Source organism: Rhipicephalus microplus, unplaced genomic scaffold (genome assembly GCF_043290135.1).
Source record: "Rhipicephalus microplus isolate Deutch F79 unplaced genomic scaffold, USDA_Rmic scaffold_14, whole genome shotgun sequence".
Classification (NCBI taxonomy): domain Eukaryota; kingdom Metazoa; phylum Arthropoda; class Arachnida; order Ixodida; family Ixodidae; genus Rhipicephalus; species Rhipicephalus microplus.
Window position 1 is genome coordinate 21527891 of NW_027464587.1, and position 1153433 is coordinate 22681323.

The 1153433-nt window shown below is 46.2% G+C and overlaps 4 protein-coding genes, 2 long non-coding RNA genes, 1 other non-coding gene and 1 pseudogene across 14 annotated transcripts; 1 reads left to right on the top strand and 7 right to left on the bottom strand.

Annotated features, from left to right (window-relative positions):
* Positions 1–75301: 75301 nt before the first annotated feature.
* Positions 75302–685611, bottom strand: Polr1A (RNA polymerase I subunit RpI1). Of its 5 annotated transcripts, XM_037432148.2 has the most exons (31): positions 685100–685587; positions 650588–650715; positions 639292–639574; positions 629982–630177; positions 627386–627665; positions 622887–623051; positions 599397–599540; positions 580327–580547; positions 559612–559831; positions 542931–543184; positions 502406–502514; positions 466912–466995; positions 416911–417051; positions 408069–408188; positions 357790–358007; positions 341674–341758; positions 333291–333491; positions 329797–329925; positions 306853–307017; positions 302560–302759; positions 297226–297499; positions 291501–291725; positions 267802–267851; positions 225303–225470; positions 209819–210042; positions 198272–198423; positions 196070–196150; positions 186608–186775; positions 166396–166506; positions 124946–125138; positions 112883–113102 (listed from the first exon to the last, which is right to left on the bottom strand). In XM_037432148.2, the coding sequence occupies exons 1-31, from the start codon at positions 685260–685262 to the stop codon at positions 112978–112980; spliced, it is 5277 nt and encodes a 1758-aa protein (XP_037288045.2). In that variant the 5' UTR covers positions 685263–685587; the 3' UTR covers positions 112883–112977. The 5 variants fall into 5 exon arrangements, with proteins under 5 accessions (XP_075739028.1, XP_037288045.2, XP_075739027.1 ...); XM_075882912.1 differs by lacking the exon at positions 186608–186775 and having other exon boundaries at positions 685100–685594; XM_075882915.1 differs by lacking the exons at positions 639292–639574; positions 650588–650715; positions 685100–685587 and adding an exon at positions 631811–632704.
* Positions 435302–438339, bottom strand: LOC119162203 (zinc finger MYM-type protein 1). Its single transcript, XM_037414671.2, has one exon. It carries the CDS (start codon positions 438192–438194, stop codon positions 436905–436907), a length of 1290 nt encoding a protein of 429 aa, XP_037270568.2. The 5' UTR covers positions 438195–438339; the 3' UTR covers positions 435302–436904.
* A 32206-nt stretch (positions 685612–717817) lies between the features above and the next one.
* On the bottom strand, positions 717818–867532 carry ZnT86D (solute carrier family 30 member 7). Of its 2 annotated transcripts, XM_075882920.1 has the most exons (12): positions 867281–867532; positions 857905–858006; positions 829111–829224; positions 815946–816033; positions 809717–809831; positions 800630–800767; positions 791595–791637; positions 758655–758717; positions 751579–751714; positions 733588–733678; positions 725483–725632; positions 717818–719067 (listed from the first exon to the last, which is right to left on the bottom strand). In XM_075882920.1, the coding sequence occupies exons 1-11, from the start codon at positions 867361–867363 to the stop codon at positions 725526–725528; spliced, it is 1080 nt and encodes a 359-aa protein (XP_075739035.1). In that variant the 5' UTR covers positions 867364–867532; the 3' UTR covers positions 717818–719067; positions 725483–725525. The 2 variants fall into 2 exon arrangements, with proteins under 2 accessions (XP_075739035.1, XP_037288195.1); XM_037432298.2 differs by lacking the exon at positions 791595–791637 and having other exon boundaries at positions 867281–867530.
* On the bottom strand, positions 738541–738613 carry TRNAS-GCU (transfer RNA serine (anticodon GCU)). Its single transcript has one exon. It is a non-coding gene; the product is annotated as a tRNA-Ser (tRNA).
* LOC142784512 (uncharacterized) lies at positions 820864–823686 on the bottom strand. Its single transcript, XR_012888657.1, has 2 exons — positions 822209–823686; positions 820864–822149 (listed from the first exon to the last, which is right to left on the bottom strand). It is a non-coding gene; the product is annotated as an uncharacterized LOC142784512 (long non-coding RNA).
* Positions 867533–867899: 367 nt separating the features above from the next.
* Nadk2 (NAD kinase 2, mitochondrial) lies at positions 867900–1012076 on the top strand. 3 transcript variants are annotated; one of them, XM_075882917.1, is made up of 9 exons: positions 867900–868556; positions 871652–871744; positions 886362–886528; positions 912510–912593; positions 950210–950452; positions 958602–958753; positions 979694–979834; positions 1009814–1009853; positions 1009941–1012076. In XM_075882917.1, the coding sequence occupies exons 1-9, from the start codon at positions 868041–868043 to the stop codon at positions 1010077–1010079; spliced, it is 1575 nt and encodes a 524-aa protein (XP_075739032.1). In that variant the 5' UTR covers positions 867900–868040; the 3' UTR covers positions 1010080–1012076. The 3 variants fall into 3 exon arrangements, with proteins under 3 accessions (XP_075739032.1, XP_075739033.1, XP_075739034.1); XM_075882918.1 differs by having other exon boundaries at positions 871655–871744; XM_075882919.1 differs by lacking the exon at positions 871652–871744 and having other exon boundaries at positions 868424–868556; positions 886358–886528.
* A 71472-nt stretch (positions 1012077–1083548) lies between these two features.
* LOC119180711 (uncharacterized) lies at positions 1083549–1089164 on the bottom strand. Its single transcript, XR_012888658.1, has 2 exons — positions 1089037–1089164; positions 1083549–1088948 (listed from the first exon to the last, which is right to left on the bottom strand). It is a non-coding gene; the product is annotated as an uncharacterized LOC119180711 (long non-coding RNA).
* Positions 1089165–1134435: 45271 nt separating this feature from the next.
* LOC119181198 (uncharacterized) lies at positions 1134436–1138772 on the bottom strand (annotated as a pseudogene).
* Positions 1138773–1153433: the final 14661 nt, after the last annotated feature.

The following is a 1153433-nucleotide window of genomic DNA, read 5'->3' on the forward strand; positions in this document are numbered from 1 at the left end:
GAGAAGAAAAGAATGTGCCTCTGTGTTATGTGCGGTCTTTTAAAATACCACCTGTTAGCAACTTGTACGATAGGCCAAGGTTAGTATGCATTGAAAGAAAAATGTGAACTAACTTTTGCAAGATACCAAAATTTCAGTATGTTTTTTTAAACAATGCATAACAAATATGTGTCAATAGCATAGCATTGTGCCATTTTGTTAGTTACACCTTTGAGTATAATTATTTTTTATTTATCAGATACTGCCAGCTGCCTCTTGGGAGCCATGGCAGGAGTGGGTACATTACAATGCTACACATTGCATCGTTTTAGTCGACAACCGAAATAAAAAAGAAAGAAAAACAGAACAAATGCACATATGTCTAATGATAACAACACATGCAGCCGAATGTGAATTCAAGACGCGAACATAAAAAACAGGCCCAACAGCATTTGCAATAATACACTGAGGTAAGATACAGGAGCAATAACACGTACAGGATCGAGTGATTGAACACCCGAAAGACTCATACAACATTTCAGAACATGAGTGAAACGGCCAACAAAACAAATAAGCATGTGAACCGAAGGACAGCTTACGTCAACAGAAGAATACCGCGAAATAAATGGTTACTCGCATACATTTCAAGCTGTAAAAGAGAAAGAATGACAAGAACTGCGCATAACATCACAGATATTGTTACACGGCGTTTGTGAACGCATGAACTGATGATAGGCCGACTATAGCACATGGAAGCTCGTTCCATTCTTCTATCGTTCGAGGAAAAAACGAAAATTGATACACCTTCGTCTTAACTCGTGGCCTTACAATCGTCTTACTGTGCTTCCACTTTGTTGGCCTTGCGCTGTTATACTGCATGTAATCAGTGAAGACCATTCTAATGTTACCGTTTACAATATTGTAAAGCATTCGCAGTCTATGCAGTTTCCTGCGTGATTCTAGCGTTGGAAGTTCGCTTAAATGTCTAAGGTTAGTAATGGACACGTGCCTGCCGTAAGAGCTGAAGATGATTCTTAGCGCTTTTTTTTGAACGCGTTCAATGCAATCGATGTCACATTTGGTGTGCGGGTCCCAAACTACGTCCGCATATTCTAATAGCGGTCTAACCAATGTCGTGTAGGCCACAAGCTTAGTTTTAGGAGTGCAATGCATCATTCGATTTCTTAGCATGTAAAGTTTTCTCAAAGCCTTGGAAACAATGAATTGCACATGACCACTCCAGCTTAGCGTAGAACTGATATGCAAACCCAAGTATTTAAATTGGTCTACTGAAGCTAATGGAACATTATTGATGCTATAGGTGCAAACCAGCGGCTCCTTCTTGCGTATAACACCCATCTGAACACACTTGGAAACGTTTAGGCACATCTGCCATGTTGAGCACCAGTTGCTAACAGCTGCTAAGAAGTTGTTTAGTATTTGTTGATCTTTCACTGACTGAATGTGCATGTATGCAACGCAGTCGTCTGCAAATAAACGGCAACATACTGGTGGCGTAATCTGTAAATCATTAATAAGATTAAAAAGAGTAACGAACCGAGCACCGAACCCTGAGGAACGCCTGAAAGAACAGATGCGAATTCTGAGTCCGAATTGCCTATGTGAACAAACTGCCTACGCCGTGTAAGATACGAGTCGAGCCACTGTACTATCCGAGGATTGTCAAAAAGGCATCGGATCTTTAACATTAAATGTTGGTGTGACACACGGTCGAAGGCTTTTTCAAAATCAAGAAATACCATGTCAATCTGTCCGCCTTTGTCAAGCATTACCATTAGATCATTTACAGCGTGAATAAGTTGCGTCGTAGTGGACAAACCGCGCTGAAAACCATGCTGACTACTTAAAAAATAAGTGTTGTCATCTAAGAAAGAACAGATATGCTTAAATATGAAATGTTCCAAAACCTTGCTACAAGTGCACAGTAGCGAAACTGGTCTGTAGTTGATTACTTCAAGTTTGTCACCAGTCTTATAAAAGGGCACCACCTTTCCAGTTTTCCAATCTAAACGTATTTCCGCTGTCCGCATACTTTCTTTGAAGATTATGTTCAGATACTTCGCGAACCATTTGGCGTATCTGCGCAGGAACATATTTGGTATGCCATCCGGGCCGATAAGTTTTGTAGTGTCTAATTCGAGTAGTGCCGGAAAACTGCCACTTCCGTTGATTTCTATATCCGGGATAGCATAACTAGTTTTCGGATATGACGAGGGCTGAACGGTGGCGCTAGAAAACACAGACGAAAAGTTGTCATTAAATGTATTGGCTATACAGTTACTGTCATCGGTGATTGTGTCATCAAGTTTCATTTTGCTAATAGCCTCATTCTTATTCGTTAGGTGCAACCAGAACTTTCTTGGGTCATTTGCCAAAAATGATGCATTTTGACGTTGAAGAAATGGAACTTGGATAGCTTCATCTTTGTGTGCAATTCAACTCGGAGTAACTGTAGGGACACCGCCCCTTTGTTCCCAGCCGAGCGATGTAATCGCTTGACACGGCGTTTCAACTGTAATATTGTTACGTGGAAAATAACAGTTGGCAGTCCGCAGCCACAACGCAGCTCACCGAGAACGTCCACTTCTTCACTGTCAGTCTGAGGCACCATTCTTGGATATGCCCCACTATGCCCTCTTTCAGTCAGCCTAAATCACGTAACACGACCCCCGGCGGCAAAAGCGCCGACCCGGCGAGTTTACGGGGCCACAGCAGGAGCAGTGTGGTAACGCTTGAGCCTTGATACGTGGACGATGTCCCTTTACAGCAGAGTGGAAGAGGTTGATGGATTATCAGGGACAATTTCATATGTAGTGTCGGTCACTCGTCTAAGCATGCGGTATGGGCCCGTGAAACGAGAGAAAAGTTTTTCTGAAAGGTCTGCATGTCGCGTAGGGGACCAAAGAAGAACGAGGGAACCTGTTGGAAAGTGTTCGTCGCGATGCCGCTAGTGGTAACGATGCTTCTGTGAGTCTTGGGACGTCATTAATCTGCTGCGGGCAAGCTGACGAGCGTGGTCAGCTCGGGTAATAGATAGCGTCGCGTACATATTCAGAAGTAGACTGCGCAGTGGCTGGCAGGAAGGTATCCAACACGGCAATGTTGGTTTGCGTCCAAACAGAAGGTAAAATGGCGAGTACCCAGCAGTGTCATGCCGGGAGAAATTGTATGCGAACGTCACGTAGGGTAGTGCAAGGTCCCAATCACGATGGTTGGCCGAGACGTATTTCGATAGCATGTCTGTCAGGGTGCGGTTTAAACGTTCTGTAAGCCCGTTTGTCTGGGGATGGTACGATGTCGTGAGCTTATGTTGGGTAGAGCAGGAACGCAGGCTATCGTCAACCACTTTCGAAAGGAACGTACGGCCTCGGTCTGTCAACGGTTGACGAGGGGCTCCATGCACTAAAATGAGATCGCGTAGTAGAAAATCAGCGACGTCTGTAGCGCAGCTTGTTGGAATGGCTCGCGTAACTGCAAGACGGGTCGCGTAATCCGTAGCCACCACGACCCACTTGTTTCCGGAGGCGGATGTTGGGAAGGGACCAAGAAGGTCCAAACCAACACGGAAGAATGGCTCTAATGGGATGTCGATGGGCTGAAGATATCCGGAAGGGAGTCCTGACGGCTTTTTGCAACGCTGGAAAATTTCACAAGCGTTGACATAGCGACGTACAGAGCGTGAAAGGCAAGGCCAGTAGAAGCGGCGGCGGACACGGTCATATGTGCGAGAGACACCAAGGTGACCCGCGGTTGGCACGTCATGAAGCTCGCGTAGGACTGTGGAACGCAGGTGCTTTGGTACGACCGGAAGTAGGTCGTGACGATTGGGCGATAAATTACGCCGATATAAGGTGCGGTCCTTTAAGGTAAACATGCGAACAGAAGCGTCTTGCGGTGAAGATTCGAGCTGTTGTATTAGGCGGCTGTTATCCGGATCACGACGCTGCTCGTCCCCGAGATGAAGCAGCTGGGAGATGGAAAGGACGCAGCCTATAGAATCAGTGCTCGTAGGATCGCAGTCGGCCACAGGGTAGCGTGACAGACAATGCACATCTTTGTGCAGTTTTCCTGATTCATACACTACGGTGTAAGCATACTTCTGGAGGCGGAGTGCCCAGCGGGCGAGACGACCTGTGGGATCTTTGAGGGAGGCGAGCCAGCAGAGAGCGTGGTGGTCGGTCAGAACTATAAATGGTCGGCCGTATAAGTAAGGGCGAAATTTCATGACTGCCCCCACCAGCGCTAGGCATTCGCGCTCTGTGATGGAATAATTACGCTCCGAGGGGGACAGCAGCCTCCTGGCATAAGCTATCACGCGATGCTGCCCACGTTGTCGCTGAGCCAACACAGCGCCTATTCCGTAACCGCTGGCATCGGTGCGGACTTCAGTTGGTGCCGTACGGTCGAAGTGAGCCAGCACAGGACAAAAACTGAGCAAAGTGGTCAGGTCGGAAAATGCTGCTGCTTGCAAGGGACCCCAGGTAAACGTCTCATCTGGTTTGAGTAAATCTGTTAGGGGCCGAGCGATTTCCGCAAAGTTCTTGATGAACCGCCCAAAATCGGATCAGAGCCCCACAAGGCTACGGACATCTTTGGCGGTTTTTGCCACAGGAAAGTCCTTCACAGCTCGAACTTTATCTGGGTCAGTCTGTACGCCGTAAGCGTCAACAATATGTCCAAGTATTGTAATGCGACGGCGACCAAACCGGCACTTGGATGAATTCAGCTGAAGGCCGGCGAGACGGAATACATCAAGAATTTTCGACAGTCTCTCAAGGTGCGCTTCAAAAGTGGGAGCAAACACAATCACGTCATCCAGATAACAAAGGCACGTAAACCACTTGAATCCATGCAGCAGGGAGTCCATCATTCGTTCGAAGGTGGCGGGGGCATTACATAAGCCGAAAGGCATGACTGAATTGGTAGAGGCCATCGGGTGTTACAAAAGCCGTCTTCTCTCGGTCCATGGGGTCCACGGCAATCTGCCAATCACCAGAACGAAGATCGATGGAAGAAAAGTAGGCGGCACCATGGAGGCAATCGAGGGCGTCGTCAATGCGGGGCAGAGGGTATGCGTCTTTCTTGGTGATGTTAAGGTGGCGATAGTCCACACAAAATCGCCACGATCCGTCCTTCTTTTTACTAATACCACCAGGGATGCCCAGGGACTGGAGGATGGTTCAATAATGTCCTTCGCTAGCATCTTGTCCACCTCCTTCTGAATTATGCTCCGCTCAAAAGCAGACACTCTGTAGGGACGGCGGTGAACAGGGTTGGTGTCACCTGTGTGTATGCGATGCTGGACAAAGGACGTCTGCCCAAGAGGTCGGTCGCCAAAATGAAAAATATCCTGGTAGGCCTCGAGAAGATGTTGTAGGGCTTCAACTTGCGGAGGCGGAAGATCAGTGGCGATCATGTCTACAATTTGACGGCTGCCCGAATGTGTTGTGAGTGATGTGCGCTGCGGTGAAACAAGTGTGTCTAAGGCAAGTAGTTGAATTTGTGAATCGAGCAACGGACACAGGTGGGCCACAGAAATGCCTTGTGGAAGCACATGATTCATGTAGCCGAAATTGACAAGAGGTAGACAAGTTTTGTTGTCTGTGATGCTGAGCACCGTGTACGGCACTGCAACATTGTGCGCGAGGAGTACGTCGGTGAGAGGCGCAGCGTAATAGTCACCGTCGGGCACAGCTGGTGAGCACAGGAAATCGACGTACGTCACAGTTTTGGAGGGCAGGCGAACAAAGTCGCTGCATTGTAATCGGCATTTAGGTTGGTACGGGGCGGCACTAATTTGTGGCAGTTCAAGGCGGAGCACACCAGCGGAGCAATCAATCAGAGCAGAATTGGCGGCAAGAAAATCGAGGCCTAGTATGAGGTCGTGAGGACATGCTGCAAGCACGGTAAAAAAGACGACCACTTGATGACGAGCTACGGTAAGTTGAGCTGTGCATATACCGACGACAGGGACTGTTGCACCATCTGCAACTTCGACGACACCGGTCAAGGGGGGCGTGAGGACCTTCTTCATGCGACGACGAAAACGCGAACTCATAATACAGACGTGAGCGCCCGTATCTATCAAAGCTTCAACAGGTGTGCCATCAACATATACTTCTAGGGTGTTCCGGTTCAAACGTAAGGGCTACAGTGAATTTTTGGGTAAGGTCGACAGGGCAGCTTCACCTCCAGAAGCTGCGCAGCCTAGTTTTCCGGGGACATGCGGCGGTTGAACGATGGCGAGAGAGACCGGTGACGCGTATTTGAAGGAGAAGGGCGGCTTTGAGGCGGTGGCGACGACGGGACAGGGTGGCTGTAGTCCTCAGGGGCAGTAAATGCTGTAGACTCAGTGCGGGTCGGATAACGGTGGTTTGGTGGACGGAATGAGTTACTGTAAGCGGGGTACAAGCCAGAAGACATAGATGGCCATTGGCTGCGGCAGTAACGAGCAATGTGTCCTGCACGACCACAGCGGAAGCAGATTGGCTTATCATCAGCTGTTCGCCATTCAGACGGGTTCCTGATACGAATAGAGTACGGACGGCGGCGTCTCATGTCCGCAAAAGCTATCGAGGGACCAGTATTATCCAGGGTGGGTGCAGTGGAGAAGATACCAAGGTTAGTGAATTCCTGGCGGACAACAGCCTGGATCAAGGCGACAGTTGGCGTTGAGGCGTCGGGCAACGTCGGTTTATTGGCAGCCGGGTAAGCGGCCTCGAGTTCACGTCGGACGATGCGCGTCACGTCTTCGGTTGTAGACGGATGACAAGGAGTAGCTTCGCAAGACGACGTTGCCGCGGTGTTGGGTAGGCGCTGAAACTATTGCAAAATGCGTCGACTCTTCGCCTGCTCGAGACGGCGGCACTCTTTGATCACGGCGTCGATGGTCGTTACGTTGGTAAATACAAGCAGGCTGAACGCATCGTCGGCGATTCCTTTTAAAACGTGCGAAATCTTGTCGGCCTCAGTCATATTTGGATCGGCCCTTTGACACAACGCTAAGACGTCTTGAATATAAGTCAAGTAGGGCTCAGTGGACGTCTGTGTACGCACAGCCAATTGCTTTCGGGCATCAAGCTGTTGACCAAACGGGTTGCCAAAGAGGTCGCGGAGCTGTTGCTTCCCAGCTTTTGATTTCCCAGCTTGTGATTTCGTGCTCGTGGGTCTCAAACCAGATGCGAGGGGTCTTGTCAAGATAGAAAATGACATTCGCAAGCATAACGGTTGGGTCCCAGCCATATTGCTTGCTGACGCTCTCGTACACGCTAAGCCACTTGTCCACATTCGCGTTGTCCTCTCCAGTAGAGGTACCGGGATCACGAGGTTGCGTTAGGGTGACGTACCGGGTTGCTGTCGTTGCTGAGGTAGGTGGCGAAGCCGTATCCTCACCCGGAGCCATGGTAGCAGACTTGAGGAGGCGTCCACTGCGTAGCTCCGTTGTCAGAAGAGCACCCAGCACTTCCACCAAAATGTGACGTGGAAAATAACAGTTGTCAGTCCGCAGCCACAACGCAGCTCACCGAGAACGTCCACTTCATCACTCTGAGTCTGAGGCACCTTTCTTGGATATGCCCCCTATGCCCTCTTTCAGTCAGCCTAGATCACGTAACAATTTTTCGCGAGTGACCCAGAGATTCCGCTGACTACGCTTTTTTTTGTCTAGCAGGGACATAATTGCTAATGCTTTTATTAACAACAGCCTTGAAATGAATCCACAAATCTTGGACAAAAGAATTTCTAGGAGCATAAATATGCTGAAAAATATAAAAATCTTCTTCCAGAAGGTCTAGTACAATCTCATCTTGAGCACAGTTAAAATCAGGGAATTTTTTAGTGACGTTTTCGCCCTTTATCCTCGAGACTCGCATACGACCAGCAAAAAGGACGATGTCGTGATCGGATAGCCCAGGCAAATACCACATGTCGTAGCCCACAGCAGTAATATTTTCCGAAACGAAAAAAAAGATTAAGAACTGCGCTAGAAGTAGCTGACACACGCGTAGGCTGATCCACAAGCTGCTTCAGTCAAAACTAGAAAGCAATATCAAGCATCAACTCAGAATGCGGACACGATTACGGAGCACACAGTAGGTCCCAGTTAATTTTTGGAAGGTTGAGATCACCGCACAAGATGATATTAGCATTGCTTTTGCAGTGCTCATACATGAAATTATGCAGTTTTTCTAGAATTGAAAGATCTGCATCCGGCGGTCTGTAAATTGCACCAACAAAAACACTGTATTGGCACAGGCGAACACGAATCCATAACATTTCTACGTTGATATTGTGAGATATCACTGTGTACTCAATGTTTTTCTTCAGCATAACTGCGACGCCACCGCCCTTTGCCCCCCGGTCGTGGCGAATAATCTCATGCGACCTTGGCACGATGTCCTCATCAGAAACGTTATCGTGAAGCCACGTCTCGGTTATTAACGTCATGTCTGGGTTATACGCTAGAAGAAGGCCCTCCAAATCAGCAGATTTAGGTAAAATGCTTCTTGCATTAATAATCATACTGGAAAACGTATTCTGGGTGGCGCATGGTGGCAGTGGCGTTGTGTCCTTTTTTTTTGAGATGCCCGATCATTACGCAGACAAGAATCGTGTCATTCCGAAGTAATGGAACCATCATGTTGCTTCCTTCATCCCATCTGAACAGTTTTGTGTTGATATTTACTTTATCAAACAAAAGAGCAACCTTTTCATCTCTTTCTCTATTTTCCTTTGTAACTTCCCATAGTTTTTTCCGGGTTGCCTGAACACGAGGGGAAAAATTCTCGGAAATACTATAGTTGGTACTTTTAGGCTTCCTGCAATTTTTCAGTATTCTCGGCTTGTCTCTCCCGTCCACCAACTTGAAAATTACCGGACGGTCTTTGCTCGGATTCGGCTTCCCCAGTTGGTGGATACGTTCAATTTTAACGTCATGAACACTCAAGGTGTCACGAAGCATTTTTTGAGTAACTTCTTCCAACGACTCGAGTTGTTCTCCCAGAGGCTCCGTAATACCATATATAATAAGGTTGTTCCTTCTACTTCCATTCTCTAAATCGTCTACCTTCAAAATTAGTTGATCAACCGTCTTCTGCAGGTCGTCAACTCTAGATGTGTAATCGCACACAGTGGACGAAAGGCCGTCCAGTATCGTTTCAATTGATGTCAGCTTTTGCGTTGTTTCGTTCAACTTTAAGCTACTAGTACTGATGGTTGCTTTAATTTCCTTCATATCCTTCATTAACGACCTGAGCATTTCTTCCGTGTTAGGACCCGGGTTTTCCTTTACGTCACCACAACAGGTCAACAAGTCAACGAAACAATGATATACGGCAAGCATATTTGAAAGCAGTGACCGTGGGCACGGTAGAAGCAAAAGACACACGTTATTGCTTTTGTAGCAGGAGACTGAATGGTTGTCTCTCACCTGTACAAAGAACAAAAAGGGGTTTGATGAATGTGCGTCTATTGTGCCTCCACCGTACCCACTGGCCCAGTCAGCTACGGTGACTGTAACAGATTATGGTAATAATATTACCATAATCTGTACAAATCAAACATTACCTGTCAACCTTAGGTGTAATGATTTTTTCTTCTTTTTTTCATGGAGCCAAAACTAGCAGTGTTCCAAACAGCCCAAGGAATTTCTCAGCAAGGTGCTGTAAACAGATTCTAAACTGTTCATAAACTGTGATGCTTACTCTGGGCACGCGATCGTAAATATTTTCACATGCCTTCCCCAAAATACATAGCAGCTCTGCGGTGAAGCCTCAAGTACCGCGTGCGTACGTTTTTTTTTATTATTTTATAGCTTTCGACAAACACTCAAAGCTGTGTGTTGCAGTTTAATTTTCTTTTTGTTGTGGTTTAATTTATTCCACTGAAGTCTATGCGCACTAAATGCACTGTGCAGCAGCAGCAATAGCCGGGCTCGCGCTGGGTAGCATAGTAACCGAAGCTGTGCCTGCCCAAGCCGAAGCTGTGCCTGCGAACTTGAGCACACCGACGGTCTCGTAAGCAAGCATTTTATGGCTCTGTTGGGAACTGCAAAAAAGAACTTACCGAGACCAGCATCTCGACGTCTTCTTAATTTTTACTGGATACGACGGTCCACTTCTTGGTGTCTCCTGCAGTCGTTGAAAGCGGACCATCACTGCCGGCGGCAGTGAAGCGCAGCTTCGGTAGAGGCATGCTCACAGCGTTTCTAGGCACACTTGAAGTTTCCACGCGTCCCTCCGAATGTTCGGAAGGCGTTTTTCTCAATGAAGATCACCCCAGCAAACACAGCGCGTGCGAAGTCTTGCCCTGGCAGCTGCCTGCAGCATCGTTAAAGTGTACTAGAAGTTCTTTTAGTTCTCTGTAGCATCGTTCACTGACGACATCACGCATGAACCAATGAGTGCACAGCTTCCGAGAGCCTCGTAAAAGCGCCTGGCGTAGTGCATTGTGGGTGGGTCTATACGCTCGCCGCTCGGCGACAGCCCGAAGGTCGCAAAATCGAACGCAGGACAACCAGCGTAAACGTAAACAAACTCTACCGTCATGGCAGCAACCAAACAAGGCGCCGCGTGTATGTTGGTTTTTTTCTGCATTGTCCGCTTGGAAATACGTAGCTAAGCTCACCAAAAAGCGGAAATAATATCCTCGAGCGTGCGCATTTGGTGTACGACTTCCTACGCTCACACGATCACTCGCCACATCCGCGAACGAAACAGCCAGCTGGCGCACGCCGCCTCGAGAACGATGCAAGGTGAGCTGCCGCGACGGCTTAACAAGCTAACATCTTTTTTAGTTCATGTAACAGTCACCGCACAACACGACACGAAATCACGCGAAAGTGATCGTGTCTTCAAAAGAGCTTGGGTATATATAGCTGCTCAGCTATCGCGTATCATACGTCGCAAACACATTTTGACAAACTTATGCTTTTGTATAATATTTATGATATGTGCAAGTATCGGTACCACGAGTGCGCGTCGTATATAAAATAAACATTTGCATGACACGTTCTCGACCCATTTTTAGAACTTGGCTTGGCCTTTTTATTCAGTCTTAAGTGGCACTTAACGAATGTCATGTTTATTAGCTTTGATTCGACCTACTAAGTTATAGTATGTACTGCGCGGCATTATTACGAAGAGGTGAAAAAAGACAAAGGCGACGATGAAATGGGCCACGAAATGATGTATGCATTTCTGATTCCATTGCCCGTTTTTTTTTTCTCGCGCCATATCGTATAATTTCATACCACATATGCTGGCTTATAGATGGAAATAGGTTCGCCCGCCATTCGCGACCAGCGAGCATTACTAACAGTCGCGATCTAGGGCCTTCTATCACCATCGGAGATCAATCGTGTAGTCAGGACAGAGGTTCTAAGAGGTTCACGTACGCAAACATACGACGGAGCGAGCTACTTCGATCACAATCGTCTTCGCTAAGGGCTCAGAAAGCAGGCACAGCTTCACAAACGACTACTACGAAAAAATAAGTTAACTTCAAAGTTGTCTCCATGCGTGCGTACGAACGTGTACTACCGTCACCTCCGGAAGCTTTTCAGGCCTGCGCGTCACGTCACGTGACGTCGACGACGTCACATCGCGCCGGCCGCCCTTCGCTGGGTGGCTGCGCCAGCCGCGAGCGCTTGCCGCGCGCGCCCTTCACGCCTACTGACTCAGGCGAGGTCCCTTGACACCCTGTCCGCACCATTTATCAAGGTATCGATTGATTGTATGGTTTAACGCGCCGACGCAACGCAGGCGATGAAGCGTGCCGTAGGGGAGGGCTCAGGATTAAGTTTGACTACCTGGGAATCTTTATTGTGTGCCGAAATCTCGTACACACGGGCGTTTTTGCTTTTCGCCGCCATCAGAAATGCGGCCGCCGCAGCCGGGTATCGAAACCGCGCCCTAGTGCTCAGCAGCGCAACGCCTTAGCCACTGAGCCACCGCGGCGGGGGAACTTATTAAGGTATCAAGAAATAATGAATATCGTGAATCGAATAATGCATATTTATTTATCACAGCCAGACGCCGTCTGTACAAATATCACAGTGCGGATTGTTCTCGGTCCAGGCAGACGACAGGCAACACAAGATGTTGCCCTTAATGCTGAAAATATGCCAAAAGTACAAAACACAATATCTTGCCACATAAAACTCAGAAAACAAAACAGATTGTAACAGCAAAAACATCCCCGAGCTTTGGAACAGAAAAAGCACACTTTCATTTAAACTGTAGGTTAGAGGAAAACATACCATTCGTTTATCATAGTAGCAGTAGCAACACAAGGTGTCAGGTTCAAACACTTGCCAAAAAATACAATACATAAGAACACTGGTGACTAAATTGTGGTCCACAGCATGATAAATGACAGAAAGAAAAGTAATTGTACTGCCACAGGTAGGTGCATGTCCTAGGGAAAAAATCAAACAAAGATCTAAGAAAAAACAAATCACAGTGCCCAACATGTCTGTACACAGAGTGCACAAGGAAAGTGTACACAGCTCAGGTACCAAAACGGACTGTACAACTGCTACAGTAGGCACCGAGGCAGTTCGAGTTAAAAAAAAGAAAAAGAGTACAGCACTTTTAAAAGCTAACAACTTGTAAAGAGATACAAAACTGGAAACAAGGCTCATTTTACATAAGGCAAAAGTATACCAAGGAAATCAAGTTATGACTATGCAATCAAATACAGTCAGTGCCGTTTCACAAGAATAAATGTGAAGAGAAAGACGCGACGCTTGGAAAATGACTTTCCAAGAAAAATTCGGGCCTTTCTATTTTTCGCCTTCTGATCTTTTTCAATGCGTAAAAGATCGTTCCTTTGCTTGCACAAGTTGTTGAGCATTATATTTGCTGCACAGTTTGCAACCAATGTGATGAGGAGCTCGTAGGTGTGCCCGTTTTCACGCGTATCTATGTCCTCAAGCCTTGGCAGAGAGTTCAGTGTAAGTTGCCGAACGACATTCTTTTGGTTCGGCCCATGGAGAAACTGGGTAGAGGTACTTTCCGTCATAAGCTTTCTAACTACAACCTCCGTGTACATAACTACTGCGATTACAAGAGCAGAAGAAAATTTGAGGCCACCCCGATCCAGTTGTGCGATTAAAGAATGGGTGTCCTTTCCTGTTTCGGCCGTATTTCCGGTAACGACCAACTGCCTCTGGCAGCTTTCACACTTGAGAACTTTCATTGCAGCGTGTGCACAATACCCACCAACATAACCAATCACCGGCATTTGTGCTCTGAGCTCATCAAGGTCAGCATCGCTAACATGAACACTAAAAGAAGTGCCCGCATCCCTGACACTGTCCGTCTCTTCGATGCCTCTGAGATCATCGTTGCTCATCCTTGGAAGGGCATTTTGAAGGCGAATCCTTCCTTCGGTTTCGCAAAGCTGGTGAACAGATATGTGATACTGCACACCAGCCATCTGCCTGTACTGTCCAGAGCGACTCTCGAGGGGATCCGCCTGGACTTTCCCTAGCAGAATGTACTTAAAGTGAAGCTCACTAACGCAGTACTTCCCCAATGCCAAAAGGGATTGAGCAGAGAGCCTCAAGGCACTGAATGTCTCCTGGGTAAGTACTCCGGTGTCGTGCCTATAAAATTCCCACACATCGAGCCATGCGATAAAAGCGCTTAGAAAGCTTGCCTTTGGGTCATCTGTGTGGTTTGACATGGGCTCTTCGTAAACATTACGGTGATGGAAGCCCTTACTAGGTGTCTTGACATTGACAATGCTCCACCAACGAAGAATTATTTTGATGAACTCGGCGGTTGCTGTAGCATGTTGAAAATCAGTATGACCCTTGCGAGCGGCCAGGGCTTCGGCTACGTGCGGATTAAAAACCTGCAGTACGAGTTTGACGTCCTGTCGTTCAAAGCTGCTTGAATTTAGAGCTTTTAACGTCAAGCCATACCCAGACTTCAGAAGCAGGGGTGACTCCTCTTTATGCAAATCTCTCAAATGCTTAAATGAAGCAGTCATCTTGGATTCGGGATGAACTTCATTGTTCGAAAGCTCGAAGCGTGGTGAGAAAAAGCAAGTTCCAGCATTTTTCTGGTTGAGCCAGTTATTTCTTATGCATTTAAATAGATGTACAGCATCCACCACGTAAAATAACGGCCGATCTTGGTGTGCCGGATGCGGGTAAACAGGGCTTAGCTTTGGTTCTGGCAGAAACATCTTCATTGCCTTCCTGTTCAGCGAGTTATTGTCACAGACAACGGCTATGACCCTGTATCCAATTTCTTCTAAGCCCAAGATCACCTTCTTCAGCATGCAATGAAGATCTTCACCCTGTAAGGTTTTTACCGGATGAATGTGCACCACCTCCTTGATTGCGCTAGCAAACTTTGTATCATAAACACGTGCACCGATGTGGCCGCTTCGTTGGAGTTAACTGCTGCACCACATATGTTCCCACCTTTGTAATCTAAACAAGGTTTGATATGAATCTCGTCAAGCATCAGCGTCACAGTGCGTTCATGTGGCTGCAGATGTTTGAATCTCTGAGACACATACTGAAGGAAAGTGTCGTCTGAAGAATCAGCTTGTGGGCACATTTCAATAGACGAGCACACATTTCTAATAGTGCTTGGGTGGGGCAAAGTTAGCGTACCTGTGCTTCTCAGGAACTTGTACGCATGTGGTGATATTGTACGCAAGATGCATGCAAAGACCATCACCTGTGCGCTGTACTGAATGCGCTCTGCAGAAAGGAGTAGTAGCTGCTCCTTCATGAAGTTCACCGTCTCTTTCTTGCCTTCATCAATGCTGGCTTCCAATTTGTCCAGAAGGGAATGTATTGCTTGAGCCAGGTGGCGATAAGTGCAGCGCTCCTCAGACAGCATCGACAGGTTGTTCAAAATTTCCAACAAGGAACTTACTTTTTGAACTGAGTCTGGTACAACAGCGCTACCAAGGTTCTTGATTGGTGAACCTTGATAGCAGGCAAAGATTTCAAGGTTTGCAAACACGGTCAATGACGCATTCAAACAAGGTTCACGATAGTCGATAATGTTCAAAAACATGGAGCACTCTTCTTTATGAATCACAGTCCACTTCGGAGACACTGACACCCCTTGCAGGCGAGCCCTTAGTTCTTCGAGGGACGAAAACCGGTCTCGTTCTTGCTCCGCTTCATATGACGCCAGCGACTCTTCTACAGCACGGGCGAGTTGGGAGGCTTCTTGTCGGCTCCTCTTGGCGTCAGGGGTTTCTCTCGTGCTTTGGTCTCGTACTGATAGGTAGGACGGACAGCCGGGAAATACCGTTGGGACAGATCCAGGACGCAACCGTGGTACTGAGAGTGCAACTTCAATAACTCTCCCTGTCCTTGGATCCGTGTACGATGTCGTCTTCTCGATGCATGAAGCGTCGAAATGGTCCGCGCACACCTGCACAAACGTTTCAAGTACGGCTAAGACGCCACTTCTCAAAAGAAAAAAATGCGCTCCCGTTCGCATGACCGTGTTTACAGTCCGTGTAGCTAAAACAAAGTCTACCTACGTTTCGCAAGCATCTAAATAAAAGCGCTGCGCTAAGCGGTACAAGCAACATGAAAGGAAACACGGGAGCGTGATGTCACCGCACTCCACGAAGCGCTTCCACCGAGAGCTTCCAAGAATGGACGACACCACGGCACTGTTAGTGAACAAAGCGCAGCTGACCATCCATGCTGCGAACGTGCCTTTCTGGGTAGTTCTCATCAACTGCTTGCGTCAGCGCTTCGCGAGGCCCGGCGGCCACACGCTCAAGTATTTCCCATCATAGGTTATTTCTACCCGAACAAGCAACGACAAGCTAAGAACAGGAGCATCTCAAATTCTTACCTTAGTGCACGAAGTCGGCACGAAGTCCTTCCTATAGGAATGGCGTGTAGCCATTGTTTGAGAGCGTCGGCGTCTTTAGAGAAGGAAAACACTTGTATCTTCTTTCCTGTTTTGTAGTTGCCGGTGCATCCGGGTACACAACACTTATTCGGCATTGTCGCATCACTCCAGCATCACGCACGGAAACGAAATTGCCGCAAAACAACAACAGAAATCAACAAACGTGAAACACCGTCAACACCACGCCGCCGAACCATCACCCCCGCCGCCCGCGCTGCGCTCGCTGCCGCTGCGGCTTCCCCGAGAGTCGGCCGGGCGGAACGGACGTCAGATTGCTGGGCGCAGGCCTGAAAAGACTTTCCGGGGTTGACGGTACTACGTACATAACTTTGCAGGCATGTGCACGGCGCAGTCAACAGGCAACAGTTCACCGCGTTGTTCACAGGAGAAAGCTTCACGGGAAACATAACAAATGCGATGAACAGTAGCTTCAAACACTCGCCGCCACTCGTAATTGCCTCATCTCGCAAGGCGGCACAGGCTTTAGAAGATAACGCAACGCGTAATGACAAGCGAAGGCGCAGTCCTCGAGCGCCCATTTTACAATCCATCGAGTCCTCACAAAGATGGCACCAGGCGCGCATCGTACCTTTTCGGCGTCTGCCAGCCCGAAACCTGTCCAAAACCTTCCAGAAAGCTTCCACTACTAAATTGTCCTGGAAGCGTCTCGCGAACCTCGGGCTCCCCGCGGGTCGCCAGAACGTCCAACCCGAGAAAAACGAACGCCAACCGGAAGTGCGCAGCGGGGGGGGGGGGGGGGGAGCAGCCCGAGAAAAACGAGCGCGCTCTGGTTGGCTCTGGCCATAGAGTGTCCCAATATACACTAGAGGGAACTCTGGCGCTAGTTTCCATGGGAGCTGCCACAGAGTTTCTCAAAATTAACTAAAGGGCACTCAGGCGCTGCGATCGTTCAGCGACCATGGGAATGATGTGTAGTACACACACCCAAGTAGCACAAATACGTTATAATAATGTTACTTTTATGTTCAGCTTCGATGTTGAAACAGTATTGTTAATGTCATCGAAATTAAATGTTCTGCTAATGTTGTGAATAAACGTAACAGTAACGATATCTTGAACATGAAGTAACCATTAATAAAACGTTATTATAATGTTTGCATAATGTTAAGCAAAACGTAAGAGTGACGTTACGAGTTACACTCTTGTAACAGTTATAAAATATTAAGAATTATAGTAAATTATACATATGCAACGCTAAAAACAGGCCCAATGTCAGAAGTCTTTTTAGCTGAAAAAACAAACTTGCGAATCATAGCTGGAGCATGTCTTCAACATGCAGTAGGGTATTCTAAAGTACATTAAATTATTGATGGAACGCATGTGTTTAGCAGCTTGTATATATATGCATGGACTGAACCAGACTGATTCGAAGCACTCTAATTAGCAGTTTTAGAGACTTTCTAGATTTCGCAGCTGTTTGGCAGCATTAACTCAGCTCAACTGCATGTCTTGATTGCAAATATACTTTATTGCATGATGCCCGCATATACTTTATTCCCCGATGCTCATCCGAGGCTTGGCTGTGATCAATAAGCAGGTCGTGGCACTTTGTTCTGCAAAAACAAAAAAAAATATTCGGGAATTACTGCAGATCATAAACAAACAAAATAGCTTTAGTAGCAGCATAAGCATTGCAGATGCTTTTGATAAGACAATGAAAACCATTCACCACCACTGTACAACTAATGCATGCAGCCTTGTTAGTGCTCTGTAAAGTACTTGCTCGCAGCAGCTGTTTCAAAACTAGAATTTCATCCAACCACTTTGATCACTGTCTGCACTGCCTTGCCATAGTGCAACCTTCCTGGTCCACATGACAGTTGATAGTGCCATTGTAGTCCTTCGATGGTATATGCTGTCACTGGCTGCTTGCACATGACCTCACTTTAAAATTTAAAGCTTTTTGGAAGCAAATACCTTACAGCGCTGCTGGAGCTACGCGGAGTACACTTGCAGTAGACTTGTGCAGCATATATAAATAGTTCCCGGCATAACTGTTTCATTATTAATCATATACAAGGGTTTCAGCTGTGCTTCTTACATGACACACTACAGCTATAAGAAGTACGTTGGGCGTGTACTTCGCAAACTCTGAATTACTGTAGCCATTACCAACTGGTAATCGCAATAGCCTAACCAAGATGACCTACAGCAACATGGCAACCCCCATACATCCCAGACCATCTGCTTTCATCCAAATTTGTGCTGTTTACTGGTGTTATACCCACACAGCAAGAAATAAGCTGTATAACCTGTCATCTCCTAGTCTCATCTAAACCTGAAGACAAGGCATCAGGTATCTTTGGCGTGGGAAAAATACTGTCATCTAACAACCCAGGGATCCGGCTGTACGCTATAAACAAAGCTGGTGTAGCCAACGTGCCTAGGAAGACCACTATGTGCACATAACTACTACACTGACGAAAACACATCTACCCACCTTGTACGTTCAACTTAAAGCCAAAAAATGCAGCCCAACCACTCGCAGACTGCTCTACGTGAAACTGATTACCACAAGCTGTTGTTATGTGCTTCATTTTTTTATTATTTTGATTAAAAAATAAAACATAAATGTGCTTGTAATATATATATATATATATATATATATATATATATATATATATATATATATATATATATATATATATATATATATATATATATATATATATATATATATATATATATATATATATATATTGTGAGTCACCGACTATCGCCGTCGAGGCTCCATGGATCGGAAACCTCCATGTAAGTTGTTTGCGAAAGGCGCGGGCAGCAGCCATTTGTGGTAAGGCTTATATGCAGAAGAATAACTTCGGTTGCCGCAAGGTTATAAATATGAAAGTAGATGCGCTTTCACATAACAACTGTTTATTGTGCCGACGTTTCGACGGGAACCCCGTCTTTTTCAAGGCATGCCTTGAATGAAAAAGACGGGGTTCCCGTCGAAACGTCGGCACAATAAACAGTTGTTATGTGAAAGCGCATCTACTTTCATATTTATAACCTTGCGGCAACCGAAGTTATTCTTCTGCATATATATATATATATATATATATATATATATATATATATATATATATATATATATATATATATATATATATATATATATATATATATATATATATGCATTCTAAGTATGATTAATTATAGAAAAAGTGTAAGTAAAAAAATACCACTTTCTCGTTTTTACAAAAGAACACAGAAAGGCTTGTGAAATAGTTATGCCACAAACCTATAGGTGGCAAAGACAAAAATAGTGATAGCTTGGCTGTATGATGCAAAATAATAAACATTAGGTTTTTGCTTGACTTGGTAACAGTAAGACTTGCATTGGCAAAGCGTAACCAATCGCCAATCACGTGGCTGACCTCAGTATCTGCTGCCTTGCGTGTTGTACGTACAGCAGCTGGAAATATGCGTATCAACCAGGACCATTTCTTTTTCACAAACAGTATAATAAGCACACCAGAACATTAAAAATTTGCGTCCCCTTACCAAATAAAAGACGAACAATGCAGACATCACACAAATAGCGATTGGACCTGATCACGAATAAAATTGACTGTACCGGTGCCGCACGAGTAGTTACAATCGCAAAAAGGACCGATATGAATGAGACTTAAGCCGGATCCGGTGCTGACATCTCCAATTGCGATTAGCCCCAATCGCAACGCGATCCTACTTTCAGATTGCGCTGCGCCAAACTCCATCTACGGATTGGTGTTTATATCACCGTGTTTTCGACGTACAGGGTTGGTCAAAAGTTCTTAGGCTGCCATCCCATTTATTCCTACGACAGCGTGGCCTGGGAACTGTTGACCCTTCCTGATATGTGGGGTTTAACGTCCCAAAACCACTCTATGATTATGAGAGACGCCGTAGTGGAGGGCTCCGGAAATTTAGACCACCTGGGGTTCTTTAACGTGCACCCAAATCTGAGCACACGGGCCTACGACATTTCCGCCTCCATCGGAAATGCAGCCGCCGCAGCCGGGATTCGAACCCGCGCCCTGCGGGTCAGCAGCCGAGTACCTTAGCCACTAGACCACCGCGGCGGGGCTTGACCCTTCCTGTACTTTTGTGTCAGCCACGGCGCGGTACCGCATGACATTGGTATTACATGCATGCAGTAGTTTCACTTCATAGAGACTAGCAGCTTTAAAAGGCAATGAACTCATTCATGCTCATCTTTATATACTATCTTCACAAGCGTAAACAAAAAAGCGTGCCGGTCTCGTCGTCACGATCGTCTACGCTCACCAAGAAAATAGGAGGAAACACGAGTAACACCCAACACGAGCCAAAAAGAAAGACGCTTCCATGGTTCCCGACTTCAGCCAAAACATAGAAATATTAAGTGCTGCATTTGCTTAAAACTACTAGTGCTGTAACAAAGAAACATTTGCAAAACAAAACAGATTGTTGTCCAATATAGGAATTTTTTGTTATCTAATTCAGTTACGTTTACTTATTTAAAACATTAGTAAATGTTCACTAGCGTCACCTACCCAGTTGAGCAAAAACAGAGGTAAAAACTGGGCTGCGCACGTGAAGGGGTTATATGGCTGCAATTGTAAAAACTTTGGATAAAGCCGTAAAGCAAGCTGCGCTAGAGCTGTTGGTGAAATTGTCGTCGTCGTAATGGTAACAAATTTTGATGTGGGGCATCGTCTCGCAACGTATGGAGTGTGTGTGCATCATCTGCAAAACTGTAGGGGACGCTGACAATCGACTGTCGCACAGTTTGGCCTTCACAGACCTTTTGAGACTCTCAGCGCTTGTCTACTGTGCTTTTATTTGATTGCGGAAGGTGGTTGGTGCGTTGATCGACGCCGACCTGTCCTACCTACGGCATGTTTTCTGGAATGTGCTAGCTGTGTTCAGCGTGTCACAATCAAGTTCAGTTCGTGGTGCGGCCCAGCAAGGGTAGCAAGCCCAGCTGCACACTGCCTTTGCGCGCTGTCTTCACGCCTTACATTCATGATTCACCGAAGTGGCGAAGACAAGAATGTGCCCGTTGACCATATTTTGTTGGTTGCGATGTCATGTCTGTGCACGGATTGACTTTCGGCAGGACATTTACTGACTAGGGTTCAGCTATTTTGACCGAGGGGCCGACTGCATGCAGTTGTACAGCCTACGAGACGTTTTACTCGTACACTTGCGTTACGTCTCATATATGTAGCTTCCCTGTTGCTGTTGTGGCTAAGGAGTTACGTTAGCTTAATGCTTTTCATGGGAAGTCTCATTTTTGGCCAATGGTGGCATTTTATTCGGGCTGTGCTCCAGAAGAAGATGTAGAAACTAACCTCATCCTATTAACGCAGTGCCTACAATCCTGATCGAGTTGTTATATCTCCAATTATTGAACACAATTGCAAGATGCACATGACAGAAACGGTGTGAAATCTGGCATTGGCTGTTGTTGAAATATTGTTACACAAGAGCAGACTGCACACAGAGAACGCACAACATGACTGCTGATGTTGAATGTTCTTACTGCTCTGTTTTCCTTTATGCACTAAAACTTGAACAGCCAGACTGCTTTCACTGTCATTTCATTATGTTTGGCTTTGTTTAGTTTTAACAATAATATTATCGGGGGTTTTACATGCCAAAACCACAATATGAATATAAGCGCACTGTAGCAGAGAGCTTAAAATATTTTAGCCGCCTGGTGTTCTTAAACGACATTGCACCGTACAGTTGTTAGAAAGCTTAACTCGAATGCTTCGCAGTGTGTCTTGAAATGGTTTGACTGAGGCTAGCTGCTAAACACTGGGCACTGTTGTTGAGATAATAGCTAGGTAAGCTTGGATAGTACGTCGGCACGCATGTCGCTCAAGGCTTGAAACAGCAAAACTGGACAATTGTGAAGACTTGTCTGGTTGCTTGTAGGCTTTAGCTAGGTGATGCTAGGTTGTTTTTACGTTGATGTTTAGATCAGAGTAGCCCATAGACAGTCACAGGCATAACACAGTTATTCAAATTCCAGAGACAGAAACTCGCCCTGAAACTGAGCGTCTACACCTCTTACAGATCGACAGGCACGTCTTTAGCGCAGGCTTTTTGTTGCTTCGGGGTCTTCTCACTGCTGCCGTTGCCTTTCTCATTCTCTAGTATTTTTTTATACGGGCTCAGGGGTCTTCGACTTGCTGTTGCTTTGAAGCGATTTGTTGGGCTAGCTGTTGCCTTCATCATTATTTATGTACCTGTGGCGAGTAGTGAGATTTTCCCAATTTCTATCACACATACCCATTTATGATGATGATAGTTTTCTGGTAGGCTGCACAGAGGCACATACCTGTTACAATGATAATTTTCTGCCACCCACTCGCGATTTGCTAAACAGCTTCGCTGATAAGCACAGCTTCGCTGATAACAGCTTCGATAAACAGCTTCGCTGATAACAGCTTCGCTGATAGAAGTCTAAAGGATCGCAAAAGTCTGGTGAGGTCATGCTACGATGTAGTGTCTCAACTATGCTGAGTGTCTTGTTTTTTAAGAATTCCCAGAATCTAAACGTATTCTGAAGTAAGATAGTTTACAATACTTACAAAGCTTCTGGCTATTTTCATTATAACTTGCATTTTGCCCCTCCATTAGTCAAATTTTGGAGCTTACAGAACATGAATTGGCCCAAAATTAAAGTAATCATCTGCAGTTTGAACGCAGCCCAAATGAAGTCTAAGGAGCTTGACCTAAACCGTGCAGTTGTATTAATCTGTTCCACTTAATATACTGTTACTCACACTGTACCAGCTGGTGTTGCTGAGATAAGGACTAACCCAGGCGTATATAATGTATACCTGCAATGCACAATCACTATAATATACTTGTAGCACCGAATGCATACATTTCAATTTAACTTTCAAACTGCTCATCGTACTTCAGCCCACACACACTACTACAAGGCTGTCTACCTGCCACTTGTTTGCACCGTGACCCACTGTCGCGCCTTTGTTAGACCACCCAGGACTGGAACGGTCTTTTCAAGAGCATCGCCATCATTCAAACTTGGATTGCTTTTGGGAAGCCTTAGAATCTTTGTTTTATTTCCAATACTTGTATAGTTCGCTCCAGCATGTAAAGCATTGGGACCTCAATAAAGAAATTGCATTACTGTTTTGTCAACCTTTTCTGAGTCACCAGTGTTCTTGCGAATCAGCAGGGGCATGCAAATTTAACGCATAATTTGCCCAAGCCACACCAGCACTCCCCCACCGCAATTCAATACCCCCCCAAGATTTAACTCATGCCGACGTCCATGGTAGTTTGGCTATTGAAGTACATGCCACAGTGATGCGCGAGAAACTTGAAAGCTACTACAAATACACGACCGAAAGACAGCTGCGCATGACATTTCAAGCAGTAAAAGCAGTTCATAAGCATGCATAGAATAGTTGCACTATCAATTGAAAAATAGCCACAGATTGACTGCACTATACGTTAGTGTATCATTATCTGGTGTCACTTAGCAAAAATCAATTTCATTTCTTAAATGAAATCATATTTTCTCTGTATTCTACAGAGAAGTCGTTTTACATCAAGAAGTATTTCTCTGCTGCAATAAGTTATTAAATTTCTTGGTTCATGGGCCATTTCGGCAAATAATGATCGTAAAATGTTGTATGAACATTACTGGAATGTTTACCTGTTATGTTAATTCTTCGTGCAATTTTAATATTTTTTTATTGTTTGAAATATAACAATCTGTGTTCAATGTTTTGTTTGAATGTTGCACTAACGTTCCACATTCAACGTTATTTTAACAGTGTACTTCTAATATATAATTTATGTTTTACATGCAACAAAGAACGTTATATGTTTCATGTAAAACGTTGATACAATGTTGTTTGAAAACATAAAACGTTTCTACAACATTCACAACAAAGATACAACGTTACGTCAATGTTTTGTGCTACCTGGGCATTTGCCTAGTCTTCGTACTTGTGGGTGGCAAGTCATACTTCAGGCTTCGTTTATTGCTGTGTTTCGGTTTTGTTTCGAAAGAAAGATTCAACCCTTTTGAACTTCGTGACCCGATTTGGAAAGGTAAGTTTAAAAGAATAAGATGGTGAAGCGCAACCACTGAACATTTGCTAATACTTGTTTCCTGATAAAACAGCTTCAAGCCACACGAACATGCACGGAGCCAGAAGCAGGCCAGAAGTACGAAGTTTAGACAAATGTGTGTACTCCCCATCATTCCCATGCTCGCTGAATCACCGTGCATTGCAGCTCCCATAGAGTTTCCCAATATACACTAGAGGGAACTCTGGCGCTAGTCTCTATGAGAGCTGCAATGTACGGCGCGTCAGCGAGCATGGGAATGATGGGTAGTACACACATTTGTCTAAACTTCGTACTTCTGGCCTGCTTCTGGCTCCGTGCGTGTTCGTGTGGCTTGAAGCTGTTTTATCAGGAAACAAATGTTAGCAAATGTTCAGTGGTTGCACTTCACCATCTTATTCTTTTGAACTTACCTTTCCGAATTGGGTCACGAAGTTTAAAAGGGTTGAATATTTCTTTCAAAACAAAATCGAAACACAGCAATAAACGAAGCTGCAAGTACGAAGACTAGGCAAATGTGTGTACTACCCATCATTCCCATGATCGCTGAACGATCGCAGCGCGAGAGTGCCCTCGAGTTAATTTTGAGAAACTCTATGGCTCTGGCTGCCCGCGGGTAGCCAGAAGTCGAAAAACGTAGGGCGGGCGGCGCATATTGAAGTTCTAGTAGGTTGTATGGATGGATGGATGGATGTGGCTGTACCCTTTAGATCGGGAGGTGGCTAACGCCACCTAGCCGTAATAATGAGTGAACTAATCCCTACATTTAATTATTTTTCTTTAAATAGTGAGGTTGAGGATTCGTACTTTGCAGTGAAAGGTTTAATTTTCACTCGTGCCTTGACTTTAGCTACCAATAAGATAACCTCCTTCTAGTTAAGTCTACCCGCTTAAAGTATATTTTGCCCTCCCTGTCCCTAAACCCCAAAGCTTTGAAAAACTCTGCGCAATCATCCTGAACTAAAGGGTGAAGCCCTTTACAGAACATTATCAAGTGTTTGGCAGTTTCTTCTTCCTCTCCACACGCACTGCATACTGTGTCTACCCCTTCGTATTTGGCCCGATATGTCTTGGTTCGCAATAATCCTGTCCTGGCCTCAAACAGTAAAGAACTACCCAAAGCGTTATCGTAGATTCTTTCCTTGCCAATTTCCTGCTTAAAAGTTCGATAGATCTCCAGTGCGGACTTCTTAATCATGCCAATTCTCCATATGTCAGTCTCCGTTTCCTCCACTTTCTTCTTAACCGATAGTTCTTTTCGGTTTGGCCACCTGTATTTACCAGTCAATTTCCGTTTTCGCTTCCTCCATTTTGTATCGACATTCTTCATGTGCAAGTAGCCGAAAACCTTCCTAGCCCAACGCTCCTCCCCCATTTCTCTCAATCGCTTCTCGAATTTTATCTTGCTGCTAGCTTCCCTGCCCTCAAATGATGTCCATCCCATATCACCTTGTACTCCCTGCTTTGGTGTATTCCCGTGAGCTCCTAAAGCAAGCCTACCTGTTCCACGTTGCTTAATTTCTAATCTTGCTTGAGCTTCTGATCTCATGCACAAGACCGCATTGCCGAACGTCAGCCCTGGATCTATGACCCCTTCTTTCCATATTCCTTTCACAACATCGTACCTATTGTAATTCCACAGTGCCCTATTTTTCATGACTGCTGCATATCTGTTACCTTTATTCGTCACGTATATTTCGTGTTCCCTTAGATACTCGGTCCTATTGCTTATCCATACGCCCAGATATTTTATTTATCTGGTATCTCTATCTGGTATCTGGTACCTCCTGTATTCTAAGCTCACTACCTTCATTATCATTAAAAATCATGACTACTGATTTTCCTTTCCGATTCTAAAATCTAACCTATCTCCCTCATTACCGCAGATGTCCATCAATCTCCGCAAATCTTCCTTGTTGTCAGTCATTAGCACTATATCATCTGCGTACATTAATGCTGGTAGTGCCTGATCAATTTGTTTTCCTTGTTTGACTAAAGAGAGGTTGAAGCCAAGTCCACTTCCCTTTAATTCGGCCTCTAATTCTCGTAGGTTCATCATGAATAACAAGGGTGACAGTGGACACCCCTGCCTAAGTCCTCGTTTCACCTCTGTGGGCTTGGATACCTGTTTTTCCCACTTTATACCTACCTTCTTATTTTATAGATTTCCTATAAAGATTAGTGACTCCATCTTCCACACCCAGTGTGTCTAGTATTCCCCACAAGTCCTCTTGAACCACGCTATTGTACGCTCCCTTGATATCCAATAATGCCAGCCACAGGCGCATGCAACAGGTGTTGTGCTAGCCATATTGAGAAACTCTATGGAGCTAGCAACCGCGCCTGCACGTGGATTGGCTGCTTCTGCACAAGACGCTCTGATGTCATATCATAGCAACGGGAGGTGAGCAGCAACATGACCGCGCCGGTGTTTCGTACTCCATGTCACCGGCTTTTTTTTTTTTTCCTGCGCTTGCTTGTGGCAGTGTTTCGGTTCACCCGGTGGCACGGACCTTTTGAGGGCGAAAACGCTCAGTTCACCCAATAGCCACTTGAAACCGGCTTGACTTGGCTTGAAGTGTATAAATAGACGGCGTTAGGATCGCTGTGTTGAAAAACTTTTTCCAGGCGATTTAGGCGTTTTTTATCCTGTGGTTCAGGTAGAGTTTCTCACTAACTTGTGACACACAGTCTGTAGCGGGTTCATGGTATTCTAGTCGTGATGTTTTTTTCTCCGATGTGGGTGTTGTATTGGACTGTATTCTGTTAAAATGGCGAAAACCGCCCCTGCCCGTGGGAACGTGGTCGCTTTCTGATGTTAGAAAGTGATTCATACGCAAGTCGCTGCCGCTTTTGTTAATTCCTGTGATGTCACCGTGTTCAGGAGCTTCTCATCCGTGCTTATCGAGTAGTTAACGGCATTCGCCCGAAGTGTTTGCCACCAAATCTACAAGCAATGATAACGAGCATAAAATAAAGGCCGTGTGGAATGCGGTTTGTGAATGTTGGTCTGACGCATGTACTACTACGCGGATGAATGGTAGGTGCATGCGTGTTGCGTGAGGAACGATCAAACAGCTGGTTCTTGCGTAAGTGCGCGAGATAGATACGGAATGCTCAAGTTGGAATTAGAGAAGGTTCTTTTCCAAGTCGCTTTATTAAGCGGTCGCAGATGATGACAATTTGTTTGCTTAACAGTGTCTGTTTAGATTGTGGTAACCAACAGTGAAGGTAGTTGTGTGTGGGTGGGGCCATTTGTTTTCTTTGTTGCGGTGCCTTCCAAACAAATTCATTGTTTCTTCTCTTCATTGCGTCGGTCTCTTGATGTGGCACTAAATTTTGCTATGTGCTCTTCGTGACACTTCCTCTCGCTGTAGAATGCTGTAGTAAAAGTTGACGCGAAAGTTCAGCTGAAGTGTTTCAAGTTCCTTGCAGCTATCCACAGCAGCATTTCTTTTTCTGTGTGATCAGTTGAACGCACGTTATTTGGCGTGCCTTTGATAACACAAAACGTTTCTCTTTTTTTCGTTTACTGAACGGTCCGGAAAAAATCTGGGACATCTGTCCTGACTGGGACAGTGCGGGCAAAGTCTTGAACAGTCCAGCGAAATTCGGGACGGCTGGTAACACTAGTTTAGGCAAGTGTATAAAAATGAAAAAAATGGAATAAAATAGAAATTTCATTCCTAAAAGCATTGTCGAGCTTAAATTGCTAACCCCTAAAGGTCTTTTTAAAAGTTAACATTGCGGCAATACAGCAGTGTCAAGGGGTGAAGTGCTTGCAGTATATTGCAGCAAAGCATACATAACGCGCGCGCGCTTGTGTGTGTGTGTGTGTGTGTGTGTGTGTGTGTGTGTGTGTGTGTGTGTGTGTGTGTGTGTGTGTGTGTGTGTGTGTGTGTGTGTGTGTGTGTGTGTGTGTAAAATGGAAGCGTAGCACTGCTTTTAGGCCTAATGTGATGCGCCGTGCTTTGTCTCATTACTGCTCATGCGGCAGACGGCATCAGCACCAACTTCAGCCTTTGTAAAGAGTCCATATGTTCCCCCCATATTTTTTAATTGTGGCAAGTTATTCACACTGCAGTAAACTTCTACTATATCGCATGAATAATTTAAGATTGTTGCATGACCCCCAATAAAGAAGTAAAAAATACCTGTGACAGACTCCTTGGTCCTCCAGATTTTGTACCATCAGATATGTGCTCTAAAATGAAAATGTTCATTTTTATTGAAATATATACTCAGGCTATGTATTGGAGATGATTATGCATATTTCGCCAATTTCCTTTTAAAAGCTCATGGTTCACTCTATCGGGTTTTCTTGAGTTATAGAGAAAAATAGCTCCCCGAGAATAGTCTAAAATTAAACGCACAGTTTGTCAAGGGGCAAGTTGAGCTTAGCAAGAAAATGGTTTATGAAAACCATTCTGTCCCAGAACCAAGAGCAAGGTGGTTTCAGGAAACATGTTGACCTGAGATGATGGCACGTGTTCAAGCATCTTACAAAGGCTGCTTGTTGTTATAATGTGGCTGTAATTGGACAAATGCCTGTCATCTGGTGTGGAGATGAATATCATCTCTGATCCTCAAGCTTTTAAAGAATGGGTTTCAAGAGGATGCTAAAAATTTTTTGAAGGGGTGAGCATTAGAGAGCATTCCTTTATTAAAGTCTCAAATTTTATTAGATTAGCACTGAGGCTTGCAGGTATGTTAAATGAGCATGGTCACATTAGTAACACCTCAGAGGTCAATAATTTTTGGGTTGACAGTAAAGTATGCATGAAACAGGATTATGTGAATTGCAGAAGTAGAAGTAATAAAGTTGTCAAGAAGACTTTGTTAACAGTACAATTACAGGCTTCATGCAGAATTTGCTTTCTAGCAGAGTGAATTTACTTTTGCTGATGCTCCCGATGGCATCATTGCACTTCATAAGCACTGGTTTTATGCACTGCTGTGACGATCTTGTTTTTTCAAGGTTCATATACTGATTAAAAAGTATAGGATCAAGAAACTTACATGCTTTCTTAAGGCTTAATCAGGCTCACCATAGAGGTAAGTGGTGACATTTTAGTGAGTTATATGTGGGAGATCTGTGTACATAACATCATAGTTATCTTGCAATGCTGTAGCTTTATTTGTAAAACGAGTGAAGCTTCTTTTCCTGTTAAAAATTTCTGCCAAGCAAACAAGTTCCAACAGCAGGATTGGCCCTTGGCCAAAGCAGGTGGTAAGAGTGAGCTTATTCACAAGCCCTTCAAGAGTACCCACTGAAGGAACTAGCACCTTTAGGGCGAAAATTCCAGTGCACCAAGAAGGACAATGGAGGGCGGTGCAGGTTAACATTTCAGGAGGGCATCTTCTGGATATCATCCTTCTCTAGCCACAAGCTTGTATGGCCAATGTTTAGCCGACTCCCACTAACATGAACTAGGTATAAATGTTATTTCTCTATTGCAAGATGAGACACCATATACATTTTGAGAGTCTCCTCACCACAAGCCCTTACATTAGCCTAAATTTTTTTTCTACGGTGCCCTTTTTTTGTCCTAAACAGTTGTTTCAAGCAACAAGTGACAGTCTAGCAACAAGTGACAGTCTAGCTGGTGACCACAGAGATGGCTCCAGCCATCTCAATGTATACTCCACTCAAAATGAAAGACTCTGCAAAATCATAGTCCGGTGTGCGTGCATAAGACCTAGAACATGTAAGCAGTGACCACTTCTCTTGTGTTCTCTGCACAGGCGCACGCTTGTCGCATACCTGTTCAAGATTGTCACAGTGAAATTAGTTCTGGCAATGCTGTCTCAGAGGTAAAACTGTGTACACCCCCAGGAACACAATGGTGGAGCGAGCAGAGGTTCATATCAAATGTAGTAGTAAACTAACAACACCATGGTGACATAAGCACACTTGCGTTAATTTATTACGTTAATTTATTAATGCAGACATCGTACCGCTAAGCCTAATTGTGATCTTTTTTTGTTATTGTCTTCATAGTTTTCCCGTTGGTCACAGCACAGGAAGAACAATTTCTTTGTGGGAGCACCATATTTGAAGCTTGCATGACTCCAATGAAGCACTGTGCAAACAGATATATTGAAAATGTCATTACTTCGTGTCCTATAAATGGTGAACTGGTTGTCACATTCAACTTGTGATCCTGCAGGAGCTCCAGCATATACTCTAAGGTCATTTTGCATCAACAATGTCACATACAATAGTTTAACAATAGCTTTAATGGGCAAGATGGTGCATAGCTTCAGGGAGGTAATTAACCTAAGGGGGAAAATTCTAGATGCCTAAGCACCACAGGAAAAATGAAAAAGCACAGGGAAAGAGCATCACTCACAGCTGAACTACAAGAAATATTTACACTGCACCACACATTCGCATCGTCTAGAATTTCCCATATAATTTTATACCAACCTGCCCAGCAACAAGTACTTCTAATGTAATAAAGTGCAGAATGACACTATCCTAAGACAGGAAACACAGGACGTGAGTTAACTGTCATTTATCTTTGTTTGTGGCTTTGGTAGAAAATATATAAGAAAACAGACACATGTGCACAGTGACAGTGTGCAATGTCACAGTCATCAAAAACATCACATAACATTGCCTTCTCGAGAAACTTTCCTGGTTTTCAAAGTTTGAACAAATGTGTCACTAATAAATACGCTACTTCTTTACCAGCTTGAACTGCTTCCAACAGTTCACATCTATCAGGACTGCTGCCGGTAATCTTTGTCTGGTATTTATTATGAACTGACATGCCCTAATACTTGCGCAACAATCAGCCAGAATTGTCTTTCTACCCTTAACAGCCTGTAAGTCCGCGTGTAATAACACCTGCTCCACCCTTTCAGTGGTCATAGTCCATACGGGTCATTATATAATTCAGGTAGCTGGGCAACTATACTTTCATTCATTCACTTCATATTTCTTGCCCCGCCGCGGTGGTCTAGTGGCTAAGGTACTCGGCTGCTGACCCGCAGGTCGCGGGCTCAAATCCCGGCTGCGGCGGCTGCATTTCCGATGGAGGCGGAAATGTCGAGGCCCGTGTGCTCAGATTTGGGTGCACGTTAAAGAACCCCAGGTGGTCAAAATTTCCGGAGCCCTCCACTACGGCGTCTCTCATAATCATATGGTGGTTTTGGGACGTTAAACCACACATATCAATCAATCAATCATCACTTCATATTTCTTGAAAATAGTGATACGTGAACCCTACAACTGCTTTGCAAAAAACAAATGAATTACAAGTATAACACTTGCTCTTAGAGCGAAGCTGGCTGCTTCGCTCTATGAGCAAGTGTTATACTTGTACACTTCTGTAGACTTTTCTTATCACTTCTGTAGATTTTAAAGGCTTGATGTTTTCGCCAGATACTCGATTCCTACTTTTAAAATTGCTAGGAGTCCTTATCATATCTGCAAAGAAAGATACAGCCAGTGTTTGATGTATTTGTTTTTAAATTGCAATGTAAATAATACATCAACTGAGAAATAGCAATGAAACATTTTGTATTAAAATTTATTTCAAATTCATTTTGGTGCACAACATGTGTACCAAACAGTGGCCGACAACCATTGGGTGTATTTGCACCACGCTCTGCCATAACGAAGCACATGCATGAAACCTAAGAGACACGAGCTCATGCATGTAGGTGCAATTTTATGTAGTCGTCCCTTGAAAATTCCTTGGTAATTTTAAATACTTGGCTGGGCAGATGTCTGTTAAATTATTTTCGAATGTCTAGGCTGACTACAAAATGAGCAATGCTAATAATGTTCTTGGCTTGTGCCACAAATTTTTTACCACTCATTCTATAAAAATATTTCCTAATGCTGTTGTTGTACAACCAAACAAGAATATGTACATGCTCTTTAGCATACTGTTATTCACAAACTAAATGCCAGTTCATTAAAACTCAAGATAATTAAACATTCATATTCCATATTTACAATCAAACTGCAGGTAAGTTACCACGACAACCAATCTTGCACTGATGTCATCATGTTTTCATTATGAATTTACTAATTTGCATGCTTGCTTCTTTTTCACAGAGTGTGTATATTATTACACAAGACACCACAACTAACTCATTTATCAACTTCAGTATTTTGACACTTTGAATCAACCATCATATTGCAAAGTTTTGAAACAAGTCACTTTTAAAACCCACAAGTTTTCTTGTGCCCTTACAGTGCACCGAAGGGTCTGAAGTGTCAAACAGGCCAAAAGGCATTGGTAAGGCTTGTTCATAGGCATTGGAAAAATCTGTTTACAAAACGTGTTAAAGGCACATGCGTGCACATGTTTCGGTTTGGTTGTACGTTAACATTAAGAAAGGAAGGAGTGGTGCGACATTTCTGGCACAAGCCAAGCATGTGGTTAGCATTGCTAACTTTATAGTTAGTACTGGAGTTTCAGATTCATTCCACCCTACATTTATTTAGCAATATATCTATAACATGTGGTACAAATAGTCTCTGTTAGTAATTTCACAAATGGCAACACCATTATCAGCAAATCATGAAGGAATTTAGATGATAGCAAGAAAGGGGCATTGGCAGTTAAAATGAGAAATAAGCTAGGCTTAGCTGAGCACAAAGTGAGTTCAATTTCATACGAGGCATGCAAAGTACTAAAATTGTTAGTGCCAAGGTCCAGATGACTTAATTTTAAGGTAAATATTTATGATAGACCTTGTCAAATATATTAGACAATTCTAAAATAATTCAGTCTATGAATCACTGCATCAAGAGAATGGCACAATTTATGAGTAAATAAGTGGAGTCTAACTTTGAAGCGTATTTTAAAATCTATACTGCGTAGTGTAGTATGAAATGTAGGGCGATGTAGATGTACTGAATTGCTGAATAAGCTTTGTTAGAATTTATTATTAGTAGTGGTATTACAGCATATGTGCAAGTTAAAATGAGGAAAAATAATAAATATTTTAAATCCCAGAAGAACAAAAGAACATTGAAAAAATTACAACATATTCATGGAGTGATTGATTATAAGTGGGGTGAAACGTCCGTCCGTGCATGCGTCTATGCGTCCGATTGCGTTCGAGAATGCAGATGGCGCATGGGTAACACCGATGAGACACGCGCCAAGGAAGCCGAGCGCAAGCGTCTTTAACGTGCCCGCCACTCTGCTTCGTTCATGCCCCCCCAACGATCCACTACGTATGGTGACTGTAAAGGAGACTGAGAGATCCACTCGTTCTATGCATACCCAGGCACAGCCCCCCCATGCAGTCAATAGGACAGTAGGGGTACAGTGCCATCTAGAATATCTGTACCCAACTGCAGTTTCTACGTAATTCTTAAGAAAGCGCTGTCTATTGTACTGTTTGGTAAATACTGCCTTATTTTCTTTGTCCTCTCTTCTCTCGGTTACGCGTGACGCTTGTACCATATCTAAGAAAACAGTGAAAGATGAAGCATCAATACCAAAAGGACTTATTTGGTTTGCATTCTTTTATGGTTTGGAAGAAGTATGAATATTTATAGCAATTTGATTTGGAAGTGTGTTTATTAAGTGTTTGTGAGTGCCTGTAATGTGTTAACTTAAAACGACAGAAAAAAATTACTTTTGACATGTCGATGTTTATGTCATTATGAATTAATTGAAACAAAATCTTTAGTCTTGCTATTTTTGCCCTACCTTGTAGTGTTAATAGACCAGCTTTCGTTTGCAACTCAGTAGGAGAATTCGTGAGATCGCATTTGTTATAAATATACCTCACTGCCTTCCTGTGCACCCCCTTTTAATCCTCGCAATTAGTTGCTTTGTATGCAGAAACCAAACAATACTATTATAATCATGTTAGTAATATATTCATATATTATTATTATTATTATTATTATTATTATTATTATTATTATTATTATTATTATTATTATTATTATTATTATTATTATTATTATTATTATTATTATTGCATTGATAACATTGCACTTAATTTGCGGTTTACTCATTAAATCTGTGTTCCACTGCTACACTGTTCAAGGCAGTATTTATAATATCCTTACGGAGACCTACATATTTTAACTGCATTTTAATAGACTCAAATATATCAGCCAGTCTTGTGGCACACCCTACAGGACAAGAATATTTTCGTAATTTCAGGACATTCTGAGGATGTTTTGAATTTTTGAAGGAGGTACGTATTATGGAATGACTGATGCACGGCTACCTGTTTTTCATGCAACCTTACCTTATCTCCAAAAGATCAGGTGATGGCAGTATGAGGAAAAGCAGTTGAAACTTTTCAGAGTAGCTTTATGCCTTTCTATAAATTGCAGTGCCATGTCCTCCGCTGGCAGAGAGGTGCAAGGCAATAAGAGGTAAGGGAGTGCCAGCCCCTTTAAACTTCGATGCGGCACACAGCAATATTTGGTAGTGCATATTTCCTGTGCTTTACGCAAACTGTTTTTTTAGTTGTATGCACTGCTTGAAATACCCCGTGCCTTTTTGAAATGAAACTTGTACTGGCATACAATGAACTGTAAATGTTGTCAGCATTAGATGTAAAAAAAAATCATCATGAAGGCAGGGAACGCTTATCACTTATTTGCCTTGGACTACAGGTATTCTGGGATGAAGAGAATGGCCATAAGGAAGATAATAATAATAACAACAATAATAATCATAATAATAATAACAATAATGACAGTAATAATAGTAATAATAATTCACACCAACCGGTTTCGTTATAATAAATTATTCAAGCTGATTCCATTTCCAGGCCAGCTGGTTTCATTTTCAGTCTCGAGTGGTTCATGCTGGGACCAACTGGAACATGTTGCAAACCTGTTGGCTTCCACTTTTTCCCAGCTGTATACAGCCATGGTTTTAGTTAAAGTGAACTGAAACAGTGGAGTATTTTCACCTAGAAAGGAAAGAATGTGGAAAGCGATGGATCGAAAGGCAGAAAAGAAAACAAAGAGGAAAGATAAAACAGAGAAAAGAGCAAAAAAAAAGCGAGCTCTCAAAGAGAAAGAGAGAAGAAAAGAGAGAAGAAAAGAGAGAAAAAAGGAAGCACACACACAGCGAACTTCCCTCGCCCCAATTTTTGAGGGCTCCTCGATTTTTTTCATGCGTCACTTTTTTACCATTACCTGGCTAAATTTTCGCTCCTATACACAGATCGACTGAATTGATGGCGCACTCAGATTTAGCGTACTTGCTCGTTGTCACATCCTGTCCCAAAATTCTCATGCCTGTCGTACCAGAAAACAGCTTTGCGATGCAAATCACTATTGTCACGGGGTCGTGACGTGGCCGAAGACAGAAAACTTCGTGTTGGAATTTAACTGTTTATTTGGGCGAACCTGTGCCCGGTAAAGGGAAAGTCTAATTACAGCAGCAGTCTTACACAGATAGCAGTCTCGGACTGATAGCGGCGAACGCAGCGTCGGCCTTCGATCAACAACTGACAAGCGGCGAAGCGCGTCGGCATTTATACCCTTGCCGTCGAATGTTCTAGCGTTATCGCTGGCGGTGGCGTAGGTTCCAGAACAATCTGTACCGTTCGCACAGTGGGCGTGATCTTATCGAAATGATCTACTACAGTCCGGAACCTTCTCGAAACCTGCAGGCGCGGTTTGCGCCGAGAATCGTGTGGTGTTTCGGAACGATAACAAAAACTTGTGAAATGGAACGTGGCATTGCCTCCTCTGAAAAAAGGCATCGTCCCGATGCTTTAACTAAAGATGAAGGTACAATAATAATGGAAGAAAGTACAATGAATAAATTACAATACAACAATAATACAAAAAAACACTGTTTCAGTTTGTTAACGTGCATGAAACGGCTTGAGGCGCGCGACATGGACGACTTCAGGTCGCGATCGGCGTCGTTGAGAGTTCGTGATGCCGTCGGGGACAACCTCGTAATCAAGTGGGCCGAGACGCCGAACCACCTTGTACGGTCCGAAGTACCGTCGCAGAAGCTTTTCACTTAATCCACGTCGGCGTATCGGCGTCCACACCCAAACACGTTCACCGGGCTGGTATTCCACGAAGCGTCGTCGAAGGTTGTAACGGTGGCTGTCGGTCGTCTGTTGATTCTTGATACGAAGACGCGCAAGTTGTCGGGCTTCTTCGGCGCGTTGAAGGTACTCGCTCACATCGAGGTTTTCTTCGTCGGTGACGTTGGGTAACATGGCATCGAGCGTCGTTGCCGGGCTCCTTCCGTAGACCAGTTTGTATGGAGATATCTGCGTCGTCTCCTGCACCGCCGTGTTGTATGCGAAGGTCACATACGGAAGAATGGTGTCCCACGTCTTGTGTTCGACATCGACGTACATTGACAGCATGTCGGTGATCGTCTTGTTAAGCCGCTCGGTGAGGCCGTTGGTCTGTGGGTGGTACGCTGTCGTCCGGCGGTGGTTTGTTTGGCTGTATGCCAAGATCGCTTGAGTTAAGTCGGCAGTGAATGCCGTTCCTTTGTCGGTGATAAGGACCTCCGGGGCGCCGTGACGTAGGACGATATTTTCGACGAAGAACTTAGCTACCTCGGATGCACTGCCTTTTGGCAGGGCTTTTGTCTCGGCGTAGCGGGTGAGGTAGTCGGTAGCTACCACGATCCACTTGTTTCCGAAAGCCGACGTCGGGAACGGCCCCAGTAGGTCCATACCAATCTGCTGGAAAGGTCGGCAAGGTGGATCAATTGGCTGCAGAAGTCCCGCTGGCCTTGTCGGCGGTGTCTTGCGTCGCTGACAGTCCCGGCATGTCCTCACATAACGAGTGACGTCGGTGGTAAGACGTGGCCAGTAGTACCTTTCTTGTACCCTCGCGAGCGTGCGGGAAACACCGAGGTGCCCTGCCGTCGGATCGTCGTGCAGGGCCTGCAGGAGTTCTGGTCGCAGAGCTGAAGGCACCACAAGGAGGTACTTAGCTCGAAGCGGTGAAAAGTTTTTCTTTTGTAGAAGACCGTTTCGTAGAAAGAACGACGCAAGTGCGCGCTTGAATACCTTCGGGACTTCGGCGGTCCTGCCTTCGAGGTATTCTATTAGGGCTTTAAGTTCCGGGTCGGCCCGCTGTCGTTCAGCGAAGTCGTCGGTAGTTATCGTTCCCAAGAAGTAGTCGTCATCCGAGTCGTCGGGTAGCGGTTGGTCGACAGGCGCACGAGAGAGACAGTCAGCGTCGGAGTGTTTTTTGCCGGACTTGTAAATGACAGTAATGTCATATTCTTGAAGTCTCAGGCTCCATCGTGCGAGGCGACCAGAAGGGTCCTTCAAGGTGGCTAGCCAACACAAGGCGTGGTGGTCGCTCACAACTTTGAAGGGCCTGCCGTAGAGGTAGGGGCGAAATTTCGACGTAGCCCAGATGATGGCGAGGCACTCCTTTTCTGTTGTGGAATAATTTGCTTCTGCTTTGGATAGCGATCGACTGGCGTAGCTAATAACCCTTTCAAGTCCGTCAGCCCTCTGCACAAGAACGGCGCCAAGACCTACGCTGCTTGCGTCAGTATGTATTTCTGTCTCGGCGAATTCGTCGAAGTGGGCAAGTAACGGAGGCGTCTGGAGGCGATGTTTAAGCTCCTGGAAAGCGTGTTCCTGTGGCGTTTCCCACTTGAACTCCACTTCGGCCTTGGTAAGGTTAGTGAGAGGATCGGCGATGCGGGCGAAGTTTTTCACGAACCGCCTATAATAGGCGCATAATAATAATAATAATAATAATAATAATAATAATAATAATAATAATAATAATAATAATAATAATAATAATAATAATAATAATAATAATAATAATAATAATAATAATAATTCACACCAACCGGTTTCATTAAAACAAATGATTCCAGCTGATTCCATTTCCAGGCCAGCTGGTTTCATTTTCAGTCTCGAGTGGTTCATGCTGGGACCAACTGGAACATGTTGCTAATCTGTTGGCTTGTACTTAGTCCCAGCTGTATGCAGCCATGGTTTCAGTTAAAGTGAACTGAAACCGTGGAGTATTTTCACCTGGAAAAGAGAGAATGTAGAAAGTGATGCATCCAAAGGCAGAAAAGCAAACAAAGAGGAAAGATAAAACAGGTAACAGAGCAAGAAAAAAAAAAGGCGAGCTCTCAAAGAGAAAGAGAGAAGAAAAGAGAGAAAGAAGGAGGCACACGCACACTGAACTTCTCTCGCCCTCCTTTTTGAGGGCTCCTCATTTTTTCCCTATGCGTCACTTTTTTACTATTACCTGACTAAATTTTTGCTCCTATACACAGATCGACTGAATTGATGGCGCACTCAGATTTAGCGTACATGCTCGTTGTCACATCCTGTCCCAAAATTCTCATGCCTGTCGTGCCAGAAAACAGCTTTGTGATGCAAATCACTATCGTGCAGCTGAGGAGCTGTATCATGCACAGATCATAATGTCAGCCTGATCGCACGAAGTAACGGTAATAACTTAGTAGTACACCATGCATAACACAAGCGTTCAGTGGGCCCTTAAGTTATGTTGTCGTAACTGCAGAAGTGTAAGTTATGCTTTGCCAGCATTTTCCTCAACTATGAGCCATACACTACAGCTGTGTTTTGTATGAATATAAAAGAGAGTACTGCTTGAAATGTTAAGTACACTGACTATACAATTAAAAATATGGTAATCGGCATTTCTAAGAGTTACATTTTCTTGTAAAAAACTGACACATACCTATGTCAAGATTCGGGCCGAAAGTACGTCTTTCCCAAGGATATTTCTGAAAAATTCAGCATATTCCACGTAGCTCCGGAATCGACATTATGCGAAGCATGCGGAGGCATGCTTAGCGTGACCATGTTGTGACTTTTTTATAGCGGCACGTGACGAAATTACGCCAAATATACATCTAAATGTTCCACACACAGACATACATTGAAGAATTCCAAGTGTTTATATAACCAATTCTTTGCACTTGTGCAATGATGCAAACATGAGCCTGAGCATTAGAAACACCAGAATCAATAAGCTGGTATGAAGTACTGGTGCTAGTGAGGATGGTAGCCCTGGACGCTGCTGCATAAATCAACTTCAGTTCATGGCACCTAGAAACAATTGACGTTAACCCGACATCACAGCTGCATCATAGGAGTACATATGTAATGTTTATAAAGCTGGATTGCCACCACTGCAACCACTATTAACCTTTCATGACCCTATTAAGGTATGAAGCTATTTGAAAAGTAGGTCCGAGATCTGGCGTGGCTTTGTTGTAGAATATGCTTGATTGCCGCGCAGAATGCTTGGGTTCGATTCCTGATGGGACCGCGGCATTTATTATTTGCATTCGTCGGGTCAGCGCTGAAAATGTAAGGCTTTTTAGATGCGAAGCATCTCTGACTCACGTGATTAACGCCATACGTACGTCCGTGCGAATGCACCGCGGCGCGTTTCTCTCGCCGCAGATATTGGAGCACTGCCAAGTAGGTCAAGTCGCAGCTGCGCGTTAACGTCTCACCCGCAGCAGCTGCCGGCTTCTCCATCCGCTCATAACACACATCTCTCCCGCTTCACTCTCTCCACCACCCACAATGCTCGACCGCACGTCTAGTGGAAATACTCTTTCAGCTCGTTATCTGCGATGAAACTTACACGAAACCCAACCCGCCTCTCATGTCTTTGCGTTTCAAACAAGCGTTTACTCGAGTAAACGTTACACCGAGTTCGCTTCAAGCCGTTCTTCCAGCACCCCGGTCGACGCCCGTTTCAACTGGGTCAACGACGTGCGCACCACTGCTGCTTCGCATCCCTGCAGGGTTCACTTCGGGGAAAAGGTTCATAATTTCTCTATGCTCACGCGTCAAAATTTTCCACGTGTGTTCTCGTCATTCCCGGGTAGATACAAAAAATTGAGTGTCAATTACTTGTGGCACATACCATCCCGCAGGTATGTGTCACTGTTCGGCAGGAAGCGTTTGACGACGCGCGTGACAGGATTGTGACCTTATTCATGTCTTAACCGGCACGTCGTATTCGTCAAACTATGGAACCCTCCCATACTAATTTTGGTTCACGCCAAGTTAAGGAGGTGATCACGAGAGCACCCAAACGTGAGCGGCTAGATAGATAGATAGATAGATAGATAGATAGATAGATAGATAGATAGATAGATAGATAGATAGATAGATAGATAGATAGATAGATAGATAGATAGATAGATAGATAGATAGATAGATAGATAGATAGATAGATAGATAGATAGATAGATAGATAGATAGATAGATAGATAGATAGATAGATAGATAGGTAGGTAGGTAGGTAGGTAGGTAGGTAGGTAGGTAGGTAGGTAGGTAGGTAGGTAGGTAGGTAGGTAGGTAGATAGATAGATAGATAGATAGATAGATAGATAGATAGATAGATAGATAGATAGATAGATAGATAGATAGATAGATAGATAGATAGATAGATAGATAGATAGATAGATAGATAGATAGATAGATAGAAGAAATGCTTCGCCTGTAATATCTTTACTCACTTTTGTAAAATAGCAGCGGTAAAATAAATATAAATTACCTTTCTTAGGTTTAATCAATCACAAGAAGACTGTTTGTGTATGACGCGTTTTTGTTGATAATCTCCATGCTGTGAAAGAGCTTTTCGTAATGCTCTTCACATGTGCGTTAATTCGTTCCATTTATGCACTCCAAACTGCATCCATGCTTTCATGACGCGAGGACGCGCGTTGCTGTTACATGCAGCATTCAGTATTTATTTTGTCCAGCTACACGATAGGACATGACACAGCGCTTATAAAGCGCTGCGCAGTGCGCCATGTCCCCTTATACTCTATGAATGGGTCTTGGCGCTGTCAGCCACAATGATTCTTCACATCCATTTTCCGGTGCGCAAAGATTTAACACAGTAAAAGTGCCTGCACATATATATATATATATGTGTGTGTGTGTGTGTCTGTGTGTCTGTGTGTGTGTGTGTGTGTGTGTGTGTGTGTGTGTGTGTGTGTGTGTGTGTGTGTGTGTGTGTGTGTGTGTGTGTGTGTGTGTGTGTGTGTGTGTGTGTGTGTGTGTGTGTGTGTGTGTGTGTGTGTGTGTGTGTGTGTGTGTGTGTGTGTGTGTGTGTGTGTGTGTGTGTGTGTGTGTGTGTGTGTGTGTGTGTGTGTGTGTGTGTGTGTGTGTGTGTGTGTGTGTGTGTGTGTGTGTGTGTGTGTGTGTGTGTGTGTGTGTGTGTGTGTGTGTGTGTGTGTGTGTGTGTGTGTGTGTGTGTGTGTGTGTGTGTGTGTGTGTGTGTGTGTGTGTGTGTGTGTGTGTGTGTGTGTGTCCTAACCATCGCTACCTTCTTACATTACAGGATTCCCCCTCCCCCCGGAAGAAGTCGTGTCAGGCACTTTACAAAACAACAAAAACGGGTGTTAAAGCGAGCGAAAAATGTCAAAATGCACCATAGTTCCATTTCAGAGGGGAGTTCCTTAGCTCGCACAAAAAATCCACAGCAGAGGGAAGCAGTCCGGCCATATCTAAGAATACTCGGGTGGACGAGGCTGGCTGTGGCGTTTTGGAGAAGATAACCGCGTCCTGCACAACTGCACTGACCATGACACGGCTTCAGCAGCTGCGAAGAACCAACGAGGCTGGACGTCCTTGTAGAATTTCAAGTTCGGACGTCGTAGGCGCCGAGTTTTCTGTCGTGGGTGTTGTATTCTTTGTCGTGGCTGAGACAGAAGCATTGCTTTAAGCTTGCGTTTGCGAGGACCGAAATTGATGATACGATGTCTGTCTACCTGCAATTCGCAAATGGTAACGTTCAGTCTCTTTCGTGGTTTTCTGTGGTGGTATCTCCATCGATAGAATTGTACATAAAGCGTTGATATCTCATACATAAGACTTCCTTGACGTTTCCTTCTACGAATATGGCTCAGATGTTGACTTGGTCTTTCCTTTAGTTGGTGTCCTCTCTGATGACCATCCTTAAGCCACATATCTGGTTGTGATCTCATTTTAATTCGTCGTTGTGCTTAATGTAACTGCCGTAGTTTCCGGAGTTCTTTGAGCTCTTGATGGCACTGCTGATGTTGCGGAATCTTACGAGGTGGTACTCCTTTAGTAACACGAGCCTGCCTTTTCTTCATAGTTGATATGACTAGTAGATAGTTGGTAGTCGTTGCGTTGTCGTGATTCTCGAAAGAAAATGAAGGTAGTGCAATAGAATCGACAGGGTGGTCTTTGGAGGCTCTTGCAACGTGCTAATAGACGTTTCCGTGCCTAATAGACGCTTCTGGTACAGGGCAGTGCTTGAGAGTTGATTTTTCCGAGCCTACTGCAGTGTTTCTTGCACTTTTAGGTGGCTGGGAACTTGACGCCGACACTGACAAACACTTGATTTGGTCGGATTTTGCTTGGGATTGTTTCTCTGTCTGCGCAACTTTGGAGGTTGACTGTTCTGATGCATGAATATGGACGTTAGACCCTGGGCTTGGCTGAGTATATTCGAAGTTCCTCCGCTGTATACCAACTGTAGCGAGCGTGCGAGGTGCGAGGTGGGCGTTGTGAGTAACTGAAGAGCCAAGTGACAGAAAACCAGGTGGTGGGCCAAGTTTACGATGCGGGGAGTACATTGCACTGGATGGTTCGGTAACACGAGTCCTATAGTGCAGAAATGATGTAAGGGTCAATTGTCGTGCCGTAGCAAAACAAGGTGGAAGATTAACTCTTCGTGGAAATAGATCTTGATGTCTTTCAGTGAGCAGATGTTTGAATTGGTCTTGTCGGAATGGGAATGGCCAACTCGATTTGGCTGTTTTAGTGCTTGAAGACTGCTGGTGGTTGTGAGAACTGAGATCGATTGCCTTCAGATCACGGGTTGTGAGTGAATCTTCTTCGTGATCTTTAAATCGTATAATCATTTCTTCTTTGATTTTTTTGCCATGATTCGTCGTTTTCAAATATGTGGGTGAGGTAAAATTTGAAAGCCTCACCGGAGACGTAGTCGGTAAAGTTGATGACGATCTCCCGTTCCGACCATAATGCAGTGGTGGCATGGGGCTCGAAGAGGTTGAACAAGTCTTCTACGGATCCGTCGTCAGCTGATCCGGGGTCTTGAGATGTCAAGGTCAGCAGATGGTTCTGACATGATGCTGGCCGATGCGTAATACTAGGCGCTCGTACGGTAGTTCATGTGTGGTCAGGGTTTCTTGCGGAGAACTGCGTAGATGATGCGCGACTGATGAAGGGGCTGGCAGGTCTTCATCCTGTTGGCTCGTGTGACGCTATGATGAATGGTTGGTTGGTTAGTTCCTCAACACTTTGGCGCAACCAACCTAGGGGGATAGGCCATGAATGGGATGGTGCCTTGTTTTTTAAATTAATTCACTTCTTGAAAGAGAGGGTTGGATTAATTAGGTAATATATGTAATAATAAAAACGTGTTAAATTTCTAAACAAAAAAACCTTGAAAAGAAAACATAATAAACATACAAAAAAGAAAAAATATATACATAAAACAACTCAAGTTACTTATTTTTAGCATTCCATTTTTTAGATTCTCGTAAGAAATTCGTAACAGCGGTAAAAACGCTCCTGTGGCTGAATTCAAATGCGACTGCGCCAAATGAAAGAATCACCGGAAGTGTCAAGTTTAAGCCCAACTTTCGTAGGGGTTCTTCTGGTAGATTTTCCCTTTGAGTTGTGAATTTTCGGCATGACAAAAAGAAGTGCTCCAAAGATTCCCTCTCATTACAATAAAGGCACAAAGGCGACTGTGCCAGACCCGACCTGTGAAGGTAAAAGTTCAATGAGGGGACTCAACAACGCAGCCTGGTAATCACTATTTCTTCCTTTCTTGATGAACACCACTTGTTCTTCCAAGGGAACTTTAGCTGTGGGAAGTCTGATACAAACAAAGGGGATTTTTCAAAGTTATTGGCCTTTGTGCGTTTTTCAAAGCGTGCTACTGTGATATATTCTGAAGTAGGCAAAATAGGTAAAACAGTACAATCAAGGGAAGATACAGCTAGTGCATCTGCATGCTCATTCAGAGCTAAAACTCTATGGCCTGGTACCCAAACTAGTCAGACGAGTCGCACATGTGTAGGAATGAGCGAGTAGAAAGTTTCTAAGGTACGCGAAAAAGTTGGTGAGCTTAAGGCAGTACAGACCGAGAGGCAGCCTGTTAGAACAATCACCGCTGATAGATCTTGCGGCACTTTATGCAATGCTATGACTATTGCCAGTAGTTCAACTTGGTAAATAGGTGAAAAGTCGGGTAATCTAATTGAGAAAGCCCAATCTAGAGAGAATGATACGATTCCTACGCCAGCCTTCTCTTCATAAACCGAAGCGTCAGTCACTAACACAATGGATGTTTCTATATTGGCCAAATAATCTTCCAAAATGCCATTTTTATACTGATATGGTAAATTTTTTGTATTTTTGGGGTATATATCGTAAAATTTATTCCTAATTGCATCTACAGTGTTGAGCACAAGTGTTTCCCAAATGTTAACTCTTAAGGGCTCCAAAAGTTTCTGAGTAAATATTAGTTGAGGACACCTTAATTTAGGCCATTGGTGGTTGAAGAATGAGGTCTGCTGGTTAATGAACACATACTGTGACCTCCTCTGAGGTGATGCATAGATTTTAAGGAATGTACGTACTGTTAGAATATGAAATCTTTTGATAAGAGAAGGCAGGCGGGATTCTTCGTATAGGATATTGTTGGAAACATATTTGGGTAGTTCTAGGCATAAGCGTAAATATTCGCGTTCTAGCAGAATCAGTGGTCGAACTTCGTAGGCCGGAGCGCCAGAAAACAGAACACAGCCGAATTCTAATATCGGTCGAATGTACATGCAATATATCATAACGAGCACGTCTCTACGCAAACTGGCACGATAATTACTGAGCCTGCGCAGCATCCCTACGGCACGTGCTCCTTTAGCAGCTATGTTTTCTATGTGGGGACTCCAGTTAAGTGTTTCGGTGTAGGTTACCCCCAAGTACCTAACTGACTCGACCTGAGGTATGGCGTCCTGTCGGTACATTAGTGAAATTCGCACTGGGGCATTTTGTGCGAAAACTATGATTGTACTTTTGTTTGTATTGAGGCATAGGTTGATATCCACCAGCCACGTTTCCGGACTATTCATGTATGTCTGCAGAATCAGGTACGATGTGTGAATGTCCGCCGACGCAGCAAAAAGTGCAATATCATCGGCATAAACATAGACCTGTACATCTTGCTGTATGGGAATGGTATATAGTAGTGCAATAAATAATAAGGGCGATAGTACTGTCCCTTCCAGTATACCTCTCGTTTGCCTGTATACTGAAGAGTTGACACTAGATTCCGAGCAGTAAAATTCTCTATCACCTAAGAAAGCATGGATCCAGGCCACAAATTATTGAGGCAGTCCTAAATTTTGAAGTGAATCTAGCAGTTTAACATGCTCCACGCTATCATAGGCTTTTGTGATATCTAAGGTTGCCAAAGCGGAGTATTGTTTCTGATATCGAGCAAGTTGAATTCTGCTTTCGAGATCCACGTGCGCACACCAAATGGAACAACCACGCTTGAATCCAATTTGACATGGGCTCAGTGTCAGTTTTTCTGGCATCCATCGATCTATACGTCTATATAAAATTCTTTCAACGAGTTTTACTAGGTTCGATGTAAGTGAAATGGGCCTTATATTATCTAAGGTAAACCCAGCGCCTTGCTTTTTTAATAATGGAATCACTTTTGTCATTCTCCAATCAGGTGGCATTCAAGAGCTTCTAAGTGAGTGATTAATAATTTCGAGTAGGCCAAGTGGGTATATTTTATGTACTGATTTTATCACCGACGTCGTCATGCCATCAGAACCAGGAGAAGAATGGGGTAGTGTGCTGACTACGTTTGCTAATTCTGCAGGCTTAACCTCTTCAAAATCCTCAGCCCTATGGGGAAATTGGGCTTGGTATGAGAGAAGTGTCGCAAAGCGACTTTCTAGGCCCTGAGCTATATCTTCTAGAAGGGCCTTCAGTTCAACTGGTGATGATACTACAGATTCTATATTTCTTTGTACCGGAAGAACTTTCTTAGTTCTCAGAAAGCGAAAAAGTGCTTTTCTATTGACTGACTTTGACAGAAACTCACATCGGTAGTTGTTAAATTTGTCCTTCGCATTAGCGATGGTTCTCTTAAAAATAGCGGCCGCATACTTATAATCGCTCCAGTTCCTGGGACACTGATTGAAGAATTATTTTTTTCCATGCAGCCTTTTTTAGTCTATAAGCCCGCAAACAGTCCGCATTCCACCAAGGGTTGGTAAATGGTTTAGAGCTTTCAATGGTGAATTTTGATTGATTTAGCGACTCTTTTAAAATGTCGCTAATTCTGATGGCGTCTAGTTCTGCATCATTCGTTTGGTTAGATAAAGCGCCTCGTAACGATTTCTCGAAAGTATTAAAGTTTACATGTGTTACGGAAGATCTATTCTTGGAGGTTATTGGACATACCACCTCAAACAATATTGGCGTATGGTCACTACTTGTTCCAGAGTTAATCGTAGACCATGATAAGATGGAGAGGTTAGCGTTAGAAAAAGCTAGATCGACTACCGAGGAGGACTGATTACACATAAAGCTGGGAGTTTTTGTGTTTATGCATATAAAGTTATTCTTGTTCACCCTATCCCATAAACGTTTGCCATTCAGATCACTTTTAAAACCCCACGAAATATGATGAGAATTGAAGTCACCTACTAATACAATATCTTTTTGGCAATAGTGAACTGCAGTATCTAGGACGGAAGAATTTAGAACACCCACAGGAAAATAAGCATTAATAAATGAGAACGGGATGGACCAGGAATAGTAATGCTTAATGCTAAAATCTCGCTTTCTGAAGTCAATGACTGATAAATAATTTTAGCTCTATGGGCCATTTTAGATGAGATAAATAGTGCCAAACCTCCACCTCGAGTTGGGTGGTCTAGACGAAGTGTGCGGTAAATTTTAATCCTAAAATACTTATTTTCTGCAAGCCAAGTTTCTTGTAAAGCAACAATATCATGGGAATAATTATCGCAAAGTTGAAGTAAGTCTGTAGCTGCTGAAAAAATGGAGCGGCAATTCCAGTGTAGTACTTTTGAATTCCTTATTTGAAAGATATACCAGCAGCACTCACTCCTTTCTGTAAGATGCTCTCTTTTAAAAAATCCTTTTTTGATGAGTTTTCCTTCTGATATCTTTTATTTCTTGGTTTAGGACTAATTGAGGAGCGTTGTGCCTCAGGAGAAGCACGTCATTTCATATTTCTTGAGTCAGAGTCCATTTGTTCTGGTTGTGAGACATGAAAATATGAGTCCGAGCTCCAATCTAGGTCCTCTACAAGAGGCATAATTATTCTATGGGCAGTGTTCGGCGTGTCTGGCTTTGACTTCAAAGGGCCTGGTTCCGATTGAATATCAGTAACCTTAACTGGTGAAGGTAGAGAAGGGGGCACTGTAGGTTGGTTACCTCCCTGCAATATGTGATTCAACTGAGTGCTCACTATTTGTGCCAATGACTCCGTTAGGCTCACGAATAGAGATTCCGTACGTTTCGTCACGGCCCTTTCCACCGTTGATGTTATTAAAACAAGCAACGACGACTCAAACATCTGGTTTGCCTGGTTGGCAACGGAGGCATAGCCACGTGAGTGCTCAGAAAGAATAGATCGGGTCTCACGCCGGGAGCATCGTTGTTGTTAGATGATCTCTAGAAGTTGCAACTCACATGTCCTCATGGGGCAACTTTCATCGTCAGCCACGTGATTTCCTCTGCATAGAGAGCATCTCACCTCTTGGGTTGAACATTTGTCGGTTTATGTTGGTCAGTACATGTGCGACAGCTCACATCCTATCTACATCCCTTGATGGTATGCCCATACCTCCAGCATTTTGTGCACTGCAGTGGACGAGGGGATAGTGCATCTACACGATAAATTAGTGGCCATGCCTTAATTTCGGTCGGTCGAGCCATGCCGGCAGATGTCACAATCACTGATTCTGTGGGGACCTTTTTGTTCTCAACGTTTCACGAGCATCGAAATACAGAGACTGCTCCTGCGGCCGCAAACATTTCAAGTATTCTGGTCACACTATAGATGTGGTGTCACTGTACACAAATATACCCCATGTGGACGGCATTCGTTCTGTACTCCAAGCATACAATGACTCGGTAAATGACAAACCCATCGACGGTTCCACCTTGGGCACTATTTTATCACCGATACTCGAGCTTAACAACTTTGAATTTAACGGTGAACATTATGTTCAAACTAGCGGCACCTCGATGGGCACAAAAATAGGTCCCAATTATGCGAACATCTTCATGGGCATTCTAGAAAATAACTTTCTCGCCACTCGTGACCTTAAACCACTTTATTACAAACGCTTCATTGATGACATTTTCTTAATTTGGCACCATGGTGAAGCAGCATTACATTCTTTCATTGCAGACTTCAGCAAAGTAGAACCATTCATCTCCTTTCCCACTCTTATTCACCAGTCACCATAAACTTCCTTGACGTCAATGTAGCTTTAAGCAATGGTAAACTAACGACAAACCTATACAGGAAGCCCGCTGACCGACAAAGATATCTTCATTTTAAAAGTAGCAATGTCAAACACTGCAAAACAAGTATCCCCTATAGCCAAGCTATCCGTTCTAAAAGAATTTGTTCGGACAACAGGGATTTCACTCGCAACTGTGACCAGCTCCGTAAAGCATTAACCGAACAACAATATCCTTCACAAATAATTTACGACGCTCTCCAACGGGCCAAATGTCTCGATCGAAAAAAGCTCATCAGTAAGGACAAGCGATTAGCGCCACCTTCCCCAACCAACCTCGTTCTAACACATTCTGCATCTATTCCTAACGTGTCGCATATACTCAGACAGCATTACAACTTACTGGCACAGAACGATAGGCTTAAGGACATCTTCACTGAATCACCGCGGATTGTATATCGGAGATCAAGAAACTTGCGCGACATGGTAACTTCTTCCAAGACTAGATTCATTGCTCCAGTTGGTTGTCACCCCTGTAAAAAAACGCGATGTAAAGTTTGTGCGCACATGACCACTGCGACTGTTGCTAAAAGCACGGCATCTAACTTTTCACTTAGGATTCAAGGGGATCTAAACTGCGATAGCAGCAACATCATTTACTTACTTGAATGCTCAATCTGCCACATGCAATACATCAGTCAAACCGAGACATCTTTTCGCATCCGTTTCAACAACCACAAATGACACGTAAACAGTTTACCACATCTTCCATTGTCCAAGCATTTTCTTCTACCAGGTCATTCGTTTGACAATATTATGGTGACACTATTAGAATCGGGCTTTAAATCGCACCATGATCGCGAAATTCGAGAATCGTTCTTGATTCACAAGTTCAACAGTCTGTTATCCGGCATTAATGAATGCGTAAGCAAAGTGTCGTGCCTTTCTACGATGCCCTGACGTCCGCAATTTTGAGAAATATGTAAAGAAGCATCCCTAACCTATTCTATACTTTCTAAAGGTTATCACATACTTATTATTTTTTATTTTTTATTTTTTTTTTCATGCGTGATCCCCGTCGTCAATGGTGGATGTTACAAAGGCCTTTTTACATGACCACAATCTTGTCTATTGTATCATATTTAATGGTTTTTAGTGTAGTCACGGCTGTTTCAAAAACTTTTTGTGACACTCACATGCTGATCGCACGTGTTTTGCCCTGACGTGTTCATGCCTCACCATAAAAGCGGCCACATACTCGTATTTCTGTTAATCCTGACGAAGGCCGTGCCACGGCCGAAACGTAGAGTAAACAACTATCAAATTTTCGTGTGCTCCTTTATTCCTAATTATATTTGCACCGGACCCACAGAATTTCTTTTTTGAATGCTATATATATATATATATATATATATATATATATATATATATATATATATATATATATATATATATATATATATATATATATATATATATATATTATAGATAGATAGATAGATAGATAGATAGATAGATAGATAGATAGATAGATAGATAAATAGATAGATAGATAGATAGATAGATAGATAGATAGATAGATAGATAGATAGATAGATAGATAGATAGATAAACCCGATAGCTGCATCCGCATCCACACGGGAGCGCGCGTGCGTGCACACGCCGCACGTTTTAATTCATGGTACCCCTAGCTGCCTGTAGCACGCGCACGCTGTCGCGTTTCTTTGTACTCACCACCGCGCCTGTGGGGAATACAAAAGAACGCAAGTGCTCACGTACGCAAGCCGCTTGGAGCCGCCGCACAAACTCTGTATTGATAGCCTGTTTTGCTCCAGCAAGGGCTGTGTGCCGCAAGGAAAACATAACGGTGCTAACGTCCTCCGGCTAGCTCTTACCTCGAATTTTCACTGACACCCGACGCTGCTTTTTCTTTAATGCCGACGCCGCATCGATACCAGAATTTGGTTGGTTGGTAAGAACTTTATTGGAAAACCGGCAGTGCTTTCGCCGACCGGACCTTAGGTCTCCCGCATGGGGACGTCAAGACCTTGCCTGACCGCCGCCTCGCAGGCCTGCTGGACGGCCCAGAGTTGGTCACCGAGGCTAGGGCTGTTTTGTCATGAAAAAATGCCAAGGAAGTACCGGACGACCCAGCCCAGCTGACAGCCATTTCTGTTTAAGGAGTTTTTGAATACTCATTAGGAACCAAATATACTGCAGCTTGTCTATTGTCGGTGGAGCTATTGGTGTGTGTACGTTGCGTACTCACAAATCCGCGTTAGTCTTGCAACAACGTGTTCGCATGCACGCGCTGCAACAGCGTAACACGCTCCCACGCGCTGCAAGCAAGGGTGCAAGTCGAACAGACGAAACTTTGGCGGCCGAAGCCCCGCAGCGACTTGCGCTTCACCTTCCCACACTGCCTTGCGCCCACCCTTAGCGCATGCGCAGAAAGCATACCGGCAAAAGCTCTCACTTCGGAACTTTGCTGCCTAGCACTGTGCCCTCGTTGTTCAGTGGCGGTCAGTTGTGCGGTTTACTGTGCGGGCCATTCTGACCGTCGACAGCCGGTGGGTTGTGCTACCGTATCTTGTTTTAGATTGCATGTGATCTTCCAGTTGTGCCTATCAATTCTGTTGCACTCTTCGCGTTGTAGTTTGTTCGCATTTATTTCTCTGTTTAAGTGTGCTTGAAGTGTTTGTGTGCGGCTGCTGAAAAGCTAACCCTAACATGACCCGTGCACTCGTTGCCGGAGACTCAATGTTGAAGGACCTCGCAGGGTCTTTCCCATTGAGCTCCAGGACACATGTCGAGGTTCGCTCAATCAGCGGTGAGTGGATCGAGAAATTGTTCTCTTTAATTGCTCATTCTTTGGCAGATGTGCACGTGGTCGTTCTTCACGTTGGCACTAACAATGTCGGTGAAGAACCCCTCGCGCTGATTTCCAGGTTCCGATCACTGATCTCCAGAATTCTCGATGTCAATCCGCCAATCCGTGTGGTAGTGTCTGCAATTCTGCCGAGACAAGCGAGTTTGCGCAAGTGCCAGTGGGCGCTGTCTGTCGGAGAATTGGAGGCGTCCAGCACGGATGCCGGGGAGACGAATGCATTTTGCAGGCGCTATGCCACAAGAACAGCTACGGTTTCGTGCACGGCACACGCGAGCTGATGGGGATGCTGAAGGCTAACGGCATGCACCCGACGAAACGTGGTAGCCGGGTAAGCAATTAATGTGGATGTTACATAGGGGCTAGCTGCCGAGTCGGTAGCAGCTGCGGACGATCAAAGTTACGGGTTAGCGACGAGTCAACGACACATATTGCAATTGTTGCATTTAGAAGGGACGAATTCAATCCTCCGAGAAAACGCAGGCGTGCTTGTAGGGCTACAGTGCTGCTTCATCGCAAGTGCCCGCGGAAGATAAAATTAGCGTGTGTAGCTGTGATAGCCATCCTTACGTATAATTTCCGTGCAGTGTGGTACCGCGCGGCGGTACCACACTTATTTATCACAACAGCATTTACTCTCTCTCTCTCTCTCTCTCTCTCTTTATATATATATATATATATATATATATATATATATATATATATATATATATATATATATATATATATATATATATATATATATATATATATATATATATATATATATATATACATATATATATATATATATATATATATATATATATATATATTGTCACGGACGGCCATTTTTGGCGGCCCCGCGTCATGCCAATTAACGGGCGCCGTACTTCCCCACTGACCGTGGGAACGGCGGGCGCATGAAAGGGAGCCGAAAAGTGCAGAATGGGGTGCTCTTCTTGGAACGTCGCCGTCGACGATTGATCCTTTTGTAACTGCGGCGGCGTCTGCAAGGTCGTGGAAGGCCGCGATGTACCCCGAACAAGGATTAGGCTACGGGATGCACCGGCTGAGAGCCAAACAGTCTGACCGTTTCCCACGGGGAAAAGCGTGAGAAACCCTCTGGTGGCCAAGCCGTATGACAACCCAACAGGTTGTCACTTTCGCTAGTTGAGGGCCCTCTCCCAATCAAAAAGGGGTGGGGTCAAAATATTTTGGGGCGAAGTTTCCATCAATTACACGCGCATGATTGGGCCCATGTAGTAGAGGTCTCTTGTCCATAAGGAAGAGAACGAGGAGACACGAGGGGGATTTAAGCGCAGGATTTTGCCCTGCTAGGCAGACTAGTTGCTGACCTACATGGTGTAGAAACAGATCAACAGGCATCTCTTCTAGAAGTTTTTAGTGTGGCTCTGTATCGGCTGGCCACCTAAACTTAGCCGTTCGTCTAGTTGTGACGCGATATTAACGTCTGCAACGTAGACATCGGGACTTCGCCTCGAGTTAGCTCAACCTGCCCGAGGTCACCTGCGAGCATTAGCCTCCCGGAGCCACCAGCGTTACAACACCACCGACATCGCAGTCGTGCCAGAACTCTCTTCGACTTCTCGCATCCGATCGTCGGGGACACAACGCTGCCGGTCATCACACGTATGCCTTCACCTGTTTATATCTTCGAACTTTCTCCTCCGTAGTTCTATTGTTGTTAGTTTGTGTAGTTTGTAATAGTTCTCTCTCGTAAGCTGATTTATTGTTTTTATATGTATTTTTGTTGTATCCAGTGTTGATGTATTTTGTTAGTTGTATTGAAGTGTTGTACTAAATCCCGTGTGCTGCAATATCACTAGAGTAAAGGTTGTTTTGTTTTCTCACGTCTCTGATCTCTTCACTGTCTCTGCTTGCGTACGGAACGATCTAACCTGCTGTCATTCCCGTCGCCGACTTCGCGCTGGCGATGCTAGAGAATATATATATATATATATATATATATATATATATATATATATATATATATATATATATATATATATATCCCGGGTGACGGGTGAAGTAGGCTTGCCTGCCCACTCACGAAAGAATTGGTATGCCACTGCAGAGAGATCTGTTAGCATTGTTAGTGATGTATTCAATGTGTGCATGCTAAGAAAGGTTATTGGATATCTGAATTCCGAGGTATTTATATCAAGTCACCTACTCGAGGTTGATGTCATTGATGGCATAGCGGAAAGATTTTGTCGAGTCAGGGTGATGCAATAAATGCATGATTTAGCATTTATAGTGGGATTTAAGAACATAAGCCGTTGTGAGCAGTTGCTTTATAGGTTATCCAAGTCAGATTGAAGAATAGTTATCATGCTGATTAGTGATTTCATAGCATAAAACACAGTCATCAGCAAATAGTTTAATGCGACTAATAATTACTGTAGGTAAGTTATTAATGGAATGGAATGAAAAAACTTTATTTCAGTCCTGCAGGACGCACTTAGCGCGTAGCGGGCGTCTCCCACACAGGGACCGACAGGGAGTACCTGGCGGCCACCTAGTGGGCCTGCTGGACGACCCATTGCTGGTCGGCGAGAAGTGAGCTCCTGAGGGACCTCTCCCACTTGCTTGAGGTATAGCCGGGAGGAGTTTTTCTACACTCCCAGAGCATGTGTGCGAGTGTCGCTGTGTGTCCACATGATGGGCATGTGTCGCTGGGGTATGCATCAGGATAATAAACGTAAAGCGTGGCAAGGTTTGGGGTACGTGCGTGTCTGTAATAGGCGTAGGGTTAATGTCTGCGGTCGGTTAAGTTTTGGATGTGGGGATGGAAAAATGCGGCGTTCTAGGTAAAAGTGCTTTGTAATTTCATTGTACGTAATAGGTGCATCCCAATCGGTATCTAACCCAGCAAGATGAGGTTGCCCTGTGGCAGTGCGGTCGGTAAGTGCGCGCGCTGCATCATGGGCGATCTCGTTGAGGTTTGATAGGGCACCCGGCACCTGGCCGAGATGGGCGGGGAACCAGATGACAGTGTGGTGCTTCAGGGCACTCGGGTACGCATTGCGCAGGATACGTAACGCCTGGTCGGAGATGACTCCGCGTTCGAAGGCTTTGATGGCCGTCCTGGAGTCGCTGTAGATGAATTCCCGTTTGCTGTCGAGCATAGCTATAGCTATAGCTACTTGCTCCGCTACTTCGGGGTTTTGGGTGAGGATTGTGGCAGAGTTAAGAGTCTGCTGCGCGGATGATACCGCGACCGCGGCAAAGGCTCGGTTGTTGCGATAGGCAGCGGCGTCCACGAACGAGACGTTGTCCGCTTCCATGTCTATGTGCTTCAGAATGGCGGTCGCCCGCGCAAGGCGCCTGCCTCTGTTGTATTCGGGGTGTACATTTCGTGGTATGGGAGCGATCGTGATAAGGTCGCGGATTTCACGGGGAATTAGAGTCAACTGTGGGGGGTCCCTGACCCTCGAGGAGAAGAAGCCGAGCTCGCGCAGAATATGGCGGCCCGCCTTGGTGGTAGTGAGTCGGGTCAATTGCACGCGTTCCTGAGCTTCGGCGATCTTTTCTAGCGTGTTATGTACGCCAAGCTCGAGGAGTTTGTACATTGGAGTGGTGATAGGGAGGCCAAGGGCTCGTTTGACCACCTTGCGAATAAGCGCATTGAGTTGATCGCGCTCAGCACGTAGCCATTTGTGTATAGCGGCAACGTAGGTAAAATGGCACAAAACAAACGCGTGTACGAGACGCAGCAGGTTGTCTTCTTTGAGGCCATGGTGCCTGTTGGCTACTCTACGTACAAGTCGTATGGCATTCTCAGTCTTAGTCCTGAGCTTGTGTACTGTTTGGGTGTTGGTTCCGCGGGATTCGATTATCATGCCGAGGACCTTGATGGTGTCTACCCTGGGTACAGTACAACCATCTCTGGTGTGGAGGGTGGCATTGCGTTTCGCCGGAGGTTTCCACCCTTTAGGCTTGCCACCCCGGCGTTTGGGCAAATATATCAACAGCTCCGACTTCGCGGGTGAGCTCCTGAGACCAGTGTGGTCGAGGTAAGACTCGGCGGTGTCAATAGCCTCTTGCAGGGCGGACTCAATGAAGCCATCCGACCCTGTGGAGCACCCTATCGTTACATCATCCGCATAGATAATGTGATTTAGCCCGTCGATTTTCGAAAGTCATTCGGAAAGCCCGATCATCACGAGGTTGAAGAGCGTGGGTGAGAGGATGGATCCCTGAGGAGTGCCCCGCTGTCCGAGCTCCACTTCTTCCGACACTAGGTCTCTTGCGCGGAAGACGGCTCTGCGTCGAGTGAGAAAAGAGCGGATAAAGTAGTAAAATCTATGACCTAGGTCGAGGGCTGCGATCGCTTTCAAGTTTGACGAGTGCGTTATTGTATAGAAGGCCTTTTCTAAATCGATACCGAGTATTGCACGAGTGTCCCGAGTGTTTCTGCCATCTATAATTTGATGTTTTAGGAGTAGCATGGCGTCTTGAGTAAATAGCCCTGGTCGGAAGCCAATCATGTGGAGCGGGATGCAGTCGTTATCTTCGAGGTATCGACCAACCTTGTTGAAGACGACGTGCTCAGCCACTTTGCCCACGTACGACGTGAGAGATATGGGGCGTAGGTTATCTAGGCTCGGCGCCTTTCCCGGTTTGGGTATGAGAACCGTGTGAGCTAGTTTTCAAGCATCGGGTATCTCAACCTTTTTCCATATTTTGTTGATAGTGTCGGTGAGGTAAGTGATGGAGGAATTATCCAGGTTGCGTAGGAGCTTGTTCGTGATGCCATCGGGGCCAGGGGCTGAGCGGCCATTGAGCTCATGGAGAGCTCGGCACATATATTCTCATATTTTCTCATATTTTCTCATAATTTCTCATATTTTCTTTCGGTCGTGTATTGAATGATTTGTGCAATTATATATCTATAGTGTACTCTATGTAAATTACAAAGTTATGTTAATCTGTATGCATGTATTATGAAGGTAATCTATATGTACTGAGCTATTCAGTACATCCGTTGGTGTATATTTTCTTTTGTGTATGGTTTGTACGCAAGACGTGGTTATTTGTAGTGGGCTCACATTTTTCCTTCGGGTCCTGTACTAAGTGATTTATCTGTTCAGTACATATTTTTTTCTTTTTTTTTCCTTCTCTTGTTGTTGTTATTGTTGTTGTCTGTTTATGTACTGAGAACACCGTTGTACGCTGGTGCCAAAACGGGGGCCCGCAGCTTTGTCAAGCTATCCTTGCGATGGCTTTTTCTGCCGGCCTCCGGCATTGTGTACTATGTACATGATGTCAATAAAGTTCACTGTTCACTGTTCACTGTTCACATCTTCAATAGAGAAGTCGGCGTCTAAGTTAGTGTTGTCGCTGCCAGAGTAATCATGGTGAGGGGTCACAGGGCTGGTGGGAAGTGGGAGATATTTTTCCATGAGGTTCTTGACAACATCTTTCGGTGACACTGTCCGTTTAGCCTGATGAAGTATCTTCACGATCGAATGACGCTGATTTCTGCGGGTGTTGGTTTCATTGAGGAGGTGTTTGAGTAAGTTCCACGTTTTGCAATTTCGAACCTGACCATCAATCGAATTACAAATTTTGTCCCACTGCTGTTTTGAAAGGATGCGGCAGTGATCCATCATAGTCTTGTTCAGCTGAGATATGCGTTTGCGTAACCTCCGATTAAGGCGCTGGCCCTTCCACCGGGCCAATAGAGACTGTTTGGCCTCAAGTAGGTGGGCGAGACGACTGTCCATCTTTTCGGTTGGAAGGTCTGTGCGAATAGTTTTGGTTGCCTTGTTTACATCAGCTTTGACCTGGGCCGTCCACGTCTCGGGGCTCGGTGGGGTATCGGGAAGAGATCGTTCTGCGCGGGTCTTTCGAAGGAGGTCCCAGTCGACCCACGTGTACGACTTGGTCTTCCTTACTGTGGGGAGGTGTACAGCCAAAATGAAGTGGTCGCTACCGAGATCTACCACGAGGTTGGATTAGCGGGCGTTAGAGATATTCTTGACGAAGCAAAGATCCGGCGTTGTATCTCTTTGCGTGGACGTACCAGTGCGAGTGGGGAAGGCCTTGTCCGTAATGAGAATAAGGCCCCGCATTTTCCAAAGCTCGTTCCTTTGGGTGTGTCGTACGTGTAGCCCCAGGCACTATGCGCGGCGTTAAAATCGCCTGCAATCAGTAACGGGTTAGGCCCCGCGAGACGGACAGCTTTCCGGAACAAGCGTGTGAATCTTTGTCTAGGGTGGCTGGAACTACTGTATACATTGAGCATGTATACGCTTTGTTGTAATATGTTGCCAGGGATAATTTCGACCATAACGTGTTCAATTTCGAGCACATTGAGACTGTGCGCTGAGCAGGTAATCTTGTTAGCGACCAGGGTGGCGATACCGCGTCCTCCCGAGGGGCCGGGCAACCACTGGTATCCGGAAAACGTGGCGGTTGGTACTACAGTCTCTTGTAATAGCATGATGTGAGGTTTGGCTTCGTGGCTACGGAGGTATTGCTGCAGGAAAGCTTTCTTGTGGGTGAAGCTCCTGCAGTTCCATTGCCAGATTCCCAACTCGTCAATTGGCCTGGCCATCTTGAAGCATTTAGGAGTCGGCCTGAGCACTTGGCGGGTGCATAAGGGCCACGTGATGCGGTGGACTGGGCACGGCTGTACGTTGCGACAATGGCTTACCCGCGGCAACGGCAGGGGCAACGACGGGATCAAGATATTGCTCCACTTGGCCCAAACGATTACCGTGTGCCGCGAGGGTAGACTGCACGAGGGCCATGCTTTCGCCAAGAAAGCGAAGGCTTTTCTTAATCGCCGATAGCATGCTCTTAATGTCGTCTAACTCAGCCTTTAAAGCTGGCTGGTCGAGGGCGACCTCGCCTTTCTTGGGTGCGCTCTCGCCGTCGTCGTTACCGGCGCCTACGGGTTGTGGCTGCAACGGGGTGACTGCATTGTCGTCGTTGTCGGTTGTGGGCGTAGCAGCGCGTGCGTTTCTGTCAGTTTTTAGTTCGGCAATTGTGACTGTGAATTTGCGTATTGTTTCTTTCATCATGGCATTTTCGTGCTTTAAGATCGCTATCTCAGATGTGGTGTGTGTATCATGCTCTGGGAGTGAACCCGACCCTACCTGTGATGTAGTTTTTCCTTTTCTCCGGACGGAGTCCGCCCAAGTGAGAGGTCCCCGCTTATTCTTGTTAGCGTTGCCTGGCGATGGTGGTGCCGAAGGGCTAGGCGATCGTTGACGCGAGACCCCGGTGAGACTGGGGTGAGGCCTGGAACCAGCGTGAGGCCCGGAACCAGAAGCGGGAGCCGGAGCGTGACCCGGGCCGGGAACCTGAACGGGAACCATGACGTGAACCAGATCAAGACCTGGAGTAGCCTCGCAATATAGATCTGGTTGGGGTCCCACTTCGCGCGCTGTGGGAATGGGTCCAAGGGTGGCTTCGGGACCTCGATACACTCATGGTGCGGTTCCTTGGGCGACTCCGGGATCGGTACCGGGATCGGCTGCCATCGGATCGACCGTCTGTAGAAAGCTTCGAGGCCTAGTCATCGTCAGCGGTTGCGTTGAACTCGTTCATTGCTTCGTAACTGTTGTGTCGCGTCGAGTGTGCTCGCTCCCATCGTCGTCGGCGCACCACGTATGGAATGTGGTAGCGTTCTTTACATTCCCTGTCGGCAGTACGGTGGGGTCCTCCGTAAAGCTTGCATGTTGGTGTGCAGCGGTGTTTTTTTTTCGGGGTTCGACACGCTGCAGCCTCTGCAGATAACGTCTCCAAGGTTCGGGCACCCGTCCGCTCGATGGCCGCCGAGCCGACCGCACGCGTAGCAAATATCTATCTGTCTACGGTATAGTGTACATTGAAGTAGCACCGATCCGTATCGCACAAAATTGGGCACACGATGTCCATCGAAGGCCACGATCACTGCGGTGGTACTTCCGATGCGCTTGACAGCCAAAGCTAGTGGATTGCGGTCGTTGACAATCTTCGCATCAATGTCCGCCGAACCGTTTTGCACGGGAATCCCTCGAATGACGCCTTTGCATGTAGAATGTGGTGCCGCTTCGTAGGCACTAACTTCATAGGTCTTGTCAGCGATGCGGATTTCTTTAACGCGCACGTAGCGATTAGCATTTTCTCTCTTCGGCGTGCTTGCTACTAAGATATTCTGTTTAATGTTGGGGCAGTGTGTGTCTGCTTCCTGTTCCGATGGGCTGATACCTGCCGAAGTCGAAATGGCTTCAGCGATTGTTCTTGGGGCAACCCTAGCGATGTTAAGACCCCCTCTCGGCCTAATGACAATGCGGATGTCGTTTTTTGGTAGGTGAGGCATTCGGCTTGCTCGAATGATTTTGTTCTTCACATTTTCTCTGTTGCGGGGCTTGTGCTCGTTGCGTTTCAAAGCGCTAAATGACGGCACACGTTTGGAGCCTTCATTTTTGGCTCGGCGATACGAGGCGGTCTGCCAGCCTTGGTCTGGCGTGATTTCCTCGGGGTCAATGTCTTCCCCTGTCACTCGGTACTCCATCGCTCAGCGAGACAGTGCAGCTACGGGGCGCGCGAGCAAGCACGCGCCACGTTAGATCAAAGAAGACACTCGTCAGGGCTAGCTGTCGGTGGGCGAGTGACGATGGCGGAGGCGAAATAAAATGCAAGAAGCAAGCACTCACTGCGCCCAAATTTTATCAGCAGAGTCCTTGTGTATTCTGCAAGTCGTTGCACTAATATGACGTTGAAATCACAAAGTGGTGTCGCAAAAACGTTCAATAAAGCAGGAGCCGTAATGGAAGCATTCGCACACTTCGGCTTCTCGTAAGTTATTATTGTAAATTAGAAATAACAATGAGCCGAGGACAAAGCCTTGAAGGACGCCCTACTTTACATCACAAGGGGATGCAGCATCAAGTTGCAAATTGAGTATGGTTATCCAGTTCAAGATGCTAGGGTCAATGTTAAGGACACTAAGTTGGAGAGATAATAAGCGATGAGGCACCATGTCAGAAGCTTTAGCAAAATTTTAAAAAATACAGTGAATAATATTGTCACGGGGTCGTGACGTGGCCGAAGACAGGAGACTTCGTGTTGGGATTTAACTGTTTATTTGGGCGAACCTGTGCCCAGTAAACGGGAAGTCCGATTACAGCAGCAGTCTTGCACAGATAGCAGTCTCGGACTGATAGCGGCGAACGGAGCGTCGGCCTTCGTTCAACAACTACTGACAGGTGGCGAAGCGCGTCGGCATTTATACTCTTGCCATCGAATGTTCTAGCGGTATCGCTGGCGGTGGCGTAGGTTCCAGAACAATCTGTACCGTTCGCACAGTGGGCGTGATCTTATCAAAATGATCTACTACAGTCCGGAACCTTCTGGAAAACTGCAGGCGCGGTTTGCGCTGAGAATCGTGTGGTGATAACGAAAACTTGGGAAATGGAACGTGGCATTGCCCCCCTCTGAAAAAAGGCATCGTCCCGATGCTTTAACTAAAGATGAAGGTACAATAATAATGCAAGAAAGTACAATAAATAAATTACGATGAAACAGTAATACAAAAAAAACACTGTTTCAGTTTGTTAACGCGCATGAAACGGCTTGAGGTCGCGATCGGCGTCGTTGAGAGTTTGTGATGCCGTCGGGGACAACCTCATAATCAAGTGGGCCGAGACGTCGAACCACCCTGTACGGTCCGAAGTAGCGTCGCAGAAGCTTTTCACTTAGTCCACGTCGGCGTATCGGCATCCACACCCAAACACGTTCACCGGGCTGGTATTCCACGAAGCGTCGTCGAAGGTTGTAACGGTGGCTGTCTATCGTCTGTTGATTCTTGATACGGAGACGCGCAAGTTGTCGGGCTTCTTCAGCACGTTGAAGGTACTTGCTCACATCGAGGCTTTCTTCGTCGGTGACGTTGGGTAACATGGCATCGAGCGTCGTTGCCGGGCTCCTTCCGTAGACCAATTTGTATGGAGATATCTGCGTCGTCTCCTGCACCGCCGTGTTGTATGCGAAGGTCACATACGGAAGAATGGCGTCCCACGTCTTGTGTTCGACATCGACGTACATTGACAGCATGTCGGCCATCGTCTTGTTAAGCCGCTCGGTGAGGCCGTTGGTCTGTGGGTGGTACGCTGTCGTCCGGCGGTGGTTTGTTTGGCTGTATGCCAAGATCGCTTGAGTTAAGTCGGCAGTGAATGCCGTTCCTCTGTCGGTGATAAGGACCTCCGGAGCGCCGTGACGTAGGACGATATTTTCGACGAAGAACTTAGCTACCTCGGATGCACTGCCTTTTGGCAGGGCTTTTGTCTCGGCGTAGCGGGTGAGGTAGTCGGTAGCTACCACGATCCACTTGTTTCCGAAAGCCGACGTCGGGAACGGCCCTAGTAGGTCCATACCAATCTGCTGGAAAGGTCGACAAGGTGTATCAATTGGCTGCAGAAGTCCCGCTGGCCTTGTCGGCGGTGTCTTGCGTCGCTGACAGTCCCGGCATGTCCTCACATAACGAGTGACGTCGGTGGTAAGACGTGGCCAGTAGTACCTTTCTTGTATCCTCGCGAGCGTGCGAGAAACACCGAGGTGCCCTGCCATCGGACCGTCGTGTAGGGCCTGCAGGAGTTCAGGTCGCATAGCTGAAGGCACCACAAGGAGGTACTTAGCTCGAAGCGGTGAAAAGTTTTTCTTTTGTAGAAGACCGTTTCGTAGGAAGAACGACGCAAGTGCGCGCTAGAATACCTTCGGGACTTCGGCGGTCCTGCCTTCGAGGTATTCTATTAGGGCCTTAAGTTCCGGGTCGGCCCACTGTCGTTCAGCGAAGTCATCTGTAGTTATCGTTCCCAAGAAGTAGTCGGCATCCGGGTCGTCAGGTAGCGGTTGGTCGACAGGCGCACGAGAGAGACAGTCGGCGTCGGAGTGTTTTTTGCCGGACTTGTAAATGACAGTAATGTCATATTCTTGAAGTCTCAGGCTCCATCGTGCGAGGCGACCAGAAGGGTCCTTCAAGGTGGCTAGCCAACACAAGGCGTGGTGGTCGCTCACAACTTTGAAGGGCCTGCCGTAGAGGTAGGGGCGAAATTTCGACGTAGCCCAGATGATGGCGAGGCACTCCTTTTCTGTTGTGGAATAATTTGCTTCTGCTTTGGATAGCGATCGGCTGGCGTAACCACTAACCCTTTCAAGTCCGTCAGCCCTCTGCACAAGAACGGCGCCAAGACCTACGCTGCTTTGTATTTATGTCTCGGCGAATTCGTCGAAATGGGCAAGTAACGGAGGCGTCTGGAGGCGATGTTTAAGCTCCTGGAAAGCGTGTTCCTGTGGCGTTTCCCACTTGAATTCCACGTCGGCCTTGGTAAGGTTAGTGAGAGGATCGGCGATGCGGGCGAAGTTTTTCACGAACCGCCTATAATAGGCGCACAGGCCCAGAAATCGGCGCACGGCCTTCTTGTCAGTGGGCGGCGGGAAGTTGGCGATGGCGGCTGTTTTCCGCGGATCGGGACGAACTCCAGACTTGCTGATAACGTGCCCCAGAAACAAGAGCTCCTCATACGCAAATCTGCACTTTTCTGGCTTCAGTGTGAGTCCGGACGTCTTGATGGATTGAAGTACAGCTTCAAGGCGCCGAAGATGCTCGTCGAAACTCGAGGAAAACACGACGACGTCGTCCAAGTACACAAGGTAAATCTGCCACTTCAATCCTGCCAGTACTGTATCCATAACGCGTTGAAAAGTTGCAGGCGCTGAGCAAAGGCCGAAGGGCATCACCCTAAACTCGAAGAGGCCGTCTGGTGTTATAAACGCCGTCTTCTCTCGGTCTCTTTCGTCGACTTCGATTTGCCAATAGCCAGCCTTGAGGTCCATTGACGAAAAGTACTTGGCGTTATGGAGCCGATCAAGTGCGTCGTCTCTTCGTGGGAGAGGATACACGTCCTTTCTTGTGATTTTGTTCAGGCGGCGATAATCGACGCAGAAACGTAGGGTCCCATCCTTTTTCTTCACTAACACCACGGGGGACGCCCATGGGCTCTTGGACGGCTGGATAATGTCATCCCGCAGCATTTCATCAACTTGTCTCTTCATGGCCTCACGTTCTCGCGTCGAAACCCTGTACGGACTCTGACGGAGTGGTCTGGCATTTTCTTCGGTTATGATGCGATGTTTCGTGATTGGGGTCTGCCGAATTTTCGATGACGACGAAAAGCAATCTTCGTATTGCAGGAGCAGGGCCTTGAGCTGTGCTTGCTTATCGTTCGGAAGTCTGGGATTGACGTCGAAAGCTATGGGAGGGGCTTGGTTCCTCTGAGAAGGTTCCGCAGAATCGGCGAGGGCGAAAGCACTGGTGGCTTCGACAATTTCTTCGATGTATGCGACCGTTGTTCCTTTGTTCACATGTTTGTACTCATTGCTGAAATTTGTGAGCATAACCATTGCTTTGCCTCCCCGCAGCTCTGCAATTCCTCTTGCGACGCAAATATTTCGGGTGACCAACAGATGCTGACTGCCTTCAACGACGCCTTCCAAGTCAGGGGATTTAGGAGCGCCGACTGAAATAATGACGCTTGAGCGAGGCGGAATGGTGACTTGTTCGTCCAGCACATTCAAGGCATGGTGTCCTGATGGCGTGCGCGGCGGTAGTGCTTCTTCTGTGGATAACGTTATCGACTTTGTTTTTAGGTTGATGACAGCACCATGGAGGCATAAGAAGTCCATGCCAAGGATGACATCTCTCGAGCAACGCTGTAGGACTACGAAGTCTGTAGGATAAATACGGCCGTTAATGGTGACTCTCGCTGTGCAGATTCCTGCAGGCGTTACGAGATGACCTCCAGCTGTGCGGATTTCAGGGCCTTTCCAAGCTGTCCTAACTTTCTTTAACTTCGCGGCGAACGACCCACTGATGACAGAATAGTCAGCTCCAGTATCGACGAGAGCAGTCACACTGTGGCCGTCGATAAGAACGTCGAGGTCGCTAGTTCGCCGTCTCGCATTACAGTTAGGGCGTGGCGTCGGGTCACGGCTGCGTCGGCTTGTTCCGCTGCTTCCATGTTGCGTCGTCAGGCCACCTTCGGTAAGTGAGCTTTCGCCGTCAGGGCTTTGCCTGGTTAGGCGTTGTGTTCGGAAAGCTCCGTCGCGGCGTCGTCGTCGTCGGAGGATCTTCGGTAGTTCGTCGCACAGCAACCGCACCTCCACCGGTTGCTGCCCTTAGTTTCCCGGATACGGGCTAGGAGACCGGCCCCGCGTTGGGCCGGAGTACTGCCGGGGGTGCGGTGACATGCGGCGGCTGGGCGACGGCGAACGGGAAGGACTTCGTGGTCTCCATTGAGTTTCTGTCAGGTAGTCGGCCATGTCACGGGGCCGTTCCCCTGGCTGCGGACGTGGTGCATCGACGGCGAAGCCACGCAGTCCCATCTGTCGGTACTGGCAACGGCGGTAAGTGTGCCCGGCCTCGCCGCAGTGGTAGCACAGTGGGCGGTGGTCAGGGGTGCGCCAAACATCGGTTTTCCTCGGCGCACTGCGCTGGCCCGCTGGCGATAGGTCGTCGGTGGGGGAACGGTAGGTCGTCGGTGGGGGTGGTGGCGGCGGTGGTGTCTGGCGACGGAAGTGCGACGGGGCGGCGTTTCGGCGTGGATGGGGAGGAGCGTTGTGGCGCACTGCAGCGGCGTAGTTCATAGTTTCTGGCTCGGGCAGCGGTGTTTGGGGAATTCGAAGCGATTGCCGAACTTCTTCTCGCAAAATGTCGGCGATCGAATCCACTTGAGGTTGCGCTGAAGGCAACAGTTTGCGCAGCTCTTCCCGCACGATCGCTCGGATCGTTTCACGCAGGTTGTCGGAGTCACTGGCTTGAGCAGCAGCGCATTCTGGAGTCAGGCGACGATTATACTGTCTGGTGTGCATGTCCAGGGCTTTTTCGATGGTGGTCGCCTCGGATACAAATTCTTGGACGGTGTTCGGTGGATTCCTCATTAGTCCCGCGAAGAGCTCCTGTTTGACCCCTCGCATGAGGAAACGAACTTTCTTCTCCTCAGGCATGTCTGGGTCAGCGCAACGAAATAGGCGGGTCATCTCCTCTGTAAAAATTCCAACCTTTTCATTTGGTAGCTGAACCCGGGTCTCTAGTAGAGCAGCGGCCCTCTCTTTGCGAGCGATGCTCGCGAACGTTTGCAGAAATGCGCCGCAGAAGACATCCCACGTTCGGAGCATGGACTCCCGATTCTCTAACCAGGTCCTTGCGGTGTCTTCCAGGTAGAAGTACACACGACGGAGCTTTTCTTCGTTGTCCCAGTGGTTGAGGGTGGCCACACGGTCGTATGTTTCTAGCCAGGTTTCCGGGTCTTTAAACGATGACCCATGAAATGTTGGTGGTTCCCTGGGTTGATGAATGACGTTCGCGGGCTGGGACGCTCCGGTTGTCATAGTCGCTGCAGTAGAGGTCATGGCCCTGGCTTTCCGCGCCTTTTCTTGTAGAAGCCCGTACACCGGTGGGAGACCTTGCTGTCGGCGGCTTGTTCGCTGCTCTTGGTTGGCATCGGTGTTTTCTCCGCGACGTGGGCTGGGTTCACGGCTTGACGGGGGCGTTTGGTACATGAACGAAGCAGCACTTCCACCAGATGTCACGGGGTCGTGACGTGGCCGAAGACAGGAGACTTCGTGTTGGGATTTAACTGGTTATTTGGGCGAACCTGTGCCCAGTAAACGGGAAGTCCGATTACAGCAGCAGTCTTGCACAGATTGCAGTCTCGGACTGATAGCGGCGAACGGAGCGTCGGTCTTCGTTCAACAACTACTGACAGGGGGCGAAGCGCGTCGGCATTTATACTCTTGCCATCGAATGTTCTAGCGGTATCGCTGGCGGTGGCGTAGGTTCCAGAACAATCTGTACCGTTCGCACAGTGGGCGTGATCTTATCGAAATGATCTACTACAGTCCGGAACCTTCTGGAAAACTGCAGGCGCGGTTTGCGCTGAGAATCGTGTGGTGATAACGAAAACTTGGGAAATGGAACGTGGCAATATGGTCTTTGTCAAAAGTAGAGAAAATGTTATGGTTGAACAATATTAGTGTATTAGTGTTGTTTCGCATGAGTAGTTCTTGCAAAACCCATGCCGAAATGAAGTAAAATAAAGAGTTTGATGTGAGGAAGGAAACTAGATTAGTAAACAGGACGCGATGCTTAAGCGATCCTGCCTGCGCTCAATGTGGGATCGTCTGCTGTTGCCTGGCCAGTTTGTGCTGCGGTTCTGGCAGTTTGCACCATTCCTCTTGGTGCAACCTGGTAATGTCCCGAAGGCCGGTAACAGGGTGCAGTAGCTCTTGCGGTTCTTGCTCGGCCCAGGTTAACATTTCTGAGGCATGGTAGTCAGCGATGACGTTGCCTGCTACCTGTGAGTGAGCCGAACCCACACAAGCTCTACAGAAACATGAATTTAGTAACATGATACGTGAGACACCAAAAATGTCTGTGCACAGAAATTTCTGAGCTTTTTTTTTTCAACTATTTCAACTGCTGTACAATCAAGCCCCTTAATCTCTGTTCGTTGTTACAATTTCTTTGCAGCGCGAACTGAGAAAATATGCAAATCTTGCAGTTACACAGCACAATTAAAATTTATTTAAGGTTGTTGGTGACCTTGTTCTATTTCATATAATGACATTGCTTTGAAGGAGTTTGATTGCTGACCGCTTAGTACGCTTTGCATAGCTTCGTCATAGTCGTGGGTGCTAAAGAATGTGCGAGCGTTGTTAAAAGACATGATTAAAAACACAGCGCAAACAACGGCAGGAAGAAAGGAAGAGACAGGACAGAGCGCTGTCCTGTCTCTTCCTGTTTTGTGTTTTAATCATGTATTTCTGTGTGTCTCTTCCTGTGTGTCTGTGTGTCTCTTCCTGTGTTTTAATCATGTATTTGAACCAACTCGCCCAAGCTTTAACCTTAGCTAGTTGTTAAAAGCATCAACAACTTCAACCAAACTTGCTTTGCGGCTTTCCTCACTCTTGTTGTCATCCTAATTTTTCTTTGCGCCCAGTAGGAGAGGTGTGCGAACACCCCTGTAACTTCGTTAAGTCACAATATATGTGGTTAAAAACACACTTCTCTTTCTTTCTCCTCGAACCTCTCCGAGGCTGGCGCCGAGTTGGTTGTGGCTAGATGCTGTCACGTGGAACCGCTTGCAGTCTCGTTTGTTTACAGCTGCTCTCGATTACCAACTTTGCTTTAGAAGCACGGATTCGATGGCGTACAACGCATCTGTTTTTTGGATATGCACTTGTCCTTTAGTGCTCGTTGAGCTATGAAATACCTTTCACCCTAGAATGACCTTGCTGTTGGATGCCATCGGTGCCTCTTGCACCTTCTGATGCCAGAAAAAGTCGTGTCGACCGAAAGCATTTCATAATGCCATCTCTTAAGTGTAACCAGTTGCGACAATAGACACGGTTGCATAGAATCAGAATTAAGAATTTCAGGCAGCCCCGCCACGGTGGTCTAGTGGCTAAGGTACTCGACTGCTGACCCGCAGGTCATGGGATCGAATCCTGGCTGCAGCGGCTGCATTTCCGATGGAGGCGGAAATGTTGTAGGCCCGTGTGCTTGGATTTGGGTGCACTTTAAAGAACCCCAGGTGGTAGATATTTCCGGAGGTCTCCACCATGGCGTCTCTCATAATCATATGGTGGTTTTGGGACGTTAAACCTCACATATCAATCAATCAAATAAATCAAATCGGAATTTCAGGGAGACATTTTCCACTCGACTTTGCGATGTAAGTGGCAAGTCTATCACTATAAGTATGTCTTATGTCAAGGCTTGCTTAATTCAAAGCCTGCTTTAACACTCTAGACATGACCTACTGAGTCGCTGTGTGTGTTCATCCTTTAGGAACCTCACATAAACGTGCAATTTGGCGTGGCGGTCTTCGTGCTATTAAATGTGAAGATTTATATCCACGACTGGAGCTGTTGTGAAGAAATCGCTTATGGTGGCAAGCTAGTTTATTAATTTGCTAGCTAGTGAATACTAGCTCTAATACTAATGAATACTAGGCATCACTGTGCAGGTAATGCATCAGAGAAATGTTGTGCATGTTTAGCAGTCTCGTTGTCTAATGCACCCATAGTTTATATGAAATAACTGCTTCATACCTTTAAATGCTCCTGCATGAGAAATACAACTGCCTTTCACTTTGCAACAGTGCACGAATTAAGGTAGAGGTAATAAGCTTCAGCTGCAAGCAACACCGGTGCTCTGCCAGCGCTGGCTACATTAGCATGTTAGTACACTTGCGTGAAGGTCAGACAGTCTAGTTACAAGAAAGAAAATGAGGCATGCAGGCACTGACAACAGAAAAGAACAAGACGGTGAAAATGTGGCTCTCAACTGAAAAAGCACACTGTGCTCTTCTAATGATCAACCATTTTGAAAAAATGAAGGAGAGTTAACATTTTCTCAATGAAGGCCTCATTGCAGTTCAAGATCTGAGCTGGCAGTAGTCCCCTAGATAATTAAGACTGCTGCTAAGCCTTTGATCGAAGCAGTTAATGTGTTTTTGATTTTATGTTTGAGTAGCCACGGTTGAATGCTTAAGAAGAGAAAAGTCCATCAGTTCGTCAAGTTCGAACATAACTGTTGAAAGAAGTAAACAAAAAGTATATATTTCACCCATGCATTCTTTAATGCATGGGCTAAGGAAAGCATATACAACATCAACATTGCTCTTGCAGCCATCGATAAGCTTTCAGCTAAACTTTCAGCTGCTTCAACATTCTTTCACAAGGGTGCTATTAGTTCAAAAGGTCCAAGTATCGCATGAACTTGTCATTGCGATGCTGCTGCTTCAGTAAAAAGAAACACAATTTTTGCAGGTTGTGTCCTGAAAAGAATAGTGAGGCAAAGTCCCCAAATTTCTGCAAGTGTTCTTCAAGGATGCAATGAGACCCCAAGATAGGGTATGCACAACACAAAGGAACAAAAACGCCGGTAAGAATGACTAAGCTTTTTTGTATGTCAGTGAAGGGGAGGGCAGGGGAATCAATACAGTGTTATCAGATCAGAACGCTGAAGTGTGCACAAACAGGCACAGAAAGAGGTGATGACAACACAAGCCCTTATATCCAACTAATCATTTATTCACAAAACTGCACAATATTCGCACTTTCTTTCATAACGTCACAAGACTAAAATGCCAACATCAAGTGTACACTCTCAGAAACTGTTACTTGGGATGATAAAGTAGTGAAAAGTGTGCTGATGTACAAGTGACTTGCCTTTCTAATCAAATAAGCTTCATTAATCTCCCTAACATGTTGGTTCTTAGTTCTCACTATTGCCTGGCACTAATTATACGATTGGTTACAAGGCATCCACCGCGGCTGGGTTGAATCTTGGCCGTATTTTTGATGGAAGTGACAATGCTTGAGGCCCTTGGGCTTAGATTTAGGTGCATGTTGAGAAATCTCAGTTGGTTGAAATTTCAAGAGTGCTCCACTACGGTATCTCTCCTAATGGTATCTTGGTCATGGGACATTAAACCCCAACAATTATTGTTATTTATTTAACAATACTGCCAATCTCGTCAGAGACTATAGCTGGGAGGGCATATGAGAAATACTATTTCTTTGCAGATTATTATTATTATTATTATTATTATTATTATTATTATTAATATTATTATTATTATTATTATTATTATTATTATTATTATTATTATTATTATTATTATTATTATTATTATTATTATTATTATTATTATTATTATTATTATTATTATTATTATTATTATTATTATTATTATTATTAAAGCAGTTGCATCACTATGCGCAGGCTAACAGACAGGCTGAAATTTGAATGAAATTTCCTGAAACCTGATGAGCCTTGGGTATAGATATTGTATTATAGTGGCGGTGTATAGCTGACGTTTGCAGGTTCTTGAGACCTGCAGCAATTCCATGTTGGGAATGGCAGTAGGTGGCTACCACTGCTGCTGAATTTCAAAATCATGTTAATGCAGTAACTTTGCCATAGTTTACATATTTGCCTATCGAAAGAGATTGCACCAAAACAGCTTTTAACCTTATTCTCTGCTCCAGTCTGTACTCCGTTTCACAAGCTATCGGGAGTGCAGCCAAAGGTAGAGCTCTCGTTCAATGAGGGCTGTGGAGGCACAGCAAATAGTCCCTGAAATATTTCAGTGATCCAATACTATTTTGCAAGCTGCACTCACAGAAATTTAAAACACGATTAGGATTGACTGCTTGAAAGCATGCAGTGTTTGAATCATTAGTGAAATGAAGACACACAGCCCGCACGGACGCATCTCTGTGGAGTTTTTTTGTGAGGCGGTGATGTGCCCTTTCTTGGAAACATGTTGTCACCTGAGTTGGTTGTGTCTGTGCAAGATGCCCCTCAAGCTGAATGACCAGTAAGCCATCCTTCGAATGTGCGCGATATTCCAAAGCTGGCAAAGTAGATAGCTTTAAATATTCTTCAACGGCTTCGCATCGAATGCGGAGACGGTGCAAGTGAGGATGCACTTACTGAGAGGACTGCAAAACTGACCCAAGTGAGTGAGCGAATGCTGTATCAGTGGAAAATCAATACAGTTATAGCAGAGCAGTTATGTTATAGCTACTCTGGTTATGTGTGAAGTCCACTTGTAGCTGGGGTGCGGTGTGCTGGCGCCAACTGCAGAGCTGCAGGCCAACGGAGCACTGCTTGGCCACGATTACAAAGCAGCGCAAAAGGTTTTAGAACTGCTCGCGCTATAGATTTCTTTTATATGATGTGCGAAAAGCTTAGAAATATGCTTCGACGCATGTATACAAACGCCAACCTATGCACATTAGGGTGGCTCATTAAAGGAGGTGACGCTAGACGAAATAGCGTAGTTTATTAAACATCAGATTTATAAAGGGATTCTTGACATCAAGGGCATCCAACTATATTCGAACACATGGAGGCTCTTATTGCAAATATATATATATATTAGTGAGAAAATTCAACAAGTTTCTTTGTGTCTCACGAAATACCAAGCAATGCTTCACAGCATGGCACAAGCAACGAAGCATCACCTCAGTCTCAGTTTTCTTTGTCTATGTGAACAGAAACATTTTGTACAACATTTACTCGTTTTTATATTGATCTTTGGTCATTTGTGTTCAAAATGTATATTGTGTGTTTTGTCAGTTTTGAATATTTTTGCATATATAGTATTATTTATTGCACTGTTTACCAGCTGGCAACAAAAAATTATACACTTTGCACATTTTTATTCATTTCAAAATATTTTTGTTGCTCTGAAATATATATTTTCGGGAGGAGCATTTCATTGTGTAAAATTTGGTATGCTGCAAAGCGTTCTGGAGCACTTTTCAAACTGGCAAAAGCAATCTTTCCATGACTTATGAAAAATAACCGATTTCGCATGGTAACGAAAAAGTTAAACAAATAATAACTTTAAAACCAAATAAAAATATCTTACAGCGAGCGCTCGGCACTAATAATCGGTCAGAAGTGGCCAAGCATGGAGCACTATTAAACAACACAAGCATCTCAAGCTTCTCAATTGAATGTCAGGGGTGCTTTAACCTCCTCTAGATATGCATTTTTTTTTTTTGCTCTAATAGCAACATTTTTCTGCTCCAAATTGTCTTGTAGCTGTGTCACACCTGCTTTTGCAGCACCTTCTTTAGTGGCCATCAAGGTAAAGGCACTGGCTTCTGTTTCTTCGAGCATAACATTTATATAGCACATTTTACACAGTTTGGATCAAAGTACAGCACCGGTTTCCAATATGTTGGCTCAACAACAAATGCAACTTTTTTTGTATTAGTATGTAATGCTTCTAATTTGGCTGGTGACTGTATAGGTTGCAATGGCAACTATAGGCTGGAAAATTTATTTGGAGGTTATGTTCCCAGACAAGCTTCATCTGACATTTCACGTGTAGCAATTCTGGTGGGTGCACGACATGTACCCTTACTGTATTGTACCTCTTGCGGATGCACCCCGATACGTGCAAAATTGGGTTGTGCAATTAACCCTCTCTGTTTACCGTTGAATTTCGCTGCATAGTCTTGTACTCCCACATACTGCTCAGATACCGTATTTTCGAATGTATAACCCGCACCAAAAACCCAAAACTTTCAGTGGCAAAATGGAGGTGCGGATAATACGCGGGGTTTTTCCTATAGTGCTGCTTCACAGCAATGCATGTTGCGCTGTGAAGCCCCTTAACAGTGTAGCGAAGGCTACGGAGGCGGTTTCCGCAAATTCGCGTTGCTCCACAAGTAGCACGGCAGCTTGCGGCCGATTTTGGTTTCGCTTGCTTGCATCGTTGAAGCGTTTAGAAAAACATTTGGGGAGAGACATTTCGGTTGTTCAGTGTAAAATCTCACTGTCACACCACAAGTATATTTTTTGGACGTTCGCGGCCGCTCAGTGACCCTCCACATGTCCTTACGTCACGGACGCAATGTTTACTTTTGGAAAGGGCTTGCCGAAAAAGGTGGTGCTGTCTAAGAAAGTTCCATAATAAATAAAGTAAGTTCCATAATAAATAAAGCAGTATTTATTTCAGCAAGGCATATGAGATATTATAGTGCCTATAGAGATATTACCAGTAAATCAATGTACTACTTTTTGACGCGGTAGTAGGCATGCATTTCGGTTCTGTTGTTTCGAGGGTGCTCTTACAGTGTACAAGAAGGGGTAGTGCTGTCAAGTTAACGCCGAGTGTGAGACCTCTTTACCTCGTTGATACCGCTAGTTCTCCACATCTCGACCCGTTCGCCAAGCCTAAGTCGATCTGTTCTGTCACCATCAGTAGCGTACGGCGGCAGGCCTTCACGGCACAGCAAAAGCTTAAGATGATCGCCGTCGCCGAGGAATTCGGAAATCGCGAAGCGGGAAGACAGCACGATGTGGACGAGTCCTGCGTACGACTGTGGAGAAAGAATAAAGAGAGCCTACAAGCCGCGCACCGCAACCGTAGGTCATTTCGTGGCCCCAAGACTGGTGCCTACCCTGAGCTGGAGGCGGAGCTAGTAAAGTTCATCGAAGATGTGAGAAGCAGGGGTCACGCCGTATCGACCAAGATGGCCCAAGTGGAAGCGCGGCGACTTTCGAGGGAGCGAGGCCTACCTCACTAGTTCCGTGCGAGCCGCGGATGGCTGCACCACTTTATGAAGCAGCAAGGGCTCTCATTCAGACGGCGGACTACAATATGTCAACGCTTGCCGGCTTCTTATGAGGAGAAGCTGCTCAAGTACCAGAGATATGTAATTGACCTGCGAAAGCAGCACAATTACATTTTCTCGCAAGTCGGCAATGCGGATGAAACTCCTGTTTATTTTGAAATGCCGTTGGACACAACGATTGAGAAGACGGGCAGCAGTTCGGTGAGCATGCTGACCGGCGGTAACACGAAACTGCGCATCACAGTCTTGCTTTGTGTCCTTGCCGACGGCGCGCAACTGCGACCGTACGTCATCTTGAAAAGGAAAACTCCACCAAAGGTTCATTTGCCTGCCGGTGTGGTGGTGCGCGCACACGAGAACGCGTAGATGAACAGTGACTTGTTCGTAGACTGGATCAAGACATTGTGGGAGAAGAGGCCCGGTGCGATGCTCGCAAAGAGGTCCATGCTCGTTCTTGACTCGTTTCGCGGCCACTTAACTAAGGAAGTGAAGGACCGCCTTTCACGCAACGGCACCGACTTAGTTGTTATACCCGGTGGAATGACGTCAATGTTGCATCCTCTAGATGTGTCGCTTAACAAGCCCTTCAAAGCGCATGTCAAGCGCAATTACGCCGAGTGGATGGCCGAAGGCTGCTACGACTTGACGCCGACAGGACGAGTACGAAGGCCTAATATTGCCCTATTCTGCGAGTGGATTGTCGAGGCATGGAAGGCCATTCCAGGTGAGATAGTGTGAAAAGTTTCAAGAAATGCTGCATCACAAACAACATGGATGGAACCGAAGATGGCCTTGTGCATAATAGTCAGGACTGCGGCTCAAGTGATAGCTCTAGCGAGAGCACCGACAGTGAGTGAATTGTGACTGGCCTTGCAGACAGCGTATTCTGCTTCCTAAATAAAGCTTTTTCTGTCTACATATGTGCTTTGTTGTTTGAGCAGTAGCTTTTGTACAGCCTTTCCTGTATATCAAATGTGCGGGCAATACGCGAGGATTTTTTTTTCTTTCTCGGTGAGCTGAAGGTGGGGGTTCGGATTATATGCAGGGGCGGGTTATACGCGCAAAAATATGGTATGATTCCTCGCAGTTTGGGTGCCTCACCTGGCAGCGTTGCTGAGAGAAAGCGTGCCATCAGGCAACTGCCATCAACAACTCAACCACATGGCATTGATGGTAGTAGTGATCGAGGGGATAGTGAAAGCCAGTGATATGGCTGCCTTCTCTGGAAATATGGTGCATATAGCTGGCCTTGTGAAGACCACCGCAAGAAGTAATTTACATGGGTTTAAAGGAAATTCTGTGCCACACCTTTAAACGTGGTTTGTCATGCCTACTTGTGCATAGCATCAATACTGCTTTCATTGAGTGTAGCACATATAGCTTTGAGCCTACTTTTGTGTACTCCTGCTAAAATAAAAATAGTCCTCCATTGGCCAGGATTGCCAAGAGCTCTATAACTCCTCAAGGGTACTTGAATACAAAATTGTGTCTCATTATCATCATCAGTGTAACTATGCCCACTGCAAGACAAAGGCCTCACCCATTGTTAGTTTATGCCTAATAAATAGAACAAGAGTAGCATGAACAATATACAGACAATATCATTTGCATTGTGACAATATGTGAAACGATACAAGATTGTCTGTCTTTCACATTAGCATGCAGGATATTGCCACTGTTTTCATAACACACAAATTTGTGTAATCTCTTGAAAAGCTATTTGTGTTTTCAAAGCATAATGACCTTGGTTGCCAGCCACTGAATGCACTCAAGGTAAGTCTTTATTGTCTCTGAAAAAACTGGTAGAGCGAATGTGTCCACTGGCTCCATTTGCAGCCAATATTTTTATGCCTTAGATTCTATATCACACCAATTTATTTGTCCACAGAAAATAATTCTTCCTGTTTTTTTTTCTTGGATTCAGGTTGCACCATTGTGGAAACTTGGGCACCTTGCAACAATGGGGATTCATAGGACACCACCTGCAAAGTAATGCCTGCTATTAAAATACAAGTACAATTCTGCACAATAAAGTCCAATCCAGTAACATCTAAGCATTTGTTATGAGCTGTGAATGAAAAGCAACTGGAAACAACCAGTTGAACATTAAGGCAGCCATAGCAGTAGCCTGCGTGTCAAAACGCTGCTTTTCCCCAGCATTCAATATTATTGTGTTGTTTTAATACATTGGTTTTCTTTCTGGTGATCGCTAAGACAAATATTGAAGTCAAGCAAGAACATTCGCATCGTTTGTAGCTGTATCAGACAAGAAAAATGGCACCATCCAGTCCAGCAGCTTGCTAGAGGTCCAGCCAATTGTATGGTTAAGATGGCTGAGTAGTAAGAAATTTCTGGTTGAGGTAGTGCCTGTTAGAATGCTTCGTCTAATGACTTGCGTTATTCTCTTGTGTCCCAATGACTCCGATTCGAGGCCATTTGTTCAAGCTAAGTGGAGCTGATTGTGAACCAAACATTTTGTACTTTCAACTTGAATTTCTCAAGTGCAGAGCAGAGCATCACCTTGCTTAAGCTGAATCAGATGGCTCTCGATGTCCCGCATCTGTGATATATAGTGTGTATGAAAATGGCATTTCGCAGCGAACATCAACTTCTTTGTCCTTGTGGGGAGCAGTTATTTTTTCTAGAGGTTTTCGTGGTTTCTTTTTAGCTAGTATATCGGACAGCACCACTACAGGGTGTCCAGTCAAGTTCTAATCGATTTTTAAGCATAATCTTTGTTGTAAATTTCAGTAAACATGCATTCAAATTGCTTGTCCCCAATCGGTGTCTATGGGTCTTATGAGCACACTATTGATGACGAGAAGGCACCTGACTGAAAAAGAAATGCAAGTCCTTCCTACAAGAAAATGCTGCTGATCTTTCACACTCTGATGATTCTGAATTTATTGGCAATGATGTTTACAATGGCAGCCATGTGGAGCATTATAGTGATTACAGCAATGGCCAACAAGACGTCTCAATTGGCACGATAGCTGAAACAAGGAGTGCAGTGAAGTGTAGGAGGAAAGCGTCAAAATAATGTCCTTTGTCTAGTGGAAAGACAATGGTTCAATGATAGAAGGAAGAATGTGAATGGTTTCTAAGTGTAACAGAATTATGACCGAGGTCGACTTCATCAGCTGCTTTGTGTCCTACTGTCACATTTATTGAACACAAGGAAGAACACTATCTGAATGTTCATCCAGTTTTTGTAAATAACGTTCATGCTCTAATGAGTGGATGAAATGTAAGAGCAAGCAATGGTCTCAAAAACTCGAGTTGACCAAAAAACAAACACGGCAACATGTTTAACTAAAGCGTCAGCTGCTGTGTCTGATGGACAATGTAAATGAGGAGAAAATGAAAAAAAAAAACTAAAGCAAGGAAATGTTTACCGGCCGACAGAGGTGCAAGATCACTCTGTCGCCACCAGACAACGTGAGATATGACATTTGCACAATGTTCCTGCAAACCACAAGCTTGGATGAAGAAGGAAAAGCAGAAAAATTGAGTATGGAGATATGTCTAGGAAGAATTCTTCAAAGTGCGTTTTCTGTAGCCTCCAGAACAGAAACTGCTGTGAGCGCTTCCACAGCTGTTAGGACCCAGAGGTGTCGTTTGGAGACAGCCATGTTTGGTCAGTTCTTTAATTGTTGTTGATCCAAATTAATTTTTTTCTCTTGTTGTATGCTCAAGACCAAGATAAAGAAGTTTCAAATAAACTTACCAGGAATTTTGTTTTAGGGACTGAGAAGGCTATTGTTCTTATGCAGGGCAACTAGGTGTCATCATTTAATATTCTTAAAATAAGACATGTTTTCGCTTGGCAAAAGCTGTACCTACATTGGTACATACTTGTTAACCTTGGCCCACAGTGATCAAGACCAGCAATAGTTACATCATGAATGGGGTAATCACTTGCTTTTCATTGACAGCTTGAAACGTCATCGAGCGGGCAAGAAGAAATCCCATGACAGCAACTTCTTTTTAAAAAATTATATTGATAATGAAATCATCAATATCAGTGACATTGATGATAAAATTGAGCTAAACAGCAGAATTCGTATGTGTAAGCCTGCATAATGTCAGTTGTTTCTGATCTGATTTGCTCCCGTTTAGATTTTAAATAAAGAAGCAACGCACAAGTGAGATGGGCAGCGCCACTTAACACATGGAGAAAGAACAGGTAAACAGAGCAAACACTTTTTTCTCTTCTCCATTAAGTGAACAAATTGGTCGAAGCGCAAACCTTTAGATATTTTCGCTCGACCGCCATAAAAGTAATAGTGCGTATGTGCTACGTTACGATCTCGAATTTTCTTGCGCAAATTTTCATTTATGCCACTTGGCTATCTTAACTATGAATGCATGACCTCCGAGATTAAAAATGTGGAAGGTAGCAAGAGTGTACTGACCCAACTTCTACGCTCCGCGCCATAAATGAACCAAAAAGAGACCAGCGAGCTTATACCCCTGTCACACGGACACTTATAAGTCTTAAGTAAGCGGTCTTTTTCCGAAAAGGAGTTCCTGACAGCAGACACACGGCACAGAGCGAACTCCTTTTCAGAAGAGGTCTTTTTTGTAAACGGAGTTCGTCGATCTCTCTTACGGCTCCGAATGAGTAGCCTCGAAACCAGTGGGCGCCAGCAATTTTCGAGTGGTGGGAAAAAAAGAGCGAATGCTTATTTTTCTGTCACCAAAACTCTTTGTAAAAACAAATTTCATATCCTGCAGAAGATGTAATGAACTGTTTTAAGGGTTATTTATTTTTCTACTCTCGTAAGCAGCTACAACGCGTCGGCAATATCACGTAGTGACGCTCGGTCTCGCGCCGCGCCATTTCGCACAAACGAGGAAAGCGTGGCAGTCGTGTGTTTGCCCGTCATTCAAGTGGTCAAGCTTGTATAGGGCAATGCCAACTCGCTTCTCAGGAGTGATGGTTTCACGCTTGCTGGTGCACTGTCTTTCGAGCTCACTGCGCAAGCTCTCCACAATGAAACGAAAGGTGGACGGGTACACTCGAAAAGATTGCTTGAAGTTCTGCTCACCGAGGTGAGGTACAGTTCCCTCGAACCACCTCTCGTTTCGTCTGAAGGCCCAGATCGATCGATCGCAGGCCTTCTCCGACAGCTCCAGTGCACACAGCAAGGAATTGCTGAACAGCAGTTGCTGCTTGATCCTCTCCTTGGCGGCTTTTGCAGCGTCTGCCTCACTTTCCAGAGCGAGAAGGCAGACCGTGAGGCTTGCGATCCTCGCTTTTTTCTTCTGTACGGTCGCCCATAACGTGTCGAAAGCAGCAAAAAACAAATACAATAAATAAAAGCCCAGTGGTGCCAGACGGACTTGTGCACGTCGCTAGTTATGGGAATGCTTCCTTAACTAGTGCAACAAACTTTCACATTGGTGTTTCTTCATCTTTTATTCTGAAATTTATTTGAAGAAACGAGCAGTGCATCAAGTTTTTAATTTGTACATCGTGATACATCGTTTAATTTTCATTGCTTTTCTTTTAACTGCTAGCGCCACACTTTCGCTAGCGTCTTCGAACACGGGCACTTAAAAGTCTTTTAAGTAAGCGGTCTTTTTCCGAAAAGGAGTTCCTGACAGCAGACACACGGCACAGAGCGAATTCATTTTCAGAAGCGGTCTTTTTCGTAAACGGCGTTCGTCGATCTCTTTTACGGCTCCGAATGAGTAGCCTCGAAACCAGTGGGCACCAGCAATTTTCGAGTGGTTGAAAAAAAAAGAGAGAATGCTAATTTTTCTGGCATCAAAACTTTTCGTAAAAACAAATTTCATATCCTGCAGAAGGTGTAATGAACTCTTTTAATGGTTATTTCCTTTTCTAGTCTCGCAAGCGGCTACAACGCGTCGGCAATATCACGTGGTGACGCTCGGTCTTGCGCTGCTTTATCCTCTCCTTGGCGGCTTTTGCAGCGTCTGCCTTGCTTTCCAGAGCGAGAAGGCAGGCCGTGAGGCTTGCGATCCTCGCTTTTTCTCCCGTACGGTCGCCCATAACGTGTCGAGAGCAGTCGAGAGCAGCGAAAAACAAATACATTAAATAAAAGCACAGTGGTGCCAGACGGACTTGTGCACGTCGCTAGTTATGGGAATGCTCCCTTATCTAGTGCAGAAAACATTCACAATGGTGTTTCTTCATCTCTTATTCTTAAACTTATTTGAAGAAACGAGCAGTGCAACAAGTCTTTAATTTGTACATCGTGATACATCGTTTAATTTTCATTGCTTCTCTTTCAACTGCTAGCGCCACGCTTTCGCTAGCGTCTTCGAACGAAAACACTAAAAGGAGATCGTTGCTGCCGTGTGTCTGCGCCGCAAACACCTCTTTGTTAAAAGTCTTTCAACTTCGTAAAAGACCGCTTACTTAAAAGACTTTTTGCGCGCCCGTGTGACACAGGTATAAAAGGAGATCGTTGCTGCCGTGGTGCTATGGTGGCTAGAATTGGGAGGTGACGCCAGCGCCCGCATATTCGCCGAGCGCGCGCGATCCTCGTTTTCAAGCGCCGCCGCGACGGCCACCACGGCGCTCCTGTCGGCATAGTGATGCGGGCGAAGCGCGCGCTCCGCGCTCTCTCGTCGACTCGCCGCTGGGTTCGCTGGTTCGCCTCTGGAAGCGTGTCTGGGTGTGTGCAGTTTTCCGCGTTGATGTCTCGCTTACGGCAAAATGTATTTAGTTGCTGACATGACAGTGTGAGTGCCGACCTTAGGATGAACTCCAGCACTACGAAAGCGAGGCAACGCCACTGCTTTGCTCCTGGCTGCACGAGCGGCTATGTGTCATCGAGGGAGCAAGGTCAGCGTGCTTCTCTTTTCTCTGTTCCCAAAGACCCTGCCCTCTTCGAAGCCTGGCAACGAGCCGTACCCCGTGCCGACAAGTCGTTGGACGTGAAGTCGGCGCTATGTGAGCTTCATTTCGACGAGCAGTTTATTGAGCGTTTTTACACGCATGTGATAAACGGCGAAACTGTTCAGATTCCCCGAGGGAAACCGGTGCTGAAATCTGACGCGGTGCCAACCATATTCCCAAATGTTCCTGCGTATCTTTTGTGGGAATTGAGGCTGGCCCGCTGCCTTTGCGCGGGCTTTCCCGCCTTTTCTGCCATTCTCATGTCCCGACATGTCTGCCCTCCTTTGCCGTCAGCCGCGCTGGGAAGGGCGGAGTGACGTTTAACTCCCTCACCCGGTAGCGGATGTTGACTGTGGCGCCGCGCGCGGGGAGCCTCCCGAGAGGTTTTCGCGCGCTGCGTCGGGAGCGGGGAGTACAGTCCGGGACTTCAAACGGTGAGCCACGCATTCTTTTCCGTCCGTCGAGTCCCGTCGCTCGGGGCTCGTCGGACTTCGCTGACGGCGCCTCGCGCCCGATGCGAACGCTCACCTTTTGTTGCCCCGCTGCGTACTCACGGCCGAAGGGCAGTACGGTGTCCTAGTGCGTGGCCTAGCTACGCCGACCCGTCTCCCTCCGAAGCCAACGCGAGCGCCTTTGCCCTCGCTCGAGCAACCGGGCCCTTTGTCCCGGTGTCTCCGTGGATCACCTTTACCGCGGAGACGTGCTCGTGGCACCCTGTGTAGTACTTTGTGCCCGTGGCGTGGATAAGCCTATTTGCTTTCCCGCCGCGCCTTTTTGCAACGGGCTGTACTGCGTTTGGTGTTGCCACAATAAAGTGTTGCGACTTGAGCAGTATCGTGTTCTCGCCACGGCGACGGTTAACGCGTGCCCTGCGGCTCGCTAAGACCAAACCCACGCTGGTGGCCGTACTCCTTCGGGATACGTGTACACGACACTGGCGCCCAACGCGGTATCAAAAGCTCTAGCTTTTGACTGCTCTTAGCGAGTCAGTTCGCCTGCGCGATTCGGGCTCGTCGCAACATGGCTGCTTCGCGGGACTTTTGTCCGCTGTCCCTTTTAGCGGATGCCGCGTTGCACACGGAGGCCATTGCCTCTATTGACGGGAACCCTTCTGCACCCGTCTGTGTCGGCACCCCCTATTGCGGTGACGACACGAGGCGCCTAGCCGCTCCCTTTGGAGATGGCGCGTCGCTTCGGAATGGGCCTCTTGCCCTACCCGAACGTTATGTCTGCTTCGTGGCATGCCGCGTTGCACCAAGAGGCCACCGCCTCTATCGACGGGCGCCCTTCGGCGCTCGCCTGTGTCGTCACCCCTTTTTGTGGTGAATACACTCCTACGTGGTAGCTGACGCGCTATCTCGTGCCCCTTGTTGTCTGCCGAGAACCTGGATTTCGGTGCGACGGCCGCTCGCGGTGCCTTAGCACATGCAAGCGTCGGGGGCGAAACAGCAGCTTCGCCGCCATTCGGCGAGAAGGGTGAGTCCCCATGCGGACAAACCTTGGCTGCTAACCAGGTAAGCGGCGCACCGCGAAGCGGCCGAGCGGGACAGCTTTCCGAAGGCCACGGGGCCGAGAGCGAACCCGTAACGCCGACTCACGCGGCGGTTGCTGTGGTCCTGAGTGGGCGCGATACCAGACTCCCCCATTTGGGAGAATGGGAATTGCTTTCGGCAGCGAAGAACTACTGAAGGCTCAGCAGAGGGATCCGTTTCGAGTCTCGGAGGGACGGAGCGCCGTATACGCTGCTTGCTTTGCGGCGGGCGCCGTTAAACCGTCTTGACGAGGCGCGGAGCGCCGTTACGCTGCTTGTTCTGCGGCGGGCGCGATTAGGGGGCTGAAACAGCGTGTGTCGCTGAGTCCCCGGCGGATTCATTTTGCTGGACCATGACGGGCTCCTGCTGAAATATATAGCCACTGACGACGAGTCCATAGACCCGTTTAAGGTGGTTATGCCCAAAAGTTTGAGAGCCGCACTGTTGCGATCCTCTCACGACGAACCCATGGCCGGTCACCTGAGTGGCTCGAAAGTTTTTGCAAACTGAGCAATGTTGTGACCTGGCCCGGCACGAAGCGTGGCTTTTATCGCTATTCCGTGCCTGCCACGTCTGACAAACGGTTGAGCCAAGGGTTGGAAAGCCGCCCGATCTTATGAACCGATTGTCAGTGAGCGTCCGTGGCGCGTACTAGCTGAAAGATCCCCCTTGGGAAAACTCAGCCGTGCCACATCGCAGACCTGAAGCCCTTTGTCATGGTCTGACGAGCTCGCGCCAGAGCCCTGCGGCACTGCGCGCCAGCAACGGGGCACACCCGGAGCGGCGGACCGCATTCGGACCCCGCGCCGGTATAATCTGAGGAAGCGGTCACCTTTGTGATTTCGCGCCGGACGGCGGACTTCTCCGCAACCGAAGGCCCTCAGTTTTACTGTCTAGCCTCAGTATAGGTTAGCTTCTTTACGGCCTTTTCTCGTAAAGAAGTTGACCCCGCCCTGTCTGCTGCCAGTGTTTCTTTTTTTTGGAGTGTTCATGTGTATTTTATGTTTTTGTCTAATATTAAGTGTTATTTGTGTTTTATGTTTTTGCCAGATGTTGAGTGTCGTTCTTGCGCTGTTTAGTTTTTGTCGTGTTCGTTTCGTCTACCGCGAAGGGAGCTGTGTGTGACCTTGAGTGTCGGTGCTTGCCGGGAGGGAGAGAGACGAAGGGCATTGCGCCTACGCTCGCGCAGCTGTCGGCGGTGTGTGTAAGTGCGTGACGCTTCAGTGCGAGCCCGCGAAGAGTGCGTGATGGCTTCCCCCCATCGATGCGGACGCTGGAGGTGCTGGGGGTCATTGACCCATTGACATCAGACCGTCTGGCTGTGCTCTGCTCTCGGCCGCCGTCGAAGAAGCCCTGCTGCCGTTCCCACCATGGCTCCTGCGCGAGGCCAGCTGAAAGCAGCTATATGCTGCCGGCCAACGCCAGGGCGCCTCGCAGCCAATTCGGGTTCGGCCTCCCTGACCACTGGAGAGGCCCGGCTTCCCGCAACGTCCAGCTTCGTCATCGAGCCGGAAATGCGGGGCCTCCGAACAACCGAAGCGGCTTTCGTTGGACTCGCGGCTTATCAAGAGCAGCAACAAGCCATCAGTGAGCCCCTTCCGGTACCTGTGACCTCGCACTCGGGCATCGCACCCAGCGGACATTGTCACGCCCTTTTCCACCCCTCCGCGCAGTGGACGCTATTCCCGCTTCAGCACCACGAACACTAATCCCACTTTTCTGTGCTCCCTTTCGCAACTGTTTTATAGTGTCATGTTTATTTTGTTAGTTATGTTTTGTTTCTCCTTTGTAATTTTTTTTAGCAGCAGTAGCAGGGCTGGACTGAGGTTAGCTGTCGCTCAAAGCAGTGTCATTTTAACTGCATGGGTGACGTCCGGCTGCCTTTTGCAGACCGGTAAAGGGCAAATTTAGGAGGGGGAGATGTGGGAATTGAGGCTGGCCCGCTGCCTTTGCGCGGGCTTTCCCGCCTTTTCTGCCATTCTCATGTCCCGACATGTCTGCCCTCCTTTGCCGTCAGCCGCGCTGGGAAGGGCGGAGTGACGTTTAACTCCCTCACCCGGTAGCGGATGTCGACTGTGGCGCCGCGCGCGGGGAGCCTCCCGAGAGGTTTTCGCGCGCTGCGTCGGGAGCGGGGAGTACAGTCCGGGATTTCAAACGGTGAGCCACGCATTCTTTTCCGTCCGTCGAGTCCCGTCGCTCGGGGCTCGTCGGACTTCGCTGACGGCGCCTCGCGCCCGATGCGAACGCTCACCTTTTGTTGCCCCGCTGCGTACTCACGGCCGAAGGGCAGTACGGTGTCCTAGTGCGTGGCCTAGCTACGCCGACCCGTCTCCCTCCGAAGCCAACGCGAGCGCCTTTGCCCTCGCTCGAGCAACCGGGCCCTTTGTCCCGGTGTCTCCGTGGATAACCTTTACCGCGGAGACGTGCTCGTGGCACCCTGTGTAGTACTTTGTGCCCGTGGCGTGGATAAGCCTATTTGCTTTCCCGCCGCGCCTTTTTGCAACGGGCTGTAACTGCGTTTGGTGTTGCCACAATAAAGTGTTGCGACTTGAGCAGTATCGTGTTCTCGCCACGGCGACGGTTAACGCGTGCCCTGCGGCTCGCTAAGACTAAACCCACGCTGGTGGCCGTACTCCTTCGGGATACGTGTACACCACACTTTCAAAGAAAGTGCCGAAGAAAAGGACGTCAAGAACATCCACTTGCGGCCTACCATCGAAAATTCGGCGTCAGGAACCAAGCACGTCTGCTTGCGAGGAGACAGCTGGCTCGTACAGCACAGAAAGCGACAGTAACCAAATACCTGTTCCGAATGTGCCCGCAATTCCCGACGTCCGCAAGTGTGGTCTTCCCAGCGCGACTGGGCTCGACATCTAATTGCTGGAGCCGACAACGCCACGGTGTTTACAGTTTGCGCACTAGATGGTGACAAGTTGACTATTGACAAGTATGTGCTAATGACATCAGATGAAAACAAACTTCAAGCGACAGCTTTTGTGCAAGCCACAAAAATAAAGACCCTTGACATTACCGACATCGAAATGGCAGAAGAGTTGCTTCGCGACGTCGACTCCATGATACCATGCAGAGGGTTTGGTAAAACTGGTGAATTTGGAGTGAATTTAAAGTACAAGGAGAAGACTTTTGATGGCAGAACCTTCAGCCCATCTTGCCGTGGGGTTGCTCCAACGCCAGAAAAAGCCTGCCCACAATGCAAGCACCTCAGAAGACTACTCCTGAATTGTGAGTCCTACAGGCGAAGAAAAGGCAAAAATGTGGCCCAGTCCCAAAAGCTTTCATACAGGCTTAAGCTGCGAACAGCGCAAGCGAAAAGGAGTCGCCTGAGTGTCCTGCAGGCTAAATCACTCATCAAACAAATGAAAGAAAAGAATGCACGGAATGATTCTACAGCATTTGAAGAAGCGGTGAAGGCCCTACCCATTAAGCAGCAGCAACAAGTCAAGGTGTGCTTTGCTGCGGCTAAAAGAAAATCCACGAAAGGGATGAAGTATGAAAGTGAATGGGCTCTAGAGTGCCTTATTATGTCCATGAAAAGCCCACGCCTCTATGAGCATATACGCAAAAACAACATCATGGCGTTGCCTTCTCGAACATCACTACGTCGATATCTCAAGCGTTACAGGAGTGGATTCGGCCTGAGCGAAAAAGTGTTTGCTGCTGTGGCGGAAAAAACAAAATCTATGGACTTGTTCCAGCGCCATGGTGGGCTGTTAATTGATGAGATTAAGCTATCTGAACACTTGAGCTTGGGAACCGATGGCACCATCGAAGGTTTTGTGGACCTTGGGAAGTTCACACCAGAGAGTGAGCGCTCCGTAGCATGTGACCATGGCCTTGTAGTATTGTTCGTGCCTTTTACAGGCACGTGGCACCAGCTTATTGGTGTGTTCGCATCACGCAGCAATGTGAAGTCCGAGACGTTAGGCAAAATAATCCTCGAAGCAGTAGTCATGAGCGAAAACGCCGGTCTGCACGTAGACTTTATCACCACTGATGGAGCTGCGTGGAACAGAAGCATGTGGCACTCATTCGGCATACACGGCAGGAAAGAAAACACAGTATGTAGAAGGCAGCACCCTACAGACCCAGAACGTTTTCTGCACTTCATCTCGGACTTCCCACACCTTCTTAAATGTGTGAGGAACACCTTTGTTCGAACGGGCGTGAAACTGCCAGAAGGCCATGCCAGTGTTGACCCTATTGACTGTGCCCGGAAGCTTGATGAACAGCATGACACGACTCTCAAAGCCATGCCTCATATTAGCAAATCGGTTGTGCATCCCAATGGCTTTGAGAAAATGAGGGTAAATTATGCAGTGCGGCTTTACAGTGATGAAGTCCTCAGAGGCCTTTTCTTGTACAATGCAACCATCGAAGAAAAGCATGGGAGCACAGCGGCGACAGTCAGCTTTGTGGAAAGAATGAGAAGGCTCATTGAGGCCATGACTTCAAGGTGCAGTTCGGGTGCACTTAAGCCTGGAGGGATGCACGAGAAGTGCATTCAAAACTTCTTGACTTACCTGGACGATTGGGAAACAGCTGCTGGCTCCGGAGGTTTCCTAAGCCGCAGTACAGCCGAGGGGCTTCGTGTTACCTTATCAAGCACGCTACACCTTCTCCGCTACCTGACGATGAAGTTGAACTTCAGCTATATGATGACATGCCGCTTGAGTCAGGACCCCCTGGAGAGGCTGTTTGGAATCGTCCGACAAATGTCTGGATGCAATGATCATCCGACTGCCTCCCAGTTCCTAATCTCGGTCAACACTTTGAGCTTCCAGAATTTGGCAAAACCACCGAAAGGAAGCAATGTGTCCTCAGGACTGCTGAGAAGTCTGCTGGGAGCTGACAACGGAAAGGACCTCACTCCTCGGAGGAAATTAGACGAGCTTCTTGACGTAGGAAACCTTGCCGAAGCACATGAAGTGCTCAATGAATACGGCCACGGCACCGAGCATGCAGACATGGTCGTGCAAAGCAGCGATGCCAGACTCATATTCTACATGGCTGGATATGTGGCAAGAAAAAGCGTTGCAAGCACCAAATGTGCAGAGTGCAGCCAGCAGCTCCTACAAGGCGAGAACGATCCATCTCCAGCTGCAGCATCCCTCACGGCTGCTGTTGACCGAGGAGGCCTGCTGTACCCATCAGTCAAGCTCAATGAACTCGTGACCACTCTCGAGAACACTTTTACCCACTGCTTCAGTGTTACAGAAGTCAAACCTGACAGCATCATGGACTTGGTTTCCTTCTTGCAGTTAAGAAAGCTTACACTTGTTGGCTGCCCTGACCACAGTATGTCCCTCACAAACAAAATTATCAAGTTTTATGTTCTTACTAGGCTCCACTTTCATGTGAAAGCCCAGAACAGCAAACGAAACGCTAAGCAGGAAAGAATGAAATTGCTGAAGCTTAGACGCGTGCTCTGAGTTTGATATTGTAACTTTAAGCTCTATTGATTTTTTTTTTGCCGAGTGGAAAGTGATTGTATGCCTCTTATTACTTAGTGCCAAGCGATGCGCTGTCTGTGTGCAATGTTTCAATGTTTTTAACTACTCCCGAGCGTATGTAAATGTGCGTATTTTTTTCATTTTATTTTATTTTACCCTGTATTCCATGATGTGCAATAGATCTTCCTAATAATATGATGTGCAATAAATATTTGTTTTATTTTCCTCGCCCAGAACTTTGGTAATATATTTTTTTAAAAAAACGCCGTCGCCTTGCACTCCAAAACACTGCAGGGATATGCGAACGAAAGCTTTAATTTGCGCAGATTCAACGTCACAGAAGTCTTGCAGCGGCAGCCAATTTCTTTTAATGCTTGAAATGGCGTTCTATCAGCCATCGTCACAGTGAGTTATCTGAATCGCCAATTTATCTGAATCATGCTTCAGCAACAGCATCTTTGAAAGGTCCGCGCGCTCAAGGCGCGCGCGCGTAACTAGCATCACCATTCCGCCGACAGCGCCACCGCCGCGCTGCTCGAAACGAAGGAGCGGCTCCGGGCTCCCGTTGGCGTCACCTCCCAATTCTAGCCACCATAGTGGTGCCTCAAGATAACGCACGGAGGAAGGAAAAGGTAAGGAGAGGCCCTGACGTCACTCATTGTGAAGCTGCGATGAAGCCGGAAGTCGGCCATATTGACTAGGCAAATTCTCCTCGCTTGTTTACCTCCGAATGCGAAGCAGAAGGCGCGACTCCCTCTCCGGCTCGAAAAGCACGTGGGCTGCGCAGCGCGTGTGTCGCGACGATCCGAAACTAATGGAACGGGGCTCATTACTCTGAGCCAGCGGGACACCTTCAGCGAAATCGCTTCGTCCGAGTAATAACAGGGAGTAACAGCTCGCCGACAACGAAGCAACTACGAGAGAACGCGCGCTAGATGCACTGACAACGGCGAGTGCTTTCACGTCGTTAATTCAGCAAGTGTACAGACAACACGATCGATCGTGCGCCTTCTACGGTTGCATTCCGCCACGCGGCCGACGCAGCATCCTACCACTGTGTCCGTGTTCCGCGTGAAACTCACCGGCGTCAGCATTCTGCGACCGTGGTGACTTTGAGCACGGTGCTAGTGACAGTTGAACGTGGTTGCTGTTACGTTGAGATTACATGCAATGCTGGTGGAGAGTGTACCAAGCGGAACAGAAAAGGTGTTTTAATACGCGCATGCAAGTTCTTACTGTACATACACAACACGAAACTACGTATGTGCACATGGTCCTCACGGCGTCTTGTTGGGCTCAACAGCGTCAACCGTTGTCACAAGCAGGAGCACTGCTCAACCGTCACTGACCTGCAAGGCGTTCGTCGTCATTCAGCTTCGTCATGGTGCCCAACGCAATTTCGCTGAACACTAACTGCTTCATCCGCGTCATCCGCTGCACGACACATGGATATGCACTTGTTCTACGCACTGTTGAAACCCCGTGATGGACAAAGGGATTTGTAAACGTTGCTAAGAGTAATGTAACAGCCAGGAGAACACTGCGTAACCATAACGCGGCGCAGAGCACAGATACTGTCCGCCACGGCTCGGCACGAGACCTGGGGAGGCACACATTCCGCCGCCAGCCGCGGCCGCTCACTGCTAGACCAGCTCCACTGCGCAACACGTAACCATAACAAGGCCGCCATTGTGCCTAGCGAATATGGCCACCATGATGTCATTTCCGCCACATTTTTTACGCCCTGCGCCGGCTGGGCATGCCCTCTCCTTACCTTTTTCCTTCCTCCGTGTCTTGAGGTCTATTTGTTTCACGCCCATCTTCTGCATGTCCGTTCGGTTCGCCTGCTCCACGTGAACCAGTTCACGAGGTGCTGCACTTTGCCATTCGTTTCAGCGGTGCAGCATTGACGACCTGTGAACCTTGCCATTAGTTTTGAAAGGTGCAGAAGAGGTGCAGCACTGGTTCACAATTTTCCTGCACCTCCTACGCTGACGGTGCCGACGATAGTTATAGCGCGAGAACAAAACGATGACACAGAGACAAGAAGGACACGAAAGACACGAGCGCTAACTTCCAACTGAGTTTATTGCGCAGAGCACGAAAATATTTAGAGGAGACAGTAACCATGTGATAAAAACCATATGGCAGAAAGAGCAGAACATGAGTAAGAGAAAGACAAAAACAAAACACACAAAAATAAAAGCACTGAAAAACGGCAAAGAAAAATCTATAAGAAAACGAAACAGAACGGTAAAGATAATAACTACCTGCCCGCACCGAAACCTTCGAGGAACCTGAGTTCCTTCTCGGACAGAGCCACGGAAGGCTTGCTAATACAAGTCACCTGTTCGCGTGCCATCTGCGCGGCCTCGACAATGACTCGGGTGCGCTCATCTCTGTGCTTGTACAGCGTCGCTGTGTCCTTGAAAAGGGGCACACAATTGCACTCAGTGCAGTGCTGAGCAAGAAAACCATCTTGCCCGTTTCTAACATTGTTAGCGTGTTCTCTCAGCAAATCGTTCAGACACCTTCCGGTCGTTCCGACATAATGTTATGCGGTGCTTATTATTCATGCGGTGCTTGTTATGTCGGAACGACCGGAAGGTGTCTGAACGATCGGCTGAGAGAACACGCTAACAATGTTAGAAACGAGAAAGATGGTTTTCTTGCTCAGCACTGCACTGAGTGCAATTGTGTTCCCCTCTTCAAGGACACAGCGACGCTGTACAAGCACAGAGATGAACGCACCCGAGTCATTGTCGAGGCCGCGCAGATGGCACGCGAACAGGTGCCTTGTATTAGCAAGGCCTCCGTGGCTCGGTCCGAGAAGGAACTCAGGTTCCTCGAAGGTTTCAGTGCGGGCAGGTAGTTATTATCTTTACCGTTCTGTTTCGTTTTCTTATAGATTTTTCTTTGCCGTTTTTCAGTGCTTTTGTTTTTGTGTTGTTTGTTTTTGTTTTTCTCTTACTCATGTTCTGCTCTTTGTGCCATATGGTTTTTATCACATGGTTACTGTCTCCTCTATATATTTTCGTGCTCTGCGCAATAAACTCAGTTGGAAGTTAGCGCTCGTGTCTTTCGTGTCTTTGTCTCTGTGTCGTCGTTTTGTTCTCGCGCTATAACTATCGTCATGTCATACCAACTAGCCCAAGCTGCCGCACTTCTAAATGACAGTGCCGGCTTGGTGCAGCCGCGCATGCAGCTGAGCAGACGACGCAGCACTTGGGCGTAGGGGGCTTAGGCGCCGTACCTGCCTCTACAAACGCGCTGTGTATTTTCAAGATGTTTGCACCTCATAAACTGTCCGCATGTGTGATTCGCCATCGGCCAGTGTGTGCTGAATGGTGTAAATTAAGCGAAAAGAAATGAGGCCTGCACCTTGTCGGCACATCGTCATTCGTTTTCCGTGTCGTGCTGTGCCTGCACCGCTGAACTCACGCTGCACAATTTCCGAACTTCGCGTGCACAGCCGTGAACCAGTTCCGACTGGTGCAGATGAATCGAACGGACCTTACATGTGCTTGTGGACCGAGAGGCGATTACGATCACATTTTCGTTAATCGCGTGCTTGTTTTTATTCATACTGCCATGTTTGTTGTTCAGGACTGTGTTATGCAATTGCCAACGTTTTCGAAATACATTACACTTGCCTTACGCAATTCCGCGAAGCGTCGCCGTCGACAGCGTGAGATACGTAAACAGTGTTTACAGATGTGTGTATACTTTTTGAACGACGCAGTTCATCATTATACCAGTCATTGCATCGCTGTTCGATCGCTTCAGCCGTTCGGGGGTTTCGCTTGACAGCGAATCACTAGCGTTTTTGCACGAAAAAGAAAACGAAGTCGCAAAGTATAGTTTACCGTTAGGAATCGTAGAATTGAGTCCGGATTCCCGAATGGCGCAAGTTTTCGAAATGGTTCAGGTATCTTCAATAAGGTGCTTGCGATCAAAATTAAACAAATTTAAACGCGATGAAGCTTCACAAAGGACAGATGGTTCGCAGTGTATTTATATTCATGGTTTCGTTTGAAAAATTGAGAAAGTATCGGCTCTGTGTGCGTCTTCTTCCCTACATGCCTAGTTTATTTTGCGCTGTTCACACACACGCACACACACGAATAAAGTGAAAGCCATCTTGCGCAGCTAACCACCCTTATGATAGTGTAATTAAGTTTTTTTTTCTCGAAAACGCTTGACCACTATAGCGCTGTTATAGCCATTCTAGTTGAACCAAGCATCAAAACTGACTATTTATCGTCTTCTTGAGCATTTATGCTTACGCAATTGATTACACTGCAGCGTTCACAGCTTTATATTGCCTGACAACATGAAAGAATTTCAAGCGCAGATGTCATTTATGATTTCTTAATCATAAATGACATCTGCGCTTGAAATTCTTTCAAGCTAAAGGATGTTATCAACGTTGCCTGGAACAATCTATCATCAAACAAAAACATCAATATTATTTATGTCAAACTCAACTGTGACCTAGTTCAAGTAGTTACCGATCTCGTTTATACACTGTGTCAACAGCAACTATACTCAACACGCAGCAACAAAGTTTATCAACAAAGTATACCCATTTTTCGATAGGCTGCACAAACTGAGGCCAGCCTATAAACAGCTTCAATGTTATAAAAAAACATGTTGTAGGCATTTCGTAGATTCATTTTGTATATCACAGGCTGAAGAAAGTGGAAAGTAGATACGACGTTAATGTTTTTGAGCCTGCCAATGAGCTTGGTAAAATTTTGTGCAGCTGTGCAGAGAAATAATGACAGATGAGAAGCAGACTGACACCTCTTTGTAAAACACACCGACGAATTCACTAACTGCCATACAGGTGTGGTTCATAAGTTTACTTTTAGTAATAGCATGTATGTATAAAAAGCACTTGTAAAGTTCCAGTATGTGCAGAAATCTTTGCAGAGCACCTGGTTATTAGACGATGGTATTGACATCTTGTGACACTTCATGCAACCACAATTATAGGAATGTTTCTTTGTTTTTCCTGAGTGATCGTGGTGAAAAATGTTTAAAGAAGCTTTGCATTCGTAACTGCATCACTGATGAGAATTGACGCTAGCAGAAAATTAGAATGTAGGTCATCAACATTAAACAGCTTTTGCCGCAAAACTGGCGATCTCGTTATTCGATTCATCGGTCATTCGATTTCGAAAACCAGATTGATCGGATATTCGGTTAACAATACCGTGATATTCGGATAATTGAATCACCGGATTTTCATTTTGTAATGCTAGTATAAATATTCGTTTTCTTGGATTCTTGTGTTTTTGGAAACATAGCCACCGTTTGTACATGTCCAATATGTGCTTTTATTGATCATCTCATATTGTTCATTTGTCTTAATGCAGGAACATTACGTGGGTCACTAGTGATAATGCCTCTTGAAAGGTGATTACCTATTCACAAACATTTTGTTAGATATTGCAACGGGTATGAGCCGAGAGAGGAGAAGAGGAGGAAGAACTAGTTCAGATACTGACTCCATTATTACCCGACTACGATCCTCGCCCTGCTAATAGACACCCTTCGACTTTAACCGCAACAATATGAATATCCGCAGGGTGCGAAAGTGCATGCACAGTTGAGAAACTGAAAGTCTTTGCATGGGCCATTAGTGATTACATCAGTAATCCATTAACGAGCTGAACACGTGTCGGTGCGTATCAATAGCACTTAAATATTGAATAAGCTCTAAGCAAGACTAAATATTCGTTTCCGAATATTCAAATAACCAGATGCACGTTCGTTCAAACTGGATAAGCAGAATTGCCGTTTCTTTATATCTGGATAACCGGCTTTTAAGGCCCGATTCACTTTTCTCTGGTTTAATGGGATAGCCGGTTTCGCGGATAGTTGCAAGCCCTATTACAATGTGCCAGGTATCTGCAACAACAGTTCTGTGCTGCCCTGATATAGCTTAGTGATGCAAAGTGGCCCCACCAATCTGGTCTCACAATTACAGCCACGGTAAACCAGTATGGAACATGGCGGCGATGGCGTAGTGGTTAGAGCATCCGCCTCGCATGCAAGAGGTCCGTGGTTCAAATCCCGGTACCGCGCAGTTCCCAACCGGATTAAAAAAAAATAAAAAAAAAATCCGCGTGTTGATGGAACTGCATTAAGAGGCCTGGGGTGCGGCCTCACCGGCAAACACCGCCGAGAACGCACTCCCTCACCAGAGAAGGATTGGCCACCCTGGTGCAGTATCTGGCCACTACCTCCCACATGCTTACGTCAAATAACTCACGGCCCTCAGTCCCCAGCAGCTGCGAAGCAACTGACCATGGCGGCGGTCAGATCTGCAACGCAGCAGAGGGTGCTAAGAATCTCTGGATCCGGACAGGCCGCCATTGGAACTTGAACTTGGCAACGTTTAATGCTAGAACCTTATCTAGTGAGGGAAGTCTAGCTGTACTATTCGAGGAGCTAGAGGGTGTTAAATGGGATATAATAGGGCTCAGTGAGGTTAGGAGGACAGATGAGGCCTATACGGTGCTACAGAATGGGCACGTCCTTTGCTACAGGGGCTTGGCAGACAGAAGAGAACTGGGAGTGGGGTTCCTAATTCACAGAAACATAGCTGGCAACATAGAGGAATACTATAGCATTAATGAAAGGGTGGTAGGTATCGTAATTAAACTGAATAAAAGATACAAGATGAAGGTAGTACAGGCTTACGCGCCTACATCCAGCCATGATGACGCTTCAGTTGAAAGCTTCTATGAAGACGTGGAATCGGCAATGAGTAAGGTAAAAACACAGTATACTATAGTGATGGGTGACTTTAATGCAAAGGTAGGGAAGAAGCAGGCTGGAGACCAGGCAGTTGGAGATTATGGCATCGGTCCTAGAAACGCCAGAGGAGAGCTACTAGTAGAATTCGCAGAACGCAATAATTTACGGATTTTGAATACCTTCTACCGAAAACGAGAAAACCGCAAGTGGACATGGAGGAGCCCTAATGGCGAAAATAAGAACGAAATAGACTTTATAATGAGTGCACAACCTGGAATCGTGCAGGATGTGGAAGTGATTGGCAAGGTACGATGCAGTGACCATAGAATAGTACGGTCTCGAATTCGCCTAGACTTGAAGAAGGAACGACAGAAACTGATACGCAAGAAGCCAATCAATCAGCTAGCACTGAGAGGGAAAGTACAGGAATTCAGAGTGTCGCTGCAGAACAGGTACTCGGCTCTTAGTGAGGAAACGAACCTTAGCGTAGATACAATGAATGATAATCTAACGAGTATCATTACGGAGTGTGCAGTGGAAGTTGGAGGCAGGGTAGTTAGACAGGACACTGGCAAGCTTTCCCAGGAAACGAAGAACCTAATTAAGAAGCGTCAAATCATGAAAGTGTCAAGTACAACAGACAAAATAGAACTTGCAGAGCTTTCCAAGTTGATTAATAGACGTAAGGTATGCCATGTAAGAAGGTATAACATGGAGAGAATTGAACACGCTCTGAAAAACGGAGGAAGTGTCAAAGCATTGAAGAGGAAACTTGGGATAGGCAAAAGTCGGATGTATGCACTAAGGGACAAAGAAGGCAAAATAACTACCAATATGGATAGGATAGTTAAAATAGCAGAGGAGTTTTACAGAGATCTGTACAGTAGCCATGACAACCATGGCCTTAATACTATAAGAACTAGCAGTAACCCAGATTACACCCCACCAGTAATGATAGAAGAAGTCAGGAAAGCTTTGGAGAGCATGCAAAGGGGCAAAGCTGCTGGTGAGGATCAGGTAACATCAGATATGCTGAAAGATGGAGGACAGATTGTGTTAGAAAAACTAGCCACCCTGTTTACGAGGTGTCTCCTGACGGGAAGAGTACCAGAGTCTTGGAAGAACGCTAACATCACCTTAATACATAAGAAAGGAGATGACAAGGACTTGAAGAATTACAGGCCGATCAGCTTGCTCTCTGTAGTATACAAGCTATTTACAAAGGTAATTGCTAACAGAGTAAAGAAAACATTAGAATTCAATCAACCAAAGGAACAAGCAGGATTTCGAACAGGCTACTCAACAATTGACCACATTCATACTATCAATCAGGTAATAGAGAAATGCTCAGAGTATAACCAACCCCTATACATAGCCTTCATAGATTACGAGAAAGCGTTTGATTCAGTAGAAATATCAGCCGTCATGCAAACACTGCGGAATCAGGGCGTAGATGAAGTATATATAAACATTCTGGAAGAAATCTACAGGGGATCAACTGCTACCATAGTGCTTCATAAAGAAAGCAACAGAATACCAATCAAGAAGGGTGTAAGGCAGGGGGACACAATTTCCCCAATGCTATTTACCGCGTGCTTACAGGAGGTTTTCAGAAGCCTAGAATGGGAACAGTTAGGGATAAGAGTCAATGGAGAATACCTTAGTAACCTGCGCTTCGCCGATGACATTGCATTGCTGAGTAACTCGGGGGACGAATTGCAACTCATGATTACGGAGCTAGACAAGGAGAGCAGAAAGGTGGGTCTTAAAATTAATCTGCAGAAAACGAAAGTAATGTACAACAACCTCGGCAAGGAGCAGCGCTTCGAGATAGGTAATAGTGCACTTGAAGTTGTAAAAGACTATGTCTACTTAGGGCAGGTAATAACCGCAGAGCCGAACCACGAGATTGAAGTAACTAGAAGAATAAGAATGGGGTGGAGCACATTTGGCAAGCACTCTCAAATTATGACAGGTAGTTTGCCACTATCCCTCAAGAGGAAGGTATATAACAGCTGTATCTTGCCGGTACTTAGCTACGGAGCAGAAACCTGGAGACTTACAAAGAGGGTTCAGCTTAAATTGAGGACGACGCAGCGAGCAATGGAAAGAAAAATGGTAGGTGTAACCTTAAGAGACAAGAAGAGAGCAGAGTGGATTAGGGAACAAACGGGGGTTAAGGATATCATAGCTGAAATCAAGAAGAAGAAATGGACATGGGCAGGGCATGTAGCGCGTAGACAGGATAACCGCTGGTCATTAAGGGTAACTGACTGGATTCCCAGAGAAGGGAAGCGGGTTAGGGGGAGACAGAAGGTTAGGTGGGCAGATGAGATTAAGAAGTTTGCGGGTATAAATTGGCAGCAGCAAGCACAGGACCGGGTTAACTGGCGGAACATGGGAGAGGCCTTTGTCCTGCAGTGGACGTAGTCAGGCTGATGATGAAACCAGTATGCTTAAGCCAAGATAAGTAAACAATGTGAAATTCACTGAAGTTGCCTTCAAAGGTTTGAATGACGATGCCAAGCACTTTCCAAAATGCTAGCAAGTTTGCCCACTTCGCCAACATGCTGAGAAAAATTAGTATGTTAGCCTACTGGTTGCCTGGTGCAACAGAGCTGTTGGCCAGTCACTGTGCTTTGCATGTTACTGTAATGTGGTGTCGCGTCACTAAAATTTTTTGTTACACTTCCTACACAATGACGTCAGTGACAGTAGCACTAGCGAAAGTTTTCAACCGCGAGAATGAACATTTAGGCATACTTTGGAAGTGAATTAAGATATGTTCTAAACATTTGAAAAGTTCAACATTTTGTGCTGAGTGTCCATTCTGCAGCTCTCAACAGGGAAATTGGCGGGTGTGTCCTTTCACCAATTTCCTAGCATTGCAGAACTGTGCTCTAAGTGGCGAAAAAACATTTCGCGAGAAAATCTCGACATCAGCGACTAGTCCGCGTCGACTGTGGTGTGTAGCAAACACTTCAACGAAAGTGATTATATTCCCGGATGCCGAATACGAAAGTTGCTTGCTGGAGCTGTGCCAACCATCTTTGAACTATATCCGTCGTACATGGTGCCAGCTGCAAAAAGACTGCGTAAGGACCCAGCATGCCGTCACCCCCCAGCTCCTAGAAATCTTTTAAAGCGAAAAGCAGATTCCCCACTGCCTCGCCATGAAGATTTTGGTGTGCTTGAGGAAGTAACCGATATGCAAAATTGTGTTTCTATTTCAATTGGTTAGCATCGTTACTGTTGGTTTGTGTTAACACAAACCAACAGTAAACACAAAGCAACCAATTAACACAAACCAATAGTAACGACGCTAACCGATGTAGTCGCTAACTCGTCATGGTCAAAAGGCTTCAGGCTCAGGTTGCCTGTCAACACTCAAAGTACGGGGGGCTCGTGATACAGCTTGCTGTACAACAAGATGAACGCGTACAGCAACGACAAACACTATGCTGCTGTCAAGAAGATTGTGGCCGATTCACAGACAGGTGAGAAAAAAGCTGTTTTTCTCTCTCACCAGAGTGTAGCCTATGGCAGTAAACTACCGTCTTATTCAGAAGAAATTGTAAGAGAATGCGTGATTTGGCGATTCATCTTACCAAAAGGTTATGACCACTCTCGAAAATGTGACCTCTTGACACTGCTAGTGAAGTGCACACTTCAAATGTGTGTGTGCCCTAGCCAAACCCAAGCCAAGCCCTAGTCAGGTATGAGCCCTGTCATGAGGGAAAGGCTGATTTTTTAGGCATCTATGCTCAGCAGAAAACAACACATGGCATTGTTGATCATAGACGAAGCTGCTATTAAGACAAAATGTGTCTACGACAGAAATTGATTGATATGTGGGTTTTAACGTCCCAAAACCACTGTATGATTATGATAGATGCCATAGTGGAGGACTCCAGAAATTTCGACCACCTGGGGTTCTTTAACGTGCACCCAAATCTGAGCGCACGGGCCTACAACATTTCCGCCTCCATCGGAAATGCAGCCGGGATTCGATCCCATGACCTGTGGGTCAGCAGCCGAGTACCTTAGCCACTAGATTACCGCAGCAGGGTCTACGACAGAAAGGCCGACACAGTTTTTGGACTCAAAGACAAGCCCGAAAGCAGGCCAGCATGCAGCTCTACAAACACGCTTGCAAATAGAGTACTGTGTTCCGTTCTGCATGGTGAGGCGAGTTCGTACAGAATACCATGTGCCTACTACTTCGCCAAACACCTTAGTGAAGAGACTTGTTTGCCTGGACCAAGTAATCTGTGCTGTGGAGTCTTGTGGATTTGTCATTGTCAGAGTCGTTACAGATAATTACTCGGCGCCCCGCCGCGGTGGTCTAGCGGCTAAGGTACTCGGCTGCTGACCCGCAGGTCGCGGGTTCAAATCCCGGCTGCGGCGGCTGCATTTCCGATGGAGGCGGAAATGTTGTAGGCCCGTGTGCTCAGATTTGGGTGCACGTTAAAGAACCCCAGGTGGTCGAAATTTCCGGAGCCCTCCACTACGGCGTCTCTCATAATCATATGGTGGTTTTGGGACGTTAAACCCCACATATCAATCAATCAATAATTACTCGGCAAACGTCACAATGTTTAAACACATGGGAAGTGGATGTTTGTCTACAGTAGTACCCCGTCCTCATGATTCAGATAGAGTGATTTTCCTGAGTTTTGACCCTTGTCATATCCTCAAATATGTACGCAGCCAGTTCCTAGACCGTGATCTTACAGACGGTGCAGGGGTCATTACTGGGAAGTTTGTTCAGAAACTGAACGAATTTCAGAAGGACAAAACCATTAAATTGGCCAGACATCTAACTAGGAAGCACGTTTACCCATCCAACTTGGAAAAGACGAACGTGCTTCGCACTGTTCAAACATTCTCTCTGCAAGTGACGGCACCGTTGTCTCACTCTCAAGAGAATGACGCGGCGATCCAGCCCTTTACTGTTTCAAAGAAGTCACCCAAACAATTCTGTTCATGAAGATGATCAAGCAATTGTTTGACATCCATGACACAGTGTACAGTGGGAGTGAGAACAAGAGGCCCCTCTCTGAGGAAAGTGACCCCAGAATGGTCTGGCTGGAGAAGGATTTTACCTGCTACATAAAGAAAGTTCAGGAGGCGTCAATGGCATCAGGAAAAGGTGAATTAACCAATGAAACGTACCATGCCCTGCTTTTCACCACGAAGGCAACAGTGGAGGCAACAAATTTCCGCTTGGGGCAGGGTATCAAGTACGTTCTGACAAGAAACTTCAACAGCGACCCAATTGAAGCTCTCTTTCGACGGCTCAGGTCTATATGTGGCGGTAATGATGTACTTGATGCGAGGGCTGTCACAACTGCCCTTGATAACATTGTCAAAGAAAAGGCTATACACCCAAGGCAGGTCCGGCAGATGTGAGAGACTAGATCTGAAGAGCTCGCTACAGCCGCACCACAGGAAGTGCAGTGATGTACTCCGGTCTGGTGTATGTTGGGGTATTTGGTGAAACTTAAACTATTAGCGAATTAGGCTGTGATGCATGCTTGATGATAGTGACGACTAACAAAGAGGACCCTCTGTACACTTTATTGCTCGAACAGGACAAAAGTAGACTGCACTATCCGAATCTTGTGTTCTTGGCACTTTTGGATAACATTGTGATTTTTTTTTTAAATGGCTGTGAAGTATCTACCGCCGACAAAAGTGCACGAAGTGCTGCAACTTCTTGTCACACCTTACCTCGAACAATCGCCTGTTTTGAACTGCCGAGAGGATGTCGGCAACGGTCACAGAAGCCGCACAACCAGTGTGATTGCTGACAGGTTTCTGAGGCTGCTTTTAGTCAATCACACCAAAATGATAACAGAAAAAAAAGAAAATCAGTTGCTTACGTGCCTAAGCCATCTAGAAAGCATTTTAGGCTTTAATACAGATGATATTGTTACGGGGTCAGTGACTTCAGTATAAACGCAATTACAGAGGAACAACCTCAGACAAGAATCACAATGGCTGATTGGCACACTCGCGCGCCTGTCAGCTGATTCTGTCCCCCCCCCCCCCCCCGGGGCCTTGGAGCGCCCTCTCGGCGTGAGTCCAAAGAAGTGCGGCAGAAGTAGGGTTTCGTGCGCGAAACACGAAGAATGTCAACAGGTGACAAACTTACTGACGTATTGGAGTGCAATGGCGCTATCTCGTAGTTGACGTCGCTCTTGACGTAAGGCTATATTAAGACAATATATATTAAGAATATATTAAAATTATATCAAGAATATATTAAGACAATATTAAGGTTGTCGGCACGAAATTGTGCAATAGTGATTTACATTGATCAGAAATAAAGTTTGTATTTGTGAATACCTAAGTTTTGTTGTAGCCTCACAGAATTCTTTCTGCAAAACTTTACGTGTGCATGCTTAAATAAGCATATGGCCTTAGTAACAACGTGAACTCAATAATTGTGAACGTTGAGTTTATCTTCCCCTTATACTTTTCTAGTGTTGTCTGCTGCTAGCTTATGTTTTCCAGGAGAGGCTCGAAGCCGTTCAATCCGCATCATATTGCCACCATTGATGAACAAGCCGCTGTGGCTCATACTACTTTTGGGCTGCGAAGAAGAAGAGAACAATTTCGATGCTCTAGTTCAGGTGAACTCATGGCTGCAGGTCTTGTTTTGCTCGTGACATTACTGGTGGAGGTGCTGGGTACGTGTACTTCGGCTACGTCGGCCATCGTGGAGACAGCTACATCTCCCACAGCAAGAAGCAGCCGCCGCCTGCGTGGGTTACCCCCTGAATTCAATCCCTTGGCATCGACACCCCGAAAGATGGCAATTTCGATGACAAGCCAGGCGGTCCAAACCAGCGATGCCCATGGTCCTCTTCTTTTCCATGCGCTACAGACACCAAAGCTGTTCCATGGAGACATCTTCGAGGATGTTGATGACTGGCTCGACCACTTTGATTGGGTTGCCAGTATCAACGAATGGGACGATGTTTGCAAGCTGTGCAGAGTTTACTTCTACTTGGAGAATTCTGCAAAGACGTGGTACGAGAACCACGAGGGCTCTTTGCAACCAAGCAAGAGTTTAGCCGACAGCTCCGTGATGCCTATCGCAACACCGAGAAGAAGGAGAGGGCTGAACAAGCCATATCCTGCAGAAACCAGCGGCCAAACAAACGAGTATCCATGTTTGTCGAGGACATGCTTCGGCTCTTCAAGCGCGTGGACCCTGCTATGCCCAAGGAAAAGAAGGTGCGGCATTTGATGCGCAAAGTAAAAGAACAGCTTTTCGCTGGGCTCGTGCGCAATTCACCGTCGATAGTCGCCCAGTTAATCAGTGAGGCAACTACGATGGAACGTACGCTGCAGCAGCGGTCGTCACAATACGAACGCCAGATCCCGGCCGCCGCATGCTCTATCGGCTCTGACAGCGAGAGACAGGCCCTCGCAGACTTCATTCGAAGTATTGTTCGGGACGAATTGCGACAGCTTCAGGCAGTGGGATCCCATCCACCTGTGTCAGCCCTCGTGGATGTAATCAGACAACAAGTCCGGCAGGCCGTCACACCCCTGGCCCCAATCGCACCACCGATTCCCGAGGCCCCAGTCCTGACATACGCGGCGGCATTGTGATCCCCTGTGCCACCGGCTACACATCCTGCTATGCGGCCAAGGTACCAGGCTATGCAGTCGTTCCACGACACTGCTTTGAGCCCACCTCTCTGCTCAAGGTTTCCGAGCACACCCACCTATCTGCCTGAAAAAATTGAATTGCTGCACAAACTTGAAGAAAGAAACAAGAGAGACAGGAAAGAGCGCAGACTACCAACTGTTTATTGTCGTTTTTGGAAGCCAATATATACGCATGCTATGCTGCGCTTCCACGATGCGCACAAAACCAAAGATGCCACAAACAAAGCCGACCGAAAACAAATCAAACCAAAATTGACTGCCACCACAATGACAAAAGTGAAAAATGGCAAAATACAAAAGTGATACCCATCACAATCTAAACTGCGTAATCCCAAGGTGCGCGCTCATCTGTTTTTATTTATCTTTTATTATTTATTGCACCAAGCATCAACAAAGGCATGAAAGAATGAAAACGTACTCTACACATTTTTGTTTAAAAACCCTAAAAATAGCGCTTAGCACCAAATAAAACAATAAATTAACATTTTATATTCACTCCAAGCAGCCCTAATTGAGAAACACGAAGAAGCAGTACGCCGAGAGAGTCAAAAACTATACTAACATAAAACCTTAAAAAACATTACGTAGCGTCACATGGGAAATAAAACATGAACACTAATGAACGAAACAAAAGAAGAGGAATGGAAGAGAACACACTGCAAGGCGTTAGCGACAACATTACACATGACCATGTAGGAAGACCATTTCCCTGTCCGAAAGTGAAATTGAAGGCATGCTTATGCACTTGTCATTATATTGCCTGATAAAGTACGCTTCTATTATCTCTCTTTCGGTCTTTTCACGTGCCTTAGCCATGACTGACGCATTCTCGAACCGGGGGGTGCAACCGCATTTCCTACAGTGGAAATCTAAATGACCTCCATTTTTTCCTTTTACGGCCAGACTGTGCTCACGCAAGCGTTCGTTGAGGCAACGCCCTGTCTGCCCTATGTACACCCTCCCACACGACAAAGGGATCAGATATACAACAGCAAATACACACCTAATGAACACGTTCGCATGCTTTTTTGTGCATTTTGCCTTCTTCTGTTTAGTCATCAACGAGCAGATCTGTCTTAACCTTGTAGGCGCTGAAAACAGTACATCCACACCATACCTATTAGCCCCCTTTTTTACATTATGGGAAACACCATGTAAGTAAGGCATGACATGAATAGGCCTCCTCTCCCTTCCTTCGACGCTTGGACCCATGCCCTTGTATTTTTTAAGAAGGCTTTCACAAGCGCTAGCTAAAAACTGTGCTGGGTATCCAGCCGCACCCAGACGAGCTACCTGATTCTCGAAGCTTTCAAACATCAGATGAGGGCAAGACTTGTCGAGGGCTTCCGCACATGCTGACATCACAATGCCCCTCTTAATCAACTTCGAGTGCGCGCTATCAAAAGGCAATAAGCCTTTCTTCGATCGTGGATTGTATTTGAAGCAGATGTGCTCCTTGGCAAACTTCAGCCGTAGGTCCAAATACTGGATCTCATTTTCAACCGGCATTTCGTGCGTGAACTTCAGGCCACTGGAGTGTCTGTTGAAAACCTCAAGGACACCTTTCACAACACTTTGAACCCGTTCACATGGGACCTTTCCAAGCACAATAAGGTAGTCGTCCACATACCTGAAGGTGCGAACGACATCCAAATGGGACAGATCATCCTTCAGGCGTTGGTCGAAGGCTGCCAAGAATATGTCACTGAGAACAGGTGCGACTGCTGATCCAATACAAATTCCAGCTTTTTGGACGTAGGTACCCTCCTGGTGGCCGATTGCAGTGGACTCTAGGTAGAATCTTAAAAGTTCCAAAAAGTTACTCACGAAGATACCATGCTTGTTTTGGAAATTGACTTCACCGAATTCTTCGATTGCACTCCTGACAGCATCAAAAAGCGCGCCATGTGGAATTGAGTAAAAAAGTTCTTCCACATCAATAGAAAAAGCTGTGGATGCCACTGGTAAGCTTTCCTTCAAAGTAGAAATGATTTCCAAAGAACTTCGCACTAAGAAAGGGTCACCGCTGTTAAGAGAACCAAGTATGCCTTGTAGGTACCGCGACACTACCCTTTGCCAGCTGCCCTTCTCGGACACAATGAGGCGAAGCAGGTAGTCACACTTGTGCGTCTTGCAAGTGAAAAATGACTGTAGCGTCGCATTGCTTGTTTTTACCACTTCTCTGCAGAGCGCATCAAGGTTCATTTCATTCAACAGTTTTTGTATCATGGTCTTCCGTTACTTTGGACAGAAATGCACCTCTTTGAAGTTTTTGCACACTGCATCTAGTGCCTTGTCCTCGTACATCCGTTCAGGAAGAACCACGAATCCTCCCTCTTTGTCTGAGGTTAGAACCATCAAATTCCTTTCTTTGGGTGCCTTGACGACGAATCTTAGAGGAGGCCTAGGAACCCATGTCAGCATGTGCGGAAGCCCTCGACAAGTCTTGCCCTCATCTGATGTTTGAAAGCTTCGAGAATCAGGTAGCTCGTCTGGGTGCGGCTGGATACCCAGCACAGTTTTTAGCTAGCGCTTGTGAAAGCCTTCTTAAAAAATACAAGGGCATGGGTCCAAGCGTCGAAGGAAGGGAGAGGAGGCCTATTCATGTTATGCCTTACTTACATGGTGTTTCCCATAATGTAAAAAAGGTGGCTAATAGGTATGGTGTGGATGTACTGTTTTCAGCGCCTACAAAGTTAAGACAGATCTGCTCGTTGATGACTAAACAGAAGAAGGCAAAATGCACAAAAAAGCATGCGAACGTGTTCATTAGGTGTGTATTTGCTGTTGTATATCTGATCCCTTTGTCGTGTGAGAGGGTGTACATAGGGCAGACAGGGCGTTGCCTCAACGAACGCTTGCGTGAGCACAGTCTGGCCGTAAAAGGAAAAAATGGAGGTCATTTAGATTTCCACTGTAGGAAATGCGGTTGCACCCCCCGGTTCGAGAATGCGTCAGTCATGGCTAAGGCACGTGAAAAGACCGAAAGAGAGATAATAGAAGCGTACTTTATCAGGCAATATAATGACAAGTGCATAAGCATGCCTTCAATTTCACTTTCGGACAGGGAAATGGTCTTCCTACATGGTCATGTGTAATGTTGTCGCTAACGCCTTGCAGTGTGTTCTCTTCCATTCCTCTTCTTTTGTTTCGTTCATTAGTGTTCATGTTTTATTTCCCATGTGACGCTACGTAATGTTTTTTAAGGTTTTATGTTAGTATAGTTTTTGACTCTCTCGGCGTACTGCTTCTTCGTGTTTCTCAATTAGGGCTGCTTGGAGTGAATATAAAATGTTAATTTATTGTTTTATTTGGTGCTAAGCGCTATTTTTAGGGTTTTTAAACAAAAATGTGTAGAGTACGTTTTCATTCTTTCATGCCTTTGTTGATGCTTGGTGCAATAAATAATAAAAGATAAATAAAAACAGATGAGTGCGCACCTTGGGATTACGCAGTTTAGATTGTGATGGGTATCACTTTTGTATTTTGCCATTTTTCACTTTTGTCATTGTGGTGGCAGTCAACTTTGGTTTGATTTGTTTTCGGTCGGCTTTGTTTGTGGCATCTTTGGTTTTGTGCGCATCGTGGAAGCGCAGCATAGCATGCGTATATATTGGCTTCCAAAAATGACAATAAACAGTTGGTAGTCTGCGCTCTTTCCTGTCTCTCTTGTTTCTTTCTTCAAGTTTGTGCAGCAATTCAATTTTTTCAAGTATGAACCAACTAGTCTGCAAAAAAGTATTGCTTCAACCTATCTGCCGTCTACCTCAAGACAAAGTGGTAGCAAGGCAAGCACGTGGCGCACCTCGGATAACCGTCCGCTCTGCTATCACTGCGGCGAAGCGGCTCACGTTTACCGGAACCGTCAATACTGGCAACTAGGTCTTCGCGGCTTCCACCCTGATGCTTGATGCCCATGCTGCGGTGAGTGCCCCCATGAAATCAAAGTCTATCTCACGGGCCAGCGAACTTCTTCGACTATTCAGCACCACCAGTCGAGATCACCATCGCCTCGCCGGTCCAAGTCACCCAGTTTGCCCTCATCGTCTTCCGCTACTTTCAGGAGCCGGTCACCAAGTCCCAGCAGGGGAAACTAGGAACAGCGACTTCTGGGGGTGAAGTCGCGGCCCGGCGAACTGTAAAAGACCCTCCACCCTCCTTCGAAGCAACGACCGGACGAGGACCACTCCGGTTTTGCAGCGTTCTCCGACAGCAGAAAGATTGTTTCTGCCGAAATCGCCGTCTTTGTAGACAATCATGCTGCCAACGCCACCGGTGCCGACAATTCCGTAATGAGCGCCACACTGGCTTCTGAACTGAGGAAGGTTACCACACCATTGCAAGGACCCCAGTTGCACACGGCAGGTGGCCATCTGGTGATGCCTACTGGTATGTGCACGGCACGCATTTGTATAAGTACGTCAACATTTCCGGGCTTTTTCCTCGTATTGCGCGTGTGCTCTCGGCCAGTCGTTCTAGAAATGGACTTCCTTCGTGAATACGGCACCATCATCGACTTCCGTGAATTACTTGTGTTGTTCGAGGATCTTTTTTGCGCTGCAACTGACAGTACACAATTCCAGAAAAGAGCGCTCCGTGTTACCGACGATTCTCTGATTCTCCCACCTCGAAGCAGCCTCTTTTTCAAAGTATAATTGGGACAGGATGTGTCTGACGCGGTAATTGCAGAGGGGAATTTGTCCCTCCTTATTTCATGACAAATCTGTGTTGCCCGAGGAATCATTCAGCCTAGCAATAGGCATGTTCATCTGCTGGTCACGAACTTCAGCGGCGAATATCGCCACCTAACGAGACACACTGCCATTGCATATTGTGAAGAACTTGCCGATACTGATGGTTCGTCCACGTTAGCTTCATTTTCATCGACGTTAGCTTCATTTTCATCGAAGGCCACCCTGACGAGGCCTTCGCGAGCACTCTCGACGTAAATGAGAAACTACCTTCGTCTCAACGAGAAAGCCTTTTGCGTATACTTGGCTGATTTCAAGACTGCTTTGCCACTACTCAAAGGTTAAACAGACACAACTTGCTCAGCATCGTATCATAACGGAACAAACCGAGAGACCCATCCGACAACATGCCTATAGGGTTTCGCAAAAAGAGCAAGACGCTCTACGTGACCAAGTTCAGCAGATGCTTCAGGTCGACGTCATCTAGCCATTGACCAGTCCCTGGGCTTCGCCAGTTGTGCTAGTAAAGAAGGACGGTATATTGCGTTTTTGCGTTGATTACCGTAAACTGAACAAAGTCACCAATAAGGATGTTTATCCTCTACCCCGGATAGATGACTTGTTGGACCGTATACGCAACGCTAAGTATGTTTCCTCCATGGATTTGCGTAGCGGCTACTGGCAAATCGCAGTGGATGAGCGCGACCGCGAAAAGACGGCGTTTATTACTCCTGACGGCCTGTACGAGTTTAAAGTGTTGCCTTTCGGTCTATGCTCAGTGCCGGCTACTTTCTAAAGAATGATGAATACGGTTCTCACGGGGCTCAAATGGCAATCATGCCTTGTTTACCTTTATGATATCATGGTCTTTGCAGACACGTTTTAACAACTTGTCCAACGCCTTCATGCAGTACTTCAGGCAATCAGAACAGCGGGGCTTTCTCTCAAACCCGAGAAATGTCATTTTGCATATGAAGAACTGAAGTTCTTTGGTCACGTTGTGAGCCATGCCGGCATACGCCCAGATCCGGAGAAAACCCACGCCGTTGCCGCTCTTCCCCTGCCCACAAATAAGCGCGATCTACGCCGATTTGTGGGGCTCTGTGCGTATTACAGGCGCTTTGTCAAAAACTTTTCGAAGATTGCTCAACCCCTAAACAAGCTCACAAAAGACGGTGTCTTGTTTTTTTTGGGTCCCGATCACTGCCATGCGTTCGACACCCTCTGAAACCTCCTCCAGGCTCCGCCTGTACTGGGTCATTTTGACGAAAATGCTGACACGGAATTACACACTGACGCCAGCAACATTGGACTATGAGCGGTATTAGTTCAGTGGCATAATGGCGTAGAGCGCGTGATCGGTTATGCGAGCAGAACGTTATCCCCAGTGGAGAAAAACTATTCTGCAACCAAAAAGGAATGCCTTGCTGTTGTCTGGGCCATAACAAAGTTCCGCCCATACTTGTATGGCTGCCCATTCAGGTTAGTTAGCGACCACCATTCCCTTTGTTGGCTCGCAAATCTCAAAGATCCCTCAGGTCGTCTAGCACGATGGAGCCTTCGGCTACAAGATTTCGATGTCACCATCGTCCACAACTCTGGGCGGAAACACACCGACGCCGACTGTCCCTCACGTGCACCGGTCGAAAATGCCAACACTGTTCTTGAAGACGACACTTTTCTTTCTGCCGTATTGGCACCCCGCTTGGCTGAGCAACAGCGTCACGACTTGGAGCTCATCCCGCTCATTGACTACCTGGAAGGACGCAATTCCCACCCTCCTCAAAGCTTTGCACACTCACTATCCTCCTTTTGTTTCCACGATGGAGTGCTTTATAAAAAGAACTTTCATCCTACACAAGCTATGTATCTGCTTGTTTGCGCCAACTACGCTTCGTGGTGACATTTTACGTGCATGTCATGATGAGCCATCGTCCGGACACATCGGCTATACTCGCACGCTGCACTGGATTCACCGCTCCTACTACTGGCCACGTTTCGCAAAGACTGTGAATCACTACGTTCGCAAGCACTACGTTCGCACATGCCGCGACTGTCAGCGACGTAAGATTCCACCTTTACGACCAGCGGGACTACTGCAGCCAATAGGCCCACCAAAGGCGCCCTTTTGTCAGATTAGCATGGACTTGCTGGGGTCGTTCCCCACGTCTTCGTCTGGAAACCAGTAGATTGTGGTCGATACCGGCTACTTGACACGCTACTGTGAAACCAAGGCACTTCCAAAAGCCACTGCAGCAGATGTCATGGTGCTCCAGCTGTCGTCATAACTGATCGTGGGACAGCTTTCACCGCAGAGATGCTGCAAGAAGTCTTGCGATTAAATGGCACGAAACATCGTAAAACAACCATCCGCAAGCAAACGGGCTGACTGAACGACTCAATAAGACAATCGCGGACATGCTGTCAATGTAAGTGGACATCGATCACAAGAACTGGGACGCCATACTTCGCTACGTAACTTTTGCGTATAACACTGCTGATCAAGAAAGTACCGGCTTCACACCTTTTCGCTTAGTCCATGGTCGCGAGGTCACGAGGATTCTCGACGCCATGCTCCTGCCCGACAACTTAGGAATATACCACACGGATGCCGCCAAATTCGCGCAATGTGCAGAAGAGGCCCGTCAACTTGCTCGTCACCGTATTCAACACCACCAAACTGCAGACGCGAGCCGCTACAATCTTCATCACCGTGAAGTCATTTTCAAGCCTGGTGATGAAGTCTGGGACGTCACTTACGAGGTTCTCCTAGAAGGCTCTTCGAGACGTTCCCGTTTCACACTGCAAATTGAAGTCATTCACATTTCATGGCTCAAACCACACTTTTCGCGCTGTGAATCACCAGTGAGTGACTGACTTTATTGGTAACTTCGCGTCTTTCTACATTCTTTCCTATTTTTCTTATTTCTTATTTACCTCTTGACTACACAACCAACTACGTTATTCCCCCTTACACCATTAATTTTGCTTGCCTGGTAATTTTCATCTCATTTTCTCTTTTTTTGCCTTCATGTACAGCATCGAGATGATGCTTCTTGGGAGAGGGGCTAATGCCATCATTGATGAACGAGCCGCTGTGGCTCGTTCGCCTCGTTTTGGGCTGCGAAGAAAAAGAGAACATTTTTTTTGCTCTGGTTCAGGTGAACTCCTGGCTGCAGGTCTTGTTTTGCTCGTGACAATATCATACCACTATATTGACTACTGGCGCACAAAATGAACATCAAGCGTAATTTAACAGATAAGTTGTGTCCGGCAGCTAAAGTTGCTGGCATGCAGCCGGCCGGAGTGCATCCGTCAACGCGTTTTACGGAGGCGAGACAGTGAGCTAACAGCGCCACCACAGAGCTACGGTGGCAAACAGCAACAGCCATCATTGCAAAGGCCGTAAGGGAGGCGTGGAGAAGAAAGTCGAGTCCGGCCATGGCTCAGATAGACCAGATCCCGCTGGAATAGTCGTGTGCACAGAGGTAGATGCTTTTCCAGACACTCAATATGAGTAACATTTAATTTTTAAATTTGTCTCTGGTTTAACAACTACCAGTTCAAATTCACCCCTTAAGAGTGCTTTTAAGCAAGGAATTGTCGATGTCTTTGGCCACCCCGAGGTACGCAAGCTCCGTGCTGGACAGCGTCTACAGGGGCGTGAGCAGCTGCAGGGAGAAGGCTTCACAAGCTACATCCAAGACGTGCTCAACTTGTGCAAGCGCCTTAATCCTTTGATGGGCAAGGCAGACAGATTTGACCCATCTTGAAGGCATAGAAGATGACGCCTTCTACACGCTGCTGGCCAAGGACTCACGTACAGTGTCTGAACTTGCCACTCCATGCCAGAAATTCGAGGAGCTACGGAAATAACGGGTCTTGACACGGCGGCCAGCAGCTACAGATAAGGACCATATTATACCTTTTTTAGCGCACACAAAAAACGGGACAAGAAAGATACAGACGAGTGCTAACTCTCGACTAATTTATTTTTGAAAGGAACAGAACATACAGTAAGTACCTGGGAACCAGCTCATTGCCTGTGCAAGTTATGTGACAGGCAAACCTAAACAGATATAGCTAAACAGAATTTAAAAAACTACTTTTTATCTGTTAGAGCCACCGAAGGCCGACTAATACATTCGTTTGTACACCTACTTATATAGCAAACTTCTGTAAGTTCACGTGTTAGTTTATCTCTATGTGAGAACAAAATACCTGTATCGCGACACACGGGATCACAATGGCATGATTCACAATGATATGACAAGTGTCGAAATGTTTCTTTTCCTAGTGAGTTAGCATGCTCTTTTAGTCGTGTATTGATGCAGCAGCCAGTCTCCTATGCAAACATTTCTACAGGTTAGTGGTATCAGATATACCACCTTTTCTCGACATTTTATGAACTTTGATTTTTCTTAAAGGCGACAGCTACATTTTCTTTCTTCTATTTGTGATCTCGTGTTTTGCGATACAGATATTTTGTTCTCACATAGAGATAAACTAACACGTGAACTTACAGAAGTTTTCCATATAAAATGTGTACAAACAAATGTATTAGTCGACCTTTGGTGGCTCTAAAAGATTGGGAGTACAGTTTTTTAAATTCTGTTTAGCCATATATTTTTATGCTTGCCGGTCACATGACTTGCACATGCGGCGTGCTGGTTTCCAGGTACTTACTGTATGTTTTTTTCCTTTCAAAAATAAATTAGTTGAGAGTTACCGCTCATCTGTATCTTTCTTGTCCTATTTTTTGTGCATGCTAAAAAAGTTATAGTATGGTTTCATCTGTAGCCCCTACTTATTGCAAAGAAAACAGTGGCTCTTTCCCTTTACATTTTGTCCATCTGGTACTATTGACTGCCCTGCAGACTTTCCCGGTTCTCTATCCTCTTTGCTTCTTCTAAGGTTGACCAGACCCTGTGCTTGGAGCTAATGGTCCTCAGTCTCCGCAAGCTTGTCTGGACCTCTGCAGCTTCTTTTTTTTTTTCAAGAATACCGACAGATTCTACCGACATCACTGAAGAAACTGTTCCGAAATTATGATATCCTGGAGGTCCTGTAAGTACGCTCCGTCTATGCCATTTGCTGCCAACAGCCAAAGTATCCGGCGAGCCGAGCAGCAAACTGTTTCCCGGTTTCAGAGTTCTCAGCTGTGGAATTTTGGAACTTCACCCTTGATACTTCCTCGGTGTATCGAAAACGCAGTTAGAGGGTGTGCTTTAGCTTAGCATAGTCTAATGCTAAGGGGGGGGGGGGAGTATGTAGGTAAATTAACACAACTGGAGCGTGAAACAGGTGCCTTTTATTGCAACCCAAAACATCAAACAAACATGCGACATCACTTCATTTTGGACAGTTCATCAATGAGTAGCACAGTCGCGCTTAAAGAAAAATGCGGGTGAGGGTTTCGCGGATCATAGAAATGGCTTCGCGGACCCGCCTTTGAGAACTACTGGTCTAATGTGTAGTCCTTTGCCACCAGACTTACAGCGCCCACTACCTCTCTCCTCACAAACTGAGAGATGGAGTCGATTTATCGGCTGACCATCCTTGACTGTTGGCCACTCTCTCAAATGGCTGGACATACGCATCACACTCATCTCTTGCCTCGCGACAGATGAGTTTGCTCATCGTTATCAGCCCTAGCAAAAAGTGCACATAATGTCTTACAGGTGTGTAGCGGGCACACAAATTACCAGTAGAATGACGACTGGCATATTGGGTGCTTTCCTACTTCATAAATGTCACAGTGGACGTATAGTGGGTACCATGCATGTGTTGTGCCACGACTTACATATGGTGGGCGTATAGTAGTTACCTCGAATGTGCAGTACCGGACAATGAACAACACACACAACATACAAGCCTGACCCTAAGGTGCTTTGCTTTCAAAACGGGCGAGCACATATACCTGCAAAGTATAAAAAGAAGTAAACTGAAGCCTGCAACTCTCGGTGACCTAAAGCAGTTGTGCACCACTCAGCCACAGCTAGCAGTCCAGCGAACACCCTGGAAGAGAGGATCATTACGTTATGCCACACATTTAGGCGCAAAACATTCGGCAGTGACTGGTAGTTTGCAGCCATAAATGTTGCTTGCATATCTTTGACAAGCTTTTGCGAAAACAAAGAGTTGAGAGATTGTTCACCAATTGACCTGCTATATATATATATATATATATATATATATATATATATATTTTTTTTTTTTCATTAGACATTCGTGAATTTTACTCAAAATGACTTTATTAAAGCGCCATGTTAACTATTCCAAATTGGAGCCTAGCTGTAAGTAATAACACAAGAGGGACTGCAAATAAACAAGCAAAACAGTTTATTAAATGTGTGTGCCAAATGCAGAAAGACCATTTACTGAAATCGCTGTGAACGCGGTACCAGTCCAGCAAAGGGTCTAACGAGAGTGCAACTTGAAGTTGGCAGTCTGGGGCTGCCGCAGCTGCATGCAACCTGTGCCCAGAGGCACCACCCGGCCCACCACAAGACGAGCGGATGGAGAGTTGAGTTGGTCTTTTGTACCTGAAACAATAGTGATCAGTGCAGACGTCATCACATACAGCCAGTGTATCTGTGATCGAGCCCCACAATAATGCACTCAAGCGGAAAAAAAGTAAAGTACAGAGAATGTAATTTGAGCCAAGTAAACAGAACATTCATAACGATTCCTTCCCATATCATACTCAGAACAGGTCTGCATAATGATCGGCCTGCTTTCTCATTTTTTCTTTTTCATAAGTGAACTGCTATAATGCACTATTTAATGCATGCCAGTCTAGTTCAGAAAGATTTCAACTGCAATGTGTGCTGGTACAGTTCCATCTCGCCAACAGCCACCACTTCACTTTTCAGTTCATTACCAACTTGCAGATTTGCATGACTGGGTAAGTCTATCCAGAATCATATTCCTTCGATTAAAATGGGTATTTACTATACAGAGCTTGTTACATGCATTATAATAGCATCATTTCGAGGCTCACTTCAAATAACACTGAAGTGGTTTACGATAAGAAATTTATAAACAGGGCTTCGACAAGTCAACTCGTCTTCTACAAGGATGGAACTGATTTTCTTAACACCAGTTTTGCGAAGTCAAAAATACCGATCTGCAGCAGGAGCCCTTGGATGTCGCTGAAAACCGCTAAACTCAACATTTGTGCCAGTTAAGTATGCAAAAAAAAATGATAATAATAAACACAAAGTTATCTGCTCTAATATAACAGAATGACTTTGTTGTGTAGTGTATAGGGGGCGCTGTCAATGCTATCATCTGTATATAAGCGATTGCCATCAAAATAAAAGGGAGTGGTTCCCCGTCCATGGATCGGTCCGACTTATCACTCGGCGCTTCGCGATACGGTGATAGCACATTCTGGCGCAGTCGGCGAAGCTAGCGAGCTAGCGACGAACCGTTTCCTGCCGTTTTAAGGGGCGTCGCCTACGAGATGGCAACGTACGGACTACCGCCATTACCGCCTTTTCTGGAGACTCCTGGAGATGCGACAATCCCATGGGAGCAGTGGCGCGATGATTTCACAAATTTCCTTGAAGCAACGGGGATGGACGCGCAACCGCCACCACGGAAAAAGGCCATTCTACTGCAATGTCTCGGGGTCGAGGGACGCCATATTTTTCGCACACTGGGCCCAGAGCCGGCGCGGACGCCAGGCACGACAGAAGATAAGACGGAGGCAAGTGGAAGAGATAGTTACATCGAGGCGTTGGGCCTATTGGAGCGTCAGTTCTCAAGCACCGTCAACGTACTGGTAGAGCGACGTCGATTCACTTTACGTCGGCAACTGCCGAATGAGCCTATACGGGAGTTCGTCAGTAACCTCAGACAGTTAGCGAAGACGTGTGACTTCGGGGATTTCTTGGAGGCGGCTCTGCGAGACAGGGTTGTTGATGGAATACGGAGCACTGAGTTGCGACAGAAACTGCTCGTGAAGGGGTCCCAACTTACGCTGGCAGAGGCTGTAGAAATGCTGCAGACGTACGAGCAGGCAGCGGAGGGCGCTGCGGTCTATGACCAAGGGTCGCCACAAACGGACATAGTACAGCACGTATTCCAAGGCAGAGGCCCAGACGGCGACTCGACAGCGACGTCGGTGCGCAAGTGTTACCGGTGCGGCTCTACAAGGCACCTCGCTAATTCACAGGAATGTAAAGCACGGGGGAAACGTTGCTCCAAATGCCACAAGATGGGACATTTTCAAGCGGTCTGTGGCATGAGGAGGGAGCAGAACGTACGGACGGTCCGGAACGACGGCGCTAGCGAAGAAGGCGTGCTCACTGTGCTGGCGGTCAGACAAGTGGAACGACGGACTTTGGTAGTTGACGTCGTTGTTGAGAACGAGCCACTTCAGTTGCTGGTGGATACTGGGTCGTCGGTGTCTATTTTGCCCGACCACGTCTACCGAGACAAGTTCGCCAACAGGTTTCCTTTGACTGCGGCTACAGCGACGCTGCGTGATTTTTCACAGAAGAAAATTCCAGTCTTGGGATGGTTCACAGCCAGAGTTGTACGCGGGAAAAACTCGGCTTGCCTCCGCTTTTACGTTGTTCCCCAGGGCGTGGCATTACTGGGACTAGACGCGGTGCACCAGCTACAGTTGAACATCATCGGTTCTACATTGGAATGTCTACAAGTCACGGCCAGCCCCCAGTCGCTCCCTTCTGAATTGTGTGAGTTTTCTTTTCTTTTCGCTGATAAGTTGGGCTTAGCGAAAAACTTTGTACATTCTGTAAAGCTGCGCGCAGACATAAAACCAGTAGCAGCGAAAGTTCGACGCTTGCCCCTGACGCTGCGAGATAAAGTAGCGGCTGAACTGACAAGATTATTGGATGCAGGCATTATAGAAAGGGTTAGCGCTGCGGAATGGGTGTCTCCTATAGTGGTTGTGCAGAAGAAAGATGGAACTATTCGCCTATGCGTCGATTTGCGCGAGCCAAACAAAGCAGTAGTCATTGATGGATTCCCTTTGCCGCACACGGAGGAACTGTTACATGCGCTGAGCGGAGCAGCATGGTTCTCGAAACTGGATCTTGCTGCAGCCTACCATCAAGTGGAATTAGCCGAAGAGAGTCGCGAAATAACGACGTTTATTACGCACGAAGGCTTATTTAGGTTCTGCAGAGTTTGTTTTGGCCTCGCATCGGCACCTGCCGCGTTTCAGCGAATGATGCAAGAAATATTGAAGGGCTGCAAGGGCGTGTTGTTTTATATCGACGACATTATAGTCTTTGGAAAGACTAAGCACGAGCACAACCGTAACCTTCGCGAGGTATTGCATCGGATCGCTGAGGCGGGGCTGCAGCTGAATCAGAAATGCTTATTCGCTGTCAAGGAACTCTCCTTTTTGGGTCATCACGTGAGTGCAAGAGGTCTGGCCCCACTTAAGTCAAAGGTGGATGCTGTGATGAAAGCACAAACGCCTGCCGATGTAGTCTCGCTGCGGTCTTTCCTTGGGCTCATAGGCTATTACTCTCATTTTCTCCCCAATTATGCAGAGGTGGTGGAGCCGCTGCGACGGCTTCTTCGTAAAGGACAGAAGTTCGTGTGGGACCAGAGCACCGAGGAGAGTTTTTGCAGGGTCAAGAAGATGCTGTCGTCATGTGGGGTGGTGGCCATGTTCAACGAGTCTTTGCCTGTACAAGTGACCACTGACGCCTCGGCATATGGACTGGGAGCTGTGCTACAGCAGGTAGTCGACGGAGAAGTACGTACAGTGGCATTCGCTTCGAGGACACTAACGCCACCAGAACGCAAGTACTCTACCGGGGAACGAGAGGCGCTGGCATGTTTATGGGCGTGCGAACATTGGCATGTTTATCTGTGGGGCCGCAAGTTTGTCTTACGAACTGACCATCAGGCTTTGGTGACACTGCTGTCCACAAATGGGGTTGGAAGACGGCCACTGCGTATTGAACGCTGGTCTGCTAGACTTCTGAGATACAACTTCACGGTGCAGTACACAAAGGGGAGCACCAATGTCGTTGCGGATGCGCTTTCTAGGCTACCGTTGACCCCTGCAGAGGACGACCCTGTGGAGGAAGTAGTTGCTGTGGTTTCCAGCATGATCACAAAGAGTGAGTTGCAGGCAGCGACAGCTGAGGATTCAGTGTTAAATGAGGTGGCACAGTATGTTATGTCCAGATGGCCGGAAAAGGGCTGTTTAGCTGAAAACATAAAATTGTTTTTTCGTATGCAAGAAGAACTGTCGGTTATAGACGGACTATTGTTTCGCGCTGAACGGGTCGTTCCCCCAGCAGCACTTGCTTCCAGGCTGGTCATGATGGCACACGAATCGCATCCAGGCATTGTAAGGACCAAACAACGGTTGAGGGAACAGTACTGGTGGCCCGGAATGGACAGTGATGTTGAATCTTTGGTTAGGAATTGTGCTGTCTGCAAAGCATCAGATAAATCTGCAAAAACTGTAAGGGCCCCGTTGGAGCCAGTGCAGTGGCCCGAGAAGCCGTGGGAAAAGCTTGGAATTGACATCGTTGGGCCGATGGAACGAGCCCCTCCAGAGTGCAGGTTTGCAATCACTATTATTGATTACCACAGCAAGTGGCCTGAGGTGGCATTTGTGTCCACAATAACTGCACAGGCAGTAGTGAAAGTACTCGTGGAAATTTTTTCGAGAGAAGGGTACCCGAAAAGCATTGTGACTGACAATGGGCGTCAGTTCATGTCGACATGTTTTGAGCAGTTTTTACGAGACCGGGGAATTCAGCACTGTGTTACAACATTGTACTACCCGCAATGCAATGGGCAAATTGAGCGGTTCAACCGCGTTCTCAAGGAGTATATGCAGGTTGCGGCATTGGAGCGAAGACCACTGAAGGAGGCAATTTGGGACTACCTGGGTGTTTATAGGGCCACCCCGCATGCAACTACAGGAGCGTCGCCGGCTTACCTGCTGCATGGAAGAAAACCCAGAACGAGATTGGATGTTGTTGGCCTCCCAGAAAGGGAATTTTTTGAGGAGCCGCGTGTCGTCATGGAAAAGTTGAAACAGCGCGTTAAGGAGCAGCAACAACGAACAAAAAAGTACGTCGATGAAAAACGAGGTGCCAGAGCGTCTGTCATTGAGCCAGGAGATTTCGTAAAAGTAAAACAAGGCGGACCGAAGACGAAACACAAGTTTTCTTTGCCGATCCAGGTGAAGAGACGTGTGGGCACGAATTCGTTTCTACTGGCAAACGGGACGAAATGGAACGCATCAAAGTTAACAGTAATTAGTAAAGGAAGGACAGGACAGGCACAGGCACTAGCTGACGCGGTTACAGCGCGACGCAATGCATCTTCGGGGTTTTCCTACGACATGGATCTTCACATAGGAAAGATGGCTCAGCCACAAAACCCTATAGTCGTGAATGAATCGGAAGTGGGTCCATCAGAAGACACCCAGGGAAGCGCTAACCATTCTGACAGTGCACAAACCACGGTAACGGAGCCCATATTAGAGGTTCCCGATCAGCAGGACACATCTCGGTCGCAGTTGGCCACAGCCACAGCACCATCACGCACCAGGCCGGAACGAACAAGAAGAATGCCAACACGGTATCAAGACTACGAGCTGACCTGACTACAAGAACATCAAGTGTGGTGAAGTGAACGTGTGCTGTGAAGTGAGTGCGCGAAAGTAGACTGACTTTAGTTGTGTTGTTAATTTTTATGAGGGGGGAATGTGTTGTGTAGTGTATAGGGGGCGCTGTCAATGCTATCATCTGTATATAAGCGATTGCCATCAAAATAAAAGGGAGTGGTTCCCCGTCCATGGATCGGTCCGACTTATCACTCGGCGCTTCGCGATACGGTGATAGCACAGACTTCTTCAAGCTTAGACAATGCAACAGCGTAAAAATAGGTAAAACAAAACAGGATACAGTGTTACAGTGAAGGAAATGACTTATCTTTTTGGAGCACACATACTTTGAAGCAGCCATAAGTGTTTGTTTTTAGAGCGGAAAAAATGTTAGTTTAGAGTAGCTAATGATGTTTTAGGAGCAAATGTAAAATTTGCCATACACATTAAAGAAGCCCTGGAACACTTTTTGAGCATGGTGAGAAAACGCTGCCAATCAGCAGTAGAGGCTCGTGAGAACAATTGCTTTCTCTTCTCTGAACAAATGAGGCTACAGGCTCGAAAATCCCCAAGTCTCTGGCACAGTATCAGTCATTCGTCGTTACTAGGGTCATCGCAGGAGGCTGCTATAAGTCTAAGCGTGCACGTGTGATGCCAACGGGAAGCTGCACATTCGAAGAAAAGAAGAAAGAAAAGTGCTCAAGGCGCATGATGTACATTAGACTCATTTTAAGCAAAACCTGAAGGAATGAGGAAAATGTGTTTCCTTTAAGAGGATTTCTGTTTACTGAGAGATAAACAGGGGTATATTACTCAAGTACAAAAGCAAACATGTTAGTAGCAATGTTCCATTTAAGCAGCAATTTCATTTAAAAGAGTTTCGTTTAATAGGAGCCTACTGTATTTTCATTCCCTGTGTCATCTTTCCAAGCTTAGCACTTTCAATGGGGCGAGAGAAGACAGAATGCAGTTGCAGTGTGCAACAAATCTTTGTAACTCTGCCAGGGTTCGTACAGGTTCCCCCCCTCCCAAAAAAATCAATGGTAATTAAAGACTTTCGAGGACCTGTGGCAGGTTTTTCAAGAACTTAAAGCGCATTTTAAGTTGTCTTAAATTCTCAAGAACGACCAATTTTTCACACTTGTAGTAAATGAAGGGATATCACAATTATAAAAAAGAAACATATGGTCTTGATTACTTCTCAGATAACCAGACACAATAAATGTTTGTTCTATAGAGAAACCAAAAGAACCAGGATATCGTGGGAAACAACAATAGTTTAGAGAAATTCGATGTGCTACCAGTAACGACAGGGGAAGTAAGGAAAGCCCTAAGAGGCAAAGTCACTAGTAAGGATAAGGTAACAACGGACCTCCTGAAAAATGGTGGAGAAATCTTGTTAAAAAAACTGGCCACCTTATATACGAAGTCTCTCTAGACAGAAAGGGTACCAGAACCTAGGAAGAAGGCCAACATTATCTTAATCCATATGAAAGGAGACATTGAGGACTTGAAAATTTACAGTCCGATCAGCTTACTATCCGTTCTCTGAAAACTATTTATAAAAATAATAGCTAATAGAATTAAAGTTACCTTAGAGTCCAATTAACCAAATGGCCAAGCAGGATTTCACATGGGCTACTCCACAATATACTATATTTATACTCTAAATCAGGTAATAGAGAAATGCGCAGAATACAACCATCCCCTATACATAGTCTTCATAGATTACGAGAAGGCGTTTGACTCAGTCAAGACATTAGCAGTAATTCAGGCAGTGCGAAATCTGGGCATCGAAGAAGCTTACATAATAATACTAGATGAAATCTACAGCCACCGTAGTTCTCCATAAAGAAAGCGACATAATCCCAATAAAGAAGGATGTAAGGCAAAGAGACACGATCCCTTCAATGCTATTCATCGGGTGTTTACAGGAGGTTTTCAGGACCCTAGATTAGGAAGAGTTATGAATTAAAGTTAAAGGAGAGTATCTCGGTAACCTGCTATTTGCTGACGACATTGCATTGATGAGTAACTCAGAGGACAAATTACAGCTCAGGACTACTGAACTGGACACACAAAGCAGAAAAGTAGATCTGAAATATATTATGCACAAAACTAAAGTACTAATGTGCAGCAGTGTTAGCAGAAAACAGCGCTTTGCAATGGCTGGAGAGATGCTGGAAGTTGTAAAGGAATATGTCTACTTAGGGCAGGTAATAACAGCAGAGCCGAACCACAAGAGTGAAATAACTAGAATAAGGATGGGGTGGATCACATCCGGCAAGCATTCTCAGATATTTAATGGTAATCTGCGACTAACCCTCAAGAGGAAGGTATCTAACAGCTGCATCTTGCCAGTACTTATTGACGGAGCAAAAACCTGGAGGCTTACAAAGAAGGTTCCGCTCAAAATTGAGGACGGCGCAGCGAGCGATGAAAAGGAAAATGATAGGTGCAACCTTAAGAGACAAGAAGCGAGCAGAGTGGGTCAGGGAACAAACCAGAAGTACATTTTCGTCCAAACTCGGTATATGATTCGGACTAGTTTTTTGGTGGCGAAGCAAAGCCGGGTCTGTTGCTTCGCGAGGATGATCACCACAGTCTTCATGACTTTTCCTCTGAGGAAGACGCCTTCACCGCTGGACGTTTTACTGATACAAGTTTATGTACACAACTGATTACAATGCAAAAAATGACAGCAAAAAACTATGACCCGCAGTGGGGCCTAAAGCGGTCGTGCCGGTGTCTAGCCGGCAGGCTCCCCTAGTAGCAAAAGACCCCTCGTCTTTTCTCGGGCACTCCTTTTATCACCCCCGTACTTGTTCCCCTTGGTCCTCGTCGAAACCGGACAGGTAGTTTCATGGAAGGAGCATGTGAGGCAGAGGAAGCCGAGGCGCCATTTCTCGGGAATGCATCAGGCAAGCAAGGAAGGGGGTGTCACGCAGAGCCAGCTTCGTTTCTGGAAAGGCGTGTGACCAAGAAGGAAGGGGGCGGGGGATGTCACGCCGAGCGCGACTTTACGCCGAGGTTAAGGATATAATAGTTGAAATCAAGAAGAAGAAATGAACATGGGCTGGGCGCTATTCCCAGGGAAGGCAAACCCATGAAGGGGAGACAGAAAGTTAGGTGGGCCGATGAGATTAAAAAGTTCGCAGGTATAACGTCGCAACGGAAATCACAAGGTTGGGTTGATTGGAGGATCATGGGAGAGGCCTTTGCCTTGCAGTGGGCATAGTCAGGTTGATGATGATAATGATGAATGATTTAATATTTACAAAAGTGGTTGATATTTCTCCAGTATAGGCTTTAAGTTCACCAACTATATTGAGAGCATTCATTGCAGCATTATTGAACTTATATAAAAATAAGTAAATGGATATGAGTGATGTTGATGATTAGCCACAATGACTGCAAGCGGTAAACAGTACAAAGAAAGCTAACATTACACATTGAATCCTTACAACAGCAGTTAAGATTTCTCCAGTATCAGCTTTGTGATTTTCACTAAACATATTCAGAATACTCAGGGTGATGCTATTTTACTTACACAAAGATAAATTAATGCAGTCGAGCCCACATATAACGGCCCCACTTAAAACGAACTTTTGCTTAAAACGAACCATATCTGCGTGACTGTGAAAATATACATTGTTTCAGTGATACAAAATCGCACTTACAATGAATGTCTCCGAGCGCCGCCGATCGGTTACAGCGAATAGAGTCGGCGCTCTGCTGACTTCCCGGGAAACCACTTTCGACCATGAATGAGGCATCGGCGAGGTGCCCATAGATTCTTATTGTTGAACGCCGACCCTGCCTCCGCGCCCTCTAGTTGCCGCTCTCCCCGACCGCTTTTTGTTATGCACCCCTTCGTCCTTTGTCCCCCCGCTACTCTAAGCACCCCGCATCCATCGCCAGACGCGGCCCTTGTTTTCACACTGCCACCTATCTTTGGAAGACCGCTGTCATTCCTGTCAATGCTGTCATTTTTCATTACAATGAAAAAATGACAGCAAAAAACTATGACCCACAGTGGGACCTAAAGCGGTCGTGCCGGTGTCTAGCCGGCAGGCTCTCCTAGTAGCAAAAGACCCGTCGTCTTTTCCTGGGCGCTCCTTTTATCTGCCCCGTCCTCGTTGTCAGTGGCCCTCGTCGAAACCGGACAGGCTCAGCATGCCCTTCGCACGCGTGTGAAAGCGTAAAAATGGCTGTTACTTTGCGTGGAATTTATCACAAAATATCGAAGTCATAGAGGCCACACAACCCCACTGGCACAACAAAACGGTTCTTGTACCACTGGCGCCAATTCTTTGAACACCACTGCGCGCGCCGATCCAGGCGGCCATGCTTAGACCTCTGCGCGCGCAGGCACTTTTTCAATTTTTTATACACTCAACTTGCGCATTTCGCAGACATTTCAAGCAAGCCGACGTGCCTTCTTCCAGTGTGTGTTGGTTTTCATGGTCGCCTTCCCGCCGTATTTTTCCTTATCTTCACTCTATCGCAACTCTTTGCCCTTCTCTCGCAAATGGGCTCCTCTCTTGACACAACTCCTTCGCCCGTCTCCACAGCTCCACGACACCAGCCACGCTGACTCGAATTCAGAAGTTTTTTTTTTTTTCGACTAGAAACGGGCCCAGAGCTGTACCACACGTTCTGGCATGTGTGCTGCGTGTGCCCGTCTTGCTCACTCTGGGTGTGGGAGTGTGGTCAGGATGGCCGATGGGAGGCCTTGCACGCTTTTTCCTGCCGCTCAACAAAACGTCGGAAGTGTGACCACTTGGCTTGCGCATCATCCGCGTGTTAGGTGCTGCATTGTGGAGCGCTTGCTCATAGCTGTTGTTCATTTGGCAGCCAATTTGCCGCTTCGGGCGTCCCGGTATTCAGCTGAGGAGATGGTGAATATTTCGTGGGTGGCGGATACGGCTACATGCGCGCGAAACTGTTTTCGCAAGGTCAACTGTTGTCGGGCCCGATGCTGAGCCTGAAGCTTCCGATGAGGGCCACTGCGGCGGCAATTTGTGGCAGTGCGTCGTCGATTCCGACTTGGGAGAGCGGGTGGGACATCTGTTGGGATGGCTTAATTACGACTGATGATGATGCCAACACCGCGAAACCGTGCCCGGATTAGGGCGTTGTGAATTAGCTACAAGGCAAGAGCGATTTGGAGGAATCGGATTGGGAGATGACGAAACTTTGTAGTCAGTGCCTCATGCAGCTTATGCCACGAGACTCGCCAAGGAGCACGCTGCCGTTTGAAATAACCTCGAGACCGCCCATATCACTTCTGCTTTTCGAAACACATGCATCACGAACATTTTTGGGCAAAAAATTGTGTTTTCACTCACAACTTTTTTAAAAGCTGTGTTTCATTTACTACGAACTTCGTGATACAGCAAACGAATGCTGCGTCAGGCCCAGGTTCGTTATAAGTAGGCTCGACTGTATATATAATTTATGCACTTCTGCAAGAAACGCTAGGCACGGTGTTTTGCAGGTCCATGGCGAGTGCGCGGACCAGCACAATGGCGACCCCATAACATTATAAGTAAAAAGAAACTCGCAACAGGCACATGGGTGTTTTCTTGTTTTTTTTTTTCTCTTTATATGCAGTTTGGAAGGAAAACCTAGAAAGCCATCCGAGGAGTGCGAAGCATTGAGCTTGAGAGGCTAGGTGAGCACGGATTTCGCTAAGCTCCAGGTCTGTCTGGCTGTGTCATACTTCCCAGTGGTAAAATCATGAAAATAAAGCATGAATTTTACGCAGTGACAAGCTTGGTCGATTCAGTTAGCGCTTCTTTCAGCAGGCACTGTACTTCACTTCTTTTTAATGTGTTCATGCTACTTAAACTGAGAATTTGAGAGGTTACCTGGCACAAATGCGGCGCTGGTGTTACGTGCAACTGCTGAGGGGACATTTCTTTATCTCGAGCGTCCTTCATTGCACTTAAGCAGTGTGCTGCAAGTGTTGAGCTGACAAGTGCTCGTTCATGCTCGTCCTGCATGTGTTCTTTTTGTGCGTTTTTTATTATTGAGCAGCAAGCTCGAAGTATCGATTTGCTTGCCGTTCTTCATGAAACGCTCCAATTTGTTACTATTTTGCATTGAATGCTTGTCGTGAAACTGACTTTTTTTTCTTTTTTCGTGGAGCTCTGAAAAAAGAAAAAAACCATGCAGGCTCATGATGCATTACTGCTTTTAGAATGGGGAGTTTGTCATATTCACTCGCTGATCTACCATATTAGTGAGGGCACAATGGTGATATGAGTGGGCACTGCTAAGAAAATTTAAAGACTTTCAAGGGTGGGGAAAAATTCCAGGACTTTCAAGGGCCTTGAAAATGCATTTTTCATATTCAAGGATTTCAAGGACCCTGCTTCGCTCGTCCCGAAAGTAACTCTGCTCATCCTGGACAGATTTTGAAATTCTTCAGGCAATGAATTCAGAGAATCCATTCCGTGGCTATTTGGAAAAGTGTTGCAAGGCCCCTTTGAAGTATGTTTCAAATTTTACAGCCCCAGATTTTTATAACCACTGCTGTACAGTCAAACTTTCAAACCCTCTTTTAAAGTCTCACCCTACTGCACAGTACACTCCCATTTCCACAGTCTGCAAGCAGCAAGAAACCCAAGCTGCAGCGGTGCTCCAGAGTGATCACTGTGTGATTTGTGAGCCTGCAGTGGCTGCGCTTCATCCACTGACAAGCATAGTACATAAAAACTGAGTGGTGGCAAGCTTTGCAGGCTGAGTGTGGTTCATATACAATACCAGCCAGGGTAGCCGACTTGAGAAAGTTCATGGTTGTCTCGAAGGTCATCTGCTGCAAGGGTGAGGCATTGCTCTCCATGGCGATGCGGTTGCATGCACGGTAGCTACCATCAAATGTCATGTAGTCAGCCACTAGCAGCAGGTGCCTCGGATCCACCTCGATGCCGTAGACAGCAAACACGTTGGCCACCTCCTGTGCAGAGCATGTGAAAGCGATTTCTCTCAGACTCTCAGATTTCTCTCACAAGCCACCTCTAAGCGTAGAAATAGAAATGAAAGACAATGAACAGAAAATGTCAATGTGGACAATATTTCAAAAAGTGAACTTGTTTCTGTCAGGGCTGCAACTAAGCACAGGCACAAAAATTTTGCATCTTGTTTTTATGCCTCAATATTCTACCAGGGACTGAAAGAGCGCAAAAGAAGAGGAAGAAAGATTGTCTCGAACAATGGCTATTCGGCAGTGTCAGTTGAGTGCTGGCTTTGCAGTGTAAATAAACCCATCACATTCATAACAGCTTTGGTAGAGCGGTGCTGGGTAATTCGCCGTCTTGGACCCTGTAGCAGAAGACCTTCGAAGAAGCAGACGCTCAGCTGGGCTACCCCCAGACAACATCAGGATGACCGACGACACAGTAATCCCGTTGACGGGCTACGCTGCTGCATCCACCTGTGCCACTGACATGGCACTAGGTGGCCGTCGACCTTAACAACCTAACTACTGGCAGCCTGAACCACGGATATTCTCAGGTAAAACTGATAAAGACGTGGATGCTTGGCTAAAACACTACGGCAGAGTGAGCCTCAACTGTGGATGAGGGGCACCGGCAAAGCTCGTGAACGTAGTATTCTTCCTTGCCAGGACCGCTTTGCTTTGGTTTGAGAACGATGAATATGTGCTCACCACTTGGGATGTATTTGTTGAAGAACCGAAGGCCTGCTTTGGGGACACCGAGTTCTATTGAGCTGAGCGAATTGTCTCACATAGGGCTCAGTTGCCCGGCGAAATGAGCACGACCAGAAGGATTTAAGCTTTACGGGATTGTCAACGCAAATATGTCTGACGAAGATAAAGTCGGCCATTTGTTAAAAGGCGTCACTGAGGACGTGTACAATTTTCTCATAACGAAAGAAAACTTGAACACTCGTTCTGCTTTCAGGCGGCAATTTCGTGCATTACAGGCTTTGAAGACCCGGAGAATTTTACCCAAGTTCGGGCACTTGGACAATGTTCCCACTGTTGCAAGTATGGACATCGCTGCCTGCGAAGACATTTCCTTCCTCGTACGTCGGGTAGTTCACGAAGAGCTCGCACGACCTCAAGCAGGTGACGCTCACCACAAATGCTCATTCCTGCGTGCCCCGAAGCACCTCCCTACTGGATGCGAGAGCACCACGTCAAAAACCGCTCGCGCACAGAAACTGCAGATTTTAACCCGCAGCTTCCGTCTTCCCCACTACCGGATGTCCTCATTTCAACGCATCGCTGCGAACCTCTGACCGTCGTCAGCCAGGCTTCTACCAGAAGACTACTATCCACCGTCACAAAATGTTTCTGCAGAGCACCACCTGTCTCCACTCACTTCTGCCACTTCTGCTCCTGCTAATATAAGCCAACCTGCTAATATAAGCCAACATGTCCCCATTTGCTACACATGTGGTCTCCCAAGGCATATTTCATGCTTCTGTCCCATCTGGCCACCTGTGTCACCACGTTTTTCGACGTACCCGGCTCGTATGCACGAAACCTGAACCACTCACCCAGTTGACCACGGTCCCCGACAGCAATAGACTAACAAATCATGCAGCAAGTCCCCCGCATCTGATCGAAGCCTGATGGCAGCTCCGACACATTCCCGCTGGTCGCCGTTTCCGCATCCTCTGTCGCCTTCCCCGCATCAGCTGGAAAACTAGCTGGTGCGACCGATGGCGATGTGGTTGCGTGACGGTCAGTTTCGCCAATTCTTCCTTCTGCTGTGATGTTGATGAACAAAGTGCGTGTGTGTATAGACGCTGTAGATACTCTTGCTTCTGTAGACACTGGTACTGCTATTTCGGTTATGAGTTTTCGTTTCAAGCATCATTTCTTGGGTCACAAAGTTGTGCTCGCGTGGGATCGTAAAGAAACTGTTCGTGGAGTTGGAGGCGGAGCATTACACCTTGTTAGTATTTGCTCAGTTGTACACACGATTGGTGGAAGAAATTTCCGAGTTGAATTCACTGTACTGGCTTGCGCAACTCATGACATCATTTTAGCAGGGGTGTGAGTGGACTTTCGTGTTTTGGAGCAGCTCAGGGAGCAGGAATAATGCTGCTTTAGAGCAGCTTTGGCGCAGTAAAATGGGAGTACTGGAGAAGGTTCGGAGCACCGAAAGATGTGTTTCGGAGCAATGCAAGTTCGTTTTGAATCTTTCTAGGGTCAAACGTCACTGTCAATCGAAACTATTCCTGATAAAAAAATTCCTAGGATTTCCACTAATATTTAGTACTAATCAGCTGACCAGACTTACTATCCACAAATGTGTGTGTGTGTGTGTGCGTGTGTGTATGCATGCGTTTGTACTTCCATCATTAAACATCACAGTTGACAGAGAAATAACTGAAGAAACAAGGGACAAGCAATGCTTATCATGACTAGATATTCACGGTGCACTTCGTAAGTTCGTTATCCCCACCCTAAATAAACAAGCTACTCTGCTCATCTGTGCTCAGTCTAGAGCGAAGTAGAGATGAGCAATTCACAAGACAAATCCGCGCAGATGCTACAGCAAGTCACTTGGAAGCGACGGCATGAGCAGCATAAGCGCGGCACTGCACGCAACTAACCAGGAGATGATCGAGTGCACGCAACCACTACGTATTTCAATGAAACTGTCAGTTGTCACCTAATATAGGATCGCGAAAGAGAAGCGCACATATGTGTCAGGGAAAACCGATCCGTTCTGTCGCTATCTCAGTCACTGCGTATCCCGGACCTTGTAATAGTTTCGAAATGCTGCTTCGCCACTGCGTGCTATCAAAGACCATGCGGGAATGTGAGCCCAGTATCTTTCCGCACTTTGGCGAAAAGGAGGGAAGAAGTCTTTGGTGCATACTTTGGGTGGCATGATCATGCCGCTTTCCCGGCGGGTACTAATTATTGAGGTTTTACTCATTACTGAATGATTCACTCATGTTGGTACCACCACTTTTGTGCAGAAACCACGGCGATAAGAGCCATGAGGCAAGCACTACCAAGCTCCATGAATGAACCGAATTACGTGATCATGATCGAACATGTCATTGAACTACATTAGATATAGTTGCGGCCACGTCCTTTGTGTGGCCAACGCTCGGTGTTGTTCGGTCAACGATAATATTCGGCTAAATTTGGCAGTTTACGCTTCCCATCGACAATTATCGAGGAAATTGCCGTTTATGCATAGCCTGGCGCAGTAGGTCAGATTGCCGCAGAACGATGCAAATGGCGCAGCACTTCCACCCCTGTTTTAGGAATAAACCTCCTTAGTGAATGCGGCACTACGCTTGACTGTGGAACTAGAGAAATTCTTCTACAAAGTACGTTGCACACTGCCACAGTTGACGATTTTCTGACTCTCCCCATTGACATGCTTTTGTTGTCTGAAGATGTGACGATCTCTAGTCAGACAGCAGTGTTTGTTCTCGTATGCTCTTCTCACGTTGACTCGGGATCCTGCACTAGACTTGTCGAGCCCGATCATACAAACGTTATTAAGAAGGATGTGCTAGTCCCACAGTCTATCCTTACAACGATCAACGAACATGCGTGTTTGTGGGTGCTCAACGCAGCCTCAGAGCCTGTCGTTCTACCAACCGGATTTAATCTGGGAACATTTGAGAAGCAGACCACAGTTGATGTCAGAATGGTCACAGAATCTCCAGCCATCAGTCAGACTGTGCCTGACTACTCAGCCGAGATGATCAACATGATCAGCATGATCAACAAATCATTGCTTTCTACCAAGCAGTATGTCCTTGAGGAGGTGCTTGCATGCTACGAGGGAGTCTTTAATTTCGCTCAAGATAAACGTTGTCCCATGTTGCCCGAATCCCGTAGGCACCACCGTGTCAACACAGGAGATGCTACACTGACACGCCAGAAACACTATCTCATATCCCCATCGGAAAGAAAAATGATCCCCGACAAGGTCAACGACATGCTGCAGAAAGGCGCTATTCAGGAGTAAAGCAGTCCCTGGGCAGCTCCTGTCATATTGGTAAAAAAGAAAGACAACTCTTGGCGATTTTGTGTTGACTACCGCCGTCTCAACGCCGTCACAAAGACGTGTATCCGCTACCACGCATTGATGATGCTGTTGATTGTCTGCAGTCGGCCGCATACTTTTCGTCTGTCGACCTAAGGTCTGGATACTGACAGATACCAATGCATCCGTCGAAAGAGAAGACTTCTTTTGTCACGCCTGATGGGTTGTTTAACTTTAATGTTATGTCGTTTGGCTTATGTAATTCCCCAGCTACCCTCGGGCGATTCATGGACTCCATCCTCCGCGGTCTCAAATGGGAGATATGCATGTGTTACCTCGACGACGTAATTATTTTTGGCAAGACATTCCATGAGCACAACCAGCCGTTTAGCATTGTTCTAGATTGCGTCAAACAAGCTGGTCTCATTTTAAATGCAAAGAAGTGTCATTTTAGCGAGCGCTGAGCCCTTGTGCTCAGATATCTAGTCAACAGGGACGGTATAGGACCAGATCCGCAAAAGATCAATGCTGTCCGCAACTTCAAGCAACCAAGGACTGTGAAGGATCTTCGTAGCTTTGTGGGCGTGTGTTATTATTTTCGCCAGTATATCAAAGACTTTGCCCAGCTTGCTCATCCACTGACAGACTTGCTCTGAAAGAACACCCCATTCCGATGGAACATTCAGTGTGAGGCTGCTTTTGAGCAGCTGAAGTATTTGCTTACTTCCGGACCCCTTCTGCGCCATTTCGACTCAGAGGCACTCACAAAACTGCATACAGATGCTAGTGATATAGGTGTTGGTGCCGTGCTAGTTCAGTATCATGATGGCAGCCAGCACATCGTGGTGTATGCAAGTCGTACTTTGACTAAGGCTGAGAGGAATTATACAGTCACAGAACTGGAATGTCTTGCGGTTGTTTTCACTGTCCAAAAGTTCAGACCTTATTTGTACGGCTGACAATTCAAGATCGACACAGATCATCATTCTTTTTGTTGGCTTGTCAGACTACGCGACCCAGCTGGCCGGTTGGCTCATTGGGCCTTGCAGCTTCAAGAATATAATCTTTCTGTGACCTACAAGAGCGGTCGATAACTACCTGGCTGCAATCTCCGACAACTTCCCAAATTTGAACATCTTTCCTCACGAACAACAGCGTGACCCTTCGCTGAAACCAATGATCGATGTGGCTCGTAGCTCTAAACACGCTTCGCCATTCGTGATTCATGACGCCTTACTATGTCGCAAGAATTACTTCAGCCATGGTGCCACACTACTCCTTGTTGAGCCAGAATGCATGTGTCTTGCGGTATTCCAAGCCATGCGCGATGACATCACGTCTGGGTACCTTGGATTTGCCCCCACGCTTCACCATATCCAACAACGTTTCTACTGGCTCTGACTCTGGAAGACCACCAAGCACTACGTCGCGAGTTGCGATGTATGCCAACGCCACAAACAACCTACCACGCCATTGACCGGCCCACTGCAACCGATTAAGCAACCGACAACACTATTCTAAAGAGTTGGCTTAGATTTACTGGGGCCCCTTTCCCAAGTCTACCACGTGACAGGGCTGGATTATCGTGTGTGTAGATTACCTGATGCGGTTTACTGTAACGATGGCGGTTGCATCAGTCACTTGTAATTGAACTGGTATAGCGCATAACGGGGAAGAAGAAACGGCCGAGCAGACCGACACAAGAGAACAGAGCGCTCTGTCCTCTTGTGTCGGTCTGCTCGGCCGTTTCTTGTTCCCCGTAATGCGCTATACCAGTTCAATTACGATGAACCAACTCGCCCAATCTTCAACACTTGTGCATCAGTCACATCATTTGATGCGTCATGGTTTCTGCAGCACTCGATTATACTCTGTCACGGGGCCCCCCGTGTGATGATAAGTGATCGCGGCCGGCTCACATTGTCGAAGAGTTGCTACGGCTTTGTGGGTACCAGTATCGGCATTCCATGCCATACTACCCTCAGACCAACAACTTCACTGAGCGCACTAATTGTACTATTCAACACGCTTTTAATGTACATCACAGCAGCTCACAAGTACTGGGATGCCGTATTTCGCTATGTACGCCTTTAATACCGCGAAACACGAGGTCACAGGTTATACGCCTTTCTTTCTTCTCTATGCTCGTCATCCCCAAAAGTTTCCTCGTCATCATATTTACTTTCTCGACGATCGAAAACACCAAAGTCGCGCAGACTTTGTGTCGTGCCAAAAAAGCTCGTTGACTTGCTCAGCTCCGAACTCTTTCCGTCCATGCTCGTGCAAAAGACCCTTAGGACGCAAAACACCCGCCTGTGACTTTCGTTACTGGTGATTTTGTCTGGCTGTGGATGTCTGTTCGAAAAAAGGGACTTTGTCAGAAGCTTCTTTCTAACTACTCGGGACCATTCGTCATTACTCAGTGCTTGAGTGACGTCACTTACATCGTTGCGAAAGTGACAGCTCAGAACTGGCATTCCCGTAAGACGCAAATTGTGCATATTGCCCGGTTGAAGCCCTACAACAACCGATCGCTTCTACTCGCTTGTTGAGCTTCGTCTAGCCCAGAGAAAAATGTAACGTAGACTGAAAGAGCACAAAAGAAAAGGAAGAAGGACGGTCTCGAGAAATGTCTGTTCGGCAGTGACGGTTGAGTGCTGGCTTTTCAGTGTTGATAAATCCATCACATGCGTAATAATATGTAATTAACAACTCACTTGTCACAGCTGAAAAATATGCTAGTGTGCGATGGTTAATTATGTAGAGACTGCTTTATAGCACTCAGTCGCAGTTCCAGTTTCAAAAGTGCAAAGTGAGGCGGGACCACGAGTGGGTTTCATGTAACCATAGCTGACTGTGTGAGCACAAAAAAAAAATTGCATGCACATGAGTGCTGCATTCACTACTCTTTTCAAGAAAGGCTTTCTGGGTGCTGCTATAATCACCCTTAAGGCATTGTAAATATGAATGACACTGCCTGCTTAACTTCCAGCACTTTGATTGGGACGCGAGAACAGAGAATGCAATTGGAGCGTGTGACAAATCATTATAACTCTGCTCATCCTGCACAGATTCTGAAATTTTTGCGGCAGTGAATTCAGGAGGCATAAGCTCCTTGCACTGCTGAGGCAGGACATTTGTTTTTGTACCCCTTTGTAAGTCTGCCCCATCTTTATGTTGAAAATTGATTTGATTGATATGTGAGGTTTAACGTCCCAAAACCACCATATGTTTATGAGAGACGCCGTAGTGGAGACTGCTATTTATTATGCTTTTACCTGTAAATAAATAATAAAACTTTTTATTGTGCAGTATTTTTATTATTGGGTAACTAACTATTCAGCAATAGTTTGAAAAAAAAAATTGCCAATACAGTCGCGGCCGACTATATTGAACCCGTTTATATCAAATTATCCCCTGTATCGAACAATTTCCAAACAAGGTAAGTTTACATTGAGAATATTTAGCAAAAGTTACTGTTTTATTGAAGGAAAATAGCAACGACAACTGATATATCAAACTCCATGTGCCTCAAAAGTGTCCCAGCAAGTTGGCTTTCCCTCGTGGTGTCGGGAAAAACTGCCGGCGCCACCCTAGAAAAAGTTGGTTAGACCCGGTTGTGCGCGGGCGAACACCCCCCTCCAAGAAATGATCCTGGCCCGCTCGCAGCGCTTACAGCCAATCAGAGGCCGTCGTGCTTTCTCCGACGCGTGGATACGGTAGAAGTGAGCGCCAATTTTTCTTACTCTATGCTTGTGTGCCTGCTGCTGCCGATTCAGCGTGGTCTGAGGTGTTGCCTGTTGGTGCTCTGTGAACTGTATTGGCGCGCTGTCATGATGGCTTGCGCAAAGAGGCAAAATTTGCCGTTAGCCGCGAAACTCGAAATCATCAATCGGGTTGAGCGCAGTGAAAAGAAGTCGGACGTCGCCGCCGCATACAAAATTCCAAGGAGCACCTTGAGTACTATCCTGAAGAACAAGGCAGACAGCAGGGCCAAGTCGGACAAAAAAGCCAGGTGCCCCTGGCGCCCGATGTGTGCGTGCTGCTGTGTACGAAGATGTTGAAGCGGCCGTTTACAAGTGGTTTGTGGACGTTCGGTCCCGAAACATCCCGGTGTCCGGCCCTATGATCGAGCAGAAAGCCAAGGACCTTGCTTTTCTGCTTGGCAGGAATGATTTGCAAGGCGGTTCAGGCTGGCTTGAGCGGTTCAAAGAACGGCACGACATCGTTGGCAAAGCTGTTACAGGTGAAAGCAGAGCGGCGGACCTGGACAGCGTAGAAAAATGGCTCGAGGAAAACTGGCGAGTTATCGCAGCAAGATATAGAGCCCAAGATATCTTCAATGCGGATGAAACCGCTCTATTTTGGCAAATGTTGCCAAACAAGACACTTGCGTGTTGTGGCGACAAGACAAACGGTGGCAAGGCAAACAAAGCTCGTGTGCCCGTGCTGTCAGCAGCTAATTTAGACGGATCGAAAAAGCTTCGACCTATGGTTATCGGGAAAAGCACAGCACCGCGGTGTTTTCGAAATGCGCTGTCGCTTCCAGTTACCTTCCGAGCAAACTCAAAAGCGTGGATGACCGGAGAGCTTTTCAGCAGATGGCTATCCTGGAATGATGATTTGGTAGGCGAAAATCGCAAGGTGTGCCTGCTCGTGGACAATTGTTCATCGCATTACTGCAGTACGACCTTCAGCAACATCGAGCTGCATTTTTTGCCCTCGAACACTATGTCTGTACTGCAACCACTGGATCAAACCGTTATACGCACAATGAAAGCCGGCTATCAGAAGCGCCTGGTGGAGAGGCTGCTGCAGAACCTTCGTGTCGGCAGGGAGCTTAAGATCGACTTGCTCGGAGCTATATTTATGTTGAGTAGATCGTGGGCAGGTGTCGAGAAGGAGACGATCCAGAACTGCTTTAGGCATGCCGGCTTCCGCATACCTGGTGATGACACCCCAAATTTTGACAGCACTGAAGACACCGCAGGTGTTTCCGACGAACTTTGGAACGAGCTGGCAAAGTTCCCGGGTGCTATCGACGGAATGACATTCGACGAGTTCGTCAGTGCGGACGATGATGTCCCCATCATGGGCCAATTGCAGGATGGGGATTACATTGCAGACGTCGTGTCAACCACGAGCCAAAGCGACAGCAATATGGAAATCGACGACGGCCCATTGCCTACATCCTCCGAAGTGATTAGTGCACTTGCGTTGGTCCGGCGCTATTGCTTGAATGTGGAAGGTTGCGGCCTCAGCTGCTCCGACTCGTTGGACAACGTGGAGGCGTGCATGCTGTCGCAGGCAGCGAGGTCGTTGACACAGAAAAAAATCCGAGACTATTTTGTTCCACAGTAGGGCATGCAAGTAACCCACCATATTAATAAAGTACTTTTCTTCTAGTTTGTTATGTGCCTTTGTGTCAAAACCTATTCCGGGCCTATATCGAATTATGCCATATATCGAACTAATAAACGTTTTTTGGCGAGTTCGATATAACCGAGTTCGACTGTAATAGTTAGAAGAAATGCCCTCCTGGAACAAAGTTCTTCCGTATTTCGGGGCGAAAATGCCTCCTAGGCCAGCGGGAATGGTTGATTTGCAGCTTACACCATGTTGTAAGTGATCCTGCGCATGATTACGGAGTACATGTTAATGCCAGATCGCTTTGAATTTATGCTCCATGCAAGCGAACTGGTGTTATTACAGTGTAAACAAAATCAAGTGGCAGCCAGCAAAGTTTGCTTGGGTCTGCAGTGAACATTTTGTTGACTGAAAATGATCGACGGATCCAGCTTCTACCTAATACGCTCCTGCTATTTTTGCGCCAACGTACCGCAGAACTTCGGCGATCGCTGGGGACAAGAGGTCACGCTTGGTTGTACGTGCATTATTGTTGCGCGGACCACAGTTCAGAGAGTTTATTAGGTGCATAAAGGCGAGCATTATTCAGTCATGCTGATCTTCAGGAAACAATGTTACTTGCACGCCCTACGTATAATCAGACAATGCGGTTTGTAAACGGCAACATTAAGGAATAAGAGCCGGATACGATGCACAATGCACACGGGACCGCGCAAATTTTTAAATACACCTGTATTGCATTTGCCCCTTGATAGCACTGCGCATGCAAACAGTGCCATTCCAAGCTGTTTTTATGCCATGTGACACCTAAGATATCACTTGCAAAAGTGACTTGTAACAGATTTACTCAGTCACTTATGGAGCCCGAGCAACCTCCACAAACTGAACTTCAGCATAGTAAGCTTTGCACAATCGTAACGGCACCACTAAATCCAAGACGGGACGTGATTGTACATACTAGCACCGATTGCGCTCAGTTGCCCTCAAGACAACATCACGATATATCACATGTCTCACTATATTGTCATCGTTCACTTGGTAATAAGCATGTAAAATTATAAAAAAGCGTTCGCACAAACTTCGAAGATGACGGCTCACCCTTCCCGGTTCACGTTAGCTTGTCGCACAGACCACCCTTTCAAAATACTTTGTCCGAACTTGGTCTCTTCAGTCGAGGCGAAAATGTGCCTGCTGCAGCATAATTTGTCTCCTTTTTATTCGTTCAAGGATCTAAAAAACCCTGCACTCCGCTCACTTTCTTGAAGCCGGCGCGCTTTATAACACCACTAGCCATCGCGTGAACGCACGTCTGCAAAGTGCGGGCCCAGCAGAAGAAGAGACAAGCATTCGTCGCATGTCAAATAACATCTTTGTGGCCACTCGCGGCACTGACGCACTGCATTAGCGCCCCATGTTCCTCGTACGACAAAGCTAAATGCTTAAAAGTCAACTCCGGAGATTTTTTTAGGTGAATGGAATCTCAATCAAGTTCACTGGACACGTTCATTTACACATTTGCGCCAATCATACAGAAATGCAAGCATGAGAGTTTCGCAGGTTCTTTTCAGTTGAATTTTATAGCTTGCCTCGAAACGCTCACGTCCACAGCACTTGCCAGAATTAATAGCAACAGTGTGCATACTGGCGGAAGCGACGTAACTGATGTGCCACTGCAGCGTCTGCTTGTCTTCTATGAATTGTGTAAGTTTGGCCAGAGCTTCCTTGGTTGAGCATGCGATTGCCTTCTCCGTGTTGACAGGTGTGCGAGACCTGGCAAGTGATGTTGCGTTGTGAGCCACACACGATTCGCCATATATTCACCATAACAGCGGAAGCGTTTTAGGCACATAGCACAGCATGGACAGATAGCGCCATCTGGCAGGCATCATGCGCAATCAGGCAAGTGATTTCCTTACTCGTAGGAGCACACTCGGTCTGGTCTTGGTAGTACAGTTCTTTGGTAATTAAAGGTTATTTTCGAATTTCTTGAGCATTTCAGCTATCAGGGGCATCACAAGAGTGTCTCAGGAACATAAAAGCACCATTATCCTGACGGTCGAAAAATCACCGAAGTTGGCCTATAAGGGGGAATGCGGGTCTTGGATAAACAATGACCAAAAATTGATTTTTCGCAACACTTATTTTCGGAGTGTTTGTACCTCTGAGCACCTACTGTCAAATTACTAACGCCAAATTTGGTCAGGAAATGTGATTAAATGGCCTTATTAAAGCACCCCGGTTGCAGTATAATGTACCCGAAAAAACAAAATTTGTTCAAACTTCGTGTGCATGCAATGAGCGTTGCAGTGGGCCGAGCGCTGCCATCTTGAGCTAGATTTGAAGCTATTTCCATAAAGTTAATTTACAGACTCTAAAGGAAAAGCTCCCCATAGGGCTCATGCATTAAAACCAATAATGGATAGAAAACATCTAAATAAAATGTATTGTTTAAAATTCTTTTTAGATATTTCTGCAGCGAGTGTCAAAACTTCAAATGCGATTTTCTCAGCTTCACATTTTTTGTCAGCCTGACTAGCCTTACGGAACTTTTCGTTACGTTTTTGTAAGCCACATTAATAAATGTTATACTGTTGAACTCGTAAGAAATCAAACTGTGGAGCTATGCTATTTTTTTGTGGCTAAGCTGAACATATAAAGTATTGTGAACAATATAGTGAGCAAATTATACTTCAGCATTATGGAGGATAAACACAATAGAAAATTTTTATGTGATGATGTATATCAGCATTAGTATAAATAGGATAGCTCCACATGTCAGATCTTTGGCTACAGCTGCATCTTACGGTCGAGCTCCATCGCGGATGTTGAACTGTCGCCGTCTTGCCAGTAATGCCGAAAACGACACCAGGCGCCGTCACTAAGTCAGGAGTAGAAGGACAACAATTCGGAGGTCAATCTCCCGAACTTGTGCTGGCCCATCACACTGGATTAGGAGAAGGAAAGCGGGCTGTCATGGTTTGGAGAATTGAGGCATTCAGCAAGCGATGTTTCCCTCCCCTTCAACAGCTCTATCTTTGCCTCCAAATGCTGTGCTCACTTGTCCTCGTTTCCTGCGGCGCGGTGCAAGACACCAGCGGATTGCACTGGAGGGAATAATAGAGAAATGGTGGGCACAATGTCCACTCCGGGGAAGGGTGGGTTCTTGGGAGGTATTGTTGACAAAGATGGCACTGCTTGTTTACGGTCACCTTACTCTATTGAACTCCTTTCCCTTTCATATCCCACCGTGTTGCTCTTGCTTCTTTCTAACGTTGCCTCCTCCTTTTTTGTTTTTGTTGTTGTTGTTAATATTTTTCTTCTGTCCCCTTCCTTCCTGTCTCGAGAAGCTATAAGAAGACACAAAAATGTGTAAATATTATCATGCCTTGAAAAAGACGGGGCTCCCATTGAAACGTCGGCTGAATAAACAAGTTGTTATGTGAAAGCGCATCTACTTTTATACTTTATATATATATATATATATATATATATATATATATATTGTTAAGACCTTTATTGGCGGACACTCAGCAATGATTCACGACAGCAAAGGACGGCCCGCTGTTTGAAGGCTTTGCCACAACTACCCCGGGTAACGAAAAGGGAGCCGTTTGGCGACCTAACAGCTGGTTACAAAGAGCATGGTAGGCCTTGAGGCGCTCCACGTTAACAATGTTGCGCCCTCGATAGCGCATGCCCGAAGATGGTTCGATGGGTTCAATCAAGTAGTTGACAGGGGAAGTGCGTTTGACGACACGGTAGGGGCCTTCGTATTTGGGCAATAGTTTTGAAGATAGGCCAGTTGCAGTGGTAGGAATCGAGAGCCAGACGAGCACTCTAGGGAGGAACGTGGGCGTAGTGCTGGCGTGAGCGCAAATGCTTTTTTGCCGCTCTTGATCATGCGCATTAAAGGTCTTTGCAAGCTCTCAACACTCTTCAGCAAGCTTGGCTGTAGCAGAAATAGGCACCCACTCGGACGGATCTGGCTTGTATCGTAGTATGATGTCGATGGTGTGCAACGGGTGCTTACCATATAATAAAAAGAAAGGTGAAAAACCAGTAGTGCTCTGAGAAGAGGTATCATAGGCGTAGGTGACGAAGGGTAGAATGGCATCCCAATTTGTGTGATCGGCGCGACGTACTTGAAGAGCACGTCGCCAAGCGTACTGTTAAAGCGTTCTGTGAGGCCATTCGTCTCCTGGTGGTAAGCAGCAGTTTTGCGGTGAACAACGTTGCACTCTTTGAGAATGGCTTCAACGACTTCAGACAGGAAGACGCGGCCTTGATCACTGAGCAGTTCCTAGTGTGGACCGTGTCGCAGAATGAATCATTGGAGCAGAAAGGAGGCCACATCGCCCGCTGTAGCCGTGGGGAGCGCGGCCGTTTCGGCGTATCGCGTTAGGTTGCCCACAGCGACAATGGCCCAGCGGTTACCAGGCGACGTTAGCGGAAGTGGCCCATATAAATCAATGCCAACGCACCCAAAGGGCCTGGCAGGGCAAGCTAGAGGTTGCAGTCTTACCAGCGACAAGTGCATTGAAGCTTTGCGGCGCTGACAACCTATGCAGGAACGAACGAATTTCTGCACGTAGCGGTACATGCCGCACCAAAAGTACCGTTGGCGAATGCGGTGGTAAGTCTTCGATACCCCGGAGTGTCACATTGCGGATCAGAATAAAAGAATTCGCATATTTTAAAGCGCAGACTGCGAGGTATGACTAGTAGCCACTGGCGGCCGTAACCGTTGTAAATGCGCCGGTGGAGGAGGTCGTCGCAAACGGCGTAATGGTGGGCTTGACGGCGCTACGCACGAGTGGATGGAGTAGATGGATCAGTCAGCAAGTCTATCAGTGAGGCAATCCATTGATCCTTGCGCAGTTCAGTAGCAATGGTATGAATGCTAATCGAAGAAATGGCAAGGTGAGACGCTGAGTTGTGGGCATTGTCGACAGGCAAGGGAGTGCGCGACAGGGCGTCGGCGTCAGCATGTTGCCTTCCGTTGCGGTACAGCACGCAGATGTCGTAGTCTGGCAGGCGAAGTGCCCACTGGGTGAGACGGCCTGAGGGATCTTTCAATGACGACAACCAGCATAGTGCGTGATGGTAAGTGACATGAAATGCGTGACCATACAAATAAGGTTGGAACTTTGTAAGGGCCCAGACGATTTTCAAATATTCTTTCTCGGTGACTGTGTAATTAGTCTCGGCTTTAGTAAGCGTACGGCTTGCATACGCCACGACATATTCCGGGAACCCTGGTTTGCGCTGCGCAAGGACAGCGCCGAGGCCGACACCACTGGCATCCGTGTGTACCTCTGTAGGGGCCGTAGGGTGGTAGTGGCGGAGTATGGGAGGCGACGTCAACAAACGACAAAGTGTTGTGAAAGCGTCGTCGCACTGTGATGACCACGAATGGAGAGGCCTGTTACCTCTGAGAAGCTTCGTCAGCGGCGATATGATAGTCGCGAAGTTTCGAATGAAGCGCTGAAAGTAGGAACACAGTCTTACGAAACTGCGTAGCTCCTTGACGGATGTCGGCTTGGGGAACTCGGTCACGGCCTGAAGCTTGGCTGGATCAAGGAGAATTCCATCTTTGGACACGACGTAGCAGAGTATTGTCAGCTGCCGAGCTGCAAATCGGCACTTCTTTAAGTTCAGTTGCAGACTGGCGTCACTCAGACGCTTTATACATGCCGCAGGCGTTGAAGATGCGGGGAGAAGTCTGGAGCGAAAATGACGTCATCGAGGTAGCACAGGCACGTGTGCCATTTCAGGTCAAGCAACAGTATCCATCGTGCGCTCAAAGGTGGCGGGCGCATTGCACAGCCCAAACGGCATGACGTTGAATTCGTACAAGCTGTCCGGTGTGACAAAAGCGGTCTTCGGTCGAGCGTCCTCAGCCATAGGTACTTGCCAGTAACCTGAGCGCAAATCGAGGGATGAAAAGAATTCTGCTCCTTGCAGACTGTCAATCGCGTCATATACCCGTGGTAGTGGGTACACGTCCTTACGAGTGATCTTGTTGAGGCGTTGGTAGTCCACACAGAACCGCACAGAACCATCCTTTTTCGTGACGGGAACGATAGGAGACGCCCAGGGGCTGTCAGAGGTTCGAATAACATGCGAAGCATGTCGTCGACTTGCTCGTTGATTACATGGCACTCTGTGGGAGATACGTGATATGGACGTTGCACAGTGGTGGCTGTGCGCCTGTGTCGATGCGATGCGTAACGGTGGATGTGCGGCCAAGAGAAGGTTGAGCGACATCGAAAGAAGAGCGGAATTCTCCCAACACGCCCAGAAGGTGGGAACACTGCCCCGGCGTAAGGTTGTCGGGAATGGAGGGATCGAATACATCATCGGATGATGAAGCAGATGTAGAAACAGCACTAAGCGTACTGGAACTTGAGCAGTGCATGTCATCGGGTTGATCCATAACTTGTGCGTCTTCGATGGGTTCCATGTGCTGCCGAGACATTCCCCTCGCACCAACGTAAGGCTGTACGGGGATGAGTTTAGAACAAAAATAGTGGTGCTGCCGTGAGTGAGTTGCACGGTGGGGAAAGGAATCAGTAAGCCTTTTCTGATGAAAACATGATGACATGGTGAGAGGAGTGCAGCGGTGTCAGAAAGGCTTGCGCAGTAGACCGACACCGCCGCGAACGAGTTTGCAGGCACTTGGGTGTTGTCTCTGTCTCTGACAGCAAATGGACTGTCGGCCGGCGTCAAAGAAGAGAATTGTGTGAGCTCTATTTTTCTGCTGGTGCGCAATGAATGACGACGTTGTGGCGGGAGAGAAAATCTTATCCTAGGATGACGTCGTGAGCGCATGAAGGAATTATGATGAATTCGACCGCATACATCACATCCTGAATCATAAGGCGGGCTTTGCACATTGCTGTAGGGTGAATGCTTTGGGCGCTGGCTGTATGTAGGGAGAGCCCCGAAAGTGGCGTGGTCACTATGCCCAGTAATCGGCTAAGTCCCCTCTCCCTCCCAATGTCCCCTCTCCCTCCCAAAACCATTATACTCGAAACACCATCTCGTTGTCTGTGGTGAAGGCAAATGATATTGGACTAAATGTGCTGTTCTTCACCATGTAACCTAAACTTCCTGATGTTGGTTAGACTGTCAGTTTGGCAAATCACAGATGGTTGGAGCTGGCATACCCTGCCAAATTTCTACTTGTAGCCAAATCAAGCAGCAAGCGCAGTTGACCGTACTTTCGCGAGATGCACTCTAGCTGCATTGTAGTTCGATTGGCCCCTATTTGATTGACGCGGAGGTTTTACATATTTGTTGAGGTCTTTGGTCCGTAAGAGTGACAGATAGGAACTCGGCAAGTACAAAAGTACAAAACAGTTTTTGTGGTATTTCTTTATGTGTACCTCATCATGTATTTATGCTGTTAATTGCTATACATAACTTGCAGGTCACGCATCAGACAGCTTTTCTACACTGGGTACATGAAGATGGCGCGCACCATGAGTTTTAATCGCATTTGAGAGCGTCAGTGCCAGGAATGACAGTGTTTCACCCCTCGCATCTTTTTGTACTATCCCCGCTTCCTTCTGTTCGCCAGCAGCGTCATGGGAGAACACAAAGAATGGGAAGGGGCACCGACACTTGTCTGATATCACAGTTTCTTGCTCTGCGCAGTCGAGCTAGAATTCATGCAGCATCTCGTCAAGCTGGCAAGTGACGTCGATGCATGTTTTGTGATTCATACCAACAAGCCCAGCCAACCACAATTCTTGTTAGGGTTTCCGCTTTTTTTTTTTTTGTCTGTCATTATTCACCCTTCGCTTATTGAAAGTATTCAAAGTTTGCGGGCCGAGTGGGGCCGCAAAAAAACGCCCACACCCACAAGAGACATTCCAGGAATACTGCTCTACCTTTCACCTGACGACCTTCACCCTAACCTTTCTAAGGACAGAACCCCTGCTTTCTGCTATTCACCTGAAGGGAGGCAGGAAGAAAAGACAGGTTCAAGGAGCAGGCAGTGGAAGGCTAGTTGGTTGGGAACTGAAGGGGGTGCATGGTTTTAAGTTAGAAAAGACATTCTCTCCTGAGAAAAAATATTTTCGCACGCCATCCTCAGAAAAATGGGAAGCTATTCGATGCATTGCTTTCGTTTCATTCATCTAGATGGCGCCAAAGAAGATTTTCTATGTAGTGGTCATGCACTAGTGCATGATTTGTGTGTATAATTATATCAGAAGACGGGAACTATTGTATAGTAAGCTATTCATGCTGAGATGGCAACACAATTTGAAGGTTACTACAGTTTAGTTGGCCTTTGGGGCATGAAACTAAGCCAATTTATGAGATTTGTTTCACATTCCTGCTAGCTTTATTCAAAACGCTACGTTGAGGAAATAGAGCAAAGGCTGTAGTTCGTCTATGTGCAGATTCAGCCACAGAACTTCAGTAGCTTGCCACGAAAATGGGCAGAGGTAGCTCCATGTATTGACATAATCGCCCAATTTAGATCACCATAAATAAAAAAACCAATAAGCATAAGTCAATGAAATTAAACACTAAGATGGGGAATGTTGTTTTCGATGCATGTTCCGAAAGTGAACATCCTTTAGCGAGTAGTTAGCAGCCAGTCTACAGCAAAAGTAACAAAATTTCGCTGTTTTCTAGAGATGTTTTCTAAAGTAGAAGTCCTACATAAATTTGCTATGTTAAATAAATACATAAATGTGTCCCGATTGCGCTGTGCAAAAAACAGTGCTGTAACTGTAGCAGATTTTTCAGAAAATGGTCACAACTGAGGCACAGTCAGCCCAAACTGCGTAACTAGCGCTTTGCCTGCCCACTTCCAAATAGGAACGGTTGACTTGATTATAACAAAAAATTTTCAATGATATATACGCCAACTATAGAAAGCAAGAACAGCCGCCGAGTCAGTTGGAAAAGTGGCAAAAACTATGTGTTCGTGTCGCCAGAGTGAGACCACTGCCTTAAAGGGGCCCTCAAGCACTTTTTCAAGTAACCATGGAATGAGTCACTGGAATAGCTCATCGCCTCACGAATTCAACGCCACAAAACTTTCAAGAATCCGTCCAGTGCGAGTGAAGTTACAAAGGTTTGTCGCATGCTGCAATTGCATTCTCTCTTCCCTCGTCCCGACGAAAGCGCTGCAAGCTATGCAGCGAGGGATGGCAGGGCCACAGAAAAACGTCACGCACGCCTCATGACCTTGAGCACTATTTTCCTTTTTTTTTAAATGCTAGGCTTTTTAAGTGTGATCGCACTCGCACGCGTGGAGAAGCACCAGCCTTCCGCGGCGATCTCTGTGACGAACAAGTGCGCCATGTTCAAATCAGCTAATGGCTGGTAGATGGGTGATTCATGTGTGATTTTTGGGCATAAAACGTGTTTTGTCGAGAGAAAAGAAAGCAATTTTCAGCTGACTTTGATAATTTATTGTGATTTCCAGGCCGGGTGCTGTGCTATAATATTTGGCTCGCATTCGATGCATTCAATACCGAGTTTGTTATCCTTGTTGTCCTGAGCCACAGCGGGGCTTTTTCTGAAGTTCTCGGCAAACGAACCATTGCCACACCCGCTTCAGATTTGTGTGGCATGGAACTTCTTTACTGCAGCATGCAGTCGACCACACCATGAGAAAATGGCGCAAGCCCGTGCGCGTCATGATGGTGAAGTAGACGCTGGAAGCGCCACTTGGCCTATCGGATGCCTAGGTTTTGTCACACGCCCCAAGCAGCCAATAGAATCGCGTGCTGGTACTTCTTGATGACGCGTTTTTGCTGAAAAACCAATGAGCAAGGTGAGGCAGCGATGGCGGGCAATTGAAAACAAAGAACCACCCTTCCAAACAAGATTAAGATACTCAGGATAGCTGGTGTGTAACGGCAACGGTTCGGTGCGAAAAAAGCACAATTTCCGCATCTATTTGCGCTTGCATTCATCTCACAGGGATGTTATAAATTGATTTTGTGCCAGAAATAACGAGGCGAGAAGCTAGAAACTTTTTGGATAAGCGCAAAAATACATGCAGAATCTGAAAATGTCAGCTTCAAAAAGTAGATTTTTTCACGATTTATGGCCTTCTAAGACCCGTGTCCTTAAACTACCTTTTTAGAATATGCATCGCTAGCGAAGTGTTGCAGAGAGCAATGAGTAACATTTTGGCGCCCTAGAAGGCACCCACGTTTATATCGACAATATACTTGTGTGGGGCACAACGCAACAGGAACACGACAATCGCCTTCATTAGTGGCAGCACAATCTGCAGTACCCAACCGTGAAAAGTGAGTTTTTGCCACAAAAGAGATAAAGGTCTTGGGCGACATCATTTCAGGAAACAGAATTAACAAAGAGTTAGTCAAATGTGTAATGGAAATGCCGCCTCCTATGTCAAAGAAAGGTGTTTAAAAACTACTGGGCACACTGAAGTACTTCGGAAGGTTCACTGAAAACCTCACGAGAAGACTGAAAATCTGCAAGCCCTATTAAAGCACGAGTGCATATTTGATTGGTCAGGTGGTCATGAAAAGGAGTGAGAACATCTGTGCAAAGCGTTGTCGATGACACTTGTGCTTGCCATATTCGATGCATCAAAACAAAGATAACAGCTGATGCATTGAGTTTTGTGCTAGGGGCGGTGCTTTTACAATTGCATGGCCAACACTGGCGACCAGTTGCATATGCGTCGCAGGTGCTAGCAGAAGCGAAAATCAGGTACGCACAGATTGAGAAAGAACTTTTTGATGATGATGATTTGTGGTGCTCATGATGAAAGATGTAGCCACCGCAGCAGCGGCCTCAGTGGTGAAGTCGTGCTACAGATCAGCTCGGTATATGAGGTCAAAGCTATGTACACTCAAACCTCGATATAACGAAATATTGATTATAACGAAGTAAATAAAAAAAGTCTTATAATAAATGCAGTGACAAGAATAAACCTTTACAATGTATTTTCTGATATAACGAACTTATTTTCATGTAAAATGCAAATTTGTTATAATGAGGTCTGAGTGCATATCATTTAAAAGCGTAAGCAGTGATTCAAGTTTAAAAAGCAGATCTCAACCGATGAGCATGACAGGATGTAGAGGGAGCAGTTGTCAGTAGCGTAATAAAAAAAAGCTTTTTTCTTAGACCATCTAGCTGACTGCACTGAACGAGGATGTGGAAAACCTTAAGTCATTCTCCACATTGCACACAATGGCAAATCGCCACCGGACGAAAGGTGTGAATGTGTAGTGTGTCTGTCCTATTCTTGATCTGGTGTGACTTCTGTGCGGCGTGAACTCGACACTAACAGCCAATTCCCTAGATGTGGCTTTACAAGATGAAGCTTATTCTGTGTCTGCCTGCCCCATAATTGCTGCCAATAATCCCAGAGTTTTGTTTTGAGTTTGGGTTTCTGGTCGAGTGTAGCGATTGCAATAGCTGTACTGGCAGCGCTTTCATGAGCGGATGCAGCTAGCTGGTTTGCCAACACGTTTCCTTGAATATCACAGTGCCCAGGCACCCAGCAAACCATGACATGCTGTTCTTGTGCATATACCGTGCATAATAGTGAGTATACAGAGATAAGGATAGGGTTCTCATGGGTTTTCATTGTTTTTAAGGTTCTTGCTACACTCGGGGAATCAGTGCACATTACTGCCTTTTGTAGATTTAGTTGTTCAATATGTTTTATGACCAAATATCACTTATACTTCTGCCGTGAAGATGCTTGTATTCATGTGCAGAACGCTGACACCTGAAAAGGATGGACCGATGGCTGCGTATGACACAGAAGTGAGGGACTTGACGGCATTCGTCAATGATTCGGGACAGGTGTGCTTTTGCTGAGTTCAAAGAAGTACGTATAGATATGTGCAAGGGGAGCCTGTTTTGAAACCTCTATGAAGGACACATCACAATCTATTAGCTGACACTTCCACAGCTGGAGATTTGCAGCAGGGGCCCCAAACAGTGTTCTAAAATGGGCACACTCATTTCCTCGGCAAGGCACCTCACACGAAGTGTATAGGACTTTTGTAGCGAAGTCCGGTTATGAAAAACAGTAAAAGTGGACAAGTCATGGACAGTTGAGTGTGAAGGATGGTTCTTGTTTGCGTTGACCTTCAGAAAATATGCAAATGATAAATAAGAGCTCTGCAGAAGGAGTGACCACTCATTCGATTAAACGTAAAGGCTTTCTAAGGTGCCCGTAGATAGGCGAATGCCCAGATGATGGACAAGATCAAGCATCTGCAAAGCGCTTGGTGTGGCGGACTGATGAATTATTGCCCCGTAGTCTAAGCAAGTCCGTATGAAGCTCTTCTACAGACATATCAGACTTGTAGCACCCCAGAATGCGGCGCTCATCAAGGAAGAAGTTGGCATTGGGCCACGCGGCGGGTGCAGCGCGATAATAAAAAATCAGTTCGAAAACTGAACGCTGTCAGGGCTGAATCTTCCTCATGTTAGCTCCGACAGTTAACCGTGACCCGATAAAGAACACACAGCCCCGATCATCCCGCATGGGTCAGGCCGGCTCTGCCACCAATCCTACCGGTTCTGACACTTAAGACACCAGACCTAGCGGTACTGCAGTCGCTGCGATTCACCATGGAAACCTGCCACCATTTTGGCCCAATAGCCCCAGCACATGGTCTCTGCAGGTCGAGGCGCACTTTCGTCTACGGCAAATCACCAGCCAACAGACCAGGTACTGGCATCTGGTGTCCTGCTTACCTTCAGACGTAGCCGACGACTTAGCTAATATTTTAGCGGCGCCGCACCCGAACCATCCCTACGACACGTTGAAGGCAGCTATCATTTCCCGCAAGTCTAAGTCCGAACACAGTAGACTCCAACAGCTCATCATGGCTACAGAGCTCGGTGACCGTCGCCCATCACAGCTCCTGCGACGCATCCGCCAGCTTCTTGGTGGCCCCTCCACCCCCCCAAGAGGAGAAGCTGTTACATGAGTTGTTCCTCCAACGCTTACCGCAGAGCATGGTCCCGGTCCTCATAGTTGCAGGAGATGTCCCAGTAGACCCGCTCGCTGAAATGGCTGACCGAGCGGCGAACTACTCGCCGGCACATAGCCTGGACGCCGTTACCACACCGCCACCGGCCACCGCTGCAGACACGGCACTCGCGAGCATCAAGAATTGTTTGGACGCCCTTGTCAGGCGCCTCAATGACTTTGTACCTGCGCATCGTCGACCGTCACCCTTGTTCCAAATACACAGTCACTCCCCGACGCCCCCACGTTCTCCGGAACTTCGGCCAACCGACACGCTGCGGGATGTCTCATCCTCAACCGTGTGCTGGTACCACCGTCGATTCGGTGCCTCTGCTCGCAAGTGCACTCGCCCGTGCTCCTGGTTGGGAAATGCGACGACCGGCCACTATTTATTTATTTATGAAGTACTGCAGGTCACAAAATCGGCCTAAGCAGGAGTGGGAGGTGGTACAATGATAATAATATGACCAATTAATAGATACAGGTGTAGAGAAAGAAGAAAAAACAAAGAAAACAACAACGACGACAGAAAAAATAATTCAGACAGGTGTACAATATATTCGCGGGTTACATAACTCGCACTTCAAAGTAATTTTCTAGAGATTTTAGTACATTTTCAGACTCAAAAATATGGTGCGGCAGTTCGCTCCAGTCTGTTATTAGGCGAGGGAAAAAAGAGTACTTGACATTGCTAATGCGCACAAAGGCAGGCGTGAATTTGTAAGAATGGTATCCTACAGTAGAACGTGAAGATAACGGAATGAGGACATGCGAAAGGTCTATGATAGTGTTTTTCTTAGATAGGTGAAAAAGAAGTTTAAGTCTAGCTAGTTTCCTTCGGGATTCTGAAGTTGGAATTTTGTTATTAATTATTAGTTCTATCGGGGAGTCAGACTGGCAGAAGCAATTGTAAATTAACCGAACAAAAGATTATTAATATCTTTTTTAGAGTGCGGATCCCAGGCTTCAGACGCGTACTCTACTTCAGATGCGTACTTCAGACGGCCCCAAGTGGTGCTGGTTGAAAATCATGCCGCCTTTTCTATGTTTCTGATAAGATCACTGGGGCTTGCGTCCTAGTGGACACGGGAGCCCAGGCTAGCGTCATCCCGGCCACGTGCGCAGATCGCCGTCGCAATAAACAGACCTGCCCACTCCAAGCAATCAACAATTCCGCCATTCGCACATACAGCCAACACTATATCACACTTGACCTTGGACTATGCCGTACGTTACGCTGGATTTTCATCCTTGCTGACATCTCGTAAGCTGTTCTTGGAGCTGACTTTCTCAGTTTTTTCCAACCTTGCTGTGGACATGCATACTCATTGCCTCATTGATCTCAACACCCACCTCTCCATCAACGGTGTACCCTGTACTTCCTCGCCAACGGGACTGCGAGCTCTCACGCCTGCTTCGCTGTATGCAAAAATACTCGCCGACTTTCCCAGCATCACGAAGCCGCACATCAGAGAGTCACTGGTGAAGCATTCCATCACTCACCACATTTTGACCACTGGAACTCCCATTTTTAGACGACCCCGTCGACTATCTGGAGAACGCCTCGCCATCACCCGCCATGAATTTGAGCACATGCTTGAACTCGACATTGTGCGGACTTCCTCCAGCAACTGGGTGTCGCCACTCCACATGGTGCCAAAGAAAGATCCTGGCGACTGGAGACCATGTGGGGATTACCCCGCTCTCAATGCCCGCACCTTACCAGACCGCTATCCAATTTCCTCACATACAGGATTTCACGTCAAATTTGGCTGGGTGCACAATCTTCTCTAAGATTGACTTAGTGAAGGCTCACCATCAGATTCCTGTAAAACCTGCCGACATTCCGAATACGGCCATCACCACCCCATTTGGTCTGTTTCAATATGTGAGGATGCTTTTTGTATTGCACAACTCTGCACAGACCTTTCAGCGCACTATCAATGAGGTAACGCGAGGTCTCGATTTCGTATTTGCCTACCTTATTGACCTCCTTGTAGCAAGCTCATCCGGTCCTGAGCAGGAAGCCCACCTGCGCACCCTGTTCCATAGCCTGGATGATTACGGCCTCGTAATGAATCCCAGTAAGTGGCTCTTCGGCGTTGCTACAATAGAGTTCCTAAGCCACCTTGTCACTCCAAAGGGTATCCAACCCCTCGCCAGCAAAGTGAAAGCTATTCAAGGCTTTCCACCCGCGACTACACTAAAAAGACTACTACTAAACTTCCATCGCCGCTTTCTTCCAAAGTGTGCCACATTCCTAAAGCCTTTGACCGACCTATTGGCTAAAAAGAAAGACCCAGCTACGCCACTGGAGTGGACCGAGGATGCTGCATCTGCTTTCGGCACTGCCAAGAAGGCTCTGGCAGATGCTACCATGCTCGTACATCCCATCCCTGATGCCCGAATTCGTCTCATCACTGATGCATCAAGCGTGGCAGTTGGCACCGTTATCGAGCAGCACGTATCCGGTTGGCAGCCCCTTGTGTTTTTCTCGCAAAAACTGAAGCCACCAGAGGCAAAATACAGTACATTTGCTTGAGAACTCCTCGCGGTATACCTCGCCATCAAACATTTCCGTCATTTATTGGAGGGTTGGGACTTTTACGTTGTTACAGACCACAAGCCCCTGACGTTTGCCTTCCATCGCAATCACAGCAATTATACTGCACGGGAGATCCGTCAACTATGCTTTATTTCCGAGTTCACTGTGGATCTCAGACACGTACATGGGCCGGAAAATGCTGCTGCTAATACACTATCTCACATTGATGCCTTGTCGATCCAGCCACCACTAGACATGGAAGAGCTAGCAGCTGCCCAAAGCAACGATCCTGAGCTGCATCGTTTTCGCTCTTCATCCACGTCTCTATCGTTCACGGAGTGCCCGTTTCCATTTTCAAACTCATTAATAACGTGCGAAATGTTTACTGGTGTTCCTTGGCCCTTCGTGCCTTCAGCTTTTCGTCGTGCAATTTTTGATCAATTGCAGAACATGAGCCATCCTGGTATTCGTGCGACCCAGAAGCTAGTCACATCTCGTTTCCTTTGGCCAAGCGTCAATGCTGATGTCCGACGCTGGGCGCGAACCTGCCTTGAGTGCCAGCGGGTTAAAGTTTACCGTCACACAGTCACGGCAGCATCCCCCTTTCGGCCTCCAGACGCAAGGTTTTCCCACGTCCATCTTGACATCGTCGGCCCTCTTCCGTCATCGCTAGGAGCCTGTTACCTGCTGACATGTGTGGATCGCTTCACCAGGTGGCCGGAAGCGTTTCCAATTTCCGACATTACAGCACCAACAGTTGCCAAAGCTTTCACAAATGGCTGGGTGTCGCGCTTTGGATGCCCTTCTGTTGTCACCACTGATTGCGGTCGTCAATTTCAATCGGCCCTTTTCACCGCACTTGCCAATATCATAGGAAGTTAATCGCAGTCCGCTCTAGCTTATCTAAATGACGCGACGGCTGTCGCTCTATAGTGGCAGCTGCGCAGAACGGCATGGCACGTGGCATTGCTCCCCCTTTCAAAAACATCGCCTCGATGTTGAAAGCAAGCCCTGAAGTCATAAGGCACTGAAGTTTTCACAAAAAAAAGATAGAGGAACAAGCGCACATAATGTCTGCTAGCGCGCATAATACGGTTTCAAACACACGACGTGAACAATTTCAGACCGCACACGTCGACGCTGGGAGTCTGTCACACCATCTGGGATGATTTCATAGATCAGTGGCCCTACGCGACGAACAATTTTGTAGGGGCCAAAATAACGCCGCAGAAGCTTTTCGCTGAGGCCTTGTCGGTGAATTGGTGCCCGTAGCCAAACTTGTTCGCCGGATGTGTATTCCTGATGGCGGTGTCGCAGGTTGTAGTGTCGGGCATCCGTCGCTTGCTTGGTTGCCGTTCGCAGTCGAGCCAGCTGCCTGGCCTCTTCAGCGCGTTGTTGAAATATCGCTACGTCCGGGTTCGGGTCGCCTTCGTTTACATGCGGCAACATTGCGACCAGAGTCGTCGCTTCCCATCCGTAAACAAGAGCGAATGGTGTCAGCCCGGTTGTCTCCTGGGCGGCCGTATATATGCAAAGGGGACATATGAGAGCACTTCATCCCATGTTTTATGTCCAACATCGACGTACATCGACATCATGTCCGCCAGGGTCTTGTTGAGCCGTTGTGTGAGACCGTTAGTTTGCGGGTGGTATGCGGTAGTTCGGCGATGGGTGGTGTGGCTGTACCGCAAAATGGCTTGCATCAGTTCGCAACAGAAGGCTGTCCCTCTGTCAGTGATAACGACCTGAGGTGCACCGTGGCGCAGGACAATTTGGTGAACGAAGAATCTGGCGGCTTCTTCAGCAGTGGCTCGAGCAAGGGCGTGGGTTTCTGCGTAGCCAGTCAGGTAATCTGTCACCACAATGATGCACTTATTTTCTGTGGTAGACGTCGGGAAGGGTCCCAGAAAGTCCATTCCGATTTGTTCGAAAGGCCTTGTTGAGGGTTGAAGTGGCTGGAGTAGTACAGCGGGTTTTGTTGGCGGTCTCTTGCGGCGTTGACACTCTCGGCACGTCCGTACGTAATGCTTGACGTCTTCTGGAATGCGCGGCCAGTAGTAACACTCACGGATCCGCGAAAGCGTTCGTGTACACCCAAGATGCCCGGAGGTTGGTTCGTCATGTGACGCCTGCAAGATTTCCTGACGCAATGACGACGGCACGACGAGAAGGTAGGTGCTCTTCCTAGAGTCGAAGTTCTTTTTCACAAGGACACTGTCTTTTAAGCAGAATGTGTGAAGAGCACGCCTGAAAGTTTTGGGTATCTCTGTACGTTTTCCTTCAAGATGTTCAATGAGACAGTTCAGTTCAGGGTCGGCCCATTGTTGGCCCGCTAAGTCGGAAGCGGTGATCATGCCCAGAAAACTGGCGTCGTCGTCTGCACACGGTGGTGGTTGCTCAACCGGGGCTCGAGACAGACAATCTGCGTCGGAATGCTTTCTTCCGTTCTTGTGCACTACAGATATGTTGAACTCCTGGAGCCACAAGCTCCACCTTGCGAGACGTCCGGATGGATCCTTTAGGTTCGCAAGCCAGCATTAAGCATGGTGGTCGGTAATGACGGTAAAAGGCCTGCCGTACAAATATGGGAGGAATTTGGAAGTTGCCCACACAATTGCCAAGCATTTCTTTTCGGTCGTGGAATAATCGTACTCTGCCTTAAACAAAGATCGACTGGCGTAGGCGATGACGTGTTCTCGTCCGTCCTGCCTTTGAACAAGAACGGCACCGAGGCCGACACTGCTGGCGTCAGTGCGGATTTCTGTTGCCGCGTTCTCGTCAAAGTGGGCCAAAATAGGGGGCGCTTGAAGACGTCTTTTGAGCTCCCGAAACGCTTCTTCTTGGGGTGCTTCCCACACAAACGAGCTGTCTTCTTTCGTTAGACGTGTCAGGGGCTTCGGAGACCTGCGAGAAGTCCTTGACAAAGCGCCTATAGTACGTGCAAAGTCTGAGGAAGCTTTGGAGGCTCTTCTTTTCGTGAGGCTGCGGGAAGTCTCGAACTGCAGCTGTCTTCTCTGGGTCTGGTAGAACGCCGGCAGAACTGACGACGTGACCAAGAAACTTCAGCTGCTGGTAGGCAAAACGGCATTTTTCGGGCTTTAACGCAAGTCCTGAAGCCTTAAGTGCATCAAGTACCACTTTTAACCTGCTGATGTGTTCCTCGAAAGATGGAGCGAAGACTATGACATCGTCCAAATACACCAAACAAGTTTGCCATTTCAGGCCAGCCAATACGGTGTCCATTACCCTTTGGAAAGTTGCAGGGGCAGTGCAAAGTCCAAATGGCATGACTTTAAACTGGTATAGTCCATCTGGTGTAATAAACGCCGTCTTTTCGCGATTCCTTTCGTCAACTTCTACGTGTCAGTAGCCAGTCCTTAGATCCATAGATGAAAAGTATCTGGCATTGCAGAGACGATCGGGGGCGTTATCAATTCGAGGGAGTGGATAAACGTCCTTTCTCGTTACCTTATTGAGTCGGCGATAGTCGACACAGAATCTTGGAGTGCCGTCCCGTTTTTTCACGATCACTACAGGGGAAGCCCACGGGCTTTGGGAGGGCTCAATGATGTTGTCATGAAGCATTTCTTGTACCTGTTTCCGGATTGCCTCGCGCTCTTTCATGGGCACACGGTACGGCGATTGGTGACTTGGTTGCACATTTTCATCAGTTATGATGCGATGTTTCACAAGCCTTGTCTGGCGGATCTTGGGTGACGTGATGAAACAATCCTGGTAGCTATAGAGCAGTTTCCGCAGCCTTTCGTGTCTTTCCAGGGGCAACGCCGGATTCACGTTAAAGAACACGTCATGTGTACGAGGATGGAGTGCGTCGTCGATCGTGAGTACATCGCTTATGTCCGGGATGGTCTCGAATGGTGCCACAGTGGTGTCCTTTGCAAGGTGACGATATTCCGAGCAGAAATTAGTGAGTAGTACACTGACGGTTCCTTCAAGGATGTGAACGATTCCTCTAGCGATAGCCAAAGCTTTTTCAAAGAGCAAACTCTGGTTGGCCTCGGCCAAACCTTCCGCGCAGATGCAGCTGTCAGCGCCCACGGGGATGACAGCACTCGAGCGTGGTGGCAATGTGACGTGCTCGTCGAGAATCATTAGCGCCGCTGATAATGCAGGACTTGGATTTCGCATGACGCCCGTATCTGGTGACAGGGTGATTGTCTGCGCTCGAAGATCTCGAAGAGTTTGCGCTCGAAGGATGTGCTCCAGCTACTGCTCCCGGAAGACGTCCTTGAGTTTCTTTTTTCTAAGCAAATAAGACATGCAATACCATTTGTACTTGTGTTCCCAGAAATTGCTGCATGCCTAATCACGGCAGTTTTTGCAATGTTATCACTAGCAGCCGTTTACTAAGTGAAGGCAACTCGTACGATTTACGCAGAAGCCACCTTCACGCAGCGTGCTTTGCTAATTGCACGTGCCTGCATTTTGTTGCATGTGCCGAGCACATGAAATGCTTGAAAAATGTGCGCAGCCATGCGCAAGTCATCCCATTAAATGGCTGCTTGTAACAGTTCAGAAGAGAAAATGGAACAGCACGAAACAAAGGCACTTTGGCACCGTTGCTCCCTTCTAAGAATGAATTGATGACGCGTACTTGCTCCTAATACAGCGTGCGCCATTACCCAAATGTAATAAACAGAACACATTCAATGAAATGTAGGCACATGCAATTAGCTGCGATAAAGTTTGTTGTGTGAAGGTGACTTCAGCAACGTACGAGTTCCCTTCACTTGGTAAACGGTTGCTAGCAAAAACGTTGCAAAAACTGGATTGCTTCCACGTGCACCAATTCATGGGAATACGAATACAAATGCTATTGCACATCTTACTTGCATAGAAAAGAGAAACACGTACTTTGGGAGAAGTAGACGAAGCTCATGCTAAAAACGCCATCGGCCTGAAAAAAACAACAAAAAAAAACAAGGGACGAAGTTAACAGCTTACCTTTTTTTTTTCAACATTCCCAGTTCCTCTCTGTGTGCTGCAAGATACGCAGTAATACATCAGTGTAGTGAGTATCAGCCAATACAGGCCTCATATCGATACACCTTACGCATACGTAAGCACACACGGACCTGTGCGTACTGCTCCGCACGGAGCCTCCAACACGGCGGCTATGCACACAACGGTCGACAGATGGCAGCAATTTTGCGTAGAGTCTATAGAAAATGTCAAGGATCCTTGAGCGCATGCCTGGAGTCGTGAACATGATTGACGACACTCTAGGCAAAGATTTTCAGGAGCAGGACGAGTGCCTTAATGTCGTCCTGGCCTGCTTGGAAGAAGAGGATGTCACCCTCAAGGAAAAGAAGTGCGTGTTTCGGGCCAACGCAGCGAAGTTCCTTGGCGCAGTGGTTGGAGCACACGGGATTTCACCTGACCCAGGCAAGGCTAACGCTGTCAAGGACATACAACCACACCGATGTTGAGTACGATGATTTCTTGGAATGACCAACCACTTACACTTATCTGACGTTATGGAGCCAATTTGTTCCCTTTCCAAGAAGAACAGCACCTGGACTTGGGATCCCCGTCAAAAAACTGCCTCGTCACGAATGAAGTTGGCTGATGAGCTGTGACAATGTCACGAACTTATCTCAGGAGTGCTTGTGAAGGATGGATTTGAGACAGACGGGAGACGGGCGTGGCAAAACAAACACACTTCATCACACCAAACACAAACAATGACAAAAGAAGTAAAAAATTGAAAGTGAAAACGAAACACTCGCTTGTACACAAAATTACCAAGATAAGTAAGTGTACATAGCCAAACCAAAACCGACTGTAGTTCAACATAAATCCGTATTTAGCCCTAAACTGTCTCTAGCCAAAATAGAGTCTCTGTGGTCACTCTCATGTGCCCTTGCTATAATAGAACATTCTCACTGTTCCGGTGCCACCCACAAAGAAAAGATACCGTCATCGAAGTCGTCATGGAAACAGTCGCCGTACAAGCTGCTCAACATCATTACCGGTTGGGTCTGATCTTCGTCGTACCTTTCAGGTTCGTCAGGCTACGCCCAACTCGTCAACGGCGTCTTGACTATGGAGCGGGCAGCATACCGTATTTACTCGCGTAACCCTCGCACTCGCGCGATTGTCGCACCCCCCACATCGCCCAACAAAAATACGATTAACAAAAATACGATTTCTTTTTTTTTCCTTGAGTAATTATCGCACCCCCGAAAACTGCTGCAATAATGTCGTCTGCTCTTTCTAGCGACTGATAATGATAGCGCACGTCATCTGGCACTATCTCTTAAGCATCAAGCGTACTATTGCACAGAAATTCAATCCAACTCAAGCCAAGCCGAAGTGGCCAGTGCGCATTGCCGCGTGTTTTGTATGTTGCGTCGGTAACCTTGTCAAGTTATGAGGCGATACTGAAGCTGTACGGCTGCTTTCAAGTTGGAAGTGATAGATAATGTACTAAAGAATGACAACAGGGCCTCCGGTAGGCCCTTTGGAGTCTACGAGTTTTGTGTTCGCTACTGATGATGGCTGCTGAAAGCCACCAAGACGCGTTGGGCCTGCCGTGTGCCTAAAACTGGGATTGATGGTAAGCTTTATTTCTTAAGAAGGAAACTGCAGACAATTCTGTTAAATAGCCATCAGCCCAATACTGACGTCCCACGCTTACCTTTTGAGGGCTCCTGTTGAGCGACGAACGCTACCGCTACGCCCACAAAGTCCGCAAGCTTTGCGTATGGTATTCTAATTCTCGACTATTTGCTTCCACTTTTTGTGTCTCAATTAAATCTTGTCTTGTGTTGAACCTCTGCTTTTATTGTTGAGGTAAGTTTTAATTAGTACTTCTTAAAGCTTGCCGCTAGTTGCTGGTGTGAGAATCCAGATTTGCGGCCACTTCGTTTTCTTTTTCGCTTTGTACGTTTTCGTAGAAAGTTTCCCCCGCGTAATTCTCGCACCCCCCCACTTTTCATCCGTTTTCCGACAAAAAAAGTGCGAGGATTATGCGAGTAAATACGGTACGTTCTAAATCGAAGAAGCTGTAGTCCACCCAGAAACTGCTGTCGACAGGTTACGGCACATCCGCGCAGCTTCATTCGATTCTTCCGATATCGCCGGCCACTCCTCGACCCTCTTCGCCGACAGCCTCATAACCAAGTGGTCGTACAGCTTCCATCGCGGCAGCGACGCTGACCTTTTGTCTTCGAAGCTCGGCATCTCAACGTACAGTGCCAGCGTATGCTCTGGAATTTTTATTCTCATTTTGGGTCGGGTACCACGAGCCATTCTCTTACCAATCTCTTGCGTCTACGTGGCTGGTTCGCATGCACTCGGGTGATGCTCCTCTCCTCTTGCACCGTCGCTGCACTTCTGCGTTCAGCACGCGCCTCATGCCTCTCCTTTATTCATCGCATTTGGCCCCCTTTTAAAGAGCTTTTCTAAAAAAAACTGCTCTTTTCCTCCTCCGGGATGCATTTTTCTGTTCTCTTGCTGTGGACCTCACTTAATCTCACTCATGCACAGGCTGGTATGTCACCTTTCATCGTTGCGTGCTTGTCGCACCGCCGCAGCATCACACAATTCACCAACGCATTGCACCAACAGTTCACAAAAATTGTTACCATGATCCATTGTATAGTACGCATTAATTCATTATCTCTCTCACTATTTCGCGACGTTATGCAGTCACTTCACTGGACCTTTTCACGTGTCTTTTTACAATCTTATCTTTGTAAATTTCTGGCCTAAACACATCTCTAGTCAGTTCTATGCGTAGGCTCTTAGGTTCCCTATTCCCATTGACATAGTAGTGTTTTAAAATGGCCTGCCTATAACATGCTGGCACCATCATTTGACTGACTAAAGTTTCCTTTACCCAAAATTGCCGGATTATCACCTGCTTATTCGATTCATAGGTTACTCCATGTCTGAATCCTTATCTCTTTGGCTTGCCTCCAATCCTGTTTATTGTGTACCGCAAGGTTCTATCCTTTCTTAGCTCTTATGCAAGCTCCTCTGAGGATACACCTAAATGCTCGAAGATTGGCCCCTTCCCCCTTGTCTGCCTATCAACTCCCTCACTTCTCTTTTCACTTTCCAAGTTATCTGGGCTTTTTGTTGTCTTTTCATTTCTTGTGCCCTGTTCCGCTTGCTTTGCATCGAAGTCCTTTCTCCCTGGGTCTTCAACCCTTCGCACACCCGGCCTATTTTCCAAAATAACAACGCATATGGGATCTTCCATACACTTGGCCACAATTTCACCTATGAAATAGGGAGTATCTAACCTCATCCTGGCCTCTGGCAACCTCCTCTTGGACCCACCTATGAAGGTAACAGCTCCGAGTTTTCCGGTAAAGTATTTATTCTTGACTAGGCTTTTCCCATCTATTACTGTATCAGCTCCGGAATCTCTCAACACTGACACTCGTTTGCCGTTCACTTTTTCTTCCACCACAGGCATATCACAGCCTCTGCCTGTTTCAGGGCTTAACACTATGCTCACCATCTCAGGCTATTTTTCTGACTTTAGCACACATGCACTCTCTTCACCTGGTCGTGACCTACATTCATCGTGAATGATCGTGACCTACAAAGAGCCTATTGTCCCTTTTCTTCGCATACCTGGCAAACTACAGCTGTTTCCTGTCTACTGCCGCTTGTTCAGCAATTCATGGCTATATGGCCTATTCGACTGCACAGAAAACACTGCTGCTACGCTCTTGCCTTACTCCTAGGTGCCTCATCTATTTGCTCTCTATCCTATGAGCTGTCGCTCGTCCCTTTCTCAAGATTCCTTAAACCTCGGGCCTCCAGAAACTGATCCGCCTACTTGGCCATCTCCTCTACCGTGTGCAGCTTCTTCTCTTTAAGAAAAACAGCTAACTTGCTGCTACAACGTTACAGAAACTGTTAGGCTACTCTCCTGTCGTGGAACCTTTCATATGTTTTTTTTTGTCTCTGAAAGCTCGATTGATCGATAAAAATAGTTGGAAGGCGGCAGATATACTGCTTGCCTGTCTCGGAGTTCTCAGGTCTACAAGTTCGGAACTTTTCCCAAAACCCTTCAGCAGTGAACCAGAATCTTTTCAATAAAGTTTTCTTCACCAGATCCTGGTCTAAGGAGTCTTCGGCTGGTATACGGTCAAACACACTCCCACAAGACACAAACTCAAGGCACTGGCCCACTCGCTCTTCTCCCAGCCTTGTCCGATCGCGATTCTCTTGAATCTGTGCAATTAAGCATCCAAATCACCCCTTCGCTCGTCAAAAGGTGCAATCAACTTGTACGGGAAAATGTGCTTTAGCCTAGAATTAGGCGAGCTGGTCGACGCCGACGTAGGGGTACTTTCATTACTTGCCACGTTGCATGGGCCCCTGTTTATCTGCACTAACCTAAACTTGAGCTCGAGATTTTCCTTCTCGCGCTCGTGCTGTTCAAGAGTCTTTTAATGGTCCTCGCACGTTCTCTCCTTCTCGCGCTCGTGCTTTTCGAGCATCTGTTCATGCTCTTCACACACTCTCTCTTGTTTCCTCTGGTACTGAGTCTGACGTTCCTTACGCTCCCGTTCGCGTTCTTTCTGCGCGTTCGAAGAACTTAAGCGTCTCCTCCTTGGTCATCCCCAAGTCCTTGGCCATGGCCATCAACTTCTTGTAATCCATTCTGCAACTCCCAATAATAATCTGGCTGGGCCGCACAAGGGAAAAATCCTGGCAGGCTCGCCGACTGTCACGAACTTAACTCGGGAGCGCTTGCGAATGGATTTGAGACAGACGGGACACGGGTGTGGCAAAACAAACACACTTCATCACACCAAACACACAATGACAAAAGAAGTAAAAAATCGAAAGGTGAAACGAAACACTCGCTCGTACACAAAATTTTCTCAATAACAAACTGTACATAGCCAAACCAAAACTGACTATAGTTCAGTATACATCCGTATTTAGCCCTAAACTGTCTCTAGCCAAAACAACGTCTCTGTGGCGACTCTCATGTGCTCTTGCAATAAATAGTAGTACATTCTTCCTGTTCCCGTGCCATCCACAAAGAAGTGATACCGTCGTCGAAGTCCTCCTGAAAACAGTCGTTGTACGAGCCGCTCGACATCATTACCGGTCGAGTCCGGTCTTTATCGTATCTTCCGGCTTTGTTAGGCTATGCCTAACTTGTCAACGGTGCCTTGACTGTGGTGCGGGCCGCATACGTTCTGGATCAAAACGGAGGAGCTGTAGTCCACCCAGAAACTGCTGTGACAGGTTGCGGCATGTTTGGGCAGCCTCACTTGATTCTTTTGATTTCGCCGGCCACTCCTCGAACCTCTTCGCCGACAGCCTCAAAACCGAGCAGTCCTACAGCATCCGTCTTTGCAGCTCAGCGTCCTAACGCACAGTGCCAGCTCATGCTCGGGAATTTTTATTCTCAGCTCGGGTCACGTGCCACGAGCCATTCTCCGACCAATCTCTTGCATCTACGTGGCTTGTGCGCGTGCGATCAGGTGACGCTTCTCTTTTCGAGCACCGTCACCACACTTCTGCATTGGAAAGGGTGGCCAGACAAAACCAAGGTGCCTCTGCAGGTCACTTCGTTTCAGAAGGAGAGGCACAGGTTGAGTGTATAAGACGGCATCTTTCTCCTGGATCGACAGCTTGCAATTCCATTATCCTTGTGCGAGGAAATTCTCTCCCCATTACACAAAGGGTACCGGGGAGTGTGCTGCTGCCAAGATCAGGCCAGAGAGACTGTCTCATGGCCTAACTGTAACATGCATGTTGAGCCTATGGTGTTGCAGTGTGCTGTATGCGCCGACACTAGAGTTCAGCGGTCCAAGCCTATGTTGCCAACGGTTACACCTGAAAAGCCATGTCAGTGCCTTGCCATCAACATCATCATCAGCCTGACTACGTCCACTGCAGGACAAAAGCCTCTCTTATGTTCCTTAGCATCAACCTGATTCAACTGAAAGGCCGCAACTACAGTGAAATCTTGGAAGAACGAACCCCACATTAATGAACTTTTAAAAATTCCTGCGCCGACTGCTAATAGTTTCAATGTAAAATTCTTTCACTACCACGTACTTCAGAATATCGAACTTTTCAGAATAACGTGCATTAATTTAGTTCCACATTATATTAACACTGCCTCAGTACTACGAACTTATGTTCTGAAATCGGTCGCGACCATGAGAGCGGTACACAAGCAGACGACAATGCGAACGGACGCCTTGTTTCTTGGAAGACGCGCGATGGTGTGGAGGAAAAAAAAAAAAAACTAAAGGGCAACTTTCTTTTCTTTTTTTTTCTTTTTTTTGTTGAAACGCCGACGCTGCCGATTTACAAGTGAGCGCAGAGGCAAGGGCAACAGGGGAGGGCAAAGTCAGCGAGGCAGAGTGGGAGAGCTGCGGAGCATGAAGCATTGGCGCGGAAAACCTGAGTCAGCGAGAGAGCAGAAAACGAAACGCACTTTTTTTCTTCGAAAGAGGCGATGACAGCCGTGACGCTTCGGGTTTTTCTTTGAAGGCCTTGTTTTTTCAGTCGTGTTCATCTCTTTTTGGTGATTACTTATCGCGTCTGCAAAGCAAGTCTGCGTTCGCGCTGCGGTGATACTACAAATGAGTTCATCTCTGCTTGCAACTACAAAGCGGCAGCAGTTTTCGCTAAGCGAGACAATGAATATTCTTCGGCAACTGGAAAGGCAAAAAACAGGCTGTTGTGACCAAAAAACCAAGTTGCACGACAGGAATGTGAATGAGCTGGAGGCCTTCGCACTGCAAAGTTTGTGCTGCTCGCATAAAAAAAAATTAAAAAATTAAAGACTTCTTTAAATAAACGCCGCTTTTTGGTGTTTACTTGTGCATTTGTTTTTTGTTTTTCTTGTGAAAAACGAGTTCAAGGACCCACTGTTGGAAAGGTAAATCATTTTGGTCGGTGAAAAAAGGTATTTATGGTTAATTTTCGAGCTTTCACTATAACGACCTTTCAAAATAATAAACAAAATTCCGCGGTACCCTGAAGTTTGTTATACCGAGACTTTAGTGTATGTCCTAATTGTTGATTATTATTCCAGGTTCCCCGAAGTAGTTTTTGTGGAGTCCATCGCGACACCAGCGGTAATTCTGGCAATCAAGAGCTGCATCGCGCATTTTCCTGTACCAGGTGTAGTCTGGACCGACAACAGACTGCAGTTCGTGTCATACGAGTGTGCAGAGTTTTGCACAGTTCTTAAACTTCCGCCATGAGATCAGCAGTCTAAGGTACCCCCAGCACAATGGAGAGGCGGAGCACATGGTGCACACGGTGAAAGAGTAGCTCTCCGAAATTCCTGATCCTTTTTGAGCCGGGGAGCCAAAAAACGAGGTGGACTGCTGGCAAGCGGAAACCAAAAAAATTCCCTCTCCCAAAATCTCATATATACACTCGATGGACAGTTGTGCCTTCTTGTGGCCACATGCTACAAAGAACACTGGCAGTGCCCTCTACAATCCTTACCTGACTTTACTGTCGTACTATAAGATGCCCAGCCCTAACGACATTTCTCCAGCCGAAGGCTTCATAGGAAGGAAATAGCAAACTAGTGCCGTCATTACCATGTCATACGAGTTTCAGGGAAAAGAATACGCGTCACAGGGCGCAGCCAGTGAAGAACTAGAATCGCCATCTAGCATCAAGCAAGCTGACGCCTCTAGTCTTGGCATGTGTGGGTCACTGACATGTGCTGAACTGGTGAAGTGCTCTCACAGGCCCAGCGTCCACTGTCCTACTTTGTTCAGATCCCCAGAGGCGCCCTGCACCGTGATCGTCTACACCTAGTGCCTCATTTGACGAAAATAACTTCACTTCAGAAAACTGTGGCGGTGATTCTGTGACACGGACTGGCAGTGGTTGTACAGTGAGGCCACCCCAATGTTTAAAAAATGTGAAAAGGGGCTAACAAAGGAAACTCTATGTGGATGTGAACTGGCTACCTAGTCTGCGATTACAAGTCAGTCTAACAAGCAGGTGCTTGCGCGTGAGCCCAGTAAACAAGTACCCACTTCAAGATAGTCTTGAATTCTTGTGGTTTGTTTACAAAATTTAGCTGGAACTGCTAAATACAAGCATTTTTGTCGGGACACTGTGCAGTCGCCCCTACCAATGAGTAAACTATCATTATTATTCATTATTGTCACCCCCCCTCGCCTTTTTTATGTAAATAGTGATAGCGGTAGCTGCCGTAAACTGTCATCATTATTATCACCCCCCCCCCCCCCCCACCTTTTCTTTTTTTGTAAACAGTGATAGCGGTAGCTGCTCAGGTGTGCTGTGGCAATAGTTTTGCACAATTTAAATGCACGACCAATGGGTTTGAGCAGTTTTTGAATGCAGTTATTGTTACGAGAGTAGATTATTTATGCACTCCCACTTCAAAAATTTTGTTCATGAGGGACTGAAGTAAAATAAAGATATGTTTCATAGTCGAGATTTTCGAAATGCATGAGCTCCTACTGGTGTTGCCCAGTGATTCGAAAATATTTTGTTGTGGTGAGAATTTCATTTCCTTGGGATTTCGTTAGTGCAGATTTCAATCATAGCGCCAGCTATTGAGAATAACAACCATAAAATGGCCTCTAAGCTTGAATTTGTCGCACATGTTTGAGGCCATGTATTCCACCAATACTCCCAGGCATGCCAAACCTAGAGATAAACTTGAGGATGGTGCTCATAAAGAGTTCGAAAAAATTCTGAGTGTCTGCTGTCGAAGCTTCTGCGGAACAAGCTGAATAGAATGCCAGCATCAATTAAGAACTTGGAGGTCACACAGAGCTCTGCGACAACTTATTAGATCCGTCCGAGGCCAGCAAGAGCCATTTTGGCAGCAGCAACAATGGCTTTACATAGCAGAAGTTGCTGCCAGCTGTGCGTTGACTAGTTCTACATCCACTGAACTGCTTCCGACGCTGACACTGCAGTTGTCTATAATGTCCTGAAGTGGCCGTTTTGGCCACAGGTAGCGTCGAATCCGAGTGTCATCAGCGTATGAAACAAACACCGGTAAAAACGCTGCATATAGTTTGGCCTTTCACATTGCTGACAGCTAGTCAGCTAGCCCAAGTCCAAAAAATTGAACGGCGCACTGTGCCACGTTCAAAGTTTCGGCCGTAAGTTTACACCTTCAATGGATGAGTGATAGTGCCGCAAAGGTGTCCAAATAAACAGTTAGTGACTGTATAGCCTAGAACATTTTTCAAATTAATTTCAAAGTGTGTGTCACACCCCTGCACCTGAAACACGTCTTCTATTTTTGTGCAAATAAACAAACGCCTCCTGCACCACAAAGTTGTGTTGGCTGCCATGATCCTTGTGAGCACTCTCTCCTAGCAGACCTTTCCCACAAAAAGAGGGGGCAGATTTGCACGAAACAAAAGGCGAACATCCTTGCCTTCGCCGTGCTTTTTTTTCCCCGAGGATTATGCCTTAGAGAGGATTATGGCAGCACCCAGGAACCTTTCATTGGGAAAGAGTTATGAATACAGCCCTTATGCGCTTGCAGTTTTGTGCGCTTGTGTGGAAAGCTATGCCTACAGGGAAACCGGTTCACTTTCCATGTTGGTTCTTTGAAACTAAAACCCATGCTTTTTGACACGGAAAATGTGGCTGAATGCTACAGTCAAACCTCAATATATCGAACACGGATATATCGAATTATTGCCTATATTGAACGGTTCCTATATCACGCGGGAAATCGCATGCATTATTGATTTTTTATTTCGAACAAAGTTTGAGATATAATGGATATATCGAACTCAGCCACCCCAAACCGCCCGCGCTCCATTGACAGGCGGCGAGCTTTCCCGCAACTCTCGAAAGTAGCGGTAGAGCGGCGGGCGTTGACGAATGCTGCACACATCAATGGCGCCGAGAGCGCCACTTTAACGTAGTGGCATACATGCGCCGCAGCCTTGCGGTAGAGGTTCTTGAATGAGGAAAGTGAAGAGAGAAGTGCGGAGCTGTTATTTTCTTTCAATATGAAGGCACCGACATGGCTTCGCGTGGGGGAAGGGTGAGTGGGAGGTAAAGATTGAGGAGGAAAGTATAGGAGGGAAAGGACGCAGACGACTGTCTCGGACGTGGCCTGCGCGGCCGCCGGGAAAGGAAAAGCAGTCAGGCGAGCCGGCATGGGCGGGCCATGTGCCCACTTTACACCCGGACCCACGCCGCAGCCTTGCAGCTTGCAGTCGTTGCAGTCTCTATGGTGTCAACGGCACACTGCGCACTTGTTGCAAGCTCCTCCCCTGTAGCATCGGCAGGCATCGGTCGTTGTGCTCGCAGTGTTCGTGCGTTCGGAGTTAGGCCTGTTGCGCACTGTTCAGAGTTGGGCCTGTCGCGCGCTGTGGTGCGCGACAGGCCTAACTCCGAACGGCGGAGCTCACAACAGCGGAGCTCACGGATGTGGGGATTGTCGCCGAAGCTACTGCTGAGCAGCCAAATAAAGACTCTGCCGAGGTGGATCCCGCAAGCGCTGATGGTGCCCCGCTACCGACATCAGCTGAGGTCGTAGCTGCCTTGGCCCTTGTGCGCCGCCACTGCGGCGCGATTGAAGACACCGGCCTATCACTTATGGATCGCCTGGACTATATTGAGGATGCAGTCGTCAAACATGCCATGGCCAACAAAAAGCAGGCTACTCTTTTTCAATATTTTAAACCAACACAATAAATACTATGTTTGAATCATCAAGTGATTATTTAATGCACCACGCTTGAACAGTTCGTTGGTCGTTTTCAGCAAGCTGTTGACGCATTTTTTTCGTGATTTTTTTATATCGAATTCTTGATATACCGAACTATTTCACGATCACCGCGCCGTTCGATATATTGAGGTTCGACTGCACTATGTAAATCGTCTCTGAACAATTAACCATCACAAACTCAAGCATACGAGCTTTTCAGCAGTGATAAGTGGGTCGTTAGCTACTTATTACAACAGAAAAGACAAGATGCAAGACTTTTCTGGCAGTGCTCCATTAAAAAGGTTCAAAAATCTCCTAAACCACCTCGAGGTGCTTGGGACGCTCTCTGTATGAAGGGGCAGAGGGGGCATTGAAAAGCACTGCTGGTTTTAAGTGTCGTCTGTACAAGTCGCTTGAGCTCACTTAGAAAAGGTTTGAATGATTGGGTGGTTTTGAAATGTTCAAATAACAGAATATCACCTCCTGTCCTAATTAACAGATAGCTAAAACAAAATGAGAATGACTAGACAAGCTTTTCCTACACAAAAGTAGCCGAGCAAACAGTCTCTTTAGATAGAAGACATAGATAGTCGTAACAGCAGACATGCTAAATCTTACCCGAGCAATCGCTGTTCTCGCCGCTTCAATTCCAAACGTGTTGGCAATGGCATGAACGTCGTTACTGTAGATGCGCTTCAGATCAATTATTTCACCATATCGGAACATCTCCTGCAACACACAATGCACCACTATTATGTTTACTTCCAGTGATGGAGAATGTTCCAGGGCTGCTCCTGGAGCAATAAATGGCTATTTAGGAGAAGACATGAATATCTTGAAGCAGCTCCATACAGCTAAACATGAATGAAATGGTGAAAAAAGAGCATTCTCAATTTGAAGACACATTTGAACTTTGCAAAGAAGACGGCACTGTGCTTCATGTCTGTTTGTATTCTATATTTCTAATATGTTCTCTTCTTCACACAGTTTGAAAGCGCCTTCAAAATTGATTAACCAGCTAGTCAACAATATGCCTCATTTGACACTACGTCGCTACGCCTCACAACACAACAATGTTCTCGCTGAATATAGCCACAAAACTTTGAAGAAACCAAGCCTTAACGTGAACACTGGCACACTCATGTTGATAGGCTCATGAGATTACTTTGTCTCCTTGTTGTTGTACTGCTTGGGTAACTGCACTATTCAAATTTAATTACCAAACCTTTCATAACATAATAATTACACAGGTAATAAAAAGGTTGCAAAGAACAGCAAAAAGCAATGAATGACGAATTTTAATGCAACCTAGGTCTTGTGTTGATCTTCTTTCTAAAAAGAAAAGAGGCAGTTGACCTTTACATTATCAGAATCACTATAACATGAAAGTAAAACGTGCCTGTACAAAGGCAATTGAATGTTTACTGTACATTGATATAGGAGAGTTAGCACAATGGACACACCCACACTGATGCAAAATCCATGACAAATAATTAAAGGGAGCCAAAACTGGCCAGAACGGGTGATTAAATTACAGGAGAAAGAAAAAGAGCATGAATTATGGTGACAGCACACTTTTCGCGATCTGAGTAGGATTTATATTTTCAAATTTCGCTTAAAAGTAACCAAAACCGGCACTTCGCGTCTCTAGCGCAAGAGCCACGAACCACAAGTATGATGTCCTTATTACATTGCTTTAATTACTTAAAGCTAATAACTTTGCTGTGATTACTTAAAGTGCACCAGAATGAGAACTTATATTTGGAATATGTATGTTATTGTTCATTTTTGTTTGTTTCTATACGCCTTGCAAGGTAAAAGAAGTTAAGCATAAAAATCGGCGCTGCTTTCGTGGCATCTGCAGGAAACCAAGTGCAGTTGCGCATGCGCGCGGCTGCGCGCGTTTCCAGAGTAGCTCGATTCCTGTTATGTCGGGAACGTTGGAAGAAGCACGCGAGCTTGTGAATGAGGTCGCTGCGGCACGTAAAATGCCATGGACCTACTGCTCTATGAAAAATTGCTATCACTCATGCGTGCTGCTGATAGTGGCGATGGTGGCTATCCGTCGGATTTGTTGCTACCGCTGTCATCCATTGAAGCGTGTCGCTCTGGTGCTACTTGATAGGGGTCCGAATTTTGCGCACGCACGCAAACCAAAATTCGTTCCTTTAACCCACTCAAGTTGTCAAGTGATGACATATCGAAGCCGTCCAACTATGGCAGTACGTAAAGTACCATGCGTGAAATGTCGATCATGTGTAAACCCATCGTTTCGTTTTCGAAGACTTTGCTTAGCTCGACTTGGCTTAAGTCCGAAAAATGACCTGTGCACAGCCAAAAGTACTTGCATAAAAAGCTCCGGGAAAATGCTGTAACTCCTGTGAATAATTTAGTACGCTAGAAAGCAGTGGTCGCGGAACTGCAGGCTTGACAAACACAACATTGTGTGTCTGTACTTAGGGTTTCACTCTTCATCACTGCTGGCGTTACACTGGCGTATAATCGCTATCGCGATCATATCCACTGTTTGCAGCATGTCTCCTTAAGACTGCATAATTGCTGCATTATAAAAAAATTCCGATTATAAATGTTCTACGGCGTCTTCCGTGTTAACCTTCCGTGATTACAAGCTCAGATTAAAAAACTTTGTTTCACTCAAGAGAACGGGTACCTTAAATATTGGTTGTGGGTGCTTTTAAAGAAAGCACTGCGGTAGCTGTAGATGTTAATGGCGAGAGCATAACAAAAAGAGAAAGAGGTGTGACAGCTAGAGTGGCGGATCTACAGGCGAGAGGACAGCAGCGGCGATTCCCCCCTCCCCCCCCCCCCAATGTCCTTGTTAGCACCACCCTCTTCTTTACTTTAGTGCTCATAGTTCACCTCCTATTACCAATTATTACAAAGGAGAGAAGGCACTGTGAGTACACACTAAGGGTATTTATGCTATGAAGGGGTTTTTCTGCTAATAAAAACAAACAGAAGTCATGACCTAAAATGAGCGGTTGGATCCGCCCCTGGGAGGGGGGAGGTCATATGTCATCCCGACTACCTCACCCCCCCACATGTGAAAACTCAAAAAAGAAAAAAAAAACAGGCGCCTGCGCTCAGCACCCAGCTCGTCACGATGCGCCGACGCGTGTTTATCTCCCACGCGAACTTTGCCCCGCAAATGAAGGGGAGGGTAGATGTCTATGCGCACACGCTTAGCCTTCGGTGGAAAAATAGAGCCTTCGACTTTGACCAGAATGATTGCGTTTAGTTGCCGGGCGCACAAAGATTACTTCGCTCGCTGGACAGGCCCCATTTGCGAAAAGAGTGCGCTTTTGAAAAACAGCGAAGTAACAACTAAAGCACATGTTAGTTCACACTCATATATGTACCTGTGATTACATTTCGTGCCTCGTTTTTGTTTAAACAGCGCATAAAGTGCCGAGTGGCAAACGTTGTTAGTTTGCTCTCATCCTGTGAATTGTTTTCGTGCGTCATTTGCGCGTGAGCAGCGCATGCTTGCCACTCCTAGCGTTACATTCAAAGTTGTTGCTACTTCTGTCATTAATTGCTTCGCCCTTGCGGCGAAACTGTGACTTCTTTAAATTTTGGACAACCGTGTTGTCGTCACTGAGTGAATATCAGATGAGGTGTTGATAGAAACTCTCCGAGACCACGGTGACGACAGTTCCTCAAAGGTCGACACGTCACGCGCTTCTATCTTGCGCCGCGAGTTCGCAGGCTGGTAGCTTTTGCAATTAGCTGATTACTTCTGGCAACACAATAGCGCGATGAATGCAATTCAATGAACACGATAGTAAGAAATTGTAATGGTATATGAAGTAAGGCTGCAGCCAACCCTTTTGGATCGGATATCGCGGAACTCCTACAAAATGCTGGTGTGAGAAAATACGGCCTCTCCAGGGAGAAGTGCTCTTTTCACACAGACATTTCGCGTTGAAACGGCACTGATACTTGCTGAGAGAGCAAATCCAAGTTCATTAATGCTACTCCATCGATTCCCCCTGCCCTCCCCGCGTTATTTCATGCTCATTCAAGACGAGTGGTTTACTCTGTCTGAGCATTCGACGGCAGTTCTAACACGCGGGGTTATCTTATGCACTTTCCAGGTGATAGAAACGGGCCGACTTATTTGATCTCTGCTTCAGCAGCGCTCTCGCGCTTTTACCCACTCGTGAAAGTTACGATGCGGTGGCATCGTAATCTTATCAATTTTGACTTGTTACGGAACATGGCGGCGATGGAAAAAACCCGCCAAGTGTATCCATGCAATTACTATCGCAATAATAACACAGTTTTTTTACTGTGAAATAAGTGTTTTTGGTTAGTTCTCCTTCAGTACCCCTCTTGTTAAATTTGCACGTTTATTTTCCGAATTTTCGTACCGAACTTGCATATAACGAAACCCTCTTTATAACAAAGTTTTCTGAGACTTCATCGATATCGTTATATCCAGGTTTCACTTTATTAATAAAAAAACTTGCAAAAAACCATGATATATGCACAAAAGATGCACCTAAATCGTGAAATTTGCTGAAATTGCATCACGCTGTGCCAAAATGTTCAGACAGCCTCAAAATTTTGTCAGATGCGCTAATTTCAGCGAGAAATGCAGGCCACGTTGGCCACCTGCAGTTTGCGGCATCTGTCAAAGCGTGCAGACCCTAATTATAGTGCCTAGCATATACTTAAAATATTCTAGGCAGCCGCCCTACACTCACAAGACATGATCGACCGGATAAAGTAACAACGCTGCGCGCCCATCAGTCTGCTGACCACAGCTGATACCTGTCGGCGGGATGACAGAACTTCAAGACAGAAATGCGTTGCTGTAGCCACCAGCACTACGAGGAAAATGTAAATTTCCTAGCCTGAAAATACGGTTATTCCTTGTTAGGAACTAAAGCTGGAAGCGTATGCCGCATTTTTTTTGCGCGAACGAGCTTGCAGTGCTGTGAACGCCAGCGTTGCTAGCGACCACGTAGATTGCCTTAGCAGTCGATCATAAAACATTTTTGTTGATCTGAAGTTGCGTCGTCTCGATAGATATCCGGTACGGTGCCGATAGATATTTGGTACCATCGCCGGGTCAACGGGCGTGCGGAGCCAACGACTGTTGCTACTTTACCTGGCCAAATGCACCTCCCAAACGAGCTGAAGCGGCACCTAACCCCACGATGGAAGAAAAAAAGGAGAGGAGTGGTGAGTGGGGGGGGGGGGGGGTGTAGCAGTTAGAAATTTTTTTTGCTGTTCCAACTTGTGCAGAAAATGCTGCTTAAGCCACCTTCGCCGCAATACACCGGTGCTTTGCAGAAAAGCATACAGTAAAAGCTCGTTAATTTGGATTTCACGGGACCGGAAAAACTGTTCGAATTAACCGAATGCCGAATTAACGAATGAACAGGGAAAACAACATTTAAAATGAAGCAGCAGGAGCATTCCTTTATTTGTTGAAGTATTTTGTAATTGTCGTCTGCGTTTTCGCGCAGTTTCCGGCTGACATCACAATTTTTCTTAACTGTTCCAAATGGCCAACAGCACGCAAGCTGTCGGGAATGTTCAGGCAAGCGTCCTCTAATATTAACAGCGCCTCCGAGACTTCCCGTGAGGTGCGATGAGGTCGCGGCTGTATCTCCTCGCATGATTATTCGTCGGAATTGTGGTCTTCATGGGCGCCCGTGACATCATTACTAATCTCTTGATCGCTCAGGAGACCACTCGTGGCGACACCATGATCAGTCACGATCTAGTCCTGAAAGGTCACATCTGTGGGAAGGACAGCATCGAAAGTCGGGCAGTCATCGTCGGTGGACTCGGCTGACACCTCCTCGATGCCATCGTCAGCACTTGCTGCATGCTCGAGCCTCACAAAACCACTGTGCCGAAAACGGTTGGCGATGACTTGCGGCGGAGTGTTTTTCCACACGTGGGCGATGATGTGCACTGCGCCGAGTAAGTCCACTTGATACAACTTTCCAGCTTCTGAGCATAGGATCATTCGCTCTAGCAGGTGCTTGCGGTACTTCGACTTCACGTAGTGAATGATACCCTGGTCCATCGGCTGAAGAGCAGACGTAGTGTTGGGCGGCGAAAAAACTACTTTGATGCTCTTCAGTTCTACTGTACAGTTATGGGCACTGCAGTTGTCAACAACCATAATTATCTTGCGGTCCTTCGACGTGAAGTGCCAGTCCAACTGCTGCAGCCAGCCGCGGAAAATGTCCGATGTCATCCATGCCTTCCTGTTCGCTGTGTACTCGACAGGAAGGCTTTTGACGTTCTTAAAACAACGTGGCTTAAGCGCCTTCCCGACGACAAGTAGTGGCAAGCGCTTCGTGCCAGTCATATTGGCGGTAAGAAGCACAGTTATCTTTTGCTTACACTTCTTGCCACCAATGCACGCGTCCCTTTTGAAAGTCACCGTCTTGTCGGGCAGATCTCTGAAAAATAGAGCAGTTTCATCTGCATTGAATACGTCACGTGGTTCATATGCGACGATGTGGTCCAGCAGCTTCACATTTCTCCACTCGGTGGTCATGCTTTCGTCAACACTGGCCTTTTTGCCGCACACACTCCTGAAGACAAGTTCGTTTCTCTCTCAAAACCTCGCAAACCACCCTTCTGACGCTTTGAATGATTCAATGTTCATCATTGCAGCGTACTTCTCACCTTGCGCCATGATGAGAGGTCCGCTCAAAGGCAGATGCGCGTTGCGACAGTCAGTAATCCACCGGAGCAAAGCTTCTTCGAGCTGGGGATGAGCTGCGGTTCGCAACCGCTTTCTAGAGGCATGAAACTTCTCGCTTTCGAAGGCTTGTCGAATCTGTTGTTCTTTTCACGTACGTTCCCAACGTGCTCCGCTTCACGTTGCACTTGGTCATAACCTGCTGTCGCGATTCGCCGTTCTTCAGTGCTTCCAAAATTTCCACTTTAGTCGCCAAGTTCTTCGCGTCGTAGTTCTGCTGCTTTTTCGGCATTGCCATCACTGTAGCGCACGATGGTGGTGGCATGCAGATACGGTCACAATGGAAAAAAAAGAGAACTCTGCAAGAAGAGATGGTTCCGACACGACAACACAAGGGAAAATGGCGTCGGAGGCGCTGAGTGGAAAAGAAAGAAGACGCCGACGTTCGGTGACGCTGCGATCGCCCTCACAAGTTGATGATGATGGCGATGCCACTCAGGTTTCGGTTTCACTCCAGTGGTGCCAGCGCTGCTTTATCACACTTTTGTGTAGCAGCAGCCGTCAGCATTTGTCCGAATTAAGCGGTGCGGAGACGAATTCCGCCGAAATAACGAAGGTTTGGTCCCATAGATTAACATGCACTTTGGCCGGACCAATAGAGCCGTCCGAATTATCCAAATTTCCGAATTAACGGGTGTTGAATTAACGAGCTTTTACTGTATTGAGATTTAAAAGGGGCTGTTAGAGTTAGTAACGGGACATTGCACATTTTGTTCAATTACTCATGTGTTTGTTCGCCACATAATTCTGAGTACTAGTATAATCACTGATGTCTAAATAAGTTACTGATAATCATTTAGAGTAGTGTATGATGTTTCTGCTTCTCTAAAAAAAAACTAAATTGTTGGCCAGTTTTTTTTTTTTTGCCACCCCTACTCTTCGGTTTTTCGAATCTCCCAAATTTAAAGGTTGCGACCTTGGCAGATCTGTATTTAAATTCGCAGAGTCTATCAAATAATTTGACAGGTGCAGTAAATGCTAATATAGACTTCATCATTGTTTACTCAGTGGCATGGATCAAAATACTACTTTCATTAAAATAGCAGTGCTCATGGTCACACTGCATAATTTAGGTGATGTTTAATGGTTTATACACATTTTCTTCCTTTGATGTAAGTTTTCTTTTTTATATTGCTCCAAATTTGAAATTTAGTGCTCCAAAAGTAACATTTCGCAGCTCGAAAAACTTCTCCAAATTGTGTTTCTGCTGTTGCACCTCTGTGAACATCGAAATGCCTCGTGCCTTTTAAAAAAATTTTATTCCTTTATCACCTTTAATCTACCACTGCGTTAGCCGTGTACCTTCGAAGCTCGTAGTCACTATCAACGATTGCGTTGCAGCGACTGCAGTTTCGTTTGAGGCGGTTGGTGCAAACGGTAGCCCCGTTTTGATTCCGCATGCACGTGCCTTTAAAACTAAGTCGCTTGTTGCTATCTGTGATTGCTTCTGTTGCAATTTTGTCTGCAGCATTTGCAGAAAGAAGCATCGCTTTGACTGGCTGAGAATTCGGCACGTGTGCACTTTTGGAGTTCTGTCAGTTTCGTCGTCACCATACATGATTGTGTCACGAGTGACCGCAGTTCGGGTGGCCGGGCGCGTCTTTGTGAATTGCTTCCAGCTTGTGGCTCTCGGCCATTGCTCGACGATTTGGTCAGAACGCCCGAATTTCAGCCCATTGGACCTGGTGGAATGCGGCAGCAGAATTTTGCAAATTCGAATCACCGAGATTCTAGAGTAAGTTTACATTAACGCTTCCTAACACGATAGTGATCAACAGTTTCGCAAAAAAACTTGGATAGGAACTGGGTTTGTTTTTGTCAATGCGACTAGATCAGGAACAGAAACTTGGATTTCCGGGAGATTTTACTGCCAACCTCACAAACATAAGAAATGGTCAAAATCCAGGAGTCCCCCGGAAAATCCGGGAGACTTGGCAGGTATGCACTACGGTTGGACAAGAGAGAAATGCTAAACAGGCCGGCTGTGTTGCCCCTACAGCTCTGCTGCAATTTTTCTTGAGGGTGAGCGTAAGCAAGTAACGTGATATAAGTGGAAAATCAATTCGCTTCCTCTCGATTCGCTTCCTCTCCTGGAAATCAATTCTCTCCCTCTAGATTCGGCTTCATCGTACAGGTATCTTGATGTGCACATGTACCCAGCTCTTTCGTTTGCACCACACATGCAGTCCATCTGCTCAGACGCTCTGCGCACGCTTGGATTTCTGCGCCGTAATCTAAAATCAGCATCTCCTGACATTAAAAAACTAGCATGCTTAACATACCTACGCCCAAAGCTCGAATACGCATCACCCATTTAGAATCCATCCCAGGCATATTTCGCTAACGAACTAGAATCAGTCCGAAACCGCGCTGCCCACTTTATAACCTCACAGTTCTCCAGAGAAATCAACGTCACCGCCCTAAAACAATCAATACAAATATCATCTCTCGTGTCACGCCGCCTGATCTCCCGCCTATGCCTCCTGCACAGTTTCTTTTTCCGCCCAAAATCAAGACACCAACTTTTACAGCCTCCTAACAGAATTTTTTCTCACATCAACCATTCTATCCCCATTGCACCAATCAACGACCGTACATCTGCAATGAACGACTGCTTTTTCCCCCAAGCAATTACACTTTGGAATCGCCTCCCCGACTCCATAGTTGCCACACCTGACCGCACATCATTCCGCGCAAAATTGGAATCCCACTTTGATTTCACCCAATAACCCATGGGTGTAGATATATCCCACCAGCGTACAGTATGTATTTTTTTTTGTCATATTGCTTGTGTTCATTTTCCCAGTCAGAAGTTTCTTTTGTTCATTGTTTGATTAGTTTTTGTTGTCATTCTGGACCAAACTTCCATATGCATATTTAGAACTGTATTGTTTATGAGAAGTTGATCACATTGAATTGTACACCCTCACAGCGTATTTGTTGCCCCCCCTTATGTAATGCCCTCGGGCCTTTAAGGATGCAATAAATGAAATGAAAGCAAGTGTTCCAGAGCTATTTTTGCTTTAGATGGACGCGATGAGCCATGCCAACGCTAGGGCTAAGGTCGCCACCTTGCAATGAAATTTTTGCTCTACACCGTACTTACTTGCACAATGTTCGCACTTTTTTTCCAGAAAATCCGGCACCAAGTAAGGCGTGCATCTATTATGCGAAGTACAATTTCTGAAAATTTATTTCCGAATACAACCTAGACCGCTGATAACGTAAGTCACCGAAGTCACAAATATAGCCGCAGTTTACTTGCGACGCAACCTTCTTTATAGGCTTCACTAACACAATACGTGTTGAGCATGCAGTCTTACGTACGAGAAATGAGGCATGCAATGCGGTGTGCTTACAAGCATCCAAAAATTAACATCTAAAGACTCCTGTTGCCAACAAAATGAACAATTAAAAAAAACTAAGAAAAGAAAGCACCATCGTGAAAATTCATCGATTGCGTTGCAAGCCACTACTGAAATTTTCGGAGCTGAACAATACCGATTGTTGGATTTCAGGGGCTCGCACCCCATATCCAAACATATTGCAATCACATTGCAAACCACCATTTGAGTGTAAGAAGCCCACCCATGCCCCATTTTCTTCAAGTAGAGCCACCACAAAGAGTTCCGTTGATTCTGTACAAAACTGCAACTTTGATCGGCCTGCGACCACCACTGAAAAGCAATGAATGCTGATTAGGTTCGGCATAATGTCGCACATAGAGCGTTGAAAAGATCGCACTCAAGCAGTGATGAAGGAGTATCATGTGCGTGATACAATGTTTAGGTCCGCTGTCGGGAAATCATCGGCGACAAAAGTTCGCCAAGCTAGTCAGAGTCCGCGTAGTGGCGGCAAAGGCAAAAGCTCGAGTCAGAAAGCTGAAGAGTTTTTAAACTTGTGGTAAAGGTAGCAAACGCAGTAATGACGATGCTTTTCCCAACAAGAAACTCAAAGCGCACTTGATGAGAACACAATCGCATGTTCCATGCGAAGCTCGCATGACCAAAGCCGCGCCGGCGCAAATGTTACTCCGATGCCCAGGCAGCCACTCCTCTTTTTCACTCGGTGAGCTTGCGCAGCTGGCACATCACTGCCGCGGTCTTTTTTTTTATTAAGGACGAAGATCCTTAGAGTGTGGGTCGTTCCCTCGTTGTAGTATGTTGTAGTAGCCACTTCTAGTTAATTTTGAAAATTGCTCACTAGATGGAGTCAGTGGTTTTCGTACAATAAGAAATTTACAGCATATCCACGAAGTGAATAAAGATGAGTGGGGCGAACCGTCTGTCTGTCCAATGCGTGCTCTAGTGTGATAGCAGCGGACAGACGGACAGACAGACAGACAGACGGACGCTTCGCCCCACTCATCATCATTCACGCTGTGGATATGCTGTAAATTTTTTTCCTCTTTCTGATGAACGTAAGAGGGTGTCGAAATGCGGCCATGCAAATATGGCACAGAACTACTGATCATGGCCAAGTTCAGAGTGCACCAATTATGTGCGAAAATAAAAAAAATCCGATTTCTTCCGACCAAACTGGGGAAGTGCCTATTATGCAAGTAAATACGGTATACAGGCTTTTATGCTGATTTCAAATATGTAATTAGTTTTATAGGAAGTCGCACAGTTTTTTTTTTGTGCCATGACAATGTGTCAATATAGTTCATTTTGGCCAATTTTTTTTACGGTTCTGAGCCATTAATGACTCATGTTCTTCCACATTAACTATAGAATACAAACAACTATGAAGAAAGTACTTATAAGACATATTAACAAATAATAAAAGTTGTAATGTCAGGATTATCGAAATTCTCAGCCCATGCTAGTTTGCTTACTTTATGTTCGTAATATAAATATACAGGCGATATCAAATTTTAAACAAAATATTTGCACCCTTCACACATTAAAAAATATGTGACCGAAATTTCATTCCAATCGGGCAAATGGAAGTACCAAAAACATGATGCCCAAACTCAAGTTGCCCAACAATTTATCATGAGAAAAACACATTTTAAAGGTACTAAAAATGAAAGCTCATCTATAGAAAAAAAAATACATCTCTTCTTTTTTTTCTCAGATTTCTTCTATCATAGAAGCTTGAGAATCATGGTTATTTTGAGCATGTGGCTTTAGTGAACTCCTCATGCGAAATGCAATGGCAAGCAGCCAGGTGACAATTTCCACGGGACTCTAGACAACGATCTCTTAGTTTTTAGTGTGTGCGATTTTAACCTACTTTAAGTGCAATTACAGCCTCCAGTATTTTCATTGTGAAAGTAGAGAAACTAAACTCGCGAAAGCATATAAAAATGAGAAATATATAACTTTTAAACATGTTTTCCACTTGCGAATCTCCCCTTAAAGGGGCCCTGTAACACTTTTTGAGTATGGTCAGAAAACGCTGCCGATCGGTAGTAGAAGCTGCTGACAACACGCGAGCCAAATATTATAGCGCAGCACGTGGCCTAGAATTCATAATAAATTATCAATGTCAACTAAAAATTGCTTTCTCTTCTCTCGACAAATCACGAAGTAAGCCCAAAGATCAATCGTAGTAAGCCCATCTATTACCCATTGGCTGATTTGAACATGACGCGCTTGGTCGTTACAGAGATCGCCACGGGAGGCCGCTACTTGTCCACGCGTGTGTGTGTGCGTGATCACCCTGAAAAACTAGCGCATACGAAGAAAAAAAAAAAGAAAAATGTGCTCAAGGTTAGAGGGGCGCGTGACATTTTTTGTTTGCTTCTCCCATTCCTCCCTACTTAGCTTCCAGCGGTTTCGTCGGGACGAGAGAAGAGAGAATGTGATTGTAGCGTGTGAAAATTTTCGTAACTCCGCTCCTACGGGACAGATTCTTAAAATCTTTGAGGCATTTATTTTTTCTGACAATACGCCCTTCCTGTGAATTAATTTTATGGTTATTCAAAAAAGTGTTTCAGGGTCCCTTTAAAAGGCCCTTCACCAGGTTTGACAACTTTGAGTTGACGAGCACAATGCACACTTAGGGCATTCACGATCCCGTCTGCCAAAATTTGCAACGCTGCGTGCCGCGGAAATGGGTGAAATTTCAAGATGAACGCTGGTTGCCCTTCCTTTCACGGGCGCACCCGAGGGCATGACGTAGACGTAGGAATTGCCTTACGTAGACGGTAGTGCTGTGACGTCGGTCCTCTATGTAAACTACTGTGCTCTGACGTCGGCAACAGTAGCACTTGACATGGCGAAAATTACTGTATTTACTCGCCTAAAGAACGCATTCCCATAATAAACACACCCCCAACTTCAGTCATCAAAATTCGGATTTTTTTCCCCCTGTAATAAACGCACCCCCTACGTTAATTTATCCGCTGCAGTCTCCCTGACCGACGCCTGGCACCTCCTCAACCGTTAGATCTCTTCCGTTTTTATTATTTTGCCGACCCCCTTTGGCCACCTCAGCTTGCTCCCTCTCTTCCTTTGCCTGTTGCCACATGCCGTATTGTTTTTCTTTTTATCTGTGCATGGCACGTCTCCCGTTTTGTCTGTGCGCCACAGCGGGGTTCACGAATGGTGCGAGTGTAGAGACATCCCAGCTGATAAGCACACAGCGAGCAAAGGCCACATGACTGCCCGCGCCAACCGGTGGTACGTCGTTTCCTGCGAATATGAAAAAAGCCCAACCATAGTGCACAAAAAAAAAGCCCAACCAGAGTGCGCCAAGAATGCGGCGAGCTTGAAGGCATCCCTTGCATCACAGTGCGCGACAGAACGCAAGTTCAAGCTTTTAGATGTTGATCTTAAAAAAGACAAAAGAAGGCTGCAAAAATCACGAAGAGAGCATCTGGACAGCGGCATAACGAAGACTAGATTTGCAAAGCACCACAAGCCAAAAGGGGACTCCGCTTAGAACCCCGGTCTGCCGTAGAACTCTCATCATGGCAAACAGTGATCGTGTAGGTGTGTTGCATATGCTAGGGCAACATTATTATTCAATTTTTGTACATTCCTTTCACTTGAAAGTCAGTGGACCGACCACAGAGTAAAAAAAAAATTTCTTCTTCTGTGTTGATGGTTTTGGAGCAAGTTGTGGCTAGTAATCTTGGAGGGTACAGTCATACATTTAGCATTGCCATTATCGTAAAACATCGAGCTACAAAAGGGTGTCAGTAATATTGCCACAGCTTCACTTTAGGAAAAGTTACAGTTGCTAAAAACTTCAAATGCGTTTTTCTCGGTTCATTGTTTTTGCACATTTCACTCGGCCTTACGGAGTTATCTTATCTTATATTTGAGTGAGAGTGACAAAGTTGGTATCATTCTATTCATCTTTAAATAATCCAGGGGCTGATGCTATTTTCATTTCTCTAAAACCACTTTGACAATTGTAATTAAAGATAATTATCACAAAAGGTTAAAGTAAAATGTTCATCATAAGTGTTTCTCCATTTTATTGCCAATAAAATGCCTTCAAATGGAAAAAAACAGCTTCACCCCCTACAGCAACTCTTCATCATTGGAGTTACGCATTTACTTTTTTGTTTATCCAGGGTGAAATTGTAAAAAAGGCAATCAATTGAAATTCATACCTTAATATTTCCTGAACTACTCGAGCTATTAAGAAACAAATTACAGATTTGAAATCAGCATGAAAAACTATCTTAGCCAGTGAAGTTTAGTTGAGATTGAGCCAGAAATTAAACAAGGTTTTAGAGCCCACGTCACGCTTAAGTGTCGAGCAGTAAACATTGTTAGTTTGGTCTCATCCGGTGTGTTGTTTTCGTGCGTCATTTGTGCATGAGCCTCGCGCTGCACGTTTCGATCTGCTAGCTGTTCTCGGCGATACATTCCAGATTGTTGCTATCGCATTCATTGCTTTGCCCTTGTGACGAAACTGACTTTTCTAAATTTCGGAGAACCGTGTCGTCACCACCGAAGGAATGCCAGATTAGGCACTGATGGAAACTCTCTGAGACCACGGGGACGACGGATCTTCAGAGGTCAACTCGTCACGCGCTTCCGTCTTGCGCCGCGAGTTCGCAGGCTAGTAGCTTTCGAGATTAGCCAATTAGTTTTGGCAACATGACCGCACATTGAATGCAGTGTAATGAACAGGATAACAAAAATTGTAATGTTATAAGAAGTAAGGCTGGCAGCCAACTCTTTTGAATCCAATATCGCGGAACTCCTACGAAACGCTGGTGTGAGCAAATACGGCCCCTCCAGGAAGTGCTCTTGTCACACAGTCTCTTCGCGTTGAAACCGCACTGATACTCACCAAAATAGCAAGAGCGCCAGCGATCACGACTGCCCTTAAAATCCAAATTCATTATTGCTATACTCAAGCGATCCCCTCCTTCCCCGCATTGTTTGATGCTTATTCAACATGGCTGGTTTATTTTTTGTTTGATCATTCAACGGTAGTTCTAACACGCGGACGATGTTATTTTATAAGCTTTCCAGGTGATAGGGAAGAGCCGACTCATTCGATCTCTGCCTAAGCAGCGCTTGCACGCTTTTACCTGCTCATGAAAGTTAGGATGCGCAGGGGCATGTTACCAATTTAGACTTGTTACGGAACACGGCGGCAATGGCAAAAACCCGCCGAGAGTGTCCATATAATTGCTATTGCAATAATAATGCAGCTGTTTATTGTAAAATGAGTGTTCCGGATTAGCTCTGCCTTCAGTCTCCCTCTTGTTTATTTCAGCGTTTATTTTCCGAATTTTCGTACCGAACCTGCATACAGTCGCACCCCGCTACAACGAAACTGACAGGGCGCAAAAAAAATTTCCTTGAAGCGAAACTTTCATTGCAGTGAAATCGAAAAAATATAGCTGATCTGAGCTAACAAAACAAATGAATGTTTATTCTCAAAATTAAAAAAATGTTCACTGCTTCCTATTCTTTCCCAGCAGCGTCACGATGTCATTCTCACTCATGCATAGCGAAGTCATGGTGAAAAGAACACTGAAACAACGCCTAAAACCGCCTTCGTGAACGAACCAAACAGTTGCATTAACAGTTAACACTAGCAGCTGTTCGCCGTAAAAACTATCTGCCGACATTGAGGCAGCGTATCGTGGAGCGGCGACTTTTGCATTATTCTATGCCATTCTTATCATCCATCACTCGCAGCTAGCTGATTTTGTTGATAATGTGGACGAACAGCCGCTCTGATTAGTTACCACACTGGTCAAGCGCGAACATAATGATAAGCATCGGAATCGGAAAAGGCATCGTTCTGCGGTTGCACACAGTTGCTGCATGAAAAAAACCATCAACTACTGAGCGACTGAGTTTCAGATTCGGATCGTCTGTGGCTCAAAAGCAAGCCAGTGGCAAAAGCAGGGCCAGGGCAGTCTCATTGCCATCACTATCGAGTAATGGCGGCGCCCATGCTTGCTTAAGTGCGGTGGTATAGTGGTGGTTTCTGGTGGTACCAACGTGTGTTTTAGACTTTGTTGACGCACTTTCAGGCTCTGAAAATGCATCAAAATGTTAAAGATTCGGTTCACTGCATAGCAATAAGTATTTGAGCTTGGAATGGCGTTGTAAAATTTCATTGAAGCGGGACGAACAAAGAAAAAAAAAGTGCCGCCATATCCACGAAGTGAATGATGATGAGTGGGCGAAGCTCTGGAGGAAAACCTGGTAAACCATGAATCTTCCGTACATTTTGCCTACTCGATTTTATTACAATGCTCCCCCTAGCGTACGTCGCCGCACTAAATCGAACGATTGCCTTCCACCAACGACATGTGCCATATGTGACATCATTCCTATTTTATAACATCTCGCATCTTTCATCATCAACTACAAGTACCGCCGTCTAGTTTATAACATCTTGCATCTTTTCATCATCAGCTACAAGTCCCGCCATCTAGTGAGCACTGAAAGAACTAAACGAGAAGAGACGACATACAGGAGACGGTACCGCCATCTAGTGGACACTGCAAGAACTAAACGAGAGGTGGCTACATACAGGGGACGCACAGCCCACGCCTTAAGGAGCTTCGCCCCTAAAAGTGTTTGTTGTGGCGACAATATTTGTGCATTGACTCCTATGGACTGCTGACGGGGAATCGTGAATTTTTCGTTGTAACGGAAATTTCGTTGAAGCGGCGTTTGTTGTAGCGGAGTTCAACTGTACAGTCGGGCCCACATATAACGGCCCCACTTCAAACGAACTTTCTCTTAAAACGAACAATATCTGCGTGACCGTGAAAATATACATTGGTTCAATGGCACAAAACCGCACTTACAACGAATGTCTCCCAGCGCCGCTGATCGGTTACAGCGAACATTCGAAGTCAGGGGTCTGCCGACTTCCCAAGAAACCGATTTCGAGTGCCGACCAGGCATCGGCGAGGTGCCCATACATTCCTAATGTTAAACGCCGACCCTGCTTCCGCAACCCTCTAGTTGCTGCTCTCCCCAACCCATGGAGGAAGAAAAGCTGTTTCCTTCCACCATGCCCCGACTGCTTTTTGGTTACGCCACCCCTCCGTCCTTTGTCCCCCCGCTATTCTGAGCACCCCGCATCGTCAGACGAGGCCCATGTTTTCACATTGCCACGGATCTATTGAAGACCGGGTGGCAATCTACCCTGTTTTCGATCACTGGTACTGTCGTTGGCGCCGCCGGCCAGGAGTGACCAGACCATTTGCCAACACTGTCGGCCACTGACTGTATCCGATAGTCAGCGTCTAGTGCACATGCATTCGCTACCCCACAGACTCTGATAATTTGCGATTCATTTCGTGTTTAGATCTTGTTTTCGCTAACTTCGCACTCAACTCAGCATCCCTTCCGCGCGCGTGCGGAAGCACAAAAACGGCTGTTAATTTGTGCGGAACAAATCGCGAAATATCGAAGTTCGTGAGGCCACGCAAACCCGCCGGCGCAACAAAACATTTTTTTTACACCGCGGCACATTCTTCAAACATCACCGCGCGCACTGATCCAGGCGGCCATGCTTTGACTTCTGCGCGCGCAGGCACTCTTTCCAAGTTTTTCTACGTGCAAGTTTTGCGGGCCTTTCAAGCAAGCTACCCAGCCTGCCTCTTTCCCGAGTGTTTTGGTTTTCAAGGTCGCCCTCCCGCCACATCCTTCCCTCTCGTTATCGCAACTCCTTGCCCTTCTCTCACAAGCCTGCTTTCCTCTCTTGACCACAACCCCTTCGCCTGTCTCCTCCGCTCTGCAACGCCCACCATGCTGGCTCGAATTAGTTCGTTTTCTGACTGGAAATGGACCCAGAGCTGTTCCACGCATTCTGGCATGTGTGTTGCATGTGCGCGTCTTGCTCACTCTTGATGTGCGTGTGTGGTCATGGTAGCCGACGGGAAGACTAGCATGCTTTTTCCTGCCCCTCAACAAAACGTCGAAAGAGTGGCGTCGAAAGATGGCTTGGCCTGAGCGTGATACGCGCGTTAGGTGCCACGTTGCGGAGCGCTTGCTCATAGCTGTTGACCACCTGGCAGCCAACTTGCCGCTTCATGCGTCCCGGTATTCAGCTGTGGTGATGGTGAATATTTCGTGGGCGGTGGTGATGGCTACAAGCGCAAAACTGTTTTCGCGAGGCTGACTTCGTCGATGTCGGGCCCGATGCCGAGCCTGAAGCTTCCAAACTGCGGCGGCTATTTGTGGTAGCGCGTCGTCGACTCCGACCTGGGAGAGCGGGTGGAATATCTGTTGCGATGGTTTAATTACGGCCGATGATGACGCCAACACTGGGGAACAGTGCACAGATTAAGGCATTGTGAATGAAGTACGTGGCAAGAGCGATTTGGAAGAATCGGATTGAGAGAACGTCGATACTTTGGAGCCAGTGCCTCATGCAGCTTATGCCACGGGCCTCGGCGAACGAGCACCCTGTCGTTTTAAGTGAACTCGAGACCACCTTTATCGCTTCTGCTCTTCGAAACACGCGCATCACGGACTTTTTGGGGCAAGATAAATTTGTGTTCTCACGCGAAACTTTTTTTAAAAGCCGTGTTTCATTTACTACAAACTTCGGGATACAGCGAACGGATGCAGCGTCAAGCTCAGGTTCCTTATAAGCGGGCTCGACTGTATAACGAAATTCACGTTATAACAAATTTTTCTGGAAATTTATCAATTTTCTTATATCTAGGTTTAACTGTATGTCAATTAACTCAAATATTTCTATTTTCTTCATTATTCACGGCTGAACTACGTCCATATTTATCTTTGCCATGCGAACCAGTTTTCGCAAACCAATAGGCAGGATCCCCCGCCTCTTTGAGGCGATCAAATTGCAGCTGGAAAGTACTGCTAATCTTATGTGAGTAATATTCTTTTTTTTTCTAATTCAGTGCACAGCATGACATCACAATTCCTCGTTTAAGAACATTCTAATGCGCCGACACGAAATTAAAACACCGGTTTTGGTGAACCGCCAGTGAAACTTTAAAGCCTGTACCAAGAAACTGCAAATTATTAGAGTTAGGAGCCTCAACAGTGAATCCCAAAGTTCCATTCCTTTTTGTTTAAACACGTTTAGAATATGCTGAACTCTGTACAGCATGTGACTTGTGAATGAAAATAAAATAATAATCTCTGTACCTCAACACTGTAAAACCTTTCTGAAGTTTGGTTACACCCTATCATGGACAACTAATACTTTAACTTATGAACAAATCGCTTAATTATTCGGTGTTTTGCTCGCATTGCTCAGGATAGCATGTTTCGACTGAACGTATCAATGTGATCATTCGCATGCCGATTCACTGCTACATCCTGTATATTATTCCGTTCACATTTCATGTGTATATATTACATGCAGATGTGTTTAGACATGTAGAGTATTTTAGGTGTAACAACAGTCAACATTCAGGGATGCCCTGCGTTTTTCTTTTTTATTTGGTGCACCCACGGTTCCAACGAGCAGCGGGTGACGGAAAACAGCCGGCGCGCTCAGCCGGTTCCACGCACACACTTGTCCCATAGTGCTTTGCGCGCCCACGGGGGTTCTGGGATTGCTTGGAAATGGTCTATTACTTTATTTTTTTGTTCCAAGAGGGAGACACCAACCTGCTGACCAAGAGCACTGTGTGATGAAAGCGGGAGATATAAAAGGCATGTTTGTAAGCCCATTAGGAATCTGGCCGTGGGGCAGTAAATAGCGTGCGCGACATCTGGTGCTGTGAACCGAGAAGTCGCAAGTTCGATGCCCGTTGATTAAACTTTTTTTCTTTGATGTGGTCACGTACATTTCTTAGACATCATTTCCCTGGCTGGAGTACGTCACTGAAGTCATGGTGGGCCCCAGCATGAAACACTTTCGGGTGAAAAATAAAAAGAGCCCATGTAGTGTTTAATTTTTGAGACTACCCTTTATTCCTTATCAAGGTTGCCAGAGAAGATAACGGCAGCAGAGCCAGTATACATTACAGCCTCTGACAGAGTCCGGATATTGTAATGTAGAGAGGCAGCTGTCTTAACTATTGGTCTACTTCATGCAATTTTAAGCCTTCAAATATAGTGAATACATATTAATGAGCCTTTACTCTATGGCAGCCAAGCATAATGCTTGTGTTAAAACCTATCATGGCCTGTGCACATGGTTCAAAGTGCAATTGCAGGAGCAGACTCTCATTTCTTCAACATGGATGTCTCCCCTAATTTTTGCACACAAAAAAAAAAAGCACAGCCACCCTTAATCAATCTGTAAAAATGTTTCTGTTATATTCTAGGATCATGCATCAATCAAATACACCTCACTAAATTGATATGTATGCCGTACATACATGTTTTTTTTAATTTTTTCTCCTGTTTCGTCTTGCAATTTAAAAGTTAATAATTTAATGTATGCACGCCTAATTTGTACAGTGTATGTATTACATACTTAAATGAAGTGTTTGTATGATAACTACCTGAGTTGTTTTATTTGCAGTGAAAATTATGTACGTGCATGTCTAATTGCTTAGTAGCTCTATTGCTGCAATTACACAGAAACCATGCACATGCATGCCGAATGCACGTAGGAGCCTCTGACAGGCCACATGGCATTTAGCTCTTACTCCTCTTTTTCTATAAGAAGGGTATGAACAAAAGTGAGAATAGGACCCACCACAAAGTTGACACCTTCCGTCTGGAGCATCTTCCCGCAGCCGGACTTGTCCTTCATGTCCTTGACAAGGAAGGCCCGTGTGATGTTGGGCACGGAATGAAAGATGGCCTTCGCTGACTCTTCCTCCACCATTGAGGCAAAGTCGAATTTGCTTCCTTTCAGTTCAAGCTGCCCCAGGAAAAAACCAACAAAAAGCGTCTGAATCAGACTGCTCACAACAGATGCATTGAAATGACAGATAGCTAAGCTGGTTGGTAGGTAACACAGGGTGCTCGACAAAAGAGAAGTCGCTGACAGCACAGACGCTGACTAACTGCAAGAAGGGCGAAAAGAAAGAAGGCACGAAAATTCATGTGCACATGCCTATGCAATAGGCAGAGCTATCGATCCAGCAGGCACAGGGGTCTATGTGAACTGTTACTGAAAGAAAGAAATGCAAATTTAAGGGCTCATTTTTCTTTGTTACACACAATACTAATGTCTGTTGGTTTTCAGATAACTGTTAAGGCGTTTGATTTCATTTTTATCCAAGTTAATCGAAGGTTGGCTCACACGTGCCTGTCTTGTGTCCATGTTTGCACACCCTGTCATGAGATGCATTGAAATATAACATGTACATTCGATTTCTTTAATTACACATAATTCAATCAGGTGTTCAGTAGATGCAATAGGAAGTTTCAAGTTCAACGAGGCAAAGGTCAAGACATTGAACTCCTCTAAGCACTATCAATGACGAGATTGTAACTGAGGATAAAAGCCACACTTTTCAGCGACTTTTTAAATCGGCTTTCTGCCCTCCTACACAAGTAAGTGTCAAAAATAAAAAGAACAACATTTGCTGATGGGCGAGACAGAGCTTTCATTCAATTGCATAATTAAGTTGTTACAACAAATTGATGAAAGTAAAGCAACTGGCCCAGATGGCATATCACCAAGAGCTTTAATACAGTGCTCTGAGGCAGTAGCTCGTTACCTTCATATTGCTAAGCTAACGTGCCAGGGAGGGCGAAGAGCGCTTGTCTTGTGAGTGGATCGGTGCAGGGCGGCAGCCATTCAGCCTCTTTCCATCGGCCCATCTTCAAATAAACGCCTTTCATCGTAACAGTTTGGTGAGAGGTGCGCGATACGACAACGGCGCTCCCTAGGAACGATGACGTACCAACTGCAGAGACGCAATACGTGGTGATTTGCCGAAGTAGACAAATCGCTGGTCTGCCGCTAGAGATGGATTCCGACACAGACAATGACTATCTGGCACATGCTTCTGGTCTCCTGACCTCCAGTCATCCATGGCAACCCTACATCGAGCCACAAACCTTCGCAGGAAAAGCTGGTGAGGATGTGGACGCATGGCTGAGCAAGTTGGTTCAATGGATGGAATGCCACTGGTCAGCTCTCCAATGTCAGCCTCTTCCTTGAGGGAACCGCGCCTGTGTGGTATGAAAACCATGAGGAGAGCTTGACAACATTGCAGAAGTTCGTCAAAGAGATTAGGAAGTACTTCGGAGATTTAGCGGCCAAAAATAAGCATGGCGAGCAAATGCTGATGCAGTGTACTCAGGTTCCTGGGGAAACCTGCACAATGTACATTGAAAAAGTGCTCAAGTTGTGCAAGGTCCTGGACCCTCGGATGACCAAAGAGGACAAAGTGCGTCACCTTCTGAAAGGAATTGCAGATGACGTCTACCAGTACCTCATCACGAAGGACAGTCTAGAGTCCGTGAGTGACGTCATTCTGCACCGCCGCACATTTAAAACCTTAAGAGCTCGGCGCATCACACTCAAGTTCGGCCACTTGACCAACGTAACGACTGTCGCCAGCTTTGACGTTGGTGCAGCCCTGTCTGACCTTGCTTCAATTATCCGCCAAGTGGTGCGCGAAGAGCTCGATCGACATGAAGCGGCGTCTGTTTCGTCTCCTCGAGTTCAGGAGCCTCTCCCTTCCTGCGATCCAGGTGTGGCGTATATCAATGCTGCGTCCGTTAATGCATACAACTTCACACCTCGTCCAATGATACCAACCCCTACAATGAACACCCATCTCGGTTATGATGTCCACGACGGCTTCATACGCGGTCCATCTGCAGTCTCTCAACCTGAGACAGCCGCGCAATTTATCCTCCGGTTACGAATTACAACTGGTCTCATGAGCGTCTGCTTTCATTGTGGTGTCCGTGGCCACATCGGCCGATTTTGTCCTCAGCGCTGTCGCATGTCAGCACCATGAAAAGACCGACCACGCACTTTCTATCGGTGCAACAACTACCATGGTGACGAAGCCAACTGGCCTTCCGGCTCTGATAGCAGGACGCCCTATCGACCAAATCACCGTAGCAACTCGCCAGCTTCTGTGCCGAGTACAGATCTCCATCTCCTCAGCGACGTCTCAAGTCCCCACTACCGAAAAACTAGGCGGCACAACCGATGGAGGTGAGGCCACCAGTCATCTTCAGCCACATTTCCCCATGCTTCCCCCTGTCACTACGCATCACAACAAGATTAGTGTTTTAGTGGACAATGTTGCTACGTCAGCCTCAGTAGACACGGGAGCGAGTGTATCTGTCATTAGTCTGGATTTCAAAACTAAACTCGGTCGTAAAGTAATGTTTCGCTGGGACAACCCTCACACATTTCATGTCGTAAGTGGACAATTGCTCCGACCCCTTGGTGTGTGCACCGTGAACGTTTATTTCTCTGACAAGTTATATCGAGCTGAATTTGCAGTTATAATTCTTGGCCTCGACTTCCTACAGCACTATGGTGCCACACTTGACTGTGGGACCAGCGAGCTTTTCCTGCCCCCTCTTGCCGACCTACCTTCTACCTGCTCGCACACCCTCACCGTCCTTGAAGATGTCGTCCAACCGGCACATTCCGTATCCAGAGTTCGAGTAGCTGCTGATAGTGTTGAGATTGATACACTTGTTGCAATTGCTGAGCTTGTGTCTTTGATCATAACGAAGAAAAGTGCGTTCGTACCTCGATGCGTCATCTCTTTAGCTTGCGGAACAACCACACTGTGGGTGTTCAATATATCTGGTAAGTCTGTTGTGCTACCCAGGGGTATGAGGCTTGCATCGTTTGAAGTGGATACCAGCATCGATATTGCAGCTTTAAATATAGAGACATAACACGAAGCCCAAGCAACGTATATTAGCCCTGGTGTTCTTCAAGACTCTTCCCTTTTCCTGAATATGTTCAACAAGTCACTGACCTCCGAGAAGCGTCAAGTGATGGTCAATGTTCTAAGGAAGCACGCGTCACTGTTTGATTTCAGCCAGGAAGCTAAGGAAGTGCGCATTACCAACACACGGGCTCGTCACAGGATCGACACCAGGTTAGCGCATCCAATCAGGCAGAAGCCTTACCGCGTGCCCGCGTCGGAGCGTAAGGTTATCGCTGACCAGATGGATCACATGCTGGCCAAGGGCGTCATTCAAGATTCTTCTAGCACTTGGGCTGTGCCGGTCATCTTTGTGAAAAAGAAAGCCGGATCCTGGATGTTTTGTGTCGACTACCGGCACCTCAATTCCATGACTAAAAAAAACCTACAACAACCAAACACGTAAAACTGAGAACCACGCATTTTTTGCGATGTAGCTTACCTGGAAGTTTGGAGGTTGGTGAAATATTCGCCAAAGGTTCTCACTTGTGACAAGTATCCTCTACCTTCGCTCGTTTGGCGCTGGTTTTATTGGTAATTTCCGCAATCTTCCAGCCAATTCTTGGCTTCATTTTTGGGCACAAGTAAGTAAAGCCTCCGCTCAAAAACCTAAGGCGCCGCTTCAGCGAGTCATCAGTGGTCAGGGGTGTCTGTAAATTTAAGCCTAGCGTAGTGTCTCTAGGCTTAAAAAAGTTTTCCTAGACGCAGTCACTTCCCTCTAGTTGTTCATCTCCTCTTCATATAGCCCTCACCCATTTTTGACAGAGCGTTAAAAGGTCAAACTTTTCTTGTTACGCAGAACTGATTCACAGCTCGAGGCAGTCTCGGCGTTTCCGTTCAAATGAATTGCCGTCTGCTCAAATGTGCTTCGCTAATGTCTGTCTTTCGCACACAGTAGTTCTTTATGACACTGTTATATCGAAGAATGTGCAAAATCTGTTCTCGACCTGTAATCGTAGTTAGGCATGCGCCTAAATACAATACATATATACACTAAAACCTCGTTATAACGTAATATGATAACAAAATAATGGATATAACAAAGTAAATAAAATTCCCCTTGAAAGCTCCATTGAGAACTATGCATTTTAAACCTCACGGTAAAGAAGCAAAATTGACCAGCAAATGGATATAACCAACTAAATTAGTCTATCAAAAAAAAAGACCGTTGTGTGTTAAGTACATGTAGTTTTCTGCGGAGTTTGACACTCGTTCAGTGCGGTTCTTTCTAAACTCCCGCACCTAACCTACAGCCCAGCCACGCGCAGCCAGCGGAGAGGATTGAGGAAGCGCTCAGCGGGTCACATGATCGAGAAGCGGTGCCGCGGTGCAAAGTGATTTTTCTCTAACACACAATGGGGAAGCTTTAGAAGACTTACATTTATTCACAAATCAGAGGACAACCATCATTATTTGAAGAAATCAATGTTGCGCGTCTGCACACGTTTGCCTTGCAGTGAGTCAATCAATTTCGCACGCAGTTTGCAAGCGGCCAAGTCCAGCGCCAACGCTCTCTAAAGGCGACAGTAACTAACGTTTCCGCTGCTACTCTGAGATGCACTGAGAAAGGAGGAGTGTCTCCACGCGAAGAGAAGCAGATCTGCATTAGAATAAATGCGTGGTTGAAAGAAAGGAAAAGAGGCACTATCTTCTGCAGCCCTTGCGGGAGCACGGCTCAGCGCCTTCAGGAGGGGGAAGGGGGGGGTGGAGAAAAGAGTCTAGAAGTAGATAGGAGGAGAATAGGAGCCAACTCCCCGCAACAGCTTTTTTTTTTTTTCCCCTCTCTCTCTGCCCGCGGCCTTGAAAGGAAAAGGGTCTCTATGTGCAGAGACGGAAAATGGAGAAGAAGCGTGGCACAGGCATGTCACTGATCGGCATTTGAAAGAGAGCAAACAATCCGCCGCAGTCTTATCTTTCCTTTTCTTCTTGTAGTTCTTCGCGCACAGCGTTGAAAGGTGCTGCCCCGGGATCGGGCATGGTGCTGAGAACATTTTCGGAGCGCGGTATGTTCGAAATAATCGTCACAAGTGCTTTCGAGTTCGAATTACGGGGCATTTTCGTCCATTGGAATACACATAGCTTTGACGGGACCACAGCGTGAGTTCGAATCAACCAGTGGTTCAAATTAAGTGTGTTCGAAAGTTGATGCGCGTATACTTGATAAATTTAATTTATTCTTTACTGAAATTGGCTCAACCTTAGCCCAAAATTTCCTTGTAGAGAAATGAAACGTTTTTCAACCTCCTTATCAAATACGTTTGCTTTTCACTACATCAGTGAGGATGAAATTCATGACACTGTTGCCAATATAAGCACTAACAAAGCCAGTGGAATAGATGGTATTACTGCTTGCTTAGTGAAAGATAACATTGATATTTTGAGTAGCATCTTGTGTCACATATTTAACCATTGCTTGCATACATCGACGTACCCATCCTGTTTAAAAAATGCCAAATTCGTGCCAGTATATAAGGAGAGCGATCGCTCTGATCTTTCAAGCTATCGGCCCATATCTGTGTTAAGCATTACAAACACCATATTCGAAAAGATTCTTGGAAAATGAATGCGCCTATTCTTAGAAAAATATAGTGCTTTTTGCCCGGAGCAGCATAGATTTAGATCACACCATTCCACATCAACAGCTGTGTTATCGTTATCACAGAAGATTAACATAGCACTGCACAACAACCTTCTTGTAGCAGTTGTCTTCATTGATTTAAAAAAGGCATTCAATACCGTCGGCCATAATATTCTGCTTATGAAATTAAAACACTATGGATTCTGTGGCAAAGCTTTTAGCCTCTTTTCTAACTACATTTATAGACGTCATCAAATGGTTAACATGCAAGATTTTAAGTCATCATTATTAAACATAAAGACAGGGTTACCTCAGGGGTCGGTCCTGGGGCCACTGTCATTCTCACTACACATAAATGATTTGCCATGCATACTCAAATTGGCCAAGTTGCTGATGTACGCTGATTGCACAGCTTTAATAGTTACCGCCGATAACATAGCCGATATAGAATGTAGAGCTAATGAAGAACTAGAAAATATTTGTCAGTGGTTTGCAGTGAACAAATCAAATTAACACTCAATGCAAAGAAAACCAAATACACCATTTTTCACTCCCGTTACCGAAATGTAAACTGTGAGTCATTTCGACTAACAATGAACAACTGCCAACTTCAGCATGTAAAAGAAGTTAAATATCTCAGTGTAGTGTCTGACAGCTAATTACACTAGAAATAACAAATTCTGTTTGTATTAAGTTAGCATCTGGCTGCAGTATGCTACAGGCTGCTAGAAATTATTTTTGCAGAAATATTCTCAGAGTCCTTTATTTTTCGTTTGTTCATAGTCATCTATCATACTGCTTAGACTCATGGCGATGGACCTTGAAAACATACCTTGATCCTATCTGCATATTACAAAAGCGTGCGCTTAGAACAATAGATTATGTGGCATACCATGAACACAGTGCATTTTTGTTTCACAAGTTGGATATTCTACCTTTTGATTACTTACGGCAGCATAAAACCGCAGTCACCATCAGTAATGTTAATGCACACAGTGTACCTTTCGCTGTATCTATCTTTTCTTCCTGGTCCCACGTCACTAGATGCATGACATTGCGGAATTTTAATATTCCACCTACTAAAAACCTGTATGGTGAACGCTTACTAAAGTTCGTAGGAGCTAAAGTGTGGAATAACATACCACTTCAGATTAAAGATTCTAGGGCTTTCTCGAGCGCACTCAAAAAAAATTTGCAACATGTAGAACAATAGTATTGACCATGTACTAAACCTTACACATAGTTTGATGTTTTGTCTGTACTTGTTTATTTGATTATTTATGAACAAAGTGCAACAATGTGTTCTATATACATTTCTGTACGTCCTCTCAAGCATTTATGTCACCTTAATACCCAGTGATATCTTCTTGTATTTTTGTTCGTTTTCTTGAAAAATCAGTTTTTTTTTATGTTCTGATTTTTTTATACTAGTTGTATTCTGCTTGTATACTTTTTCCCGTTAGACCCCCTACTAGCCTATGGCTATGGGTCTAATCAGTGTTGTGCATTTTATGAAATGTAATCATAACAACCTCAATAAAATGGAAAAAATTAGTAAGATTCAACTGTGTGTATTTCCCGCCGCACGCATGGTCGCGTAGCATTACATCGGGTCGCAAGGCGGTTTTCTTCTTTGCATGTTTATAAATGTGCACCCATCTGAGCTTACATTATTACCAACTGTTATACTTGATATCACAAAATTATAGATTAACAAAATAATTGTGGCTCCCCTTTAACTTCATCATATCGAGGTGTGAGTGTAATTAAAAGTGTTGGCACAAAGACGTTCTACTTACTTCATTTTGTTTTGGCAAACCACGCCAGTGAAAAACTTCCATAGCTGCATCCAGTAGCATAGTGGAGTCTGCGAGAAGCAGATGTAGCAGACGACACTCGGGCGCTGTCGGGAACCGCAGGCGCACGCACTTTCCTCCCGCGGCGGAAAACGAATAGTTCTGTGTGTCGCCGCAACGATCGCTGCGTGCACGTTCACCAACCTCCTCTCCTAGGGGGACAATATCGCGGCGCGCGCTGTCGTCGGCCCGGAGTTTCCCCTCCTGTCTTTCTTGCTCCGTGCCTTGGAGCTCATAGATTGCTATCGCATCGCCGCGACCGTGGTTTTGTCTATGGCGGTTCGCGGCAAACGGCATTACCCTGGTTTTGCATCACTGAAACTCTACCGTAAGTTTAGATGAATGCCTCTCAAATTCGTTTATAATGCAATGACCTCGCAAAAAGCTTGGAACGAATATGCCTGCATTTTTGTCAATGCAGCCAGACCTCCCACACATATTTCGATTTTCGGAATATTTTCATGGCGACCCTACAAACGGAAGAAACGGTTGCAAACCGGGAGTCTTTTAGACAATGCGGGAGACTTCGCAAGTTTGTGATGATAACACCAACACATATAGTTTTTTCCCGGTGGCGGAATATAGCACAACGCCGTTTTTGTAGCCTCCACGACCAGCCACGGCAATGCGTCATAGCATATCGCGGAGGCCACGCTGTTTTACTAATTTTATTTTGTTTTTGCAAAAATAAAGTAATTTTCATGAATTTCGGTCAAGATTTGTAAAATTGTACCCTCGATCGAAATTTGTACATTTTACGGGAAAATCAGAAGACTTAGCAGGTGTGTAATTGGTAAGGCTCATTTATAGAATCCATTCCATGGCTACTTCAAAGAGTGCTGCAGGGCCCCTTTAATGCTATGAATCACTGCACATCACAGTGGCTCAACCAAACGCATTTTCAACTGTCCACTTCCAGTACACGTCTGGAAGCTTGATGTCATGCAGGCAGCTGATCTGATTAGATGTGCAATGAGTGCCGTAGGCAATTTTTAACACAAAAGTGTTTTATGCCAGGGCCTACCGAGATTTCAGTGACATATTTCTGTCACAGAAATGATGTCGAAAAAATACATATGATCAGAAGACAAAGAAAAAAAATTCCATCAACGGGAGTCGAACTCATGACCTCTCAGTCAGCGGAAGCAGCTGCCGGGCACGCTATCTACTGCGAAAATGTCACATACTTTGCAGGCTTTAAAAACAAAGTCTTTTATACTTGCCACTTCCCTCTCAATTTCCCAGAGAATTTACCAATATTGTTATATCCAGGCTGAACTGTAATTCATTTGGGTAGCTGGCACACTTCAGTCGCTCGATCTGGGCACCGAGGCTTCTTCTCACATAACAGTAAAAAAAAAATTTAACAACCATGGGAAACAGTTGCGAGCAGCAGGAGTGCGCATGACGTCCATAGTTCTGCCACTGAAGCAGCGGTTGAACGAGTTTCTTAATACCGTCATGCGAAACTTTTACTATGACAACTCTTGTGACTTTTTTTTTCTTGCACGTAATAAACTCTCTCTCTAAATTGGTGTCACCTTTTCTTAAAAAAAAGAAGAAAAAAAGGTAAATTGATTACATGAGTAAATACGGTGAACTATAAAACCCCCCCTCCGAATTTCAAGAAATATAAACTGCAAAAATATAATATGGAGCCCTAAAGATGATGTACTGCAATGCAGCAGACTCCAAATAAGACTGTCTCGTGAAATATCTACTGTCTCATAATACACTGCTTCCCCATTTCTCATAAGGACACACCACCCTGAATGCTGGATCAGAGAAAACTTGTCATTCGAGCTCACATTCAACTAGATCGATGAGACAAAGGCAGCATATGAAGACACTAAAACCTGGCTCACCTGAAACGTAAATGTACACCACTCTTCCTTGACATCATCGTAGTCGTACTCCAGAACCCACGTGTTGTACTTCACCACCGACTGTTGCCAGGGCCACGAATGAGACAAAAATTAAGCCAACATTTAAAGAACTTGCTCAAATAATAATGACAATTTTTGTAAGCATGTCAAGTTTTTGTGTGCAAACACTACAGCAAAAGAAACACTAGTAAGCATGTGAGTTCCTTGAATCGTTTCTTATTGCACATGTTTTTTACAAATCTGTTTACGCTGAAGCACCCAGGCAGCTATCAAAGAATAGTACTCAGGTAATTCTTACAATAGTACCCATTCCAAGTATTCAAACACGCAAATTTATTCTTCTCCATTTATTATTATTCATTCAAAAATACCTGCAGCGCCTGAAGGCATTATTGCGGGGGGGAAATGCACAGCGTAACATATGCTTAAATAAAAAGAACAACAATTCGAAAAAAAAAACACGACATAAAAATAATAATTACTCAAAAAACAAGATGAACCCAAAACAGATCTTGACCAAAATGTAGCTATCAGGTTAGCAGTATGTCCCTGAAGGATGCTTCAGTGCGGCAGTCTGCAAACTCCCGTAGAAGCCGATTCCACTGGAAGATTGTGTGCCGAAAAAAAAAAATTATTGGTAAACGTTTGTTCTGCAAAAACTTTCTCTTGACATTTGAGGGTGATCAGTCCTCTTAGATAACAAACAGGGAGGTGAAATCTAAAATTCTTTATCCATTTTATTCATTCCACAAAATATTTTGAAAAGCATTTATAATGTGACGTTTTTCTTATGTGAAACTAATTCCACCCTAACCTATCTTTAATCACACTGACACTGAAGTCATAGTTGCTAGATGTACTTTGCATGAGGTACTTTGCAGATGTACTTTGCATGAGGTATCCTGAGCAACATCATTGATGTAGACTAGAAACAGCAAAGGCCCCAACACAGATCTCTGAGGAACTTTCAAAGTAACAACAACATATTCACACTGCAAGCCATGAATTACAACCCGTTGCATCCAGTCTTGTAGGTAACACCTTATCCAATCTAGCAATGCAGGATTAAAAATGAGAGATGAGAGTTCATGTAGCAGGAGAACAGGGGGCACGAAATCAAATGCTTTCTGGAAGTCCAGAAATATGCAGTCAGTCTGCACACCAAGGTCAAATGAGTAAAAAAGATCATGACAGAATTCTATTAGCTGTGTTGAGCAAGAAAGACCAGACCAAAACCCATGCTGAAATTCGGTAAAAAAGTTGTTGCATTCTAGATGTTTCGTCACGATGCTATGTACTATGTGCTTCACTGTTTCACTACACTTGCTCATTAGGGAAATCGGCCTGTAATTGGAGACAATACTTTTTCGGCCATCTTTATGTATCGGAACCACATTCGCAATTTTCCATTCCCTAGGTAAACAGGAAGCACGCAATTAAATTAGAGCAAACCTTTAACCTGTAAGAGGGTATACTGTCAGGGCCATTCGCAGAAGAATCCTTTATTTTGTCAAGCAACTTAAGTGTACCATCAGGCTTCGGCATAGGTTCAAAGATATTGTCGGGAATACACCATACGTCACTGCTCAAGGGTGGGTAAAAGTAGCCTGGAAATAGTGATTGAAAGAAGAAGCTTTATCAGTGTCATCAAATAAAAGTACACCGCCATTGTTTATGCTCGGGATGCCAACTTATTTTTTGCTGATTGATTTTAAATACTTCCACATTTCTTTCGGAATATTTTGTAACTTTGGGCCAATGCTAAGAAATATTTTTTCTTGGCAATCTTGTTTTTGTGTTTATATCTTTTCCAAGCGACTCTTCTACCAAGATTACACCAGGAGTGTGCTGCTTTCTATAAGCATTCAGGAGGCAATGTCTCTTGTTAATCATTCGCTTAACTTCCAGAGTAACCCAAGGCCTATAACTATGTTGTTTGGCAGAAAAATGTTTACTTGAAACATGTTTGTCTACCAAATGCTTTAGTGTGAAGCAAAATGTGCCCTCCTTCTAAATTCATTTCTGAAACCACGAAACGCTCTAGATCCTTTTTCTCATGCAGTTAGGCCAGAAAGGACACAAAATGTCAACAACGAAGAAAATTCGACATTCCCTCAATTTCCTGGTCAGAAGGTGCAATTATAGGCTGACCAATAAATAATGAGAGACAATGAGACTTACAAAAATCCTGGCTTGCTTCAGCTTCTCAGCCTTCTCATCCCGAATAGTCTCTTGGAGCGAGACAAAGATGTCATTGGAAATGGTGCCTTCTTCGGCTGACAGCAGAGAAGACTCAGCAGGTGGTGCGGCCTCACCATCAACCATCTCGTCGTCTGTGACACCACATAAACAAAAATAAATAGAAATGCAGGAAGCTGCGACTGCGTACATTATCCCTCAGACTACTGATTACTATACAAAGGTATGTTTGCAAAGTACAAATCTGGACAGGGGAAAAGCTCCATGAACCTGCACAGTTGACCGCTGGCTGTTATTTGAGATATGCACAAATACTCGCTGATACAAGAATCAACTTACAAGGAAGACGTTATGCAAAAGAGATTGAAATGTTTGGTGACTTGAGTGTAAGCATGCCTTGTGTCATTCTAAAGGAAAAAAAAAACTATTTCTCCAAGTCTGTTGTTACCAAGTAAAGGGCACGAGACATTTGCCAGCCGACAAAGAAGAAGTATTGGGCTGTGATCACACAGCCCATTACTTTACGGCACGCAATGGTGTGCCGCAAAGTGAAAAAATACTTAATCGGGTGCACGATGAATACAGGTACACAATCTGCAGACAGCTCCTTACGCATGACCTAATCTGGAACCTGAAATTTGACAAGAACAAGCTGGCATTGCCTGTAAGGCACCGATCGACAAAGGAGGTCAAACATGCATCACACTGGTGATGAGAACAGCTGGTCTGGAGGATACCACACTAGGATCCTATGGTGTGTATGTCGAAATTGGCAACAGCCTGGTGAAGCTCCTCAGGCTCACAGCAGCCTCATTAGAGCAGTTCCCGATACACCTGCAACGCTCCACATTTAATAGCACGAACAGATTGATCCGCATCACAATCTTTGGGTATCTCGCTGTAATTTGGATTAGAATGTCACTGGGATGCAGTAGCCGAGGTGACGCTAAGCATAACCTCCAATCTTCGGTGGTGGCTACAGCGGCAAACGGGAAACGGCACAAGAGTGGAGACGGGAGGATCTCTTAACAACTTCGTAGATTGTTTACAGCAACAGGTAGATGTTCATATCACAAAAGGGCGATTGTCAGCCTGAAAAGTGGCCAAAATAGCCATACGGTGCTCACTAAAAATCCCGTATTGATTGAAAGGAAAAAAAAAAAAAAAGAGACAGTCTGGCATTAATCGATCGTATGCCAAACGCTTCTCAAAGTGCTTTCGCTACAGTACACCAATGTCATGCGGAAAAAGGTCCTTGTATTGAGTAGGGGCAATCAGCTGATGCGAAAGACAGCTCATTGTTCCCCTTAATTGCACGCATGTGCATGGCTCAAGATTACAGATGCAATTCCTACAACTTTAGACTGTGCCAGAGAGCGAAAAGACAAACACAGTGAGCAGCCCTTTGCGTCGGATATCCCATGCATGTGCCATTGGCAATGGGTTCAAAGGATGCTGGGATGCACAGCAAACATGATTTTAATTACAAACAAGAAAAACCCATCAGAAATACTGAACACTTGTTAAACAAATATATACCTTACATGAAACACAAACCAGATGTTCAAAAATTAGCTATCACTAAAGTGCGCAGTCCTCACTGCATGCTCAATGTCTTCAATGTCTGGATCCCCAACTACAATCTGGCCACTTTGGCCTCACAATAAAACCGTAGTCTAAATGGAACGGTGTTACTCGGTTCCATAAATCATGAACGTATAAACTTCATTCTAGTGGGTTCACGGCCACATAGCCAATGATCCTTTTCAAACTGTCACTCCCATGCATAATGGTCAGTCATGCTGCTGCAAACCTGTTCCTTGTTGCTGTATTGACGTGTTGGGGCTACTTTGTCGTTTAGGCCTAGTACAAGCTTGGCCCCCACTCAAAGTGATGACATGGCGTTCTGAAGATTGATTCTGGCCGATGTTTGAAGGAGCTGCTGCAGATGCATCTGGAACTGCTACAAGGGGCTGCAGCACATCCGAGAAGCCTCACTTGAATGTGGTCAAGGTCAACGGCCACGGCATAGCCTCCACAACCGAACAAAGCTGCCGAAGCGATTTTCTTCAGCCACACAAACAATGTCAGCTCATCGAGTTTCGTGCTTTTCCATGCATGCGCTCGTAATTGTTCCGAGTGCTTCTCTTTTTGTCCTCGTGGCCCATATGACATTTTCTTCCAATTGACACCATTATCAATGCATCATCAACGCAACACAAATAACTATTTTGGAATATGTGTGTAAGCACTTAAAAAAGAACTGTAGAACCGGTAAAGATAAACTGTGCAAATGAAAGAAAGAAATATGAAGACACCGAAGAAGAGGTCTTTCGACGAAGACTGCTCGGACTTCACCTTCAAAGTCGAGAAGCCTCAAAAGGCCAGTAAACAGGCTCAGACCTTTTTTTTTTTTTTACACCCCTCAAACAAGCTTGGCGATTCTTATAGTAGACTGCAGCGATCACATCCGAATATTACAGTGTTGCACGCTGTGCAGACCCTCCATTTCAAAAAAACAATCCTACACCCGTTCCCCTTTCCTGACCGATCCCCCTCGTATGCTCAGTCTGACGAAAGCTTGCCCATGAGCAATGTCACACACTAATGAGCTGGTCGATTGGTTCTTTGCCCTATGAAACGGCGCCTTGGCCCTGTGCAGTATCAGTCATGAAGTCTGCATATTCCATTTTCTCAGATGCCTTTTGCCATTCTGTAGAACCCAAGACTCCGGGAGAAGCGGTGTTGCCAGAACGAAAGCCTCTGAGAATAGGAGGCGTTTCACTACTTCACCGTGATAGGAAAAGTGTTCCTCGCTCCACATTTCCTGTCCTCGCCGCTGCGACACGTGCTAATGAGACGGAAGCCCCACTCTATCGTTCGCTGCGCCCCGATAATGTGTCACGGACATCACGTAATGTGGTCGAAGTGGACGAGTCACGATGACAAGCTACTCTTTCGGAGAAGGGCGGGGAGCGGTCCCACAAAAATTTAAAACTGACTGAAACAGGTGTTCTAACACCTGTAACTTCCTTATCATAGCACGTACAACGGAATCCCAAATACAACACATTCAGGGGACCACGCAAAACCGTCACAGTATAATCAGGGTGTCGTATAATCGAAAAACAAAGATCATAGGCAGGGACAAGCAGCCATGTAAAAAAAAAAAATGTGTACAGACCGCCTGAATAAGCCCATTGCACGACCTTGTGCCTCTGCAAGGAAGGTCAATTGAATTGTTCTTGCCAGTGGCAGCATTGCATAGTTAAAGGAGGTGCGAGCGAATCTAACTGAAAAAAAAAAAAAATAATAAAATCCAGCACGCATCTTTCTGCCTCTAAACTGAGTTCGAAAATTGCGTACGTAAGAAAACAGAACTGTAGCCGCAAAGGCAACAGCCTCCCGTCAGAAGTCAGACGCAGTGTCATCGCATTCACATAATGGCGACGAACCACAAGTTCACATAGAATGCCTTTGTGCGTGACTAAGCTGTGTTATTTGCACCAGCATGCTGTGCTAACGTTTCAAAAGCTATTTTTCTTCAACTTGATGTCCTAGGTGGTTGTCTTACAAAATATAACAAAATATGGTCACGTTCTCAGAGAAACAAAGGCAGAAATGCAAAGTGTGAAAAATTGGTGTGCCTGTAATCGAGTGCAAGCTCTGAATACACGACAGCTCTAAGAGCAGGGGAGATGGTTACAAAAACGTCAAGGGAAAAAAAAAGGCTACGTATGCTGACCCTTGTTTAGACAATATATTCTCAGAAAACATGCCGGCAGCAAAAACCCATAATGCGAATGAATGCTTCAGTGGGATGCTCTAGCAGCATGTCCCTGAAGATGTCAATACAAGCCTGTGCACTGTTTTGTTTGCACTATAGGACTGTACATGTCAGTTTCACAACAGAAACAGTGGCACGCTGGATATTTTGAGGCAGGAAGGTGTCCATCCTGGCTACTACAGCCTGCCTCAGAAAGGACCGGACTTGCTTGAAGATTGCCAGCTGCAGTCAACGGCTGAAGAAAAACAAGCTTAAACAAAACTAGGAGTTGCTAAACCACCTAAAGGTGAAGTAGAAGCATAAGGAGGGTCCCAGCTATAAGCATGGTGACTTTTAGCATCTACAGCAATCCAATCACGTATACAAAGCGCCTGAAAATTTTTTCTTTGTTTTTTTTTTTCAAAACACCATTTTTAGTCGTTTTTTAAAGTGCCAAAAGCCATAACTTCTGAATGACCCAACATTTGTCACTTAAACATCTCATGCTTCTTTCTGATGTAATAAACTACAATAATTGAAAACAACCATTTTGATGTTAAAAGAGTTCAAATGAAGCAACCACCTGAAATTACACAATTTTGAGTTTTTCAACCATTATGTACTTAAAGGGGCACTGCAACACTTACAAGTAGCCATAGAATGGATTCACTAAAGGAGCTTATTGCCTAATGAATGCACCACCGCAAAATCTTTAGAATTCATCCAGTATGAGCGGAGTGGCAAAGATTTGTCGTACACTACAATTGCATTCTTTCTTCTTTTTGTCTAACAAAATCACTGGATGCTATGAGCAGGGAGGGATGGCATGGGGGAAGAAAATACATTATGCATGCCTCGTGATCTTGAGCACTTTTTTTTTTTTTTCAAATGTACAGCTTTTCAGTGTGACTGCATGCGCATTCATGGATGAGTACGACCTCCTGCAGCGACCCCATTAATGACCGAGCACGCCATGCTCAAATCAACCAATGACTGTTACTGGGCCTGTGACGGTGATTTTTGTTGAGAGAAAAGAAAGCGATTTTCAGCTGACTTGAGAATGTACTGCGAATTACAGGCCCCTTGCTGTGCTCTAATATTCGGCACGTATGTTCTTGGGAGCCTCAACTACTCTTAGGCCGCATTTTCTGACCATGCTCAAAGTGCTGCAGGGCCCCCTTTAATATTATTGGGAGCACAAAAATTCTAGTTCACTGCACAACCTCAAGGTAAAGCTACATTACTGCTAAGCCCTTTTTGTTCAATGTCACAGGATCGCTGCTTATAACAATTTGCCTGATGGAAAGATTTTGGGTAATTTCCACAATTAAATTGTGATTAGTTGTACTTTTCTTGTCTAACATACTTGAACAGCTGTTATTAGGGCAAACACAAAGAAATCAGTTTACAATAAAACTGATTGCTGGGCGAGCTAGTATACATCCATATTTAACCTTTTCTTTAGCACCCACAGAAGACAGGGACAAAGAGATAGAGACATGAATGTGGAATTCCAGAGGAAAGTTTTACCAAAATACTGCTCCTTTATTTGAATTACATTTATGTCAGGTTGAATGAAGCAATGTATGTGCAAAGATCCGGCATATGTATAGGTTCTTAGGTATACCGCTTACTCAGTGATGTTTTTCTAGCAAAAGTGAACCAAAAAATTCATCATGCCATTCAAGGCTTGTTTAAAAGAATTTCCCGCTTTGTTGATGACATATTTATCATATTTGACTATGGGTCCATATCTGTGAATGAACTGAAAGCGTTTTTTGAATGTGACCTGGGACTGAAGTTTCCCCATGGGATCGCACAAGACAAAGGACTACAGTTTTTAGACCTTTCACTAGGATTCTTGATTATAAGAGCAGACAACGACTCACGAAAGTAACAGACACAGCGCTGACTTTCAACAAAGTTTCTACACTTCCCAGTTTCAGTAAGATTTTCGCCTGACCACATGGGCCTAACCCCAGCCCTAGATTAGAAAAACCCCTGCTCTAGTGCCAGTGGGGCATTCAAAAATTGTTAAAAAATAGAATAGCAGTGCCTTGTCTTTGAGGGGCTATGGTGAAGTCTTGCTACCACACAATGGAAGACAGCTTTCCAAAACAAATAGCCCAGCTATCCTCAGTGGGTCTCCCGGAACAGGCTCTCACCAGAGCTGTTGAAAAAGATCAAGGAGGGTGAAGGACATCACCCCCAAGGAAACACTTGAGTGAAGATGAAAAGAACTGTGCGGTTCTGCCATACATTCATAAATTATCTCAAGGATAAAAAAATGTTACCAGGAGGAATGGCAATAAAGTTGTCTGCAGCGCACCTATTAAGGCACAACATTTGTGCCAGGCCGTTAACAAAAAGTTTAAAACAAGGCAATTTGATAAGACGGATGCTTTGGTTGGCTGATAATTTGGCATTACATATTTTGTAGTGTACATGTACCCCAAAGGAGTACAGCCACTAGCATGGGTTCGGTCTTAGCGAGCCGCATGGCACGTGTTAACCATCACCGTGGCGAGAACATGGTACGGCTCAAGGTCGCAACACTTCATTTCCTGCAGCAACACCAAAAACGCAGCACAGAGCCTGTTGCAAAAGCAGCAGCGGGAAAGCAAATGGGCTTATTCACGCCACAGGCGAGAAGTACCACACAGGGTACGTGTCGGGAGCACGTCTCCGTGGGCAAAAGGCAATTCACGTATCCAAGGAGTACGCAGCACAAAGCCTGTTGCAAAAGCAGCAGCGGGAAAGCAAATGGGCTTATTCACGCTACAGGCGAGAAGTACCACACAGGATACGTGTCGGGAGCACGTCTCCGTGGGCAAAAGGCAATTCACGTATCCAAGGAGTACCACACAGAGACGTGTCGCGAGCACGTCTCCGTGGGCAAAAGGCAATTCACGAGGACACCGAAACAAAAGGGCTCGGTCGCTCGAGCGAGGGCAAAAACTCCGCTCGCATTGGCTTCGAGACACACGGGTCGGCGCAGTACGACAACGTGCTTGTTTAAAAAAAAAAAAGGCGCGCCAAGCGTATGACAAGAAATGAAGGCACCCGTGAAACGCGCAGCAGAGGAAAGCCGACAACGTGTGACCGAGTTCGCCCGATGCGGCCGAAGCGGTGCACTCTGACAACGGCGCTCAGCCACAGGCACCTGTCGTGTCTGAAATGGTGCACTCTCCAAAGTCCAGCTGCAACACCTCTTCGTATTATCGGGTCGTCGGATCATCTGACACTTCTAGCGACATACATGCCCCCATCGACACGGCGTTTTATTTCATGGACGAGTCTGCAGAGTGCGCCAAGAATGCGGCGAGTTTGAAGGCATCCCTCGCATCGCAGTGCGCAACGGAATGCAAGTTCAAGCTTCTAAATGTTGATCTTGAAAAAGACAAAAACAGGCTGCAAAAATCACAGAGAGAGCATCTGGACAGCAGCACAACAAAGACTAGACTTGCAAAGTGTCACAAGTAAGCAGGGGACTCCGCTTACAGTCCCGGTCTGCTGTAGAACTTTCATCATGGCAAGCAGTGACAATTTCTTGTAAAATAAATATCACTTTCTTACAACCTTAACATTATGTAGGTGTGTTGCATATGCTAGGGCAACATTATTATTCAATTTTTGTGCATTCCTTTCACTTGAAACTCAGTGGACTGACCACAAAGTAAAAAAAACATTTTCTGCAACTGTGACGATGACCATTTCATAGTTTTGGAGCAAGTTGTGGCCAGTATTCTGAGAGGGTACTGTCATACATTTAGCATGGCCATTATCGTAAAACTACAGGACGGTGTCAGTAATATTGCCTTAGCTTCACTTTAGGAAAAGTTACAGTTGCTGGAAACTTCAAATGCGTTTTTCTCAGTTCGTTGTTTTTGCACATTTTACTCGGCTACAGTGACTAGAATAGAGAAGTGTGATGAGCGGGAAGCGGCGCCTACGTAGGGCATTGAAGCCTTTCGGAAGGAGCCGCGTGGGGGCGCACGCAGTCATTTATACGTTGATTGCGCGCTTCTGACAGTTTCATCGAGCGCGTTCGCCCTCGTTTCTTTTTGTGCGGTGACACTCTGACGCCAGTGCTTCTGTATGCACTCTCATGGCGCGAAAACAAAGTCATTGCTTCATCCTGGGGCGCGTTACAGGCTACAAGTCAGCTTAACAGAAGCATGCATTGTTTGGCGTTCCAAAGGACAAAGCTCTGTTAGCGCAGTAGCGAAGAGCGATTTGCTGCGTGCTGAGAAGCTGCTTCAAGAAAATTTGTCTGTGTGCGAGCTACACATCGACGAGAGGTACAGCACTTTGAGCACACTGTGAACAGTGAAATTGTCCGCTGGCCGCATTGAAAGGGATAGGCGTGCGCAGGATTCCCGTTCAGGGGGAGGGGGAGTTCATTGCAGCGCCCCCCCCCCCTTATAGCCCTTTTAGGTGACTAAAAAAGTGCCCCACCGCCTACTGAATGTATAGAGCAGATTTAGCGCCCCTCTCCTAGCTGGGTGACTAGAGAAGGCTCCCGCCCCCTCTGCCCCTCACGTGCGAACCCCTATGGGTAGGCCTTTCGGAGAAGCTCTTTGAATTTGAAGACACCCTTGAAATCACTTATTCAAAGTGGTTTAGATACAACGAGCTTCACAGTGACAGCTTGGAAGAGCATGTTTTCTGTTTGCAAAAAAAAAAAAAAAGATGTCGCAACTAGGCTGCTCACAACATTGTCCGAGCCTCACCAATCCAGTGACCAAGTTTTTTCTGCGCACCCATTTGCGTTTTTACACAAAGGTATCCCACGAGGAGCGGGCATCTTCCTGTGAAAAGAAGTACATGACGCTCTGGCACGTAACCTGGCCAAGGGAAACAATATTCTGTGGTGCGCTTGTGAACTATAAAACTTTTTTTTGTGAATAAAAATAGACGTGGGCCCAACTGATAAGAATGCAAACAGATAGTGAGTAACTACTCGGAAACGCGTTGTATGACTAGTGCGCAGAAAATAAAATGTTTTCATTCATATACCACTCGTGATTCTCGTCTCGAAGTTTATGCGTTAGCCATAGGTATTATTGTATGAAACTCTATGGCATTAGCACAAGTAGCTATAGCAAGCTATGCATGTTACGAATAATAAGGCTTTATTTACAGATTAGTGAAAAAGGAAATGATGGGTCGCCGTGGAAGGTGTTGCAAGCAATGACTCACAACTGAGTTGATCGTTCCACTTCACATAGATAAAATGTTTCATGCAGTCACACACTCACTTTTGGCACACTGTCGATATTTCAGTTCAGTCGCGCACCCGCTTAAGCATCCTGTAATTCCAGAAGCTAATTAACATATTGGCTCGGTCGCCATTTGAGGTCATGCACAAGCAACAAAAAACGTTTTAAATGCTTCACATTGCCCGTGCGCGTGATTGATTCTCGTCTCTGCGCAGTGCATCGCCGCTGTGAGTGACGTGCAAACGTGTGCCAGCGCCAACTGGCGGTTTCCTCCCAGGCGTTACGCGCTAGCCGGTGCGTTCTTCACACTTTCCTATTCTAGCCAATGTAACTCTACCTTTCGAGTGGTTTTTCTATCTTATATTTGAGTGAGAGTGACAAAGTTGGTATCATTGTATTCGTCTTCAAATGATCCAGGGGGTGATGCTATTTTCATTTCTTTAGAACCATTTTGACAAAGGTAATCAAAGATAATTATCAGAAAAAATTAGAGTAAAATGTTCATCATAAGTGTTTCTCCATTTTCTTGCCTATAAAATGCCTTCAAATGGAAAAAAAATAGCTTCACCCCCTACAGCAACTTTTCAGCATTGGAGTTATGCATTTACCTTATCGTTTTTCCATGGTGAGATTGTGAAAAAGTCCCGTAAAAGATAAGCAATTAATTGAAATTTATACCTTTATATTTCCTGAACCACTTGAGCAAATTACATATTTGAAATCGGCATGCAAAAATACATTAGACAGTGAAGTTTAGTTGAGATTGAGCCAGAAATAAAAAAAAGAAGTTTTCAGAGCTCACGTCCAAGACACAGTCAGCTTTTGTACTTCGAACACTACTGTAAAGTAAAACATTGCTTTTATATCACTTCCTAGCTCTCAAATAAATTTGTTATCCTAGAGCAAGCAAAGGTAAACAATACAATCAAATGTTTTATGGCGATGTCACCCCATAAGTGCCTAAGCCAGCCAGTGGTGACGTGACGCAGTGTCATCTTAGGATCACAATAATACGAAGATTTTAAATGAACGTTGTAAATCATAGACTGACACTGTGCTGAAATATTTCGGAATCGGCACGCCCGATACCTTTAGAAGCAGCAAGAATGACAACCGGGTAGCTTCATTTTCTTTTCACGACCCCTTTAACCTTGTTTAACTTTCCTAATATTTGACCACCAGTGATCAACTGTAGACGGCCACAACAATATATTTTGAACAAGGTTTCCATAAACTCCAGTTATTAGCAGTGTCTTCGAGTTTTTTCCCTTCATCAGTGCATCGAATTTTTGCCACAACGGCTCAGCATGTAAGGCCACTCACTAGCCTAGATGCAATAGAACAGGTTGTTTCATCTGAAATCACCGTAAGCAAGGTTGGTTTGAAGTAAGCTACTGTGCGATTGTGTATACTATTGCAATAAACCCTCTAAGAAACACGCATCGGGGTCTCCTATACACGAGGTATGGCATTCCCATTTCTAAACAAATTCCATTTCAATGTAAGCACGTTGAAGACTCTTATAATAGGGTTCAACTGTCATTCACTCTGCTGCATAGCTGCAAGTGCTCGTGTTTTTTTCCCCCTCCTTTTACTACAGTGAAAACTTCTTAATTTAAATTTCATGGTACAAGAAAAACAAAAGATTAGAATTAACCAAAAGTCAAATTATCAAGTGTACCGAAAAGACAACAAACACATGCTTGCTACCACTTGTTTTTGATACTGTAAGGCTCCTAAACAGAATTATAACCCTGTCACACTAAGGCCCTTCAGGTGCACTTCAAGGGCCACTAGTGCCACACATGAGAATGCACTGCAAAGTGCCCTTAACGGTGAGTGCATTCAGCAAACGTACTTAGCTGCAACGGAAGCCTTGGTTGCAGTTCGACTTCACAGCTTTATGCTCGTGATGCACTGCAAAGTATGAAAAAACGTGAAACAACACAGTGATGCACAACACTCTGTGTACAACACTCTGTGTACATCACTCGGTGTTGTCTCTCGTTATTTCAAACCTTGCAACACATCACAACATTGAACACATAACAACTAGCCCCATCACTGTCTTATTATTGACTTTACAGCATTTTTTTAAACAATCAGTTTCATTATTAGGCACATTCCGATGCTTGGAAACATTCTATACCCCAAAAACGACTCTGCATTTCTCACTCTCACGCAGTTGACAGCCACGACCACCAGCGGCATGCCAAGCACACACTGTGCAATGTCCACATTCGCGGCATTTGCATCTAAGATTATTTTAAGGGCTGCTTCTAGATACACAACATTATTAGTTAAGAAACACATAGCCTGACGCAACAAATATCTGCTGTGCTACTTCAATACTTATCGCCAATAACACTATTTCCAAAGTACACTTTCCTTTGCAGTGTAGCAGTGTGCCGCAAATGACATTTTGGGGCTGAAAGTGTGCTCACTCAAAATGACGCTCAAATGACCAGTGTGACTATGGTACTTGAATTCGTGAAATTGCAGGTGTAGCAACCTAAGGCCCCTTCAGCGCCAAGTACCTACCGGACATGGCGGCGACACGCTCTTCCTCTTCAGCTTCCTCGTACTCCTGCTCCTGGGCGTGGCGGGCAGCAGCCTGTCGGGCAACTGTGTCGCCGTCCCCTTCACCCTCGTCCGAACTCTCACCTCCCTCGTCGACATCTGGACACTGTGGCGTCAGGCCAGTGTCCTCAGCCGAGCCAGCCTCCTCACTCCGACGTTCTCGTGCTTTGGTCGTGCGTGTCATTCTAGTATAATGGCCAATCGCAGTCACACTTTACTCATCTCTCATACGTATTTACGCTGCACAACCAACACTAAGAAAGCTCCCAGAGCATATACTATGTTTACTCGCATAATAGGAGCACGATTTTTTTTCCGGAAAAACAGGTGCCAAGTTCGGTGTTTATTACGCGGGCTAAATTTTCCGAAATTTCATTTCTGACTATAGCATCACAAAGCATGTTGCATCATCAGAACTCGCCTGTCTGAGAATTGGGGCATGCAATGCGGTGTGCTTACAAGCATTCAAATTTTCATGAACAAACATTGAAAGACCCGCGTTTCCAACCGAACAAACGCAAAAAAAAAAAACTACAGAAAGAAAGTGCCTTAGCCGAAATTTTCCGATTGTGTTTCAGGCGACCTACATTATGCGTGTTATCACGACCGAAATTTTGTGCGCTGAACGGTAGCGAATGTTCATTTCACGGGCTCGCACTCGTTACCCAATGACAGTGAAATTGAATCATGAACCACTATTAGAGTGTTACAAGCGCCACCCATGCACCCTTTTCTTCAAGTTGAGCCACCGCAAAAAGTTGCATTGATTCTGTACCAAACCGCTATTTGATCACCCACAAATGCCACTAAAAAGCAACAAATGCTGATTAGGCTTAGTCTATGGTTTGTATTAGTCACAACATGAAGATCGGGCATCAAAAAAATCGTACTCATGCACTGATCCAAGAGCAGGGCGCGTGATGCGATGTTTAGGTTCGTGGCCGGGAAATCAATGGCGACAAAAGTTCGCCAAGCTTCAGCAAGGCCACGTTGGCAGCAAAGGTGAAAGCTCGTGTCGGAAAGCTGAAAAGCTTTTAAATTTGTGGATGAGGTAGCAAACGATATAACCACAACCCTTTTCTCAACAGAAAACTCAATGCACACTTGATAAGAACGCGATCACACCTTTCGAGCCGAGCTCGCGCTGGTGCAAAGGTTACTTCGACGCCCAGGCAACCACCCTTCTTTGTCACACGGTGAACCAGTGCAGCGCTGCCACGGTCTTTTTTTGTGCATTCATATTTAGATTTCAAGGTGTTTTTCAATGGGTGTCATACTTGTTGGATGTACGCTCCAAGAAGTGAAAAGCCTGTCCTAGAGTTTCGGTCCGGGCACTCCAAAGTTGTAAAGAATGCTGTTGCAACGACATGTTTAAAGGTGGCACTCAACAAGTCTTGCCCGCATAGGATGGGGGAAGGCCTTGGGAAGTAAATTTACAGGCTCAAGCTGTCTAGGTTTCCCGAGGACCATTTTGGCTAGGCTGGCTGAAAGGGTTCTCCAAGATGTCAAAGCGCAGGCAAGACTCAGGCAGTGCTTGGTAAGTGCTCGAAGGAACTGCCGATTGCCAGCATACCGTACCTACATGGTGTTTCACACCGTTTAAAGAAAGTCGGAGCAACATACGGTTGCAATGTTTTCTTTGCGGCCGGCAACCGTTTAGGCAGCGTTTGCGCGGCAGTTGCGAGAAGGATCAAGGGTGAGTGGCATGACAGGGGTACTTGCCAGGTCAGGCACAGGGCCAAAGGGGTCGACTACGCCGTCGCTGTGGTGTACGGCACTCTGCTATCATGTGGGAAGTTTTATTTTGGACAGACGGGGCTTTGTATCAATAATAGAATTATGGGCCACAAAGCTTTTCTGAAGGGGCAACCATGCTCTAACCTATTATCGCATTGTAGAGGGTGCAGCTGCGCACTTTTGCTTGGTGATTTGGTGATGTTTAGTTAAAGCTAGATTTAGGGACAAGGTAGCATGGGAAATTGAGAGGCGTATCTCATCAACAAAGCTGGCAATTCATGTGTCGCACAACCCTCGGTTATGTTACTTCCCACTGAGATGGCTTTTCTAGAAGCGTATAATTAATACAATCTGTCTGCTCATCTAATCATTTTCTTTCACCCCACGTGTTCTCGTAACTGCATATATATATGCCTGTTCTCTTGAATAAAGTTTCAGTTGTTAGTGTGCACTGTGTCCAGGTGTCTTCCTTTTGTACTTCAAATTTTTTCGCAAAACTCAGTTAGGAAGGTCTTTCTTTCTTTTTTCCTCGCTCCAGTTTGCATCCATGCAAATACAATTCAGAATTACGGCCAAATTTAAGGTGCGCCTATTATGTGAGTGCGTCTACTATGCGAGCAAATAAGGTAAGTGACATGAGATACCTAGTTGTTTAAGTAAAAGCTTGTTTATTCGACTCCATAGAGAAAATTAGATAATTTGGACATGTTCTCTGGTTTTGCCAAGAATATACATTGTTTGATGGCAGCAAACTTTCATTGATTTGGCAATAGTTGTCTGCAAACCGGTTAATTCAGAAAATCTGCAGGGTGTGTAAAGCACAAACTGCCGCCAATGTCTTCCTTTGCAAGAATGGTGAAACTTCTTAATAGTGATACTGTAGATACCATGCTTCACTAAAGTGAAGTTGAAAATACACAATTTCTTATTGTCCACATTAAGCTTTATGAAGTTATATTTTTAACTATAAAAATAATGTTCTCATAAAGTCAAACCTGTTTATAACGAACTTGAAAGTGCCGCAATAAAAAGTCGTTATATCAGTAGTTCTTTGTAAACCGCCCATAAAAACATCCACGTAATGGCCAAACCATTTTTTTTCCCTGTGTATATTTATTAAAAAGTGCGAACAATATCTCCGCTGACAAGTTAGGTCTTCTCGCGTGTTAAATGATGCCTGTTTGCTCATGAGTGAATTCAACCATGTTCACAATGAACTCACGCCGTTCCATTGAAGCGCGGTACCACCACGTCGAACCAATCATCCCAGGTTAGTTGTGTGCAGCACGTTGCTTACTCAGCTCTTGCTGCCGCATGCCAGCTCACTTGCAGTCCAATGGGCGTGTATGGGCGTGTTTGTGCTTTCCTCACTCATGCTTGACTCGGGATTGAATGGGTGCGGCGAGTAGCCTGTTCATTTAACATAACAAACAATTTTATGAGCAAAGCGTGCAAGTGGCCTCACACGATGCAGCGGCGGCGAACTTGCGTGCGGCAGCATGACGCGCTTGTACCTCTGTCACTTCACCGAGCAGCTATCTGCAGATGACTGTGATAAGGTTACCGGCGATGAGTCAAAATGGCATGTTCATCGCCAACGGCCTCCTCGCCTTTTTTTTTTTTATGCTTATCCGTTAAGGTACCGGTGAAACACCGGGGAAGTCCTTATCACTAATCGACCGGTCTCTGCCATTACCTAAAGGTGGAAAACCTTTTGGGGCACACTGTAGTGTCAAACAGTTGATCGTCGCAGTGAAGTTTTATGCGACAAAAATTATCGCTTCTTGCATTTATCGCTTCTTGCATTCGAAACTATTGTTGGTTAATCGCCAGTGGTCGTAGATGACGAGAACGACGTCAGAAAAGTTTGTCATGCGAAAGCTGACTGTAAGTTTTCACACTGCCTCCTACTTCTTTTAATTGTTTTTTCACACTTCGATTCTACCGGTGAAGAAATGTCTGGAAAGTGAGCACCTGGCTCGAAAAGTCCGAAATCTGCGTGCGGTGCTCACCGCGGTCTATGATATCTTCGTCGCAGGTAAACTGCAGCTGAGCGCACATGAGGGCGTGCCTATCAAATGCTTTAGAATGCCTGTTCTTACATTTTGCTCGCTTTATATGTGCCATATTTTCACCGCGACTACGTTGGAAGTGTTCGTTGTAAAAGTAGGCAGCTTTGAAAAATGTTCGCTGTATGTGGACCGAGTTTCAAAGGGTAGCATAGGAAAATCGTAAGTGCACCAAAATACGGTCCTTATAACTAATAGATCGTTATATCTGGGATCGTTGTGAATGGGTTGGACTGTATTCATATTGAAGGGAATCAATCTTGTATGAACATAAAAAAGTTTCTTTCAGGAACACCAAAGAAATGTGACAACATTGAAATATAAGGAATATATAGAAAATGGGTTTCAGAACAACAAACACACCTTCTTTCTGCTTTCTTAAGCGTGTGGTAGCTGACGTTTATGTCTTGTTACGTTCCATTTACTTATTTATTTATTTTTCTTGCAGGCATACGTTGTATTGTTTCACTTAGCCATAGTGGCATTGTAATTGTGCAGACAGTGCAGTGTTTACCTCTACTTCAATTTTAGCGCATACAACTGTACCGTATTTACTAGTGCAATAAACGCACTCATATAATAGACGCACCCCCAACTTCAGTCATCAAAATATAGATTTTTTTCCCTCCACGTAATAAACGCACCCCCTACTATCATCCACTGCAGCCCCGCTAACCGACACCTGCTGCCTTCTCACCCATTAGATCTGTTCCGTTTTTTATTTTTCCGACCCACCTTGGCTCGCATTGTAGTCCCCCCCGTCTGTCCGTTGCCGTGTGCTGCACTGTTTTAAAGACGATAGTCTTTCTTTGACCCAAAAATGTTGGTCTGTCTGTCTGTACATTTGTCTGTTTGTCCACTCTTACCTGAGGGTACTTGAAACGGTTGACTCCATCCGCAGCAACCACCAGTGTTGCTCAAGGTTGAGCGTTCATGCTTGTGCAATTGTCAATTAAAAAGCAATTATTGCGCATGTCTGGGGCACCATAACAACACGCATCTATTCTGCATATGCATCTCTTACTAGAAAACGCATACATAAGTAATTTTAAGGACCATAGCGCTTATCACGCTGCACTTACCATGCAACGCTTGCACGGAACGGGGAGTGTTTCCAACACTTTGCTAAAACGAGATGGTGGTGGCACCTACCCGTCGCCTCGAGTTTTACGCCTTATCACCTCTGAGACGCGCACGGCCACGCGCTTTGTTTTCCAAAAGGAACTGCCAGATGGCGCTCATGTCTCACGTGTGAAGTGACTTCATGCGCTCGTTCGCCTCCACTGCATGCTCGAGGCACTCTAACGCAGCGCCTCCGGAATACCATTCACCGATTTTCTTGCGTAGAACATCAAATAAATATTTTGTTCACTCTCTCCACACGCAGGACTATCGTCTTTCGATGACATTTGCAGATTACATGCAGACACTGGGCCAATTTTTAGGGGCGAAGCTCCTTAGGGCGTGGGCTGTGCGTCCCCTGTAGCCTGTATGTAGCCACCTCTAGTTTAGTTCTTGCAGTGTTCACTAGATGGCGGTACCGTCCCCTGTATGTAGCCACCTCTAGTTTAGTTCTTGCAGTGTTCACTAGATGGCGGTACCGTCTCCTGTATGTAGCCACCTCTCGTTTAGTTCTTGTAGTGTTTACTAGATGGTGGTACTTGTAGCTGATGATGAAAAGATGCAAGATGTTATAAACTAGAAAGCGGTACTTGTAGTTGATGAAAGACGCGAGATCTTATAAAATAGGAATGATGTCACATATGGCGCGTGTCATTGGTTGAAGGCAATCGTTCGATTTAGTGCGGCGACGTACGCTAGGGGGAGCGATGTAATAAAATCGAGTGGGCAAAATGTACAGAGGATTCATGGTTTACCAGGTTTACCTCCCGAGCTTCGCCCACTCATCATCATTCACTTCGTGGATATGGCGGAATTTTTTTCTTTCTATCTTGGCGCGGCACGCCCCCCGTCTTATCTGTGCGCCACAGTGAGGTTCACGAAGGTGCAAATGTAGGGACATCTCAGCTGAATAGCACACAGCGAGTGAAAGTCAGAAAACTGCCAACGCCAACTGAAGTGGGCAGTTTCAAAAAGCTCAACCAAGTGCACGCGATTTTCAAACGACGTCGACAGAATTCGCTGTTGCGAAGAGAAACATCACGTCGCGGGTTTAAAACCGCAAAAGTCGCTTGTCGTCTAGAAAAGATCGTGATAATTTCCACAACACAGTAGCACTACTCCCGATTCTCACTTCGCTTCTTAATCCGCGCGTAGAGCAATATGTCATGTACAAGCGAAGCGGCGGCCGTATTTTGGCATTGATCTTGTTATCGACGGTTTGTTTTGATGCTTTGGGGGTAGCTTGCTGCAATCTTGGTCACTTGCTACAATGCTGACGGTGTCGTCACGGTCGTCGTGCGAGGTTGCTGTAATGTTGGCACAGTGCGTTGTAGCGTCGAAGCGCGTGCTCTTTGGCACCCCTCCGAATCACAGCAGATATTGAGGTTAAACGATTGCGAGAAAAGGTAGCCGCAAAACGCCTTTATGGCGTGCGTGGATGGCCTGGATCCAGCTTGTAGAAGATAGCACCATCAACCACCAAAGATGAGTAAAGTGCGACAAAGAAGCTGTTTCCAAAATTGCTAAAAGCTAAGCGACCTAACTTTTTGCTATTTTTTTTTTCTTGCATTGCCGCATTTTTCGCTCCTCCCAAAAAAGTTTTCTTAAAATGTACCCCATGCAATAAACACCCCCCCCCCCCCCCCCAACTTTCGCTCCGATTTTCCGAGAAAAAAAAGTGTGTTCATTATGCGAGCAAATGCGGCATTCAGCTTAATCATGAACCTGGTGATACCAGCTCCAGGATAAATGACAGAAGGGTCCAGAAGCAAACAGAAACAAAATGTCTCATGCAAGGTTCACATGCTGTGCAATGTCATATGGCAAGAACAGTGTTCCGCACATGCCTTCACGGCTAAGGGTGGCGCTGACTCCTAGGTTTTCATGCACAGATTTAGAGAAGTCAACGAATCTAGGAATTAAACAGGAATGAATCATGAAATCCAGAACGGCATCAAACCTTCCTTCCAAATTTAAAATTGTATCACAGAGACTCACAAAAGCTACCACACCAGTGAATTTGTCATTACTTCTCACCTGCACACGTAAAAAGCATGCAAGTGAGTTTAGTAGTGTGCTTTTGCCATCTGCACTTCACCTGCACAGACCCAAAACTGGAAAAGAATGTGCAGTCTGTTGTTCTATGCAGTACTGGTTCGTAGTTTCGCAAGAACCAGAACGAGAATGGCCCTGCTGTGTTGATTATACCGCTCCTACACAGGCAGCAAGCTGTGAGACATTCCAGATGCCATAAATTTGGAGAAATTTCTGTTTCTGTACTCTTCTTCCTGGAATTCTCTGTTAAATTGTGGTTCAGCGGTAATGTTTGTTTCATTAATACAAATTCATGAAAGCATTAACCCACTGGCTTCCGTGCTCTCCGCAGCGGTTCCTGCCTGGCATAGAGTTCCATACAATGATACCTAGAGAGGAATTTGGCACTGCGATCGCATAGCATCTTGGGAATTATAAGAAGTACAGACTTCGAATTGGATTGCGTTAGCTAGCGAACTGTCTACAAATCTTTTTCGACAATTTCGGTTTCGTTCTTCGCGCAGCATTGGTAGTGGGATGCGGTGCAAAGAACTGATACAGCAGCTTTGTTGTTCAAAAAGGCTGAAGACCACTAGGTCTGTGATTTACTGCGGCTTTGGAGCTTCACAAGTCATATTTGACAGTTTAAGCGAAGAGTCGTCCACTCACCGCTGCACATAGATGTAGCGTCTTATGCCAGTGCACAATATTACATCGAGTTCAAGTTTTTTTGTTAGCGCGTCTTGCCAAAACTCGTTTCAATTGACTGCTAAGTGACGGCAAAGTTAAGGAGATGCCTCGTCATGTTTCTCTGATTTGCCTTCACAAGAAAATGAGAGGTGCGTTGGGGGCAGACAACTTGGACAGACGCACCTGGCATCGCAGCAGACGAAACGTATGTTTTTCACTTTATGCTGTACTGTTATTTCAATAGATAGATAATGCGTACTTTCGAAGGCAAAACAAGCATGTTTGTTTTAAAGTGTTGTAAAACATATTTGATTATATCTTGATGCCAAATCTGGAACGAAATTGCAGAGCAATGCTTAACATACCCTTGTGGTCAAATTCAATACCCTTGTGGTCAATACTCTTGTGGTCAAGTTTGTCCAGGTTTCACTTGTACCTCATGGTCACAGGAACTTTTTGCAGTAAAGTTTGCAAACAAAAAAAAATGAAGAAAGCTTCAATTGAATATAATTTCTTATCACTTTGTTTCACCCTTGGCAAACAAGTGTTGAGAATTTCAAGAACATGACCCATCCGAGGCAGATCGGAAGCCTGTACTTCTAATAATTCCCATGGGGGTGCAAGCGGCGCTGAAGGAGCCCACATAGACACTAACTAGCACCAGATTCCTCTCTAGGTATTATTGTATGAAACTCTATGCCGCCTGGTATTCTGCTAGGAAATTCTTGTGGCATGGGTCGGTGCAGTTAAATCGCAATAAAATCCGCAACAAACCTCATAGAATTACAAACTTTGTTTCATTCACTTGACAATGCTTGTCTGCATCAGGTGCTTCAGTACGATTTTCGGGCGTGAAAAGGTTTAAAGCACACAGGCATGTGAAGAGCAACTTCACTTTTGTTCCACTCCCATCAGCTCTCGGGCGTTTCGTCTTGTGCCTTACAAAGTAAGCAAAGTGTCGATGGATTCTGCTTGACTTTGTTTGCCAGGATATAGCAAAAAAAAATAAGCCCATACAGTAGCTTGTAGGCGCATTGGTGGGGCTGTGACAGGTAGTTTCTTTCGTGACGCCATGTTTCGAAAAAGCTGGTTTAGTGCACCGCTGTATGTCCGCCGCTAAAGAAAAAAAAAACACGGACAGCTAAACAACATCTACAACTGCGTCCATCTAACGGATTATACCGTATTTACTCACGTAATGAACGCACTTTTTTCTAGAAAATTCAGAGCAAATTAGGGGTTGCATTTACAGTAGACTCTCGATGATATGAATTCCAAGGGAGCACACAAAATATTCGTATCATCCCGAATTCGAATGAACCAAAAACAAGTTAAAGCTGATTATTTAGACGAACAAGAACTTCATTGGGGTCAGCTGAAAAAAAGTCCATGATGTTCTTTTGAACTTTCCTGCTTTCACCGCTTCTCAATGAAGGGCTGCGGTTTCCTCAGTAATGCTGCAGGCACTAAAGAGCATTCACACTTGCATCAAAGGAAGGGATAGCGGCAAAACTTATTGAAAATTCACTCGCTTCACCGCTTGAGTGCCCGAAAAAACGCGCTGCGAAGTCGACGCGAAAAAAATCAGTCACAGGGGAGAATTCAAGCGAAAACGCCAGAGCGGCTGCAGAACCACGTCCGAGCCCGTCACAAATGTTCACATCCGTTTTGCCTACCGCCGCCGCCTTTGCCGCTTGAGAATTCTTTCCATTTTGCTCTTTTCCTGAGCATTAAAATTCGTACAGAGTTCCAGTTATTGATGCAAAGTAATGAAAAGAAACAATTTACACCTGTACAAACAGCCTACACGATACAGCCTCAACACGTTAAGATGATAAGTAAGAAAAATAGGCTATTCAATAGATTTTTATGCACGCGTCAAGAAAGCGATCTCGTTGCATTTAAGAAGTTACAAAATGCAATAAACAAAGAACTGCAAAAGGCTAAAGCCCACTATTATGAAACCCTTTTTGCTTCGGTACAGAGGAAAAATCCAGAAAAAACGTGGAAAATTATCAATGATGCCATAAAACAAAAAAATGTGAAACAGCCTTTCCATGAAGTCACCCTAAACAATGAAAAGGCAACAGGCGTCGCTTTAACTGAACGCTTCAATAATCACTTCGTGAACATAATGACGTCATCGGATAGCGCGGTCACTAACACAGCTATTAACAGATGTATGCATAGCATTTTTTTTAGCCGACTGATGACACTGAGATTTCTCGTACTTTTTTGGGCCTAAAAAACAGCAATGCTGTTGATTCAGATGGCATTCAAATCAGACCAGTAAAATTTGTAATTGACGTCATCGCAATCCACCTTGCATTTGTGTTTATTCTTGTTCTAAAAACTGGCCATTTTCCAAGTGCTATGAAGAAAGCCAGGGTTTCAGTAATTTTTAAAGGCGGTAATTGAAATGACTTAGGCAACTATAGGCCTATTTCTATTCTGTCCACCTTCTTTAAGGGTTTAGAGAAGGTGATCTCAGCTAGATTCAATGCCTTTTTTTTTTTTTTAAATAACATTCTGTCCGACTGTCAGCACGGATTCCGCCCAGGCAGGTCGACAGAGACGGCATTGTTATGTCAAAAGGAGCTAATAATTGATAACATTGATGCAGGAAAACTAACTTTGGGTATATTTATAGACTATAGCAAGGCGTTCGATCGCTTAAATTATGAAATTTTAATAATTAAGCTAGACAGCTATGGTATTCGGAGCCAGGCAAACTTGTTGTTTCGATCATATCTCTCCGGGCAGACTCTGTGCGTTGCTATTGAAAATTTCTGCTCTTCGTATCGCGAAATTAAATCCGGAGTACCGCAGGGTAGCGTATTGGGACCGACTTTATTTAATGTCTATGTAAATGACATTGCTGAAATTGTTAGTGATGCATCCATTGTGCTGTACGCTGACGATACAACTTTGTTTGTCTCTGGCCATGAACTTGATGATCTGTCGCAGAAATCTCAATATTCTTTCTAATCAGTCGGTGTGGTCTCGTAATAATGCTCTAACAATTACCAGCTCAAAATCGAAAGTCATATTGTTCAGGGCGAGAGGCAGCCAATCTTGTTTCAATCAAGGATTATTCTTGGACGGTGCTCCCATTGAAATTTTGAGGAAGTACAAAGTGTTAGGCGTTACGTTTTCAGAACACATGAAGTGGACCTATCACGTTGAACTAATCTCAAAATCGTTGTCATCTGCCGCTGGTGTGCTGTCTCGCTGTCGGCATTTTTTTCCTGAGAAGGTGAAGTTGCAAATATATTACGCCTTGTTTAAATCGCATCTTCACTATTGTGCGCTTGTATGGTCCACCACCACGAAAGCTAATATTCGTACACTTCTTCAACTTCTAAAACGCGCGCTTCGACAAATAGCCAATGTACCCTATTTTCATCCCAGCGCGCAACTTTTTCAAAAACGTAATATAATACATGCAACAAATCTTTACGAATACCGACTTTTATATTCATTTTGTTTCGGCTCCGACAATATAAAATCCTTCCTAAAACATACGTCACGACTCGAATACAAAAAAAATGACTCGCCCACTCGTAGCCAGTAGGTGGTTAGTATCATTCAGACGCACAAATTATCTTATGCAGTCACCACGACATAGCCTACCTTCGTTGTTAAATAAAGTGGAAGGGAAAAGATTTAATCCGAATACTTTGACTCGCAAACAAATTAGAGAATACTTTTGTAAATTGGAATGAACATACAAAAGACATTGTTATTACATTTTCTCATTTTCTGTTGTATTATCTACTTCACCCTCAGTGTTTTAATATACAAAGTATCATCATATTGTGCATCATAGTCATATTTATAGCAGTGCTTTTGTTAGTGTTGTAAATACTATTGTTTCTGATGTATCACAATGTATTGTCACATCTCTTCTCACATATGTATTACATTTCTATGTTATTTTTAAGTACCATGTGTTCGCAGAAAATCACGAGTGTTATTCAACATGTTGCAAATTCCTAGTATCAATTAAAATGGTGTATTATATTTGGATATATGCTAAACATCTGTATTTATGTTGGTTTTAGTGTTACTGCTGCCATGTGAGGGCCTTCAGGCACATTCAAGCTGTACTATGCAGCTTTTCGCCTGAAGGACCCCCAACAATTTCGTTGGAAAATAAAAGCATTTCTGATTCTGATTTTTGAAACCTTGTTTCGAGAGATATGCCAGCAGAAACGACACAAACAGACACGCTGGCAGCGGCGGTGACAGATTCAACCGGAAGTGCAAAAGCAATGCAAGACATATTAGGGCACGCCGACTCTTGCACCTTCTGCTGAACCTTCTATTTCCAATTATCGCAGTGATCGTAATCCAAACCAGGTTCTTGATGAACGTGTCCTTGTCAAGGCCTTGAGCTTTGCCGTGCTACGCGAGTTGTTCGGAATTGTGCCAACGCGAGCTACCGCTGACGCCTTTTCTGCCATGTTGAATTTGCGGCTCATTGTTAACATCACGTGGTATGAGAGCTAGTGCAGTCGGGACAGCCAAAGCCGTGATCCAAAAAGACGATCTGCTATCACGTGGCGGGAAAATCGGCCTCGAACCGATTTTTTTATGTCAGCCTCACGGTATGGTTTTCCAGCCACTAAGGTGGCAAAGCGAGGAAAATTCCCGCGAGTTTTGCCGCGTTCACTCTTTTCGAGGCACAGTATGAACGGACGTTCCTCCAACAGACAAGTCGCATTGCGCCGTTCGTGTGCAGCGGTCAATCACGTGTATAACACCAAATCGTGGCATATTTTATTTAATGTAGCCCATCTAAAGCAACCTTAAAATTTCTATCATCGCGAAATTCGCACCAACTGTCATCGTATCATTGAGATTCTATTGTATTATGTGAGGCAAATTCTATGAAAACCTTTTTAAGATCATCAAAAAATGCGGTAATATGAAAAGAAGTTAGACCGCTCAGCCTTTCGTATTTGACATATGCATATACTGTTTGAAAACAGCGTATTTGTTGAACTTCACTCATCTTCGGTGGTTGAAGGTGCAATCTTCTGCAAGCTGTCCCCGCGCCGCGTATGCATGCCAGAAAAGTATTTCCCGGTTATCTTCTCTCGCAATGGTTTAACCGCAAGAGCGGTATCTTCTGTGATATAGGGGGCGCCAAGAAGCGTACACTGCGAAACATTTTACCAACTACGCGGCAACCTCGAACAAAGACCACGCCGCCGCCGCTGATATTTCATCAGGTAACCAACATTGCAAGCACACACCGAAGCATCAAGACAATCTGCCGATAACAAGATTAACGACCAAATACGGCCGCCACCTTGCTGTCCACATGAGAAATTACTGTAGAAAAGGTAGCCTACATCTTAGATTTAAAGCACGAAGAGCAAATTGCAACCAAACTGAGAATCGGGAGGCTACCATGTTGTGGAAATGATAACAATCCTTTCTGAGCGACAAGTGTTTTTTTTTTTTTTTTCTGGTTTTCCAAAAACTTGCGATGAATGGCCTTTTGCGACAGCCATGGCAAGAGAAAATTCTGTCGTCGTCGCTCTAAAATTTCGTGCATGTGGGTGGGCCTTAAAGTTTCGTATTTGCAGGGAGCGACCGTCGATCGGCATGAGCAGTTTCGTAACCTTTGCTAACTGTGTGCTTATCAGCTGCGATGTCTCTACACTCGCACTGTTCGTGGACCCCGATGTGGTGCATCGATAGTTGAAAAGAACTGGAGACGTGCCGCGCTCAGATTAAAAGAAAAATAATACGCCCGCCGTATTGTTTACCTTTCGATCTGCGCACGGCAGCAGCAAAGGAGGTTGGGGGAGGGAGCGAGCTGAGGTGGACAAGGGGAGGTGGCATAATCAGAAGAGATCCAACAGGCAAGGAGATGCCATGTGTCGGTTAGCGGGACTGCAGCGGATGAATGTAGGGGGAGCATTTATTATGCGGGGGAAAAAAGTCCAAGTTTTGATGACTGAAGTCACAGGTGGGTGATTCCACGAGAGATCGACACAGGTCCAAAAGTTGATATTTTAGATTTCATTGAGTATTTTGTATTTCGTGCACCTCTCACCAGGTAGCCCAAAAGTCAACTTCGTTGACGAGATTTTAAGAAAAATCGGAGATGGGGTTTTTTTATTATTCAAATTTCACTGGAGTACACTTTTGCCAATATGAAAAATTTGAGGCAATAAATAAAAATTTACATTTGCCCTACGGCAGCAATAATTTATGTACCTAATGAATACACTATATCCTTAAAACGTGCCAAGTTTGAAAACGCTGCTTGCATTACTTTCGGAGAAAAAAAAAGGGGGAACACGTAACTTATTTTAAACTGTCGCAAAGTTAGACATTTTTAAAAGCTATTTTCTTAAGGTCTACAAACTTGAAACCGTATGAATTCATTCTTCATTAGAGATGCATTTCAGGTAAAAAATAACTTCCCTTGAAACAAAAATATTTGTCTTTTTATAGCATCTGCAATTTTCGAAACTGACGGGTGACAAAATTGGTGCCTCCGTGTTGGTGAAGTTTGATATTTTTTTTTCACGTAAGTTATGCCGTTAATCATAAAACGAAGTTGACTTTTGGGCTACCTGGTGAGAGGCGCATGAAATATAAAATACTCAATGAAATCTAAAATATCAACTTTTGGACCCGTGTCGATCTCTCGTGGAATCACCCAGGTGCGTTTATTATGTGGATGCGTTCATTAAGTGAGTAAATATGGCATACGAAGCTATAGACGAAAGCAAAAAATTGTGCAGCCATCTTTGAAACAATGTCAAAAATAAACTTTTTCTAGGTGGCCAGCGATTGGCCGGTCAAAGCCACATAAACATAAACACACAAGACTATGTGCAGACACTGGACAGCCACTCCATGAAAATCCGCCACAATAAACACATCAGGCCTAATCAGGCTAAATACGACACGTTTAAATATTCTTTTTTTCTATGGGCAATCGAAACTTGGAATACATTACCAAATGAAATTGTTGAATGTTGATCTGTGGAAGAATTTATTGCAAAACTGGAATTCTTTCTTGATCGTACAAAGGCATGTACTTTTTGAAGAAAATGTTTGCAGAAGCGTGTCTAAATGTGTGGTGCTTCTCGATGTGTGATGCCACTTCTACGTATTTTTTGTAATGTTCTTGATCTATTACTGAACCATTGTAGTAGTTTTAGGATGTTAAACTCCCCGTATCAATCAACTGCAAGTCACATACTGCACCAAAAAAAATAATAAGAAAGCGCCTCTGACCTCGCCAACCTGGCTGGCAGATCGCCGGCCGCGGAGGCCAGTGGGTTTAGCTTATATGGGCAAATGCGGAAGAACCCAAATTTGTTCGCTAAATCGGGGAATTTACAAAAATCAGTTAAAGGGGGCGAGTTGGCATTGCAAATATACTACGTGCAATTTTCCAATAAAGGTTGTTGAAAGTTTAGTGCTCCTCGTCGTTGTTTGTGTTCCTTCCATCTGTTGTGTATTCTTGCACTTTCGTGTGCCATAAATCATGAAAAACTCTTTCATAAAATATAATATCAACTTTAGACAACCTCCACCATATCTCAGTTAGTAAGAGCATCGGGCGTGTAATCTGGAGGTCATAGGTTCGATCCCCGTTGACGGCAAGCTGTCTTTTCGTCCACTTTACTTTTCTCACATCTGCATCAGAATTAATACAATGCACTTGAAAGGCTACAATTTCATTACATGCTGGTTTTTATTAGGCTCCTTTGTAGCCCCCGCAATACGAAGGACACACCTGGTGCTCTCCAGGAACTTACCTCTCGGAGGAGACTTGCTCCATTTTGCGCTTGATGGCATCGATGAGCCGCCGGAGGAAAGTGGTCTCCATGTAGCGTAGAATGCGAGCTGGCGTCGCCTGCAACTTCTTGCGGTACGCTCGCCAAGGCAAAAAGGTAAAGTGGACCTGATACCTGCGGTACCGTTCCCTGCATGGAGGTGAAAAAAGCACAAGACCATGTCACAGTGGTGTTCCGTTCAAAACACTGCAGCCAAATTCAAACATTGCTAATATTGGTGCTTTCGGACATTACTTTTGACTAATGAGTGTTGCACAAGAATTTTATTCATTGGAACATATGAAAATTATCCAAATACAAACGATCAAACAATTCTTGACAGGTCAAGTGTCATTTCATATTTCAATGCTGCGTCACTATTGCAAGTACGCTTCGAAATCGATAAACTGTGAAGCTCCAGGTGGGCTCATAAATAAAGAGCATTTTATCAATATAGGTCTCATTAAATCACTAACAGCAGAAGCAAATGTGCAAGTCATCCATTGATTATTTTTGTAGCACAACAGACTGCAGACCCTCAACTCGATCTTTTTAGAAAAGGCACTTGCATAGTGCACAAAGCAAATAATATTATCCAAACAGGCTAAAGAAAACATTATACAAAGCGAATATTACAGAAAATATGGGAATAATATGTACATAGTGGACTCTTAGCAAACAGATATCTCTTAAAAGGAACTGCTGCTTAAAAAAAAAAAACAGCCCCTGGTATGACTGGTTTCGTACATACTGGTTGCATTCTGTAGGATTGTGCGAACATTCAAATGCCTCAAATATTGAAACGAATATTGCCACAGAGATAACTCATACTAATTTTTCTACGAAGAGAACCAACGAGACGCTGTGTGGGGGTCTACAGCGCAACGCGCCTGCTCGTGCATTTTGGTGCAGGGCAGCACATGCCTCTCGTGCACGGGCACAAGCCGAGACTGGCCTGGTTTTTTTTTTGTTCAAAAAGGAACAAAAAGTTCACCCTCCATAAATCATTGCGTGTGTGTTCTCCCTCCTGCACTATGTGACATTCTAGTGGAGGTGTGGGTATGATTGGAAGTCTTCTTGGCGCAAGAGAGAGAAGCCCTGACCCTCAGCAATTGGAGCCTGGCGAACTTACTTCTGTGCACCAGCGTTCAAGCCGCTGCCTCCGAGGTGCGTCACCTGAATTCTGACCACTCCTCACTGCTCCAGCAACACAGGCAGCGGTGACCACCAACTCCAGAGCAATGGCCAATGCAGCTTCAACATCTGAACTCATCGTGTCTACCCATGCTTACCTGAACACTTCCACGGTGACTTGCACGAAGATGTAGAAGACTGGCTGAAGCATTTCAAGTGGGTCACAAAGACATATTACTGGGATGAGGCGAGGAAACTGGGCCGCGTGTCCTTTGCGTTGGAGGATAGAGAACATGGTTTGAGAACCACGAAGGGGAAATAACGACGTGGGAAGACTTTAGGCGGCATTTGCTTGCTGCGTATGCAAGCATTGATCGCCTGTAGAGGACAGAAAACTCCCTTCAATCTAGGAACCAACACAGGAACGAGTGCGACCATGTATATTGAGAAGATGTCCCGCCTCTTCAAACGCGCCGATCCGAACATGACAGAAGAAAAGAAAGTGCATCATTTCATGCGTGGAGTCAAGCAGGACTTATTTGCAGGCCTAGTGCGCAACTTTTTACATACTGTTGCTGAAATCCACAAAGAAGCTACGGCCATAAAAAGAGCACTGCAGCAGCGCTCCCGTCAGAACAATTGGGATGCCAGTAGTGAGCCCGCAGACATCGTTTCAGCAAAGCAAGACAACAGTAGCGAAACAATGAGGGAGCTGCTGCGGTCCATCATAAAAAAGGAGCTTTGAAACCTTCTGCAACGACAAGTAGTGCCAACAGTTTGATCCCTCACATCCGTCATCCGTGATGAAGTTTGGCACGCCATTTTTCAGCCGGAACCAGAAGTGCAACCTCTTCGACTTCTACAACCTCTACAGGAACGCCATGTATTAACGTACACAGACGCTTTACGCCAACCTGCCGTCTACAATGCCTTCTTCGCGACTCCCGGTGCCCGCCAGTCAGCTTCGACCAGCTCATCTTTTCTCTGAGAGCAGAAACCACAGATAAGCAATGTATGGCGCACACCTGACAGGACACTGCTCTGTTTTCACTGCGAAAAAGCTGGACATCTTTACCGACACTGTCCCTACCGAAGGGTCGGTCTGCGTGGGTTTTCTGTGTATGCTCCATGCCCGCGTAATGGTGAAAGGCCTATAGAAAGAGAGGAGTACCTTTCAAGGCAGGGATCTCCAGCCGCTAGCTTCCAGCACCAGTCAAGGTCACCAGCACCAAATCGTTATCGATCGCCAAGCTCGCGACGTTCAAGTTCACCTTCGAATTCACGAAATCATCAGTCGATGAGCCCGCGTCAGGAAAAATGAATTCAGCGATCTGGGGAGGCAAGGCCGCTGATGTCCGACAAAGCGACAATCCTCCGTCAAGGCCCCAGTGAAGTGGCAATGAGCAGAAAATGATGACAATAATAAGTAAAGAAAACATTTTTCAGACTTGCGTGTTACGGTGGACGGATGAAAATTGAACGTATGGGTAGACACAGGTACTGATTATTCAGTCGTAAACTATGCAATCGCAAAAGATTTGAAGAAAGTTTTGGCGCCATGGAATGGACCAAAAATACACACGGCTGGGGACCATCTGATAACACCTCTGGGAAAATGCACCGCCAGAATCGGCATTCAGGTCGCTGATTTTCTCGTTCTAGCAGAATGCTCGAGAGACGTAATACTCAGGATGGACTTCCTGCTAGCTAACGGCACCATGACAAACCTGCAGAATTCTAGTACTTCTTTCTTGACAAAACAGCCATAAATGAGGAGACGGAAAGTTCTGCGTTGCATGTTAACGACAGCAACGTAACTGTGCCACCGCAATGCAGCGTCCTGGTTGGCATAAGGAATGAGCATTCGTCGGCTCTGAAGGTATAACGAATAGCAATGACAAACTGCTGCTAAAGAAAGGCATTTGCATAGCTAGGGGCATTATTCGCTAACGTGGTGGGTTTGCCAACAAACTACTCACCATTTTTTGAAATGAAATTCAGCATGTCCCAAAAGACACTGCCATCGCTTTTCTACACAGCTTTACTAAAGTGACCGACTTTTGTGCCATTGCATCAGCGACACCTGCTTCGGAAACTATGTATGACCTTGGAACATCAGTTTCAATCAGCCGAAGTCTATCACCAGCCGAGAGGAAAATCCTACAAGAGCTCATAAGTGAATTCGCAGAATGTTTTCCCGCCTCGTCAAAAGTATGTCGCACACAGATCGTGAAGCACAGAACCATAACAGAGGAAACAACCAGGCCAGTGCATCAACACACAGAGTTTCACTAAAAAAAAGGAGAAGTTATAAAGAGTCAGGTGCAAGAGATGCTTTGGATGAAGCACAGAATCATAACAGAGGAAACAACCAGGCCAGTGTATCGACACACGGAGTTACACCGAAAAAAGGAGAAGTTATAAAGAGTCAGGTGCAAGAGATGCTTTGGACGATGTAATTCAGCCATCTAACAGCCCGTGGGCATCACTGGTAGTTCTTGTGAGAAAAAAAAAAAACACGTTGAGATTCTGTGTAGACTACCGGAAACTAAACTGTGTGACGAAGCGGGTTGTATACCCCTTGCCGCGTATCGATGACACATTGGATCGGCTACGACATGCTAGATATTTCTCTTCCTTCGACTTAAAAAGCGGCTATTGGTAGATTGAAGTGGATGAAAGATACCACGAAAAGACCACTTTCGTAACACCGAATGGCTTGTACTGAGTTTAAAGCACTACCTCTCAGCCTCTGTTGTGCGCCAGCGACATTCCAGTGCATAGAAGACTGTGTCCTCGCGGGGCTGAAGTGGCAGTTATGCCTAGTCTACTTCGACTTTGTTGTGGTATTTTCCACGACGTTTGACCAACAAGCAGAGAAACTGCAGTGAGTGCTTCAGGCTATCCAGTTGGCCGGCTCGACAAACCATAAAAGGGCCAGTTTGGATCTGAGAAGCTTCATTTTCTGGGACATGCAATCGGCGTGGAAGGTGTTGGCCCTGATCCTGACAAGGCTGCGGCTGTCGCAGGATTTCCGAAGCTCAAAGATAAGAAAAAGATGCATCGGTTTTTGAGCTTATGCGCTTACTACAGGCAATTTGTAAACAATTTCTTAAAAATCACCAAACCTCTAACGAAACTCACAAAAGATGAAGAATCATTCGCTTGAGGTACAGAATAAGAAAAAGCTTTTAGCGAATTGAAGAAACGTCTGCAAAGCCCGCCGATCCTCGCCCACTTCGACGAGACCGATGACACAGAACTCCATACAGATGCAAGCAATCTTGGTCTCGGCGTGGTAGTCATTCAATGGCAAAATGGAAAAGCAAAAGTCAGCTTACGCCAGTTGCCCCCTATCAAAAGCAAAAAAAAAAAAAAACAACTATTCCGCGACAGAAAGAGAGTGTTTGGCAGTGGTATGGGCTATCAGCAAGTTCAGACCATACCTCTACAGAAGGCCATTCCGTGCCGTCAGCGACCACCACTCACTTTGCTGGCTGGCGAACTTATAAGACCCGTCGGGATGTCTTGCCAGATGGAGCCTTATACTGCAAGAATGCGACATTCAAGTAGACAGCTTTCAGTGCGCATGGGGCGTAACCTGGTATGGGGCAGAGTTTGCGCGAGGTGTAGTAACCCTTTTGCAAACTCTCTGCAATTTTTCCGGAGCAGAAAAAACCACAAGAACATTGGCAGCTCGAGCAATCTTTTTTAGCCTGTGCGAGATGCCGTGCACGTAAGGTAGTACGACAGGCCGGCTCTTTCTGACATTGTCGCACTTATCCGGTTTGTTGTCTCGCTTCACTACAGTGACCAGCTTTTCCGCCACCGAAACGAGAACATGTGCGGGGTAGCTTTGGTCAGACTGCACCGAAAAAATTGCAGAGACTTTGCAAACGGGTTACTACACCTAGCGCAAACTCTATTTCCCCGTGCTCTGTTGTACACAGGTCACATTGCGTCCCATGCGCAGTGGGAGGAGTCTACTTGATTTCACTGACGTGTGGGTACGTCTATGTCGGCGAACTGGCAGGTGCATAAATGACCGCCTCCAAGAACACTGAAAAAATGTGCACAATGTGGTTCAAGGGCACCTTGGCATTCACTGCCGAGATTGTGGGTGCGCCCCCCCCTTTGATCAGTGCTATATATTGGCAAGGCATAGGAATCAGCTTACCCGAGAAATTATTGAAGCCAAAAAAATACACTTGCTAGGTGATAAATGCTTAAGCACCTCATCGGTTGCTTTATCACAGGCAGAATGTCATTACCTAGCTGGGCTTTGAGGCAATAGAGGACCCGTCACACGTGCTTTGATACTGACGCATTGATTAGGCTTGTATTTTATCTTCATGTTCTGTAATCATCTTTTCTTAGGCATATATATATTCTTGCCATTCTGTGAAATAAAGTTAGTTGGAAGTCAGGGCTCTTTCTGTCTACCCTGTCCCTGTTTCCTATGTTCGTGCACTAAAAAAACTTGCAAATATGATTGAAAGGGTGTGTATTAATGCGCTTGCAACTTATCGTAAAGGTGGTTTCACTTCAACAACAACAACATCCTCATCATCATCAGCCTGACTACGTCTACTGCAGGACAAAGGCCTCTCCCATGTTCCGCCAGGTAACCTGGTCCTGTGCTTGCTGCTGCCACTTGATGATCTGTTGCAGAAATCTCGCAATATTCTTTCTAATCTGTCGGCGTGGTCTCGCAATAATGCTCTAACAATTAACAGCTCAAATTCGAAAGCCATATTGTTCAGGGCGAGAAGCAGCCAGTCTTGTTTCAATCAAGAATTATTCTTAGACGGTGCTCCCATTGAAATTTTGAGGAAATACAAAGTGTTAGGCGTTACGTTTTCAGAACACATGAATTGGACCGATCATGTTGAACTAATATCAAGATCGTTGTCATCTGCCGCTGGTGTGCTGTCTCGTTGTCGGCATTTTTTTCCTGAGAAGGTGAAGTTGCAAATATATTACGCCTTGTTTGAATCGCATCTTCACTATTGTGCGCTTGTATGGGCCCCCACCACGAAAACTAATGTTCGCACACTTCTTCAACTTCAAAAACGCGCGTTTCGACAAATAGCCAATGTACCCTATTTTCATCCTAGCGCTCAACTTTTTCAAAAACATAATATAGTACGTGCAACAAATCTTTACGAATGCCGACTTTTATATTAATTTTGTTTCGGCTCCGACAATATCAAATCCTTCCTAAAACATACGTCACGACTCGAATACAAAAAAAGTGACTCGCGCACTCGTAGCCAAGACAGGTGGTTAGTACCATTCAGATGCACAAATTATCTTATGCAGTCACTACGACATAGCCTACCTTCGTTGTTAAATAAAGTGCAAGGGGAAACATTTAATCCGAATACTTTGACTCGCAAACAAATTAGACAATACTTTTGTAAATCGGAATGAACATATAAAAGACATCGTTATTATATTTTCGCATTTTCTGTTATATTATCTACTTCGCACTCAGTGTTTCAATATACAAAGTGTCATCATAATGTGCATCCTAGTCATATTTATAGCAGTGCTTTTCTTAGTGTTGTAAATACTATTGTTTCTTATGTACCACAATGTACGGTCACATCTCTTCTCACAAATGTATTACATTTCTATGTTATTTTTAAGTACCATGTGTTCGTGGGAAATCACTAGTGTTACTGTATTCAACATGTTGAAAGTTCCTAGTTTCAATTAAAATGATGTATTATATTTGGATATATGCTAAACATCTGTATCTATGTTAGTTTTAGTGTTACTGCTGCCATGTGAGGGCCTTCAGGCACATTAAAGTTGTACTATGCAGCTTTTCGCCTGAAGGACCCCCAACAATTTCGTTTGAAAATAAAAGAATTTCTGATTCTGATTCTGAATTTATACCCACAAACTTCTTAATCTCATCTGCCCACCTAACCTTCTGTCTCCCCCTAACCCGCTTGCCTTCTCTGGGAATCCAGTCAGTTACCCTTAATGACCAGCGGTTATCCTGTCTACGCGCTACATACCCGGTCCATGTCCATTTCCTCTTCTTGATTTCAGATGTGATATCCTTAACCCCCGTTTGTTCCCTAATCCACTCTGCTCTCTTCTTGTCTCTTAAGGTTACACCTACCATTTTTCTTTCCATTGCTCGCTGCGTCGTCCTCAACTTAAGCTGAATCCTCTTTGTAAGTCTCCGGGTTTCTGCTCCGTAGCTAAGTACCGGCAAGATACAGCTGTTACATACCTTTCTCTTGAGGGATAGAGGCAATCTACCTGTCATAATTTGAGAGTGCTTGCCAAATATGCTCCACCCCAATCTTATTCTTCTAGTTACTTCAATCTCGTGGTTTGGCTCCGCGGTTATTACCTGCCCTAAGTAAACATAGTCTTTTACAACTTGAAGTGCACTATTATTTATCTCGAAGCACTGCCCTTTTTCGAGGTTGTTGTACATTACTTTCGTTTTCTGCAGATTAATTTTAAGACCCACCTTGACCCACCTTTCTGCTCTCCTTGTATAACTCCGTAATCATGAGTTGCAATTCGTCCCCTGAGTTACTCAGCAATGCAATGTCATCGGCAAAGCGCAGGTTACTAAGGTACTCTCCATTAACTCTTATCCCTAACTGTTCCCATTCTAGGCTTCTGAAAACCTCCTGTAAGCACGCGGTAAATAGCATTGGGGAGATTGTGTCCCCCTTCCTTAACCCCTTCTTGATTGATATTTTGTTGCTTTCTTTATGAAGCACTATGATAGCAGTTGATCCCCTGTAGATTTCTTCCAGGGTGTTTATATATACTTCATCGACGCCCTGATTCCGCAGTGTGTGCATGACGGCTGATATTTCTACTGAATCAAACGCCTTCTCGTAATCTATGAAGGCTATGTATAGTGGTTGGTTATATTCTGAGCATTTCTCTATTCCCTGATTGATAGTATGAATGTGATTGATTGTTGAGTAGCCTGTTCGAAATCCTGCTTGTTCCTTTGGTTGATTGAATTCTAATGTTTTCTTTACTCTGTTAGCAATTACCTTTGTAAATAGCTTGTATACTACAGAGAGCAAGCTGATCGGCCTGTAATTCTTCAAGTCCTTGTCATCTCCTTTCTTATGTATTAAGATGATGTTAGCGTTCTTCCAAGACTCTGGTACTCTTCCCGTCAGGAGACATCTCATAAACAGGGTGGCTAGTTTTTCTAACACAATCTGTCCTCCATCTTTCAGCAGATCTGCTGTTACCTGATCATCACCAGCAGCTTTGCCTCTTTGCATGCTCTCCAAAGCTTTTCTGACTTCTTCTATCATTACTGGTGGGGTGTCATCTGGGTTACTGCTAGTTCTTATAGTATTGATTATAGTCTTATAGTCGTGATTATCCCGGCTACTGTACAGATCTCTGTAAAACTCTTCTGCTATTTTAACTATCCTATCCATATCGGTAGTTATTTTGCCTTTTTTGTCCCTCAGTGCATACATCCGATTTTTGCCTATCCCAAGTTCCCTCTTCACTGCTTTGACGCTTCCTCCGTTTTTCAGGGCGTGTTCAATTATCTCCATGTTATGCCTTCTCACATCACATACCTTACGCCTATTAATCAACTTTGAAAGCTCTGCCAGTTCTATTTGTCTGCTGTACTTGAGACTTTCATGATTTGACACTTCTTAATGAGATTCTTCGTTTCCTTGGAAAGCTTGCCAGTGTCCTGTCTAACTACCCTGCTTCCAACTTCCACTGCACACTCCGTAATGATGCTCGTCAGATTATTATTCATTGTATCTACGCTAAGGTTGGTTTCCTCACTAAGAGCCGAGTACCTGTTCTGAAGCAAGACTCTGAATTCCTGTACTTTCCCTCTCAGTGCTAGCTCATTCATTGGCTTTTTGCGTGTCAGTTCTTGTCGTTCCTTCTTCAAGTCTAGGCGAATTAGAGACCGCACCATTATATGGACACTGCATCGTACCTTGCTAACCACTTCCACATCCTGCACGATGCCTGGGTGTGCACTCATTATAAAGTCTATTTCGTTCTTATTTTCGCCATTAGGGCTCCTCCATGTCCACTTGCGGTTTTCTCGTTTTCAGTAGAAGGTATTCAAAATCCGTAAATTATTGCGTTCTGCGAATTCTACTAGTAGCTCTCCTCTGGCGTTTCTAGTACCGATGCCATAGTCTCCTACTGCCTGGTCTCCAGCCTGCTTCTTCCCTGCCTTTGCATTAAAGTCTCCCATCAGCATAGTATACTGTGTTTTTACTACTCATTGCCGATTCCACGTCTTCATAAAAGCTTTCAAGTGAAGCGTCATCATGGCTGGATGTAGGCGCGTAAGCCTGTACCACCTCCATCTTGTATCTTTTATTCAGTTTAATTACGATACCTACCACCCTTTCATTATTGCTATAGTATTCCTCTATGTTGCCAGCTATGTTTCTGTGAATTAGGAACCCCACTCCCAATTCTCTTTTGTCAGCCAAGCCCCTATAGCAAAGGACGTGCCCATTCTGTAGCACCGTATAAGCCTCATCTGTCCTCCTAACCTCACTGAGCCTTATTATATCCCATTTAACACCCTCTAGCTCCTTGAATAATACAACTAGACTTCCCTCACTAAATAAGGTTCTAGCGTTAAACGTTGCCAAGTTCAGGTTCCAATGGCGGCCTGTCCGGATCCAGAGATTCTTAGCACCCTCTGCTGCGTTGCAGATCTCACCGCCGCCGTGGTCAGTTGCTTGGCAGCTGCTGGGGACTGAGGGCCGTGAGCTATTTGACGTATGCATGTGGGAGGTAGTGGCCAGATACTGCACCAGGGTGGCCAATCCTTCTTTGATGAGGGAGTGCGTTCCCGGCGGTGGTTACCGATGAGGCCGCACCGAGGCCTCTTAATGCAGTTTCATCACCATGCGGATTTTTTTTCATCCGGTTGGGAACTGCGCGGCACCGGGATTTAACCACGGATCTTTTGCATGCGAGGCAGATGCTCTAACCAATACGCCATCGCTGCAACAACGTTACTTAGACAGCACCGTGCTTAGCTTTGTGACCGAAGGATGCCGGGCGCGCCCAAGCGCGCACGCGTCACCGCAACGCAGCGCGCCGTGCGCCTGCGAGCATATGCCAGGCAAATCGGCTCCTGGCGCGGCATCGCCGGCGTGACGCGACAAAGGGAACGCAACGCGCACGCACGCCGAGTCACGCTAAAGTGTCTCAGCGCCCCGAGGGCGACACGCAGTCATGTTCCCACACGACACGCATCCCATGACTATCACGCCTGCACCAGTCACACACACCCCCGCCATCTATTCACATGACGTAACACCATATTTGGCCTCTGCGAAGCCAGAGAAACAGCCGCGAGCGCATCATGAGCAACAAAGGAGTGATAAGTCATGAAAACACCTACTCCGACATCAATTCATCATTTTTAATGTTTGAAAGCTTGTTATACCAGCTCATGTGCTCTAAGTACAGTAAATTTCATAACATAACATAGTATTTTACAGTTTCTCACTCGTATTGCAAAATCCTGCTACTATTCAAAGTCGTTTCCATTTCCTCTGAACCGAAAGAAATGTCATTTGCACAGGCCTTGTTTCAATTCTTAAAAGATATGTGCAGGTTAATTGAGTCATGAAAAGTATGCCCATTTTTCTGCATAATATGTAATATATACTGCTCGAATGCGATTCGACATTGTTCGACCAAAATCCCTATTCACATTGAACCTAAATTCACTATTTGTACAAGCCTAGAACTCTGCACCTCTGTTCATCTCTCAGCCAGCGGAACTCCTGTAAATATGGAACACATTTTTCTGGCCCCTTCAGGTTCTGTTCAATAAGAGTCTACAGTAGAAAATGTTTTATACTGTAACCTCTTTTTACATTATCTTGTAAAAAGAGCAATCACAATGCCAAAACTGTGCATGTGCCGCTCGCTGACTTGTATAAGTTAGCAGTGCACTTGCCCTTTTTCAATTCAATTCGATTTCCTACATGCAACAAGTGTTCACTGCTGTGACACCTGTATCTACTTGTGCAATGCCCCCCTCCTACATTGGTACTCAGTAAAAAAAGATATATATTTTTTTAGTGTAACTATTTTTTTAGTGCAATTGTCAGTGCTGTTGATGATTAAACCAAACTTTTCTCACATTACTATATCTTAAAACAATAATACAATAACACTCAAAACATAGCTTAACAACCATGCTAAACATTTGCCGGATATCACGAGTTCAAGCGAAGTGGGCCAAAATTTAGAAGTCGCATTGTTTTGCAAGAGATGTTTCTTCTGCAAATGTGGAAGAAACGCTGCTGACTTACAGCCCCACACAAGAAAGAGAGCTATAGAAAGGTTTAATGAAGAGCAGCAGAAGAGCAGGCAATCAAAGCAAAAAAAAAAAAGCACAACGCTGCTGCAGGTGTGACATGCACCCATCAGGGAAGATCAGTGCACACCCCCGCAGCGTAGAACGATTGAATGTCTCATGTGTGTGCGTCTGTCACTACTTCTTTGTTGTTGGGTTTCCCGAAGTGAACTTTGTTGGACACCTGCTGCATAGGATATGATGAACCGATACACACGGCCCGCTTAATGTTGGCTGAGCGTGCACTACAGCATAAGAGTCGTGCAGCTGGACGACACTTCAGCATAGATATTGTACGCACATGTTACTAAAGAAAACGAGAGAACGCGCTTCGGCCTATGAAAAAAGAATGCTCTGCATTTCGCAGGCTAAAGCAAGGAAAGTTTCTTCTTGTGGAGAGCGGAGTTCTCTAATATAAAAAGGGTCTGTATTGAGGAATGTGCCGTCCTCCTCACGAAATTATTCAAATCACCAAGTGGGCCATGGCCAAAAATGAAGGCATTGATGCCACTGATTTCAATGTCAGCAGCAGTTGGACAGCGAGCTTCTTAACAGGTTAAAAGAATGTGTTGCTGGGCTATGTCCTGTATTTCTGTGGTCCTTCCTGTCCTTGTCAATTTTGCACTACCAAGCTTTAAGATTCTCAACACTTGCGTGAAATTTCACCTTCTACTCCACATATTTCTTTTTTTCTTCCACTTGGCGAACCATTACCACGAGTGGTATCAAATTTTCTGGAGAAAAAAAAAAGCAGGTGAGTTCATTGGACCATACAGTTGTATAAATGTTGTGGGGTCTCGACAAGGCGAGCGAGCGCCACGCCGTGCTTTTGGAGTGAACGGACACAGCAGACGCAGCCGGTACAATACCAAATACATACAAGCGTTTAACTAATTTATAACGACGATATCGTCCGCCGAATGATACATCAATTGTAACACGCTAAGTCATCATTACACAAAATTACCAAACACTCAGACAAAATAAAACAAGAGCACACAAAAGGCGGCGGCGTCAACGCTTCACTCACCACGTGGGTCTACCGTAGGCGGCCCGCAGTGCCGTCCCCGGCTGACCCACCGTGAGAGACAACCGTTCGCGGCAACTGCCACGCGCAGAAAGAAGCTCGCTCAACTTTCGCCCGCCACCAAGGCCTGCCTTCATCCAGGGGTCACCGCCGGCGCTAACACTACCAACAGTGGTACTCAACGCGAACACAACGCCACCTATCGCCCGGCGGTTGTCACCCGAAATGCGGCCTTGGGGCGAGACACGTGCGCCACATGGAGCAAACAACTTTACAGGGAGTGTCAGCACGCCCACAATGTACACTAGAGAGAACTCTAGTGCTATTGTCATTGGGAGGTGCAACACACGATGCTTTAGTGAGCATGGGAATGATGGGGAGTACACGAATTTGTCTAATCTTTGTACTTCCAGCTCTGTTTGTGTTCGCATGGCTTGGAGCTGTTTTCTCATGAAACAAAAATCAGCAAATGTTCAGCTGTTGCGCTTCACCTCCTTATTCCTTTAGGCTTACCATTTCAAATTGCGTCACAAAATTCAACAGCGTTCGTTCTTTTTTTTTTTTTTTAACGAAACCAAAACACAGCAAACGAAGCCACAAGTGCAATTGGCCACACGCAAGTACAAAGACTAGGCAAATCTGTGTTACCCATCATTCCCACTGATGCTGAACGATCGCAGCGCCAGAGTCCCTTCTAGTTAATTTTAGGCAACTCTATGTATTAGACGAGTCAGTGATGTTCCAAGCAGAAAATTTTCCCTCTTTCGGGGAATTTTCGCCTGTCATTTCGAGCCAAAGAGAATAAGAGAATCTTCGTGATATTGCAGGTAATTTCAGAAATGGTAAACTCTCCTATGATGACCGATAATTAGCAGTCACAGTGCGCCTCCATCTGCTGTAATCGGTACTAGTGCGTGCACCACGCAATCATAGTGCTTGAGATTTGTTTCTGATATTTACACGAAGCGATTCCTAGTTTAATATAGGTGTTGAATTTGAAGCCCGCATTGTGCATTGTACTAACAATATATGAATTAATAAAGTCATGTTCTTGTTGTGCGGCAGTGAAAAGGCTAGTCAAGATTTCAAAAGTCACCAGTATGTCAGACACGCAATTATTTATTTTATTTATTTATTTACAAAAAACTGCAGGCCCAATTAAGGGCCCCAGCAGGAGGGGCAAGATCATAACATTGCACACAGGTGTAAAACATCAAGAACAATAAAAAGACACATCATATACAAAAGATACAAAAACATAGGTCATGGTTAAATACGCTCGCTGTAATTGTAATTATACTAGCATGTGTGTGTGTGGATTGGGGCGGAATTGAGTACTGTTGTGCAGGGAAATATGCTGAGAATTTTGTCAATGTTTGCAAGAGAACATCCCTGAAATAGGAAATTTTCATGTCTCTGAATGTGAATTCTTTGGCGCAGTACGGAACTGTTACTGGGACGAGTAAATATTGCAGGTTTTATATCCCCTTTAAGCGCAGCACCCACATTTGTGGATACAACTTGCTTTCGCCAGTTTCTCGGACCAGTGAGAAAGGAAGGGTAAGATACTTTGCGCATAAGATCAATTGAACCTTCTACATATTGCCACGTTCTTTTTCTCAAACTTTGTTATCACCCCGTTACACTGTACGTAATTCTCAGCAAAACAACGCCTGCAGTGTTCGAGAGGCTTCGGAACTGTAGCAGATCATTTTGTTAAAATTACGCCCACTGTGCAAACACTACAGATAATTTTGGAACCTACGTCGCTGCTAGCGATAATGCTAGAACATTCGATAAAAAGTGTATAAATGCCAATGCCACAACTGCCAAGTTAAAGGATTCTGAATCCAGATAATTTCCACAATAGGGGGGTGGGGCTGAATTAATTGCCCTTATTTTTTTATACACCAAAACAAGAACCCAAGGACAAACAAAAAAAAAACATTGTGAAAAACAAGAAGGGGTGCAGGGTGAGTTCTCAATCGCAAGTGCTAACATCAGCGTTGCGGTCTTATAGTGGCTTGGAGTGGCCCAACACACGAGCGTAGGGTTTCCCACTAAGATGAGAGTCTCAAAGAATTAACACAACTAGCAAAATCTATTTCCTTCAAAACAACTTCCTGGGACACACGTGAACGGACGGGACGGCGCAGCTGGCTGACGCAAAAGCGGGGGTAAAAGCTTTGCTCACTACTAGATTCTTTTGACAGCAACGCCAAAAACGTGTCTGCCCCTTTTTATTTAGATAGCGATTATATGGACAGTCTAGGCTGGTTTTCTGCCGTTGCCGCCGTCGTTCGCTATATATATATATAAAAAGCACTTAAGAAAGAAAGAAAAAAAGCCGCCCGGCGCGCGCTTATCCTTTGGTGGGGAGAATCGTGTGCCTTTGGCGCTTTTACTGGAACGATTGGGTTAGTTTTCGGGCCTACAAAGGTTACTGCGGTCTCCACACAGGTCTCTGCACAGGTCTCCTTTGCGAAAATAGCGCGCTTTTCATACACAGCGAGGTATAACTGGGACACTTCTTAGTTTGTACTTATCTGTACTTGTGATTACGTATCGTACATCATTTTTTTAAACAGCGCATTACGTGTTGAGCGGTAAACGTTGTTAGTTCGCTCTCGTCCAGCGTGTATTGTTTTCGTGCGTCATTTGTGAGTGAGCAGCGCGCTGATGTTTTGATCTGCTGGCTGTTCTCAGCGTCACCCTTCAAGTTGTTGCTGTCCCATTCAATGCTTTGCTCTTATGGCGAAATTTCGACTTTTTTTCACGTATTTGTGGCCTTTAATTTACCCCTGCATGCCGGGAGCTCGTAGATCGCTAACGCGTCGCCGCGACTGCAGTTTTGTGCGCGGGGGTTGCGGAAAACGGTAGCTCCTTTTACAATCCCTGTGTGCTTGGCTGCACACGCGCCTTCAAAGCCAAGTCGTTTTATGCAATATACGATCACAACTGCCGCAGTTTTGTTCACAGAGTATGCGGAAAGCAGCGTTGCTTTGACTGGTCGGGCGCACACTTTCGGAGCTCTGTGAGTTACGTCGTCGCAATACATGATTGCGTCAAGAGCGACCGCGGTTTCGTCCACAGTGGTTGTGGCAACGACAATCACACGCACTGCAGAAGACAGCACGAGCGGTGGTCGCACGCATACTTTCGAAGCTTTGAGTACGCTGCTTTCGGCCTTCATTCGACGGTTTCCGTACTAAAGTCCCTATCACCCGCCGCAATTAGAAAATGAGTTCGAAATATTCGAATTTAGGCACATAAGTGCAATTTGGCTGGGGAATTTCACAAATTCGTATCTGCCGCGGTGTCGCATCACTGAGATTCTACTGTATGTTTACATGAACACCTCTTAAACTCATTCGTAATGAAATGGGGTAGGTTCGAAAAGCCTGGAGCATACTGAGCTGCTTTTTTGTCAATGCAGCTAGATCATGGACAGAAATTTCGATTTTCGGGAGATTTCCATGCCAACCATACACACGAAAGAAACGGTCCAAATTTAGGAGTCTCCCTGCCAATCCGGGAGACATGGCAGGTATGCAACGCCTTTCGCCGCTTATCAGTTGACCGACGGCTGATGCTCCATTCGCCGCTATCAGTGTGAAACTGCTACTGTAATCCCACTTTTCGTTTACCTGGCACAGGTTTGCCCAAATAAACAGTTTATTATTCGACCCGCAGTCTGCTCCATTTGTCCACGTCATGACCCCGTGACATCTGGTAGAGGTGCTGGTTCTTTCATGCACCGGACGCCTCCTTCAAGCCGTGAGCCCAGCCCACGTCGCTGAGAAGACCCCGACGCCAGCCATGAGCAGCGAGTTAGCCGTAGGCAACAAGGCCTGGCACCAGAGTAAAGGCTTCGAAGACCAAGACGTTCACAGCGATCAAGGCAGCAATGACAGCACCTGTGCCACCTGCACCGCTCCTGCTCCGGCAACCTAAGGAGCCGCCAACTTTCCGCGGTTCACCACTTCAAGACCAGGAAAGCTGGCTTGAGAGCTTGAGAGGTTTGGCCGAGTCAACATCTTCGATGACTGGACTGAGGACGACAAGCTTTGGCATGTCTATTTCGCTTTAGAAGACAGTGCTCAGACCTCGTTCGAGAATCAAGAACAAAGCCTTACAATGTGGGACGTTTTTCGAGCCAGGTTCTTGGCCACTTTTGCAAGTATGGTCCGCAAGGAGAAGGCTGAAGCCATTTTAGAAACCCGCATGTAGCTGCCAAAAGAGAAAGTGGTGCTCTTCACGGAAGAGATGACCAAACTCTTCCATCACGCCAACCCCGAAATGCCTGAGGACAAGAAATTCCGCCTCCTTATGCAAAGGATTAAGCAGGAGCTTTTTGCGGGACTGATGCAGAACCCTCCGAACAGCGTCCAAGAATTCATCTCAGAAGCAACGACTATCAAGAACACCCTTGAAATGCGCACAAGTCAATTCAACCGCCGCTCAATGCCAGGCTGTGCAATGATCCCGTCGTGCAAGCCTCAAGCTTTGTCAATCGTAGATGTTGTCAGAGAAAAAATTAAGCAATTGCTGGGCATGCCCCAGTCAGCGCAACCGCAACTTCAAGCCAGATGCTACTCCCTTACCCCACGTCCATGTCAAGAGGCCACACCGTCCCATTTTTGTTGCCAGACACCGCCGCCGCCACCACCGATGACATACCACCCACCTGTCTCTCAGTGCTACGCATCGAGGAAGACCTACGTTTAATGCGCTCCCATACCGACGTTTGGGCGTCCACTATGCTACCACTGCGGAGAAGCTGGCCACACATACCGCCGCTGCCAGTACCGCTAAATGGGCGACGCGGCTTCGACGTCAATGCACTACCTCCGCATCGTGGGGAGCGACCACGTGACATCACTGACTACCTGACCACCACAGCGTCACCTTGACATTCTTCCTGTTCTCAATCACCTGGACGTTACAGGTCCCAATGACAACTGTACAGCAGCCCGAACAGGGGTCATTCCGTGAGCCCATATTCGGAAAACTAAGGGCAGCAACTGATGGAGGTGCTGTAGCTGAACGACAAAACACCGAAGACCCTCTGCCACCGCCGCTGCGACGAAACGCTAACACACTGCAAGCCGGACAGAGCCCTGAAATAGAAACTTCCCAGCCAGAAAACCTGACGATGTCGCATGGAAGCAGTGGAGCAAACCGATGTAGCCATGACCTGACGCGACAACCAAACCGGAATGCAAGACAACGAACTAGCGACTTCGCCGTAGTATTGACGGCCACAACGTCGCTGGTCTCGTCAACACTGGTGCCGACTATTCGTCATTAGTGAGCTTTTCCTGATGAAGTTTATTTATTTATTTTATTTATTTAAAGGTACCTTACAGGCCCCAGGGGAGGCATTAAGTAAGGGGGGCAATACACAAGAAGTGTGTCAATATACATATCGTGTGGGAGAAAATACAAAAGGAAAGATACAATTGCAATATAATAAACAGAAAGCATTACAGTTAAATATATACATGTAAAGATGACGAACGCATGCGAGCAGTAAGCGAAAGGGTGCGGTTATTGAGCATAAAGACAAAGCGGTTACAATTCACAGCTGCAACAGTATCAAAACGAGTTCATGTTTTAAAAAATGAAAACTAAAATGCCATGTGAGATAAAGATAAAAAAAACGATACATTTCATAGCGGCAACACAGCGGGGTGAATTTCCTGCCCGAACAAAAATAAAATAGGCAATATGCGCAATTATCCCCGAGAACGAACACTGGCATCGCTGCAGTTGCGGCAATGTGACGTCACGGCACGGACTCGCCTGCTTTGCCGGCGCTTGTCGCCTTTTTCTGCTGTGTACACCTCATTAGCGCTACGTTGGTGATTATTCCTCAATTTCGTGACCCAAATTTCTAAACATACAAGGTGCAAGGTTTCACAACTGGTGAACATTTTTAAAGCTGTAATAAGTTTCCATAATTTAGCTTACGATAGGCAGACTCCCATCCGAACGAATTGTGAACATGGTGATGCAGGAGAAGACGTTCACTGTTTTTATCGCGTACACCACAGATCAGGTGCTAATAAAATATGCAAAGTGGTACTAAGGCTATTAAAACTAGGCATAGACTACCGGATTACATGTCTATGCCGAAGTATGAGAAATGAAATTGGGACATTTTTAGGTCACTAAATGCATTGCGCTTTGCCATGCAAGTTACCCCTGCATCTGCAAATGATCTAAATTATTTGACAGAACTGCGCTTTTTCCAGCAGGAGACATTATATGAATATGACTGTCATAAGCACTCACGTAACATATTCGTCAAACAAACAAATACTGCCACACAGACAATGATTTTGGAAATAATGAGACATTTCCATTGACTTAGATCCTATGTACAGGTTTCTTCTTAACAGTCGCCAGGGATAATGTAGCCCTATACCCTGATTTGCATGAAAGGCTGGAGTGTTCTACAGCCGCGTCACAAATCGCTAATGGAAACTTCACTTGAAAGCGCCGCTGATAGCAACGATTTCAACACAAACGTCAGAAAGCCGAAATTAACTCTTTCTATCCGCTGTCCCCTAACCTCCAAAAATTTTGCCCCGTGCAGAGAGAAAAATGACCATTTCAAGTAGGTGCCCTTCCATGAATTGCTCCGGTGAAAATTATTTTAGGGGAGCCCTGACATACCTGAAAGGAATCACCCATGCACATCTCAACTTTATAATGTCAATAAATATGGTGTCTTAATTCCTTCTCAAAATTACATGGTTATACATCAATCAGTTAGTTGTATCCAAACTGAAGCGTGTTTTTGCACCCGCAAGAATGTGGCTACCGTCGCCACAAATTGAATCCATCATCGGGGTTAGCAGCACGACACAGACCTTTTCACTCATCTCACAGTTCTATACGACCTAGCGGCGTGGTTGTGCAGTAGCAAAAGTAAACTTTTATTCTTTTACCTAGAACATTGTTAAATCTACTTCTTCATTTATCTTCAGCTTGAGACAAGCAAAAAGAGAATGCAAACATTGGAAAAGCGCACGAAGGAGGCGCATCATTATGTAGGCGCGCCGCGGCTCAGATCGAATAGTCCATGCCGTGACATCATCAGCAAGGCTGCACCACTCCAACTTATAGGAGCTAATAACTGCCAGTCAGAACCAGCTTATCATATCAGCAATTTGCTTTAATGATGGTGTAGGGCGAAAAAGTTACTAAAATTTATTTTTGCACTCTGAAAAGGCATCTACTCGGTGAAATTTGTGAAGTAGCTCGATAACATATGACGAAATGTTTCATGGTTTGTTTTGGCAGCAATGTGATCAGGCAAACTATTATAGAGAATAATGGCACAGGGAGAGCGGACTTGTTGAACGTGTTTGTGGAGCCAAACACACGAAATAGCTGAGATGATTGTGTAATCTACAGGAGGTGAGATACAATTTGTGCAGACCAGTAACAGCGATTCGAGAGGAGTGGGTGATTCTATGAAAGGATGAAATCAAGGCAATGTCACAACAGATGTTCAAGAATGAAGTGAGAGTTACTGTTTTATATGCGAGATACTAGAATGGAAACTGTATTTATTGGCGATGAAGCGGCTTGTCCTATTCTGGATTTTTTCCAATGTATCAATTAAGTATTCTTGATGGAGAGACCAAATCTAACAGGCATATTCTAGTTGAGGGCAAACCAGAGTGAAGTATGATGTTTTGCGAATGCTTGAAGGTGAAGCTTTCAAGTTACGTTTTAAGAAACCCAGTGATCTGGAAGAGTTGGCAGAGATTGCTTTAATATGGTCAAACCACGATAGAGTAGGTGTAAGTACAATACCCAAGTACCGATATTGCATTGAAGTCGAGACTGGACTGTGTGAAAATTCAGATCTGCTAGATTTACGTATGAATGACATTACTTAGCATTTTGAGACATCTAGAGTCATGAGCCATTTACTACACCAACCATTAATTACCTCGAGGTCATTTCCAACGACAGGTGATCTTTGAAGTTTTTGATTGGACGGTAAATAATGCAGTCGTCAGCGAATACCCTGATGCAACAAGAGACATGTTGTGGAAGATCATTTATGAATATGAGGAAAAGTAATGGTGCGAGTATGCTGCCTTGTGGTACACCTGAAGAAATATCAGTTAGGAAATAGAAAAAATTTTATACTGTTGTGTACTGCTGACGATTAGAAAGAAAATTGCGAAGCCAAGATAGTGTACACGAGTCTAATTTCAAGGCAGAAAGTTTGGATATCAGGTGACAGTGTGCAACCAGGTCAAAAGCCTTTGAATAGTCCAGGAACACGCAGTCAATTTGATAATTAATTGTCCATATTTGCATGAAAATCTGTGGTTATTTCAAACAGCTGAGTCTCACACGAAAAGCTGTTTCGGAAACCGCATTGATTTTTGAAAAAGAAATTATTAGATTCCAGATGTCTGTTAATAAGCGAAGCTATGATGTGTTCTAGCATTTTACAGCGAATGCATGTAAGCAAAATAAGACGGCAATTTTCACATGAGGTTCTATTTGCACTTTTAAATATTGGTATTACTTTCGCCAACTTCAAGTCACACGGTATTATGCCAGTTTCAAGAGACTGCAGGAATATATAAAGTAGAATTTTGCTTGAGACCATTACTGTATTTTTTAGCACCTTTGAATTGATATCATCCACACCGCATGACGAAGATAACTTGAGATTCTTTATGACTATAACTATGTCGCCTAGCTGAATGTCGATTGGTTCCCTGAATTGGTAGTGAAGCTCGGCTACGTAGGGTCTGTTGGTATTGTTCTCTTTTGTGACGACAGAAGTGAAAAAAGAATTAAGTGCTGTTAGACATTGGCTAGCTAAAACAAGGAAGTTGAAGAAAGTGAAGACTGCTTGGCAAGGCCCTCAAATCCAGACCGATGGGGGTCATCTCGGTGTTTGCACGGCAAGAGCCACCATCGATAACCGGACCTATCCCATCAGCTTTCTAATTCTACAACACTGCTCCAGGGATTTGATACTTGGGATGCAATTCTTAAGTCCACTAGGCGCTGTCATTGACCTGAGGTCTCAGGCAGTAACGCTATCCACAGAAAAAGCATTGCCGCCGCACACGGCGTCAGGAAGGCACGCCTTGAATGTGCTTAAAGACCAAGTCACTGTTCCCCCTCGCTCCAGCGTCACGATTTCTGCCGGCACTCAAGAACCAACAAACATGCAAGGCATCATTGAAGGCAAACAGAACCTGTTGATCAACTGCAAAATTTGCGTTGCCAGAGGAATAGCCGAGCTGCGGGGAGGTAATGCAAGAGTAATGCTCACGAACTTCAGCAACAAGTGCAAGCATGTGAGCAAAGGTACGATGGTTGCCCGCATCGAAAAAATACTGGAAGCCAGTAACGCTTTCGCCGTCATCGATTCTGCCGAATGCACTCCGATGACTCAAGCGCTTTAAGCGGCTTTCGGCGTTAATTCGAGCCTTTCGATGCATGAACAAGAACAGCTCAGAAACCTTCTTCTGAATTACGCAGACACTAGCGTAAATATAAACCGCATTTAACAGACACATACGAAACGAAATAAACTAAGCATGTGGAAATGTTCAGCAGCAGACAAAATGCCATCAGCTGTTCCTTCAGCTGCCTGGGTGCGACTGTTTCCAGACTTGAAGCGGAGGTTTCACTAACTCTACTGGCTCAAGGCTTACGGAAACCAGGCTACCACTCTAAATGCATGTTTTTTGTCATAATGTCAATTTATAAAGAAGAATAGTTAAGAAAAGCATTGATTTATTGTACAGAGATAGCCATTTCCTAACCCCCAATCAGGAATACTCTCATTATCAGGCGCCTTTCTCGGCCCACGCGGTTCACTCAAGTGAAGGGAGCATTTACAAGGCCTCCCTTGGCGAAGGAAATGTGGAGGAGCATTCAAGAAATGCAGCAGCTCCTTGAGTGAAGGAGCACGCTCCACCTTGACTTACCCCCGTATTCACAAACACTCCTCGACTCGATCCTTCACTCTAAACGCTCCTTGAGTGGCGTTTTTCCATTCACAAACCGCCCTTCACTTGAAACGCTTCCTTCACTTGAGAAAATCTCGAGCGTTTCCTCGAGATTGTCAAGGAAGCAATCAAGCTACCTATAATCATCCTTCGAGTGAAGTTTTTGCGCCAACATCGCGTCCATGATGGTGAAGCCCGTCTTGCTTTGACAGGGTTTCTCGATCAATTACGCTGCCACCGCCACGTTCTTTCGACAGTGACGATGCGCATTTACAATGGAGCTGTCTTCGAACGGTTTGGCAACGGCTACTGTGGCACTGGGACAGGCGGGCGTGGTGTCAAGAGGAGCGCTCACCAGTGCCGTGATGTGTTTTGTTGCATGAGCCAGTGGACTACCTGCCTTCGGAAGTGCAAACAGTCGTCATGCGAGTGCTCCAAGACTGACTGCGAACGCCAGTGCTTTCAACTGTTTGGACGAAGCTCGCCCACCACCTCAGTTCAAGCGTAGCACAAAAGCTTGACAAAGAAGCCGAGAGGAAATGTAATAGCAAACTTTCGATGCATTGAATTCACTGTACTCCTGAGCGGCTTCCTCTCCGGTGTGAATCTTTGATACACTATCCGAAATATATGGCAAAGCATACTTTCATTCAATGATCGTCTGTATCAACGAGAAGGTAAGTTTTCCTGATGTTTTTTTGTTCATTTTTGCCCTGCTCAGGTCATCATCATCATCAGCCTGACTATGTTCACTGCAAGACAAAGGCCTCTCCCATGTTCCGCCAGTTAACACGGTCCTGTGCTTCCTACTGCGAATTTATCCCCGCAAACTTCTCAATCTCATCTGCCCACCTAACCTTCTGTGTCCCCCTAACCCGCTTCCCTTCTCTGGGAATCCAGTCAGTTACCCTCAATGACCAGCGGTTATCCTGTCTACGCGCTACATGCCCGGCCCATGTCCATTTGCTCTTCTTTATTTCAACTATGATATCCTTAACCCCCGTTTGTTGACATATCCACTCTGCTCTCTTCTTGTCTCGTAAGGTTACACCTACCATTTTTCTTTCCATTGCTCGCTGCGTCGTCCTCAATTTAAGCTGAACCCTCTTTGTAAGTCTCCAGGTTTCTGCTCCATAGCTAAGTACCGGCAAGATACAGCTGTTATATACCTTCCTCTTGAGGAATAGTGGCAATCTACCTGTGATAATTTGACAGTGCTTGCCAAATGTGCTCCACCCCATTCTTATTCTTCTAGTGATCAGGTCAGATCACTATTAAAGACCGTTTAGAAAAAACAAAACACCATGCAATTTGACCCAATAAGTGTGCCGTTTTCGCTACTATGCGTGAAACATAGCTTCGATATACAGTGTCTAAGCACCTCACAATACCAATGAACAACCAAACTCAGCTTTAGGGAATCAAGCAGAGGTTCGTGCTCTGTCAAACGTGTATGTACACAAGAATCCATGAAGTGTCGTACAAAAAGGCAAACATATGAAATATAAATACAGCAGATACATTATGGGATTGTTTTCTTTTTTACGATTGAAGCCCCCCCCTTTGCCGAAAAGAAATCGCTGGCTACGCCACTGATTCGTGCAATTAGTTATTGGAATTACATAACCATATGCCTGGTTAGGTGCCCAAGTGCCTGAGCCAAACATGTGTCAAAATAGTCAAAGCTCAATAACTGAACCATGTCTGTTCTTTAACGCAAGAAATATTAATGAATGTGCGCACCACGAGAAGAAAAAAAAAAAGATGCGGCTTTGGTGTCCTAGCCATTATGTTTTTCTAATATTATTTCGTGCCTCTTTTGTGCAGGGGAGAGGCTGTCGACGAAACACATATAAAAGGTCTCCTAAAACGTGCCTTATTAGATATATATTGCAGAGTTTGCACGACAGTATACGAAAGGACAAAGTCTGCAGTGAATGAGTGCAGCTGCACTGCATTAGACTCGCTATGGTGTCTACTACCTTTATCGTATTTACGATGTCCTAGAAGCTCGAACTTTATCTTGACAGTGCGTCAGCTGCATGGTTGAGTAATTGAGGTTTGACTATTTTGCTTGATTTATGTACACTTTGCAGTCGCACTCTTGTGTTTGCCACATTGCTCTAATAAAGGTTCATTTTGCCATTCGTAATTTCTGATTTGTTCATTAATTAATACATAATTATCATCATGTTTGTCTTTTCAGGATGAGACACGAGCACAAAAACCACTTCTCCGATTCTGCAGGAAAGCCGTTCTACAAAAATCAGCAGTTCTACAAAAATCAAACTTGTTTTATATGCAGCAGCCCCACTCCCCTTCTACGATACTAAGATGGTGTGCTTCCAACGTGCAGACATGCTAATGTTGCAACAATAGCAAATATTTTATTTACAGGGTTCTGACCCGATGCATCCACAATGACTGCAATACTCTTGAGCATTTTTTACCACATTGTTGCACTGGTCTTCATTAAATCAGCAGAGTAAAATACTCTGCTTCTTGACGAAACTTTCTCCAATGTTCAGAAAACTCACAAGGTCGTTTTTAAAACAGAACAGCGCCAAAAGTCCGAAGCGGCTTCAATTTTATGATTTCCAAAAGAATAAGACTTCTATAATTTATGTACTGCCGAATGCAGGATAGACACCACGATCATTTTTCAGAGGTATTCCCAGCAATCATATTTTACAAATAAAAGCCAAAACGCCAATGTAATATGATATATAGTAAAAATTACTCCCTCCCCCGCATTATTAATTCAGTGGCTACACTAGTGATAAGAAGTCTTTCAGCAAAGCAAACGTAAACAATGCAACAAACCGTCTGCTGTGCTTCGTTACCACTCACGTAGTTCGTTAGTCACCCAGGCAAAAGTAGGGTCTCAAATAACACAGACACTACCATATATATGAACTGCAATTATTAGACGCATACGAAACAAAGTAAACTAAGCACGTAGAAACGTCCAGAAGCAAACGAAACGTCATCAGCTGTTCATCATCAGCTTGCTTGAGTGTGACTGTTGCCAGACTTGAAGGGGGGTTCCGCTAACTCTACCGGCTAAAAGCTTACGGAAACCACGCTACCACTCTAAATGCATGTATTTTGCTGTAATGTCAATTTATAAAAGGAATAATTAAAAGCATTCTTTTATTGTACAGAGATAGGCATTTTTTAACCACAATTATGAATACGCTCGTTATCAGGCGCTTTTTTTCAGCCAATGCAGTTCACTCAAGTGAAGAGAGCCTTTGCAAGGGCTCCCTTGGAGAAGGAAGTGTGGAGGAGCATTCATGAAACGCAGCGGCTCCCTGAGTGGAGGAGCACGCTCCGTCATGACTTTGTTAAGTCGACGGAGTGAAAGAGCGTTTGTGAATATGAGGGTAAGCTGCTTCCATTTCGTTTGCCTTAGTTTTTTCACCGTTCTCACATTGTGCAGGTGCCAGCATTCACAATGCTTGGCATGTTTTTGGTGCATCTTTCTTTAGAGGAGCTCCAGCTGTGCGATGCTGTGTATCGTGGTAAGAATACGTGATCCATGCCATTCTCTCCAAACAAGCAAGCATAGAGGGATCCATCCCACAGAAACAGGCAGTACAATACAGAGAACGCTGAAACGACAGAACACCGCTTGCCTGCATGGCCTGGCATGTGCATGTCATGTAAGTGTAACCTTACGCATGCGTGACCTGCTGATGTGTCCAGATCGTGTGATGCTCAAGCTCAAGTTGCTCTGTAACCAAATAGGGCAGGGAAGGAATTGGGCTTGTGAAGTCTACGTCGAGTGAGTGGCAAAGGTTTCAAGCTCACCTTCTCACATCTGGCTTTTGCAGCTTGTAATGCACCAAATAAAAAATTCTAGTGATACAAAGCTTTTCATTGGGTACGCAACAACTTCCACTGTCTAAGTAAAATTTCTCATGTGACCTAGTGAAGTGCCTTTTAAGAAGTAAATGACAAATAAAACGAGAACCACATGGGTATCGTTTTTTATCTACACCATTTTCCTTTCCCCTGATGACACTCCACAGTTTTGCATTCGTTCTTCATACTCCTCCTGTTGCACAGTAGCATCTCTTGCTCCCTACGCAGGCGAGCAGACGCCGCAGAGATGTCGAGCACACGACACAATGCGGATGAATAAATGTGTTGGGGTTATTCGACCTTCCTATTGGCTAAGAGGACTTATACCCTTGACATTGCTGAAAGTAACTTACGAGATGGAGTACAGCTTGCACTCCATAGCATTCAGAAAGCTGAATTTTGATGGGTAACATGAATACCAAACTTCAGCGGTACATGAAAGCAAAATTTAAGGTGAAATAGCGTTTATACAAGCACCAATTTTGAAAGCAGGCATTTATAGGCACTTATAAAAGTTCAGGCACCAAAGTACAAAATAGGCATTTATATGCACTATAAGAACACTATAAAAGCTCTTCTTACCCTCTCATATGTCATATGAGCCCTCTCATGCTCATATGTCAAAGTGGCACGATTAGAACGCAAGAAACAAAATAAGCATTTGCCTATAATCTGGTCTCTAGTAACCACTATGTAATACAATCGAACCCCGCTACAACGAAACTGACAGGTCGGGGAAAAAATTTTGTTGAAACAGAAATTTCGTTGTACTGAAATAAAAAAAGATATAACTGATCTGAGATTACAAAACAAAACAACGTTTATACTCAAAATTCAAAAAATGTTCACTGCTTCCTATTCTTTCCCAGCAGCGTCATGACATCATTCTCACCCATGCATAGCGAGGCTATGGTGAAAAGCACGCTGAAACAACGCCTATAACAGCTTTCGTGAACGAACCCAACAGTTGCATTAACACGTTAACACCAGCAGCTGTCCGTCGTCAAAAGCATCTGACAATGCCGATGTAGAGGCAGGGTATCTTGGAGAGGCGACTTTTGCATTATTCTATGCCATTCTTATCATCCATCACTCGCGGCTAGCTGATTTTGAACAACCCCTTTGATTAGTTACAACACCAGCCAAGCGCGAACATAATGATAAGCATCGAAATCGGAAAAGGTATCATGCTGCGGTTGCACGCAGCAGCTGCGAGAAGTAAACTATGAACTGAGCGACTGAGCTTCAGCTTCAGATTGTCTGCGGCTTAAAAGCAAGCCGGTGGCAAAACAAAAGCAGGGCAGTCTCATTGCCATTACTATCGGGCAATGGCGGTGCCCATGCTTGCTGAACAGCGGTGGTATAGCCGGGGTTTTTGGTGGTGCCAACGCGTGTTTTAGACTTCGTTTATGCATTTTCAGGCTCTGAAAATGCATTGAAATGTTAAAGATTGGTTTATTGCATAGCAATAAGTATCGGAGCTTGGAATTGCATCATAAAATTTCGTTGAAGTGGGACAATCAAATAAAAAGTGCTCGTTGTGGCAACAATATTTATGCATTGACTCCTATGGACCGCTGTTGGGGAATCGTGAATTTTTGGTTGTCGCGGAAATGAAGCGGCGTTCGTTGTAGCCAGTTCGACTGTACATGCTTGCAATACAGGTGAAATGCAAAAAAAAAAATCCTCTTTAGACAAAAATAGGAGTTACTAACGAGATATCATCAAGTATGACACAACGGCTTAAAAAATGAAATCTTTCTCCCCCTTTTTTTTTTTTTTTGCTGAATAGTATTTAGTGGTGTCGCTTCAGTAATGATTACAATCGATGCAACTGATTCATGATCGCTGCATCAATCGTAACACGGCGCGTCATTTCTTAGTTTGAAGAACCTCGCATGGTTCCCATCTCATTGTGTACTTTTTGTACTGTGTGGAGCTAGAGGGCTCTGTTGGTTTCTTTTTCTTTCGCGCTTCGTCTGCACTTACATAACTCATACGGGGCACACAGCATAAAGCATATAGCAAAAGATCAGCAAGATTCACACGCTGCGACAACCAAAGAAGACACTCACACGCATGCGACAACGCTGATGCCGTGGTTTTTGCGGGTGGTAAATCAAAGACGCGCACATTCCACAAAACACATACGTACTCATCCAGACTTCACCTTACTGCGCATGAATGACCGTGATGACAATTGTCGAGAGTGGTCACCCTCAAGCAATATGCTTGATGCATCCAAATGACACAGAGATTACACACTATGCTGCCGCTTCACGCTGCCACAACTACGGAACGCAAAGAAGCTCTGTCATTTCGATGCACTTCACAAGCTGGAGAATCTGAAACGTCAGCATCGAATGACGATTGGCGAGAATGATGCTGAGTGCAAGTGGATGAAATACTTCTTTTTGACGAAGAAAACACCACAGAAAAACTGAATGAACGCCTGCAGGTCTCGGTGCAGTGGCACATAGCCTCTCGTCGCGAACGGCACCATGCTGAGTTTGTAATTGGTTTATCGTGACTGTTGTATCATAGTAAAGAGCGGCCGTAGTTAGACGCACATATTACAAATGGACAGCGGTGCACCTTATCTTTTATTTTTAGCTTGTCACCGACTATAGTGAGAGGAAGCTAAATGCCCCTCTGGCCAGTGAGCTGCTCTTGCAGTTCAAACAGGACTCCTAAACATTTGACAGCAGTTATTTCAGGATCATGTATGCTTGTCTGCCAGAGAAACATATTCGCATATTGCGGGATACACATTTGGGCAAGGCAACTTGAAATTGGGAATTCATTGCAATACAGTCAAATCCCGCTAAAACTAAATTTATGGGACACGTGAAAAAGTTCACTGACAAAGAATTTCGTTGTGGCACATTATCATCTATAGGCCATGAAAATTGACAAGGTCTGATAGCTCAATAACGTTCTGCGCCTATGAGTTCTGTCCAACAAGGTCTGGTAGTTATGACGTGTCCTTCAGTGCCATCAAGCGCATGCTCTGAACTCTCGTTAACTTAGACGTACGTGGCCGTACACAGAGTGAACGTATTTTCTCGCATGTAACGTACACAAAATATACAGTATATACAAATAAACTCCGAAAGGGCTTGAGTTATACAGTCGATCTCAGATATATCAAATTATTGGCTGCATCGAACAGTTGAAAAGTTCCCTTGAACTTCTAATGCAAAAGTATAGGACCGGTGCATTCGTATATAGAGCTCCCATACAGAGGGACATCCGCTATATCGAACGCTGAGCCGCACCGTAGCCCCGAAAGTGCATTTTCCTTAGCAAATATTGACCGCTTTTTTCGTCTGTGTTCTAACAAGTTCCGATCTCTTTAACGCGTAGTTGACAAAAGGGAGGTGTTTTTCCATTGCGCTTATATGGTTCATTACACCGCGCTTGCGAGGGCACTGGTATGTTTGATGTGTGACCTGCAGGTCTTGACGTGCGGGCATAGTGTTTTTCAAAAAGACTGATTGCCGAGGACACCGAAATAAAAATGCGAAGTGACTCAGCGATCTCGTTGCAATGTTTGCATTCTCTTCTGTCATGAAGTACCGATTCCCTGAATAACAAAGACGATGATACGGTGACAGAAACGCACCAACACGAGCACGGCTGTAAAAACTCAAGCAAGACGCCCTGCTGCACATGAGCACGCAGTGCGAGAAGAAAAAAGAAGAAAGAACAAGCCATGTTGGCCAGAGAGACGAAGCAAGGATCGAGAGTGGTGAAGCCTGGCCGAGCGTGAACATCCGGGAGGTCAACATCTGTCAAAGGAACCTCGTCGGGCGCCAACGTTCGAAGGACTTCTAAAACGACAGGTCTCCTGTTCCTGGCGCCTAACAGTCTCGACGCAAAAGAACCGGGAAGTAAATTCTTCATCGCAGACCCATTCGACGCGACGCGGTACGTTCCGCTCTAAAATTTTCCTTTAGAACACTATTCTTGACCACATATTGCTGGATATTTATAGCGGAAGGCAGGCAATAAAAACAACACGGTGTAGCATATGACCTAAAAAAATGCGCATTTGAGAACAGCATTTGTGTTATTCCTGAGGTAAGCATTTCTAGCGCCGCCCTCAGGTTACTGTACACATTCTAAAGCAGGCTGTAATTCAGAGTATTTCGGTAGTGATACCGAATAACGCTGCCAACTATAGCGCACAAACCTCCACCTGATAGGGGTGTTCCAAAGTGCTGGTTTTGTCAGTGTGTGCCAGTGCACCTCCTTATTTATTCATGTGTTACACTGAAGTGAACAGTTTTGTGTGCAAGTGAATCCTGTCCAGTCACTGTAATTGTCATCTCTTTCAAGTTCAAGTGTTCCCATAGAGCGCTTCTTGAAATGGGGGCTTATGTCATAAATTACCGATCACCGGAACGATGAAAACGATGATACTGCACGCACCGGCACGCACACCGCGGTAAGAACTCAAGCAAGATGCCCTGCTGCCCCTGAGCGCGTGGTGCGAGAAGAAAAAAAGAAAGAACAGGTCGCATTGGCCAGAGAGACGAAGCAAAGATGCACTCCACACTTTATAACATAGAAAATGTGGTAGCTGCGCATCTGTTGTCTAAAAAACAGGTTTCGAACCAACAAGTCATCGCAGAAAGAATATATCTTGTCAGAATGTACAACTCCTGAGGCATTGATTAATTGATTGATTTGTGGAGTTTAACGTCCCAAAACCATTCATTTCATTTCATTTCATTTTATTACCTTAAAAGCCCAACAGGGGCATTACATAAGGGGTGGGTTTACATATGTTCATTATACATTGTTAGAAATGACATTTGAATAAGCATTATTAAACATGACGTGGAAATATGGTTTACATGATTTTGTGGTATATACAATCAGTTGGAAAGATGAAAAATGACATCCAGTAATTGTTATTCTGAAAAATGATGAGATATCTCTTGCATGAATGCGGGTGCGCTGGTTAGGGCGGCAATTTGGTGAGGCAGGCTGTTCCAATCTATGGCTGTGCGAAGGAAAAAAGAACCTGAAAAGGTAGTAGTACGAGTGCGGGGGCGGCCCACATGGTTGATGTGCCCAGTTCGATGCGATGTTCTGCCAGGGGGAATAATGTACGGCGTTTGATTGAGCGAACAATGATAAAACTTATGAAAAAGAGATAGTGATAAAACACGGCGACGAGAGGCAAGGGTCGGCAGACCTAAGTCCTTTCGCAATAAAGACACGCTGACATGATATGAATATTGAGAGTGTATGAACCTTACAGCACGGTTTTGCACGGTTTCGAGAGCGTTGCTTAAATATGTTTGGTGGGGGCTCCATACTGCGCATGCGTATTCGAGTTTAGGGCGGATTATGGTTTGATAGGCTAGTAATCTAACATGCTTTGGGGCTTGTTTTAGGTGGCGTTTAAGGAAACCAAGTGATTTATTAGAAGATGAGATGACGTTAGTGATATGTGCGTTCCAAGATAAATCTTTAGTTAGGGTAACACCGAGGTATTTGTATGAGGGCGAAGCTTCTAATGATATGTTATTGATTGAATATGAATAGGACAGAGGGTTACGTCGACGGGAGAATGTCACAACTTTACACTTAGCGGGGTTTAGTGTCATTAGCCAACAGTCACACCATTGTTGCAGACGGTTAATATTTGCCTGAAGAGAAATTTGGTGAGATGTATTAGTAATGGTTTTGTAAATGACGCAATCATCCGCAAACATGCGAATATTACATGTTACATGACCAGGTAGATCGTTAATATATATTAAAAAGAGGAGAGGCCCGAGAACAGATCCTTGAGGAACACCGGAAGTTACACGCAGGGAGTCAGAGGTGCTGTTGTTAATAAAGACAAACTGTGAGCGGTTATTAAGGAATGCTTCAATCCATCGTAAGACGTCGGGGTGTACATTTGCCAAAGATAGTTTTAGTAGCAATCGTTGATGTGGTACCTTATCGAACGCCTTCGCAAAGTCTAAAAATATCGCGTCTGTCTGTAGGTTAGTATCGAGATTTGTGTGAAGATCATGCAGAAACGCTGCCAATTGGGTTTCGCAAGAAAACCCTTTGCGAAATCCGTGCTGTGAAGGATGAAAGTATTTATTCGAGTCTAAAAATTTCATGATTTCTGTATAAATGACATGTTCCATGATTTTGCAAGGTACGCTTGTAAGTGAAATGGGGCGATAGTTAAGTGGGGAATTCTTGTCCCCTGATTTATAGATTGGAACAACCCTTCCCACCGTCCAGTCATGAGGTATGGTGCCTGTGGAAAGTGACTGAGAAAACAATAGACATAAATAAGCAGCACTGATATCTTTAGTATTTTTTAACACTTTTGAGTTTATGTTGTCTACTCCGGCTGAAGATGATAGTTTGAGATTGTCAATTAAAGAGGAAATACCATCAACATGGAAAGTTATAACTGGCATGGTATTAGGTGTGCTTGACGCTGTAGAAGGAAATGGTAAGCTAACTTCTTTGGTGAATACTGACGCGAAAGCTGCATTGAAAATGTTAGCGCACTCCACGTCGTCGACCGTTTCACCGTCTTCGTTAATTAGCGTGTTGCTGTTTACATCTCGAGGATTAATCACCTGCCAAAATTTCCTTGGATTGTTGACCAGCATCTTGGGCAGGTCTTCGTGAAAGTACGTTTTTTTTGCTTCCCGAACAGCTGACAAGTATGCGCGTTCCGCTGTGTAATATTTATCCCATGCGCATACATTTGTGGTACCTTTTGCTGCTCGGTATAAACGTTTCTTTTTGTTATCCAACCTTTTTAAAGAATTGCTGAACCATGGTTTTTCTGGTTGCGTTCCTATCGCTATCCTTGGAATGTATCTGTCTGCTAGGCTGTTAATTTTTTCTTTAAATATTTGCCAATTTGTATGGATAGTGCGTTTATTGAAAGACGTTTCAAATGAAGCTAAAAACTCACACAGGTTATCGTACATAGCTTTGTAGTTTGCTTTCTTGTAAAGATGTATAGTTTTTTGTACTTTCAAGCGCGGAACTGCCCCAAAGTTAAAGGACGCGTGAATGACCTTATGATCACTGATTTCTTTTAGGTAGGCGATCGATGATAATTTGTCTGGTTGGTTTGTTAGTATTAAATCTAATACGTTAGCTGTGTTTTCCGTGATACGCGTTGGTTGAGACACTAGTTGACTAAGATTAAAATCAAGACAAACGTCAAGAAAGTTTTTTACCTCCGTCTCGCTTACTAAGTGGGGAGATAAGTTGTGCCAATTAATGTCTGGAAAATTGAAGTCTCCGAAAAGGAGAAGGCTAGCCTTGGTATGCTTCGATGTTATTTCGAAGAGTGCATTGTTTAGCTCAATGGCAAAAGCTGGGCTACTGTGGGGGGGTCTATAGCAAACGCCCACAAGTACTGATTGTGGAGCGGCGTGACAATGAATGAAAAGTAGTTCTAAGTTCGACCTGATACTAAGAACAGAGCACGATAGTTCCTGGCTGGCAGCTATGAGGACACCTCCGCCTCGTGCATTCGGTCGGTCAGCACGAAACAGACTGAAATTAGGCAAATCTGTCAGTACTTCCGAATCTGAAATGTGGTCGCTAAGCCAAGTTTCGGTAAGAATTAACATGTTGCTTTTAGATGTCAGCACAAGGTTGGACACATGTTCACGTTTTGAAATGAAGCTGCGTATATTAGTGAAGATTACTGAGATGGGAAGACGTGACTTGCCTATTGGTTTCGGACGACGGATTAATTTTGTCTCGATTTGTGGTTGCTATGCTTCTTTGACTGTTTGAGAAGCTTCATCGTATACGTACCGCTTTGGGCCCATGAACAGCGTTTTGAAACGCAAGGAATAGGGTGCAGATTTATCTTTAGCGAAGGCGACAAGGTGTTTACGGGCGTTCCTAACAGCTGGTGAAAAATCTTCTGCGACGCTAAAGTCAGTGCCTTTGAAGTTACGTCCTTTTGAAAGAACAGCTTCCTTCGTTTTATAAGACACAAATTTTACTATAATTGGGCGTTTGCGGTTACAGGAATGCCGACCAATTCGGTGTGCCCGCTCCATATCCTTGGGCTCAAGCTGTACCTTTAGGTAATCTGAGCAATGACGTAAAATAATTTTTTCAGAATCTGATGATGGCTCTGATGCAGACGGATCTGGAAGGCCGTAGAAAACCAAATTATTTCGCCTAGATCTGTTTTCAGCATCGTCTACACGCGCTTCCAGTTTATGGATCAGCTGCGCCGTACGTTCGCTGTCTGCCTGTATAGATTGCATGTCTCCTTGCAAGGCTATCACACTTTGGTAATTACCCTCGAGGTCCGTCAGCCTTTTACTTAACGTGTCCAGTAACGCGGTCGTAGCCATAGATTGGTTCTTTAGTTCCTGCATTTCAGCGATCATCTTAGCCTGACCAGCGGAAATCTTCTTCATTTCGGCAAGCAGCGCGGCATTATCTGGACCAGGATTGCTTTCAATATCACCGGAAAGCAATAATAGGGATCTAATCACGGAAAGACACTGAAAAACAATGGAAAAGCAGCACTGCGGGCTCGGTAGCTGCACAAGACAATAATTACTTGTTTTTTTAGCGAAAAGAGGATGAGATTTACAGACCTGCATGATGAACAGAAGCGGATTAGTGGACCGCATCATGGCAGTGCCACCGAGCCCACAGCGCGCGGGGGGTATTCGCTGCTCCTTTATAGGCCGCTGGCTGGCTGTTGACGATGGCGGTAGGGCGAATGGCATCTTGTCGAGGATCCATGCTTGGACTGGTGGCGCCATTGAACCATTGAACCTTGGACTGGTGGCGCCATTATTTGATTATGAGAGACGCCGTAGTGGAGGGCTCCGGAAATTTTGACCACCTGGGGTTCTTTAACGTGCACCCAAATCTGAGTACACGGGCCTACAACATTTCCGCCTCCATCGGAAATGCAGCCGCCGCAGCCGGGAATCGAACCCGCGACCTGCGGGTCAGCAGCCGAGTACCTTAGCCACTAGACCACCGCGGCGGGGCAACTCCTGAGGCAAATGCCACACAGAGGACTTGTTTTTTTTTAAACTTCACAAACTTTTGGTGAGCGCTGTCCCACCATATGATCCGAGTGTGAGACGTCAGTTTTATCAGGTAGCGTCTACAGTGCAAACCCCTTTAGTTATCATTGGTGTTCTCATACTTCGCAAACGTGGTGATGCCCTGGTGCGTTTCTTGTTCTTGTAGTTCTTTTTTCTCTCATTGTCTCCACAGTAAGAATCGGGATTTGTTAAAGTAAAAAATTCATGAACTGATAAACAAATACATCCCTTTACGCAAGCTGTCTTCAAATCTTGATGCGCCATGGCTTAACATTAACCTTAAGAGGCTGTCCAATCGCAAAAAAACGACTCTACCAGGCAATGAAGCGGTTTCCCTCCAAAAATCATATTACTTCATATAATGTTGCTAACTCCCGTTACGTAAGCGCACTAAAAAGCGCTAAATTTAATTTCCTTCAGCACACTTTACCTTCCATACTTATCACTGACCCAAAGAAATTTTGACGTGTTGTCAGACCTACCAAAGATAATTTTATTTGCCTAATTGATTGTAATGGTTGTGTTGTCCCTGATGCCGAGTGTCCTCATGTGTTATATGACGTTTTCAACCAGAACTTTGTCGCGCCTTTTGATTTTTCATTGCCCAGCGAAGCCTCCTATAACTATTTACCAATGGATCCCATTATGATTGATTCAGCCGACATTGCTAAAGTAATTGAATCATTAAAACCTTCTTGTAGTCCCGGATGCAATCTAATCACTACAAAGTTTTTGAAAAGCAGTCTTACTTACTCATCAATAATATTGTCTAAACTTTATCAACAGTCACTGGATACTCGTGAATTAGCGTCCGACTGGAAGGTCGGGAAGGTGGTCGCTCTGCACAAATCTGGAAGCAAAGAGTCTCCTTATAATTATCGCCCCATCTCATTGACAAGTGTCCCGTGTAAAATTCTAGAACATGGTTTCTTGATTCTAACTCATTTTTTTTTCGTGCGCACAACATGGTTTTCACAAAACATTTTCATGTGAGACACAGTTGCTAACCTTTACCCATCAAGTTCATGTCATTTTGGATCGTTGTTCACGTGCCCATTGCACTTTTCTAGACTTCGCTAAAGCTTTCGATAAGGTAAGCCATAAACTACTACTTTTCAAGCTTAGCAAACTAAACCTTGATCACAATCTTTTCGCCTGGTTAGAGCAGTTTCTTCTTAACCGTTCACAGTTTGTAACGTGAAATGACCATGAATCTTCACTTAGTCCCGTTTTATCTGGTGTGCCTCAAGGCTCCGTTCTTGGTCCTCTTCTTTTTTTTTTCTTGGTCCTCTTCTTTTTCTAACAACCCCACTGTTGCGTTCCCGTGTGCTGCGTTTTTCCTGGCTGTTACGTCGTTTTCGGCCGGTCCCGGCAAAGCTCCCGCAAGATCCAATGTATTGGGAACTCCGCTGCTGCGTTGCAACTGTGGGACCATTCCCGCATCATACGTTGCGAAGTGCCTCGATGTGCCGGGCCGAGCGGCCGTGTTGTTTTTCATGTAGCTTGGCTTGGCAGCTTGACGATGGGATTGACCGCCCAAAGTGCGGGGGGCAACAGCTATAACATATTTTCGGTTCGTGCCAGCAAAAGCATGACCTTTGACATCCGTATTTGCACTCTAAGAAAGATTGTGTCTATGACGCGTTGGGGCCCTAAAATTGGTTTTGGCATCTGTAAAAGTAGGGTCTCCGAGACCTGTTTTTGTTTTCTCGGGATGTCACGCTGGCTTAAACTTATCGCCACCGGGTCGCGCAGGCGGCCCGATCTAAAGGGTATATAGCCCGATCGCCATCACCATCGCCCATGTGTGCCCGTGCTACCCGTGCTTGCTGCGGTCTTCTCGCATTGCCTTTGTTTCGTGTCGGTCGTTGCACAGGTTATAAGAGCGTGCAGCATAGTGCCTTTACACTTCTAATGCTCCAAATAGTCTTCAAACAGGATGACATCAAGAAAGCGGAAATCACTTTCGCTGCAAGAGAAGTTGAACATTCTCCGCGTTGTGAAAAAGTGCGCCGGTCCGTGCGCCAGTGACGAGGAAGTTGAGGAAGAGGTGGAGCGAATACCGGAGCCAACGTCCTCATCGGTCGTAGCGGCACTTGATTTATTGCGAAGATATGTGCGCACCAGTGACGATGGCGAGAGCCACATGGCACTACAGGTGCTTGAAAAACGCCTTGTGCTTGTCAGGCGTGAGAAGATGCGCCAGGCATCGCTGCATGATTTTTTTCAAGGGAAAGAATTAAAATAAAACTATGTACAGTTCACCATTACTCTTATTTCTCAATTTTTCGCGTTTCTTGGCTCTTGCGTTTTCCGGCTCCTACGTTTTTTTTTTTTTTTTTTACGGTCCCGTGAAAAACGTATCAGCGGGGTTCTACTGTATTAATTATTTGCCAGATTGTGTGTTTCACTTAGTCCCGTTTTATCTGGTGTGCCCCAAGGTTTCGTTCTTGGTCCTCTTCCTTTTTTTTATTTATATTAATGATTTGCCAGATTGTGTTTGCCCTAACGTGCACACATTTGCTGATGACTGTGTTATTTTTCACAAAATAAAGGATGTTAATGATACTAACAAATTGCAAAATGATATTGCTGCCATATCCGATTGGTGCTTGAAGAGGCAAATGGAACTTAACACTACTAAATGCAAGGTTTTGCATGTTTCGCGGTCCACGCTTTCTTCCCCTGCTTACTATCTAAATAACACGCTGCTCGAAAACGTTACATCATATCGGTACTTAGGTGTCAATATTTGTGATAATCTAACCTGATCTTTGCATGTTGAGAATTTAATTAACAGCGCTAATCGCATGTTAGGCTACTTACGCCGCAACTTTCGTTCCGCACCGGTCTCATTGAAAACACTGTTATACAAAACATTAGTTAGGTCAAAACTAGAATACGCAGCTTCAATATGAAACCTCAGCTCTGAAACTCTCATTAAATCATTAGAACTAGTCCAGAACAACGCTGCTCGTTTCATTCTTCACAATTACAGCAAAATAGACAGTGTTACATCCATGAAAAATTCCTTGCAGTTACCTCATCTGGCTACCTGTCGCAAACACAGTAGGCTTTCCTTGTTCCATAAAATTTATTACCACAACTCTATTCTACGCACAGATCTCATTTCCCCACCTTCGTACGTTTCGTCCCGCACTGACCACCCTCACAAAGTAGGCATTATGACGTGCTACACTAATACTTGTTTTCAGTCATTTATTCCTCGAACAACGAACCAATCGAACCACCTTCCTGGACCAATTGCTGGCATTCAAGAAAATGAACGCTTCTGCACTGCATTATTAACAATGTGACAGATGTTAAGTGTATATGTTTAGTTGTTGCTGCTGTACTTTATTTCTTTTGTTGTATTGCTCCACCTACAGGAACCCCCACCCCCCTCTGTAATGCCCTTGGCCTTGAGGGTAAAATAAATTAATTGTCTTAAATAAATCTTCTTCACAAAATAAATAAATAAATAAATAAGCAAACAAGTGAACTTCTGCCACGTTCTTCTGATGAGCAAATATTGAGTGGTGTAGCAATGTTTGGTGCCAAATGCGAGTGGCACATGCAAAGCTCCTCGGCCTAGCTGGCTTTCCAGACTGCGTCTTTAAAGGGAGGTCGGCGCTTTTCTCTAATTTTGAGCTCGTTTTCTGCTGAAATCAAGAAACACTTGTGCCTATCTCAACACTTAAAGGGTGTCATTTGAGTTCATGACATCTGCTATGCATGTGACAGCTTGTAGTTTACTTGCCTCACTGTAGTAACCACCGTCATCAGTAAGTAAACTTTCAGCAGCTTCTTTCTCATGAGGAAAGGTTTCAAAAGATGTTATCTGCTCCTTCACGAGCAATGGCTGACATGTAATGTCTTGGTTAAATTCTACATGCTGGGAGCAGTCGGTTGCAGTACGCACTTCACATCACTCTCTAATCCTAGACATAGATTCAGTATCAAGATCACTGCTTATCACCTTATTGTATAAGTGTGGCTCTTCGACAAGCAGGTGTTAATGAAAACTGATGGGCTCAAACTCTTTTCTGCGTATTGCAGCATCACAAGCTTCGCGCTCCAGCTCGAGCCTCCGTAAAGCGGTTTCTACCTCTTGACATTCTGCAATAAGTATGTTGCATCGAAATTGATGTGCTCTCTCTGGCTGTGTTTCTGCCCATTTTTTATGTTGGGTCCCTTGTAAGCCACGTTTTTCGCCTGCTCCGATCAGTAATATTATGTCCATCTTGCGTGAAGCCCTCAGCAATGCTCTCTGACTGCACTGCTCTGACCTTGGTGAGTTTAATAAACTGAGAAAGTCTCAGTCACGGACGCCATTGTCAAGAAATGAAGGTTTGAGGAGTAGGCTTTAATTCACAGTATTTCGGTAGTTATACCAAAGAAGGCTGCCAACTATAGTGAACAAACCTTCACCTGATAAAGGTGTTCTAAAGTGCTCGTTTTGTCAGTGTGCCAGTGTGTGCGACGGGTCTGTGATGGACAACGCCACGACCGCTTCACCCCTTATAAACTGTGAGCGTTCTATGTTTTGAACTCTTTTGTAGAGACATTTTGGGCTTCCACCTTATGCAGTGCATCATGTATCTGGCTAGCTTCTATGTTTGTGTGTTGAAATATATGTTTGTGTGCAGTGTAATTGTATCTTCTTTCTTGCTGCCCTCACCGGCGATTCTCCCACACCTCTCACAAAGACCGCTCCCCGAGCCTCATTGCATAACACTTTTCTTATTTGTTGGCACACAATGGCACGCGAGCCTGAGAAGCATGGCCTTCGAGATGTGCAACCTCGCAACGTATCTTTAAGACTTTCAGTTTTAAAACGCACCCTCGCAGCTGAAAGCAGTGACTGCCAGCTACTAAGTCACAAGTGGCATCGATATCTCGAACATGTCGACGATGGGTACACGGCGTTGTCTTTTGCGCCTTGTGGACGTGTACTTTTCGCCTCGTTCCTGATAAATCCTCATTCAGGAGTTGAACAGAACTTTGACCCGCACATAGCAATAGCAATTATGATTGGCGTTTACATCGACGTCAAGTAAAGCCCCGTCGTGAACTTTCCTTGCGGGCCATGTGAATACTTCGGGTACGTCATGACCACTGACAACAGCGTACAATGCCTCAGTAAATTCTGCGACAAATCAGCATTTCCTGGCGCCTTCTCAGACAGTGAGCAACTTTATTGGTGCAGAAGACATAGCTGTTTCCGACTGCATCGATGCCGAGATCACGGCTGCCATTGCTGGTGCCGCAAAAGTGTACCCGTGTGATTATGAATATGCCAGCGTCTTCACTGCCACCGCTAACCATTTTTTTACTGCACTGCAAAGCTTGCATAGGCGTTCTGGGTCAATCAACATTGCTGTGACAGAAGGAGCTGAATTCGCTTATTTGAAAACCTTCAGTGATATTGAGGACGACTACAACTTGACGACGCCTAAGAAGCAAGACAAGTTTACAGACTATTTTCATGCGAAATAATGTGAGATAACTTGCACTTCACCCCTTGTTCTTCAAATACTGCGAGCGAATCGTTATGTTAGTGCTTCTAACGATTTTTGAGGCCTGAAATGCTTTAATTTAGAGCTTAATATACATATTTTGTATTTCTAGTTATCAATATTGTGGTATTGCGATTGAAATGCTCGGTGACAGATCGCCCGTGCACCATGATACTGCCAATGGTATTGATGCGTGTGCGAGCCGTGGTAGAATTGTTCTCCAGTAACTCCCATCATGTTTTAGATCCAGCGCTTAAAAGAAAACTACCCCTTGTTGTCACTAGCCCTGCGACCGTGAATGACAAGCGCAGCATTGTGAAGATCCTTGAGCACTGGTCGCATATGTGCATCACAACACCATGGTTGTCATTCAACCAAAGATTCACCAGAATGCGCATGCGGTGCAGACAGCCCGTCTCTGAAGAAGACACGGGTGTTGAGACGCAGCCACGCAGCTATGGAAGTCACAAGTCAACAAGATTTTGTCAAATCACTAGTGAAATTTCGCAGCACTCCAGACAAGTTCCTTTTTTTCCAAGTGGAAGCACTTGCAAAATCTTCATTCAACCGGAAGTATCCAAAAGTATTCATTGTGGCGAGACATTTCAGATGCAAAGCAGCTCTTTGACTTGCGTGTCTAACGCTGTACGTAAGTTAGTCCATCCGTACAAACGCACCGCAACGCGTTCCAAGTAGGTCACGCCACAGCTGCGCGTTGAAGTCATGCTTTCTTCGCCTGCCACGCGCTCGTCGTGGCTCCCGCAGCTGCCGCTCGCTACACCGTCGACTCATCGGTTCGCATGCAATAAACCTGATGCACGCCTAACGTATGGGTTGAAACATGTCTGTACGTGTCACCTACAAGGCCTACGCCAGCCATTACTTCAAACGAATCTTCCAGCCCTCACCCCAGCACCCGCATTAGCGCCGTTCAACCTGTGACGCCACCCATGCGCAACGTTACTTCGCATTCCATCAGGGTTCCGTTTCAGAAGATGGAGTAAGTTTTTTTTCTCATGGGTGGCTGACGAAAAATTGTTTGTTGTAAAAATTTCATTTTAGCAGACTTCGTTACAGCGAGATTCGACAGCAATCCTAGTAGATAACATTGCAGCAGGTTCTCTTGCATTCAGGTTCATAACATACGGCTTTGAAATATCTTTGCATTCGTATTTCTTCAAAATAACTGCTGTGATCAACTACCTTAATAAAAATCATAAAATCATACATGTTGATACAACTGTTGAAAACATCTCAAGTTCAGCCATCTTGCTATAAAATCTTAAGAGCTGGCAATCAAGAGAGCACATGCAATCCATTGATTTATTTATGCCTTCCTTTAGAGAACACACTGTTCACAGCAAGCATGCTTCAATTGTATGAGTGAAATTGGATCCCTACTACAGTTGGTGGGTGTCCTGCGGGAGATAGCAGCTGACGTTTGTTTTCATTAAAATATGACACCAAAGAAAATCACTCACAACCGTCCCTTGACGTGCAGCATCTCTTTGACAGACACATCCTCGAGCACCTGCAAAAGTAACATCACCAAATAGAAAAAAAAAGCATGAACACACAGCGCAACAGTTACGGCACAGCAAACAGCACACAATGCAGTCAACACTTCCACCACTAAAAACAGCACTATCACAGTTCCCTAACTTATGACTAAGGCTTGTTTTCTTTCTCAAACTGGCGCAAGCACCTACCAACATCAAGTTTCCTGCTCGACAACTACTAGTCCACTTCTTGTCAAGCTGAGATTTTCTAAGCTCTGTCTCTAAATCCCAAATAAGACTCACATAAAATGGTTTTCAAAGAAGCAGCACACAAAAGGACACAAGACTTGCACATAAAAAAGACGCAAACACAAGCAATGCGTGTTGGCATCTTTTCATGTGTGCGTGTTTTGTGTACTTCTGTGCACTGCTTCTTTGAGAACCTTGGCTCACCAACTAGCCCATCAGCACATACACTCAAATCTCATTATAACAAAGTTGCATCTTACAAAAAAATAGGTTCGTTATAAAGGTATATCCCCAACACTATTCTTAATTTACTTCAATATAACTTAGTTTTCATTATATCGGAATTTGACATATGAAGGTGTGAGTGCATATAAAACAGAGTTTACGGTTCATAATCACAAGTGGTATAGGATAGATATTATAACAAAGCATAAGTCTAGTGAAAATAGGGGCCAATGAGCTGTCAGTGTTACAGTCGAATCCTGCTGTAAGAAAGTCCACTAGAACAAAAAATTTCTGACACTACGAATAATTTTCAATTCCTTGTCAACCATCCATAGAAAACAATGTGAAAAATGCCTGGCCATAATGAATACTTTCACTAGATACTTCCGCTATAACAAAGTTTTTGCGAGTACAACCACACAAGAAAAATAAACTTGTCTAAGATTGCCACAAAATTCCGCCATTTCTCGTTAGTTCATGTCATCCAGAGTGTGTAGCCACATAACAACACCCGTGTTCTCATTGGAGACATGCCTTTTACCACCACATGCACATTCCGGTAAATGTATTCCCATTGAGATGCTTGGCGACTGATTGCCCATACAGGGGTGGAATAGAGTACATTGGTTTCAGAGCAGGCAAAAGTGCTTTTTGTAGCAAGTTTGGAACAGCCAGAAAGATGTTTTCGAGCAAGCTCGGAGAAGCCAGAATGGCCTTCTCGAGCATGTATAGAGGAGTATGAACATTCACAACAGATTTGGCCCTGTTCAAAGCACTTGTGAAGCAACATTTGTTCAATACTACATTTTATAAACACTCAGCTAAATTGTTCAATAGCCTCATTATTGCGATAGAAATTTTATGGACACTCCAGACATGTTTTTTTTTCGTTGTCCTCATGTCTCGTATAAATTTAAAATTGATAACACACCTTCGCACATCGTATGTTCTATCCACAGGTAAAAGCGCGCAAGTGAGGGCCACGAATGCGGTTGAAGCAGAGATAAAACGATCCGGCCCATCTCCGCTGCTCGGAGGGCGCGTGCAATAACATCCGATACACCCCCCTATCCCGGAGACCTGTAGTCGAACCTGAAAGCATAGAGAGAAAGAAAAGAAAGGGGGAGAGGACGAGGGAACTGCCAGAGCAACAACTATGAGCTTTGCTTCTGAGGGCGTGATCGCGATCGCTGGCGCGCACGCTAGCTCAGCTGCCAGGATCCAAAACAGTTAACTGCCAGCCTCACTTTGAATAGCTCTACAATTTGCTGCTAGTGCATTTATTGCTTCACCATTACGGTACAGCTGTAACTTTTTAGTTAAATACAACCGCTTATTTTTCAGATGCAAAGCATATTATGAGCGAGCTTGATCTGGTGGCGTCCATGCACCACTACTGTGCATCCCCTCCCCCTCTCACCCTTTTTCTTGCCTCGCAATGCCGACACAGGCAGCGACGGATAGACGGTTTCTTGATTGAGAAAACCTACTGCTCGCACTGCATGACCGTTCACTGGCTACCTTGTATATACAAGCACTGGATCTTGACTTCCAAGGTAGTACCAGTGGGAGATTTCTCCTGTGCATTGCTGAACAATAAAAATTTGCAGCGTGCATGTTAAGGTGGCTAGGCCTGCCCTAACCCACAAGTTCATAATGGAAATCATGCAAGCCGTAGCAATATCGCCTGAAGAAGCGGATGGCCCAGACTGGATTACGGTGTACAACCATAAACCAAACAAAAGCAAATCCCAAGACACAAAATCAACAAGTATGCATGGACGACGTAGGGACGGCGGCCGCAACACCGGACCGAGGAGCGCATATCAACGCCTCGTCGCTACATGGAGGCTCCCTCAACTACCGAGGGACATTTATCGCATAATTGTAAGGCCCCGAGATGGCCTCAACGTGGCTAAAGTTACACCGGCGCAGATTGAGCAAGCTCTGTCAATGGCAGTCGCTTTGGCTCCTCGAGACCTCATGAAAGACTCCATATGCCCAAATGTAATTCAGAACATTTTCGTCGTGTGTACCCCTAGTGAACGAAACGCACGAGCCTATACCACGACACAGCAACTCCGTCTGCGAGACACCCTGTGCCGAGTTGCTGTATATCCGGCTCCACCCGATGACACCTCCAAAGGCGTCATCCGAGGCATCGACCCCGACCTTAACGACATCCAGCTCCGGGAACTGATCGTCACAAAGCCCAACCCCAGTGCTCTAGAAGTGAAACGCATCAAAAACACCACAGCCGTCACAATCCTGTTCCAAGGAATGCAAGTTCCCGATTACTGTGGTTCCCAATTACTGTGCAAGAATAGTTCGGTGCACACTTTTCCGCAGACACACGGAAGTTTGTCACAACTGCAGTAGCTTTGACCACAGCACAGACGTCTGCCCTAATCCTAACACAACGTGGTGCCCGAAGTGCGGACTCAATACCCCACCCGAGAACTACCAATGTAAGCCCCACTGCACCCTCTGCGGCGGACCGCACCCCACCGCCCACATGGACTGCAAACGTAAACTTCAAGTTCCGTACATCGTACGCCAACGACGACGCCGTCAACATGGTCGCAGTCACTCCCGAGGAATGAGTGGAGCCAGCTCCCGCGACTCCAGCGCCACCTCGAGCACCTTCGCGACATCCAGGCAAAGCTGCTCCCTCACACCGGCAGCGAGACGTCGCAGCGCCCAGCGCAGCCACTCCCACTCAGGAGACGCTCCCCACCTTGCCAGGCTGAGCTGACATAGGCGGATCGAGTCCAAGGGAAGCAACAACCACAACGGAGCACGCCACCAATCAAACAGGTAACGCGGGCCTCATTGCCAGAGCACGAAAGCGAGATAGTCACAATGCTACAAGAACTAGCAGGCGTTTGTGCAACAATACAACAGCTCACCATGCAACTAAATGAAGCAAGACAACAAATTCAAACTCTCACAGGCCCTACAGCTCCCACTCAGCCTCTATAGATGTTAGCAAACCTAAACGCAGAGCCCCACCACTCTGCTTAACGGGCATTGCTGAGAGTGACTCACCAGAAGACACTCTAAACGAAATCTTACGTCTTACGCGAGAAAACCACGATAATATTGACACCCTGTCATGCCGGGTAGAAGCACTAGATCAAAAAGCCACCATAAAAACTAAAACCAAACTCAGACAAGTACTTTCTATGGATCCAACGGCATAGCTGTTTGAGCAAACAAATCCAATGTAATCATCATGGCTTCCAGAACCCAAAACACGTTAGAAATTTGCCAGTGGATTGTGCTAGCTTCGCGAACCGCAAAACCCCACAGCTGCAGTACATCAAAGCGCAACCCAAGAAGCCTCACGTAATATCACTACAGGAGACCCTTTGTTAGACGCTCACACTATCGGGTTACCAGCTCATCTCACAACGAGGGAAGACCAAGAGAAGTATAGCCACACTCATCAGTAAGAGATTCGCTCACAAAGCTCATGAAGTGTTACCCACCCGCAGTTGCCTAGAGACGATACTTATTGAACTTGTGCCAAACCGTTTTCTAAAACAAAGCATTTTTATCCTTAACGTTTACAGCTCCCCTTCAGACTATAGACAGTCTTTCCATGCGTTCTTAGCTAGAGCCACAACTCTCACGCGAAACTCTCTCCGTTTGTTATAGCAGGTGACTTCAATGCCCCACACTTGTCATGTGGTTACCCCCAGGCAACAGCAAAGGCACTAACCTCACGCAAGCAATGCCTGACCTGTCTCTCACACTCATAACAGATCACCGATTCTCTACAAGACTCAGCACATCGGTATAACGCGACACTATGCTGGACTTGGCATTTACCCGTAACGTCACAGGCCACACCTAGACCAATACGCAAGAGAACTTGGGCAGCGATCACTTCATCATACGTACCAAACTACCCAACGCATCATCCCCACTACCACGTACATTCACACTAATGGACTGGGATGCCTTCCGCACCCTCCGCAAAAACAACACAAAGGAATACAACACATTCACTGAACTACTCACCTCAATTCAGAAAGACATAGCCAAAACAACTAAAACCAAACAAACAGAACTAGAGGTCCCGAGAATGGACCCACACCTCGCACATTTGCTCAAGGCAAGAACGACAATACTCATGCGCTGGAAAACACGACTAAAAAGAGGCTTACAAAAACGCGTATCAGCACTGAACCAAGACATCCCAAAATATTGCACAGAGCTCACACGACTCCAATGGCATGAACTCTGCTCGGCGGTCGACGGCCGCATGAGAACTGGGGATAATGGGAGCTCTTAAAGTACATGCTTGGTGACCGCCAAACAAAAAACACCAGAGCCATGCCATAGACAGTCTCCTACTCTCGCACAAAAAGACGGGAGGAACGGAATCATTCTTTCTTGAAGAAATCGCCAAACGACACCTCCCCCTAAAGACTGCACAACCCGCCGACTACCCACAGATAGAATGCGAAATAATACCCGAACTCCACGACCACTTCACGGAGTCTAAAGTTCGGGAAGCATTACACAACCTGAACAGTCGATCAATCCCCGGTCCTGACAAGGTAACCAACTGCCTATTGCGGAATTCAGATGACCAAGCCATCACACTACTCACAAAAGCCATTAACCACATGTGGGAAACCGGCCAGGTACCTGAACAGTGGCGCACGGCCACGGTAATTTTTCTCTCAAAGCCAGGTAAACCACTAAACTTTGACAATCTACGCCCTATCTCCCTAACATCATGCATAAGAAAAGCACCTGAATATGCCATCTTAAATCGAGTATCGCGTTACATAGAGGATCAATAACTCTTTCCATTCAACATGATCGGATTCCATTTGCACTTATCAACACAAGACCTCATGCTACTACTGAATAAACAGATGTTCAATTAAAAAATGAAAGATGTTCGTGACATCCTCGCCTTAAAAGCTCACTAAAGCATTCGACAGTGTCTCCCACCGCTTTATACTGAAATCTATTGCCAGCCTTGGTCTCAGCAAAAGATTCCAGGCATACATTCATTCTTTCCTACAAGACTGAAAGGCCAAGATTCAAATATCGCAACTTATATCTGACACTTATACATTAGGTTCCAAGGGGACACCACAAGGGGCAGTCATTTCTCCACTCCTGAAGGGACTGTCTGACCAACTCCGCGATATCCCTAGCATAAACCATGCTATATACACAGATGACATCACCATCTGGTGCACGGGAGGCTGCTTGGCCGAGTTAAGAGCAGGCCCTTCAAACCGCTCTCGATACCACAGAAGCCTACCTTAAAAACACTGGGCTGCGACTGTCGCCCACGAAATCAGAGTTGCTACTATACCGGCCATCTCGCCAAGGCATTCATAATTTATTGCCGTAATATTAACTACCCAATTTAATGCCCTTTTATTAACTACACACCAAAGACTGGCAACAAATACCCCGCGTAGACTCCATACACAATCTCGGCGTCCTAATCGAGGCTACTGGCTGCCATGCACGAACAATAACACACATCACAGCAAAAACAGAAAACATGCCCAGACTGATTCAGTGAGTCTCGGGTCACAGACGAGGCCTTGGAGAGGCCAACCTTCTGCGCATATACCACGGGTTCCTGATGAGCCACATTAATTGCATCGCCTTTGCCCTCAACAGAACGAAGGTGGAAAAGATAAAACTAAACACGCTTATGCACAAAAGCATTAAACAAGTCCTTGGTTTATTTCAAAACACGAGTACACGGGACTCGACTAACTAGGCATGCACAACATCGATGAAGCGATCGAGGCCCATACAACGGTCCAAGTGATCCGCCACTCCTCCTTCAAGGCAGGCCGCCAACTTCTAAGCGAGGCTGGCATGTCCCCACATCCCTACCTTGAATGCGCAGTAACCTTCCACAGAGCTGTCCGCCCACGAAATCATGGTAAACCCATTTCCACGAAATGTTCACCCGCAACACAACAAAGGGAGATGCCTGGCCCGCGCTCACGCGATCTTCAACCGTACTGCTGCGAATCTCAACTCTACCGTCTTCATCGTAGCGGCGCAATACAATAACTCCTCCACCTTCGCACTAGCGGTAGTAGATGCCAACGGAGCCCTACGCTCAACCGCCTCGGTTAGGCTAGCAACGAGCACCAGAGCCGAGCGGGTTGCTACAGCTTTAGCGATGGTCGACCCCTCACACACCCATGTCTTCACAGACTCTCGCGCCGCCATTCGGGCTTACGAAAGCGGCAACATCGCTAGAGAAGCAGCCTACATTCTACAAACATGCAAATGCATGGGCTTGCACTACCTTTCTTGGTTTTCTGGCCACATGGGCGAAAAGGTCCACCCGCAGCAACCCAACCCCAATGAAATGGCTCATGATCGAGCACGAGAACTGAACTGCCACGACAATCAATCAGCCACCGAAGAGCTGGGCCCAGACGTACAGTTTAATAATCTTTTACTTACCTTTCACGAAATTACCTCCTACTACCAAAACCATAGAAGCCAATACCCTTTGACACATGCAAAGCTCGAATGCGTGCAAGAGATAGCTTTTCGCATGCTACAAACGAGATTGTACCCATCACAGGGCCGACTCAGCTAATCAAACTCAGACATGGATTCACAATACACAGAAGTGTACTGTTCACTCGAACACATGCTCTGACAATGTCCCGCGTTAGTCGAGGACCTCTCGCCAGTGAGTCCGACTGGGAGGAGGCACTTAAAAGCAACCAACAAAAGGCAGCCCAGAGGGCCTAAAAACTGGCGGAACGCCACCACGTTCCCGCCCCGACTCGGGCGTCGCCTACAGTAGCGGCTGCTAGAATGTCCCTCGTGAACACCCTGGTAGCTCAAACTCCTCAAGACCATTTAATAAAGTTCTTGACTGACTGACTGTATTGTTAACCAAAAGCAGACTGTGGATCACTGTGTCCAGCCGGAGCCTTGTGTCTCTCATTGCCCATAAGCTGCGATTGGCATGTGCCAGTTTCCTACTTAGGAAACGCTTATATATCACTGCGTGCTTTGCGCCTCACCAGGTTTCTCTCCTGCGCAACACTGCAATGAGTGCCGGCATCAATGCTGGCGCCAGTGTAAGCAATGGTGCCCGCTGCTTCGCATCTACACATGGTTCCCTTTAGCGGGAGATCGTATAATTCTTTTTTTTTACCTGAACGCGCGAGCGTCAATCGCAGAGACGATAAGTGCGAAGCACTGCGGCCAAATGAATGAGAATACAAGCATACGATCGACGAGCAGTCATGTTCACCTGTCTTTGCTAGGCTGTTTCAGGAACAAGACACCACCCCCTTCTTTGGAGCATTGTTACTGCCATCCTTTATTTCTTTTTTGAACGCTGTCATCAAGTTCTAAAAAAGAACAGTTTCACTGGAATGACAAAGCGATGAATGCAATACCAACAAATTATAAGGCTGGCAGCCAACTCTTTCAGATCTAACATCGCGTAACTCTGCAAAACGCTGGTGTAAAAGAATACAGCCGTGCCAGGGAGAGATGCTCTTCTTGCAGCCTCTTCGCCTTGAAAGCACAGCGCATAGAAGGTTCACAAGCCATGCACGCTGATGCCTGCCGTGATCGCCCGCGCATATTCATCGCGACCATGCCCTTAAGATCAAAGTTCACGCCTGTTCCTGGAGCAATCACAGCCTAGACGAAACTGAAACTATAACAGTTTCGCTGAAACCAAAAAGACAATGTTCCAGTCACATTGCTGGGCACCGGGCTTGACAGCTTTCGCACTTCGCAGCTAAATTTGGGTGCTGTGGTGCAGTATGGTGCTGATAGGAAAGTTTGGCACAGCAGGAGTGGTTTTGCGCACGATAGCGCAGGTAAGCAAGTTTGGAGCACAACGGCGCAAACGGTGCAGCTGTTTCACCCCTACCGATGCACCATGATGCTTCCAATTAGGCTTGTGTGAATATTCAAACGAATAGTAGGGTACTCAAATTCGCTTCGATTAGAACTTAAATTACTTAAAGTTTCAAAGTATTCACAATGAACAAACAGGTGTATATTAGTCTGCATGTTACCGCCTGTAAAGGTGGTTTAACTCCAGTGTTGGAGAGCAAAGCCGCGAAAGCAACCAACCACAGAAAATCCGCTCTGCCACGAAGTTCTATTAAACTTAGAAGGGCCCTGCAACACTTTTTGAGCATGGTCAGAAAACGCTGCCTATCAGTGGTCGAGGCTACCGAGAACACGCGAGCCAAATATTATAGCGGCAGCACGTGGCCTGTAATTCTCAAAGACAGCTGAAAATTGCTCTCTTCTCTGGGAAAATAACACCACAAGCTCAAAAACGACTCATCACAGCCACTGTATCAGCCATTGGCTGATTTGAGCATGGTTCACTCGGTCGTTACAGGGGCTGCCGCCAGAGGCGGCGCTCGTCCACGCGTACATGCACAATCCCACTGGAAAGCCCTATATTTGAAGACAAAAAGAAAAAAAAAAGAAAGTGCTCAAGGGTCACGAGGCAAGTGTGATGTTTTTTCTTTCCCCATGCCATCCTTCCGTGGTTAATTTCCAGTGCTTTCCAATACGAGAAGAGAGAATGCAATTGCAGCTTGCGCGAAATCTTTGCAACGTTGAAAAAAACAAAATGCATTATATTTAGATTATGCAATACCCCCATCAATAAGGAAATTACCATCACTTATGCAGGAATGAAACTGCAGCAAGTAAAAAACCAGAAGTTTGTTAGAGTGACATTTAAATGAAGAGTTAAGCTGGAACGCACATATTAGCCAACTGTGTACAAACTTATCAAAAATTATTTGCATTATGCACAGAATTTGTAAACTGATTCCTCTATAATTAATACAACAGCTATACAATTGCCTTTTTCATCCGAAGCTTTGGTATAGAGCTCTCGTGTGAGGAACAACTACTAAAACTAACTACAACAAACTTGTACTTCTGCAGAACAGAATTCTCTGCATGTGCTCCAATCATCAAGGAAATTATGCAAGCTTGAGGACAGATATAATGAAAGATATAATATGATTTGTGCTGATCAAGCCTTCTCATTAATATGTTACACAACATATACAACAAAAAACTGTATGAGCACAACGAAAGAGCTAAACAACACACTTATCCCAACGGCCAAAGCTTACGATCTATAGGGAACAGGAACAAATTAGGGTAAACTAACGTTTACCTATCAAACAACCACGGGTCCTAAAATAGTGAAAATTGTCCGAAAAGTCGATTTTGAAAAAATCACAATTTTTGAAATTTGATATCTGTACGCACGTGCTCTCAAATTGTGAATGGTGAATTCGATGAGTGAAATACCTCGTGAAAAATAAAATTTGTTCAAACTTCGTGCGCGCACCCCCGGCGGCAAACCAGTTGGCTGATCGCCGCCAACTTGAGCACATTTTGAAGCTGATCTCTTTGTGCGCATTTTGTCACCCTTCCAAATGGTGTCGCATGCGTAGAACGGCTCACTCTGCCCTTTTTTCGAAGCCCCCTTCCCAACCGCTCATTGGCAGGAGTGCGCACGTGCCAGGCGAGCCCCTGGTCTTTCGGTTCCCATTGGCTGATGTGGCCAAGGCTGTCTGTGTTTTTTTTTTTTTTTCCTCGTGTGTTATTTGTCAGCCGCCAGCTCCTGTCACGTGCAAGCTCATCTGCTTCCCACTCGTGTTACGCGACCCACGCAACAACTCTGTTTTTTGCTGGTATGATTGGAGACGCTCATCTAAAGAAGAAAACGCGCCGAGCGTACGGCAAGAAATGAAGGCGCCCGTGGAATGCACGGCAAAAAAAAGCCGACGTGTGGCTGAGTTCGCCCGACGGGGCCGAAGCGGTGCACTCCGACAACGGCGCTCAGGCACGGGCACCTGTTGTGCCTGAAACGGTGCACTCTCCGAAGCCCAGCTGCAGCACCTCTTCGGATTATCATGTCGTCGGATCATACGGCACTTCTAGCAACATACAGGACCGCAATGACATGACGTTTTATTCTATGGACAAGTCTGCAGAGTGCGCCAAGAACGCAGCAAGCTTGAAGGCATCCCTCGCATCACAGTGCATGACGGAACGCAAGTTCAAGCTTCTAGATGTTGATCTGGAGGATGACGGCAAGAAAAACGGGACAGAATTTGGCATTGTTGACCTGGCGGTGATAGACTCACTATATCAGCTTGTCGCTTGCCCCGAGTGCGGTGAAAAAAGCGCGACTTTCTCGAATGCCAAGACAGAGTACGGGCTGTGTTCGAAGCTTGTCATCACGTGCAGCAGTTGTGACTTTCACGAAGAGCGGTTTAGCTGACGAGACCGACACAAAAATGAGGTCATTCGAAGTGAATTTGCATGCCATGAAGGCCATCTATAGCATCTGCGAGGGGGCAAAGGCCCTGTTGGACTGTAGAACTCTCATCATTGCAAACAGTGACAATCTTGTAAAATATCGCTTGTTTACAACCTGAACATTGTGTAGGTGTGTTGCATATGCTAGAGTAACATGATTATTCGATTTTTGTGCATTCCTTTCACTTGAAACTCAGTGGACCGACCACAAAGTAAAAAAAAGTTCTCCTGCTGTGCCGATGACTATTTTACAGTTTTGGAGCAAGTTGTGGCCAGTATCGTGGAAGGGTACAGTCATACATTTAGCATGGCCATTATCGTAAAACATAGAGCTACAATACGGTGTCAGTAATAATGATGTAGCTTCGCTTTAGGAAAAGTTACAGTTGCTGGAAACTTCAAATACGTTTTTCCCAATTCATTGTTTTTGCACATTTCACTCAGCCTTACGGGGCGTTTTCCTATCTTATATTTGAGTGAGAGTGACAAAGTTGGTATCATTCTATTCGACTTGAAATGATCCAGGGGGTGATGCTATTTTCATTTCTTTAGAACCACTTTGACAATGGTAGTTAAAGGTAATTATCAGAGGAAATTAGAGTAAAATGTGCATCATAAGTGTTTCTTCATTTTTTTGCCTATAAAATGTCATCAAAAGAAAAAAAAATAGCTTCACACCCTACAGCAACTCTTCAGAACTGAGGGTATGTATTTACTTTTTTGTTTTTCCATGGTGAAACTGTGAAGAAGTCCCTAAAGAGATAGGTAGGCAATCAATTGAAATTCATACCTTAATATTTCCTGAACCACTTGGACTGTTAAGAAACAAGTGACAGATTTGAATTCAACATGAATAACAGTGATGTTAGGTTGATATTAAGCCACAAATAAAAAAAATTTCTTAGAGCCCACGTCCCCCTTTAAACAAATTGGAACATATGCTTAATTTTCATTGTACAAAAAATCATTGAAGGTGCAAGTTAAGGAAGTGCTAATGCAGGAGAACATACGGTTTGATGAATCATGAAAAAATACTGATGTAAGCAATGGTGATAGGCAAGAGATAGAATATTATACTAATTTTGTTGTATTAACAACAAAAATGTTATGCATCCCTTATCTCTAGTGTTCTAGACTAATAATTATCCTGAGTAATTACTAATTATGTTAGGTACCAGATGTGTATAGTCAAAGCCAAATTCAATGTAACATGAAAATTTTTTTCCTATTGCTTTTTTTTTTATGATGGTCTAGATGCCGAGAAGGCTGTTTGTTTTGTGTGTGAGTATGTTTTTCTTTTTTTAATCAAGGTTGATTAATACTAATATCCACATTGTACGAACTGTGTACAAAAGTGTTGAATCCTATGTCAGGCTATATGCCTTTAGCCCCAACATCTTTTTGTTTCTTGTACAAGAAAACAATAAAACAAGTTCTTGAATTCTAAAAAATTTTTGAAATTGAAAACTCTACTCGTACTGAGCGGATTCTAAAAATTTTTGCAGTAATGAATTTGTGAGGCCCTAAGCTTTAGCGAATCCATTCAGTGGCTACTTGAAGAAGTGTTGCAGGGCTTCTTTAGATGAATATATTACCCTCAAATACATTCAATATTTTTTAAGCTTAAAAGTTTGTTATGACAGCTGATATGCTATGAGTACAATAAATTTTTAAATGTAACGAACTTCACAGGTTATCGCTCGCATTGTACTCAAAGTAAGATCCTGCTATTACTCCAAGTTGTTTTGACTTCCTTTGAACGAAAAAAAAAAAAAGCATTAGAATAGAGGCCTTACTTCAATTGAAAAAATATTGTGCAGGTTACTTAGGTCATGACGAATATGTCCATTTTTCCTTGTATATGATATATATACTATTCAAATTCCATTTGCAATTATTTGACCAAAAGCACTATTCGCTCAAACCTAAAATTCACTATTCGCACAAGCATACTGCCAGTGGGTTTGATGCAAGTGTGGACCATGGCAGAATCGTTCTTCCAGAACTCCCGCTCGTCGTCACTAGCCCTGCGATCGTGAATGACAGCCACGGCGTTTTGAAGGTGCACGCGCAGCCAGCGCATACCTTGACAGAATGCCAGCACAAATTTTGGAAAGGGTACTCAACTTGTACACAACTAGTAGCTAGCATTCATGATTCTTCCATGACAGTAAACAATACTAAACTAATTTATACAGTTTTCATGAACTTCTCGAAAGCTTTCACAGAGTATCACACAGCAAATTATTATTTAAATTACATTGTCTGCTTAGAAATTCCCAGCTGGTTAATTGAATTTCAGCATACCTGAACAATTGCCGTCAGTTTGTAGCATTTAAAAACCACCATTCTAACCTCCTGCCAGAGCAATCAGGCGTCCCGCAGGGGTTAGTCCTGGGGCCACTCCTGGGGCCACTCCTCTTTCTTATATATATAAATGATATAGTAAAAGACATCTCTGAAAAAATAAAATTGTACGCAGACGACTGTGCTCTTTATACAGAGGCTAAAGGACAATCGGACCACACACTTTCGAACAATGAATTCCAGTGTGTTGCTTTATAGTTTAAACGATGGCAAATGTGCATTAACTTGGACAGAACTGTTTTCATGCGGATAACTCGCAAAAAAAAAATTCTTTATTTTTACATATAATTTCAACAATGTCAGTTTGTCTGAGGTTCTTTTTTTTTTTTTTTAAAGTAAATGTATGTGACGCTAGATGCGGGAGACGTGGCCCGGCTCATACTCCATGTTTATTCTATTCCGCACTTCTTCCTTCTCGACCTCTACTAACCATCACTTGATATGTCACACGATTTCCCCTCCCCCCGAAAGAATGCGCGAGCTACAAACTATGAAGCATGAACAAGTGGTGTCTCATCGTAGGAAAAAATATCACAAAATAGAGTAGTTCCATGTAACACGGCAGTTCCATGCACTTGCACAAAAACATTCACAGGGTAGGCAGTCCAGTGAGATCTAGGAGACCTCAGGTGGGCGAGGTTGGCTGTTGCGTTCTGGAGAGCATAACAATGCATTCGACGTGGAAAATGATGATGACACAGCCTGGATAGTAGCGAAAAACGAACAAGGTTGGGAGTGCTTGTAGCGTTGGAAGGTTGGATGTCTAATGTGTTGGATTCTTAGTCGTGGCTATGACAGATGCATTGTATCTAGTATGCGTGCTTTTTGAGAGATGGTGACGGCTAAATGCCTGTGTGCTGGCGGCGTGCAAGAAGTTGCTCCGCGTATTAATGGACGTTTTCCGTGGTGTTGTCGTCTGTGCAACCGCTGGCGCAGAGAGCGTCTGTGACGATGTTCCTTCATCCGGAAACGTCTTTTTTCTTGAAATGGCCCTTGGATCAAAGTTTAAATTTTTTAAGTCGTTCAACTTGGCAGCGTGCTTCCGTTGATGTTTTCATTCCTTGTCGTCTTTTCTTGATTTGGTGATGGTGTTGAGAAAATTGCGGGTGGTCATCGTCGTCGAATAAGGAGATGCTGTCGGTAGTACCAGCATTATTTACGAGTGGGATGCAAGCATGATTTGTGTAAAGGAAAGCAGTAGATACATTTTCGTTTTTATCGGCGAGACTTGCATACAATAGTGACTCCGTACTGCTTCGACTTTCGGTTGTTCCGGTTCCTGAGGGTGACATCACCGCCAACATGGCTTGACGTGGTTCCGATTCAGTATGTTTCTTTCTTTGCGGGAGAATCGAGCCAAGCGTTCCTGAAGTACAACCGCTTTCGGAATGGCAGTGGCTTGAAAAGTTATTTGGCCGATATTTCAGGTGGTCTGTTGCGTATGTGGCGATATCTTGAGGGGTGCGATGAGAGTGACGAGCACCAGACGAGCTACTTGGCACGGAACCAAATGATGGCTTACGTAAGCAAGATGAAGAGTCAAGTACATTGGGTGCTTGAATATTGTCTTGATTTGTGTTTTGCAGGGAAGAGGTTAGCGTTGGCGATATTTGTGCAGATGCGAAACCAGGTGGAAGGTTGGGCCTTGCAGAAAAACGGCTCGGATGTCTTTCTATGAGCAGATGACTGACTTCGCCTGACGGGAATTGTAAACTTCTGCTCTGTGCTCGAATGCGTGAAGGCTGCGTATGAATGTGATTACTGAATTTGAATGCATCGATATGGCTGGTTGTAACCGAATCTCGATTATAGTCCTGAAACCAGATGATCATTTCTTCTTTTATCTTTTGCCAAGACTCATCGTTCTCGAATATGTGGGTGAGGTAAAACTTGAATGCCTCACCGGTGACGTAGTCGCTGAAGTTCGTAACCATCTCCCGTTCCGACCAAGATGCAGCGGTAGCGTGGAGTTCGAACAGGTTGAACCAGTCCTGTACGGGTCCGTCGTCCGCTGATCCGGTGTACTTGGGGATGTCGAGGTCAGCCGATGGTTCTGTCATGGTGCTGGTCGTTGTCCTCCTAGGCGATGATTCGGTAGTCAATGTATGGTCAGGGTGTGTCTTCTGGGGCACTGCGTCGATGATGAGTGACTGATGAAGGGGCAGGCAGGTCTCCATCCTGTCGACTCGTGTGACGCTAGATGCGGGAGACGTGGCCCGGCTCATACTCCATGTTTATTCTATTCCGCACTTCTTCCTTCTCGACCTCTACTAACCATCACTTGATACGTCACACGAATATAAGGAAAGGTTAGTTTGTCTGAGGTGTCTGAATACAAATATCTTGGGCTATGGATATCAAATGATCTAAGGTGGAACGAACATATTCATTAGGTTACAGGTAGTGCTTATAGAAAATAATTTTTTTTAAGGAGAATGTCAACTTTGGCTACCCCTGTTGTAAGGAAATTAGCATACCATTCTGTTGTCCTACCAGTCTTAGACTATGCTGCTCTTATATGGGACCCCTACACAAAAGGTAATAATCTGAAGCCAGAAAACCTCAAAAAAGAGCCATGCAGCTCATATATAACAATTTCCAACGCAGCTAAGTACATGACCTGCAAGCTCGAGCTAACGTTAGCCGAAAAAAAAAAAAAAACTCATAACGTTTAAAATTCTTATATCAGTTAATCAAGGGACACTATAACGTCAACGCTAGCGAATATATTTCATTCTCCTCTAGTTATTGTTCTCCTAAACTAACATTTACTTAACAAACTAACATTAACAAACTAACATTTACTTTTTTTAGTTCTCATAACGACTTCTTCAAGTATTCTTTTTTTCTGAGAACAGTCACAGCTTGGAATAACTTTAGCAGCAACATCATTTAAACAACTTCTCCCTCAGAATTCTCATTGTTTCCTAATGGCTGAAACATGATCAGTTATTTTATATAGTTACTGGCTGTTTGCATCTCTGTTGCCTGTTGCTTTGTTTCATTTGCATCTATGATAAATGTTTTGCTGGGTCACTGACCATAAATTTATTATCTTCAGTGAATGTGCGTGTTCTTTCTTTATTTATTATTATAGTAGAACACGGTTATATCAAATCCAAATATATAGAATTCTCAGGTACATCGAACTCGCAAGTTATCCCTTTGAAATTCCTTTGCAAAAGTATAGAAATTCGCACGTTTATATCAAATGGCATTTTTACCTCCCTTCGGATATATCTAACGCCGCGCAAGCTGGAAGGTGCGCTTTGGCACTTGCCCCCCTTCCACCATCTCCATGACAGGGCGGCTCTGCGCATCAGTTGGAAGGCGTTTTTTGGCACTCGCAGCTCCCAGCGACCTTCACGCTTCGCCGCACCTCCGCCAAAACTGGCAACCCCCGAAAAAAAGTTAAGAACGAGAGGGCTCAAATTGCACAATCTATAGCTTGCAGTACATTTTTTTTTTCCGTTTCTCTTTTATGCTTTCTCTTTCATGTCCAGGCCGACAGCTCATGTGAGGAAAAGGATTGTCCAAACGAGGCGCTAGTCACATGCGCGTATTCCGTCGCTGAAGTGGCGGCAGCATTCAGCATCGTTCGCCGTTGTATCAGCCAGATTTTTTTTATTTATTGATACTGCAGTCTCAAGCAGAGACTATAGCAGGTGTGATACATTGATACATAGTTATTAAAAAAAAGGAACAACAGTTTTCAAAGAAAACACATGAAGTAAAAAATACAATGCATACAAATAAAACAATGAATTTAACAGCAAATAGTAACTGTAAATTGCAAGAGTACAAAGACAAGCTGAATAAACACAAAAAAGAATATAATTTCAAGAAGAAAATTTACCAAACTGAACAAGCTTATGCAATAAAGTTGAATAAATAATAAAAAGAAGTACATTCAACGGTGCTAACGAGCTATTTATTTTTCAAACAAAGAAAGCAAGGATTGTGTTACAATATTGTCGGGGAGGTTATTCCAATCAACAATAGTCCCAAAGAAAAATGAGTAATTAAAGCAGTTACTTCCTTGAAGTAAAGGAGTTATCGTGAAAGAATCTCTTTGGCTGGCTTCGTAACCCTGAGAATGATTGACAATGATTGAGGAGTCTATATTATTATGTCCTTTAATTATTTGGTAAAATTATTCTAGCCGGCAAATTCTATTCTTATCGCTAACTGAGGGCAACCCAGATTGTTGATGAACGACTATATGAGTTATATATATAACGAACTACTTTTTTTGCATTCTTTCGAGTTTACTGATATTTGTTTTGGTGTATGGGTCCCAAATCGGCACAGCATATTCAAGCATAGGAGATATAATGGACTGGTATGCAAGGAAATGAATGGAAGAAGTTCATGATTTGAGGATTGTCTTAAATAGAATAATTTACGCAATGCCTCATTCATACTAACATCTATATGTTTCGACCATGATAAATTATTTGTGAACTAAAGACCCAGGTATTTACACCCATCAACCTCCGAGAGGGCGTTTCCGTTTGCCCAGTAAAGAAAAAAAGTGGTGTCTTTTTGTGGATTATTCGCATTAAGACCCTCTTGTCGTAATTAATAGTCATTTGCCACTGATCACACCATGATATGATTCTTTGGAAGTTTTAATTTAATCTGATCCTTGATTGACCTAACTGTTTCATAAATTATGCAGTCGACTGCATCTTAACATTACTATCAGTGGTGATGTCATTTATAAATATGAAAAATAATAAGAGGCCCAAGCACGGACCCCTGAGGTACACCAAAAACAATGTCAACTCGACCTGAGCAGGTGTCATTTAGAGAAATGTATTGGTAACAGTTCATCAGGTACGCTCTAATCAATGCCAGTAGAGTACTATTTGTTATAATAAAACCTAGTTTGTGAAATAAATTATTATGCGGTACTTTATCAAGCGCCTTACTAGAATCCATGTATAAAGCGTCTGTCTGATATCCTTTATTTATACCTTCGGCAAAATCATGCATAATTCTGACTAATTGTGTACTTGTAGAATACCCGAACACCCACGTCTAAAGCCATGTTGTGCATCTGTTAAAACTTTATACTTTTCAAGAAATTCGACTATATCTTTATAAATTATGTGGTCAAAGATTTTACATGAAGTAGATGTCAATGAAATGGGCCGATAATTTGCGATATTGAATGTATCACCAGATTTAATGAGTGGTTTGATTCTCGCGGTTTGCCAGTCCTCTGTCAACGAACCGTGTTCGCTGCCAGAGGAACCGCGCTGTCACACCTGGACAGCCTTGATAACATCGAGACTAGCGTATTCAACATTTCAAAAACAAAGTAGGCCAAGATTAGAGATTTTTTTTCATGCAAATAAATCATTCTGTTTATAATAAATCATTCTGTTCGGACTTAGTTGTTATTCTTCAATGCACCTATTGTAAGGTGATGATTCGCTACAGGTGAGCTCTTGGGGCCTCAATGTCTTTATATCGAATTTTTCATATATCGAACTAATTTGCGATTCCCTTCGAGTTCTATATATTCGTGTTCGACTGTATTATTATTATCATTGTTATTATTTTTACTGCAATCTTCCTGTACATAAATCTTATTATGTATTTTCGTTCATGCATAGTATCCCACTGTGCTAAAAGTCCTGAAGAGGTTGCAGTACCAATAAATAAATAAAATAAAAATAGTTCAAGCGTAACCACACTCTGCTGCAACCACTATGAGCAGGAATGAAATCGAGTCGACACGATCATGGGTGGCCACAAAAGTATGCGTGCATCCGACGCGCACCAACTCGACACAATACTGCTTGCCGCAATGTTGCGGACATGACCGTGTCGATGCGAATAAAGGTCGAAACATAAGCTGAACTTACTTACTTACGCCCAAATTTATTGATACCACGCTCAACTAGGCTAGATTAGACTCCGCTTAAGAGTTACCTTAATCATCATTGTTATTGCAGATATCGCATTAGCTACCTGTTCAGTGAGCTTGAAAGCTTTCACCACAGTCACCCACACTCTTCTTCTCCTTCACTCTTTTACACCCCTTTTTCCTCTTTCCAAGCACAGGGAAGTCTTCCTCTGATTAATCTCCCTGCCTTTAATTTACCTTTCTCTCATTTACGGCTTTATCATGAAAGCTTTCGCTTTTGCTGCCAGTATGTGGTCTTACATAAGCTGGGCGGGTTTTCGTCATTGTTGATTTCCCAGTTGCGAACGCAAGCTTCGCATCACGCACCGTGTTCTTGGTTTCGTGCTTCAGTGCAATATTTTTGGCGCCCAATCTTCATATCTTGGACAAACTTCCCGCAACAGCATACCATATGGCAGCCTAGGCCTAATCAGCATTGGTTGCATTTCTGTAGCAATCGCATACAGTGCAGTCCACTTATAACGATACCACATATAACGATATATCGGTTATAACGATGGGTCGACTTAACAGTCTCATTTTATGCATTGGGGCTATGGGGAAAAAAACCATATATAACGATATGTTATCCACCGCATATCGGATACAACGATGAAAAGTTTGCCGTGGACAGCATGTTTCATTCAGAATAATCGTAACATTTAGATTGATAAGTTCCTCTGAAACTAACTATGCCGAGACAAGACGAAAAGTTAGCGTAGGCGAGTACGTATCTGCCGCCACTGCAGCACAGCGCCGGCAGCGCGTCCCGGCCGTTCAAAAAGCCGAGGAGAGCATCGCGAGTTGGCGCGACGCGCTACAGATGGCGCCAGCTGTGTCACGTTTTGCGCCTCGCCGCGCGTCGACCGCGGAGAGGCTGAGAGAATTTAAAAAAAAAATGCGAAAAGCAAAGCGCCGCGCTCCGCGGCTCCCCGCCTTCTACAACGGCAAGCCGGCAAGCTACTCGTAGCTTACCGAACGAAAGCGGGAAAGAGAGAGAAAATAAAAAAAGCGAAAAGCAAAGCGGCGCGGCGGCATGGGGGCGGGGCCTCGTTGGCATTCCGGCTGTGTACCTCTGGCTGTGCTTTCTTCCTCCCACTGCTCCCACCCCGCCGTCGGTCAGTCTCTCTTCCTCAGCGAACCCGTGATGCGTTCTTCGGAGTAAGAAATAAAGTCTTGTTTTTGACATCCTACTATCTACAATATTTATTAATTGGTGAAAATAGCAAAATGAAGCCTGGAGCTACAAAAGGTACGTCCGGCGACGATTTTTTGGCGGCAGTCCAGATATAACGATCACCGGTTATAACGATCATATTTTTAGGTTTTCTCGATATCGTTATAAGTGGACTGCACTGTACTACCTAAGTGCGTTTTAGTACATAATCAATGAAAATCTTCGCGGTAGCTGCACTTGAAGGTAAGGGATACGTATTTTTTAAAGAAAACGAGGGTGGCATGTATAGCACTTGGATGGTGGTTTGTGATTCGGTTACGATGTCCTGAGATAGGGTGCATGCTCCTAAAATCCAACAATTAAAGTCTTTCAGCGCGTGAAATTTCAGATGTGATATTGTAGTGCGCATAATTGAGACGGTCTGACAAATGGTCAGAAAATTTCTGCAATGTTGCTTTCTCTTGTGAGACACCCCCCCATTTTGCATTCATTTCTTTGACAATGGGATTTTTCGATCGCTATTTATTTATTTATTCATTCTTCAACATTAAGAAATTTCGATGGTTGTAAGCACCATACATTGCATGCTTCAGAAATGCGAGGCTACATGCTCAACACCTGACCAATAGTTAGAAAATCTCTGCAATGTTGCTTTCTTTCGTGAAACAACCCCCATTTTGCATTCATTTCTTTGACAACGGAATTTTTGATCGCTATTTATTTATTTATTTATTTTTTAACATTCAGAAATTTCAATGGTTGTAAGCATTATGCATTGCATGCTTCAGACACGCGAGGCTACATGCTCAACATGTTTTGCACAACTGCGACCCTTGAAGATGGCAGCTTTAATTGTAGTGTGATACTACTTATAATTCAAATCTTCGCAACTCTAGCAACTTACGGCATAAGCGGTTTTTACTGTACTTCTTTCTTTTGACACTGCCATTGACCTTCTAACTAAACTCGGGGAAACACGCATCTCCCACAACCATGTAACAAATACATCTGACATCTAGGCAAGCAGTGTCGGCCTAGCGTACAAAATGCGGGAGCCAAGAGAGACAGACGCAAAAGTTGTGGTATCTTTTTGCCCTCCTTCTTTCGATACAGAGCCTGTCTCGTGGCTGCTGGCCTTCGCCCACATGTGCAGTACTATAGTGTCTAGAATATACTGCAATATGGTGACAATAAACAAGAGGTGGAACAGCGTGTGCTCTTTTGCAGCATCGCAACTGTCACAGCAAGAAAAGCAGATCTATGCGCGAAAAAAAAAAAAGAAAACGCCTCGGCTGTGCCAGCCTCTTTTTGTGAGATTGAGGTATCATTCATACAACTGGAAGATAAGGTGAAAATTCGGGAGTTTCTCCAACTATTCGGAAAAGTTGGCAGGTATGTAGCAGCATTGACCACAGCTTGTTGTGATTGTTCAAAGATTATTGTTGCCGTATTGCTGGAAGAAGTATCACTATGATCACCCTTCATATTTGCACGAGTAACTAACCTGGCACATTAGTTTATGTGCGAGAATTTCTCATAACGACCATGGACTTCATTATTTTACTTTGTGCATTTTCGCACCTAAGAACACTTCTCTGGACTGAGGTAGTCATTCTTGTATTAGTTAACAAACAACTAAAATGTACATTAACAAACTACATGTTAACTAAATACAGTTTATACATTTGGCTAAATAGATTTTAGCTAGCAAATTAAAATGTATTAGTTAACTAACTAAAATGACTGCAGCAGTGTTACTTACATTTCACGAATTAGTGACATTCATAACGTTAAGATACCTAATGTTTTTCATAACGTTAAGATACCCAATGTTTTTGATGAAGCTCTGAGGTATAGTTGAACATCAATGTAAATTTTATATGTTAATTTCGGAGTCCTTCTAAGGGCCACTAAAACTTACTCTGTCGCTGCTGCTCAGTGAGCCCATAAAAACATGCAGGAGGCACTCGGACATGCGGTGCGCAAAGGCAGCATCGCAGTTACTGCACCAGTTGTCACAGAGGGTAATGTGGCGGTGAGCTGTGCCTCGCGACCACACGGATGACCTGAATATGTTGGCGGCACTAGCCACTGTTTACAAACATGGAGGAGGTCTATAGGTCTCCCACACAAACATGAATCAACAGCTCAGGAGTGTTGCTTGTTGGCCAAGTTGGCACACAGGTAAACTCGAAGAGCCAGTAAGATGTCAAAAAAGGAAGAAAACTGAGAGGCAGAGAATGTGAACACAGAGGTGACTACTAACAAGTGATGTATATTTCAAAAAACGAGGAGGCCTTTTTTCGAACTAAATATCACTTGCAGTAGCCACTTCTGTGTACCCTGTCTCCATTTCTGCCTCTCAATTTTTTTTTTTTTACATTTTAGTGGCTTTCTTTGAGTTTAAATAGAATCAACAGGTTAATGCAGGTGGTGCACACCACATAGGTGGTGTACAACACCTGCATATCAACTCAATTACTGCCAAGGCTTTCAGGTCCCTTGAATACTTGCGCCAGACCTTGCAGAACTCACCAAGCAATGTAAGACAACTCCCCTATGAAACCATTCTTCGTCCACAGTTAGAATACGCTTCATCATTGTGGTCTCCTCATCAAATCTAACTAACTAACAAGCTTGAGTCTGTACAAAACAGAGCCCCTTGTTTCATCACCTCCAACTACAGCCCCCACTCCAGCATAACGCAGATGAAACATGACATAGCACTTGTGGCATTAAATGTACATTGTTCCATTGCTCTTTTATCATTGTTCCATAAATATCACTACAGCATCAGGCCATCTCCCTTTCTATTGAAAGCGCCCACACGCATATCACACCGCTTACATAATCAATGTAGCATTAAACATCAAATTGATGAACCAACGCTTTCAATTCATCAGCACTTCCCGGAGCCATTGTTTTTTAAAATGATCTTCCCGATGAAATTGCATCAATTAGTAGCTGTCAAGCATTTCTTGATCGGTTGCATAAACATTTTCTGAAGTAGCATCATGTCGTCACCATTTTTTTTTTCTGCAAAGTCGTCCTGCACTTTTTTTTTCTAGCATGTGCCATGTGTGTCATTTTTTCCGTGAAATAATAAATGCTATTGCTTTGTCCGAACATGCTTAGCACTCTATATATTATATATACGTACAATGTTTTTGTTTCTTCTTTAGTTCTTGTTTTTTTTGCAGTGTATCATTTTTTCTCTAACTTCATTCACTGTACACTTTTTTCTTTTTATTTCTTTCCTTGTATTTATTAATGTATTCTTCTCTATTTACTTTGTACTTGCCCCCCTTATTCAATGCCTTATTGGGCTCTGTAGGTATGATGACTAAATAAATAAATAAAGCAGAAGCTGCGCCAAACTCCATAGCTTCCTGAAAGGGGTACCTGTGAGAGGTTGACGGAGGTGATTTTGACCCGAAGCTCCTCAGCGCACTGCTCAATGTTTGGCTGCTGTAGCAAATGTAGGTCCATGGTAGGCGTGGCAATGTTAGCACTGGCTACCATGAGGATCTCCCTCATCCGCGGGATTCCCAGAGTCACGTTCATCTCACCTCGACCCGCAAAGTGAAATGTGTTCAGCGTCATCTGTGTCGACGGCTCACCAATGCTCTGCACAAGCAACATTCAAAATATATATTAGATAAAACAATCTGTGTGTCTTCAAGAGTGTCACACATGAGGACACTAAATGCATTTGCCGCCTCCTCTGACTAGTAAACAAGCGAGAGTGTGTAGGATTATTTTAACCTGGTACAAAATACTAACTCCATCCTGATTTAGTCTCAGTGTGCTTCATTCAATGTAATTCCATCTTTGTTTAACTTGAATGTGCTTCTAATCAAATGGCACATGCATTTCAAGATTTTATTTGATTATATTTATGGAAAATTGAAACATGAGCAATATGAACATTCAGTTACAAGTTAACTAGGATTACTTACTACCAAAACTTCCACACGTCAACATAACCCTCCCTCTCTTTCTTGAAAAATTATATTAGGTTCCTAAAAACAGTGATTTAAGAATTTGAAACATTTTCAGACAGTCAATCACAATTTATGCCTAAAAATAATTCTTAAGGCTTAGTAATGCATTTATAAGGGCCAAAACAACATTTATAAGACACAGCCCATAACACAGCATCGAGCATTACACAAACGACATCAAGTGGGCAAGTTAGGCTTCAAATATTAGGCCACCAAGAAAATGCCAGCTATGTGAGTGTATTATTTTTATTTAATTACACTGATATAAATTTTAAGTCGGACCCAATGATGTGGAAGCATTTTCTGTAACCTGTGTGGTAGCAAGACTGTTGCACTGCAATGATGTCTGCAAACAAAACACCTTCGGTGAGTTACTGCCACAGACAATCCACATTCAAGCTTCCTGGTAAGTACGATGGGCAAGCAGTGGTCTAAAATAAGTCAGAAGATCCAACTTAACACATTACAAAGTGGTAACTTTGCATTCAAAAACGAAAAAAATGAACCAGGAGTTGACCAGGAAGCTTGCCATGGATGCCTGGGGCAATCCCTAAACCTAGACTTAACTAAGTGAAAAAAAAAAAACAGTAATTGATCACTCTACCAAAGTTCAGCCATTCAGACCAAGTACAGTCACCAATGTAGTGTAACTCAAACAAAGGTGCTGCAAAAATTTTCGAAAAAATAAAAAAGCATGAGGAAAAAATCAAGAAAATCATTTCAGAAAGGTATGAAAATCAATTTGTAACAAGTCAGTATCATGCTAACAAGCTTGGTGCCACAGGAGCTAAACCCCCGTCCCACGTGGCAACTTAGGTGCACTTTAAGCAAGTACACTTTGCCGCGACTGTCATTTGTGCGCTGTCACACGAGAAAGTTGAGAGTCAGTCGATGCAAAGTACACTTGCAAACAAGTGTGTTCCCCAACCTCACTTCGCTGAGACGAAGTGTGTAGCCTCGATACCAGTGGCGTGCAGAGAAACACGCTGTTGCCTAAAGTGGTATTCATACTATCTTTAAACCATTGTTTTTGTTATAAGCAATACTTCTATGTATTTAAGCAAGTCACAATACCACAAAAAACTCACTACTCCCACCCTTGGGCAGCCTAGCGGACATGGTTCACTAGGAAGATGCGGCAGCACAAATGGCTGTGTTCATTGTGTTGTTTACTACCAGGCACACTTGCACATGTGTGGTGAGCTGTCCCCTAGTCATTTACGATGACGTGTGCCACTGGTGCTACTTCCACGAAGACAACGCGGTCCGACGATGACACACGGGCACAAAAATAACAAATATATGACCCTCTACAAACCTGTCAACTGCCACTGCCATCATTTTCAATGTACACTTCACTTTCTCGTGAAGCAGTGAACCTCCAAAATGACACTTTGTGAGCATAAGTACACTCACTTAAAGGGCACTCCAATTGCCCCGTGTGAATGGATGGGGCATGAGTCCTCTTTACAGCAGTCGCACGGGCAACCAAAAGAACACATGTCCAATGCACTGCGGTTATCGGTATAAATGAAGCTACCCTGGCCATTCTGCTGCTACCCACAAAACCATAGCTGCTGTTCAGGGCCGTACAACAATGCGAACCACTCGCTCTACACTCAATTTAATGAATGCTTGACATCAAAAACCATCACCCCCCCCCCCAAGTTTTTCAGTCTAAAATTGCACTAAAAAAGGTCAGAAGCTGAACTGTAGAATCTCTATTCAAATGGTAACTTTTTTTTCTGTTTTATGACATTGTGTGTGCAATATGTCGAATGATAACGGTAGCACATGCGTGAGTTAACCATGAACTAACATGCATACAGAAGAAATCAACTACCATGACAGTCAACTTTTAGACTGAGGCTTGGTAGACTGATGAGTTTACCCATCGCGTGGGCATGCCCAGAGATAAGAAGACACATCAATCTTTAAATTTTTTTTTTATAAGTTGCGTTAGCTTAACAAAATTTAATACCCCTTATTCAATTCTTTTTACATATTCCAAATTGTCACACAGAATTTTATTAAAACAATAGATATGCAACTTCTCAGAGGGCATTTCTCAAGGTGCTTTTTGGAAACATATATTAATAAAACATAAAAACAAGACTGCCAGGGAGCTGGCTCAGCTGATGATGCTAATTTATCTATTTTCATCAAACTTGAAATAGACGCAAATATGAGTGAAAAACATTTGCTTTCTACACTAAACTTGCAAATTGACTGTCTTTTTCTGGGTTTTTTCCAAAGCTTTCGATCGTGTTGCTCACTGCCGCTTAATCTCTATACTCTCTTCTTTGTGTATAGATTCATCAACTCTGTCATGGATACGGAACTTTCTTACTAACCGGCAGCAATTCACCAATGTTAATGATTTTTCATCTCCACTTTCATACGTTTGTTCTGGTATGCCGCAAGGGAGTGTTCTTGGTTCACTGCTTTTTCTTATTTATATTAATGACTTACCAAGTAATTTATCCTCACAAGTGCACATTTTTGCTGACGATTGTATAATTTACTGTGAAATAACTAGTACTTGTGATCACGTAATAATTCAAAATGACCTCGACCTCATCAGCGATTGGTGTAATAGTTGGCTAATGTCCCTTCATTCAAGTAAATGTAAAGTAATGTCCTCTCGCAAACACTCTAACTCTTGAGTTTTCTTACTTTATTAATGGCAATCCCGTATCTAGTGTTGACTCTTTTAAATATTTAGGTGTAACCTTCACATCTAACCTTTCTTGGACTACCCACATCACCAATATCTGCAGTGACGCCTCACGATAGGCTACATACGCCACAATCTACGTAAGACGCCCACAAATATACGTGCTTCAGCTTACGTAACATTTGTTCACCCTCAGCTAGAATTCGCTTTTGCAGTTTGGTCCCCTCATTACAGCTATTTACCTAACATGCTGGAATCGATTCAGATTAGAGCCGCTAGATTCATCTCACAAAACTACTATCATAGCGCAAGCATAACACAAATTAAAAAAAACTTATCGCTTTTCCTTTTGAGCAGCCGACGTGATCTAAACCTCCTTTCATTATTTTATAAATACGTACATGAAACAAGGCCATTATCAATGACATTGCAAACATCTGCATTCACATCAAAGAGACTGTATAATTATCTTTCATTCACATGCATATACGGTAAAACATACATTTTAACTCATCTGCACTCCCCCGTGTCATCCGCATGTGGAACAGCATTCCAGATGAAATCGTAGCTGAAAGCAATCGGGAAAAATTCCGGCACCTTCTACTCACCCATTTCCAGGATTAACTGCTCATTTTATTCATATCGAAATCGGCACCTACGCGTTTATTCACTACTAGTATCTCGCTTTTCTTTCTCCTACCTTAAACTTATTTTTTTTTGATGGTTTAAATACTAACATGTCATTCAGTTCTGTTGTGTAGTATTCAGTGATGTTTTCCTTTGAATACTGGAAAGTCTTTTCAGAATTTGTGCTTGTTTTCATATAGCTTGTTTTACGTCATTATCTCACGCGTATACTCATCTAATTTTCATTGCCATTCTATTCCTATTAAGATTACTATTAATATTTTCTCATTGTTATTCCTGTTAGGACATGTGTAATAATTGACAATTAGTTCATGTTATTGTTTGTATGGAAATTGTACCAATTTGTGTATGTATTCCTTTTATGCTACCCTTACACAATGCCCTGTTGGGTCTGTAAAGTACTTTGAATAAATAAATAAATAACGTTAACAAAAAATTATAATTTGGTAAACAACATTATAAGAAAATAAATAGCACTCTTCGCTAGGCTAGCTTTCTGGTAATCTTGCAGCATAACTGGTTGTTGTGTTTGACAAAGAGAAGTTGTTCAAAATGCCCATAAGAATTTAGCTAGAAAACATTGTTGATACTATAGCATATCTCCCTTTCAAATGCAGCTACTATTAAAATCCATGTTTGGACGCCTGGTCTCTTTCAGAAGGACACCAACCAGCTAAGCGTCCCTTCCATGTTCTCCGACTTATTTGAGCGATCCTGCTTCTTCGGCACCTCTAATTGCTATTCGGCATCTCTAATTGCATCTCTAATCCCTAAAGATCGAGTTTGCCCAGTTGAAATTCAACTTTGGTGCGGCTTTATGCAACAATCTCCCAGACGTGGCAGGAGGATTTGTGCCATAGCAGAGTGTAATGATGGCCAAGTTGGTGCAAAGTTTCACGAAAACTTTTTTGGCACAACTGAGAACGAGGAAAAAAACAAAAAGAGGACATGACAGGTTTCCAGAATTTCGTCTAGCTTATTTTTCACAGATCACCTAAATATACATATTTTCAAATATGTGAACAACCAAAAAGCATAGCACAAACAAACTACAGTTGAACCCCTTTATAAGGTACATGCACAGTGGAGCGATTCTTGTCTTTTAAATAAGACATCTCTTATAAGCAGGGTTCCACATATGCATTTTCTTAGCAACATCTATAGACTCTTATTAAACAGAACCTGAAGGGACAAGGAAAGTGTGTTCCATTTAACAGGAGTTCCATTTACTGAGAGATGACCAGGGGTGTAGAATACAAATATGAAACCAATCTGATAAAAAGCACTTGTTCCATTTAGGCAGCAGTTCTGCTTTACAGATTTCCACTTACTGAGAGTCTACTGTATTTCAATATAGGCACAAGGAACAATCAAAATACCTATGACACCGCACCACCTAAACATGGGCATTCACTCTTGTACAAAAAGATCAAAGGCCCACTGATGCATCCATTCCCCTTCTGTGCGTGGTATACCTCAAGTGATACTTCACAAGGTAAGGTTTTTTTCTGCTTTTTCCCATCAGACAGAAAGTGATGCACAATAGAACAGCAAGTGTGAGCGCACATCATGCTTAATAGACAAGATATGCTCTATAAGACGAGCATAAATGCACAGGCCAGTTTGGCATATGAATGATGAGCCACAGCTCATTGAAATTTGATAAACAATGCCCACCATGCAACGCAAAACTGGCTGGGCCCATTTCTATACACATGAAAGCTTGCTTGCTTTTTGTGGGCACAATTGTTTGCATTTAGTTACCTCTTTCTCTTCAATGTCTCAGCATCAGACTCACCTGAGCAGCTAGCAGACCCACTGGTTCCCCCGGGTCACAGATGGCTTTCATGTTACGCATGTAAACCAGTTTCCGGAACTCATCCGCGGTGACAGTGTTCTTTTCCATGTCTTGCCCTTTTTGCGATTTATCAGCCAAGAGCAGGCCATGAGGATTTCTCTCAATGTAGTCTTCAATTAATGTGTCCAGCCGTTCAGACACAGCTCCAAGATGGACGTCACTCCGCAGCTTCGAACAGACTGGGTCTGCACGCTTCACAATGAATTTGTTGAGTCTGGAACGAATTGTTCGCAACATTCAGCTCTGTCTATAGATTTGCATAGAAAGTTTGTAGAAATCTTACGCAGTGTGGACAACACAAGACCTGAATGTTAAAAATAACATTTAGACATGAAGTCACCTGTAGTGGTCATTCAAACAATGTCACTGGAGTTGATATTCCACCGCGTGCACTTGGCGACCACTCATCCTGACACTGCAACGAAGGTGTTGCAACGCCAGCGGTTGCCCAAGTGGACGCAGAACAGCACGTGCATGCGTCTTCTCTCTATTTTTGTTCCCTCTCCTCCCCTTTTCCCCTCTTTCATGATATAAGTTTCAAGCGGTCAATAAACGCTGTCTTCTGCCTAGTGACACCGACTAGTTCATGTCTCCGGGGGCGTCTCTGCCGCCAACGTAACAGTGGCGACGAGTTTATGTGACCCACCGAAAACGCTTATGCCGATGCTAGCCCAGCGTCACTGGCCCTTCAGTGTCGACTATACGACAGGAGCTCTGCAATGCTGACTCAGCGTGAAATCAAGTGACAACCATGGCACATAGGCTCCCGGAGTGCTACCAGGAAACAGATAAGTGGAATGCTTATCTTGTAAAAGTTGAAGCGTATTTTGATGCCAATGAAGTTACTGATGAAGCTAAGAAGAGGGCACTGCTGGTCGCTGCATTAGGGTCAAAGACGATAGAAGTCCTATGCGGAGGAGTGGCGCCACGTCTGCCAAACGGTCTCAGCTACAGGGAAGTAGTAGCAACGCTGAATGACTTTTATGCCTTAATGCCTAATGAGATCTCGGAGAGCTTCAAGTTTTTTTCACCGTAAGCAACAGGAAGGGGAGTCCGTGAAAGCGTTCATTGTTGAAAATTAGTAAGAATGCCCAGAACTGCAATTTTTCGTTCATGTTAGACAGAATGCTGAGAGACAAAATCGTATGTGGTGTTCGCTCGAAAAGTTTGCAAAAACAGTTGCTAGAAACAAGCGACTTGACTCTTGAAGAAGCAGAAGCCCTTTCTTTGCCAGCAGAAAGTGCAGAATATGGTTCGCAGCAGATAGATGAACACACTGTTACTTCGACGGTTTTGAACGTTTGTAAACGGCGCACGTCTGATACCATAATGAAGGAGCAAAGAAATGCGCCGCGGCAATGCAAATGCTGTGGCAAGTATGTTCACAAAGCTGCTTCATGCTTTCAAAAGAGCCGTCGATGCTACAGTTGTGGTAGGCAAGGGCACCTGGCTCGCATGTGTACAAGGACGGGCGGCACCAGAAAAACGCCAGCTCTAACTGCAAAAAATACAGACCATAGTGATGACAGTGACTCTAGGGCATTGCAAATCTGGTCCGTCACTGGTACTGAGCTCCTGGTTCCGCCCATAAGGAAGTTTATCACATGGAATGGTGTCACTATAAAGATGGACGTGGACACAGGTTCTCCTGTCTGCATAGTTCGTAAAGAAACGTATGAGGCACATCGCAATCGTTAGCCCCAGCTGCAGAATACCTATTTAAAGCTGTCTTGTTATTAGGGCAAACTACCTGTATTAGGCATATTGGCAATGAAGGCAAATTATATGTCGGCGGAGGTTGACTGTAACCTTACCGTGTTAGATTGTGAAGGTCCCAGCCTGTGTGGACGAGACTTATTGGAGAAGCTTGCAGCAGAAGGAACACCGGTTCTGCACATCACTACGCCAACCGGTGTGGAAAGCCAACATAAGGCAGCAGGAACTGGTGCCATAATGGCCGAATATGCAGACGTATTCACAGAAGGTCTTGGGTTAGTCAAGAGCCCACCAGCTAAACTTTACATCAAGGACACGGCAGTTCCAAAATTTTGCAAGGCTAGAAAGGTTCCTTTTGCGCTGCTAGATAAGATATCTGCTGAGAGAGATAGACTAGTAGAAGCTGGCAAAATATCTCCGGTATTATTTGCTGATTGGGCAAGACCAATAATACCAGTATTGAAGAGCAACGGCGCTGTGCGCATTTGTGGAGATTTCAAGGTAACATTAAACTCTGGGTGTGAAATGGAGCGATACCCTTTGCTAGTCATTGATGACATCTTCGCGAATTTGTGAGGCGGAGAAAAATTCAGTACTTTAGATCTGCGAGACGCTTACAATCAGATTGCATTGGACGAAAAATCCCGAAAGCTGGCTGTCATAAACACACATAAAGGGTTGTTTTGCTACAACCGGTTGCCCTTCGGAATCGCTTCAGCACCGGCAAGATTCCAGACAACGATCGAGTCTATACTACAAGGAATACTCGGGGTGCAAGGGTACTTGGACGATGTTTTGATTGCGGAGACTGCAGACAAGCCTTATGTAAAGCTTCGACAGGTTTTGGAACGATTCAGAGAACACGGCATTAAACTTTTCGCCGACAAGTGCTGGATAAACGAGGCCTCTGTGGTTTATCTAGGTCAACAAATCAACGACGCAGGGTTGCACCCAACAGAAAAGAACGCGGAGGCCATCACACATGCTTCCGCCCCTCGGAATGTTACAGAGCTGCGATCATTTTTGGAAATGCTAATTTTTTACAACAAGTTCTCACCGAACCTGTCAACTCTACTGGCACTACTGTACTTTTGGAAAAAACAACCCGATGGTCATGGGGGGCCACAGAAAAGCATGCTTTTGATAAAGCTAAAGAAGCATTGTGTGCTGCTCCGATACTGACTCATTTTTGATCCGTCAAAACAGCTGTTCTTAAAATGTGATGCTTCTCCGTATGGTGTAGGAGCTGCTTTTTTTCATCGAGTGGATGGGCAGTATAGACCAATCGGTTTTCAGTCACGAACATTGACCTCGGCCGAGAAGAATTATTCCCAGATTGAGCGAGAGGCACTGGCTTTGGTCTATGGTGTCACACGGCTTCGCGACTATCTACTTGGAAGAGAGTTTACTCTATTGACCGATCCTCAACCTTTGCTGGGTCTCTTGAGGGCGGACAAGCCAACTCCTACCATGGCAGCAGCAGCTCGGATACAGAGATGGGCCATCACGCTAGGCGCCTATAGGTACCATTTGCAGCATACTTTGTACAACGACGACGCACTAAGCCGTTTACCTATAGCCTCACAGAATGCATCGAAACTGGAGGACATCACGCCAGTCATTTTGTCCCTAAGTCAGCAGGACATCGCTGCTATGCCAACGAAAGAATTGCAAGTATTAACGGCGACAGATCACGTCATTTCTCAAGTATGCAAATACACCCGCAGTGGTTGGCCACGGAGTGTGAAAGAAGATGACGAACTCTCAGAATATTATATGAAGCGATATGAGCTGTCGGTGGAAAACGACCTGCTGTACTGGGGTCATCGCGTGGTGATACCTACGGCCACTTGAAAGAAGTTTCTCACGCTACTGCATGACTCCCATCAGGGAGTGTCTTCAATGACGGCTAGAGCAAGATCGATATTTTGGTGGCCTAGGTGGGACCAAGACATACAACGCGTAGCCGCCAACTGTAACAACTGCGTTCAAGCACTGCCTATACCATTTGCGCAAACTCCTGTAAACTGGACTGAGACGGGCGAAAGGTGGTCGCGGCTTCATATTGACTATGCGGGACCACTGGATGGCAAGATGGTGTAGACTGTGGTTGATTCATATAATAAATGGATTGAGGCTGTGCCAGTAGCACATGCCGATTCCCGCAGTACCATCGAGGCCCTGAAAACAATCTTTGCCCTGTTTGGGATACCAGGTACGATGGTGTCAGATAATGGAGCACCATTCACAGGTTTCGAATTTCGTCAATTCATGGAGCACAATGGCATTGTTCACATTAGCACATCTTCACACCATCCACAGAGCAATGGGCTGGCTGAGGGTGCTGTGCGGACTGTGAAGGACACATTAAAGAAGATTGGAATTGCCGAGTTGACGACCTCCCTGGCCCGAGTACTTTGCAACTGTAGAAATACCCCTCAACAATCCGGCCTTTCACCTTCGGAAATACTTTTGGGCTACCGGTTGCGCACAAGGCTGGACTTATCTTTTCCGCCAAAGAACCAACGCAGCGTCTCAGCCAAGCCGACGGAAGACACTGACTGGAATTTCGCATCAGGTCAATTCGTCTATGTGCGAAATTACGGAATGGGCAACAAATGGACGCCGGCAAGGGTCAAGGCCACGACCGGTGCTCGGCTTTTGGAAGTGGAGACTGAGGCAGGGATTGTCCGTCGCCATATGGACCAAGTACGAAAGTGCGATAAGGAAATGTTCTTGGAGAGCAAGGACACTCGAGAATCAGCGCTACCTGACAGCGAAGTGACGACTGAAGACGCCAAGAACGCGTCTGCAGTATCACAGCCAATACGATGGTCCACGAGAAGAAAAAAAACGGTGGAACGTTATAGTTACTAAGGTGGAAGAAGTGTTGTAACGCCAGCGGTTGCCAAAGTGGATGCAGAACAGCATGTGCATGCGTCTTCTCTCTCTCTTTGTTCCCTCTCTGCCCCCTTTCCCCTCTTTCGTGATATAAGTTTCAAGCGGTCAATAAACGTTGTCTTCTGCCTGGTGACACCGACTAGTTCATGTCTCTGGCGGCATGTCTGCCGCCAACGTAACAGAAGGCTATGTAGGTAAGGCTTCCACACATTTGTGTAAGGCAGCTTGCAAATTATTTTTGTTTTGCTCGTTAGCATCATTAACTGCAGAAAATTATATACTCAAGAAATGTGAATGGAAAAAACAATTCGATGGCTCAGTGAGCATTTTAGCACCATGCTGTGAGTATATTTTTCTTAGAGAAGTCATTTTTAAGAGAACTGTGCAAAAATGCGGAAGAAAGAAGAGAGACAGCCTGAGCGCATAGCTTTTCTTTTGCTATGATGACACAGTCCGTTTGTGGCTGCACAATCATTTATGTGGGTCATAAAAAGGGGGAGAAGGTATCACCATTTTCGTTGTCATTGTTGTGAATGCACAAACTTTTGAGACAAACCTGCACTACTGTCTAGAGGTGTGAAACTGTATGGCTGCATTCAATTTTGTATGGTTGTTCAATTGAAAACTAATTTTTTACAAGTAGACACAAAGCCTTACTTGTGATGTGTCCGTTCATCGAGGTTGAAGTAGGCCTCCAATATAGCCTGGCGAGCTGTCTCGGAAGTTGCTTGGTGGAAGAACTTCAAGTGCTCATCACGCACTAGCAACCCTTTTGTTCTAGAGAAAAGGGTGAAGGCACTCTGCCTGCGTGATTCACTTTCAACATCTTTGTCCGTTTTCTTTCTCCACTTGCGCACCTGGAATACGATATGCCTCTTACTTTAAAGGCCAACTCTGCAAATTTTCAATGTCAATGGATCTCAATAAAATTCACTCAGTTCGTTCACAAACACGTTTGCACCAATCATGCCAAAAATTTCAAGCTTGAGAGTTTTGCAGATATCTTTCAAATGAATTTCATAGCTTGCTTCTAAATCGTCCCCTCGCTTGCCAGAATTAATGGCAATTTTGTGTGTGACGTTGATTTTTGCAAAACGAAAGTGACGGAACTGATGTGCCACTGCAGCGTCTGCTTGTCTGCTATGAATTGTATGGGTTCTGCCCGCGCTTTCTTGGCTGAGCAAGCGATTTCCTTTTTCGTGTTGGTGAATGGGCAATAGGTAGCGAATGGTGTTGTGCTGTGGCCATACACAATTCACCATATATTCATCATAATAGCGTGAATGTTGTGGGGGGGTGCTGACACCTCCTGTAAAGTTGTTTGCGTTGCATGGCGCATGTGTCCCGCCCAAAAGCGGCTTTTTGGGTTGCAACTGCCGGGCAATAGATGGCTTTGTGTTCGCGTTGAGCACCACAATCATCATCATTGTTGTTACAGTGGTAGCGCCCTAGTGGAAAGCAAGCCTTGGTGGTGGGCGAGAATTGAGCGAGTCTCTTCTGCGCATGGCGGTTGCCGCGGACGGTTGCCTCTAGCGTGAGTCCTCGGCGCGGCCCGCACCGGTGGGGGCCCACGTGGTAAGTCAAGCGTTGGCGCCGCCGCCTTGGGTGTGTTATTGTGTTTGTCGTGTTATTGTGTTTGTCATGTTATTGTGTGTTTGTCGTGTTATTGTGTTTGTTATGAAGTGTATGGTAATATTGCGTACGAATGTCCTAGCATATTGATAACGACTAATGTATTAATTCAGAGGATGATATCGTCGTTATAGATTAGTTAAATAAGCGTGTATGGTTCTTCGGTTTGTACCGACCGTGTCTGCTGTGTCCGTTCACTCCAAGAGCGTGGCGTGGTGCTCGCCATTTTGGAACCCTACACTGGCGCCCAACGTGGGGCTCTTGGAATATCGGACGACAGTTTTTTGCTGTTCGGTGCAAGCTTTTGTTTGAGCCAGGGAAGAGTAAGCCTACGGGAGACTTCTCATTGCTAGCGTCGGCAGTGTGCTTTGTTGAGAAGCAAGGAGATTGAATTTGTGATGTGTCTGAACGGATCGGCAGGTTGAGTTTTTATCTTTTTTCCTGCTCGCAAGTTTGTTTGTTTTTTTGCCATTGGTTTTCAAAACGTTGAATTAGGACGATAGCCATGCAGTCCGCATCCTGTGGTGAGCAAGGCTTAGAGCGCGTGGTTGTAGGCCAGGCCCGAAGAGAGTGAGTGCGAAAGTCTCGTGGGTGGTCGGATTTTCTGTAAATAGCTTATTCTATCTCTTTGGGCTCAAGGAGCCGGGCGTCTTTGCTGTCTGGTATTGCAGCTCAACGCTGGGGCGTCATAACACCGTCCGGGGCAATGGACGTCCATCGCTCGGTAAGCTGCTGTGTGCGGTGAGCGATAGGGCCGCCCCACAGAGTGGATGTCTCCTTGCGGCTGCCTCTTTTGCGCCTAGGCTGGGTGCTGGGTGGATGCCGGTTGTTGCCGAGCGACTCACTAAGCCTAAGGCTCTGTGCAGCCGCCCGTAGCACCCTGCTTCCCTCACTTTTCTTTTTAATTTTGCGATGCACGAATTAGGAAAAGTGATTTTTGTTTTATTTTTGATGGACATCTCGGCCGCCGCCGATGTGTTAGTTAGCTAGCAGTACTGACCACCATACCACGCAGATGAAAATTCCGATGCTCCCTTTCCTTGGCCCTGCTCTGTGGTTTCTGTAGTGTTTTTTTTTTTTTAATGTATTCAGCGGGAGTGCTGGCTGTCCTCTGCACATCGTCAGCGCCGCTGGCCAGGAATGCGGTCAGGAGGTCGGGCGATGAAGACGCCTGGGACCTGCGCAACTGCCTGCAGTCCGGCGCCCTCGTGAGTGCTGGTCGCAACCGGCAGACGTGTCGGCACTAGTGACAGATCGTCGCGCCGACGGCAAAGTTGCTGTTGCGGGACCGGTACTGAGGTGAAGTCGAGCCGGACAGTGCAGCAGTGTCGACCGGCGGTGGTGTCGTGGAGCACGGACATTATGAAAGGATATGTGTTGTAATTTTTTTTGTTAGAGCTTGTGTAGCTGACTTCTTTGTTTTCGGAATATGGTTTGAATTAAGATTGAGTAGATGTGAAGATGCTGACACCCCCTGTAAAGTGGTTTGCGCTGCGTAGTGCACATGTCTCACCCAAAAGCCGCATTTCAGGTTACAACTACCAGGCGATAGATGGCGTTGTGTTCGCGTTGAGCACCACTATCATCATATGGTTGTTATAGTGGTAGTGCTGGCAGAGACCCTTGGCGAAAAGCAAGCCTTGGTGGCGGGCGAGAGTTGAGCGAGTCTCTTCTGCACGTGGCGGTTGCCGCGAAAGGTTGTCTCTAGCATGGGCCCTCGGCGCGTGGCCCCGCGGGCCTGTGCGCCGGGGGCCCTCGTGGTAAGTCAAGCGTTGGCACCGCCGCCTTGGGTGTGTTATTGTGTTTGTCAAGTTATTGTGTGTTTGTTGTGTTAGTGTGTTTGTCATAGAGTGTATGGTCCTATTGTGTACAATTGTCCTTGGTTGATTGATTGATATGTGGGGTTTAACGTCCCAAAACCACCATATGATTATGAGAGACGCCGTAGTGGAGGGCTCCGGAAATTTCGACCACCTGGGGTTCTTTAACGTGCACCCAAATCTGAGCACACGAGAATTGTCCTTGGTTGTTAATTTCGAGTGATGTATCGATTTGGCAGACAATATCGTCGTTTTAAATTAGTTAAATAAATGTGCGTATTGTTTGGTTTGTACTGATTGTGTCTGCTGTGTCCGTTCATTCCAAGAGTGTGGCGTGGCGCTCGCCATTTCGAGACCCCACAGTGTTTTAAAAGTAGCACCATTTGGCAGCATCATGCACGACCAGGAAGGTTCTGGCACAGTTTTTTGTCATATGTAGACGCGCACTCGCCTGAGTTCCGGTTTGGGTATTGCAGTTTTTTGCTAATTAAAATTTATATTAAAATTTGTTGAGTATTTCAGCTGTTGGGAGCGTGCAAGAGTGTCTCAGGAACATAAAAGCGCTAAGCTTGTGCAAATATTCAAATGTTTTGAATATTCAAACTAATAGTCGAATATTCAAATTTGCTTCAATTTGAATTTAAATTATTGAAAATTTGAAAGTATTCGCAATGAACAAAAGTGTATATTAATTTGCATGTAACTGCCTGTAAAGATGGTTTCACTGCAGTGTAAGAGTGCTAAACAGTCAAAGCACATATTTAAAGCAAATTCCCTGTGCCGCAAAAGCCCCCCTTCAAATTTAAAGGGGCGCTGCAGCACTTACTGAACCCGGTCAGAAAATACTGCCGATCTATAGTCCAGGCTACCGCGACACAAATATTATAGCACAGCATGTGGCCTGCAATTCACAATAAATTTTCAAAGCTGAAAATCGCTCTCTTCCCTCGGCAAACGACACTACAAGCTCAAAAATCACTTGTAATGGCCATTGGCTGATTAGAGCATGGTGCGCTCAGTAGCTACTGGGGCCACTGCGATAGGCAAACAATTGCACTAACAGCAAATTGTTGTTGTGACAATGACAGTCTTATTGAATGGACAGAAAGTAGCCAATCTGAGGCCACAGTCATTCCACTATTTTAACAAGATTAAATTTTATCTTACCAATGCTGGCACACACAGCTTATCGCACCTAGACAATAAAATATAGACATATAGGTCGTGCAATAAGCATTACTTTTTGCGCATACGAAGCAGCAGCAGAAATGTAGAATAAGATACGTGCATGCCACCAAGCCGAAAAATACGCTATTTCATTTTTGCACCACTACGACAATGCACAGGCAAGGCAGAAAAGAAGCAACACTAATGCCATTATTCCACAGCATTCCCATTTCCTTTATCTTGTTCCTGTGTAGTGTGATGTAGGCCAAGCCAGGTATGCACACACCTTGGCACTTGGTGCAGGCAAAGCGACGCAGAGAGCAATGCTTACCGCTCTTTTTAACCTGTGCAGTTCGTCGTGGTCAGTGGCCCGTTCGCACTGCACAATGTCGTTCATGTTTATGACTGCTCGGCTGTTTTTGATGAGCACGGGAAACTGGCTCGGCTTTAGCATCTGCATCTTCAGCACATCCAGGCCGTCTTCTCCATACTGGAACTGCAGCAGATGCAGAAATAACAATCAAAGCTTTAAATGAATGGACATAGACCAATGTGTGGTGGCTTGCATCTCATCACAAGGGTCTGGCTAGTAGGTTGCTATTTCAGTGAGACTATTCAGGAGGAAGGACTTCTAATCATGCAGTAACCACAAGCATACCATGTCAATGCTTGCGACCACTCTTTACAGTAAAACCGTGCTGTTATGTTTCACTGAGCTGCATTTTTCTGGCTGTTAAGTCATTTTCTTTTGATGCCAGCGTAGCTTTTATGGAATATAATGTATTGGAAACTCTGCTGTAACATCACAACCGTGGGACCCCCCACCAAGTTGGCATGAGCTTATCATCATCGTTAATCAGAGGATAAATATCTTACGTCGCTTTTGCGTTTCGTGGGAGTTGTCACAGTGGTCACGCAGGCATGCTGCATGCACGCAGTTCTTTCACGCCTTCAACTGTTGGTGACAACAAAATCGCACGCCCTGATTACATTTCTGTGAATCTCACCTCTCTGGTTCACTACAATGTGACTCAGTGTGCCACTATGTGCACCATAGGTGAAGTTATGGAAGAGTCAGAGCAAGGGCCATTTTCTTAGGAATTGTTTCCAGGGCTACTTTCACTTTTGTGAGGCGTTCAAATATCTACTACGCAGTGATGGAAGTGACTTTTTACTTTTTGTAGTGTACTTTGGAGCAGAAAAAGTACTGTTTTGGAGCAGCCATAAGTGCTTTCGGAGCACGAAAAATGCTAGTTTGGAGCAGCTATCGGTGTTTTGGGAGCAGATACTAAATTTGTCATACATTAAGTGGAGTTAAGAGCATTGTTGAAGCATCTTGTAAATATTAATATTCATTATGAAGTATACTTCACAAACAACTAGCCATGTAAATTTCAAGAAACAATGGCGGGTTGTCGAAAATCTGCTGTGAAATGAGCTATAATTTAAAATACTAGTATTTGTGGCAGAAATAAAATCAAACCGGAAAAGCTGAGCGCCACATTTTAGAAGTAACCACAGTCTCATATAACTGTTGCCAAATAAGCATTAGATAATCGGAATGAGATAAAAACACATTACACCACAATAGCCTGCATGTCTAGCTGGGGAAAAAACAGCCAAATGGGCTATATGCTTGATATATCAGTTCTTGTTGCATAAGTCGGCTGGCAGCAGAACAGCGTCATGACAAACTTATTCCTGTTCTTTTTACAGGTATTCCTGCCTCTGCTGTCTACGGCGGCCAGCACATCGACTGCACAGATGAGGATAAATGCCATCACGCTCCCGTAAGGAAGAATGGAAAATGACGGAGCATGTGCAGTCTTCAGTCGCTGAAAATACTAAATTCAAACTGTAGAAGTGTTACTAGCAAAACCACAGAATTAGAAGGAACCCTCCTGGCTTATAGTCCCCATATTGCTATCCTAACCGAAACATGGTTGCACGATAATATACTTGATAGTGAATTTGTTCCTCGGGGCTACCGTGTGTACCGGAATGACCGTGGGAGTAGAGGCGGTGGGGTAGCGATCCTGTTTAGACAGTCATTGCAAATTACAAAAATGCGTGACATACGTAATGTCGAGGGCATATTTTGCAAAGCGTATTACGGAAAGACCAGGTATGTTATTGGGGCTATTTATCATCCACCCAATTCCTCCATGGATGTTCTGGATGAATTACACAATTACCTTGTCGCGCATGTGAAGCCTGAGGATCGGATAATTCTAGCTGGAGATTTTTATTTGCCGCATGTTAACTGGCCATCTTTCTCTTTGCAACAGCCTAACTATAAAATTGGTGAAAGAATTATCGATATAGCGTTTTCTTTTGACATGATGCAAGTCGTTGATGAATTCACACGAATACAGACAGACTCTTGTTCAATTCTAGATCTCTTTTTCATTAGTGGCTCAATCTCTACTCAAGCTAGCTGCTCTGTTCTCCCTGGAATATCTGATCATCAGGCTGTGATACTTACGCTTTCTGATGTTGTTTTAAAGAAATATTGCAAGAGGGTCTCGTTCCCTAACTTTTCTCGTGCAGATGATACTTCAATATTGGACTTACTATCATTTGAATTTGATTCTTTTTCGAGTTGCACTGCTGATATCCATTATTTGTGGAAGCGTTTCAAGGACCTTATAAATGTGTGTATTGAAAGGTTTGTTCCACGCATTGTAAAAAAATCGAAAGGAAAGAACCCCTGGATTTCTCGGGAAACGTTGCAGTTGCGAAGACGGCTCAAATGTATAAAAAATCAGAGACGGTACTCTAAAGACGTAGGTATCCTCCAACAAAGAATTTCTGAACTGGCTTCTCAACTAAAAGCAAATGTATTGTCTGACAAGGAACGCTATTATGGCCAACAACTCCCGAGTCTCATGTCTTCGTCTCCCGAGAGGTTCTGGAGTTTAATTTCGCCCAATCCTGTGACTACTGATGTTTTTGAAATTGACGGTGTGGAAACTAGTGATTCCTCTGTTATTTCTAATGCTTTCAATGATCATTTTAAGTCAGTTTTTACGAAGGATAATGGAGTCCTGGAAACATTTGATATGGCAGGCCCACCCCTATCGGATATTGTCATAAGTGAAGAGGGAGTTTTTAATTTACTTTTAAAGCTTGATGTTAAAAAATCTTCAGGTCCTGATGGAGTACCGAATGAGTTCTTAAAACGCTATGCACAATGGGTTTCAAAGTACCTAACAATTCTTTTTTCTAAATCTCTGAAAGATGGTCAAGTTCCGGATGACTGGGTAACTGCTAAAGTCAAGCCCCTACATAAGAGTGGAAATCCTCATTCTGTTATTAACTATCGGCCGATCTCATTAATTTTAACTTCCTGTAAACTACTTGAGCATATAATACATAAGCATATTTCAGAATTCCTAGATAAGCACAATATTTTGTCACGTTCACAACACGGATTCAGGAAAGAATTTTCTACTTGTACTCAGCTGGTAACTACAGTTCATGATTTCGCAGTATCTATAAATTCCGGAAAACAGGTAGATGCAATTTTTATGGATTTTGCTAAAGCTTTCGATACGGTCTCTCACAATAAATTACTCTTCAAATTGGATTTAATTCTTAAGAATACTCAGCTTCTAAATTAGATTTCCGGTTATCTTTCGAATCGAAAACAGTACGTCTTTTTCAATGACCATTGTTCTCGTACAGTACCGGTTGACTCAGATGTTCCCCAAGGCTCTGTGCTCGGACCCCTCCTCTTTTTATTGTTTATAAATGATATATCACATGATATACCTGTAAAAATTAAGTTATATGCGGATGATTGCATCCTGTACTCGGAAATAGAAAACCATGCTGATCAAATTCATTTAAACGATGCATTTCAAAAGGTCATTCGTTGGTGCGATAAATGGCAGATGTCAGTTAATTTTAAAAAGACCGTTTTCATGAAAATTTCTCACAAACGTAACACTCTTCATTTTGCATATTCAGCCAATAATGTTTTTTTGCAGGAGGTACAACACTACAAGTACCTTGGTCTTTGGATTTCGAATGACCTTAACTGGACTAGACATATTAACACTGTAATAAGCTCGTGCAATTACAAATTATTTTATCTTAGACGAGCTCTTAAGCACTCCACTCCTGCCGTTCGCCTTGTTGCATTTAATGCAATTGTTCAACCTACTTTAGATTATGCATCCATAATTTGGTATCCTTACACCAGAAAAAATATCAGCGAAATGGAAAAAATTCAAAAGAAAGCTGTTAGGTTTATTTATAACAGTTTTGGTCGTACTTCAATAACATGTTTATTAGCAAAAGCTAACCTCCCAACACCTACACAACGAAATAAAGTATTAAGATTGAAATTTTTCTTTCAGTTAGTTAAAGGTTATTTTAAGTTAGACTTATCACATATACTTCATTTGTCCACAGGATATACCACAAGGCAGAGGCATGCCTTTACAATAACTTCATTTTCCACCCATAATAACACATTCAAGTATTCGTTCTTCCCTAGGACAATTACCGAATAGAATAACCTTAGTAACGAAGTTGTTTCCCAGTCATCCTTGAACCTTTTTGCTACGCAGCTCTAGCAGCGAGTGTCTAATTTCTATGACATGTGCTCTTGTTGTTTATTTCAATCACTGTAACCATTCTCCACTTGTGATCATCTTGAATTTAGCGCTCATTTCTCTATATGTTCTTATGCCGGTTTATTACAAACCACTGTTCTTTTTTTTTCTTTTTCGTTATGAAAGTGTGTAAATGCCTTACCTGTTTTATATTTATTTCTTTGCCGATTTGTAAACTTATCAAATGTATATCCACCCTGCCAAAACCCTATGTTAGGGTTGCAGTGTTCATAAATAAATAAATAAATAAATAAATAAATAAATAATTAGCAGTTTACCTATGACCAAGAACCGCACGTGCTGAATTCTTCTACACCGCATGATGGCGCCTCGACTGCATCGACTGTGGCTATAAAAGAACTGCTACCAGAACATCCGCACAGTGGGCACATAGGCTGGCATTGCAATGACGTAATGACAAACCAATTCCTGTTCTTTGTACAAGTTGGTGTTGTTAACTCCCCAGCTAAAACAAGCAATTGTTTTAAACAACTGATGTACCCAAGCTGTCTAACTGCTTTTTTTATGTACACATGGGATCTTGTACTATCTTTGTTAATGTTGTGCGGGGATGTAGAGCTCAATCCGAGACCTAGTGACACGGAACTTCTCAAACAATTACTTGATGGTCAGAAACCTATGCAAGAAAGGCTAAACGCCATTGAATCCAAGCTGCAAAAAGTTGACAGTAAAAAAAAACATGCAGTGTCTTGAAAAAAAGCTTGTGGAAACCAAACATTTATGCCATTTACAGGCCACCTGACTCAGCCCATGATTACTTATTAAAAATTAGTAACCACATTTCACAATTCAATAAAAGTAAACTTCTGGTGGTTGGCGATTTCAACCTACCAGGCATTGACTGAGATCGTATCAAATCGGGTGCCGGTTCTGTACGTGACGCAAACGTTCTTTTTGATTTGATGCTTGGACACAATTTTGTACAAGTAGTTCGCGAGCCTACTAGACATGAAACCGGTCTCGACTCGCTCCTTGATCTCGTCTTTCTTGATCGTTCATTTTCTAATTACCATGTATCTATCGAGCCTGGCCTATCTGACCATGATATTGTTGCTGTGTACTTTTTGCTGAATGTTAAACATACGCCTGACAGGCGTGCACCTGTGATTGTGAAAGATTTTGCATGCCTGACGATATCAGTGAAATAGAATATCTTGAATCTTGCTTTTGGGAATGCCCACTTTCACAGTGTCTTCTCCCTGTCTACTCAGCCTTCTTTTCAAATTTCACGGTCCTCCCTTTCGGATATCAATATTTCTCAACAAGATGTGCTTAACATGCCTCTACGATTGAAAACAACATCTTCCGCCGGTGCTGATAGCATTCCCAACTTCTTCCTTCGATTTTACGATGAACCACTAAGCAAATTTCTTGTCGCAATCTTTCAGGTCTCTCTAGAATCCGTGACACTTCCACCCGATCGGAAAATTGCACGCAATGAACCGATTTTAAAAAAGGGCGACCCATCTTCAGTCTTAAATTACCGTCCGATTTCTATTTTATCATCTTCTTGCAAAATAATTCAGCATATCGTTTCAGACTACATTAATAACTTCTTAAATGAGCATGACATTCTAACCCCTTTTCAACATGGCTTTGGGAAGGGTCTTTCGACAACCACCTAATTGAGTACGGTCATACATTCTTTCGCTTCTGTTCTTGACAGAGGTGGACAAATGGACGTTGCATTTCTAGATTTTTCAAAAGGCTTTTGATGTAGTTCCTGATGACAAATTAATCTGCAATTTACAGTTCCTTGGTTTTCCTGGTTTCATCCTATTAATGATATCTGCTTATTTAATGGATCGGAAACAGTGTGTTATCATTGATGGACAGCAATCTGACTCTTTCCCAGTAACCTCAGGGGTCCCTCAGGGAAGTGAACTTGGCCCACTATTATTCCTTATTTATTGCAATGACGTAATAGATGTCATACAAGCCCCAGTAAATATTCGTCTTTTTGCAGACAACTGCATTATTTCTATTGAAATTAGTACAGTTGAAGACCAGTTCTTGCTTAGTGCAGCCTTAAACAGTATTTTTAAGTGGAGCAATAAATGGGGCATGAAACTGAATTCTTCTAAGTCTGTGCTCTTGCGTATACCTAAAGAAACAGTGACCCTGAAGTTTTCATACTCCATTGGCCAAGACCTATTGATTTAAGTAAAGGAGTACAAATATCTTGGAGTTACCATTACTAACAACCTCAACTGGAGTATCCACATTTCTAACACCGCCTTTTTAGCTTTCAGAAAATTATGTCTACTTCGACACACGCTTAAACATGCATCCCATGACGTGAAAACTTTAGCCTATACCACTTTTATCAGACCCAAGTTAGAATACGCCTGCATTATTTGGGATCTTTTCACCAAAACAAATATTAATTGTCTTGAAAGACTACAGAGAAAAGCCATGAGATTCATTATTTCTAAATACAGCCGCGAGGATTCTGTAACTGATCTTATATGTTCTAACGGTTTTCACACACTTCAAATCAGGCGTAAAATATCCCGACTGAAGTTCCTTCATTTTTTGTTAAATCATAAATTTTTTATAGATCCCAGTCCTTACATAACCCTTTCTGAGACTAGGAAAACCTGTCATTCCCATCCCCTCACACTCTTCCTTTTTGTTGCCAGATCTAAACTCTTTAAATATTCTTTTTTCCCCACACCATAGAAGAATGGAACCTAATGCATTTTGATCATCTGGACTCGACATAATCAATACAGAATTACTTCTTCACTATTTCCTAATAATATTTTATTTAGAGTTGTTTTTTATCGTTACCTGACTTGTTTATGATAATCAATTGTGGTTTGTACATGTATTTATCTTGTACCCTTCCCCTCCTGCTTGGGCCACATGGCCTGCAGTATTTTGTAAATAAAGAAATTTAAAAAAGACCGAAGCGGACACGACAGCCTTGTCGTTTTCGGCATTTCAGAAAACAAGAACGAAGGTTCGTTCGATTCACCTGCGCCAATTGGAACTGGTTCATGGCTGTGCACGCAAAGTTCAGAAATTGTGCAGCGTGCGTTCAGCGGTGCAGGTACAGCGCGACCCCTGAAACAAATGACGATATGCCAACAAGGTGCAGGTCTCATTTCTGTTGGCCTAATTTACACCATTCAGCTAACACTGAATGATAGCGAACCGCTGCGGACAATTTACGAGGCGCAAACATGTTGGCAAAACACACAGCGTTGGTAGAGGCAGATGCGGCGCATACGCCCAAGTGCTGCGTCATCTGCTCAGTTGTATGCACGGCTGCACCAAGCCGGCACCATCAGCGTAGGAGGTGCACGAAAATCGTGAACCAGTGCTGCACCGCTTCTGCACCTTTTGAAACGAATGACACGATTCAGAGGTCGTGAATGCTGCACCACTGAAACGAATGGCAAAGTGCAGCACCCCGTGAACTGGTTCACGTGGTGCAGGCAAATCGAACGGACCTCGAATCAACCGATGCCCAAAGCGAGAAGGTCACTACCGGGCTTTTTAAAAATACTTTGGGAGTAGAAAACATGCGCTCAGTGGAAAGATTACACAGAATAGGGCGCCATTAGCCAAATAAACCTTGCCCTGTGATACTGAAATCGTTCGACCATCGTGAGAAAATAAAGGTTCTACAAAACTGTTGTAGCATAAAGGAAAAGCGCATGACAGTGCCTGAAGACTTCTCCACTGCCACTAGGCAAATAAGAAAATAGCTCTAGGATAGCTACTGACCTACGCAAATCGGGAAAGAAAGTCAGGCTTGTGCATGATGAAATTAGAATTGATGATAAACTATTTAAATGGGACGATGAATAAATAGCTAGAGTTTCAGTTTGAAAGCCCCGAGCTAGGGCAAGGTGAAAATATGCGTGACTATGCAGTCACACAAAGTTTTACTTGCCTAAACGTTAATGCTTCCAGCATTGTCAATAAAACAGCTCATTTAGAAAGCCGTGCAATATTCGAAAGTTATAGTAATTACAAAAACATAGCCTAACAGTAATATTATTGATAATGAAATTACACCGCCATGTTACTGCATCCTTTGAAACAATATAGATATGGGCAGTGGCGGAGTTGCGATTATATTCAAGGACTTGCTGGAGGTGATGAGACTGCCCGACATCGAATGTATTGTCATGAAGCTTATCTTGAAAGAATGTGCACTAATAATTAGCAGTTTCTATAGGCCCCCTAGTTCAGACGTATCCTTCTACAAAAGGCTGAATAACTTTTTATTGCCTTATGCTTGTTGGAGACTTTAACGTTCCCCATGTAGCCTGGGACAGTGACTTTCCCTATGCGCTTTCAAACAAGGCTGAACATATTCTTGATATTGTATTGTTTCATGATTTAACCCAACTAGTTCATTTACCTGCTTGAGTCCAAGGTATCAAACAATCTATCTTGGACCTATTTGAATGAGCACTCAGTAATTCACATCTGGAACTTTTTAAAAAATCTTGTGACAAAGTGCACTGATGGCCTTGTACTATGTAAGCTTAAACTAATATGTAAGACTAACCCCTGGATAACCAAATAATTAGTACGCTTGGGACAAATACTTATATAAGTAAAACAAAACTGAACCGGCACAGCAAAACGTCCTCAAGCAACTTGATTTGCCCACTGAGATTGCAACTTAGAAACTGTATTGCCGACGCTAAAGCTCATTATAAAAACGTGCAACCCAAAAAATTTATTTCTTCGTCCTCGGCGAAATTTTGGAGGTATTGGTTGCCAAATAAAAAATCGGCACCTACTCTTGTCACGCAGAGCAATGCTGTGTTCAACAGCTCAAAAACAGCGTGCATACTCAATGAATACAGTCGAACACGGATATATCGAAATCGAATGAATTCGCGAATCAGTTTTATATATAAAAAATTCGATATAAAGAAAAAGGCCCCAAGAGCCTACTTATAGTGGATCATCACCTACAATAGGCGCATTCAAGAATGACAAATAATTCTGCACACATGCTGCAACAGAATGATTCATTTGCGTGAAAAAAAGATTGGTATTATTGACCTGCTTCTTTGATTCTGAAATGTTGAAGACGCTAGTCTCGATCTTATGAAGGCTGTCCAGGTACGACATCCTGGTTCCCTCCATGCGGCTGATACAACAGCGAATGATGCCGAACGCTGCCGCCACATCAGCGATGAAGTACGCTCGTGTAGCCAGCCAGCGCCTTGTCCAGACGATCTTCCTCGTCACATGAGCTGTCGGCCTAGACATTGCAGTCCACTTCCACAAAGTCGTCTGCTGACACTTCGTGTGGAACTGCAGCCGCGAAGCGGGACGACAACTCGCGAAACGCGTCGTCTCTGCACTCCTCGTCGATACCATAATCACCGGTTTCCACAAGTTCGCACGTTTCGAATCCTGCCTTGCGGAAGCAGTTGAACACTGTGGTCATCTTCACGTCTAGCCAGGCATTGAAAATCTCCGTAGGAGATAACTTCACGGAGATTTCCGGCCACTCCTTCGTCATCCACTGCAGGATGTCCTGTCTGCTGACAGCTTTGCTTTAGCCAGAAATGGTTTTGCCAATGATGTTGTAGCGCTGTTTAAATCGGTGAAGCCACCCGCTATTGTCGGCAAAGTTGTTTTACCGAGTGCAGTGGCAAATCATTTGGCCTTAACGATCAGCATCGGGCCATCCACCGAAACGTTCTTGGTGCGCTCTGCTAAAAACGAGGCATAGAATGTCTTTTTTACATTCCCCTGAGCAGGAGCATGCACATGACAGGCTCCCTACGCTCGCTTCTCCGCCCCTTTTGCCTTGATATCTGCCTTGTTTTTCAACAAGGTACTCAGAGTGCTCTGTGGTATCCTGAAGTCGTCCGTGAGGACGACTTCGGGATACTACGGAGCACTCTGAGTACCTTGTTCAGGATTTCTCGCCCGCCTCAACAAGTTGAATAGCCTTCAACTTCATCGCAAAGTCAGGGGTCTTGCGCTTCTTGATGCTGGCCATAGTTACACGAGAAGTCGACAATTCAAGGAGTCCACAGCGGCTTTGCAAACCACACATGCAAAAAAAAAATGCTGCACATGCGGTGGTACATAGGCGAAGCGAGAGTGAGAGCAACAAAGTGCTTGCGAGGCGATGGTCCCTGGCGAGGGCAACAGCAAAAGGTGCGAGTTATGGTTGGCTGATGAAAACTCGCAAAACGGCAACAAAAAATAAAAGAAAGAGCGAAAGGAGGTGGACGTCAGCTCCTTCATTCCTGCTCTCCGAGACGACGGGTACGCCGAAAAAAAAAAGGCCGTTCAGCAAGTTAGAGATTGTGCAGTCGGAGCCCTCTCGCCCTTCCCTTTTTCGAGCGTTTCGGGCTTTGGTGGAGGCGTGATGCCGGGCGAAGGCCGCTGGACGCTGCGAGTGCAAAAGCGCGCCTTCCAACTCGTGCGCATAGCCACACTTGAGCTATGATCACGGGGGAGGGGGAGTGCCGAAGCGCACCTTCCAGCTCGCACGACGTTCGATATATCCGAAGGCAATTAAAAATACCGTTCAATATAAATTTACGTGCCGAAAGGCGCAGATACAGAGCGGAGGCGATGCTCAAAGAGCACAGCAGCCAAGAAGGTGTCCTTTTTGTCGACACTGCTAGATACCCCCGGCCTGACCGAGGACAACAGCAGAGCGAACAAGAGCAACAACCACGCCAATCGACATCAGCAGAAATGCCAAGTTCAAGGATTCTGAATCCGGGAGATTTCCGCAACGGGAGGGGGGGGGGGGGCTAAAAAAAACAAGGACATACAAACAAACAAAAAAACACCGCGAAAAACAAAAGGCGGTAGGAGGGGGGTCTCAATCGCAAGCCTCAACATCTGCGTTGCGGTCTTATAGTGACAAGGAGTGGCCAAACACGCAAGGGTAGAATTTTTCACTAAGGTGAGAGTCTCAAAGAATCAACACAACTAGCAGAATCTATTTCATTCAAAACAACCCGCGTGTGTCTTCCTGGGACACACGTGAACGAATGGGACGGCGCAGCTGGCTGTTGCAAAAGCACGGGTCAGAGCTTTGCTCACTACTACATTCTTTAGACAGGAACGCCAAAACGCATCTGGCCCCTTTTTAGTGCAATAGCAATTATATGGACAGTCCAGGCTGTTTTACTCTTGTCGCCACCGCTGCAGTCCTTCACAGTGTAGGTATACGTATCTATATATATGAACACTCAAGAAAAAAAGCCGCCCTTGCTCGGCGCAAAGTTCGTCGCGATGCACTAACGCATGCTTATCTCTCATGTGCACTTTGTCCCATGGATGGATGCCTGTGCGCGCGCTTATCCTTTGGTGAAAGAATTGTGTGCCTACGGCTTTCACTAAAATGAAAGCGTTAGTTGCCGGCACCACAAAGGCCACTTTGTTGTCTGCACAGGCTCCTTTTGCAAAAACAGCACGCTTTTCATACACAGCGAGGTATAACAACTGGGAAACTTGTAAGTTCGTACTCATTTGTACCTGTGATTACGTATCATGCATCGTTTTTGTTTAAACAATGCGTTACGTGTCGAGCGGTCAACGTTGTTAGTTATGATACTCTCGTCCTGCGAGATATCGTTTTCGTGCGTCATTTGTGTGTGAGCAGCGCGCTGCACGTTTTGATCTGCTCAGCGTAACATTCCAAGTTGTTGCTGTAGCATTTATTGCTTCGCCCTAGCGGCGAAACTGTAGCTTTTTTATTTCTTTCGTATTTACTGCCTTTAACTTACCGCTGCGTGCCCTCGGAGCTAGTAGATCGCTATCGCATCGCTGCGACCGCGGTTTTGTGCGCGGCGGTTGCGGCAAACGGTGGTTCATTTTACAATCACCACGTGCTTGGCTGCGCATGCGCATTCAAAACTAAGTCATTTCATGCCATGTACGATAGCATCTGCCACAGTTTTTTCCGCAGATTTTGTGGAAAGCAGCGATGCTTTGACTGGTAGAGCGCACACTTTCGACGTTCTGTAAGTTACGTCGTCGCCATACATGATCGTGTCAAGAGCAACCGCGGCTTCGTCCACAGTAGTTGTGGCAACGACAATCACACGCACTGTAGAAAAGAGTGCGTGCGCCGGTCGCATGCGTACATCCGAAGCTCGGAGTACGCTGCTCTCGGCCTTCATTCGACGATTTCTGTACTAAATTGCGTATCACCTGCCGCGATTGGGAAATGTTCTCGGAACGTTCGAATTGAAGCCCAATAAACATAGAAAAATTTGGCTGGCAAATTTCAAGAATTCATATCTTCCACGGTTTCGCATCACTGAGATTATATTGTACGTTTACATGAACGCCTCTTATACTCATTTATAATAAAATAGGGTAGGTACGAAAAGCCTGGAGTGGATTGAGCTGCTTTTTTGTCAGTGCGGCCAGATCATGCACAGAAATTTCGATTCCCGGGAGATTTTCGTGACAACCGTACAACCGGAAAAAACGGTCAAAATGCGGGAGTCTCCCGGCCAATCCAGAAGACTTGGCAGGTATGCATCTGCCTTCTCCATGGCGGTGGTCGACACGGGGGAACGAACTCTGATGGCAAGATCTGCAAGGCTCCCATGGTCCGAGGCGGCAGAAGAAATGGCCATAGCTCTCACAATCATTCATAGTGGAAACGAGAACACACTTATCGTGAGTGACGCCAAGACAGCGGTCCGAAACTTTATGAAGGGATGGGTGTCTGCCGAGGCAACGCACATGCTAAACCCTAGAGTTGAAGATTTCAAGTCTGGCGCGACTCGTGGCAAATTTCTCAAGTGGTTCCCCGCGCACATGGGAGAGCTTGGCAGCGACCAAAGATGTCACTTCCCTTTGAACCATAACAAGCCGCCCACTTCGTCGTGAGACTGCTAACCTGCCGCGACGCAGAAGAAAGGGTTGCCGATGTGCGACACATAGACGATGACGAGGCACCCGAGGTCGGAGGACATAATACTTCTGTGACGACAATAACAGATCCCGAGGCCTTACAGGACTGCAAGGACATCATGGTTACCTTCCACGAGATTCTAAACCATTATGGAAAAACGCGATGACGTTACCCACCACCCCACATGCAGCTAGAGAGGTCTCAGGCATCTGATTTGAGGGGTCTGCAGACCGACACATCACAGAATCTCCGACACCTGCATAGATAGACTGTGTCCCTCGCTCCACCTGTCGCCCAGCTGTCTATGGTACGGGCATGAGACAGACGGCATGGTGCATATACTTTGGGAGTGCGAGGGCGGTGTTCGCTGCCAATACTCGGACGAGCATGAGTGTACCCCAGGACAGCTGGCTGAGCGGTGGCGAGCCGCCCTACTCAGCCCCCGTGCAGTGGACCAAATCTGGGCTGTCCAGCAAGCCAGGGCTTTCGTCGAGGACATTGCACGATGCTCCGCGGACGACAGCTCCTGGAGGCCTAGCCCGGGCCAGTAATTCCTCGTTGGATCCTTAATAAAGTTTATCACATACCTACCTGTAAACGTGCGAATTTCTATACTTTTACAAAGTAATTTCAAGGGGATAACTTGCAAATTCGATATACCCAAAAATTCTATACATGTGGGTTCGATATAACCATGTTTGACTGTACAAAGGCTGCGCTAAAAATGACCAATCTATAGCGAGCAGAGAGACTGCATTACAACAGCAGGGATATGACAACTCAAATGGGCAGAGAGAGTCGCTTCCTCAAGCTCGTACCCAAGACACACTGCCACCACTCGCCAAGCACAAATAAATACATTCGAATCTAAGCATCGCACCGCATCAAACCTGTAAGGACACGAAAGCAGAGTCAAGCGCAGGTGAGCAACGCACACCTCTCTCGCATTGAGGTATGTGAAGAATTTTCACCAAAACCGCGCAGTTTTTGGCCTTGCCGCTGTTTAGAGATACATGTTAACATTTAAACTAACAAGTGCTGGCAAAGTTCCGATATTGCCACGTTCCTTTCCTGAACTTTTGTTATCACCCTAGTACACAATGTTCAGTGCAAACCGTGCCTACAGTGTTTGAGATGCTTCGAGGCTGTAGTAGATTGTTTAAGATTCCGCCCACTTCGTGAACCTTTCATATTATTTTGGAACCTACTTCACTGCTAGCGATAACGCTAGAATGTTCAATAACAAGTGCATAAATGCCGACACGCTTCACCGCTTGTCAGTTTATCAACGGCCGATGCTCTGCACGTCGCTATCAATGCCAGTGTCTTGCTGTAATCTGACTTTTCTTTCAAGTGGCCACAAGTTCGGCCAATAAAATAAACACATTTGATTTGGACAAGTTGTCTCTACCTTTTTCAATGTGACGAATCCGTGACAATATGATCCCTAGAAAGTTGGGGAATACTTCGCCTAAGCACAAGCACTTCTTTCGGGTTTCCAATCGCCTGCCCGTAACCTCTTGCCAAGTCAATAGCAATGTAGCCCCAAAATAACCGCACAGCGAAAGAGGAAAATTCAACGCCAACTCCAACACAAGGTAGCCTAGTTTGATTTTATACTGATGCGCAGCAGCATTCACTGCCAACGGAAGACTGGAGGAGTGAGTAAATCCTGATTAGTGCTGTCTTCGCCGGCATCCTTGAAGCGCACAAGACGTAGACGGAGAATACTTTATTGAACTCTTCAGAAAACGCACAAGCCACACAGGCTACAAACCCCACACAGGCGAAACTGCGCGTGAGTCTCACTGTTTATGTCGTCGACCTGCTTCACACTGTTCACAAAAGGGCACGTGCATTTCCAACATTAGGGTGCCTTGAAACCCACCCGCTCTTCTGAGGAGAAAGGCAACTGTGTCATCTGCTACCACGGCTACCATTGTGCCTCCTAAACAAATGCATCATTTACCATTTACCATGTCACGAGTAGGAGCCCTTCGAAAAAAGATGACAACAAAACTTTCGAAACGGCGCGAGCGCGCGCACCATAACCCGAGGTTCAAGACACTTGACCTGAGCTCCAATCGGCATGCAAGCAACGAATAGCGGGCATTGTCAATGTGGGCTTGCAAGGAGAAGTTGTTTCACCAGCAAGTGCACTGGCAACGAGAGCGGCAGGACATCGCCTCGGCAGCCTGTGGCTGGAGACATCGACCTGGTTCGAGTGCGACCTCGGGATGCCACAACTGCGCACATTCCTGGCGCAAGCCTCTTCGAAGAAAGTCGGTGGAGACAGTCCCCAGTGGGCCATGTCAGCTCTTAGCCCCGGGCCGCACCGAACGCCACTAGCCCTAATGGCCGTGGGGCGACACGACCCAACGACATCAGGTGAAGACGAGGACCACGGCAGCAGTGGCAGAAATGGCAATGGTCATCACGAATGTCAGGAACCTCGACATGTACCAAACGCGACCGATCAGAACACTGACAGAAAGCTCACCTGCGGTGACAAATAAGATCGGCCCAAATCAAGAGTGGAATCTTGATGCCTTATGTTGACTAGGACGATTTACTTTGCAGTGTGATTGGGGTGTAGGCTTAGTAGAGCTTAGCTTGAAGTTATTGATATTGGTTTTGTGTATTTTTATATTGGGGCTTGTGTTTGTGCAGTTGTCTCAGTTCATCATCTGCCGCCACCCGAATCCGAGACACACCACCTCAAGAGAAAGTATATTTCTGACACGCACGTCTCGGTTCCCGACGGCTCTGAAATCGTGCGCAACGCCACCACGAGAACCGGCACATGGCGAAAAATGGCGCCACTCGATGTCACAGCTGAACGGAAGAGCGAAGCGAACAGTAGGAAAAAAAAAGAGAAATACCCGCACAGCAGTGTCCTGCCCACTTAAATCGTTTTATTGTGCATTCGGAACTGAACTGACCGTATCAGTTCATTTTACGCTTACAGTGTTCACATAAATGGATTAAAGCCCACAGTCAATGAATGAGCTTGCCCAGATAAACAATATGAACAGTAAAACAGTCATGCTTCACGGTTCATGCTTCATGGACCTGGAAATCCTCATCCTTAAAAACATTCCACCTTGAGTTTGGCAAAGATACGAGAAGGTACTCCAGTGTCATCACTCACAACGCTCAGTACATTCAATACTTTTTCAGAAAACATATCTTGTCATGTCAGTGGAAATTTCGTTGAAGCGGCACACATTGTAGCAAGGTTTGACTGTATTAGCTGGAAAGAGTACTAAACACAATGGCCAATGAAGGAACAGTACACGAAAAGAAAAAAAATACAAATTCGGATATTTTGGTAGTTTTATCAGCAGCGAGAGCCCATTTTGTCCATCAGGTGGGAACTGTATTATGCATTAAGCCTGCTGGAAGTACATTTATTATTTCCAACTCATCACAGGCAATGCACTACTTTTTGGCTGCAGAATTAGCACGAAAAAGAGCATCAACTTTCAGAGTTGAACATGATGTATAAAACAGAGTGTAAGTGACATGTGTTGTTACATTTCACGTGTCCTTTCAATTTAAAGAATTTTTCTTGTAGCCACACATCTCTCAGCCCCAAGGTATATAAGTGTGTTTTTTACAGAAGTCCTCAGTCGATAGTTGTAAATGTTTTCCTTAGCCTGTTATACTGCGCTAGCACCTGAAGGTCAAAGTATGGGCTACAAAAAAATCCCCACACAACAAAATTCAGAATACTTGCAAACAGCTTCACTGTCATGAAATTTCACTGCAGCAAAATTTCATGTACAGAAGCAAGTTAGAAAAATCTGTTGATTGCAAATTGTCCTTTAGTCCTGGCAAGCGTATGAGTCATTTCTTTTATCCAACTTTTGTGAATTCAAACATACTCAACCGCACACGAAGGTATCATAAAATGACAAGAACATCAACACAAAATAACAAAGCAAAGCAATGAAATGTGAAAAATGGAAAGACCTGGGATAGAAATACATGGTAATCAAACAATGAATCCCAAATGTAGTTGTGAGACAGCTTGATGCACGTTTTTGACGGGCGAAGGAGGGAGGTGGCGTTGAAAAAAAAACTTTTTTGTTTGTTGACCTAGAGCAATGTAATTTGGCATGCATACTCATAAGTGTCTTGAATAGGGAAACACACAGTTTCATCATGATACCTTAAGTAGTTCTCAAGTTACATTATGCTACGTGGTTCGATTCATATGATCTACTCATGGAAAGCCTGTAACAAAACATGCCAGAAAGCTGCAAATGGTGTTGATCTTTACTCAAAAGAAGACAATATCAGAATTTTTTTATCACTTCGCTCTTTTTTATAGAGATCATCATGGCTGCCTACACACATTGTCAGAAACAGTGTCATGTACAAGTAATCTTATAGAAAGAAAAGAACTGGGCCATATAAACAAGAAATCAAAGATTGTCAGACCCTCAAGAAATGTTTTGGGATTCAGGAGAAAAAAAACTGCATCAAAATCAGTCTAGTCATTCCCGTGCTACACTTTAAACAAGCAATGCTCAATGTCTGAAGCACACTTGTGAGAAAAAGCCTGTCGAAGCTTTTCACAGGATTTTTTCGAAGAACTTTCTTATTTCTGGTTTACTATTCATGAAAGTTGGCAAAGACACTAAAAATTTAGAGGCGATCCATAAAAATTTCGAGGCGATACCACAAATACTTAATGAGAGCCATATTATTTCTTTATTAAACCTCGTGGTGGGGCTGGAGGATTTATAAAATGATAAAAATAATTGGTAATTACTATACGCACAGCCAAATGTATGATGAAGGGGGCTGAAGCCCCCCGAAGCACAGTTCAAGGAGCGTTACAAAACAAACGGAATTAAACTCTGTGAAGTGATTGCCAAGATATCTGCTCCGCGAACGGAGCATAATGCCAAAAAAACAGTAAATTGAGAAAACTACATTTAAAGTTTCAACTTGTCCTTATGTTCCTAAAACGCCTAAAAATTGTAATCTCAGATTTGTCATATTTGGCTCTTCAGGCATGTGGCTTCTGCCAAGTGTGGCTGAGTTGCCATCTTTTTTTTCATACCTCCTCTTCTTGATTAAAAAGAACAGGCATAGACTTCAAACCAAGTTTTTTGTGTGAAGGAGTGGTGTGATAGGCATGACAGAAAAGATTGTAATTGAATAAGACCATATACTGAAATTATTACGCATATTTCTTGTACTCAAGCTGTCATTAGTGTAATTAGGTACAGTTAAATCGATAATTCGAACTCGAAAGGTCCCGATAACTTGCTCAAATTAAAAGAAGTTCAATTTAATGAAAGCTGAATTAACGGAGGGCTCATCATGCAGTGACGCATGTGCATTGAGCTAACACACGACGGGGAAGTTTCAGAATTAAAACTTACATTTATTCACAAATCACATGACATCTGTCATTAATTGAAGTAATCGGTGATGCGCAACTGCACACGTTAGCCTTGCAGCGAATCAATCAATTTCGCACGCAGTTCGCACAGCATTTCTACTTTGGCTTCAGCATTCTCCTGGCAAAAGAAAATGCGCGCGGCAATGTCAAGCGCCAACACTTACTAAAGATGTCGACAACGACTGTGTCTCCGCTGCTACCCTCTGCGCCGCAGCCGGAGCGTGGCCAGCCCTTTACAAGAAAGGAGGAGTGACTCCACATAAAGAGAAGCAGATAGGCATTCGAGAGAGAACCAACACTCCGCGGCAGCTGTCTCTTTTTCTTCTTCTTCTTATTCTTTTTTTTTTTGCTCTCTTCGCACGCAGCATTGAAAAGACAAGTGTTTTTACGGCTGGGACAGAAAAGGGAGAAGCGTGGCACAGGCACGTTTCAAATCGGCATTTGAGAGAGAGCAAACATTCTGCCGCAGCCTTTTCTTTCCTTTTCTTCTTTTCCTCCGTTGGGAGCAGCGTTGAGGTGGCGGAGGTGACGGCGGGGGATTGGGCATGGTGCTGAGAGCATTCTCGGAGCACGGTATGTCCGAATTGACCCTTGCAAGTGCTTGCGCGTTTGAATTACAGGGAGTTTTTGCTCATTAGAATACACATAGCTTTGAAGGGACCACAGCCCAAGTTTGAATTAACCGGAAGTTCGAATTAAGCGTGTTCAAATTAATGAGGTTTGACTGTACTTTATTACAAATAATCACTGCACATTTTTGAGAGAGAGAGAGGTTTATTAGATAAAAAAAAAATGGCTCACACCAGGACAGCCTATACCTTCTTTGAAAATAAAAAAGTTATGGGCAGGAGACTGTTGACACAGGAATTTTTTAGCAGTTTATTTTATGATACAAAACGGGCATATAAAAATTCGTGTCCCTGCTTCATACATGCTCTTTTGCCACTCTAGCAGTGAAACACATCATCATACGGCCGGCCACAAAAACGCTAATCAACAAGGCTTTCATTGTCCCAGAACATTCATAGACGCTCATGGCGATACAGTGGCAGACAGTGCAGCCGGCGCATGATGCACTTGGCGACGACGTTCGGTGATGAAGCGCGCACTGCTCTTGGTATCGCATTTCGGAGTGCCGACGCGCGAAACTGCTAGCCGCTGTTCCAAGCCTTGTTTGGCAGTGGGGGAGGGAGGAATCGGTGAGCTAGACTGCGGGGTCCGTTGCGGATGCGTAAAATGCCTGTCTGCGGTTTCGTGGAGCTGGCGAGTGATGCACTTCGTTGCTTGCCAAGAAGCACCTCGCCACAAGTGCGCTAGCGCGTCGTTTTTGCCCGCAGTCTCGTCATCAGCATAGTTAGGCACGCCGACTCGTAGTAATCTGATCGTGCAATCACTTGCAGCTTCTAACTAAAGCGCAATTATAACCTAAATGTCGTCGAGCTGTGAACACATAACTAACTAGCGATTTTCGAGAGCCATGCCCTCGCTATGCACAAGCAGCAGATGACCTCCCGGAGCGAGCATCGGGCCAATGGCAAGGCGAGCTGAGGCAATATGGTCGATATGGCAATATGGTCGATATGAGGCAATATGGCATATCTTTGAAGGTCGAAACGACCTTCTTCAAAGATATGCTTCTTGCCCTTGTTATTAAAGGGCCACTTACCAGGTTTGACAATTTTGAGCTGACAAGTGCAATGTGTAGATGGGGCGTTCACAATCATGTCTGCCAAAATTTGCAACGCTACGCACTGCGGAAATGGGTCAAATTTCAAAATGAATGCAGCTCCACCTTCCTTTTGCGAGCGTGCATTCAGAGAATGAGGGCATGACGTGCGTGTATGAATGGCCCTACGTACATGGCAATGCAGTGACGTTGGTCCTCTACGTAGACGACTGTGCTCTGACGTTGCGAACAGTGGCACGTGACATGGCGAAAATTATTTAACACAACATGTACATTTTATGTATTTATTGCTTGAAGAGATTAATAAATCTCAAGATAAATAGTGAGACACAATAAGAAAATGTGAGCATTTTTCTTTTTTTTTTTCCTTTTTTTTTCCCGTGAATTGCAACGAGATGCGAGGCTAATGTGCCAGTTCCCACGGTCAGCACATGACAGTCGTGGAACGCTCCTACGCGTTCGCAACTCATTGTGCTTATCTATTCGACCGCGTCTAAGCCATCGTTTCCAAACCATCTCACAGACACAGGCAGTAGACCTCAAAACAACGCTGGCCAACTACAAAAACAACAACAACAACAACAACAACAACAACAACAACAAAGAAACTATGCTCGCATGCACGAGGTTGGGCTTGTTTGGGCGCGTCATGCACACGTGACCTCTTGGTCCGATGCCAAAGAGGGTAGGGAAAAAATTTGACTTGAGAAAGCTACGCGGAGGAGCGGCAAGGGTTTCCAGCTCGCCGCCTCTCATCCTCGTTTCGGGCCGCGTCAAAAAAAAAAAAAAAACACAGCTTTATCAGCTCGTAATGAACCGTTTCAAAACATTTTTGTGGAAAAATGTTCTTCATTGGACACCGAACAACTTCCACAGTCTAACTACGTAAAATTTGCTATGGGGCCTAGGGAGGAACCAGCTGAGGCGGGAAATTTGAAAACGGAGAAATGCTCTTTTCAATGAGCCCAAAAAGCCAGCTCCCGGCCGCGCCATAGGGAAGCCACAACTTTTTTATAATACCTGTTTTCTAGCGATTTCCAGAAACATTTCTGCTACCTAGGGGGGTGAAACGAATTTTCTGAAGCACTTCTGCACAGTTTTCAGTGTAGACATTTTAAAATCAATTAGAAAAAGGGTTTCAAGAACTCAAAAAGTGATTTTCAAAAAATCTATGTTTGTTTCTGATAGTGTTGTGATGCAAGCAAGCGGTTTCACTCGTGATATGTTCTTGGCAAGAATGAATATGAGTGTCACTCTGAGTAGGGAATCAGTGAGGCTTTCATAAAGATGCTCAGTGAGACCACTTGCCCGTGGGTGGCAGGCATTGGTCCTTCAGTGACTTGTCTGGCTGTAACGCAAGATCTTTTGTAGTAGCTCGGCTTTAAAAGCTGCAAGTCTGTCGGTGATAAGGACTTCAAGTGTCTGTCACAGTGTTACTTCATTGTAGCCTGAATTGTTTGGCAGGGGGTGCACGAAAAGCAGTTCTATGATATAATTACACATGGTATTATAAAATTCTCAAAGTAGGCTTGTGCAAATAGTGAATTTTAGGTTCGAAGCAAATTCGAAGCGAATAGTGACTTTGGTTGAATAATTTCGAATCGAACTCAAATAGTATAAATATTGCGTATCATTAAGAAAAAGGGACATATTTGTCATGACCAAACTAACTTGCACAATATTTTTTTTAAATCGAAACAAGAACTGTGCAAATGCCTTTTTTTCTTTTAATCAAAGGAAGTGGAACTAACTGAATAGTAGCAGGATTTGACAGACTGGAGCGACGAGTGTACATCCACCACACCCAAAACTGACAAAAAGAGGACAGTGTGATACTGCGATGCCTGCAAAGAAAGAAATACACACATGGGGCCCTAATGCACCATCTCTACCCAACGAAATATTGCTTGCTCTATGTTCCCGCTCTGCAGCATACCGGACACCCTGGCACACTTGCTTCTTGCATGTCAGTGATTGCCAGACGTAATCTGCAACAACACACGACTGACAATGAAGCAGGACAGACGAACGAAGACCTAACCGAAACTTGGGAGGCGAAGCTCGCCCTTGAGGACTTGGAAGACCAACAACAACTCATCGGAAAGGCCAAGAGGGCAGTAGAAGCCAGAGGGTTCCTGGACTAAGAAGCCTTCTCACCTCAGGGTGACACTGGGCATTGCTCGGGGCACTGTTTCCAAAATAAAAGTTTGCTTCTCTCTCTCCTATTATACTTTGAGCATATAAGTTGGTATTACGTGCTCTTAAGCAGCAAAAAAAAAAAAGAATCAGTGTGAGAGTAATATCTTAATTAATCTTGAAGAGGATCTTTGCTGCAGTGTGGATTTCTCTTGGATACCTGTTTTTATGGTTTAGCAAGCACTATTTCACTACAGTGCAATTACTTTTACATGCAAACTAATATATATTTTAATAATCGTTTCCACGGCACAGCACTCCTTTACTACAGTGAAACCACCTTTCAAGGGTGTTACATGCAAACTAATATGCACCTATCCATTCGTTTCGAAAATTCAAGATTTTCAATTATTTAAATTCGATTTAAAGCGAATTCGAATACTGCATTAATCGTTCGAATATTGGCACAAGCCTAGCTCAAACTTCTATTTCAAGACAAACATGCCACATACCTGTATGACACTTCCATCGCTGTCCCTGACCGTCTGATCATAGCACACCATAAGCCCCTCCAGGTGCTTGATGAGGCAACGTTGCAGGTAGCCACTGCGGCTGGTCTTCACAGCCGTATCTACCAAACCCTGCATAGCCAGCACAGCATCACCACAGCTGATATACCTTCGGTCACTCAGCCTGCTGATGCCTTCGTGGTGCTCATGGAGCTTCCTACAATAACCTAGAGGGCGGTCGGGTGCTGTGACCGTTCAACCACCATAGGAATAAACAAAAGGACAGGCATTAACTAACTTTTTTTTCATTTTATTTGCCCTAAAGGCTCGTAGGTATTACATAGGGGGAAGGGGGCAAGATAGGTGTTTACAAACATTTAACCTAAAAACAAGAAAAATAGCGGTGTTCAATCATTACTACATATAGACATGCATGTGCTGTTCGTCAAAATTATGCCAGAGAACAAAAAATACTCACGAAAGAAAAATCAACTGCTAAACAACATTCATACAATTTATCCATAAATACGGAAAAATCAATAAAGGAAAAAAAATGTTTGCAAAGAGCACTTGCGAAACAAAGATCATACACAATTTACATACAAATGTGGACAAGGCAGGCAGAAAGTAGAAGTATTTACAAAAAAGCAATACAGTGATTCGGACATATATGTACTATTACGTTACATGATTTCTGTTATGGACTGGAATACCCTTTGACGAAGTTAAAATGTCTCAAAATTTGTAAGAGTGTGGTTGATCTTCTCAATGAATAGTGTGTGGCAATAAGAACTGTTCAAGCATTTCTGAATATTTGTCAGTTTTTATTTCTTCAACAAGAGATTTCGGCAATTATTTCCACTCCTGGATAGCCAAATGAAAATAAGCCAAATGAAAATAGGAAAAACGAAGTAGGTCAGTACGGTGGAATGGTTGACAAACTTTAAAGGAATGATCCAAGCATAAAAAGTTTGCATTTGGCATTGTTATCAATGAGGTAGCAAAAGGTGAAGCGTTGTGATATAACTTATGGAAGAAAATTAAACGAGGCACCTTTCATCTGCATTGTAGTGTTGCAAGGCTCTGTTTTATTTTAGATGCACTTGAATAGGGAGAATAATCGGAGGTGATAAACCTGGCAGCTTTGTTTTGTAATGATTCTAGCCTCTTAATCAGGTATGATTGGTAAGGGCTCCAAATAATTGAACAGTACTCAAGTTGAGATCGGACTAATGAGTTGTAGGCAAGAAGTTTCGTGTCCTTATTAGCTTGGCGAAGTGTGTGTCGAAGGGAACCAAGAGTTCGGATTGATTTACGCAATACTCAGTCAATATGTGTGTTCCAGGTCAAATTCGAAGTTAAATAAACACCGAAGTATTTAAATGACTAAACTGCATCGATGGTCTCATTATTTATTATGTAGGCATGCAATACTAGTTGATTGCCAGTAGTAAACCACATAAGTCTTGTTTTTTTAATGTTATTACTCATCAGCCAGTCCTCACACCACTCACCCAATTTCCGCAAGTCATCATTTAGTTCTTCACAATCGTTTCGGCCAGAACCAACAGAATAAATACCGCAATGGTCAGCGAATAGACGAATTCTTGAGTTTACACCCACGTGAATATCGTTATTGAAAATTAAGAACAAGGTTGGTACCAAAACTGAACCCTGAGGTACAGCGGACATGACAGGTCTGAGGTCGGAAATAACATTCTCAATCAAGACCGCTTGACGCCTACCACGCAAATAGTACTCTTGAACCCAATCGATTACCTGTGTATCTATTTGACAAGTCTTCATTTTACGTATCAAACGCATGTGACCTACCCTGTCAAAGGCTTTTTCAAAGTCAATGAAGACTGCATCAGTTTGTATAAGTTCATGCAAATTGGTATGAATTTCGGTAGTTAGTTCGAAAAGCTGTGTCTCGCAAGAGCGTTCCCGTTGAAAACCATGTTGGCTGGAAAATAAAATATTATTTTCAGTCATGTATTTCATTATCTCAGGACAAAATATGTTCAAATAATTTGCAAGTGATAGATGTTAATGATATAGCAAATGAATAATAACAAATTGTCATGGGTCTTTTTTTTAGAGTTGGGGTGCCATGCAAAGCTCTCAAGCAGTGCCTTCAATATTCAAATAGGCTGTCGACCACAGATGCCCTCAGGGGTCCACCATCACTTTGACTGGTCCACAAGGGTTCCCGACACATTGATGGCCGAGAACCACCGCTCTACAGCCTTGCAAAAAGAAACAGCTTCTCAATCCAAAGACGACTTTTTAGAACTTGACATACTGTGTGGGCACAACCCCACACAGAAGATAACCATGGCGCTGTATATCGAGGCCGTGTCATTTTCTGTCACACACTTTTCTATTGAATGCAAGAACCTGATGGTAAAAAAGTGCCTGCACTTGAATAAACACCTGGATTTTACAAAATTATGAGAGGCCGAATGGAATGCCGTTAGTTCTAAGCACGAGCATATTGGGGGACAACTTTAATTGAAACCAGCAGATAACAAAGCCAAGAAAGGTATAAGGTCGTTAATTGTACTGTTTTAAGAGTATTGCAGTAATTATGATAAAGATGCAAAAAAAGTAAAGCAGACAAAAAGACAACTTGCTGCCGGCAGAGACTGAACCTGGCTTCTTGATTGTGCACCCAATGCACTTAACAGCTGAGCTACAGTGGCGGTCATCCCCTTATCCTTATATTGGGTATTCCTTCGCGTGCATCGCTCACAGCCGTGACAGCAAGTGTAAAACACTCCTTCTTTCTGCCAGGTGGCGTAACTTGGCACATGAGACTTTAATGAGCAGACCAATAAACCCTCACTAACTGCAGGCGTCAAGTCTGCCTGAATGACTATGAATGATTGAGGGAAAATTTTTGAGGACGCTTTCATTATTTAGCAACATTATAAGGCCAACTTTTACAAGCACAGGATAACCTTGCAATGGCAACAAAATAATGTCATGTAATGATTTATTATGTGAGAGCAACAAGGAATTATTAAATTACAGATAATAAACTTAAACTTTATTGAATTGTTAAAGGGAGGCATATCAGTGTTGAAAGAAATAAGATTTGCATGCAGAGTTTGCCAAAAGGAGTCATATCAAAAATGCACAATAGGCAAAATGCACATATAGGCCTTGGGTCATTCAGCATGACTGCTTCTCCATTGGAAACATTTAAAAAAAATCTTGCACTGCCAAGCACTTCACATTAGTGAAGCCTTTACATTCATCTATGCAATATGACCCATAAACCGTGTTCCAAGGAGACTTCTAATACAGTGATACGAAAGTAAACTGCTATACATGCTTCATGTGTGATTGCGACTTTTTCTGTAGATTCAAGGCAGTCATCTCAATAACACCCTCTAGGCATGCGATTCATGCAGCCAGTACGTATCACGCAAGCGTGCATCAAAACAACACAGCTGCCTGACATGCCTGACAAAAACAGCAGGTGGGCTCACCTCACGTCCAGCCATGCAGTGAAAGAAATATTCCTGCGGCCGGATTCCCGTCAGAAAACGGCCGTCCACAAAGCCGCCTGCGCGTGGTGATGTGTCGTAGTGTAGAAAAGATGGCAACGTGCGTCCACTGAGCATGAGTGGCACCCGGCGCCCCTCCAGTTCAATCTGGCCCAGCAAGCACGAGATCTGCATGCAGTTCACCTGTAACGAGATGTTCTCACTCAGTTCCGTGCCATTTCATTAGTTGAGGAAAACCATAAGGTCAGCATAAAGACTTTCATATGACCTTTTTACTGGCTAGCTAGATCATATCATTGAACGGGTAGCGTACTGCACAAGCACAAAGCAGTAAAAGACAGGCAAGAGTGCAAAGTCTTTCTGCTTCCTTCGCTATTGCTAGCAGAGTATATTGCCCGTTCCAGTCAGCATAAAAGTCTGGTTGCTGCCGTCATGCTATGGGCAAATTTATGTGTGTATCCTGGCCATTGCTCTAAGTGCTCATTATTGCGACTGTTGGGCGGCTGCAGGCTTTCTCAAAGACCGCAGCCCATACATCATCATCATCATTACATTATTATTATTATTATTATTATTAATATTATTATTATTATTATTATTATTATTATTATTATTATTATTATTATTATTATTATTATTATTATGTTGTGAGTAAGCATAGCTGCCAAGTTTGGAGAAACGCAATCCGGGAGATCTACTCAACGAAGGGGGAGGGGGAATTTACGTTATGGTGGAATCTTTATGGCTTTAGCCATAAAGATTCCACCATAACGTAAATTGAAGCGTGTGCGTGATGCAAATTCTTGAATTATTCAGGAATACATGCGAAAAATAATATTACACGCTGCAATGTACCGTGAATGCTACATTCCAAATAAACAACATGTTACGTCCAGAGGCCACATTTCATTGACTGATAAATTGGCTAATCACTACTGTTACACTTTGAGTGTTACTTGCTATAGCAGAGCACGAGTTTCCCAAAGAAAGGGCTTGCGATCCTGCTTTGTAAACTCATTATTCATAACTACAATAACATGACAATGCATTACAGTAAAACCCCATTATAAGAGGCATGCTCTGGCCAGCAATTCTCGTTTCTTATGTGAGATGTCTCTTATAAGCAATGTATCTCGTAGGAATTTTCTTATCAACCCGTAATTTACTGTAGGCACACTGGTTTTTCTTATACCCACTTGTCTTTTATATCAGTGTCTCTTATAAAGAGGTTCGACTCTATTAACCATATCAGCGTGTTTTGGCCATACTACAAGTATGACAGTGGTTTTCTGTCCCACAGTGTGTTTGCCATACAGATACGATTTTTACCTTTTTAATTTTGCACCGTAATGATGATACATGTCAACTGGGGATCGCTGCCACTTACTAGGGCTTACAAAAAGAGTAAAAAATTATTGCTATACATTCTTGAGGAGATAAACAGAACTCATCTCTAGCATCAGCACATCGTACAATTTACGGTAAAGCCAATGAGCAATGCCCTTTTGTGGTTTCAGATTCACTGCATTAACACAACAGAGGCATGCAAAACTTGATTATTTATCTTCATCAGCACTTGTTGCAGAAGCAGTGGAAGTTGGCTTTCATATTGATTTGTGCTGCTCTTAGCCTGTTTATCATCGATTTTCACGAGGTATTCTCGTTCTTATTAATTACGGAGTTTACTCTGCTCAAGACAGCCACATGCAGAGAAGATGCCGCGTGCGTGTCCCAACACAACCTGTAAGTGCAAGAGAAGAATTAGAGATGTTTTATGTGTCCATATTGCGATGTGCGCAAACCTATGTTTCCAGTAATCCCACACTTTGACATACTACTGATCATTATGATGGCAAATCTGTAAACCGGGGTTGTATGGAGCTGACATTTCAACAAGCGGACTTGTCTTCTTCAAGGCTAGAATAGAACTGATTTTTTTACTGCTAGTGTGTCTACCTTTCATGCCCTCTCCTCCTTCCTAACAAAGGAGGGCGAGGGGCATCATTGGATATGAGGGTGTGAAAGAGCGGGGGAAGAAGGGGGTGCTGGGATGAATTGTATGAAGGAAAAAGGAACAAGTATTCCGTGAATAAAAGAAAAAAAAAAGGAAGCGGTCAGGAGGTAAGGATGCACATGAGCTGTTGAGTCCCAGTTGTCGAAGAGGTTGTCAGTAGTTAACAATGATAAGTTCGAAATTTCTAGATTGAGGGCTCGACTCACACGGTGGTTTTCTTTGTGTACGTACCATATCGAATAGCCCCTTTAGAAACGATTATACCTACTGGCTGGAGTGTATTGAACTTGTGAATAAGGCAAGACTCTGCATATTTTATGTCTCTTGCAGACTGAAAATTTGACTGAAGTATGTAGAGTTCGTGATCATCCAAGTTGTGTCCTGCTGCATTAAAATGTTGCGCCACTGCTTTCGGTAATTTCTTTGCCATGTCCGCATTGCTTGTATCGGCTTGCATGGACGTTCTGCATCAATGGACGCTGTTGAGGCCGGAGGAGCTAAATTTGCTTATTTAAAAAAGCTTCAATGATACAGAGGTTGACTAGAATTTGCGGGGCGCAAGAAGCAAGACAAGTTTACGGACTTATTGCTTGTAATTATTTCCAAGGCCGAGAATGTTTTTTTAAAATGCATATTTTGTCTTTCAAATTATCGGTATATCGCACTATTTTGAAATCCCCTTTGAGTTCAATATTTGCAGTGCCCACGGGCTTTATGTGGCACGCCGTGCAATCCAGGATCGCTGCGATGATCAACCGGCAGGGGTGCAACAGCCGAAATACAATTTCGAGCAACGGAGCAACAAAATATTACAGTTAGAACAATAAAATCTAAATTTGGAGCAAGTTACGGAGAAAAAGTCATACATTTTTTTAATCATAAAATACCAAAATTGAAATAGTATAAATAGGAAGGTTTAAATTTTGAAAAAAATATATATATATAAACCATTTAAAATTACATAAATTGTGCAGTGTGAACATGAGCACCGCTATTTCAATGAAAGCAGCATTCTGAATCACCCCACTGAGCGAACAGTGATGAGGTCTGATCATTAGCATTTGCTGTGCGTGCCAAATCATTTGACAGACTCCACGAATTTAAATGTGAATCTGCCAAGCTCGCTACCTTGAAATTTGAGAGATTCATAAAACCGAGGAGTAAGAGGTGGCAAAAAAAAAAACCTGGCGCAATTAATTTTTTTTTTTTTTTAGGAAAGCAGATACGTCATATACTGTTCCATATAAACGTCAGTTATGCTGGTACTCTAAATTATGCGGCAAACAAACGCTTGAGTAACCTAGAAAAATGTGCAGCGTACCGTGAATTGCCTTGAACCCCATTCCACATATCAATACGCTATCCGCTGGGCACCAGTGTACTGCAGCAAAGGTGGCTTAATCAGCATTCTATGTAAGGTTAGAACCAAAGCGAAGAAATTTTTAAACCACTACACCTCCTCTCCACTTCACACTTTTTTTTTCTTCTTTCACTGGGGGGTTAGGTGCCGCTTCGGCTCCTTTGCAAAGCGTGTTTGACCAGGTAATGTAACACGCACCCCCGTTGGCCCGGCGACGGTACCGCATATTTATTGCCAGGAACATTACCGAGACAACGCAACTTTAAAAAAAAAAGAAAAAGAAAAGCTTTATGTGCCACGGCTAAGGCAATCGACGTGGTCTCTGGCAACACCGACGTTGCCAGAGACCACAAACATTGAGCTTGTTCACCTGAGAGATACGTCGCATATGCTTCCAGTTTTAGGTCCTAACAAGCCATGAACGCATTTTCAGGCTAGGATATTTACATTTTCCGTCAAGCGTTGATGGCTAGAGCAATGCATTTTGGTCTTGAAGTTCCATCATCCTGCCAATAGGTATCCGCTGCAGTCAACAAACCGATGGGCGCGCAGTGTTCTTACCTTATCTGACCATATTTTAGGTGCCTTCTAGGCACTTTAGTTGGGGTCTGCGCGCTTTGACGTATGGCGCAAACTGCATGTGGCTGATATGGCCTGCAGTTCTTGCTGAAAATAGAGCACCTGAGAAAAATTTGAGACTGGCTGAAAATATTGGCACACTGTGGCACAATTTCAGCAAATTTCACGCTTTTGGCGCAGTTCGGCGCAACAATCGGAAATTGCATCGAATCCACTCAATTGGCGCAGCTGTTTCACTCCTGACCATGTAAACTTGCATCGTAAAATATAGGACGCGCAAACGTACGCCTCGCTGCTAACACCGGATGAACTCTTCGTCGTCGAATGAATGTATATCGGACCAAAGTACTTTACCAAACGATAGGAGCTGCTAAATGTTCGCTACCTCATTTCTTGCCGCAGTGCGAAGGGTAGTGGTGTCAGCTGAGTAACCGTGCATCATTGACACCTTGCATAATCCTGCGCGTGCTACAGAAAACTGCGCAAACTAGAATTCATGTATAAACTGACCAGCCCTCCGAAATAATTTGCGCCGAGCCTGCCCGACAACTTTGCTGCGGTAGTGGGCCACTAGCGAGTAGTGCGCCGTCGCGGCTGCACTGAAGCGAATGTTTAACATAGCGATGGTTTGCAAACATATTACGCCGTCGTCATTAGCTTGCGCTGTAAACAGCAAGGAGTTGCTTCTTCAACGTAACGCAAGCATTTAACTTCCCATTAAGTAGCACTTGTGTCACAGCCATGACCAGATTCTAACAATGCCCAATTCACTGCACTCGTATGTTGCAGGTTCCATCAGCGGAATTGCAACAAAGATATTGAAACGAACACACGCGTGCACTTTTCGCAGCTCGAATTTGTGAAAATTTGTCGCACAACAACGCCTTTCGGACGATACCACTGAAGCTAAGAAGGAGTTAGCAGCGTGGACTGCAGTTGTAACTGCCCATTTCATTGCTACCGTATTTACTCGCGTAATCCTCACAGTCGCATAATTCTCGCACCCCCCCACATCGCCCAACAAAAATACGATTTCTTTTTTCCTCGAGTAATCATCACACCCTTGAAAACTGCCGCAATAGTGTCGTCTGCTCGTTCCAGCCACTGATGATGATAGCGTGTGCCATCTGGCACCATCTCTTAAGCATCAAGTTTACTATTATTGCGTGGAGATTCAATCGAATCCAAACCAGGCCAAAGTGGCAAGTGTGCATTGCGGCGTGTTTTGTATGTTGTGTCGGTAATCTTGTCACGTTACGGGGCGATACTTAAGTTACACGGCTGCTTTCAAGTTCAAAGTGATAGATCATAACCTAAACAATGACAACAGGGCCGTCGGTAGGCCTTTTAGAGCATACGAGTTTTTTGTTCGCTACTGGTGACGACAGCTGAAAGACACCAAGACGTGTTGGGCCTGCCTTGTGCCTAAAACTGGGATTGATGGTAAACATTATTTATTCAGAAGGAAACTGCGGACAATTCTGCTGAATAGTTATCAACCTAATACTGAAGACCTACGCTAACCTTTTGAGGGCTCCTGTTAAGCAACGAACGCTACTGTCACGCCCGCAACGCCCACAAGCTTTGCGTATAGTATTCTAATTCCCCACTATTTGCTTGCACTTTTTGTGTCTCAAATAAATCCTGCCTTGTGTTAAACCTGTGCTTTTATTGTTGAGGTAAGTTTTAACTAATACTTCTCAAAGCTTTCCGTTAGTTGCTGGTGTGAGAATCACGATTTGTGGCCACTTCGTCTTCTTTTTTGCTCTGTACGTTTTCATGGAAAGTTTTCCCCGTGTAACTCTCGCACCCCCCAACTTTGCATCAGTTGTCCGCCAAAAAAAGTGCGAGGATTATGCAAGTAAATACGGTATAACCATTTCACTTTGCTGGTCAAGCTCGAGCGTGTTGGCGGCATGTGGCGCTCCGTAATATCCACTGTGATTGGGCTACATGCAATGCAGAAAAACACTTCTTTTTTGAGCTCGCTGAAGCATATTATACAATAAATACAATTAAAGTGACTTAGGAGCATGAAAAATATAAACGCACGAGGGGACAAGAAGTGCAACTCGCTGCTCGTGAGTTAGAAGCTGATCGTCCATTGTCACTGTCCTTCTCGGTGCTTTCTACGTCCAGCGAAAAATCTTCGGCGTCAAGACAGTTTCTTTGAACACCACTGCTGAAAGTAATCTGAGGAATTCTCTACACTAAACGACTTCGACAACACCAACAACGTGTCACTCACCACGCACAACACCAACATGGTATTACCGTATTTACTCGCGTAATCCTTGCACTCGCACAATTCTCGCACCTCCCACATTGCCCAACAAAAATACGATTTCTTTTTTTCCTCGAGTAATTATCGCACCCCCGAAAACTGCTGCAATAATGTCGTCTGCTCTTTCCAGCCACTGATGATGATAGCACACGTCACCTGGCGCCATCTCTTAAGCATCAAGCGTACTATTGCACAGATTTAATTCAACTCAAGCCAAGCCGAAGTGGCCAGTGTGCGTTGTGGCGTGTTTTGTATGTTGCGTCGGTAACCTTGTCAAATTATGAGGCGATACTGAAGCTGTACAGCTGCTTTCAAGTTGCAAGTGAAAGATAATGCACTAAGGAACGGCAACAAAGCCGCCGGTAGGCCCTTCGGAGTCTACGAGTTTTGTGTTCGCTACTGGTGATGGCTGCTGAAAGCCACCAAGACGCGTTGGGCCTGCCGTATGCCTAAAACTGGGATTGATGATAAACTTTATTTCTTAAAAAGGAAATAGCGGACAATTCTGTTAAATAGCCATCAGCCCAATACTGACGTCCCACGCTTCCGTTTTGAGGGCTCCTGTTGAGCGACGAACGCTACCACTACGCCCGCAACGTCCGCAAGCTTTGTGTATGGCATTCTAATTCTCGACTATTTGCTTCCACTTTTTGTGTCTCAGTTAAATCTTGTCTTGTGTTGAACCACTGCGTTTATTGTTGAGGTAAGTTTTAAATAGTACTTCTTAAAGCTTGCTGTTAGTTGCTGGTGTGAGAATCCTGATTTGCGGCCACTTCGTTTTCTCTTTCGCTCTGTACGCTTTCGTAGAAAGTTTTCCCCGCGTAATTCTCGCACCCCTTAACTTCTCACCGGTTTTCCGGCAAAAAAAGTGTGAGGATTATGCGAGTAAATACGGTACTCACCACAATTATTTGGGCAATTTGCTCTGGCCTAGCCAAGTGACGCTGAATGAACTCTCGTCCATTGTGGACCTATTAAAGTTATTTCACTCAGTCATCTCGCAAGAAGCAAATCTCTTGCAGCGAACGTAAAAATCAAGTGGCCCAGCGTTGGAAGAGCAAGTCGCAAGCCTGCGTTGCTTTATGCGCACAGTGAATGTTATAGGACTAATCCGCTATGAAAGTGCCAAATAATGCTGTGCGCACATAAAGCAAGGTTAGTTTCAACTGCAACAATCAGACGATTACATTTAGCTATGAAATGTGGTTGCACAAAATCTTGCGAAGCTGATATGTGTACTATGCAGGCTATAAACGAACGCGCGAGTTGCCACGCATTTCTACAAAAATTTCAAGAACAAATCAGATTTATTGCATCACGGACGATTTTGTATATTCACCGATGCATGAAACATACAAAATGATTTGTGTTCATTTGTTGCTTACGCGTTGACCAACCCCTCCTATTAACACTAGCACAGCCGAACAAGGGAGCATCTGCCGACTGGTCCTCTTCGAGAGGACGCTCCTGAATTCCGCTACATGGCACGACAGTCTATGAACATTGCGAATATCGAAGATCAATTGTATTGGACAATACATACAAAGGATATTATTTATGTTAGCAAATGCATTTGAGTATTTGGTCATGAAAGCTGCCGGCAGGTTGGGTTGTGCTAAGAAGTGTTTTATAGCTAGTGTTGTTTTTCTATGTTGTTTATATGCTTCGTTGAAGACCTTGTTTGGGCGTCTTCTGGTCAATATCTTTCAACTAATTTTTTCTATAGGTTAAGTGGTGGACGTACTCGTCATCACTGCAGATCCTTGTTATCCACCTCGTTTGTCTGACAAAATCCCTCGTTTGAAGTGTAACGGGTGGTGACTAGTGTAATCTAGGTATGTTGGTTGTCTGTCGGTTTTTTGTAAAGCATCATCTATAATTATCTAATACTGAACATTATGCAGTTCTCGGCGATACTGATACCATAATATTATTCCTGCATTTTTTATATTATTTTTCTGGTTACAAAATTTTCCACATTCAGATATCGCAATGGCCATTTGACCAAGGTTTTTTTTTTTTTGCTGAAAAACTCAACATTGAAAATGTTGAGAACACCTTAATATTGTGTGTAGCTCTAAGCGATGCTTTTGAACGATGCTCAATGTGAAGAGAGTGTGCACCCTACCATTCCTCCCTTTGCCCCAGACTGCACCATCAGCTGTAGGTTGTTACTGGGAAACTTTTTCAGCAGGCCATCTGGAATGCAGGCCCTAGGATAAGATCAAGACAGAAAAGCTTGCCGCATGAATAAACCAAAGTAAAACAATGAGACATTTGCCATCCACTCACAAGGATTATTGATCATGTTTACACCATCATGAAAGCCCACAATGTGAGCCCATTCATACTGATCATCATCATTAGCCTGACAACACCCAATGCAGGACAAAGGCCTCTCCCATGTGCTGCCAATCAATCAGGTCCTGTGCTTGCTGCTGCCACTCTATACCCGCAAACTTCCTAATCTCATCTGCCCAGCTAACTTTCTTTCTCCCCTTTACCCACTTGCCTTCACTGGGAATCTAGTCAGTTACCCTTAATGACCAGTGGTTATCTTGCCTACGCACTGCATGCCCGGCCTATGTGCATCTCTTCTTGATTTTGACTATGATATTCTTAACACTGGTTTGCCTATTACCAAGGTTCAAAGAAAATGAGACCCACGATGATGCGACAATTGTAATCCCTTTCCTACTACCCTCATTAACCTCCTTCTTTCAGTTGAGCATTTTTTTTCTCATTCAAAATACAAACAGAAACAGGCAAAGGTACATGTGAATAGCAATGAATCCAATTCGTGAAAGCAAGGCGTTACCATCTGGGCCACTCCGGAAATAATGTATCCAATTAAACCTGAGTAAAAGAAAATGCCACTCAGTGATGCAATATCTGTTTGCATTGGGCTGCAATCTTGTGAGTGGCAATTATGATAGACACAGAGAATGTGGCTTGCACATTATGAATTTTCAATAAACTACAGACAAACTTATGTTGCGGTAACCTAAGTGCAACAAGAACTACCTGGTGATTTCACGTAAGATCGAACAAAGCACGGCTGGCTGACATCTTAAATTTCTTTCAAAATTTTATATCAGTGGAAAGAAGAGATCTGCAACTGGTTTTGTTGTAAAAATTATTTCGAGGCCCAGTAAATCAATAATGATGGAGAGGTGGAGTGTCCCGCTTACCTGCTCTGCTGCTTTTTTCGACTTTGGCGATGAATTACACAGAACATATTAAAGCTACATGCCTCAAAGTTGTTTCGCTGCATATAGGCGTACTGGCACTTACGCTCAATTATAATTAGAATGTCTGCGTAGTGTGAATTTTCTAATAAAAATTTTCAAACTTGACCTAAAAAACATTTTTCTGCCTAATTTACAGGCCTTTATTTCACAAAGCACCTATGGCAGAGCGGTGAAAATTTCACATAGGTTTTTCAACATGCTGATTTATAAAACTGCCGAAGCTTATATTATTAGCACTTCTCAATAAAAAGCTTTAGTGAGAACTTTATAAAAAGAGCATGCAAGAAAAACTACTGGTGACAATTAAAAAAAACATTTTTGATATTTTTTATACTTTCCCCACTTAATCTACTACACATCAGCTTTCACAATAAATAAAAACATGTTCGATTATATGGTTTCACTTGCAGTTACGGTCGTCAAGAAATTACAACATATTCACGGACTGAATGATGGTAAGTGGGGCAAAGCGCCCGTACGTTCGTTCGTGTATCCGTCCGTCCAACCGTGGGTGTGTCTCTTCGTCCGTGCATCTCTCAGTCTGTGTGTCTGTACATCTGCCAATCTAGTGAACGCTTCAAGTACCAGCATCTCAAATATTTCAATCATATATTGATTATACACAAGTAGCGCCATCTAGCGGGCATTGCAAGAACTAAGTGAGAGGTAGCTACTTACTACATACATTGAGGACGCACAACCCTCGGCTTAAGAAGCTTACACATTCCAAGAACTAAATGAGAGGCGGCTCATCACAGCGAAACCTTTCGTTTAGTTCTTGGAATGGTGGCACACCCCCCTCCAATGGTTACAAATGGGTATGTGCCACCAGTGGTTACAAACGATAACGGGACAGACGGGTGGCACCTAAGGAGCTTCGCCCCTAAAATGCCCTTGCCCAAGGATAGACAACGTAGATCGAACTTCTTGCCCGCTAAGTATGGAATGCAGGCCTGTACTGCAGTTTCTTAAAAGGCAAGGAGCACTGAAATAGCGGACGACTGCACTGAGGATGCCTATTTTGAAATGATTTGGTCACGGGAGCGGCCATGAGTGCGGGATTACCAAGCAAACAAGCGCGCACAGTCTATGCTCCGGTGTGAGGAAAGCCTGTCAAATCAGGCCTTTGCACAAAACTGAGCCCCATTTCTGGGTCTGAAGATAGTATGAAATTTGTCATCACCTAGGGCTTTTCAATTTGGCATGATATTGTATCGAGTAATTACGTCTTGCCACTACAAATTAGCAGTGATAAACACAGTAGCGAATGATTAGAAGTTGGTGTTGTACGTGTGGGGTTCATTGAGGCACTGTGGCATCAAGCTCTGTTGTCATCATCATCAGCCTTACTATGCCTGCATTGCATACCTAGCAGGCAGGAAGTCCAATCTACCGTCGCCTATCCTTGCGCAAGGGCATTTTTTGACGGGCTGTAACTGGAAGCGAAACCATAAAATTCAACATGTTTTTATTGATAGTGAAAGTTGATGTGCAGTAGGTCAACAGGGGGAAATATAAAAAATATCAAAAATGGTTTTTTTTTTTTAGATTGTCGTCAGAAGTTTCTCTTGTATGCTCTTTCTTTAAAGTTCACGCAATTATATCTTTTTATAAAAAAGTGCTACTAATATAAGCTTCGGCAGTTTTATAAAGCTATATGGAATTTTCACTGCTCTGCCACAGGTGCTTTGTGAAATAAAGGCCTCCAAACTATGCATAAAAACGTTTTTTAGGTCAAGTATGAAAATTTTTATTTAAAAAATATACAATACAATACTGTCCAGCAGGAATTTGAAGTCAGAAGCATCACATTAGTAAATGAGGTTATCAAAACATGAAACATGAGTATTATAAAAATGCATGCCACTTTTCTCAAATCATCTCTTTCAGGGAAATACATCCAATCCCTTGCATTGCAGGCATAAAGCATCCCTGTTCAAGAGCAGAATATCTGGCATGGTGCCAAGTGTACTGTGATCTCTAATTACAGTGCGGAAAGCACTGCTGCTCATCAATGGTTCTGCCGCTAGTCAGGCAAAATACCGCAAAGCGGGAAGGTGCCTTCAAAACTGGTCCTCTGGGAACCCCATGTTTGTCAAAGCATTGCATGTCAATTATTACTCCTTAAACACAGTAATTTTTTTTTCGCTGTATGACAAAAAGTCACTTTTTGTCACTAAAAACGTGCTCCTATATTATTATAATATTTTACACAACTTGCTACACCTGCATGACAATCGAATTTAAACCTGAGCCAATCGAAAACCAGTTTGGTCGACTCTATGATCAGGTGCCGTACTTTAGTACAGTTCATTGAAGCGTGGAAGCACGACTTACAAACCGGCTGTAGAAATGATACCGTGGCAGCTAATTCCTGTAGTCACCAACTTGATCACCACAACATGAACAATCGGATGACCAAAACCAGCGATACTGGCAGCAATGATAACACTGCACAAATAAAACATGGCCAGCATTCAGCCACTGTAGGTGGGAGTAGCTTTCTTTGGCTTTAGCACATGCTATAGGTCATCAAACCTATAGCATGTGATGCTGATTCATGGTTAAGTTTACAGGGCCACACTATTTATAGGGCCACACTAGCCCTGGTGATGAGGCTACACATTCAGTCCGAATTTAAATGTGAATGTGTTTTCTGAACTTATTCTACAGTAAATGTCATTTTCATTGAATGGCATTTCCTTCCCCTTGTTACAGCAGACATTACAAACTTGTTTGTCAACGACAGTAAATGTACCGTGTGACAGGTGTAATACTTTTGCCCTAAATATTCTATAGAGATGACACTAGTCCCTCCTCTGCTTTATCGATGTTTTTTCTGTGGTCAGATTAAGATTCCACCCCTGTCATCAACCTAAACAGTCAGTCATGAACTAGTGGCAGAGAATGGAGCATCCCTCAAAAACCATGCCTTGGCCATGCTCGTGTGGTTTCCGCAATAAACGCATACTTTACCATTCGTGTAGTTGTATTATGTTCCGGATACACACATAAATACAGTTAAACCCCGCTACAACAAAACTGATGGTGTGCAGAGAAAAATTCAGTGAAGCAATAATTTCACTGTGGTGAAATCGGAAAAGATATAGCTGCCCTTACCTAGCAAAAAAAAAGCTTTCATTTCCAAAAATCATTAAGAGTAAGCTGCTTTTTTCTTTTTTCCAAGCAATGTCATGACGTGATTCTCAGTTATGCAAAGCGACACCATGTTTAAAAGCACACTGAAACAACGGCCACAACAGCTTTTGTGAAGGAACCTAGCAGTTGCACTAATACACTAACAGCAGCAGCTGTCCGCCTTCGGTAAAATGTCACGGAGCGGTGACTTGTGCTTATTTTACGCTACTCTTATTATCCACTAGTCGAAGGTAGCTGATTTTGTTGATAGCGCAAACATACAGACACTCCGACCAGAGCCAGGGCAAAAAAAAACCAAAAGCATTGGCACTGTTCCGCAATTGCACCCAGCAGCAGTGTGTAGAAATTCAGCATGGGATTACATAAGGCGCAAAAGCAAGCCAGTGGCAAACGCCAGGCAGTCTCATTGCCATTGCTATCATGCAATGGCAGCCCCCAATGCTCAGTTAGCAGCTGAAGCTTGTGGTGAAGCCACCGCGCATTTCAGACTTTGTAGACATATTTTTATGTTCTGAAAATGCATCAAAATGATAAGGATTGTGTTTACTGCATGGCATTAAGTATCTAAGCCTGGAATTGCATTGTCAAACTTCAGTGAAGCGAAATGGCATAAGAAAACATGTTTGTTGTGGCGAGAATATTTATGCATCGACTGCAATGAACCGCTGACGGGGAACCAAGATTTTTTCTTTGCAGCAGAAATTTCCTCTAGAAAGCAGTTCATTGTGGCGGTATTCAACTGTATACAGTTAGGCATATACAGTGATGGCATCGAGGTCTTCCAATTTGGAGCAATTTTTGGAGCAGCAAATTTTTCATTTTAAAGCATTTTGGAGCAGCACAATTTTTCATTTGGAGCACTTAAGAGCAGCAAAATTTTCTACTTTGGAGCACTTTGGAGCATCAATGTTTTCCATATTAGAGCAATCTGGAGCAGCTAACTTCAAATCCTGGAGAAAAAGCAAGTTGCATTTACATTACAGGTTAAAAAGTTATTCTGAGGCTCTTGTGAAGAGCTAGAAATATTTATAATCATTGCAAATTTCGTGCAGCCAATCATCTTAGAAGCACTGCCTATTTCAGTCGATGATGCAAGAATAATGGCATCATGCTGTTGAAGATTCTGTAAAAACTTGTTGAGTGATTATTTCTGTAGCAAATAAACAGAATACTGGTTGAATAAAATTTTTGTACTTCATGAAATAACAATATAAATACACTTATGTGGTCATCAGCAGATATGGTAGACAAACGCTGCGAGGTACAACGCTAGAGAGACACACAGTCCCAAGTAAATTCCCCTAGGATGGCTTCAAGAATAAAAACACTTTTTCAGGTAACCATGGAATGAACTCACTAGAAGAGCTTATTGCCTCCCGAATTCAACGCCGCAAAAATTTTAAGAATCCATCCAGTGCGAGAGGACTTTGTCACATGATACAATTAGGTTTGTCACATGATGCAATTACATTATCTCTTCTCTCGTCCCGACGAAAGCGCTGGAAGCTAAGAACGGAGGTGTGGTAGAGCAAAAAAACTACCACGCCTTGTGACCTTGAGCACTTTTTTTTTCTTCGATTGCGTGGCTTTTTCAGTGTCATCGCGCATGCACGCCTGGACAAGAAGCGGCCTTTTGCGGCTACCTCGGTAACTTGAATTTTCGGTCACAGACACACAGACGATTTTTCGCTCACAACCAACAGGGCCGACACCGGCGGCAGGTTTTCTGCAACACGAGCTTTTTACGTGATCGTGTTAAAAAAAGGTTTTTTTTCTTAATGACTGATCAGACTGCTGGATGTAATATGATGTCATTAAGCTAGTCTCAGAAATCCAACCCCCTCAGGCATCTCTGTGTTGACATCTCTGTGTTGAAACTACACAATATAACAAACTTCATTTTCCTTTTGCAGCAATATTTTATGTGGCTAGGGCGTTCTGTTTACACTCGGAAAGCACTCTACTGTGTTCTCTAGAAAGCAGTGCGTAAAAAAATATATTACATAGTACCATATGCACAAACCTAAGTATAGTGCCTAAAACGACTAGAAGGCAAGATCCGTTTTGTTTTTAATGGGATAGCAATTATACGGCATTCTCAACTGGCTTTTGCGTTGCCAGGAATGTATCCAAAAATTTTTTTTTAATTGGGAGGGGGGGTTTCATCTTGATCTGAAGGGGGGAGGCAGAAAAATTGTCAGTGGGAAAAAAACCATGTTCCAACGTGCCCGCCCCCCACCCCCCGGCTACGCCACGGGCCGTCATTTTGTGTATTGTCCCAATCGATAACATCCCTCGGTGCATCGTGTTTTATACGCAGGTAAAAGCGTGCGTGCGAGGGCGATGAACGCAGCTGAAGCAGAGATAAGAAAAGCCGACCAATCTCCTTTGCACTGAGGGTGGATGCGATAATGCCACCCCATGTACCAAGCCTACGATCCATTGTTACTCAATCAGAGAGGAACACGCCGCCCATATGCAAGGAACAAGAAGGAGCTAGAAATGCAAGGGGGAAGGGGGCGTTGTTATGAACTTTGACTTTAAGGGTGTGATCGCAAGCGCACGCACTATTTACGGCTGCTATACCCTTCTACCTTGTACTCTCAACGCGAAATGACTGTGCGAAAAGTGCTTCACTTTCTAAAGCGGCCATATAAGAGTATGCACTCTGCCTTGATCGCAAGGTGGCCATGTCATCGTCGCGCCATTTTGGAGGTCCGCTCGTGCTGCACAGATAGAATCACACTGGTCCAGAGCAGTGGAGCGCATGCCTGTTGACATTGTTGTTGGCACCGGCTTCTATCTCACGTTAGCTACAAGCTTCCGTTGATGCTTACATTACAGTACAAGGACCTTCCATGTTTGTTAGCATAATGGTGTCTTTCTTTACATATTTCTGAAGAAAATGCAACAAACGAGCAGTCTCATTATGCTTCGAGATAGCGCACGCCAGCTACTTCAAGCGACGCAGCAGCCTTCCCTCTTCCCCCTTACCCCAACTCCCTTCAAAACGAAGCAATAAATGTGATGTTCTTATTTTTACCGTCAGCTTATTTTACCTTGGAAAGCGACAGGCAGACGTGTAACAAGGCATAGCCGCTTCACAGGCCTTCCGACACTAGAGCCGCCAGTGATGGCCTTACTATGGCTGCTCATATATAAATCGAATTGAACCTGCTCCGACCAGGACGCATGATATTATAAAAGAGATGATATTTTAAAAAAAATCACAGCTCTGGCTGTGACACAAACAGTGTGCACAAGTATCCGCAGTGCGAATGCAAAACTGAAGTATAGTACGTTAAAAGGAATTTCACAATGTTTTTGTCGATAAAATTACAGGAGGCGTAATATTTGTCCCTACTTTGAACCATATGATCTAAAGCATTGCCTCCGATATGCGGCGCACAGCAATTCATCTGTAGAGCAGACGACCAATGACAACTTGCCCTAAAGCGTGTTCTTCAGTCTAATGCGGCAGTCTTCGTGCCCCAAATGATAAAAATTTGTTATGAATCGTTTATGAACTCATTCTACATTCAATTCTCTTACCCAACGTGTTGCAAACACATGGCCGTCACAGCAACTCCATCTGTGTGTCAGTAATGGAGAGGCACCACATATTAGAAGTCTCAGTGCTCTACGTATAAGAGTGAATTCAGATACTGTAGAATATTGTGTTCAAAATAGTTACTCCTATCTGCTCAAACAGCCTTTCTTCACGAAATGCGGTCACGTTTACTCGCGTTTGAAGCTCATTGCCGCTTTTCCATTCCGATTTCTAGATTTCTTAACTTATCAGTGCATTCTCGAAAAGCTCTGATTTGTACCACGAATATTGTCGCTGAAAACAAAATAATGCAACATGTTTTTCTATATTACTGTATGATGGCCTTCGGTTGTCTTTTTACGAAATAAGAAAAATCGAAGATGGGGTTTTTTTATTATTCAAATTTCACTGGAGTACATTTTTGCCAATATGAGAACTTTAGAGCAATATATAAAAAATTACATTTGCCCTACGGCAGCAATAATTTATGTACCTAATGAACACATTATATCCTTAAAACGTGTCAAGTTTGAAAACACTGCTTGCATTACTTTCGGAGAAAAAAAATGGGGAATACGTAACTTATTTTAAACTGTCGCAAAATTAGACATTTTTAAAAGCTACTTTCTTAAGGTCTACAAACTTAAAACCGTATGAATTCATTCTTCATTAGACATGCATTTCAGGTAAAAAAAATATCTTCCTTGAAACAAAAATATGTCTTTTTATAGCATCTGCAATTTTCGAAAATGACAAATGACGAAATCGGTGCCTCCGTGTTGGTGAAGTGTGATATTTTTTTTCTCGTAAGTTATGCCGTTAATCATAAAACGAGGTTGACTTTTGAGCTACCTGGTGAGAGGTGCACAAAATTTAAAATACTCAATGAAATCTAAAATATCAACTTTTGGACCCGTGTCGATCTCTCGTGGAATCACCCAAAATAAGTGTTTTGAGTTAGCTCTGCTTTCAGTCCCCCGTTTGTTTAACTTGTGCCTTAATTTTCCAAATTTTCGTACCGAACCTGCATTTAACGACATCTTCTTTGTAACAAATTTTCGCTACAATTTATCAATTCGATTACATCTAGGTTTAACTGTACAGTTCAGCCCACTTAAAATGGCCCCACATAAAACGAACTTTTACTTAAAAATAATGATACCCGGGTGACCGTGGAAATATACATTATTTCAATGGCACAAAATCACATAACGAAGGTGTCGGAGCGTTTGTTATGTGATTCGACACCTTCGTTATGAGAGTGCCGACTCCGTGTCGAAGCTCCAACACGGAGTCGGCGCTCCAGCGACTTCTTGGGAAACTACTTTAGACCACTGTTAAGCCATGGGCAAGGTGCCCCTAGATTCGGATCGTTAAACGCCAACCCTGCCTCCATATCGCTCTAGTTGTTGTTTTTCCTGACCATTTTCTGTTATGCAACCTTCCAACCTTTGTCCCCCCTGCTACTCTGAGCACCCCGCAATGCCAGGCAATGCCCGTGTTTTTACACTGCCAATGACCTTTCGAAGACCGGTCGGCCAACTAGTCTCCCCACAGTTTTTGATTGCTGGTTTTGTCGTTAGCACCACCGGTCTGAAGTGACCAGACCATTTGCCAACATCGTCAGCCACAGACTGTACCCAATAGTATGAGCCTTATGTGGATCGGTGTCGTATAATTTCAGAGCACATGAGAACACTACCCCACCGATTCTGATGATTCCCAATTCTTTCCATGTTTAGGACCTGTTCCCGCTTGCTTTGCACTTGGCTCAGCATGCACTCCGCACGCGTGCGGAAGCATAAAAACAGCTGTTACCCAGCATGAATCACGAATTTTTAATGTCGGTGAGGCCGTGCGAACTCGCTGGTGCCACACAACGATTATTTGACCACTATGAGCGCAGGCACTCTCCCAAGTTTTTCTACGCGCGAGTTTCGCGCCTCGCGAACTTTTCAAGCAAGCTGCTTTCTTCCCATATGTTCAGGTTTCCAAGGTCGCCTTCCCACCGTATCCTCCCCTCTCTTCACTCTATCACAACTCTTTGCCCTTCTTTCACAGGTCTGCTCTCCTTTCTTCATCCCAACTCCTTCGCCCGTCTCTACCGCTCCACGATACCAGCCACGCTGGCTTGAATTCAGCAGTTTTGTTTTCTGACTAAAAAGGGGCCCAGAGCAGCTCCAAGCATTCTGGCTTGTGTGTCACGTGTGTGCATCTCATTTGCTGTTGGTGTGCGTATGTTGTCAGTACAGTGGATGAGAAGCCTTCCCCGCTTTTTGCTGCTGCTGAAGAAGGCGTCGCAAGTGTGACCGTTCGGCTTGGGAGTAATCCCATTGAATGATTTCGGATCGAATTCAAATGGTATGATCACATATTTATCATGACCTAACTAACCTGCACAATATTTTTTAATTGAAATAATGGCTCTATGCAAACATCATTTTTTTTTCTTCATTCAAGATCTGAACAACCTTGTGTAGTAGCGGGACTTGAGTTTCGGTAGGAGGCGAGTAATAACATGTAAAATACGTAACGTTTTGAAATTTATTATACTTAGGAGCATGTAAGCCGTCATTGCAAGCTTTTAAGCTTAATAAAATAATAAATTGATTTGAGCATAACATGTTCATTTAAAGGGGCCCTGCAACACTTTTTCAAGTAGCCATGGAGCCAGTAAAGAAGCTTATTGCCTCACCAATTCACCATCGCAAAAATTTTTAGGATCAGTCCAGCATGAGCGGAGTTCCACGATTTGTCGCACACTTCAATTTAATGCTCTCTTCTCGTCCCGACGAAAGAGCTGGAAACTAAGCAGGGAGGGATGGCACAGGGAAAGGAAAAAAAGTCATGCGTGCCTCGTGACCTAGAGCACATTTTTTGCTTCTTTTATTTTTTCTTCGAATGCACACAAGATGCGTGGCCAAGCAGCGGCCTCCCATGGCGGCCCCAGTAACGAGCGAGCGCGCCATGCTCAAGTCAGCCAATGGCTGTCACAAGTGGTTTTTGAGCTTTATTTATTTATTTATTTATTTATTGTACCCTCAGGGCATACAGCATTATAGAGGGGAGTGGGTTTAGAAGACAAAAAATACAATTGAAACGTGAAAAACAAATCACATTCAGTACATGCGTACAACACTCGAGAACAACGTGTAAATGACAACGCTTACACAATATCTAAAAAAAAAACAAGGAATCAAACAAGGAATCAAACAAACCAAACAAGGAACCAAAAAAATCAAACAAGGAAGCACCGCGACAAAAAAATACCGTAATGACGATCTAACACACAAAGAAAGTAAAAAAAAAAATTTACAACATGGCACAACGTATCTGCGATACACAAATGAACGGTAACTGAACAGCAGCAAACAAAACCAGGGAAAAAAAAAATGCGTTGAGCACATCAGTGGATAAAATTTTCGAGTGCCGCCCGAAAGCGTTCATGATTAGTAATCGTGACTAGTGGCGCAGGCAGGTTTTGTTCCAATCATGGCATGTTTTCGGTAAAAAAGAATGGGAGTATGTTACGGTGTTTTGGCGCGGAATATGAACCTTGTAATGATGGTCGAGGCGTTCAGATAGGAAAAAAGGAGGGTTTAGCCAACGTGATTTAAGTATGGGGTTATGGTGATACGCTTTATGCAGCACACAAAGGCGAGCAAGTTCCGGCGAGTAGCAAGAGTAGCAAGGTCAAGGCTGGATTTCATGTTAGTAACACAGGAAGTACGGTGATAGTTAGAAAGTATGAACCTCGCGGAGCGGTTTTGCACAACTTCAATTTTATTAGACAGTGTTACATAGCCAGGGTCCCAAACTGAGGAAGCATATTCAAGCCTAGGGCGCACGTAGGTTATATATAGCTGCTTTTTTAAGGAAGACGGGGACAGCGAGAAATTTCTTTTCAAGTAGCCTGGCATGCGGTTTGCATTAGATGTTTCATATTCAATTTGGCGCGCCCAGGATAGGTTATTGGTTATGTGCACACCGAGATATTTGTAAGATTCAACTGACTCTAGTAAGATATCTTTAAGAAAGTAATTAGGGCTAGGTAGTTTCTTACGCGAAATTCTCATTGATTTACATTTAGAAACGTTAAGATCCATGTGCCAGAGGTTACACCAGGTAATAATGTTGTTAAGGTCGGATTGTAGACAGGCAAAGTAAACCTGGATAAACCAAGACCAGTGATCTTAAAATTTTACAATGGCAAAGAAAAAGATGCCATCTTTAAAAGCTGCAAAAAACTAAAAGGAACTTCAATCAGAATAAGCAACCACTATGCGAAGGAAACAGTGCAGATACAAAATGGGTTATGGCGATGCGCTGCCTCAAACAGGGAGGTAGGTGCGAAAGTAGTTCTCGTGCACGATAAACTTAAGATAAACGGTGACTTATACGCATGGGATGACGTCAGAGGCCAGCGCTATTTGCTCTTGGGCAAACGTGACACTGATAAAACGAAACGAAGTGAGCACATCATACCAACTAAGTCAAAAAAATCTGATAGCTCAAGCCGCTCTTTTGAGACACCAAGAAAATAGTTCAGATTGCTCTCGTTCAATGCTCGCAGTGTAGTGAACAAGACTACGCACATTGAGTACCAATTGCTCTCACACGATCCTCACAAAATCACAATAACGGAAACATGGTTGCATGAAAATGTGCCGAATGATTGTGTTGTACCTCCCTGTTACAATATATTTAGAAAAGACAGAGACTCAAGTGGAGGTGGGGTGTGCATTGTTGTTAAAGGTTCTCTAAATGCTTTATTGATTGATTGTGAAGTACCAAAAACTTTCTGGTGCAGATTAACTTGTGACAGTACTGTTTTTCTTATTGGAGTTGTATATCGGCCACCCTCAAACTCCCCGTAGTTCCCGAAATGCTTGAGCAAGTTTTTATATGAGCATGTAAATGGGAACACTAGGTTGATAATAACTGGAGATTTTATATTCCACATTTAAACTGCAAACATTTTTCGTACAGTGGTGGGGAACCAGTAAAGGCTGAAAAAACTCTATAAATTATGTTTACTGAAGTAAATAGTGCTTGAGGATAACAGAATTAGGCCGACGTCAAGGTTAACTATAACTAAATTTGGTGTTCCTATCCAATGAGTTAAATGATTACAAAGTGATGGTGGAAGGTGGTATATCGGATCACAGAAAGATCCGTCTTGAGCTGCCTGTTTGAGCAACGCGATATGTGAAACGTTATACACACATAAAGGTTAAAAACTATGCTACGGCCGACGATACTTCAATTCTTGACTATTTGGAGGTCCAATTTGAGAACTTCGAGACCACCTCTGGTTTGAAATCAGTAGAAAAACTATGGCACGAACTTAAATGTGTTATAAGTTACTGCATAGACAATTATGTTCTATCGCGTGTTAAAAAAAAGAAACAAAGAAGTCCTTGAATCACTCGAGATATAATTCATATGAAAACGAAAATTAGGAGACTGCGTAAAAAGAGCAAGTCGCCAGTGGCTCTAAAAAATCTAAGGATTGATCTCAAGCATGCTTTGAATAAATCTAAAAAAAACATTCTTTGAAAAACTCTCAGTGATTTCCTTAGGTCTTCGCCCGAGAAATTCGGGCAGTATTTTAGCGACAGGAAAGGAGTAGGCGATGAATTACATGTCAATAGTGATATTATAACCATAGCAAACCATATTAACTAATTCTTTCAGTCTGTATTTAACCTACCAGAAACTACAGCAAGTATGGAAGAAGACTTAAGAAATTGTCCTACTGTTTCAATGAAAACACTTGAAATAGCAAGGGAAGGAGTATTTCAGCAGCTACTCACAATAGATACGAAAAAATCGAGTGGTGCCAATGATAACAACTGTATTCTTCAAGCGATACGCAAAATAAATGTTACATTATCTAACTATTATCTTTAAGAAATCTTTTACAATGCACTCACTGCCACGAGATTGACGCACTGCATTCGTCATTTCTGTATTTGAAGGTGGCAATCGCAAACAATTACCATCCAGTATCACTCACTTCCGTTGCTTGCAAAGTGTTTGAACACACATTAGCAAAACACATACTTGCATTTATGGATCAGAACGCTCTGCTATACCCTCACCAACATGGCTTTAGGATGGGGTTATCAACTGTGACCCAGTTAATGGAAACAATACATGACTTTGCGGGTGCTATAGATATAGGACAACAGGTTGATGTGATTTATGTGGATTTAAGCATTTGATAAAGTATCCCATGTCTAATTATTCTTCAAATTATGTCATGCAGGAATAAATGAACTCGTAATAAAATAGATTGTAGCTTATTTAACACGTCGTACACAGGTAGTGAAACTGAATGATCACTAGGCGGTACTTTTGGGAGTGCCCTAATGCTCAGTGTTGGCACCACTATTGTTTTTCCTGTACAGCAATGATATCAGTAGTGTGGCAGAAGAAAGTGTTCATGTTAAACTTTTCGCAGATGAATGCTTAATCTATGCTGCAATTACCAAACTAGATGACCAAATGAAAATTCTGAATTCTTGGCAAAATTTAGATAACTGGTGCAGAAAATGGAAAATGGCAAGAAATTATTTTAAATATACATATGCACACATCAGCAAAAAGAAAACAAGCCATTCATTTTCGTACAGCATTGCTGAACACTAGTTGGTAAAAATGACCCAGTTCAAGTACCTCGGGGTAACATTTACGCAAAATTAACATGGAATGAGCATATAAATAACGTCTGCACTAAAGCTGTTCATAAGTTATATCTATTGAAGAAGAAGCTCCAGGATGCATTGCACGACGTAAAACATATTGCATACACCACCTTCATTAGGACAGTACTAGAATATTCGTCCGTTGTTAGGAGTTCATATAAAGTTATACTTAAGAAGAAGCTAGAAAGAATACAGAGACTAGCGGCGCGCTTTATTTGTTCAAAGTACAGAAGGAAGGAATCAGTCACACTGATATTATGGAGATGCAACTTAGATCCTCTTGAGCTATGTAGAAATAAATATGGGCTGAAAGTATTGTTCGAAATAATGCACCACTAATTGAAGATATATAAGCTCAAATATTTACACACTCCAGGAAAAAGAAATACCTGAACTAACTATGATTGCATCATAAAACCATACTGAACATATACTGGCACATTTTGATATTCTTTTTTCCCAGATGTCATAAAAATGTGGAACAAACTGCCAAACGAAATTGTTGTTTTAAAAGATGTCACTGACTTCGAAAATGCTGTAGAAGCGCATTCACGTGATTGCTAAATTAGTTTTTTTTCCAGTGCCACGTTATGTAATCAACTTCATGGTCATAGCCAATATTTTGAAAAATGACTGTGAAATCTGAATTGTTCTTGAATTGTTATTTTGAATGTTGAGTTGTTAATTAAGAGAAAAGCAGTTTTCATTATGAGTTGTCACAATATTAAGAAACTTTATGAACATTGTACATTCTTTCTGCATGTCCTCTCTGTTATGATCCTCTATCAGGGTTGACAGTATTACCAAATAAGTAAATAAATAAATAACTTGAGGCCATTTTTATCGCTTCTGCTCTTCGAAACATGTGCATCACAGACTTTTTTTTAGGAAAAACAGTTGTGTTGTCACTGCAAACTTTTTTTTTAAGCTTTACTGCGAACTTGGGGATACAGCGAACGAATGCCATGCATGCTCGAGTAAGCAGACTCGACTGCATAGAGGTCCATTATAAGCAGGTTTAGCTGTATTACCACTGAACCAGGTCTGAAATATTCCAATAATAGCGACTATCGACACAATCATCTGCTGCACCTTTGGTCCAAGGTCACAGAAGGCAACTATATTGAATACACACAACCATTGGCATGTAGTGTGTGGTGGTATAAAAGCAAATAAACACAAAGAGTTTCAACTTTGGCCATATATCTCAATTCCCATAAGATTCTTGCCTTGTAGAGTTCATGCTGATAAGTATAGCAATGCGGACTGCATTGCTTCACATTGGTCAGAGCTGGTACAATCCTCAACATTTTGCAAAGCATGTTCACATTTCTTTGTGCTCTCCAAAGATTATATGAATTAAACCAGGTATAGCCAAACATACTCAACCAATGAGAGTTTGATGCCATTGAATAACAAGTGAGTTTGCTAGCACCAGAGAAGAAACCTTGACTACTGTTACGTTCTTCAAGTTGATAAAGCTTTGACTCAAGAGATTTTATTGCATTGAGGAGCAGACAGTTTGTTATGTCCCTGTTCTGCCAAGGTTTCACAGCATAGCTGTCTCCACCAACCTGTTGATCCGATTGTTGACATCGTCGGTGACCGACTTCATGCTGGAATCGAGCTGCTTCATCTGTCTGTCGTTACGCGCCACGTGCGCTGCCCTCAGCCTGTCCTCCAGCAAGACAGCATCCAGCTCGTCCTCATTCTCAAGACCAAGGGCCTTGACAGCTACCCCCTCGCCTTGCATCTTGGCCTTCTTCATGATGCGTTTGCGTTTCCTGTCGGCCTGCACAGGTCACCAAGAAGACACGATTCAAATCGTTCTTAACAAAACTCATGGCGGGGCTAGTTGGTCATACAATTCAGCTTGAAAAATTGTAGCGCTGCATTTCACGAGGACAAGAAGAGAAGTTGTTAACAAGGCGTGCACTCACTCCAACAATTTTTATTGAAACAGCACGCATTGCATTTTATAACGATCAGAGGCAACATCAATCATGAAGAAACGGTGGGCGGAGTGGGATTTGTGTAAGCTGTCACCTTTTGTTTAACTATCCCACCGTCTCTTCACGATTGTTGTGACCTCAGATTGTTATAAAATGTAATGCGTGCTGTTTCAATAAATACAGTTGGAGTGAGTACCCGCCCTGTCAACGACTCCTTGTCCTCGTCAAATGCAGCACTACAACTTTTGAAGAAGGGATATGACAATTGAAGAGGTAAATTGGGTCAAAATGTTCGATTTTTTAATTTATTATCAATTTTTTGCAACCTTGAGACCATACTTTACGTCATGCTGAAATACTAAACAAAAAAATAAGTAGTAAAGTTGAGAAAAAAGGCATCTTATTAGTGTGTTGCCATCAAAAACTATGAAAAAAAATTGGGCTCTGAAAATGCAAATCTGCAGCTTTCCCTTGACACAATGCCACCATATTAGCACCATCACAAAAAGGACAGATCAGAGCTCAAGACAAACACAAACCTGCATTTCTCTAATGTGAAAACTGGGTTCCTTATGACATCATTTTCTTAGCTTTTAGCACAATTTTCTTAAAGCTCAGTTTCCACAGCTTTCATTTTTTCAGCAAATGCTGTCAGTCATCCCAATGCCATTTAACATGTTCTTATACCCATTCCATTTCTGCTCTTGGAACTTAAAGCATTGGAGAGCGCCATAAAGATGTCCATAACTCACTGGACATCGTACAGATTTTTATAATCAGTATTTTGAAAAAGTTGTTAGACAATACATGCAAGACATTAAAAAATAATAATAATAATTACGAGCTTATCTTAATATTGGGCATGGCGGCATCACAGTGAACATGTCGAATAATCCTTTCGTCTTCTTGATCCAGGTGCTCGGCCTCCTGCTTTGTTTCGACTGCTTCGCGGACGGAATTTGGAAGCCCCAGCGGACCGTGTCGTCGCTGACTGCTCTGCTATGTGCCGAGTGTTTCAATGCAGCGCTCGACGAACTAGGCAGCGGTGCCTATGACGGACTGATGGACCGACTGGACTACGCCCCCTTCAGAGGCGTATCAGCCACCGCAGCGCAATCGACATCGTACACCTATAAACAGCGCTCCGTGCCTGGCAACGTCATTGGGCATGGCGGCATCGCAGTGAACATGTCGAATAATCCTTTCGTCTTCTTGATCCAGGCGCTCGGCCTCCTGCTTTCTTTCGACCGCTTCGCGGACGAAATTTGGTTGCCCTAACAGACCGTGTCGTCGCTGACTGCTCTGCCATGTGCCGAGTGTTTCAATGCACCGATCGCCGAACTAGGCAGCGGTGCCTTTGACGGACTGATGGACCGACTCGACTACGCCCCCTTCAGAGGCGTATCAGCCACCGCAATGCAATAGACTTCGTACACCTATAAACAGCGCTCCGTGCCTTGCAACATCATTGGGCATGGTGGCATCGCAGTGAACATGTCGAATAATTTTTTCGTCTTCTTGATCCAGGCGCTCGACCTCCTGCTTTCTTTCGACCGCTTCGCAGACGGAATTTGGGCGCCCCAGCAGACCCTGTCGTCGCGGACTGCTCTGCCATGTGCCAAGTTTTCAATGCACTGATCGACGAACTAGGCAGCGGTGCCTTTGACGGACTGATGAACCGACTGGACTACGCCCCCTTCAGAGGCGTATCAGCCACCACAGCGCAATCGACATCCTACACCTATAAACAGTGCTCCGTGCCTGGCAACGTCATTGGGCATGGCGGCATCGCAGTGAACATGTCGAATAATCCTTTCATCTTCTTGATCCAGGTGAGAAAACATTTTGGCAAACGTTACAAAAGTAACGAAATATGTCTTGTGGTGCTGCAATATCCAGGCCAAGTGTATGCAACTTTGTGCCAATGTATAATATCCTTGAAGCACTTATTGATGCTTTCTGGGGATGTAGAAAGTAATCCGGGCCCTGGGAATCAAGAAGTGTTGACAGAAATCCACAAGTTGGCTGCTGACATAAGTGCTTTAAAAATGACAAGGCCGTAAATTAATCTTTGGAAGCCATTCATGTAAAATTAGATACTTTGGCAAACCTTGAGGGCAGAATGGCTGGTATTGAGGATAAAATAGCGACATTTGGGAATACCATTACCAGCCTTCAACTCAAGGTCGATGACCTCAAAAATAAAAGCAGACGATGCAACCTAATTATTTATGGCATTCTGGAAGAAGAAAACGAGAAAACTAATGACCTAGATCTACAAATCTCTGAAAAACTTATTGAAACTACTCTAGGTGTCACGATCTCGGGAATTGAGAGAATGCACCGACTAGGCACTAAAACAGAAAACAAAACACGACCTGTAATCATCAAGTTGGAACGCTTCGATGATAAGACGAAAATAATGAAAAACTGCTATAAGCTTAACAATTCCAGTGTGTCAGTTGGCGAAGATTTTTCACTCCGTATGCGTAACATCCGGAAAAAACTTTGGGACAGCACCAAGAGGAACCGAGATAAGGGTGAAAAAGTCACACTTGTGTACGACAAGATAAAGATAAACGGTCAACTGTATGTCTGGGACGAACATAAAGAAGCGAGGATAGTCGTAGGAAAGAAATCTGTTGTCTGGAAGGTAAAAAACTGAGTGAAAATGAAACGCCCCTCAGCCTAGTGATAGTGAACCTAAACGCCAGAAGTGTTGTTAAAAAAAGTACCGAACTTGAAGCATTCATACTAGAACATCAGCCCGATATTGTGACAATAACAGAAACATGGCTTTCTCCTAACATTTCAAGTAACAATATATTCCCTCCGGGTTATACTGTCATACGTAAAGATAGGTGCTCACGAGGGGTGGTATGGCAATTTTGATAAAAGAAAATATCTACGTCACACCTATGCCTGAAGTTGTTGGTGCTGAAGTACTTTGGTGTAGATTAACGACAGATAAATGCTTCCTTTATTTGGGCACAATGTATCGGCCACCAAATGCTTCGCGTGATGTATTACATGTACTAGCAAATTATGTGGAAGCTCATTTCACGCAGTCTACAAAAATTATCCTTACCCCCCCCCCCCCCTCCCGGGGGATTTCAACTTCGCTGATATAACATGGGGTTGTCTTGATGATCTTACCGACACTAATAATCCAGATGAGCTGCTTGATCTTTGTTTTAACTTTAGCCTTAGACAGCTTATTCGGAAGCCAACACGTGTTACAACAAAAAGCAGAAATGTACTTGACTTGATATTTGTGAGCGATAGCATAGCAGAAAACAGGATTTCATGGGAAGTTGTCAGTGGGATATCAGACCCTAAAGCGACTAAATGCTCCTTGTTGTTGGGCACACCGCTGCCTAAGCATAAAGGGAGCACACGAATTTTCGACTGGGTGAATGCCGATGACGTGAGCCTTCTTGACTACCTAGATGAATTCTATTCCACTTTTAGCTCGTTCTCGCAGGATGATACAGTTTCATTAGATGAATTATGGACAACCTTTGAAAGAATCATTCAGCACTGCTCATCAAAATATGTTCCCACAAAGATCAAACCAGTCCGCAAGACAAACCCTTGGATAACAAGAAAAATTATACAACTAAAAAGAAAGCTTGCCAGATTACGGAAAATAATAAATAAACTATTGTTACCAGGCTGCACGGCTAAAATAAGTGAGCATTCTCGTGCACTAAAATCTGATGTAAAAATGGCAAAGGATGAATATATGAATGTAACCTTAAGTAAATTTATCAAAGAACCCCCTTCTAAGTTTTGGCGATACCTTAATTCGAAGCCACATCAGATCAGTAACCCATCCCCGGCTGAAGCTACTGAAAAGGCTACACAGTTTAATGATTACTTTGTTTCAGTATATACACGTGACAACGGTAAAAATCCAGACCCCAGTTCTCTTCCATGTAACACTGCCAAACTAGATGACTTAACCCTAATTGAATAAGGCATTTTTTGCCTATTACTCGAAATAGACCCTCAAAAATCCTGTGGCCCCGACAACATACCAAATGCATTTCTGAAACGCTACGCAGAATGGATGTCGAAGTTCTTTCTGATCATATATAACAAAACATTAAAAACCTGTGTAATACCGGAGAAATGAAAAATAGCCAAGGTTATTCCTATACACAAATCCGGTGACCTTACGAACACATCAAACTACCAACCAATCTCGCTTACTTGTACGGCCGGAAAAATTCTTGAACATTTAATCCTGAAACACATTGTATCATTTCTAGAAAAAAACAACTTAATTGTCATGAATCAGCATGGCTTTCGGAAAGGACTGTCCACAACTACTCAACTGGTTGAAACAATCCATGACCTAGTACTTACAATGGACAAATGTGGCCAAACGGATATAATGTTTTTACATCTATCCAAAGCATTTGACCGCGTTTCCCATCCTAAGTTGCTTCAGAAACTTACACATTACCTCGGAGATAACAACATCACCAAGTGGATAAAAAGTTATCTTACAGGAAGACGCCAGTATGTTCACTACAAAGACCACTCTTCGGATTACGGCTATGTGCTGTCTGGTGTTCCACATGGTGCCGTTCTAGCTCCTATGCTTTTTCTTCTTTTTATTAACGATTTGCAAATCAATTGCAACGCAACAGTGAGAATGTTTGCATGACAGCATATTATATAAGCAAATCACTTGCCACGAAGATCAGATGATTCTAAACAGAGCCCTCGAACATATAACGCAGTGGTGTCAGATGTGGCAGATGATGCCTAACGCAGATAAAGCAGTTTGTATGACAGTGACAAATAAAAAAATGTCCATGAACTTCCCCTATTATTTAGAAGGACAGATGTTAAGGAAAGTAGAAGAATATAAATATTTAGGCATCACAATTTCGTCAGATCTCAAATGGGACGAGCAAGTAACAAACATTGTTAACAAAGCACTGACCTTTTGTACTCATGGAAATGTTCGCTTAGATGCGCATCCGTAGATACTAAACGCCAAGCATACTTGTCACTCGTTCGATCAACACTGGAATATGCAATAATATGTTGGTTTCTTTTCCGTAAACATTACATAGCAAAGTTGGAGGGTGTACAAAGAAAGGCACTTAGGTTTGTCTTTATTAAGTATCGTCGTCACGACTCTACAACTGAACTATTAAAGCAAGCCGCATTACCCACCATACAAGATCGGGCCAGACTGCTTCGCCTTAAGTTTATTTTCCTTCTTCTTAATGGCAGCATGAAGATCAATGCGAACAACTATTTACTACACTCGGATACAACTAGTTCTTGTACTAAACATACCAAGCACTTAGCTGAATACAGGTTTCACAACGACATTTTCAGGTATTCTTTTTTCCCGCAAGCAATTTGAGATTGGAATAGCCTAACAAACGATGCTATTAAGTGTACATCACTCGAAGCTTTTATCTCCAAGATATCAGACGATGCTTTATAGTTATCATCTCCAAGCAAGATTTCTGCGTTACCGTATTTACTCGATTCTACCGCGCCCTCGATTGTAACGCGCACTCGGTTTTCACGACAAAAAAAAAAAAAGTAAGACATCGATTGCAACGCGCACCCATTTATCTCGTTGGCCCGCACGATCTCACTACTCGAAAAAATGACTCCTTTCGGGAGCGTCTTCCGTTTAAATATGAGGTACGGGGCAAGCTTGTGCCTATCTGGCGTGCAACGAAGCATTGCCGTCACTCTTGTTTTACCGTGGCCCGATATCAGCATGCGAACTTGCTTCGCCCCCTTCTTCTCGACGGTTGTGGTGCCATGCATGTTGAAGTAAAGAGGCGCCTGATCGGCATTCTTGATTTGCCCAGGCAGGTAGCCGTTGTTGTGCCGGTAGTTTAGGACGAACCTCTGAAAACTGTGAAGCTTTTCTTCGCACTCCTCCGGCAAGTTTCGGCCCATGCCTGTTCGGTTTTGGAGGGAAAAGCCTTTCCTCTTCATAAAGTTAGTTAGCCAGCACCTGCTCGCTTTGAACTGGCTCCGCATTAGCCCTTTTTCTAAAGCTAACTGCATAGCCCGTCACGGGCCGCTGTGCTGCTCGCTGCTCAAGCACGTACTCGCCGAGCAGCTCTTCAATTTGCGGAAACCGATCCTGCTGTGGTCCACTGAAGCCTTTGCGTGAATCTTTGCTGTCGACAATCTCCTGCTTTTGTTTCCGCCAGTCCCGCACGCACGATTCGGGAACTCCGAACGACCGCGATGCGGCCCGATTTCCGTCTGTTTCGGCATATGCGATGACTTTTCTTTTAAAAGCGGCATCGTGGTGCACTTGTCGAGTTTTTGGAGTCGGCCCTTCCATGCCGTCGATGCTAATGAACTACATGATGACGAACTCCTCAGCACACGTATGAATTGCCGCACATGGGAAACACATAGGCTAGGCAGAAATGGCCGACGTGCCATGCGGAAGCACGTAGGGGGCGGCAATTTTGGAAATGCCGATGGCAATAGAATGACCGTATTCATTTTTTTTCGCACTCGATTTTAACGCGCACGTAATTTATGAACTCGCCTAACCGGAAAAAAAGTGCGCGTTAGATTCGAGTAATTACGGTATGCAATAATATGTTCCACTTCTCAGTATCTTTTTTACTGCCGGGAAATCGCACTACTCATGAATTATGCTGTACTTGTCGGGGCATCCAAATATGACATCCAAATACTTGTCTGGGCATTCAAATATGACGTCCAACACTGATTGTGTTGGATGTCATATTTACTATGGTGTAGCAATTGTATAATTTGTTGCCTAGTACATATGTACTGTTTAGTCGAACTTAACTTATGTTAGTGCCTACTTAAACTGTGTTCTTTAGAATATGTATCTCCATTCTAATATTTTGTTTATTACTGCTATCATTTAGTAGCCCTTGTATAGTTAATGTAGAGAACATATGCATTGTCTGATTCAACCTTACCTACGTGCACGCCTACTTGAAGATACCCTTTTTCCTGCAACAGCCTCAGATGTGAGGCTAGCAGTACCTTCAAATAAATAAATAATAATAAATAATATTCAAAAACAAAGCAATAGCCTTACGGCACAGGATTACATTGCGAATATTCTTATCTGAAGATCTAGATGAACTTATGACTAATTTATTATTAACTATGGGATGACAATAAGAGTTTATTATAACTCAAAAACTGTTACACATATCTCAAAATCAATTGCAGTTATGATAATAGCACAACATTTCACATCTGTGTGCCAAACTTCCTTCCTTTATCTCAATAAATAACACAAGTGGTTTTCATTGCCATGTCCCCCATTAAAGGGGCCCTGCAACACTTCTGGGACAGCCTTATTTATAACCGGAACGCACGTAGCGATGATTACTGAGACGAATGCAACAAGAATTAAAGAAATTGGTGCATGGAAAGTGAAGTTATGAGTCCTCAAAGTTCAAAACTCGAGCAGACGACAACAAAAAATGTTCTCTTTCACATTTCACTCGCCTGCTGATGTCAAAGACCGCTTCTAATCACAGCACGCGTCTCATAAAGACATTAAGAAAATGTCACCTCATGGTGGCTTTCACACAATACCTCGCTACCGCTCGTTTTGATGGCATCGTTAGCATGGTTACTGCGAATGACGTGCATCGGGTAGCAGACGCTCCCACGGTCACCCTGTGTAAGATACACACAACCGCCTTGGACGGGGTCACTTCTCAGTTTGCATGCAAGGCGCGTTTCTATGGCAACGCCAGCGCCCACCACCTTTTGCATTTTTGGCTCGCTAAAAACGCGGCATGCGTTTACACTTTTAGCTGCCGGTGTACCATACCCTCGTTTGCAGGCTAAGTGTTGTGTTCGTTGTTCTAAAAGTACACCATTTCGAAACAGGAATGATTCCTTTCTGAGAATGTAAAAAAAAAGGTTTTTGCTGTTTTTATCGCTCACTTGTATGGCTTAGCTACCATAATATGAATATTGCACTCTATTTGTCGTGTCAAGCGAACGGTGTTTGTCGTCACGTCACATGACACGACGTAACTTCCCATAACAAAAATAGCCAATGTGTGTCACCGAAGTCTGAAATTGAGATAGTTTGTGCCGTGAATTAAACTTATAACAGCATCTATTTCAGTGATATTGCGTTCCACAGCACTAGCAAAACCGATAAAAAATATGTGTTCAAATAGAGTCGCAGGGCCCCTCAATGGGAGATGCAATTGAAAAAAAAAAGTTTCGTTAATCAGTAGCCTAGGGCAATGAAATTTTTTGCTGTATATATTGGCTTTTATGCTGATATCAAATATGTAATTAGTTGTGTAGTAAGTTCCACAGCTTTGTTTTGTGATATGAAAATGTGTAAAGTAAGGTTCGTTTTGGACAAATTTGTTATGCCACTAAGCTTTTATAGTTCAAAGCCATTAATGGCTCATACTGCTCCACATTAACTGTATAATGCAAATAACTATCAAGGAGGGCACGGCAAATACCTGGCGGACAGTATGAACGAATGCCTATCATTGCTTTTCCAGATTGTGCAGTGGTCTTGGATTACGACGACAACAGCACGTAGCACTCATGGAATGTACGACAAAATCCTGCTTCATCAGCTCGACAACACGTTAATGGTTCCATCATACTGCTACCAGAAGGCGTCGATAGTGACGTCCTCGGTTGGAACACTCGGTTGGAGCGACAGGACATCGACCACGTCAGAGGGCATGGCAAATATCTGGTGGGCAGTATGAATGAACGGCTATCATTGTTTTTCCAGGTTAGTTTTGGGTGTCATACTGCTTTCTACCATAGCGACGATAGACTTTTGTTGGATTTGCCGTGCTCTCAACGATGTTGTGCTATACTGATTGATGTTTGGTCTACGGTGATATTATTGTTGACATCGGGAGACATTGAGGAGAATTCCGGGCCGCCGATAGACCAGATGTTGCAGACTATTTTGGATAACCAGGCTAAATCACACTGCAGGCTGAATGCTATTACAGAGGAAATCTCGGCCCTGGACAGCAAAACAGACCGATTATCCGATATTCTTAAGTAGTCCAGGAAACGAAAGCTGAAATCGATTATCTCGAAAAGACGGTAATGTACCAGGTGGATTGATTCATTGATTGAATCATTGATTGATTGATTGATTGATTGATTGATTGATTGATTGATTGATTGATTGATTGATTGATTGATTGACACGTAAGGTTAAACGTCCCAAAACCACCATATGATTATGCGAAACGCCGTACTGGAGGGCTCCGGAAATTTCGACGAGCTGGTGTTCTTTAACGTGCACCCAAATCTGAGCACACGGGCCTACAACATTTCCGCCTCCCTCGCACCAGGCCGAGCGATTAAAAGATTGAGGAAATAGGAGCAGAAGAAACAGTCTTCTAGTTTTTTCCGTTGAAGAGCAGCACAAGGAATCTGAGGGCGATTTGAGGAAAGTTGTCGTAAATGAAATATTTGGAAGGCGGCTGGGCATCGAAGTAAAGTCGATAGAAAGAATCCACCAAATTGGGAAAAAAGACTCAGCAAGATGCGGACCCATTGACAGCTGGGAAAAGGAAAGTGTGCTGCATAACTGCAGAAAGCTGAAGGGAAGTTCTATCAGCATCAGCAATGATTATGCGCACGAAACTGTCTCAGTTAGCGAAAAATTGTGGGAGGGTGCTGCTGCAGACAGAGCTAATGGCAAGAAGACAACTCTGCTCAATGACAAGACTAAAATAAACGAGCAATGTTACGTGTGGGACACAAAGCAGTTTAAATGGTAAACTGCTTTAAGAGCTACGTCAAATCGGTATCAGTAATGAAGTTTTAAAATGAATTGAAGCTTATCTAACAGCGCGAAGGCAAATGGTGCATGTTAATAATTCTGTGTCAAGCTTTTTGGACGCTCTTTCCGGTGTGCCACAGGGCTCGGTGCTAGGCCCTTTATTGTCTTTGGTTTTGTAACAATGTTGGCTCAAACGCAGCGCCCCCACGCGGCGCTAATAGTTGTGTTGATCTGTCCAAGCTTGGCACAGCGGGGGGTGGTCGTTTTGGAAACAATAAATGACAGTTCGTTCTGGGCTACGGGCTCAACATGTTCTCATGTTCTTCGTGTGCCTCATGGCCTACTGATCATGGTAGTCACTACCGCCTGGCCATCCGTTAATATACACATGTATCAACTGGCCACGAAGATGAAAGAAAGTTTCATGCAAGTCTTCGTTCCCGCACCGCTCTGCCATCTGCTCACCATACCAAGTTTCGGCGACCTCGAGCCATTCGAGGGGGGAGGAGACGACTGGCCCTGTTGCGAGGACCAGCTCAAAGCATTTTTCCTGGCAAATGATGTCGACCAAGACAAGCGTACTGCCGTGTTCATCAGCTGCTGCGGGCAGAAAACGTATGCTTTGCTCCGCAATTCGGTCAAGCCCGCCAAGCCCAGTGACAAGACGCTGGATGAGATTCTTCAAGTTCTTGGAAGCCATTACTGTCCAAAGCCCTCTGTCGTCGTGCAGCATTTGCGTTTCAACTCGCGCGTTCGCGCAGAAGGGGCATCCGTCAGCAATTAAATCGCAGCACTAAAAAGCCTGTCCGAGCACTGCAGCTTCGTGGCTGAACTCGAAAACATGTTTCGCAACCGCGTCGTGTGTGACATAAACAACGTGAATGTCCAGACAAGACTTCTGGAAAAACCTGATTTCACCTTCGACGACATCGTGCAGACCGCCCTTGCAATGGAAGCAGCAAAAGGGACCCAGGTGAGATAGCGCAAGCAAACACAAGCAGCGCTTTCTCGACTCACCGTGTCTTGTCAGGTTCTGGGGGCGTCGCCTGCTACTGCTGCGGGGACGGACATCTTGCATTAAAATGCAAGCATGTGACGGCAATCTGCAATTACTGCCACAAACGAGGTCATTTGGCAAAGGTGTGCAATTCGCGACGAAGAAACAGCCAAGCCCAAAGCAACAGCCCTACTAAGGCACGTTCGTTCTCGGATTGCAGTTCACCGTCGTCGAGTAACCGTCATCGTGTTAATACTGTACGCAAGCAGGACGCCGCTACCACTTCATCTTACGAAGTTTTTGACATGTGGCCGGTCGACTACGCCACGCCGCCTCCACCTTTCACCGTCACTGTTGACGTATGCGGCAAGCTGCTCCGCAAGAAAGTGGACACGGGGGCAAGTGTCTCTGTCATGGCCGCCAAGTCGTGTCTTCTTTAGCTTTTGCCTTCGGTTCCTGTGCAGCCCTCACAAGTGCTTCTGCGAAGCTATTCCGGAGAACAAGGTTCAGGGCAAAGCTGACGTCAGCCTGAAGTCTCATAGCAAGGCGGCCGACCTACATTTTTTTCTGACTGGAGACGGATTGCCCACTCTTCTTGGACGCAACTGGATGCATGAGCTGGGCATCGGCGTCTCCGACATTGAAGTGAACACCCACGCACTTTGCGACGTCAAACACCTAGTCCAAGACTACGCCAAAGTGTTTGAAGAAGGCCTGGGCACATTCAAGCGTGCTAAAGCTTCTCTACAAGTTCCTTCAGATGCTTCGCCTCGGTTCTTCAAGCCACGTCCACTGTCGTAAGCCTTGACAGATGAAGTAACTCAAGAAATCCATAGACTAAGAAGCGATTCCATTCTTGTTCTAGTCAAGACAGTAAAGTGGGCTGCATCTATTGTTCCTGTGACAAAGAGGGATGGACGCATCAGAATCTGTGGAGACTTTGGTGTCACCATAAACCCAGTAGCAACAGTGGAGCAGTACCCCAATCCAAGGATCGAGGACCTGTGGACTGTGCTCGCTGGAGGTGAGAAATTCACAAAATTGGATTTGCGAGATGCGTATCAGCAAGTTGTCCTTGACGAGGCCTCTAGGGAGTACGTCACCATTTCGACGCATATGGGGTTATTTCAGTACACTCGGTTGCCTTTTGGCGTCTCATCTGCTCCTGCCATATTTCAGCGCGAGATGGAGAACTTGTTCAGGGGACTGCCCCATGTAGCAGTCTATTTTGATGACATTCTTGTGACTGGCGCAAATGATGCTCAGCACCTTCGCAACCTTCGTGCTGTACTTAGCAAGCTTCAAAAATCTGGCCTCAAGCTGAAACTTGAAAAATGCCAATTCGTCGTGCCACAAGTTGAGTATCTCGGGCACATCATTAACAAGGAAGGCCTTTTCTCGAATGTTCACAAGGTAGCAGCCATTCTGCATGCTCCTGTGCCTCAGGATGTCAGAGAGCTTCAGAGTTTCTTAGGACTTGTAAACTTCTACAGGCGCTTCTTACCCAATCTTTCATCACTCCTTCGTCCACTGCACCTGCTTCTTTGTGAAGGGAAGAAGTGGGAGTGGGGACATGAACAACAAGATGCATTCAATACCTGCAAGCACTTGGTGACATCAGCTTCAGTTCTTGTGCATTTCAACCCTGCCAGGAGTGTTTGCTTCAGCTGTGACGCATTGCCTCATGGTATAGGTGCAGTTCTGGTTCAAAACGATGCTGATGGCCGAGAACATCCCATTGCTTTCGCCTCGAGGAGCTTGTCAAAAGCAGAACAAAACTACAGTCAACTCGACAAAAAGTCATGGCTTTAGTGTTTGGTGTGGATCGGTTCCACCAGTACTTGTGGGGCATCTCATTTGAAGCACACGCTGACCACAAGCCACTTCTTGGACTGCTGGGTGCCAACAATCCCGTTCCCATGCAAGCTTCGCCTCGAGTGGTCAGGTGGACTCTGAAGCTTTCTGCTTACAAGTACGAACTTGTATACAAGCCTGGCAAAGAGCTCGGCCATGCTGATGCTCCTAGTAGACTGCCTCTCCCAACTGACACTACTGCATTATCACGACCTGCTGAAATCTTCTTGCTAGAGGAGGCATATTCGAGACTCCTTTCACCAGATGTCGTGGCCCAAGCCACATGAAATGACCCAGTTCTGGGCCATGTTGTTCTTGCTGTTCCGAAAGGAGAAAGCCTCCCAGCAGGACCAGAGTGGAACCCTTTCAATACCAGAAGCTCAAAACTCAGTCTCCATGAGGGTTGCCTACTCTGGGGATCAAGAGTAGTGATCCCAAAGTCACTGCAGGCCCAAGTTCTTGGTGTTCTTCATGCCAGCCACCCCGGTATCGAGAAGAGCAAGATAATTGCCAGGAGTCATGTTTGGCGGCCAGGCATTGACAATGACATTGCCAACAGCGTGAAGAGCTGCGCTACGTGCAAGACTCAACATCAAGCTGCACAGCCGGTTCAGCAGACGCCGTGACCTTTTCCATAGCGACCCTGGTCAAGGCTTCACATTCATTTTGGGGGACCATTCCTAGGTCACACATTCTTGGTTATTGTGGATGCCTTCTTAAAGTGGATAGCAGTCTTTCCTGTGTCTTCCACATCTGCAGAAACTACCATTTCTGCATTGAGAATTGCATTCACTCAGCATGGCCTGCCTGATGTCATAGTTTCCGACAACGGTCCTGCCTTCACCAGTGCCCAGTACCTTGAGTTCTCAACTCGAAATGGAGTACGCCGCATGCTTGTATTGCCGTATCACCCTGCTTCAAATGGTGCAGCTGAACAAGTTGTACAAACTGTGAAGAACAAACTCGAGAAGTCTGGTGATGGGAACTTCCAAACGCAGATCTCCAGGTTTCTGTTCCACTTTAGGACCACACGACATGAAGTGACAGGTCGGCCACCGTGTGAACTCTTGGCAGGAAGAATGTTCAAGACTCCGTTGGATGCCTTCAGGCCAAGCCTGCAGACATTTGTATTCCTAGAACAACTCAAGCAGAAGTTGTGTGCTGACAGAGTGTCCCGGCAGGCTCTATCATCGCAGCCAGGTGATGACGTGTATGCGCGAAACTTTCGCAGGGGTACACCCTGGGTGTCTGCCAGTGTTGTGGACGTCACTCCATCATCAGCCAGTGTCCGTTTTGAAGATGGCACTTTGGGAAACCGACACAGTGACCACTTGCACCTTGTGTAGACAGAAACATTGGCCTCTCCTAAAACTGCTATCGCTGCAGCTCCACCACAGATGGAGCCGCCGCTTCTTCATGCGCCAGCTGTTCCAGAAGTGCCTCATCAGGAACAGCTACCATGAACTAGCTTCTCTAAAAGTAGTTGTGCCACGGAGAGCGACGGGACTGTGCTCAACAGTGGTGTGCATGTGAGCAGCGACTCTGTCATGCCTACGCCTAGCACGCTGAAGTTGCGACGTGGCACAAGAACTAGGAAACCGGTGAATAGGTACTCCCCGTAGTCTTCCTCCTAAGAGGGGAGGTGTGTAACAATGTTGGCTCAAATGCAGCGCCCCCACGCAGCGCTGATAGTTGTGTTGAGCTGTGCAAGCTTGGCAGAGCGGGGGATGGCCGTTTTGGAAACAATAAATGACAGTTCGTTCTGGGCTACGGCCTCAACATGTTCTCATGTTCTTCACGGGCCTGATGGCCTACTGTTCATGGTAGTCACTACCGCCTGGCCATCCGTTAATCTACGCAGGTATCAGGTTTATATTACCAATGTAACCACAGTTGTTCAGCTGCCAGTGGTCTTGACACTATTTGCAAAAGACTTCTTATTTTATGCTCCAGTTGTCTGCGAAAACGATCAGAAAAAAAAAACCAGTGTCTTGAAGGTATCCATACCAGGTGTGACAAATGGGACATAGAAATTAACTACGCCAACACCACTTTTGCGCATATTACTCGAACGAAATAATTTCACGATTTTCAGTATCACAAGGGCTGCGAAATTTTTACAAATGTTTCTACTTTTAGATATCTAGGCGTTGTGATATCAAATGACCTAAATTGGCACAGCAACGTTAAAAATGTGTGTTCTTCTTCGTACAAAAACTGTGTTTTCTTCGAGTTGAACTACGAAACTCAACCAAAGACTTCAAACTGATGGCAAATAAAACTTTTATTTGGCCTGTTTTGGACTATGTTGTCGTAGTTCGGAGTCCCCACAAAAAAGGCCTAATAAATGAGATGGAAAGAATCCAAAGACTTGAAGCGGGGTGCATATGCTCAAGATACAAAAATCAGGCTCGGTTACCGAGTTGCTAAACTCGTGTAATTTGGAACTCCTTGAGATTAGGCGAAAGAGAAAGAGATATAAATTATTTCAAAGTGATGCTATCAAAGCCTTCCGATTTGGAGCATTTCTCGGAGCAGAGATATTTTCATATTAAAGAACTCTGGAGAAGGAAAAGCTTTTATTTGGAGCGCATTGAAGCAGCAAAATTTTCATTTTTGAGCCCTTTGAAGCAGCAAAATTTTCCCCTTTGGAGCCTTTGGAGCAGTAAAATTTTCCATTTTGGAACAATCTGGAGCAGCTAACTTCACAATACGGAGGAGAAGCAAGTCGCATTTACATTCAACGGCATGAATAATTATCTCAGAGTTCTTGTCTTTCGTGAAGAGCTAGAAATATTCCCATTCATTTCAAATTTCCTGAACCCAGTCATCTCAGGAGCACTACCCATTTTAGTTGATAATGCAAAAATAATGGCATTACTATGTCAGCCATTCTAAAGAAACTTGTTTTGGCAGGCGTGTAACAAGGCGTAGCCGTTTCACCGTGGGCCTTTCGACCCCAGAGCCGCCAGCGATAGCCTTCCTATTGAAAGCTGCGTGTATTGAAACTGAATTCCGCTGCTCAGACCAGGAAGCAAGCTTTTAGTAACTAGATGACATTAAAAAAATGCATGCAAAAATTTTGAATACCGGCCTTAGAAATCTCGAGTTTGAAATGGCAGGCTGTTTTAAGGAGCTTTTACCACAACAGCGATTATAAACGCGGATGTGCTGGTGGAAGGAATTATGAAAATGAATGGAGGTTCATGAATAAAGTATATTAAAGGAGAAGTGTAAATAGGTTTCCACCATGCACATGTTCTTCTGTAAACGCAAAGCACAAGAAATTAGAGCGCAATATCAAGAAGCCCACCGACGAATCCGCCACAGTTTCATGCACTGATTGGACGAGACGTCACGAGCCCCTGCGGAGAGCGCGTTTCACACTTAAGCAGACTTGCACAACAGAAGCTGTACTGGCATTAAACATAGCATCGTGAATTACTAATGACACAAGCGCCACAGCTGTAAAGTCTGCGATATAACTCTAGGCAATCGATTGTGGCCCCCGAGAACAAGATTCACATGTTTTGACGGGCCGGCGTGGCTATTGCCGGTGATAGATACTCCCAAATTCGACATTGGCGCAGTTTGGCGCGATTTTCGTTGATAATATCAGGATGGCACAGTAAATCAAATTTGGCACACTTTGGCGCAGTTGGCACAGAAGTAAGATCATCAATTTCCGATTCTTCAGGGTGGAATAAATACTGATAAAAATATGTATATACGAGAACCTGGTAGAATTAGCAGAAGAATAAATCCCAGTGCAGCTGTTAGAACTTATGCCACCAGAACAAATATCTTTCGGTATTTGTTTTTTCCAAATGCGATTGAAAACTGAAATACACTACCTGCACATATTGCTTAGTCCATGGAAGCAGGGGTTTTTGACATTTGTTTGACAACTATGCCACTTGAAAATTGTTGGATGGTGTGTTGAGGTTTTGCCTTCGTTTGTCATGCTGATGATTTTTTTTCTTTCTTGTTATTGTTGACATTACTTGAGTGTTTTTATATAACAATTATTACTTGTATGTACTCCCTCCCTGTAATGACCCACAAATGTCGGTTAACAGTATGCTAAAATCAATAAAGTGCTGATAAGGCATATTAACTGACAAAAAAGTTGTAATGTGAGAATTCCCAGAATTCTCCGCCCATAATAATTGCTCACTTTAGGCTTGTAATAACTACACAGGCCATACAAAGTTTCAAAAGAGATACTTGCACCATTCACATGTTAAAGAATGCGCGGGCAAAATTTATTCCTGATGTGGCTATCAGAAGTATCAAAAACATTATGTTTGAACTCAAAGAGTTACGCAAAAATGGATCTTGAGAAAAACACATTTCAAAAGTATAAGTCCCAGCTCATCTATACAGCAAGGAGACATTTTTAAGATAATTATTTCTGAGCAGTTACTTGAGGCACCGCCATCATCGACAAAGGGTGGGAAGGGATGAGGGGTAATCTTCTCTTTCCCCACCTCGCCCGAAGGAAACTGCCGGACTTCAAATAAATTTTATTCATTCATTCATCATGAAACCTTAGTAGTCATGGTTGTTTTGAGCATGTGGCATTAGTGAACTCTTCATGTGAAATGCAAAGGCAAGCAGCCAGGTGACAATATTCAGAAGAGACTAGATAATGACCTCATTTCAGTTTCAGTAGCCACCTGGTGCTCTTAAAAAGTAATTTTAACCTACTTGGAGCTTAATTACAATCTTCAGTTTTCTACCATAAAATTAAAGCAACTAAAGGTGTGCAAGTCAATAGAAACCAAAAATATGTAATTTCGGAAAAAGAAAACATATTGTTGACTCTCATTTTCCCTACAGGTATGAGGCCAAGGGGAAAAAAGATATTTAATTAATTCATTTGTTTTCAAGGTGCCATTTTTTAGTTTTTGGCTCTATTAAAAGGGCCTTGCAACACTTTATGAGCATTGGCAGTAAGCGCTGCCGATCGGTAGTAGAAACTCCCGACAACACACGAGCCAAATATTATAGCGCAGCATGGGGCCTGGAATTCACAATAAATCATCAAAGTCAGCTAAGAATTGCTTTCTTTTATCTCAACAAATGACGAAATATGCCCAAAAATCACACGTGAATTACCCATCTATCAGCTATTGGCTCATTTGAAGTTCACGCGCTCGCTCGTTGCAGAGATCGTTACGGAAGGGAGTGACTTGTCCATGTGTGCGCATGTGATCACACCGAAAAAGCGGCGCATTCGAAGAAAAAACAAAACAAAAAGTGCTCACGGCCACGAGGCGCTCGTGACGTTCTTGTGTGGCCCTACCATTCTTCCCTGCTTAGCTTCCAGCACTTTTGTCAGGACGAGAGAAGAGAGAATGCAATTGCAGCAAGGGACAAACCATTGTAACTCCACTCGCACTGGACGGATTCTTAAAATTTTGGCAGCATTGAATGCGTGAGACAATAAGCTTTTCCAGTGTATTCATTGCGTGGTTACTTGAAAAAGCATTTCAGGGCCCCTTTAAATGCCCAAGTTATTGCCCATCATATTGCTGCACAAAGTTTCTGTCTACGCAAGTATTTTCAAAAGATAGAAGCAAAAATGTGTTGTTGAATAAAACAGGTCACTGACCAATGTCAAACAAAACAATGACGTTTCGGGACCCGTACGGATCCCTTGTTCACAATGGAATGACGGCTGAGCAACAGGTTCTTATGTAACGTTGAGCGCATGACGCAAAGTCCGGGAGTACACGTGGTTTAGTGTGCCAGATGATCTATTGATTGTGTTACTTGTCGTCTGAATGATTAGTGATTCGAGGTTCAGTCTGGTTGTAAAATTCTTCTCCGTGGCCATGATGCGTGCGTTGTCCCAGCTTATCTCGTGGCCTGTCTTCTCGGCATGCTCTGCGAGTGCATTTGTCACTGTGTGGCCCTTGGCGACGTCATTCTTGTGTTGCATCAGATGTCTGCAGTAATTTCCACTCGTGCCAATGTACACTGATTCGCAATGGGCGCATGGTATCTTGTAGACCACACCAGGAAAGTGTTGCCGAGGGAGAGGATCCTTCACATTTAGCAACTCAGCCTTAAGCTTGCTTGCTGGAACATGCGCGATCTGTACACCACGTTTTCTGAATAGACGGGCTAGGGCTTCGCTTACATTTCGAATATAAGGAATCGATGCACGCTTTTGCGTAGACTATGTGTTATGCATGGCTTGACTAGTTGACTGCAGTTTATGCATGACGGATTTAGTTGTTTTCCTAATAAAAATCTTGGGGTATCCATTCCTGATCAGGTCATCTTCAATGGTCCGGAGCTCCTCCTGCAGGCTTCCTTCATCGGAACAAATGCGAATCGCTCGTTGAACTAAAGACCGAATCACTGAGCGTTTGTGGGCTACCGGGTGGACTGACTCATAGTCGAGGTATCTACCGGAGTGTGTTGGCTTTCGGTACACAGCGAAGGCGAGGCCTGTGGGAGTACGTTTTACAACTGCATCCAAGAAAGGGAGGCAACCGTCTTTTTCTTCTTCCACAGTAAACTTGATGGAAGTCTCGACGCCATTTAGGCAGTCAAGGAAAGCTTGGACGTCTTTCTTCTTTATCACGCAAAAGTAGTCGTCGACGTATCTCAGAAAAACCTTGGGTCTCGGCTGAAATGTTCCCAATGCTTTCTGCTCAATTGCTTCCATTGTGATATTCGCAGTTGTGACCGAAATCGACGCTCCCATTGCGGTACCGAAAACTTGCCTGTAGAATTCACCCTTGTACGAGAAGTAAGTGTTGGATAGGCAAAACCGTAACAAGGTGCACAGCTCGGTGACGTCGAACGGTGTGCGATCGGCCAATGTCGTGTCCTTGTGAAGCAATTCTATGGAAGTGTCTACAGCAAGGTCGACGGGAACACTTGTGAAGAGGGAGCAGACATCAAATGAAACCAGTATTTCGTCGACATCCAGAGTGATACTCTTCATTTTGCTTATGAAGTCATTGGTGTTCCGGAGGTTAGTTTCAGTCTTGCCTGCAAGGGGAGCCAGGATGATGCCGTGAAGATACTTTGAGAGGCTGTACAGGGGTGACCTAGTGAAATCTACTATGGGTCTTAGAGGCGTTCTGCTTTTGTGAATCTTCGGTAAACCGTATATCGCTGGAGCAGAACCATTGGTGCACAGCAGCTGGAAGTATAACCTTTTTTCTGATGCAGGAAGCGTCTGAAAAATACTAGAGAGCGTCTTTTGCAGGCCAGTTTGGACTTTCGAGGTAGGATCCTTGTTAATCTTGGCGTACGTTGTACAGTCCCCCACTATCTTCGTCATCTTCGACTCATACGTCGACCGGTCAAGCACAACCGTCACGTTGCCTTTGTCCGCAGGAAGTACGGCAATCTTCTTGTTTTTGTGCAATGCCTTAATCGCTTTTTCCTCGTCTTCCGAGAGGACTTGCTGGCAGCCAGACTTGCGAATCCTCGATAGTATACCTACTGCTCTCGTACGGACTTCGTCTCATTCACTTTCTTTAAGTAGACCAATAGCGTTTTCGACAGCACACACGACCTTGCGTGTGTCCGGCTGCTTTGCTTGGTTGAAGTTGAGACCACGGCTCAAAACTTGGCATTCCGCAGGAGTTAGCTCATATGACGACAAGTTCCTGACCTCGAACATGGGTCCTCTGGTTTGCCTGCCTTTTTTTTTAGCAAAGCACTCAGTTTGCGTTCTTGTGACGTTTCCTGCTTTTCTGTTCGTCGTCGCGATGCTTGGTTCGCAACGAGATGTATTTCAGGGAGTAATTCAGGCATGATGAATTCCAGCTGGTGTGTTGTGAAGAAAATGTCAGTCTCAAGGCGCTTCACAGTCTGCTTGCAGTCTTCTATCCATGCTTGAAGAAGCTGCCGTTCAGCTTTCGAAATGACTTGATGACCGAATGCCGATTTCACGGGGTGCTATAAGGCGGCGGTCCCACTCCGGCGCCACGAACACATCGTTTTTGTCCCTTTTCCAACTGAGGTGGCGGCTGTTCTTCTTGTCTTATTATAGTTGGTTCATGTGTCATTAAAAAGCTTAATTTTTGTACATTTTAAACATATCTATTAAAAATAAGTAAGCTTTTAGCATTTGGGTAGGGAGAGCCAAGAATTAGCGCTAGTTACATGGTTTGGTCTGACTGTGTGTCAGAAGTGACCATTTTCTGAAAAATCTGCTGCAGTTACAGCACTGTTCTTTGCGCAGAACATTTAAGACATATTTATCTATTTCCTCAACGTAGCAAATTATTTTAGCACTTTTACTATATTGCTGATGAGCTTTTGAAAAGAGCCAAATTTAGTAAATGTCGATGCGGACTATCCGGCACCTATTCGCTAGAGAAAATTCATTTTCTGGGTGAATATAGAGGATGGCATTTTCCGTTCGAGTGCTCAATTTTATTTATGTACGCCCGCTCGCTTTTTAATTATATTTATCTAAATTGGGCAATATTCTCATTAGATAGACTTCTCGTGGCCCATTTTCGCGGAAAACCACTGAAGTTCGTTAGCTGAATTTGCACGTGGATAAACTAGAACCCCTGATCTATTTCCTCAACGTAGCGTTTTTCAATAAAGCAAGTAGGAATGTGAAACAAAGCTCGCAAATTGTCTTAATTTATCGTGCCGTAAACATCAACAAAATCATTGTTATCTTGAAATAGCACTGAAATCTAAGCATGCATAGCCTAAAATATAACAGTTACGGTCTCCTGGTATACTTTTGCACACGAATCGCACACAAGAACTGCAGGAATATTGAGAAATCTACATTATTCCTATCACTACAACGAAAATCTTCTTCTAGCGCCACCTAAACAAAAATAAGGAAAGCGCTGAATTTGAAGGTTCCCTGTCTCCCCGAATGCGGCGTGCAAAAACATTTTGCCTCAGGAGGAAACGTCTTTTCTGACTTCAAACCATGCACCGTCATCTGTAAGCCCTCCTCTTCTCAGAGTCTCATAAGGCTGCATGGTACCGCGAGAGAGCGTGAAAACAGGTGGGCAGTATCCTCCGAGAGGATGGGGTGAGCGTCTTCACGGGAAAAGAAATGACGAATTCTTGGAAAGTCCCTCTTTTATGTGTGCACGTCTTTGTCGCCCTGCTCACCCCCCCACGGACTATACCGAAAAGCGAGGGCTGTGCGACGACAGTAAGAAGAAAGCAGAAAAACGAACGACAAACGAGCGATACGAGCAAGCTGAGCAGACGTGCGTGGTAAGGTATTTGTGAATATCCTTTTTTTTTTACCGTGAAATATACGGAGCTTCAGACATGCTGCGCTTGTTGGTATGAACCCATCACCACAAACAGCACAAACACGAAACGAGGCACACCTACAGGAATGAGATGAAGTCTGTTTTGTACTTTCTGCGTGTTTATTTCATTTATTTACTCTGGGGAAAACTATGGTGCCAAAGGAGTTGAGGACGCGTGTTCGCTTTCCGCCTTTATATACGACAAGCGCACATTTCCATAGCGCCGAAATGCGCGAACACCAATGTTCTGGAGTACCCCATGACGGCGTTCCTCATAATCACTGCAAACTCGCTCTAAGGGGACGCGGGCGCTTGCCAACTCTTCTCTCGGAGTCGGCTGTGAATATCCGTCATCGGTTTCAATAAACCACAAAACCGAGCAATATTTATTCCGTTGCTCACTGCATAAACTGGCTAAAATCATGCTACTGCCTGAAAAGCTTGCAGATTTTTCAGCCAGTAACAACGAAGCGAAGTGGCATGAAATTTGCTGAATGCACGGCGTGGTGTAAGAAAGTACTTCGGTGCGGGCACAGCAACGAGGCACCAAGGCTCTTTTTTTTTTCTGCTTTCAAGCACCCGCGACAAGTGAGGTCCTTCAGGGAGGCAGAAAGGCGGATAACTTTTGACTATGCTCCCACTGAGCAGGTCTGGTGGGGGAGCGGCAGTGGTGAAGCCCATCTATATTTCCTATGCACTGAGGGTTTATGCCACTCAATCTAAGGATTCGAACTTGTTGGTTTTCTTCAGTGCCAGTATAAAACACCATGCGACAAGGCACCTTGCCGACGCTTTCGCCTGAAGGAGAGAGAGAGAGAAAGGCAAAGGAAAGGCTTATATGCTACCCTACATGGGGAGGGGGAAGGGGAGAAAAAGAATAGAGAAAAATTTCAAGGGCATGCGGCACCTGCTGACAATTCGTCATTGGGAAGTCTGCCGTGCGGAGAACTGTCAATGCGTCAAGATAGCAGCTCCTTGACTCGTTAGCGTGAGTCATAAGGCTGACGAGTAGAAATAGCTGATCTTGGACTTACGCCTAGTAGCTCGAAAAGAACAGAAATGTTTCTGAAAAGGATAAGTTTATAAGAAAGTGAAATCAGAAAGCTGACGACTGACCCCGTCACAGAACCAACGTCCCTCACTGACAAAGCAAACATAGGAGTCAATGATGCTGCTGTTTGGGCATTCATGAGTATCGGATCGGGCCACTCGCAGTTCGAGGAAGCAATGGCAGTCATGGAAATTCCTGCTATGAGCAAAGGGGCTTTTGTACTCCGGGAGTAGTCCCTGGGAAAGGTAAATAAGCTGATAAATATTTATTTTCTCTTTCTGAAGACGATGGAGGATGTACAGCGCTTTATTTTTAGTAAAATTCATGTGAAGCGACAGTGGCACGTGCATGGCAAGCGTTTTGAACGGGAGTACGGCACGATGAGAATTTCTCTGCAACATTTCGTCGTATACAATGAAACGATTGATCGTGAGATGTCAGGATTACAAGTGAGCCAGTAATCGTCCTGTCTAGGAGCTCACTCACGCATTGACGCAATCACAAAGTGCGGCATCGCTATTGTGAAAACAATTTCGACGTTGTAATCTGCTGTAATTTTTATTTTGTTGCAGTGCTGGAAAACCGTCCTTCTTGACCAAATGATAAAAGCCGGAAAAGAAGAAAAAAACTCGCGGAAGAAGATGGGGCTTTCTGTGAGGATGGCATAACCCCCTATATTACAGTGATTGTCGATGGTGGGTGGTCACACCGCAGTCATGGACACCGGTATTCCGCCAACTCTGGTGTCGCTGTGATTATAGGAGAACGCACGAAGAAGCTCCTCTACCTAGGAGTACGAAACAAGCTGTGAAGTACCTGTGAGCACTATTCTAGGACGGGAAAGGGCAAGAAAGACCATGTGTGCTACAAGAATTAGAACCAAAGCTCAGGGGCAATGGAGTCGGATATTATCGTTGAAGGCTTCCAGAGAAGCGTGGAAATGCATGGTGTGGAGTACCGGACATTCATAGGGGACGGGGATTCGTCCGTTTTACATCAGATACTCACGAAAGTGGAGTATGGGCGCTTTGTAAAAAAGAGGGAATGTGCAAACCATGTTGTGAAATGTTACACCACTCGGCTCTATGGCATAGCCAAAGAAACAAAGGGCAGTTCAGCTTTCCTAAGTGGCCCTAGGATTAAGCGGTTAAAGAAGGTTGCACGGAAGGCCATAAAGCACTACGCAAACATTCTTAGAGATGTACAGAGTACTGCACAAAAGCAGCGTGCCCAGAAAGCCGACCTTACGCGCCAGCTTTCGGGTGACCTCATAAATGGCCCAAAACATGTTTTTGGTTGCCACGACAGATGCAAAGACTACTTCTGTGATGGCACCAAAGGTGACAACATTTATGATAGCATGCCTAAGGTGCTACAAATGAAAATAGTTACCGCTGCCAATATAATTGCCGAAAAAGCTGACCGTCTTGTGACAGATGATACAAGTAATCTTGCCGAGGCAGTCATGGCACTGGTAGCCAAATCATCTGGTGGTAAAGAGATCAACAGATGTCAAAAGGGCTCTTATGAACACCGCTGTTATAGAGCTGGGCTCAGCTTTCAGCTGGGGCCACAGTGGCACTGCACCACATCCAAGGCTGTAACCTGCAAGAGCCCCGCAGCCGTCTTGAAGCGCTACGCAAGCAAGAAGACGGCTCAGAAAGCAAACAAAGAGTCTCTCAGAAGAAAACTGTTTGAAGAAAATGGCCACCAGCAGCATAAGCGCAAGGAGTCTACGGTGAACGACTCAATGATTCATTATGGTCCGAACTGCCAGCAGCCAGACATGCCACCAGAGCAATATGCCGAGAAAGAACGGGCTGTTTTAGCAAGCCTGCAGGTGAATGAGAAACATCAGATGGAAATTGAGAAGGCTACTCGAGGACAGGCTGATAATCCTAAATGGCATTTTGAAAGAAACATGCGCCTAAGGGCATCGAATTTCTATGCAGTATGCCGAAGGAGGGAGTGGACACCGTGTGACACGCTCGGGAAGACCCTGCTCTATAAGAAAAATTTCACCAGTGCCGCTCCTGAGCATGGAAGACAACAGGAGTGTGTCGCACTCCGGTTATACGAGCAAGAAACGGAAACTGCTGTGCAACCTTGCGGGTTATTTGTTTACCCAGAGTACGGATTCTTGGCGGCGTCGCCAGGCGGATTAATTGCGAGTGACGGTATCGTGGAAGTGAAGTGCCCATTCACTGCGAAGGACATGCAGCCATCCGAGGCAGCTAAAAAGTACAATCAAAGGAGCCAAGTACACGAACCTCCCAAATTGAGCCGCTCTCATAACTATTTCTACCAAGTGCAAGGCCAGCTGCATATCACTAAAAGAAGTTTCTGCCACTTCGTCGTCTGCACGTCGAAGGGCATCCACGTACAGCGGATCGAAAGAGATAATGACTTTTGGAAATTCAGAATGCTTCCACAACTAATCAGATTTTACAGAGACTGCATGTCACCTGAAATTGTAAATCCCCGTACTACGCGCAGCATGCCCATACGCAGACCACAGTGGAATGTGAAAGCAATTGAGTCACACCAGCAGTCTAAACGAGCTTCGATGAAGAACAAGGAGGCAAAGCAGAGTGGCGACTCGGACATTTTCCACAGCCTTGAGTCGTAGGACTGCTGGGCGCGTGCACTGTCGAGAAATTCACCAATTGTGACGATGCTACCTAATGGTGATTTTGAGCGCACTTTCGTGTTGGGGCAACGCCAAGTGCGTCTGTAGTTTCGGCCATGTGCAGTTGTAGTTATTTACATATTTCCACGCAAATTGCCAGCGCTCGAGCGTTACGCATACCACTTTGTGCATTGCAGGCGTCGCGAACCAAGCGAAATGCCGAGAGCCCCGTTATGACAAGCGAAGCCAGCCGCAGTGCACGTGCCAGCCCTGCACGTGCGCTAGCTGTGACCGGGGGGGGGGGGGGGGGGGGGGGCTAGCGAGCGTGACGGAGGAAGAAGGCGAGGTTAGAGGCCAGTGGCGAGTGACATCGGCAGACTCCGCGTTCACTCTCTTTCGTCCTTGTTCGCTCTATTGGTTACGCCGACGACGCCAACAGCCGCTCAACGCAGCAGTATGTGCGTAAGAGCTTCGCTCTAAAGAACTGCACATTAGGAGAACGACCTTGTATATATCGAATGGCAGATGCAGGCTCAGATTTGACGATAGCAAAGACTCTTGCTCGAACAAGCTATGAGGTAGCAATTCACTTCCTTGTGTCGGGTGTGTCATCAGCCATTCACGTGCGTTCTGCAGCAGCAATGACCGAGAGACATGACCACAGAAGCGCCAATGAACTTTTGTAAAAAGTTCGTGTGTGATATAGGATAACGGAAAATAATAATAAAACATACACCTTCATTCTCTGCTGTCACAAGTTCGCATCCGAAAGTCGTGATTATATGTACTTTTGCTTTGTGCGATTTCACATTTCTCTGAATGTATGCGTTGTAGTTCTGCGGGCTTTTTTGTGTGCGTGATGTTCAGTTGTTTTCGTGGCTGTAACCAAGTGCTGCCGATGCTCGTTTGGTACAAAATAAATTGTCACAACAACGTGTATTGACTCAATCCTGCTTACTGCATGACAGCCCTTCATTGCATAGCATATACACAACACTAAGACTCGTTGCTTGAAGATATGTTAGCCGACATAGTTATTTGAATTGACCAATCATGCATTCAAAAGCGTTATCCAGTGCGACAAGACCTTTTCTTCAGCTCCTTTGCAACTATTGTATTTGTGTACTCATGTTTTTGCCTTGCATGCGCTTTACGAACTCGAAATGGGTACGACATAGAAGTAATACAAGCAGCGGCTGTGTAGAAAGATGCATGGGAGATGCACTGTACCACAAGTATTCCCCTCCCTTGTTGCACTCCTGGGAGGTTTGTGTGAATCCGCCCCAGTTTTTATCATGAGATGTTTATAGAGCTTGAGGTAACGGCCTCGAATCTACGAGCTTGCAGTCAATAACTGATTTGGGCGAAACGATCACTCTTCATGTTATTGCCACGACCTTTACAGGAAAAAAAAATGATGTTGAAATAGCGTACGCGAATAGAGAAGTCGTTCCTTGGACAAGGGAATAACGCACCTGGACCATTCAGGCCACGCATGTGCGAGTCTCACTCATATGACACACAACAGGTAATTGCTTCATTTTCGTCATAAAAATAGTTTGTCGACTAGTCCGATGCTTTGCGTACGGCAACGTGATAAATAAACGCTGCATCAACCAAAACATGAATTCATACTAGCCTGCTGAAGTTTCAATTCTAATGAAATAAATTACGCTACGTAAAGTGGGGAAAACTAATGATTATGCAGTCGGCACTTGTTGGGCACCGTGAGTCACAGCGGCCGCACTTCTTGGCACGCGATTTGCCTAACTACCCGTTTTTTTTGTTTTGTTTTGAAAATTCGGAAGCTTAGGTCGTACTGGGAAGGAAGTATACATAGTCAAATGTAATTTGCCTTCTCCTGTCCCACCGAACCGCATCATGCTCCAGCAACCCCAATTATTTGTAGAACAAACTGTTCCGTTGAACCTCACATGAATACTCATAGTCCAAGTTTTGATCTCCGTTGTATACATTATTGTGACCTCCGCGATGGAGTTTTTCACTCAACCCCGCATTCCGGCACTGTATGGAACGTAGAGCAGCTGGCCAAGCAGGCTACGCAGCCTACATGAGGGATCTCTTGAAAATCAGCGACCGCAGGGGTCAGGGGCTAGTGGGCATGGAGAGAGATGGAGGTGTCGTTGAAGGGGAAAAAAAAAAGCCCCTGCTCAGTGCCTCACTTCTTCTAACCGTGTCAGCGCGATTTGCACCCCCTCGTCATGCAGTGTGGCGCGCCGGCACTTGTGTGGCAGTTCACCTCTGAAATGTTGGCCTTCCAGTCCTGACTTGGTGGCGCCGTCTGGTGTTTTTTCCAGAACTACTCGCAATATGGCGACAGTATAACCGCCACCTTAACTGCAAAGATTTTGGGATGAGTTGCTTGGACTTACAGGTTACGTTGAAACGCAGGTGCGTCTTGAAGGCTGCCAGTCGTGTAGATGCACTCAAGAACTGACGAATCCTGGTGATAGCCGATTGTCCATACTTGTGGCGGATGCTCACGTAGTCGAGAGTTCGACGGAATGCCGTCTGGTCAGGTAAAGGCATTGTTGAATAAAACAGGTCACTGACCAATGTCAAACAAAACAATGACGTTTCGGGACCCGTACGGATCACTTGTTCACAATGGAATGACGGCTGAGCAACAGGTTCTTATGTAACGTTGAGCGCATGACGCGAAATCCGGGAGTACACGTGGTTTAGTGTGCCAGATGATCTATTGATTGTGTTACTTGTCGTCTGAATGATTAGTGATTCGAGGTTCAGTCTGGTTGTAAAATTCTTCTCCGTGGCCATGATGCGTGCGTTGTCCCAGCTTATCTCGTGGCCTGTCTTCTCGGCATGCTCTGCGAGTGCATTTGTCACTGTGTGGCCCTTGGCGGAAAACCAGAGGACCCATGGCAGGACCCATGGCAAAAAAGGCAGGGAAACCAGAGGACCCATGTTCGAGGTCAGGAACTTGTCGTCATACGAGCTAACTCCTGCGGAATGCCAAGTTTTGAGCCGTGGTCTCAACTTCAACCAAGCAAAGCAGCCGGACACACGCAAGGTCGTGTGTGCTGTCGAAAACGCTATTGGTCTACTTAAAGAAAGTGAATGAGACGAAGTCCGTACGAGAGCAGTAGGTATACTATCGAGGATTCGCAAGTCTGGCTGCCAGCAAGTCCTCTCGGAAGACGAGGAAAAAGCGATTAAGGCATTGCACAAAAACAAGAAGATTGCCGTACTTCCTGCGGACAAAGGCAACGTGACGGTTGTGCTTGACCGGTCGACGTATGAGTCGAAGATGACGAAGATAGTGGGGGACTGTACAACGTACGCCAAGATTAACAAGGATCCTACCTCGAAAGTCCAAACTGGCCTGCAAAAGACGCTCTCTAGTATTTTTCAGACGCTTCCTGCATCAGAAAAAAGGTTATACTTCCAGCTGCTGTGCACCAATGGTTCTGCTCCAGCGATATACGGTTTACCGAAGATTCACAAAAGCAGAACGCCTCTAAGACCCATAGTAGATTTCACTAGGTCACCCCTGTACAGCCTCTCAAAGTATCTTCACGGCATCATCCTGGCTCCCCTTGCAGGCAAGACTGAAACTAACCTCCGGAACACCAATGACTTCATAAGCAAAATGAAGAGTATCACTCTGGATGTCGACGAAATACTGGTTTCATTTGATGTCTGCTCCCTCTTCACAAGTGTTCCCGTCGACCTTGCTGTAGACACTTCCATAGAATTGCTTCACAAGGACACGACATTGGCCGATCGCACACCGTTCGACGTCACCGAGCTGTGCACCTTGTTACGGTTTTGCCTATCCAACACTTACTTCTCGTACAAGGGTGAATTCTACAGGCAAGTTTTCGGTACCGCAATGGGAGCGTCGATTTCGGTCACAACTGCGAATATCACAATGGAAGCAATTGAGCAGAAAGCATTGGGAACATTTCAGCCGAGACCCAAGGTTTTTCTGAGATACGTCGACGACTACTTTTGCGTGATAAAGAAGAAAGACGTCCAAGCTTTCCTTGACTGCCTAAATGGCGTCGAGACTTCCATCAAGTTTACTGTGGAAGAAGAAAAAGACGGTTGCCTCCCTTTCTTGGATGCAGTTGTAAAACGTACTCCCACAGGCCTCGCCTTCGCTGTGTACCGAAAGCCAACACACTCCGGTAGATACCTCGACTATGAGTCAGTCCACCCGGTAGCCCACAAACGCTCAGTGATTCGGTCTTTAGTTCAACGAGCGATTCGCATTTGTTCCGATGAAGGAAGCCTGCAGGAGGAGCTCCGGACCATTGAAGATGACCTGATCAGGAATGGATACCCCAAGATTTTTATTAGGAAAACAACTAAATCCGTCATGCATAAACTGCAGTCAACTAGTCAAGCCATGCATAACACATAGTCTACGCAAAAGCGTGCATCGATTCCTTATATTCGAAATGTAAGCGAAGCCCTAGCCCGTCTATTCAGAAAACGTGGTGTACAGATCGCGCATGTTCCAGCAAGCAAGCTTAAGGCTGAGTTGCTAAATGTGAAGGATCCTCTCCCTCGGCAACACTTTCCTGGTGTGGTCTACAAGATACCATGCGCCCATTGCGAATCAGTGTACATTGGCACGAGTGGAAATTACTGCAGACATCTGATGCAACACAAGAATGACGTCGCCAAGGGCCACACAGTGACAAATGCACTCGCAGAGCATGCCGAGAAGACAGGCCACGAGATAAGCTGGGACAACGCACGCATCATGGCCACGGAGAAGAATTTTACAACCAGACTGAACCTCGAATCACTAATCATTCAGACGACAAGTAACACAATCAATAGATCATCTGGCACACTAAACCACGTGTACTCCCGGACTTTGCGTCATGCGCTCAACGTTACATAAGAACCTGTTGCTCAGCCGTCATTCCATTGTGAACAAGGGATCCGTACGGGTCCCGAAACGTCATTGTTTTGTTTGACATTGGTCAGTGACCTGTTTTATTCAACAATGCCTTTACCTGACCAGACGGCATTCCGTCGAACTCTCGACTACGTAAGCAAAAATGTGACACCACTCATCAAATACGAAACTCAACTGCAAGTGCCAGTTTTGGGTGAATTATAAGGTTAACTTGAGTAGTATTTTATTGATTATTAAGCATTCACACCAAGTGCAAACAGCTAATAATGCTTTAAAGGTATTAACAGTTCACTTTCATTCATAAAATTCGTAATCTTCTCACCAGGTGAATGCGTTAACAGGGTGCATGCATTCACACTCAAGGGCATGTACGTGAGCCTGTAAACCATCAAATTTGCTTTGTTTTACGATGTCTCAATAATGGCAACAGAAGCACATATATAGTATTTCAAAGCAAATGAGGAGCGATCCAGGCCTTTACACTGCAAAAGCTAGCCACACAAAGGATCAGCACTGCAAAGCGAAAGCGTGCCATTGTGGCACTGATGCTGCAATACAAACTAGAAAGAAAGCCAAGAGTTGCCGCTCGAGCAAAGGCCCGCAGTAGTAAAGTCCCCGGTGAAACCTGCTACAAATTACAGTGGCACCCCCTTACAAGAGACACTAATCTAAGAGACAAATGGGTATGAAAGACACCAGTATGTCCATGGTAAAATACAAGAGACAGGAAAGTGCACACAAGGTACCCTGCTCATCAGAGGCATCTCATAAAAAAAAATTGCTTTCCAGAGCATGCCTCCTATAAAGGGGTTTAACTGTATATTGGATTCTCGCACTCGTGACTGCCTTGTGTAAACGCTGCATCTGTTTCAAATCCTTTTTGTTTATTTTCTCAGAACTTGTATTTCGGGTGTTTTTCCATGATAAAAAGTGTGCCGAGATCTAATGAACAATGCTCATTAACAAAAAAGTTGTGACTGTATGCCACAGTGTAAGAAAAACAACTTAGTTGTGAACACTCTCTGCTCACCACGATGGAGAGCGTGTTTAGATAATGTTCAGCTCTAGTACATGCCGCCGTATCGTGGTGCCACAGCAAAGGGGTGCTACGACATGCGGGCCTAAGGGGAGAGGCGTGACGAGGCAGATCCACATTATTCTTTTTTTTTCGTACTTTTTTTAAAGCATCGGGTATGCCAGTAACTAAAGCTAGAAATGCAAGCGGAGTTTTTCGTGCCTTAAAAACGCTATATGCAGGGCCAGTATAACAGTGCGGAGGGCCCGGTTCAAAAAAATAAGGGGAGGCCTTTCCGCCTCGCCCCCTTTCTTTCCCGCTTTGTCATCTGGTCATGCTTGAGACTTGACGCTTTTTAGATTTAGCTGCAAAAAACACAAGCCATATTTATTCTAAGCCTATCCAGAGCGTTTAATATCACCTTGGCGTTTTCTTTTTTGCGGAGCACGTGGAGAGATTGTCTTCGTAATAATTACTTTATCAGGAGACGAAGACAAATGGACAGCATTAAGATTTGTCTGGTTTGTTGAATGATACTGAAAGAAGACTAAACTGTGCGAGAAGTCAAGACAAAAAAAAAGAATGCATACAACACTTAGACCTGAAGTCCAAGCACGGTGCGTGTTTCTTCCATTCGTCTTACCCTGTAGCATTGTTTACCTTTGTTTCAAGAGAGGACATCTTCTTTCAGGCAGCGCCTTTGTCAGAAATTGATTCTTATATCTGATTAAGCAGCACTTATTCCATAGCCCATGCTTTAGTTGCCTGCGTGCAAGCACTGCCGAAGTTGACAGGTGGCTTTTTCCATGAATTGATTGATTGATATGTGGGGTTTAACGTCCCAAAACCACCATAAGATTATGAGAGACGCCGTAGTGGAGGGCTCCGGAAATTTCGACCACCTGGGGTTCTTTAACGTGCACCCAAATCTGAACACACGGGCCTACAGCGTTTCCGCCTCCATCGGAAATGCAGCCGCCGCAGCGGCTTTTTCCATGAACTGTTCGTACGTACTTATAGTAAATACACTAACAATCACCTAACTACTTTCAATTTTATAAAACAACACACATTTAAGCTCTTCTAAGGCAGCCTTTCGTTATAGTGGTATTATGCATATTGTGTATGCCTACTGATCACAAGTTATCCAGATGGTTTAAAATTAAACTATTTTCAATATGGAAAGGGGATGGGCCAAATCTTTAGAAAAAGATGGTGCCTATAAAAATGAAATCCATGAAGAACTTTCAGAAAAATTTTTTAACTGCACGCAAGAAACAACCACATTTTTCTTTTCATTCATGCACAAATCTTTCACTTTTACACATGTAATAGGGTTACATTTCTGCGGTGAGGGTCTGCTGGAGGCCAGATCGATTATGTTGTAGATATTTCCTGGGTGCAACCTTTACCGAGTGATGGTCGCTTAAGTTTCCCTATTGGCCGCAAGATCGAGCGGAGTCCCAGCCTGGCAGCAACTGGCTGAAATGCACATGTGTGGATTGCTCCATGCGTCGCCTGCTAGCCCTGTCGTCTTTCTATGTGTGCGTACGTCATGCACGTTCTTAAAGGGTGGTTTGTCCGGTTATATCAACGTGAGTGTAACTGCTTGTACATATGCTTGAAACGACGTACGAAAGCATTCGGTCTTGCTCGGCTGCTTATGTACTGTAATAAGATCGGCGAGTGCAACTTGTCAAAGTATTGTTTATTGTCGTCGCACCCTCCATTCACCCCAATAATTTCATAATGGGCGCCGCTTTCTGCTTCAAACGCATCGTAAAATGCCCTTGGCATCCTGCCAAACATGAGGACTATTAAATGATGTGTGAATGCAGTGTTAAAGTAACTCTGTTGTTGAAAAAAAAAAGTGCTCTAGGCCATGCGCTTGTGCACTGTTGGTAAGTGTATCTACGGCACTGTAGTTTATCGATTATGTGAGGAGCCTTAGTTGTGTTTATCTGGCCATAGTAAAACTACATGGAAATATTACTACAGTCATATCTCATTAAATCGAACACGCCTAATTTGAACTTCCGGTTGATTCGAACTCACGATGAGGTCCCGTCAAAGCTACGTGTATTCCGATGGGCGAAAACGCCCGGTAATTCGAACGCGCGAGCACTTGCGACGGTTAATTCAAACATACCACGCTCTGAAAATGTTCTCAGTACCCCACCCGATCCCGCGGCAGCACCTGCGACACCTCTGCGCGCGAAAGAAATGAAAAGGAAAAAAAAAGCTGCAGTGGAATGTTTGCTCTCTCTCAAATGCCGATCTGCGACGTGCCCAAGTCGTGCTTCCCCTTTTCCGTCCTTGCCATGTAAAGACCCTTCGCCTTCTAACGCCGTACGCGAAGAGAGAGAGGAAAAAAAGAAAGAAAACTGCCGCTGGGTTGAATGAATGTGTGGTTGAAGGAAAAGAAAAAGGCACTATCTTCTGCCGCCGTTGCCTATTGCGGGAGCATGGCTCTGCGCCTTGAAGGGGGGAGGGGGGGGGGTCTCTCGCGAGCCGGTGCCACGCTTCCTCCTTTCCCATCCCTGCCACGTAACCCTTCTCCTTTCAACAACGTACACGAAGAGAGCAAAAAAAAAAAGCTGCCATGGAGTGTTGGTTTTTCTCTCAAATGCCGATCTGCTTCTCTCTGCGTGGAGACGCTCCTCCTTTCTCCTCACGTGCTGGCCATGCTGCGGCTGCGTAGCAGAGAAACTATGCTGTCGTCGTTGTCGTTTTTAGAAAGTGTCGGCGCTGGATATTGCCGTGCGCAACTTCTCTTGCCAGGAGAATGCTGAAGCTGAAGCAGAAATACTTTGCAAGCTCGCTGCTAGGCAAACGTGTGCAGACACGCATCACCGATTACGTCAATCGATAACAAATATCCAGTGATTTGTGAATAAATGTAAGTTTTCTGAAACTTCCCCCTCGTGTGTTAGTTCAATGCACATGCGCCACTGCATGGAGAGCCCTCCGTTTATTTAGCTTTCATTAATTCGAACTTCTTTTAATTTGAACAAATTTTCAAGCCCCTTCAAGTTTGAATTATCAAAATTCAACTGTATCAAATAAACTGTGACACTTCGGTAAGTACTTAAAATGGAGCTACCATGTGCAACCATGTGCTTAGATTTAAGAACGCTTTAAATAGTTTAGGTGTTCAAAGGTAATTCAGATGACATGCCTTACATTAAATGTTGCATATTTCATTGAAAATCTAATGTGTTTTGCATTGTCTTGAGCATTTATGTGGCAGTGTTATTGACCAGCGGAAGGCAGCGGTCATTTTCACTTGAAAAAAAAAAAAAAAAAAGAAGCAGAAAACCATGGTTGTCCCATAAAATAACCATACCTTTGTTGTACCACTGTCATGCATGTAATCCACCGATAAAAGCTTTCTGCTGAACTCTTACAAGATATTTACGTGTGTGTATACGTGGTAAATGCAATGTAGCGCAAAGCACTTTCAGCCGCTAAGCTTTTGTGACATAAAATTATCGACTGTCCTACATTTCATGGTGAACAAAATTTTTAAAAAATGAGTATGCAGTACAAATACGAATGGTGGTACTGAACCTATCGCACAGATATGCGTACTTTCTACGATCGTTCTTTCTCCCTCTCTCGTTTTGTTGTATGCATTGAGAAAGAAGTTAAGTGGTTCAAGCACGGTGCAGTAGTGCGCAAAGCGAAACACAAGCTAAACACGTACAAACAACACAGCAAAAGTGTGATTTAGTGCGAAAGCACACAGACAGTCACCCAGGGCGAGTATCTCTTGGAAAGGTGGACATGCTATATTCGCTGGCATTGGTAACGTTGCAGAGGCTTCGTTTTTCAATTCACTAGAAAGGAGTGTAGATATTACAGACGAACGTCATTAGTACGTACCCACTTTAAGCGTCATCATCATCATCATCATCAGCCTGACTACGTCCACTGCAAGACAAAGGCCTCTCCCATGTTCCGCCAGTTAACCCGGCCCTGTGCTTGCTGCTGCCAATTCACACCCGCAAACGCCCTGATTCCACAGTGTCTGCATGACTGCTGATATTTCTACTAAATCAAACGCCTTCTCCTAATCTATGAAGGCTATGTATAGTGGTTGGCTATATTCAGAGCATTTCTCTATTACCTAATTGATAGTATGAATGTGGTCGATTGTTGAGTGGCCTGTTCAAAATCCTGCTTGTTCCTTTGGATGATTGAATTCTAATGTCTTAATTCTGTTAGCAGTTACCTTCGTAAATAGCTTGTATACTACAGAGAGCAAGCTGATCGGCCTGTAATTCTTCAAGTCCTTGTCATCTCCTTTCTTATGTATTAAGATGATGTTAGCGTTCTTCCAAGACTCTGGTACCCTTCCCGTCAGGAGACACCTCGTAGACAGGGTGGCTAGTTTTTCCAACACAATCTGTCCTCCATCTTTCAGCAGGTCTGATGTTACCTGATCCTCACCAGCAGCTTTGCTATTTGCATGCTCTCCAAAGCTTTTCTGACTTCTTCTATCATTACTGGTGGGGTGTCATCTGGGTTACTGCTAGTTCTTATAGTATTAAGGTCGTGGTTGTCTCGGCTACTGTACAGATCTCTGTAAAACTCCTCCGCTATTTTAACTATCCTATCCATATTGGTAGTTATGTTGCCTTCTTTGTCCCTTAGTGCATACATCCGACTTTTGCCTATCCCAAGTTTCCTCTTCACTGCTTTGACGCTTCCTCCGTTTTTCAGAGCGTGTTCAATTCTCTCCATGTTATACCTTCTTACATCGCATACCTTACGCCTATTAATCAACTTCGAAAGCTCTGCCAGTTCTATTTTGTCTGTTGTACTTGAGACTTTCATGATTTGACGCTTCTTAATTAGGTTCTTCATTTCCTGGGAAAGCTTGCCAGTGTCCTGTCTAACTACCCTGCCTCCAACTTCCACTGCACACTCCGTAATGATACTCGTCAGATTATCATTCATTGTATCTACGCTAAGGTTAGTTTCCTCACTAAGAGCCGAGTACCTGTTCTGAAGCGAGACTCTGAATTCCTGTACTTTCCCTCTCAGTGCTAGCTCATTGATTGGTTTCTTGCGTATCAGTTTCTGTCGTTCCTTCTTCAAGTCTAGGCGAATTCGAGACTGTATCATTCTATAGTCACTGCATCGTACCTTGCCAACCACTTCCACATTCTGCACGATGCTTGGGTGTGCACTCATTATAAAGTCTATTTCGTTCTTATTTTCGCCATTCGGGCTCCTCCATGTTCACTTGTGGTTTCTTCATTTTTGGTAGAAGGTATTCAAAATCCGTAAATTATTGCGTTCTGCCAATTCTACTAGTAGCTCTCCTCTGGCGTTCCTAGTACCGATACCATAATCTCCTACTGCCTGGTCTACAGCCTGCTTCTTCCCTACCTCTGCATTAAGGTCTCTCATCAGTATAGTATACTGCGTTCTTACTTTACTCATTGCCGATTCCACGGCTTCATAGAAGCTTTCAACTGAAGCGTCATCATAGCTGGATGTAGGCGCGTAAGCCTGTACCAGCTTCATATTGTATCTCTTATTCAGTTTAATTACGATACCTACCACCCTTTCATTAATGCTATAGTATTCCTCTATGTTGCCAGCTATGCTTCTGTGAATTATGAACCCACTCCCAGTTCTCTTCTGTCAGCCAAGCCCCGATAGCAAAAGACGTGCCATTCTGTAGCACCGTATATGTCTCATCTGTCCTCCTAACCTCACTGAGGCCCATTATATACCATTTAACACCTTCTAGCTCCTCGAATGTACAGCCAGACTTCCCTCACTAGATAAGGTTCTAGCGTTAAACGTTGCCAAGTTCAGGTTTCAATTGCGGCCTGTCCGGATCCAGAGATTCTTAGCACCCTCTGCTGCGTTGCAGATCTCACCGCCGTTATGGTCAGTTGCTTCGCAGCTACTGGGGACTGAGGGCCGTGAGTTAATTGACGTATGCATGTGGGAGGTAGTGGCCAGATACTGCACCAGGGTGGCCAATCCTTCTCTGGTGAGGAAGTGCGTTGCTGGTGGTGGTTGCCGGTGAGGCCGTACCCCAGGCCTCTTAATGCAGTTCCATCACCACGGGAATTTTTATTTTTTTTTTATCCGGTTGGGAACTGCGCCGCATCGGGATTTGAGCCACGGACCTTTTGCATGCGAGGCGGATGCTCTAACCACTACGCCATAGCCGCACCTACGCCATCGCCGCACTTCAAGCGTACTAATGGTTAAAAGGTAGCTGCGATGAATCCCCGAACGAGTCTCCTAGAGACTAACGCATTTGCGGACCGATTAGTGCAAGTGTCGCGATGCACCAACCACGAACGTCACCTTCCTGCCTGAGAGTGGTACCCTCTGCCTTTCAGAACAGCACTGATCTTTTTCATTACAACAACGATAACATTTTGCGCGACAAATTTTTACTACTACGCTGCACTCTGCAGCCGCCACAATGTGCCGTGAATGGTTTACTGTCATGTTGATAAGTGCGGAGATTAGTCTATAAGTTATTCTCACTTCCGCGCCACTGTGGCAATAACACTGTGAGTAACCATCAGGAAAAAAACGAAGGCAAGGTGGGTGGCGACTACCGACAAACGCGCCGGTATGACTTATTGCCAAAAAGCCTTATCACAGTAAACATCTCCGATTATCTGCTCAGGCACACGTGGCCTATTTTAGGCCTACTGCATGCTTCTGGTAGGCGACTACCTGAACGAGCTGGGCCGCCAATCACTGCCGCTTCATTTTACAGGACCATGTTCAAGCGCAGAAACGCAAGCAGCTCGCTGTCGCGGAGCTTAGCGTTGTGGATCGTGGGCACAGAGAAACCTTGCTGTATTATGCCAACACCCACACTGTACAGCAAACGTAGCGCTGTTGTTACCATTCTGCATGCTTTTATTTCGCGACAGCCCAAACAAGCCTACATCAGCTGCCAGGACTGCTAGAGCATCGCGGAGAGCACATTACTTGCGGAAAGCTCTTCATCGCGGCGTTAACCCAGCGGACTACTCGCTGAATCTGTGCATGGCCTGAAACAGAGAGGGCGTACTCTACAGCAAAGGGATCAGCAGTAACGGTGTGCGCAGAGTGAGCGAAGCGCTGCACGCAACTAGTCACGCAAAAAGCGGTTTGGCTCTCTACAACTGTACAGTGTTCTAAAAAAGAAAACTGCGCCAGTTTTCACTTAGAAGTAGACCGCAGAACAACTGTATCATGGACAGCCGATTGTGTCCGCTCTGTTGCTGCACCATGCTGCCTGCATATCCCGGATTCCGCGGCAGTTTCAAAGAAAGGTTCATTGTATGCCTCATTGTTTATGGATTTGCGTTCTATTTTCTGCTTTTCTATTCTTGCTTTGTATCCTTGGAACCCTGGACTGTATAGGATAAGCTGGAGACCTGTTCGAAGCGTTCACCGAGGGAGTTCGCTTGCTGTTTTAAACCGTTGCCTTGTGTGTTTACTAGAGGAAGAGGATGTGGTTCTCGTCCTACTACCCTACCAACCATGCTCCAGACTTTTTTTTCATGTGTATATGAGTTGATTCCAGATAAAAACCTTTGCCAGCTCTCCCTCCTGGCCTGTCGACGCGTCCTCCTGGCTCGAGACTTGATGTTTTTAAAGTTGACAAGATTTTCAGCGGTCGGCGAGTCTCGAAGCAGTCTCCATGCTTTGTTTTGCTGTTTGCGAGCATTGCGGCACTCACTGTTCCACCAGGAGACATGTCATTTTCCGCCCAGTCCAGATGTTTGTGGAATGCACTTAGCTGCAGCTTTAATAAGAGAAGCAGTCAAGTATTGTATAGCTGCATCTAAGCTGGAACCGCATATGTCAGTCCAACTCAAGCTAGCAGCCTTGTAAAACTGGTACCAATCGGCTTTTTCTATCAGCCATTTGAAAACCTGTGGAGGGCATTCATTTTGTACTGCTAAGCTCAGACCTACAGTTAAACCTTCTTATAACGAACCTCCATATAACAAAGTTTTTCAATTCTCCGCCGTTGCTTCATAGAAGCACATCTATTTGCAACCTCTATGTAACAAAGTAACAGCGGAAGACGACCTTGTTATAACGAATTTTACCCACGAACAATCTAAAGACTTTGCATTTTGGTACGAGCGTGCACTTTCCGCGGCTACCCCGCTGTCGACAAAGCGCAAAGCGGCGGCGGCGCACACGGGGCACCAGGCGAGAGTGAGCGCTTGTTATTGCCCGCGGGTGTGCGCGAAGCGGGCAGGCGGGCCTGCACCCCTGAGCCGGCGTGGCTGCCGTTCTCGCCGCCGCGAGTGAATGCGCCAACACGCGCTCATCTCCAACATGTACTTTGCCCCGCGAGTTAGATGAAAGGGGGTAGGGGGGGTAGATGCTTGTGCGCACACGCGCTTATTCTTCGGTGGGTTAAATGAAGCCCCTTCGACTTTGACCGGAATGATTGCATTTAGCTGCTAGGCACACAAAAATCTCTTTGCTCGCTGGGCAGGCGCCATTTGCGAAAAGAGTGCGCTTTTCAAACAGAGCACAGTAACCAAATTAAGTGGGGCACTTGTTAGTTTGCACTCATATCTGCACCTTTTATTACGTTTTGTACCTCGTTTTTGTTTAAACAGCGCATTAAGTGTTGAGCGATAAATGTTGTTAGTTCGTTCTCGTCCTGTGCATGTTGTTTTCGTGCGTCCTTGGTGCGTGAGCCGCGCGCTGCGCGTTTCGATCTGCTTTCCGTTCTCAGCGTTACAATCCAAGCTGTTGCTGTTACATTCATTGATTCACGCTTGCAGCGAAACTGTGACTTTTCTTAATTTCGGACAACCGTGTCCGCACCACTGCGGGGATGTCAGAGTAGGCGCTGATGGAACCTCTTGGTGACCACTGTGACGACAGATGTTCGGAGGTCGGCTCATAACGTGCTTCCGTCTTGCGCCGCGCTGCGAGTTCGCAGTCTGGTAGCTTTCGCAATTAGCTGATTAGTTCTGGCAACATGACGGTGCGTTAAAAGGGGATGTGGCATTGAAAAAAAACTTTTTTGTTTGTTGACCTACGGCAATGAAATTTGGCATGCATACTCATAAGTGTCTCGAATAAGGAAATATGCAGTTTCATCATGATACCTTCAGTAGTTCTCAAGTTACATAATGCTACATGGTCCAATTATATGGTCTGCTCGTGGAAAGCCTAGCGCTCCAACAAAACATGCCAGGCAGCTGTGAATGGTGTAAATCTTTACTCAAAAGAAAGCTACAGGGTATGGCACTCACAGAATTCTTTAATAAGTTCTCTTTTTTTTAGAGATCATCATGGCTGCCGACACACATTTTCAGAAACAGTGGCATGCACAAATCATCGTCTAGAAAAAAAAGGGCCATAAAACAGAAATTGAAGATTGCTGTACCCACAAACAGTGTTCAGAGATTCAGGAAAACAAAAAACAATTAAAATCAGTCCAGTCATTCTCTTGCTGTAGTCCTTAGTGTCCTTAGTGTAGTCCTTAGTGTAGTCCTTAGTGTCCTTGTGTAGAGGCAACCTTTTGGGTCTCTGCCCTTCATGCACTTCATGCATTTGTGATGAGTTCCTTGCTCGCTGAGCATCTTTTTCAGCAGCCCTGTGGAGGGTAAGGGCCCCAGGTTGCACACCCATTGCAGCACAAATCTTGGTGTAAGCTTGAAAGTTGCCTGCATTGTACCTAGCAACTGCCTCATGGACTGCTACTTCCATGATGAAGAGAGAGGCATGCTGCTGCTTAGAAATGAGTGACCAAATCACCGAGTGAAGGCTTTCAGCGGCATTTTGTGTCTTGTTGCCACTGCAGCGAGCCAGCAGTTGAGGGTCAGACAGGCGTTGGTACACTGGCCGCAACGCTTCAACAACTTTGTTGGGCAGGTTATACTTGTGTGGAGGTTGTAGCTTCCCCTCTGCCTCTGCTACACGGTGCTTGCACCAGCTGCGGGCACCGGAAGGACAGTGCTCGTGATGAGGTTCTGCATCTGTGGATGAAACATGATGAAAGATGGCCATCACTATTTTCTTCATGTCTTCGACATCCGTGCTGCTTCGCAGTGCTAGGCCATAATAGCTGGTGAGCCTTTTGATCAAGTCTTGCATCAGGCCACTTCTTCCGCCGAGCACCTCTCCTTTCTTAGACTTACTTATAAGAGAACGAAGTGCTGTGTCCATCCTCTTCTGAACATGGTTTACGCAGTCCTCCTTCGTGAGAGGTACAAAACCATACATCTCATTGCACACGGCCACGTAGGTGCGGCTGTCACTGTCACAAATGATATTCGTGTAACGGAGATCATTTTTACTGAGGGAGCGTCCAAAAAGCTGCAGTGCAGCTTCCACCTCCATGCATCCCGCAACCACGTCTGTGTTTTTTTGACAAACATGCGTGTTCCTCCACTCTTGATGTGCCGAGTCGTTTTTGACTGGACTTAGTGAGCACCCGAGGCAGAAGTTGGACAGTACTGCACAGTCAATCACAAGTCCAGTATAAAATTCTGTCACACAGCCTACACCAATGTGCGCGTTGTGTCCGCACGTCAGCCATGTGCCTTCCTAGGCAACGGTAATGTTTTTAGTGAAGTTTACTTCCATTTCCTGATAAGTCTTTTTCACAGCCTCTACAGCATGTGCAAAAACTGTTTCTGCAGCTTCTTCAGCAGCTGGCTTCAGCACCTTTTTCAAGTGGCGTTGATAGGTCTTCTGGTGCAGCCCTCTGTGAGAAACATTCATCACTGCCCAGAAGTCATATAGAGCAGTAGGTCCTTTACCGATGCACCTTATTGCCAGCAGAGACCGTAAATTCACTTCGAAAACTCGACCACCTGGTTTTCTTGGCGAAGTCCAATAGGTGTTGGCTGAGCCACAAGAGCGACATGTGACCACCATTTTCACGGCAAGTCCATGCCTTGTGTCCCGATTCACAACCAAACTTTGCTCATGACAAAAAGGGCAGAGGGTATTCCCAACAATCGCGTTTAGGACACCCATCTGCATTATCACGTATTCTTCTTCTTCCTGTAGCGTCAGTGTAGTTGCGCGTTCCGGCGGCGCGGTCAGAGCAAACTTTCGCTAAGTAGCGGACATCACGTCGAGCGACTCGCGAACGCTAGTCGACTGAGCTTCTGGGGTTTCCGCTGGCACAAAACTGGGTTGAATGTGTCCCTGAATAGTACGGCGCTCGCTGGTCGCAATCGCGACATTACCCCGTGGATTTCCAGCATCTGCCCGCGCGTCAATCACGTCACCGCCACGTTGAACAGTGCGATCCTCGTTAGGAGAGTGTGCGGCCTCACGTCGATGTACGGTAGCATCAACTCGTCGTCTTCCGAGCTAGACATGCACTGGCGTAGCATCTCTTCTGCATTGTTCACCGCATCGGCTGACTGAGAATCCAAAGCAGCATCACTTTCGGCGACTAACGGACTACTTCGTGGGGGTATCCGCGATCACTGAGGATTAGGTGTACGGCGGTTTCGCTTTCCGTAAGCGAGCAGAGTCTTGCGTTTCTTCTTGAAGGTGCGATCCATCGCAACAGAACGCGCACAATCCCTCCGAAAGGCCTCCTCGACACCGAAAGCCTCGTCAGGCATATGTTTGGCAGAACATGCAGAACTCGTCAATTGTGCAACGATCGGCAGGCCGTGTCAAACGATTATCGTCTCGTAAAGACGATTTGAACAACACTGCCGAGACTGATCGCAAAAAAAAAAAAGCACGAGAGACGAAGAAGCACGCAAAGAATGTTTGCAACGAAGAAGAAGCAGACAAGGAGACGAAGACGCACGCTAGCCGGCGGCATGGCCGCGAGCCGAACACGTGCACGCCCGCAGCAGCCAATAGCAGCCACTTGCTTCCCCTCATCCTCGAGGAGCACGCGTTCCATCCAATCGTAGCTTCACATTTGAAGACCCCGTGAGCTCTTGTGATTACGCTTGTGATTGGAGAGCTCACGGGGTGTTCAAAAGCCCGTGAGCTCTCCAATCACAAGCGAGTTATGCCTCGACCATGCGGCCAGGTTTAGCACTGACAACAGAAAAAGAAACAGCAAGAATTTACGAACAAAACAAAACCAGAATGGTGGCGCTCAGGTAACAAGCGGAGAAGCGGCGCGCGCGTGAAGTTGGGGCATTTTTAGCGATTTCTCGCAGCTTGGCAGTGCCCCCAGCTTGCGAATTATTATTTTTAAGCACTCAAAGGGCAAATTAGGCGCTGATATTCACAGGAGAGGTAGTTTATGACCCATACTACCGAAATATATGGGTTTCCAAAAATCGACTTTTTCGTGATTTTTCGGTATTGGGAAGCCGCGTCCTCCTTTAAGTGCAATGCTATGAATGCGATAGCAAAAAATTGTAATGTTATAAAACGTAAGGCTGGCAGCCAATTCTTTTGGATTCGATATCGTGGAACTCGTACAAAACGCTGGTGTGAGCAAATACGACCGCTCCAGGGAAAAGTGCTCGTCCAAGACGGGTGGTTTACTTTTTGTTTGAGCATTCGATCGCAGATCTAGCACGCGAGAGAGATATACTATTATGCAGTTTCCAGGCGATATTGGATGTGCCGACTCTTTTATACTCTACTTCAGCCCACTTGTGAAAGTTACGATGTGCAGAAGCATGTTACGAAACATGGCGGCGACGGCGAAAACCCGCCGAGTGTGTCCATACAATTGCTATCGCAATAATAACTCAGTTTTTTACTGTAAGATGAGTGTTTTTGGTTAGCTCTGCCTTTAGTCCTCCTTCTGTTTATTTGTGCGTTTATTTTTCAAATTTTCAGGCCAGACCTGCATATAACGAAATCCTCTTTGTAACGAATTTTTCCAGAAATTTATCAATTTCGTTATATCCAGGTTTAACTGTACAGGATAGTGGTCACCTCCAAAAGGATTATTGATGACTTTCCAGTGGAGTAGGGGAAGGAGCGATGGAGATACAATGCTTAGGTCGATTGACAAGTAGGTATTGTTAGCGAGGCTATAATATGTTGCCTCTTTCCTATTGAGGAGACATGCGCCAGAAGAGAAAAAATACTGTTCAATCAGACGCCCACGTGCATCGCAGCGCAAGTCACCCCGCAGACGGCTATGTGCGTTAAAATCTCCAAGGAGAAGATACGGTTCTGGTCATCAATTTATGCCTGAAATGCTCATTTACTAAGTTGGTGCTGAGGAGGTATATAAACAGAGCAAATTGTGACCAGTTTGTTCAAGGTAACGACTCAGACAGCTACTGCCTCAAGAGATGTCTTAAGTAGTAAATGTGTACAAGCAGTTCCTGGATTCACAACAATGGCAACACCACCAAATGAGGTGACTGCATCGTTCCGATCCTTCTCATGTGTAACGTAATGGCGTAGAAAGTCTGCGTGTTTCGATTTCAATTGTGTTTCTTGTACACACAGCAGCTTTGGTGTATGTTTGTGTAAAAGTTCTTGAATATCGCCAAGGTTTTTCAACAGTCCTCTTGCAATCCATTGTAATATTTGCGTCATTTTTAGGTTGTGTGGTGCTGTGTGTACAAAAAGTGTTGCCTTAGATTACAGGGTCCTCACGAGGCCCTGTATTGCGTAGTATTTCTTTTTTAGTGCGCTCCAAAGAGGAGCGCCTCTCCTTTGGCGTCTCAGGCGCCAGAGAAGTGGGACTTGTATCCATCACCTCTTGTGAGGTGGCGGATGGTGCCTGCTCGGCAGGCATGGTCACAGAACTTTCGGACCTAACTGCGCTTGCAGTGGTCCGAGATCCAGCAGACACGGGGATCTGCCGACCCTGCTTGTCAGGTGGCGGAGCAGTACAGGCTGCTCCAGCCTGGGGCGCTGGTGACACGACTGCGGCCACACACTGTGTGACAATCGCGTGGGCAGAAACATGTGGCGCGGCGCCCCGGCGCATCACATCTGCGAAGGAGGGATAAGATGGTCTGTGTAGCGCGAAAGGTTGACATGCTTCTTGAAATGACAGATTGAAGTTGACCTTAAGTTCTACTATTTGTTTCTCTTTTTTTCATGTGGGGCATGATCGTGAGTAGGCAGCGTGATCTCCTTCACAGTTCGAACAATGAGTTGTTTCTGAGGTGCAGTCGTCGAATATATGTTAAATGGATGCACACTTTGCGCAAGTGGCACGCCCTCTGCCACTCTGCGATCCAAGACCGAAACGTTGGCCCTTAAAACATCGACGAGGGTTGGGAATGTATGGTCTACACGGAGCTTACAATGGCCAGTTTCGATTGATTCTGGTAGGTCACTGGTTCCGAAGGTAATTATTATGTGTTTTGGAGGGGTCTGTTTGTTGTTGCGCCTTATTGTTATTTGTTGGACTTTGACCACATTCTCACGTCTAGTCCGGCCAACCTTCGAGCAGTTCACTTTCAGAACGTTCAGTAAGATTACCATCAGAAATTACGCCACGGACAGTGTTTATTGACTTGTGTGGGCCCACCAAAACAGGGGTTTCCCCAATCGCTACAAGTTTAGACAGCTTCTCATACTGAGCTTTGTCACCAACCTACAGAAGAAGAGCGCTACTTCCCATCTTTGTCACTTTATAATTTGGGCCTATTGCTTCTGTGAGAGTTTTCGACACGAAAAAAGGTGAAATCGCTTGGACTGTCTTCTTCTCGTTCTGACTGTGGGTAACATGGTACTTTGGGAATGTCGACTTTGATATGGTAAGCAGAAAAGTGTCTTCGGTGCACCACCTTTTCAGGGAGCGATCAGGAAGAGGGGGAAAAGCTTTTGCCATAAAAATACCATAAAGTTCGGCAGCAATGGAGACACCCACAACCGAGCCCAACTTGGGGACGCTACAAGGTTGAAAGCAAACACTTGGAGACGCCAGCCATACATCGCTGCTATAACCTGTTATAATTACCCTAGGTTGGATAGCTATACCAGGTTAACCCTCACTGCCAGGAAATTTAGAAGTAAACGGAAGAAAGAAGATGACAGGACAGATAAAAAGTGAGAAATAAAGACGAACATTAGGGGGAAGAAAATGAGAAAAGGCGGCTGCTGATTTCCTCTGGGTGGGTCAGCCCAGGGGTGCCGTCTACTTAAAGCCGGGGCCAAAGGGATGTGTTGCCTCTGCCGGGGGGACTTAAAAGTTAAGGTTGGGCCGACGCCCAACCTTAAAAGGTTGGGCGTCGGCCCAACCCCCAGGATCCCCTTTTCCTCGAACACGGCAAAGCCATGCACGGCTGGGCGTGGGAGAGAGTCGAACCCCCCCCCCCCCTGTTAGCTCGGGTCCGTGGTGTTGCTACACACTAAACGCCTGCTTGCCCAGACGCGCCTGTGAGAGCAAGGAAGGAATTAGGCTCGCGATGGCTACATGGGGCAAGAGATTCAAGCTTGCTTTTTTGCATCATGGCCGTCATGGTTTTGTGGCTCATAGCGAACCATTTTGAAAAATCTCCGTGGTAGAACGCTTTTCATTGAGCTTGCAAGAACTTCCAGTGTCTAACTACAACTTTTTATGGCACCTAGAAAGGGGTGCTTAAAGAAGTAAGCTACAGACAAAACAAAACCTATGTGCAAATCACAATTTTTGCCCGAAGGCGCAGCAGCGGATGGGCTCCAACGTCAAAAAAAAAAAAAAGCACGCATTCATTGATACAGCACACTTGTTCTCTTTGTAGGCCATTTCATTCAGTCATGAAACTGACAAAAAAATAATTATTATGAAAATTTGATCTGACACGACATTCCCAAATCTTAAAACAAGTGCCATTGCGCGAAGAGGACTGGTTATGTACAATCATTTTCGAATGCGAGTTTTACCATTAAATGTTTGGTGTAGGAGCTTTAAGCGCAGTTTAATTTGACATGATAGTGATTCCTATCATAGTTCATTTTTTGTAATGGTGCAGATGTCACTTTTGAGTAATGGCTTAGGACAAACCTTGCAGTCTTGTTTTGTATTTTTTCATGTTTGTCACTTCAAGACACATACCAAGAGATCTCATACGGTACAAGTGTATTCAGGCATAGGGTGGATGTATGCTAAATACATTGTTTACTATAAACATGCCAGCGCCTGTGCCAGGCTTCGCTGTTTGAAGTATAACGATTTGGCAGCCTTCACTGCCACTGAATAAACATGAGCATTTTATAAATGACCCTCCATGGTTTTCCATTCGTTCTACACCTATCCGCGGCTCCACAGTAAAACCTGCTGTTCCTCTCCCACTACAACACCCACGTTTCTTCAAGACCCTGGACAGCTGTCTGTAGCAAATGGTCGCCACGTCCTCGGCCATACACGTCACTCTTATTTCCTTATCTCATCTTTAATTCTCTCTCCTCATTCCCCTGCAGATGCTGAGACGTGCTTCCACTTAGAGCTGCAGAAATAGCATTTATTGTACTCCTCATGCTCCTCCTCCAATAGCTCGCAGCATGTCAGCTCTGTGGCATATGGTGAATAGAAAGAGCCATTTCACAGCGGTTAGCGGTTGTTTTACAGATGTTGCTAGAATTTGTGAACTTTGTTAAACCTCATAGTGTTTGGAAATATCAATGTTGCCTTCATTACTTGAATAACAGCTTCAAACGACGCTAAAAAAAATAAAACGTGGGCTAAAATAGCGCTCACATAGGCGCCGATTTGAAAAAGAAGCATTTATATGTACAGTATACCCTCGTTACAACGGACTCTGGTACAACGGACATTCAGATACTACGTACCAATTCGCGACGTTATGCTGATCTCCCTATCTTTTCCATTGATTGAGCTTCGTTTACAACGGACTCGGGTACAACGGACATTCGGATATAATTGACTAAATTGTGACGCCAGCAAGGTGGTCAGGCCTCCTTTACAGCGGACTTTTCTATCACGGACACCCGAGATTCAATTGTTTCCGATTTCAGGCATCGCTAGGCATAGTTGCGGCACGGCAAAAGCACGCCGGCGGTGTCAACACAAGCGGCGGCCATTTCAGGGAGGCCGCGCTTGGCTTGGATTGATCTGGCTGCCGGGGCTGACTTCGACTTCTGTTACATTTAGCGAGCCATAATTTGCAATGATTGCAATGTTGTCAAAATAACATAAAGATAAAAGATAAAAAAATCTTAGTTAGACTCGTAACGGACAATAGTGACCGTTATTTCCCGTTATTCCGTTACTTGACTATGTTTGTGACTTTCAATTCTCTCCTGTTATAAGAGACTCATTACGTGTTTACGTAAATGTTTGTTGTAACAGTACATGGATTGTACAGACTCCTTTTACAACAGACCAAATCCTCTTCACTATGAAGGTCTGTTGTAACGAGGTTATACTGTACTTATAAGCATATAGGCATGAACACCAAACATAGGCATTTAGAGGCACTATAAAAACCCCTTCTCAATCTCTAATTCATGCTCATATATCAAAATGGCACGATAGGAACGCAAGGAACGAAGTAAGCATTTGCCTATAATCCAGTCTTTAGTAATGACCAAGCGCGCCATGGTCAAATCAGTCGATAGCTGATAGAATGGTCGTGATGAGCGATTTTTTAGCTTCTTCCGTCATTTGTTGAGAGAACAAAAAGCATTTTTGAAAGAAATACACTTTCTTAGTGTACATAGAACCTTTTAGAAAGAAGACAATTAGGACAGAGCACACTCTTATCTGTCTTTTTTTCTAAAACCTTCCCTGCACACTAAGAAAGTGAATTTCTTTCAAAAATGCATTATCAACCAGCTTAAGTAAGAGAAAGCAATTTTCAGTGAACTGAAATTTTATTGCGAATTCCATGCTGCACTAATATTTGGCTCGAATTTTCTCAAGAGCCTCGACTACCATCAGCGGAGTTGTATGACCATGCTCAGAAAGTGTTGCAGGGACCCTTTAAGGAGACCGACAACCAGCTAAGGGGTGCGATTAGATCGCAGTGAAACTGAAAAGACAATTATGGTGGCAGATTCAAGCACTTTTCTCGCTGTTTGAATATGATGATCCCCAGTTTTGGATTGTATTTGAAAGTCACAAATACATGGTGCAGCCTGGCGTCTAGGCGTCAAGGTCACGTTCACACTGATTCGAACAGCGTATCCAGAAAGCAAGTTCACAGTTGCTTGCCCAGAAAGCATCCGGATCAATTTTCTCTACATAGAAACGTTGGAAGCTTTGCCAAAGGCAATCAGGGCCAGAGACGTGCGAGTGCAGTATCACGTACTGCTGCAAGATTGTGTCACGTGTGTAGTATATTGGTAGATTCCTCTGCTTTTACGGCCAAATGGTCAGAACGTGATGCAAATGGTCCTAACAGCCATGTGCCCTTGCTGCCTTTGGAAGTTTGCTTGCCCACTTGCTAGCTCTGCATTCCGCGTGAACGTGCATGTAAATGGCAGTAAAGGTTAGCACAGATGAAAGGAAGAGTTGTGACGCACTTTGTCGGTGACCAGGATGTCTTCAATGCCAAGCGTGAAGCCAGAAAAAATCTGTAGGTAGTGCGTGAAAAGCCTCGCAAAGGCACTCAGCACCAGGCTGGATACCGCACCTCCGTACAGCTGAAAAGAAAAAGCAAGGCATCTGCGATTGAAGCTTCACATGACAGCATACTATTTGAAGAGACAAATTTCTCTGCCTATAGACAAGGTAAGGTTATGGTGACATAGCACCCCGTGCTGGGTCACAGCCTAACGACTACACTTGCTCTAACGGCTACACCAATATTGCATTCATTATTGTGAATTTAACAATTTTATGATGGGCCTATCAAACTTTCGTTATTACCCTCAAGGTCTACTGCCATCCAGGCTACACTGCCTTAATGAAATACAATGACCACTCACTAATTTGAATATCAGGGGTCTGGAAAAGATGTCCAAACTTACTGGATTCGAAATTTTGAAAGCATGAAGAAAACACTTTTTATAGATACATAAATGTCATAATTATTTTGCATAAGATCTTTGTAAAAGCAGCATACTTTGTCATTCAAGACTTCATTCATAACGTGACCACGGCTGAAAAACACAGCGTCTTGAGTCGTGGTCACCAACAATGCCATTGTGGTGGGACTGTGGATGGCAACCCCCCCCCTTCTGAAAGCTGACGACCATTCCAGCTGTTCACGGCCACCATTTAGGCTCCTTTTCATTGCAGACTTGCAACGCTTATGCTTGGCATACCAAAACAACAATCCGAGTTTACCAGGTTGTAGTTAAATACTACCAAATTAATGCAAGTTCCAAATCATTGAACAATATGTGTGCTTGTCCAGAGAACATGTTCAAATTATCCGAGTTTCCGAATTAGGAGAGGTCAAATTACTGAGCTTTTACTGAATTTATGGCAGAACTGAGAAGAAAGAAAGATAAGAGAACACAGGCACCGCTTTTAACAAGAAAGTGCTATACGCCAGGGTCCACCAAGACTTTAGGAACATATTTCTGATACGGATATGGTGTAAAATTGACTCTACTAAATAAGAAAGAAGACATTAAGAAAAGTTTTCCTGCTGAAAGTTGAACCTCCCTGCGGGGAGTCTATCCTCTGACTCCTTGGCCTACGGTTATAAGCACCCGGTGCTTTACCATTCAGCTACCGAAGCATCTCGTAGCAAATGTGTCATTATCTCACACATTTTCTCTCTACCACGTAACTCTCTGTTGCTGAGATGGGGTAGTGCCACTGTCTGTGAGTGGAGAAATAATGCAGCATGACGCTTACAAGCACTGATAGGGAATGATTAGTCGAAGACACAGTTGGCTCTGACTTTTCAGAAATCGGGAGCCCCCCTCCCGAGCAAAATGGGAAAGTTGACAGGTACAATTCCATATCATAACAGAAAAAAAAAAAGACTTAGCAAAATTATGACAGGACATTAGATGAAGAAGCTTCAACATCACTCTGAGCATCATGTTCGTGATAACCAGCAGATAATGAAGCCAATGAAGGCATAGGGAATGTTAACTGCATTGTTTCAAGGGTATTGTGGGTATTTTAAGGATATTACTAAAGTATAGATGTGATGAAATTTAAGAGAAAAAGAAAACTTGCCACCTAAACCTGCGACCTTTGCATCCGAAAGTCGCAGGTTTCGAAAGTCACTGGTACGGTCCCTGCCAGCAGGAATTTTTTCGTCTGCTTAAATTTCTTCACATCTACATAGCAATTACTACGATAGCTTTAAAACAGTGCACTTAATATTTGCTATATGTTTCTTGGCTTCATTATCTGCTGGTTATCATTATGCCATATGGAGACACCAAAGAAACATGCCCTGAAATATCCCAGGTTTCACTTTTCTTCCATGCTTAATTCAACTGAGCACCAGTGATTTGCCTTTTCATGACGTCACCTGCCCAAGTCTTTTTTTTTTTCTTCTTTTTAGCATCAACTAAGGTATTGGTTGCTCCCATTTATTTCCTCATCCACATTGCTGTCAACTGATTCTCTTTATAAATTTTTGTGCCATTATACACTGAGTGGTCAAGTTAAAGGCAATTACAAGACGTCAACAGAAAAGGTACCTATGTGTTCTGCACTCGTTCCACACTGTTCGCTCTTCCGCACAAAGCAGGCATAATAAAAAAAGTGTGGAAGAAGGACTTATGGACTGAATCTTCAATTGGTGCCACATATTACCAGATCACACTTCTATCCCAATGCATCTAAAAAAGTGCTCGTGAGCTCTTCCTTCCAGCTATTTAGCAAAGAAATACTAAAATGACATTTTCTATAAAGATCATCTCAACATGCACTATAGCACAACAGATTCAATGAAAGACCGTGTGAAGCTTACGAAAAGAATTGTACATATATGTAATGTCCTGAAAAATGTGTTTAAAGGCCTTTGTGATGACTCACCAAGTGCCAAGTTCCTAAAAGCTACAAGTACTTATGCACAGCTAATCTTATTCAGGCTAAGATGGAAGCATGTTCATTGTTGTATTCCATCATTTCGCTTCAATGATCATCCTTCCTTCACCTGAGCAGTTTTTAGTCAGAATAAGCATGCCTGTCATTCTACAGTTGTAAGGCCTCCTAAAAATGGGAACCTAACCGGAGACTTCATAACCTTGCTCCTAAAGCCACCTGATGTTAGAAAAGGAAAGACTGGCTGCCTGATAACAATAATTGATGAACTATTAGACGATAGCAATTTGAAATGGGCAGAATTGGTGTTAAAAGCACAAAGCAAGCAGTCTGGTCATGGCATGCATCGAAAGGCAGAGCGATAACAGGTTAGTGCATTACATAGTTGGCAATGATCTCAGAGAGTCTCCAAAAAGGTTTTCATGTCCTAAGTGTGTCTCATGCCTTTGTATTTGCCTTTAGAAGCAGAACATGATGATAATTTTATATTAACAAGACATTCGGATAACGGGGGCATAATCTACCCTTATAAAGCTGTTGAAGAGCTTGTTTTAAAAGTTGAGGTGACATTTAATTGTGTGCTTGAGCAGAAGTAAGTTGAAATCTTGCCCTGCTTTTTGCATCTTCGACAAGGGGGTGAAGCGAAAAGAAGTGGGGTGCATAGTCAAAATTCATAACAAACATAAATTCTATGCGCTGACATGACTCCAATTTCTTGCTAAAGCAAAAAACAACGACTGAAACATGCGAAAGGAAAGGCACAAGCTCCTGAAAATGACGCGATGCCAGTAGACCAATATTTTGTTGAACCCAATATGTGGACATTCCTTCGTCATGAAATAATCAAACGAATAGCCCCCGTAACAAGTTTTGAAAAGTCTTCATTATACAGTGTTAGTCTGGAGCATTATGTGCACTTTTGTAAGGCATCAATAAAGCGTATGGATGAAACAAACACATGGCATTCCTTTCTTGCATTTGTGGGCTTTTAGGTGCAACTTTTCCAATTGAAAAAGTAGAAAAAATTCATTTTTGATGGGTCTTAGCACATAATTTATCACTCTGGGCCAAACAGCAGCGCAACAGGTACACTGTCTGATATTGTCACGAGGTCGTGACGTGTATGAAAAGAGCAGACTTCAGGTCGAAAATGAAACTGTTTATTCGAGCTAAACTTTTGGCCATGCAAAAGAAAAGTCGGATTATAGCATGACACCGGCACTAATAGCGGTGAACAGAGCGTCGGCCGTCGATCAACTGACATGCGGCGAAGTGTGTTGGCATTTATACACTTGCCATCGAACATTCTAGCGTTATCCCTAGAAGCGATGCAGATTCCAGAATAATTTCTAATGTTCATGAAATGGGCGCAATCTTAACAAAATGATCTACTGCCATCCCGAAGCTTCTCAAACAGTGTAGGCGTAGTTTGCACTAAAAATTACAGGCAGTGAAATGGGGCGGTAACAGAAGATAAGGCGAGAATGTGACAATATATACAAGCACATCCCAAGTGCATGGTCTCATTTCTGTACGTTGTCAGTCATCTCCGTTGCACTGCTGTTTGAACTATGGTCCAACGCATCCAAACAACAGCTTTATTTACTTTGTTTTAACATGCTCGCTAATGCTCGAAGACTATGGGGACCTCACACACCATTGTATGATCGTTTTTCGACCTTGCATTCTTTGCATCCCGCAACAGCGGCTGACGAAAAACACTCATTGCTTGCAAGCCCCTGCTGAAAAGCTGACCCCCCTGTGAGAAGTGGCGACATCTACCGGATCATAGCAAAGTATTTCACATGGCTCGCGCCTTTCACCACACTAGGAAAACCTTCTAGCCTCTATACTACGACAGTGAAAAACTTGATGCGAGTGACCTGCAGTATGAAGTCGCCGATGATTATCCGTGCATGCTGCGCTAATGCTCGAACACTGCACACACAATGAAGCACGCACGTGAGCATAGCTGGCAACCTATATGATCCATACAATTTGACATGATAAGAAAATGGCGACGAAAGCCAGAACGACAATGACACACCGGGCACAACGAACGTGAGGAATCTTTATTTATGCAGTGCGTAAATCCTATGCAGTGCCTAAGAAGGATGCGCACGCTTAAGAGTTCGTCTTTCAGCAGTCAAGCTGCTCACATCAGAATATATTGCGCTCTCCCTCAAATAAACACACATTGGTTCCATATTATTTCGTGGTTTTTCACACTTTCGCCTTGTGAGAGACGGCCTCTGTTGTTCCTTAATTACAAAACGCATGCACGTGCTGTCCAATAACGAGTACAGTCCAGTCTCATCAAGCCTTACACAAACAAAAATTATATCGTCGTATCAGGACACCTCTCCACAAGGACCTTGATAAACATTAAGCGCGGGTGTGGCACCACCTTCAGAATCATACATTTCTGAACCTGCATAAGCTTCACATCATGTACTAGGAGAACTTCCCCCTCATGTGTTAGCTCAATGCACATGCGCCACTGCATGGAGAGCCCTCCATTTACTTAGCTTTCAATAATTCGAACTTCTTTTAATGCGACCAAATTTTCGGGCCCCTTTGAGTTCGAATAATCGAGATTTGACTGTATCTTGGAATAAACTGGTAAACGGGCACGGCCGATGGCGGCACAAGAAAGCCTGAATGTAAGAACTTTCTTGATGTGGTTTTGTCTTTCGGTTTAAGCCAAATAGTTCCTATGCCAACACGGGGGAATGCTATTTTGAATCTTGTGCTCACAACTGCACCGTCAAACATGCCTGTCTATGTGTTACACAGCATCAGTGACTACAATGTCACGCATGGCGAGTTCGAGCTTAACTCGTAAAAAAAGCATGCAGGAAAAGAAACAATGTCGAAGGAATCTGTAGTAGTGCAAGCAAAACGCTAGGCTTCATTCGGCGTAACCTTTACCGTATTTACTCGCGTAATCCTCGCACTCGCATAATTCTCACACCCCCCACATCGCCCAAGAAAAACACGATTTTTTTTTTCCTCGAGTAATTATCGCACCCCGGAAAACTGCCACAATAATGTCGTCTGCTCGTTCCAGCCACTGATGATGATAGTGCGCACCATCTGGCGCCATCTCTTTAGCATCAAGCGTACTATTGCACGAAGATTCAATCCAATCCAAGCCAAGCCGAAGTGGCCAGTGCACGTTGCGGCGTTTTGTATGTTGTGTCGGTAATCCTGGCACGTTATGGGGCGACACTGAAGCTACATGGCTGCTTCAAGTTGCAAATGATAGATCATGCACTAAACAACAGCGACAGGGCCGCCGGTAGGCCCTTCGGAGCCTATGTGTTTTGTGTTCACTATTGGTGACGGCAGCTGAAAGCCACCAAGGCACGTTGGGCCTGCCGTGTGCCTAAAACTGGGATTGATGGTAAACTTTGATTCTTCAGAAGGAAACTGCGGACAATTCCGTTAAATAGCCATCAGCCCAATACTGACGTCCTACGCTTACCCTTAGAGGTCTCCTGTTGAATGACGAACGCTACCGCTACGCCCGCAAAGCCCACAAGCTATGCGTATGGTATTCTAATTCTCAGCTATTTGCTTCCACTTTTTGTGTCTCAAATAAATCTTGCCTTGTGTTGAACCTCTGATTTTATTGTTGAGGTAAGTTCTAATTAGTAGTTCTTAAAGCTTGATGTAAGTTGCTAGTGTGAGAATCCCGATTTGCGGCCACTTCGTTTTCTTTTTCGCTCTCTGCGCTTTCGTGGAAAGCTTTCCCCGCATAATTCTCGCACCCCCAACCTTGCATCGTTTTTCCAGCGAAAAAAGTGCGAGGATTATGCGAGTAAATACGGTACTTGGCAAACAAGTCTACTAAATTATTGCCCTATACGAGATTAGTTCGCGCATAACTAGAATATGCATCTTTCATTTGGAACCCGCACCAGTCTTAGCTTATCAACAAACTCAAGGCAATTCAAAATAAAGCTACCAGCTCCATTACCAAAGATTATTCACGAACATCTAGCACAACTAATCTAAAGAAGTCTCTGAATCTAGGCTCACTAGAAAATAGAAGAATAATCTTACTTCTATCTCATTTTGACAAACTTCATCACTCAACATCTTCATTCACCGCATGCCACATCAGGGCCGCCCATCGTATCTTTCCGCACCTTGATCATCCCCTTAAAAAGCAACCCGTTTTTGCTGGATCTAAATTCTTAACTAAATCCCCCCCCTTTTCTCAATATATCATCGGAACAAGCTACCTTACGACATCCTTTCTTCTTTAAGTCGTGAAGATTTCATAAATAATCTTAGAAGTTATTTTAATGAACACTCTTAATGTTGTGCATATCTTTTCATTGTTATTCTTTGCAGACTGTATTTCATTCAGCAAGAATTATCCTTTTATAGTATAGTTTTCTTGTTTTTTGAGCATTGAAAAAGCATTTCTTTAGAGTTTTTTTCCCTGTTCTTCTTTTCTTTTTAGTAGTACATTTCTTTTATCTCCGTTGCACTAGTGCTCTGTTATGTTATGGTATGTCTAAACATGTATGCATGTGTGCATTCGAGTATGTGTATATTTATATCTATTTATATCAAACACTTTACTTTTTATTGAATATGTATGCTGCACTTGTAACAGCTTGATTGTATTATATCCCCCCTATGTAATGCTTTCTCAAACCTTAGGGTTTTTGAATAAAAAAAAAGACAGACGTGGTCGTGGGAGACAACGCTCGAAGTGAAGCCTTGGGAAAAGGGCCCCATCTGCAGTGAACACATTTATTTATTTTTTTAATGAATGTTGTCTCTCTCTTGTTCCATATATTTCGTTAGTTTTTTTCATGCTTATTAGAAAATAAGGCAATCAGGCATGTATACACAACACAGGTTATGTTTAGAACTTCTGCGCAAACATTTAATACTTTCACTATAAGGACTTTTCAACTTAACGAATGATTTTTTGGGGTCCTTTGAGATTCGTTGTATTGAGATTTAACTGTATATGTTGTCAACCTCAGCTACCACAAAGGTTAAATAATATTATAATAGGCATTTGTCATCACGATGTAGCTGTGCCAAAAACCGTCGATGTTAGCATACCATAATTACTCGCATAATGGACGCACTTTTTTTCTCAAATATCGGAGCAAATTTGAGTATGCATTCATTACGTGGGGCAAATTTTATGAAAACTTTTTTGAGATGAGCAAGAAATGCAATAATGCTAAAAAAGAAAGTTAGGTAGCTTAGCTTTTTGCAACTGACATACACATACACTGTTTTGAACCAGCTTTTGTTGCACTTAACTCATCTTCGTTGGTTGAAGGCGCTATCTTCTGCAAGCTGTCCCCCGGACTGCCCGCACACACCACAAAAGCGTTCCGTGGCTATCTTTTCTCGCAATCGTTTAACCGCAACAGTGGTACCTGTAGTGATCTCAAAGGGCACCCAGAAGCGTGTGCTACGACGCACTTGGCCAACTTTGCGACAACCCAGCTCGCACGACGACCGCAGCGATGCCGTTGACATTGTAGCAAGTAACCAACATTGCTACCAACGAAGCATCGATACAAACCACTAATAATAAGATTACCGACAAAACAGGTTTGCCACCTTGCTGTCCACATGAGAAGTTACTGTAGAAAAGGTAGCCTATATCATGCATTTTTTAAAGTACGTGCAGGTAAGAAGCACGAAGAGCGAATTGCAACCGAAGCGAATCAGCATGTGGTTGGGCCTAAAGTTTCCTATTTGCAGGAAGCAATCGTTGGTTGGCGCAGGCAGTTCCGTGACCTTCGCTCGCTGTGTGCTAGTGTGCTGTGATGTCTCTGCACTTGCACCATTCATAAACCCCGCTGTGGCGCATAGAGAACTACAGAAGACTGAGACGTGCCGCACACAGATAGAAAAACAAAATGGGGTGCAACGGCGTACGTAAAGAAAGAGGAAGCGAGTTGGGGTGGCCGAGGTGGTTCAGCATAATAATAAAAAACGGAAGAGATCCAGCGGGCGAGGAGGTGCCAGGTGTCGGATAGCGGGACTGCAGCGGATGAATGTAAGGGATGCCTGTATTATGCGGGGAAAAAATAATCCGAATTTTGACAACTGAAGTTGGGGTGCATTATATGAGTACATTCATTACAAGAGTAAATATGATATCTACATCAAATGGTGCTACAGCTGCAAAGCGCCAATATACATTGTGCAAACTCTCTCATAGCCTGTGAAGATGCACTTCACTTTCATGCTATATCAATTCCAATGGCAGGGGGATTAGCCATGTTTTTTGTCTTGATTTTCAGTAGTGCCACAAATATCTCGTTACGACTATCACCTCACTCAAGGTTACACATTGCCTGACATGTCGACTTTCTAATAAGTGCCAGCAGACTTGGCAGCAATGCATGCTACGCTTACCTCGTAGCAGACATGAACCAGACCAAACTGGGTCGGACCATAGTTGGCCTTGTCGAGGATGCCGCAGAGAAGCTCGCCATCTCGAATGACCACATTGCCTTCATTCATGATGGCCTCTGTTTCGCCACCCTTTAGCCATGCCTAGAAAAAGACAGCACAAACATTCACTTCAAGACTCTATGGCCCAAATGTCAAGTAGTGTGATCACTAAAATAACATCACAAAGGACGACATACACAGAGACAAGACACAGACAGAATTTATAACGCTGACACATCACAAAAAACATAATCACTTCATGAGCAGAAACTCCTTTTCTTTACGAATATGAGCTATCAAGGGAGTGCTAACGCACTGATCCGCGAGCTTATCAATCAGGTCCACTTCTTTTATATCACCTATGATCTGTTCCGCATTTTTAGATACAATACTCGACTTGGCATACAACGAAACATACCCACAGTGAAAACAAGGATGAGCTAAGTTGCCTTGCTTATACTTTTCTACATTGTACTTGTGCTCAAATAATTTTCAATTAAAGGAGTCATGACATGGTCATCCAACAATTGACAGTTTTCAGCGAAAATCAAAGGTAGAGGGTCGAATATTTATTTATTTATTTTATTTATTTATGCCGTACCCACAGCACCACATGGCATTTCAGTGTGTGTGTGAGGGGGGGCGGAAGCAAAGAAAAATTCAAAGCATACAGTTGGTAACAATCGCTAGCAGCACCAGGAAAACAAATACATATACAAGAAGATCACAAGAGTACACTAATGTGCACCATAGTGAATCTTTGTGCAAAAATAAAAAAAAACAAGATTGCAAATAAACAAGAATAGATTAATTAATTTAACAATGAAGTATATTATAGTGATAAAAACATAATTACATGAACAAGAATGTACAATAAAGGAAAATACGATTACAAGCATATAGCAGTCATCACTAGCAGCAACATGAGTAAACAGCAACTCTAATACAAGAATTATTTTAGCAGTGAAAAAAATATGTCATTGGACGATATAGTTGCGACAAACTTGTCGAATTGATTCCAGTCCTGTATTGTTCTAGGAAAAAAAGACTTGCTAAAGGAATGTGTTCTGCAGGGAAATTCCATGACCTTATCTTATGGTCAGTCCTATGAGAATAGTAATTAGGTGCCTTTATGTAAAGATGCCTATCAATGCCAACTTTTGAATGAAAGATGTTGTGGAAAAACTTCAAGCGAAGTCTGCGTCTTCAACAATCTAGATTATCCCATTGCAATAATTCTTTCGCGAGCGTAGGACTGAACTCTCTGTCGTAACGTCCACAAACAAATCGAGTGGCCAAGTTGTGCACCCTTTCAAGCTTTTCTGTGTCACATACTGTTGAGGGGTCCCAGACGACACACGCATAGTCAAGAACGGAACGCACATATGTTTTATAAAGCAATTCCTTTGTAGACATATTAAAGTTCTTTGCGTTACGGCGAAGGAACCCAAGCGCTTTCCCGGCCTTGCCTGTTACATAGTCAACATGTCGCTGCCAATTTAAGTTAGACGATAGGTACACTCCTAAGTATTTGTATTCATTAACCTTACTTATAATGACATTGTTAATTGTGTACGATGTCTGAGACTGTAATTTCTTATGAGTAAACTCCATGTAAACTGTCTTATTCAAGTTCAACTGCACGCGCCATCGTGTACACCAATCACTGATTTTGGTTAAGTCTCTGTGAATGAACGCTTTGTCCCGCGAATCCGTAATTTCCCCATACAAAACACAGTCATCTGCGAACAACCGTATGTGGGATTCTACGCCCTTAGTTATGTGGTTGACGTAAATCAGAAATAAAAGTGGTCCCAGTACCAACCCTTGGGGGACGCCCGATGTTACTTGCGATGCGCAAGAACTGGTACCATTAACGATTACAGTCTGCTGGCGTAATGTCAAATAATCAGCGACCCATGCGACGACCTGAAAATTATTGCCATACATAGTCATTTTCTCAAGAAGCAAACGGTGTGGGACAGTATCAAAGGCCTTCTTGAAGTCTAAAAAAATGCAGTCAATTGTTTTTCTTTGTCTAACGCGTATGCTATGTCGTGCGTAAATTCTGTCAATTGGGTAGTACAACAAAAACCTCTTCGAAACCCGTGTTGCTGTGGCATAAATAGTGAATACTTATTGATGTGTTCAACAATGGAGGTATATATTAGGTGCTCAAGAATTTTACATGCCACACTAGTCAGCGATATTGGTCGGTAATTAGAAACGTCACTCCGTGGACCAGACATGTATTGGGACAATCATTGCTTTTTACCAATCTGAAGGAAGGCTGGCATCTAGAAGTGATTTATCAAAAAGTACCTTTAAAAACTGCGCTAGTGTTGGCGCACAAAGCTTAACAAACACGTTTGTGAGGCCATCTGGACCACACCCTTTTGAGCTGTCTAATCTTTGCAATAACACTTGAATGCCGTGCGCGCAGATGTAAATATCCTCCATATTATCAGTTCGTATTTGATTTAAGTGGGGATCACCGACTCCGGGTGCTATAAGCAGCATAAAAACAGAACTGAAATAATTATTGAGGCATTCAGCTTTATCAATGTCGTCATGGAAGACGTCATCACCAGAAATAAGCGTTGGTATCGACACATTGCCTTTACCATTTCTTTGGACAAGTTTCCAGAACTCTTTTGGTTTGTCTTTGAGAACGGATTGCAAAGATTCAGTGTAATCACGTTTTGCTTTAAAGGTGAACGTCTTAACTTCAAGTGTTACATTTTTCAGTCGTAACTTATCGATATCGGTCGGGGTATCACAAAAAGTATGGTAACATCTCAACCGTTTTTGTGTAAGTCTGCGCAGTTCTTTCATGAACCACGGCTTACTTTTCGCTTTCCTAGTCGTTAAGTGCCACCATGGAATGAACGCATCACGTAATTCACTCATTTTGTTTTTCAAAAGAATCCACAACTCACTGACGCGGAGTTGTTCCGCAAGGGTTTCAAATACAACAAAGTAATTATCCAGAGACTCATTTATTTTTTCAACATTAGCTTTAGAATAATTGTATACGCACCTTTGGTCGCACACGATAAAAACTACACACAGTTACTAGCTTCTTATTCCAAGAATGAATATGCTTGTACACGTGTGAAAACACACATGTACAAGCATATTCAACTGTCTACCCTTACCCAGCTGTAAGAGATTATTTCAGTCCAAATAGGTTGCAAAAGCCATTGGCTGTAAACTCTGCCCACAGCCGGCGACCGCCATTTTGTCATGGTGTGCATGACGTCACAAGCCGAAGGAGCAATGTCGTCTGCTACCATACGGCACTTTCCACAAGCGGTCAGTGTTGCGAGTGTTGCTTGCCACGTGATCTGCCATGTCACTTGGTTGCAAGTGTTGCGGTGTGTTACCGGTACCATCACCATATGGGACGACGTCGTGTACGTTGGGCATTTTAACTTCAACTCCATCGCCACCAGCTCAAGCAACGAAGAAAGTGTAGAAGACAGCATGAACCAAGATGCCAACGACCTCTCCGTAGTGTAAGACGCTGCAGAAGGCTTTCTACAATGATAAGTAGCTTTATTTCACGCGTCTGGGTTGAAAAGCGAGCTCGGGATACGGAGGTCCCTTGACGCTGCATTCAAGAGCAAGTGTTACTAAGTGCTGGAGAACTGGCAAAGCATGCAGATTTTTGTTGGCTAGCATACGTGCATGAAGAACTTTCGATGCTGAACATAATAAATAAGTGGTTGTAACAATGCTGCGCATTAGTACCGTTGTTTTTCCATCGGTTGTTGCTTGCGGCATACGTAAATGCCGAAACGAACGGCATGTCAGTGTGGTGCAAGGGTTACTCAGAATATACATTTTGGCTGAATTTTTTTGCTTGAACTCTGTCCAATGCATTTGGTTCCGGTAATAAAAAAAAAATAGGGGGTGTGACGCTCTACCATGGCACTGCCAGCGAGGAGTTTCAATAAATATTTATCCATAGTCGCAAACAGCATATGCATTGCACATTCACAGGACACTTTTTAACCTCTACAATTGCTTGCTGCAAGTACCAGTGCTACATGGGTGACCCGGTGGCATAGTTTCAACCCCTGAAAGTCACTTAGTTCCAGAGGCAATTTCAACAATACAGAAAAATTTCAATTGCAAGCACAGCTGACAACGACACACGATTGTCCTCCAAAATGAAGATCGTGCAGCAGCTCGCCCAGCAAGTGGTTCATGACAGCACCTGATTTAACCCCAAAGTGCAAAAAAATGCTATTTTCGAGGCCACCGCAACGCCCAAAACACGCGCAAAAGCCAAATCAAACCAAACTTCGCGCACTCACCATTCCGAGAGCATGCGGCCGTCCCGCGCAATCTTGGTCGTGTTTTGACCGTGAATTCTTTCTCTCTCGTTTGCCACCTTTCAAAATGGCGTCAATGACACGGTTGAGACTATCGGAGTTTCCCCCAAGATGCGATGGGGAGCGTTGGTTGGCTAGAGCAGCTCATTCCTATCTCGCAGGCGAAAGCACCATTGGCTGTTGCGCTGGAAGAGGGGGCAGTCCCTCTTGGCGATGGCATGCCAGGCGTCCTCGTCTCACTGTTGTCTCTGCTCCGTCCAAATCGATAAACATTTGCTTACGGGCCGCTTTTTGCCTTTCACTGTATTTGCAATCAGTTTCTCTTCTTTTTTTTTTCTTTTTGCACAAGTTTTGTGCGCTTTGTATTTGTTGCTGCGCGCGATGCCGGCAACAAAGCCGAAGACGGTGTGCAAGTTCGAAGTGCGGAAACGCGTTATGCGGATTCTACGAGAATCGAATTTCCGCGCTTCTGCTGCAAGTGCCCAGTGCGTAGATGCTTGCAGCGGCGAAGCTGTGCTGTCGGCTGCAACCAGTCCAGAATCCGACAAACCGTGTGTACCTGGAGCCGCGAATGCATCAAGCGTGTCCGAGCTTGCCGGATCCAGCACATTCTCTGAATCTGTACCATCAAATGTGACACCGAGCGTTGCTAACATCACCAGACCCAGCACTTCGTCTGCATCGCGGCCAATAGTGACCATGGGCCGTCGACCCTTCATCTGCAGACGCTTTTCTTAACTAAGAAAAATATGGATGCGAATGCGAGACGTGGAGACGCCGTTCGCGCCAAACTCGAATCAGCCCCAGTGACGCAAAAAAAAATTGAACTGATTCAGTAGGCTTTTGTAAAAGATGCCCTACGTTTGAAAAAAAGAATTTTGAGCAGCACTTAGCGAAGATGGAGGGAAGACAAAAGAGGAAAAGAGTGCAGAAGGACACTTCAAGCTACTCTGCTGGAGCTTTTTGAGGAAAACACATGTGCTGAACTTTCAGAGCCCGTTTTCTCAAAATGATCTTTTAGCTAGTTGTGGGGCTGAACAAAGCAATTTCTCAAGCACTGCTAACTTGATTTGTGTGCCATTTCATTTATTCTGCTTCTGGATGAGTTTTTCAGGGTGTAACAAGCTTCTTTTTTGAGAATTGTTGCCACTATTTATTACTAAACAATTATTTTTTGATAAATGTCATATCTACTGGCTACATCAAATTCAAAGCTGCATAAAATTTTTTTGGAGGGAAAATTGAAAAAAATAAATGGCTCTTTAGCGCCTTAGGATATCTGTCCAGGGAGGACTACAAATAATTTCAGCCTTCTGGTATGTCCGGGGACTTTTTCCGGCTCTTTCTCAAGCACACAAGTGAACCACCCAAATACACCTCAGTAACTCTAGAACCCCTGAACGCAATTTCATGAAACTTCGCAGTTATTCTAGTTTCATTATAGTGAACATACCCTGAAGGTTTCATTAAAATGTCTTGAAAACTAAAAAAATTGAGTTTTCGGGGTAGCCTCCCCCCAAAGGCACCTTCTCGTTTGGCCTATGTACAATTTATCGCACGATGATGGCACAAACTTCCACTGTGCACTGGACAAACTTAATGCTGTACTCGATTGTACACGTTGTAACTTGTTTGTGGTTCAGATGAGTTGACAGGTGCAGAAAATGCAACACAAACATTAACTCGCAGGCTTTTTTTTTTTTTCAGATTGTGAAAAACAGTAAGTAAATACGGAACAAGCACAGTTTTTCGTCCATAATTAACCACCATCATGAATAACAAACTAGCCCATGTCAATGCCATTGTTAGCTAGCATAAATAGGGTACGAAAACAAATGAATCCCAGAAGACACAAACTCAAATTAGCACAATTACTCGACCGTAATGTGGCCCCAATGGCAACACGTCGACTGATATTTCAGTCGGTTCAAGGCAAAAAGCTATTGTTTCAAACGTAAGTTGAGACCATCAGCAGAAACATGTTGCTTTTATGTAAGCCATAGCCCAAACACAAGCTTTATGAGCAGTGCGACCTCTTCAGTCACCTTCTATTGAGGTTAAATGCCCACATGTTCCACCACCCAGGGCTTGTGATTTCATTTTATATCAAAACACTTTGTAGCTTCACAATTTCAGAGCTCTCACACCATGAATTATTAAACAGAATTATTCAGAGTAGAATACGCTTAAACAATCAAGTGCTTCCTTCCTTCTACCTTGTGCGCTCATATATTTCCACATTACGCTTAAACATGTTCACATGAGCAAAATGTGACATGAGAATCATATAAAATGGAGTGTGGCAGCCTCTTTTTTGAAGGCAGTATTCAGTTGCAACATGACAGTAGTGTGTAAACTGTTTAAACCTCCTGCAGCAATGGCATGCGCATCGAAGGACTTCGAGAACAACGCTGAAGAAGAGAATGTTCAGTGAAATAGAGATGCTCATTGACACAAATGCTCGGCTTTGCATCTTTTTCATTTGGCTCCTTTAGACACTGAAGCGCAGTTTTCCCACATCGATGTTGGTGCCGAAACCCAGGAATCGAACACACAACATCCGAAGCCTTTCATTTCTAGTGTGGGTGAGCTAAACTTCGCGCTAGACCGACATGGAGTGGACGAAGAACAGAGGGCCACACGGCAAGCGATGAATACTAAGATCATTATAGAGATCAACCAGGCACTTCAGTCCAACCAGTTTTAGCTTTCTAGACTTGGAATTCTGCACGGTCACCTGCGCCCCAGCAGCTTGGAACCTTAAGCCTTGAACAGCGAGGCTGAAGACCTGAAGAGTGACGACCTGGCGGAAGACGACTATAAAGAGGTCATGCAATATGATGACTAGAGACCGGACTATAGGCAAATGCCTATTTTGTTTCTTGCGTTCCTATTGTGCCATTTTGATATATGAGCATTAATTAGAGGTTAAAAAAGGACTTTTATAGTGTTTTTATAGCGCCTCTAAATGCATATTTTTGAATTTCGTGCCTAAATTCCTATAAGTACCTATGATTGCCTATTCTCAAAATCGGTGCCTATATGAGCGCTATTTAACCTCAACTTTTGCTTTCGAGTACAGCTGGAGAATGGTGTGGTTGTTAACGGGCAAAATTGGGCTATGAAGCTTTATCGAGTGCAACTCTATTTCATCTCTGTTCTTGTGTCAGTCTGCTCAGCCGTTTCTTCTTCCCCATAATGCACTATACCAGTTCAAGTACGACGAACCGACTCGCCCAATCTTCAACACTCTATTTCATCAGTTCCTTTCAGCACTGTCAAGGCTACAAGGACTATTAGCCAATAAGAAGATCTACTAGCCTACATGCTCTCTGCACATGTATTCGTCCATGTCGCATAGTCTGCTCAACATCTCCCAGGAATCTGCTCGCATGCGTAGGGAACAGGAGATGCTTCTGCGCTGCCGCAGGATGATCAAGAACGAATGCGTAACTGTGGAGTGTTCTCCGGCAAAAGTAGAGTGCAGATAAAAAAAAAAAAAGATGTCCGAATGAGTTTTGTTTTGTTTGCCATTTACTTCTTATGCGGCACTTTCCTAGGTCAGATGAAAAACTTTACTTAGACGCTAGAAGTTGTTGTGCACCCAATAAAAAGCTTTACACCACTAGACTTTTTAATTGGTTCGTTACAAGGTGCAAAAACATGGTGCAAGGAGCTGAGCTTGAAACCTAGACCACTCGCCCGGTGTAGACTTCGGAAGCCAAATTCTTTCTCTGTCCTTTTCGACATGCGAATATATTTAGGCTAAGGAGGGTTTCCTTCCAAAAACACTGTTAGGGCAGCTTGGAATAGCTGTAAGTGACAAGATAGATGAGGGCGAAGAATTCCATTCTGTATTCGATAATAGTAAGGGCGAATTTTGATATAAGTTCGTCCGAGCATATAATGGTTACATTTTATGAACAAGGTCTTGCCGTGTAGATACATTGGGAGCAGACAGAAGGTTTGCTCGAGCAAATGTGGTGTTACCATGATAAAGATTATGGAAAAACAGCAGCTGTGCGAATTTTCTGCGCGAGTCAAGACTGACAAGATTTAGCATTTGCTTCAAGGCAGATACACTTACGTAATGAGAATATGAAGACATGATAAACTGGGCTGCATTATTTTGAACTGATTCGAGTAGGTTGGACAAGTAAGTGTGATGTGGGTGCCAAATGATGGAGACATATTCCAAAGAAGGCCTGATGAGTGAATTACCATATAAACCGGACTATAGGTCGAGTGGGAATATAGGTCGACACCGCAAGGTCAGGTTACCGAAAAAGAAAAAAAGTAAAACCCAAAATTGACGAACGACATTTATTTGCGAATTGGGCGCACCACACCCCGAGCGTCGGAGCTCCCCTCAACCACCATGGCAACTGTTCCAATTCGTGAGACGAAGCACCACTGTCTTCCGAAAACAAAAGTTTGTCGCTGGCCGCCTCCCACAGTGCGTTGTCTTCCGTGCCATACAGCAAGTTGCTGATGGAACATTTCTTAAATGCATTCTCCACCAAGAAATCTGGCAAGGAACAGCAGGCGGAAAGCACCCAGCCACAAACAGTCGCAAGCGGAGGCCTCTGTAGGCGGCCCGTCAGTGTCTTTGGGTTGTTGCCGGACATCCACTTTTGGTACTCCAACTGCACTCGGTCCTTAAACAGCTTGTTTAGCACAACGTCGATCGGTTGGAAGGTGGACGTCATACCGTTATTATTACGTTAAGTTTTTTTTTGGCGCAAGGGCATCTAAGGCCAAAGAGCGCCAGTACAACCCAGACAACACTCGATGTCCTGAGGTCGTCCTCATGTGGTACAATCGTCCTCGCACAGTTATTATTGACCTTAGTACTTACTGAGGACGACACGAGCTGGTTTGCGCCGGAAACGTCTTTTCGAGTGCTTTCTTAGGACCACAATTGGTCCGGAAAAGGTCCTGTTAAGGATCTTTTGGGAATGACAAAAGTATTGCACTGAGCACTTGGATATAATTCCTGAAGACCTTTGCGCACCAAGTAGATTAATTTAATGTGTGAAAACTTTCTCCACACGTTTGTTTCTTACAGTCATAAAGTTATTGTACATTTTCGCCTCGTTCGTTTCTCTTTTTTTTTGCAGAAAATTTTAAAATTATGCGTCGCGCCTAATGAGACATACGTAATCAATTGGCTTAGGTATCGAACCTCGTATTGCGAAATGTCTGTTTGAAACAGTGTGTTCCTAAATGTCACAGCCTTAAATTAGTGATTATACGCCACTGTAGCGCATAATAACAAACTAGCAGCTGGCAACCATTAACTATGCGGCACCATTCTAGGTAGTCAAGTAGCCAAGCCATTCCAAGCCAACTGACTGTCAAATTGGCAGCGGTGGCCTTGTCAAGGAAAGTGCAGTGAACTAATGAAGGTTCGTGTCCTTTGTTGTTTGTATGCATGGTTAAAAGTGAGATATGTGTGAGATTGTAAGTTGTAGGTGATGATGGTTGGTAAATTGCCTTGTTGATGGGTGCACTGGGCTGCTCAACGTTCAGACTGATGATGGACGCATTGCCACCAGCCGACCGCGGCGAGGTGTGGTTTTATTTATTTATTTATTTATTTATTTATTTATTTATTCGAGTACCTACAGCGCCCAGTTTGGGCATTACAGTAGGGGGGAGGAGACGTAAAACTTGAAATTGATACAGGGTATGAATACCGATCACAAAACAAGTAAGCATGCTCAGCTTATACAGTGTGTACACATTCTCGGGAACACGAGGCAATCAAGGAAAAGTAAAACACAAACAGAAATGCAGACAGAAATTGGCATCTTTCATTTCAACATAAATTGTGACAGAGCATTTCGAAGCAGCCTGGAACAACAGCCAATCGCGATCCATTGGGCTTCGAAGCAGCCTGGTCCCAACGTGAAACGATCGACTTTTGCATTTGACACATGGCCCGACCTCGGGCAAGTCAAGTCAACGCCCGTGTCGAGTGTACTGATAGGCTGTCAGAGCGGAGCCTCTAACACTAGTGAGTGCATTGGGCGCGATGCACGTGGTGATGAGGACACTGCGTCAAACTTTCAAGGAAGATTACAACCGTAGTTGATTGAGCAGTGTTTACTGCCTTGATACTGCTTTTCTTTTTTCAGACTATACGCGGACTTGAATGCCTGACAAAGCTGTCTATTGTGATTAATTACTGTTAAATAAATAAATTTCATTCAACTAGCTTTGTTTGTTTTACTCTAATAGTCCAGCACTGTCGCCTCTCTGTTGATTGATACACTATATATACTCGAGACCTCGCAGGTGTTTTTCTTTCGATCTATGAAAATATCACGAGAAGAAGTAAATCCTAAATAGTATCACTGCCCACAGTACCGAACCGGCCACGCTATCGTGGTTCTGAAAAGATACTGAAAAAGTCCTGAATTGTTGTTTTGAGGATGTGCTGAGGTTGTTATGTGTTCGGACAAGAGGACGGGATTAGTGCCTTCCTAGTACCATAAAAGGACATTTTGAGGGCGTCATATTGTCCTCAAGGAGGCATACTGAGGACGTCCTGAGGTTGTGTTTGTGTTGTCTGGGAAGTGTTGTTTCATTTCGGTTATTAGTTTAAAATTAAAACAAATGATTAAAATATGATTAAAAATTGAAACAAATATCTATGAACCATTTAAAATGCAGTGCATTTAAAAAGAATGTCACTTTGTTAAAAAAAAATTCATTTTGTTGGCTGAAGTCTGTGCTGATAAATTAGTCTGCAAGGCCCAAGACCCTCGCAGCTGAAGTCCTTGCTTAAGCAAGAACTGCGAAGGCTCAGACATACTTTTTATGTACCAGGGGATACCTCACACTTGAGGTGCAGCCTGGTGCCTAGGATGGAATGATATCATTGTTAAAAATTTCACTTTCCCAAGATAATGAAGAACTCTCTTAAGGTCAACCACTGCATCAAGTGATAAAAACAGCACTGGATGAAGTGGGATATGATATCGATAGAGCTCCCTGAAATGGGTCAGTCATGCTTGGTGAAGCACAGGACATTGTATGAGGACATGCACAACGGTTAGACTCTCTCCACAGTGTATACATGTAGGTGGATCAGTGCCTGTCAAAAGGTGTTTATGTGTGGCATAAGTGTGGCCTATTCTGAGCCGTGTTAGAGTGACTTCGGCGAACCTGTTTAGTTTTTGGGGGATAACTTTTCTCAGCTGGGGTTTTACAAGGTGGAGTTTGTTGTCGACTTCTCTGTCCCATTCAGCTTGCCAGTGGTTGCGTAGACTTGTACGTACAACAGGTTTTAGATCTACACCCGGAACAGAGGTTATATCTATGGTTTGCCGACCAGCGGCTTCTCGTGCATTCTTGTCCACTATTTCATTGCCCGCAATTCCAGAATGACCTGGAACCCAGCAAATAACAATAGAAAGCTTTAGGTTGTAAGCTGCATAGATTTCGTTAAGGAGCTTGTTGAAAGTAGGGTTCTTGCTGTACTTGCCACAAGACAGGGCCTTGACAACACTTAAAGAATCTGTGTACACTATAGACTTTTGTATCTTGTGTTGTTTAATGTGTTGTATAATAAGCAGGATACCACAGGCTTCCGCTGTGAAAATGCTGGTATGTGTATGCATGGTTCTGGTGTCCGAGAACTTTTGTCCATAGGCTGCACAAGATACAGATGTTTGAGACTTTGAGCCATCAGAGAAGAACGCGGTTGAACGATATTTGTGTTCAAGGGCCAAGAAATGTTGCTCAATAAGTGCACTTGGACAATTTTCCTTTATGATGTCTTTAAAAGACCAGTCACAAGTGACTGGACATTGCTGCCAGGGAGGGATGTGTTCGACATGGTCACTTTCCTCCAAGTCATTGAAAAAAATTGCAAGTTTTTCTACTGCAGGTCTCATTGCCAATGGAAACGGTGGGGCGATAGAAGGACGGTTTAGGTATAACTGGGTAGTAGACACATCGTTCATAAGTGTTTTACATGGGTGCTGCTTCAGAGACATGATCTTAACTGCATAGTTGACTCCTAGATATGTGCGCTGATAGTCTAGTGGCCACTGATCTGACTCTGCATAAAGGCTTTAAATAGGGCTGGTACGGAAGGCACCAAGTGCCAGCCGGATACCTAGGTGGTATACAGGGTCCAACATTTTCAGTGCTGTCCTTGAAGCTGACTGATATACTATGCATCCATAGTCTATGCGTGACAGAGCCAGGCTTCGAAACAGAGATATGAGACAGTGCCTGTCTGTCCCCCACGACTGATGCGATAAAATCTTTAAAAGGTTCATGGTCTTGAGACATCTTAACTTCAGCTGTTTTATGTGCTGGATGAAGGTGAGTTTGGAATCAAAAATTACACCGAGGAATTTTTGTTTTTCCGCGATGACTATGTTTTGTCCATTCATTAGTATGCAGGGGTCAGGATGCACACCTCGTCGTCTCGAGAAAAGCACTCTAGTAGTCTCGTCAGTGTTAAATTTAAAACCATTCTCGTCAGCCCATTTTGCAAGTCGGTTAACACCTAACTGTATTTGGCGTTTGCATACAGTCAAGTTACACGATTTGAAACTAATTTGAATGTCGTCCACGTATACAGAGTACGATATCGCAGGTGGAATAACAGAGCGAAGAGAGTTCATTTTAACTATAGTCTGCAGCTTAATACTCCTCCCTGCGGCACTCCATTTTCTTGAAGAAATGTGCGGGATAGCACAGTACCTATTCTTACACGGAACTTCCTTTCAGACAGGTAATCTTTTAAGATGGTAATCAACCTGCCAGATATTCCGAAAGACAGTAGATCTTGCAAAATTCCATATCGCCAGGCAGTATCATATGCCTTCTCAAGATCGAAGAAAACAGACAGACAGTATTGATTGTGTACAAACGCGTCACGTATATACGACTCGAGGAGGACAAGATTATCGGTTGTGGATCTAGCTGTACGGAAACCAGACTGGCACGGGTCCAATATGCTATCGTATTCCAAGTAATAGACCAAGCGGCGGTTAATCATTTTTTCAAACACTTTGAGTAGGCAGCTTGTGAGGGCGATAGGCCTGTAACTATTTACTGAAGAGAGATCTTTGCCCTGTTTAAGGACTGGTAGTACTATTGCCTCTTTCCAAGCAGAGGGTATTTTGCCGGTATTGAGAATCTTGTTGTAAAGTGCTAAAAGGCAGTTCAGGGTTTCATCAGGGAGATTTCTAATCATTTCATAAGTAATTGCATCAGAACCAGGAGCAGAACTTCCACAGGAACCAAGGGCGAGCTTCAGTTCATATACTGTTAGTGGTTTATTGTATCCGTCTGATCCAGGCTTGTTCCGGCACAGAGGTACACTTTCAGCTATGCTTTTGTGGCGTAAGAAGTATACGCCACAAAAGTGGCGTATACTTAGTGGTATAGTTTTCTGAGCTTGACATTTTCTCGAAGTGTTCGCCAAGAGCGTTTGCCTGTTCTTCTATTGTATCACCGCAGTCATTCACCAAAGGGAAGGAATTTGGGCCTTGTCCTTTAAGTTTATGCACCCAATTATAAACCTTGCTGACGTCTGTGTAGGAGTTTATTGAGGATATATAGCATGTCCAGCTTTCCCATTTGGCTATACGGCGAACACGCCTGCCATTCGCTTTGCAACTTTTAAAGGTTATCAAGTTTTCTGCTGTTGGGTAGCGATAAAAAACCCTCCATGCTTTGTTATGCCGTTTTTTAGCAATTTCCCACTCCCGATTCCACCATGGCTTTGCGTTAACCTTATCATTCCTGGACTGCGGTATGCACTTTTTTGCACAAGAACATATTCGGAAATATAGTTGGCCATCTCTTCTACTTCCAAATGGTCTACCTCTTCGAGGTGTAGTGTACATAGCTCTCTGAATTTCACCCAGTTTGCAACATGAAAGTTCCACTTTTTGGGATAAGACGGCCAATCATCCCGTTGTTTTGTTACTAAAAAAGTTGGACAATGGTCACTCCCATATGGATTATTAATAACTTTCCAATCTAAGTAAGGTAGGAGTGACGGTGACCCAATGGCTAAATCTATGCATGAATATGTACTGTGTGTGGTACTGAAATATGTTGGCTCTGCCTTATTGAGCAGGCAGGCTCCAGATGCGAGAAGAAAGTTTTCTATTGCACGACCTCTCGCATCACATTTGGTATCACCCCATAGCAAACTGTGAGCATTAAAATCTCCAATTAACACATATGGTTCTGGAAGCTGATCAATAAGCTTTTCAAACCCTGTTTTATTGAATGGTTCGTCAGGGGCTATGTAGATCGAGCAGATGGATATAAGACGGTTGAATAGAATAGCGCGAACAGCCACAACCTCAAGAGAGCTTTGTAGCACAATGTGCTGGCATGCTACGCTTCTTTGTGCAATGATGGCCACACCTCGAGAAGAGAAATTGCCATCATTTCGATCTTCACGAAAAACCACATATTGATTTAAGAAATTCACATGAGTCGACTTTAAATGAGTTTCTTGAACACAGAACAGTTTTGGCTGATAGTCATTAAGCAAGTCTTTGATATCATCTAGGTTATTAAATAGGCCTCTGGCATTCCACTGTAGTATTTGTGTGTCCATTTTAGATGTGTTTTGTGTTGTGTGCTCAAGGATGGAAAGTAAGCTCACAGACCCTTTCCAGGGGCCGTGACACGAGATTTTTCTTTTTTGGATCGGTCGACAGAGTCGCGCCGATCCTTAGGCGCTGGCTGCGCCCTCACGCTCGGTTGTGTGTCCATTGCCTTTTGCGAGGCGCTGGACACTGCGAGCGCTGCATTTGTTTTGAGGGCCTCGCCTCAAAGGGGCCCCCAGCCTGGAGGTTGGTGGGTCTTTCTTGGATGGCGGAGCAGCACTTGCTGCAACCGCCGAGGGGGCGGATGGCGTCACCGCTGGCTCACTACGCGTGTGCCAGACAGGTGCCGGGGGCCGTCGTGGCGCTGCCCCCTGACGCGCCACTTCGACAAAGCTAGTTTCTGGCAGGTAGGACACCTGCCTTCATGCCTCCCTAAATGAAACGTTTCGTGTTACTTTAATCGTGACAATTTCCTTTTCTTTTTTCCAGCTTGGGCATGACCGTGAGTATGCGGCATGCTCCCCTCCCCGTTACAGTTCGCACAGTGAGGAGAGTTTTCACAGGCATCAGATGTGTGTTCGTCAGGACTGCATTTCGCACAAGCTAGGCGGCCTCGGCAGTTCTGAGAACTGTGGCCGAACCACTGGCATTTGAAACATCGGAGAGGGTTCGGTATATATGGCCTCACTCGAAGCTTGATGTACCCAGCCTCAACGGAGTCGGGCAGTACACTTGAATTGAAAGTAAGTATCAGGTGCTTAGTCTGGATTTCTTTGCCATCGCGCCTCATCCTAATTCGTTTCACGTTGATGACATTCTGTTCGCTAAAACCCTCCAGGAGTTCAGCCTCCGTCAGCCCTAACAGGTCATCATCTGAAACAACGCCACGAGTGGTGTTCATGGTTCGGTGTGGGGTTACTATTAATTTGGTATCTCCAAATTTCACTAGATTAGACAATTTTTCATATTGTTTCTGGTCGCGGAGCTCCAACAGGAGGTCACCACTTGTCATTCTCGTTGCTTTATACCCTGGGCCAAAGATTTCCGTCAAAGACTTTGATAATAGAAAAGGTGAAAGTGTTCGCACTGATTTGCCGGGTGTGTCAGCGTGGATAACATGGAATCGGGAAAAAAATACTTTCTGGTTACCAAAACTGGAAAACTTCATCGGTGCGCCCTCTTTTCTGAGGGCGATCAGGGAGTGGGGGGAAGGAACAAGCCATGAGTAAATGTTTACTTTCGGCAGCGGCGCCAGCCACCCACCATGGAGTCCTACAAGGGGACGCTGCAGGGTCTGTAAGTACAGGCCCCGCAGACGCCAGCTGTACGCCACCACTATAACCGAATATGGTGTATCCAAGGTAGGATAGCCACACAGGGTTAACCCTTGCCGCCAGGAAACACGGAAGTCAATGGAAGTGAGTAGAGGACAGGAAAGATTTAAAGTGAGAGAAAAGACGAAGATGTGAGGTGCAGACAGGAAAAGGCAACTGCCGGTTCCCCCCGGGAGGGTCAATCCGGGGGTGCCGTCTACGTGAGGCCGGGGCCAAAGGGGTGTGTTGTCTCTGCCGGGGGCCTTAATGGTCCAATCACCCAGCGTCGGCTCAACCCCCAGGATCCCCTTTTCCCCGCACACGGCAAAGCCACGCACGGCTAGGCATGGGAGGGAGTAATAACTCCCCCGTTAGCTTGGGTCCGTGGTGTCGCTACACACCGAACGCCTGTTTGCGCAGGCGCCCCTGTGGGGGGTGGACGTCACATCACCTGGTATCACGGCGAGGTCCGTTTTTTCATCGCCCAGTGCGCGCTTCACAGCGTCGGTTAAGTGACCACAAAACGCATCTAAAACCAACATGCTGCAAAAACGCAGCAGTGCACCTGGCTGACGGTTCCAGACTACTCGTATCCATTCAAGCATCATGGCCTCGTCCATGTATCCCTTCTTGTTCACGCAAACGACAACACAGGGCGGGAACACTTCCTACGGCATTGTCTTAGGTTTGAATATGATGAAGGGCGGAAGCTTTCTACCATCTGCCATGCATGCCAGCATGACGGTGAAGCACGAGTGCTCGTTGCCAGTGCACAATAGCTTCATATCCTTGGCGCCACGTTGCATGATCATGGTCAATGAAGGCATGTCAAACCACACGGGGGTCTCATCGGCATTGTCAATCTGCCCCATCATGTTCTGCTCCCGAAGCCGGTTCACGAAGCCCTGAAAGTTTATAAGCTTGTCCTCGAACTCGTCAGGAAACTTCTGACAGATGGATATGCACCACCGGAAAGAAAATCCTTTGCGTCTCATGAATCGAGGCACCCAAGAGTTTGGTACACGAAACTCTTCTCTCGTGAGCCCAGCTTCTCGAGCGAGTTCCACAGCTTTCTTGCAAATGGTATCCGCGGTCACTGGCAGCGAGAACGCATCAACTTCCCCCACAAAGTTCCCTAGCATATCCCCCAGCTGCGGATGAACCGCACTTCGCCCACGAAATGACATTTTCCGAGGATTGCACATCTGCAGCTTCCCTTTCTGCACCCTCCCATAGCGCACGCTTTTTTCTAATACACCAAAGCGGCGCTGAGCAGTCATATTCCCATTTGCTTCTGCGAACTCAACAACCTTTGGTTTAAACACAGCTGAGTACTGCTTTCTCGTACCGCTACTCATATTCAGTGAACGAAAAAAAGACGACTAAAATGCAGCAAAATGTCAAGCGCAGCGAGAACTTGGAACAGATCAGAGGCAAATCATGAACACAAAAATGGGCAAGAAAGAAAAAGAACAACCTGCTATTGAATTTGTATGCGAATATGGCCGTGTCCAGCTTCTCATGCACATGCAAACCATATCTTTCCAGACAGCGGTGCACTGTCGGCTAGACACCGCTATATAAGATTAGGGGTGACTTTAGCTCGTTGTTTTATTGAAAATATCTCGACTTATATTCCGGTTCATTGTATACGCATGAAGCCCAGGGGCGGCGCCAGGATGTTTTTACTGGGGGGGCAACCACGAAAAGTGAGTTCCTCCAGGGGGGCAAGCAAGTGGGGAGCTTATGCGTTGTATTTTCACTGTCTTACTCTCTTCCCCTTTTCTTCTTTTATAAACGCCCAACTTCTTCGATGGAAGTCTACGATATGTCCTGTTACATGTCACCTACGCTTCGTTCAGTAGCTCAACACGTCAATAAACATGCGTATTGTTCTGCTTAGGTGAGTTCAACGTAATATATTATCTGAAAGATTTTCTCTTGATCTAAATCAACTCTTACACTCTTACAAAAGAAATCACCTAGGCGCTAGCTTTATACGGGTTAGAATGGGATTAGCTGGGCGAAAAACAGCTGATCTATAGCTTCCTTGATAATATTACCAGAACGATAGCAACTTGAGAAAATGGGCGCAGCTGTGATGTAGTCGGAGGTAGCCAGCCAAGCCTCTGGGAGAAGTCGAGCCGAAGCAACGCCTCCTAGAACTTGTCAAGCCTGCGTGTCACGACGTCAGCTACGTCATCAGCGTCGACCGGTTAGACGCCGCTATGCTGCTTCGCTGTCTTTGCTGTCTAGTACACTGTAGCTGTATCTACTGCTATGCGCAGTTCACTGCAATCTCGCCAAGGATAGCTATCTATTAGTTCACCTGCAACTGCTTCGTTTGCTGCACGCAAGTGCTGCTTAGTCACGAAATACCACAATCTTTCACCACAATCTTCCGAAAACACAAGAGGACACCAATTAGTCGGTGGCTGAAACCGTTTGGCTGGGCTAAAGGCCCAGGTTCTAAACACACCAGTGTAAGTAAGATATTCGAGCAACGCAGTAGGATACAACTTAATATTTAGCATGTTTACACAGCAGTTGTATTGCTAGTAAAATGAAAATTGATACAGTTTGTCAAACAACCGATATACAAAATGCAGTACCAAATAAAAGAAATTAAGCTTGGTAACCAGCAGCAACAAAATAACACGTGTTAACTAGATCACAATATAGCTTCGAAAGAGTCATTTCAGAGCATCAGAGATAACTAACACCACTAAGTAATGTTCATATCAATTCCAAGTTTCGTAATGATGCGCCAGATTACAAAATGTTAAAAGGCTGTTCTTGCACCTGCTGGTGTTGCTAAACGTTGGAAATGGGAAAAGAAAAAAGAAGCAATGTAGCAAAAGAATAAACAAATGAAGGGCATAGATTTGTAAAACTGGATCACGCATAGGCAGGTAAGTCATTTCACATCTGACTAAACAGTACACCAGTTTTCACAAACGTGTCAGCTCTCCTACTAGGCACTGTTCACCACACAAGCGGGGCACCGACGTGGCCTCAGACAAGCGGGGCACCTTTTGCAGTTTGTTTGAAAGCGAGGAAAAACGGCCGGAATTATTCCATAACGAAGCGGGTTTCCGTGCCCGAACATTTTTCCCATGAAAGTGCCGCAAAGGTACTATAGAGTTTCATTTACCGGCATACTAGTGCAGACGTATACGCCGAATATTGTGTGCAGCATCGAACATGTCAACAACACGCTGAAGGTCTATCTTATTGGCTAGAGACCGTTCTACCGCAAGCACAGCTAGGTCGCTCAGACGGTTGTTAGTCATTTTGCTGCAAAGATAAGTCTTCAGTCTTCGAAGGCACGAAAATGTGCGCTCGCAAGAAGATGATGATGCCGGTATCGTCACGGCGATAACACTTAGCTTGTGCAGTTCGTGAAAGGCTAACTTATACTCTTCCAAGACGGTGACCAATTGCAGCAATGTTTCTATCTTGCACTTCCTTTTGGCTTCGATGCGCTGAAGAAGTTTAATTACCAACTTGCATTCAACTTCAACGCTGTTGATGTCGCATGCATAGTGCTCAGCGAAAGGCTTGAGCAAGGAGACGTCCATAAAATTCTCACTTTGAGGGTGGCGGGCGCTGACTCCGCAGAGTACGTCATCATTTTCCGCAAATCGCCTAGTCAGTTCCACAATGAGGTGGTCCAAAACGGGCAGAAAAACTTTGACTCTGAAAGTTTATTTTGAATCTGGAGACTGTTCTTCAACGGGCCGTCCTTCACTTAATGCAAACTGCTCTAAATGTAGCGGAAGGCGCTTCGTTCTCTGCTTTTCCCTTTGGGGGACCCCGTTCTCCTCAGAAATAGTGCAGGTTTGCTCCCACACAGTGCCAAACGCGCTCTGCGAATTTCTAATTTCGGATAACTCGTCAATGACAGTGTGCGCCATGAGGCATGCCTGACTAAGGTTGCAGTCTTTACTTTGTAATATGTCCGAAAAAACCTTAAGGCGGCTGAGTAGCTTGGTGAATAGCCTTAAATGGAAAAGAAAAGAGAAGTTCATTTGCTCCAGCAGACCCCCGGCTTCCGTTGCCCGCCTGCTGTTTGTAGCGATGACTTCGCTGAGGCATACAAGAATGGCAGGAAAGCTTTTCATGGCAGCTGTGCAAGCCGTTATCTGGCAGGCCCATCGTGTATCGCTGAGACGCTGCAGCTCTGTCACAGGCAAAGACAACCTTTTTTGAACATCTACATAGAGGGAGTGAACTGCAGATCCACTTAGGAATACATAAAGGCTTTCCAAAAGAGAGGAAAAATTCCTCACCGGTTTTATCGCCTTGCAGACATCCACGATGACAAGATTGAGACGATGGTTCATGCAGTGTACGTACACTGCCTGCGACACTTCCTGCCTGAATAGTGCCTGGACGCCTCGTGACGTACCGCTCATGACACTTGCACCATCGTATGTTTGAGCAATGCACAGTTGAGAATCAATGCCGCAGCAATTCAGCATTTCCTTGACGTAGCTCAGGAGCGACTTAGCATCCAATTGCTCAGCGTTGCGGAATCCAAGGAACCTCTCAAAGACAGCCCCATTGAGGTAGTACCTTACTACCACTGACAACTGTTCCGTCTTACTTAGATCCTTGGTTTCATCGACGATAAGTGCAAAGCACTGGGAGCTTTTCATCTCTTCCTTTATACTTGTTAATGTGATGTGGCTGAGAATTTCGAGGATCTGGTCTTGTATCGAGTGATGAACATACTTCGCATTCGCTGCTCCACCATTCAGTTTCTTTCCTATAATGTCGTCATATTTAGCAAACAAGTTCAAGAGCTCAACGAAGTTTCCTTTGTTTTCACTTCTGGCACTTTCATCGTGGCCCCTCTGAGAGATTCCCTGAACGGCAGTAAATCGCAATATATCGGCAACTCTTGCTATATAGAGGCGATTTTCCTGCACCTCCCTGGAGTACGCGTCGCTGAGATGTGTTGCAACCGACCTGCTTTGTCCTCCCGCCTTCATCTGCGTGAAGGAAACCCACGATGCCTGGCAAGTCTTATGCACGAGTGAGTTTTCGTGCTTCCTGAAGCCACCGTCTCTTTCTAGGGCATTTTTCCAATTACTGTATCCACCATTGACAAATGCAGATTTCTCATTGTCACCAGTTGAAAACATTCTGCATGGGAAACAGAAAGCTGCGTCAGCCTGCGCGCTGTACTCCAACCAAGGAAATAGGCGGTACCAGTTTGAGTTGAAGCTCCTGCTCAATTTGCCGTACTTCTTAGATGGAAATGGGTTCAGTATTGGCTGTGTGGGTTGCTCTGTCTTGAATTTCGAAATGCCCAACTGGCCTGCGTGGTCGACATCCACATCAGAGGCGGTGAATTCTGTCGCAGAATCAGGTTGATGTCTTGCTGCACACGATGCGGAAAGGTCATCACATTCGCGGTCCATGTGCCCTGACGAGGACGGGCAAGCATCGTCAGACGCGATGCTACGCACAGTCTCTTCAAGTGGAATTGAAACAAAGCACTGAGCATTTTCTTGTTCCTGAAGCATCTCCGAATCTTCTGCTGTGGAAGCAAAAAGCTCGGGGGAGACAGCTTTTTGCTTGGCCCGCTTGCTCGAAGGCGAAAAAAAGTCGGCAATAGACCTTTTCTGTGACATACTGAGACAAGCCAATGTAGACTGAACGTTGGAGGGATGGCAGGGGAGACCCACGCCGTAGAGGGCGCTGCGGGGTCGGCCGCTGCCGTTTAATGGGGGGGCAAAACTCGTTACAAGAATGTTGACCTCTCCGATGTTCCCTTCAACCTGTCTTTAAAAAACCTGTTCCTTTGCTCCCACGCTACACGCGTTCTGCACGTGTTTTTGAGAGTTTCGCCTCGCGCGCGGTTAGGATGTACACGTCGCGTTTAAGATCGCCGCAATTTAAGATTTTTTTCGTGGCAGCAATTTGGTGAAAGGTCAGCGATCTGCTCAGCCATGTAGCAGATGCGGAGCAAGTGGTAGCAGACAACGCCATAATCAAACTCTATAAAAACATGTGCGATGGCAAAATGCCTCATTAAAAAAAAAAACTAGCGATTGCGACCATCTGGTGTGCACAGAAATATGTCATACGAGAACTGCACGGAGATAGCTATGTATAGAAATTTATTTATCAAACATTGTGCGTAGTCCGTTGCTTGAATCATTATTACATTTAATGAAAGGTATCCAAAGAGCAATGCGCTTGTTGTACTCGTTGTTAGGCTAGTTAGTACATGTCTCAATTAAATAGTCAATTTCGCGCCAAAATCACGACCATACTGCAAATGAAGAAAACACATAGACTGGGCGGGCGCGCTTGTTGCATAGACAAATGTCCTTGTTACTAACCGCGTTCCAATCTTACCCTTAAAACGTGGTGGTATGAAGGGGTCACGTTTATGATAAATACCCTTTTATTCTAGCTTTACTTGATAATTGCACGTGCGCGGAACAAATTTTCGCTGAGCGTAAATTTTGGAATCAACAGTCTAAAGAGAATGCTTTAAAATGCATAGTCAGTTATGCGCTTCGCTGCTTATCATACCTCTGCGCCGTTTCTGCGTGAGATGCCTGTTTCCTGTAAGCCGCTGGAACTATCGTCAGTACATAAGAAGTGTGCTCGCTTGAGTCACTTTGCAGTTTTCCACAAAATGGCTGCTACAAATCATTGTCGAAGCTTTTGGCAACCACATTCTTCCATCGGCGCTGCTTTGATACAAAAAATATATAATCACACATCACAAATACCACATGTGTACACAACTTCAACTACTACAATATCGAATAACAGTAGCAGCATAAACATGTCTTCGCAATTTTTTGACAGTGCTGAAAAGATGCAAGTTGAAAGTAATATGGCAATTTGCGCTTTTAAGATGCAGATATGTATCTCCATGTAACTCAAAAGCTTAGAGGAGTGGTGACGCAGGAATAAACTCCTGTCAGGTTAAATGCATCGTGCACGTGCTCATTTTTATAAAAAAATTTACTTGTCTCGGCGCACTGTTGCGATCCATGCTTGTCGCCTGCTTTTTCTGTTTGGGAATGTTGAAGTCGACCCCTTCGTGTTTACATGGCCATTGTCACAGTTGACGACACAGCTATGATTCCCTCCTCTTTGTTGCGTTGACATGGCGGAACGAGGGCTGTTTCACGTGCAGCGCGCGCTTCACAAGTATACGCGGGAACTAAAGGGAGCGAAGGCTGTACGCTTTTTCCGGCAGAGAAGCGTTGACGTCGCCGGACAAACTTCTCAGGTCTTCTCTCTCACGACGGGGGGCAGGGGGGGCGCAGTCAGGTCTGCACATTGATATAATAGAGGCTGCGACTGGGGGGGAGCGCCATGTCAGCCCCATGCATTGACATAAGAGGGAGGGGTGGCACTGCGACGAACCTTCGCCCCTCCTGAAGGGGAACCCTGCGTATGCCTATGCGTGACACGAACACTGCTTGGGAGCGAGCACAGAGTAAGAAAATAAGAAAAAAGTGTGTGTCTTACACCGCGAGAGCTAGCAAACGAATGGAATACCACGGCAGTTTGTCCAGTTTTGTTTTTTTTACATGCCGCTTTGGCATCGCCTAAAGACGACACGCATATCCGCGTGTTGTGTGTTCTAGATTTAGTGCCAGGGACCCCCAGCCGCCGGCATACGCACGCTCTGGCGTTCCATTGTACTCCCAACTGCACCTGCAGAATATGCAAAGAAACGTACGTGGGCGGCTGGGATCTCCCTATGTCCAAGGTTAAACTTCACATGAAAAGGTATCGAAACCGGCTCCGTATATGAACAACTACGGTTTTGAGCCCACGCTGCTTGCTGCTTCTGTGTTCTAGCCTGCTTATGGCCACACGTGCACAGGCACGCAGGCAGAAATTTGTTTAAGGTGAGGGGGGGGGGGGGGGGGATACTACCTGGATCCGAAGTTGGGGCCGGCCAGACAGACGTGGTCGAGTGTCGTTTTGTTTTGTGCCTTGTATGAGATGGCATTTTTGGAGGGAGGGGGGTCACAGGCCTAATGAGCCACCCCCTGGCTACGCCACTGCACGTGCACCCTGTCTAAGGTTCCCCAGCGCTCGTTGCCCCAGCAGGGCGAAGCCTATTTTCTGCGGTGGTGGTGTGTGAGGGGAAGGCGCGCCTCGAAAAGAGGATCTCGCACGAGCTTGTTGCTTCACACAAGCAGAGCAAACTATAAACTGTGGACTTTCTTGTTTCAATCTACTATCAGTCAGAGCCATTTCTTTTCTTATCGTGCCTGTTCGCACTGTATTTCAAGTGCCTGTTTATCACAGGCAAGAGGGTAATAGCCTGTGATCAGAAATTTCCAATAATTTGATACTTTATTTTGATACCGCATCCCTTGGGTAAGCTTTCCGGGCAGCATATATTGAAAACCTAGTAGGAGCAGAGCTAGCAACTGGCGGCGAGAGCTGATTGGCTACTTGAGCCGAGGGACGCTGTGATGTCACGCCATAGCAACGGCGCCGGCGCCGCTTCGGATCTTGGCCGCTTTGGCCGCGCCACCGTTACCGCTGCTTCGTACGCGGTTTTGGCTTTCGCGATGCGCGCGTTTGGCCGCCCGAACCGCTCTCTCTCTCGCGGCGCTTCTCGTTTTGCGCTGGGCCGCCGATGACTACTGGAGAACCTTGCCAAACCATGAGCGCTACGCGCGCCGTTATTTAGTGAATAAAGTTGCCTTAATTAGGAATGCATTCCTACACTTCTCCAGGGCATTGCAAAAAACAATAAAATGCTGCGCCGTTCATGGAGTTATTTGAACTCTATTAAGAAACTTCATGTAATCGCCAAAATTACGCATCGCAATACAATGGCTGTACTTAAAGCTCATAGCGCTTAAGGGGGGACGCGGCACTTCAGGACCGAAAATCAGCCAAAAAATCGAGTTTTCACGGACCTTCTTTTCGCGTTCCCGACATCATTGTGCACCTATTTACAAAATTTCATAGCCGAATACCATCAACTTTTATCGTTATTCAACTTTAAAAAACCGAAAACGGGCGTCCTGCCCTTTAAATTGAGGGCGAATAGCGCAGGTTTCGGCTCTACGATACGCGGGAACTACGCGCTCGATCGGCGCCATTTTGGTCTTGTTTGAAAGAACGCGTTTTCAGCTGTTTTTTTTATTCAGTAAGCAACATTGAGCGTTTCCCCAGCTCGAAAAACGGGGCCTCAAAGACGAAGAGCCGCGCTCACTGCCATTGGCTAAACGGCGCACGTGACTGAAATGGCGCTTTCCGGTTGGCTGGAAGCTCACGGCTTGCGCCTGCATACGCGACCCGACGCCATTTTGAAAGGGTTACCGCTGTGACGCCTCGAAATCAACAGAGCACTCTGAAGCTTCTGATCGTATCGCCATGTCTGGAAACGCAAAAAAGTATCGGACCGTGCACGCATTTGGTCGCAGGAAATGCAAAGGTCGTGGGAGAAAGTCTACGAAGTCATCAGAGCCCTTGGTTGACTCCGACGAACGATGTGTCGACGCTCCGCGGCCGTTCAGCGATGGTGCGACCGAGCGCGTTGCCTCCGACGACGATGACGGTGAAGCGAACTCCGGACGACTACGAATCGACGCCAAGGTGGTGACAAACGCCGAAGTTGAAGAAAATCATGCCCGGGAGAAAGCGACGCTCGACCGGCTTTCATCGGCGCCAGCAACTGCACGGAAAATTGACTTTTTCACCGCGAGTTGTAGCGAGGCAACCGCACAGGACTCGGACCACGCTGCTCCTTATCTGCTGATGCATCTAGATATCCTAAACGCGATAATGGGTGCCTTGTGTTGCAAAGCCTGCCACGGACCGGCTACGATCGTCAGAGGGGATCGGGACTACGGACTTGCCGTGAAAGTGCTAGTGCAGTGTGAAAGGTGCGGCGAGATCGCGAATGAATGGACTTCGCCCCGCGTGAACGGCACGAAAACGTGCAATCCGTTTGAAGTAAATCTTCTCGCTTCGAGGGCGATGGTGGCTACCGGCAACGGCCAAATGAAAATGAACGATATTTTCGCAACAATGGGCATCTCACACCACGGTATGCACCACAAGACGTTTCAGCGGCATTTGAAGAACACGCTGGCACCCGCTGCAACGCGAGCGGCTGAGTCCGCTATGAGCGATTGTGCAGAAAAGGTTAGAACAATTTATGATGACTTGTGCTTCGGCCACCGGGGCAATATTGCCGTTAGCTACGACGGCACGTGGAAGACGCGAGGCCATTCTTCCCACATCGGCGTGGGCACAGTTATCAAATTATTTAGTGGCTACGTGTTGGACTACGTCGTTCTTTCCAACTTTTGCCTAGGCTGCGAGGTGGGCCCAAAGCCTAGTAGTGAGGGCTATCAAGAATGGAAGGCTAACCACAAATGCCAAAAAAATACGAACAGCAAAGCGGGGCAAATGGAAGTGGAGGCGGCTCTAATTCTATTTCAGAGGTCGCTTGAACGCCATGGCCTGCGTTACACAACTATGCTGTCTGATGGAGACTCTAGGACATTTTGCGCCATACAAGACGCCAAGGTGTATGGTTACATTGACGTGCAGAAGGAAGACTGTATTAATCATGTACAGAAACGGATGGGCACCGCATTGAGAAACCTGGTGCAGAAACAAAAGTGCGATGGGAAAAGAGGCCTTGGTGGGAAAGGCAGGCTCACAGGTGAGCTGATCACCAGGCTGAGCACATATTATGGCCGGGCTCTGAAATCGCATGAATGTGACGTGGGCGAGATGCAAAAGGCTGTGATGGCCACATACCGCCACGTCACCTCCACTGATGAATGCTCGGACCACAGTCTGTGCCCAGCTGGTGAAACTTCATGGTGTCGGCACAATGCCACAAAAGCAAAGGGTGAGCCCGACCCCAGGCATGCCTACAATCTACCGAAAGACGTGGCAGAGGCATTACTACCGGTTTATACCCAGCTTTCGGAAAAAGCCCTGCTTCAGAGGTGCGAACGCGGCAAAACGCAGAACTCCAACGAGAGCCTACATTCGGTAATCTGGAGTTTGGCCCCCAAGGAGCACCATGCGTCCCTGTTCGCTGTTGAAGCAGCTGTTGCAGAAGCAGTGCTGCACTTCAACACGGGCAATTTGAATTCTGCAACGGCAATCTTAGGTGAAATGGACATGAATGCGACAAGTACTGGTGCCAGGAGAGCGAGAGAAAAAGACCACCGTCGCAGCATTGTCTCCAACAAGAAAAGAACAGCCTCATTGGAACTCCGGAAGCTAGTGAAGAGGAGGCATGAGCACAGAATGCATTCAGACTATGCTTCTGGTGCGTTTTGAGGTTGTCTTGTTGCATCTTCTGCAATAAAAATGTGTGCCCACGTTTTTTCTCGATTTCTCAAAACGACAATTTTCATGTGCTTCCCATTATGCCGGAGCAATATCTCTTGTTCTATCTGGGTTATCATTACGATTTCTTTTTTGTTTCGAAGATAAATGCAGGGGATGTGTCGTAAAGTAAGTTTTATTGTAATAATTTTTGGAGAAAATTCTCTAAATGGATCTTTTGTTTCAAGTGTAGATGGGGAAATTTTTCATGTCATATTCAACATCCCACAACTTTGCTTCGAAATAGCCCAGAACAATGATTTATACTTTATTGCACACTGTGAACATACCGAATTGGTTCTATAGGTTGCACATCAATATCCAAGTTACAGTTAATTAGCTAATTAGGCCTTAATTGATAAAGTCCCAGTTCATTATATCTTTAAAACTAATTGTCACAGCAAAAAAAGAATTAGATTTTTGAAATCAGCAGTAAAATCTACATAGGCTCTCCAAATTTGACTGAGGTACTCGCAAAAATGAAAGAGTTTTTGGAAGGTGTAGCATCCCCCCTTAAAGCTCATAGTACTTAAAGCTCATAGGCTGTACTTAAAGCTCATAGCTATCTCCTATCGCATCCGAAACGCATTGTTTAGTGAATAAAGTTGCCTTAATTAGGAATGTATTCCTAGCTTTTCCCAGAGCATTACGCAATTTTGCGCCGAAAAATTGCTGCGCCGTTCACAAACTTTTTTGAATTGTATTAAAAAAACCCTATCAGCAACATTCGGTACCGAAATAACGGTCTGTAATTAAAGCCATGGAATACATCGTAAAAGCGCTACCACACAACACAAGGGAAGAAGAGACGAGCACAGGCGCAAACTAACAACTGATTTATTGAACGCAGATCAACAAGTATATATACCAGCTAGCTGCGCAGGCGCATCGTCACAGCGACCCTTAGAACAGGAAACAGAAAAAACGTTCAAACAAGGCGCGTCAGAAATTGAATTCCGGCTTTGTACAGCGCAATGGAAGTGTCGCTGACACAATCCTCACCTGCTTTTATAATGAAAAACGCTTCTAAGGTTTCACGGGCCGTTTTTTGCCTACTTCTGCAAAGGATTTTTGCGCAGCGGAACCGTGGTTCACAATTCGAGCACGCCGCGCAGTGGTCAACAAGATGACTTCTCTCGTTATTGTTAAGATTTCTTTCGTGTTCCCTGAGTCGGTCATTGAGGCAGCGCCCTGTCTGGCCGATGTAGCTCATAGTGCATTGAAGGTGCCTCCCATCGCGCGGAGAGCTGCTTTGTTAAGTACGCGCAGTATCTGGAGCCAGCATGTGCCCTTATTATATCACCTAGTTTGGTCCACATGCTCTAAAGCGCCCGTTAAGTTATTTTATCGAACAGCAAATAATAATAAAATAATACGTATTAATTAAAGCTTACAATGCATTGCAGGCGTTTCCCATCGCGCACAGTTTTGCAATAATGCGCACGGCGCAGTCTCCGGAGCCAGCACGTGCCTTTATGTCACCTATATCAACTTTAATCGGAACTGCGCAGAGCCTACATACACGCACTTTGGCCGATTTGCGACCCAATCATGCCACGTGTAACTCGTGAAATAAAGGAAACTGGTATACAGCATTGTACATAAGCTGTGACCCTTCAAACACCACATTTCTATCTTACAAATAAATATCCGCGAACTTGAGCAAGAGGAGATGAACAGTTGGAAGTATTGTTTCTCTAAAATGTAGTTGATAGGTTTGTTCGTTTTCTTGTTTTGCATGACAATTTTGTTTCAGAGGTTAACTTTTTTTGCTCCGAACGGCCACGTGCGCTTTTCCTTCCCGCTGTCCACGGCCAGCATTTTTTAAGTCTTTCGCGGGTTGTGGGGTCCTTGAGGCTGGCAGAACGAATCTTTCTCCCCTTCACACCAAACCACATTTCTGTGTGCTTTTGTGCAGCGGCCTACGCGGTTTAAGCTTAAACAAGGCCGTGCCGCTGGTGCGCTCTGGGTTCCACTGCCTACTGTAGTCTGGAAAGCGATCGCTGAAACGAGCGAGCAAGCAGCCTCCATATCGAATTGCCACATCGAATTGCGTATGGCTTGATTCGATATGGTCGTGCAGCCCAGCTTCTCGACGGAAAAGCCCGCGCGGCCAAGGTCCGGAGCGGCACCGTCACCGTTGCTATGGTGTGACGTCAGAGCGTCCCTCGGCGCAAGTAGCCAATCAGCTCTCGCCGTCGGTTGCTAGCTCTGCTCCTACTAGGTTTTCAATATATGCTTCCGGGCACTTGGGTGGGCATAGGGGGGGCAGGCGAGAATTTTGGGGGGGCTCCAGCCCACCCTTGCCCCCCCCTAGCGCCGCCTCTGATGAAGCCTTGTATCAGTGTTTGCGACATGTAAGCATCGTTTGAAGTATCCGAATTTTTTGCATGCTTTGGAGGTGACGTGTTGAATTTGCGCATTCCAGCTTAAGGGGAGATGCGGGTCGAAAAACGCGAGTTTTTTTCAAAATTACTGATTTTTTATTTTTGCCTGTCATTCACACCCTTCAGCCGGAAAGTTCGTGATGCAGCAATGGATGACGTCAGCGCCAACCTTAAGAGGTCGAAAGAGCTCGCAGTGAGAGAACTTAGCAGGGACAACATTGCCATTATGTACGACGGTATGTGGCACAACCATGGCTGCGAAATGGCATGACACTGGACTTAGTTTGGATTTCGCAGTCCTGTCGAACTTCCTAGATTGCAGTTGCCACAGGGCTTTGCCAGATGGAGCGGAAGTTTGGCAAGCGTTTCATAGCCCTGTCTGTGAGGAGTCCGCTGGAAAAAGCCGAGAGGGACAAACTCATGGTTCTGGCGTATTTTAGTCACAGTGGCCACTACAAAAAAAGATTGTTCTTTTTGGTGTGCAAATTTCATCTGACTTAATGATATCTTTCATAAATAAAAACTCAATTTTCACTTTAAAACCTGTTTTTCTCAATACACAAGTTTTGCCATATTTTCCAATCTGCCCCTCCTTTTTCGGGCACTTTTAGTGCTCGGATCTGCATGAAATTTTGCCCAATTTTTTTCCAAAGTGTGACAAATGCAATTATCTAGCTTAAATTTCAATATTTTATTGTATAATAGAAAATTGTATGTATACCTTTACTAGGGTAGGTGAAATATGGACTTTTTATGTCTATTATTTTTCACGCGTATTACACATTTTGTATGTGCTTCCTAATAAGCTATTTGCACTCTACAGTTTATTTGAAGCACTATGAGCTATGAATGGTAAAAAATTACAGGAGTTTAGGGATGAAAAGAGGGGGGGGGGGGCAAAAGGGTTAAAGTTTTCACTTTGTCATGTTGCAGAGCTAAAAGTGTGTAACTCGCAAGAAAACTAATTATATATTTGAAATCAGCATAAAAAGTTCTATAAACAACTCAAGTTTCATTGCTCTAGAGTGAATATTAAAAAAAAAAAGTGTCTTCAAGTAGAATCTCCGCTTAAGTTTGACGTAAAAAGTACACCAAGGTATTTAATTGAGGATACTAGACTAATGTTAGCACCACGTATTTTATATTGGTTAGGGTTCGGGCGAACAGTTCAAGCGCATTGCATGTGTTTAGTCTTTGAAATATTGATTTCCATTTGCTATATGTTACACCATTGTGTTAGCCTATTTAACTCTGACTGTAGTGAAATGATATCACTGTAGCTGGTGTTACGAAAGTGCGACGCCAACACGGTCCCGAAGACGCCACAGCTCCGAACTCCGCTGCCAAGGTCACCAGCCATTTGGTAGCGTGTGTTACTCAACTCGCGACTGCTTCTGCGCAGAGCGGATAGAAAAGCAGACGAGATGACGGTGAGTTAAGGCAAGGTTTATGTACAGCATAGAAATAGAGGCGTTACAAATTCGGCACTGGGGCCGACGGCTTAGGGACTCGAAGAGCCGAGATGTCTTCTCTCGCACGCATCTGTCGGCTTCTCTCTCTGTTACGAAGTGCACCACCGACGAGGTTGCGAAGGGCACCACGAAATTCGCCGCTGCCAAGGACACCAGGCGCGCCGACAGCAAAAAAGCTCGAAGCTACAAGAGGCTTTTCTGACCCAAAGTTCTACTGCTGGTGACGCGCCGCAGGGCTGTTTTTATAGGCACCGGGTGGATCCTTTGAGTCACCAAACGTCCAATCAGAAGCGCCGCTGGCCCTGATGCAAAAATCCTCCAATGGGGCCCACCACTTCATGCTCATCAAATCCGGAGCCACTGTGCGTGGTTGCACCCAAGGACGAATGACGCCGCCACGCATTGCGTAAGACTCGCCAGACTAGAAGGCACCGATTGCTTCGACGGGCTCGTGGGCTGAGGGAGCTCGCTGTGTGTTGCGTGACAGACCGCCGCCGCCGCTCGATGACGTTGTTGAGTTGCGTCAGGCGGGTTCGACCCCTGGCCTTGACACAGATTGTCTTTGCAGAGGCATTGGCGGTCAATGTGGACAAGCAGGCATAACAGCACCCCCACCGCCAGACAATGCGCCGGAAAGACGAGCTGCTTCCACGTGGCTCGGATGTCGCGCGCGCTCGTTCGCAAGCTCCCTCCAGGTTCACCTCCAGGGCCATGGGGAGAATGCAGCTCCAGATTCCGTTCCGTGAACACATCTAATTCTTGAGGACGAATCCCAGTTCCACTGGCTTGTCATCACAACTTGCCGGCCAGCTTCGCTCGTCTCTTTTGACGATTTTTGGTCTCAGCACTTGTCGATGGTTCTGCAACTTGTCAAGAACGGTTCGACAACAGACAACACACGACACAAGCAAGTGCCCTCGGTTACCCGACAGAACACCAGACAAAGTATAGTACAACATATACCTAGCTAGGTGTCTATCGGAATTTGGTTCTCTCTACATCTAGAGGCACATGTGGGACACAAGACTCAAATTGAGAACTGAAATTTTTACACTTAAGACAACGTAATGAAATAGAATGCAACATAAAGTTGGCCCCTTGAGATCACTCTGGACGAGAGCGGTCAGCTAAGGTCGTGATGAGGACAAAATTTTGCCCCGAATCGCCAGCGAGAAACCGAAAGGAGGAGAAGGTACTAAAAATGCACGGCTCAATGAGCCTACATTAACGTTTAGCTTTCCTTTTCTGTAGCGAACGTGAAAGTTCTGCTGTTGGAGTATCATGCTCCACCTCAGTAACCGGCCACTTCTAGGCGACATGTTATTTAACCAGGTTAGAAGACAGTGGTCGGTTTCGGCCACAAGCCTCGAATTGGAGACATAATGGGCTAGCTTTTGAACGGCCCACACGAGGCAAGCTCATTCCGTTTTAGAGGTACTGTATGCCTCTTCCCTGCAGCTGAATTTTCGACTTAAATACAAAACTGGCCTTTCGTTACTAGAACTGTCTTCCTGGCAGAATATAGCTCCCATGCCGCGATCACTCGCGTCGTATCGAATCACTGTGGTGCTTCCGGGACGGTCCGAAAATGGACGGGACGGTCCGAAAAGTCTAAAACAATCCTTCTCAGGTCCTCCTTCTGGACTTCACCTAACCTAGGCTCTAGGTTCAACTGCTCCAAGATTACCGCCGATCTTCTTTTGATTACATCACTAGAGGTCAAACTTTCTGCTTTCTCTTCTTCTGAAGCATTCAAAAACAGATTTACTACCACTTGACTTTGAACGTATGATTTCATCAAGTTACTATGATAAATTTTGTTCGGCCGTCTTCCTAATTTCACTTCATATTTGGTATCATAAAGCTTCAATATTACTTTGGCGGCCCCTTCCCAATGAATCTCTGAACTTAATAAATTTTTACGATTACTCTGAACTTAATAAATTTTTGGTCTCCTTCACCCTGTCTGCTTCTACCCGAACAGTTGACCAAAACTGGTTATTGTTCAAGCGGAAATTATTAACCCTTATCGATAACCACATCCCCCTTATTCGTGTTCCAGGCGATGCTCAGCGACCATGGTATTCTAATCTCCTAAAGAAACTATCTCAAAAGAAAAAACGTCTTTTTCGCGCTGCTAAAAACTTTGAGTCAATAACAAAATGGAACAGATATTTCGCATGCCTTCGTGAATACACTCACTTGCTGAAGCGCTCCAAAAAGAAATTTTTTCATAATGACTTGCTTAACATTGCCCGAACTAATCCAAAGAAGTTTTGGAAACTTCTCAACCCTAAAAATAACACGCACAATATATCCTTAACCAACTCCGATGGTTCACACGTTCCTCTCCCACAGCGGGCGGACGTTATGAATGCTTACTTCACTTCAGTCTTCACTTCTGAACCACTTCATAGTATTCCAGTCATGCCGAGATCTAATTTTTCACAAATGCCGCCCATTGACATTACCTCCGAAGGCATCAGCAGTCTGATAAAGAAATTAAAAATATCCAGCTCCCCCGGACCTGACAATATTCCTGCCAAAGTCTTAAAGGCTACTAATATCATTTCTAGTAAATTTTTGAAGATAATTTTTAAACAGTCCATTTCTGAAGGTTTCATCCCAGATGATTGGAAACTTGGGAAGGTTGTACCAGTTTTCAAGTCTGGCAAGCGATCTGACCCATCTAACTATCGCCCCATTTCACTAACGTGCATCGCTCGCAAACTTATGGAACATATAATATATTCACATGTTGCTCGTCACCTCGATGATCACTCTTTCTTTTTTCATAAGCAGCATGGTTTTCGTTCAGGGCTCTCATGCGAAACTCAACTTTTTGAATTTACGACTGATCTTCATCTCAACCTTGATTCGTCATTTCAGACTGATGTTATTTTTGTCGACTTTTCAAAGGCCTTCGATCTCGTCCCTCACCAACGACTAATCAGCAAACTTTCTTCACTTTCCCTCGATCCCCTGACCTTATCGTGGATTAAGTGCTTCCTAACCCACCGGTCGCAATTCACTGTTATCGGTGGTGCCCATTCTAATACTACTCCAGTAATCTCTGGCGTCCCTCAGGGCTCGGTTCTCGGCCCGCTCCTCTTTTTAATCTACGTAAATGACCTTCCTTCCGGCATTTCATCAACGGTTCGGCTTTTTGCTGACGATTACGTCATCTACCGTCGCATATCAACTCCCGAAGATCAGCTAATACTACAGCAAGATTTACACATCATTGATAACTGGTGCGCTCAGTGGATGATGAGGCCGAATACTTCCAAATGTAAGTTCATGTCTGTCTCACGAAAACACACTAACGTCATCCATTCGTATTCATTAAACTCAACAGTGTTATCCCAAGTGGATTCTTACCGATACCTGGGCGTTGTAATTACAAGCAGACTAACCTGGACCGAGCATATTGCCAAACTAGCTGCCGACGACTCAAAAACACTTGGCTATCTTAGGAGATCATTGTCATTATCACCTGCAAGCCTTCGCAAATTGGCTTTTGAAACTTTTGTTCGTACTAAAATGGAATACGCATCTGCAATTTGGAGCCCTCATCAGATATACCTAATTAACATTCTTGAATCCGTCCAAAATCGTGCCGCCAGATTCATCTCCGCAAATTATGACAAACGAGCAAGCATCAGTCAAATCAAATCATCCCTCGGTCTCCCTGTTTTGTCAGCTCGACGCAAAATTTCACGTCTCTGTCTTTTTCACAAACTTTACTACAGCTTTCCTCACCTACATGGTTCACTTTTACTTCCGCCTGTCCGAACATCTCGTCGCCTATTTAATTCCCTGAGTATCCAACGTCTGTTTGGTTCTACTAACGCTTTTAATAAATCATTTCTTCCTACGGCTATCGATGAGTGGAACGGTTTGACGGATGCTATTGTCAGCGAACAAGTTGCTGTTAAATTTAGAGATTTGTAACTAGCTACCCTTGACTCTTAATCGCTGTTTGTCTTTTTTTGTTGTTTGTTCTCTGCCGCCTGTATATTTTTGACCGCGAATTGACTGTTGAATATTTCGTTTGACATGCTCTGTTTTCTTTTTGTTTTTTGTTGCTACCTGTATGTTTTAGTAATTAAAAAACTGTAACCATGAACTGCATTTTCATTGAAATTTGTACTTAAATTGTTCCCCCCCCCCCTTATGTAATGCCCCGAGAAAGGCCCTTAAGGGTAAAATAAATGATGATGATGAATCTCAAGCTTGTTCCTTTTGGGCAGCCGCAGCAGCATTACCTGACTACCTACTTCAAAGGTGCGCTTCTTTGCCGATTTGTCAAAGTACTCCTTCGACAACACTTGTGCAGGGCAGCCTTCATGTGGCTTTCCACAAGATCTTTCGTTTTTCCAAGCCTCTGAAGGAGGTCTAGAACATACGCAACTACATTAGGGTCCTCATCGAATCCCTCCCAGGACTCGCGTAGCATTCGCAATGGTGTTCTCAAACTTCTGCCATACACAAGCTCTGCAGGGCTAAAACCAGTGCTCTCATGAGGAGCTGATTTCAAAGCGAACATACCAGGAAGAATACACGCTTCCCAGTCGCATTTGTGCTCGTAGCAAATAGCTCTCAGTATCCGTTTCAGAACGGAATGCATACGCTCTACCGGATTAGATTGCGGGTGATGTATCGAGCTGTGCACTACTTTTATTGCACATTTATCCATAAAAGTAGAGGTAAGGCAGCTGGGGAAGACACTACCATTGTCGCATTGGATTTCAGAAGGAAATCTGATGCGTGCAAATATGGATAGCAGTGCATCCACGACATGAAGGGAATTCAGCTCCTTAAGTGGTATCACTTCAGGAAATTTTGTGGCTACACAGAGGGTCGTCAAGATGTACCAACAACCTTGCCTTGACTCTGGCAATGGCCTGACGATATCAATTACTAGGCGCCGAAAAGGTTCTGTGATAATCGGCACAAGCTTCATGGGTGCCTTCCACTTTTCCGTGAATTTCCCCGCTCTCTGACAAGTGTCGCATGAGCGTACAAAGTCTCCGATATCCTTCCATCATTTCGGCCAATAAAATTCAAGAGAAACTCTATCCTTGGTCTTTTTTATGCCAAGACGCCCTGCCCTCGCGTTTTCATGCGCCAGTTTCAATAGTTGCCGACGATACTTTTGTGGCACCAAGAGCTGCTCATACTTGCAACCTTATGCATTTGTGTAGCTCCGATACAGGAGTCCTGCTTTCTCAAAAAAGAAAACATTCTCTTTCTTTTTTCCCAAGTTTACGCTTTCCATTAGCGCTTTAATCGAGAGGTCCTCACGCTGCTCTCGAATGAACGTTTCTCAATCAACCTCACTCCAACTTTCTGCTAAAGGCGAGAGCGTTGCACCCCTCTCGCTCTGACTCAATGGCGCCATGTCGTCCCCTCCGCAGACAGAGATCGCGCCAGTCGCTTCGGCGACGGGCCGCTCAAGTGACTGCTCAAATGACTCACACGGAGAATTCCCTGTCTGAGGTTCTGTCGACTCGCCTCCAAGGTCACGCAGATCAGCAGCCTTTGCAGGTGGTGTTAGACCACACTGAACAAAATCAAGTTCCTGCGAAAGCTCCCGCGCTTGAGATCGCGTGAGGGCCATGTACGCTAAGTTGGAGAAGAACGATTTACCCTGTTCTTTGAGAAGCTGCTCTGAGTCATTAGAGAAGAGATAAGGAAAACAATCGGGAAGCGCGGCAGACTCGGCCACTTCGGTGCGAAGCTTATCGTACAGGCCTTCAATGAGAACCGTAGCGACTGGTAAGCAAGCACTCTGCTCCTCGGCGACTTGTCTGATCCCCCCGCATTCTCCTGTAAAGTCATTCGGAGACACCAACGAAGGATGGACAATGTCCATAGTTGCCGCTTAGTCTCGAAGTGCTCTACATGTTTTCCCATTCACACTAATTTCTTGGAGATACGGCTCTAACAACGGCATGTTCTTTTCTGATTCTCAGACTGTTGCGAAAGCAAACTTTTTCTTACAGTTTATCGCGATGTGCCCATCCTTTTTGCAGTTGTAGCAGATACGCGGCTTCCGTGATTCAAACGCCCGTGTGGTACCAGTGCATTGTTTAGGGACCTCACTCGACTTATCTGCTTCCGTTTGCCCTTCCCCTACACTGTCCTTCATAAGAGCAGGTCCTTCCTGAAATTACGGTGCGGAGCGAGTTTCCGCTGACCAGATTTCTTAGAAAAACCCTCTTTCCTTTCATCCTTTTCAACGCGCACTGCCCTGCTATGCAACTTTCGGCGAGTATAATACTCCTCAGCTAACTCTGCCGCCTTGTTTAGCTGTACTTCACCAAGTTTGTCCTGCAGCCAAAGCTTGATATTCTTCTTGATGCAGCGGTAGAATTATTCCAATACAATGCATTCTACCAGTTTATCGCGATCGTCATAAACACATTCACCCTTGAGCCATTCAATTAAATCGGCTTTAAGACGAAACGCGAAGTCAACGTGTGACTCATTCCCCTTTTTAGCATACCGGAACGTTTACCTGAAAGCCTCGGGTGACAACTTATATCGTCTCAAGAGCACTTCTTTAACCTCCTCATAGCTCTCAAACACTTCCCTCGACAAGCACGTTATCACGTCGGACACTTCGCCGGGAAGATGAACTAACAGGTTCTACGCCCAAAGAGGCCGCTCCAAAGCATTTCGCTCACACACGTGTTCAAACTTGACGAAATACTTTGCCATGTCCTCGCCTACTACGAACGGTGGCAGTTGGTCGCGAATTTTCTGACCGCTGACCTGAACTGTCGCAGAAGCTACGCTAGGCGCCTGCGAACACTGTAAAATTGCCAATTCTATTCGTTTCAACTCAAGGCGCTCCTGTCTCTCGGCCTCCTCACGGCGTTCTCGTCTTTCAGCTTCTTCCCGTTCACGAACTTTTCGCCTTTCAGCTTTTTCGCGGCGTGCTTTGATATCCACCCAGGCCTCATCAACTTCTTCAGTCGTCACTCCTGCATCCTTCATGATCTCAAGGATCGCTTGCTTTTGTTTCATACGGCCCAAAATAAGGCCAAGTTCCTCACAAATTTCTATCAGTTCCTTCACTTTAAGGTTCTCCATCGTTCACACTAGCCTCTTGCTCTTTGCCTCTGTTAAGAATCTACTTGTGGTACCCACTATAAGTCTACTAGCAAGACGCGCAAGCAATTTTTAACACTGCCGTGTTTACACCCTCCGCATAACTTTGGTTTCAAAGCGCTTCGACTTTGTTTGAATCAAAGCTCACTCTAATGCTTCACACAGCCCTTTTCTAAACTACTATAACCTGTGCAAGAGTCTGGTGAACTGAGGGGAAAACATCAGGCACTCACCGCATCGATGTCGCTGACGCCGGCCAATCCCGCAGCTGCCAACTACTGTTACGAAGGCGAGACGCCAACAAGGTCCCGAAGACGCCACTGCTCCGAACTCCACCACCAAGGTCTCCAGCCGTTTGGTAGAGTGTGTTACTCAGCTCGCGACTGCTTCTGCACAGAGCTGATAGACGAGCAGACGAGACGACGGTGAGTTAAGGCAAGGTTTATGGACAGCATAGAAATAGAGGCATTACAAATTCGGCACTGCGGCCCACAGCTTTGGGACTCGAAGAGCAGAGATGTCTTCTCTTGCACGCATCCGTCGGCTTCTCTCTCTGTTACGAAGCGCACCGCCGATGAGGTTATGAAGGGGGCCACGAAACTTGCCGCTGCCAAGGACACCGGGTACGCCGACAGCGAAAGGACTCAAAGCAACGAGAGGCTTCTCTGACACATAGGTCTACTGCGGGCAACGCGTCACAGGGCTTTTTTTTATAGGCACCGAGTGAATCTTTTCGGTCCCCAAACGTCCAACCAGAAGCGCCGCTGGCCGTGATGTCAGAATACTCTAATGGGGCCCGCCGCTGAGCGGCGTCATGCTCATCAAATCCGGAGCAGCTGAGCGTGGTTGCACCCAAGGACGAATGAGGCCGCCACGCATTGCGTAAGACCCGCCCGACTGGGAGGCGCCAATTGCTTCAACGAGCTCGTGGGCTGAGGGAGGTCTCTATGCGTTGCGTGACATACCGGTGCCGCCACTTGATGACATCGTTGAATTGCGTCAGGCGGGTTCGACCGCTGGCTTTGACCCAGATTGCCTTTGCAGAAGCATTGACGTTCGCTATGGACTCGCAGGCGTAACACTGGTTACAGCTTTATAAATGACACAATTGTCTGCGAAAGGCATATTTGAGATGTGAGATGTGAGCTATGTCATTTACGTATATCAAGAATAGTAAAGGGCCAAGAACGGAGTCTTGGGGAACTTCCGAGATGACGTCAGCATGGGTAGAAAAGCAATCTTGCAAACTGATCACCTGAAATCTATTACTAAGGAATTTCTCAATCCATCGTGTCGAGTTGTAGTCAAGTTGTAAATTTCTGATTTCAAGTTTGAGGCGATAGTGAGGCACGAGGTCAAATACTTTGAAAAAATCAATGAAGATGGCGTCTATGTAAAGTTGATTGTGTATTGAAGTGTGAATGTTTGTGTGTTGTGTATTGAAGTGTGAAAATTACGTGACAAGCTGATCGAACCACCTCGCCGACTATTCCAACAAATCAGGATTGATCTACTGCAGCCATTCCCAGCGTCGAATTCGGGAAACAAATGAGTCATCGTAGCTACTGACCGAAACAAAGGCTCTACTCAAAGGTAGCGTCGGAGAGATAGCCAAGTTCTTCGTTGAGAACATCGTCCTTCGTCATGGTGCCCCAGAGGTTGTCATCATCGATAGAGGCACGGCCTTTACTGGTGGTTTGACTCAAGCGATATTGAGACATAGCCAGTCAAGCCACCACCACACCACTTCCTACCACCCACAAACAAATGGTCTCACCGAGCGGCTAAACAAGGCAATAGCCGACATGCTGGCTATGTACGTCGACGTCGACCACAAGACGTAAGATGAAATCGTTCCGTAAGTGACCTTCACTTACAAGTAGGCTGTCCAAGAAACGACGCAGATAGCGCTGTACAAGTTGGTCTATGGAAGGAGCCCGGCAACGACGCTAGACGCTATGCTTCTAAACGTTACTGACGAAGAGAACCTCGACATCACCGCCTACCTTCAGCGCGCGGAAGAAGCTCGTCAACTCACCCGCCTGCGCATCAAGAATCAGCACGTGACTGACAGGGGCCGTTACAATCTTCGTCAAAAGTTTGTTGAGTACTAGCCTGATACCATGTCTAGGTATGGACACCAGTACGTCGACGTGGGCTCAGTGAAAAACTTCTGCGACGGTACTTCAGACCATAGAGAGTAGTTTGACGTCTCGGCCCACTCGACTACGAGGTTGTTCCCACCGGCATTGCGAACTCTCAACAGCGCCGTGCTCGACCTGAAGTCATTCATGTCGTGCGCCTCAAGCCATTCCATGCGCGAACCTCAGGACACCATTTTGTTGTAATTGCAACACTTATTGTTTAATGCCTTTATTATTGTAACTTCATCTTTTGTTAAAATATGGAGACAATGCCATTTTCAGAGGGGGGCAATGCGATGTTCCTTTCCTCAAGTTTTGTTATCACCCCGTTACACTACGATCTGTAAAAACCGTGCCTACGATGTTCGAAAAGCTTCGAGGCTTTAGTAGATCGTTTTGTTAAGATTACGCCACTTCAGGAACGTTACAGATTGTTCGGGAACCTTTGTTGCCACTAGCGATAATACTAGAATATTCGATGGCAAGGGAATGCTAGAATATTCGACTGCCGAGACGCTTTGCCACTTGTCAATTAATCGACGGCCGACGCTCTGTTCGCCGCTATCAGTACCAGTGTCTTACTTTCCTTTTGCGTGGCCACAAGTTCGGCCCAAATAAAGTTTCTTTTTCGACGTGGAGTCTGCGCCCTTCGTTCACGTCACGACCCTGTGACAATATGGACACTCTCGGCTGGATTTCGCCGCCGGCATTGGCGTCGATGTCATGCATCGTATATGTATACATACATACATATATATATATATATATATATATATATATATATATATATATATATATATATATATATATATATATGAAAACTGTTCACGGTAGTCACTATAAAAGAAAGAAATCCAGAAATACACTCCGGTGCACGGAATCAAACGTGGGACCTCCGCGTAGTGAATGTGAGGCTTTAACCACTGAGCCACCGGAAGTACCTCCTTCACTGTTCTAACGGCAAGCTATTTATATCTACCACTTACTGCTGTTGGCGGGCATCTCGGGGGAACTATCGTGTTTTCAGCATTATCAGCTAGAAGGCACAATGAGCGCGCAGTGGCTCTTATCTCTTACGCGTACTTTGGCCCGCGGAAAGGAGGAAAATGAACGATCTCTCGCGCACCCTTATCTCCCAGTGAGGAGGATCATACGTCTTGGCTGGTGTTGGGCTTGCACTGGAACGAGTCAGTTGTAGTTACGGGGCACACAAAGCTCACTGCAATCGTTGCGCAGCCTCCGTTTGCAAAAAGAATGCGATTTTCAGACATATATCGAATTTTCGGGTATATCGAACTCGCAAGTTATCCTCTAAAAATTCTTTTGTAAAAGTATAGAAATTTGCACGTTTATATAAACGATATTTTTACCCCCCTTCCAATATATCGAACGCCGTGCAAGCTACGGCACTTTCCAGACAGCGAATCTTGCTGAAAGGGGTGAAGATGGCGACGACGAGTTTTGCGAGTGGTCGTCCTGCCTCCCGACAGCAGCTCTACACGAAGTGTCTGCGGACGACTTTGTAGAAGCGGACAGCAATGTCCAGGGCGACAGCTCATGTGATGAGGAGGATCGTGGAGGCACTGGCTACACGCGCTGTTAAGATTAGAAGGAAGGAGGATGCTGATGATAGCAACCCACTGCTGCCGCCAGTTTTACGTAAAGGTTGAAGGAGGAAGTTCGCTGATGGCATCCCACCGCTGTCACCAGTTGTTGCGGATGGGGGACTACCCGGTCTCTTGTGGTAGCGTGGTGTAGCCGGGTGGAGGAAACGAACGCTGACAAGAAGGGGATACGAAAAACAAACAAGTTTATGACACTATTTACACTTATTTACAGCAAAGAAAGATCAGTGGTTTCACAAACCACGAGCGTGGTGGTTGAACCGTTACATAATTCAGAGCAACGTCCAGCACTCTGCGGCATCGTTTTAAGCCTTGTCGGGCTTCTCCTCTCCGAGTGGAACACCAATCACACACACACAACAGGTGAGGGGGGCGAGCATGCACAGTCCATGAACGTCCAATATTCAGTCGAAAACACTGCACTGCAAGGTGGCGCCAGCAGGGCTCTTCCTCGTCGTGTGTGTGCCGCTAGTCGAGAGGTCCCACGATCCTGACAGCGTACATCAAAGGGTCCGCCGATTTGTTCGCTTAATTAGCGGGGTGATTTGCGGTGGCCGCCGCGGTCTCTTCAAGGAAGATGCTGTCTTTGTTGGCCTCTTTCGAACGGTTAACGGCGTCTTGGCGACACGACGTCTCATCCTCCGACTCGCACGGACAATGCCTGACGAGCATAGGCAGGCGGCCGGTCGTCTACTTGATTGAGGATTAAAAGGAGCGCCGCTCTCCTGACAGCTCTGGCGCCGGTCACAACAGCTTCCCCGTCGCCACATGAATCACCGAGGTCACCAGGCACCGCTGCTGCTTGAAGGGACGACGAAAGGGTCCGCATTTGAAAGTCGTGAACTCGCCTTTGCTTGCCACATTGTCTGGGTAATTACTCAAATCTTCGACAACGTTTGGCAGACTGGGCGCCGAAGGGATTTAAAGCCTCCCCAGTAGAATGGCTTATGCACAATGGCGTCTGCTCAGACGAATTACCGGGCCAAACTTAACAGCTCCGCCGCCGCCCGAAAAATCTCGGCTGGCCAGTGCTCCCAACCACTGGGCACGAAGAGAATGGCTGGTGACGAGGACGATGGCCTGGCTTCGACCCTCCAGCTGCGAACTCGTAACCAACTGCCGAACCATCTCAATGATCGACAACAGCAAGGCCAACCACACAACACAACACCATGCTGCAGTCAAGCACATTGGACACGCTTAAAACCCTCCAGGCTTCTCAAGAAACAAACAAAAGAAAAACCTGTACGCTAAAATTTTGAGACAATTTGGTGCCGCCAAAGTTATAACATTTATGGACATGGAGATGCTTACCAAAGATGGAACAAATTGTCGTGTGAGAAAAGCACACAAAAGCAAACACAATTTGGCCCCATATAACCATAATACCATTTTTACAAAACTAGCTTTCTCCTACCACCCGCACTACTAAGTTTTAACTTACATTTAACTTCATGACTAATTTCATGAAACACAACCAAATACAAAGGTTTCATACGAATGCTGCCAGACCCTATACACAAGTTATCTGGGCGCATTCTTCATTCTCTCAATATATCAAACTGTGTAAATCCTTAAAACGCATCCCCAATCTCAACGTTCGGTATAACATAACGCTCAGCTAAAGAATTCACCTGATCCCTGAGCACATACTAAAATAATAAAAGGAAATGCAATTTGTGTACTAACACGCTCATTTGTCGAATGTAGTTTCATGACAGCCCATGTTTTTAAAGAACGCACAAGACTTTGCTGAGCGCCCTAGCCCGACATCATACTCTCATCCAAAGAGCGCTAGCATACTAACACACACCTAACCACGGTAAATCCCTCAAACCACGGCATTGCTAAACACGCATCTTAACGTAAATGTTCACAAAGAACCACATGCAAAAAAAACAATGCCAGATTTCATACACTTCCGGAGCACCTAACAAAACCTGCATAAGTTTTGCACTAAAAATCCTGTACCGAATGATTCTACAACATGAGCATTTCGAAAATCGCATTTGGTTTTATTCGAAAACCTTCCTTGAAATGCTCATTTACTCTCTTACGTTTTTACATAAAAGAAAAACTCATAGCACGCAGTCAGTTGACTGATGCGGGTTACTGCTTCCGCATAACAACTAAACTAAAAACACTCACAAATTTTTTTTTTAAATATATAAGGGGAGAAAACTGTATCCAAACTAGCCATGAAGATGACGAAGGAATATTACTTCAAAACCAAAGAAATAAGGAAACAAACATGCTTCCTCGTAAATTCCTGTGTCACTTTCTCAAGCTTACAGCTGTCCCTCACTTCAATCGCACCCGCGGCGGTCGAGGTCCTGGCGGATTTTCAGAACGCCCGGCACCCCAACGAGCACGCCCTACAAGCTGAACAGCGCAGTCACGCATCATTCGCGATTTCAGCCTGCCCTGATCAAGTTCCCGGAGGGGACACCAGCGATCCGCAGAAAAGAGTGGCGATGCCCTCTTTGGGCTTGCACCCGCGCGGTGCTTCGTTATTGTGGCCTTTTTCCTAGGACCCCTTCGACATTCTTGTCCGTGAAAAGCTTTAAACCTCTGCCGCGAATTCGGTCGCAAGAATGCGTGCTGTGGCCTGCCCTATTGCCGCTGGCGCCTTCCACTTGATTGCATTTGCGAAGAACCGGCTGTTCTTTTACTTGCCCGGTGGCTCGGACTCATGCAGGGCAACTTTGGCGCCGATGCGAAATGCCTAATTTTGCCTGCTACGCTCAAGTTTTGCGAGCTTTCTTCAACACGCGTAGTGCCTTTTGTCTCGCTCGCAGCTCTTCGACGTCTCTTGCGTTTGCGCCGCTTCTTGCGTCTCGTTTCCGAGCCTCCCGATTGCATCTCACGCTCGTGAACCCTCTCGCAGCTTTCGTCAGCTGTCTCAGTCGCGCAGTCTAAATGATTTTCGACCAAATCATCTTTATTCTCACCCTCAAGACTGGCGAACTGGTTAACACACTTAGGAACAATGCAGCTGTTTCCCTTCGAAAAATCTTGCTCGCATTCCTGAGAGCTGTCTGCAACTGCACTGATACCATTCTATACGCTCGCTGCTTCTGAGCTTTCTCCGGTGTTCTTGCCTACTTCGACCTAATTTGCAAGATCCACCGTCGCGACAAACACAGTTGAGGTCTGTGCCAGATTGTCTACAGCTATTCTAGCTGTTTCGCTAACAGTTAACCGGCACAGCACCTCGTCGCACTCGCTCTGGCCTTCTTCGGCCTCTCTACTCAGCGCAGCATCATTCGCAGCACTCAAACTCGATTTGCCTTTGAATCTGCTGCTATGTTCACACGAGCTAGCCTTCTCTAAAGCTCAAAGCTGCACCTCGCACTTCTCATGCGCTACACTTGCGAATGGCTGAAACTTCCGCCTCATTGCCTCGATTTTCTGTTCCAATTGTTCGAGCACCAAGGCGCGTGCTCGATCACGCTCTTTTCTATCCCTTATTTCCTTTTCTTCTCTTTCTTTTCTCTGTTTTTCTAAAATCTCTACCGCGTTTTCAATCTCCTCCTCACTGGCTTTTTGCAAGATCGGCCTCACAGTCGCTGTCCTGCCCATTCCTTCCTCTACTTCAATGCCTAGATGCTTACTCACAGCCAAAAGTTCATCTCTTAGCATTGCCTTCCACGCCATGAATGCCGTTGTACTTTGGTCCTGCATTTCACACATAATTAGGTGATTCCTACAACTCACAAAAGATAATCTCTTTAATTCAAACACAATCCAGCTTCCAATTAACTCACACAATTGAAGCCTGGATAGTCAAAGCAAAGACCAAGCACTCACCACAGCACAGCACCATGTCGTGAAGCCCATCTCACCGCTGCCAACCAGTTGTTAAGTCTGGGTCGAAAGAGGAAGTTCGCTGATGGCATCCTACCGCTGCCACCAGTTGTTAAGGTTCAAAAGGAGGAAGGTCGCTGGAGGATACGAGAACAAACAGGTTTATGGCACTATTTACACTTATTTACAGCAAAGCAAGGTCAGTGGTTTCACAAACCACGAGCGTGGTGGTTGAACCGTTACATGGTTCAGAGGGACGTCCAACACTCTGCGGCGTCGTTTTAAGCCCTGTCGGGCTCCTCCTCTCCGAGTGGAACACCAATCACACACACACACACACACACAACAGGTGAGGGGGACGAGCATGCACGGTCCACGTGAACATCCAATATTGAGTCGAGAACACTGCACTGCAAGGTGGCACCAGCAGGGCTCTTCTTTGTCGTGTGTGTGCCGCTAGTCGAGAGGTTCCACGATCCTGACAGCATACATCGAAGGGTCCGCCGATTTGTTCGCCTAATTAGCAGGGTGATTTGCGGTGGCCGCCGCGGTCTCTTCCAGGAAGATGCTGTCTTTGTTGGCCTCTCTCGAACGGTTAACGGCGTCTTGGCGACACGACGTCTTATCCTCCGACTCGCACGGACAATGCCTGACGAGCATAGGCAGCCGGCCGGTCGTCTACTTGATTGGGGATTAAAAGGAGCGCCGCTCTCCTGTCAGCTCTGGCGCCGGTCACAACAGCTTCCCCGTCGCCAAATGAATCACCGAGGTCACCAGGCACCGCTGCTGCTTGAAGGGACGACGAAAGGGTCCGCATTTGAAAGTCGTGAACTCGCCTTTGCTTGCCGCATTGTCTGGGTAATTACTCAAATCTTCGACAACGTCTGGCAGACTGGGCGCCAAAGGGATTGAGAGCCTCCCCAGTAGAACGGCTTATGCACAATGGCGTCTGCCCAGACGAATTTCCGGGCCAAACTTAACAGCACGTATACTGCCGCTGAATTAGCGGCGGCATTCTGCATCATTCGCCGTTGTATCGGCCATATGAAGGGAAACAAGCTGTTGCACCTCGACAGCCTTGATAAATTCGAGATTAGCGTCTTCACCATTTCGAAAGCGAAGAAGCAGGCCAAGATTAGCTTTTTTTTTTTTCACACAAATAAATCATTCTGTTGTGGCGTGAGTGCAGATTTAGTTGTCATTCTTGATTGTGCCTATTGTAGGTGATGATCCACTACTGGTAATATCTAGGGGCCTCTTTTTTTTTATGTTGAATTTATCATAAATCGAACTACTTTATGATCCCCTTTGAGTTTGATTTATGTGTTCGATTGTATATATGCATTGTCAAATCCTGAAGTAATGTCAGTTGACAGACAGCACTTGTGTGTGTTGTCTCTTTCTCTGGGTGTCTTTGTTCGCGCTGTAAATGTACCTTGTATGAAAACAGACATATGCAATAGGTAAGTACCTTTTTTCCTTTCGTACGATGGCATGCACGTCTCGCGGCCTTCGCCGAGATGCGCGGTACTGTATAGTCTGTCGCAGGTGGAAAGGCTGGTGTGTGCCCGCGAATAAAAACAAACGATCAGCTATGGCCGCCACTTTTCGGGAGATTCGAGATAGCATTTGTACAATCAGGAAATCATGTCAAAATTCGGAGATCTCTTAGATAATTCAAGAGAGCTGGCAGGTATGTACTGTGAAATCTCGGTATAACGAACTTCAGGGGACCGCGAAAAAATGTACGTCATTCTGAGAGGTCATTCTGAGAGGTCATTACAATGAAAGCCCAAAAATTACCATAACAATAGTATTTCAGTAAAGGGTACGTCCATTAGCTCATTTACAATAATGGACATGTGAACGTCAGACAAAGGCACGTTTATTTGAAATAGTCCAAGATCATTTTTTGACGGGTGCAGCAGCACAAATTCTGCATCACGAACAATTCTAGCTGGCCCGCATTTTTATGCATCGCTTGTGTAGCTCTGTCGCTTTTCTTCTACGAATATGCGGAGTTTCCTCATGTAGTCCAACGAATCTGTGGCCAACACGGGCTCATCGCAATCTTCGGGTGCTACAGTGACATCGTCATTCATGTCATCACTACAATCCTCATCCTAAGTCTCTCTGCCCTGGACACTCTGCAGAAAGTCATCAGCCGTCAGCTCCGCTGATGTCAACGTCGCCACGTCACACTGTCAATTTTTTGAAAATAGTCAAGCCGCAGTGGCTTCCTTGGTGGGGCAAGCTGATACTCGTGATGGTGCTTCAAGATCTTCTCTTTATCTTTGAGAATCGTGGCGATCGTCGACTGCATGACTCCACGTTCTTCGACGGCTTGTTTTTTCCCCGTCTTCCATTTCACTAAGAATGTCTACTTTCTCATTCGAAGAAAATGGCTTCCGCTTCTTAATAAAGTCGAATCTCGATAATTCGTCGAATCTCGATAAGGGACCCAAAAATTTGTTCTAATTAAAAAAAGTTCAAAATAATGAAAGCTAAAAAAACAGAGGGCTCTCCATGCAGTGGCGCATGTGCATTGAGCTAACACACGAGGGGGAAGTTTAAGAAGGCCATTCATTCACAAATCACAGGACATCTGTTATTAATTGAAGTAATTAATTAACGCCAGATCTTTGGAGGTAGACACGTTCCATGCTTCGCCGTCCTGCACCATGCCACGAGACCGTGGTCTTCGCGATTAGCTCTGGCAACACGATCCCTGTTTAATACAATGCAACAAATGTGATAGCAACAAATAGTAATGTTATACTAAGTAACGATGTCAGCCAACTTTTTTGGATCGGATATCAGGGAACTTCTACAAAAACTGGTGTAAACAAATATGGCCGCTTCAGGGAGAAGTGCTTTTTTCACACAGTCCATTCGTCTTGAAAGTGGACCAACGCTTGCAAGATAGCACGCACGCCAGCAATCGCGAACATGCCCTTCAAATCAAGTTGACTGTTTCTGTTCAAACAAGACTCCCCCCCCCCCCTCCCCGGCATTTTTTCTTGCTCGTTCAAGAGAAGTGGTTTTCTTTCTGTTCGAACATTGGGCAACAGTTTTAACATGTGGGGGGGGGGGGGGTGTTATTGTATGCGCCCTTTAGGCAATAGAGATGGGCCGACTCATCTGATTTCAGCTTCAGCAGCCCTCGCGTGCTTTTACCCGCTTGTAAAAGTTACGATGCACGGGGGCATGGTATCAATTTGGACTGGTTATAGAACATGAGGGCGACGGTAACGATTCATTGAAAGTGTCCATATAATTGTTATCACAATATTAATTCAGCTTTTTACCACTAAATGTCTGAGTGAGCTCTGTGGCCTTTTGTTTAATTTGTGTATTTCTTTTTTGTAAATTTCGTACCAAACCTGTGTGTAACCGAATCCTCCTTATAACAAATTTCTTTGGCAATTTGTCGATTTCATTCCATCCCTTCTTTATTGTATACTCAAAGAATGACTATTTTGCACCTTTTATTTTATTGTTATCCAATATTTTAATGTGCTTGTGAGGCTATGTGTGTAGTTCTAGCCATTTCATCCTGTATGATAATATTTATTCAGTATGTGTGATCATTTATTTTTTTGTGATGCCCCCCTCCAAAGCCTCTATCTAGGCCTGTAAGGACTCTTTATTTGAATACATAAACTGAGCCCCATATCTGCTGCGGACGAAACCGTGATCTCTAACAATGCAATCATAACATGCGGAAAGCGTACACAAATGAGCCGAAACGAAACTAGTGAGCACCGCACTTGCCCCGAGGTTCTCCACTCACACTTACCTTGGCTGGAATTTTGGCTTTGCCTTCAACTGTAGGAGGGGGCTTGCCATGCGGTATGCAGTTGAGTAGCACAGTTGACAGCACCTGGCCAAAAAAAATAAACAGATCTTGGAAACTTGGACCCAGCCAAAGGTGTGGTACGGTATATAGAACTTAGATTTATTAGCTGCCAATACCTGACAATGTTGCCATGAACAAGAAGGCTTGCATCTGTCATCTGCTCCTCTAACCTGCTCCCATTCTTAATATTAACATTACCACTCTGAAAGTACTAGCCACCTTTTTCTTTCCACATGTAAGAACTTTCAAAAGTACACACCAGTGTCAGGTCAAGGTTTTGTTATCTGACTTCCAAGAGCTGTCGAAACTAATGGGGCCAAGTCACAAAACTAATACAAGCCAGAAATCTAGCTTTTCGTACTTTCTGCAGTGATGTGATGAACCAAAGCCATTCTGCAACAGCTTCTGTAACAGCTAGATTATCATCTTGGAGCAGTTAACGAGCACAAACATTTATCTCTACAGCTGTACCACATGTTTAACAGAATTGATTTAGGAACAAATACATGTGCATTTACTTAGAATACCCCTAACAATGAAGCTGTCCCTCATTTTTCTGCAGGCAGCCAAAAGCTTCTTCAGTCCAGTGACTTCAAGATTTTCCCAGAATCCACTACATATTCGTGAATGGATAAGAATATGCTTTAGGACGGCACTGAGAGTACAAGCTGCATAAACTTTTCATGCATTCTGCTGACTATACAAAACATTCTATATTCTGATTACTTTCAAGCTTCCAATACAACCTGGACTAGGTGGTGACAAACCTAATATTTAGCTTTATGGGCAGAATTATAAGGATCTTGGTTCATAGCAAGTCAATAAATAATAAGAAAAAAAAAACATGGTTGGTCCTTTCGTCATAGAAATCAGTATGACACGAAAGTGAAATATGTCTTCACATTGATATGTAGTAAACCCTCGTTGACTCGAAATTCCATATCCAAGGGTGAGACGGTCGAAACTGAATTGGGAGCAGTTTTTGGAGCAGCGAAATTTCTATCTTAGGGCAGCAGAACCTTGCTTCGGAGCAGTTAGGGGCATTGAATATGTTGCCCTAAGAGCTTGAAAATACACATTTTTAGCAACGTGGGGGCACCAGTGGCTATTTTAATTGGTTTATAATATGCATAATACTAAAACAGATTTTGAAGAAAGTTCTTCAACAGATTATCGCTAGATATGAACTGCACTACTTTTTCACATACCACGTGACTATCTACCCCTCGTAACATGTTAAATATTATTTTTAAAAAACGTTTTGCTGAGAACTGGGTTCCCCAAAAACATGATAGTGTCAAGAGCTTTTAACAGACAACAAAAGCACACTACACTGCCGTTCGCAGCCACCTTGTGTAGGACCACCTTCAAGAGTGCAGAGCGAGCGCCAAGAAACCTCGCTGCACCAACTATCTTGTAAAGCGCGTGTGTATGACACTAAGTGATAAGCGAATGATACTGATAACACCTCTCCATGCGAGCAACCACGTTAATGCTACGGCACATGTTGGTCATTTCTATATATTTTTTTAAATATATGTCGGTCAACACCGTTGGTGTGAAACTCCCGTTAATACATCGTCATACATTGCTGGCCACGCAGCTCAGCGACTCGCGTAAGCGCTCGTGCAGCGCAAGTAAGAAAATCTGTATCCACGCAAACGAACCGCCGAATGTAGAGAGTCAGGTTTTATTGCAAAAAAAGAAAAGAAAGAAAATGAAGTCACACTGCCACCGTCTGAAACACTGATCGAGATAAGCCTAAAGCTCGTCTAGCCCAGGGCCGGCATGCATGCAGTGATGCCCCTTAAAGTGCTTGTTGTGAGTTTCAATTACAACACGAAGCAACGGCAAATCACCATTTATGAAAATTGTGCCATGTGATCGCCGGCACGTCATGAGTCTCGAATAAACCGCCGAGGTGCCGTTAATATCATTAACAGTGGTTTGAACGCGCGTTCTGTCACCACGACTATGCATGTAACCAAGTGTTTTTACCTGGAGACACCAGTGTGCAGATTTCGAGTGTGATGGCTTTTTTAAATGCAAAATGCAATGATAACTCGCTTGTCTAAATAAATTAGTAGCTAATGGGCGTAAACCAGGAATTGTTCGCACACGTTCTACCGCTCACGAAACCTATTTTGAGAGCCCATGTGCACGTGCCAGAGCATTCAGGAGATGGGTCTGATGCAGGGAAATGACTCCACGTTTATAGTTACTTGCTCACGGCAATCGTGTACTCACAGATGATCGCACGCATCAGCATCAACATAAAAATCGCAGCGACCGAAAGAACGTGCTATGCATAACAAAGAACCGGAGAGTCAACCCCTCTATGCTAGCCACTGGACTCGTTGGTTTTCACTAGCCAATAGTAGCACCAGCACACACAGCCTAGCTAGTAGAAACAGCACGCTCAATGCCCGACGGCACATTTTTGCGGGGTCACGTATATTTACAACAGTTTAAAGGAGATTATGGCGGAACCATGGGAGCCTTTATCATCAGAAAGGTGCAAAGTGAAAGAAGAAACAAAATTGGGTGCATCTTATTAGTCAAACTCGGCCTTTTTTCCCCCACTGAGGCTGAGGTTGGCATTAAAATTCTAGCTTTCGAGGCTGTTTTGGAGGAGTTCAGCGCAATTTTCGTGATTTTATGCATTTGGAGCAGCTTGGCACAAGGGAACGGAAATGTATCATAAATGCACAATGTGTGCAGCTGTCTCCCCTCTGCATATCTAGAAATCTCAATTGGTGAGGAGTTCAGCGCAATTTTCGTGATTTTATGCTTTTGGAGCAGCTTGACACAAGGGAACGGAAATGTATCAAAAATGCACAATATGCGCAGCTGTCTCCCCCCTGCATATCTAGAAATCTCAATTGGGTCGAAACTTTTTTTTTTTTTTGCCGTGCATTAACTTCCTATGGTGCTATGTACAGTTAAACCTGGATATAACTAAATTGACAAATTCCTGGAAAATTCATTATAAAGAGGATTTCGTTATATGCAGGTTTGGTAAGAAAAGTCGAAAAATAAGCTCACAATTTTAACGAAAGGGATACTGAAGGCCGAGCTAACGAAAATAACTTATTTAGCGGTAAGAAACTGCGTTATTATTACGATAGAAATTATATGGCCACTCTCAGCGGGTTTTTGCTGTTGCCGCCATGCTCCGTAACAAGTCGAAATTAATAGCATGCCCCCGCGCACCGTAACTTTTACGAGCGAGTAAAAGCGCACGAGGGCCGCTGAAGCCGAGATCAGATGACCCGGCCCATCTTTATCACCTGGAAGGCACATACGATAACACCCCACCCCCCGCCTCCGTGTTAGAGCTGCTGTCGAATGCTGAAACAGAAAGGAAACCATCCGTCCTGAACGAGCATGAAACAATGCAGAGGGGGGTTATCATTTGAACAGGAACAGTCAACTTTGATTTTAAGGGCGTGATCTCGATTGCTGGCGTGCAAGCTATCTTGCAAGCGTTAATCCACTTCCAACACGAATAGACTGTGTGAAAAGAGCACTTCTCCCTGAAGCGGCATATTTGCCTACACCAGCGTTTTGTAGGGAGTTCCACGATATTGAATAAAAAAAAGTAGGCTGCGAGCCTTCTTTCATATAACAATACAATTTGTTGCTATCCAATTCATTGCATTGCATTCAAAGAGCCATTATGCTGTTGCCAGAGCTAATCGGCTAATCGTGAAGGCGATGGTCCCTTGAACTCGTGGCGTAATGCAAGACTGAAACGCGTGATGTGTTGACTTCCGAAGATCTGTTGTTGTCACCGTAGTCTCAAAGAGTTTCCATCAGCACGTAATCTGACATCACCTCAGTATGTCGACCCGGCTGTCCGCAAAAGATGGAAAAAAAAAAAAGCAATGTCGAATGTACTCGAGGGGGGGGGGGGGGGGGGGGAGGTGCCACATCATGCGAGAGCAGTAAAACTATGCATCCACACACGGCTTCAAAAGCAAAGAGCAATGACATGAATACCGCAGAAAACTATTCAGTAAAACGCCCTGCATATGCAGTGCGGCCCCACACGTATCGCTAACTAAAAGCGTGGCACTGCCAACTCAAAAGTAGTTTTCTTTCTTCATTTTTGTTTTGCAGGGAGGTGAAGAGCACATCTGCTCATGCGCCCGCAGTGGCAACAACGGCGGCAATGCCGGCTTGTGAGGCACAAGTCCGCCTGCTCGCCTTGCGCACACCCGCGTGCGTGGAAGTCGCCGGGGCCACGAGCGCGCCACGCCACTTCGCGCTTCGGCAGTGCTGGGGCCACGGCGGAAGATGCATGCTCGTACCAAAATGACAACATCCGGGGCCAAATCACCGATTGTCCATGGCGGAAATTCATTATATCAAGAATGTCTCCCATTAGAGGTCGCAAGTACAAGTGGTTCTATGGAGTAACGACGGGGAATAGAAAAACTTCAATATATCGAGGAATTCGTTATACGGAGGTTTGTTTTAAGCAGGTTTAACTGTATTTGCCCCCTCTTATCTCAAAATGTTTTTCGGGAGGGGGGTCAACTCAACGGATATCTCTGAATCTTGACTGGGCGGGCAGAAGGCAAAGTCCACTCCCAACACGAAACTAGGGCTCCATGCAAACGCTTGCTCTTATACGTGCCGAACGTGGTTGTGAAGGGCGAACTTGAAATTCCGGAAAGCAACCGTGAGAGTGACCACGTGTGCGCACCAGCGCGCGACTTATGCGTGGTGAGGCGGCGTGTGCAGTGTGCGCCTGTCAGTGCCGTCAATACGCAACCTAGCCTTTGCTTGTGCAAGCTTTTATTCTTTGTTGATCGTTGAAGCCTGGCACCAACTATGCCCGCAGGCGATTGCCAACTGCTTCACACATGCATGATTTTCTCGTTCCCCGGAATCAATTGAAGAAGACATTGATTGCATGAGCTAAACTGAAGACAGTAAAATCGTCTTCGAGGAATGCTGTTGGACGCCGATATTGTTGAGATGGCCGTGAATGACACAAATGACCATGCAGACGAGGAGAAACCTTGAAAAGTGCTTACGATGACAGCAACACGTAGCTTGCTGCGCTTGCTCCGCAACAAGGTCCAATGCAACGGTGGCGACCAATGGCTCATGTGTTGAGCAACTGGAGAACGCCCTTTTCAGACTAAAGACAAGCGGGAAACAGGCGAGCATCATGTAGTTTTTTTCATCCTCGCTTACAGATATTTTTCTCGTCTTGTGCCTTTACTACTTTAGCTTCCTTGTGAAGTGGAGCTTTTCTTGGTAGCACTAGCTTTTCTTTTACAGTGACCTGGGCAAACATTTTTAGGATTTCGCTTTTAACTCAAAATACCGCTTATCTTGAAATTTTCTTCAGGTTTTAAGGCTTCAAGTTAACGGGGGTTTGCTGTACAAGAGCTTTCACAATGTCTATTGATGTTAAGCAGACATAATAACTCTGCCGTACCAGCAGTCAAAGTAAGAGCGTATTGTTGGCCATAAAAGTTAATGGTATCTGCAGCACATGGCAGAGTGATGGAAAAGTGCATTTCTGTGCCACCTGCCATCGCAAAGCATAGTGCAGAGGCTATCAGCAATTCTACGCTTGGCAAGCAAGTTTATTTTTCTTATGAGATATATGACGCCACTCCTGGCAACCCTGGTATTTTTCCCACCTGTGACAGATGCTGAATTTCTTTGTCACCAAGGCCACTGGTCTGCTTCAGCCCTGTGATGGTTCAGGGAGGCCACCAAGGTGACACAGTGGTTACAGTGCTTGGCTGCTTGGCATCCCGGCCTCACACCCCCTCCCCCATGATGCAAAAATTACAATTTCTTGGGCGCTGATGAACAGATTCGCTGTAGTCATCCCTAATTCCCTCATTTCATGTGCTTCTGTGAACATCGGCCATCTACATAGTAGGCTTGTGCGAATAGTGAATTTCAGGTTCAAAGCGAATTAGAAGAGAATAGTGATCTTGGTCGAATACTTTCGAATTGAGATCGAATGCTATGTATTAAGAGTTAACAGCACTTAAGTGAAACAAAATTCAAGGATTTTCAAGGACTTTTAAGGACCAAACATTTACTTTTCAAGGACCTAAAACAACACTTGAAACTGCAGAATATGACAACACTACTTTTTACAGCATAAAAATTTTTGCTTTACTTTATTTCTATGATTGGCGCCATGAACGCGCTCAAGTCACCAAGGACTGTAGTTGCTTTTGTGTTCTGAATGTGTTTGTGTTCTGAATGTAAAATTTAAGGGCAGACTCCCCTAGTGATGACACATCGAAGTGATGACACATGGGAAGACTTTGCCTGATGATTGTTTAGTGTATCTAGTGCAATCCACTCCAAATAAGCAGCGATGCATGACGAAGACGGCTAGAACTTGCACTTGCCCGGCAAAGTTTCACCATAAGTGACGTAACTGAGGATATCTGCGCACAATGGCACAGTTTCCACAAAAAAACGGGCTTAGCCCCGTTGCTGTTGTAACCGCGCAAGTGCTACCACAACCAGGGAGGCTAGGTACTTGGAGGGTGAACTGCCAAATTCAGGCTCATTAATAGCCTAAAAGTAGCCAAATGTAATTCATTAAAAATAGCCCAAAATAGCCAAAAATAATAGGTTATAAAAACAGCATCGTGCCCATTCTTTTTTTATACACAAACAGTTCACAAAGAAACAAAATGAAGAAACAAAGCAACATTTACTATTAGAGACCAGATCAGAACAAGCGAGACATTTTGTGGAACGTTACCAATGTGACGTGTGTGTCTACTGCTGCTTTTCAATACAAGATTGAATACGACACAGATAGGAGAAATGGAAGTAAAACTTTGCTTTGCTTACTAGTATTTGTATTTTGTTCCTGCTCTTAGCAGGTGATAAACAACTTTATTTAAGGTCCAGCGAGTTAAATTGTCTGTCTTCCTTAAAGTGAGAGTATAATCTGAGGTTCATCGCCAAAAGGAAGGGAGACGAAGGAGTTGTATGAAGGAGATGAATTGCTGGTTTAATACTGTACGCAATTAATTAAGGCAAAATGGTTCAGTCATATTTAACGCTTAAGTCGGATATTATATCAAACGAAATAAAAGTAAAGCGACAAGTTATATTCTTTACAACCAACAGCGATGTGCAGAGTTTAGTGATTTCAAGCATAGTAAATAATTTAAAGCATATTAAATAAGGCTTCTTAAATCATTTATATGTGCTTTCCGGTACACTTTCTCTTTAGTCTATGTTGTGTTCCAAGCACCCCGGTGTCACGAGCGAGCGAACCCGCGAAAGACCGGTTGCTGAAACTGCTTCCAGATGTTGACTCCTCCCCTTCCCCCGCTCGGCGGAAACGAGCCACCGTCGTTTCCCCCGGCAGTTCGGACGCCGGCTCCATCCGAATAGGAATAAACCTGTTTTTAACTGTTCGAGGCTTTCTGAGCTTTTTGGACTACCGCGACCAACGCGTACGTCTATGGGCCGACGACAACACCGGACATAACAGTGGCGACGAGGAAGTGGATTTGGACCAACGCTACGCAACGATATTGACAAGCTACAAGCTATGGCTACGCTCGAGCTCCCAAATCGGCTACCCGAATTCAACGGCTCATCATGGTCATCGTGGTTTGGACGCCTGCAATTTTACTTCGAGGCTAACAACATCCCTGATGCAGCAATGAAGAGGGCCAACCTGCTAACGCTGTGTGGGGAGCAGACATACGACACAGTCTGTGCCCTGATTCAGCCACGCACTCCAGCAGCCGTTGACTACGACGACATCGTAGCAGCGCTACAAGAGCACTATGACTCAAGGAATCAAATTGACGCGCAGGGTATCCATCCCACTGAAGACAAAGTGCGTGCAATCACCGAAGCACGAGCGCAAACTAACAAGCAAGAACTGCAGTCGTTTTTGGGGCTATTCACGTTCTACGACCGGTTCTTGGAACATCGAGCTACAGTGGCCAACGATCTATATCAGCTCCTGCAGAAAGAAGTCCCATGGACTTGGTCGCCACGCCACCAAGAGTCATTTGTTGCCCTTAAGCAACTACTTCGCAAGTCTACTGTTCTGCGACACTACGACGAAAGGAGACCCCTACTGCTAGCCTGTGACGTATCACCATACGGAGTGGGAGCAGTCCTCTCCCAAGTTGACGACCAGGGACGGGAAGCCCCGATCGCTTTTGCTTCGCGCACCCTATCGCAGGCAGAGAGGAATTATTCCCAGCTAGATAAAGAGGGACTTGCCATCGTCTACGCAGCAGATCACTTTCGGCAGTACATTACCGGCAGGAAAGTGACTTTCATAACAGATCACCAGCCCTTATTGGGTATTATGGGTCCCCAGAAGCCAATGCCACAGACATTGTCAGCGCGAATGACACGATGGTGCATCAATATGTCGGCGTACGATTACGAACTTGTACATCGCACGGGGAAGAAACACCAGAACGCCGACGCACTAAGCCGCCTGCCGCTAGACACCACAATAGATGAACCACCCCCGCCGAATGATATACTCATGTTCGAGGCGCTGCCGAACCCTCCGCTAACAGCTGACACGGTAGCAGCATCAACGCAGGAGTGCTTTGTCTTGAAGGAAGTCTACGCAGCTATACAAGAAGGCAACGTGCAGAAGCTAAAGGGTGAACACTTCAACGCTTACCGCAAGCGAGCTGCGGAGTTGAGCACTCATCGCGGTTGCGTCACCTTGAGATCAAGAGTTGTAATTCCAGCGGCACTTCGCGAACAGACCATGTCGCTTGTCCACGCAGGTCATCGAGGCATTGTTGCCATGAAAAAGTGCGCCAGAAGTTATATGTGGTGGCCTGGTATCGACCAAGATATAGAATTAACAGTTCACGATTGCCAGCCTTGCCAATGCAACCACCGAAGCCCGCCAAGAGCCCCTATTCCTGAATGGGAAAGACCAGACACGCCTTGGCACACCCTGCACATTGATTTTGCTGGACCTATCGAAGGGTGTTCGTTCCTGGTGGTTGTAGACGCATACACCAAGTGGCTGGAGGTAAAACAAATGGCTACAACGACATCGGCAGCAGTTATCGACACTCTGTGGTCGTTGTTTGCTACGTTTGGCCTACCGCGCAAGGTGGTCTCGGACAACGGCACTCCGTTTGTGCCCACGGAGATTCTCAAGTTTTACAGCGACAACGGCATCTCGTCTGTTACATGAGCTCCTTACCACCCGGCTACGAACGGACAAGCCGAGCGCTACGTGGCTGAGCTAAAGCGCGCCCTTACTAAAGACGAGACTGGGACCATGCAACGCCGCATTGCGCGCTTTCTCTTCAGACAGCACAACACTGTTCAAAGCACTACTGATCAAACGCCAGCGAAATTGATGTTCGGACGAGAAATGAGAACCCAGCTGACAGCAATTGTCCCGGAGCCCTCAGCGAAAGCACCGTCGGAGAAAGAAAAGCTCCCGCATAGCAGGAGAATTGAAAGTGGACAGCGCATATACGCCCGCCAGTTCCACAGAAAGCCCGGCTGGGTTGAAGCGACGGCACTCAAACGCATAGGTTTGCGGTCATGGCTCGTCGACATTGATGGAAAGGCCACACGCCGCCACTTTAATCAGCTACGCCATTCAGGTAATTTGCCAAGGGAACCTCCCATTCAAGCAGCCACCTCGACGGGAGCTTCGTTCCACTTAGCCTGGCATCTCGCACCAGATGAATCGGCGGCGCCGCCCGCCGGCCCTGAACACAAGAGAAACGACACCCAGCGAGCGGAGGCTTCTCTTTCTAGTGCGTCCAGAGCGTCCACGTGCCCACGGCGGCCCCCAGATCGCTTCCAAGCGACAAGCTAAGGAAGGAGGAGATGTTGTGTTCCAAGCACCCCGGTGTCACGAGCAAGCGAACCCGCGAAGGATCGGTTGCTGAAACTGCTTCCAGATGTTGACTCCTCCCCTTCCCCCGCTCGGCGGAAACGAGCCACCGTCGTTTCCCCCGGCAGTTCGGCCGCCGGCTCCATCCGAATATGAATAAACCTGTTTTTAACTGTTCGAGGCTTTCTGAGCTTTTTGGACTACCGCGACCAACGCGTACGTCTATGGGCCGACGACAACACCGGACATAACAGTCTACAAACTTATTTAGCGAGAAAATGAATGACTCGGGAGCCTCACCAAACCAGCTGGGGAAGCGTCACTTTGAAAGGAAATGTACGAATTCATTATTACTGACAGGCACAATTGTCGGTAGAAGGCTGCTGATAGCTAAACAAGGTGAAGTTACAGGGACATGACAATAGAAAGAGACAACTATACACGTAAACACTTAATTCACGACGACTATTAGGCACAACAACAAATCAGGAGGAGAAAAAGCAGTGGAAAATAAGTGTTTAAAGTCAAGACAGATAATAGCCCGAAAGTAGCCAAATAGCGAAAAACCAAAAGTTCCGCCAGCTCCACAAAAATGTAGCCCCCTTTGGCTATTTATAGCCCAACCTGGCAACCCTGACTACAACTACAGTGTACTAAAACAGTACACTGTACTGTATCATTCGGCCGCCGCTGTTGCGACCTGGCGAGAAAAACCGGAATGCCATTTTCGCCCGGTAAAAATAACGAAAATGCTATATTCACCCAACTTGGCTTGGATCTCGGCGGATCTGTGGAACATTGCGGCTTTTAGGGGCAAAGCTCCTTAGGGTGTGGGTCTGTCCCTCCTCCGTTGATGTATGTAGCCACTTTTCAAACATCCCACTACGCCCCATCACGGATTCACCACTTCTGCGACCATAAAGCCAATACTGTTGAGAAGTACCCAATATGAAATGTAAGATGGTCGTGTACTTGTATCCAGGTGCGCGTTAAAGAACCATAGATTTTCCCACAGTGTCCATCCCGTGTTTCAAGTGACCGTCTATAGTTCCACCTTTGCAAACTGCCCACTACTTCGTCCTCGCAAACATCCCGCTACCCTTATCACCGATCCATCATTTCACTGATCATAAAGCCGTTATAATAAAGGGGGAACGGAAGCAACGTATAGCTACCACTTACTAATAATAAAATTTCTTGTATAACTATATACAGTGTTTGTCCCCTCTTTGATGATGTAGTGGGCAATATTCGCGGATGATTCACAGTTTAGCGATGGAACCCTCCAGCGCTTCGCCCCACTCATCATCATTCACTCCGTAGATATGCTGTGATATATGTGTAGTATGTGCGTAGTTGATAAGTTTAAAACTATATGGCGATACTTGTAGTTAATGATGATTGCAGTTGATGAATTTAAAAACTAGATGCATGTAGCTGATGATGCTTGTAGTTGATAAATTTAAATCAAGATGGTGGTGAAACTTGTAAGTAATCATGATTAAATTTTAAAACTAGATGGCAGTACTTGTAGTTGACGATAAAAGAATCCAGGTGTTATATTAGGAATGATGTCATGTGTGGCATGTGTCATTCGGCGACGTACGCTAGGGGCAGCATTGTTAGTATAATTTGTTCGCTGTTGGTGAGCGCTTGGTGTCGTCGTATGGGCAAGGCTACGGCGGCGGGTGCTAGCAGACAGAATCTTGAAGTGAGGGCCCGTCAGGCACAAACAAACTGTGAAGCTGCGCGCCGCCACCGCCAGCATCCTGTTGTATGAAAGTGGGAGGCCCTAGCAAGACGGCAGCGGCCCGAGGACCCTGCCGTGATGCCAAGCAACATGGCTGCGGCGCGAAGAGGGTCTCCAAAACGTCAGAGACGGAAAGCGGTGAAAAGGGGCGCGTATTGGCAGGCAGACCCAGATGCAGTAAGAGCTCGTGAGGCAACTGCAAAACGCATCAGGCGAGCTCAGCCCAAAGGTGCCGACGCGGTTTAAGAGAGACTTTCTAGACGCTTCGTTCGGCGATAGTTGTGGTGTGTGCGACAGATTCTGGTTCTCAAGCAGTCTAGTCACAATATCTTCGATCAAGAACAACCAGGCTCACGCCAATGCCATTGCCGTGCTGCAGTGCGAGTTCCTTGCTGGCAGCGGTGAGTACCACATTTGCTCCAGCTGCAAAGAATCGCTAGTGGCGGGAAAGGTGCCTCCTAAGAGCGTATTTCACGGCTGCACGAACCCACCCAAACCGGATCACTTGCCTCTTCTGAACCTCATGGAAGAATGACTGATCGCTCCTTGTTTGCAGTTCATGAGCCCAAGGCGATTGACGCACGGGAGTGGATACTAGGAGCAAGTGTTCAACGTTCCGATAAATGACCCCAACCCGGAGCAATGCCTGCCTCGGAACATTCTGGATGACGGGGCCATTGACGTTCATCTCAAGCGCTGATTTTTGTGCAAATCGCCGTATAAGAAAGGTCTCGTTAAGAATACAATAAAACACACACTCAGAAATCAGTGTATGCCACGCTCAGCCGCTGTACCAATGTAAATAACCTATATCTCACCAATGCTGAAGGAGACCGCCGATTCTATAATGAAGACAATAACGAAGACACGGCGAAGTTGAACGAGTTCCAACGTGTACGTCGACATAAATTACCAACCTTGACGCAGCGTTATCTAAGATCTCTGCGAGAAGATGTTGACTATTTCAACGAGTTCACCATTGCCCTCCTCAAGCTTCGTTCTCTCAATGCACAAGTGGATGATGTGGAAAGGGACCCCATACCAGTCGACGTGCTCTGCCTTACCGAGACATGGAACGCCAAACCACCGTTCATCAAAGCCTACGTTCCCATCGAGTTCGTGTGTACCGATGAATCGGAACATCCTGCAGGTGGTGACGCCATCTTCGTGAGACAAACGAAAACAGCTGAAGATCTCAAACTTCCAGACACGAGTCAAAGTCACAACAAAGAACATGCAGCCATCAAAGTCGTTGACTCTGGATTCGTATACATGGCCATATATCTAGCTCCTAACTTGTTGGTCGAGAATGTCAAGGCGTATAAGAGTACACTACAAAGTACAAGAATGCATTGTTCATACTCGTTGGTGATTTTAACGTGAATATTGCAGGCCCGATCAATAATTGGCTTATCCAACATATGGCTTCTACATATGCACTCAAATGTATATCGTATGACCATATGAAACCTATCACAATCCAAGGAACATGCATAGATTTAGTATTTGCAAATTTTCTACTACAAGCTATACAGGAACCACTCACCCTTCATTTCACAGACCATAAAGTCATCATAATGAAGGGACACCGCAAGCCATTCATCGTCTCTAAGAACAAATAAAAAGTTTATATCTATATATTGCCACCTGGCCATGAACTGCGGTGAGAACGAGCGCGCATTCAGCAGACACAAACGAGGAAGTCATTTTTGGGACAGCGCGTGCTCTCGCCAAGGCTTTTTGGTTGTGTCGCGTCACTGACCTGCATCTCTGCGACTACGCGGTATTCCTTACCCGAAGTCCCTGTTTTTCATACGCGACAATATACACACACAGTGTTTCTCATGTCTTTAAATGATGATTGACTGGTCAAATTACACACAGAAGATTCACGGTTTTACCAATAATTCTCTCCGGAGCTTCGCCAACTAGTTGCATCATCTTTTATTTTGTGGATATGCTATGATACTTTTTTGTGTCGAAGTTTAGAACGCCGGTTCAGGATATTTATGGGAGCTTTTTTTTTTTTTATGAAGGCACAGGCGTATTTTTTGCGTGTATGTGGTCGCCTCGGTGATCACGTCATTGGCACAGACACTGTGACTGTGCTTGTTGATGCAGTGTGCTTTGTGAATGTGAATACACTCAACCCTCGTTACAACCTTATGGGACCTAACGAAATAATAGATATAACAAAGTAAATGAAATTCCCCTTGAAAGCTCCATTCAAAACCATACATTTTAAACATCAGTGTAACGAATTCAAATTGACTGGTAAATGAATATTACAAGCTATCAAATAGTCTAAAAAAAAAACGACCATTGTGTGTAAAATATATCGTTTTCTGCAGAGTTCGACACTCGTTTGGCGCTGCACTTTCAAAACTTCCGCAACGACCTTACAGCCACACCACGCGCAGCCGAGAGAACCGTCTTTCTCCCACAGCCAGTGGAGAGGATTGAGAAAGCGCTCAGCGGGTCACATGGCCGAGAAGCGGCACCGCAGTGCAAAGCAATTTCCCTCTCACTAAAGAATACATGATAAAATGCTTCAGAAGACTTACATTTATTCACAAATCAGAGGACACCCGTCTTTAATTGAAGTAATCGGTGATGCGCATCTGCACACATTTGCCTTGCAGCGAGTCAATCAATTTTGCTCGCAGTTTGCAAAGCATAGCAGCGCGCGGCTAAGTCCAGCACCAACTCGACGACAACGACTGTTTCTCCGCTGCTACCCCCTGCAACAAGAAGGGAGGAGCGTCTCTACGCGTAGAGAAGCAGATCGCCATTAAAGAGAGAGTCAACTCTCCACGACAGCTTTCCTTTTTTTTTTTTCTTCCGGGGTGGAATCCTTCAGGACCCCAATAAAAGTTTTTCATCCATCATCCATCCATCTCTCTCCGTGCGGCCTTGAAAGGAGAAGGGTCTCTACGTGCAGAGACAAAAAAGGGAGAAGCCTGGTGCAGGCGCCTCGCAGATCAGCATTTGAGAAAGAGCAAGCAATCCACCACAGTCTTTTCTTTCCTTTACTTCTTTTCCTTCTTTGCGCGCAGCGTTGAGAAGTACCGCCGCAGGATTGGGCATGGTGCTGGGAGCATTTTCGGAGCGCGGTAGGTTTGAATTACCTGCCACAAGTGCTTGCGCATCCGAATCACGGGGCGTTTTTGCCCATTGAAATACACATAGCTTTGGCGGGACCACAGCATGAGTTAGAATTAAGCGGAAGTTTGAATTAAGCGTGTTCGAATTAATGAGATTTGACCATGTTTATTTTCCATTGCAAGCATGGTTGCGTAGCGGTACATAAGGCCGTGTGGTGGTTTCCTTCTTTGCATGCTTATAGGTGTTCACCCGTCTGAGCATACATTGCCACAAACTGCTATAATTGACATAACAAAATAATAGATATAACGAAATAATTGTGGCTCTCCTTCAACTTCATTATAACGAGGTTTGAGTGTAGTTAGATTGTGTTGGCGCTTGGAACCGCTGAATTTTGTGGTTTGCCGACCTTCCTGGTTCGCCTGAGCTAGTGTGAAGGCCACAATGTCTAGGCTCGTCAATCTGTTTCAGTGCTTTTTGACATCCACGATATTAATTTCTGTTGTGTGTGTTGCGGCGACCGTGTGGTAGTTCATACGTGTTGCCAGTTTTGCTGTGTGCACTTGTAGTTTTGCGGTTTGCACGGTCGTTCGGCCACCTGCTCTGATTTTTGCGCAGTTCGTCAAATACTTCATTTTACAGGCGTCGTAGCATCGAACTCATATTAGCTGAGCTGTTAAATGCACGGTACTTTAACCACTACATTATTCAAAAAAGCTGCCGACCATCCCTGATTTCGAAGTACACGCATCACACGATGTAATTTCGATGGTTATCCAGTCCAAGTTTCTTGATTGCGTTTGATGTGGAGATGAGTCAATCACAGTCCAGAAATTCACTTTCGACAGAAACTGCCCATGTGACACCTGCATACTCAATCAAACCTCGCTATCAGCTTCCATGGCTGCACGAGCGATGAAAAAACATTACAACTTTGAGCGTGTGGAAAGCACCCCACGGTTTCTGCGCATGAAGCAACATGTGGCTGCGGACTAGTTGGTATAGCATACTTCAAACTGCTCAGCGCTAAACACAGCAGCACAAGTGAGACACGAAATAGCGCCAAAATCCAACTGAAATTTATCACAACTCCCAAATGTGTTGCCTACACCCGAGATTGAAACATGCTTATGCAAAAAACAAAAAAAAGGAAGTGAAGCATGTAATCAGAGACCACACACAAAAAAAAGACCAGAAGCCGTGACATAAAACATGCCAATGAATCCAGGTAAGCCACTTATTTGCTGTCAAAAGTATTGAAGGTTCTGGGTGCCATCATGAGGATGAGTCATTAGAAATCAAGTTTTTTCAAACAGGCATTGACAATGATACTTCTAATTATGAAAACACTACAGAAACATCTCTACCAGTGTTACTTTACTTCTTGCAAATTTTCCTGTAAGTATATGCATACTTGCCCAGTTCAAGGATTCTGAATCGAAGAGATTGCCGCCAGAGAGGGGGGGGGGGGTGCACGGCACAGAAAAAAACAAGGACATACTAACAAACAAAAAAAACATTGCGAAAAACAATAGGGGGTGGGAGGGGGGTCTCAATCACAAGCGCTAACATCAGCGTTGCGGTCTTATAGTGGCTCGGAGTGGCCGAACACACGAGGCTAGAGTTTTTCACTAAGGTGAGTCTCAAAGGATCAACACAACTAGCAGAATCTGTTTCAGTTAAAAATCACTCGCGTATGTCTTCCTGAGACACATGTGAATGAACAGGACGGCGCAGCTGGCTGCCGCAAAAGCGCGGGTCAAAGCTTTGCTCACTACTAGATTCTTTTGACAAGAACACCAAAACGCGTGTGGCCCCTTTTTTTGCGGTAGCAATTATATGGGCAGTCCAGGCTGTTTTTTTGCCGTCGCCACCACCACCGTCCTTCACCGTATATGTATACATATCTATATAAATGAACACTCAAAGAAAATAAGTCGCCCGCGCTCACCACCGAGCTTGTCGCAATGCGCCGGCGCGTGCTTATCTCTCACGTGTACTTTGTCCCATGGATGGATGCCTGTGCGCGCGGACTTATCCTTTGGTGGCGGAATCGTGTGCCTTCTGCTTTCACTGAAACGAAAGTGTTAGTTGCCGGCCCACAAAGGTCACTTTGGTCTCTGCACAGGCCCTTTTTGCAAAAACATCGCGTTTTTCATACACAGCAAGATATAACAACTGGGACACTTTTTATCTATAGTTTTATACACATTTGTACCTGTGATTACCTATCATGCATCATTTTTTTTTTACACAGCGCGTTACTTGTCGAGCGGTAAACGTTGTTAGTTCGCTTTTGTCCTGCGAGTATCGTTTCCGTGCGTCATTCGTGTGTGAGCAGCGTGCTGCACGTTTAGATCTGCTTGCCATTCTCAGCGTTACATTCCAAGTTGGTGCTGTCGCATTTATCGCTTCGCCCTTGCAGTGAAACCGTAACTTGATTTTGATTTTTTTATGTATTTACTGCTTTTAACCTACCGCTGCGTGCTTTCGGAGCTCGTAGATCGCTATCGCGTAGCTGCGACCGCGGTTTTGTGCGCGGCGGTTGCGACGAACAGTAGTTCATTTTACAATCCCCAAGCGCTTGGCTGTGCATGCGCCTTCAAAACTAAGTCATTTTATGCCATCCACGATAGCATCTGCCGCAGGTTTGTCAGCAGAGTTTGCGTAAAGCAGCATTGCTTTGACTGGTTGAGCGCACACTTTCGGGGTACTGTCAGTTACGTCATCGCTATACATGATCGTGTCAAGAGCGACCGCGGCTTCGTTCACAACGGTTGGGGCAACGACAATCACATGCACTGTAGAAGACAGTGCATGCGCCGGTTGCACGTGTACATCCGAAGCTTCGAGTACACTGCTCTCGGCCTTCGTTCGGCGGTTTCCGTACTAAAGTTTGTATCACCCGCTGCAATTAGGAACTGCGTTCAGAACATTCGAATCGAGGCCCAATGAACACAGTAGAATTTGGCAGGGAAATTTCAAGAATTCGTATCTGCTGCAGTTTCGCATCACTGAGATTATACTGTACGTTTACATGAACGCCTCTTAAACTCATTTATAATAAAATGGGGTAGGTTCGAAAAGCCTGGAGCGGATTGAGCTGCTTTTCTTCCAATGCGGCCAGTTCACGCACAGAAATTTCGATTTCCTGGAGATTTTCAGGACAACCGTACAGCTGGAAAAAATGATCGAAATGCGGGAGTTTCCGGACCTATCTGGGAGACTTGGCAGGTATGCATATGTATTGAAAGTTTCCTGATTGAGCAATGCGCTGACTAAGCAATCTCAGTTATGTGTTTGAACTAGTGATGCTGAAAGACCTTTGAACCATTTTTACAGTGCGTAGCCAAGCTATGCACTGCAAAACTTTGTTGACTGTGCAGTAGGCATCCATTACAGCATACCTTGCTTCTGTGGACACAGTTATGTGGGTCACAGAGACGGCTGCCTAAATACAGTGAAATCTCGGTATAACGAACTTCAGGAGACCACTGAAGTTTGTTATTTTGAAAGGTCCTTATAGTGAAAGCTCAAAAATTAACCATAAATATTTATTTTTCATCAACCAAAACAATGTACCTTTACAACCCTGAGTCCTTGAACTCAATTTTCACGAGAAAAAACAAATGCACAAGTAAACACCAAAAAATGCACGTTTACTTTCAACAAGTCTGTGATTATTTTTCTATTTGGACGCGAGCAGCACAAACTTTGCAGCGCGAAGTCCTCTAGCTCATCCACATTACTGTGGTGCGATTCAGTTCTTTGGTCATAATACCCTGCTTTTTGCCTTCCAGTTGCCGAAGAGTATCCATTTTCTTGCTTAGCGAAAACTGCTTCAGCTTCTTTGTCGCAAGAAGAGATCAACTCATTTGTAGTATCACCGCAGCGCGAACGGCGACTTGCTTTGCAGACGCGATAAGTAATCACCGAAAAGAGATGAACACAACTGAAAAAACAAGGCCTCCAAAGAAAAACCTGAAGCGTCACAGCTGTCATCACCTTTTTCAAAGAAAAAAAAGTGCTAAAAAGGATTCCTCGCGTTTCATTTTCTGCTCTCTCGCTCTCTCAAGTTTAACGCACCCATGCTTCCTGCTCCGCAACTCTAACTCTGCCTCGCTAACCTTGCCCTCCCTTGTTGGCCTCGCCTCTGAGCCCACTTGGTAAACCTGCAGCACGGTCTTTCATCCGGTGGCCGTGACTGCAGCGTCGGCGTTTCAACAAAAAGAAAAACAATATGCCCTTTCGTTTTTTTTTTCCTCCACACCATCGTGCGTTTTTTGAGAAGCAAGGCGTCCGTTTGCTTTGTCGTCTGCTTGCGTACCGGTCCGGTGGTCGCGACGGATTTCAGAACATAAGTTCGTAGTACTGAGGTGTTGTTAATATAATGCGGAAATAAAGTAACGCTTGTTATGAGGATGTTGAAGACTGGCTTGACCATTTCGACCGGGTCGCTGCCATCAATGACTGGGACAATCGCCGTAAGTTGAAGAACGTGTATATCTCCCTCTTAGACGCGGCAAAAGTGTGGTATGAGAACCACGAAACTTCATTCACAAGTTGGCAGGAATTCCATCGGCAGCTTCGTGAGGCGTTCAGTAACCCCGAACGGAAAGAGAGAGCGGAGCAGGCACTTTCTTCGCGATTTCAAATGCCGAACGAGAGCGTCGCCATGTTTGTCAAAGAAATGTCGCGATTGCTTCGACGGGCTGACCCCCACATGCCAGAAGACAAGAAAGTGCGCCTGCTAATGCGAGGCGTAAAGGAGCAACTTTTCGCGGGCCTTGTGCGCAACCCCCTTACGACCCTGTTCGAGTTCATACATGAGGCCACAATAATGGAGCTCATGCTTCGGCAGCGGGTGTCGCAGTATGAGCGTCAGACGGCCATGTCCGCTGCGTGCTCACTTGTACCAGGAGGTGATAACAGGGAGGTCCTCACAGAACTCATACGGCAAGTTGTACGAGAAGAACTTCGGAAATTTTATGCAGCGTCCCCTCCCAGTAGCGCTGCTCTTACGGACGTCATTCGTAACGAAATCAAGCTGTTCGTTCACTCCGCACCACCATTGCAAGTCGAACCTCCCACGCTTTCCTACGCAGATGCCCTACGCGTCTCTACGCTGTCGACGGCACATTTTGTTCATCCACCTACTGGGACCCCCAGACGCTTTCCAAGTCCAGCCCATCGCCTGCCTTCTCAGGCCAATTTTCGTCCTGGCCCGCGAAAGTCCACCGTCTGGCGTGCACCCAACAATCGTCCTTTGTGCTACCATTGTGGCGAAGTTGGACACATGTACCACGACTGTTACTACCGACGAATAGGCCTACGCGGATTCCACCCAGATGCACGTTGTCTACGCTATGGTGAGCGCCCACAGGAAATTGCGGATTACTTGGAAGGTAGTCATCACGCCCCTGTCCCGCCGCGACGACAGTCGCGGTCACCATCACCCCGTGCGTCCACATCAACGCACCGCGCCCGACCCGCCTTTGGGTCCCCTGGTGTCAGTGGCGCAAGCCCACGCCGGGGAAACTGAAAACGGCGACCTCCGGAGGTGAGGCCGCTGTCACGTGAACCGACAAATACCCTCCGCCGCTGCCTTACGACGTGCCGTTAAAGCCTGTTTGTGAAACCGCCAGCAGAACCTCCGCTGCCATTACTGTTTCCCTCGACTGTTATCCGGTGACTGCACTTGTCGACACGGGAGCTGATTACTCAGTGATGAGTGCTTCATTGGCCACCCGTCTACACAAGGTGCTGACAACGTGGGACGGCCCTCAACTAATCACCGCTGGAGGACACCTCGTATCCCCTATAGGAAGGTGCACCGCCAGGCTTGAGATTTGTGCGTCAGCTTTTGTAGCATCATTCCTTGTACTGCCAAATTGTTCTCAGCCGGTCATTTTGGGCATGGATTTTCTGCAACAGTATGGAGCGATAATTAATCTGCGTGATTTGTTCGTCAGTTTTGTTAACTGTGTTTCTCCAGATTCTGACATCGAGAACGAACATCGTGGCGTGGCCTTACGCGTAGTCGATGATTGCGTCACGTTGCCCCATCGCAGTAGTATCTTCGTGCTTGTTGAGTGTCCACTGGAGCAGTCGATTACGGGCATCGCCGAAAGTAACCTGGCGTTATTGCTTGATAGGGAAGTGGCCATTGCTCGAAGCCTCGTTCAACTGCGAAATGGCCAGACTACGGTTTTAGTTTACGAACTTCGGTGGCGAACACAGGCATTTTGCAAAACGCACAATCATAGCTTACTTGGAGGCATTGGATGATTTGGACGCCTTCCCTTTGATTACGACTATCTCGACTGAGAACAGCTGCGATACTGACGTGACTAGTCGCCTCAACGTCAATCGCCAGACGAACCTAAGAACCTAAGAGGGAGAGGCTTCTCAGTCTCCTCTCATCCTTTAGTGACTGTTTTGCCACTACTTCGAAAGTCCGGCAGACTCCTCTAATGAAGCAAGAATTAACACTGAGCCCAACGTGCAACCCGTGCGCCAACATGCTTACCGCGTGTCGCAGAAGGAGCAAGATGCTATCCGTCATCAAGTGAAACAAATGCTCGACAACGACGTAATTCAACCATCGACTAGTCCTTGGGCGTCACCAGTTGTTCTGGTTAAAAAGAAACATGGTTCATTACGATTCTGCGTCGACTACCGCAAACTGAACAAGATAACGAAAAAAGATGTATATCCTCTTCCTTGTATTGATGACTCCTTGGATCGCCTGCGACACGCCCGTTACTTCTCTTCCATTGATCTCCGTAGCGGATATTGGCAGATTGAAGTAGATGAACGGGACCGAGAAAAAACAGCGTTTATTACACCGGACGGTCTCTATGAATTTAAAGTACTCCCTTTTGGCCTGTGCTCCGCTCCAGCCACGTTCCAACGAATGATGGACACAGTTTTATGTGGCTTGAAGTGGTACTCTAGTTTAGTGTATTTAGACGACGTAGTCGTTTTTTCTACGACTTTTGAAAACCACATTGAGCGGCTTGAGGCGGTTCTTCTGGCTATTCGCACTGCCAGCCTCTCTCTGAAACCGGAAAAGTGTTATTTTGGATATGAGGAATTGAAATTCCTTGGCCACATTGTCAGCAGCAGTGGTGTTCGCCCCGATCCTGACAAGGCTATGGCAGTTGCTTTGTTCCCCGATACCGAAAACAAAGCATGATGATAATAAGGGTTGCAGCGCGAGCACGAATGTGCTAGAAAAAACAGACGAAAGTCGAGGTATGGAAGGCAAAGAGGACAACACGAGCGCTGTTGTACGCCGAGCATGATGTACGCCGCTTTCTGGGACTTTGTGCTTATTACCGCCGCTTCGTGCCGAACTTTTCGAAAATCGCCGATCCTCTACAACAACTCGTCAAGGATGACGTCGCCTTCGTCTGGGGCCCCAAACAATCCGGCGCTTTCCGCGACCTTCAACAACGCCTACAAAAGCCACCGATCCTAGGTCACTTCCACACCGAAGCAGACACAGAAGTCCGCACTGACGCAAGCAACCTTGGCCTCGGAGATATTCTCGTGCAATATCAAGATGGCGTGGAACGCGTCATCGCCTACGCTAGCCGCACGTTGTCATCTGCGGAGAAGAACTACCCGACAACTGAAAAAGAATGTCTGGCGGTTGTATGGGCCATAACGAAATTCAGGCCCTACTTGTACGGACGCCCCTTCCGAATCGTCAGTGACCACCACTCTCTCTGCTGGCTAGCGAATCTGAAAGATCCTTCGGGCCGTCTCGTAAGATGGAGCATTCTTCGGCCTTTGCGACCCCCTCATGCACCTTTTGAAAAGGTCGGGATGGATCTAATCGGCCCATTTCCGAAGTCTATGGCTGGTAACCGCTGGATTGTGGTTGCCACCGACTACTTAACCAGATACTGCAAAACACAAGCCGCCCAGCGAGCAACTGCTTCCGAGGTGGCTGACTTTTTCATCAAGAACATCGTTCTCCGCCACGGTGCTCCCGCTGTCGTCATCACAGATCGTGGTACTGCTTTTACGGCACAGTTGCTCCGACAGATCCTGTTGCTGAGCAGCACGACGCGCCGAACAGCAACTGCGTACCACCCGCAGACTAACGGGTTCACCGAACACCTTAACAAAACGATTGCAGATATGCTTTCGATGCATGTCACCAAGGGTCAGAAGAATTGGGATGAAATCCTCCCGTATATAACATTTGCCTACAATACGGCTTTGCAGGAAACCACCGGCTTTGCTCCTTTTCGTCTGGTTTACGGTCGCGACGTCACCACAATGCTTGACACCATGCTGCAACCAATTCTGCCGGACAGGATTACCCCGGACACAGATGTATTTGTTCAGCATGCCGAAGACGCCCGGCAGCTGGCGCGCTTTCGCATTTTATCGCGGCAAAATTAAGATGCTCGCCGATACAACACCCACCACAGAGCAGTAATATATGAACCCGGTGACCTAGTCTGGGTTTGGACTCCTATACGACAACGGGGACGCTCAGAAAAATTTTTATGTTGGTACTTCGGACCCTACCGAGTTCTTAATCGCCTCGGTGAAGTGAACTACGAAGTTATCCAAGCCGACACGACACCGTTCTCGCAAACCACACTCCTCGGATGTGGTTCACGTTTCCAGGATGAAGCCGTACTATTCGCGTTGACTGCAAGTCAACAACTTTATGATGTGGCAATAGCCTTCAAGACAATTGTGCATTACTTTCTTGCTTCTTTATTTTTCATCTCGTCCTTTTTCTTTTCAAAGGACACAGACATTTCTGACTACCTTTCGTTGTTTTTCGGAGCCATGGCATTCATGCGATGCTTCTTTTTTTTTCTTTGGGGAGAGGGTAATGCCACGCTGTGTTGGTGGCAGAAGACGAGAGCGAAGAAGTGAATGGCAGCTGTGGCTGAGTAAACAGTCCTCCACTTCGAGTTCCTGCCTATCGTTTCCTCTCGCGACAATATGTGCAGGGGAACAAAAAGTGCGAGTATATACGTAAAAAAACTTGATACAGTCTATAGAAGAATACTCTGATAAATCAAACTGATACACACATATATGTTAATATTATATATAGTTCATATATACCAAACAATTAAAATAATAAGTGCATAACACCACTGTACTTGTTAACAAAAATCAAGCACAATTACGAATAATCATGAGAATATGTGCCAGCATAGGTGCATTAAAAATTCATTGTGAAACATTGCGACACGTGCATTTCTCAATAAATGCGAGGAAAAATGATTGATTTTTGTGCGAATGCTGTATGTAAGTTGACGTGTTGCTTCAGCTGGTTACGTACTGAGGAAAGTGATTGCAATAAATGAATGAGTACATGCTAGCACTCAGTTTAAAACAACTAAGGTGATATATATCTTTTATTTTCGATCTTGGAATATAAGCATGTAGTGGAAGAGAACCTAAACGATCGTGGGTTAGATTGTGGCTGTGGCTAATGCGAAATTGTAAACAAACTGCATGCATGAGCTTTGATCGAAGGTGTGCTTACCGAAAGTTGACTAGATATGACAAAATCAGTGCCGGACTTCTTGAATGTGGCTCTTGACAAGCACGCCAATAGGAATTAACACCTCGTGCGCATCGAAGTGATAATTCAATGCGCTTTTCCACGTGTGAATCCACATACAGATAGTTGTACAGCATTAGGTCGGATTGAAACGAATTTTTAGGGCTAAGTAACACACATACTTTCATTTCCACAAATTTCACCTCTGGTCAAATCAGTGTAATTTCGACTCCAGCCCGTAGATAAGAGTCAACGTTACTTTTAGAGACCAAATTCGTGATGATGTGACGTGGTGAAGTCGAGCTATTGCGCATACAAGTATGATGAACAAATTAGCCCGCCGAGTCCAGTCATTGTACGATGAATAAGTGGTGACAGTCTCCAGTCCGCCGAGTTGACTGATTGGGACCCCTTTGAATACGCGTCGTTATAGCAGAGGCTCGCGTTTAGGCTACTTGTGCCATGGGCGCAAATAGTCGAAAACAATTTGGTAGAAGTTTTTCAAGAATTCTAGTACGGCCATGGCGCTCGATCGGCCTAGCCCGATCATATATAAACATAAAAAAATTTGCATGCCCAGCTCTTACAGCAAAAGCAATAAGAAAAATTATACAATGAACTCGGTTTTTATAAACTACAGTTGTGACTCTCATTCGGGCTCTACAGCGACTCATAATATACTATGCAGTCAATTATCGCCTGTATATGCCTTGGAAGCTATAGTTGTTCAGACTTTGTTTACACATAAATGCAAATGCCGTTAATTACTTTGCACAACTTGTTTCACTTGCAGAGGGAATATACATCTAACGTAACATCTTTCTAGGTTCAAAGAGAGAACCAGCGGCAAATCGTGTTTCTGTAGCTGCAACAAATATTTACAGAAAGCTTTGTTAGCTGAATTCATTGCAACAATTTTTGCTGTGAAGTGCAGATGTGCATGCACAATATGTATACCGAGATGTGTGACGTACCATGCTTTCAGATCATCTGCAGTACATATTAAAAAGTGCCTATAACCCTGTAGTTCTCGAGAATCCATTTCTCTCAGAAAGGTAAGTTTAAAGTTTTTCACCAATACATAGCATTGGAAACCTTTGTCCTTTCTCTACAACTTTAGAATTGCTGACATTCTTTAAACTTTTTCACAATCGCAGTATACTCATTTTCTTTTTCAATGATGTAACCCATACATGCCAATGTGGCACGTGCCTCTACTCCCACTCTCTGAAACGAATGACTCCACAGATTTTGTGAGGGACTTGTTTAAACTGTGCATGGCAGCCCACACTGTAGGTGTACTACTCAATATGAATTTCTTTAAGAGAACATCAAACAGCGCAGTAGATGAAATTTAGAGAAAACAAAAAACACATATGTTTTGTCTTCCATTAAAACAAACCTTTCTTTTATGGTGCTATTAAATTTCTTCCCCATCAAGTAATGCACAACTTAATAAAGTCCAATGCTAATGCAGCCTCCCCACCAGCTTAATGTGCCCCAGAAAACATAGCCCAGACTTGACACAGAATATCTTGGCACTATTTTGCATCATAAGATTGCCTGGCATAGCCAAATGCTAAAGAATGACTGAAGAAATAAGACACAAAAAGAAATAATTATATTGATGATGGTGTAGATGCAATAATGCTTCTCACCTTGGTCTCTGCTGCTTTTATATGCTTCCATACTGACACAAACGCATAACTCTGCTCATTCTTGAGTTAGTAAGAACTTAATTGCAGTTCGAAAGTGACAGAGGCTGGATGGAAACAAAGGCCTCGCTAGCTCAGTAAGTTGACCCCCCCCCCCCCCCCCTAAAGAAACCCCATTCGCAAATTGTCACTTAATCTCTACACCCTCCTACACATACCTCTACCTTGGAGAAGAGAGAGAGAGAGAGTGTGTGTGTGTGTGTGTGTGTGTGTGTGTGTGTGTCTGTGTGTGTGTTTCGTAGAGTACATTGCTAGAGCTGCATAGGGACTATGCATGCATCCCTGGCATCAACGGAGCCATAGAGAAAACCAGGGTATGAATAGAACTTTATTTTAGGGCACACAATACTGTGACATCCTATAAAGAAGCAGACAGGTATGAAATGGAGGATACAAATCTTTTTATAGTACAGTGTAGACCACGTATAACGTAACCGCTTATAGTGCAGGACCGCTTTACAATGCGGTCTTTTTCTACTCCTGTTTATCCTCCCATAGAATCCCATCTATACGTATACCGCTTATTGTGCAGTCCCCCAAGATGAAAGACCAGTTATAATGCGGTTGCTGCAAATTGTTTGTGACAAACGCGGTAGCGAGTAGCCCTGGGTGCTCTGCTAGGGAGCGAAGGACAAGGTTGTTACGGAGGAAGAGGGGACACAGAGTGAACGAACGGAGGGTGGAGAGAAGAAAAAGAAAATTTAAAAAAGGGACCACGGGATACTGCGCGGGCTCTCCGAGTAAGGGAGGAGGACGGTTGCCTCGGTCACCGATAAGCCTTTGCACCGGCGCCGACGCGGCTGCAGCGTACATCGCTAGCATGGCTTTGGCGACGCGCCGCTCAACGTGGCATGTGCGATCCTGTCTTTATTAACTACATGCCCTTAACAGTTTCCTGTCGGGGTAGACCTCGTCGTTATCGCGCTTGCAACGAATATCCCGTTTGCTTCCTCATCCCTAAATTGAAATCCTTTAAGGGTTTTATAATGCGAGCTTTCACTTTTGCCGCCAGTGCACTGTCCTATGTAAGCTTGGCAAGCTGTCGACCATCGTTGCTGATCTCCCGGCCACGAATGTGAACTTCCCATCACGCACGCGGTTCTTGGTTCACTGTTAGTGTGATCTTTTTGACGCTGAATACTCATGTTTCGGACAAACTTTCGCGATTAAATGATAAGCTAGGCCTAATTGTTGTTGGTTGCACTTCGATCGGTAGAGGTCCTATCAATCTAAGTTGCAGTTTGGTACTAAATCAACGAAACTCTTTGCGGTGGCCGCATGCGACGGGAAGGAATGCATATCGTTAAATGAAAATAAGTGCTGCACGCTTAGCACCCAAATAGTGGTTCGCGATTCGATTGTAATGTCTTAAATAGGGTGCGCGCCCGTGGAATCGAATGGTTGGCGTCTTTCAACACGTCAAATTCTGAACGTGATTAAATAGTTTCTGTGTAGGCGGTCTGGTAGTCGGCCAATATCCACGATGGTGCTTTCATATGTTAGAACCCCCCCCCCCCCCCCCCCGCTCTTTCGAGTTCATTTCATCGGCAACGCGTGTCGTTGGACATTAAATTCTTTTAACATTCATATTCATAAATTTAAATGTTAGCAAGCATGCATCGCATGTTTCGATTCTCAAACAAGCGAAGCTGCATGTTCAACACGTTTTGCACAAGTGCAGCCCCTGAAAAAGGTTGTTTTGGTTATAGTGCGGATATTCGGAACTCCTGCGACTTGCGTTATAAACGGTATATACTGTACATACTGTGAATGAAATACAAAAGTTATTTTTTCTACTAGTTCATTTAGCAAGAAGGCAAGAGTGAAGGTGCTCCTGTAATTTGGAAGCACAGTAAACAAATATTGGATTAAGACACATCGAAGGTAGGCCAGGCCTATTAAAACCCACTCTGTAGGTGGCTCTCAGACACACATGTGCAATGACAGATAATGCATCCAGGGTCTAAGATGTTAAAGTGTGAATGCACAAAATGAGAAATAGGTTAATGAGTCCCTTAATGTAAAATAATTGGCAGATCCCACATACAGAGGAAATCGATGATATGCGAAGCCAGAATGAGGAAGGTTGATATGTTGCTTAAATTCAGAAAAACCTTACGAAGTGGATGTGAACTATACCGAACATGACTTTCATGTTACGATTATTATGTTTGGACATGTCATTTACCTTCATCGTGTAATCACGTCCCGTTATACCAGATTTGGTATATGTGGAGCTAGCGAAACGACCGCGAGCGCGATATGAGCGTAGCATGTAGTGATGTTTTACATGAATGCATATCATGATTATCATGTTGGGATGCACCATTTACCGTCCTCCTCCATTCACGTCCCATAATTACCAAATTTGTTATATGTGAAGCTAGTGAAATGGCCGCGATTGCATCATGAGCGTGGCATGATGCCATGTTTTCACATGACACGCTGGTCATGCTTAACATGTTTGCACCTTCGTCATCCATAGATGTCATGTAACACCAAATTTGGTGTATGTGAAGCTAGCAAAACGACCATGAGAGCACTATAAGCGTAGCATTGTATCGTGTTTTACATGATGTGCATATCATGATTTCCTCGTTAGGGTCTATTGCTTATGTTTGTCATGCAGTCATGTCATACCATACTAGTTCTGCAATATGCCATGTGAACGAAACCACTGCAAGAGCAGCAAGACCAAGAAATGTAAATCATGACATTCATGACATACATGTAATGATTTTCATTTTATGACTAGTCACTTATGCTTGTCATAGAGTCATGTTATGCTGTACCAATTTTGGTATCGATACCATTATAGAAACGGCCAGGAGAGCTAAGAGTCATAGGTGACTAGATAGATACACTCAAAGTCATCGAAGTTCGCTAAGAAATGCTTCGCATTTAATAAACTAAAATATTGAAGCGGCAAAGCAATATGGTAATGAGTGGAGCAACACTTATGATCTTGCTCTTGGTTTTTCAAGCTGTAAAGAAAGGGCAGGTTTGGAAACAGCTAGACATGATTGTGGTTCACCTAGCCCAGTGCTATTCAGGTTCACTGGGAACTCTTTAAGGAGAGGACAACAATAAATCGATTTGTGAAAAGATGCGTCAGCCTTTCAGTGAATGACAATGCACCTTCTGCTGCTATCTGCAGGTGTGTAAAGCACAATGAAACTAAAGCACATCCTTCCCTTGTAGGTCAATGCATGTGACAATACAGCTTTCAGAAGTGAATTGTTGTTAGACAATTATTTCATATATTAGAAAGACAAACAGTGATAAGTAGAAGTGAACTGAGCATGCAGCCCTAAGATTCCTCAGATACTCATTAGAAGGCCGATGTGTGTGAAGCGTACTTGGTGGGCATTCTTCTGTAGTATACTGGCAGCCACATTAAGTTGTAAAACTGAAAACACTGGAGTGTGTCTTTTTTCTCAGAGCTGTTGTGGCAAGCTGCTGCTGAAAAAACAGTCATTTGCCACTTGTATGCCTGGTATCTAAAATGTGTAGGTGGGGAGGGGGGTGGAGAGAGATGGAATCGTGAGCAACAGTGGATGCAGACAAGTCGAATTTTCTCACAAGATGCTTTAGTTGTTCTAAGATAGGAGCCTGCACATACAATGCTGAAAAAAATACCTTAATTAAAGAAAATGAGACATCGAGCGTTTAGTTACATCATGCTCATAACAAAAATTTTCCACCATACAGTGTTCAATTGACTAAGAAGAAAAGATTGACTACAATGGTCTATCGCCTACGCCTGGTCGCTCTCGTGATCAGTCCCTTAGCTTTGGGTAAACCAAATTAGTATGAGAGGGTAAGATGGTTTGATGAATATGATTGCCCGTCAGGTCATAAATAATGCTGCAATGCCGCCGCGTACCTCGTCAAGCCCTTTGTTCCAGATGTGCGGCACACATCTGGCGGATATGCAGTTATGTGCCACTGGTGATTGACAGTTCATCTACCCAAGAATGGCAAGAAATAATATTGGTTATTTTAACACAACGTACAGAAAAATGTCAATGTTGACCCTATGAATGCAATGAATAAATACCAGGGCCCCAGAAGGAATGAAAACAAAACATTCTGCGTGGCAATCAAGCATTATACCACAAAGCCACACCAGGTCTCAACACTGCTGTGGAACTAGACACCACTCAGGCACAATACCAATTGCAGTTGCAATGGTAACTATAGAATTTTCTTAAAATTACAGATCAAATTCCTATGATGCAGCCGTCATGACCAGTTCAGGTCAATTGTAGTTAAGCACCATACACTTTGGTAGATTTATGTAGCAGTGTTCGGTGCTACCATCCTTGAGAGTACCATCATTGAGAGCACAAGCTCTACATATCAACATACTGTGTCTAATGTTGCTAACACACGTATTGCAACTGGCATCATTACGCAAATGTAAACAACTTGTTACATAAAACATATGTGACTGCTGAACATACATCTGTGCATACAACATTCGTCCATATGTTTAACGTCATTTAGTACGTTTTGCTAAATGCACCACAGTCACCTTCCTTCAATGATATACGTAAGTCTCAAACAATAAATTATGTCATTGTACAATATATTTATACATTAAAAGAAGTCACCACTTTTTCAGTGCTTTTTTTGCTGTCACCCTACATGGATGATGTTATTTTCCCCCTAAATATTGGCTTACTTTCCAATTACAGAAAAAAAAACAGGTGCCTATCTGTTTTTTAATCTCTGAAAGGGCTTGATACTAGTATGTTTATTGTTTACAGGGTTGCTATTTCACGCCAGAAAATAGGGCACGCGTAGGCAGAAAAATTCGAGGGGTGCAAACCGCACATACTACATACTTAGGCGTCGAACACTCATTTATGTACAACTATCAATCGTGCGACTGTATGAGGCTTGATTAGTGCCATATAGGCTCTTTCAATTTGATTCCTGTTTCTCAACCATGAACGACTTGCTTCTGCATTTTGCAATCAGGATCAGGATCTAAATCGAAACTACATCGTGTAATACTTGCATGGCTTAACGAAGAGAGAAAATTGGCCTCGTTGACCAATAAAATGGCTGTAATGCCACTCATTGATTAATTGATACATTCGATGAGAACGCGGCATAACAGTGAAAAGTAAGTTGCCGAAGCATATGATCAAGCACAGTGAAAAACATACTTTCACGCTCAGTAAAATTTGTAAAACAAACGCTGCCACCTTAGACGAAAAAAAAAATCAAACATTAGCAATCACAAAAATAATGTTGAAGTACGTAGTGACAGTGCAAGTATGGTGTCTAGTGCAAGGGACCATAGTGCAAGTTCAAGCACTGCAAACACAATCTGCGTTCGTCAAGCACATGGGCAACGATAAGCACAATCACAGCGCCTGCGCCCACCACAAAGACACCGCAATCAGCACAAGTCCAGCACAACACAAATGTGTACAGCTCGCGAACGCGTGCACCTCATCCCACACGCGCACGCATGTGCACAAGCCCAGAGAAATTGAGGTTGCCTGACCCACCGTTAACCAAAAGCTACAGCACGTCACACACAAAAAATATGCCCAGAGAACCTCAGGTTGCCTGACCCACCGTTCTCCAAAGGCCGTAGCTATGTATATACGGATCCAAGCCAAGTTGGTTGAAAATAGCATTTTTGCTATTTTCACCGCGTCGTAGCAGCCACTGCCCTGTACTACAACATTAAACTAGGGCTAAAGAAACAGACAGAATTGGATGGTTTATTGGCTTGAGAAGGCATGGTTGCCAGGCAAGCAAAAAAATCCATTAAATTATGGCTAATAAAACTTTGACAAAATTCAAGGACTTTTAAGGACCTCAAACAAGTTTAAGGGTTTTCAAGGCGTTGAACATGCCATATCGTAGTTTAAGGGTTTTTAAGGGTTTCAAAGACTACTATGAACCCTTGTATTAAATGTTATAAAGAAAAATGGGCGTATCTGTCTTGACCCAACTAACCTGCCAATACATATTTTTTTTCAAACTGAAACAAGGACTGTGCAAATGCCTTTTTTTTTTCTTCAATGGAAGTGAAAACAACTTTGAATAGTAGCAGTATTTGATTTTCAACAGAATGCAAGTGATAACCAGTACAACATAATAGGTTTCAATATTTACTATACTTAGAGCATATAAGCCAGTATAACAAGCTTTCAAACGTTTCTTGAGGAATTGCTTGAGGAATTTCAAGGGGATAAATTATGAGTTCAATATATCCGAAAATTCACTACATGTGGGTTCTATATAATCGTGTTCGACTGTACATTTATTCGTTCGTTTCGAATACTTCAATATTTTTGATTATTTAAATTCGAATTGAAGAGAATTCAAATACTATGATATTCGTTCGAATATTTAAGGCATTTGGATATTCGCACAAGCCTACACGGCAGAAAGCATCAGCTATCTTTCGTTGACAACGGCAACCTTATACAACTTGTGTCACTGCCGATCTATACCTCCCTTTTAGTGGACCATCTCCTTTTAGGGTGAGCCTTTCACAATGATGCAAGCTATCTTGCTTAGTTCTTCGGAGCACGACCTGGCACGGTCAGAGTACACCCACAAACATCTATGTACTCTGGTATAAATGGCAAAGTGCACTCAACGCGAATTCGGTCACAACAGCCAATTCACTAGGGTTGTCTAGGGATTCACGCGGCTTTGGCATTGCGAAATTTGGCCAAAAAATTGATTTTCTGAAAATCTCATTTTCACATTCTGTGACCCCTTTTCTATCTAATTTCGAAGTTTCGTCCCTGAAAACAGCATAGAAATGACGTAAAAAAATTTTATCGAAGCTAAGGTGGCGATGAATTTCACGGAAATTGCGAAAAAACGGCGTTTTTCGAACCGCGATATCTCCGCAACCACGCAACCTAGCGCCGCCATCTTTGTCGCTATGGATAGCGCGATTCTTCCGTTTCAAATTTGCCGCCTCGGCCGGCTAAACCAGGCAAGAGCAAGCCCACAGCAAGCCAAAGTGTAAAGGTATCACAACAGTTTCCGATTGGCGACGCGCGTCACGTGACTGTACGGCGGCTCCGCATTGGTCGCCCGTGCGGTCGCTTGTAGCAATTGGCGCAAAGTTCGTCTGCTCTACGCGCTGACAGCGCTGACGGGCCGCTTACTGCATTTGTTTTCAACTCGTCGCGGCGTGGTTTCGTGCGGTCGCTTGTAGCAATTGGCGCAAAGCTCGTCTGCTCTACGCGCTAACAGCGCTGACGGGCCGCTTACTGCATTTGTTTTCAACTCGTCGCGGCGTGGTTTCGAGATCGCATCGCGCTGCGATAAGACCGGCGCTCGTGAAAGGAGAAAAACGTTGTTATCCAGTTTGGCGCATTGCAGTTTTGAGATCGGTTCCCGCATGCGATCATGGTCCGGCGATCGTTCAAGAAGAAACGCAAGACTGCGCAGCGATTTGGTGTTCGTAAGCCGAAGCCGCCGATCGTGAAAAAGAAATTCAGTCCGGCAACTTCTGCGAGCAGCGACGACGGCGTGCGACACGACGAGGACTCGCAGCCGAGCACAAGCACGCACGGAGCATCGTCCGCGAGCATCGACGAAACTGTTCATATGCCTGTGGAGCAGTGCTTTGTGCTGTCTGAGGAAACATCCGTTCGTCATTCCGCGCAGGCTGCAGACATCGTGGATGCCCAGCCTAGCACTTCGCACGAGGATGTATTCATCGCGGATGCCCAGCCTAGCACTTCGCGCGAGGATGTAGACATCGCGGATGCTCAGCCAAGTACTTCGCGCGAGGATGCGAGGCCGTCTACCAGCCCCACCAGTAGCACGATTCGGGCCCGATTAGAGCCTCGTTTAGTGTCAGCGGAGGCATCTCGCGAACGCGCCGCGGTTGTTCAGGAGTCCCTAAGAGCAGTGTCTGCGACGGAGCGCAAGATGTCACTGATGGACCAAGGGGACGAGAGCGACATCTAAACGGAAGACAAAGATGAGTTTTTCCTCGTCAACGCGCAGCCCTGAATGGTCTGTTTGGCAGTGCCCTGTGCCCGCAGTGCAAAGAGCCGGGACTCAAGATGAAGCACGGAACTAAGCACGGGTTAGCGGTAAAGATAGTGCTCACCTGCACTGCTTGCGGCGCGGACGCGAAAAATGCGTGGTCGTCGCCGCGAATGGAAAACAGTAAGTCATTTGAAGTAAATATTCGGGCCATGCAAGCTATAAAAACTATTGGAAAGGGATCAGCTGCACTCAGTTATTTTTGGTCTGTGATGAATGTATCACATAGGGGAATTCACCACAAGACTTTTCAAAGGCATCTCAAGGGGGAATTTCGGCCGCGGCACGTGTGTTTTGCAACGCTGTTGCAGCCGTTCGCAATGTGTACAGCCAAATGGAGGGAACACCCACCAAGAATGTCATGGTGGTGTACGACGGGACGTGGATGACACCGCACTGCAAAGGACACTAAGGACTACAACCCTGGTGCCTATTAGGCATGTAAACCGTGACTCATGACTTTGAACCTCGTTTTCTCAATACTGTTTTTTTTTTTTTTGGCATGTTGCTCAGCTCATGGAGCAGATATCTTCGCAACTACTTGACTGATTTTGATTCTGTTTTTTTTGTAATGCTCCTTGAATTGTGCTTCAGGGGGCTGCGTTCTTATTTTTAAAATTTAGCTTTTTAAAAATTTTTGGTAGGGTTTCTTGTTTGTAGTGCAAATGTGCTCATTGAAGTATCAGTGGAGAAAACATGGAACTACAAATTTTAGTGTTGCAAAAAAAATCATTTTGAAAACGCAGCCCCCTACAGCATACATTCACCTCTGCACACAGTGTTTACCAACTTTCTATGTCATTTTTTAAACTCTCCAGCCGCTCCACGAGGTCCAGTAATGAAATTATTTGTTTCTCAGAAAGTTTTCATGATATCATCTTGAAATTTTTATGGAAGCATTATGAGGTCATTCTTAGTCTCTGTGCCAATTTTCATCAAGATCTAACCAGAAACAAGACAGTTCGTTCCGAAAGGCACGTCCCCCCTTAAAACATAGTTCATGCTCAATGAGAACATTCATATACATTCATCTGGACAGCATTGCGTAGTGCGCAAAAGATGCTCTAGAGCTCATTTACCCATCAAGCAGCCGTAGCAGATGAATGGCAATGGTGATGTGACGCTTCAGCGGCTGCCACGAGGGTCACAGACGCATAAAAGAAAATGGAGCAGCGAGACATGTCTAATAGCAAAGACAGTACAGGCATGTGTAAAGTGCACCAGCCAAGGAAGCTCAGACACCATGCTGCTGACATGTGGCACAGCTATGCGGTTTTCTGTCGCTATGCCATGCACTGGAGACAGTACCTTCTATAGCTGGAAATTAATGCGAGAATATTTTTTTCATTTGCCCTCATGAGCATCAAATAGCGCTCAGGGTGCGTACTCACTGCACAGGGCAGAGTGATGCTTACCTGCTTGCCTGTCCACAGCGTCTCTGGTTTTTGGATGGCCGGCGGTAGGAGCTTGATGCCAGTCTTGACAAAAGTCAGGGCTCCGAACACGAGCTGGTTGTAGTCCTCTCTGCCACAAACACATATGCACATCTTTAGGCATTGTGACATTGAGCACATCTACACAAGATGCACATACAAGCTTAAGGGGCCGAAAAATGTCTGAAAAATCAGTTTTCGAAGGTATTGTTTTTAATAATATATAGAGTCTGAGGAAGCTGCTCCTATTGCCATGTACTCAGTATTTGTCGAGGTACTCAATCTCAAAGTCAGTTTCATGACCCCGACCAACGTAAGGAGAGACTCAGATCTTGGAGGCCGTAAAATTTCTGAAAAATACATTTTTGAAGTATTCTTTCAAAACAACATATTGGGTCTGAAGAAGCTGTTCGTAAAATACTATCGCCATGTACTCCATTATTCGGTCTCAAAGTCAGTTTCATGATCATTTCCGCTCGCAAGACCACCTCGAAAACAGTCATATTCGACGCTGCAGCACCCAAGAACCACCCCAAGTAGTAAAGCCATTTTGGTCTCATTTGAAAGAAGAATTCTTCTTTTATCTGTCCTTAGCGAAAAAACGCGTTTCATCTAGCAACAATACAGCTATCCCTGTCATCAAGCACTCGAAAATCATTGGTGCGTTTCTATCACTTGGCGCAGTCGTCGGTTTCCTATTGAATGTAAAGGGATTCGCCTGCTAGACACCGGTGCGCAATCCGCCATTTTGCGAAGAGACCTGGGCGACGACTGTGCGATAGCTGCAATGGCAGGTGGTCATCGAAAGTTCTGTACTGCTCATGCGTCCAGAAAGACGCGAAAACAGCATCTTATTCGAAGCTTTTCTAAACGAATTATTTGAAGCTTTTCACATTCAGAGATGTGGGGGAAAATGTGTCAGTCTCCATTTTATTGTAATATCATAGATAGAGTATTTATATTTGGTTAAAATAGAACACTAATCTTTTTTATTCTCTTCATCCGCTTGTTCCCTTGCATCCATGCAATTTCTTTATTTTTCTTTATCTAATTTTTTTTCCCGTTTAGGCGCATGCAACTTGATTTTTTTTTTTTGGAACGGCGATAGTTTTTTCTAAGGCGAGAGAAGTTGTACCATGTGACATTTTTTGTAAGCTATATATGTATTGCCTGTTCAATAAACTTCCACTTGAGAGTGTGCGCCTGGGTTGTCCTTGTCTTCTCCGGTCTCTGTTACGTAAGGCACCCAACTTCTTGCATTCACAATGAACCTAGTTTTCAAGAAGGGTGAGGGAAACAGTTGCGCTAATCTGCAAGCTTGGGTGGCTTCTTTGAACATTATCGTCAATGGACGACAACATTGCGTGTTCTAACGATGTTCAAAACACGTGAGAGCACTTGTTCTTTATTTGTGGGTGACTGTGCAGCTTACCTTCTATGTGCAATGAATAGGTCGGTCTCACAATCAAGACATGCAAGGAGTGCTTGAAAGTGCTCAAGCAGCAGTTGCATCAGAGGAACAGTGAAAAATGTTGCAAAATACAGTGAACAGACATTTATCTTTTTCGCATAGTATCAAACAAAATTTTGTACAGCCAAATCTTCATTTTTATGAAGATGCCATTTACTGCACACAGTGCTGAGAACTGTTGCTGCTTGGCCATGCTGGCTACACTGCAATACGCAGTGATTAGCTAACGAAAAAAAATTACATTTGTACGTATTATCCCCAGTTCCCCAACAATTAAGATAGACTAACAACAGCACGTTAAGCTTTCAACAATGGAGAAACACATGGCAGTGCAAAGGTTAGGCTGAATAGTGAAATCAAAAATCGCATCACCCTGAAGGAGTGAGGCATCGGTGGCATTACAGAAAAGCTCTTGCTGCATTTGTTGCCAGACCAAGAATACAGTTGACGTCCGATTTCCCGGACGCCCGAAATTCTGGACATGCCTGATTTCCCGGACTGATCTGTGGGACCGTCAAGTTCCCCACAGAGTCAATGTAATAAGAAGTCCGAAATTTCAAACCCCTATATTTCGCCATCTGATTTTCCAGACTTTTTATCGCTAACCGCAGACACGAAGTCACCATCAATGCCACCATTTTGGTTGGCAATTACCTCGAAACTGCAATTGATGCAATATAGCGCATGCCAATTCGTTGCCAGCCGTAGCTTAGTCAAACCTGAGGTCACTCCTCACTGTGTTCGTTCACATGTCATTATTTCAGCTCTGCGGTACATTGTATGCTGCTGCGCTACCTTCAGCGTTCTAGTTTCCCGATCTTCAGTAGCCACCGAACTCCTAGAGATTTGTCACTGCGCTTTTCGTCAAGCGATTTCGCAGAAACAGCCTCCACCGAATCGTACAGCGTGTGTGATGAACTTCCGTCCGCTGACGTTGCCATCAACAATCTGCGCGCTACCGGCGTTTTGATTCCAGTTGAGATAACCTTTGTGTGCTTTGCCGATGCTGACAAAGACCTTGAGGTGTGTGCAGAATTGACTGATGATGAAATCATTTGTTAAGTTACAGGATGATTCTGACAACTCCAAGATCGAAGTGGCAGCGCCTACACAGCCAACGAGCTTGGAGTGGACGCGAGCACTGATGACACTGGCATCGGTCTACAGCGATAGCATGACCTTAGCTGAAACTGAGACAGACATCATCGCAGGCAAGTGGAAGGCCGTGCAAAAGAAAAGAGACTTTTTGGGTCAAAGTCGACTAATGAGGTAGTGTAGGTCACGTCCAATTTCTTTTTTTTTTAGGTAAACAGCTCTATTTGAGCCACCTAGACGCTGCATTCTTCGGATTGCAGTGAGAATGTTGTACTACTAACTTGCTCCTCTCAGTCCGCGAAAAATACTTGTAAAAAAGGGATACCTGTCAAGTTCAAGGATTCTGAATCAGTGAGAATGCCACAACGGGGTGGGGGTCACGAAGATTTATTTGCACCAAAAAAAAAAACCATCACGAAAAATGGGGGGGGGGGGGGAGGAGTCTCAAAAATTCTTCAACCGTAAACATCGGTGATGCGGTCTTATAATAGGGAGTTTTTGAATAGCGCACACTAAGTTGTGGGAAAACACTCTAGACCGCTATCGCGTCGCCGCAACAGTGCTCGTGCGTGGAGGCGGCGGCAAACGGCAGCTCCGTTTTTCATCCGCCTGCTCTGGCTGCACGCGTGCATTCTAAACTTAGTTCTTTTTTGCTATGATTGCATCTGCCGCAGTTTTGTCCGCAGCGTTTGCGGAAAGCGGCATCGCTTTGACTGGTTGAGCACTGAATGTGAGCACACTTTCAGAGTTCTTTCATTTACATCACCACCATATATCATCGTGTCAATAGCAACTGCGGTTTCGTCTACAGCGGTTGTGGCAAACGAAAGCCACACATGTGAAAGACAGTGCGTGCGCTGGCTGCGCGCATATTACTTCTGAAGCTTCGAGCATGCTGCTCTCTGTCTTGGTTCGACGGTTTCAGTAGTAGAGTTCATATCACCCACCACAATGAGAAAAAGTGTTCGGAGCATACGAATTTCGGCCCAACGGACAACGTAAAATTTGGCTGGAGAATTTGGGAAATTCGTATCTGCCAGTTTCGTATCACTGCGATAAGTTCGAAAAAAAGTCTTGATCGATTTGGCCTGCATTTATGTCAATGCGGCCAGATCACGCATAGAAATTTCGATTTCCGGGAGATTTTCATGACAACTGTACAAACTGAAGAAATAGTCAAAATCCGGGAGTCTCCCTGAAAATCCGGGAGACTTGGCAGGTATGAAATGTGTGTTTTCACGTGCAGTCATTTTTCCGGACCACCAGACTTTTTAGAGATTTTGGTGGTCCCTTAAGGGTCCGGGAAATCGAACGTTGACTGTATTTCTGACCCATAAACGACCTTGATGTCATGCAAACAGGCGGACTAGTGAACTTTTGCACAGTTGAAGCAAGCTGTACTCAAATGTGCAGCAAAGCACAGGAATATGGGATTGTAGCGAAATGGTACAGTTGGCATGGTTTGACCACCGAGTGCTCGATCAAGCACATGTGGCAGAACAGCGATCATATGACTTTCTCGTGACCACGCAAAACCATTGTAAATCTGTGCGTCGCATAATGGAAAAACTAAACATATAGGCAGTGACACTCAGCCTTGGCCCATAAACGGGTTCAGACCGCCTGATTAAGCCCAGGGCACGACCCTGTAACTTCCCCAAGGAGATGAAATTATTTTTACCAATGGCAGCACTACTTAGTTGAAGGTTGTACGAGTGGATTTTCATCCTTGACTTTAAAATAAACCCCTGACAGCAGAAGTTTTGTTTGGAAGTTTTTTTACAGTAAACTGTAGCTTTTCATCTGGTTATGCCGGCCTTATACCGTAAATGCTCTAACGCATTGTAAAATTATTGCTAGCTGTGTTAATTCAGAACGATTTTACGTCAGTTCCAAACGCCCGCATAGATACCATAAGAAACTAGTGCCCTAAAATGGAGCAGCGCCTGAGAATACGCCTGAGGCGGGTGCCAGTCAGGGTCTTGTGCACGCCTCGCAAATGTTTTTGACCTCTGCAACGTCACAAAGGGATCCTCGGTATACGTGAAACCGCAGCGAATGTCGATTGTACTGTAGATACTGGGGAAGAGCACCCACCCTTACTTTAAAACCAAATTAAAATATCTTGTAGGCAACGCTTGCCACTAATAATCGGTGAGAGATGGCCCCGCATGCAGGACTATCTGGCAGCACAAGCATCTCGAGTTTCTAAATTTGGTGTCAGGGGTGCTTTGAAAAATCGAACCCAACTCGCATCTTTCTCCCAATAAATTGAGTCTGGATAATGACTGCGCGTTCAAATAATACCAAAATCACATTGACAACAACCTCCCATCCAAAGACGTAGTGCTCGTTCACACAACCGTCAAACAACCAGTCCCGTCACCATCATGGCACTGGTTTCTATCAGGGGAGAGGAGGTCCCAGCCATTTTCTCTTCAAAAATGGGTTGATGTTAACGTAGACAAATGCTCTACGCTTTTGTCGCAAGTGCAGAAACAGAACCCCGCCCCTCATCATATCAGTGCCGCTTTCCCCTCGGCACACCTGACGAACAGGAGAAAACAAGGAGAGCACGGGGAGAGCACAACAGAACGCAAGAGTAGCACAACTGGGTCAGTGGCACATGACAGTAGTGTTGCCAGTTGTGGTGATCAATATTGTTCAATTTCTTGCTTTAAAATAACATTCTTATTGTCATGTGATTATGAAGTTCACAAGGGCAGCTGTAAGTTGAAGATAAAACTGTTTATATGGCCAAACATGTGGCCGGTAAACGAAAAGTCAGATTACAGCAACACAGTGGCACTGATTGGGGCAACCAGAGCATCGGCTGTGTGTGCATACTTGTGCATCCCATAGGAGCAATCCTTAAAGGGACACTAAAAACAACTATTAGGTCGACGTTGATTCTTGAAATAGCGATCCAGAAACCTCATAGTGATACTTTTGTGCCCAGAAAGTGCTTATTTTGAAATAAAATCTCATTTTAGTAGGCCGCATCAGGATAGCGCACTTCAAATTACCCGTCTCGTCAAGCAGAACGTCTCGCGTCATTGTTGCCGTGTGCAACGTTGCCCAGCTTTACTGCACAGCCGCGTACACTAGTAGCAGTAGAGAGAAACTAGCAGGAGAAACAGCAGCAACAACTGCCATTCAGCAATTTTGAGCCATAGCCTTCAAAATTAGAGGCATGTTTCGTTCAAATGGACCCCACTAGATGGCCTGACCTGTCTAGTTTAACCAAGCGAAAATTGAATTTTTGAACCACTCACGCCATTCCCCATAGTAACGTCCAGCAGTTCTTTTTTCTGTGAATCAAACAGAATTGAACAAGCAGCATTTTATTCAGTCTTTTGATGCACGGAAGGTGCATTCTTTAATGCAGCTACAGTCATACACAGTTATATTGAACCCACATATATCAAATTTTCGGATATATCGAACTCGCAAGTTATCCCCTTGAAATTCGTTTGTAAAAGTAAAGAAATTCGCACGTTTATACCGAATGGTATTTTTACATGCCTTCGGGTATATCTAACACCGCGCGAGCTAAAAGGTGCACTTCGGCATTTGTGGCCCCCCGCGATCTTCCCAACAGCGCGGCTCCACGCACGAGTTGGAAGGCGCGTTTTTGGCACTCGCACCAGCGCCCAGCGACCTCCGCTCACACGCCAACACGCGTCCGCCAAAACCTGAAACGCTTGAAAAAAAGGCAAGGGCCACAGGGCTCGAACTGCGCAATCTTGAAATTGCGGAACGGCTTTTTTTCCCCCGTTTCTCTTTATCTCTGACGCTTTCTCCGCGTACGTGTCGACTTGGAGAGCAGGAACAAAGGAACCGACATCCTCCTCCTTTCGTCTTTTTATTTATTTTATTTTATTTATTCAATACTGCCAGCCACGCTTTGTCAGCCAAGGCAGGAGTTGTACAGTGCAGAGTTTGAACACAAAGTTTACACGCGACCAGTAACACGGTCCGCGGTACACAGGGAAGCAATGATGCAGTAAGCTTACAGATTTTCACGACACACAAGCACACGCAATTAGTAACACAGCTCACAATTCGTAAAGCAGCAGTAATTCTCGTTACAAATAGCTACGTGAATATACAATAAAACTGGCAATGCAAGTCTAATGCAAAACACACAAAGAGCACTACGCACATTGACCATTGACAAAAAAAACAGTGTGCGTTAGTGGCATGGAAGCAAGATAACACGTGAAATATGTTAGTTCAATAGAACAAGGAAACAAGACCAGCACTTCCAATCATACACATTTTTGAATAGCCATTGAAAAAGCATTTTGATTATTAAATTAGTAATGCTGCGTGGCAAAGTGTTCCATTCTGCTATCGTTCACGGGAAAAAGGATAGACGGTGAGCGTTTGTTCTCGTGAAAGGCATTAGGATTGTTTTGTTGTGCTTGTTCCGGGTGGGGCGTAACATGTTGAATTCGAGATAAGTATTGAAGTCAAGCTTTGAATAACCGTTGACTATGCTGTGTAATATTGTTACACGACATCGGCAACAAGGCAGCATCATAGACGACGAAGACGATGAAAGCAACCGTGCTCGTGTTGCTGTTGCTGCTGCTCTTCCATCTTGGCTGCAGCTGCCTCTGACTCTCCCTGTATATTTTGTAAATATATTATTTCATTCATTCTCTCACCCCCGTAACATTTGGTGGTGGTGCTGGGTACAACACGATATAACGGAGCTCCGCAGTGGCCGACGCTTGGATTTTTCCACCATGGCAAACCAGGGACCGGCTCCCGCCGAGGCGACTACAACAACAACTGTTGTCCTTCCGCAGCTAAAAGATCCTGGCACGTTCTGTGGCACGGATGACGTCGACATCGAAGAATGGTTGCCGTTGTACGAACGTACAAGTAAGAATTACCGCTGGGATGAAACTCTTATGTTAGCCAATATCCTGTTCTACTTGAAAGGAACAGCAAAAGTGTGGTTTGAGAACCACGAAGATGAAATTGGAAGCTGGGATTCATGCAAAGAAAAGATGCGCGTCCTTTTCGGCAAGTCTGTGGGTAGAAAGGCAGCGGCCAAGAAGGAGTTGGCATCTCGTGCGCAAACATCATCAGAGTCCTACGTGACTTACATACAGGACGTGCTTGCCCTTTGCCGAAAAGCGGACATCGCTATGGAAGAAACCGAAAAAGTAGCTCACATATTGAAAGGCATTGCAGATGATGCATTCAACCTTCTCATATGCAAGGACTGCAACACGGTCTATGCCATCATCAAGGAGTGCCAGCGTTTTGAGGCCGCAAAAAGTCGACGTATCGCCCATAATTTCACTCGACTACCAAACACAGCAGCAACCTGGTCGTGCGAAGACAGGCCTGCGCTACAGACGCCGTTAACTGCAGAGCATGTGACCAAGATCATCAGACGTGAACTTGAAGCTCTGTCTCCTGCGTCCACGTGCTCCCATGCCTGTGACTCTAGCCCTCAGATGGTGCCACTGGTACATGCCATTGTGCGACAAGAGCTTTCCAATGCTGGACTGGCCTCCGAGTGCACTACAGCTCCCTCTCAGCCGATCAACCGTCGTTGGCCCCATGTTTCGCATGCCCAAAGCCAAAACCTTCCGGCGCACCCTCGCAATCCAGCCGAGTGGAGGACTGCTAACGATCGCCCGATTTGTTTCAACTGCCACTGTATCGGACACGTGGCCCACCATTGTAACACTCGGTGGTATTGGCATCAGGCATCCTATGGGTACCCCCATCGGCCAGAGAGAGATCATGGACACTTTCAAACTTACCGGGAGTCACCTCAGGCCACCAATGAAGAAGTTCCTTCTATGCCGCCATATCGTCGTCGCTCTCCATCTCCGCATGCTCACCAGTCCCGTTCACCGCTCTCCCGTCACCCATCGTCTCGCTCGCCCCAATTTCGCCGACTCACCACCTGCCGCGGGAAATCTAGATGATGCAGCTCCTGGAGGTGATACTGCATCGACCACTTGCCCGCCAACTCCTCTGACCATGCTGCCGACTCGACGCAACCTTATTGATGTTGAAGTAGATGACACACCCGTTGTTGCACTGGTGGACACAGGGGCTCACATATCAGTGATGAATTCAGAACTTCGTTGCCGCCTTAGGAAAGTTTTAATGCCACCCACAGTGCCACTCATCCAGGTCGCCGATGGCGGCACGTTTCTCGTGCTTGGAATGTGCTCCGTGCGTATAAGTGTGGCTGATCGCTCCACGGCAGTGCTATTTGCTGTGCTCGAGAAATGTTCCCATGAACTTACCATGGCATGGACTTTTTATCCTCCCACTCTGCCCTTATTGATTGTGGAACCGGCATGCTTCAACTTGATTTACCGTGTTACCATGACGACCCAACACCAGCTCAACCCCGTCTGTGTTCTACAGATCACGTTCGCCTAGCACCTCAAGCCGTTACTTACGTGAACCTGAGATCTGTCCCTCCTGTTCCCGATGGTGACATGTTGACACCTATTGCTGACGTTCTGCTGGCCCAAAATGTTGCCGTGCCTCACACACTTTTCACTGTCACGGGAAACGCAGCATCTCTTCCGATCCTAAACTTCAGCTGGTGCGCTCAAGTTATCCCAGATGGTATGACTTTGGCAAAAGTTTCTTCTATAGATGCTGCCATTTCGGCGTTCGTTGCCGAATCTTCTTCGTCCTCTGCTCCGTTTTCATCCTCGAAGAGCGCAGCGGATGCCACCATCGACATGATCGCTCCGGACCTTCTTCCAGCACGAACAGCTGACACCCGGCACCTGCTGAAATCCTACCGCGACATCTTTGATTTTGATGACCGCCCTTTCCGTCAGACATCCTTTGTAACTCAAAGGATTAACACTGGAGACGCCAGCCCCATCCGACGACGTCCTTATCGCGTGTCTAATGCTGAGCGACAAGTTATCCAGCACGAAGTTGAAGAAATGCTCACAAATGACGTCATCGAACCTTCCTGCAGTCCATGGGCATCGCCAATCGTGCTAGTCAAGAAGAAGGATGGCAGCTGGCGCTTCTGCGTAGACTACCATCACTTAAACAAAGTAACACCTAAGGATGTTTATCCACTGCCGCGGATTGACGATGCTCTCGACTGCCTACATGGGTCTGCTTACTTTTCATCTATCCACTTGCGATCAAGATACTGGCAGATTTCTGTCGATCATCGAGACTGTGAGAAAACGATTTGATTGATATGTGAGGTTTAACGTCCCAAAACCACTCTATGATTATGAGAGACGCCGTAGTGGAGGGCTCCGGAAATTTAGACCACCTAAGGTTCGTGCACCCCCCCCCCCCCCCCCCCCCGTAAGAAAACCACATTCATCACACCGGATGGACTTTTTCAGTTCAAGGTTATGCTATTCGGATTGTGTAATGCGCCAGCTACATTTGAAAGAATGATGGACTCTCGCCTGCGTGGATACAAATGAACCACGTGCCTGTGCTATCTCGATGACGTCATTGTATTTTCACCTACATTCGAAAGCCACCTTAGCCGCCTAACGGCTGTTCTCGAGGTTTTCCGGAAGGCAGGACTTCAGCTCAACTCTTCCGAATGTCGCTTTGGCTGTCGGGAAATCACTGTGCTCGGCCACCTTGTCAGTGCTCGAGGTGTGCAACCTGATCCTGACAAAATTCGAGTTGTCAAAGATTTTCCCATACCACGTTCCGCAAAAGACGTACAGAGTTTTATCGGCCTTTGTTCTTACTTTCGACGTTTCGTGAAGAATTTTGCTGACATTGCCCGACCACTTACGGAGCTACTGAAGAAGGACATGCCTTTTTATTGGGGTACTGACCAAGCAACTGCCTTCAGCACCCTTACAACATTAATTACTTTCCCACCCATCTTGGCCCATTTCGACCCGTCAGCCCATACTGAAGTTCGTACCGATGCCAGCGGACATGGAATTGGTGCTGTTCTCGCCCAGCGGCAACAAGGACAAGATCGCGTCATTGCTTATGCCAGTCGCCTCCTTTCTCCTTCGGAGAGCAAGTTTTTCATTACAGAGCGTGAATGCCTTGCACTAGTCTGGGCAGTCGGAAAATTTCGACCATACTTGTTTGGCCGCACCTTTTCGGTAATTACAGATCACCATACCTCGTGCTGGCTGTCGTCCCTTAAAGATCCAACAGGACGACTTGGCCGTTGGGCCTTGAAACTACAAGAATACAGCATCGACGTGGCATACAAATCTGGCCTAATGCACCAGGATGCCGACTGTCTATCCCGTCACCCTGTGGACCCACCTGACCTTTCAGCTCATGATTCTGACCCTTGTGTCTTCGCCATGTCGGCTTTCACCGACTTACGCAAGGAACAGCTCAGTGATGTCCACTTGCGGTCTATCATGCAGAGTCTACGCTTGCCCCACGTAGACCCGTCGCTACACTTGTTCGTTCTACGCGATGGCATTCTTTACCGACGCAACACCAGCGCCGAAGGACCAGAGCTACTACTCGTAGTTCCTGCAACACTCAGTTCCGCTGTACTTGAACAGCTTCACGACGCCCCAACCGCGGGACATCTCGGGGTCACGCGCACGTACGATCGCGTGCAGCGTAGACTCTTCTGGCCAGGCCTTTACCGTTCTGTGCGCTGATACGTTGCTGCATGAGAGTCCTGCCAGCGCTCCAAACATTCCACCTTGCCACCAGCTGGTCCGCTCCAACCAATAGACATACCCACCGTTCCCTTCTACCGCGTCGGTCTTGATCTCGTTGGACCATTTCCTACTTCTCTCACTGGAAACTAGTGGATAGCCGTAGCCACTGATTACGCCACAAGATACGCTATCACACGAGTGCTACCGACAAACTGTGCCACTGACGTCCAAAGATCACCTAGATTGGGATAGTACTTTGCCTTACGTGACATTTGCGTATGATTCGTCACGCCACGACACCGCTGGCTTCTCCCCCTTCTACTTATTGTTCGGCCGCCATCCAGCGTTACCCTTCGAGACTCTTCTCCCATCAACTACGCAAATGATTACAGAGTACGCCCGGGATGCCACTGCTCGGGCTCAAGTGGCCCGCAAAATCGCACGGGAACGTCTTTTTGGCTCGCAGCTCTCTCAGAAGGCCCACTACGATAGCCATCACAGAGTAGTTTCCTACTCTCCAGGTTCATTGGTCCTCCTCTGGACACCATGCCGCCACGTTGGCCTCTCTTCGAAGCTCCTGTCTCGCTACTCAGGGCCTTACAAGGTTTTAAATCGGCTTACTGATGTCACATACGAGATTGCTCCGTTGGACAGTCAGCCATCGTCGTCCGCACCCGCTACTGACGTCGTCCACGTGACCCGCCTCAAGCCATACATATCCGCATATGATCCTACTCTTCTTTAGGCGCCAAGACGGCGCTGCCAGCAGCGGGAAGTTATATGTTACACGACATCGGCAACGAAACAGCATTATAGACGACGAAGACGATGAAAGCGACCGTGCTCGTGTTGTTGTTGCTGCTGTTTTTCCATCTTGGCTGCAGCTGCCTCTGACTCTCCCTGTATATTTTGTAAATATATTTACTTCATTCATTCTCTCACCCCCGTAACAATATTTTTAGTCGATGTAATTTACGGCGGGACTCTAAGTTTTGGTAGGTCAGAATGCCTGCGCAGCTCTGTCACGGATACTCGCCTGCTGTATGCGTTGTGAATAAATCGCAGCGCTTTCTTTTGTACCCGTTCAAGCATCGCTGAATCCGTCTTTGTGTGTGGGTCCCAAACAATGTCTGCATATTCGAGCAAGGGGCGGACCAGCGTAATGTATGCAATGGTCTTCGTTTTGCTTGTACATTGCTGAATTCGGTGTCCTAGAAGCCCAAGTTTGCGCAGTGCTGATGATGTAATCTTTTGTATGTGTTTGTTCCAGGTGAGGTTTGATGTCATGGTTACACCCAAATATTTGAACTCGTTTACAACATTGTTAATTTGATAAGTATATTGAAACAAACACTTTTTGCACGTTATTGTCATTTGGCGGCACTTGGTTGTGTTGAGGCTCATGTTCCAATTGGCACACCAGTTACTAACAGCTGTTAAGTATTTGTTGAGAATTTTCTGGTCATTTACTGATTCAATAGGGAGATAAACAACGCAGTCACCGGCAAAGAAACGGAAACGCACTGGACAGTCGAACTGTAAATAGTTTAAATAGATAATGAAAAGCAACGTACCCATGACAGAGCCCTGTGGGGCTTCAGAAACAACTGATGACAAGTGAGAGGCAGAGTCTCCTATTTGAACGTACTGCTATTGGCTTGATAAGTAGGAGTCCAACCACTGAGTTATTTTCTCATTTTTGACCAAGTTTCGAATTTTCAACATTAGGTTGCTATGGGGTACTCGATCGAAAGCTTTTTCAAAGACCAAGAATATAGCGTCAATTTGCCCCCCCTTATCTAAAACTGTTGAGATGTCGTTAGTCGTATGTATTAGTTGTGTAACCATAGAAAATCCACGCCGAAAACCATGTTGATTGCTCGTAAAAAACATGTTGCTGTCAAGATACGTTATTAGGTGTTTAAATATAAAGTGCTCCAAAATTTTACTGGCTGTACACAAAAGGGATATGGGGCGGTAGTTTTTTACAGAGAGTTTATCGCCGGATTTATGCACAGGAGAAACTTTTGCAGTTTTCCAATCGTTTGGAACCACACCGCTTAGTAGACTTTCGTTAAATATAATGTAAAGGTATTTCGAGCACCACTCCGCATACCGGCAAAGGAATGCGTTTGGTATTCTGTCGGGACCTGCACAACTTTTTAGGGTCAAGGTTGAGCAAAGCTGAAAATATTCCCGGCTCGGTAATAGTTATATCGGGAATGTCAAAGCCAGGAATATTGAAATTAGCGCAGCACAGGGTTGCACGTACAAATACAGACGAGAAAAAGGCATTAAAAGCCCTTGCTATCGAGCAGGCATCGGACACTTCCCTGTCGTTTATTTTAATTTTGCCAACTGGGTCTTTCTTTTGGGTGATGTGAGTCCAGAACTTCTTAGGGTTGGTGACAAGAAAGCCATGCATCTTAACATTAAAAAAGTGATACTTTAATTCTTTGATTTTTTTCTCATAGATCGGCCCTTAGGGAAGGTAACACATTAGGCGTTTTGGGCGCTCGGGAAAGTCGCTTAACATGTCGTTTTAAGTGAATTATGTCACGTGTAATCCACGGGCTTTGGCGGTTAATCTTTCTTTGTTTTTGTGTTTTTGTGGGACTTATTTGTTAATACAAGTATGCACAGCCATCTTGAAGTGCAACCGCAATCCGTTTACTTCAAAATACCCGTATTTGTATTTACTCTTAAAGGTGTCAAAATCTAGTTCGAGGAAGTCCAAAATACTTTCGTTATCAGCACTGTTAAAATCTCTGAATGGCTTAATGATTGCCCGCAAAGTGGAAGGCAACATATGACTTTTATTAAACTGTACCATTTCATGATCTGGAATCTCGGGCAGAACATTGACATCAAAACCGAGCCGTTGAACGAATTCAAAAAGGAAGACAAGGTCAAGTAGTGACCTTGAGTTTGTCGAAACACGAGTGGGTTTATGCACAATTTGGCCTAATTTACATGAAAAAACAATATCAAGCAGTAGTTCAGAGTGATCGCAGATAGGGACGGCACACATCGAATCCCAGTCAATTCGGGGCAGATTAAAATTACCGCAGAGTACCATATGCGTGTAGCGCTTGGCATACACGTCTACATAATCTGCAAATGCTTCAAGTACTGGAATTTGGTGGTCTGTAAAATACATCAATATAATGTTGAGTAGCGGATGGTGAAGAACAATGCAAGCCATTTCAATGTTTTTGTGTTGGGGGAGGGGGTATAGTCCAGGTCTTTTTTTATTATTAGTGCCACACCCCCACCCTTTGAATTCCGGTCACAGCGATAGATTTTGTGAGAGCTCGGTATCGCTACTGAGTCTGGAATTTTGTCACTTAGCCACGTTTCTGTTACAGCCGTGACGTCGGGATCGTATAAGGTGAGAACAATTTCCAAATCATCAGACTTGTTTAAAATACTTCGTGCATTAATATTAAAAAGAGAAAAGGGTTTGAAATTCGTGAGCAAAGGCACATCAGAGTCGCTCTTTCCTTTGCTATCAGCTCGGTCGTGGTTTGGTGGCAATCGTCACTGCGGAGCGAAAGGGACTCTCGCTCCAAGAGTGTCGTCCCACACAAAAAGCTTACCATCGACTTCGATCTTGTCGAACGACTGTGTCACTTTTATCCCCTTTTTTTCTTAGTTCAGCAGTGCTATCCCAAAGTTTTTTCCAGGCAGCCCGGACCAGAGACGAAAAGTCTCCTGATATGCCATATTCCGTGTCTTTCAAGTTTTTACAGTTATTTAGTATCCTCGCCTTGTCTCTGCCGTCCACCAGCTTGAAAAGTACTGGTCTACATTTGTTTTCCTTTTTTCTACCTATCCTGTGAATACATTCTATTGCGACATTCTTCACTTTTAGTGTTTCACCAAGAATGTCGTTCAATACTATCTGCTCTAGCAACTCCACCTTTTCATCCTTCATCTCTTTGATACCGTGCACTATCAAGTTACCCCTCCGACTGTGGTTTTCCAAGTCGTCGATTTTATAAACCAGGCTATCCACTTGTTGTAGTAGTTTGTCTACTTAAAGGTGTAACTTGTTACGGTGACAGATAGTTCATCTTGCTTTCTCTCAATAGCTGAGAGCTTATCACAAGTTTCACTCAAGCGTTGTGAGGCGGTACTTGGAACTTTCTTTGAGTAGACGAATTTCATCTATAATCTTCTGAAACATAGCTTCTGTGGGGCCAGGGTTCGACTCAATGTCCCCACAATGAGGTAGCAAGTCTACAAAACAGTCATACACTGCTGAAAGAACAAATAGCAGCGACCGTGGGCACAGCAGAAGCACAAAGCATTTCTTTTTTGTGCTGTTTTGTGAGCTTTGATCGGTCAACCACAGCTCATGCCTTTTGCTGTTGCCTTTGCAGGTAGCCATCACCTCGCGAGCGCTTTGTTGCTCTTGAGCTGTCGTGTCGCCTACGTACCACCGCATATGCAGCATTTCTCTTTTGCATGCATGATGTACAAAGCTGCTACAGACTCCTCGAATTGTCAACTTCTCGTGTAGCATGGCCAGCGTAAAAAAAACGCAAGACCCTTCCTTGACTTTGCAATGAAGTTGAAGGCTATTCAGCGTGTTGAGGCGGGTGACAAATATTCGATTTCGCAAGCGACTTTAGGATACCACGGAGCACTCCTGAGTACCTTGACAAACAAGGCAGATATCAAGGCAAAGGCGGCGGAGCAGCAAACAGCGGAAGCCTGTCATGCGTGCGCTTCTGCCCACGAGAATCTAGAAAAGGCACTATATGCCTGGTTTTTAGAAGTGCGCGCGAAAAACATTCTAGTGAATAGCCCGATGCTGATCGCCAAGGCCAAATGGTTTGCCACTGCACTCGGTGAAACAACTTCGCCGACAACACCGGGTAGCTTCACCAATTTAAGCAACGCTACAACGTCGTTGGCAAAACCATTTCTGGCGAAAGCGATGCTGTCAGCAGCCAAGACATCCAGCAGTGGATGAAGAAGGAGTGGCCAGAAATCTCCGCGAAGTTTTCTTCCGGGGAGATATTCAATGCCTGGCGAGATGTGAAGACGGACACAGTAGTCAACTGCTTTTGGAAGGCAGGCTTCGGAACAGCGAAACTTGCGGAAACAGGTGAAGACAACAAGCGCTTAGACGACGCGTTTAGTGAGTTGTGATAAGATCGAGACTTGCGTATTCAACGTTTCAAAAACGAAAAAGCACGCCAAAGTTGGCGATTTTTTTTTTTTTTTTCATGCAATTGAATCATTCTGTTGCAGCGTGTGTGTGGAATTAGTTGTCATCTTTAAATTCAACTATTGTAAATAATGATCCGCTACAGGTAAACTCTCGGGGCCTCTATTTTTTATATTGAACTTTTATATATTGAAGTAATTCACAATCCCCTTCAAGTTCGATATATCCGTGTTTGGCTGTGATTCTATTACTAGTGATTAATAGTCGACGGTTTGTCTGATGTCATCAGGATCATTTTGCGAATGTCCTATCGTAGTGCACTTGTTCTCGTGCATTTACTTTAAAAGAAAAAACGAAAGGATGCCTTCCTTTTCTTTCTTTCTTTTCGCTGAAATGCTGATGCTGCAGGTTTACATGCCCAGAGGCGAGGGGCGAGGGCAACATGGGAGGGATAGGTCAGCTAGGCAGAGTGGGAGTTGAGGAGAAGGAAGCATGGGCGCGGAAAACCTGAGACAGCGAGAGAGCAGAAAACAAAACGCGAGGAATTTTCTTTTTTAGCTCTTTCTTTTCTTCGGAAGAGGCAATGACAGCCGCGACGCATCAGGTTTTTAGTTATCTTTGTCACTTCTACATGTGATCAAGGAGGCCAAAGGGGTACAGCTTTTCTCTGAGGAGGCCTTGGCAGTCGTCTTCATCTCTTCGGTGATTACTTATCGTGTCCGCAACGCAAGTTGGCGTTCGCGCTGCCGTGCTACTACAATGAGTTCATATCCGCTTGCGACGAAGAGGGGAAAGCAGTTCTCGCTAAGGAGAAAGTGGTTAATGTGGATAAGCTGGAGTCCTTCGCGCTGCAAAGTTCGTGCTTCACACGTCGAAAAAAAAAAAAAATCACAGACTTGCGCATGTTTTTTTTATCGTGAAAAACAAGTTCAAGGAACCACCATTGTAAAGGTAAGTCGTTTTGGTCAATGGAAAATAGGTACTTATGGTTAATTTTTGAGCTTACACTATAACAACCTTTCAAATTAACAAACAAATTGCCGCAGTCCACTGAAGTTCATTACACTGAGATTTTATGGTAAGGCCAATCAAATACATTAAAGACTTAATTGCACCAGTACTTGCACACATATATAACATCTCTCTTTCTGCTGGCATTTTTCTAGACAGCGTGCAGGTGGCTAAAGTTTCTGTTATTTGCAAGAAGGGAGACAAAAATAGCTTAAGCAACAATCGTCCCGTGTCCATTTTGCCCATCTTTTCAAAGGAAGTAATAAAGTGTCGAATTGATAAATTCACAAGAAAGTACAACATATTAACAAATTGCCAATTCGGTTTCAACAAGGGCCACACTTCTGGCCGAAAAGGCACTGAGACCGCACTAAGACCGCACCTATAGCTCAAAAAGAGGAAATATTATACAATTTTGAAAATAAACCCATCACACTTTTTTTATTTATAGATTTCAGTAAAGCTTTAGATTGAGTTAACCACTCAATTTTATTTGAGAAGTTAGGACATTATGGGTTACGTGGAACAGTACTTCAACTTATTAAAGGGCCACTCACCAGGCCCCATACTAAATTTTATTTAGACCATGGAAGTTGTTGGGTGTCCGATGAGGAACAATTTGACACAAAAGTTTTTTGAGTCTGTTCATTACGCGCTGAGAGAACTGTTTTTTTTTTGAAGTGGCGCGAAACGAGGATGAGAAGAGGTGAGCTCGAAACCCTTGCCGCTCCTCCGCGTAGCCTTTGCAAGCCAAATCTATCCGCTACTCTCTCCGGCATCCGACCAAGAGGTCACAAGCGCATGATGTTCCCGAACAAGCCCAACCCTTGTGCATGCGGGCGGTGTTTTTTTTTTTTTTTTTTTGACCATCATTGTTTTGAGGTCTACTGCCTATTTCTGCAGGATGGTTTGGAAACGCTGGCTTAGATGCGATAGAATAGATGAGCACAATGAGTGCGCGAATGCGTAGGAGCATTCCACGGCTGTCGTCTGCTCGATGCACTGACTGCCGGCACACGAACGCATGCAAAACACCGGGTACATTAGCTCCTCATCTGATTGCAATTCACAGGAAAAAATGAAAGAAAAACGCGCACGTTTCCTTACTGCGTCTCATTATTTATCTCAAGTTTTTTATTCAAGCAACAAGTTGCGTAAACTACGGATGTCGTGTTAAATATTTTAAGCCACTTGACGTGGTATACTGTTGACAACGTCAGAGGACAGTTGTCTACGTAGATGACCAACGTCACTGCATTGTACGTAGGGCCATCCATACGCGAACGCCATCAATCTCTCAATCTCTCAATCTCTGAACGCGCGCCCGCAAAAGAAAGGGGGAGCAGCATTCATCTTGAAATTTGACCCGATTCCCCAGCACGTAGCATTGCAAATTTCGGCAGACGTGATCATGAAAGCTTCATCTACGTATTGTGCTTGTAAGCTCAAATTGTCAAACCTGGTGAGTGGCCCTTTAAATCCTATTTGAAAGCACGCTAAGAATACATCGAGTTAAGTAAACATAAACCCTACCTTGGGCTCATTGAATTTGGTGTTCCCCAGGGTAGCATACTGGGACTAATTCTCTTCCTTTTATACATTAATGATATTGTTAAAATTTATGATGATTGTAAGTATACAATATGTGCCGATGATTGTTCAGTACTTATTGAAGGAAAGACTTTGTAGTGTACACCTAGTTTGAAGGAGCACGGCCATTAGTGTGGGTCTGGTCTCGCGTTAACAGTCGCCATGACGAGAACACGGTACTGCTCAAGGTCGCAACACTTTATTGTCTGCGGCAACACCAAAAACGTAGTACAGAGCCCGCAGCAAAGGCGGGGCGGGAAGGCAAATGGGCTTATCCACACCACGGACGAGAAGTACTACACAGGGGTGCCGCGAGCTTGTCTCTGTGGTAAAAGTGATTCACGGGGACACAAGGACAAAGGCCCGGTTGATCGAGCGACGGCAAAGGCGCTCACGATGACTTTGAGGAGATACGGGTCGGCATAGCCTGGCCATGCACTAGGATACCGCACCACTCTTCGACCTAACCTTCGCAAAGGGGCCACAAAAGGTGATCGTTCACCACGGGGGCGAGGCGCCGTTGGCGAAGTCAGACGCGCCCTAAACAATGGGAGTCGACAGACGAAAAAGAGAATGCGTACTGACCCTCAGCTGTCCCAGAAAAATCTCACTCACTCCCGACGCGCGCACGCAAAACATCCGGAGAGACCCCATGCGCGGCGCGCCACAGTCGACATCCACTACCGGTTGAGAGGGGTTAAGCATCACTCCTCGCTCCCATAGGGCGGCAAACAGCAGAGGAGGGGAGTCATGTCGGGACATGAGAACGGCAGAAAAGGCGGCAAAGCCCGCGCAAAGACGGCGAGCTAGCCTCGATTCCCACATCCCGCTTGCCTAAATTTGCCCTTTACCGGTTTGCAATGGCAGCCGGACGTCACCCATGCAGTTAAAATGACACTGCTATGAGCGACAGCTAATCTCATGATTGATTGATATGTGGGGTTTAACGTCCGAAACCACCATATGATTATGAGAGACGCCGTAGTGGAGGGCTTTGAAAATTTCGACCACCTGGGGTTCTTTAATGTGCACTCAAATCTGAGCACAGGGGCCTACAACATTTCCGCCTCTGTTGGAAATGCAGCTGCCGCAGCCGAGATTCGAACCCACGACCCGCACGTCAGCAGCCGAGTATCTTAGCCACAAGACCACTGCAGCGGGGCAACAGCTAACCTCACTCCAGCCCTGTAGCTGCTGCTAAAAAAATGATGACAAAGGAGAAAAAACATTAATAACAAAATAAACACATGACACTATAACATGTTTGCAAAAGGGAGCACAGAAAAGTAAGACTAGTGTTCGTGGTGCTGAAGCGAGATAGCGTCCACCGCGAGGAGGGGGCGGCAGAGCGTGACAATGTCCGTTGGGTGCAATGCCCGTATGCGAGGTCAGAGACACGGAAGGGAGCTCTCTGGTGGCTCGTTGCTGCTCTTGATTAGTCGCAAGTCCGACGAACGCCGCTTCGGTGGTGGTTTAAAAACCCCCAATTTCTTTACGGAGACGCGGGAACCTCGCTGGGAAGCCCGGCCTCTCCGGGGATCAGGGAGGCTGAACTGGAATCTGCTGCGAGGCGCCCTGCCGTTGGCCAGCAGCATATAACTGCTGTTAGCTGGCCTCACGCAGGAGCCATGGTGGAAAAGGGGCAGCAGGGCTTCTCGGCGACCGCCGAGAACAGGGCACAGCCAGACTGTCTGACGGCACTGGGTCAGGGCCCCAAGCACTTCTAGTGTCCATGTCGATGGGATGAAACCACAACGTGCACTTTTTACGGGCAAACACAGAAGTGCCACGCACGTACACACACACAGAGAAGCACGATTGCACACACCGCCAATGGCTGCGCGAGCAAAAGCGCAAAGCGTCCTTCGTCCTTCTCTCTACGCATAAGCACCAACGTTCAAGGTCGCAACTCCCATCACCGGTAGACAAAATAAGCACGGAAGAAAAAAAACTGAGCAATATAGACACTCAATATATGACCAAAAGATCATAAAGACATAAAATACAAATTAACACTTAATATTACACAAAACAAACATAAAAGCATAAAATACAAATGAACACTTAAAGAAGAAACACTGGCAGCAAACTGAGCAGGGTCCACTTCCTTATGAGAAAAGGCCGTAAAGAAGGTAACCTATACTTAGGCTAGACAGTAAACTGAGGGCTTTCGGTTGCGGAGAAGTCCGCCATCCGACGCGAAATTACCAAGGTGGCCGCTTCCTTAGATTATACCGGTGCGAGGTCCAAATGCGGTCCGCCGCCCGGGGTCTCCCCGTTGCTTGCACGAAGTGTCGCAGGGCGCTGGCGCGAACTCGTCAGACCGTGATACAAAGGGCTTCAGGTCTACGATATGGGCACGGCTGAGTTTCCCCAAACGGAGATCTTTCAGCAAGTACGCAAGTGAAGTCCAAGCTTCCTCCACTTGGTACGGACCAAGCTACTTAGGAGCGAGCGAACGAGGTTGAGAACCCCTTACTGGCATCACTAAGAGAGTGGTTGCGCTTCAGGACAAGATCGTCCACCTCAAAAACTAGGTCCCGATGCTTGCGGTCATATTGGGTCTTCTGCTTAACCCTGGCCGACGCCAAACTTGGCCTTGCTTTGCAGAAAGCTCGACAAAGCCTGTCCTGAAGTGTCAACGCGTGAGCAGAGCAGTCGGTCTGCATCTCTTCTTCCTCGAGCTAGCATTGAATGACGTTGGTCACCGGATTTGCCAACTCCCTTCCAAAATTGAAGAAGACGGGCGAGAAACCAGTTGAGCGACTCTCGAATGTTCGAATAGCGAACAAGGCTCACTCAAATGGTCTGCCCAGTGCCATTGAGTTTATGCAAAGGGCTCCAACATCGGTTTGAACCTACGATTGACGCGCTCCATCATATTGAACTGTAGATGGTAGAGTGAAGTGGTGCAGTGATCAATTCCGAGGGAATGGCACGTGACACCAAACACCCAAGCGGTAAAATACGAAGCATTGTTCGTGATAAGCCCTTCTGGGAAGCCGAACCGGCAAAACACTTCCTGCAGCTTTTCAAGCACTGCTCGCGCTGTCACCTTTCAAAGAGGGAACAATTCCAGTCACTTCGAAACGTGATCAACGACTACCATCAGGTAAATGAAACCCTGCTAACTTCTGGGACATGGTCCCATTAGATCACAGGTGGCCACTTGCCACGGACGCTCACTGACAATCGGTTTCATCAGACCGGGCCGTTTGCCACCCCTTGATTTCACCGTTTACAGACGAGGGCAAGAACGGCAATAGTAAAAAATGTCGTGCTTCATGCCGGGCCAGGTCACAACGCAGCTCAGTTTTGCAACAAAACTTTCGAGCCAGTCAGGTGACCAGCCATGGGTTGGTTGTGAGAGGATCGCAAGGGTGTGGCTCTCAGACTTTTCAGCATAACCACATTAAACGGGTCGATGAACTCGTCGTCAGTCGCTAAATATTTCAGCAGGAGCCCGTCATGGTCCAGCAAATATGAATCTGCCGGGGACTCAGCGACACACGCTGGTTCGAGTCCTCTATCCGTGCCCGCAGCAGGGCAAGCAGCGTATCGGCGCTCCGTCTCGTAGCGACAGTCGCTATCGGCACCCTCTGCAGGACAAGCAGCGTCACGGCGCTCCGTCTCTCTGAGACCGTCGCACGTTTCGCGACAAAACGGATCACTTTCCTGAGCCTTCAGTAGCTCTTCTCTGCTGATAGCGATTCCCATTCTCCCAAAATGAAGGAGTCTGGTATCGCGCCCACTCAGGACCGCAGAAACAACTGCTTGTGTCGGCGTCACAGGTTCGCTCTCGACATCGTGGCCTTCGGAAAGCTCCCCCGCTCAACCACTTCATGGTGCACCGCTGGATAGCAGCCAAGGTTTGTCCGCATGGGGACTCACCCTTTTCACCGAATGGCAGCGAAGCCGCTGCTCCGCCCCCGACGCTAGCATGTGCAAAGGCACCACTAGCGACTGTCGCACCGGTATCAAGGTCCTCAGCAGACAATGGCGCATGAGATATCGTGTCAGCTACCACGTTGATGCTCATTTTTTTGATACTGCACTGCAAAGTCATAGCGCTGTATCAGGAGAGCTCAGCGTGTCAGCCTGCCTGCCGGCTCACGGAGCCGCATCAGCCAGCTGAGCACACTGTGATCCATTTGCACCACGAACTTCGTCCCATCAAGGTACACGTTGAATTTACGCAGTGCAAAAGCGATGGCGAGACACTCCTTTTCCGTCACGGAATAATTTTTCTCCGCAGGCACCAAGAAGCAGCTGGCAAAGGCCAACATCTGCAACACGCCATCGTATTCCTGTAGAAGAACGACTCCTAAACCACAACCGCTCGCACCAGTTTGTACAAGGAACTGTCTGGTCAGGTTGGGGAGCTTGAGCTGCGCTGTCACCGCTATGGAGTTAGACAGTCGGCAAAATGCCTCCTGCTACTCAGGTCCCCATTGCCACTCAACAGACTTACCGAAGAGCTTGCTCAAAGGCGCCTGCAGTGGGGCACAGGGCGGAATGAAGGAACGGTAAAAGTTAGCCATTCCTAAAAAGCGACGAATGCCACGTACGTTCTTGGGTACGGGAAAATCAAGGATAGGTCAAAGTTTCTCTCGATCCGGCTTGTTGGAGTCTTCACCCAGCGTAAACCCTAGTAGCTGGATACGTGTCTGCGCTAATTGGATCTTAGCGAGATTTAAGGGGGGACGCGGCCTTTGAAAACCGAAAAATCGCGAAAAAGTTGATTTTTGGCAAACCACATATTCGGGCAGTATGCGTCCTAAACTACCTTTTCTGTAAATATCAACGTCTAATTCGTCGCGAAACCATTTGAAATAGAGTTTAGAACATGCCGCGGCGGTCCTCGAGCGGCGCGCGAGCGCTCGAAATACCCCAACTTGGCGTGATCGCAGTTTCTCGACCGCTCGACGGAGCGCCGCCATTTTGGTGTTTTGTTTGTGAATTCTTGCTCTTTCTTTCCCCGCCACCTGCGTCGTCGGCGGCAGCGCAGGAGAGGAGCAAGCCGCTCATGATTGGAGGGCTCGCGAGAGCTTTCAAGTTTCCCGCGGCTGAGGCGCGCAGCTGGGATTGGGCGAAGCGCACGCTCCCCAAGGACGCGGGGGAGCCCGCGACTGCCATTGGCTGCTGCGCGCGATGATGTAGCGCTCTTGCGCATAATGCGGCCGATGCGGCCGCTTGTCTGCTGCTCCTCCGTCCGGCGTCTTTGTGTTCCGCTCGCTTCCATGTATCGTTGCAGCCGTTCGCATACTCTCCACGTTTCAACTGTCTTCGAAACGATTTTCAACCGTCTTTACGAGACGATTTTCAACCGTCTATACGAGACCGTTGTTGTGTTCGCTCACGATGCGCCCAACGAAAAAGAAGACGCTACAATCGTTCGGTGCAAGGAAGCGAGCTATGAAGCTTGTCCGCGCGGCGAGGCTCTCCGCTCGCACATGCGTTGACGGTGATCGCGCCGACGGTACCTGTGGGGCAGCTTCTGCTTCATCTACGCAAGAGAGTGGTCGCATTGACGCGCCTAGCAACGGGACTCCTGCTCTGCCGGTGCAAGAATTTGTCGTTACAAGTGTGCCTGGTGTCTCGTGCTCATCGACAGTGGCTTCCGCATCTTCTCTTTCATCGGCCTCGAGTGCGATCGCGTCATCAACTGTGCATTTGCGAACAAGTTTCCTGACGTGCGAGGAGAAAGAGGCGGCGGATCAACAACGCGCTGCTGTGGAAAGAGAACTTGGCGCTATGCCAGCGACGGAGCGGAAATTTCAGGCAATGGAGCGCGATCATGAAGCTGCCACTGCTACAAGTGAAGGCGAAAAATTTTTCCTTGTGCAAATGGATGCCCTAGACGACCTGCTATCTCGGACCCCGTGCCACCGGTGCACCGCGATTGGGATGAAGGTACGAGGAGGCACCCAACTTGAATTTGCTGCAAAGCTTGAGCTAGTATGCTTGCATTGTGGAGTAGTTTCAAGCTCATGGAGTTCATCTCGTCAGGATGACACAAAGGCGTTTTATGTGAATGTAAGAGCCATTATGGCAACAAAACAAATATGCAAGGGACAAACAGCTCTCAACGACTTTTGGGCAGCGATGAACGTGTCCCATCGTGGCCTCCATCACAAGACCTTTCAGAAGCACCTGAAGAAATTCAGGGAACCGCAGACACAATGCATAAAAAATTTCTATGCAGAATCTGCTTCTGCTGTAAAAGCCACTTACAAAAAAATGAATCAATATTTCACCAGGGATATAACAGTTTGTTATGATGGAACATGGCACAAGCGTGGGCACACATCCCATATTGGAGTCAAAGCAATTATCGAATACCATACGGGCCTTATCTTGGACGCCGTTGTTCTGTTGCCAAGTAGGGCCAAAGCCTGGAGACGCAGACTATGCATGCTGGCTGGAGAATCATGTGTGCCAGAAAAACACCGACTCTAAATCAGGGAGAATGGAGGTTGAGGCAGCTATCATCCTCTTTTCACGCTCACTGTCGAAGCACAACCTCCGTTACACAACGCTCGTGTCTGATGGAGATAGTGCCACCTTCTCTGCCCTTGTACAAGAAAATGTTTATGGACTGGTCCCCATTTCAAAAGAGGAATGCCTGAACCACGTTCAGAAGAGGATGGGGACTGCACTTCGCAACCTTGTGCAGAAAAGTGACAAGGCTTTGGGAGGGAAGGGCAGGCTGACAAAGGCCCTCATCGACAAGTTGACAGATTATTATGGCTGGGCCCTACGGAACAATTGCGATGATGTGGCTGCAATGCGGCGGGCAGTGATGGCATCGTACCACCATGTGACGTCGACGGATGAGGAGCCGCACCACGACTTGTGCCCAGAGGGTGCAGACTCCTGGTGTCGTCACAATGCCAGCAAGATTACCGGTGTTCCACCTCCGAAGCATTCGTACAAGCTGCCACGCTATGTTGCAGATGCACTTCTACCCATTTATGAGAGGCTCTCACAGGCTTCTCTTCTGCAACGCTGCCTGGGAGCAAAGACGCAGAATGCATCAGAGTCCTTTCACTCTGTGCTGTGGTCCCTCATGCCCAAAGAGCAGCATGCGTCACTGATTGCTGTGGAGACAGCACTGCATGATGCAGTGCTAAGATACAATGCTGGCTGCTACAGGGCCACCCAAGAGCTAGCTTCATCAGTGGGGCGTACACCTGGCCACCTGGCCATTCAACGGGCAGCCGAGAAAGATTCTCTGCACTTGAAAAAGGCTAAGAAGCGATCCCTAGAGAAGATGGAAAGGCGGCAAAGAAAGAGAGTGCCAAAGGACACCTCCAGTTACGCTGCAGGTTCATTTTAGAACTGCCTATGTGCTCAAAACTTTCAAACGTCGTTTTCTCAAAATGACTTTTTTGGCTAGTGAGGCTGCTTATTCCAGCCATATCTCTGGAACCACTCATTGGATTTCCATAAGTCTTTTTTATTATGTACATGAATGAATTTCTGAGGGGGTGACAAGCCCATTTTTTCAATATATTGTGTGTGTTATTTATTATATTTAATCAAAATTTGATTGATAATATTCTAATCACGAACACAAAGTTTGATGGTCTGCTAAAACTTTTCAGCAAGGAAATTCAAAAAAAGGGCTCTGTTACCCCCTGGAGTATCGATCTGGGAATCATCATAATTAATTTCACAGTTCCAGCACCTTTTGAAAGTTCTCCAGGCCTGGAATAGGAGAACCATGTGCACTACCCTGATATTCTGCTGTAACTTGAAAACCAGTGAACATAACTTGATGAAATTTTGTAGTTCTTCTAATGCTTTTGCTATAAGTCTATCCTGAAAATTTCATTAAGATATCTCAATAAACAAAAAAAGTTGGTATCCGATGGTAGCCTCCCCCTTAACGTCAATCCGGTGGTCCTCAGCTTTTCGAGTACAGCGGCAACATGAGCCAAGTGCTCTTCGAAGGTTTGTCAATAAATCACAATGTCGTCGAAGTGGCCCATGCAGTATGACCACTTCACTTCCCCGAGGACGCGATCCATGAGTCTTTGAAACATCGCAGGAGCAATGCAAAGACCAAAGGGCCTACGAGTAAACTTGAACAACCCTCTGTAGGACTTGAACGCAGTTTTGCACTGGTCATACCGTCTGGACCTGTAGGTAACCTTTAGAGGCCTCAAGCATGGTGAAGTACCGTGCATCACCCAGGTTACCTACGATGGAGTTTATCGTGGGGTGCGGATAGGCATCCTTACGAGTCACTCCATTCAGACAGCGATAGTCTACACAAAGGCGATGATTGCTATCTTTCTTAAGCACCAGCACAATTGAAGACAGCCAGGAACTAGACGAGCGATGAGTAATGCCAGCCACAAACATGTCAACTAGCAACACGTCAATAATCTACCTTTTGGTGAGACTGACGAGCTTGGGGTTACACTTCAAAGGAAGCGTGTCCCCAGTTTCGATCCCGTGGCTCACAAAATCGGTGCAGCACAGTTGATGGTGAAGAGCTCGTCGTACTGACACAATGGTGTCGAGAGGCGTTACCATCTAACTGAGTCGCGCAGGCGACTAAAGAATGTAGTGCCTCTTCATGTCATGTCGGTCAATCCAAACTGGGGTTTAGGGCCAATGAGCAAGTAACGCCAGGGTACGACCCGGAAGCTTGCGCGTGACATGGTTCGTGCCATGCGTCTCGTTCCTGAAGGGGACTATGAGAGGATGAATGAGTAGAGAAGGGGCTTGGCCCCGAACTCTGCGCAGGGCAAGTTTCCGACGCTTCTGTGGCAAAGGCAACTGCAAGCACCGGCGGGCTGATGAATAGCTTGAGTTGTTAAAATGGGCCACCACGATGGCCGCCATTTGCAATGTCCGCAACGATCCCGGTTTTAAGGAAAAAGTCCCGACCGAGAATCACTGGAACATTGAGCCCTGAAAGATGAACAAGACGGCAGCGTCTCATACGATCTCCCCATCTGACAGTCATCCTTGCAGCCCCTGCCGAATGGGCCACGCCTTTCTCAAGAATGAATGTGGGAGAACACCTGTTTCAGCAAGTTCAGCAAGTGGGAGAACACCTGTTTGCCGAACAACGAGGAGCTAGCACCCGTGTCCAGCAACGCCGAAAATTCGCAGCCAGCAATATTGACTGGAATGAATGGCGTGTGCGCATCAGCAAGAAAAGTGCTTGCCCTGCAAGCAGAGAAAAGAAGCAAAGGGTCAGTCGCTCGTGCCTTCACGAACAACCCGCAAACCCGTTTCCCTGCCTCGCAGGAGGCCTGGATCCGGTGCACTCCCTTGCTATGTGCCCTCGTTCACGGCAGCCGTCACAGCGCAATCCATCATGGTCCGTTTTCACAGACAGAGTAGTCTCTAGCTGTCGTGATCAGCTCGCTACGTTATCTCAGGATACGTTTCTGTGATCGTCGCAGTACGTTGGGTTAGAAAGCGTCCCTGTGGGGAGGTTCAGCCTTTTATGCATATAGAAATCAAGGGCGCAATCGCTCAACGCCCACGCACAACTGGGTGCAGCCGCAAAGGCGGCGCCTAGAGGCTGTTCGTTGGTGAAGGGTCATGGCCCCTCTCCAAGCGCAGGGCGGCTTAAGGACATCACTGGATGGCGGCAGCGGGCGATAGGCACGTGTGGCGAAAAGGTCACGTTGAATGTGCTTTGCCTAGGCGGGCAACTCCTCCAAATCGCGGAGGCGGCCGCCGCAAAGCTATGCCGGAAAAGTCGCATGTGCCTGCTGTATCACCCGTTCGTTTGTGGCTCGGGGCTCAGCAATAGAAAAAAGTTCATCCATCGCACGTACATACTCCTGCAAAGACTCGTCAGGAGCTTGTGTGTGGAGCACGAGTTCTCGCCCCATCCTACTTTTGTAGTGAGCGGGTAGAAATTCGCGCAAAAAGTCCGCACGAAACTCCTCGAGGGTTGCTGCACGGGTAACCGGTAAGCCGATACTATCTCACCGCCGTGTCAGTCAGTGCAGCTGGAACAACACGTTTGAGCACCACCTGATCATCCTAACCCATTGCTCTCTGATAACGTGACAAAGAGTCGAGGTAATCTCGGGCGGCGAGCTGATCCCCGTATCTGCTGTAGGTTGGCACAGGCAACATAACAGCAAGGTAACTTTTCAGACTAACCGAAAGCCTTTGCACAGCTCCCGAAAGTTCTTGGATCACCTTCACAGGGTTTCGCAGCAACGTCTGCGTCATCGCACCGGCTTCGCAGGAAGTCGTTGGTGCGTTAGCGGCACGGTCGAGCGAAGGTGAGCAGTCTCCCAACTCGATCAGTGGGGCGGTTTCAAACGGAGCACTGCCCTGCACGCCACTCCCAGAGCAAAAAAGGCTCTTTGAGAGATTTGCCTGCTGTCAAACATAATACGCACTTGGTGCGACTACCATCGACCATTCAAGTGTCTGCTCAGCGTGCGTTCGAAGTGTCGGTTGCCCGGCTGACAGCGGGCATAAATTCGACAAGGGCCAAAGCCTACGCCCCGTCAATTCCACAGGGAACCGACTGCGAGCGCTGTGCCGACGAACTGCCATGCATGCTGAAGGACGCATTAGCAGTCCGAGGCGCTTGTGCGTAGCGTTCGGGTAGGGCAAGAAACCCATTAGGAAACGACGCACCATCTCCAAAGGGGCGGACAGGCGCCTCGTATCTTCACCGCAATAGGCCGTGGCGACACGAACGGGTGCCGAAGGGTTCCCGTCAATAGAGGCAATGGCTTCCTTGTGCCACGCGGCATCGGCTAAAAAGGACAGCGAACCAAAATCCTGCGAATCAGACATGTTGCAACGAGTCCGAATCGCGCAGGCGAACTGAGTCGCTAACAGCAATCAAAAGCTGTAAACAAAACACCGTAAACAAACAAAAGCAACGCGGTATCAAAAGCTGTAAGCTTTTGATACCGCGTTGGGCGCCAGTGTAGTGTATACGTATCCCAAAGAAGTACGGCCACTAGCGAGGGTCCGGTCATAGCGAGCCGCAGGGCACACGTTAACCATTGCCGTGGCAAGAACACGGTACTGCTCAAGCTCGCAATACTTTATTGTCTGGAGCAACACCAAAAACGCAGTGCAGAGCCCGCTGCAAAGGAGGGGCGGGAAAGCAAATGGGCTTATCCACGCCACAAGCGAAAAGTACTACACAGGGGTGTTGCAAGCACATCTCTGTGGTGGAAGTGATCCATCGGGACACCGGGAAAAAGGCCCGATTGCTCGAGCAAAGAAAGGCAAAGGCACTCGCGTTGGCTTCGGACAGATACGGGTCGGCGTAGCCTAGCCCCGCACTAACTAGGACACCACACCGCTCTTCGGCCTAGCGTTCACAAAGGGGCAGGTGAGCGTTCGCCATGAGCGCGAGGCGCCGTTGACGAAGTCCGACGAGCCCTAAACAATGGGAGTCGACGGACGGAAAAGAGAACGTGTGCTCACCCTCAGCTGTGCCGCAAGAATCTGACTTACTCCCGACGCGCTCGGGTGAAACGTCCCGAGAGAACCCACGCACAGCGCCACAGTCAACATCCGCAACTGGGTGAGAGGAGTTCCCCAGCGTGGCAGACAGCAGAGGAAGGGAGTCATGTCGGGACATGAGAACGGCAGGAGAGGCGGCAAAGCCGGCACAAAGGCAGTGGGCTAGCCTTAATTCCCACAATTTGGAGACCTAAACACGGAAGGGTAGTACATTTTGTTATAACTTGGAGACCTGGTGTAGGTTATCACCCTAAATGAACTATACCAAAAAATGTTAAAATTTTAAACAGTACTAACAAAAGCTTGCTGGATCTCTTTTTGTAATGTTTGTCTTTATATGAATGTATGGTGCAACTTCGGATTCCTTAGTAATTTTTAGCAGTAGTTTATTTCTCTTGCAGTTTTTTTTTTTATCATACGCAGTTCCTTTTGCTGTTAATCTGTTTTGATGTTTGCTATTCTTGTTCTTACGTTACAACATTGCGGACAATAATATTTTCGATACCGATATGTTTCGTACCGTCACAGCTGTACCAGGGGACCGGAGCCAAGTCAAGCTGCACACGTGCAGCTTTTTCTCTGATCTCCTATTTTCACATAAACATTGCACTACTGTATTGGTGTTTCGGCAATGCGAAAATAAAATTTGGATTTGGATTTGAATTGGACTTGGAATTCCATGCTGCAAAATCTTTTAGATAGTGTCAGTTACGAGCAGAGTTACAGGAATTCGTTATGCACATCAAGCACTGTCTCTCCCTCCTTTCGTGGCAGTGACTGTGCTGAAAGACATAGGAATGACAAGAAGTATGTAATTGCGCCCTTTCGTCAGCACGCATCATGACCTTGAGCACTCACTCTCCTTTTTTAGATGCGAAGCAGCTCTTTGACTAGCCAGTGAAATGCTGTCACTCCGTACACACCCACTGCACATGCACGTGTCTCGCATCTCGTGCCGCATGCTCGCACCTCGTGCCGAGACGCACATGCTTGTGTCTCGCGCCGGGCCAGGAAGACACCCGCAAAACTGTCGCTCCCCTCCCCCTCTCTCGCCTTGCAAGGCCAACGCAGGCAGCATCTGCGAGTAAAAAACCAAATGCTCATGCTACACAATCGTTCACTGGCCACCCCGTATATGTAGTCACGGTGTGATGAGTGAAGAAAACGACAACGACGGAAGTGCGGGCAAGGCGCGTGTAATGTGCGCGTGAGTGGCAGCGAATCAGCTGATGACTTGTGGTGGCCCATAGAGGTGGCGTGCCACGATTGGGCCACGGGCGACCATCACGTGGCAGTGGGCTTTGTGGCTGGGGACGAGCCGAAGCAGCGGCAGACGGGAGACAGCGGGCAGAAGCGTCGGACGCAGGCGATCCAGGTTCCGGCCAGGGAACGCGGCCGTCCCCGCTGCTGCCGTCCAACCACCAGCTGGGGCGGCATTGCCGGCACGAGTACTGCATCTCGGGGCGCGGCCTGGCCTGCTGTTCTCTTCCTTGCCGAGGGCATCGCGGATCTCGGCGAGGCGTCTCCACGGTCAGCCGTTCGACACAGCGATGAACGTGGCCTGGCTAATGGTCACGGTTGCGTCGAGCATCGCGTCTCGGCGCACGCTCTTCGCTGGACGGGCTGGCCATGCCCCGCATGGAGCATCGCGTCTCGATGCGGGTTGACTGCTCAGTAGTCGCACCCATGCCAACAAGCGCCGGTGTCACGAGAGCGTCGCAGTTCGGCAAGGGACGAGCGAGATGTTCTGCCGGGCGAGACGCGGGCGTGTGTACGGAGGACCAAGGAGCCGGGCGAGGTTCAGGGTGGCCGAGGATTCAGATGCCAGGAGAGTTGCTGCCTGAATCGAGGATCGCCGAGTGGTGCCGAGCCGTACCGAGCGACGCGCCAGCCTCGGAAGTGGGCCGCGAGCTCACGAGGTGCGCACCCGAGGGTACCTGGCTGTGCCCTGGCCAAGGCGACGAACGCCGGTGAGTGAGCTGCCGCACCGCAGCTGTAGCGAGCAGCATTTCAGCACGGCACAGACGGTGCTGTGCTGGCCAGAACCCGCACGTGGAACCGCTACGCCCGGAAGGTGATCAAAAGCTTGGAAACGAGGTCCGAGGTCGCGCTGGTCAAGGCATCTCCGCCACTGCAGCTCGAGAGTTGAGGCCACGAAGGCAGACGAAACGGTGTGCCGCTCGAGAGGACGAGTTCCTGGCAGCGTTCCAGAGCCGGACGTGAGACCCGTACGTGTCGGCCAGGTCGAGCTCCGGTGTGTCTGTTCAAGGTTCAAGGCCGAGACCTGCCGAACGGCTCCTGCCTGAGTGCAGAGGCCGGGAGCAGGTTCGTGGACGAGGCCTACCGGGTGTGGTCGTCGTGAGCCGTGGCCTGATCCAGGACCTCCGGAGTTGCGACCCTGACTGCTGGGTTGGCCGCGACGTCCGACTCAACGGCGCTGCACACGGTAGCGTATCCGTGCGTCGTCAGCCGTTCCACCCATGCCATGAAATAAAAAGTTCATGTTAATGCTTTCTCGTCCGCTATCAACAAACATAGTGACGAACGTCCCGTTCACCATCGCAATAAGTGGCGAGCCTGCCAGGATTAAGCTCTCGCGTTACATCTGAGAGCCTCACGTTGTTTGTGTGTGGCGGACGAGAATGGACGACAAGAGAAAGCTAGTTGAGCTAGGGAAGGAGATGCGGCTGAGTGGAGAGGTTTTGCTGGCATGGGTGAGCGCGGAGGAAAAAGAAATGAGGGACCAGAGAGCTCGGAAACGAGGCCCGAGGCCACGCTGGTCCAGACATCTCCGCCACCACTGCTCGAGAGTCGTGAGTCCACGGGACTGTTCTTCCTCATCACTGTGTATTGTGAGAAAAGTTGTTTGACTGAAACAACTTTCTTGTGCGGGGGGTTATTGTGATGAGTGAAGAAAACGACAACGACGGAAGTGCGGGCAAGGCGCGTGTAATGTGCGCGTGAGTGGCAGCGAATCAGCTGATGACTTGTGGTGGCCCATAGAGGTGGCGTGCCACGATTGGGCCACGGGCGACCATCACGTGGCAGTGGGCTTTGTGGCTGGGGACGAGCCGAAGCAGCGGCAGACGGGAGACAAGAGAAACAAGAGACGGGAGACAAGAGACGGGAGACAGCGGGCAGAAGCGTCGGACGCAGGCGATCCAGGTTCCGGCCAGGGAACGCGGCCGTCCCCGCTGCTGCCGTCCAACCACTAGCTGGGGCGGCATTGCCGGCACGAGTACTGCATCTCGGGGCGCGGCCTGGCCTGCTGTTCTCTTCCTTGCCGAGGGCATCGCGGATCTCGGCGAGGCGTCTCCACGGTCAGCCGTTCGACACAGCGATGAACGTGGCCTGGCTAATGGTCACGGTTGCGTCGAGCATCGCGTCTCGGCGCACGCTCTTCGCTGGACGGGCTGGCCATGCCCCGCATGGAGCATCGCGTCTCGATGCGGGTTGACTGCTCAGTAGTCGCACCCATGCCAACAAGCGCCGGTGTCACGAGAGCGTCGCAGTTCGGCAAGGGACGAGCGAGATGTTCTGCCGGGCGAGACGCGGGCGTGTGTACGGAGGACCAAGGAGCCGGGCGAGGTTCAGGGTGGCCGAGGATTCAGATGCCAGGAGAGTTGCTGCCTGAATCGAGGATCGCCGAGTGGTGCCGAGCCGTACCGAGCGACGCGCCAGCCTCGGAAGTGGGCCGCGAGCTCACGAGGTGCGCACCCGAGGGTACCTGGCTGTGCCCTGGCCAAGGCGACGAACGCCGGTGAGTGAGCTGCCGCACCGCAGCTGTAGCGAGCAGCATTTCAGCACGGCACAGACGGTGCTGTGCTGGCCAGAACCCGCACGTGGAACCGCTACGCCCGGAAGGTGATCAAAAGCTTGGAAACGAGGTCCGAGGTCGCGCTGGTCAAGGCATCTCCGCCACTGCAGCTCGAGAGTTGAGGCCACGAAGGCAGACGAAACGGTGTGCCGCTCGAGAGGACGAGTTCCTGGCAGCGTTCCAGAGCCGGACGTGAGACCCGTACGTGTCGGCCAGGTCGAGCTCCGGTGTGTCTGTTCAAGGTTCAAGGCCGAGACCTGCCGAACGGCTCCTGCCTGAGTGCAGAGGCCGGGAGCAGGTTCGTGGACGAGGCCTACCGGGTGTGGTCGTCGTGAGCCGTGGCCTGATCCAGGACCTCCGGAGTTGCGACCCTGACTGCTGGGTTGGCCGCGACGTCCGACTCAACGGCGCTGCACACGGTAGCGTATCCGTGCGTCGTCAGCCGTTCCACCCATGCCATGAAATAAAAAGTTCATGTTAATGCTTTCTCGTCCGCTATCAACAAACATAGTGACGAACGTCCCGTTCACCATCGCAATAAGTGGCGAGCCTGCCAGGATTAAGCTCTCGCGTTACATCTGAGAGCCTCACGTTGTTTGTGTGTGGCGGACGAGAATGGACGACAAGAGAAAGCTAGTTGAGCTAGGGAAGGAGATGCGGCTGAGTGGAGAGGTTTTGCTGGCATGGGTGAGCGCGGAGGAAAAAGAAATGAGGGACCAGAGAGCTCGGAAACGAGGCCCGAGGCCACGCTGGTCCAGACATCTCCGCCACCACTGCTCGAGAGTCGTGAGTCCACGGGACTGTTCTTCCTCATCACTGTGTATTGTGAGAAAAATTGTTTGACTGAAACAACTTTCTTGTGCGGGGGGTTATTGTGATGAGTGAAGAAAACGACAACGACGGAAGTGCGGGCAAGGCGCGTGTAATGTGCGCGTGAGTGGCAGCGAATCAGCTGATGACTTGTGGTGGCCCATAGAGGTGGCGTGCCACGATTGGGCCACGGGCGACCATCACGTGGCAGTGGGCTTTGTGGCTGGGGACGAGCCGAAGCAGCGGCAGACGGGAGACAGCGGGCAGAAGCGTCGGACGCAGGCGATCCAGGTTCCGGCCAGGGAACGCGGCCGTCCCCGCTGCTGCCGTCCAACCACTAGCTGGGGCGGCATTGCCGGCACGAGTACTGCATCTCGGGGCGCGGCCTGGCCTGCTGTTCTCTTCCTTGCCGAGGGCATCGCGGATCTCGGCGAGGCGTCTCCACGGTCAGCCGTTCGACACAGCGATGAACGTGGCCTGGCTAATGGTCACGGTTGCGTCGAGCATCGCGTCTCGGCGCACGCTCTTCGCTGGACGGGCTGGCCATGCCCCGCATGGAGCATCGCGTCTCGATGCGGGTTGACTGCTCAGTAGTCGCACCCATGCCAACAAGCGCCGGTGTCACGAGAGCGTCGCAGTTCGGCAAGGGACGAGCGAGATGTTCTGCCGGGCGAGACGCGGGCGTGTGTACGGAGGACCAAGGAGCCGGGCGAGGTTCAGGGTGGCCGAGGATTCAGATGCCAGGAGAGTTGCTGCCTGAATCGAGGATCGCCGAGTGGTGCCGAGCCGTACCGAGCGACGCGCCAGCCTCGGAAGTGGGCCGCGAGCTCACGAGGTGCGCACCCGAGGGTACCTGGCTGTGCCCTGGCCAAGGCGACGAACGCCGGTGAGTGAGCTGCCGCACCGCAGCTGTAGCGAGCAGCATTTCAGCACGGCACAGACGGTGCTGTGCTGGCCAGAACCCGCACGTGGAACCGCTACGCCCGGAAGGTGATCAAAAGCTTGGAAACGAGGTCCGAGGTCGCGCTGGTCAAGGCATCTCCGCCACTGCAGCTCGAGAGTTGAGGCCACGAAGGCAGACGAAACGGTGTGCCGCTCGAGAGGACGAGTTCCTGGCAGCGTTCCAGAGCCGGACGTGAGACCCGTACGTGTCGGCCAGGTCGAGCTCCGGTGTGTCTGTTCAAGGTTCAAGGCCGAGACCTGCCGAACGGCTCCTGCCTGAGTGCAGAGGCCGGGAGCAGGTTCGTGGACGAGGCCTACCGGGTGTGGTCGTCGTGAGCCGTGGCCTGATCCAGGACCTCCGGAGTTGCGACCCTGACTGCTGGGTTGGCCGCGACGTCCGACTCAACGGCGCTGCACACGGTAGCGTATCCGTGCGTCGTCAGCCGTTCCACCCATGCCATGAAATAAAAAGTTCATGTTAATGCTTTCTCGTCCGCTATCAACAAACATAGTGACGAACGTCCCGTTCACCATCGCAATAAGTGGCGAGCCTGCCAGGATTAAGCTCTCGCGTTACATCTGAGAGCCTCACGTTGTTTGTGTGTGGCGGACGAGAATGGACGACAAGAGAAAGCTAGTTGAGCTAGGGAAGGAGATGCGGCTGAGTGGAGAGGTTTTGCTGGCATGGGTGAGCGCGGAGGAAAAAGAAATGAGGGACCAGAGAGCTCGGAAACGAGGCCCGAGGCCACGCTGGTCCAGACATCTCCGCCACCACTGCTCGAGAGTCGTGAGTCCACGGGACTGTTCTTCCTCATCACTGTGTATTGTGAGAAAAGTTGTTTGACTGAAACAACTTTCTTGTGCGGGGGGTTATTGTGATGAGTGAAGAAAACGACAACGACGGAAGTGCGGGCAAGGCGCGTGTAATGTGCGCGTGAGTGGCAGCGAATCAGCTGATGACTTGTGGTGGCCCATAGAGGTGGCGTGCCACGATTGGGCCACGGGCGACCATCACGTGGCAGTGGGCTTTGTGGCTGGGGACGAGCCGAAGCAGCGGCAGACGGGAGACAGCGGGCAGAAGCGTCGGACGCAGGCGATCCAGGTTCCGGCCAGGGAACGCGGCCGTCCCCGCTGCTGCCGTCCAACCACCAGCTGGGGCGGCATTGCCGGCACGAGTACTGCATCTCGGGGCGCGGCCTGGCCTGCTGTTCTCTTCCTTGCCGAGGGCATCGCGGATCTCGGCGAGACGTCTCCACGGTCAGCCGTTCGACACAGCGATGAACGTGGCCTGGCTAATGGTCACGGTTGCGTCGAGCATCGCGTCTCGGCGCACGCTCTTCGCTGGACGGGCTGGCCATGCCCCGCATGGAGCATCGCGTCTCGATGCGGGTTGACTGCTCAGTAGTCGCACCCATGCCAACAAGCGCCGGTGTCACGAGAGCGTCGCAGTTCGGCAAGGGACGAGCGAGATGTTCTGCCGGGCGAGACGCGGGCGTGTGTACGGAGGACCAAGAAGCCGGGCGAGGTTCAGGGTGGCCGAGGATTCAGATGCCAGGAGAGTTGCTGCCTGAATCGAGGATCGCCGAGTGGTGCCGAGCCGTACCGAGCGACGCGCCAGCCTCGGAAGTGGGCCGCGAGCTCACGAGGTGCGCACCCGAGGGTACCTGGCTGTGCCCTGGCCAAGGCGACGAACGCCGGTGAGTGAGCTGCCGCACCGCAGCTGTAGCGAGCAGCATTTCAGCACGGCACAGACGGTGCTGTGCTGGCCAGAACCCGCACGTGGAACCGCTACGCCCGGAAGGTGATCAAAAGCTTGGAAACGAGGTCCGAGGTCGCGCTGGTCAAGGCATCTCCGCCACTGCAGCTCGAGAGTTGAGGCCACGAAGGCAGACGAAACGGTGTGCCGCTCGAGAGGACGAGTTCCTGGCAGCGTTCCAGAGCCGGACGTGAGACCCGTACGTGTCGGCCAGGTCGAGCTCCGGTGTGTCTGTTCAAGGTTCAAGGCCGAGACCTGCCGAACGGCTCCTGCCTGAGTGCAGAGGCCGGGAGCAGGTTCGTGGACGAGGCCTACCGGGTGTGGTCGTCGTGAGCCGTGGCCTGATCCAGGACCTCCGGAGTTGCGACCCTGACTGCTGGGTTGGCCGCGACGTCCGACTCAACGGCGCTGCACACGGTAGCGTATCCGTGCGTCGTCAGCCGTTCCACCCATGCCATGAAATAAAAAGTTCATGTTAATGCTTTCTCGTCCGCTATCAACAAACATAGTGACGAACGTCCCGTTCACCATCGCAATAAGTGGCGAGCCTGCCAGGATTAAGCTCTCGCGTTACATCTGAGAGCCTCACGTTGTTTGTGTGTGGCGGACGAGAATGGACGACAAGAGAAAGCTAGTTGAGCTAGGGAAGGAGATGCGGCTGAGTGGAGAGGTTTTGCTGGCATGGGTGAGCGCGGAGGAAAAAGAAATGAGGGACCAGAGAGCTCGGAAACGAGGCCCGAGGCCACGCTGGTCCAGACATCTCCGCCACCACTGCTCGAGAGTCGTGAGTCCACGGGACTGTTCTTCCTCATCACTGTGTATTGTGAGAAAAGTTGTTTGACTGAAACAACTTTCTTGTGCGGGGGGTTATTGTGATGAGTGAAGAAAACGACAACGACGGAAGTGCGGGCAAGGCGCGTGTAATGTGCGCGTGAGTGGCAGCGAATCAGCTGATGACTTGTGGTGGCCCATAGAGGTGGCGTGCCACGATTGGGCCACGGGCGACCATCACGTGGCAGTGGGCTTTGTGGCTGGGGACGAGCCGAAGCAGCGGCAGACGGGAGACAGCGGGCAGAAGCGTCGGACGCAGGCGATCCAGGTTCCGGCCAGGGAACGCGGCCGTCCCCGCTGCTGCCGTCCAACCACCAGCTGGGGCGGCATTGCCGGCACGAGTACTGCATCTCGGGGCGCGGCCTGGCCTGCTGTTCTCTTCCTTGCCGAGGGCATCGCGGATCTCGGCGAGGCGTCTCCACGGTCAGCCGTTCGACACAGCGATGAACGTGGCCTGGCTAATGGTCACGGTTGCGTCGAGCATCGCGTCTCGGCGCACGCTCTTCGCTGGACGGGCTGGCCATGCCCCGCATGGAGCATCGCGTCTCGATGCGGGTTGACTGCTCAGTAGTCGCACCCATGCCAACAAGCGCCGGTGTCACGAGAGCGTCGCAGTTCGGCAAGGGACGAGCGAGATGTTCTGCCGGGCGAGACGCGGGCGTGTGTACGGAGGACCAAGGAGCCGGGCGAGGTTCAGGGTGGCCGAGGATTCAGATGCCAGGAGAGTTGCTGCCTGAATCGAGGATCGCCGAGTGGTGCCGAGCCGTACCGAGCGACGCGCCAGCCTCGGAAGTGGGCCGCGAGCTCACGAGGTGCGCACCCGAGGGTACCTGGCTGTGCCCTGGCCAAGGCGACGAACGCCGGTGAGTGAGCTGCCGCACCGCAGCTGTAGCGAGCAGCATTTCAGCACGGCACAGACGGTGCTGTGCTGGCCAGAACCCGCACGTGGAACCGCTACGCCCGGAAGGTGATCAAAAGCTTGGAAACGAGGTCCGAGGTCGCGCTGGTCAAGGCATCTCCGCCACTGCAGCTCGAGAGTTGAGGCCACGAAGGCAGACGAAACGGTGTGCCGCTCGAGAGGACGAGTTCCTGGCAGCGTTCCAGAGCCGGACGTGAGACCCGTACGTGTCGGCCAGGTCGAGCTCCGGTGTGTCTGTTCAAGGTTCAAGGCCGAGACCTGCCGAACGGCTCCTGCCTGAGTGCAGAGGCCGGGAGCAGGTTCGTGGACGAGGCCTACCGGGTGTGGTCGTCGTGAGCCGTGGCCTGATCCAGGACCTCCGGAGTTGCGACCCTGACTGCTGGGTTGGCCGCGACGTCCGACTCAACGGCGCTGCACACGGTAGCGTATCCGTGCGTCGTCAGCCGTTCCACCCATGCCATGAAATAAAAAGTTCATGTTAATGCTTTCTCGTCCGCTATCAACAAACATAGTGACGAACGTCCGGTTAACCATCACACACGGGTTTCTTTACTCGGATTTTGTGTGATGAGCGCCAGCGTCAACGTCACCGCCAGTGTAAACGTCAGCGCCCGCTGCTTCGCATCTACACATCATTCTCTTTAGCGGGATATATTTTACAAGTTTTTTTTTTTCTTTTCTATGAACACGTGCACGTCTTACTGTGTGCTTGCCAGCGTGCACGCAAGCACGTGGCAGCATCTCGCAGCAGTCACGGTAATTATGCAGCCCATGATGCTCAAGTCAGCCAACCACCATAAACATAGTAACTTCAGTATATGGCATACTTTGTCAAAAGAAAAGGGAGCGATTTCTCGGTGACTGCCCGTGCTACAACGTTCGGCTTGCGTATTCTCGGGAGATATGAAAACCTAACATTCTCGCATTTTCCCACCGCGCTTAGCAGCACATTTTGCAGGGCCCAACTGGCACTGTGCCCACCTGGTGAAGAAGCGTCCCTGCATGGTGAGCAGGGATCCCCCAATGACGTGGTCTTGGATGAGGCCGCTGAGCGGTGTGCCGTCCTTGGGCACCAGGTACTGCCGGTTGACGCTGGCTACCTCGGAGGCCTCGGCCTGTGCCAGGGGACTCTGGGGCAGGTGCGCATTCATCTCGTCGCCGTCAAAGTCGGCATTGTAGCACTTGCAGTTTGCGTAGTGCAGCCGTAGGGTGCGCTCCCCTGGCAGCACACGTGCCTGCACCACGCAACAACCAGAGCAAAGGCATGTGCGAATATTCAAGCTATTAGAATATTCAAACAAATATAACAGTAACAAAATTCACTTCGACACGAATTTAAAATACCTTTTGAGAGTGATTTTTTCATGCACTCCTGTACATTCGAAAAATGTGTTTTAGAGCTGAAGAACTTTAAAGTCAAGGCTTGTCCGTTGGCGTTGGGGTCGGCGTTAGCCTTATTGCGCCGTAGCCACCTCTGTTGATAACATTGATAACAAAGAACAGGCGCATTCGAGAGCACACATTCTCTTTCTGCTGTAATGGCACAGCACATGCAAGGTGCCCACTACACCCCATGACAATGACGCTGATGAAGATGATGGTGATGATGATCACGGTCAATGACTGGTTTGTGCAGTATATCACTTCTCAATGTGCTCTGCAATGCATTTCGTAGGACTAGAAACAACCACGAGGGGAACGTGTGCAGACCTCCTTTTTGCCAACTTCACGCTAGATCCAATACCACAAAGCAGTAATAATGAAAAAAAAAGGTTATTCACAACTCAGCACAATGTACCATTTATGACCAATAAACCTTGTTTGTATGTGACTGTACACCCCTTTGTCACTCAATTACATGCGCGAATGGTCAATGTCACGGGTGATTTAAGGGGGAACGTGGGTTCTAAATTTTTTTTTTTAATTTTTTGCTCAATCTTAACCAAACTTCACTACCTAAGCTAGTTTTTCATGCTGATTTCAAAACTGTAATTTGTTTCTTAATGTTCAAAGTGGTTTATAAACTATGAAGGTCTGAGTCTTAATTAATTGCGTACTTCTTACGGGACTTCTTGGCAATTTATTCTTGCTAAATCCAAAAAGCGAATGCATAATTAATCCCAATGAAGGAGACTTGCTGTAGCGGGTGATGCTATTGTTATCGATTTGAAGGCATTTTATAAGCAAGAAAACGGACGAACACTTATGGTCACTATATTACAATAAATTTATCTCACTAAAATCTTCAATGGTAAGTTTTGAAGTGATGCTAAAGAAATAGAAATAGCATCACCCCCTAGATCATGTCAAGACGAATACAATGATACCAACTTTGTAGCATTCACTCAAGTTTAACATAGGAAAAACCCCCGTAAGGCCGAGTGCAATGTGCAAAAACATCAAACTGAGAAAAACGCGTTTGAAGTTTCTAGCAACTTTAACTTTTGTTAAAGAGAAGCTACAGTGGTATTAATGACATCATTCTGTAGCTCTATATTATAGGGTAAATGGCCATGCTAAATTTCACTGTACCCACCCAGAATACTGCTCACAGCTTTGTTCTAGAACTATAAAATAGTCATTGACTCAGCATGAGAATTATTATTTTTTTACTTTGTGGTCATTCCAGTGCCTTGCAAGTGAAAGGAACACAAAAAAATCATGTAATAATGTTGTCCTTCGATAGACAATAGATTTACACAATGTTTACATCTAAAACCAAGAATATTTGTTTTTGCAAAAATTCTCACTATTTGCCATCATGACTGTTTACAGCAGACCTGGGCTGTAAGCACAGTCCCCTGCTGGCTTGTGACGCTTTGGAAGTCTTTCCTTTATTGAACTGCTGTTGAGATGCTCTCTTCGCGATTTTTGTAGCCTGCCCTTGTCCTTCTCAAGGCTGCGATGCACCAAGTTATTGCCAGCGCTGTAGCCCAGCTTCTCGGCAATTTCCACGTTGCTCTTGGTTGTGCCTTGGTTGAAGCAGCTGATGGCTTGGGCAACTGCCCTTTCAATGCTCCGCAAGATGCATGCTGAGTTTTGGGGGCCTGCTGCCAAATCATAGCGTGCAGGCTCTCACTTGGGTTCTGGGTGATCCCATCGCTGCACCTTTCCAAGAGGGCATTGTCGCTCAGCCGCCTAAACACAGGCTCCAATGCTTCAGTTACGAAATCAGGCAGGCTGTCCTTGTGCCGTAACGGCTTCTCTTTTTTCGCAAGAGCTCTCTGAAATTTGCACCAGGATTCAGGGCCTTCAGGGCAAAGGTCATGCTTTGGTGCCTCGTCAGTTGAAGACATGTGGTTCAAAGTTGCTAGAACAGCCTTCTGCATACCTGGAACATCGTTTCTGTGGCTTCTCAATGTGTAGCCATAGTATGAGGTGATCTTCTTTATCTTTTGTTGCGTAAGTCTGCCCTTTCCGCCAAGTGAGCCACCTTGAGCTTTTTTTTTTCTCTACAAGGGTACGTAAGGCAGCTCCCATACGCTTGTGTACATAATTTATGCAGTCCTTTTTGGCCACCTTTATGAAGCCGTACACCTCTTTTTTTGTGAGTGCATGGAATGTCCTGCTGTCGCCATCCAACAGCATTGTCGTATAACGAAGCTTGTGCTTTTCAAGTGACCGCTCAAACAAGCATAGTGCTGCCTCCACTTCCATCTGGCCAGCATTACAATCAACATTCTTCTGGCACAGAGGGGCATGCTGAATGAGCCAGGCAGAATGTCCTGCCTCTCCTTCCTTGGGTCCTGTGGTGCAAGCCAGGCAAAAGTTCGATAGCACGATATGGTCTATCACGAGGCCACTATACATCTTAACAATGCAGCCAACACATATGTGCGAGCTATGTCCACGTGTAAGCCAGGTGCCGTCATAAATGACGTTTCTGGGCGCGTTGCCGAACTCCGCATAAAGCTCCTTGACGCGAGCAATGCTCGCCGATTCGCACTCGGCAGCACTCGCACAGCAGGCTTCTTTCATCATAGTCATGTGGCTTCGGTAACTCTTGTGATGAAGCCCTCGATGCGAAATATTCATCCCGGCGAAGAAGTCCGACAGAGACGTTGCCCCTTTGCCAATACTGTTGATGGCCTTCATGGCACGCATATTAACTTCAAACGGCCTTATTTTGGCGTCGGTCTCGTCGGCTATACGTGGGAACGAAAAACGCTCTTCGCAAAAGTCACAACTGCCGCACGTGACTATGAGCTTCGAACACAGCCCACACTCTTTCTTGGCTATTGAAATAGTGACGCTTCTTCCATCGCATTCTGGGCACGCGACAAGCCCAAATAACGAGCGTATCGCCGCCAGATAAACAATAACAAATTCTGTCCTGTTTTCTTTGCCACCATCCTCCAGATCAATATCTAGTAACTCGAACTTACGTTCCGTCGTGCACTGCGATGCGAGTGATGCCTTCAAGCATCATTTATCGCGCACTCAGCAAACTCGTCCGCCGAATAAAACGCCGTGTCAATGCGGTCTAGGATGCTGCTGGAGGTGCAAGATGACGATCCAACGACGACACAATTCGATGAGGTGCTGCTGCAAGGCACAGGAGAGTGCACCGCTTCGGACACAAGCGGCCGCGGCTGCGCGCCGTCGTCGGAATGCGCCGCTCCAGCGGCATCGGGCGAAATCGGCTGCACGTTGTCGGCTGCTTTCTTTTGGCGGGCGTTCTACGGGTGCCTCCGTTTCTTGCCGTACGCTTGGCGAGTCTTCTTCTTTAGACGAGCGTCTCCAATCATGACGGCAAAAGACGGAAAGTCGGTGCGTCTGTCACGTAGCACAAGCAGGCACGTGCGGGAAGCAGACGAACAACGTGCGCGAATGGGAACCGGCGGCCGACGAACAATATACAAAAAAAAAGCGCGGGCAACTTTAGCCGCATCAGCCAATGGGAAGCGAGGAACAGGAGGCTCGCCTGGTGCGCGCGCGCTCCAGCCAATCAGTGGCCTGGAAGAGGGCTCCGGAAAAGGGTGAGGGCAGCCGTTCTGTTTAAGCGACGCCATTTTGAAGGATGGCAAAATGTGCACAAAGGAATCAGCTTCAAAACAAGCCCAAGATGGCGGCGATCGGCCGACTGCCTCGCCGGCGGCGCGTGCAGGAAGTTTGAACGAATTTGACCTGCCGTGGGTTGTTTTGCGGCTCCCGTAGCGACTTCATAATCAATTTTAATTTATTTACTGATCGAATTCAGCGTTCACAATTTGAGGACACGTGCTTATAGGTCTGAAAATTTCAAATATTGCATTTTCTCAAAATCAACTTTTTGGCCATTTTTCACCATTCTGAGACCCGCGTCCCCCCTTAAGGTAGCACCAAACGATGTTACTACTTCGCCCACTCGTCAACATTAACTTTGTGGATATGTCATGACTTTATTGCTAGATTGAATTTTTCAGACTGCAGGATCTTCATAGAATCTACTCTCGGAACTATCGTCTTATCTCGAGACCGCAGCTTCACCAGAAGGGAATTGAAAGGCACGATATTCCGCTTGTCCTGGTGCGTTTTCCGAAAAAGTAGAAGCTTCGACTTTTTCAGAGAGAGGGCGAGGCTCGTACTCCCTATAAAGCGCTCGGTGACGTCCAGCGCCTCCTGCAGGGATTCTTGAAGTGTGGCCAGAGAGCCGCCCGTGCACCACACGGTAATATTGTCTACATAAATAGCATGCCAAACGCCAGGCACTCCAGCTAGCAGTTCGGACAGCCTGTGCAGAGCAATATTGAAGAGCAAAAGTGACAAGACTGACCCTTGCGGCGTGCCCCTCTCTCTTAACTCGTACTTGTCACTCAAGACTGAGCCAAATCTAAGACGTTTTATCGCTTCACGCCCCACAAGAAAAGATGGCGTGAAGCGATATAATTTACATCCCAAACTCATACACGAGATTTGTCTCAGGATGTGCTCATGAGCAACCGTATCAAACGCCTTAGCAAGATCCAACGCCAAAATCCCCTTGACATCACACGTATGATTATCCAAAATGGCCCACTGAATGAGAAGGGCATCCTGTGTGCAAAACGCTAGGTACTCCGTGACCTGATTATGAATGGCATGTTCGGCAACCTTGCTTAGACACAACGCGTGTGAAATTAGACGCAAGTTGTCTACATATGGAGGTTTACCTGGCTTAGTGATGAGAGCACCATGGCAGTACGCCACTCAATCAGCACCTGCAAAGTAGCCCAGTAAGAATTTCAATCGCCTTATCGACAAGGTTACGTAGGAGCATTTGTGATCTCGTCCGGGCCAGTAGCAGATCTACCATTAAGGTTAAATAGAACATGCCTAATTTCTGACACCGTGAAAGGAGCATCAAGCTCCGGCCTGTCGGCACCCCCATAACTGCTTAACACGTCATCACCAGCCACATATTTCTTTCCAAGAGGCTGGTACTGGGTGGCAAGAACATGGGCCATCTCCGCCTCTGTCATTCCCATATGCAACTGCTTTCTAATGATCCGATCCGTTGCCAGGCAAGCCGTCCTCTTCGACGCCTTGTCATAAAGAAGACTCTTGAGCAGACCCCATCTGCTACCTCTGCGCTGTCAGTCTCATTACACTTCTCCATCCATTGTTGCCGGCCAAGCTCTTTGGTATAAGTCTCAATTTCTTTATTTAGCAAGGATACCCTCGCCCAAAGCCTCCTATTAAGCTTCTGCGTACGCCGCCGATTCATCATCATCATCATCATCATCATCATCATCATCACCAGCCTGACTACGTCCACTGCAGGACAAAGGCCTCTCCCATTTTCCCCCGTGATTCTACCGAGATTCTACCCTCCACCGTGATTCTACCCTCCAAAGAGGACAGAACATCCATCATACAATCTAACGTTGTCTCCATACATGTCAACCTATCATCTATGCCACCTTTCAGAGGAGATGGGGTAGCTTCAAACTCTACTGCCGCAACAGTAGCCGTACTTTCGAATTGCTCCTCAGCAGGAGCCAGGGCTTTGCGCTAGGCTTTACTCCAAAAGGCACCATCTTTCTTACGATCGCCCTGTGCCCTCTCTTTGATCGACAAAAGCCGCCTTGAGTTCCGCCAAGTCCCTCCTCAACTGCTTATTCTCGGCCTCGAGAGCTTGCATAGGGGGATTTACAACATGCTCTGACCTGTCTCTCACCAGTGACTGGCCTCTTCCTTCAAGAAGCCGTGGATTCGGCTGATTGTTGACTTTATCTGCCTACGTTGTATGCTTCTCAGGTTGCCCGTGACTCCGACTGCGGGACCGCACCGACGCCTGACGGTGAGAAGACTGCTGCCCAGCCGCACCTGTCCGAGTCACCAACAGAGAGCGTTCTCTGGACCGTGAGCGCGAGCACCCTCTGGACCAAGACTGAGAGTGAGAGCGAAGGATATAAGTATTCCCCGCAGCTGGAGTCTGTTGTAATTTACCACCCTCAGCACCACTGGCGTTGTTCCGAGCCGCCTTCTGCTGGTTTCTTGCGCGCTGTCGCCGCCGCTGCCTCTGACGCCGAATCACATATGACACCTCAAAGCGCTCCTTGCATTCCTTGCAACCCGTAAAATGTGGGCCACCGCACAATTCACACTTTGGCTCACACACATGATGCTGAGCTTTATCCATTGGGCCCGAGACCACCGCAACTCCACATCCACGACACTTTGATTTCTTCTCCGCACTGTTAGGGCAAATGCCAGCTCGATTACCAACTTGACCGCAGGCATAGCAAACATCCACCTGGCGACGATAAAGGTAGCAGGGCAGAAGCGCCGTTCCGCACACCACCGTGTTAGGCACCTTCATACCGTCAAAGAACACCACTACAGCTGATGCGGTCTTAATACGCTTCACCTCCAAGACAACGGGGTTCCGACCAGTAACAACCATGCGCTTGATCACTTCATCATCAGTGGACGGGTCAATCTTGCGAAGAACCCGCTTACAGGTGTTCCCTGCGGCCACAATATACACAGAGACCTCAAACGACCCCATACGAGTGTAAATCTTGCAGACCCGCGCATACTTCATCGCACTGAACTCGTGCGGGGTAGAGACAATAACGATATTCTGCACCTTGTTGGGGCACACAGTATCTTCCTTTGTCTGATCCTCTGTCAGGCCTGCCACACTAGATAGAGCCTGAGCTAGGAGAACAATGTCCGTCTTTGCAACAGTCAGCCTGCCTCGCAGACGGACTATAACCTTAATATCATTCCTCGGGAGCCTCGACATTCGTGAAAATCCTGCAGCCCACCTTGAGCCTCGTCGCACCGCTTCCTGTACCTTGTCAGGGATGGCGGACGCCTGCACTCCACCATGGTGACTGTCGCCTGCCAACAATCCGTCTCGTCTCACGTCACTCTTTCGGGAACGAAATGCCCCAGTCCACCCGGCATCTTCCAGGTCGTCAGGACACGCATTCATCCCTTCCACTTCTACGGTCACTGGCATAATTGCTATCACCTCCCTCCGTCAAGAAGATGTAGGCGGCCGCAAAGTTAGGGCGAGGCGTCACTCACTACCCAGCGAAGTAGGCCTAATGCGGACCAAATGTTCAATGTTCCGGAAAATGTTCAAAAAGGCACCCACTGGAATAAAGTTGATATCACCAGAATCTGTGCATCTTGCTGCTTCAGAAAATACACAATTGTTTGAGGTTACGATGGGTGAACCGCAGAAAACTATTAAAAAAGCAGGAGTCGACATGACCCCATCCGCACTGGTCGACGCTAGCAGCGTCTCGATGGCGTTAATAATAAAAATTCTTGGGTAGTAGGCCGGCATTTGCTATGCTATTTTTCCTCATTCTTTTTAGAAGCTTGGTATCCACTAAACACTTGCAAAGAATTCCAATTGTTCATGCCAATTGTTCATGCAGTGGCTAACAACAATGAGAAATTATGCCTGAAGTGGGTATCCGCCACAGTTGATAGGTGAACAAGAACAAGCTTTTGTAATGGGTTGAAGCATTGGACGACCCACTTGTTACGCTATTCGCATTGTACGATGACTGGTTGTTGTTACACTTTGTAAGTCGTATTACCGCGATTGATTTCCTGACATCAAACCTGCCTAAGGCAAGTTGGCCAACAGGTCCCAATACCGGCATGACTCAGTGGTAGAATACTGGGCTGGCACCCAGTGGACCCGGGTTCGAGTCTCACAGTGTCATCGGCCCTAGGTTGTTTTTTTTTTTCCGAATTTCGTGCAATGTGGTTACGGACACCGGCAGCAACGAACAACTACAGTGGCGCGTGACCCGAGTTGTGGTCTTATAACAGCTTTCGCTGTAAAAAAAAGTCACGTCACTTAGCCTTTCGCAATTGACATACGCGTACACTGTTTAAAAACAGCTTCTTTGCTGCACTTCACTCATCTTCAGTGGTCGGACGGCGCTATCTTCTGCAATCTGTTCTCGCACACGCCATAAAAGCGTTTCGCGGCTATTTTTTGTTGGAGTCATTTAACTGCAACAGTGGTATCTGCTGTGATCTTTAGGAGTGCCCACAAGCATGCGCTACAACGCACTCTGCCAACTTCACGGCAACCTCGCACGACAACCGCTACGCCACCGTTTTACATAGTAGCAAGTAACCAACATTGCAGGTAGCTACCACCGAAGCATAAATACAAACCGTTCATAACAAAATTATCGACAAAATACGGCCGCCGCCTGGCTGTCCATATGAGAAGTTACTGTAGAAAAGGTAGCCTATACCTTCCTCGTTCCTCGAAGTACGCGCCGGTAACAAGCATGAAGAGCGAATTGCGACCAAAGCGAGAATCGGGGGTGCTATCATATTGTGGCAAAAGTCATGATCTTTCTTGGACGACAAGCGATTTTTTTAGTCTAGTTTTCCAGAAACCTGCAACGCGATGTCCACTAATGGCCCTTCACAACAGCCATAGTGACAGCAAATCCTATCGTATCGTCGTTGCTCGAAAATCTCTTGCATGAAGTTGGGCCTTCAAGTTCCGTATTTGGAAAGAGCAACCGTCTGTTGGCGCAGGCAGTTTTGTGACCTTCGCTCGCTATGTGCATATCAGCTGCAATGTCTCTCCATTCCCACCGCTCGTGAACCCCACTGTGGCGCATAGATGATTTAAAGAGACAGGGGATATGCCACGCACAGGTAGAAAGAAAAACAATGCGGTGCGTGGCAGCGAAAAAATGTCGGCATAATAATAAATTGGGGTCGTCATAATAATAAAAAACGGAAGAAATCCAACAGGCAAGGAGGTGCGAGGCGTCGGTTAGCGAGATTGCAACGGACGAATGTAGAAAGTCCGTTCATTACGCGAGTAAATTCAGTATTTTAGAAATATATTGCCTCTAACTTTTTTTACATCAAAATGACAAAATGACCATATTTATTGTTAGATGCACAAGGCTTATTCGTGAGTAACATCAAGCAAACTAAAGAACCACATATTATACTTTTTTTTAAATAAAAACTATGCGATCGCACTTTAAGGGATTAGAAGCCAGACAGCTATCACCTCTGCGGGCACGAGAAAAAACAACCACCCTAAGGATGAAACTAAAACCAGCCACACTGCACCAAGCGCACTCAGATGATCAAGCAATTGGCGGCACACCATATTGGAAATAAAAGAAGAGAGACTGCGTGTGAAAAAAAATTCCACGCATTCCCGAAGTGTGGCAGCACATGCCAAGTTAGACAAATGATCGAAAAGTGCGTTTTAAACATACAGGCAATGGCATACGTGTGTGGCATAAAGCCTTTGGTGCCTGTCAAATAATGCTGTACATGTATGTTGAAACACTCAAAGGGCCAAGTTATCTGAAATTTCATTTATTTGAAATGAACAAATGAACATTTATAAACTGCATTTAACACTCTTCAAAGGTGGTTTCACTGTGGTAGAGGTGTGCTATACCCTGAATACACCTATACAGAAAAAGCCCACACTACCACAAAGCTCTGCTATAAGGTTAAATAAACTAATATATTACCACCCCCCCCACCCATCAATAATTTACGCCTAAAGTTTGGAAGCTTGTTATACCGGCTGAGTATAACAGGCAGTAGCGGCGATGGCGTAGTGGTTAGAGTAGCAGCGATGGCGTAGTGGTTAGAGCATCCGCCTCGCAAGCAAGAGGTCCGTGGTTCAAATCCCGGTGCCGCACAGTTCCCAACCGGATTTAAAAAAAAAAATCCGCGTGTTGATGGAACTGCATTAAGAGGCCTGGGGTGCGGCCTCACCGGTAACCACCACCGGGAACGCACTCCCTCACCAGAGAAAGATTGGCCACCCTGGTGCAGTATCTGGCCACTACCTCCCACATGCATACGTCAAATAACTCACGGCCCCCAGTCCCCAGCAGCTGCGAAGCAACTGACCACGGCGGCGGTCAGATCTGCAACGCAGCAGAGGGTGCTAAGAATCTCTGGATCCGGACAGGCCGCCATTGGAACCTGAACTTGGCAACATTTAACGCTAGAACCTTATCTAGTGAAGGAAGTCTAGCTGTATGTACTATTCGAGGAGCTAGAGGGTGTTAAATGGGATATTATAGGGCTCAGTGAGGTTAGGAGGACAGATGAGGCCTATACTGTGCTACAGAATGGGCACGTCCTTTGCTATCGGGGCTTGGCAGACAGAAGAGAACTGGGAGTGGGGTTCCTAATTCACAGAAACATAGCTGGCAACATAGAGGAATACTATAGCATTAATGAAAGGGTGGTAGGTATCGTAATTAAACTGAATAAAAGATACAAGATGAAGGTAGTACAGGCTTACGCGCCTACATCCAGCCATGATGACGCTTCAGCTGAAAGCTTCTATGAAGACGTGGAATCGGCAATGAGTAAGGTAAAAACACAGTATACTATAGTGATGGGCGACTTTAATGCAAAGGTGGGGAAGAAGCAGGCTGGAGACCAGGCAGTAGGAGATTATGGCATCGGCACTAGAAACGCCGGAGGAGAGCTACTAGTAGAATTTGCAGAACGCAATAATTTGCGGATTTTGAATACCTTCTACCGAAAACGAGAAAACCGCAAGCGGACATGGAGGAGCCCTAATGGCGAAAATAAGAACGAAATAGACTTTATAATGACTGCACACCCAGGAATCGTGAAGGATGTGGAAGTGGTTGGCAAGGTACGATGCAGTGACCATAGAATGGTACGGTCTCGAATTCGCCTAGACTTGAAGAAGGAACCACAGAAACTGATACGCAAGAAGCCAATCAATGAGCTAGCACTGAGAGGGAAAGTACAGGAATTCAGAGTGTCGCTGCAGAACAGGTACTCGGCTCTTAGTGAGGAAACTAACCTTAGCGTAGACACAATGAATGATAATCTGACGAGTATCATTACGGAGTGTGCAGTGGAAGTTGGAGGCAGGGTAGTTAGACAGGACACTGGCAAGCTTTCCCAGGAAACGAAGAACCTAATTAAGAAGCGTCAAATCATGAAAGTCTCAAGTACAACAGACAAAATAGAACTGGCAGAGCTTTCGAAGTTGATTAATAGGCGTAAGGTATGCGATGTAAGAAGGTATAACATGGAGAGAATTGAACACGCTCTGAAAAACGGAGGAAGCGTCAAAGCAGCGAAGAGGAAACTTGGGATAGGCAAAAGTCGGATGTATGCACTAAGGGACAAAGAAGGCAAAATAACTACCAATATGGATAGGATAGTTAAAATAGTGGAGGAGTTTTACAGAGATCTGTACAGTAGCCGAGACAACCACGACCTTAATATTATAAGAACTAGAAGTAACCCAGATGACACCCCACCAGTAATGATAGAAGAAGTCAGAAAAGCTTTGGAGAGCATGCAAAGAGGCAAAGCTGCTGGTGAGGATCAGGTAACATCAGACCTGCTGAAAGATGGAGGACAGATTGTGTTAGAAAAACTAGCCACCCTGTTTACGAGGTGTCTCCTGACGGGAAGGGTACCAGAGTCTTGGAAGAACGCTAACATCATCTTAATACATAAGAAAGGAGATGACAAGGACTTGAAGAATTACAGGCCAATCAGCTTGCTCTCTGTAGTATACAAGCTATTTACAAAGGTAATTGCTAACAGAGTAAAGAAAACATTAGAATTCAGTCAACCAAAGGAACAAGCAGGATTTAGAACAGGCTACTCAACAATTGACCACATTCATACTATTAATCAGGTAATAGAGAAATCCTCAGAGTATAACCAACCACTATACATAGCCTTCATAGATTACGAGAAGGCGTTTGATTCAGTAAAAATATCAGCCGTCATGCAGACACTGCGGAATCAGGGTGTAGATGAAGTATATATAAACATTCTGGAAGAAATCTACAGGGGATCAACTGCTACCATAGTGCTTCATAAAGAAAGCAACAGAATACCAATCAAGAAGGGTGTAAGGCAGGGGGACACAATCTCCCCAATGCTATTTACCGCGTGCTTACAGGAGGTTTTCAGAAGCCTAGAATGGGAACAGTTAGGGATAAAAGTTAATGGAGAATACCTTAGTAACTTGCGCTTCGCCGATGACATTGCATTGCTGAGTAACTCAGGGGACGAATTGCAACTCATGATTACGGAGTTAGACAAGGAGAGAAGAAAGGTGGGTCTTAAAATTAATCTGCAGAAAACTAAAGTAATGTACAACAACCTCGGAAAGGAGCAGCGCTTCGTGATAGGTAATAGTGCACTTGAAGTTGTAAAAGACTATGTCTACTTAGGGCAGGTAATGACCGCAGAGCCTAACCACGAGATTGAAGTAACTAGAAGAATAAGAATGGGGTGGAGCACATTCGGCAAGCACTCTCAAATTATGACAGGTAGATTGCCACTATCCCTCAAGAGGAAGGTATATAACAGCTGTATCTTGCCGGTACTTAGCTACGGAGCAGAAACCTGGAGACTTACAAAGAGGGTTCAGCTTAAATTAAGGACGACACAGCGAGCAATGGAAAGAAAAATGGTAGGTATAACCTTAAGAGACAAGAAGAGAGCAGAGTGGATTAGAGGACAAACGGGGGTTAAGGATATCATAGTTGAAATAAAGAAGAGGAAATGGACATGGGCCGGGCATGTAGCGCGTAGACAGGATAACCGCTGGTCATTAAGGGTAACTAACTGGATTCCCAGAGAAGGGAAGCGGATTAGGGGGAGACAGAAGGTTAGGTGGGCAGATGAGATTAAGAAGTTTGCGGGTATGAATTGGCAGCAGCAAGCACAGGACCGGGTTAACTGGCGGAACATGGGAGAGGCCTTTGTCCTGCAGTGGACGCAGTCAGGCTGATGATGATGATGATACCGGCTCATGCGCTCAAAGTATAATAAATTTCGAAAGATATCGTATTTCACAGGTTATCACTTGCAATAAAGAGAGAAATTGAGCTACTAGTCAAAGTTGCTTCTCCTTTTTCTTTGAACCAAAAAGAATGACATTTCCACATGCCTTCTTTCAATATGTATTAAGAAGAATTGAACAGGTTAGTTGGGTCATGACAAATAGTCGAGCCTGACTATATCGAACGCGTTTATATCAAATTATCCCATATATCGAAAATTCCTGAACAAGGTAAATTTACATTGAGATTATATAGCAAAAGTTAGTGTTTTATCGAACGAAAATAGCAACGACAACTGATACATCAAACTCCATGTGCCTAAAAGTACCCCAGCAAGTTGGCTTTCTCTCGTGGTGGTGGGGAAAACTAACGGTGCCACCCTAGAAAAAGTTGGTTAAACCCAGCTGTGCACGGGCGAACACCCCCTTGCAAAAAATAATCCTAGCCCGCTCGCAGCGCTTACAGCCAATTAGAAGCTGTCGTGCTTTCTTCGAGGCGCGGCGGCGGTAGAAATGAGTGCCATTTTTTCTTTCTTTATGCTTGAGTGGCTGCAGCTGCCTGTTTTCCTCGAGTCCTCATCCAATGTGGTCTGTGCTGGTGGTGTTTCCTGTTGCTCTGTAAACTGTATTGGCTGGCTGTCGCCATGGCTTGCGCAAAAAGGCTGAATTCGCAGTTCGCCGCGAAACTCGAAATCAAAAATCGGGTCGAGCGCGGTAAAAAGAAGTCCGACGTCGCCGCCGCATACCGAATTCCTAGGAGCACCTTGAGTACTATCCTGAAGAACAAGGCAGACATTAGGGCCAAGTCGGACAAAAGGCCAGGTGCCCGTGGCACCCGACCTGTGTGCACTGCTGTGTACGAAGATGTTGAAGCGGCCATTTACAAGTGTTCCCGGGTGTTGTTGACGGATCGACATTCAATGAGTTCGTCAGTGCGGACGATGATGTCGCCATCACGGGTCAGCTGCAAAATGAGGACTACATTGCAGAGATCGTGCCGACCACGAGCCAAAGCGACAGCAATAAGGAAATTGACGATGGCCCATTGCCTACATCTTCCGAGGTGATTAGTGCACTTGCACTGGTCTGGCGCTATTGCGTGAATGTGGAAGGTAGCGGCCTCAGCTGCTCCGACTCGTTGGACAACGTGGAGGCGTGCATGCTGTCGCAGGCAGTGAAGTCGTTGACCCAGAAGAAAACCCGCGACTATTTTGTACCACAATATGGGTCGCAAGTAAGCCGCCATATTAATAAACTACTTTTCTTATAATTTATTATGTGCCTTTGTGTCAAATCTTACACTGGGCCTATATCGAAATAATAAACGTTTTTTGGGGAGTTCAATATACCGGGGTTCGACTGTATACTCTTTATTTTTTTTTATGTGTAATATACATACACTATTCTAATTGAATTTTAAATTATTCCATGACCCCTGTTCTCTTTGAACCCCTAATTTACTAATCACACATGCCTACAAGAGAGCTACACTGCACACACATGGTCCGTCCTGCTGCTCGAACAATACTGTTCATATTTAGAGTGGAACCCCAATTATACAACTTTCATAGGGCCACGCGAAAATGTCGTCTAATCCGGGCATCGTATGATCGAGAAACTAAGAGTATAGACAAGGACAATCAGTCTTGACAAAAAACCGGGTACAGACCGCCTGAATAAGCCCATGGCACGAACGTGCGCCTCTGCAAGGAAGGCCGATTAAATTATTCTTGCCAATGGCAGCTAATAGCAGCATTACCAAGTTGGAGCAGGAGCAAGGGAGTCTCTATTTTCAACTTTTAAAAATTGAATAAAGTCCGAAAATTGCCTGCACGTGAAAAACAAAACTGAAACCGTGTTGCCAACAGCCTCCCGTTAAGAGAGTCAAGACGTAGTGCCGCCTCTATTACATAATGGCGACGGAACATAAGTTTGCGTAGAACATGGTGTAGAATGCCTTCGTGCGTTTGCGAGTTCTAATTTGCTGCCTTGTGAAGTGCAACTAGTGGTGTCCTATTGTTATTATGAACGTTCACGTGAAGTGGAAGTAATTTTGCCCAATGAAAACAGCTGCCTTGTGCCGTTATGAATGTGCAAGCCTGTGACTGCGAATGCAACAAAGGCGAAGATCAGCTGTATGTCGACCAGGAAAAGTTTCCACGAAACGAAAACCTGGAAATACCAAATTTTTGGCCGGCTGAAGCTACTCTGTGTAGATAGAGCTTAACTAGGTAACGACCATGGAAACGTACACACATGGTCTAGGCGTAGGAAGCACATGAACTTCTAAGAGAATGAATTTTCCATCTAAGAAGACATACTGTCCCACTCTCTACTTTTCTAATCGTCAACATAGGGGAACACACATTCTTAATTTTGCACTCTTGAATATTTGGACGACGTTTGATTTGAGTAAAGGTGTTTTTTTTTCTTTAAGACGGAATCCAAAAGTCGTCGTAAGATGCGAGATCGGCGTAGAACTGTGCTGTACAACCAAGGTTTTTATTACATTATTTCTATGGTGATTTTGCCAGGACCAAAAAGATTCGTCGTAGAATGCGGCTGATCAGGAAATTGAGGAACGTATAATTGAAGTTCCACTGTATAAGTCTTATGGCACAAAACATTAACTGCTTAACTTGTACGTGCACAGTCTGCGGAACGAGCACAGAAAACACCGCAGCAACAAGAACGATGGGAAGAAGGACAATGAAGAGGACGACACCAAAAAGAAAAATTGTAAGCTTAGGAGCTGGCCAAACAGCCACTTTTGAAAAAGGAACCGCATGCGTCCCAAAACTTCGGATCAGTTTTTAGCTTTTAATTCTGACATTAGAAACTTTTGACTAGAAGTGGCTGGAAAACTTATTTTATGCATATTAATTTTTACCCAGCCAGGCAGATCTCTGTCAAATATGTTCACCTTTAAAACTATCCAACACTAAAAACGCATGATAAGTTAAAATAAATTAATAGGAATGTAAGCATGATTTCAAAGTTTAACTAAAGTACTAATATTAACACATAATGTAATACAGTCCACCTCGATCCAAGAATGTCAATTTAATAAAATCCGTAAAGTTCGAACTATAGCTGAACCCAGAATAACGACATAATCAGGTAACCCAGCATGTTTTGCTACCGCGAAAATTTCATCAACACTTAGTAATATCGTACAAGTTGGGAATTGATCAGCAAAAGAAAATTTAAATGCCAAACCTGTATTGAAACAGTTGACCAATGAGACCATTCCCAACCAACCGCCCCAAATTACTCTTTCACCATGGCTCCATAGCCCCACAAGCAAAAGTGCACAGAAGGGTTAGGCTGTCTTAATCATTAGGCTATAGTGCAGAGGTATGCTCTTACCCTGTGAGCCATGATGCTGGGCTTGTGCAAAGTTGGCTGCCGGTTGAGTAGCAGCATGTCGCCTTGCCGCAAATGCCGGTGCACAATCTTGGAGCGTGCAAATATGTGTTGGGGGGCCTCGGTCGGAGTAAGCAGCTGCTTGGCCACCGCTTCCCGCCGCGTGCGATTGGTCGGGTCCAATCGGATCACCCCACCATCCTCTCGTTCCACCAGCAGAGCTCTGTAGACAATAGCGTCCAGAAGAGCAAAAGCAGTCAACACGGCAAAGATTTATTTGTCGCAAAGCTGCAAGCATTGTACCCTGGCAGCTTTCACAGCCAACCAAAATTACAAGAAAAAAATCCTGGTGGTGATGCAGACATTTACAACCATCCACAGCACTAATTAGATGAAGATCAATGAAGGATCACAGCACAGCCTTCTTTCACCTCTCCTTGTCTAACTATCGATGCAAGTTGTCGAAGATGTATTACCCACCCACTCAGCCAAGCTTTTCTTCAGGTGCATACATGACTTTAGGTCTACCGTCCTAAATTGTCGTGCAATTACTAAGCACAAGGTTCATACAGGTTTCAGCGATGCCACCGAGGTCTTCTGATTTGGAGCAATTTTTGGAGCAGGGAAATTTTGATTTTGAAGCACTCTGGTGCAGCGAAAGTTTCCATTTTGGAGCATTTTGGAGCAGCAAAATTTTCATTTCGGAGCACATTGAGAGAAGCAAAATTTTCCATTTTGGAGCAATCTGGAGCAGCTAACTTAGCATCCTGGAGGAGAAGCAAATTGCATTTCCATTCAAGGGCATGAATAATTATTTCATAATAATAATTTGTCTCCTATGAGGAGCTCCTATGAAATATTTCCATTAATTTCAAATCTCATGAAGCCAGTCATCTTAGGAGCACTCCCCAATTTAGATGATGCAAAAGTAATAGCATCATTATGTTGGCCATTCAGAAAAACTTAATCAGTGATTATTTTCATAGCATATGAACGGAATACCGCATGAATAAAATTATACTTCATGAAATAACATTCTGATTGATTGGTATGTGAGGGTTAATGTCCCAAAACTACCATATGACTATGAGAGACGCCGTAGTGGAGGACTCCAGAAATTTTGACCACCTGGGGATCATTAACGTGCACCTAAATCTGAGCACACGGGCCTACAACATTTCTGCCTCCACCAGAAATGCAGCCGCCACAGCCGTGAAATAACATTCTAAACACCTGTGTGTTATCAGTATATATAGACAAACACTGTGACATACAGCACTAGAGACACACACAGTCGCAACTTGAATGTAAACATTCGACAGAAGTCTGTCTGGTTCGGTATGAAACTGGGAGATGATTTAGACTCCAACTAAAAGTTTTCAAGAAACTCGACGTTTCGAAACCGACTTGGTTCCTTTCTCAGGAGTGACTGCAGAAACTACGAAGCAGCGGCGTCTTCAAAGCACTCGCGGGACGTATAATGACACCTCTCTCTCACTCTCGTTTTGCCGTGGGGCGCAATCCTTGTGTATACACTGAGAGAAGAGTTCCGAGAGAGCGGATGATATTATGGGCTGTCCTCCATATGCGCCACGACTCGAGTAATAACTTTCTCCACCAGTTCGATTCGCTTTCAAGGATGGTCATCGCTTCGAAATTTTTCGGTGATCCAACGTCTCAGCATGTTCGGCGACTGCGCTGCGCTCTTTGTAGAACTTCCGCACATCGTTGGCATGTTGATTCAGTCGCTCTGGTAGGTTTTTCGTCTCGCCAATATAAAAAGAGGGGCACTCGGCGCACGGAATTTCGTAAACAACACCGGGGGTCCTGTCCATTGTTGGCCGGTTTTTGGGGGGGAGGGAGGAAAGGCGGCCCAGCGTACGTGAAGGCACTTGCGCGATGCAAACCCCCTCCTTCTTGAAGATCCCTGCCAACATCTCGCTGGTTCCCTGAACGTATGGAACCGGTACGCGTTTCGGGGGGTGCCAATTAAGGTTGATTGGGGTTTTCGTCCCCTCTGTTGCTCTGCGTGGCGGGTGGCGGCTCGAATGAAGTTTTTTGGGATCTGTTTTTTCTGAGGTTCGCAATTAAGTGGGCCTCTCCTTTCTTTCGCTCTGTGTCATTGGAGCATAAGTTCTTAGCTCTCTCGAGTAGCGTGCACAACCGAGGCCATGTAGCAAACGGGGTGGGAAGAATAAAATAGATAGTAGCGGCCAGTGTGCGTTAGCTTCCTATGAACGGAGAACTCCAGGCCGTTGCGCTTTCTTGCCCCCTGGACGTCGAGAAAGGGCAGGCAGTGGTCGCTTTCACACTCAATCGTGAATTGTATGGCAGGGTGCACAGAATTTAGGTGTTGTCAAAAGTTTTCAACGTCAGACGTATTCCTGTCACAAAAAGCAATCGTCCATATAACGCAGAAAAAGCTTGGGTCGTGGGGAGAAGAAACTGAGTGCTTTCTCTTCTATATACTCCATAGCCAGGTTTGCCATCGTGATGGAGATGGAAGCTCCCATCGCGGTTCCACTGTTCTGCCTGAAAATAGTTTCTTTGTAGGAGAAGTACGTACTGGACAGGCAGAACTCCAGTAGACGGCAGAGCTCGTCAACCGTAAAAGGAGTCCTTTCACTCGAGCTTGTGTTCCCCTCAAGCGTAGAACGGGCAGAGGAGACAGCTAAGAGAACTGGCACGTTGGTGAACAATGAAACGACATCAAATGAGACCAGGCTCTCGTCATCGTCTATGCTCACCTCTGGCACTAGCTCCACGAAGTGGCTGGAGTCACGCAAATGAGTTGGTGTCTTCCGTGTTAGTGGGGCGAAGATTCGGGGTACAAAATTTGAAAGGGCTCAGCATGGGGAGGAAGTGAACTCTACAATTGGTCGGAAAGGGACGTCAGGCTTGTGAATTTTCGGTAGTCCATAGAAACTCGGTGCGGATCCGTTACGGCAGATTAGTCGCATGTAAAGTGTTCTGAGATCCGGGTAATGCTCGAAAATTTTCGCGAGTAGCTTGTTTATCTGTGTCTCCGTTTGCTTCGTTAGGTCCTTTACTACCTGCGTGTATGTGTCCCCTTCTAGAAGAGCTGAAACCTTCCAATCGTAGTCGAAACACCACTGTCAAATCACCCTTTTCGGTGGGCAAGATCACAATTCTCCGATCTCGTCGGAGTTCCCTAAGTGCCTGGTTCTCCTCTATGGTCAAGTTCTTTTTCCTTTGTGACAACAATTTCGAAAAGATCCCAATTGATTTCAGCCTAATTTCTTCTCTGGCGCCCGGCCTCACGCTCTGGACGGCTTCCTCTACAGCCCCGACAAGTTTCGGTAGACGGGGCGTCGTTGAGATGTTATAGCCCTGTCCCTTTGCCAGAACAGAAGTTTCTCGATCAGTGAGTGGACGAGATGAAAGATTGGTGATAAACCTGGAATTTTAGATGCTTTGGCTGGAACTCTGGTCCAACAGATAGGAGAGTTTCTTATCCTGAGTGGTCCGATGCTTTTTTGTCGTCGATGCCACAACAGAGTACGTGAACGCGTCGACCGCAGACATCAACTCAGGGATGCGGTGCTCAAGTTGACGCTTGGCAAAGAACAGGTCCAATGTTTTTTTTCCGTAGAGAGGCGTTAATTTCATGAAGGCGGGCGTTGATCAGTCGTTGTTCGCCTTTCGTGATGAGTTCCAAGCCTTCAGGGGTCGAGACAGATCGTTTAAGGCGCAGGCTTTGAGGAACGACTTTCCTTTCTTTGCAGGTGCGGCTGAAGTCGAGATGAGTCTTGAAGACTGAGATGCCTTTCTTAATGCGTATGTAACGCCTGACGAGCAGCATGGTATAATGTCCGAAGTCTTGGCTGATTGATTTGAATGTAAACATTCGACAGAAGTCTGTCTGGTTGGCTATGAAACTGGGAGATGATTTAGACTCCAACCAAAGGTTTTAAAGAAACCCGACGTTTTGAAACCGATTTGATTCCTTCCTCAGAGGTGACTGCGGAAACTACGTAGCAGCGACGTCTTCAAAGCACTTCAAAACTTTCGGTTGGAGTCTAAACCCACTCTTTCAGTAGTTCTTTTTTCGTAAAAACATTACAGGAATGGAACCGTCTACCGGATGATCTCATCAATGGAACTGATAATGAATCCTTTTTTTTTTTCCTTGTAACAACTCCTACAATATCACTGCCACTAAGAATGGTTTGCTGTCTCGAAGCATGTGGGTGTTTACAAATGCATGACTGTGACGTTTTCGCTCACCAATATTCAAGTTTTTTTTTTTTTCTTCTCTTAAAATATTTTGAGTGCTGTTTTATTTGTTGAATCTATTGTTTCGATTAAAAACTATGTAGTCAAATTATTATGTGTACCTCCCCTACGTAATGCCTCACAGCGATGTAGGTGAAGTGTAAATAAATAATAAATAAATAAATCATCTCACACAGTCGCAACTGCATTTCCCTCAGACGATTCCAAGGATAATGAAAGGTGTTTTTTTTTTTTCTTCGCAACCGATTATACTGCTGGGCTTAACATGACGTCATTTAGCTAGTCTCATAAAGCCTACCTCCCCTGGCACTCATCTCTCTATGCTGAAACAACACAATTTAACAAACTTTGTTTTCCATTTGCAACAATGTTTTATGTGGCTAGGGCACTTTGTCTATACCCCAAAAACCCCCGGTAGTGTTCTAGAAAGCAGTGCATAAAGAAAAAAAAGACATCACAGGCTACCTTATGCATACACCTAAGACTAGAAGGTAAGAGCTATTTTCTTTTTATTGCGATAGCAATTACAAGGACATTCTCGACCGGTCTTTGCTATCGCAAAGGCCGTAGGTTAAAGAAAAATTATTTTTTTTTGGGGGGGGGGGGGGGGGGGTACCTTGATCTGAAGGGGGGCACATGCAAATGGTAATATTGAGCTATATATATGCCATGGCAAAAACATATTTCGAGGAAGAGGGAGGGGGGGCACGTCCCTTTTCTTGGTTGTGCAAGGTGACGAATGCAGCTAAAGCAGAGATAAAGAAGTCACAGTTTCGCTGCAAGAGCGAAGCAATGAATGCGATAGCAACAACTTGGAATGTAACGCTGAAAACGGCAAGCAGATAAAAAAGTGCAGTGCGCTGCTCACGCACAAATTACGCACGAAAACAACGTACACAGGATGAGAGATAGCAACTTTTACCGCTCGACACTTAACGCTGTTTAAACAAAAACGACGCACGAAATGTAGTCAAAAGTACAGATGAGTGCAAACTAATGAGTGTCCCAGTTGTTATACTTCGCCGTATATTAAAAGCGCACTCTTTTCGCAAATGTGGCCTGCGCAGCCAGCGAAGTGGCCTTTGTGTTGGGCCCGGCTACTGACGAACTAACGCAATCGTCCCGGTGAAAACCAAAGGCACACGTTTCTCCCCACTGAAAGATAAGCGCGTGTGCACAAGCATCTAACCCGACTCCCCCACTACCCTTCGTGGGGAAGCTAACTTTGCATGCCCCACAGTGTGATGCCGTCAGAAACATACAAAAAGAAACTGAATTACTAAAAGTAGTCAGAGGTGGTCGTTCGCTGTGCCAGCTAGTTCACAGCTGTAAGGGTTGTGTTTTCCTGTGATATTCAAGCCCGAGTTTCACCACAAACACGGGTGAACAGTGGGCACCGCTGCTTACAGCAAAAGAGAGAGAAAGAAAGAAAAAAAAATTAAGCCATAATCAGCTAAAATGTGCGCCTGCAGAAGACATGTTTCCCTACAACACAGTGGTGACACGCAGGCAGCATGGCAACTGCTCCTTGCAGCGTCAGCACGTCATAATGCAACCATTTGCCCATTCATTCTGGTAAAATAAAGAATTTCATAATGGCCAGTGTGACAGAATTTGCAATTTGTTTGGCTGAAAAACATGATCATTGAGGTTTCTGAACTGAGTTGTCGAAGGAGGCGTTGCAGACAAGCACTCCGCCAGCAATGCAAGTGCGCTAATTGCTTCAGCAACTGCCAATCAGAGGTTCGTACACAACACGAATTGCATCAGACTGACTTTTGAATTTCATTAGAATGGGTAAATCATGGTGCAAAAGAATGGGCGAGAATGGGGAGATCATGATGGGTAAACCAGAAAGAGAAGTAAATCATAATGCGCTTTTGAGAAGCATGTTTTCTTTGTGCAGGCACACATTTAAATAGACCACGAACCCCCCCCCCCCCCCCCTTCTTTGTTTCCCCTGCTGGCAGAAGCGTGGCTGGAGTGCCTTATCTGTCATTCATTAGAATCGGTACACTGCATGTCTTGTGGCTCCTAAAAGCCACTGTTTCTGTGGATTTTCTGCGAAATCGGGATCAAGAATCTGCCCAAGGCACCCAAAGTTTTCGAGCTAACCGGACTGGCGCTGACCGCCGCTTCATATGATCCACTCACACTTGTATTGCAAAACACGGGACCACAGCAATCCTTTGAATTAAGCAGAATTTTGAAATAACCGAGTTCGAATCAATGAGGTTTTACTGTACTCCGACTTAACACAACGAAATATAACAAGAAACGAAACAGACATTTCACCAAAAATGTAGGTGGAATCCTCAGTATGCACTGGCACCGAATGAGCAGAGGCCATCCAGTTCGCTGCTAGTCTTGCATGTCTCTGTACGCATTCGGTAGGGGGCCACGGTTGAGTAAGACTTGGAGCACGGTCGTGGTTATTGCATGCAGACTTGCCACAACGGATGAACCATGACTCCAAAAGCTTGCCAGTTGGGGTAAAAGAAAGCTTCTAAGGGAGTGAGAGATCACCAAGGGGGACATCTGGGCATGCTGGCATTCCATGTTTATGAATGATAATGGTGCACTGAAAACAGACACAATGAAGGAACACACAGCGCTGTGGTGTGCTTGTGTGTGTGTTTTCAGTGCGCTCACTTTCAGCGCAAGATACTTGAGCGAGTAGGTGGCTGTTTACTTTTAGATGTGAAATGGGGCATGGAGACATACTACAGACCTTTGCATTGGGCGAGGAGGTCCGGTCTGGCAACCAACGCATTCCTCCTCTCTGGCATGCGGGACCGGCTTGTGGTGTGAGAGTTGATGCTAGTATGTGTGGCGTTATCGAGCAAATAGCCGTATATTAAGCCAAGCTGCGGATTTTGTTTTTCTTCTTTGCTATGATGGCCAAGAATTCGTCATCAAGGAACCACTGCGCTGTTTTTGGGCGCAGTAACAACTACAGCAAAAGGAAACTGCTGTCGGAAGAAATATGCCACTTGCATCACCAGATGCGGAGATTTTGTAGCTGTAGACTCTTCAAGTTGCATCGCTTTCCTGTTGACGAGAAGCAGCGGCTTCTATGGCTTGCAAACTTAAACAGGAAAAACTTTACACCTTCCGCGGGTACTCGGGTATGTTCAGAGCACTTCTGAGGTGCTCTGAACATACCCGAGTACCCGCGGGTATGTTCAGAGCAACGAACCGCAACGACTCGACACAGATTCTCAACCACGGCTATGAACGAAAGGATCGCAGCCTACAGCTGTTCGAACGATGACAATATTTCCTTAATCAACAGCCTCACGTAACATTTCTCTCTATCGCAGGTCAAAGCACCAACGCAACAAATAATGAAGCAAGAGCTTGTGCCAACGAAGAAACGAATGGTAGATAACCAACTAGTCTGCTGTGCAGCAATACACGGTGCACTTACGATACTGATAAAGAGCTATCTACATTAAATTTTTGGGCGGTGATTCACTCATTACCACAGCTTGTGCAAATAAGTCAATAGCTGCAAAACAGACAAATGGAAAGATCGATCCATATTGGGCTAAATCGAGGCGGAAGAACAGCCTGGATCACTTGTTGGAGTGGCCAGTTAATTGCTTCAACCACCACTTTTAGCAATAAATGAGCAGTGACCGACGCCGCAATGTTATCAAGCATAGTCATACCACAGGCTGGGTCTTTGTTCTATAATTGAAGAATCAACGAAAGCTGCTATCAACACTAGATAGCAGCTTCGGAGGGCGTCAGTGTACAAGCCGCACGCTCGAAACTATACTGCGCAGGTCCCAGTTTACTTGTCATCCTTGCTCTCAACCACACAGTATTCCTCAATCATGAATCACTAACTGGGCCAATCGTCTACATTGATTAGCTACATTGCGTGACAGCAGTACTGCCTACCTGTGCACAGGAAAGGACTGCTCCAAAAAATATAAAAAGGGGACACACAGGCACGTCAGCATCGTTTAATTTAAGATCTGTATTAAAATGCACACTCGTAAAAATAAACGAGCGAGTAAGATACAGTCACTCTGAATTGAGAAACAATTTAGACATCAGTTAGTGCGCAGTTAATAAAAAACGTCAGTGCCACAAAATAAAGATGAGCCACTACAGGTTCAATGCAAGGCTTCATGCAAGAGCGGTAGCCGATGCAATGGCGTGGCGTAAAGAAATCGATCTTCTTAGAAAAGCGGATGACTACAGCTCAAGAAAGACATTCACTATGCTCTCGAAGTGTTCTTGCTCAGTCTGGAAAAGAAAGACCTAAAAATACTGCGCATTCTCTGAGCAGAAAGTCGGCACTGTGAATATACTCTAAGTCGGTGCTGTGAACGAGGTGGACTCATTCGCGGCACTGTAAAATAAATAAATTGTTCCTCAACGACTTGAACGTCTCAAAAGACCCATTTTCTAAAGAACCTGCATCACTTCAGTTGAAATTCAAGACGAAACGATAAAACCGCAGCCACACGCTTATCTTCTATGCAAGATGGCAGCCCCCACGAAAAAACGTCTATAGTTGTGAGTGCAGCAGTAGTCCCGAAACTTCGCGTCTTCCTCTTGTACCTTTATGCTGCTCCACACGTGAAAACGGCATGGCAAACTGTAAACAAGCAAGGCCACGCACAAGAACGGTGCCTCACCTCCTCCTCCTCCTCCTGCATTTGTGGCTAGAGGGAGATTCTGCAACAAGCCGTGCTGGTTCATCAAGGCCAGAAAAGTTTGAGAGTCATTGTCAATGGTCATTTTCGTTTTGGGCCTCTGTTTATGGAGAAATTTACAGCCACGCTTGTACAATTGGGAGGACCTCGTCCGAAATCAGGCATGGAATTTTCCAGGACTCACCTTCCTTCCTTCCGTCATTCAACTGAGCACCATTTACTAGTACTTTTCATGACGTCAACTGCCCGGGTCAATTTGTTTCTTTTTTTTTATATCGACAAAGATAATGGTTTCTTTCGTTTATTTCCTCATCCACATTGCTGTCATTTGATTCTATTTGTGTTATGGCCAATAAATTTTTTTACCATTATACACCGAGTGGTCGTGTTCTGGTTTGTTAATCGTTAGCAGTGACAGTGCTGGCAAAACACCATGGCTGTACATTTGCTTGTTTAAACGCAAAACAATCTGAGAATGTTACATGTATTCTTACTGCCGATCGTTGACTGGAGACTGTTGAGCCTAGTGGTTTGGCCAACAATGTATTTTCTTTCATAATTCACTTTCTGCAAACAATTCCCCACTTTCATGCCTACTGGCACTGTGAGTAATACATACATACCAAGAAACTTATTATTGTGAGTAATAAAAAAAAATCATGACTGTAATACGTTGCCAGTTGTGAGTTGAGTGTCTGTGGTGTGAGCATCAGTCCATCATATTTTCATCTTACATTTACTTCTTCACTCACTCCCCTGCCCTAGTCATGTAATCTGTGATGACTTCTCCTTCCACTACTGTTACTATGACAACAACGACGATGACACCACAGGGCAGACTTCACTGTTGAAATTCTGTGACAGTCTGGCACACAGAACGCTTAGGCTAATTTCGGCGTAGTACACTGGTGTAACGACAATAAGCCCAAAAAGACTTTCACAGTGCTACCAGCTTACCAGCTGTTGCAAGACACAGCCTCTGTTGTCCCTTAATTACACATGCATGCACGTGCTGTGCAATATCGCTTTCATCAAAAGCTTTACTGGCAATAATACAGAGCTATGTGTGATACAAGATCGAAATATGCTACGCGGTAGAAAACACGAACAGGAAAAGACAAAGACAGGCGCTGACTATCAAATAAAGGTTTATTCATCTCGCACTGCATTCATATATTGCCACAATGAATATGCAGCACCAAGAGAACAACAAAGAACACGCGCAATGGGAGAAAAAAGAAGAGGTTCTCTTCCGATCAGTTTACCAGTGTTCTGGTACAATTAAAGTGAGTTTCCTGTATTTAACTGCTGCTGTTTCTGCATTGTGACACTGGTGGAGGTGCTGAGTACATGTTCAGGACGCCTGACAACAGCCCCGCATCTAGTCCAGAAAGACTTCCGCGCATCGACACCCCCGTTCACCGCAGCAGCCGCCGCCTGTTAGGCCTCAGCCCGGAGTTCGGTCCATTGCCGGAAAGCGTGACCGAGCCAGAAAGCATGACGGCGCCTGGAAGCACTGGCCCCAACATGTCCAGCCCAAGCACGACACAGGTAACTGTTTTGAACCTTCGACTTCCGGTTTACTTCCACGGAAACGCATATGAGGACGCACATGACTGGCTCCAGGAATTCAAGCACACAGCGAATGCTAACGGGTGGAACACCACATAGAAATTGGGCTGCGTTTATTTTCCGCTTCAAGACGGAGCCCGAACATGGTTCACGAATCGCGTGTGGTCGTCTTGGGACGAGTTCCGGCAGAAGTTCCTTGACACGTTCGCGAGCACTGAAAGATGAGAAATCGCACAGCGTCTCCTCGAGTCACGGATTCAGAAACCAAATGAATCCGTTACGATGTTTGTTGAGGACACGGCGCGGCTATTTCGTCGAGCAGATCCTAATATGCCCGAAGCCAAAAAGGTTAGCCACCTCATGCGGGGCGTTAAGGAGGAGCTCTTCGCTGGTCTTGTACGAAACCCGCCTACAAGTGTTGATGAATTCTCCAAGGAGGCGACATCCATCGAACGCGCACTGCATTTACGTTATCGCCAGTATGACCGCCCAACCCACAGTGCACCGATCAGCGTGGCAGCCACGACCACAGCAACAACACCCGACGAAGGTTCTTTGCGCCAACTAATACGAGAAATCGTACAAGAATAGGGCAAGAAGCTCGTCGCTAAACCGAATGACTGCGCGATTGCCTCAGTAATGAAAGTTGTACGCCAGGAGATCAGGCAAGCGCTCTCGCTTCCTGAGCCGAACACGAGCCCTCCCAGCGCAAGCTATAGAGACATAGTCCGCCGACAGCCAGCGAACGTGCCGACACCACATCAGTACCACCAGCAACATCCGCCGACAGCGCCCTGGTACTACAGAGAAACTTCAACGCCGAGGCGGCCACCACTTCGCGAAACTGACATCTGGCATACCCCTGACCATAGGCCCCTGTGCTTTCATTGTGGGGAAGCAGGCCACATCGTTCGCTATTGCCCATATCGCGTCGCAGGGTACTAAGGGTTTCCTTCAACAGTTCCTCGGCGCCATTTCAACGGAACACCAGACGTCGACACGAGTGTCATGACCCCGCGGGATGCTCCTCCTGGGTTTCGGCCGCACTCACCCTCTCCTAGGCGTTATTCTCCATCCTCTAGACGGAGCACCACTGACATGCAAAGAGGGAGATCCCCTAGTCCACACCGGGGAAACTAAAAGCAGCGACCTCAGGGTGAAAGGTTGCAAATCGTCGAAGTGCTGAAAATCCCCCAATACTGCCGAGCGAAGAGAGACACATTTTCAATGAATCGACGAAAGATGGGGTTGTTACTGCCGAAGTTGCAATTACGATTGACGGACATGACGTCATGGCATTGGTCGACACTGGCGCGGACTTCTCAATAATGAGTGAGAGTCTGGCAGACATGCTCAGGAAGGTTACCATGGAATGGACAGGACCGCAGATTAGAGGAGCTGGAGGGCAGCTACTCACACCTACCGGAAAGTGCACCGCAAGAATGAAGATAGGGGATGCATCCTTCTTCGAAACTTTCGTTATTCTTTCTGAGTGTTGCAAACAGGCAATCTTGGGGATGGATTTCTTGTGTGAATATGGTGCCATAATCAATATACCGGACGGTGTACTGACCTTTTCAGCGGATCAAAGCGCAGCGCTATACCGAAAATCCCTGCGAGTCATTGACGATGTGATCGTACCTGCGTTATCTGCCGCCTTGTTTCAGTCATGTGCAGCGAGCAGAATACTGGAGAAGGAATCACTGAACAAGTATTGACGCTTCTACTCTCTCACGTTGTTGCAATTGCCAGAAGTATTGTCAATGTTGTGTATGATGAAGCGGAGGTTTTGTTGACGAATTTTACCAACGAGCGACGACACATCACGCAAGGCACTACAGTTGCCTACTTCGACGAGATCACCGAAATCCGCGAGTGCTGTATAGTACAACAGGACGAGCCGCAAGCCACGTCAGCCTTACCACCTATTGACGTAAGCACGGATTTATCACCAGCACAGAGACAGCGTCTAGTAGATCTTCATCAGTTCAAAGACTGTTTTTCATCGACCTCGAGGGTCAGTCAAACGCCACTGACAAAGCACCGGATAATAACGGAGGAAACGGCAAGGCCCATACGACAGAACCCATACCGCGTAGCACCGAAAGAGCGTGAAGCGATCCAGGAACAAGTGAAGAAAATGCTCGATGATGACGTCATCCAGCCGTCAAGAAGTCCTTGGGCATCGCCGGTAGTGCTGGTTAAAAAGAAAGACGGAAGCTTGCGATTTTGTGTCGACTACCGCAAGCTGAACCGTGTGACAAAGAAAGACGTATACTCATTACCGCGCATCGATGATTCACTCGACAGGCTGAGGTATGCACGCTACTTTTCGTCAATGGACCTCAAAAGTGGGTATTGGCAAACTGAGGTCGACGAGCTTGACAGAGAAAAAACTGCTTTTGTAACGCCTGACGGGCTTTATGAATTTAAAGTCTTGCCATTCGGATTGTGCTCAGCCACTGCAACATCCCAGAGACTGATGGATACCGTTCTGTAAGGCCTTAAGTGGCAGACATGTCTGGTCTATCTGGACGACGTCATTGTTTTTTCAAAAACATTTAAGGAACACCTGAGCAGGCTGCTATCGGTATTCAGGGCAATAAGGTCTGCCGACCTGACACTGAAACCCGAGAAGTGTCATTTCGGTTTCAAGGAGCTCCAATTTTTAGGCCATGTAGTGAGCCATGAAGGTGTTCGACCTGATCTCGATAAGATTGCGGCCGTCAGAAAATTTCCGGTGCCAAAAGACAAGAAAGCAGTCAGGCGTTTCCTTGGCCTATAGGCATACTACCGAAGGTTTATTGCCAATTTCTCCCACATAGCCTCGTCAGTAACACGACTCACTATAGAAGACGTTTCGTTCTCATGGGGCGGTGATCAACAGGTGACATTTGACGATCTCCGACAACGCCTGCAGACTCCGCCTGTGCTTGCTCACTTTGATGAGGATGCTCCTACCATGGTCGACACAGATGCCAGCAACGCGGGTTTAGGCGCTGTACTCGTCCAGTGGCAAGACTCAGTCGAGCGTGTGATCGCATATGCTAGTAGGACGCTTTCCCGCGCCGAGTAGTTGGACTCGGCGCGGGAAAGCGTTTTATTGGCATATGCGATCGCAACGGAAAAAGAGTGTCTTGCTGTCGTATGGGCGGTTATGAAGTTTCGTCCGTACCTCTATGGTCGTTCCTTCCACGTAGTAAGCGACCATCATTCCCTCTGCTGGCTGAACAACTTGAAACACCCGTCTGGTCGGCTCGCATGGTGGAGCTTACGCCTTCAAGAGTTTGATATGACGGTCCTGTATAAGTCCGGACGGCAGCACACCGACGCCGATTGCTTATCAAGGTCACCGATAAAGCGCGACGATGACACAGAAGATGACAGCATGGCGTTTGTAGGAGTCGTCGACACTACTACGATTTCGTGCAAGCAGAAAGAAGACAGCGAGATGCTTCCCCTTATTGAATTTTTGAATGGCCGGACAACAACCGTCCCTAGAAGATTTGCAAGGTGCCTGCCGTCATTCTGCTTACGTAGTGGTGTCCTCTATAAGAACTTTTCTCCCAGAGGAAGCGCCCACCTACTTGTCGTTCCGACGTCGCTCCGTGAGGAGATACTTTGTGCTTGCCACGATGAGCCAACGTCTGGTCATCTCGGATACACACGCACATTGGCCAGAATCCAACAGAAATACTACTGGCCAAGACTTCCAGCTATTGTGAAGCATTACGTGCGCACGTGCCTAGATTGCCAACGACGAAAATCGCCACCGTTAAAACCAGCTGGAATATTACAACCAATTCAAATGCCCACGGTACCTTTTGCCCAAACTGGAATGGATCTCCTCGGACCATATCCGCCTTCCCATGCTGGCAACAAGTGAGTAATAGTCGCCACTGATTATCTTACATGCTACACGGAAACAAAGGCTTTGTCAAGTGGCACCGCCGTTGAAACCGCACAATTCTTCGTAGAAAATATCGTCCTGAGGCACGGTGCTCCGACACTCATAATAATGGATCCAGGTGCCGCTTTGACGGCCGCGCTCCTTAAGACAGTGCTTGAGCTCAGTGGAACAGCCTATCGGAAAACCACGTCCTATCATACACAAACCAACAGCTTAACAGAACGCCTCAACAACACTATTGCCGACATGTTGAGTATGTACGTTGACGTGGATCACAAGAACTGGGACGACATTCTACCGTACATCAGGTTCGCCTATAATACAGCGCAGCAAGAAACTACACGAAGAAGGCCGTTCAGTCTCCTTCATGGCCGTGAAGTGACGACGATGCTTGACGCCATGTTACTGCACGACTGCAATGACATCGATTTGAACGCTGCATCTTTTACCCGACGAGCAGAAGAAGCGAGGCAGCTTGCACGCGTCCGAATCACCCAGTAGCAAAATTACGACGCCCAACGTTATAATCTGCGACACTGACATGTCCTCTATCGGCCCCGCGACAAAGTCTGGGTATGGAGTCCTATCCGCCGCCGGGGACTGTCTGAAAAAATTGCTAAAGAAGCATTTTGGTCCCTACACCGTTTTACAACGCCTGAGCGACGTTAATTACGTCGTCGTTCCTGACAGCCCCTCGACAACTCGCCAGCAAAAAACAGAAATCGTGCACGTTATGCGAAAGAAGCCCTATTTTTCGGACTGATTTACACCATACATCTACTACACCGTCTTTTGTAGAAGAGCATCAGGACGCTGCTCTCTGGAGGGGGGCAAATGCCACATTGAATATGCAGCACCAAGAGAACAACGAAGAACACGCGCAGCGGGAGAAAAAAGAAGAGGTTCTCTTTCGATCAGTTTGCCAGTGTTCTGGTACAATTAAAATGAGTTTCCTGTATTTAACTGCTGCTGTTTCTGCATTGTGACAATATGACAAACAGGAAAAAAAGAGAAAAGAAAGAAAAGTTAGCATTTCAACAAGCGACAAATTTCATACACCTGAAGCATGAGGCAGAATATCAGATTCATTACACACATGTGCCATTTGCCAGATACTGAAGCTCTTTTTCTAAGAGAGCTACCGATGGTTTGCTCACGCTTCGGGCGTATGAAATTTACGTTTGTTGGAATGCTAACTTTCTTTTTTTTTTCCCTGTTTGTCATATACAAATGCAGTGTGTGATAAATAAAACTTCAGTTGATAGTCTGCACTTGTCCTTGTCTTTTTCCGTCGGTGTTTTCTACCGCGTAGTATATTTAGATCATGTATCACCAACTGCCCCAATTGTCCACTTTGATTAGCTATGCGTGATGTGTACTAGGGCCCTGAGAGAAGTGGTTTGCTGAGCCACAATGTGGCCATATTTTTTGCAGCCTTTGTGCAGGAGTACAGGTTGCAAAAACTTCAGATAATTCAAATGAACTCCTCGGGTGCCCTCAAGTCTGAATCATCGAGAACCAACAGTAGAAATCAAATGAAAGCCATACAAGACTTCCCCATCTTCAATTTCACAACTATTTTAGCCTTACCCTGACTTGTGGCAATCACCACTACACACATAGTTGCAAAAGATGCAACAAGCAAGACATACATGTTTTTCTCTAAACCAACCATGCAAATCAAGAGCTATGCTTGGTTTGATTCACAGCCAAAGCTAAGCATCACTGATGCACGTCACCACACATGCACGTCACCACATCACTACATTGCATGTATTTTCTCCCTGGCACATTCACATGCTTTCACACCTATTTTTTTTTTAATGCAGCAATGCACGTATGAACACTATACGATGTAGATTGAAGGGGCCCTGCAACACTTTCTCAAGCTATTACCGAATGACCTTTTTGAAGTTACTATTACTTTTTAATTACTGTTCAAGTTACTATTACTGAGGTTACTTTTAATTGATTGATATGTGAGGCGTAACGTCCCAAAACCACCATATGATTATGAGAGAGGCCGTAGTGGAGCGCTCCAGAAATTTTGACCACCTGGGGTTCTTTAACGAGCGCCCAGATCTGAGCACACGGGCCTACAACATTTTGGCCTCCATCAAAAATGCAGCCGCCGCAGCAGATCGCCCCGGTGGTCTAGTGGCTAAAGTACTCGGCTGGTGACCTGCAGGTCAGCAGCCGAGTACTTTAGCCACTAGACCACCGGGGCGATCTGAAGTTACTATTACTACTGTAAAAAAAGATAAAAAAGCCTAGGTGACAATTGGGGCACAGCAATCTACCGGCTCCATAAGCTCATCAAGCGACTCTCGCGTCAGGACGGCCTAATTGAGCATTAAGACGTGACTATACATCAATACTGGCAAATGGGACATGCTGAAGTGGTGCCCGAGCTACAATCTGATAATGCTGTGAACTACATGTTGCATTGCGAGGTTGTACGAGAAGACTCGCTGACCAAGAAACTTCGGGTAAAGTTCGACATCTCATCGCATGAAAAGGGATACATACCATTAAACAACTGTTTGGACACGGGTACAAATCTCAATCCGGATCTGCTTCAAGTGTTGCATCGTTTTTGATGCCACCCAATAGCCATCAATGCCGACATTGAGAAAGCTTTCCTGTAGATAGAAATACAGGAATCGAATGAAAATGCATTTAATTGTATATGGTTCGGGAACATGCCCCAAGGTGAAAACGACAACATTATCGAGTGGCGAATGACACGTGTGGCATTCGGATTGACGTCAAGTCCTTTCCTGCTGATGGCAATGATACACCACCACCCGGACAACGTAAGCGGTGAGCAACAAACCTTGGCTCGGACACTGAAGCAGAGTTTCTACGTGGACGACCTGCTCGTAGGAGCCGACAGTTTTGACGAAGATCAAGACGTGTACGAAAAAGCAAAGTCGATCTTGGAAGATGCTGCGATGAACCTCTGAAAGTGGAAGACAAACAATGCTCGACTCCAGGAAGTGTTCTCGAAAAACGAAGAGTGCCTGAAAGGATTGTACAGTGCTTCCGCAAAGGTTCTAGGATGCTATAGAACGTCGAAGACTATTACTTGGCAAGTTCTTCAAAGTCTGTCACGCAGTTCCTGCTTCCGATTAAGGAGCACTCAAAGTGGACCACCTTAAGAACAGCTTCCAGAATATTCGATCCTCTCGGTATTCCAAGTTACCAATGAAAACCGAGAAGTTATGAAAAGAATGGTGTACTGAAGTTGCTCAGTTATGCTGTATTAAGATACCGCAATACGTCATAAGTCATCCGAAGGAAGAAATCACCATGACGCAATATCTCGATGCTAGTCCAAAGGCCTATGGAGCATGCACGTACCTTGGAGCGATGGACATCAATGGTAACTGTAGTACAAAGATTATCGTTGCTAAGTCTCGTGTGACACCTACAAAAGCCTTGACCATGCCAAAGTTGGAACTAGTGGGTCCACTTGTTAGAGCGGGACTGTAAAATACCTCAGGAAGTCTTGGAACACGGTTCACTTGTCACGTACAATGTGGTCAGACTCGACAATTCTTCTGAGCTGGATTCGGGCACAGGAAGATGAACTCAGCCCCTTTGTGAGAAACAGAGTGGCCGAGATAGCAGACTGTACCGACAGAGGGCAATGGCGTTAATGTCCTGGGGAAAGAGCCCATCCGATTATCTAACTCGGAGATTATCTGCGGCCGCGCTTCGGGAAAGCATCAACTGGCGGAACGGCCCAGAATGGTTAATTCAACCTGAAACTCTTGGCCAGTTGAGCCCGCTTTAGTTGCCACCCAATAAGACTGCTACGAACCAGAAACTCTGCAGACAGAACTACTGCTACAGATGCAAGAACCCCTTAAGATGTCAAACGCCAAGAAGAAGTAAAACATCTTGACCAGGCTTCTTTGCGTCACAGCGTTAGCGTACATATTTTTAAAAAGGACCCGGAGCACAAGTGAACCGCATACAGAAGAGCTGCAGAAGAGCTGAATATGGCGGAGAAGTTTTGGATAGTAAGAGCACAGCGAAAAGCTTTCTCTCAAGACATAGAGCAACTGTCCAACGAACGCGCTATCTCAAGGTGGTCAATTCTTCATGACCTGCATCCATTTTTGGATACAGAAGGACAACTTAATCTACATGACAGAGACCGCGACTTTCAATTCAAGAAAAACATTCACTGATTTCGCTTCAGGACCATGAATTCATGAGACTGGTAATCATGGACGCACATTGCCATGTTTTACATGGTCAAATATCAGCCACACTGACGGTACTTCGTGAACCATTCTGGATTGTTCATGCACGCCAGGAGAAAGTTGATCAATAATTGTTACCTTTGCAAATGATTCAGAACGGAGACCATGAATGTAGAACATGCCCCACAGCCGAAAAATTGAGCTACTACAACACGCCCGTTTGAAGTTGTCGGAATCGACTTTGCAAGCCTATTATATATATATATGAAGTTCAATCAGAGAGAACCAAAATGTACCAAGGTTTACATTGTGCTATTTGCCTGCGCAACCACAAGAGCAGTACATCTAAAGCTGTCAGATTCTCTCTCATCGGACAGTTTTCTTCTTACTTTCAGGAGGTTTCTTGCTCGCAGAAGAGTGCCTATTAATACTCGGACAAGGCATTGACGTTCAAGAAGGCAAGCAAAGAACAACAAGACATAGGAAAGCTTATCAGTGGATCCCCGTTTGCTGCATTTCTTGCCAATCATCGAATATCATGGAAATTTCTTGTGCCTAACGCTCTACGGTGGGGCGGCTTGTGGGAAACGCTCATCCGGTCGATCAAGTCAGCTCTTCATAAAGTGCTCGGGAAAAGCAGCTTAGGAAGCAAAGAACTGATGACGTTACTTCAAGAAGTCGAAGCTGTTATCGATTCCCGTCCTCTGACATACATGTACATGCAGGCAGAGGAACCGTCACCGGCGTGCCCGACTCAATTCTCGTCCAAAGTCCAGTCCTGGCTCATCCGGATCCTAGTCCATGTGAAACTTCAACCTGGCCGCAAACTAATAGGAATAGTGTTGTCCGGAAGCTGGGGCATCGTCAAAGACTACTGAATCATCTGTGGCAAAGATGGAGAAAAGAGCATCTCCTAGAACTGTGAAGATGGAGAGAAGAGTACCTCCTGGAACTGCGGTCTCTGCCTCGATATCCGCAAGAACGTAACCGAAGTTTAACAGTAGGCGAGGTCGTACAACTGCAAGACGACAAAAGGAATCGGTGCTTTTGGCCACTAGCATGAGTATTGGAAGTACATTCTGGTCGTGATGGACTGGTACGGGCTTACACCATCAAAACACAGAATGGAAAAGTGTTTAAGAGACCCACTCAGGCTCTGCATCACTTAGATATGTCCTCTACCTCCACGACGGAACAGGATGTGAAAAAAGATCATGTACAAATAAACGCTGCCAGCTAGTGAAAGGAAAAAAAGAAGAGCATTGTGTTTGATCATGGCAACAATGGCTTCTGGCTGAATAATTCCACGCCTGTTAACGTCATCGTGTCCACAACTACCTCACAAATTGACAGTCACAAAAAACTTTGAAGATCTATTAAGCACAAACTGAGCTACAAGGATTTTTTTCTTTTTGTTTGCTCCAAGAACCTTCTCTTTCCTTTCGTCCCGACAGGCACACTAAAAACTAGACAGGGGAAATTACAAGAGAACAAGAAGCCATGTGCGTGCAATGTGCAAATCATGGCTCTCAGCACTTCCTTTTCTCTTCTCTACAGCTCACTTTCAGTGTGATATGTGTAATGATGGCACTACAAAGCACAGAAGTGCCACACTTGGGTACCCTGCGGCGGCAGTGAGTATACCAATCAAGGTGCCCAAATCCACCAGTCACGTCCATGTGCTTATGACACAAGAGAAGAGTGAGCTACATCTAGCTGACCTTAAACTTAATTGAAGGTTCCCTACCATATATGTGCTTTGACATTCGCCTCACATGTTTGCAGTAACCTCGACTAGTAATTGGCAGCATTCTTCTGACCATGCACCAAAGTACTTCAGGGCCTCTTTGATGTGCACCAGTTCACTGTGCAGCAGATACTGGCACAGTGCACTAGTATGTGAGTGAAGATATTGCGCTTCCTTCTTTCATCACTCACACACTAACTGTGATGGGTCCTAACCCACGTTTCAGTAAAAATTTGTGGAAACCACCAAGAAAGAAATCATATGCTGTTCTCATGCAAAAAGATTCCAATAGTTATCCTTGCCACTGGAAGAAGCACCTAAATTCTGTATGTCATCCCCACTCACCCAGGGTAAACATCCGGTCCATTGATGACTGCTCTTCTCAACTCTGCTATGTTGCGCTCAGTGACGGGCTCCGGGTAGGACAGCTTGGTGGCAAACACCATGGGCACACCAATCTCCTCGACATCGATGTACGGATCTGGCGAGATCACCGAGCGTGCCGCATAGTTGACACGCTTACCCATCATGTGCTTGCGGAACAGTCCTTCTTTTTTTTCCAGAATCTGAAAGGGACAAATGCACTTGCACCTCTCCCACTGCTCAGGCATCCCTAGCGAAGTTTGTACAGGATCCCAAAGCAGACATTCCAGGATATTCAAGGCCTTTCCGGGACCTGTCACAGGTTTTCCAAGGACTCAATAGAGCATCCAAAAATAGAATTTTTTTTCTCTAAAATTTCCAAAAATGATTCATTTTATTGCCTTTACAATAAATTTATGAATATCGCAATTATCACAAAATTGTCGTCTCCCTATAGCTCTCTCTAGCTTCCTTACACACAGCAACAACTTTTACTGAAAGCACTGTGGGAGCTACAGAACCGAAGCAAGGGAGTGACATACCCATATAGCCAATGGGGACGAAAATTGGACGCGACCATGGCGCCGTCTCAATTCTGTCGATAATCTTTAAAACATTGGGATATTACTATTTTACTTATAATTGAAAAAGTTTTTATTATCTTTTACTCTCATAAATTTTTCAATCAAATAACAATTAAGAATATTGTTTGTATAATCTATTGCTGTGCATAAAATGAAATAGTCTTCAAAGGCACAAGGGCGTTTTGATGTGGAGGTTGGCACTCCGCATAGCAGACGACACCATCGTCATCTGCTTCTACGTCATGGCTGCCCCCGCTCACTGCTGCAGCCCCCTTTCTCAATTTTTCTCATTTCTATAGAGTACATAGCAGTATACAACTTACTACAAGCTCATAAGTATATTGCATACTTACTTTAGTAACTTGTGATGCTGCATATACAGGCCGAGCGAAATGACAACACTGATCACACAAGCTTACAGCAATAAATCGTTATATCGCGAGTCAATCGATCGATGTTTATATAAAATAAAGGCCATGTAAATGACATTCGAGCATGTACAGCAATAAACAATATGCATGCATCAGCGTTCATGTGCAAACAAAGTACGCACTACGCATAGCCCCAACGCAGATGCCCAGAGCCCAGAAGCCGTCCAGTGCTGGCTGATATTCATACTGGCCTCCACAAACCATCGCTGGGGTAAGTAAAGGTATACTTTTACGTCCCTGCACTTGTGTAGCTGAAGATGTAGCAACACCTCATTGACAGTATTTGGTCAACTTTCTGTAATTGGTATCAACGTATTGCCTGCCTTTCGAAGGCAGTGCGGGGCGACTGTGTTTTCTGGTCCGCACTGCCACCTAAAGTGCGTCACTTTCCAATTTTCTACGCGTGCACTATGCATGCTTCAGAAGGCCTAAAATTAAACGAGAAACAGTTCTTTATGCTTACCATTCTTAAGTCTTACAAATAAAATCGTCAAAAAAAAAAAAGACTTCGTTTGGTTTCGTTCACTTACGCCGACGGTGTGCTGTCGTCGTTTCGATTGTGGCTACGCCTCACGGCGCGGCTGCAAAGCTCTCAACATGCCACCGGCTTGACCAAAGTGCATGCTTGCTACCGCGCTAAATAATAATGCTTAAGTTAACAGACCATTTTCTCATTGGCCTGGCAGAAACAAATGCAGTTTTATTAATTCTGATAATGAAACAGTTGCAGGAATTCACAGGTAAAAAAAATTCGGGAGATCTCACGTATCTGGGAATCGATGTTATGCGAAGCACGCGGAGAGAAGGTGGCCGTGCTGCAAATTTTTTATTGAATGACACATCATGAAATGACGCTAAGTATATGTACAAATGTTGCATGCACAGACATATGTTGAAGAGTTGCAGATGTTTATATAACTAGTTGTTTTCACTTGCGCAATGGTGCCAACTGGAGCATGCGTATTAGCAACACTAGAAGCTGATATGAAGCACTGATGCTCGCGAGGATGCTGGCCCTGGACACTGCTACATAAATATATTTAAACGCATGGCAACTAACCACAACTGATGTTAATTCGACGTGACGGCTGTGTCTATGGAGTACATATGCACGGCCACCTAGATCGGGCACGCGCTGCGGTGTTTCTCTGGCCGTTCCATTCGGCGCGCCTCATTGAAAAAATGTAATTGGAGAAGTTTTGCCGCACACCGCAACGCGGCGCTCTTCTTGAACTTCCCTGCAGATGACGCCGAGGGCGCCGCACCGTAGACACGCTTGGAGAAATGCACATAGGACGTTATTCACGTGGTGACTGGAATAAAGGAACACTAGCCTAATATTTACTCTTAGTCGGGCTTGAAGCATTGAGTGTTGTTCTCTGTAGCATGCTATGATTGAGACAGAGCCAAGCAGCGTGAGGCGACTGCGTGTGGCGCAGCTTGTTTGCAAATTTCGCTTGCATGACACATGTGTTAAGCTGACAGATTACGCGATCTGCCGGGCTTTTCATTCTTTGTTATACAGTGCAGTCCACTTATAACGATATCGAGAAAACCTAAAAATATGATCGTTATAACCGGTGATCGTTATATCTGGACTGCCGCCAAAAAATCGTCGCCGGACGTACCTTTTGTAGCTCCAGGCTTCATTTTGCTATTTTCACCAATTAATAAATATTGTAGATAGTAGGATGTCAAAAACAAGACTTTATTTCTTACTCCGAAGAACGCATCACGGATTCGCTGAGGAAGAGAGACTGACCGACGGCGGGGTGGGAGCAGTGGGAGGAAGAAAGCACAGCCAGAGGTACACAGCCGGAATGCCAACGAGGCCCCGCCCCCATGCCGCCGCGCCACTTTGCTTTTTGCTTTTTTTATTTTCTCTCTCTTCCCGCTGTCGTTCGGCAAGCTACGAGTAGCTTGCCGGCTTGCCGTTGTAGAAGGCGGGGAGCCGCGGAGCGCGGCGCTCTGCTTTTCGCATTTTTTTTAAAATTCTCTCAGCCTCTCCGCGGTCGACGCGCGGCGAGGCGCAAAACGTGACACAGCTGGCGCCATCTGTAGCGCGTCGCGCCAACTCGCGATGCTCTCCTCGTCTTTTTGAACGGCCGGGACGCGCTGCCGGCGCTGTCCTGCAGTGGCGGCAGATACGTACTCGCCTACGCTAACTTTTCGTCTTGTCTCGGCATAGTTCGTTTCAGAAGAACTTATCAATCTAAATGTTACGATTATTCTGAATGAAACATGCCGTCCACGGCAAACTTTTCATCGTTGTATCCGATATGCGGTGGATAACATATCGTTATATATGGTTTTTTTCCCCATAGCCCCAATGCATAAAATGAGACTGTTAAGTCGACCCATCGTTATAACCGATATATCGTTATATGTAATATCGTTATAAGTGGACTGCACTGTAGCGATCGTTTTTCCCACTGCCACCTGAATCGGTTAGTGTCAATATAGGCGGCCTTGTTCTGCAAGAAATGCATTTTGTCGTTGTTGACCCTGCATATATATAGCTATGTTACGCAGTCCAGCTCTGTCATCACAGCATCAGATTGCTGGAAAACTAAAACATAGTGCTGGCAATGCTACAGTCGTTTTCACCTGCACGATGATCGGCAAAATTTTGTTTCGGACACGACACTGAGAATTTCCAAGTTCGCACGGTACGACAGTGTTACGAATGTGACTTTCTCATCTAAGCGCAGGCCGCATTTAGGCGAGCTATGAACGTGAAAATGATAGGCAATGCTAGTCGACTGCGAAGTATAGGGTGCCAGGGATCGGTCGCCCCATTACCAAAGTACTTTCTTTCACTCAGGTGAATCTTGTCATTTTAAGGGAAGATGCGGGTTGAAAAATCGCGTTTTTAGCGAAATTTCTCGTATTTCTGACTTTTATTGCATTGTAATCTTCAAACCTTCTTCTTTCATCTGTGAAAATTTCAAAACTAAATTCGAACCGCAAAATGCAAAAAAATGTGTATGAAGGCATCGCGGTGGCTCAAAATTTCGTGAATTTGTGCTGATATTGGCCATCTTTGACTGCGCGCTGCTCCCCTTCGTAGTGCCGCCCGCCATCGCGATTGGTTGGGAAAGTTGCGTCCGGCCTTCTTCTTACAGCTCCGACGACCGCCAGTTTCGTACGTGGGCAAAAAAAATTAAAAAACGAGGCCTTTTTATCACGTGGTTTGAGCGGTTTGAAACGCGCGGCACCCTAAGCCGCATCGCCATTGGCTACCGAGTCATTGTCAGCTGTGTTGGTGGCGGCCATCGGCATTTGGTCCGTCTGCTTTTCTGCGCGTCTACACATATTTCTGCGATGACAAGCCCGAAAAAGTGCAACGTGAGACCGCAGAAGTTTCGAACGAAGCACAAGTTCAAGGGAAGGCGGCATAAAGCGCCCCGAACGACGGCGACGAACGAGAACGCACCTACGTGTGCTAGGCCTGACGGCGGCATCGACGAGTGCGCGAGCGACAGTGGCTGCGATGAAGGGATTGACGCTGCGCTTTCTTTCATCAGTGCTTCGGAAAAGAAGCTCAGCTTCTTCGAAAAAGACGAAAGACAGCGCGATGAGGTTTGTGCAACGACAGTTTTGTGCGACACCCTCTTGCTGACGGCACTTGTGGCAGGTGCGGCATGCCCTGCTTGCGGTATTCAAAAACTTGCCATTCGGAAGCCGGCAGAAAAGCGCAAGGGACTTTCGTCGCTCCTCGAACTTCATTGCGAAAACAGTGAATGCTCAGCAACTGTTCTTTCGTGCTCCTATACGTCACTGCGTGTTACGGCGGACGGCACCAGCCGAGTGAGCCAACGCTACGACAGTGGGAGCTCCCGAGATAGTTTCGCTGTAAATATGAAGGCGGTGGTGGCTGCACGCGCTGTCGGCATTGGGCATGAGCAATTGTCGAGATTTTGCTCCATTATTGGACTCCCAAAGCCAATGCACCACCGAGAATTTTTTTCGATAGCAAAGAAGGTGCACACCGCTGCCATGGCAGCTGTGAGTGAAAACTTGCGCCGATCCAGAGAGTTGACGAAAGAAGTAGCAGGCGAAACTGAAGTGGCTGTTATGTTCGACGGCACTTGGCAGAAGAGGGGCCACAAAAGCCACAACGGGATTGGCGCAGTTATCTCCTTAGATACTGGCCTCTGCTTAGACTTCGAGGTCATATCAAATTACTGCCTGACATGCAGTAGGCACAAGGATATGGGGCCAGACGAGGAAGTGTGGCAGGCATTCCATGGCCCAGTCTGTGAAAGAAATGCAGACTGTTCCTCCCATCCTATGGAAACGGAGGCTGCAATGCGCATTTGGCAGAGAACACTGACTTATGACACCCCACTGCATTTCATGACATTCTTGAGTGACGGTGACAGCAAAGCATATAGTGCAGTTGCAGAGTCAAAAGTCTATGGTGCTGTCAATATAGAAAAAGAAGACTGCACTAACCATGTGGCCAAGAGACTTGGCACCGCGCTACGGAAGCTGCATGTGCCATTACCACGAGGGCAGAAAATGAAAGAGCCAGCCATTCAGAAGCTCCAAACATACTATCAGATTGCCATAACAAGCAACAGGGGGAGTGTACGGGATGTGTACACTGCAGTATGGGCTTCGTACTTCCACTCATGCTCTACTGACAATGCTGGCAGCCACAAGTTTTGCCCTGCAGGAACAGAGTCGTGGTGCAAACATCAACGCGCTGAAGCACTTGGTGAACCTGCACCACGCCACACACCTCTCCTGACAAAAGCACAGGGATTGGGTGTTTTGCCCATTTATAAGCGGCTAACGGATGAGAAGCTCCTTGCTCGATGCATCAAAGGGAAAACCCAGAACGCATCGGAATCCCTGAACAGCAAAATTTGGCAACTTGGCAAAATTTGGCAAAATTTGGCATAGAGTGCAAGTATCTATTTAGATTCTCAGTGCTGCTTGATTATGTTTTTCAAAAATTACATAACATTGAAAGCCCTTGGCAACTAGAGCCATAGTAAATTTTTCTATTTTATTATTTTATTTCACCTTTTTACACCCAAAATTTATATAGTTTTTTGCACTCTACAGTTCCAAAGGATCATAGTCAGCTATATCTGCATGCTTTATCTCAAATTTTTATAGGTCAGAATTGTTGCATAACAATGGCCGTAATTTTGCAGTATCTGACCTGCAGAAAGAAAACCAAGCCATCAACATGAAAATAAATGACATATTTGAAAAGAGGAGAAAAAACTCTATTAGCATGCCCATTTGTGTTAAATTCAGACTCTTATTAAAGAAAATCGTTTTTTGAGTAGCATCTCCCCTTAAAGCGAGACATCGTTAAAAAGCTTGTTTCGCAAAAATTATGTCGTCGGCGTCTGTATGTGAGCGGAAAAGATGCATTGGCCGTGAGCGAAAATTTGAGGTAGATTCAATGAAGATGATGTTTGCACTTCGGCCTTCCTTACGGTAAAGTGTAAGTCTCCGCCGAGAAGTAAGAGCTTCGGGCTAGTGATTGGGGAGGCGATTGTGTGTGTGTTCTTTCGTGCATATGTGTATGTGCGTGTGTGTGCATGAACTTTTCTGTCGGGTCTAGTGCGTGCATGCCAAGTGTGTCTGTTTTTCCATGCATGAGCGTGTCCAAATGTGTGTGTATGTAAGAGCGCGCACTCTTCTGCCTGTGTGGGCGTACTTGTGTGTGTGATCGAGTGCGTGCATGTGTGTGCATTCTTTTGTGCGTGAATGTGTGCAGATGTGCATGTGTGTGCTCTTCCATGCGTGTGTTTACGAGTGTGCGTGCATGTGCGCGCCCTCATCGGTCTGTGTGCACGCTTGTATGTGTAAGCGAGTGTACGCACTCGTGCGTGTGTGTTCTTTTGTGCATGCAAGTGTGTCTGTGTGTGCTCTTTTGTGAGTGAGTGCATGCGAGTGTATGTGAGCGTGCTCGTCTGTCTGTGTATGTTTGTCTGCATGTGTTTTTGTGCATGTTTTTAGTGAGTGTTCTTGTGTCAATGCATTTTTCCACGTGTGAAAAAAAAAAACGCCTTCTACGTGTACCTAAACGCTAAGCGTCGTCTGTGTCTATATGCAAATTAACCCTGGTTGCGCTCAGCCATCACTTTCCACAGAGTTACGAGATGCATGCCAACCCGGACTGCTTCACATAGGAGCACATTTGCAGGAAGCTCCACTCCCACATCTTTCCCTTCATTGCCGAAAAATGTCTGCGAGTAAAGCAGGTAAGCTTGCACCTTGAAGGCCTATGTACCTCAAGGTATCTCTGCCAACATCCACGATGCAGCTCAGCTCTCCTTCGGATCGTTTCCCTTTTCTGGAAGCGGTCAACAAAAAATGCTTAATAAATCACTTTCGGATCGTTTCTCTTTTCTGGAAGCGGTCAACAAAAAATGCTTAATAAATCAGTCGGGTGAGTTCACTCTCCTGTGTACTTTCTACTCATGTGCTTCACAGGAGAGCACCAAGATTTCCTTGAAAATTGGCTCAAGGATGTGTTCGCTTCGGTCACTATCATCACGACAGCAGCTGGGGCACGAAGAAAAAGAAAGGATATAGCGCCAGCCACCATCAATTCTTCTATTTGTTTTATTTTAGGTGGTTGCGGGGCGAGGAAAGATAAGGTGTACAGCTAACTAGTGGTGTGCGGTTTCTATAAAGTGACATCTTCAAGTACTGCGAACCATCCTGCATAGACAGCAAAGGAAAGAAGTAGTAGTAGGTGTGCGCCCTCATGCGGCGAATGGAGCGGCCACGCCTACTTTTGCAATTACGCCTTCTCCATCCGAATGAGACGGCCGGAGGAACACCGCCATGCACGCCCTATCCAGGCGGCGGTGACATATGTAATGTTTATAAAACTGGGTAAGCAGCACTGCAACCACTATAGACGTTTGACGAAGATTAGCGTCGATTTGAAGAGTATTTCCAAGATGCTTCATTGCCACGCAGAATGCTTGCGTTTGATTCCAGCTGGGATGCTGACATTTATTTTTGGCATTCGTCGAGTCGACGCTACCGATGTCCCTCGCGCGTTAAAATGGCCCATGTGTGTTCTCGCTGTTCCTGGGTAGATACTAAATGTCAATCACTTGTGGCACATACCCACATACCAGCAGCATATACATGTCCGTGGGTATGTACCACTGTCTTGCAGGAAGCGTTTGATAACACACACAACCGGACTCGGACATTATTCATGTCATGACCAGTGCGTCTTATTTGTCAAACCATCTTACCCGCCCATGCTAATTTTGGTTCCCGCCAAGTTAAGGGGGTGACCATGAGAGCACCCAAACGTAAGCAGCTAGACAGATGAATAGATACGCTCAGTGTCGCCGAAGTTCGCTAAGAAATGCTTCGCATTTAAAATGCAGTTATTTGTACACTTTAGAAGAATGCCTTCCTTTTCTTTCTATTTGTTGGAGACCACGACCTCCTCAGCACATTCAAAGTAAACATGGTGTCCACGATGTAGTGGGTCAGTGTGTGACCACAAACGCGCTGTTTAATTTTTCAAGAAAAATAGACTCGAAGTATGACACCCAAATGTTCACTGAACAATCGAAATATCTCTCCCATTCACATCTTTAGTGTATTTATGCTTTTCTCGAAGTGTTAATGAAGCGAGCGAGCAAAACTACAATCAGCTGTTTGTGAAGAAATCAACTACAATCAACTGTTTGTGGAGCAATACTAATGAGCGGAATCTCCGCCTTCGTAGCCTTCACTCAACTGCCAAGGTGAGTTGTCGCGGAGTGTAGCTTCCCCTCTTGCACACAAGGGGGAGGGAGCCGGCACCAGAGAGCAGTACGCATCTCTCACTTCACTACTTCAGAGTTGTTTTGTTCTTCCTCCATGCAGTTTAGAAAAATGAAATCATACGCGCTCATGCTGAATCATTGTTTCTGAATTGGGGAGCCTGTCAGGTCACCACGCCAATCTACCACATTAAGAAGGTTGCAATGTCCATATAAATGTGCATTACTCGGAAAATTCAAGAATCTTCAAGGACAAAAAACTTTCAAGAGCCTTGAAAGCTCATCTTTAAAATTCAAGGATATTAAAATTTTGAGCGACCTGTCCGCATCCGGCATCTATCACTGCTGCTGCTGCTAAGGTTTTACGTGCCAAATGGTGGCACCATCATGAGGCCCGTCCTCAATTAATTTATTGTTAAGATCTTATGAGGCATTTCTCTCCAAATATTACATTCAACAAAGATAATTTCGAGTCGCGTATAGCATAGACAAATGGTTCTGATAATCCATGCTGAACGCGAGTGCCCAAATCACTTTGCAACATTTCCACTTTTCTCTGTCACTCTACCCACCCATGTGTGTACATGTCTACATACGTATATATATGCAGTCGAATCTCATTGATTCGAACTCTGAGTTAATTCAAACTCACGCTGACATCATGTCAAAACTGTTTATTTCAATGGGTGAAAACGCCCTGTAATTCGAACACGCAAGCTCTTGCGACGGTTAATTCAAACATACTGCACTCCGAAAATGCTCTCAGCACCACGCCCAATCCCACGACGGCACCTCCAACACCTCAACGCTGCGCACGAAGGAAAAAAAAAGAAAAGGCTGCGGTGGAATGTTTGCTCTCTCTCAAATGCTGATTTGCAATGCGCCTGTGCGACGCTTCTCTTTTCTGTCCCAGCCAAAGAAGGACCCCTCTTCTTGCAACATCGCGCGCGAAGAGAGCAAAAGAAAGCTGCTGTGGAGTGCTGGCTCTCTCTCATGCGCCAGTGTCATACTTCCTCCTTTCCCCTCTCTGCCACGTAGACCCTTCTTTCGACGACGCGCCTGAAAAAAGCAAAAAAAAGCTGCTGTGGAGTGTCAGTTCTCTCTCAAATGCCGATCTGCTTTTCTCCGTGTGGAGATGCTCCTCCGTTCTTGTCCCGTGCTGGCTACCCTCCGGCTGCGGGGCAAAGGGTAGCAGCGGAGACGTAGTCGTTGTCATCGTCTTTAGAGAGTGTCGACACTGGACATTGCCGGGCACAACTTCTCTTGCCACGAGAATGCTGAAACCTAAGTGGAAATGCTTTCCAAGCTGCGTGCGAAATCGTTTCACTTGCTGCAATGCAAACTTGTGCAGACGCGCATCACCGATTACTTCAATTAATGACGGATGCCCTGTGATTTGTGAATAAAATTTGTGAAAGTCTTCTGAAACTTCCCTCTCGCGTGTTAGCTCAATGCACATGCGCCACTGCATGGTGAGAGCCCTCCGTTCATCTCGCTTTCAACGAACTTCTTTTAATTCGAACAAATTTTTGGGCCCCTTCGAGTTAAAATTATCGAGATCGAGATTCAACTGTGTGTGTGTGTGTGTGTGTGTGTGTGTGTGTGTGTGTGTGTGTGTGTGTGTGTGTGTGTGTGTGTGTGTGTGTGTGTGTGTGCGCGTGCGTGTGTGTGCGTGCGTGCGTGTGTGTGTGTGTGTGTGTGTGTGTGTGTGTGTGTGTGTGTGTGTTAGGCTTTTGCGAATAGTGAATTTCAGGTTTGCAGCAAATTCGAGGCGAATAGTGATTTTGGTCGAATAATTTTGGATCAAACTCAGATGGTATGATCACATATTTATCATGACCTAACTAACCTACACAATAATTTTTTTAATGAAATAAGGGCTCTATGCAAACCTCTTTCTTTTTTTTTTTCATTCAAAGTCTGAACAGCCGAACAACCTTTCACCGTGCGTTGTGCTCAAGAAGAAGACTCTCCTGAAAGAGAAGTTCCCTCAGGGCATCATTGTGCGTGGCCAAGAAAAGGGTTGGATGTGCGAGGAACTTGTCGCGGACTGGAGGAAGACCGTCTGGGCAAACAGACCTGAGGCCTGCTACAGCGGAAAGCCCTCCTTGTTCTGAACAGTTTCAAGGGCCACTTGACGGACCGCGTCAAGAACAAACTCCCCACGACTCGTACAGACTTGGCCGTTATTCCTGTAGGACTAACGAATGTGTTGCAGCCGCTCGATGTGTGCATTAACCGTCCATTTAAAGCAAAGTTTCGCCGCTGCTATACAGAATGAATGGCTGGGGGCAACCGTGAGAAGGCGCTGACGGGACGGCTGAAGCAGGCAACACTCCAAGAAGTTTGTGAATGAATATTGAGTGCGTGACGTGCCGTGTCATTTGAAGTAGTCGTGAAAAGCTTCAAAGTAATTAAAATTTCAAACTGCATGAGCGGCGCTGAGGATGACCATCTCTGGGAGGAGACGGATGCCAAGGCGAGAACTGTGTACTTCGGATAACGAAGACAGTGAGAGTGAAATAGAATCTTAATAACAAAATGCCTGGGTAGTCATTTGTGACTCTCTCACTCTGCTACGGTTGTGGAAACTGTACAGACCTTTAGTGAGCTGTCATCAACGGGATTCGTGTAAGTGCCGCACCAAGCAATAATTTTGAAAAAAAAAAAAAAAGTGCGGCCGTTACACGAGTAAATTTGTTACTCACAAAAAGCACCTTGTACAGAAACATTTAAGAACCCTTAAAATTAAGCCCCAAATCATTACTGTTCAGGAAGTTGAGTCTAGCAGCCCCATCAAACTACAGGCTTACCTAGTAGTGTCATCAAATTCAGGAGGTAGGATAGTTGCCACACTCATCAGTAAAAGGTACAATTACGTCTTGCGTGACCTCGGTGCAGTTGCCGAGGGCGTCGAGTGCATAACGACTGAAATTTGTGAGTAACAAAAGCAGACTTGACGCTTATCACTGACAAGGATTTCCCCACTAGGATAGGTAACTCCACGTGCCGGTACATCACCCTGGACCTCACTTCTGTTAAGAATATAGAAAAGGCCAAGTGAGTTAACATGGCTCTAGACCTAGGAAGTGACCACTATGTCATCGAGGTATCCTTCACGATTGCCCGCCTCAGGATGAAAGAATTCAAGATGGTTGACTGGCACAATTTCTGCAAATTCAGAGCCGAGCATGCGTCGATGGCCGGGATATATTTCGGAGGTTGGCGCAAAGGAATCGGAGATTACGCCGTGGCAGCGACGAAGCATGTCGTCAGTAACCTCGACGTTCAAAACATCGACAGCAGGTAGGCCCACCTACTAGAAGCCAAGCAAGCCCTACTCACGAGGTGGAAGGGGCAAAAGCATAGCAGGAGGCTCCGCAGGAAGCTTTAGGAAGTTAACAGGGCAAGCGAGGAGCAAAGCAAAACCCTGTGTAAACAACAATTGCATGAGCTCTGCGAAAACGTCCAGGGTCAGCTCAGATCTGGGAAAAGCTGGGGTCTTCTCAAGCACCTTCTCGATCAGGAAAGCACCAGGTACAGCCAGAGATGATCCCTCGTGCGAGCCGTCCATGTTGCCACCAACTCTACCTCGAACAAACTGGTTGTCAACAAGCTCATAGACAAGTATCTGTGAGTCCCAGATAGCTCTGCCTCGACACAGTTTCCAGACTATGTGGGATGTGGCATGCCGAAGTTGGACTAGGAATTCACTGTGCCCGAGATCCGATAGGCTCTTTTTTCCCTAAATGGCAAATCTGCCCCTAACCCGGATGACATAACTAATAAGATGCTCAAGAACCTTGATAACTCCATCGACTTCCTCACGGAAAAAAATTAACGAGGTGTAGCAACATAAGCAGGTCCCCGCCCAGTGGAAGACTGCCTACACGGTACTCATCCCAGAACCCAGAGAAGCACCCGGAATCGATAATCTAAGATGAATTTTCGTAACTTTCTGTGTCAGTAAGGCCGCAGAACATACCCTGCTGAACTGCCTCAAGGTGCACCTCGAGATCAATGACATGTATAATTGCAATAGGATTGGCTTCAGAGCTGGCCTCTCGACACAGGAAGCCATGAAGTTGATAAAACATCAGATCATCGACTGGGGCACGGAAGATACCAGAGCCATCCTTGGATTAGACCTGGAGAGGGCTTTCGACAATATTTCTCACGAATTCATTCTCCAGTCTATCGCCAGCCTAGGGCTAGGAAAAAGGGTCCACGACTTCGTGAGATTCTTTCTTAGCAAGAGAATTACCAAGCCCATGATTGCACGATACTTCTCACAAAAGGTCATTCTCAGTTCCAGGGGCATGCCTCAGGGCTCAGTTATTTCGCTAACAATATGCATATGATATAACCATCTGGTGGACCGGCAAGAGCAAAGGCCAAACTGGGGAAGCCATGCATTGCGAAATCGATGTGACCAAACATTTACTTGGTTTCATCGGACTCAGGTGCTCCTCCTCGGAATCGGAACTACTGCTCTACAAGAAAAGCCCTTGAGGCGGTGGCCACCGTGATTGGGAACCCACATCCCAAAGTGAGATACGGCTTTTCACAAGTGAAGGGTCCCCAGTGCCAAGAGTTGACTCGTTCCGAATACCGTATTTACTCGATTCTGCCGCGCCCTAGATTGTAACGCGCACCCGGTTTCCACAACGAAAAAAAAAAAAGTAAGACATCGATTGCAACGCGCACCCATTTTTCTCGTAGGCCCGCACAATCACACCACTCGGAAAAACGACTCCTTTCGGAAGCGTCTTCAGTTTAAATATGAGGTACGGGGGAAGCTTGTGCCCATCTGACATACAACAGAGCATTGCCGTCGCTCTAGTTTTACCATGGCCCATGTCAGCACGTGAACTTGCTTCGCCGCCTTCTTCTCGACTGTTGTGGTGCCAGGCATGTCGAAGTAAAAAGGCGTCTGATCAGCATTCCCAATTTGCCCAAGCAGGCAGCCGTTGTTGTGCCGCAAGTTTAGGACGAACCTCTGAAAACTGCGAAGCTTTTCATCGTACTCCTCCGGAAACTTTTCGCATATGCCTGTTCACCTTCGGAGGGAAAAGCATTTGCTCTTCATAACGTTAATTAGCCAGCACCGGCTCGCTTTAAACTGGCTCCGCATTAGCCCTTTTTTTAAGGCTAACTGCATAGCCCGCACTTGGAGCAGTTCTGTCGTCACGGGCCGCTGTGCCGCTCACTGCTCAAGCACATACTCGCCGAGCAGCTCTTATTTGCAAAAACCAACCCTGCTGTGGTCCACTGAAGCCTTTGCGTGAAGCTTTGCTGTCGACAATCTTGCGTACGTGCGGTAGTCCCGCACGCACGTTTCGGGAACTCCAAACGACCGCGATGCGGCCAGATTTCCGTCCGTTTCTGCACACGCGATGACTTTTCTTTTAAAAGCGGCATGGTGGTGTACTCGTCGAGCTTTTGGAGTCGGCCCTTCCATGCCGTCGATTCTAATGTACTACAAGATGAACTCCTCAGCACACGTACCAAGTGCCGCACATGGGAAACACATAGGCAGAAATGGCCGACGCGCCATGCCGACGCACGTAGGGGCAGGGGCGGCGCCAGGGGGGGGCAAGGGTGGGCTGGAGCCCCCCCAAAATTCTCGCCTGCCCCCCCTATGCCCACCCAAGTGCCCGGAAGCATATATTGAAAACCTAGTAGGAGCAGAGCTAGCTTGCCCCCCCGGAGGAACTCACTTTTCGTGGTTGCCCCCCCAGTAAAAACATTCTGGCGCCGCCCCTGTGTAGGGGGCGGCCATTTTGGAAATGCCGATGGCAATAGAATGACTGTATTCATTTTTTTTTTCGTACTCAATTCTAAGGCGCATGCGATTTATGAACTCGCTTAACCGGAAAAAAGGTGCCTGTTAGATTCGAGTAAGTACTGTATTAGGCATGTATTTCGAGACTGATGGTGCTAACAGAGCTGCACTCAGACAGATCCCCACCAAAACAAAAAGGTATTCGAACTCCCTGAAAACCTGTTCGAAATTGGAGGTCACAATACACTTGAGATAGTCAAGGCGCAACAGCACTTACAGCTGCTCATTTCTTTCAAGAACCAAATCGGGCCACAAGATACTCGACCATTTGGGCCTCAATTCTGTTGACCAGTGCCTAGATTCCGTGCGCATCCCGAGAGACATCAGGCCTCAACTGTACATCGCACCCATTCCCGCAATATACACCCTGCATACAACAGCGGTCGATGTAGGGCCAGGGATAGAGCTCTGCTCAAACACGTCCATAGTAAGCCCATTGATGTAAGCTTCATGGATGCTGTGCCTTATGTTCTCCAAGAGACATTTGCTGTTTTCATCATTGACTCAAATTCCAGGCTAATTTGCTCCACCAAGGTATGCACACCGAAGCCCGTAATAGCCGAACAGGTGGCAATCATCTTGGGTGTGCTAGATAGTCGCAGAGAGTCAATATAGAGCGGCACCAAGCTGGTTATCAAGACCAACGAAACCGGGATGGTCGACCCTCCAGCCCTCTGCATTCTCCAAAACTTCAAATGTATCATGCCTCATTCTCTCACTTGATTTCTGCTCACCTGGGGTCAATTGAGGGCTCCACCTCTAGCCCTAACAAAGGTGTACACGAGGCCGAGCGAAAACTTGCTGACCGTGCCACCTCCGCAGTCCACCCTGCCTCCTGGAAACCTTTACTCACGTTCAAAGAACAAAACACTCTCAAGACAGGTATTCCCTCTCCTACCTTGCCTTGTGCAGGGCGCAGGCAGTTACTCTTAGACTATTGCAAGCCAGTGCGTATCCTAACCCTGCGGTTCTTCATGCCATGTACCCTGAACGGTATCCCAGTGTGGACTACCCTGCCTGTGGACTATCGGCAAAATTCAACCATGTGTTGAGTGAATATAAAACCATCAGTTCCACTTTCAGCAAGAACAGGTAACGGCACTCTTGCGCAGCGCCGAACTCAACAATCAAACCCTGACTGTCCAGAGTGCCCGTGAACGGGCCACCAAGCTCTGCTGAGCGGTCCCTCCATGGGACTAGCCGGGTGATGCGGGGTCTCCCCTGCGTCTTCTGTGGACCTTGATAAGACAGATGCCTGGGCTAGTTGGAGATAGGGAATCAACATATTTGCACAGCGCAAGACTACGAGTAGTTACGGCGTAACTACTCGTAGTCTTGCGCTGTGCAAATATGTTGATTCTGTAGACCACAATGAAGTGTCCATCATAATCACCATCAATCCACATGTAACCACTTGCAGTGAAACAACTGCAGCGGAGGAATGCTATGCGGTGAAAACACTTATATCCAGGAGGAATCTGCACAGCCACGAAGCCCCACTTGATGGTTAAATTAACATACTACCCTCCCATCAATTCATATTTTTCAAGTTTAAAAGCTTGTTATACAGGTTTATATGCTTTGAGTATAGTACATTTTAAAACATATTTTGCAGGCAATCACTTGCATTCTATCGAAAATCAGATCCTCCTACTATTCAAAGTTGTTTCTAATTGCCTTGAACAAAAAAAAGGCATTGCCACAAGTCTTATTTAAATTTTTTACAAGATGTTGTACAAGTTAGTTAGGTCACAACAATTATGCCCATTTTTATGTATATTATAAGGACAAGTATGCCCATTTTCTTGTATAATATATTATACTACTCGAATACGATTTGAAATTATTCTACTAAAATCACTATTCCCTCCGGATCCGCTTCGTACCTAAAATTCAGTATTTCAACAAGCCTACTAAAAAACAATAAGTGAAAATGTACATGTTTCCTTTTGTAAAATTCTAAGCATACAGCAGCATTTCAGTTTAGCCCTCTATTTTTCCATAAATTTCAGCTGACAAGAATTACGAATAGTTTTTCGTGACACAGCAAGACTCTTGCAGAGATGGCCACTGAGGTCTTCCGATTTGGAGCATTTTTGAGCAGCAAAATTTTCTATTTTAGAGCACTTTGGAAAGGCGAAATTTTCCCTTTTAGAGCACTGTGGAGCAGCTAACTTCAAATCCTGGAAGAGAAGCAAGTTGCATTTACATTTAAGAACATGAAATATAATTCTGAGACTCTTGTGAAGAGCTAGAAATACTTAGATTCATTGCAAACTTCATGAAGCCAATCATCTTCGAAGCACTCCCTATTTCAGTTTATGACGCAAGAATAATGATGTCATGCTGTCGAGCATTGTGGAAAAACTTTTCAGTGATTATTTCTGTAGCAAATAAACAGACTACTGGTTGAATAAAATTACACTTCATGAAATAACAATATAAATACACTTATGTCGTTACCAGCAGATAAGGTAGACAAATACTGTGACGTACAACGCTAGAGACTCACATGGCCCCAAGTGCATTTCCCTAGGACGACTTCAAGAATTAAAAAATGTTCTTTTTCTTCATGACTGATTACACTGCTAGGCATAATATGACGTCATTCAGCAGGTCTCAGAAAGCCAACCTCCTCCGGCACTCATCTTTGTGCTGAAACTACACAAGTTAACAAACTTCATTTCCCTTTTGCTGCAATATCTTATGTGGCTAGGGCGTTCTGTCTATACTTCGAAAACCCCCTACTGTGTCGTCTAGAAAGCACTGCATAAAAAAAAAATCTTACAGGGTACCTACGTCTAAGCATAGTGCCTAGAATATTCTAGTCACTGTGACCTAAGACAACTCGAAGGCAAGATCCATTTTGTTTTTAATAAGATAGCAATTAAATGGACATTCTCGTCTGTTTTTTGCCATTGTCAGGGGTGTAAACAGAAATATTGAAAAAATGGGGGGGGGGCATTGCACCTTGATCTGAAAGGGTGAGGGGACAGGCAAAAGGTCATTTTGCACTTATATGCCATGGAAAAACAAATTTCAGGTGTGAGGAGGGGCACGTTCCCAATGTGCCCATTTCTGAGGTCCATTCGTTTGTGACGTTCGTGCTGCATAGATAGAATCCCACTGGTCTAGAGCAGCAGAGCGCGTGCCTGTCGACACTGTTTGTTGCCGCGGCTTCTATCTCACATTAGCTACAAGCTTCCGTTGGTGCTTACATTACAGCACAACTGCCTTACATCCCGTACGACCATGTTTGGTAGCATTATGGTGCCTCTCTTCACATATTTCTGAAGAAAACGACACAAACGAGCAGTCTCATTATGCATCCAGATAGCGCGCGACAGCTACTTCAAGCGACACAGCAGTCTCCCCTCTACCCCTCCCTTCTGAACGAAACAAAACATGCGTTGCCGTAATGTTCATTTTTTTTTTAACCCTCACCTATTGACCTTGGAAAGCAAGAGGCGGACGTGTAACAAGGCGTAGTCGCTTGACAGGCCTTCCCACACTAGAGCCGCCAGCGATGGACTCGCTATAGCTGCAAGTACTAAAACCGAGTTGCGGCTGCTTTGACCAGGAGGCATGCCTTTACTAATGAGATAACATTAAAAAAAAAGCATGCGAGAAATTTCAATTCGGGCCCTAGCAACCTCAAGTTCGAAAGGCCAGAGTTTTTTAGGGGCTTTTACTGCCACGGCAATCATAAGCGTGGTTGTGCAGGTGGAAAGAATCACGAAAATGCTCTTCTGTATAATAATTCATGAATAAAGTATATTGGAAAAAAACTGTCAACGCGTTCCCACCATTTGCGTGTTCTTCTGCAGACACGAATCACGAAAAATTTGATCGCGATGTCCAGACAAAGACCTGACAGACATTCTTATGGCATGCGTGCAGTTATTTGTGAAAATTGCTTTATTGCATGCCGCGCAACTCTTCAAACGAACTATCAGCAGCGTTCGTAGAACAGACGACGTCTGCCGATAAATCGACGCCACTTTTTCACGCTACCTATTGGATTAGATGTCACGAGCCCCTGCAGAGAGTGCGTTTTGTTATTATGTGGACTTGCCCAACAGAGTTGCATCAGCTTCAAACCCATCATCGTGGATTTTAGAATGCACACGCGACCGCAGTTTATTCAGTGAAATAAAATAGGTGCGTGATTGTGACTTTGGTGACCCCAAGAACAAGATGCACATGTATTGACACGCCAACGTGGCTATTGCCGGTGATAAACACTTCCAAGTCTGACTTTGATGCAGTTTGGCGCAATTCGCGTTGACATTATCAGGATGGCGCACTTTAGCACAGTTGGCGCAGGAGTGGGATCACTGCTCCACGCATCAAGATTCTGCTGTAGTTTGTAACAAAAAGTAGGCAACAATAAACAACACATCGAATATAGGGCCTACGTGCCTACCTGCTTAATGCCCGGCGTGCCCTTGTTGGTGTTGAGCCGATCCAGCTCACTGTCCACGACGACGTTGACCGCCACTTGCAGTGCATTCCATGCAAAGTGCATCTTGGCATCCAAGTCCTTGCCCATCACTTTGCTCACTAGTTGCTGCATCAATCAAAACAAAAGCGCCCCTTTTCTTCTGAGTTAAGAATTATTTACACTATGACGGCACAAGTGGCAAATAGTTATTTTCCAGTTAAATACAACATGCAATTACTGCCTAAGAAGCTTACACGAACACTGAAGCAGTGTAAAAAGAAAGCAAAGTCCCTTGTTACATAAATATAACTGTAACTACCATTAAGAGCGGGAGGCTACACTTGATGGACAACTTTTTTATTTATGTATAGATCTGAATGAAATTTTCACAGTTTGTGTATTTAGATGTGCAAATTCTAAAAATGCATTTACGTTTTTGCTATGTCAAGTAGTTTCCAAAATACTCCACAATCTATGTAAAACCTGAGTACTTTGTTTGAAGCCTAATTAGCATCTAAGCAGGAAGCACCAAAACATTGGCGACAGTGTAGAAACAATGTAGGATGTTTAAGGAGTGCAATATGCTATAAATAAATTTGCTCGGCCAAGTTTAACACGAGTTAGAGGACATAAATATTCACAAATTAATTTTAAAAACTTTTGATCTGTATATTGCCTTCAATATAGACATATTGCATACTGCATGCATTTATCTTTCTGTCAAAAAAAGAATTATGCTGATATCTCGAATGAAACAAGTTATTTTCCCTCCAACTTGGCAAATGTGCCAAAATTACTGTTTTGAGAAAACAATGAAAAACGTTTCAAAACACCTTTATTGGAAAAATAAAAAATAAAATCTTACGAAAATGCACCAGTGGCATAATCTGGATGCATCCCATCCTTATGGTTCTTCTTGACCAGCTTTATCAGACTTTGGGACGCATCTCTCTGTTTATTTGAGGTTGCACTTTGATGACAGTCCTTTTCCCTAGCCCTTAGGGATGTGCTGCTAAATATCGTGATGTCCAGATGCTCTAGAATCGCAGCGAATGCATTGACAGTGCCCGTGTTGAAGCACAGCACAGCTTCTGCAACAGCAGCTTGCACAGCAAAAAGACAAGCGTGCTGCTCCTTTGATACCAAACTCCAAATAACGGATTGGAGGCTTTCGCGTGAATTATGTATTTTGCCTTGCTGGCATCTTGCCTCGCTGCCGCACCACTTGACTCTTAAAAGTTCTCAATTTTTCGCGCTGTTGCCTACTCAACGAAAGACCCTCAAGCGTCATTGTTGTCTCGTGGGGGTGCGCGTCACGAACTTCACTGGCATTGATCACATCAGCGTCTACCAGCACATGGCCAGAGTCGACATCGCACGCACTGTAAGGGAGACCAGTGTCTACGCGGATTTCACCGTTGCCAATAGTATTGGCGCGGTCATAATCCACAGAGCGTCCGCTATCTGGGTAAGCCGTCTCACACACTCCCCCATTTATAACATATTAAATGGCGGCCAGCGTCCATGCCACGCATGCACGAGGAATCGTTACGACGGCGCTCTCAAGATGCCGTTATCAAACAATGTCAGCACTTGCTCCCGTGACACAGTAGCAGCACCACTGGGCTTTTTGTTTCTGCCTCTTTCGTGAACAACCAAAATAATGCTGCGATCTATACTTTTTCGCACCGCCGGGCATAGGGAGACGCACAAGCATGTTAGGAATATGAGTCACGACACCCTTTCAAAATGGTGGCAGGCAGTGCCAGCAATTTTTCCTGGCCAATCGGGAAATGCCATTTTGGTTACGTGCGTCAAGCAACCAATAGAATCATGCGCTGCGCGTGATTTTGACTTCGCTTTTTTTTTTTGCCTTTGCGAGGGCAACATAGTTGTCTACTGGAAAAGAAAAAAAACCAGAAATGCGACCTTTCCAACAAGACCAAAATGGCGCTGGTGGAGCGCGTAGTTCGCGTGCCATCAACGGTTGAAATACAGCTAGTTTACACTTTAATTTAAACATCTGCTTGTGTAAAGCTGCTCTTTTTATGGGTTATAAATTGAGAAATAAGAAGATCTGCGAAGCCAAACTTTGATGATAGTTGCGGAAGGACATCTGGAACCCAAAAATTATGTCAGACTGGCAGATCATATGAAGGGCACGATTGAACCCATGAGCATGAGGAGGAAAGAAACTCCAGTGAAGGTGAACTACAAAAAAAATTCTGCACATCCCACGTACCTTGGGAACAGACGTTATGTGCAGCATGGAGGGAGAAGGTGACCGTGTTGTAATCTTTTTATTGAGCAACACGTTATGGAATGATGCTAAATATGTGTAGAAATGTTGAACATGTTGAAGCATGTTGAACAGTCACATACCTTTTATATAACCAGTTGTTTACACTTTCACAATGACGCCAACCTCAACAGAGTATTAGCAACACAAGATGCGGTAAATTGATATGCAACGCTCGTACTCATGGGGACGGTAGCCTTGAACACTGCTACATAAATCAACATCACTGTATGGCACTTGACTGCAATCGACATTCACTTGATGAGACAGCTGTATCATAGGAATACATATGTAATGCTTATAAAATTGGATAGCCAGCATTACAACCACAATTGAGTTTCACCAACATTACACCTGAATACGCTAGAATCTCGATGATACGATAACAATTGATGCGAATTTTGTGATGACACGAACTTCAAGGTTGCTTCGGATGAACTACATTATATAAAATATGCCATGATTCAGTTTTATACAAACGATTTACCCAGCAACCGCCGATGATACGAACGGCCAATCGACCGCTGCACGCGAGCGGCGCAATGCGGATTGTCTGTGGGAGGAAGGCCCATTCACACTTGGCCTCATAGAAAGCGAATGTGGAAAGACTCACCACAATTTCCCTTGCTTCGACGCCGGAAAAGTGGCCAGAAGACCATACTGCGAGGCAGACGCGAAAAAAATATGTCCGAGACCAATTTCGCCGCCATACAAAAGCGAATCGCCTTACTGCTGCGACTTTTGCTACACCGGGTGTGCTAGCTCTCGAACCACGTGGTGTAAACAACCAGCCGTACATTCAAGATCGCGGCCAAAGCGTCAGCAGGTGCAGCGACTCGCTTGGACGCAATCGTGAACTACCCGCACAGCAGGACAAAGCTCATGGCCTTGAAAAAGATGCGTCCTTGCCCTAACATGTTAACATGTGTCTCTTTTGCACATGTGTCCCTTTTGCACTGCTGGTGCATCTGCTCATGCCATTTCTTCTGACTATCTCCCGAAACAACATTTGTAGAGGTGTAAATTGTTTCTTTTCAGTGCTTTGCATGTATAACTAGAACTCGGTAGGCATTTCAATGCTGAGGAATAAATTCTCAAGCGGCGAAGATGGCGGCGGCGGTGGCATGTATACAAGAGGCAGAACATTTTGTATGGGCGCGAAACGTGGTTTTGTGGTCACTCTGGCGTTTTCCCTTACATTCTCAAGTGTGAATTCTCTTGAACTAACTTTTTTCGTATCGACTTCAAAGCGCGTTTTTTCGGCCGCTTAAGCGGCAAAGGGAGTGAACTTTCAATACGTTTTGCCACTTTCGCTCCCTTTGATGCCAAGTGATAACACGCCTTGTAGTGCCAGCAGCATGAGTGAGAAAACTGCAGCACTTTATTGAGAGGCAGTGAAAGCACATAAGTTTAAAAAAACATCATGGACTTTTTTCAGCAAGAACTAGTTGACACCATTAAAGTTTTTGTCCCTCTTCATGATCAGCTTTAACTTGCTTTTGGTTCATACGAATTCGGCATGATACAAATATTTTGCATGCTCCCTTCGAATTCGTACCATCGAGATTCTATTGTAGTGTATTTTTATAGAGCAGTACCGTGATCTGGCATGGCTCTATGGTAGAATACTTTATTGCCAAACAGAACGCTTGGGTTTGATTCCACCTGGGACCCTGTTATTCATTCTTTGCATTCGTTGGGTCAACGGTGCGATGTCAGCTTTTTTCTTAGAGTTCTCACATTAAAAGTATCAATGCTTTTTTCTTAGAGTTCTCACATTAAAGGTATCAATGTTTCTTCTCGCCATTCCCGCGTAGACAAACTGTCAATCACGTATGGCACATACGCACATACCTGTGGCACATACCTTTTCATGAGTGTATGCCACATATCTGGCAGAAAGGGTTTGACAATGAACACGACGAACTGTCACATTCTTAATGTCATGATCAGCGTGTCATAATCGCCAAACCGTTTTACTTTCTCATATTAATTTTGGTTCAACCCAAGTTAAAGGGTGAACCCGAGACCACCCAAACGTAGGTGGACCGGTAGATAGATTACAAGACTGCGTTGCTGGGCTTGTTGGTTTCAACACATTCGTTGTGCTATGCAGTAAGGAAAAAAACTGTTTTTATAAACATGGTTGTGATATGAATATATGTTGCTCTGCCGATCCTGTTTAGCATTGTAGAATGCGATGTGCATTGCGCCTGCGTGCTCCACTCGGCTGTGTATAGTATATTTAGGGAGATTTAGTCGCGAATTTGTGCCCAGTCCTGTTCATCTGTGAAACTTTGTAATTTTCCAGTCGTCAACGATTTCACGCTTCCAAGTTTCAAGAAAAAAAGAAGGAAAGAAAGAAACAAGGAAAGGCTGCTTGCCTGCTTGTTGTTGAGTGAATAAGGTGATCGACAGTTCCGCGACACATGCATCCCCTGTTATGTTGATAAAATACGCTTTGTCAGTTTCACGCGCTACCCTAACCTTGAATCTAGACTTAACTGCCGTATCAACAATGCATGTGTTGCGAAACCCTTGGTCACGTTACTTGTCACTGAGGCAGCTTTTCTGGATGCACACCATTAAGACAATCTTTGTTTATTTACTGTATTTATCCAAATCTAGACCAATAGTTTTTTTGGTATTTTTCTGTATCAAACTCCAGGATCGACTTAGATTGAAAGATTTTGAAAAACTCGCCATTTTTCATTTAGAAAAGTGATGCTGAACTAGACCACCTAGACAGTATTACAGCCGTTAGTAGCCGAGCCAACACCTAGCACGCGAGGCCACCATTTTTATCTTTGCGGCGAGTTTGAGGCGAGCTGTTCGTCAGTTCGAGTCTCCCTTCGAGTGGGCTGTGTGTGGCATAACTAAATGGTGCCAAACAAGCGTAGTCATTATAGAGTGGCATATAAAAGGAAAGTTTTGCTAGCCGCAGGTAGAGTCGTCCTCCAACGTTCAAGCCGGGCAAGACTTTGGAGCGGATGAAAAGAACAATAGTCGCTGGATGGGCCAATAGAAGAAGCACTTCCCGTGCGCCGCAACAAGGATGGCTTTTACTAGGCTTGTGCGAATATTCGAATGCTTCGAATATTCGAACGAATAGGTTAGTATTCGAATTCACTTCGATTCGAATTTAAATTATCGAATATTTTCGAAGTATTCGCAATGACAAATAAATGTACATTAGTCCGCCTGTAAAGGTGGTTTCACTGCAATGTAGTAATGCAAAGCCGTTAAAAACACCTACTCAAAAGAAATTTGCTTTGCCGCAAAGCCCCCCTTCCGATTTAAAGGGGCCCTGCAACACTTACTGAGCATGGTCAGAAAATGCTGCCGATCGGTAGTCGAGCCTACCGAGAACACATGAGGCAAGTATTATAGCGCAGCTCGTGGCCGGAAATTCACAATGAATTTTCAAAGCTAGAAATTGCTCTCTTCCCTCGGCAAATGACACTACAAGCTCGAAAATCACTTGTCACAGCCAAGAAAGAAAATACGGCTCTGGTCACAGTCATTGGCTGATTTGAGCATAGCGCGCTCGTCGTTATCGGACCGCCACGTGAGGCCGCCGCTTATCCACAAGTACGGGCACGATCGCATTGAAAGGCCTCGTATTCGAAGAAAAAAGAGAGAGAAAAAATGCTCAAGGTCACCAGGCGGTCATGATGTCTTTTTTTTTTTTTTTTTCTTTTCCCGTGTCATCTTTCCCTACTTAGCTTCCAGGTGTTTGGACGGGTCGAGAATGGAGAATGCAATTGCAGCATGCGACAAAGTTTTGGAACTCCGCTCGTACTGGACTGATTCTAGAAACTTTGCGGTAGTAAATTTGTGAGGCACCAAGCATTTTTACTGGCTCCATGGATACTTAAAGAAGTCTTGCAGGGCCCCTTTAAAGGAACATGTTACCCTCAAAGCAATCCTTCATTTTATTAAGCTTATTATGATGGTTTCTATGATTTAAGTATAATAAATTTTAAAACGTTTTGTACCTTACACGTTATCACTCGGACCCTACCGAAACTATCATCAAGGTTGTTTCGACTTCCTTTCAACGAAAAAAAAAAAAAGGCATTTGCATAGAGCCCCTATTTCAATTGAAAAGAAATATTGTGCAGGTTAGTTAGGTTATGATAAATATTCCTTTTTTTTTTATAAGTCATACATACTATTCGAATTCGATTCGAAATTATTCGACCAAAATCACTATTTGCTTCGAATTCGCTTCGACCCTGAAATTCACTATTTGCTTCGAATTCGCTTCGACCCTGAAATTCACTATTTGCACAAGCCTAGCTTTTACCAGTTCACGGAAAGGCTATCACCCTGAAATGGAGACGGCATTGGCCAACTTAGTTTAGACACAGCGAGCAGCTGCTTTTCAAGTGACAACAGAAGTGCTCTAGGCGAAAGCGAGGGAGCTTGCAAAGAAGCAAGTTGTTTCGGCGACAGACTTCAAAGCCAGCCGAGGCTGCCTGCAGAAATTCATGAAGCGGTGTGGCTTCGGCCTCTATCGTCGCACCTCAATCACCCAAAAGTTACCGGCTTACTAGGAAGAGAAGTTACTGGAATTCCAGAATTTCGTGCTTCAGAAGAAGCGAGAGCGTATCTGCTAGGCCAAATCGGCAACGCGTATTTTGATATACTGGTGGTGTAGACAGTCTCAAAAAAAAAAAGGGCCAAGGAAGTGAAGGTGCACCCTGCGGGCTAGGAAAAGCACCGCGCGACTGTGATACTGTGCTGCACAGCGGACGAGCACAAGCTCCCGCAAAGAGGCCTTCCCGCAAAACGTCATTGTGTGGGCCAACAAGAACGGCTGCATGACCAGCACCATGGTCGAGGAGTGGCTGAATATGGTCCAGGCACCTTTCTGTGCAAGCATTCTCTCCTTGTGCTGGACTTTTACCGCCAGCACTTGATCGGCAGTGTTAAGGCTGTGCTGGCTGAAATGTACATCGATCTCGCCGTAATACCAGGTGAAATGACGTGCTAATAGCAGCCACTTGATATTTGCATTATTAGGCCATTCAAGGATCGCCTGTGGGGATTATACACGGGCTGGTTAATCACTGAGGACCACCAGCTAACACCAACCGGCCGCACCAAGCGGGCATCACTGATTGATTGATATGTGGGGTTTTATGTCCCAAAACCACCAAATGATTATGAAAGATGCTGTAGTGGAGGGCTCTGGAAATTTCGACCACCTGTTCTTTAACAATCCACCCAAATCTGGGCACATGGGCCCACAGCATTTTCACCTCCATCGAAAATGCAGCTGCCGCAGCCGGGATTCGAACGCACGACTTGTGCGTCAGCAGCCAAGTACCTCAGCCACTAGACCATCGCGGCGGAGCAAGCAGGCATCACTGTCTCGGTTGGCAGGCTGGGTGGCTGCACCATGGGACATCTAGAGAACTCTGATTGTGCGCTATTTCAAGCATTCCGGCATATCAAATGTGCTTGATGGCACACAGAAATGAGCACTGTTTGAGGACAGAAACAAAGAAATCAGCGATGACAACGACTCTGAATGAGCGCAGCATCTTGATAATGAACCAACTGCTCTGTTCCATCTTCATATTTAAAAAAAATTTTCTCTCTTTGTGAATGCTGTCTTTTCTTTTTACCCAGCCTACATTTGAGGTAAGACTTTTTTTCCCCGGGCTTCGGACTCTAGGGGGTTGGCTTAAAATCTGGAAAAATCAACTTGCGCGAACTTGAAGAAAATCGAGAAGGGAGACAGGAAAGAGCACAAACTACCAACTGCTTACTGTTGTTTCATGAAACCAATATATAGGCATGCTACACAGCACTTCCACGATGGGCACAAAACCAGAGGTGCCACAAACAAAACCATCACAAAACACTTCAAATGTAACAAACACCACAATCTAAACTACGTATTCACTAGGTGCACACTCCTATTTTATCGATGTACTTATCTTATTTATCTTTTTATTGCACCAAGCATCATCATAGGCGTGAACCGTACTCTAAAGGCATGAACTGTACTTCGTAGGCGTGAAAACGTACTCTAAAAGCATTTTAGGAACTTTTAAATAGGGCTTAGCACCGAATAAAACAATAAAACAAGATTCTTCTAATCACCCTAAGCAGCATCAAACAAAGAAGCAGTACGCCGAGAGAGTCAAGAAACAAAAACCTTATGAAGCATTACTTAGTGTCTCATGAGAAATAAGACAGGAGAAATGACTGTGCACTCATAAAAAGGCCAACAAAAGAAAAGAGACAGAAAAATGGAAAAGGAACACCTTTCAAGGTGTTACCCACAACATGAACACGACCGTGTAAGAATACTACCATATTTACTCGCGTAATGAACGCACCCCCAACTTCAGTCATCAAAATTTGGATTTTTTTTCCCTCACGTAATAAATGCACCCCCTACATTCATCCGCAGCAGTCCTGCTAACAGACACTTGGCGCCTCCTCACTCGTTGGATCTCTTCCGTTTTTCACTACTTTGCTGACACCCCTCAACCACCTTGGTTCACTCTCCCACACCCCCCTTTGCCGTTGTCGCGTGCCTATTGCTTTTCTTTCTATCTGTGCGCAGCATGTCTTATCTGTGCGCCACAGCAGGGTTCAGGAGCGGTGGGAGCACAGAGACATCCCAGCTGATAAGCATACACGAAGGGGAAGGTCACCAAACTGCCGCGCCAACAACCAACGTCGGCTACTTCCTGCAAACTCACCCCCACCCCCCTTTATTTCTTTAGCCTACTTTCTAGACTGACCCTCAGAGTTACGTCAGTCTCCCAGACATCACACGGTTGACCGGTCCTGTCATGGACGCCAGATAACGTCACACACTTCGGGTGAGGCCCCGCCGATCTAACATCAACATGCGGCAGACTTGCAGGCTTCCACTTTACGCTTCGGCCAGCGACGCCTGAATGGCCTCGAAGTGGCACATCTGAAATTTATTTGCAGGTTGGTTGACCCGTGCGGGGTTGCACGTGTGGTGATGTATGGGCCTGACCGACGTACTCATAGGGCAGACACAGACCTTTGATTAAACACAAACAAGCATTTAATTAAAACCAGGACAGTGGCAAGGAGATTACAAAAATAACAGAGGAAAAAACACTGATGGGCAATGAAAAAGAACAGCTATAAAACATACATTTCAAAAAAACACTACAGCAGGTACAGACAAAACACAAATACGTGGAATGTTAATAAAATAAGAACATGATGAAACTGAAGGAGATACAGAGAAAATTTACAAGAAAATTATTAGGGTCCCGCTTTTGAATTTCTGAGTGCGATGCAGCGCACACAACTACAAATAATTAAAAGATGGTTATAATAGAATAATAGTTTTAAAAAAGTCACAATAAAAAGTTTCATAAGGGCCAGGCCAGCTCTTGGTGCACGTAAGGGAGTTGACGGGGTGTCGCTGAAAATCTTGCCAGCTTAGTAGACGACGAGGGTGCCTGGTATTGCAGCCAATTCAATACGTTGTGCGGGTCACTCTATGCTCGCCACCTACGCGAGACTCGCGACACCGACGACCGCACTTCTTGCTGGCTGCGCGTCAACTACCGATTCCGATGCAGTCCGAACTCTTTCGGGACGTCCCGTCCCCTTTCAAGGTAATTTCTTTTTCCTCAACACACGTTTCTGTTTTCGGTACAGGTATAGGAAAGACGTGGTGGCGCCGCCACGGCGTCGCCAGTCGCCGGATGTCATCTTCCGAACACAAAAGCGCCTTTCCTTGGACGATGAGGCGCGCGGGGGAAACGAAAATTACAGTCGTTTGTGACACCCGTGAGTGTGTCGGTTGAGGTGTCCTCACATGAAAGACAATTATCGTATACTCCACACCCCTTTCTCTTACCTTTTCACTTTTTTCAAAAGAATCAACCCCCCCTAAATCCCAACCACTAGCAAGCAATTTTCGAGCGATGACGGCCGAATTTATGGTCACGAAGGGTCATTCGTCGCTATCACGTCACAGGTTTATAGAAAACCAGAAAAAAAAAGCGCTTGTCGTCCATGGAAGATTGTGACTATTTCCGCAACATGCGCAGCATGGTAGCACCCGCGATTCTCGCTTCGCTTGTTATCCACGCGTAGAGGCACTTCTCAAGTAGAAGCGAGGCGGCGGCCATATTTTGTCGTTAATCTTGTTATCAACAGTTTGTTTTGATGCTTTGGGGGTAGCTAATTGCTACAATGTTGGTTACTTGCTACCACGACCTCGTCTTGCTAGCTACAATGTTGACGGCATCGTCACGGTCGTCGTGCGAGGTTGCGACGAAGTTGGCAACCCGCACGTTTGCCACGAAGCGTCATAGCGCACGTTTTTGAGCGCCCCTCGAGATCACAAATGAAACAATTGCGAGAAAAGATAGCCGCAAAACGTTTTTGTGCCGTGCACCAGCGGCCGGAGGAGAGCTTTCACAAGATACAGTTACCAACCACCAAAGATGAGTGAAGTGCAACAAAGAAGCTGTTTTTAAACGTATGTAAGCGTAAGCGCATGTAAATTTCCAAAGGCTAAGCGACATAACTTTTTTTTTTGCATTACCGCATTTTTACACCTACCGAAAAAGTTTTCATAAAATGTACCCTGCATAGTGAACGCACCCCCAACTTTGCTCCTATTTTTCGAGAAAAAAAATTGCGTTCACTGCTCAAAGCACACGGCACGAACAGTAAATCTCTTTTTGTAGATGCTAGCCCATACCCTGAACGAAAAGCTCAGACTGCTGTCATGATTGACATGTCCAGCATTTGTATTAATGCGTGCTCTGCCATAACAAACAATATAGAGGAGGCTGAGGAGGTAGCCATAGCCATGGCTATCACCTCCAACAAACACTCATTCATTCTGAGCGATTCGCAAGTAGCAATCAGAAATTTAACACAAGGACGGATTTCACAGCAAGCCCCCAGAATCCTCGTAATTAACCAAGAAATACACAAAATAGATGAACCTAAATACCTCATATGGTTCCCGGCGCACACAGAGAATGATACATCGAGCTGGCTCATGAGTTGTTGTGAGAATTAACCCGCCGCGCAACCCGACCACACCGCTCGGTGATCGTCCCTGGCGCCGCCGACGTACCACACAAAGACCAATTAACAAGCTACACAGAATACATGCAACACTACAGAAAAGCAAAGCGCGTCTTTCCTGCATCTCACACGAGTCTAAATAGGCAAGAAGCATCGGAATACCGACAGCTACACACGAACTGCTACCCGAACCCTGTGCACCTCCACAGGAGCTACCCACACTTATACCCGGACAATAAATGTAAGCTATGTGTAACAGAAAACGCGTCTTACAAACATGCCCCAACTTATGCCCCAACTTACCAACAAGTTTCAACAAGATAAGTTGGGGAATGCCCCAACTTATCAACAAGTTCTCCTTAGGTCCTCCGGGAGCAGTGGCGGCTTGTGCTGCTCACCTCGAAGGTTCAAGACCAAAAATGGCTATCCAGCAGGCCAGAGAGGCTGTACAGAGACAAGGTCTCCCTGTACCTCTTTGTGCGGTCTAGCCCGGACCACAAACATCCCGGATATGAAAATAAAGTTTATTCATCATCATCATCATCATTACGCGAGTAAATACGGTATTTCCATGTCAGCAAGTGAGATTGAAGGCATGATTATGCATTTGTGATTGAATTGCTTGATAAAATACGCTTCAATAACCTCCCTTTCGGTCTTCTCACGTGCCTTAGCCATGACTGACACATTCTAAATCGGGTAGTGCACCCACATGTCTTACAGTGGAAATCTAATTGACCACCATTTTTTTTTTTCTTTTACGATTATACTGTGCTCACTCAAGCATGCGTTCGTTGAGGCATTACCCCGTCTGCCCTATGTACACCCTTCCACACGACACAAAGATCATGCAAACAATAGCAAAAACACCTGATGAACACGTTTGCAAGCTTTTTTGAGCATTCAGCCTTCCTCTGTTTCGTCATTAATGAACAGATCTGACCTAACTTTGTAGGTGGGCAAAACGCTACATCAACACCGTACCTATAAGCCACCTTTCTTACATTCTAGTAAACATTATGCAGGGACGGCATAACATACACAGGAGTCATTCCGCGCCAATTGTCCCAGCTATTTTGGCGACCATCTCGAATGTATTAAAAAAAAATGGTGCTTATTTACTGCATTGAAAAGTGGACTGCTAGAATATTTTGGAGACAAAAAATTTTTGGTCACGTGGCTGCCTCTTGAACTTCCTAGAATGTCGTTTGGGTGTTGTTTTTAGAAAAATTTTTTAAAAGTACCGCTCCCTCTTTTTATACCAAAACTGGTCTACACGTTAAGTAAAGGTTCTTGTGTAAGGCGTTTGAACCTCAGTAACTTTTGTGTGATTTTTCTGGCATATAAGCCTTTAAGAATTTAGTCAAAATTTGTTATGTTTGCATTTTTTTTCTATTGCAATACTGCATTTTGTAAGAATAACCGAGTAGTGAATACACACTCCTCAAGAGGTATATTTTGAGGAAAAATACTTTTAGACCACTCAAGCTGCTAAACTTTACAAGAAAATCATAAATTTCACAAAATTGTCATTTTTGTCCATATTGTCACGGGCTAAGTAGATGCCTGAGGATGACGAAGACAAAGTGCTGAACGTGAACGTGCTCGGATTGCAGCAGCGTTGTACGCATTTGCTCGCCAGTATATTCGCCAGTACGCATTTGCTCGCCAGTGTATACTTTATTCCCCGTAACATCATTGGTGGAAGGTGCGGGGTACCGCTCGCTATACAGCCCAATGAGCTGGATCTTCGCAGCGGACGGCGCATTGCAGCTACCATGATGACTGACCAGGCTACTCAATGTCAACAAGATCCGTCAGCCCCGCAGCCGATCGTTGTGGTGCAACCTCGTGACTCAGGCCCATTCAACGGCACAAGTGGCATAGACGTCGATGACTGGCTGGTTCAATATGAGCGCGTCAGCAGCAGCAACCATTGGGATCCGACGCTTATGTTGGCGAACATCATCTTCTACTTGCATGGCACGGCAAAACTCAGGTACGAGACACATCAAGAAGAGTTGACTAGCTGGGACGTCTGTAAGCAGAAATCGCGCTATCTATTTGGGAAACCCATCGGACGTCAAGTGGCCGCGAAGAAAGGGCTTGCGACACGTGCCCAGACATCCACAGAGCCGTACATCGCGTACATCCAGGACGTGTTGGCTTGGTGCCGCAAGGTCGACAAGGACATGCTCGACGAGGACAAAGTCGGACACATCCTGAAAGGAATTGCGGATGACGCCTTCAATTTTCTCCTGTGCAAGGACTGCTCGACGGTGGAGTCGGTCATCGAAGCATGTCGTCGCTTCGAACAGGCAAAAAGTAGGCGCATAGTTCACCGATTTGACCGCCTTCCCAACACGGCGGCTACGTCCTCTAGCGAAGATTTGCCCACACTACACCAACCACCAGCGCCAGAAAACGTCACCAGAATAGTCCGTCGGGAACTCGAGGCTATGGCTCCCGCTATGTCTAGCGTCAGCGCGCCAGGACACAACCTTGATGCTGTTTCAATGATACAGGCCGTGGTTCGCCAAGAGATCGCGAATATGGGCATTTCGCCACCTCATCAAAATGCCCCTGCTACTTCCAGCTCGGCTCCAGTCGTTGCAGCTGCCTCTCCGAACCGCACGTTCGCGCCACGACGAAACCCAGCTGAATGGCGCACTCATGATGATCGGCCCATATGTTTCACGTGCCATCGGATAGGACACATCGCTCGCCATTGCCACAGCCGTTGGACCTCATCACCTCGACCGAGCTTCTATGATTGGCAGCCTCGCTCTGAACGTGCACCTTATGCCCCGTCCTACCGTGCTGAGACAGGCGCAGAGCATAATCCAGAACGTCGGACCAGCCGCTCGTCATCGCCCGTGCGTCGTCAGTCCCGCTCGCCCCAACCCCGCCGTTCTTGGTCTCCCTACGACCGTCGCTCGGAAAACTAGCCGGTGCAGCCCCCGGAGGTGACGCTGCATACACGACTCGGACTGCAAATCCTCTGATTACTCCCGACCAGCGGTGCAACCTTCTTACAATTCTCGTTGATGGTTTACCTTTAACTGCTCTTATTGATACCGGTGCACAAATATCTGTGATGAGCTCAGACCTCCGCCGCCGCCTCCAAAAAGTTCTGACGCCTGCAATTGCACTTACCGTTCGTACAGCGGATGGGAGTACTCCTGCTGTGCTTGGAATGTGCACTGCGCGATTACCAATTTTTGAGCATCAAACTTCAGTTCTGTTCGCTGTACTGGGAAATTGCCCTCAAGACCTCATCCTTGGACTCGACTTTCTGACTTCACACGCTGCGCTCATTGACTGTTCCAAAGGTCTTCTTCGGCTCGAACTACCATCCTTTTCGGAGACCGTCTCTACCAGCCCACCTCGTCTACGCTCTGTCGATTTTCTCAGACTTCCGCCGCAAGCCGCAGTCCAAGTCCAACTCTCGCCATATCCTGCAGTACCCGATGGTGATTATGTTGCTGCCTCAATTTCTGACGTCGCGATGACACGCAATGTTGCACTCCCCAACACGGTGGTTACCGTTAAGGACAACCGAACTTCATTTCCCGTCCTCAATTTCGGCCTCTGTTCGTTAATGACCAAACAGAAGAAGGCAGATTGCTCAAAAAAGCATGCCAACGTGTTTATTAGGGGTGTTTTTGCTGTTGTTTACGTGATTTTTTTGTCGTGTGGGTTGGTGTACATAGGGCAGACGGGGCGATGCCTGAATGAACACATGCGTAAGCACAGCCTGGCCGTAAAAGGAAAAAATGGTGGTCAATTAGATTTCTACTGTAGAACATGTGGATGCACCCCCCGATTTGAAAATTTTTCAGTCATGGCTAAGGCACGTGAAAAGACTGAAAGAGAGACTATCGAAGCATATTTTATCAGGCAATTCAGTGACAAATGCATCAGCATGCCTTCAATCTCACTTTCGAACAAGGAAATAGTCTTCCTACACGGTCATGTTTAATGTTGTGGGTAACACCTTGCAAGGTGTTCTTTTCCATTTCTCTTTTTATTTTCTTTTGTTGACGTTTTTATGAGTGCGCAGTCGTTCCGTTTTATTTCTCATGAAACACTAAAGAATGTTTCATAAGGTTTTCGTTTCTTGACTCTCCCGGCGTACTGCTTTACTGTTTTCGCACATTTGATGCTGCTTAGGGTGATCAGAAAAATGTTGTTTTATTGTTTTATTTGGTGCTAAGCACTATTTAAAAGTTTATGAAAAAGTTTTTAGAATACGTTTTCATGTGTCCATGCCTTTGATGATACTTGGTGCAATAAAAAGATAAATAAAATAAGTAAATGGGAAAAATAGGAATGTACATCAAGTGAATAGGCAGTTTATATTGTGGTGCTTGTTACTATTGATGTGTTTTGTGACGGCTTTGTTTGCTGCACCTCTGATTGTGTGCGCAACGTTGTGGGGTCTCGATTGACGAGCGCCATGCTCTTGGAGTGAACGGACACAGCAGACGCGGTCGATACAAACCGAACAACATACATTTATTTAACTAATTTATAACGATGATATCGTCCGACGAATCGATACATCAATCGTTATCAACACGCTAAGGACATCCGTACACAATATTACTGTACCACTCCATGACAAACACAATAACACGACAAACACACAATAACATGACAAACACAATAACACACCCAAGGCGGCGGCGCCAACGCCTGACTCCCTACATGGGCCTACTGTTAACGGCCTGTGGTGCCATCCACGGCAGACCCACCGCGAGAAACAACCGTTCGCTGCATCCGCCACGCGCAAAAGAGACTCGCTCAACTCTCACCCACCACCAAGGCTTGCCTCCCTCCAGGGGTCACCGCCAGCGCTACACCTTGATGATGATGATAGTGGTGACCAACGCGAATCCAATACCACCTACCGCCTGGTGGTTGTAACCCGAAACGAGACTTTTGGGCGAGACACATGCGCCACACAGCGCAAACAACTTTACAGGAGGTGTGAGCGCCCTCCTTATTCTTCTAATCTTAATTCAAACCATATTCCGAAAACAAAAAAAATCCGCTACACAAGCTCTAACAAAAAAATCCCAACACATGTCCCTTCATAATGCCTGTGCACCACGACACCGCCGCCAAACGACACTGCTGCACTGCCCGGCTTGACTTCACCTCAGTACCGGTCCCGCAACAGCAACGTTGCCGTCGGCGCAATGATACGTCACTTGCGCCGATACGTCTGCCGGTTGTGACCAGCACTCACGAGGGCGCCAGACTGCAGGCAGTTGCGCAGGTCCCAGGCATCTCCATGGCCCCACCTCCCGACCGCATTCCTGGCCAGCGGCGCTGACAATGTGCAGAAGACAGCCAGCCGTGGATCACAACACTCCCGCTGCGTACACTGCGAAACACTCGACAAAAACCATGGAGCAGGGCCTAGGGAAGAGAGCTTCGAGCTTTTCGCCCACGTAGTACGATGGTCAGTCTGCTAGCTGATACATCGGCGGCGGCCGAGACGCCCATCAAAAATAAAACAAAAATCGCTTTTCATCACTCGTGCATCGCAAGATGAGGCAACCGCGAGGAGACATCCACTCTGTGAGGTAGCCCTATCACTTGCCGCACACAGCAGCTTACCGAGTGATCGGCGTCCACTGCCCAAACGAAGTTACAACGCCCTGGCATTGAGCCCCAATACCAGACAGCAACGACGCCCGGCTCTCTGAGCCGAAAAGAGATAGAAGAAGCTATTTACAAAAAATCAGACCACCCACGAGGCTTCGTACACACTCGCTTCGGGCTTGGCCTACAAACCACGTGCTCTAGGCCTTGCTCACCCCAGGATGCGGACTGCATAGCTCTCGCCCTCAACTGAACAACATTCTTGCAAACCAACGACAACATAAAAAACTTGCGACCAGAAAAAAATAAGAACTCGAGTGCCAACAAGTTTAAACACAACACAAAACAGATCTCCTCACCCTCAACAAAGCACACCGCCGTGCTAGCAAGAAAATCCCCCTAGGCCTAACAAAAGATAGTACCGAACCGGGAAAACTACCTCAACTCTAACAAAAGATAGTACCGAACTGCGAAAACTGTTGTCCGACGCCCCAAGAGCTCCACGTTGGGCCGCCAGTGTGGGGTCTTGAAATGGCGAGCGAGCGCCACGCTCTTGTAGCGAAACGAACACAATAGACGCGGTCGGTACAAACCCAACAATAACACACATTTATTTAACTAATTTAGAGCGACGACATCGTCCACCGAATCGACACATCAATCGTTACCAACACGCTAAGGACATCCGTACACAATATTACCATACACTCCATGACAAACGCAAGCAGCCCGCGGTGCCATCCACGGCAGACCCACCGCGACAGACAACCGTTCGCTGCAACCGCCACCTGCAGAAGAGACTCGCTCAACTCCTGCCCGCCACGAAGGCTTGCCTTCCGCCAGGAGTCATCGCCGTCGCTACACCAAGATGATGATGATAGTGATTGGATGGATGGATGGATGTATGTGGCTGTAGCCTTTAGATCGGGCGGCGGCTAACGCCACCTAGCCGTAATACTTAGTGAACTAACCACTAGATTTATCTTTTTTTTTTTTTCCTTTAAATAGTAAAGTTGGACGGGTACTTTGCAGTGAAGGGTTTAATTTTCACTCGTGCCTTGACTTTAGCCACCAATCAGATAACCTCCTTCTAGTTAAGTCTACCCGCTTAAAGTCTATTTTGCCCTCCCTGTCCCTAAACCCCCAGTGCTTTGAAAAACTCTGCGCCATCATCCTGAACTATAGGGTGAAGCCCTTTACAGAACATTATCAAGTGTTCGTCAGTTTCTTCTTCCTCTCCACATGCACTGCATACTGTGTCTACCTACCCCTTCGTATTTGGCCCGATATGTCTTGGTTCGCGATATTACCGTCCTGGCCTCAAACAGTAGAGAACTACCCCGAGCATTATCATAGATTCTTTCTTTGGCAATTTCCTGCTTAAAAGTTCGATAGATCTCTAGTGCGGACTTCTTAATCATGCCAATGCTCCACATGTCAGTCTCCGTTTTCTTCACTTTCTTCTTAACCGATAGTTCTTTTTGGTTTGGCCACCTGCTCTTTTCTAAGTATTTACCAGTCAATTTCCTGGTTCGCTTCCTACAACGCGAACACAACGCCACCTACCGCCCGGTGATTGTAACCCGAAACGCGGCTTTTGGGCGAGGCACGTGCAACCACGCAGCGCAAACAACTTTGCAGAGAGTGTCAGCGGCCCCACATCGTGGATGCGCAGCGTAGCATGCCTATATGTTGGTTTCATGAATTGACAATAAACAGTTGGTAGTCCCTGCTATTTCCTGTCTCCCTCCTCATTTTCCTTCAAGTTTGCGCAGCCAGTCGATTTTTCATGTATGAACTAACTAGTCTGCAAAGAAGTATTGCTTCAACAAATTAGAATCTGAGTCAGCCTAGATTCGAGTAAATACAGTATCTAACCATTTCATCAACACATGTTGATCTAACTGTTTACTGTTGCAATGAATTCTCATTTGATAGTTTCAACTGTGTTTTGTATCCCTCTCTCCGTGCTATCGTTTTTTTTCGCGCACCAACGTCAAGATGAGTTTGCAACCCGCGCAACAGTCTGCGCTTACCAACTTCACATGGACAACATGATACCCACTGCACCCTTGATAACCATGCATGGTCACGAATGCAGAGGGTACCAGAAACAGACACTTTAATAGCAAAGAATGGCTGACTGTATTAGTTCGGAATATTCTGAAGAGTAAAATGTGACAATGGCAACAGAGAGCAAGTCATATGCAGATATTTCTCACAAAGTGCACGGAGAGATGACTGCTGCTGTAGCTCGGCTGGTAGAGCATCGGATGCATAATTCGAAAGTCACAGGTGCGGCCCCTGCCAGTGGCAAGTTATCTTTTTGTCTACCTGTCTTTCTTCCCTTTTACATAAAAATTACGGCTAATAACATCCCTATACAGTGGAACTTCGATTATACGACTTTCAGGGGCCACGCAAAATCGTCGTATAATCCGGGCGTCGTATAATCGAAAAACCAAGAATATAGGCACTGATGGTCGTTGTTGCCCCACAACAGTTGTCACATAATGCGTAAGAAAGTCCGCGGCACAAATCTACGCTGCTCTGATGAAGGTAGATTAAATTACTTCAAAAAATGACAACCACGCATTTTATCGGAGGTGTGAACAAATCTTTATTCTCGCCTTTTAAAAACATCTGTGATTTTTTCTGCGAGTTTGCCCAGCCACGATGCATCAGCTTTCTTTCGAGAGCTGCGACATGTGGCAGCAAGTTGCCGATCTCGTCGCGTGCGCAAGCAAACCGCCGAATGTTGTCGACGTAGCACAACACGTCCGCGTACGTCGGAACGAACGCACTAGCCTCTGCAGTGTCATTCATCTCTTCTTTGTCGGAAGTTCCCGCAGTGTCAGGACGCACAGTTTCGATAATGTCATCCAGCAACACTGCACTGCACACTGCAACGTCGTTGTCGGCACCAACATAGTCCGCGAAGGATCCAGGCAGCTCCAGGTTGCCGAACTCTGGTTCGTCGTCAACAGGCACTGCAGCTTCACAGGTAAAACAAGCACCACTTCTATTAAAGCCGCAGTGCCTGAAGCAGGTTTCTTCCGTGATTGCGTCCCATGCACTAGCAATGTAGTGCATTGCATCAAGCACAGAAAGCTTCTTATCTGACTGCTTGCATTCCATACCCACCAGCCAACGCTGCCCCAGAAACTTCCGATATTTCTGCTTCATGCACTTGATGACGCCGGCGTCAAGTGGCTGCAGCTGGCTAGTGCAATTGAGGGGCAGAAATGTAACTTTCACATTTCTCAAATGCGACGTATCTAATGGATAGCATGGCACATTGTCAAGCAGAAGAAGAATCTTTCTGTTTTTAGCCCCCATTTTTGAGTCCAGCTGCTGCAGATATGTTGAAAACATAGCAGCCGTCATCCAGGCTTTCCGGTTGAACATGTACTGGCACGGCAGCCTTTTCAAATTCTTGAAGCATCGCGGCTTCACAAACTTGCCGATCACGAGGGCAGGAAGCTTTTCTGAGCAGCAGATATGTTGAAAACATAGCAGCCGTCATCCAGGCTTTCCGGTTGAACATGTACTGGCACGGCAGCCTTTTCAAATTCTTGAAGCATCGCGGCTTCACAAACTTGCCGATCACGAGGGCAGGAAGCTTTTCTGAGCAGTCTTCATTAGTGCAAAGAAATACAGTAAGACGCTGTTTGCTTCGCTTACCCCCGCGACAGCTCTCTCCTTTGAATGTTAATGTCTGCTTTGGCTGCATATTATAAAATAATCCAGTTTCGTCCGCGTTGAACACGTCGGACGGCTCGTATTGCCAGAATCAGAGCTGGATACATTGCAAAAGAGACGTCAGCGTGAACGGCTCAAGTTTTTGTTCTCCCTTTACCATGATAAGCTGGCAATAGACAAGAGTAATTTTATCGACCAGGTTTGTAAGCACTCGACGCGATCACACCACACGAAAAAGATAAAGGATTTTAGCTGTAAAACAGACACGTTCAAAAACTCTTTTTTTCCGAGAACAACGCGTGAATGGAATCGACTTCCATCCAATGTAATTGATTGTAATACACTAAATTCTTTTGCCAAAGCATTGTCAGATTATCTGTAATTTTTTTTGTATCTTTATCGTCACTCTGCTTTCCTAGTATCGCGACATCTGCAACTGATATGTGATTGTGAAACAATAATGTCGTTCTGATGTTTTTTTTTATTGTTGTTGTTGAGTGTGTCACATTGTAACTCTGCTTTGTTTTAGCGGTGCACCTCGGTGGTGTTACTAATTACAGTGTCCTCTTGTACAATCCAGATTACTCCTGCTCTTTCCGGTCATGTCTTGTATATTATTAATTGTTTCTATCAGTATAGCTCTGGCTTGGTACCAAACAGGTTGTTGATAGTACCTGCTGTCACTTTGTTGATTGCGCAATTGTATATTTTTATTTTTATTTTGTTCCCGCACATTGTTGCGGTTGCTTTGTGGACGTATTTGCGTATGTTCTCGCATTCTTTTATTTGTTCTGCCCGCTCCTGCCAAAGGCCTTTTTCAAAGGCTGGCAGTAAATCTGAAAATAAATAAATAAATAAATAAATATCAATGCCAGCAGCAATGCAGTCCACTTTTCGACAGTGTCGGAGCTGACTGACGAGCTCTCTCCACAGCAGCGGCTGTACACAACTCCACTGCATTTTTTAAAGCGATCCAACCAGCCATTGGAGACCTCAAAGTCATCAATGCTGCAACGCAATGCAACTGTCTCCGCCTTCTCCTTCAAAATTGCGCTATCCACGGCAATTCCTGAACTGCGGGCCTGACGCAACCACTCAACGAGGGCCGTCTCCATGGCAGCATATTTGCCATCTTTCGCGGCCTTCCTGTTCAGGCCGAACTTTGCCGCATTTAGTAGGATGCTGTCCTTCTTTGCGAGGATCGTTTTCAGCGACGACTCAGGAATGTTCAGGTCGTGGGCAAGGCTAGCCTTTGTTGCTCCGCTCCGCTTCTCCGCATCCTCGATTATGCGAAGCTTTTCTCCAAACGTCACCGGTTTTCGGTTCCGCGACATTGCGAGACGCAGCACTCGCAACCAAGAATTCGAAAGCTTCCTCGCACACCAATGTTTGAATACTGAAAATTTTGCACGTAGACGCAGCAGCTGCAGCGCACAACCCACCGATGAGGCAAACACGTGATGGAATGGCAGAAAGGCAATAAGATAGTGGGCCCATTCGATTTTTGCAAGCGCGTACGTCTGCGCAAGCTTTGACCAATTGCGAGGGGCTAAAACTCCCCAGCCCTCTGGTAGCTAGACAGCAGCTAGTTCCAGTTCCCGCGGCTGTCCCAAACGTAGACAGGCTCAACAATCGCCGTTCAACGCGTCCAGTACAACGACGCGAAATCTAGAGAAAGTTATCGCATACTAGAAAGCGAGCTCGAAATTATCTGCCATGTTACCTGCTTACAGCTGTCACTACAAAACCACCCAAAAGAAGGCAGAAAACAAAACAAAAAAAGGCCCCAACGGAAGTGCGCAGTGCAATGCAACTAAGCAAAACGAATGCGCTCCGGCTCGCTCTGGACAACATTGGCTCTGGCTAGCCATGGCCGACAGCGTGTCGAAAAATTGAAGAGGCCCTGTGGTGGCAGCGTGGATAGTGTGCTATAGCGTGCGGAAGAACGAACTCGGTTCCTCGGTTTCCCAACTTTTTTTTCATCCGGCCGCAGTGTGCTTGCGTGGCAGCCTGCGTGTTTTTTTTTTTTTTTTTTTTTTCTCCCCCCTTGGACAGTCCAGCTAAGCATCGTACGAGGCGGGGCCGGCGTAAATTTGCGTCGTAGAATTGAGGTTTTCAATACATTAGTTCTATGGGGGTTTTACCGAAACCAAGCCAATTCGTCGTAAAACGCGGGTCGTCGCATGACCGGGAGACGTATAATCGAAGTTTCACTGTACTTTCCTTGGCATCATTGTCTGTTAGCCCTCATTAATATTCTGTCTAACACAGAGAAACGAACCCCTTAATTTCCACTTCTTTTCTTCAATCTTTTATTAAAGTATCTGCCAGTTTGACAGAAGAATGTCCATGCAAAATACAAGAGATAAAATAAACAGCACAGGACAAAAACTGATCGACATGATTTGTGGTACAGCCAACATAGCTACGGCCCATCTGATTTACCCATTTGCAAAACCTTGGCAAGCTATTAGGAGCAACAGTGTGCAATTGGATCAGGAGTAGGCTTCAGCACTAGCCGTGCACAGAGCGGTCACCCTTCTACAAATGAGGCCCGCACCTGCCCATTGTCTCTGGGCTCGCAGGGGTGACGCAGGAAGTACCCACATTAAAATGCAGCTGATTTCATTGAGCAGCTCTCTCTCATTTGAGTCAATTTTATTCCAACTAATTTAGGTCCCAATGCAATTAAATTTAAAGGTACCACAGTACTAATGCTGACCTCATGCAAATGTCATGCAAGAATTGGCCAAAGACAATGAACATCTCCACTGAGAGCAGTAAACTGTGTTTCCTACCTCGAGCCGTTCTATCTCCATCTGATCTTCGGGCGGCTCTGACTTATTGGTGCCTCTGCGTGCAAGCAGCTTGAGCACGGCCCGCAGGCTGTCGCAGCACTGCAGCACCCGCGACAGACTCACCGTCTGCGCATTTTCGTACTTGCGGCCATTCATGAAGTTCATCTGCGCCACAGAACGAGAACACTCTCATAAAGAAAAGAAAAGTTGAAATGGTTATTAAGAGTGGATACACAGTCTCGTTGCTGGTTTCTTAAGTTTCACTGTAGCAGAGCAAACGACAAGAACACCAGAGGGAAATGTATGACGACACACACGTCCATATTGCCTGCAGCCCCACGGAGAAGCTTGAGAGATTTTTACAATGGTTAGTCCAGAGCATAGGTAGGCGAACTCACTCACGAGTCTACTCAGATCAAGCTACGGGTGAGCATGGGTGAGAAATATTTTAGTGAGATTAAGTCCAGGTGAGTTTGCTTGAAGAAAACGTTCGTGAGAGTGAGTATGAATAATTTTGGCTTAAGAATATTTTGAGAAGTTTGAGTCCGAGTAAGTCTGAGCGTGTTCCACTTCTTTGGTCGGCCTATAATCCTATCTACTCATTTTCAGCATTACCACCAGCCTTACCTAGATTCATGTTTATGATTGCGTCTACTCACACATACTCCAAAACAGTGTCACTCGTACACCACTTTAATACTTATTGATTAGAGGCGTTACATAAGGGGGATGCCCTGACCTCCACCCAGCCATCTATCTCTTCTAAAGAAGTTCTGAATAAACATTATATACCGTATTAACTCACATAATAGGTGCACCCTTAGTTTGGTTGCGGAAAATTAGATTTTTTAAATTCCACGCAGGCCCACCCCGAACTTTGCCGTGATCACAAACGATTCCACCCCCCAGTGGTACAGTTGGAACGCAGTCCCTGTACCCTGAAGAAAAAAGAAGGCAAATCAAGGAGCAAATAAAAAAAATTGAAGTGCAACGACCTAACCAACGTGTTTGTCGAAATAAAACTTGAAAAAAAAAAAAACTTCCATGAGCGAAAAAAAAAAAAAAACGGTTATTCCATCAATTACCGATACCCACCAAATTGCCGCGCTCCTTGGAGGTCACGTATACAATGCCGGGGGCTCGATCGCCATCATCACCATCAAATAAAAAAAAACGCCATTTTGCACGCAGTGTGCAGTATGTTGTGGTCATGTATTCAACTTTGGTTCCACCATGGGGAAGTACACAAGTTACATGCCTGGATTTCAACTGCAGGCAGTGCAGTACACGCTGGAGCACGGCGACCCGGCTGTAAGCAGGCATTTCGGTGTTGGAGAAACCAGTTATTCGGTACTGGAAGGATCAAGAAGAAAAACTTAAGGCGACAAAGAAGACACGACGGGCTTTCCACGGTGCCAAGACCGGCAGGTATACGAACATCGAAGAGCAACTGGTCCGGCATATACGAGAGCTATGACAACACTGTGCAGTGCTTACCGAATATTTTGCAGACTGAGGCGTGCAGAATAGCCCAAGCGCAGTGCATCGAAGCAGAAGAGTTCAAAGCCAGCTTTAGATGGACAACTCTTTTCATGCGGCGCCATGGCCTTGCACTGCGAAAGTCGGACCACCTTGTGCCTGCGCTTGCCCGCAGCATATGAGGACAAAGTGGTGGACTTCCACCGTTTCGCTATAAAGCTCCGACAGCAGAAAGACTTCATTTTGTCCAAGATTGGCAAGGCTGATCAGACCCCATTTGCCTTGATATGCCGCGAAACATGACAGTAGAGAAAAAAGGTGCACAGAACGTCATCGTCAGAACGTGTCGCGCTGATAAACAACAATGCACCGTTACGCTGGCGCTGACAGAGGATGGGCGCAAGCTACCGCCTTACATTATTTTTAAATGTAAGACGCTCCCAAAGGCACATTTTCGTCAAGGCACCTACATCAAAGTCCAGGAAAAAGGCTGGATGAGCGCGGAACTCATGGTGGATAGGGTGAAAACAGTCTGGGGTCGGCGGCTGGGTGGTCTGTTGTTCCAAGCCATGCTTGTCCTGGACAGTTTTCGTGGGCACCTAGTAGACCGCGTACGAGATGAGCTAAAGGAGCCGCGCACAGATCTGGCAGTGATTTCGGGCGACCTCCCATTGATACTGCAGCCATTGGACATGTTCTTGAATAAGCCTTTCAAGGACAATATTTGAAGGCTGTACACCGCCAGGATGGCTGGAGGACATCAACTGACTCCAGGTGGTAAGATTAAGAGGCCACCTGCGGAAATGCTGTGCGCTTGGATCGTGGAAGCGTGGCAGGCAATCTCCGACAAAATCGCCTGGAAAAGCTGGAAGAAGACTGGTATCTCAAACGCACTGGATGCGAGTGAGGATGAAATGTAGGGGAGTGCGGATGATTCGAACACTGAAAACATATCCCCGCTCGACGAGGATGAGCTTGCGCTCTCCGACTCAGACTCCGAATAGGGAAAAGGAGGAACACCTACGACTTTTAAGTAAATAAATTTTACGCGTGTGTGTGTAGTTCACGGCTCTGGCTTGTTCATTAAAAGGTACGTGGGTATGTTTGTTTTATGCCGAATTAATCGGTAAACGATAAAGTCCCCTTTTACTTTATAAATGTGCAGATTTAAAGCACGAAAACCGGGTCGAAAAAATTTTCTAAACTTTCACCCCTAACTTCGAGCCAGATTTTCTGAAAAAAAAGTGGGCCTATAATGCAAGTAATATACGGTATATATCTATATATCTTATGTTCGAAATCCTGCTTGTTCCTTTGGTTGATTGAATTCTAATGTTGTCTAAACTTCGTTACCAATTATCTTTGTAAATAGGTTGCATACAACGGAGAGCAAGCTGATAAGCCTGTAATTCTTCAAGACCTTGTCGTCCTGTTTTTTATGGATTAAAATGACATTAGCATTCTTCTAAGATTCTGGTACCCTACCAGTCAGGAGACATTTCGTACTTACTAACAGAGCAATAACCTGGAGGCTTACAAAGAGGGTTCAGCTTGAATTGAGGACGACTCAGCGACAGATGGAAAGGAAGATGATAGGTGTAACCTTAACAGACAAAATTCAATTCAATGCAAATAAATTGAATTGAATTGAACCTTAACAGACTAGAAGAAAGCAAAATGTGTCAGAGAAAAAACCAGGGTTAAGGATATCATAGTTAAATCAAGGAGAATAAATTTGCTTGGGCCAGGCACGTAACACGTCGGCAGGATAACCGCTGGCCATCAAGGGTAATAGACTCGATTCCCAGAGAAGGCAAGCGGATGAGGGGGAAGCAAAGTTAGGTGGGCAGATGACATAAAGCGGCAGCAGCAAGCACAGGAACAAGTTTTTGGCAAAATATGGGAGAAGCCTTTGTCCTGCGGTTGGCATAATTATTCTGATGATAATGATATCTTAAGTTGTTATCTCTTTCAAGAAAGAAAGAAAAATCATATTTGAAGGTGCTATAGCGAAAGGAGCCAAAAAAAAAACCACCAATCCCATGAGATTTCCACGCTGTTAATGAGATTTCTGCGGTGTTTCCGCGGTCATAATGAAAAGAAGCCACTGCCCACATTTCAACACCACATGCGCATTGTGATTAATAAACATTTGTATATAATGTATACACAAGTTGTCACGTCTTTCTATGATGGAGCGGGCAACGTACAGGGGTTAGTGATCCCCCGGAGTTTCGCCCACTCGTCATCATTCACTTCGTGGATATGCTGCAATTTTTTTTTATCACTGACCACAGTGATGAGAACGGTGCTAGTCACAGGTGTGTATGAGACACATTGAGTTCCGTTGCCAACACAATCACCCATATGTTGACTATGTTGTGAAAGCCCCTGCACAATCTCGGCAGCGGGTACTGTGAAGGTTGATGAAAAAAGGACTAACAACTGTCTGGGTACCCAGCATTATGTCTGTGAGTAGTGAAAACGAAGTGTCGGAGAATGTGGCATAAGGTGACTGGCTGCCACTATTGCGCATATATTTGCTAATGGGCAACAGTGGTCGGCCAAGGAGAAACGGAATGTGTGTGTGTGGTGCAATGTAGATGTGCAGCCTCTGCAAACAGCAATATGGAAAACACCCGTTCACCTTTTTACTTTTTTTTTTCTGAGCACTAGTGTTGCTGGCATGCACCACTTGCACCTGAGAACGAGTTCATTTTCTAATTTCTGTTACCTGAACACAGTCCTCTCTTGAACAAAATCCACGCTTTCTTTTACTGTATACCACTCTTTTTCAGCATGCATGAGCTCAGTTAAATCTTTGGTAAGGAAAGGGTGATATGCAACTGATGTGGAGGGTAACACTATAGAAGTGACACGCTTATTCTCTTGTGAGTGCAATTGCGTTTTCATCAGGCATCCCATTAAATCTATGCAGGACAACCTGGAAACCGCAACAACTTTGCACCAACGTGTGCCCTCACACTCGTACAATGAAGCACTTGAAGGTGAGAACTCACTGGGCGAAACCGTGTTGGAGGGACAACCAGGGCCTCAAGGAAAAACATGTCGACAGGGCTCTCGTGTGAGCTAGATGCGAGGGCCAGGATGCCAAACAGGTTCTGCAGCAGCGACCGCTCTTTGGTCCACAGCTCCCGCAGGTGGGCACGAGCCTCCACGGGAGTCAAGTACGACAGGGCGCCAGTCACTGCATCCTCCTCAGCCTTCTTCTGCTGGGCCTGGCGCTCTTCTTCTACGGCCACAACTTCGTCCTCTTCTTCAAAGCCATCGTGCGTGCGCCTACAGATAGAGAAGACATATAAACCAGCTGCTGATATATCACAGGAAGACAGCAAACTAGCATGGAGCATTGGGTCCCTAGGGCAGGTTTTTAGGGACCAAAACGTGACAAAAAAATTCTTTTTTTTTTTTAATTTACATATTTGATTTCTGCAAGTATTTTTCTATCTCTGCAAATTTTCACACACCAAGAAGTGGTAAATTTTTTGTAATGTCATTCTAACTGTCCAGATTCTTGGTGCTGTTAACATACAGAACCTGCAAAAAAAACGAGTCAGCCAACAGTGTTGCCCGCGATCTCACCGACCGGCACGCTTTTACAAATGGCCCCGACTTCGCTGGATTGATTTCACTACACAAAGATAAACTCGCCACATATAATGAAATCACTAAACACTTGCAGCTAGGCAGGAGAATTTATCCGCACCCCCACGCAAACTTAAACAGATCACAAGCCATAACACTTAAACAACTACAAACAAAATCGTACTATTCACTGGTTCGAATCAGTGAGCGGTATGGAGGAGAAGAAATAGGAATTACATGCAAAGCCTGCAACGAAAATGCATGCACATTAGACCACATTCTCTGGGACTGCAGTTCGCTGGGGCCGGTATTAAGCGTGAACGCTTCGAAAGGCTCATCAGATCACCAGCTTATGACAATCAAATCCTGGCTGTCAAGTACGCCCACGACATGGCCAGGAGGCTCGCCCTCTCTGTTCCGTCATGGGAATAGCCAGGTTGACGCACTTGCCTCATGTACAGGATAAAAAATAAAGTTTTAAAGAAGAAAAAAGAAGAAAAATGGGGACCATCTTCGAGGCTTCTTTATAATTTGCCAGCACCTGCGTTAGAAGCTCTGCTACGAATTTATGAGCACCTTTCTGAGGATTGCAAAACTTGCGCACCATGACTGTTGCTTTTTGAAGAAGCTGTGTGCTTTCAGTTTTTCCATTTTTCTCAAAACAAGTAAATTTATGACTGTTCAATTTTGAGGCCTCAACATCTCTGCATCTAGGGCAGGTACAACAATAATTCTTTTTGCAATGCAAACCTGTATGTGTGTAGAATGCAAGTATGAAAACAGAATTTAGAGCACAAGTCTTTTTAATTAATTACTGATCAAAACTGTAACACAATTCTTACTGCTTTTGAAAATAGATTTCAATTTGCTGTAATATAACCAAGAAAAGCCTAAAAACAAAAAACTCTTGCACACTTTCAATCTATAGTACTTAGCCTATGTTGGCATATTTTAAATATCACTTTTAATTAATCACATTTTTTTCTATGGTGGCATTAAACAACAGGTGGTGGACTTAAGTTATCTCAGAAACAACATGAGTTACAGGAAAACTACTTAAATATATGAAATCAGCAGAAAAAAACTGCATAATCTTGTGCAGCTTCGATCAATATCACTGAAGAAATAAACAAAAAAATGTCTAACATAAGTCTGCCACCTCAAGCCGATCCTCGCAACAAAGTCCACAAGATCCTCATCACGTGTGTGAGAGTCTACTGCTCCCAAACAGCTTGAAAAAAACATACAGAAGGACTGCTGTTTCTCATGTCCTCACACATCCTTGCCGTTATAGGAACCACTGCAGGAACGTGGCAGAAATGCTGGCGTCCTGTCAGCTTGGTCTGTGCTATGCCATGAAGCTGGCTGACATAATGAGCAGTCACCATGCAAGGAAAACAATGCATCAGTAGATTTCCCATAAGCTCCCTGTCCTTCATAGGGACATTGTTGCCATATGTGAATATTTCGCAATACAGACCCAGCATGCGTTACTTCTAGTAGGTATGTAAAAACTTGGCACATACTCTTTCCCAAGATGCTTTCTCAAAAGACACATATGTACTTAACAATTCATTTCCACTACTTTGAGGGAGCCATTGCTGAAAGAAACAAAATGAACACCATACTGGATTTTGTTGGCACACAAGAATTCTTGGATTAAAGTGAACTTCAAAAATATTGACTAGAAACCCACAAAACCATACAAAGATAGACAATGTTTAATGTTATCCAAGCTTTTGCAGAAGTGTATGTCATCAACAACTTCTCATTACCGCTGGTTCTTGCGAACCTTTCCTTTGTGTGTTAGTGAAGTGTGCACAAGAGTCTCAGTATGCAGCCAAACCAACTAGCCCACCTTCTCGCATTATTGCAACTCAGCATAAGCAAACGTACCAGCAGAAAGTGCAGACAATAGCTGCCATATTTCACTTGAGTGTTCCTCTGAAACACATAGTTCAAACAGAACTTTTTCAGACACACTGAATCAACGAATATGAGACAACTCACCTAAACGTCACAGACAGGGCAGGTGCTTTCCCAACCGGTCGAATTTTGCTGGTGTAGACGAAGCGGCTGTTGTTCTGGATGGTCATGGCCCGACGCAGTTCACCGCAATGCGGGCATTTGCGCGGCGCTCCCATGAGGTGCTCACGGATGAACGTCTTCACGATGCGTTGCCTACACTCCACAACATTCTTCACACCTGCAGAGCATCATCAACACTGGGCACTTGCTTCTACATCTAACATTTTGGAGACCTACATCTAGGCATCAATTGGTGTAATAGTTGTTGCCCTAATAATGAGAACTTCCATGTGTTTGCCTTTGACTTTTGTGGGTATTTATTTATCTTTTATACCATATCGTATCTGAAGCTCAGCTTTGTCTTCTTTCTGTTCTACCTTTTACCTTTGTTCTTCCACTCTGCATTGTACCAATTGATGGTGCTTGAGGGTGTGATAAATATAATTAATTAGCAGTGGAAGTCATAGCGATGCATGTAACAGCCACACAAATTTATAGCTCTATTGGCCCAACTTATTGCAGTAACTAATTAAATGCTTTGCTGCATTTAGAGATGGAATGACCACCTTAGAGGAGCACTAACACAAAATGTTGAAGGCCCAATAACTTGGGGTACATACAGATTCATGTCAACACACATGCATCATCTAAAACAAAGTATTTGATAATATAGACTAGACCATATATAAAATAATTTTAAAGTGCATGTTGTGCCATTGCACATGAAGTGCAGCTTTGGTTTTCGTGTAAACGACCAACTGCCACCTGCCTCACAAATTTGTGTTGGCTGCCACAATCGGATCCTTGCGAGCGCTCTCTTCCAGCAGACGTTTTCGATGGAAAGAGGGAGCAGCCTTGCAAAGGTTTACAAAGGCTGATGTCCCCAGCAGTGCACTTCTGAGGGGTCACACATGTTTACGATGATTCAGAGGCAGCATGCAGGAAGCCTTCGTTGAAAAAAAATGTTTCAATACGGAGCTCCTGTGCATGCAGTTTTGTGTGGTCGCATTGCCAACGATGTTTACACGGAAAACACTTTCGGTCTTGCCTGTAACAGCACTATCTGAGACCAAAACTGCGACTGAGCGCTATAAACAGTCTCCAAATACCGTAAAAACCAGAATATAGGTCAGGCTCAAGTATAGATCACCCCCCCCCCCACCTCGATTTACGCTATGAGAAACAAAAAGTACATGAAACTGTCCAAGTATCATAAGGCGCCTTTACCGCAAAACAAACGCAGACTCAAAAGGTGGACAGTCAAAATGCCATTTATTTACACGTATGTCTAGACGCAAGTTTCACAAGCCAGAAAGCAAAAAGATGGGCTCAAGCTTTTTTTTTTTCTTGTTTCAAGAATTACCCTGCACTGCTTTTGGGCATTACAACAGGAAGGGTTTAAGAGGGATACAAGTAAGTCTTCATTTGCACAACATACTTGTTTTTCAGAAAGCAAATTTCACTCTCCTACACACTTCTGAAAAAAAAGGAGTTATACCCCTGTCACACGTGCAACTTAAGTGCACTTTGAGCGAGTACACTTCACCGCAAGTGTCATTTGCGCGCTGTCAAACAAGAAAGTTTAGTGTCACTCACTGCGAAGTACACTTGCAGGCAAGTGTGGTCACCAACCTCATTTCGCTACGACAGCTGCGATGAAGTGTGTAGCCTCGGTACCAGTGGCTTGTACAGGAATACGCAGTTGCCTAAAGCGGCGCTCATACTATTTTTAAACTATTGTTTTTATTATATTGAATATTGGTAGTTATAAAACAAGTAATCAAATACAACAAAATGCTGGCTACTCTCACCATCGGGCAGTCTGCAGCCACGTTCGCTAGGGTGATGCGGCAGCACATGCACAGCAATGGCTGCTTCCGCCGTGTTGTTTACTTCCAGGCACACTTGCGCATGTGTAGGTGAGTCGTTCTCTAGTTCTCATTTGCGATGGCGTGTGCCACAGGTGCTACTTCCACGAAGACAACGTGGTCCGATGATGAGACACAGGCGAAAAAATAACCATACATTGTGCTACAAATACATCAATTGCTGCTGCCATCATTTCCAAAATACACTTCACTTTCTCGTGTAGCAGCAAACAGCCAAAATGACACTTTGTGACACTCATTCAAAGTGCCCTTAAGTCGCCAAGTGTGACAGGGGTGAACATGCACATCCTGGGGTCTCAGATTTTGAGTTTGCTATCATAACGCTTGGAAATATAAAAAGGTGTCTTTAATTAAGCAAGCATCCTTGTTTATGTTTACTTTGTTGTTATATATATAAAAATACAGTTTCAGCTTTCACTTCCGTCGGCACAAAGCCAACAACTCCCAATTCAATTCTTGTTTGATTATTGTGACACTGTGTGATTTAGGATATACCTGCCCAGGACGTACCTGGCCCCTCTGTTTTAGATACTTTCTACATGAGAAGTGAGAGTGACTTCCGGTGAATCCCATAGTGGGATTGCATATTCTAATATTCGTCTTACACAAGTAGTAAATGCATTCCATTTCAATTTGACCTCGCGACATCTTAGGTTTCGATGAACAATGTTCAACGCCCGTCCAGCCTTACCAATTATATTACTGATATGCACATTGCATGAACAATCAGCGGAAAGAATGACACCACAAGTATTTAGAAACATCAACTGTGGTAACCAACACCTTATTTACACAGTAGTTCTTTATCAGTGGTTTTTGCTTTTTAGTGAAACACATATGTCTGCATTTTTTTAGCACTTAAACAGATGTTCCACCGTTTACACCAGTCACGAATTCTATTCAAGTGTCCCTGATGCTGTCACGTACACCACGTACATATATTTCGGTACACTTAGCAGTCATCTGCAAACAGTCATAAGGTGGAGGTAACACACAAATTTATGTGGCTGAAATATGTAAAAAAATAATATAGGTTCCAATAAAGAGCCCTGTGGGACACCTGAAGTGATGTTTACATAAGTCCATTTTTTGCCATTAAAGGGCCAGTAAATTATAAAGTTTCCTGATATACACTAGAGGGAACTCTGGCGCTAGTGTCTACAAGAGCTGCAACGCACGGCGCTTCAGCGAGCACGGGAACGATGGGTAGTGCACACATTTGTTTAATCTTCGTACTTCTGGTGTGCTTCTGGCTCCGTGTGTGTTCGTGTGGCTTGGACTGTTTTCTCACGAAACAAAAAATCAGCAAATTTTCAGCGGTTGTGCTTCACCACCTTATTTTTTTAAAGCTTACCGTTTCGAATCTGGTCACAAAGTTCATAAGGGTTCGTTCTTTTCTTCAAAACAATACCGTAACCAGCAATAAACGAAGCCACAAGTACGATTCGCCGTCTGCAAGTACGAAGACTAGGCAAATGTGTGTACTACCCATCATTCCCATGGTCGCTGAACGATCGCAGCGCCAGAGTCCGCTCTAGTTAATTTTAGGAAACTCTATGCAGCAAACAACCCCAAGGTCCAAAAAATGATTGTGAAGAGAAAAATATGTGCACTTATGCTTCGTGAACATGCTGCCGCAAGAATTTTGTGAATACATGCTATATTAGGATGTTACAGGGGCTAGAACATAGCATTCAGCTGGTTTCAAATTTTCGTGCTGCCTCACCACCCTTCTCCTTCAGAAGGAGGGGAAGGTGCGGCCCGTCGTCCTCACTTCGCCCACTTCAACAATGTGACAAGACGTTGGCAAATGACGTCACCCGCCAACTCGATCAGTCGCAATGCGCTTCCGCTTGCTGCAATGCCTGGTTGTTTACTGTTTACCTGGTGCCGATGCTTCTCCGGGGCCCAGTCGCTCGATTTTTAGCCGAAAACAATTTGCAGCAAAACTGCATTCCCAAACCCGGACATGAATTTGGCCCGATTTTTCTGGAGTTCGATTTTTTGGCAGCAGACTGTCATGCCACTTGGGAGCAGCAACACAGAACACAAATAATGCACTTAGTAGTGGGTGTGCTGATCAATAAGCGGAGCAACAATCTGCTCACTCTCAAAAACTGGATCAGTGAAGTGTCCCTACTTCCATGTATGGAGCCTATGCGGAGTTTCGCAACTCATATGATTGAATAGCTCTGTCGTGGCTGTGGGTGGGAACAGAAACTGTCGTTGACTTCACTTTTGTTTGTTGAGACCCGGCTTAGACCCATGGATAAGCTGCGTGCTGCGTCACATCCACGATCGCAGAATTTTTGGTCCCTGCGCGTGCAAGGAGCACTGGTAAGGCGTAGGAAAGGAGTGCGGAAATTGCTTTTTGAAATGAAGGCTCTGCGCAGTGCAGCTCTGTAATATTCAGAAAACGTGGTCGATGCGGTCTACTCTACGAATTGCCGAGCTTGTTTGGGGGGTGTAAAAAAAAGTCGAATGCTGTTGACTGGCCTTTTAACACCAACACACTGGCTGCGATCGGATGAGAAATTTTTCATTTATTTGACATCACTACATATACCTAGTTGCTGAAGTTCGTAAATAAGAAACAAGTGGGTAACTATGCCAAACACTTTTCCAAAATTTTAAAAACAAACAATCTATCTGACCACATCAATTTCACACCAGAAATTCTGATATAATTCTACAAGTTGTGTAGTACAGGACAAGCCCTCATCAATACCATGCTGTTCTTTACTTTGGATATTATTCTATTCATGATAGCTGAGTAAATAACGTGTTCAATTAGTTTGAATGCTATTCATGTCAGGAAAACTGGCCTATAATTCTCGACATCTTTTCCAGAACCACCTTTATGAATTGGCACGTGTACTTTCTTCCAGTTGTAAGGCAGTTTAATGGTGCAAACGGGCTGCGTAAAGAAAACAAAAAGATAAAGGGAAACGGTTGCAGCACAGCACTTTAGGACACGTGGCGATATACTGTCAGGACCTTAGTTTTGTCCGATTACTCCAACAAATTTTTGATTCCAGGCACACTGAGTAGCACCTGCGCCATAGGCCGCACATTGCTAACAGAAGTTGCTGAACTGTCACATTTCACTGGAAGTAATAATTAACATAACAACTCATTTAGGTGTATTGCCCTAGCTGTGTACATTTGCATAATAAATTGTACGTATCTGTGTTTGCTTACGAAAAATCATTACTGATCATTGTTCAATTTATGTTATCCGGCCACTCATGTCGTGGAAATAAATATGTCACCCAGCAGAAGTGAATGCAACAGTACGTGCAGAATTATAATATAAACTGAATCTTGGTTATTTAATTGGCATTGAAGTCAGATCATCGACAACAACGTTGCTAAAAAATCATTCTTTGGTACCGTATGAGCGATAGCAAAACAAGGATCATAATGCATTAAATTTTGCGCATGTATCAAGAGCCATCTACCTCTGTTCCTCTGTTCCACGTAAAGTGACTGCAATCTCTTCACGAGTGCATCACAAGTGAAGCATGACAAAACACCGATCAGAACCATGCAAAACAATCCGCGCAGATAGCTAGCACACTGTGGCTGGCGGGAGCTCTGGGAGAAACTCCTGCATGCCGATAGCTAGCACCATAGCTGATGCAACGGGTTGAAAAGGAACTAGCGCTCACACAGGTGAAGAGGAGCATTTGGCGGGCCGCAACAAAGGGGGAAATCGAGTGACCACGCCAGCGCAAAGCAATCTTTTCGTCCACTTTTCTTTCTTCACACTGACATTAAAACTACTTCTGATAACAGCCGCTATGCTTTTATTACTTCCTATTCGTTCCCATCAATATTATGTCTAACAAAGAAAAACGAACCCTTCAAATTACTTTCCTACATTCAGAATCATGGTGTGCTTTTGGGGTGTAAGACCTCTGATATTATTACTATACAGTTGAGCCCAACTAGTACAACGAAACTGAAGGGGTGCAGAAAAAAATTCGTTGAAGCGAAAATTTTATTGCAGCGAAATAAAAAAATATAGCTGACCAGAGTTAACAGAACAAACAATGTTTTATTCCGAAAACTTAAAAATGGTCAGCTGCTTCCTTTTCTTTCCTAGCAAAAGCAACGTTATGTTGAAAAGCATGTTAAAACAATGCCCACAACGGCTTTTGTGAATAAGCCTGACAGTTGCATTGACACGTTAACTCCAGCAGCTGTCTGCCATCAAATGGTATCCGACAATGTTGAGATGGAGGCGTGGCAACATAGCCTTTGGCCTTACTCTATTCTATTCTTATCATCCACTCATCACAGCTGGCTGATATCGAAGATATTGGCGACAAACATCGCCTCTGACCAGTGAACACACTGACTAAGCACAAAAAGAACCAATAGCATTGGCATCGGAAAAGGCATCGTCGCGGGATTGCACCCAGCAGAAGCGTGTAGAAAACTTTCTACTGAGCGACTGAGCTTCAGCTTTGAATTGCCAGCTTCGGCTAAAAAGCAAGCCAGTGGCAAAAGCAAGGCAGTCTCATTGCCCTTGCTATCAAGCAATGGCGGCCCTCATGCTTGGAAAACAGTGGTGGTTTGTGGTGGTGCCAACGCGAGTTTAAGACTTCGTAGATACATTTTCATGTTCTGAAAAATGCATCAAATTGTTAAAGATTGTGTTTACTATGTGGCGTTAAACATCTGGGCCTGGAATTGCATTGTCCAATTTCGTTGAAGCGGAACGGCAGAAGAAAAAGCATTACTTGTTGTGAGAATATTGTTACCACATGTGTAATTTAGGTATGTGCCCCTGTGTAGCTGAGAACATTGTGGTGGCAGAAGAAGAGGAAGTTGCCACCAACCAAGGTCCTCTTTCTTCTTCTGCCGCCACCATGTTCCCCGCTACACAGGTGCACATACCTAAATTACACATGTGGTAACAATATTTATGCTGACTCCTATGAACTGCTGACAGGGAGAGAGACAAAAGACTTTATATGACACAGTGGGCCAGCAGTTTGGTCTTGGTGGCTTCAGATGGCAGCACCCAGTTCCTGGACTGGAGCGGCATCCTCGACCTGCCGGACGGCCTAGAGCTGGACGTTCAGCTTCAAGCTTACCAAAAATTTTTCGTTATAGCGGAAATTTTATGAAGCGGTATTCATTGTAGCAGGGTTTAACTGTATCATTGATTTTGACAGCACAGTCTAGTTACCTTGTGCCTTTATCACATCTGACTGAGCACAAGTGTCGCGTGTAATATGCCAGCCCAACACAATGAAGGTGATGCTGCGTACATTTCTGAAAACACATTATGGCCCTAAACTTTTTTTTAGGTGCCCTCGGCAAAACCCAAACTTCTGTAAAGACCCAGTTGCACTAACGATGACAAGGTGGCGAGGGATGCAAGCATAGTGGACTGCAGAGTAAAAGCGTTTCATATTCGTATATCAATGTAGCAGTACTCTGTTCTCCTGCCTCCACTGCTACAGTGCACTATGGACACAGAACCAATGGAATAGAGGATCCTAGAAGGTACAGTGGCGATCAAAATTTTGTAGACCACCAGAGTGCGTGGCCAACAACACCACGATGCCTTCTGACGGCTACGCTCGAGAGAGCGCACTGCGCAAGCACATCCTTTCCTACCTGCCAACCTGCGCTTTCGCTTTTTTTCAACTGCGCGCACACCGGAACAACAGAAAAATCGCAAGGTGTCACTTTTGCATGCACCGCAGAAGCACCTAGCGATAATATCGCCACAAAGTTATTCAACTTGCAGGGCAGTTCTCGTTGTGGGCACCCTTTGCGATTGATTGGTTGGTGCTCCGCGGTGGTGATAACATGCACATTGCATCAGTTTTATTTTATTTTTTTCATCTACGCATGTGGTAAGATTACCAAGCAGTGCTGTTTTTTGGCCAAACACTGTGTTTTCGCCTCCGTGGGACATCTGGAACGAAGGCAAAGAAGCGGCGTCCAGAAAGTGCTGCCCCTACAAGCTAGATATTTTTGTCCCGTTATCACTGCACGGTGCTTCCGCGGGACATGCAAAAATGACACCTTGCGATTTCTCTGGAGTTCCAATGTGCGCGCAGTTGAAGGGAGCGATAGCGCAGGTTGGCAGGTAGGAAAGGATGCGCTTTCACAGTGAGCGCTTTTAAGCTTTTCTGCTAGCCGTGTGAAGGCGCCATGGTGCTGTTGGCCACGCGCTCCCGTGGTCTCCCAACTTTTGATCGCCACTGTACCATGGGGAACCCACACCAGCTCAAACAACCTCAAAATCCTGAAAAGCCCCACCAGCCTTAACATGGAGACTGGTTCTTACCTCCGTAGCATCATTTTGCAGCAAGGCAAATATGCCATAACGGTAGCCATGCTTTCTCCTGCTCAGCATTGTGGTGTGCCTACTCCAGGTCCGTAGACATATGACAGACATCGAGGCTTCATGCATGCCCTATCACAACCAGTGTTGCCACATTACTTACTCCCCACTGCCAATCAGTTGGCTTTGAACACAGACCGTCCCAACCACGCTACCTAAAGCAGCCAGCTCAACTACTTCCATCGCACCAGGCTTTGGCACTATGGCATCAATTAATTCAGGGGTATCGAGCTTTGAATTCAATCGTTTTGAGTCTATTAATATTGTTTTAACGGCTGCTAATAAGGTAGGTAAAATTTGTGTCCCTGGGCAGCCAAAGACTGTACAAGTAACAGACAAGAAGCGAACTGATATTTGTTTCGTAAAACACACCAACAAACTTGCTGATTTCATTGCAGGTGTGATGAATAAGGCTCCTCTGAGCTACGGCCACATATACAAGGGACAGAGGGGCAGCTGCATCAACTAGAGATTATTAGAACATAAGAGATCACTAACCAGAGACTCACTTTCTAATCTATCTTTGGACTGTGGACAGCGTAACTTCATGCCAATATTTGCACATACGCAGTTTTGTGCATGCCCAGTTTTGTACACGCACAGTAATGATCAAATGAACCCAAGCACATACGCGAGTCAACAGTCAATGAACTAGCATAAAGAAAAATGAAGTGCCCTCTACAGTTATCCCCCCTCTCTCTCTCTCTCACAGAGACCCCTCCCACATGCCGGATTGATAGGTCCTCATATTGCCTGAGTGTGTGCAGATAGGTTTTTGGGCCTTCTTTCTTTTCAGCTAGTGTGCAGTAGTTATACGGCGTTTGTGGTGTCTTGACTTCTTACTTGTGGCTTTGTTTGCACATCCAATCTTTTAGAATAAATATTACCATCTAGCTCAGCTCTCTATTATTCTACATGCCATGTTAGTTTATTGGTTCTAATAGAAGACAGACAGATACAAAGTGCTGCGCTCAAGTAAAACAGCCACTAGGCCCCATAACTGCTCCCCACTTAAGCCTCAACGTCAACGCACCTGCTGCCCGACGAGCCTCTTCCATGTCGCCAACACCATCAACGACCGATGCCACACACTGCTTGATGCGTCGCTGAACTGTGGCCCTAATGGCTCCACCATGAGCGAGCCGACCTTTGTCGTCGTCGTCGTCGCCGGCCAGGGTCTCGTTGGCAAGGTCCTCCAGTTCTTGCACTGCACCAACTGCGCCGTACTGGAGCACCTGCAGTTGTGCCAGCGTCACCTGGCAAGCAACTGGTGGCGACAGCAAACGATGGCAGGAGAAGCAGCTCCCTCGGAGCAACTGCGCAGAGCGATTCACGCAGTCGACATACCTTACTAGTGAGCTAGTTTCTAGGGGTTGATAATAACAAAACGGTGCCACAAAGTAAGACAAAACCATGAATGAGCACACGAAACACAAGCGCCAATGTTTCGTGCTCCTTTGTGATAATGTCTCACACCCGTGTTGCACAAGCATTTGGAAGGCCATCGAGCTGATTAACTAAACTGTCGAGCATGACCTACCACACGGGTGGTTTCAAAGGCCATCGAGTAAACCCACTGTCGAGTCAACAGAGCACCCCGTAACTCCAGTGGAACTCCGAAGGCCATTGGGCTACAGAAGCACAAATGGCACGAACATGTCCTCTCGTTCAAAGCGAGTTCATGCACACAATTAGAGAAAGATGTCTAACCAGTTCATTCTAAAAGAGACAGCATGATCAAACACAAACACAACAGTCATAGAAGTGACTTTTCACTTTTTGGACCAGTCATAAGTGTTTTCGGAGAGGAAAGAACGTTACTTTGGAGCAGCTATTGGTGTTTTAGGAGCAGACACGAAATTCGCTGTGCACCAGTTGGTGTTCAAAGCATAGCATCTCGCAAATATACATATATAATATGATTTATTTGATAAGCAACAATCAATGAAAATTTCATGAAATAAACAAAAAGATGGCTGGTTATCAAAAATGTGCACTGAAGTTAACTATATACTTAAAATGCTCGTACTTGTGACAGAAATAAATCAAGCCTGTAAAGTTGAGTACCACGTTTTAGAAGTAACCACAGTCCCACAACTGTTCCAAACAAGCAGTATACATAATCAGCATGAGATAAAAGCAATCGTGCTCCTCTTTACAATTTAGTGCACAAGCTTGCTCAAGCTGGAAAAAAAAACAGCAGCCAAATGAGCTATATGCATTTTAAAATGCTAGTTCTTGTTGCATAAATGTGATCAGAGCCAATCATGTTGCACACTTGTCGGACATTGGGATGGTAGTACTCAGATTCTTTTCCCTTTCTTGAGCTGGTCCGACAGTGAAAGTTTCTCATTCTTATTCTCTTAGAGCCATTTTGGAGCAGGTTTGGAGTCATTACTAACAAAAATTACTGTTCGTAGCAGCATGGAGCAGAATTTCTCTTTTGTAGCAGTTTGAAGCAATCGGAGAAGCACTTACACCACTGCAAAAGAAAGTCAGGAGACCACAACACCTACTAACAACTGAAGATGTGCACAACAACGGAAAAGAAAGAGGGCACGAAAACCTATCTGTGCATGCCCATGCAATATGCAATTAGTTTTGCATGTGTGGTAGCCTACATAAAAGATAATTGTTAAGGCATTAGATTTAATTTTTGTGCAAGTTAATAGGGGTCTGGGTAAAGCATGCGCTACCGTAATTATCGATATGCCATGCCTCAGTCATGAGACACATTTCTTCAATCCCATGCCTACAAAACTGCACATTCAATGAATTTTGGTGTGCACTTGCACTCGTGACAATATAAAGAATGATTATAAGGTGAGTCACCTCTTAACGTTCGCGTCAGCAATGTTCCAATAACTTGTGGGCTTCGAAACAGTGCGCTTCGCATGACTCCTAACTATCGGTTTTGTACCATGCAGGTGTATCAAGTTTCTTCTATACCCTAAAAATCAGTCAACGCATTCTTGCAACTGTTTCCTTGTGCAAAAGTGTTGTGCAGAATCGTAAGTGAAGGTGAACATATCTGTCAGAGATCTGTCTGGCTCGGTGAAATTCATACGAAACTCTCTAGCCACTTGTATTCCAGTAGTCCAAAGTTTCTAAAGTTAAAAGATAGATATTTTTATTTTTCCAATTTCATAGCTCAGGACAGCTAGGGTCATGGACATTATTTTAAATGACATTTATTTTCATTGAGTTACATTGGGCAGGCAAAATGACATTAACCTCAACTAATGTCATTCTTTGTCAATCAAATCAAATTTATTTCAACAATCGTACAATGTTTAAGACTATGGACAAAAATCACTGAGGCTCGACGAGGTCCATGGTTCCTTGTTTCAAGGTAGAACGCAAGACATGCAGAAAGCAGTTTAACACTGAAATATAAAAATTATAGGATGGCCACACTCACAATATACATCAAACAGATTTATAAATTGTACTTGCCATCAATACACAATGAAATGCTCAAAAGAAAGCAAAGAAAAATTAAAAAACAAAAAGCAAAAGATGACGTTAGATTTGCTGCAACATAAATTACACCGCCATTGAATTCCGTTTTGTAAATGACATTAGATTTGGCATTATTCTTTGAGCCTCTTACACTGTGCACAGTTACTCTTTTTCCAAACACTGTTACTGGAACACTTCATGACCTGCGTCGACACCTTATGACCGGAAAAACCAACATAGCCACACCTAATATATTTCATGAGTAACCCAGTTGCCTTACCATTCCGCTTTCACTCCACAATTGCTTTTCCTTGTGCAAGATGATACCGAAAAACTATGATAGAAAGACGAAGAGGCCGACAATCGCAATATCTGCCTTCTTGTGCTGTTTTTCCTTCAAGTATTATAGCACAGCTTCAAGCCCTTGTTTCGTTTCAAGATCGTATGTTTGAAAAGGAAGCAATGAAGATATTACTCAACGACCTATTCCATGAAGACAAAAAAGCGATTCCGAAAAGCACGGCATAAAACCAGTTATAAAGAAAATAAGATTATGGACCACCTCCATGAAAAGAACCCTGATGAACGCGGTTGAAATGCGATGTCGACCCGGGAGCTGGAAGAACAGTTTGAAGCAGAACTCGGTGTAGCGTTTACTTGAGTGAACATTTGTCTGAAACGCAAGGACATGGGAGGCCGGTTGGGCTTCCTGTAAGTTTCATCGCAGAAAGACTGTTTGTTCGATGTGCAAATGAATGAATGAATGAATAAATAAATGTGTAGTTGAAGGAAAGGAAAAAGGCACTATCTTCTGTAGCTTTTGAGGGAGCATGGCTCAGCGCCTTAGCGCTCGACGAGAGCTCGAACATTACGAGCAGTGGAGAAGATGAAGCGAGAGAGACATCAGAGAGGCTAAGGAGAGAGTGATGTCAACATGCGCGCACTGCGAGGGAAGGCATGACCTACTTGGCACCGCCCCAACACCTGCGGCCAGGGGAGCACGGTGCGGACAGAGGGCCGGCATTACACAGGCTAGTCAAAGAGCTGTTTTGCATCTAAAACTTATATTAATAGAGAGCTGAGCACGAGTGAGGCAAGTATCAATTACTTTCCATGAAGATGAAATCAAAACACCTCAATACTACCTTTCTTGTAAACCCCTACATGTGCCAGATTAATAGGCTCACATACTGCATAGGCATGTGAAGATTAGCTTTCATGCCCTCCTTCTTTCCCACCACTATGTGCATTTTGAAATGCCCCGACCTCCTCCTTCTGCCGGTGTTTGCATGCCCTGTCCTTTAAAATGACTAAATAAAGAAAAGCTGAAGCATTTTCTGGTCAATAGATGCCAAGAACAAGTGCTGCCAACAGTTTAGATGGGCAACCCTGTTGCCAAGAGGAGTTGCTCAGTCTACAAGTCTTGTGATCCTCATTACGCCCATGAAACAAAGGTCAGCAGCAGTGATAACTAGAATGCAGTGTTAAGATTGTTGCAAAGTAATCGTACTGTTACGAAAGAGAAGAGACGCCGTATCGACGAGGCTGTTGATGAAATATATTTCAAACCAGCAGCAGCGGCATGACCAGTTGACCAGACACCGAGCAGAGACCACTCTTCGTTTTCTTCATCAGGCACACACGTGCATCATCCCACGAATTGTCAACATGCATGTCAACATCAGCAGGAGAGTGGTAAGACTTCAAGCGTGCCACATGTGCGATATCTGTGGTCTGTGTGGCAGTTGAACACGATTAGGCTGCAGGGGCAATTTCGTATGGCACAGGAGTAACCTCACAAAGGACTCGATATGGACCTGTGTAGCGAAAAAGAAGTTTTTCTGACAAGCCGACTTGTTGATGGGTTGGGGACCACAGCAGGACCAATGAACCCGGTAAAAAGTGCACGTCACGGTGCCATTGATCGTACAAACGCTGCTAGTTCTCTTGCGAGGCGAGAAAGCGAGTGCGGGTGATTTCGCGTGCGTGGGCAGCCCGAGTGATAGCGTCAAGTGTATATTCGCTGGTCGGTATCGCGGTAGATGGAATGACTGTATCTAGTGTATTTATGCGACTGTATTTATGCCCATTCTTTCCTTTTTATTATTGCTTTTCATGTTCATGCCACTTCATGACCATACATTTGAACTACTCTCTTTTTGTCTTAGCACTGTTTTCATAAACTTTTTGTATTACTTTTTTGTGATGTTATACCTGTATGTTTATTTCATATTTGTTGTGCATGATTGACTGCGTTCTTGCTGCTTTGTCAACTTGTGAACGGGGTCAAGACCTCGTCAAGCTCTTGATATTTTAGTCCTGTGCTCCACCTTACCTAAAGGAAATAAAATGATTGATTGATTGATTGATTGATTGATTGATTGATTGATTGATTGATTGATTGATTGATTGATTGATTGATAGTGCTAATGTAGGTTCTCGGCCAAACTACAGAAAAAATGGAGAGAAAGCGGCAGTGTCATGGTGAGAAGAATTATAAGCAAATGTAACGTATGGCAAAGCAAGGTCCCAGTCAGAGTGGTTGAAAGAAACATACTTCGCAAGCATGTCTGTAAGTGTTCGATTCAGACGCTCCGTGAGTCCGTTTGTCTGCAGGTGGTACGACATAGTGAGCATGTGCCTCGTTTGACATGACTGAAGGATGTCGACTACGACCTTTGATAGAAAGGTGCGGCCACTGTCTGTAAGCAGCTGGCGTGGAGCTCTATGTTGCAAGACCACATCATGTAGGAAGAAGTCGGCAACATGTGTGGTGCAGCTTATTAGAAGTGCTCGTGTGATGGCGTAGCGCGTTGTGTAGTCTGTGGCCACAGCTATCCGCCTGTTGCCAGAAGAAGACAAGGAAAAAGGGCCCAGGAGGTCAAAGCCAACGCGGAAGAAAGGTTCTGATGAAATGTCAAGTGGTTGAAGGTGTCTGGCGGGAAGCGTTGATGGTGTTTTGTGGCGCTGACATTTATCACAAGCCGCAACGTATCTTCTGACTGAGCCTGAAAGCCCTGGCCAAAAGAAGCGTCGGCGAATCCGGTCGTAAGCGCGTGACACACCAAAGTGACCGGCAGTCGGAAGGTCGTGGAGTTTGTGAAGAACTGCAGAGTGGAGGAGTTTCGGAATGACAAGCAGCTGGGCTGGTCCATCTAGGTAGAAGTTCTGGCTGTATAGGACATCACGTGGAGGACGAATGAGCAATGGGACCTGTCGGAAAATGGTGATTCGAGATGTTCGATTATAGCACGCAAGAATGCATCACGGCATTGCTCGTCACCAATGCGGGTCTGTTGCGAAATGAAGAAGGCGCAAGTATCGGTGTCGGCGTCAGGGATGGTGCTCAATTCATCAACCGGGTAGCGGGAAAGGCATTCAGCGTCCTGATGTAGGCGTCCCGACTTGTTTGTGCCTGTATAGATGTATTCTTGCAGTCGCAGAGCACAGCGCCTAAGCCGGCCAATAGGATCCTTCAGTGAGGAAAGCCAACATAGCGCATAGTGGTCCGTTATTACAGAGAAATTCGTGCCATATATATAACGGCCGAACTTCGTGACTGCCCAAACAAGAGGAAGACATTCACGCTCTGTAAGAGAATATCTGCGCTCAGCAGCTGTGAAAAGGCGACTAGCATAGGCGATAACTCGGTCGTGTCGCCGCTGTCGTTGGGTTAGGGCGGCTACAAGGACATCGTCCAGGTAGCACAGGCATATTGACCACGTGAACCCTTGTAATAGCGAGTCCATCATAAGCTCAAACGTGGCTGGGGCCTTGAATAGCCCAAACGGCATCACCTTGGATTGATATAGGCCGTCAGGAGTTACAAAGGCAGTTTTTTCTTGGTCTTTCTCGTCCACCGCAATCTGCCGATAGCCAGAACATAGGTCAATTCAAGAAAAGTATCCCGCGCCGCGAAGAGAATCGAGGGCGTCATCAATGCGGGACAAAGGATAAACGTCTTTTTTCGTGATTTGATTTAGATGTCAGTAATCAATGCAGAAGTGCCACGTGTCATCTTTACTTCTAACGAGCACAACGGGAGATGCCCAAGGGCTTGAGCAGGGCTCAATAATTCCTTTGGCTAGCATCTTTTTGACTTCTTGAATTACCTTAGGCTCTGTGGGAGACACCCAGTATGGTCGGCGGTGAATGGGAGGAGAATCGGCAGTATTATTGCTTCACGAGGGAAGTCTGACCGAGTGGACTGTTGTCGGTGTCAAATATGTCGCGGTAGGAAGCCACAAGGCGGCATAGGGCGTCGGATTGCACAGGTTTGAGTTGCGGGTCGATCATGGGGCGCAAAGACACATCAAGAAATGTGGCATCCTGCCGGCGACATGGAAGATTGCAGCATGCGTCTGCCGCAAAAGCGGTGACTTGGGCGTCTATTAAGGGTCGCAGCATGGCGACTTAGATTCCGTGTGGTAGCACTTGCTGCGGGAAACCGAAATTGATAATGGGCAGACATGTCCCGTTAGAGACCATGGTTACGACGGAGTGTCGTAACCATGGCCTCACGCCTATTCCCGATGTTCTCCTGGCACGCGACACCACTGTCGCGCGCCAGGAGAACATCAGGAATAGGCATCTGGACATAATCACCATCAATAACGGGTGAACTTCTTGCCAATTCAAGGAATTTGAGGGCTTTTCACGGTATCCGACTGATGTCTGTGGTACAGAGGCTTTTCGGGAGCTCGGGGCGAGAATCTGGAAGAAGAGGAAGATCTAAACAGAGAGTGCCGGCGGAACAGTCGATCAGGGCAGAATGCATCGATAAAAAGTCTATCGCGCCGATGAGGTCATGAGGGCAATTGTCAAGCACGATAAATAAAACAGGAATATGGCGGCCGGCAAGGCTAATATGAAGGGTACAAATTTTACTGACGGCCACAGTTCCACCATCAGCCACACGGACGGCTTCTGTTGCGGTAGACATATTTTTTTGAGGCGGCGACAGAGACAAGCAGTCATTCTAGACATCTGAGCTCCACTGTCAACAAAAGCCGTCAAAGAAAGACCATCCACATACACTTCCAGCAAGTTCTTATTAGTAGAGAGCGTCAACGGAGGATTTAGCTCAGTCACATTTGATGCAGCACTACTTCCCAGTCACACTTGATGCAGCACTACCTCCAGGAGCTGCATGATCTATGTTTACATCTGGGAAGATTTATAGTTGGTAGGCGATTGATTGCGACGGCGTTGTGGTGACAGTGAACGAGCGGTAGAGTGGCTGCTAGGTGCGTGGGAAGCAGGATACTCACGGTTGAGCGAATACCAAAAGGGGTCCACGTATGGGCGAGGAGAAGAAGAAAATTGGCTCCAACGGAGGGGCATCCAAGTGCTCTGGCAGTAGCGACAGACATAGCCAACTCGGTGACAACGGAAGCAGATTGGCTTGTCGACTGCTGTTCTCCATTCCGTCGGATTGCGGGATCTGGGCAGACAGTATGGGTCATGGCGTGGTGAATTCATTGGCATCAGTCTGCAGTCTGGTCGGGAGACGGAGCAGGTGACAGGAAAACCAAGGTTAGCTATTTCTTGCAGCACGACTGCCTGAATAACTGACACCGCCGGAGGTGTTTGCACAGTGCCCTGGTCGAATGGAAGTGGATGAAATGGCGCCGGACGGGATGCCTCAAGCTCACGCCGAACGACGCGTGTAACATTCTCGTGCAAGGGCGATGTGGCACAGTGATCGGTGCAGGTTGACGTGGCAGCCGTGTTTGGGAGCCGTGAAAATCGAGGCAGAACTCGGCTGTTTTTAGCCATTTCGAAGCGGCGGCACTCTTTAGTTATGAGATCGACGGTCGTGATGCTGCTGTACACAAGCAAGCTGAAAGCGTCGTCCACAATGCCCTTGAGTATGTGGCCCACCTTCTTGCTCTCGGTCATTTGCTCGTCCACTTTGCGGCACAACGCAAGCCCATCCTGTATATACGAGACATACGACTCAGTTGATGACTAAACACGGGTGGCGAGCTTTTCTCACGCAGCCATTTGTCGACCAGACGGGTCCCCAAAGATGTTGCCTAATCGTTCTTTCGAAAATGTCCCAGCTGGTGAGCTCGGTCCAAGCTGGTCTCTTGAGCGTAGAACCATACACGCGGAGTGTTATCCAAGTAAACGATTAAGTTGGCGAGCATCATGGTAGGTCCCATCGGTGAGTAAGGCTAACGCGCTCGTAAACGCGGAGCCAGTAGTCGACGTCAAGGCCAGGCTGGGCACTGGCGCTCAGCCTGGCCTTGACGTCGCTGGCGCTCCAGCTGAAGGCGGTGACGGGTTGTCATCATTGGAGGCCATGGCCGGAGGGCAGGCGGTGTGGCCACTGCGAAGCTTCGTGGTGAGAACGGGGAACATTTCACCTCCACCAAATATGTTACAGAAGAGAAGAGACGCCGTATCAACGAGGCTGTGGATGAAATATGTTTCAAAGCAACAGCAGCGGCGTGACCGGTTGACCAGACACTGAGCGGAGACCACTGTTCGTCCTTTTCATCAGGCACACGCGCGCATCGTCCCACAAAATGTCAACATGCATGTAGCAATATATTGTTCATTCACTGCTGCTCAAGACGTCTTTTGCCAAGTGAATTCAAGCCGATATAGTATTCTCCAATCTGTAAAAGCCAAACCCGAATTTCACTGCTGTATATCCAAAAAAGAGGTCAGCAAAAGAAAGTGGAACTCACTCAGGCTCACTCAAGACATTTAATTTGCTCTTTGGACTCACTCGGACTCAGACTCTCCAAAATTTTCCTTAACGAAACTCCCTTACTCATGCTCACAAAAAATTTCCTTCAACCGCGCTCACTCAGACTCACGGCTGGATCTGAGTCTGAGCGAGTCCCAATGAGTCGACTCATGAGTGAGTTTGCCGACCAATGGCCATACTATACAAATGCAATATAGGTTTATGGTGTATTAGCAATATAAACCACGGACAAAAGTTGTTGAAGCAGGCTCTGCCATAGCATCAACTGTCGCTGCTGACAGTTGAGGAACTTTCATCATAAGTCTATGCGCTCTGCAGGCATGACCATCACTTCTGTGGATGCCAAAGACCTCTACTATTCCCTGCCTCTCACCAGGCGGGACATGGTAGAGGTCTTAAGGTCTAGTAGAACACTTGCTGAACACCATCGGGCAAAACATCGACAAGTACGGTGTTGTCAAGTTCCAGAACCCATATGGAATGAGTGTGGTAGCTTTTAGAAACTTTTGACATTTTAACCAAATTTTTCCATAGTCAATTTTAATTTTAATGGAACAATCATCACCCAGAAATAGTGTGTATGCATAGGGTCATGCCTGTGCTAAGTGATCAGGTTGGCAGAGACTTGAAGCCAGACGACAGTCTTTCAAGATATTGTATAGTTGAGTATACTTTGTTTTTTTATATGGCCACAGGATATGTAAACACCCTCAAGGTTAAGGGATATACAAACACCCTCGCTACATTGAAAAGTAAGTGGGACCTTGTGCGCGTGTTGGTCGTTTCGGAGCCATCACCGTTGTTGTGTGTCCCTTCACAAACACTGCAGAAGGTAGCAAACATGTTCTGGTACATCGACAACTGCACCTTCCGGTTCTACAACTCTCAACAGAAGCAGCAACGGAGAGCCTTGACGTTACTCACTGTGCGTTTGACCAGAACAAACAAGATTTGCAAACTTGCCAAGGAAGTACTGGTACAAGGTGAGCCGAGGTTCTCGGATTTGCTGCTTGTAGTCCATGAAGATCTATTTGCTGAAGATATTCTCTGCAGTCTCAAAAGAATTCGCTTCCATATCCTTCGGCGCACTCTAAACTGATTAAACGAGAACTAGCCTATTCCTTCATGAGAACCACCCTCGTCGGATCGTGCCCTGAACACACAGAAGCCAGTTTCATGGACCAGCTCAAAAGTGCTTGTTGCTGAGCTAGTTTGTTCATTACTGGAAAACAAAGATTCTAGGATCATGCGAAAAGGATTGTTTTTATGAACCAGATAAAACACTTTAAGAATGCTCAGTTAGTTCCCCGGCGCCCTATTGAACTTCCTAGCTGAAAAGCTGCTCATCATTCTCAGAGCCACCCAGAAATAGAAGGCCAAACAAGCACACACGCTCTCACTTGGCTGCGGTTCCCATTTAGGCTTCTCTCATAAATTGAAGAAGACTGCAGGCAAAGTAGGCATACAAGCTTTATTTCCCACCCCAAATGGCAGGGAGGTGAACCAGGATGAGATAGTCTCCTCTTGCTGTGACGAGAAGCATAGAACCAGTTTCACTGCAGGCTCGTTTGCACTCAAGGCAGAGCGGCAAAGCAGGATTTTTGAAATGGCGAGTGCGTGCACCGGTTCAGACCACATGCCTCCTTTGGCTGCCCACGCATCTGAGGAGGCAGGGCATCTCACACTTTTGGGCACGTCACTATTACGTGGTACTTCTCCCGAATACACCAGCACCAGCGCCACCGCCACAAAGCCTTATAATTCTTTGCAGCAAGAAATCTATCCCCCGAGCAATCTGGCTTGCCACCAGGAGTGGTGGTGGTTGTAGGAGTGGCGGGAGGATCAGTGGTGAACAGAAGGAGTGGGGGCATAGTGATAATTTGTGGACGCAGCGGCATAGTGGGATTTACCCACTTTCTCTGGGTTATCCACGCTTTGTTCTGTAATAGTTCCCGGACATAAAAGCATCGACAAAGAACAGATTCGCAGGTAAAATAAAAGTCTCTCATGCAATCAGGTTCGTGACATTGGCACACACTAAATATCAGGGGAGACTAACATTTCTTTGCAGGTGATGCCAATAAGTTCGAAGCACCATTAGTTTGCAATCATCCAATTAGCATGGCTTTAGAGCAGTAATTACTACCTGATACAGAGTCCTGAGGAAGACCGGGTTGAACACCAGCAGGGGCAACCTGATGTAACCAATGTGACCAGGGCAGTGGGTGAAGCCCAGGCCACAGGTGGCACACACTTCGTCACGGTCACTGGGCCCTGAAAAAAGTGAAACAACATCTCAGGGCATAGAGCTTCCTAAAATTAACTAGAGGGGACTCTGGTGCTGTGATCATCCAGCGACCAGGAGAATGAAGGGTAGTACACAGATTTGCCTAGTCTTCGTGCTTGCGGGCAACAAATCATATATTTGGCTTCATTTATTGCTGGTTTCGGTTTCACTTTGAACGAAAGAACGAACCCTTTTGAACTTCGTGACCTAATTCAAAATGGTAAGCCTAAAGGAATAAGGTGGTGAATCGCAACCTCTAAACACTTGCTGACTTTTGTTTCGTGAAAAAAACAGCTACAAGCCACACAAACACACACGGAGTCAGAAGCAGGCCTTAAGTATGATTAGACAAATACATGCACTACCCACCATTCCCATGCTCGCTGAAGCGCTGTGCATTGCAGCTCCCATAGACACTAACGCCAAAGTTCTTTCTAGTGTATATTAGGAAACTCTAGGTCTCAGGGATGCCACAACAAAGGTTTTTCTGCTTAAACTCATTTAATAACCTTAGAACTTTTAAACAAGTCTGTCCCATTTGTGTTAAAAGGGTGCTGAGACCATTTTTCCAAAGAAAGTTCACTGTGCCATACAAATCTCCTGTACACAGAGAAATCTCTGAGCAAGTGTGAGGCTCAGTAAATGCTAATAAGATATATACTGATATTGAAGACAATTTTCCCAATGTGCACCTACTGACATCAACACTAGCTTGACGTTTAGCTACAGTACTAATTCTGGTGACTCTACACATTAGTCTGGCTAGTAGTGACGACGTCTGGTTGCAAAACTTCCAAATCCCTACTTATGCATCACCTAAAGATTTAAAACTACCCATTCTGCATCACCAACAGATCCACAGTGCGGAGCAGCTGTAGAAACACTACAATATCTTGCGCAAGAACAGTACGAGAAGCTCATACTACGTTGTAATGTTAAAATACAGTAGGAACCAAAACTAGCTTTTAAAAATGTAACGTAATTGGTTCTTTCAGAGTGCACTCATGCTTAGCAGTACCTTTCTTCCACTTTTCAGGGTATGGCCTTTCATTTGGCACAAAGAGATTAAAACTGAAAGTTTTCATGCCAGCACCTTTTTAAAGAACACCTCTCGCAGCTCTAATTCTATGAAATGCCTTTTTGAACATTTATAAACGAGCCTGGAGGAATTAACACCTGCCATGTTACAGTCTTTATGTTGATGACATCTCCAAGACAGCATTGTTCGGAGACCACACCATCATATTGATGCAATGACTCTGTCCAGTGCCTTCAAGTGAAGACTATTTATCATGAAAATATTCCATATTTGCTCATGCCAGAGACACTAGCTTGTGATGGAATGGAATGAAAAAACTTTATTTAATGAAAAAACTTTATTTCTACCTTGTGATGACATTCAGATAAACAAGGCCAGGAAAAACAAGGTTCAGCAAGCCATCCCTACCCATCTGCTAGAGCTGTGGCGTCGAAGGCCACATTTCCTGGTACTGCAACTACCGGCAGCTGCCGAGGTATGACCGCCCACCGAGATCCCATTTGTCGGGCTTTGCACGAGCACCAACGTTCCCTGGAAGCGCATCTCGCGAGATACCAAGGCCGCTGCAAAACAGTTCTCCATGCTCTGACCACAACCTGACGTCCCCGCCAGCCCCTCACTCCAATCGGTCGCTGTCTCCTCGGCGCCGCTACTTTCGCCTCCTCTGGAAAACTACAGGTTTTCCCCCTCATTTCAATCCAAGTGACAGCTTAAATAATCTTCAGGCCATTGAAATAATCTGAGTGCCAAGCTATTTAATCCTTGTGCCAAACATCCAGTCCAAGCGCCAACATGTTTAATTCAAGCGACAACTCAATCAGGCCTCGTGCCAGTGAGTTTAATCCAAGTGCCACTGTGTTTAATGCGATTGCCAATGACTTTAATTCAGGTGCAAGTCGATTTAATCCATGCACAATAAACAGATAGTTTGCCACTTTATATAGTATAAATATCAGAATAATCTAAACATGAAGTCACAGGAGGAATTTTCCCCACGTCTATACATGCTAGCGCTTATGAAATGAAGTGTGCAGTGCTACCTCCCACTAACATTTAGGTGTCATAGCTTTGAAATAAAAAAAAAACAGTGTGTAATAAATACATTTACAGGTACTAAATGTATTTGATCATAGAGTCTATTTTAGTCTATGCTTCATCGCTACTGCTATACTCCGGCTAATCATGTACACCATCGCATATCCATGGATTCATGTCGTCTGCTCAGCAGACGGAATTTGGATACTTATTCGCTGAGGCTTTCGCAGTCGTCTGCCCAGCCCAATGAGATCAACAATGACCGACAGATATTATTTGTTCTTGAAATCAGAAATAATGACTTTAAAAAATTAAACTTGCATATAATCGAGTTTATGTGGAATTAAGCTTTTATAACAGCATGAAAGTAGATACTATGGTTTTCATGTAACAGATGACGCTTAGTGCTGCTGAAGCGTGTTTGCTTGAAACACGTGTGTTTTCGTAGGGGCACTTTTGCAGATGACAAGAGAGCTTTGCTTGAAGTCATCGCTGGACGCAAACGAGGACCACACTTTAAGAACCCAGACAAACCTCCTTGAAAAAAACAGTTGAGTATCGATGGTCGACAGGGTTAGGATTGTGGACGTCTACAGGCGTGGCGGCGACCAAAAGCAACTGGCCGACGCTCTAGACATCAACATAAAAACAGCAAGATCGTTTGCCGCAACCACATGGTGGGGTAGTGGGGGTTTGAAGCATAATGGGGGTTCGAAAAGAAAGTTTGGGGATGATGTCGTGAGTACTTTGAGATGAATTGTCGACGAAAATTGTACATTTATATTAAGGCAGATAAAGAAGGCCCTGGAGGAACAAAAGCAAGGAGTAACAATCAGTGCAAGCATAGTCAATTGCTTGCTGGATGCCCACTGCTACTCGATGAAGCTAGTGAAGCAGACGCCCACAGATCGCAACAGTGACCATATCAACACACTCCCATGCTGTACGCGCAATGGCTGCAGTCTGATGGACCGCGTGTTTGCCGCTTCTATTTGGACGAGACTAACTTCAATATCTCGTGTTTCAGGAACTTCGGCAGGGCGCCTAAAGGACACCAAGCTCTGCAGATGACCATAACGACAAAGGGAAAGAACTTTAACTTTATAGCATGTATATCTGCAAACGGAGTCATTCACTAGACTGTGGTGGACAAAGTTCATTAGGTTATTTTTAATGATTTCCTCAGCGATGGTTTCGGACCGCCTAGAACGTAATGAGCCAAACACCGAAGCTCTATTCCTTTTTGATAACGCACCTGCTCACGCTCGAGCAGAACAGGCGGCTTTGGCTAACTCCCTGTACTCTATTAAGCGCCTGTCAGCGTACAGTCTCTTCTTTAACCCCATAAAAAAACCCTTCTCGAAATTCAAGTCACACGCGAAGGCCTACCTAAGCAAACGTCATATTTACTTTTAGTGACACCGCAAGTCATGACCAAAAAGGAGCACAGGCGTTCTTTGCTGCTGGATGCTGCTCGCCTCTCCATGCAACAAATACAGTGCGTGGACTGCCCGGCTTTTCATCGGCACAATTTCTTTTTCGTGCCTGCCGCTTTGGGTGGAGATGACTTGTGAACGTTCTATATATATATATAGAACACAATATATATATATATTGGTAGGATGCGTTGAGTCCGCGACGCATTTATTAAGAAAACGAACACAAGTCAAGCGCTCAGCGATCCGAATCGGAGCTATCATGAGCACGCACCACGGTCCTCTTCCTCGTCTTTTGCAGGCACTGCTAATTGAACCCTATTGATTCTACAAATCACTCCTCCGCGAAAAAAGAGCCATGCTGGCGACCTAAGGCACAGGTACGACTGGTGGGTCATAGTGCGGCTTCAGTCGGTCGACGTGAACAATCTCACGGCCGCGGGGTCTGCGGATGACTGTACGGGCTCGACAATATAGTTTACCGGGGATGCATCACGCAGGATGCGGTAGGGGCCTTCATACTTAGGCAGCAGCTTTGAAGAAAGGCCTGGAGCTGAGGAGGCAACGCGAAACCACACCAATGTTCCAGGCGAATATGACTGGGTATGCAGGTTGGCGTCATGGCGGTCCTTCTGGTGTGCTTGGTCTTGTGTAGTTAACGAACGTGCTAGCTGCCTGCATTCTTCGGCATAGGTGGCGACTTCTGAGAGGGTTGCAGACTCTGTAGTATCCGGGCGATACAAGAGAATGGTATCCATGAATGAGGAGGGTTCACGGCCATATAGAAGAAAGAAGGGAGAAAATCCAGTCGTGGACTGAGTGGCACTGTTGTACGCATAAGTGACAAATGGTACTATGCGACCCCGGTTGGTGTGGTCAGCAGATACATACATGGACAGCATGTCGCCTAATGTGCGATTGAAGCGCTCAGTCATGCCATTGGTTTGGGGATGGTACGCACTGGTCGTTCGATGAACAACATTGCATTCACGCAGGAGGTCTTGTACGGCTTCTGAGAAGAACGTGCGTCCGCGGCCGCTGAGTAACTCGCAAGGAGCGCCGTGGCGAAGAACAAGTTTGTGAAGAATAAATAAGCCGACTTCACATGATGTAGCCTCTGGCAGCGCGGCAGTCTCAGCATACCGTGTCAAATGATCAATAGAGACAACCACCCAGCGATTCCCGTCAGGTGTGTATGGAAGTGGGCCATATAAGTCAATTCCGATGCGATCGAAAGGTCGGGATGGGCAGGGCAATGGCTGAAGCAGTCCAGTGACAGCATGCAATGAACTCTTCCGGTGTTGACATTTTGAGCATGAACGCACGTATTGGCGGACAAATCGGTACATTCCATGCCAGTAGTACCGCAGCCGGAGGCGTGCATGCGTCTTTATTACACCAGCGTGGCCGCATTGGGGGCCCGCATGGAACGAGGGGCAAATATCAGCACGTAGATGGCGAGGAATCACCAACAACCACTTGCGACCTTCACTGAGGTAATTGTGGCGGTAAAGTAGCCCATCGCGCATGGTGATATGGCGAGCTGTGCGCCGCAGCGAGCGACTGGCGGTACTCGGTGATGGCTTCAATAGGAACTCCATTAAAGACACTATCCAGGGGTCTTGACCCTGCTCGGATGGCATGTCAGCGTGTGTGAGGGAGGCAGAATTGTAGGTAGAAACAGACGCATTTGCACATCAATGGGGAAGCGGCGATCGAGACAGAGCGTCGGCGCCTGAATGTCTGCGCCCTGACCTGTAGACAACGCGGATGTCGTAGTCTTGGAGTCGTAATGCCCAACGGGCTAGGCGACCAGATGGGTCTTTTAGAGACGACAACCAGCAGAGGGCGTGATGGTCAGTCACGACATCAAATGTCCGACCATATATGTAAGGTCTAAATTTGGCGATTGTCCAAACGATGGCTAGACATTCTTCTTCCGTGACCGAATAATTTTCTTCAGCTCTGGTCAGAGTGCGACTCACGTAAGAAACAACGTATTCATCGAAGCCAGACTTTCGCTGCACAAGGATCCAGACTTTCGCTGCACAAGGATAGCGCCAAGACCGACTCCACTAGCGTCCGTGTGGATTTCGGTAGGGGCGTTTTCGTCGAAGTGACGAAGAATCGGCGGCGATGTCAGAAGATGACGTAATTTCGCAAATGCGTCGTCACAGGTAGACGACCATGCCGAGATACCTTGGCTGTCAGTAAGTAGACGTATTAAAGGGATTATAGATGCAACATTACGAATTAATTGTCCAAAATACAAGCATAGCCCTATAAAGCTCCGGAGTTCTTCGAGTGTCGACGGCTTAGGAAACTCGGTGACGGCGAGGAGCTTGTCTGGGTCCGGTAGAACGCCGTCCTTGCTGACAACATGCCCTAAGATTGTGAGCTTCCGTGCGGCGAAGTGACATTTCTTCAAATTTAGTTGTAGCCCAGCCTGTGTGAGGCATTCCAGGACACTTGCGAGGCGCTGGAGATAGGTATCGAAGTCTTTTGAAAAAACCAAGACGTCGTCCAGATAGCAGAGGCACGTATACCATTTGAGACCTCGAAGTATGTTGTCCATAAGACACTCGAATGTGACCGGGGCATTGCAAAGGCCGAACGGCATCACGTTGAACTCGTACAAGCCGTCAGGGGTTACGAACGCAGTTTTGGGGCGGTCGGCTTCATCCATAGGTACCTGCCAGTACCCCGACCGAAGATCTAGCGATCAGAAGAACTCCGCTCCTTGCAAACAGTCGAGCGCGTCATCAATTCTGGGGAGCAAATAGACATCTTTGTGCGTGATCTTGTTAAGGCGCCTATAATCAACACAGAAGCGGATGCTACCGTCCTTCTTTTTCACGAGCACCACCGGGGATGCCCAGGGACTGTGGGACAGCTGTATGACTCTCCGACTAAGCATGTCAGTCACCTGGTCTTTAATAATCCGACGTTCAGCTTGAGAGACGCGGTATGGACGTTGGTACAGGGGTGCATGGCTGCCGGTGTCTATTTGATGAGCGATCGAAGTTCTGCCCAAACTGGGTTGCTTGTAATCTAAAGACACCCAAAAGTGGCCGAGAAGCTTCAAGAGTTGCGTCCGCTGAACGCTGGGAAGGTCCGAAGCAATGGATGGAAGGAAGGCATTTGGGGTAGATGTGTTGGCCGTGGTATCGAGATCAATACTCGCGACATGGAGGCTTGCTGTGCGACCAGGTAGTGAGTTAGAGCAGACTGAATCAATGTCCTCAAGCTGCCCTATACATTCTCCGCGGAACATAGCGGTTGGGATCGAAAGCAAGTTCGTGACAAATGGTTGCGGGGGAGTTTTCGATCGTGATAAGAGCAAATGGGAGAATAAAGTGCTTACGGGAAGTGAATTTCGCTGACAGCGTAAATAAGGCAGTAGAGAAAGCATAGTCGAAGGAGATTGACACAATAGCAGACGACATAGGTGGGATGTCCGTGTCCTCGGCGATGACGACACGAGAAAAAGATGACTTGGCAGGAGCGATGTCCGAGATTGCTGATATTTCAAACTCGGCACGGGCACAATCAACAACGGCATGATGCATGGAAAGAAAGTCCCAGCTCAATATAACATTATGTGAGCAGTGCAGAAAGACGACGAATTCAACCACATACAAAGCGTCTTGAATGAGCAGACGATCTGTGCATGCGACAGAAGGTTGTATGTGATGTGCGGTCGCCATACGGAGAGAAACACCAGAAAGCGGAGTCGTAATCTTTTTCAACTTGCAGCACATTGCTTCGCTCAACACGGACACGGCAACAGCTTCTAGGAAGATTGAGATTTCGTTTGCAGGTTGGGAACGAGGCCTTGTAGATTTCGACAGTGGCGCAGTTCTTGCCTCGGGAACTGCAGTGGTCAGTTTTCCGTGTGGACGGGCGCGGTGCATCGAAGCATTGGAGATAGCGAGTGCCGGCGCAGGGAGGGTGATCGAGACGAGTGGGAGGTGCGGCGGTTCGACGATGAGGTGTTTGAAGAAGCGTGGGAGGGCATTGGCTGTTGCGGCTCTGTAGGATCGTAGCTGTAATTGGCTTCAACAGCAGTTGGACGAGGAACCCGGCGGCGGAAGAAACGCTCGACATGCCCGGGTAAACCACAGTAGTAGCATATTCGTCGGTTGTCCAGTGTGCGCCAAAGAATATTGGGAAGGGTGGCAGGACGTCGATAAAGCGGAACTTGCGGGCTTGTCGGCGCCCGCGGTGCGTAGAAGACATGAGGGCGTTGAGGAGGGCCTGTGTTGTATGACACTGCATGTGAAGGCCTTCTCGCGACGTCGGCATAGGTCAACGGCACTGATACGGGCGGTGGCTTGTGCGTAGGCGGAAGAGCTTCGGATACTTGCTCCTCAATGGTTTGGCACAGTGACGAGGGGAGTCTATGCCTATTACTAGGGAGAAAGGCAGCAATAGACAATTGGCGGGCAACCTCCTCGCGAATGAACTGTTGTATTTGGTGCGTCAATACTACCGGATCTGGGGAGATCTCGCCAACGGTCAGTGCTGACGTGCTGGTCGTGTCGAAACTGTGACGTCGCGTGGAAATGCGTTGCTCTCCCAACTCGTTGTAGCTCTGACAGTGCTGAATGATGTCTGTGACGGTTCGAGGAGTTTTTGCCACAAGCATGTGGAACGCACCGTCCTCGATGCCCTTCATGATATGCTTGACTTTGTCGGCTTCGGACATGGCCGGATTGAAGCGCCGGCAGAGGCCTACGACGTCCTCAATGTAAGACGTGACACTTTCTCCTGCCACCTGGGCACGATCACGGAAACACTGCTCCGCGCGGACCTTGCACACTGCCAGTCGGCCGAATACGTCTGCGAAGGTCGTTTTGAAAGAGGCCCAGGTGGTAATCTCAGCCTCATGGTTGTTCAACCAAAGCTCCGCGGCACCCCTCAAGTAAAAGTGGACGCGACCGAGTTTGTCGTTATCGTCTCACCGGTTGTTGACACTCACTTTTTCAAACGAAGCGAGCCAGTCCTCGACGTCCTGTTTATCAGTGCCGTTGAATAGAACTGGGTCGCGCTCCATCAGAATACCGGGGCAGCGGAGAGCGGGGGGTGTGGCAGCATTTGGCTGTGCTGCAACATCGTCAGACATGATGGACAGCGGAGGCAGAGTCCGGCTACAGAGTTCCAGGGTGAAAAAGAGAACCAGCACTCTCCACCACTTGGTGGACGCATTGAGCGTTGAGTCCACGACGCATTTATTAAGAAAACGAACACAGGTCAAGCGCTCAGCGATCCGAATCGGAGCCACGAACCACGGTCCTCTTCCTCGCCTTTTGCAGGCACTGCTAATTGCACCCTATCCATTCTACAATATATACATATATATATATATATATATATATATATATATATATATATATATATATATATATATATTGTTACCACATATGTAATTTAGGTATGTGAAACCGGTGTAGCAGGGTGGTGGCAGAAGAAGAGGAATTTCGGTTGGTGGCAAGAGCTCACTGGTGCGCGTTCACTGCTGTATACGGCACGTCAACGTACGACGGAGCCACAGCTGTTCAGAGTTCGCCGGAGCCGTCGTCTTGCGGGTCTGCCACCGACAACAACCGTCGTAGCTGAGAGCGAAGGTCGGGAATCAACTGCCTCGACTTGGCGCAGGTCTACCCTGGCTACACCTAAGCATCACTACATGAAACCCCGCCCGTTTGCGGGAATGGCAGGAGAAGATGTGGACGCGTGGCTAACGCACTACAAAAGGGTGAGCCGGTACAATTACTGGAACTCTATCGATCAGCTGGATAACGTAGCACTGTTTCTTACGGACACTGCCCTGATGTGGTACGAAAACCACGAAGAGTCCTTGACAACATGGGCTCTTTTTTCTCAAGAACTGGAGAAGTGTTTTGGTGACTCCGAATCAAAGAAGAAAAGCGTGGAGCGGACTCTGGCTGCAAGAGCTCAGGCTCCTGGAGAAACGTGCACTGCTTATATAGAGGACGTTCTTAAGCTTTGCAAGATTATAAACCCACAGATGTCTGAAGAAGACAGGGTTGGACACCTCTTGAAAGGCATAGCGGAAGACGTTCACAATTTTCCGATAGGCAGGGATGACCTCACCTCTGTCTCCAACGTCCAACATCACTGCCGCACGCTTGAAAAACTTAAGACTCGTCGCATTGCCCCGAAATTCGGTAGGCTGGCAAATGTGACAACGGTCGCCAGAGTCGACGTGAGCCCGCCGATCTTGCCGCTACTATTCGGGCAATAGTGCGTGAAGAGCTGCAGCGACAAGGTGGTGGGGTTGACGAAACCATTCCTCATCTACCTACCAATCCACCCTACTACACGACGGCACCATTAGCTCCTTTGCCACCATCGGTACGTATGACAGACGTCAGCGAAACTGGAACTCTGTGGCCACGTCGTGACTCATTCGCGGCCGACCAGCGATATGGCCAACGCCTTCATCACGGCCCCGCCACACAGAGGTGAGCAGCCCCCGCTCAGCAAGCTCGTCACTGACCCTTCACAGCTGAGCGGTCTCAGCATTGGTTCAGCGGGCGTCCTCTGCAAGTCTGCTACAACTGTGGCTTCGAAGGCCACATTGCCAGGTATTGCAACTACCGGCAGCCGCCAAGGTACGACCGATCACCGAGATATAACCGTTCCGGCGTTACCCGAGCACCGACATTCCCGGGAAGCGCGTCTTACGAAAGCTCAGGACCGCTACGAAACCAATCTTTGGCCTCTGACCGCAGTGTAACACCACCGCCTGCCCCTCTCGCCAACTGATCACCGTCTCCTTGGCGCCGCCACTCCACGCCTCCTACGGAAAACTAGCCAGCGCAGCCATTGGAGGTGAGGTCGCCGGACAGTCTTCGATTTCAATAGATATACCTCCATTAGCTTCCATGTTTCGAAATAAGGTTCGAGTGCTTATCGACGGTGTACCAACAATGGCGTTGATGGACAGAGGTGCAACCGTGTCAGTGATGAGTTTAGTTTTCCCCTGCCTCCTTGGACGAAAAGTTATGTTTTGTTGGGACCGTCCTGATACGTTTCGTGGAGTGAGCGGAGAGGTGTTACAACCTGTTGGTGTCTGCACTGTGACTGTTAGTTTGGCGTGCCAGAACTTTGTTGCCGAGTTTGCTGTTCTCCCTCGTACTACACATGACGTTATTCTGGGACTCGATTTCTTGAAGCTATGAGGTGCCACTGTCGATTGTCGCACAGGACAATTACAGTAGATTCCGATATCCCAGTTGTGTTTATAGAAAACTCGCCCTGTCAGGAAAATGCTCTTTGCGTGTCCATGGACACAACTGTGCCGCCATTGTCTGCAAAATGTGTCCCTGTTGTCTGTTCACCTGCAAGCGAGAAAACATTTGACGCAACTGTGGAGCCCGTGCATATAAGTTGCATAAAGAAGACAGTTTTAATACCCTACTGCACGCTATCGGTTGCGCAAGGGCATACTGGTTTATGGGCGATTAACTCCTCTGATGAACCAACATTGCTGCCGGAGGGTCTGAAACTTGCAGAGATTCGTGAACACCAAGTATTCTCGCTTGCCATCCTTGCAGAAAGCAGCGATTGCCCGGATAAGACCCGTTGCGATAATCTGCACGCCAGGGACACCACTATTATGGCTATGATTGACAAGTCACTCAGCACCAAGGAACGTAATGAACTGGCGAGTATTCTGCGCAAACATGCCGGTATTTTTGATTTCGCTCAGCATGATCCACCGTCATTCCCTGCTTCTCGAATAAAGCACCGAATCGACACGACAACTCACAGACCTCTCCGATAGAAACCATATCGTGTATCGCCTTCGGAACGCGCAGTGATCAATGAACAGCTTTGCGAGATGCTCAAGAAAAATGTAATTCAAGAATCATGTAGTCCGTGGGCTGCTCCAGTAATTCTAGTAAAAAAGAAGGATGGGACACGGCGATTTTCTGTTGACTACCGCTGTCTCAACGCCATCACTAAAAATAGACGTATACCCACTCCCGCGGATTGATGATGCTATCGACTGTCTATCATCGGCCACTTACTTTTCGTCCGTGGATTTGAGGTCAGGCTACTGGCAGATTCCAATGCACGAGGAAGACAAGAAAAAAATGGCATTTGTTACAACAGATGGACTATTTGAATTCAATGTGATGCCATTTGGACTCTGCAACGCACCTGCAACTTTTGAGCGCTTTATGGACAACATTCTGCGTGGATTGAAGTGGGAAGTGTGTATGTGTTACTTGGACGACGTTGTAATTTTTGGGCGCACCTTTTGTGAGCACAACACACGCCTTGGCCTCGTGCTGGACTGCCTAAGCAAAGCTCGCTTGGTGCTCAACTCAAAGAAATGTCGTTTTGGAGAGCGCCAAACACTCGTCCTTGGACACTTAGTAAACAAAGAAGGCATACGACCGGATCCCGCCAAGACGGCCGCAGTGGAGGCATTTAAGCAGCCAAACTCGGTGAAAGAACTGCGCAGCTTTTTGGGGCTTTGTTCATACTTTTGCCGATTCATTCCTGGCTTTGCCAATATTGCATACCCGCTCACGTGTCTGCTTCAGAAAGGTGCGCAGTTTCACTGGACCCCGGAATGCGAGTCTGCTTTTTCGGAGTTGAAGTTTCTTTTGACGTCCCATCCGATTCTTCAACACTTCAATCCTCTCGCTCCCACTGAGATTCACACAGACACCAGCGGTATTGGTGTAGGTGCTGTCCTGGTTCAACGCTTGGATAACCAAGAACACGTCGTAGCGTATGCAAGTCGCTCGCTCAGCAAGTCCGAGCGTAACTACACAGTCACAGAGCAAGAATGCCTTGCAGTAGTCTTCGCGGTGCAGCGCTTCCGGTCCTACCTGTACGGACGCCCCTTTACCGTCGTGACAGACCATCATTCTCTCTGCTGGTTGGTCAATCTGCGTGACCCATCTGGTCGGCTGATGCGCTGGGCACTTCGTCTACAAGAATATGACTTCAGGGTTTCCTATAAAAGCGGCCGACGTCACGCTAACGCAGATTGTCTTTCGCGACTACCGCTTCCAACAACGTAATGTGACGCGGACAACTTTGACACCTACATCGCATCACTGGACCAACCCATTCCCGATGCATAGACCTTTAAGGATGGGCAGCAAAAAGACAGCACCATACAGCAACTTCTTGCTACCAAACCAAAATTATCGCCTACACGCTTCTGCATCCGAGACGGGCTAGTTTACAAAAAGAACTACACCAGCACTGGCTCACGATATCTTCTGGTGGTTCCGAAGAGTCTTCGCGTTTATGTCTTACAAGCTATGCATGATGACCCAACATCCGGTCATCTAGGCACAGCGAAAACTCTTTGCGCCAGAGACGAAACAATACGTGTCTAGCTGTAACGAGTGTCAACGTCATAAGCGCCCAACAAGTGCCCCTCCAGGGCGATTACATCCGGTGCCACCCCTAGAACTCCATTCGTGCAAGTCAGGATAGACCTCCTTGGGCCCTTTCCCCGGTCTTCTGATGGAAATCGCTGGATAGTCGTCTGCACCGACCATTTAACACGGTACAACGTGACAGCTGCCATGCCATCGGCAACTGCAGCCGATGTGTCTCTCTTCATGCTGCGTTTTGTAATTCTTCGACATGGACTTCCCAAAATTGTAATCAGTGATCGTGGCCGACAATTCACAGCAGACGTAGTGGAAGAGATGCTTCGTGTCTATGCCCCAAGGTTTCGGCACTCTACACCATATCATCCCCAAACAAACGGTCTAACTGAACGAACAGAACTCTCTCGAACATGCTGTCTATGTATGTCGCATCAGATCACAAGGACTGGGACAGTATTCTACCTTTTATCACATATGCATTCAACACCGCACAGCATGAAACTACCAGCTACAGCCTTTTCTTTCTTCTATATGCTCGACACTTCGTCATACCCTGAATACCATCTTCCCGTGTTTGGACCACCATGGTCCCTGCATATCCGAGATCATCTGTCGGGCAGAAGAAGCTAGACGCCTTGCTTATTTGCGCACTCTTGCTTCGCAAGACCGCTCGAAGGCACATTTTGACCACCGACGCCGACACGTGACGTACAATCGCGGCGATCTAGTGTTGCTGTGGGCACCAACTAGAAAACGCGGTTTGAGCGAGAAATTGCTAATGCACTATGCCGGGCCTTTTATTGTTCTAGACCGTATCAGTGACTTAGTTTACCGCATCGTGCGTCTCCATTCGAACGGCCGACGGTCTGCACAAACTGAACTTGCCCATGTTGCACGTTTGAAGCGCTTTATTCCTCGAGAGTCTGTTTGACTCGCCCAGTGGGCTTTGTCTGTGCGGAGGGAAATGTTACCACATATGTAATTTAGGTATGTGCACCTGTGTAGCGGGGAACGGGGGACAGGGTGGTGGCAGAAGAAGAGGACGTTCGGTTGGTGGCAAGAGCTCGCTGGTGCGCGTTCACTGCTGTATACCGTCCAGTCGACCATTACGTCGGCTCTGAATAAACACCTCTCATAGACGTAATATATATATATATATATATATATATATATATATATATATATATATATATATAGTGGGAGTAATAATTCAATGGGCCAGTTAGTCCTCGTGAAGGTATGGGATATGGCACAACGGGAGCGTTGTCAACAAGGATAAATATATTTATTTCCCAACAGTTTCGGGAGGGATCCTCCCTTCATCAGGGGATGAGTTATACTGACATGAATTTCCAAACCTCGTTGCTGCCGCGTCCCTCTCGCCTTGAAACATGTTTGCGAGATTGAGAGGGAACTAAAAAAAGGAAAAAAAGAGGGGAGAAAAAAAAGAAAAAGAAAGAAAAGAAAGAAAGTAAAAAAGAGGAAGAACCACTGTCAACACTGAGAACGAAACCAACTGTCCGTGTACGTCCACATACGTTTCTTATCACGTGCTGTTCAGTCGAGAACACGTCGAGAACTGAACAGCACGTGATAAGAAACGTATGTGGGTATGTGGACGTACACAGACAGTTGGTTTCGTTCTCAGTGTTGACAGTGGTTCCACCTCTTTTTTACTTTCTTTTCTTTCTTTTTTTTTCTCCCCCTTTTTTCCTTCTTTTTATTTCCCTCTCACTCTCGCAAACATGTTTCAAGGCGAGAGGGACGCGGCAGCAACGAAGTTTGGAAATTCTTGTCAGTATAACTCATCCCCTGATGAAGGGAGGACCCCTCCCGAAACTGTTGGGAAATAAGCATATTTATCCTTGTTGACAACGCTCCCGTTGTGCCATATCCCATACCTATATATATATATATATATATATATATATATATATATATATATATATATATATATATATATATATATATATATATATATATATATATATATATATATATATATATATATATATATATATATATACACACACACACACACACACACACACACAGGTGTATGTGTGTGTAGAGAGAGAGAGAGGACAGAACAAATAATTTAGTGATTGCACTGACTCTGCAAGCTCCCAATGTGCGATGAAAGATGGATTAGGCCCTGAAAAAAAAAACGAGTACAGAAATAAAAAGCTAGGCCCGAGAATAAATGCACGTTCTTATGATTTCGTTTCCTCTGTGTTGATTTCATCGTGTTGGTTAAGTACGCTGCCAAACTACCAAGCTAAATGAATAATCAGTACTGTTTGAATCATTAGAGACACCTAACTTTGAATAAAAATATGAGGTAACATTAATGTAAAATATAACTTACACTGTCCACATCAGGATGATCAGTTTACAATTTGTGTGCACAGCAGGACGAAAATATATTGTAATTAACTCTAATTCACTCTGCCCCGCGATGGCCTCCTAATTTTTTGATTATGTAGCTGCCCTTGACCCATCACTACCCACGGCCAGATTTTCGATATCTTGGTATGCATTCCGGCACTCCAATGAACATAGTCTGTCCTTCACATTACATGACCTGTCCCAATCATGTAATGATGTCATCATCATCAGCCTGACTACGTCCACTGCAGGACGAAGGCCTCTCCCATGTTCCGCCAGTTAACCCGGTCCTGTGCTTGCTGCCGCCAATTTATACCCGCAAACTTCTTAATCTCATCTGCCCACCTAATCTTCTGTCTCCCCCTAACCCGCTTCCCTTCTCTGGGAATCCAGTCAGTTACCCTTAATGACCAGCGGTTATCCTGTCTACGCGCTACATGCCCTGTCCACGTCCATTTCTTCTTCTTGATTTCAACTATGATATCCTTAACCCCCGTTTGTTCCCTAATCCATTCTGCTCTCTTCTTGTCTCTTAAGGTTACACCTACCATTTTTCTTTCCATTGCTCGCTGCGTCGTCCTCAATTTAAGCTGAACCCTCTTTGTAAGTCTCCAGGTTTCTGCTCCGTAGCTAAGTACCGGCAAGATACAGCTGTTATATACCTTCCTCTTGAGGGATAGTGGCAATCTACCTGTCATAATTTGAGAGTGCTTGCCGAATGTGCTCCACCCCATTCTTATTCTTCTAGTTACTTCAATCTTGTGGTTCGGCTCTGCGGTTATTACCTGCCCTAAGTAGACATAGTCTTTTACAACTTCAAGTGCACTATTACCTATCTCGAAGCGCTGCTCCTTGCCGAGGTTGTTGTACATTACTTTCGTTTTCTGCAGATTAATTTTAAGACCCACCTTTCTGCTCTCCTTGTCTAACTCCGTAATCATGAGTTGCAATTCGTCCCCTGAGTTACTCAGCAATGCAATGTCATCGGCGAAGCGCAGGTTACTAAGGTATTCTCCATTGACTCTTATCCCTAACTGTTCCCATTCTAGGCTTCTGAAAACCTCCTGTAAGCACGCGGTAAATAGCATTAGGGAAATTGTGTCCCCCTGCCTTACACCCTTCATGATTGGTATTCTGTTGCTTTCTTTATGAAGCACTATGATAGCAGTTGATCCCCTGTAGATTTCTTCCAGAATGTTTATATATACTTCATCTACGCCCTGATTCCGCAGTGTTTGCATGACGGCTGATATTTCTACTGAATCAAACGCCTTCTCGTAATCTATGAAGGCTATGTATAGTGGTTGGTTATACTCTGAGCATTTCTCTATTACCTGATTGATAGTATGAATGTGGTCAATTGTTGAGTAGCCTGTTCGAAATCCTGCTTGTTCCTTTGGTTGATTGAATTCTAATGTTTCCTTTACTCTGTTAGAAATTACCTTTGTAAATAGCTTGTATACTACAGAGAGCAAGCTGATCGGCCTGTAATTCTTCAAGTCCTTGTCATCTCCTTTCTTATGTATTAAGATGATGTTAGCGTTCTTCCAAGACTCTGGTACTCTTCCCGTCAGGAGACACCTCGTAAACAGGGTGGCTAGTTTTTCTAACACAATCTGTCCTCCATCTTTCAGCAGATCTGATGTTACCTGATCCTCACCAGCAGCTTTGCCTCTTTGCATGCTCTCCAAAGCTTTTCTGACTTCTTCTATCATTACTGGTGGGGTGTAATCTGGGTTACTGCTAGTTCTTATAGTATTAAAGTCGTGGTTGTCTCGACCTTAATACTATAAGAACTAGCAGTAACCCAGATGTAATGATGTAGTGTGTGGCAAAGCCAATTATAAGCTTTAGTGACAAACACTGAATTTCATTGCACTGTAAAATATTCGTTAATATGTTCCTGCTTTTTCTTTCGTCTCGTTTTCATTAAAATTTTTCCACCTGGACCAAGCACTCATTATAAAAACTTGTACATGGCAAAGTATAAGCACTCCAAACACAGCTCAAGCAATCCACAGCAGTATTCTTTTTTCACGAATACTATCGGTGAATATAAATAATAATAATTTATTATACCTTCCGACTATTGTCTTTTATACTGCAGGAACTGCATTTCGATTGCACTGCGATTTCCACGCCCCGTATTCTGTTTTTTGTGCATGGATTAAACTGACTGGCACCTCAATTAAAACCATTGGCAATCGGATTAAACACGGTGGTACTTGGACTAAACTCCCTGGTATGCGGCCTGATTGAGTTGGCACTTGGATTAAATTTTTGGCACAAGGATTAAATAGCTCAACGCTCAGATTATTTCAAAGGCCTGCAGATTATTTAAGCTGGCCCTTGAATTAAAGTGAGTGGTAAAACCTGTAGTCGGCGCGACCGTTGGAGGTGAGGTCGCTGGACAGTCTTCGATTTCCACAGAAATACGTCCTTTAATTAGCATGTTTAGAAATAAGGTTCAAGTGCTAATTGACGGTGTCTTAACAATGGCCTTGGTGGACAAAGGTGCAAAAATATCAGTGATGAGTCTAGCATTCAAATGCCTCCTTGGACGAAAAGTTGCGTTTCATTAGGATCGTGCTGATACGTTTTGTGGAGTGAGCGGAGATGTCTTACAACCTGTTGGTGTCTGCACAGTGGCTGTTAGTTTGGGTTGCAAGAAATTTATTTCTGATTTTGCTGTTCTCTTTCATTTTATGCAAGATGTAATTCTAGGTAAAGCACTGCATGGGCCGATTTTTCCGGCCCGAGCCCGGCCCAAAAAATTATGTTCCAGCCCGCCTGAGCTCGGCTGGTGTTTTCAAATATGGCCCGTATCCAGCCCAGGGGCCTGGCCCGGCCCATTTCAGCTAGTTATGCTTGAACATAAACGAGGCATCTTCCACTCTTTATTGTGAAGCTACCTTTCTCACTCAAAATATATTCTTGTGAGGGTTTTGGAACTTCTTTCAGTGTCACGACTTTTCACTTATACTCTGTGTACTTTCGGTTAATTACGCCCGTAGCACTTTTGCGAAATAATTTCAGGGTAAGATAAAACATGATTGTAGTCTTAGCTGGTTGTCTCATGTACTTAGTGCTAACTACACAATTATTTTCTCATTGAAAATAAAAAAACCAATTACAAAATGTACTACATCAAAAAGTGAAAAAAATTAGACATTTATAGTTTGAGTTCACATATATTGCATCTCCTGCACAGGTATATTGCATCTCCTGCACACATCTCCTGCACAGGTAGTCTATTATGCCATGAAATGAATAAAAAAAAACACGCTCTAGCCACTTTTGGGAGGAATACACCAGTCTGGGCAGTCTTACATAAATTAAAGCTATCGTGTCGAATTCTGGGCTGTGTTCAACATACACTGTGTTTTATAGCTCAAAACAAGGTTATTTTTCCCACTTTTCTTCCCCGAGTCACCACCACCGCAGTTCCATAATCTGTCAAAGCGACCCCCCACTCCTATTAGCAAGAAAGCCACCATCCTCGTTGGTCCCTGAAGATGCCTATTTTGCCGTCTTCTCGTGACTTGCTTCGATTTTCGAAAGTGTAATGCCTTTATGAGAAAATCTCTCTGAAGCCTTTATTTACGCTCATCACAGTGCCGTCTAGAACATGGCGTGCAGACAAACACTCCAAGAACAAACAAGCCTCTGCCCCATTACCCTTCTTTGTTTTTTCAGTCCGTCACGTGCAATTTTCTACATGCTCCCACCCCGACAATTTCACGAACCTTTCCTTATATTCCCCGCAGGCAGCCTTTTAACTATGTGTCATCCTTCAGAAAATCCTCTCCACAACGAATAATGGTACAATGTTCACCTTCCTCGCACGAGTTTAGAGAAGTAATAAGTTTCAAAAACCTCAACTTCCGTTCACGACTATCTGTCTTGAAGGTTACTTCCTCATCTGAATATGAAACTCTGCGCGATAAAAGGACGGAAAGCCTTCAGAGACGCGTTAGGCTCAAAGACACTTCAAATATGTGTGTTGTTCTAACTGGCACACGATTAGCGATCACAATATACTGTTTCACGGTAGAGCCTTCTCCCGCAGCCCCAGGCCCAATGTCGACACTGCTGACTTTAGCAGCTTCGATTGGGACACACTGTCTTTTGGAAAGGCATTGTAGTTGTTAAGGGAGCATTGAGTTTTCATCACGCACATGCATCACAACTACTGCACAGTTGTTTAACACGTGGTTGTCCATGCATGTCATTCAAACTGAGGTGTGCATGCTGATATTGTGGAAGCCATTCAGGTCAGTCGCGGCCTTCTGGAGTTGTCGCGTTGTCAAAGGGACAGCTGACGCCAATTTTATTCGTCTTCAACTTCCCCTTCAAGTTTGACATAGATGGTTATTTTTCTGCTTCATTCGAAGAGGCGTCAATTACAACTGGCGTTTTTCGCAGACTATATCTGACATTTTATTTATGGCGATCTTCTCCACATATTCGTTTTTCTTGTGTGACCTTACACTTTTTCACAAGGTTCAACTGGTCCTTTCTTCAAATAAATGGCAACGCTGCCATGATCCTTCACTGATGTCCTTGGTAGCGCAACTTCGTCGCGACCATTTTGGAAATCGATGGCCTCGTTAAACCCTCTTATGTTGATGTCTTGCTTCCGGAATGTCTTTCTTGCAATGCCACTGGTGTTGAGCTACGCAACTCGTTGTGATGACTCAGCAAAATTATCTCCCTCCTAGATATCTGCTCGCAAGACGCAGATATGACTGCTAGAATACTGTAGACCTTACTCCTTGACGTATGGTGGTTTTTGGAGAGTTCACGCCATTTTCGTGTTAACGCTCTGTTATCCAACACTCAATAGACTTTGCTGTCAGTTGGAATTACTTTCGGAAGTCGGTCCAACCCAATCATAAAAACTTACTATATTTTCGGCTGTGACACTTGGTAAAATAGCCGCATCCGCGAACAGTTTATCTTTTGCAATGATGACTTCGTGATGTCAATTCATTTTTGCAGATTCAATGATGTCGCCGCAAATAAAAGGAACGAAGGCAGCTTATTTATTCATTTATTTAGTCAATACTGCTGACCTGAATGTCCAGGCCTTAAGCAAGAGTGAAGGCGTTAAATTTACTGTGGAAATGCACTTGAACAATAAAAAAGAGCCTGCATACAAAACAGCAAAAAGAATCAAATGTTCTGTGAGATGTGGCACTGCAATACAATAATACGATATGTAATGGCGAACAATGGATATGCCAATGTAAGTAGTGACACTTGATACAATGTGTTGTTCAACGCTTTAAATCGTGTGGAAAAAAAAGTCTCTCTTAAGTGAATTTTACATTTTAACACATCATGAGGTATAGCTGAAACCGAAGTATATCAGAGGTGTAACTAAAAAAAAAGAACACATCGAGCAATGATAAGTGAATAATGAGCGAAGCTGTTATGACACATTGCTACAGCACTAGCGACAAAAGCGCTATCATTCCGTCCCTTGAATTGCGGCAGAGAATGACGAAACAGAACTGCACTCGATTATTTTTCTGGGCAAACAGTTCTAATCTCGAATCGCACGGGAGAGAAAAAATTTAAGTAAGAGTTAGTTTTGCGCAAAATTTCGCTGACCTTTTTTGAGTGGTAACTTCGAGTGGGATGCTGCTGCCTAAAAGGTTTCAAGTACGTGCTTTTGGTGATTCCAAGCTTGTCATGATATATCAAATAATATATATTTAGCCTTTCGCGATAGCGTTGGCTTTGAATAGATTCCTTATTTGCTGAACTTAAAATAGCGCTAAACGATGTTTTCCAACTGTATGAATTGAAAATAAAACTAGCTGCCTTTCTTTGAATATTTTCTAGTCTGTGTATATTCGCATTTGTGTGCGGGTCCCATACTGCTGCAGCACAGTCAAGTGTTGGTCTTATATATGTTTTGTAAGCCAAGAGCTTCACATCTCTTGAAGTCTTCGAAAGCGTTCGCCGTAAGTACCTTAGTTGGTACATGGCCTTCTTGTGTATAAAGGTGACGTGATCATTCCATTGAAGATCAGCTGTAATGACAACCCCCAAATATTTATAATTCGAGACTTCAGATAGGGTATTGCCACTGATACTATAAGTAAAACTGAGGGGGTTGTTTTTACGGGCGATTGTCATTGCTATCGTTTTACTGTGGTTTATTCCCATCTGCCACGAAGTACACCAGTGTTGAATTTGGGCTAATGATTGGTTAAGGCAAAGCTGATCGTCAGAACTAATTGTGCAAATGAAAAGTAATTGCATTAATTAAAACAATTAAATTTATAACTCATGACAGTTGTTGATAGAGCCAAATGAGCGAATTAATGTTCTTTACGAATAGCCTATAGGCACTTGAAAATTTTGGAAATGCGGCAACTGGTAATCCCAGCAGAGCGATGAAATTTGGCTGATTTTGCTGACGAAACCAAGACCACAAAACAGCGCACCAAACAGCGCATCTATCATTCACTTTGAAAGCGCCCTCAATTGTTTTAAGTTCTTTATTTGCTACCCTAATTAATGTTTGAACACATCTGAAGATGCCTTCAGTAAAGTGTCAGCTATCTTCTTTCTGCTTTTTTAAATATTATTGTTACAGAAGAAAAGAGACGCCATATCGACGAGGCTGTGGATAAAATATATTTCGAACCAGCAGCAGCGGCGTGACCGGTAGACCAGACACAGAGTGGAGACCACTCTTCGTTCTCTTTGTCAGACACACACGTGCACCATCCCACAAAATGCCAACATGCATGTAGCATAATCCCCGGCGCCAAAAGCGCCGTCTCGGTGCATATAGATGTCAACGTCAGCGGGAGAGTGGTAAGGCTTCAAGCGTGCCACGTGTACAACATCGGTGGTCAGTGGGGCAGTTGAAGGCGATGAGGCAGCAGGGGCAATTTCGTATGTCACAGGAGTAACCCCACGAAGGACTCGATATGGACCTGTGTAGCGGGAAAGAAGTTTTTCCGACAAGCCGACTTGACGGTTCGGGGACGACAGCAGCACCAATGAACTGGGTAAGAAGTGCACGACACGGTGCCGTTGATCATACAAACGCCGCTGGTTCTCTTGAGAGGCCAGAAAGTTAGTACGGGCGATATCGCGTGCGTGGGCAGCCCGAGTGATAACATCAAGGACATATTTGCAGGTCGGTGTCGCGGTAGACGGAATGACTATATCTAGTGTTAATGTAGGTTCTCGGTCGAACAAATGACAAGAAGGGGAGTAAGAGGCAGTGTCATGGCAAGAAGAATTGTAGGCAAATGTGACGTGCGGCAACGCGAGATTCCAGTCGGTGTGGTTGGTAGAAACATACTCAGTGAGCATGTCTGTAAGAGTTCGGTTTAGACACTCTGTGAGTCCACTGGTTTGCGGGTGGTATAACGTAGTCAGCTTGTGTCTCGTTTGACAGGACTGCAAGATGTCAGCTATGACCTTCAACAAAAAGGTGCTACCACGGTCTGTAAGCAGCTGCCGTGGAGCTCAGTGTTGCAAAATCGCGTCCTTGAGGAGGAAGTCGGCGACATCTGTGGCGCAGCTTGTTGGAAGAGCTCGTGCGATGACATAACACGTGGCGTAGTCAGTGGCCGCGGCTATCCACTTGTTACCCGAGAAAGACACGGGGAAAGGGCCAAGTAGATCCAAGCCAACGCGAAAAAACGGTTCTGACAGAATGTCATGTGGTTGAAGGCATCCGACGGAAAGTGTCGATGGTGTTTTGCGGTGCTGGCATTTCTCACAAGCCGCAACGTATCTTCTGACTGAGCGTGCAAGCCCTGGCCAAAAGAAGCGGCGTATTCGGTCGTAAGTGCGTGACACACCAAGGTGACCAGCAGTCGGAAGGTCATGAATTTCATGTAGAACTTCTGAGCGAAGGTGTTTCGGAATGACAAGCAGCAGGGCCGGTCCATTCGGCTCAAAACTTTGGCGGTATAATACACCATCGTGGAGCACGAACGAGCGATGGGACTGATTGGAAGATGGCGATTCGAGGCGCTCAATGATAGCACGCAAGGACGTATCATGGCGCAGCTCATCACCGATGCATGTCATTTGCAAAAGGGAAAAGACGCAAGGCTCGGTGTCAGCGTCAAACGTATTGTTCGACTCGGCAACCGAGTAGCGGGACAGGCAGTCTGCGTCCTAATGCAGGCGTTTGGACTTGTTTGTCACCGTGTAGGTATACTCTTGCAGTCGCAGAGCCCAGCGCCCAAGCCGGCCAGTAGGATCCTTCAGTGACGAAAGCCAACATAGCACATGGTGGTCCGTTATTACAAAGAAATTCGTGCCATATAAATATGGGCGGAACTTTGTGACTGCCCAAACAAGAGCAAGACATTCCCGCTCTGTTATTGAATACTTGTGCTCGGCAGCTGTGAGAAGGCGGCTAGCGTAGGCCATAACTCGGCCATGTCCCCACTGGCGTTGGGCTAGGATGGCTTCGATCCCGTGGCCACTCGCATCGGACGGGACTTCTGTCGGAGCGAACGGGTCAAAGTGGGCAAAGTTGGCCAATATGGGTGGAGTTGTGAGGAGGGTGATGAGGTGAGAAAAAGCGGCAGCTTGAGCAGAACCCCACGTAAAAGTCGTATCTTTCTTCAGAAGGTCGGTGAGTGCTCGAGCAATTGTTGCAAAATCTTTCACGAACCTTCTAAAATAAGAACAAAGTCCCACAAGGCTTCGGACGTCCTTGACTAACTGGGATAAAGGAAAGCTCATGACGGCACGAATTTTCTCCGGGTCAGGCTGCACACCTGATGCATCGGCAAGGTGGCCCAACACCGTAATCTGCTGGCGGCTGAAGTGACATTTCGTTGACTTTAGTAGAACGCCAGCAGTGCAGAAGATGTCGAAAACCGCTAACAAACGCTGGAGGTGTTTCTCAAATGTAGGCGAATATACAAGGACATCATCCAGGTAGCACAGGCATGTTGACCACTTGAACCCTTGTAATAGCGAGTCCATCATACGCTCAAACGTGGCTGGGACATTGCATAGCCCAAACGGCACCACCTTTAATTGGTATAGGCCGTCGGGAATTACAAACGCAGTCTTTTCTTGGTCTTTCTTGTTCACCACAATCTGCCAATAGCCAAAACGTAGGTCAATTGAAAAAAAGTATCGCGCGCCATGAAGACAATCGAGGGCATCCTCAATTCGGAGCAAAGGATAAAGGTCCTTTTTCGTGATTCGATTAAGATGACGGTAATCGACGCAGAAGCGCCACGCGTCATCTTTCTTTTTAACGAGCACAACACGAGATGCCCAAAGGCTCGAGGAGGGTTACATAATTTCTTTGGCTAGCACCTTGTTGACTTCTTGAATTACCTTATGCTCTGTGGCAGACAACTGGTATGGTCGGCGGTGAATGGGAGGAGAATAAGCAGTATTAATGCGGTGCTTCACGAGGAAAGTCTGACCGAGTCGACTGCTGCCGGTGTCAAATATGTCGCGGTAGGAAGCCAGAAGGTGGAATTGGGCATCGGATTGCTCAGGTTTGAGTGTTGGGTCGATAATGGGGCGTAAAGCCGCATCGAGGGATGTGGCATCCTACAGGCGACATGGAAGATTGCAGCATGCGTCTGCCGCAAAAGCGGTGACTTGGGCGTCTATTAAGGGTCGCAGCATGGCAACTGAAATTCCGTGTGGTAGCACTTGCTGCGTGAAACCGAAATTGATAATGGGCAGACATGTTCGGTTAGAGGCCATGGTTATGACGGAGTGTGGCACAGAGATGTCGCGCGCCAGGAGAACATCAGGAATAGGCGTGATGACATAATCACCGTCAACAACGGGTGAACTTGTTGCCAATTCAATGAATTTTAGGGCTTTTGACGGTATCCAACTGAAGCCTGTGGTACAGAGGCTTTTCGGCAGCTCGAAGAGAGAATCTGGAAGAAGAGGAAGTTCTAAACAAAGTGTGCCGGCGGAACAGTCGATCAGGGCAGAATGCGTCGATAAGAAGTCCATCCTGAAGATGAGGTCATGGGGGCAATTGTCGAGCATGGTAAATAAAACAGGAACATCGCGGCTGGCAAGGCTAATATGAGCAGTACACACTCCAATGACGGCCACAGTTCCACCATCAGCGACACGTACGGCTTGTGTTGCGGCAGGCGTGAGTACTTTTTTCAGGCGGCGAGAGAGACGAGCTTTCTTTATGGATACCTGAGCTCCAGTGTCAACTAAAGCCGTCAAAGAAAGACCGTTCACACACACTTCCAGCAAGTTCTTATTAGTAGGGAGCATCAACAAAGGATTTGGGACAGTCGCACTTGATGCAGCACTACCTCCAGAAGCTGCATAATCTAGTTTTCCATCCGGGAAGATCCATAGTTAGTCGGCGATGGATAGTGGCAGGGTTGGGGCGAAGGAGAACGGCGGCGTTGTGGTGACGGCGAACTAGCGGAAGAGCAGCTGTTAGGTGCATCAGAACAAGGATACTCACGGCTGGGCGAATACCGACGGGGGTCTGCGTATGGGCGAGGAGAAAAAGAAAATTGGCTCCAACGGGGGGGGGGGGGGGGGGGGCGTCCAAGTGCTGCGGCAGTAGCGAGAGACATAGCCAACTCGGTGACAGCGGAAGCAGATTTGCTTGTCGTCTACTGTTCTCCATTCTGTCGGATTGCGGGATCTGGGCAGAGAATATGGGCCATGGCGCGGTACATTCATTGGCATCGTTCTGTAGTCCGGTCGGGAGACGGAGCAGGTAACAGGACAAGCAAGGTTAGCTATTTTTTGCCGCACGAGTGCCTGAATAACTGACACCGCCGGAGGTGTTTGCACAGTGCCCTTGTCGAATGGAAGTGGATGAAACGGCACCGGAAGGGCTGCCTCAACCTCGCGCCGAACGATGCATGTAACATTCTCGTGCAAGGGTGACGTGGCACAGAGATCGGTGCAGGTTGACCTGACAGCCGTGTTTGGGAACCGTGAAAATCGAGCCAGAACTCGGCGGTTTTTGGCCGTTTGAAGCGGCGGCACTCCTTAATTATGAGATCAATGGTCGTGACGTTGTTGTACACGTGCAAGTTGAAAGCCTCGACCACGATGCCTTTAAGTATGTGGCCCACCTCGTCGCTCTCGGTCATTTGCTCACCCACTTTGCAGCACAACACGAGCACGTCCTGTATGTACGAGACCTACGACTCAGTTGATGACTGTACACGGGTAGCGAGTTCTTGTCGTACGGCCATTTGTCGACCAGACGGGTACCCAAAAATGTCACGTAGTCGTTCCTTGAAGATGTCCCAGCTGGTGAGCTCGGCCTCATGAGCGTCGAACCATACACGCGGGGTGCCATCCAAGTAAAAGATTACGTTGGCGAGCATCATGGTAGGGTCCCATTGGTGAGACAGGCTAACGCGCTCTTACATGGGGAGCCAGCAGTCGACGTCAAGGCCAGGCTGGACGGATAATGTACCGGGATCACGGAAGTGGGACATCGCAAGGTACGTAGTAGCTGGCGCTCCAGCTGAAGGCGGTGACGGGTTGTTATCATTGGAAGCCATGGCCGGAGGCTGGACGGTGCGGCCACTGAGAAGCTTCGTGGTGAGGATGGGGAACGTTCCACCTCCACCAAATATGTTACGGAAGAAAAGGGACGCCGTATCGACGAGGCTGTGGATGAAATATATTTCGAACCAGCAGCAGCGGCGTGACCAGTAGAACAGGCAACGAGCGGAGACCACTGTGCGTCCTCTTCGACAGGCACACACGCGCATCGTCCCACAAAATGTCAACATGCATGTAGCAATATTGGACACATTTCTTGAAATACCCTGTATATGAGACTTGGGCCTAATACAGGCCTGACTCGGGCCCGGGCCCGATTCAACAATGTCTTACCCGGCTAGGCCCGGCCTGCAAGCTGGACCCAGGCTTTCGAGCCGGCCCGAACTCGTGCAGTGCTCTAATTCTAGGACTCGATTTCCTGAAGCTTTGTGGCGCCACTGTCGATTGCCGCACAGGAAAGATTACTGTAGATTCAGATGTTCCAGTAGTGTTCATGGAAAACCTGCCCTGTCAGAAAAGCACCCTTTGCATGTCCATGGACACAAGTGTACCACCCTTGTCTGCCAAGTGTGTTCCTGTAGTCAGTTTCCCTGCAACCGAGACGACATTTGATGCCACCGTAGGGCCCATTCACCTCAGCTGCATAAAGAAAAATCTTCTAATACCATACTATACACTGTCGATTGTGCAAGGGCATACTGAATTGTGGGTGATCAACTGCTCCAATGAAATTCGGTATTGCCAGATGATCTACAGCTTGCTAAGATTCGTCAACATCAAGTGTTCTTTCTCCCTTGCCATCCTTGCAGAAAGGAGAGATTCTCCGGATAAGCCCGATTCCGATCATCTGCACGCCAGGGACATCTCCATAATGGCAATGATCGACAAATCTCTTAGCACCAACGAGTCTAATGACCTGGCAAGCATTCTGAGCAAACATGCTGGTTTTTTTTCGATTTCACACAGCCACAGCCTCTGCTGTCATTCCCAACTTATTGCATAAGCACCGCATATATACGGCATCCCATTGAGACGTACAGCTCAAGTTTCGCCGCGCGCATGCAGCGCCGTTTCCTCCCCTGGCGGCCTTTGCTCCAATTCATTGCCGCACACGTGGCGCGCTCGTCCACAGATTCGCTTGTAGTACGCTGCTTGCTGCTTCGCCGTGATGAAAACTAGCGCGCCTAAGAGGAAAAGACCGGTCTCTAAATATTGTTGTGTAGTTGGGTGCCACAACAGCGTCGCAAACACGAAGGGAAAAGAGCCCCCCATCGTCAGGTTCTATTCGTTTCCCGGCAAGTGGTACGAGACAGACCGCCGAGAAGCCTGGATTAGGGCTGTGCGGCAGAAAAAGTGAGTGACCGTTTCTCTGTCTTTCTCCTGTCATTCAGTAGCTGAACTGCACTAAATTACCTTGCTTTCTAATAGCTCTGATGGCTACCCGTGGCTCTCGCAAAAAAACACACGAATATGCAGCAGGCACTTCGTGAACAATGCGAAGAGCGAGGGCCAGGCCAACCCAGACTACCTGCCGACTCTGTTTCCGGATGTTTACAACAAGCGGCGGGTAAGCGGTGAGAGAGACGAAAGGTAAGATGAAGGGTAGAATCAGCCAGATTTCGCACTGACTTATACTCGCCCTGCTTTTACCGCATCTGGGCAAAGCGGAGTCGATCAGCTGCTAGAAATTTGACGTCGCCTGATCCGCCCGAGGAATCCTCACCCGTGGACGTGCAGTCGAACGCGTCAAAGGCCGACTGCTCGCCAGACGCAAATGCGCAATCAAAAGCCTTAGAGCAGGGCTCGCTGCTCTTGACGGAGGTGGAAGTCGACGCTCAGCAGTTCACATTGACTTGCGTCGCGGTTAGTTGTCTTACAATGTGCAGATCGCAGGCTATGTGACCGGTGGCATGTAGCTCACCATGTATAATTGTTTTTCTTCGAACTACGCAGAAAACGCAGACAGATCCTGTCTGCGTTTACCTTCAGACGCACATCGTAGACGACGTTGTCTTGCACTTGTGAAACGCACTTGGCATTCAGCTGATGCTCGTCTGCTTGTATTATCTCCTCCACCGCGAACACATGTTTCACGAGTAGCTTTTCCTTCGTCAGGTTCGCCTCCCTAAAAAATAGCTCACAGTTTTCGAGAGGAAGGAAGCCGCAATAGAACGCCAACGTGTTACTCGCCATTGAAAACCAGCAGCGGCGGCACGGCAGCTCGGTATGCCTGCGGCCAACTAGGGCGGTTCTCCGCCGCGCGCAGTGCTGCTCGTATCACTCCGGCGCGCCACCTGGCCCAGCCGTACGCCCCTATAGACCTCTCTGACAAAAACCATACCCGGTGTTGGCTTTGGAACACGCAGTGATAAATGAACAGGTTTGTGAGATACTAAAGAAGAATTTAATTCAAGAATAATGTAGTCCGTGGGCCACTCCCGTAATTTTGGTCAAGAAGAAAGATGGGACATGGAGACTTTGCGTCGACTACCGCCGTCTCAACTCCATTACAAAAAAAAAAAAAAACACGTATACCCACTACCACGCATTCATGCTTTCATGCTGCTATAGACTGTCTTTCATCAGCCTCCTACTTTTCGTCTGTTGATTTGAGGTCAGGGTACTGGCAGATCCCAATGCACGAGGAAGACAAAGAGAAAACGGCATTTGTTACACCAGATGGACTTTTTTAATTTAATGTGATGCTGTTCGGACTATGCAATACGCCTGCAACTTTTGAGCGCTTCATGGACAACATTCTATGCAGTTTAAAGTGTGAAGTCTGCATGTGTTATCTGTATGATGTTACTTTTGGGAGCACTTTCTGTGAACAAAACACACGCCACGATTTTGTGCTGAACTGCCTAAGCAAAGCACGCTTGGTGCTCAACTCAAAGAAATGTCGTTTCAGGGAGTGCCAACTGCTCGTCCTTGGACACTTGGTAAACAAAGAAGGCATTCGACCGGATCCCGCGAAGACGGCCGCAGTGGAGGCGTTCTAGCAACCTCACTCAGCAAAAGAACTACTCAGCTTTTTGGGCCTTTGCTCATAGTTCCATCAATTCATTCCTGGATTTGCCAATATCGCACACCCACTCACGTGCCTGCTTCTGAAAGGCGTGCCACTTGACTCCAGAATGTGCATCCGCCTTTTCTGAGTTGATGTTCTTTTTGCATACCTGCCAAGTTCAAGGATTCTGAATCCGGGAGATTTCCGCAGCGCGGGGGGGGGCTGAATTGTTTGCTCCTATTCTTTTTTTGGCACCGAAAAAAAAAAAAAAACCCAAGGACAAACAAACAAACTGCGAAAAACAAGAAGGGGTGGGGAGCCTCAATCGCAAACATCAGCGCTACGGTCGGCTTGGAGTAGCCGAACACACGAAGGTAGGGTTTCCCACTAAGGTGAGAGTCTCAAAGGATCAACACAACTAGCAGAATTTGTTTCCTTAACAACATCTCATGCATGTCTTACTGGGACACATGTGAATGGACGGGACGGCGCTGGCTGCCGCAAAAGCGCGAATCAAAGTTTTGCTTCCTACTAGATTCTTTTGACAGTAACACCAAAACGCGTCTGGCCCCTTTGTTATTGATAGTCTAGGCTGGTGTTTTGCCGTCGCCGCCGTCATTCACCGTATATCTATACTTATCTATATATATATATTGACACTCTAGAAAGGAAAAAAAAGCAGCCCGCGTTCGGTGCCCAGCTCCTCGTAATGCGCCGACGCGCGCTTATATCTGGCGCGTACTTTGCCCCGCGAATGGGAGGGGGGGGTATGTGTGTGCCGCGCGCTTATCTTTCGGTGGGGAGAATCGCGTGCCTTCGGCTTTCGCTGGAACGAATGTGTTGGTTGCCGGGCCCACAAAGATATCTTCGGTCTATGCACAGGCCCCGTTAGCGAAAAAAGCGCGCTTTTCATACACAGCGAGGTATAACAGGGACACTTGTTAGTTTGTACTCATCCGTACCTTTGATTATGTATCGAGCATCGCTTTTTTTGTTTAAACAGCGCGTAAGGTGTAAAGCGGTAAACGTTGTTAGTTTGCTCTCGTCTTGAGTGTATTGTTTTCGTGCGTCATTTGTGCGTGACAAGCGCGCTGCGCGTTTTGATCTGCTTGCGGTTCTCAGTGTGACGTTCCAAGTTGTTGCTGTCGCATTCATTGCTTCGCCCTTGCGGCGAAACTGTGACTTTTTTTTTTACGCATTTACTGCCTTTGGTCTACCGATGCGTGCCCTCGGAGCTCGTAGATCGCTATCGCACCGCCGTGACCACGGTGTTGTGCGTGGTGATTGCGGCAAATGGTAGTTCCGTTTTCAATCTCCATGCGCTTGACTGTGCACGCGCCTTCAAAACAAAGCCGTTTTATGCCGTATACGATCGCATCTGCCGCGGTTTTGTCCGTAGGGTTTGCAGAAACAGCGTCACTTTGACTGGTTGAGTGTTGGACGGACGCACGCTTTCAGGACTTGTCAGTTATACATGATCGCGTGAAAAGCGACCACGGTTTCGTCGACAGCGGTTGTAGCAACGACAATCACACACACTGTAGAAGGCAGTGCGTGTGCCGGTCGCACGCGTACTTCCAAAGCTTCGAGTACGCTGCTCTCGGCCTTCGTTCAGCGATTTCCGTACTAAAGTTCGTATCACCCGCCACGGTTAAGAAATGTGTTCGGAACATTCGAATTTAGGCCCACGAGACATAGTGGAATTTCACTGAGGAATTTAACGAATTCGTATCTGCCGCGGTTTCGCATCACTGATATTTTACTGTACGTTTAGATGAACGCCTCTTAAACTCATTCATAATAAAATGGGGTATGTTCGAAAAGCCTGGAGCGGATTGAGCTGCTTTTTTGTCAAGGCAGCTGGATCACGCACCAAAATACCCGATTTCCAGGAGATTTTCATGACAACCGTACAAACGGAAGAAACGGTTCAAATCCAGGAGTCTCCCCGCCAATCCGGGAGACTTGGCAGGTATGTTTTTGACATCCCATCCTTCGACACTTTGATCCTCTGGCTCCCACAAAACTCCACACATGTAGCAGTGTCAGTGTAGGCGCTGTGCTGGTTCAATGCTTGGATACCAAAGAACATGTCATAGCATATGCAAGTCGCTTACTAAGCAAGTCCTATCGTAATTACACCGTCATAGAGCAACAATGCCTCGCAGTAATCTTCGCAGTGCAGCGCTTCCAATCCTACCTGTACGGACGCCCTTTTACCATCGTGACAGATCATCATTCTCTCAGCAGGTTGGTCAATCTGCGTGACTCATCTGGTCGACTAGCGCGTTGGGCACTCCGTCTGCAGGAATACAACTTTATGGTTTCCTATAAAAGTGGCCGCCATTACGCTGATGCAGATTGTCTTTCGCGACTACTGCTTCCATTGACGAACTGTGACGCAAAAAAACTTTGACACCTACATCGCACCATTGGAACTGCCATACCAATGCCTCAAGACTGAGCAGCAGAGGAACTGCACCATACAGCAGCTCCTTCCTATCAAGTCAAGATCATCAGCGACTCGCTTCTGCATCCGCGACGGGCTAGTGTACAAAAAGAACTACGCTACAACCGGCTCACGATATCTTTTCGTGGTTCTGAAGAGTTTTCGCGTTTCCGTCTTGCAGGCTATGCATGATGATCCAACGTCTAGTCATCCAGGCACAGCGAAAACTCTTTGCCCACTTCAAGAGAGATTTTAGTGGCCGAAAATAAACCAGACGACGGAACAGTACGTATCGAGTTGCAACGAGTGCCAATGCCGCAAGCGCACTATCAGTGCTCCTCCAGGGCGACTACATCCTGTTCCACCCCCTAGAGCTCCATGAGCTATAGGGGGTGGAACCTTCTAGGGCTCTTTCCGCGGTCTTCTAATGACAATCACTGGATAGTCGTATGCACCAATCATTTAACACGGTACAGCTGTTATAGAATTGGCTACTGCAGCTGATGTGTGTTTATTCATGCTGCATTTTGTGCTGCTACGACATGGACCTTCTAAAATTGTTATCAGTGATCTTGTGGGCAACAATTCACTGCAGACGCAGTGGAAGAAATGCTCTATCTAGGTTTCGGCACTCTACGCCATATCATTCCCAAACAAAAAGCCTGACGGAACGAACAGGACTCTCATGGACATGCTTTCTATGTATGTCGCAGCAGATCACAACAAGTGGAACAGCGTGCTAACTTTTATCGCTTATGCATTTAACACCGCACAGCATGAAACTACCGACTACAGTCCTTTTTTTTTTTCTGTATGCTTGGCGGCCTCGTTATACCCCCGATACCGTCTTCCCGCTTTTGAACCACCATAATTCCAGTATATCCCAGATCGTCTGCCGTGCAGAAGAAGCCGGACGTCTTGCTTACCTGCGCACTCTTAATTCGCAAGATCGCTCAAAGGCACGTTTTGACCGTTGACATGTGATGTATAATCGCGGAAAACTTGTATTGCTGTGGACGTCAACTAGAAAACGCGGGTTGTGTGAAAAACTGCTGGTGCACTATGCGGGACCTAGACCATATAAGCGATTTAACTTACCGCGTAGCGCGTTTTCATTCAAATGGCCGACGGTCTGCAAAGACTGAACTTGCTGATATGCACGTTTAAAGCAGTTTATTCGCTTTTTGATAGAAATATACTTTCTCATTCTGCAGGGAAGATTTCAGAAGGAAGAAATAGCAGAGAGTTAGGACAGAACGCACACGTACGAGAAAGGCCTCCGGTGCGCTACACTTTCAAGTCTACCGGTACGTCACAGGTATGTCATAAACCCATTCTTGAACGTAACAGTACCTAGAGTGATGTCAGTTGCTTGCAAATGGCAGGAAGAGCACCCTTGTTACGACATTGCATCCGACCTTACGAAGTCATGACGTATGTATAGGTGGACCGACTTGTCAAGCAATGGAAACATATATCCGGGGAACCGGTAACTGCACTTTTCTTTAGTGACGCTGTCTGCAGTTAATTTCCCTCAAGATCTATCACACTAACAAAACCCTCTCTGATTCACTGTTTTTTCCACCAGCCTACATATCAGCACGCAATGACCATCAATACAAGGTTGGGGTGCCCTTCTGCCATACGAACCAGCACTTCAACTCTTTCATCCCTAGAACATGTACAGACTGGAACCACCTTCCCGCATCGATCGCTTCAATCACAGACGCCAATTCGTTCAAATCAATCATTTTTGAAAGTGCATTATAATTTATTCTAATCCTGCTGTTTTGTTTTACTTCTTATTGATATTTGTTGTCCCACTCCTCTCTGTAATGCCCAGTTCGTTGAGAGTAAATAAATGAAATGAAATGTTGTGGTCGAATGTAGTAAAGCCACTTACACGATTTTGTGGCAATGCAGGCCCCCAAACAGGTGAAACATAAAATGAAATCCACGCCACAAGAAGTAGACGACAGATTTCAGGTATTAAGCTTAAGCTGCATATGCTTGGCTAGTCAGTGGTCGTGACAAGCATTCACAGGCAAGTCAGAGGTCGGTGCCACGAGAGGCCACTTCAACTCGAGCCTTACCAAGCAGGGCATCGTGGAGGCCGCCTTTCGTCGGGTGCCCGACGATGTCGAACGTTTCAGCGCAGGTCACTTCGAGCACGCCTTGCCGCAGCAGCTCCTCGGTGCTGAACACGCTGAAGCTGATGCCGTCCACAAATCGGTGAGGGATTTTCTCGACATCCATCGCCGCCGAATGCGAACAACGCTCAGAATGTTTCAGCGTCGTGAATTAGCAACACTTTCGAAGATTTGAAGCACGCTGCTACTACAAATCACGCACAGCAAGCACATGCCCGGCAGCGCCACAATAAACTCTGGAGAAGAGCACGTGTAGGTGTTCTGTGAGCACGTTCCAATGATAAATTCGGCTACTTTTGGATGGATAGATGGATTGATGTGGCTGTATCTTTTAGATCGGGCAGTGGCTAACGTCACTAGGGCAGAGGTGTGCGCCGACTGGTCGGCGCGCCGTCGCTGAGAGTTTTCGCCGCGCCGCCGCCGCTGACTCGAACTGATCGGCGCGCCGCTGCCGCCGATGTTTTTCATCGGCGCAATCGGCGCGCCATTTATGCACCAATACCAAATTTTCACAGATTTGTCTTTTTCTTTTTCATCTTGATTTATAGCTTCGTTTCACATTTATGTAGCCAGTAGAAAACAGGCTTCTTAGTTATCTTCATCCAGCTTTAGAGACCGAGAGTACACGCCGTGCCGAGAGTACCACTATGAACAGCGGCACAAGTTCGGCGGCCGCTGCATGAAATGTCATATTGGACAAATGGACAAAAAATAAGTGTAACAGTTACAGTAATGCAAAGACGCTGCCATCTTAGGCTTAAAATCAGTTTTTGCTGGTTTTCTATGTCGTAATTAGCAATGATTTTGGTCATACAACGTTGAATGTACTGGCCCAGCGTGTTGATGCGTGCGAGTTCACCGTAGCACTATTCGAATATTCATATGGATGCCAAACAGCATCATAATCAATCCAAGATGGCAACCTATGATCGTGCCCGAAACAGGGCGTATACACAGAAGAAATGAAATGGTAGCAGTGCAGTACGAATGCAGCGCGTTAGGTGGAGAACTACACAAAGCCCCGAAGGATGAAATCGAAAGGGAGAAGTTTAATGGAGATTAGAAGCGTCGAGGCATAATACATGCTCGAACCTACTCAGGGTATATCATCACCTGTCCGTGGTGTTAAAGTTGATAATTTTCGAGGATGACCACTCATATGCAGCGTCTCAACATGCTGCAGAAAATACTTGATGCCTTTTAATTCAGGCATCAGATATCCGGGATGAAGATGCCAAGGCAGTAAGATGGCAAGAAAGAGAAAGGAAGGCTGGGGGATTAACCAGATCTTGGCATCCGGTTTGCTGCCCAGCACTGGGGGTGGAGAAATAGGGGCAAGAAAGGGGGTGTAGAGAGACAGAAAAGAAAACGCATGTGCACTCAGGAGTAGGATGGAACTTAACAGAGGATTTATTACATTCTGTACAGACAGGGCGAGAGATCTCTTGCGAATGAGCTGGGTGGCTCATTATAAAGTGTGCGTTTTGACTAAATCAGGGAATGGTTCCAGAATGCGCTGTTGAATCACGGGGGACACACACCATTTCTGACGGTGCCGCTCACACTCGCTCAAGTCAACGTCTTTGATTGGGGCGTGGCCACCACACTGCACCTGTGACACCAAGAAACCACTGTGGTCGTCACGTCGAACGTCTTATGGTGTCGGAATGCCACCTCACTTCCCGGCTAAGATGGACAAAACACGGCTGGCAGCCCTTCGGTGACTTATTTGACGAACATAGAACGCCGCTCTCCCCCGTCGGCCCAGGCGCCGCGTGTAACAATGCTATATAAGTGGTGAGCAGAGGCGTAATCAGCTTGTCTGAGCCCACCAGATTTTAAAAGAACAAAATAAAATTTTAAAAAACTTGCCAGCAAAAAGTTCACAAAAGACGGCTGGATTCGTCAATAATGCGGAGACAGACACTTGAGCGACATGTCATATATGACATAGTCCAGCAAACATGTTTTCATCACGTAACTTGAACGGACCTACTGGCACTGTGAAAGATGAATAATAATTGTTGTGGACAGTGCTGATGTACTTCTGTTGCGAAGGTAATGCTCAGAATTAACCAAATAAATCTTAACTTTATATTCAGGTCTTGATAAAAAAGTTAGTCAAGTTAGAAAGCTCCTCAAGTGGCTAAGTAATAAATTACTTCACCGTACTTTATGGTGAAGTAATTTGCAAATAAATAATGCAACCTCTGTTTAATCGATATTCAATGACGTGACTGCCATCAACGGTGTGTCGTCGCTATAAAACTGGAACGTTATCTGCGGACACGAGCGGGCGAATGCAGCAGAGAACGAATATGTCACGTAATAAAAGCGATGTGATGTCGCACATATTCACCTGTACAATTCCGTGACCTTTTGCTTGCTCGTGATGTATTCGAAGGAGCTAGCCAAGTCTCGGGTAGAAGTCGAGCAGAGTAGCCGGGGCTGATAAGAGGAACGTTTATATACACTATTTACACACTAAAGGTAGCTATATGTTGATGATAGCATCATGGAAGCGTGATGAGAGCTTCTCAGAGATGGTTCAGAGCGTCTCGGTGCTCACGCTTGTGGTGTACACGTATCCCGAAGGAGTACGGCCACCAGCGTGGGTCCGGTCTTAGCGAGCCGCAGGGCACGCGTTAACCGTCGCCGTGGCGAGAACACGATACTGCTCAACGTCGCAACACTTTATTGTGGCAACACCAAACGCAGTACAGCCCGTTGCAAAAGGGCGCGGCGGGAAAGCAAGTAGGCTTATCCACGCCACGGGCACAAAGTACTACACAGGGTGCCACGAGCACGTCTCCGCGGTAAAGGTTATCCACGGAGACACCGGGACAAAGGGCCCGGTTGCTCGAGCGAGGCGCTCGCGTTGGCTTCGGAGGGAGACGGGTCGGCGTAGCTAGGCCACGCACTAGGACACCGTACTGCCCTTCGGCCGTGAGTACGCAGCTGGGGCAACAAAAGGTGAGCGTTCGCCTCGGGCGCGAGGCGTCGTCGGCGAAGTCCGACGAGCCCCGAGCGACGGGACTCGACGGACGGAAAAGAATGCGTGGCTCACCGTTTGAAGTCCCGGAGAGTACTCACTGCTCCCGACGCAGCGCGCGAAAACCTCTCGGGAGGCTCCCCGCGCGGCGCCACAGTCAACATCCGCTAGCGGGTGAGGGAGTTAAACGTCACTCCGCCCTTCCCAGCGCGGCAGACAGCAAAGGAGGGCAGACATGTCGGGACATGAGAATGGCACTTATGGCAGAAAAGGCGGCAAAGCCCGGGCAAAGGCAGCGGGCCAGTCTCAATTCCCACACGCTTTACGCCCTGGTCTTCCTAAAATTATCTGCAGGAGAAAACAGTGGACAGTTTACAATAATCTGCTAGGCAGCTTTCATGTAAGGTTAGTTTTTCAACCAAGAACTCACGTTCACAGGCTGCTTTTCTCGCTCATTTCGTTTTTGCCATACCTTTTTTTTTTTTGAGATCTTGTTGTGCTCGCGTGCCTTCGCTGGAATTTGGAGAGGTGACATTTTGTTGTACTCGCGTGCTCAAAATGAGAAATAAAAGCAGTCTGTGAACGAGAGCTTTTTGTTGAAAAACAAACCTTACAGGAAAGCCGCCTTGCAGATCACTGTAAACTGACAGACTGCATGTCAATTCAGTTCAGGGCAGTCCGAACAAATTGTCGTCTTCATCTCCATCCGCCAAATGGGGGGGGGGGGGGGTTAGTGGTTCTAAGAAGGTGCCTAATTTCTGCAGCCCAGCAGGGAGCAGCAAATAAGGATTAAAAGAAACGAGAGAGGGAGAAAGAGAGAGAAAGTCAAACACTGCCTTCTTTTCAACCCAGGAAAGAGAGAAGGTGCACGTTCAGTTTGTCACACGGCGAGAGAGAAACATAACGTAGGTCACAGTGCAATAATACGCACAACACATCACAGTGCAATAACATTGCATCGCATGTGCAGAATAGGGTCTGCAGCGCTAGGCAGGCTAGGGCTTGTGAGAAATAATGGAAGACTTGCAAGCACCACAGAGTGTGGGAAACATACCTGACGAGGGATCCCAAGCTCTCAGCTAATTGTTCAGCGCGTCCTTGGCGCGTCGAACAAATCAAGCAGCCTCGATTTCAAACAGCTCTTCCTAGGCCGTCAGTCAGTCAGGCGTGTCCAAAGAGTTTTTGACGAGGGGAGCCAACAGCCCTAAAGTATTCGAAGTATGACTTTCGCGTTGTCGCCGCTTTTGGCGCACATCGAGAGCGTTGATCCGGAACAAATCAGGGTAGCCTTAGCTGCAATCGTCCCCCGCGTCCAAGCGGCGCCCAGCCGGGGAGGCCGATCTTAACATCTTCTACAGACACACGCACATAAGCACGCACAGTTTCACTCCGAGAGGGAATTGGTAGTGGTTGCAATGACGTACCTAACGTGCATCTACTATAAAAAGGCATGCAGTGTATGCGATAACTTTTTTTTTTGAAAGTCTTGTAATTCTAGTATATTTTCATTATATAGCCGAGGTATGAGGCGGTTGTTACTCGCATTTATTTGGGTTAAAGTACTACAAATATTTATTCGCCGCGCATGACTTCGGGAAATGATACTCCAAAAAAAAAAAAAGGACATCGCTCCAATATTTTTAAAACTAAGTTCGCACGTGGGAGTACTTGTTCTCTGTCTGCGCTTTTCCATGGTTCATGAGTGTTAAGCCCCGCTGCTGCTTTTATAGAATGATGTACGATAAGCCATATCAACGCAGTGACAGGATTTCCTACAGACTACCAAGCATTCGATCACCAGGAATTTTCCCTCCGGCATATTTTGATTGAAAGAAGCGACATATTTTTGCTGAAAACCCAGTTTATGCACTGGGGCCCGGTGCACAGATGTTCCAAATTGCAACTCTTGATCATCGCGAGCGCGAAGACGGCAAGTGAAAGCCTCTATGCTGTTGTCTGTAAGGCCAGTGTAACGAAACCCTTCAGTCTTGAGGGTGTTGGGTTAAACCATTCACTTTGCCCATTGCTATTTATCATCATGGCGTTTGTCTATTAACTGACTTGTGCTATGTGGAGCACGCGGCAGTAGTGCCGATGTGCTTTTTGGTGCTGGTACAAAAATAAAACTAGTTTGGATTGCTTCTTCGATGAGTCCTTCAATAAAACCTATGCCAGGGGGCTGCATAGAAGACTATACGCCTGACACACTTGGAAAAGTAAAGCTCATTGTAAGAGACCACTTCTGCTAATTGAAGGTCTTGTAGACCATCACCATCTAGACTGGTGTTCTGCAGAAAACCCGGTTTATGCACTAGGGCCCGGTGCACAGATGTTCCAAATTGCAACTCTTGATCATCGCGAGCGCGAAGGCGGCAAGTGAAAGCCTCTATGCTGTTGTCTGTAAGGCCAGTGTAACGAAACCCTTCAGTCTTGAGGGTGTTGGGTTAAACCATGCACTTTGCCCATTGCTATTTATCATCATGGCGTTTGTCTATTAACTGACTTGTGCTATGTGGAGCACGCGGCAGTAGTGCCGATGTGCTTTTTGGTGCTGGTACAAAAATAAAACTAGTTTGGATTGCTTCTTCGATGAGTCCTTCAATAAAACCTATGCCAGGGGGCTGCATAGAAGACTATACGCCTGACACACTTGGAAAAGTAAAGCTCATTGTAAGAGACCACTTCTGCTAATTGAAGGTCTTGTAGACCATCACCATCTAGACTGGTGTTCTGCAGAAAACCCGGTTTATGCACTAGGGCCCGGTGCACAGATGTTCCAAATTGCAACTCTTGATCATCGCGAGCGCGAAGGCGGCAAGTGAAAGCCTCTATGCTGTTGTCAGTGCGGTCGGTGTAACGAAACCATATATAAAAATATTTTGCTTTGGACTCACTCGGACTGAGACTAACGAAATTTCTCTCTATTTAAACACACTCAGACTCAGACTCCCCGATGTTTTTGTCAGCCGGATCCACTAGTACTTTCCTCAAATATACCCACTCATACTCAGAAACGTTCCTCCAGCGGACTCACTCGGACTAATAGACTCGCCAAATGTTTCTAAAACAGACGCACTTGGACTGAAAATGAGCCATATTCGACTTGGTCCGGCTCGTAGAATAAACGTCGAAGGAGCAACATTGAAAAACACATGTGAAAGAATTGCAATTGCCAAGCAACCTATATATATATATATATATATATATATATATATATATATATATATATATATATATATATATATATATATATATATATATATATATATATATATATATATATATATATAGTTATAAACTTCGAGAATAGTGCAGTATAGGAAACAAAACAATAAAATATTTATTTAATCCTAACAGTTTCGGCTAGTGGACCAGCCTTCTTCGGAGGATCCACTTGGTGGACCAGCCTTCTTCGGAGGATCCACTTACATCCTCCGAAGAAGGCTGGTCCACCAGCCGAAACTGTTAGGATTAAATAAATATTTTATTGTTTTGTTTCCTATACTGCACTATTCTCGAAGTTTATAACTTTTATTACGGTAGCCGGAAGAAACTCTGATCATCTATTTCATCTATATATATATATATATATATATATATATATATATATATATATATATATATATATATATATATATATATATATATATATATATATATATATATATATATATATATATATATATGCTTTCAACATACAAAAACAAGTTATTTCTACTGCCTTTAAATATTATTATTAAAGAGAAACTTAACATTACATGCAATTTCCGCGACAGGCACATGCGCGCTGATTGCACTAAATACAATAAGTACCATATGAATTGGCTGCTGTAAATACCTGTGCTATTTTGAAATTTGGTGATACTATGCTGGTATATACCTTCGCCCACGCTTGTAATTTGGTCATTGTGTGGAATGCTGTAGTATAAAATTTTTGTCAGCAGAAAATCTGAGAACCATGACTTGACAGGGTCGCGTTCTTTAAAAAGTCTGTTACCTGTCCCGAGTTTCATCAGGTAAGGTGCATTCATGGTTCATTATTCATCAAGTCTTCTTGCAAAGCACTGCAAGAAAAACTTGTCTTCATTGGAAGGACCTGTGGTTAGTGCACATGTACGTGTTATCCTACACAAGCTGAGTCTTTCGACAATAACTCATCAGTTGCAATACAGCGCCTGTGTTTGCGTCTTTTTAGGTGGGCAGGATTGTGTTGTATTGTATGCCGCTTCCTCAAAAGGAAAATAATGACTAGGTCGTTAGCTACCTGCTGCAACAAATAAAAAAAAACAAGATGCAACATTTTTTTCCTCAGTACTCCTCTCTCTACCCCCCCCCCCCCCCCGCACACACACGCACACGTACCAGAGCTATAAGCGTCCAAGAAGGAAAAGAGGCTGTTTACGGTTGCGCACCTGTCATTGTTCCTCTAAATGTTTCGGTGGAAGAGGGTTTATCGGAGCAGCGAGGATATAATGTACGACAGGAATCAAAGGTGAACATTCGACATAAGCCTGTCTGTTTTAGATAGAAACTGAAGGAATGAGAACTCCAACCAAAATATATTTAAGGAAAAAAAAAACAGATGTTTCGAAGCTGGTCCGGCTTCTTCCTCAGGGGTGAGAGATTGGCTTCAAAACGTCGTTTTTTTTTAAATATGTTTTGGTTGGACTTTTCTCATTACTTCAATGTACGAATAGAAGTGGGGATGGTGGTAAAGAAAATGATTGCCCAGTGGCTTTTGCAATACTTCATTAGGCAAAATATGTTCTCTTTTCATCTTGCTGTGTAATCTCCTATAGCCTTCTCATGACTCTCGGCTAAGCTTTGTTTTGTGCTCGGTAGCTCAGGGTGAGGTGAGTTTCCGCGAACCTTACCTGCCTTCCAAACCAGATACTGCATGCAAGCTTCCCCTGAATGGATGAATCTGTGGTTGAAGAAAAGGAAAAAGACGCTATCTTTCCTTGCGAGAGCAGGGCTCAGTGGCTTGAAGGGAGGGGGGGGGGGGGGGAGTGGACAAATGAGTTTAGAAGTAGGAAGGAGGAGAAGGTTTGGAAGAACGTGACGGCCATGGCTGCCAGAGCAGAAAGAGAATAGGGGCCGTTGGCAGGGCAGTCCGAGTCATACATCTTGGAAATGTGGAGCTGCAACCACGTACGCACATACCTATGGCCATTCCCACAAGAAAAAAAATGTCCTAGATCACCTTTCTTGGGCAAGAATACAGAAAACTAGCTAAACGAGAAAACTAAAATAAATAAACAACCGATAATCCAACCACCGATTGTCACCACAGCTGCGGAAGGAAGGAAAAACGTAATCCGTGACCTCTGCACCAGCCGCTACACAGAGGCATTTATTTGCAGAACACCGTGTATAAGAAAAGACACGGGAAACACGACACCAATGGCACTGCAACGACGCCGCATGTCCAGCCAACTTGAGCGCAGGGAACAGCGAACGGAGCGCAATAGCAGAACACTGCGACACTACTCGCAACATGTTTGCCCCATACCAGTCCCGAAGGCACGGTGTAGAGCTCGTTGCGATTTGTAGTCTTTCTGCATTCCTTGAAGAGCACAAAGAGCGCGAAAGATTGGATACGAGAAACTTGAGCGTGGAAAACGACCTTGCCATCAAGCCTTTTGCAGTATGGACTGGAAAAACGCAATGATGGGTTAGGGATTAAAGGAAGTTCTTACGCGCTTCAAAGATGACTATGAATGGAAGAGTGTTTAAATGGGAATGAAAAAAAAAATTACAAAAACACGGGCGTTGCTATGTTGTGTTGGTACAACAGAACGGCAGGTTTGTTGGAAAAAGGTGGCAGCAATATCTCATAAAGAGACTCGAGAATTAAAAACCTCTCTGATTGCCGAGAGGTAAAAGAATTCTTCGACCACGTTTCATCTTGAATAAATTTATTTCCGCGAGTGGTGAAGGATCACGTACGGCATGAACGGTGCGCTTCTGCCTCCTTCCTTCTCGAAATATGGCCGCGACAATTTTCATGGTACCCTAAATTACGCAGCTGCTGTTTAATTGGTAGCAAATGTCATGACAAAAGCCCATGTGTGTCATCTTGCATTTTAACAAAACTTGAAATGCAGCCAGATGGCGCATTGCTATCGGGAAATTTTTAACGCAAACTAATGCTTCCTCGAGTGCCTCGAGGGTGCAGCAGAGGAGAACGAGCGCATCGATGGATGGATGGATGAATGTGGCTGTACCCTTTAGATCGGGCAATGGCTAGCGCCACCAAGCCGTGATACTTAATGAACCCAAAACTATATTTATTTTTTCTTTCTTAAAAAGTGAGTTTGAGGATTCGTACTTTGCAGTGAAGAGTTTAATTTTCACTCGTGCCTTGACTTTAGCCACCAATCAAATAACCTCCTTCCAGTTAAGTCTACTTGCTTAAAGTCTATTTTGTCTTTCCGGTCCCTAAACCCCAGTGCTTTGAAAAACTCTGCGCCATCAACCAGAACTATAGGGTAAAGCCCTTTACAGAACATTATCAAGTGTTCCGCAGTTACTTTTTCCTCTCCACACGCACTGCATACTGTGTCTACCCCTTCGTATTTGGCCCGATATGTCTTGCTTCGCAGTACTCCCGTCCTTGCCTCAAACAGTAGAAAACTACCCCGAGTATTATCATAGATCCTTTCCTTGGCAGTGCGTCGGTGGTATAGTGGTTAGCATAGCTGCCTTTCCTTGGCAATTTCCTGCTTAAAAGTTCGATAGATCTCTAGTGCGGACTTTTTAATCATGCCCATTTTCCACATGTCAGTCTCCGTTTCCTTCACTTTCTTCTTAACCGATAGTTCTTTTTGGTTTGGCCACCTGCTGTTTTCTAAGCATTTACCAGTCAACTTCCTGGTTCGCTTCCTCCATTTTGTATCGACATTCTTCATGTACAAGTAGCTGATAACCTTCCTAACCCAACGCTCCTCCTTCATTTCTCTCAATCGCTTCTCAAATTTTATCTTGCTGCTAGCTTCCCTGCCCTCAAATGATGTCCATCCCATATCACCTTGTACTCCCCGATTTGGTGTATTCCCGTGAGCTCCTAAAGCAAGCCTACCTATTCCACGTTGCTTAATTTCTAATCTTGCTTGAACTTCTGATCTCATGCACAAGACCGCATTGCCGAACGTCAGCCCAGGAACCATGACCCCTTTCCATATTCCTCTCACAACATCATACCTATTGTAATTACACAGTGCCCTATTTTTCATCACTGCTGCATTCCTATTACCTTTAGTCGTCACGTATATTTCGTGTTCCCTCAGGTACTCGGTCCCATTGCTTATCCATACGCCCAGATATTTGTATTTATCTGTTATCTCAAGCGTGACCTCCCTAATAATATAGTGGTTTTGGGACGTTAAACCCCACATATCAATCAATCAAGCGTGACCTCCTGTATCCTAAGCTCACTACCTTCGTTGTCATTGAAAATCATGACTGCTGATTTTTCCTTACTGAATCTAAAATCTAACCTATCTCCCTCATTACCGCAAATGTCCATCAATCTCTGCAAATCTTCCTTGTTGTTGGCCATTAGCACTATATCATCTGCGTACACTAATGCTGGTAGTGCCTGATCAATAAGTTTTCCCTGTTTGACTAATGAGAGGTTGAAGCCCAGCCCACTTCCTTCTAATTTTGCCCCTAATCCTTGTAGGTACATCATGAATAATAAGGGTGACAGGGGGCACCCCTGCCTAAGCCCCCGTTTTACCTCTGCAGGCTTGGATACCTGTTTTTCCCACTTTATAACTACCTTGTTACATTTATAGATACCCTTTAAAAGATTAGTGACTACATGTTCCACGCCTAGTGTGTCCAGTATTCCCCACAATTCCACTTGAACCACGCTATCGTACGCTCCCTTGATATCCAAGAATGCTAGCCACAGGGGCCTGTGTTCCTTTTCTGCTATTTCGATGCACTGCGTCAGTGAGAAGATTGTCTTCCAATCTCCTGTGTTTCCGAAACCCATTCTGCAGTTCCCCCAGCACCCCCTCATCTTCTATCCATGCCTGCAGTCTTTCCTTTATAATCTGCATCGCCAGCCTGTAGACCACTGATGTCACTGTTATAGGACGGTAGTTGTTTATGTCAGCTCTGTCCCCCTTTCCTTTATAGATCATGCTCATCCTGCTAAGTTTCCACCCATCGGGAACTTCACCATCGATTATTATTTTGCTCACTGCGTCTCTTAAAGCCTGCTTAGACTTCGGACCTAATGTCTTTATCAGCCTAATTGGAATGCCATCTGGGCCTGTTGATGTAGTACTAGGAACCCTTTTCTCAGCCCTTTCCCACTCTCGTTGTGAAAATGGAGCCATTGCACCACTTGATTCGTCCTTGTCTATTGTGGTGCATAAAGTACTTCTTTGTTGAAATTTTTCTGTCACCCTTGTTCTTATATATTCAATAGCTTCGTCCCCTTCTAGCCTGGCACCTTGGGCTGTAGTTATAAAACTCTGCTCTAAGCTCGTCTCATTTCTTAGGGAGTTTAGATGGTTCCAAAATTTCGCGGCTGCCTTTCTATCTTTTTTATGTACTTCTGCCAGCCACTGAGCTCCCTTTCTTCTAATCTTTTCATTGATCAAAAGGGATGCAGCCCTTCTACAGCTTAGAAAGGTTTCCCATTTTCTTTCAACATCATCTGTCGGTTCACCCCGCTGCTTAGCATGTCTGTGTTCCCTAGAGGCTTCCTGACGTTTTGCTATGGCTCTCTTAACTTCCTCATCCCACCAACTTTTGGGTTTGTGTCTTCTTTTCCGGGGTGACTTGTTACGCGTCTCAGCAAGCTCCAGCTCAAAGAGTCTAATTAGATTTGTGTATGTCCACACTGTCTTATTATCCTCCGTGATTACTTTCTCAATTAGTTTAGTGGCTATTTCAATTTGCCTTTCTGAATAAAAATTTTCCTGTAGTTGCTCATCTTGTCTCCTTCCCACTTTCACTGCTCTTCCAAAACTTAGCTTGATACGTTTGTGATCACTACCCAGACTTCTGGAGCCACCTTCATCTATGTGCATTCCCCTGAGCTTATCATACATCCTATGGATGGATGGATGGATGGATATGGTTGTACCCTTTAGATCGGACGGTGGCTAGCGCCACCAAGCCGTAATACTTAATGAACTCAAAACTATATTTATTTTTTCTTTCTTAAAAAGTGAGTTTGAGGATTCGTACTTTGCAGTGAAGAGTTTAATTTTCACTCGTGCCTTGACTTTAGCCACCAATCAGATAACCTCCTTCTAGTTAAGTCTACTTGCTTAAAGTCTATTTTGCCCTCCCGGTCCCTAAACCCCAGTGCTCTGAAAAACTGTGCGCCATCATCCTGAACTATAGGGTGAAGCCCTTTACAGAACATAGTGTCAGTCGCGAGCGCCACCGCGCGGAGCTTGTTCAAAACTGAAGGCAGGCCAACTCCGCTGGGAGCGCGAGCCATTCCTCTGGCATCTTTCTAGAGGAGGCGTTGGTCAAAATCACGGAGGAACTTTTTCCTTCCTCCGTGGTCAAAATCATGACCTACTACACTCCTGACCTGCCCAGAGAGCACCTCTTCCAGCGCCCACGTTCTAGTTCATACCTTCTGCCGCTAGGGCCGTCACCTACGAGCGGCGTGGCGCTAGGCAGCACCTGTTCGCTGTCGTCTGCTTCAGCCATCGCTGTGGCAGTGCAAATCGTTCTTATTGTGCATGAATTGTGTATGAATGTGTAAAATATGGCAAATAAAGCGATATGATTCCTCGTCAGAGTTGGCTGCATTCGTGTGGACGTTTGAAGCAGAAATAGAACCGTAAAAAAAGCACACAAAGGGTCACAGTGGCAAGCAGACGGGAACTTTTCTACAAATGAAGGAAAATTTATTATGAAAATATTTCTTGAATGAAAACGTAGTCCAACGAGATAAAAAAACTATTGTTAGGCATTCATTGTTCACACTGAATCACGATGGTTCCAGACGATACGCATACACAAATTGCAGAAGATACGCAGAAACACAGTAGGTCGTGTGCAGAAACTTGCAGACGGCAGATAGCTGCAGTAGTCAGCTCTAATAGTGGCCGCGTGCAGTTTTTTTTTTTAGATGAGCTGACACCTCAAATGTAAGTATGGTGTATTGCTGCGTGCCATATTGCAAATCGGAACAAGGCAAACAAAGTAAAGTAAGTTTTCACGAGTTTCCTGCCACAGACATACGGGAAGAACTCAATTGCACGATATACACATGTATAGTTTTCAAGATTTCTTTGCAGTTGCTACATTGTTATCATGGTTGCTATTTTTATTTTTAGAATTTGAACTTGATATTTTTGTAATTGTTGCTTAGATAACATTGCTAACTGTTTGCCAGTGCTGTCGTGCTAAAGGCGTCTGTGGGCCTATGTCAAGCTGCCTCTTTCGAAGAGCAGCTTTTACCTGCCGCTGTCCTTCATCAAACTATTGATGAAAAATAAAACATTATTATTATTATTATTATTATTATTATTATTATTATTATTATTATTATTATTATTATTATTATTATTATTATTATTATTATTATTATTATTATTATTATTATTAACTATGCTCGACAAGATGATGATAATGATGACGATAAAAACTTTATTGGGGTCGCAATGTGTTGCCCTCGATAGGCACATCACTGCCTTTACCATATCGTCTCATCGCACGGACATATAAAATCATAGAAACGCGCATCGGCCAGCGCTCCCCGTTCCAGCAGACAAACTCCCGTAGCGAAATTTGACGCACAATTTTTGTTGTGTAGGTCACAGTAAGAGTTAAAGCTTCAATTCCTGTGTCTCTCCTTGATATGCGTCCGTGGGCGTATGTGCATTATTCTCTTCTATCAATTGACTACAAGTGTAACACCTGTCCAGGGCGAGTGTCCAAGGTAAGTGCTCAACAGGGGCACTGCGTTTCACCTGACGCGTCCTAAACAACCTAAAATCAGTTTGATATTCTATTACCAATGAGTACATTATTAGTCAAAAGCTTTATGAATACTAAATTGAAGTTTTTTTAGGCTGGAATGGCAAAAACAACCATGCAGCAAGACATTTCTATGCAAATATACAGCTTTAGAAGTCAATCAACCAGTATAGCCTAACTACTAAAATGTAACACATAGCACACGTTAGCCTTTTCAGCAAAAAACAATCACACGTATAGGCAGTTTGTCACAGAAGCAGACGCATGGTATCAGTCCGTCGCCCTCCTGCCGGCCGCACAGTAGCAGACGAACAGGTTATAGGTAGCGCCACCTACGGCGAGCGATTGAACGAGAGCGGGGACACGCGCTCCCATAGGAACCCCGCTATCTGAACAGGTCAGGAGTGTAGTAGGTCATGGTCAAAATAGCGAAAACGCCATTTTCACCCAACTTGGCTTGGATCTAGGCAGATTTGTGAAACATTGCGGCTTTTCGTCAAGTTTACAACGCCGGTTAGGTGTTCTGCTAGGAGGATATATTTTTTTTTTTTTATATATATCCTCCTAGGTGTTCTGTGGCCGGTTCAGGCAACCTATTGAAGCTTTTTTTTTTTTTTTTTGACGAAGGCACATGGGCGCGTATTTTTTTCGTGTGTATGGTCGGCTCGGTATTCACGTCGTTGGCGCACACTGCGATTCTGTTTGTCGTTGCAATGTGCTTTGTGAACGTGAATACTTGTATTGTGTTCGCATTTGGAACCGCCGATCGTGGTCCGCCTGAGCTTGCGCGAAGGCCACGATGTCTAGGACTCGTCAACATGTTTCAGTGCTCTTTGACATCCGTGATATTTACTTCTGTTGTGTGTGCGGTGGTGACGGTACAGTGAACTAGAAGGTTCTAGTTCTAGTTCACTGTAGTGACGGTGTGGTAGTCCGTACGTGTTGCCAGTTTTGCTGGGTGTGCTTGTAGCTTTGTGGTTTGCGCGGCCGTTTGGCAACCTGCTCAGATTTTTGCGCTTGTTCGTCGAATACTCCATTTTACATGCATAGTAGCATAAAACTCGTATTAGCTGTGCTGTTAAATGCGCGGTACTTCAACCACTACATCATTCTTGAAAGCTGCCGACCATTTCTGATTTCAAAGTACAGGCATCACACGATGTAATTTCGATGGCTATCCAGTCAAAGTTTCTTGATTGCGTTAGATGCGGAGGTGAGTCAGTCACGGTCCATAAATTCACCTTCGATAGCAAGTGCCCTTTGTGACACCCGCATGCTCAATCAAGCCTCGCTATTCGCTTCCATGGCTGCACGAGCGATGAGAAACATTGGACTTTGAGCGTGCGGCTAGCATCCCAGGGTTTCTGCGCGTGGAGCAACATATGTGGCTGCGGACTAGCTGGTATTCCATACTTCAAACTGCTCAGCGGTAAACACAGCAGCACAAGTGAGACGAGAATTAGCGCCGACATCCAACTGAAATCTATCTCAACTCCCAAATGTGTTGCCTGCACCCGAAATAAGAACAACATGCTTATGGTGAAAAAGGAATCGAAGTAAACATAAAATCACTGACCACACACACAAAAACAAACGAGAAGCGCGGTGACATAGAACATGCCAATGAATCCAGGTAAGCCAGTTCTTTGCAGTCAAAAGTATTGAAGGTTCTGGGTGCCATCAGGAGGACGAGTTATAAGAGCCCCTGTTTTCTCAAACAGGCATTGGCAATTGTATTTCTAATTATAAGAATCCAAAGAAACGTCTCTATCCATGTATTTTACTTTTTGCAAATTTCCCTGTAACCATATGTTAGATACTTTCCCGTTTTGCCAATGCACTGAATAAGCAATCTCGTTTATGTAATTGAACTTGTGATGTTAAAAGAGCTTTGAACTATGGCCAATCTATGCACAGCAAAACTTTGTTCACTGTGCAGAGGGCATCGATTACAGCATATCTTGGTTCTGTGGACACAGTTATGTGGGTCAAAGAGACAAGTGCCTAAGTATACGGTTGCAGGAACAATGTCAAAAGGTAAAAACTATAGAGATGGTTCTTTGGCTTCTGATTGTTGAGAATGTGGTTGCCAACCTCTGATCGAGAAAACAGAGGCTATTGCAGCTCACCTTTATGATAGCACCAGGATTATTATTAAGGCTGCATGAGCAGCTAAAGGAACCTCGTGACATTAAACCTTCATGTTCCTTTCTGTTAAAGAACTGGCTTACCTGTATTCATCGTCATGTGCTATTTTGCCTTTTTTTACAGTTTAGTTTAGTGCACTTTCACTTAAGCTATTTTTTCTTACAATTAGCAGGTTAATATTTTGGATGTGGGCTATATATTGTATGTTGTGTAAAATTTCGGTTGGAAGCCTGTGCTAGTCTTCGTGTCACTAGTGTTGCTTTATCTGCAGCTGTGCTGACTATTTTCAAATCTCTGCACATATGCATAGTATGCATGTTGAAATCGACACAGCAACAAAACAATGACGCAGGAAGAACAAATACACACCACTGCGCCATCTCGCAACTAACCTTATGAGAAAGCACACCATTAGAAGGAAACAAAGTATCAAACTCCCCTGATCTGGAGGACCACAATCACAAAGTTTAGTCCTGAAAAGGCTAGCACAGTGCAGAAATTTGATGTGGAGGAGGGGGTGAAAAACGTCAAGTAATGTAATTTAAAAGGCGTTTTTACCGTATCTTATGTATGGGACATTTCTGAGAAAGATTTTTCATTAAAATTTGAGAGAGATGATGATACCGACATTCAGAATGGCAGAAATATGGATGCTGATTACAAAATAAAGACCATTTACTTCGTTGGTATGTTCTGGCTGCATGGGGTGCTTGTGGAACAAAAACTTGAGTCCAATTACATCTGTGTGATTTGCCTCAACGCGTTATCAAGGGCAAGAAATAAGTGCAAGTGCTATTTAGCAAAATGACACAACTTTCTTCCTTGTAAAGTACAAAACAGCTGCTCAAGTTGTGAATATGCTCGCTTGATGCCTTGCAAAATTTAGCAGCGACAAACCAAGAAATCTTGGTATTAATTCTTCTGCAGAGACGATCCTCATGGTCGATCGCAGGGCATCGTCAGTAGGGTAAGAATATCGGCTTCATAGTGTTTTGTACAGGCTTGGTCACTCAAGAAAGGTCAGCGAGACACGTTTTTCAGGCCTTTGATTCAATCTGCAACCAGTGCCGAGTGTTGTTCTCGCGTGATAACAATGGGACAAAAAAAAAAAAAATTGAGGCAGATTTGCAATAGTGGTGCCAAGCCTCAAAGAAATGATACTGAACAAACTTTCTTGTTTTTGTGCTTAGTCTTTTTTCTTCCTCTTTTTCTTTTTATCTGTTATTTTTGTCTTTTTTCCTACAATTTATTTGTGTCCCTATTTTAGATTCCATTCTATCCCTCTTTTTTATCTTTCTCCCTCACTTTTTGATTCTGTTCCTTCCTCATTTTTTCTATGCGACACCTCTTTCTCACCTTTTTTCCTGTTCCTAACTGTCGCTTATCTTTCCAACTGCCTTGCACACTATACTATAAAAAGCTATGATAAATTTTGCTAGAGTGCCTGGATAGCGAACTGGTTGTTTTCAGATTGTCAGTACATAGATTTGAATGCCGTCTCGTTGAGAATTCTTTTTGCCAACATTTCGTTCTCTTTGCACTCATTTTCTAGTCCATCAGTCTTAATGCATCCCATGCTGGATGTATCGGCGCATGTGTTATGGGAGCGAAGCACAGCAGGACAAAGATGAACAAGAGGCCAAAGAGAGCATGTGCCCGTTCATGGTGATAGTTATTTCTGTTCTCCCATCGCAAACCAATGCTCGGCTCAAAAAGCTCCACTCTTATTATATGAAAAAAGTTTTCACATGCCCAATCTTTTACTATGTTCCAAATCATCTTCCAATTTGGTCTGAAGTCTGTGTGCACCATCCGAGTATCAAAGCATTTCTTAGCGAAATAAAGGTATTTTGACCGTTTCGATCTATCTAGCTGCCTGCATCTGGGTGCTTGGGTGATCACCTCTTTTACTAGTACGTACCAAAACTGGCATATGTATGAGTGTAAGACAAACATCACTGACGCGTCATGTCTTGAATGACATGAAATACCTGTCGCGTAAACCATGAAACCTTTTACCATACACATCTAGTGCATACCCGTGACCCATGAAATTTGTGAGTGTCCTGCAGGTTATAAGCCCACAGTAAGGCTTTATTCTCAAGTATTGCTAAAACAGACATTGGAAATCTTACCATAATAACTTTAAAAAGGTTATGTTGAAAAAAAAAAAAAAACCCTGCAGCCTGTTTTAGTGACAATAGCGGAGAGTAAAATATTTCTAGACCATACAGAATAAAAATCACAGTTAAAGCCAAAAGTGCACCCAGGCATTTCGTGAAGCCAATTTTTCTGCCCCACAGCCACACGACTGCTTAAAATTGCGTCCACCACGGTAGATCAGGGGCTAAGGTGCTCGCCTGCCGACTTGAAGTTCGGGAGTTTGATCCCGGCCATGGAAGTCACATCTCTACAACTTGTTACAATGCAACAAGCGAGTACGCCTATGAAGAGTTGTTATTATTATTGACAAAGTGTTAGCCACAACGAGCTGGTTCATGCAGAAACCTGGCAAGCACGAACCACACTAAGGTAGTCTTCTTTCACACTGGCACATAGCTGGCACCTCTTTGCTCCTGTACATACTATTTGCTTTGCAAGAGGGTGCTTAATATATGAAATCAGTGTCTTACAACGTCTCAGTTCTGAAAGCTTGATTACCACATGTACTCATCTTTAAAGGAAAGATGTGTCTTATTTTTATCGTGCTCCACAAAGCTGCAGGGACCAGGAGAAGGTGCATTGTCGTTCATACTATAGTATACACTGTATTCTATCGCAGATATATTTATTGTCCTCTTGTCTATGAAGTGGTTTCCAATGCAACCAAAAAACACTCATACATTTAAAGCCTCACATGTTGGGTGCCTTGTCTAGCCATAGCAAGAACTGCATTCTTGCTATGGCAAAGGGGCTAAGAAAGCATATGTTCCTGAAAAACAACCAAGTGGCTTGTAACGAGCCTCTAATCAGTGTGTCTTATTTCATATGATTACCATGTTGCAAAAACACAGGCTCTTGCCTTCTTGCTGAACGAGTTTGCAGCAACGAAGAATTTTGTAATTTGTTCACACGATGTGTGAAAAAAGTTGAATTCGTAGATCTCTTACCTGTCAGTATCAAAGTAGAATGTGACATTTTTGTGTGTCTTAAAATAAACTGATGTTTTTAACTCTGTCTCCTGTGTGGTTTCAGCGATGCCACACATGCATGCACAGTCTATGTACAGTTCTAGCCATGTTTTATGTACGCAGCAAATAAAAACAAACTTTCTGCTGTACGGTAAATGTTCAATGAAGCAATCTCTGTGCGAATTACAACACAGGTGACAAATTGCTAGCGGTGCTTTTTCCACGTTATACAGAATTATGTGGTTGCATCAACAAGGAAACAGATAAAACCAGTTTCAAGGTAACACACAATTCTGCATTAATGTCCTGCTGAGTATAATTATTTTTTATTGTATAACTAAGCTCTCCAGTCATTTTTTATTATCTGTCTATGCTGAGCATCTTCTGTTACACACTGGGGCAAAAGCATCCTGCATCTTAAGCTTCAATCAAGCTCTTTTATAATTTTTTTAACAGCACTGCCTGCTCTACAAAAATTATTTACAGTAGCCTGTTTCAAGATGGGACTGTTCTGCATTTGCCAAGATTGAATTATCCCATGCAATTTCTTTATGAGAAAGAAATCAAACAGCACTACAAATAAAAGATAAAACAGCACCACAAATAAAAGATAAATTGAAAATAGCAGTCCCATGTTCTGTCTGTTGCCTTATCTCTAATTTATCCACAGTGCTGCACTGATCTCTCCAAAAATAGATGTATTCAGTAGTACACCTTCAGTGTATGCCACTAAGCACATTGTGAGAAAGTGCTCCACACAATAAATGAGGGAGTTATTCATTTCAGAGTCTAATAGGAGCAGGAGCTCCACTTTGGTATGCATAGGTTCTATAACAAAAAAAAAAAAAAAAACAAAAAAAAACAACAGAAGATGAGTATACCACTCTTGCAGGAAGTTAAAAGCATGCCAGAAATTCTAAAGCAGAAAAAGAAAGGACAAATGATTCCAAAGACCTAGCACTCATATGTAATAGGACATCACAATCTTGTGCATTTAAAATAAAACAATATTCATACCCTGGTTTCTTCTATGGCTTCGTTGATGCCAGGGGTGTATGCATTGCCCCTGTACTGCTGTAGCCATGTATAGAACACAGCAAAGAAATACTTTTTTTTTCTACAGTATAAGTACGTCCCAAGAACTAGCATGGATTTAGTGACTAACTGCTAATTGGGTTATTTGGACAAAGAACAGAGTATACATATGTCGTTGTTTCAACAGGGAAAGAGATAAAACCAGAGACCAAGGTTACAAGCAATGTTGCATCTATGCTGTCCTCAATGTAGTTATTTCCTTTTGTTATGATCTATATGCCAGTCATTCCTTAGCGTGTGCCTATGCCAAGCAATCTTATGACTCATAATAGAGCCAAAATATGCTGCATCAAGTTAGGGCAATGTTTGCTGGGTCACATTAATCAAGTGTCTCAATTATTAGGCTGTATTTGCGTAGACTTAATTTAGCCATGCATTTATGATCAGCACTATATAAAGAAAAGATTTGGTGACAATTACAGACACAGCATGTGTGCCCCATTGCCTTCTCTCTATTTCATTAACAGTGCTGTTGTTCCCTCCTAAAAAAAGTAGTATTCAATACTACACCTGCATGCACTGTGCATGTGCCACCAAGTTCATTCCAAACAATTACTTCACAAAAACTCGAAGTCATTCCTTTCAAAGCCTGGTATGTAATAAGTATGCCACTTTTGCCAAACTGTTACGAAAGCATATGCCAGCAATTCTATATATATATATATATATATATATATATATATATATATATATATATATATATATATATACACACACACACACACACATAGGCAGGCATGGCGGTTGAGTGGCCGTAGCATTGAAAGTAGTCAAGTAGATCCTCCGTGAGCGGTCACAACGTGGTTTATTTAGACGTTTCGGCCTAGAATCCAACCTTCATCAGGATTGAGGGTAGTTTGTTGGTGGTCAGCTTTATACAATCTTAAATCAGAGGGGGAGAGAGAAAGAAGAAAAAGAAAGAAAAACAAAGAAAAAATAGAAAAAAAGGACAATATAAGGTGGACTCCTCTAAGCGCCCCCTTTCACTCTTTCTTCCCCCTCCATCTCTCTCTCTTTTCTCCTTTTCACCTTTAGGATGCCTGCGGTCTGTGTATCCTTCCTTTCACTAACGCATTATTCCCGACCAGACGGCGCCTCCTGGCTCTGGCGGTTCAGTGTGGGGGCAAAAGAGCTTTTTTAAGAAGTTTAAACCTTTAACTACTCACAGGCTCGTTGACATCTCGTCGTAGAAAGAGGGGCGCTGCGTATTGCCGCAGAGGCTGGCAAGCGGGTGCAATGGCCATTCTTGCCCGCCTCTGGATTACGCGTCCTGTAGGGGCCTCCCGACTGTGCACAGAGTTGCTGTTGGGCATGTCATGTTTGCACAATTGATTGGATAGTGAGGTAAAAACAGAAACAGACGACAGCTGTACTTAGGAAGAGTAGTTACACTTGGAATTATTTTGAGTTGTCCAGTGCCCTTCACAGCTGCAGTGCCGTATGTGCACTCAGTGATTTTTTTTATTATTGTCGTTATTGTTTTCTAATGCTTTAATTGCTGCAAGTGTATCCGGATTCTCATTTATTCCGCTATCGAGGGTGTTAAATCGGTGGATAAGGTATAACTCTCGTTGTTCACGTTCTCGGTTTGATTTAAATCCCGTCTCTAAGAGCGTTACTGATAGTTTGTCGAATGCATGGTCGGGAAGAAGATTGAGATGTTTTGATAGGAGTAGATTTGGGGCTGATTTCGCATGGGCTCTGTGATTATTGAAGCGAATCCTAAATGGTGTTTCTGTTTGTCCGATGTATTGCATACTGCACATGTTGCTTTCGAGTAGATATACCACATTAGAGGAATCGCATGTTAGCTTTCCTCGTAAGTTAATCAAAAACTTGGATTGTGTGCTGGTTGCTTTGTGTGTTTCTCGCATCGCTTTACATACAAGACATCGTGACTTTAAACAAGGTTGGCATGAATTATTAGGGGGTGAGGTATTTATTTGAGAGTGGAAAATGTGTCTTTGGGGTTGCGTGGTCGTCGGTGTCGTTTGTCCTGTTGTGTTGCCTGTTGGGTATATTGACCCAACAGGCGAATTGATCGTATCTATGTGTGAAAGGCATGATTTGATCACTTGCAACAGTGCTGAGAAGTGTGAAGGGCAAATAACATGGGAGGTAGGAAGGTTGCGGTCGACAATAGATTATGCACTGATGTCACATAGGATGTACGATAGGCTCAGGGGAATGCACATAGATGAATGTGGCTCCAGAAGTCTGGGTAGTGATCACAAACGTGTCAAGCTAAGTTTTGGAAGAGCAGCGAAAGTGGGAAGGAGACAAGATGAGCAAGTACCGGAAAATTTTTATTCAGAAAGGCAAATAGAAATTGCTACTAAACAAATTAAGTAATCACTGAGAATAATAAAAATGTGTGGACATACACAAATCTAATTAGACAGTGTGGGCTAGAGCTTGCCAAGGCACGTGACAAGTCACCCCGGAAAAGAAGACACAAGCCCAAGAGTTGGTGGGATGAGGAAGTTAAGAGAGCCATAGAAAAGCGTCAGGAAGCCTCTAGGGAACACAGACATGCCAAGCAGCGGGGTGAACCGACAGATGATGTTGAAAGAAAATGGGACATCTTTCTAAGCTGTAGAAGGGATGCATCCCTCCTGATCAATGATAAGATTAGAAGAAAGGGGGCTCAGTGGCTGGCAGAAGTACATAAAAAGGATAGAAAGGCAGCTGCAAAATTTTGGAACCATCTAAACTGCCTAAGAAATGAGACAAGCCTAGAACAGAGGTTTATAACTACAGTTCAAGGTGCTAGGCTAGAAGGGGACGAAGCTATTAAAAAGCTATTGAATATATAAGAACAAGGGTGACAAGAAAGTTTCAACAAAGAAGTGCCTTATGCACCACAATAGACATGGATGGATAAAGTGGCGCAATGGCTCCCATTTCACAACAAGAGTGGGGAAAGGGCTGAGAAGAGGGTTCCTAGTAGTACATCACCAGGCCCAGATGGCATTCTAATTATGCTGATAAAGACACTGGGTCCGAAGTCTAAGCAGACTTTGAGAGAGGCAGTGAGGAAAACAATAATCGATGGTGAAGTCACAGATGGATGGAAACTTAATGGGATGAGCATGATCGATAAAGGAAAGGGGGACAAAGCTGACATAAAGAACTACCATCCTATAACAGTGACTTCAGTGGTCTACAGGCTGGCGATTCAGATTATAAAGGAAACACTGCAGGCATGGATAGAGGATGAGAAGTGCTAGGGGAACTGCAGAATGGGTTTCGGAAACACAGGAGGTTGGAGGACAATTTGTTCTCACTCATGCAGTGCATCGAAACAGCAGAAAAGGAACACAGGCCCCTGTGGCTAGCATTTTTGGATATCAAGGGAGCGTACGATAGCGTGGTTCAAGAAAACTTGAGGGCAATACTGGACACACTTGGTGTGGAAGATGGAGCCACTAATCTTTTGAAGGATATCTATAGAAGTAACAAGGTAGTTATGAAGTGGGAAAAACAGGTATCCAAGCCCACACAGGTGAAACGGGGGCTTAGGCAGGGGTGTCCTCTGTCACCCTTGTTATTCATGATGTACCTACAAGGATTAGAGGCCAAATTAGAGGGAAGTGGACTTTGCTTCAACCTCTCTTTCGTCAAACAAGGAAAACTCATTGATCAGGCACTACCAGCATTGATGTACGCAGATGATATAGAGCCAATGGCCGACAACAAGGAAGATTTGCAAAGATTGATGGACATTTGCGGTAATGAGGGAGATAGGTTAGATTTCAGATTCAATAAGGAAAAATCAGCAGTCATGATTTTTAATGATAATGAAGGTAGTGAGCTTAGGATACAGGAAGGCACGCTAGAGATAACAGATAAATACAAATACTTGGGCGTATGAATGAGCAATGGGACCGAGTACCTAAGGGAACACGAAATATATGTAACGACTAAAGGTAACAGGAATGCAGCAGTGATGAAAAATAGGGCACTGTGGAACTACAATAGGTATGATGTTGAGAGAAATATAGAAAGGGGTCATGGTTCCTGTTCTGACGTTCGGCATTGCATTCTTGTGCATGAGATCAGAAGTTCAGGCAAGATTAGAAATTAAGCAACGTGGAATAGGTAGGCTTGCTTTAGCAGCTCTCGGAAATACACCAAATCAGGGAGTACGAGGTGATATGGGATGGACATCATTTGAGGGCAGGGAAGCTAGCAGCAAGATAAAATTTGAGAAGGGATTGAGAGAAATTGGGGAGGAGCGTTGGGCTAGGAAGGTTTTCAGCTACTTGTACATGAAGAATGTGGGAGGAAAATGAACAAAATGGAGGAAGCGAACCAAAAAATTGACGGGTAAATACTTAGAAAATAGCTGGGGGCCAAAGCAAAAAGAACCATCAGAAGGTGAAGGAAATGGAGACCGATATGTGGAGAATTGGCACAATTAAGCAGTCTGCACTAGAGATCTATCGAACTTTTAAGCAGGAAATTGCCAAGGAAAGGATCTATGATAATACTCTGGGTAGTTCTCTACTGTTTGGGGCCAAGACAGGAGTATTGCGAACTAAAACATATCGAGCCAAATACGAAAGGGTAGACACGGTATGCAGTGCATGCGAAGAGGAGAAGGAAACTGCCGAACACTTGATAATGTTTTGTAAAGGGCTTCACCCTATAGTTCAGGAATATGGTGCAGTGTTTTTCAAAGCACTGGGTTTTAGGGATGGGGAGGGCAAAATAGACTTTAAGAGGGTAGAATTAACTAGGAGGAGGTTACCTGATTGATGGCTAGAGTCAAGGCATGAGTGAAAATTAAACCATTCACTGCAAAGTACCAGTGCTATACTTCACTATTTAAAAGAAAAAAAAAGATAAATCTAGTTGTTGGTTCATCAAGTATTACGGCTAGATGGCGTTAGCCGCCGCTCGATTTAAAGGGTACAGGCACATCAATCCATCCAATCCATCTAGGTCCATTGCCTGCCACCCAAGCTCACCAAGAATGTCCCTCCACGACGTTCAGCGGCCCGTCGCACAAGCCGCCTTGCTCTCTCCTTTCTTAGTTTTTTTTTCTTTTCCTTTTTTGGTACTCCTTTGAATGTTTATTTGGTTTATTTGGCTTCTGCTGCCTCTATTATTTATGGTTTGCCCAAACATACGACACGTGCCCCACTCTAAACGGGACCTCTTTCGCCCTTCTCTCTCTTGATAGCTCCCGCCAATGAGACGAGAGCTGTTTGGCACACCATACGTCACCACTGTGAAACATTACTAATTGGTCACTCTCTCTCGTTCTTTCTTGCACCACCATGTCGGTGCGGCATGTCCGCATAGCGCCGCACTTGTTGACAAACCCTGACGAAGACCGGTCCACCAGTAAAAACTGTTGGAAATAAAACTAAGACAACCGCAAAGTTGTCTGTCTCTCTCTCTCTATATATATATATATTGAGCAACCGGTTTATTCAGCCAGGTTTGAGCTAAATCACACTGGTGATGATATTTACAGATGATGAAGATATAGAGGTGATGATGATATCTAAAGAGAATGAAAAGTCATTCGCTTGTCGCGCTAACACTAATTCCCCCGCGCGGTGAAAGCAGCCGCCTGGTCGCTTGACAGCATTATGAAATGCGTCGCGCATAAGGCTTTCAACGTGATACGTGCACTATCTCTGTCTCTCGGCAACGATGATCAGGATTAATGCTAAGAGGAGAAACGTGGTAATTGACAGGAGATGTCTGTTCGACAACCGTGTATGGGCCAATAAAGCGACTGATGACTGTCGCATAAGCCAGGGACGCGCAGTGGAGTCCATAGAAGAACATCACCAGGGGAAAAACTCACAACACGGCGAGACGAGTCGTAGCGAGATTTTCGAGTGTCTTGAGAGAGGCCGGTGTTAATGCGGGCCTGGTGATCGCAGTGTGCGAGACGAGATCAATATTCTTCAGAGAAAGAAGCAGTCGAGGGGGCAGGGGCCGAAAGGAAAGAGACATCCAGAGCGAAACTCTGCAAGCGACCATGGACGAGAAAAAATGGAGAAAAGCCGGTAGTGCTTTGAGCAGCCGTATTATAGGCAAATGTCACGAAGGGTAGAATAGCATCCCAGTTCGTGTGGTTGGGGTGAATGTACATGGCGATCATGTCCGACAGGGTCCGATGAAAGTGTTCAGTCAATCCGTTGGTCTGCGGGTGGTAGCTAGAAGTGGTCTCGTGAACAGTGTTTGAGGCACGTAAAACTTGCTCGACAATGGAAGAGAGAAAGACTTTGCCACGATCGCTCAGAAGAATGCGTGGAGCTCTATGGCGCAAAAAGATGTGGCGAAGAAAGAAATCGGCGACCTTAGTGGCAGTCCCAGATGGTATAGAAGCTGTTTCTGCGTAGCGGGTAAGGTGGTTGACGGCCGTGACAATCTAGCGATTCCCATTGGATGATATAGGAAAAGGGCCATACAAGTCGATTCCAACGACTTCAAAAGGCGAGGTGGGACAAGGAAGAGGTTGCATTAAGCCAGCTGGAGCAGTTGTCGTTTTCGCCATTGGCAATGGACACAGGAAGCAACGTACTTAGCGACGGCTGAAGAGAGGCCAGACCAAAAACAACGACTTAGTATTTTGTCATAAGTCTTGTGATAGCCTAGATGAGCGGTGATCGGATCATCATGAAATGCTTTCAGAACTTCACGTTGCAGAGAATGTGGGATGATGGGTACCCACTTGTTGCCATTGATGTGGTAAATGTAGCTGTATAAAGCACCTCCGACAAGCTTAAATTGTTCAAGTTGTCGACTGAGTCTGGCGTTCGGAGGAGTAGTAGAGCCGGTCAAGCGGTCAACAATGGTGCGGCAGTATGGGTCGACAGGTTGTTGTGAAACAAGGACGGAGAGGGTACCAGGTGATGAACTTAGCGCTGCGATTGGAGAGGTGCTGTCGTTTTGGAATATCGATGGTGAGTGGCCTCCGCTGGGCAAAGGACAGCGCGATAGAGCACCAGCATCTTGATATCTGTAGGCGACATCGAAATGATATTCCTGCAAGCGAAGTGCCCAGCGACCCGATAAGTTTTTCAGCTATGAAAGCCAGCATAGGGCAATATGGTCAGTAACGACGATAAAATGATGGCCGTGAAGATATTGTTGGAATTTTTTCACTGCCCAAACAACAGCAAGGCACTCCTGCTCGGTCATAGTGTAGTTCTTTTTTGCAGCGGTAAGAACACGACCTGCGCAAGCAACGACACGTTCGCGTGAGTTTTTGTCACGCAGCATGAGTACCGCACCTAGACCATGACTACTTGCGTCAGTGTGTAAGATGGTGGGTGCAGTTGCATCGAAGTAGCACAGTGCCGGATCCGACGTGAGGGCTTGCTTCAATGCCGTAAAATCGCTTTCACAGTCTTCGGACCAAACGAAGGGGACGTTTCTTGCGAGGAGTTGATGGAGCAGAAACGCAAGTTCCGCGAATCCACGTATGAAGCGCTGGAAGTAAGAAGATAATCCAAGAAAGCTACGCAGGTCACAATATATATATATATGTCCTGTCTAGCAAGAACTATCAAAAAATTTGAATGTCACTTTTAATAATGTTGCGAAGAGGTTTATTAGTTGTTAACGACAACGGCAAGACAGCGTGAAAAACCGTTTAGCAGAGACTGGCACAGCAGCGAACCGAAGCACGAGCCGAGAGAGCCGGGCGTTGGCGATGCTGCTCGTTACAGGCACATCTCCTTCCCAATCGCCCCCGCTGAAAAAGGAGCCATCCTGGCGACTTAAGAAGTTTCAGGCAGAGGCTCATGGTATGGTTTCAGCCGGGAAACATGAACGATGTCACGTGCACGCCAGCGCATGTCGTCCGATCGGGAAACTGGCTCAATTAGGAAATTAACCGGAAAGGTTTTCTCCAAATCGGTGTAAGGCCCCTCGTATTGGGGGACAAGTTTCGAGGAGAGTCCCGGAGGTTGGTATGGGATGGCGAGCCACAGAAGATATCCTGGGCATAGCTGGGATTTGAAAGGGCGGTGCTACGGTGTTCTTTCTGGCGTTGCTGCTCTTCCGAAGTGAACGTACGGGCGAGCTGGTGGCACTCTTCGGCTTGTCGAGCAGCATCGCAGATAGGTGGACACTCGGAAGCATCAAGACTGTGGGAAAGTAAGGTATCGATTGTATGGGAAGGCTCGTGTCCGTAAAGAAGAAAGAAAGGTGACAATCCCGTGGTGGTTTGTATTGCCGTGTTACATGCGAATGTGACGTATGGGAGAACACGGTCCCACTTGCTATGATCAGATGCCATGTACATTGAGTGCATATCACCCAGCGTGCGGTTAAACCGCTCCGCTAGCCCGTTAGTCTGGGGGTGGTATGCTGTCGTTTTCCGATGAATGGCGTGGCATTCTGAAAGCAGAGTTTCGACGACCTCGGAGAGGAAAGCGCGGCCTCTGTCACTAAAGAGCTCTCAAGGTGCACCATGTCGAAGGATAATCGATAAAGCATTGTAAAATGAAAGAGGCGACATCCTGAGCGATAGTGCTCGGCAAAGCGGCTGTTTCGGCGTAGCGTGTCAGGTGGTCAACCGCCACTATAATCAACAGATTACCATCTGGTGTCAATGGAAGGGGGCCGTAGAGGCCAACGTCGACGCGATGAAATGGCTTGGGAGGGCATGGAAGTGGCTGCAATGCGCCAGTTGCACGTGGCGGTGTTGATTTGCGTTGCTGGCAGTCAGGACAGCACTACACGAACTTGCGTACGAAATTGTACATGCCGCGCCAGTAATAGCAATGGCAAAGGCTTTCATATGTTTTGAACACCCCGGCGTGGCCACATTGCGGATCGTCGTGAAGAGAGGCACATACTTGCGATCGTAAAGTGCGTGGAATGACCAGTAGTTACCGGCGGCCATCAGGAGTATAGTTGCGTCGATGAAGAAGTTGATCGCGGATAGCGAAATGGAAAGCTTGACGTCGAAGGGATCGAGGTACTGGAAGATTGGGGGTGCCAGATAGATACCCGATAAGAGATGCGATCCACGAGCCACGACGTTGTTCGGTGGCAATCGAGTCGAGATTTAGCGATGACAAGGTCTGGAGGCAAGTGTTTCCGCACGTCGGATCTGGTGGTAAAGGTAAGTGGGACAGGACATCAACGTCAGAGTGTTTGCGTCCGCAGTGGTATACGACGCGAATGTCGTAGTCCTGGATGCGGAGTGCCCATCGCGCGCAAGGCGGCCAGAAGGGTCTTTTAACGTGGAGAGCCAGCAAAGAGCGTGGTGATCAGTTACTAGATCGAACGGGCAGCCGTATAGGTACGGCCGGAACTTTCCAAGCGCCCACACCAGAGCCAAACACTCTTTTTTTGTCACGCTGTAATTAGTTTCGGCTTTTGTCAGAGTGCAGCTAGCGTAGGCTACAACGTATTCTGAATAGCCGGGCTTTCGTTGAGCGAGGACAGCGCCTAGCCCGACGCTGCTGGCGTCAGTGAGCATTTCGGTAGGGGCCGTCGAGTCGAAGTGGCGAAGAATAGCTGGGGAGGTGAGCAGACGGCGCAGAGTAGTGAAGGCAACGTCACATGCAGGAGACAAGGAGGAGAGGTTCACGTCACCTCGAAGAAGCTGGGTTAATGGTGACATGATAGATGCGAAATTGCGAACAAAGCACCGGAAATAGGAGCATAGGCCTAAAAAACTGCGAAGTTCTATCATGGTCGTCGGCTTAGAAAATTCTGCAACTGCTCGAAGTTTTGCTGGGTCAGGTAATACGCCGTGCTTGGGCACGATGTGGCCTAGGATGACGAGCTCGCGTGCAGTGAAGCGGCATTTTTTCAGGTTAGGCTGCAGGCCAGCATTGGTCAGACAAGTCAAAACGTGCCTGAGGCGAAGGAGGTGCGTAGGAAAGTCATGGGAGAAAACCACGACATCGTCGAGGTAACAGAGGCACATATTCCATTTGAGGCCACGTAGCGTATAATCCATAAGACGTTCAAATGTGGCAGGCGCATTACAAAGCCCTAAGGGCACGATGTTAAACTCGTATAGTCCGTCAGGTGTAATAAATGCAGTTTTTTGGCGATCGGCTTCAGCCATTGGAACTTGCCAGTAGCCAGGCCGCAAATCTAGCGACGAGAAGAATTCCGCTCCGTGAAGGGTGTCAATGGCGTCATCAATGCGCGGTAAAGGATATACGTCCTTGCGCGTTATCTTATTCAAACGACGATATTACACGCAAAATCGGATAGATCCGTCTTTCTTACGCACCAGGACGACAGGAGACGCCCAGGAACTGCGACATGGTCGAATGACGTCCATACCCAACATCGCAGAAAGCCTTACAAGGCTTCCTGTGACCTACTGGCCTATCAGAATGACTCCGACGGGTATGCTCTCACGTGTGTGTGTTTGTGTGACTGCACTTTGTTGGTGCCCCCCATAGTATTCATTTTTTTCCTCTCTCTTTGAACCACCCATTCTCCAACCTCAGTACAGGGTAGCATGCCAGATACTACCCTCTAGTTTACCTTTATGCCTTCCTCTTCTCTGTATATCTCTGTATATAAGAATTATATTGTGCAACCTGTGCAAGTACACACGCTGAGTTGTAGTCAGGGAGGGGGGATGCAACCTCCTTGCTCGCTTTGTGCTTGCTTGCTTTACCCTGTTTTATTAAGTTTAGCTGTTCTTGTGTATACAAACGTGAGCTCTGTTTAAATAAACATTGCGCGTGTGAACATGGACACAATATGGAAGTCAAGAGACCACAAAGAGACCACAAACACCAACTGATATAAAGGCACACAGTGATCGAAAAAGAAGGCATACCAAAAAAAAAAGTGAGAGGCGAAGGTTGTACTAGTTGCACAAGTCTTGCAAACAGCGAATTTGGACGATTCTGATGTCTAATCTAGTTGCTTCTAAGTTGTTGCTACACTTCAGCTAAAATCTGCTAGGTTGTTGCTAGGCTGTTTCTGAGATGCTTCTCGGTGCACAGAGGTACAAGTTGAACCACAAACAAGAAGCTTGCACCAAAACCAAGCGTTTGCACCTCCCACGGATCTATGAGAAAAAAAAAAGCTTGCCCCAAGCACCGAGTGACTGCACCCCACTCAGTAACCGGCGGGAGGTGTTTTGCCAACCACCGCTTTGCACGTGCACCGGTGACATACCCCTGTAAAGGTCTATTGTGGTGTAACGGAAGTGCTTTCTGCTTCACAGGTGGCATATATTGGCGAAATCATGGCAGTTCTCAAGCTGACATAGCAAAGCAAGGGGGTTTAGTTTAGGCCAGTTCTCACGCTGGCACAGTAAAGCAAGGGGATTTAGTTTAGGCCAGCCAAGTGCAAACGGCATTGGTCTTGTTTGGGAACGGCGCAGAGCCCGCATAGCGTAGCTCGTGGCGTGTACCAGCAGTGTGTGAGCAAACGTCGGTCGGTCGGTCGGTCAGTCGAAGGAGTTATTTTTTGCATCAATCTCACTGAAATGCACAACCATAAAATCCCAAGAAAGCACCCCTTTCCCACTTTTGAAGACTTAAACATACGCCAGCAAGCGTAATGGCCCCCTTCCCCTACCACTAGTTTTTTCCAACCAGTTCTTTCCTACACAATCTTGTGGCATCGGTTCCTAGAAACCAAAGTTCTGAGAGTCCTTAGATATGTGAACGATTCCTTAGAAGTAATTCAACAGTGCAGCCTCAATAGAGCATTCGTGATAGTCACAATATGCCAAAACATTGGAAGGACATCTTCCCCCTTTCTCATAACATTAAATTTCACAGGAGGATTTTCTTCTGTTCAGTAAAGAGTGAACATGTGTGTTCACCAAAGCATTTCACAAGAAGCATAGGTGTGCGTTCTTCTTAGAGACTCTTTTGCCACCATATTGAATTTCGGTCTGCCAGCGAGCAAGGCCCCCCACCCTCCAAGTCTTGCCCAATTATTTTTCACTGCAGGAGGTAGAGTAGAATATTCCATGTTGTAATGCATTGAAACGTTATTTTACAGTAAATTATGGCTAGTTCGAGCAGCTGTGATTAAAGGTACCGAAACTCTTCTATGCCATCAAGCTTGTGTTTTAGAATGTCCCACCAGTCGTGTCCAACTTTTACTTTAATTTCTATGTTATTAAAGCACTGGTGCATATAATACTGATGTTTTCAAGCATCTACATTTCACGCCAACATAAAATATTACTTGTAATTCACTGTTTGTGTTTCTTTGAAAAGGTTCTTATGCAATGTCACCTTAAAGAATAAGCACAGAGCACATCAAATGCAGAGCACAGTTCGCACTTGCATAAGTGCAATGCAAAATGGCCCTTGCATATGGGTTCACCTTGGCCTTGGAGGCAACATGAAGGCACACGGCTAGGTTCTCAGTCAAGGTTTCATTTCATTGTTTACATTTTCCATTCATCATCACCGGGTCTGCAACAACTAGTTTGGTAGGCACGAGCTTCTTTTCTCAAAAGCGCACACACGCACACAGTTGAAAGCTGTACAGTCACGATGAAGTTACAGAAAACAATACACAACAACAGAATATACACATTCATAGCAATGCCAACAATGCAGTCAATGGCCAAAAGTCCATGATAATGTGCCAAATCCCTTCACCACCTCCCGTATGTACAATGCTCAGTTTTTGAATGCAATCAAGTGATATGGCATGAGGAAGGGTGCATTCTCCGTGATGCAATGATGATACACTGCTTGCTTGCACTGTTTGACGTGAGAACCGAGGTCTTATTAAGCCATGCAATCACCAGAAGCATTAAGAACACTGCTTTCGCACGCGCTTAGTACTTGAAGAAGCATGTCTGCCTGCACACACTGCGCAAGGGCATAGCTTTCCCAGTTCGCTGTTTGGCATACAGGGAGACTTGCATGTCGGGCTTACCAGCAATAACAAATAAAGAAATGATGCACATGCACAAAATTTGATAGGTGCATCAAAAAAAAAACCAACTGCCAGGTTTGAGCAAAATTTTGAGCGGCACAAGGCAAAATACTCAGGAGAGAACAGAGCTTCATGGCACTCTTCCCCATTTTGAACGTTTGATCTTGGGTGAAGTCACGAATGTTTCACTCAAGGCAGAACCCAACATTTTATATATCATTTGTGTCGGTGTCTTCTGGTAAATAAGTGCTCTTAAGCAAACTGGGTGTGCTCATAGAAAGACTTCAGGTTGCCTCACATTACTGTCATGCAGAAACCACTGTGCACATAAAGGCAAGATACTATAATCAAGTAAAGTGAAAGCGCAGTGAACTTACAAAACCGGGTATATTATAAAAAGTTATAAAAGGGTTAAAGAAAAAGGCATAGCTTTACAACAGACTATCCTCGCTCATCACCAACAAACCCAAGACGTGCACAGGGTATTCAACATCACAACCACTGGTCACGCTCATATCGAATGCTCGTGATAAGATTTTCAGTCAGCCGGGTTGTCGTTCAGTAGAGCCGTTCCTCTCAGCCACAATGCCTTGGTCATTCTTCGTGCAACATCATTCAGCAGTCAATGCACAAGGAAGACGGGTTTCACTGGTCGTCGTGGCGTGTTCAGATCACATTGGTGCATAATCAATCTGTACATACAACTGCTTGACACCGGCCTAAAAGAAAATAAACAAAAAGGTTAAATAACGCATGGCACACAAAAGCAATGATGCTACTGGCTTAGATTGCTTTGGAGCAGGCAGAAAAGTTAAAGCTGATCATGAGGATGAACAAGAACTTTGTTGGGTTCTACCACTTCTTGCTGCGAAAGAGTCCATGATGTTCTTTTGAACTTTCTTGCTTTCACCAACTCTCAATGAAGTGCCGAGGTTTCCTCACTGATGCAGCCAACCCTGTAAGGCGCGTTCACACTGGCATCAAAGGGAGCGAACGTGGCGAAACTTGTTGAAAATTCACTCGCTTCGCCGCTTTAGCGGCTGGAAAAACACGCCACGAAGTCGACAGCACGAAAAAGACCAGTACTGGATAATTGAAATGAAAACGGCAGAGCGGCCACAAAACCACGTCCGCACCCGCCGAAAATGTTCACATTCATTTTGACCCTCGCATACATTCCACTGCCACCTTTGCCGCTCGAGAATCTATTCCTGAGCATTAAAATCCGTACAGAGTTCTAGTTATGCATGCAAAGCACTGAAAAGAAACAGTTTACACCTTAACAAGCATGGTTTCGGGAGATACGTCAGAAGAAATGACACAATCGAATGCAGCAACGGCGACAGATCCAGCTGGCAGTGCAAAAGCGAGACAGATTAGGGCATGTGAACACGCTCCCGCTGCAGCTTCTCTCACTTCCGGTATTCGCAGCGATTGTAATTCAAACTATGCTCTCAATGAACGCGTCTTCTTTAAGGCCATGAGCTTTGTCGTGCTGTGCAGGCAGTTCGCAAGTGTGGCGATGCAAGCCACCGCTAGAGCTGTGCACCGCGCCGCCACCACCACCTGTTCTTGCTCACGTTGTTCGCGCCGCCGCAGGAGTTCCGAGAGGGACCACGCCATCGTTTGTGTTATTTTTACCTGAGTAGGGAATCTGGGCACAAGATACATTACTTCACCTTGTTTTCTGCAGCTGTAAGATTTCTGAGAGCGGCATTTGCGGTGCCGTGACTGCTGTTTCGTTTCCGTGTTTGCATGTGCTGTCTATGTAAGGGCCCTAAAACAGTTTTTGAAGATACACAGTCAAGCGTGTTATTCTCTCTTGGCACTTCTCGTTCTTTGGCCACTGTTTGTGACGCCAAAACAGCGATTCACATGACATGATTCAGGTGCACTCTAGAATGATCCATATACAAGGAATACGAGTTGTAAATTGTTTTCTATTGTTTGCCATGCATTCACCACCCAGCACCCCCATTCTTCCTCGCATCTCGCAGGATTATTATGCACGATGAACTTGTGATTTCGCTGCGCAAGTGGGAAACTTGCGAGTTTTCAATTGCTTAAGTGGAAATAATAAGAGTGTAGCCAAGAAGTTCGAAGTGCTGGTAGGCTCAACGCTTAGTGTTCACATTGCACACATGCTTTATTAGCACATAAATGTCGAAGAGCCTGTAGCCATTGCAGTAAAGAGAGTGTAGTGTAGTGTAACCGAGAACAAAACCAAAGGAAAAACTCCAAATTATTTCACTCTACAATGAACAAATTATTTACAGTGAAGACAACGCAGCTCTTCATAACGAAGACCAGCCCGCTTCGACGGCTTTTGTATATTTCTTTGATTTCAGGAGAAATTATATTGACACACTCTACAGGCTTTCATCATACCTGTCATGTTTCGTATAAACTTCAAATAAATTACTTTTGCATGCACACTTTATGCTGTTACATAAGAACTGCGACCTGGATATCGGTGAAGTAACATTTTGGTCAGACTCCCAGATTACCGTTTGCTGGATTTACAAGGACCCTGTTTCTTGGAAGGCATTTGTACGGAACAGGACGCAGGAGATCAGAAATTTGACAAAATATTTTCGATGGCGATTTTGTGCCGGAAAAGAAAACCTTGCAGATTTGCTCACTCGAGGCTTGACTGTACACAAACTGAGTAAATCACAGTTGTGGTGGTATGGACCCAGATGGCTTGCCATGTCTCATACATTCTGGCCTGATTTCAGGGGAAACCTTGACCTTGAAAACGGAAAACTCGAAGCAGCTGAGACGGGGCCAGAAATCAATATCTACGCTCTTAACACGAGAACATCGATGCCAACGCTGATTGATAACGAATGATTCAGCAGTTTCACAAAACTTGTAAGAGTAACGGCGTGGGTTTTTCGTAATGTTAAAATGTTGAAGAAGGAAAGCGATAGGTTCGAGGAGCTGTCTGCTGAAGAAATTCAACAGGCGGAGAGCTACTTGATTCGCGTAGAACAGAGAGCTCAATTTGGTAACGAAGGCAACTGCGTCGCAAACGAGAATCCGATTCCTTCCCAAAAGTCCAGTTGGACAATTAAGATTGTTCCTCGACAACAACGGGCTGCTTCGGGTACAAGGAAAAGTTCAGATTACGGACGACTCGTACGGTTCCCGCGATCCAATCCTCCTACCAAAAGACTCTCACCTCGTTACTTTAATCATCAATCATGCTCACAAAAAAGTCTTCCACGGAGGAGTACGAGACACACTGACTCAAATAAGGGAACAATACTGGATTCCACAATTACGACAGCTGGTGAAAAAAACAATACGATGGTGTGTCATCTGCCAACGCCTACAGTCTAAACCAGTTGAACAAGTTTCACCTTGTATGCCCCAGGATCTTTGTAAACAAACGCCTCCGTTTCTTGTAAGTAGAGTAGATATTGCGGTACCACTTTACATCAAACGGCATCTTCACCAGCGCTCTTACATCGCTCTTTTTACTTGTGCTGTAACAAGAGCTGTTCACTTGGAACATGTTGAAGATTTGACGACGGTGGCTTTCCTTTGTGCACTTCGGAGATTCGTATCACGTCGAGGCCTCTGTCACACAATGTACAGCGACAATGCCCGAACCTTCGTCAAAACGTCCAAAGATCTACAGAAGCTTTGGGGAACAATTCGGCATCCTGATGTACTTACATATTTCTCTTCCTCGAAGATTCAGTGGAAATTCATTTGCCCGAGTGCTCCTTGGTGGGGCGGATTTTACAAGAGACTCGTATGTTCTGTGAAGACCTGCTTGAAGAAAATGCTTGGTCAACGTTTGGTAAATCAGACAGAGTTGGTCACTTTACTAACGGAAGTGGAATCGGTAATGAATTCTCTGCCTTTAACATATGTGTACAATGACGTTGATGAGCCGTGCCCCTTATCTCCAGCAGATTTTCTCGTTGGAAGAAGACTGACAACGCTACCACCTTACGACCTTAAAATCAAAACAGAGTCGACCAACGATCAGCTGAAGAAACTTTGGAGCAAGAGAGAAGAGGATCTGCAAACTTTCTGGTCTCGTTGGTCAAAGGAGTATTTCAATGAACTTGGGAATTACACATTCAACCAAGCAAAAAGAAATCACATATTGAAGGAAGGCAATGTAGTTCTACTCGGAGAAAAACATTGTCCCAGGCGACTGTGAACCTTGGTTCGCAAAGAAGAACTAATCGGTGGACGTGACGGCATCGTGAGGACTTGCTTTCTACGCTTGCCCAACGGCACTGTTGTGAAGTGTCCTGTGCAGCTACTGTACCCATTGGAAGCCACCTAGCGTAATCTGTCGGCGCGGGAGGCTGTTGTGACTTCCTTTATTCATCCCTCGCAGCAGGATGGCAGTCATCATCATTATTGGGCCTCCTCACGAGCTGACGCTTGGCCTCGTGGCAGTGCCGGCTCACCCTTGTCTTTTTCTTTCTTTTTTAGTTCCATTAAAGCCTTTCATCTGGCAAGACATGTTTTTGCTTGATGTGAGCCACGCCGCAGCAGAAAGGCTCAGAGGTCTAACATGTCTAAACAGTGGGCAGAATGCAAGTTTATTGAACAGTCAATATTTTAAAATCTAAACGTTGTGGGGGTGCTGACACCTCATGTAAAGTTGTTTGCGCCGCGTGGCGCACATGTCTTGCACAGAAGCCATATTTCGGGAGTGACAACTATTGAGTGATAGGTCGCATTGTGTTCGCGAGCGGTGATCACCACTATCATCATCATGGTTTGTAGAGCAGTAGCGCCGACGGTGACTCCTGGCGAAAGGCAAGCCTTGGTGGCGGGCGAGGGAGTTGAGCAAGTCTCTCTTTGGCTGGTGGCGTTTGGCGCGAGCGGTGGCTGTCGCGATGGGTCTGCCGTGGGCCCTAGTGGTGAGTCAGGCGTTAGCGACACCGCCTTGTTTGTCATGTTGTTGAGTGTTGTTTAATATTGTGTAAGGATGTCTTAGCATGTTAATTACAATTGATGTATAATAATTTGGCTGACAATATCGTCATTCTAAATTACCGTATTTACTTCCATATTTCTCGCACTTTTTTTCGGCGGAAAACCAATGCAGTTGGGGGGTGCAAGAATTGCGCGGGAAAAACTTTCCACGAAAACCTACAGAGTGAAAAGAAAACAAAGTGGAAAAAGAAAACAAATAGAATTTCGAAGCCGAAATTTGCTGATAGATGCAGAAGGGCCTCGGGAACGCGAAAATAATGAGAGAGATAATGCAATTTTTTGGCCGATTTTCTACATTTAAGTGCTGCGTTCCCCCTTAACCGTCGCAAATGCTTGCGCGTTCGAATTACCGGGCGTTTTCGCCCATTAGAATATACATAGCTTTGACGGGACCTCATTGTGAGTTCAAATTAACCGGAAGTTCGAATGAAGCGTGTTCGAATTAATAAGATTCGACTGCATAGTACCAGAGGCTAGCAAGATTAATCGCGGGACTCAGATGCAGGGTGAGAAAGGCGTAAAACAAAAGCAAAATGAGACAGCTCCCAAAGCACAGAGAATCTTTTCTAGTTTATATGGCACAAAGGTGCAAGCTGTCAGCGATGGACGAGTGAGATGAAACAAAACGACCGCCCCAAGACTGTTGAAGATAGGCCACAACCACATGGCTGAAAAGAGTGTGTGTCGGCAATGAACACTGAGTTAGAATGTGGCACAGTAAAATCTGTTCAAAAAAAGTGTCGGGTAGTTAAGAGCAGAAAAAGAGGCAGCAGTTGGATAGAGCGCCCTAGAGGTCCAGTTTAGACACAGTAAGAAATTGAAACAGACCCGAAATGTGAAAAATCACAAATTTAGGTTTCGAATCGTCAATTTGGGGATGCTTGAAAAGAAAGTAGGACCACGTGAATTACGAGTTCTGTGTAGAGTACAGTTAAACCTGCTTATTATGAACCTTCATATCATCAATTCCTCGACATTATGAAGTTTTTCCATTCCCCGCCGTTACTCCATAGAAGCTTATGCATTTGCAACCTCTATGTAACAAAGTAACAGCAAGACACATCCTTGATATAACGAACTTTCGCCACGGACTATCTAGAAATTTTGCCTTGGATTTTGTCGATTTGGCAAAAACATGCATTCTCCGCCAACGAAGCATGAAGAAGCGGCGGCGCGCTCATGACTCTGGCGATTCCCAGGCGAGAGCGAGTGCTCGTTATTATTGCGCGCTTGTGTGCGCGAGGCAGGTCTGCACCACATGCGCCCCTTGATCTGGTGTTGCCACTGTTCTTGCTCCTACGGGCACATGCGTGGATGTACCCTCCTCCTCCCTGCTTTCCCTCGCCAAATCCTATTTTTGCAAAGCCAGTGCCACTGTTCAGTCAACATCACATGTGTGGGGCCACGTCGCATATGGAGAGCGCTTTACCAAATAGTTTTCTGCGGTATCCGCGGCGTCCGCACTTTGTTTTCGAAGCCGTGTGCGTGTTCATGGTTTCACTGCTGTGCATGAAGTAGCCTTGATGATGTTCAGCTTTGACTTTGTTAATTACAAATTAGCAGTTGGTAATCTTTGAAATGATAATTAGAGTGGGCCACATTGCTCGTCAAGTGTCAAACGTATTATCCATAGTAATATAGTCATTTATTGAGGGGGTGCCAAGTCACTCCTACTATGTGTTCAGTTAAGACCGAATTTAAGGGGAGGCTTGGATAGATTAGAAACTGATGAAAAAGGAATAACGCTGCAGCCAATGACTGCACTAGGACACTTCCCCCCGTATAAGTGTTGGGTCCAGTGATGTACCGCGTTTAACCATTTTTGACCTTCATAAAAGAGGGTAAGGGGTACAGACATTTGAGTGTACACCAATTACTGTCAACTCAACTTTTTTTTTTTTTCTTTTTGTCTGTCACAGTAAGTGCGGCCCTTCAGCCAATAGTAGGCCTTTGTGTTGCGGTGTTTTCTACTCGCGTGTCCCTGCTTCTATTAATTATTCTCTTCCGTGAAGAAACTCTTAGAAACTCTTCCAATAGCCAAACTTTCTGCTTTCTAAATTTCCCATCGCTCCTGCTATGTTCTCAGCATATGGTGTGAGCATGGAAAGCTAGCACAGACAAATGCAACCAAGAGTGAACAAAAAGAGAAGCCAGCACACACACCTGTGTGAATATGCTGTGCGTGCAGCTGAGCAGGTAGCTCACGTCAGCACCTTTGGCCACTTCCAGCTTGAGGGTGCCAATGTAGACGTCGCTGCACAATGTCCAGAAGTGGGGCTCCTGCACACTGTACACGCCTTCCAGCTGCATCACCTGCATTGCACACATCAGGTCGGTCACTTGCATAATGGCACCAGTAACCATGAGTTATTGCAGTGACAAAGCAACATGGATGCTTCATAAGTGGACGTAACTGCATGTGGTTGTTGTTCACGTTAATGTAACCACCTGCTTCAATCCAAACATAAAGGGACACTAAAGGAGAAAACATTTTTTTTGTGCATTGGGAAACTACAATTAGCAAACTACAATAAATTTAATATATTGAAGACACCACCCTTATCCAAAAATAACAAATAGTAAGCGAAAAAGCACACAAAAACAAAATGTCACTGGTAACACCGCCTCAAAACTCCCACACCAAACGCCGCGACTTCTTAAACTTCTTAAAACGTAGTTGCTAATCGATAATGACACCATTGTATGCGGAGGCCACAGACATAGCATGCCAGTTATTTAGTTGAGTGAATGTCGCCAAAATATAAAAAATAGTGCTTCAAGTCTGTACGACTAGGGTCTAAAAATCGCAACACACCGCCAAGCTCATGCGTGAAAACAAGTCCCTTGGCATGTTGTCTTAAAAGAGCTAAAACCTCATCCACTCAGTGAATTTCAAAGAAGGGTTAGTTTTGAATATCACTAAAAAGTAGTCAATGTACCTCAAAATCTTCACTTTCGCATCGTTGATAACCTGAGCCAAATCTATGTCGAAGTCCGCGAAAAATATGTTACATAGAACAGGCGCTATGCATGAACCTATGCAGATCCCCTTTCTCTGAATGTAAACCAGATTACCATGACCCACAAACCTCGAGCAGAGATAAAAGCAACGCCATGAAGTTGTCAAGGGAAATGGTGCTCTCAAATAGAAAAGTGCTATTCTGCTCAATATAGTTTCAGACAACTAAAACAACTCTGTGTGGGTAACCGAGTAAAATAAATGTTCAACATCAATAAAAAATGAATTGCCACCATCGTTTAGGCCTATTAAGAATTGTGTAAAGTCATCTGACTTCTGAACAAATAAAGGATCACCATACCAAGCGTATGAAGCTGCTTCAATAAAAATTTTCTTACATTTTGTTGCCACGATTCCCATTCACCAACAATACACCTAAATGGCATGTCGACCTTACAAGTTTTCACACTGTAAAACACAGACAGTGTGGCACGCTTTGAGAGTTTGTGAAGCCTCAGATCATTGCACAGCGAAATTGCCTTAGCTTTTGCCTTGTTCGGCTGTGTCGTCTGCTTGGGCAAAGTTTTTGTCTAAAGCTTGTGCTGCTTTTTGTCTACGTTCACGCGAGGTACTTATGCCTTCTGATGCATCACATTCCTAACTTGTCAAGAGGACCCTTGTTTCCATGTGCATGGAAGGAGAACTGGTGAATCTTCCTCGCATAGAATGCAGGAAAATTTTAACAATAATCAGGTCACGCAGCTGCGTTCAGCTGGCTACTCTGGTTCTGTCATTGTTGAAGTGTCCGAAACCTTCCTTCAAAAACTGAACGGATCGAGAACCAACAGCCAGCCGATGAAAGGCTCATGGTTTTGACATACATGCACAAGGTTGCTGACAACCTTAAAAATGTGGCTAACCAGTACAAGGTACCTTTGGTGTTCTTGGCGCACCACAAGTTGGCTAGCCTGTGCGCACGAAATTCTACTGCACCGAGGCCCTCCCCGTCTTGAAAGAGGCATGCAAGGTCCTACGTCGCCTTCTGGGTTGGCGTGGTGCATGAGATCCTTTTTAGTTGCGGCAGGGTATATGTCGGCCGGCGCACTAACGAAAGTATTAGGAAGCATGAACTTTCTGTGAAAAATGAACTTTCGGCACATTTGCCCATGCATTGTGGCTGCTGCAAGTGTGAGCCTGGGTTTTCCAATGTATCCATTCTTGGGAAGAGCAACGGTACTTTAGTGTGTGAAATAATGCAAGCATACTACATTAAAAAGAAGGGAGATATGCGTATTAGCGATACATCTGTTGCTCTGCATGGTCGCAAGTTTAATTTCTTCGAGTCTTTTTTTCATTTATTGGCTTTTCTTGTCTTGTTTTTTTGTTAATCTTGTCAAGTGTTTCTGACGACTATGTGAGACTATGTGCACACGCATGGTTACTATGGTTATATATGTCGTTAATGTTGTGATAATAAAGTTAGTTGCAAGTGAGGCCCTTTCTGTTCTGTCCATAACTTTTTTTTTTCGTTGATGGCATGCATCTTTTTGTATTTTCACAATTTCTTAACTCACTTGAACTTGTGAATGCAATCGCGTTTTAACATGTGCGATAATTGTTAAAGAAAAATGACCTAAGCAATTTACTCATCCAAACGTTTATGTCTTCAACAGTGTATGCAAACACTTAGTTTACGAATCATCCGCATCGCTACACGGCTGTTTGCCTGCAATTGATGCATCGGCTTTGTTTTCATACAAGCTTAAAATGTCCGCCTTTCCACCTTGTGTGCTTGTCAAGATATCAGAAAACATGCCAAGGAGCTGTGCGATTTCAATTTTCGATAAAACATGCTAAGGCTGTGCATTTCGCATTCCGTGCAGCCCAAGCACTAGTGGCGCCATATTACATCAACATGAGCTGCCTCACCTGTGTGCTGTGATCTCACCACCCTGTTCTAAAACACTGCACTACCATTGGCATCGCTTTGTATACTGCCACACCTGTGCCTTGGGGCAGCCTCACTTTGCATTTTTGTTAGGCTTGTGCAAATAGTGAATTTTAGATTCGAAGCAAATAGTGATTTTGGCTGAATAATTTCGAATCGTATTCAAATATCATTTTCAGATTTATATTATCAGATTATCGCCGTACCGCTAGCGTAACTAACATGAAATCAATTATTAACATTCCTTTACTCGCTACATGCAGTAAGATATCCCGTCTCGTACTCTTCCACAAAATTTACAACAACTCCCTTCTGCGTTCACTTTTAATAAGCCCACCATCATACATTTCAACTCGTACTGACCATGCGCAGAAAGTTGCTGTTCCTCGCTTCAAGACATCAACATATTCCCACTCATTCCTGCCTAAAACTTGCAAGGATTGGAACTACCTCCCACAATCAGTTGCATCCATCACCTCGCCTTGCAGTTTTAAAACATCGCTCGATAACATACTTGGTGTTGGAAATGTAAACGTTTGATTTTGTTGTTAGTTTTCTTGTATAATCTACTGGCTGTGTAACATAGTTGCAGTTGATAATAGTTGCTTTCCAGTGTTTAATAATGTTCTAGTGTCTTGTCTATGTATTCTTTTCTTTAACATTGTTCGTCAGTGCCCGCTCCCCTTTGCAATGCTGTAAAGCCCTGAGGGTACGATAAATAAATAAATAAATAAATAAATAAATAAATAAATAAATAAATAAATAAATGGTGTGTATGACACAAACAAAAATGGACATAATTATCATGACCTAACAAACCTGCACAATATTTTTACTAATTGAAATAAAACCTCTATGCAAATGTCATTTTTTTTTGTTTAAAGGAAGTCGAAACAACCTTGAGTAGTTTTGGTAGGATGCGAGTGATAACCTGTAAAATATGTAATATTTAAAAATTTATTATACTTTGAGCATATAAGCCACCATAACAACCTTTACAGCTTAATAAAATAATGAAGGATCTTGGCTACTTTTTTAAGTAGCCATGGAGCCAGTAAAGAAGCTTATTGCCTCACAAGTTTACTACGCAAAATTTTTAGAATCAGTCTAGTACGAGCGGAGTTCCAAGAATTTGTTGCATGCTGCAATTGCATTCTCTCTGCTTGTCCCGACGAAAGAGCTGGAAGCTAAGCAGGGAGAGATGTGATGGGGAAAGAAAAAACGTCCAATGCGCTTTGCAACCTTGAGCACTTTTTTCTCGCTTCTATTTTTTTTTTCTTTGCATACACGTCCTTTCAGCGCAATCGCACACGTACTCGTGGACAAGCTGCGGCCTACCGCGACGGCCCCAGTAACGAACGAGTGCCCCATGCTCAAATCAGCCAATAGCCGTGAACAAGTGATTTTAGAGCTGGTAGTGTCATTTGCCAAGAAAAGACAGCAATTTTCAGCTTTGAAAATTTATTGTGAATTGCAGGCCGCATGCTGCACCATAATATTTGCCTCGCGTGTTCTCAGTAGCCTCGACTACCGATCGGCAGCGTTTTCTGACCTTGCTCAGAAAGTGTTTCAGGGCTCCTTTAAACATGAAGGCAGACTTCGCGACACAGCAAATTTCCCCTAGATATGTGCTTTGGCGGCTTAGCACCCCTACACTGCAGCAAAACCACTTTTACAGGCGGCTACTTGCAAACTAATATATACCTACCTGTTCATTGCGAATACATTGAAATTTTCGATGATTTAAATTAAATCGAAGACGATTCAAATATTCGCACAAGGTTAGTTTTTGTTGCTGTGTAGTGAATCCATATAGGCTCTGGGCTGCTTGAATAAAAATGTCCTGTAAATGAAAATGACCCGTGGCCAGTGGCAGTTAATGGTAGTATACAAGAAAAGCGATCAAGTGTGTGACTGGCCGTAGAAATCTGGTAGCACACTGTGTGAGTGAAAGATGTTTTGGTATTCCAGCACAGGCAAAAGCAAGCCAAAGTTGTGAGTCATACAACAACAGAAATTTTATCTTATGAGTGTTCTCATTGCTCCATTTGGCTGGATGCTCTTTCTTTGTTGCTTTCTGTGATGCTGGTAACTCTGCTTCCAACTACACGCACAGCTGTGGCTGTGGTCAGAGGAGACAGCAACACACAAGCACTTCCTACTGACAGACACTGAAGGATCACATCATGGCACAAGGCAGTCAGAAGAAAACTTTGCAGCCAGACCAGAGCTTATCTAGAGTTGGAGGTGTAGACTGCAGAGTTTATTTGAAACCAAGACTACCAGCGACCTCAGAGTGCATCCAAACGAGATTGTCAAGATGGCCGCTACGTTTTACAAAGATAGAGTTTAAGACCATCTTTTGGCCTTCTGGTATATGGAACTTGAGTGCAAACACACATGCATATAAGTAAATGGCACTATTAACGTAGCCCATTTGCAATTTTTTTATAAAACACTGGACACACACGAAGACTAAAAACAGGAAAAGAAACCACTCACACCAAGAACGCTGACTATCAACTGAAATTTCCAATTAGCACAATAACGTATACAGTCGAGCCCATATATAACGGCCCCACTTAAAACGAACTTTCGCTTAAAGCGAACAATATCCGCGTGACCGTGAAAATATACCTTGGTTTAATGGCACAAAATCGCATTTGCAACGAACGTCTCCGAACGCCGCTGATCGGTTACAGCGAACGGAGTCAGCAGTCTGTTGACTTCCCCGAAAACCAATTTCGACCACCGATCAGGCATCGGCGAGGTGCCCATACATTCTTGTTGCAACGTTCCATTTCCCAAGTTTTGTTATCGTCCCAAAACACTACACAATTCTCAGCGCAAACCGCGCCTGCAGTTTTCGAGAAGCTTCCGGACTGAAGTAGATCATTTCGATAAGATCACGCCTACTCTGCGAACTGTACAGATTATCCTGGAACCTACGCCACCGCCAGCGATAACGCTAGAACATTCGACGGCAAGAGTATAAATGCTGACGCGCTTCACTACTTGTCTGTAGTTGATCGACGGCCGACACTCCGTTCGCCGCTATCAGTCCAAGACTGCTACTGTAATCGGACTTTCCGTTTACCGTGCACAGGTTCACCCAAATAAACAGCTAAATTCCAACGTAAAGTCTCCTGTCTTCGGCCACGTCACGACCCCGTGACATTATTGTTAAACGCCGACCCTGCCTTTGCGACACTCTAGTTGCCGCTCTCCCCAAACCATGAAGGAAGGAAAGCTGCTTTCTTCCTCCATGCCCCGACTGCTTTTTCTACGCACCCCTCTGTCCTTTGTCCCCCCGCTACTCTGAGCAACCCGCATCGCCAGACGAGTGAGTCCAGTGTTTTCACACTGCCACCGATCTTTTGAAGAAAGACAGGTCGGCCATTTACCCTGTTTTTGATCGCTTGTACTGTCGTTGGCGTCGCCGGCATAGAATGATCAGACCATTTGCCAACATCGTCGGCCACCGACTGTATCCGATAGTCTGCGTCTAGTGCCGCGCATACGCTACACCACAGACTCTGATAATTTGTGATTCGTTTCGTGTTTAGGACTTGTTCTCGCTCACTTTGCACTCGGCTCAGCATGCCTTTTGCATACATACGGAAGCGCGAAAACAGCTGTTATTTGCACAGAACGAATCGCGAAATATCGAAGTTCGTGAGGCCACGCAACCCGCCGGTGCAACAAAATGATTTTTTTACCACGGCAGCCGATGCTTTGACTTCAGCGCGAGCAGGCACTTTTTCCAAGTTTTTCTATGTGCTAGTTTCGCAAATTTTTTTAAGCAAGCTACCCAACCTGCCTCCTTCTCGTGTGTTTTCGTTTTCAAGGTCGCCCTCCCACCGCATCCTCCCCTCTCTTTATCGCAATTCCTTGCCCTTCTCTCGCAAGTCAGCTCTCCTCTCTTGATCACAACCCCTTTGCCCGCCTCCACCGCTCCACGACGTCCACCATGCTGGCTCGAATTAGTTTCGTTTTCTGACTAGAAACGGGTCTAGAGCTGTTCCACGCGTTAAGGCATGTGTTATATGCGAGCGTCTTGCTCACTTTTAGTGTGCGTGTGTGGTCTTGATGGCCGATGGGAGGACCAGCACGCTTTTTCTTGCCGCTCAACAAAATGTCGAAAGTGTTACCACTTGGCTTGAGCATAATCCGTGCATTAGGTGCCGCGTTGTGGAGCGCTTGCTCATAGCTGTTGACCACCTGGCAGTCAACTTGCCGCTTCGGGCGCCCCGGTATTCAGCTGTGGAGATGGTGAATATTTCGTGGACGACGATGACCGCCACATGCGTGCGAAACTGTTTCCGCACCCGATGCCGAGCCTGAAGTTTCCGAACAGGACCACTGCGACGGCGATTTGTGGCAGCGCGTCGTTGACTCCCACCTGGGAGAGCCGGTGGGACATCTGTTGCGATGTTTTAATTACGGCTGATGATGTTGCCGACACCGCGGAACCATGCACGGATTGGGGAATTGTGAATGTAGTACGTGGCAAGAGTGATTTGGAGGAATCAGATTGCGAGAACGTCGAAACATTGGAGCCAGTGCCTCATGCAACTTATGCCATGGGCTTCGGCGAACGAGCACCCTGCCATTTTAAATTACCGCAAGACTGCCCTTATCGCTTCAGCTCTTCGAAACACGTGCATCACGGACTTTTCGTGACAAAAAGTTTGTGTTTTCACTCGCAACTTTTTTTAAAAGCTGTGTTTCATTTACTACGAATTTCGGGATACAGCGAATGGATGCCGCGTCACGCTCAGGTTCGTTTTAAGTGGGCTGGACTGTACCTACACATCATCACATGATGCAACGTATGCTTACCTAAGCTACAAACTCGTGTGAGCACTTGAGTCATCTGTTATTTTCTTCTTTTTCGTCTTTGTGTGCGTGAGCTGCTTTATGACGAAGCTCTGCCAATTCGACCTAAGTCCTGCTTTGTAGCTTTGTTTGCGTCACCTTTTCATTACCTTGGCTGTTCTGTGTGCTTTTTTTCCCCCTCTAAATTTCAGTAGCTCAATGTCAAGCAGTCTACCTATATTACGATCCGACTTGGGACAACAGTGATTACTGTATAGAGGGGTGCAGGGATCAGTCTACAGGGTGCATCACTAGTACTCCGAGTTCCTTAGTTTTCTAAATAATTCAAATGGTAGTCACACTAGTAGACAGTTCCGTCTCTACCTGTGCTGCCGACGCTACAATCAGATAAAGTGCTGCATTCCTCTTTAGGAAAGTTCTAGGCGTAAAAGTGCCAGCCAGCCAGCCTTTCACAATGGCAGGTTCTGTAAATTGAAAAGAGCAACATCCCAGTGATTAACTATAAATCCCATCAATTCTCACCCTCTGGTAACAAGTTGGCAGCGCTGTGTCCAGTTCCTTGGGTGTCCGCTGCATCAGCACATAGATAGAATCCCGTAGAAGAGGCAGCACGCTGTGCAAGAGACATTTCATGAGCGATCTCGGAGGTTTCACACTTTAAGAACACGGCTTGCACTGTACAGCTTCCCTCGAAAATTGGTAGAGGGAAAGCTATCCTCCATGAAAACTTGTCTTGGCAGTGGAGAGAGGGCTTCCACACACTTCACAAGTATAGTACGGCAGCTGATTTCGGTTTCACTCAATTGCATTATAAACGCGCTTAGGAAATTATATACTTAAAAACTGTGAATGGGAGAGCCACTTTGATTGTGCAGCATACATTTTAGTGCCCTATTACGAATACATTTTTTATAAGAAACTAAAGTGCACATTTGAGGCCACACACGCATACACACTGATCCTCTATGTCAGTGGTTTTCAAATGGTGGTCTGCGAAGCCATTTCCATGATCTGCGAAACCCTCACACGCATTTTGACTGTGCCATGTATTGATGAACTGTCCAAAACGAAGTGATGTGGCATGGTTGTTTGATGTTTTCGGTCGCAAAATAAGGCACCTGTTTTACGCTCCAGTTGTGTTATTTAGCTGCGTACCCCCCGTACCGCCCCTCCGCTGCAAGGGGTCCTCTATCACTTCCACCAGTCCAAAAGGAGTCCCCGACACATCCATAGCTGAGAACCACTGCTTTAAGCCATGGCCGCCATGTTTACTTTGTAAAACAGCCGAGCTGAAAAAAGTGGTGCAGTCAAAGAAACGGAAAGAAAAAGAAGCCATTTTTGCAAAGTGAACGATAATTGTATTTAACCTACGACTTCCTACAATTGTACGAGTCATATAATAATTAAAGTAGCACTTATTTCAGCAAGGCCAACGAGAAAACTATCAGTAAACTTTACCATTTCTTGGCGCAATAGTAAGCACGTGCATCAGCTCTGTAGCTTCTACGGTGCTGTCAAGAAAAGTTGTCTCCGAGTGTGCTCCTCTTGATGCCTCAGCTGGCACGAAACTGATGGATTCTTTGCACTGGTCAATACACTGTTAGAGGGAACATACAAGGGCATGGCTCCCGCTTCGCTCAGCACCATGCAGCTCAAGCGGTGTAACCCAAACACATGTGCGTAGAGGCGGTGCATGCCCTGTGTCATCTGCTACTAAATCATCCCTTCCATAACTAGTGCTCTACCATGCAATCACCCGTCAAGAGCTGTGTTACTATGCAGCAAGGATGAGGCAGCGATGTTGCGCAAACAACTTGAAGGAGTAATGAGCCGTGTAGAATTTTCAAGGGACAGGCATACAGATGCACGCACGCACGCACACACGTATACATACACAGAAAAAAAAAAACACCCACCAACCCCCAGAGATAAGACATTCAAACTGAATAGCACTTGAACATCTGGCCCTTGAAATCTCTATTCACTAGCTGCATAGCCCTCATTCTTGATTGGAAGGAAGAGCAAGAAAAAATGTTTTTTTTCTTTTTGTCTTATGTTCCATAAAATGTGTTACGCTCTTTTTACCCCTGCTGCAGCCATGAACCAACTATAGCGCAGACCTCAACCTGACCAAACCTTGTCCTTAAGTGCAGCGATTCATAAGTAGAAATTCTCTCAGGCGTTTCAATAGCAGGCGAAGTGCACCCTGTGCCGCCTTTGCATTGTTCTACGCATGCACTGGGCTTTCCCCGCTTGCTGTGCATAGCGCTGCGTGTAGCGAAAGTTGAGCCCGCGTGTTCCCTCTAACAGTGGACGAACCTATACATGGATGCACCAGCAACAACTCCAGTGGAAAAGAATGAAGTACAAGCTCAAGGTGTGCGACCTTTCACTGTACTCGTCAATTCGTAAGGCTTTTTACAGTTTATTTAATACACTGTTCAGTTTATTCTGTGTTTGAGCAACTGGAACAGTACGTCGAAAGAATAAAAGCACTGCGTGCCTCAAGCACGATCTTTTGTAACTTTGTAAATATAAATGTCTAGAAAAAAGTGGCAAGTGAGGCAACTTGGTACCAATTCATGGTGTAATTGCACAAAAAAGGGACAGGAACGAAAAATAAGAGGGAAGCACAAATACACAAAAAGAAAAGTATCCAGCTGAGAGTATCCAGCAAAAAGAAAAGTATCCAGCACCTGTCATCATTACTGAGCATTTGATTTGCTATTTGAAGCATAAGCATGCATAAATGAACTTCCAGTGTGACTCACTGATCTGCGTGCCTCTCTTTACCCTTTCACACGCTATGTACAAAATTGTGTACATCACTCGTACTGTATTTGCTGTTCGTATCAACTACATAGGGGCAAAGAAACAGCAAAATACATGAAGCTTCGGATGAATGGAACCTCCTGCATAACAAACTTGTCTTCATTGAAATTCATTCTGTGGTGTACTGTTGCATATGATCAATTTACTGAAGGCAATGTCATAATTGACGATTCATGCGGCATGCCGCTTTTTATGACCCACGTCAGATATATCATTACTTTTTTTGCTCGATATCAGCATAACCAAAAAAGAAGTGGCACTACATTTCTAGCCTGAAATTTCATTCAATTTATACAAAAACAAAGCATAAACGGTGGCAGAATAAATAGATATTTAATTGCTAAATAATTAGGAATGATTACTAAGCACACATTAATTAATGCATTACGGCAGAATATTTGTTGGAATATTGCCACGAGGTCGTGACGTGGACGAAGGGAGCAGACTGCAAGTCGGATCATAAACTATTTATTTGGGCCTAACTTGTGGCCACGTAAAAGGAAAGCCAGATTACAGCAAGACACTGGCACTGATAGCAGCAAGCAGAGCGTCAGCCGTTGATCAACTGACAAGCAGTGAAGCGCATCGGTATTTATACACTTGCCATCGAATGTTCTACAGTTATCACTATCGGTCACGTAGGTTCCAGAATAATCTGTAATATTCACGAGATGGGTGTATTCTCAACAAAACGGTCTACTACAGCCTCAAGGCTTTTCGAACATTGTAGACGTGGTTCCCGCTGAACGTAGTATAACGAGATAATAACAAAACTTGAGGAAAGGAATGTGGCATTGCCCCCTCTGAAAAAGGCATCGTCCCGATACTTTACCAAAAGCGAAGGTAGAAAAATAAAGACAACCAACAGTAAGTACAAGCAATAAAGAACAGTAACAACAACAACAGTATTCAGGTTCGTGAATCAAATGGCTTGAGGCGTACGACATGGATGACTTCAGGTCGCGCACGGGGCTGTTGAGAGTTCGTAATGCCATCAGAAACAACCTCATAGCCAAGTGGGCCGAGACGTCGAACTACTCTGTACAGTCCGATGTACCGTCGTAGAAGTTTTTCACTTAGTCTACGTCAGTGTATCGGTGTCGATCAGACACCAGACACGGTTACCAGGCTGGTACACCACGAAGCTTCGTCAAAGATTGTAACGGCGGCTGTCAGCCGCGTGCTGATTCTTGATGCGCAGGCTGGCGAGTTGACGAGCTTTTTCCACGCGCCGAAGGTAGACGGCGACATCGAGGTTTTCTTCATCAGTGATGTTTGGCAGCATGGGTGGGGTCGAGCGTCATGTCGGGTTCCTTCCGTAAAGCAACTTGTACGGCGCCATCTGCGTTGTTTCTTGTACGGCGGTGTTGTATGCGAAGGTTACGTACGGAAGGATGACATCCCACGTCTTGTGTTCAACGTCGACGTACATGGCCAGGATGTCAGCGATGGTCTTGTTTAGACGCTTGGTGAGACCGTTGGTCTGTGGGTGATAGGCTGTTGCATGCCGGTGACTTGTCTGGCTGTATGCCAAAATCCCTTGGGTTAGCTCAGCAGTAAATGCTGTACCTCTGTCGGTGATGAGGACCTCCGGGGTGCCGTGATGCAGGACCATGTTTTTGACGAAGAATTTGGCTACCTCAGATGCACTACCTCTCGGCAGGGCTTTTGCCTCTGCCTAGCGAGTAAGGTAGTTGGTAGCTATGACGATCCATTTATTTCGCACAGCCGACGTCAAGAACGGCGCAAGTAAGTCTATACCGATTCGCTGGAACGGACAGCGAGGTGGTTCAATGGGCTGCAGAAGTCTTGCTGGCCTTATCGTCGGTGTGTTTCATCGCTGGAAGTCCCGGCATGTCCTCACGTAATGAGCGACATCAGCGGAAAGGCATGGCTAGTAGTATTTCTCTTGTATACTCGCGAGTGTGCAGGAAAAACCAAGGTGGCCAGCCATTGGGTCATCCTGCAGGGCCTGTATAATTTCCAGTCCCAATGCCGAAGGCACAACGATAAGGTAATTGATTGATATGGGGGGTTTAACGTCCCAAAACCACCATATGATTATGAGAGACGCCGTAGTGGAGGGCTCCGGAAATTTTGACCACCTGGGGTTCTTTAACGTGCACCCAAATCTGAGCACACGGGCCTACAACATTTCCGCCTCCATCGGAAATGCAGCCGCCGCAGCCGGGATTCGAACCCGCGACCTGCGGGTCAGCAGCCGAGTACCTTAGCCACTAGACCACCGCGGCGGGGCACAACGATAAGGTAGCTGGCTCGGGCAGGAGAGAAATTTTTGTTCACGAGGACGTTGTTCTTAAAATAAAATGACGTCAGTCCTCACCTGAATATTTTTAGAATGACGCTGGTTTGGCCCTTGAGGTATTCTACTAGCCCTTTCAGTTCCGGGTCGCCTCACTGTCGCTCGGTGAAGAGTTCGGCACCTACGATTCCCAAGAAGTACTCATCATCCAGGTCGTCCATGATTGATAAGTGGGGTTTAACGTCCCAAAACCACTATATGATTATGAGAGACGCCGTAGTGGAGGGCTCCGGAAATTTAGACCACCTGGGGTTCTTTAACGTGCACCCAAATCTGAGCACACGGGCCTACAACATTTCCGCCTCACTCGGAAATGCAGCCGCCGCAGCCGGGATTCGAACCCGCGCCCTGCGGGTTAGCAGCCCAGTACCTTAGCCACTAGACCACCGCGGCGGGGCCATCCTGGTCGTCCTGTGGTCGTGGATCGACTGGGGCATGAGACAGGCAGTCGGCGTCGGAGTGTTTCCTTCCAAACTTGTACACGACGGTAATGTCAAATTCTTGAAGTCTTAGGCTGCATCGTGCGAGGCGACCTGAAGGGTCTTTCAAGCTAGCCAACACAGGGCGTGGTGGTCGCTCACAACTTTGAAAGGCCTGTCGTAGAGATAAGGGCGAAGTTTCGACGCTGGCCAGATGATGGCAAGGCACTCCTTTCCTGTTGTGAGAAATAGTTGGCCACGGCCTTCGATAGCGACTGGCTACCTAACTGATAACCCTTTACAAGCCGTCGATCTTTTGTACAAAGACGGCGCAGAGTCCTACGCTGCTTGCATCAGTGTGTACTTCTGTTTCGGCATAATTGTCAAAATGCGCAAGTACCGGCGTGTCTGCAAGCGTCGTTTGAGTTCCTGAAATGCTTCAATTTACGCTGTTTCCCATTAAAAATCCACGTTGGTCTTTGTGAGTTGTGTTAGCGGCTCGGCGATCTGTGAAAAGTCTTTGACAAAGCGTCTGCAGCAGGCGCACAAGTCGAGAAATTGGCGCATGGCCTTCTTGTCGATGGGTGGCGGGAAGGCAGAGATGGCAGCTGTTTTCTGCAGGTCTGGGTGCACTCCAGTCTTGCTGATCATGTGACCCAAAAACAGGAGCTCCTTGTATGTGAAGTGGCGTTTTTCTGGCTTTGGTGTAAGTCCAGAACTCCTGACTGCTTGAAGTACGAATTCGAGGCACTGGAGGTGTTCATCGAAGCCCGACAAAAACACGACGTCATCCAAGTAAACAAGGCAAATCTGCCACTTCAAGCCAGCCAGGACCGTATCCATGACTCCTTCGAGAGTCACAAGTGTCGAGCAGAGACCAGAGGGCATTCCTTGAACTCGAACAGACCATCCGGCGTTTCGAAGGCAGTCTTTTCTCGGTATTTCTCGTCGACTTTAATTTCATATCATTTCATTTTATTTCCTTAAAAACCCGTGAGGGGGTATTACATAAGGGGTGGGTGATTATAAAGACAAAACATAGAAGCCAAAAATTCAACATAGAAAGTGCTTATTGATATTTTCTATGAACGATGACAGGCAGGGAATGGTTGCAATTTCACTGGGAAGGGCGTTCCAGTCAGGTGCAGTACGTGGAAAAAACGAGGCAGAGAAAGTAGAAGTCCGGGAACGTGGCCGAGCAACTTGAAGCAAATGGCTCTTGCGGTGAGATATGCGTGTTGCGGGAACGATATAAGGTGGGGCATGCAAGGGACTATGAAAAATTTTGTGGAACAATGACAGGCTGGCAATACGACAGCGAAGTTCTAGATCTGGTAAACCAGATTCTGCTTTCAATCCAGATACGCTGACAGTGGAAGAGTATGAACAGTGAATAAATCTAGCGGCCCGGTTTTGAAGCGATTCGATGGCATGTGTAAGATAAGATTGTCAAGGGTCCCAAATTGGCAATGCGTATTCTAGTTTAGGTCGAACGATGGATCTTTATGCTTGTAATTTTATGTGTTGTGGAGCGAGGCGTAAATGGCGTTTAAGGAAACCCAGTGTTTTATTTGCAGATGAAATGATATTAGTGACGCGTGTGTTCCATGAAAGATCGCTACAAAGAGTGACGCCCAAATACTTTTATGATGGAACATTTTCTAGGGGGGTGGCATTAACTGTGTACGGATACACAAGCGGCATGCGGCGGCGATGGAATGAAACGACTTTACATTTACTCGGGTTAAGTTCCATGAGGCAGCGCTTGCACCATTCCTGGAGGCAGTTTAGGTTGGCTTCTAAGGATGACTGTTTTGAAATGTCAGTAACAATGTCATATATAACGCAGTCATCAGCAAACAGGCGGGTTTTAAAGGTTAGGTTTGAAGGCAAGTCATTTATGTATATAAGAAATAAAAGAGGACCAAGAACCGAACCCTGGGGTACTCCAGACGTTACTCGAAGAGGATTAGAGGAACGGTTGTTGATATTGTTGCGGTACAACGCGAATAAAACACAGATACACCTTGGGACGACGAAAGCAGCGTGTCCTCAACAGCTGAGCCACAAGATTGTCTTCTTCGGCCTCGAGAGAAGCTAGAGGCCCACTACCTCGTGCCCACTAAATGCCCCATCATCGTTATCGTCCACATGTAGACACGCGTCAATATTAACAGACTGGGAGCGGTTTGTAAGGAATTCTCTGATCCAATTTAGTATGTTCGGGTGAAGATTTAACTGGGAAAGTTTTAGTAACAGTCGAGAATGGGGTACTTTGTCGAACGCTTTGGAAAAATCTAGGAATACGGCAACGGTTTGTAAGTTACAGTCCAGGTTAGCATGCAAATCATGAACAAATAAGGCCAGTTGCGTTTCACAAGAAAAACCTCTGCGGAAGAACCCATGTTGTGCTGGATAGAAAAAGCTGTTTGAATCAAGAACGTTTATGATATGCGTGTAGATGACGTGTTCCATGATTTTACAGGGCACGCTGGTTAAAGATATGGGACGATAGTTTAATGGCTAGTTTTTCTTACCCGATTTGAAAATTGAAACGACCTTACCGTTCTTCCAGTCATCTGGTAGATGTTCTGTTAAAAGTGACTGTGAGAAAAGCAAGCATAGAAAAGATGCACAAATATATTTTGTATTCTTAAGGAATTTGGAGTTGATTTCGTCAATACCAGAAGAGAAGGAAAGTTTTAATTTGTCGATTAAGCACATAATTCCATTAGCAGTGAACGATACCAGTGGCATAGCACATTCTATAATAGTGGGTGGTATTGTAAATGACATGTTACTTTGTTTGGTAAACACCGATGAGAAAGCGCTATTGAAGATGTTAGCGCATTGCTCATCGGAAGAGTAATTGGGGCAGTATGCGGGGGGGGGGGGGGGGTTCAAAACCTGCCAAAGTTTTTTTTTGGTTGTTAGCATTCTTAATAAGTTAACGTTGAAAAAAGAATTCTTTGTGTCTTGGTCTGCGCATAAATAAGCTTTTTCAGCTGCATAGTATTTCTGCCAGTTTTGTGGGTCTTCTAGTCTTCTTGCTAATCTAAACAGGCGTTTTTTCTTGTTTCTAATCTTTTTCAGAGATTTAGAGTACCATGGTTTTGGCTGTTTGCGCGGAAGTAAGATTTCGGAATAAACCTGTCAGTCAATTCATTGACCTTTTCCTTAAACAGTGTCCAGTTTTTTTCAACGGACCGGGCCAATAGCCGGTCTCGAAGTCCATCAAAGAAAAGTATTTCGCATTGTGAAGGTGATCTAAGGTGTCGTCTATCCTTGGAAGCGGCTACACGTCCTTCTTCGTGACTTTGTTGAGGCGGCGATAGCCGGTGCAGAAGCGTAGAGTTCCGTCCTTCTTCAGTAACACTACCGTTGACGCCTATGGACTCTTTGAAGCTGAATGATGTCGTCGTGTAGCATTTTGTCGGCTTGTTCTTTTATGGCCTCGTGTTCTCACGTCAACACTCTGTACGGACTCTGATAGAGTGGCCTGGTACTTTCTTCTGTTACCATTCTATGTATCGCGACGGGAGTCTCTTGAATTCTTGATGATGACGAAAAGCAGTTTCTGTATTTCAGGAGCAAGTTTTTGAGCTGTTCCTGTTCATACACCGTAAAGCTCGGATTAACGTCGAAAACCGGTTGAAGCGCTCGAGTCGTAGTGTATTCGGCAGAATCAATGACGGCAGAAATGTTGCTGGTTTCCAGTATTTCTTCGATGTAAGCAACCCTCGTACCTTTGCTCACGTTCTTGTACTCATTGCTGAAGTTCGTAAGCATAACCCTTGCATTACCTTCCTGCAGCGCGGCTATTCCTCTGGCGACGAACATTTTTCGGTTGATCAACAGGTGCTGGTCGCATTCAACGACGCCTTGCATGTCTGTTGATTCTTTAGTGCAGACAGAAATGCTGATGCTGGAGCAAGGAGGAACGGTGATTTGCTCTTCCAGCACTATAAAGCGCGCCTCCTAGACAGTGTGTGCTGCGGCAGTGCTGTTTCTGTGGATAGCGTTATTGCCTCTGAACTTAGGTTGATGACGGCGCCGTGTTGACTTGAGAAGTCCATCCCAAGTATCACATCCCTGGAGCAGTGCTGTAGAATTAGAAAGCTGGCGGTATAAGTCCGGTTATTAATGGTGATTCTTGCTGTGCAAACACCAGCCGCCGTTGTTACATGACCACCCACAGTCCGGATTTCCGGGCCTTGGCAAGCACTCATCACTTTCTTTAACTTCACCACGAAAGGCCCACCGATGACAAAATAGTCGGAACCAGTGTCGACGAGAGCGGCGACGTTGTGGCCATCGGACATTACGTCCTAGTCCCTAGTTCGTCGTCGTGCGCTTCGGTTCGGTCGTGGCGTTGGGTCACGGCAACGTCGATTTGCTCCACTGCTTCCATCCTGCGTCGTCAGGTTGTCTTCAGCACGTGGGGTTTCATTGTCCAGGTTTTCCCTAGTTCGCGTCATGTTTGGAAAGCACCGTCGTGTCGTCGTCCAAGGAGAATCTTCGGTAGTTCATCGCACAGCAACCGCGCCTCCAGCGGTTGCTGCCCTTAGTTTCCTGGATAAGGGCTAGGAGACCGGCCTAGAGTTGGGCCAATGAACGGCCAGCGGTGAGGCAACACGTACTGGCTGGGTGACGGCGAACAAGATCCTCAGGGTGTTCACAGCGCTGCTGCAAGGTAGTTGGAAATGTCGCGGGGTCTTTCCCTCTTCTGTGGAGGCGGTGCATCTACAGCGAAACCACGCAGTCCCATCTGACGATACTGAAAGTGGCGGTAAGTGTGGCCAGCTTCTCCGCAGTGGTAGCAGATCAGTTGGTGGTCGGGGGCATGCTACACATCGATTTTTCTCGGAGCATTGCACTCATCAGAGGGTGGACGGTATGGCGTCGACTGCGGCGGTGGCTGGTGGCAGAACTCCGACAATGCGGTCTCGTGAAGGGGGAGCATAGCATCGTGCTGCAGCAGCGTAGCTCATCGCTTGTGGCTGATGCTGCAGTGCTTCGGAAACTCCAAGCGATTGCCGAACTTCTTCGCGGACAATGTTGACGATCGAGTCCACTAGAGGCTGCGCTGAGGGTAACAGCTTGCGCAGCTCCTCTTGCACAATCCCTTGGATAGTCTCGCGCAGGCCATCTGAGCAGAGCGATTGCGTTTCTGCGTACTCTGGCGTCGAGTGGCGACTGAATTGTCGAGTGCGCATCTCCAGCGTCTTTTAAACCACTGTCGCTTCGAAAATGAATGCCTCGACAGTGCACGGTGGGTTTCGTATCAGACCCGCGAACAGCTCCTGCTTTACTCCTTGCATAGAAAGCGAACTTTTTTGTCTTCAGGCATATCGGGGTCGGCGTGCCGAAAGAGTTTGGTCATCTCTTTCATGAAGAGCGTCACGTTTTCATTTGGAAGCTGCGGCCGAGTTTCAAGCAGCGCTTCAGCCCTCTTCTTGCGTATGACGCTCGAGAATGTAGCGAGGAACTTTGTGCAGAATGTGTCCTATGTTGTCACGATTCGATCCTGGTTCTTACCACGCATTAGCGGCATCTTGTAAGGCGAAGTACACATGACGAAGCTTATCTTCGCTGTTCCAAGCATTGAAAATGGCCCCTCAGTCGTATGCCTCCAGCGAACTTTCCGGGTCTTCAAGGGCTGAACCGTGGAAGGTCAGCGACTCCTTGGGTTGCCGGAGCAGGATCGGTGCAGACAACACAGGCTCTGTCATCGTTGCTGCTGCTGCCGTGGTCAGGGTCTTGGTCTGCCGGGTCTTCTCAGGTAGAGGCCCAAAGTCTGGCGGTGGACCTCGTTGCCTGCAGCTTGTTCACTCCTCGGGGTTGTCATCGATGTCTTCACGACTGGCGCTGGCTTCACGGCTTGACTGGGGCGTCACGTACATGGAAGGAACAGCACCTCCACCAGCTGTCATGGGGTTGAGACATAGACGAAGGTAGCAGACTGCAGGTCGGATAATAAACTGTTTACTTGGGCCCAACTTGTGGCCACGTAAAAGGAAAGCCAAATTACAGCAAGACGCTGGCACTGATAGCAGCGAGCAGAGCGTCGGCTGTCGATCAACTGACAAGCGGCGAAGCGCATCAGCACTTGTACACTTGCCATCGAATGTGCTAGCGTTATCGCCAACGGCGACATAGGTTCCAGAATAATCTAATGTTCACGAGGTGGGCGTAATCTCAACAAAACAATCTACTACAGCCTTGAGGCTTTTCGAACATCGTAGGCACGGTTTACACTGAACATAGTGTAACGGGATAACAAAACTTGAGGAAAGGAACCTGGCATTATAATCTATAGTGCCTTGAAGTACAGTCGAACCCTTGTATAAGAGACAGTAATATAAAAGACAAATGGGTAAAAGAGACACCAGTGTGCCTACAGTAAAATACGAGTTGATAAATGCATACAAGGTACCGTGCTTATAAGAGACATCTCATATAAAATACAAGAATTGCTGCCCGGAGCATGCCTCTTATAAAGGCGTTTTAAACTGTAACATTGTATACATTTGACGCATTTACAGACGGTTTTCTCCATGGGTCATTCTTTAAAAGGTTAAAGCAGTTAAAACATACCTCTCCCAGGAATGCCAAGAGAAATTGAAGCTCTTTCATTCAATAATAATTCCCGTAGACAATTCACCGCAACGAGGAGGATTGGCAGAAGGTTTGAAAATATGAAAGCAAACCTGAGGCTACAAGAATCATGGAATGAAAAACAATTTCAATCACTTAGTAAACTATAATGTGCATTAACCATGCCATCTATGTCTGGCCATCTATGTCTTCTGGCTCGTACCCCGCTTACAGTAACTCATTCCGTCCACCAAACCACAATTATCCGACCCGCACTGAGTCTACAGCATTTACTGCCCCTGAGGACTATGGCCACCCTGTCCCGTCGTCGCCACCGCCTCAAAGCCACCCTTCTCGTTCAAATACGCGTCGCCGCTCTCCCTCGCCAGCGTTCAACCGCCGCATGTCCCCGGAAAACTAGGCTGCGCAGCTTCTGGAGGTGAAGCTGCCCTTTCGACCATACCCAAAAATCCTCTGTTGTCCTTACGTTTGAACCAGAACACCCTAGAAGTATATGTTGATGGCACACCTGTTGAAGCTTTGATAGATACGGGCGCTCACGTCTGTATTATAAGTTCGCGTTTTCGTCGTCGCATGAAGAAAGTCTTCACGCCCCCCTTGACCAGTGTCGTCCAAGTTGCAGATGGTGCAACAGTCCCAGTCGTCGGTATGTGCACAGCTCAACTTACCGTAGCCGGTCATCAAGTGGTCGTCCTTTTTACCGTGCTTGCAACATGTCCCCACGACCTCATACTAGGCCTAGATTTTCTTGCCACCAATTCTGCTCAGATTGATTGCTCCGCTGGTGTGCTCCCCCTTGAACTGCCACAAATCAGTGCCGCCCCGTACCAACCTACATGCCAATTACAATGCAGCGACTTTGTTTGCCTGCCCTCCAAAACTGTGATGTACGTCGATTTTCTGTGCTCACCAGCTGTGCCCGACGGTGACTATTACGCTACGCCTCTCACCGACGTACTCCTTGCGCACAATGTTGCAGTGCCCTATACGGTGCTTAGCATCGCAAATAACAAAACTTGTCTACCTCTTGTCAATTTCGGCTACATGAATCATGTGCTTCCACAAGGCATTTCTGTGGCCCACCTGTGTCCGTTGCTCGATTCACAAATTGAAGTGCTTGGCTTAGACACACTTGTTTCACCGCAGCGCACATCACTCGCAACACATTCGGGCAGCCGTCAAATTGTAGACATGATCCCCACTGATCTTCCGCCTCCACAAGTTGAAGCCCTACAACATCTTCTCGAGGCCTACCAGGATATTTCCGATTTTGGCGACGACCGACCTCTAGGGCAGACGTCCTTTGTCCAGCATCGCATACACACAGGTGATGCCAACCCTGTTCACTGCCGTCCCTACAGAGTGTCTGCTTTTGAGCGGAGCATAATTCAGAAGGAGGTGAACAAGATGCCAGCGAAGGACATTATTGAACTATCCTCCAGTCCCTGGGCATCCCCGGTGGTATTAGTTAAAAAGAAGGACGGATCGTGGCGATTTTGTGTGGACTATCGCCACCTTAACAACATCACCAAGAAAGACGCATACCCTCTGCCCCGCATTGACGACGCCCTTGATTACCTTCATGGTGCCGCCTACTTTTCTTCCATTGATCTTCGTTCTGGTTATTGGCAGATTGCCGTGGACCCCATGGACCGAGAGAAGACGGCTTTTGTAACACCCGATGGCCTCTACCAATTCAAAGTAATGCCTTTCGGCTTATGTAATGCCCCCGCCACCTTTGAACGAATGATGGACTCCCTGCTCCATGGATTCAAGTGGTCTACGTGTCTTTGTTATCTGGATGACGTGATTGTGTTTGCTCCCACTTTTGAAGCACACCTTGAGAGACAGTCGAAAATTCTTGATGTATTCCGTCTCGCCGGCCTTCAGCTGAATTCATCCAAGGGCCGGTTTGGTCGCCGTCGCATCACAATACTTGGACATATTGTTGACGCTTACGGCGTACAGCCTGACCCAGAAAAAGTTCGAGCTGTGAAGGACTTTCCTGTGCCAAAAACTGCCAAAGATGTCCGCAGCTTTGTGGGGCTCTGCTTCTATTTTCGGCGGTTCATCAAGAACTTCGCGGAAATCGCTCGGCCCCTAACAGATTTACTCAAACCAGATGAGACGTTTACCTGGGGTCCCTCGCAAGCAGCAGCATTTTCCGACCTGACCACTTTGCTCACTTCTCCTGTGCTGGCTCACTTCGACCCTACGGCACCGACCGAAGTCCCCACCGATGCCAGCGGTTACGGAATAGGCGCTGTGTTGGCTCAGCGACAACGTGGGCAGCATCGCGTGATAGCTTATGCCAGCAGGCTGCTGTCCCACTCGGAGCGTAATTATTCTATCACAGAGCGCGAATGCCTAGCGCTAGTGTGGGCAGTCGCGAAATTTCGCTCTTACTTATACGGCCAACCATTTATAGTTCTCACCGACCACCACGCTCTTTGCTGGCTCGCCTCCCTCAAAGATCCCACAGGTCGTCTCGCCCGCTGGGCACTCCGCCTACAGGAGTATTCTTACAACGTAGTGTACAAATCAGGAAAACTGCACAAAGATGTGGATTGTCTGTCACGCTACCCTGTGGCCGACTGCGATCCTACGAGCACTGATTCTGTGGGCTGCGTCCTTTCCATCTCCCAGCTGCTTCATCTCGGGGACAAGCAGCGTCGCGATCCGGATATCAGCCGCCTAATACAACAGCTCGTATCTTCACCGCAAGACGCTTCTGTTCGCATGTTTATTTTAAAGCACCGCACCTTATATCGGCGTAATTTATCGCCCAATGGTCACAACCTACTTCTGGTCATACCAAAGCACCTGCATTCCACAGTCCTACACGAGCTCCATGACGCACCAACCGCGGGTCACCTTGGTGTCTCTCGCACATATGACCGTGTCCGCCGCCGCTTCTACTGGCCTCGCCTTTCACGCTCTGTACGTCGCTATGTCAACGCTTGTGAAATTTGCCAGCGTCGCAAAAAGCCGTCAGGACTCCCTTCTGGATATCTTCAGCCCATCGACATCCCATCGGAGCCATTCTTCCGTGTTGGTTTGGACCTTTTCGGTTCCTTCCCAACATCCGCCTCCGGAAACAAGTGGGTCGCGGTGGCTACGGATTACGCGACCCGTTATGCAGTTACGCGAGCCATGCTAACAAGCTGCGCTACAGACGTCGCTGATTTTCTACTACGCGATCTCATTTTAGTGCATGGAGCCCCTCGTCAACTGCTGACAGACCGAGGCCGTACGTTCCTTTCGAAAGTGGTTGACGATATCCTGCGTTCCTGCTCTACCCAACATAAGCTCACGACATCGTACCACCCCCAGACAAACTGGCTTACAGAACGTTTAAACCGCACCCTGACAGACATGCTATCGAAGTACGTCTCGGCCGACCATCGTGATTGGGACCTTGCACTACCCTACGTGACATTCGCATGCAATTCCTCCCGGCATGACACTGCCGGGTACTCGTCATTTTACCTTCTGTTTGGACGCGAACCAACATTGCCGTTGGATACCTTCCTGCCAGCCGCTGCGCAGTCTACTTCTGAATATGCACGCGACGCTATTACCCGAGCTGACCACGCTCGTCAGCTTGCCCGCAGCAGATTAATGGCGTCCCAAGACTCGCAGAAGCATCGTTACGACGAGCGGCATTGCGACGAACACTTTCCAACAGGTTCCCTCGTTCTTCTTTGGTCCCCTACGCGACATGCAGGCCTTTCAGAAAAACTTCTCTCTCGTTTCACGGACCCATACCGCGTGCTTAGACGAGTGACCGACACTACATATGAAATTGTCCCTGATGATCCATCAACCTCTTCCGCTATGCTGTCAAGGGACATCGTCCACGTATCAAGGCTCAAGCGTCACCACACTGCTCCTGCTGTGGCCCGGTAAACTCGCCAGGTCGGCGCTTTTGCCGCCGGGGGTCGTGTTACGTGATTTCGCCTGACTAAAAGAGGGCATAGTGGGGCATACCCAAGTAAGGTGCCTCAGACTGAGAGTAAAGAAGTGGACGTTGTCGGTGAGCTGCATTGTGGCTGCGGACTGACAACTGTTATTTTCCAGGTAACAATATAATTAGTTTTATTGCAAGTTACACACTTTTAGCTCTGCAACATGACACAGTGATAACCTTAACCCTTTTGTCTCCCCCTCTTTTCATCCCTAAACTTCTGTAATTTTTTACCATTCATAGTTCCTAATGCTTCAAATAAAGTGTAGAGTGCAAATAACTAATTAGGAAGCACATACAAAATATGTAATACGTGTGAAAAGTAATAGACATAAAAATTTCATATTTCAGCTACCCTAGTAAAGGTATAAATACATTTTTTTATTATACAATAAAATATTGAAAGTTAAACTAGATAATTGCATTTGTCACACTTTGGAAAAATATTTGGGCAAAATTTTATGAAGATCCGAGCACTAAAAGTGCCCGAAAAAGGAGGGGCAGATTGGAAAAAAATGGCAAAATTTGTGTTTTAAGAAAAACGGGTTTTAAAGTTAAAATTGAGTTGAAAGATATAAAATTTATGAAGTTTAAGAAAGATATTAAATCAGATGAAATTTGCACACCAAAAAGAACAATCCTTCTTGTAGTGGCCACTGTGACTAAAATACGCCAGCACCATGAGTTTGTCCCTCTTGGCTTTTTCGAGCCGACTCCTCACAGACATTTTGCTCACAAACAGGACTATAAAACGCTTGCCAAACTTCCGCTCCATCTGGCAGAGCCTTGTGCCAACTGCAAGCTAAGAATAAGTTCGACAAGACTGCGAAATCCAAACTAAGTCCAGTGTCATGCCATTTTGCAGCCATGTTTGTGCCACATACCGTCGTACATAATGGCAATGTCGTCCCTGCTAAGTTCTCTCACTGCGAGCTCTTCCAACCTCTCAAAATTGGCGCTGACGTCATCCATTGCTGCATCACGAACTTTCCGGCTGAAGGGTGTGAATGACTTTTGATGCATTGGCTTTTGCGAGCCAACAACTGCCGCAAATCGGACCGGCTGCTCGTAGCCTATTTCTACAGAGCACGCCGCACAACTGCTTTCACTTGCGAGTAATGTCTTTTTTCATTCATAACGGAGATAATTACACGAGAAAAGCATTGTTCAGCTGCGCTGCTCGACAAAACATGGGCCCCGCAAATAGGTTTCTCAGCACATACAGGCGTGCAGCGGCCAATGGTGGTACCCAATTCTTACCATGTGATAAGCCAGTCGCGGTGCTCTAAAGATGCGCAGAAGAGTGCGTCTTTTTATTATTTCTTGCGCTGCATCAGTGAGTGAAACTGTTGTTATTTGAAGAGTGAGGCTCGACTCTTCGATTCATGCGATCAACAATGGCGAGCGGCGGCACATTATCGGCAGCAAGGTGCTCGAAGACTGCACACTTTTGACCTTTTAACAGGCACCTTGTGCTCTTTAGATGCAATTTTAAAGAATTTCCAGTTAAGTCTCGACCTGTATTATTTTTTTCATAACACTAGAGGTGCTAATCGTTAATTTTGAAAAAAACTCGCGTTTCTCGACCCGCATCTCCCCTTAACTAGAAATTCGAGTTAAGCGTGTTCGAATGAATGAGATTTGACTGTAATTTTTTTCCTAAAATCACTGATGTTCTGCTTTGGCAGAGCATCAGTAATAACATGATGAAATCTCGGGCTGGAAATATACTGCGAATTCTTTTTTTTGCTATGCCAATTTTAAGCAAAAAAAAAAAAATGTGAACTTCTCACACAGCTAACAGAAAGTGGCATACCAAACGACTCGTTGAGCAAGGTAGTGCCTTCAGCAAAGCAATCATATGCAGCAGTACACTGCAAAATGAAGTTAAGAAAATACTTTTACTATGCAAGAGGATCAATTCATCCAAGGTTCAAAAATATATTTCTGATTCTTAGCCCCTAGTTGATATAAATAGCAGAAACAACTGGTGTACACAACTGTGTATGTAGCTTTTCAAAAGTAAATGGCCTGGAAGCATTTTTTGCACTGTATTTGCCATCTTTTGAAAACACTTGGTACATTGTATAAAAAAAATTCCTGTTTTTTGTGTGTGTGCGTGTTTGCAAGAAGTCAGATCAGGATAGTGTGCTCTGTCCCATATTTTCTCAAATGCTCTGCACGCAAAGTATTGCTTTTAAAATGCAGTATCAACCAGCTGCTGCTCACTTGTGATGTCCATTTTTTGCTTTCTCGAGTCAAGACATAAAAGCTATTTCACCAACAAGACCTCATTGGAACCCTCAGCAACGTGGGCTGAGGGTTGTACACTGAGTATTCAAGAATGGTCCCACCTGACACCAATGAGGGTGGCGATGAACATGGAGCAGATAGGGTCGGCCACGAGCCAGCCAAATTGGCCCATCAGGATGGCCGACACAATGACGCCGACGCTGCCCAGGGTGTCGGCCAGGATGTGCAAGAACACACCTGCACAGAGTCCCAAGATATGTACAGTAGACTTTTTTCTGGATTGCTTTAAATGCTTGCCGACCAGTGGGCAAGCAGGAAAGAACGGCTCTGGTATCACATTTTAAACTCTTTTCCTACCACAGGTAAAATAGGCGATTTTTGTAGGTTACACTACGTCATCTTTTTTTTTTTTTTTGCAGAAGGAAGTACGGCACTTAATATTTCAAGTAATAAAAAAAGCAAAGCTACCATATTTATTCTCGTAATAAACGCAGTTAAAAAAATTTGAATAAAGTTGGGGGCGTGTTTATTATGCGTGGTAAAATTTTATGAAAACTTTTTCGGGATGAGCAAAAAAAATGCAGTAATGCAAAAAAAAAAGAAAGTTAGGTCACTTCGCCTTTCGCAATTGATATAAGTATACACTGTTCGAAAACAGCTTCTTTGCTGCAGTCATCTTTGGAGGTTGATGGCACTATCTTCTGCAAGATGTCCCTGCACCGCCCGCACACGCCATAAAAGCATTTTCTGGCCTCTTTTCTCGCAGTCGTTTATCCGTAACAGTGGTATCTGCTGTGATCTCGAGGGGCACCCAGAAGCGTACGCTACGACCCACTTTGCCAACTTTTCAACAACCTTGCACGACGACCGCGCCTCCGCCGTTGACGTGGTAGAAAATAACCAACATTGCAGCAAGCTACCCCCGAAGCATCAAAATAAACCGTTGATAACGAGATTAACGACAAAATACAGCTGCCACCTCGCTTCTACATGAGAAGTTCCTCTACGCACGGAGAGCAAGCAAAGTGAGAATCGAAGGTGCTACCATGTTGCAGAAATTGTCACGATCTTTTCTGGCCGACAAGTGATTTTTTTCTGATTCTCTAAAAACCTGCGACGCCATAGCGACAAATGACGCTTTGCGACAGCAAATTTAGTGATCGTCGCTAGAAAATGGAGTGCCCGTCGTTGGGCCTTCAAGTTTTGTATTTGCAGGAAGGGACCGTCGGTTGGCGCGGGCAGTTTTGTGACCTTCGCTCCTTGGTGCCTATCAGCCGTAATGTCTTTACACTTGCACCCTGCTGTGGTGCACACAGATGGAAAAAAAAACAATATGCATGTGTTAACGGGCAAGGGTGGGGAGGAGCGAGCCAAGGAGGCCTAGGGGGGTTGGCATAATAATAAAAAACAGACGAGATAAAACGGGTAAGGAGGCACGACGTGTTGGTTAGCGGGACTGCAGGGGATAAATGTAGGGGGTGCATATACTATGTGGGGAAAAAAAACAAAACAAATTTTGACAACTGAAATTGGGGGTGCATTTATTTGCGAGTGCATTCATTATGCAAGTAAATATGGTAATTAATTATTATGCATAAAAGTTTCATTGAAGAGATTTGTAGTATGCGAGTGATATGAACCGCCAAATTTGAGATTGTGAGAATCAACTAAACAAAGTTGGTACAGACATTTCTATCCACTAAAAAAAAAAACATAACAAAATATTTCATATACAAACTGTTTAATAGGCACCATCTCTGAAAAGGTCCTGCTTTTTCATTCAACAGGCGGTCACGACAAAAGTTTAGTGTGAGCGCAGTGACTGGGCGCGTCATGCAGCAAAGCTTTTCCTCAATGTAAACGATAGCATACCATCACACGTCTTGCAATGAACTAGTTTCCGCTTGCTTTTCTAGTCACTCTTAATTTTTTTTTTTTTGCAGATTTTACGACTTTGCATCCTGCCAGGATGGGATTAAAATGTGTATTGAGTTGGATCGCAGCAGAAAACAAAATTGACCATTGCTTCGGGCTGGCTTGCAACGTCATTGCTCTCGAGAGTTACGAAAAGGCAGCAACCTCAGGCTCCCTGCTGCCCGTTAAATAAATAAATATCCACCGCTGTGGAGGTGCTCACACTCCCTGTAAATTTGTTTGTGCCTCTTAACGCACGTGTCTTGCGCAGAAGCGCATTCAGAGGCGACAACTATCAACTATTGTGCTCGCGAGCGTTTGTCACCACTATCATTATTATGGTTAGTGCGTAGCGCTGGCGGTGGTGCCCGGCGGCAAACATTGATGGTGGCAGAGGAGAGAGAAGTGGTCCTTCTTTTCTTTTGGCGGGTGGCGGCTGGCGCGAAAGGTTGTCTCTAGCGATGGGTCTGCCGTGGGCGGCACCGCGCGTCGTCTGCGGCGGGCCCGCGTGGCGAGTCAAGCATCGGCCATTTTGTGCGTGTTTTTTTTTTGTGTTTTATATGTTGTTGAGTGTTTTGTAAGTTCTTGTAAGGTTGTTTTAGTGCGTTGATCACATTTGCTGTATAATGATTTGGCTGACGATATCGTCGATCTAAAAGTAGTTAAATAAATGCGAGTTGTTTTGGCTCATTCCAACCGTGTCTACTTGTCCATTCACTCCATGAGCGTGGCGCTTTCTCTACTTCGAGACCCCCCCCTCCCATCGCACACACACCTAAATGCCAATATCTGTGATCTTTCAAAGCACACATGTGCTGGACCCAGCAACGACCATATAGGCTTTCAACTTAGATGATCATGCAACACTGGAGTGTGTTTAAAACTCAAGGCCATGACAAAAAAAAAACAAAGAAAACACATACTGTATTTGCATGATTTAAGGTTGACTGGAATGTAGGAATCACGCGAGGGGAAGGGGGAAGAGCAGCACAAGTGCACTTTATTAAAAAAAGTTATTTACGGTGTCTAAAAAAGACAACTGTCACATTCCAGTTTATCAAAGTGGCTTCACGGCAATGCCTGAAAGCTGTCCAGAAATCTTAGCTTCCCAAAAATGTGCGGGAATCATTTTCAGAAAGACTTTACAACCAAAACACGTTTTCCATTTTAGGTTGACCCCCTCCCCCCTCCCCAAGCTTTGAATTATTTCAAATTAAGACAAATGGGTCGACCTACAATACGGTAAATAGGAGAACTATAGTTATCCTTTACGACGGACGGTGCAGCGTGTCAATAAGTGGCGTGAAATGCCTAGTAATGGTAATGTGTCCTTGTTTAACATACCGAAATGATGATATGACGAGAGATACCACAGTAGAGGGCATCAGAAATTTTGATCCGCTTGGTTTCTTTAACGTGCACCTAAATCTAAGCACATGGGCCTCGAGAATTTTCGCCTCCATCGCAAATGCAACCGCCGCAGCTGGAATCACAGCTGGCCGAGTTGAAGCTCACAGACCCAAAACACCCTTCTTAGGTCTAAACAATGCAGTGCAGGCATACCACATCCCACACAAACTTAATGTGCTCAAAGACTTCTGTGTGACCCGAAAACAACCAAAACAGCCAGGGCTTCTCGTGGTCTTTATTCCTTCTATGCAATACATCATAGACAGAAATGGTACACACTTTGAACCACCGCTCAACAACTACTAAGCTTCCAGCATGATTCAGAATATAGATTTCAGGACTGCATCATAATTTGTGGTAGCACTTCTTTTTCTACCAATATTGTTAGTTTTGCTACCAATACTGTTAAGGAAACATGATTAGTTGCATTTGGTGTCACTTTGGTGCGACATCATTGTTTGGCACATGAAATGTCATTCTGAATTGACGATTATGCACACAAGCAACTTGGTCTGCACCAACCTTCCTCTCTTTAGGGCAAGGCCTTCTACATAACATGTTTTATTTTAGCATATTCAATGTAAAGGCGTGCTGCTGCCCCGTTGGCTGGCTGGGAATCGACCCTCTAAAGCCCTTTCCCCTCCTCATAAAAAAACAGTTAGCATGAGCATTCAGACAAAAAAGAGCTGAGCTAGTTTGTAAGTACAGTCAAATCTCGCTATAACAAAACTCTTAACATGCACGACAAAATTCACTGTTGTAGAACAAGACTTGCTTCACTGCAATACAGGCCAAGGAGTGGGCAGCATGTCACATGCTTCTCACAAAGCAAGCACGTCATGATTTACCCATTTTCTATGGGAATATAAAGAAATTAAGAAAGGACAATCCGACGTGATTCACAATGTATGCGAACCTTCAACAGCTGGTTGCTCCAGCAATTCGCGCACTTGCACTGCTGGTGCAGTTCTTGTGCCTGCAATGCCCAATTTGAAAACTCGATTCAAAAGCTTTAATGATCATGTTTTCGGCCAAACACATAGCGAATTTCACCCCACAAGCCATCAGTAAATTCTTTATTTTACCATAAAAAATATGGTAAAGATCGCATCATGATGTGCTGGCACAGAGAGGCGCAGGTGACAGGCTGTCTGCGTGTCACTACTGTATTGTAGTGAAGATGTCTTGTTTTCAGCAGGCACGCATCTTTGTTGATCATGAGTGCATTCTTTTTTTTTCCCCCAGTGGAAGCACTGAACCCTACCATTACCCAGTGTTTTCGGCAAAATTAGGACCAGGTATTGCTGAAAAACATAACCCATGAAACTGCAAATGACCAGCCCTGATTACCTTGAATAATGTCAAGTTTATTGCATTCCACTTTTTGTATGTCTCGTTAATTCGAAAACCCGCTTATTTTGAACATTTCTCAAAGTCCCAGTGACTTCAAATTAACAAGGCTTCATTGTTGTAAATCTTAAGTGGAGGTCTTGGCAAGTGTCAATCCATCTAAATTAGGGCCAGTCTATGAGCCCAAACTTTTGTTATCTTGGTTCTGAAATTTGCCTTGACAAAATAAATTTGAATTAATCAGCACACATGCTCCAGAATCATGGTAATCAAGAAGCAGTATGTAATGGCCATGAGCCACCATCAAGTCAGTAATTCTAGCAGAACTGCACAATGAATACAGAATACCAAATGTACAGCAGACCTTATGGAGGGCATGGTGATGCTGACAATGGTGTACAGTCGCGGCCACGTCAGTGTAGAGCACGCGAACAGCCGGTTTTTGCTCTGCGGGGCGAAATTTTGGGCTCTGACGTGGTCAGCCTGACTACTAGACTGAGCATGCTCCTGATACACCACTTCAGAGCCCGAAACTGCAAAGCGAAAACCGGCTGCTATAGTGCTCTACACAGACTTGTGCCGGTTTGGGCTTGTTGGTATGACATAACAATAATAGCTATAGCGCGAGAACAGAACGACGACAAAGGGAAACACGCTCGTCTCCTTCTCACACCTTCATTGTCGTTCTGTTCTCACGCTATAACTATCGTTTACACAGACGTGGTCGTGGCTGTACATTTACATGAAAGCGAGAAGAAAGGACATAAAAAAAAAAAGCTGTACATTTACATGAAAGCGAGAAGAAAGGACATAAAAAAAAAAGAACGGCTGGTGGCTTCACATTTTCTTTTTGCCAGAATTGCGGGCACTGTCCGCTTTTCCTTCTGACGGGTGAATGCTAACGTAAATTCTACGCCATTTTTCTGTCCCATATATAGCTTGTGTGCATTCAAACCAGAGCATGTAGAGATCAGGTAAGCAAGAAACAAACACAGTGCAAAAAAATATGACAGCTCCCACTCCTTGTAAAAACCGGTTTTATGGAAAGCCGTCAGTGAGTACCGTATCTACTTGCATAATAGGTGCACCCCAGTTTGTTCGTGAGAAATAAGATGTTTTAAAAAAATTTCCGTGCCTACTAGGCACGCCCTGAACTTGGCTGTGACCAGTAGTTCTGTACCATATTTGAACGGTTGCAATTCGACACCCCTTTATGTGAACTGAAGCGAGGAAAAAAGAAAAGAAAGAAAACCACGGCAGTGCTGCGCGAGTGAGAAGGAAGGATGGTTGCTTGAGTGTCGAAGTAACCTTTGTAGCAGCACTGGTGTGACTCCGGCCACTAGCCCGGCCACGCGCGCTCCACATAGAACGTGCACGGCTATTGAGAGCTATCCTTTCGACGCCCAATCTTCATGTTGCTTCGTACAAACTTCCTGCAACAACATGTTGAATCGCAGGCTAGCTAGGCCTAATCACTGTTGGTGCTTTTCGGTGGCAGTCATGGGCGATCGAAGCGGTGGTTTTGTGCAGAATCAAACTCTTTTTGGTGGCTCTACATAAAGGAAAGGGGGCTTGGGTGGCGCTTGTAACACCCGAATGCTGCTTCACGATTCGACTGCAATATTAAGGATATGGGGCAGGAGCCTGTTAAATCGAACAATTCATACCATTCAGCGTACGAAATTTCGGTTGTGATAATACGCATAATCTAGGTGGCCTGAAACGTAATCAGTGAGTTTCCACAACGGTGTCGTCATCTTACAGTTTTTCTTTTTCTTTTTTTTGTGTTCATTTCACTGATAATGCGAATCTTGCTATGTTAATTTTTGACACATGCGAAGCTGCATGCTCAACACGTTTTTCGCTCGTGTAGTCTACGAAGAGGGTTGTTTCAGCTAAAGTGCGAATATCCGTGACTTCGGCGATGTACGTTATTAACCGTCTATGCTGTAGTCGGAATTAACACTTTCAAAATTTTACCCCGTGTAATAGGCGGACCCTGAACTTAGAGCCCAATTTTCTGGAAAAAAAAGTGAGCCTATTAAGCGACTAGATACAGTAATTCTTTATGCTGCATTTTTTTTTTGCCCATGAGGCAAGCATTACGAGGTGGATAAACGTGTTTCTGTAAGAGCAGTAGTTGTACACACGTTGTGGGCTTGCCAGGTACATCAACTGCACTAATGTCTCACGTCAAGTCAGCACTCCTGTTAGAGTACAGGTGTCATCATCATCAAAACAAATTTTGTTCTACAGTGCAATGCCGAGAATATCATACGTAACGCTTGTAAGCGTATTCTTCCGGTGTCGACCAACGCTTGAATATAGCTTACTGAATCATAGGAATACAGGCGCAATGTTTATCAGACTGCTATAAAAGCAGAGCAAACACGGGTACCCTCCACAAGACATTATTTACATTTAGCCGCTGAATAACAAGATCAGGTTCAGTGAATGTTGAATAACGAAACTTGACAGTATATAAGGTGTCGAACAACCGTACCCTGCATAATTTGGCTCCTGGCAGCCGGTGGTGCTTTTTCGCTGTCGCAGTTGGGCTCGAGACCTGCAAGAGAGACCAGATAAGTGACGTGTATGTTTACACAGAACTTCAGAGACAAACGTCAAGACGAAACTGTGGACATGTGCCTTGGAAAAAGGGTAACAAATTTTATTCACCATTCTTGTGAATGCAAGCTCAAAAAAGGAGGATTATGCCATTGCTTGATCGTCACTAATAAAACAAGCCCTACGTAAAGTCGTATCGAACCAATTCCTGAATATAGCAGCTGGCACTGAGAATTAAAACTTAAATCTAGTAATAGCCCAATATTTAAAGACTTCAAACTTTTGAGTGATAATTACAGTATTCAGTCAATTTAAGAAAAATTTAACTAATAAAATATATATAAGTATTCAAAATGGACAAACAGATGCACTATATTTGAGCACATATAGCCCATCTAAAGAAGTGGCTTCACAACACCGTAGAGCTGCTGTGCTGTGAAACTACCTACCCAGGGGGAATCCACACTGCTACAAAGTTACACTTCGAAGTTGAATGCACAGGACTCACGAATTAAAGTAAAATCAAATTTTTAGTATATCAATTGGTGTGTGTGAGCTTTTGAGAAAACCACGGCACACCACAACGAACGTGGTTTCTAAAGACAATGTTGGCTCTGATCTACATGTTCGCATCGAAGTGACCCAAACTGAAGACTGTGCTAACGCAAGTGTGCACGTTACTAAGCCCTGAATTGCCCTGTTTCAATTTATACTGCACACACTACCTGCACTTTCATTAAACTTGAAAATATGTTACATGGGCTTATATGTAATAAAAGTAACAAACTTTAAAGCATGATGCATTTTACCACGTCCAATTTGGCACCCTGTTGCGATTCAACTCTTGCTACTATTCAAAGCTGCTACCCCTTCACTTTGAACGAAACGTCCCATTCGCACAAGCCTAGTTCATTTTTGAAAATATCCTGTGCAACTCTGAAATGAGGTCTCAAATACAGTGCAAGCGCTCTTCTTTGGAAGCTATGTCTATTAACAGTATGCAGCAAACTTAACATGTCTATTGGCTAAATGTTTGCCTTAAAGAGTACAATAGGCCTAAGGCTAGCGTTTTGCAGTGGCTGTCACCTCTGAAGACTGGCTGGTTGTCTTGCAGTGAAAGAATAGAAAAATATTCCTCTTTCATGGTAGAAGTTTTTAAAGTTATTAATAGACTATTACTAGACTATTTCTGACTGTGTTGCTAGCATCAAAAGATTTAATATGCATCTGAACTGCCCTGACCTTATCTGGCCTTTAGAGAAGAAACTCAGGCCGGTAATTTCAGATAAAGAAGGGTACAGTCGAATTCCGCTATAACTAATTCAGCTGCAGTGAAATTTCCGCCACAACAAGTAATTTTCGATTCCCCATCAATAGCCCACAGAAAATAATGTGAAAAATGTCCAGTCATAACGAATATTTTTCCTGAATACTTCCACTACATTTAAGTTTTTGTCACACAAGGAAAAAGAACTTGTCTAGGTTTGCCACAAAATCCCACTGATTGATTCATTGATTGATTTGTGGGGTTTAACGTCCCAAAACCATCATGTGATTATGAGAGACGCCGTAGTGGAAGGCTCCGAAAATTTTGACCACCTGGGGTAACGTGTACCCGAATCTGAGCGCACGGGCCGACAGCATTTTAGCCTCCACCAGGAATGCAGCCCCCGCAACTGGGATTCGATCCCGCGACCTGCGGGTCAGCAGACTAGTACCTTAGGCACTAGACCATCACGGCGGGTCCGCAAAATCCCACTAACAACAAGGTCATTTAAGCAAGATGAAAGAGGAACACAGTCCGATGCACTTATAATGATCTCAGATATAACTATTTATGTGTTATAACGACCATATTTCGGTGCACTAACGATTTTCCTATGCTACCCTTCAAAAATGAGTCGAAGATTTTGGTCGTTGAGCAAGGTCGCTCACTTTCCAGACGTTTCTTCACAGGCAGAACGGAAGTGAGAGGGGAAAAATGAAAAGAAAAAATAGGAGGCAGCATCGAGAATTGCGGTCAGCTTTAGCACGGCGCACTTTTCTGATGCCATTATCGGCATCTACAACTGCCAACAATAAACCAACAATGCCTTCGAATGCAAGAAGCCATAGATGCAAGAAGGGATAACTTTTGTTGAATGAAAGTTCACTGCGACGTTGAACTCTCAGACACCACAACGTGCCGTTAAAGGTTTTCCACCTTTTGGTAACGACAAAGACCGGTCAATTAGTGATAACTTCCAAGCGGTTGCAGCGGGGCCTTAACAGATAGGACTAAAAAAGAGCAATAGCGAAGTGGCTGGTGGTGATGAACACAATCATCTGCAGATAACTGCTCGGCGGAGTGACGGTACCTTCTGCCTTCTGGCGGCAGTTTATCCGCCTTGTAATTGTGTTCTCTCTCCAGAAGGTTTTCTCGCTCTTCACATTCACGCGTGTGGGTGCCGGCCTTTGTTCCAGAGTACAATCATTGTTGGTCGGTATAAGGATGAGATGACTCGATTGATCATAGAAGCCGAACTTGTTGATGCTCTTGGAGATGTATGTATTAGCAAGCCTTCAATTGCCTTGTCACCCAAGGAACTGGCGTTCCTGCGTACGCAGTGATACGTGATTTTATCTGTGTGGTTTTTTGTTGTCCCATTTATCGTTTTTCTTCTAGGTAGATGACACTGTCCTGCATTTATCTGAATACACGTGCTTATCTGCTTGCTCGCCTGACGATTATGGCTTAAAAACGGCTTGGAGGTCGAAAATAAACATGTTGTTGCTAGTAGCGCTCTGTCCTCTCAGTCTATTCTTTCCTGTGTTTGTTTTTTCACCTCGCGCTACATAAATTTCTTTCAAATGTCGAGCACAGACTGTGCTTCTTCCTGCGATGAGACTGTACACTGCGAGTGAACTTTGCCCCTCAGGTACACAAAGCAACACAATCAGTTCTGTTCGCAGCTGTTAGCTTTGAACTTCACCCGCTTGGGCAGCAAAACGTGGTCAACTTGCTCACCCTCGAGCTGACACACACCGTACAACGCAGAGTCATGTTCACTGCCAAACGTTAACTTGTTCCATGTTTCGTCAGGTAGACGGAGATTCACACACACGCGTTGAACTTCAGCGACAGCATCGACTGCGTCAGCTGTTTCGACCTCGGGAATATTGGGAATTTCGAGCTCCTGTTGCTGCACGAGTACTTCGGGCTCTTGTCTGCTGACTGAGTTGCGCTTTTACCATTTCGTAGCAGGTCTGTGCTGCTCACATATATTTCGGTCTTTTCTTTTCATGGGTGCTTTTTTTGTAAAGTACTTTGGTGCGTCCGGGAACACCGTAGGCACAGCATCGTCCGACAAACTCAGTCGAACATGGGGTATCTCTACAACCTCACCGTTTACAACGTGCCGGTATGTTCTTCCAATGAATCTCTCGTTGAAGTGCCACTCGCATACGACGCTGTTTGTTGTCTGTTCTTTGTCAGCCCACTGAATATTACGAGCCCATTGCTGATGTCTCGAGGGATCCTTTGGGGCCTTAAAGACCGATAGCTTTCCTGAGCACGATCGATACCCGCCTTTACAACCAGGCACGAAGCATGTACTTGAACGGCAGAACGGCATGGTCAGCAAACTGACCATGCGCTGGTTCGCAAAACACGTGGCCAGATAAACAACAACAGCGAAGGCGAGGCATCCGAACGAGGCAACGGCACAGCACAGAGAGAGCGAACGAGCCCACAAATCACCTACCCGAAGCAAGCAAAGCGAGCACCTGTTGCTACAGCAGCGCCCCTTGCGATGGCCAGAACTTTCACTGCGTTTCGCCCGCCCCTCTTTCATGGCAAAAATGCAGCGCATGTCACACTTCCCCCCTCTAGCCACCATAGTGCAGGTTTACAAGCGAGTGCAGAGGCGAGGGCAACAGGGGAGGGCAAGGTCAGCGAGGCAGAGCGAGAGTTGCGGAGCAGGAAGCATGGGTTCGGAAAACTTGAGACAGCGAAAGAGCAGAAAACAAAACGCAAAGAATTTTTTAGCACTTTTTTTTTCTTCGAAAGAGGCGATGACTAGAGGTGTGCGCCGAGACGTTGGCGCGCCGCCGCCGCCAGCTGATCGGAGCGCCGCCGCCACCGGTGTGTTTTTTGGTTGCGCCAATTAAATTTTTTTAAGTAAAGCTGGCTTTCTTTGGCAGTTTATTCTGTCGGCAGTAAATTATCGGTCCTTTTTTAATTCTTCCGTCTAGTAAATGCATTGCAATCAATTTACCTGCCGGTTACAGTTAAATAACTGGATCAGAAAAAATGCCAGGCCTGCGCGGAAGGTGCACCACAGTCACAGCGAGGGCTAGAAGATCGGACTTTTAGAACCTTTTCTAAACACTCATTGCGTAACTGCTGCAAACACACTTGCTTGAAATTCACTACGGCATTCATGATAAAAATTTTAGAGTACTAGGCTAGCATTCCTTCTGCTATTTTTCGTCATTTTTCTGAGAAGTGTGGTATCCGCTAAACACTTGCAAGGAATTTTGTGCCAATTGTTCATGCAGTGACTGGCGACGATGAGGAATCGTGTCTGAAGTGAGTATGCACCATAGTTAATAGCTAAACAAGAACAATCTTTTGTAATGACTTAAAGCCTACGACGACCCACACGCTACGCTATTCGAATTGTGCGATGACTGGTTAAATGCTCTTTCGCTGTTTGACAACACTTTATAGGTCGTATCAACGCGATTGCTTTTCCGACACCAACCTTGCCTAAGGCAAGCTTGCCTACAAGTCCCAAGCACTTGTGTGGCTCAGTGGTAGAATACTGGGCAGGCACTCAGCAGACCCGGGTTCGAACCCCACTGTATCATTAATGTGGATAAAACACTAAGTACATAATGTCTTGTCTTTCCTCCACTTTGCCATGCACTCGTCAACAATCAAACTGAGTAATCTGCTCCTAACTTCACCCGTGTTCTATCTTTGACTGAATTCGACTAACTAAATCTAGATGCCAATTTTTCTCAACGGTGTTTGAAACAGTACATCAATAACACAGCTTGCTGTGTGAGTTGCTTCATAATATTCGGAAGAGGAATGCAACGAAAGACACGAAGACAACAAAGGAGAACAACCGCAGAGAGCAAGCATTGGACTTCGAACACGATGTTTATTGCAGAAAGCCCAGCCACACACAACCCCGCAACGCATGCATAAATTATGCTATTTGAGTCATTTGACAACTGCACACCTAACAGTGCACAAGTGTTAAGGTGTTACAAACAGCACATTTTCATAAAACATTTGAGTTGACGCTACATGCAATCACTATGTAGCCATGCAAGCTCTTTATCTGTAAGGAAAACTGATGAATGACTTACGCATGATGCTTTGCCATGTTTTGTTTTATTTCGAAGGATTTAAAAATATTACGCTAAACCTTATTAGGGATGTAAAGCCATTGCAGTGCAGAGGTGAGTTTCCGCCAGTACCTGTAGGGAGTATAACGCGGTGTTCATGCAGTCTGCCATTGAAGCTGATCGGTTCTTCTGACTTTTGTAGACACAGCCACATGACAAGAAAATTTCGAAACTCACGTACGTCTGCGCTGCAAAAGCTGTAGCTGCGCGCCCCCGATTTCAAATCAGGGTGCCATAAAAAAGGAATTGAGAAATAGCATTTAATATGAAAGTTGCAAAGCCTATCAATTCAATAAAAAAGGCAACGTGACATATGCGATGCGAACCCTCAGTTTTTGGTCAACGGGCGCACGTTGTCACAAAACGAGCGCTCAAAATGGGCGCGCCACCAAATTCTCGCGACGAAGCGCCGGAAAGACGTTTCGAGGTCAACGATAAAAAAAAGAAAACAAGCATCCAAAGACACCCCGGGCGCGCGTCTCTCTTCCCTCGGAAGCGCAGGTTCGCCGACAAACCTCCTCACATCAGCGGCCGAGCAAGCCCTGGAAAGTTCTCGATGGAAAGGGGCGTGGTGATGCAGAGTTGCGTCATCTGTCGCGGACGGCCCTCGAAACATCTCGCTCTTTCCCCAGCCTCGGCAGCGCATCGCGCTGATGGGAACGATGAGAATTTTCTGGAATCTAGCCCTTTAATGCCTGAATTATGAAAGCGCCGAAGAAAAAAATTCGTTTTCCATTTTTCAGCTTTAAATAGCAATCTTTACTTCATTCGGAAATTATATTATCTGAAATGCAACTTTATTGCATACTTTTAGGTTTGTCGCGAATTCGCGACAACAGGCACTTAAGTCAATATGTGGTCCAAACGAGAGATGCGTTCAATTCAACGCAACTATGTGATCGCCGCATCAATAAACCGAGTCTGATCAGGGCTACGGAGCTTGGCATCTCTGGCAAACATTTATTTCACAGAAACTGAATCGTTCAATCAAAAATATTCAGCAAAACATATTGTAACAGCGAGCTGTGATAAGATGGTTTTATTTACAGGAGGTGAACGATGGTCGTTTGCGGCAGCACACTGCGATCGTGCCAAGACTCTTCGTCTTCCTCTGCTTCTCTTCTCTACCTTTTTCTAGTCTGTTACACTCCCCCGCAAGCAGACGAAGCCCGTAGGGCGAGTTATGATGCACAAGGAGGGTAGAAAGGTTTCAGGCGAGCAACGTGAGTGAGCTGCGTTCTGCTCGATCGTCGACCATTGGACAAAAGACGAGCTATTACGTAAGTGAGCTGGCTTAGACGCTCCAAAACTACAAATAGGCCTGAATATCGTGACAGAAGCTTTTGACACAATCCACGCTTGCGTTGCGGTGTCCAAAGTAACACCAAGTCACCTTTTTCGAATAAAACCGGTTCGTGACGGTCGTCGTATCGTTCCTTCGAACGACGTTGAGAGGCCAGAGTACGAAGACGAGCGATTCGACGGGCTTCTTCCGCGAAGCACAGGGTGTTTGATACAGAGTCGTCATTGTGTAGAATGAAGGGTAAGAAAGTGTCTAGAGGGCTTAGTGGCAACCTTGCGTACAACAGATAAAATGGGCTGAAGTTCGTTGTTTCATGTTTTGCCGTGTTGTACGCGTACGTGATAAAAGGCAGCACTTCATCCCAGTTCTTATGATTGGAAGAAACGTACATGGCAAGCATGTTGGTCAGCGTTCTGTTTGTCCGTTCAACGAGGCCATTCGTGTGTGGGTGATACGGTGTGGAATGACGGAACTGTGTCGTGCACAAGCGTAGTAATTCTTCAACGGCATCAGCAGTGAACTGGCGGCCACGGTCGCTGATAACACGCGGTGGGCCATGGCGAAGGACCACGGAGTGAAGCAAGAAGTCCGCCACGGATGCAGCGGTAGAAGAGGGAATAGCTGCGGTTTCGGCATACCGCGTAAGATGATCTACGCAGACTATTATACAACGCTTCTTATTGTTAGATAACGAAAATGGACCCATAATGTCAATTCCTACTTGTTCAAAAGGTGTGATGGGTGGTGTTAATGGCTGAAGGGGACCTGGTGTAGCGGTGGCCGGGCGCTTGTGACGTTGGCACGTCTGGCAGCTAGCGACGTAACGCTTCGTCGTTTCGTACATCTTGGGCCAGTAAAAGCGTTCCTGCGTGCGGTTCAACGTTCTAATGAAGCCGAAGTGACCGGAAGTCGCATCGTCATGCATGGCACGTAGAACTTCGGAGCGAAGGCTCTCGGGGACAACTAGAAGAAAACGTGCTCCAGGTCTGGAGTAGTTAGTTTTATAGAGCAACTTGTCTCGGACAGTAAAGCGACCGCTGTGTTGGGAGGCACGTGCGGCGGCAAAAAGAGGATCCAAGCTGAGATCGTTGCGTTGTTCTCTCTGGAAATCAGCCGCGTTGGGGAACGTGCTTGTAACAGCAGCAAGGCAGTCGTCAAAATTCTCAGCATCGCAGTCAGTAGTCGCAAGAGGAATCCGGGAGAGGCAGTCTGCGTCAGCGTGACGACGGCCACTCTTGTACGACACCGTAAAGTCGTATTCCTGAAGTCGCAGCGCCCAACGTGCGAGGCGCCCAGAGGGGTCACGCAAACCGACCAGCCAGCATAACGAATGGTGATCGGCAATTATCTTAAATGGCCTCTCGTAAAGATAACAACGAAAGTTCTGTACAGCGAAAACAGCTGCCAGACATTCCTGTTCCGTAACTGTGTAATTGCGTTCTGATTTGCTCAGGCAACGGCTGGCATATGCCACGACATGCTCTGCGCCATTGTGACGTTGTACAAGCACCGCGTCTACACCGATACTACTAGCGTCCGTGTGGACCTCAGTCGGGCAAGATGGATCGAAGTGACGCAACAGTGGTGCTGACGTTAGTACAAACTTAAGTTGTGAGAATGCGGCGTCACACTCTGGTGTCCAGTTGAAGGTTGCATCCTGTCGCAAGACGTTTGTCAGCGGATAAACGATCTCCGCAAATCGTGGCACAAAACGACGAAAATATGAGCATAGGCCGACAAATGAGCGAAGTTCTCGTGCGGACTGCGGTGATTTAAAAGAGCTCACTGCTTCTATCTTGCGAGGATCGGGTCTGACGCCATCCTTGTTGACCAAGTGCCCCAGCACGAGAGTTTGACGTTCGCCAAAGGGACATTTTTTAGAATTCAGAACCAGCCCGGCTTTTTCGATGCAGTCGAGAACAAGACTGAGACGGTTGTTATGTTCCTCAAACGTACGTCCAAAGATCACAACATCTTCAAGGTAGCACATGCATATCTCCCATTTTAGACCACGTAATACTGTGTCCATAAATCTTTCAAAGGTGGCTGGAGCATTACAAAGGCCAAAAGGCATGACATTAAATTCAAATAAGCCATCCGGAGTTATGAAAGCAGTCTTTTCTTTGTCGCCGGGTTCCATAGGTATTTGCCAATAACCTGACCGCAAATCAAGCGTTGAAAAATAGGAAGCGGCATGCAAGCAATCTATGATGTCATCAATCCGTGGTAAGGGATATACATCTTTCTTCGTCACAGTGTTTAGACACCTGTAATCTACGCAGAATCTCCAGGAACCATCCTTTTTCCTGACAAGAATTACCGGGGCTGCCCACGGGCCGGACGACTCTTGCACGACCCCTTTGTTCAGCATGTCCTTTACTTGTTCGGCGATAATTTTGCGCTCAGAGGATGACACTCGGTAGGGCTTTTGGTGGATGGGATGTGCAGAGCCAGTGTATTCTGTGACGAGCGCGGGACGAGGGTAACTGAAGGGGTGCATCTCTATGCTTGAAGTCGAAAGCAGCAACATGCCGTGAAAGGACCTGCACCAGCGCTTGCCGTTCCGTCGTACTGAGAGTCTTGCTGATCATAGCGAGCATTAGATCTTCATTATGGCGAATATCACAAGCAGAGGAAGAGGTAAGGAGGTCCGTAGCTATTGCTGCTATCGAGTTGCATGAGGCTTCATCAAAGAGAGCTATCTTCATCCCGTGAGGAAGCACAACCGGCGTGGCAGAACAGTTCAGCGCCCACAATGTTGCTACTCCTTTCGTCATGCACACAACAGAACAAGGCACAAGTATGACCTTCTTGAAACAGTTCTTGCGCAGAGGCCCCACTACGAGGTCAACGCAAGCATCATCAACCACTGTGGAAGAGACTCGAACAGGTGTCAGGCACCAAGATGGTGCTATCACTTCATCAATCACACTAAGTGTGTTCCTGTCTTCGCCACGATAGTCTTCTTCGGAAAGCGACGGTAGAAACAAATTGTTTAGGGATATTTCCCCACTACCACAGTCAACGGAAGCACCGCATTGCTCCAGGGAATCGATACCAAGAATGACATCGTGCGAACAACGAGATAGAACCAGAAATTCCGATACAAATACTTTTCCAGCCAATGAAACACTGACAGCACATACACCAAGAGGATTAAGCCACTCGCCGCCTACACCACGAAAGGTGATTGTATCGTTCCATGAAAACATAACTTTGCGACCTAAGCGGTTTCTGAAGGCGAGGCTCATCACAGACACAGTCGCCCCAGTGTCAACTAACGCCATCGTCGGTATCCCATCAATCAACACATTCACTTTGTTTTTGATCATAACAATAGGCAGAGATATATCTTGAAAAGACCGTCCGGCGACCTCACCTCCATTGGCCGCGGATGCTAGTTTCCCGGCGGCGGAGAACGACGCAGAGGAGACAGCGAGCGACGAGAACGGTTGGATGGTGGTGTCAAACTCCGCTCGGATGCTGGTGAATCACTGCGTCTGGTTTCGCGCAAAAAACTGTCCCTTGGAAACAAGTCGGTTGTCCGCAGGTCATATGAAGCACTGGGTCTTGGTGGCGAAGACATGGCTGGTGTCCTTCGTGATTGGCGGCGTTGTTTGCGGCAATACCGAGCAATATGCCCAGTGAAACCACAGTTGTAGCACACGGGAGGGTCACGGTTTATACTATATTGAATGGAACGAATCCTGGGCCGCTGCTGTCGGCGAGGAAGTTCGTTATCACGCGAAGAACGGGTTTCTGCCACTCTCTGGAATTCATTGTATTCGTCGTAAGTTACATCTTGATAGTAGGGTTGGTACTGTCCTTGCCGAAGCGGGACGTGGTCCGGCTGAGAACCCTGAGTATAAGAATGTGGCTGTGCTCGTCGTGATCGTGCGTCATAGGCAGGGCTTCTATCGTATAGACGTGGCTGATACTGAGGTGTGGCATCAGAATCCTCAAAGCCCTCCGCCACTCGGTGCGAGGAGAATGAAGCAACGTTTCGCTCAAACTCTGGTGGCTGATAGAGGGGATGAGTGCTTGGGCGGTTTGCCACTTGCGCGTACAGACCGAGTTCTTCACGTACGATCTGCCGGATTGTTGTTGCAAGATCAAGCGCCTGGCTGCTGTCTATGCTCGCGATGGTCGTCACATTGGGTAGCCTGTCGAACTTTGGTGTGATGCGCCTCGTCTTTAGTTGCTCAAAATTGCGGCAATGACGAATGACATCAGTGACAGATGTCAAGGAGTCTTTCGCGGTGAGGAAACTGTAAACATCCTTGGCGATTCCTTTTAGAATGTGCCCGACTTTGTCTTCCTCAGACATTCCGGAGTCAATGGTCCTACATAGCTTTATGACTTCCTCAATGTAAGTCGTGCAAGTTTCATCTGGCACTTGAGCGCGTTGCATTAGCGTCTGTTCTGCTCTTTTCTTTATCGATGTTGGGTCGCCGAAACGCTCTTTGATTTCAGAAACAAATATGTCCCACGTCGTTAGCGTTTCCTCCCGATTCTCGTACCACATTAATGCAGTATCCGTCAGAAAGAACGCGACGTACAAAAGCTGAGAAGCGGCATCCCATTTGTTAGCGGCGCTCACCCGTTTGTAATGGATGAGCCAAGCCTCGACGTCTTCATCTGGTCTGCCGGCAAAGAGACGAGCATCTCTCAGTTGTGGAGCCGAACTGGTCGGCGCAGAAGTCGAGAGGGATCGGTGTTCATTTGCGTTGTGGGACATGTCCAGACCAGATGGATTCGGTGGAAGTCCAGCAATGCGACGGCTCCGTCGAAGAACTTGCGGTTCACCTTCCGTCTTCGGGTGTCGATTACCCAGCACGTTCCACTACAACTGTAACAGCGAGCTGTGATAAGATGGTTTTATTTACAGGAGGTGAACGATGGTCGTTTGCGGCAGCACACTGCGATCGTGCCAAGACTCTTCGTCTTCCTCTGCTTCTCTTCTCTACCTTTTTCTAGTCTGTTACAATATCCTTTACCCAGGATTTAGTAACAGCATCTCGTTTCACGGCTGGTGAAAATCCACAAAGCAGTTAGCATTCTTATTCAAGCACAAGTGAACGTCGCATTTTGTGCATTTGAAAACGGTTTGCCCCTTGCATCCTGGCCGCTTGCACCGCTGACGTGTGGTTTCGACAGTTGGCCAGTGACCTGTACTGTCCGTGCGGACACTAGCGACTGGCACGGGTTTCATGGGCCCTCTTTTTTTCTTGCACTCAAGCTGCGATTCCACAGATGAGGACGGCCTGCCCCCTTTTTTCGTTGCAGTGTCCTTGTTCTCCTTCAGCAAACAGGTAGCGATGTAGAACTTGAACTTGAGGAGGTCCATCTGCTGCTTGGTAGGAACGCCTACTGCATCACAGTCACGTCTGTAAAGCAGCCAGGCGACAACGACGACCATATCCACAAAATGAAAAAAAAAAAATTTTAAGGTAAAAATTTTTGGACCTTACATGGATTCTGTAATATGCAATCAGTGCATCCAGCTGGTCCACGCCTCCCATGAACTTGTTGTAGATGCTGACCGCACTTGGGCATTCAACCTGTACGGTCATCTTTTTTGAGCGTTCCCACCTGCCAACAGACGTAACTGGCTCAGCACCTGCGAACGTGCTCAATGTTGTGACCGCTCGGTTATCGTACCACTTGAGTGCAATTAGTTTTGTGGCATCAACCACCGTCTCGAATTCTTCGAAGGATCCTCGGCCCTTTTTCTTGAGGCTTGCATCAGAAGGCAGAGGGCAACCTTGCAGTCGATTAGCACGGACTGTGCCAAGACAGTGGACATCTTTTTTTGATAATGAGCTAAAGAGCTTCAGGGACGTAAACCAATTATCGCAGAAAAGAAGATAGTTCAGTCCTGGCTTAATGTTTTGCGAAATGAAAGCTTGAGGACTATATTGCCACTGGCACCAATGTCGGGCTCCCCAGGGACAGCATCAATCCTTCCTGTTGAAACGGAGTGTTGAACCAGCAGGAGTTGACTCGGCGAACGAAAGCTTTATTGAGCGCAAGGGCTAACTGAACGCAAGCCTGCGATCACAGCAAGTCTTCTTCCTTTTCTATATTCGAGCTCCATGCCCACTGCCCTCGTTACAATCACCCCCGGGCGATAAGGGAGCCATCCTGGCGACCTAAGGACAGGTGTACACAGAAGGGTCATGGTATGGCTTGAGCCGAGAAATGTGTACAATTTCTTGTCCCCGACGGCGCTTGTCCGGAGATGCATCCAGCGGCTCGACCAGGTAGTTGACAGGGGATATTTGGCGTATAACTCGATAAGGGCCATGGTACCTGGACGAAAGCTTGTGGGAGAGTCCTGGAGGAGTAGAAAGAATCCATAACCACACCAGTGAGTTCGGTGCAAAGCTCATAGGCGTGGCTGATGCGTCGTGGCGATGTTTTTGGCGCGTCTGGTCACGTGACGTGAACGCACGAGCAAGCTTCCGACATTCTTCAGCGTGTGCTGCTGCTCGAGAAACGGTAGTCATCTCTGAAGGGTCCGGTCGATAAGGAAGAATAGTATCCATTGTTGATGATGGCTCGCGTCCATAAAGAAGAAAGAAAGGCGAAAATCCAGTGGTGCTTTGCGTTGCAGTGTTGTAAGCATATGTCACAAAAGGCAGTATGCTATCCCAATTTGACTGGTCGGATGAAGCGTACTTGGCCAGCATATCCCCAAGTGTACGATTAAAACGCTCTGTCATCCCATTAGTTTGCGGATGATAGGCTGTGGTAGTGCGGTGTATGATGCGACACTCGCTCAACAACGCTTTGATAGCATCGGAGAGAAAAACGCGGCCGCGGTCGCTTAGTAACTCTCGAGGTGCTCCATGCCTTAAAACCAGGTTTTGCAGTATAAAACACGCAACGTCTTTTGCGGTAGCAGAAGGTAACGCAGCTGTTTCAGCGTACCGCGTTAGGTGGTCGATAGCGACAATGACCCAGCGGTTGCTACTCGAAGTATAGGGAAGCGGACCGTAAAGGTCGATTCCGACACAATCGAAAGCTCGTGCTGGACATGGCAACGGCTGCAAGGGACCTGTGGCATGCTGAGTGGGCATTTTGCGTCGCTGGCACGTAAGGCAAGACCTTACGTAACGGCGAACGAAACGGTACATACCGCGCCAGTAGTACCGCAGCTGCAAGCGAGTGTATGTTTTTAACACACCAGCGTGGCCACATTGCGGATCATCGTGGAACGTGGCACAGATGTCAGAGCGCAGATGTCGGGGAATGACGAGCAACCACTTACGACCCATCGAACTGTAGTTTCGGCGGTAAAGCAGGTTATCCCGAATAGCGAAGTGTCCTGCTTGACGGCGAAGCGTCCTGGAAACTGGAGCGGGCGTCCGGTTTGAGAGCAAGTCCGAAAGAGAAGAAATCCAAGCATCTTTGCGTTGCTCGGAAGGCATGTCCGAAATGCTGATGGCCAAGGCAGCACTGGTGGAGATAGGTGAGCCGACAGGTTCTGAAGCCAATGGCGAACGTGACAGGGCATCGGCGTCGGAATGCTTACGGCCAGAACGGTAGACAACACGGATATCGAACTCCTGTAACCGCAATGCCCAACGAGCGAGCCGACCATTAGGATCTTTTAGTGAAGATAACCAGCAAAGCGCATGGTGGTCTGTCACAATATCAAACGGACGTCCATATAAATAAGGCCGAAATTTTCCAATTGCCCAAATAATGGCAAGGCACTCCTTTTCAGTTACACTGTAATTCTTCTCGGCTTTACTGAGGGTGCGGCTGGCATAGGCAACGACGTACTCGTCAAAGCCATCCTTGCGTTGGGCCAGTATGGCCCCTAGCCCGACACCACTAGCGTCTGTATGAAGCTCCGTTGGAGCAGATGGATCGAAATGTCGGAGTATGGGAGGCGTGGTGAGAAGCCGTCGGAGCTCCTGAAATGCATCATCACACGCCTGCGACCACGCTGACAAATCAGACCTTCCGGCAAGAAGATTGGTCAAGGGGGCAATAATGGAGGCGAAATTGCGGACGTAGCGCCGAAAGTAAGAACATAGGCCGATGAAGCTTCGAAGCTCTTTGACGGTGGTTGGCTTTGGGAACGCCGCGACTGCATTAAGTTTCGTAGGGTCCGGGAGAATGCCGTCCTTAGAAACCACATGGCCGAGAATTACAAGCTTGCGAGCGCCGAAGTGGCATTTCTTCAAGTTAAGTTGAAGTCTCGCCGTTGAAAGGCACGTAAGAACTTGCTCGAGGCGGCTGAGGTGGGTCGCAAAGTCGCTTGAAAATACCACAATGTCGTCCAAATAACAGAGGCACGTTTTCCATTTCATACCTCGCAAGACGGTATCCATCATTCTTTCGAAAGTGGCAGGCGCATTGCAGAGGCCAAAGGGCATAACGGTGAATTCATATAGTCCATCCGGTGTTACAAAGGCTGTCTTCGGGCGGTCACCCTCTGCCATGGGCACCTGCCAGTAGCCGGAGCGTAAATCTAACGAAGAAAAGAACTCTGCTCCTTGTAGGCAGTCCAAAGCATCATCGATGCGCGGCAGAGGGTATACGTCTTTGCGCGTTATCTTGTTGAGTCGGCGGTAGTCAACGCAGAACCGGATGGATCCGTCTTTTTTCTTGACGAGAACAACCGGTGAAGCCCAGGGACTGTTGGAGGGCTCGATGATGCCACGTTTCAACATGTCGTCCACTTGTTCGTCGATGACACGGCGTTCAGCAGATGACACACGGTACGGACGCTGCCTTAGTGGGGCTTGTTGACCGGTGTCAATACGGTGAACGGCCGCAGAGGTTCGGCTTAAGCCTGACTGGTCACGATCGAATGAAGAACGAAAGCGGAGAAGAAGATTTATAATCTCTTCGCGCTGAGTTGGTGCGAGCTCAGAGTCGATGGCATCCGAGAATACGTCCAGAGCATCATTAGGCGCGTTGGTAGGAGTGACAGCACAAATTGGGAGTGAAACCGTTGAATCGGGTATAGTAGCCGGAAGAATGCACTCGCAAGGTTCGTAGCTTCCCAGGCATTCTCCACGTAGTAAGGATGACGGGCTGTCCGAGGGATTGCACACATAAATGGCAGCGTCACCATTGCGAAAAATGACGACGGCAAACGGAAGCATGATATTTCGACGGCACGCAGATGGGACCGATGGCATAAACAACACAGGCGATTTCGGGGGGGAGGCACACGACACCGAGACAACAACAGCTGAGAAAGGCGCAATGTCAACGTCAGAAGCAGCAAACACTCTACACGAAGCGCCATCGTCGGGGTCATAGCACGGCACAGATAATGCGAGTTCGGAACGAGCACAGTCGACCAAAGCAGAATTTGACGAAAGAAAGTCCCATCCAAGGATAACGTCATGCGAAGAACGGAATAAAACTACAAAGGAGACGACGTACATCGCACCTTGAATGACGACTCGTGCAGTGCACACAGCTGAAGACTGAATATGATGGGACGTAGCTGTCTGCAAAGATAGGTCGGTAAGTGGCGTGGTCACTTTCTTCAAGTTTCGGCACAGTTTCTCGCTAATTACAGATACGGCAGCTCCAGTGTCAACAAGTCCGTGCACCTTTATGCCATCAATATAGAGTTCAATTTCGTTCGGGGGACAGCAGTTAGGTCTTGAAATTTTCGCTGCCAACGCAGTTCTTGCCTCCGGAACTGCGCCCGTCAGTTTCCCCTCGCGGTGGGCTGTTGCGACGTAACATTGGAGAAATGGATCTGCGACGAGGAGAAGGCGAACTGCTTGAGCCGGATGGTCGGCGACCGGTACGTACGTCTAGAGGTGGATCGGCAGGAACGGGATATCGCGGCTGAATGGGCATGTAGTGTGAGGCCCCTGCAATGTCATGAGAAGGGAAGCTGCGACGGCGGCAGTGACGAGCTATGTGGCCTGAGATGCCACATGAAAAACATATTGGCCGATTATCCGGAGTGCGCCATTGGCTGACGATAGGGGCACTTGTCGCCGAATAAGGTACCGGAAACGGTCGTGCAGGCGGCGGCTTCATATAAACGTTCCGAGTTGTTTCGTATACAGCCGGAGACGGGACAGTCAACGGGTGGGCAGGTGGCGTCGACGAATAAACGTGGCGAGTTGCTTCGTAGATAGCCGGAGACGATGGAGCGCGTGGCCGAGCAACAGCGGCTGCATACGTTAGTGGTGCGGTAACAGATGGTGGAGCCGGAGCTGGCGGCAATGCTTCGGCAACTTGCGATTCAATGACCTGACGAAGCGAAGGCGATAAGGGTGCCATCGGCTCGGTAGTTCTGGTGATTATAGATAGCTGCCTGGCGACCTTCTCGCGTATGAATTGCTTTATGAGTGGCATTAAAGCAGAGTGGTCGGCAGTGTCATGGCGATAGTCGAGGGATGAAAGGTCCGCGGTGTCTTGAGCAGCGCAACGTGTGGAAGCACGTTGCCTACGCAGCTCATCATAACTTTGGCAGCGCTGAATCACCTCGGCGACTGTCTGGGGACACTTCGCAGCAAGCATTTGGAATGCACCATCGTCGATTCCTTTCATTATGTTTTTTATCTTGCCTGCCTCATCCAGAGTCGGGTTGATGAGCTGGCAGAGGAACAGCACATCTTCGATGTAGCTCGTGAAAGTCTCATCTGTTCTCTGTACTCTGCCACGCAAGCGCTGTTCAGCACGAAGGCGGCGGACAGCAGGACGTCCAAAGACTTCCGAGAGGGTTTTTGCCAATTCCAACCACGTACTGAAATCACTTCGATGATTTCTGTACCATAGTTTCGCCACGTCGGTCAGGTAAAAATTCACATTTGTGAGCTTATCGGCTGCGTTCCACTTATTGTACGCGCTCACCAGTTCATACTCGGCAATCCAGTTGTCCACATCTTGGTCCTCTGTGCCACCAAATATGGGGGGGTCGCGCTGCCGGAGAGCGCCAGCGCAGAAGACAGGTATGGGTGCGAGAGCTGGAGTGGCGGCCTGAGACGGTCCCGGATCAGTCATCGCAGAAGGTGGTTGGAGTGTGCGGCTACGAAGCTCCAGGGTGAGGACCAGATGTATCCCAGCACTTCCACCACTTGAAACGGAGTGTTGAACCAGCAGGAGTTGACTCGGCGAACGAAAGCTTTATTGAGCGCAAGGGCTAACTGAACGCAAGCCTGCGATCACAGCAAGTCTTCTTCCTTTTCTATATTCGAGCTCCATGCCCACTGCCCTCGTTACACTGTGTATATTTCGAAAGAGTGCACCATGCCCTGTGGGTCGCACAGCAGAAAAACTTTGTAACCCCATTTGTGGGGTTTGCTGGGAATGTATTGCTTGAGGCTTGAGCGTCCCTTGAACGGTACCATTCGCTCGTCAATGCACAGGGCTTGTGTTTTTGGGATACCTTGAAATTTCGGCAGGAGGAAGTCAATAACTGGCCGAACCTTGAAAAGACGGTCCTTGTGTGGATCATTTGGTGGCGGCATGTCATCATTGTTGTTGAAATGCAAATTTGCTTTGATTGCCTCCCAGCGATCACGTGGCATCATGTCGGCCACCGTGGGGACCCTGGACTCGGCCGCCCAGTATAGCCGACTTCTTGGGAGTCGACAGATTGACATGGATGTGACGGTGCCGAGAAATCGATCTAGCTCATCACGAGACAGAGCAAGTCGTTTGTTAGAATTTTTCTGCGTCGCAAACACATTGCTCTGCTCAAAGATGTGATCCATGAAGTTGTCATCAAAAAAGTCCTTGAAATATTCTATAGGAGCTCGTACAGTGTCAGCCTCAGGAAGAGGGCTTTCCCAGGGTGGTACTTCTCGCTGTTCTTGACAACCGGTTTTTTTCCATCGCACCGCACGCTTTCGAGAGGCACTTGGTTCATCTACCGCATCTTTGTCTTCATCCTCACTGCTAGATGAAGACACTCGAGCTTGTGTATGATGATAGGGAACAACATCGTCTTCGCTGTCAGTGAGACAGCTGTCATCACTTTTGTCTTCAGGTGGCAAGCGCGTACGAAGCCCCCTTTTCCCATAAAACGAGCTGGAGTCCATCTCCTGTCAAGAAATGAAAAACTAAATTATCATACCGTCAGTCACCACTTGCGCAAACGCCGGATGTCTCGAATTCACGACATACCACGAAAGCAAGAATTGTGCAACAAAAAATGTACTTCAAAACGATGTAACATGTCATATTCAATCTCTTGGATGCGTGCACACCGAAAAAAATTTATAGTAGATTGAACTTACGTCATGCCGGCAGAAAACAACGAAGAAATGAGAGCTGTTGCACGTGCTTCGCGCTCACCGCCAACTCGGACACAACAGTGGGTCCTAGCTTGGAATACCTTACGTGAGATGGCGCTAGATGTCTCGTACTGAAAGCTACGTTCGCCGCGAAGACGTGACAGCCGGCGCTGAAGGCAGTAAGTACGCGTGTGGTAAGTTGCTTGGTCGGCCTTTTTCGGTATGTCGCGAATTTGCGACAACCGGCAGTAAAGGGTTAACCGAGCAGCAGAGATGGGAGATCAGGAGAAGAAGGAAGTTAGCGCCAGTGTGCGTGGGGTTATTCTGCCGCGTCTGTCGGTGAAGGTTTTGCCCTTAGTGACAAAGCAGGAGAAGAAGAAAGTATGCGCCAGAGTACGTAGGGTGTTCCGCCGTGTCGTCGGCGAAGGTTTTGTCCTCAGTGACAAAGCAGGAGAAGAAGGAATATTGTGCCAGAGTGCGTAGGGTTTTCCGCCTTGTCGGCGAAGCCTTTTGTCCTCAGTGACAAAGGAAGAGAAGAAGAGGATTTCCACCTGAGGGGTGAAGACTCGAGCTACAGGCAAGAGTGTGTGTCTACCGCCAGCGAGCGAAGACGCGTGGCAACAGCTGCGTGTGGGAAGCCGACGTGTTACCGGCGAAGAAGTTTGGAGCCTGGAGAGCGGTCAATTGAAGACGCGAGGTTTCCTGGAAGAGAAACTTCGGGGGCAGTGGAACGACAACCACACTGGACTTTGAGTGAGTGATTCTCAGAAGAGTATCATTAAGACTTTTGTTCCAAGAACTTTAAACTGAATAAGTTTTCTAACTCTTTAGTCTTTAAGTGTCTTGGTTGTTCAATGCATGCGACTGCATTGTAGTACGTATTGTTGTCTGTGTCCGTTATTTCGAGTGTGGCTGATTGTACTGTGTAGTACGTTGTTTGATTGGTAACATATTGTATTCAACTATTGCCGAGTGTGCATACTTGTGTATCGATTTGATCTGCCGTAATTGAGAATATAATTTTGTTTTGTTTATCAACTCTCGGCTCTGACTTGTTCTTTGGGCCACAGCTGGCGTCCGCTGGCGCGCCAAATAGGACCACTTCTAAATTGTCCACGCTTTGAAGGTGCAGTTCGGGGGGCCGATATTTCGGTCCTTGGAAATAGCCGGGCGATCGCCTCCCTAATCAATGGGACTCGTGACACACGTGGCGTTGATATTTTGGCTCTGAGGAAATGCGCTGTTTGCGACACCTTGACATGCTTATTTCTTAGCTTTGTATTGTTAAATGTGCAACATGCTTGGCTCTGATAGCTCATTTACGCATGCGCTGATGGTTCATGCCTGTGGATGCTTTTATTAATAAATATTTAGTTTTTAGTCCAGCACTTGTCTTGTCTGGTTCATTCGCTGTTTTCGTGCTTTTGGATGGTTTCTTATAAAGTAGAGTTTGCCAAAGATCATCACTTTTATCATCATGCGAGTGACGTAACAACTGTCCTCACACACTTCCTCTTCTCCTAATAACTTCCCATCATGCGCATATACGAATCGACATCATCAACACACGACGTGATCTGTTTCACCATTCACCCACAAACTATACAGACCAATCGACCTCCTTTCAGCATGTTGTACGAAATATTCAGAAATATCGTCTGAATTGTGCATAGTGTTTTACCGTAGATCATCGTTACGCGAGTAATCGAAGAATTGATAAAACTTCCAAATAAAAAAAGAACCCTCTATATAACAGATTACGAGACGGCATTAAATTCTCAAGAGATATATCAGCGGTTCTAGAAGTGTTGTCTCCGGTCATTCTGGCACAGGAGATTCGCAAAGACGGGGTCGAGGGAGCTTGAAAATATTAAATTTCCTTCTTTAGAAGGAAACTTGACACTTATTTAGAATAATTACAGGACAAGCATTTTGTCACATGATGGACATATCGTGAAACCAGACGAAGATGTCTCCACGCCCGCCTGCGGGTCAACATTTTTGACTAGGCATTGCCACCACAGTTTAACAGGTTCCTTTCTTGATGTGAGAAGGGCTGGGGCATAAGTCTCACGCTCATGCAATGGAGCAAAAAAAGGACCGCCGTTCGCCGCGCTTAATTATCGAAGCTGGTTGTCATCCACCGTAACACCACTCTCCTCAAACAGGGTGGTGTGGCCGGGAAGCCAGAAACCATTGCAGTAGTTTTCGTCGAGCTCCTTGCCTCGCCGGGCTGCATAGTGCCCTACTTCCCGTGTCGGGAGCACATATTTGGACGGCCATCAGCAGGCCCACAGCCTTCCGGCGACCTGTTTCTTGTATTAGGAGAAAGAGGAAAGGGGTCATCGCTTTCTTTGTGACTCTGTGCCGGACCGACCCAACAACGTGTTCGGCGGACAAATACATGTGTGCGATTCCATAGCTATTCCACTTTAAGAAAAAAATTTTATCTGACAGTGGCAATGTAAATTACTGTTTAATAACCTCTCCCCCCCACCCCCCTTGCAGCATCCCCACTTTTTGTTTATTTGGAAAATCTCTTAGTAGAAACAACGTGCATTTTTAGCCTACAATCGCGGAGGAAATTAGGCGGCACTTGGACAGCCTTCGTTGAAAAGCTGCAGCGTTTGAGTCACCCGTTGTGAGGCCCCAAGGTTGAGTTGAAATAAAAAAGAAGTTAAAGAAGAAACAGATACAACTTCAGGTAAGCGTTAAAGCGTTTACACTAGGCAAGCGGCAGTACACGATTTCTCATAGCGTGGAAAAAAAGTTGCCACATTCACGGCACCTAGCAATGCTTTCGCGATTTTGTGAGATCATCAAATCTAGAATACAAGGAGCAGGTACAACTGGCCCCGTAATAGATTAACCGAATTACTCGCAAACGTGAGGAAAGAAGTGTACATTCAAGGGCTCATGATATTTTTAGATGTCATACGTATCGTATACCGTTTTCTTGTTGTATGAGGACGAAGAAAGGGACAGGCATTTTAGCCATTTCTTGCTTTGTGGTAGAGTGTGCATAGGCCAGGTGGGACGCTCAAAGAACCTGGAATGTGCATCACATCATCTGGAGGAGACTCGCCTGCTCGACTGCAGAGTGTGCAGTTGCTCACCAATTTTTAACGATACCCAGCAATGAAATAAAGGCGAGAGGGAACTGAAGAAAGAATATATCAAATGCCAAGATATGCGATAGGGAACCGGTGGAAGTATATAATATTCACAGAAAAAACGATCCTGATCGTGTACCTTCTATAGCGTTAAGTATATAATATTCACAGAAAAAACGATCCTGATCGTGTACCTTCTATAGCGTTATCACGAAAAGACACTGATCATCTTTTTAGAGATATGTATTTAGAATGTATCGTGCCCTGGGTTAAATCTTCGTGGTTTTTACGGCGCATGGACATGTGTTGGTTATTTATTATGCGATTGTCTCATGCGCAGTGTTTTCATTTGTACTAGCTGTATCACGTGTAGCACATATCCGTCTTGGTTTTCTTTTCGAACCGTGTTGCTTGATCAAAAATACTGACGTCCAAGCTTGCGTGTTGAATATCGTGTGCGCGCGTCTTTCAAGGTTGGGTTCGTGATTCGTTCAAATGATATGCCAGCAGATCACTGCCATGAATCTTATGAGACATATACAGACAGTACCAAAAAAAAAAAAAAAAAAAACAGCATATCCATGGAGTGAATGATGATTGGTGGGGCGAAACGTTCGTCAGTCCATTCGTGCTTTCGTCCGCCCATTCGTTCTTGCTTCCGCCCGTCCATGCGTTCCTCCATACATCAGTCCGTACGTCCATTGTTCCGTCTGTTCGTGCAGCCGCCCCTCTGTCTGTCCGTCCGTCCATGCGTCCGCTCCTTTGTCTGTCTGCGCATCCGTCAGTCCGTTTATCTGTACATTCGTCCATCTATCTGCTGAACATTTCCGAATACAGCCATCTCACATCTTTTCATCATGTAATCATCATATAGAAGTGCCACCATGCAGCAGGCATGTTAATGACCGCTATTTCGGGTATGTGGCACCGGTGGCTACATACACCATCAGAAAATGGACAGACCCACATCCTAAAGAGTTTCGCCCCTAAAAAAAAGAATGTTGCGCATGTGTGGAAGCAATAAACATATATTCAACGTCGTATTTTGCAGTTAGTGCTAAAAGCTCTCAATTTCAGCCAATCAAGCAAAAAAAAAAAAGGACACAGTAAAGAGCTTTTTGAACTTGTGGTTTCAGTTTCCACGCCGCCGGCGCCGGCACCGACGAAAAGTGGCCGTGCGCCGCCGTCAGTAATTTTACCCGGCGTGCGCCGCCGTTGTCGACTCGAAACGAGCCCCACGTTGCCAGTGGTCGAAACCGCCTCAGCGCACACCTCTAGCGATGACAGCCAAGACGCTTCGGGTTTTTTTTTGGACGCCTTGCTGTTTCAGTCGTGTTCACCTCTTTTGAGTGAGCTTCATCGATTTATACGTCCCGGACGGCTCCAGACGGCCCCGGACACCGGCGCCACATTCGTTTTTCTCGGGGACCAACTAGAAGCTCATCCCACTGGTCCAGGATCGCTTGGACGCATGTTTGTTCTTCGCGTGCCTGGTGGCCTGCGAGTGGCCCGGGACCGTCCAAACAATTTCTTTCGGGCAGCTGGCTGACGACAGCGCAGTACGCATGCTGTACGGCCATCTTAAGTTTGACACGGAAAATTTTAGATGAACTTTTGCTCTCTCTTTGCTTTTTTGTCCGCTTCTCCCATGTTTTTAGATTTCGCATTGTTAGCGCACCCAGTTCTTGTCATCGGTGTTCTGAACCACGTCAAGCATGTGCGTATTCCCGAAGGTCGGGCAAACACTCGCTAGGAGAAACAGCAGTGGAACGACCGCACCGGTCTACGATGCGCACGCCCTCGAGTAGTTCACTTACAGTAAGTTGCATCACAACAGAAATAGGTATAGTTTACTACCTAACTGCTGTTTAGGTCGCAAATGGGTCAGCGTTGTGGCCTGTGTTTCAGCTATGGAGGGAGCAGATGGCATAGCCTGGCATAGCAGACGCCACAGCGGATGCAGTCAGCATCAAGCGTGCAGATGGCCAGGGGTCACTCGGGCTGGCTCGGGACCTTTAGATCACGTGCATGTGAAGTAGCCACTTGTGAGCTGAGGCGTCCGCGGGCCATCCGAGAGTGATCTGGGACTTGCTAAATCGATGAAGACCAGTGGTTACTTATCGCGTCCACGAAGCAAGTCGGCGTTCGCGCTGCGGTGATACTACAAATGAGTTCATCTTTGCTTGCGACAAAGAAGCGGAAGCAGTTTTACTTAAGCGAGACAATGGATATTCTTCGGCAACTAAAAGGCAAAGAGCAGGTGGTTGTAACCAAAGAACCGAATCGCATCACAAGAATGTGGATGAGCTGGGGGCCTTCGCGCTGTAAAATTTGTGCAGCTCGTGTCAAAAAAAAAAAAAGTCACAACCTTCTTTAATGTAAATGTGCATTTTTTGGTGTTTACTTGTGCATGTTTTTTTTTTTCTTGTGAAAAACGAGTTCAAGGAACCGCCGTTGTAGAGGTAAGTCGTTTCGGTCAGTGAAAAATAAGGATTTATGATTAATTTTCGATCTTTCACTATAACGACCTTTCAAAATAATGAACAAATTTCCGTGGTCCCCTGAAGTTCGTTATACTGAGATTTAACTGTATATACGTGAATGACGGCGGCGGAGGCAAGAAACCAGCAGAGACTGTCCATATACATAATTGCTATCGCAATAAAAAAAAAAGCAAAGCTGAACGTCGTCGGAGGCCACACCATGCGCACGCAGTGAAACTATGCATGCGCGCACAGCGTCAAAAAGGAAGAGCGAACGACACGGATACCATGAGAAACTAATAGGTAAAGCGCCCTCTATATGCAGCGCGGCCCCATATATGTGACGCTGACTAAATACGTGGCACTGCCAACGCGCAAAAGTAGTTATTTTTTATGTCTGTTTGGAGTGAGGGGTGGGGGGGGTGCACACCTGCGAGTGAGAAGGCGAGAAAGGCGGCAAAGCCAGCTCGTGGGGTGCAGACCCGCCGCTGCTGCTTTGTTGGCTTAGTAGATGCTGGGTATCCTGACAAGGCGATTTCTGCTGTGTGTGAGTAGATGGTTCGGAGCCTTAAGCTCGTGCAACACAGAGGAGCTCAAGGAAAATGTGATGAAAAAAGAAAAAGAGCAGTTTTCCTTATCTACACAAATTGACACATGGGTTGAAAAACTCAGGTTCAAGGTATGGCGTCGGCATCCTTTTTTCCGCCAAACATAAGGTAGGTCGCATTTGCCAGATGGTTGATAATTTGCTGAGGAACAAACAAGCCAAAGGGAGATGCACTGTGAATCATAACAAGTTCATCGCATGCGTAAAAAAAGCTGTGTATTTAACTCTATTATCGTACGGTAGGGAGCATGTGGGACAAACAAAACGATGTGTGAATGTTTAAGGGAGCATGAGTTATCTCTTCAAGGGGTCGCACGATTTCATCTACCGGAATATTGCAGGTCATGCGGTTGTCGTCCCATTTTTGAGAGAACCACCATCACCTTCAAGAGCCTAACCAACTAACAAGAGAAATCGCTGAGGCATATCATACAAAGGTTAGGGGTAGCAAGTGTATTAGGGAACTGTAAGCTGCCAGTACATATATATACATATACACATATACACATACATATATATATATATATATATACATATACACATACATATATATATATATATATACATATACACATACATATACATATATATATATATACATATACACATACATATACATATATATATATATACATATACACATACATATACATATATATATATATACATATACACATACATATACATATATATATATATACATATACACATACATATATATACATATACACATACATATACACATACATATACACATACATATATACATATACACATACATATATACATATACACATACATATATACATATACACATACATATATACATATACACATACATATATATATACATATACACATACATATATACATATACACATACATATATATATATATATATATATATATATATATATATATATATATATATATATATATATATATATATATATATATATACACACACACAAGTGTATTAGGGAACCATCCGTCCCTCTGCATGAAAAAGAATTAAGTTATTTAGGCCAATCTTGATTATCGCCATAAGTGTGACAACGCTACCTCTGTGCACCTCTTGTTCTGCACCTGTCATGATGTAAGCTGCCAGTACATATATATACATATATATATATATATATACATATACACATATACATATATACATATACATATACATATACATATATATATATACATATACATATATATATATATACATATATATATATACATATACATATATATATATATATATATATATATATATACATATATATATATATATATATATATATATATATATATATATATATATACACACACACATTTTGCGCAGTGTTTTTTTTTCCAATAAACAAGTTGTGAGTCAGTGCCGTTTTTTCTTTCTCTTTTGCTACTTCCCTATCAGTGTTTTCTGGTGTTGCGCTGTAAATAAGTTAACGATTGTTTCCCACTGTTACTTTGTTACATAGAGGTCGCAAAAATATGTGCTTCTATAGAGTGACGGCGAGGAATAAAGAAACTTCGTTATATCGAGGAATCCATTATATGAAGGTGTGTTATAAGCAGGTTTAACTGTATGTTGAACAGTATGTTCACAAAAAAAGCATTAACAGCTATAAAAGCAAACTTTAGGACATGGGGGTGCTAACACCCCCTGTAATGTCGTTTGTGTCTCGTGGCACAAACGTGTTTCGCGCGTAAGCCACAGTTAGGGTTCACAACCATAGAGCAGTAGGTGGCGTTGTACTTGCAAGCGCTTATACTGTCATCTTGATTATGCTAAGCGCAGCAGCGCCAGCAGTGACGCCTGGCGGCAAGGCTGGGTGGCGGCACATGGCACAAAAGGGGTTCTCTTTGGTGTATAACAGCTGGCACGAACGATCGCCTTCCCGCAGCAGGACTGGGAGACGGCGCCGCCGGCCGTTTCCTTGTGGGCCCATCATGATGAGACAAAGCCGAGCATTGGAGAAGCCGCCTTCGTGTTACCTTATTTGTTGTTATGTTGATTTAGTGTTGTGAAATATTATGTAAGGTTGCTTTAGCGTGTTGATCACTAGTGATGTATTGTGATTTGGCTGACGATTTCGTCATTGCAAAAGCAGTTAAATAAACGTGCGTTGTATGATTAAACTTGAACTTGGCAACGTTCAACGCTAAAACCTTTACTAGTGAGGCAAGTCTAGCTGTACTATTCGAGGAGCTAGAGGGCGTTAAATGGGATATAGTACGGCTCAGTGAGGTTAAGAGGACAGATGGGGCCTATACGGTGCTACAGGATGGGCACGTCTTTTGCTATCGGGGCTTGGCTGACAGAAGAGAACTGGGAGTGGGGTTTCTTATTCACAGAAACATAGCTGGCAACATAGAGGAATACTATAGCATTAATGAAAGGGTGGTAGGCATCGTAATTAAACTCAATAAAAGATACAAGATGAAGGTGGTACAGGCTTACGCGCCTACATCCAGCCATGATGACGCTTCAGTTGAAAGCTTCTATGAAGACGTGGAATCGGCAATGAGTAAGGTAAAAACAGAGTATACTATACTAACGGGAGACTTTAATGCAAAGGTAGGGAAGAAGCAGGCTGGAGACCAGGCAGTGGGAGATTATGGCATCAGTACAAGAAATGCCAGAGGAGAGCTCCTAGTAGAATTCGCAGAATGCAATAATTTACGGATCTTGAATATATTCTACCAAGAACGAGGAAACCGTAAGTGGTCATGGAGGAACCCTAATGGTGAAAATAAGGACAAAATAGACTTTATAATGAGTGCACACCCATGCATCGTGCAGGATGTGGAAGTGCTTGGCAAGGTACGATGCAGTGACCATAGAATGGTACGGTCTCGAATTCGTCTAGACTTGAAGAAGGAACGACAGAAATTGACACACAAGAAGCCAATCAATCAGCTAGCATTGAGAGAGAAAGTAGAGGAATTCAGAGTCTCACTTCAGAACAGGTACTCGGCTCTTAGTGAGGAAACCAACCTTAGCGTCGACGCAATGAATGATAATCTGACCAGTATCATTACGGAGTGTGCAGTGGAAGTTGGAGGCACGGTAGTTAGACGGGACACTGGCAAGCTTTCCCAGGATACGAAGAACCTCATTAAAAAGCGTGAAAGCATGAAAGTCTCTAGTACAACAGACAAAATAGAACTGGCAGAGCTTTCGAAGTTGATTAATAGGCGTAAGGTATGCGATGTAAGAAGGTATAACATGGAGAGAATCGAACACGCTCTGAAAAACGGAGGAAGCGTCAAAGCAGCGAAGAGGAAACTTGGGATAGGCAAAAGTCGGATGTATGCACTAAGGGACAAAGAAGGCAAAATAACTACCAATATGGATAGGATAGTTAAAATAGTGGAGGAGTTTTACAGAGATCTGTACAGTAGCCGAGACAACCACGACCTTAATATTATAAGAACTAGAAGTAACCCAGATGACACCCCACCAGTAATGATAGAAGAAGTCAGAAAAGCTTTGGAGAGCATGCAAAGAGGCAAAGCTGCTGGTGAGGATCAGGTAACATCAGACCTGCTGAAAGATGGAGGACAGATTGTGTCAGAAAATCTAGCCACCCTGTTTAGAAGGTGCCTCCTGGCAAAAAGAGTACTAGAGTCTTGGAAGAATGCTAACATCTTAATACATAAGAAAGGAGATGACAAGGACTTGAAGAATTACAGGCCGGTCAGCTTGCTCTTGGTCGTATACAAGCTGTTTACAAAGGTAATTGCAAACAGAATTCAGACAACATTAGAATTCAATCAACCAAGGGAACAAGCAGGATTTCGGACATGCTATTCTTAACAATCGACCTCATTCATACTATCAATCAGGTAGTAGAGAAATGCTCAGAATGCAGCCAACCACTATACATACCCTTCATAGATTATGAGAAGGCGTTTGATTCAGTAGAAATATCAGCAGTCATGCAGACACTCCAGAATCAGGGCTTTGATGAAGTATACAGTCAACTGCCGATTTTTCGGACACCCGAATTTTTGGACATGCCCGACAATTCGTACATCTTCGCGGCACCGCCACGAGCCCCATAGAATCAATGTATAAGGAAATCTGAAATTTCCGACGCTCGAACCCCTCGGAGTCCAATTCTCTGGACTTTTTGACGTGACGGAAGGTCGAAAACCACCACTGACCTCCAGTAGAAACCACCACAACTGCGTCACACGCGATTACGATCGCATAAATGAGCCCACTGGCCTACTGTGGCGGCATCTGTTGCTCGGACTCGTTGATCGTTAGCGGAGAAACACACACGGCCTTCGAGATTCCTAACACTGGCCGTGTTTATCGTGCAAGGGTGAATCTTGCACGATGAACTTTGATGTGCTTCGCTGACAATCGAAACTAACCACTTGGAAATTTTTTGGCGCCAATAAAGTTCCTTTCGCTTTAGCGCTTGTGCTCGTGCGTGCCACTCTGGCTTCTTGCACAGCGCTTTCGCGAAACATTTCACCACTTCGAACTATAACTAACCGTCACACACCGATTTGGTCTGGCCACGCTGGCTATCTTGAATGTTTACCAGCGCCTCCTCTAAAGTACCCGAGGCACCGTCGCCTGCCGTCACGCCGTTTTGTTTATGCAGCCCACATGGTGTTTGGCTAGCCTAGTGTGTGGTTGTGCGATCGTGTGAAATGTGCTCTGCAATGCTAAGCCTAGGTGCTTCAACGCTTGTCAGCAAACTCCTTTGTTCCCATCGTGAGGATTTCGCTTGCCTGCGATGACCCCCACTCCGCCTTCGTCGTCTTGGCCGATGGAGAAGAAAGCCGCCATTATTAAGTTAGTGAAAGAAAATGCATGCAGCCCACACCGGCTGCCGTGACGGCACCCGCTGTGGGCTGCATGCATTTTTTATAACGGCTCTTTTCAGAGCCACCCCACTGATGCTTTCGCAGAGTTCCGGAAGTCTGGTACTTCGACTTTGACCCTCTGGGTTCGAGAAATATCAATGAAATGGTGCGTTTTTTGCTTGCAATGAGAAATATTAGCAAAATATGCATTTTTTTTTCTCGCATTGAAAATCATCAGGAAAATAATGCGTTTCTTTTTGCTCGCATTCATTTTTTTTGGACTGCCTGAATTTTCGAATGGTTTTTCACTCCCTAGAAGGTCCGAAAAATCGGCAGTTGACTGTATATAATCATCCTAGAAGAAATCATCAGGGGCTCAACTGCTACCATAGTGCTTCATAAATAAAGCAACATAATACCAATCAAGAAGGGTGTAAGGCAGGGGAATACAATGTCCCCAATGCTATTTACCCCGTGCTTACAGGAGGTTTACAGGAGGTGCAGAAAACGAAAGTAATGTACAACAACCTTGGAAGAGAGCAGCGCTCCGAGATAGATAATAGTGGACTTCAAGTTGCAAACGACTATGTCTACTTAGGGCAGGTAATACCGTAAAAACCGGAATATAAGTCGAGATAATTTAACAAAATAATAAGCTAAAGTTGCCCCTCGTCTTATATAGCGGTGCCTAGCCGAAAGTGCGCCGCTGTCTGGCAACATGTGGCTTGCATGTGCTTGAGAAGCCGGATGCGGCCATATATGCATTTAAATCAAATCGCAGCCCGTTTTTTTTTTCTCTCCGTCTGTTTTCTTTGTGTTCGTAATTTGCTTCCGATCTGTTCTGAGTTTTCGCTCCGCTTGACATTGCGCTGCATTTTTAGTGGTCTTTTTTTTTTTTCATTCACTGAATATGAGTAGCGGTGCGAGAATGAAGTACTCAGCTGCATTTAAACTAGATGTTGTTGAGTTTTGCAGCAGCGTACGGGAATATGGCTGCTCAGCGCCGCTTCGGTGTATCGGAAAAAAGCGTGCGCTATTGGAGGGCGCAGAAAGGGAAGCTGCAGGTGTGCGATTCTCGAAAAATGTCGTTTCGTGGACGAAGTGCCGTTCATCTGCAGCTGGAGGATAAGCTAGCGGACTTTGTGCGAGAAGTTTGTGTGCGCTCGCTGCCAGTGACTGTGGATACCATTAGCAAAAAAGCCGTGGAACTCGCTCGAGAAGCTGGGCTCACGAGAGAAGAGTTTCGTGCACCAAACTCTTGGGTGTGTCGATTTACGAGACGCAAAGGATTTTCTCTCCGGCAGCGCACATCCATCTGTCAAAAGTTGCCAAGGGAGTTCGAGGACAAGCTCAAACTTTCAGCGCTTCGTGAACTGGCTTCGAGAGCACAACGTCTACATGATGGGGCTGATTCGCAACCCCGATGAGACCACCATGTGGTTTGACACGCCTTCGTCGACCACGATCACACAGCGCGGCACCAAGGATGTGAAGCTGTTGTCCACTGGCAACACTCGCGCTTTATTTATTTATTTATTTATTTAGTATACCTCAAAGGCCCCAGTCGGGGTATTACATGAGGGATGGGCATAATGAGCAACATATTAACGATTCAATCACGGTCTTGAATACATGTGGGTCGGAGTGGTGCATGGCGAAGGCAGGCAAGTTGTTCCAGTCCCGGGCGGTTGCAACAAAAAAGGAGCGAAGGTGGGCAGTAGTTTGTGCTGGCGGTGGATAAACGGCTCGGGGATGGTTTGTACGGCTGAATAATCGATGAGCAGGCAAGATGGCTGGAACGTTGAAAGGAGCGTGATAAAATTTGTGAAAAAGACAGAGCAGAGATATATGACGACGTGATTCTAGGTTGTTGAGGTGGCAACGAGTTTTAAGTTCGGAAACGCTGGAATGATAAGAGTACACGGAGTAGATGAACCAGGCTGCGCGATTTTGTACAGATTCGAGAAGGTTAGATAGATTAGATTGATGAGGGTCCCAAACCGAGCATGCGTACTCCAATTTAGGGCGAACAAATGTGGTGTAAGCTAACAACTTCACTGATGAGGGAGCAAGTTTTAAATTCCTACGAAGAAAACCCAGCGCACGATTAGCGGAGGATGCTACGTTGTTAACGTGAGTGGACCAGGTGAGGTTGCTTGGGAATGTTACGCCGAGGTATTTATAGGATTCTACTGTTAAGATTGTAGAGCCCGAAATGGTGTAAGTCGCTTGCTCGTAATGTTGCTTACGGTGAAATGATATTAGCGATGTCTTATTTACGTTTAAAGACATTAGCCAGTCGTTACACCAAGATTCAATAAGGTTAAGGTCGTTTTGAAGTATAGCAATATCGGTAGGGTTTTTTATTGGACGGTACACGACGCAATCATCTGCAAACAGGCGAATATTTGATGAAATGTTAGCTGGGAGGTCATTCATATAGATTAAGAAAAGTAGGGGTCCGAGTACTGTGGCCTGTGGGATGCCAGAGATTACGGGAAGATGGTTAGATGAATGGTTGTTAGCGTACACAAATTGTTGCCGATTAGTCAGAAAACTACGAATCCAGTTGAACGTCGATGTATTAATGTTTAAGCAAGAAAGCTTGAGGAGTAGCCGTTGATGCGAAACTTTGTCAAATGCTTTTTCAATGTCTAAAAAGAGGGCATCGGTGGGTATATTTAGGTCAATGCTAGAACTGATGTCATTGTAGAATGAAGCAAGTTGTGTGTCGCAGGATAATCCTGAGCGAAACCCATGTTGACTATGATGAAAGAAGTTGTGGCGGTTTAAGAACTTGACGGTATTAGAGTAGATCACATGTTCCATTAGTTTAGAGCAAATGCTAGTGAGCGAGATGGGACGATAGCTGCTAGGCTGGGACGGAGGGCTCTTTTTAGGGACTGGTAGAATCTTACCCACTTTCCAGTCTTCCGGCACCACTCCTGAAGACAGTGATTGCTGAAAAATACGGCATGATATCACACTGACAATGGGTTGTGTGTTTTTTAACATCTTAGCGTTGATGCCATCGGCGCCACAAGAAGATGTAAGCTTTAATGAGTCGATTAATTTAGCAATGCCCTGTTGAGAAAACGGGATGTCCGGCATCATGTCGTAATCACGAGAATGGAATGAAGGTAAGTTGCCGTTAGGTTCGATAGTGAACATGGAAGAGAAAAAATGATTAAGTTGTTCGGCGGCTTCATCGTCGGGGATCAGAAGGTTATGATTATCAAACAGTGCCAGTGGTTGGGAATTTCAAGGGTTGATAACGCTCCTAAATTTCTTCGGGTTATTGGTCAGCATGGCCGGCAAAGTCTGTGAGTAAAAAGAACGTTTTTCTTTCATAGCATGCGTGCTGAACGCTTCTTCCGCAGCGTAGTAGTTGTTCCATGCAGAAATGTTATTAGATCGTTTTGCTGATCTAAAAAGTCTTTTCTTTTTTTAATTAAATCGTTTTACTGTAGCTGTGAACCATGAAGACGTCTTTTTTTTCGGTGACAGTAATGGTGGGCATGTATTTTATGAACAGGTCATGGATTTTATTTTTGAAGAGCAACCAATTAGTCTCGACAGAGCGCTGCGAAAAATCGGCTAGCAGGCAAATAGTGAATTCTGCAAATTCATTGTTTAGGGCAGAATAGTTTCCTTTGTTATACAATGTTATCGTTTTTGTTATTTTAGACAAGCGTGTTAGTTGGCAGAGGTAGGTACCATGAATCACTGAATGGTCACTTAAGCCAGGCAAGAACGTCATCTTGGAAACCTTGTCAGGCTCGGAAGTGAGGATAAGATCTAGAGTGTTGGAGGAGGTAGAATTTTGACGTGTGGGTTCAGTGACGAGTTGCGTTAGTCCAAATGTTAGGCATGAGTTGACGAAATCGCTTTCAGGACCGTGTTTGGCGGCTGTGCTTGCCAGATTATTCCACGAAATTGCTGGAAAATTAAAATCACCGAAGAGAAGTATCGGATAATGACGGAAAGTTTTAGTTACAGAGTGAATAGCCACGTGGAAATTCTGTACAAAGAGGGGGTCAAGACCGGGAGGCGGTAACAAACTCCAATTATCGTGGGGGGATAAGAAGCATTGCAGAGAATGAACCTGATTTCTAAGCATGAGGACACACGAATTTCTGTATGGAATGGAATGAAAAAACTTTATTTAATGAAAAAACTTTATTTAATGAAAAAAAGTACATTGAAGGCTTTTATGACTGCCTATCAGCACTCCACCTCCACGTTTGTTAGTGAGGTCACGTCGAAAAATGTTGAAGTCCGGGAAATATTGTAGCAGCTCTGAGTCTGCTATTGAAGGGTTAAGCCAAGTTTCGGTTATTACGAACAAATCTGACTCTGAAGAGCTAATTAGATTTTGTAAGCCATCAACTTTCGGAATAATGCTTCTAATGTTAGTATAAAGAAAGAAGAATGATTTCCTGGTTGGAATAGTACGGCTGGGGCCTATGTGTTTAACGGCCGCAGAACGACTTTGTTAGTCTTGTGATCGTAAATGAAAGTTTTGTTGCCAATGATAAGCTTATCATGACGGAGTTTGTAAGGTTGCTGCTGTGCCCTTCCAAACTCACCGAGAAGTTTTCTGGCTTTAAGTGTGTTAGGTGGATAGTCCTCCGATATGCGATAGTTCGAACCTTTTAGCTTGCGCCCACTCGGCAGTACGTTCTCCCTAACCTTGAAGTGTGCAAATTTAATGATGACTGGTCGGTTTTTGTTAGCATTATATTTACCTAAACGATGAGCCCTTTCTATATCCATTGCGTCAAGACTGATTTCTAATTCTTTGCTACAAAATTGGAGCACAGAGGCTTCCAATTCGGCCCAAGTTTCACGCTAGCGATCTTTTAAACCAAAAAGAACAAGGTTCGATCGACGTGCTCGGTCTTCAATGTCATCCAATTTGGTCATGATTGCAGTGACATCTTGTGCATTTTGGTCTGAAAGCTTACTGATATTGTCCAATTGCTTTTTTATGCCCAATACTGATTCACAGTCTTTTTCTATTTTAGTTAGTCTGTTGTTCATCGAATCATCGTTTTGAGACAGTTTCTGCTGGATTGCCTTAAGTTCTTGTAGCATGGAAGCTTGACCGGATTGGATGTTTTTAAGTGCTGTCATTACGTCACTCGACTCTAGCGATTCGCTAGAGTCGAGTACGTTAGAGCGAGTGGTAGGACCAGGGTTTGATTTGTGGGGATCTGAGGCGCGCCCGCGACCATTTCGCGGGCATTCCGCCACACGGCCACACCCTTTTGCTTTCCCGCTCTGTTAACAACACGTGGCGATAGATGGCGCGCTGTGCGGGCACGGCACGCGGTACGCGCGCGCCGAGGGAGCGCTCTTTCTCCGTGGACGGCGCCGGGTAAGCACGTGTTTTCCTTCGTCCGCGTCCCCTTTGGGAATCGCGGACTGTAGCCTGCCCGGGGTGGCCTTGGGCAACCCGGCAGGCGTGTTTACTTGAGTGCCGGCTTCGGTAGCGTACGCTAAGCCCAGAGCGGTGCCTAGTGCTTGAAGTGGTCGTACCACAACGAGCCACACTTGCGTTAGGCCTACGCGTACGAGATTTGCCCTAACACTCGCGACCAGGCCCATTGGCCATCGTGAGAGTGCGCAGCATAGCCGCGAGGGACCTTTTCCCGACCGGCGTGTCAAAGCTCGCCATTGCCACCTGCGACGTGCTCGCGCCTTTGCTACCCGCGTCCCGGGAGCGGACGTTGTACTGTTGTTCGGGGTGCCGCCAGAGGCAATAAAGTGTTGCGTACTTTTGCATTAGAACACTGTCTATTTGCCGCGCCGTGCTAAACGCCTTATTAGTTGAGCGCGCGCGGAGCGGTGCGCTACACGCGAGTAAACGGAGTAGCGGCCCTGTGGCTCGCTAAGCGTGAACCCGCGGTGATCGTCCGCTGCAGTTATAGCGGGGGTCACCCATACTGGCGCCCAACGCGGTATCAAAGGCTCATTAAGCCTTTGATTAGTCTTAGCCGAGTCAGCCCGCCTTTGCGAATCAGGCTCACCGCGTTTACCCGCGTTATGTCTGCTTCGCGTGAGTTCTGTCCGCTGACGCTTTTAGCAGATACCGCATTGCTCGAGAACAGGGCCAGTGCCCCCCTTGAGCATCACAATCTCGCACCCTCACTTTTCACAAGCCCCAGTCGGGATGACACGAGGTGCTACGTATCAGCTCTCACTGGAGAGGTAGCATGTTTGGGTCCGGGGCCATAGCCCAACCCGAACAGTGCACAAGGGCAAATTGGACTACTACTGCTCCCTTTGGAATGCATGGCAGTTCCATGTCACAGCGCTCCGAAACGGCTCTCAGTGGAGCTTCCGGAGTGCAAATCGGCACCGCGGCCTCAGCCGTTGCCGAATTTTGCCCGCGGGCTGCTATGCAACCTAGCAGCCTGGTACCCAACGCGGTATCAAAGGCTCATTAAGCCTTTGGTTAGTCTTAGCGAGCCAGTTCGCCTGCGCGATTCGGGCTCGTCGCAACATGTCTGCTCCGTGGCATGCCGCGTTGCACAAAGACGCCACCGCCTCTACCAACGGGCGCCCTTCGGCGCTTGCCTGTGTCTTCACCCCTTTTTGTGGTGAATACACTCCTACGTGGTAGCTGACGCGCTATCTCATGCCCCCTGTTGTCTGCCGGGAACCTGGATTTCGGTGCGATGGCCGCTTGCGGTGCCTTAGCACATGCAAGCGTCGGGGGCGAAAAAGCGGCGAAAAAGGGGAGTCCCCTTGAGGACGACCTTGGCCGCTATCCAGGTAAACGGCGCACTGCGTAGCGGCCGAGCGGGGGAACTTTCCGAAGGCCACCGTGCCGAGAGCGAATCCGTGACGCCGTGCACGCGGCGGTTGTTGCGGTCCTGAGTGGGTGCGATACCAGACTCCCCCATTCGGGAGAATGGGAGTTGCTTTCGGCAGCAAAGAGCTACTGAAGGCTCAGCAGAGTGATCCGTTTCGAGTCTCGGAGGGACGGAGCGCCGTATACGCAGCTTGCTTTGCGGCGGGCGCCGTTAAACCGTCTTGAGAGGCGCGGAGCGCCGTTACGCTGCTTGTTTTGCGGCGGGCGCGATTAGGAGGCTGAAACAGCGTGTGTCGCTGAGTCCCCGGCGGATTCATTTTACTGGACCATGACGGGCTCCTGCTGAAATACATAGCCACCAATGAGGAGTCAGTGGACCCGTTTAAGGTGGTTATGCCCAAAAGTCTGAGAGCCGCACTGTTGCGAGCCTCTCATGACGAGCCCATTGCCGGTCACCTGAGTGGCTCTAAAGTTTGTGCGAAACTGAGCAAGGTTGTGACTTGGCTTGGCATGAAGCGTGACATTTTTCGCTATTGCCGTTCCTGCCACGTCTGTCAAACGGTGAAATCAAGGGGTGGCAAGCCGCCCGGCTTGATGAAACCGATTGTCAGTGAGCGTCCGTGGCAAGTAGCCACCTGCGATCTAATGGGGCCATTTCCCAGGAGTAAGCAGGGGTTCATACATCTGATGGTAGTTGTTGATCATTTTTCCAAATGGGTGGAGCTGTTTCCGCTGCGGAAAGTGACAGCGCGAGCGGTGCTAGAGAGGCTACAGGAAGTGTTTTGTCGGTTCGGCTTTCCGAAAAGATTCATCACGGACAATGCGTCGTATTTCACCGCTCGGGTGTTTGGTGATACGTGCCGTTCCCTAGGAATAGATCACTGCACCACTTCGCCCTGCCATCCTCAGTCCAATTTGACGGAGCGAACCAATCGTACGCTCAAACCGATGTTGGCGGCCTTTGCCGAAAGTCAAAGGGACTGGGCAGACCATTTGAGTGAACTCGCGTTTGCAATCCGAACCTCCGAGAGTCGCTCTACTGGTTTCTCTCCCGCCTTCCTTAATTTCGGAAGGGAGTTGGCAAATCCGGTGACCAGTGTCATGCAATGCCAGCTCGGAGACGAGGAAGAACCGGCAGGCTGTTCTGCTTACGCTTCCACACTTCGGGACAGGCTTTGTCGAGCTCTCAGTAGAGCGAGGCAGAGTCTGGCATCGGCCAGGGCCGAACAAAAGGCCCAGTACGACCGAAAACGTCGCCACCTTTCATTTAAGATGGGTGACCTCGTCCTGAAGCGCAACCACGCTCTTAGCGACGCGAGCAAGGGTTTCTCAACTTCGCTCGCTCCAAAGTGGCTTGGTCCGTACCGAGTGGAGAAAGCTTGGACTCCACTCGCGTACTTGCTGAAAGACCCGCTTTCGGGAAAACTCAGCCATGCCCATATCGCAGACCTGAAAGCCTTTGCGTCGAGGTCTGACGAGCCTGCGCCAGCGCCCAGTGGCTCTTCACACAAGCAACGGCGCACACCCGGCGCGGCGGACTGCATTCGGACCACGCACCGGTATAATCTGAGGAAGCGGTCAACTTAGTGATTTCGCGCCGGACGACGGGCTTATTTCCGCAACCGAAGGCCCTCATTTTTACTTTCTAGTCTCAGTTAGCTAACTTCTTTACAGCCAGTGCTTGCAAAGAAGTCTGTTCCGCCCAGTTACTGCTGCTGATCGTCATTTGAGTGTTGTTTACTTGTTTTTTTTTTCGTGTTTTCTTTTTTTTTTTTCTTCTCGCTGGAGGAGGGGATTGTGAATTGGTGCTTTAGCGTGGGGAGAGGGACAAATGACACTCTGCGCTTCCCTTGCGGTGCGCGTTTGGAGAGACCCGACCATCGGAGGTGTGTGTGTGTGTGTGTGCGTGTGGCGACAGCTTAGGAAGTCACCGACCCCTACACCACTTTGGACTCTGGAGGTGTTCGGAGACTTGCACGAGGCCAGCTGTTGCAGACGCTGTGCACGACTCGACCGACGCCGCAGGACGCCTTGCAGCCAATGGATTTGGCGACCATTATTCCAGCAGAAGGGCCGGCTGTCGCAGCGAGGTCCATCCGAACCTCCACAGAGGCGGCGTTCGTCGGACTCGCAGGGCTGTCGTCCACATCGACGAGACGAAGGTGAGCCCGTTCCTCGCATGAAGGCCTCAACCAGAACCCTCCCCTCGAACTCTTGCATCCACGCAGTCACCCAAGTCAAACATTACGTGACGCTGCCCCTCCGAGCCGTGAACCCGCTCTTGCGTGAGCATCATGAACTCCCGTTACCCCTCTTCCGCGGAGCCATTGTATTTGTCAAGTGTATTCTTGTGCTATTTTATTTTTTTTTCTTCAGCAGCAGCTGCAGAGCGAGGCTGAGGCTAGCTGTAGCCCATTGCATGACACCTTTGCATGCATGGGCGACGACCGGCTTCCTTTGCAGACCGGTATATAGGGTGAATTAGGGAGAGGAGGATGTGGAGATCTGAGGCGCGCCTGCGACCATTTCGCGGGCATTCCGCCACACGGCCACACCCTTTTGCTTTCCCGCTCTGTTAACACCACGTGGCTCGCTAAGCGTGAACCCGCGGTGATCGTCCGCTGCAGTTATAGCGGGGGTCACCCATAAATTCAATGTCGCCTGACAAAGCTAGCAATTGCTTAATGACATGCGCGCAATCAAGCACGACATTGAAACAACACTGTGGGCTTGGCAACACCAGGAGGGCCGCGTAACGAGTACGACGTGCATACAGAGAGTATCGATTATTTATTTGCAGGACAAAAAGGCGTTGCAGGTAAGAGGCCGTGGCCATAGCTGTGGTGTTGCCAAGCCCATTGAAGGCTGCGTTGGCCGAGTTCGAGCTTATGTAGTCCGAGGCAAGAAGGATGTTATCCGAAGATTAGCAATCCCTGTAATCACTTGGTCCGGTAGCGGCGGTCGAGGCATTGGTACCCACTCTCCGCGCGGGGGTGCAGAAGGCGATTGTGGCAGTCGTAGTTGCACAGGCCGAAGGGGTGGGTCCGGGTAGCGGTCAACGTTCAGCCATGCCGGGGACCATGACGCCTCCGGGAAGTCACCAAAGGCAGCGAAGCGCGCGCCGTCGGACCGCAGGCTGCACAGTGACACGAAAGCTTGCAGGACAAAAAGGCGTTGCAGGTAAGAGGCCGTGGCCATAGCTGTGGTGTTGCCAAGCCCATAGCTTCACCGTCATGCTGGCATGCACGGCAGATGGTAGAAAGCTTTCACCCTTCGTAATTTTGAAACGCAAGACAATGCCGAAGGAAGTGTTCCCGCTCGGTGCAGTTCGCGTGAACAAACAGGGATACATGGACGAGGCCATGATGCTCGAATGGATAAGAGTGGTGTAGAACCGTCGGCCAGGTGCACTGCTGCGTCTTCGCAGCACGCTGGTGTTGGATGCGTTTCGTGGCCACTTAACCGACGCAGTGAAACACGCACTCGGCGACGGAAAAACGGACCTCGCCGTGATACCAAGTGGTATGACGTCCACCCTCCAGCCGCTCGACGTTGTCCTAAACAAGCCGTTCAAGGACTGAGTGCAGCTGGAATACCAAGACTTGATGTCCGGCGACAACCCCAAGACACCGACGGGCCGCCTACAGAGGCCTCCGCTTGCGACTGTTTGTGGCTGGGTGCTTTCCGCCTGGCGTTCCTTGCCGGATTTCATGATGGCAAATGTTTTTAAGAAATGTTGCATCAGCAACTTGCTGTATGGCACTGAAGACGACGCACTGTGGGAGGCGGCCAGCGACAAACTCTTGTCTTCAGACGACAGTGGTGCTTCATCGGACGAATAGGAGCAGTTGCGATGGTGGTTGAGGGGAGCTCCGACGATCGGGGTGCGGTGTGCCCAAATCGCAAATAAATGTGGTTTGGGAGTTTTGGGTTGTTTCCTTTTTTTTGTTTTTTGGTAACCTGAATTTGGGGGGTCGACCTATATTCTCACTCGATCTATAGTCCGGTTTATACGGTAACCGCGGAGCCGAACCACAAGATTGAAGTAACTAGAACAATAAGAATGGGGTGGAGCACATTTGGCAAGCACTCTCAAATCATGACGGGTAGATTTCCACTATCCTTCAAGAGGAAGGTATATAACAGCTGCATCTTGCCAGTACTTAGCTATGGAGCAGAAACCTGGAGACTTACAAAGACGGTTCAGCTTAAATTGAGGACGACGCAGCGAGCAATGGAAAGAAAAATAGTAGGTGTAACCTTAAGAGACAAGAAGAGAGCAGAGTGGATTAGGGAACAAACGGGGGTTAAGGATATAATAGGTGAAATCAAGAAGAGGAAATGGACATGAGCCAGGCATGCAGCGCATAGACAGGACAACCGCTGGTCATTAAGGGTAACTAACTAGATTCCCAGTGAAGGCAAGCGGGTTAGGGGGAGACAGAAGGTTAGGTGGGCAGATGAGATTAAGAAGCTTGCGGGTATAAATTGGCAGCAGCAAGCACAGGACCGAGTTGACTGGCGGAACATGGAAGAGGCTTTTGTCCTGCAGTGGACGTAGTCAGGCTGATGATGATGATGATGTTTGGTTTGGTCCGACAGCGTCTGCTGTCCCTGTGTGTTCTGAGAGCGGGGCGCTCCATTTCCGTTGCGCGGGAACACACAGAGGAAGCACAAGTTGTTTGTTTCTTCCTCTGCCCATGTTTCTATCTTTTCGGATGAACAGTATAATATTTCAACTTTGGTTTCTCTTGATTTCAAACAAAATTTTGCCAGCTGTTAATTCAGACAGAGGATTTGAGCGCAGCATGTATTTTAGTTTACAAGCGTTATTTAAGCAAATTAGATAAATCATAAGTAAATGAGTGATCATGTTACCTTAAAGTAATGAAAAAAACATGAAAAAGTCCTGCAAAGTATCAACTTTCAAGTAGTTACATGGGCACAAATGCCAGTTTATTTTCAAGGAGCCCGTACTGACAAGTAACAAAGCAAGGATGTTTAGGAATGTCGGGTCGCATGAGGTGCACGACTTTTAATCATTAAACTATATCAACTACATGCGACACCCCATTCATCTGCCTGTGATGTAGATGACAGTGTTCGTGAAACTACCAAACATTCTATGCTCACCAAATCCATGCGAATGCCCATGCCCATTTCCATGCGAGTGTGCATCGCCATGCGCATGATTGTGGCTGTGTTCATGGCTGTGGCTGTGGCTGGGCCCGTGGCTATGGCCATGGCTGTGGGAATGCCCGTGACCCTCACCTGCAATAAAGAGGTTAGACAACAAGGCCTTATTACCATAATCTGATAAAGGTGAGCAGGTATTTGGATACCCAGACAAGTTGTAATCACTGCAATTGCATAAACAATAAGCCAGCTACCCAACAGGACACAGGTATGGCCAAAGTCGCCATAGCTTTGCCTCTGTGCCAAAGACTGCCCCTGTACTTGATTAATTTGTGGGGTTTAACGTCCCAAAACCACTATATGATTATGAGAGACGCCGTAGTGGAGGGCTCGAGAAATTTCGACCACCTGGGGTTCTTTAACGTGCACCCAAATCCGAGTACACGGGCCTACAACATTTCTGCCTCCATCGGAAATGCCCGGTAGTCAGCTGCAAGGAAAATTAATTTATGAGATGGCTATCTAAACTGGTAGGTACGAGTGCGACAGCACCAATGCTACGATACTACACAAAGGTAGAATCTGACAGCAATGAAAATTTCCGCACATAACCTCAACCACACTTAACGTCAATAACTTTAGTAAAATGAAGCTCCAGTTTTGTTGTGAGAAAAACATTACACTGAACATGTTTAGTGAGCAAGTACACAAGAAAAACAGGCAACAGCGGCGGTGGTATTCTAGGGTGACCGCCTACGATATATTTTGCAAGACTCAATAATGCAAGCAAGCGTGGGTCTTGGCACACCAGCGAAAGCAGTGTCCGTAGGTATGTGGATTCCCCCAATACAAGTAACCCTATAGGAGGGTAAATCCTCAGATATTCTATAGGAATCACCCATAAATACCTCATCCTAATGATATAAATTTTGTGTCTTGTGTCTCAAAATCACATGATTACCGTATTTACTTGATTCTACCGCGCCCTACATTGTAACGCACACCCGGTTTCCACGACGAGAAAAAAAAGTAAGACATTGATTGTAACGCGCACTCATTTTCCGCGATGGAAGAGAAAAGAAAAAAAAAGTCCGTAGGAGTCAACCTTTCCACATTGAGAACATGTATTTGGGTTTTGATGCACTGAAGTTTCGAAAGATAAAACACGAAGTCAAACAGCCGGCCCAGCAGCTAAAATTGTGACCACTACGGCGGTGTTACATGTCGCGTAATAAATCAGTCCTCGTCGCTGTCGGACAACTCCTTATTGCTGTCAACGGCCAAAAGCATCTCATCCTCGGTACCGTCCATGGCATTCGAGATGCCACACTTCTTGAATGCCTTGATGACCATGGCTGATGGCATTGCACACCACGCGTCCTTCACCGAAGCAGCGAAGTCTTGCAGAGAGGCGCGCTTCATCCTGTTGCCTGGCGCGAAATCATGTCGTCCAATGATCAGCCAGTCGGTGCAAAGCGCCCGAATCTTCTCCTTCACCGGCTTGTTAAGGCAGACATCTAGCGGTTGAAGTTGTGACGTCATGCCGTCAGGTATGACTACAAGGTCCGTATTACACGCAGCGAGCTAGTCCTTGATCCGCTGGTCGAGATGGCACCTGAACGCGTAGAACACGAGCATCGCTCGCAAGCCCAAACCGGCGCCAAGCTGCTTCCGCCAGACGTGATGGATCCAATTGGCGACCAGATTCGTCGTCATCCAACCTTTCTCGTTGGCCTGCACGATCACACCACTTGGAAAAACGACTCCTTTCGGGAGCGTCTTCCGTTTAAATATCAGGTACGGGGGAAGCTTATGCCCATCTGACGTGCAACAGAGCATTGCCGTCACTCTAGTTCTTTCGTGGCCTGATGTCAGCACGCGAACTTGCTTCACCCCCTTCTTCTCGACGGTTGTGGTGCCAGGCATGTCGAAGTAAAGAGGCGACTGATCGGCATTCCCGATTCGCCCAAGCAGGTAGCCGTTGTTGTGCCGCAAGTTTAGGACGAACCTCTGAAAACTGTGAAGCTTTTCTTCGTACTCCACCGGCAACTTTTGGCATATGCTCGTTCGCGTTTGGAGGGAAAAGCCTTTCCTCTTCATAAAGTTAGTTAGCCAGCACTTGCTCGCTTTGAACTGGCTCCGTGTTAGCCCTTTTTCTAAAGCTAACTGCATAGCCTGCACTTGGAGCAGTTCTGTCGTCACGGGCCGCTGTGCCGCTCACTGCTTAATCACATACTCGCTGAGCAGCTCTTCAATTTGTGGAAACCGACCCTGCTGCGGTACACTGAAGCCTTTGTGTGAATCTTTGCTGTCGACAATATTCTGCTTTTGTTTCCGCCAGTCCCGCACGCACGTGTTTCCGCCAGTCCCGCACGCCAGTCCCGCACGCCAGTCCCGAACGACTGCGATGCGGCCCGATTTCCATCCATTTCTGCACACGCGATGACTTTTCTTTTAAAAGCGGCGTCGTGGTGCACTCGTCGAGTCTTTGGAATCGGCCCTTCCATGCTGTTGATGTTATTGTATTACAAGATGACGAACTCCTCAGCACACGTACGAAGTGTGGAACATGGGAAACACAATGGAAGCAATGGCTAACGCGCCATGCCGACACACGTAGGGCGGCCATTTTTGAAATGCAGCATGGAGGGCGAAAATCTCATCATTATATGCTGGACTCAGTGATGTGTTGAAGGGCAAGGATCAAAACTTTCAGAGACAGAGGATGGGATGCGTAAGCTCTGAGAAGCCTCTGGGAGTGTGCATGTGACTGTATGCACAGTGCCAGAGGTCTGGGGGCAGCCTCATGGGATTGAAAGGAGGGTAGTGGAGGCCAATTGTGCGATCAAGAAGAGTATAAGCCGGCAGGGTATACAGCTCGAATACAGCGTAATGGAAGTGAACCAAGACATGTACGAGCCCGGCGCTCATCCCTTTGCACAGGATGGCATTCACTACAGTGGTGTGACGGGCAGGAGGGTCGGTAATAGGATGGGCCTCAAGCCACAGCTTCTTTAGGGGGGCCCAGAGCCCTGAGGCCAACAGTGTAGCCAAAGACGGTTCTAAAGGGGCACAAATATTCAAGCCATGTGGAGTCCCTGGAAGAAGAAATCGACGTAAGCATAGGGGCTGAGCTAAGTCAGACGTAGGCTATATTGAATTGATCTGAATTGAATTTTATTGGTCACACTTTTTACAAAAAATTTGCATACACTGCGTGGACCCATAGCCATAGGCTAGTTTGGGTCCAAAAAAGAAAGTTTTTATGAAGGCACTTTGGAAAAGTTTAACTAAAAAAGTTATACAATATCAATAAAGAATTAACTAAAGTTTTTACAATCTAATGTAATAAAGAATCTGCAAAGAAACATTACAGTGCATGAAATAACCGCACTAAACCGTTACAATGCACGAGAGAATGAAAACGGAATAAACACCTACTTACATATTGAAATCAATATTATTCAATCAATATTTTTTATTCAATCAATATTATATTAACATGCAGGATGGCAGGAATAGGTTAAAGTGGGAAGAGATAGAACAGCAGTTGAGGCAGGAGGAGCTGATGGTATATGGATTTGTGAAGACACATCTTCGGGACCAGGAGCAACCACCTTGCAATCTGTACTACGCATGGGAATATTGCGATAGAACAGAAGGCAGCAAAAAGGGGGGTGGAATTGGTGCATTCATACATAAAAGTATGGGTTGGCAAAGAGTCAAGCAGGAATGCATGGATCATTTATGGTTACGAGGGAAAGTAGCTGGGCAGATGACACTCCTTGGTTTGGTGTACTTGTGAACAGGAGCAAAGGCCAGAGAGGAAAACCAGGCAATGCTGGAGTGTATATCACAGGACATTGAGGAATTAGAAGGAGAGTGTGAGGTAATTATACTAGGAGATATGAATGCACACATAGAAGATATATATATGGGTATACTGACTCAACAGGCAGAATGATGGAAGTTTCCTCGGTCGTTTATCGGCTCGCCAACATGAAAGGCAAACCGAGCGGCAGACCGGTGTATGTATGAGACTTGAAACGCTATGTGTCACGGGAGGAGCACGAGGACTACAGTCAGTTCCCCTCCAGGCTACAGGCAGCGGGTGTAATCGCTTGACATCGAGTGAGGAACTCGGAATCGCGTTACTTCCTATGTACCAGGCAGAGACAACTCTCCACGGCAGGCCGCGTTTGATATGTTCGACGCGAGGTGCAAGGGTTCAACACATGTTTGATTGTTAACCTGTCCTTTTTTCTGTGTCGACTTTCACCAAGCAGATGGAGAGTCGAAAGGAAAAGAGGTGCCGCCGGAACAGCTCGGAAAGAAAACCGTTCCTCTCGCAGGATCACCCCAAACAACATACATGTCGTCATCACGGCCCCACCCAAAAAGCAACGCCACTTCCAACCTACTCCATCGCCCTCATCATCAGGCCTTTACGCAAGAGGCGCCAGGGTGACCAGCCACCAGCCCAGCCGAAAGAGCCAGCCGCCTCGAAGCCGCTATCACAAGCACATGCCTACTTAGCCGACCCGCGGTTTTCCGACACCCTTGGCCTCTGCTACCTCGAGGCCGTAGCGTAGCACACCAAAGATGGGACTCACGAGCCCGCCAGACCAGCGGAGCTGTGACCCGATGCGGCAGCCCAGACCATGCCGGAGAGGACGGCCTGAGCCAGTGCTGAATGGGACCGTAACAAACTGGCAACTCTCAGTCTGAGTAGCGGGAGTCAACAGGGTGCTGTCTGGACCAGAGTGACAGTAACGGCGGCGAAAGCGACAGCAGTGGCGGAGGAGGTGACAGCGGTGGCGATAACTGGCCATGACGCAAGTGGGCACGGCAGCAGTGGTGGTGGCTACTTTGGATGCAGCGACAAGTGTGGGCACCGGCTGCACCCACAGCAGAGGGCCAACCGCAAGAGGGCATAGATTTAGACCCTCTGTCCTAGCCTTTCTCAATGATGAATAACAAAGTATTCTTATGTAGCAATCTGTGTCCTTCGGGGGCCTTATGAAAGGAGGGGGGGAGCACGTGCGCCTAGCCACTCACTCTCTTTTACGGCAGCGTGAAATGAAAGCCTAGTTGCAGGAACACTCCCACGGCCGGCGCTCGCGATCCCCCTTTCTTGGCGCGTGGGACGGGTCTCCCCTCCCTCAGTAAGAAAAGGTATTATTCTTGTTAGAGAAAGGGAAATCGGGTCAGTGAAGAAAACTAGCGTGCAGACAGCCGCTCACTCGCTCTGACACCGGCCAGGAACGAAGGAGGTCAAACCCGCAACCCCCTGCGAGCCGAGGACGTCAACGACCAAGGAGTAAGTGTCTACGCTTGCTTCTGTACTATCTCCTCGCGAAATTTGTGTGCTATTTCTAAGGCCTAGCAATAAAGTGTTGTTGTTGACCTAGCCTGCTGGCTTATTCGCCCGAACCCGTGTAGATGCAATGAGACTAGCTACGGATAGGTGACGTTAATCATGCACGGTACGACTGTGTGCAGCTGAAACATTAGCTAGGCTTCTGCATCAGCCGTACATAGAAAGGACCCCCATCAGACTCGACTGCTAATGTGAAACACGCGCACATAGGCTTTTCTTTTTTTTTTAATGCAAATGTATTTCTTAGTTAGGCTACGTCAGGCATACGTAGCTGTCCGGGCCGGCAGGCATTATCTCTCCTCTCTCACTCCCTCCCCTATGGCAACAGCTGCGGGTGTGCATCCTTGCCCCTAGCAACCAGAGCATTTGGTGCAAGAGTGTAGAAGAGGGTAGGTGCACTGCTTCACTGCTCCTTTTGCCATCGCCTTGCAGATGTCGGTGAAGGTCTGATGGCAATGGTACCCTCTCTCGGCGCAAGAAATGCATTTGCATTTCCTCCCAATTCCCCCCCCCCCCCCCCCCTTCAGGAAGGTGGGGGCAATTTTTTTTCCACTTTGTATCACGTCGTAAGTTTTTTCTGCCACTTCTTTGGGGAGTGGCATCCTGAGATGTTGGCACTCCGAAATAAAACCAACTCGTACAACTTGTGTTCAACCAACGAATAATGATAACTATCACACTAAGTGCTGCTAGATTCTTCTGCACTAATGTGCATGTGATATGGCAAGACAGAAAATGCAGTGATTGCGAAGAAAGTTGGTGCAGTAGAGGTTTTTGCTCCACTTCTACAAAGGCCATGCAAGTGGTACCAGCGCATCTAGCTACTGCATATAACTCTTTAAAGAAGCCTTTGGAAGCTGAATATGTAGCTCCTTGGATACAGGGCCCAGTGAGAATGATAAATTGCCCAAGCAAAAACAATTATGTGCAAAAATCACTGAAATACCTCCACATCTCCAACGCTTACTTAAGGGAGCATTAGATTACGTTATCTAGAGAAACTTTGAGGAAGACAGCATGCGTGACGGCACAATTCACATTGTTGTCCAGGGTTCAATGCAACACCGTCTGGCGAGGGGCGTTTCTTGCAAATAAAGGAACACTCTCCAAAGTTGCAATGAAAAAGAACTTATGACGTTTCAAGACCCCTACGGGTCTCTTCTTCACATACAAGTCTTGGACTTAAACCTGGGCTTTGTTCTGAACATCAAAAAGATGACGGGCTGCGGAGCAAGCTGTCCTCCAAGTTGAGTTGATTCGCGACTAAGCAAGGACTCAGGCTATCGGCGCGCCATCGAAACTTTCGCGAGCGAAAACAGTGAACATTGCGCTGCACGAGAAACTTGCATTAAAATGTTAACAAAATGAAAATCTCGTTATCCGGCCTACCAATAAAGGCAACACTACGGTTGTACTGAACAAGAATGACTACAAGAAAAAAATGTCAACTCTTCTTCAAGATAAGACTACCTGTGCCAAGTTGAATCGAGACTCAACAAAGAAGGTACAATCCGGGCTTCAAAAGCTGCTTACTGAAGCTTTCAAGTTTGTCCCTCCCGAAAAGGAAAAGCTTTATTTTCATTTCTTGTGCCAAAATTGGGTCTGCCCCAGCAATACACTGGGTATCAATTGTACACAAGCCCAACACACCTCTACGGACAATTGTTGACATTACAAGATCCCTGCTTCAGAAACTATCGAACTATCTGCATCAGGTGCTGCGACCATTCGTCGGGTACTCTTTTTCGTATGTGAAGGACTCGGCACAGTTTGTTGAAATTGTGAAAGAAACTTCCTTGGACGATGGAAATCAGTTGGTTTCATTTGACGTACAATAAATGTTCACCTCAGTACCAGTAGGTATTGTTATGGAATGCTGAACTCTATTGAACGGTCCATTGAATTCACCATATAAGAAGAAAGCAATGGGCAAATGGCTTTCTTTGACCTACTTGTTCAGTGCTCGTTCGGCGGTTGTTCGAAAACGGTGTACAGGAAGCCCACACATTCGGGCAGGTACCTCAGCTTTGCCTTGGCGTATCCCCATTGGCCACATGTGCTCCGTGGTGGCTTCCCTCTTCAGGCGAGAGCACTGGCTTTGCTCAGACGACTCAATGAGAAGGTGCGAATGCGATAAAGTAAAGCATGACCTCACAAACAACGGCTACTCTTGGCAACTACTAAGTCAACAGGAACATCGCTTCAGAGAACCTCCTAAAAATAGTACAACCGACAGCAAGAAAACCGCACCCATTCCTTATGCTTCTGGCGTAAACGAAACCCTCGTAAGAATTTTCAGGAGCTATGACGTACAAGTAGCACAGGTGCCCCAGCACGAGTTGAGAAGCCAGCTGGGTCAAAAGACCCTATGAACGCTATCCAGGAGTGGCATCTAAGATACCCTGTCATAGTGCCCCGCATCCTACATAGAAGAAACAGGCAACTGCAAACGATGCAAGAAGCAGCACCAAAATGACGTAGCTAAAACATACTGCTACAAACACACCAGCTGAACATCATTTTAACACAGGACACAGCATTGATCCATGTTATCTCGCCTCCTTTTGGAATAATTATCAATCCAGTCGACACCCCATACACTTAATTCGACACGTGGAAATCTACTCGATACTTACACCAGATCATAGCGTCTCTAAGCATATAGAGACAGGGCCTAAATTCTTTCGCTTGTATATGAACAAGAGACCCTCTCAAAACGTCATCAATTCTTTTTTTGCAACTTTGACGAGTATTTGTTTATTTGCTAGAAATTCACAATGTACAATGACAACCGCTACCTGATGTTGACCGACAGTTTTATTTCATGGTGGGTTCTCAAAGGCCAAGTTTTGGAGCAGCACCAGAGCAGCTTCTCGCATTTGTAGCAGGGATGCCGCAGCTCTAAAAACGTAGCCCATCGGAGCAATTGCATGTAGCATTTCCATCACTGATTCCCATAAGTATCTCCTGTATGGCCCAAATTGGTGCAATGCTGGAACCCATAGCACACGCACCACAAAAGCTATAGAGTTTCAGTTCAAAGTCCCGTGAAAGATGAAAGCAAAGTGATAACCTGATTTATGACATCCTTGTTTGTGGTGACTGCATTTTCTTTGTGACAACCTACAATATGGCTGAAAATCGGGCGAAATTTTGTAGGTAGTCTCAAATTTCGGTTCTAGCTGTGCCTTTATTGAACAGAAATTTGGTGAGCGAATTTAGTCATGGAGCACGCAGACAACTTTACGTAGTTGGTAGCATAGAAGAAGGTAACTGCAAGCAGCCAGTAAAAAAAGATATGAATACTTCAAAACAAGATCTAGCAGTACACCCCCTAAAAAAGATCTAGTACTTGTGATAAATGTGCTTGTTCCGATTGCTCTTGCTGGTACTTTGTGCTCTTGTCAAGCTTTACAATAATACTTAAAAAAATATGTGGCAGATCACTGCAGCACTAGCTTTTGTGGTTAACGACTGTGCCATGGTGTGCAGCTTCTTACATTACCAGCATTACTTTACTAAAGGGTGTTAAGTTTGAAAAGTGGTTAGCACTGGTTACTGGCTGGCTTCTCAGTGACGGTCGCTCATGGCAAAGGTGACCGGCGATATGACGCGAACACTTTGTTGAGTTTGCAGACCTCTCACCAAATCGGTTCGCTTTCGTGTAACATTGGTAACTCAATAAGTGTTTGGCACAGACTCACCCCCATGGGAATGTCCGTGTTGGAATGCGAAGATGCCGACCAGGTTGACGAGGAAACCCAGCACGGAAACGATGAAGAGGCGCTCATGTTTCACCTCAGGTGGTTCAATGGCTCTCTGGAAAAGCACCCATCTTTTGAACAAAAGTTCCATACAAGGGCACCCCACTCGCAATCTTTTCAAGCAGAGATGGTTGCTTTGCTATGATAGCGCATCAAACATACCGGTGCACTCGCAAGCGGCGCGCCAAAAACCACATCAGTGCGATGGAACAATACCGACTTTTGGTCAACTGTGCACGCAAAGGGATCCAAACTTGTTGAATCATGGCCGAAAATTGATCTATATTGGCTAGAAAAAATGCACTTTCTGGGCTTCAGCGCGGCGAAGTGTATGTCCCACTGTGCAGGAGTTGGATATATGGGTGCACCGGTCCCTACTTTTGCATGGAAAATTCAAGAAGATTTCTGAACAGTCCGATATATCTAGGATCGACTGTATAAGGTGATGGTGCAGCTTGAAAACTTGAGACGTGTGTGCCGATATAATGTCGCATGCAATAAAGTAAACAAGTTTGTAAAAGAACTGTTGAACACAAACGTTTATGGGCATGTGTAGTGCAACCGTTTGACCTATTCTGTTCATTTTTGTGTACTATATGTTTATATGCCCACATTCGATAAACCAGCAAACAGTGTTAATGGTTTACGTGCAACAATGCCTTTTGATGTGGCAGTTCTGATAGGAAAGATAACGCTGTGATGTGAGCAGTGCAAACGAGTGGCTGTTGCAAAAACATTTGAGTTGTAGTAAAGCGATCATCCTGTCTACCATGTTTCCTCCGTCTTTTTGCGCTGTGTTTCCCAGGCTGAACTGAGATCTTGCTGTAAGAAAAAAATGTGCTGGGCATGCACGACATAGTATGCGCAAATGTGCAGGCTGGCAAGCCCTCTATCTTGGCTTGATTTATACCACTGAGAATTTCGCACATCTGTCTTCTCACTTTGTACCTGTGTGTCATTTTAGGGATGCAAAAGAAGGATTATCCCTGTGGCTTAGCCAGATTGGCTCTCATATAGACTTTGCAAGGAAAGGTGCATGCATCACAGAACAACTGTCACTTCATTTTTTAAAGTTGCAGGCAAAAGGGGCCATGTGCGCCCAATATAAAGCTGGAATGTACATACTCAAAGCCATGTTGGAAACTACGAGAAAACCTCAACTCCAATGAACACACAGAACAGGCACAAACTTACAGATGTGTAATGCACGTCACACTTTGCCAGATGAAGACTGCATTTGCACTCAAGTCTAATGCAGATGCATGTCATTTATTATAGGCACGTTTCTCTGGATAGGATTCAGTAAAATATTTCCACAAATCAGTGCCTTCAAATGCTATTTTTTTAGAAAGATTGCTTATTGGGCTGATTAGCCTAAAATCATAACTTGTCACAACCGTCTCATCAGTTTTTTTTAGACTATCTTGTCTTTCGTGCTCTTCAACTGCTCTTGTGTATTCTTATTCTTTCTTTTGTTTACTTTTGCTTTGTTAAATGTCTCAATGCCTCACCCTGTCCAACACACGACCTGCTCCACCCAGTGGACATGCACTAAAAAGCTGTCACTGTGGTGAGCAAAATGCAAAACTTGCAAGTTTTTCTAAACAATGTTTGTTCCAGCAGTAACACGGCAACTACCAAAATCTGTTAAAATCCATCGACGTAACACTCTCCTAGGGAGTTCAACGAAAATGAAGTTATGCCCAAGTCATACAGCAATTTTACAAGCTTTGGACAGACGCCACAAGGGGCCCATTAGAAATTGCCGCACCTTCTCCGCATGCAAGATTCTGCGTCTAATACTTTTGAAAACATTTTCGTTCACACGTGTGATTATGTAAACTGAAAAAAAAAAAAAAAATGCTTTGGCTTTTATCACAGACGCTTACACCTAGGAGCAACTTGGCAGTAATGCTGACAGGAATGCTAGTAACACTACGTTTGTTTTGGTACGCGTTTTCTCTACGATCGCTGATTGTCAAACACACTGCAAGTTCTCGGCGAGCTCTTTTAAGTTGCTCTACCCGGTAGATCACAATGTTCTTAACAATATCAGATTAGCACAGCTTTTGCAATCAGTATGTGAAGCCTTGTTGCAGATGGGCCACATAACAGTTTGCAAGTAGTGCCGGCACGACTACCAGCATCGATGAAAAATGAAGAAAACCTGCATCAACCACTGCTATGAATTCAAGCAGTGCTGAAGGAACATAACAATAAGGATCTAACAAGCTGCAGAGATGTAAACGCCACGGCGTGTATGGATAGGATGGCCGGCACAGACTTTGAGAAACTTTTTCGAAATGACGACACGATGGCTTTGGCGAGGCATGGTGTGGAGGGTGCATGCACTTGTAAGCGTATTGCCTTTTCGTTAAACGCACATTATGGGCAGATTATGCGGAGAAAGAACATTTAATAGTTATAAGGTTTATTACTGCATTGACTGTGGCTGTTTTGTGTTTTCAGTTTTTTTCTGTAACTCTAGATTACTGGGGAGAGACTACTCCCTTATGCCGTTAAGGGAGATCAGTGAACTCCCTTTGCGAAAAGCTTCGCTTAACTTCCTTGACATAAGAGAGACCGTGTGATATAAAGTGCATCTCTGTTGTCCTAAAGATGAAGGAGTTGAACGGAGTTCATAAGTACCAAGGCAGGGTTCGCACAAGTTTCCAAAGCGAGAATTGAAGGATTTTCAAGGACTTTCCCGTACCTGTCAAAGGTAACTTTCTTGACGTAAAAGAGACTGTGTGACATGGAGTGCATTTCTGTTATCGTAAAGACAAAGGAGATAAATGAAGTTCACGAGTACCAAGGCAGGGTTCGTACAGATTTCCAAAGCGAGAATTAAAGACTATTCAAGGACTTTCCAGGACCTGTCACAGGTAACTTCCTTGACGTAAGATAGACCGTGTGACACGGTAGTGCAACTCTGTTGTCGAATAGACGAAGGAGTTAAACGGAGTTCACAAGCACCAAGGCAAGGTTCGTACAGGTTTCCAAAGCGAAAATTCAAGAATATTAAAGGACTTTATGGGACCTGTCACAGGTTTTTCAAGAACTACAACTACATGCAATGTTGAAAATTTCTTAGTCAAAATTTTCAAAATTGACTCATTTTTATTGAACTTATATAGTATGTGCATACTGCGACTATAACAAACATGTCGAGTCTGCACTTCAATTCAGTTTAGCTTCACTAGCTTCACCGCTCGCAAAAACAGGAAAGAGCCAGCACCGAAGAGCATTAAGGGTCTCTCACTTAGTTTGTTTGTTGTTTGACGCAGCAAAACTTTATTCCTCGTGCAGATTTGGAAAACCAAGCCATATCAACTACAACTAAACTATTGTTTTAGAAATGGAGAGTTGGTTAGGTCGATGCCGATCCATACCCGCCAAGTTCAAGGATTCAAAATCTGGGTGATTTCCGCAAAAGAAAGAGAGTGGTGTCGCGCTGATTTATTTGCCCCCTTTCCTTTCTGCACCAAAATAAAAACAACGCTGAAAAAACGGGGTGGAGGGGAGTCTGCAAACATTTGGAGTGACTGAACCCCTGAGGGTAGGGTTTCCCAACAACAGTAACAAATGCGAGTCTCAAAAGGGAGCAAACATACTACTCGTATCTCTCAAAATTTACAACTTCAAAACAATTAGCAAAATCTACTTCTGTTAAAAGAACTCCCGTATGTCTTCTTGGGACATGCGCGAATGAATGGGACGACGCAGCCGGTTGCCCGGAAAGCATGGGTTGGAAATTCGCCTAAGGCTGATTGAAAACTAAACCACTATGTATAGTCCAAGTACCCAGATCAACAGGAACAACATTACTTATTCTTTAGAAAGAAACACCAAAATGTTCTTAGTGTTTTTTACATTTTTATCCCCTATACCACTGCGTTGCTGCGTCTGCAACCGCGGTTTTGCAAGCGGCTGTTGCAGAAACCAGTAGTTTCATTTTCAATCCACGTGCGCTAGCTGTGCACGTACAGCTGAACCCCTTTATAACAGACATGCTCCGGGCAGCAATTCTTCTTTTTTATATGATATGCCTTTTATAAGCATGGGACCGCGTATGCACTTTCTTATGGACCCATATTTTACTATAGGCTCACTGGTGTCTCTTTAACCATGTCTCAGTGTCTGTTATAAAGGGGTTCGGCTGTACCTTTAAAACCATGTCGTTTTTTGCTATCTATGATCACATCTGCCCTAGTTTTGTTTGTCCGCAGCATTTGTGAAACGCAACGTTGCTTTAACTGGTCGAGCATTGAAGGCGTGCGATTTCCGGAGCTCTCTAACGCCGTCCTCACACATGATCCTACCAAGAACGACCACGGTATCGTCCACAGCGGTTGTGGCAAATGATAACCGCAGTTCTGACAGTGCGTAACAAAGTATCAGTGGGAGACAACCTTGATATAAAAAATTTTTCCCACAGGCAATCTAGAAAGTTTGCCCAAGATTTCGTCATTTTGGCACGAGCATGCATATTCCGTGGGTGCCCTGCCGCCGACAACGTGCGAAGCAGCCGCGGCACGCACAGCGGACAAGGCGAGAGGGAGTGCTCGTTATTAGGAGACTGTGAATGCGAGATGGGCCTGCGCTCCACGAGCCAGTGCTGCCGCTGTTCTTGCGGCCACACGCGCATGCGCGAATGTGCGCTACTCCTCCAAACCAAAATAAAAAAAAAACTACTTCTGCGTTGGCAGTGCCACGCTATTAGTTCGCGTTGCATATGTGGGAATATGAAGGGCACCTTACCGAAAAGTTTTCCACGGTATTTGTGTCGTTTTCTCTTCGCTTTTGATGCTATGCACGCGCGCATAGTTTGGCCCCCGACAACGCGCAACTTAGCTTTTTTTTTTCTTTTTTCGAAATGCGGAGAACTACGCCGCCACCATCGAGGGAATCTATGATTATGCGCTGATGGAAACTCTTCGAGACCACGATGATGATGGATCTTCGGAGGTCGACTCGTCACGTGCTTCAGTCTTGCTCCGCGAGTTCGCAGGCTGGTAGCTTGCACAATTAGCAGATTAGTACTGGTAACACGACAGTGCGTTGAAAGCAATGCAATGAACGCGAATAGCAAAAATTGTATAGTTATAAGAAGTAACTTAAGGCTGGTAGCCAACTCTTTTGGATCAGATATCGCGGAACTTCCACAAAACGCTGGTGTGAGCAAATACGGCCACTCAAGGAAAAAGTGCTCTTTTCAGACAGTCCCTTCGCCTTCGTGTCGAAAGCCCATAGCTGATACTTGCCGAGATAGCATGCACGCCAGCGATCGTGACCGTCCTTAAACTCAAAGTTCATTGTTACTACTTGAGCGACCCCCCCCCCCCCCCCCCTACTTGTTTTCTTTTTTTTTGCTCAATAAAGCTAGCAGTTTCCTTTCTGTTTGAGCGTTCGACGGCAGTTCTAACACACCGGGGATGTTATCTTATGCGCCTTCGAGGCGATAGAGATGGGCCAGCTCATTTTACCTGAGCTTCAGCAGCGCTCGTGCGCCTTTACTCAGCCAAGAAAGTTACGACGCGTGGGCGCATGTTATGAATTTAACTTGACACGAAACATGGCGGCGACAGCGAGAACCCACTGAGTGTACATACAATTGCTATGGCAATAGTAGCGCAGTTTTTTACCACTAAATGAGTGCTTTGGGTTAGCTCTGCCTTTAGTCCCCTTTCGTTTGATTTGTGCATTTATTTTCCGAATTTTCGTACTAAACCTCTATATAACGAAATTCTCTTTATAACAAAAATTTCCAGAAATTAATCCATTTCGTTATATAAAGGATTAACTGTATGCCTGCACAGATATTTATTTGAAAAAGAATTGTGTCAATGTGGTAAATGAATCATCGCTCACAAATTTGTAAATGTTTATGACAGCGAGTGCTCGAAAAGGGCAAGAACTTGGTGCCTTTTGTTTTATGTATTGCAAGAATGAAGCCAAGACAAAACAGTGCAGGCGCCACAATGATTTTCCAAAAGCATCGTAAACAGATACTGATTCATGAATCAGTATCCTCCCGATTCATGAATGTTTTTTGTGCAACACACACAAGAGACAGACACCACGAGTGCAATCGTATCCACCTGTCTCTGTGTGTCTACCAAGTCAGTACCAACACACCCGATTGTCAGTGCTCTAGATACCGTCTCACCTCAACAGCCTCGGAGAAGATGAAGAATGCAATGAAGAGCAGGAAGAGGCCATTGACAAATCCTGCAAGAACTTCTGCACGCACGTACCTGCACAAAACATGGCTGTCTCACACTGATGGCCAAACTAACACTATAGGCCCAGGAGGCATACTAAAAAAAATCACTACTTTTCTAGAAGTCTGTTGATATTACATTTGGTAGTTTACTACTAGAAGTTGTGCTTCCTCAGAAGTTACTACTAGAAGTTGTGCTTCCTCAGAAGTTACTACTAGAAGTTGTGCTTTCATCTCAGAATTACAGAGTCAGTTTCTCGGATTGACATCATGGATTTTCTTGCCTGTGGCTTGTCCTATTTCCGCAAACGTTCCGATTCTCAAGTTTATTTTGGCTTCCTCAAAAGAGAACATATCAGCATAAATAATTGAATAGACTCCATCAGACAGTCATAATCCATGCCTCCTCTCAGGGTAGCAGTTTATTTCAGCATTTTTAAAACATAAAAGCATAATTATAACACAGCTAATTATTTCTTGTCAGCATTCTTTGAATTAAATCAATTCACTTTCTCGCTTATGAGCAGTGTTCGATTGTGAAAGGAGGACTGGGCACAACCAGAATGGAGCACGTCGAGCGTGGCTGTTTACATGCTTCTTTTGCACTCGTGGGGAAAGCATGTGCGCCAACAGCCCTTTCCCTTTTACAGTAGCGCAATACCCTAGCTGCGAGGGCATGCCTGTCGCTTCGAGAAACGAGTCAATGAAGCCTCTTGTGAATGGATGGGGCACCCCAGTTGCCAGCGCTTGCAATTCCTCTTTCCCGGCTCAAGGAACTGGTCTACCCTTCTTCAGCGAAGGAACGAACTCTCGTCAGGGAGAAGGAAACCGAGACGGTGGAAAAAACTAGCGTGCTGACGGCCGGACGCGCTCTCTGGCACCGGCGACAAAGCAGGAAGAATGACCCCCGGGACTCCCTGTGAGCCAAGGGCAGCAACGACTGAGGTGTAAGCGCCTACCCTTTTGTTATCTGCTTAGAGCCGAAGTCCCTCTACACTACATTCACAAGTTATTGCTACCGTAGCAATAAAGTGTTGTTTTGTTAACCTAGCTTGTTGCCTTATTCGCCCAAACCCCTTCCCGTAGCGTGATGACACTCTACGGGAAGGGGACGTTAATAGTGGACGGTACGACTGTGTGCGGCTGAGACATTAGCAAGGCTTCTGCGTCAGCCGTACATAGGATGGACCCCCACACACTAAACTCTGTTCATCGCAGAATACTAACGAACAACTGGCCAGTCTCACTTGTTGACTAGCACTACTGAAGTGATACACTATTTACAGTTAAAGAGGCCCGATGCTGGATAAGGTCATACTCAAGAAAAATTATTTTTTGAAAATTTTATTGTTCGCACACATTAGTCTAAAGCATCTGCAATGGCTTAGCCAAGTCATAACCCAGCCTCCTTGCAAGAACAAACGAAACTCTAAGACTGTCTTCAGGGCTGCTGCCATGCAGCACGTGCAACTCTGACTTCGTAGTTCCAACCTTGAGTGCACCAGGAGGACCAATGCAAGTGCTGAGGCGTCAGGCCTGTGGTGTGTCGACAAAGCCAACTCATCTGACAATATGTGCAAGCAAACTGTTTTCCATGTAGCAGAAAGACCTCAATGAAACCTTTTCCAAGGGGACAACAGGAAAAAAAAAATTACAATTCAGAAAAAGTCGCCACCTTCCACAATGCAAATAGTTTTAGATAACAAAAAAAAATGTTTTTTCCAAGCTGGCGCACTCCTCCCAGAAAGTTTGCGTGGAAGCGAGCTAGTACGTGTCCTGAAACAATGTGCATTGGGTCTAGTTGGTACGACATTGAAACTAAATTGAAGCTGCACGAGTTGACAATACACTGCTGGACATCCCCTTTGCATATTCACCACTGAATAGGCAGTAACTAAATAGCCTCAAGAAAAGCCCACCTTCTTGCCACAAGATGTGCACCTTCTCACACGCCAGCTGCAAATGCGCGGCCACTTGTTATTAATGCGTGTGCATGTGCAAGTGCACTAAATCTGCTGGGGGTGCTTATAACCCCCTGTGAAGTTGTTTGCACAAGCACTGTGTATTATGCTGTGTGTTTTATTAGCACCACATAAGATTATTTGTCATACTATTTTAAATGCACAGATTTACCTTGCAGAGGTATACCTTATGATGTGGACTGAGGAATGAAAACCACCGTGGCTCAGTGGTGGTGGTCACAAGTTGAGATCCTGCCGGTGACAATTTTTTGTTCACTTTTTTTTTCTCACATTTACATTGCAATTGCTTTTAACAACATCCCCAATACTTTTCTTGGCATCATTGTATATTAGTGCTCATTAATATTGCCACATTAAATAAGCAGCGCCAAGAGAACAACGAAGAACACGTGCAGCGGGAGAAGACGACGAGGTTCTCTTCCGATCAGTTTGCCAGTGTTCTGATACAATTAAAGTGAGTTTCCTGGATTCGACTGCTGCTGTTTCTGCATTGTGACACTGGTGGAGGCACTGGGTACATGTTCGGGACGCCTGACAACAGCCCCGCATCTGGTCAAGAAAGACTTCCGCGCATCGACACCCCCGTTCACCGCAGCAGCCGGCGCCTGTTAGGCCTCAGCCCGGAGTTTGGTCCATTGCCGGAAAGCGTGACTGTGCCAGAAAGCATGACGGCGCCTGGAAGCACCGACCCCAACATGTCCAGCCCAAGCACGACACAGGTGACTGTTTTGAACCCTCGACTTCCGGTTGACTTCCACGGAAACGCATATGAGGATGCACATGACTGGCTCGAGGAATTCGAGCACACAGCGAATGTTAACGGTTGGACCACCACACAGAAATTGGAATACGTTTATTTTCCGCTTCAAGACGGAGCCCGAACGTGGTTCACGAATCGCGTGTGGTCGTCTTGGGACGAGTTCCGTCAGAAGTTTCTCGACACGTTCGCGAGCACTGAAAGACGAGAAATTGCACAGCGTCTCCTCGAGTCACGGATTCAGAAACCAAATGAATCCGTTACGATGTTTGTTGAGGACATGGCGCGGCTATTTCGTCGAGCAGATCCTAATATGCCCGAAGCCAAAAAGGTTAGCCACCTCATGCGGGGCATTAAGGAGCAGCTGTTCGCTGGCCTCGTACGAAACCCGCCTACAAGTGTGGATGAATTCTCCAAGGAGGCGACATCTATCGAACGCGCACTGCATCTACGTTATCGCCAGTATGACCGCCCAACCCACAGTGCACCGATCAGCGTGGCAGCCACTACCACAGCAACAACACCCGACGAAGGTTCTTTGCGCCAACTAATACGAGAAATCGTACAAGAAGAGGTCAAGAAACTCGTCCCCAAACCGAACGACTGCGCGATCGCCTCAGTAACGGAAGTTGTACGCCAGGAGATCAGGCAAGCGCTCTCGCTTCCTGAGCCGAACACGAGCACTCCCAGGGCAAGCTATGCAGACGTAGTCCGCCGACAGCCAGCGAACGTGCCGACACCACATCAGTACCACCAGCAACATCCACCGACAACGCCTTGGTACTACAGAGAAACTTCGATGCCGATGCGGCCACCACTTCGCAAAACTGACATCTGGCGTACCCCTGATCATAGGCCCCTGTGCTTTGACTGTGGGGAAGCAGGCCACATCGTTCGGTATTGCCCGTATCGCGCCGCAGGGTACCAAGGGTTTCCTTCTACGTTTCCTCGGCGCCATTTCAACGGAACACCTGACGTCGACACGAATGTCATGACCCCGCGGGATGTTCCTCCTGGGTTTCGGTCACGCTCACCCTCTCCTGGGCGTTATTCTCCATCTTCTAGACGGAGCACCACTGACATGCCAAGAGGGAGATCTCCTAGTCCACGCCGGGGAAACTAAAAGCAGCGACCTCGGGGGGGAAGGTTGCGAATCGTCGAAGTGCTGAAAATCTCCCATTACTGCCGAGCGAAGAGAGACACATTTTCAATGAATCGACGAAGGATGGGGTTGTTACTGCCGAAGTTGCAATTACGATTGACGGACATGACGTCATGGCATTGGTCGACACTGGCGCGGACTTCTCAATAATGAGTGAGAGTCTGGCAGACACGCTCAGGAAGGTTAGAATGGAATGGACAGGACCGCAGATTAGAGGAGCTGGAGGGCAGCTACTCACACCTACCGGAAAGTGCACCGCAAGAATGAAGATAGGGGATGCATCCTTCGTCGCAACTTTTGTTATCCTTTCTGAGTGTTGCAAACAGGCAATCTTGGGGATGGATTTCTTGCGGGAATATGGTGCCATCATAAATATTCCGGACGGTGTACTGACCTTTTCAGCGGATCAAAGCGCAGCGCTACACCGAAAATCCCTACGAGTCATTGACGATGTGACCATACCTCCATTATCGTGCCGCCTTGTTTCAGTCACGCGCAGCGAGCAGAATACTGGAGAAGGAATCGCTGAACAAGTATTGACGCTCCTACTCTCTCGTGGTGTTGCAATTGCCAGAAGTATCGTCAATGTTGTGTGCGGTGAAGCAGAGGTTCTGTTGACGAATTTTACCAACGAGCGACGACACATTACACAAGGCACTACAGTTGCCTACTTCGACGAGATCACCGAAATCCGCGAGTGCTGTGTAGTACGACAGGACGAGCCGCAAGCCACGTCAGCCCCACCACCTATTGACGTAAGCTCGGATTTGTCACCAGCGCAGAGACAGCGTCTATTAGATCTTCTGCACCAGTTCAAAGACTGTTTTTCATCGACCTCGAGGGTCAGTCAAACGCCACTGACGAAACATCGGATAATAACGGAGGAGACGGCAAGGCCAATACGACAGAATCCATACCGCGTAGCACCGAAAGAGCGTGATATGTAGTGATTAGAATGAAGAGGAAAAAGGCACCTAATTTCTGTCTGCCTTCAGGCGACACGGCGCAGTGCCTTATAGGGGGTGGGGGGAAGGAGGGATAAAAAGAATAGAAGGAAAGTAGAAGCAGAAGAAGACAGCCAACGAGAGGAAAAAAGAAAGAGATAGGAAAGTGGGGATCCGGTCGAAGCAGTCCAAGGGCGGGGTGCCACAATGCGAGAGCTACACGGCGTCAGGAGACCGGGGAAGGCGAACCAGTCGGCGGGAGCTACGCTGAAGTCGGAGATCGCGAGGGCACAACCGTCCAGCTTGAAATCCTGCGAGCGAATCCGAAAGAGCGTGAAGCAATCCAAGAACAAGTGAAGAAAATGCTCGATGATGACGTCATCCAGCAGTCAAGAAGTCCTTGGGCGTCGCCGGTAGTGCTGGTTAAAAAGAAAGACAGAAGCTTGCGATTTTGTGTCGACTACCGCAAGCTGAACCGTGTGACAAAGAAAGACGTATATCCATTACCGCGCATCGATGATTCACTCGACAGGCTGAGGTATGCACGCTACTTTTCGTCAATGGACCTCAAAAGTGGGTATTGGCAAATTGAGGTCGACGAGCGAGATAGAGAAAAAACGGTTTTTGTAACCCCTGACGGGCTTTATGAATTTAAAGTCTTGCCATTTGGATTGTGCTCAGCCCCCGCAACATTTCAGAGACTGATGGATACCGTTCTGTCAGGCCTTAAGTGGCAGACATGTCTGGTCTATCTGGACGACGTCATTGTTTTTTCAAAAACATTTGAGGAACACCTGAGCAGGCTGCTATCGGTATTCAGGGCAATAAGATCTGCCGGCCTGACACTGAAACCTGAGAAGTGTCACTTCGGTTTCAAGGAGCTTCAATTTTTAGGTCATGTGGTGAGCCATGAAGGTGTTCGACCTGATCCCGATAAGATTGCGGCCGTCAGAAAATTTCCGGTACCAAAAAACAAGAAAGCAGTCAGGCGTTTCCTTGGCCTATGCGCATACTACCGAAGGTTTATTGCCAATTTCTCCCACATAGCCTCGCCGTTAACACGACTCACAAGAGAAGACGTTTTGTTCACATGGGGCGACGATCAACAAGTGGCATTTGACGATCTCCGACAACGCCTGCAGACTCCCCCTGTGCTTGCTCACTTTGATGAGGATGCTCCTACCATGGTCCATACAGATGCCAGCAACGTGGGTTTAGGCGCTGTACTCGTCCAGTGGCAAGACTCAGCCGAGCGTGTGATCGCATATGCTAGTAGGACGCTTTCCCGCGCCGAGTCCAACTACTCTACAACGGAAAAAGAGTGTCTTGCTGTCGTATGGGCGGTTATGAAGTTTCGTCCGTACCTCTATGGTCGTTCCTTCCACGTAGTCAGCGACCATCATTCCCTCTGCTGGCTGACCAACTTGAAAGACCCGTCTGGTCGGCTCGCACGGTGGAGCTTACGCCTTCAAGAGTTTGATATGACGGTCGTGTATAAGTCCGGACGGCAGCACGCCGACGCCGATTGCTTATCAAGGTCACCGATAAAGCGCGATGATGACACAGACGATGAGAGCATGGCGTTTGTAGGAGTCGTTGACACCACTACGATTTCGTGCAAGCAGAAAGAAGACAGTGAGTTGCTTCCTCTTATTGAATTTTTGAATGGCCGGACAACAACCGTCCCTAGAAGATTTGCAAGGAGCCTGCCGTCATTCTGCTTACGTAGTGGTGTTCTCTATAAGAAGAACTTTTCCCCCAGAGGAAGCACCCACCTACTTGTCGTTCCGACGTCACTTCGTGAGGAGATACTTTGTGCTTGCCACGATGAGCCAACGTCTGGTCATCTCGGATACACACGCACATTGGCAAGAATCCAACAGAAATACTACTGGCCAAGACTTCCAGCTATTGTGAAGCATTACGTGCGCACGTGCCTCGATTGCCAACGACAAAAATCGCCACCGTTAAAACCTGCTGGACTATTACAACCAATTCAAGTGCCCACAAACCTTTTGCCCAAATTGGAATGGATCTCCTTGGACCATATCCGACTTCCCATGCTGGCAACAAGTGGGTAATAGTCGCCACTGATTATCTTACGCGCTATGCGGAAACAAAGGCTTTGTCAAGTGGCACCGCCGTTGAAACCACACGATTCTTCGTAGAAAATATCGTCCTGAGGCACGGTGTTCCAGCAATCATAATAACGGATCGAGGTGCCGCTTTCACGGCCGCGCTCCTGAAGACAATGCTTGAGCTCAGTGGAACAGCTTATCGGAAAACCACTTCCTATCATCCACAAACCAACGGCTTAACAGAACGCCTCAACAAGACTCTTGCGGACATGTTGAGTATGTACGTGGACGTGGATCACAAGAACTGGGACGACATTCTACCGTACATCACGTTCGCCTATAATACAGCGCAGCAAGAAACTACACGAAGAACGCCGTTCAGTCTCCTTCATGGCCGTGAAGTGACGACGATGCTTGACGCCATGTTACTGCACGATAGCAATGACATCGATTTGGACGCTGCATCTTTTACCCAACGAGCAGAAGAAGCGAGGCAGCTTGCGCGCGTCTGAATCACCCAGCAGCAAAATTATGACGCCCAACGTTATAATCTGCGACACCGACATGTCGTCTATCGGGCCGGCGACAAAGTCTGGGTATGGAGTCCTATCCCCCGCCGGGGACTGTCCGAAAAATTGCTGAAGAAGTATTTTCGCCCCTACAGAGTTTTACAACGCTTGAGCGACGTTAATTACGTGGTCGTTCCGGACAACCCCTCGACAACTCGCCAGCAAAAACCAGAAATCGTGCACGTTGTGCGAATGAAGCCCTACTTTCCGAATGAAGCCCTACTTTTCGGACTGATTTACACCATGCATCTACTCCACAGTCTTTTGTAGAAGAGCATCGGGACGGCGCTCTCTGGAGGGGGGGCAAATGCCACATTCAATAAGCAGCGCCAAGAGAACAACGAAGAACACGCGCAGCGGGAGAAGAAGACGAGGTTCTCTTCCGATCAGTTTGCCAGTGTTCTGGTACAATTAAAGTGAGTTTCCTGGATTCGACTGCTGCTGTTTCTGCATTGTGACAATATTATGTCTAACAAAATAAACAAGTCTTTAAATTTATACTTGTTTCCTTCAATTATTTAAATGTTCCAGCTGACTAACTGTCTATGATGTAAAGTGTACAAGAGTTGGTTGCACGATGACGTGTACCCATTAGCGCAGATCATTCAGAGCTTGTAAATGTCTCAGGCTAACAGACAGCATAGTTGATTAATAATTTGGATAGCCTGCATTTCTTTAACAGCATAGCATTGACGGAGTGCTATGCTGCGAATACGAAGCCCCATTTTAAGATTGAATCGACATATCATCCTCACATCGATTCATTATTTGACATTTCAAAGCTCATTAGGCTGGATGATACACTATAATTAGAGTAAATTTTAAAACGTGGCATATCTTACAGGTTATCACTTGCATTTTAAAGGAAGTCAAATGCTGCTACTACCTATTCAAACTTGCTTCCACTTCTTCTGCACAAAGAAATGAAGTTTCAATTTGCATCTGGCTTGTTTTCATTTGGGCCATTCCAGGCCAAATGTCCCAGTAATTTTGGCAACAGTGTCAAGTGTATTTGAAAGAAATCATGCTGATTTACTGCATTGAAAACAGTTAACTGCCAGAATATTTCGGAGAGAAAAATCTTTTTGGTCACGTGGCTGCCTTCTGAACTTCCTAGAATGTTTTGGGTGTTGTTTGTGAAAAATTTATTTCAAAAATAGACCTCCTTCTTTCTATACAAAATTTGGTCTAGATGTTAAGTAAATGTTTTTTGTAAGGTATTTGAAACTCAGTAATATTAGTGCAATTTTTCTGGCACATATGCCATCAAGATTTTAGCCAAATTGTGGTATGTTTACATTTTTTGTATTGCAATACTACAATTTGTCGGAATGTCTGAGTAGTGATTACTTACTTCGCCAAAGGTACATTTTGAGAAAAGAATATTTTAGACCTCTCCAGTTGTTAAATTTATGATAAAAATCACAAATTTCACAATATCGTCATTTTCGTCCATATTGAGACGCAATTTGCACCATGTGGTGGTCCAATTAAAAATCATCTTTATATTTAAGTCAAAAGCAAATGAACAGTTCTTTTCATATGGCAAATTTCACCACTACATTTTTGTTTCAATAAATAAAATAATTTTTAACTTTTCCCATTGACTGCAATAGGGAATTGCAAGGCGGCAGCTGTCAGAAGACAAAATGGGATGGTAGGCACCAATAGAAAAGTTCAAAAATTATTTTCTTGCTTAAAACAAAAAATGCAATAATAAGACTTGCCATATGAAAAGTAATGTTTATTTGCTTTCGATTTAAGTATAAAGGTGATTTTAGTTACATCACCACATGGTGCAAATCGAGCCTCGATATGGAGGGAAATGATGATTTTGTGAAATTTGTGATTTTTTCTCAAAGTCTAGCAACTTCAGAGGTCTAGAAATATTTTTTTACTCAAAATATACCTTTGCATACCTGCCAAGTTCAAGAATTCTGAATCTGGCAGATCTCCGCAACGAGGGGGGGGGGCACCAAAAAATTAAGAACACACAAACACAGAAAGACACCCCAAAAAACAAAAGGGGTTGAGAGGGGGGTCCCAATTGCAAGCACCAACATCAGCGTTGCAGTCTTATAGTGGCTAGAAGTGGCCGAGCACACGAGGGTAGAGGTTTTACTAATGCGAGCCTCAAGGAATCAACACAACTAGCAGAATCTATTTCAGTCAAAACAACTCGCATGTGTCTTCCTGGGACACACGTGAACGGACGGGACGGCGCAGCTGGCTGCTGCAAAAGTGCGGGTCAAACTTTGCTTACTGCTAGATTTTTTTACGGGAACGCCAAAACGCGTCTGGCCTCTTTTTATTGCGATAGCAATTATAAGGATAGTCCAGGCTGTTTTCTTGCCGTCACCACCACCACCGTCCTTCGCCGTATATGTATATGTATTTATATATGTGAACACTCAAAGAAAACAAGTCGCCCGCGCTCGGCGCGATAAGCCGACACGTGCTTATCTCTCACGTTTACATTGCCCCATGAATGGATGCCTGTGTGCGTGCGATTTAATGAGGAATCGTGTGCCTTCGGCTTTCACGGCAACAAAAACATTAGTTGCCAGGCCCACAAAGGTCACTTTGTCTCTACACAGGCCTCTTTCGCGAAAACAGCGCACTTTTCATACACAGCGAGGTACAACTGGTACACTTGTTAGTTTGTTCTTATTTGCACCTGTGACTACGTATCGTGCATCGTTTTTGTTTAAACAGCGCGTTACGCGTCGAGCGGTAAACGTTGTTAGTTTGCTCTCGTCCTGCGAGTATTGTTTTCGTGCGTCATTTGTGTGTGAGCTGCATGCTTCGATCTGCTTGCCGTTCTCAACGTTACATACCAAAATGTTGCTCTCACATTTATTGCTTCGCCCTTGCGATGAAACTAACTTTTTTAGGCAAGGTTCTTTTTGGCAACGCATAAGTCAGTTGCCAGGCTTTGGGTGGTTGTTGCCAGACTGCTGCCAAATTTAGCAGAAAAATTTGCCCTGTAGTTGTGGGTTCTCCGTGAGGGTTTAGTGTCATCTGCGGTGCATTTCGCGAGTGCGTGAGCTACGTTGGCTGCTTTAATTAACAAAATGAACGTAAAACGAGCATTCCAGAAGTCGGGGCGCGTTCTCTTGCTGTGTGCGCTGCTGTGCAATTAGGAGATCGTGTCTCAGAGTTAAGGAATAAACGACGCATCGTCCGCCATGCATTTCGTGAGTGCGATGAAGTTCTTCGCGAGTGCGTGTGCGACGTAATTAACGCAATGAACCGCACGTTACAGAAGTCGAGGCGCTTTTCCTTGCTTCGTGCACAGCTGTGCAATTAGGAGATCGCGTCTCAGTAATAGGGACGACGGGGAAGACTAAATAGAGTCGCAGCAGGCGGTGCGCTGCCCCCCCCTTTTTTTACAGCTGATTGTGCCGCATCGACCTCGTGCCACAACGGGGACGCTACGCTTCCCCTAGCAGTGTCAGCACAAGACATACCATTCGGACTCGTGTACATGCGACGAATAAACCTCCCAAGGCTGGCTATTCGGGGTACGCCAAATATGCTACAGCTATATACCCCTGGAAGGCTGCTTTATCGATGCAGTTGGAGGGAATTAACCGGGACTCCTGCGTACCTGCAAATGGGACCCCGCATTAGCATTCATTATTTGTAATTTTGGTCATTTGTGCTTATTGTGGGTGGGGCCCTGCAAGCGACGGCGGCTCGTCGGCACAGCAAAAGAACGCGCCTTGACTTTTGTAACGCGCGGTTCATTGCATTAATTACGGCGCACACACACTCCCAAACAAGTTCATCGCACTCAGAAAATGCACGGTGGATGACGCGTCATGACTCCCTAGCTCTGAAACACGATCTCTTAATTGCACAGCAGCGCACACAGCAAGAGAATGTGCCCCAACGTCTGCAAGGCACGGTTCATTCCGTTCATTAAAATTGCCTCTTAATTGCACAGCAGCACAAAGCAACAGAATGCGTCCAAACGTCTGCAAGGCGAGGTTCATTCCGTATTCGTTAACGACCAGCTTCGCTCATGCACTTGCGAAATGCACCGCAAACGACACCGAATCCTCACAGAGAAGCCAGAACTACAGGAACAAACATCTCTGCCAAATCTGGTGGCAGTCTGGCAACACTGACCCTCCAAGTCTGGCAACAACTTATGCAACGCCAAAAAGAACCTTGCCTTTATTATTTTTTATGTATTTACTGCCTCTAACCTACTGCTGCGTGCCTTCGGAGCTCGTAGATCACTATAGCGTCGCCGCGACTGCTGTTTTGTGCGCGGCGGTTGCAACAAATGGTAGTTTATTTTACAATCCCCATGCACTTGGCTGCGAACGCGACTTCAAAACTAAGTCGTTTTATGCCATCTACGATAGCATCTGCTGCAGTTTTGTCCGCAGAGTTTTCGGAAAGCAGCATTGCTTCCGACTGGTTGAGCACACACTTTTGGGGTTCTGTTCGTCGTCGCCATATATGATCGTGCCAAGAGCGACCGCGGTTTCGTCCTCAGTAGTTGTGGCAACTATAATCACGCGCACTGTAGTGCGCCAGTCGCACGCGTACTTCCGAAGCTTTGAGAGTACACTGCTCTCGGCCTTCGTTCGATGATTTCCGCACTAAAGTTTGTATCACCCCCCACAATTACGAAATGTGTCCGGAACATTGGAATTAATCCCCAATGAACATAGTAAAGTTTGGCTAGCGAATTTAAGAATTCGTATCTGCCGCAGTTTCTCATCACTGAGATTATACACTACGCTTACATGAACGCCTCTTAAACTTATTTATAATAAAATGGGGTAGGTTCGAAAAGCCTGGAGCGGATTGAGCTGCTTTTTTGACAATGCTGCCAGATCAGGCACAGAAATGTCAATTTCCAGGAGATATTCATGACAACCATACAACAGGGAAAAAACAGTCAAAATCCGGGAGTCTCCAGGCCAATCTGGGAGACTTGGCAGGTATGCCTTTGGTGAAGTAAGTATTCACTACTCAGATATTCATATATAGTGCAGTATTGCATTGGAAAAAATGCAAACATAACACAATTTGGCCAAATTCTTGGAGACATATGTGCCAGAGAATTTGCACCAATATTACTGAGCTTCAAACACCTTACACAATCACCTTTACTAAACATGTAGAGCAAATTTGGCATAGGAAAAAGGAACAATACTTCTAAAATGAATTTTTCCACAAATGACATTAAAATGACACTGCAAGAAGACAGCCACGTGACCAAAAAGTTTTTCTCTCAGAAATGTTCTAACAGTTCGCTGTTTTCAATGCAGTAAATCAGCACAATTTTTTTTCAAATACATTTGAGATGGTCGCGAAATGGCTGAGAGGTTGGCGTGAAATGACCCATTTTTAACAAATACTGTGCAGGTTAAGTGAGTCATGATAAGTACGCTCATTTTTATTTCTAACATATGACATACTGTATTCGAATTTCACTTGAAATTATTTTACTACGATCGCTATTCACTCTGAACCTAAAATTCACTATTCGCACGAGCCAGCATCCAAACCCCGTAACCGGCCAGCAACGGGGGCCAGCATCCGAACCCCGTAACCAAAAGGCGCTGGCACCATCAGGCAGTAGCAACACTGACTCACCCATAAGAGAACCTTTCATTGGCTCGCCACTTTGTGATGACTGAAGCAGCAAGGCCAGCGAGCAATGCCGTGCAATCGAAGAACATGTGGAATGAATCTGAGATCAGGCCCAGGCTGGAAAGAACACGATGAGTGTCACTTCACGATAATCACATGGCAGCCGAACAAATGAGCCTGCAGTAGGGCAAATGTACCGACTACCGAGTACATTCTGACAGCACGCCTGCAGGTCGGTGCAATACAAGCTGCTTTCACCGAATTCTGCAAGGGCTTGCTACACTGGCCGAAGGGGCTTCGGCAGCAGTGAAGACACCGGTACCTAAATGCTAAATTTTGTAATCTGTGTCAACTATCAATTTCTGCACCAACCATGGTGCCGTGTACAATACATGTGACAAAAAAGTCTGACTTCATTGATTAGGCATGAAGATCATAAAATGCATGCTAAATACCAACTGCAGTGAAATTTCCTTTGCTTGAATAACTATTCGATGAGTAGAACTTGCTACAAAAGTCATACTTGAAAGGGTGGTAACTGTATTTTTTATTTGTTGCTCTAAGCAAATACTCATTATTAACACCATGCAGCCATTTGGTTAGTAGCGCTCATATACTAATACTGGGAAATCGTCTTTTCGATGTTTCGTAACATTGCAAGATGAGCTATTTTGGAGGTCATGCAGAGGAGTCACGTATCACTTTCAATCAGTAGTAATAGCAACAACACTCTTCTTTCAAAAGCTTTCAGACTTCTCCAGGTCTACGTTGTCACATTGCAGTTATGATTAACACAAGGGCTGCCAGCAATGCTAGCTGTAAATTTTGCCCTTTTTTTGACCAAACCTGTGGCAAATAAACGAAGTGCAACAAAGACAGCAAGCACAATTGCCTACGGCTGAAACCTGATCAACCAGCCAAATGCAGTGGCTCACCAAACATTTACAGCTATTTACCTACACGTGATGCAATGTGAGCACAACTCGGCATGGCCGCACATCGCATTGAACAACGCAGGTGCACACAAGCACGTCGCTCCTGCTGTCAAACAAGAACGCCGCCAAGGACATGATGGCTACTACAAATACTGCAAGTCCCTTTGTAGATGTAGGACAACGTGTTGACGTGAGGCCGTGCTGGGTGGTGAGAACAGCACTGTACCACATCAAGTGCACATTCCAATGAAATAGAAATTCTGCCACTACGGGATGTGTGATGTCATTTTTAAAAGTATCGTCACAAGAAGGCATGCAGTACACCACACGATAGCAGTAAAAATTTTTAACTTGTAAAAGACACGTCACTGTAACAATACAGGCATGTACATATGAGACGCTAGCACAGGCAAAGAACGATTAAACCAAAAGCCACGAATACCAAAGTATAGCTGAACGTTATTTTTCGTTCTCTGGAAGAAAGGGATGTCAGAGCACCGATATGGGCCAGGGGAGGGAGATGCCTGAGCGGAATCTAATCACACTTCCGAAGCGGCGCTGAGTCGTGCGCTCGTAATGCACACCACATCACTCCCTCCCCAGTGAGTTGTTGGTGTGAGTTTCAAATGTTCAAACGAACGGGCACCATGACATGCCTCCAGCTACGTCTTTGTGATGAAGCAGCAGTCTCTGCTGTTGCTCTAATGGGAGGTGCCGTAACCCCAGGAGATGCCTGCTCGGAGTGCTCAATATGGGCAGGTTTCACGCGGTCTGTAGAAATCGCCTCGCGTGGATTGCGGATGTCCACTGTAAATTGCTCGCTAGAGCGGTTGAGAACTTTGCACGGCACGTCGTACGGTGGCTGGAGAGGACACAACACTGCATCGCGCCGCACAAAGACATGGAAGCATGACCAGAGTTCTGAGTGCATATAAGTAGGTCGCAGCGTCGGTTGACGAGGCCGCTTGGCACAAAGCTTTCCCATAATGCCGTGTAAATGGCTGGCAGAAATGGCGCTTTCATCTCCACTGCGTGTGAAAAATTTGCTCGGCAGGTGAAGCATGGTCCCGTAGACCAGATCTACGGCACGGCAGCGAATGTCAGACTTCACTGCTGTTCTAATGCCAAGAAGGCAAAGCAGCAGTGCTTGTGTCCAGCTTCGCCCCTCGGTTGCCATGAGAGCTGCTTTGAGCTGGCGGTGAAAACATTCCACCATGCCGTTGCTCTGAGGATGATAGGCGGTCGTCTGATGCGAGAGGTGCCTATGAGTTATGTTATGCTTGCAAAAAGAGCAGATTCAAACTGCCTTCCATGGTCAGTTGTAACTGTAGATTGTGCGCCGTAGCAAGCGACCCAGTTGTACAGGAATGCATGAGCGATTGTGTCAGCAGTGATGTCTGCAATGGGCACAGCTTTAACACAGCGTGTAAATCTGTCCACGCAAGCGAGCAAATACAATTGGCTATTGCAAGGGGGCAGTGGTCCGACAATATCCAAGTGCACATCAAAAACACGCATCTAGCGTTAGGAACCCTGCCAATGGTGTTATGCTGTGGCATTGAACTTTGGAACGTTGCCAGGGGATGCCCTCTTGTGTCCACTGTAGCAGGTCTTGATTCATACCTGGCTAGACCGTATCTCGCCGTCACAAGTTTCTGCATGACTCTAACACCTGGGTGTGCCAGTTTGTGCCATGACTGGAAAACATCACAACGAAGGCCTGAGGGAATGAAAGGGCGAGGGTCGCCGGTTGACACGTCGCAACACAAGTGATCATTCGAGTCAGGTAAAGGCAACCATTGCAATTTTAGCGTGGTTTTCCTTGAGAGTAAGTGGCTCAGTTCCTGATCTGCTCGCAGAGCTGCCACCAGCCAAGTCAAATTCATTCTTTCGGGAATACTAATTTCATTCATTCTTTCGGGTCTAGTGGCTAAGGTACTCTGCTGCTGACCCGCAGGTCGCGGGTTCGAATCCCGGCTGCGGCGGCTGCATTTCCGATGGAGGCGGAAATGTTGTAGGCCCGTGTGCTCAGATTTGGGGGCACGTTAAAGAACCCCAGGTGGTCTAAATTTCCGGAGCCCTCCACTACGGCGTCTCTCATAATCATATAGTGGTTTTGGGACGTTAAACTCCACATATCAATCAATCCTTCGGGAATACTATGGGCGTTGACATGACCGCGAGAGAGGGCATCTGCAACGGTATTGTTGGCCCCGCTCACGTGACGAATGTCTGTTGTAAACACGGATATATAAGCCATCTGGCACAACTCCCGGGCAGTGCGAGTGCCTCTGTCCGATTTTGGAGAACTCAAGGTGTACGTTAGCGGCTTGTGATCCGTGAGTGCAAAGAAATCCACACCTTTTAGGTAGTGACGAAAGTGTCGAATGGTGGCATAGATGGCAAGTAGTTCTTGGCCAAAAGTGTTGTAGTGTTGTTCTGGAGCAGTCAGCTTTCTTAAAAAGAAAGATGTGGGGCCCTAGACTCCATTGTTCAGCTGCTTAGGGTTGCACCATTGGCTGCGTCTGAGGCATCGACCATGAGGCATTGTGGTATGACTGGTTTTGGGTACACAAGCAAAACAGCACCTGCCAGAGCCTCTTTTACTAGGTGGAAAGCGTTGCGTGGTTCGTCCCTCCACATGAGGCTGCCTGCCTTGCTCTCTGCATTCTCTAGTAGTCGTTGTAGAGGATGCAAAGTTTCAGCACACTGCGGCAGGAAGCGACGGTAGAAGTTGTCGCTTAGTGCTAGGCGTCAGAAATTCTTGCACTGCTTTGAGCTTTTCTGGTTGGGGCCGAATTGCAGCACTTGATATATTATGGCCCAAAAAGGCCAGCTCGGCAACACCAAAATGACATTTGGGTCCATGAAGTACAATTCCATGTGCAGAAAGACATCGTGTTTAGAGGGAGTAGCGCTGACAATAAGAGGTCGTCTAGGCAGACATGGCAGAAGTCCGCACACCGTAAGACCCCTTCCACAAACCACTGAAATGTCTGCCCAGCGTCTCGGAGTCCGCAGGCATACGAAGAAATTATCACAAGTCGAAAGGTGTTGCTATGGCAGTCTTCGGGATGTCCTGTGGTGCAACTTGTATCTGGTGGTATGCCCTAACGATGTCTACCTTAGAGAAGATCATAGCGCTGTGCAACGGCTGGTGGTTTGCGGACTTGCCCTGAACTGTTGTTTGCGACACAGGATCATAAAGGTGTCGGTTCGTACATCAACCAACAGACCAAAATAGCAGTGGCGGTATGCAGCAATCGTTGTGTTTGCTGACTTGATGCAACGTAGATGAGCTCGGGTGCCTACAGTCAGCTGAAGACACAGTGATTACGCTGGCTCTGCACCTGTGTTAACAAGAAAGCATTGGCCACCTTCAATGCTGGCGTCTGGCATTTCCCAAATAGTCACAGGGCGCAATACATTTGCGCACAGCGTTGCTGTGTTTCCGGTGGTTCAAGCACCAGTATTGGTGTGGCTGATGTGATGATGAAGGACGTCCCTTCGAAGTGCGCGAGGTGCTTGCCTGCAATGCTGCTACAGTGACAGTGAGGCACACGATTTCTTTGCGGAGCTCGAGCAAGTAGTTGGGGGAAGAAGCAGAGGTGTTCTCCAGTCGCACGGCTGCCAGAGCGGATGGTGCTGCCGCCATGATTGTGTCAGCGATGGCAACCATTTTGCCAAGGTCTTTTTCATCCACTACAGAAAAAGCAACACCAACATTCTTGGGGAGGCACTGAAGAAATATCTCAGAGGTGCAAAACTATACTGTCCAGGCTTGTACAACTTCCAACAACACTCTGTATAGGCCGCAGCAGTTGGGTAGGCATGCGGTCGCCAAGCAGTGTGCCGCTCAGAAGTTGCCTCAACATATTTGCACTAGCCCCAGCATCTGTCTTATCAGAAGTCGCCGCAACTGTTCGGGTTCTGACGGAGTTAGGCACCGAATGAGTGTGTCCTTCAGTGTCTTGCAAGCATTCTCAGCAGGTGGTGCAACATATTTGAGCATTGCAAGACTACGAGTAGTTACGACGTAACTACTCGTAGTCTTGCGCTGTGCAAATATGTTGATTCCCAATCCCCAACTAGCCCAAGCATTTGTCTTATCAAGTTGGTGCAAGCAGCAGAACGGGAACCTTGCTGGCGGTTCCTGGGGGCAAGCAGCTTACGACATGGAGGTAGCGTGCAAAACCAGCTGTGAGGCGACAGGAGGAGAATCGGGTCTCGACTTGTATAAACCAAACCTCTACGGGTCTGTGGGTTAAAATGGGGGCAGCTTCAAGTCGACAGCAGACACAGTAGATCCGGTAGATACGTCGGTGTCACTTTGAGTGTTCATTTTGGGTCACCACTGTGGGTCACTAGCGCAGGTGAAGATCGATTCAACCTAAAGCCGTGAATCCCAAACGATAGCTGAACTTTATTTTCCATTCTCTCAAAGAGAGGGATGCCAGAGCACCATTATGTGCCAGGGGAGGAGGATGCCTGTGCAGAATCTAATCACACTTCCAGAGCGGCGCTAAGTCGTGCGCTCGTAGCATGCACCACATAAACAAGTAAATTCTTACACTATACAAACAAGCATGTTGTACACATCTCTGCGAAGGAGTCAATGAAGAAACAGACTCAAGAGGGAATATAGGCATAGTTAAGAGAAATCACCCACAAGAAATTTGTACCTCTTTAACATACCATGAACAGGAACTTTTACTGTGAGGTTATAAAGCACAGGAGAACATTCAAAGTGAATGTTGAGGCAAGTAAAGGAGCAATAGGTTCCTCAACCTTGAAATCCCTCACAGTCACACACAACTTGCCGTTCTACAGATCTGGATTCCAGAAACATCGCAGTGCTTCCAAGCTTGCCTTGATCTTCTGACCTTGATCCCTTGCAATGTTTTCCGACTCCCTAATAGTGCCACAGAGATTGCTCCTACAAATCATTTTACGAAGGGAATTAACGGGACGCTATGTAGGCATCTACAGTGCCTCGCAACCAATGAGACGCTCTGTGGGCGTCTACAGTGCCTCGCAACCAACGAGACGCTATGTGAGCGTCTACAGTGCCTCGCAACCAACGAGACGCTATGTGAGCGTCTACAGTGCCTCGCAACCAGCGAGACGCTATGTGGGCGTCTACAGTGCCTCGCAACCAACGAGACGCTATGTGGCCGTCTACAGTGCCTCGCAACCAACGAGACGCTATGTGGGCGTCTACAGTGCCTCGCAACCAACGAGACGCTATGTGGGCGCCTACAGTGCCTCGCGCGTGCTCACGCATCTTGGCGCAGAGCAGCGCATGTCTCTGGTGCATGAGCACGAGCCGGGAAGACTGACCTAGTTGTTGTTCAGAAAGGACACGTAGGCGAAACGCTTTTAGCAGACTCTTCTTTGTGACATAGCTACTTTTCTGGGAACAAGTTCGTCCTCAATAAATAATTGTGTGTGTTCCCCCTCTTGTATTACGTGACCTTCAGGTGGAGGTGCGGGGTACGATTGGAAGTCCCCTTGGCGCAAGAGAAAGAAGCCCTGACCCCCAGCGATTGGAGCCTTCCGAACTTACTCCAGTACACCAGTGTTCAAGCCGCTGCCTCCGAGGTGAGTCACCTGAATTCAGACCACTCCTCACTGCTCCAGCAACACGGGCAGCGGTAACCGCCAATCTCAGAGAAATGGCCAATCCAGCTTCAACATCTGAACTCATCGTGTCTCCCCCGTGCTTACCTGAACCCATCCACGGTGACGCGCACGAAGATGTGGAAGACTGGCTGGAGCGTTTCGAGCGAGTTGCAAGGACCAATGCCTGGGATGAGGCGAGGAAATTGGGCCGCGTGTACTTTGCGTTGGAGGAGTGGGCGAGAATATGGTTTGAGAACCACGAAGGGGCAATAGCGACGTGGGAAGACTTTCGGCAGCAGTTGCTTGCCGCGTATGCTAGCACGGATCGCCGTGAAAGGGTAGAAAATGCCCTTCAATTAAGAAACCAACGCACGAACGAGAGCGTTAGCATGTATATAGAGATCATGTCCCGCCTCTTCAAACGTGCAGATCCGAACATGACCGAAGAAAAGAAAGTGCGCCATTCGATGCGTGGAGTCAAACAGGACTTATTTGCAGGCCTGGTTCCCGATCCTCCACGTACCGTTGCTGAATTCCGCACAGAAGCCACAACCACAGAAAGAGCTCTGTAGCAGCCTGCCCGTCGCTACAATCGGGATGCCGGTAGTGAGCCCGCGGGCGTCCTTTTGGCAAAGCGAGACAACAGCAACGAGACACTGAGGGAGCTGGTGCGTTCCATCATAAAAGAGGAGCTTCGTAACATTCTGCAACAGCTAGTCATGCCGACAGTTTCATCCCTCACATTCGTCATCCGTGATGAAGTTCGGCACGCCATTCTTCAGGCGGAACCAAAAGTGCAACCTCTTCGACTTCTACAACCCCTGCAGGAACGCCATGTATTAACGTACACAGACGCTTTACGCCAACCTGCCATCCACAATGCCTTGTTTGAGACTCCCGGTGCCTGCCAGTCAGCTTCGCCCAGCTCATCTTTTCTTGGAGAGCAGAGACCACGGAAAAGCGATGTGTGGCGCACACCTGACAGGACACCACTCTGTTTTCACTGTGGAGAAGCTCGACATCTTTACCGACCCTGTCCATACCGAAGGGTCCGTCTGCTTGGGTTTTCTGTGTATGCTCCATGCCCGCGTAATGGTGAAAGGCCTATAGAAATAGAGGAGTACCTTTCAAGGCAGGGATCTCCAGCAGCTAGTTTCCAGCACCAGTCAAGGTCACCAGCACCAAATCATTATCGATTGCCAAGTCCGCGACGTTGAAGTTCACCACCAAATTCACGAAACCAGGAAAACCCCCCCGTCAGGAAAACTGAAGCCAGCGACCTTGGGAGGCAAGACCGCTGATGTCCGACAGAGCAAAGATCCTCTGTCAAGGCCCCAGTGAAGCAGTGACAAGCAGAAAACGACGAATATAAGTAAAGAAAAACGAATATAGGTAAAGAAAAAATTTCTTTAGACTTGCGTGTTACAGTGGACGGGCGGGAATTTAACGTATTGGTTGATATGGGTGCCGATTATTGAGTCGTAAGCTATGCGATTGCAAAAGATTTGAAGAAGGTTTTGTCGCCTTGGAGTGTACCAAAAATACGCACGGCTGGGGGCCATCTGATAACACCTCTGGGAACATGCACCGCCAGGATTGGCCTTGAGGGTGCTACTTATGTTGCTGACTTCCTAGTTCTGCCAGAATGCTCGAGAGACGTAATAATCGGGATGGATTTCCTGCTAGCTAACGGTGCCATAATAAACCTGCAGAATTCTAGTATTTCTTTTTCCACAAAGCTGGTTATAGACGAGGAGACAGGAAGTTCTGCGTTGCGTGTTATCGACGGCAACACAACCGTGCCCCCGCGGTGCAGCGTCCTGGTTGGTGTAAACAATGACGCATTCGTCGACTCACAAGGAATAGTGGATGGCAATGTCGAGCTGCTGCTAAAGAAAGGCATTTGCATGGCTCGAGGCATTACTCGCTTACGTGGTGGGCTTGCCAACGTACTGCTCACCAATTTCGGAAATTAAATTCAGCATGTCGCAAAAGACACTGCCATCACTTTTCTACACAGCTTTACTGAAGTCACCAACTTATGTGCCGTTGCGTCAGAGCCGCCTACTTCGGAAACTACGTATGACCTTGGAACAACAGTTTCAATCAGCCGAAGTGTATCGCATGCCGAGAGGAAAATCCTAGAAGACCTCATAGATGAATTCGCAGAATGTTTTTCCACCTCATCAAAAGTACGTCGTACGCAGATCGTGAAGCACAGGATCATAACAGAGGATCATAACAGTGTATAAATACCCTTACAGAGTTTTGCTGAAAGAACGAGAAGTTATAGTCAGGTGGAAGAGATGTTGCAGGACGATGTCATTCAGCCATCTAGCAGCCCGTGGACATCGTTGGTAGTTCTCGTGAGAAAAAAAGACAACACGTTGAGATTCTGTGTAGGCTACCGGAAACTAAACAGCGTAACCAAGTGGGATGTATACCCCTTACCGCGTATTGATGACACATTGGATCAGCTACGGCACGCCTGATATTTCTCTTCCCTCGACTTAAAAAGCGGATATTGGCAAATCGAAGCGGATGAAAAAGATCGTGAAAAGACCGCTTTCGTAACCCCGGATGGCTTGTACGAGTTTAAAACACTACCTTTCGGCCTCTGTTGTGCGCCAGCGACATTCCAGCGCATGATGGACAGTGTCCTCACGGGGCTTGAGTGGCAGTTATGCCTAGTCTACTTGGACGATGTTGTATTTTCTGCGACGTTTGACCAACACGTAGAGAGACTGCGGTCAGTGCTTCAGGCTATCCAGTCAGCCGGCTTGGCAATCAAACCAAAAAAGTGCCAGTTCGGATTCGACAAGCTTCGTTTTGTGGAATACGTAATCAGCGCGGAAGGTGTTGGCCCTGATCCCGACAAGACTGCGGCGGTCGCAGGATTCCGAAAGCCCAGAGACAAGAAAGAAGTGCGTCGATTTTTGGGCTTATGCGCTTAATACAGACGATTTGTAGAAAATTTCTCGAATATCGCCGAACCTCTAAACAAACTCACAAAAAACGAAGAATCATTCGCTTGGGGTGTAGAACAAGAAATAGCTTTCAACAAATTAAAGCAACATCTGCAAAGCCCGCCGATCCTTGCCCACTTCGACGAGACCACTGACACGGAACGCCATACAGACGCAAGCAATATTGGTCTCAGCGCAGTACTCTTACAATGGCAAAATGGAGAAGAAGCGATAGCTTACACCAGCCGCACCTTCTCAAAAGCCAAAAAAAGAAACTATTCGGCAACAGAAAAAGAGTGTTTGGCAGTGGTATCGGCTACCAGCAAGTTCAGATCATACCTCTACGGAAGGCCGTTCCGTGCTGTCAGCGACTACCACTCACTTTGCTGGCTGGCGAACTTAAAAGACCCGTCGGGGCGTCTTGCCAGATGGAGCCTCCGACTGCAAGAATACGACATTACTGTTGTATACCAGTCTGGGCAAAAACACAATGATGCCGATTCCTTATCACGCTCGCCACTTAACTCTACTCCTTCAGAAGAAGACGACTCGACACTTCTCTGTGTGATGGAAGCCTCAGATATCGCGGAGCATCAACGAGCTGACGCAGAACTGCTCGCATTGATCGAACACCTTGAAGGGCGTGGCGGCCAGGTCCCACCTGTATTTAAGAGAACATAATCTTCATTCTGTCTCCGTGAAAACGTGCTATACAAAAGGAACATCGGGCATAACAAAGAGAAGTTCTTACTCATTGTTCCGTTAGCAATGAGACCCGAAATCCTAGAAGCTTGTCGTGATGAACCATCGTCTGGTCACTTGGGTGTCAGCCGGACATTTGCCAGAATTCATCAGAAGTATTACTAGCCCAAGCTGCTGGCGTCCGTGCAGCAATATGTGAAGACATGTCGCAAACGTCAAAGGCGCAAAAGACCACCACTGAAGACGGCCGGCCTGCTCCAGCCCATAGAACCGCCTGCTACACCATTTGAACAGGTTGGAATGGATCCTCTTAAGCCCTTCCCAATGTCATCATCGGGCAAGAGGTGGATCGTCATCGCCACCGACTACTTAACGCGGTATGCTGAAACCGGCTGCCTTGAGCGAGGAACGGCAGCTGAAGTATCCAAGCTTTTCGTGCACACCGTAGTTCTTCGACATGGCCCCCCAATGGTAGTAATCCCCGACCGAGAAGCAGCCTTCACGTCAGACTTGATGCAGTGTGATGATAATGACGAACATTGGTCATAGAAAAAGCACTGCGTACCATCCCCAAACGAATGGGTTAACAGAACGCCTAAATTGCACAATCGCTGACATGCTGTCGATGTACATGGACTTAGAGCATAAAACGTGGGATGAAATCCTGCCTTACGCAACGTTCGCCTATAATACAGCCCTCCAAGAGACCACCCGCGTCCCCCTATTTCAGCATGTCTATGGTCGCATAATCAATTCAACTCTCGACGCCATGCTCCCAGTCGACAATTACCACTACGAGCCATCTGACGTTAACGAATTTCTGAAGAAAGCTGAAGAAGCACGGCAGTTGGCAAGGCACCGCATACTTCAACAACAGTTCAAGGATGCGGACTACTACAACTTGCGCCACAGGGGAGTTAAGTACCAGCCAGGTGATCAAGTATGGATCTGGACGCCAATACGACGCCGCGGCCTGTCAGAAAAGCCCCTTTGACGGTACTTTGGTCCATATAAGGTCCTGCACCTGCTAAGTGACCTAACTTATGAAGTAATCCCTGACGAACAAGAGCGCTCGAAACGGCAAAACCATGCAGAGGTCGTCCACGTTGTCCGCATGAAGCCATACCACGAAAGAGAATGAAGCATCTACCCCCTCGACTATTAACCGTCTGAATTCACGCGAGAAGATGCGCATTTCGGAGGGGGAGTAATGCCACAGATATTGCTCCTACGAATCATTTTACAAAAAGAACCAACGGGACGCTATGTAGGCATCTACAGTGCCTCGCAACCAACGAGAAGCTATGTGGGCATCGACAGTGCCTCGCAACCAACGAGACGATATGTGGGCGTCTACAGTGCCTCGCAACCAACGAGACGATATGTGGGCGTCTACAGTGCCTCGCAACCAACGAGACGATATGTGGGCGTCTACAGTGCCTCGCGCGTGCTCACGCATCTTGGCACAGAGCAGCGCATGCCTCTGGTGCACGAGCACGAGCCGGGAAGACTGACGAAGTAGTTGTTCAGAAAGGGACATGCAGGCGGAACGCTTTTAGCAGACTCTTCTTTGTGTCATAGCTACTTTTCTGGGCACAATTTCGCCCTCAATAAATCATTGTGTGTGTTCCCCCTCTTGTACTATGTGACAATATCATACAAAGGCTGAGAGGGTGCAGCACAATTGAAGGCATCTAGTCGTGCTTCACCACATTCACACTTGGGCCTTGCATGGGTGCACTGAATAAGAGTTTCCGACAATATCTACTGAAGAGAACTATGGCACTGCGATCGATCCGCCACCATGGGCAGTAGACGTCCTTGCCTAATATACAGCTTCAAATGCACTTCCAGCTTTTTTTTATCATTGTGTTTCGAATCAGCAAATGGATCTTTGGGAACATCATGAGCCTGAAAGTAGAACAGCTGGACATGGTCTTGGAACAAAGTGGTGACACAAGGACAAAGCTTCATGGGCTACTCATCATTCCTATTCGGATAAGGTTCAACGCATTGCAGCTCCCGTAAGCACCAATGCCCCATCATCCTCCAGTGTATTATATTAGCAAACTCTATACACTGAATCCGAGCTTTTCTCTATTACGTGGTTGATAGTATGAATAAGGTCGATTGTTGAGTAGCCTGTTCAAAATCCATAGCCTTCATAGATTACGAAAAGGCGTTTAATTCAGTAGCAATATCAGCAGTCATGCAGACACTGCAGAATAAGGGTGTCGACGAAGCATATATGAACATGCTGGAAGAAATCTACAGGGGATCAACTGCTACCATAGATCTTCCTAAAGAAAGCAACAGAATCCCAATCAAGAAGGGTGTAAGGCAGGGGGATACAATCTCCCCAATGCTATTTATCGCATGCTTACAGGACGTTTTCAGAGGCCTAAAATGGGAACAGTTAGGGATAAGAGTTAATGGAGAGTACCTTAGTAACCTGCGCTTTGCCGATGACATTGCATTGCTGAGTAACTCAGGGGACGAATTGCAACTCATCATTACGGAGTTAGACAAGGAGAGCAGAAAGGTGGGTCTTAAAATAAATCTGCAGAAAATGAAAGTAATGTACAACAACCTCGAAAAAGAGCAGCACTTCGAGATAGGTAATAGTGCACTTCAAGTTGTAAAAGACTATGTTTACTTAGGGCAGGTAGCAACCGCGGAGCCAAACCACGAAATTGAAGTAACTAGAAGAATAAGAATGGGGTAGAGCACATTTGGCAAGCACTCCCAAATTATGACAGGTAGATTGCCACTATCCCTCAAGAGGAAGGTATTTAACAGCTGTATCTTGCCGGTACTTGGCTATGGAGCAGAAACCCAAGACTTACAAAGAGGGTTCAGCTTCAGTTGAGGACGACGCAGCGAGCAATGGAAAGAAAAATGGTAGGTGCAACCTTAAGAGACAAGAAGAGAGCAGAGTGGATTAGGGAACAAACGGGGGTTAAGGATATCACAGCTGAAATCAAGAAGAGGAAATGGACATGGACCGGGCATGTAGCGTGTAGACAGGATAATCGCTGGTCATTAGGGGAACAGACTGGATTCCCAGAGAAGGCAAGCAGGTTAGGGGGAGACAGAAGGTTAGGTGGGCAGATGAGATTAAGAAGTTTGCGGGTATAAATTGGCAGCAGCAAGCACAGAACCGGGTTACCTGGTGGAACATGGGAGAGGCCTTTGTCCTGCAGTGGACGTAGTCAGGCTGATGATGATGATACCTGGCTAGTCATAGTGGTGGCTTCCATCGTCTGAAATCCCCTTGATGTGCAGGTGTCACTTCCTCAGGTTGGACTCACTGGAGTTGACTCGCTGGCGGTCGGGGCTATGCTGTCTTGAGCTCGTGGGGCTTCGATTCATACCCCGCACGTCGACCAAAAATGTAGCGATGCTGAAGAAGACAGGCTAATAAAACAAACATATTTAACAGGGCGAACTTGCAATCACGAGTCTGATGACTACGGTGATTGAAGTCCGAGTTAGTCGAATTCCAGAGATCCAACTGTCTTCTTCGTGGCCAGAGAGCACAAGCGCGTGGCGCATGCCAGCATGGTCTGGCCTGATGCTCGTGCCACGATGGTCGCGGCGGGCTACTTGAAAATGGCCAACCTGTCGCGGCAATATCATTTGCTTCAAAGAATGCTTCCAGCCGAGTCAAGTAAATTGATTTTTGTCGGAACTTAGGGTGCCGGGACTCGTAGCCATGGTCATGCTTGTCAATGTTACGTGGTGGTGGGTGGTTACATTCAGCGCTCAGAAATTGTGAATCCCATCCTCTTCGCCACTGTAGTAACTAATTCAGAGTGACCGAGCCGGGCCGGGAACCAACGCAGAACAACTTTATTCTGCAGACCATTAAGTATATATAGGCAGCTTGTCTATGACATAACAAAAGATAGTGGAGTGCATGTTGGCACTGCACTTCTTATCGGGGTTGAGATATACGCAGTAAAACCCCGTTAATTCGGACTTCACGGGACCCGAGAGAATGTCCGAATTAACCGAGGGTGCGAAATATCGCGAGTACGAATAAAACAATTAAAAAATGTCTCCTGCACCATCAGCTTTTCATATCTTGAAAAAGTCTGATCGGGGTTTGCTTCACGGACGCAATGTGCGACGAAGTCACAATTTTGCGAAGTTCCTGCGGGTGGCTTAGTCAGCGCACACTGTCCGAGAAAAGCATGTATATGTCCTCCAAAACGGCCAACGCATACGCAGACTCCATCATTGCGTGGCGTGGATGCTCGTCAGCACCACTTATGTCCTCGTCAGCTGATTCCCCTTCGCCATCCAAGACTTCGGCAATGATATAGCTGTCAGTCCCTATGCCGGCCCAGACAGGCTACAGTCTACAGGCTATGCCGGCTGTCAGTTGTGAAGTAATCACCAAGGGGCACATCAGCTGGCATGATGCTGTCATGAAGCCGTTGTGTTCGGAGGCAGGAATAGCAGTTGAATGTTTTCGAGCTCGGATACATTCGTGTGTGCACTACAGTTGTCTAGAACGAACAACACCTTCCAAGCCTTGACCGCAAAGCAGTGGTCGAGCTGACGCAGCCAGGCTTGAAAGAGTTCTGCGGTCACCCAAGTATTTCTGTTGAGCCGGTTGTCGACAGGCAGCTGCTTAATATTCTTAAAACACCTTTGCTTTGCAGCCTTCCCGATTACCAGCAGTGGCAGCCCCTCTGTGCCAGTCGTCTTAGCAGCCAGAAGAACTGTCACACATTCTTTATTTCGTTCACCACCAAGGCACGGGTCCCCCTTCAATGCGATTGTCTTGTCAGGCAGAGCCTTATAGAACAGCGCTGTCTCATCAGCGTTGAAAATGTTGCACGGCTCGTACATATAAAGGTGTGCAGCTAGTCCGGACCGCCAGTCCTGCATAACACTTTCGTCAACCGCAACCTCTTTCACCACACAAGTTGCGGAACACCAGCCCGTGTCGCTTCTTGAAGCGGTCGAACCACCCTTTTAATGCACTGAAGAAGTCAATGTTTATGGTCACCGTGAACTGCTCTGCTTGTGCACAGATACGGGGGTCGCTCAAGGGCAAACGCGCAAAACGGCAATCCAGAGCTTTCGTCAACCGCAACCTCTTTCACCACACAAGTTGCGGAACACCAGCCCGTGTCGCTTCTTGAAGCGGTCGAACCACCCTTTTAATGCACTGAAGAAGTCAATGTTTATGGTCACCGTGAACTGCTCTGCTTGTGCACAGATACGGGGGTCGCTCAAGGGCAAACGCGCAAAACGGCAATCCAGAGCAACAGAGCTTCTTCTAGTTTGGGATGCGCTGCCATTCGAAGCCTCTTCCTTTGGTCGCCAAACATGTCTACGTTATACGCTTGCATAATCTGCTCTTCGTTCTTCACGTAAGTGCTCAGTGTGCTTTTGTTCACGTTGAACTGTTCCATCCCTTCTTTTCGAGGTGCTCGCGCTTGCAACGCCTTCAATATTTTCACCTTCCAACCAAATCTTTTGCTTCGTACTTCGCCTTTTTCGCTGCGGGAATTGGGGCCGCAGGAGACAAAGGGGAAGCCATCCCGGCGTTGCTCGCGCGGTGGTCACGAGCACGAAGTAGACCACACAAACACACACACACACACGAACGCGCAGTGATAAAAACTGTGGGGATCTGAGGCACACCCGCGGTCATTTCGCAGGCATTCCGCCACACGGCCACACCCTTTTGCTTTTCTGCTCTGCTAACGGCAGGTGGCGATAGATGGCACCACGTGCGGGCAACAGATAAATACAAATTTCTGGGCGTATGAGTACCTAAGGGAACACGATATATACGTGACGACTAAACTTAACAGGAATGCAGCAGTGATGAAAAATAGGGCACTGTGGAATTACAATAGGTATGATGTTGTGAGAGGAATATGGAAAGGGGTCATGGTTCCTGGGCTGACGTTCGGCAATGCGGTCTTGTGCATGAGATCAGAAGTTCAGGCAAGATTAGAAATTAAGCAACGTAGAATAGGTAGGCTTGCTTTAGCAGCTCACGGGAATACACCAAATCAGGGAGTACAAGGTGATATGGGATGGACGTCATTTGAAGGCAGGGAAGCTAGCAGCAAGATAGAATTTGAGAAGCGATTGAGAGAAACGGGGGAGGAGCGTTGGGCTAGGAAGGTTTTCAGCTACTTGTACATGAAGGATGTCGACACAAAATGGAGGAAGCAAACCAGGAAATTGACTGGTAAATACTTAGAAAACAGCAGGTGGCCAAACCCAAAAGAACTATCCGTTAAGAAGAAAGTGAAGGAAACGGAGACTGACATGTGGAGAATCGGCATGATTAAGAAGTCCGCACTAGAGATCTATCGAACTTTCAAGCAGAAAATTGCCAAGGAAAGGATATATGATAATACTCGGGGTAGTTCTCTACTGTTTGAAGCCAGGACGGGAGTATTGTGAACCAAGACATATCGGGCCAAATACGAAGGGGTAGACACAGTGTGCAGTGCGTGTGGAGAGGAAGAAGAAAGTGCCGAACACTTGATAATGTTCTGTAAAGGGCTTGCTGCTGTAGTTCAGGATGATGGCGCAGAGTTTTTCAAAGCACTGGGGAATAGGGACAGGGAGGGCAAAATAGACTTTAAGCAATGTAAGAATAGCAGACTGGGCTTGTTGGTTTAACATATTTGCAGCTTAAGGCGCGAAAACGACACGGACGAAGAGAGACAGTACACACACACGGAGCGCCACTTCCAACAAAGATTTATTTCGAAAGAGCACAGAACATATATAGACACCGCGCGCGCCGTCACCGTGCCTTAATGCGCAGCCGCATTTAAGTGACCTGTTTTTAGCTCGCGCAGGCAGGACCATTTCTAGCCTTCTCGAAGGTAGCGGTGTCATCAGGGTTTTTAGATTTGTAGATGATTTTTTAGTTCTCATAGACAAAAAGTTCATGGACACCGACCAAGTCGTTACTAACACCTTAACAATTTTTAGGCTTGTTTTATCGCCCTTAATAGTGACACACGAACTTTCGGTCGATTCGACTATAAGGTTTTTAGATCTTAGATTGTTTGTAACAACTGATCATACATGTTGGCAGTATGAGCCTCGTGCTAACAAACCATTATTACCTTTTAGCTCGTCCCATTCTAAGCTTGTCAAACGTAGCATCGCCAACATGTGCCTGCTGAATGCTTTCAAGAAATCCTGCCCACACAGAGCAGCAGACAGTTTCCTCAAGCAGGTTGACCGTCTTGAGCAGGCGGGCTATCCACAGCACACTTTGGTGTCAGTGGCGGAGAAGATTTTGAAGAAGTCGCGGAACTGCCACACAAGCGAAGGGTCACCCCAGGATAATGTTAAGCTTGCTGTGATTCCTTATATACACCGCGTATCCCATAATCTGAAAAAGATTGCCGAACAGGTTGATGTAAAGGTGGTCTTCTCTGCGCCGTTAAAACTTTCCAGGCTCTGCAAGTTGACTAACCCCTTTCTCAGGAAAGCTCCGGCCTGCAATGTGAACCACCAGAACAAGTATGTAATTTGTCAGAAGGGTGTGGTCTACGAGTTCCCCTGTTCGTGTGGTAGATGGTACGTAGGCCATACCGAGCAATGCCTGAATGATAGGCTAAGACAGCATAATAACAACGTCAGAAATGGCAGAGAGGGCCACCTCGCAATTCACTGCCGGGATTGTCATTGCGTTCCTAACTTTAGCGCCTGCGCGGTAGTCGCCCGAAGCCCTGATAAATCAGTAAGACTAATCATTGAGGCCAAGAGAATAATCGAATTAGGTGATCTGTGCGTCAGCGTAGCCTCCATTTCTTTATCGCCAAAGGAGTTACGCTACTTAAATGCGGCTGCGCATTAAGGCACGGTGACGGCGCGCGCGGTGTCTATATATGTTCTGTGCTCTTTCGAAATAAATCTTTGTTGGAAGTGGCGCTCCGTGTGTGTGTACTGTCTCTCTTCGTCCGTGTCGTTTTCGCGCCTTAAGCTGCAAATAAGACTTTAAGCAGCTAGACTTAATTAGAAGGAGGTTATCTGATTGATGGCTAAAGTCAAGGCACAAGTTAAAATTAAACCCTTCACTGCAAAGTACGAATCCTCAACCTCACTATTGAAAAAAAAAGATAAATCTAATGGTTAGTTCACTAAGTATTACAGCTAGGTGGTGTTAGCCGCCACCCGATCTAAAGGGTACAGCCACATCCATCCATCCATCCAGTGTTACGTGCGCGCCGAGGGAGCTGACTCTCTCCGTGGTCGGCGCCGGGTAAGCCCGTATTTTCTTCGTCCGCGTCCCCTTTGGGAATCGCCGGACTGTAGCCTGTCTGGGGTGGCCTTTGGCAGCTCGGCAGGCGTGTTTACTTGAGTGCTAGCTTCGGTAGCGTACGCTAAGCCCCCAGCGGTGCCTAGTGCTTGAAGTGGTCGTACCACACCGAGCCACACTTGCTGTAGGCCTACGCGTGCGAGGTTTGACCTAACACTCGCGACCAGGCCCAGTGGCCATCGTGAGAGTGTGCAGCATAGCCGCAAGGGACCTTTTCCCGACCGGCGTGTCAAAGTTCGCCATTGCCAGCTATGACATGCTCGCGGTTTCCCCCTTATTGTGAACGTCCGCGTGCGGGTGCCTTTGCTCCCCGCGTCCTGGGAGCGGACGTTGTACTGTTCGGGGTGCCGCCAAAGGCACTAAAGTGTTGTGTATTTTGTATTAGAACACTGTCTGTTTTGCCGCGCCACGCTAAACGCCATATTAGTTAAGTGCGCGCGGAGCGGTGCGTTACACGCGAGTAGGTCGCGGCCCTGTGGCTCGCTAAGCGTGAACCCGTTGCGATCATTCGTTGCGGTGAGTAGCGGGGTCATCATACTGGCGCCCAACGCGGTATCAAAGGCTCATTAAGCTTTTGATTAGTCTTAGCCGAGTCAGCCCGCCTTTGCGAATCAGGCTCGCCATGTTTAACCGCGTTATGTCTGCATCGCGTGAGTTTTGTCCGCCGACGCTTTTAGCAGATACATACCGCTCTGCTCGAGAATAGGGCCAGTGCCCCCCTTGAGCATCACAATCGCGCACCCTCACTTGTCACAAGCCCCAGTTGGGATGACACGAGATGCTACGTATGAGCTCCCACTGGAGACGTAGCGTGTTTTGGGTCCGGGGCCATAGCCCAACCCGAGCAGTGCACGCGGGCGAATGGGATTGCTACTGCTCCCTTCGGAATGCATGGCAGTTCCATGTCACAGCACTCCGAAACGGCTCTCAGTGGAGCCTCCGGGGCGCAGATCGGCACCGTGGCCTAAGCCGTTGCCGAATTTTGTCCGCTGGCTGCTACGCAACCTAGCAGCCAAGCTCATTACGAGCCCGCGCCTGTACCGCTAGCGGCCTAGCAATTTCGCAGGAAGCTGCCCCAAGAGTCAGCTGTGAACAACAGGCGCTCCTCAATGTGGCGACGGCCGGTATCCACTTTGAAACCGCGCCGCTTATCGAGTTCGGATACAGTTCCCCATCGCTCGCCCGCGCCGCTAATGCACCGACAGCTTCCTTTGAAGCGGGCGCACAGAGGCTGCTGCGAAATGCCACCCAAATGATTCAGCCACTCACGGGGGCGGTGCAAACCCATTCGGCCGTTCCGAAACGCCCTCATCCCGCTGTCACGTTGGCCGTTCCGACCTACAGCGGTTATGGTGATCTGCAAAGTGCAAGAGATTACCTGGACTACCTAACACGTTATCAGAGAGCCATGGGTCTAGACGACCAGGAAGTGCTCGGACGCGTCGTCCCGGTTGCACTGACTGACACGGCGGCCAGGTGGCATTGGCTTTCCGGCCACCGGGCAGCAACCCTCGATGAATTCCGCGTGGCCTTCCTGCGCGAATTCTTACCCGCTGACTACGAGAGTAAGATGCGGCGCGAGCTCGAGCTCCGCACACAAGCTCCAGATGAGTCGCTTCAGGAGTACGTCCACGGGATGGAATACCTTTTTTCTTTCGCTGAGCCCAGAGCCTCGAACGAGGAGCGCGTCCAACGGGTGGTTAGGCAGGCACACCCGACCTTTTCGGGATACCTGCGCGGCAGTCGCTTTCGTGATTTGGAGGAATTGGCCGTCGAGGCAAAGCGCATTCAAGGCGACATTCTCGCCGCGCGTGCCTATCGCCCGCCAACGCCAGCCAGTGAGGCCATCGAACTGCGCTGCGCTTGGGGAGGGGCTATAATCCTTCCCCAACGCCAACAGCCCGCCGGCGCTGCCTTTGCAGCTACCGCTACAGGTGGGCGCACGTGGGAGATAAGCGATCGAGCTTCAGATCCCTACACGTACGGGAGGCGTGCAGCCGGTGCTGCATCGCAACTCGACGCGCGCGAGCAGGGACGAAATACGACCCAGCGCATCACCGGTGGTGACGGTCGTCAGAGCAGTTCGAAGCTGCTCCCGGCAGCTCGAAGCTGCTCCATTTCGGGACAGGGATCGCAATGGAGTGCGCTGCTTCCGCTGCCGTCAACGAGGGCACATAGCGAGAGAGTGCTCCGCATTTGTGCCTCCTGTGGGGCAGGGAAACGGCAGCGCGGGCCGTTCGTGAAGGCACGAGCAGCCGAACCCTTGCTTCTCCCCACTGCATACCGGGCAAACAGTCTTGCTGGTGCATAGGCGCCGTTTATTTCGGTCACCATTGTCGGTCACAAATTCTCAGCGTTGCTGGACATGGGCATAAGCACTTCGTTGTTTGGCGAACAGGTGTTCTCCCACTTGCAGAAGCGCTCGGTGTGCTTGCAGGACCGCCAAACGACATTCACCCTCGCGAAAGGTGTGACCCAGTCAGCGGGCGCCGCGAGGTTGACTGTAAGATGGGGAGGCCGAATGAGACGCGCACGTTTTGTTCGTCTTCCAGGGCTCAGTCGGGACTTTCTCCTAAAAACCGGTATCGTAGTGGACATTGCGAATAGAGGCTATCGCGACGGACCTTTTTCCGAGCTAAAGCCCTTCATCAGCCCACCGGCGCTTTTTGTTGCCTGTGCAGTTGAAGCGTCGAAACCGTGTCACGTGCAAACTTGGGGGCAGGCCCCTGCGCTATGCACTCGTCGGCTCGAAATCCCTATCGGGATCGAGCGGCATGACACGAAGAGGCTCCACATTTTTTGATCACCTGTGCGACTCAATTGAATGATACACAGAAGGCTCGTCTGTAGGCATTGTTATGCGAATACGATGAGCTCTTCACCGATAACCAGGCTGTACCGATTTGGTGAGCCATTCAATCGAAACTGGTGACGCGCTTCCTTTGAAGTGTAACCCCAGGCCAGTCAGCCAAGCCAAGAGGCAGTTAATTTATGGCTTGCTGGACGAGATGCTCTCAGCTGGCATTGTTCGCCGTTCGTCCAGCCCCTGGGCGTCTCGATTGTATTGGTGTCTAAGGAAGATGGCAGTCATCGCCTGTGCGTAGACTACCACTGTCTGAACGGAGTGACTCGCAAGGATGCCTACCCGCTCCCCACGATTAACTCCATCGTAGGAAACCTCAGCAGTGCGCGGTATTTTACCACATTAGATGCCTCCAAAGGTTACCTACAGGTCCGGATGGACGAGCGTGACCGGTGCAAGGCCGCGTTCACGTCCCACAGAGGGTTATTTGAGTTCACTCGTATGCCCTTTGGTCTTTGAAATGCTCCTGCGACTTTTCAGAGACTCATGGACCGCGTCCTCGGTGAAGCAAAGTGGTCTTACTGCATGCGCTACCTCGACGACATCGTGATTTATTCACGAACCTTTGAAGAGCACTTGGCCCACATTGCCGGTGTGCTCGAGAGGGTGAGAGCCGTCGGGACGACGTTAAATCTCGCAAAGGCCCAACTAGCGCAAACCCGAGTTCAGTTACTTGGCTTCACGCTGGACGAAGGCTCCATTGAGCCAGATCGGGAGAAACTTAGAGAAATCCTCGATTTCCCCGCGCCCAAGGACGTTTGCGGCCTGCGCCGTTTTCTCGGAATGGCCAATTTTTACCGGTCGTTCATTCCGTCCTGTGCCCGAGTGCAGGCGCCCTTGACCAAGCTCCTGGATAAGTCAGCTGAGTGGCGATGGAGACATGAGCAGCAAGAGGCGTTTCGCCGTCTGTCTAGCCCTGTTGCGGAGACAGGGCAGCTCAAGCTCCCCGGCCTGACCAGACCGTTTGTTGTCCAAACTGACGCAAGTGATCTGGGATTAGGAGCAGTTCTCCTACAAGAATACGATGGTGTGTTGCAGCCGCTGGCCTTTGCCAGCTGCTCGTTGATACCCGCGGAAAGGAATTATTCTGTGACCGAGAGGGAGTGTCTCACCATCGTGTTTGCACTGCGGAAGTTTGATGTCTACCTTGATGGGACAAAATTTGTGGTGCAAACAGATCACAGCGCGCTTAGCTGGCTGATGCGGCTCCGTGAGCCTGCAGGCAGGCTAGCGCGCTGGGCTCTCCTAATACACTGGTTTCTTAATAAAACTTGTTGTTGGGCTAGTTGGTTATACATCATATACTTAGAAATTTGGCGCAACCTCGACTCACGCAAACACTCACACAAGCACACACACTTACACCAGAGCAACGTGTGTGTCGTGTGTGCGTGTCGTGTGTGTTGCTCTGGTGTAAGTGTGTGTGCTTGTGTGAGTGTTTGCGTGAGTCGAGGTTGCGCCAAATTTCTAAGTATATGACACTGGTTTCTCTCCCTAATATACTGGTTTCTCTCCCACCTTCCTTAATTTCGGAAGGGATTTGGTGAATCCGGTGACCAGTGTCATGCAATGCTAGCTCGGAGATGAGGAAGAACCAGCAGACTGTTCTTCTTACGCTTCAACACTTCGGGACAGGATTTGTCGAGCTCTCAGTAGAGCGAGGCAGAGTTTGGCATCGGCCAGGGCCGAGCAAAAGGCCCAGTACGACCAAAAACGTCGCCACCTTTCATTTGTGAGGAGGTTTATTAGCCGCTAAAGACAGCGACGAGACAGCGTGAAGAACCCACAGCAACGAACTAAAGCACGAGCCGAGAGAGCCGGGCGTTGGCGATGCTGCTTGCTGCAGGCACATCTTCTTCTTCACACATTTAAGGTAGGTGACTTCGTCCTGAAGCGCAACCACGCTCTTAGTGACGCGAGCAAGGGTTTCTCAACTTCGCTCGCTCCAAAGTGACTTGGTCCGTACCGAGTAGAGAAATCTTGGACTCCACTCGCGTACTTGCTGAAAGACCTGTTTTCGGGAAATCTCAGCTGTGCCCACATCGCAAACCTGAAAGCCTTTGCATCAAGGTCTGACGAGTCTGTGCCAGCGCCCAGTGGCTCTTCGCGTAAGCAACGGCGCACACCCGGCGCGGCGGACAGCATTCGGACCACGCACCGGTATAATCTGAGGAAGCGGTCACCTTAGTGATTTCGCGCCGGACGGCGGGCTTCTTTCCGCAATCGAAGGCCTTCCTTTTTTACAGTGTAGTCTCAGTTAGCTAACTTTTTTACAGCCAGTGCTTGCAAAGAAGTCGGTTCCGCCCAGATACCGCTGCTGATTGCCATTTGAGTGTTGTTGTTTACCTGATGTTTTCTTTGTGTTTTCTTTTTTTTTCTTATCGATGGAGGAGGGGATTGTGAATTGGTGCTTTAGCGTGGGGAGAGGGACAAATGACACTCTGCTCCTTCCTTTGCGGGGTGCGTTTGGAGAGACCCGATCATCGGAAGTCGCAGACGCTGTGCACGACTCGACCAACGCCACAGGACGCCTCGCAGCCAGTGGATTTGGCGACCATGATTCCAGCAGAAGGTCCGGCTGTCGCAGCGAGGTCCATTCGAACCTCCACCGAGGCGGCGTTCGTCGGACTCGCAGGGCTGTCGTCAAGATCGACGAGACGAAGGTGAGCCCGTTCCTCGCATGAGGGCCTCAACCAGAACCCTCGCCTTCCACTCTAGCATCCACGCAGTCACCCAAGTCAAACATTACGTGACGCTGCCCCTCCGAGCCGTGGACGCGCTCTTGTGTGAGCATCATGAACTCCCGTTACCCCTCTTCTGTGGTGCCATTGTATTTCCCAAGTGTATTCTTGTGTTGTTTTACTTTTTTTCTGCCGTAGCAGCTGCAGAACGAGGCTGAGGCTAGCTGTTGCCCATCGCATGACGCCTTTGCATGCATGGGCGACGACCGGCTACCTTTGCAGATGGGTATAAAGGGTGAATGAAGGAGAGGAGGATGTGAGGATCTGAGGCGCGCCCGCGACCATTTCGTGGACATTCCGCCACACCCTTTTGCTTTTCTGCTCTGCTAACGGCGTGTGGCGATAGATGGCGCCACATGCGGGCGCGGCACGGGTTACGTGCGCGCCGAGGGAGCTGACTCTCTCCGTGGTCGGCGCCGGGTAAGCACGTGTTTTCTTCGTCCGCGTCCCCTTTGGGAATCGCCGGACTGTAGCCTGTCTGGGGTGGCCTTTGGCAGCTCGGCAGGCGTGTTTACTTGAGTGCTAGCTTCGGTAGCGTACGCTAAGCCCCCAGCGGTGCCTAGTGCTTGAAGTGGTCGTACCACACCGAGCCACACTTGCTGTAGGCCTACGCGTACGAGGTTTGCCCTAACACTCGCGACCAGGCCCAGTGGCCATCGTGAGAGTGCGCAGCATAGCCGCGAGGGACGTTTTCCCGACCGGCGTGTCAAAGCTCGCCATTGCCAGCTGCGACGTGCTCGTGGTTTCCCCCTTATTGTGAACGTCCGCGTGCGGGTGCCTTTGCTCCCCGCGTCCTGGGAGCGGACGTTGTACTGTTGTTCGGGGTGCCGCCAAAGGCAATAAAGTGTTGTGTACTTTGTATTAGAACACTCTGTTTTGCCGCGCCGCGCTAAACGCTATACTAGTTGAGCGCGCGCGGAGCGGTGCGCTACACGCGAGTAGGTAACGGAGTCGTGGCCCTGTGGCTCGCTAAGCGTGAACCCGCAGTGATCATTCGCTGCGGTGAGTAGCGGGATCACCATAAAACAAAATAAAAACAGGTGAACTTTTCAAAAAAAATGAAAAAAAAAACAGCAAACAGTAAGACCGCAGATGGCACTGATCACGCAAAGATAAATAACTTAAAGCACACTAGAAGTCAGCAATCCAACTCGAGCACCATGCAAACATGTTCGGCATGCAAAAAAAGAAAAACAAAGCCGTGGGTTATCCGTTGCTGATGACAGTAGTGATGCACTGCCTTCCATTTTGGTTGTTTAAACCATTATGTGTGTGTGTGCGTGTATGGACAAAGTCAAAGTTGTTTAGGTGCGCGGTCGATTTGGCCGACGAAAATCCACTGCTGCTTCTTTCTACGTTGCGACTCGGCCGCAGTCGTGTATTCGAATTAACCGAAGCGCGGCCGAATTCGTTCAAATTAATGAAAGTTTTCAGTCATAGAACAATGTACATTTTGAACGGGACTAGACGCCGTGGCCAAATTAACCGAAATTATGAATTAACGGGGGTCAAATCAACAAGTTTTTACTGTACAATAATTTCGCATGTGTTACATCACACCGATGCATGACATGTTTATTCTTTTTTGCATCAATGTCATGGCTACTTAATTACTGTATCAGCAACCACTGGCAAGTCCCATGCAGATGTGACCCCACACTTTGATTCAAGCTGGCACTTGCTATTTGCCCACTTTATCGGCAGCAACAAATAAATGGTGACGTGAGCCATCTCACGTAGAGGACGAAGCGCCCTGTGAGGACAAGCCCCTGAAAATTTTGCCTTTATTTGCGAGATCAACTATTCGTTCAGCCACGTTTATTAAGCTTGACACACCGAGAAATCGGAGAGCAGTTCTTAGAATTGGAGCAATATAGTCACAAATACATCGCTGACGAAGCATCAGCACAGTAACCTTACACAAATACAAGTGTGAGTTTGGAACTTACGGGTCACAAAGCACACGAGACTTGATAGATTCAAAGAGGGCCCCTGCTGCAACAGTTGTAGCTTTTTTTTTTTTCTTTTTCCCCGTCTGTATGGCTTAAATTCCCTGAGCATGCCAGCAGAGGCTAGGGAGACGCTGAGCACACGGCGCGACACGGATGAATGTATGTCGAGGGGCTGATCACCCTTCCTACTGGCTAAGAGGCCCTGTAGCCGTCACAGTGCTGGAGGGAGCTTCTGAGATGGAGTATAGGCATTTATATTCAGGTACTTTATGCAGAAAAGATTCAGTGAAGGAGCACAAAAAATTGTATACAATGAAATGCTTAGTAAATGCCACTAAGACAGTTTTGGTAAAGCACCAGCTCATCTGCCAGGTGTTGCACTATGATTTAACATTTGAGACTATGTCATTATTATTAGTATGGTCTCTGGGAGGGTTAATATTATGGTAGCGGATACAATCATAGCCATGTAGGCGCATGTGAAAGATTATACTTAGTGGTGAATCAACCATGTAGAGTAGAAACATTAGCAATAGGGGAGTAAGACGAATTATAATATACATATTGGAAACAATCGGACAAAACACAGCCACTCCAATCTAGGAGTCTAGAATTAATTTTGCTCTGTTTTAAACTATCTGTCATAGAAGGCCAACAAACCCTCCTCACTTTCTTTCTCTAGTTGAATGGCGTTTCATATAGTCCCGTTACTACGTATTTCGAAACCTGCTCCCCCGATTTTTTTTTTTCCATGTGAACTCTGTCAGCAAAATTAAAAATAACACCCACATGCTTTCCTTAGCTTCACGTGATCTCCCTAGCTGGATACAAACGTAGCAATATTGCATCTAAACTGTGCTCCATGCTGCCACTTCACTAATGTGCTGGCGTCCGTACTTCACCAACTAAGCATGCTATGTGGCCGGAATTTGCAGATAATGAGTTCACGGCCACTTTATACTCTCACTCTAGATGAGGTACAGGCATTGAACAGGATATGACATGCTCTCTCTGTTCTTATCTTGCACTGAGCGGGTGTGACTTCTTTCAGAAATGTGCAGGGTGGTTTGAATGGAAGTGATTTTTCGGAGCACCACCAAGTTTTTTTCGCTATTTGAATACTGCAGAGCATGAGAAAACGCAAACAGTTCCAACTGTCCTGCCTCTGCATTCTCCAATTATTGTGCTTGTGACTGAGCTCGTTTGACTGCTCTCTTAGCTTTAACTCCTTGGAAGTGTTGAATAACCACCAATGTATGAAACTCATTTGAATGTTTCTGACATGCAAAACGCTAAGCTACAGAAATATAGAGGACATGAGAACACATATATGTCACTCAAAATCTTGGAAATAAAAGAATATTGTGCTTAACACTCTGCTGCTATCCCTAAATGCTGCCTACTATGGTTCAAGTTTTTTAGCATAAGACTCAGCGAAATTCCCCACTTAATTTTTATGCTTAGAAAAGCATAGCTGCCTAGGCAATAGCCTTGCAGGCTGCCACCAAGGCAGTGCTGGCATACACTTATGTTAATTAGCACTTGGGTGAGTTGATGCAAAATTCATACTTAAAAAAGTAACAACAACAAAAAAATAACGCCAGACTTGCATGGTAGGTGCAGCGCAGTCACAGCGAAAGCTAGAGGAGCGGCCTTTCAGAGTAAACACTCATTGAGTAACTGCTGCAAGCACACTTGCTGGGTACCCCACTGCGGCATAAATAATAATCATTTCTGGGTAGTAGACCAGCATTGGCTATGCCATTTTTCAGCATTATTCTGAGAAGCGTTGTATCTGTTAAACACTTGGAAGGAATTTTGTGCCAATTTTTCATGCAGTGGCTGATGACAACAAGGAATTATGCCTAAAGTGGGTATGTGCCACAGTTAATAAAGGTGATCGAAAACGAGCTTTTGTAATGGGTTAGAGCATTGGACAACCCACTCGTTCCGCTATTTGCATTTCGCGATGCCTGGTTGTTCTTTTGCTGTTCTAAAATGCTTTATTACTCATATTACGCGATTCCTTTCCCGACATCAAGCCAGCCTAAGGCAAGTTTGCGAACAAGTTCCAAGCACCAGTGTAGCTCAGTGGTAGAATACTGGGCTGGCCCGCATAAAACCCGGGTTCGAGCCCCACTGTGTCTTTGGTACTAGTTCTTTTATCTTATTTCCTGATAGTGTCTACAGACGCCAGCGGCGGCGAACAACTATGGTGCCGTGCGTGACCCAAGTTTTGATCTCATAACAGCTTTCTTGTAAAAGTCTACTACACCGGGTAACGAAGGCGACAGCACGACACAGTAAGTATCATCAAGGTAGAATTACTTGGCATTACTTGCTCTGGTGGTCTGAACGTGCTTGGCACTCTCTTGTCATATGCATACTCATTCTGTAGTCGATTCATTAACCATTTTTACAAAATGTGTCTCTTCTTTCACTTTTCATTCATTAAACTTCAGTAGCCTCCTGTCCTGCATCTTTTTTCGTCCAAGTAGTGGCTTTTGTCATGCTTTATTTTCAAATGTGAGCTCGTGTTAATGCCTGTTAGTAGCAGTGCAAAGCATGACGGTTCCCGAGAAGTTCTAGAGAAGCAGCCAATAACATGCATGCAAGGTGAGAAGAGCTGTGTTGCTATCATGCACGAAGACAAAGCATCATAGCAGCTAAGAGTGAATGAAAATGAATGAAAGCCTTACCTGTTGGTCCATACTCCGTACAAGAGCTCGACAAATGCAAATGACAAGTTGAGGATGAGGAAGAGGAAGAGATTGCGTGATGCCTTGTCAGAGAAGATCAACCTGCAACAAAAGACCGCGCTAATTACAGGGGACACAGAAAGTGTCACAACTGTGCTGAAAGTTCTCAGCCTGTTTGAAAAATACAAATGTCCAGTTAATATCAAAGCCCAGCTAAACATCACAGTGGCTGTGCAAATTAGAAGTATATAAAGCAATCATTGCAAACCTGCCACGGTCAATAATCATTAATTTCTTCTTGATTCCTCACAGCAGCTTAGTAGATGGATATGTACAATTTCAGTATTTTGTTTTTCAGCTTATCGTAATGAGTTTGTGATGTATTTCGTCTTTCAAATGTAGACTTTCACATGTCTACTATTCTAACGCAGCCTGTGTACACCTCCCAAATCCTGTTCTATTCAGCCTCTGAACTGACACTAAAGAAGAGCTTAACTGCACTGGAAATTCAGATTCAATCACAACATTCGAAAGCAGACGCCGGGTACACCAATTCAAATTTCCGCTATGCGGTGAGTTCTACAAACGCCCCATTTCTTTCGTATGAAATTTTGTCTTTCGCTGCTCCCTAAAACTAGAAACTCTAACCTTACCTTTTCATTTACTATTCAACATCATTGGCCTTACCTTGAATTTACTATTCTACATCATTAAGCTCACTGTAGATGTAATTATTAGTGCGTGGATCTGGATCCCAAATAGCGACCCCTGCTTATTGCTATGTTAGTTTCATGGAGTTTTTTAAATTCTAATAGAAACACTAACGAAACACGATACAGCCATAAGGCAGCGCCAGTCTACTTAGAATAGTTTTAGCGTTTACTTCTCATGCCCTCAAACAGCCCACAACGTGTTCACTCACCGTAAAAATCACATAGAAGTAGTCGATTAGTTTATGTAAGAGAAGAGTGCAACTCGTCAGTTGGCAGGAAACATCAAAGTAGGACTGCTATCTTTTGAAATCAGCAAAACTTTAACACTGCTGATATTTTGAGGCCAACAATGTCAAAATTGAGAATGACAGAAGCAAGTTACGGCAGAATAACGAGGCTGGGTTAAGCTTTTTTTTTCTCCAATTCCTAGAAAGACAGAGTTTGGAACGATTAAGAGAAACCCAGACGACCTAATAGTAATGTGAAGTGGAGGCAAGGTTTTTAGATACTGTCAATTGGGTAAGCTCGCATGGTTGCAGCAGCTCCCTCTCATATCTTGTGCAGCGGCAGCGCTGCTGTCGCTTTGAGATTGCTGAAGGAACGTCCTCTGCTACCTCAGTATGGGAAACAGCGGGAAAATTGTTTCCAAGTACGTGGATTTTAGCTAAAGCAGCTAGATGAGGGCCAAATGAATACTACTTAGTGATAAATAAAGGCCATGTTTAACAAATGTTTAATTAATTCTGTGCCTGCAATGAATCAGTGGCATGGCCAGGGAGTGGCACATACATCGGGCCTGTGCCGATCTCCCTCTCCCGCCCCCTACCCATAAATTGTTTCCCGCTATTGTATAAAGAGCAAAAAGTGACAATCGACCACACTTGCCTATCTGGCGCTTTCTTCAGATCAAGGTGGTGCACCTACACCCGAAAAAATACCCTGCCTGCACCTCTGCAATAAAGAGCCTTCATTTGTGCCTGCTGGTTGTGGATAGTTCTAAGCAAATGAGCCTGTTGTAATTACACATAATATAAATTGCACGTAAGAATATATTTAAAAACGATCGTGCTTCTTCTTGAAGCACCCTTCCTTCTAATCTTTTCATTGATCAGGAGAGATGCTTCCCTTCTAGAGCTTAGAAAGATGTCCCATTTTCTTTCAACTTCATCTGTCGGTTCACTCCGCTGCTTGGCATGTCTGTGTTTCCTAGAGGCTTCCCGACGTTTTGCTATGGCTCTCTTAACTTCCTCATCCCACCAACTCTTGTGTTTATGTCTTCTTTTCCGGGGTGACTTGTCACGTGCCTTAGCGAGCTCTAGCTCAGTCTAATTAGATTCGTGTTATGTCCCCACTGTCTTATTATCCTCCGTGATTACTTTCTCAATTTGTTTAGTGGCTATTTCAATTTGCCTTTCTGGATAAAAATTTTCCTGTAGTTGCTCATCTTGTCTCCTTCCCACTTTCACTGCTCTTCCAAAACTTAGCTTGATACGTTTGTGATCACTACCCAGACTTCTGGAGCCACCTTCATCTATGTGCATTCCCCTGAGCTTATCATACATCCTATGTGACATCAGTGCGTAATCCATCATAGACTGCAGCCTTCCTACCTCCCATGTTATTTGCCCTTCACACTTCTCCATACTGTTGCAAATGATCAAATCATGTCTTTCACACATATCTATGATCATTTTGCCTGTTGAGTCAGTATACCCATCTATATCTATGTGCGCATTCATATCACCTAGTATAATTGGAGTGAGCGGATTGTCGCGCCCCCTGTTGATCAGCACGTGCACTATTAAGTGCATTATGCGTGTTTTGTGTTGCTGCTCCCAAAAAATCTAACTTTAGAAAAGTTGGGCCAACTTCATGCCGGGTTACGCAGTTTTGCTGCAAATTGTTGTCGGCTGAAAATTGAGCGACTGGGCTGCGAAGAAGCGTCGGCACCGGGTAAACAGTTAAGAACCAGGCATCGCAGCAAGCGGAAGTGCGTTGCGACTGATCGAGTTCGCCGATGACGTAAGTCGCTGACGTCTTGTCACATTGCCAAAGTGGGAGGAGTCGCGACGACAAGCCACGCCTTCCCCTCCCTCTGAAGATGACGAGGCATCGCGAAAATTTGAAACCAGCTGAACGTGATGTTTTAGCCCCTGTAACTTCTTTAATATATCACGTATTCGCACAATTCTTGTGGGAACATATTCACGAAGTGCCCAAATTTCTTCTTACAACAATTTTTGGACCTTGGGGTTGTTTACTGGCCCTTTAACAAAGGGGTGATAGACAATGCACAATTTTTTGCGCATGTTTACTTTTCGCAGTAATAATGTGATGCCATCTTCAGACAGCTCAATTTTTCTCATCTGTGTGAGCTCAATGATGCCATGCGACATAAAAACTATGGCTTTTGAGTGTCAAAACTCAGAATAAAAATAAGCATTGAAGGCCTCTGCTTTTGTCAAAACATCTGTGCTGTAAGCTTTTCTATCAAGATACCTGCCAAATCCTGAAATTCTGAAACCGGGAGATTTCAAAAGCGGAGCGGGGGGCTTATGCCTCGCCTACCCCTTCCAAAAAAGAAACACACACGCACATCAGTGAAAGGGGGTGGAGTGTCTTGAACAGCCGTAAACGGTGTGGTCTTACAATCCCTTATAAACAATGCAAGCCCGGTGCCTCAACTACAACACAATCTTAGAGATCCTTAAGAATTTCAAGCGGGATTGAAAATATATCACCTGAAATTATGTATAATAAATGCACTAGAAAAATTGGTTTTGAAGCTGATATTTGCTTATGTCAAAATAACTCATGTAACTTTTTCCGGCACGCACACAAATGAACCAATAACAGACGACACAACTGGCTGCCGCAAAAGTGCGTGCCAAGGCTTTGCTTGACGCCAAATGAAAACTGCTAAAGTCCGCTCCACCGTCACAAGCATAAATCGAAATGAACACCGAGACAACAACACTGAAATTTCTGTAAAACAGTTCAACTTTATCACATCAAAAGTGTGAAGTTCAAGCAGAGGCCTCCACTGTTGGTGTCAATGCTCAGGTGTTTTTCCAAGCTTCATGCTTGCTTTGCAAACTGTTTGTCAACAACTGGGCTACTCCCATCAGATGGTGGAGTTGAATGTGGTTTCCAAGAGCAACTGAAAAGAGTGCACTGCCGAAGAGTGGAATCTAATTTGACAAGATGTTGTGCAGACTCTTTATATGGCAATGATAGTGACTGTGCATCAGCACAAGGTGTCTTTTCCAGGCATATAGTTTGCACGTGGGACATCTCAAAATGAATGTACAAAGTGGGGTATGCTCTTAATCTTACAGTGCATCTTACTGTACATCTTACAGTCTCTCCAGGCCATTCGGGACATCGTCATCGTCAGAGACATTGTTCTTATCACGCAACAAAAGCGGCAACAGCGAACGTCAGTGGTTTAGTGGGCGTGGAGGCAGCACAACTGTGGCAATGGCTTACGAGCTTCGCTTTCACGTTATACAGGTCGTCTTGGTCTGGCTGCCGCTTGTGGTTCACTGCGGAAGGCCGGTTGACACCCCTGCCAAACAGCTGCAGTTTCCAGAAGACTGCTGCTTTTCTACGGATCCGAGTGCCTGCGCTGATACACCTGAGCTTTCCAGGCCATTCGGGACATCATCATCGTCAGGGACATTGTTCTTATCAGGCAACAAAAGCGGCAACAGCGAACGTCAGTGGTTTAGTGGGCATGGAGGCAGCACAAATGTGGCAATGGACTACGAGCTTCGCTTTCACATTATACAGGTTGGTGAAACCGATTCATCATATGCTAAGAAGACAAGTAACCGTTGTTTACTGCTGCTTCCACGCCCACAGGTGTTATACGTCTTGTCGCGAGAGTGTACTAACACGCTTTGCTCGCTACTCTTGTGTTGCGGTGACGTTGAAGCAAACCCAGGGCCTCCAAAAAAGACCCCTGGGCCACAAGATGATGTTGAGAACAACACAGCTTCTTCTGATGCGCGTCATAAAGAAGTTATGACAATGCTTTCTAAGATAAGTGCCCGCTGTGACTCATCTGCCGTTGAGCAGTCCAATTTGGCAAAGGCGATCGACGAGGTGAAAGCCAACCAGAACTTGTGGCGAGCAAATTATGCGAGATTGAAAGGCGGCTTTCGACGGTTGAACTGCGGACTAACTCGGTTGCGGACATTGAGAAGGAATTGCAGGTCACGAATGAAGCTATCGGCAACATCACTCAAACAAATGACGCATTGGTGTCCCGTCTAAACGATCTCGAGGACAGAGCCCGAAGGTGCAACTTAGCGTTTTTCGGTATGCCCGATAAGAATGAGACCTGGCAAGCTACTGAAGAGGCACTTACCAACTTGCTCTCTAGTAGCCTAGGTGCCGAGTTCGACCCGAATGCAGTAGAAAAGGCCTATCGTTTAGGTGGTCCATATATACGCGAGAAAACTCAAGCAGTGATAGTAAAATTTGCAAGCCTTAAAGCAAAAGAACTTGTGCTGGCACGTCGATCTAAGTTGAGAAGCCATAACGTCTCTGTATCGGAGGACTACTGTCAGGCTACAAGAACAGCGCGCAAGATGCTGCACAATTATGCAAAATCATTGCCTGGCCGACCCGCTTTTCAGCTTCGTTACGACAAGCTTGTTGTTAACTTCAGAAACTATTGTTATGATGCTTCCGCGGGCATTGTTCGCGAGACTACTGCGCATTCTCGCAGTAATGGCAGCGAATCCCGCATCGAAAATAGGGCACACTCAACTTCCGATCACAGCCATGACCTTCACGCACGTTTATTGCCTGATGCCGCACTTTTGTCACGTGCGCGGACATCTAATGCCTCCTCATAACAATCAGCAAGGGGAAGTGGCAGTATCGTATTACGTCCTATTTCGGTGCTCTACACGAACATCCGTAGTATAATGGGAAAGCGGGACGCTTTTGACGCTATTATCGATTCTTGTGAAGCCGACATGACTGCCGTGACCGAGACTTGGTTGAATGCTCATGTTTGCGATAACGAAATTTTTACTACTTCCAAATTGTTGAACATTTACCGCCGCGATAGAGATGAAAGACAAGGTGGTGCTACTTTGCTTGCCATTTCGAAACGTTTCAAGTCCTTTCTTATAAACGTGACGTCTACATTGGAAGTGATATGGTGCGGGTTGGTTGTGAATAATAAAACGCTTGTTCTTGGCATCTGTTACCGCCCTCCAGATACAGACATCAGCTTTGTTCAGGAGTTTCACGATAACATTAATGAAATTACAATGTGGTACCCATCTTCTTCGATAACTATTCTCGGCGACTTCAACTATCCTACCATAATGTGGGCGTCATCGTTACCAGACGTCGTACCATTTTCTTCAAGTGGCCAATGTTTTCTCGATACTTGCAACCTGTTTAATTTTACGCAGATGGTGAATAACCCAACTCGCGTCACCAATTCTTCATCGCACATCCTTGACTTGATTCTTACAACAATGCCCGACAACATTCATGCACTAAACTCACTTCCTGGTCTCAGCGATCACTGTCTGCTACATTTTTACATACGCAACAGCATGCCAACAGCTACTAAGAAATGCAAGGTTATCTATAACTACAATGCTGCAAACTTTGAGGCAATCAACAACGAACTCTCTCTATTTTACGACACTTATCTACATGACTTTGATAATAGAACCGTGCAGGAAAACTGGGATCTGTTTGTTAACAAAATCTACGAACTTACTCGTACCTTTGTTCCCTTAAGGTCTATACCTGTGAGCTCTTGCTCACCCTGGTACAATACATACCTAAAGCGACTTTCTAACAAAAAGAAACGCTTGTTTCGTGCTGCGAAACTCCAGAGTACGGAGAAACGCTGGCGCTCCTACGAGAGTGCTGCGCGAGTTTACTCGTCAGCAGTTTTGGATGCTAAGGCTAACTTTCTATCTAACACTCTGCCATCAATGCTTGTCAGCAACCCTAGAAAGTTTTGGAAAACTATTACAAATACCAACGACAGTGAAATTGTACTTGTTGACTCGAACGGCCTTCCCGTATCTTCCGAGATGTGTGCAGCACGTCTGAACGAAAATTTTGTCCGGAACTTTTCAGTGTCGTCCACGTCTGCTACCGTCTCTTTACCAGCGCGCAACTATCCATCAACGTCTGTTATAGTGACTGAGGCCCATGGAATTGTAAAACTAATTGAATCACTCAGAATATCCTCTGCTTGTGGTGTTGACAACATAGACGCAAGAATCCTTAAAGAAACTAAACATGCATCATCTATGTTCCTGTGTAAAATATTCCAACAGTCTTAGAATGAAGGTGTGGTGCCACGCGTTTGGAAAGAGGCAAAGGTGGTTCCGCTACACAAATTAGGAAACAAGCATTCTGTTACTAATTACTGACCTATTTCACTTACTTCTATACCATGCAAACTTTTGGAGCACATAAATTTCTCTAACTTGGTCACGTTTCTAGAATCAAAATCGTTCTTTAGCACGTCACAGCATGGATTTAGGAAGTCATTCTCATGTGAAACACAGTTGCTTTGTTTTACCCATTCGTTACATATCATTTTAGATCGGAGTTCACTTGTCGACTGCATTTTTTTAGACTTTTCGAAGGCTTTTGACAAGATTAATCATCACCTACTACTATATAAGCTTAGGACCCTTAATATTGATGGCGGCATTCTTGCTTGGATCGAGTTTTTCTTAATTAAACGCTCACAATTTGTTGTTGCTAACAACTACAGCTCACCCTCTTCTCCCGTTACTTCTGGTGTGCCCCAGGGTTCTGTGTTGGGCCCTTTACTATTCCTTATTTATATTAACGATGTACCCGATGTTGTAACTTCTTCGATTCACCTTTTCGCCGATGACTGCGTTGTTTACCGAGAAATTTCATCTAACGCTGACTAGTTCTTTGCAAAGTGACATTAATAATATTGCCAGCTGGTGTAGAACTTGGCACATGGACTTCAACACTAACAAATGTAAAGTTTTACGTATCTCACGAACTACCGGACCCCCTGCTAACTACATCTTAAATGACGTTGATCTAGAGTCTGTAACTTCGTATAAATACTAGGAGATTCGTATAACATCTGACTTGAACTGGAAACATCATATTACGTATGTTATTAACAATAGCAACCGTATGCTAGGGAACCTACGACGCAACTTTAGCCGTGAAACTAACCATGTATAAAACACTAGTTCGTCCAAAACTCGTATATGCATGCTCCATTTGGGATCCTTTTCAACTGAACTTGACTCGCTCGCTTGAAATGGTACAGAATAACGCAGCACGCTTCATTCTATCTAACTACCATCGCACTAGCAGTGTTACGTCAATGAAACACAGCCTTTCACTACAGTCACTCGAATCACGTCGCAAAGCAACTCGTCTCATACTTTTTCACAAGATATTCAATCATCCACTTTTGAAAGCTCAGTTCATTACCACTCCTGCCTATTACTCAGCTCGTTTAGACCATCAACATAAGGTACACGTCATTAGCTGCCGCACTAACACTTTTCATCATTCCTTCGTCCCACGCACATCCAACGACTGGAACCACCTTCCCTCGGACATGGTTCCCATGTCAAATCATGACTTGTTTTCTTCCACAATACAGGAGTACTTACGTGATGATGCGTGAAGTGTATATTGTACATTTATATTATTGTATTCTGTTTCTCCCATGTTTCTGATGGTACTTACACATACATCCAGTGTATTGCCTAACATCAAATTTACATGTCTTGTAATCTTTATCATTTTGATGTCAGTATGTTTCTCTTGTTCATAGTTTATTATTTTCTTGTACCCCACTCCCCTCTGTAAAGCTATGTGCGATTGAGGGTAAAATAAATGAAATGCCTTTTTCAGACTACTTTATTCTTTATGGGTGCAGAAGGAGACTTCAGTGACAGCCCACAATTTATATAAAGTGTTGCTTTTTAATAGAAATTTGTTAATTTGAAAGGCATGGCCGAGCGGCATTTTTTTTCGGCGTCAGTACTTGAATCTGTTTTGATGGCAAGAAATATTTGTTTAAGTTCACCGTGTATTGCCGCTTAATTTTGTGTCGACGACGCTTTTCCCGAAAACACTGGGTATTCTACAGAAGCAACAAACAATAGAAAACTATGTGGACGTGGACCGAAGCGCTTGGACACCCGCGAATTTTAATTCCTCCCGCTTTCAAACGCAATATCTTAGAATACCGGTAAATGGTGTCTTCGGAGTGTAAAAGCCTCGTTTCACAATGAACCACAAGATACAGAAGCTGTTTTAGTGGCACGATCTTACGAGAGAACGTTCACCTCAGCGAAAAATACTTGGCGGCAGTGACGCCTCATCGTCGAAGTTACGTGAACTGCCGCGAAGTCGTGACTGAGGTTTCACTTTCCTGGGCCAGGGCGGGCCACGTTTACTATTTGACACCGGTTTCCACCGGTGCGCCCCCTCCGAGAAGTTGTCAACCACGAAAGGCACTGCTGTCGGGACAGGTGCCGCGGTGGTTTCTGAGCTCACCTACGGTCCCACAAGCAAAGCGACTCGGCGGCCCGACCATATGCCCCCGGCGACACGCCACAGCACGACTGGGGAGCAAAAGCCACGTCGCCACCGAACACACACACCTGAACCATCCTTGGAGCCGTTCCTTGAAACGTAGTCCGCGCCGTGCTCTGAACTCTTTGTCGTCCGCATGTAGAGGCAACATCGGGTCTGTCCGCTCACGAGGGTCGCCGTCGTTGCTAGTTTTCCTCGACCGACGAGTGCGGGATTTCGCTCGTTGCCTCCCTCAGTGCTCGCTGAATGGACAGCAGGACATCCCGACGACGAACAACGACGGCTGCCGTCGTCTTTCGCTGGAGCTGACTAGGCACGTCACGCAGCCGCTGTCGTAGTCACAGTTTCGTTTGTAGCTTTACTTTTTCATCAAAACGCTAAGTTGTTACTAAAGGTAACTTTTACAAAATTAATTCTGTATTTTTTATTTTTTATGGCTTTATTGTAACAATAAAACAACGCGTAAACAAACAACTTAGTTATTGAATTTTTTTTTCAATTACAAACTTGTCTTTAAGTATAAATATAACAACTACTTATTAAATTTAGTGCGTTTTGGCAAGTATGGTTAATTTTGGTTTGGTTATTTTGGGCAAACTTGAGCAAAACAATCGAAGTGCCAAATTAACTCAACATATTGATGATTGATTTGGTCGTTGCTGCTAAGCCGCATTTTCTCATTTCTCGCACGACGGCGCACGCGTTTGTACGCTCGTACCCAATATTCTTTTAAAATTTGAAATTTTACCAGTTATTTTTGGTGCCTTTGAGGCGTCCGCGTTTTGTGTCAACGCCGGCGTTTTCTGAGACGGCTTCTGGGACTCAGAGATGCGTTACTGCGCCTACACATTTCTTCACCGTGCTGTAGTGGCCGTGAACTCACCGCTATCATCTGACACGCTAGTGACCGGGCGTTGGTTGTGGTATGACCGGCAGCAGCGGCCGCCGGCCGAAACATGTAAGCGCGTCGGCGAGCGTGCGATGAAGCATATCTGGAAAGCGGCCCTGCGCAGACACTACGCGAGCAGCCATGCCAGTTTGCCGTCCGTGAGGCATCGCGCCTCCGGGACCGCCCGGACCGGTAATCTGCTGCGGTTGGCCCCGATCCGGTCGGCCTACTACCCCGCTTGCTGCGCTCTCCTCGCGAGCCGCCGCCGCCTGGGTTGCTGCCTCGCGGCACCGGCCATGCACTTCTCGACCAGCAGCACGGCCGCCGAGTTCGGCAGCGCCGCCGACGAGCCTATGTTCCGGCCCCGGCGAGCCCTGGTGCTCACCAAGTTCTCGCGATACGAGTTCGAGAAGCGGCGCCACGCGCACCTCACCGAGGAGCAGCTGGTGCAAGATGTGAGTCTCGTGCTCGGACCCGGAAGCATTGCAGGGCGCGTTTACAAAATCTGCGGGTTCGCTTAGCTAGCCCGGAGCAGCCACTCTAGTCTCGATCGTGGCTGCGGTGCTCGACTGCTTACCCGCGCCCGGCCGCATTGTCGATCGAGGCGAAATTGCTCGAGGTCCAGATTTAGGGGCGCCTCGGGCGTAATAAGGCGCTTTGGTGCGAACTCTGTTTCGAGTGCCACTTGACGTTACAATCGGTTATGTAGCACTGTGACTATGCCGCCCCTATGTTTGCATCCGTCTACTTAGCATATGAGAGAATGGTTCTGTGACAGGGAATATTTATAACGAATCAGTTGGCAATGAATCCCATTTTCAGGATAGCATTTTTTCTCAGGGGAAAGTGGAGAAAATACATTGCAATCTCGAACGCCTTTCTCTATACTGACACCAACACTTAGGTACTTAATTATCATAGCCAGTGATAAGAATGCTTTCTTGTGGAAACAAGTGCTTGGCTTCGTGCACTTTAAATCCTTTTTCTTTTTGGCCCGTTGAATGATCAATCATATTCTTGACGTAGCACTGGCACAGTAAATGCAGTGGTCACGGGAAAAACACTTTTTTGGTAAACCAAAATATTTTAGACATCTCAACAATAACTTCTTTAGTGCCATTTGGCAGTGCACGGGCATAGCAGAAAGGCCCAAAATTGATAAATAATTAAAAAAAAAAGGATGAACAGGAAAATACCTACCTGTATGATGGGGTTGTTATTCTGACTAATAGTCAACCAACTTAGTCTTCGCGGAATAACTGACAATTTGTAGTTTTTGTTTTCTCAGCTAAAACGATCTAGTTGAGCCCCGCTGTGGTGTTCTAGTGCCTAAGGTACTCGGCTACTGAGCCCGCAGGTCGCGGGATTGAATCCCAACTGCGGCAGCTGCATTTCCGATGGAGGCGGAAATGTTGTAGGCCCGTGTGCTCAGATTTGGGTGCACGTTAAAAGAACCCCAGGTGGTCGAAATTTCCAGAGCCCTGCACTACGGCGTCTCTTAATCATGTGGTGGTTTTGGGACGTTAAACCCCACATATCAATCAACGATCTGTTACAGCAGACCTCAAACGGCCTTTTACACTAATTGTGGACCTCCGTTTTTACTTCTAGTTAAATTAAGGCTGGGATCCTGCTCCATGCACACACGGAGCACTTGCTGAGCGTGTCTAATTTAATCGAGTGCTTTACAAACAGAAAGGAAATAGTCTACAAGAGTGGTCACAGCAGCCAATCTGTTTTGAGGCAAATGGTAAAAAGAGTTGGCTGTGGCTTCAAAAATAGAAACACTTGAACGCCCCGCCGCGGTGGGGCGGGGTCTATAACGCCCCGCCGCGGTGGTCTAGTGGCTAAGGTACTCGGCTGCTGACCCGCAGGGCGCGGGTTCGAATCCCGGCTGCGGCGGCTGCATTTCCGATGGAGGCGGAAATGTTGTAGGCCCGTGTGCTCAGATTTAGGTGCACGTTAAAGAACCCCAGGTGGTCAAAATTTCCGGAGCCCTCCACTACGGCGTCTCTCATAATCATATCGTGGTTTTGGGACGTTAAACCCCACAAATCAATCGAACTCTCTAGTATTGCGTACATGACGCACATGCTAAAGCACGGGAGCTCCCGGAAAGAATTTACAGCATTCTGCAACCTCTGTATACCAAGAACGGTATCCACCTATGATATATTAGCTGCAATGGCTGCACTTTCGATGGAGGTGGAAATTCTGTGGGCCCGTGTGCTCACTTGTGGGTGCACGTTAAAAAACCCCAGGTTGTTGAAATTTCCCGAGCTCTCCACTATGTCGTCTCTCATAATCATATGGGGACTTTACAACATTACACCCCACATATAATGAAATTATGATATATCAACTTGGACTGCCCAAAGTTGTTTAAAAAGCTACGCTCAGTTTATTGGGTAAGAACAGTGCCTTCAAACTGCTGGGAAGTCGGATCACAACCAATTGGAGCAATGCACTTAAGTGACTTTTGAGAAGACGTTTACAGCACACATGTGCTCGCTCTTAAAGTGTTATGACTGTACTGGCACTGATTATGCACCTCTGAAAGAAGACAACAAAACACTGGTGATGGGATTGTGTGGGCATTGCTCTCCAAAAGTGACAATGTTTTCTTGATGCGTTGAGGTTGTAATGAAGAATAACTGCACGGTAAGGCAGTGCAAGGCCTGCAAAGCAGCACAGTGTCTCTTGTGAAATCACAGCACCGGTGTTTTGTCGTCTTCATGCACGGTGTTACGAAGAGGCCCCACAGGTATCTTGGGTAGCGTGTCGTGAGGGCCAATGCCGGGCAGGGAGCATCCAGGCAGTGGCAAGACAAAAGGCAGCCAGAACAAAAGGAAACATTTATATTTACAACGTCTGTACAAAACATGGACGAGGAAGCTGCCGACGCTAGTTGTGCCAGCCTTTTATAGGCACAGAGACGCTCGAGGAGGAGGGTGCGGCCCCGCTGTTGGATGCGCGCAGCATTTTTAACGGACGCCTCTGGTGTCTGTGAAGGACACGCCCAGTGTCTCTGGCGGATGCACCCAGTGTTTCTTCAAGGGACTGCAGCACTCTCGTAACAACGGGCGCCGAATTCTTTGTGCACCTGTTCTATCATCTGTGCGAGAAGGGGCTTCCTTAGAGGCATAGCTGCCAGCTCTCCTGAATATTTGAAATGTTCTATGGATAAAGCGATTGTCCATCACTTTCACTTGTCAGTCTCGCAATGTTTCATTGAAAGTCTTCCGATGAAGTGATGCTTGATTTGGGCAAGCTTTTGCACACAAGTCCCTGGTGCAGCAATACAGCTTAACATGCTGCCTGCACCAATGTTCGCTTGTGTGTCGTGTGCCGCAAGTCACCCTTAATCAATCACTTATAGTGAGCGTGATCATATGAAAGCCTTCCCTCATCTTGAATGGTTCTTCTCCTGTAGTGTATTATCTTTCACTGCCGCTTTTGTTAGTGTGCTCTGCAAGTTTAGTCTGTTTTTTCCCTCTGCCCCCCCCTCCCTCCTTCTCTTCTCCTTGTGCTGTCACCATCTTTGGCAAAGCTGGAGTCCCGAGGCTCGGACTATAACAGCCTTGTCCATCACCACAAGATCCACACCAAGAACCGGGAGCTGGTGGTCAACACTCTTAGGCAAGTTCCTGCAATACGGCATTCTGGCTTAACCTCAAGGCGGATTTGCATGTACCGTTATCTCTTTCTCTCTCTCTGACCAGCGTGAATGAATGCATTGGGCATGTTAATTGTACATTTTGGTGTGGTAATCGTGGTATAGATGTAAGAAGAAGGTGTACTGAACAAAAGGTTGCCGCCAGCAGGGACTGGACTCTCAACCTTCAGATAATGCACTCGACACTCTAAATGAGTTACCGCGGTGGTTACCCACCTTATCAAGTATTTATGGGCATGCAAGTCTGGGACTGTTGGTCGGCCCCGCTCATAATTATTTCAATACAACTAGAACAGTACAAATAATGTTTCCTATGCCTTTCCTGGCATCTTTTGGTTTTGATTAAATTGTATCAGACAACGAAACAAGCCCTCAAAATTGTCTTCTTTGATTCATGGCTGGTGTTAACATACGACTTGGCACGAGGTGCACCTAGATGTATAAAAACTCTCTCGAATGTTGTCACAGTCATTTGTTGACAGATGAGCCTCCTAACACAAAATGCAAATTGGTGGGCATGCTGCCAGCATGGAGTGTCATTGTGGACATTTATGGCATCTGCTTGAGCTTAATGTTTTTTTATCAGCTGGAGTGGTAAAAAAAAAAGTGCTGCTGCACAGTGACTAGATGCAGGAATGAATGTCTTCAAAACGTGCATGTCACATCTACTTAGCAGTGCAGTTATATTGGTGCAAGTTTTGAGAAGTGCGGTAGTTCACCTTTCATCACCTTTTCTGGTGATTAATCGGTTGCTGCAAAGTGCACAGCAATAGTTTCAAGACTGTATTTTATCGCTCGGAAATTTTTATTTTGCACATCTGGGGAGGGGCAGGGGAGGCACATTTCAGTAAACATTAGAGCTCCATAACCCTCGAAAATAACACTGCAACAGTGTTAGTGTTTGGCATAAACGTTCATTGCGATAAATGTTTTTGCTTGCATGTATGTGTACTCCTCTTAGCTAGACCTGCACAGCTGCACTGCCGGTGCTGTAGCACATAGTGCTATTGTTATGCATCTTGAATGACACATCCTTCTTCTCAATGCATGACAAGTGCTGATGATGGAAGTGCTGTAGATTGCTTGTGTTTATCTTGGTGTGTCAGTCAGTGTGTTTTGCTCAGTCTGAAATCAGCTTATGAGTGGTGCCGGCTCATTAGGTATTCATGTCTGTTAAGAAAACTATGGCAATGCTCTTTGAAGAGCTACTTAAGAGCCAAACAATTTTTACGTATTAGTAACGTACAACTTCACAATCCCGAAAACACCACTCTTACTAGGAAATGACACTTGTTGAGGGAGAAAACACTCGGAAAAAAAAATAAATGTGGGGCCGCTGTGAGATTTCTGCACTAAACATCGTGACATAGTAAAGTTTGAAGGCATCTGCTGGGTCGTACGTAGCTTCTACTCGATAAAAATGAAGTATATTGTCATCTGTGCGTGCCCTAGACCTGGCGTATAGATTTTCGAAATACTTCATTGAGCAAATGTTGCTAAAATACCAAAAATAAATTTTAAAGCTGGCTACGTCACATGCGGAGACGTCGATGTGAAATTTCAAAATGAGACTTCAATCTCGATTTTCTCAGCTAATAATGAACCTATGACAGTGAAACTTATGGCATTAGAGTTCTCAGAGTGCAGTTTATCAATCTAAACCAAGTCATTGTTTCTCTTTAGTGTCCCTTTAAGTAAAGCGTTGGTCTTAGCCTAATGACAAGGAGAGTGATGTTGATAGTTGAATAACAGTGAGGCATAAACAGGGCACGGGAGGATACATTGTCATCACATGTGGAATCTGAATCTTCGCTTACTTTCTTTTAATTGACCAAAGCCAGATATATTAAATGTGAAAGGGATCACGCAGCTTGTAATGATATTGTCCCAACGTAGAAACAACAACCCACAAGACTTTCTTGCGACGAGAATAGGCAAGGCTGTATTCAACCACAAGAACAGAAAAGCAGAGCCCCAACGTCGTCTTCCTCGGAAAACCAGCAACTGCTGCTCGTGCTGCTCGCCTCGTTCTCCTCTGTTGTGCCACCGACAATTAATCGTTACATAAGCCTCTCTTCCAAGAAAGCATTGTCCCGATGCTTCATTCGTTATGGTGCCAGATATTGCAGTCACTGATAGCCCACGAGTTCATTCGGACAAATAAGGCTTCATCCGAACTGCGTGCGAAATTTCTTGTACATATCTTTGATGCCTTGAACAGTGCGGAATGTCGGGAAAAACCTCATAGCTAACACCACTGAGACATCGAAGGACTTTATACGGACGGAAGTATTGCCGTAAGAGCTTCTCTGAGAGACCACGACAGCGAACTGGGGTCTCTCGGCTCATAGAACACTGGTCAGTGATGTAGATTATAGCGTCTTGTGTAGTAGTCTTGCTGGCGACGAGCACGTATACGGGCTAGTTGTCGGGCTTCTTCTGCAGGCTGAGTTGTGTAGTCGGCACTCGTTTTAACACTATCGTTTTCATGTGGCAACATAGCATCAATGTGCCTCCACAGCTATAGAGAAGTCAGAGTGGTGTTATGTGTGTCGTCTCTTGCTAGGTCGTATTGTATGTGAAAGTGGCATAAGTAAATATCTCATCGCAGTTTTTATGCTCCACATGCTAAGCATATCTGAAAGCATTTTGTTTAGCCGTTCGGTCAGACCGTTTGTTTGAGGATGGTATGCAATTGTACGACGGTGACAAGTCCACTAAGGTTTAAAGTAGTGTGTAACAGCTCGGCTGTGAATGCTGTTCCCCTGTTCATTATTAGTACAGATTGAGCGCTATGCCTCGGGACTACATTCTCTATAAAAAAGCCGGCTGCTTCACTTGCAGGGCCCCTCTCCAGAGCTTTGGTTTCGGCGTAGCAAGTGAGGTTGTCTGTGGCGACAATTATCCATCCGCGACTAGCCGCAAAAGTTTGAAATGGTCCTAGGAGAGGCATTTCGACTTGAGCGAATAGAGTTTTTGGTACATCAATAGAAGCCCTGCAAGTTTGACGGCTGGCTCTTTGTTACGTTGCACTCAAGGCAAGTCCGAACGTAGTGTTAAACGATTGCCATCAGTCTTGGCCAGTAGTATTTTCGTGTCACTCAGTATAGCATTCGTGTGTAACCTAAAGGACTGGATGTTGCTTCATAATGGCATGCTTGTAGTATTTCTCTCCGGTGGGACATTGTGACGACGAGTAAGTAGGTGTTTCTGTGTGCAGAAAAGTATACCTTATATGGGACATTATCGCACAAGCAAAACAATGCTAGTTCTCCTGCAAAGAGCTTTGGCACAGATGATGTGCGTCCCTCCAAGAAATCAACAAGGTTGCAGCTCGGGGTCGTTGCGTTGCTTCTGTGCGATTGTAGATGTGTTAACAACATGGGCAAACGCCGCGTCGTCTTCGGCACTTGTGTGTTTCAGTAGGGTGCAAGAAAGGCAATTGGCATCCATATTTTGCTTTCCAGATTTGTAAACTATAGCCATATCGAATTCTTGAAACTGAAGGCTTCAGTGCGCCAATCGTACTATGAGTCCTTTGAGTGCATCACCAACAAAGATAGCGATGGTCATTGATAACATTAAACAGGCGGTCGTACAAACATGGGTGAAATTTTATAACCGCCCACACCACAACAAGGCACTCCTTTTAATTGGTGGAATAATAATCAGTACGCGAGAGAGTTCTACTTGCATAAGCAATAACTCATTCGAGTGCCATCGTTGATGCCTTTGAGAACTGGCAACCCGTGAAGACATTGTCGCAGCTCGTTGAAAACTGCCTGCTGCTTTTCACCCCACACAAATGGGACGTCTTATGAGACGGGTCAAAGGTGAGGCAATACGTGAAAAATTCTCAATGAAGCGCCTGTAATAGGCACAGAGGCCTAAAAATAGTCTCACTACCTTCTTGTTTGACGGCGTGGGAAAACTTGCAACAGCAGCTATTTTGTCTGGGTCAGGTCGTACACCTTCAAGAAAAGAAGCTCTTAGAAGTCAAAATCAAATGACATTTTCCTGGCTTAAGCATTAGTCCAGCCGACCGTATAGCTTGAAATAGTGTGTGTAGTTGCTTTAAGTCCTCGTCAAATGTCACTGAAAAAACAATGACGTCGTCCAAATATACCAGGCATGTTTGCCACTTAAGGCTTGATAGGACTGTGTCTTTGAGCCGCCGAAATGGTGGTGGTGCTGAGCACAAGCCGAACGGGAGAACTTCAAACTTATAAAGACCATCAGGGGTCATGAATGCTGTTTTTTTTTTTTCAATCTCTTTCGTCAACTTTTACTTGCTAATATCCGCTTCGTAAATCAATCGACGAGAAATAATGTGCATGGCATAGTTGATCAAAGGAATCGTCGATACAGGGTAGCAAGTAAACATCCTTTTTGAACTTGATTGAGCTTGCGGTAATCAACGCAAAAATGTAAAGTGCAGTCTTTTTCTTTCCCCAATACAACCGGCGATGCCTAAGGACTCTTCGACAGCTGAATAACGTCATCCTGAGGCATCTTTCTCACCTGACTTTCTTCTATGGCCTCACGTTCCCGCGGAGCTACTGTGTATGAGTTCCGCCGTATAGGTCTGGCCGTTTAATTCGTAATGATGCAATGTTTCGTCAGCGGCGTTTGGCAAACTCTGGAGGATGAAAAAAAGCAGTCCTGAAACTCATTAATCAGCTTGAGTAGGCATCGCTTCTGTGCAGGCAGCAAACTTGGGCCGACATCGAGGAATAGAGGTGCTGCCCCAATGGCTTCGGCTTTCTCCACAGTCAAATAGCCTGCGGCCTCACTGAGCTCGTGCACTGTCATACCTCCTGCAAGACGTTGTTGCTCAGCGCTGAAGCTCGTTACCCGAATATGCATGTGCCTTCCGTTTATGCTTACAACACCTCTTGCAATGAATAGGCCTTCGCTGACTAGCAACGTCAGAATTTGTTCAGCGATGTTGTCAGAGTTGTCTGGTTGGTGGCTTGTTACCGCCATGAGAGCACTAGGCCGTGGTGGGTTGGTCACGTTATCTTCGAAGACGCAGATGTTTACGTGGTTGATCTTTACTGAGCATGTCTGAAACTTGATCGGGGGCCATGCGAAATCTCACTGTCGGGTCTGCAACGTCTATAACGGCGCCGTATTCACACAGAAGATCTACTCTGAAGATCAGGTCTCTATAGCGCTCTGAGAAAACCACAAACGTGGCAACGAAAGTAGAATCAACATTATTAACTTTGGCAATAGACTTGCCATTCGGCATCATCAGTTGACCACCCACTATTTTTATGTTAGGCCCCATCTATGAAGTTTTACCTTTTCCAAGACAATTGGCTAGCTTTCAGCTTATAATATAAAGATCTGCATCAGTATCGATTAGCAATGTCACAGGCCGTCTGTGCAAATATCGAGGTTAACGCTTACAGTATCTTTAGGTGTCAGCGAGATCGCATTGTTAGTCGTGTTGTACTGGCCCTGGAGATATTTCAACATCTCGACGAGTGGCTACCTTCCCTACAAAGGTCGCTGCGGTTAGTTTTCCTGACGAGTGCTGGGGACTCCTGCCCCAGACAGCATCAGCGTAGCTACGATTGTGCGTCGAAGAGCTCGGCGCAGGTGTTGGGTGGCGTCTGTTGTTGAAATGGTCTCACGAAAAGGTCGGTGGAAAAGTTGGATACCTTTGGTCGCGATACGGGCACATGCGGTTAACATGGCTGATTTCTCTGTAATGGAAACAAAGTTGACGGCAGTCGATAGTACACCACAAGTCTGTCTATGAAGGAATCTTCATCTGGAACCCATTCTTGGTGACCAAGTGGCAGGTGTTGGCGTAAAGTAGAATGGCAATGTTTTTGCATGTGAGTTATATTTTGTAGTCATCATCGTGTGGTCTTGCGGAAAGGTCAGCGGAAAAGTTGGATGTCTTTGGTTATGATACGGGCAGATGTGGTAAACATGGCTGGCTTCTCTGCAATGGAAACAAAGTGGACGGCGGTTAGTAGTATGCCATAAGTCTGCCTTTTGACTGAATGGTCGACTGGGGGCCACCCTTGTCCCGCTGCGGTGGTCTAGTGGCTAAGATACTCGGCTGCTGACCCGCAGATCGCGGGATCGAATCCCGGCTTCGGCGGCTTCATTTTTGATGGAGGTGAAAATGCTGTAGGCCTGTGTGCTCAGATTTAGGCGCACGTTAAAGAATTCCAGGTGGTCAAAATTTCCGGAGTTCTTCACTATGGCGTCTCTCATAATCATACGGCGGTTTTGGGACGTTAATTCCTACATATCAATTAATCATCAATCTGGGGGCCACCCTTGGCAACCAAGCGGCAAGTGTTGGCAGAAGGAAGAACGGCAATGTTTCCGCATGTGGATTATATTGTGGAGTCGTCGTCGTCAGTGGTGGTGGCAGTGGCTTGTACACTGGGACGATCGGCTCGTAAGAATGAACCAGTAGAGATTAGTTATGCGGCACTGGCGTTTGGCAACGTATAGTTGACAGATCGCTGGTCTGATAGTGATTCGGGCAACGAAAATGCTTGTTTGATTTCATGCCTTACAACTTCTGCAAGAGAAGCTATTGCAGGCTCTTGTGGAGTCACAAGGAGGCTGGGAATCTCTTCATGAACAACCTCACGAATGAGCTCCCGTAGAGAACCCTCACTGCTGGCGGCTAGAGCAGAGAAGCTGATCGAATAGTGGCACCGTTGCTGTAGTGCTCACTCAATAGTTGTAGCCTCTTTGATGAATTCGGGGGGGGGGGGGTTGCGAAGAAGACGAGCAAACAGCTGTTCTTCGACGCATCGCATGGAATGTCTGGGTATCTCGACTCCAGGCATCTCAGGGTCATGTCGTCCGTGAAAATGGCAACACTCTAATCTGGTTTCTGTATGCTTGACTCAATTAGTCGCTGAGTCAATCACGGTGGTCGTTGTTTGCGAAGGTGCTGCCGAAATTCATTCCGTGAAGACAGCGTAGTTCGTGGTTCTTGTACCACGCACGAGCGCTGTCCGATAAAGCAAAGTAGGTGCGTGAAGGCTTTTGCACGGCAGTCCAACGGTTCGCCTTGGCGAATCGCTCGTACTGGGTTAGTTCTTGGCAACTTCATAAACCTCACCGCGGAAGGTCTCTGGAATCTGCATCTGCTCTACAGTCAGCGGTGAAGCACTTTCAGTTGCCATTTCTCCAGACACAGTGCATTGCTGAGGAATAGTCAGGGAATTTGCCTTGGGGCTGAGGCCTCACTGTCTGTATAATTTTGTTTGTCTGACATGTGATGTACATTGTATGATGCAGCACATACACAAGGAGCGAATTTGTTTATATCTTCCCTGATATTTTCATCATTTATTTGTTTTTATTATTTTATTTTTTGGCAATAATGGTGTTATGGTTGCTGGATTTTTCTTTTGTTTTTTCTTTGTTTTTTTCTTTTTGCTCGCGTCCATGTAATCTTCTTTGCTATGCTGGTATCAGGATGTTTCGTAGGAATGTATATATATGTTTTTATTACACCATATTTGGTATTGTAATGTTAGCTTATGGTCTTTATTGTTATACACATCTTTGTCATTGTCCCACCTGCCTTGTATAGGGTTCACTGGCCTCGTCAAGCTGTCCATAAACAGCTTTTAGCCAGTGAACCTCTCCAGAACCTGTTCCTTTCTGGGAAAATAAAATGATTTGATTTGATTTGATTTGATTAGTACTGTAGCGGTGGACAGGAGTATCTACTGCATGAATGGGGTGCAGTGTCTGACTCGAAGTGCTGGGTCCCGTAGGAGTCTCGAGTTGTGGAAGTGCAGCACTTGCACCAGTGTTGCTACATAAAAACGAGACTCAAGACTTCGTTGCGACGAGAATTGCCAAGACTGTATTCAAACACAATAGCAGACGACCCAACATCGTCTTCCTCGAAAAACAGAGGAGAAGGAGCCAGCATCTGCTCCTTCTCCTCTGTTGTGCCACTGACTAATAATTGGGATAATATCGCATACTACGCGATGTCAAACAAGCAGAACAAGTGTGTTCCTCAGTCAACTAGAGTAAACAAAAGAGCACAACCTACGTCTTCATGCTAAGTTCGCTCATCAACACAACAGCGCAGTGTGGCCAGCATTGCTTTCAACTTCTCCATGCTTGGAGAACTCAAGTCTTGCAGTAGCATATCCCATACTTGCCACTTCACTTTTACTGTATTACAGGCCTACGTTGCTTTAAAGGTGAATACATACGTGAAAAATGGGACGTCTCGACATGCTTCAAAGCAAAGTTTCAGCCCCATGCAGCTTCCATCAAAAGCTTGCGCTAAGTTATGTAGCATCGCCACAACTCTATTCTCGTAAAGCTATACTAGGGAGTTGAATGCTATACAGGGGAAAATGGAATTCGGTGGTGGCCGTGGGACAGAGGTAGTGTAACTAACCTGAAGAAAAAAAGCTGGTCTGCGCAGCCTTTAAATGTGCCGCGAAATGACAAGGCTTTCACTCTTTCGTAAGTTTTTTCATGTTCTATCCAACTGTTCTCTTATCCATCCAGCTCATCGCATCTCTCAATGCATTAGACATGATAAAGCCGTGTACCCTCCCTATGGCTGCACCGCTAAGCATCTGGAATCATTCTTTGTGAAGATTGCCATCGACCGGAACAATCTTCCCTGAGACATCGTCCTTCACGTCGACCATGCTCATTTCAAGAACTCCATTGAGTCACACTTTGTAAATATTAACTAACTTGCTTGTTTGTCCCACTCCTCATGTAAAACCCTGTGCATAGGGTCCTTGAGGTATTTTCAATTATAATATATATATGTGACGCTTCACAGGTGAATGTGGGGAAGGAAGATGAGGAAGACGAAGGGTCAGAAAAAACTGGTGTTCTGACTGACGCCATGTCTCATCCGTTACACTAAGTCGACAGGATCTACCGCAGCAACATCATGAGCCCACCAAAGAAGATGATCAGCCTGCCGAAATACACCAGAGCTGAAGACGACGTCCCTGTTGACAAGTGGTTGCACCTTTTCGAAACGAAGGCGAGCAACGTCAGCTGGTCCGAATGAGATCACATCGACTGCATCAGCGAGTACCTGGAAGGTAAGGCATTCCGCTGGTACCTCACCGAGATTTTCGACGCAGAAGATACGTGGGAAGGCATCAAAACAAGCATGATATCACGATTTTCTGCACCTGTTAGCGACCCTTTCCGCCAATTCATGCACTGCAGGCTCAAAAGAGAACAGCGCATCAGGCACTACTACGAAGAGAAGACACACCTTGGTCGCCTCGCAGACTTAAAAGACGTTCACATAGTATCAGGATTGACTGATGGTGTACCTGAAGAGATCGAAAGGCGCCTCGCTTGATTGATGCTCTCCACCCCAGCCAAGTGGCTTGCTGCTGCGCTTCAAGCGGAAGACTCTGTCCACAGAGATGCTTCCCAACACTCGTCAAAACGGCAGCTCATGCGTCGAGAGCCTCATTCTACGCGACCATGGCTCCCTACAGGATTGATGCGCACCCCTCACAGTGAGTGCCGACATTGTGCATCTGCTGGTTTGCCGAATCAGTTTCACTGGCACAATGAGTGCCCTCGCCGTGAAATGGTGTCTGCTCTAACTGTCAACCAGGGAAACGAAGAGGGCGGCCCAAAGGCTCATTAATACGTTTTGGTGCACTTGTGAACGGACACATGGTGAACGCAACTCTGGATACAGGAGCGACTATTACCTGTATCAATGAAGTTGTGTTAAAAAAACTGAAGCTGCAGTTGCTCAAGGATTCATGCATTAGTGTCCAACAAGTCACCTCAACCACAAAAACTTTGGGCCGCGTACACATACAGTTGGAAATAGGGAAGTTAAAGCTGGCAGTCCAAGCACACGTTCTACCAGGCATGAAGACTGAATTCTTGCTAGGCCTGGACAACGCCTCCTTTTTCAACCTGTCACTGGATTTAAACACGATGACTTTGTTTCAAGACAACAAAGCTTTGCAGAATTCCTTTCAAACACAAAAGTGTGTCTTCAGCGCCGATACAACCCCTCTCCAAGCCGTTGATGTCACGCACCTTCCACCATCGCAACAAGCTGCTTTGAGAGAGGTGCTTCACAATTACGAAGACATTTTCTCAAAGTCTCAGATGGACTTCGGATGTATCGCGGAGGAACGACACTGCATTGCCCTCAGCAACAACGTGCCTATCCACAGACCACCGTATCGATGCTCCCTGGCAGACAAAGAGGAAATTGTCAAGCAAGTGGACTTACTTCTCAAGCAAGGTGTAGTGCGTCCATCTTTTTCCCCATACGCGGCTCCAGTCATTCTTGCAGAGAAAAAAGGTGAAGGGCGCACACGTTTATGCATTGATTATCGAAAGCTTAATTTTGTCACTGTGCCTGACTACCAACCTATTCCGCGTATAGACGATGTTCTATACTACCTGGGAAAATCGAAATATTTTTCGACATTGGATATCGCATCAAGCTATTGGCATGTCAAAATGAACCCAGAGGACATCCCAAAAACAGCTTTTGTCACGCCGAATGGCCATTATGAGTGGCTTGTTATGCCTTTCGGTTTGAGAAATGCTCCTGCTACATTCGAAAGAGCTGTGAAATCAGTTATCAGAAAACATAACTTAAAGAATGTCGTTAATTATTTTGATGATATCGTAGTCTTCTCCGACGCATTTACTGAGCACCTACAGCACCTCCAAGCTCTATTGCATGCCCTAAAAATGGAGAATATTAAACTTAAATTGAAGAAATGCCATTTTGCCCAAGATTCTATTGAATATCTGGGTCACAGAGTGTCGCACGGTACAGTGTCGCCTATACAAAGAAACATAGAAGCTGTATTGCGATTCCCAAGACTGAAATCCACGAAAGAGCTTCAGCGTTTTCTAGGCACCACCAACGTTTACCGCCAGTTTATACCGCACTTCAGTGACATAGTTTTCCCACTTACGAAGCTGTTGAAGAAGGAAACACCATGGGAATGGGATTCCTCATGTGAACAAGCCTTTGAGAACATGAAATACTGTCTGATCAAAGAACCCATTTTACGAATTTTTTCTTGCGAGAAACCATACATTCTTTATTGCGACGGATCTAACGTAGGCGTAGGTGCAGTTCTGAAGCAAAGAGATCATGATGGTAAAGAACACCCCGTTGCCTATCACTCGCGTAAGCTACTCACGCACGAATTAAATTATGCCATTACAGAGCTCGAATGCCTCGCTATAATTGACGCTGTTGACAAGTGGCACTGCTACCTACATGGACGACCATTCACTGTTGTCACCGATCATGCTGCTTTACAATAGCTCAGAAACATAAAAAACCCACATGGCCGGCTCTTTCGATGGTCTTTGAAACTGTCGATGTATGACGTTAACATTCGACATCAAAAAAAAGGCAGCGAGAACATCGAGGCGGACGCATTTTCGCGAAGCCCTATGGTTCAACTCCTTTCATTACCAGAACTTCAAACTTACCAGGATCACCGCCCTCGCTGCAAGTACACAACGGAAAACGGGGTCACTATCGTGACACGTAAAGGAATTCGCAAAGTGTACGTTCCTCTCAAGCTTCGACTGGGCCTTCTGCAGATAGCACACTGTCAGTTCGGACACGTCGGAGTAAAGAAAACTCTGGGCTTGTTGTCATCATCCTACTATTGGCCGGAAATCATCACAGACGTTTCATCTTACGTCCGCCACTGTGACATATGTCAGCGTTGCAAGAAGCCGAAAACCAAGAGGTTCGGATCTCTCGAGTGACTACCACCTGCAGAACAACCCTTTGATCTTTTAGCAATGGACACTCTAGGTGGCTTTTCAGGATATGGCTCGACAAAGAAGTTTATTCACTTGGCGATCGACCACGCTACGCGGTATGTCTTGGCGTTTCCCCACAAGAACGAAACTTGTGACGCATACATTTCGTGCATCACCGCCATCTTTGCAGCAGGAAAATCCAAGAAGTTCCTATCTGATCGTGGACCAGCTTTCACAGCTGGAAAATTCAAGCAGTTTCTAAAACGCAATAGTGTCCACCAATTGTTCACATCCTCACAACACCCTCAATGTAATGGCATGAACGAACGTACAAATCAGACTATTGTAACCCGGCTAAAGTGCAAAATGAATGAGCAGCCACAGAAGTCTTGGGTCAAACATCTTTCGGATGTTGTCGATGAATACAACAGAACCCCACATGAAGTAACACGATATCCACCATCGTACCTAATGTATGGAATTCCTTCATACGACACAATTTTAGACGCACCAATGAAGAGTGTGCAAGAAGCAAGGAAAAGTGCGATCAAGAACACGCTTGCCTATCATGAGAAGAACAAGATAATCTACGACAAAAAATTCCTACCACAAGATCTCCAACCTGGTGAATTGGTCCTCTACGAAACACCTTGGCACCCGAACAAAGGAAAGCTCAGCTCAGTCATGGAAGGACCTTACACAATTCTTCGCAGAGTCTCTTCTGTGAACTATGAGATCGACCGATGCGTAGCTCCGTTAAGCAGAACTGCTGATATTGTGCACGTCAACAAACTGCGTCGCTACAATTGTCCCAATAAGTTGACGCTCTCTCGGGGGGAGGGGGAAACGTGTGACGCTTCACAGGTGAATGTGGGGAAGGAAGATGAGGAAGACGAAGGGTCAGAAAAGACTGGTGTTCTGACTGACGCCATGTCCCATCCGTTACATATATATATATATATATATATAGTGGGAGTAATAATTCAATGGGTCAGTTAGTCTTCGTGAAGGTATCGGATATGGCACAACGGGAGCGTTGTCATCAAGGTTAAATATATTTATTTCCCAACAATTTCGGGAGGGGTCCTCCCTTCATCAGGGGATGAGTTATATGATGAAATATATATATATATATATATATATATATATATATATATATATATATAATGAGATATAACAGACAGTAATGCCAAGGAATGTACAGGGGAAGTTATTAACATTAATGGAATGTAAATAAGAAGAAAGAAAAGTGGATGAAAAAATTACCAACTGTAAGCAGGAATCGAACCTACGACCTTCGAATTACGCGTTCGATTCCTGCTTACAGTTGGTAATTTTTTCATCCACTTTTCTTTCTTCTTATTTACATTCCATTAATGTTAATAACTTCCCCTGTACATTCCTTGGCATTACTGTCTGTTATATCTCATTATTATTGTGTTAAAAACACGGAAAAACGAGCCCTTAGGTATACACTTCTTTCCCTTATATATATATATATATATATATATATATATATATATATATAAGGGAAAGAAGTGTATTCTTAAGGGCTCGTTTTTTCGTGTTTTGACACAATATTAATGAGATCTAACAGACAGTAATGCCAAGGAATGTATAGGGGAAGTTATTAGAACCAATGGAATGTAAATAAGAAGAAAAGTGGGTGAAAAAATAACCAGCCGTGAGCAGGAATCGAACCTACGACCTCCGAATAACGCGTTCGATGCTCTCTCTCTCTCTCTCTCTCTCTCTCTCTATGTATATATATATATATATATATATATATATATATATATATATATATATATATATATAATTTTTTTATTGATATATGAGTTTAACAGTATTCTCCTGGTAGTGATCAACAAGAGTAGCGGATTGCCCTGGCACTGCCTGATGTCGTCTTGATTGATGGCCTTGATTGACTGGTATGGGTGGGTTGTAGACGGTCATCATTGTTGATGGCAGAGTACGGAAGGTCTTTCTGCGTCGACACTACCAGGCACATCAGCTACACATGCTCCCTTTGTTACACTTCATTGTTGTCGAGAAGAGGTGCGAGTTCAGTGTACATTTTCCGCTTTAATAGTGACATTTTGAGCAGACAAAACTGAGGTGTGTGGCTGTTGCACACAAGCTTCTGCGTTCAACTGCAATGCCTTCTTTTTAGTGTGGAGAACTTGAGGGGCCCGGCTTGTCGATCATCGATCTCGTGTGACATGATCACGCTCACTGTAAAGGGCTCTATACAGGCCACAACAAGGGTAACAATGCTCAAACAAGGTATAAAATAATATAATTAACAGAAACAGCCAAGAAGCAATTGCATTAATCAAATCAAAATTGCTAAACATCTGCCAGGTGTGGAACTGACTCTAGCAGGATGCAACAGACAGCACCTCTGCCTCGACATGCGAGTGAATGCATGTCCCGCTGCGTCGGTGCTGCCTTGCTATGTGAATACATGTTATGGGGGAGACAACCCAACAGATCTCCCTGCAGATTACGCGTATCTCAGCTTCCATAACAGGCAAATAGTTGATAAAGAGCAGCAAAAAGCAGTGCACGTGTTGCACATAGAGTTCGTGAATGTGTCTAACAAGATTATACTAATTGTTAAGAAACCCCCCATGCTTACTTTAATAAGTATTGGCGTCAACGGCTGTTCGCCAAACGGGGCAGCGGGAAATCTACGAATGTACTCACGCGACGCACTTCCTCGGGTTCGCCAATAGTGGAGCTGCCGTGCATTTTTTTTCTTTTCTTGCTTGTATTGTGTGGTTGTTGACAGTGTTTTGCTTGCGGTTGCAGGGAGAATGGCATTGAGACTCGACTCGTGGACCGGTTCGACTACACTGACAGCAACATCGACTGGGCAGATGTCATCTTCACGACAGGAGGCGATGGCACATTTCTTATGGCAGCCAGTAAAATCCACACGCGTGACAAGCCCATCATAGGCATCAACAGTGATCCTTCCAGGTTAGCCTCAAGCAGCATGCTGCTTTGACTCCTTACCATTTTAGACAAGCACTGCTCATCCTCTTTCACTGCACTAATGTAGCGCTTATGGTGCTCGACTGCTGACCCGAAGGGTGTGGTGATGACCACAGTAGTCGCATTTTCATGGAGACTAAATGCCAGAGGCCCAAGCACTGTGTGATGTCAGTGCATGCTTGAGAACACTGGATAGTCAAAATTTCTAAACCCTCCATTTCAGTGTAGCTCATAAACATATCGTGGTTTTGCGATGTAATATTATATGGCTTGTCCTTGCGAAACTGCCCTAACCGTGTTAAGTATGTGTGGCTCGTCCGCTTGAGGTAATATCTCCCCATACGTGCTCTCAATGAGTCTTGGTCGTTTCTGGGCTAGTTGGTGTGTCACGTCACTGATCGCTGCACTTGATTGGCAATTGGTTTTATTTTAACTGCCATTTCACATTTTCTCAAGTTGTGCTCAGAATACGTTGTCCAGTGAAGACTGCTGTGGGTCGCTCATGCATCATCGCAATAGAGAAGTCTTTCATTATCACTCAGATTGATATGTGGAGATTAACGTCCCAAAATCACTGTAGTAGAGCCGTAGTGGAAGGCTCCGGAAATTTCGACCACCTGGGGTTCTTTAACGTGCACCCAAATCTGAGCACACGAGCCCACAGCATTTTCGCCTCTCCATGGAAAATGCTGCCAGGATTCAATCCCGCGACCTGCGGGTCAGCAGCCGAGTACCTTAGCCACCAGGCTACTGCGGCGGGGCCATCATCGCTCAGCTCTAAGGTGCCAGTTATTCAAATACCGAAGTTAACTTCAACAACTTGACATTAGATATTTGCCAGTTTCTAGAAAACGTTCCTTTGCATTTTGGCTGTGAACTTCTCCATGCTAATGTGGCTTAATGTGAAACTTTAGTGAAATGAATCTTGTATCGTCATGAAAAATATTTGAGTCATCCGAAATTTGTACCACCAGAAAACAGAAAATTAGTATGGAACAATGAAATTTGGCTTAAATTTTCATTTATTGTTTGTCAGGGCCACAGCAATGCATAAACGGCTCTGTATGACTGTCTAGAAAGTTTTTGACATTAACGATCATACTAGCACTCGTAAATATATGGTGCCTGGAATTAAAAAACTGTGTAACCATTTAGACTCCAACCAAAAAGTACTTGAATATGCTTAAACCCGACGTTTCGAAACCGAATTGGTTCCTTCTTCAGGGGAGACTGGGGCTACGTTGCAGCAGCGTTTTCAAAGCACTCGCGGGGCGGTTAATGACTCCTCTCTCTTCCTCTATCTCTCCCATTTTGCCGCGGAGCGTAGTACGTGTGCAAACACTGGGCGAAAAGTTCCGAGATAACGGTTGATGTTTTGGACCGTTCGCTGTATATGCCACAACTCGAGTAGTAACCTTCTCGTCCAGTTAGTCTCGCTTTCAAGGATGGTCGTCGCATGGTCAAGCGTCTCGGAATGCTCGGCGACGGCGATGCGCTCTTTGTAGAGCTTGCGAACCTCATTGGCGTGCTGTTTGAGTCGTTCCGGTAGGTTTTTTGTCTCGCCGATATACGAAGAAGTTCACTCGGTGCACGGGATTGTATAAACGCAACCGGGGGGCTTGTACACTGTTGGCCAGTCTTTCAGCAGGCGGGGAAGGAGGCAGCCCAGAGTACATGAAGATACGTGCGCCATGTGAACCCCTTCTTTCTTGAAGGCATGTGCCAACAATTCGCTGGTTCCTTGGACGTATGGATAGGTACGTGCTTTGGAGGGCTGCCAAATAATGCTGATTGGGATTTTCGTATCCTCTGTTGCTCTGCGCAGCAGGTGATGGCTCGTATGAAGATTTGTTAGATATCTGTTTTTTATGAGGTCCACATTTACGCGGACCTCTTATTTATTTTGCTCTGTGTCATTGGAGCATATGTTCTGGGCTCTTTGGAGTAACGTGGTCACGACCGAGGACTTGTGACAGGTAGTATAGGATGAATCATATTGAAGGTAGCGGCCAGTATGCGTTTGCTTCCAGGAATGTGAACGGAGAACTCCAGGCCGTTGCGCTTTCTTGCCACCTGGACGTTGAGAAAGGGCAGGCTGCAGTCGCTTTTCAGTTGGCTGTAATATGTATGGCTGGGTGCACGGAATTTAGATGCTGTCTGAATTTTTCTATTTCAGACGTCTTCATGATGCAAAAGCAATCGTCTATGTAATGAAGAAAGAGCTTAGGGTGCGGTGAGAAGGAGCTACGTGCTTTCTCTTCTATTTACTGCATGGTCAGGTTTGCCATCGTGACGGAGATGGAAGCTCCCATTGCGGTACCACTGTTCTGCTTGAAAATTGTTCGTTTGTAGGAGAAGTATGTACTAGACAGACAGAATTGCAGTAGATGGCAGAGCTCGCCAACAGCCAAAGGAGTCCTTTCACTCAGGCTTGCGTCAAGCGCAGCATGGGCAGAGGACACAGGTAAGGGCACTGGCACATTGGTGAACAATAAAACGACGTCGAATGAGACCAGGCTCTCGTCATTGTCAATGCTCACCTGTGACGCTAGCTACACGAAGTGGCGGAAGTCACGGACATGATATGGTCTCTACCGGGTTAAGGGGGAAAACATTCGGTGTAGAAAATTTGAAAGGGCTCGGCATGGAGAGGAAGTGAAGTCTACAATTGGACGAAGGGGGACGTCAGGCTTGTGAATTTTAGGTAGTCCATAGGAACCCGTGGCGGATCCGTTACGGCAGATTCATCATCATCAGCCTGACTACGTCCACTGCATGACAAAGGCCTCTTTCATGTTCCGCCAGTCTACTCTTTCTGTGGTTGCTGCTGCCATTTTATACATACCCGCGAACTTCTTAATCTCATTTGCCCACCTAACTTTCTGTCTCCCACTAACCCGCTTGCTTTCTCTGAGAATCCAGTTAGTCACCCTTAATGACCAGCGGTTATCCTGTCTATGTGCTACATGCCGGGCCCATGTCGATTTTCTCATTTTGATTTCAATTATGATATCCTTAATCCCGGTTTGGTCCCTAATCCACTCTGCTCTCTTGTCTTTGAATGTTACACCTTCCATTTTCCTTTCCATTGCTCGCTGTGTCGTCCTCAATTTAAGCTGAACCCTCTTTGTACGTCTCCAGGTTTCTGCTCTGTAGCTAATTACAGGCAAGATGCAGCTGTTATATACATTCTTCTTGAGGGATAATGGCAATCTACCTGTCATGATTTGCGAGTGCTTGCCAAATGTGCTCCACCCTATTCTTATTCTTTTAGTTACAGTTAAACCTCGTTATAACGAAATTGGAGGGCCGCCGCTATTTGCTCGTTATAACCAATATTTCGTTATAGCTCTAGCGGGCATTTACCGCAACTATTGTGCACTGTACTTACCCAAAAAAAATAGCGGGCGAAATAGCATTTCACCGCACGGTGGTATGCAACAAAATAACGGCATTCCCAAATAAAAAGGGAAAAGTCATGCACCTGTTTTAATGCACTTCAAAATACACAGCTTGCATTTCAGGCAGACTTAGCTGCAAAGAAGTCCGTAATTGGACGTTGATGCATCTTCCTGATGCGAACGATGGCTCGCTCAGCTGCGGCCGCAATGTTCAAGCCATCTTCGCCGCCCTCGTGAGCGCCGAAGTAGCGGCGCAGTACGTCCACCGCGTCTAATGCCTCCGACTCCGTCGGCACATTTGTCTCCTGTTCGTCGACAGAGTCATCGTCACTGGTTTCGTTACGATCACTGACAGCGCGCACAATATCGTCATCAAGGAGCTCCTCTGTTGCCACCACTTCCTAGTCCGCAATCACATAGTCGCAAAACGACTCGCTGTCAGGCACGACACCACCGTCACGAAGTGCCGTCCATGATGCAGCGACTTCGTCCGATGTGCAAAACCGTCTGGCACAGTGGGCTCGTCTGATGGCTCATCGCTGGCGTCTAGTGCAGCGGCGATCTAGTTTGCGATCGTGGTCGCCGTCACACTCATCCACGCCGCTTGAAGCATTTCGAGCGCAGCATACAAGTCAACATCGGTGTCTCGCTTCATCCTCATGTTGAGCAGGAGCTTGTCTATCACACGCTTGCGGTAACCTGCCTTCAGCGACATAATCACGCTTTGGTCAAGCAGCTGTATTTTTTGCTGTGCAGTTGGCAGGAAGGAACAGCAGCTCGATGTTTTGAAGCACGGCAGCGGTATGGTGGGCGGTGCAGTTATCTAAAACAAGGCACACCTTGCGGTTCGCCTTTGCCACCTTCTCGTCCCACTCGCAAAGCCATTTAAAAAAAATCTCCCTGGTCATCAAGGCTTTGCGATTGGCTTTGTACTTGACTGGGAGCTGCCTCTTCCCCTTAAAGCAGCGAGGGGATGCACTTTTGCCAATTACGAAAATTGGCAGCTTCTCAGAGCCGGTCATGTTTGCACAAAGTAGCGCAGTGATCCGCACCTTACTTTGTTTGCCGCCATGGCACGGCTTGCCTTTGAGGGCTAACGTCTTGTGCGGCAACATCTTGAAAAAGAGAGCGGTTTCGTCCGCGTTAAAAATATCCTCCGCGCTGTATTTTTCTAGCAGCCGCATGATGTTTTCTCTCGCCCACTTGGTAGCCTCTGCTTCGCCGACAGATTGCGATTCGCCGCAGACCGCTCTCCCGACAATGTCGTGGCGCTCCTTGAAGCGTTGGAGCCAACCCGAACTTGTTTTGAAGTTGTCATAGACCATGATGCAGGCAAAGTCTCTCGCTTTTCTTCACAGCAAGGTGCTGCTCACCGGCAAATTCACGGCCCGCGTGTCTAATAACCATTTAAAAATGGCCCTTTCGACCGCTTCAAAGGCAGGTGCCCTCATCCTCTTAGCGCTTCCTTTCACGCCACGTGCAACAGCGTCGATGATGGACTCCTGCTTGCTCAAGATGGTTGACAGTGTGCTCGTCGATATGCCAAAGTCTCTTGCCACGTTGCCTTTCTTGGTCCTCGATTCGACGGCTCTTATCATAGCCGCCTTCTGATCTAGCGTTATGCGCTGTCGCTTCCCGCCTGGCGCGTTCATGTTGCTGGAATCACGAGCGCAGCATGATAAAAGATAAGGCGGAAGCGGTCGAAAAAGAGAAGAAACACGCGTGCAAAAGCAATGCGGCTCACGTTGGTGAGCGACAACACTTGCAGAAAAAGTGACTGTGAAGAGGAAGGGGCAGAAGGGGCGCTCTTTTGCGCTGCCCTGTAGGAACCGGTTACTCAAGGGCAAGGGGGTATCTAAGATTAGGAAGCGCGCCTCAGCGCCATGAGAAAGAGGAAAGGGAGGATATAAAGAAGGCACAAAAGAAAAGAAAAGGGCGAGACGTTCGCGGAGCTGCGGAGCGTTCCGCTGTCGGTGGTAGCCAAGCGGCGCACGTGCAGCGACCTCTCCTCCGGAAACAGCGCGTGCCGTCTGCTTTGCACGCGTTGCTGGAGGGCGCGTGGCGGGAGTTTTGAACTGCTAAGTACAGTTCTCGCGTTGCGCGCCCCTCAAATTCGCGTTGTGCACTGTCGTGACATCGGCTCTAAATTTTACTTCCTAACAAAATTTGTTCGTTATATCCCATAACAGGCAAATTTTGCCTCGTTAAAACGAGGTTTTGAATACATTGGTTTGTATGGGGACTTTCAAGGGGAATTAGGATTTGCTCGTTATATCCATTATTTCTTTATAGACCGTCTCGTTATAGCGAGGTTTAACTACTTCAATTTCATGGTTCTGCTCCGCGCTTATTACCTGTCCTAAGTAGACATAGTCTTTTACAACTTCAAGTACACTATTACCTATCTCGAAGTGCCGTTCTCTTCCGAGGTTGTTGTACATTACTTTTGTTTTCTGCAGATTAACTTTAAGACCTACCTTTCTGCTATGGTTGTCTAACTCCGTAATCGTGAGTTCCAATTCGTCCCCTGAGTTACTCAGCAATGCAATGTCACCAGCGAAATACAGATTTAAAACTAAATAGTGCTTGCTATGCAAATCCATAATATTACTTGATGCAATACTCAGATTTGCAGTATGAACGGTAATAGATTTATCGGAAGAAGATATGGTAGTGTCATCAGCTTATAAGATGCAATGATTGTGATTGGAGGAGTTAAGAGAATCCGAAAGATTGTTAATACATAAAATGAAAAGCACGGGACCTAGAACTGAGCCCTGTGGTACACCCTGGTTAACACACTTAGTTGCCGAATATGCGTCCGCTATGTGTACTGTATATTACCTATCAAGTAAATAGTTTTTTTTAGGAATGTTAGTGCATGGGCACTTATGCCGTAACACTCAAGTTTATCAAACAGCACTTGGTGATTAATCATGTAAGAAGGTTAGTGAAGTCTGAGAAGACATATTCTACTAAATTTACAGAATAAATGCAGTTTCAATGTAGCCAGTCAGCAAAATTAGTTCTACTAATCTTGTTGTGCCAACACAGCAAGACTAGTAGCACTTCCATGGCGGAAAACAAATTGGTTATTCTTTAAAGGGCCACTCACCAGGCCCCATACCAAATTTTCGTGAGGCAGTGGAAGTTGTGGGGTGTCCAATAAAAAACATTTCGCCGGAAAATTTTTTTGAATGTGTTCGTCACGAGCAGAGAAAACGGGTTTTTGTAGCGGCACGAAACGAGGATGAGAGCAGGCGAGCTCGAAACCCTTGCGGCTCTTCCGCGTAGCCTTCGCAAGCCTAATCTCTTTCCCACCCTCTCAGGCATCCGACCAAGAGGTCTTGTGGGCATGACGTGCCCAAACAAGTCCAACCCCCGAGCACGCAAGTGGTGTTGGTTTGTTGACCAGTGTGATTTTGTGGTCCTCTGCCTGTTTCTACGGGATGGTTTGGAAATGCTGGCTTAGACGCGGTGGAATAGATGAGCACAACTAGTGCGCGAACGTGTAGGAGCGTTCCACGGCGGTCGTCTGCTTGATGCGCTGACTGTGGGGACGCGAACGCATGTGAAACGCAGACGCATTAGCCCCGCATCTCATTGCAATTCACGGCATGGAAAAAAGACGCTCACATTCCCTTATTGCGTCTCATTATTTATCTAGAGCTTTATTAATCTTTTCAACCAACAAAAACATAAACTGCGCATGCCGTGGTAAATGATTTTTGCCATGTCATTTGCCACTGTTTGCATCATCAGAGCAAAGTCGTCTATGTAGAGGACCAACGTCACTGCGTTGCCGTGTACGTAGGGCCATTCATACGCGCTTGTCATGCCTGTATTCTCGGAGCGCACGCCGGCAGAAGGGAGGGAGAACAGCGTTCATCTTGAAATTTGACCCATGTCTGCGGCACGTAGTGTTGGAAATTTTGGCAGACATGATCATGAAAGCCTCGTCTATGCATTTGCACTTGTCAGCTCAAAATTGTCAAACCTGGTGAGTGGCCCTTTAACAACTGGAACTGTAGTAGTTTTTAAGACTTTTGACAAATAATTTCTCAATGATTTTACTAAGGCAGGAAAAACTAGTGCTTGGGCGATTGTAACTATTTGTTTGTCACTTTTTTAAAGATAGGAACAATCTTGAAATTTTTCAAGAAAGAAGAAAATAATCCTTGTTTAAACATCAGGTTTATAATGTTACACAGCATGTCTGAAATGAAACGTGCATCTAGTAGTTTTAAATGTCTCACGGAGATGCTTTTAAACTAGGCCTGTATTTTTAAGATTGTTAATTGTGGAAAACACTTCATTCAGCGTGCCAGGTAATAGTAGAAAGAATGACTGTGGCATGCGGTGTAAAGTGCTACGGAACTGGGCATGTCTCTAGTTACCGGAATAAACGAAAAAGAAGTAGTTCAAGAAAGCATTTGCGATGTCATTGAGCTCCGAAAGACTAGGACACTTAGCATTTATTTCAATTATGTGCATATCAGCAGATGAGCTATTTTAATTTAGGAAGAAGTTTAGTAGCTGCCACTAGTTCTTTGGGTTGTTCTTATTCTGTAGAAATACTTTTGTAGTACCTTTTTTTTTGCCTGTTTAAGTTGTACGTTGAATAATTTACAATAACTATTATATTGTTTAGCAAATGCAGTGTTAGAAGGCTGACATTTAGTTTTTTGTACAAGTTTTTATTTGTCTTTAAGCTCTTTATACCATCCGTCATCCATGGGTTGTGCGGGTATTTCTTCCTACAAAGGGATACTGAACAAAATTTTTGCTGCTAAGATTTTCAATTGAGTTGAAAATTTTGATGGCCCAGACAAGCTTCATTCCAGGCAGAAACCACATAAAAATAATGAATGAGTTTTTCCCAAACTGCTGCATCTAGTGGCTGCTCCAAGAACTAGAGGAGGCAACGTCCCATGCACCTGCAGCGGGCAAGCCAACAGTGCCAGCCGTCACCCGCATCTCTTGAGCTTCTCAGCTCTCCGATTAGTTCCAGTACCGAATAATGCTCCCGGCCGGGTTAAAGCTTTTATGGAAGGGGGAGATTGGGATGAAAAGGAGGACAGCAACATGTGCTATCTCAAGGATTGCGATGTCATGGCCTGTGCTCACGTGCAGCTGCAGTGTGCTGACAATCCATGAAAAATAGTGCAAGCTGTTCAAAAATATGGGAAATTAACTTTGTTTATAGAAGCAGTCGCATCTTTCGACTTGAATTTTGAAGTTTCGCCAGTTTTTTTTTTTTAATTTTTGTTCAGTATCTTCAAGGAGCAACAGAGGAAGGCCAGAATATTTCATTAAGACTGCTGTCCTTTGCTTTTATTATCAGTGCTGGAAGCGCTGCTTCAATTGCTCCAAATTGCTTCATGCTGCTCCAAAGTGCAATATTTGCTAGTAACTACTCCAAACTTGCTCCGAAAGGATGTTGGCCAACTAAAAAGAATGAAGTTGAATCATAGCATGAGCCTAAGCGAAACAAAGGCAAGCTGTATACACTATCATCATTGTGTGCTACACAGCGGCGTAAATCCAGAAAAATCTCAAGGGGTGGCACATGTCAGGCCATGGTATCCATTTCATATTTTCAATATGTGTTGTATTTTCATTTATAAACAAAATTTCTTTCAAATATAAATTAAAAAAACTGGCATAGGGTCCGAGCTCGAGCAATTGCATTGTTCTATTCAGTCTCTTTTTTTCACCTTTTTTTTCGATTTCCATATTTCACACAGCTAAAGGGCATTCAACACAGGTATACATTAAAGGATAGAAAGCCTTTTAAAAAGTTGATTGTGCTATACTCAACTGTTAACTCAATTATATCACATGCTAAAGCTTAATCTCAAGGGGGACACTTGCAAGGGGTGTCCTCCCCAGCCTGAACAACAGAGAAGTCCGGATTCTCTTGACCCCTCCCCCAACCATGATTAACCCCAACTATACTGCTTGTGTACTAGCTGCATACTAGCGCACGGGATATTTAACAATTAAATAAATATTTATTAGATGCTTAAGTGGTGTTTTAGACTTCAGGAGTCATTAGGAACATGAATCTTCTCTGAAAACACCAATAGCAACCGTAAGCTATAGCATTTCTTTCTTCTCCGAAGTCATTTGCGGCTGCTCGAAAGCACCATTTTTTTGCTCCAGAATCTGTTCCAAAAAGCAAAATGGGGCTTTCATCACTCTATTATTTTCTTATTGTGATTGTGTAGAGAATGCTTTTCTGGAGATTTATGGCAGTGTTCGCACAATCTCGAGGTTTTCTCAAAATTTGGGAGTGTCCCATGCATATCAGAGGGTTGGCAGGTGTGGGCATCCCTAAACCGTTGTGCATGTTTACGACGTGAAGCGTAGCTCCTTCGCCCAAATTGTCCACTTCTTCTTTCAGTCTTCGTCCATATTTCATCGGATATCTGTCATAGAACGGCAGGCCTGTGTAAGCATTGTCTAATGAAGCTACCTCGAATAAAGCAATGCACGTCGATGCCTGGGGAAAAAAAAAAAAACTTGCCCTGTATCTGCATGTTACACTGCAAATGTCGTCGAATGACGATAGTCTTACGTCTGAAGAGAGTGAACAAAACGTTTATTTGGTGTTCTGTGCAAGAAAATCAGTGAATGGTATTCCAGAGGCGTTGCGTTGGAGTACCTCGAGCGTGCAGTGGAGGCGAACGAGCGCATTAATGAGACATGAGCACTATCTGGCAGTGATCCTGGAAAACGAAGCGCGCGGCGTACGCGCCCATCTTTGAGGTGATAAGATGTAGAACGCAAGGCGACGAATAGGTGCCGCCACCGTGTCATCTTAGCAAAGCGATGGAAACACTTGCCTTTTCGGGAAAGCGTTGCATGGTCAGCGCAGCGTAATAAACGCTACGGTCCTTAGAATTACTTATGTATGCCTTTTCTAGTAAAAAAAACACATACATAACATTGACATGTTGTTATGGTGCCTCAGATATGCGCAATGACGCGTGTGTACATGTGTACGAAAACGATGATGGGGCATTCAGTGGGCACGAGGTAGTGGGTCTCTAGCTTCTCTCGAGGCCAAAAAAGACGATCTTGTGGCTCAGCTGTTGAGGACACGCTGCTTTCGTCGTCCCAAGGTGTATCTGTGTTTTATTCGCGTTGTACCGCAACACTGGTGGAGGTGCTGGGCCGCAACCCTGTCTGATGCTCCACACGCCCGCTGGGAGCTGCTCGAGTCCAGGCGCATTGTCACGTGTAGAAACACCGGTGCATCGCTCTAGTCGACGGTTGCGAGGCCTCGCGCCAGAGCTGACTCACTCGCCGGAACCTGCTAGGCACCGCACACCTCAACCAATGGCCAACGCAAGCCCGCATCAGGTGCCCCAAGGCAGCTTTCCGACGCACCCATCTCAGGTGACCCTCTTTCAACCCGTCGTTCCCGATCCCTTTAGTGGCGGTGCCCATGAAGACGTTCACGACTGGCTCAACCACTATGAGCGTGTTGCCAAGGTAAATCAGTGGTCGGAACAGGAAAAGCTTTCACGCGCCTATTTCTACCTTGACAACGGTGCTCGTACTTGGTATGAAAATAGAGAAGGCAATCTGTCAGCTTGGCCCGACTTTCGACAGAAGTTCGTCGATGCCTTCGTCAATATCGATAGAAGGGACCGTGTGCAGCAGTTACAGTAAAAGCTCGTCAATTCGAATTCCACGGGAACGCTGAGCAATTTCGAATTAAACAAAATTCGAAATAATGAAAGTGAGCAAAAATGGGTGGATTTCGGGGGTGGGGGCACGAAAAATATTTATTGCCAAAAAAAGTCGGTGATGACCATCTGCTTCTTTTCTCTGAATGCCACAGCTGCGGGTCCCTGTTCCAGCGCGCGGACGCGGCGCAGGGAATCCTCTTCACCCTCTTCAAAGCTGAAGAAGAGACGCGCCACATTAAGTGCCTCCATCACCGCAGAAGCTGACGGGCGCACAGGCGCTTCGTCATTTTCGTCTTCCTCACCTTCTGGCTCTTCAGCATCAGGCTGCGCACCGGCTACTTGAGCGATAATGTCCTCATCAGTCAGGGCACCACACACCGATGCACCGGTGTCAACTTTAACATAATCGGCAAAACGTACGCCCCGAAGATCGTCGCGCAATGCCACTGGCATGAGCTCCTCAGCCCCATCCACGTCGATGTCACAACTATCCTGCGCACTTCCAGCTGCAAATCCACTGTGGCGGAAACAGTTTGCGATTGTGGTCGCGGTCACCTGTTCCCATGCGCGCATTAACATGTGCATGGCAGTGAGCAGCGTAATGTCAAAGTCCTTCCAGTCGCCCGCGCACAAAATCATTCGTGAACGAACAACGTGCTCGAGGAACAAAGTGACGCTGCCGGGAGCGGCCTAGGACTGCTAGGACTACTCCGCCGACTCCTCAGCGTCTCGTGGGTCCCGCGTACAAGTGGCGCCAGGCGCTGAAATAGCGGGAGGGCTACGAAAAAAAAAAAAAATTGCTCCCTGGATTTTGGAGGCCATACTTTGCTCGCCCTTTGCTTGGAGGCCACTTGAAGCTCGAAAAAAATGGTCGTGCCACCTATCGTTCGACTGTAAAAGCTTCCCCTAGTGTTTGACGATGATGACGCTCGGCGGCGCACGCTTCGAATTATCCGTAGAGGCAGCAATTTCTGTTCTAATTAACGAATCGTTTTACACATGGTCTTCTGTGCACTGCGGACCGGACTGCGGCGACCATTTCGAATTATCCAAAATTTCGAATTAATGAGGTGTGAATTAACGAGCCTTCACTGTATTGGAGCTATGGGTTCAAAAACCCAACGAAACCGTTGCAATGTTTGCCGAGGACATGCCTCGTCTTTTTCAACGAGCTAACCCGCACATGACGGAAGATAAAAAGTTGAGTTACCTCACGCCCAGTGTCAAGGAACAGCTTTTTGCCGGGCTACTGCGCAACCCTCCAAGTACCGTGGTTGACTTCATTAAGGAGGCTACGACTATCAAGCGGGCCCCTCATCAACGCTGCAGGCAATATGACCGCATGACCTGCAATGTCCCAATCAATGCAATCGCCATGACGTCTGAGAGTCAGAGCTGCTCGCGACACTTGATTAGGGAGATAGTTCGCGAGGAACTGCATAAGTTGCGGAATCCGGTTGCTCAAAATCCCATCGCGTCGATCGCTGAAGTCGTACGCGACGAAATCCACCAAGCGTTGTCTACGGCTAGTCGTGATGCTCAGCAGCGTCCTATGAGCTACGCTGCCGCTCTCCGACGTCCACCACCCACTATGCCGACACTGTACCACCAGGTGCCGATGGCCCCATCGTATCCGCGGCAAGAGCAGACACTGCATCAACCACCCACGCCACAGCCATACAACCAGCCGTCCACAGCCACCCCATGGACATCGACGCGTCCACCGACCCAAAAAACAGATGCATGGCGCACAGTGGACAGACGTCCACTATGCTTTCACTGCGGAGGTGCAGGACATATTGCCCGTCATTGCTGGCCTGGCATCGAGGTGATTCATTCCGTCCTCATCTACCTTGGTTTGACGGTCGACGTGCCAACGACGAATACACTCCGCGCCGTGACGACAGCTCTTTCTATGGAGCCCGTTCTCACTTTGAAGACGGCTCTACCACTGCAGAGAAGGCAATGCTTGCTCACCCTCCTGGTCAGAGACGTCGATCCCGCTCTCCGTCCCCCGCGCGTTCGCCTTTGTCGCACCGCCGCACCTACGCGGACCTTAATACAAGAAGGTCATCTAGCCCACGCCGGGGAAACTGAGAGCGGCGACCTCCGGGGGCAAGGTTGCAGGCCGTAAAGATCACGACGAGAAGCCCCCACAGCATGACGTCATTTAGCCGATAAGCCGTGAAAACGATGAAATTGTGACTTCTGACCTTAGAGTTTTTCTTGACGGCCAGAAAGTAACAGCTTTAGTCCACACTGGTGCCGACTTTTCCATTATCAGTCAGGACCTCGTGGACAGCCTCAGAAAAATGAAGACGCCGTGGACGGGCCCTCATATAAGAACAGTAGGAGGCCAGTTATTGATGCCCTCGGGAAGATGTACCGCAAGAATTGACATCGGAGGATCTCCTTTCACTGCGTCGTTCGTCGTTATCGCTGCATGCTGCAGAGACGTAATTCTTGGCATAGACTTTTTACGAGAATATGGTGCCGTCGTCAACATACCAGAGAGCTTGATTACGTTTTGCAACAGTTTGGGCTTACCCGTTTCTCCAGAGGCGCGACCAAACCAACTGCGTCTTACTGATGACGATGTGGTTCTCCCTCCGAGGTCATGCACGCTTGTTTCTGTGGCTGCCGCTGCTCAGTTTGACGCCGAAGGAGTTGCAGACCGAATAAGCTCGCTGCTCTTCACCCACGGTATTTTTTGTCGCACGAGGTATCGTCAGAGTTGCTGCTGGACGCACGGACTTGCTGCTGACCAATTTTAGTGCTGAATGCCGGCACCTTCCTAAAGGCACGGCTGTCGCTTACTTCGACGATGTCGAAGTAAGCGACAGATGCCGAAGGCTGCTTGGCGGTAGTCGACGAGTCGCTAAATCTTGATTCAGCGCCTGTTCTGGACGTTAGCATTACTTTGCCGAAAGACGACCGACGCAGACTCCTTGAGCTACTGGCCAAATTTCAAGACTGCTTTTCGACAAAATCAAGAGTTGGCTGTACGCCTCTAACCAGGCATCGAATAATTACCGAGGAAACGGCGAGACCTATTCACCAGAACCCTTATCGCGTGGCTCCAAAAGAACATGAAGCGATACAACAGCAGGTAGACAGAGTGCTTGAAGATGACGTCATTCAGCCTTCACAGAGCCCCTGGGCGTCGCCTATGGTCCTCGTTAAGAAAAAGGACGGCAGCCTGCGCTTCTGTGTGGATTACCGGAAGCTAAATCAGGTGACAAAGAAAGACGTATATCCACTACCGCGTATAGACGACTCTCTCGACAGACTTTGACATGTTCGATACTTCTCTTCAATGGACTTGCGGAGTGGATATTGGCAAATTGAGGTGGACCCGAGAGACCGCGAGAAGACCGCTTTTGTTACACCAGATGGGTTATATGAATTTAAGGTCTTGCCATTCGGTTTGTGCTCAGCCCCTGCTACCTTTCAAAGACTCATGGATACCGTGCTTTCTGGGTTGAAGTGGAAAACATGCTTAGTATATCTGGGCGACGTCAAAGTTTTTTCCGCGACGTTTGACGAGCACTTTGAAAGACTTGAGGTGGTCTTACGAGCCATACAGTCCGCGGGCCTGACGTTGAAGCCTGAGAAGTGCCACTTTTGCTACGAAGAGCTGTGATTTCTTGGTCATGTCGTCAGTCATGCTGGTGTTCATCCCGATCCTGAAAAAATCGCAGCCGTAGAATAGTTCCCTATGCAGACGGATAAAAAGGCTGTCAGACGCTTTCTCGGCCTCTGCGCATATTATTGACGATTTATCGCGGACTTTGCACGCATAGCATCACCGCTAACTTGCCTCACGAGAGAAGACATCACCTTTGAGTGGAATAACGAAGGGGAAGCTGCTTTTAACGATCTTCGCCAGCGACTACAAACACCACCAGTCCTTGCCCACTTCGACGAGAGAGCCCCTACGATGCTTCACACCGATGCTAGCAATGTTGGTCTGGGAGCTGTGCTTGTGCAGCAGCAAGAGGGCACAGAAAGGGCAATTGTTTACGCAAGCAGAACGTTAACACGCGCTGAGGCTAATTACTCCACGACTGAGAAGGAATGTCTTGCCGTGGTAAGGGCGGTTACAAAATTTCGTCCGTATTTATATGGCCGCCCCTTCAAAGTAATTAGCGACCACCACTCACTGTGTTGGTAAATTAATCTTAAAGACCCTACCGGCCGATTAGCGCGTTGGAGTCTCAGGCTACAGGAATTCGATATGGCAGTCGTACACAAGTCAGGGAAGCGACATATGGACGCCGACTGTTTGTCCCGTTCACCCATTGAGTCGGCAACCTTACCCGAGGAGGAGGAAACATCATTTCTCGGCGTCCTCGACACGACCACCATTGCGCAACAACAACGAGACGACGCTGAGTTGCTTGGCTTAATTACCTACTTGGATGGCAAATCTCGGAAGGCGCCAAGAGTTTTCGCAAGAGCGTTGTCATCATTTTGTTTACGTGGCGGAGTACTCTATAAAAGAAATTTTTCGTCGACGGGATCTGCTTATCTACTCGTCATCCCAGCAGCCCTTCGCACCGAAGTACTGAAAGCATGCCACAACGAGGTTACCTCTGGCCACTTGGGTTACACAAGAACGTTGGCCAGGGTATAGCATAGGTATTACTGGCCAAGACTAACCACAGCCGTGAAGCACCACGTTCGTACCTGTCTCGACTGCCAGCGATGCAAGTCACCGCCAACTAAACCAGCTGATCTCCTGCAACCCGTACAGGTCCCAATGGCTCCATTCCACCAGATCGGCATGGACATTTTGGGCCCACTCCCTACTTCTACTGCAGGCAACCGATGGGTTATCATTGCGACGGATTATTTGACTTGTTATGCTGAGACAAAGGCTATCCAGAGAGGTACAGCAGCGGAGGTGGCAAGATTTTTTATCGAGAATATTGTACTGAGGCATGGTGCACCAACTGTCGTAATCACAGACAGAGGAACCGCATTTACAGCAGCTTTTTTGGACCATGTTTTGATGCGGAGTGGAACAACGCATCGTAAGACCACCGCATACCACCCGCAAACGAACGGGCTGACAGAGTGTCTAAACAAAACCATTGAAGACATGCTTTCGATGTACGTAGACGTTGTACACAAAAATTGGGATACAATCTTGCCTTACATAACGTTTGCATACAACACGGCCAAGCAAGAAACAACCCGCATGACACCTTTCAGCCTCGTTCATGGACGGGAAGTACGAACCGTGTTAGATGCAATGTTACCGCATGAAGGCAACGACATCGTCCCGGACGCCAACAGGTTTACGGAACGCGCAGAAGCAGCTAGGCAACTTGCACGTTTACGGATCAGCCAGCAGCAAGACTACGATGCAGGCCGCTACAGTGCTCACCACAGAACAGTTGTCTACCAAACTGGCGACAAAGTATGGGTTTGGCCGCCCGTACGAAAACGAGGACTTTCCGAAAAACTCTTAAGAAGATACTTTAGACCGTACCTAGTTGTGCGACGACTGAGCGATGTCACTTACGAAGTTGTTGCCGGCTGTTCCTATAGTACAAGACGTCGCCAGCACCATCCTGAACTCGTTCACGTAGTCCGCATGAAACCTTACGTCAGCGAGTGATTGCGTGATACTTTACTTTAGAAAAAAAAAAAACTGCATTACAGACTGCGCATCGGGCCGATGCTCTTTGAGAGAGAGGCAAATGACGCGTGTCTACATGTGGACGAACGATGATGGGGCATTTAGTGGGCATGAGGTAGTGGGCCTCTAGCTTCTCTCGAGGCCGCAGAAGACGATCTTGTGGCTCAGCTGTTGAAAACACGCTGCTTTCGTCGTCCCAAGGTGTATCTGTGTTTTATTCGCGTTGTACCGCGACAGCAAGAATTGCTTTTTAATTGACAATCACACAAGTATGAACGCTGAATCTTGAGCATTATTGGTGGGTGCTGCGAATGGGGTCGGTCATTTGGAGTATCGTTTGGTCACTTTGGTGTCATTTAGGGTACCTTTAAAGGCGGACAAACAGACAAATGTACAGATATACATAGACCAAAATTTTTGCGACGATATCGTCTTTAAAAAGGCAATACCAGCATTAATTGTCCGCTAGCAGACAGTGCGGAGCCCTAGTGGTGTGTTTGGGCAAATTAGACGCGAACGAAAATGACGTCAATATCAGCTCACCACTGCTCATGAGCAGAACTCGGTGCATCAGCGTCAATTCCTTTTCTGCAGGACACCTCTCTACAAGCTGATAATTCAGAGGAGCTCTTGTGTAGTATGAATCAGGATCTTAAGCTGCTGGAACAAATGTTCTGCTAGGACCAGCTTTCACGCTTTTCCAAAAAACGTGAAAGTCCAGAATCTCCCGGTTATCTGATTGAGGTGAAAGAAGTACGAGCTATCAAAGAGCATGGTTCTTTACGAGGCACTTGTCCCGCATCCTGTTTAATGTTGCCCTGGCAAGACTACCACAGCAGCTCTATCAATCAGATCCCTGATTGAGCTGCTGTGGTAGTTAAATTAAATAGGAGCACCAACATGTTGAAAATTTTTCGCTTTCTTCGCAGTAGCGGAACGATTTTTTCGGTCAAGGCTTGATGAAACAGAGCTGGGTCGGCCAAGCTGTTGAAACCGCATCAAAGCATCTGTTTTAATAATGGTCGATGTTGCACATGAAAAATGGTTTATTGGCGACTGTTGCGATGGTGGTCCTACGATGAAACACGATCGGGAAAGAGCAACGGTCAAGCAGATGCCGGCGATGATAAGCACGAGCCGAGCGAGCCAAGCCCAAGACCCAGTACCCAAGCGGAGGCGATGTTGCTTGCCAACGATGCGTTTTCTTCGTCACAATTTTCCCCCGCCGAAAAAGAGCCATCCTGGCGACCTAAGAGTCCGGAGGCAGAGGGCTATAATATGGCTTAAGGCGGGCGACGTAGACGATGTCACGTCCACGCCGGCGCATGTCGTCAGATGGGGAAAGTGGCTCAATGAGAAAATTCACCGGTGAGGTTTGCTCCAAAACGCGGTAAGGACCCTCGTACTTCGGGACTAGTTTTGAGGAAAGGGCGGGGGTTTGGTAAGGAACAGCCGGCCATACAAATGATCCCGGGGAATAGCTGTGGCTTCGTGAAGAGCCGGTGTTGTTTTCTTTCTGGCGCTGCTGTTCTTGTGACGTAAAAGTGCGTGCGAGTTCATGGCACTTTTCCGCTTTTCAGGCAGCTTCGGACACAGATGAGCATTCGGATGCGTCAGGACGGTATGGAAGGAGAGTGTCGATGGTGTGGGATGGTTCGCGTCCATAAAGGAGAAAGAAAGGCGAAAATCCAGTGGTGGACTGTGCCGCGGTGTTGTATGCGAACGTGATGAGTGGAAGAATGCGATCCCAGTTAGTATGATCAGATGTCACATACATCGCGAGCTTTTCGCCGAGTGTGCGGTTAAATCTCTCCGTGAGCCCGTTAGTCTGCGGATGGTATGCCGTGGTCTTGCGATGAACAACATGGCATTCAGAAAGCAGAGCCGTGACGACTTCTGATAGGAAGGCTTGTCCTCGGTCACTTAGTAGTTCTCGACGGGCGCCATGTCGTAGTATGAATCGATGGAGGACGAAGGAAGCTGCGTCCCGCGCAGTGGCACTTGGAAGGGCGGCGGTCTCAGCGTAGTGTGTTAAGGGGGGACGTGCCTTTCGGAACGAACTTTCTTGTTTCTGGTTAGATCTTGATGAAAATTGGCACAGAGACTAAGAATGACCTCATAATGCTTCCATAAAAATTTCAAGATGATATCATCAAAACTTTCTGAGAAACAAATAATTTCATTACTGGACCTCGTGGAGCGGCTGGAGAGTTTAAAAAATGACATAGAAAGTTGGTAAACACTGTGTGCAGAGGTGAATGTATGCTGTAAAGGGCTGCATTTTCAAAATAATTTTTTTGCAACACTAAAATTTGTAGTTCATGTTTTCTCCACTGATACGTGAGCACGTTTGCGCACATTTGCACATTTGACTACAATGAGCACATTTGCACTACAAACAAGAAACCCTACCAAAAATTTTTAAAAGGCTAAATTTTAAAAATAAGAACGCAGCCCCCTGAAACACAGTTCAAGGTGCATTACAAAAAAACAGAATCAAAATCTGTCGAGTAGTTGCGAAGATATCTGCTCCACGAGCTGAGCAACATGCCAAAAAAACAGTATTAAGAAAACGAGGTTCAAAGTCATGAGTCACGGTTTACATGCCTAATAGGCACCAGGGTTGTAGTCCTTAGTGTCCTTTGCAGTGCGGTGTCATCCACGTCCCGTCGTACACCACCGTGACATTCTTGGTGGGTGTTCCCTCCATTTGGCTGTACACATTGTGAACGGCTGCAACAGCGTCGCAAAACACACGTGCCGCGGCTGCTGCGCCAGCAGGCCGAAATTTCCCCTTGAGATGCCTTTGAAAAGTCTTGTGGTGAATTCCCCTATGTGATACATTCATCACAGACCAAAAATCACTGAGTGCAGCTGATCCATTTCCAATAGTTTTTATAGCTTGCACGGCCCGAATATTTACTTCAAATGACTTACTGTTTTCCATTCGCGGCGACGACCACGCATTTTTCGCGTCCGCGCCGCAAGCAGTGCAGGTGAGCACTATCTTTACCGCTAACCCGTGCTTAGTTCCGTGATTCATCTTGAGTCCCGGCTCTTTGCACTGCGGGCACAGGGCACTGCCAAACAGACCATTCAGGGCCGCGCGTTGCACGAGGAAAAACTCATCTTCGTCTTCCGTTTAGATGTCGCTCTCGTCCCCTTGGTCCATCAGTGACATCTTGCGCTCCATCGCAGACACTGCTCTTAGGGACTCCTGAACAGCCGCGGCGCGTTCGCGAGATGCCTTCGCTGACACAAAACGAGGCTCTAATCGGGCCCGAATCGTGCTACTGGTGGTGCTGGTAGACGACCTCGCATCCTCGCGCGAAGTACTTGGCTGAGCATCCGCGATGTCTACATCCTCGCGCGAAGTGCTAGGCTGGGCATCCGCGATGAATACATCCTCGTGCGAAGTGCTAGGCTGGGCATCCACGATGTCTGCAGCCTGCGCGGAACGACGAACGGATGTTTCCTCAGACAGCACAAAGCACTGCTCCACAGGCATATGAACAGTTTCGTCGATGCTCCGTGCGTGCTTGTGCTCGGCTGCGAGTCCTCGTCGTGCCGCACGCCGTCGTCGCTGCTCGCAGAAGTTGCCGGACTGAATTTCTTTTTCACGATCGGCGGCTTCGGCTTACGAGCACCAAATCGCTGCGCAGTCTTGCGTTCCTTCTTGAACGATCGCCGGTCCACGATTGCATGCGGGAACCGATCTCAAAACTGCAATGCGCCAAACTGAATAACAATGTTTTTCTCCTTTCACGAGCGCCGGTCTTATCGCAGCGCGATGCGATGTCGAAACCACGCCGCAACGAGTTGAAAACAAATGCAGTAAGTGGCCCGTCAGCGCGTAGAGCAGACGACCTTTGCGCCGATTGCTACAAGCGACCGCACGGGCAACCAATGCGGAGCCGCCGTACAGTCACGTGACGCGCGTCGCCAATCGGAAACTGTTGTGATACCTTTACACTTTGGCTTGCTGTGGGCTTGCTCTTGCCTGCTCCAGCCGGCCAAGGGGGCAAATTTGAAACGGAAGAATCGCGCTATCCATAGAGACAAAGATGGTGGCGCTAGGTTGCGTGGTTGCGGAGATATCGCGGTTCGAAAAGCGCCGTTTTTTCGCAATTTCTGTGAAATTCATCGCCACCCTAGCTTCGCTAAAAATTTTTTACGTCATTTCTACGCTGTTTTCAGGGACGAAACTTTGAAATTAGATAGAAAAAGGGTCTCAGAATGTGAAAATGAAATTTTCAGAAAATCGATTTTTTGGCCAAATTTCGCGATGCCAAAGCCGCATCCCCCCTTAAATAATCCACAGCGACTATGATCCACCGATTTTCATCTGATGTCGGTAGAGGGCCATAGAGATCAATTCCGATTCGATCGAAAGGTTTGGCACGGCACGGAAGCGGTTGAAGTGCACCGGACGAGTGAAAAGGCGGCGATTTGCGGAGTTGACAGTCAGGGCAGCCCATAACGAATTTTCGGACAAAATTATACATTCCGCGCCAGCAGAATCGACAGCGAATGCGTTCGTAAGTTTTGAAAACTCCAGCATGGCCACATTGGGGATCATCGTGAAAGGTGGTGCATATTTGTGATCGCAAGCTGCGGGGGACAACCAAGAGCCACTTACAACCTTCAGGAGCGTAGTTGAGTCGGTGTATCAGCCGATCACGAATGGCGAAATGAGCAGCTTGACGTCGGAGAGATCGTGATACCGTAGTGGGTGACGATCCAGAGAGACAGTCAAAAAAGGGAAGCGATCCATGGGTCCTTGTGTTGTTCACTGGCAAACGAGTAGAGGTTGAGAGATGCGATGGAGGTGGTACCAGTGGTTCTGAGGCTGAGTCGGGAGGTAAAGGCGAACGGGACAGGGCGTCGGCGTCAGAATGCTTGCGTCCGCTGCGATAGATCACGCGAATGTCGTACTCCTGGATTTGCAGTGCCCACCGAGCTAGGCGGCCAGAAGGATCTTTCAATGTGGCGAGCCAACAAAGTGCATGGTGGTCCGTTACCAGGTCAAATGGGCGGCCGTACAAATAAGGGCGGAACTTGCGAAGCGCCCACACTAGCGCTAAGCACTCTTTTTCAGTGACGCTGTAATTGGCCTCAGCTTTAGTGAGCGTGCGACTCGCATAAGCGGCGACGTATTCGGAGTAGCCTGGCTTGCGCTGGGCGAGGACAGCGCCAAGACCAACCTCGCTAGCGTCTGTGTGAACTTCCGTTGCAACTGTTGGGTCGAAATGCCGTAGAATAGGAGGAGATGTTAGCAGTCTACGGAGTGTGGCGAACGCGACGTCGCTGTCAGGAGACCAGGATGAAAGGTCTGTGTCACCGCGTAAGAGGTTGGTGAGTGGTGGCATGATCGACGCAAAATTTCGAACGAAGCGCCGGAAGTACGAGCATAGTCCAATGAAACTGCGTAATTCTTTCAGTGTAGTAAGTTTCGGGAACTCGGCGACTGCTTGCAGTTTTGCAGGGTCGCGTAGAACACCATGCTTGGACACGATGTGCCCTAAGATGGACAGCTCTCGCGCAGTGAAGCGGCACTTTTTGAGGTTCAGTTGGAGCCCAGCGTTGGTTAAACACGTCAGAACCAGTTGGAGCCGAAGCAGATGTGTAGGAAAATCGGGAGAGAAAACGACAATGTCGTCGAGGTAGCATAGACACACAGACCACTTCAGTCCACGCAGTGTGTTGTCCATGAGTCGTTCAAACGTGGCAGGGGCATTACAAAGCCCAAATGGCATTATGTTAAATTCGTACAGGCCATCTGGTGTAATGAACGCAGTTTTCTGGCGATCAGCTTCTGCCATAGGGACCTGCCAGTATCCAGATTGTAAGTCTAAGGAGGAGAAGAATTCGGCTCCTTGGAGGCTATCAAGGGCGTCGTCAATGCGCGGTAATGGATAGACGTCTTTCCGGGTCACCTTGTTTAATCGCCGGTAGTCGACGCAAAATTGAATTGATCCGTCCTTCTTTCGAACTAGAACGACAGGAGATGCCCAAGGACTGTGCGATGGTTGAATAACGCGACGACGTAGCATCTCTTCGACCTTCGACGTTCTGCAGCAGAGACACGGTACGGTCTTTGACGCAATGGCTGGTGCGAACCGGTGTCAATGTAGTGATGCCCTGCCGAAGTACAACCCGATTACGGCTGAGAAACGTCGAATGAATTCGCGAAGTGCTGGAGAAGATTAAGAAGCTCGGCGCGTTCTTGAGCAGTTAAGGTGTCGACGATGGAACTTGAGAAGGTGTCACTCGACGAGCATTCCAGTGGGGAAAAGGCATGAAGTTCTGTATAGGCGCTACTGCACGATTCGTCTGGCATGTTAAGGAATAAAGAAGAATCAAGGTAATCCACTCGACCGAGACATTCGCCGGCAAGTAGCGTAAGCTCTGCAGAAAGGGGGTTGTGGACGAAAATATTGCTTTGGCCAGCAGTGACGTCAAGTGTAGCGAAAGGCAAAGAAACAGCTCTGCGGCGCATGAAAATGTCGGAAGGTGTAAACATTACCGTAGCATCGTTATAGTCATCGCAGCAAACCGGGACAACGGCAAGAGAGTCTGGCGGAATTTCAGTGTCCTCACGCACGACAAGTTTTGGCGACCGCTCAAGGGTTTCGTGCAAAGGTTCGTCACACAGGTGCGAAAAATGAACTTCCGCGCGTGCGCAGTCGATGATGGCATGATGATTTGACAGAAAGTCCCACCCGAGGATAACGTCATGCGAGCACACCGAAAGGACGATGAACTCGACAGCTTACATAGAGCCTTGGATGAATATGCGGGCCGTACAGGTGCCGAGAGGTCGAACTGGTTGTGCGCTAGCTGTACGAGCGGCGTGGTCAATTTGCGTAGGGAGCGGCAAAGCTGGGAGGCTATAACAGAAACGGCAGCACCTGTGTCGACGAGGGCAAAGGTAGAAAAACCATCGACAGATATGGCGACGACGTTAGCTGGTGAAGTGCGAGGATTTGAGCATTTCGACGACAGCGCAGTTCTTGCCTCTGGAACTGCAGCGTTCAGTTTTCCCGGTTGGAGGATGCGGGTCTAGGACGCATTGGGTACAGTGATCGCCTGCGAGGAGATGGGGAGCGGGGAGAGTGAGTCTGAGGTGAGGGCTGGGGTGACCGAGACTCAGGAAGGTTAGTGTATCCATACTGCAGTGAGGGATAGGGAGCAGGTATGTGCATGGGTTGTGGGTCATACGGTAACGGCCGAGTAGCGTCATGGAGGGGTTGGAAGCGACGGCGACAATATCGTGCCACGTGTTCTGGAGTACCGCAGGTGTAGCAGATCGGTCGATTGTCAGGAGTGCGCCAGGAGCTGCTGACTCGTGGTGCGGCCCAAGGTGGCGAAAAAGGGGCGGAGTGGGGAGCAACTGAAGACATGGGTGGCAAATGCTGCTGGCGGGGTCTGCTGCGTACCACCTGGGCATACGTAAGAGACGTGGCCACGGGCTGCATAGCCGGCGCATGGGCAACAGGCATGGCCACAGGCTGCTGGTGGGCAGCGACGGGAACAGCTTGAGCTACCTCTTCGGCAATAACGTCGTGGAGTGGGGAGGGCAGACGAGAGGACGGCGGCTGCTGCGTGAAGGGAATCAACGACAGTTGCCGAGCTACTTCTTCACGCACGAAGTCTTTAATCTCTTGCAGGGTTGGTGAGTGGTCGGGAACGGAAGTGAGACTGGAGAGCGAGTCGGCGTGTGAGGAAAATGGCCGAGTCGGGGCGCGCTGCTTGCTCAACTCGTCGAAACTTTGACACAAAGTGACAAGTTCCGCAACAGTGGCAGGATTACGGGCCAGGAGCAGCCGATATGCACCGTCCTTTATTCCTTTGAAGATGTGTTGAATCTTCTCCGACTCCGGCATGGTGGTGTTCACACAATTGTAAAGACCAATAATGTCTTCAATGTAGCTGGTGAAAGATTCTGTTGGCTTTTGTGCGCGAGTCCGCAAGCGTTGTTCGGCTCTGGACTTGTGGACAGCGGGACGGCCAAAAACGTCAGCAAACAACGTTTTAAAGATGGACCACGTCGTAATGTCGTTTTTGTGGTTGTTATACCACATTTCGGCCACGTCAGTGAGGTAAAAGATGACGTTAGTCAATTTGTCCGTGTCATTCCACTTGTTGTTTGCGCTCACCCGTTCATAGTTAGTGAACCAGTTTTCCACGTCGGTCTCATCAGCTCCGCCAAAGACCTTGGGCTCTCGCAAATGAAGAACGCCGGGGTTGCTGGGGGATGGAGTGGAAGAGCCAGGTTGCGCGTTGTTGGTAGCCATGATGGGAGGTAGCGTTCGGTTGCGCAGCTCCAGGTTAAGGCGACGGCGAATGGCAGCACCCAGGTTCAGGCGACGGGGAATGTCAGCACCCTCCACCAATTGAAAAAGGGTTTATTGGCGACTGTTGCGATGGTGGTCCTACGATGAAACACGATCGGGAAAGAGGAACGGTCAAGCAGATGCCGGCAATGATCAGCGCGAGCCGAGCGAGCCAAGCCCAGGACCCAGTACCCAAGCGGAGGCGATGTTGCTTGCCAACGATGTGTTTTCTTCTTCACACACATTTTAAAATGGATTTAGATTAAAAGTTCTCCTTAAATGACGTAACACATGCTTTTTGTTACCATTTATGAAAAACTAATATTATCGCAACGCACAGATTCTTACTCTACGTGTGAAAAATTTTGCAGTGTTTGCCACAAAGAACACAAAAAAAGCTGCTCATCGCACCAGTCGCAGAACGAAAATCACAGAGCGATTGAATGTCCATGTGAACTGAAACCACCATTAGCGGGGTTTGCAAATGGAGCGAATGCAGCGATTTTTTTTTCTATAATCGCAGCCTGTGAATTATCTTTTATCTTGGCAAAGAACTATTGACTGTGGTATCTTGCACACCTTCCGAGTTTTAAGTCACAGCTTCCACACGAATCAGATTACGAGGGTGTAGCCATGACAGAAATGTGGCGAAAAAGGACCAGACAAGTCAGTGTGTTCGACCTGCCGGTCTGGCAGAAGTGAAACAGAAATTTACTAGAGAAATCGAGGCGCCCTCCATCTAATGTTAGTTGCAGCAAACATACCGCGTCCAATACTTGGTGGCGTTAACGCCAGTCGAAGCGGGGAGAAGCCACACTTCAAAGCGTTCTTGTGTACCGTGCTTGATGCCTGTACCATGAATGTGCATATTCTGTCTTTCAGGTCTGTCGGATACCTATGCCTTCCTGGCCACTACACGGAAAACTTCCCGCTGGCCCTGAAGAGGCTACTGACAGGCAAATTTCAGTAAGGATGACAATGTCCGTTGCTTCATATAATTTTATTTTGTTTGTGTTGCGGACAATGAATGATGCCTTTGCATTGCTGCACTTTGCATTCCTACAGATGGGCCGCACATGCATGGCTGGTAAGCACTTCCAACTCTGTGCAAGTATGCACGATAGCGTCAGTGCCAGCATAAAAAACTCGTTTCGTATTGTTCAGCCACATTGTGGAGATGCTGAGAAGCTCCATCTATGCAACAAGTCAATGTACTACAGTTATCAGATGCTATCATATTGCTACATGCATGCATACTGAGATTCTAGGGGGCGACACACGTGTGTGCCTGATGACGAAGACGAAGGGTCGTCTCCGCTCACTCGCTGGTGAACTGGTCACGCCATTACCGCTGGTTTCAAATACATCTATTCCACAGCCTCGTCGATACGGCGTCTCTTCTTTTGTGTAACAATATATAATGACAAACGAATATGTAAAACATAGAAGAGATCGCAGAGTAGTTAAATGTATCGAAAAATAATCGAAATACTACTTGCTTATATGCAAACATCTATCAGGTTGACAACTTTCTAAAGACATAATGAACGGAAATATATAATGACAAACGAATATGTAAAACATAGAAGAGATTGCAGAGTAGTTAAATGTATCGAAAAATAAATAATGGAAATACAACTTGCTTATATGCAAACATCTATCAGGTTGACAACTTCCTGAAGACATAATGAATGGAAATGTAAAGACTTATTTTTCCAAGGTAAGGCTGACTACACGAAACCTTGACAGTTGCTTGCATTTCACTTTTGCCTTCCTGTGGAATGCTTCTGTGGGAATGCAAGACCTGTTGCATTTTTCTAGCTGCATGACAACCACAGGTAGCATCCTTCATGGGCTGTGACTACCGTATATACTTGTGTAATGAACACACCCCCAACTTCAGTTATCAAAATTTGATTTTTTTTTTTCTCCCACGTAATAAACGCGTGCCCTACATTCATCCGTTGCAGTTTGCGAATGAACACGTGGCACCTTCTTGCACGTTAATCTTTCTCATTTCTCATTATCGACGGCCCCCCTCGGTTCGCGCTCTCTCCTCCATTTCACTCGCTGCCGCGCACAGTTCTTCATTTTAACATAAAAGTGTGTAATGCCGGGGTCCATCACTGAGGTATTTCCGTCATGGATGTGATATTGTAAAATATATACGAGCAGATTGCAAAGGAAAGACAAGAAAAGCTCTGTAGCGGGGCTTCGATCCAGTGACCTCTCGCTCCTCATCGGGTCACACAAAGAACTAGGCGACAGAGCTTATGTTGTTCAGCTTATTAAGGGTGAGCCATTTATGTATACCGTGTACCGTTGGTGGTCCTCAGAGCTCAGCGGCTTCAGTGAGTTTCCGTCGTCAGTAGCTATATGGCGCGAGGGCCACACGTTGGGCGCTAAAGAACCTCAAGTGGTTGAAATTTCCGGAGCTCTCCTCTACGGTGTCTCTCATAATCGTATGGTGGTTTTGGGACGTTAAACCCCACATATCATCATCACACATTGGGTGCACTTTAAAGGTCGTCACCCCTCACGTGTTGTGCCTCCACACGGCGTGGTCAAGGTGTGTATGGTTTCCTGGTGTGGTTGCTCAATTGCACATGTGCTTATATTGTAATTTGGGTGCTTTGTACCTGTTGTGCACCGCAAATTTGCTTTGAAGTTACAGTGGTTAAAGAGAGAATGAAGGTCAATTCGTTCGTATTCGCATTTATGAAAGTAGCACACTGCTCACAAATGAAAAAGTAAGAATTGTGACAGTTATCCATGCTCGACCTGTATATCCCTGTGCGTTTATTTTTAGTCTTTCTTTGCGATTGAGCAACATGCTTCAAGTGTCAAGCTGGGACAGTTTGTTCATGCCCATCCTGTGTATGCTCATTTCGTGCGTGCTTTCTGCTTGAGGTGTGCACTGCAAGTTTTGAGCTGCTTGACATTCTTGGCGTGACATCGCTTCTTTCTTTTCTGCCCCTGCCACGTTAGGACCATTCTCCTTCCAATGTTGCGCGCAAACAAAGAGAGCAAAAAAAAAAAAAAGGGCCTTGGAGTGTTTGTTCTCTCTCAAATCAATCTGCTTCTCTCTGCGTATAGATGCTCCTCCTTTCTCATCACGTGCTGGCCACGCTGCGGCTTTGGCGGAGAGGGTAGTAATGAAAAGCAGTCGTTGTTGTCATCGTCTTTAGAAAGTGTCAAAGCTGGACATTGCCGCGCGCAACTTCTCTTGCCAGGAGAATGCTGAAGCTGAAGTAGGCTTACTTTGCAAGCTGCGCGCAGAATTGATTGACTGGTTGCAAGACAAATGTGTGCAGACGCACATAACTCTATTACTTCAATTAATTAATTAATTTATTTATTTATTTAACAATACTGTAGGCCTTCTTCAGACCCATACAGGAAGTGGGCATACATCATCACAGGTAACCAAGTAGATAGAAAGTTCAGGAAGTACAATATCTTGAGGGACGATAAGCACAACAGCGATATACTTACAATAGCGGGTTCAACAATACTACATTGGTGCTCTTCCCATACACGAGAAGACGAGAAAAAAATATTAAAAACCACGTACTATGCAAGAAAAACAATATATATGTACAAAGATTACAATGCACCCCTGCAAAACATGTTTTTTGTTATTGCAACAACAAGAACAGCAAAATGTAACTATACTGGCTCTGTTAACTGCTCCACAAAAGAACAAAATTCATCAATATTTATAATATTAACAGCTTCACCTGGTAGCGCGTTCCATGCGGTTACAGCGCAAGGGAAAAAGGAATATCAAAACACATTGCTGTGGGCACTGAAGAGACGCATACATTTATCATGGTTCATCCCACTAGAACGGCGGCCAGGCGGATGAATACTATAGTCGTCTTTACTGATTTTATGGCGACCGTGAAAAAGGAGATAAAAAAACTTCATAGAAGCAACATGATGCTGGCTAGGCAGAGTTGCTAGGTGCGCTGTGAATGATGGCTGTCTTGTGATTTTGAATAAATGTAAATCTTCTATAACTTCCCCCTCGTCTGTTAGCTCAATGCTCATGCGCCACTGCAAGGGGAGCCCTCCGTTTACTTAGCTTTCATCAGTTTGAACTTTTTTAATTTGAACAAACTTTCGGGCCCCTTCGAGTTTGAATTATCGAGATTCGACTGTACCAAACACCCTAGCACATACATGCTATTTTGGAGCGGCAGCGGCACCATGTGCTGTCGAGAGAGGCCATATATCACCAATTTGTTGCAAGCATGTCGTAAGTTTCTGCAAAACCAGAAAAAAGCCCTTATTGTGGAAAAAAGAGCATGGAGATTTCGATAACATTGTAGCATCGCTGATTCTTACTTCGTTTGCAATTTTTTCCTTTATGCTGGTACTTTAACGAACGCGAGATATAGGCTACCTTTTTTGTAGTTACTCTCGCGGGGAGAGCTAGGCAGTGGCCGTATTTTGTTGTCAGTATTGTTATCGATGGTTTGTATTGATGCTTCGGTAGTAGTAGTTTGCTTCAATGTCAACGCCGTCACCGTGTGAGTTTGCCACGGAATTTGCAAAGTGTGTCTGACACACTTTGCGTATGCTTCAGGATTCCCCGCAAGATCACAGGAGACGCCACTGTCACGTGTAAACAAAAAATTGCAAAAAAAATTAATAACGAGGCGCTGATAAAGAGTGCACAGGGACAGCTTACAAAATATTATGCCATCAACTACCGAAGATGAGCGAAGTGCAACAAAAAAGTTGTTTCCAAACAGCGTAGGCGTAGGTCAATGGCGCTTTCCATGTAGGTAGTTTGCACATGCGCACCACCCTCGAGGAAGTACCCGTTATGGTGGCTAGAAGGAGAGGTGTCAGCATCGGCGCGCGCGTATCAGTTTTTTTTGTTGCAAATATTTCACGCTACCATGCGAATTATAACAGTCTAACTGTCACAATCCTGGCGGCGCACTGCAAAGTGTGTATTGGCACTGAAAACTAGTGTTATCAATGCACTTCGTAGTATATCAGCTACGAAGCTTAGAAGATAGAGAATCAAGTGACTTGCCGTGAGCGTGACACCAAAACAGTCTGTGCAGTTTTCAAATTTGATGCCGTAGTGTTCTCTGTGAAGTCTCAATGCACATAAAGGTATCATCAACCGTTATTTTTATGACTTGCGCATTCAAGATCTATTTTTACAAGCAAGACATTTATTTTCTCGAGAGCAAAAAACAACATGAAAAATAAACACAACACATGCATTGAGGTTGAAGAAAACTGCAAGTTATATGAAACTCAGCTAAAGCAAGGGAATAAGGCAACTAAAGAGAACAGCAAATATACGATGATACAATGGGCATACATATACACGCATGACATTGAGATTTCATTGGCAAGCAGATATAGTCACAAACCAGTCCATGAAAAAGTTGATTTCTGCATATGTAAAACACAGCCAGACAGTGACATCACAGTTGTTAGTGGGAGATTTATAACAATGTGAACAAGACAATAGTAAAATCACAAGAAACAACAGAGTGTGAGTAATACACAATAACATAAAATAAAACCTTGTTTGCTGAGTTAACACTGACAGCCAAGTCATACGTCTCAACTTCAAGAACTTAATTTTCTCTCTTTCTCTCTTTTTTTTGATTGGACGCATTTTCTTCAGCAACGAGAAAATGCATGCTAGTCAGTGTAAAGAATCTAATTATCTGATTTGTCACTTCTAGTTTGTTTATGGTGTTCACAGCTGACCATATTTAACCTCTTCACAGACGTACAAGAGATAAGGTCTGTTATGCTGTCACTTTTCAACTTGTTGAAAATGAAGCAATAAGCGAATGCATCTTCCATAGCTTTGAGCAGGTCTGTTGAGGACTCGGACGGGTACAGAAGGCATGATTCTGCCGGAAGCAAGCTGGAATTCTTAGTGAAGCAAAAACCTGCTACATTCGTTGCACTTCGTCTTTTTCACCATCTTCCAGACCACATAGCCACTGACGTAATAAGTGATCAGGGGGTCACTTTTGTGTCCAGTGAGATCAGTGTGGTCAGGGAGGGCTTCACAAGCCATAATAATTTCATGAACTTCATTGAGGCGCCGCACATCTAGTAGCTCATCCAGCTTATCCTGCAATTTTATTGAATTATTGTGGATGCCAGGACATAGAAGGCTGCTCGGAACTCCACAAGGTATGTTTACACTGGAGTGTGACTGTGCCAAACTGTATAAACTGGGGCAATTCACAGAGATTAAAAATTGTGTCGGCGAAGAATGATCATTCGAGCCCGACATTTGCTTGAGAATTCCAAGAAGATTTCAAGTTCGTCTTGGCAGAGGCGATACGTTATCAAGAATTTATTGCCCAAGGTTTTCGTGACATAGTGCCGGATGAAAAGGGTGCCGGTTAGAGTGACGTGGAGTTCTTAGGCAGTTGATTCACTCAGAAAACCACCCTACTTAGGTGCAGCTTTTTCCGAAATCGCTAAGAACCCATTGATAACATGCTTGTAGCTACGGATGACGAATCTTATGTCAAAATGAGCTTTGCACACAACGCAGTTCTTTTCGTGTGGTTTGTCAGCACGAGGAATCGTACGCTCCCAGGCCTTGCGCTGTTCATTGTCGGCGGGAGCAGAGAAGAGAGACGTTTTCTTCCCTTGTTTGCAGGCCAAAGCATATCCCGCATTGCATCCAGGTGAAAAGCAGTGTCTTCGCTGTTTACTCATCACTGTTGCATGGTCACATTGGCACGTATTGATCCCGAACAAGTCCACATAGGCAAAGCGTAAACGTTGCGATTTGCGATCACAAGAGCAAGCGACTAAAAGTGCTGCACTAGCGGCTGGCAAGCGCTCTCGACTGATCACGGTGGTGACTTGTGCGCCGCTCCACGGCCGAATGAAATACCAGCACGCCTCCTTTCAAGGCGCGACTAGGATGATGCTGACACCTCTCCTTCTATCCACCATATACGGGTCATGATTTTTTGGTGGCCAAAATGTCGCAACATGTGCGGACCAAGCGACGTGCCACAACCATGCAAATGCTTGCCCCCAAGGAGAGGCGCAAATGTAAGCCTGCAAGATTGCCTATGGGCATGCAGCGGACAATTGAGTCCAAGTGCCACCAGTTTTGATTTCGGCATTCTCCATTTGAGGTGCTGATTGTACTAGGAAAAGGCCAATTGCGAAAGGTCAAGCTACCTAACTTTTTTTGTTTGCATTAAAAATTTTTTTCTCATCCTGAAACAGTTTTTGTAATGTTGGTCCCACATAATAAATTTTGCTGTTTCTTTCTTCGACTTTTTTTTGATGGGGGGGGGGGGGGGAGTGCGTTCATTACACGAGTATGTAAGGTAGTAATCTCTCTCATGATATTTGCATGTGGTCGCGACATTGATGAAGCCAGAGAGGGTGTGTCCAAACTAACTGAAGTTGCAGTCGTTAAATTGAAACTTGAACATGTGAGCGGATAAGGCGGGCCAAAAGGGAGGAAAAGATTTTAATCGCTAGAAAGAAGACTGAATACAAGCAGCACATTCGATTGCTCTCCCCTCTTTGCCAGGAACTCTAGGCCTATCTCGAGGTTGTTTGACCTTCCTCTCAAAACCCTCTATATCTCTGGGGCTGGAGCTCGCATCCCTCCTCACCTAGATGTCCTAGTCGACTTGGGAAAAGAAAAAAACTTGTATCCCACCTCCTTCTTAAGTCCATGTCCACTTGGAATAGAAAAGAACTAATCTTGGTTCAATGGGTCATAGTCCTGCAGATGTTGAGGTTGTGTACTATGTCACTGAAGTTGTGGACTTGGACGTTGGGCTGAGGCTTCATCTTTACACGAAGGTAAGGTGTGTGTGTCTGCAACGTCAGCGGAGCCGTGAGCTAGGACATGGTCCTGGGAAGGCGACTTATCCAAATTCAGAGTAGGAGTCGTGACAGGACAGGGTGAAGGTTTCGGGAGTAGGTCCTTTTTGCTGCTGTGTCCAGATCACTTGGCTGTTATATTGTTTGAAATTGCCAATTTCTCTTCTGGAGGTTCAATATGTGGGCTTGCTTTCTTGGAGCCATACTCGGCACTGTGTTTCTGGCAGTCTTTCTGGCGCATGTTCTTTTTATGCTGTTTCTTGTGGTTAGAAGAGCCATTAGAAAAGTTGGACTTGGAACTGGACTTGAAGGCATTGGGTGAAGGTTTTAAACACTTTTTTACTTGCAGTCTTTATGCACCTTATGGGGCATGTTGACTGGGGTTGGCTTTGACATCTGTGGGCAAAATGCGAAGGATCAAGTTGGGGGAGGAACTTGCTGTGGCACGCATGCAGGTGATTGTTTCATGGAGAACCCCTGTGTGATGGTGACTGCAACTGACGGGTGCACAGGGGCAGGCGTTGGCTGTGGCACTGTCAGTATCGCGCAACAGTTTGACAGCACTGCAACATCTTTGCTAGGCTGCACAACTGTGGTGCCGTTGAGTCGCATCTCGCATTTCTTTATGGGCTGCAATGACATTGGGATTGTGACGGACACGTGGCAGGTCAGCTCTGCCATCTGGGGCACTAATGGAAGACCAGCTGGCGACACTGCCTGTGGAAATGCTTGGTTTTCTTGGGCACTTGACGAACATGCCACTTCTGAAGGCAATGGGCTGAAAGGACATGGTGTTTGGAGATAAACTAGGGCAGCTTTGCTGAGCTGGCTCCACAGGGGTTCGTTCTCGTCAGGCTCATACTCGACTTGGAGAGGCTCTGCTGTGGACCGCAAGTGGTCAAAACGTGACAATCCAGACATCAAAATTATTGCATTTGACCTCTTTGGCAATAGTTCTTGTTTGCACTGCATGAAAGGGTGAGTAGATGGCTGGCAGATCACAGGTAGATTCAGAGGTTTGAAGTAGAGTTCAGCTTGAGCTTCGTAAAACCAATATTCATATAGAATAAGGGGAAGGGTGTTCCATTCAAGGATGGCTGCTTCAACAATTCCAGATAGTAGTCCAATGGTAATTTTTAAAAAGGCAGATCCTTCAGGCACAACGGAGTTTCTGCCGACGACGAGCAAAGGTGGTTTGGCCCACGGCTCAATTTTAATGCTTCATGCTAGACTTACTGCGAGAATGGTGACATTTGAGCCACTGTCCGGAAAGGCACTAATCTCTCCCACTCCGTTAAGTTGGGCAGTAACCAGGGCACATTGTAAATTCGATTCATACAGGGTAGCGTCAACGTGCCCAACACATGCTGTTGGTGCTTTGGGAACTGTCTGCCTGTCATTGAAAGGATGCATTGGTGCAGTACATTTATTTGCAAGGTGGCTCTTTTGTTGACAGTTTTAACAAACAGCGTCACTCAATTCCTGTCTTCTTCTGTATGCTGGGGTATCATACTTGGCTGCACTTGCTTCATACCTGGAACCTTGGTATCAGGTGGTAGGCTGGCAATGTGAGGAGGCTGCATCATATTGTCCCGAGAGGAAACGATAGAGAAAAACTCGATGTGAACGACTGTTTACTAAACCACAGCAGCCCTTCACTTCTTCGCTATCTTCTACCACTAACACAGCGTGGCATTACCCTCTCCCCCCCCCAAAAAAAAAAAAAAGAAGCAGCATCGCATGAATGCTGTGGCTCCGAAAAACAACGAAAGGTAGTAAAAAATGTCTGTGTCCATTGAGAAGGAAAAGAACGAGATGGAAAAAAAAAAAGAAGTCAGAAAGAAATGTACAATTGTCTTGAAGGCAAGTGCCACATCACAATGTTCTTGACTTGCAGTCAACGTGAATAGTAAGGCTTCATCCTGGAGACGGGAACCACATCTGAAGAGCGTGGTCTACGAAATGGTGCGATGTGTCTGCTAGGACAACTTCGTAGTTAACTTCCCCGGGGCGATGAAGAACTCAGTAAGGTCCAAAGTACTGACATAACAATTTTTCTGAGCGTCCACGTTGACGTGTAGGAGTCCAAACTCAGACAAGGTCACCGGGTTTGTATGTTATTGCTCTGTGGTGGGTGTTGTACCGTTGAGCTTCTTGATTTTGCCGCGATAAAATGCGAAAACGCGCCAGCTGCCGGGCGTCTTCGGCACGCTGAACGAATACATCTGCGTCCGGGGTAATCATGTCTGGCAGAGTTGGTTGCAGGATGGTGTCAAGCATTGTGGTGACGTCGCGGCCGTAAACCAGACGAAAAGGAGCAAAGCCGGTGGTTTCCTGCAGAGCCGTATTGTAGGCAAATGTTATATATGGGAGGATGTCGTCCCAATTCTTCTGATCCTTGACGACATATATTGAAAGCATATATGCAATCGTTTTGTTAAGGCGTTCGGTTAGTCCGTTAGTCTGCGGGTGGTACGCAGTTGCTGTTCAGTGCGTCAGGCCGCTCAGCAACAAGATCTCTCATAGCAACTGTGCCGTAAAAGTAGTACCACGGGTTGTGATGATGACAGTGCGAGCACCGTGGTGAAGGACAATGTCTTGATAAAAAAAGTCAGTCACATCGGAAGCAGTTGCTCACTGGGCGGCTTGTGTTTCGCAGTATCTGGTCAAGTAGTCGGTGGCAACCACAATCCAGCGGTTACCAGCCGTAGACTTCGGAAATGGGCCGAGTAAATTCATCCCAACCTCTTCAAAAGGTGCGTGAGGGGGTCGCAAAGGCTGAAGCTGACCGGCTAGTTTCGTCGTTGGATTTTTGCGGCGTTGGCAGGCTGTGCATGTCTTGACATACTGCCGGACGGTTTTCGTAAGTTTCCGCCTGTAGTATTTGTCCTTGATCCGCGCCAGAGTATGTGCAAAGCCAAGATGCCCCGAAGATGGCTCGTCGTGACACGCACGCAAAATATCATTGCGGAGAGCGGCAGGAATGACTACGAGGTAAACAACACTGTCGAAATTTGGGCTTGTTGGTGCATTGTGACGACTGAAAATAGCGCTAAGAAACGGGGACACAAGAAGAGGACACACAGCACAGGCGCTAGCACCTGTGCCGTGTGTCCTCTTCTTGTGTCCCCGTTTCTTAGCGCTATTTTCAGTCGTTACGAGGTAAAGTTTTCGTTTGATGAAAGTTGCGCTTGTAGAGGATGTCTTGGCGTAAAAAGAAAGATGACAAATCACGCGCAACCTGATGGGGGGTTGTGGGCGACGTCCCTCAAGGTATTCGGTCAGTGGTTGTAATTCTAAGTCTTCGTGTTGCTGCTCAGCCACGTTTATTGATGCAAGAATAGCAAGGCAGTTGAAGTCTTCATTCTTGTCTTTTGCAGTGATCTCGACGGGTGCGCCAGAAAGACGGTCAGCGTCGGTGTATTTCTGGCCAGACTTGTGAACCATCATTTTATCGAATTCCTGTAACCGAAGGCTCCATCTTGCCAGACGACCCTAAGGATCTTTCAGATTCGCCACCCAGCAGAGAGAGTGGTGGTCACTGACGATTTGGAAGGGATATCCGTACAAGTAGGGCCTGAATTTCGTTATGGCCCATACGCCGACCAGACATTCTTTTTCAGTCGTCGAGTAGTTTTTCAGCTGACGACAACGTGCGGCTAGCGTAGGCGATGACGCATTCCACGCCATCTTGATATTGCACGAGACGAGGCCAAGGTTACTCGCGTCAGTGCGGACTTCTGCGTCAGCTTCGGTGTCGAAGTGTCCAAGGATCGGCGGCGTTTGTAGGTGTTGTTGAAGGTCGCGGAAAGCGTCTGATTGTTTGGGACCCCAGATGAAGGCGACGTCGTCCTTCACGAGTTGTTGTAGAGGGTCGGCAATTTTCGAAAAATTCGACACGAAGCGGCGGTAATAAGCACAAAGGCCCAGAAAGCAACGTATGTCATGCTTTGTTCTCGTTATCGGGAACAAAGCAACTGACATAGCCTTCTCAGGGTCGGGACGAACACCTCTAATGCTGACTATGTGGCCAAGGAATTTGGGTTCCTCATATCCAAAATAACACTTTTCCGGTTTCAAAGAGAGGCCGGCAGTGCGAATAGCCAGAAGAACCGCCTCAAGCCGCTCAATGTGCTGTTTAAATGTCGTAGAAAAAACGACTACGTTGTCTAAATAACTAAACAAGAGTGCCACTTCAGGTCACATAAAACTGTGTCCATCATTCGTTGGAATGTGGCTGGAGCGGAGCACAGGCCAAAAGGGAGAACTTTAAATTCATAGAGACCGTCAGGTGTAATAAATGCTGTCTTTTCTCGGTACCGTTCATCTACTTCAATCTGCCAATATCCGCTACGAAGATCCACGGAAGAGAAGTAACGGGCGTGTCCCAGGCGATTAAAGGAGTCATCAATGCAAGGAAGAGAATATAGGTCTTTTTTTGTTATCTTGTTCAGTTTGCGGTAGTCAACGCAGAATTGTAGTGAACCATCTTTATTTTTAACCAGAACAACTGGTGACGCCCAAGGACTAGTCGATGGTTGAATTTCGTCGTCGTCGAGCATTTGTTTCACTTTATGACGGATGGCATCCTGCTCTTTCTGCGACACGCAGTGGATATGTTGGCGCACAGGTTGGACGTTGGCCTCAGTGATAATTCTGTGCTTCATTAGAGGGGTACGCCGGACTTTCGACGTAGTGGCAAAATAGTCACTAAAGGATAAGAGGAGACTGAGGAGCCTTGCCCTCTTAGTTTCTTCTAAGTGGCGATTGACGTTGAGGCGACTTGTCACATCAGTATCGCAGCTGTTCTCAATCGAGATCGTCGTAATCAAAGGGAAGGCGTCCAAATCATCCAATGCCTCCAAATAAGCTATGGTTGTGCGTTTCGCAAAATGCCTGTATTCGCCATTGAAGTTTGTAAATAAAAACGTTGTCTGGCCATTTCGGAGTTGAACGAGACTTCGAGCAGTGTCGACTTCCCAATCAAGCAATAATGTCGGGTTACTTTCGGCGATGCCCATAATTGACTGCTCCCGCGGACACTCAACAAGTACGAAGATACTACTGCGAGGTGGCAACGTTATGCAATCATTAACTACGCATAAGGCCTCGCCACAATACAATGTTCGTTCTCGATGTCGGAGTCTAGACAAACACAGTTAGCAAAACTGACGAACAAATCACACAGATTAATTATCGCTCCATACTCTTGCAGAAAATTCATGTCCAAAATGACCGGTCGAGAACGATTGGGCAGTACAAGGAATGGCACTACAAAAGCCGACGCACAAATCTCAAGTCTGGCAGTGCACCTCCATATAGGGTACATGAGGTGTTCTCCAGCAGTGATTAGCTGAGGGCCTTCCCACGTTGTCAGCATTATGTGTTGATGGGTGGCCAATGAAGCACTCATCATGCAGTAATCGGCTCCCGTGTCGACAATGCAGTCACCGGATAACAGTCGACGGAAACGGTAATGGCAGCAGACGTTCTGTTGGCGGTTTCAGAAACAGGCTTTAAGGATACGTCGTAAGGCAGCTGGGTATAGCTGGGATACGTCGTAAGGCAGCTGGGATACGTCGTAAGGCAAAAGGTATTTTTCGGTTCGCATGACAGCGGCCTCATCTCCGGAGGTCACCGTTTTGTTTTTCCGGCATGGGCTTGCATCTCTGACACCAGGAAACCCAAAGGCCGGGCGCGGCGCGTTGATGCGGACAGACGGGGTAATGGTGACTGTTACTGTCGTCGCGGCGAGACAGGAGCGTGATGGCTACCTTGCAAGTAATCTCCAATTTTTTGCGGGCGCTCACTATAGCGTGGACAACGGGCATCTGGGTGGAATCCGCGTAGGCTTATTCGTCGGTAGTAACAGTCGGGGTACATGTGTCCAACTTCGCCACAATGGTACCACGAAGGACGATTGTCAGGTGCACGCCAGACGGTGGACTTCCGCGGACCGGGGCGAAAATCGGCCTGAGAATGTGGCCGATGGGCTGGACTTGGAAAGCATCTGAGGGTCCCAGCAGGTCGATGAGCAAAATGTGCCGTCGACGGCATAGACACGCGTAGGGCATCCGCGTAGGAAAGCATGGGAGGTTCAACTTGCGATGGTAGTGAGGAATGAACTAACTGCCTGATTTCGTTACGAATGACGTCGGTAAGAGCAGCGCTTCTGGGAGGGGACGCTGCATGAGATTTCCGAAGTTCTTCGCGTACAACCTGCCGTACGAGTGTCGCGAGGACCTCCCTGTTATCACCTCCTGGTACAAGCGAGCACGCAGTGGACATGGCCGTCTGGCGCTCATACTGCGACAACCCCTGCCGAAGCATGCGCTCCAGAATTGTGGCCTCCGACACAGTATGAACTCCGACACAGTCGTTGGAGGGTTGCGCACAAAGCCCGCGAAAAGTTGCTCCTTTACGCCTTGCAGTAGCAGGCGCACCTTCTTGTCTTCTGGCATGTGGGAGTCAGCTCGTCGAAACAATCGCCACATCTCTTTGACAAACACGGCGACGCTCTTGTTCGGCATTTGAAACCGCGAAGAAAGTGCCTGCTCCGCTTTATCTTTCCGTTCGAGGTTGTTGAACGGCTCGCGACGCTGCCGATGAAATTCCTGCCAACTTGTGAATGAAGTTTCATGGTTCTCGTACCACACACTTGCCGCGTCTAAGAGGGAGATGTACACGTTCTTCAACTTACGGCGATTGTCCCAGTCGTTGATGGTAGCGACCCGGTCGAAATGGTCAAGCCAGTCTTCGACATCCTCACCAGCCTCGCCGTGGAATGGGTTCGGTGTGCGAGGCGTGTTGATGATACAGGGTATGCTAGTCAATGGGGCACGCTCGGTTTGGGTTGCGGATGTGGTAAACATAGTTCTCACGGAACTTGCCAAGAGGCCGTACTGTGGTGGTAGTCCTTGAAGGCGGCGGCTGCTTCGATGGATATCAGCAGACCCTGGTGCACTGGCAGTGGTTGCTTCAGACATAAGACGATGCTGTACACTACCCAGCACCTCCACCAGTCTGTCGCAACGGGATACGATACACAGGAACTCGAAGTGGACGACTGATTACTAAACCTCAGCAGTCATTCATTTCTTCGCTCTCCTCTTCTACCACTAACAAAGCGTGGCAATATACAGAAATGTAGATGGTGGAGCATGCTGTGGGGTGTTCACAATACTGCCAGTTCTAGTATTAGCACTCTGAAACTGGGGCCGTCTCGACTGTCCCACGAACCGCTCTGACGACTGCGAAGATTAAGTCAGGCATGCATGGTCGAGTGTTTTATCCACTTCTGTGACAATGCTGAGAAAATTCTCTACCGTATGGGGTCGCTGAACAGCGATGGATGTGGCTACCTTGTCGTCGCGAATGCCTTGAACTTACTATTCAGTGCATTCCTTATCAGAAATGGGAACTGGACAGCGAGGCATGATCTTCAGCATACTGCTGCAGGCTCTCTCCGGCTTTTTGTGTATGGGCTGTTACCTTCTGTTGCCACTGAGTCATCAAAAGTTGCTCGCCAAATCATTCCAGATAGTCCTAGTGGTAAGCTGACGCCCTGTTGAGGCATGCCAGTCTGCTGCAACTCCACGAAGCTTCCCTTGTGCGATGGCGAGGAGTATCGTGTTTCTCATCATGCAAGCCGTTGAACACGCATGAGCTCTTCTATCCAGTGCTTGAAAGTCGAGTTGCCACTTTCGTTGAAGGTAGGCAGCGAAGCTGAGAGATCTGGTAGCGTTCTCACATGCACTTGGTTTGCATGACTTGCCATCTATGTCATCATTACGGCCATAATCTGGTGAAGAAAGGCCGCCATGCATGGTATGTTCTCTGCTGGGTCTGACGTAAAGGTGGGCATGGCTCGGAATGACATCGTAGGCGCTGGCATGGACGCTAGGGGTGTTGAAATGGCGGATGCGCTTGGCGGGGATTTGGGAGCTGTTGATGGATATTTCAGGGTATCAACTAAAAGTTGGTCAATTACACTTTGTTGCCGGTGGTGGAGAGGCTGCACTGTTGCAGCTCAGTTCTAATTAGCTGTATTCTCAGGGAAGCGAGGGGCAACACGCCAGTTGATGAACGGCATCATCGTTGACATGCCGGGCTGGTTAGGCTTAGGACTCGTTTGGTGTTCAACGTTTGGTCAAAGCATTGCCTCCTAGGCTAGATGCCTGCCGCGCGAGATAAAAAAGAAGCTGCCACACCCTTTCTTTCCCTCTTTTTTCATTAGTGTCGGTTTATATCATCACCTGTGGCAGACGGTACAACAACTCGACATTTTGCATAGCCTTCGAAATAGTCATGTACAGTTGCAAATCTTTAAGAACTCTCAAGTGACGCGCCCCTATAGGCCGCAAGTAAAAAAAACGCCGGGATGACAGTGTCGGCGGCAAGCGCCACCGCACGGTGCTTGCTCAAAACTGAAGGCAGGCCTACTCCACTTGGAGTGCAAGCCATTCCTCAGGCATCTTAACACTTTTGTGACCGCTCTTATTCCGATCGATTATACGTTCTGAATGTTTACAACTTCAATATTTGCCCATTCCAAGCGTTTTTGGACAGCTTGCGCAATATAACGTGTAAAAGCAAAATTATTACATTGTTTCGCTTTTGTGTTTCTCTTAATCACCGTGTGAAGATTTTAAAGCGCCTTTATATGCGCGTGAATGAGCGTGCATAGTTTCAATCATGGCATCGAGGTCGGTTGTGACCGCCTCACGAAAACTGCGAATTTTGGAGTATTCTCGTGCATCTGGGCGGGAATCTTCAAATGATGGCACCAGCACAAACTCGGAATACCACATCAGCACTTTTGAATTCAGCGCAGATGACGAGAGTCCATCAAACCGCCCCGAAAAATCCGCCGGTGAGTTTAGTTTCATGCTCTGGCCGCGTTATTGCTGGTGTGCGTCGGTGTAAGTTGATTAGACGTGTTCTGAAAGTCTGGACTATTATCTGCAGGGTGTCCACTTGCTTTGGGCAGGACCAATTGGTGGCAATAGTGCATAGAGTGAACTTTTGTGCGTAGAGGCAACCGAGAGTGAACCTTGGAACTGCGTTCCGTAGTGCCGCGCGGCACTTTGTGGGTGCTGTTGACTTTATGATACAGTTCAAGTTATTGGAGAGCTATGCAAAAGCACAAATAAATATGCTTGGATCTTTTTTTTGAGAAGCCGACCTATAGCCAGAGAGGCGGCTCTTAGAGGTCCCGCAGTCAGTCTTGTTGATCTGACACGGAATGCTCCTGAGGGCCAACGGCACCAGCCCCCCCCCCAAAAAAAGCAAGTTCAGGAACTGCAAATTCTACTATGAACAAAGAAAAGTTAAAGTTGAACAGAAAACAAAAGCTTTCTGTGAAACACGCTTAGCAAATTTGTGTTTTACTGCATCGCGAAGCTGCTTCGCATGGTTGCATGAAACACACCATGTGTAATGTTCTTTTATCTAACAAAAAGTCTTGTATTTACAGTGCTTATATTTACAGGATAATTGTATGTGTTTTTTAGCCTAAAATGTATATTTGTTTCTTTTTATGCTTAGCCTGTTCAGAGTGGTGTTGATGGTTCTTTGAAATTTCTTTGTTAACGTCACAATGTTTTTTGTTTGATGTTTTTTTTTCCGTAATATTGTTAATAAATTTGTGGTTTCAAACTAACTATGTTGGAAAGATAACTCTTTTATGTACAAATTGATACCATAAACATGAACATAAAAAAATTTTAGTGCCATAAAAAATAATGTTTCCTGGACTACTCAAGAACGGCCAAATTTCTGTACTGTGCGGCTGTTTTTGAGTTGTCGGGACGCCAGTAAGTGGTGTAAAAGGTGCTACGTCTTCTTTTTGCCTATCTGTTCATTGAGTCTGCTGCAGAGCTGGCCCCATTGTTGGCGGGCGAAGTAGGTACTGTGTCCCTCGATTTCATAAGAGGGGGGCCTGTATGCGGCGACGCAATTTCTTATCGTCGCGTTGCTTCTGCCATCTGCCCAGCAGGCTTGTGTGTGTCCCCCAAATGGGGTGAAGACTAGAGTCTGTGGCAGGGGTTTCTTTTTCTGGCTGCTTTAGTTTCGTGCATTGTGTGTCGAACGTGGTCATTTAGTGAGGCTGTCTATTCCTTGAGGTTTTTTATGCAATTCTGGGCTTCACTTTCGCAATCTTTTCTAAATATGGGTCACTCCGTGATTCAAGCAAGTGCGTTGTATACCCTCTTGCCAGCGGACGTCTGTACGTGGATGGCAATGCTATAGTGGTCACTACCAGAGAGTTGAAAGGTGTTCTCCCCTCTGGCCTGCGCAATATTTTTGCAGTATGCCAGATCGGGTGACATGTCTCTATACGCGCTGTTTTCTATGCGGGTCGGTGACTGCTGGAGGTCATTTGGTAGAGTGAGATGGAGGTCCTGACAGAGTTGCCATAGCTTCTTGCCTCGTTTGTTCGCCTGCAGGTAGCCCCAGTCAGAGTGTTTGGCGTTGAAATCTCCCAGTATAAGCAGTTATGCACCTCTGGATTCTGTTTTCCAAAACAGCAAGTTAAAGTCGTCGGGGCATGCCCGGGGTGCGCAATATACGTTGAGAATGTGGCGACCCAAAGCGGCGCTTCTGTGTGCGGGGCAGAGAGCGCATGCACCCGCACGAGAAAGTTATCTTCGAGATGAAGGGTGATAATAAAAGTCAGTTGTTGTTCGGGACTCGAGTTGTTCACTTGCGCAGCTCTGCTGAGCGCCGCGTCTCAACATTGATGACCCGGAATACAGACACAGCGACCGTATTGTCGAACCTGTCGTCCAAAAAAAAAACAAAACGTGTTAATGTTACAACACCTAAAACAAGCCTTTCCTTGTCTGTAATCTTCACGAATATACGCAGCTTCCTTTCAAAACGCGACGCAGTATCGAACCTTGTATCAACATCGGACAGCATTATACTGGTTCTCACAGAAGCATGGTTGAAGGATGACGTCACAGATAGTGAGGTTCTTGCCGAATTGCCAGAGTTTGTTGTTTTCCGGAAAGACACGAAACGAACATGCGGCGGGAGCGTACTTATCGCTGTCAATAAGCAGTTATCCTGTTCACTGATAAATATTCCTTGCAAGCTGGAAATTCTGTGGTTAGTCTGCCGCGCTGTAGCGGAGACAATTCTGCTAGTGCTATCCGCCACCGGACAATAACCCAAATTTCGCACAAGATTTAAACGATATACTCAACCAGCTTACTACTGAATATCCTACCGCGCATATGCTACTTTTTGGTGACTTCAATTTTCCTGACATCGATTGGCAAGACGCCAACCAATTAATAACAGGCCACTCTAGAACAAAAGAATTCATTAACGTCTGCTTAAATTTTAACTTAACACAGAACACAGTTAATAACAGAACCTACACTTATTGCTGGTGAAACTTCTAATATTCTGGATCTAATACTGACAACTAAACCCGAAAGCTTGTCACAAATTACACTTCTTCCTGAGATTAGCGACCACAAAGTTATTTATGCTGTTCTTGATTTCATCCTGAAACTACGCAAATCATGCAGTAGAACTGTACATCTGTACAACAAGGGGGATTACAATGCAATAAACGCTGAATTTGAAGCCTTTCTACCTCATTTTGAAAGAACATTAAGTGAACGATCAGTGAACGATAGCTGGTTAATGTTTGAAGATAAAATTAAAGAGCTAACAAACAAGTTTATTCCCAGTACTACCTTTCGTTCTAATCAACAAAGTTCATAGATTTCTAAACTTATAAAGCGACTTGAAAATAAAAAAAAGGACTTTTTCGTGCAGCTAACCGCGCAGCTACCGCCAGCGCATAGGATAGGTATAAGGAAGCTGAAACCTTTTATTATAATGCCATTCGAACCGCAAAAAGAACATTTTTTTCATACTGATCTTCCGAAGATTTTGGTAAATAACCCTAGGAAATTTTCGGAGGTAATTAACCTTAAGAAAATTTCAGGTATTATTTTGAATAATCCTTCAGGCGGTAAAGTTAGTGATTCTGAATGCGCAGAGGTATTTAACTCAGCATTCGCTTTCATGTTCACAAACGAAACTAAAGTCCCCTTCCGATTTTTCCGTCTAGCGTCGTCTCTGTAATGCTTAGTATTGATTTCATCGCTTCTGAAATAATATTATTAATAGACAAACTCAAACTCTCTTCTTCACCGGAATCAGACGATATTACCTCCAAATTTCTGAAAAATACCAAGCACATGTCTGCCATATACTTATCACTGTTCTTCTGTCAGTCATTATTTACAGGTAACCTACCAATAAACTGGAAAATAGGAAAGGTCATTCCAGTCTTCAAATCGGGCGACAGATCATGTCCTCTCAATTATCGCCCCATTTCCTTAACAAGCGTGCCTTGCAAGTTCATGGAACACATTATTTACACCGAAATCGTGCTCTTCTTGGACTCTAATAACTTTTTTCATTCCGCACAGCATGTATTTCAAAAAATTTTTTCTGTGAAACCCAACTTGCTCTTTTCGTTCATGATCTGCACACTAACCTGGAAAATAACGTACAGACTGACGCTATCTTTCTTGACTTTGCAAAGGCATTCGACAAAGTACCCCACAACCGCCTGATGTTAAAATTTTCAAAATTAAACTTAGACCCTAAAATTTTAGCTTGGATTCGAGAATTTTGACTAATCCTTACCAATTCGTTACCGTTAATGGACATAACTATTACCCTCTGGCACTAACTTCAGGCATCCCGCAAGGATCTGTTCTTGGACACCTGTTATTCCTAATATACAATAACGATCTACCTTTCCATGTATCCAGCAATATTCGTATCTTTGCAGACGATTGCCTAATATACCGTACTATTACACATCAGCCCAAGTTGCATTGCAAGATGACTTTAGCCATGTGCTTAACTGGTGCAATCATTGGCTAATGACACTAAACCCTAATAAGTGTAAGTCCCTCTTGTTTCACCGTCAGCGCAGCCCTCTCACCTATTCTTATCAAATTGGTAAAGTTGCATTGGAAAATGTCATCACTTACAAGTACTTGGGAGTGACTTTGAGTAATGATTTATCATGGCGCGTCCACAATACTAATATCATATCATCAGGTAACAGATCGCTTGGATTCTTAAAGCGGCACTTACGTCATGCTCCCCCTCCTGTAAAATTGCAAGCTTCTAAATCTTTAATTCGCACCCAACTTGAATATGCGTCGCTTATCTGGAGCCCTCATCAAGCGTACTTAACCGACGCACTAGAATCACTCCAGAATTGAGCAGCTAGATTTATTCATTCCTTGTATTCGTATAACGTGAGTGTTTCATCTCTTAAACAAGAATCTAATCTTTCAAACCTTAACATTCGTCGCCGAGTTGCCAGCGTCATTTTGTTCCACAAGCTCTATCACAGTCAACTTGGCCACTCGCCCTATATCTTGCCTCCTGCCCGCACATCTCACCGCACCACTCATTCCTTTCATGTCGGCTGGCCACGTGCCCGTACCACGACATTTTCCGCCTCCTTTTTTTTCGTGCAGCTTCCGACAGCAATGGCCTTCCCACTGATCTCGCCATCATAATGTGTCACTCAACATATTGCCACGTTCCATTTCCCAAGTTTTTGTTATTGTCCCAAAACACTGACGTCGGGAACGGCCCCAGTAGGTCCATACCAATCTGCTGGAAAGGTCGGCAAGGTGGATTAATTGGCTGCAGAAGTCCCGCTGGCCTTGTCGGCGGTGTCTTGCGTCGCTGACAGTCCCGGCATGTCCTCACATAACGAGTGACCTTGGTGGTAAGACGTGGCCAGTAGTACCTTTCTTGTATCCTCGCGAGCGTGCGAGAAACACCGAGGTGTCTTGCCGTCGGATCGTCGTGCAGGGTCTGCAGGAGTTCTGGTCGCAGAGCTGAAGGCACCACAAGGAGGTACTTAGCTCGAAGCGGTGAAAAGTTTTTCTTTTGTAGAAGACTGTTTCGTAGAAAGAACGACGCAAGTGCGCGCTTGAATACCTTCGGGACTTCGGCGGTCCTGTCTTCGAGGTATTCTATTAGGGCCTTAAGTTCCGGGTCGGCCCGCTGCCATTCAGCGAAGTCGTCGGTAATCGTTCCCAAGAAGTAGTCGTCATCCGGGTCGTCGGGTAGCGGTCGGTCGACAGGCACACGAGAGAGACAGTCGGCGTCGCAGTGTTTTTTGCCGGACTTGTAAATGACAGTAATGTCATATTCTTGAAGTCTCAGGCTCCATCGTGCGAGGCGATCTGAAGGGTCCTTCAAGGTGGCTAGCCAACACAAGGCGTGGTGGTCGCTCACAACATCGACTTCAACAGCGAAGCACCTGCACCATCACGAGCTCCATCTTAGCAGGCACCCGCGGCAGACCACATAGCGCAGCCCCAACAAGTCCTCAAACGGTTCACGTGGGGTAGATGGTGTACAAGACCCCCGGTACGCATGAACTTATGAACCGCAGTGTGTCGTCAGAGTGCGGCCGTTGTGCGCGCACTCACTAGTGGGGGAGTCCTGTGGCGACGCAATGCGGCGCTTCTGTGTGCAGGGCAGAGAGCGCATGCGCCTGCACGAGAAAGTTTTCTTCGAGACGAAGGGTGATAATAAAAGTCAGTTGTTATTAGGGACGCGAGTTGTGCACTTGCGCAGCTCTGCTGACCGCCGCGTCTCAACATTGATGACCCGGAACACAGACACAGCGACCGTAGTGTCGAACCTTTCGTCCAAAAAACAAGGACAAGGACAAAGACTGGCCAAAGACTGGACAAAGACTGGCTGTGAGTGTTTTTGCGAACGTCCACTACTGTGCGTGGAATGTCCGGGAATTCCAAGTAGTGTTGCTTTGCCTGAGGCTTTTTTGAGGTCAGAGAGAGCCAAATTGTTTACTGTATGGCTAGTTGTGTGCAGCGCTTCGCCGATCTGCTCGCTGTAGAGTACGCCCACTCAGTTTCAGGCCATGCACAGATGCGGCGAGTAGCCTGCTATTTTAATGCAGCGACGACGACCTTTCCGCAAGCAATGTGCTCTCTATGATGCTCTAGCAGTTTTGGCAGCAGACGGAGGTGCGTTTGGGCTATCGCTGAATGAAAGGGTGCAGCATGGTTACAACAGCGCTATGCTTGCTGTACGGTGCACTTGTTGGCATAATACTGCAAGGTTTCTCGGTGCCCGTGATCCACAATACTCAATTCCGCCACATTGAGCTGCTTGCGTTTCTGTAAAGCAGTAGCAGTCGGTGGCTCCGTCCAGCGAGTTCAGGTAGGTCCTACTAAAAACGTACAGAATGCCTACAAGTGACGCGTCACATGCGTGCCCGAGCAGATAACTCAGGATGCTTATTGTGATGAGACTTTTCGATTGCGATAAGTCATACTGGCACCTTTGTCGGTGGTCGCCACCTGGCCTTTGTTTTGTCTTGATAACTTGCAATGTCATTGCTGCAATCACACTGAAGTCAGTAACTGATCGGCTGATCTTCTCACTTATCACCATGACGAAAACCCAAACCATTCACGACACATTGTGGCCTCTGCAACTTCAGTGGCGCAGTAAATTTAGTAGCGCGAAATTTTATCGTGGTATGCAGTTAGTACGCACTAACTGGTGGACATAAGCCGAACACTATGTCTTAACCAGTCAAAGAGTGCGATAGTGTCTATGAGACTTCGACGGGGATTCATCGCAACTGCGTTTTAATCGTTCTTAAAGCAGGTACGTACTAACGAGGTTTCACTGTAGTGACCCTCACTATGCAGGTACCCGCTCGGGTTACTAGGTGACCTCCAGCTGTGTGAGTTTCGGGGCTTTCCCAGGTGGCCTTTCCCTACAACTCTGCGGTGAATGGCTAACTGATGGCAGAATACTCGACTCCTGTGTCAACCAGAGGAATGACATATTGGCCGTCAATAAGCACGCTGATGTCTGTAGTTCACCACCTTGCATTAAGATTAGCCAGCAGTGTCTGATCATTGCTACGGCGGCTTGCTTCGCTGCTTCCACGTAGCGTCGTCAGGTGTTCTTCTGGCCATGAAGCTTCGGCTACGAAGTTTCGAAAACAGGGCTCTGTCCTATTTGCAGTGTGTTTTTCAGATTTCGTTGCATCGGTAGAGGATCTTCTGTAGTTCATTGTACAGCAACCACGCCTTCATGGGTTGCTGCCCTTAGTTTTCCGAGCAAGGGCGCAATGGTTGGCCCCGAGCAGGGCCAGTGTATGGCCCGCAATGCGGTGAGGTGTAACAGCCTGGCGATGGTGAACGGTAAAGTTGTCAGTGTGTCAACAGCGCTCCTGCGAGGCAGTCTGCGATGCCGTGCAATCATTCACTCTGTTATGGACACAGCGTGTTGATGTCTGAATTCCGTAGACCCATCTGTCTGTACTGGCAGCGGCGATGGGTGAAGCCAGCCTTTCCAGCGGTAGCAGAGCGGGTGGTTGTCAGGGTCACGCCAAACATCGATTTTCCTTCCTGCGTAGTGACGACCAGTGGGTGGCGTCAGTGTCTGATTGTGGAACTGACTCGTCTTCATGTGAGCGCCGCAGGGGAGTGTTAACACGCGCTGCAGAAGCGTAACTCATCGCTTGTGGCTGAAGCTGCACTGGTTGCTGGTGCACAACGTTGGTGACCGGCTCCACTTGAGATTGCAAGGAAGGTAGTAGCTTGCGCAGCCTCTCCCGCACATTTGCTGTGATGGTTTGTCGCAAGTCTTCAGTGCAGAGTGCTTGAACATTGACGTGGTTGAGGGCGTTGGTTGTACTGCCTTGTCCACATCTCAAGCACCTTTTTTATCATAGTCGCCTCGGTAAGGAATTCAGCCATGGTTTTGGGCTGGTTGCTGACAAGTCCTGCAAACAACTTTTGCTTGACTCTTCCTATTAGGAACCAAAGCAGCTTCTTCTTCTCGACCTGGAATGTCGGCCTGATGAACGAGCGAGTAATTACCTCAGTGCACATTTTAGTGTTCCAGTTTGGGAGCTGCTCATGGCTTTCTAGCATATTGTCACAGTACAACGCGAACAAAGTACAAGTACGCCTTGAGGCAGCGAAAGCAGCGTGTTCTCAACAGCTGAGCCGCAAGATCTTCTTCCTCGTTCTTGCGTCAAGCCAGAGGCCCACTACCTGGTGTCCGCTAAATGTCGCCAGCATCGTTTTTGTCCACATGTAGACACGTGTCATTTGCCTCCCTCTCAAAGAGCATCGGCCCGATGCGAAGTCAATAATGCAGTTTTTGTTAAAAGATAAGTCTCACGCAATCACTCGCTGACGTAAGGCTTCATGCGCACTACGTGAACGAGTTCAGGATGGTGCTGGCGACGCTTGGTACTACACGAATTGTCGGGAACAACTTCGTAAGTGACGTCACTCAGTTGTCGCAGCACTCGGTATGGCCCAAAGTATCTTCTTAAGAGCTTTTCTGATAGTCCTCGTTTCCGTATGGGTGTCCAAATCCATGCTTTGTCGCCAGTTTGATAGACAACTGCTCTGCGGTGAGCATTGTAGTGGCCTGCATCGTACTCTTGCTGCTGGCGGATCCGTAAACGTGCCAGTTGTCTAGCTTCTTCCGCGCGTTCCGTAAACGTGTTGGCGCCTGGGTCGATGTCATTACTTTCGTGCGGTAGCATCGCATCTAACATAGTTCGTACTTCTCGTCCATGAACGAGGCTGAATGGGGTCATGCGGATCGTTTCTTGCTTGGCTGTGTTGTACGCAAACGTTATGTATGGCAAGATTTCATCCCAATTTTTGTGTTCAATGCCTACGTACATCGAAAGCATGTCTTCAATGGTTTTGTTCAGACGCTCTGTCAGCCCGTTTGTTTGTGGGTGGTAGGCAGTGGTCTCACGATGCGTTGTTCCACTCAGCATCAGGACGTGATTCAAAAGAGCTGCCGTAAATGCGGTTCCTCTGTCTGTGATCACGACAATTGGCGCACCATGCCTCAGTACAATATTTTCGATGAAAAATCTTGCCACCTCCGCTGCTGTACCTCTCTGGATAGCCTTTGTCTCGGCATAACGGGTCAGATAATCCGTCGCGACGATAACCCAGCGGTTCCCTGCAGTAGAAATAGGAAGTGGGCCCAAAATGTCCATGCCTATCTGGTAGAATGGAGCTGTTGGGACCTGCACGGGTTGCAGGAGGCCAGCTGGTTTAGTCGGTGGTGACTTGCGTCGCTGGCAGTCGAGACAGGTACGAACGTGGTGCTTCACGGCTGTGGTTAGTCTCGGCCAGTAATACCTTTGCTGTACTCTGGCCAACGTTCTCATGTAACCCAAATGGCTAGAGGTCACCTCGTTGTGGCATGCTTTGAGTACTTCGGTACGAAGGCATGCTGGTATGACGAGCAGATAGGCGGATCCTGTTGACGAAAAGTTTCTTTTGTAGAGTACTCTGCCCCGCAAACAAAACGATGACAACACTCTTGCGAAAACTCTTGGCGCCTTCTGAGATCTGCCTTCCAAGTAGTTAATTAAGCCAAGCAACTCAGTGTCGTCACGTTGTTGCTGCGCAATGGCGGTCGTGTCGAGGACACCGAGAAAGGCCGTTTCCTCCTCCTCAGGTAGGGTTGCCGACTCAATGGGTGAACGGGACATGCAGTCAGCGTCCATATGTCGCTTGCCTGACTTGTGCACGACCGTCATGTCAAACTCTTGCAGTTTTAGGCTCCAACGCGCTAATCGGCTGGTAGGATCTTTAAGATTAGTTAACCAGCAAAGGGAGTGATGGTCACTAATAACTTTGAAGTGCCGGCCATACAAGTACGGGCGAAATTTTATTACTGCCCATACTACGGCGAGGCATTCTTTCTCTGTTGTTGAATAGTTAGCCTCTGCGCGTGTTAGTGTTCGGCTTGCGTAGGCGATCACTCTTTCTGTGTTCTCTTGCCATTGCACAAGAACAGCTCCAAGACCTACATTGCTAGCGTCTGTGTGAAGCATCGTCGGGGCTTCTTCGTCGAAGTGGGCAAGCACAGGGCGCGTTTGAAGATGTTGACGCAGGTCATTAAAGACAGCCTCCTGTTCTTCTTTCCACTCAAAGGCAACATCGTCTCTTGTGAGACGGGTTAGTGGCGACGCGATGCGGGCGAAGCCTGCGATAAACCGGCGATAATAGGCACAAAGGCCTAGGAAGCGTCTGACAGCCTTCTTATTGGAGGGTACTGGGAACTGTGCGACAGCGGCAATTTTTTCAGGATCGGGCCGGACGCCTGCGTTGCTGACGACATGGCCGAGAAACTGTAGTTCGTGAAAACAGAAATGGCACTTTTCTGGTTTCAATGTTAGGCCCGCGAACCGTATGGCACGTAAAACAACTTCCAGCCTTTTTAGGTGCTCGTCAAAAGTGGTTGAAAACACTATAACGTCGTCCAGATAGACTAGGCACGTCTTCCACTTCAATCCCGAAAGTACCGTGTCCATAAGCATTTGAAAAGTCGGGGGCGCGAAGCACAACCCGAAAGGCAAGACTTTAAATTCGTATAAACCATCCGGCGTCACAAAAGCGGTTTTCTCTCGGTCTCTTGGGTCTACCTCGATCTGCCAGTATCCACTCCTCAACTCCATGGAAGAAAAGTAGCGAGCGTGCCGAAGTCTGTCAAGGGAGTCATCAATACGTGGGAGTGGGTACACATCTTTTTTGGTCACCCGATTCAGCTTCCTGTAGTCCACGCAAAAACGCAGCGTGCCGTCCTTTTTCTTTACTAGCACTACAGGTGATGCCCAGGGGCTCTGTGACGGTTGAATGACGTCATCTGCAAGCATTTTCTCGACTTGTTGTTGTATGGCTTCGCGTTCCTTTGAAGCTACACGATAAGGGTTCTGGTGGATAGGTCTCATCGTGTCCTCGGTGATTATTCGATGCTTTGTCAAAGGTGTTCGACGAACTCGTGATGTCGTTGAAAAGCAGTCGCGGAATTCGGCTAGCAGCTGAAGAAGTCTCTGTCGCTCGTCCTTTGACAGAGTGGTGCCAACATCGAGAACGGGTTCTGGTTCTTGATTAGGCGTTTCGTCCAATACCGACAAACATAAACTGCCTCGCATTTCTACTATATTGTCGTACGAAGCGATAGCTGTGCCCTTCGGAAGGTGCCGGCGCTCAGCACTAAAGTTCGTCAGAAGTAAATTCGTGCGTCCACCAGTGAGACGGACGATACCTTGTGCGACCGAAATGCCATGACTAAATAGCAGCGAGCCAATTTGGTCAGCAATGCCTTTGCCATCAAACGCTTCGTGGCCTTCCACCGAAACAAGAGTGCATGACCGGGGCGGGATGACCACATCATCATCAATTATACGTAAAGTGTTGCGTATTGCGTCTGAACAGTCAACTAAACCAGGGCTGTTGCGGAATGTAATTGAACGGTCCGGGATGTTGATGACGGCACCATATTCTCTTAAGAAGCCCATCCCTATGATCAAGTCCTTGCAACATGAGGTGAGGATGACGAACGTCGCCACGAAAGAAGAGCCACCGATGTCGAGTCTAGCTGTACACCTTCCGACAGGCATCAACAGCTGGCCGCCTGCTGTCCTTAAGTGAGGTCCCGTCCACGTAGTCTTCACTTTTTTGAGGCGTACGGCAAGGTTTTCACTTATAATAGAAAAGTCGGCGCCGGTGTCAACTAAGGCTGTTACTTGCTGTCCGTCTACCGAACGGTAAGATCTGTGGTTACAGTTTCGTCGGCGTTACTTCTCGGCTTTACGGCGTCCTGTGGTACAAGTAACGGGGGCTTTTTTTCGTCGCCTTGACGGCCTGCAACCTCACCCCCGGAGGTCGCCGCCTTCAGTTTCCCCGGCGTGGACTTGGTGACCTCCTTCCACTGACGTCGGCTGTAGTTCGGTGGCGCGACGAAGGCGAATATGCCGGAGACGGAGAGCGTGGTCGACGTCCCAAACTTGGCTGGTAATCAGGCGCACTGTCGTCATTATTGGCACGGGGGTTGTCAAAATGGGACTGAGACAAGGGGGGTCCTTGAGAATGAGCGTCCCGGCGTGGTGCGTAGCCGTCGTTGGCGCGTCGATCGTCAGACCATTGCCGAAGAGGTCGAAACATATCTACGCAGTGCCAGCAATGGCGGGAAATGTGGCCCACGCCTCCGCAGGTAAAACAAAGCGGACGCCTATCTACAGTGCGCCAGGCGTCTGTTTTACGAAGCTGTGGACGCCGCGACGGCTCGTAATGTGGCAAATGCCGTGTCTCGTTAGGAGACGGCTCTTTGTACGGCGGTATTTCGTACGGCGGTACGACGGCAGGGCGCCGCGGTGTCTGTTCTTGTGGTGGCGTCCAAGGAACGGCTGCCGATGGCTGGCGGTACGACGGCGCAACGGGCGGCGGGCGGCGAAGCGCGGCTGCGTAGCTCATAGGTCGCTGATCGTCAATAGGATCAGCTGTTGAAAACGCTTGGCGTATTTCTTCGCGGACGACTTCAGCGACAGACGCCGTGGGTGGTTCCGTGACCAGATTCCGCGGCTTCAGCAGCTCTTCGCGAACAATCTCTCTTATTAAATCGCGCAACGAGCTTTGATTGTCAGATGTCGTAGCGGCGACTTGCATGTGGGCGCTGCTGGACAAGCGATCGTATTGTCGGCATCGCAGGTGAAGCGCCCGTTCGATAGCTGTAGCTTCTTTGATGAAGTCTGTCACAGTGCTTGGTGGGTTCCGCAAAAGTCCGGCGAACAATTGCTTTTTAACGCCGCGCATGAGGTAGCGCAGCTTTTTGTCGTCGGTCATGTGCGGGTCAGCTTTACGGAAGAGACGGACCATGTCCTCTGCGAACATTGCGACCGTTTCATTGGGTTTCTGAACCCGTAGCTCGAGTAAATGCTGCGCATGTTCGCGCCGGTCGACATTGGCAAATGTGTCAATCTTCTCTCTATTAAAGTCACTCCATGTTGACAAACGGCCTTCTCTGTTCTCGTACCAGGTTCTAGCGCTGTCGACGAGATAAAAATAGGCGCGGGAAAGCCTTTGTTCAAGGGACCACTGGTTGGTGTTAGCGACACGTTCATAGTGATTAAGCCATTCTTCGACGTCTTCATGTGCTCCACCACCAAAGCGATCAGGCACCAGCGGTGATAAAAGGGTTACCTGAGATGGGGTCGGCAAACTACTGTCTCGTAGTAACTGTTGTGGACTGGCGGTGGCCATTGGTAGATGTGAGCGGTGCCTTGTAGAGTATTCCTGTGAGAGGGTGAACTCTGGAAGGAGGCCTCACAAGTGACGACTGAAGCGATGCACGGGAGTGTTGACAAGAGCTTCTGGGCTGGATGAACGGCTCCCCGTGGGAGTGTGGAGCATCAGGCGGGGTCGCGGGCCAGCACCTCCACCAGTGTCGCAGTACAATGCGAACAAAGTACAAGTACGCCTTGAGGCAGCGAAAGCAGCGTGTTCTCTACAGCTGAGCGGCAAGATCTTCTTCCTCGTTCTTGCGTTAAGCCAGAGGCCCACTACCTGGTGTCCGCTAAATGTCGCCAGCATCGTTTTTGTCCACATGTAGACACGTGTCAATATTTTTAGCCCTTTTCTTTAGCATGACCCTTGTGAAGCGGAGCCTTTAGCGGACCCTTGTGAAGGTTCCGAGGAATGCTGTGTGAAATATGTTCAGTGTAATGTGAGTAGCTTCTCTGTTCTCAAACCAGGTCCTGGTGCCATATTCAAGGGTTAAGTATACGTGGCGAACCTTCTCGTCGCAGTTCTAATTCATGTATAGAGGCAAGTCGGTCATATTTTTCCAGTCAGCTTCCTGGTTCTTCGCATGCTGATCCGTGGAAAGTTAGGGGCTTCCTTGGCTGCTTCATCACGACTGTTGTGGTTGTTGGCACTGTGGCTGTCACAGTTGTTGCATTAGTGGTCGTGCCCTTGGTCTTTCGAATATCATCGGGTACAGCCCCGTACTGTGGATGTAGCCCTTGTTTCCTGTGGATAGCTTACTGATCAAGGCTGGCATCAACGTTTCCTTCGTGACTTCTCGACTTCAAGGGTTTCGGGAACATGAATGCACAGCAGCTCCATCAGATGTCTCTTGGTTGTGACGTTGATGAAGGCAGACACGGCATATCTAAAATAAAACTCTTCATTTAGCCAAACTTGTGGCCGAGAAATAGAAACTTGAATGCAGCTAGCAATGCGAGAGGTACATTGATATCAGTGCACAGAGCATTGACCGTTGGTGATTTGATTGACGCCAACGTGCGTCGGCATTTATACACGCAGCATTGAAGATTCTAGCATTATAGCTGATGGCCAAGCTTGCTCCAGAATAAATTCAGCTGTTTGCGTTTGGGCGCTCAAGCTGAACAGATGACGTGAAAACTGTCTGGAATGCCCTCGGTCATTCTGGTGTGGATTGTGCAAAGCAGTATCTATACTTGCAGTGTGCCGGCAACATAGAGGGGAGGGTGCGTGGCAATATGCAGAATAGGTGAGTTGGTTGGTTTGGGTTCATAATGAAGTTAAAAGAGGGGCAGCACTATCCAAAAAACGATGGGAAGACTGTCCTGCCTTCATCTTGTCCTTTGTATTCGTTCTAGCGCTGGCCTCCTTTTCACTTCATCATAAGTGGTATTCACTACTCTGAAGATTACTTGAGCTAATCTGCCCTTGATCATTAGCCTATTGTATGACTACTAGAAGATGAGCATCTCTGATAATCAACAATTTTAGGGGCAAAGCTCCTTATGGCGCGAGTCTGTCCCCCCCCCCCCCCCAGGTATGTTTGTATGTATGTATGTATGCATGTATGTATGTATGCATGTATGTAGTGTGAACCTATCTCCTGGTGGCACATACCTGCTCTAGAGCGGGTATGTGCCACAGGGGTTGCAAGATGGAAGATGATGGTACTTGGAGTGTTCACTAGATGGACTCATGGGCGGACGGACGGATGGATGGACGGACAGATGGTACAGATTGACGCATAGATTGACACACGTATGATCGGAAGCAAGAACGGATGGACAGAAGCATGGACGGGCTGACGGATGCTCCGCCCCACTCATCATCATTCACTCCGTGGATATGCTGTGATTTTTTTACCGTCTTGCCCAGTAGACTCCATGTCATGTTTCTTATCACCTCTTCTTAAGCCCCGGCTATTCTGGTGGGTTAAGTTCCCCATCGCTTGTCACCTATTCTGTCGCCCTGACTGACCACTAGTTCATACTAAAATATTTGCAGTGCAAACTAGCGAGATGCAAAAGGAAGAGACAAACGAGCGTCTTTTGCATCCCGCTAGTTTGCGCTGCCAATACTAACTAGCTCGCCTTTCAGCCTTTGTAACTAATCGTCTGACCTGCACATTACATTCATTCATTCAGTCTATTTAGGTAATAAGAAAATTGCCTAGGTTGATGGTACTAAAGGTAAATTACCTCTGTCTGACTGAGATTCCTCCAGCCATCTATTTATTTTGCTCAGATTCAGTAGAACGAGAACAAACAAACCAAACAAAAAGAGCAATTTTTTTAGCAACGCAGTAGCCGCATTAACAAAATAGAAAGCATGTTTCAAACATGCATTTTAAAATTTTATTTTACAATCAACACCAATCTGCCCATAGCAAGACCAGAAAAAAATATGTAAAATATGGAAGCCCAGAAAATATTGTCAGAAAACTAAGTACATACAATGCAGAGATACAGATTTGAAAGAAATTAGCTACTTTTATGTAAATATGCAGAAGTAAAAAAACACTAAAACAAATATTTATAATAAATATAAGTATGCCACATTACAACAGGAGAAGTACATTATAATAGATTGTTTTTGGCATTGCTTTGTTCTAAAATAGTGTACCCAGGCCTGTTTTTATCGTGAACAAAATATTGACCACTGCTGTTTTATTCGTAGTTCTGCTTTAAAGTGCCAGTAAGCAGGCTCCAACTTTTTTTTCACTCCACCCAAACAAGCTCGCCATTTTGTACAGTAAGCCACGGTGATCCCATCTTTGACTAGTACAGTGCTGTGTGCCGCCCTGACCCTTCACTATGAAAAACGATTCCCATGCCTGACCAATCCCCCTCTTGCGTGCAGTGATGCAAGCATGCACATGGTCATTTTCACGTACAGCTGAGCTCGTCGATAGTTTCTTTGCCTTATGAAACAGTGCCTTAGCCCTGCGGTGATGTAGTTTGGCCACACGGTCGGCATGTTCATTTACCTCTGTGGCCGTCTGCCGTTTTTCAGAGCCTGAGACTACTGGGAAAAGCGGTATTGCCAGAGCGAAAGTATTCGAGATAAGAGACGTCTCACTACTTTATTGCTTGGGAAAGGGTGTTCCTCGCACTGTGCCTCCTCCCTGTACCGCTATGACATGTAATCGTGAGGGGGAAGCCCTGCTCAGCCTTTGGCTGCTTGCTGATGACGTTTCGCTGACGTCGTGTCACGTTGACAAAATATGGGCGGAGTCACGATGATGGACTACGCCTTCCCCTCTCTATGACGGAGAATGTTAGTTAGGCCGCACAAAAATTTTAAAGCCCGCTGAAATGGATGATCTATTCCCTGTAACATCTTTATTATAGTACGTACAGTGGAACTTCAATTATACGCCCCCCAGTTTCACGACGACCCGCATTTTGCGATGAATTGGTTTGGTCCTGGCATAGTCCCCTATCAAAAGCTGAGAGTGAGACATAATTGAAAATTTATTCTCCTGGATGTTTATGCACTTCTCTATAAACCTCAATGGCGTGTGCACGTATCCGGGGTCGTTACCAAGTCAAGCTTTATCTACACAGAATAGCTTCAGCAGGCTTTTGAGGCTGATAGTTTCATGTTTTCGGTCTGTGGAAACTTCCTGGTTGTCATACAGCTGATCTCCTGCATTTGTCGCACTCACAGTCTCAGGCTTGCACACACATAAGGGCGCGACGTAGTTGTTTTCACCATGTAAAATTATTTTCACTGGACACAAGCGTTCATATTTAGAGCGACAAACCACCGGTTGCACTTCACAAGGGAACAAATTGCAACACGCACAAGGCTTTTCATGTAAACTCTTAATATGTTGCCATTTTTCGATAGCAATGACAAACAAAGTGTTCTTGTTAATTAAACAAAATTAGAACGTACTTTAACCAGTCAGATCCGGTCACGTGCAGGCTAGTCAGAATCAATGATCGAAAGTTAAGTTTTGATTGAGAATCATCGTCGCTGCCGCTGTCACCGCTTTTCAAAAGTGCGTCATCCTTGGTTCTCTCGAGCGCGTTCGAATGCCCCATTTTCTTGATCATGACAACGCTGGGAAAACTAGGTCCCACGACACGGCGATACCAAAGAACTTAAGCGTTTGCATATAATTGAAAAAGACTTCTTCAACGGCAGAAAACTTGTATTAGCAAGCGCGCACTCTGCTTTCTCCTGTACCGATCGCGCCGATCGTCACACGTTGAAGTTCACGCTGAAGTGCTTGGCAGTAGCACGGTTTCAGTTTTCTTAGGCAAACTTCATAACAGCGAGCTTGAATTTTGCCATATAAATATAATTGCTGTAGGGCATCGCAAGAAAAGAATATAAATGCGACAGACGAATGGCAAAACACAAATTTCCAAAATCAACCAACCGTGCGTTGCAGGGCGGACGCTGGAGAACAGTTGTCGCGACAGGTGCTCGCATGCCTCCAGTGCAGAAATTTGTCCGTGTCGTGATGCGAGCATACATTATCGTGTTAGCGATCACAGAAGGGGGGGGGGGGGAGGCAGATGCTCGAGCAGTTCTGGCGAGTACGGTGTTCTAGGGACCCTAATTTGGGGAAAGTCCTCGGAAGAAGGGGCTTCGCACTTGCAGCCAATTGATTGCATTTGCCTGCTCGGCAAGGCGCGACCGTTCAATGCATCCAAAGGTCCAAAGTCTCTTCGTGCGTGCGCTGGTGAGCCGGAGCGTAAAATATGTGAGTAAAATTTTCTTTCGTAAAGCCGGCAAAGTCTTAGAGCTGCGCAAATTAAGTGAGGGTGCAAATTATGCGTATAAACATGGTATGTCTGTCTCTTCTGACGGGAGGCTGTTTGCAACGCAATTTCGTTTTTTTTCTCATCGGAGTGCGATTTTCGGACTCCATTTATAGATAGAAAAATGTGCCTTAGATTTTTTTTAATGATTGAGAATAAAGATGGGCTTGCCCCTTCTTCAGCTAAGTACCACTGGGAAGAATAATTTAATCTACCTTCTTTTTCTTTGCAGAAGCACAAGGTCATGTCGTGGGCTTATTTAACCTGTGTGTACCTGTTTTTTTTGTTTTTTTTTGGTAGGGAGGGAGGGGGGCAAGGCTGAATGTTACTCCCTATAATCTTAGTTTTTTTTTTTTTTTATACGACGGTTTTGCATGGTCTCTTGAAAGTAGTACAATTGGAGTTCCGCTGTATTCGCGAAATTCTTGCAGCAGCATGTTCACATAGCAAAAGTGCACAAATTTCTCTTCATTACAATCTTTAGACCTCATGGCTGTTTACTCACCCTTTAAAGCAGGCAGCAAGCCGAGCGAATTTGCAATCAATTGTCTATAATGTGAAGGGAGCTGGACGATCCGTACCAAGAATTAAAAGACGGCACCGCAGTCCAGCACTGCCTGTCATATGAAGCATTGTGATTGTGTGCATGTTCATTAGCAGCTGTGTGTGAAAGTTGATTGGGGAAAAAAACGTGTGTGGTAAGGTAAAAAATGCTTTAGCAGCTGGAGCACTGACCTAACATTCATCTTTTGGAGAACCGTGCCATTGTCAAGAGTTCAGATAGCTCAATTATGGCTCCACATTGTCAATATAGCCATTGCAAATTCATGTTTCACCAAATCGAAAATGGTGGCCCAATCCACTTAAAGATTGCCAAATCTTACCATACACATGTTTTTTTTTCAACCAATTTTAATGAAACTTCCAGAGTTTCTGTATATTTGTATATTCTGTGGTTGTTTGGAGTACACCAGCTGTCAGTCTGCACTTGTGTCAAGGAATCTACAGGCAGTAAAGTTGAAGTTCAAAATGATATTGAAGTGAATAGTGAATTGTTCGAATGATTTGGGGCGAATACAAATGTTCAAGTATTGTAATGCGATGTCATAAAGAAAAACGAGCATTTTTGTGATGGTCCAACTGAGCTGCACAATATTTTTAAGAATTATAACAAGGCTATCATGAATGTCGTCTTTTGGTTTGAAGTGAAGTGGAAGCAGCATGAGGTTTGGTTTGCCGTTACAATGCACATTCTTGCAACTTTGGGCATGTTGCAAGAATGCTACTCGGACACAAGAGGAACATGATTAGACATGCACAAAGCGCCATTTGCTTAATCGTGTCTCTCCTCTTCGTACACTCGAAAGCTAGTAGCAGGACTTACCACCTTGGCTGATTGCAATAAAGTGTACGGAGCAAAAGTCTCCAGGCTGCTAATCCGTGAAATCATATGGCACCACGGTTTAAGAACTTTTCATCACTTCTGTATATATATTTTTTGAGATATACTTTGAAATTTAGGAAATTTTGTATTTAGTGTTTTAGCAAATTTGAATACGTTTTTGCTCACACCTGATTTTGTTGTCTTCCTTTGAAAGTGTTAGTGCCAAAGAGCTTGTTCCACTGAGATTCTGGTGTGAGTTATGACGTTGGTTTTGAGCGACAAAGCAACATTGGCCATGAGTTAAAGGTAGACATAAATAAACATAGGAGCGTTTGCACTTAAGGTTTCCTTGGCGTGCAGTTCAGGTCGAGAAGCCAAGGGGAGCTAGTGATTGGGAAGGGGATAGTGTGTGCGTGCAGACAACATTGTCGGGCTTAACTCCTAAAAGCAAAGCTTAAGGGGGACGTGGCAATGGGAATTATTAATTTGGTCAAAATCTTCAGTTTTTTGATTAATTTCTTTCTGTAATCCTGAGACGTGTGTTTTACATCATTGTGTGATTTTAGATCAAAATAAGTAGTTGAAGTTGAGAAACAAGCATTTTACTGGTAGGCTGTCGTCAAAAGCTATGTGAAGATTAAGCATAGCAAAATGCAAATTTGCAATTTTCCCTTGGCAAAGTGCTACCATACTGGTATCATCATAAAGAGGACAGATTGAAGCTCAAGTTAGCCACAAAGATGCATTTCTCCAATGAAAATAAAGCCAGCTTTCTTCCGAGTTCCGTTTTATCAGCTGCCTGCTCCAATTTCTTTGAGCTCCATTTTCTTGGCTTTCATTTTTTGGGCAGTTGCTGTCAGTCATCTCTGTAACATTTCACAACAAATTAAGCTACAGCAATTCAGTTTTCTCCACTTATATTCTGAGACATTGGTGAGTGCTGTAGAGCTGTCCATATTTGTGTGCATATCATACAGACTTTTGTAATTGGCTTTTTGTAAAATTTGTTGGTAAGAAAATACATCCAGGACATTTCAGAAAAAAATTTGTGTGCTTACTTAAATATTAAAAATAAACCAATAGCATTGGGGCACAAAAGGGACCCTTCTTAATATCCTTATGCAAAGATTTTGACAAACTTGTGTCTAATTAGCTAATTAATTTTGGGATGACAATGAGAGTCTATCAAGTGTTGTAGCTCAAAAGTTTCGCCCCGTCACGGTGGTCTAGTGCCTAAGGTACTCGGTTGCTGATCCGAAGGTCGCGGGATCAAATCCCGGCTGTGGCGGCTGCTTTCCGATGGAGGCAGAAATGTTGTAGGCCCGTGTACTCAGATTTGGGTGCACGTTAAAAGAACCCCAAGCGGTCTAAATTTCCGGAGTCCGCCACTACGGCGTCTCTCATAATCATATGGTGGTTTTGGGACGTTAAACCCCACATATCAATCAAATCAATTAATCAATCTCAAAGGTTATATTAGATACCTCAAAACCGATTTCAGTTATGACATCAGCACAACAAATGACTTCTGCATGCCGAATTTCATCCCATTTTCATCATAGATAACATAGATAATTTTCATTGCCAAGTCCTTTCTTAAGGCTTGCCAAATTTTTTTTCTTCCTGTGTCGTGCCACCAATTTTTCCAATCCTTAAAGAGTTATGCTCATTTTCCATTGTACTCTGCACAGTCCTTAATTGCTACTTGGAAGTTGTATGTGTTTATGTAGTCGGTGTGCAATGAATGTACACTTTTACCGTTAGGGACGGTCCTCATTTGCTCGTCACGATTTAGGAATGCCTGCTGTATACACTCCGGCTTGTCCTTATATTCACTGTTCTTATTTAGTTTTTGTGAGCACGATTTCCCATTGTTAATTGAACTAGGCATGCATATATACTGTGCTAGTATGCGTTCAGTGTTGAGTCCGTGACGAGTTTATTAAAGAGCGAACACAGGTAAAGCGATCAGTGATCCAAATCGAAGTTATCACGAGCACAAACAACGGTCCTCGTCTTTTGCTCTAACTGCTGTTTACACCCTATTTATTGTACAACTGGAACAGTCTAGAAGCTGGTTGGCAATTGTGAATCCTTTTCTTGCCATGCTATCAAGTATTCTTTTTTGATCAATATCAATATTGTCGCAAGGCCATCACGGTTTAGGAGAAAATTGTCAGGCTCTTAAATAAAAACTTTTTTTTTTTTAGCCAGACTTGCGCCCAGGAAACAAAAAAAAAAAAATGAAAGCACTAGCAACACACTGTGTATTCTGACAGGGACATATGCAGATGTTTGCTGTTGGTAATCTTAGCAGTGGTGTCAGCATCGACGATTTTAGCCTTATTGTACGTGGCTACGTTAGTTGCAGAACAAACTGTTGTTCACATTCTGCGTCTCTTGCAGGTGGATGTGGCGACAGCGGCTGCGGGTGACCCTCAAAGGCGAGCATGCGTTTGATGCACCAGTGGAGCTTCATGACCAGCAGTTGCAGTACCCCGAGTACCGCTTCCTCGACTGCTGGCAGGAGCAGCACCGAAAGCCCACCGCGGACGACGGGGCCACGCAGCACTCATTGGGCGACGCCGTGCACATGCTCCCCGTTCGGTCGCTCAACGAGGTGTTTGTTGGCGAGTCTCTCTCTTCGCGGTGAGTGGTTGTTTACCTGCTTTTGTTGTCTTTCTTAAAGCATTAAAGAGCTTGTCTCGCAGAAATTCTGGTGTTGATGGTGGCATCATCGGTTTTCAGCGAAAATGCAGTAGTGGCCGTAAGCGAAAATTGGAGATAAATGCAAATAAACATAGGAATCGGGGGGCGTTTGCACTTTGGGTTACCTTGCTGTATAATTTAGGCCTTTACCAAGAAGTCAAGGCGGGATAGCGATTCGGAAGGGGGGATAGTGTGTGCGTGCAGACCACATTGTTGGGTCAACTCTTAAAAGCAAAGCTGGAGACTCACTCAATTTTATTCATGTGTTCGTGTTGTGCCACAAATTTCACAAAATCGTTCTGCTGTGTTCCAATCTCTAAAGTGTTATGCTTATCATTTTCCATTTCATCGCATGCTACACAGTCCTTAGTTCCTTCTTGAATTTCTATGCTATCTTTCATCTTTCTGCCCAATGTTTTATGCATGCATTGATGCACACAATTCTTTTTTGTTATTATTATTTTTTCTTCCCAGAAAGTCATCCCTCACATCAAAATGATGGTTGCATTACAATTGAGTGGATATGGTATTGATCACTGATCTGCCATTGCAAATTCATGTTTCACCCAATCGAAAATGGTGGCCCAATCGACTTAAAGATTGCCAAATCTTACCATACACATGTTTTTTTTTCAACCAATTTTGGTGAAACTTCCAGAGTTTCTGTATATTTGTATATTCTGTGGTTGTTTGGAGTACACCAGCTGTCAGTCTGCACTTGTGTCAAGGAATCTACAGGCAGTAAAGTTGAAGTTCAAAGTGATATTGAAGTGAATAGTGAATTGTTCGAATGATTTGGGGGGAATACAAATGTTCAAGTATTGTAATGCGATGTCATAAAGAAAAACGAGCATTTTTGTGATGGTCCAACTGAGCTGCACAATATTTTTAAGAATTATAACAAGGCTATCATGAATGTCGTCTTTTGATTTGAAGTGAAGTGGAAGCAGCATGAGGTTTGGTTTGCCGTTAGAATGCACATTCTTGCAACTTTGGGCATGTTGCAAGAATGCTACTCGGACACAAGAGGAACATGATTAGACATGCACAAAGCGCCATTTGCTTAATCGTGTGTCTCCTCTTCGTACACTCGAAAGCTAGTAGCAGGACTTACCACCTTGGCTGATTGCAATAAAGTGTACGGATCAAAAGTCTGTTCTTGCAGATAGATCTCCCAAAAAAGTACTTGTGTCTGACATGCAACGACAGTAGATCCTCAATAATTCAAACTTGTGGGGACTTCGAAATAGTGTTTTGAACCGATCATTCAGGTTAAGTTCTCATAAATGCTACTCAGGGAAGCATATCTGATTTTGCTGTGATGTTTGTTTCTCAGTCTCATAGCAACGCTGTAAAAAGCTCTGCACCACTGCCAGCGAAGTTTTACTGCACCAGAAATTACTGTATTTACTTGCGGAATGAATGTGCTCGCAAAATAAACGCACCCCCAACTTCTGTCGTATACATCTGTTTTTTGTTTTTTTCTCCCGCGTAATAAATGCGCCCCCTATATTCATTCATCCGCTGCACCCCGCTTACAAACACCTGGGGCCTCCTTGCCTGTTGGATCTCTTCCGTTTTTAGGGGCGAAGCTCCTCTTTGTCTAACATTGTCTTGTGTCAGGCGTAACCGACAGTATCAGACAGACAGACTGAAAAACAGATAGACAAACAGGCGGATGGATGCACGGACAGACGGATGGACGAACACATGTCCGGACGACAGACGGACGCATGCTTTGCCATACTCATCATCATTCACTCCGTGGATATGCTGCGTTTTTTATTATTATTTTGCCGGCCCACTTCGGCCATCTCGGCTCGCACCCTATCGTTCGCTGCTGCGCGTCGTATTGTTCTTCCTAGCTGCCTGGGGCACATCCCCTGGCTTTTTATTATTCGTGCGCCACAGCGGGGTCCATGAAGAGTGCAAGTGTGGAGACGTGGCAGCTGACAAGCACACAGCAAACGAAGGTCACAAACTGCTCGCGCCAACCGACGGTCACTTCCTGCAAATATGAAACTTTAAGAGCTGTCCGCATGCACGCGATTTTCGAGCGATGGCAACAGGGTTTGCTGTCGCGAAGGGCCATTGGTCGCCATCGCGTTGCAGGTTTCTGGAAAACCGGAAAAAAAAAATCGCTTGTCCCCCAGAAAAGATCATGACAATTTCCGCAATATCGTAACACCAACTGCCCTCGCTTCGATTGTAACTTGCTCTTCATCATAAAAGGTTGCTTACCAGCGCAAATGACAGGGCAGGAAGGGACAGGAGAAGAGACAAGACAGAGCGCTGAACTGCCAACAATTTATTTCTTGTGAAGGTATTCGCTTTTATACAGTTACCAGTCGCACTAGTCATACGCGAAACACAATGACAATGCATTAGTACATCACATTGACGGGCAAAGGAACAACTTTTCCTTATCGGTGAGCGCGACAGAAGGGGTGCTAACACAAGCATCTTTCAATGAGCAAATCTTTTCTGCCTCTATGATCTCGCGTGTGGTACGATCCCTGCATCTAGCAACAATAGAACACTCTGAAAATATTGGCTGGCAGCCACACGTGCCGCAGTGAACGGACAGCCATCCTTGTTTATAGTGATCAACATTGTACATATGTTCCCTCAGCCTCTCATTTATACAACGACCTGTTTGACCGACGTAATACCTTCCACACGATAACAGCAGCTCATACACCACATTACAGATGCAATCTCTGAATTTATTTGCATGTTTTGTAGCGCAACCGAGGGTGGGTCTGGACGGAGGAACGGACAGCTTGCACAGGCGACTCAATTTTTTTTAGGGGCCAAAGACCACCTTCACATTAACTCGCTGTGCCACTTTCTTAAGATTGTGCGCTATCTTGTGCACAATCTTATCCTATTGTGCACAATATATGGAACCCCGGCGAAAGCCTGTCTAGCTGTGACAGGTGGGACTGCATTATCTGTCCCTTTGGCCTTAAGTTCACGCAGCAGGCCTTCGGCAACGGAAACTTGCACGTGGTCGGGGTAACAAGCCGACGTCAGCCTTGAAGATTGCTCAACAAAGCTTTCTGTAATCTTGTGCAGGATTTTCGCAAGGCATTCACGAAGCAAGGTTTTGCAATACCTCGCTTAACTTAGAATGTGCGGAATGAAATGGCAAAACAGGCTTATTTCCACGTAGTTGATACATCCAGCAAGTGCGCCCACTATTCAAGAAAAGCTTAAAGTCAAGGAACCTGATTTCTCAATCTTCAGAAAGTTCATGAGTAAGCTCAAAATGTTTAAAACCATTTCGCATCAGGTCTAAAACTGTAAGAGCGTCATTCTTATACGATGCAACATCAGTGTCCATAAAAATTAAAAAATCATCTACGTATCTGAAAACGTGCGTCACATTAGTGTTAGTGAAAACTTCCGAAATGGATCTGTCTAATTTGCCTAAAAACAGGTCACTGATGATGGGAGCGATGCAAGAACCAATACAGATACCGGATTTTTGAAGGTGAGGTTTTCCATCCCTTAGGATGTACGTCGACTGAAGGTAAAACCTTAAAAGGTCTAAAAACCCACTGACGCTGACGCCAGACTGGGTCTGGAATTTTGAGGCGCCATTAGCCACAATCAGCCTAAAAGGCATGTCGACCTTATGCATTTTCGAGCTGAAGAAGGCTTCAAGGAAATCTTTTTTTGGCATCTGACATATTCTTAAGAACACTTACAAGGTTTAACTTGCGAAGCAGGCTCTTAGCTTTACTTTTGAGCTTTTTCGTCGACACTTCAGCATGACGGTTAAAAAGGGCCGAAACCGTGCGACAAGCTTTTTCCCGGTACTTTTTATGGGACATTACAGCAAAGCCACCCTCCTTATCAGCAGGTAACACACATAATGGATGCTCCTTCATAAAATGTACGACACGTTTTACTCGAAGAGTCGAAAGGCTGGCCTTACACTGACTTAGGACATCTATGCCGTCCGCTATGCAGCGGTCTTGCTCCTCTGGTGGAGCACGCCGAGAGACTTGTCGTACGGTAGCCAAAAGGTCGTGCGGGGAACGCTTAGGCTCCACCGCAAACTTCAGTCCCAACGAAAGCACTTTAGAGACATGCTGGGGCAAGTCCAAGTCTTCCTGATTGTCGATCGGCCATTTCGGCGGTTGATGTCGTGTGGGCGCTAGGCTGTGGAGCCGGTGTTAGAGTTGCAGTGGCTTGAAAAACTTGTTGATCCTTGTTTGAACGGCGTTCCGCTTGCATGTGATCACATTTGCCTCGATCTGAGCAAGGGTCATATCATCACTGTACACCGATGACAGCGTCATAAATGCTCGCATCAATTCGGCAGTTGTAGGTGGCACAGGCATTGGTTCCTCTTTTTCGACATCAAAGTCATCTGAATCCGCCATAACCTGACTATTTCGTCGTCGGTTAGCTCTGCGCAGAAGTCGAGCTCGTTGTCAGCGTCGACGAACCGCTCAAAAGTTATTTTCGTGGGCATGGAAGCACCAGCAGAGTGGAGGTCGTTGATAATATTGTCCATGAGAGGGCACAAGTCAGTCATGCTGTCACTTTCTTCAGGCAAGTCTGCTGCCTCTGTGTCGAGTACGAAGCCTGCGTGGCGAAAGCAGTTGCGAAGCGTGTCTTGCGGTGCTGCCTTCCATGTGTCCATGCAGGAAGGCAGCAAGTGCGCCACATGCAGGAAGAAGCAGTCAGCTGAAGATGCTTATAATACTAAAGCGATTAAGTCTTACTAGTGTGTTAGTCTCATCTCTGCCATCACGCCTTCGAGCATTTTCGGTGCTTATTCGTTAGACATCACGTCGCTCCACGATGGTACCAGCCCCTTCGAATTTTTTTTATCTCCTTCACCCCATAGCACTTCTGTATTGCGGCAAAGCCGACTTTCAGACATTACTGTGACGCTGAACAATTTTTGAAAGCGTTCGTTATGGGCCTACGAGGTGATAGACGTAGCAATGGTAGGGACTTTAAGTAACTTTGTTTCATACCTGGAATGTCGTCTGAAAGCCCAAAAAAATCGGACGCCGAAAAGTTTCAGCGTAGGAAATTTCAGATGTTCGTATCTATAGACGTAGATAGGGCGAAGAATGCACAATAATCTTGATTTCTATGGTTCCACTGACGCCTTCAACAATTGGGCACTTCTGCGTGCCATACATCACGTCACATCACTTTATTTTCTTAAAGACCCCTCAAGGGGGTATTACATAAGGAATGAATATACAGTGTAGCCAGCTGACTTCACTCAGTAAGAAAGTTTGTTACATTGTCTAAGAAGTTTGATGGATTAGTAATGGCTGCAATGGTGTGGGAAAGGCCATTTCATTCTGTTGCTGCTCGGGGGAAAAATTAAGAGCAAAATGTGAGTGTGCGAGCACGTGGGCGTGACACTTGCAGTTCATGTCCGCGGCGATGAGGTATGCACGTAAGGTGAGCGATGTAAGGTGGATTGCAGAGATCACTGTAATAAAATTTGTGGAATGAAGATGGCATGGCAATATGACGACGAAGACAGAGATTAGACAAACCGGATTGCACTTTCAATGACGATACGCTAGCTCGGTAATAATAAGTAGAATGAATGTATTTAGCAGCACGGTTTTGGACTGATTCCAGGGCAGATGCGAGGTAGGACTGGTGTGGGCTCCAGATAGCGCATGCGTATTACCGTTTCGGTCTGACGAGTGATTTGAAGGCTAGTAGTCTTACGTGCGTGGGGGCATGATGAAGGTTGCGTTTCAGGAATCCTAGTGTTTTATTGGCAGATGCTATGATATTTGTAATATGAGTGCACCAAGGTAGGTCATTGCATAAGGTCACCCCCAAATATTTAAACGGATTAACGATGTCGATGCGAACACCGAAAATTGAATACGGAAAAGAAAAGGGAGCAGAACGTCGAGAGAAAGTTACAGATTTACATTTACTAGGATTTAGAGTCATTCGCCATTCCTGGCACCAGTCTATGACGTGGTTAAGATCAGTCTGTAAAGCATGTTGGTCGAGAGGGTTATTTATAGTTGAATAGATGACGCAGTCATCTGCAAACATTCCGATGTTAGCTGAAACTGTTGAAGGCAAATCATTAATATAAATTAAGAACAGAAGGGGCCCAAGAACGGATCCTTGTGGCACACCTGAGGTTACTGGGAGCGGGCAAGATGTCTTGCTATGAATAAGAACAGTTTGAGAGCGCCTTGTTAGAAAAGCCTTTATTCATTCGAGAATATTGGGATCTATGTTTAACTGGCCAAGTTTTAGTGTTAATCTTTTATGGGTTATTTTGTCAAATGCTTTGGCATAATCTAAAAAGATGGCATCAGTCTGAACGTTGAGGTCAATTTTAGTGTGTAAATTGTGAAGGAAGATGGCTAGTTTGGTTTCGCATGATAGACCTCTGCGGAAACCATGCTGTGAAGGGTTAAAGAGCCGGAACGAGTCTAGATGATTCATGATGTGAGAGTATATGACGTGTTCTATGATCTTGCAAGGTACACTGGTTAATGAAATGACTTGGTAGTTAAGTGGAGAGTTTTTGTTACCGGCTTTGTAGATCGGAAAGACCTTTCGCACTGTCCAATCCTCGGGTAAGGTGGCGGTGGCAAGAGATTGTGAAAATAACAAGCATAGATAGGCAGCAGAGATACAATAAGTATTTCTAAGAAACTTTGACGTGATTTCATCAATGCCCGCAGACAAGGAGAGTTTGATGTTTTCAATCCGAGAAGCTATACGCCTATAGAAAAGCTTACCTGATGAAATTTCTGCAGTGGCTCAACGCACATATCATCAGCACACCATCTTATTCTAAACTTATCAAATGTAATGATTAATTCAGTTGCTTGCGCAAATACATGTGCTATAAGCTTCATGTGGTAGTTCCCTCCCACTGCCTCCCCCAGCCATTTTTTTCTTTTTTTTCATTATTTCATCGTATTCATTGTATTACTTGTATTTATCTATGTGTTTTATGATGCAGTATGTTATACTACTATGTAACATCCGTTTCACTTCTTGATGTTAGCTTTTATGCCTGGTTCTTGTATCATTTACCTTTTATCGCATTTTTTTATTATACTACATCTTTGTTTCACTTGCATATATTGTTTGCTTATTTTATGCAAATTGGTTTATATTCTTGGTGTATACAAAATCTGTCGCACCCCACTTATTCAATGCCCATGTGCCCATGTAAGTTACTTTCAAATTAAGAAAAATGAAAAAGCCACCAAACGACATCAAATTTATTCATTAGAGAGCTTCACAGGGAGGCACCGTGTGTTTCCTATTTAAAGGCAACTAAGCAGAGCTTGCTTGGGGTTACAAATCCAGGCAATATGTTGTATTGCACAGGAGTAAAGTAACAAAAAAAAAATTAAATAAACCCGACGCCATCGTACCAATCGTGCTCTTATTGTGTAACAAAAGCATATATGTGCACTATTAAGTTTTCGGCACCAGCTGCACATGCTACAGCACATATTTATTAGATATCGAAAAGGAACTTCACCTACTCATTGATAAGTGCTAAGTGGTTGATCTTGCTGAACAGCTTTTGCATAAGCCTAAAGCTTCTTTGGCTTTATTCAAGGTCAATGAAAGATTTCTCTCATACCATATTTTTTCTATGTTGTGGGAAATTTTGTGTAAGTAGGATGTGGTTCCATACTTTTTCCGGGCATTCATAGCGGTTTCGGTACTTCATTGGCGACTTGAAGGTTTTTGAGCAGAAAATTTGTGACCAACATCAGGAGAGGATCAAGGTAGCCTTTCTTGTGCAGGGCTAGCCTTTTAGCAGTCAAGGCATGACCCGAATAAATGGTGACATGATTTACTCAGAGAATTGTCAAGGCAGTATCTCACAACACTAGTTAATTTGCAGTCTGACGACGAAAATGCCCAGCAAAGGTTTGTTTCTCCTTAAACTACAACCAGCATGTGTATGGGTGGGTGTCAAATAGTGGTATTGCCCAATTTTTCTGGTGCATACCAATTCATAATGTACCGTGATGATTATATCCCGCCAACCAGCCGAGACTTTAAGGTGCTTTGCCTCTAATAGTTTTTCTTTTGCTTGCAGAGTGTCCTACTACGAACTCTCGGTGGATGGCTCGCCACGGACGAAGCTCAAGAGCTCGGGTTTGACTATCTGCTCGGGTACGGGGTCCACCTCGTGGTCCTTCAACATCAACAAGGTCACGCCTCAGTGCATACAGAGGATTCTCGACATTGGTGCGTCACCATAACGCCTACTAGCTGTAGCTGTAACATAGTAACTAATCTTTTCCTTTCCATTTTTGACCCATTGGCTTCCACAGCCAGCAATCCACGGGCTCTTTGACTGGCGAATCACTGACCGCTTAGAAAATGGTTTTTTAACAATGATTTATATATGGCAGCACATTATTCGCTTAATATTGTCACAGGGTCGTGACGTTGACAAAGAAGCAGACAGTACGATGAAGGAAAGAAGCAGACAGTACGATGAAGGTTAAACTGTTTATTTGGGCGAACTTCTGCCCGGTAAACGGAAAGTCGGATCGCAATAGCAGACCTGCTCTGATAGCGGCGAACAGATCATCAGAATAATCTCTCCAGAATAACTTGTGTAGTTCGCGGAGTGGGCGTGATGTTATAAAAATGACCTACTACAGTCCTGAAGCTTCTCGAAGACTGTAGGCACGGTTTGCGCTGAGAATTACATAGTGTGTTGGGGCGATAACAAAACTTGAGAAAAGGAACGTGGCAATATGTTCTATGCTAGATGGGCATAGTGTTTCATTTTTGGAGCTGTTAGTATGTGTGCTTTTTCGTGGTGAAGGGTGCACAATCCTGTATTATACAGGGGCATCGGTGTGCCCATAAGCTATCAAGTGGGCTCATTTTCCTTGCCATATCCTGCCTAAAGAAACCCTCAAGGCTGCTCTCAGTTTTCAAGACACATGACAAGAAGTTCGAGAGGAGATAAAAGTGCGAAAAAGCTCTTCACATATTTGTATGCCTCAATGTTCTTATCACAACAAAATCAAACAGAAACATCTGATGCAGTGAAGTACCGTATTCACGTGCATAATTTGGGCACCCCTAATATTTTGCCAGCTGGGAAAAAAGATATTTACTCGCATATTTCATGCTCCCCGACCCGCCCGAGCCTGCTCGCCGGCGCGCGCACCATTGGACATTTAGATGCTTCGGCTGGGTGCGCACCTCGCTGAGCAGACGAGCACAGTCAAACAGGCTGTGAGCGCAAATTCTCTTCTTCCGATGACTTCCCACAAACTAGGGTCCTTAGAATACCGCACCCGAATGCACACCTGTTGACGGCGTGCTGGAACTGCTCGAGCGTTTGCCTCTCCCTATTTCTACCACCGCAATAATGCACGCCCCCATCACTGCAACGAGGACTTTCTGCATCAGAAGCGTGTGAGAACCTGTCGCGCCGACTATTTCACTCGATCTCTGCGTCAGCGCCGCAACGCATGCTTGGTCGATTTTAGATGTTTCGCCATTTGGCCGACGCGTTTTGACGATTCCCTTGGCATGTGCTAGAGTAAATATATACACGGCGAAACTGAAGCTTGCTGTCTTAAATTTCTCCGAAGAAAACGGGAAGCGTGCCGCTGCAAAGCACTTCAAGGGGACGTACTTCGATCAACGTGGCGGCCGGTGTGATCGCTACACGAGAAAGCAGAAGAGTGCGCGCTTGCCAATGCAAGTTTCCTGCCACTGAAGGAAGCCTTTTCAATTATGTGTGGATGCTTAGTTCTTGTGGTATCGCTGTGTCGTGGGACCTAGTTTCTCTCAGCATTGTCGAAAGAGCTTCAAGAAAAAGAGCCGTTCGAACGCGCTCAACGGAAATGAGGACTATGCGCTTTGGGAGGGTGGTGGCAGCGGCCACGACAATGATTCCTCATCGGACTTTGCGATCAGTGATTCCCGCTATACTGCGCATCCCCAGATCCGAGGGGTTAAAATAGGTGCTAACTCTTTAAAAATTAACAAGTACAGTTCGTTTGGGCTCTAATTTATTTTATTTTTTTAAATGTATATACTGCGCACGTTAGGACTGTGGCATAATGTTTTGTATGCGCTCGCGAAATCCTCGTGTAAGTTGTGCACCCCCTTTTCAGGGCCCCAAAATCGCAAAAAAAGTGCGCGAATTATGCGAGTAATTACAGTATTATTAACAGAATACAAGAAAATTATTCTACAGTTAGACCTGGATATAATGAAATTGATAAGTTTCCAGAGAAATTTGTTATGAGGAGGATTCCGTTTTATGCAGGTTCAATGCGAAAATAAATGCACAAATTTGTTGATGATTGCCAACATGCAGCAACAAGAACGAGACACGGAACAGAAGAAAGAGGAGGTTCAGGCACGAGCGGTCAAATAAACATAGAGTTCTTGAACTAGGGCTCAGGTCTTGATTATGTGACACCTGAACAGAGAGCTCGCCAGGCTGCTGAAATGCTTAATTTCTCACGCATTCAAATTGAGGTCAGGGAGGAAGGCAGGCCAGTATGACAAGTGTCAAGCTTCTCATGTTTACCACCTCAAGAAAATGTCGCCCAATACACGCAAAAACCAGCGGGACATCTGGCAACGGTGTCTGCACTTGCTGCCGAATCTGCTGCAATTACAGAAGAAGCTTGCCTCTTATGCAATAATTCTCGTTATGCCATCACAAGATGTAACAGCCAGCTCTCAGCGGACGAGAAACAGGCTCGCTTACGTTATGCTCGATGCTGCTTCCACTGTGGCAGGAACAGCCATGAGTCAAGGTTTAGTCGACATGCTCGCTCCATTCTGTGCAGCAAGTGCCATCGTCGACATTGTTCCAGCCTGCTGGACCGACTCGTACCAACGCGACAACCGGGAATCTGGACGAGCCCCCTATGACCAGGGGAGACACAACCACGTCTACATTGCGTCTGCCTCAAGCACTTTGAGCGGAGTGAACGCAGTTCTTCTGCAAACAAGTCGAGCATGAGTTGAGGGCGGGTCACGATGGCGTCTCGTGCACATTCTTCTTGACAATGGCAGCCAGCTCACATTCATTCGAGTGGATATTTCAAAGGCCCTCAGATGCCCTGTCATCAGAAAAGTGGAACTTTCCTTAGTTTTGTCGGCCACTCGAAGCCCCGCCAAGTATTGTGCAGCAGACGTGCAGCATTACCTCTTCGATGCCAATGTAGATATACACAGCGGTAACAGTGGAGGCCTCGGAGGTACCCGAAGTGTGTAGGGTAACAAGCCTGCCAATCACTGGTCCGGTCGTGGAGCTTCTGTATGACCAGAATTATGACTTAGCAGACAGCTTTCATCCCGACATGTGGAATCCACAAGAAATTAGCATCTTACTTGGTTCCGACGTCTATTGTAAGTTGGCTACTGGAAAAAGTGAGCACTTGACCAGTGGCGTTACGGCGGTGGAAATGAAGTTCGGTTGGACCATTCAAGAAACAATTCAGCTAGCAGGAAGTTCACCTACGAGTGCTCTCTTCCTCGACTGCAGCCAGACTTTCCTTCCTGACTGCAATCCTTCAGCGATGTGGCGTCTCGACGTCATCAGAATGAAGCCACCTATTGAGGTAAAGGACTAGGCTCCACCAGAACTTGAGGCATTAGAAGAGGGCATCATTAGGTTAGACGATTTCTACCCGGTGCTGCTGATGTTAAAATCTCCAGGTATACTTTCAGGTAGCAACAGTCGAAACCTAGCTAAGCGCAGTCTCTAACCCATTTAAACTGGTTCAAACTACAGCCTGAACTCCTGAAGCATTATGACTCGGCAGTCAGGGCGTACGCCACGCGAGTTGACAACGAAGAACTGCCAAAGAAAAATGTATATTATATGCCTCATCATTCGCCGAGATGCAGTCACGACGAAAATTCTGGTTGTGTTTGACGCCTTCACCCATGTGCTTGGCCATTTTTGCCTTAATGATGTTCTGCTCAAGGGTATGAAACTTGGAGTTGACAATGTGCAGTTGCTCCTTGCTTTCCGATGTCACCTGGTTGTCCTTATTGTGGATATAAAAAAGGCATACTTGCAAATGCTCATTCGTCCCGAAGACTGTGACCTCCTGCGATTTCTCTGGATTGATCAGCTGCCTTCGGAGGCGAACCCATCTCTATCTGTGGTGCCATAGAGGATAATACGGGTCCCTTTCAAAGCCTCACCTAGCCCATTTTCGCTAGCCGCTACCATTTGCCATCACCTAGTGGTGTGTCGAGGGCGATACCCGGAGACTGTAGCATTACTAGAGCAAGCCTTCTACGTTGATGACCTCATCTTTGGTCTTCCCAAAGTGGTAGGTGCTATTACCGTCGACCATGAAGCGTGCAAGATATTCTCGGAAGCAAGCATAGGACTTGTTAGTGGGCTTCCAACTCGCAAGCTTTGTGGAAACTTTTCCTGGGAAGTGAGGTCACCATAGAAGACGAAGTTGGAAAGAATCTACTAACGAGGGTCCTAAATGTACCTTGGGAACGTGAAGGAGAAAGAATTAACCTCACGGTGCGCGAAGCACGTAACTTCACGGCAAACAAGCCATCTACCAAGCATTGTACTCCAGGCATTAGCCAGAGTCTACGATCAGTTGGGATATCTCGGGTCTTTTACGCTTAGAGTAAAGCTCCTGTTTCAGGACCTGTGGAAGAAGAAATGCGCATGGGACATTGCCCTTCCACAAGAAGAACAAGCGAGCTGGAACAGTTGGCGCAAGGAATTGGCCAGCATGAATCTGTATGCTCTTGATCGTTACATTTTCGTGGGAGCAGCGGATGCAACGATTTCAATTCAGCTGTATGTATTCTGCCAGGCAAGTCCCAGTGCTTGTGGTACATGCATATACATACGTCCACGCTCACCGTCCATGCCACGCATACGTCCACGCTCATAAGCAAGGGGCGGGTGGCCCGACTGAAACATGTTTCACTGCTGCATTTAGAGCTCTTAGCTTGCATCATCGGCACAAGATTGTGTGCATATGTCAAGGCAGTAACATTGCTACGCTATCTATGTTCCAGTTCACTTTTGAACCATGTAGTGTACACGTATCCCGAAGGATTACGGCCACTAGCGCGGGTCCGGTCTCAGCGAGCCGCAGGGCACGCGTTAACCGTCGCTATGGCGAAAACACGGTACTGCTCAAGGTTGCAACACTTTATTGTCTGTGGCCACACCGAAAACACAAAACACAGTACAAAGCCCGTTGTAAAAGGCGCGGCGAAAGAACAAGAGGGCTCATCCACGCCACGGGCGAGAAGTGCTACACAGGGGTGCCGCGAGCATGTCTCCGTGAGTAAAAGTGATTCACGTCGACACCAGGACAAAGGGCCCGGATGCTCGAGTGAGGGCAAGAATGCGCTCGCGTTGTCTTCGGAGAGATATGGGTCGGCGTTATCTGACCACGCACTAGGACACCACACAGCTCTTCGGCCTAGCGTTCGCAAGGGGCAACAAAAGGGAGCATTCGCCGGTGGCGCAAGGCGCAGCTGGCAAAGTCCGACGAGCCCCAAAATATAGGAGCCGACGGACGGAAAAGAAATGCATGCTCACCGTAAGCTGTCCTGGAGAGATCTGACTCACTCCCGATGCGTGCACGCGCGAAACGCCCTGAGAGATTTTGCGCATGGCACCACAGTTGACATTCGCTACCGGGTGAGAGGGGTTAAATGTCACTCCCTGCTCTTCCAGCACGGCAGGCCACAGAGAAGGGGAGAGTCATGACAGGACATGAGAACGGCAGAAATAGCTGGTAAAGTTTGTGAAAAGGCAGTGGGCTAGCCTCAATTGCCTCAACCGACTCACTCGTACCCTTGCATTGGATTCAGAGCATGCCCACAAAAAGAGAGCTGTTTGTACGTCTTCGAATCTCCGAAATTCACAGTCTAACCTCACCGACGCAGTGGCTTCACTGATCTGGAAAAGACAACCCACCTGATTTGGCAACGCGAGGGGGGTCATCACATCATTTTTTCGCATCAACGATCTGATGGAATGGTCCCAACTGGCTTCATGATCTCGAAGAACCATTTCCCATTGAGAGTGCACTGAAACATCAGAACGATTCAAGGGCTTCGAAAAGAGACCAGAAGAAACGTCGGTGTGCCCTGCTGTTTTGGTTTCGAACACCATACTACCTGTTAACATCTACAGCAGTCTAAACAGATTGTCGAGAGTCACACCAGTTGAGTCTTTGCTGAAAACCCGATGAGGAAGCAATGTTGCACGGCCAGACCGTTAACAGCAACAGAGCTTCACAAGGCCGAACATTGCTCTTTGCGAAAGGTTCAAGAAATTAAGTTCTCAGAAGAAGTGCAAGCCCTGCACATAGGGAAACGGCTACCATCCAGAAGCCTGGTCCTGCGATTACATGTACTTCTATTTCTGGACGAAGGAGGTTTGCTTCTTGTTGGCGGTCGTCTGCAGGAGCTATCAGCCTCTTTGGACGTCAAACACCCAGTACTGTTACCAGCCAAGCATGTGTTCACTGATCTTCTGGTTATAGCTGCGCATGAGCACATCTTTCACAGCGGAGTAGCAGCCACGCTTTGTGAGCTTCGAGAGTTCTGGATAGTGAAAGGATGACAGATCGTGAAAAGGGCTCTAGGAACTTATTCTAGTACTTGCAAACGCCATAACCCTGTAGCTAAGACAGCACCTTTGGTTCCGTTGCCGCGAGACAGGATTACTGAAGCAAGTTTGTTCTCTGTTGTTGGTTTGCGTTCCTCTGGGCCCCTTTATGCATGTGACCTATCTACTACTAGTAAAAAGGCCTACTAACTGATGTTCTCATCCCGGCGGTCCTCACCCTCTCGAGTACATCGGCAACATGGGCCAAGTGCTCTTCGAAGGTTCCAGAATAAATCACGATGTTGTCGAGGTAGCACATGCAGTATGACTACTTTGCTTCCCCGAGGACGTGGTCCATGAGTCTTTGAACCGTCGCAGGAGCATTGCAAAGACCAAAGGGCATACGAGTAAACTCAAACAACCCTCTGTGGGACGTGAACGGAGTTTTACACTGGTCGTGGGTTTTACACTGGTCACGGTTACCCATCCGGACCTGTAGGTAAATTCTAGAGGCGTCAAGCGTGGTAAAGTACCGTGCATCACTCAGGTTACCTATGATAGAGTTTATGGTGGAGAGTGGATAGGCATCCTTACAAGTCACTCCATTCAGACGGCGATAGTCTACGCAAAGGCGATGACTGGTATCTTTCTTAGGCACCAACACAATTGAAGACGCCCAGGAGCTAGACGAGCGGCGAATAATGCCAGCCGCAAGAATGTCGTCTAGCAACCCATCGATAATCTTACTTTTGGCGAGACTGAAAGACCCGGGGTTACACTTCAAAGGTAGCGCGTCACCAGTTTCGATCACATGGTTCACTAAATCAGTGCAGCCCTGTTGATCGGTGAAGAGCTCGTTGTACTGACGTAACAGTGTCTACAGACGAGCCTTCTGTGCGTCATCCAACTGAGTCGCGTAGGCGACCAAAGAATGTAGTGCCTCTTTGTGTTGTGTCGGTCGATCCACACAGGGGTTTCGAGCCGACGAGCGCAGAACAACCCCGAAGCTGGCGCACGACGCGGGAACTGTGAGAGGGCAAATGCGTTGAGCAGGGTCTTGGCCCGAGCTCTGCGCAGGGCACGTTTTCGACGCTTCTGTGACAAAGGCAACAGTAAGCGCCGGCGGGCTGATGAACGGCTTGAGTTGACAAAACGGGCCATCACGATAGCCGCCATTCGCAATGTCCACGATACTGGTTTTAAGGAGAAAGTCCCAACCGAGAATCACAGGAACATTGAGCCCTGGAAGATGAACAAGACGGCAGCGTCGCATTCAATCTCGCCATCTGACAGTCAACCTTGCAGTGCCTGCTGAAAGGGCCACGCCTTTGGCAAGGGTGAATGTCGTTCGGCTGTCCCGCAAGCGCACTGAGTTCTTATGCAAGTGGGATAACACCTGTTCGCCGAACGAGGCGCTAACGCCTGTATCCAGCAACACCAAAAATTTACGGTCGGCAGTAGTGACCCGAATGAACGGCGCGTGCATATCAGCAAGAAAAGTGCTTGCCCTGCATGCAGAGGCAAGAAGCAAAGGTTGGGTCGCTCGTGAATACACGAACGACCCGAAAACCCGTTTCCAGGTCGTTCGTGCGTTTCCCTGCCTCGCAGGAGGCCTGGATCCGGTGCATTCCCTTGCTGTGTGCCCTCGTTCATGGCAGCGGTAACAGCGCACTCCATCACGGTTTGTATTCCCAGACGGTGCAGCCTCTAGCTGTCGTGATTGGCTCGCTAAGTTATCGCACGATACGTTTTTGCGAGCCGCACCTCCCACATTACGTTGGGTCGGAAAGCGTCCCTGTGTGGAGGTTTCAGGTGGAGCAGCGCAGGCTGCCCGCCTTTCACGTGTAAAGGGGTCAAGAGCACAATCGCTAACTCCCACGCACAGCTGGTTGCAGCCGCAAAGGCGGCGCCGAGAGGCTGTTGCCGTTGGAAAAGGGTCATGGCCCCTCTCCAAGCGCAGCGCGGCTCCAGGGCACTCCTGGCTGGTGGCGGCGGGCGATAGGCACGCGCGGCGAGAATGTCGCCTTGAATGCGCTTCGGTTCGGCGGCCAACTCCTCCAAGTCACGGAAGCGGCCGCCGCGCCACCCTTCGGCCGAGCGTGCGCAGAGGGGCAACAAAAAGTGAGCGTTCGCCTCGGGCGCGAGGCGCCGCCAGCGAAGTCCGACGAACGACAGACGAAAAAGATTGCGTGGCTCATTGTCAGCTGTGCCGGAGAGTATTTGACCCGCTCCCAACGCGCGCGCGCAAAGCCTCTCGGGAAACCCTGCGCGCGGCGCCTCTCGCGTACTTGCTGAAAGATCCCCATTCGGGAAAACTCAGCCGTGCCCATCGCAGATCTGTAACCCTTTGTATCACGGTCTGACGAGCTCGCGCCAGAGCCCTGCGGCCCTTCGCGCAAGTAACAGGGCACAACCGAGGCGGCGGACCGCATTCGGACCCAGCACTGGTACAATTTGAGGAAGAGATCACCTTTACGATTTCTCGCCAGACGGCGAATTTCTCCGCAACCGAAGGCCCTCAGTTTACTGTCTAGCCTCAGTATAGGTTAGCTTCTTCACGGCCTTTTCGCGTAAAGAAGTTGACCCCGCCCAGTTTGCTGCCAGTGTTTCTTTTTTATGTGTTCATGTGTATTTTATGTTTTATGTTTCTATTCTCTAATATTAAGTGTTATTTGTAGTTTATGTTTTTATTTTCTTTTGGCCAGTGATTGAGTGTCATTTTGCTGTTTTACTTTTTCTTTTCGTGTTTATTTCGTCTACCGCGAAGAGAGTTGTGACCTTGAGTATCGGTGCGTATGCATAGAGAGAGAGAGAGAGACGAAGGACTCTTTGCGCCTACGCTCATGCAGCCGTCGGTGGTATGTGTGCGTGCGTGCTTCTGTGCGTGTGTAAGTGTGTGATGCTCCAGTGCATGCTCGTAGAGAGTGCGCGTCCTGGCTTCGCCCCATCGACGTGGACACTAGAGGTGCTCGGGGCACTGACCTACTGACCTCTGCTCTCGGCCGTCGACGAGAAGCCCTGCTGCCTTTTCCACCATGGCTCCTGCGCGAGGCCAGCTGACAGCTGCTATATGCTGCCGGCCAACACCAGGGTGCCTTGCAGCCAATTTCGGTTCGGCCTCCCTGATCACTGGAGAGGCCTGGCTTCCCGCAACGTCCCAGCTCTGTCATCGAGCCGAAAATGCGTGGCCTCCAAAGCACAACTGAAGCGACGTCCGTCGGACTCACGGCTAATCAAGAGCAGCAACGAGCCATCAGAGAGCCCCTTTCGTGCCTCTGACCTCGCACTCGAGCATCGCAACCAGCGGACATTGTCACGCTCTTCCGCCCCTTTGCGCGGTGGACGCTATCCAGCTTCAGCACCACAAACACTAGTCCTACTTTCCTTTGCTCCCTCTCCCGAATATTTTTATAGTGTCATGTGTTTACATTGTTAATGTTTTTTTTCTTCTTTGTCATCATTTTTTTAGCAGCAGTTACAGGGCTGGACTGAGGTTAGCTCTTGCTCATAGCAGTGTCATTTTAACTGCATGGGTGACATCCGGCTGCCTTTGCAGACCGGTAAAGGGCAAATTTAGGAGAGGGGGATGTGGGAATTGAGGCTAGCCCGCTGCCTTTGCGCGGGCTTTGCCGCCTTTTTTGCCATTCTCATGTCCCGACATGACTCCCCTCCTCCGCTATCTGCCGCGCTGAGAGAGCGTAGTGACGTTTCACTCCTCTCACCCGGTAGCGAATGTCGACTGTGGCGCCGCGCGCAGGGTCTCCCGAGAGGTTTTGCGCACGTGCGTTGGGAGCGGGTCAGATACTCTCCGGGACAGCTGGCAGTTAGCCACGCAATCTTTTTCGTCCGTCGACTCCCGTCGCTCGGGGCTCGTCGGACTTCGCTGATGGCGTCTCGGGCCCGAGGGGAATGCTCACCTTTTGTTGCCCCTTTGCGTACGCTCGGCAGAAAGGTGGTACGGTGTCTTAGTGCGTGGCCAAGCTACGCCAACCCGTCTCCCTCCGAAGCCGACGCCTTTGACCTCACTCGAGCAACCGGGCCTTGGTCCCGGTGTCTCCGTGAATCACTTTTATCACGGAGACGTGCTCGTGGCACCCTGTGTTGTACTTTTCGCCAGTGGCGTGAATAAGCGCATTTGCTTTCACGCCGCGCCTTTGCAACGGGCTGTACTGCGTTTTGGTGTTGCCACAGACAATGAAGTGTTGCGACCTTGAGCAGCATCGTGTTCTCACCATGGCGATGGTTAACGCGTGCCCTGCAGCTCGCTAAGACAGGACCCACGCTAGTGGCAGCACTGCTTCGGGATACGTGTCACTACAGCGGTTACTCGAGTCATTCACTTGGAATTGACGACCGACATGACGACGCTTCTGGCTTTCCATCGTTTTGTCTCACGGCATGAAATGACACCGTTTACTCGGATAACGCACTCTTTTTCCACGGTTGTGCGCGAGTGTTCAAGGCTATTCTGCCAGTTCTACAAGAATACGCTTCTAACATCAGAATCAAGTGGAAGCTTACTGCTGAGAAAGCTCCTTGGTCGGGAGACTGGTGAGGTCATCATTGCTGATGTTGATTTTTCTCATTGCCATTGCATTTAAATTACCAATGTCTGTTCTCTCCATTTCTGTATAGATATAAATTGTCAGACAGCTGTGGCTGGCCTTTAGTACTGTATGGTTATGTGCCACACGTGTCAAGAGGAAAGGGTTTGACGTTGTAGGTGATAGGATTTTGGCATTATATTCATGTCATGACCAGCCATGCTTATTCATCAAACCCTCCTATACTAATTTTAGTCTACCACAAGTTAAGGAAGCATTGCCACCTGCCACGTTGGTATAAGTGGCCAAGGCACTCGGCTGCTGACCTGCAGGATCCAATCCGGGCTGTGACCGTCCCATTTTTGATAGAGGCAAAAATGCTTGAGGCCCGTGTGATTAGATTTAGGTGCGCATTAAAGAACCCCAGGTGGTCGAAATTTTCAGAGTCCTCCGCTATGGCATATATTCTAATTTTATGGTGGTTTTGGGAAATTAAACCCCAACAATTATGACTATTGACAAGTTAAGGAGGTGATCACAAAAGCACCTACATCTAAGCATCTAGATAGGTACGCAGATAGAAATGCTCAAAGTGCCTGCAGTCTCTAAGAAATTCTTATCATTTAAAATTGAAATTGGTTTTCAGAAAAGGCAAGAAAACCGATAAAGCTCACTTTAAATCTCATGTAAAACACGATATTAAAATATTTGTTAAATGATCCGCCCGGAATATAAGCTGCATGCCTACTGTTGCTCCATACATCATTCGGCAGCACACAAAGTCCTTACAATTACTAACCTCATTAGAAGCCCTCTGTTAGCAGACACTGCTTTTGCCACATTCTAATGTGCTCAGCTTTTCTTCAGAATCGAGCACAAAGTTTTCTGTTCATTAGCCACTGATATGAGACTGAAACTACTTTTATGGCATTGAGAGCAGCGCCTGGTTTGAACCAGTGTCGGAGGTCATTGTCACAGTATTTTGAGAATGCAAGTTTCTGCTTACATTAGTGATACATTGGCACTGCTTTACAAAGAGACTCCCTGTGCTGACAATGTAATGCTGACAGTGTGCCAGTGGCACACTGTCAGCATTACATTGTACAGTACAGTCAACTGGCCAAGTGGCCAGTCTAGCCTTTGCTCACCGTTGCTTTCGAAAAGGCTGCAGGGCTGTTCAAATACAGTCAAGCCCACATATAACGGCCCCACTTAAGGGGGGACGCGGCTTTGGGATCGCGAAAAATGGCAAAAAAATCGATTTTTTGAAACTCAAGTTTTCAGTTTCTGGAACCCTTTTTCTATCTGGTTCCAAAATATCTACACTGAAAACCGCGCAGAAGTGCTTCGGAAAATTCGTTTCACCCACCTAGGTAGCAAAAATTTTCCTGGAAATGGCGAGAAAACGGCGATTTTCAAAAAAATAATAGCTTCGCTATGCTTGGTCCGGGAGCCGGCTTCTTGGGCTCATCGGAAAGAGCATTTCTCCGTGTTTAACTTTCCCGCCTCAGCTGGCTCCTCCCTTTAACAACAAGCGAGCAAAAAGCAAATGTTTGAAGCATGACCTACTACACTCCTGACCTGCCCAGAGAGCACCTCTTCCAGCGCCCACGTTCTAGTTCATACCTTCTGCCGCTAGGGCCGTCACCTACGAGCGGCGTGGCGCTAGGCAGCACCTGTTCGCTGACGTCACCTTCACTCTTTGTAGTCAAATTTTAACCAACAAAGCACTCGTAGTGCGAATTTATGATCCACAATTTAGAAATATCCAGAAATAATAATACTAAAAGACATTCAGAATTTTTTTTGCAATAAAATGCACGCGACAACGCATAGGCTGTCCAAAATCATGTAAATCCACGGGTTTCCACGTTTGTCAACCAGTGTGCTATAAATTCTTAAGCGCACTGAACAGCTTACTTGACCAGCAATGTATGGGAAGAAATAGTCACATATATGCCGACAGTTCACCACAGAAAGCAGGCATTCTTATACCAGCGCCTACAAAACAACCGTAAAGAAGCAGACGAACAGGTTATAGGTAGCGCCACCTACGGCGAGCGATTGAACGAGAGCGGGGACACGCGCTCCCATAGGAACCCCGCTATCTGAACAGGTCAGGAGTGTAGTAGGTCATGGTTTGAAGGTCGTTTCGAGGCCCTTGATTGGCCGTGGCCGCCATGTTGCCTCAGCTCGCCTCGCCATTGGCTCTATGCTCGCTCCGGGAGATCGTCGTCTGCTGCTTGTGCGTCGCGAGGACATGGCTCTCGAAAATCGCCACTTCGTGACGTGTTCACGGCTTGATAATCACTTAAGATATAACTACGCTTTAGTTACGAGCAGTAAGCGGATGCGCGATCAGGTTACTACTTGCATCAGCGCGGTCTACGAGCGCCGCGCGTAATTGAAGTCGTCTTTAGCCCTAACTCCGCCGACTGCGGGCAGGAACGACGCGCTAGCGCATTCGTGGCGACGTGCTTCTTCGCAAGCAACGAAGCTGTAAGCGGCGGCACGATCTGATTACTACGAGTGGCCGCACCGGATGCACGATCAGATTACTACGAGCGGGCGCGCGGCGGTCTACGAGTACGGCGCGTCATCGGAGTCGGCTTTAGGCCTAACTCCGCTGACAGCGAGACTGCGGGCAGGAACGACGCGCAAGCGCACTCTTGGTGACGTGCTTCTTCGCAAGGAATGTACCACATCACTCGCTAGCTCCTCTGAATACTGTACGGGCATTTTACGCATCGGCAGGGGACAACACAGTCAAGCTCGTCACGCCCCCCCCCCCCCCCCTTCACTGCTAAGGATCGCTCGGAACAGCGGCTAGCCGTTTCGCGCGTCGTCATTCGAAAATGCGATGCCAAGTGCAGTGCGTGCCGATTTTTTGTCTTCGTAGTTACACATTTCGCGCATCGTCATCGAACGCCGCCGGCAAGTGCATTACGCGCCGGCTGCACTATCCATGCGGCCGCGCACCCCACGGTCATATGGAGTGCTGTCAATAAGCTTTTGTGATGCGATTCAGACGTGCTTGGAGCCGTGCTTGATATCGCCACGAACGTCTATGAATGTTCCGAGGTTAATGAATTCCTGTAGATTAGAGTTTCCGCGACCGGCTGTATGATGATGCGTTTCACGGCTAGAGCGGCGAAAGAGCATGTGTGAATCAGGGGCACGAATTTTTATATACCCATTTCGTGTCATTAATTATACTGCTAAAAATTCCCGTGCCACCAGTCTTCTGCCCATAACTTTGTTATTTAGAAAGAAGGCATATGCCGTCATGGTGTGATCCATTTTTCTGATGCAATAAACTTCTCTCCAAATAAAAAAAAGTTCAGTGAATATTTGTAATAAAGTACTTAATTACGCTAATTACAACTTCAGCACAAAACAAGTATGTTTAATAATTTCAGTATATGGTTTTATTCAATTACAATCTTTTCTGTCATACCTATCACACCACTCCTTCATACAAAGAACTTGGTTTGAAATTCATACTTGTTCTTTGTAACTCATGAAAAGGAGTAAATCATGAAAAGAAAAGAAGTCAAATATCACAAGACAAACCTGAGATCACAATTTTTAGGTGTCTTAGAGACGTAAAGAAAAGTTGAAACTTTTAACGCAGCTTTCTCAATACTGTGTTTTTTTTTTTTTTTTGACATTATGCTCAGCCCCTCCACATGGTTCAATGAAGAAATAACTTGTTTCTCGTAAAGTATTAATGGTATCGCTTCAAAATGTTTATGGAAGCACTGTGAGGTTATTCTTAGTGTCTGTGCCAATTTTCATCAATATCCAACGAGAAACAAAAAGTTCATTGAAAAAAGCCTGTTGAAAACTTCGACAGGCTTTTTCTCACAAGTGTGTTTTGGACATTGTGCATTGCTCGTGGAAAGAGTAGCACGAGAATGACTGGACCAATTTTGATTCTGTTTTTTTCCCCTGGATCCCTGAGCACTGCTTGTGGGTACAGCAATCTTCAATTTCTGTTTTGTGGCCCTGTTATTTTTCTAGACGATGATTTGTCCGTGCTATTGTTTCTGACAATGTGTGTCGGCAGCCATGATGATCTCTAAAAAAAAAAAAAACGAGAACTTACTAAAAAATTCCGAGAGTGTCATACCCTGTAGCTTTCTTTTGAGTAAAGATCAACATCATTCGCAGCTTCCTGGCATGTTTTGTTGCAGCGCTAGGCTTTCCACGAGCAGACCATGTGCAGACAAACTTTTAGCATATCAAACACTAGTCCGTCCGAAGCTTGAATACGCTTGCGCCGTCTGGGATCCCCACCAACCTAATCTATCCAAAACATTAGAATCTGTCCAAAATAGAGCATCTAGGTTTATATATTCCGATTACTCGCGCCACACAAGCGTTACTAACTTAAAGATTAAAGCCCATCTTCCCAGCCTTGAACTGCGACGCAAAGTCGCTAGATTAGCTCTTTTTCATAAATTTTTTCACTCACTGTCCGACGCATCTGTTATCATGCCCGCGCATCGCATATCTTCCCGCACTAACCACAACAACCCAGTTTACCCTGCGCATGCCCGTACAACTGCTCACCTTCGGTCATTCTTCGTTCAGACAGCGAAGGATTGGAATGACCTTCCGTCCCACGTCGTGCGCCACTCCAGCCCCATTCTTTTCAAAGCGCACATGGAAGAAACCCTGTATTGCCCACCCCTCATGTAACACCCCTCCCTGGGGTTTTTGAGGTATAATAAATAAATGAATAAATGAAATAAATAAATAAATGTAATTGGATCGTGTAGCATTATGTAACTTGAGAACTACTGAAGCTATCATGATGAAACTGCATATTTCCCTATTCCAGACATTTATGAGTATGCATGCCAAATTTCATTGCTGTAGGTCAACAAATAAAGAAGTTTTTTTTCAAAGCCGCCTCTCCCCTTAAAATGAACTTTCGCTTAAAACGAACAATATCCGCGTGACCGTGAAAATATACATTTGTTCAATGGCACAAAATCGCACTTACAACGAACGTCTGCGAGCGCCGCTGATCGGTTACAGTGAACGGAGTCGGCAGTCTGTTGACTTCCCCGGAAACCAATTTTAACCACCGATCAGGCATTGGCGAGGTGCCCATACATTCTTATTGTTAAACGCTGATTCTACCTCCACGCCCCTCTAGTTGCTGCACTCCCCCAACTGCTTTTTGTTATGCATCCCTCCATCCTTTGTTTCCCCGCTACTCTGAGCGCCCCGAATCGCCAGACAAGGCCCGTGTTTTCACACTTTCTCCCGATCTGGCTCCATAGAGCCGGATCGGGAGAAACTTTGAGCTATCCTAGATTTTTTCGTGCCAAAGGACGTACGTGGCCTTCGCCGCTATTTAGGAATGGTCAACTTTTACCGTTCCTTCATTCCGTCCTGTGCCCGACTGCAGACACCCTTGAGCAAGCTCTTGGGGTAAGTCTGCTGAGTGGCAATGGGGACTTGAGCAGCAGCAGGCGTTTTGCCGACTGTCTAACGCCATAGCGGAGATAGCGCAACTCAAGCTCCCCGACCTGACCAGACCGTTCGTTGTACAAACCGATGTGAGCGATCTGGGTTTAGGAGCTGTTCTCCTGCAGGAATACGATGGCGTGTTGCAGCCGTTGGCCTTAGCGAGCCGCTCCTTGGTCTCTGTGGAGAAAAATTATTTTGTGACCAAAAAGGAGTGCCTCGCCATCGTGTTTGCACTGGGAAAGTTTGAGGTCTATCTTGATGGGCCGAAATTTGATGGGCCTCGTTATCGTGTTTGCACTGTGAAAGTTTGAGGTCCATCTTGATTGGCACCTCTCCGTCCTTTGTCCCCCCGCTACTATGAGCACCCCGAATCGCCAGACGAGGCCCGTGTTTTCACACTGCCGCCGATCTTTCGAAGACCGGTCGGCCATCTACCCTGTTTTTGTTCGCTGGTACTGTCGTTGGCGTCGCCAACCTGGAGTGACCAGACCATTTGCCAATGTTGCCGGCCACCAACTGTATTCGATAGTCTGTGTCTAGTGCATGCGCGTACGGTATCTCACCAACTTTGATAATTTGTGATTCGTTTCGTGTTTTGAACTTGTTCTCGCTCACTTCGCACTCGGCTCAGCATGCCTTTCGCGCACATGTGGAAGTGCGAAAACGGCTGTTAATTTGTGCGGAATGAATCACGAAATATCTAAGTTCGTGAGGCCACGCAAACCCGCCAGCGCAACAAAAGGATTTTTTTTACCACGGCCGCCTATTCTTCGAACATCGCCGCGTGCAACGATCCAGGCGGCCATGCTTTGACTTCTGCGCACCCAGGCAATCATTGCAAGTTTTTCTACGTGCGAGTTTTGCGGCCCTTTCATGCAAGCTACCCAACCTGCCTCCTTCTCGTGTGTGTTGGTTTTCAAGGTCGCCCTTTCGCCGCATCCTCCCCTCTCTTTATCCTAACTCTCTCTTCTCTCGCAAGTCTGCTCTCCTCTCTTGATCACAACCCTTCGCCCATCTCCACCGCTCCGCGACACCCGCCACGCTGGCTTGAATTAGTTTCATTTCCTGACTGGAAATGCGCCCAGAGCTGTTCCACTCGTTCTGGCACATGCGTCGCGTGTGCGCGTCTTGCTCGCGCTTGGTGTGCGTGCATGGTCATGATGGCCGACGGGAGGACTAACGCACTTTTTCGTGCCGCTCAACAAAACGTTGAAAGTGTGACCGCTTGGGTGGGCGGCGGTGACGGCTACATATGCGCGAAACTGTTTTCGCGAGGCCGATTTCATCGACGTCGGGCCCGATGCCAAGCCTGAAGTTTCCGAACAGGACCACTGCGGTGGCGATTCGTGGCAGTGTGTCGTCGACTGACCTTGGAGAGTGGGTGGCACATCTGTTGCAATGATTTAATTACAGCCGATGATGATGCCGACACTGCGGAACTGTGCATGGATTGAGGCATTGTGAATGAAATACACGGTGAGAGCGATTTGGAAGAATTGGATTGCGAGAACCACGAAGCTTTGGAGCCAGTGCCTCATGCACCTTATGCCACAGGGCTCGGCGAACGAGCAGCCTGCCATTTTAAATGAACTCAAAACCGCCCTTATCGCTTCTGCTCTTCGAAACACGTGCATCACAGACTTTTTGGGGCAAAAAAAGTTTGTGTTTTCACTCGCAACTTTCTTTAAAAGCTGTGTTTCATTTACTACGAACTTCGGGATACAGCGAACGGATGCCGCGTCATGCGCAGGTTCATTATAAGTGGGCTCGACTGTACTGACACAACAACACGTAAGAGCAGCGAATTTCAGCATAATGGGCAGTTTTGTATTATGGAGGAGAATAATCAAGGCTAAATTCATAATGTGAATGGAATTACGATTGATTACACTGAACGAGTGCTTTGCTTTTCATTATGAAAGAACAACAGTGCTAAAAAGGGCAAGGACCAGGTAAGACAAGACACGGGCACTGAATTGCAGCTAAATTGGAAGCGCAAGAAAGCACACACTCACATTTACAGCAGCTGACCTAGTCACGTAACATGCCATGTCATCTGCGCAGCAATGCAATCAGGATCTACAAAAATAAGTAATCATGACGAAGTGATGTGTGTAAGGATATCATATAAAAATAATGAACCATATACTAGCTAAAAAAAAAAAAAGACTGTCCACAAAGTAAACACTTTAACGCTGCCGTGTTAAAGCATTTATTTTGTGTACAGCCATGTGCAGAAGCTATGGTGCATTACGTGACTAGGTTGGCTGCTGTATATGTGTGTGTGTGTCTGGGCTTGTGCCTTTCAATAAATTTTAGCTGCACTTCAGCGCCTGTGTCACATCTACCTTATCCTTGTCTCTTTTCAGCCTTCCTTCATAATGAACTACTAGCACCAACAAGGCCCAGTTTATCTTTGAGTGCTATGCTGTTGAAATGAGTATTAGTTCCTACGGTACAATGACATTTGCTAAACTGTGTTGCAGTTCTGTCTCGTGTGCATACTGTGCATCAAAGTGCAGCACAAGCCCCTTTATCTAGCTCCTTTTTTTTGCTTAGTAACATTTAGTTAACCCTTATGAACTCGAAACTAAAAAGTTAAGACGTAATCAAAATCATAAGAAAGCACCAGGCCACATTGAAACAAATGACATGTAGCCTAGGTGCCCTGGAGACAGTGACTGTTCCTTGTTGTGTTTTGGATGCCTACAGAATGCAGCATTGCACATGAAACCCCACGTCTAGAATAGGTGAGCATGGCAACAAGTTTGAAGCTGTCATTGCCTAATGTACTGCGTCTTATAGGGATAGTACTACAGATAAGCAGTGACTTGGTAGAGATTGACGAACACTGCACTCGTAGAACTACAATGCCATATGTTTCTTTATCATAAGTTCATAATTAGTGGAGAAAATCAAGGTTAGAACTTCATATCATAATCTCCATGTGTGACGTCAAAAATTTCAAAATGCACTTTTGGATTTTCGCAACATTGGCTCAATGAAATTTTCTAAGACTTCCTATGCTAGGTCTGTGGCACTCACAGATAACAATATACTTCATGTTTATCAATTAGAAGCTACATAAAACCCCCTAGATGCCTTCAAAATCTCGACATCATGGTGTTAGGTGCGGGAATCTCAAGGTGGTGTCTCCACCCGCCTGTTCTCCTCGCATGTTTTCTCTTTTACCAAGTGTCATGTCTTTACAGCAGTGGTGTTTTTAAGGATTGGGAAATTGTACTTTACTACAGTGAAGTCTTGGTATAACGAACTTCAGGGGACTGCAAAAATTCGTTCGTTATTTTGAAAGGTCATTATAGTGAAAGCTCAAGAATTAACCATAGATACTTATTTTTCACCGACCAAAACGACTTACTTTTACAACGGTGGGTCCTCATTTTTCACGAGAAAAAACAACAACAAATGCACAACACCAAAAAATGCATGTTTAAAGAAGTCTGTGTTTGTTTGTTTTTTTTACGCGAGCAGCACCAACTTTGCAGCGCGAAGGTCCCCAGCTCATCCACATTCCTCTGGTGCAATTCAGTTTTTTAGTCAGTACAGCCTGCTTTATGCCTTCCAGTTGCAGAAGAATATTCATTGTCTCGCTTTGCGAAAACTGCTTCCGCTTTTTCATCGCAAGCAAAGATGAACTCATTTGTAGTATCACCGCAGCGCGAACGCGGACTTGCTTTGCGGACGCGACAAGTAATCACTGAAAAGAGATGAACACGACTGAAAAAACAAGGCCTCCAAAGAAAAACCCGAAGCGTCACGGCTGTCATCGCCTCTTTCGCAGAAAAAAAAAAAAGTGCTAAAAAGAAAATTCTTTGCGTTTTGTTTTCTGCTCCCTCGCTGTCTCAGGTTTTCCGCGCCCATGCTTCCTGCTCCCCAACTCTCGCTCTGCCTCGCTGACCTTGCCCTCCCGTGTTGCCCTCGCCTCTGCGCTCGCTTGTAAACCTGCAGTGTTGGTGTTTCAACAAAAAGAAAAAAAAAAGAAAGTGGCCTTTTCGTTTTTCTTTACCTCCACATCGTCATGTGTCTTCCCAGAAGCAAGGCGTTACCGCTCCGGTGGTCGCGACGAATTTCAGAACACAAGTTCACAGTACTGAGGCGTTAATATATTCTGAAGTACGTAGTAGTGAAATAATTTTACATTGAAACTATTAGCAGTCGACGTGGGATTTTCTAAAAGTTTGTTAATCTGAAAAGTTCGTTAATGTGAGGTTCATTCTACCGAGATTTCACTGTAATACCTACAAAAACTGTGCGAAAAATAGACAAGAAACAGAGAAGGCACACACAGAAGTGTGTTTCTTGTCCCTTTTTCGCGCAGTTTTTATAGTTATGGATTACCAACTCGCCCTGCGTTCAGTCTTCTTAAGTTTATCTTTGAGTGGTATGCTGTTGAATTGAATACTGGTTCCTGATTCTACCGTACAATGACACTTGCTAAACTGTGTTGCAGTTCTGTCTCGTGTGCATACTATGCATACCCAAAAAAATATTTTCGTTCTTTCGTGCCTCTTTAACGACCCTTTCCTTCTTACTGTGCAGTGACTGCGGAGACTGGTGTGGACCTACCAACACGGGACCCAAAGCTCATTGAGCGCGTCACAACGAATTTCAACAACTCGCTTATCTTCGACCCCTCCAAGTGCCTCATGGCATACACCATACGGGATCCTGTTGTCTTTGGTGAGCACGGACTTTGCTTGCATTGAAAGTGTTGTGCCCGTGTTTTTTTTTTGTCACAGTGAAAAAAGAGTATGTTGCAAGAAATTTTGACCATAATATAAAAGGTTTAAAAAATTTTAGGATGTTTCAGTTTTTCGAATGAGTGCATTGTTCGCATGAAGGTTTTTATTCTAGGGTTGAGGGAATAGTGAAACTTGATCTCTCGAGTTCGAATTGAATAGTGTCGAATAGTCACCAAAAATATCGAATAGTACTTTTACTTCACTCTAGTAGCACTAGTTACAGTCAGCAAGACAAAAGAAAAATTGAGGGACACTACAGCAGGCTGATAGGTTTATTATACGCTTGTTTTATTTTCCTATTTATTTTCAGCTTTTTATGGCATGAAAGCGTAAGAGCAGTCATTTTAGTCAGCAGCGCCATTCCTAATTTCTGAACTGCTCACAATAGGGAGTGCGGTAGCTAGTTTTTCTTTTTTTCTCACGGCTCATCTGATGCCATGGGTGCTCCGGGCCTAATAATCTTGGGACGCTGGTTCACCACAGTGTTTTTACTCAAACTGGAGCGATCGGAGTGCCTGAAAGAGTGGTACGGTGTAGTAGTAGCTTTATTGAACCAAGCTTCACAAGAAGTCTGTGCCTTCATTTGGGAAGTGATGCTGGGAAGGGCATGAAAGTTTGTGCAGAAATTATGTCATCTTCTGTAAAATCAGTGCAACTTTTAATAAGATGCCTTCTCTACCGATGTAACGTTAGAATCAGCCATCCCACTGTAACCAGGTTGCCCCATTGGACTTTGTTGAGCTTTAGATAATCATCCAATCAAATTATTCTAAACTTCAAATGTTAGGTATTTGAAAGTCTTATTGAATCATTCAGTAAGGTATTATTCAATTTGAAACTCAAATATTCGCACCCTCCTGCTTTATTCATCATCTATATGAGATGTACCTTGTTGAATTCACTGATCTACTCATGGTATGTGTTTTATGAAAATAAGTGAGAGTAGTGGAGCATTTCTTGTATACTAGGCTATCGATAGCCGTCTACCTATCGATAGCCCGCTATCGATAAATAAAATTTGAAGATACTCCACGGTTTTGTTAGAATCATTGGAAGCTCTCTTAAATATGACCCGGTGCAACCTACTTGTGTTGCAGTGAAACAGTCGTATATGTGTCCATACCATCCGCTGTGGTGGTGTAGCAGTTACAGTGCTCAACTAGATATATACCGTATAAACTGGAATATGTCGAGATATATTCAATAAAATAGTAAGCTAAAAGCGCCCCTCGTCTTAAATAGTGGTGTCTAGCCGAAAGTGCGACGCTGTCTGGCAACATGTGGCTTGCATGTGCTTGAGAAGCCGGATGCGGCCATATCCGCATCCAAATACAATCGCAGGTTGTTTTTTATCTCCGTCTGTTTTCTTTCTGTTCGTGATTTGCTTCCAATCAGTTCTGAGTTTTCGCTCTGCTTAACATTGTGCTGCATTTTTAGTGGTCTTTTTTTTTCTTTCACTGAATATGAGTAGCTGTGCGAGGAGGCAGTACTCAGCTGCGTTAAAGCTAGATGTTGTTGAGTTTGCAGAAGCGAACGGGAATATGGCTGTTCAGTACCATTCTGGTGTATCGGAAAAAAACGTGTGCTATTGGAGGGCGGGGGAAGCTGCAGATGTGCAATGCTCTAAAAATGTCGTTTTGTGGACGAAGGGCCATTCATCCGCAGCTGGAGGATAAGCTAGCGGACTTTGTGCGGGAAGTTCGCGTGCGCTAGCTGCCAGTGATCGTGGATACTGTTCGCAAGAAAGCCATGGAACTCGCTCGAGAAGCTGGGCTTTCGAGAGAAGAGTTTCGTGCCCCAAACTCTTGGGTGCGTCGATTTATGCGACGCAAAGGATTTTCTCCCTGGTGGCGCACATCTATCTGTCAAAAGTTGCCGGTGGAGTTCGAGGACAAGCTCATAAACTTTCAGCGCTTCGTGAACCGGCTTCGGGAGCAGAATGACTACATGATGGGGCAGATTGGCAACGCCGATGAGACCCCCGTGTGGTTTGACATGTCTTCGTCGGATGGATGGATAGATGGATGTGGCTGTACCCTTTAGATCGGGCGGCGGCTAACGCCACCTAGCCGTAATAATTAGTGAACTAACCACTAGATTTATCTTTTTTTTTCTTTAACTAGTAAAGTTGGATGGGTACTTTGCAGTGAAGGGTTTAATTTTCACTCGTGCCTTGACTTTAGCCACCAATCAGATAACCTCCTTCTAGTTAAGTCTACCCGCTTAAAGTCTATTTTGCCCTCTCTGTCCCTAAACCCCAGTGCTTTGAAAAACTCTACGCCATCATCCTGAACTATAGGGTGAAGCCCTTTACCGAACATTATCAAGTGTTCCGCAGTTTCTTCTTCCTCTCCACACGCACTGCATACTGTGTCTACCCCTTCGTATTTGGCCCGATATGTCTTGGTTCGCAGTACTCCCGTTCTGGCCTCAAACAGTAGAGAATTACCCCGAGTATTATCATAGATCCTTTCTTTGGCAATTTCCTGCTTAAAAGTTTGATAGATCTTTAGTGCGGACTTCTTAATCATGCCGATTCTCCACATGTCAGTCTCTGTTTCCTTCACTTTCTTCTTAACCGTTAGTTCTTTTTGGTTTGGCCACCTGCTGTTTTCTAAGTATTTACCAGTGAATTCCCTGGTTCGCTTCCTCCATTTTGTATCGACTTTCTTCATATACCAGTAGCTGAAAACCTTCCTAGCCCAACGCTCCTCCCCCATTTCTCTCAATCGCTTCTCAAATTTTATCCTGCTGCTAGCTTCCCTGACCTCAAATGATGTCCATCCCATATCACCTTGTACTCCCTGATTTGGTGTATTCCCGTGAGCTCCTAAAGCAAGCCTACCTAATCCACGTTGCTTAATTTCTAATCTTGCTTGAACTTCTGACCTCATGCATAAGACCGCATTGCCGAACGTCAGCTCAGGCACCATGACCCCTTTCCATATTCCTCTCACAACATCATACCTATTGTAATTCCAGGCAGGGCGGCGCCGAGGATGCGAAGCTGTCGTCTACTGGCAACGAGCACTCGGGCTTCACCGCCATGCTGGCATGCACGGCAGATGGTAGAAAGCTGCCGCGCTTCATCATTTTCAAACACAAGACAATGCCGAAGGAAGTGTTCCCGCCCGGTGTTGTCGTTCACGTCAACAAAAAGGGATACATGGACGAGGCCATGATGCTCGAATGGATAAGAGTGGTGTTGAAACGTCGGCCAGGTGCACTGCTGCGTCTTCGCAGCATGCTGGTGTTGGATGCGTATCGTGGCCACTTAACCGACGCAGTGAAATGCGCACTCGGCGACGGGAAAACGGACCTTGCCGTGATACCAAATGGTATGACGTCCACCCTACAGCCACTCGACGTTGTGCTAAACAAGTCGTTCCAAGACCGAGTGCGGCTGGAATACCAAGAGTGGATGTCCGGCGACTATCCCTAGACACCGACGGGCCGCTTACAGAGGCCTCTGCTTGCGACTGTTTATGGCTGGGTGCTTTCTGCCTAGCATTCTTTGCCGGATTCCATGGTGGAAAATGCTTTCAAGAAAGATTGCATCAGCAACTCGCTGGATAGCACTGAAGACGACGCACTGTGGGAGGCGGCCAGCGACAAACTCTCGTCTTCAGAAGACAGTGGTGCTTCGTCGGACGAACAGGAGCAGTTGCGATGGTGATTGAGGGGAGCTCCGACGATCGGGGTGTGATGCGCTCAATTCGTAAATAAATGTGGTTCACCAGTTTTGGGTTGTTTTCTTTTTTTTCTTTTTTTTTCTTTTTTTTTTCTTTTTTTGGTAACCTGAACTTGGGGGGTCGACCTATATTCCCACTTGACCTATAGTCCGGTTTATACCGTACATTTGTACATACATACCTTGCTTTCTTGTGTATAAGCCGCCCTGCATATAACGAGCACCAACCAATTGCAAACTGCGAAGAAATCATCATCATTAGCCTGACTATGCCCACTGCAGGACAAAGGCTTCTACCATGTTCCACCTGTCAACTGCGTCCAGTGCTTGCTGCTACCACTTTATACCTGCAAACTTCTTAATCTCATCTGCCCACTTAACTTTCTGTCTCCCCTTCAACCACTTGCCTTCTCTGGGAATCCAGTTTGTAATCCTTAATTACCAGCGGTTATCTTGCCTTCGCGTCATGTTCCCATGACCATTTCTTCTTCTCTACTTGGACTATGACGTCCTTAACACCCGTTAATTTCTTCACGCACTCTGCTCTCATCTTGTTCCTCCTAAGAAAATAGAATCCCCTCCCATTGCGGTGATGTTGCCTTTCTTGCATTACTGTGTAGTAGTGCTGTGAAGGTAGCTTCTGCTCCGAACTTCTCATATTACTTGCACCCCGACGTCTACTTTGAATTTTTTTGTATATCGTTGTGTTGCCATGATTAGCTTCTCGGTGAATACCTGAACGATGTTTTCAGAAAAGGACTGCTTGTTTGTGTAACATTGACCTTTAGAAGTGCAATTGCAGAGTGCCCACTGTGCATTAGTAAAGCAATGTGCGCAGCTGCACATCCTTTTTGATGATGGTCAATTATGCCTTAGCACTTTGTGATGGGTGGACCTTCGACTGCTCACTTGTACCATTCATTTGGTGTGCTACCTGGTGCAATTATACACTTCTGCCTCGTAATATTGCATGTGCTAATGCGACTTTTTGTATTAGCACATGTAAAATAAATAAATAAGACTTGTACTGAAATTTGTTCATTTATCAACTTTTTTTTTTTTTTCAAAACAGTGTGCTTGACGGGACTGGTTGGTACATATTTTTGTAGACGAAGACTGAAGTAGCGCTGAAGACAGGGCAAGATGATTGCCAGCGCCTTGTCTGTGTCTCTTGTCCTGTCTTTAGCGCTGTGTTATTCTTCATCTACAAAATTTTCACAGCAGTTTTTAGGCATCAGCATAGCTTTAAGACTGGACACCTTACTGCTACACAGAAGGCCTTAGTTGAAATCCCACTGAAGGTAAAGATTCTTTTCGTTTATTTCCATCTACAGTATAGACCACTTATAACATTAGTGGTTGTACTCGCAAATATCCGCACTATAACGGGTACCGCACTTCCAGAACATTTTTCAAGGGCTGCGGTTGCGCAAAACGTGTTGAGCAAGCAGCCTTGTGTGTCCAAGCATTGACGCATGCAATGCGTGGTGCTTACAACCATTTAAATTTTGCGAATGCTGAAAGAACACCCAAAGATCTGCGTTGCAATAAAATTGAGTGTGAAAGAGGGGGGGGGGGGGGGATCTAACAAAAGAAAAAAAGCACCATCGCCGAAATTCACCGCCTACTACTCAGACCGCCTCGATTATGCGCATTATGCACAGAAACCATGTCGAATCACATCTGAAATTTTCCGTGCTGAAAGACGCCGATCGTTCGATTTCACAAGCATACACCCTATTTCTAGACATCGCAATCAAATTGCAAACCATCATTCAAGTGCTACTTGTGCCACCTTCGTTTTCATTACTGATATGTATCTCTTTCTTTTAAGTGCAGCCACGTCAAAGAGCTTCATTGATTCTGTAGCATACTACAACTTTGATTGCAGGTGATCGCTACGAAAATGCATTGCAATAGGATGGAAAGGTGGGCTAGTTGGTAATTCGTGATGGTTCATGAACGTGCTGCGTTCGTGAGCGCTCATGCTGTGTGCCTCCTCTTTGCTTTGTATCTGTGTTTACCCCCGCGCTCCCAGTTCGCTGAACCATTACGACAATGCAACCCACGCTGATTAGGCCTAGCCTGCAGTTGTGCATGTTGTTGCCGTAAGTTTGTCTAAGATCAGGCGTTGGAAAGATCGCACTCAAGCACTGAACCAAAAAAAGTGTGCGTGATACTGCGTTCGCGCCAGGAGATCAATGATGACAAAAGCCCGCCAAGCTTATGTTTGGCAGCAAAGGCAAAAGTTCAAGTTATAAACCTTTAGATTTAAGGACAAGGCAGCAAACTCGATAACGACAATGCTTTTCGCACAGTAAAAGTTCATGAGGATGGCCTCACACGTGCGTTGTGGCTGGCAGGCGGCAGAAGTGGTAGCCATGCTGGCGCCGATGCAAAGGATTTTGTGTTGCCTAGACCGGCCTAGGCAACCGCCCTCCTCACTCAGCAAGCCCGTGCAGCGCTGCGGTTTCTCAACGCGAAAATGCTTTATGCGGGGGTTCACCATAACTTCGGTGACATACTTTTATTACGGAAATTATGTAAAAAAAATTCACACTATCAGAACGCAAAGAAAACAAGTTCCGTCATTGGGAGTCTTCGACCTGTTAATGCTGACCTCTCAGTCGGCAACAACAGTTGCCACGGTCACATACTTTGCGCCACAGTCGCATACTTTGTATGTAGGCTTTAAATATGAGTCTTTTATATCTACCACTGCTCTCTCACAGTCTGTGTTTGCACAGCCACTTGAAACCCTGCAATACGCTTGATATTGACAACATAAGTTAAAGAACCTTTGAAACTCCTTGAATACTTATGTACTCCTTGTGATCCTTGAAAGTGCTGTGCAATTTTTTCCACTAGAGAAAATTAACAACCTATCTCTGTAAGTCACGTTCATTTCAAAGGTTCACTTCACAGGGATTCTTCTCCTGTGCCAACTGCACCAAAGTGTGCCGAATAAGATTTGCTGCGCCAACCTGATAAAGTTGATGTAAACTGCGCCAAACCCTGTATATCAAGGGTCCGCAACCTGTGGCCCTCGAGCCGTAATTGGCTCGCTGGGCAGTTTTATGCAGCTCCCAGAACGGCGTCAAAAATCCTGAAATCGCTAGACACTGTAATTGCAGCAGTATTTAAATAATAATAAATAATGGTTTAATTATTAGAGACAGCAGTCGAGTCTAATGAGAGAATTCCTTACCTTCTTGCAAACAGCCCATTGCCGCTTTGAAAAATTGGCCGCCAGTACTTCTGCGGAGCAATGATATTCAACCTCATTCTGCAGCGGGACCGCAACCAAAGCTCCAATGAGTGCAAGTATAGCAGAAGGCTAGAGATATGCCACTGTTCACGACGGTGATTGCAGTTGTGTTCTGTATTGGTTTACTCACGTACGCCAATGCCATATATATGTACTAATTGCAAACGAAACCTGTTTGCAAACATAGCCCAGTCGCAGCAAAGAATGCCGTATTTACTCGCATAACGCGCAGTAAATCCACCTTTTTTTTTCTTTGAAAAATCAGAGCAATGTTGGGGTTGCGTTTATTATGCAGGTCAGATTTCATGACAACTTTTTCGGGATGAACAAAATATTCTGTAATGCAAAAAAAAAAGGTTAGGTCGCTTAGTTTTTCGCACATGCGGTGGCTATATGGAAACAGCTTCTTTGTTGCCTTTTACTCATCTTCGGTGGTTGGTGGCGCTATCTTCTGCAAGCTGTCCTCGTGCCACCCGTGCACGCCATAAAAGCATTTTGTGGCTATCTTTTCTTGCAATTGTTAAATCGCAACAGTGGTATCTGCTGTGATCTTGAGGGGCACCCAGAAGCGTGTGCTACGAAGTACTTTGCCAACTTTGTGGCAACCTTGCACAACGACGTTGTTGGCATTGTAGCAAGTAACCAAGATTGCAGCAAGCTACCCCCAAAACATCAAAACAAACGGTCTATGACAAGATTGACAACAAAATACGGCTACCGCCTCACATCCACAAGAGAAGTTTCTGTACGCGCGGCGAACAAGTGAAGCGAGAATTAGAGGTGCTAGTACCATGATGTGGAAATCCTCACGATCTTTTGTGGGTCACAAGCTATTTTTTTTTTTTTTTCCAGAAACCTGAAACGCCATAGCAACGAATGACCCATCGCGACAGCAAATCCTGTCGCCGTCGCTCGAAAATAGCATGCACGTCGTTGAGTGTGGAGACCTTCCAGTTTTGTATTTTCAGGAAGCGATCGTCGATCGGCGCGGGCAGATTCGTGACCTTTGCTGGCTCTCGCTCGCTGCTTGCTTATCAGCTGCGATGTCTCTACACTTGCATTCGCGATCTCCGCTGTGGTGTACAGATAAAGAAGACGCGGGCGTGCCGCGCATAGATTGAAAGAAAAAACATTGCGGCATGCGACAACGGGCGAAGGGAAGGAGAGAGCGAGCTGAGGTGGCGGAGGGGCAGTCGGCATAATAAAAAAAATGAAGAGATCCAAAGGGTAAGTAGGCGCCATGATCGGTCAGCGCGACTGCGGTGGATTGAATGTAGGGGGCGCGTTTATTGCGTGGGTAAAAAAATCCAAAGTTTGACGACTGAAGTTGGGGGTGCGTTTATTATGCGAGTGCACTCATAAAGCGAGTAAATATGGTATTACACGTAGGAACAAAACCAACGTGCAACAAGCACGTCATTGTTTATTTTGTAAAATAAAAGGGCGAGAGTCCGCAAAAGGCCTCACGTACTCGTTTGATAACCAGATTCTCGCGTTCCAAGGACTTCATGCTGCTGTTGAAGTTATAATCTCATACATTGACGATATCCAAAACATCCAATCAAGTGCACATGCGTGTGCACTTGATTTTATGTTAGGAGCACCACTGTCAAGCAGCGGTAGAGCCCACGTTCATTTCTCGCGCTGCTTCGTGTTAAGTAGAACCTCGTTATAACGAAGTGGGCTATATTGACCTAATGGAAATAATGAATCAATTGTAATTCCCCTTGAAATTTCTATAGATGCCCATGTATTTAAAACCTCATTTAACAAAGTGAAAATTTCCTCACAATGGATATAATGAACCACCCTTTGTCCACAATGAGCATTTACTGATCATTTTGGTATACGTCAATTCAATATCTTATAGCGTGCGACGGTTTACATATCATCATGGCTGCGCTTATTCAAAACTCGCGCCTTGCACTCTCCAGGAGCCGCCTGCCAACACGTGCGTGTGTGTGTCTCCTGCCTCCCCTTTCCTCAGGAACTGATGGACTTGCCCACGCAGCAACTCAAGTGAGCGTGTGCGTCAGCCGGCCTCCTCTCTTCTGTAGAACTCATTGACCCATCCGCGCATCTGACCTCCTTCTCCCCTTCAGCTCAGCACTGGGTCGGCGGAGATTTTGGCTTTGTTCCTTGTCATTCGCGGTTAATGAGCAACACTGCCTCTATTAGTTAAGCCGCACGACACAAGACGGACAACAGCAGCGGCAAACGTAAGCGCAACAATATAACCATCGAGCAGAATCTTGAAAAACGTTGAGTCCGGCGTTGAGAAAAAAAAAAAGTTGTCGAAGATTTTGACGATGTCGCCAGTGAGGGGGCCGAGAGCGACCAGGCCCAGGCATCGTGGGAGGCCCTCCTTGACACCGGCCTTGTGCCTAACTTTGATAATTTCCACTTTCTGCATGCACATCATTACTGATGCTGACGCGGTGACATCGAAAGAGTTTTCTGATGCGGAAATTGTGCGTGCGGTGACCGGGCTGCATGACAAAACGACGAACAATTCTGTTGACATCCCAGAGTTTTATACTAGCGAACCTGACGTCCCAACGCCCACGCAAGCGCTGGATGTGACAGACTTGCTGCGCCGCTTCTTTGGTGCTTACGATGATGATGAGGACACACTCGAAATAGCTTCTGAAGCTTAAAAAGCAGTCATCCGTGAGAAGAGTCGATAAAAGTTTACTATGGGCTGTTTTTTTTCGAAGTGATCTTCTAACTGGTGTGCCGCGTTTGGTGGAAATAAATGTGCATTGACCCTTATTATTTTGCTAGTTTTCTGCCCTCCCATGGCTATTTTCCTCTGTGCGGTGGGCTACTGTGATATTCAGTAGTGTGAGTACATTCTTTCTTGCTGGCTAATTGTCGGTAAAAGTGGATATTGGCTATAACGAACTAATGGTTATAACAATGTAATTACGTCTCCCCCTTGAACTTCGTTATAATAAGGTTTTACTTATACATTACCTCCTCCAATATGCTCCTCCAGAACTAAAATTTTACTGCTCCAAAGTGCTCTTAATTGCAAGATTACTTCCTCCAAAATGCTCCAAAACTAAAATTTTATGTTCCAAAAGGCTGCAAAACTAAAATTTGACTGCTCCGAAAATCGCTCCAAACCAGCAGTCCCCAGTGGTATCACTGACTTCATGGTCATTCATTTGCGAATGACCATGAAAACAAGCTGTGCGGACTACAAGGCGTCGGAGAGTTTCGGTTTTAAATAGCACAGCGGTTGCAGCATCTGGCAACTAATATCGATTGGAAGTGAATCCAATCCAAGGTGCCTCACTCAGTCAATCTATGATCCCTAAATTTCGCTAGTCTGCGATCTCTGCATCACCTCAAGCTAGGCCATGTCTACAGCATTATGCATGTACGGGCAGCGCTGTAATCTTTTGGAGTAGGCGCTGCGATACACGTGCGGGCAGAATTGGTGGCACATTGTGCCTTTCGTTTTAGACAATATTGAGCTCCCACATGGAAGGCTCCTTTCCATTTTGTTCCCAGAAAAAAGACAGGTAGGAATCTGTTTTTACTTTCTTTTGTATCCCACTGTTAAGTCGAGAATGTGCAGTGCTGGAGAGCCCTGGCAATGTGTTTGCACTTGAAGCCCTACACCGCAACAGTAGGCAACCACAGGCTACTTATGCCAAAATGTAGAGTGTATGAGAATGTCAGCGCTTTTCTAAAGAACCTCTTTCACTTGCAAAACTGAATTTCTCTCTAAACATCGCAATGATTGTGCAGCCTTTCTCGAATGTTTTTCAAAGTGATTCTCCAAAGATTTTCGTTTTTAGCAAAAGAAGTTGAAAGTGTCTTGAGGAGCCTACTTGCAAGGCTTGTGAAGCGTTCAGTATTGACGGAAGGCACGAGCATCACAAAAATCTTGCGAATAGATGTTAATGATGCTCCTTGAGGAGGTGGATGTTGGACATTTGGCGGCGAAGATCCTGAAGAGCAGGAAATTGAGTCCCAAATGTGTTTTGAGTTGAGAAGCAAGTTTGTTTTGTACATGATCCCTGAAAATTGTGGAGAGAAGTCCTCTTAAGTAATCTCTTTTTTGAGGGTTTTCATGTTTCGACCCTGGGGAGATGTCGAAGACAGAAATATGCCTTGGGAAGCTGAAGTTGTTCTGAACAGCTTCATTGACAGCAAGCTTCCTTTGGAGCATAAAAGATATTGTGTGTGTAAAATATATTTAGTTCTGCCAAGAAAAAAAGCGTGAACCGCAAAATTATCTAAGAGAACGTGAATGCCTTGCATCCTCTTTGTGCAATAATAAAGCGTGACCTGTCACTCTCAATATTATGGGGAGTGCTGAAGGTATTTCTCTGGCTTAGCCATGGACAGGCTTCAGCAGAACAAGTTTGCAGTGTGAACAAGCAGATTGCGGTCGCAAACATGGCAGAGCTCTCGTATATTGCGAAAGAGTGGCTACTTGGGCTGGTTGGTATTGCATTTTTAAAAGAAATATGCTTCCTTAGTGCGCAAGCAACGTTTTCAGAAGGAAAATAGAGCTGAGAGATAGGACAGAGCGCACTCCTCGTGTTTCTCTCGTATATCTTTCAACAAGTCATCTGAGAAGCTGTGAGAACCTTTGGTGGACTGCTTAACGTTCCACTGTTAAAAGAACTGAACTCATCAGTGTATGAAGCCAGGCCTAGATATGCGTTGCACATAGAAGAACAGAAGAAGAGAGCAGAGCAGATAACCTTGGAAAGAGAAGAACTCGTGCTAAAGCTAGGGATCATATAGGAGAGGAAGCCAGAGCTTCAAAAAACTGTGAAGTTCTTTGGTGGATCACTTTCTAAAAGACGCCGAAGCAAGAAATGACATGACTTTTCTTATTAAGACTAACAGATACAGAAAAAGATGTTGAGATAGCTACTCTTGTAGAATAAGTTAGCTTGAAAATACAGCTTTTTTCTAGATCGCGTGCGAAAATAGAACTACGTAAACACTCCTTGAATTTTTGCTGTTTGAAACTCCTTGAATATTCAGCCAAATATTCTGTGCGAACCTTGCGCAGTTCTCTTCGTAAGGTGTGATAATGCATCATGACAGTAATATTCATGATTAGTTTCTTCAACGTGCAGTTTCTACTTGTTCGTCATATTCGGTGTGTTGCCAATAGGAGAAGCACAATTTCGTCAGTGCCTTAACACATTGCCAGTTGGCAACCTTACCCAAAAAAGCATTGGCATGGCTCATAGCATTCAACCATACCAAAAAAAGCTCTCCAACGCATAGAGCAATGCGACTGCTTCAGCTGCATGCAACTCTGTGTTCCTCTCTTGCTCTCGCCCCGCGAAAAATCTGGCTGGCCAATAGAGATGACACAAGGCGTGTAGCATTTCCCTCTGATCAAGCAGTGGCGTTCAATAACTCTAACATGCCACGAGTAGGTGGCCTTAGCCGAAGTTTGGCGTACGATCTGTCCCGCTCATCTGGCTGCAGTATCACTCTCTTTGGTTCCACTCTCACCAATTACTACTGCTACCAGAGGCATCCATGACGACAAGTGCATATGTAATAAATAATCAATCATAAATCATGGACTTAGTTATCAATGTCCAGATATATCACTAAGTGTCGATGTGAATACATTTGTTTAACGATGCTTTAGTTGTCACACTAACAGACATTGTATAAGCTCTCTGTCATATCAGTGTACAGTAAACATTAAACTACTTCTGTAAGGTTTTTTTTCTTCCCTCCGGCCTTCGTTTGTTTACTCCGTTTTATTTCAAAAAAAGTGTGCCGGGTCGACAAGCAAGCTTGGATACAGGGTCTGTCGATGCTGCATTCGCGAGCAAGTCTACTGTGCGCAGTGGAATAGGTAAAGCATGCAGATTTTTGTTTGCCAGCATACGTACCTATACCACTTTCTGCTGAACATAATAAATAAGCGATCAAAACAATTCTTCATGTTGGGATCGTTGTTTTTCTATTGGCTGTTGCGTGCGACGTTTGTAAACATTAGTCGAACCGAATGGCATGTCAGTGCGACGCTATGGTTTCTCACGTATACATTTCAGCCGAATCTTTCCTTGAACTTTGTCTCCGGTGAAATTTGGCTCCGGTAAAAGGATTGCAAGTGTGATGTTTAAATATGGCACTACTTGCGAGGTGTTTCAATAAACAATATATATTCATCCGTAATGGCATAGGGCATATGCATTGGGCATTCACAGATTTACATAAGTTGTTTGCTGTATGCCACTGCATCACCAGTGATACATGGGTGATGCAGTGGCATTGTTTCAACCACTACAAGTCATTTAGTTCTAGTGCCAAGCTGAACAGCCAGAGTAAGCTCGATTGCAAGTGCAGCTGGCCACAAGACACGATCGTTCTCCGGAAGCAGACCGTGCAGCAAGCAGTTTGTGATGTCACGGCTAGTGAACATGCCAGTGTTGCCAGACTCTCGGGTCACTCGCTCGCTTGTAAAAATATTTGATGATAAATTAACGGAATGACCAAATGCGCTAAAATTTCGCCAGCTTGTCAGTGAACATAAGAGCATCAATCCACACAACACAGATTATGGTCAAAAGTTGGGTGTCATGGTCCCTGTAAATGCAAACGTGGGGACCTCAAAACTTGGGGAGCGAAGCACACCAAAAGACAGCTGGCGTGCATTTTTGCTTTGAATATCATAGGCAGCAGCACTGAATGACTGCCGGTAGTGTCTTCACAGTAAGTGCCATAATACTGGTTTTTCTTAATATGAGGTGCACACATCCATATGTAATTAAGAGATAAAATGCATTGGGCTTTGTGACAGCTAGTAGCCCCTTCCCACTCTTACTATGCTTTTCTGCGCAACATCAGTGTAGTGCAGCAAAAATGCCTAATAAATTTCAACTTCTTTGTGAGAGACACTGATGGGAGAGACTGGAGAGTATAAGAGGCTCTTATCAAAATGTATATTGATTGCAAAATTAGATTGTGGCACCCTGATTATGTATGGAGCAGAACTGCTCCCCAGCGAGAAGTTTTGCTCAGAGTGCTTAGGTGGCTACACACTGCACATATTTTTGTGCAGCCTTCGCCTCACTATCATTTGTGTATTATAAATGTGTAACACAGCTACACATTTCACTGCACTACCAGTAAAATTCAGTGCCATCTGATGTGTGAGTCACCAGTGGTGGCTACTAACACAGGCACCCGGGCTTTGAAGGTTGTTCTTTATCTGCCCAGATGAATGTAGCACCGCTGAGCTTGCTAGTTAAAAATAAATAGTTTAACATTTTTATGGTGAGATTCATTCTTCAGTATACACAACATCAAACAAATGTGAGTTTGAACACCTCCACTGCCACCAGTCTCGTTAGCTTTTATTGCATAGCACCTGATGTATGGAACGGTGTATGAGCGTGTCGCGAATTTATCTCTGGAGTGCTTGCGTAGGACGGTTTTGAGAGAGAGATGGGCTTGTGGCAAAACAAACACACTTTATCACTCAATCCGGACAAGAACAATACATGAAATTTGCGTTAGAGAACTCGATAACACTCGAAAACCCCATAACAATTGACAACTTATTAGCTTATTAACAACCAATACTCGGTAATCCTCGATCCTCGATAACCATTCACATACATGGGCAAACCAAAACTGACTGTGACTCAGTCCCAATCCATTGCTAGCCCTAGCAACTAGCCCTAAGCCAATATGGCATCTACAATGAAATGTTCTTACGGCTTGTCGCATTGCGAATCGTTGCCCCTTGCTGTGTCGACGGTGCATGACTTCTGTCGTCGACGTCTTCCCCAGGTTCCTACCGTCATCGTCCTCTTCCATCGAACAATCCACTCGACCTCATTGCCAGTTGGTTCCGGTCTTCATTGTATCCTCTGGCTCAGTTAAGCTACGCCTAGCACATCAATGGTGTCTTGATGTGGTGTGGGCCACATACATTCTGTCTTGAAGCGGAGGAGCTGTAGTCCACCCAGGAGCAGCTGTAACATGTTGCGGCAAGTCCGGACAGCCTAACTCGATTCTTCCAATATCGACGGCCACTCCCCGAATCTCTTTGCCGATATCCTTAGAACTGGGCAGTTCTGCTGCTTTTGTCACGGTAGCGCTGCTCGTTTCTCATGTTTTTGCAGCTTGGCGTCCCAACACCCAGTGCCAGCTTATCCTCTGGGATTTTTTCTCCTCGGCTCGAGTCACGTGCCACGAGCCTTTGTCCGAGCAATCTCTTGTGTCTACGTGGTTGGTGTGCATGCTCTCAGGTGACTCTTGTCCTCTTTCACCGTCGCAGCGCTTCCACGTTCGGCACGTGTCTCCTGCCTCTCCTTTGCTCATCACAAAGTGTTTAGCATGTGATGAGTAAGGCAAGGCTGTCTCTCTTTTCCCTTGGTTCTCGTGGAACTGTTTGTGCGCATATTTTTTTTGGGCACAGACACTGTAAGGGGTCCGCTCTTTGCACGGCTGATGCAGAAGCCTAGCTGATTGTTCCAGCCGCACTCAGTCGTACCGTGCATAATTAATGTCCCCTATCCGTAGCTTGTCTCATTGCACCTGCACGGGTTTCGGCGAATAAGGCAACAGGCTATGTCAACAAAATGACATTTTATTGCTATAAATTAGCAATAGCGCGTAAATGTCGCGAGGAGATACTACATAAACAAGGGTTACTCCTTGGTCATTGTCGTCCTCGGATCACAGGGTGGTTGCGGGTTCGACCTTCTTCTTCTTAAACTGGTGTCAGAGAAAGCGTGCGGCCGTTCGCATGCTAGTTTGTTCACTGACGAGGTTTCCCTCTCCCTGACGAAGGTTTGTTCCTTCGCTGAGGGAGTGAAACCTGTTCTCTGCGCCGGGAAAGAGGGAATTGCAAGCGCTGGCTGTGGGGGTGTTTCATCTGTTCGCAAGAGGCTTTATTGACACGTACCTAAAGGGGCAGACATGTCCTCGCGACTTGACTTTCACACGGCCGTAAAAGGGAAAGGGTGTCTGGGCGCACCTGTTCCCCCACATCCTCCCCTCCCCCCTTAGGAAGGCCCTCCGAACGACAGAAACTGCAACAGGAGAATATTTTGTTATTCATCATCGAGGAAGGCTTGGACGAAGGGTCCAAATTCATGCCCTCCTGCGGTTGGCCCTCTGGCATGAGTGCCACCGGTGCCCCCACTTGTCGCCGCTGCAACCAAAGTAGCCACAACTGTTGGCGTGCCCACTTGCATCGTGGCCACTCATCGCCACCACTGTCACTTCTTCCGCCGTTAGGGCCACCTTGGATCCAGTACCGGTATCACTCTGGTCCAGACCGTGCCCCATTGACACCCGCCGTTCAGGTTGTTGGTGGCGATTGAGAGTAGCCAGTTGGTGACAGGTTTCGTTCAGCTCTGGCTCCAGGCTGTTCTCTCCAGCGTGGTCCAAGCTGCCGCATTGGGTCACAGCTCCGCTTGTCTGGTGGGCTCGGGAGTCTCATCTTTGGTGTGCCACGCCATGGCCTCGAAATAACAGAGGCCATAAGGGTGTCCGGACAACTATAGGTCGGCCAGGTAGGTTCGTCCTTGTGACAGTGGCTTCGAGGCAGCTGCTCTTCTGGCTGGGCTGGTGGCTGGTCACCCTGGCACCTCTTGCGTAAAGGCCCGATGATGAAGGCGATGGAATAGGTTGGAAGTAGCGTTGCTTGGTTGGGTGGTGCCGCGATGAAGACATGGATGTTTTTGGGGTTGATCCTCCAAGAGGAGCGATTGTTTCCTCTTTGAACTCTTTTGTCGGCACCTCTTTCTCTTTTGACTCTCCATCTGCTCGGTGAAAGTCGACACAGAAGAAGGACAAGTGAACAATCGCGCATGTGTTGCGCGTGAACCCTTGCACCTCGCGTCGAATACATCAAACGCGGCTTGTCGTGGAGAGTCGTCTCCGCCTGTTACAAAGGAAGTAACACGGTTCTGGGCTCCTCACTCGATGTCGAGCGATTTCACCCGCCGCCTGTGGCTTGGAGGGGGACAGACTGTAGTTCGCGTGCTCCTCCCGTGACACATAGCGTTTAAAGTCACATATATACACCGGTCCGCCGCTCGGTTTGCCTTTCATGTTTGCGAGCCGATAAACGAGCAAGGAAACTTTCTCTCCCACTCGGTACGGCCCGGACCATTTCAGTGCCAGGGAGGCAGCATGCTAGCATTGCCGAAAACATGATGGCACCGCAGCACCAGATCACCCTCTTCGTAGTGTATGTTCCAATGCGTGCGGTCATACTGTGCCTAGCAGTGCTGAGGTTATACCGAGCTTATGTAAAGCTTCCGCTAGCTTCTCGCGCAGCTGCGTTGCATATTCAGCTAGTGCTGATGTCGCCATTGGCACTCCACTGCGATCCGCAAGTACGGTCTTCATTAGATTTGGCAGTTCTTTCCCCAACTTCCTAAGGGAGAAAAGTTCCACCCATTTAGTGAATTGATCCGTGATCACCAGCAAGAACTTGTGTCTGCTAGGAGTTGTGGGGTACGGGCCCATTACGACTTATGCCGCAATTTGCTAGGGAGTCTGACTGTTAATTGGTTGCATGAGGCCGGGCGGACGTCTGTCTCGTGGCTTGACACTTTGGCACACACGACATGAACAGGCGTAGCGAATCACATCCTGCTTCATGCCTGGCCAGGTAGGGAGGTGACACAACTCAGCGCAAGTCTTGGGGCCACTCGCATGCCCGGCAATGCATGAGTCATGAAAGTAGCAAAAAAGTGCTCCTCTCAATGTGCGGATATCCCGACTTTGAATGACTCCCTTGTGTCATTGTCTGATGGGATGTACCTCAGCAGGATGCAATCAGAATCTAGCATATATGAATCCAGCGCGCTCACAGCACTACTAGCTGCCCCCATGTGCGTGGTGGCCTCACTACCATCCAGCTCCAGGAGCCCGTCGAACACCTTTCGACAAAATGAATCTTTCTGCTGAGCTTCTAACAGTTCTCTTCTGCTGAAAACAATCCCTGGGCTAACGACAGCCTCTGCCTAATTCACGCTCTTACCTCGAACAAACATTTGCTCCGCTGTTTGCGTTAGCGTGAGTGTCTCGCTCTCAGTTCGTTCCGAATGAGTCTCGCGACTTGCCTCGTGTCGCACTGGAGCATGCTATAGCGCGTCAGCCGCAGCATTGTTCTTACCCTTGCGGTAGCGAACGGTGAATTCGTAAGCTGCAGCAGCAATGCCCAACGTGCCAGGCGGCCATTTGGTTCATTCAAGCCCCTCAACCACTTGAGTGCCATGTGGTCAGTCTCAATCACGAATGCAACTCTGTCTATGTAGAGGTCAAACTTGCGGAGAGCAAAAACTATTACGATACGCTCTTTTTCGGTTAACGAGTAGTTCCTCTCCGTCAGCGTTAACTTATGTCTCGCGAACGCAACGGTCGGAGGGAACCTCGATACTCTTGAAGCAGAATTGCTCCTAAGCCCAGGTCTCTTACGTCTGTGTGAATCACAAACTGCCTTTTTAAATCGGGTAGCTGCAGCTCGGCCGTGTTGGCCAGCAACTTCGTGAGGCGACGCAGTGCAGCCTCCTGCGCTTGTCTCCAAGCCCAACGCTTGCCATTCCTCAAAAGCTTCGTCAAGGCACCTGCACTGCCGCGCAGTCTGGAATGAACTGGGGATAAAAGTTTACCACTCCCAGAAAGCATCTCAGCTCACCGATATTGTTCGGTGATGGATAGCTGACTATCGCTTCAAGTTTACCCTTATTCGGCAAAATGCCACCCTCGTCAAACATGAATCCCAATAATGTTATTCGGGTCGCTGTTATCTCAGCTTTGTTTGTGTTCAGAGTGATGGCCGCAGGCCTCAGTCTTTCTAGAACATCTCTCAAGTGGCGCAAGTGCTCCTCAAACATTTTCGAGTAAACCACTGTGTCGTCTAGATATGCGAAAGCGTGCTGCCACTTTGCGTCTCCCAAAACACGGTCTATTAGCCTCTGATACGTAGCAGGAGCTCCCACCAAGCCGAAAGACATTCTCCTGAATTGGAAAAGTCCTCTGTGGCATTTGAAAGCCAATTTCTCTTTATCTCGCTCGTCCATCTCAATCTAAAAATAACCACGGCTAGCATCGAGTGCAGTAAAGTATTTTGCCTCGCCGGCGGCGTCAAGTTATTTCCGCTTAGCCAAGTTGATCAGTTGGGGATTGAATTTCCAAGGTTGTGCATTACCCATGTCAATTCTTTGCTTGACCAGCATAGTGCGGCAGGGGCAGTCGGTAAACATGGTATGGTATTTGTACAACAGCGACAACAGCTGCGCTCGTTCCCCCTCTGGCAGGCTCTGTGCCTCTACCAAAAGTGGGTGCACTGACCTTCCCTGCAGCGCAGCACATTGTTCTGGCGAGGTGGTTTCTCATTTTCTCGGCGCACTTTCCTCCTCTCATACTCGCGCCTCTCCCTGCGATTGGCATGCTTTTGTCGATGCGGGAGCTTACGAGAAAAGCTTTAGCACGTCTCCGTCGCGCTCTCGGTAACTGCCATTTGGAATGTCAATGACAATACCCGACTTGGCGAGAAAGTCTCGACCCATGACTGGAGACATTGATAGCACAGGAGACATTGATAGCACAGGAAGATGCACGAAACGTTGTCATCTCACACGTCTATCCCAGCGGATCACTAGCCTAGCCGCACCGCTCGATTGGGCTGTGCCCGTAGCAATGCAGAAAATGGTGTTGCTTTGTCTCAAGCAGATATTGTCCTTGCGGAGATGGTGCAGCAGGTCGTCACCGTATAAAGAAGCACTTGCCCCAGTATTCAAAAGTGCTACGAACTTCTTTTGAGCTATTGTTAACTAGATTAGCGGCGCGGGTGAGTCTACAGCATCACTTGCGCTAGAGACTAAAGGTGCAAGTGATCTGAACACGTCAGTGGGATTACTGATCGCCGCCCGGGGTCCGATGTGGATCACATGCGGCACGGTCCATTTTCCGAACCGTGTGTTTGCTCCTGAACCGGTGTGTGGTCGCATTCGCTGACAATGTGCCCCAGTGCGCCGCATCAATAGCAAGGACCGCGGAGACCATGCTGGCTCAATTGTAAGTCGCCTCGATCAGGTGGTCCTCGCTCCGGGTTTCGCCTCTGGTTAGACCTCGCGTTGACGGCGCACTCCTGCCATGGAATGTCACGCGCAGGGGCGGAGTGAGTCTCCCGGAGCACGTTAGCGTAGGGGTTCAAAGCGCGATCTGACAGCTCCCAACCGCTTCGTACATGCTCATCAGCGAACGATGCTTACGTGTTAACCCGAAACGCTTCTGAGGCTACCATGCCGCCATTCCAGGTACAGCGAGGCTCGATTGACTGCGCTGCGGGTGGAGGTGGGCAATGCAATCAAGCTGCGAAGATGATCCTTGTATGCGCTTCGGCTCGGTGGCGAGCTCTTCTAGGTTAGCAAACTTGCACCCCCTGAAGTGCGCCGCAAAAGTCGAGTGCACTTGTCGCGCAACGCGCTCGACTTTTTCTGCGTTGGTGGCGTGAGGGTTAGCGAGACGATACAGTTAGCGAGATGATACCCCAGCAAAGATTCATCCGGATGCTGGGTGCGTAGCTCCGATTCTCTCCGCAAACGCCACTCATAATTACCTAGTAGAAATTCACCGCGGAAGCTGTCACGTAAGTTTTCTATCGTGCGGGCGCGATGTCCAATTAGTCGGAATCATCGAGCCGCTTGCTCTGTGAGCGTTACCAGGACCATGCACTCGAGAAGTTTGGCATGAGAAAGTCTGGTCGCCTGCTGATAGTGGAGCAACCGGTCGAAATACTCGTTAGCGCTCTTACAGTCGTGGTAACCGATGTAGGTAGACATGTCTACCTTGACACGTGGTCGCTCTGTCTGCATGAAAGCATGCACTGTGTTTTGCAGGGTGCTCGATCAGGTGGCCCTCGCTCCGGGTTGCGCCGCTCGTTAGGCCTCGTGTTGACAGCGCATTCTGTGAGAGTACATCGCTCGAGGGCAAACTGTTGCCCACAGACTCGCCTACAGTTTGGCCGTGTGTCGGAGCAGCTTGTGGCGGCGCCTCTCTTCTCGCGTCGCGAGGTGACGAGGCGCCTGGAGTGGCGCTCTCCGTCGTAGGCCTAATCTGTGCTAATGTGGTCTCTGCACCCTCCTGATCATCTTGTGTGAAACGACAAAAATCTACACTGTTGGAAAGTCCTGACAGTGCCCCAGCGTCAGCCAAAGGATCGCCACTCTGCGACGCGGCATCAGACAACATTGACAAATCTTGGAATTGACATGCCTGATGTCCTACGTGTGGAGGAGGGTCGTTGCTCGCATCCACAAAACTAGCCACATCACCAAATTCGTTACGTTGGGCGCCAGATGTTGGAGGTCCGTGTTATGTAAGGCTGACACAGAAGCCTAGCTAATGTTCCAGCCGCACACAGTTGTACCGTGCATGATTAACGTCCCCTATTCGTAGCTTGTTTCATTACAGCTACATTAATTCAGGCGAATAAGGCAGCAGGTTACGCCAACAAAACGACACTTTATTGCTGTACGTTAGCAATAGCGCGTAAATGTCATGAGGAGATACTACAGAAACGAGGGTAGACGCTTACACCTTGGTGTTTTCCGTCCTTGGCTCGCAGAGGGTCCGGTTCGACCTTCTTCTTCCGAGGCCGGTGTCAAAGAGAGCGTCCGGTTGTTTGCACGCTAGTTTTGTTCACTGACCTGGTGTCCCTCTCTCTGACAAACGTTTGTTCCTTCTCTGAGGAAGTGAAACCGTTCTGCGCGCCGAGAAAGGGGGAATCGCGAGCGCTGGCCGCGGGGGTTTTCCATCCCTCTGCAAGAGGCTTTATTGACTCGTACCAAAAGGGACAGACATGTTCTCATGGAGCGGCCGTAAAAAGGAAAGGGTGGCTGGGCGCACATGCTCCCCCACAACACCTAAAAGTGTAACTTATCTGATATAAGGCAAAGGAGCTGTGTGATTAAGTAGCTTCAAAATGCCTTGAAAACATACTGGGCCACCTAAATATTGTAAGTTTGTCTCGATGAACCGCAAGTTTTATTTGTCACTTTTGTGTGAGTCTACTGTACATGTAACTGTTGTTCTTTGTGTGAAAGTGACCCCTTCACACTAGAGTTAGGGTGCATTGTTGAGTCATATGTGGAATCGTTTATCACAAGATGCTGGCAATTCTGGAAAATGCTAAGGTTGTACTTGTGTTCTAGTGAGCCACAGTAAATGTGGTGCATTTATCTGTTGACAATGCTTTTGGTCATATTGTCTTTTTACATAAAGATTTATTCACAAAATCACAGCTATATGCATTAATGAAGTACTTGCCATGAGCAATTTAATAAATTAAATATGTCAATATCATGTATATAATTTGCCATTGCTGTTGTTTGGGGAATGTTAGGCACTCTGCTGAATGTTCTAGGGGCTCTACCAAAGCGGGCATTTTAACAATACAAAGGACACTAAGTTAAATTACAAAAAATTGAACATGGATACAGTTGAGTATTTTTAAGAGATTTGTTGCTAGGCTAGTTGGTTCACAAGAGCTAACCTCACTAACAGCGAGATTACAACTAGCATGCACATTTGTTTCGGTGTAACATCATTGCAACCAATGCCCACTTTTAACTTGTTTCTCATGAAAACGGTGGTCATATTACATGCATTTTAAAAGTGATGCCAAATATTACTCCTGCTTTGTGTATTCAGTGGTGTAATTGTGCGGATGAACAATGCCACATTGAGCACACAGATTTCATTAAGACCATAAGATCCGGGACATGGTTAATGATTGAATTTAATAATTAGTAGATCATGCTGTGGCCCGAAACAGACGGAATGCGAATTCCACTCTGCTGGTTCCCTTTTCACCAACCGATTCTCAAACATAAGTCGTTGACTGATCAGAACGAGTCCAATCAAATCTTGTTTCCTCTATCACTGCCACAATTTCTTTGAGGGTAAATTCTAAGTGGCATTCAAAGGGGTAGTGCAAGTCAAATGGAGTAAGTTTTTCCTAAATTCCATGACTATTTTTTATTTGCTTTTGCAAGTTTGGTTTCTCTACTTTTACAACAAAAAAAACAAGATTGTAATTAAAGCAGGTTAAAATCACTTTTAAAAAGTGCAATGTGGCTGCTGAAAATCAAAAAGAGCTTATTGTCTATAGTCTCCTGAAAATCGGATGCTTGAGGAGTTCACTAAAGCCACATGCTCAAAATAATAATGATTGCCAAGCTCTCGTGATGAAAGAAATCATTTTAAAAACATATTGTCACGATGAGTCACAAGTACTGGGGGGATTTATTAAACCACCGGGTAGCTAGCTCTAGGACGATGTGTCAGTCGTAGCTGGCTCTCGAGCAGAGAAGAAGCACGCGATCTTCTTTTTCCTCCAGATTGAGAGCCGCTCTTGCTGTCGACCCACTACGTGCTGGTGGCATTATCCCCCCTTCCGAAAAGAAAAAAAAACAAGTCCTAAAAAGAGGAAAGAAAAATACATAGCAGCACCGCAAGGCTACTACATAGGCACGTGAAAAAAAAAAAAAAAATTGGAAATTCGGATAAAGTGAAAGTAGAAATTGAAGAGCGTGCCAATATAAGAAACGTCAATGAACGAAAAATCGAGTTCACAAAAATAAACAAAAACACTAAGAACGCTGTACGGTAAAGGAAAAGTTACAAGCAACGCGCAATAAATGGTTTCATGCGCAACACATGAATAACGTTCGGCCTCAGTCGTATCCTGCTTCGTGCATGGGGTGTTGAGTCTGGAACCACTTCATAATTCACGTCACTGATGCGGCGTAAGACTTTATATGGGCCAAAGTACCGGCTCAGTAACTTTTCGCTAAGGCCACGGCGGCGGACGGGCGGGCGTCCACACCCAAACTTGATATCCGGGGTTGTAAAACACTTCTCTGTGGCGGGTATTATAGCATGCCTTGCTGCAGAAGATGTTCTAAATTTGTCTCGGCCACCACATCGCTATTGCCGAAACCACAGCATGTTACGTCGACTAGAACACTTGCTCGTGGAAGAAGCGTCACGCTCCGTTCAGAAATACGGAGTATGTCGACACGGCTTCCGTCATCCTGCACGTTGATTGCTCGCTGGGCTGAGAACGTGGCGCGGCGCTCTTGCACATCAATAATAGCTCCATTTTCCTGTAGAAAGTCAACTCCCAGAATGACGTCACGGGAGCATTCGCGTAGAACAAGGCAGCTTGCTACGAATGTATACCCTTGAATCTGTACTCTAGTTGTGCAGGCACCCAGTAGAGTAACGACGTGGCCACCAGCTGTCCGAATCTGCGAGTTATGCCACAGCGTGATGACTTTCTTCAGCTGCGTTGTCAGTTTCCCGCTCAGTATCGAATAGTCGGCGCCGGTGTCCACTAACGCATTAACTGCACAACTATCAATTGTCACTGATATGTCGAGTGAAAGTCGGCCATCCTTTGCAGCAGTATGTGATGTCGGACCGGTTTCTGTACAGTTCTGCGTCAATAGGAGGTCTTCAGCGCTTCGACGTTCAGCGACCCCGCCCCCAGAGGTCACCTGGGCTAGTTTTCCCGGCGGGGGCTGGGAGACCGTGTGGTAGAATACCGCTGGGATGTTGATGAAAACCGCCTCGGTGATGGCGAGCGCGAGTGGCACCCGGCAGACGGTGGTGCATGCTGCTGGGAGAGGTAGTTTTCGTTTTCGCGCGGTTTCTGGCGGTAACGAAGTGGCTTTGAGTACGCAGAGAAGCCGCGAAGCCCAAGACGGCGATATGGGCACTGGCGGTACAAGTGATCAGCTTCTCCACAGTGAAAGCACGGAGGCCGGTGATCAGGTGTGCGCCTAACATCAGACTTCCGAGGAGACGTGCGCCGATTGTCGATGTACTGAACTGACGGCACCGGGCACCGAACGATGGGCGACAGAAGTGCCAGGGACAAAGGGCAACGGCGGTGGCGTGTACGTGCCTTCGTAGTACGGTATGTGCTGCGCTGACTGGAGTGAAACAGCAGGAATAGGATGGACGAATAATGGCGGCGATGCAGCAGGGCTTTTCAAGGCTTCCGCGTAGGTTGTCTCACGGCGGTATTTAGCATGAGCTGTCGCAGCTGTATCAGGAGGCAAGGTTTTCCGGGGGGCCTGGTGCAGCTCATTTTTGATCACAGTTGCAATAGAGCTAACCGTAGGATGAGGTGTTACACCAGCTTTTTGCAACTCTTCACGTACTATATCAGGGATGAGTACACGTAGACAGTCGTTGCTGGTTCTAGTGGCGGTGGAAATGTCGGCAGTAGACATGCCACTGACTTCCTGTCGTATTGGTTGGATCGCTGCTGCAGAATTTTTTTCATTGTCACGGCCTCGGACAAGAACTCCGCGACAATCTTTGGAGGTCTGCGCACGAGGCCGGCAAAAAGCTGGTCCTTGACACCGTGCATCAAGTGACGCAACTTCTTGTCCTCCGTCATTCTTGAATCGGCCCGTCGGAAGAGGCGCGTCATGTCTTCGACGTACGTGGTCACAGTTTCGTTTGGCAACTGGACGCGGGCCAGAATAGCTCGTTCAGCTCGTTCTTGGCGATCATCACTGGCATAGATAGGTCTGCAGAAGTCTACGAGAGAATTCGGGCCACGTCGTCAGCTGCTCCTCTCGGTTTTGATACCACGTACGTGCCCCGTCTTCGAGATAGAAATAGACACGACCGAGTTTGGCCGCGTTGTCCCACTGATTCAAGGTGGCTACGCGCTCGAAGTCCGTCAACAAGTCCTCAACGTCCTCGTGCTCTGTGCCATGGAACGTCGCCGGTGCCCATGGGCTTTCCAACGTATAGCGGCTCGACGAAGGGCTTCCCGTGCCGGTTGGCAAGGTTTGTACCGAAGTGCTGCTCATGTTTGTTGACGTGGTGGGAGCAGTATCGTGGACTTCCGGAGGCAATCCCCTGATTCGGCGGCTTTTCCGATGCACGGGAGTATTGACTGGCACTGGACTCGTATCCCGGCTTCCTGGGGGGGTTTGCAGCATCCGTGAGACTACCCAGCACTTCCACCAGTTTGTCACAATGAGTCACAAGTACTGGGGGGATTTATTAAACCACCGGGTAGCTAGCTCTAGGACGATGCGTCAGTCGTGGCTGGCTCTCGAGTAGAGAAGAAGCGCGCAATCTTCTTTTTCCTCCAGATTGAGAGCCGCTCTTGCTGTCGACCCATTATGTGCTGTCGGCAATATCTTTGCCGCGAGCTTTTACCTATTCTTTTAAAAGGCCTTTTCTTCAAGATCAATTTTTGGGCAACACTTTGAGATTAACATCCTGTTTTTTTTGGTACTTCTGATAGCGAGATTAGAATTATTCCCCTGATATTGCTTAACATGTGAAGGGTGCAGGATCTCTTAAAACTAGATATTACCTGTGTAATTATTACGAAGCTAAAGCAAGCATCAGTATGGGCTGAGGATTCCAAGAATTTTCACATTAGTAAAATTTTTCTTTTTTCGTCTACTAAAATGTCCTATTTCATACATACACTTTCTTTTGCATTCTACAGTTAATGAGGAGCAATATGAGTTATTGATGGCTCCGAACCTTAAAAGTCTAATGGCATAAAAAGTTGGTCCATAACAAACTATCATGGCATGTCATCTCAAAACTGTGCAACTTACTACAGAAATAATTACTAGACTTGTGCAAATATTCGAATGCTTCGACTATTTGAATGAATAGCTGAGTATTCGAATTTAAATTATCTAATATTTTCGAAGTATTCGCAATGAACGAATAATTACAATAATCCACATGTCACTGTTTGTAGAGGTGGTTTCTTTGTGCTGTAGGAATGCTAAGCCGTGAAAGCATCTAATCAAGGGAAATTCGATTTGCCACGAAGCCCCCCTTCAAATTTAAAGGGGCCCTTAACACTTACTGAACATGGTCAGAAAACGCTGCCGATTGATATTCGAGGCTACCGAGAATACGCGAGGCTAATATTATAGTGCAGCACATGGTCTGTAATTCACAATAAATTTCTAAAGCTAAAAATTGCTCTCTTCCCTCGGCAAATGACACTACAAGCTCGAAAATCACTTGTCACAGCCAAGAAGGAATATGCGGCTCTGGCCACAGCCATTGGCTGATTTGAGCATGGCGTGCTCGTCGTTATTGAGGCTACCGCTTGTCCATGAGTACGTACGCGATCACACTGAACAGCCTTTTATTCGAAAATGAAAAAATAGGTGCTCAAGGTCACGAGGTGCGCGTGACGTATTTTCTTTTGCCATGCCATTCCTCCCTGCTTAACTTACAGCTATTCTGACGGGATGAGAAGAGAGAATGCAACTGCAGGTGCGACAAATTTTTGAAATATTCCCTCGTACTGAACTAATTCTAAAAACATTGCGGTGGTAAATTTGTGAGACAACAAGCATGTTTACTGGCTCCATGGCTACTTTAAAAAGTGTTGCAAAGCCCCTCTAAAGGAAGCTGCTACCCTCAAATTAATTCTTCATTTTATTAAACTTGTTATGATGGCTTATATGCTCCAAGTATAATAAACTTTAAACTGTTAGTCTCTTACAGGTTATCGCTCACATTATACTGAAACAACTACTACTCAAGGTTGCTCTGACTTCCTTTGAACGAAAAAAAAAAAGAAAGGCATTTGCATAGAGCCCCTACTTTAATTAAAAAAAAATATTGTGCAGGCTAGTTAAGTCATGATTAATATTCCTTTTTTTCTATGTCATACATATCATTCGAATTCGATTCGAAATTATTCGATCAAAATCACTATTTGCACAAGCCTACTAATTACGTATGTGAAATCAGCATTAAAGGCTATGTACTATACAGCAAAAAGTATGGTTGCTCTAGCCTACAGATTCACGAAACTTTTTTTTTTTTTTTTCGAATCGCAAATACTTTGGAGTTTACTAGACCCTTTGCACCAACCTCAAGCCACGTTGACCCCTGGATATTTTTTGACTGGCAGGAGACCCATTCGGAAATGGTGCGCAGACTCATCACGGTGGGCTCTGTGCCACCATGCATCAATTCAGAGTTTGAGACCACTTTATCTTTTCGCTAACATGGCTGCCTGCACTTGTTGGTAGGATGTGACCAATATTGTTCCAAGCACACAATCATGCGAGCACACAAAAAGCATGTGAGATTTGAAACACTTTATTTAAAGAAATGTCATGCGGACTATAAAACAGGACTTGTGACCGTACCTCATCAAGCACAGAAAGCAAGAGATCAGTGTCTGCACAAGTGATTCGATTCTCTTGAAAATAAAGCAGTCTATGGGTATGGATTCATGTTTTCCGTGTTTATTTTTTTGTATAACAGCGGTTGTTTATCGATGTTTAATTCTCGTAAATTCAGCTTTCTCTGAAATTTGGAGTTGTGCGTTATTCTCAAACTTCTTACGCTTGGTAAAATTGTATATCGCTGCATAAGGTTTTAGTGTCAAATAAAACACGCTTCTGTGCAATAAAAAAAATGAATAGCTAATTACGTGCTGTTTTAGTAACAAATGAATCATTTTAACATGAAGCCAGATGCGTCTTTGAGCTATACAAATCCGATTCAAGTTTGAAGCTCACGTATTTTCTCATTTCCTTGCATCCAGCAGCTCACTAGCACCAGATTTCCTTCTAGGTGAGTTTGTTAGAAACTCCCTGGTTCACAATATCACTCGGAAGCTGGCTCAAATTGTCCGTTTCAAGAAGCACTAATTGAAGAAATAAGCATAAAATGCGCAGGGAAGCTCATGCCTCACACTTTGTTCACGATTTGAGCGTAGTACCAAAACGATTCTTTGGTGTATTGCACAGGTTCCCCTCAGACATCTGTCTCAACTTTTTGGCAGCAACAGTGCAGTATCTATAAAATCCATGACAGTCGTTTAGCATTGATTCTCGTCAAGAGGGTCCAACAGACTTGAACATCTGATGCGAAGATCTCTGTTGGATTCCGCCATTGACTGATGAGTCAATGGCAGAATCCCACGAACCCCCAGTATGGGATAGATACTCTTGGTGTACCAGGGTACTCTGTGCCTTGAGTTCCTTGATGATTGAGATCACGGCACACAAATTGGTGTCTGCCACCTCCCATCAGTCCTGTGGATGTAGGGTTGAAATGTTTCACTACGGCAGGACATAATATTGTGTTGGTCTGAAGTCGAAGCAAAATGCGCTCCTCTGCTTTCTTCAACTACCTTGCGTGGGAACGGTAGCGGCAATGACTTTCTTGATAATAATGAAGAATTTCCTTATACCCTCTCGTCAGTCTCCATCGGCATTGAGGAAGGTAGCCTGGAAATGAGCGCTCGGGCATGCGCATCTGCAGCCTCATTTCCCCGCAATCCCTGATGGCCCGGTGTCCATGTAACGTGTTTCGGATGAGGGTCCACGTCTCTTACGCAGTTGCGTAGTATTGTCTCAGCTAAAGGTGATATGTAGTTGGCTATATAATAGCGACATGCTCAGCACGAATTCGGGGTGGTCACTCTACCGATTGAGCTAACCAGGAAACTAGAAATTTGCAATGGCAAATTCATTGACACCTTGAAGCACATAGACACAAGCATAACACAAGCAATGCAAATGAGTTCTGCGGAAACCTACGAGGTGGCAGAAAGGTTAAGAAAGGCAAAATAGACAACCCACCCATTTGTGGCACGAAGCCACAAGGAAATCCGTATAGATTTCTCGGAAAGAAAGCATCTTAGTTGCCAAAAAATTTGTTTGAATTTTCCAGGAATTTTAAAACAGTAGAGTAGACGTGCATTTCTGGTCAGTCTTAATTTGGCCAGGACCGGCTGCCGACTTTTTTGACATTTGTTATTGTTGTATTCTGTCAGTTAAAATGTATGTCGTGGAAACTTGAAAGTTAATTAAGCAATGACCAAACTCACAAGAGTTGAAAGTGAAAAGCTGAGAGACGTTGAAGACATTCATTCAACACCATTTTGGTTGTCTTCGCAGGAACAGACTTCAACAGCAAACCCCGTGGCTTTGCCAAGAGGTGAGTGATCTGAAGCTGGTCTTTGTGTGTCCATCCAATGTTTTCATAGAGGCTATTTTAATAAAAGGGAGATCTGTGTTTTTGCAGGATTGAAGTGAAGTCGAGGATGTTTGATGCCTGTCTTGTCATCGACGGTGGCTTATCCTTCGTTTTTAACGACGGTGCAACGGCAGTGTTCGAGATTTTCGACGAGGACGCTTTGCGGACAGTGAAACTTTCTGACTGATCTTCTCTCTCTTTTGTTTTTCGAAGTGCAAAGGCTGTGTTCTAAATCTGCAACTTTTGCCAGTTGCAGCTCAGTTTTGGTGAGAGCAGGGAGTTTTGTCAAAGCCGAACTTGTGTGCATCATTGCAGAAGAGCTTGGGTGCTCAAGTTGTTTTCCCTCTCTAGTGTACCATTTCTCACAAGTGCCTTTAAGTAAGTTAGAACAATTATTCATTTAGTACATTTGTTTTATCCATCTTCATTGTCTTAAGCATTGCGAGAAAATCACTCTTGCAGTCTAAAGTTTCTTTATGTTCTTGCTGCTCAATGCTGAGTGAATTTTTTTAGCTAAATGGATTTCTTGCCTAAATATGGTGTGGTCTTGGTTTCCTCAGAACTTCTTCTTTGACTTCGTCATGCGTTTTGTGGCAAAGCTAACCAAGAATTGTATCAGAGGGGCGGGGAGGTCATTATACATATTTTTTTGTATATCGCAGCTCTATTTCGTGGGCATTTTGTGTGGAGTGCTTTTTTGCTTTCCTGAATTTGAGGTGCAACTGGATATGTTGCATTCTTTCTTATTGCCTGTGTCTATGTACATAGAGATGGCAAATTTGTTTTAACAATGCTTGGGACTTGCTCCATCTATCCTCTTCCCTTCAATGCATTTTCTTCTATTTTTGTCGGATCTAATGCCGGCTTGAAGTCATTAGTAAAAATTTAAAAATATATTTTTATATGTATGTTTGCCTCATTGAAGTCTTAAGAAAAAGTGTCTTTATTTAGTTGCTGTTGGGCTAGTTGGTGTATGTCTGAATTCAGTAGTCAATTTAACAGCAAACTCACGACCTCATAAACTAAGAAAACACAGACAGGTCGACAGGTTTTTCCGAAGGTTATCATTACACTGTACAAACTTTTAACGCTGAGATGGCTTTAAAATTTTTTTTGATATGTAGACAATTTCGTGATTTTGCTAACAAATTTGATTGATTTAGCAAACCATGTTTTGGTGGATAATGTTTTAGAGGCCCTTTGAGAGAGCAGACTAGGCTTGTGCTTTATGATGAGCTGCCTGATAATGGGGTCTTGCAGTTTCTAGATTTAAAACTGACCCTTAATGACAATCGTGTTTAGTGGTGTTTTTGCTCTCGTGCAAGAAGGGCCTTTTACCCTTTGGTTCGGTCCACTCAAAAACTGTGAATAGGGGTATTGCAATGCTTTTCCTGGGGTCCACACTTCGGAAGCAGTGTCTGCATCTCATGCCGTATAGTTTTAGTTCAGAACTAGACAGTTTAGAGGCCACTGGGTTTCTTTGCTCGATGTTGTTTGCAGTTGTCGAAAGTAAAAAAAAGACGGTGGATGACGTTTGACACGTGTTGGCGCTGCACTTCATATTTTCACGGGTCTTCGTAGTCACTTGGACCTTCGCAAGACTGAAGGTATGGTGGCTAGAATTGGGAGGTGTGAAATGCGCTGAGGCACCCACTCCCCAAAGTGCACCGATGCAGCGAGGTGTGCGTGTTCTAGTAACATTGGTGTGTGTGGCATTGAAGAGACGACGTACCATGTAGCCTTGTTTGTGCTGGAGGAACATGACCCGTGCTATTTTTTGGAATCGCTTTTTCTCAGCGTGTGCAATAATAAGAGTTTGACTTCATCCTTTTGTTTGAAAAATAGCACTCCCATGCATTATCAGGCTGCACACCGAGTAGCACTGCACACTAGCAATATCGTTCGAGGCATGTCCGGCATGCTACTTAATTTTAGCACAGTTTTTTTTTCCTGCTTCTGCCCTGCTATTTTTCTAATTGCAATTATGCATCCCTGCAACTTATTGAAGTCATATTCAATACTTATCGATATTGCTATTTTGGACCCGTTACTATTCTCCTGGCTGCTGGTGAAAAGGTCGTGTGTACGCTTGTTGGCAGAAAGAAAATATATTCGCAGAAAAAACACGTTCTTAAGCGAAGCTAGTTTCTTTTATCTGTGAAATAAACAGTCTACAGAACACAAGGCTTAGACGCGTAGCTTTCTTTTTGTTGCTCTTTTTTATTTTAAGTCAATGCAGCAAGTTAAACATTGAAAGTGTGTAACTGATTACGTTAGCATGCTCACAGCAACCAACCTGTGACATTTGCCGAATCTTTGGGGACGTGCCTAAAACAGACTGCATGGACGCAAGCAGTCCAAAAATTATGGTCAGCTTGTTCACAAGCACCTGAATTAAGTAAAACGCCGCGCCTTTGAGGTGAAGGAGACCACCATGGTCCCACTGGCCCTGCTGGTAGAATTGGGGTGCCATTTCCTTCGATGTTGAAGCAAGCTCCTGTGCATAGTTCACTGTTGATGCAAAGAAAATCCTCCGTTGTCACATATAGCACACAATGTAACAGACAAGGTGCACATCACTTATTCAGTATCAACTCTCAGTATCACATGAGCAAAGGTCTCCAACAGGACTTTGCACACCAGTGCTTGAAACAGATGCTTTTTCTGTGGATGCGAATAGCGAATTTCAGAACCGGATTCAATACGAATGAAATAGTGCAAATGACGAGTCAAATGCAAATTCAATATATTATTCAAATAGCAGAACAATTTTCAGAATAGTTGTATACTTCAACAATACTTAATTTGGAAATAATAGTCAGTAACATTAACAAAGGTAATGTTACGATTAATTTCAGCCGGTAGAAAATGTTATTGTTATGTTAACTGAGGTAAACTCGAATAAGCAGTAACAGCCGATAAAAATTTTTTAAAACTGTTCGCTCAAATACAGCGGTTAATTCAGAATTCAATAACATACATTGTCGCCACTTTTTAAATAAATTAGAGCCATAAAAATTAACAATATGCTGAACCGGAGTAAATTTCTAATCATAATCATATGTTTGCTGAATGAACATCATGAATTTCATGCATAGCAGGTTGAAGATATCACTTGGCAAAGTTTTAAATAGAAGCACCTTTATTAATTCATTTCTAATCAGCACAGAATCTATAGTTCCTTAAAAAGTTTCTCTGCATGCGTGCATCTTGGTAATCCAGCAATTAAAACATTAGGCACACCATCTTTTCAAAGAAAATCCTGATAAGATGTGAAGCACCAGCATTGCGCACGGGTGGCGTCACAGGTTCACTTGATGTGCGTTGCGAGTGGTGGAGAAGGTGAAGAGGGAGGTGACACACAGACTTGTTTCAGCACGTATGTTAGGCACATGTCAGGTTTGTTGCGCGTGAACCGAAGAGTCGGTGGTGTAGCGATTGTGGTAGCAGAGCAAGCGGTGGTAGCAGTAGGTGTTGCAGGCCAACGGACAAGGCAGCAGCTGTGGGCCCTATGGCGAGTGCGCAGCAGTCGAGGGAGAGAGTGAAGTCAACACGCAGCTGTGGTGTGACCTACTTGGCACTGCTCCAACACCTGCAACAAAAGAAGCGCGTTGTGGCAGGTTCATGTGGATGCACGGAGGGACAGCATTACACAGGCTAGTCAAAGAGCTGCTTTGCATCTAATAAGAAGTGCTGTCTCACTGTTCTAATGTGTGTTGCTCTTCTGGTGTTTTTCCATCAGTGCTAAATATTCAAAAAAATATTCGGAATTTGGACTGTGTGCTAACCGATTTTAGTACTGAAGTGAGCAGACCCCTACCGTACCCAATGTTGCAGCATGGAATCAAGCAACATTAGGATTTCTTAATTGTTTTAGAGGGCATTGTCCTCACTGCTCAGAAATGCATGATGCATGTACAATAAAGAAACGCCAGGCCTGTGCGAAAGGCGCTTCATAGTCGCAGCGAAAGCTAAAAGAGCGGCCTTGCAGAGCCTTTTCTAAAGACTCATTGGGTAACTGCTGCAAGCACACTTTCCTGGGTACGTACCCACTACGGCATTAATAACAGTAATTTCTGGGTAATAGGCCAGCATTCACTATCCTATTTTTCATCATTTTTCTAAGAACCCTTGTATCCGCTAAGCACTTGCAAGGAATTTCGTACCAATAGTTCATGCAGTGCCTGAGAATGAGGGGTAATCATGCCTGAAGTGAGTATGCTCTGCAGTTAACAGGTGATCAAAAACAAGCTTTTGTAATGGGTTTGAGCATTGGACGACCCACTAGTTATGCTATTTGCATTGTGTGACATTTCATTGTTCTCTCCCTGTTCTGACACACTTTTGTACTCATATTAACGCGATTCCTTTCCCGACATTAAGCCTGCCCAAGGCAAATTTGCGATTGAGTACCAAGCACCGGCGTGGCTCAGTGGTAGAATACTGCGCTGACACGCAGCGAACCCTGGTTCGAGCCCGAGTGCGCACTTGGTACTAGGTTTTTTTCCTTATTTCGTGATAGTGGTTATGGAAACTGGCGGCGGAGGACAACTACAGCGCCGCACGTGACTTAAGTTCTGATCTCATAACAGCTTTGGCTATAAAATGCCCCCACCTCCAAAGGCGATCATGAGGAAATGCGAAGGCATTTCTTGTGCCGAGAGAGAGTACTATTGTTGTGAGACTTTCGCCTTCATCGACTTTTGTTCGCCAGCGAACGGTTCAGAGTGAGGAGTGAGCAGACGAGAGAGTGGGGCGCTAGCTTTCCCGGCTCGGCATTAGCGTTTCACTATGCCGTCTCGAGCACGGGCACACATTTTAGGATGTTTCTGAGAGGCGCCCAGCCAGCAAACGCTCGAGAGTGAGGCGCGAGCAGACGCGAGAGTGGGGCGCAGGGAGGATAGAGAGCGAACGGTACAAGGAGCGGCAAAGTAGCACTGCACCTGCCTTTTCCTACCCTCTCATCACATGCTCTGGTTGCCAGGGGCACGGCCGCTGGATGAAAAAAATTGGCTCGAATCTGCATGTTACACTGCAAATGTCGTCGAAAGATGATAGTCTTGTGTCTGGAGAAAGTGAACAAAACGTTTATTTGATGTTCTGCGCCAGAAAATCTGTGAATGGTGTTCTGGAGGCGCTGCTTAAGAGTGCCTCGAGCGTGTAGCGAAGGCGAACAAGCGCATCAAGTATGGATGTATGGATAGATCGATATGGCTGTACTCTTTAGATCGGGCGGCGGCTAACGCCCCCTAGCCGTAACAATTACCGAACCACCAACTAGATTTATCTTTTTTTCCTCCTTTAAGTAGGCAAGTATAGGACTGGTACTTTGCAGTGAATTGTTTACTTTTCACTCGTGCCTTGACTTTAGCCGCCGATCAGATAACCTCCTTCTAGATAATTCTACCCGCTTAAAGTCTATTTTAACCTCCCTGTCTCTAAACCCCAGTGCTTTGAAAAACTCTGCGCCATCATCCTGAACTATATTGTGAAGCCCTTTACAGAATATTATCAACTGTTCGGCAGTTTCTTCTTCCTCTCCACACGCACTGCATACTGTGTCTATCCCTTCGTATTTGGCCCGATATGTCTTTGTTCGCAGTACTCCCGTCCCGGCCTCAAACAGTAGAGAACTACCCCGAGTATAATCATAGATCCTTTCCTTGGTTTTTTCCTGCTTAAAAGTTCGATAGATCTCTAGTGCAGACTTTTTAATCATGCCAAATCTCCACATATCGGTCTCAGCTTCCTTCACCTTCTTCTTAACCGATAATTCTTTTTGGTTTGGCGCCCTGCTGCTTTCCAAGTATTTGCCAATCAATTTTCTGGTTCGCTTCCGCCATTTTGTATCGACATTCTTCATGTACAAGTAGCTGAATACCTTCCTAGCCCAACGCTCTTCTCCCATTTCTCTCAATTGCTTCTCAAATTTTCGCTTGCTGCTAGCTTCCCTGCCCTCAAATGATGTCCATCCCATATCATCTTGTACTCTCTGATTTGGTGTATTCCCGTGAGCACCTAAGGCAAGCCTACCTATTCCACGTTGCTTAATTTCTAATCTTGCTTGAACTTCTGATCTCATGCACAAGACCGCATTGCCGAAATGTCAGACCAGGAACCATGACCCCTTTCCATATTGCCACGTTCCATTTCCCAAGCTTTTGTTATCGTCCCAAAACACCACACGATTATGAGAGACGCCGTAGTGGAGGGCTCCGGAAATTTTGACCACCTGGGGTTCTTTAACGTGCACCCAAATCTGAGCACACGGGCCTCGACATTTCCGCCTCCATCGGAAATGCAGCCGCCGCAGCCGGGATTTGAACCCGCGACCTGCGGGTCAGCAGCAGAGTACCTTAGCCACTAGACCACCGCGGCGGGGCTGGGTTCACGGCTTGACGGGGGCGTCCGGTACATGAACGAAGCAGCACCTCCACCAGATGTCACGGGGTCGTGACGTGGCCGAAGACAGCAAACTTCGTGTTGGGATTTAACTGTTTATTTGGGCGAACCTGTGCCCGGTAAAGGGAAAGTCTAATTACAGCAGCAGTCTTGCACAGATAGCAGTCTCGGACTGATAGCGGCGAACGCAGCGTCGGCCTTCGATCAACAACTGACAAGCGGCGAAGCGCGTCGGCATTTACACTCCAGCCGTCGAATGTTTTAGCGCTACCGCTGGCGGCGGCGTACGTTCCAGAACAATCTGTACCATTCGCACAGTGGGCGTGATCTTATCGAAATGATCTACTACAGTCCGGAACCCTCTCGAAAACTGCAGGCGCGGTTTGCGCTGAGAATCGTGTGGTGTTTTGGGACGATAACAAAAGCTTGGGAAATGGAACGTGGCAATATTCTTCTCACAACATCATACCTATTGTAATTCCACAGTGCCCTGTTTTTCATTACCGCTGCATTCCTGTTACCTTTAGTCTACACGTATATTTCGTGTTCCCTTAGGTACTCGGCCCCATTGCTTATCCATACGCCCAAATATTTGTATTTACCTGTTATCTCTAACGTGACCTCCTGTATTTTAAGTTCACACTACCTTCATTGTCATTAAAAATCATGACTGCTGATTTTTTCTTACTGAATTTGAAATCTAACCTATCTCCCTCATTATCGCAGATGTCCACCAATCTCTGCAAATCGTCCTTGTTGTCGGCCATTAGCAGTATATCATCTGTGTACATCAATGCTGGTAGTGCCTGTTAAATGAGTTTTCCTTGTTTGACGAAAGAGAGGTTTAAGCCAAGTCCACTTCCCTCTAATTTGGCCTCTAATCTTTGTAGGTACATCACGAATTATAAGGGTGACAGGGGGCACCCCTGCCTAAACCCCCGTTTTACCTCTGCAGGTTTGGATACCTGTTTTTCCCACTTTATAACTACCCTGTTACTTTTATAGATATCCTTTAATAGATTAGCGACTCCATCTTCCACACCTAGTGTGTCCAGTATTCCCCACAAGTCCTCTTGAACCACGCTATCGTATGCTCCCTTGATATCCAAAAATGCTAGCCACAGGGGCCGGAGTTCCTGTTCTGCTATTTCGATCCACTGCGTCAGTGAGAACAGATTGTCTTCCAACCTCCTGTGTTTCCGAAACACTATCTGCAGTTCCCCCAGCAACTTTTCATCTTCTATCCAAGCCTGCAGTCTTTCCTTTTTAATCTGCATCGCCAGCCTGTAGACCACTGATGCTGTTATATGACGGTAGTTGTTTATGTCAGCTTTGTCCCCCTTTTCTTTATAGATCATGCTCATCCTGCTAAGTTTCCATCCATCTGGTACTTCACCATCGTTTATCGTTCTGCTCCCTGCCTCTCTCAGTCTGGTTAGACTTCAGACCCAATGTCTTTATCAGAATTATTGAAACGCCATCTGGGCCTGTTGATGTACTACTTGGAACCTTGTTCTCAGCCCTTTCCCACTTTCGTGGTGAAAATGGAGCCATTGCGCCACTTGATCCATCCTTGTCTATTGTGGTGCATAAGGCACTTCTTTGTTGAAATTTTTCTGTCACCCTTGTTCTTATATATTCAATAGCTTCGTCCCCTTCTAGCCTAGCATCTTGAGCTGTAGTTATGAACCTCTGCTCTAGGCTCGCCTCATTTCTTGGGGAGTTTAGATGGCTCCAAAATTTCGCAGCTGCCTTTCTATCTTTTTCATGTACTTCTGCCAGCCACTGGGCTCCCTTTCTTCTAATCTTTTCATTGATGAGAAGGGATGCATTCCTTGTACAGCTCAAAAAGATTTCCCATTTTCTTTCAACATCATCTGTCGGTTCACCACACTGCTAAGCATGTCTGTGTTCCCTAGAGGCTTCCTGACGTTTTCCTGTGGCTCTCTTAACTTCTTCATCCCACCAACTGTTGGGCTTGTGTCTTCATTTCTGCAGTGACTTGTCACGTGCCTTAGCAAGCTCTAGCCCAAACAGTGTAATTAGATTCGTGTATGTCCACACTGTTTTATTATCCTCAGTGATTACTTTCTCAATTTGTTTAGTAGCAACTTCTATTTGCCTTTCTGAAGGAAAATTTTCTTCTAGTTGCTCACCTTGTCTCCCTTCCACTTTTGCTGCTCTTCCAAAACTTAGCTTGACACGTTTATGATCACTACCCAGACTTCTCGAGCCACTTTCATCTATGTACATTCCCCGAATCTTATCATACATTCTATGTGACATCAGTGCATAATCTATCGTCGTCTGCAGCCTTCCTACCTCCCATGTTATTTGCCCTTCACACTTCTCGGTACTGTTTCAAGTGATCAAATCCTGCCTTTCACACATATCCATGATCATTTTGCCTGTCGGGTCGGTATACCCATCTATATCTTCTATGTGTGCATTCATATCTCCTAGTATAATTATCTCGCACTCTCCTCCTAACTCTTAAATGTCCTTTGATATACACAGTCTACCATTGCCTGGTTTTCCTCTATGGCCTTTGCTCCGATCCACAAGTACACGAAACCAAGGAGTGTCATTTGCCCTGCCACTTTCCCTTTTAGCCATAAATGTTCCTTGCACTCCTGCTTGACCCTTTGCCAGTCTGTACTTTTATGAATTAGTGCCCAATACCACCCCCCCTTTCTGCTGCCTTCTGTTCTATTACAATATTCCCACGCGAAGTCCGCATTGTTAGGAGGTTGTTCCATGTCCCTGAGATGTGTTTCTACAAAACCGTATACCATCGGTCTCTCCTTCCTTAGCTGTTCTTCTATCTCTTCCCATTTCAGCCTGTTCCTACCGCCCTGCATGTTAATATACACCAAGTCTGAATTGGCTTCGGCGCTTGTGGCTACGTTTATTTCTGCCCCGGACTCTACCTATCTTAGATACTGCTGCCACTTTGGAATCGTATCTGTCCATACCACCTGTCAAAGAGTCTCCCTGGTTGTTTCTTCGTTACTAGCTATCCTGCACCCCGAAGGGCCCGCTTGACCCCCAAAAAAGCTACTGCGCGTCCTGCAAGTCGCCAACCCACCTCATGACCTAGCCGCCCATCGAAGTGAATTCTGTCTCGTTGAAAACCACCCCATCTATGCACCTCTCTGTTTATTTCCACCACCTCAAAGCCTTTCTCTCGAATCATTCGTCATATTTCTTGGTTTGCGTTGACAACCGCTCTTTGTAGGTTGCTATCACGCACCTGTACCTCCGGTATCGTGCATATCGCTACCTGTACCTCAGGAGAAGTGGCGCGCATGTCATCGACGCCTTTCGCCAGTGTAGTTGCTGGTCCTGCTGTATCTTCATTTAGGACATCTTTTAAACCGCCTGAAATCATCACGAGGTTTCGTCTATCAGCTGTAGTTTTGAGCTTTGCACTCGCTTGCCTCATGACTGCTTCCAGCTTGCGTCCTGGGAACGCCGCTACTGCAACCCTCTTGTCACCTCTTACCCTCTCTTTGATGGCTTCTGTGCATCGATTTAAGTTCGAGTCTCCGGCGATTATCACATGCTGTGACTTCAGCTGGAGCGTCCTGCACCTGGGGGTTACTTGCACCTGTGACGCCGGCTGCTTTGTCCCCTCCCAGCCCCACCACTAATTCGCTGAAGCTGGGCCTTGCGACAAATGAATCGGCTGAAGCTGTTTTTCCCAGACTTGCTTGCTCTTTCTTCTCCGCAGTTCTGGTTGCCAGTTCTCTACTGTTCTCTGTAGGCCGCTCCTTTGTTCACCTTGGCTAGAGCTTCTTCGGCGGACTTAATCTTTTCTCCCATAGCCCTCGTTTTCTCTTGCTCTGTTGCCAAAGCAGTCTCGAGCTTGGTGATTCTCATCAGCATGTCACTCTGGGTAACCATCATTTTCTCCATTTTTTTTCCTCGACCTCACATTGCCTACACTCCGCGTCAGCCTCTTCTCCTTCCGCTTCTATACTTGTGTCCACTTTGAAACCAACCCCACATCCTGAACACTTCACAGTCTTTTTAACCATGTCTTTCCTACACCAATTGTTCTATGACTTGTGTCACTTGATAATTACAAAACTCTAGCCCTGCTTTACGAAAAAGAGAAAGTCTAAGCTCTACTACAAAAAGTTGTGTGTTCAATGTAGTGCACCTCCCCCACGGGGCGGCCAAAGAAAAAGAAAAACAATAACAAAAAAACAAAAAATCAAACACACACACACACACACACACAAACTAATAAATACCTAGTGACTGACCCCCGAAAAAGCCGTACAATATAATAAGTGCTACAGGGATTTTAAATGCTGCCCTATAATTATAAAGACAAGCTCAAACCATGCAAAACAACTTATCTGCGCAGTCGATCGGGAGGCTGTACCCTTTAGATTGATGGCGATCGATGGTTGTACCCTTTAGATTGGGCGGTGGCTAGCGCCACCAAGCCGTCATACTTAATGAATCAAAAACGTCTGCAAGACAGGTGTCAATCAGAGATGACAGGGCGTCTCGCTTTCCCATTACACTTCTCACATTACTAAGCAGAAAAGAACAATTGTGTTTGACAGTACCACGTCGTGGATTTGTTTTTAGCTACGAAGACTCTTGGACCGACGAGCTAGGAGGACTTAGGTTAGTGTCGTTTTCGTTGTTATCGTCAACTGGAACAACAGAGAAGACACGATCAGTGACTGGGCAGTACACGTAACTTTTCTTGTTAATAACAACCTTGTTGTATTTTACTGAATACTTTTGACCGCTGGCTTTACCGAAATCAGTTAGTTTTTTCCTGGCTGTCCGTGTGGCTTTACAGAAATCTTTGTTGATGTTAATGTTCGTACCGCGCAACTTTGCTTTTGGGAAAAGATGTTATCTCTACCTTCGAATGACGCAAACGGTACGACAACAGGGCGGCAGTTGTTTGTTACAAACGCTCCTAGTCTGTGGGCTCGAGATATCGTGCCATCTGAAAGCTGCATTTTGAAAGAACTTGAAAGAATCGCCCTAACCTTTGCTTCTGTGTCTGACCATGTTTCGGCTGCAGCATCAGTAATTCCGTGGAACATTAAGTTGTCTCGTCGCGATCGGTCTTCGTAGTCGTCAAGTCGTGCGCGAAGAGTAGCATTCTCACTACGAACCGCTGACACAATCCAAACAGAACAATCCGAACGCGATCCCTCGGATACGTTTTCCTAGGCGTTCACCTTTTCTTCAAGGTTTGCTAAACGTGTTGTAAGGTTGGACACTTTGTTATCAAGAACCTTTTGGTTATTTTTGACTACTTCAATGGATGCTACAAGATTGTCGTGGCGCTCATCAAGGTGCTCCGTTAGGCGACCTATAGCTAATAGGACTGCATTATCCTGTACTTTGGGGTCTGGCTTTGGGGGACCAGGATTCAGTTCAACGTCACCTCCTAACAAAAGCAATTTCACAACATGAACACATTCACCAGCAGTAACTATTAAAACGTGTGGGCATGGAAAGAGCAGCAAACATACGTTATTACATCTTCTACAGGGAATAGAATAACAACCAACCTGGGTGAAAAGACAGAAGTGGTTTTTAGCGACCATTGTCGCTGCTGCCATCCCATGCCCACTGAACGGGTGATGCTTCGAGAACGAGCCTAAGGAACCCAAAACAGAGCCTTGAGGCACACCTCAGGTGTGCCTCAAGGCTCTGTTTTGGGTTTCTTACTTTTTTTAATATATATTAATGATTTGCCTCATAACATTTCCTTCTCAATTAGGTTATTTGCTGACGGTTGTGTTATTTACCGTGAAATTTTGACCTCTAATGACACAGACACCCTGCAATCTGACCTAGACAATATTTCTTCGTGGTGTAATAATTGGTTAATGAAACTTAACACGAATAAATGCAAATCAATGAGGATAGCTCGTAACCCTTCAAAAGTTGCGTCCCCCTCGTACCTACTTAATAACACTCCCCTTAACAACGTTTCTTCTTACAAGTACCTCGGTGTTCACATTTCTAACAACCTGTCATGCCAGGCTCACGTTGACTACATAAGATGCAACGCTAATCGAACTCTTGGCTATTTACGTCGAAATTTTTCTCTTGCTGCAATTAACCTAAAGCGTCTCCTGTATAAATCATTAGTGCGGCCCAAACCCGAATATGCGTCGTCTATCTGGGATCCTCATATTCAATTGCTCATAGACAACATTGAATCCATTCAGAATCGCTCAGCACGTTTCATATTGTCCAATTACTCTCCAACTGCAAGTGTCACATTAATGAAGGCTCAACTAAATTTGTATAACCTCTCAATACGACGCCAAAATTCACGTCTCTGTCTCTTTCATAAGATCTATCACACTAACAGAACCCTCTCTGATTCACTGTTTTTCCCACCAGCCTACATATCAGCACGCAATGAGCATCAATACAAGGTTGGGGTTCCCTTCTGCCATACGAACCAGCATTTCAACTCTTTCATCCCTAGAACATGTACTGACTTGGAACCACCTTCCTGCACCGATCGCTTCAATCACAGACGCCAATGCATTCAAATCGATCTTTTTTGAAAGTGCATAATAATTTATTCTAATCCTGATGTTTTGTTTTACTTCTTATTGATATTTGTTGTCCTACTCCTCTCTGTAATGCCCAGTGCCTTGAGAGTAAATAAATGAAATGAAATTAAATGACTGGACAGACAATGACAAGCTCTGGCATGTGTATTTCGCCTTAGATGATGCTGCTCGAACCTGGTTCGAGAGTCAAAAGCGAAACCTTACAACGTGGGACGTCTTTCGCGCCAGGTTCCTCACCACTTTCGCAAGTGTGGTGCGCAAGGAGAAGGCCGCTGCTCTCCTCGAAACCCGCATGCAGATGCCAAATGAAAACGTGGCGCTATTCATGGAAGATACGATTAAACTCTTCCGCCACGCTGACTCCGACATGTCCGAGGAGAAGGTCCGTCTCCTCATGCGAGGAGTAAAGCAGCAACTCTTCGCCGGGCTGATCAGAAACCCGCCGAAGACGGTCGCCGAATTCATTTCAGAAGCATCTACGATAGAGAAGACGCTCGAGATGCGCACGCGGCAATATAACCGTAGCTTCTCGTCTACAAGCTACGCCGGCATTCAAGCGCTAAGAACCACTGACTTGCGTGAGACGATCCGGGCAATCGTGCAAGAGGAGCTGCGAAAATTAGTTCCTTTCGCGCAGCCTCACGTGAAATCCATCGCGGACGTCGTACGCCAGGAGATCCAGCAATCGCTGGGCGTTCCTCAGCCTCAAGAGCCGCAGCTGCAAGTCGTGAGCTATGCTGCTGCAGCCCGCCGCCACGCCCCTCCTCTACGCGCACGCCAAAATGCCGCCCCATCGCACTTCCGTCGCCAGACGTCACCGCCGCCACCACCCCAACCGACGACCTACCGTTTGCCAGCGTGGTAGTGCGCCGAGGAAAACCGACGTTTGGCGCACCCCTGACCACCCCCCGCTCTGCTACCACTGTGGCGAGGCCGGGCACCCTTACCGCCGTTGCCAGCACTGACAGATAGGACTGCGTGGCTTCGCCGTCAATGCACCGCGTCCGTAGCCAGGGCAACGGCCATGCGACATCGCCAATTACCTGACAGGAACTCAGTGGATACCACGAAGTCCTTCCCGTTCGCCGTCGCCCAGCCGCCGCATGTCACCGCACCACTGGCAGTACTCTGGCCCAACGCGGGGCCGGTCTCCCGTATCCGGGAAACTAAGGGCAGCAACCGATGGAGGTGCGGTTGCTGTGCGACAAACTACCGAAGATCCTCCGACGAAGACGGCGCAGTGATGGAGCTTTCCGAACACCACGCCAACCAGGCAAAGTCTTGACGACGAAACCTCACTCACCGAAGGTGACCTGACGACGCAACGTAGAAGCAGCGGAACAAGCCGACGAAGCCGTGACCCGACGCCACAGCCCAACTACAACGCGAGACGGCGAACTAGCGACATCGACGTTCTTATCGACGGTCACAGTGTGACCGCTCTCGTCGATACTGGAGCCGACTATTCCGTCATTAGTGGGTCGTTCGCCGCGAAGTTGAAGAAAGGACAGCTTGGGAAGGCCCCGAAATCCGCACAGCCGGGGGTCATGTCGTAACGCCAGGAGGAATCTGCACAGCGAGAGTCACCATTAATGGCCATATTTATCCTGCAGACTTCGTAGTCCTACAGCGTTGCTCGAGAGATGTCATCCTTTGCATGGACTTCTTATGCCTCCATGGTGCTGTCATCAGCCTAAGAACAAAGTCGATAACGTTATCCGCAGAAGAAGCACTACCGCCGCGCATGCCGTCAGGAAACCATGCCTTGAATGTGCTTTTCATCGTCGTCGAAAATTCGGCAGACGCCAATCGCAAAACATCGCGTCATAACCGAGGAAAATGCCAGACCATTCCGTCAGGGTCCGTACAGGGTTTCGAGGCGAGAACGCGAGGCCGTAAATACACAAGTTGATAAAATGCTACGGGACGACGTCATCCAGCCGTCCAAGAGTACATGGGCGTCCCCCGTGGTGTTAGTGAAGAAAATGATGGGACCCTACGTTTCTGCGTCGATTATCGCCGCCTGAACAAAATCACAAAAAAGGACGTGTATCCTCTCCCACGAATAGACGACGCACTGGATCGGCTTCATAACGCCAAGTATTTTTCGTCAATGGACCTCAAGACTGGCTATTGGCGAATCGAAGTCGACGAAAGAGACCGAGAGAAGACGGCGTTTATAACACCGGACGGCCTCTTTGAGTTTAAGGTAATGCCCTTCGGTCTTTCCTCAGCGCCTGCAACTTTTCAAAGCGTTATGGATACGGTACTGGCAGGATTGAAGTGCCAGACTTGCCTTGTGTACTTGTATGACGTCGTCGTGTTTTCCTCGAGTTTCGACGTGCATCTTCGGCGCCTTGAAGCTGTACTTCAAGCCATCAAGACGTCCGGACTCTCACTGAAGCCAGAAAAGTGCAGATTTGCGTACCAGGAGCTCTTGTTCCTGGGGCACGTGATTAACAAGTCTGGAGTTCGTCCCGATTCACGGAAAACAGCCGCCATCGCCGACTTCCCGCCGCCCACTGACAAGAAGGCGGTGCGCCGATTTCTGGGCCTGTGCGTCTACTATAGGTGGTTTGTGAAAAACTTCGCCCGCATCGCCGATCCACTCACTAACCTTACCAAGGCCGACGTAGAGTTCAAGTGGGAAACGCCGAAGGAACACGCTTTCCAGGAGCTTAAACATCGCCTTCAGACGCCTTCGTTACTTGCCCATTTCGACGAATTCGCCGAGACAGAAATACACACTGACGCAAGCAGCGTAGGTCTCGGCGCCGTTCTTGTGTAGAGGGCTGACGGACTTGAAACGGTTATTAGTTACGCCAGCCAATCGCTATCCAAAGCAGAAGCCAATTATTCCACAACAGAAAAAGAGTGCCTCGCCATCATCTGGGCTACATCGAAATTTCGCCCCTACCTCTACGGCAGGCCCTTCAAAGTTGTGAGCGACCACCACGCCTTGTGTTGCCTAGCTACCTTGAAGGACCCTTCAGGTCGTCTCGCACGATGGAGCCTGAGACTTCAAGAATATGACATGACCGTCGTTTACAAGTCCGGCAAGAAACACTCCGACGCCGACTGTCTCTCTCGTGCGCCTGTCGACCAACCACCGCCCGACGACCCGGATGACGACTACTTCTTGGGAACGATAACTGCCGACGACTTCGCTGAACGACAGCGGGCCGACCCGGCACTTAAGGCCCTAATAAATACCTCGAAGGCAGGACCGCCGAAGTCCCGAAGATATTCAAGCGCGCACTGGCGTCATTCTTCCTGCGAGACAGTCTTCTCCAAAAGAAAAACTTCTCACCGCTCCGAGCCAAGTACCTCTTTGTGGTGCCTTCAGCTCTGCGGCCAGAACTCCTGCAGGCCCTGCACGACGATCCCACAGCAGGGCACCTCGGTGTTTCTCGCACGCTCGCGAGGATACAAGAAAGGTACTACTGGCCACGTCTTACCACCGAGGTCACTCGTTATGTGAGGACATGCCGGGACTGTCAGCGACGCAAGACACCGCCGACAAGGCCAGCGGGACTTTTGCAGCCAATTGAACCACCTCGCCGACCATTCCAGCAGATTGGTATGGACCTACTGGGGCCGTTCCCGCAACGGCTTTCGGAAACAAGTGGATCGTGGTAGCTACCGACTACCTCACCCGCTGTACGCCGAGACAAAAGGAAGGATTTAGCTACCTCGAATGCACTGCCCAAAGGCAGTGCATTCGAGGTAGCTAAGTCCTTCGTCGAAATTATCTTCCTACGTCACGGCGCCCCGGAGGTCCTCAACACCGACAGAGGAACGGCATTTACTGCTGACGTAACTCAAGCAATCTCGGCATATAGCCAGACAAACCATCGCCGGACGACAGCGTACCACCCACAGACCAATGGCCTCAACGAGCGGCTAAACAAGACGATCGCAGACATGCTGTCAATGTACGTCGATGTCGAATACAAGACGTGGGACGCCATTCTTCCGTACGTGACCTTCGCATACAACACAGCGGTGCAGGAGACGACGCAGATATTTCCATACAAATTGGTCTACAGAAGGAGCTCGGCAACGACGCTCGATGCCATGTTACCCAACGTCACCGACGAAGAAAACCTCAATGTGAGTGAGTACCTTCAACGCGCCGAAGAAGCCCGACAACTCGCTCGTCTCCGCATCAAGAATCAACAGATGAACGACAGCCGCCGTTACAATCTTCGACGACGCTTTGTGGATTATCAGCCCGGTGAACGTGTTTGGGTGTGGACGCCAATATGCCGACATGGACTCAGTGAAAAGCTTCGGCAACGGTACTTCAGACCGTTCAGGGTGGTCTGACGTCTCGGCCCACTTGATTACGAGGTTGTCCCCGACGGCATCACGAACTCCCAACGACGCCGTTCGCGACCTGAAGTCGTTCATGTCGCACGCCTCAAGCCGTTTCATGCGCGTTAACAAACTGAAACAGTGTTTTTTGTATTATTGCTGTATCGCAATTTTTTCATTCTACTTTCTTGCATAATTGTTGTACCTTCATCTTTAGTTGAAGCATCGAGACGATGCCTTTTTCAGAGGGGGACAAATGTCACGGTGTTGTGACGTGGCCGAAGACAGAAGACTTTATGTTGGGATTTAACTGTTTATTTGGGCGAAGTGTGCCCGGCAAACGCAAAGTCCGATCACAGTAGCAGTCTTGCACAGATAGCAGTGAACGTCGGCCGTCGATCAACTACTGACAAGCGGCAAAGTGCGTCGGCATTTATACTCTTGCCATCGAATGTTCTAACGTTATCACTGGTGGTGACGAGTGTTCCAAAATAATCTGTACAGTTCGCGGAGTGGGCATGATCTTATCAAAATGATCTACAGTCCCGAAGTTTTTTAAAACTGCAGGCGCGGCTTGCGCTGAGAATTGTGTAGTGTATTGGAGCGATAACAAAGCTTGAGGAATGCCACGTGGCAATATTTACTGCATAATGTTTATTCTAGTTCTTTGCATAGCTCCAGCCGTTAGTTACACAAATGTCAAAGCTTTACTGAATAAAGCCACCCATTAGTCACTTATCACAGCTGGCGTGGCTAGTAATTTTAATGCAATTTTCGACAAAGATTACCTCCCAATAAATATATATTCAATATTTTGCACTGTAAATAGCGGGGTAAATTAAGACATGCTGGTTTTGAGGAAAAAGTTATCTCAACGCTGCCTGCCCTTAAAAAAGTTTTGTTTTTGAGTGGCCTACCACCTTAAGTGCGAACGCGTACGGCCGTTCTCATCCGTTGCTAAGTAAATGTTGCCGTGCTGTCGCAAGCCGTGCATGTTATTTATCAAGGCACACAAGCTGTTTTGTAGTTAGATGGGCTAACGCTTTTGGCACTTCGTCTTAGGCATCCTTTATCAAGTGCTGCGGTGGCAGCACTTGATAAAGTGCTGCGACCTAGAGCATTGCGGTGGCACGTCAGTATTTTAAGGCAGCCTGCCGGTTACCTCGTCGGGTGATGGTACACTGAGCGACATAAAAAGTTTCCTGTGGCTACGTTGCAGTGCGCCTCTCTGTCATCAAAACATTGGTAAACCGTGGAAATATCTATTCCTGACGTGTGTGCCAAAGAAACCAATGCAGCCAGCTGCATTTAAATTTTCGTGTTCTTTTGCGTCTCGCCATGAATTCACGAGACATTTTATCATAATAATATAGGCAATTCTGCGAGAGTCATTAAACATCCAATATTAAAGGGCCTGTGGATAGGACCACCACCAGCAGCAAGTCAGGCTGATGAGCAGGTGCAAATGTTAAAACAATACATGCGTGAACAAAAAAAAAGTAACAAATACTGCATTAAGGCTCAAACCACAGACCTCACCAGTCCATATTGCGCCGCTCTAAGCAACTACGCCACAACTACCAATCGGTGTAGACAATCAACAAGCCGCTTTCGTATGGTTGTCTCGCTGGACATAGCTAATTTCTTGGCTCATGGCGACAGAGTTGCTAGCCACGTGGGGGAAGTTCTGCGGGCGCATCGGCGTGCTGAGGCATCCTTAAGAGCTTCGAGACACGCGGAGATACATCGCCAGTCGTCGTCCTTGCGGTCCAGCGACATCCTTACCTTCCTGTGTTGGTAAGTAGCCGCCTGGACGGCGTTTACGTCGGGTCGAGACTGATGAAAAGGCCACCATATTGTGTTTTGGTCCGGATAAGCCTGACCCCCACCCCCCATCCGTTGCGGCTGCTGGCCGCTGGGCATTCTCGCCGAGCCGGATAGATTCCGATCGCCGTGCTGGCAGGTCGTTCGATGGGTAGCGCTCGTGAGTGCGACCCGTTTCGTTTCACGAGCGCCAGTTCGTATCGGCGCCTCATTGTTGACAATTTAGCCGAGAACGCGCACCGCTCGCGACTCGTCGCGTGGCGACTGCGCGAGCTTCTCGGTGCCAGCTGAGTCATTCGGGCCACCGGTTTCCAGCCGTGCGAGTGCGAAGCCCTGCCGTGTGTTTGGTGGGCGTACGCTGGCCGGCGTTTCCGTTGGGGTCGGCCTGGTTTTCAGGTCACCGAGAGCTATTTACCGAGCACCGAAATGCTGCTGACACGAGAAGGGATTGCCCTGTAGGGAAGTTTCGCCTCGCATGTTGCGTGCTCGGTTGTCATCTGTGAGCGTGTCCGAGCAAGTTTCAGCCACGCGGATACTTGTCTGTATTGGCGTGCTTTTTCGTGCCGAGTCTCCGAGGTGCTTCCCCGGAACCTTTTAGATGCGGAGCATCTTATACTCGCGCCTTGTAGTGCGCCGTCCGCACCGCTTCTCGAACATTCGACAGCTGACGCGCGCGCATGCGCCGTCGCGCCGTCGCCCACTCTTCCACCATCTGTGCATCCCTTCCTCTACACACCGCGCGCGCTTCACTCCTCCACCATCTGTGCACCCTTCCTCCTCTACACACCGCGTTCGACATCTACAATTCTCCTGATTCTCCAGTGGACGCGCATGTGGCGTCGCGCTTCCAGAACATTCAACAGCTGACAGTGCATGCGCCGTCGTGCTGTATATATACTCAAGGTCGGCGCTCGCTCGCTCAGTTGCCGCTCGTCGGTTGGTTTGTACGGCGCGTCGACGTCCAAGGTCGCGGTGAAATGAATTCCAACGAATCCACAAACACAATGATCGACGTCCCTTCGACCAGCGCCGCCCTTTCGCATACGTGTGTACGTGTTCACTCATTTAACACCCCCTCCTACAACCACGTTAACCAATTTAGCCATCGACCCAAGTAAGTCGCAATTTAACACCCCATTTCACAACCACGTTAACCAATTTAGCCATCGACCCAAGTAAGTCGCACTTTAACACCCCGTTAACCAATTATATGCTCCGCATCCTCCTCAGTGTTCCCCCGAGGGAAGCTGCGGGCAATTTTTTTTGCTCCCATCGGTGAGCTACCGGAGGTCGAGGGATCTGAAACGCTTGCGGTCGGCTATTAATAGCCGCAGCGTCGCAGTAAACATCTTTTATTTCTGTTTCGGTGATTTTGGACCTTCGCAACGTCCAACGGTTATTGCGGTGTGCACCGGCCGCGGCGTACTTTTGTCTTGAAGCAAGCTCGCCTCACGAGGCCTGCAAAAGTCAGTCGTCCTTGCTTTCCAGTAGCGGACACCGCGCCGCATTCGACGGTTCGCCAGCCCGCCGCTGTATCAACATCTGGCATGATCGGGCCATGCTTAAAGCGGCGTGCGTCCATTGAATGTTGGCGGCCCTGTAAGCGTCGTGCGCCGAGTTGCTTTGGGCCGCTCTACATTTTTTTTGTTGCGACCTCGGTGACCGTGGCCCGGCACCTTTCTTCGTAGGTGCCGCCGCCGGCTTGCCCTTCTCGTGCGGAGGTCATCCTCCGCCTTCGAGACGCCGGCCGCCCCGCGCATGTCCAGGGGAGAAGGGGGGGGGGGGGGGGCTGTGGAAGGGTGCTAAAGTTTTGGGCCGAAATTTTGTCGTTACTAGGGCGTGCTACGTAAACCGTGTTCGATTCATTTGAGAGTGATCATCCCACTCCCCCAACACGTGTAGTGCGCTGATTAGAAGCACGTGTTTGCCGAGAAACGGATTTTTTTTACACTTCCGGGAGCGCGCTTGTTTCCTGTATGCTTCTTTCGTTTACTTCTTTGTTTCTCCTTTAATGACTCATTGGGCCTGCGCCTCTTTTTCTCTTTCCGATTCATACGGGATATTGACTTATGTTTATCTCATCATTTCGTTTCGTCTTTTACCCGAGCGGTTGATATCACGGGTCGTTTTTTACTGGTATAGTTTTCGTCTTCGCGAAGGTCCGGTACAACGCATCAATCGTTTGGGAAACGTTTCTGTAATTGTCGTTGTGATATTTATGAGGAATGAGACTAGTTGCGCAATACCCGAGCACCCACGCAACTTTCATTGTCCTCGAACCTTTACTCTATTCCAAAGGCGCCCTAGTTTTCGGCATGCATTCACATATAACTAGCTTTGCAGCTACCCACGTCACACGGCTCGATTCGCGAATACCAAGCACATTACTGGAGACAACAGAGGGTACAGCTGCACAACTCCCGCGTTTCTCGTCGGCGCCGTAAATTTCAATGGTGATAGGTGGGAGGAGATGTGAAGGTCATACGAAGATGAGCTAGGCTCGAAGATGTACAGTCTGGTCACGCTAATAACTGACTAGTGTGACCACAATGATGAGAAGCATAGTACTTGGCTTGCACACTGCAACACGCAGAACCTCAAGAAACCCATCAGCATTCAAATATGCCGGTATTAATTCATAACAAAATGTTGCATTTGCGAATTTTCCCATCTCAGCGCTCAGCTTATCACCGTGGAGTGATATAATAACCCTTATGCCGTCTTGCGCGATGCAAATTTTTGCTGAAGTAACATTTGCGTTGAAGTGTAGCAAGTAGACCATGCTTTTCAAGTAGTCTTGCTAAGTTCTCTAATGAAAAGCGCCTAATATGGTGCTTAGAGTCTGGGCTACACTACACGAGTGGGGTGTAGCTGTGGTGGTTTTACTTTAATGGTAGTAAGGTGCCCATGTGCTGTGCACTGTCAAGAGTCCTTCAAAGAACTTTAGGTGGTTGAAATAGTAAGAAGCTCTTCGCTACGTCGTCTGAATAACTTGTGATGAAGGTTGAAGCCATTGCACCCAGTATGGGCATTGTTGTGTTCACGGACACTGCCGACAGGGAGAAGAAGTTCACGGGGCACGACAACAGACTTGTATTTGGACGTAACAAGTTCGCAGCATTTCCATCTCAAAGGCAAACACGCAAGACAGCACCAATCGGCACACCCTCCTTACTGATTCCACAAGCCAGACCGCCGGTGAACCCTGTTTTCTGAAAACATTACTGAGTGCATGAACTTTTCTTTTTTCTCAGAGGCAATTCGCTGCCGTGCTTTGGCCGTTAGGGTAGGGCCTCGCTGAACTTCTAAAAGTTGTATCGACTACAGATTGCTAATTCTTTACACTCGTGTTCCAGACACATCTGCTCATAAGATGTGAGCGAACAAGTTCTAAGCGATCATTTCATCTAATCAACAATCAATTCCTGACAACGTACAATAATTCGCACTGTTGACGTGGGTGGCTGCTAGTAGCACGCTTCGATCAGCTTGCACCCGAACAGGTAGCGGAGTGAGGTCCACTCTGACACTGAGGGCATTTTTTTCTTGCCTATCCCCTTCAACAAGTTCATCAAAACATGTAGGATGAGTCATGAAGAATTCTGTTTTGCCACACACGTACAAGGCAAGACAATTTGCCACACAGAGATTAACACAGCAATGGCATCGCAATGCATGCTCTTGAGGATGGTGGATGCAAAATCTGAAGATGGTAATTGGTGTCATGCACAACCTATGTATTGAGGCACCCTGGTGTTGAATCTCCACCAACATTCATGTCGAAACTTGTGCCTGTGTGTAGGTAGTGTCACTCATACAATAATTAAAGGGACACTAAAGGCTACTTACTATAGTAAGTCGACGTTGATTATTGAAATAGCAGTCCGGAAACCTCATAGTGTTACTTTTGTCCCAAGGAAGGGCCTATTTCGAAATAAAATCACGTTTTAGTGGTCCGCTTCTAGTTAGCACACTTCAAATTACCCGCCTCAAGAAGCGGACTGACCGGACCGACTCGCGTCACTGTTGCCATGCGCAACGTTGCCCGCCTTCACTGCGCCTAATAGCAGCAGACCGAAAGCAGCGGGAGCAGCAACAGCGGCCATTGATCAAATTTCTGCCATTGGCTCCAAGATCGCAGACAAGTTTTGGTTCAACTGAGCCCCGCTAGATGGCACGAACTATCCAGTTTGACCACGCTAAAATTGGATTTTTGAGCCACTTGTGCCGTTCTCCGTTAGTAACATCCAGCAGTTCTTTTTTTCCATAAATCAAACAAACGATCAAGCAGCATTTTATTGCGTCTTTTGATGCACGGAAGGTTCTCTTGGTCCAGCTAAATCGATTAATAGTGGGTGGTCCATCTGATGTCATCAGGATCGTTTTGAAAATATCCGACCGTGGCACGTGTGTTCTTGTGCATTTACGTTAATTTCTCGGTTAGTAGAGCACTGTTGCTGATAATATTGTCGTTTTAGATCTCATACATTGAGCTTTCACTCTGACATAAATTGTTATTTGGCTTTAGTGATCCCTTTAACGAAGTAATTCTAAAACACTGCCGATTACCTAAAACAGGGTTGGTAAAGGTAGTGCAGATTTGGAGAGAAGCAGTTCAACTTCGTAAACCACATCGCATGGCTGTATTTTTTTACTACTTATACAGTTACTAACAGCATAAAATGTCATCAATTGAATTTTATTATTAAAATAAAACCCATCCTGGCAGTCAAGCTACCACATTGCAATGTCAGGGAAACAGTGTCGATACCTTGCATGCGTGGCAGGGACCATATCGAATTGTAATCGCTCATTACAGAATTCTCGAGATGAGACGGCAGTTAAGTGCTCAAAAATTGAGTAGCTTTGCATGTCTGTCTATTCATTATCCTATGCTGACATTGACCATTGTCACCAGTGGCAACATACTGCAGCCGTTAATTAGATGGGCACCTTGCCATCCCTGGCTTCACTATTGGCACTGTCTGAAAAAAGAAAACTGTTCAATGCGTAAGGGCGCTGACTAACCACTGAACTGTGGCACAATTTAATGTGGCTGTAGGGTCTGAGTTCATATCGTTTTTGACGCTAATGCAGTACATTTTCACGTGATTTAGGGAGCCAACATATGTACCGTAGCAAACATTTTTTTAAAGGGCCAGTAAACAACCCCGATGTGGAAAAATTGTTATAAAGCAAAATATGTGCACTTTAGCTTTGTGAACACGCTGCCGCAAGAACTTTGCAAATGCGTGCTATATTGATGGCGAATTCCATTGAGAGAACAAGAGTAGAGGGGCAGGACAATCGGGAGTGGGAGACAGAGCACCGAGAGCAGGGTCACTCAATCTGTCACTGGAATGCGGGGCACGCTCGTGGAGAGCAGGGGAACGGGGGATGAGTGGGGAGACCGTGTGATCGAAACATTCCAAGCTCCGGCGTATTCTCTGTGGGGCAGCAGCAAAGTACACCAGAAGTCGGTCAGTCACTTGTTCATTAGCCTAATACATGGTATTTTTGTGCAACCACGCATTGATAGACGTCCAGCTGTCATCGTCGCCCCCAGTAAAAAACAGCGGGACAGTGGTTTCAAACTGCACCTTGTTACTACGATTGCCGTCGCACTCGCCGGCTGAAGAAAAGTTGGGAGACAGTTTTGTTCAGAGGCCACGTGACTCGTCCTACTGCGCCTACTCCACTTTTCAGGTGAGAGTACTACAAACTGCTCTCGGCACAGCAAAAGTTCTCTCCCTCTACTAATGGATGACAGTGCTCCTGCACCTGTTTGGCCACTGAAACACGCCGGCTCTGAAGAAAGCACTTACAGCGGGCTTTTGAGTGCTCCTGCTCTCCCAGTGGAATTCGCCATTAGGAAGTTACAGGGGTTCGAATGTCAATTTCAGCTGGCTTAAAATTTTTTTCGTGGTCTCACTGCCCTTCTCCCTCACAGGAAGGGGAAGGCGCGTAGCCTGTCATCGTGACTGGTTTAGACCAATCGATGAGCTGCGTCCTACCGGAAATTGCAGATCGGCGACTTTTCGTCACTGCGTGTGAAAGGAGGATTGGTCAGGCGTAGGAAAGGACCTTGGGAATTATTTTTTGAAGTGGAGGCCCTGCACGGCACTGTAATAATCGGAAAACATGATTGCCGCTGTCTACCCTACAAAGTGCCGAGCTTCTTTGGGGGGCATAAAAAAGAAGAGGCTGAAGCCTGTTGACTGGCCCTTTGAGGGTGGTTTCAGTTCTTGGAACACTACACACTCCACCCGGTAAGTTCCCGTTAAATTCCCCACGTTGGGGACTGTCCAACGAGTGGTAGGTCAATAGGCCACCTGTAAATTGACCCGGATAATCTGCAATTTCTGGTTTCATTACGATCGCATCAGAAGAATGAGTTCTGAATAAAGCTTTTCTCACTACCCCATGACCTTTAACTAGGCAGTTCTTTTTGCAAAAAAATGCGTGTGTTTCACACAGTGTCATCGTCATCAAAAATAGGAAGAACGGACACACCAAAATTGTTAGAAGCTATCAGTGGGGCTATTGTGATCATGTCCTCCTTTCGGAAGATTCAGCTGTTGCAGTAAATGAGTTCAAAAATGTTGGAATCGCTGATATCTGCCGTGTTTGTATCTGCAGTTATAAACATCATCATTTTGTATTTGTAATATAAGTTTATGAACAAGATTGAAGTACTCAAGTTGATTTAACAGTGGCGCTGTTTCAGGTGAGATTGGGCCATGACGAGTAAACAGAAAGGAGCATCACCATGGACGGGCACACACTCTCATGATATCCCTCTTCTACTTTGCTCTCAGAAAGTGTGCACCGATTTCTCAGCTGTGGATAAAGCGTTTCAAAACAGTGAAAGAACAACCAGTCGTCACACAATGCAAATAGCGTAACGAGGGGGCTGTCCACTGCTCCAACCCATAGCAAAAGCTTATTCTTCTTCCCCTATTAACTGTGGTGCATACCCACTTCAGCCATAATTTCTTATCATCGTCAGCCACTGCATGAACAATTGGCACAAAATTCGGCACAAAATTTCTTGCAAGTGTTTAGCGGATACCAGGCTTCTCAGAAGAATGGCGAAAAATAGCATAGCGAATGCCCGCCTACTACCTCAGAAATTTTATTATTAAAGTCTTAGTCGGTATCAAGACAGTGTGCTTGTAGTAGTAGAAAGTGTGCTTGTAGGTTCTGACGGGCCATTCTTCTAGCTTTCGCTGCGACGGTGCTGCGCCTTCCGCCTGGCGTTTTTTTTTAGTTCTCGATGAAAAGTATATATATATATATATATATATATATATATATATATATATATATATATATATATATATATATACTCATAATATGGTACTGAAGTATACGCTGAACCATCAAAATGTTCGGTCCATTCACATTTTCATATGCACTGAAACCGGGTGATACAAATCTCGAGGGACTATCAAAAATTTTATATCGTCAGAAACCATTAAAAAATTGGCATGTGGCAAAAAAAGGTGTACATATCAATTTACTCCTTTTGAGGGCCACAGCAAATACTCCGCCGCGGTTGTGTAGGGGATAAAGTACTCGTCTGCGGGACTGAATCCCAGCTGCGGCGGCTGCATTTCCGATAGAGGCGGAAATGTTGTAGGCCCATGTGCTCAGAATTGTGTGCGCGTTAAGGAACCCCAGATGGTCCATATTTCCGGAGCCCTCCACTACAGCGTCTCTCATAATCATATAGTGGTTTTGGGACGCTAAACCCCACATATCTATCTATCTACGTATAGCTAATTTTTTTTACATTTACGTTTGGATGTAACCTTTATTTGCTTCTATCGTTACGTTTAGACGTGCCGCTAAGCGCTCCGACTATTCAAACAAAGCGCCTAACCGGAAATGTACGTGACGTCACTTTCATGCTGCGCAGCAGCCATTTCTGTGTGAAGGTGGCTCGTGCGCCGCGCGGCGCAGCAGTCTCTGCCCATTACATTCCAGCACTGTTGCTGGATGGATGGATGGATGGATGGATGGATGGATGGATGGATGGACGGACGGACGGACGGACGGACGGACGGATGGAAGGACGGATGGATGGATGGATGGATGGTGTAGCGTCATCATCATCGCCATTCATCATCATCGTCATTTTTCTAGCCACCGCGCTGCGCCTCTCGTGCAGCTCATGCGACAGCTCGAGGCGCAAGCTGTGGAGAACGAGCTTCTGGCCTGGCGGTTTGGACGTGGCAGCCGCCGCCGCTCCGCTTCAGCAAATCAACCTGGATAATAAAGTGGCGAGAGAACGACACGACCACGTTGGCCGCCGTCCCGTCTTCCTCTCTTGCTACATTGGTGACCACGGACACACGAACAAGCGACCGGCGCTGCACTACTGCCACCGAGCTACGCGGCCATGCTACAGTCAGCACAAGCCTGGCAGACTCAATTCGACCCACCACTGCCCCCGTTCCGGACCTCTCGCCTAGAGTCGTGGTTCGAGGAGTTTGCGGTGGCCTTGTATCACAACGGCATCTGGATCCAAGAGCTCGTGTACGAGGTATTGGACTACCATCTTCCACATGACCTCAAACACCACCTAACATACTTCTCCTGGAGCCCTCGCCCGTACGATCACTTGCGAGATGCCATGCTGAAGTTTTATGGCCTGAAACATGCTCCTCCTCCCAAAAAATGACACAACTGCACCTGGCTCATCACCTTCCAGGACGCCTCTCGCCCCACAGTCAGTTCAGACCATTCCCCTGCCGGCAACTGGCCACATAGATGCGACACCGGCCGCTGCCCCGTGCACCGTCGCATTCGCTGCAGAGACTTGGCCGGCTGAACTGTCTGTCCCGGGCGATTCGACGACCTCAGCTGGGCCAGCTGACCTTCCTGCAGACTCCCCGCCTGTCCCGGCACCTGTGGAGGCCCGCGACACCACTCACACTATGGACCAAGAGCCCGCTGTGACACTGCACGCCATCAGTTTCCCCTGCACACCGGTGCCTGCTGCTCAAAACCTCGTGGACTGCCAGCACCTACTAACATCATCCTCGATGTATCCTACAGAAGTTCAAGCCCCTGAGCATGCACAGCTGAACGTGCATGATGCTGTGACGATGTCAGAAAATCCCGAGGGCCGCACGCCTGGCTCACCACAGGTGAAGCACACCGTGCATGCCCCAACAGATGCGCAGTTAAACCATTCGCCTACCACTACGTACGCGTGCTTGAGCATTTCAACGCCGTCGACGACCCATGACAACTGTGACGCCACATACCCGCCGCTCGATCTCGCATCACCAAACGTCGGTTCTAGCTCGAACAACGCGACGACTCATCAGCGTACGCCTACGCGTTACACGTCGTCAAAGGTCAGAAAAAGCAATCTATCAGTGCCCTCTGAGCCGGCTCGTTATCACTGTAAACCATGTCACACTTCATCGGTCCAAAGCGCAGCGTTTCCAACTTATCTGCACCCTACTCGGCCAACCAGGTGGCCGCCGCAGCCGGTAATGTGCCACCGCAAGCGACGGTACCAGCACGGTAAACACACTACCAGGGTTGACCGCACTCCCTGTCGACGTTTCCACCAGCTCCAACAAGGAAGTAACACTAGACCCTCTTGAATGGTCGTACTACGCTCATGCTACAGTCCATCTTTTAAGCATCCGTGTCCGAGTGCGCGCGACAATCGACCGCACCGAAACGGCCCGTGTGTGTTCTCGACCCTTGACCATTTTTCACCTTGTCGTTGGTACTCGCTATCGACAAAAGTGCCCCTTCATCACGACCCTCGCCCGCTCCTTCCAACAGCGGGCCTGCGTAGCCACCCTCGTCCGCTGCGCCATTTTCAGTGTCGCCCGCCAGAGACCCACTGGTTGCCAATTGTCCCTTCCAGTTGACGACCTGGACTGCTCACGGACCCCGTTTCGTTTTGCGAACCTAACTCGCTTGTATATACGCTCATTATTTTCATTCCGGCTTCATTTCTGCGAGGGGGAGTAATCTGTAGCGTCATCATCATCGCCATTCATCATCATCGTCATTTTTCTAGCCACCGCGCTGCGCCTCTCGTGCAGCCCATCCGACAGCTCGAGCTGCGAGCTGTGGAGAACGAGCTTCTGGCCTGGCGGTTTGGACGTGGCAGCTGCCGCCGCTCCGCTTCAGCAAATCAACCTGGATAATAAAGTGGCGAGAGAACGACACGACCACGTTAACCGCCGTCCCGTCTTCCTCTCTTGCTACAGATGGATGGATGGATGGGTGGATGGGTGGAAGGATGGATGGATGGATGGATGGACGGACGGGCGGACGGACGGACGGACAGACGGATGGATATGGCTGCACCCTTCAGATCGGGTGGCGGCTAAAGCCACCAAGCCGTAATATTTAGTGAAACAGAAACTAGATTTCTTTTTTTTTTCTTTAAATAGTGAGGTAGAGGAGTCGTACTTTGCCCTGAAGGGTTTAATTTTCACTCATGCCTTGACTTTGGCCACCAAGAATAAAACCTCCTTCTAGTTAATTATATCCGCTTAAAGCCTATTTGCCCTCCTTGTCCCTAAACCCCAGTGCCGCTAGAAAACTCTGCGCCGTCATCCTGAACTATAGGGTGAAGCCTTTTACGGAACATTATCAAGTGTTCGGCAGTTTCTTCCTCCTCTCCACACGCTCTGCATACTGTGTCTACGCCTCCGTATTTGGCCCGATATGTCTTGGTTAGCAATGCTACCGTCCTGGCTTCAAGCAGTAGAGAACTACCCGGAGTATTATCATAGATCCTTTCCTTGGCAATTTCCTGGTTAAAAGTTCGATAGATCTCTAGTGCGTACTTATTCTTGCCAATTCTCCACATATCGGTCTTCGTTTTGTTCACCTTCTTCTTAACCTATAGTTCTGTATGGTTTGTTTCCTGCTCTTTTCTAAGCATTTACTTGTGAATTTTCTGGTTCGCTTCCTCCATTTTATATGTACATTCTTCACGTGCAAGTAGCTGGAAACTTTCCTAGCCCAACGCTCCTCCCCCATTTCTCTCAGTCACTTCTCAAATTTTCTCTTGCTGATAGCTTCCCTGCCCTCAAATGACGTCCATCCCATATCACCTTATACTGCCTGATTTGATGTATTCCCTTGAGCTCCTAAAGCAAGCCTACCTATTCCATGTTGCTTAATTACTAATCTTGCTTGAACTTCTGATCTCATGCACAAAACCGCAGTGAACGTCAAAACAGGAATCATGACCCCTTTCCATATTTTTCTCACAACATCAAACCTATTGTAACTCCACAGTGCTCTATTTTTTATCACTGCTGCATTCCTGTTACTTTTAGTCGTTACGAAGATTTCATGTTCCCTTAGCTACTCGGTGCCATTGCCTATCCAAACGCCCAGATATTTGTATTTATCGATTATCTCCAGCGTGACCTTCTGTATCCTAAGCTCAATACCTTGATTATCAATAAGAATTAAGACTGCTGATTTTTCCTTACTGAATCTGAAATCTAACCTCTCTCCCTCATTACCGCAGAAGTCCGTCAATCTGATTATCTTCCTTGTTCTCGGTCATTAGTACAATATTATCTGCGTAGATCAATGCTGGTAGTGCCTGTCCAATGAGCTTTCCTTGTTTGACGAAAGAGAGGTTGAAGCCCAGTCCACTTCCCTCTAAATTGGCCTCTAATCCTTGTAAGTACATCATGAATAACAAGGGTGACAGAAGACACCCCTGCCTAAGCCCCCTGTGATGAGCGAAGAAAACGACAACGACGGAAGTGTGGGGCAAGGCGCGTGTAATGTGCGCGTGGGTGTCAGCGAATCAGCTGATGACCTGTGGTGGCCCATAGAGGTGGCGTGCCACGATTGGGCCACGGGCGACCATCACGTGGCAGTGGGCTTTGTGGCTGGGGACGAGCCGAAGCAGCGGCAGACGGGAGACAGCGGGCCGAAGCGTCGGACGCAGGCGATCCAAGTTCCGGCCAGGAAACGCGGCCGTCCACGCTACTGCCGTCCAACTACCAGCTGGGGCGGCGTTGCCGGCACGAGTACTGCATCTCGGGGCGCGGCCTGGCCTGCTGTTCTCTTCCTTGCCGAGGGCATCGCGGATCTCGGCGAGGCGTCTCCATGGTCAGCCATTCGACACAGCGATGAAAGTGGCCTGGCGTGGTCACGGTTGCGTCGAGCATCGCGTCTCGGCGCACGCTCTTCGCTGGACGGGCTGGCCATGCCCCGCATGGAGCATCGCGTCTCCGATGCGGGTTGACTGCTCAGTAGTCGCACCCATGCCATCAAGCGCCAGTGTCACCAGAGCGTCACACTTCGGCAAGGGACGAGCGAGATGTTCTGCCGGGCGAGACGCGGGCGTGTGTACGGAGGACCATGGAGCCGGGCGAGGTTCAGGGTGGCCGAGGATTCAGATGCCAGGGGAGTTGCTGGCTGAATCAAGGATCGCCGAGTGGTGCCGAGCCGTACCGAGCGACGCACCAGCCTCGGAAGTGGGCCGCGAGCTCACGAGGTGCGCACCCGAGGGTACCTGGCTGTGCCCTGGCCAAGGCGACGAACGCCGGTGAGTGAGCTGCCGCACCGCAGCTGTAGTGAGCAGCATTTCAGCACGGCACAGACGGTGCTGTGCTGGCCAGAACCCGCACGTGGAACCGCTACGCCCGGAAGGTGATCAAAAGCTTGGAAACGAGGTCCGAGGTCGCGCTGGTCAAGGCATCTCCGCCACTGCAGCTCGAGAGTTGAGGCCACGAAGGCAGACGAAACGGTGTGCCGCTCGAGAGGACGAGTTCCTGGCAGCGTTCCTGAGCCGGACGTGAGACCCGTACGTGTCGGCCAGGTCGAGCTCCGGAGTTTCTGTTCAAGGTCCAAGGCCGAGACCTGCTGAACGGCTCCTGCCTGGGTGCAGTGGCCGGGAGCAGGTTCGTGGCGAGGCCTAGCGGGTGTGGTCGTCGTGAACCGTGGCCTGACCCTGAACCTCCGGAGTTGCGACCCTGACTGCTGGGTTGGCCGCGACGTCCGACTCAACGGCGCAGCGCACGGTAGCGTATCCGTGCGCCGTCAGCCGTTCCACCCATACCATGAAATAAAAAGTTCATGTTAATCCTTTCTCGTCTGCTATAAGCAAACATAGTGACGAACGTCCCTTAACCCATCACAACAAATGGCGAGCCTGCCAGGATTCGAACCTGGAATCTTCTGATTTTTATTTCATGGCATGGGTGGAACGGCTGACGGCGCACGGATACGCTACCGTGCGCTGCGCCGTTGAGTCAGACGTCGCGGCCAACCCAGCAGTCAGGGTCGCAACTCCGGAGGTTCAGGGTCAGGCCACGGCTCACGACGACCACACCCGCTAGGCCTCGCCACGAACCTGCTCCCGGCCACTGCACCCAGGCAGGAGCCGTTCAGCAGGTCTCGGCCTTGGACCTTGAACAGAAACTCCGGAGCTCGACCTGGCCGACACGTACGGGTCTCACGTCCGGCTCAGGAACGCTGCCAGGAACTCGTCCTCTCGAGCGGCACACCGTTTCGTCTGCCTTCGTTGCCTCAACTCTCGAGCTGCAGTGGCGGAGATGCCTTGACCAGCGCGACCTCGGACCTCGTTTCCAAGCTTTTGATCACCTTCCGGGCGTAGCGGTTCCACGTGCGGGTTCCGGCCAGCACAGCACCGTCTGTGCCGTGCTGAAATGCTGCTCACTACAGCTGCGGTGCGGCAGCTCACTCACCGGCGTTCGTCGCCTTGGCCAGGGCACAGCCAGGTACCCTCGGGTGCGCACCTCGTGAGCTCGCGGCCCACTTCCGAGGCTGGTGCGTCGCTCGGTACGGCTCGGCACCACTCGGCGATCCTTGATTCAGCCAGCAACTCCCCTGGCATCTGAATCCTCGGCCACCCTGAACCTCGCCCGGCTCCATGGTCCTCCGTACACACGCCCGCGTCTCGCCCGGCAGAACATCTCGCTCGTCCCTTGCCGAAGTGTGACGCTCTGGTGACACTGGCGCTTGATGGCATGGGTGCGACTACTGAGCAGTCAACCCGCATCGGAGACGCGATGCTCCATGCGGGGCATGGCCAGCCCGTCCAGCGAAGAGCGTGCGCCGAGACGCGATGCTCGACGCAACCGTGACCACGCAACCGTGACCACGCCAGGCCACTTTCATCGCTGTGTCGAATGGCTGACCATGGAGACGCCTCGCCGAGATCCGCGATGCCCTCGGCAAGGAAGAGAACAGCAGGCCAGGCCGCGCCCCGAGATGCAGTACTCGTGCCGGCAACGCCGCCCCAGCTGGTAGTTGGACGGCAGTAGCGTGGACGGCCACGTTTCCTGGCCGGAACTTGGATCGCCTGCGTCCGACGCTTCGGCCCGCTGTCTCCCGTCTGCCGCTGCTTCGGCTCGTCCCCAGCCACAAAGCCCACTGCCACGTGATGGTCGCCCGTGGCCCAATCGTGGCACGCCACCTCTATGGGCCACCACAGGTCATCAGCTGATTCGCTGACACCCACGCGCACATTACACGCGCCTTGCCCCACACTTCCGTCGTTGTCGTTTTCTTCGCTCATCACACCCCCATTTTACTTCTGTAGGCTTGGATACCTGTTTGTATCACTTTATAACTGCCTTGTTACCTTTATAGATATTCTTTAAAAGATTAGTGACTCATCTTCCACACCTAGTGTGTCTAGTATTCCCCACAAGTCCTCTTGAACCACGCTATCATATGCTCCCTTGATATCCAAAAATGCCAGCCACAGGGGCCTGTGTTCCTTTTTTGCTATTTCGTTGCACTGCATCAGTGAGGACAGACTGTCTTCAGACCTCCTGTGTTTCCGAAATCCATTCTGCAGATCACCCAGCACCCCCTCATCCTCTATCTATGCCTGCATTCTTTCCTTTATAATCTGCATCGCCAGCCTGTAGACCACTGATGCTGTTATATGACGGTAGTTGTTTATGTCAGCTTTGTCCCCCTTTCCTTTATAAATCATGGTAATCTTGCTAAGTTTGCATCCATCGGGGACTTCACCATCGATTATTGTTCTGCTGACTGCCTCACTCAAAGTCTGTTTAGACTTCGGACCCAATGTTTTTATCAGCATAATTGGAATGCCATCTGGGCCTGTTGATGTACTACTTGGAACCCTTTTCTCAGCCCTTTCCCGCTCTCGTTGTGAAAACAGAGCCATTGCGCCACTTGATCCATCCTTGTCTATTGTGTTGCATAAGGCACTTCTTTGTTAAAATTTTACTGTCACCCTTGTTCTTATATATTTAATAGCTTTGTCACCTTCTAGCTTAGCACCTTGAGCTGTAGTTTTAAACCTCTGCTCTAGACTTGTCTCATTTCTTAGGGAGTTTAGATGGTTCTGAAATTTGCCAGCTGCCTATCTATCCTTTTTATGTACTTCCGCCAGCTACTCACCCCCTTTCTTCTAATCTTTTCATTGATCAGAAGGGATGCCTCCCTTCTACAGCTCAGGAAGGTGTCCCATCTTCTTTCAACATCATCTGTCGGTTCACCCCGCTGCTTAGCATGTCTGTGTTCCCTAGAGGCTTCCTGACGTTTTGCTATGGCTCTCTTAACTTCCTCATCCCACCTACTCTTGAGCTTGTGTCTGCTTTTCTGAGGTGACTTGTCACGTGTCTTAGGAAGCTCTAGTTCAAATAGTCTAATCATATTCTTGTATGTCCACACTGTTTAATTATCCTCTGTGATTACTTTCTCAATTTGCTCAGTAGCTATTTCTATTTGCCTTTCTGAATAGAAATTTTCCTGCAGTTGCTCATCATGTCTCTTTCCCAGGTTCACTGCTCTTCCAAATCTTAGCTTGATACGTTTGTGATCACTACCCAGACTTCTGGAGCCACATTCATCTATGTACATTCTCCTGAGCCCACATACATCCTATGTGACATCAGTGCATAATCTATCATCGTCTGCAGCCTTCCTACTTCCCATGTTATTTGCCCTTCACACTTCTCAGTACTGTTGCAAATGATCAAATCATGCCTTTTACATATATCAATCATCTTGTCTGTTGGGTCGGTATACCCTCCTATATCTTCTAGTGTGCATTCATATCTTCTTGAATAATTATCTCGCACTCTCCTCCTAACTCCTCAATGTTCTTTAGTATACACTCCACCATTACCTGGTTTTACTCTCTGGCCTATTCTCCCGCCCACAAGTACACCAAACCAAGGAGTGTTATGTGCCCAGCTACTTTCCCTCTTAACCATATATGTTCCAAGCGTCCCTGCTTCACTCTTTGCCAACCCATACTTTTATGTATAAATGCACCAATTCCAACCCCCTTTTTGCTGCCTTATGTTCTATTGCAATATTCCCATACGTAGTCCGTATTGCAAGGTGGTTGCTCCATGTACCAAAGGTGTGTCTCCACAACCCCATATAGTACCATCAGCTCCTTCTGCGTTAAATGCTCATCTAGCTCTTCCCCCTTTAACCTATTCTTGCCACCCTGCATGTTAATATAGCATATGTCTGCCTTAGCTCGGTTCTTGTGCTTACGTCGGTTTCTTCTCCCATGGACTCCATGTGGCTTGAATATTTGTGCTCCTTTAGAACCATCTTCGGCTACACTGTTGGCCTCACATCTCTGCCCCCCCCCTAAAAAGCTGTGGCTTGACAACACATCCTATTACCAACCCTCCTGCCCATTCCACCACTGTAGTGAAAGCCATCCTGTGCAAAAAGGCAAGCGCCGGGCCGGACACGTCTTGGTTTACCTCCATTACACTGTATCTGAGTTGCCAGCTTATACCCTTGATCCCACAGTTGGCCTCCACTACCCTCCTTTCAATCCCACGAGACTGCCCCCACATCTCTCGGACTGTGCATATGGTCCCATGCACACTCCCAGAGGTGTCTTGGAGCTTACACATCTTATCCTCTGTCTCTGAAGGTTCTGATCCTTGCCCTTAAGCACATCATTGAGAAAAGCATGAATAATGACGACATTTTCGCCCTCCGTGCTGTCCTCTACAAACTCCGGAGCTTTGGCCAGTGCATTCACGATGCTCTTCCCTGACTGGGCCTCCAACCTCACTCTGCCATCTTCCTTCACTGTCGTGAAGCCGCCATCCCTAACCCTGGCCACGTTAAAGTCCCCCACACCACTAGGACCCTTCTACACTCCAATCGCTTGCTTCCTCTTTGTGATGGTGCACCTGTTTGCTCCACCTGTTTCTGAACCAGATGTCTTAGAGTGGGGTGGGGGTGCTTCACTTGGGCTCCACCAGCAATGACCATTTTACCTGGACGAAATCATCGCTGCACTACTAGGTTGGCGTGAAGGAAGAGACATCAACGAGCGGCATCTGTGGATATAATCCTCTAGACTGAGTGCTATTATCCGGCAATTATTAGCCTTTGAAATATTTTGGCGGGGACGGCCGAGCTAAGCCTAGCGCGCTATGAACCCCACCATAGGCACCCGGCAATGCAGTTTATAAGATCTGATGGTAGCGCCAGAACACACAGCCTAGCAAGTAGGCACAGTAAAACCGAGTCTTCCGATGCGTAGCCTAGTGAGTAGACGCAGCAAAACCTAACTTTCATGTGCATATCATTTTTTTATTTGTGAGGAAGGGGTTCATATGAGAGCGCCCAGGAAGCGTTCTTTGAAAATTTGCCAAAAAGGGCACTGGCACTTCAGCGTGCCACTGTGTTCAGCGAGCGTTCCATTTTCTTAGTATCCCTGGCAGTCGGTACCAACAATGCTGAGGCGGCCCAAAGTGCTTCGTTGCGTTCTCTGGTCCACTGTCGGGTGCCTATAGGGAATACACAGGGGTGCTGAGCCTAGACGAGGTTATATTGGCAAAGGAAACGAAACAATATGGAACAAGTAAGTCTTTCGGCTGGACTAAGTGACTGTCAACTCAGTTCGCCCACTACTAGTGACACTTCTGAAATGGATTCGCATGAACATGCAGAAAATACAGGCCATGGGACTACCGACCGATCAAAAAAGCATGATGAGCCGAACTCAAACTGGGAGCTTGCCCCGAGCAAGCGAAATCGCAAGAAGCTGAATCGAGGAAATGTAACCACAGCGACGGGGACTGCGGAAGTTTCTGCAGAACAGTGAAATAATCAACACGACGTCACTTCCAACGTAGGAAGGAATGCACTAAAAAGCAAAGAGAAAACGAAGTGGCCCTTTGGTCGAAAATTGCCTCCGCTTCCGAAGAACAACATCAAAGTGATCATCAGGCCAAAGCAAGGACTGATCGTGTGGGATTTCACTAACCATAAAGTGGTGCGAGCCGTCGCCGCTGCGTGTGGAAACAGCGAAGCATGCATGCAAGGATGAAGACCTTCTTGTAAGGCTTCGAAAAGGCTCGAACATCATCAGTGCTAGCACCTCCCAGGAGGAAGCTGCTAATCTCATACGAAGGATCACTAAGCTGACCCTTGACAGCAAGTCATTCTAGATGAACGCATACGTAGCGACTCTTGACGGGTTCGTTCGTGGAGTCGTTCATGGCATCAACGCGGGCACACCACCTGAGGAGCTAATGGCGGATCTTCGAATCCACGCGCAAAGGGTACAAGCCAGAATGCTAGGAAAATCCAAGACAGCGGTGATCACTTTCGATGGGAAGGTGGTACCGAGGTTCGTGAACTACTATGGAGGTAAGGACCCCTCTCACCTCTACCGACCCACAAGGCAGGTCTGCTACATTTGCCTCAAACTGGGTCACTGTTCGAACGTTTGTCCGACACCAGAACTGCGTGTGTGCCGACAGTGTAAACTGAGCAACCCTGAAACGGGGCATACTTGTGTGCCCAAGTGCATGCTGTATAGTGAAGCGCATCTCACTGGTGCTCGCGAGTGCAAAGACCGCCTGAAAAAGGCAAGACGCCTACCCAATCACAATCAAGTAAAAGACGGTGGGAGGAATACCCAGCGTAGCCGCAAGGACGGCAGTGATGGGAAAGACAAGCGGCGATGGTTCAGCTCCGAGGGGGACACTTCCGCGAGCCACAGCCAGCCCGTTCGACGTCGACACAATGAAGCAGCAGGAGTAAAGGAACCCAAGCCCAAACCAAGAGAAGAAAAAGAACAAGAAAACCAAAAAGGTGGGCCGGGCAGAAAGAGCTGCAAATACCAAAGCTCTGGCGAACACACACACAACACAAGCCATATACAAATGTAACGAATGCGCAAGTATCAGGTGGGAGCTCGAAGTTACACGCGCCAAATGCAACGAATTCGCCCTCAAGGTAGATAATTTAATGAAAATTATCAAAGACAGAGATATCTACGCGGGCGACCAGGGTGAAATGCGCGCCACAGCAGGGAAGGGGAATTTAGGAAAGGACATGCACGTGTCACCGGCGATCGCTCCGAGGGTCGACCAGACCGCTTACATGAAAAGCGCACAAACAGCCCAACCGCCGTTGGAACAACAGCTACAGCAACTGCAGCTGCAGATGCAGCTGCAAAAAGAACAAACGCAGTCGTAGCTGACTCAGCAACTTCAGCAATTTCAAAGCCAACTTCCCGAGGTGAAGAGTGCTCTCAGGGAGAAACTAGAGCCACACCAACAAAATCAAGAAAAAAACATACAATAGGCCTCCGTTCTCATCCGGAAGCGACAGAGTCCAATCATGTATAATTGCCAGAACCACTAAGGGAAACACAGAAAGACAAGAAATTTGGCAGTGGAACTGCCGCGGATTCCGCAAGAACCAAAGCACCCTTCGGCAATGTATGCAGACGACCCTTGTCATGCCTGATATCGTAGCACTGCAGGAGACTGGTTACTCTCACAGCTTAACAGGGTATAACGCATTCTTGAGCCAGACAGGGGGAAAAGCGACGCCTTGGTATCCAAAGCGATACTGGCAATCCAACAACTGGCACTGGACACTGACATCGAGCACGTGTTAACCCAGATAATACCGCACAAGAGAGGTAAGGGGAGCATGTTCATTCTGAACGTGTACAGCCCACCTAGGCAAAGGAACCCTGATTTCGAGCCACTAATAAAAGCAGCGAGCAAGTTAGCCAAGAAAAACAGCTTGGTGGTATTAGGAGACTTGAACGCGCAACACAAAAGCTGGGAAATGTAAAAGCAAACAAGCAAAGGGAAAAATTGGGCTCAATTGTCAGCACACGCAAGCCTCGAATTCGTCACGGACTTCACAAAGCCGAGCAGAATGGGGAACAGTGTTAGCAAAGATATGTGCCCAGACCTCACATTTGTTAAAAACACCCATGACGTATATTGGGAAAACGCTAAAAATAACCTTGGCAGCGACCACTTTATTCTTTGGATGTTCGCCACCACAAAAGTGCGAAGAAAACTCGGCCAGGCGAAAATAACAAACTGGAATGCCTTTAGACAAGACTGCGAAGTGGAACCGATTCAAGCGATTGCCGAATGGAGTAAAAAGGGTTCCACGAGGCGTACGAAAGGGCAACAAAGGTAATGTAAAGAACGGACACCACTCCTGAAGTTGACATTTACCTTCTACAGCGGTGGGAAGCTCGTAGAAGCATGACCAAGAGAGGGAGGAGACAGAAAGGCAACAGAAAACTGAAACGAAAAATTGCTGCGCTAACGGCCGAAGCAGAGCAATGCGCGCAAGAGCTCTCAAAGCAAAGCTGGAATAAATTCTGTGACTCGCTCAAGGGCACGCTAGGGACTGCCAAAACTTGGGCGCTGCTGAGAAACATGATCGATCGAGCCAGGTTCAAAACACAAAATAACAAGACGCTACACAAAATCGCCACACAACTTCCAAGGTAATGATGTGGAGCTACTAGGTAAGATCAGGGAACGATACATTGGGTCTGGGAACATTGATGCCTGCACGGACCCCTATCGAGGTGCCGAAAACGAAAAACTCGGAGCGCCCCATTACGCAAGAAGAGGTGTACATGGCAGTCAGAATGGCCGTCAAGAACACAGCACCCACAGCAGACAAGATCGGCAATGCAATATTAAGAAACCTGGGGCCAGGACATAGCGAATCTATCACGGAATTCTAAAACAAGCATTGGGAAGCGGAGACCGTTCCAATGGAGTGGCGACAGCGCAGATGATCAGCATCCCAAAGCCAGGCCAAAAGCCGAGCTTAGAAAACCTACGACCTATTTCACTGAATTCGTGTTTAGAGAAAATATATGAACGAATAATCACGATCCGGCTGCAAAACTACGTGGAAGATAACGACCGCATGCCTCACACGATTTTGGGTTCCGTCCAAAGCTATCAACGAAAGATGTCTTACTTCTCATCAAAGAAGAAGTTCTCAGCAACGTCCCTAAGTATGGAGAACATGTATTACTGGCTCTTGACCTCAAAGGTGCCTTTGACGTCAGGCATAATGCCATACTATCGGCAATAACCAACTTGAATTGCGGGAAAAAATGCGCGGCTACGTGAAGGCCTTCCTCACTGATAGGATTGCGATAGGGATGGGCGACTTGTGGTCAGACACGTTCAGGCTACCCAACAAGGGCACACCACAAGGGTCCGTGATCTCACCTCTTCTGTTCAACATTGCAACGGTCGAGCTGGCAGAGAAACTGAATGCTATAGATGGCATCCGGCATCCAATGTACGCCGATGACATCACCATATGGACAACGGAGGGCTTGCTGGGAGTCAAAGAAGAGAGACTACAGGTTGCTGCCAATTGTGTGGAAGAGTACGCAAAAGCAAAAGAACTGTCATGTTCACCTGAAAAGTCGGAAATACTTAGGGTGCGTAGGCCCAGACAAAATGATGAGGTCGACTTTACAGTCACGCTGGCCGGGGTCCGCCTACCGGAAGTACAGACATTAAGGCTTCTGGGAACGTGGATTCAATCTAACCAGAGGGCGGTCCACACAATCAGACTGCTGTCTGGATCCGAGGCCTAGATAACGAGAATGATCACGTGCATAACAAACAGAAGAAACGGCCTCAAGGAAGATGACATCCTCAAGCTTGTAAAAGCACTTGTGGTGAGTAGAACCACCTACAGCCTCCCCTACCAGCATATAAACCAAAGAGAAAAGGAGCAAGTTGAAGCAATCCTAAGGATGGCTCACAAGATAGCCTTACGTCTGCCTAAGGCCACAAAATTAACAGAACTCGGCATAGCAAATACCTACGACGAGCACAGGGAGGCGCAGCTTGCCTTTCAGAAGACTAGACTACGCACAGCGCACTCTTCAGAGATTAGGCTTCCAAGATAGTGTTATGTTTCGATGTGTCGTGATTGTGAGAATGGGGTGCGACAGAAATGAGTGACGACGAACGCCATGTTGTGCGAGCGAGAACTGGCCTACTCTGTGATGGGAGTGGCGTTTATTGAGCAAGTTGAATCAAGTTGTAGGGGGGCGCTAGTGACTACATAACACGCCGCCACACATGAACAAAACAAAAATGAGAAAATGAAAGAAAAATTGAAATGAAACAGATGGAATCTTGAAGGGATTCTCTCTGGCCTTTCCGAGCGTGTCTTTTTAGGAAAAGGTTGCGGTGGCACCATTCGGATGCCTGAAGGACGGTCAGGGAGAGAAGAGTGGCAGCTTGGGCTAGTTGGTATGGCATGACGATAGTTATAGCGCGAGAACAAAACGACGACACAGAGACAAGAAGTGTCTTTAGTGTCCTTCTTGTCTCTGTGTCGTCGTTTTGTTCTCGCGCTATAACTATCGTCAGGTAGAGAACTCAGGTGTGAAGTGTGGTGGGGCACATTTTCTTCGATTGTTTGAAGAGGATAGTAGTCTTCAGGTGTTGACAGGGGGTCACTTGGGGAGTGCCGCACTCGCAAATGATGTCGGTTGCGCATATAAACTTGACCATTGGCTGCTGTAACGGTGTATCTCCGTGGCTCTGGGCCTCCCTGTGTTACGACTGCTTTCTCCCATTTCTTTCCCTGCCAAAACCACACTGCCGTATTCTTGGTTAAGGAGGGAAGCTGATGAGCATGCTGGTCTGCATGCATATGCTGTGCCTGCTGCCTTGACTGAAGGTTTCTTTGGAGCACCGAGTGTGGATAGTGCGGTAACAACATGCTGGGATGAGCTGGTATAAGCGTTGTTATCCTTCTTCCTATAAGCATCTCTGCCGGAGAAAGAAGGCCATTCATCGGAGTTGCTCTGTGGTTCAATAGCACCACTGCGAGCTCCTTGCCTTCAGACAGTGCTTTTGTCATTGATGTCCTAATGGTTTGGATTGTTCTTTCCACTTGCCCATTTGCACGAGAAAAAAAAGAGGTGATATGCGCTTGTGAGCGATGTCCCATTCCTTGTTGAAGTTTCTAAAGTCGGCTGAATTAAATGGAGGACCTTGATCACTCACGACCTCTGAGGGTATACCGAAACGCGCATAGATATCCTTTAGCACTGTGATGACTGATGAGGCTGATGTTGGACGCATTTTCTTGACCTCGACGTACTTAGCGTAATAATCCACTAGAAGCAAGTATGTCACGCCATTGTGGTGGAAGAAGTCCGCAGCCACTTTTTCCTAAGGTCGTGCAGGTAGTTCTCTGTCGAGGAGTGGCTCTCGTTGGTTAGCCCGCTGACGGCGCTGGCAGACCTCACAGTTAGTTATCATCTGCTCAATGTCCTGGCTTATTCCAGGCCAGTAGACACTCTGGCGAGCTGTGTTGTTACAAGATACAATGCCTCGGTGTGTGAGGTGGAGCCTTCAGAGCACTTCTTTTTGACATGCCCTTGGCACAACAAGTCGTTCACCATAACACAAAAAGCCATCGGTTACATAAAGTTCACCTCTGATTGAGTAGTAGGGCTTCACTGCTGTGGGAACTTTTGAGATCTTGTAGGGCCTGCCTTTCTGAATGTACGACGCTACACACTGGAGTGTGCTATCAGCAGCTGTGCAGGTTCTTATCTCTGCTAGCTTCGGAGTTGACGCTTGCACCAATGTATAGGCTAGAACCTGATGCTCCTGGTCTGATGTCTTGATTGTCTCTGCTGGATCAGGTGCACGAGACAGGGTGTCTGAACAGTCAAATGTTTACCTGGAAAATACACCAACTTCACGCTGTAGCGTTGGAGTCTAAGTAGTACGCGTTGTAGCCTGGTTGAGACCTTGTGGAAGTCCTTAGACTGAAGACCAATAAGAGGTTTGTGGTCAGTCTCAATGACAATGCTGCAACCACAGATATAATAGTGGAACTGTTCACAGGCAAATACTACAGCTAACAGTTCTTTCTCAATTTGCGCATAGCGCTGCTGTGCTGGTGTGAGTGCTGCGGATGCATAGGCAACTGGATGTCCGTGCTGAAGGAGGACACTGCCCATTCCATAGGAGCTTGCGTCAGTGGATATGACAATAGACTGCCGGGTCAAAGTAGTGCAAGACTGGTGCTGTTGTCAGTTTGCTCTTGATGTCATTGAATGCATCGGTCATCTTTTGCATCCAGTGCCATGCAACATCAGATTTGAGAAGTTCTTGAAGGGGCTGTGTCTTCGCAGAAAAATTTGGGACAAACTTCATTAGGTAAGTCGCCATGCCGAGGAAGCGAAGAAGCTCTGCTTTGCAGGTTGGGGCTGGTATAGCATTGATAGCCTTCACTTTGCTGGGATCAGGAGTGACGCCTTGTTGTGTCAACTGATGTCCTAGGTAGGTGACTGTTGGCAAACCCAGCTTGACCTTGTTATAATTCAGCTTGAGGTTGTTAGCTCGTGCTGTGCTGAGCACTTTACGCAAGTGAACAACATGTTCATCTGGTGTTTTGGATGCAACCAAAATGTCGTCAAAGTATGGAGTTACAACAGCTTGATGTTCAAAGATACCGTCATTGGCTGCTGAAAGAGTTCAGGGGCAATGTTGAGGCCAAATGGTACAAGGAGGAACATATAGCGTCCCCATGGTGTGGCAAAAGTACACAAGTAGGAACTGCTCTCGTCAAGCGCTAGCTGCCAAAATGCATTCTTGGCACCCAGAACTGAAAATACAGTACACCCACTGAGTCATGCAAAGAGTTCTTCAGCAACAGGAATGCGATAGTGGTGTCGCTTAACTGCCGAATTCAAGTTCCGGGGGTGTAGACATATTCGCACACTTCTGTCTTTTTTAGTAATAATAACAATAGGATGCACCCAGTCCGTCGGTTCTGTTACACGCTTGATAATAGAATTTTGTTCCATACGTTCAAGTTCGGCTTTGACTGTCTTTTCAAGTGAACATGGCACACAACGAGGGGCTGCAACTGTAGGCTTTGCATCCTGCTGTAAGTGAATGCTGTACTCTCCTGGGAGTCTGCCAATGCCTTCGAATACGTCAGAAAATTCTTGAAGTACTGCTTCAAGCTGCCGAGGAGGACAAGCCTCTCCTACTGCTTCAACGTTCTTAACTCTGTGCACCAAACTTAGTTCTGTGCATGCAGCTGCTCCCAATATTGGCTTGAGACTTCCTTTAACCAGCAAAAATTTGACAAAGCTTTGCTTGTTTTTAAACGAGCAAGAGAGTTGATATTCGTTTTGAATGTTGAGCTGCTTGCCTAGGTACGTGGTGACCTTGGCATTCGTAGCTTTCACTGTTGATTGCGGGTTCCAGTTTAGTACTAGCTGCTCTGAGAGAATGTTGACATCTGAACTCGTGTCCAATTTAAAGTTAACGAGACGACCATTCACTTCGACACACTCGAACCTGTCAGACGATGCACTTTCCACGATGTCCACTGTGAGGTTTTCTAAAAATAATTCCTGTTCGGGGTCGTCCCCTTGGTCGGAGAAAACGTGAACTTTTTTCTGTATTGTCCGTTCTTTCTGACGGCTAACAGTCGTGAAGTGTCCGAACTTTCCACAGTTGTAACATGTTGAGCCGTAGGCGGGACATTGTCGGGGTTGATGCACCGTTCCGCACCCGGCGCACGTACGCTGAGCTGCTGTTTCTGTGGGCTGCCCATTCTTTAGATGATACGCTGGTTGCCTTCTCGTGTGATGCTTGTCAAGCTGTCGAAATTGCTTGCCTTTTTGCTCAATCTGGCCACAGTTGCTTCTTGTTCATGCGAAGTTGTTGCTAGTGAGGTCACATGCTGCTTTGAGATTTCTGCCGATCTGCACGTAGCGATGATTTTCTCCAGTGTCAAGTCTTTCTCATGGACCAACCTTTCTCGAAGCACTGTGTCTCGGAAGCCGACCATGATCCTGTCGCCTAGGAGGCAGTCATGCTTGTCACCGAAGTCACACATTACCGCTTGATGCTGAAGTTCAGCAATGAAGTCATCAATCGGCTGGTTCTCTTTCTGGCACATGGTGTTGAATATGGCTGTCGCTTGCGTCACGTTTTTGTAGGGAAGGCATATTTCGTCGAATCGCTCAGATATTGCTGCCACCGTGTTGGTTCTCTGCTCACCTTCGGCTGGCGACGGAAAACGGAAGGTTTCAACGATTTTCCACGCTATTGGGCCCATGTCGTGAAGTAGCAGTGCTCGCCGTGTTGCTTCTGGCTTTGTGTTGTATTCGCAGGCTGCTTCGTAAAGCTGATACGCCGATTTCCATTCCGACCAAGCTTCCGCGGGATTGCTGCCCGGCTCGAACTGCTTTGGTGGTGAGATAAGTGGAAGGGCCATGCTTACTATCGTTGTGTTAGTTCCATTCTGACACTATGTTATGTTTCGATGTGTCGTGATTATGAGAATGGGGCGCGACAGAAATGAGTGACGACGAACGCCATGTAATGCGAGCGAGAACTGGCCTACTCTGTGATGGGAGTGGCGTTTATTGAGCAAGTTGAATCAAGTTGTAGGGGGGCGCTAGTGACTAAATAACAGATAGTATACGAGAACTAGATCGCACGGTAGACATACCGGATAAGATCAGATATACGTTCAAGGTCACTCCTATTCCTAAGCGCATGCACCCTACGGATCACCAGGGCAGGCGTAGGGCCAGGGCGCAGAGCATTACCAAAACCTATCAGAACAGAAAAAAACGTCCTCTATGTTGATGCTGCTACATAGATGAACGGTAAATACGCTGTGGTGACGATGATCGACGCTCAACTAAAGGAGAAGGTCAGCGCATCGCTGAATAATTGCACTGTGTTAGATGCCGAGGAGGCCGCCGTCGCACTAGTGGTCGCCGAAGGCAACAGATCAGGGCAATCGCTTGTAATAATCATGCACTCTCAGGACGCCTGTCGGAGATACACAAATGATAGGGGAGGCAGAAAAGCCGCCAAAATTTTAAACACCAGCGGTATGAACAAGGAAAAACACCAAATAATATGGGCCCCAGGGCATGAGGGTATTGCCGGTAGTGTTCAGGCCGATCTCATATCCCGAGGATACACTACCCGAGAGAGATTGATGACCGGGAGCGTCGAGGCGGTAGCCTGCACTTACAGGGAAATTCTGCAGCATTTCAAAGAAACAAGAAGGCGATATCCTCCGCCCCACTGGAAATCGAACAGGGAGCAGTCAGTATTCTGGTGGCAGCTACAAATTCATACCCATGCTTACACATTCACAGTAAAATACACCCAACACAATGCAGAGACATGTGTCCCTCGTGTGGCGAGAAACCCACAGTATACCACACAACATGTGGATGCCAAAATATAACGGCAGTACTCGTTATACACAACACCACACCGGAGCAGTGGAAGACTGCGCTGTCCAGGTGGGAAGCGGGCAACCAGATCTGGCTGGTCCCATCCACAAGCGTTCTGCAGAACAGCGCTTGGCAGAACCGCTCCAGAGCAATTTATTTATTTATTTATTTATTTATTTATTTATTTATTTATTTATTTATTTAGTGAATACTGCCGACTTCTATGCGAAGTCGTAGGCAGGAGTGGGTGACAGATACACTTGATTGGACATTTTCCAGGGCAAGAAAACAACAGAAGCTTAAAACAGAAAAAAAAATATGTCGGGGGGATATATAGAAGAAAAACAGGGATTTACAAACACTGAAGTCAATGCAGCTCTTCAGAATGAGCAAGTTTTGTTGACAAAAAAAAAGGCGAGAAAAACACATATCGACACAATCGACGAAGCGTGATACAATTGAGCTAGTGCTGAACATAGGAAAGTAATACAACTCAGACACACACGGGAGAGATTAAATGCGGTGATAATGAAATAAAAAGAAAGAAAGAAAAAAAATTCAAAGGATAGCTGGCAGATTTGCTATCGCATTCATGAATGAGGTGACAGTTGTGGATGAAACAGCTTCATCGGGCAGGGCATTCCAACTACGTGCTGCTCGGGGAAAAAATGATTTTTGGAAAGCAGTGATTCTGCATGAAAATTCCTGGACTTTCTTGATGTGGTGTGACCGGGGTATACGTGATTTAGACGGTAGAATATATTTAGTTTTATCGATTCCAAGGTTGCTGTGATAGATCTGATAAAACAGTTTCAGTCTTTCATGGGAGCCCCTGCGTTCTAAGGGTTCCAAGTCCGAACTATCAAGGAGGGTCAAGGGCGATGTGTTTCTTCTATAAGCGTTGTAAATAAACCTTATGGATTTTCTTTGTACACGTTCCAGTTTTTTAATGTTTGCCGATGTATGAGGTTCCCACACAGGAGACGCGTATTCCAGTATGGGTCTCACGTAAATTTTGTACGCCAACATTCTAATTTCTTTGGTAGATTTTCCAATGGTTCTGCGTAAGTACCCAAGTGCCTTCATTGCCTTTTTTTGTGTGTACTCTATGGGCTCGTTCCACTTTAGGTCGGAGGTAATTATAACCCCTAAGTATTTGTAGCTGTTAACTAGAGATATACAGTTACTGTTGATGCAATAGGTGAAAAGAAAGGAACTTTTTTGCCGGTAACTCTAATAGTGACGGTCTTTTTTAGGCTAATGCTCATCTGCCAAGTTGAACACCAAGAAGTGTATCTTATCCAGGGATTTGTTTAGGGTGATCTCGTCGTTGGGGTCATTGATGACGTGGTACAGGATGCAGTCGTCTGCAAAACGCCTTATTTTAATGGGTATGTCACAGACTATATCAATAATAAATACTAAAAACAGAAGCGGGCCAAGGATGGAGCCTTGTGGTATACCAGATTGAACTGAAGTGGGGGTGGAGCTTGAGCCATCTACAGAGACACTTTGGTATCTATGGGAAAGGTATGCCCGAATCCATGTTAGTAAAGAATCGTTTTTCAGGATCGGTTTTAATTTTATAAGCAACTTGTGATGGGAGACTTGGTCGAATGCTTTTTCGAAATCAAGGAATATAATGGCAATTTGACTATGGCTATCTAGAGCACTAGTGAGGTCGTGAACTGTCTCAAGTAGTTGTGTGGTAGTCGATAGTCCTTTGCGAAAACCGTGTTGCCGGAGGTCAATTATGTTGTTTCTGTCAACGAAGGCGGAGATGTGTTTAAATACTATGTGTTCAAGCAATTTTGCACATGTACATAACAAAGAAATAGGCCTGTATGATGACACAAGTGACTTGTTTTCAGATTTAGGTATAGGAATGATTTTTTCGTATTTCCATTCACTTGGGACTTCGCCACTAGACAATCATTTGGAGAATATAAGTGTTAGATATTTGGAGCACCATTCCGCATAACGAACAAGAAATTCATTGGGTATAGCATCACTTCCGGGTGATTTTTTTGTATCAATGTTCAGCACCAACGACAACACACCTTCTTCAGAAACGCTAATGTTGTCTAAGCGATCTATGTCGTCTAATGATGAAAAAGGAGGGGCGATTCCGTTATCGTTTGTCAACACCGAACTGAAGTAGTCAATCAACGCCTCTGCGATTTCCGCACCGTCGACTACGTTTGTATCGTTTATGGAAAGACTGATCGAAGTTTTATTTTTTGGTGCGATATGATGCCAGAATTTCCCAGGCGATGAAAGAAGAAAGTTTGTTAAGGACACTTTCTGATAGTGGTTTTTGGCTTCTGAGATTATGTTTTTGAGTTGCACGCGCAGTGTTAGCATATTATCTGTGCTGTTCTTTGAGGGGCGTCGTTTGTGCTGTTTTCTAGCTTTATTCAGCTTACGACCTAACCGGATAATATCTTTTGTTGTCCTGGGATTAGAATTTCGCAGTACTTTATCTTTGCATGGAACGAAGTTTTGTATGCACTTGAACACTAACTCTTTAAAAAAGCGCCATAGGTTATCTACTGAATGTTCAGCAGATTCATAAAGAGAAGTAAACTCAGAAAAGCTGTTGCCCATAGCATCCAAAATGTCAACGTCACTGGCACGAGAAAAAATGAGAATCTTCCTTTTTTTGGACCGTGTGTCTTGCCGCAAAATCTATTTTCATAATTAGGGACACCATTTTATGGTCAGATTAGCCCTGAAGTACCTGAACCTGTGGGTTGCGACGCACAATGCTGCTGTCAACAAGAAAGAGGTCCAGGACTGACTTGCTGTTTCGTTGAGTTCGAGTAGGCTCCTTCACTAGTTGCGTGAAATTGTGAAACAAAACAAGGTCAGCAAGTGGCTCGGAAGCTCTGCAAAGTGGATCCGGAAAATCTTGAGCCCAGTTCATCAGAGGCATATTGAAGTCGCTGGCCAGTAGCAAATCGCATGCGTGATTTCTAAATTGACACAAAAATTAAAGTTTATTCTCTCTCTCTTTTCACCTGTTTCTCTCTCTGCCGTCTGTCCTGTGTTCTTGCCCTGCTCGAAGACTGCCCCGCCACCGAGCTGTATGTTCTCGGAGCCTCCGTGCTGTGGCCAGACACTGCGGCCCCCTGACCTCCCTTCTCGCCTGTTCCTTCCCGCCTGTCGCCTTCTCCGCTACCCACGCCTTCCGTCTCACACCGCTCGGGGCAGGGGCAAAGCGCCATTAGCTCCTTTACCCACTGCTTGAGCTCGGTCCACCCCGTTCTTTTCGAAGGTCGCCCTTCATTTGCTGTAATAGGCTGGCGGCAGCCTTCTCCCGCGACGCTCCGAGCTGTTTTCGCAGTTCTGTCCTATGCTCCCGTTCCACCCTAAGCTCCCCCTGAAGCCCCTCGATGCTAGCCTCCATGCGCTGCACGGCCGCCTTCAGTGCCTCACACAGCCTGCACATGAAGCTCGCCTTCTGCGCGTCAGCCGAACTCTAAAATTCTATCTCGTCCAAGTAGCACCAGCGCTTGCATTCTTCGCACTGCACCAGCTCACTCTCGCCCGTAGTTTTCCTAGTCTTCTTAGCCACCGCCCGCCCGACCATCGGACCGAGCGCCCGACAGCCCTAAGTTCAACTCTAATCCCGCTATCCAGCCGCCTCCTCTAACTCTCCTACCTCAACAACTGCTTGAAGCTGCCGCCCAAACCACACACACACGTGTTCAATTAGCCTCAGGAGTAGGAGTCGGATTTCACCAGTAGCAAATGAATGCATGGATTGATGTGGCTGTAGCCTTCAGATCAGGTGGCGGCTAACGCAACCTAGACCTAATACTTAAAGGAGCACTGACATCGAATTTCAAGATCAATATGTGCCCATCAATCGATCACTTGATATGCATAGGTCTTCTTGGCCAAATTTGAACGGCATCCGTCGCGTGGAAGTTATTTTAATTCGATGTCAAACAGCGTAGAAAAGCTAAGAAGAAAAAAAAAACGAAACATAGACTGCCCTGCAAAATCGACACTAGAGCTACATAATTGGTGTGTCATAACTCTATGCAACGACTCCTCTAGGAACACGGAGGAAGGAAAGGTGTCTAGAAAGATGCCTGAGAAATGGCTCGCGCTCCCAGTAGAGTTGGCCTAGCTGCCTTCAGTTTTAAACAAGCGCCGCGCGGTGGCGCTTGCGACTGACACTAAATCCAAGTCTGCAGAGGTAAAACTGGGGCTTAGGCAGGGGTGTCCTCTGTCATCCTTATTATTCATGATGTACCTACAAGGATTAGAGGCCAAATTAGAGAAAAGTGGACTGGCCTTCAACCTCTCTTTCATCAAACAAGGAAAATTCATTGAACAGGCACTACCAGCATTGATCTACGCAGATGACATAGTGCTAATGGCCGACAACAATGAAGATTTGCAGAGATTGGTGGACGTCTGTGGTAATGAGGGCGATAGGTTAGATTTAGGATTCAGTAAGGAAAAATCAGCAGTCAAGATTTTTAAAGACAATGAAAATAGTGAGCTTAGAATACAGGAGTTCACGCTAGAGATAACAAATAAATACAAATATCTGGGCGTATGGATAAGAATTGGGGCCGAGTACCTAAGGGAACACGAAACATACGTAACGACTAAAGGTAACAGGAATGCAGCGGTAATGAAAAACAGGGCACTGTGGATTCACAATCGGTATGATGTTGTGAGAGGAATATGGAAAAGGGTCATGGTTCTTGGTCTGACATTCGACAATGTAGTCTTGTGCATGAGATCATATGTTCAAGCAAGATTAGAAATTAAGCAACGTTGAATAGGTAGGCGATTAGAGAATAGGTAGACGCCAAAATCGCATGTATACACTCGCACCAAAAACGAACATCAAGTTTCATACCCCCGCCCACGAACTAACACTTTCGCGCAATCCTTTTTTGTTCGGTCAGCCAAAGACTGGAACAATCTACCCGCTCACGTGGTACAGACCAAAGACCTTGACCAGTTTAAATCGCTGCTTACCGCGCCCGGAATTGTGTAATTTCCTCATGTCGTTTTTATGGTTCCCGTTTTTCTGACTTTCATTGTTGTCAGTGCAAGCGAAGTAATGGAGCGTTGCCTTCTGAAATCATATTGTTTTCTGTTTTTACCAAATTTATAGCTACCGAGCTCATTGCCGTTGTTTGCATTCTGATTTGTATGTTTGCACCATTGTACTGCTGTGAAGCGCGGTTATCCAAGCTGTTTAAACTCTGATTGGTCCCAATGTAAAACATGTAGCGTGTCCGGCCATGTAGTTTCTTTTATGCTTCTTCACTCATTTATTGTTGTAACGGTCTTGTATATAGTTATGTTGGTAGCACACCTCCCCCTCACCCCTACACTCGTTTTTTGTTCTAGTCTGTCACTTGTACCACCCCTCATGTAATGCCTCCTTCTAGGAGGCCCTTGAGGTATGAAAATAAATAAAATGAATAGATTGCCTTGGGGGCTCACGGGAATACACCAAATCAGGCAGTACAAGGTGATATGGGATGGACATCATTTGAGGGCAGGGAAGCTAGCAGCAAGATGAAGTTTGAGAAGCGATTGAGAGAAATGGGGGAGGAGCGTTGGGCTAGGAAGGTATTCAGCTACTAGTACACGAAGAATTTCGATACGAAATAGCGGAAGCGAACCAAGAAAGTGACTGGTAAATACTTGGAAAACAGCAGGGGGCCAAACCAAAAAAAATTATCGGTTAAAAAGAAGGGGAAGGAAGCTGAGACCGATATGTGGAGAATTGGCATGATTAAGAAGTCCGCACTAGAGATCTATTGAACTTTTAAGCAGGAAATTGCCAAGGAGAGGATCTATGATAATACTCGGGGTACTTCTCTACTGTTTGAGGCCAGGGCGGGAGTATTGCGAACTAAGACATATCAGGCTAAATACGAAGGGGTATAGTCACAGTATGCAGTGCGTGTGGAGAGGGAGAAGAAACTGCCGAACACTTGATAATGTTCTGTAAAGGGCTTCACTCCATAGTTCAGGTTGATGGCGCAGATTTTTTCAAAGCACTGGGGTTTAGGGACAGTGAGGGCAAAATAGACTTTAAGCGGGTAGAATTAACTAGAAGGAGGTTATCTGATTGGTGGCTAAATTCAAGGCACGAGTGAAAATTAAACCCTCCATTGCAAAGTACGAATCCTCAACCTCACTATTTAGGGGAAAAAATAAATCTAGTTTTTGGTTCATTAAGTATTACGGCTTGGTGGCACTAGCCACCGACCGATCTAAATGGTATAGCCATATCCATCGATCCATCCATCCATCGTGACCGACTCTATCACGACCGACACTGAAGGGGCACAAATATTCAAGCCACACAGAGTACGTGGAAGAAGAAATCGACGTAAGCACAAGGGCTGAGCTAAGTCAGACGTAGGCTACATTAACATGCAGGGTGGCAGGAATAGGTTAAAGTGGGAAGAGATAGAAGAGCAGTTGAAGCAGGAGGAGCTGATGGTATATGGGGTTGTGGAGACACATCTTCAGGACATGGAGCAACCACCCTGCAATCCGGACTACGTATGAGAATATTGCAATAGAACAGAAGGCAGCAAAAGGGTGGAGGAATGGGTGCATTCATGCATAAGAGCGTAAGTTAGCCAAGAGTCAACCAGAGATGCATGGAACATTCATGGTTAAGAAGGAAAGTAGCTGGGCAGATGATACTTCTTGAATTGGTGTACTTGTGGACGGGAGCAAAGGCCAGAGAGTAAAGCCAGACAATGGTGGAGTGTATATCAAAGCACATTCAGAAATTAGGAGGATAGTGCGAGATGATTATACTAGGAGATATGAATGCACACGTAGAAGATGTAGATAGGTATACTGACTCAACAGGCAAAATGATAATGAATATGTGCCAAAGGCATGATTTGATCATTAGCAACAGTACTGAGAAGTGTGAAGGGCAAATAACATGGGAGGTAGGAAGGATGCAGTCAACGATAGATTACGGACTGATGTCACACAGGATGTATGATAAGCTCAGGGGAATGCACAGTGGGCACGGCGAAAACGCTGGGAGCAGAGCACTGACCATGCGTCTCGCTTTCTTTGTTCAGGTTTTGTTCCTGACATCCACCCCCTTCGATGCGCCCGCATTCAAGCCGTTTCCAGCAGCGACAACATGCGACATCGACGGCAAGGCTGCATGGCTCCTTCCAACGCTTTTTGACGCAAGGAGCAAGAGTCACGGGTTCGTGACGTCGACGGAACCAGCCCCTATAAAGAAGGCATCGCAGGACGGACTTGCCAGTGGTCACGGCGAAAACGCTTGGAGCAGATCACTGACCATGCGTCTCGCTTTCCTTTTTCAGGTTAGTTAAAATAGCACGATACGCAATTGATGACAGATACCTGATTTTATTGCCGTGTCCACGTGTGTGCTTGAGTATTGCTTATGATTGCTTATTTTCATGCAAGCTTTTAGTTTGTGGAGATGCCGAACAGAATGCGGGCCCCTCTGTCGAGGAAATGTTCCAATCGTTAGTAATTGGCCAGCAGGCATTGGAGAAGACATTGCTTCCTTGAAAGAGGAACTTGAATCCACAGAGAAAGCTGTACAAGGCTTTGAAAAGCGTCTCAGCAACTTGGAATGTAACATGGTTAAATTAAAAGCGAGAAATTGCGAACACTAGGGAGTAAATGCCGCTATGGATGCAGTGCAAAAATTACTCAAAGTCCAACAGAAAAAACTTGTCGATCTAAAGAACCGCAGTCGCCGTTCGAATTAGATTGTTTTTGGAATTCCGGACGAGCCGAATGAAACTGAGGTGTAGCTAAGGGATAATGTTGTTCACGGCGTCTTTCGTGACAAACTAGGAATAAATTGTACAACCGTGGCGCGAATTCACCGACTTGGAAAAGCACACTCAGGAAAGCCGGTCATTGCGCTCATTCAGAGTTACTCTGAAAAAGAAGCACTGCTAAAGAACGCACGCAAGCTAAAGGGAACAGGCATATCATTGCGAAGTGACTACTGTGTAGACACATCGCGCAGGCGCCGACTTCTGTGGAGCAGTACACAGGACGAAAGAGCGAGCGGTAAAAAAAAATCAAGCTCGTTCATGATAAGATTCGCATCGACAGTGCTCTCTACTTTTGGGATGACGCACACAATATGCGAAAAGAAATTCCAAAGAAAAAAATTGCCCGCAGCTTCCCTCGGGGAAGACTGAGGAGGATGCGGACCATATAATTGGTTAACGGGGTGTTAAAGTGCGACTTACTTGGGTCGATGGCTAAATTGGTTAACGTGGTTGTGAAATGGAGTGTTAAATTGCGACTTACTTGGGTCGATGGCTAAATTGGTTAACGTGGTTGTAGGAGGGGGTGTTAAATGAGTGAACACGTACACACGTATGCGAAAGGGCGGCGCTGGTCGAAGGGACGTCGATCATTGTGTTTGTGGATTCGTTGGAATTCATTTCACCGCGACCTTGGACGTCGACGCGCCATACAAACCAACCGACGAGCGGCAACTGAGCGAGCGAGCGCCGACCTTGAGTATATATACAGCACGACGGCGCATGCACTGTCAGCTGTTGAATGTTCTCGAAGCGCGACGCCACATGCGCGTCCACTGGAGAATCAGGAGAATTGTAGATGTCGAACGCGGTGTGTAGAGGAGGAAGGGTGCACAGATGGTGGAGGAGTGAAGCGCGCGCGGTGTGTAGAGGAGGAAGGGATGCACAGATGGTGGAAGAGTGGGCGACGGCGCGACGGCGCATGCGCGCGCGTCAGCTGTCGAATGTTCGAGAAGCGGTGCGGACGGCGCACTACAAGGCGCGAGTATAAGATGCTCCGCATCTAAAAGGAAAACTTTGAGACACGAACGCGACATACAGAATAGCAGTCACAGTATCGGCAGTTGCGACTGCTTTCGCTAAATGCCCAAAGTATTGTCAACAAAATAGAAAAACTGCATGATACCTTGCTGGCATGCGATCCTCATGTGTGCGTTATGTGTGAAACTTGGTTGCACGACGGGGTGCGTGATGATGAAATTGTTTCATTGAACCATCAATTAATAAGAAATGATAAATGTTCCCGAGGTGGTAGTGTTGCAGTCATTGCAAAAAATAGTGTTGATGTAAGAGTACTAGATCAGATTGACAAACATGAAAGTTTATTCTTGAGTGTCACTGTTCAAAGCGTGCAATTTATATTATGTTTCGTGTATCGAGCCCCAAATGCTGATGATCAGTACATGCACAAGTTATATGATCACATTTCGAAGTTTAAAGGAAAAAACCTAATAATTACTGGTGATTATAATCTCCCACAAATAAATTGGTATCATTGGAGATATGGACATAGCCTGCCCTGTGACTTGCTCTTTGATATTCTGCTAAACAAGAATCTCCATCAAGTTGTACATGCACCTACCCGTGGTAGCAATATTCTTTACTTGTTATTTTTTAGTGACGTTTTCAGCGAAGGAGATGTTGAGATTGAGAATGGCATTTCTGATTATCAGTTGATTTTCTTCACGGTATCAATGAGTGTGAGTAATGTACGGTTACCCCGTGAAAAAACGAAAGTTAGAGATTATCATAAAGCGGACGATGAATCTATTATTGATTATTTAGATTTGTACCTAAATATTCTTGACAGCGATGTAGAGCTTTCTTGGCAAGTGTTTACGGGCACCATTACTTATTGTATTGACAAATTTATTCCGTTGAAGAGCGTTAAGAAACCCTTGTCCAACACTTGGTTAAGCATAGACATAATCCAAACTAGGCACAGACTCAAGAGAATGAAAAAGAAACATAAATCTAAGAGCCCAATGGTCATAGAATTAAAAAATAATTTGCTGGCTAAAGTGGACAAGGCGCGAGATAGATTTTTCAATTATAGCTTTCCTGATTTTATTACAAACTCTCCCCAAACGTTTTACCGCTACCTAGGCCAGTCAAAAAAGCCGCACAAAAAGTAAACATTAACGGTAAAATTATAGAAGACCCCCCAAAAATTGCAGAACATTCCAATGATTACTTCTGGAGTGTGTTTTCTGAATTAGACTGTTATGAACTAAGCAATGCAAGACCTGCAGTGCACGAGATTACAATTTCTCGACAAGGTGTTTTGGAAATGCTTCTTAATCTTGATTTACGTAAATCTGCAGGCCCTGACGGGATACCGAATGTTTTTTACGACTTTATGCGGAACTGATTTGTCTCTTTTTAACAAAATTTTTCAAGTTATGTTTACGCTTAGAGAATATTCCATCAGACTGACGCTAAGCCAGAGTTGTCCCAATTTATAAATAGGGAGGCTATCTTGCAGTTTCTAATTATCGACCAGTTTCTATTACACGTACTTGTAGTAAATTATTAGAACACATTGTAGCAGGTTTTATTCGCCAGTATTTGAGTGATCACAAGGTCCTCTCTCAACAAAGGCATGGATTTCGAAAGGGGTTATCGACTACAAGTCAGCTTGTGTCAGTTGTTCATGATATCTATGAGGTACTTGACTCGTCCGGACAAGTCGACATGCTATTTTTCGATTTCAGTAAAGCCTTTGAAAGGGTGCCTCACAGAAAACTAATCTACAAGCTTGAGTACATTGGTCTCCCTTCAAACATTATATCATGGATCCAGGCATACCTACGGCACAGGCAACAGTTCGTAGAAATTAAGCAACGCTCGTCCGTTGCGCGCCATGTAACTTAGGGCGTGCCGCAAGGCAGCGTACTGGGACCACTCCTATTCCTGATCTATATAAATTATATCTCGTAAAAACTCCCTAGTGACGTGCATGTAAATTTATTTGCGGATGACTGTGTCATATTTAAAGAAGTTACCTCGCAGAATGATCACCAAAGCTTGCAGCAATAAGTCACAGCTATATCAGAGTGGTGTAGACTTTGGGGAATGGATACAAAAACAGTTTTGATGTGAGTAACAAGAAAAAAAAAGAACCTAGCATATTTTCTTACGTTCTTAACGACACCATAATAACCAATGTTGACCAGTATAAATACTTGGGCGTCACGTTTAATAACAAACTTACTTGGTCAGATCATATATCTCTTACATGCTCTTCGGTCAACTGTGGGCCGTCCGGCAAGCCCAGGATGCCGCCCGGGTCCAAGGACTCGAGGCCGTCACCTAGGCCGGGGTGCTTGTAGCCCCACCCCGCTCAATGACGCCGGACATGTCCAATAAAGTTTTTACTCACTCACTCTTCGGCCTTGCGCAAATTGTGGTTTTTGAAAAGAAAGCTTACCAAAGCTCCGGCGAGTACAAAGCTTTTGGCATACAACGCAATTGTGCGCTCAAAACTTGAATATGCAGCGGTTGTATGGGATCCTCACACCAAAAAAAGACATCATGAATTCGGAGCGTGTGCAGCGGAAGGCTGTTAGATTTATTTTTGGAAAATACAAAAGAGAACATTCCCCTTCACTTCTAATGCTTATCAATAAAATAATTTCACTAGAATATCGCCGCGAACTCCGTCGCCTACAGTTCCAGCACAACATAATAAAAGGGAAAATTGGCCTTCAGAAGCCTCGCTATTCAGTACACATGGTTGACTAGACACAGACACAGCTTTTCTCTTACGCCTATATTCGCCAAAACCAAATCTCACATGAACAGTTTTTTTCTTCGCGCACCATAAAAGAATGAAACTCTTTACCTGTTCACGTCATACAATCGGAAAACTTTACAAAAGAATTAGAAAACCACTTCTCTTAATATTTAGAATAAATATGATCGGTGTTTAAACATTTCTTACCATTGTGTCGTAAATTCCATGCTGTGTGTTGTGTTCTGTTATTGTCTCAACATTTTTTGGTTGCTGTCACTTGTGTAAATTGTTTTGCGAAGCAAGCCTCTTGCACTGTACGTGTTTCTTCTTGCATAATTAGTCTTTTTGTGAATGCGTTGTCATTGTATTGTTGTATTTGCCCCTCCTGCATAGGCCAGCATATTGACCTGCAGTATCAATAAATAAATAAATAATAAATAGATGAAGGTGGCTCCAGAAATCGGGATAGTTATCACAAACCTATCAAGGTAAGTTTTGGAAGAGCAGTGAAAGTGGGAAGAAGACAAGATGAGCAACTACAGGAAAATTTTTATTCACAAAGGCAAATTGAAATAGCCACTAAACAAATTGAGAAAGTAATCATAGAGGATAATAAGACAGTGTGGACATACACGAATCTAATTAGACTCTTTGAGCTAGAGCTTGCTAAGACGCGTATTAAGTCACCCCGGAAAAGAACACACAAGCCCAAGAGTTGGTGGGATGAGGAAGTTAAGAGAGCCATAGCAAAACGCCAGGAAGCCTCTAGGGAACACAGACATGCTGAGCAGCGGGATGAACCGACAGATGATGTTGAAAGAAAATAGGACATCTTTCTAAGTTCTAGAAGGGAAGCATCCCTCCTTATCAATGAAAAGATTAGAAGAAAGGATACTCAGTGGTTGGCAGAAGTGCATAAAGAAGACAGAAAGGCAGCTGCGAAATTTCGGAAGCATCTAAACTCCCTAAGAAATGAAACAAGCCTTGAGCAGAGGTTTATAACTAAAGCTCAGGGTGTTAGGCTAGAAGGGGACGGAGCCATTGAATATATAAGAACAAGGGTTGTGGTGTAGACGTATCCCGAAGGAGCACGGCCACCAGCGTGGGTACCCCTGTCACGCGGCCACCACTAAACTCCAGTGAACACCGTCAACGTAAATCTCCCCTAGGTGGTTCGACGGAAAAGAAGTTGTGGCAGTGACACACGGCAATGAAAAGGTTGTAACAGTTGGCGCGAGGGGGCTCAGCTGGCGCTGTTTATTTTCGGAAAAGTATTCTAATATCATCTCTATTGATTTTTTTGTGAATCCTCGTTATAGGGTTTTTACAAAAAAACACTATTAAGGAGGTAAGAGGCTAACAAACCATAAAAATATTTTCAAATAAAGACGAATTTGCTAATTGTAGTGACGCTGGCCACATTGTGCTTTTAGTTGTTTTGTTACCTGTGTTCCTGCCCGTGTGCGAAAGTTCTTGTGCTTCCTTGCTTTGTGAGTGCACATTTTGTGTTCTTCAGCCATGAGTGATACAGCGACGACCACAACCACACGCATGGACAAATATCTTTCAATGGCGCTGGCCGGCCCGACTCGCGAGGCACCACGTGCGAGGCGCGGAGTGTAGAGCATCGGTGTTGAGAGTAAGTGAACTCTGGCGGGCGTAAATATATGTAAAGAAACACGCGTTGTGAATGAGTAGTACAACGAAAGAACGTTTAAGAATGCCAAAATGTATTATTCTTTCACTGCGGCCACTTAGTGCTCTAAATTTTTCTATGACCTCTAGACTGCTGGGAACGAGAGTACCTCGTTTCGCTGCGAAGGGAGATTGTTGAACGTCCTTTGCGAAACGCTCCGTTTACCTTCGTTTGCGTAAGGGTGGCCGTGTGACACGGACCACATCTTCATTGTCGTAAGGACGAGGTAGTTAAACGGTCTTCGCGGGTGCCCGTGTGACAGGGGTATTAGCGAGCCGCAGGGCACGCGTTAACCGTCGGCGTGGCGAGAACACGATACTGCTCAAAGACGCAACACTTAATTGTGGCAACACCAAACGCAGTACAGCCCTTTGCAAAAGGCGCGGCGGGAAAGCAAATAGGCTTATCCACGCCACGGGCACAAAAGTACTACACAGTGTGCCACGAGCACGTCTCCGCGGTAAAGGTGATCCACGGAGACACCGGGACAAAGGCCCGGTTGCTCGAGCGAGGGCAAATACGCTCGCGTTGGCTTCGGAGAGCGACGGGTCGGCGTAGCTAGGCCACGCACTAGGACACCGTACCGCCCTCGGCCGTGCGTACGCAGCGGGGCAACAAAAGGTGAGCGTTCGCCTCGGGCGCAAGGCGCCGTCAGCGAAGCCCGACGAGCCCCGAGCGACGGGAGTCGACTGACGGAAAAGATTGCGAGGCTCACCGTTTGCTGTCCCGGAGAGTATCTGTCTGTTCCCTCCCGACGCAGCGCGCGAAAATCTCTCGGGAGTCCCCGCGCGCGGCGCCACAGTCAACATCCGCTTCCGGGTGAGGGAGTTAAACGTCACTCCGCTCTCCCACCATGGCAGACAGCAAAGGAGGGCAGACATGTCGGGACATGAGAACGGCAAAAAGGCGGCAAAGCCCGCGCAAAGGCAGTGGGCTAGCCTCAATTCCCACAGGGTGACAAAAAATTTCAACAAAGAAGTGCCTTATGCACCCAAATAGGCAAGGATGGATCAAGTGGCGCAATGGCTCCATTTTCCCAACGAGAGAGGGAAAGAGCTGAGAATAGGGTTCCAAGTAGTACATCAACAGGCCAAGATGGCATTCCAACTATGCTGATAAAGACGTTGGGTCCGAAGTCTAAACAGACTTAGAGATATGCAGTGAGCAGAGCAATAATCGATGGTGAAGTCCCCGATGCATGGAAACTTAGCAGGATGAGCATGATCTATAAAGGAAAGGGGGACAAAGCTGGCATAAACAACACCGTCCTATAACAGTGACATCAGTGGTCTACAGGCTGGCGATGCATGTTATAAAGGAAAGACTGCACGCATGGATAGAGGATGAGGGGGTGCTGGGGGAACTGCAGAATGGGTTTCGGAAACACAGAAGGTTGGAAGATAATCTGTTCTTACTGACATGGTGCATCAAAATAGCAGAAAAGGAACTCAGGCCCCTGTGGCTAGCAATTTTGGATATCAAGGGAGCGTACGATAGCGTGGTTCAAGAGGACTTGTGAGGAATACTAGACACACTGGGTGTGGAAGATGGAGTCACTAATCTTTTAAAAGAAAATCTATAAAAGTAACAAGGTAGTTATAAAGTGGGAAAAACAGGTATATAAGCCCAAAGAGGTGAAACAGGGGCTTAAGCAGGGGTGCCATCTGTCACCCTCTTCATGCATGACATGCCTACAAGGATTAGAGGCCAAATTAGTGAGAAGTGGACTTGGCTTCAACCACTCTTTCGTCAAACAAGGAAAACTCATTGATCAGGCACTTTCAGCATCAATGTACGCAGATGATATAGTGCTAATAGCCGACAAGAAAGAAGATTTGCAGAGATTGATGGACATCTGCGGTAATGAGGGAGATAGGTTAGATTTCAGATTCAGTAAGGAAAAAATCAGCAGTCATGATTTTTAATGATAATGAAAGTTTTGAGCTTAGGATACAGGAGGTCACACTAGATATAACAGATAAATACAAATATCTGGGCGTATGGATAAGCAATGGGACCGAGTACCTAAGGGAACACGAAATATACGTAACGACTAAAGGTAACAGGAATGCAGCAGTGATGAAAAATAGGGCACTGTGGAATTACAATAGGTATGATGTTGTGAGAGGAATATGAAAAGGGGTCATGATTCGGGTCGGACGTTCGGCAATGTGGTCTCGTGCATGAGATCAGAAGTTCTAGCAAGATTACAAATTAAGCAACGTGGAATATGTAGGCTTGCTTTACCAGCTCACGGGAATACACCAAATCAGGGAGTACAAGGTGATATGGGATGAACATCATTTGAGGGCAGGGAAGCTAGCAGCAAGATAAAATTTGAGAAGCGATTGAGAGAAATTGAGGAGGAGCGGTGGGCTAGGAAGGTTTTTAGCTACTTGCACATGAAGAATGTCGATACAAAATGGAGGAAGCGAACCAGGAAGTTGACTGGTAAATACTTAGAAAACAGCAGGTGGCCAAACCAGAAAGAACTATCGGTTAAGAAGAAATTGAAGGAAACTGAGACTAACATATGGAGAATTGGCATGATTAAGAAGTCAGCATTAGAGATCTATAGAACGTTTAAGCAGGAAATTGCCAAGGAAAGGATCTATGATAATATTCAGGGTGGTTCTCTACTGTTTGAGGTCAGGATGGGAGTATTGCGAACCAAGACATATCGGGGCAAATACGAAGGGGTAGACACGGTATGCAGTGCATGTGGAGAGGAGGAGGAAGCTGCCGACCACTTGATAATGTTCTGTAAAGGGCTTCACCCTATAGTTCAGGATGATGGCGCAGAGTTTTTCAAAGCACTGTGGTTTAGGGACAGAGAGGGCGAAATAGTCTTTAAGCGTGTAGAAATAACTAGAAGAAGGTTGTCTGATTGGTGGCCAAAGTCAAGACACGAGTGAAAATTAAACCCTTCACTGTAAAGTACCAGTCCTCAACTTCACTATTTAAAGAAAAAAGAAAAGATAAATCTAGTGATTAGTTCACTAAGTATTACGGCTAGGTGGCGTTAGCCACCGCCCGATATAAAGGGTACTACCACATTCATCCATCCATCCATTATACCACCAAGGAAGTTCTATGTCTTCTGGAGTTGAGGTTCGTCCCGATAAGTGACGACGCGCCTTATTGAAAAAAGAAAGACTCGGAAGCTGACGACAAAATGCGCGTCGTAGCTCCGCCCTCACAGTGGCCTTTGGAGACTGTGACATGCTTTTGTAAAGCAGTTGAAGATTTTACAAAGTCATGAGCACTTCGTGCGTCACTTATGGCTGCACAAATTGCATCAAGAAGACGCCTGGGTTCACTTTTTGGCAAGGTTCCTTTTGGCATTGCTTAAATGGTTGCCAGACTGGGAGGGTCAGTGTTGCCAGACTGCTGCTAAATTTGACGGTAAAATTTTTTTTGCCCTGTAGTTGTGGCTTTTCCGTAAGAATTTGGTGCCATCCGTGGTGCATTCCGCGAACGAGCGACGCTGGCCGTTTAGTTAACTGAACGAACCGCGCATTACAGAATTCGTTTTAATTAGCGTAATGAACCGAGCCTAGCAGAAGTGGAGCGTGGCCAGCTGCGCAATTAAGATTCCAATTTCGTTAATAGAATGAACTGCGCCTAGAAGAAGTCAAGCGCGGCGCTGCTGCGCAATTAAGAGGCCAATTTAATTAACAGAATAAGCCGCGTCTAGCAGAAGTCGATGGCAGCGCCGCACTCGACTTCTGTAGCGCGCGGTTTATTCTGTAAATAAAACGAATTCTGTAACGCGCGGTTTATTCCGTTAATTAAAACGGAATTAAAACGGCCTCTTAATTGCACGGCAGCACCACGCTCGACTTCTGCTAGGCTCGGTTCATTCGGTTAATTAAAACGGCCAGCATCGCTCATGCACTCGCGAAATTCACCGCGGAGGGCACGAAATTCTTACAAAAAAGCCACAACTACAGGAAAAAAAGTTTCAGCCAAATTTAGCGGCAGTCTGGCAACAACCATCCAAAAGTCTGGCAACTGATTTATGCAATGCCAAAAGGAACCTTGCCCACTTTTCACGTGTAAGTATTCTCGCTTCGTTCGCTGACGATCGCCTGTTTTTTTTTGCGTATGCTGTTAAATTAGAAACGATATTAAAAGTGCGCATGCGTGTAATACATGCTTATAGCTGTAAGGAAGGTAACTTGAAGCTTTAAATGTTCTCTGACACGACATTGTCCATGAGTTTTAAGTTTATGGACGAAGCCCTCATGGTCTAAGGCGGGACGTACCAAACATTGGAACGAGTAGGACGTCTGAGTGCCCTTTGGATTCCAAATTTTTTGTCTTGTCTTACAAGGCAAGACTGACGACGTGCATGAAATTTTTTTTTGGCAAGTGAATATCAAATTTGGTACCTGTTTGTTGAGGAATTCGCAAATGTAGAGAATACGTGTCCATTGTTTCGTTTGTGACGCCAGCAAAACCAGCTGCGCGCGCACCATTTTGTTTGGGCCCTGTGCGCCTTCATTCTCCCTCTTTCCCCCTCCCTTCACCCTCTCCTAATGCCAATGTATATAACCACGCTGCGGACAATAAACACCGTCGTTGACTGCCCGACCATCATCCTTGCTGCTTCGCTGCGCGCGCCTGTGTTACTACAGTGGCGACGAGGATGGGATGGATGGTTGAATGGTGCCCGACTTGCTGCCCTTTTTTGATCGCAAAATGGAGCTATCGATGGCTCACCGGCTAATCTATTGGGGCAACAGAGTCGTCATACCACGGAAGGCGCAGGAAAGGATGTTGCAGCTGCTACATGAAACACACCAAGGCTCCTCGTCAATGAAAGCGGTGGCACGGTCACTGTTTTGGTGGCCAGGGATGGACAGGGAGATTCAGGAATTGTCGGCGCAGTGTGTAAGCTGTGTAGAAAACCTGCCCATGCCTGCGGCAGCACCACCGGTGAGTTGGCCGAAAACGGTCGAGAGGTGGTCCCGGATCCACATCGACTTTGCGGGCCCATTAGCCGGAAAGATGATACTTGTGGTGGTAGATGCTCACACGAAGTGGATTGAGGCAATACCTATGATGCATGCGAACACAGCGGGTACTATTCGCTGCTTACGAAGTCTGTTTTGTCGGTTCGGAGTGCCATGCACAATCGTGTCCGATAATGGCACGCAATTTACGAGCCAGGAGTTCGCCACGTTTGTAGCAAGAAACAATATTGTGCACTTGCGTACAGCGCCTTTCCATCCTCAGTTGAATGGAGCAGCGGAAAGAGCAGTGCGAACCCTTAAGGATGGCTTGCGGAAAATGCAAGATGGCCCACTAGAAGGTAACATCATGCGCCTGCTATTCCATTACAGGAGGACCCCGCAAAAGGAAGGAAAGTCACCCTCGGAGATGCTTCTCGCTTACCAGCTGCGGTCCCGTCTTGACACCTGCCTGCCGCCCAGGGATGAGAACTGGTCGCCGGGTGCTGATGATTGGACCATCTCGCCAGGAATCAGCGTCTACGTGCGCAACTACGGTGCTGGCAAAAGATGGACGATGGACGCCTGGACGCGTAAAATCTGCGTCGGGTGCGAGAATGATAGCCGTGGACACACCAAGAGGGTTAGTGCAGCGTCATATCAACCAAGTCCGCCGCCGCCGCGAATCGACGCCGGAGTCTGCAACTGCGGGGACGGCTGAAGGCGCGGACGCTGAAGCTGAACCTGCCAGCGTGACTACTCCTGTCCCGTCTCCTGCGTTGCAACGCACGTCCAGGTGGAATGAGCAAGAGCGAAGCCCAGAGCTACTGGCAGCGGATGGTCGGAGTGAGGTTTCCCCACCAGCTGCTACGGAACCTCCAGTCGCTACGGACGAACACTCGCCTGAGGTGGTCCCCCATCAGCCAACGCTGAGGCGATCGACAAGAGTTAGGAACCCGGTACAACGGTTCCACCTTTAAGAGGAAAGAAATGTTGTATTTGTTTCGTTTGTAACGCCAGCAAAACCAGCTGCGCGCGCACCATTTCGTTTGGGCCCTGTGCGCCTTCATTCTCCCTCTTTCCCCCTCCCTTCGCCCTCTCCTAATGCCAATGTATATAACCACGCTGCGGACAATGAACGTCATCGTTGACTGCCCGACCATCGTCCTTGCTGCTTCGCTGCACGCGCCTGTGTTACTACAATTCCATACCGTGATTATCCGTGTTACATATGATTCCGAAAGACAGTGCGCTGCGTTCTGCCTGGGAACGTCCTGTTCGAAGAAATAGTTGGAAGGCTACAGACTGTGACCACCTATCTTCCATTCACTTCGAAGATTGCTGCTTCGACAAAACGGGGCAGACCACCAGACTGCGGCCTGGCAGTGTACCTTCGATTTTGCCTGATTTGCCGGCGCATCTGCAAAAACCTGTTTCTACCTCCTTGGCGTAGCTTCAATAAAAGTTGGTCACGAAAATAAGCAATTGCGTCTAAAACAAGATGACGCACCTTTGAAATCCGTTCTATCCAGCCAACAAAACCGAAACCTAAACGCCGATAGACGAAGTTGCTAAAATGAGAGTGGCGTTATATCAAACATCGAGCTACCTCGTTTCAAGGCTCTGAAGGCTGCTCTTGCCATGACAACACACGTCACCAACGAAATTGATAAATATTATGCAGAAATAACGCCACTTCAATCGTTCTTATAAACGGTTCATTTGGGATATACGTCTCCTGGAGTTTGTCAGCTGCACGTGACATCGGTGCTTCGGTTTTAGTTCCGCCTGTAAATTGGTTAGAATGTTGTGACTCTATAAAAAAACTGGTGACTCCCACTTTACCTAACAAGGTTTCTTTTCTAACTTTATCTTTAATTATTTCAACTTCCTTACATACTATCTGGTAATATGCCGACACACACCCGAGAGGCGAGCGAATGTCGCGTTCCTCTTGATCTTGAGTATCTGCAGTCACGTTTCTGATAACACCCAATAAATACTACAACCATCTTATACCGCAATAGTGCGCCAGCAAGCTCAATATGCGAAGCAACCTTCGACAATAGATTGATCTGAAAGCGTGCAGCTGACAATAGGTGCATTAAATAATTTGTTTCTTAAACAAGAAGAGGCATTTATTCGCTGGTGTAATCTAAAAGTGGTTTCATTTTTTTTTTCATCATGGAACTGGAAACCGATGCGCGCAACGCGCGTATTCTACTGGGCTAATGACTGAATGAACCGCGTTCATCCTGTCCATTACGGTCTATTGCGATTCCACCCTGTTTTTCCTCTAGCCGTATGGCCGCCGCCGCCGGCCATATTGCCTGGCTCTTGTTACATATTGTCGCGGCTAAAGGCCGGGCAAGAAGACAGAGGACGACGAAGTGATGAGCGTGGACAGCACCCACGGTTCCTCCGAGGAAGAAGAAGTCGAAGCGGCTGCTCTTTTGTTCTGTTAATACAGACCTCGTTTTTCCTGGTCGCACCGTCGTTCTGTATTTTGTTATTTTCACCTAGCGACAATGGTGGAGGTGCTGGAATACTCCTACTGATGCTTGAGACACCTCCGCGCCCTAGCACATCGATTCCGCCACCGCAACCCGTTCCTGCAGTGGATACTCCTGTCCACCGCTACAGTCGCCGACAGCGAGGCCTCAGTCCCGACGTGATCCCGCTCGAACTTCTCCAGCAACACACCGTGCCGGGAGACATGGCTACCGGAGGGCCTTCCCAGCTTACTGTTGATCAGCCTCTAATTCCTGAGACCTTCCAGGGTGAGGTTTATGAAGACGTCAAGGACTGGTTATCCCAGTATGAGCGAGTCGCCAAAGCAACCACTGGCCCACTGAACAAAAGCTATCGCGCATCTACTTTGCTTTGGCAGACAGCGCTCGTACGTGGTACGAGAACCACGAGTCAACGCTGTCTTCGTGGGAGGAACTACGGCAGCAAGTTCTCGGGACATTCGCAAACACCGACCGCCGTGATTCTGCTCTGCAGCTCATCGAGGCACGCATACAGAAACCAAGCGAGAGTGTCGCCATGTTTGTGGAAGACATGGCCCGCCTATTTCAGTGGGCTGACCCCGAGATGCCCGAAGGTAAACAACTCCAACATTTGATGAGGGGCGTCAAGGAAGAGCTGTTTGTCGGTCTCCTACGCAACCCGCCAACAAGCGTAGCGGAATTCGTCAAAGAGGCTACAACAATCGAGCGAGCACTGCAGCAACGGCGCCGATACCATGACCAGCCAAACAAGACATCTCCCAACCTCTCTGCTTTGAGTGCCGGTAGTGAGTGTTCTCTGCGTGAGCTCATTCGTGAGGTTGTTCGGGAGGAGATCCGAAACCTCCTTGTGACTCCGCAAGAAAATACCATGGCTTGCGTTGCAGAAGTTGTCCGGCAAGAACTCCGCCAGACATTTTCGTTGCCCGAATCGCTCTCAGACCAGCGGTCTGTAAGCTACGCATCAGCTGTCTGTCAACCCACTCCAGTGTCGTACAACTCGTCACCACTGGCTTATCGTGACGTCAGCCAAGGGCCTTACAACGAGCCGCGGGCCCCAGCTCCCAATCCGCCGCAGCCGTATCCACAGTCTAACGTGCCTATGCAAACGTCGCCGATGTACACTCCGCCAACATTTGCATCTTGGTCGCAAGGTATGCCCACCAGTCGACCATTCATCCGTAAGACCGACTTGTGGCGCACCGTCGACTGTCGACCACTTTGCTTTCATTGCGGAGAAGCTGGCGTTTTCCGCAATTGCCCGTACCGTGACCGTAGACATAACTTTCTACAAACCTCTCCACGTGCTTATTTCGACAACCGCCGTGACAGCAGTGCAGGCCCGCTAGCCCAGCAACCTGATGTGCCGTATCGCCGACCCCGCTCTCCTTCTCCTGCACCTAACTCACCGCAGCAGCTCAGTTACGCCGAGGTGGTCCGGGGGAGATCTCCTAGCCCTCGTCGGGGAAACTAACAGCTGCGACCTTTGGGGGGAAGGTTGCCACCTGTCGAGATGCTATCACACCCCCAACATCTTCTCTACGACGCGATACGACGAATAATACCACGGATCATACGACGCACGATACCAAGGACGATGCGACGTCACCGACATCAACGGAAATCGTGAGCGCCAATCTAGACATTTGTATAGACGGACGCCTAGTAACAGCACTGGTAGATACTGGTGCGGACTTCTCTATTATCAGCCGTAAACTCGCCGAATGCCTAACGAAAGTCAGAACAATATGGACGGGCCCAAACATAGGAACCGCAGGGGGTCAAATGTTGACGCCGAATGGCAAATATACAGCTCGAATTAATATCGACAGTTCTGATTTCATCGCTACTTTCGTAATTTTACCGGACTGCTGCAAAGACCTGATCTTGGGCATGGACTTTTTGCGTGAATACGGCGCCATTATCAACATTCCTGAGAGATCGGTTACGTTTTGGACGGCCCCAGATAAAGTTTCGGTTGGGCCCTGTACAGACCAGCGACGTCAGCCTTTGCGCGTCTTCGACGACAACGTGACCATCCCACCGCGGTCGAGTGCACTCGGGGCTGTGACATGTGACACGTCGAGCGATTCTGAAAACATCGCCAAGCAAATTCCAACACTGCTATTCAGCCATGGTTTATCTATCGCAAGAGGCGTCGCAAGCATAAAATGCGGACACATGCACGTCCTCGTTACGAACTTCAGCTCTGAACGCCGACATCTAACGAGGGGCATGGCAGTCGCGTACGTAGAAGAGCTCGCCGAGATGACAGACTGCATAACTCTTGAAAAAGATAATTCAACTTATCTGACCCCCGCACCTCTATCTGTTGATATTGGCCCAAGTTTGCTGCTGGTGCAAAAGCAAAGTATCATGCAGCTTATTAACAAGTTTAAAGATTGTTTCTCTTCGATGTCCAGGGTCCGTCAAACGCCGCTGACGAAACACGAATTATAACGGACGACTTGAATAGACCCATCAGGCAAAACACGTACCGGTTAGCTTCGCGAGAACGTGAAGCCATCGAAAAGCAGGTGTGACAGATGCTTGAAGATGACGTTATTCAGCCGTCGAAAAGCCCTTGGGCTTCACCGGTTGTATTAGTGAAGAAAAAAGATGGCACCTTATGTTTCTGCGTGGATTACCGCAAGCTGAATTGGGTGACAAAAAAAGACGTCTACCCATTTCCACGTGTCGTCGATTCACTCGATCGACTACGGCACGCGCGTTATTTCTCGTCGATGGATTTAAGGAGTGGGTATTGGCAGATAGAAGTCGATGAAAGAGACCGGGAGAAAACATCTGTCGTGACACCTGATGGCCTTTTTGAATTTAAGGTACTTCCATTCGATTTGTGCTCAGCACCGGCAACGTTTCAGCAGCTAATGGACACCGTACTATCAGGCCTCAAGTGGCAGACGTGCTCAGTGTATTTAGATGACGTCATCGTATTTTCTGCCACATTCGACGAACACGTCAGGCGACTGCACTCACTATTTCAAGCTATCCATTCCGCCGGACTAACACTTAAGCCGGAAAAATGCCATTTCGGCTTCGAAGAGCTTCTGTTTCTGGGGCATCTTGTCAGTAGTGAAGGTGTGTGGCCTGACCCTGAAAAAATAGCTGCTGTTATGAATTTTCCAGCGCCAACTGACAAAAAGGCGGTCAGATCGTTTTTAGGACTGTGTGCTTACTACCGACGCTTCATTGAGAACTTCTCGCGCATTGCCTCGCCGTTGACCCGCCTTATCAGAGAAGACGTCGCATTCGTATGGAATTAAGAGCAGCAAAAATCATTCGACGAGCTGCGGCAACGCCTTCAGAAGCCAGCAGTCCTCCCACACTTTGATGATGACGCACTGACAACAGTGCACACCGACGCCAGCAATGTCGGCTTAGGAGCTGTACTCGTGCGGTGGCAGGATGGCGCCGAACGAGTAATTGCTTACGCAAGTCTTTCACATGCGGAAGAAAATTATTCCACCATGGAAAAAGAGTGCCTTTCGGTGGTGTGGGTGGTTATAAAATTCCGCCCATACCTGTATAGTCGTCCTTTTACTCTTGTCAGCGACCATCACTCCCTCTGCTGGCTGACAAATATAAGAGATCCATTAGGACGGTTGGCGTGCTGGAGCCTGAAGCATCAAGACTTTGACATGACGGTGGTCTACAGATCGGGGAAGCGACATTCAGACGCTGATTGCCTTTCTCGTGCGCAATACGAACCTGCGACGGCAGAAGATGACGATACAGCCTTTGTCGGAGTTATAAACACGGCAACTGCCGCACAGCTGCAACGAGACGACCCCGAACTAGAACCCATAATACGTTTTTAGAGGGTTGCACTTCAGCTGTACCTAGACTGTTTGCGAGAGGGATTTCGTCATTTTGCTTGCGCAACGACGTCTTGTATAAGGTGAACTTCACGCCACACGGAAACGACTACTTACTCGTTGTCCCAACATCTCTAAGGAGCGAAGTATTACAGGCATGCCACGATGAACCAACATCCGGCCACATGGGTTACACGCGTACGTTGTGCAGAGTGAGGCAGAAATACTACTGGCCAAGACTGACGGCGACCGTTCAACACTATATATATGTTCGGACGTGCCTTCATTGCCAGCGCAGAAAAGTTGCACCCGTCAAACCAGCAGGCCTCCTCCATCCTATTGACGTGCCTTTTACTCCATTCGCTCAAGTCGGCATAGATCTTTTGGGCCCATTTCCAACCTCATAAGCAGGTCGCAGATGGATTATAGTAGCCACCGACTACCTCACTAGTTACGCCGAAACCAAGGCTCTGGAGAGGGGCACGGCAAGTGAAGCAGCCCGATTTTTCGTAGAGAATGTGCTGCTGAGGCATGGCGCTCCACCAGTGGTAATAACTGACAGGGGAACTGCATTCGCAGCCGAACTGTTATAGACAGTTTTAGACTTAGCGGCACATCCCACCGGCGAACAACGGCGTATCATTCGCAAGCGAATGGTCTTACGGAGCGTCTCAACAAGACACTTGCGGATATGCTCTGCATGTACGTCGATGTGGAGCATAAAAACTGGGACGAGATCTTGCCGTATGTCACGTTCGCCTATAACACGGCTCATCAAGAAACAACAAGAACAACGCCATTTCGCCTTCTTCATGGCCGTGAAGTCACCACTATGCTGGATGCTATGCTGCCGCACGAGTGCGAAGACGCTGAAACGGATGCTGATTATATCACTCAGCTTGCCGAAGAAGCCCGACAACTTGCACGCCTGCGTATTAGTCGCCAGCAGGACTACAATTGAAGACGGTGCAACCTTCGGCACCGACCAGTCTCCTACGAGCCAGGAGAGAAAGTTTGGATATGGACTCCTATTCGACGCCGTGGCCTCTCAGAAAAACTGTTAAGACGGTACTTCGGTCCCTATAAAGTTCTGCGACGTCTCAGTGACATTAATTATGACGTTGTTCCTGATACTGCGCACTCTTCAGTGCGTCGAAGGTATGCTCCAGAAGTTGTGCACGTGGTACGCATGAAGCCTTATTTCTCCGAATGAACTCATGCGTTTCCAACGAGTACAAACCGCTTTGATTATAAAGCATCGGGACGATGCTTTCTTGAATGGGAGGCTAATGTCACGGCTAAAAGCCGGGCAAAAAGACAGAGAACGACGAAGTGATGAGGGTGGACAGCACCCACGGTTCCTCCGAGGAAGAAGAAGTCGAAGCGGCTGCTCTTTTGTTCTGTTAATACAGATTTCGTTTTTCCTGGTCGCACCGTCGTCCTGTATTCTGTTATTTTCACCTAGCGACAATATTCACTTGCTCCCGTTGGCGGCGGCCGGGACTGCCACTCCAGAGGTTCTATAGAACCTCCTTGGATACCATAGAGTTTCATTATAGCATGAAACTCTGTGGTGTGATACATTCCACAAATACCATCCTGGGTGACGATATGCTAGTAGCGATGGCGTGTACGATCCAACCCAAGTAACCACGGATATCCGTTAGGAATACGTCGGGACGTCCGTCTCGGATATTCCGGACATCCATCAGATATCCGCGGACGTACAATGTACGTCCAATGGACATACTGTGAATGTACAAAGGTAACAAATTTGTACGTTCGCTCGTCATCCGTCTTGGACAGCCGACACGGACATTAAAAGGACCATCAGGGGATATATTATACATATACACAGGTACATATATGTTCATAATAGATATGTATATTTATTTCTTAATCATTGTGCATAAATAATCTACCCCCTAATGGTCCTTTGAATGTCCATGCGGCCTGTCCGAGGCTGATGTTGAGTGAGCACAAATACCTAGCTATATATATATATGTGTGTGTGTGTGGTAATATCGAGGGTCCTTGAGGTTTTGTGCACTCTCGCAATTGACGCTTGAACGTCTTTCACAAGAACCCTTTTGCTGCAGATTAAATATCAAAGCGCTAAAATTATTTCTGGTGCAATGCTAAATTAAAACAAGATTCATGGACACAAATAAGGTGACGACTAGGGATCCGGAGTGCCAATTACCAGCTGTTTATTCATAGTATAAGCTAGAAAAAACAATCATGCACAGCGACGTAAAAGAGTACAGCGAACTTTCATGCCACTGTGCATGCTTAGAAGCTTATTAGTTTTCAAGCTTTTACCATCGATAAAACCGAATAACATATGTTTGGCAAACTTAGGCATCAACTTGCCCAGGAACAAGTGCTAAAGCGTAAGAAGATTGGGCTCACACAAGGTCTCAGATGCAATAAAATGTTTATTATCATTAGGTCAAATCATGTACTCTAGTAATAATGAATAAATAAATTAAGCAAACACTAATTAAATCAAGTACGATGTTCAAGTTAAAGTGTGAACACAATGATGAGAATAGAAGCACAGCTCCACACAATTCTAGCAGTGAAGGTAATACAATGAAAGAAGTTAACTGTGATTATTTCATTTTGTAATATCAAAATTAAAACTTACAGGGTCATAAAGACACAAGCTTTGGTACAAACAAAAAATGTCAAGAACATTTAGCAAGAAATAAAAAAGGTTTAGGTTAAAAACTGACAAAATCCAGTATGATGCAAAACACCATTCCAATACAATACTGCAGAACAGGCAACAAATATGACTGTTGCAAAAATACAAAAACAAACATGAAATAGGAAATACCAAAAAAATGTATAAGACAAATTCACATCATGGAAAGCACAGGGCTCAATTCCATCACATGCTGAAAATGGATGGCACAGTTTTATTGTTTATTAAGTACAATAAACATTAATCATACATAAAACTGTCATTCGCCCAGAAGCATTTTAGAGCTCTACATAGAACAATGCAATGGGACAATTAAGATACCCCTATGACATGGATATCTCTTACACACTATGAACAGTCCTCACATAGACATCAGTTTTAATTCAAGCACAACCAATACACCTCTTTATCTTTGGAGAATGTGAATGTTTATTGCACAATAGTGGCTGTTTTGTTTCACTGCTAGCACAATATGGTGACCAAATAACTGTCATATTAAAGGGGTAGTGCCACCATTTTTTCCGAAGGACAGTTTACTCTGCCCTACAAATCTCCTGTGTATAGAGATAGCTCGGAGCAAGTGTGAAGTACGGCAAATGCCGAGATAGATTATTTGGGAATCAAAGCCAGAAGGGTGTCTTGAAGGGCCAGTTGATACACGATTTGCATGAGCGCATGACTCAAACTATGTACCTAAGAGACGACAAAAAATTTATTGTCCTTCCTGTGCTGAGCAAAGCACCAGAAAATACCCAGCACAAGACAAAAAATTTCCGCCATCCCTTACGCACGCGGTGCGAGCCATGGACTCAAGATCGTTAGCAAAGCAGGCGTAAGGCTTTCTCGGCAGCCTATGCGAAAAAGTAAAGTAACCCCAAAGAGCATGCGTGCATAAAGAAGCACAGGACACAGTACGAGGAATGCATTAACAATGTATTATGACATTCCGTTGTCATGTGGCTACACCTATGCTGGACAGACCAGTCAATGTTTGAACGATCACCTGAATGAGCACTCGTTCAATCTCAAGACTTCAACAAGCAGCACCTTAGCAGCCCATTGTTCCTCGTGCAGCTGCACCCAGCTCTTCCATAATTGAAAGATGCTTTCACGATATCGTAACAAGATCGAGTGCGAAATCAACGAAGCCTTCCATATTAGGAAGAAAGGACACGTGTGTCAGTGAGCCTCCACTTGCCCTCCTCGAAAAAGAGAACATGTTTCTGAGCTGTTAACTTTGGACATTTTGACTCGTGAGAGATTCATCTTGCTTTTCATCTTTATGAGCAAGTGTTGTAGTCCTATTTGTTTTTGCAGCTCTATATTTTCCCGTGTAATAAACACACACACAGTTGTTCCTCAGTTCCATTGTTCCTCAGTGTTGTGCGGTCATTCTTTCTTCGTCCCAATTTAGTGCCATTTTCCCCTCATTACTAGTAAAGCCAATTTTTTCAAGCTGCACCTCGCGACATCGACAATTGCTTGACGTCAGGCTACAGTACTAATTCTGGCGACATCATACAGGATACTCGCCTGGCCATGGGAACATCACAATTTCTTGCTCCAGCATGTGAAGAGCTCATATCGCGACTTGAGAGTACAGTAGGAACCAAGACTAGTTTTTAATAACATGTTGTAATTACTTTTTCAGGGAGCACTTACACTTATTTTTTAGGATCAGCAGGGCTTGGCTTAACATTTAACGCAACGGTGGTATAGTGTCTAAGGTACTCAGCTGCTGACCCGCAGGTCGCGGGATCGAATCCCGGCTGTGGCTGCTGCATTTCCGATGGAAGCGGAAATGTACGCCCGTGTGCTCAGATTTGGGGGCACGTTAATGAATCCCAGGTGGTCGAAATTTCCGGAGCCCTCCACTACGGCGTCTCTCATAATCATATGGTGGTTTCGGGATGTTAAAGCCCACATATCATTTAACGCAAGAAAACAACAAATTAAAACTTTCATGTAACAACCACTTAAAGGGGAACTCCGGCGTTTTTTCGATATTAACTGGTTTCAATAAAACTTTAAACATGTGTTTTCATTGGTACCGTGATAATATGTGCCAAATTATGCACCCTAAGTCATTCAGTTTCTTGGAAAACAAATTTTAAAATTAGTAGCCGATTCTGCAATCACACTAGTAAAAGCAGGCCACCCTGTGCATGTGACGTAAGAGCCTACTCTTTTTGGAAAACCCTGCATTCCCTAGCAGACAGATGCAACGTGCGCTTTCTTCTACGAGGTGACAACGCTAGCACAGTTCAGTTTTGTCAGCTGTATACAGCGTGTTCGTCATCGTTGATGTCGGTCTTACAATATTGAGCAACAAGAAAATCGATTCAGAGCATGTCAGATGCTTCACGCGCCGGCGGGTTGAAATCAAAAAGCGATGCTTCTGCGCTGAGATAGTAGCTGCAATCATTGCTGAACTTGTCACTAGTAAGTTCAGACGCTCTGGCACAGCTTGCTTCTGCGTCGATATCGCCAACTTGCTTTTCGCGCATCAGAAGAGGATTGTGAGCTATGTGTGCACCCTAGCAAGCCGTGGCGGGGTGTAGCCGATCTCGTGACGTCATCAGCGACGAATTCTCGAGACGTCATCTGATACCCACCATGGATGACAGAGCAGCTTCCCATTTTGGTCTTTGTTTTGACTTGTCGCTTATTGCTTAAATAAAATTACTGACGAGTACCTGGGCAAAATAACCACCTTAGCCTTTGCAGGATTGTCAATACTATTTGAAAACAGCATTATCTCAGTATGGTCGAAAATGCACCGGAGTTCCCCTTTAAGAAAACAAAACATCTCTTCATAGCAAATCGGTGTGTCAAAAACTGTTGAAGGGTAATCTATCCTAAATGCAATCAATTCTTCTTTTAGTGCCCTCAAGACAGATGAAGCAGTGGAATAGTAACAAATTTTCCGTGCCAGGGTAACCTAGCAACCTTGCGTACATTTCTTAATGGCCAACATTTAACACCAGAAAGCTGTGAAACCACAAAAACATCAATGGTGCAAGAAATAAATGGCTTCTCATACAAGTTTTCTTTTACTTTGAATTCACGGGCAATGATGCAGGGCACCTGCATACCTCTCAATCTTGCAAAACTCTCTACAATAATGACAGAAGAATCTATCATGCAGCAGTTGTTAGGAACCTCTACACTAAGCATGAAGCTATCAAATGTAGCCTGTTTGTACAAGGGTGGTTCACAGGCGGGTAGAAGGGGTACATCTGAATGTTCTTTTGAAAACTTAATTTTGTCAAAAGATGAAAGATCAGCTACCTCTCCATCTCGCTCCTTCAAGCGATTGTATAGTTGGGCAAGTAGAGTTTTGTGGCTTTTCAGAAGCCGCTTGAGGAACTGCATATTGTTCTCGAATGGAAATGCACTGAAAGTGTCCAGGGGTCTGTGCTTGCGTACATCATTTCCAAGATGTAATAAGCAGTGAATATTATAGGAAACCTGGTCACTTCCATACAACTGTGCAAAACCTTTTACAAAGTGCTGTAGAAGGGACTCTGCATAATCAAGATGCTGCTGGCACAGGCTGGCATTTGAAAGAATATAAGTTGCACAATGTAGTGCCATGAAGTTCCTGTAAAGAGAAGGAGCTAGAACAGGTCTGAGCACTAGAGGCCCGCTATACAGGAGGAGGAGCCTGAATTCTGTAGCTTTCCAGCGGTCAGCTTCAGATAAACTTCTTGGCTTGCGATCAAATTCTTTCGGCACATATGGTGCTAACAACACATTAAGGTGAGAGAATTGTCTGCGCTTTGCAGGCCCAAGGCGTTTTGTCTAAAGGACCACTTATCCAAGCATTATGCAGCTTTTTTGCAATCCCCAAACACAACAGGTGCATATAGTCCAGTGGTGCAGAGGTCACACAGTCTATGGGCAGTGATGTTAATACTGATGCGCCCCGGTAATGGTCAGAGTCAATCTGACGCCTGAAAGAATCATCCGTACGCAAAGTGGATGACGTAGTAGGGAAGCTGAGTCGACTGTTTCTGCATGTCCCCTCAGCTGTGCACTTAGGACACCCAGAATAACCTGTATGTCCTTTAATCTGAAACACAAATGATCATGCTGGGGCATCCAAAACAAAACACTTCAAAGAAACATCAATTAGGTGCCCATGAAAAATCATTCCTTGGGAAAGAAGCTGTTGCAGGTCACTGACAAGTTTGTTGAGAAACTCATTGGCTGAAGCTGGCTTTCCTGGGCCTGCGAAAATTCCAACTACAAAGGGTGGTATTCTTCGATCTTCACGGATCATGCACTGTATGGGCCACAACTGCATGGTGGAGCTTTTGGAAATTGGCAGCCCGTCAATGTTAAAGGCAAGAGAAACATGACTGCCTTCATAACGTGCTTTTGACAAAGCATTCTCGAGGCTTTTCTGTAGCCCAAAGTGGCAGTAATGTCCCGGTACCATTGAACTGACAACAGGTGCACGCTGTGTATCTCTAGGCGTGGCGAGAAGAGTATGGGCGCCGCTAGGCAGAGATGGAGAATCGAAAGTACTGACCTTGAGAATTTTTAGAAGAGCGGACAAAGCTGTATGAGTAACATTTTCTTTGATGGCCCAACTGCGCAGTGACACAACAAAATCTTTGTGCTTTGACAATGCATCAGTGGAAGATGAACAAACAGGTACCTCCGGGACTCCGCTTACAGGAGAAGGCACATCGCTGAGTTGCATTGGCGAGCCTTCGGGTTCAGTGTGCGATGCTCCCGTGGACGAACAGGGTGAACATTTTGTAGGCGATGTGTCCGTTGAGTCACTTTCGGTGACGCAAGGCGAACTGCCCTCAGGGGGCGCCGAGCTGCAGCAATCCGCCTGAGTAGCTGCTGATGTAGCCGCAGTGTTTTCGTCAGCCTCAGGCACGCAAATGCTCGCACACTCACTGGCACAGCATGTGTTACTGCATGCGCGTAGTGTACCACACGCACTACTGCATTGTTCGAAGTTCCCGATTCCTTCAGACGTTGACGGCTGGCTGCCGGCTTGAAATCCGAAATCCCGAAATATTGCCTCTGTTTGCAATGACGCTTTCTTGCGCGTGTAAGACTTTTTCCTTCGCTTTAGGCATGCTGGCACCTGCGATGGAAACACATAGTAGCACTCATACGAAGTTCTGAAGTCTTTGACTGTATTCTTAATAAATAAATAAATGTAGCTGTCTTACCTCCGTAGCTGGGGAAGAAAATACAATCGTATCTGCACTGGCACTACAAGCACGCCGCCATTATCCACAGGACTAACAGAACAAATCCAGTGGCTTGGCTTGACTGGGCGATGGCTCGCCAAACGAAACTTTTTTTTCTCCGCTGTTTGGATAGATCACCATCAATATAAACAACGTCGTTAAAGTAGCTTTTTAATATTTAACAAATAGGCGGTGTATTACAACCGTTTTTGATGATACTTATTATCAAATAACCTAAATTGGAAACGCCATTTTTGTGACTTGTTTCAGTTTTTGAGAGAGAAATTTGCGACGCGGCAGCAGTGTCATCGCTAGCACCGTGTGTATCACCTTCCTCTGTGGTGTACCGCATGTATGGTGGCTAGAATTGGGAGGTGACGCCAACGGGAGCTCGGAGCCGCTCCTTCGTTTCGAGCAGCGCGGCGGTGGCGCTGTCGGCGGAATGGTGATGCCAGCTACGCGCGCGCGCCTTGAGCGCGCGGACCTTTCAAAGATGCTGTTGCTGAAGCATGATTCAGATAAATTGGCGATTCAGATAACTCACTGTGACGATGGCTGATAGAACGCCATTTCAAGCATTAAAAGAAATTGGCTGCCGCTGCAAGACTTCTGTGACGTTGAATCTGCGCAAATTAAAGCTTTCGTTCCCATATCCCTGCAGTGTTTTGGAGTGCAAGGCGACGGCGTTTTTTTAAAAAAAATATTACCAAAGTTCTGGGCGAGGAAAATAAAACAAATATTTATTGCACATCATATTATTAGGAAGATCTATTGCACGTCATGGAATACAGGGTAAAATAAAATAAAATGAAAAAATACGCACATTTACATACGCTCGGGAGTAGTTAAAAACATTGAAACATTGCACACAGACAGCGCATCGCTTGGCACTAAGTAATAAGAGGCATACAATATCACTTTCCACTCGGCAAAAAAAATCAATAGAGCTTAAAGTTACAATATCAAACTCAGAGCACGCGTCTAAGCTTCAGCAATTTCATTCTTTCCTGCTTAGCGTTTCGTTTGCTGTTCTGGGCTTTCACATGAAAGGGGAGCCTAGTAAGAACATAAAACTTGATAATTTTGTTTGTGAGGGACATACTGTGGTCAGGGCAGCCAACAAGTGTAAGCTTTCTTAACTGCAAGAAGGAAACCAAGTCCATGATGCTGTCAGGTTTGACTTCTGTAACACTGAAGCAGTGGGTAAAAGTGTTCTCGAGAGTGGTCACGAGTTCATTGAGCTTGACTGATGGGTACAGCAGGCCTCCTCGGTCAACAGCAGCCGTGAGGGATGCTGCAGCTGGAGATGGATCGTTCTCGCCTTGTAGGAGCTGCTGGCTGCACTCTGCACATTTGGTGCTTGCAACGCTTTTTCTTGCCACATATCCAGCCATGTAGAATATGAGTCTGGCATCGCTGCTTTGCACGACCATGTCTGCATGCTCGGTGCCGTGGCCGTATTCATTGAGCACTTCATGTGCTTCGGCAAGGTTTCCTACGTCAAGAAGCTCGTCTAATTTCCTCCGAGGAGTGAGGTCCTTTCCGTTGTCAGCTCCCAGCAGACTTCTCAGCAGTCCTGAGGACACATTGCTTCCTTTCGGTGGTTTTGCCAAATTCTGGAAGCTCAAAGTGTTGACCGAGATTAGGAACTGGGAGGCAGTCGGATGATCATTGCATCCAGACATTTGTCGGACGATTCCAAACAGCCTCTCCAGGGGGTCCTGACTCAAGCGGCATGTCATCATATAGCTGAAGTTCAACTTCATCGTCAGGTAGCGGAGAAGGTGTAGCGTGCTTGATAAGGTAACACGAAGCCCCTCGGCTGTACTGCGGCTTAGGAAACCTCCGGAGCCAGCAGCTGTTTCCCAATCGTCCAGGTAAGTCAAGAAGTTTTGAATGCACTTCTCGTGCATCCCTCCAGGCTTAAGTGCACCCGAACTGCACCTTGAAGTCATGGCCTCAATGAGCCTTCTCATTCTTTCCACAAAGCTGACTGTCGCCGCTGTGCTCCCATGCTTTTCTTCGATGGTTGCATTGTACAAGAAAAGGCCTCTGAGGACTTCATCACTGTAAAGCCGCACTGCATAATTTACCCTCATTTTCTCAAAGCCATTGGGATGCACAACCGATTTGCTAATATGAGGCATGGCTTTGAGAGTCGTGTCATGCTGTTCATCAAGCTTCCGGGCACAGTCAATAGGGTCAACACTGGCATGGCCTTCTGGCAGTTTCACGCCCGTTCGAACAAAGGTGTTCCTCACACATTTAAGAAGGTGTGGGAAGTCCGAGATGAAGTGCAGAAAACGTTCTGGGTCTGTAGGGTGCTGCCTTCTACATACTGTGTTTTCTTTCCTGCCGTGTATGCCGAATGAGTGCCACATGCTTCTGTTCCACGCAGCTCCATCAGTGGTGATAAAGTCTACGTGCAGACCGGCGTTTTCGCTCATGACTACTGCTTCGAGGATTATTTTGCCTAACGTCTCGGACTTCACATTGCTGCGTGATGCGAACACACCAATAATCTGGTGCCACGTGCCTGTAAAAGGCACGAACAATACTACAAGGCCATGGTCACATGCTACGGAGCGCTCACTCTCTGGTGTGAACTTCCCAAGGTCCACAAAACCTTCGATGGTGCCATCGGTTCCCAAGCTCAAGTGTTCAGATAGCTTAATCTCATCAATTAACAGCCCACCATGGCGCTGGAACAAGTCCATAGATTTTGTTTTTTCCGCCACAGCAGCAAACACTTTTTCGCTCAGGCCGAATCCACTCCTGTAACGCTTGAGATATCGACGTAGTGATGTTCGAGAAGGCAACGCCATGATGTTGTTTTTGCGTATATGCTCATAGAGGCGTGGGCTTTTCATGGACATAATAAGGCACTCTAAAGCCCATTCACTTTCATACTTCATCCCTTTCGTGGATTTTCTTTTAGCCGCAGCAAAGCACGCCTTGACTTGTTGCTGCTGCTTAATGGGTAGGGCCTTCACCGCTTCTTCAAATGCTGTAGAATCATTCCGTGCATTCTTTTCTTTCATTTGTTTGATGAGTGATTTAGCCTGCAGGACACTCAGGCGACTCCTTTTCGCTTGCGCTGTTCGCAGCTTAAGCCTGTATGAAAGCTTTTGGGACTGGGCCACATTTTTGCCTTTTCTTCGCCTGTAGGACTCATGATTCAGGAGTAGTCTTCTGAGGTGCTTGCATTGTGGGCAGGCTTTTTCTGGCGTTGGAGCAACCCCACGGCAAGATGGGCTGAAGGTTCTGCCATCAAAAGTCTTCTCCTTGTACTTTAAATTCACTCCAAATTCACCAGTTTTACCAAACCCTCTGCATGGTATCATGGAGTCGACGTCGCGAAGCAACTCTTCTGCCATTTCGATGTCGGTAATGTCAAGGGTCTTTATTTTTGTGGCTTGCACAAAAGCTGTCGCTTGAAGTTTGTTTTCATCTGATGTCATTAGCACATACTTGTCAATAGTCAACTTGTCACCATCTAGTGCGCAAACTGTAAACACCGTGGCGTTGTCGGCTCCAGCAATTAGATGTCGAGCCCAGTAAGCGCTGGGAAGACCACACTTGCGGACGTCGGGAATTGCGGGCACATTCGGAACAGGTATTTGGTTACTGTCGCTTTCTGTGCTGTACGAGCCAGCTGTCTCCTCGCAAGCAGACGTGCTTGGTTCCTCACGCCGAATTTTCGATGGTAGGCCGCAAGTGGATGTTCTTGACGTCCTTTTCTTCGGCACTTTCTTTGAAAGATACGCAGGAACATTTGGGAATATGGTTGGCACCGCGTCAGATTTCAGCACCGGTTTCCCTCGGGGAATCTGAACAGTTTCGCCGTTTATCACATGCGTGTAAAAACGCTCAATAAACTGCTCGTCGAAATGAAGCTCACATAGCGCCGACTTCACGTCCAACGACTTGTCGGCACGGGGTACGGCTCGTTGCCAGGCTTCGAAGAGGGCAGGGTCTTTGGGAACAGAGAAAAGAGAAGCACGCTGACCTTGCTCCCTCGATGACACATAGCCGCTCGTGCAGCCAGGAGCAAAGCAGTGGCGTTGCCTCGCTTTCGTAGTGCTGGAGTTCATCCTAAGGTCGGCACTCACACTGTCATGTCAGCAACTAAATACATTTTGCCATAAGCGAGACATCAACGCGGAAAACTGCACACACCCAGACACGCTTCCAGAGGCGAACCAGCGAACCCAGCGGCGAGTCGACGAGAGAGCGCGGAGCGCGCGCTTCGCCCGCATCACTATGCCGACAGGAGCGCCGTGGTGGCCGTCGCGGCGGCGCTTGAAAACGAGGATCGCGCGCGCTCGGCGAATATGCGGGCGCTGGCGTCACCTCCCAATTCTAGCCACCATACCGCATGTAACAATTACATTTGTCGGGTTGTCAGGTTGCGCTCGCTCCGTGGCATTTATTTACCTAAAGTATTCTTACACGTGATTTGTAATAAACGTTCAGCAGTGAAAAGTTAGTCTATTCAGTGATAGATTGAGTATATGGTTTTATTGTATATCTTTTGCTATAGTGGTCAACGGGATAAAAAAATTTAATTGATTTCATGGAACAATTATTTTTAAAACTGTTGGTCACTTTCGACTGACAAAAACTGGTAAGATAAGTGCACGATATACTACAAGCAATGCGCAGTATACAACATAAATTATACGAGCACATATATTTTTAACCCTGACAAAAAGTGCACATGCCTTAAAAAACCCTGAATTAGATGCTATATTTTTTTACGTTTCAAAATAGGATTGATATGTGGGGTTAACGTCCCAAAACCATCATATGATTATGAGAGACGCCTACGTAGTGGTCGGTTCCGGAAATTTCTACCACCTGAGGTTCTTTAACGTGACCCAAATCTGAGCACACGGGCCGAAATTTCTGCCTCCATCGGAAATGCAGTCGCCGCCGTCGGGATTTGATCCCGCGACCTTTACGTTTCAAATAACCGTCGCATTTAGTTCAGAATGCCGTGAAAATTAAAAAAAAAACAAGACCTCATCCTTGAAGGGCTTTCTGGTTTCCCAAGCGTGTGTGTTGGCCTGGGCATCGGCATGCGAGTCAGCTCATGCCATCCACGGAAACTGTCTGCTCACAGATACACACATTCGCCACTACTCCGGCCGCTATACAAGGAGATATGAGCTCTAGATCTGAAAGCAGATCACTTGTGGATCACCATACGCAATTAAAGCCCCACTATTATCACAAGATTTAGAAAATTTCTGATGACTGCGAGCATAGGATATGCTCATGCACTGCAGTACTCCAAAACTAATTTCAATTCTCATGTGTTCTTTGGGGCCCTTTGATGGATAGCCAGTGGACATTCGCAACTGGCTGTCCGACTGAAATCCTGTTCGGATATCCACCAGAAAGCCACCTAGTACATCCCGTCAATGGACCTTCCTTGTACGTCCAGCGAATGTCCGTGCTGTGTCCGCTCTAGATATCCGAATTTTTCGACCTTTGGATTCATAGGAGACAGCCGACGGATATCCGTGGTTACTTGGGAAGTGTTCTTATCGTGGCGCCGACTAGCGCGGAAGCGCAGGAACGCACTCGCTCGTCTTCGTCGCACCGGACTGAATGATTTAAAAGAACGGCGAAAGAAAAGAGCACGATTAAACGTGTGCCTGTCGGTCAGCATGTCGAGTAATCGTTGCGAGTTGCAGGTGAGTTCCAGTCGTCTAGTTCGAAGCACAGAAAAAGCGCAATGAGGGTGTCTTTTCATATCACGCATCTGTCATAAACGAGACCAAAAGCTATCAAAAGTGGAGCAGCGTATAGTCAAATATCATCGCTAACAAGTAACTCGCAGGTATTGTTGAATTTTAGTTCATCTGTGCACTTTGCGTCCACGTAAAAGTGGCAATATAGTGTCAACTGCGAGAGGTTGGATAGGTGGTGCCATCTGGAGGCGCAAAAAAGAACCTGGCAAGCAGGAAACGTATTCTATTTCTCTGCTGATGCTCATTCTATAGCTATATTGCATTGACCCCTCTGCGTACACTTGAATGCTTTGCACGACAAAACACACCAAAATAGCTAACTGAGACACACGAGCAAACATGGCTGGAGAGTGCATCTTCGGGCACCTCTGCAATGCTGCTTGGAACGGCGTCCATTTCGGGATCACTGTTCTGGAAAAGTCGATCGAAGCAAAATTAATTCGCGACGTTGCGAATCGCGGGGATTCCATGCTCCAGACTATCGTATTAAACCCGAGTCGACACTTTGTATGGTGACGACAGCAACTAATGCAGGTGACAAGGCATGACTGGGTGTGCAAGCCTAGCAGACGAAATGTTTGCGGAGCAGCTGAGCCTGACGTCACTCTTTTTTGAGGAGAAGGGGTCAGCTGTGACGTGACCTGGAGGTGACCACGAGGTAGCTCCACTGCTGGTGCTCTCAGCGTTAGAAATGACGGGATTGCCGGCCATTTTGAATAGTGCTGGATACCAGCGATATAAATCAATAAACGTGATAGTTATTCATCCCTCAGTTGCATATTAGGTCGCGAATCGTTGCTACGGGGTTTATAGCTACTCGCTGACGCAAAAAATCTTAGCATGAGTAAATTTGATGTTAGTGCTTAGTGTACTAGATTATGGGAAGTGTGTTCAGGTACCCTCTCTCGCCATGCATCCCGTGAACTGGCGCACGTGGCCAAAAAAAACCGGTTCTCAAGGCGGCGCTGCCGTAGCATGGGGATGAAGATAGTTATAGCGCCAGAACAAAACGACGACACAGTGACAAGAAGAACACGAAGGACACCTTCTTGTCTCTGTGTCGTCGTTTTGTTCTCGAGCTATAACTATCGCCATGCCATACCAACTAGCCCAAGCTGCCACACGTAGCATGGGCTAGCAGAAAAGGAACTCAGGCCCCTGTGGCTAGCATTTTTGCATATCAAGGGAGCGTACGATAGCGCGGTTCAAGAGGACTTGCGGGAAATACTAGACACACTAGGTAAAGAAGATGGAGTCAGTAATCTTTTCAAGGAGATCTATAAAAGTAACAAGGTAGTTATAAAGTGGTAAAAACAGGTATCCAAGCCCACAGAGGTGAAGCGGGGGCTTAGGCAGGGGTGTCCTCTGTCACCCTTGTTATTCATGATGCACCTACAAGGATTAGAGGCAAAATTAGAGGGAAGTGGACTGGACTTCAACCTCTCTTTCATCAAACAAGGAAAATTCATTGAACAGGCACTACCAGCATTGATGTATGCAGATGATATAGTGCTAATGACCGACAACAAGGAAGATTTGCAGAGGTTGGTGGACGTCTGTGGTAATGAGGGCGATAGGTTAGATTTAGGATTCAGTAAGGAAAAATCAGTAGTTAAGATTTTTAAAGACAATGAAAATAGTGAGCTTAGAATACAGGAGTTCACGCTAGAGATAACAAATAAATACAAATATCTGGGCGTATGGATAAGCATTGGGGCCGAGTACCTAAGGGAACACGAAACATACGTGACGAATAAAGGTAACAGGAATGCAGCGGTAATGAAAAACAGGGCACTGTGGATTCACAATTGGTATGATGTTGTGAGAGGAATATGAAAAAGGGTCATGGTTCTTGGTCTCACATTCGACAATGTAGTCTTTTGCATGATATCAGAAGTTCAAGCAAGATTAGAAATTAAGCAATGTGGAATAGGTAGCCTTGCTTTAGGAGCTCACGGGAAGACACCAAAGCAGGGAATACAAGGTGATATGGGATGGACATCATTTGAGGGCAGGGAAGCTAGCAGCAAAAAAAAATTGAGAAGTGATTGATAAAAATGGGGAAAAAGCTAGGAAGGTCTTCAGCTAAAAAAGCTAGGAAGGTCTTCAGCTACTTGTACATGAATAATGTCGATACAAAATGAAGGAAGCGAACCAGGGAATTGACTGATAAATACTTAGAAAACTGTAGGTGGCCAAACCAAAAAGAACTATCGGTTAAGAAGAAAGTGAGAAAAAAAGGACTCTGACATGTGGAGAATTGGCATAATTAAGAAGTCCGCACTAGAGATCTATCAAACTTTTAAGCAGGAAATCGCCAAGGAAGGGATCTATGATACTCGGGGTAGTTCTCTATTGTTTGAGGCCAGGACGCGTGAGTATTGCGAGCCAAGACATATCGGGCTATATACGAAGGGGTGAACACGGTATGCAGTGCATGTGGAGACAAGGAGGAAACTGCTGAACACATGATAATGTTCTGTAAAGGGCTTCACCCTATAGTTCAGGATGATGGCGCACAGTTTTTCAAAGCACTGGAGTTTAGGGACAGAGAGGGCAAAATAGACTTTAAGCGTGTAGAATTAACTAGAACAAGGTTATCTTATTGGTGGCTAAAGTCAAGGCACGAGTGAAAATTAAACCTTTCACTGCAAAGTACGAATGCTCAACCTCACTATTTAAAGAAAAAAAAGATAAATCTAATGGTTAGTTCACCAAGTATTACGGCTAGGTAGCGTTACAATGCAACAAGGGAGTACGCCTACGAAGAGTTGTTATTATTATTGACAAAGTGTTAGCCACAACGAGCTGGTTTAGGCAGAAACCCGGCAAGCACGAACCACACGAACGTCGTCTTCTTTCACACTGGCACATAGCTGACACCGATTTGCTCCGGTACATACTATTTGCTTTGCACGAGGGTGCTTAATATATGAAATCAGTGCTTTACAACGTCTTAATTCTAAAAGCTTGATTACCACGTCTATTCAACTTTAAAGGAAAGATGTGCCTTATTTTTATCGTGCTTCACAATGCTGCAGGGAGCAGGAGAAGGTACATTGTCATTCATACTATAGTATACACTGTATTATATCGTAGATAGATTTATTGTCCTCTTGTCTATCACCCAATGCACCCAAAAAACCCTCGTACATTGAAAACCGCACATGCTGGGTGCCTTGTCTATAACGGCATCCTTGCTATGCAAAGGAGCTAATAAGGCATGTGTTCCTGGAAAACAACCATGAAGTGGCTTGCATCGAGCCTCTAATCAGTGTGTTTTATTTAATATGATTACCATGTTGCACAAATCACCGGCTCTTGCCTTCTTGCTTTACGAGGTTGCAGCAACGGAGAATTTCGTAATTTGTTCACAGTATGTGTGAAAAAAGTTGGATTCGTTGATCTCTTACCTGTCAGTATCAAAGTAGAATGTCACATTTTTGTGTGCCTTAAAATAAACTGATGCTCTTAAAAACTGATGGTCTCCTGTGTAGTTTTCTCGATGCCACACATGCATGCACAGTTCTAGCCATGTTTTATGCCATGCAGTGAATAAAAACAAACATTCTGCTATACGGTAAATGTTCGCTGAAGCAATCTCAATGCGGATTACAACACAGGTGTCATATTGCTAGTGGTGCTTTTTCCAAGTTATACAGAATTATGTGATTGCATCAACAAGGAAACAGATAAAAACCAGTTTCAAGGTAACACACAATACTCCATTAATGCCCTGTGGAGTATAATTATTTTCTATTGGTATAACTAATTTTTCCAGTAATTCTTGATTATGTGTCTATGCTGAGCATCTTCTGATACACACTTGGGCAAAAACATCCTGCGTCTTCACTTCAATCAAGCTCTTTTTTTTTGCAGTGCTGCCTGCTCTACAAAAATTTTGTACAGTAGCCTGCTTAAAGATGGGACTGTGCTGCATTTGCCAAGACTGAATTATGCCATGCAATTTCTTTATAAGAAAGAAATCAAACAGCACCATAACTAAAATGTCACGTAGTTTATTTACGTATAGACCTACTGGAAGGCCAGGAAACGCCAGCAGAGCGAGGAACGTCAACAGGCCGAAAATACAAAACAAGCGTAAACTCGGGTCGCGCGTGTGCACCAACGCTGTGGCTTGCCGTTTCTTGCTTCTTCGTCGTCGTTCGCATAGTTCCCTACTTTGGCCCCCGGTGAATAGCGTAGCCAACCTGGCGACTTAAGGTGTAGTCACTATAGCGGGGTCGTAATATGGCTTCAGGCGACTCACATGCACAATTTCTCGGCCACGACGGCGTAAATCATGAGACTGTGTCAACGGCTCAATCTCATAATTAACTGGTGACGTACGGGAGAGAATGCGGTAGGCCCCGTGGTATCGTGCCAGTAATTTCGAGGAAAGGCCAGGAGTACTCAGTGGAATCCAGAGCCAAACAAGAGCGCCGATTGTGAAAGTAGAGAGATGTCGGTTGGTGTCATGCCGTAGCTTCTGGTGGCCTTGGTCCTCAGTTCCAGTGAACGGGCCAATCGTCTGCAATCTTCTGCGTACCTGGCAACATCAGAAATCGCAATGTACTCAGAGGAGTCGGGCGTGTATGGGAGGATAGTGTCCAGCGTGCACGATGATTCGCGTCCGTACAACAGAAGGAAAGGGGAAAACCCTGTTGTCGCGTGCGTAGCGGTGTTATACGCATACGTGACGAATGGAAGGACAGCGTCCCAATTGGTCTGGTCTAAAGCTGTGTACATCGTCAACATATCACCGAGAGTGTGATTAAATCGTTCTGTGAGGCCATTCGTCTGCGGGTGATATGCTGTCGTCATGCGATGAACCATGTTGCACTGAGCGAGCAAGGCTTGAATGCCGTCAGACACGAAAACACGCCCCTGGTCGCTCAAAGGTTCGCAGGGAGCACCATGGCGAAGAACGAAGTTGCGCAAGATGAAAAACGAAGCATCCCTCGCGCTTGCTGCGGGTAGTGCTGCCGTCTCCGCGTAACGCGTGAGGTGGTCCACACCGACAATTATCCACCTGTTTCCAGAAAACGACGTGGGAAGTGGTCCGTATAAGTCGATACCGACGCGGTCAAATGGACGCGCTGGACAAGGCAGAGGCTGAAGTGTACCGGCAGGGCGTTGAGGTGGGGCTTTACGTCGCTGGCATGCAGTACAAGCACGTACGTACTTGCGAACAAATGTGCACATGCCGCGCCAGTAGTACCGCTGACGTAGACGGTTGTACGTTTTGAGAGCGCTGGCGTGAGCGCTTTGTGGGTCATTGTGGAAAGCTGTACAGATTTCCGAACGCATGTGGTTGGGTATCACTAACAGCCATCTACGACCTTCAGACGTGTAATTCCGCCGATAGAGGAAGTCGTCTCGAATAGCAAAATGTGTGGCTTGACGGCGGATAGTTCTTGAGACCAAATTTGGTGACGGATCAGTCAGAAAGGCGAGGAGTTGGGAAATCCACACATCTTTGCGTTGTTCCGATGCCATGTCTGCGAAGTCAATTGGTGTTATGGCAGCTGAAGAAGGTGACGAGAAGGTTGGGTCAGCCGGTAGCGGCGAGCAGGATAGCGCATCAGCGTCGGAGTGCTTGCGGCCGCATCTGTATACAACATGAATGTCGTATTCCTGTAGGCGAAGCGCCCAACGACCAAGGCGCCCCGACGGGTCTTTGAGCGATGATAGCCAGCATAGAGCGTGGTGGTCCGTAACGACTTCGAAAAGGCGGCCATAACGGTGTGGGCGGAACTTCGTCAAAGCCCAGACAATTGCGAGGCACTCTTTCTCCATGACGGAATAATTACACTCGGCTTTCTTGAGGGTTCGACTCGCGTAAGCGACCACGTATTCTTGGTATCCTGGTTTTCGTTGAGCCAATACAGCACCAAGACCGACACCACTGGCGTCGGCGTGGACCTCCGTAGGCACATCGGGGTCAAAATGACGTAGTATTGGAGGTGATGATAATAACCGCGGAAGCGCGGTGAAGGATTCGTCGCACTCTTTTGACCAAGCAGAAATGCCTCTGGAAGTTGTCAACAGGTTGGTAAGAGGCGCGATGATGGAAGAGAAGTTCTGCACAAATCGACGAAAGTATGAGCACAGGCCGATAAAACTTCGAAGCGTCTTGATGGAATTGGGCTTCGGATAGTCGGCCACGGCGCGGAGTTTCGCCGGATCCGGGAGAACACCCTCTTTGCAGACGACGTGACCCAGTATAGTGAGCTGACGTGCGGCAAAATGGCACTTATTGATGTTAAGTTGAAGGCCAGCAGAGGTGAGACACGTGAGAATAGCACGAAGACGAACAAGGTGAGTTGAAAAGTCGCGAGAAAAAACGACGATGTCGTCTAGGTAGCAGAGGCACGTGTTCCACTTGTAGCCGTGAAGGATGGTGTCCATCATCCGTTCGAAGGTAGCTGGGGCGTTGCAGAGTCCAAACGGCATGACGTTAAACTCATACAGCCCATCAGGTGTTACAAATGCAGTCTTCGATCGGTCAGGATCAGCCATTGGAACTTGCCAATATCCTGAGCGTAAATCCAAAGAGGAGAAATATTCTGCTCCTTGCAAGCAATCGAGAGCATCGTCGATGCGTGGCAATGGGTACACATCCTTCCGAGTTATCTTATTGAGCCGGCGGTAGTCGACACAGAATCGGATAGACCCATCCTTTTTGCGCACAAGTACAGCAGGGGACGGCCAAGGGCTCTGCGATGGCTGGATGACACCACGCTTGAGCATATCGTCGACTTGTTCGTTGATAATACGGCGCTCTTCCGCTGAAACTCGATATGGTCGTTGGCGTAAGGGAGCATGAGTACCGGTGTCAATGTGGTGTGTGATGTTCGCTGTGCGACCCAAAGATGGTTGAGCGCAATCGAACGCAGAACGGAGCTCTTGAAGAAGGGACAAGAGTACGCGTCTTTGTGTCGGCGATAGCTCAGCGGCAACAGAGTGCCGGAATGAGTCTGGCGCGGGCAGTGTGGCCACAGGTGGCGTCATAGTATTGAGCTGGAGGTCAGGTGAGTGTTCAGCAAACTCCAGAGGGTGCAAGAGGTCAACGTCTTGTATGTTACCCAAACATTTTCCGCGAAGTAAGGTAACTGGAGACGATAGCGAGTTCGCAACGAGCATGGCGGTAGCATCGGATTCCAAGGTGAGTATGGCAAAGGGCAGGTGTAGACTACGGCGGTGGGTAAATACGTCAGACGGAGTGAACAAAACAGTTCCGGCAGGAGCGGCCGTAGGATCAGGGCTACAAGGGGGAATGTTCTCGGTGCTATTTCTGTGTCTGCAACAACGACAAGTTTGTAAGCTTCAGAAAGAGAATCTACCAAACAAGAGCTTGGTAGCGGTGTAAGGGCAACTTCTGCACGTGAGCAATCTATGATGGCCCGATGACGCGAAAGAAAGTCCCATCCAAGAATGACTTTGTGGGAGCATGATGCCAGCACAAAAAAATCAATGGCATAAAATTAACCTTAGATAATGACACGTGCAGTGCACACAGCTGTAGGTTCTAAGCACCGCGAGTGGCCGTGCGGAGCATCAGGCCCGAAAGAGGTGTCGTCACCTTTTTCAACTTGCGGCTTAAGGTCTCAGATTATGGAAACGGCGGCCCCTGTGTCGATAAGCGCTTGTGTGGTGGTGCCCTCAACATTGACGTCAATAACGTTTTGCGGCGAGAAAGGTGGAGGCCTTAAGCAGTTCGAATTGTATGCAGTTGTTGCCTGCGGTGCTGTAGCGATCAGTTTCCCTCTTCCGTAGCAGGTCGGCGACGCATAGGTGACAAGGAGCGTCGTCGGGGCGATGGTGACCAATGGTTTGCGAAGGGTCGATGACCGTCAGTGGTGTACCTTGATGGCGTCCTAGACGACGACGCAATTGGCCTGCCCACGGTGTCAACTGGAGGGGGATCTCGGCGACAGTGGCGGGCGACGTGTCCAGCGATACCACAGGCGAAACAGATGGGCCTATTATCCGGCGCCCTCCAAGCGTCTGAGCGACGGTAAAATGGAGCTGAAGATCTTGCGTAGGGATACGGCGCTGCAATTGGGGTTGTAGGCACGACATAGGGTGGCGTGGCCGGTTGAGCATATGGCATACGCTGTTGCGTAGGCCGAGCAGCGACGGCGGCGTACGTGAGAGGCGTTGTGACAGGTGATCGCTGATGCATCGGTGGAAGGGCCTCAGTGACTTGGGTTCGAATGGCGTGTTGGAGGTCTGGTGCCAAAGCTTGCGCGGGCTCATGTGTCATGTGTGAGCAGTGACAGCTGGCGCGCTACCTCTTCGCGGACGAAGTCCTTGATTGTCGAAAGCAGCGGCTGCTGATCGGTAGGATGGGCAGCTAGGTGCAAGCTTGCGAGCGTGTCTGGCGTCGTGAGGGCTTGACAAGCAATTGCGCGCTGCCTACGCAACTCATCGAAGCTCTGACAGAGAGAAACGAGCACATCAATTGTGGGGGGATCTCTCGCGAGCAACATCTGAAAGGCGCCGTCGTCAATGCCTTTCAAAATGTGCCTGATTTTTTCTTCCTCAGACATGGTAGAGTTTACGCGGTTGCATGGATGCAACACATCTTCAATGTATAGCCCGTGTAGGTCTCGCCTGGTTGCTGCGCACGGTGACGTAAACGGTGCTCGGCTTGAAACTTGCCTGCCGCAGGTCGTCCAAAGACGTTCGTAATAGCAGTCTTGAATGCAGACCACGTAGGAATGTCAGCTGCGTGGTTATTAAACTACAGTTGCGCGGTGTCCGCAAGGTAGAACGTGACGTAGCCCAGCTTACTTGGGTCGTCCCATTTGTTACTTGCACCGACTTTGTCGTACCTCGCCAACCAATCTTCGACATCCGACTCAGTGGAGCCCGTGAAGATAGGAGGGTCTCGTTGAGGAAACACGGTGCCGCAAGCGACGTGGACAGTCGAAGGTCCCACCTGGAGAGGCGTCTCGGTGGCCATGTTCGTGTGACGTAGAGGGGGAAGCTTACGGGAGCGAAGTTACAGGTTTGTACGGGAGTCCACACACCTTCACCAGATGTCACGTAGTTTATTTACGTATAGACCTACTGGAAGGCCCAGGAACGCCAGAAGAGCGACTGCGAGGAATGTCAACAGGCCGAAAATACAAAACAAGCGCAAGCTCGGGTCGCGCGTGTGCACCAACGCTGTGGCTTGCTGTTTCTTGCTTCTTCGTCGTCGTTCGCATAGTTCCCTACAAAAAAGATAAGGTGAAAATGGCAGACCCATGTTGTGTCTGTTGCCTTCTCTCTAATTTATCCACAGTGCTGCACTATTCTCCCCTAAAAAAGACGTATTCAGTAGTACACCCTCAGTGTATGCTACTAAGCACATAGTGAAAAAAAAAGTGCTCCACACAATAAATGAGGGAGTTATTCATTTTAGAGTCTAGTATAGGAGCAGGAGCTCCACTTTGGTATGCATAGGTTCTATAACAAAAAAAAACAGAAAATGAGTATACCACTATTGTAGGAAGTTAAAAACATGCCAGAAATTCTAAAGCTGAAGAAGAAAGGACAAATTATTTTGAAGATGTAGCACTCATATGTAATAGGATATCACAATCTTGTGCATTTAAAATAAAGTGATATTCATACCCTGGTTTCCTCTATGGCTTTGTTGATGCCAGGGGTGTATGCATTGCCCCTGCACTGCTGTAGCCATGTATAAAACACAGCAAAGAAATACTTTTTTTTCTACAGTTTAAGTACGTCCCAAGAACTAGCATGGATTTAGTGACTAATTGCTAATTGGGTTATTTGGACAAAGAAAAGAGTATACATCTGTTGTTGTTTCAACAGGGAAAGAGATAAAACCAGAGACCAAGGTTACAAGCAATGTTGCATCTATGCTGTCCTCAATGGAGTTATTTCCTTTTGTTATGATCTATATGCCAGTCATTCTTTAGCGTGTGTCTATGCCAAGCAATCTTATGACTCATAATAGAGCCAAAATATGCTGCATCAAGTTAGGGCAATGTTTGCTGGGTCACATTAATCAAGTGTCTCAATTATTAGGCTGTATTTGTGTAGACTTAATTTAGCCATGCATTTATGATCAGCACTATATAAAGAAAAGATTTGGTGATAATTACAGGCACAGCATCTGTGTCCCATTGCCTTCTCTCTATTTCAATAACAGTGCTGTTATTCCCTCCTGAAAAAAGTACTATTCAATACTACACCTGCATGCACTGTGGATGTGCCACCAAGTACATTCCAAACAAGTGCTTCACAAAAACTCTGGAAGTCATTCCTTTCAAAGGCAATTACATCTGGTTTGTAATAAGTATGCCACTTTTGCCAGCTGTTACGAAGCTGCATAGAAAGGAAATGTCTTTTAAATGCTAGGTATTTATTTGGTAAAAAACTTTCAATGTATGGTCACATATCTCTTCATGTGTACTGTGCACATACATGTGAATCGTCACTGTACAACAAAAGTTATTGTAGTTGATGAATTAGGGAACCAAGTTTTTTGTATTAATTTCAGCTACATAAACTGTATGCTCAGTGCATATTGGAATCTCTCGAGAAAACCCAAGATGCGCTTTGCACGCGAACATATATATTGTTGGAAGACGTAATTGTACTGCAAATTGAATGAAACAAGTTGTGCAAGGAATACATAGAGGCGATAATTAATAGCATGATGTTATAAAACCAACGTGACTATCCCAACTGTATTAATTTTAACAGCCGAGTGTATTGTATGAGTTCATTTTTATGGTTTATTTTCCCAGTGGCTACGTGTAGAAAAGTTTAAAATTGTGAGTGAGTCGTTGAAAGAGATTTGGTTGTATACAGTAGCAGTAATATTCCTACGCTCACTCATTTCTTTTTTATATGATCGATATACCCATGAAAAATTGATCGGTGCAAGCAGTGCCAGAATGTTTGAGAAACTTATAGATTGTTTTAGACTATTTGCGCCTATGACACGTACTAGGAATCAGGTTACTAACACAGTTTTTATAACTGTGCTCCCAATGTGAACCTCCGCGATAACGCTCGTTTTTTCTTTAAACAGCTGATATGGGTGCCTTTCTCATAAAACGGCATACCGTCATAAGTTCACATGTCAGTCGATACTGCACGAATTAGGTCGTCAGATGAGAAGCGGTTCTCAATGTCTGACGAATGATGTACATGTACAGCGAACTATATATATATAGCATGTGAGCTAGCTGAAGTGCGTTGGCGGGCTAGTTTGTTTATCATACTTGTATGCGCGATAGCTTGAGATAATCACGTCATGTCATCACGAATCTGATCTCTAGAGATAATGTTGACTTTGATCTACTCGTTCGAGTCGAAATTTTGCCGTTGTGACCAGAGTTGAGAACGGTTGAATCAAAAACGTGTGCGTTACTTAGCCCTGAATTCTCAGGTTACAATCCATGTATTTGTGTGTGCATTCACACCTGTAAAAGCGCATGGAGATATCAATTTGATGCGCAAGAGATGTTAAATCTTATTAGTCTGCTCGTCATGAGCAACCCAAGAGGTACAATACCTTTCTCTACAGATATAGCTAGATTTTTGACAGGCACACCTTCGAACAATTATCGTGCAGCAAGGATGTTTATTTTGTGTGGGTGTATGTGCTTGTTCTCTTCTGTCCGCATTGAATCGCGCTGTTCAAACTTAGTGGGAGCTGGTGCAAGAAGCTCCTACAAGTTGTATACATCAGGGAGCGCCGCTTTCGGTATTCTCGCAACAAATATGCTTTACCGCAAAGCAAATATGCTTCACCGTGTAACATTTTTGTTCTGCAGTGAAGCCAAACAATTGCTACATTGTCTTTATTGGTTTTTCCCAATGTGTTGATATGTGTGTGTGTAATGACCACGGTGGTATTCTATGATTGTGACAATATCTGTAGCTCCAGCTACGTTTTCTATCTCGATAAGGGAAGTTCATTTTGAATTTGAATTAAGAGATATTTTACGTTGCATGCACCTTTCAGCACCTTAATAATGACTGCCATTTTATTAATTTATATGTACACCTATAACCGAGCAGGGCTGAACAGTGAGTAGATAACGTTCTAAAAATTCAATTGACTAAGCGTTCAATTGACTAAGAAAGAAAAAGTGACTTCAATCGTCTATCCATCTATCAAGCCGCCTAGCTATGTCTGGTTGCTCTCGTGATCACTCCCTTAGCTTTGGGTAAACCAAATTAGTATAAGAGGGTAACATGGTTTGACGAATATAATTGCCCGCCAGGTCTTGAATAATGCCGCGATCCCATCGCGTATGTCGTCAAACCCTTTCTTTCAGATGTGTGGCACACATATTGCAGGTATGCGGTTATGTGCCACAGGTGATTGACAGTTCGTCTACCGAAGAATGGCAAAAAATATTATTGGTAATTTTAACATGACAACGTTGAGACAAGTGTCAGTGTTGATTCTTAGAGCATCAGTTAGAACATCAAAGGTAACATGTGCAGGAGGATAAAAAGGTGCGTGCATATATGCAAAAAAAACTTGATATAATTTCTTTGTGGAAATAAACGGGTACTCTGATAAATCGAACTGGTACACACATATATGTTAACATGATATATATATATATATATATATATATATATATATATATATATATATATATATATATATATATATACATATATATTGTGGGCATTTGTAACTTACATCGTCCTCATCCCTTCATAATCACAGTCACCATCATCCGCTTGTCTCTTTGCCCTCATTGCCACTGTGGGTCATCATCATCGTCTTCGTCTGTGCGCTGGCTCTGCCCGTTCGTTTTGCGAGGTCTTTCCTCAAATAAACGCTGTCGCAGCCAAGACTACCAAGACTTCATACGTGGTGGAGGTGGATTTTCGGTCCTCTGACCTCCCGCAGCTCGCTATACCCCCTGGAGCTTCGTTCAGGCCGCCGCTTGCGCCCACAGCCAGGCAGCATGTCCCAGACCGAGCCTGCCAGCACTGATGTCATCAACCACGCACCGCCGCAAGCTGCCCCTCCTACTTACATACACGGACATCAGCGGGAACCCCCGCTCTTCGCTGGTCTTCGGGGAGAAGACGTAGTAAAAGACTGGCTTGATGACTACGACCGCGTAAGTGCCGCTAATAGGTGGGAAGAGGCCGCAAAACTGCGTTACGTGCCTTTTTATCTGGTCGGAGTCGCGAAGACATGGTATTTTAACCACGTCGTTGACTTACCAGACTGGGCTACCTTCCAGCAGCAGTTGCGGCACGTCTTTGGGACACAAGACAATCGATCCGCCGTCGCGAAGAGGACACTCGATACTCGCCGACAACATCCAGGTGAATCGTATACTTCATACATCGAGGATGTCCTCGCACTCTGCCGGCGTGTCAATAAATCCATGCCAGAATCGGACAAAGTGCGCCACATAATGAAAGGCATTGGGCCTGTTGCCTTTAATGCCCTCACTGTGCAAAACCCAGCCACAATCGCTGATGTCGTGGCGACATGCCAGCGCCTTGATGCGCTGGACTCCGTTCGCCTTCAACCAGACATCGGCGACCCCCACTCCACGTCAGATGGCTCTCTGCGTGACCTCATCCGGGACATTATACGCGAAGAATTGCGGTCCATGGGCTTTACACCTCCTACACCGCGACCTACACAGCCTTCGGGAATGCCCTTACGTGACATCATCAGGGAGGAACTTACATCCCTGACTGGCTCTCCGCCCGTACAGCCACCTGCTTCTCACACTATACCCACGTACCCTCAAGTTGCTGCCGTGCCTCCCAGCGACGCCCACGCGACATTGCCACGTCCATACTACGCGTCAGTTGCTGCCGCTACCCCGGTGAACTACCATTCCGTGCCCCCTGACCCTTCGGCCCACCTGACCGCGCTATCTCCAGGTGCCCCGAATGCCTTCTATTCCCCACCGTGGCGCTCGTCCCGCCCTGTATGCTACTACTGTGGCTATCGCGGCCACATATCTCGTTTCTGCCGAAAGCGCCAGCAAGATGAGCGTCGGAACGATGTGCGTGAACGGGATCTGTACACCGGGGCGTCTTATCAAGGTCGGCGTTATTCGTCTCCCCCGCACCGGTCTCCATCTCCTCCTGCATCGAGTGCACCACGAAACAGCCGAAACACGAGACGCCGCTCGCCTTCGCCCTTCCGCCGTTCCACTTCTCCACTTCGGCCCGCCTCATTCACCTCTCATATGCATTCGGAAAACTAAGTGATGCAGTTTGTGGAGGAAAAACTGCATTCGGAATTAGAACTGAAATTCCTCCATTAGGCCCGTGTAACATGGTTTCTGTGGAAGTGGAAGGAGTGCAAGTCGATGCTTTGGTGGACACAGGTGCGACATTGTCTGTGATACGTGCTGATTTGTGTGAACATTTAAGGAAAGTAATGACGCCTTACGATGGCCCCACGTTAGTTGCTGCCCAGGGGAACGTCATTCGCCCTTCCGCGCTTTGTACTGTGCGTGTTTTCATCGACGGCACCCGCCATCATGTCCAGTTTGCTGTCCTGTCCCGCTGCTCTCACCAACTAATTTTAGGGTGGGAGTTTCTATCATCTGCTTCCGCGGCGATTTGTTGTGGACAACGCGTCGTTCACCTCGCTGACACCGACTACATGCTTGACGACGACAACCAGAAGCCACTTCGTCTGGTCGCTGCGAAAGACATCGAACTCCCGCCACTACAAGAGCAAATTGTCAGCATTACGTCCAACGACATCTATCACGGGGATGTATTGGTCTCACCGTCACCACTTTGCGTTCACAAAGGTATAGTTCTTCCGTCCGGTGTCGTTCGTTTTTGCAATGGCTCGGCACTTGTCACCGCTGTCAACTCTACACCGGAGAAGATCTTACTGCCACAGGGCACTACTGTGGCCCGTGTTGCTGACTTTGAGCCTGTACTCGTCACGCCACTTCATGCCATCGCATCCAAAGAACCTTGCCTCGGTGAGCATGTTTCTTCCTCCGCCTTTACCACCACTATCAGCAGCGAATTGACATATTCACAGAGGCAGCAGCTGCTCGCATTGTTACAGAAACATGCAAATTCTTTCGATATTTGCTCGTCTAAGCTGGGCCGCACTAATACTACAGCACATCGAATTCAAACAGTTGGGACATCTATTGTACACCGCCGACCCTACCGCGTGTCTCTAACGGAAAGAAAAATTATAGAAGAAAACGTTGCGGACATGCTTAAACGGGAAGTCATCCGTCCCTCATCTAGCCCTTGGTCGTCTCCTATTGTTTTGGTTCATAAGAAGGATGGCTCTGTGCGGTTTTGCGTGGACTACCGGGCGCTCAATAAGATCACACGCAAGGACGTGTACCCTATGCCACGCATTGACGACGCCCTTGATTCCCTACAAGGCGCGGAATTCTTTTCAAGCATCGACTTGCGTTCTGGGTACTGGCAGATCCCCATGCATGAAGACGATAAGGAGAAAACGGCATTCGCAACCCCCGACGGGCTATATGAATTTAACGTGATGCCTTTCGGGCTCTGCAACGCACCCGCGACTTTTGAGCGCATGATAGATACCGTGCTGCGCGGCCTGAAATGGAAAAGTTGCCTATGCTACCTGGACGACATTATTATATTTTCGTCAACGTTTCCTGAGCACCTAGAACGATTGGATCAAGTTTTGACGTGCCTTGCGGGCGCCGGGCTTCAAATAAACACGAAGAAATGCTCTTTCGCTAGCAAATCTATCAAGGTCTTAGGACACGTCGTTAGCAGAGATGGCATCCGGCCCGACCCTGACAAGATTTCTGCAGTCCTTCACTTTCCGCGCCCCGAAAAACCAAAGGAGCTTCGCAGCTTCCTTGGCCTCGCCTCCTATTTTCGCCGGTTTATTTAAAACTTCGCTTCTATTGCTGCTCCATTACACCAACTACTTGCTTCCAACGTCCCCTTTCTGTGGTCTCAAGAATGTCAAACGGCATTCGACCTGTTGAAGCGGGCACTCACGTCTGAACCTCTGCTCTGCCACTTTGACGAAGCCGCACCAACTATCCTCCATACCGACGCTAGCGGCCTTGGTATAGGAGCCGTTCTTCTACAACGCGACAAGTCTTCCATAGAGAAAGTTGTTGCATATGCCAGTCGCGTACTCACCGCTGCTGAAAAGAACTACACTATAACTGAGCAAGAGTGTTTGGCTGTGGTTTGTTCGGTCCAGAAGTTCCGTCCCTATCTCCACGGCCGTCACTTCACAATCGTTACGGACCACCATGCCTTATGCTGGCTTTCTACACTGAAGAACTTGTCCGGACGCTTGGGTCGGTGGATACTACGCTTACAGGAGTACGACTTTGACATAACCTACAAGTCAGGCAGAAAACATAAAGACGCCGATGCTTTATCTCGTTGCCCGCTTCCAACTACCCATATGAGCGTTGGTGAGAACTCAACCGCTACATCTACCAAAGTTCATACGCTCGCATCAATAACGCAACCCTTTTCGGACGACGAGCCAACATTTATCTCCCGCCAGCGGTCCGATTCATACTGCAGACGCATGATGGACCACCTTTCGGGAGTTTCTCATCCACCAAACGCGCGACTCCGTCGTCAACTCCTGCACTTTAAGCTGGACAATGGGGTTCTCTACCGCCACGTCTACCACCCTGACGGTCAGCGCTGGGTTCCTGTACTGCCACGCTCTCTTCGACTTCAGGTGCTCGAAGCCTTCCACGACGACTTGACTGCTGGTCATCTTGGTTTTAAAAAAACTCTTGACCGCATTCGATGTCGTTATTACTGGCCTGGCCTTTCTTCTAGTGTAGCTCGGTACGTCGGTTCCTGCTACCCATGCCAGCGTCGTAAACTCCCCACGTCGGCACCTGCTGGACCTCTACAGCCACTTCCGTGCCCTTCAATGCCGTTCGAGGTTGTAGGTGTTGACCTTTACGGGCCTCTCCCCATCACATCTGCTGGCAAACGATGGATAGTGACTGCCGTGGACCACCTGACACGCTACGCTGAGACTTCCTCTGTTATTACAGGCTCAGCTGTGGAAGTTGCAGACTTTATTCTTCACACAATAATACTGCGTCATGGGGCTCCTCGTGTACTGCTTAGTGACCGCGGCAAAGTGTTCCTGTCACAAGTTGTAAATGAAGTACTGCGCGCTTCTGGAACTACTCACAAGACAGCTTCAAGCTACCACCCTCAGACAAATGGTCTCACAGAAAGATTTCACCGAACCCTTGCAGACATGATAGCCGTTTACGTCCAACCCGACCACAAAAACTGGGATACTCTTTTACCATTTCTGACATTCGCTTACAACACCGCCGTTCAGCGAACAACTTGCTACTCACCGTTTTACCTCGTGTACGGACGCACCCCGACTACCTTTCTCGACGTCTCCTTCTTTAGCAGCCATGGGAATTCATGTCAGTCTTCTAGCGAAGAATACATTTCCCGCCTGGCCCAGTCTCGCCATCAGGCTCGCATCAATACTGAAGCGAGACAGCACGAGCGGAAGATCATCTATGACGAATCCCACCGCGTTGTGTCTTTCCAACCTGGTGACGAGGTGCTGCTTTTGACACCTATTCGCACTCCTGGTCTCTGTGACAAATTCCAACCACGCTTCATTGGGCCATACATTGTTTTAGAACAGACTTCGCCGGTTAATTATCGTGTGACACCACTCGTCGCCCCAACAGACCGCCGCTACCGCAGCACAGAGATTGTCCACGTTTGTCGCATGAAACCTTTCACGCGACGTTCCCCGTCACTTTGACTTACGGCGGCCAGGGTGTCCGCTTCCAAGTGGGGGGAATTAGTGTGGGCATTTGTAACTTACATCGTCCTCATCCCTTCATAATCACAATCACCATCATCCGCTTGTCTCTTTGCCCTCATTGCCACTCTGGGTCATCATCATCGTCTTCGTCTGTGCGCTGGCTCTGCCCGTTCGTTTTGCGAGGTCTTTCCTCAAATAAACGCTGTCGCAGCCAAGACTACCAAGACTTCATAATATATATATATATATATATATATATATATATATATATATATATATATATATATATATATATATATATATATATATATATATATATATATATATATATTGCCGCGACAGGTTGGCCACGTCCAAGTAGCCCGCCGCAATCATCATGGCAAGAGCACCAGCAAGACCCGGCTGGCATGCGCCACGCGTTCGTGCGCTCCAACAACGAGGAAAAGGAAGTTAGTTGAATCTGTGCCTCTCGGCTACTCGGACCCGAGAACCCGAGGTGTACCTCAGGGGTCAGTACTCTCCCCGGTTTTATTCAACATATTGCTTAGTACCATCCCCGTTCATCCAGATGTGAAAACCTATGTTTATGCCGATGACATTGCTTTCTTTGCTATGGCACATGACTTCCACTGTCTCTACACTATCTTGCAAGCATATCTAATTAAAATAGAACATTGGCTGGATGGATTGATGTTGAACCTGAATACCGGTAAATGTGCTATTCTCGTTTTTCCAATCAAAGATCCCGTGCACATATCTATTAATTACAAGCTTCAAGATATCCCACAAGTACAATCATTGAAATATCTTGGAGTTATGTATAACGAACATCTAAATTGGCGCCATCACATTGAATACATCGCGACAAAAGCAGTACGCGCGATGGGCGTATTGCGGAGGTTGAGCAATTATAGATCAGGTATGAGAAGAAAGGCACTTTTGATTATATATAAAATGTATGTCCGACCTGTGTTGGAGTTTGGCTGCATTCTTTTTTCTGGTGCGCCAGCCTACAAACTTCGGCCGCTCGTTCTGTTGGAAAGAGAGGCTTTACGGCTCTGCTTAGGACTTCCAAAGTATACTGCAAATGCAGTGTTATACCTTGAAGCACGAATACCAACCTTATTATGTCGCTTTAACATTCTTACTGTGCAGACCTTTTTACGACTATATGAAGCACCGTTTAACCATGAACAAATTATTTTTATTTCCAATCCTGACCTATTCTTCTCCGTGCATTGGCCCAGATTTACCAAACCACAAATAGTATTTGTTCAATCGTTACTTGAGCCCCTAAATGTACACGTTCGTGATCTGATTCCTTTAACTGGGCAACAAAATTCTCCAGAAATTGTTTACCATGATATCTTCCCAACTCACGCAAAGCTATTACCTACAGGCATTTTAAATGGTTTATTGCAGGACCATTTAAGTACTCTGCCAACAAATGTCATTATAGCAATGGACGCATCTCAATCACATGAAAAATCAGGCGTTGGAGTATATTGCCCCGTACTTGATTGGTCATTTTCACTTCGCTTACCGGACTTTCTTCCTGTCTTTCTGGCTGAATTCTTGGCAATAATGTTAGCTTTGTGAAAGGTAAATATTTCCATCCCAGCCGTAGCAGTCATAACTGATTCATTATCAGTGTGCTCTTCTCTGTCCGCATCTGGTCACTCACCTATAGTGAAACTTTTTAAATCTTTGATTCCCTGTCATCTCCGAAGTATTCATTTAATCTGGACACCAGGGCACAAAGGTTTGTTGTTAAACGAAATAGCTGATTCTCTTGCGAAGGCATCCCTTCCGACACCAATTATTCCTATTTTCCCTCATACAGTATAAATTACGGTGGCGCGATTTCGCACACTTAAAATCAGGCAAAATTTATCTGACCCTGCACTGACGGCTTCTCCAGAGTACAAACACTTGTTATTTCTCTGGCGCAGTGAACTGACTAATTCAAGGATGATGGAAGTTGTCATCACGAAATTTCGTTGCCGCGTTACCTCCCTCAATTTTTACTTGCATAGATCAGGCATATTGAATTCCCTTTGTGCATTTACTGTAATCAAGAGGAAACGATCAGTCATTTTTTATTACATTGTCGCCGTTTCGATTTATTCAGGCAAAACATACTAGCACCACCTCTTCAAAGACTGGGCTTGCAACTATCACAACCTGATCTTCTTTCATTTGGAGCCTCTACACTGGGTTTCAGCCACAGGGATGTTTTATTCGCCGTTCAAGAATACATCACTGCGACTAAACGATTTTCTTGCTAAATTGCTGTCTCACTATTTTTCTTCTTTTTTTTCTGCAAACTTGATATCAGTATTTCAAATCAAAATTAAGTTACAAAAAATTTGTAGGAATGACGCAATGCTGAAAGTTTAGGGCAAATTCACCTTATAATCGGCCAATCCCCTTCTTCGGGTACGAGCCATTTGCACAGGGAAACAACAACAACAACGACTCGACGACCATAGTCATTAGACTTGTGGGCACAAGTTCGCCCTAATAAAGTTGCTTGTTTTTTAGCCTGTCTGCCTCAGCATCGCTACATTTCTGGTGGAGTTGCTGGGTTATGAATCAAAGCCCTGCGAGCTCAAGACAGCGTAGCCCCGACGACCAGCGTATCAACCCCGTGGAAGTGACTCCTGTACACCAGAGGGCAAGTCGCCGTCTTCGAGGTGACTCACCTGAGTTCGGTCCTCTTCACTTCACACCAAGGGGAATTCAAACTATGGATGCCACCACTATGACTACCCAGGTAACACCGGCACAAGTGTTCATTAGCCAACCGCACCAGCCGCCAGTATTCCACGGCGACTCGTACGAGGATGTTGAAGATTGGCTGGACCTGTTCGAGAGAGTGGCGAGCTTGAATGGATGGGACGGAAGAGAGAAGCTCCGTCGCGTATACTTTACCCTGGAAGACTTCGCAAAGACATGGTTTGAGAACCATGAAACCTCGTTGTCTACCTGGGAGGTATTTCGACGACAAGCGGTGGCTACGTTCGCGAACATGGACCGAAAAGAAAAAGCGGAAGCTGCTCTTCAATCCAGGAACCAGCTCACAAACGAGAGTGCTGCCATGTACATTGAGGACATGGTCCGTCTGTTCAAGCGTGCGGATTATAACATGGCTGAGGATAAGAAGGTGCGCCATCTAATGCGTGGAGTGAAGCAAGAGCTGTTCGCCGTTCTCGTCCGCAACCCTCCAAGCACTGTTGCTGAGTTTTATTCGGAAGCGACGGCCATCGAAAAGACACAAGAACAACGCGCTCGGCAGTACAACCGGAATCTTAACTGCGCATCTGCACAGGTATTCTCTGGAGGCGTGCGAAACGACGTTGAAGCCCTGCGAGAGCTCATTAGATCAGTCATTAGGGAAGAACTGAGCAGACTCCTACTGCACTATCTGTTACAGACGTTGTTCGTGACAAACTGAGGCAGGTCATACAAGAGCCAGAGCGTGAGCTGCAGCCGGTTCGACCTATCCGAACGTACTCTCAAGTTCTCCAACAACCCACAGTACACAACAATGCAGCAGTTGCGATGGCGGCGACTCCTCTCCTATCTACAGCACGCAGCGCATCTCGTCCACGGGAACCAACGGCCACCTATCTGCCCCCAGGAGCACGTAGCACGCACCGCTATGTGGAGCCTAGGCCCAGGAAAAGTGACGTCTGGCGTGATCACGAGCGCAGGCCTTTTTGTTTCCATTGTGGCGAAGCGGGTCATTTGTACAGATTCTGCCCTTACCGACAGGCTGGATTAAGAGGCTTCCCGTCGTATGCACCGTGTCCCCGAAACGGCGAACGAGCAGCAGAGATTGAGGAGTACTTGTCCACGCACCAGAACTCGCCACCCCTACGCCAACATCGGTCACGGTCACCATCGCCTATGCGCTACCGGTCATCCAGCCCACGTGCACCTTCAAGGCAGCCTGGTCATCGCTCTCCAAGTCCACTCCCAGAAAACTGAAGCAAGCGACCTGTGGAGGTGAGGCCGCTGATAACATCAATTACCAAGATCCTCCAATATGGCTTGATGGGGACGACGGTGTACTTCCGGTAAATGGGTGTAGCCACGAAAGCGTTACTTCAGATTTGCGGTTGAGAATGGAAGGATGGGAGCTGAATGCCTTAGTCGACACCGGTGCTGATTATTCAGTGATAAGTCACAAGATGGTGAAGAAGTTAAACAAAGTTGTGACACAGTGGAGTGGATCGCAGATACGCACGGCAGGTGGTCACATTATTACGCCCCTTGGCAGATGCACCACAAGACTTGAAATACGGGGCTTTATTTACGTTGCCGATTTCATTGTGCAACCAGAATGTTCAAGAGACCTCATTATAGGAATGAATTTTTTGCGAGCTAATGGCGCCGTAATTAACCTGCGTAGGTCCAGCGTGTCGTTTTCGACTGAACGAGCTATACCTGTAGAGGAATCTGAGGAGCGACGCCTAACTGCTCTACGCGTTGTTCATGATGACGTAACTGTGCCGCCACGCTGCAGTATAATGGTGCTCGTAGAGAATGACGCATTTTACAACCGCGAAGGCATAACGGATACAAATGTAGGGCTGTTTTTGAACAAAGGTGTCTGCGTAGCTAGGGGTCTTGTTCACTTGACAAAAGGCCGTGCAGATGTCCTACTCACAAATTTCTCCAATGAACTTCAACACATCGCTCAAGGCACGGCTATTGCCTACTTACACGACTTCTGTATGGCGACTGAACTATACAGCTTAACGACATCAACCACTCGACCAGTGGCGTGCAACATCGACACATTCGTGACCGTCAATCAGAGCCTTCCGGACAGTCAGAAGAAGCAGATTTACGCCTTGGTAAAAGAATTCTCGGATTGCTTTTCAAGTACCTCGAAGGTCCAGCGCACGTCAATCACAAAACACAGAATTATAACGCAAGACGACACGAGGCCTATATGCCAGCATCCATATCGGGTGTCACAGAAAGAACGGGAAATTATCAAGAAGCAAGTAGAGGAGATGCTTTCGGATGATGTCATCCAGCCTTCGAATAGTCCATGGGCGTCCCCCGTAGTGCTAGTTAAGAAGAAAGACAATACGCTTAGATTCTGTGTCGACTACCGAAAACTCAACAGTGTAACTAAACGAGATGTCTACCCCTTGCCACGTATTGACGATACACTAGATCGGCTGCGATCCGCAAAGTTTTTCTCCTCCTTGGATCTGAAAAGCGGATATTGGCAAATAGAGGTAGACGAGCGGGACCGTCAAAAAACGGCATTCGTAACACCAGATGGCCTCTACGAATTCAAAGCGCTTCCATTCGGCCTCTGTTCCGCACCAGCGACGTTCCAGCGAATGATGGACACTGTCCTCGCGGGATTGAAATGGCAGTCATGCCTAGTGTATTTGGATGACGTGGTGGTATTCTCTGCAACGTTCGACAAACACCTAGAGTGACTGCGCACTGTATTACAAGCCATCCGGTCAGCAAACTTGACAATCAAACCCGAAAAATGCCACTTCTACTTCGAAGAGCTGAGGTTCCTTGGACTTGTCATTAGTTCTGACGGTGTTCGTCCTGATCCCGAAAAGACAGCCGCTGTTCAGAGGTTCCCTACACCCAAAGACAAAAAGTCAGTGCATCGATTTTTGGGTTTATGTGCCTACTATAGGCGATTTGTGGAAAACTTCTCAAAGATTGCGGAACCGCTTACAAAACTAACGAAAGACGACGTGCCCTTCACATGGGAAAGCGAACAACAGAAAGCTTTTGATGAATTAAGAAAACAGCTACAGGGTTCACCAATACTTGCCCATTCTGATGAGACAGCCGACACTGAAGTCCATACCGATGCCAGCAATGACGGCCTCGGCGCCATCTTGGTCCAGTGACAAAATGGTCAAGAGAAAGTGTTAGCCTATGCCAGCCGCAAACTATCAAAAGCTGAGGCAAACTACTCTGCTACTGAAAAAGAGTGCCTCGCAGTCATCTGGGCAATAAATAAGCTTCGACCCTACCTTCATAGTAGACCGTTCAGAGCGGTCAGTGACCACCATGCTCTATGCTGGCTGGCAAATCTCAAGGACCCGTCAGGTCGACTAGCAAGATGGAGCCTCAGGCTGCAGGAGTATGACATTACGGTCGTGTACAAATCTGGAAGGAAACACAGTGATGCCGACTGCCTGTCACGCTCTCCCGTTGATCCAAGTGTACCTGAAGAGGAAGACTTCCCGTTTCTAGGCGTTGTCGACGCATCCAAAATCGCTCAACAACAACGAGATGACCCGGATTTGCTGGCGCTTATGCAACACCTGCAGGGTCTCGACGTTCAAGTTCCTCGCATATTCTCCAGAGGGCTCTCCACGTTCTGCCTTCGAGGAAGTGTCCTTTACAGGAGGAACTTTGAACTTAATGGCGAAACGTTTTTACTAGTCGTGCCCACAGCCATGCGACAGGAAATTCTGCATGCATGCCATGACCAGCAAACATCTGGCGACATGGGTGTGAGCCGAACATTCGCGAGGATTCGCCTGAAGTACTATTGGCCTAAGTTGCTCGCATCAGTGCAGCGCTACGTGAAAACTTGTCGTCAATGTCGACGGCGCAAAACTCCAGCCGTAAAACCAGCCGGCCTTCTCCATCCAATAGAGCCTCCGGATGCCCCATTCCAACAAGTCAGCATGGACTTCCTAGGACCTTTCCCGACATCATGTGCAGGCAAGAAATGGATTGTCGTAGCTACAGACTATCTGACCCGTTATGCTGAGACTGACTCTCTGTACAGTGCGGCAGCTGCCTAAGTCGCCAAGTTCTTTGTGAACAGCATAGTGCTCAGACATGGTGCGCCCATCATCGTTATTACGGATCGGGGCACCGCATTTACTGCAGACCTTATGCAATGCCTGATGCGCATGACAAATACCGATCACAGAAGAACAACGGCGTATCACCCTCAGTCAAATGGCTTAACCGAACGCCTCAACCGAACTCTGACCGACATGCTATCAATGTATGTCGACGTTGAGCATAAACAGTGGGATGAAATATTACCCTACGTAACAATCGCATATAATACGGCCGTTCAAGAAACAACCCACGTTGCCCCTTTCGAACTAGTATTCGGCCGAAGAGTGACCACCCCACTGGATGCCATGTTACCACTACAGGACGAAAACAGCTATCCACCTGACTTAGGTGACTTCTTGCAAAGAGCCGAAGAAGCACGACAAATGGCAAGGTACCGAATACGCCGTCAACAGCGCATCGACTCCAGTCGGTACAACAAGCGACGCAGTGACGCCCTCTATCATCCCGGTGACAAAGTGTGGATATGGATCCCAGTGCGCCGCCGCGGACTCTCTGAAAAGCTTCTTTGTCGATACTTCGGCCCTTATGAAGTACTCAACCGTATCAGCGACGTCACTTATGAAGTCAGATCCGCGGGACACGTGAGCTCAAGACGCCGCAATACCACGGAAGTGGTACACGTAGTCCGCATGAACCCCTATCATGACAGATCGTCGGAAAACGAGTGAGAGGGCACATGTATCATTTCACTCTCTCAAGCATCGGGACGATGCATCTGAGGAGGGGGATAATGCCGCGACAGGTTGGCCACGTCCAAGTAGCCCGCCGCAATCATCATGGCAAGAGCACCAGCAAGACCCGGCTGGCATGCGCCACGCGTTCGTGCGCTCCAACAACGAGGAAGAGGAAGTTAGTTGAATCTGTGCCTCTTGGCTACTTGGACTCGACGACCATAGTCATTAGACTTGTGGGCACGAGTTCGCCCTAATAAAGTTGCTTGTTTTTTAGCCTGTCTGCCTCAGCATCGCTACATTTCTACACACACACACACACATATATATATATTATGGTGATTGTGATTATGCAGGGATGAGGACGATGTAAGTTACAAATGCCCACACTAATTCCCCCCACTTGGAAGCGGACACCCTGGCCGCCGTAAGTCAGCCAAACAACGAAACGTTCCTTTCCTCAGTAAGGAAGCCTTCATTTTTGTGAGGCCGCCTTATGTCACTCTGAAAGCTTCCTCACTAAGGAGCCCTCGGTGAAGGCTTCCTTGGCGCTTCCTCAGCTTAAGGTTGCTTTGGGGCTACCTTCGTGCGCCCTTAGGTCCGCTCCTTGCCCTGAACGAGCGCTTCGCCTCGCAGCTAGCCCACGTGATGTTTTCGTTTTCGAGGCAACCCTCTCACCCCACCCCTGTGGGGAGACGCGAGCGGCGAGCGTGCGTGCACTGCACCACGGAGGAAGAAAAGGAAACCTGTTTCCTTCCTCTGTGGGGCGTTTCAGTGTTGCTAGAATGCACCACGTTTTGCGCTCGACTACGGTGGCTTTTCACATTCAGTAATCGTAGTTTGAAGAAAGCGTACACGCGTCTCTATATCAACACTTCAATTTGGAAGTGATGTGGTGACCCAAGTTTTTTTACAGAATAAACGCTTGTGATCAAAGCTTATATTCGATAATCTCGAACGCAGGAGCGCGGCAACCATTCCTCCCGCGAGGACGGGTTAAGGGAGCTTTCAGAGTACGCTTGCTTCCTCCGTCGGTACTTGGTTGTAAGGAAGCCTCACGTAAGGAGAGGACGCGGTCAAAGGAAAGGAACGTCGCGTGAAAGGTTTCATGCGACAAACGTGGACAATCTCTGTGCTGTGGTAGCGGCGGTCTGTTGGGGCGACGAGTGGTGTCACACGATAATTAACCGGCGAAGTCTGTTCTAAAACAGTGTATGGCCCGATGAAGCGTGGTTGGAATTTGTCACAGAGACCAGGAGTGCGAATAGGTGTCAAAAGCAGCACCTCGTCACCAGGTTGGAAAGACACAACGCGGTGGGATTCGTCATAGATGATCTTCCGCTCGTGCTGTCTCGCTTCAGTATTGATGCGAGCCTGATGGCGAGACTGGGCCAGGCGGGAAATGTATTCTTCGCTAGAAGACTGACATGAATTCCCATGGCTGCTAAAGAAGGAGACGTCGAGAAAGGTAGTCGGGGTGCGTCCGTACACGAGGTAAAACGGTGAGTAGCAAGTTGTTCGCTGAACGGCGGTGTTGTAAGCGAATGTCAGAAATGGTAAAAGAGTATCCCAGTTTTTGTGGTCGGGTTGGACGTAAACGGCTATCATGTCTGCAAGGGTTCGGTGAAATCTTACTGTGAGACCATTTGTCTGAGGGTGGTAGCTTGAAGCTGTCTTGTGAGTAGTTCCAGAAGCGCGCAGTACTTCATTTACAACTTGTGACAGGAACACTTTGCCGCGGTCACTAAGCAGTACACGAGGAGCCCCATGACGCAGTATTATTGTGTGAAGAATAAAGTCTGCAACTTCCACAGCTGAGCCTGTAATAACAGAGGAAGTCTCAGCGTAGCGTGTCAGGTGGTCCACGGCAGTCACTATCCATAGTTTGCCAGCAGATGTGATGGGGAGAGGCCCGTAAAGGTCAACACCTACAACCTCGAACGGCATTGAAGGGCACGGAAGTGGCTGTAGAGGTCCAGCAGGTGCCGACGTGGGGAGTTTACGACGCTGGCATGGGTAGCAGGAACCGACGTACCGAGCTACACTAGAAGAAAGGCCAGGCCAGTAATAACGACATCGAATGCGGTCAAGAGTTTTTTTAAAACCAAGATGACCAGCGATCAAGTCGTCGTGGAAGGCTTCGAGCACCTTTAGTCGAAGAGAGCGTGGCAGAACAGGAACCCAGCGCTGACCGTCAGGGTGGTAGACGTGGCGGTAGAGAACCCCATTGTCCAGCTTAAAGTGCAGGAGTTGACGACGGAGTCGCTCGTTTGGTGGATGAGAAACTCCCGAAAGGTGGTCCATGATGCGTCTGCAGTATGAATCGGACCGCTGGCGAGAGATAAATGTTGGCTCGTCGTCCGAAAAGGGTTGCGTTATTGATGCGAGCGTAGGAACTTTGGTAGATGTGGCGGTTGAGTTCTCACCAACGCTAATATGGGTAATTGGAAGCGGGCAACGAGATAAAGCATCAGCGTCTTGATGTTTTCTGCCTGACTGTTAAGTTATGTCAAAGTCGTACTCCTGCAAGCGTAGTATCCACCAACCCAAGCGTACGGAAAAGTTCTTCAGTGTAGAAAGCCAGCATAAGGCATGGTGGTTCGTAACGATTGTGAAGTGACGGCCGTGGAGATAGGGACGGAACTTCTGGACCGACCAAACCACAGCCAAACACTCTTGCTCAGTTATAGTGTAGTTCTTTTCAGCAGCGGTGAGAACGCGACTGGCATATGCAACAACTTTCTCTGGGGAAGACTTGTCGCGTTGTAGAAGAACGGCTCCTATACCAAGGCCGCTAGCGTCGGTATGGAGGATAGTTGGTGCGGCTTCGTCAAAGTGGCAGAGCAGAGGTTCAGACGTGTGTGCCCGCTTCAACGGGTCGAATGCTGTTTGACATTCTTGAGACCACAGAAAGGGGACGTTGGAAGCAAGTAGTTGGTGTAATGGAGCAGCAATAGAAGCGAAGTTTTAAATAAACCGGCGAAAATAGGAGGCGAGGCCAAGGAAACTGCGAAGCTCCTTCAATTTTTCGGGGCGCGGAAAGTGAAGGACTGCGGAAATCTTGTCAAGGTCAGGCCGGATGCCATCTTTGCTAATGACGTGTCCTAAGACCTTGATAGATTTGCTAGCGAAAGAGCATTTCTTCGTGTTTATTTGAAGCCCGGCGCCGGCAAGGCACGTCAAAACTTGATCCAATCGTTCCAGGTGCTCGGGAAACGTTGACGAAAAGATAATAATGTCGTCCAGGTAGCAAAGGCAACTTTTCCATTTCAGGCCGCGCAGCACGGTATCTATCATGCGCTCAAAAGTCGCGGGTGCGTTGCAGAGCCCGAAAGGCATCACGTTGAATTCATATAGCCCGTCGGGGGTTGCGAATGCCGTTTTCTCCTTATCGTCTTCATGCATGGGGATCTGCCAGTACCCAGAATGCAAGTCGATGCTTGAAAAGAATTCCGCGCCTTGTAGGGAACCAAGGGCGTCGTCAATGCGTGGCATAGGGTACACGTCCTTGCGTGTTATCTTATTGAGCGCCCGGTAGTCCACGCAAAACCGCACAGAGCCATCCTTTTTATGCATGACCAAAACAATAGGAGACGACCAAGGGCTAGATGAGGGACGGATGACTTCCCGTTTAAGCATGTCCGCAAAGTTTTCTTCTATAATTTTTCTTTCAGTTAGAGACACGCGGTAGGGTCGGCGGTATACAATAGATGTCCCTACAGTTTGAATTCGATGTGCTGTAGTATTAGTGCAGCCCAGCTTAGACGAGCAAATATCGAAAGAATTTGCATGTTTCTGTAACAATGCGAGCAGCTGCTGCCTCTGTGAATATGTCGATTCGCTGCTGATAGTGGTGGTAAAGGCGGAAGAAGAAACATGCTCACCGAGGCAAGGTTCTTTGGATGCGATGGCCTGAAGTGGCGTGACGAGTACAGGCTCGAAGTCAGCAACACGGCCCACAGTAGTGCCCTGTGGCAGTAACATGTTCTCCGGTGTAGAGTTGACAGCGGTGACAAGTGCCGAGCCATTGCAAAAACGAACGACACCGGACGGAAGAACTATACCTTTGCGAACGCAAAGTGGTGACAGTGAGACCAATACATCCCCGTGATAGATGTCGTTCGACGTAATGCTGACAATTTGCTCTTGTAGTGGCGGGAGTTCGATGTCTTTCGCAGCGACCAGACGAAGTGGCTTCTGATTATCGTCGTCAAGCATGTAGTCGGTGTCAGCGAGGTGAACGACGCGTTGTCCACAACAAATCGCCGCGGAAGCAGATGATAGAAAATTCCACCCTAAAATTAGTTGGTGAGAGCAGTGGGACAGGACAGCAAACTGGACATGATGGCGGATGCCGTCGATGAAAACACGCACAGTACAAAGCGCGGAAGGGCGAATGATGTTCCCCTGGGCAGCAACTAACGTGGGGCCATCGTAAGGCGTCATTACTTTCCTTAAATGTTCACACAAATCAGCACGTATCACAGACAATGTCGCACCTGTGTCCACCAAAGCATCGACTCGCACTCCTTCCACTTCCACAGAAACCATGTTACACGGGCCTAATGGAGGAATTTCAGTTCTAATTCCGAATGCAGTTTTTCCTCCACAAACTGCATCACTTAGTTTTCCGAATGCATATCAGAGGTGAATGAGGCGGGCCGAAGTGGAGAAGTGGAACGGCGGAAGGGCGAAGGCGAGCGGCGTCTCGTGTTTCGGCTGTTTCGTGGTGCAGTCGATGCAGGAGGAGATGGAGACCGGTGCGGGGGAGACGAATAACGCCGACCTTGATAAGACGCCCCGGTGTACAAATCCCGTTCACACACATCGTTCCGACGCTCATCTTGCTGGCGCTTTCGGCAGAAACGATATATGTGGCCGCGATAGCCACAGTAGTAGCATACAGGGCAAGACGAGCGCCACGGTGGGAAATAGAAGGCATTCGGGGCACCTGGAGATAGCGCGGTCAGGTGGGCCGAAGGATCAGGGGGCACGAAATGGTAGTTCACAGGGCTAGCGGCAGCAACTGAAGCGTAGGATGGACGTGGCAATGTCGCGTGGGCGTCGCTGGGAGGCACGGCAGCAACTTGAGGGTACGTGGCTAAAGGGTGAGAAGCTGGTGGCTGTACGGGCGCAGAGCCAGTCAGGGATGTTCCTTCGTGAACTTCCTTACAGCGCAACACCAGAAAAAAATACAGGACAGGGAAGGAATAGAACAGAAAGAAAAGACGGCGCTGACTCACAACTGTTGTTTATTGCAAAAAAACGGGGTCAAAAGTATATATACCGCCTTACTATGTAAGTTCCTCCCTGATGATGTCACGTAAGGGCATTCCCGAAGGCTGTGTAGGTCGCGGTGTAGGAGGTGTGAAGCCCATGGACCGCAATTCTTCGCGTATAATGTCCCGGATGAGGTCACGCAGATGGCCATCTGACGTGGAGTGGTGGTCGCCGATGTCTGGTTGAAGGCGTACGGAGTCCAGCGCATCAAGGCGCTGGCATGTCGCCACGACATCAGCGATGGTAGCTGGGCTCTGCACAGCGAGGGCATTAAAGGCAACAGGCCCAATGCCTTTCAATATGTGGCGCACTTTGTCCGATCCCGGCATAGATTTATTGACACACCGGCAGAGTGCGAGGACAACCTCGATGTATGAAGTATACGATTCACCGGGATGTTGTCGGCGAGTTTCGAGTGTCCTCTTCGTGACGGCCGATCGAATGTGTGGTGTCCCAAAGACGTGCCCCAGCTGCTGCTGGAAGGTAGCCCAGTCGGGTAAGTCAACGACGTGGTTAAAATACCATGTCTTCGCGACTCCGACCAGATAGAAAGGCACGTAACGCAGTTTGGCGGCCTCGTCCCACCTATTAGCGGCACTTACGCGGTCGTAGTCATCAAGCCAGTCTTCTACGTCTTCTCCCCGAAGACCAGCGAAGAGCGGGGGTGCCCGCTGATGTCCTTGTATGTAAGTAGGAGGGGCAGCTTGCGGCGGTGCGTGGTTGATGACATCAGTGCCGGTAGGCTCGGTCTGGGACATGCTGCCTGACTGTGGGCGCAAGCGACGGCTTGAACGAAGCTCCAGGGGGTATAGCGGGCTGCGGGAGGTCAGAGGACCGAAAATCCACCTCCACCACGTATGAAGTCTTGGTAGTCTTGGCTGCGACAGCGTTTATTTGAGGAAAGACCTTGCAAAACGAACGGGCAGAGCCAGCACACAGACGATGACGATGATGATGACCCAGAGTGGCAATGAGGGCAAAGAGACAAGCGGATGATGGTGATTGTGATTATGCAGGGATGAGGACGATGTAAGTTACAAATGCCCACAATATATATATATATATATATATATATATATATATATATATATATATATATATATATATATATATATATATATATATATATATATATATATATATATATATATATATATATATATATGCATATGCACAATCAATGTACCTGTGCCAGCACATGTACCTTCAAAATTCATTGTGAAACATTGCGACATGTGACTTTTTTTAATAAGTTCGAGAAAAAATTATTGATTTTCGCATGAATGCTGCATGCAAATGACACGTTGCTTCAGGTTACAACAGATAGCTAAGGAAAGTGAATTCAAATAAATGAGTGAGTGCATGGTAGCACTCGATCAGTTTAAAACAACTAAGGTGAATATCTTGAATTTCGATCTTGGAAATGAAGCATGCTGTGGAAGAGAACCTAAATAATTGTGGCTACGGCTGGTGAGAAATTCTAAACAAGCTGCATGCATGAGCATTGATCGAAGGTGTGCTAATCAAAAGGGTAATATATAAGACAAAATCGGTGTCGGACCTCTTGGATGTGGCTCTTGACAAGCATGCCAATAAGAATTAACACCTTGTGCGCATCAAAGTGATATTTTCATGTGATTTTTCAAGTGTGAATCCGCATAAAGATAGTTGCATGTACAGCACTCCGTCAGATTGAAATAGGACAATTTAGGGCTAAGTAACACACATACTTTCGTTTCAACCGCTTTCATATGGGGTCAAATCAGTGTAATTTCGACTCCAGCCCCTAGACCAGAGTGAGCGTTATCTTTAGAAACCAAATTTGTGGTGATGTGACGTGGTTACCTCGAGCTATTGCACATATAAGTATGATAAACAAACTAGCCTGCCAACGCGTCCACTCACTGTACGATGTTTATTACAATCCCTAGTCCACAAAGTTGACTGATTGGGACCCCATGGAATACGCGTCGTTGTCGCGGAGGCTCGCCTTTAGACTATTGTCGTGGGCGCAAACAGTCTAAAACAATTTAGTAGAAGTTTTTTCAAAGATTCTGGTAAGGCCAAGGCGGTCGAAGGCCTAAAATTGAGTGCGCCCGGCTCTTGCAGCAAAAGCGATAATAAAAATTATACAATGAACTTGGTTGTTATAAACTACAGTCGTGGCTCTCACGTGGGCCGGCTCTGGGTTTCATAATATGTTATGCAGTTAATTATCGCCTGTATGCCTTGGAAGCTTTGGTTGTTTAGACTTCGTTGACGCGTTCACATAAACGCCATTAATGACTTAGCACAACTTGTTTCACTTGCAGTAGGATTGTACATCTTTCGTAACATATTTCTAAGCTCAAAGAGAGAACCCCTGGCAAGCCGTATTTCTGTAGCTGCAACAAATATTTACAGAAAACTTTATTGGCTGAATTCACTGCAATAACTTTTGCTTTGAAGTGCAGATCTGCATGCGCATTATGTAGACCGGCCGAGATATATGTGACAGACCATACTTTATTATCATCCGCAGTACAAATTAAAAAGTGCCTATAATCCTGCAGTTCCCGAGAATTCATTTCTCTCAAAAAGGTGTGCTTAATGTATCTCGCCAATACATTTATAGTATGGAAACCTTTGTCCTTTTCTCCAGCTTTAGCATTGCTGACATTATTTTAACTTTCTCACAAGTGTAGTATACTCATTTTTGTTCAATGATGTAACCCATACATGCCAGATGTGGTCCGATCAACTCTCGTGATTCCCCGCCGCGTTGGTCTAGTGGCTAAGGTACTCGGCTGCTGACCCACAGGTCGCGGGATCGAATCCCGGCTGCGGCAGCTGCATTTCCGATGGAGGCGGAAATGTTGTAGGCCCATGTGCTCAGATTTGGGTGCACGTTAAAGAACCCCAGGTAGTCGAAATTTCCGGAGCGCTCCACTACGGCGTCTCTCATAATCATATGGTGGTTTTGGGGCGTTAAACCCCACATATCAATCAATCTACTCTCGTACTCTGAAATCATGGACTCCCCGAAATTTTATGGAGCACTTGTTCAGGCTGTGCATGGCAGCCTACACTGCAGGTGTACTACTGAATATGAATTTTTTAGGAAGCTATCAAACAGCACAGTAGATGAAATAGAAGACAAAAGACACATACGTTGTGTCTGTCATTTTCTCCCACCTTTCCTTTATGGCACTATTAAATTTCTTCCCCATCAAGTAATGTACAGCATAATCCAGTCCAATGCTAATGCAGCCTACACACTAGCTAAATGTGCCCCGAAAAATACAGCCCTAACATTACACAGAATATTTTGACGCTATTTTTCATCATAAGATTGCCTGGCATAGCCACATGCTGAAGAGTGACTGGAAAAATCAGTCACAAAAATAAATAATTATTTTGAGAATGGTAAAGTTGCAATACTGCTTCTCACCTTGGTCTCTGCTGCTTTTATATGCTTCCATGCTAACACAAACGCAAACCTCTGTTCATTCTCGAGTTAGTAAAAACTTAATTGTAGTTCAAAAGTGGCAGAGGCTGAATTGGAACAGAGGTCCCATTAGCTCAGCGAGGTAGCCCCACCCTAAAAACCCCTTAGCCAATTGTCACTTAATCGCTACTCCCTCCTACATGTACCTCTACCTTGAAGAAGATAGTTTTTATGTGTGTGTGTTTCGTACTACATGGCTAGAGCTGCACAAGGACTATGCATGCATCCCTGGCCTCAACGGGGCCAAGAGGAAACCAGGGTGTGAATATCACTTTATTTCAGGGCACACAATACTGTCACATCCTATTATGAAGCTGACAGGTATAAAATAGAGCTCATTTAGCAAGAAGGTAAGAGTGAAGGTGCACTTGTAAATTGGAAGCATAGTAAACAAATAATGGATTAAGACACATCAAAGGTAGGCCAGGCCTATTAGAACCCACTTTGTAGGTGGCTTCCAGGCACACATGTGCAACTTCAGATAATGTATCTAGGGTCTAAAGCGTTAAAAGTGTGAATGCAGAAAATGAGAAATAGGCCAATGAGTCCATTATTTAAAAAAAAAAGGCAGATCCCACGTACAGCGGGAATCGATGATATGTGAAGCACGAATGAGAAAGGTTGATATGTTGCTTAAAATGAGAGTGTTACGAAATGGACATAAATTATACTGAGCATGACTTCCATGTCATCATTATTATGTTTGGACACGTCATTTACCTTCATCATCCATTCACACCACGTAATACCGAATTTGGTATATGTGGAGCTAGCGAAACGGTGGCAAGCCAGCTATGATCTTAGCATGTAGTGATCTTTTACATGACATGCATATCATAATTATCATGTTTGGACGTGTCATTTACCTTCATAGTCCATTTACGTCACATAATTGCCAAGTTCGTTATACGTGAAACTAGCGAAACATCTGCAATTGCATCATGAGCGTGGTATGATGTCATGTTCTCACATGACACGCGTCATGTTTATAATGTTTGCACCAGTCATATACCTTCGTCATCAATTGATGTCACGTAACACCAAATTTGTGTGTATGTGAAGCCAGGGGCGGATCCAGCCACTCATTTTTTTTGGGGGGGGGGGGAAGTCATCATCATTATCAGCCTACGTTCACTGCAGGACAAAGGCCTCTTCCGTGTTCCGCCAGTTAACTCGGTCCTATGCTTGCTGCTGCCAATTTATACCCGCAAACTTCTTAATCTCATCGGCCCACCTAACCTTCTGTCTCCCCGTAACCCGCTTGCCTTCTCTGGGAATCCAGTTAGTTACCCTTAATGACCAGGGGTTATCCTGTCTACGCTCTACATGCCCGGCCCATGTCCATTTCTTCTTCTTGATTTCAGCTATGATATCCTTAACCCCCTTTGTTCCATAATCCACTCTGCTCTCTTCTTGTCTCTTAAGGTTACACCTACCATTTTTCTTTCCATTGCTCGCTGCGTCGTCCTCAATTTAAGCTGAACCCTCTTTGTAAGTCTCCAGGTTTCTGCTCCGTAGCTAAGTAACGGCAAGATACAGCTGTTATATACCTTCCTCTTGAGGGATAGTGGCAATCTACCTGTCATAATTTGAGAGTGCTGGCCAAATGTGCTTTTCCCCATTCTTATTCTTCTAGTTACTTCAATCTCGTGGTTCGGCTCCGCTGTTATTACCTGCCCTAAGTAGACATAGTCTTTTACAACTTGAAGTGCACTATTACCTATCTCGAAGCGATGCTATTTTCCGAGGTTGTTGTACATTACTTTCGTTTTCTGCAGATTCATTTTAAGACCTACCTTTCTGCTCTCCTTGTCTAACTCCGTAATCATGAGTTGCAATTCGTTGCAAGTCGGTGAGAAGAGACGTATGTTCTCTGGGAGCGCTTGAATCGCGTCGCAACGATGTTAGTTGCTTCTTGAGCGGACACCATACACAATGAAAAATGCTTCATTTAGGGTTATTGATGCCATGGCTGCGCTGTATTGTCATTCTTAATTGTCAAAATTGTGTATTCTGAAACCCAGAAGCACGGATAACACGACTGTACGGGCTCGGTCGGTAGGCCTAACCTTTGGTGCAAATCATGGTGGTAGAACATGTAGAGTACAGATCCCAGCTTGGTACACTATATAAATTGCCCGCAATTATAAGCCCACCCATCATCTGCTTACTGCTTCCCAGCATTATCGCAATGGTGGGCAGAGCTTCTTAGCCTGGTACACCATGTGGCCCACCATAACAAGCAGCACCCATCATCTGCTTAGTGCTTCCCAGCATTATCGCAATGGTGGGAAGAGTTTCTCAGCTTGGTACACCATGTGGCCGACCATAATTAGCACCACCCACCATATGCTTAGGGCTTCCCAGCATTATCGCAATGGTGGGCAGAGTGTCCCATTATTGCCCACTATCTAGCCTCTGCTTTCCACCATCATTTCCACTTTACCCATCATCTGTACACCATACCACCCAGTATGTCCCGGCATATCCACCATTTTTTCCACTACGTCCTACCATATCCATCATGATTTCCACTATGCCCAGTATTATTTCCACTACGCCCACCATGTTTTCCAGTATCCACCATGGCAATTTTTCCGATAGGGATGTCAGAGTCCGCGTTTCCTTCACTTTCTTCTAAACCGATAGTTATTTTTGGTTTGGCCCCTGCTGTTTTCCAAGTATTTACCAGTCCATTTCCGGGTTCGCTTCCGCCATTTTGTATCGACATTCTTCATGTACAAGTAGCTGAAAACCTTCCTAGACCTACGCTCCTCCCCCATTTCTCTCAATCGCTTCTCAAATTTTATCTTGCTGCTTGCTTCCCTGCCCTCAAATGATGTCCATCCCATATCACCTTGTACCCCCTGATTAAGTGTATTCCCGTGAGCTCCTCAAACAAGCATACCTATTCCACGTTGCTTAATTTCTGATCTTGCTTGAACTTTTGATCTCATGCACAAGACCGCATTGTCGAACTTCAGCCCAGGAACCATGACCCCTTTTCATATTCCTCTCACAACATCATACCTATTGATTTCCACAATGCCCTATTTTTCATCACTGCTGCATTCCTATTACCTTTAGTCGTCACGTATATATCGTGTTCCCTTGGGTACTCGGTCCCATTGCTTATCCATATGCCCAGATATTTGTATTTATCTGTTATCTCTAGCGTCACATCCTGTATCCTAAGCTCAGAACCTTCATTATAATTAAAAATCAGAACAGCTGATTTTTCTTTACTGAATCTGAAATCTAACCTATCTCCCTCATTACCGCAGATGTCCATCAATCTCTGCAAATCTGCCTTGTTGTCGGCCATTAGCACTATATCATTTGCGCACATTAATGCTGGTAGTGCCTGATCAATGAGTTTTCCTTGTTTGACTAAAGAGAGGTTGAAGCCAAGTCCACTTCCCTCTAATTTGGCCTCTAATCCTTGTAGGTACGTCATGAATAACAAGGGTGACAGTGGACGCCCCTGCCTAAGTCCCCGTATCACCTATGTGGGCTTGGATACCTGTTTTTCCCATTTTATAACTACCTTGTTACTTTTAGAGATTTCCTTTACAAGATTAGTGACTCCATCTTCCACACCCAGTGTGTCTAGTATTCCCCACAAGGCCTCTTGAACCACGCTATCGTACGCTCCCTTGATATCCAAAAATGCTAGCCACAGGGGCCTGAGTTCATTTACTGCTATTTCGATGCACTGCGTCAGTGAGAACAGATTGTCTTCCAAGCTTCTGTGTTTCCGAAACCCATTCTGCAGTTCCCCCAGCATCCCCTTATCCTCTATCAGCCTGCAGTCTTTCCTTTATTACCTGCATCGCCAGCCTGTACACCACTGATGTCACTGTTATAGGAAGGCAGTTTTTTATGTCAGCTTTGTCCACATTTCCTTTATAGATCATGCTCATCCTGTTAAGTTTCCGTCCATCGGGGTCTTCACCATTGGTTATTGTTCTGCTCACTGCTTCTCTCAAAGTCTGTTCAGACTTCGGACCCGATGTCTTTATCAGCATAATTGGAATGCCATCTGGGCCTGTTGATGTACTACTTAAAACCCTCTTCTCAGCCTTTTCCCACTCTCGTTGTGTTTGGAGCCATTGCGCCACTTCATCCATCTTTGTCTATTGTGGTGCATAAGGCACTTCTTTGTTGAAATTTTTCGATCACCCTTGTTCATATATATTCAATAGCTTCGTCCCGTTCTAGCCTACCACCTTGAGCTGTAGTTATGAACCACTGCTCTACGCTTGTTTCGTCCTTTAGAGAGTTTAGATGGTTCCGAAATTTCGCAGCTGCCTTGCTGTCCTTTTTATGTACTTCTGCCAGCCACTCAGCATCCTTTCTTCTGATCTTGTCATTGATCAGGAAAGATTCTTCCCTTGTAGAGCTTAGAAAGATGTCCCATTTTCTTTTAACATCATCTGTCGTTTCATCCAATTGCTTAGCATGTCTGTGTTCCCTAGAGGCTTCCTGGCGTTTTGCCATGGCTCTCTTAACTTCCTCATCCCACCAACTCTTGGGCGTCTTCTTTTCCGGGGTGACTTGTCACGTGCCTTAGCAAGCTCTAGCCCAAACAGTCTAATTAGATTTGTGTATATCCAGACTGTTTTACTATCCTCAGTGACTATTTTCTCAATTTGTTTAGTAGCAATTTCTATTTGCCTTTCCGAATGAAAATTTTCCTGTAGTTGCTCATCTTGTCTACTTCCCGCTTTCTTTCGCTGCTCTTCCAAAACTTAGCTTGATACGTTTGTGATCACTACCCAGATTTCTGGAGCCACCTTCATCTATGTGCATTCCCCTGAGCATATCATACATCTTATGTAACATCAGTGCGTAATCTATCATTGACTGCAGCCTTCCCACCTCCCATGTTATTTGCCCTTCACACTTCTCAGTACTGTTGCAAATTATCAAATCATGCCTTTCACACATATCCATGATCATTTTGCCTGTTGAGTCAGTATACCTATCTATATCAATTATGTGCGCATTCATATCTCCTAGTATATTTATCTCTCACTCTCCTCCTGATTCCTCAATGTCCTTTGATATGCACTCCACCATTGCCTGGTTTTCCTCTCTGGCCTTTGCTCCCGTCCACAAATACACCAAACTAAGGAGTGTCATCTGCCCAGCTACTTTCCCTCTTAACCATAAATGTTCCATGCATCCCTGCTTGACTCTTTGCCAACCAATGTATGAATGCACCAATTCCACCCTCATTTTTGCTGCCTTCTGTTCTTTTGCAATATTCCCATACGTAGTCCGGATTACAAGGTGGTTGCTTCATGTCTCAAAGATATGTCTCCGCAACCCCATATAACATCAGCTCCTCCTGCCTCAACCGCTCTTCTATCTCGTCCTATTTAAACCTCGGCCTGCCACTCTGCATGATAATATAGCCTATATATGACTTAGCTTGGCCCTTGTGCTTACGCCGATTTCTTCTACCATGGACTCCGTGTGGCTTGAATATTTGTGCTCCTTTAGAACCGTCTTCGGCTACACTGTTGGCCTCACATCTCTGGGCCCCCCTAAAAAAACTGTGTCTTGACGACACATCCTATTACCAACCCTCCTGCCCATTCCACCACTGTAGTGAAAGCCATCCTGTGCAAAAAGGCAAGCGCCGGGCCGGACACGTCTTGGTTCACCTCCATCACGCTGTACCCGAGTTGCCAGCTCATACCCTTGATCATACAGTTGGCTTTCACTACCCTCATTTCAATCCCACGAGACCTCCCCCAGACCTCTGGGACTGTGCATATGGTCACATGCACACTCTAAGAGGCTTCTTGGAGCTTACGCATCCCACCCTTTAACTGTCTTTGAAGGTTCTGATCCTTGACCTTCAACACATCATTGAGCCCAGCATGAATAATGACGAGATTTTCGCCCTCCATGCTGTCCTCTACAACCTCCTGAGCTTTGGCCAGTGCATCCACCATGCCCTTCTCTGACTGGGCCTCCACCCTCCCCCTCCCATCTTCCTTCACTGTCTTGAAGACGTCATCCCTAACCCTGGCCACGTTAGAGTCCCCCACCACTACGACCCTTCTATGCTCCAATCGCTGGCTTCCTGTTTGTGATGGCGCCCCTGTTTGCTTCACCTGTTTCTCTCTCTGCCGTCTGTCCTGTGTTTCTGCCCTGCTTGAAGACTGCCGCGCCACCGAGCTGTATTTTCTCGGGGCCTCCGTGCTGTGGCCAGACACTGCGGCCCCCTGACCTCCCTTCTCGCCTGTTCTTTCCCGCCGGTCGCCTTCTCCGCTACCCACGCCTTCCGCCTCACACCGCTCGGGGCTGGAGCAAAGCGCCATTAGCTCCTTTACCCGCTGCTCGAGCTCGGTCCGCCCTTCCCGTTCTTTTCGAAGGTCACCCTTCATTTGCTCTAAAAGGCAGACGGTAGCCTCTTCCCACTCACGCGACGCTCCGAGCTGTTTTTTGAGTTCTATCCTCTGCTCCCGTTCCGCCCTAAGCTCCCCCTGGAGCCCCTTGATGCTAGCCTGCATGCGCTTCACGGCCGCCTTCAGTGTTTTGCACAGCGTGCACCCGAAGTTCGCCTTCTGTGAGTCGGCCAAACTCGTGAATGCTGTCTCATCTAAGTAGAACTAGCGCTTGCCTTATTCGCTCTGCACCAGCTCACTCTCGCTCGTGGTTTTCCTAGCCTCCTTAGCCATCGCCCGCCCGACCATCGGACCGAGTGCCCGACAGGCCTACGTTCAACCCTAATCCCTCTATCCAGCCGCCTCCGCTAACTCTCCTACCTCAACAACTGTTTGAAACTGCCGCCTACTCCGCACACATGCGTGTTCAGTTTTGCTCGTAGCCTCTCACTAGGTCCCTTCACAGAACACCTACCAGTTCCCCTTCGTGTTCGGCTATAGCTGTTTAACAACAACTTCTTCAAAACGGCCGCCTACCCCGTTCACGTCACTACAACGTTGCCTGTGTCACACACCTACAGTACTCGCAACGCTAATAATTGATTAGCAAAGAAAAACTAATAATATTGTTCACAAACACAAAGAAATAAAAAAACTAATCTTTGTTGCGCGCAGCTTCTGCACCAACCAACCTCGCACAACCTTGAATTTGTCGGACAGGTGGAGCGCGTGTAAACACGCCCGAACAGCTCGGAAGCATAGAGTTTCCTATATATTAAGAAACTCTATGCTCAGAAGTAGGGCGAGAAGTCCTTTGAAACATAGAGTCTCCCAAAATTACGTATATATATATTAAGAAACTCTATGCTTCGAAAGCGACCGCAGCGCCGCCGCATCCGGATGAATTCTCGCTCTCCGCCGCGCCTGTGCTGACACCCACGGTCCACGGAGCATAGAGTTTCCCACAATACTTACTAGAGGGAACTCTGGCGCTAGTGTCTGTGCAGGGGTGCCCCCTGTCACCCTTATTATTCATGATGTACCTACAAGGATTAGAGGCAAAATTAGAAGGAAGTGGGCTGGGCTTCAACCTTTCTTTAGTCAAACAAGGAAAACTTATTGATCAGGCACTACCAGCATTAATGTACGCAGATGATATAGTGCTAATGGCCAACAACAAGGAAGATTTGCAGAGATTGATGGACATCTGCGGTAATGAGGGAGATAGGTTAGATTTTAGATTCAGTAAGGAGAAAATCTGCAGTCATGATTTTTAATGATAATGAAAGTATTGAGCTTAGGATACAGGAGGTCACACTAGATATAACAGATAAATACAAATATCTGGGCGTATGAATAAGCAATGGGGCCGAGTACCTAAGGGAACACGAAATATACGTAACGACTAAAGGTAACAGGAATGCAGCAGTGATGAAAAATAGGGCACTGTGGAATTACAATAGGAATGATGTTGTGAGAGGAATATGGAAAGGGGTCATGGTTCCTGGGCTGACGTTCGGCAATGTGGTCTTGTGCATGAGATCAGAAGTTCAAGCAAGATTAGAAATTAAGCAACGTGGAATAGGTAGGCCTGCTTTAGGAGCTCACGGGAATACACCAAATCAGGGAGTACAAGGTGATATGGGATGGACATCATTTGAGGGCAGGGAAGCTAGCAGCAAGATAAAATTTGAGAAGCGATTGAGAGAAATGAAGGAGGAGCGTTGGGCTAGGAAGGCTTTCAGCTACTTGTACATGAAGAATGTCGATACAAAACGGAGGAAGCGAACCAGGAAGTTGACTGGTAAATACTTAGAAAACAGCAGGTGGCCAAACCAAAAAGAACTATCGGTTAAGAAGAAAGTAAAGGAAACGGAGACTGACATGTGAAGAATTGGCATGATTAAGAAGTCCGCTCTTGAGATCTATCGAACTTTTAAGCAGGAAATTGCCAAGGAAAGGATCTATGATAATACTCGGGGTAGTTCTCTTCTGTTTGAGGCAAGGACGGGAGTACTGCGAACCAAGACATATCGGGCCAAATACGAAGGGTTGACACAGTATGCAGTGCGTGTGGAGAGGAAGAAGAAACTGCCGAACACTTGATAATGTTCTGTAAAGGGCTTTACCCTATAGTTCAGGATGATGGCGCAGAGTTTTTCAAAGCACTGGGGTTTAGGGACCGGGAGGGCAAAATAGACTTTAAGCAAGTATACTTAACTAGAAGGAGGTCATCTGATTGGGGGCTAAAGTCATAGCACGAGTGAAAATGAAACTCTTCACTGCAATGTACGAATCCTCAAACTCACTTTTTAAGGAAGAAAAAATAAGTATAGTTTTGGGTTCATCAAGTATTACGGCTTGGTGGCGCTAGCCACCGCCCGATCTAAAGGGTACAGCCATATCCATCCATCCATCCTATGGAAGGTGCAACACACGGCGGGAGAGGTTCTTTGCAGTACGTTCCACATGGGTCTCCTTTGCGCATGCGTGGCCACGCCCGGCAACCATGGGCAGCACTCGCTCGCGTCACTAGCAGACGGCTATGAGGACCGAACTAAAAATGTCGCTCTACAACAGGCCAAATCAAGCTTAGAAGAATAGGAAAAACAGACGAAGGCTTCCACGCGGGCGCATTTGAAAGAAGTATTGGGCGTGCAGCTGCTACGGTGGGCGATTATATGCGCTGCACGCATGCATGTGCCAGGGGCGTAGCCAGAAATTTTGTGTGTGTGTGTGTGGGGGGGGGGGGGGGTTGATCATACTTCGTGTTTGTTCGTGCGTGCGTTTGTATGTGTGCGTGTATATATACCTGTGCAAAATTGAAAAATTCCGAAGGGGGTAACCCCCCACCTGTCTACGCTCCTGGTCTGTGCTCGTGCTACTTCTCTCCATCTGATACAAATGTTACTTCAGTACATTTTGAAGGTGAAAACTTCAGCGCTAATCAGGACGGAACACGCGCACTGCACCAGGGCTCGTCTCATCTCTCTGTAATTAGTCCTCGTTTGTGCTGAAGTTCTTACCTGCAAAGTTATGCAGCAACTGGGCCCACTAGCGGTGAGCGTTTGAACGGGTAATTCATCTAGAACATCGTCTTCATGGCTTTCACCTTCCAGTCGTCTCAGGCAAATGCATAAGGGAGCCCGAGTTTTTATTGTACTTCAGTACAGGCCATTTCATTGGGGCATCTTAGCACCTCCGTACGGTAAACGCCGAAAATACGGCATCTACCGCACGCAAATGTCGGTCGCCTGTCTATGCAGTAGGAAAGGCGACACGTTACCGTACTCATAGGCGTGCGCGTGGGGGAGGGGGGGGGCTCACCTAGTCACCTAGGAGGGGAGGGCGCAAAATCTGCCCCATACATTGACCCCCAAGTCACCCAAGAGGGGGGGGGGCTGCGTTGAATGATGGGGAACCATGCACACACTTCTATGACGGTACTTACCGCATGGCTGTCCGGCTGGGCTGATACTGGGTTTCAGCTACAGTGCGATGCTGGGGCGGCTGCGGGCATAGGTCGGCAAAAATTGTGGAGCTCACTCAGACTAACACTCACCAAAATTTTTCTGAGCCGGACTCACTCGGACTCACACTCGCGAAAATTTTCTTCGACCGGACTCGCTCGTACTCAAACTCACCAAAATATCACTCACCTGGACTCACACAGACTCAGACTGGTGGCTCGATCCGAGCCTGAGTGAGTCAACTCACGAGTGAGTACGCCGACCTATGGTTGCAGGTTCACTAAATAGTGCATGTACTGAGTGGCATGTAGATGGGCACCGAATGCTAAGCATGCAAGACGGCCACGCGTGTAGAAGCAAAATATCTTGAAAAAAAAGCACCATTAGCAGCCGTGCTGACCACATTATGAACGTTGGCAGATCCAAGACAAACTCGCCTGTTTTCTTACGAAATCCACGAACACTTCAGCTGTTTCGCTCGTTGTTTGTCGTAGTAATAGGCGTGCAAGAATGAGAAAATGTGAACTGCTGACCATGGTGCATCAAAATCAGAATACAGTTTATTTTTGTTAGCGCTTAATTATTTGCTAATAAACACGGTACACAGAAGAAGGTCTGATGTTTGAGGGCTTGCTGTACCAAGCAGCAAGACTAATGCTGTCACAAAAGATGCATCAGGGGCAGAATATACATCATATATTACGAATGCATGTCAATTGTTCAATCAGCATAAAAATAACATTTAAAAGTAATGAGTCACATACATGAGGTAAATACACATTGGTGGTACAGAAATGAATATGTGTCATAAAACAGTACTGCACAAACACTATAAAAATAAAACTTGAAAGCAATGAGTGTTATACACAAGGTAAGTACACAATGGTGGCACAGAAATGAATATTAGTCATAAAAGAATAGTGCACAAACATCATTTCAGGAAATAATAACAAGAACTAAAAAGTGCCGCCATATCCACGAAGTGAATGATGATGAGTGGGCGAAGCTCCGGAAGTAAACCTGGTAAACCATGAATCCTCTGGACATTTTGCCCACTCGATTTTATTACATCGCTCCCCCTAGCGTACGTCGCCGCACTAAATCAAACGATTGCCTTCAACCAATGACACGCGCCATATGTGACATCATTCCTATTTTATAAGATCTCGCGTCTTTCATCAACTACAACTACCGCTTTGTAGTTTATAACATCTTGCATCTTTTCATCATCAGCTACAAGTACCACCATCTAGTAAACACTACAAGAACTAAACGAGAGGTGGCTACATGGATGGATGGATGGATGGATATGGCTGTACCCTTTAGATCGGGCGGTGGCTAGTGCCACCAAGCCGTAATACCTAATGAACCAAAAACTATATTTATTTTTTTTCCTTAAAAAGTGAGTTTGAGGATTCGTACTTTGCAGTGAAGAGTTTAATTTTTACTCGTGTCTTGACTTTAGCCACCAATCAGATAACCTCCTTCTGGTTAAGTCTACCCGCTTAAAGTTTATTTGGCCCTCCCGGTCCCTAAACCCCAGTGCTTTGAAAAACTCTGCGCCATCATCCTGAACTATAGGGTGAAGCCCTTTACAGAACATTATCAAGTGTTCGGCAGTTTCTTCTTCCTCTCCACACGCACTGCATACTGTGTCTACCCCTTCGTATTTGGCTCGATATGTCTTGGTTCGCAGTACTCCCGTCCTGGCCTCAAACAGTAGAGAACTACCTCGAGTATTATCATAGATCCTTTCCTTGGCAACTTCCTGCTTAAAAGTTCGATGGATCTCCAGTGCGGACTTCTTAGTCATGCCCATTTTCCACATGTCAGTCTCCGTTTCCTTCACTTTCTTCTTAAGCGATAGTTCTTTTTGGTTTGGCCACTTGCTGTTTTCTAAGTATTTACCAGTCAACTTCCTGGTTCGCTTCCTCCATTTGGTATCGACATTCTTCATGTACAAGTAGCTGAAAACCTTCCTAGCCCAACGCTCTTCCCCCATTTCTCTCAATCGTTTCTCAAACTTTATCTTGCTGCTAGCTTCCCTGCCCTCAAATGATGTCCATCCCATATCACCTTGTACTCCCTGATTTGGTGTATTCCCGTGAGCTCCTAAAGCAAGCCTACCTATTCCACGTTGCTTAATTTCTAATCTTGCTTGAACTTCTGATCTCATGCACAAGACCGCATTGCCGAACGTCAGCCCAGGAACCATGACCCCTTTCCATATTCCTCTCACAACATCATACCTATTGTAATTCCACAGTGCCCTATTTTTCATGACTGCTGCATTCCTGTTACCTTTAGTCGTCACGTATATTTCGTGCTCCCTCAGATACTCGGTCCCATTGCTTATCCATACGCCCAGATATTTGTATTTATCTGTTATCTCTAGCGTGACCTCCTGTATTCTAAGCTCACTACCTTCGTTGTCATTGAAAATCATGACTGCTGATTTTTCCTTACTGAATCTAAAATCTAACCTATCTCCCTCATTACCGCAGATGTCCATCAATCTCTGCAAATCTTCCTTGTTGTTGGCCATTAGCACTATATCATCTGCGTACATTATTGCTGGTAGTGCCTGATCAATAAGTTTTCCTTGTTTGACTAAAGAGAGGTTGAAGCCCAGCCCACTTCCTTCTAATTTTGCCTCTAATCCTTGTAGGTACATCATGAATAATAAGGGTGACAGGGGGCACCCCTGCCTAATCCCCCGTTTTACCTCTGCAGGCTTGGATACCTGTTTTTCCCACTTTATAACTACCTTGTTACCTTTATAGATACCCTTTAAAAGATTAGTGACTACATGTTCCACGCCTAGTGTGTCCAGTATTCCCCACAATTCCTCTTGAACCACGCTATCGTACGCTCCCTTGATATCCAAAAATGCTAGCCACAGGGGCCTGTGTTCCTTTTCTGCTATTTCGATGCACTGCGTCAGTGAGAACAGATTGTCTTCCAACCTTCTGTGTTTCCGAAACCCATTCTGCAGTTCCCCCAGCACCCCCTCATCTTCTATCCACGCCTGCAATCTTTCCTTTATAATTTGCATCGCCAGCCTGTAGACCACTGATGTCACTGTTATAGGACGGTATTTGTTTATGTCAGCTTTGTCCCCCTTTCCTTTATAGATCATGCTCATCCTGCTAAGTTTCAATCCATTGGGAACTTCACCATTCAATTCAATTCAGTTTATTCCGACATCACAGGAGACATTACAAAAGTCACAACAGTGATGCTGTGGGGCGAAAGCAAAAAGCCATTAAGGCTTGACGAAGGCTTTCGCACCATTTGACAACATAGCAACAGCAACAGCAGCATGAGATCATCAGTTATTATACAATATCAAAACATGTACTTCAAGGTCATGCCGATTTGCATTTTATTAACACGTTGAAAAACATTTACAGAACGGAGCAGTATAAATGGTTTATTGTAAGAAACTGTTTAAGGTTAGTGGCAGTAAGTAGCTCATCATCTGGCGACCATAGTTAGTACGTGTGTAAGGAATTTTCCAGTCATCGGTAGCTCGTGTGCTATAGGGGCAGGTATAGGGTGTCAAACGCGCTAAATCAGTAAGAAAAGAGTCGTGATTCTTTAAGGAAGTACGATATCGCTTCATTAAAATTGTATTGTATATCTCAGGCATTGGTTGTAAATTAAGGGCTTCGAAAATGGGTTTGGAATGTTCATCGCGAGGAACACCTGTAATTATGCGCACAGCCTTTTTCTGTAATCTATATATTCGGCCTAAGTTCTTTTCCGATGTGGTGCCCCATACTAGATAGCAATAGCTTAATGTAGATAAAAATAGCGAATTATATAGTAAGAGTTTAATTTTTTGTGGCAAGAGAAAACGTAAGCGCGATAAGATACCTACAGTACGAGAAAGTTTAGCATGGACAAACTCAGCCTGATCCTTCCATAGCATGTTTTCGTGGAAAAAAACTCCCAGAGTTTTCACTATCGGTTCAATCCTTATAGATTCTGAGCCAATCACTAATGATAAATCGCAGTTAACGGGCTTATTTATTGGACGAAAGAGCACAGATTTTGTTTTTGAGGTGTTTATAATTAGCGAATTTCTTATGCTCCAAATGTGCAGCAGTTTCAAGACACTATTTGCTTTGTCAACTAGTTTATGCAAATCGCAGTCTTTAAAAAATAAGCTGGTATCATCTGCATAAATAATAAATGTTGTATTGTTATCGATGTTTGTCAAGTCGTTCACATACAGATTAAAAAGCAGGGGACCCAGAATACTTCCTTGGGGCACGCCATGTGACAGTTTTTTAAAACTAGATGCGTAGCCATTTATATCTACTTTTTGCTGTCGGTATTTCAAATAGGTTTTTATGACACTTATAAAGTTCCCCCGAAAACCGTAGTGTTCTAGTTTTTTAATTAATGTAATGTGGTTGATTCTGTCAAATGCTTTTGAGAAATCTACAAAAATTCCAAGTGTATATATTTCCTTTTCAAATGCATCAAGTATGATTTCTTTTTGCATTAGTAGGGCAGTTTCTGTTGAGCGCTGCTTTGTGAAACCAAATTGAAAAGGCGTCATAATGTGGTGCTTGGTTAAGAATGACACTATTCGTTTATGTAACAACTTTTCAATTACTTTAGAAAATACAGGTAAAATAGAAATTGGTCTGTAATTGGTCATGCTATTTTTGTCACCACCTTTGAAAATAATAGAAACTTTGGCTATCTGAAGACGACTAGGAAACGTGCCCAATGAGAAGATTAAGTTAATGATGTATTCTAAAATAGGAGATATGACATGAATAACATGCTTAACTGGACGGATTTCCAGGCCGTCTACGTCACAACACCTGCTATTCTTTAGTGACATGAAATCTGCCGTAACCTCCTGTGTAGTCACTGGAAATAGAAATGCACTTTCGCCTACTTGCGAACCCATGAATCGCGCAAAATTATTGTCGTGTGAGCTCTCTCCAATAGAGGTAAAGAATTTATTGAAAGCTTCAGCAAGGTCATCACCAGTTAGAACGCGGTTGTCTACAATGAGTTTAGTCGGGTATGTGCTATCATCCGAGTGTGGGTGGAGCAACATGTTTAACTTTTTCCAGATGGCTTCGGACGTTTTGGTTTTTTCAGGGCTGAAAAGGTTGCTAAAATATTCAAGTTTGCTTTTCCTTAATAAGGAGTTTGTAGTATTTCTATGTTTTCTAAATGTCTTCAAGTCTTCTTTGTCTCTAGATATTAGAAATTTCTGGTAAAGTGCATTTTTTACTTTTATAGCTTGAAGGCATTCCGAAGTAATCCAAGGCTTTCTTGCCTTGCGTGGTCTGCGTTTTGCTTTGAGCGGAAAGCACTTGTTGTAGGCTTCACTAAAACGTTCGATGAAAACATTATACGCTGTGTCTGCATCAGTTTCACGGAAAACAGCGTCCCATTTTATCTTGGATATATATGCAGCGAACATATCAATTGTGCTAGGACATATGTACCGGAATGGGGTAGGCGGTGGCTTTGCATCCCTAAGTTGAAGCTTCTTTTGACTTAAAATTGAGTAAACAGGCAAATGGTCGCTAATATGTGTCTTAAGGACACCCGAGCAAAGAGGTGCACTTGTGCTATTTGTTATAATGACGTCGATAAGTGTGCAGGATTGGGCATGAAATCGAGTGGGGTGTTTTATAACATTTTTAAATGCGTTTGATTCCATGATATTGCAAAGTTCAAGACGTTGGGGGCTGGAAGTTAGCATGTCAATGTTTAGGTCACCCCCGATAGTAAGATTGTAACCATTTTCATTGACCCACGACAGGAAAGTGTCTAAAAACGTAAAAAAGTTGCACATGTTACATTTGGGGGGGCGGTATACCACAGAAAAAATACCCGAAGAACATTTTACAGTCATAATCTCGTAATCGTCAGTAACCACAGAAAAAGCCTCGAGTATTTCACACTCAAACACATCTTTGACCAGGAGCATAACACCACCACCTAATTTATCACTGCGGTTCAAGAAATACGTGGCATAGCTAGGTATACGAAGAACGTCGGATTCATGGCGATACCAGGTTTCAGTAACCATGATGACGTCAAAGGAGAACTCAAACGATTCAAGCAGTATTGCTATCTCATCTGCCTTGTTTCTGGCTGATTGCGCATTTATATGAAGGTAGGAAATGTGGTGTTTTCTACCAGATACCAATAGGCTCAACTGGTGTGGCGTTAAGCAGTCTGCAGCCATTTTCTTTTTGCCCTGTTTTTCTTCTAGCTTTTTTGCTAAAGGATGAAGCTCAACAAATTTAAACAATCTTTTCGAGATCGCTCTCAGTAGTTATCTGAAGCACCCTCGACTTCTCATCCTTTCGCGCAAAAATTTTGCCGCCTTTCGTCCAGGCAAATCGCCATTCGGCTTCCTTCTTGCGCGCTACAGTTTGTCCCAGTAGTTTTTTTAACTGTGAGCATAGGTGTTCATTGACGTAGACAAATGTCTTTCCTGGGAAACCAATATCAGCTGTCGCTAAGCGCAACTTTTTCGCCTTTTCCAGAACTGCGTCTCGCTTAGACCGGTTGTTGAACTGCACAACAATATGAGGGCAAGATGCATCCTTAGCAGTCACGCGATGGCAAATTTCTATGTCATCTTCTTTCACTGATTCGCCGACAGCTTCACCAATCTTCTGAACGACCCTGGTCAACCGTTCACCCTCCACGAAAGGAACATTTTTCACTTCAATATTTCGGTTTCGCGAGTACTGTTCTAGGGCGGTAGTCCTACGTTCATTGTTGAGAACGACCTGCTTCAGCTGACTGCAATCAGTCTTCAGAACATCATTTTGAGCCTTTAGCTCACCGTTTTCTTTTTCAAGCCGCGAGCACAGAGCCGAAATTTCTTCAAACTGCTTATTAAAAAAGTCTAGACTTGTTTTCACATCACGTATTTCCTTACGCAGCTCTCTCTCCAGGGCAGTCCGCATTTCGCGAAACTCTTGTTTCAACTCTTTAAAATGTTTTTCCATTTCGGCTGGCGACATCAAAAAACACTAAAAACACTATGGCAGCAGCAGCAGCAGCAGCAGAAAGCAACAGAACACTAAGGAAAGAAACAACGATAGTACTGACCTGTAAAAACAATATGCAATGGTTCAGTAGGCTGTGCGCAGATCCGCTGCTGCTGCCAAAGTGTGGTTCAGTACACCCGGAGATGCTCCGAGCTGAACAGCTATCCAGGTGGCGCTCACAGCGGGGCACAACAAAAACACGACCACGATGATCACAGCCGTGCCCTGATATGATACGGGGCGATGCGTCGAGGCTATTTGAAAGGTCAGCAGTCACTCCCACGATGACCACCGTATTTCCCTTGACACGGGGCAGTGCACCGACGACATGCGCTGCGCGTTGAAAAAAGCACACGCAGCGATGAAAAGCGATGTCAACCTCCAAAGCAGCTGGGACGTTCCGTCAAGAACCCACAGCAACAGCAGTGAAGAACTTTAGTACCTGTAAAAACAATATGCAATGGTTCAGTAGGCTGTGCGCAGATCCGCTGCTGCTGCCAAAGTGTGGTTCAGTACACCCGGAGATGCTCCGAGCTGAACAGCTATCCAGGTGGCGCTCACAGCGGGGCACAACAAAAACACGACCACGATGATCACAGCCGTGCCCTGATATGATACGGGGCGATGCGTCGAGGCTATTTGAAAGGTCAGCAGTCACTCCCACGATGACCACCGTATTTCCCTTGACACGGGGCAGTGCACCGACGACATGCGCTGTAAAAACAATATGCAATGGTTCAGTAGGCTGTGCGCAGATCCGCTGCTGCTGCCAAAGTGTCGATTATTATTTTCCCCACAATTCCATCGATTATTATTTTGCTCACTGCCTCTCTCAAAGCCTGCTTAGACTTCGGACCTAATGTCTTTATCAGCCTAATTGGAATGCCATCTGGGCCTGTTGATGTACTACCAGGAAACCTTTTTACAGCCCTTTCCCACTCTTGTTGTGAAAATGGAGCCATTGCACCACTTGATTCGTCCTTGTCTATTGTGGTGCACAAAGTACTTCTTTGTTGAAGTTTTTCTGTCACCCTTGTTCTTATATATTCAATAGCTTCGTCCCCTTCTAGCCTAGCACCTTGGGCTTTAGTTATAAAACTCTGCTCTAGGCTCGTCTCATTTCTTAGGGAGTTTAGATGGTTCCAAAATTTCGCAGCTGCCTTTCTATTTTTTTTATGTACTTCTGCCAGCCACTGAGCTCCCTTCCTTCTAATCTTTTCATTGATCAGAAGGGATGCATCCCTTCTACAGCTTAGAAAGGTTGCCCATTTTCTTTCAACAACATCTGTCGGTTCACCCCGCTGCTTAGCATGTCTGTGTTCTCTAGAGGCTTCCTGACGTTTTGCTATGGCTCTCTTAACTTCCTCATCCCACCAACTTTTGGCTTTGTGTCTTCTTTTCCGGGGTGATTTGTCACGCGTCTTAGCAAGCTCTAGCTCACAGAGTCTAATTAGATTCGTGTATGTCCACACTGTCTTATTATCCTCCGTGATTACTTTCTCAGTTTGTTTAGTGGCTATTTCAATTTGCCTTTCTGGATAAAAATTTTCCTGTAGTTGCTCATCTTGTCTCCTTCCCACTTTCACTGCTCTTCCAAAACTTAGCTTGATACGTTTGTGACCGCTACCCAGACTTCTGGAGCCACCTTCATCTATGTGCATTCCCCTGAGCTTATCATACATCCTATGTGACATCAGTGCATAATCTATCGTCGACTGAAGCCTTCCTACCTCCCATGTTATTTGCCCTTCACACTTCTCGGTACTGTTGCAAATGATCAAATCAAGCCTTTCACACATATCCATGATCATTTTGCCTGTCGGGTCGGTATACCCATCTATATCTTCTATGTGCGCATTCATGTCTCCTAGTATAATTATCTCGCACTCTCTTCCTAACTCCTGAATGTCCTTTGATATACACTCTACCATTGCCTGGTTTTCCTCTCTGGCCTTTGCTTCCGTCCACAAGTACACGAAACCAAGGAGTGTCATTTGACCTGCCACTTTCCCTTTTAGCCATAAATGTTCCTTGCACTCCTGCTTGACCCTTTGCCAGTCTGTACTTTTATGAATGAATGCCCCAATACCACGCCCCGTTCTGCTGCCTTCTGTTCTATTACAATATTCCCACGCGTAGTCCGGATTGTTCGGAGGTTGTTCCATGTCCCTGAGATGTGTTTCTACAAAACCGTATACCATCGGCCTCTCTTCACTTAGCTGTTCTTCTATCTCTTCCCACTTCAGCCTGTTCCTACCACCCTGCATGTTAATATACCCTATGTCTGAATTGGCTCGGCGCTCGTGGCTACGTCTATTTATGCCCTGGACTCTACCTATCTTAGATATTGGTGCCACTTTGGAATCGTATCTGTCCATACCACCTGTCGAAAAGTCTCCCTGGTTGTTTTCCTCGTTACTAGCTATCCTGCACCCCGAAGGGCTCGCTTGCCCCCCAAAAAAGCTACTGCGCGTCCTGCAAGTCGCCAACCCACCTCATGACCTAGCCGCCCATCGAAGTGAATTCTGTCTCGTTGAAAACCCCCCCACCTATGCACCTCTCTGTTTATTTCCACCACCTCAAAGCCTTTCTCTCGACTCATCCGCCATATCTCTTGGTTTGCGTTGACCACCGCTCTTTGCAGGTTGCTATCACGCACCGGTACCTCCGGTATCGTGCATATAACTACCTGTACCTTAGGAGAAGTGGCGCGCATGTCATCGACGCTTTTCGCCAGTGTGGCTGCTAGTCCTTCTGCATCTTCATTGAGGACATCGTTTAAACCGCCTGAAATTATCACGAGGTTTCGTCTATCAGCCGTCGTTTTGAGCTTTGCGCTCGCTTGCCTGATGACTGCTTCCAGCTTGCGTCCTGGGAACGCCCCTACCGCAACCCTCTTGTCACCTCTTACCCTCTCTTTGATGGCTTCTGTGCATCGATTTAAATTCGAGTCCCCGGCTATTATCACACGCTGTGACTTTTCAGCTGGAGCGTTCTGCACCTGGGGGCTACTTGCACCTGTGACGCCGGCTGCTTTGTTCCCTCCCTGCCCCACCACTACATCGCTGAAGCTGGGCCTTGCGACAGTTGAACCGGCTAAACCTGTTTTTTCTAAACGTGCTTGCTCTTCCTTCTCCACCGTTCTGGTTGCCGGTTCCCTACTGTTCTCTCGGTAGGTCGCTTCTTTGTTCAGCTTCGCTAGCGTTTCCTCGGCGGACTTCAGTCTTTCTCCCATTGCCCTCGTTTTCTCTTGCTCTGTCGCCACCGCAGTCTCGAGCTCGGCGATTCTCCTCAGCAGTTCACTCTGGGCAACCATCATTTTCTCCATTTTTTCCTCGACCTCACATTGCCTACACTTCCCGTCAGCCTCTTCTCCATCCGCTTCTACGCTTGGGTCCACTTTCAAACCCATTCCACATCCTGAACACTTTACAGTCTTTTTAACCATACCTTTCTGACACCAATTGTCCCTATACTCAATAATTACTAAACTCGAGCTCTGCACTTCGAAAAAAAAGAAAGTCTAAGCTCTACTACAAAAATTGGCGTGTTCAATGTACGCGCACCTCCCCCACGGGGTGGCAAAAAAACAACAAAAAAATTTCAAACACACACACCCGCACTAACTAATAAATACCTGGTGTCTGGCCCCCGAAAAAGCCGTACCATAAAATAAGTACTACGAAGATTTCAACCGCTGCCTTATAATTATAAAGACAAGCCCAAAACATGCAAAAACACTTATTTGCGCAGTCGATCCGGAGCGCTCAAAAAACACGTCCATCCACCTTGACAGCCTGAACCGACGAAGTCCATACGAAGTCCATACATGGATGGATGGATGGATGCTATGAGCGTCCCCTTTATAACGGGGTGGTGACAAGTATGCCACCAGGCTCGACAAAAAAAAAACCTTTTTTCTTTTTTTTTTATGTTGGCCTAATGCCTCTACTTCGATAAATTCTATCTTAATGGAAAAAAGGTAAATTTTCAGCTTAAGTTCTCTGCCATTTACGGCACACTGTCCATATTTTATTTTTCCAATATTTATTTTTGTCCTTTCTCTCTAATTTTCTGCCACCAATACTCTAACCGTCTCTTACTTATTTCAATCGCGGGTGTGTTCAGCTTTCCATTGTTGTCCCTAAAACCCAAGGCTTCCTGTAGGCTCGTGCCCAAACGTACACCTGGGTGGATATCTCCACATTCAATCAGAACATGCTCCACCGTTTCCTTATCTTTCCCGCAGCATGTGCATTGTTCTTCTTCTTTACTGAATCTTGCTTTATAACTACGCGTTCTAAGGCAACCCGATCTCGCTTCAAACAGTAAAGCGCTTCCCCTTGAATTATCGTAAAATGCCTTTCTCCTTATTTCATTTTTGCCCTTTCGGTAGTTACTCAAAGCCGGTTTTTTCTCCATAGCTGCCATCCAGTAAATCCTCTCCGCCTCCCTGACTTTTCCCTTAACGCTCTTTGTTGACATATGGCTCACAATACCAGCCGTATATTTACTAGTGAGTCTTCTAGTTCTTTTTCTCCACTGTGTGTCCACGCTTTTCCTATACAAATAACGGAACACCTTCTCTGCCCATCTACTCTCCTTCATATTTCTTAGCCTTTCTTCGAACCTTATTTCGCTCTGCGCTTCCCTCGCCTCAAAACCTGCCCACCCCATATCGCCCTTTACAGCCTCGTTTGTCGTCTTCCCGTGAGCACCCAACGCGAGGCGTCCCACAGTCCTTTGATTTACATCCATTCCCGATTGCACCTCTGCCCTCATGCACACCACTGAGTTCCCAAAAGTAAGCCCTGGAACCATTACACCCTTCCACAGACCTCGAAGCACCTCATACCTATTGTATCCCCACAACGCTCTGTGCTTTCTGACACCAATTGTCCCTATACTCAATAATTACTAAACTCGAGCTCTGCACTTCGAAAAAAAAGAAAGTCTAAGCTCTACTACAAAAATTGGCGTGTTCAATGTACGCGTACCGTCCTACATACAGGAGACGGTACCGCCATCTAGTGAACACTGCAAAAACTAAACTAGAGGTGGCTACATACAGGGGACGGTACCGCCATCTAGTGAACACTGCAAGAACTAAACTAGAGGTGGCTACATACAGGCGACGCACAGCCCATGCCCTAAGGAGCTTCGCCCCTAAAATAAACACTGGCAGCATGTGTGGCAGACTCCACTAAACCACAGTGAAGAAGAGCACCATAAGAGAACATTGTTAACAAAGTGTGACGAAAAAAAAAATATGTCATGCAAAGTGTCTCACTAATACAAAGGACCATAGTCTGCCAGCACACCGCCTTTCACGAACTCTGGCAGTATGAACCAGCAAAAGATATTACACAACCTGATAGGAGCAAAGAATATTGGATCAGTCTATCTAAAAGAAAGGGTTCATTGACATACAAGCTATGGGATGTGCATATTGAAAAATAGAGTTTTTATTTTAGTATCCTTGCTCCAAAGCACCAAACATTTCCTGCTGGCTTACAAATCAGAACGGTGACTTGTAACATTCCCTCATAACTTCAGCCTTTCGGCCCACCCTTCCCCTTGAGACCCAGTGCTCCTTCTGAGGCAGATGGTCCTTATGTAACTACAGTTTCTTCCCTGCAACTCCAGTTGCTGGTGATGCTTGTGCTCTTTTTTTTTCTGCCACTCCTGAGCACCCTTTTGTTGGTGAGCCTCGTACAGCGATTCCACTGCTTGTGGTAACATTTTCATCAGCGAGGATTCTCGCCTCATCTAGTGCGCCTAACAAGTGTCCAACACTGTGTCACTGTGAATGCAGTGTAGAGAAGAGAGCAGACGATCGGTTTCGGCCCTTATTTTTGATCTTAAGTGTAGCCTACTTAGTTCAGATGTTTTCTTCAAACCACACTGAAACTCTTCAGTGACCAGATCAGCTAGCACTTCAGGGTCTTCTGTGTCAGCAGATGTGCAGCTTGTGACAGAATGGGCAGTCATGTTAGGCCTTTCCCTGTATTCCACAGGTAGACGTGAAAAGCCCCACCCATCAACAAGCAAAGAAATGGAAGCAAAGTGTTTTCATGGCAATTTTGACTTCTTGAAGTCGAAGCATGTACAGCTTGGATCACTGAAGTTAACTTCATGAAAGCCACCACCCTGAGTGACAGAACGAATGCGAAATGTTTCTTGTTAACTGCTGACTTCCACGTCGTCCGACCTGTAATCAGATGCTCTTGTGAGCCGCTCCATAATATGCTTAGCTACAACAGGGGGCCTTCCATGGAGGAAATCGGGCACATCATGATGAAAAAGGCGGTATGAAGTTGAAAAACTCAGATTTGCTTGCAAGAACTGCACCTCTTTTTCCGGAAAAAAGCTTTCAACTAAGACTGGGGTCCGTTAGGTGGCGTCCGGGAGTGCAGACGTGGCCGCGTCTGCTCCCGCTTCTTTAAATGTTTTCGGACATCTTTCTTGTGTTCTCCACCGATCCATTGGACTTTCCTAAACCAGTTTTGTGCAAGCTATCTCACGACATCGTTCTCGTTGGGGTGAGTGAACTTTTCGGCGAGTTTTTGAACTTCAAGTGTGCGAAGCGAGGGACGCGTCTCTAGGACTAACCACTCGGCTACGAGCACGGAGCTAGGGTTCACTTCGAGGCAGCGCCGGGCCTCGTCAGGCCCCTGCCGCACCTGACTAGGCAGCGAGGATGCCCGAGATGGTGACAGTTGAAGGCATGGATATCACTCCGGAAGATTTCGACGGAGCGGGGTGGACCACCGCCCTTGGCGCCCGGCGGAAACGAGATCCGGCAAGGAACGCAGCGTCTGCTACCGCTGCAAAGTCTACGGCAAACACAGCAAAGAAGCATGGTTTCAACGCTCGCTCCCTCTCAACAGTGCAGAAGGTTGTAGCCGCTTCGCGACTCCCTCGGCTGCCGAGAGACCAGATAAAGGTCATTGTACGGCCCCGCGGAGGGCTTGACGTTTCGAAGACGGACATGGTACTGCTGTCGAGAGCTCTGACTATGGCAGCTGGGCTCACTGACCAAGAAGCATCGGAAGATACAGTCTGCCCCAACAAGGTACAGAATATTCTTGTTATTTCGACTCCGGTCAGATCCAACGCAGTCGCATACGCTGGAATTCAGAAACTTCACACGAAAGTCGGCGCATTTGATGTTTCTGCCTACTTAGCCGCCCCGGAAAACACTTGTAAAGGCGTCATTAGGAATGTTGACCCCTCGATAGAAGAGCACACCCTCAGAGGCATGATTGTCAACCAACGAAACCCGACCGCCATTGAAGTCAAGAGAATCAAAAACACGCACGTTGTTGTGATACTCTTTGATGGGCTTCGAGTTCCCAAAAACGTCATGTGCGGAACGGCCTTAGTGCCGTGTTCCCTTTACAAACGCCAAGTCGATGTTTGTCACGCCTGCGGCCGAGTCGGGCACCGGGCCGACGTATGCCACCAGAGCAAGGCAGAGAAAAGTAAATGCCACAACTGCGGAGACGCACTCTCAAACGATGCTGCAGAAGTCCACCGTTGCACTCCGAAATGCAAGCTCTGTGAAGGTGATCACCCAACAGGTGACCGTTGCTGCAGCA

Coding starts and splice junctions, on each gene's coding strand:
- LOC119162203 (XM_037414671.2), bottom strand. CDS start 438,194: ATGAAGGCGGGAGGACAAAGCAGGTCGGTTGCAACACATCTCAGCGAC.
- Polr1A (XM_037432148.2), bottom strand. CDS start 685,262: ATGGATGTCGAGAAAATCCCTCACCGATTTGTGGACGGCATCAGCTTC. Junction 466,996..502,405: donor CGCTGTGGACAGGCAAGCAG/GTAAGCATCACT, acceptor TTTTTTGGCCAG/GTGCTGTCAACTGTGCTACT. Junction 329,926..333,290: donor ACTGCATGGCTGGACGTGAG/GTGAGCCCACCT, acceptor CTGGCTATGCAG/GGTTTGGTAGATACGGCTGT.
- ZnT86D (XM_037432298.2), bottom strand. CDS start 867,363: ATGTTGCCTCTACATGCGGACGACAAAGAGTTCAGAGCACGGCGCGGA. Junction 800,768..809,716: donor ACACGGACATTCCCATGGGG/GTGAGTCTGTGC, acceptor TCTTTATTGCAG/GTGAGGGTCACGGGCATTCC. Junction 733,679..751,578: donor GCCACCCTCATTGGTGTCAG/GTGGGACCATTC, acceptor TCTCTTGCACAG/CGTGCTGCCTCTTCTACGGG.
- Nadk2 (XM_075882917.1), top strand. CDS start 868,041: ATGCGTTACTGCGCCTACACATTTCTTCACCGTGCTGTAGTGGCCGTG. Junction 886,529..912,509: donor ATCAACAGTGATCCTTCCAG/GTTAGCCTCAAG, acceptor TCTGTCTTTCAG/GTCTGTCGGATACCTATGCC. Junction 950,453..958,601: donor GGCGAGTCTCTCTCTTCGCG/GTGAGTGGTTGT, acceptor TTTTGCTTGCAG/AGTGTCCTACTACGAACTCT.